Below are 1116812 nucleotides of genomic sequence, written 5' to 3' on the forward strand. Positions count from 1 at the left end.
CAGGAGAACAGTGGAACTAGAAACAAAATGGAGAAGACATGGTCGTTCACCCAACACCATGCCGTGCACAGCTGTGCATGGCAAGGGGTTCACCGTCATTGGGGGGTTGGCCACAGGGCCCTAAGCTGTGTATGTCAGTGGAGTTGCCCTCTGAAGGGTGTTTTGTGTAGGCATCACTGCCAACCAATGCTGCGAATAGCCAAAATCATAACCAGTGGGAGGTTGGCCTCTGCAGGGATGGAGTTGGATGCAAGACAGGCCCTTCAACCAACATCATGCCATAGATGGCCAAAGGCCGTGCATGATATGGGTTCACTGCCTGCAAGGTTAGATATGTTAATAAGACCATACATTACATTTTAGAAAAGTAGAAATTCACTGAAGCTGTGCGTGGTACGTGCTTGGCCATCTAATGGGGCTTGAGTGTCTTGATGGAGTGCCATCTCTGAGAAGATCCAAACAGGTTTGTAAAGTAAGTTAAACAACAGTAGGCTGGGTGATGTCATCAGTGTTGTCATCAGTGATGCCATTTGAGATGTCATGAGTGTTGTAATCAATGATGTTATTGAACATGTCATGAGTGATGTAGTATGTGATGTCATAAGCAGTGTATGGCGGGGCGCAAGTTATAGTTAGCTTGGTAAACTATACCTGGCGAATTGCAGGGTTTTGTTTTGTTTTAAAACACTATTATTACAAAGCCTAACTATAATGTCGCTTTAACCTTTGTTTTCTTCATATTATTTGTTCTTTATATATATACTTTTTAACCCCTTCAGCGCGGCGCGGATTTCCGCGCCACGCTGAAGGTTCTGAGCGCGGGCGGGGCCATGACGGAACGGTTCCGTCATAAGCACAGCCCAACCGACGTGCATGACGGAACCGTTCCGTCATGCGCGTCGAAGGGGTTTAATTTTTTTCACAGAAAAAAACAAAGGTTAAAGTGACATTATAGCTAAGTGAAAATTTCAGTTTAAATGTAGCAACTTAAACTAAAAAAAACACTGAAAAATCATCAGTTACAGCTATTTGAAGTAACTATAACTTGTGCCCTCCCCCTGCACAGTGTTGTCATCAATTATGCAATTTCATGTTATCAGTTATGTTATCAATGATGTTATAGAACATGTAATGAGTTATGTAATATGTGAGGTTATGAGCAGTGTATGACAAGGGGGTGAGTTTCAGTTACTTCAGTTAACTATAACTGGTGAATTTCAGTTTTTTTTGTTTAAAATGTTACATTCAAAGTAAGATTTTCATTGAAATATAACGTAACTTTAACATTTGATTTCTTCATTGCATTTTTAAGGTTATTTTGTGATGTAAAGTAAGTTATTATTACCGCACCTAACAATAACATCACTTTAACCTTTGTTTTCTCACAGTGACTTTTTAGAGTTTTTTAATGTAAAGTAAGATTCATTACTATTCATAACTATGCCAATGCCCCTCCGCAATTGGCCTGTTGCCAAGCCCGGCGCCCAATCTCCATGGATGTACATTTCCTGCCATGCATGGCCTTTGGCCCTGTGAAGCATGGATTGGTGGCAGGACCTGGCCGAACCAAGCTCTGTACCCAAACCTCCTGTAGGTTGCCACTCCCTCACCACTCATGTTCTATGTCTGTGTGTAGCATGGGGTTCGCTGCAACCCAGGCCTTGAGCCCAACTCCACATGGGCAGAAACCACGCATGGCCTTCAGGCATATGTGGAGTGGGCCCTGCGGCCACGACCCTGCACCCAACTACCCATACACAGCCTTTCAACCACAGAAACCAGCACACCCTTTTTTCTTTTAAAAGATCCTGCTGAACTCTCGCAGGAACCAGCATGGCCTCTGTGTGCCAGCTAGACTTTCTGGAGCACAAGCATCCACGCTTGCTCCCATGAGAGTTCCACAGGATTGTGGCACTGTAAAAAAATACATTTGGTCCTGGGTGGCTATGGGACGCCCCCTCAAGGTCTAGGGGGTAAAGGTACCCCTACCCAGCCCCCTAAAACTTACTTTTTTTCATTTTCAAGTCAGGGGGACCAAGTCCCCTTGTTTGGTAATGGTGGCAGCAACATTTCTCGTCATGTTGTAGCTAGCCAATCAGAGAGCGAGCTCTTTTGGGATGCATGGAAGCTTCTAACTTCTGTTAGTGAGAAAAAAATCCCCCTCAGACAATCAGATCACTCTATTATTCAAAGTTAAGTGACGCGGGAATCCTGCAAGCATCCCGCGAACCCATCCATCCACATATCTATACATTTTTAACCTTACTTTTCAAAAATCTGCTAAACTGACGTACACCAAATCACAAAAAAAACGCTTTTCTGGGTAAAGATCTAGATTTCTGACAAATTTAATTCAATTCTATTCAGCCATTCCGGTGTCTAAACGTCTTTAGGGAAATTGTGTTTTGGGCACCCCTCTTCTTTCTCGGCCCCCGAAATTGTGTTTTGGGCACCCCTCTTCTTTCTCGGCCCCCGGTTGACAGATCACACCAAAACTTTCAAGGAAGGTGCTAGTGGACGAACTGTTTTTGGAATGTTTTGTGAGGATTCATCACACTGTGCCAAAGTTATTAGCAAACCAAAAAATCAATTTCGTATGGTAACTAGGTCCTAACTATAACTACACAGTGGCGAACGCCGCTGTGTAAAATATATATTTTATAAACATGCCCGCATTCTTCATGATTACCCTTTGTAGGTGGCTTCACCACTTTTATGTGTTGCCCTTTGTGTGCCCCTCCTAAAACTCACTTCCAGAGATGCCACTGACTGTGAACAATTCCATCTCACACTGTGTGCAATCCGAAATCTGTCTCTCTAAAAGTTACTGCTACCATAAACGTTAATTCAACCACCGAACCTTCTTCCCAAAAATATAACTGATCAAATCATCCAACGGCTTTTTCCACATCCAGTTGCAGCATTTGAGTTTTGATTTGCCAGCCGAAGAAATCAACTGAACTAGAGGTAGCACAGAACACCAATTAAAAAACTTACAATTGATGTTGGAAAAGTAATTTCTTTAAGATGTAAAAGCAAGCAACGAGTATTCCCACTAGGGTTTGATTTAAACGTTGAAACACATTTACAGTATCGTTTTGAAAACTGCATTAACATAATAAAATATAGACTATAAAGTTAATTGCACATAAAACGTGGGTGAGCATAAATGAGGTAATTTAGCGCTTTTAGAGAATGTTTTTTTTTTTTTTGCTGTGAGGAGACGTAAACGGAGCCTACAGCAAAAAATATGTGATTTTTCCAAGATGTGCGAATGTGAAACTGTTGACAAGGTGAACATGCTCGGCCACGCGCTGATGGGCACCCGGCAGCGCGGGCACGCTCCATCACTCCTTATGGACAGAAAGGGGTCCCCCTTCTCTTCCCCATCTGGTCCTTGGGCATCGCTCGACGCCTGGAGCTACCAAGGGCAGCGTGCGCGCACTTGTTCCCTCTGCTCTCCCTCAGCGCGGGAGCGCGCCCGTACCACCGCTGCTGCAGCCGGGGGTGCGCACAGGCAGCCGGGGAGGCGCGGCCAGGGAGGAGCCTTCTTCAGACCGAAAAGAAATGAAGGTGCCAGGCAGAGCCCGACGAAGAGTTAGCCAGGGAAGTGGAGAGCGGCGTCAGGGTGCCGGAGTCCCAGGGAACCCTGCCCCCGCCCCCGTGCAGGCCAAGGAAGGCTGCGCCGAGTTCAGCACCAGCGAGGACGGACAGCAGCTCCGGGCACGTCCCAGCGGCAGTGCACAGCAGGGCACCTGGCAGCCGGCAGCAGAGCCCCTCAGGCGCCTCCACCCTGCTCAGGCAGTCGATCTCTTCCACTTGAGGCACAGTTCACACTCAGCCAAGTGACCAGAGGAGCAGCTCTGCCCTCTGGGGAGAGTGGGAAGTGAGGCGCCCCAGCAGCACCAGCAGCCCGCCCACCCTGCAGGGCAGGATGTACCAGGGACACATCCAGGTAAGGCAATGCCTCCCAGGCTGCCCTGTGTTGAAAACAGCGTGACGTGTGTGCTTCACTGCTCCAGTGGAAACACTGTCCAGCGGAAGTTTAGCATCTCGACTAATGTGCTTTTTTAAACTTTCGGATGTTTTAATGTGTTTGTTCTGTGCTCAGGGAATTTTGTGATTGTTTGAGGACATGGCCCGCTGAAGGGAGAACCCGGCGCAGCTCTGTTTGTGGGTATAGACTACAGATGAATTGTGAGGTGCAAAGTCAAGGGGGCCCCGAGGTGGCTGCTGTAATTTTAACTCCCCCAGCACCCCGGCAAAGTGAGGTTGTTCCCGCCTTCCAGCCCCATTGGGTTTGGTGGGAGATTCGTAGGCGTCATCCAGGTCTGACGCTGCGTGCAGGCGCTGTGCACATAGGTGGTCACCCCTAACTCTTCCTGTATGTCAACTGAAGGGCAAATGTATTGCGCGGCTCTAGGGGCGACTAGGCGCATTCGTTCTCTGTTGATTTTTTTCGCACTCAGAACTGTCTGCGTGTTTGTTCGAGGACCGTGATTTGCTGAAGTTTTTTTTCTGCCTAATAATAATCTGCGCCCTGCACTACCATCCGGGTGCCCACCGCTGCAGACTGGGCAGGTGTTCAAAAGCTATTAAAAGCGCACACGTGAATTACGGAAATAAAATATGACTCCTGTCTCAGGAGGTTATCGATTCCTCGGCAGCGCAGGCTCGGCAGCTGGCTCTTCCCGGACCGAGTCACCTTGTTCTCCCAACCTCCCTGGCATCGGGTGCCCATGGAAACTCAAGCCGCTCCTGCGCTGTGGGTGGCAGGGCATGGTGTGCGCGGGAGCGGCGGTGCAGAAGCACGGTGGGTTTGTGAATGGTGTTGCGTTGAACCAATCAACACGGCTGCCTTGCTTTGCCCCCTTGCCGTAGTACCGCGTAGCGGACGCGCAGCGCACTGCAAAGTTTGCCCAAAGTCGTGCTGCATGACTGGGGCATCACAATGTGTTACAATCTTCGAACGTGCAAAGATAGTTAGGGATTTACATTTCCTGATAGGCTGACCGTACATTGAAACACCAAAAATGAAGTACACTGTCTACTGGGTCCTTTAAATTATCGTCGTTTACCATGGAAGTGATGCTTACACTGGGGAATACCTAAACACAGTGGGCATGATTTACAGGGGTAATTTACACTTTTTTTGTCCAGAAAAGTTTGTATTCTGTTTTATGCATACAGGACAGATGATACATATAGAGCAACCTACCCAAGGTTTGATACTGATAATAGTCATTTACACTTCTGAGTAATTTACACCTTTGAATACGTTTACTACTTTATAGCAATCCGCAAAATTCGAGTGTAGATTTACTCCAAAGGTGTAACTCATGTGTCTCCACCACATTGAAGGGCTTGTGAACTATACCATTTTGAGTCATCTTCAGTTTTGAGTAATTTGCAATTTTGAGTAAATTTACTACTTTTTGGCTATTTACAAAATCAGAGTGTAAATTACCCTTTTGTGGTAATTTACCCTCGGATTTTGTGAATTGCCAGAAAGTAGTAAACTTAATGGAAAGAGCAAATTACTCAACATCGTAAATAACCTTTGTGAATTAGAGCCAGTCTTTGTGCTTTTGTGATCGAAGTTGTTTTTGTTGCCTCTGCACAGCGGCATGAGGGAGGTAATACATTATACATGTCATCACTTGTGCACTCGACGCGTTATCTAGCACCGACACTTCTATCTGTGCTGGGAGTGACGTGGTGTGGTGATAGGTAGAACAATGCACACTCCCACCTTTACTGAACATTTACTAAAATTAAGTACTGGATGCAAAAGTACCAGAGTGCAGCATCTGCGACTCTCTGAAAGCAGAGCACACGTTGCATAGTTGACTCCCCTTTCAAACTCAGCAATACATCCCAAAATTTCAAATAGCGAAAGGTTTTATTAAATGAAATCACAGAAAATGTAAGGTTACTTTATTAGGGCAAGCGTTAAAGTATAATACAGCATTAAATAGCTAAACAGGTGTTCTGATTATGTGACTGATCACTCACAAAGGTGGCTTTATTTACATTCAAATTGTACTCCATTTTCTCCTAGCTAAATGACTATTTTGGCTTTCATGCTATCAATAGCATGTGTGGCTGAACTTACTGTCTTTCTATCAGTCCTTAAAATACAGGGATCTATGTGTTATCCATCCATCCATCCATCCATCCATCCATCCATCCATCCATCCATCCATCCATCCATCCATCCATCTATCTATCTATCTATCTATCTATCTATCTATCTATCTATCTATCTATCTATCTATCTATCTATCTATCTATCTATCTATCTATCTATCTATCTATCCATCTATCCATCCATCCATCCATCCATCCATCCATCCATCCATCCATCCATCCATCCATCCATCCATCCATCCATCCATCCATCCATCCATCCATCCATCCATCCATCCATCCATCCATCCATCCATCTATCCGTCTGTCTGTCTGTCTGTCTGTCTGCCTGCCTGCCTGCCTGCCTGCCTGCCTGCCTGTCTGTCTAATATGTGTGCCTGTATGTCTAGCTTCTTGTGCAATCATCTGGCTGGCTGTCTATCCATTCCATCCACTACCCACTATTCACCCACCCATCCATCCATGAAACCATGTCTATCGATCTATCTGTCCCTGTCTATCTTATCTATATGTGTCTACCCATATAGTCTATGTTGAGTACACAACCTTCACCCATTCTGACACGCACAAATATACACCCACACACACGGGTGCTTATTCACACACACACACACACAACCACCGCATAAGTGCTCATGAACACCCACACAGACACACACAGCACTTTTGTATAGCCTCTGCACCACTGTTTTCAGCAGTCTCCTTTACCACCACTATTCATCGCATAAGTACCGACGTTTGTTGAACCCACTGTTGTAAGTTTCCACTTTTCGAAAAGTTATCCTGTGGGATCACAGCCTGTTCCGGGCCCCAGTGCAGACCACCAACAAAGGCAAAAACAATCCAAGCACAAGACTTTGATTCTCGTTTTTTACATCAATATGCTGTGAAGTATATTCCGGAACACACGTATATGCTATCCATTCAAGATCCAAGACAAACATGTTAGGACACAATGCAATTATTTCGTCAACCGTTATTAGGAAACGTGTGTGATTCAACTGTTCATGTGAATACATCACGTTTGGGCTTCATTGATGGGCAGTCTTGACCACACAGCATGGTGAGCAGTTAGCATAGTCCGTTAACGGTTTTAGGGGCATATTTACAAGCTGGCGATAAAAAATTATTGCCAATTTTGCGACCGTTTTTGGCCGAAAAGCGGCGATAGTTTTACCGCCTAATTAGCAAGGCCACGCTAACGCGTGAAACCTTGCTTTAGCGTGGGGATTCCTAACGCCCAGCTTTGCATCTCTAATGAGATGCAAAGTGGGCGTTCCTGACCTAACATGACAGGAGAAATGTCGCTAAGCGACATTTCTCCTATCATCAAGCCCCACACTATGAAGCATAGCGGCAAGAAAAGTAGCGCTATCCCCTGTTATCGCTACTTTCCTTACACCTGCTTCAGGACTGACTTAGCCATGATATCCTATGGAAGGTGGATATCATGGCTAAGTTTGTGAGGCCCTATCAGCAAGCTAACGCCACACTACGTGAGATTATCGCTGGGTTTCCAGCGATAATCTCACGTTAGGCAGTTAGCGCTAGGATTTTTATCGCTGAGGAGATAAGCGTTGCTAATAGCACGCTATCCCAGCGATAAAAATCCACGTCACCCGGCGATAATTATCCTCACGCTAAGAGCGCTGAGCAATAATTATCGCTGGTTGTTGCTGATATGCCCCTTAGTATTAAAATTGATACTTCACTAATCTAAGTATTTCAAAGTAAAGCCCAGCATCTAACATTAAAATGTCTGTCCTTGGTAAACCTTTAGCAATACAGGGGATAGTTTAGTAAATCAGAAGTGTCTAAAGGAAGGTTTTGGACCCAAATCTCACCGAAAAGTTAACGTTTGCATTCACCCCATGTATCTAGGGTTGCCACCTTTCCAAGAGAAAAATACCGGCCATTTGTTGTTGTTTTAAGAGTCTGCAAACACACGAACAAGACACTAAATAGAAAAAAATCCAATGTATTACTTTGTAACACGGCTTCCTGTCTTTGATTACTTTAATTATCAGTCAAGGGTCATTAATGCAGCTCTAGAAAACATTTAGAAGTGTTTTCTGTTTATATTTACTGTTTGAGGTATGTACAGATAAAGACTAAAAATACTGGCTATAGGTGATTTTGCTCATTTTTGTACTGGCCGAGGCATCAAAATACCGGTAGTGACGGTAGAAAACCTGTCAGGTGGCAACTCCACGTGTAGCAAACACCTTTCACATACATTTCCATCGATCAGATAATACACACATCGCAGCCCAAGATTCGCTGGTCACATCCCCTCATCTATGATGGCTGTCTCATGAGTCCTTCCTAATAAGTGCTGTAACATATAGAATTATAGATGGGTAACAGTGAATTAGGAGGAGGTATTTCACTGGGTGGTTCTGAGTGATGTCAAATAAACAACCAGGGAAAAGTTCAAGTTGTCTATGATGTCACTCAGAACCTCGAGGTAAAAAACATCTCCGTAATCTACTTTTTACACATATCTGTAATTATATGTTATGTGTCATCCCTCAAAATCATCTGCTGCCCCTGCTTTTAACTGAGCAGAGGATAATGGCAGACCCATACATTACATGGCCTCTCGTCCATGACCCAAATGTGAAAATTAAATACTTTCTCCAAAAGGGTGGAGGAACCAAGAGCTTTTTTTATGAGGTCCTGTACAACGCTCCAAGGTACATACACAAAACCAGGAGTACAGTTCCTCTGGGAAGGGAAAAGGAAGGGGAGGGGAGAGAACTTTATCTCTATATAATGCCCTCACACACCTAGCAAGGTGTCATGCTTCATCATAGGGCTATGCTCCTCGTCGGGCCGGCACAGCAATGCCCGACGGGCTCCCGCGAAGGGGCTCTTTATCGGAGTTCTTTTTAGAGATAGCCGTATGGGTGCGTGGGGGTAGGTGCAACAACTGTAGTGAGTGTGAGTGAAGTGAGTATAAAATAGGTCTGGTATTGTCAGGCAGAGAACAATTTTATTCTGGTGATATACCAGCCTAGTTAAAAAGATAGGCTCCCGTAGGGATTATAATGCTCCCTCGGGAAGTAAGAAGGTCAACATGTTTCTTGCCGTGTGCCCAGAACGGGTCAGTGGCAATTCTTCAGGACCAGTGACAGGCAGTGCTCAAGTGAGTGAATATATAGTTTCTACTACATATTAGGTGAAGGTAAATTTATACTTTACCATGTGTGTCCATAAGATCCCACAAGGGGGAGTCAGGGAATGGACCCACTGTTGTCACACCTAAATAAGGGAAGAAAAACAAAAACAACACAACAACCAGGGAACAAAACGGACAACATTCAGTAAGGACATAATAGTCATGAGTAAACAATTGGTAGTGATGTGCGATGCTAGGATGGCGGTGTACATCGAAGGCATGCTGAAACACCATGCTAGGTGGTGCCCAATACACAAATAGTAGCTCTAAAGTGCCAAAGGGGGGGTGGACTGATGTGGGGTATGTGCCGGTGTGCCACGGTGTGTGAAAGCCGGGCGGATTATCGGTGATGTAAACTGAAGGTTACAGACCCCAAGTGCCGGAGTGCCACAAGGTGTGGAAACCGGATGGATTTTCAGTGCATACCGTAAAATGCCCCACATTTTACGGTATTTCTTTGGGCACCCCTGGCTTCGTACAAGGGCTTTTCTTGCACTGCACACCAGTCCACCCCCCTGAGAAATTTTTTAGCACAATTTTTAAAACTCAGTATTCTGGTAGTATCCCAACATTAAATCTCCAGGCTCAATCTACAGGGTACCAAAAAGGTAATCTCTTTAATCCACTACCAAGCACTCCCTGCCTCTTTATCTCACACATTTGAGGTGCCCGCTTTCATCCTTGTGACGGGTTGTCGGTCTTTCTCTTCTTCTGTCTTTTCGCTTTGTGTTTTTCTCTCCCTTGCTCTCGATGCATAAAAATAAGTTGCGGTCCCTAAAACTGATTGCAAGTGGGTCCAACCGGCAACCACCGGCTCAAATTAAGCACTACCCCCTCTCCATTCCAAACACATCTTTCCTGGAGTATGTGTATATTAACAGGGTATTTTAATATCATATCACTAGAGAGAATGTTTCTTGTACAGCCTGGGATGTTTTGGTCTATGACCAATTATTTGAACAAAAAAATCCCGAATTACGGAACTTGCAACTTATAAATATTGATCAAAAAGCAAGACAAATGGCATTCAATCAGATAACATCAAAGTTCATGATTCCAGAAATCCCTTTTCTAGATAGATTAGTGAGCCCTCAATTATTCCCAATACCGCACGCGACACTTGAGCTCAGCTGTAAAGTGATGGGCTGGTGGGGATTCCTGCTACTATTGGTGGACGTGATGCTTATGGGGAAGGTTGCATCTGTGTGTATTTTATCACAGCTCTCAGACAGGAGCACCGCCTGACAAGGCAACAGATCACACCTTGGCAGGCACGCCAGCTCATTCATCAGCCTCCCAGGGGACTGCCAAGAGGCTGCTCATGTCTGTATCCGCAGCCCATCGACCTCTACTCGACTTCCCCGAGATATCTGAGCTCTGCCTCCTTCCACGGTCTGACTTCTGGTTTCCCCATCTCTACTCAGTTACCTCTTTTCTTTAAGACTTCCTCTCTTCTCTGAGCTTGTCTCTCTTTTATTGTGCTTTCTGAGCTTTTGGATTACTCTAGTTAATAGTCCTTCCTCTCCTCATCCATCATTCTTCTTCACTAATGCAACCACACTCGCTGTTCTCCCCTGAAGTGTCTACACTCCATCACTGCACTGCTTCATATTGTTGAAAACGACTGTTTCTCATCCACACTTTTATTCTCTTATTTAGTCAATGTCTTAGATTCATGTGTGGCTGTTTTGTTGGAATAGAGAGACATTCATGAGTAATTCCTTATGGTGAATGTGTGCACTATGGTGAGTGTATGCACTATAGTGAGTGTATGCACAGGTCTATGGTGAGTGTGTGCACGTTTACAATTTGACATGTTGTTTACATTTCATCTAAGGTATTCAAACCCATCCTCGATGTGTTTATTAGGTCTGGTCAGAGAGTCTTGCATGCCTCATGTTTACCAAACTAATAATAATACATACATATATACACAGCATATGCCAATCAGCCTACTTCATCCATTATTCTGGTAAAGTGTCATTCACATTTTGGTTCTGCCCACTGCAGTATACAGCATGAGGCAATGGTCAGCCCACTTCAAACATTGCCTGTTTTCAGAGTGAGAGATGGAAGTTTGCTTGTGCGCATGTGCACAGCGAATTAAAAAGTAGTTCACTTCAGCACCAGGGATGGACGTCCAATCTCTGCTTTCACTTCTCTTTTCACTTTATGTGCTTTTCTTATTTATGTTTCTGAATGGGCCTTTTTTTACCTATTGTCTTTTTGCAAACATATGCATGCCACTTTTTACTGAAGTTTTTACATTTTATTACACTTATATAATGTCTATTGTATATGATTGCAAAAATAATGAAAACATAATTTAAAGAAAAGTGCGTCAAGATAAAACGTATTGGAGCTGCCAATGTTTGTTTTGTTGTTTTGATGTGGTCCCTTCCTAAACCATTTGTGATGTTGCCAAGTGGTGGCAACATCCACCAGCATAATCATGGGCTTCTTCCACACTCCTCCGTATATAGTAGTATCATTGCCTCCTACCCCGACCAGATACATTTGAGTTGTGATGAATAATCGCTGTCGTTTCCTTCTCTCCCCCCGAGAAGTTGTTCAGTCGACACTTTTCGTGGGAGAGCTGCTTCCTAATACTTTTAATTTGGATATCGCTTGTGGATCACAACATCACATCATGTTGGGGAGTATCTTGATTGAGATAGATTTGCATGGTGGGTTAGACGTGAGATTGCTAGGACACCAAAAAACAAATCCAATGTGATATTCGGAAAAGCCTCACATGTATAATTTTATCTCAATATATGACTTGATTTCAAGATCATTTTCAACAAGACACAGATCTTCTATTGACCTGGGATCTAGGTCAGTTTCTTAATTCCAAAAATAAAGATTTCTTACAACCACATTGCAGGTATTCCCATTTTGTATTTCAAATCATACATACAAAAGACTGATCATCTTGTAGTGTATAAACAAATCCAAAAAGGTGCTCCAAGTGACAGCGCAGTGACAAAGTGATTATCAGTGAGCCATGACAACAAAAGTGACATAGAAAGATCTATATTTACAAAATGTACAAAATATCCATGAATCGCCCGAACCCCTGGGATAGTCTAGTTGAGCAATTGAAACCCAAGGTTACAAGTCATTGGAGTTTAAAAATCCAACAGTGAATGTCAGGGGTGGGCATGAATCAAGTTGACGTTTCGACCTCTTACCTGGATGAATCCACTGGGGTCTTCTTTAGGACAAAAACAAAGGTAGGCACAGGACCCAAAAGAATCAGGCAAAGTTTCATGGGCTGAGTCTGGGCTGAGGGTCAATGCATTGAGACACGCTGCTGCCACGGAGGTGTACGCAGTGCTCTATTGTATTTTGGAACATTTATATTGGAACAGAAATAAATATGAGTGGATTTTCTTTCATGAAAATTTGCCCCTGATTCTTTCGGGTCTGGTGACTACACTCTGATCCCAACAATGTCAAAAACATACTTTCTAAAAAGAAATGCAGTTGGTTTTTTTTCAAATAGAGCTTTCTGGTCAAAGGCACTCCCTGAGGGTATTCTATAAAGGAAAACTTTAAAAAATTGGATTATTAGTTGAGAGGAGTGGAAGTCCCACTCAAATAATAAACATAATTAGCTTGGCAAAAGCAATCAGGTTTAACTTGGAGCCAATCTGTAAAGTATTTATGCAACACACAAACAGTAATAAAGTAAAAACAGAACACAAGAAAACCCCAAAACAATGTAGAAAAATATACTTACCTTTAATTGATAAAACAACTTCGAAATTACAAAAATCCTATCAGTAGAACCAGAGATGTAAAATGTTAAACATTTAGGTGAAAATAGCGCAAAGAAGCACAAAGTGCCATTCGCCGTTATCTGATCAGCGCTAGACCAGGGAAAAATCACTTGTTCAGGCCAACTGTAATGGAGCATGGGTCGGATACAGGTACCCGGTTAGTTTGACTGAAGAGTTACCTTCTCAGGTCTGGTGTAAAAGTTGTGGTTCACAGTGGTAGAGGCCGTGAAGAGAAGGAGGTCTTGGCACAAGGAGCAGGTAGAGTGGCGCGAAGTGCAAGTCTTACTTTGACAGTCATCGCAGACAATCACTGTTAAGAGAAGAGCAGGTCCTGTTGGAGTTTCGTATTGGCAGTCATCACAGGCAGTTGATTCTCGGTGCAACGAGGTTGCTTCATGTTCACAAGAAGCTGAAAACCTCTGTACACCTTTTCTTCAGCAGGTGTTCTTACTGAGACAAGACAGAAATTGCAGTCCATTGTCACTTAGTATAGATTTAGGGATTCCATCCCTTAAAAATGATTTTTCCAGGAAGGAAACCACAGCATTATCATCTACTGACTCACACACTTCAATCTCTGACCACTTTGAATAATGACCAATGAGAACAATCACATTTTTGGGGTACACTAATATCTTCCCTTAGATTCTCTGGACATTTCCGATCCCCAAGGGATGGTCAAAATCCGATAGCGCCTTGTCTTAGTTTGTACAAAACTGACAAGCCTCTCACAAATCTCTCTGTGTCAACATCAATGCCATGCCACCAATATGATGTCTTTACGCCTTCTCTTCAGTTTAACTATTTCTAGATGTCCTTCAGGATTTATTTCCAATTGTTTTTGCCTTAAAACTTTATGAGATACCATTCTGTCCCCTCTGAGAATTTAACCTGCATCACTAAGAGATAACTCCTCCGTCATTTCCAATATTTGCTTACATTCCCCATGTAATTCATTTTTAACTGTCTAACCTTTTTTGATAAATTGCTTCACCATTCCCAAAACTTCATCCTCTTCATAATTTGCTACCCAATCCTCATCTAAAATTGCCAGATTACCATCATTGATCATTGCCACACTGTATTCACCCCAACCATTACTGACATGGTCACACAAGGCTAAGGATGAACACCTCAAATGATCTGCCACATTGTTCTTATTCCCAGGTAAGTATTCCGTGTCATATATGAAATCCAACAACCTAAGCCTCATTCTTGCAAAGCATGGTGTGGCCATAATCACCCCACTTGATCTATTCCTGCATGCGCATCACATTCATCTCGCACATGTGCTGCCTTACTGTTTTGTGACCGGATCTCAGTGTGTGAGTCTGAGTGTGAGCGAGCCCTGCCATTAGAGGTGCTCACTCTGTCTTGCCGCTTTTCCCTCAAAACTTGAAGAAGTTTTCCTCCTCCTCGTCCTGTCATGCAAATGGGGCTGGTGCCGGACCTTTCCTGGGACTCCAACTTCTCCACTTGATTGAGCCCACACCTTTTCACTTGCTCTCCACGATTCCACTTTGTGTAAGAGTCAGGAGCCTCCATAGCAGTTCAAGTCAAACTCATCGACAAACGTGTAGAGAAGAGACGTGCTACTTTTCATCTGGTAAGTAGTTTATTGGAGAGCAAGCATATGGCATTCCATCGCCACCAGTAATCACTCTAACTGTTTTCCTACCCGTACATTCCAGAACAGGTAACCTAGATACCACAATGCCAGCCAAGGATCCAGGTCCTGGAAGGCACGTCAGGACTCACTCCAGCAGAGGCCAGCTGCAAGGCTCCGGCAGGTCTAGGCAGGTCCAGTAGGTGCCGGTCAGCTGTGCAGTTGCAGGGAGGCCTCTGGAAGCTTGTTGTTTTCCGGTAGCTCACACAGGAGGTAATCCGCTTGAGCCTTGGAGTCACTCTGGGTTCAAGGCAAGCAAATCTAATCCTTCTTCAGTCAACTGGGCAATCCCTCCTCTTCATACAACAGGGTACTCCCTCTTCTGAATCTTCTACTGGTTCAGGAGTATTCCAATGAGAGTTTCTGAAGGTCCCACTTTTTTAACTGATGACAGCCTTCATTTGGGTAATTGCCTGACCTACTCCCAAAACTGGTTCTGGTCAGTTCTTCCCCTGTACTGGTCCTAGCTCCAACCTTTCTAGGGTGACAACGGCAAAGGCAGGCTGGGCGTCAGGTTCCTTTGTGTGTGCTCGAGGCAGAGTCCATAGAAAGTTAATCAGGGCAGGGTATAGGTCCGCCCCAGCCATCCTGCCAGGAAGACCCTCTTCCCTCACACCTAGCCTTTCTTTGTTTCACTGTCTGTAAACAATACACAACCCATAACCGCGGAGCCAAATCACAACCCACAACAGCAGAGCCATTCACAGTCATGTGACCCAGGACACTGGCAGAAAGGCATATTTGGTTTAAGCAGTAAAATGGTAACTTTATAAAAGTGGCATCCAACTTCACCATTAAAGAGAATTTTTAATTACAATCCATTTGAATGTAAACATAATTTCTCTATCTGCTCCCAATCTGAATTTAGCACTCTTTAATGTATTAAGATAATCCATTGTTCGTTTATGGGAGAGATAGCTTTACAACAGTGAAAATTGACTTTAAGAGTTTTTCACTGTCAGGGCATGTACAACTTAAACACACATGTCCTCGTTTTTAACTACCATTCAACCTGCCCAATAAGCATTTAGGGCCAAACATAGAGGTAACTTATAAGTATTAAAAAGGAAGGTTTAGGTCTGGCATACGGCTTAATTTTCTCGGTCGAAATGGCTGTTTAAAACCCCCACACTGCAGGCTGTAGTAGCAGGCCTGAGACATGTTTTACAGTGCTACTTTAGTGGGTTCTGCCAACTATTAGCATTTCATTTATAGGCCCTGGGTACAGGTAGTACCATTGAGTAGAGACTTACAACTAAATTGATTGTAGGAACATTTTACAATGTTTTCAGGAGAGAGCACAAGCACTTTAACACTGGTTAACAGACCAATCAGCTGGAAACAAATTGCACTTGCTGCTCGGTCAGAAACCAGTTTGAGTGTGTGTTCTTTTGTAGGGAGGAAGAGGGCTTTGGGGAATGCCTTGAGTCTGCTATCTGCGCATGCCATGGCTGATCGATGTCTTCCTCGTGCTGGAGGCATAAGCCTAGTCAGTGCCGACAAGTTGTGGGCGTGGCGGATTTTACCTTCGAGGCATAGGCTTTCATTTAGGCGTTATTTACAATGGCCGAAGGTGGGATCGTAATACTTCCATTAAACTAAATGGGCATGGACGGGGCTGGCTCATGGGAACAAGGAAGGAGTGGGGGTGTCACTGACCTCTGCCTCCTTCATTGCAGCCCAGCAACTGCTGTTCTTCCTTCCCACCTTTGATTGCGATAGGTGGTCTGAGGAGTGGGGAGGTGCACCATCGTAGCTTGCACCGAGGCTCTAGGTCAGTGCAGTGTATGGTGCTCAGCCCTTTCAGCAACTGACTACTGTTTTCTTTCTACCGTTCTAAATCCTAAAATTCTAAAATACATTCATAATGGCTGAGCATCATATTACAACATCTCCCTCCTTTACAATGAAGAGGGAGAAAGTTACAAGAGGCATGAGGAAAATTACAAGGAAAGAATCTAGTGAAAACATCGCAAAAATGTAACATGAAAAATTACCTTTGAAACCTGAAAAGGAAGAATGAAAATGGAAGAATGAGAAGACGCCAAGAGACAAAGAGAAAGTAGTGAAAATGAATGACAGGGAAGACAGAAGGCACAAAAGACAACACACTCCTGCACCATCCATCTATCTCACACAAGAGCAAACACACACTCCCTCACACAAACAACAAAACAACGCAAATACACAGATCATGAGAGCTGGCCAGGCTGACATGAGGAGAGTAAAGGGTGCTGGAAGGAAGTGATAAGTGAAACAAACAATGAAGTATAGAGAAAGGGGGAAAGACAGCCGCAGACAGAGAAGGCGAGATGGTGGCTGTCAATAAACAAAGCAGAAGAATGGGGGTACATCCCCAAAAACACAGCGAAAAAAGACGTATTGAGCTCACAGGGTTGGGAAAGAAAGAGGTGAGCTAGAGCAGTAGGACGTACTGAACTCACATGAATGGGAGAGGAGGAGGTGAGCTAGAACAGAGTTTCCCCCCAAAGCAGGTTGAGGTGAAAGGTGGGCGGAAGCGGCACACGGCACAGTGTATAAAATGAAACTGTGAACCGGATGTGGAGGAGGACCACATGAAGCAGTAAAATTTCCCTCAATGCAGGTTGAGGTGAAAGGTGTGCGAACAAGGCACACGGCACAATGTACCACATGAAACTGTGAAACAGATGTGGAGAAAGACCACATGAAGGAATGAAACATGTGCAACAGGCAAAGTGGATGTGGGGACGCACCACATGAAAGAGTAAAATCTCCCTCAAAGCATGATGGGAAGAAAGGTGTGGGCAGGGACCACACGTAATAAAGTAGGATGCATGAAAAGTGACCATCCCATCCTCGTCACCAATTACTCTAATGAAATGAAGTTTCTTCAGTCGAGGTATTTTCAGGAAGGTTTATTTAGGAGATAAGTTATATAAGGAATGAGCATTTTACTGTTTCTAAAAATATGTTCTGACTCGCTTGGGGGAGCAATGGCAAGGTGGGTGCAGTCCACCACACCGATGACATTGGGAAAGCCTGCCAAATTGTAAAAGTCAGCCTTTAAGTTGCTCATCTCCATCTTTGTTTTGGGGAAATAAATGATATTCTCTGCTCTTTTTACCAGTGCACAAAGAACCTGCTTCAGAACACGGCAAATTGTTGGCTGTGAAATGCCTCCTGCTGCTGCTACGGTGCTCTGGTATGACCCAGAGGCTAAAAAAGGCAAGGAGCACAGCAATTTCACATGGGCTGGCACGGCATGTGTTCTTGAGGTCGCAGGTTCCAGATCAGGCTTCAGCTCCTGCAATAGATCTACGATTATTTTACGACTCAGTTGATAGCGCTTGACAATGTCCTCCTCAGACATGTTAAAAATTATTATACGGTTTCGGAAGACCCGTTCACCTCGTCTACGTCTACGTTCAGTTGCCAAATTATACTCCAATTCAGCTAGTCTGCGTCTCCTGATGGCCAGGATAAAAAATGCTGCCATGGTCTGGAAGAAAAGCTGGCTGCGGACAATAACTATGTCCCCTAAACAGGAAAACACAGTTCTTCAAGTGTAGGGGAAAATGAGAAGGAAACAATATAAGTGACAACTACACGTATTCCTTTAGACATCCTAAATGAGTTATAATTGTTTGGTCCATTTTTGTTTGTACCTTCGAGCTTTACTTTTTGAAAATAATTCTTTAAACGGATCTGCTTTTGCTCAAGTTTATTTCTATGATGTCCTGCACAGAATAATATTCATGCGTCTTGTTGTAAAGGAAGATACAGAGTCCATCTGTACATGTAGGATACTTCTTTATTAGTAGCTTGGTTCCAGGATAGGAGATCAGGATAGTAGGAGAAGATAGATGGTACAAAGACAGCCTCTCCTCAGCAACCTATTTTGGACATGTTATTCACTTCATCACGTGGGTTTCCCCCCCCCAAGAAACTGCTGCCAGTTGAAACACTTGACTGGTACATCTCAGACTTTTTTGCAATCTTGCATCAACTTTTACGTACAGCAATCTGCCACTTTTGCAACACAGAAGTAATTAACTTGACTCTCTTTGTCACTGTGATGGTCCTGTGGCTTTCTTCTATGACAGTTGTGACTTCATGACACAGCTTCTTGACACCATTGATCCCAATTACACATTTTTAGCCCTTCTCTGACACAGCAACATGCTATTGGCTTTCTCTTATGAACTGTCGGGAGACCCTTGACACCTTGAAAAAAGCTGGCTGGCCCCTGTGTTTGTCTTCCATGTCCTTGCCTTGACACTCATTTATCATAAAATTTCGCCTTCTTAGCTTCGTTTTACAAATAAGAAACAGTCATCTCTTTTATATTCACCAGTGACTTAATGCTATTTTCTTGACCCCTTCTTTTAACACAATGATATTAACCTGCAACACACTTTGCCCCTCTTGCAAGTGCTCTTAGACACAAAACTGCTGTGCGTGCTGCTTTCTCAAAATAAGCTGAAGTCCCTTGATATTCTCTTGTAATATGTTAACGTCCACTTCTGTCAGTCTTACAGGCACCGGTTATCCTTCTTCTTTGTACGTAAGCTGGAGACAATTGGGGGCATATTAACAACATATTAACATTAACGAGATAAAAATATCGCCCTATCAACAACAGGGTGCTAACATGCAAAATCGCATGTTAGCACTCTTTTTCACTACGCTTCCCTTTGCATCTCTAAGAAGATGCAAAGTGGGCGTTCCAGAGCAAAATAATAGAAGAAATGTCGCTAAGCGACATTTCTCCTATTATCAAGCTTCACGCTAGCCCTGTTAGAGACAAAAAAGCAGCGCTAACCACGGTTAACGCTGCTTTTTTACGTCTGCTAATTTTCAGACTTAGCCATGTAATCCAATGGGAGGTGGATTACATGGCTAAGTCCACCATGGGCTATCAACAAGGATATCCCTATCCTTGTAGTTTTATCGCTGCATTACCAGCGATAACCTCCCAAAATGCTGCTATCGCTGGATTTTTTATCGCCTAGGCGGTTAGCGTTGTTAATAACACGATACCAGGCGATAATATCCAACGATAGCGGGCGTTAAAAAAATTAACGTTAAGCGCCCTTAGCGTTAATTTTCCCCGTTCCTTGTTAATATGCCCCTTGGTGCTTTAGTGTGATACAATAACATCCTTCTATAGTAGGTAAAATACTTGAGCGCGTTCTTACAATAAATTTGCATCTTTTAACCCACTCCTGAAACATTAGCATCCCTTTGTTTCTTTATAACACATTACCATTGACTAGCAAAGGTTTTTCCCAAATGTGCACACTATATTGACGTTTTTTTTCATGCATTTTGGTTGTCTTGTAACGTTTGAACAATCCTCAGTGCTCTGATTAGATGTCATATTTTCGTAAGCCAAGTCCATCTCTTTTAATTATGGTACTTAGAGTGTCAGTTAGTCAACTCAGGCTGAGCTGCTAGGGGCCTGCTCCTGGTGGGGTTGTCTTTAAACTATCTATCTTCTCCTACTATCCTGATCTCCTATTCTGGAACCAAGCTACAAATAAAGAAGTATCCTACATGTACAGCTGGACTCTGTATCTTCCTTTACAACAGTGTTCCAAAGCGCACTCTGAATTGCTGGTGTCCTTAGGGTCTCTGTTACGACTGTTCGTGTTCCTTCCCTTGTTTGAACAGGTTGTTATTTCTTAGCATTCACTCTATCAGCATTTTTACAATATCAGCGGTTTCCGGTACCCTGCAGTTCCTCTTGTATCTACCACATTAGATGTCATGTGATATGTACTTAAACCGTGCCTGAATTTCTGTCACAGGACACGTTACAAGTTGGTGCACATCCATTGGCAATCTTCGGCGTTTTCTTTAGAACAAGTCTATAGCCCTCAGCATAATCTTGGCAGGAAAAGTGCAACGTGCTTGTTTAGGAAGACCCTCCTTCTAAACTAATGGATGTTCAGGCCTGGCAGAGTTGGCCATGAAAGGTGACCCGCTGTCTCTTCCGGTCACTGGTGGGGCTCTCGGTGCCAGTACACTTGATCTGCTTTTCAGAGGGCTTCCTTTATCTTGAAGGTTCTTTATCTTGAAGTTGTTGAATTAGATGGCAGTAGCATACGCAAGTTCTTCCAATCGTCGCCAATTGTAATGAAATGAAGTTTCTTCAGTCGAGGTATTTTCAGGAAGGTTTATTTAGGAGATAAGTTATATAAGGAATGAGCCCCACCAGCCTGTATGGTGCTCAGCCCTTTCAGTAACTGACAACAGCTTTCTTTCTAACTTTCTAAATCCCAAAATTCTAAAATACATTCATAATGGCTGAGCATCATATTACAGCCGTCAATTGGCTGATGTTGTTGCGTTGGCAGGGGTGGGGGGGTGAGACCAGGTTACTGTCCCTTTTGTGGATTATTATTCCCATGCGGCTGAGCACGGTCTTGTGATGTTCATACAGCAGAGAGTGCAGTTTTTATATACTATGAACTGAACCGGAAGGTATTGGAGTGTTTTACACGAGTGCCAGTTACATTACACAAGGTCACATTCATTCTTTAGGTATGGTGAGATAGCAATTTGGCCAGAATCACAGGATGGTCAGCCGGCGCCGAGACTCAAACCCAGTTTCCCAGTTCCAAAGCTGGCAGCTCTGCCCTTAACGCCACAGACACCAGAGTGGGTTTGGGTACGTGGCACTAGATGGAACACGGTGCTAGAAAGACCCCTTAAAACGCATGCGCATAGCCGGGACCCTCTGTGTGGGGTGGGTGGTGCACGTTTCAGAAGGTATCCACCTACTGGAAGGCAGCTTCTTCTTTAACTAGCTGCACAAGTCATGGGGGAAGGTCTCCCAGCTACCTCCTTTACATAACAGGGGCAGGCAAGCTGCATGACTCAGTGCCCTAGAACACAATGAAATGCAGCGACCACTGGGGCACCACCAGCTCTCCTCATCTCCCTGGTCTAAAGCCGGATTGGTCAGTGGGCACCCTACTGCAACCTGAGGAGTCTTGAAAAGTGATGAGATTTTATTTCTATGAATGTTTGGGAAGGCGCCTGGCGCTTGCATTCGTCAGAACCCCCTTGTTTGTATTAATCGAAAATCCTGTAAATTACTGTTTTTTTTGTTGGGAAGACGTACATTTTGAGCTGGAATGTTTTCTCCCAGGTGACTGCTGCCTGCTGGAGTGTACAGAGCAAAAGTAAACATAAATAATGCCACACAGTCTTGAAGAAGGGAAAGACAGTCAGAATTTCAAAAGGTCACATTCACATTTGAAGCAATCGAATTTGCTTTCTGTGTTTCTTTTTTACTTGTTAATTGACAATTAGTTATGTCCAGCGTTGATGGTGACATTCACATTTGAAGCAATTGAATGTTCCTTTCCATGGGTTTTCTGCTTGTTTATGTGCGACATTTCCATAGTTTCAGTGTACAATTTGCACATTACAGTAAGATATGGTGCCATATTTAATGTTTTTAAATATAAATGTTTCAAGACTACATCTTCACAGTTGCTTTATAAATCTCCTTCCTTTCTCAAATTTGCTTCAAAATGCACCATTTGTCATTGTTTTCTTCAAACTGTTCTCTGGGGAGAACTTCCAAACACCCTTTCTTTCAGTCGGGTTTGCGGGCTGCGCACGCTCATTACGTAAAACTCATACCCAACTTTTACGCTCACCACTTTCAAATGTCACCAGCCGCCACTGGAGTGAAGGCAAACATTGTGGGGGAATACCACACCACAGATGTCAATTCTAACAAAAAACAGTGGTGTAGAAAGAGAAGGACAAGGGAAATGAGCAGCCTTTGAGTGGGGACATCTGTATGTGAGAGCTCTGGGGTGAAAGAATTTTGAAGCCAACATACAGCATTTAAGTTGGTAGACTTTGAGTATACTTGGAAGAGAAAAGGTTGTATTTAACCCTAAAACTCACCTTCTTAAAATAAATGTGCTTAATTGACCAGGTCAATGACCAGAATGAAATCACGTGACCATTCAGCCACTGGGCTGAATGGTCACGTGATTCCATTCTCTTGGTTCAATAGTGTAACATTTACTTCTCTTGTAGTATATATTATGGGCCCGAGAAGTATCCAGACATGATTTATAAACTTGCTGGCAAACGTGCCTGCAGACTGATTGTTTCTAATTTTAACTAAATTAAATATTGTAATAGTCTGCCCTGTCTTGTTTCTCCTGTTCATCATGCTTATGAATCATGAGATAGTTTTGCAGATTTTCCCTGAAGCAGCACCTCAAATTTCAGTCTTTGCTTTTCCTAATCCAGTACTAATTTTAGAAACAGCTATTAAAATTTAAAGAGCTGTATTACTTTTCAAGATGCTTATTTGCTAGAGATCTTAGCTCTGCATAATGAAAAATATGGATAATAATATTAAGTTACATTACATCCTGTAGCATATTCATTCTTGTATACCAAGTGCACGTATTGCATTACCATACTTCCACGATGAATAAACATGAGCCCTTAGGCATTCATGCTGTGGTTTTAGTTCTACTGTCTCCCTTTCTCATTTAGGATAGACATTGTTCATGATAAGGGGGTATCTGCTTAAAGTTGTTTCTGAAGATCCCTCAGCAGTACAAATCCAACTGGGTCTCTGCCCAGCCATTAAAATGAAAGTTCCCAGACCGCAAATGGACATCTCAAATTTGTGCCAGATGTTTGACATACTGCCCTACATTGGATCCAGTCATCCTTAAATGAAATTACTTATCAACACCCAGACCACAAGAACATCCTTGCAGGTGATTTTAACACACTAGATTTAGGACAATCAGAAGGTGACCAGAAGGAAGTAAATCCTCACCTCCTAGAGGTTTGTATTGAGGAACTCGACCTCCATACAAGTGATCAACGGGACATCTCTAAGAGCAAACAACATTCCATGTATAGAAACACCTTAACACTGGGTTGCATCTTTCTGAATCGCTTTCCTGCGAATGAGAGGTGTCACATACAAGGTCCCGGCAAGAACAAAAAATGATCACCACCCAGTGACAATAAAGAATAATATGTGTGTCACTACTTACCTCCTTCCCATATCTGCCGGCTCCCTGCTTGTTCCAGATCAGGATTTTACAATAAACCTGCTGAGTTTTTCCAAAGGAAAGTAAACAGAATTTATGAGGAATTCTCTGCAAATCATAATGTAAATCACATGGTTGATTTCGGTTACTCTTCTTTTGCTGGGCCGCACGGTGATCCAAATGCTGTATTGAATGGTCTTGACATCTGTCCCCCTTTAACTGAAGAAATAATAATAAGACTGTTAGAAACCACTAAATCTGGTTCCCCTATGGATTCATGTCCGCCATTTGTATCGCAAATGGTTCCCAGTAGGATTGCGGTCCATCTTGTCAAACTGTTAAATAAACTCCTGATCTCAGGGCACTTTTTAGCAGCATGGAAAATGCATTGGTGCGTCCTATTTAAAAAAAACTTATCACGATCCTGCAGAAGTTAAAAACTACTGGCCTAGTTCCAGTCTACTGCTCCCTGAAAACATCTTAGAAGAGCTTTAAATGAAGGTCTGGCCTTTCTGGAGGCTAAAGGCATTCTGAATCCATCGCTGCATGGTTTCAGGCCACAGCACTGTGCAAAATCAGCCTTTATTAGTGCTTCTGGGGAGATTTGAATGTAGGTGGATAGGGGAGAGATGCACTGATCCTGCTGGACCTCTCAGCCGCGTGTGACACTGCATCAAGTGCTTATCAACTGGCTAGAGAGGGTGGGGATCAAGGGCGCAGCTCTTCCCTTACTCAGCTCCTTCCTATCAAACAGAGAACAGCCTGTTGAGCTTGGAGGGCACACCTCCAATTCCTTTTCTCTTCCTTGTGGGGTTCCTCAGGGATCATCGCTATCCCCATTTAACATTTATGTCACCCCCCATAGCAAAACTTATTCGAACGCATGTTTTTTCTGCAATATCCTATGACCACGATGCGCAGATAGTTGTATCAATTACATCTGATGTCCACGGTGTGGCCAAAGACTTTAACAACTGTCTGGCACATATCCCAATCTTGATGCAGGAAAACTGTCTTAAGCTTAACACCAAGAAAACAGAGATGATGCCCTTTGGGAACAGCATCTCTTTTTGGAATGATTTTTGGTGGCCTGTTAATTCAGGTTCTCCTCCATCTCCAGTTCGGAAAGTGATAAATCTTGGGGTCATTTTTGATGGGCAACTTTTTCCCTGAACAGATTACATCTTCATGTTTCTATCTATTGAAGGTATTCAAAAAGGTCTTTTCATTTATTCCATTAAACATGCAAAAAACGGTAATGGTTGCCCTGGTTCTATCTAAGATAGACTATTGCAACGCTCTCTAATTTGGAATTCACAAACATCTCCAATCAAAGCTACAATCTCTGGAGAATGCAGCAGCCTGTTTGCTTGTAAAATTTCCCAAATTTAGTTCCATTTCAAAGAGTGTTTGGGACCTCCACTGGCTGCCTGTTGGTGAAAGGGTAAAATGTAAGGCCTTGTGTATAGTACACAAAGCACCTCATACATTTGGCCCTCTATACTTTCAGAAGACCTTTGCATGACATGTCCCTCAACGTGACCTAAGATCACATGCTGCTAAATTAGTCATCATTCCTAAGGTAAAGAAGGCTAATTGGGGTGGCAGAAACTTCTCCTACCTAGCTTGCAAGCTTTGGAATCCTATGCCCTTCTCGTTGAGGTTTCAAACAAACGGGGGGGGGGGCAGATTTACAAGCCCCTTGTAACACTTTTGTGCCACCGTTGCGTCACTTTTTGTGGCGCAGTGGCACGTAAACAATGCTCCAAGTTGTGGCCCATTTACAATGTGACACATCTAGGGAGTTGCATCTCCTTGTAAAGCCCTGCACCACAGTATACCTGCGTATAATGTACGCAGAGTGGGCGTTCCCATGCGGGAAAGCCTAGTAGAAGTGACGCAGTGAAATCCACAAGATTTCATTGCGCCACTTCTATGACGCCACTGCATCAAAACCCTACGCCTGCTTAGCAGGCGTAAGGAGTGATGCTGCGTAATGGGAATAGGTCTCCCCATGCATTGCTGGAGTTGTGTCATGTTTGTGACACGACTCCAGCAATGTGTGAATTTTGCGCCAGCAGATGCGTCAGAATTTCTGACGCATCTGTCAATCCTTGTACCACGGTACCCCGTATTGTAAATACAGCGCTTCCATGGTGGTGCAAGGGTTTCGTATGGAGGCACATGGAAACTGACACATCTGTACAGATGCGTCAGTTTCTTGTAAATCTGCCCAAGGGTTCTTTTTAGGAACTCTTTGACAACATGGCTCTTTGTCTCTAGCATTAAGCAGGCCTCTTTTCTTTGTCAGCTCAGTTTCAGCACACTAGCGCTATGACTCCTCGGCATTCGTGTGCTCTAGAAAAATGAACTTAATTAGTTAACACCAGAACCTAATTCTCCACAGAAAAGGGTTAAATGAGGACCTGGGAATAGTCTCTTGTACAAGACATGTAAGGCACAACATAATCCCTTTACACTTACTCAGAACATCAAACGCAACTTTAACCACTAACAGAATCAAGATTAAAAAAATGGCAATTATGAGATTTACCCACAAGCCACTGCTTCCGGGCAATGAACTCAAACATAGTAAAAGGCTATGATGGCTTGCAAGTGTAAAAAGCAGAAAGACGCAGAGGCACTAAGACTACTAAAAGAGGCAAGGAGCATACATAAAAAATACTTTGGGCCCTAAAAAAAGTATTTGGAGGAAGAATGGCTGCATTTATTCAACCTTCTCACACCAGGTAAATCACGACAATTTTGGACCAACGTAAATAGCCTGCTAAATAAAAACATGATAACACCTTTTCCCCCAAGAACTGAATAGCCCATGCACTCCGTCTATATGTCGACTCCAAGATCCCAGCAGGCACTCTGCGGGAATCCCTTCTCAATCTGAGTGAGGCCCTCACAGACGATCAAATAGAAATAAAAGAGGTGGAATTTGCACAAATCCTTTAAAGCCACTTGTAGGGATGGGGCTCCTGGGCCAAACAGACTGCTTGGCAATGTGTTTAGGGAAGGCGTAGAATATTGGCCACCTCACCTGTATATTCTTCTCGAGAATGGTCTGATGACATCCAACATTTCAGATACACGGATGGTGTCCATCCTATATTCCTTCCATAAAAATGGCAACAACACGGCCCCAATAAAGTACAGGTTAATTGCCTTGTTGGGCTTAGAAAGGAAAGCATTTTCTAAGTTGCTTTTGTGTGAATTAGAAGCCTGGGTCACTGCCAACAATATAATAACATATTATAAAATGGGCTTCTACCCAAAGGCCTCTAAAACCGACAATGTTATTCCCCTCTCATACTTCATTGATAGAGCAATAAAAATAAAGCACCATACGCGTGCTTTATAGATCACAGCATGGCTTTTGACGCCATTGATCGAAGAACAATATGGGTCAAACTTGCAGCATGAGGGCATGGGGGATCTCTAAACAGATATTGGGTGCAATAGTTGCCCTATATCCAGACACCTGGATCCAGGTCAAATTAACACAATCCCACGCTACACCAAATATTTACACTAAAAAGGGGCTGATGCAGGGATCTGTCATTGCACCCATATTATTCAACCTGTACACAGCAGACTTGGGTCAGGCACTAATGATGGGTAATCACTGTCCGCCTAGGCCTGGATCACTTAAGCTTCCCATCATACAGTACACTGATGACGAGGAAGAGGTGTGGCGCCGCAGCTAAGGCGACTAACTCTGGAATCTGGGGATCACAGTTCGATGCCCGGTGCCGGCGGCAGATTAGCCCAGCACCTTGTGACTCTGGGCATTAACTTGCTTAATCTTCCCGATGGCCCCCAGAGCCTAGAGACCCTTACGGGTGATTGTTCATGCTTTACAAATGTGGATTATTATTATTTTTATGACCTGGTAATTCTAGACCACACTCGTGTCGGAATGAGGAGGTTGCTGAACAGCGTGCACAATTATAACATCGCAAACTCATTAACGGTCAATGCTACAAAAACTAAAGTGCTTATCTTTGCCCAATGAGTCAAAAATCCGCCGCTGTCATGGAACATTGTTTTTTTTAATATTGCCACAACGAACAAATATCATTATTTCGGGTCTGGTTGTCGGCCTCAGACAAAGCCACTCTTCAAGCAAGGGAAAGTGAGGTCTAGTCACCCAGAGCCACATTCTCCATAGCTAAATTACACCATAAGTTTCAGTGCCCAACAGTGGATGGGATACTCACAGTAATTCAAGCCAAATTCTTGCCTACAATAAGCTATGGCCATCTCTCCCATCCTCTTAAACTCACAGACATCCTGGAACACTGTCATATAGCAGCCTACAGGGAAATCTTTGGACTTCCAAAAACCACCAGGCCCACACTGGTACTGCTAGGAGCCGGCCTGACAAACATGGATATAGAATGTAAAAAAGGACATCAGAAAGTACTACCACCAAGTAATCAGGGCTGATGTTGGATCAATGAAACACGCACTTAACATTCTTTTTAATGACGCGCATAGTCCCTGGGCACATTACTTTCACACTGCTGTAACAATGTTAAATATTATTACAGAAAACATAACTCAGCAAGCCTTTAACATGACAATTTTATAAAGCATCATAAAGAAGCAAGCAAGGATTCTTTTGAAAGAGCAAGAACTTTCCGTGGCTACGCAGATCCAAGGTGCCTTGGGGATCTATCATTCGTACGCGGAGAGGGCCTGCCAGCCAGACTTGAAAGCCGCGCTCGGGAGGCGGGCCCTTAGGAATATCTTGAACACCTTGCCAATTTGTGAATTTAGAACACATTGGAAATTTCAACTGCTAGTGCCACAGCAGTGCAGACTGTGTACCAAGGCCATGGAGACAGTGATCTCTCTACTGTGTTGTTGCCCCGAATTGTTGCTACAGAGGCTCCTCCTATTAAGGCCAATATTTTTGCATACAAGGAGGTCGTCTACTACGTCTATACCTGCACGACTCCTGTGGGCTTAGCTAGAATCTCCAAGTTCTATGCCATAGAAAGAGAGAAACTGAGGGCTCACTCATTTTAATCTCCAGTAAATCCATCCGATAGACCGTGCAAAAGGTGATGCAGGTAAGATCGCCGGTGGCATGATTTGGGAAAATAAGATGACGCGCTAAAATCTTTCACTAACATGATCGGACTCATTGTTTTTATTCCTTTGAATTCACTTTAGCTGGTATGGTCTCAATGGGTTAAATAATTTAATTTGGTCCTGTGATGTCAGGCCTAAGATGATGCGGCTAAAACCGTCTTTCTTATGATTGCATGTACAGCCTTCATCCCTTTGAATGCACCTTAATCTGTAGGGTTTTGATGAGACAAACAATGTTAAACCATACCTGTGAAACCAGGCTTAAGACAATGCTGCTAAGATTGTCATAATTGTGACTGCACATACGGGTCTTCACCCTTCCAAATGCACTTTAGCTGGTATGGTTTTGAGGAGTTGTAACCACATCAAATTTTCACCCATGGCGTGATTGCAAATATAGCTAAAATTCCCACAAATGCATTTCAACCTGACTGCTTCTTTTATGAAGCCTTACTGTATTAGTATTGCTAAAAAACACTAGATCGGTTCTGCACCACAGACTGTCAACATCCAAATCCGTGATTGTACATAAATATTAATAATCAAGCTAAATCACTGCTAATGCAAAAAGTCGTCTTGTATCATTCTTCTTTTATTCCATTTAATCAAAAAAAGGTTTTCATCAGCCGACGCGTTTCGTCCTTTAAACTTAGGACTTCTTCAGGGCTGAATCGCCTTCAGTGGGGAGGTGCTCCTGGACAGGGGGCCCTTTTTGGTTTTGTTAGCTCACATTTCTGTCTATTATTTATACTGTATGGGTGATTGACGGTACAGGTGCTGCATTTTGCTTATGGTCCACTGTCCATTGCTGTAGGTTTGTATTAGTATTACTTGAGAAGTCAGTCCATGGATGATGAAGCCAAGATCCTCTATGGTATATGGTTAGACTAAGGCAAAGGGCCAGATGTATCAAAGGGTTTTACCCATTCTGTGTCTATGGGAAAATGTGTTTGTACACATGGTCCGAAGTTAAAAGTTGCCATAATCATGTTTATACACACACCTTTTAGTCTTTTGAATGCATTTTAGCCTGTATGGTTTTAAGGCGCAAAACAATGTTTACTTGTATTTATGATGCCAGGATTAATTTTAAAAAAACTGTAGTTTAGTCTGCATTGTTTTAATGAGTAGAATTGTTGTTTATGAAATTCCGTTTTTTTATCTTTATCTATATCTGCTGTAAATACATTGTGAAGATTTTAATTAATCTGTCATTCCTAAATGGTTGTGGCTAACAAGTTCCAGTGCTATATTTTTTGTTAAGGCTGCCAATATAAGGATGCAGAAGGGTTGACTCACAAAATAACTGCCACATGTAAATATGTCCTAACAAAAACTGTGATTTGCACCAAAACTCAATCTCAAATCCTTTACCCCAATTATGCCAGACCTGGAGGTAAAATAGTAGATTGGCCCAGTCCCTCAACATACTGGAAGTGGATTTGTTTGGATTTAGGAATTTAAAAGGTCAAACCATTTTTGTAGGGAGATGTTTAAGTAGGGTCAATATTTTGGTAGTTCTTAGATTTGTGCCTGTGTTTTTTGCAGTCTGTTTTAGTAGATATTTTTTCACATAGAGTTTAATTGACACCTCTGCTTAGTTTCATCTGATATGCAGAGTCATCTTAAGTGAAGTGGAGAATCTCTGTGTGTCACTGATCTCCAGAACAATGAGGTTGCAGTTCTCCTGATCTCTGTCTTCTGTGCAAATAAATAAATCAGTACAGTGTATTTAGCCAAACATTTTTGTTAGAAAGTACACTTTTTAATATCGCCCTTAATTGATTTTGTAGATATTCCAATAAGCATTTTCCATGACATGGGGCTCAACGTTTTTCATCGTACGCGCAGAGTGAGCAGGGTGGCCCGAGAGGAGTTACATTACATATAAATCAACACAAAAATAATTCAACCGGTAATTAAATAATTCCAGTTAATTCTCTTTTCACTATTAATCCATAAATTAATGAGGCAGTAATGCAGAATGGTGATTATTGACTCCTGTGTATGCGCACATCCTATGTTGTTCTGAGCAATCACTAAACGTATCAACTCTAAACAGTTGTTGGATCCTGTGTGTGTTTGGAGTGGTGCCTACATGTGCATCCCCCTACTCAGCAGTTGTATCTGTAGTAGGACCCATCACCCGGTAGACCACACCCAACTGTTTTGCTGGAAGTAACAAGGAGCCTTTTCTTCTTGAAGAGGGTTAGTCATCTATTGTTGTTTCCAGTGCTAGCAAGACATTGTTCCATGCAGCATCTATTGGTATCGCACCGCACTTTATTGTTGTGATTGGATTAGATGCCAATAAATCAATCAACAGTCTTTGTAACACTGTCACCCTTAGGGGTATCTGGGTGCTGTGTCTCCAACAAAGAGCCAGGTCGTGAGTCTCTTTCTGAAGTCTGCCAGCAAAGGGACTGTACGTAGCTGGAGGGGAAGGTCGTTCCAGGTCTTGGCTGCGATGTAGGAGAAGGAGCGGCCACTGCTGTGATGAATGCGTGGGTGTGCGAGGGTGGGTGAATGTGGGTATGTTTGGGGAGGTCCAGGATGAGTCTGGCTGCAGCATTCTGTATTGCCTGGAGTCTTCTGAGGAGCCAGTTGGAGATGCCGGCATAGAGGGTGTTGCTGTAGTTGAGGCGGCAGGTGACAAGGGCCTGTGTGATGGTCTTTCTGGTGTTGGTTGGGATCCATCTGAAGATTATGCGGAGTGTGTGGAAGCAAGAGGAGGCAAATGCGTTGACTTGTCATTTCATGGTCACCAGCTGTGGTCCAGGTGGAGGTGTTTTTCCCGTAGATCAGAACTTCAGTGTTGTCGGAGTTGAGTTGGATGCAGTTGTCTGTCATCCATTTGGCTACGTTGGTCATGGCGTTGTAGAAGTTGGTTTTGGCATTGGGCGGGTCCTCAGTGAGCGAGAGGATCAATTAGGTGTCATCTACGTAGGAGATTATGTTGAGTCTGTGGGATCTGACGACATCTGCAAGGGGGGTCATGTAGATGTTGAACATGGTGGGGTTGAGGGGTGATCTTTGTGGTTCACCCCATACAATGTCTTTGGATGTGGACGTGAAGGGCGGCAGTCGGATGCTGTGTGTGTATCCTGTAAGAAAGGAGGAGATCCACTTGAGGGCATCTTGGTGTATGCCTATGTTGTTGAGTCTGTTGATGAGGGTATTGTGGGAGACGGTATTGAAACCTGCGGAGGAGATGAGGGGGATCAGGACTACAGTTACTCCACGGAATGTTCGGATGTCGTCTTTGGCAGCAATTAGCGTGTTCCCAGTGCTGTGGTTGGTACGGAATCCTGATTGTGACTCGTTCAGTAGGTAGGTTGGTTCCAGGAAGTCAGTGAGCTGCTGGTTGATGGCTTTCTTGAGTCCTTTGGCCGGGCAGGTGAGCAGGGAGATCGACCAGTAATTTTTTAGATCACTGGGATCAGCAGAAGCTTTGCTTAGGAGGAGTCTGACATCTGCGAGTTTCTATCTCTCCAGGAAGGTTGCTGTGGAGACGGAGGTGGCCATCACTGCTTCCTCCCATCTTATGAGCTCAACCATCCATACCCTTAATCGTTGTGCATACCTTGCTTTCCAAGCATAGCTATTCTATGATTTACCAGCACAAAAGCTAAGCATATGAATCTGATCTTGCTTTCATTTTATTGGATCTTTGCATAAGGCACAACACTAGGTGTCGTCCAATTTCTTACTTGTTACATCTCATTGGAGGTTCACTTTGGTTCCCCAAAATTGTGTCACCACCAGGCATTCCCACACCAAATTAAAATAGTCAGCCATAGTCCTGTCACACCTCGGTCAGCAGTCATTCACAGTCGGTGTAACTTACCCAGTAGTAAAATAAATGGAATGTATTTAAATTATGCATTTTATGGACATGTTTTGGTATATTCACAAATTTTAACCCCTTCTGTATCTCACAATTCTTCATTTAGTTTTTCTTTCAACTTCTCCTTCAATTTGTTATCTTCATGGTAAAATGCTGGTAATATTGTGTTGTGAAGCGTTGTTACTTATAAAGGAAGAACAATGGTTCCAGTGGAATAATATGACCTATCTTAGTAATAGTATGCACAATCGCAAAAAAGAGAGTTCAAATAATGGCAGAGGGGGAAAAAAGAAACCACTAGATACTGATATTTCAATATAAACAATTTATACATTTGTCAATTTTCAAGACAGAAAAATTGATATTTACATTGTACCAAAGTCATTAAAAACATTTGTGCATAGTGTCCCAAGTGAAAAATGGAACCTAAACCATAAGTGAGAATGTGATAATTATATACAAGGTCTCCACAATATTCTGCAAGTCGACCATTATCTATTATATTCAATATAAACAGCAGCTATATCAAGTGAAAAGCACTTAGTAATGGTTTGCTTCTTTTGTGTGTCGACGGCGTTTCGACCCTTTAGTCAATGTAGGGTCTCTTCAGGACTGAACAATGTAGGGACATCTATAAGGGAAATTATAAAAAGCATGAGGCCCATATACCGGCACAAATGCGAAAAAATGTGAGAAGGAAGTATGTAAAATGAAGAGTACCTGTTCATTCAAATGCGCAGCCTAGTGAGATTGGTGTGCCACACGTGAAAAGAGTGAGGAGGAAAAGAAGTAGGTACTCACATAAGGACCCGTCCGGGTACTGGTATTGTGAGGAGAGAGGTAAAAAGAAGGACGTTAATCATGGCTCGTAATAACAAGGAGGGCGCTGGACTGAGGGAGTCCTATACACAAAAGTTGTTACAGCATGTCCACAATGTCCTTGTGTTAACATTACCTGCAAAACATAAAATCTGAGAGTTCACCACTTTCAGTTTCCCAGGTCAAGATGGCCTCCCTTTCTAACACTTCATGTCTCATGAACTACCAGACTCAATATCATCCGTCTCTAAGTTGATCAAATGTGCATAATGTACTACCATCAATAGGTCCCCCACGATACACCTACCCGCCGTTGTCCAAGGGCGTCTATCCTACGTTAGCATTACTTCTTGGAATAAGTTAGACAGTACATTTACTGCTGTGCCACAGACAGTGGTTAATTTGTAAAAACATAAGTGCTGGATGTCTCGTCAGGAGGCAGCTTGCACCAGCCCATTTCTCCTGTTAGTGACGCCTAAATCAGAACCATCTACTAACTATGAACGTGGGGAGAGGATATTATGTAATGGCCAGAGCTGCCAACTTCGGCGCTGGGGAACCAGGTTCGAGTCTCGCCATCGGCTCAATATCCTGTGATTTGGGGCAAATCACTAAATCTCCCCATGCCTACCATGAATGAATGTTTCCTTAACTGATGCTCATTAAAAGCACTGGAGTTGATGATTATGTGCCAGTGGTGAGCACCAGAAACCACTGGCTCAAATTAAGCACTGGTCACAGAGGAAGTAAAAATGCTTCCTTGGCTCCTCGGACCTAACTTCCTATTCAGATATGGTCATTTAAATAAAGCACAGGAAGTGGCATTTTAAAGCATGATCTGTGGCCTTGCTATGAACTGACTGGCGTCATGTACAGTTGTAGAGCAGAGGGAGCTGTATTTTACCATCCTTGATGGTGGCAATTGTTTGATTAGAACTTGAACTATAATTGAATGAACCGCTTTGGGTGTAAATGTTGCAATATATGTTGAAGTGTGAAAAAGAAACTAAATTGCACAACAAAAGAAAACACTAACACAGCGATAACACCAAACAAACAATAAAACAACAATAAAACAACAATACAGCCACAAAGCACAACAAAGCAGTTCAACAGAATAGTAACACAAGAGCATAATATCAACATACCAAAGCAAAAGAAAACACAATTCACGTAAAGAAACAAAGCAGAACTCCCAACAGGCACACAGTACACTACAAGAACTGAACATCAACAGCATATCACAGCACAACAACACATCCCATCAGTGTACTCTGGAAACACAACTGTATAAAACAAAAAAAACATCAAAGCTATAAACCGACATAGAACAATTAAAGACAACAAAAGAAAACACAACCACTTCACATTTACACCCCCTCAACAATGGGGGCAGAGCACAAAACAACACAACAAACTACCCCAACAGCATAACCTAGGAATGCAATTAAATCCAAACATATAACTCCAATGTATTGCTGGGGAGTTTTGTTGTCTTTTTTGTGTTGGTGTATTTTGTGGTGTTTTTGCATGGTGTTCTCTTCGTGCTGTTTTGTGTCTGTGCCATTTTGTATTTGCTTTGATTTTGGAGTGTTGTGTTGGCATGTTGTTCTGTTGGTATGTTGCAATTTATTGTCGTTTGTAATGTACTCTGATGCCTTTTTTGGGTCTAATTTGTTCTATATAAAAACACCAATAAACAAATATAAATACAGCAATTTTATTGTTGGTTCATTGATGCATTGTTTTATTGCTGTTTTGCTGCTGTCGTTGCTGTGGTGTTTCACTGTATCATTAAAACATAACGTGTTCATCCAAGTGTATCTTGGTGTCAGGGCCGGCTTTAGTACTGGTGGCGCCCTGTGTGACAATGTTTGTTGGCGCCCCCCGATGACCACCACACCACAGATTTCGTCACTACCACCATTTGACAATGCCCCCCAAGTCACCATAACCACTGTCTCTTAGATTCATTTAGTTTTCTGCCACCCCTCATACCAGTTTAGGGTCTCAGAACACTTTACATCACACATACATACGGAGACAATCATGCGTGTGTAAATCAGTGTATAGGAAATTTTACTTAAGACAGAGGACGACAATGTGTAGGAGTCACATGTCATTCATACTGGTAGGCAGTATCATTTAAAAGTCCTTGGTCTGGAAAAGCACAAATTAAGAATTTTAAATGTAACATCATTGTTGGGGGTTTTCTTTAATAATAAGAGTTGATTTCTAACCAAATGAAACATTTTTGCAATACTAGGATAAGGAAAGACTGGGCAAAAACATGTAGCTGTAATATATTTCTTGCAGTTTGCATGAGCTCTTTGATGGCAGTTAATAGCTCACTGCTCTATATTAGGATTTTAACTTTTAAACTGCAAGCAACAAAAGGATCTTGCTGACAAAAGCGATAACCCCTTGACCTATTTATAGTGTATGCAGAATGGGGCAAGTTCTTTGCAGCAGGCGTATTAACCTTCTTGGCTATGGTCTCTCACCAGGAACAACATTAATCACTGGAGTTATCTATCGTGACATTTTTTAATGATGCTTGAAAATTGCTAGGACAAGGAACGTGGCATCTCGAGCTTTTAAAATAATAAACATGGCACCCCCAACCCGAGTCAGCGCCCGGTGCGGTGGCACCGCATCGCCCTAGAGCTGGCAATAACAATGGAGCCGAATAAAAATGTTTTGAGATCCACTCTTAAATTACAGCACTCTCTGCACAACTGTACTAGGGATTGATTACATAATATCTTAAAGGTGTCTTCGGCAGCCCCACTGGGGCAACGTCTTGGACCTTTGGAAAGGGCAAGCTATTAGTGGAAGTAACGCTGGCTCCCTGCACTGCAGAGTATCTCATATGTCTGTCCCAACAGGAAGAGTTGAGGCAATGCAACTGGGTGGGTCTCTCCTTTTCATTAAGCATTGTCTCAAGCATGTTATCTGCATGGTATTAGTTCACTGTTTTTTTCCTTGGGTCCTTAATATATGGGATATATTGCCCCTCCAGTGCCTTATAGGGATATTACAATTTAGAGAGGAGCTCTGTGGCCAAAGACCAAGGGGCATATTTACAAGCTGGCGATAAAAAATTATCGCCGCTTTTGCGGCCGGTTTCGGCCGAAAAGCGGCGATAATTTTATCGCCTAATTAGCAAGGCCACGCTAACGCGTGAAACCTTGCTTTAGCGTGGGGATTCCTAACGCCCAGCTTTGCATCTCTAATGAGATGCAAAGTGGGCGTTCCTGACCTGACATGACAGGGGAAATGTCACTAAGCGACCTTTCTCCTATCATCAATCCCCACGCTATGAAACATAGCGGCAAGAAAAGTAGCGATAACCCCTGTTATCGCTACTTTCCTTACGCCTGCTTCTGGACTGACTTAGCCATGATATCCTATGGAAGGTGGATATCATGGCTATGTTTGTGAGTTCCTATCAGCAAGCTAACGCCACACTACGTGAGATTATCGCTGGGTTTCCAGCGATAATCTCACATTAGGCAGTTAGCGTGAGGATTTTTATCGCTGAGGAGATAAGCGTTGCTAATAGCACGCTATCTCAGCGATAAAAATCCACGTTACCCGGCGATAATTATCCTCACGCTAAGAGCACTGAGTGATAATTATCGCCAGGTGTTGCTGATATGCCCCCACGTTCCAGTGTAACCTCTCAGAACTCTGAGGTGCCTTTCAATAATATTTTAACGTAGACTATGGGGCAAATGTATTCCCAACTCATGGTTGCAATAACACTCATCCTCAGCTGATTAGTCAATGCTTGGGTTCCTTTTTTGCCTGGTGAAAAAGTTGCACTGGTTACATGTAGTGCTTAATTTGTGAAATAGTAAGTGCCGGTACCCAAAGACTGGCCCTGAAGCCTGAGGCTGGTGCAATCGAAGGTCTGCATGCCGAATACCAAGGCTGCGTAGTCAGGGTTCGACATATGCCGCTCTTATCCACCCCCTGACACTCCCTGCCCCTTTATCTCACTCTTCCAGGTCCCTGCTTTCTCCCTTTCTGACACTTTTTCTGTCTTTCTTTTCCTCCTTGTCTCCCTCTTTTTGTGTTTTTCTCCATCTTGCTTAGGGTCGAACAGGTAAAATAAGTGACGTTCAACAATAGGTGTGGGCGAGCCTCACCTACAACCACCGGCCCAAACAAAGCACTGGTGTTTATGAATTCAATATACATTAAAATGCCTTCTACCTACCACCCACGCCTTTCTAATACATCTCGAGGTCTGGAATAGTCTGAATTTTCACATTTGTAGGAGTGTGATGGTTAGTAGTTGTGTTGGTACTGTTGGTGGCAGAACGGACAGGGGCAACTGGTGGCGCAAGCTGCTGTCACCTACTGACAAGGGCCCTGGTACTCCTTTTTTTCACAAATTAGGCACTGTGTTTTTCACGGCTCAGATGTCTCCACATTTTATGTGCCGACAAGAGTGCTGAAAAACTGTTAGGTCTATGCAGCCATTACCCGCAAACTCGGTATGTAGGGCTGTATACCAATCTCTCATGTGAGACACAAACCTGTGCTAGAGAATATTTCAGGAGCAGATATTCTGTTCAAGGTAGGAGAATAAAATTCTACTTAAAATGGCCTTATTTAATATGTACAAAATATAGGAATTGCAATTTTCTAATTGCGATTCTTACTGAATCAAAATTAGGAAATCACAATTCCTATTGAAGGAAAACATGCAAACCTTCCATTGCGATTTAAAGTGAGTCACATATCGACCTATATCATGAATATTAGTGAGGTAGGTCGCAGTTTACAGCCCATTGAGAACCACTGCAGCCACTACAGCAATGGTGGTCTACTGGGGTCAGAAGACCACCAAATGCAGCCCGTTTTTCTTAAAAGACAGCGGGATGCATTTTAGAAAAGGAAATTAAACATTTGCGTTTCATTTTATTTAGGGGTAGGCAGTGGTCCCCTGCTCTAAAAAAAAATTGTTTCATCATTCACAAAGGGGAAGGTACCACCTCCTTTGAGGTGTCGGTAACAATTAATGTTTTGTGACCGTGACTCTTTATTTGGAAGGGACAGCCTAAACATGCCTCTTCTAAATACCGAATGACTTACGGCAAATCGCCATTCTGTTACCTGTTACCAAATCGCAATTCGTGCTTGGTACACATGGAAGAGGTGTGGCGCCACGGCAAGGGTGACTGACTCCGGAGATCACGGTTCGATCCCCAGCGCCGGCGGCAGATTAGCCCAGCTCCATGTGACTCTGGGCAATAGCTTGCTTAATCTTCCTGACGGCCCCCAGCGCCTAGAGACCCTTACGGGTGATTGTTTGCGCTTTACAAATGTGGATTATTATTATTATGATAAAGCATTTTTGCTTTTTCGGAAACGCCCAACATGGCCCTCGATTTCTATTTGTTTTGAGAATAATGATGTGCATATTCCTCAGGTATGCTTTTATATTACCTTATATTTAAATTTGAAATTTGATATTACCTCGTATTAAAGTAGAATATTCATCTTATATCATATTCAGTGAACCATTTCAAAATTCGGTTGCACGTTTCCCATTCCCACCACCAGTTGTAAATGAAGAGAGGTGACATGTCCCTTGGATTGGAGCAGCCGCCTCGCCATGCTCCCTCACTGCATGGCCACGGGTTGCAATTGATTGGTGTTAAATGGCCTTTTTAAAAGCCCAATAAATGGAGACGTGTCACTGCCGGGGCATGCCTAAGGCACTCAGTGGAGGCTCGCACGGACGGGTGGTCTGTCATGAATTCCCAATTTATTTCTCATTGAAAAAAAATTGATAGAAACGTTAATGTTAACCATTAAGCTGTTTTATGGGGAAAAAATAAAGGCTGTTAACTGATGTGAATAAACCACGTGCATTCCAAGCAGGAAGAAGAGGCTGTGTTTTCCCCCAAAACATGTTAACCCCTGCTGGACAACAAAATACTTTAATATGTTTATTAAAAAGGAAATGGCCGAATAAAAAGTTAGGTACCGAACTGTAACTTTCACACTATTTGAATCATAATAGGTGAGTAAGTTGGGAACATTTCCTCCATCCTCAACATGAAGTCATACTTAACTTAAGCCTGAAATGTTTTAAAAGGCACATATTGTACTAGAAATCTTTGCAATGCTGGTTAGCTAGAATGACACTTGTCCTACTCAAATATGCCTCCGCTTTTTCTGAGCAGCCTAGTCCTGGTGGGTGGAAGAGGGCAAAGTTGCAGGTACAGGGCTCATAGTCACAGATTCAAGCCCTACCTCTGCCATGTGCAGAATAGAGCAGCAAGGAGAGTGGCGGAGGCCTGCTGATGTCATCAGGTTCACGCCCCTCAAGCAGCGTCACTCATGGGCGTGCCACTATCATGCCTGGCCCTTGTAGGGCTTTGGCATATCAATACACTGAATTACAATTCGCCCTAAATTAATAGTAGAAATTGAATATTTTATCCCACGGTTCATTGCATGGTTCAGTACAAGGATTTGCAAAGCAGTTTACATTTCTGTTGGCTAGTGCTCAATTTGAGCCTGGGGTTCCCGGTGCTCGGCACGTTCACTAAATTGTCAGCACTGGCGCTTGGGACAGCCTGCCACAAGATGGCGATGTCTACCTAATTTAGGAATGAGCACAACAACAGTTAATTATTAATTCTATATTCATTAAAATGACTATTACCTGCCTCCCAAGTCAATCTTGTAGCTTTGGGGGCCTGAAATAGTCCGAATTGTCACACTTGTCGGAGTGTGATGGTTAGTAGTTGTGTTGTTAAGTGCAACGTGTGGTGGAGGCTGAAGTGGCCTCCTGACCCTGGCACTTATTATTATTTTTTTTTACAAATTAAGCAATGCTGTTGCCTGACTGTTTCTGGCTTTCTTGGTGCATATCTAGCTTCAAGGTATGGGCCTGCCACTCCCCTGGCCCACCCACCAAAGGTATATTTTGTAAGGGGGGGGGGGGTATTTTCACGCAAAAATACCCCCACAGTGCATTTCTTCGCGTGAGCGGGAGTGGTCTGTGGTCCAGTGTGTGCTCATGGTGTGCTTTTCCCTGTATCTGTGCGAGGCCCTGAAGCGAGATGTACTGGCAGTAGTAAATTATTGTTCTACCTCATGGCCAGGCACCAATCTCAAGGCCCTTACCTTACCTTACACGGCGGTGTGTTATTACCACTGTTGTTAAATAAGTAGTGGCAACTACTATTACCTGTAATATGCCACCACTGGAAAACATAATGTCATGCATCTCATATACTGCACAAATATTGATGTGGGTATAATTTAATAAAAGATAGCAATGGTGTGTAAATTACAAAGGCAGTTGCAGGTGTACCGTGGCAAAAAACATTTCTCAGTTTTATTTCTTCACCATATCTAACCTGCAACTCAGGTAACATCATCTGCTCTTTGTTGTCACTCTTTTGAAGCCCAGGCCAGAGCTGATCTTTTTGTGAGTGTTAATTACCATCATTTTTGGTAAAATCTTGCTTCATAATAGGGAGAATAGGAATGAAATTACTGCCAGTGTAAAGTAGTTTTACTTGGAGGTAATTGTACTACCTGCAGTGCCCTGAGAAGTGGTTTTTACCACCAGTGTCAGACTGGGAAAAAAAGTAGGCCCAAAATAAAAGTGGGACACAGTAAGCGAACCAGATAGTTAAAAAAGTGGCCCACATTTGCAAATCAGGGCAGTGTTTCACTTGTGAAGCTACACTGTAGGAGTATTGTGCTAGGCAGGCTGCATGCAATTGAGTTTGCTGCAGGCAATGATTGTGGTAACATCAGGAAATCAAAAGTAAAAACCACTCTACCTGGCCATAAAACAGGCACGCAAAACTGTTTAAAAAATGGCCCATCCCAGACCAGCCCATCGGGCACTGCTTGACTGCCCCATAGGCCAGTCCGACCCTGTTTACCACTGCTCTGTATTTTCCTCTTCTATATTGCACGGTGTTTGAATGGGATTGGTATTTATACCACCTCCTGAAGCGTCAGGGATCCAAATACATTGGAGTTCTCTGTATATTTGATTTGTTGAATGCATCTGTCCGATTAGTTCCATTGATAGATTAGCACTACATAATCTGTGTATATATATTAGTGACCCAAAGCATACCTTTGATCTGATACCCTTAATCTCAAGGATCCTGGGACAGGTGTGAGGATTTTGTGTCGCTCTATGACTTTTTTTTATCCTTAGACCCTGTTTAGAAGTTTGGCTGTGCGGAAGTGAGACCGCCACGCCTCTGCCCCGCACCGCCAAACCAGCGTGCACACCGCCCACCAGATTATGACGTTTTTAGTCACTGGCTAGCGGTTCTTTGACATTCCCTCGCCGGTGCCAATATTCCCAATGGAAACGTCAAAGGCAGTAACTGCATGGCATAAACTGGTGTAGTCCATGCCATGCAGGTACTGAGGTGCATGCACACAGGGGGGCATAACATGTGCCTCTCTGTATGCATCCCCATGGCCCAGAGGCAACCTGGGGCACTGTAGGGCCCCCTTTGTTTCGCCTCCGCCACAGTTTTTATGGAGGAGGAACTGCCATGAAAACTGTGGTGGAGAGAAAACTCGTACTATGTTTGGCGGGACTGCGGTGGTCCCACCCAGCATATTGCAGCCTCAAGACCGCCGCGCCACTGCCAGGGATCTTTGACCCTTGGCGGATGCGGCGGTGGAATGGCGGTCCGACCGCCCAATTTGTGGGCGTTCAGACCGCCGGCGTGGCAGTGGCTGGACTGCCTCTGCAGCGCCACCGTGAGTCTGGCAGTCTGTGGACCGCCAGACTCATAACCAGGCCCTTAGAGGCGGCAGATTTGATTCTCCTTGGAAAATCCATGTTGTGGTCACCAATCTGGCTGCCTAGTATTGCTTTAATATTGCACTGGAACTCATCCAATGAAATATTGGTGTAGATTTTAAGCATATCACATCTTCAATCTGGAAAGAAGGATTTCTCACCTTTCATGCAGAACATTGGACATGTTTTTGAGGTATGTTTTGCTAACATGCTTAATGCTTCATTTCTAGACAAAACTATCCATGCAAGCACAGTTCTCTGGTGTTCTTAACCCACTTGTGAAAAACTGTGCACATTTTTACTAACTTGAACAGAACAAATTTTATAACATTAGCATTCACAGTATCTATAAAATAATCTAAAAATTACTGAAGTATTTTTAGTGTGCGTGAGTAGTAGAAGATAGTAGACTCACTCGACCTAACATGTAATATGCAATGTTATCTGTATAGACGTGTGGTCGTCTGCTACTTGCTACCTACCTACATTTCACCTCCAAAGTACTTGTTACTTTCTTCAAAATTCCCTCTCTCCTTTGTGTTTGCTAATGTGTGTCAAAGTCTCGAGATCAACAACCTTGATCTACAGATATATTAATGACTCAAAATCGACTTCCACTGATTATCAAGGTGGTCCTATAGGGAAATTTATATTTACTATTCTAAGTGCACATCTACTTACCTTGATGATATAACGCAAGTCGATATTTTGGAGTCGACATACAAGCAGCTCAATATTAAAAACTTTAATAATGTTAATCCCCCCCTTTGATGCTCACCTCTAATCCCAATGTCTCTCAGTAGTCTAAACATGTACAGATGATCTGCTTTGCAGTGATTGTGACATTCAATTGCATTCGTACTGTCTTTGTCAACTGAGTGCTCCTTTCGGTCATGAGTTTGAAAATGCTTTGTGTGCAAGCGCTGAATGAAAAGGATGCTGCCAAGTCGTTCTTTCATGCTCACTTCCATATCTCTCTTTCTGTCTCTATCCCTCTCTTTCATCCTTCCCTTCTCGCTTTGTTGCTCTCCCTCTCTTTGACTTTCTCTTATCACTCCTCGCCTTCAATTTCTATTCCACTCCAGCTCACTATATTCCATTCTCTCTCGTCTCTCCCTCTTCTCTCTCCCTCCTCTCCTTCTCTCCCTTTCAGTTTCTATTCATCCACCCAATTTCATTCTCTCATTATCTCTCAACCCTCCCTTCTTCTTCTTTCTCTCTCTATACTCCCTCTCTCCCTTTTGCCCCTCTTTTCTCCCACCTTCTCTGACTGTCTCTCTTCTATATATGGCCCTGCCTTCCTTTTTTTCACACCCTCTCATATTCTCAACCTCTTTCCATATCTCTATCTCAGGGCCGGCTCTAGGGCAGTGTGACCGGTGCCACCGCACCAGGTGTTGACTTTGGTGGGGGTGCCATGTTTGCAAGTATATTATGGTTTTAAAGCCACCTGCTGCTGTTGTGTTCCTTTATTATAGCAACAATATAAAAGTCAAGATTACTCTGGTGATTAATGTTCTTCCTTAAGATAGATTGAGTAAGATAGCGCAAAGGGTTAATATGCCTGCAGCGAAGAACTTGCATCATGCAGATTACAAAGTGCATATCATTTATTAGGTCAGTCGGTTATTGCTTCTGTCAGAGAGATCAGTTTGTTACTTGCAGTTTATAAGTTAAAATCCTAATATAGAGCAGTGAGCTATTAACTGTCATCAAAGAGCTCATGCAAACTGCAAGGCATTGATTAGAGGGCTATGATTTTTTTCCCGTCTTTCATTATCCTAATGTTGTAAAAAGGGTTCATTTGGGTAGACATAACTTTTTATGAAAGAGAACCCCCGACCATGGCGTTATGTTGTAAATTCTGAGTTTCTGCTTCTCCTGACCGAGCACTCTTAAACTATACTGCCTACGACTATGGATGACATGTGACTCCTACACATTGTAGTCCACTGTCTTATGTAACATCTTCTTTACGCTGATTTACAAACCTATGATCGATTGTCTCTGTGCAATGTGCGTGTGAGGTAAAGTGCTTTGACACCATACACCAGTATGAGTGGCGCTATAAAGCAAATTAAATGCATCTGAGACAGAGTGGTTATGGAGACTTGAGGGGCACCCTTAAAGGGTGGTAGTGAGGCAATCCATGGTGGAATTGATCAATGGGGGGGGGTGCCACCCGCGCTCCAGACGGTCCTGCTCTTTCTTGCCCTCCCTCCTCCCTTCATCTCATTTTCTCTTGGCCCTCCCTCTTCTGCCCTTGCTTTCAATCTCTACCACACCCCTCTCTCCATTCTAGTGTGCCTGTATCATTCTCTCCCCCTCTGTGTCACTCTTTCCCTCTCTCTCTGACATGCGCACCGCTGAACGCGTCAGCGAGGCCTCATAATTCTAATTGATTCATGGTCTGCCTTGCCTGCGAGTATGGATGACATGTGACTCCTACACCATGTAGTCCTCTGTTTTGTGTAACATTGTCTGTACGCTGATTTACACACCTTAGAATAGATTTTCTCTGTGCAATGTGTGTGTGTTGTAAAGTGCTTTGACACCATACACTAGTATGAGTAGCGCTATAAAGCAAATTAAATGCATCTGAGACAGAGTGGTTATGGAGACTTAAGGGGCACTTTTAAAGGGTGGTACTGAGGCAGTCTGTGGTGGAGGTGGTCACTGGGGGGCACCAACAAACATCATTGCACCGGGTGCCACCAGCGCTCCAGCCGGTCCTGCTCTGTCTTGCCCTCCCTCCTCCCTCCATGTGTTTTTCTCATTCTCTCTTGGCCCTTCCTCTTCTGTCCTTGCTTTCAATCGCTACCTCACCCCCTCTCCATCCTACTGTGTATCTATCATTGTCTCCCCCTCCGTTTCTCTCTTTCCCTCTCTCTCTGACATGCGCACCGCTGAACGCGTCAGCATGACCTCATAATTCTAATTAATTCATGGTCTGCCTTGCCTGCAAGTATGGATGACATGTGACTCCTACACCATGTGGTCCTCTGTCATATGTAACATTTTCTTTACTCTGATTTACACACCTTATGATCGATTGTCACTGTGCAATGTGTGTGTGTTGTAAAGTGCTTTGACACCATACACTAGTATGAGTAGTGCTATAAAGCCAATTAAATGCATCTGAGACAGAGTGGGTGTGGAGACTTGAAGCGCACTGTTAAAGGGTGGTAGTGAAGCAATCTGTGGTGGAATTGACCAATGGGGGGGTGCCAATAAACATTGTCGCACCGGGTGCCACCAGCGCTCCAGCCGGTCCTGCTCAGTCTCTCCCCTCCTCCCTCCTCCATCCATGTGTTTTTCTCATTCTCTCTTGGCCCTCCCTCTTCTGCCACTGCTAAGTCCCCCTCACTGTCTCGCTCTTGCTTTCAACCTCACCCCCCTCTCCTTCCTACTGTGTCTGGACCAATCTCTCCCCCTCCGTTTCTCTCTTTCCCTCTCCCTCTGACACGTGCGCCTCTGGAAGCATCCGCATTGCCTCATAATTCTAATTGATTCATGATCTGCCTTGCCTGTGACACTGAATATCAGATGTCAGTTCTCTGTTCCTGAGTGCATGGATACCACTTCATTATTAATCTTGACAATAAGTGATATGTGCTCGAAAAATGACCACCATCTATTACAAATGTGATCTGGATTTAGAAGGTGCCCTTGTGTACACAGAGAAATAATTCTATGGTGCAAAGCATTATGTTCTGTCTACCCTTTGATGCCAATGTAACATCCCATGTTTTGCTGATAAGACCCAGACAATAACTCATGTCTCTGTTTTGGGGCCGAAGGAAGTTCAGCAAAGGCAAAACCTTTTTATTGTTAATAGTTCTTTGTAGGGCATGTACCTGGCAGAATCTCCATCCAGCAGACAAGCTGCCCTCTGAAGAGGATGCCCATTTAATCTGATTCTACTATCCCTGGCATTTTTGCAATTATGTCAACTAATTAATTTAAAATAATAATCTAATTAAAAATGAATACTTTTGAATAGTAATATAAATATATATATATATATATATACAGGCACAGTTATTACGGCTGCCAATCAACATTTTTAGCGATGGGGGCGCCCCAGACATTGCATTAGGCAGTAATTAATGAACATGGTGACGTCCCATTGCCGACCCTTCATTGGCCAAGGATCCACCAACCATATGGCAGAACCGTTTAAATGACTGTGTTGTTTTATTGACGGGTTTTCCGCACTGATGACGGCAAGAGCCAGAAACGCATCTGCGGATGTTTCATAGCCGACACATACCCCTTGAGTGCACCGAACCTTGGGAGTATCATGAACTCCTTGTTTTTGCTGTTTCATAGGCGGTTTCCACCAATGCTTTCCGGTTGCATCCGCCGTGAGTTCGGCTGGCCCCAGGTGGAATACTGTGTTTTGGATATGGATATATATATATATATATTATCACCAACCGATCACTCTCTCCAAAGCAATCCAAGGACACAACGGGGTACTTTACCGGAAGCCTTTTATTCACATGTTGCAGCACAGCATAATGCATTTCGACAGTTACGTCTTCTTCAGATGCGGCTTACAATCGGATTACACCTCCTCCCTCCTTTGAACATACTTGGGAGTTCCCATTGGTGGGAGATCAGCTGACCCTGCTGCAATTCGGACAGCTGTAGTTTGATGCACAACTACAGCTCCTAGCATGCACTTGAAGGATAAGTTCGGCAGCAGGATCAAATGTTTGCTCATATGAGCGCTGAAATTGCCTCGCAAAGGGGAGGCCGTGTAGAAGCTGTTGACCCCGTTGATATTGTGTCAAAAGGCTCCCTCTGGTCCCCAATGTCCAAGCCTCAAAAATTGGAAGCAAACCGGGCCGTGAAGTGAGTTGTAATCAGCTCGCTTCCCCATGAAGTCACAGGCTGCCAATGACAGTGGCCACTAGCCTGGCTCGTTCCTGAGGCGATCCTAGAATCGATCAATGCCTTGATCCAAACAGTCACCCTGCCAGTCAAAGTTCCAGGACTCTTGGCGGACGGGTCCGTGTATCGCGTTCCTGGCAGACGCGAAAATATCACCAACCGATCACTCTCTCCAAAGCAATCCAAGGACACAACGGGGTACTTTACGGGAAGCCTTTTATTCACATGTTGCAGCACAGCATAATGCATTTCGACAGTTACGTCTTCTTCAGATGCGGCTGACAACCGGATTTCACCTCCTCCCTCCTTTGAACATACATTGGTGGGAGATCAGCTGACCCTGCTGCAATCCAGACAGCTGTAGTTTGATGCACAACTACAGCTCCCAGCATGTACTTGATGGATAAGTTCGGCAGCAGGATCAAATGTTTGCTCATATGAGCGCTGAAATTGCCTCTCAGAGGGGGGGCCGTGTTACAGCTGGTGACCCCGTTGAGATATGTATATATATATATATATATATATATATTTTTTGCACAAAGTTTGTTGCGAACCTCCGCTCTCCTTCCTATCGACGCCGGTGCCTGCCTCAGTCGCAACTCCGTTTTAAATATTTCAAAATGGATATATCCAAGCAATCTCAATGAATAATCCAGCGGCACACCCAGGACAAAACAATAAGTTTTATTATTGTTTCAAACGAACAGAACTACGCGTTTCGGCGAAGCCTTTGTCAAGTTGGTGACCCCTGCCCAAATTCCCTTAGAAATACAGGTCAAGGTTAATGAATAGTGAGAAAATACTATCGAGATCAAACACTTCAATTGTGTACATACTCGTAATGTTGCTCAAAATAACGCATTATAATATTTACATTCATATAATTATTCACAAGTCCATCAAATAAAGGAAAATAGTCAATTAACATTTTGATATAATGTCTCACTAGTAATTCGAACTTATATACCCCGAGTACAATAAGTGATAGATAGTAAAGAAATACTTCCGAACTCCACAATTTCACCATTCCAATTGTGTGTGTTTGCCAGATTCACAACAAATCCTGGTAATTTCTAAAACATGCTGCTGATTATAAAGCTAGGCATTCAATTCTATTTTAAATTTATCCAACAGTGTGAGATTCTAATATTATCGATTAACCATATGATGCCATGTCTCACTGATAGCCCAATTTCATACATACACCTGATAAACGAAACCCAATATACACCATTAACGTATATCTAATACACTGTATGAACATTGGAATGGTGAAATTGTGGAGTTCGGAAGTATTTCTTTACTATCTATCACTTATTGTACTCGGGGTATATTAGTTCGAATTACTAGTGAGACATTATATCAAAATGTTAATTGACTATTTTCCTTTATTTGATGGACTTGTGAATAATTATATGAATGTAAATATTATAATGCGTTATTTTGAGCAACATTACGAGTATGTACACAATTGAAGTGTTTGATCTCGATAGTATTTTCTCACTATTCATTAACCTTGACCTGTATTTCTAAGGGAATTTGGGCAGGGGTCACCAACTTGACAAAGGCTTCGCCGAAACGCGTAGTTCTGTTCGTTTGAAACAATAATAAAACTTATTGTTTTGTCCTGGGTGTGCCGCTGGATTATTCATTGAGATTGCTTGGATATATCCATTTTGAAATATATATATATATATATATATTCACTGAAAAAACCATAGGTTTCACACACGTTATAGTTAGGAATTAGCATTTAAAAAACCTTGCAAATTCAGTGAAAAAACCATAGGTTTCACTCATGTTATAGTTAGCTGGACATTTTACTGATAAAAAACCAATGAAATTCCCCCGTTATAGTTAGTGCAGGCAACTACAACTCACGCGACCGCAATCCTCTGCTGATGCTAATACTGTATTTAGACACTTATTTGCCCATGTCTTCTTCCATTAAATTTTAGCTATACATATATTGCAAATATTTTTTTTTCATAAAGACACATATGTCATCAGCAGAGGATTGCGGTCGCGTGAGTTATAGTTGCCTGCACTAACTATAACGGGGGAATTTCATTGGTTTTTTTATCAGTAAAATGTCCAGCTAACTATAACATGTGTGAAACCTATGGTTTTTTCACTGAATTTGCAAGGTTTTTTAAATGCTAATTCCTAACTATAACGTGTGTGAAACCTATGGTTTTTTCAGTGAATTTGTACGTTTTTTTTAATGCTAAGTTACTTTACGCCATTCGTGGCGTGCGCGCCCACTTAACGCAGTTCGTTCCGTGCGCGCATGGTGCGCTTCGCGCACCGCGCGCCCACTTTACGTAGTTAGTGCCGTGCACGCACGGTGGGCACGCGGTGCGCTATGCGCACCGCGTGCCCACGTTACGCTGGATGGGCCACCGTGCGCACATGGAGGACGGATTATGCGCTTCGTTGTGAAAGGTAAGCTTTTAATTTTTTTTTTTCATTTATATGCCATGCACAAATGGTGCGTATCGGGTACCATTTGCACACGGGGTGGGGAGAGTGTGGATAATTTTTTTTTTTTAATTTTTTTTTACCGTACGCGTAATCGGCGATTTTTCGAAAAAAATTAAAAATGAATTTTTGGCCTTGGGGGTTCTTTGGGGACACATTCACCAAGGCTAGGTTGTTTGGAGCTGTCTAAACAGTCTCTTTACATGTTTTTTGCCTTTGTTTTTCCTCCTGCTCTCAGAGTGCGAGAGAGAAAATGGCGGCCGCCGCTTCCTGGTTTCGAACGATTCGAATGTTTACTAAGATCTAACAGCCAATCAGAATCGCGCTCGCGCACGTCACCGTACGCGTACGGTAAGCTTACCGTAAGCGCACGGTAAGCGCACCGTAAGCTGGCTAAGATATATATATTGATTTAAATGCTATTTTCTCAGGAACTACTGAACAGATTTACACCAGACCTACAAAAGGCACTTCCTTGACCTGAGGACTACCTCTCTGCCAAATTTCAAGTAACTCTGTTCAGCCGTTCGTGCTGTAGCTGTGTCTAAAGGTCCTATGGAAAAATGCATGGGAAAAACGCGTTTTGGGACCCCCCTTTTTTCTCAGCCCCCGCTTGACGAATTCCCCCGAGACTTTCAGGGTAGGAGCGGAGCGTAGCGCCCCACCTATTTTGAAAATTTCGCGAGGATTCGTCGACCGGCGCCAAAGTTATTCCAAATAGAATGTTGCGGATTTCCTATGGAAACAGGGTCCTAACTATAACTATCTACTGGCGACCGCCAGTAGATAATATATATATATATATATATATATATATATATATATATATATATATATATATATATATATATATACGAAAAGGAAGCAAAGAACTCTGGGTAGTTCCCAAGTTTAGGTGGAGAGCATGTATAGAGCACCCTACAATACCAGCAACACTCTGAATCTGCTCACCTCAAATGTCTGTTTTTCTAGCAAACTTTTTAAGCATGCAATTTACACAGTGCCATCTACGGCAAGCTAGAAAAGGACAAAGTCTTCTGCCATTTCTACAGCAAAGTCTTTAAGCATAGGATTAGCTCAGCGCCATCCGTGACAAAGCTGTAAACTGACAAAAGCCTTTTACCACGCCAGGCCCAGAATTACAGCTTTGGATTAGTTAAATACCATCTAAGTCAACCTGGAATCAATAAAAGCAACCCCTGACACGTGTTTCGCCTTCATTATAGCTCTTCAGAGGGGTTCATCTTTGTCCAGACACAAGGGATCATACAGAATAAGTCATATATATTTATATGTGTGTGATCAAGGGCTCCTGGGCTCGAAAAACGTCACTGCTGTAACTTGGGCTGAATAAATACCATCTCGCCAAATCTTCGTGGTCCGTCTCCTTCTTCGCCAGTTCCTGTTAGCTGGAGGTCGTTTGGAGTGATATTTTGTTGAATATATATATATATATATATATATATTACCTACTGGCGGTCGCCAGTAGGTAGTTATAGTTAGGACCCTGTTTCCATAGGAAATCCGCAACATTCTATTTTGAATAACTTTGGCGCCGGTCGACGAATCCTCGCGAATTTCTCAAAATAGGTGGGGCGCTACGCTCCGCTCCTACCCTGAAAGTCTCGGGGGGATTCGTCAAGCGGGGGCTGAGATAAAAGGGGGGTCCCAAAACGCATTTTTCCCATGCATTTTTCCATAGGACCTTTAGACAGGGCTACAGCCCGAACGGCTGAACAGAATTACTAGAAATTTGGCAGAGAGGTAGTCCTCAGGTCAAGGAAGTGCCTTTTGTAGGTTTGGTGTAAATCTGTTCAGTAGATTCTGAGAAAATAGCCTTTAAATCAATATATATATCTGAGCCAGCTTACGGTACGCTTACCGTAAGCTTACCGTACGCGTACGGTGGCGTGCGCGAGTGCGATTCTGATTGGCTGTTACATCTAAGTAAACATTCGAATCGGTCGAAACCAGGAAGCGGCGGCCGCCATTTTCTCTCTCGCACTCTGAGGGGGGGGCTGTAAACAAAGGCAAAAAACATATAAAGGGGCTGTTTAGACAGCGTCCATGCACATAGCCATGTTAGTTGAGTCCTCAAAGATCCCCCAAGGCCAAAAACGGTAAATTTTTATTTTTTGAAAATTTCGCCGATTACGCTTACCGTACGCGTACGGTGCGCTTACGCTAAAAATTTTAATAAAAAAAAAAAACACTCTCTGTGCATGGCATATTATTGTCATCACTTACAAATTAAATTTAACAGATTACCTATCACAAGGAAGCGCATAATATGTCCTCCATGTGCGCACGGTGCGTAACGTGGGCACGCGGTGCGCGTAGCGCACTGCGTGCCCACCTTGCGTGTACGGCACTAACTGCGTAAAGTGGGCGCGCGGTGCGCGAAGCGCACCGTGCGCGCACGGAACGAACTGCGTTAAGTGGGCGTGCACGCCACGAATGGCGTAAAGTAACTTAGCATTTAAAAAAACGTACAAATTCACTGAAAAAACCATAGGTTTCACACACGTTATAGTTAGGAATTAGCATTTAAAAAACCTTGCTAATTCAATGAAAAAACCATAGGTTTCACACATGTTATAGTTAGCTGGAAATTTTACTGATAAAAAACCAATGAAATTCCCCCGTTATAGTTACTGTAGGCAACTATAACTCACGCGACCGCAATCCTCTGCTGATGACATATGTGTCTTTATGAAAAAAAAATATTTGTAATGTATGTATAGCTAAAATTTAATGGAAGAAGACATGGGCAAATAAGTGTCTAAATACAGTATTAGCATCAGCAGAGGATTGCGGTCGCGTGAGTTATAGTTGCCTACAGTAACTATAACGGGGGAATTTCATTGGTTTTTTATCAGTAAAATTTCCAGCTAACTATAACATGTGTGAAACCTATGGTTTTTTCAGTGAATATATATATATATATATATATATATATATATATATATATATATATATATATATATATATATATATATTACCTACTGGCAGTAGCCAGTAGGTAGTTATAGTTAGGACCTATTTTCCATAGGAAATCCACATATATATACATGCTTATATATACACATATATATTTCTAAAAAAATATAACAATAATTCAATAATTATTATAATATCAATACCTAAAATTAATATAACTAGTAAATATACTAGATTTACAAAATTTTATTTAATACATCTATATAAAAGTGAGCAATATTATATACCACAATATTTAAAGAAAACATTTAAATATACATTACAATATTCTTACCTTTTAGATTCTGTTGCTCGATATTTTTGACTTTACGTTATTTTGATATTATATTATGCCAGTTTCAAGATCTTTGAAATTATATTTGTGTCATTCACCGAGCCTACAGCCAGGAACATAATTTAGGACTATCAGTCGATGCTGCAAGTTGCTACTTGCAGTTTATGTAGGCAGCTTAGCAACCTCTATGACAATACTAATCTGGTTAAGGTTTTATGATCACTTCCTGTGATTTCATGAGGGTAAATATACACTGCTATTATTTTAGTGACGTTACTACAGCCACCAGTTGAAACCCATTCCATTTCAGATCTGCTTTGCTTCTTTACTCACTTCTTTACTATCAGCATCATTGTGAGTCCTTCTAGGTAATATTAATATTTAACAGCTACATCCTGCTCCAAGTTGAGACTTGTGTCATTCTAACACAACTGAAAAATTGTTATTATGAGACTTGGTGAGTCTCTCCTGATTTTTTGGAAAAAAATGAAAACTAGTTCAGTCTTTCCCTTACTCTCATTCCACTGCAGCACCTGAATTCTAGTTTCACTTCCCCCACTTCACCCCCACTTCAGCTTTTCTCACTCAGCCTCTTAATTTCTCCTCCTTTTCACTTGTATCATTTGCACTTGTTTTGAAAGTTTTGATATTTCATGGGATTATTTCTGATTTAAACCTCTTTCAGTGAAAGTGGTGCTGTCATTTTCTTGGTTGTTGTTTGTACAGCATGCTAATATATTCCCAAGGAGCGAGCAATATAAACACGCAGAAATAAATAAATGAATAAATGCATAAATAAATAAATCTTTTATTTTTATTGATTCATGTGTTTCGGTTCAGTCTAAAAAAATATTTCCATCAATCTTATATTTTATGTGTGGCATTCAATTAAGTTTATTGGTATGTATCTTGTTATTACTAAAATGATCTATTTCGGAAAAAACTAAAGAAAATAAATGTTAAGTTGAAAAGTCATTATTTCCATGTTATTTATTGATGTTCTTGCAGGTTTTAGTATGACTTGGTGGTGAACACTTTCCTTCTTGTGCTAATCACACGAAGCTCCAAGCTAAACTATATAGATTAGAGTTAATAAATAAAAGAGTAGAACCTGACCGGGTTGATTAGGTCAGAATAATAGGTCTAGAAGTCTTCAAAAGGCTGGAACATGAGAACGTAGTGATTAGGTCAGAATCTTGAGTAGTGTATGTGAGTAACCTGGCACCAGGGACTTGCAGCTTTCCCCTGTTGATAGCAACGCCTTACATCCTGAAGGGTGAAGTGTCTGGAATTGAATATCGTCCAATAATAGAACTGGAAACACTCTTTTATAATTCATATGTTGATAGCTCCATCAGAGTAGTTCCAGGCTTATAATGGTTGGCATAAGCCGGGAGCTCCAACATTCCAATGTTTGTTTTCACGTTTCTCCCTTTTTAATTTACAACATTCTACCCTTAGTACGTGGAATGTTCTAATCGCCTTACAGACCTTCTGTCTCGGACTATACCGGTTGTTAAATGCCCTCTCCCTCGTTATAGGCCCTCACCTGCGGCTCAGGGCTATAACTCGGGTTCAGGGCCTTTAACAACCAATATAGTCCTCGGCAGCAAGCTATCAGGTTACAATATGCATGGTCTATATAACTTAATGAAGTGCTTCAGCTGTAATTACTTGGGGCAAGAATGTTGTTAAAACAGTTAAAAAATGTCCCCATAAAGAAATATCCCATAGAAGGTTCTGTTTCCCTAGACTTTTGTTAAAGGTGTCTTGATTTGGTGATGTCATAGGTGCGGCCTAAGAAAATGAGGAGATTGAAAAATGACGCTTTGAACAGAGGTGGGTGATATTATAATCCACATTTGTAAAGCTTGAACAATCACCCGTAAGGGTCTCTAGGGGCTGGGGGGCGTCGGGAAGATTAAGCAAGCTATTGCCCAGAGTCACATGGTGCTGGGCTAATCTGCCGCCGGTGCCAGGGATCGAACCATGATCCCCAGATTCCAGCGTCAGTCGCCCTGGCCGCGGCGCCACACCTCTTCCGATTATGCCATGTTCTGTTTTTGTGCATTTATGCATGGGAACGTGCGTAGTGCAAACCTAACTAAGAGCAGCGGTTTGCTGTAAAGAGGATCCGGGAGGGTAATTAAAAAATGGGAATGATATAATCTATAAAGAAATTATTTTTTCAGAATTTTTCTGAAATGGGGGAGAGAAGGAGCCTTTCCGATCCAGGGCATGCTGTTATTACAGATACTGGATGCATAGCTTAAAAGCCCCGTTTTCCAGATGTAAAACCGCTTTTAGTGGCCACAAACCGAGAAAAATGCCTTTTAGCATGTACAAACCTATTGCTGACTCGCAAAATAGTGTTTGCGAGTTCGTATTAGGAAGGGGCTTGCCAAGGACGTCCCTTCCTAATAGCGAGACGCAGGGGCATGTATGAAGGTAAATGCTGTAGCAAACCATCCATATTTCACCGACTCCGTGATGGAGGTGCAAACCCATTCGCAAATGGGAAGGGGTCCCCAAGGGACCTATGTCCCTTTGTGAATGTGGGCGCCACCATTTTTTAAGAGCAGGCAGTGATCCCAAGGATAGTGCCTACTTTGAAGCTTTTCATTTTTATTTTTTAAGTGCATCCCATTTTCCTTTAAGGAAAACGGGCTGCATTTCAATAAAAAAAAATGCTGTATTTAAACAGCAATCACAGACATGGTGGTCTGCCAGCCACCATCCTTGTGATTACAGGCCATTCCCAATGGGTCGCAAATTGTGACCTGTCTCATGAATATTGATGAGGCAGGTCAATTGCGATCCCATTCTGAATCACAAACAGTGGCTGAGACACTGTTGTACATCGCATTTTGAAACTTCCTAATTGCAAGTTGCAAAAAGCCACAATTAGGAAGCGGCAAAATGCTTAGGTCGTACACCAGGCCCTAAGCTTCAAGTCTATTGGTGTTTGGTGAGTTTTGTTTTATTGCTTAATGAGATAGTAATGTTTTTCCACCATATAGGGCAGCATGTTTGCACAACAAGTCTTGAAAATGTTATGATAGTCTTCAAATGCCAACATATGCCTAAAAGGACTTCTTGGCACAGTTAAAGGAATTATGTGTTTCTTGAAGAAAGCCATAGAGCAGGCAGTGCTTAATTTGTATAAACGTTAGTGCCAGGGCCCTTCTCAAGAGGCCACCGCAACTTGCACCATCCATTGCCCCTGCAAGCGCTGCCAATGACAGTACAAACACAACTACTAACCATCACACGCCTACAAGTGGTGCACTTCGGACTTTTCCAGGCCCCCAAAGGTATAAGAATGGCACGGGCATCAGTTATTATCATTTTTAATATATATGAAATCATGAAACACTTGTTGTGTTCAAGTTAATAGGGTGACAAGTATCAAAATGGATTTTTGTAAAACATCTGAAAATGGACATTTTTGTCATATATTTGTAGTTAAGCCCTGATGAAGTTCGGTTTAGCTGAACGAAACGTGTTGGTTGACTGTTTTTTATGAAAACAACATAATATTTTCAATAAAGGAAATAACCAACACACAAAAGGAATTCTGGACTTTTTCTTGGTTGCACCATCCTGTGGTTTTCTTTTATGTATTTCTGCTTAGCAGTGGTGTCGCGCAAAGACTGATACCTTAGATGCAGAGCACCACTATTTAATTGCAAGGAACTGTGTGGGAGTTGCGGTTCCGGGAGTCTGTCTTTGCAGTTGTTGATTATATAGTACTGTGTAGGCTTGTCTGTTTCACAGATAGGAATGCAGGAGCCAAACATCAGTAATGGAGTTTATCTTGCTCATCAAGATACTGTCCCATCTGAAGGTTTCACTGGAGCACACCTGGATTAAGACCTTGTTTCACAGACACCGTTAAACTGTGATAGCTTTTGTTCATGATTCAAGCACTACAGAGAAAGAATCCCTTTTGTCACACTACAGACATTTACTGCATTAAACCAACCTTTCGCAATGCCATGTAGACAGGCACAGAGCAATGAAAACATTTGATAGCTCAGCAGATTGGAAGAAGAAAAAGTCAAATAGTCACTATCAATATTATCTTTCCTCCGTCAGCATGCACGGCAGCCAAGTGATCTATACCGTATGTCATTAGACTTAGCATTCGGCAATATTATCAATGTAAATATCAGTTGCGGACAGTGCAGGTAAGAGCAGTGGGGCGGGGTGGGGGAGAGTCGGCGTTGAGGGAAACAAAAATGTAAATGTAAATGTATTTGTACTTATATAGCGCACTTCTACCCAGGGGTCTCGTAGCGCTGTGTTCATACCGCTGTGGAACCCTTCCTGGTTTTCCTGTGAGATGTCCACTCCTGGGCACCCCCCAAGGTGAAGCCAGGCATCCTACCGCTGTGGGGGCCGTTGTGGAGATTAAGCAAGCTATTGCCCAGAGTTGCACAGTGGGACCCATGATTCGAATAGGCACCGAGGCGAGAAAGAAAACCACTTCCCTTGCACTCGCCGCATCGCCGACTCGGCGATGCGGCAATCGCAAAGTAAGTGGTTTTCTTTTCCCTCGTTGTTGTCTGTCGACAAACCCCCCCCCACCCTGCCCCACTGCTCTTACCTGCACCGGCCGCAACTGGTAGATATAGACTTAATACCCCAGCATTCCATGCGATTTTTGTAAAAAATCCCTGGACTGGCAAAAAGACTCACAAAAGCTGTGTTCGACATGCCGGCTTTGCAGGTGTATATGTGCTTGTTTGTGCCTGTATGTGTGTCTGTGTAAATGGATGCTTCCATCTGTTTTATCTCTTTATCCTGGGTTCCTTTGTGAACTAACTGTCTGTGCATGGGTGTCTGCATATGTGCAGCATGTGTGTGTAGGCAGATGCATGCGTGTGCTGCGTGCGTGCCTGCATATGCATCCGGGCTTGTGTTGCTGTGTTTGTGCATGAAGCCTGCAACTCTTTGTCCCTTTCTGCATGTGTGCAGCGGTCCCTGTGTACTGTGGGCTTTCAAGTGAATGTACCCCAAAAAATATACTACAGCTGTTGCCTTTGGCAATGCTTAGTGAACAATGAGGCCCTTTGACAAGGTACTTTTGATGGTCCGTTGCTTTTTAATAATATGGACGACAGAAAGGTTCAGGGGCAGCATGTCAGAGAACATGATTCCTGATTACAATTGGATTGTTCTAATCACATTTGCCATAAAAAACCCTTGCAGGAAAGGTCTTGATTAGTTTGTCAGACAGGTCCACTCTCCTGCAGAGGGAAATGAAAATAAATTACATTTATACAGGGCATTGCTAAGTAACAGATGTTCTGAAATCAGGACTGAGAAAAGTGTTAATAGGTTTTTCAGGGGAGGGAAGAGAGTGCATGATTGCACTTCAGGTGCCATTTAAAATCTATTACTGTAACTTGTTTATATTATTTGATACAACTTGCAGAGAGAATTCAAGTAAATTATTGTTCTGTATAACACTTAAAGATGGACAGAATATTCACTGCAAGGGTGTTTAGGGTCCAAAAATTATTTAAGAGCGCGTTAAACACAAGGCATGTTTGGGGCAGAATTACACAGACTGCGATGGTGCATTTCAACAATATTTGCACAACCAAAAGGACTCCAAAATATTTTTGCACTGATCAGTCAGTGCAAGAGTGGTTATTTCACTTGTCAGCTAGGGGATGTGTGAGTTAACCAATGGGATTTCACTGGTGCAGTTTGTGTGTGTAATCTGGACATGTGAGTGTAAAATTGCACTCAACATGAGTAACCTGGGTCAGAATATGGCTGGAGAGGTTGGGGTGGATTCAGTGTTTCTCTGAAGGTGAGAAGATCCTTTCTGTCCCACCTGCGACCAATGACCTTCAAAGTAAACGTAAGCTCTAAATATCCTCAAAGAGCTTCCTTGATGTGCCTCAAGAGATGTGTGAAGAAGACGTAAGCAATGTCTTACCTATGAGCTTCCAAAGTGGAACCGCACATCCACAAAACACTTGTGTGGACACAGTCATATGTATATTTTGTCTAGCACTTGCGTCAGGCTGAACTGTGGTGTTCTGGTCTCAGGACCACGTGCACCATGAACCCTTCATTGAAGAAATTAAAGAAACTGGGCAGACCCTTGCATCGTTTGTATGTAGCTGGCTGAGTAACTGATGTAGGTAACTAGGTTATGGAATACTCCCCCTTTACATATCGCTAGTGTTACTTCTTACTCTGTATTTCGCAAGAATGTGAAGACTTGGCTTTTCTCACAACTATAATTGCCTTTGTTGGTCACCGCCGTATTCTCCAACCGGTTATAGCACTTTGATGCCTATGGTTCAATGCGCTTTACAAATTTAAATTGCAAATTACCTTCAAATTGCACCATCACCTTGATTAGTACCCTGGATATATCAGGGGATCATAACGTGTGAAGTTTGCTTCATTGATGGGAAACAGACACATAACCACATGTGACCATTAAAAGGGTTTTAAATAAACACTTAAAGGAAGGATCTCTGTCCGAAGACAAATTAGCTTTGTCAAAAAGATCACGCGCATGGCTGCTGGTCAATAGTTACAAGCAGCTTAAACCGGCACCATATTTCAGTTCTACATACTCAGTATTCATGAAAAACTTTTTTTGATCCTTCGTAATGGCTCACTCCTTTCTCTGGCTGAGAAACCCCCTAGGCTAGTGAAAGAAGACATTGCATGTCACCTCTGCAAAGCACCTGAAGAAGACCTACTCCATCTGGTCTGTATTTTCCCAATTGTAAAGAAAGCTAGACAGGACTTACTTAAAAACGCCTTCAACTCAGTAGTTATTTTGTAAACAAAATAAATGCTGGGGCTCTAGTCAGAAGCCAGCTTGCACCAGCCCATTTCTAAAACAGGAGGATGTGGCGTACTGGCCAGAGCTGTTGACTTCGGAGCTGGGGAACCAGGTTCGAGTCTCGGCGTTGGCTCGAAATCCTGTGATTCTCGGCAAATTACTTAATCTTCTAGTAAATGAATATGCCCTTAACTGGTGCTCATGAAAAGCGCCACTGTTGATGATTAAGTGCCTGTGGTGAGCACCGGAAACCACCAGCTAAAATTAAGCACTGCTTCAACTCTAGAGGCATTCAAACTTGCAGGCAGGCTATAATTGTCTGCTTAAATCCTGACGACCCCAAACTGAACTGTTGTTTTATTAAATTTCTTATCAAATGTCAACACACTAGGCGTGGTGAGGAGTGTACACGCTCTCAAGTTCATACTGAAATGAAGATTGCTACATGTATTGAGAGCCTTGTACAATATTTTAACAAGTTATTAATTCTAATTTATTATTTGCTCTGGTTTTAATTAACAGATGCAAATCAAAATAAACTGAAGTCTTAAATTGAAGAGACAAATCAATTTGGCATTATTTTTGCAATGTCTGGAATGAAGAAAACAACAACCCGCATGGTTCCTGTTTACTCTGTTGAACAAAATCAGGCCTTTCGTCCTTCCTGGTCCATATCTTGTCCCAGGACAATGAAGACAATGTACTACTCGTTGGTCTTCCAGAGCCAGGCTTACTAACATTTGACGCAGCGCAACGCAGCAAGACAACTTGATGCGCTGCATTAAATGGATAGGACAGGAATGAGCCATATCTACTAGGATATGGCACATTCCTGCTATCTCACTGCACTGGCGCACTGATTGCAGCCTAGCACCGATGCAGGCACCCTTGAGCCATCGTGCAAAGGTGCCTGCGTTTCAGGCCAAATTAAGTTTTGTACAGGAAAGAACACCTTCCTACACAAAAACAATCCTTAGATGTTTTTTCCTCTTCCTATCAATTAATCAGGGGCTTATAAAGCGTGCTACTCACCTGTGAGGGTCCCAAGGCGCTGGGGGGCCGGGGTGGGGGTGCAACTCCAATTCACTTGAAGAGCCAGGTCTTGAGGTTCTTCCTGAAGGTGTCCAGGTCTTTCTGTGTGTGTTGCAGGTTGCACCTCATGTGAAAATAGCAAATAACTAACAGAAACAAAGACATTTCTCCTTGTTGCGTCTCTAATGCAAAGGCTTACAGTTTTGACACATTCTCAGGTTTACTACTCTTAGGAAATATTGAAATGTGGCAAAAGCATGGGTGGATATACCAGGCTGACCGCATCGACCAACTTGGGAGTCTTCTGGTCATGTAGGCCCTTCCATGGGCAACTAGAGAGGACGGCATAAGTTGTTGGGATATTGATATGAGTGGGAGCAAAGCTTTGGAGGAGTTTCATCGGCCCTTCGGGCATTCCCAACACAAAAATGAACAGGGAATAGCCGTTCCTTTTCCCCTACAATCAAGAATATTTCTGTTTGGCTAGCTATACTTTCGAAAATCATCCTTTACCCTCGAGTGCCTACACGACTACCCTATTTGGTTTACCTATTCTTGAGTCAGAGGGCTCTCTGATCATCAACATTATAGTTATCATCATCTAAGATTCAGGATCGGGATTCATCTAAGTCAATTCACTTAGCTAATTATGACACTTCGCTTCACCTAGTATGTGCTACACTTTATTGATTATACTGTGACGGAGTCCTGAGGAAGGCTTTGCCGAAACGCGCGTAGTTTGTCAACAAACCACTAGTTTCTCCACATCGTTTCGACAGTTGTATTGCACATTATGAATAATTAGTAACTATGTATTGTTTATTAATGTGACAAACAAGCAGTCCTTCTTGCTTGAATGTATAATCTATGAATGAATTTTTCATGTATTCACTGATAATGATGACAACAATCAAACTTTTGGGCAAAAAAAATATATATAAAACATTTTTATTCAAAAAGAAATATAGTTTTGATACAACGAGAAAGAAATGATAAATACATAAACCAGTGGCATCAGCTATGGTTAAAATTGTCTGCCTTTTTATAAAAATTGTAAATGTTTAGATTATGTTCTAGATTTGTTTGCAAGTATGTATAGATAAAATACCCTACCCAAGTGTGTTTCCCACAGTCTGTGTATTTCTTGTTATGAGCTACTTATCCTATAAACAGGGGGCCCAGTATTTTTCAAACTAAACATCCATTCTCCACCCATGTAAAGCATTCCCAGCGCAGAGTAACACAAGACAGCTAGTTCGCTGTCTTGTGTCACTCCAGATTTACCAAACCACGCAAGGTGGCTTGGTAAATCTGACCTAAAGATTGCGTTATACTTGCACCACCTTGCATGACGCAAAGACAGCACATCCTTTAGTAAATCTGGCACCCAGAGGCTTCATTGACATGAGTCGAATCTGCTCTTCACGCAGTGCTCGACTAATTAACAGCCATAGGAAGTTTAAGCCAATCACTCCTATGCTGAAAAAACAGTATTGACCCCTTTTCCCTACCTGAGTCCACTTCAAACTGTGTTATGTGGACTATAAAGCAATCCACCTGAGTGGACCTGACTACTTTGTTTCTACATGTATGTGTGTGGTGGCACTCACACTATCACCTGAAGCCCTTCCCGGACTAGGTCTAAAAATCCTAGGAATTTCCAAAGAATCATGTCAATAGGGTTTGTCTACATGTGGACCGAAACTACCGAACATCCTCTACCGCTGCCTCAGACAATTCCTTCATTGGTGCTATTCAAGAACCGTCCCAAATCCCAGTGCTACATAAACCTGCTGTCGCAGTCTGTATCACTTGTCGCCCACCTCCCCCTTTGCAATGTCCTGTTTCTGGTTCCTCCAGGATTTGCATGCACTTATGGTCCTCAGTTCATACCAGTTTTGACTGGCATCTACGAGGACAGGGGGTCGCACATGCGCATATATTAATAATAAAATCAAAACTTACCTGAACCAACGTCAACGTCCTCTGCTCCGGACCTCTTCAAAGGAACTGGATGCTGCAGTGCGGGCACCAATCCTTGCGCTGCTCTCATGCTGTGAGAGCAGTGCCCTGGTTGGAGGGAGTGGCTTCACTCGGCACTCCCCAGTGCCCTGGAGGCCTGCACCTACTCAAATTTCAAATTGCACATGTCCGACTGGCCATCGCAAGACGGCCAGTAAAGGGACATGCGCACTATGAAAAGTGTGCAAACAACCCACCCTCCTCTCTGGTGCTGTCATTCAGCAGCAGCCCCACCCCCACCCTGACACTCGGTTCAGGACGGGAGGGTGAAAAATAAAATGGTAACGAATTCCCATTTTATTTTTCATCTTTGGGGGTAATTTAAGTAGAGTGACTCTTCTCCCCTCCAACGGAGGAGCCACTCCTTTTCAAACAGTAAATATCGCCTTGCATGTTAGTTACTTCTACTGTTGTTTTGCTCAAAGTAAATGGCCTGTTATTGACTACATTTCCCAGGATGCTTTGGGGAAGATAGGAACAGGCTTGCCTGAGTGTGCTTAAACCACTCAAATGTATCCTTTTGCTCTGTTCAGCACTCTGCTGCACTTTGGGTCTATGTCTGAGTAGAATAAATATTGTGACATTAAACTAAGAACTGTAGAAGATTTGACCCAGCCAACTCAATATGCCTCCTTATTACGCATGCCTTCACTCCGCATGCAATTACTACGTGGTTGTTGCAACAACCACATTGTAACAGCGCATACCATTACTCCGCAAGTCGTAACAACGACTTGCAGAGGGGGGCGCCGGATGTTGGAATAGTATAATTTACTATTTTACTCCAGTCTGTGCAGACAGTAGGGAAGGTGTGGGATTTTAAGTCCAACATCTTCTCCCCCCTCTGCAAGTCGTTGTGACGACTTGTGGGGTAATGGTATGCATTGTTTCAACGCGGTCGTTGTAACGACCGCGTTGTAATTGCATGCGGGGTGACGGATTCGTTTACCCAGCTAACCTTTTGTCAAGATTCCTATGTGGTAGGGGTGCGTTGAGGAAGAGTGCTAATGGTAGGGGCTAGCATATCTACATTGTCAAGGTACTTGTCACTGCTGCTGTCTTTGTTTCTAATAAAAATTGTTTAAAAAAAAAAAAAAAGATTTTAACTCCTAAGCACTGTGGATTGTGACACCAAGAAGAAAAAAATATTTGACACTTAAATTATTTATATTCGTGTATTTGAGATTTTAACAAAGAAAGCGTGATTCACTAATAATCTGTTAAAAATGAATTGTCAATGCTGAACTTTTTTTGTTGCTCAGTTAATAAGAACTGGAGCGAATTGATTTATTTCTATCTTTCACATTATTTTGGTCTGTTCCGTTTTATGCAAGATAAAATAGTGCCCATCATTGATTTATTCTGGTGGAAAGCGTTATGTATCGTGGTTTAGGCTCTGGGCGGTGAAAAATCTGAATCCACTATTTCTTATTCCAAAAGCAGCAATAACTGTGCTAAATGTATTTGGGCAGTGTTTTACCAAACTAAGGGCTTTCTACACTGTTGCCCTGGACCTTTGAATTATTGTGTGGCTGTGTGGAAATCTTGACAACATGAGTTAATTAGACTATTGGTAAACAGCCATGGTTACTTAAAAAAAACTGAGAATTGTGTAAATACACAGGTTATTGTAAATGACAGGCATCTAATATTAAATAGAATTTCTGCACAGCCAAAAGTACATTTAATTGCTTACTTAAAAATGTAGTGAATGGAAATATAATGTTCCTGTTTATTTATTTAAAAAAAATATATATATTCATCATTTATTAATGTCTTACTTGGCTTTCAAATAAAACCACCTATCTAATGAGATCCCTAGAAGACTTTTTTGCCTGGTGCCTTATAGGCACATACATAATGAAGTATGAGCTATGCCTGGTGTGATTTCTTTATTTATTGTACTTATAGAGCGCAACATTCATCCCAGGGGATATCCCGGCGCTAAGATTGCTCAAACCTATTTTGAAGATAGTGGATTACAAAAGGCATCAGCAATTAAGTCCCAAACAGCCAAGTTTTCAGCTTCTTCCTAACCTCATATAGTCGTCAGTGAGGCGAAGTTCTAACGGAAGTTTATTCCAATGTACGGCCGCAAGATATGAAAAGGAGCAGCCCCCCACTCTGACCTTCTTTACGCATTTGTGATGTGTTGTGGTGATTTGAAGTGGCCAATGCGATTCATATTTCTGTAGAAATGTGGTGATTGGGGGTTGCCATTGCAAAGCTGGTCTCCATATATTGCTAATTTAGCTCCAACAAAACACATTCGTATGACTGCCTTGCATTGTTATAATTATTTTTATATTTAATTGTGATTAGTGTTAAAGTTAAAGATAAAGAATTTGCTATCACAAGCTGTACACAAAGGTGATTAGCCACTCTGCACAATTCTGCAGATCCCTGTACTGCAGAAAGCAGTGGCGGCTCTTCCGTTATGGCAGAGGAGCGTTGCCCCACTGTTGAGAAATGATAAAAAAACAATGTTATTATCATCTTATTTTAACCTGACTGAGCCGATTCTGGGTCGAATCTAGGGCAGGGCGGGGTCATACTCTATAGACAGCAGCATGGAGGAGGAATGGTGGGCACTGCATGTGCGTATGTCGGTTTGGTTGGCTGTCTTGGGAATGCCAAACCGACATGCGCACTTAGATTTCTTCATCTCGAGCTGTTTGTCCTTGTGCATGAACTTTAATAATCACAACTAACTCCTGTTAACTAAATCCACCACTAGAAACTAGAGAAAATACTTCAAAGAGTTTCATCAGAGCTTAAGATTGCCCAATAACCAACAAATGTACAGCAACATATTTAATAACCACTAAATGTTGGGGTTACTGAGTAGAATGCTATCTGATAAAGAGCACTTCAAGGCCTTGTCAGGGGTAGTAAGCACTAACCAAATGCAATTACAATACATGCAATGTGTGAACAGTGAGCTATCAAGAAGAAGAACAACTCACTGAAGTACGCAAGGCGGATAAGGAGTAGATATGGAAACCCTTGGCTTTCGTAGATTTTCTTGCCTATTTATATTGAGTTTTGTGAATCACCAAAAATGCAGAAATATAGGCAAATATCTGAAGTTTGTACAATTACACATTTTTATGAAAGTATGTTGGTAGTGGCCAACCTAAATTTATGCAATCACAAACTGTTTCCAGGTTGGGTTGGAAGCCTCTGGCCATGGCTTATACTTTGAGCCCCCATCATTAAGACAGTCTGCGGCGATGCAGAAATGTCACTGGTGCTCCATTGGACACCAATGCTGTGGCTTTGGTGTCCCACTTTATCAGTATCAGCTACTTAGTTGCTTGTGTTTCAAAAGCAGCACTAAAGTGGAACACATTTATTTATTTAAGATTTTTATATAGCGCTAGCAAGACCCGAGGGTTTCTGAGCGCTTTACAGCTCACACACTCAGTTCACACAAAACACAAGTAGAATCAGGACAGCTGATTTTAGTCCAATCAAGTCATTGATTGAGCACGAAGGGAAAAATGTAGCTCGGAGTAAGCCTGTCCCCATACATGGCCTCCCTCACCATGTCAGTTTGATCACGCTCTAGTGTAAAACTGTCCTCCCTGATGTACTGAAGTAAACATGTGTAGAGACATTTATTTCCAGCTTCTTGGCCCTCCATTTGGTCATGGCTTGTTAAAGGGTGCTTGACCTGCTCATCATCCTTGACAGCATGCTAGGAGGGTGAGACCTTCAACTGGCCCTATTTCTGCTTGCTTTGACACTCAGCAGGCCTGTTCTTGGTTTTAGAGGGGTGGAGGTGTACTTTAATTCTGCCTGGTAGTAATACCGTTATCTACAGTCACAACTCCTCTCAGGGGGTGGTGGGTGCCCTGAGCCTCGATGATCTGCTTCCGCCATTGCCTGGCACAGTCAGTGCCTAATTTGAGCTGGCAGGTTCCGGTGCTCGGCACTGGCACCTAATTGCCAACACCGATGCCTGTGACAGTCTGGCCAATTTAAAGAAGACCATAAAAACAGTTAATTATTAAATCGATATACATTAACAATGACTATTCCCTGCCGCCCAAGCCTTTTTAATCATTTTGGGGCCTGGAATAGTCTGACATGTCACACGTGTTGGAATGTGATGGTTAGTAGTTGTGTTGTTACTATCATTGGCAGCATGGCAGGGGGCATGTGTGGTACAAGCTGCAGTGGCCTTCTGAAGACAGCCATGGCACTTCTTTTTTCTTTACAAATTAAGCACTGGTCATTGCTTCATTTGAGCCGGTGGTTGCTGGTGAAAGCCACCAGCACTTATTTTTTGGGACCGGCACTTATGTTTCCCCATCATATATTTCCTGAGCTCAAGAGAGTGAAAAACACACAAATGGAAAGATGGAGGAAGAGAAAGACGGCAAAACTGTCACAAAGGAGAAAGCAGGAACCTGCAGAGTGAGATAAAGAGGCAGGGAGTTTCTTGTAGCGGATTAAAGAGGCCTGAGGTGGATTCAAGATTAGGCAGCCGTGGTATTCCACACACCGACATTTAATTTCCCCTGCTCCAGGCTTTCGAGCAGAGCTTCAGGCACCAGCACTCCTTCTTTCACAAATTAAGCCCTAGCCAGGCCGTTGCTGGCAAGGTACTCTTGAGAAGAGATGGATGGGGTCAGGGCAGGTGGTGTGCCTTTTACAGGGACCTTTTTATTTTTTATCCCATTTTCTTGAAAGAACTGTGAGTGGAATGATTCATAGGTCATGTTGTGGGATTCATAACCTCGACCTTTTTTTAGTGGTTTAGCCCAGTTAACTGGTGTGGCACTGGAAAGAATAATAGCATCAACAGTATGCTCCTTCCTTCCTTTCTTGGAACCTGTTTCCAGTGGTGCAACAAAACTTGAGAAAGCTCCAGTGCAAAGTGCATGGAGGGGCCCCCTCCAGCCACACTCAGGAGCTTTCAGGCCAGGGTACTGTGCTGAGGGGACCCCCTGAAGCTCAGGTCCCCCGGGCCCTGGAGGCTGTGGGGGCTTCTGTTACTCCACTGCCTATTTCCATTGTTGAGTCCAGATGTATAGGGAGAGCAGTGGGGTCATGGAGTGGGGTGCACAGAGGAATCATGGGAACGCTTCCACCTGGGACACTTTGTAATGACTGACAAAGTACAGAGGGAGGTCAGACAGGGGATAGTGTGGTAGTGCTGCTGATTGTGGCACTGTGGCCACCACTGCTGGGAGTGACAATAGCTGACGTCACCAGTGTTCAGAAGTCACTCTGGAACCACTGAGTTCATCTCAGCACATCTCCTTCAAGACATGCTTATGCCTCCCTGTTATTTTTGTCATGTGCATTGCAAAAGTAGGGTTTCGAGCCATACTATATTCCAATACATTGTAAAAAAAATTGAATTTCGTAAAATTATTCTTTCCTGAAATATTAATAGCAAGCACGTGCAGGCAACAACATTGATAAGTCATTGCGTAAGTTATTTTTCATGTAAATTCCACCCCCGAAAACGCATCCCCAAAGAGTAGAAATCGCTCTTCTTAGTAGCGCTTAATTTGAGCAGGTGGTTTCCGGTGCTCTGCACTGGCACTGGCACTTAATTGCCAGAACCTGTACTTATGAGAGCTGCAACATGGTGGTGCTGTTTCTGTAATTTGAAGATGAGCAGAGAAACAGTTGTTTGTTAATTCAATATACATTCAAAACAACCAATACCTGTCACCCAAGCCTTTCTTAAGGCTTTGGAGGCCTCAAACAGTCTGAATTGTCTCACTTGTAGCAGTGTTAGTAGTTGAGTAAGTACTGTGGGAATGTGCGGTGCAAACAGCTGTGGCCTCCTGACGAGGGCCCCGGCACTTATTTTTTTTAGAAATCAAGTACTGCTTCTTAGAGAGAGAAAGCTTGCAGATTGATAGGGGTTAAGGGACGGGTTTTCTCCTCTCCTGGTATACCATGCCAAGCAATATCTGTGCCTCCATCAACCCCTTTCAGTGTCATTTCTGCTCAGACCTCATTCACTACATGTGTCTCTTCCTGCCTCCTCAACCCATAACAAAGTCTCAGTTGCTTTACAGGTCACATTAATTCACTTATTTCCAGCTTATTTTTAGATCTTGTCTTTGAGAATGTTTGGCAATTAGGAGTCCTCATCAAAGCACAGCTGACAGCGCATCCTTTGTGCATGTTATGCTCAAACCTCAAAGCTTCAGCTTGCTTGTCACACAGCCTGTTCTCCTAAGCAAACCTGGATCCTGACATGTCAGACCCACTTTATTCTAGTTCAGGGCTTCTCGTTAAAGAGACTGACTACTGAATTGCACAGAGCTGATCAGAATGGTGGCCCTCGGGAGGGGGCATGCCCTCTGGGTAGTGGGGTGCTGTCAGGAGCACTTCCGGTATCCCTTTGATTCCTTAACAATCTTCCGACAGCATTGTCTGTTTTTTAACATGTTGTGACATCTTCAGACTCGGCCATGAACTGCTCAGCGAAGACCATGCTGCTTATTTTTGTTACTATGGCACTTGCAGGCTTTCGAAGGTATTCAACTTTCTAGCATAAAAAGTGCTAATTCTGAATTTGGATCTCTGGAAAGATTTGGTATAGTTGGGATCTGCACAAATGAAAATTTAAAAAATATTGAGAAAGATTGTAGGAGAATTTCCACCGTAAGAAATTGACCACATTGTGATTAAAAGTTCCCACACAGAAAAAAATAAATCCTTCTCAAAGCAGTCCAGGAAGGTGCTGGTAGCCCCAGCCTTTTTGATTCGCTGCAGGGCAGTTAGTCAGAGTTACGTTAACACAGAAATCAATTCTGATTTGCTGCCTCTCGCTAACCACACCACGTGGATAAGTTTAAACAACTCTAATTGGCTTCTGAGCATGAATCTGGGGTTCCCTGTGGCATTCTGGTTTGACACCGTGGGGCCTGTGGTGTTACATTTGCTCCCCTGGTGCAGGGCGCCCCCATGCTCTGTGCACTGTGCACAGGCGGCAGGCCCCTAGCCCGTGAGCTCCTGCTGGGTCCTGTTGGGCGGGCCCTCCATGTACTTTGCAGGGGTGGGGTTCAAGGTTTGTTACACCGTTGCGTGGTGCAAAACGTTGTGTAGAAGCAAAAGCATGAAAGATTGACCCATAAATTGTGAGTGTAGACTTGAACTCTGTACCACAGGCAACATTCTGTAAATGGAGAATTTCACTCTTTCCAAAAGATTCCACCCATCTCTAATCCTATCAAAAGTGAAAAGTCAGACCCATGAGGGTGGTGACAGGGTGAGAGGGAGCTGAATTATCCATCGCGATTCCAGTAGTAGATGGTTCATTAATGACTGTGGAACCCCAGCTCATCAACTATGAGCACAGCCAGTCACAGTCACTGTGGAATATGTCACTGACTCAGGGAAATACATGGGCTTTGCCTAAGTGAGTAAGATGTGAATGTTTTTTTCTGCAAATATGTGAGGAGCATGCTTCTGCTCTGCCTGAATTATTAAAGTGCAAATTGAGCATTACAACAGGGACATAGAGTGAATCACCTGAGATTTCAATGGGATCTGTGGACCCTGAGTTCATTGCCCCTGGTGCTTAGGGAGGACCTGCTCCTTCACAGGTCACGCTTCCTGTAATTTTAGGTAAACTGACATACAAAAGGGGCAGAGCGGTCTGTCTCTGGCTACCTGATGTTGCTGGATGGGTCGTAAGTTGGGCATTTGCTGTGGGTCGTCTTAGGATCTCCAAGCTGGGGCTTGAGGCAATCGTAGGATGTTACTGTGGCCACTGGAGGCTCCTCTCCTGTGAGTTGTTAGGACTGAGGATACATGTGGGTAGTCTCTGTGGGCAATGCCTTTGTTGTTTCTGTGCTTTCCTTGTAGTTAGTAAGTCCGCAGTCATCAAGAAGTTATTTCCCAGCTTCAGAACCAGGGTTGCAGAATTGATTCATTTCGCAAGACAAAAAAATATTTCCAATAATTTTAAGTCTTATTCTCGTGGTGGCTGGAGATGAAGAAGCTAACACAGTAAGAATAGATGTGCGGTTTTTAAAGTAGACTAGGGGGGTATTCACAATTTCCTGAATTGCCCTGACTCGCTTTTGTGCTGGAGATACCAACACATTGCAGACGATGGATCTACAAATCATTGTGTGATCAGACCTTTGATAATTTGGAGCACTTTGGATCTTTACAACTTGTTAGGACTTAATATGTCTAAGTATAAAACCTTTAAAATTGTCATAACACTTTCATTATCCATTTCTGAAGGTGTCATTTGTCAGAGGTTTAAATGGGATACATATTGAAGTCACTCGCGACCTCGTGGATGGGCGCTAGCTGTGAATTCTTGTCAGTGTATTACCTGAGCTTTGTGGGAAACATCTGTGCTGATCACCAGGAAAGCATTTCAAGCTTTCAACAACTCCACGTGGCTGTGGCTGAGGTTCTATGGGCCACCAAGAGTAGTCTACTGGTGACAAGTGTGTAGCTATGTACAATTCATACGACCGAGAGCTGTATCTAGCTTTGATTTAGTAGAGAAGAAGAAAGAGGTCATTCTCAGTAATAAGCCCAGAGCTCAATTTGCAAAAAACTCACAACACAAGAAATGTTTGAGGGAGTTGTCCAAGGTAGCAATCAGTCGTGTTCTTCTGTTGACTTGCAGATAACTTTGATAGCAGTATGAACTTTTTTTAATCTTCCAGACTTTTCACCATTACCTATCCGATTTGACAACACCCCTGCCGGAAATAAAATCACCTGTATGTGTGTTAATAATTAAAACATTGGAATGCTGAGCGCTCCATTCAAGACAATGGAGTCCTCCAGGCTTCTAATGGCCAGTAAAAGCCCATAGCATCAATATTCTAATATTGCTCAGACTCTGTGAGGCCTTTGTTTTACAATTTAGAACATTCTGCCTCTAGAGGGCAGAATGTTCTAATAGCCTTATAACCCTCCATAGCTGGGCTATACTGGAATTAAAACCCCGCTCCCTTGATAAAGGCACTCACCTTTGGCGTGGGCCTTTAACACTGAAGTGGGCCTTTAATGACATGTAGAGCTTGAAACGCCAGGCTCTAAGGCTATATTAGAACATTGGAAGGTTGAGAGCTCAGGTGAAGACAATCAACTGGCTCAGGGATAATAGGATAATAACTGTGGGTTCAGACCTTCTGCTCCAACATTCTAGTGTGTGTCTTTACATGGATATAGTGTTTCAATAGACTCATAGCCCATCTGCCATGGGCTATAACTGTTAATAAAGGCACCCCTTGTTATAAGCCAGAAATGCCTGCTTGGATTATAACTCAGGTTTGGGCCCTTGAACAATTGTTACTGCTCTCAGCATCAGGCTATGGTGCATAGTTATATTCCTATTAACACATTGCATTCAGAAGAGAGGACAGAGGACATTAGAAGTCATATAAATACAGTGCTTAAATTGAGCCAGTGGTTTCTGGTGCTCAGAACCAGCACTTAATCATCAACTTTTCATGAGGGTCTGTTACAGACACATTCCTTCACGGGGAGATGAAGTGATTTTCCCAAAATCACAGGATGTTGAGCCAATGCAGAAACTCAAACCTAGTTCCCCAGCTCCGCAGTCAGCACCTCTGGCCATTACGCCACACCCTCGCCCCACTTTCATGGTTAGCAGTTGGTTGTATTTTAGGCGACACTAAAAGGAGAAATGGACTGGTGCAAGATGCCTCTTGAATTTTTTTTTACAAATTAACCACTATATATCTGTTAATATTTCAGAATCATGGTTAAATTTATATCTGATTGCTGTAGTGACAGAGGTTAAAAGACAGATTTTAACAATTGTTGAGCAATTTACCAGCGAGACGTCTGGAATTCTATAAAGAGCATTGCATAAATTAATTTGTAGCACACGCCTGTTGCAAAATGAATTGCCTGATTTATGTATTATAAAAACAGCTCTTTTGCTGCTTCCAGTCATAATACTGTTTAGAGTGTGTGCCGTGCTCTGTTTGATGTCAGGAGGACACTGTTCTGGCAAGGATCAGCATCGTTCCACAGATGCGAGAACATGTGCTCGGCCATGTATGCTCTGTTTACCCTAGAAGGAAGTGGGAGATAGGCCTTGGCAACATTTCTGCTACTCAGGCACAATTGTATTTAATTTTGGTAACTCTGCAGTACTCTCCTTAAGTTAAATTCCCGATATTACATTACTTTGCCATGTCGCATAATTATGTGCTGTTTGCGTAAAAAAAAAAACATAGCGCGAGTGCGCGGGACCAAACTGAATGACCACAACACGAGCGCTGCTGTTTGTGGCGTTTGGGGGTTTTGCGTTAGTTTTATAGCATGAAATGCATCCTCACATCCAAAAAAGATGCGAGGATGTATTCCGCACTAAAATATAGCGCCAAATGCTGGTTTTGCATTCAATGTAATTTCGTGTTATTCCACATAGTTTTCTGAAACTTTACATAATTAAACAAAAGCAAATTACGCAAATTTCACATACCTCTAGTGCATGAGTTAACTGAAAAATATTGCAAATTGGTGTTCTTTTTATGAATTATTATGGGACGTGTTTAATTCTACTGTGCTTTGTGAACATTTGTGATCCCGTCCATTGCTTTAGGCAAACACATTGGCTTAAGCCTTAGACACAGCAGGCTAAGAGTGGCGGACAACAACTAAGATGAAAAAAGCAATTATTAAACAAGTGCATTGAGGCAACACATCCCTCAGTCGTTCATTCAGTGGAAATTATAGACAGAATTGTCGCTTGTGCTTGGTTGGTAGTCGTGAAATCATGACCCGCAATTCTTGCTCGTTCTTTAAGTGCACACAAGCTCACAATGGCTAGTTTTTGCACATTGCAGACCTAAGTTATAAGGAAGGCGCTAATAAAGAGAGCACTCTTTGTAATACAGATACACCTGTTGAATAGGTAGGTTCACTGGCCCTACCTACATGGAGGGCATTCCTTGATTATCATTAGGTCTCTCCCCATTACAAAACATGTACTGTTTGCAGTGGTCCCTCCTTGAGTACCAGGGGCGGTTCCTCTGTAATGGCGCAGGAGCACTGCCCCCCTGCTAAACGATGAAAAATAAAATGATGATAAGGGCATTTTATTATAAGTTTATTTTTGCCTTGCGTCGTCGGTTGTCAGCGCGAGTTTTCAGCGAGGTGGGAAAGGCTTAGAAGGGGGAGGAGTGGTGGGCTCTTTTAAGTGCGTATGTCAGTTTGGCCGACCGTCTTAGGCCAGCCAAACCGTCATGCGCACTTAGGTTTCTCCCAGGTTGGAGAAATGCCATAGGCTCCCAGGCACTGTCTGAGCAGCAAACCAGGCCACTCAGACCAATCCCAGGGCTTCTCTTATGCTGGGAATCATATTCCCAGCATGAGAGAAGCGCCTGGATTGGTATCTGGGAGCCTGCGCAGTGTGCAGCTGGAGTTGAGGATCGGGAGAGGAGCAAGGCAGCGGCTGTCAGAACAACAGGTAAGTGCACTTTTAATTCTTTTTTTTTTTTTTTTTTTTTTTTGTTTTTAAAAGTTTTTATTGAACAATAATTCGATTACAAGCACGGGCCTACAACCACCAGGGCCGGCCGCTAAGTACAGAATGAAATATACATTTATCAAAGCTGCAGTCGGTTCCCGGGGGTCGGCCCCGTAGTGAGTCCGGATAGTTCTAGAGGCACAGGAGACTTAGATCAAACAAACACAGAAAACTAAAAGAAAAACAAAAGGCGAGGCATAAAGACAAACGGCGCAGGTCAGGCTTCCTCCGGGGAACTCCAGGTCAGACCATTAAGCACTTTTAATTCTTTTTATTCAATTTTTTTAGTGATCCCTCCACACTCTCCAAACCAAGCAATGCGAGCAGCAGTCATTGTTTTGGACATTGCTTTGAGGATCCCCTTGCAGCCCTGCACTAACGTTTTACAGGAGGTGCACGGCTATACACAAACATCTGTATTCTCTTTGAAGCATTGGAGAAGCTGTTCCTCGCCTTGACGGGGCTGACCACTAAGGGTGGGCGGAATTTACAAAATGGACTTTCTCAAATTATTGTGAAATTGCGCGAAATCTCCGCGAGCATGCAAAACTTTCGCGAAGATGCGGAGATTGCTTTTCCCGCCTGTTCGTGATGTGTTCTTGGGTGCTCGCGGGGAACTATATCTCCAACTTGCCGATGCGGTGGCTAATGGGTGCGGCCACCTTGCTCGCGATGCTTATTTCCTGTTCGCGATCGCAATGACGTGTTCGCGATCACAAACTTTTGCGGGATAGCGTGACCGGCTACCAACAATCCAACATCTTGTGGCGCGCACGAACAGATAGGAAAACTCGTCGGCGAATGCAGGGACCCGGTAAGTCGCGACCGCGCGCGCGTGAGAATGGATTTTTAAAGCGCGAACAAGAAAAATACTTCCGTTTCGGGGCAGGTTGCGAAAGTTTTGACATTTTCGCGCTCTCCGCGGAACGCGAAAATGTCAAAATATCGCAGATTCCGCGAGCAGAACAAAATTTACCGCCCAGGCCTACTGACCACACCCTAGATCACGTGTAATCTTAATGGAAGCTCCGCCCTCTTCACGAGCCTCAGGGACTGCTGCTACGCTCAGACAAGCGTGCGGCCAAGACTGCATCACTGTCAGTGTGCGCATTTCTCAGCATACAGCTTTTTTTGGGGAACAATCTTCACAACGCAAGTATTACAACGCATGTCATTACATCACATGTCGTTGCAACGCAAAAGTTGTGCAGCAGTGGGTACAATGTGTTGGATTTAACGCCAACACCTTCCCTACTGTCGCACACACTGGAGTTGGAATAGAAAATTATTCTATTCCAACTTCTAGCGCCCTCCTGACAGAAAGTCGGAGTAAAGGTTTGCGATGTAATGGCATGCGTTATAATGTCACATATTCAGCTTTTTTTTGCCACTGGCAAACTAACTATGCAATACACTGAATTATTTAATGTATGTGGAGTAATCAAATGAGAAAACAAATCAGTGAACTACTACTAAACTGAGAAAAATCCTAATTTTAAGGCTTTCGGTATTCACAGAAGGCATTTAGGAGTCCTAAAGTTAGGAGTCCTAACTTTACTACTACTAAATTGAGAAAAATCCTAATTTTAAGACTTTCGGTATTCACAGAAGGCATTTAGAAGTCCTAAAGTTAGGAGTCCTAACTTTACTACTACTAAACTGAGAAAAATCCTAATTTTAAGACTTTCGGTATTCACAGAAGGCATTTAGGAGTCCCTTCTGTGAATACCGAAATAAGTAAGTGCCTTCTGTGAATACCAAAATGAGTAAGTGCCTTCTGTGAATACCAAAATGGTAGTAAGTTTAGGATTTTGTCTTAAGTTAGTTCTGTGAATCGGGTCCTAGGTGTTTAAAATATTCTCCTCCAACCGGAGAGACCTTCTCACTTCTGGGTAGTGATGTAAAATGCATGCTGACATACAATTGGCCTGCTCCCAGAGATCTTTCCACTGTTTTAGCATGTTTCCATAGCTTTTGTGGTTCAAAGCCAGAGGAAGCTAGTCGCCCTTATTAAGTCTCAGCAGACTTTTTTAGATTGATGATTTGTTACTTTGCAAATCACACGGCCTGTGCCAGTTAGATGCAGCCCCAGCCAGGCACTGAAAACGCCATCCAGGAATTTCACTGAAATTCACCGAAATTCACATATGCACCTGCTGGCAGTTAAAACTGTACAACACGGCTCACAACTGACTCACATAGGTGCCTAACACCACCCACCATCACAACATATACATCCCGGTGTCCACCCTCCAACAGACACTACTGTCAGGTGACTGAAATTTCAGACCAACATCTTTAAGTGGCTTGTCCATCAAACACAACAACATAGGCATCTTTTCAACAGATTCAGAGTTCTGCGACAGAGTTTTGTGTGCGTTTGTAGGATTGCTTCATTGCTATTAGAGTGATGGTATAAATAAAGCTAATGCGAGAGAGGCCCAAGAGACGTCATCAAACGTGCCTTTGACGCATTACAGCCCCTGGTGCCCTTGGCTACGCGTGTGCTACATAAATACCACTTACATACTTGGTGACGGAGTTTTAAATTATGGAGCTTTATCTTGTAGGCAATAGTAGTCGATGTTTGCCCAAACCACAGATAAGAATTCTTGGCAACATAAACTCCTAAATCATACAGCCAAAGCTAAAGTCTGAAATACAGCCTGGGTTATGGCATGATCTTTAAATTAAAACTAAATATGTCGTTCCAGACTTTAAACATTGTATTAGTCCGAGGAAATATTTTGCTTTTAAAACACGGTACAAATATCTTCGATGTAGAACGTGCAAGGATAATGGACCAGATGTACCAACACTGGTTTCCAAAAACGTTCCTACAAATTGTGCACCGACTTTTTGTGAATCCAACAAAATGTGAAGTGACACAAGTATTATTAGGGGGTTTGCAAAACCACCAATCGGAATGCGTCGAGCTCTGAAATATCTTGTTAATAATAATGAGGTAGGTCACAAGTTGTGACCTACTCCAATTGGACGCCATCACTGGGATGGTGGCCTGTTGGGGTCAGCAGACCACATTTTCTGGCTTCCGATTTAAATAAATAAATTTAAAAAATGCAGCACATTTATAAAGTATTGCATTTAAAGAAAATAAATCCTTTTATTTGAAAAGTTTGTTTGAGTGTTGGCGGTGGTCTCCTAGACCAGGGGGGCTCCTCCCCTTTGAGAATGGGTAACACCTCCTTCAAGGAGTGTGTAACTATTCAGTGGTTGCAACCCAAATTGCAGTCACAAACGATCAAAACACGGCATTGTGGAACTCTATTTGGAAGGGATGCCGTAAGCACATACCTTCCAAATTGCGATTTGGTATGCATTTCTAAACCCATTTTGCAATTTGCTAACCCTTTTACTAAATCGCTAAATAAGTTCAGTACTAAAGGGCCCATTAGGATGGCGGGCGGATCGCCCCCGCCGGGCCGGTGGTAGACACCGCCAGCCCGGCGGGGGCGATCCGCCCACCATCCTCACTAGAATGACCACCCGCCACATTAGGATGGCTGGGGGGTCCGCGGCGGATGGGAAGACCGTCTGATGCTTAAAAGTGCCTGCATATGGTGGCGGTGTCTGTGAGACACCGCCATCCATATTAGGATGCTGGCGGTCAATGGCCTTTAGACGGCGGCGTTGCCGCCATGGAAAGGCATATGGTCCTTGCATTGGGGGCCCGTTGCAGGCCCCCAGGGTGAAGAGGGGATGTGGTGCACATGGGGAGTACCTATGGTACCCCCCTTCATTGCCATGCACTACGTGGCAGGCACCACGTGGTGCCTGCCATGTAGTGCATTGCAGTGCCGTGCACCGTCCTTTTCCATTACAGGCGGGTCTGCAGCCAGAAGATCCACCCGCAATGGAAAGGGCACAAGATGCGCCCGCCAGTGTGGCGGGCACATCCTAATGTGCATGGCGGGACAGCCGCAGCATCGGTGGGCAGTCCCGCATCCTGTTATGGTGGCGGGCAGACTATGTACGCCTGCCATCGTAATAGGCCCCATAGTAAAAAGCCACTTATCAGTCGCAAACCCTGTGAACACTTATTAGAGTTTTTCTCAACCAGGACATGTCAAACTTAAAGCTGCATGTCCAACTTTTGAAATGCACTGCACTCTTCCCTCTGGGCTGTTTAGGGCCCACCCTAGTGGTGACCTTTATGTATTAAAAAAGGAAGGTTTAGCCCTGGCAAAAGTTTATCCTTTCATGTTGAAATGACAGTCTAAACTGCACACACAGGCTGCAGTGGCGGCCCGAGACACGTTTAAAGGGCTACTTAGCTGGGTGGCACAATTAGTGCAGCAGGCTCACTAATGGCATTTAATATACAGGCCCTGGGTTAATGTAGTACAACTTTACTTGGGACTTACAAGCAAATTGGATGTAAGTCAATGTTAACATGTTTAAAGGAGCTAGCACATTAGCACTGGTTAACAGTGGTAAAGTGCGCAGAGTCCTAAAGCCAGCGAAAATTAAAATAAACAACAGCAAGAACAAGGGGATGGAAGACATGAAAGTTGGGGAAGACCTTGTCAAGGATGTCCGGTCCAACAATGAAAAATATGTCCCTGTCCCCTGAAGAAAGTTTTAGTTTCCACCAGTTGCACAAATTATGCAAGTCTTCATGTCAAAACAGTGTTGGATATTTCACCTAAATGTCCACATCAACATTTTAATCCTGAATACTGCCAGATCCAAAAGATAAAAATCTGCAGCCCATAGGTTCACCGGGTCCACATATCCGTCATGCTTACTGACCCATTGGTAGCTCTTTAGGGACATAAACACAGGTAGCATGTCAGAATCCCACTGCAATTAAAATTGAGGGGCGCCTTTGAGGTCAGCGGGTGACTCCCCTTAGGGCTGGTCAAGTGCACCAGAGGTGGCGATCTTAGGGTCCACTGATGCTATATTTCAAGAGGTCGCAGTAAGTCTGCATGAAACCACTATACACAACAGGCCAGATTTATTAACAACTTTATGCCAGTGCAAAGTCACCAAAAGGGACTAACTTGATATTTGCTTTCCAGCGCAAAACTTATTGTGCCCTGGAAAGCTGTCTAAAAGTACGCCATGCACTACTTCCTCTTACTTTGTGTCAAGGGGGAGTACAATAGCTGGTGCTTAGGCATTACCACCCTACCACCCGCGTTTTTTGGTGCAAAGACCTATCTCCTGATATTTCTATAAATGACTTTACACCAAAATATGCCACCTTGATGCAGGCACAAAGAAAAGATTTTTTCTCCATGCTTTTCAAACTTTGCATGTGTGCTGCACTGTATAACATACATATGAAGTGGAAAACATTTTAAACCCTGTCTAGGCATAGTATGTTGTACTGGAAATGTAGCTAGAAATACAAAGCCTACTAGATGTCACTTACACACCTTTGGACTCGGCAGCCTAATTGTGTGTCGGCACTTGTAAAGAGAGTAGATATTGTGCAACTTTGTTTGCTGCGCCGCACTTCATTAAATGTTTACCCAAACATAGATTGTTATAGGTTCATGTTTTTTTCTCCTGGATTTGTTGGTGGAAACCATGACATTAATTTTGGGTAGCCAGGGGTGAAAGCCCTGACTTGAACTTTGGTACCACTAGTCTTGCCCTTGCTACCCCTGCTTTCCGGGATCATGAATGTGGTGCCATCTACAGGAAACAAACCACTCCAAGAGCCATTTCACTTTCTGTAGCTTCCACTCTTTACCTTTCCTGTAGCCAGACAACCATACCAGGGGCTGTTGAAGGCTCTTGTGGGTCAAAGTCTAATGATGAGTGTTTCGAAATTGTATTACAAATTGAGAGGGTTAAAACCCTACTCAAGCATCAATCTCTGTCAGGGTGAAACACAAGCAAACTCCAAATTTACCTGTGCTCAACTCTATGGTAGGGTGGCACAAAAGCAGTCACGCTTAAATTAGAGGCAATGTGTAAGCACTTAGACAGTAATAAAGTGAAAACACAAAACCAAAAACAAAACAAATGGATGTCCATCAATGATATTCGAGTCAAAGGCTGCTTGATGTCACTTCCTCTACCACTTTTTTTTTTAGAAGAAAAAGGGCAATCCAATATTCCCTTGAGAGCTGCAGTAAAATGTATTATAATAGATAAGAATGGGTAAAATGTAATATAATAGGTAAAAATTCCTCTACCACATCAATTCCCATGAATCGATATTCATAGCAGCAACATTCTCAACAACACGTCCCACTGAAGTCACAAAATAAAATTGCATTTCGTTTCAACTAGGTCATCAATCCACATACTGCAGTTATCCTTCATGCGGTATCCATCATGTATCCTTCCTTATGTAGAATTATTGCCATCATCATCAACGACACGATGACAGTGGGGAACGAGACGCGTCTATGCGTATCGCTGTATACTTTGACCAGTTGTTTCTGCCTGGTCCACCACTGAAAAACCTCTCTGTAATTCCTCATCTGCTATTCCAGTGGGGAGGTTCTGAAGATGCGAGGTCACAGCTTAATTACTGTTCAAGGTCTCTGCGCAAGTCTACTAATGCGAGGCGGGAAGGAACTCTCTAATGGCGTCCCACGCAGATGTACAGAACACTATTAGATTGGGTTCAGTGAATCAGTCTGCTCCAGCTCCCTATCTCCCCATCCTTCTATAAATCAAGAGCTTGCATCAGCGCTGACACTGCTCTTCTCTTACAGAAGAGTGTTTCTATGTCTGGCTAGAGACAGCTTTAGCTACACATGTATTGAAAAACAACATTTTACAGAGCGGCAGCTTTTCGGGCGGTCCCCATCAAACATGGTTTGCTTTGGACCTGTCCCCTTTAGCGATTGCTTGCTAAGAAGGTGATTTAATCTGCCTAGACTATGAATAAGCAGCATCACCTGCTGTGATAAGGACGCTTATCAGCAAGTTGCCAGTTCTTTGGAAAAGTGTAAATATATAGATAGATACATATACAAACATACATATATGTACACACACATATATATATGTGTGTGTGTGTATTATATATCTGTGTATATAATATATACACACACAGATGTGTATATATATAAGATTCCGCAAACGCCCCCAAAGGTATTAGCAAAAACATTCCAAAAAAGTGCTACCTTTTGCCTAGTTGGTGCATTGAAAGTTGCGGGTGATCTATCAAGCAGGAGGGCCGGGAAAATAGCACAAGAGTTGACGTCACCAGTGTTCAGAAGTGTAAGAAATTGGGTCACTAGTTGAGGACATGAACAAGCAGCAACCACAATCCTTGACAGGGTCAAGTCACAAGCAAACCCCAAATTAACCTATACTCAAACTTCTGGTAACTTAACACAGAGCAGTCAGGCTTAACTTAGAGGCAATGTGTAAGGTATTTATGCTGCATGCCAAAGATTAATAATATGAAAATACAGTACAAGAAAAATCCCACACCAATTTTGAAAAATAGAGTACGTTTTAATGAATAAACCAATACCAACACCACAAAAATCCAATTAGTAGAATTGGAGATATGCAATATTAAAGATTTAAGTGAAACTAGCATCTGCATCGGCTAATACACAATTGCTATATTTAATTTACTTTTAAGTCCTTAGTAAAGTAGTACAATGTGCCCAGGGCCTGTGAATTAGATGCTACTAGTGGACCTGCAGCACTGATTGTGCCACCCACTTAAGTAGTCCTTTAAACATGTTTCAGGCCTGCCATCGCAGTGTGTGTGGGCAGTTTTAAACTGCTACTTCAACACAGCAAAATAAACTGTTTGCGAGGCCCAAACATTCCTTTTTAAAACATATAAGTCACCCCCAGGGTAGGCCCTAAACAAGCCCACAGACAGTGTGCAATGTATTCAAAAAGTAGGGCATGTACTTTTAAGCTCTCGTATCCTCTTAGTGAAAAATTCTCACATTTTTCACTTTTGCAAGGCCCACCTCTCCCATAGCATAACCATGGGGTTTTCCTTATTACTTTTAATAACCTGTAACTTCTAAATGAGAACAGTTAAACAGTCTTAGGCACCACATTCCACAAAGCATAAATGCAATTTCCATTGGCTTTGTAAAAAACAGTTGCCCATTTTAGTTGCACCTAGTTAACCGATCTCCCTGCTCCCCTTCCTGGCCAAAGGATTAGAAAAAGCCATTAACCAACAACTCTCCTCCCATCCGGAATGGAATCTCCTACTTGCCTCCTCCCAGTCTGGATTCCACAGCAACCACAGCACCAAGACAGCTCTCATTGTGGCTGTCGAAGATATCGGAGCCCTACTTGCCAGAGGAGAGACTGCGTCTCTGTTCCTCCTAGACCCATCGGCAGCCTTTGATACGGTCTCCCACCACACACTCATCACTAGACTGCATAACATAGGCATCCAAGGAGCTGCTTTCATATGGATAACCTCTTTCCTCACCGGAAGAATGCAAAAGATCTGCCTTCACCTCTGAACCCAAGGAAATCGTCTGTAGAGTACCCCAAAGATCTTCGTTAAGCCTCACCCTCTTCAACACTTATATGACACCTCTGGCCAGCATAGCCAAAACCACGGACTCAACATCATATCCTACACTGACAACACACAAATCATCCTTTCTCTCCCCGAAGACACCACCAACACCAACTTCCACAACTGTATGACAGATGCTGCCAACTGGATGAAGGACAAGTGCCTGAAGCTCAACATTGACAATAGAGAGGTACTCATTTTCAGAAATAAAGCTCCAAATGGGATCCATCCTGGTGACCCTCAGAACTCGAACCTACTCCTACCCCCACTGACCACACTAGAAGCCTAGGCATCATTCTGGACAACAAGCTGACCTTGACAACTCAGGTCAGCTTTGTCTCTTCCTCCTGCTTCTTCATCCTCTGCATACTTTGTAAGATATGTAAATGGCTACCCCAAAGTTCAAGATGTACCATCAACCAGGGCCTCAACTCCATTTGACTGGACTATGGCAATGCTCACTACGCAGGGATCTCAGCTCACCTCCGATGAGTACAGACCATACAGAATGCCACAGCCAGACTCTACCTAGACAAAACCATATCACCCCCTACCTCCTGGAACTCTCCTGGCTCCCTGTATGGAAAATATGCCAGATCAACTCCTGACCCATGCATACAAGACTCTACATAACTGTGGACCTACCTACTTGAACCACTGCCTGAACTTCCATTAGCCCACCAGACACCTCCACTCCTCGTCCCTTTCTCTAACCCTCACCCCTGCATCTGACGTACCAGATGTGGAGGTTGCCCCCTACATCGCCCCATTTCAGGACACCGAGCTACCCCAGCAGCAGTTATGTTCCTTGCCACCCCATCATTCCCCATCCCAACACAATCCCCTGCCCCCTCTTTCCACAACTTTGCATCTACTAGTCCAGGAGGTGTGCAGTCAAACAGTCTGCCGCAGAAAGTCATTAGCACAGGTCCAGCTGGTAATCATCGCTAGTGACCGGGTCATGTCCCAAAACTACATGTTGGCAAAGTGAGATGAATTCAGAAAATTTCACCTGACCTCACTAAGGGTCATGTTCACAACTTAGACTGACTTCACCGTAGCCAATCAAATTTCAGTCAACCCTAATTGTCTGTTTGTGACTACAAAGTGAAGATGAATCAGTTACTTTTCATAAGTGTGAGGTGATTGTAAAATTCAATTTCTATCCATTTTATGTGGGTTTAATTACTGCTTGACTTCAGTGTCAGCTAAATGAGAGAAAGTTGGTTATTATTTGGGGTAGTCAAGTGTCCACCTAAAAATATGAGGTGACCTCCTGCTAGATGTCACACAAATTAAATAAAACAAACCTTTACTCAACCCCTGGTAATTTGATACAAAGTAGTCAGGCTTATATGAACGGAATGTGTAAAGTATTTAAGCAGTGCATACACAGCGGAAAAAGGCACACAACCCCAATAAAAATTCCCAAACCAATTTTTAAATAAAGAGACAAATTTTATGAGTGAAATAAGACCAAAATGACAAAAAGCCAATCAGGGTGATCTGAAAACATGATTTGTTTAAAAGATATAAGTGAAAATCGCACCAGAAGGCTCATATCACCAAAGATAGTCTATGGAATTAGTAGACCAGGATGTAGGCGTGGTTTGAGGCCGACTGTGATGAAGCCCTAGTTGGATACACAAACTGGATTGGTCCCTGTGAAAGTCTAGAAGTCTTAAACAGAAAGGGACTTTGTCATGTTTCTGAGATGCTGGAGCCTTTCAGGTGGATGAATCTGAAATTCAGTCTGTCTCCATGGAACTGCCAATCGGGTACTTTCCGCGGTATGTCCCCTTGGTTCTGGAACTCCGGAGCATAACTTTTCAAAAGTATCCAAACTTTTTACTCATGCCCAAGCAATCTCAGAAGTACACTTCTAAGCCACCTTAGGACCTCTGGGAAGACATGTATAGTCTCTTAGGGTGTCAGGTAGAGCAACCAGCAAAATCCAGTCCAAACTCCAGTTGCCACTGGTCAGCTGGAAATTTGAGAGAAAAGGTCTAGTGCAGCTTTTTGTGTTGCTGTAACCTCTCAGGAGGTCAGACAACTGATTCTTGGAGTCCACTTTTTTGCCCTGGGTACAAGGGGAGCATGTCCAGTCCTTCAGAGCTCCTCACATGTCACAAGCTGCAGGTCCAGTACTCTTCTATACTTCTACAGGTCCAAGAAGTGTTCTGAGGAGGGTTCTTGTGATTACCACTTTTATGTCTGACACCTGCTACTGGGTGAGGGTGACTCCTAGGCACTCCCTAACCAACGGAATAAATGTTCCTCTGGACAACTCTGCTCACTTTTTCAACAGTTACTGTTTGCACAACTGCAAACATGGCCAAAATGCCTGTGCCAGGTGTCACAATTCTGCGGCTACTCTAAACTTGGGCTCTGATGGTTATGGTATGTAGGGTAGTGCACTATAGTAAATCCCAGTGTCTTCCCTCATCTAACTCTGAAATCCAATTTGAAGCAGGCCCGGTACTCATCACATATTAGGAGACAGAGGTCTGATAGAACAAAGGCATGTTCCTACAGCTGCCAGACAGGGGATACACAAGAATTGTCCTCGTACCCTGTTCTCTCCTTTGCAAGTGCAGCAAAGTGTTACATGTGGCTGAAACTGCCCTGTCAGGCAGGATTTGACACTATGGTGTCAAAATGATTCCCACTGTCCTCACTCTGCATATTCCTCTGAGCTCAGAGAACTTATCTCTACCCATTCAGGGCAACCTTTTGTGTAGTTTCTGGAAGGAATGTATCACCTCTTTCACACCTCCTTCAGACCAAGTATTGGGGTGGGCCAATGCTGGAGAGTTAATGCAAATTAGCCATCATCAGCCTTAGTCAGGGCAAAGGTGATTTTCTAAATGTTACTTTCCCAGATAAGTAATAGACATACAACTTTAGCATTAGATTTGATTTTCATTATTTTTAAAAAAAATCTTTGAATGAAGTCTGTAGCTGGTAAAGATCGAACCTTACAGATTAAGGTGCATAAGCTATACTATGACTTTTCCTGTCCTCTAGCTACAAGCCTGACCAGAGACAACTTCGTTCTGGGCCTAGTCAATGGAGGAACATAACATTACGAATGTCACACATGTTCTACTCTTAAATATTATTCACAAACGTTGTGGGCCGCAAGGTGTACTTAGGAGTGACTGTGTAATATTGTAAATCAGGTTATCCTACCTGCAGGGGTAATTTTGACAGGTCTGTGCAAGATGGTTCAAGCTGCTACGGCCATGCTACGTAGGCTAGTCCTGAAGCCACGTTTTCACTTCCACTGTAGAGGATGGCACACAAGGGGCTGCAGTCCACAAGTGCCATTTAACTTTCCATCCCAATGGTGTATTTCTGCATCATATACTCTGGCCTTATAAGAAAGTTAAATGTGCCAATCAGGTTTCGAGCCGCTTTCGACATGTTTTGGGGATCAGAGCACATACACTTGGCCCTTGATAGCAGTATCCCAGTGAAAGAGCTCAAGATTAGCAGCGGGCGAGTCCCAAAGAAATATAAAGCCCCGGGAGACCTCGCAAAAAAGGGCCACTTTGCAACACTTAATACTACAGTTTCTGACAAAGGAAGTCAAATCACTATAAGATCATAGGGAGGGAGGATACATTATTATTCGCTTGCAGCGATTACCCATTGTTCGCTTCAGAAATACGAACACCGCCGGCGGGCAACATGTGAATTTAACTTTGAGGTCTGGTTTCTACCCAGCGCTTCGTTCTCTTGAAGTTCTGAGGCAAGAGATTACCGAAGTCTGTCTGATCTCTTTGTGTTCTAGTCTGTTATCGTATTAAAAGAGCCTAAGGGCTTTGATTTATGTGATGTCAATCAGGCAGGGATGGTTTCCTTGATAAAATAAATGAATGTGTGCATGCCAGTTTCTTGCACCTGATCTGAAGTGAATGCTGAATTCTGTGGGTTGTGTCCTGCATTGATTTTGTTTTTGATAATTTGGAATTCATTTGTGCCAAACAATTATTTCTAGTGGGATGTATGATGATACAACGCGATCATTTAGATCGCGGTATATTACATCGCTGCTTTTACAACATAAGTCGTTCCAATGACTTGCGCTGGAGGGCGCTGAACTTAGGAATAGTATGATTTACTATTCCAACTCCAGCCTACGTAACAGTAGGGAAGGTGTTGGAATAGTAAATCACACTATTCCGTAATCTAGAGCGCCATCCAGTGCAAGTCGTTGTAACGACTTGCGTTGTAAAAACAGCGATGTAAGTGTCTCGAGGTGTTTTGACCGCGTTGTAAAGGTCGTTTTCCTTTCTAGTACATGATATGACCCGGATAAAGAATTTCTGTAATTCTATGCATTTGTAAAGCTGAATTTTGAATCCACTACTTTACAGTGTGGTATGTAATGTACTTTTAAGGTAACTTACTTTCTGAATTGTTTCAGCGTATTTAGACAGTGTCTTTAATCTTGTATGTTTGGAACTGTTAAATCTGGTTCACAGTGTGAGTTTTCCCTATTCATGTGGCAGGGGTTTAGTGCACGCCCTCATGCATTCAAGGTGTATCATTGTAGACTAATCCTTCTCCAGATGAGAGGGCCATCCTTGTCTTTATGTCTACTCTTTTCTTGGGCAGAGCATGGACGTCATTTAGGGATCGTCAGGGGCCGCTGCTGCGACCCCTGGCCTGCCCCTTGTGACCCCTGGCACTGCCTTTGCGAACCCTAGCATCAGCAGTGGCAAAATCAGTGCCAGGAACAGAAGCAGGTCGTCCTCATGGACGTCAGTGGGGGCTTCTTCACTCAACTCGTTTTTTGTCCATTTCTTATTATACTAATAGTAAATAATATCACATTGTTTTCTATTAGTTTAATAACAAAATGGAGCACCAATAGCTGGAATATGACTTTCCCTGGCAGCTGAGGTAAGTAAAAAAAATGCTTTTAAATGTATGTATGTATGTTGTGTGCTTGCTTGCAGTTTTGAGTGTGTTTATTGAAGAGGTCGTGTGTGTATGTGTGTGCATGTGTAGGCAGAGTGTTTGTATGTGTGAGTGTGTGTATGTGTGAATGCGTGTGTATGTATAAGCATATGTGTGTATGTGTGAGTGAAAGTGAAGGTCAAGGGGCATGTGAAGTCACTTCCGCTACCCCTGGAGTTTGGTGAATTGACGTCCATGGGGCGAAGTAACGTGAATCCTGCAATAGCGAAACAATACAAAGTGAAGAGTTTTCAGTTTTCCCCAAGGAATACTATTTCATAGTTTTATTCCTGTCGTGCTGTTACGTGACTTTGAGAAATATTGTATTTAGGAAATCCTGTAAAACCGGAATCTACCCCTTTGCAATCACCAGCCTACACTGTTCATTTTTATGAACAAGCTTTGCCATTGGCCAGAGCCTAGTCTAATGCCTCCGGTTGTTTCCCCAGAGATTTTTTGTGTGTCAAAATGGCTTGTTTATGCAAACAAAGTAAACTTACCTGTGGGTTGCAGGTGAGTGTCAATTTCTTGCATTTCCCTAGAACGCACCAGCAATCGTTAGCCTCATTGGGTCATTTAATGACCTGTGAAGGATGCTGCCTCTTAAACACCTACCTCGGTCTGATAAAAGAAATGCCCTCGCGTCATTTATCTGGGTTTACTTTTTCTCTATGTAACAACATGATTTCCTATTTCCTGAATGTTGTCCCTGCTTGGATACTGATTTTACACCCGTTAGCAAGTCTATGGGACATATGTATGACCCAGTTTACGTCGCTCTTGCACCACGTAACGTGGTTCAAGGACGACACAAACCTTAAGTCCGATTTTTGAAGTCACACAAAGCCACTTTGCGTGGCTCCAAAAATCTGGAGTAAAGCAACGCAGTGCAAATCTCTGCGTTACTCTGCCCTGGGTAGGCGTTCCATGGGCGTTGCGTGGGTGTACCCACACAACTCCCATGTTTTTTTGACAGATTCACAGATTTACAAGACCTTGTAAACCTGGAAATGCGCCCAAAAAAAACACCTCCTCAGGTGAGTCGTAACAAGAGAAATATCTTTATTTCTCCGTGTTCCTTCTTCTTTCTATGGGTGCTGCATCCTGCAGCACCCATAGAAAGAGAAAAACACCTCTCAGTATTGTGTTTGTGCAGGAAGGTGCCCATCGACATATATCCTCCCCATACCTGCTAGCCCACATGGTGCAGCTGAGTGACACACGATGTCGGCTCCCATCACACGGTCTCCCAGTGAGAAGCCAATGTCATATGGTGGCAGGGCAAACTAGCAGAAAAGCACTGTAAATAGTGGTTTTCCAGCTCGTTTTCCGAGGCTTTGAACAGCCGATGTCTATTAATGGGTGTAAAAACACCCCAGGATGTCGGCACCAGCCTTAGCAAGCTTTTTTTTTGGGGGGGGGGGGGTCAAAAGAGCCTCGTAGGTACTTCTCGGCACAGGCCCCACTCCCTTCTCACATGGTGAGACAAGTTGGCAGGTATGCCTCCCCTCCTGCAAATTAAATAATACATATCTGGCCTCCTGCCACCCACCCCAACATCCTATGCAAAAGCCTCCCCATGCCCAGGCTGTAAAAATAACCATGTCTCCTGCTACCCACCCCACCACCCTCTGTGCAGTCTCAGCGGCCACTAGTCTAAAGCAGCAGTCCTGCAGTCACACTGGGAATGGAGAGCTGGCAAAATGCTGGCCGCGGCTCTGTGAGAGGCACTGCCCCTCTCAACACAGGTCTGCAGAGAACCACGCTGACAGGAAAGAGGCATTTGGTCTAGGCACAGTGCTTCCCATGTTGTGCCATTCCCCGCGGCTCTGTGGAGACCCAGGAGAGGTGGGAGAAGGCGGGTGAGACCACCAGACTCCCTTCTGTCACCATACCCTGGTCTCTGGAGACCCAGACGCGACGGTGGAACAAATAGAAAGTGAGCGCTTCCCTTGGGTGGCATCACAACAGTGGGTAAACAGTGCCCTCTTGATCTCTCACAACAAAATGGAGAAGTGGCTCTCGAAGAGTGTCAAAGCGGTGACAGAGGAAGATTCTAATTGGAGCACACACACACCCCAGCAGTGTATATTGACCCGCGTCTGATCGCTGCACTGTATGATGCCATGTGCATGGTGTTGCGACTACAACTACGGCTGTGCCTCACACAAAATGACTCATGCTTGTTTTACAAACGTTTGCCCACATCTTAAGCATCTTTACTTTATTTATGTAGTCCATACTAAATTATAAATTTATTTTTTTCTTTTTGTTTTCATCTTTCTGTATCACAGGCTCATGTACCAACAGCATGCTGCACATGAGTAAAATAAAAATCTAATGTTTTTATTGCAGCACAGATCTTAGGGACTGAAAAACCATCATGTGTCTACTGTGCTCTGTTGAAAAATCCAATAAACTTGCAATTCAGACATTGAAACTGAAGCCAGCAATCTTGGGCTGGCCAAATCCCCCATGCGCACTTAGCATTTCTCCACCTGGTTGTGTTGTACAGCCGTGTCCAAAACTGACAAAGGCTCCCAGTCCCTGTCTAAGTGCCAAACCAGGGCACTCAGATCAATCCCAGCGCTTTTCTCATGCTGGGAATAGTATTCCCAGTATGAAAGGAGTGCTGGGATTGGCATCTGGGAGCCTGCGCAGTGTGCACTAACTGCGGGAGTCGAGGATCAGGAGAGAGGTGCAAGGGGCGGCAGCCGCCGCAGGGGCGTAACACAGGCCCCCTCATCCCCCGCGGTGCGGGGGCCCCCAGCTGCAGGGGGCCCCCTCAGCACAATGCTCCGGCCCGGGAGCTCCTGATTGAGCCCGAGGGGGCCCCTCCACATACCTTGCAGGGGGGCCCCCTCAACTTTCGTTACGCCACTGGGCCGCCGGACCGGCAGATAAGTACAATTTTATTTATCTTTCATTATATCTTCTTGTTTGCATTCTCCCCTAACTTCCCCGCCCACCCCTTTGCATTGCTTGCAGCCGCTACTGACTAGAAGCAGCCAGACACAAGAGAGACAAGAGAGGGCGAAGATGTGAGAAATCAGCTCTGGGATAAAACAAGAGCAGTAGAGTAAACAAAACACACCCCCAAGCCATTCACTGTAGAACTATTGTTAAAACATTCCCCAGGAACGACTTCTAGAAGTAAAAAACAACATTCCTATGAAATATTCTTATGACGCGGGAGCACAAACAGTATTCAAAATGGAATGGAATAAATAAATGTCAAGACACTGTCTGGAATAAACAACTAGAACCACTGAGCTTTGAGTGCAGCCTGCAGTCAGGTAAGGCACTTCAAAGGTGGTGAACACACTAAGCAGAGAATAAATTAGTGTCCACATTAAGGGGAAGGCGGCCGCCCACAAAAACATCAATTCAAAGAATCTTCATTCATTCATTCATGGCCATAAAAGATCAAAGAGAAGCCATTAAAATTACAGTAAAATCATGCACAAATTAAAACAATCTTGATAAAAAGTAGGATAAAATCATACATAGCATGGTACTTCATTTCAACAACCATGGAAAGGACTTTAGGAATGGAGTAACACAGATCTGTACTTTTATTAGAGGTTACCCTTAGACTGTGTAAATACCTGAGACCCTACTTGGGTGGGTGGGCATTCAAAGAATGTGGATTTTATACCCTCAGTGTTGGTGTGGAAAGGAACAATTGAAAAGAGCTGCTCCTGGCATCTATTATCTCAAAGGAAGGCATGACATTGTTTTGATGAGTCAAGTCAGCGTCAAGTCAAACCAAGGCATAAGGCTTCGCTCAGAAAGTAAAAGCATAAGGCGAGCCAGAAAGGTTATGTCCCTGGTGTGCTCACACCATGGTGAATATGCTCACTGGATTAAGGAAACAGCTGTAATGTTCAGGAAACTGCAGAGGTTGTAGTTTCACTACTGGAGAGTTTGACTCAGCCTTTCTTCCTCCTGAGCACCACGTCTGTTCATTAATTATAGACCTTTGTAAAATTTTGTTAATTGCTGAGTTACTGCTTCATGTGTAGTTTAGGTTCCTGAGCTTTCTTCTTGGTTGGCTGTTACTACACATATTTAAACTTCATAATTTCATATGTTTTCACTGACCATTCATTGATAGCTCTTTAGATTTAAAAAGTTATGCCCATATCCTGTGCCCTAAATCCCATTTTCTTTGTCTCGTCCTTGAGTTTTCGTCATCTTTCCATCCCCCATGATTTCCATGCTCTGTCCTTCTTTCTATTTTCTTATATAAGCCTTCACCGTTTACCTAATATGTAATTTTGAAGTCTATTGACCTATTTTTTCCCTATCTTTACCTCTATACAGCTTTGCCTCAGCCTTTATGCCTCCTTGTGCGTCTTCTTTTTTTTAAATTTGATTTACTGCTGGGTCCTTTATTCTTCTCCTTGTTGCCACTCTTCCTAGCTCTTAGCCACTTGCTTTCCTTCAAGCAGTTAATAATGTCTTGCTTGTAGCTTTTTTCTCTCTTTCTAACACACAATGACCTCCCTTTTTATTGACCATCTACCTCAATGCAAATCACCTTGCAGGAGGCCATTTAAATGAGTAAGTACTTGAGCGACCGCATTGGAGCAGGACTGCAGACACCATAGTCCACTGCGGCAGGGAGCCACCACGCCTACAGTGAATGGAAGCAGTTAAGAACATGGCCTGTGTTCTTAAGCATGGGAAATTACCAGATTGGAGCCCCGAACTACAGGCACCATAGTCCACTGCGGCAGGGAGCCACCACGCCTACAGTGAATGGAAGCAGTTAAGAACATGGCCTGTGTTCTTAAGCATGGGGAATTACCAGATTGGAGCCCAGGACTACAGGCACCATAGTCCACAGTGGCAGGGAGCCACCACACCTGCAGTGAAAGTGCCCCAGTCACTTAAGAACAGGGACTGTGTCCCACAGCATGGGGGAGCGACCACATTGGAGCCCAGGACTATGGACACCATAGTCCACAACGGCAGAGAGCTGCCTCACCAGGAGAAAAAGCATAGCAAGCACTTAAGTGCAGCGCCAGTGTGCTGCAGCACGGGACTCGCCCTGGTGCATGTCCGGGCAAAGATCAGCACAAAAGCTTGCCCATCTGCGCCCATCAGAACCCGGAGGAGGCTGGGGTGGGCCACCCCCTTTTCTTCTGCCCATCTACAGGTACAGTCTCTCGAACAATTTTCATCTTTATCTTTTTTGGTGAATATAATGTGATATTGGAAAGCTCAGTGGCACCTCCTGGTGCTCCAGGTACTTCTCTGGATGGGTTTAAAAAACGGGCAGAGCACCACCTGTCACTTTCTTCACCCCCATGTGTATGAAGATTATTCTGGCCTGAAAAATAAAACAATCCATTGGCTCAAAATTAAGGCGGCTGGCACTCAGACTTGACATCCAAGGTCATAATGGGTAAATAAATTCCCTGGATAGGCCCTGGCAAAAGGGAGGCAAAGGGAGACTGTGTGATCATCAATTTTAGATGCCGAATGTTGACTAAATCACTTAAAAAAAAATTTGGTAGCCAAATTCAATCCCCTGGATCTGCACAGATGTTACTTTAGAGCTACTTTATAGACAGACCGTGCTTTCAAAGGCAAATGCCTCAGTGATCACTGGCTTTCTTATTCCTACTAGGCACAGGTATAATGTGCAAACCAGCAATGCCTTTTAATTACTGTCCTCTGTGGAAGATCTAGACTGATGCTGTATTAAAATGGATTCTGTTGCCGGGGTAGCTGACCTCAAGTCCTTGAAACAAGAAGTATCCAAACACTTGGGCAAAGGGGACTCACCTACAATTCAGGACTTCTATCCCAACTCTGTATCTCTTAGAATCCAGCAGCCACAGTCTAAAACAGTATCGCCCATAATCCAATCATTAAGCCCATCTGGGAATGCCCACAATATCGTTTAATGGAATATTGCAGGAACCCGCTCAAAAATCTCAAACCCAGATTGGGTCAGTTTTATTAACACCTTTGAGATTATATATTGCCAAGAAACATGGATGATGGAAGGTGTGAAAACCTTGATGGGTTGTCATGAGTTCCCCGTAGGGCCCACTGTAGTTCTCCCCTAAATTAGACTAACTGTTGGTTGTAGGCCGCTTTTGCTATGTTACAAAGTTACATATTTATTTTTGTGCCACATTATTACGTTTGAAATAGGCTGCACATGTTTTTGTTTATAAGTGCTTCTGCTGGGATTCAGTCTGAACATTTCGTACAAGGTTGAACAACACTGTGCCTCTGTGTTCAGTCAATAACACATCTAACAAGTAGACATAACAAAGAGACCCAGCTGCTCTTTTCTAGACCGGTAGTTCTTATCATAAAAGCAGAGGTTTGGCGTTTTGAAAATGGACAGGTGAATTTATCGCAAAGGAAGAACCCTGGAACAAGCTTGCAAGCTTTGAGCAATCTGAGATGCAGACCAGATAATGGTAAATGCCAGGTATGGGACCCGGCTCTAATCCCAGAGATCTGTGATATATCATTTGTGCTCACATAGTGAGGTTAGGCTTAGGTAAATATATCATTCGCCATGGTATGGCTTTTAATTGTGTACATTCTATTGAGAATGCTGATCATGTTACTAAGGTGCATATGTTTCCTAATTGCAGAACAGTTGCTTCATGATAGAGCACAATAGTTTCAATAAATATTTTAAACTTTCCTCGTTTCTATAAGTTTATTATTATGGACACGTATGAGTGAGAGAACGAAAGGTGATGACCTGTTACCATAGTTCCCTTGGGGGCTTGAGTGTTGTGTTCTGGGATGGCGGCTTACTTATTACCAGTGCTTAATTTGAGCCGGTGCTTTCCGATGCTGAGCACTGGCACTTAATTGGTTTACGTGCTCGGCACCGGCACCTAATAGTCAACACCACACTTTGGGCCATAAGGTGGCGCTGCTCATGTAATTTAGAGATTAGCAGTATAACAGTTGTTTAGGAAAGCAATATACATGAACAAATTGCTAATACCTGCCTCCTCAACCATTCCTTTAGCTTTGGGGACCTGGAATAATCGGAACTGTCGCATTTACATGCGAGAGAGATGGTTAGTAGTTGTTTTGGCAGCGATGACAGGGGCGATGGGTGGTGAAAGCTGCAGTGGCCTCCTGGTCAGAGCCCTGGCACCTAATATTTTACAAATTAAGCACTGCTTATTACTCTGGGAAGGTACAGAGGGCAAGTAAGGCACTATGAGCTAGTCAGGCTTTGGACCCATAGGTACTGATGTGGTATGGTGACTCAGTCCCTACATACTGATGTTCTGTGATACCAGGGATAGTTTGGTTTCTAAACAGAATCCTTGCAACAGGGTATTATACCTTTTTCCAGGCAGCCACGCCGTCTAATGCAGGAAGAGCCAAAGTCGGACTTGTCAACTTCTTTTCCACCAAAATTACTGACTTTCAAACTTCGAAATGCTGGTCCTCTCCTTGTTTTCTGGCTACTCTATTCACATTCCCTGTTGAAACCGACATCCTGCTGAAATTTTTTTATTCTATTATTTTCAATCAGTAGGCAAGGGATGTAATTGATCAACTGGATGTATTTTTAGAGGACGTTTATCAAAAATCAAAGAGCATTGTGTATATATAATTTGGGCCAGAGATTTTAATATTGTCTTATGTCAATACTCCGATATACTGCTGTGTTTTTTTTGTAACTCAAACAATGATGATGTTATCCATTTTAAGCATTCATGTATGGCGCGGCACTAAATGAATTGAAGTTGAAGTACAATTTAAGTTTTTCAAGTGATATTTGTGGCATGGAGAACGTTTGTATCCCGACCTTTCTAGGTGTCTTGTAATTGTGCTAGTGATCACAATCCACTCATTATTACATTGAACTCTTTTTTTAAACTCACCAACCCAAAAAGGAATGATAGATTGGAGCTCTCCAAGAATAAAGGTCTAAAGATAAAATGGGATAAGGTAGGCCCATAGTTTGTTTTTTTACCAAGAAATTGTAAAGGAGACAATGGGGTCCATTCTAACTTGTTTAACTGAAGAATCGGAGCCAAAAAATGTATTTCTGGAAAGGTCTCAGGCCCAAACAGCATTTTATACAATATCTTTAAAACTAATATAAACTTGTGGGTGCCTTTATTAACAAATGTTTTTAGATCTGCTGTGTCAGGATCTATCCCCGATTCTAGGAGGACAGCTACTGTCATCCCTATTTTTAAAAAGGAGGATAGAACCCAGCCAACTTTTTACAGGCCGATCTCTCTATTGGACTCCAGCGTCAAGGTCCTGGGCTGAGTATTATTGTCTCACCTTGAAAAATGGGCCTCAGTAAATAACGTTAAGACGGTCGTCCAATTTGGATTTAGACCTGGTATCGGCACTGAACAATGTTTACATCTTTTCTTTATTGCCGGAAAGTATGCCAAGGCTAAAATGGGTTAGTTAGAGCCGGCTTTTATCAACTTATCAAGTGCCTTTGACCTTGGGAATCTCTCCAAGCTGTGGGGTTTGATGGGTAAAATGAGCATCTATAAAGAACATCTCACTCTTATTAGGTGCCTACATCAGGACCTTACAGTAAGGGTGTGTTACGGCCCCTCAGGTGAATGATTCCCAATATTAGCTCCACCAGGAGTGTTTTTGGCAAGGGCGTATCTTGTTCCTTTCCGTTTGCTGCTGGACTACCCTTTTAACATCAAGAGTGCAGCACTTTAATAGCAACATCGAGTTCGTAATTAGATTTGCAATAGGTTAATAAACCAATCACAGAAATGCTGAGTCTATATAAAAGCAAATGTACCTCGGTCTGGAGTATATTGCACTGGGTTATGGGACTACTGTAAAGCGGGGATCCTCCAACGGACTAAGAACCGCTTTATGCACAGATTATTGACAGTTTCCGGGTGCACTGCTAGACTCTTATGCCATGAGGAACTTGGGATGCCATATCTAGAGGATCAAATTGGGATTGCCTCTCTGTTATTGTGGATTAAAGTTTGGGGAACTCCTGAGACCGGCCTTGTCAGAACCTGTTTTTCTGACTGTCACTTGACAGGCCAGACCAGATACCTTGGATTTCCTACTTGAGGGAATCTTTAAAGACTATAGACCTTCAAGAGTTATATAATAATCCCCTTATAATCAGGCCAGAACACAAAGAACGGGTTAAGCAATGCTACTTGGACCATTACATGAACTTATGGTTAGGCATGGCCCAGGCCAAGGAATTGATAGTCAAATATTCATTAGTGTCAACAACAAGGAACATATAGCCCTATTTAGGATGGATTATGAATCCTACTCAGTGCCATTATCTCACACTCTTTAGGGTCTGCACGTTGCACCTTAAATTTGCTTTTCCCCTGTCAGGGGCCTGGCAAAAGGATCTATCCCTATGCTTCTGTGATAATGTTTCTAGGCAAAGCACTAGTCACTTTACACTGTTTTGCACTTTGTATCCAGCTCCAAGGCTCTCCTTTGTGATCCCCAATCTGTGAAAGACGAATTTGAGACATTATAAGGATGGGCTTGTATTCGTGAAGTATTAAGGACCAGCAGAAATTTGCTATGCGATTTTACATTTCATATGAGTGACTTTTAGTATTAGGAAGCGGTATAAATCTTAATAATCTGTAAAATATACGGTCTTTACATTGTACTGGAGCATTTTTATTCCCCATTGAATGAACTTATGCATTTACCAAAATGGTAATGTTTGTTTTTCAATCGCTATGGAATTCATATGTGAATCTTTTATTATCCTGTGATATACATGTTCCATAAACCTCACATGAGCACTTCATTTCCCATTGATTATAGTCTATGGGCCTTATTACGACTTTGGCGGTACAGGAGCGAGCCACCACAACAGTGCACCGCTCCCACACTGCCAAAGCCATAATTGGACCGCCCGCCAGGATTCGTTCTGGAATGAAGGACGGGCGGTCCTGCGGGGGCTAGCCTATGGTTGTACCTGTTTAAATCCTCATAGGAGAGCCATAACAGGCTCGCAATGAGAACGCCATTGCAGGTCCCTGCAGAGCATGGACTGTCAATGGACTTTCAAGTCCATGCCCTGTAGGAACTGGGGGTGCATGCAGACGAGGGGCACATCATGTGCCCCCCTGCATGCATCCCATGGTGCAGAGGAAACAGGGAGCCCTGTAGGGCCCCCTTTGATTCCTCTCTGCCACACTTTTCATAGCGGGCTCATGGCAATGAAAACTGTGGCAGAGAGGAAACTCGTAATATGCAGCCTCAAGACTGCCACAACACTGCCACGGTTGCAGTGGTGCCAGTGCAGTCTGATCACCCAAGTCATAATGGGGCCATTGGACCCCTGGTGTGGCAGTGCTCGCCCCTCTACTGTGGCTGTTGTCATAATAAGGCCCTATGTCTTTGCTGAAATATCATTGTTTTGTATTTTTTATGTTGATGCCTTGCTGTTATGGCTTCAGCTGAATAAAAAATGTATTGAATAAGTGCCCTAATGACAAGTTAAGGGCACATTCCAGATTATGAGTGTGTGATAACAGATGCTCGCAGTTTTCTCTTGATAAATTCTGCCACAGTTTATCAGGGAGAAAGGCCCGGGAAGAAAGGGAAAGCATGCAGAATTTGTTGTATTAAAAACCAATTCCATACGTGATGCCACATTTTCCTTTTGAGAACTTGGAATACAAGATATTTACCATACATGGTAAATACCGCCCGCTGGGGTAATGGCATTTACCCTGAGTGTGGTAAATACTCCACCCTATTCTGACAAACTCATAATGCGGGCCTTAGTATCGAGCCCTATTTTATTTACTTTCCACTTCAGGTCATCACTTCTTAACATTAATATTTGTTATCTCAGGTAGTTTTTTTCTCCAAAACGAAATTCAATAAGATATTTTAGTTTGTATGTATTTATGCGGGTATTTTTATAATATGGAGCTTCTCACTTGAGAAGCAGAATGCTTTTTATAGGATAAAGTCAGAGCAGAAACAATAGAACAAAGAATAACCATTGTGCAAAGGGTAACAAAAAGAGGGGGGTGATGATTGGAACGGCGTAAAGGTTGAGAAATTATTTAAGATTTCCGTGATTTCACCAAAGAAGAATTAAAAATGTTCCAATCTGCTGGACAATCAACTGGTACATTTCCTTCATCATACTCTACCTGTGGCTGAAGAAATGCTTTATTTCTGGTATAAAATAAAAAAGTAAATCCAATAGTGGAATTTCGTCAACCATATGTATAATATGGTGGAGGAAATTTCAGCAGTGAATTCTTCACGAGAATGAGCAAATTGTTAAATTTACCATTGAGTCATGATCCTAAATTAGGTCCATAGTAAGTAAAAGGAACCTGTAAAAGCAACTTTAATTACAGTGTTGTCTATGTGAATTTCTTTAGATGTATAAGAGATGAATGTATGATGGAACCATGCATGCCTTTACAAGTGGGCTTAATAACGCATAGGTCTTTACAATGAATGTCTTTACCACGCAAAATTCTACCACACATTTACCTTAACCACGTATGCCTTTACAACGCAAATGTAAGTATTTCGCAGGTAAGTATAAAGCCTCATATATATACATATTTACATATATTTATATACACACGCATGCATATATATGTTTGTGTGTATATATCTATATATACATATATATATAATTACCTTACCGACCCCAACCCCCAAACCCTAAAAATATCCTTGCCACCAAAATACCCATACCCGCCCTAAATCTAAAAAATACCCTTGCCACCCAAAAACCCTTACCCATCCTAAACCGTAAATATACACTTCCCACCCATATACCCTACCCCTCCCTAAACCCTAAAAATACCCTTGCCACCCACATACCCCTACCCACTCTAAACCCTAAAAAAAACCTTGCCACACAAATACCCTCACCCATACCAAACCCTAAAAATACCTTTGCCACCCAAATACCCCTACCCACCTTAAACCCTAAAAATACACTTGCCATCCAAATACTCTTACCTACCCTATACCCTAAAAATACCCTTGCCACCAAAATTCCCCATGCTCACCCTAAACCCTAAAAATCCCCTTGCCACGCAAATACTCTTATCAATCTTAAACCTTAAAATACCCTTGCCACCCAAATGCCCTTACCCACCCTAAAGTGTAAAAGTACACTTGCCGCCCAAATACCCTACCCTCCCTAACCCCCTATAAATTCCTTTGCCCCAAAAATACCCTTACTCATCCTTAACCCTAAAAATACCCTTGCCACCTGAATGCCCTCATCCACCCTAAACTCTAAAAATACCCTTGCCACCCAAATACCACTACCTACCGTAAACCCTACAAATACCCTTGCCACCCAAATCTCCTTACCCACCCTAAACACTAAAAATACCCTTTGCCCAATACCCGTGCTCCTTTTACACACTAAAACCTAAAAACAAAAAATACCCCTATATAAAGGTATATGCGTGGTAAAGACTTTCGTTGTAAAGACTAATGAGTTGTTATGGATACGTGGTAATGGTATTACATGGTAATGGCTACGTTGTAAAGGCTGTTTCCCACAATAAATGGGGTGGGTTTCAAAAGAATACCTATTAAATGAAATTATAGGACTTGTTGAAGTAGCAAGGGTGTCAGAATAAGAAGCCAATAGTGAGGCTAACAGAAGAAGGTGTTTGTGTGCAGTTTAAAAGTGAGGATACGTGAAAAGATCACTGAAACAATAAGCACATTTCATTCCTGAGTATTTAGGTAATAGAGATAAGAGCACAAACAGAGGTGAGTCAAATGGTGATTTATGCACATCAACTAGCTATATAAGAGATTGTTACAATAAATTACCATTGCATTAGATTCTCATTAAGCAAGACAAAGCAGCTGGATATGCATACATATTACATTTTAAAATAGCATCAACGGATTACATCGCAGTCAATCACATTTATTTTTTAGCATCTTGTCAAGGCAGTGACAACCGTATAAAACCTGTCTACCTCCCTCGTATTCTGAGTGGTAAAATGCCAACCCTTGCTACATGTCAATGCCAAATCCTCATCAGCTAGACAGATGCCAATTAATTCATTTGAAAAGCAGTGCTCGAAGGATATGAAAATTAGAATTCACTGTGATTGTGTTACTGAACGGTATCTAATTATACTTAAAATGAATAGTTATTTTTTCTGAAAAAATTATATTCACTTAATGCCTTGAGAAGATAATACTGTTTGGCAGCCAGAACTGGCAACTGAATTTATTAATTATCTTAAGGTGGTGAAGTTAAATAACCTTTGTGTTCTACAATACCTAGATTAGAACAATCTACTAAAATCTAGTAGCACACTTTGTTTATTTATATAAATGCACATCAACTAATGCAGAGTCTCTTGGGGCTTATATACTGTACATTTTTGCCTTATTGCTATTTGAGGTCTGCCCTGTTCATCTTGTTGTTCCTTATTCACCTTGATCACACTGAAGAACTTCACATCAGCATAATCTTTTAAAAAGAGGGCAGGGATTGCCTAAATCATCCACCATCATAGGTCTCCTAAAGAAAGTGGAGATTTCCAGACATTTATTTGAACACATTGGGTCAATTTACACATTTTTAAGAATAACTTGCTTAAGTGTTTCATATTACCATTGTAGGTTTTAGAGTGACTCGTGGAGGTAGGGTGTGAATTCATTCAATATTATATATATATTTCATTAGTACTTCAAAAAATATGTATCCTGCATAAGTCCAAATCAAACATGCTTTTTCTCTTCAAACTGCAGAAATAAAAGAATGGCTTGTCTGAAATGTAGTTCCACAGCACAAATTATGCACATTATATATAGTCTGTCATGAGAAATAAAGTCCATTGTTACCTACCAAGAGAAATGTCTAGCCTCCCAGCTGCTATACTTTAATAGCTCCATCAGGTTTATTCATTCAGAATATATACTGCTTCAAGTTACTGTGCTTGAGAATGTATGTTTATCGGAGCAATATTGATTAGATAGTGCACCTCTGTTGGTGTGTTATAGGTGTTATCTATCCTCAAGTTGTTGTCACTTAGAATTACCTTTCAGACATTATAAGCCCTCCTTAGTTATTGTGCCAAGAGACATACCTCTTCCACTGGGAATCGCTTGTTTCCAAGTCATTATTGTGGAAAGTCGCTGGCATAATGTATGCCTTAGAATAGTTGTACGTCATAATATCATTAGCAAAAGTATAATCTTACATTGATATTGCGTCCTAAATTTTATGTTAAAAAATATCCCCCTATTGGGTGTAGATTTTCATTGGACAGATGATATTTTCGTTACAATATTCAGGCACTATACCCTTGTAAGATCAACAGGCTTCATTTTTGTAAGCTCAAGGGGCCCCATATGACTCGCATTTTAACCTCATTGTATACATGTGTCATGGGCTGTATACAAAGTAAGCCTGTCAAGAGCCCACAAAGATTGCCTGACGTTTTGGGGACTCCTTCAAGTTGCCACAGTGGCACCCTGCACAATATATTATACGTAACAAATCACAGGGGTCTTTTTTAGATTACCACAGTGCGGAGGAAAAACACATAAAGGAGAAATAGCTTCTTTAGCAATCAATGTATTTCTAATTTGAAGATGCAGATGAGTTGGTGAAATCAACAAGGCGCCAAACTCCCCTTGCAATCAGGAAGGAGGAAATAGCTGAGCCAGATACAGGTCCACAGTCAGAAAATCCGCAAGGAAGGTGATCCAAACTACAGAAAGGACACCAATTGCAAAATATGCTAAGAAAAATTACAGATGAAAGAAGATAATTCCAAAGGAAGATCCCCAACTGGCTGTAAAAAATCAATGTACAATGAAAAATCAGAAAATGCATTGCGAAGCATTGTTTTTTTTAAGTGCCACTTGTTATAAGCATCAATAGGAACTTACCTAATAGGAGGAGAATGTTAAATATTTAGTTGGGAAGTTACAATAACTCCCAATGGATCAGGCAGTTTATGTAACCAAATCCATACTTGACTAAGAATGCATGGAATCTGTGATTTAATGAAGAAGCCCATATTTGCATAGTACGTGGTTTTCTAGAGCCCTGCTTCTGCAGTCTGCAATGCCCAACACCTGCTGTCTGTATGAGACTCCACAGGGGTACAGTACATAGATTTCCAAAGACAACAACATGTTAGGGTCCAGGAAAGTAGAAAAATCTAAGGTGGCCATGCAGAAAAGGCAGATTTCCCACACACCCTTATCACTGATCTCTAACTCGTAGCTGAGACTCACTCTTCCCAATGACAATCAGTATACTACTCATCAGATTAGAGATTCTATGTTGGATGTTTCTCGGTAAAGGTTCTAGTTAAGGGCATCTTCTCTTACTTCATTTAGTTCCACATTGTTCTTGTTTCTACACCCAATTATTCTGATTTCCCTCACCTCATCACTACACAACTATCACCTCCCCACTCATTCTTCCTCTCCAGCATCTCAGTTGCTCATCTATGCAAGCTATTGCCCTGTCCTGTCTGTGTTAATGCTCATTTTAGAATCTCACGCAACAATTTTTAACATTAAACCTGTTGCCCCTCTCAAATCAATTCTCCTCCATGAAAGAGGTGTATGTTGGGCAGAAAATACGTTTTTCCTTCATGATTTAACACCATTCCTTGAGTGGTGCTTTTCAGTTTATCAAATTTACCAGCAGGCAATTAACAGAGATTCATCTGTAAATGGTATTCTCAAATATATGTTACTATTGCCTTTTGATTATGTCAGTTTCATAGTGATTCCTACAGAAATTTCAGCTGATAACTCTATGGCTGGATCCCTCCACTGACTGTGAAAGACTTATCCTACCAAACACCTGAATGCCAGTTCCTGGGCAAACTTATGCAAACCTAAATGCAGGCCTGGGCATAGTTTGTGGAGTTTCGCTACGCAGAACTCCGCAAAGTGACAATAAAACACAACAAAGTTCAGCAAGTGGCGGAGTGCAGTGCAAACTGCCATTTGCGCTGGTCTTCCTGCCGCTCGGGAAGAAATTTGACCGGAGTGGAGTTTTCTGCACTTTGCGAGTTCCGCGGAACGGAGTGGAGTTCACCACCCAGACCTAAATGCTGCAAAATGATGATCATGCAATCTGTAAAATGACAATCCCTGCACAAAAATGGACCCAGATCATCATGCAGTACTGAGAAAATAGTACTGCTCCATCAACACCATTGCCAATTTTTCTGATATTGATTACCGGATGATGGGATCATAATATTTTGGTCAGTCAGACAGATGTAGATAAGCAACTTCATTTTGATAAGTTGTTTTAAAAGAGTTCTTTAACAAGTGTGTCAATGCTGTTAGATGTTTTGAGTAGATGTCCCAATTACCATCTTGCCATTTGCCAATCCCTAATTTATTCCAAAGTAATAGTCCAAACATCCATATTTTTTAGTACCTTTTAGTGAGAAGAATTTGTTTGTGTTCTTTAACGAATATTATTAATGTATCCTGGTTCCATTGCCTGATCAGTAGTCCTTCTCTAATGCAGGAAAATGTAGAATTATCTAAAGGTAGCAATATCATCACATGCTGTTCAATGTGAAGCAACGAAGTTTATCTTCTACAAAGTCACGTCTTTTTAACCAGTACTATTGCTGGAGCGGGAATCAGTTTATATAAGCACAGTTCACCAACACACAATCAGGGCTGATCCCGGCTCATGTTTTCCAGTCCAATAGGTCAATGGACCTTGGATTCTGTGGCTGAAAAAGATCAGGAGCTATACATTTCACAAATAATATTCACAGTTGTACTCTAGGTTCGGTCAAGGCCTCAAAGATTTTATTTTCAAAGTTTTAGTAAGTTTCTTTATTTATCATTAGTTTATTCATGTTAGTCATTAATCAATCTTTCACATAACTGATAAAAGAAAATAGTTAATTCAATATAAAATAAATGCATTAAGCGTGTTTGATTAAGGGAGAATTCTCTATTCTAAAGAACGGGGTGAAAATAAGGTGTCAGTTCAACCCGTAAAGAGTGCTAATTCGAAAGAGCGTGAGATCAAGCATAAACCCTCAAAAAGATATTCAAAAGTCAAAATTCGATCAAAGCAGGTCCTCCCATAAAGAGAGTTCCCGGAAACTCTGTAGAGTCTTTAAATATCAAGGGGCAAGTCAAATCGGGAATGCAGCAGCAGTATCCAGCTGCAAAGCCAAAATGGGTAACAGGACAGGTATGGATAGGTGAAATAGATGGCATGGAAGAGAAGGTGTATTGGGTAATGCAACTTTGTTATATTATTCTAGACTAAACATAAGCTTTTACAATGATGATGGCCTTTCTCACAGATCAGACTACAACCTTCTATAGTACAAATTGTATGTTAGCTAACAATGACTATGTAGAAATCAAAGCATTTGCAACAAAGTGAGAACATTATTCGCTTGCTGTATCATCCTTTAGAAATAAAAAAGGATGTTACAAAGGGTTAACTGCAGTTTGTACATTGCTTTCCTATGTGATTATTCTTTACTATTCTATTAAACAATAAATGTCTACAATATCTTCATCTTTTTCCTCTATGAGTAGAAACATTTTGCTGAGCTATGTGAAACATTCATTTAATAACGTGATCATGGAAAAGGTCAGCAATTAAGCATTTATGGGTGTTTCAGCATTTCTATTCTGGCTACTTGCAAAACAGTGCTGCATTAACATTTTAAGGCCTGATACCTCGAAGTATGACTACCTAGTGCTGTGGTGCACAGTTTTCAAAGGTATTTATACATTTACATTTACACTGTAATATGACACAATCGTATATTGACTAAGTGAATTTAGCATTTTACTGAACAACTCCCTCTCACTGTATATCACCCACAAACTCAGCTAGCAGACTTGTTCTTTAGCTGTACAAATAATTGACCTAGTATCCCCGTGACTGACAAAAATTATTAATAATATGAGCTTCAGCTAGGTTTGTAATTAAAAGAATGTTTAACTATAATTACCACAATACATTTAAGAGCTAAATGTAACTAGTGAAGTTGTGAGCAGTAGGAAAATCACTGTTAGTTTTTTTTGGTAAAGGTTTATTGTTGACTTTAATTTCAGTTCCAAGTTAATCCCAGATCTGCTGGACCCTGGAGTATTGTTGTGGCTTGATTCATTGGCAACACATACATTTTGGGTCACTTTTGTGATGCAGCGACAGCGTAAACAATGTTGCCAATTTTTAAATGGAACGCATCTATGGAGACGCGTCATGTTGTAAAGCCCTGTGTCACATTATACCTGCGTCAGGTCTAATGTATGCAGGGTGGGCGTACCGACGCAGGAAAGCCTCGTAAAAGTGACACAGTGAAATCTACAAGATTTTACTGCGCCACTTCTAGGACACCACTGCGTCAAAACCTTACACCTGCTTTAAGCAGGCATAAGGAGTGATTCAGTACAATACGTATAGGCCTCAACGTGCATTGCGGGAGTTGCGTCGTGCTTGCGACACGAATCCAGCAATGCGTGACTTTTGGGCCAACTGATGCGTCAGAAATTAATTTCTGATACATCTGTCAATCCTTGTGCCATGGTGCGCCTTATTATAAATACGGCGCATCCATTGTGGCGCAAGGGTATCACAGGCTGGCGCAGGGAAACTGACACATCTCTACGGATGCGTCAGTTTCTTGTACATCTGCCCCTTTGTATCTAAAATTTGCTACTCACTTCATACTGTCATCTCAAAGAAAATCAAGGTTAGTTAATTCACATGGAGGGTCTTTTTCTTCATACAATCAATTTGTCTTGCAGTCTGTAAAAGTCTAAACATTGAAACCAAATGTTGTTGTTTAGTTAATGAATCAATTTAAAATGACATACTCATGCAGTAAAGCCACTGATTAGACCCTTATTGCAAGCTGGCTGGAAAAGCAATGAGATCATGTTATACCCAGTATTAGTAATAATGTGGATTTATTTCCTGCAGGGTTGTGCCCTATTGTGGTACTAACTTGCTCACTTGTGATTTGGTGCTTAGAAGAGAATAAGCTTGGACATCGGTCCATGGGAAGCAATTCTCATTTACTTTCTCCTCATTCTGAACGTTTTGTTCCCAAGCACAGTCGAACCATGGGCCAGATGTACGACCATTGTGATTTGCGACTCGCAAATTGTGACCAATTGTGAGTCGCAAATCACAATGTATAACAGTGTCTCAGACACTGTTAGCGATTCCCAATGTGGCTGCAAAATGCAAGGCTCATGAATAATAATGAGCTACTCGCAATTAGCGATCTCATTGGGAATGGCTGGCTCTCCCAGGTATGGTGGCCTGCTGAGCTCAGCAGACGACCATGTGTGGGACAGCTTTTCAATAAAGGAGATTTTTTTTTAAAAATGCAGCCCGTTTTCCTTAAACAAAAACAGGATGTATTAAAAAAATGAATCGTTTTAGTTTCATTTTTGAAGGGCAGGGAGTGGTCCCTGGGACCACTGCCTGCCCCAAAAACATATTTTCCCCTGCATTTGCAAAGGGGAAGGGGTCCCTGTGGGGACCCCTTTCCTTTTGCGAGTGCATTGCCAACCTCTTGAAGAGGGTGGTAACTTCCGAGTGTTTTGCGACCACAATTGCTGTCGCAAAACATTCATACATGGCTTTGGGGTCACAATTAGGAAGGGAACGCCCCTTCGTAATAGCGACTCACAATTCCTAAATAGCGAGTCGCAAATAAATTTCGACTCGCTATTTAGGAATTGTACATGGCCCTGTGAACCTTTGCATGTGCAAACGGGTCGCAAACCTGTTTGCGCATGCAATTTAGGATCGTACATCTGGCCCCATATGCTTTATTCACGTGAGCATTATAACAAAACTTGCCACATCTCCAGCCCTTCCAATAGCTTCAATAGTTAAAAATTGCTTCCAATTATCCACGGTCTCCTAAAGTATTTTCCAGCAAAATTATTGTTCACAACAAATGAAACAATATATTTTTCCATAGAAAAAGTTTATATTGTATGAAATTAATGACATTTTAACAAAAGCTCATGCAGGGCTTGCATTTGTATATTGTTTACCTGCCTTTTGCATAACCATTATGTTGTCAGCTACTCACAGTAGCAATAGACATATATAGACATATATGTATTATGAAATAAATATAAGCTTCAAAAAAGCATTCAAAACGTGCACACGCACAATCAATGGTAGACGTGCTGTAGAACCCTGCTTCCTACAACAAACAACATGCTCAAATATATTTAAAAAAAGAAGAAAAGAAACCTGACTATGTAAGAACAAGAGCGTGGTGAAGCAAGGAAAGACTCCATTAAAGATTAGTCACAAGCACTAATCTTGGCCATGGTATGAACAACTCAAGGTCAGATAAAAGATAACACAGCATCTTCACTGATGGATTTGGGCTTAGAGAGGCTATGTAATAAAGCTCATAACTGTGAACTCAGTAAAGGATGAACATTTTTGAATCTCATTACATTTGATATTCCTTTATGAAGTTGCTGACCTCAACTTATTTTCCAAATGAGAGGTACTCACATGAGTAAACATCGATCACATTTGATGAGGTAGTGCCAGGGTCCCTGGATTCATTTAAATGTCATTTGACATTTGAAACACATTCTTCAAAGGCAATTCTATACATTCAATCAAAAAATGGTACACCTTTGTGCCATAATATTTTATGATGCTTTTGATAAACAGATGACTTTCAGTAAACTATATACATTATTTTCTTCAGATAAATGGTATGTATGTTCTCTTTGGTGAACATGTACAATTTACTATTGGTAAAATGAAGTTATGGGTACGGTTTGTTTTAAATGTTAACATATGAGGGAAAAAACTCAAAAATTCACTTAAAAAACTCACTTAAAGTTAACTTATGGTACAAATCAAAACCTAAAAACCACAGAAATTCACAAGTTACTTTTAGTTCTGGAATCCATCACTTGAAACTACAGCCATTCAAACCATAACTCGCCCACCAAATGCAGTACTCTACCACTATGAAAGAGATAGTTATGAATATAGTATTATTAATTGGTCTGTGTATGTGTTGTGATGTAATGATGTGCCTTCAGGTGTTGCTATTTAGTGCTATAAATGTAATTGCATTTGTTGTGTGAATGATTGTTTTTTTTTAATTGAAGTTCCATAGCAGCACAAATGGACAGACACATAAAACTCCCAATAAAAACTGATATAGAACAGGCATATAACATCTGGAGAAAAAAAAGAAAAATGAAAGGAAATGTTCGGCCCAAGTCCAGACCTATATCCTTGATTTACAATTAAACATAAACATACACATAATCTCCCCAATATTATACATAATAAACTAACTAAATTACCCAGCCATATGTGAATGATTGTTTGAATGTAGATCATCTTTTTGCTGCTCTAAATGTGGCTGGTCTCTGGAACAGGGACAGGAACAGATCTCGCCGGCATCCCATCTCCTTTCATAATAGAATGTTGTGCTTTACCATGTAGTTTTACCATGTTGAGGAAATTCATACGGCCCACCGTTGCGTAGACAACATGTTCCTATAACTCTGGTACTTCATTTTCAATTTAGGAAAATTGGTCAAAGGAGGTGCACAGTTTTCCTGGAGCAATCCAAATGAAGAATGTTCTATTTGAATTTGTGTGCTTTTCTAAATGAGGAATTACAATTCAGAAGAATTTCATGAAACCTGGTGTGACAGCAGATATTAGGTCCAATTCCAAGTCTGGCTTTGGGGCAGCTCTAGCTGGTGCACACATGTTTTAAGAATAATATAAATAATATATATAGCCAGCCCACTTCCGCCATTGCTTGAATGAAATGTCTCCTGAATGGGGATTCGTTCCCAAGAAAGCCTAGATTCAACAGGCAATAGATCAGTGTCCTTCAATTTGGAGTTTTATTCACTTTTTTGGACCGCCCACAGGACAGCCATTCATTGTTCAGGGTGTTAGGCAAGCTTCATGAGTGCATTTTCCCTATTTATATACGAAGCGAGTGCCAACTGCTAATAGAGTCCATCTGCAGGAAATGCTAGACACAGAGATCTTTCAAGGAACTGTTGTATGTGGTGCTTGGAAGAGAACCTTCAAGGAGCCTTTATGGCACTCAGCACCAGAATGACATCTGAGGAGGTCTCTGGAACTCAGCATCCAGGCTTTACATGCATCACAGACTCTCTCCGGGTAGTGTTGTGTTGGCATCATTGGGTCATGCCCTCTCTTCTGCATCGGTTGTACTGCAGCCTCTGGTTAAGGACCAGAGACCAATGCCTTAGCTACTCCCAGGAGCAGTGCCACACTGCACATTCAGGAAACAGAGTAGAGTGCAGGCCTGTTTTTCCAGAGCCTCACCACTACTAGCTCTCGAGGGCTTGCAGCAAGGCTCGGTGGCTTTGGCATGTGTGTGGAGTGTGTACCCATAGCCACAGTAAGCATGTGCATAGCGCTGAATCGCAGCACTGGTGTATAGGACTGTGCACTTAGAGAAGCCACATTGCTCTGACAGACAGTGTCTGCTCTTGCACTTTCAAGTAGCAGTGCGCATGTGCAATATGCTACTGTGCACCACAATCTGCTTGTGGTGCCGCTATTCCTCAGCGTGAGTGGTGCGAGGGTCAGGTAACAGGTGAGCGAGGCATGAGATATTTGACCACCCACAATCCTAGCAGGGCCAAAAAATATCACACTTTATTCTGCATAAAATACAACGGATTATAATCTTTCAATTAATAAATAGTTTATCAAAATATGATTTCCTTTTCAGTATTGCATTTTGGTTGCCATTTGAAGTGACCTTTTATTACTTGGAATTAGATTTCCACAAGTATGTATCACTGATTTAACACCGGTTGGGTTAACTTGCATGTGGAGGGGTCAGAAGCAGCCGGTGGGCGGGGTCTCCCAGGGTGCAACTGCTGCGTAACTTTCCTATCTTCCTAGTCCTGGTTCTGCTCTGTCCGGGCCCCCTTTAAAGCCAGCATTGGAGGCTGCCTTTACCTGACACTTTTGGGGGTTCTGCTTCTGGTAACCACTTTCTCCTGCTCTTCCTTGAAGCTAGGTGGAGCAGCTCTACACTCCTACAGTGCAGTGTAGAGCAGTGCAACACCATGTCATGCAGAAATACTATGCCATAGAGCAATGCTATGCAGTACAATATGATATTAGAGAGCAATGCACAATACTATGCACTGCAACAATACTACACAACACAGTGTTATGCAACGTAGCAACACAATAAATGCAATAGTATAAATTCAAAATTCTGTACCATTCCGGCTTAAATTCAGAACAAAAAAGTGCTTATGATTGAGACTCCCAGTTTTCTGTTTTTATTGATTTTTACAGATAAAAACAAACAGAAAACAATCTATTTTCCTGTCTGTAATTATTTTTAAATATGATAAAATACAGAAAATGTGTTTTCTTCTCGACGATTCTCACTACTGTCAATCATGCGTGCTAAGTCAATAGCATTGCAGACTGACCGGTAGGGGAGTTTAAAAAAAAAAGGAAAAGGATTCCCTACTGAAGTGTAAATAATTGCAGCAGTACATTGCAGCAGTACAGCTGTTTAAGCTGTTCTACAGTGTAAATGATTTCAGATGACTGTACCATACCGTAAATGGCTGAAACGTGTTGGACATTCAAACATGAGTAAACATTTGTTGTTTAAATAAACAAATATGGAAAAATACAGATAAGATGACCAAGAAATAAATATGGATAAATACAAGACGGAAATGTCCAAAAAATAAGTACCATAAAACCGGGAGCCCTAATCATGATAAAGACTCAAACCATTACTTGTCCCTTCCAGATGTAACCTGTTATAACTTCTGGTGCAATACATATTTTTTAAGAAAAAGAAGAAACAGATAGTACTGTAGCATCAACCAAGGCCATTTTGAAGCCATGGCACTATGTTTGTGTACCTTGAATTCATACACTGGCTAGTGTTAATGGGGATGCTTGCTTATCACATTTGCTTTCAGTGTTTACATTAGATAGCAGTGCAGAGGGGTCTTAGGGCGCCTGCCATAGGAAACATTAATCAAGGAGACGTAATCTTTTTGTGCAGCTAGAAGCTGATTTGCATAAAACTTCTCACTTTGAAGCTGCAGCACATGCTTGAAGTTTATTGTGGTCTGATCAATTGAACGAGATCAGAGCCCATATTTCATACTTTACTTTGATCAGAAATCACATTCTGGAAATATGAAATTATGTCTAAACGAACCATAGATATGTCTGCTGACAAAACTTTGTTAAAGGGAAGTTATAATTTCTTCTGCTCATTGCACATTACCATATATTCAAACATCATTTGAAATTCCATTAAACAGTTCTGTTAAAGTGCAGTTATGGTTATGAAATAGAACCTAAAAATCCCTGAAATAGACCAATTATGGTTAGGGACAGAACCCCTAACTCATGTTCCCTCTATGAAAGCAAAACCGGCACAGTTGAAGGGACAGATAATATCACAAATTAGATTGGTGGCATCACAGGTGAAATTATATAACACTTTAGCAATTACTTTATGGATAATGTCACTATGGATACCATATAATTTTTTCGTTGGAGAGGGGACAGGGCCGAATGGGTGGAGCTTGTAGGTGATTCGGCGCCTTTGCATACTCAGCAGCAGTTCAAAGGGAGAACCGTTGACTCTGCCCTCAGACCACATGACAAGAGGCCACATGGCATGCCCAATCATAGTGTATGTGGGCTTTAGCATCTGGTGCGACAATCTTTTTTGGCGCCCCCGACACCATATGTTCGCCTCCTCGGATTCTCTCACTACCACCGGGCAACAGTGCCCCTCATCTCTCCAATCAGAAATTATTGCTAAACACAGCATTCCCTCCTGAGGTCAGCGCCCCCTCCACAGGTCAGCTCCTGCTGCGGCCGCACCGGTCGCACTGCCCTAAAGCCGGCCCTGTATGTAGGCACTTTCCAGGCGTACTGCTCGAACTGTTTGGAAATTCCCAAAAGCCTTATAGTAACACTAGTGTAGGAGTACATCTACTGGTGTATGCGTCTGACTTTTTTGTGGCTTGATCCCTGTGTATTTATTCCTCAAGCCTCACTCATTCATCCACTCACCGTCATCGCTACGTCTAGCAAGTTTGCTTACTCAAAGCCCTCATGCTTCCTTTGCTGTGTCTAGTGACAGTGCTCAATGGCTGAGGCCATGATGCAAACAATATGCAGGAAGATTGAAATCTCTAGGATTTGTGCACGTTTCCAAAGAGTTGGGAGTTCAGGAGTATCCCAGGAGTATGCCTTCACCCTATGAAAAATGCAGAGATGTACTATAAACCGGGCACAAAGGCAGTTTCTGCTGATATTATTTATTTTTTATATTTTCCCACCTTGTACTATATAGTTTCAGGTAGGGAAAACTCTTCTGCTTCTCCCCCATACAATATGAGGGCATGTATGTGTTCTTCGCACCCTATTTGAAAACTTACTCCAGCTTCTTTTGGTACTAATGCTAGATACGCCAGTTAGCTGACAAATATCACATACTATTACTTTTTGGCTGGTCATTTAATTTTTGATCTTTTGTTTGTAGAGTTTTATATAGCGTGAACTAGATATCGGGTATCAGAGCGCTTTACATGAGCACTAGTTGCGTTACTCAACCCATATCCTATTTCTACCTCTGTAGTAAATGCACTTTACGTTAACATTTTTCCAAGGCGTAAATTGAATGTACAGTAAAAAAACATCAGCAAATCCTGATTCTGTAAACCAGTTGTTGGCATGACAGACGGCAAATTTGCTTTTTTGCAAAGCAAAATTACACTTACTTGTGCAACATATTGAGTAATTCGGATGCAAAGAGAGTATTTCACAATATAAATCACTCGCTAAGGAAGCTAAACACAATTTTAAATGCCTTTTAAAGAAATATAATAAGTTAAAAAAACGGTAGATTGTGTTAAAATGATGCTGTAATTATTTTGGCTTTCTTTAGCAGGGTACTTATGAATAATTATTACTATTTTAAGTGCCTATTGTTTAGTACAGAGGAGTTATTAGTGGAAATGCATTGTTAGCTCTGAAGCAGTGACAATGTTTTAGGTTTCATATGTACACATTTTGAAATATATTTCAATGTAGTGCGGAACAGCAATTAGCCGTGAACACAATAATGTAATTGCTAAATAGCATAGTGATACAGAATTCTTTCTATTTATTAGTTAATTGATCTTACAAATGTTCAGTATCTCTGGCACCATCCTTGCATCAATTGATTGTTGATTGTATATTGCTTCATGCTACTCCCTGGTTGAACCTTTTCAGCACGTACTCGTTCCCGCCTCGACATAGGACAACCCTTGGTACTTGTCTTCGCGGTGTGCATATTTTCGTTTAAACTCACACTCAGTGCCGGCATTAGGGCAGTGCGACCTGTGCGGCTGCACCGGGTGCTGACCTGTGGAGGGGTTACTGTGTTTAGCAATAACTTATGATTGGAGAGATGGGAGGCACTTTTGCCCAGTGGTAGTGAGAGAATCCGGGGAGGCACTCCTGGGACGTGGGGGCACCAAAAGTGATTGGTGCACCGGGCGCCACCAGGGCTAAAGCCGGCCCTGCTCGCTCTCTTTTCAGTGAAGTATTAAAACATGAGCGTGAGAATGGAGACCGCAAGACATTTCCTGGGCATCTCATGTTCAGTGCCTAATTTGTAAAAATATAAGTGCAGGTGCCTTTTTCGGGAGACCTCTGCAGATTGCAAGACCCATTGCCCCTGCCAGTACTGCCAACAACAGTTCGTACACAACTACTCACCATCACATTCCTACATGTGTGACAATTCAGACTATTCCAGGCCCCCTAAGCTATAAGAATGGCTTGGGAGGCAGGTATAAGTCATTTTTAATGTATATTGAATTATTAAACAACTGTTCTGCTCGTATCCAAATTACTCAACCAGCACCACCATGTTAAAGATTGTCATAAGTGCTGGTGTTAACAATTAAGTGCTGGTGCTGAGCACCGGAAACCACTGGCAGAAATAAAGCGCTGCATGTATTATTGACTAGTAGGCCATCTCAGTGCATCTCCTAGGAGCTGGCAGCCCAAGCACTGTGCAGAGATTCCTCCCCTAAAGCCCTCCTCCACATGCTTCCCTGTAACTGTGAGTCAGGCAGGTCATTTGTTTCCTGTTAAAGCAGCGTGCACTTTGGACTCAGCAAAAACCCTCTGTAATTTCATTATGGGTGGCATAAGGCGCACCCTAGTGGATGTTACCATAAACAACAATCTATGTATAGATGCAGCCTAGCACCCCTATTATGATTTCACTATCAGCAGACCCAGTACTTAATTTGAGCCAGTGGTCCAGTGCTCAGCACAGCACTTAATAGTCAACACCGGCACTTCTGACAGTCTGCCACCTGGTCGCACTGTTTGTCTAATCTAGAGATGAGCACAATCACAGTTGTTTAATGATTGACTATACATTGAAAGTGACTAATACCTGTTGCCCAAGTCATTCTTATAGCTTTGGGGGCCTGTAGTAGTCTTAATTGTCATCTTTTTAGGAGTGTGATGGTTACAGTTGTGTTGTTACTGACATTTGCAGTGCTGGTAGGGGCAATGAGCGGTGCAAGCTGCAGTAGCCCCATAACGAGGGCCCCACCAATTATTCTTTTTACAAATTAAGCACTGAGCAGACCACAATTACCCACTCCTCCCACCATACCTAATCAGGGCCGGACTGGCCGTAGTGGGCACCGGGCATTTCCCCGGAGGGGTGGAGGCCTGTTTTGTGGCTGTGTGTGGGGGAAGGGGGGGTGCGGTTTTGCAGCAGTGTTGCAATATCGGCCCCCTTTAACAAAAGCAGGAGGGGTGCTGCTTATTACCCCCACCCCGCTCCCAGGGCCGGCCGAGAAGCAATCTGCCAGGGCTGGTTGCTGTTCCCCAGTCCGGCCATGTACCTAATAAGTGACAGTTTAAAGCTGTGTGTGTTATACGGTTACCCCATGTGTAGCTTCCTGCTTACTACCCACAACCAATACTTTAGCAGGAACAATACAGCTTGTGAAAATGTACACACGATGGGGAATGAAGCATTAAATATTTACTCTTGTTTTAATCACTTTTTGGAAACAGAAAAAAGGAACATTAACAATCAAGTAATGCCACTTATTCTCTGTTTATTGAGCCCCATTTATCATTCCACATATGAAAACTTTGATAGGTTGGGCTAGTCCAATGATATTCAATCATTCTTCCTCAGAAGGATGGAGTGCAGAGTCGCCTTAAATGGTATTGAATGAACTCTGTGAGCCTCAGTAATCGCACAAAAAACACTCCAAAAGATGCTAGTTATCAATCATTCTGGCCGGATAACTGATCATGGAATCAAATGGATACACATTCTGCATATAGATTTATCAGGCTACCTGATCACTTTGGTTAAAAACTGGAGCATGCTGCACAGCAAGCTGTAAACCATGTAAAAAACATTGCAACCTATTTAAATATTGCTTGTTTTTTCTTTTTTAAATGAGTGACCTAATTTGGGCAGGGAGGGCATCTGTATCTGTTATATGTGGGGTTTATGTTTGGTTTACATAAAGTAGAGATTTATAATAGAGAATGTTCAATTAAAAGGAAATAAATGTGTTCACAGACAAACACAACGCATATCCCTCCATAACATTCACTTTCCACTTCAATGTAATGTTAAGGGGTTTAAGGGAATATCTGAGCTCTGTCTTAATGATTTAGACCTGCAAGCAAACGTTGGTTCACTCTGAACCACTAGGAAGCCTGAAGTGTGTCCACATTGGCAGACAACTGAGAAATGATTAATGGACATGTCAGACTTTACTGTGGGTGCTGAATGTTCCTCTTCTCATGTCATTGACTTCTAACTGAAAAGCGACATCCGATAAGGTCCCAACATTAGAAAAAGTATGCACTGCACGGTGGCTGCATTATTTTCAGTAGAACTTGCTATGTTGGAAGATTCTTCTGAATGACTCTTACAAACAAATTTTCCCAAAAAAACATGTTTATATATTAGTGTGTGGCTATATCTGAATACCACTCGTCTTTTTGTATCTCTAGAGATTACAGTTTGCTTCATTGAATATGGTATTGTCATCAAATTGAGGATGCAATAACAACCATTTTCTATTGTAAAAATGGTACAGACATATCTTAAGAGTCCTGAAGAAGACTCTAGTTCTAAGAAGGAGCTGAAACATTGAACTTTGGGGTATATTTGCATGGGCATTTCAATAGCATTTTGCTTCAGTGCATTTTTATGGAACATTTTGTCCTTTGTTGGTTTTATTGGATGACTGCAAATACATCTACCATTGAGTTATTGTTTACAGGCATTCGAAAAATTGTTTTGACTTCCGGGCAACAGTATTAGTATTAGTGTAATGTAGTTGATGTACAGTCCTGGATTTTCACATGAAATCAAATTTAGTTATAGACATGATGAACTTAATATCTAATATAAAACATTGATTTCTTTCCAATCAAAACTTCTATAATTGAAATAATCCAGCTGACACTGATATCAAAGGTGAGATACTGCAATATCATTCATATGTTTATTTGGGGTCAGAATGAGACAAAACCTCAGTAGGATACAAAGACTTAGGGAAACAATTTTTCTGCGCTAAACAAAAAGACTAATTTTAAAATATAATTTCACATCTGGATTTAAAGTATGGTCTTGTTTGTCAAAGATTTTAAGAAAACTGCATTAAGGTATTTTAGAACCTTCTGCAGATGATCACAGCCATTCTCAAAACTAGCACCAAGTGCTGACAAGTGATACTGAGTGCGCAGCTGGCAAGCTAGGCCAGATGTGCAGTATGCACATTACCACAACAAGCCGCATCAATAATGTCAATTTCTTGCAATAGGATCCAAGAACTCAATGGTACATCCTCAATCTGCCAAACCAGCTATTACAGGGAGCAGATGTCACCATGTTATGCTTCACTTTCCAAATATTTAATTATAATTTCGCAAAATGAAAATGTGTCTCATTCCCATTAAGCGTACAATGGGTCCTGGACTGGCCTTTGTGTGCAGTTGACATTTGCTAGGATGGGACATCTGGGGCTTGGGGAGCAGAAGACTATTTCTATAAATAGCAATGGATGATTTATGGTTCACTGCAGCTGTATAATGCAGATTAAAATGAATCATTGTACAGTTCAAGGAGGCCCATAAATCATCAATCTGCAGTCAAAGGCAGGACCTGCACCTTAACCAAAAAAAGTCACTTCGACATCCCAGCTGAGGCCCTCACAAACCAAAGTATGTGAATATGTCCCCTCTTTTGAGTGGCAATGGGCGCGGTTAGATGGTGTTGCACATTAGAAACAAAACTCTTTGCGGCAACAAAACAAGGTTTTTCAAAGTGTTATGTTCACTTCACACATATGTGCCTTTAATCCTAGGCTTTTACCTCTTTTTACCATTTTGCTTTACTGTAAGCGACCCCAAATCCTAGCGCCTCCTTCACAGTGTGTCTGTTTGTGTGTGCACCTCTGCATGTGTGTGTTTGCAGTATGGATATATGCGTGTGTATGTGTGTGTATGTACATATGTGTGTGTTTGTCTGGGTGTGTGCATGTACGTGTGTGTATTTGTGTGTGTATGTGTGCGTGTTTATGTACATATATGTGTGGTTGTGTGAGTGTGTGCATGTAGTTAATGGGTGTGTGTATAAAGGTAAACTGGGTATAACATGAACTATCACATGGAAGTGGGCACAGACCGCCCAGGGGCTAATAAGCAGTGGCAGGAAGATGGAGCACAGACAAGCCATGTTTGGTTCAGGCCAACATACTCATTCAGTTCTGGTCAGGGATGTGTATGAACGTGTTACACTCAAATCTATACTGTCAAGTACCATCTGTGCAGATAATGAATTACAAAAGACCTCAAGACTCATGCCTCAGTTCCTGTCACTAACTTCCGCATGTTTACTTTGGCTGTGTTGTGTGTGGAGGGCATGCTTTGCCCGGATGCATGAGGAGGTCCTAGAATTTGCTGATGGATGGATGGCATGTGCTTATGTGTGAAGAGTGGCACAGTTAAGGGAGATGGACTTTTAAGAGATGTGTCTGGCTTGTATCCTGTAATTAAAGAGATATCTAATAAAAGAGATTTCATCAGCCTGAGTCATGGATGTTATGATTGGAGACCACCATGGGCTTGCAGGCAGCCTCTGGCAGAGATGATGAAGATGCCAGAGGCGCCATGTATGAGTGGGAATCATGCCCTGAGATTAGACGGGCCTAGGGGCAAATGTTCCAGCAAGGTGGATGATCATTCTGGTGCCAGGCATGAGGAGCTCAGTGAATAGATCAGAAGACTGTATCTGGACAGGCGAGACCCAGGGTGAAGTCTGGACTATGAAAAGTGATGTGTGTGATACATAATGCCATTTCAGGTTGTAGGTACATTTGCAAAAAGTAGAGTGGGTGATATCGAGTCTACACAGGTACAGAAAAATGCTCATTGTTGGCAGGAGGAGCTATGGGCAAGCAGCGATGCAGTGTGGCACTGGAGACTAGGCCAGCAGTGTGTGTCCAGTGAGGAGTTTGGGCATACAAGGTGACTTGCCATGCAGATTAGTCGAGGAGTTTTTACTAGAGGCACTGATGCACAGTGGAATCGTTCAACAGAGAAGAAACCTTCTTTGCGTAGTAGTACGGTTTTACAGATCAAATGGAAAAATCCGAGCTTGGGGCTATGTGTGCTTGTTCGGAACATGCCATAAACACAACTTGTTTACTGAGATCTGTATGATGCAAGACAAGTCATCTGTGAGTCAAGCGATTTCCATCCTGTGCTGGTGGGGCCTCATTTTGAGGCAGGGGCTGTGAACAGTGAAGAAAGACTTCTGAAGATCTCTCCACAGAGGATAACATTTGTTGACTGGGAAACAAGTAGCCACATTACTACATTCCCTGTTTTAAAAGTAAGAAAAATTCAGTTTCAGGAATAATACAACACTTTCAAAAGCCATTATTCAAAGAAACAATTCCTCTTTCAAATTCAGTAGAATGTTTGTGTAATTATGTGGATGTCAAGGAAGTATACAACTTCATTTCTCAATGATGATTTCAGCTCATTGGCTACATTTAAAATCCCAAATTGAGGGTATGTTGTATGGCTGCCAGTGGGGGAAAAATTGAAATGGTTCTTATGTATTCTTAATGACTATGTAGTACTCTGCCTGTAGTGTGAAAGTGGTAATGACTCCTGCCAAATTGGGACATTTTTGAGCCCATCTAATAATGGTATAATAAAGGATGCCCTTATCATTTTTGTTAATTGTCGATAATTGCAGGAGTACCAGTGCAGTATTCCTGCCCCGGCCCACGAGGGCTGAAATAGCCTATGTTAGTCGTGCAGCACCTTCAAAAACATCTACAGTTATAATTACAACTCTCCTTTGCTCTGGATCAAGCATAGGGTCCTAAGATAATAAAGTTTCACCCTCATGGAAAGTAGACATTTGCCACGTGCCATGGGGTACAGTTTGGCCCCAGTGTATGCTTACTTGAAGGTAGCATGCACAAGGGTATCTGCCTCATTACCGGAGGGGGCCGGCACATAAATGCGGACCCTCCTTTGAGACCAATCCGCATCTCCTGCAGTGCAAACGGCACAAAGGTATGGAAGTTCAGGCACCATAGACAGGATGAAACAGACCCTGCTTGATGGGGGCTCACATGATAATCATTTGAAGAATGGTGCAAACACATCTGAATTCGTTTTTATTCAATTAAGTAACACAACTAATATGGTTAAAATACCCTGATGAATTCCCTACTGTGTCCTGAAACAGTTCAGATATCAGAAAATCTGTATTCCCCTGTAAAGTACAAACATTATCTCTTCCCTGTTCTAAATAGTATTGATTTTTATGTTAAGCAGGTCACATTTTTGTTACATAGGAATAAATAAAAGGATTATATTGTATTTACAACAAGGAGTGTTCAGACCATTTTTCTCACAATCCTGCAGTCATCTTCTGCGGGTTGGGTGTAGTGTCTGCAGGGGGGACATGGAGTCACACTGAAGGGAATGCCAAGGATGCGGGTATTCATAGCCTGAAAGTGTCTGATAACTCAAATGACAGAGGCGCCCCAGGGATACAAGGAGCAGTGAACAAAGGTAAATATAATGAACTCAAATCACCAACATGTCTACAACAGTAGACATAGACATGAATGGCAGATGTAGGCAAGATGTGTCAGTCAAGGAAATTGGAAAAATACACTGAGATGAAAGGCATCTAGCTTATATCTTGCAGTGGCAACCATGGCTATGCAGCCGTACCTCACCTAAGTTCGCATTGCAGTATGGAATAGATCACATCTACAAGCTGCACAAACTCTATCTTTCGTCAAATAGTGCAGGGGAACAGGGTAAGGCAAGATTGTGGCATGTGGCATTGCAACACCCGCAGCTCATGCATGTAAGAGCGGTGGGACAGTGGGCCCGGGTTGGGGGGTAGATGCATCGTCTGTCGAAATCCACCCCCACCCTGCCCCACCACTCTTACCTGCACAGGCCGTGCCTGCATTGCAATATGACCCACTGATAGGCCTGGATGAAATTTAAATGACACCTGTGTAATTTGCGTAGTTTCATGTTACAGTTGTTACGTGAAATTTCAGAAATGATGCCACTATGCCACTTTGCTTAATTACATGCTATTCTCGGTAAAAAAAATGTTACTGTGATCACATGGGAACAAGAGAAAGCGAGCAGCTGTAGTTTGCTATGCTTATGTTTAAATGTATCCATGCACCAACAATTTTCACAAGAACGCATTTCGCTGTAAAATATGTTGCGAAATTACAGATTTTCATTTTGCGTGATTATGTGCAATTTTACTGAAAGTGCACAGAATTATTCTAAATCAAAGTACGTAAATTTAGCACATGCCTAAGCACTGCAAATGATAGAGACAGGGGCAAAGAGCCATTGCAGAGGTTTCATGGCCTGGAACACCATTCCCGGCTCTTTGTCGACTTATTAGCGATGAACCCACACAGGGAAGGAAGACGCATTTGGAGCATGACTCGAAGGGTAAGCACAGCTGCTCGTCATTCAAAGCGAGTGAGAAGCGTGAACTTTGACAACTTACACCGACTGACTGACGCACTGATGCGTTACCTCACTTTTTCAATCACTCAACATCTTTGTGTTTTGGTTTGCCTTTCTGAGCTTGAATAAGGTTAGCCTGAACCCCTCTCACTTTTTTAAACCATAAAACTCAGCACTGAGAACACGCTCTCCTCCACACCCACTCCTGCCTCGCGCACTCTGACTGGCACGTCGCCTGGAGGATCTTGAACTCACAGAGGAAACTGTGAAGAAAAATGCCCTGTGTTACCCTAGCTTAGCTTTCAATGTGTGTGATTAGTTCTGACACTGGAAAAGGTATAGCATTTTCCCTTCAGGATGCCTTTCTTCTGCACAAGATGACTTGAAAAGATCTGAAAAGAGTCCTTTCAAATGCTACACAGAACTTCAAACCTGGGATATCAAAGGCGTATGATTACCTCAGACTGTGTCTTAGAGGCAAAGCCTATACTGGCAATTTTCTACTTTACTTTAAATTGTGTTTCCTCCCTTTCAAAGACACCAGCAGACACTCATCATGAAAAGTGTAAGCAAAATTGAATAGCAGACAGAAAAAGGCAGATCACTTTTACTTGTGTATTCTTTATTCCTAAGGCGTTGTTAAAAAGTGTTTGTTTGTAATGTACCATGGCAAAACTAGCCCTAATGCGAATATGTATGCAATGCACCAAGGCCCTCATTACGAGGGGGCCGGCAATTGGAGCGATATTTTCGCACCTGGAAAAAAATCGGACTCCACTGAGTCAGAATTTCTCAGGTGCGACAAATATCACTCGAATACGAGTTTTTTTCCGATAATGGGAAATAATATGCAGATTTTGGTTCTTTCGTTCGCCTGGTTCCTCCTGCCAAAATGTATCCGGGGAGATAATTTTTACAGCAATACTCGTAATTCTGATATGCACGTTTCAGAATTCAATGGGCGAATGGTAATGAGGCCCTAAGTATACCGATCAATCAGGGCTTTTGTAGAGCGCATTACTCACCCGTGAAGGTTTCAAGGTGCTGGGGTTGGGTGTGAGCAGCTCTGTAAGGGTCATTCGAAGAGCCAGGACTTGAGGTCCTCCCTGAATTGGTGCAGTGTCGGGCTCTGTTGGAGGTGGAGGGGGAGTTCGTTCCAGGTCTTGGATGCGAAGTAGCAGAAGGATCTTCCACCTGCTCTGATCCTGTAGAAACGTGGGACAGTGGTTATGGAGAGGTCGGCTGAGTGGAGGTTTCTCTTGGGGGCGTGGAAGAAGATACCAGAGGAGTATGGTCGACATTCTGCATTCAACAGGTATTCCCTAAAGTGCCATCTTAAATCTAAATCTCGTCTTCACCTTGATGTCCCCATATTTAGAACTAGGAATTGGGGACAGAGAGACTTTAGTAGTCATGCTGCAGTTCTCTGGAATAGCTTACCACCAACCACGCCGGCCATTGCTGTTATTTTATTAAATTATTTATTTATTTGAGAGTTTTATATAGTGTGAGCTAGACCCGAAGGTCTCAGAGGTCTTTACAACAGTAAATGTTCACATCAAAGATAACAAGTCTATACAGAACATCTGAGTTGGAGCGCTCCGCAGCAGCAAATGTTCACAGCATAGATAACAAGCATAGTAGACATATATGCTGCACAATGTGTAATCAGATGCCTCCAGATGCACGGCATCGCTTGCCTGAACTGTGTATTCGTGGTAGAAGAGTAGTTTATGTTTTCTCTAAGACTTTTATACGTGAAGGTTGGCCTAGCAATGAAACTGCATGCAAGGGCTCAAGTGTAGAAGGCTCGAGACATGATGCAAGGGCTACTTCCCTGAGTATTATTTGGGAAGACCAGACAAACATGTCTGTTTGTATGTTAGCATCTTTACAAAGGTATCTGCAGCTCTCCATACTGCTTAGGGATTGTTCAAGAGTAAGCATTGCTCTATATAAATAGCCCTAAAAATTAAGCAATATTTATACAAGAGCCTCCCATTATCATTCAGGAGATGCCATGCCTCGTTTGTATAGAACTCAATATTTTATCTAATTTTCATCTAAAACCAACTTATAAGAAAAAATTTAGAAACAATGTATATATCTAATTTTCATCTAAAACCAACTTATAAGAAAAAATGTAAAAACAATGCATATACAAACAGTTCATTTGAAGCGCGGTCATAGAAATGGAGAAGCATTGGTTGAATAGCGAGCTGCAGAAGCGTATGAGTGGTGGTGACTGAAGGTGTGGGAATATTTTATTACGCAAGCGTAGCTTTGCAAAGGGAGGAGAGGGTTGAATTATGGTAAATTTGCATGAGAAAAACTCTGTAACTTCGTACACCTGCATAATGATAACTCAGAAGGGACCCGCATTCAGGGGCATGTTGATCCAAAGGCAGGATGAATCACCCTGCACTGCTGCTCCTCCTGCTAGCAGCTGGACAGACTTTGGAAATTACCACTAATTGACTGAGGTCTTGAATGTAGCCATGCACAGCGTTTGGCACTTCAGAGATTATGGTGTCCCACAGGGAGTGTCGGCACTAACGGATGCTCCCATGTGACCTGATGATCAACACAACCACATTCATCTACATGCAGGCACCTGCTGGAGATTAGATAATGGTATCCCCTCAGATCTCAAATTCAGCATAATGCTTTGCTCCTAGGGTATAGAAATGATCGCAAAGATGAATAAGCTAGGGTTGAAGAAGAAGCCTCCATATCAGAACAGTTTGTCTTGGGTGGACTGTCCAATTCATTCATGCTCTTGTCTTGGCACAATATGCAGGTCCTCACGGCAGGTCTAGGCGTTGCTGGGCCTACGCCCGCTCACCCAGAACAATAGTTGGTGCCTTTCTTTGACCTAAAGCTTATTTAAATTTAAAATTAGGCCTTCAACACAAATCCTGCCCTTGGTCCAAATTGTCTTCTTTGATCTTTGACAAAGATTCACCCAAGTAAAAGGTGAATTGATATTCTGATCTAAAAGGCCAGCATATATTTCAAAATTGTAGCAACTGGTCACACAAAAAAGATAAAATGCTGAACAGAATAGTCAGAAGCTGAAAAACATATTTATAGCCAATATTTAGCAGACTTTTGCGTTCTATCCACTTTTTGCTTATCCTATGTTAGTACATCTGGTCCATGGATCTCTAGTGTCAGATAAAAAAGATAATAATGAAATTTGATTGTAAGGATGTGTAGATCTATCAAAATGTACAATAACTAAAGCAAGTCACAACAGTTAGAGTTGTAAGAGGAAGGACCCCTGAAAAAATTGTAAGTATAAAAAACTTAGAGGAAGTCAATACACTTACAGACCTTGGAGGAACTATTCCTTTAAAAAATGATGTGATCAACTAATTTTGTAGTATGAGAGATGAGGAAAGAAAAGATTAGTAGATCAATGAGGGAATAAGGTGAGAGCAGAGAATCGACCCACTCGGGAAGACTTTTCTAGCCCTGGGCTTTCCAGGGCTGCATACTGGTATTTGTATTCTGTGTTCAGTTCAGTTACATTGGCACCACTGAGACACAGACCAAAGGTTCAGACAATATCTGAAGGGTCTTGGAGGATAAAATGTAAGTCGGTGGTGTAGACTTCACAGGTTGGAGATGTCTTTCCAAGAGAAGCTGTTAAAGGCCCCTTTGAGTATCCCGTGCAAAGTCATGGTACAGAGGGATGAAAGCTAAGAATTTGAGGTTTTGGTGGCACACCCCGAGAATGATTAAGCTGTAGTTTGCTCCTTTTGTAATGTGAGTGGCTCCAGAAGCAGAGATTCAGCACTTTGGAAAGGTCATTGTCCAGAGCTCCAGGGTACCCGCTCAGCACAGTAACCTGGCCTGAGAGCTCCTGAGTGTGGTCGGAGAGGTCCCCTCCATGAACTTTGCAGGGGGGCCCCCTCAAGTTTCGGTACGCCACTGCTGCCATTTTAGTGATCTCGGCCAGGCAGGTGGAGATCTTAGAGCCTTCACTGGAGGTACCTCTGTGACAGCCCTGCAGCAGGTACGGGAGCAGGAGCAGGCGTTTGCTTTTGAAAAACAAAAAAAGAAATGTTCTTGACATACTGGGAGTGTTCTCCTATTGAGTGGGGGCTCATTAATTTATTTTCCTGGTCTGGACTGTCTTAAACAGGAAAAATATATAGGGCTTTAGGTCTGAGGTACTTTAACCGATGACCAATATTTGTCAGGCTGCTGGTCAAAGGCTTCCACGGAGCGAGTCAGCGGAGGCTTTCCTGCAGAAACATGGCCGTTCCACTGACTCTAAAAAAAAGGGGAAACCGCTAGTTTGGTGGACAGTTTTCTCCCCCACATTTCCGGCAGAATATTGTGTCAGTCAAACTCTAACAAAGGCCCTTAATCTCCTCTGTCTCTAAGGTCTGTTGTTTTCATATATAGACTATGTTCAAAAGTAAGTAATTTCTTCCTTTTGCCTCCAAAACTGTTGTTTCAAACTCTTGTACTTCCCCACCTCCAGTTCAGGCACCTCCAGTTCTCTTTTTTTCTATTTTCACTTCAGTACCACTCATACATTTCTAAACCGAACTTCATTGGCATCCTTTCCTATTCAGGTTCTATTTTCTGTGTTTTGTTTTCAAATGTGTTAATTCCTTGGTCCCTCCCTTTGGATGTTTTTTTTATTTTGTTATACTTCACCTCAAGCTTTATCCTCATGCTTTATTTTTGCATCAGTTTCTCCTAGGGTCTACTCTTGCTTTTACTCTTTCTCTCTTTTCACACCTAAAATACCTGAAGAGCTTCCTGACCATAACGATGTGTGTCTAGCTTTTTTCATTGCAAGTATAGTTAATGGCCAAATTTCATAAACTTTCTAACTTCCCCTGATTTTCTTCCATTTTGTTATTTAGGGGCCAATTACGATGCAGCCCGTAAAGGCTCCTGGCCGCATCATAATGGGCCACTCGGTTTACTTTCCGTCTGGCGCATTATGAGGGTGGCGGCCGGAAAGGAAACCGGCCCGTCATTCCGGCTGGCTTATGACGGGCTCATGGGGCCATTTGTCCAGTTTTAGCCGACCGTAATCCCAAAGAACGGCCATTCCGCACTTCGGATTACGACGCACGCTTTCTGACATGGTTTCCATGCCGGCCTGTCCAACATGGAAACCATGTCATAAAGCGTATTTGGGGGCCACAGCAGAGCCCCCTTGGGTGCGCGGCCTCCGGTTGGACAGGCGGGGTGCAGGGATGAGCAGCACCTCCCCATTCTCTATGGGACCAGGTATTACGGACGGTTTAAGGCTGTAACGCATGCTCCCAAAGGGAAATGCAGGAATGCAACCTTCCTAATGAGGCGGTCAGGACCGGCAATTAGAGGTTGGTCGGTCCCAGGACCATGTCAGTGTCGGGCGGAAGCAATTCCACCCCGACATCAAAATCGGCCCCTAAGTGTTTTTTTCTAAGACCTGATCTTTGACTGCACTGACAGCATTGTGAACAGGAGAGATATAATAAATGTAATACATTAAATATATATAAAGAATGATTCTAATTTAAGTCACACGCACTGATTTTATGTAATACATTATAAATTAAGAAATAAAACCTGTATGTCTACTAATTGCAAGGACTGTGCCTAAAAACTAAAAGAAACCACAGCATAAAGCTTTCCTCGGATGTGCAGTGTAGCACTGTCTCTTTAAATGGCAGGCAACCCATATCCTCTGACAAAACCAGCCCACTCCATGCATTAATGATCGTGTGATGGGAGCACACAGGTCTCAATGTGTTTTTATTAAAGCCTACCGGGACCCATTGTATCCTCAAACATGGGTGGCCCTGCTCCTCCTGACACCCGGGGTAATCATATGTGTCTTAGGAGCTTCAGTGCCTGAAACTCACCGAGGCCGAAATTGGGTTCATATTTCATGGTTAGAGGAGAAGCAGACCTTATGTTCACAATTTCCAGAGAACGGCGGCATTGTTGAAAGCAAGCGAGGGACTGCCTGGGCGGCAGAGAAGGCCTGTGATGAAAGTGCCTCTCCAGCATTCTGGCAGAAGCGGGGGAGACAGCCACTGTTCCTACTGTCTTGAGTTGTAGTGTGCTGACCTGGCCAGAAAAGGTTTCCTTCTGCACAGACCCCTGTTTGCACAGGTGTCGGAATTACGAGTGGTGTGATAAGGCTGCGCCCTCACAACTTTTACCCAGTACATATTGGAAGGTCAAAAGGGAGGAAATGTCTGTTAAATACTGGGGCATGTGGATTTTGCAGCGGAAGATTTGCATTTTAGGTTCCATTTTGAATGGCAATACTTATAAAAGATGCTTTTTTTCCCATCTGTTTCATTTCAGACCTCGGGGTATTATATTTTAAGGAGTGTGGCAGTGCTTAATTTGTAAAAAAACATAAGTGCCAGGGCTCTCGTCATGAGGCCATTGCAGCTTGCAACACACATTGTCCTTGCAATGCTGCCAATGAACGTAACAACACAACGACGCACCAATGTACAATTTCAGGGCCCCTAAGCTATAAGAATGGCTTGGGCGGCAGGAAATAGTCATTTTTAATGTACATTGAATTGACAATTGACTATTGCTCTGATAATCTCTAAATTAGCCTGGCAACGACACTTTGTGGCAGACTGCCGCAGGTGCCGGTGTTGACAATTAAGTGCTGGTGCTGAGCACTGGAAACCACCAGCTCAAATTAAGCACTGGTGATAAATTGTACACTACTTTCTGGGACACTCCTAATCAGGGCCTATAATGGACCATATTGAAGAAACCTTTCTATGGTCCAAAAACTGGACAAACCCATTTTTGCACCCTTTTTCTGCTTGTGTGTAATGGTCAAAATGTCTAAACTGGTCCGTTGCACAGGAACATTTTCGCAACGGTGCATAAACGAGAAACTTGGGCTGTGGAACCATTACCAAACAGATGTAAAGTAGCTTGTTCGTTAATGACTCCATTTATCTGTCTCATCAAATGAAGGGCTAGTCAATAAACACCCTTATAAAAGGGCAAAATGTTGTTTGCACTGTTTTACTGCCTGATAACCTGATTATTATACAAGCACAGCCAAAGCCATTGCTTCTGGAGTTGGCTATTAGCCTTTTGACTTTGTCAATGTTTGTTTTGTCATGGTTTTTATTACACATTATTTTTGGGAGGAGTGCGGTCCAAATCAAACATTTTTAAAACCAGTGGCTACCGGTAAAAGAAAAAAGGTTATCTGAAAAAAACACACATTGCTATGGACATCAACAGTAGACATCAACTAATTTGTGTGAAAATGTGCTCCTTGTGAAAAGACAGAATTCCATCAACCACAGTAAAGTTCACCGACTGCTGTGATGAGCTGACACAGTGCGCCATGCTGTACGCCGCAATGGGTGTAAAAAAAATTGATTGAGGCAACAACAGACAAATGGATGAAGAGGGCTGGCTGAAGCCTCTTATAAGTAAGTATTTTGTATATATAATTTTAGTAGAATGAGAAGCTATTGGCTAATGCCAGATCTAAAATTAGAAGAATCCTATAGACCTATTTCAAACATTTAAAAAGGACAAAAATCTGTTTACCACTTGCTGTGGCCCACAGCACTCATTTCTGGGGACCAGAGCTTATTTTTCTGCATCAAATATTGATCAGGAGCAAGAAAGGTAAAACAAACAAACAGGAAAGAAGCAGGAAGAGAAAGACAGAAAATCCGTCACCAAAGGAGAAAGCAAGAAGCTGCAAAAATGTGTTAAAAGGGCTGGAAGTGCCTGGTTGTGGATTAAAGAGGCATGAGGTGGATTCAAGACTACGCATTCGATGCCTGCCCCAGGCTTCTGAGCAGAGCTTTGGGCACCTACACTCTTTCTTTTACAAATTAAGAACTGTCTAATCCGCTTTCTCATGAACAGGAGATGCGCTGCTCTTTCAGTGAGACGGTGTCACTGGAGTGAGATTCCTAGTGACAATGCCTTCCAGCTCATTCTGGCATGAAAACTGCTAGATAAAAAACACAAATTACTTTTCCCAATGGTTACAAATCTAGGTAAAGGAAGAAAAGCAAATGTCTAAACTCATCTTTTTACGGCCAGACAAACAAATGAAAAGCAATCAAAGATTACTACTGAGAAATTCTATGAGACTTTTTGTAGCACAAATTAAGCCCTTAAAAGGCATGGTTAAACCCTAGACCATTAGTTTTTAACATGTGTTCCGGGACACCTAGGATTCTGCAAAACCTACTCAGGGGGTCAACGATGGCTTAGAAAATTAAATAATATTAACAGATTAATAAAGCATAAATAAATAAAGAAGCAAAATGTACCACTGAAGATTTTAAAACGCTCCCTTGACGGGAAGGAATTTGAAATTGGAGTCTAAAAATTAAGTTAGTATCCTCAAACTGATTAGTGGGAGCAGACCAAAAAAAATATAGTATGGACGACGAGTGGCCTCAATTAAATTTAGAAAAGCTCCAACCTTCCTATTAAATGCAAATTTAGATTTTTTTAAATTTGTTTCTGAATAAATAAAATATTTTATCATTTGTGTATTTGTTTGATGAATACATGTTACTGTATTTTTTTGTATTGTTGTGTGGTTCAAATTATCAAAAACGCCTAGGCCGGCGTCCTTGGTTTCCAGTAATGACTAAATGGGGATCCCCAAATTTCAATAATGACTCAGGGAGGGTCTCTCCGTTCCAGTAGTGATATCGGGGATGGTTCCGCAGAAGTCATTGCCTTAGAATGAAATGAAGACTTTATTTCCTCACTGATTGGAGTACAAAATCAAGGTGCTTTTCAATAATATGTGTGTCTCTGAGGCCACGTGAATTACTTAGAATAGCAAGGTTTTAACAGAAGCTGATCATATTTTGATTTTAAATGCTAATTCCTGAAATGCTATTCTTGTTTTTATTTTACTTCCTAAAATATTTACATGACATATTTGCATTTCATGAGGCCATACTGGTCCAGGTAAATCTGAACTCATGGATGTGTCTCTGGGCATCACTTGAGCCCATCTGCATCATCGCCATCATCTAGGACATAACGGTCAGTGGTCCAGCAGTACCATGTTCAGGTGTACCAACCACATGGCAACATGGATGGAATGACAGTGTAATATGATAATAAAGGGATCAGCAGGAACGCGCACCATAACTGCAGTCACATAGTGTTATACAGGCCCGGTTAGTAGTGTAGGCAGGAATCTGATCAGCAAACACAGACTCCTCTCTATCACAAGCTTTCATTCATTAACATTGCACCTCAGCTCTCCCTACTTGAAGTCAAGGTGTACTTGAGGGGAAGATATGTTCCTCCATAAATGGGTTCTGGCCTGCCAGAATTCCTGAATAGCATAAAACTAGTAAATCTGGTCATGAACCTGTATTTAGATCCGAATTTGCCTTTGTGAATATGGCCTGATGTGATTAGTGGCATTCCTTTACTACATTAATGGCACTACATCAAAGGGTATCTACAATCCTATCAATATAATTCCACAGCCGCTATGGCACTACCTCTATCCGCAGCTGCCTTGATACTTCTACATTACCACACCGGAGCACACTATCAGATGGATTACAATAAGTATCACAACATTATATTTGTGGTAATTCATTTAATTAAGTTAAAGGGTTAAATCAGTATAATATTTATTTAAATGAAAAATGGTAAGAGTTGCTTATGTAATTTCATTTATTTCCATTCACATTAATTAGGGGTTAGACTAGGTATTAAACTTAGGTTACGTGTAATTATTTAACTTATTTGAAATCATTAAGGGTTAGTATTAGGTTTACGGGGAGTGTAAGGATTAATTTATTTAACAATTATTTAATTAATATAGATGCAGCTTAAAACATTTCATGTTTAGGGTTAGAATTAGGGATATGGTAAGGCTAGTCACAGGTATTTACTTTAATGTTAATAACATTTACCTCACTTTATTAAGGTTTGGGTTTAGTATATTAATTTAAATTAAAATAAATTATTAAATGCTTCAAGAAGCGTCATATTTGAATCTGGATAGTGAAAAGTATTGAACCTAAGTAAAATGAATCCAAGTTTAGGGTTGGGGTAGTTTTAGTGACAGGTTAAGGATAAGTATTTAATTTAAATTTTAGTGGATTATTTAAGGTCAGGGGTAGCATTTGATCGAGGTTAAAGATACGTATTAAATTACATGCAGTTCAAGTAATTTAAGGTAAACTTCAGTACAGGTGTTATACTAAATAGTGTAATTTATTTTCATTTAGATTTATTAAGCACGATTGCTCATGTTAGGTGATGGATAATTATTTAATTTGATTTTAATTTCCTTACATATAATTTAAATACATTAAGGTTTAAGTTTATTATCAGGGTTACATTTTGAAAACATGTAATTTAATTCAGTTTATTTGAATTTAAATTGATTTAGGGTTGTGATTGGACATGTATGGTCATTTAAGTATTTCATTAAATTAATTAATAATTTAAAGTATTACTTTTCAAATAAGTATGTAATATGAAATTTAATGTTCGAATTACTACTACTATTAGGGTAGGGGAATAATTGTATTTAATATTAAGTTATTTACTTTAAATTAAACTAATTTAGGGCCAAATTACGAGAATGTGGTGGGGCGTTGGAGCGGCAGTGCAAACCGCCTCGCCACCACTCTGCCAAAGCTGGCTCTGCCAGCCCGCCATATTACGACTTATTTGTACTTGGGGGGGCGGGTGGCGTGGTGGTTCCCATTGTGGCGCCCATTCAAAGGCGGCGGTGCCTTTTAAAAAGGCACCGCAATGGAAGTCCATGCCGTGCCGGAACCTTTGTGCATGCACACAGGGGGGGCACATTTTATGCCCCCCTGTGTGCATCCACATATGTCTGAAGCACTGGGGTATCCTGTAGGGCCTCCTTTGTTTTCTCCCTGCCAGGCTTTTCAAGGTAGTGGAACTGCCATGAAAAGCCTGGCAGAGAGGAAACCCGTAATATGCTTAGCGGGACCGTAGCTGTCCCACCATGCATATTGCGGCCTCTGAACGTCGCTCCTACTCCAGGGAATGGTGGTTCCCTGGCAGAGGCGGCGGTCCTAGTGTGGACTGACTACCTGAGTCGTAATCGGGCGTTCAGACCGTGGGTGCGGCGGTGATTGGATCCGCCACCGCCGCGCCACCATGGGTCTAGCGGTCCGAGGACCACTATAAGCCACACATAGTGGCTTTGCAAGGCTTCATAAATCTGACTTGGAGGTTTGCGTCGCGCATGTACCACATTGCGTAGTGCAAACATGATGCAGGCCTCCCATAAACAGGCCCCTCAGCACCTACAAATATAAAAGAGAAACATGAAACTGAAACAAAAATTCTAACTGAAATAAAAAAGCAATAAACTGGGTAAAATTTTCATTTAGAGCTATGCCTACTTTGTAGAGCTGTATTCTTCAGGTCCTGTGAGGTAAAGGATTCACTTGTAATAACATGTACTGGAGCTTGAGAGCCTGACTTCCTGACCCTTTAGAGGGTAACCTGTTGATTGATCGTTGATTGCACGGTACTGATGGCTGAGAATGGTTGCTTAGCAATTTGAGTTCAGGGTGAGAAATAGAAAATATAAGCACCTGTCTTGATTATGTGCTGTTTTACCTACACACTTTGAATGAGGACTCTAGGTTACAAGGTGATTGTCCATTTCACAAAAACAGAAATATAGGAGGCACTAATTTACACATTTTGCTCTTACTTAACCCCTTCGATGCTGCGCAGATTCCGCCGCTGTGCTGGCGGAATCTTGCGCGGGCGTGGTCATGACGGAATGGTTCCGTCATGAGCACAGCTCAACCGTGGGTCATGACGGAACCATTCCGTCATGAGCACCGAAGGGGTTAATACCAGGTACTGAGCTCATCACCCAGTAAAAATAGTAAAACAGATTTAGATGCAATGTATGTCTGATAATCTGCTAAAAGTATAACAAGGAGCTATGACAGGTACTGTAACCATCAATCCAATTTTCCCATGATCCCCTTTTAACTTGTACAACTGGTAGCATGTCATCAGCTGTGATTGATAGAGAAGATACAATAATTCATTGCGGATAGCCATTTATCAAACTATCCAACATATAATGCATGGAAACCTACAATCCCTGTATAAAAATATGTCTCTAATTTCCATAGTGCATTCAAGCTTTGATGTCTGTAGTCACCTGTAATAAAAACATAAATGTAGGTGCTCAACTGTAATAAATTATTACAGTTAAGTTCTGATATCACAATGCTTGCTGCCAGAGACAGCAGCCACGGTGAAGGCAAGTTACAGAGCATCTTTATTGTTGAAATTTAAGCAAGGAACACAGAAACTGGCTTTTCCCTTTTAAACAATATGTTTTTCTAAAAAGTAAAATGATGCATAGAAATAAGACATTAATGGCAACATGTTTACTTTCCCCATGCAGTAGCTCACTAGAAAGATACACTCTCTGAATATTTCTATCCAATCAAACATTCAGCATTTCTAATCTGATTTGCATTAAACTGATTTGAATATCTTTTTGCAAAAATTAGTAACTGCTTTTTGGTTTGTTTATTTTCACAGTACATATTCTACTTTTATTGTTTAGATCTGCAATGCAGGTGAAAGAGCAAGACTCCAAGCGTTTTAATTGTTTGTGGGAAGAGTGTGACCCTCTGCCATACATGAAAAAGATATTGCAAGTCACCTGAGAGTTCCATTACCTTATAAAGGAACTTAGCCTTTTAGGCAGGGAGCAAGGTCAAGACTGATTTTCATTTGGCTGGGTCCCCACTGGGGGGGAGGGAGGGGTCGTGATGAGCAAAAGAAGAATGGATTTAACCCAGACCTCTTGACTGGGGGTGAGTGTTCGAAAAGTTTTAGCACTCCATCCATCATCTTGTCGTGTTTGCTATGTTCGCACTAAGTGGCCAAGGGTATGCCCAGATGTGAGTCCCTTGCTCGCTGTGCCACTGGATTCAAGCTAGCCTGGCTAATGAGGGGTGATCCCCTGATACCAGTCCCAGGATGCTTGTTGTTGGTCCAGTGAGGACCAGGCTTGGCAGTTCGGGCTGGATTGTTACCATGGGGAGCAGGGAGAAGACTGATTTGCATATGGCTGGGTCAAAACTGGAATGGCATGATGAGCAAAATAACTAGGGGGCTGATTCACAGAGCTAATCGAAGTCAAAATCCTAAACGTACTACTTTTGGAATTCACAGAAGGCATTTAGTTGTAGTAAAGTTAGAATTTTGTCTTAAGTTTGACTTAAGACTGACTTAAGACAAAATCCTAACTTTACTACTACTAAATGCCTTCTGTGAATACCACAAGTAGTAAGTTTAGGATTTTATCTCAGATTACTTCTGTGAATTGGGCCCTATGGATTTAACACAGAGCTCTTGACTGGGGGTGAAAGTTTGAAACATTTCAGCACTCCATTATTTTGTGGCCAACGGTATGCCCAGACGTGCATCCCTTGCTTGCGGTGCCACTGGATTCAAGCTAGCCTGGCTGATGAGGGGTATGCCCCAAAATCGGTCTCAGGATGCTTGTTTCTTGTCCAGGGAGGACCTGGCCTGGCAGTTCAGGCTGGACTGTTCCCATGGGGAGCAGGGTCAAGACTGATTTGCATATGGCTGGATCTAAACAAGAGTGGTATGGTGGGCAAAAGAATAATGGATTTAACCCAAATCTGTTGACTGGGGATGAATGTTTGAAACATTTCAGCACTCTGTCTATCATTTTGTTGTGTTTGTTATGTTCACCCTAAGTATCCAAGGGTATGCCCAGGCGTGGGTCCCCTGCTCACTGTGCCACTGGATTCAAGTTATTCTGGCTGATGGAGGGTGATTTCCCGAAACTGGTACTAAAATGCTTGTTTGTTGTCAAGGGAGGACCTGGCCTGGCGGTTCAGGCTGGACTGTTCCCATGGGGAGCATGGTCAAGACTGATTTGCATATGGCTGGGTCTAAACAAGAGTGGTATGGTGGGCAAAAGAATAATGGATTCAACCCAGATCTGTTGACTGAGGATGAATGTTTGAAAAGTTTAAGCACTCCGTCCATCATGTTGTTGTGTTTGGACTGTTATGTAATATCAAATGGGTGCCGCAGGCAGAGTAAATGTGCATTAAAAAGAGAGGGTTCACTTGTTTGCACTTGGTATCCCAATGCAAAATCTATTACCCTTATTGGAACTTGATTACCGCCATGGGTCCCTCTTTTTTTGGCTAATATGCTTTTTCACTAAAAATTCATATGAAGGCAGTGCCCTTGTGCTTTCCGTAGCTTATCTGCCTGATCCCGTACAGTACAGTTCTTTGGCATTTTTTCTATGCTTTAGGGCACAGTGCCCTGAGCTGCATTCTGGGCCTAAAATAATGACATCTTTTAAGGGTGAGACTTTCCCCAAGGTACCTTAATCATACTGCAAAATGATTTTGGTCTAAGATGCAATAAAAGAGCAATTGTGCAAGGGTCCAGTGACAGTCCTCTCTATGTCTTCCAGATATTGACCCAAACAAAACATAATCTAATTTGGGCCAGACATTGTGTTTAGGAAAATGACTAGATGATTGACAGTCCAAATATGTCATGTTGACTGTCTCTGCCCCTGCTAGGTTTTACTCAGGGCAAGGCTTGCAGGCTACATTCATGGCATGCTCTCTCTCAGACCAGGAGTTGGGCTGCCATGCCCTGTTGGTGCTAGCAGAAATAGCACAGTGACAGACCAAAGCACACATTTCTTAAATTAATAGAAAAGAAAGATGCATAACTGGTCTAAAGTGCTTTATAATACATGGGATTCTGTAATCCTTGTATAAATGCATATCTATAATTTTTTTATAATCGGTGACTAGTGACGCACTCAGTCACCAATTATAAAGAAACGATGTCAGAACTCGAGTATTATGTTGTTACAATCAAGTACTGACATCACATTGCCTTTCTGCCAGAGCCAGCAACCGAGGTGAAAGGCAGGTCAGGTCACAGAAGCAGCTGTTTAAAGCATAAAAAACAGAACCTTGTTTTTCTTTCTTCAGCTCTATTTTAATAGCTAACAATAACTAGAAGAGATAGCATGTTTATTGTTTGCACTCCTTAGATAGAGAAAAGCTAAAGCCTTTCTGCAGGGTTCAACACATTACGAGCTTCTGCAGCTTTTTAAAAAAAAATCCATGTATTGAACTGTTCCTAATATCTGTCTGTAACGAATATGTAACAGGTTTTTGATGTGTTTAATTTTGCAACAGAGGTTTTATTTTTATTCTTCATGTTTGCAAACATGCTCGCTCTTTCATTGGAAAGAGCTATGTACCAAGGTTTTAAGTGGTTTGTGGGAAAGTTGATGGTGTGACCATGTATTATATGGGATAAAGTACCCCCTGGTATACATGATAAAGATATTTCAAGTCACCTTGCAGTTCCATAACCTTATAACGGAGCTCGACCTTTGGCCTCATTCCTCTAGGTGGCTAAGCAACTCCTCGTCACTAGTACTGCAGGGGGTATTTTATTCCTTATATAGTCATGCAGAATCGAGATGTATACCTAATATGGCATGGATATTTTGAGTGTGATTGAACAAATATATGTATATATGAAATAAATAAAAGGTGTGTCCGAATTACATACCTAAAGTTCCTGTCTGTGTCACTTAAAGGGAGAGCTACTACTTTATAGAAAGGTTGCTTTCAAGAAAAACTCTTGGAGAACATGCAGGGGATCAGTGGAACTCTGCTTACTCCACAGCCAAGCATGATTCCCAAAGTGGAAAATGGTCCACAGAGCAGCAATTAGTTAGTAAGGGATACCCGTTTTTTATTCCGTCTTAATTGCCGTTTGCAATGTGCTGCAGTACCTCTTTTGCTAGTCAGAAATTGGAAACAAACCTTTTGGTGATTCAAGCCCTATGATTTTGCCAATCGCAGGGTTTGAAACTGTAAAGGTTTTTTCTATATGAGATTCAATGGTTTTGAATTATTGGCTTGTAATTCACAAGAACCTTACATTTCTTTTTTGTTTGCTTGGATTTAGTTTGATTTAGAATTGGCTGAAAGTATGTTCTTTAAACAGGAAAAAAGTAATTGAAAATACTAAGTTGAATATTGCGCAACACAGTAATATGCATAAAGCAATAATTGAATAATATATAACAGCATTTTACCGAATGGAGTGAGTAGTGTATGTTAGTGAAAGAATTTTTTTTTTATAATTGCTGTTTGACAGCATGTTTTGTCTGCAGATGGATAGAAGAGCTAAGAAAGTGTTCAAAGCTTCATAAAATTGTACAATCAGAGCATGTAGTGCCAAGGAAGCTGATAGATAGTTATATTTATTCAATACATAAAGTAATCATTAGGAATGCTTCTAATTTGCTGATGGATCAGGGCCTATGTTTGAAGGAACTAATTGTCATGAGACTAAGGGCCTGATTACAATGGACCGCCGAACCCATTGTGGAGGTGCAGTGGTGAGTGGGGACCGCCGCACCAGTGGTCCGACAGCCAAGTTAAAAGTACGACGGTCGGACCGTTTTGGGACTGCCACAACCGCAAGGGAGGCTGGTTCCCAGGCGGTGGCGCGGCAGTCTGGGGCAGCAATATGCTTTGTGGTGCTACAGTGGCACACCAAGCATATTCTGAGTTTCCCCCCACCAGCCTTTTCATGGTGGTGAGCCCACCATGAAAAGGCTGGCAGTGGGGAAGCAAAGGGGGCCCTACAGGGCCCACTGTTGCCCCTGTACACTGGGATGCATGCATGGGGGCACATGGTGTGCCCACTAGTGTGCATGCACACCCAGTTCCTGAAAGGCATGGGCTAAATAGCCCATGCCCTGCAGGAACATGCTTTGGCATTCCCATTGCGGTTACTTTTTTAATGGCACGGCCATGGGAATGCCACCTCCTAATTTGGCAGGCAGCCGGCGGTCAACTTTGGCAGTGTGGGAGCAGGGCAGTGGTGTGCCACCCTGCACCGCCAAGTCGATATCAGCCCCTAAGTGTTTATTGGAAGAGCATAGTTTAATTTTGTGCTCTGTCTATAAATTATGGGAAAATTTGCCACTGTTGTTTGTGTACCTAAAAGTACAGAGCACTGACAGAATATCAGGAACAGAAATATTGTGTCAAAAATATCGAGGACCAAAATATTGAGAATGTAAGTGCAAATAAATAAGTATAGATTTACTATTCTTAACTTCTCATCTACATACCTTGCAGATGTATATAGCGCCAAGGTACATATATGTGGAGTTAAATATATTAAAACTTTGCTTCCACATAGAAACTTACCTTCACGATATTTGTGTCCTTGATATTCCTGACACAATATTTCGTCCCACGATATTTCTGTTTCCAATATTCTGTCTAATGCCTAAAACTACAGACTAACGTAACTTAAAAGAATACATAGTGGACAGCAATACATCCACATGTAGCCTGCCTATGTTTATGTATTGTCTTCGAGTTCTGATACCTGAAATACCTATAAATACACATAATGCGTGGTTTCTGATGTTACAATGTCTCAGACGTAAAAGGAAACATTGAACATTATCTAAATGTTTATTAAGGAGAGTTCTCCTATGGTATTCCATAAATGTGAACTTTCCGTCAATCAATCGACACATTTGTAAAGTGCACTGCTACTCCAGAGTGTCCCAGCCGTGCAAGAGCAGACCTGCGTAATACCCAAAACAAAGACTAGCCCAAAAGCCAGGATTTAAAAGACTTTTTGAACTGATGCTTGGTTTTGATCTTTTGGAGCTGCAGAGGGAGGTGATTCCAGGTCTATGCTGGCAAAAATGAAAAGGAGGAGCCCGCCCCACTTCTTGTGTGTAATTTTTGGGATCAGAAGTAGCCCTGTATCCATTAAGTGAAGGGCTCTGGCAGGACAATAGTGGTTAGGTCTGTTCAACAGATATAAAGGGCCAGTGCCATCACAGCTCTGTGTGCCAGGACAAGGACCTTAAGACATTCACAGACACTGAGGGCCGTATTTATAGTTTGGTGTGCAGGCTACCCCATCAAATCTTGGTGGATATCCTGTCTGCAGCATGATAAGCTCCATAGGCTATAATGCACTAGTAAGACAGCTTATGGAACATCTGTCACGTTTGTGATGGAGTATCCTGTCTGCGAAACTCTAAATAAGGCCCTGAGAATCCCATTTCCATTTGCATTCAGAAATGTAACAGATTTATACTCAAATTGAGATTAAGAGCCAAACTAGAAAATCCAGTGAAGCGATATTTTTCACCTTCACTTTACAACAGAAAAACGTGGAAAAACCTGAGTAAGGAACACCGCCCAGAATGAAGAACAAATGTAGGAATTGGAGTGGAACCACCAATTTCCAGGGTTATCCATCATCCCGAGAGTGAAAACTTGTAATGGTGCAGTAATGCAAGACCCAGTAATTGCTGCAGTACTCAGCGTTGGTAATTTTAGGTGCGGTAATCAGCCCCTTAATCGAAAGGTTTAAGGTCTTCTTTGTATTTAGTGCACTGCTGCTTCTCAGCAGGGGGGAAGAAATTTATCTTGTGCGATTGCAAGTAAATCTGCCAACATTGCTTGACTTTCCCTTTTTTGTTGGAACTGATGTGCTGTGTAAATTTGGAACACCTTTACGTCTTCTTTACTACTCCCACGGCTTACCCTAACGCTTACCCTGACGCTGTCGATGCGTGAGGCTGCCAGCGAGGTCTATCAATCTTTTAATAATTCACTCCTTGTAGTTCCGCAGAATTCGCACGGGTCAGTCTATCCTGCTGCGAAGGAGCCATTTATAAAAAGCTGTGATGCGGGAGAGGTCCTCCCCACAGCCTGTCTCTCAGTCACCTGCATGCTGGACCAATGCCATGACAGTGTTTGCAGCAGACCCCATGACTGTCTTTCATTATTTTTTAGATCTTAGGTTTGATAGAAGCATACAACACATTAGCATCATAAATGTAATTTCGTCTGAAATATTCTAATTTGTAATCAGATGATATGCTTTAAAACAGTCAGACAGCCTAAAATTGGACCTAAACTAGCCAGTTAACTATTTGTTTGCCAGCCATTGCAGGTTGCATCTTATTTTTTTGTCACTGTAAAGAGTCCATATTTATTTGTTATGAATGCTTTAATGTCTGTAACATGGCATATTTGCAAAACAGTTATGAATTAAAAAATATACACTATCCCCTACATTGTTTAAAAGAAGTCATACAATTCACCCCATTGTCTTGAGAGCTCTGAAGAAACTTTGCTTTCAGTCTTTTTTCTCAGTATGGGCAGAGAACAACATTGACATTAGGAAAGACCTAAGAAAGGGATACAGCAGCTTTTTTCACCAACTAGAATTACGGTGGATGTTCTCTTGCTCTGCTGTCCTCTGTATCATTATTAAACGAAATAATATTCAGAGAACAACTTTAGAGACACCTTATATTTCTTTACATAAAACTAGGAACTGCTGCATAGGAACTAGTTTATTAAACTCTTTTAGATAAAACCTTTCAAAGAAATATGGTTAAAGTACATTTAAGATTAAAGATTGACATGTATATTAGTGAGAAGCAAAGATATAAAAAGTAAAACATAGTAGCCAACATGCTGTTTAGCTCTTCCGTGCACTGGATATATGTGTACTGCAATAAAATAATTCAGAAAAATAGCTCAGACCAGCCAGCTCCCGCCGCTGCTCGCACCGCGTTGTGATAGCAAAGTAGATGCCATAAATGCGTGAATTTGCCGTACTGGCCGTAGCGGGCACCGGGCATTTCCCCGGTGGGCCGGAGGGGTGAGGGCCCGTTTTGTGCCCGCTGGTGTCGGTTTTGTCACTGGGAGCCGGTTTTGCAGCAATGCTGCAATATCGGCCCCCCTGTAACAAAAGCAGGAGGGGTGCTTCGTGCTAGCCACCCCGCCCCCCACCCACTCCTAGTCCCGGCCAAGCAGCAATCTGCCAGGGCTGGTTGCTGTTCACCGTCCGGCCCTGCTGAAATGCGTTGGTCTAACGCCTGATTCGTGGTACTTGGCTGGCCTGCGTATTTGCGCTCACGTTTTGCAACCACAGGGCCCTATGGCTATTATGCGGGGTCGTGCCTGCTCTAGAAACATTTGCTGTGACACAGGGCACAGCCCCAGTCTGCACCCGCGGCGCCCATTCAAGGATGCTTGCTCTTCGGTCCTAATGTCTGAATCATAGGAATTTGCAGTTAAGAATTCCCAGATTTGTAATGTTTGCTGCTGGTGTTTGTTGATAATATCTCATGGACACACGTGAATCTTTCAGTGAAGAACCGGGGTTAATTGGAGAGGAAAAGAAAAAGTGTGCTGGGGGAGGGGGTGGAAAGCAGAGCCTATTTTTGGAAGAAGGGAATGGAGGGGAGATGGAGCCAGTTAGGAGAGGCCAGAAGGAAAAGGTGAGTCTTTCAGATGGATTTAAACGAACGCGTTATTGCTGGCGCTTGAGGTATTCAGTGGGGAGGCCATTACATTTTCCGAAGGCGTTCGCTGCCTCTGTGCCGGCGGCGCGCGGCGCCTTCCCTTGAAGCTGGGGACTCCTGTGCTATTCTGGGACGCAGGTGGACTGTTTGTGCAACCCCTCAGTAGAGAGATCCCGGATGAAACAGAAACTCGAGAAAGGAGGCCACCGAAGCCAGCTCATGAAGTGGTGTGGCTGCACCGTCACCGCCCTCTCTCCAAACTGCTCTTAATTCAGTTTCTGCAAATTTACATAAGTTTCAAACCTGCTCTTCCGACAAAAATACAGAATCATCTCCTCAGCAGTGTCTGATGTTGGCCTCGCTTTTTAATTGTTTCACACAGAATGGTGATGGAGCAGAGGTTTGTGTTTCAACAAACTAAAAAAAAACATACATTGTGTTTGTTTATAATTGCTGCACGTTTATGAGGAATTTAGGTTCTTGTTTGAAAAAAATATAAATAAAAAAAATGAGACACGTAAAAGGAAACGTATTATGACATTGTTGCTGGTGGCAATAAAAGATAATTACTCAGAAATGTGATATGATAGCTTTTTTAAAACAATTTTTATCCTTCTAATGTCAGCATATTTTGAATACATCTTAATGTGAACGTTGACGTACTTTCTGATAAAATATTGCAAGTGCCAGACTCTTTTCATGTGCCATCTGTGAAGTCTTGTGTGTCTTTGAACACGCAGGAGCCCGTGAACTAGCTAAAGAGGAACCATCCGTGCCAGAGAAATTGAAATAAGAAATGCAGACATGTGTTATCCGGGTTAAGTTTCCACTGTGGTGATCACTGCTGAGGGGGCCACTAATCGAATCTTGTCTGATAGGGTCACTTTCACAACACTAATAGTATTAGTAGCTCAGGATGATTTCCACTGACTATAGGTACCTCTTCATACATATAAGTTTGGAGTCCAAATTAATTGTGAATTAGAGTTGAAATTGACTTGAGTAGAGGGGGCAATCCAAACATTAAAAAATATTTGTGAATTATGATGAGCCGGGCACTCATAAACACCTCAAAGTACAGATCATTACCTCACACATGAGGTCACTAATGGCACTACTGATCACATCACTATCAATACAAATAATGCCAGGATTGTAAAATACCTGCCTCACTTCTACTTCATGCCTCTCTCTTCCTTCCACCAGTCTGAAGTTCCTCTTCATCTCACTCTTGCTTTTCTTCCTATCTTTTGCTTCCTCCCTTTCCTCCCTTTCTCTCTCTTGGTCCCCCTAAAGTTATGTTCACCAACCCTGAGGGGCACTACCCACAACATGGAACCATCTTCACAAACTAAGCACTGAGCCATAGTTGTATTAGAACATTGGAATGTTGGGAGCTCCATTGAAGACAATAGAGTGCTCCATGCTTTTACGGGCCGGTAAAGGCCCGCAAAGCAACATTCCAATGTTGTTTTCAAAGGCCCCTTGGAGCCTGAGGGAATTTAAACCCCTTGAACTCTGAGAGGCCTTTGTTTTATTTGTTGCAACATTCTGCCATCTAATGGCAGACTGTTCTAATAGCCTTATAGCCCTTCGAAGCTGGGCTATACCAGCTATTAAAGTCCCACTCCTATGTTAAAGTCCCTCGCCTTCGGCTCGGGCCTTTAACGCTGGAGCGGGCCTTTAGTAGCCAGTATAGCCCGCTACGGCAGGCTATACTATCTGGAGTTTGTGCCATGTCGGGAGCAATACTTTAAGAAACAGTAAGAAGAAGGGCACTTTGTGAGTGACCATGCCCAATACATATGTGTATTTACCGAGGCTACAGCCATGTGCTCTCTGTACCTTTCAGATACACTAAACCATCCCCTAAAGCCTTCTGCTGCAGATTGTGTTGAGTACACATATGTAGCAGCAGCGACTCCTCCACTATGGCGGAGGAGCATCTCACCCCCTGCTGAGAGCCAGGTGAGGGAAATGGGAAAAATAAAATGATAATAAAATAATTTTATTATCATTTTCTCCTTCTTTCTGTCTAGAGCCAGCCAAGTCTGGGTGGGGCCAGGCCATGATGACAGTAGGGAGGAGTAGTGCACACAGTAAGTGCGCATGATGGCTTGACCGGCTGTCTAAGGACAGCCAAACCATCATGCATACTTATATCTCTCTCCACTCAAGCCGGGCTGCACAGTAGGGTGTAGAAGAAGCAGAAGGCTTGTAGGACCTGAGTGACTGTCAAACCAGCCCGCTCAGGCCAATCACGGTGCTGCTCTCATGCTGTATTACCAGTATGAGAGCAGCGTCTTGATTGGTGTGTAGGAGCCTGAGCACTGTGCTCCAGCTCGTGGGGAATCGGAATCAGGACCGGAGCAGAAGAACCCCAAGACGGAGGCTGGCAACGGCAGGTAAGTGCTCTTTTTGTGTTATTTACCCCCACACCTCCACACCCCCTGCCCCACTACTTGTCATGAAGAGCAGCTGCTACTGATATGTAGTAAATAACGTCTACAGTTGTGCAAGGTGTGTACAACAGATATATGGTGAACACAATCATACTGCTATAAACTATGTTCAGCAGATGTTGCGACTAGATACGTGGAAGTCCAGGGCTTTGACTTTGGGCTGTATATAATTCATGCGCAGTGTGAAAACAGTGCATGGCATGTGATCATGAATTATACGTATCACCCAGATAACTTGGAGGATTGTCCGCAGCTTTTGCCTACGAACATGTTTACCCCTTGAGGTGCAGTACGGATTCTATGAGTGGCCACTGTTTATTCTACTCCCGTGTACTAATCGTGATCTCCAGTCTTTGGGAGTGAACTGTAAACTGTGCAGATTGAAGATCTCAAAAGTTAGAGGGAAGTAAAAAGTGTGTTCAATAGAGCTACTAGCCATCTTCCCCAGAATATATATATATATATATATGATCCACCAAAGCAGTCCAAACATAGTGTGCACTTTGTGCAGCTGGTGCAGGTGTCGGGTGGACTTCCCCCAAAATTAATCAGCCAACAAATGAGAATAATGCCGCACTCTAAAAGGACTATTCCAATACAGTTTAGTGAGTCATCACAACTCATGTCATTGCATTTTCAGCAATGCGTTTTAACCAAACTGGTCTTGCTCACGGTGAATAGACTGTATCTCTTTTTGTTGGACGATGTATATACAGATAGATAGATAGATAGATAGATAGATAGATAGATAGATAGATAGATAGATAGATAGATAGATAGATAGATAGATAGATAGATAGATAGATAGATAGATAGATGTGTTCTTTCATACTGACAAACACACCGATGCACACAACACAAACAGACTTGCCGTGGGACTCTCCCATAATCCCCTTTCCCTTCTTAATCTTATGTGCATATCTTTCAAATGTCCCTGTGCCAACCACCAACACTATCATTCATGGGAGCCCCTCAATTTCATGAGCCTGTAACACAGTCTAAGTCATTTGCATGTCTGTTTGATGTTGCAACACTTTGCAGGCGAGCACCGTCATATTGCATTACCCCACTGAGTCATCATAACACCTCTAGCCCACCCAGAATTTGTAGACAACAACATATTATAAGTGTGTGTCTTCACATCTTACCAATTACTGTGCAGTTAATTAAAAGGGTCCGACACATTGAACATGTCACGTGTCATAGGACTAAACAATGCTCCCTCAGGATAAATTCTTAAGTAATGTTAATAATTCAGAGTGATATAGAGAGATAGAACAATTTTTTAAAAAGGGCAAATCTACAAGAAATAATATTGTTTTCAATGTAAGACTTGCAATTAGGTGGTGGTAATATACAAAGAAGGTAAAACGATACAGTGAACAAGTGAATAGGTGGTGAAACCGTGTGTGAAAAATTTGCGCAATTAAAATCACTGATTTATAGTCATAAAGATGTATTACATTGTACGTAAATATTGTAGTTGCTTTGGACTTCCGACAATCTGTGAGCAATTAAACCCCATTTTGACTCAAAAGCTAAATCGGTGAGGTTCTTCACCAGGACCAATATTAAAATTGATAGTCGCCAACACAGTTCTATCATAAAGAGAAGCCAATAAGGGGAAAACGTCTACCGAGATTTACATTGTTTTGCCTATTTATGTTATTCTGAATTATTCACTTCTTTCCTGAAGAATTTCTCCTAAGGGAACAATGTTTTTTTATCAATCTACTATGGTATTGCCTGTTGACCACATCAATTAAATAGCCTTCTTCTTTAGTTTTTGGGGTGATAAGATTTTATTTTTGGATTACCTAGTAAGGGTCGGACTGGAGTTGTTAGTAGTGTTCAGCATTATTGAGATGTCTATAAATGTTGTCTTTGTATTCATGTCTGCTCTATATGACAATTCCCCCGCCTTTGTCTGCAAGTATAATAATAATAATAGAGTCATTGTTATGTAAAGCCATTAATACCTGTTTTTCTTCCTGAATTCAATTCTGTGGGCTATTTAAGTAATCGGGAATATATTTTTATGAATGTGAAATCATCCTGTTCCATATTATAGTATAAACTTACCAAAAAACATAAACATTTGCAAACTCCACCCAGCCCCCCTATTGTTTCTGGCTCTGGATCAGTGTTGGAACCTTTGTACAAATGTATTCATACCATCACTAAACCCCCTGTGTCGACATCTACCAGTTATATACTGAATAGTGGTGACTTCAAAAAACAAACTAGATGAAATTCTTTGATCCTTGACCTTGACCTTTAGGTATGTTTGGATATAGAATCTTTATATACCAACATTCCCCAGGATCCAGGTATCAAATTAATCACTGACTTATTCAACACCTTGTAAAACTCCACAATGGTCCCCACTGTCGTTATTACATATTTTTTGGATCTAACATAAAAAAATTACTTTTGGGGAATTTGATGGTAAACGAAAGGGACCTTGATTTGCCCCTAACTTTGCTATTTTTTTTATTGATTTTTTTTAATCTAAATTCATTTTTGCAATACAACAATATTCTATACTATGAGCATATCTCTATGTTGGAAAGAATAATTGATAATGCCCTTATGATTTGGGTTGCTAGTGAAAGTAAATTGACTAATTATTTTCTCTGGTTAAACTCTCTGGCTGCTGATCACAAATTAACTTCCACATATTTTTAAAATGTCAATTGACTTTTTGGATACGACTATCATTCCTGCAGATGGTCTTTTTAGGAACTGTTTATATAGAAAACCAGTGGCATGCAATGCATGTCTCTAATATTTTACTTTCTTTCCGAAAACCCATAAAGATGGCCTCCCTTTTGGACAATTCTTGTCATCTGTCGGAATTGCAAGTGGCATCAGGATAACTTCAGAGAACTAGGAATCTAAAGTAAAAACATTTTGACAAAAATGGCCAAACATGCGACATTCCTCTTTGGAATGTCTACTGTACCCAAAAGAATAAAATACCACAGAAAAGATTGTATGTGTCACCATCTTTTATCCACATAGTAATAAACTTTGGCCGCTTATTCAATTGATAGGCTTAATCAAAAAACTTCATATGTTCTCGTGCAAGAAAGGGGGAAATATTGTGTGATTATCTGGTCCTTGCCAGCATCCACAAAGGGATTCATCAGTAAAACAAAAACATAACAGATCTGTGGGGCCTTGATAATTTGGTGGACCGCTACCATTGGTACGCCACTGTGATATATGTCCATTCACTGCTAACCCAAAAGACAACGTATGCTGTGAGAAATGTATCTAATTGAAATATGTGCAATGTTATATGTGCTGTATGGTGTCCATGCAAATTATTGTAAATAAGACATGCAATTAACACAAGACAACGCTAACATCCCAGCTGCATTGAATGTAAATTTATGTTGGCTCCCTTGGTTACACATGTTGAAAAAAAAAACATTCAGAAAAAAGGATCTGGAGTCATCCAATACCAACTCAGGATGGAGACATGCAACTATTTTATTAAACATAGCTCAATGCCACTGGATCCTCAGATGCAACACAGTTGAGAAAGAATTAAAAATGATGGAAAATGAAACAGCATAATATTTTCATAGACTTTCTTTGGATTTCTGCTATTTACTTGCTGGCTTAGTTCCTGAGTTGTTATTCATGACTGTGTCACAGACTCAATTTTCACCAATGCACGTGTCATCCATCGCAAATATAATGTGAGGTTGCTTGGTTAATGACATTGTTATTTGCTGTTACCATTTTCTGTGCTGATTTGATTGATTACCACCAATTATGAATTGGAGAATTGACATTTCTCTACAGTGATTAGTCTTTCTTCTAATCCCCTGGTCAGTCCATTTTCTAAAATTGATACTGATTTGATCAACATTAGCTTTCATGACTTGTGCAATATGTGTAACAATTTTTTATATGGCACTCTACTTCAAATGTATAATTCCCCTTTTAAAAATTAGATTTCTCCCCCAAGATTGTTCCAGCCATCAGATTGGAGGGCAGACATTTGTTAATTCCGCTGTACCATCCTGGCGTTCATCCATCCCTTGCTTCAGTAAACAGCTGTTAATTGGGTTGTTGGTTGATTGGGGAAGAGCCCGGATCAAGCAGTAACCACAATCCTAGTTAGGGTAAGAGGACTGAAAACCATAATTTAACCTGTGCTTACCCTCTGGTAGTTTGGCACAGAGCAGTCAGGCTTGTGTAAAGTATTTGTGAAATACTTCAAGCAGAAAAACAGTGAAAACTCCAAGCTAAAAGATCTCACACCAGGTGTAGAAATATAGAGTAGACTTAGAGGTAATGTATAAAGTATTTGTGCAACACTTCAAACAGTAAAACAGAGAAAACACCACACTAAATATCCCACTCCAGGATTAAGGAAATAGAGTAGACATTAATAAATAAAAGAAAAACAAAATGATAAAAATCCAATCGGGAGAACTTGAGATATTGAATTTAAAAGTTTTAGGTAAAAATAGAGCCTTGAAGCAGATATTGGGGATATCTGGTCGCCCCAGACCGTGACAAAGTCAAAAGTTCAGGCCGGCCTTGATGGAGCGCGGTTCATATAAATGAACCCAGTTAGGCCCTCTGAACCAAAGTACCTAAATTCTTGTTGCGGGGCACTTGCGTGGGTCTGCATCAAAGATGCGTTGTGCAGCTGAGGCTGTTCTTGGTTTCTGAGATGCAGTGAGGCTGTGGTGTGAGGTCCTGATGGGTCGTCTTTGAGAATCCTGTTGGTGGGGCTTGCGATTCAAAGTCCAGTGTTGAGGATGCTAGGTGCAGCGGAGGCAATGCACCAGTTCCGATGAGCATTAAAGCTGAGATCAGGCATCATCATTGAGGCTGCCGTCGACGAGGGATGCGAGGAGCTTGTGCCCGTTAGAGTGTCATGCAGCAGCAGTTCTGAAGGTGATGCGTCGGTCCCAGATGCAGGAGGCTGTGGTGATGCTAGTCTTTTGCGATGGGTCAAATCAACACTTCAGCAGCAATGCATTGGTACTGCTCGAAGATGCACTGCTCAGTCGAGAAGATGCGTTGGTTCTGCTTAGGGATGCGTCGCTCAGCATAGGATGCGTTGGTTCCGCTGGAGATACACCTTAGGCCCGCTCCAAGGGTCTGGGACTTGGGTGGCACCACTTGGCAGGCCAGACTCACAGATTGCATTGTATAGCTGTAGACGCAGGTTGATTGGAAGCCGTTTATGATCCTGAAACTACAGATCAGGAGGCCAGCCACCTAGCCTTGGAGTCCAGCAGTTTGGCAGTCCTTTAATGTTATAGCAATCCTTCTTCCTGGCAGAGTATCATCAGGTCCAGAAGTGTACAGAAGTGATGGTGTCTGAGGGCAAGTACTTATACCCAATTGTGCCTTTGAAGTGGAGGAGACTTCCAAGAGATGCCTTTGAAGAGCACAGAGGTCCTTACTTTCTGAGTTTTGGCTCCAGGCGCACTACAGGGGGGCTATGCAGCTATGTGTGAGGGTGCAGGACACAGCCTATTCAGGTGTAAGTGAGGCTGGGTTTAGCTTCTTTCTCCCATCTGGCCAGGATGGCCCATCAAGTCACACCTAAGCCATTGTGTGTGGCTCTCTAGGGTGAATACACAAAGCCCAACTGTCACCCACCCCAGACATGTGATCAGAGACAGGGGCGTGTGAGCAGGCACCAAGTGGCTAAAGTAAGAAAATGCCAAACAGTGATATTCTATGGGAAAGAGAGGCCTTGCAGTAGTGAAATACGAATTTTAGGGTTTTTTTTACTATCAAGACATGTAAAACTCAATATTACATGTCCTGCCTTTTAAATACATTGCAAACTGTCCTCGGTGTTATCCAGGGCCAACCTTAGAGGTGACTTATATGTATAAAAGGGGAAGGTTTGGCCTGGCAAGAGATTTATCTTGCTGGGTCGAAATGGCAGTGTAAACTGCACACACAGGTTCTGCAATGGCAGGCCTGAGCCATGGTTAGAGGGATACGTAAGTGGGTGGCTCAAAAAGTGCTGCATGCCTACTAGTAGCATTCAATTTAGAGGTCCTGTGCACTTGCGGTGCACTTTTCTAGGGGCTTATAAGTAAATTTAATTTACCAATTGGGGATTAGCCATGATCAGCCGTGGTAAAGTGCGCCGAGTCCTAATACCAGCAAAAAACGTAATCACAAAAGTGGAGGAGGAAGTCAAAAATGTTGGGGGGGAGACCACCCTAAGGCTGTCAGGTCTAACAAGGGCCATACCCTATTGCGCATGAAGGTGCCTCTACTTTAGACCCCAAGCTATAAGAAGGATAGACCTTGCGTTCTTGATGGGTCTCTTCTAACTGTTGTTGGCTGGCACCAGCATTACCTTACTTTCAGAGTCTTTTTGTTGCAGTGCCCATCCATGCATAAGCTTTACCAGGAGAGAGACATCACAGAGCATTGACTGGTGCCCTGACTGGCCCCTTGATTGCAGCAGCTAATGATAAACACCCCCTGCTTTTCAAACTAACTTTGTGTTGTCCAGCAACCTGTTCTGTTTTTGACTTGGTGTTAATTTCTCTAGGTGCTTCAACATTTTCATCCTTACTAATTTGTTTTCCCAGATGAAATTGATAACCTCAATAGGTATCTCTATGTATTGCCGGTGAGGGGCCTCTAAATTACTCCTTTGTAGGAATATCTAATCACATAGTTCTCTGCTTATATAGTTTTTCAGATAAATCTGGATCCCTTTGGATTGATCTTGTTAGTACAATAATGTTCTCTTTAACATGGCCATACAAAATATTACCTCTGTGAAATGGAATATTCTATATTCAAAGATGGTGTGTTCTCCATATTATTTTAGCCCTGATGCTGGCCTGATAATCTTTTCAGGTTGAAACACCTTCAACGACCTTGGCACTTGTTTCTTCACTTTTTATCCTTCCATTTAAGTTGGAATACTTATTGGATAGTCATATTATTCTATAGACTTTATATGGTTCCATGCCAATTTTATACATACTTTCCGCTAATTATTTTTATATTTCAGTATGTGATCACATGAGCACTAATTCTGATGAATGATATATTAACCATATGATTTTGCATTTTCTTGGTGATTTTCATTGTTGCCATTGTATCTTTGGTTGCTATATAACTTTCATGATATCATTAAATGATTCTAATTGTTTCCACGAGGAAATTCTGTTATTATTACATGTACAGCTCCTGGTTCTGGGTGGTCAATGGGTAGCCCCTGCTAATTAAACACTAAGCCTGGGAAAAAAAATGTTAATCATCTGGCTTAATTAGAGATTCTAGCGTTACACATGTTATGCTATATTAAAAGAATTATGCCAAGACGCCACTTTGCATAATCACGAGCCATTCGTGGTAAACATTTACTCATGAAAACAGAACACGAACTGTTGTTGTTACAGAGTGCTTGTGTTTAAATGCATCCTCACGACAAGAACTGACACAAGGACACATTTCACACTAAATTATAATGCAAAATGACAGATTTGCATTTCGATTAATCAGGTGCAATTTTGAAAGAATTTTGAAAAATTACGTGAAAGCAAATTACACAAATTTTGCACACCCTTGGACACATGGCATTTGAAGTGACAATCTAATTCATTCTTGGATACCTAGCCTTCATTCTCATCAATGAAACTAATTTGGTTGAATTATTGTTTACTCAATGGCTTCCAAAGCACACATATCAATAGTTGAAGCTCATGGGAAACAGAGATAGATGTATAACTTTCTTGAGTATCAATTGAAAGTAGATTCCAGACAACTATATTGAATCCTGCAATGAGCACAAACACTCTCCTGCTGTGGATATCTCTATTAACTACTGTGACCATCATCCCCAATCCAGTGGTTCTTATCATGGGATATAGTTGTTATATAGACCATACTTCTAGGATATGGAGCAGTGTAGAATGGTATTTTATTTAAATCCTCGATTATCTTATTGGCAGGAAAATGAGAGAGTAAGGCATACACTGTAAGTATTGCTCACAATCTCATATAGGAAGTGGGAAAGGTGTGGTGCAGCTGCCAGAGTGGCTGACTCCGTCGCGTGGGGCTCGCGGTTTAATCGCTGGTGGCAGCTCAGCTCAGTGTCATGTGACTAGTCCGGGCAATAGCTCACTTAATCTACCTGATGGCACCCCAGCACCTGGATACCCTTAGGAGTGATACATTTGTGCTTTAAATATGTGGAATTAATATAATTATCTGGTGAGGACCCAGGCACTTCTTAATATCTCTCACATAGCACTTACTAGTGAGTACACGCTACATCTTAATATCTCTATTTGGCCAGCTACCTAAAAAGGACTCCCAATCTGCCAATAAATGAAAATATTTTATTGAACCTATTCTAGAGCATGATTAAAAATAAAATATCACTTTTAGGCAGCATTATTCTCTGTATGGAGCAAAGAGAATTAGTTTTAGCTCTTAATTTATTACTCAACAAGGTTTAGTACTTTATAAAACTAGGAACCTTTGTTCATAAAAAGTGTAAGATACACTGCCCATCTATAAAAAAGAAAGAACGTGCCATGAGTTCAGAGAGTTTATAAAACTTGATTACATATTTAGACATATTGATTGTTTCAGTTTCCCATTGGAGGCATTGGTTATTGCATCTGTCACTGGAACAACCATTCTTTTCAGTGTTATCAATCCTATTTGTCAAAAGCTTAAATTGAGTTCCCCACCTCTTTTAGACCATGATGAGCTATTGTGAGCCGCAGTAGCAAACCCCACAGATAGTCATAAATCAATGTCGTACACATTTAAACACCCAGGTGTTCTTCACATCATTATCATTAAACTTACCTCTCTGAGTCTTAACAGGATTTGTCATTGAAAAATGGAATGAAGTGAAAATATATTTTATAAAGTGCGGCTAATGCCCAAGGGTGTCTAGGCGCTGGTCTCAGAGAGGAGAGCTGCACAAAGAAAGGGATTGAACTTATTGATTAAATAGCCACGTTATAAGTGCTTTCCTGAAAGCTGGCAAATTGGTTATCTTTTTAAGGTTTGAGGACAACAAAACCTTTCCTGAAATTCAGCACTATAAGATTGCATTCTGATGCAGAGCGGAGCAGTCTAGAATAGACGTACCATTAGAAGCATTTCCAAAGATAAAGATATTCAGGGCCATTGCCATGAAGACATCTCGAAGCAATACATAAGGTTTTAAAATCTATACGCTTCTTGACTGGAAGTCAATGTAAATGTCTAATTGCAGAAGAGGCGGATTTGTGTTTTGGAATACCTAAAAGAAGGTGTGCAGTAGTATTCTGAACAATTAGAAATTTGGTCAAGGATTTCTTCCTAATGTTGCCAAACAGGGCATTGCAATAGTCAATGTTTGAAAGTACTAAGGCTAATGTCACTGTTTTTTGAAGATCAGGAGGCATAAAAGGAAAAACCTTCCTAAGAAGTTGTAAAGTGAAAAAGGATGCAGAGGTGACAGAGTTAACCTGTCCCTCAAAAGATAGATCACTGTCAAGGTGAGGGAAGGTCACCTGTTAGTTTGTAAATCAAACTTAGATGTTTGTTTTCAACACCTCAGTGTCTGATATTCATTAAAGCATGTTTTAATTCAACAGGGATAACTTATCATCCAAGTATGAGGCTGTTGTAAATATAGGATAGTCATAGTCCCTACTGTTGGCGTTTGGTGTTTAAACATGAGTTTAAGGATACAGAGATACAAGATGGCCGTTACATGCCACCACATACATGATGACGTGTCTATGTCTGTTGTGGTGATGTAATGCACATGGAGAACATGGAACATTCCTGGTTTTGTACACTTGTATGGTTATTGTGCACCATGATAAATACTGCATCCGACGGTATTGTTTTTGTCCAGGTGTGCAATTACCACCCAGGGTTGCATGGTAAGGGGGAATGAGAGTCATTGTGCTGTAACACTCTACAGGGGCTGAGAACTCATATTTGTGTAGTAAGTTCATTCTTTTGTGCACATGTAAATACAGTGGCGGCTCGCATAGGGCGTGCTGCGGGGCGGGGCGGCGGGGCGGGGGAGGGGCACGGTGGAGGGGTAGTAAAGTCTGACATACGACAGAACGGAGAAACGTAATAATTACTTTCCTCCATTCCATCGTATGTCCGAGTTTACTACCCCCTTACCCTGCCCCTCCCCGACCCGCCCTACTGCCTCGCAGCACACCCTATGTGAGCCGCCATTGTGTAAATATAATTTATGAGAATGTCACATCGTTCAATTGACCACAACAGGCAATGGTTGTGAGTATACGGGTCAGTGTACGGTGTTTGGCTTTACAATATGCTCTTGGACGATTTAACAAGCAGTTTATTACTTTCCACTTAGTGTGTCCTTGTGTCTTGAAACAGTAATTCCTTGCAGAGCACGCATCACTGAGAAGAATTTAGAACTTCTTTCTTCACGCTCTTTCCGACCTCGCTTTGATTTATCGCTGTGGTCATTTTTTCAGTTATTTCAGCAGCTGAAGGGGAAGAGAGGAGGCACGGCTTGTTCTGAGGTTCAGAACGCAGGGTCATGCGCTGAGTTTGTATTTAAAAATACTGAAAATCAGGAGGTTTTAGAGAGGTACAAGCAGGAAAATTGAGGAAATATTTGTACATCACTTCATGATATGTCTACCTCTAATTTTCTTGGAAAAGACCCAGGGCCAGATATCCATTGTTCTGGTCGCAAAAAGTTTTTTGCGATGAGTAATCTGTTTTGTGAGCTGACTTATGCATGAGTAGGTTGGCTTTAGTGCTAAATTTGTAAATAAATAAATGCTCTAGTCAGGAGGCAAATTGCACCACCCATTGCCAATGCTTTCATTGCCAATGACAGTACCTACACAACTACTGTTAACCAACACACTACAAGTGTGACAATTCAGCCTATTCCAGGCCCCCAAAGCTATAAACATAGCTTGGTCGGCAGGTATTAGTTGTTTTTAATGCATACTGAATTGATAAATAATTGCTGTTCTGTTAATTTCTAATTTATACAAACAGCGCCACCATGTGCCAGCTGTCATAAGTGCCGGTGTCGACAATTAAGTGCTGGTGCTGACAATTAAGTGCCAGTGCCGGTGCAGAGCACCAGGAAACACCGGCCCAAATTAAGCACTGGTAGGCTTGCAATATAAGGAATATGAGGGGGTCTCAGAATGACCTACCCAATTTCTATTTATTTCAAAATGGATATTTTTTAAAGTAGCTCCAGTTTTGTTTTTTAAAGGAATTGTGGCTGCTTAAAAAAAAAAATTCAAAACCAAAGTGAGAGCAGGCAGTGGTCACTCGGACCACCACCTGTTTCCCCCGAACTTGCCACCATGATTCCCAAAGGAGATGGGGTCTAAAAGGGACCCTTCTCTTTGCAAGTCAGTTACCACTCCAACTTGTGTGTCGGCAACTGGTCCTTGGCTTGCGACTGGAATTCTGGTTGCAAACCATTGATACACAGGTTACCGATTCACAATTCGGAAGAGTTGTCCCAAACACACACCTTCCAATTTTGCATTGATAATCATTTTCTAACTTATTTAGTGATTTGTAAAAACGTGTCTGAATCACTACATGGGTATAGTGTATTAGAAAAAGGTCAAAATGAATGTGAGTTACAGTAAAGGTTTCAGTAAAAGTTCAGTGGGTCCAAAAGTAGGTTTATACAGAGTTAAAAATTAAAAATATCTATAACTTCATTAAGATAAAATTTAAAAACCTGCAAAATTATATTACATTCCTACGTCTGTGCTTAACTTGTTGGCGTGATCGGCACTTTTAACATATCGAATTGTTCAGATAGCTGGTTTGAACTACGGGGTGATGGATTCGATTTTTTGAAATCACCACATAATACGCATGGATTTATAGGAGCTGATCACAGATTGTTTCCCAACTTAAATATAACTTTAGGTGTGCAAATAATCACTTTGCAAACTAAATTACTATTTCTGGTCCACAGAATCCTATGTGTTGAAATGTGCACGTATCAGAAATACTACAATCATAGGTTTAGGGTTAGGACAGTATTGTTGTTATTTCTGGGTGAGATGCCCTGCAAAGTAAATAGGCACCTCTTTACAAGATAGTTCCCCACTCTAGACACAAGCAAGTTTTCTTCTGTCTCAAATAGGAGTAAATGCAGTTCGATGGTGGGAACTGTGGAAGACTCTGAGTGTGCAGGGGAAGGAATTTCTCCATGGAGAAAAATATTTCCCCTCCGCTTAAAAAGAAGTTATATGTCCAAAAACCTACTAGTTTTCTGCTGTTTTGTATAGTGTGAACATGGCACAAGGGCATTGGAGCACCTTACATGAGTACCAGATTACATTACATATATTTGTTAGGCACAGGGAGATTAAGTGATTTGTCTAGAATCACAGGGTGTTGAGCCAAGGCCGGGACTCAAACCTCGTTCCCCTGTCAGCCAATCCGGCTGTTGGCCCACATCTCTCCCATCTCCTCTGCTTTCTCAATGTTTCACCACATTAACACATGCAGAATGTCCTTCCTTTGTAGAAAGTATGCATGAGCACATTGTATGCATTAAGCTACTCTTTGAAATCTGCAAATGTCAAATGTTTGCCGGAGTGCTCTTTGAATCTTCTGGAAATCCCTAAAAACTCAGAAAGAGGTTTCAATCTTTGTTTCTAAGGCCTTTGTCAATCCTCCCTTTTGTTCTTCAAAATTCTGTTGCATGGCTAGTAGCCCATTCCTTTTCTTGATTTTATTCCAGCTTGATGTATGAGGCAGGTAAGTTTCAGCATTTTAATAAGTCATAATTGCAGAAATTAATAAAGAAGTGCTTAAATAATAAAGCATTTTAAAATCCTGTAAGAATAAGCTAAAGGTCATCATCTGGAAAATAGGCATAATTTATAAAATTATATGTATTTCTCGTTTTCCAAGGTAAGGAAATTGTGGCACCCCAGGGTACAGTTCTCGGTTTAATTAAGATGGTTAGTTAAATTCAAAGGGCAAATCTTTAAAGTGGCACCGAAAAAGCAGCAGAGTAATTGGCTTGTTATGTGAACTACAGGCATTCATTTCAAAAGGGATATGGTCTGGTCAACAACGCCCACCTATGAGCAGGCAAACCCCAGCCATATATAATTAAAATCAGTAAGCCATAGGGTTTGGATTTAAAGAGCCCGGTGCAAATTTACCGTCGCTTTAAGTGGACTAAATAATCGGTTTAAGTGCAAAGAAAACATGGATGAAACAAAACAATCACTTTTTCCGATGATTTTATCACAAACATGTTTGCCAGTTCTATGGGTTGTTTAATACAATAGAATTCTGTACCAAGATCAATTATAACCTCATCAATAAATTCACTTATGGGTTCAATCAGATCTAGATGTAAATAGAGGGTATAAAACACCCTTGTGCAAATACCAGCTGTCCAGGGCATGTCCTGCAGTCAACCATGTTTGCATAGTGGATACAGTGCAGTCGTGGCCATATGTGTTCCAGGTCCTGCGGCTAACTATGCACACTGCAGAGGACCTGCACTGTGGGTTGGGCTCAGGGCAGCGGAGGCTCCTCCAAAATGGCGGAGGAGCGTCGCCCCATTGGCTCAGAGCCAGCAATTGAAAAATAAAACAATATCTTGCCATTGTTTTATTTTTTAGCTGCTGGCTCGGAGCCAGCGTGTGCAGGGAGGGGCGGGATCGGGGCATGGGAGGGAGGAGTGGTATGTGCACTTGTAAGTGTGCATGTCAGTTTGGCCGGCCATCTCAGGCCGGCCACACTGACATGTGCGCTTAGGTTTTTCCAACCCTGCTGTATTGTATAGCTTCACAACTGAACCCATTCTGTTCATTTTCCTAAACAACATTTTCACCTTTCCTGGAATAGCATCTCAGAAATCAAAAATACAATATGTTCTCTTCACCAGTTGTTAAGAAATGGATCTCACTTTATCATCTAAATGTGTTGTCCCAAAAAGCCCTTATAGGGTGTTAGCAATTTGTTCAATTTGCCAAAAATATGCAAACACAATTCATCCAACAATGGCAAGGACGTTCTACCACACTACACCAAGATCACAACTTATTTTTGCTCTACGGGTTCAACCAGCTTTATTAGTCGTCTTGATCGACAAATTAATATGAATGGTTCAGTGCTGGAATGAAGGGGGATCCAACAGGATCCCTGATTTTGCAGCTAGCACGGAACTTGATTGTGTGTACATCTGGCCCCAGTGAAATATGGTTAATTTGTCCTGTTGTCATTTGCCAATACTGGGACGGCAGTGCTTAATTTAAGCCAGTGGTTTCCTGTGCTCGGCACTGGCACTTAACTGTCAACAACGGAGTTTCCCATAAGAAATAAACTTTCTTAATTTACTTGCGATTCATTTATTGTGGTAATGCGCCTTCTAATTTCTGAAATTAATACATGGGTATTCGTTAGAGCAGCTCAAAGCGACTCTGATGCCTCATGCACTTTCTAGTCCTTAGACCGCGCATGAGCGTACATTAAATGCAGCTCTCCTTTGAAAATCGACATGCGAAGCTCAATTCATCTCCGCAAAATGGCCACACACTCCCGAGACATCTCGAGCCTTCATTCTGATCCCGCGCACACAACGGCAAGTGGCTACATTCTTATTTATTTTGTAAAATATCAACTACTCAATCTATTACTCTTAAGCTCAAACAATTTACAAATAGTATTTTTAATCTTTAAAACAGCCTACTTTTATTACACTACCAAAAGCGCTATCAAAAATATATTCCAAGCCTAAGATTCTTTTAAAAAAACTTCATCTAACAATATTACATATCAAATAAACAGTAACACAAACTGCACTCAAGGATTCTGCCCATAGATTGGACTTAATCCTATTTTAAATTATCAATCATACCATAGAATACCATAAATACCAATAAAACAAAGAGTACTTATCTGCTCCAGAAGCAGCAAACAAAAGAGGAAGAAGATGGCGGATGTCAGGATCTTAAGGGACATTTGTGTTCTATTTTGGTGTTTGGTGTTAAAGTTCTATTCTGAAGTTCTTTAAAGTGCTACAGAGGTGGTGAATGAAAGGTTTGATGCATAATGCTAGCCTCCTGTCTTGCCAAAAAATTCAGCAATGCTTGCATGTTGTCTGCTTTCTGATCACATCAGCAATCTGCAGGTGACATGAGAGCTTTCTTAGTTTAGATTTCAACAAAGCCTAAAACAAAGGCCAAATTTAAAGGGCTATCAATCCTCCTTTTGTTCCAATATAATCCTGGCTGGGAGTTAGCTAAAGCCTAAAATCTAGACCGCAATGGTGTGGGACACAAAGGCACACACCTTATCACTTCACTTCTACCTAAAAGATACTATCACTTGAAGGCAAGCTTTTAACTATGTTTGTTCCCTGAATATAACAGATATGAGTGCACTGGAAGAATGTCATACGTAATGGCCTGCATGAATATTTACATGAATAACAATTTAAATTGCGCTTACTAATTTTGTTTATTTATCTCTTTTATAGTGCTACTTATTCCAAAATGAGGTATCAGAGCAATTTACATAACACTGAAACATTATATATTGGCAATAAATCATACAAGCGTGAAAATCATTGTACAGGATGTTACATAAGAACAATTAGTTTTACCAGGTGTAGGAGTCACTCATTGTTGGTATATTATGTTAAGAGTGCATGGCCGTGAGAAACACGAAGTCAGAATTTAAAACTATAACACAGTGCTTGGGGTTATCTGTACTAATAAGACTTTATTAATGCCCAAAGAAACCCATTTTAGCAGCCTCAGAATAGCAAAGAAAGGACAAAGAGAAAGCAAAAAGGTCCTAAACCCATGTCTTACAATTTGTATGCAGGAACTTGATGCAATTTCATAGCTCATTGTGCTTTATTAGGAGGATTGCAATTAATGAACTGCAAATAATAAAAAAGATATCTGTGTCAAAAACAGTAACCCATTTACATATCCACATAAAATAGAAATATGTCATCTGCATGTTACACAATGTGCCTCGCAGGAGATACCTTAACGATTCTTGCTACTTCATGAGTGAAAACTGTGACTAGACCAGTGTTTCCTAAACTGTGGACATGGCTCACTGGTGGGCCATGAGCTGATTTGTGGTGGGTGGTGAAAGTCAGAGCAATAAATAAAGATGCCTTTAAATTCTGTTTTTCACTTCTGGCATTTGGCAGTGATTCAAAGACAGAGGTCAAATGTTGGACTGCTTTATTCTTTTAACATGGGGATTGGTGTTTACTTTGGTTTCTCTGACTGCAGAGTGAGAGGAGTTTTTAAAGTGAATTATGTGACAATGTAGGATGTTAATTTTTACAATACATAACAAAATGTAAATACCTGTAAATTAATTATATTCATCCTGCAGTTAAGAAAGCAAAAATGAAGCACTTTGTTGTAATTCTGAAATGTGCTAGAAAGAGATATTTAAATAGGACCAAAATAATCAAGACACTCACTTGGTGACGCACAAATTATAAATATTTGCAGAAACCCAATTTCCATACATTGTCATGTGTGTGCTATATCGTTTTACCAGTAAAACTGTATGTCTGTGCAAATTTAGTGGCCTTTTCAATGGGAAATGTGCTGTCTGTAAATGACAATGCTCTACCACTCAATGCTTTCATGACATTCAAAATTTGCCTGACTCATGTTCATTAAAGGTAGGTGGGTTGCAAAAATGTGTTGTTCTAAAAAGTCGGTCATAGTTCTAAAAGGTTTGCACTAGACAAAACACAGATCTCTCCAGTAAGTGCATTAACCACCAGAGTTGCCTTACGATTATTGTTATTCACTGAGATTTCTTGGTCACACAAAATTGTCTGCAGCAGGTGTCTTAACCATATAAGATATTATAAAATGCAATCTTTGTAACCAATCAAGTCAGAACCAATTTACTGTCACATTTCTGCTTGTTGCCAACTTCTTTGTGGGAGAGTTTTAAAAAAATTATAATTTGACTGTCAAACTGCATTTCATGCCTCGTGACATCACCCCCTTTTTGTTGTCATTCTTTGACCCCAAATGTATGTTTTTTCAATTCCAATTGATTGGTTAGCAGGTGAAAGTAGCATGTGCTGCTGCATGCCTTAATAGTCAGTTAATGTCATTTTTGGACTGTTATATACATATATATACACACACATGCACGCACGCGCACGCACCCACACCCACACACACACACACACACACACACACACACACACACACACACACACACACACCACACACACACACACAAAGTATTGATTGAATATATTTATATCAATAGGTACAATGTGGTTTAGAGAGCACTTCAGTTTCCCCTCATTTACCCACAGTTAAGCTGTTTTAGGAATGTTTTGAGGGTACTAGTTATGTATTCATTATTATTTCATGTTTATAACTCCTTAATCCAAAACACTTTCATGTACAATGCTGAAGAAAAAACACAAAATACATAAGTGAAATAAAAATATGTCAATGCAACTAGAAAATCGTGGACAAGGAAAATAGTCAAGCGAGCAGAATTTATCAAGAGGAAAGAAATAGGTGTTATTTTAGATGTGAACAGAAAACACAAAGAGATGGGGAAGGACAGCTGTCCAAAAAGGAGGGAGTTGAACTGAGGATAGGTTGCGACATGGAAGGAATGGATTTATTTATGGAAGTATATATATAATGGTACTCCTAGAGCTTAAACCTGGCTGGATAGCAACAGAAGGCTGAAGAATTGAGAGAGGGCATGAAGTAAAGAAGATCTCACTGCAAAGAGAAAAGCAGATTGATAGAAAGGGGTTCAATGTTGTAGTGAGACAGAAACAGAGAGGAACAATAGTGGGCTAGCCATTAAATCTTTAAAAGCACTTCGAAATCATGAGTGACGCTCTAAAAACCGAGATCCAGCCGGAAGCGCCCAGATGCCTCCTTAACATTTGGGAACCAACAGACCTCAATAATTAGGCCATACAGTGGGTCACACTTGGCTGCATGATAGCCAAAAGGATTATCGCACTGCACTGGGGGGCCTCGCATGCACCCAAAATTGCGGACTGGAAAAAGGACCTTGATTGGTGCATGCAGCGGGAAAAATCTGTGTACACTGCTCGGGGCTGCCCCCACAAGTGGTCCAAGATATGGGCCCCTTGGAACGTATATCGTGGTAATATATGTACCCCCCCCCCGAATTTTTGAAGAAGATGTCTCCCTCACCATGTAATTCCAACTGTATAACCTTGTTGCATTCTGAAAAGCCTTTATTTTGCTGCCGCCTTTGCTGTGATTCTGTGATTCTATGCCATGTTGTCGAATCAGTTTTAATAAAAAGATTTCCCCCAAAAAAATAAAAGCACTTCGAAGGGTCATTGCGTCTATGTTGCTTTCTGAGGGGCACGTGCATTTAGGGACGTAGAGTGTAGTGCAGTGGTAGCAACAGTACGAGCTGCTAATCATTGTAAACATGAAAAAAATCTAACTTTTATTTTCGAAAATAAACACTCTCTCCCTAAGTGTTAATTTCACTTCTCAGGAGACTTGGCTGTCAACTGAAGAGCCATTTGGCATCACTTATAATTACGTTGCATTGGTTTTGACAACTGTACAACCCGCTGTGTGTGTACTGTGACCACTCTTGAAGGGAAAGCCCCAGGGAAATTGTTGAAGTGCAGGAGGCAGAAAAAAACTGTCTGATTGGATGAGAATAAAAACAACAAGGCCAGGATGGAAAGGAAGTATCATGAAGTACAGGGTTCTGAAGAGCATGTTTGGAGTACTGAATATGATCGCACGATGGGAATGTTCTTCACATATGATACACATATGTCACATATGTCAATTAAACTCCAAGGCCCCGATTTGAATCTAGGCAAGAATAGCCCCCATCTTGAAAGGTCCTTTAATTACACGGTGTCAGCAGAGGTAGTGGTCATCCCAATCGTATTGCGGAATCCCCACCTTTGCTCCCGCGAACATCCAGTGGTGCTGGAACAATTTTTGGATTGGGGTGCTGCTGGCAGTGTTACAACACTGAAGTCATAGGGATTGGGAAATATCCAAGCGTCACACAAAGATGTAGGACCTTAATATGAGTTTGGAGTTGGGCCACAAAGCCCGCGCCCCGCTCCAAGACTGTCAAACCCACTGTGTGGTGTGGAATATACATCACACTGTAAGAATGTGTAATATCAGTCCTTAATTTGTAGTGAAATGAGTGCTGGTGTTCAAAACTCTGTTCTGAAACCCGAGGCCGGACCAAATAAATGTCTGTGCACAGACTACCAATGCTGCATAATCTTGAATTCACCTCACACCTCTTTAATACACTAACACACACTCGCTGACAACTTGCTCTCACTCTTGCAGACTCCTACTTTCTGCCTTTATGATGGTTTTTCTCCTCCGCTGTCTTTCCACTTTGTTTGTTTTTCAATCTCTTTCTCTCTTTTGCAGAAAAATAAGTGTCGGCAGGGACTGCTCCTCCACTAAGGCGGAGGAGCATCGCTCCACTGCTCTAAGAGCAGAGCAAAGTAAAAATAAAATGACAATTACAGAACGTTATTATCATTTTATTTCTGGTCTGCCTTTAAGGTCAATGTTTGGGCGGGGCTGGGCTGCGTGATGCCCGCAGAGTGAGGATGATGGTTTAGCAGGCTGTCTCGGGCCGGCCAAACCGTCATGCGCACTGTGCATGTTCTCCACAGGCTGTATTGTACAGTTCTGGGTGGAGAACATTCCCAGCCCCTCTCTGAGTGCCTAACCATGGCGCTCAGACCAATCACAATGCTGCTGTAAGGCAGTGTTGTGATTGGTTGGGAGAGACTTGGAGCCTGGGTGCTTCCGTTCCAGGGAAGAGGACGGAGGAGAGGCAGCAACGGCATTGGCGTTCATAGATAACTATTTATTTTTTTTCGACCCCCTGCCTCATTCACCCTCCCCTACCAGCCGCCACTGAGGGCCAGTCCCCTAAAATAAGTGCTGGTGCCCCCCACTGGCAACCACTGGTTTAAATTAACCACTGTTTAATGTTAAAATCACCAGAACAGCGCACTGCCACACTTAGACGTTAAAATCACTCCGCCCCAGCTTAATCAGATCTGGATTCTGCAACGACTGGACCCATTATTCTTCACTCATGTTTGAGACGTTCATCATCCAATAAAAAACACATACAGTGAATTAAATAAGACACTGACCACTTAAATGTATTCCATATTTCAAGGAAATGAAGTTGCCTTGCTGGTTTGTGTCACAGGATAGATTTTGTCCCCTTGGCCTTTCAAAACCTGTACAGAATGTACTAAGACATTAGGGACTTTGGTGTGGAAAAGGATTTTAGACTCTGACATGTTCTCAGACAGTATAAATATTAAAATCTTGCTCACCAGAGAAGCCTTCGTGTCTCTGGAGAAGGGACCTCTCTGACCTGCAGGCAGATTAAAGTGTCTAAAAACTTAATGCTCTTTATTAGTCATTTGATACAGTGACTGACAATATTGTAGGAAGAATTCACAAGGTGATTGTGACAAACTGAAAAGGATCAACTCCCTTTCCCTTCTGCTATATTGTCTTGTGGGAGCCAATCTTCTCTTTTGGACTGGGGGGGTGGTGTTTAAAGAATGACCACTGGGTGCTTAGCAGCCGCGGCCCGTGCAGGTAAGAGCGGTGGGGCCAGCTGGGATGCGATTTTGACAGATGACGAAGAGGGAAAATTAAATAAATCATTAATTTTCCCTCAGCATCATCTGTTTAAATTCCCCCCACCCGGTCCCACTGCTTTTACAGCACAGGCCGCGGCTGGTGCTTAGAGAGGTGAGGGGTATTTAAAAACCTGGTCATACTTAGCTATATTGATCTTAATTTATTTATAAATTTGATCATTTATCGGCCCATAAAAAAGCATTTCATCAAGAAATTCTGAACATGCAGTGGTATCTCTCAATATAATAAGACAGTAGTACTTTTGAGTGGGATACATAGAGAAGTTAATGGGATGAGGTGGATGAAATCCTTTTGGCTAGGTTTGTGCTATAGAATACCACATGCATACAGACGGATGATGGATGTTGGACAATAGCAGGACAGTAAATACATTTATAATACAGATATATATACATACATATAATCGTCGAGGCTCCAGCCATGAGAACCACTGGGCTGATGTTATCTTGTTTCCTTATGGCAGGAGCTTGTGTTAAACAATCATAGCCTTGTACAAAGAATGTTCTCGCTGAATACCGCCAGGCTCTGGAACGACCTTCCCCTCCCACTCCGGTCCAACTCAAATCTTCTATCATTCCGCAAAAACTTAAAAACATGGCTGTTTGACAAACCCACTGTACCATAGCACCTCCTCCGTCACTTCTGGTCAGCTTAGCGCTTGGACGCCCATGGGCAGCAATCGCGCTCTACAAATACCATTACAATTACAATTACAATTACAAAGTAAAAATGATCCTTTTACTTACTTTACATATAAGAGTAAGAATAAGAGGTCAAAAGCAATTTATTTGCTGAAAATGGTGAGAGGTCACAGGGCTCACTTGAGCCCAAGCGACAGCAGCATATCAAACTGGAATGCTATATTCTTAACACTGGGAACCAGAAGGGGGAATCTTACCACTTCCATATGTCAGAAATCAGGGATTCACAGCCCATCCTGGCCCAGGGTCAGCACCTCGGTCTCAGCCTCAGCGCATTGTTACCCATCCATGCCTGGACCGTGAAAAGGATGGGGGGTTAGGGGTTATGGCAAAATCTATCGAAGCTCAGATGGGAGGCGATCAAAACACAGAATGTGCTGGGACTGTCAGCAAAGGAAACTGACCCCACACCAAATGATCGTATTAACTACAATCCAAATATTGCATTGAATGGGAAAGAATGAGGATACCAGAGGAACAACACAATGTCCTGATTTCATCCAGATAAAATAGAAAAGCAAGACAAGATAGGTCCCAAAGTCTCACCAACAACCAATGGACCAATAGCACCGTCTACTGTAGCAGAAGAAAAAGAAAGACCCATTAAATATGGTAATTGAATGGCCAAGGTCCATACTTTGGTGGAGTCAAGAAAGCTGCCGAAAACTGTCAATGATCCGTCCACCCAATTTATAGTGTGTTTCCATGTATACGCACATAGGGTGGATGGAACGTCTGCCATTTTTAAATGGCTCCTTTAATCTCAAGTCATCAATCACGGTTATTGACTGGTATAGCCTAGATCCTCTTTCCTGGGCGGGAATCTAGGTGGAAAGAATCCAAAAGGACGCAACTCCAAAGGACTGGAAATCCAGCGGGCCATAACTTTTCTTCAATCTCAGCAACGGCACGCAGGAGCAGGGCTGGGAAGTTATTTGAATCCTGGATTCTAATGGTGAAGCTAGGGCTGTCTATCTTGTCATTGGCAGTTAAAGGGTTCCTGGTTGACATTTTTCACCAGTTTCACTTCTGAGTTCAGTTACTTCAGGTGAACCATCATCAGTGCTTGTGGTAAACTGCAGTGGTGTGGTAGAGCCCGGTTTTGTTGAGCTTTAAATCTCCACCTAAAGCTGATACTACATCATCCTGCATTTCTCTGTCTTACTAAAAAGACATCTGTTTTATATATTCTCTCACTGTAATATTTCTAGCATTTCTCTTATATCTGCAAGTGTCCTGCTCAGTGGTTAATTTGTAAAAATTAAGTGCCGGGGCTCTAGTCAGGAGACAACTTGCACCATCCAATTCTCCTGTTAGCGCCTGCTAAAACAGAACCAACTACTAACCATAAAAGTGGGGGGGGATGTGGCACAATGGCCAGAGCTGCCAAGTTCAGAGCTGAGGAACCTGGTTCAAGTCTCGGCATCAGCTCAACATGCTGTGATTCTGGGCAAATCACCTAATCTCCGCGTAAATAAATGTGTCCTTAACTGGTGCTCTTGAAAAGTGCCAGTGTAGATGATTAAGTGCCGGTGCTGAGCACCGGAAACCACCAGCTCAAATTAAGCACCGGTTCTGCTTCTGTGTAATATATTTATTATAATTATCTTCATGGGTTGATAGCCCCAAAGGTCAATTCAATGTGTTATATCTGCTGTTAATTACAGTTTTTTGTTTTAAACAAATCAAAATCAAGTGTGGAATGAATTGGTGGTATCAGTCATGGTTTTAATGGGCACATGTTGTACGCAGCAAATATCCCATTAGCATTTACCTCATGTTTAGTAAGATGACAGGCATATGTATGGATGGCATTTAAAGCCCCAAAGATATTTCTAAGTGATGAGCCCAAAAGGGGTCTCTTGGTGATTCTGGCAAATACAAAATATTTATTATTATCCAACATAAAATGCTCGTTGTATCGACTTCTGGAGGATGAAAGGCTAAAAGGACTTGCCATCATTTAAACCTTTGACCATGGGATCAAACACAGCTCCATGCAGCAGTTGCATTAGTTCATGAAACAGTAACCCCTGGCAACTAGGACCCAGAATACAGTCTGTTTCCTAAACATGGGCATGCTGTCACAGTACAGAAGCATTTTCCTGCACAAATAAAGGGCTGGTCAGTGGATATCGTGCGTGAGCTGCCACTGCCTGGGTATTTTCCTATTAGTGAACACATATTAGACTTGGATTTCCACGCTTCAGTTGATATCTTTTCCACGGCACAATGGGCCTCATTTAGAGTGTATCGGGCCTTCGGCCATCAGTCAGAAGGCCCAAAGCGCCATTCACCACCCTGGCCGGAATACCACCCACCATATTTAGAGGTCTCCCCTGGCCCTGCTGAGATCTCTGTGCCCTCCGAGGAGCCTCCACCAGGTCGGCACCTCTGAAAGTCTGCTGAGGGCCCACCGTGCTTCAGGCGGCCGCTCAGCAAACTTTTTTGTTTTTCAAAAACAAACTCCCAAAGCAGAGTTTCAGGACCATCGGGGTTTCCCTTGCAGTCCCAAAGTAAATTAAGAGTACATGAGCGGTCCTCTGTATATAGGGCGGATAGTCTGATGGTCCTACACGAACAGCCCAACCTCCGTCAGGCCTTCGGAGTAGGGTTTCCGCCAGTGAGACAACGTGGGCACCGGCGTAAGAATCATGATACTCTGCCTGACTCTAAAGAAAGTGGGTGGACTGTTGGTTTGGCAGGCAGAGTCTAAATCAGCCTTAATATTACTAAAATTGTCAGTGGTGGCTATTAAAATTGCCCCTCAGACCCCTGTTTTCCAGCCACCACTGACCACACCTCACACATTATTCTGACCTATCTTATATTTAGTTGCTCCTTCTACCATCCAAATGTTCTCTATAAAATGGTCTGCTGCTTCTTGGTGCTAGATCTGGAGCTTATCAAATATATAAAATAAATGTATTTAAGTAAAGGTAAGAATCTCAGGAATTTAACCCCAGACTGAGAACATTGCACAGCATTTTAGAAAATGACTGGTCCCTGGGCCCACCTGATTCTAAATAAATCATCTTGATATGTTCAAGGCACAACACCACTTTGCTATCATTCATCAGAATGTACCCAATCTTGTAGTCCTGCCTCTTCGGTTTATGGTGTATTGTGTGACACAGCAGCATGAAGTAAAAAACCTTGAGACTGACAGACCATTGCTGGCAGGAACAAGATCATGTTCTAGGTGACAATCATCAGTCACATCCTGCTCGAATTTCTTCTTTATTTTTAGAGGCTGGAAACATAAGGAGACAAGTGTTTTGTTAACCATTGATTTATTGCAGAATCATTCCAGGAGTAATGTTGCTGTTTAATAACATTTACTGCAGCGCAGAGCATGGGCCAGGTGAATAACACGGTTTATTCCTAAATTAATTTGACATTGTTGTGGGCGTTGTAAGTCCTCTACAGATTTACAGCTGTTGCTAAGATGCAAAAAAGACCTATGTAGTGCATAATTTACATTGTTTATGCATGATAGTTATTCACGAACATTTTCATAGTTGTTATGTAGTGAAAGTCTTACCGATTTATTTGCTGTTTAGTGTAATGTAAAGGTGTTTACTGTTCTTTAGTGTCACTGTAGGCTTACTTTTACCATAATTCTAAGAAATGCATTAAACCGCTGGTTTCTGTAAACTAGTCTATCGAGAGCTCCAGTACTAAAAAATGTGTAAGGCCTGTTGAAGTGAGAAAGTATGTGCCAGAAACCATCAGGCAGTGGCGGCTCGCAGAGGTAACCCTGTGGGGCGGTGGGGCGTTGCGGGGGGTGGGATGGGTGGCGGGGGAGTGGAGTCCGACATATGACGGCAAAGGTGAACGTAAATAAATAAATAAATACCTGCCGTTGTATGTCGGACTCCACTACCCAACCCAACCAGCCCCGCCTCACCGCCCCGCCGCGGTACCTCTGCGAGCCGCCACTGCCATCAGGAATTTGACATGATGAGTTTTTAAACTGGAACCGTGAATCCAAAATCAAAAACAAATCAGCAACAGTTTGTAAAAGGTATTATTAGTGATATACACAGGGAGATCTCGAAAACACAACAAAGTCTAAGCAAGTATGAATTCATGAAACATCCCTCTGAACATATCACCAAACAACACACCCATTATGACCTTAGCATAAAAAGTCAACTATCTACACATATTACCATACTCTCTCCATGAGGTACTACTAAAAGAAAGAACTACAAGGGGCACTGAGCACCAACAGAAGCAACACCAGCAGAATGCTCCCCTAGCGTTGCCACACTGGCACAAAGTAAACCACCCAGACCCAAATCAACACTCCCTGTGGGAGCTATAATCTGCAAAACTCTGCACCAGCTCTAAGTTGTAACCCACACAAGGCAGAGCAGTCAAGAAAATGCATAATACACAATGTCACCCAATCAGCACTAACCAGAAAACATAATGTATGTTCTCAGAGCAACCATTGCTCACCTGTTAATTGCCACATTCTGGATTGCATGGGGCACCAGTGAAAACAACAAATCTCAGCTTTAACCCCTGGATGCAGGGCCGGCTGCTCCTCTGTTATGGCGGAGAAGTGTCAGATTTACACACATGAAAAATAAAATTTTAATAAACCAATGGTATTATCATTTTTATTTTTCTTCTTACCTGCAGGCTGCCAGTGAGCCTCGTCATAGGGCGGGTGGGGCCATGCAATCTATGACAACAGTGAGCAGGAGGGACGATGGGCACTACTAAGTGCGCATGTCGGTTTGGCCAGCCGTCTTAGGCCGGCCAAACCATCATACACACTTAGCATTTCTCCACCCGGCTGTGTTGTACAGCTGGGTGGAGAAAAGCCACAGGCTCCCAGTCACTGTCTGAGTGGCAAACCAGGCCGCTTGCCCCAATCCCAGCGCTTCTCTCATGCTGGGATTAGTATTCCCAGCATGAGAGCAGCGTCAGGATTGGCATCTGGGAGCCTTCGCCGTGTGCTACAGCCATGGAGTCAAGGATTGGGAAAGGAGCGATGCGGCGACCGCAGCGGCAGGTAAGTAAAGTTTTTTATTTTTTATTTATTTTTTTGTCTGTATTTATTTTTGTATTCACTGCCTACCACTTCAGATTCCAAGCAGCCGCCACTTACTGGATGTCCAAATTCTCTTTCTGTAACTGAAGCATGAGTGCACTTAATAGTTGAAGCGCAAGTGCTCTTCAACCACTGGATACCTTTAGGAAGTGCTATGCCTCGGGAAGGCCCTCAGCAGCACAGTCTGAAAGCTACAATAGTCTACGCTCTCAATCGCAGCCATCCCAGACACCCTGGACCGTGGCCCAAGGTTTACTGAGGATGCCACATCCACCAACTTTCATCATGCTAGTCTAGTAATGCCCAGACTGAAAGCTGCAAATTATTCATAAGGGCAGGCCGCACAAGTTGGGAATACACCATGAGTGAATCCACAGTCACCCAATGCAAGGGAACTGTAGCACACACTAACCAGTCTGAGCAAAAACAGCCCATATTGCAATCCAACTTCTTGAGGTAATGCCAGGTAAATGGAGCAAAGCACCCATGTCCACAAACAGTGACCTGAAAGGCCAGCAGCAGCCTCAGGCACCCCAAGACCTTACTCCCTGAACACTGCTCTCCAGTGGATTCACAGACAATGCAAGTGCGGCACTATGTTCTACACTAGCCTTGGAGATCTAAGGGGGTAGCCATGACAGCCAAAAAGAACACCATCATTCAATAAGTAGTGACCACCAGATGACTGCATCAAAAAGTCTGCAAGAGGTGGCAACATACCTTACTTCACGAAAGACAAAATGGCCTCCACGCACAGAGGATTGGACATCATGTGGTCATGCAATGCCCTTCTGGCCAATGGCAGAGAACTCTCCCAAAAAGCCACATGCAGCATTATCTGCAATGAAATTGTGCTCTTGCAGAACACGATCAGAAATTGGCACAGCTCAAGATGAATTACCAAGAATTCACACTCCTTGTCAAGAAGCGAAATGTACAGAGAGAAACGCCGACAATGGCCTATGGAACGCCAATCAAGACATCCAACAACATGTCGGAGTGAAAACATGTCCCTGTTTCCCCCCCCCCCCCCCATTACGAATCCCAATGCTAAATTCACTATGGCTTGGCATAGGCCAACTAGGTAAGCAGTGGGTAACTTGCTGTAAAAGACTGCACAGTGGAGGCTGTGAGTGAATGAAATGGAGCTTGGTGGCGTCAGTTCCATCACGCCCTTGTGAAGGCAGTGCATCTCCTCATCGAGCATGGTAACGCAGTAGGAAATATTGTGGGGAAAAAGCATAACTTCCCCTAACAAAGCGTACCACCTAGAAGCATGCACTTCATTGGCTGTAGGCATCTCTTACATTTGTGAAGTGTAATTAAAATGTTGCCTGGGGCCTGTGAGAACAGAGAGTCATAGAGGGACAGCCCTTCAGTAGTGCACTGTGGGCACATCCAACAGAGGTTGACTGGGACACAAAGTTTGATGCAAAAGGCTGATGACTTTTCTGCTTTTCCTATTTAATGCTGCACTCCTGATTAATGAGAAAACGTCCTTGTGCATATTTATTTGCTAAGGGACTGGGTAGCCCTTTGATCCCATAGAGGAACTATGTAAAGGAACAACTGGAGCAAATAAAGTATTCCATTTACATGGTTTAAATTATACTTTCAAATGAGTTAGAGCAGGCAGTTCATGTGTCGCCAAAAGGGCAACTGCCCCATAGCTTTTCCAAGGCTTTGATGCAAAAAAATCAGATTTAAGTCAACAATTAGAATAATATTAGTTCAAGAAACAGATTTGAACGTGTTTTGCAAATGTCGACTCTGCAGCGCATCTGAGTGATGTACTCAGGTCTGCGTTGAAATCATGACTGCTCTAAGTCAGTCATTCATTCATTAGAATTGATTTTGCTTTCCCTGACTTTTGTTGTTTCGTAATATCTAACATTAACTGTGTGTTTGTGTCTCATTACCCCCACCACACCTTATCTATAGGTGACCCTAACATCTCACACGGTTTTATGTCCTACCTTGTTGCTATGTACAGCATCTAAAACAAATATAAACACCAGCCTGCTCCATACACAGGAAGTGTCAGACAAATCTCAGGATTCAATCCACTTAAATGTATATCTATGCCATATCGATCTATATATATATATATATATATATATTGCATGTTCCTCCGAGGTGCTGGGGATACCACTATAAATTGTCAAGTTTTTAACTTGTGCCTTTCCAAGTTTTCAATCCTCAAATTAAAAGAAATATGGAGTTTAGTCTTCCTTTTAAGTAAAAGCAGAAGCATTTTAATGAGAATAAAACGGAAACACACTAAACCCTTTTGACAAAAAGAGAAGTTTCCAAATCACCTTTTGAGAAAATATATACTCCATTTGACCTCCATCTTTCTTCAGATCTACTTCAGAGGTGTTGACACATTGATGTATTCCCCAAGTGAATTAGAAAATGATTTAGACCAGAGAACTTAACTCGTAGGTTCTGCTGAGCATTGTGGGCCTTCATTTACAACCGAATGCTGCAGGGCCAGAATTAAGCTAATTGAAAAATGAGATAGATTAAAAATCAATAGTAGAAAATGCAGAGGGGAGTGATCCGTACACAAAAAGTCATTATAGTGTATGGAGTAGTAGAAAAAAATCCTTCCATTGCAAACCATCTATCAGAGACAAACCACAGTCAGCATGGCCTTTAAACAGCAAATGGCTGAGACTGGTGCAATAACTCTCCACTCTTCCCCTTTGTCACTATGTCTGGTAGATTTAAAAAGGGAATTTGATTGTCCTCTTGTAAGCTGGCAAAGAGGGTATTGACGAGCCTGTTGCAGTGCATTCTACAGGCCTCAGGTTTATAGTGCAGAGAGAGGGCCAACTCTACCTTTCATCCATTCAAGGTTGATATAGAGAGTACGAGTGAGCAGAAGTTTCCTTCTCTGGTCCACTGAATAAAGCAGAGTGTCAGATTGGGATGCCCGTCTTCCCATCATCTCTCTATACATCTGGTTGTATTTCCCATATTGGTCATGGGGAATGTTACATCAACCCCTGGACACTGTGTGGTTGTGGTATGGTAGATGGCAACAAAATATTTCAATAAACTAGACTGTCCAAAATACTTATTAGCCTAGGATGAGAGGACAATGCTACATCTTGGGGGAGGCCCAAGATTCTTCTAATATGGAATGTGGAATACCTGTTGTTATGTCTTGCTGGGGGGAGTGTATGGAATCCCCCTGAAATGCATGAAGTCTGTGATAACTATATAATAACCTGTTTCTATTTCTTGTATTACAACTTACTATCCATTTGTGACATCACTACTTGTGCTTCGTAATAAAATTGCACTATTACTCTAGTCCAATAATTTAATACAGCCCACAAAGCGCCCTCTGCCTCGTGTGGGCCAGGACAAACTATGTACAGGAAGCATTTGATTCACATAGTCCCGACCTAAGAATACTTCCTGTTGCATCACAACACAAACCTCAAGGGCACTGGAACAATCTACAACCTTTAGAAAAGTTAGTGTATATGCCTGAAATATTGCAAAGGTTCTTTTCACCACACAGCTCAACCTTCAGAATGCTTCTCTGTATTTATATGGTTCTACTAATAGCTCCAAAAGAAGCAACAGTTTTTAGAAAAAGAAATCCTGTTAACCAGGTTCTGGCTGCAGCAGCATTGTAACATGATTGCCTAGCAAAGATTTGGTAACCCATGAGGAATGTAAAATGCAGATTTCCAAGATAGAAGTAGTGTCTATACTGTCCTTCACCTCTCTCCTTAACCGTTTTATCTATAATAGGTACTTACTTCCTTGACAATTTAGATTGATTCATTTACAGTATTTTTCTAATATGCCTTTCTCTGCTTTATTCTTTTATTCCTTTATATCATAGTGTCATATTCTCTTTCCTCCCTTTTTGATCCCTCTGCTGCTTCCTTTCCCTTTTCTCCCTCCCCTGCTTATATAAAATTTCACAAATTGCTTTTACTCTTTTCTTCCAGATATCAGTCAAGTTCGTTGTTACATTGTTGTATTTTGAATCTTTTTGTATTTCACTGATATCTTTGTGTATCAACGTACTGATCAATAAAGCTTTTCAAACATTGGGGGACGTGGCTTGGCGCGAGGCAAGATGGCCGCACTGTAGTGCTGCTCCGCCGGCCGCCTTAAACATCCTGCATTATCCTGCTCTCTGGGTGCCCATCACCGAGCGCCAAGGTGGAGGCTTGAGGCTCCGGGTCGGGCGCTTACGGAGGCTGGTGTTCGTGTGCGGCTCCACGGTCCGAGATCGCGACTGAGGCGCTGCGCTTGGAGAGGCCGCCATCTTGGGAGACAGCTGCAGAGAGCGGAGGAGTCGGGGCGGCGAGGATCAACATCGCGCTGGGTTTCCCCCCGCGCTGCCTGTCTGGTGCCTGTGCGGACATTGTCGGAGGAGGGTAGCGGTGGCGAGCGGCGTCGACTTTGGGGCTCCCCGGACACCGCACGCAACGGCAGAGGAGGCGAGTGGTGGCTCGGCGGGCGCGGAGGTAGGGCGAGCGGTGCGGGATACACGTGAGCTGCCGGCTTCAGACGGGTGAGTAGGCCCTGTGGCCGGCGGCGAGCTCCCCCCTCCGTGTCCTGCCTGGGCTGCCCAGTGCTGGTGTACAAGTGCCCGGGCGCCTATGCTGACTGCGGACCTTTGCGGGCTGTGAGGCCGGGAGAGGGAGAGGTGGACTGGCGGACGTGGAGGCTGTCTGTGCTGCGACGAGGGGTAAACGAGCTGTCGGCTCAGCGGCAAGTCCCCCCCCCCCCCCACTGGGTCCTGAGTGAACTGCCTAGTGCTGAGCTGCGGAGGCCTGGGTGACTGTCCTGGAGGCTGGAAACACACGCTACGAGGTGCGGGCCACTGCCTGGGGGACTGAACTGGGCATTGCGTGGCAGATGACGCCGGATCCTCGTGGGACCTTTGGGGGACCTCTGGAGGCGAGCTCCCTGCTGGTGGCGGTGAGGTCTAGCGACGCTGCTCGAGTGAGTTGGTGGAGCGAGGGCCTGCTGGCGCTGTGTGGTGTGTGCCACGTGGGTCCCCCCTTGAGGTGATCGCGGACGGCGGACGCTGCTCCCCTCCCCCCCTGGTTGAGTCCTGCCATCGCCTGGTGCTCTGCTCCTTGCTGCCTGGGGGCGCGCTTCCATCCCCCGTTTGCCCTACTACCACTTTCGTGTCCGGGTCGGTGGAGGCTGGGAAGCGGCCATGGGCAAACCGGATAAAGCTCAATCGCGGCTCACGTTTGAGACGCGCAAAGGGGGCAAGTCGTCACATACCGTGACTTCAGACTCGGAGTTGGAGTCTACCGCGCCGGCCCCCACAGCCTTGGAGAAAACGTTGTCGGTAATTCAAACCAGCCTGAAATCTATTGATGGCAAGATAGAGGCCCTCAGTGGTCGCATGGACTCCATTTCCGCCAAGCTGGACAGGCAGGGGGTGCGCTTGGGCGAGGCGGAGCAGCGCATTTCGGACAACGAGGATGGTCTAAGGCAGGTCTCCGACAAGACTGCGGACATTGCACAGCTGCTGGCAGTGATACAGGCCAAGAACGAGGATATTGAAGCGCGCTCTCGGCGCAATAACGTACGGATTTTGGGTCTGCCGGAATCCTCAATGTAGGCAGGCTTGAGGATTACATCGGGACTATGATACGGGACATCTGTGAGCCTACGAATCTCTCAGCCATGTTTGCCGTTGAGCACGCCCATAGATCCCTGAATGCGCGTCCGCCACCGGGTGCTCCACCGCGCCCCATTATAGCTAGACTGTTGAACTTCAGGGACAGGGACGCACTGCTTCGTATCACTCGTCAGAAAGGCACTATTAACTACCAAGGCAATGTCCTCTCCTTTTTCCCTGACTTTACTGCCACGGTTCAAGCAGCACGTAAAGAATTTCTAGGTGTCAAAAAGCTACTCATGAAAGAACGAATCCCTTATGCGATGTTATATCCGGCGCGTCTCCGTATTGGCAATGATGACGCAGCTAAAAAATTCACTAGCCCGAAATCTGCTATGGACCATGCTAGATCACTGAGGAAGAGGCAACATCCCTCCGCTCCTACCTCCGAGATTGATGACTGACTGCGGTTTCACCTCTCCACTGGATCGATGCTGGGTCCGCATTGAGGCCTGCTCTACTGGCATCCTGCGTGGTTGCCTTGGGTAGCATGATTGCTGGCTTCTCTCTGCTGCTTGCTGCGATAATGTGTTGCACTTGTGCTGTCTCTCCTGCGGCTCACTGTCAGCTACTGCTGTGTATTGTTGTTCAGACATGCGGCCACTGCTGGTCCAGGGTCCAACTAGATATCAAATGCATGTAATTTCAGCCCTTTGCTATCATGGCGCGAGAGGGATTACTGGGTCTCGTTGGCTGTTTCCTTCGTGGCGATGCTGTTGTGCTGCGACTGGGGAGTCTGAGCTGCACGCTGAGCGAACACATGGCGCCTCGGGTGGTGGGCTAACCGTTGGGAGCACTGGACACAGTATGGCGGCCCCCTCCCCAAAAGACTGGGAGGTGTTTGCGGCCGCTACGTTCCCCCCAATGGGTGCTCCCCACCTTTCTTTCTCATTGCTGTGCTGTGGGTTTGATTTTGGTTATGTTTTTGTATTATGTTGCTTATTGTCGGGGTCTGTCTTCGGCAAAGTTGGGTTGCTGAAGTGGGTGGAGGGCGGGTGTTCAATACAGTTCCGGATGCATGAGGGGTACGTGCTTGGAGTGTGCGCCTGGGAGATGAAGCGAGGTGCGCGTTGTGATGCGGGGTGGGGGGTGACAGCCGGTTTTGAAGTGGTGCCACTACTTAAAGAAAATGGGTGACGAATACAGATGCTTAACTTGGAATGTCCGCGGGCTTAACACCCCAAAGAAAATAAGACATGTCCTGCACTACTTGGATAGGCACAATATACAGGTGGCGTTGCTGCAGGAGACGCACCTCACTAAACACACTGAGACCGCGATGGCACACAGGTGGGCGGGGTTTCGGCTCGCTTCTTCCTACTCAGCTTATGCGCGAGGGGTGGTTATACTGGTCAAAAAAGGTGTCCCTTTCCTACCTGTGCGAACATCTACTGACTCAGAGGGGCGCTGGGCGGCAGTACAGGGTAGACTAGGCATGACCTATGTTACGATTCTGAATATGTATGGTCCGGTAGTGGATGACCCATCCACCTTTACGCAGATGCTCGCTGCGGTGCGCTCCTGGCCGGATGCTGCGGTACTCTGAGGGGGTGACCTCAACACACATCTCAATCCACAGGTTGACAAATCGAATCCGGCGGGTGCTCGTACGCTTAAAGTGGCTCAGTGTGTTCGGGAGGCAATGGGGGAGTTGGGACTGGTGGATGTCTGGCGGTTGAGGAATGAACGGGCTTGCATGGGCACGCACATCACACCTCCCCACAATAGCTGGTCCCGGCTGGACTATTGGTTGTTGGGGGAGGAGACAAACAGATGGGTGCTCGATGTCCGTAACCTGCCACGCACGCTATCGGATCACAGCCCCGTATTTCTGCACTTGTGAATCCCTGCGAGCCCCCACCGCCCCTTCACATGGCGCTTTCGAGCGGAGGCACTGCGGGACCCGCTATACACGGACACTGTTAGGGAGGCCATAGTGAACTATTTCACTGAAAACACGGGCTCCGTGGCTAGCCAGGCGTCTCTCTGGGAGGCGTTCAAGGTGACGATTCGAGGGGTCTGCATTAGCACCACCGCAGGTATTCTGAAAGACATACGGGGGCAGCTTGCTAAAACTGAGACTGCTCTTGATGGATTGGAGAAGGAATACTACGCAGCGCCGTCTACTGCCGCGCTGGCACGCATACAAGAGTTGCTCGTGGAATATGATAAATAGGCGGACACAGAAGTAAACTACAGGGGGAAAAGGCATGTGGCTAGGGCGTATGGTGAGGGGGGCGACCTGGCGGGAATCTGGCCGCTAAATTACAATTTCGAGCAAATCATCAGCAGATTGACAAGATTGTGGGTGCTGCTGGGACTGAGCATTTCACGCCGCAGGCTATTGTGGATCAATTTAAAGATTGCTATCAGACACTTTATACAACACAGGGGGAGGTGGACGGGTCGGCCCTGATGGACTATTTATCGGACATAGCGTGTGCGTGGCTCTCCGACTCCAATAGGGAATACCTATCAATGCCTATAGATGTGCACGATGTCCGCGACGCTATTATCTCTCTTCCCAACAAAAAGGCCCCCGGGCCTGATGGCCTGTCGGCCGAATTCTGCAAGGCTTACGTCGACCTACTTGCCCCACATCTACTGGAACTCTATGCTGAGGCGCATGAGGCTGGCGTCTTGCCTCCGTCTCTGCGACAGGCCATGATCATAACCGTCCTCAAAAAGGATAAGCCACCCTCCAGTTGCGAATCCTATCGTCCCCTCTCACTGATTAATCTGGACGCAAAAATACTGGCTAAGATTCTGGCCACAAAACTGCAACCGCTAATGACCCGGCTAGTGCTCCCCGATCAGTCCGGGTTTATACCGGAACGGTCCACCTCTCACAATCTACGGACTATTTTCTCCATCTTCCATATCCTTAATCCTGAGTTGCAGGCGGCTGCTGTCATGCTGGACGCGGCTAAAGCCTTCGACTCCGTAGAATGGCACTATATGTTTTACATACTACGTAAGATGGGTTTCCCAGAGGTCATGATGCAGTGGATTCGGCTCTTATATACGGACATATCGGCTGTGGTGCGCGTGGGTAACCATACGTCTGGGCCATTTCGAATTGCGAGAGGTACGAGGCAGGGGTGCCCGCTGTCCCCTTTGCTGTTCGCCCTTGTTCTCGAACCACTGGCTTGTAAGATTCGGCAATGTCATAGGGCATCCGCCCTCAATTTTAATCACCGGCCAGTTGGAATATCAATGTACGCTGACGACATGGTTTTGTTCATCAGACATCCCCAAACGCATTTAGCTCCGGTCCTTCGGGAATACATTAAATTTGGTCTGTACTCTGGGCTCACGATCAACTGGGACAAGTCAGTTGTCATTCCGCTTACGACGATAACGTCCCAGCCCCAAATGGAATACCCCTTGATTTGGACGACAGACCCAGTGAAATATCTCGGGGTGTGGGTCCACCGTGATCCCGAGGTAGTGATCAGGGAAAATTATGGTAGGGCTTACGACACACTGGTGCGGCAGGTGGACGGCTGGTTGCGCCTCCCCTTGTCCCTGGCAGACCGCATCGCTGTGATAAAATGGTTGTCCTCCCACGCTTTCTATACTTATATTGCAATACACCGGTTAAACTGACTCAACAATTTTTTACAATGCTGCGCACCCAACTACTGTGCTTAATTTGGGGGGGACGACATCCTAGAATTAGCTGGAAAACACTGACCTTGTCGTACGAAAGAGGAGGATTCGCGGCGCCAGACTTTTACGTGTATTATCTCTGCGCACAAGCGCAATATGTGTACTTTTGGTATGGACCACATAACTTCATTCCTCACGTGGCGGTGGAGGATGGGGACGCCCATCCCACCCCACTTCGAGGTATGCTCACGCACACTACCCGACATACGCCACGCACTGAAATTAACACACTGGACATGACTATTGCGGCCTGGCAGGCGATTGGCCGTAGGACGCAGAGACTGCCGCTATATGCGCCGGCACTACCCTTGGCGCACCACGCTGCCTTGTCGGTCACGCGGGAGGTGGGTCCTCTAACATCGCTTAAAGAAGCTGGTATCACTCATATGCAAGACCTGTACACACAGGGACACTATCTAGAACAGAATGATCTAGCATACATACAAAACCCCACGCCTTTGTTTGTGTACACTTGCCACCGTCTCAAACGGGCCATGAAAGCTCACTACCCCTGTTTCCCTGCTGAACCCCCCACACTCAAGGCCCTGCAATTGCTGTTGGTGACTCCATCTAGGAAGAAACTAATCACTAAACTATACAGGGCTGTGCAGGAGGAGACGGCTAATGGCCCTGATGCCAGTCTAGCAAAGTGGAATGATATACTAGATCCCCAGCTCACGGGTGCGGAATGGGAGCGGATTTGTCAACTGACGGGCCGCCTAACCCCCAATGGCAACCTGCGAATTATCCACTTTAAATTCTTGCATCAAATATACTATACCCCGTCCAGGCTGCACAGAATGGGGTTGAGGGAATCGGCTCAGTGTAGGCGATGTGGGCAAGAGGATGCGGATTTTCTGCACCTTGCTTGGAGCTGTGTGCCAGTGTTTGGATACTGGGGAGAGGTGCTGACTCACATTCACAAAATGACGGGGGCTCTGCTTCCATGTGTGCCTGCGGTGTGTCTGCTGACTTATGTGCCTCAGCTGAAGGGCGTGGTGGGCAGGTTTGCGAGGGTTGCTCTTCTGCTGGCTAAACGGCGCACTCTGTTTACGTGGGACAGTGTAGCTAAACCAAAATTAAGTAGGTGGCTGTCGGACATGGTATACTGCAGGACAAACTTAGAACTGTATGCAGAGGAGTTGCCCGCCTCTTCCCAACCGAAGGATATTTGGGGGCCGCTCAGACGTTTCCTTGCTGAGGCAACGCCGACTGATGCTGAGTGATTTCTGTCCCGCCACATATATTGCTAAGGTTGCCGCTGCACTGCTGTCATTACGGCGGGCCCGCTGCGGGGCGCGCGCCGTGTTTCCGATGTGCACTTTGTGATTTGTGAATCTGTCCGGAACTGTAATGTTGTTATAACGTTTTGTTCTTCTGTACGCTGCTCACAGATGACAGCGAAATGTACTTTATTTCAAATAATAAACAGATTTAAAAAAAAAAAAAAAAAAAAAAGCTTTTCAAACATGAAAAAAAGTAGTGTCTCTAAACTATGTGAGAGTTCATGGCCGACTAGGAAATGTAGTTCGACGTCGGGCGCTGTTCTCTAGTATGTTCTCCACACGATGCCTCAGTCCAGACACCGCCGACGCTCTTCTAGGGCTGACAGACGTTCTTTACCCGAAATGCACTCAGAACTAGCAGATTTGGAGTATTTCTCCACTGTATTTGCTGTTTACAATGTTTGAGACAAACTAGAACACATCCAAAAATCTGTCAATACGTCCTCAATAGCATACTCGGCAGGAGCATTACAGAAACCGAAAGGTATGACCTAATAGTCAAACAACCCAAATTTAGGTCAGAATATCACTTCCCAATTATTACCATCTCAGACTCTGACCGCGTGGTCAGCTGCCTGGACATCCTACTTTGTGAATATCTTTGTATTTAAAATCTGATTACTGAAATAGATATTGAGGGTAAAGAGCAATCATTCTTCACTGTGATTCTCTTGAGGACTCTGCAGGGCATAAATATTCTCCAATCATCTTTTTTTTATGTTTAAATAGCTTTATTGAAGCAAATAGGTATATGGTACAACAATATAACAATAGTCATATAAAATATAGCAGGAAAAAGTTGAGAACCGAATAAACATTATAGAGGGATAAGAAACATTAAGATAACTGTCACTGATAAATGAATAAATCCAAAAGTTAAGGGCAATAATAAAAAGTTATACCTTAAAACAAAATAGCATTTTATAGTTTTCAAAGGAGAAGGGAAAGAAAAAAGGAAAAAGAAAAGAAAGAAAGAAAGTGAAAAGAGAAAATGGAAGACAATCCACGTTTTTAAAGTAACAATTAATAATGGAGAATAACCCAGGTCTCTCTACAGCAACATTGTATCATGATTGCCTAGAAGGCTGGTGTGGCCCATTAGGAAAGTTAACCCAGATATCTAAGATGGCTACTGTGTCTCAAACTATGCACGATTTTATGACCCCCTTGGAAATATTATCAAGAAACGGCGTTAACATTATCGCCGCTTTAGCGGCAGAAAACTGCTGCTAATGCAGCGATAATGGACTTGACAATATGCCCTTGAGAATTCCCATAGAAGCCCATGTTCTGGTGTCAACATGGGCTTCTATTGGAATTCTCTGCGGTATATTATCAAGCCCATTATCGCCGCTTTAGCAGCAGTTTTCTGCCGCTAAAGCGGCGATAATGTTAACGCCGTGCTTGATAATATGCCTCCTAGTTCGTTGTTACGGTACTGTCGTATGGTGTGATCTCCACACTCATGAAGCCTCATTCCAGACAGCAAGACTTTGCAATGACCTCCAGCTTTTCCTTTGCTGAGATGAACTCAGTGCGAGCAGTTTTAGAGTATTGCTATTCCGTGCTCAAGTGGTAAGCCGCACTTTCAGCCCTGAGTGATGACACCTTCAAATTGACATTTTGTTCCACAGTGCCATTCCACATTTTGTCTTCATCTTTGTAACCATAGAATCTCTTTCATACAAAGGCACAGCACAACATGTATTTCAACTAGGGATAGGGGAAGAGTGCTAAACCAACCATGCCGGGACTGGGAACCCTACCCGGGCCTGGCAAACAGCTCGGTAGGCCCCCGGGGGGGAGGTGCTAGTAGGAAGTACCACTCCCATCTCACAGGGGCGCTTTTGTTACAGGGGGCAGATATGCTAGAAACCAGCCCCTGGCAACATTAACGGCCTCCCTGGGGTCCAAAACCGTCCCCCACCCTGCCAGCCCACCGGGGAAAATCCCCGGTGCCCGCTACTGCCAGTCCGGCCCTGCGAGTAACAGTATATTCTAAGGACATAATATAACTTCTGCTTTATTTTATAAATGAGGTTGCCTTGGACTTTTGTGACTTTGAAAAAGAAATCAACTTTAGTCCTCCATGTGTCCATAATGCTCCCTGCTGACTAGCAATCTCCTTACAGTGCACAATGGGGGAACTTTACCCAGTATAATGTTATGTTTAAATTACTGGCTGTATGTTATGAAGCAAATGACTTTCCCCCGTTCCTTTTGTTGCAAGAGCCATTTCTGGACAATGCCTACTAATTGCAGGCTTATCATCATCAGTATGCATGCTAATTCAATGTCAGATTGTTTTATATGATGTTTGGGAAATCTTTATGAAATGTTATTTGTACTTACTGTTTGTGTGAAATCAGCAGGGAACAGAATTTAATGCATGTGACAAATTCACAATTTTGTTTAGTCGTCTGCCCCGCTTTTGAGATGCCGCCTTCATCCTCCAGATGCTTGTCACAGAGAAAGATGCTGTTCTCCTTTGTGTCGCAGCCCCATGCCCTCCACTCACAGCAGTCCTTCCCTGCTGCACAGTGCAGGCTTATCATGTTCCTCAATAGAAACACATTGCAGGCAGACATGAGAGATAACAGTCAAACAGCTTTCACAGGTCATTGACAACTGTCCTACCTTCAAAGGAATTTTGTCTTTTTATTTTTTTGACTGGATGTTAAATATGTGTCCGAACCTTGTATTTTTCATCCTTCACAGATGAGATTCCCTTTATGGCCTGTAGGCAGTTTATCTATTTCTAGATCAGCTTTATTTTCAGAATTCTAAGGCTGTCTATAGGTGCTAATTAAGAGGTGTACTTGAAAGAAGTCAGCTTTTACCACACAACACCTTTTTGAAGCACAATTATGTGCATACTGACAGAATCTAGAATACAATGCTTGCTGCTGTTACCAACCATGAAAATTCACTATTCATCATTTCTTTAGTGGTCTACCGCAATAACACAATGATTGAAATCTTACAACAGGTGCTGTCATTCCATGGTTGAACCTTTTATTTTTTTACAAAGATTATATATACTACCTCGAATGATAGTCATACTAAAGAAGCTAGAATTGACTAAGAAATTTAAACTCACACATTTTTAGCTTGTTTATAGTGTATGATGTTTTCAATAGGAACCACAATGGAATGCCAGGCATTCAAAATGATAAAAAATAGAATAAGAGGTGGAGATTGGACTAATTACTTTGAAAGAAAATAAGTGTTTGACTTTGATTCTAAAGACTTCTAAAGGAATTAAGATATGATAATGTATTGAAAAGGTAATTACAATTATGTTAAACAACTGAATGGAAGCAGAGAAGACAGAATTTACATTAAAAGGGTGACTGTATATTAAAAATGCTATTTTTACGGGCAGCAGAACATTACTGTTGGTGTGTGATTATACTTCCCGCTTTGAAGAATCACAACATGTGTGCGAAACACGTGTCGGTTGATTTGTTTCATGCAACATTAGCTTCACAAAGCACATGATGTTTCTTTTTTCACTGTGTGTGATCTTATTAGGATTAAAGCTATATCAGCTGTGCAGAAACAACATTCAAAGCATTCAACAGAAGCACCTGATTATTAGATCTGCCTGACTACCAAGTTTTTGCTGTCCTAGTTTAGATGCTGGTTTGCAAGGTTGTTATATTGATATGTGTCCTATTGAAAAAACATTATTCTTGTTTGGTAGAATAATACATAGGCTTTCCTTTTATTGCAATAGGCATCTTGTGTGTAATTCACATCATATTGGTTCTGCTAAAGCGTGTTTCACTCCCCAATGGCTGGCTTGCCTGGCCCTTTTTCAAGGCTTTGTGTGAAAGATAAAAGAAATCACAAATAAAGGAAAAAGAAACCTGTATTCAGTATATACACGTGCAGCATTTCTATGGCATTATAAGTGAGGCAAGCAAGCTTTTTTCACACCGCAAACTCTACGGTCTCATTGTGGCTATGAAAAAGTGGCGCACATGATGTTAAAAGAAACTCAAAAAACATCTTCTGAAAATCACATGAAAGAGTAACATAGTAAAAAGCAAAAGCTAGCATACATGCCATGTTGCAGTAACTGGATACTAGTAATAGCATATATAAGATCACATATATAAAAAAAAGGTCAGAGGTGTAGATATTATTTAACAAGTTTGGAATAATAATTCTCAGACCTAATTATGATCTAATGGTGTCCTCTTGGTTAAAACAAGTAAGGGCAGATTGTGAAAAAAAACTCTGGGACACTGGAATATAACAGTCAGTATTTGACACACGCCAGAAATAGCTTAGGGGGCATGCCTCATGTGGGGCCCGATTCACAAAGGTAATCTGAGACAAAATCCTAACTTTAGTACTCCTAAATGCCTTCTGTGAATACCGAAGGTCGTAAAGTTAGGATTTTGTCTCAGGTTACTTTTGTGAATCAGACCCGTGGTCTTTTGCATAACGACCCTAATGAAGTTTCTCTTGGAATCATCTGAAAGGAATAACATTAGACTTACATTATATATACCAGATGGCTTGCCTACATGTATGTTATCAGGCGGTAATGCATCAGGTTTGGTTACTTCACATCATGTTGGGTCACATAGCTCATGACTAACTATAAGGCACGCCCTTGTGATGTAAACAGATCAGTGGTGGCCATCTTAGTGTTAGCAAAAAGTATTTTTTTATAGTATGAGACATATGACTAGCTCATGTTACAATTAGTTCGGAAACATGAACAATTATGGAACTATACAAAAGATGTGTCTGCCAAAAGTGTATATTATTTTCGGAGTGGGTAAATGTATTAATATCCTGCACAAAAGAGCATAGTTTGTAAAGTGTCCACACTAATATGTGAACAATATATATCTTTACAGGATTTCAAATCTAAACGTCGTTGTATATCAATGGGATATGAGTATGCCAGGTGAAAAGATAGGGTGTCAAAGTTAGGAAAGCCGAGAGATTAAAAGGTTCAATTGTCTTGGGATATGGGACTAAAAAGACACCAAATGCAAGGATCTATGTCTACGGCATTCATTGTGACCCTGGCAGGCAGTCCACCAGGCTAGCTGAGGGTAAAGCCTCCACTCCCCTGGCAGAAAACAGCTTGCCATAGTTAGAGCTCTCCGCATTCTGGTGGGGTGTCTAAAGTATACAGCGCAACAGCTGTTACATCGGTTCAAGTGAAGGCTGTGATCTGAGAAGATGTCATATGTTGTTGCACCGGCTCAGCAAAGTATTTTGTTTTCCAGCAACAAATTCACAAATCCAAGAAAACCCTGAATTTGTGATTTGCTGATTGAAACCAAAACTCTAAGTGCCCTTACCCACAGAGATTTTTCCATTCGTTCATCACAGATTCCGTTACACAATGCGTTGCATTTAAGACTGGATGCCTCAGTTTTAAAACCCTTCACGGCACATGCCCGGAATTTGTTTCCACTCTTATCCAGAGGTCATCCCATCAGAACCTTTTGGTTATCCCCACTTTGAAACGGAAGAGACTAGGCGGGTCTTGATTTGTGGCCTTGGCCCCTCATTTCTGAAACTCACTTCCCTTTAACATCAGATCCTCTACAAGTTACCCTCATTTCAGGAGACTATTAAAAACTTGGTTGTTCTCCCAGGCATATGAATGATCTAACGAGCAGCAGACTACCCCTTACACTTAGCGCCAAGACCCCGTATGGTGTATGTGTGCTCTATAAATATTTTTAACATAACAGTCATTAATTAATTTTCTTGTAGGGATAAAAACTATGCATTGTAATGGTATGTGTTGTAATGGTATGCATTGTAGTGACATGCGTTGTAATGGTATGCGTTGTAGTGACATGCAATGTAATGGCTGCGTTATAATGGCATGCGATGTAAAGGATGTTGAGTTGTAATGACTGCGTTGTAAAGGTAGTGTGATGTAAGGACTGCGTTGTAAAGGATGTTTCCCTACAGCAATGGTGTCCTGCAGGGGACAGCAGAAATCCATGTTTGAATTTGTATTTCAAAACTTAAAATGTATTTAAAAAACAAAAAAAAATAAGTATCCTGATTTCCTTAAAGGAAATGATGAGAAAAACAAAATCAGTTTGAAAAACCTGAGAGTGGGCAGGTGTTCCCTGAACTTCATAGTCTGTAACTTATCACTGACGCATTGACGCCTTTGGGCAAAGTTTGCGCTTTATAAGACTAATATTCATTCATTCATTCAAGTGTGACCAGATTCACGGTTGCAAATCATTGATATATAGTGAAGCGATCTGGATTTTTGATGAACATCTAAAAACCCAAATCAGTAACCATGTCTAAACACATTTTGCAATACAGACTCCTAAGATGCATTTAGTACATTTATAAAAGCTTTTTACTGATAGTAAACCCTTTCGATTTACCGAATTTTAGGGTTTGCAACCGGCTAAACGGTTAGTGCATTAGATATATGGGATAACTGAGCATAATTTATCTTTGATTGCTTGACACGATGTCGAATAGAGATGGAGTTTGTATTGAACACCCACTGTACCCCCAGGAATAGAAAATTACACATTGGGTTTTGAAATAAAAATAGAGATACTAATATAGAAACGAAATAGAAAAAATAAACACTTTAGCTAAAGAAGTGAAAGCCAGAAAAAATTGTGTATAGGACCTTTTAAAAAAATGTATGAGAAAAATGTGAGAGCTACTCAGATTCAATATGACTCATAATTAGCTGCTGAACACCAGTTGTGCTGTGTGTATTTTTGCTCATTGGCATTTTCTCAGACTCAAAAGTAACCCCACTTAAAGGTTGCCCTTGATAGATTGCATTCTGTATGCGCTGGTGGTTGGTCCTTGTGAATGGAAGGAAATAAATCCAAGTTGTTAGAGGCCATTACGGTGTCATTGTTTTCTATGTTCGGCTTTTAAAGATAATTTTTTTAATACAGAAATACATTTTTACATAAAAAGGAAAATTGTGACTATTATGCATTGCTGAGCCAGCCGACAGTAGGATTAATGACTGCTTACCAAGGGCTCCGAAATGGGAAATGTTCTCAGCTCCTTTGCAGTCAAGTGAAGCACGCCTCTTCAAGGGCGTTGTGGCTACAATAGAATTTAATAAGACAAAGGACAATACACATTTATAAAGTTACTTGTAAGAGTCTACTTATGAAACTCTGACGGTGTTTTTAATGAGGTCGTTCTGAGAAACACAAAAGATTTGAGATTCAGTGGCTACGGGGTTTGCGCCTTCGACGTAGGGTGTCGACATAGGGTGTGCACGTCCAGTGGTGGCTCTGCCACAATGGCGGAGGAACAGTGCCCTACTGGCTTCACTCCGTTCCCCCTCCACCCACCCCACCACTTTTTGTTTGTGTCGGCCGCCGCTGTGTGCACCTAGTTTCATGTTCTCAGTTGAGCACAAATTTCATCTGACCTGGAGGGTTTCCCTTTACACGTTTCTCCAGGTCCAGTCTGAAGGAATTGAAGGGAAAAAGTAGGTTAGTCTGCAGTATACACTCCCAGTGGGACTCAGAATTTAGGGCATGGAAGACTCCATTTGTTCTACCCCCTCTTGATTCCTGGGCCTTACAATTTGCACCTGAAACTGGCCATTGGTCCTGCCTCCCAGGCTGCAGAATGCCCTGCCTCTTGCAATCCATTCTACATAAAAAAAACAATTTGTAATGTATTATTGACATAGAACAAATAAAATCACACTGGCAAATTCTTCCACAGCCTCCCGAAAGCACTCCATTGGCTCCTATTGAAGCCCAGGGGCCCTCATTTAGAGGAGGAAAAACTACAAGATGCCCCGGCCAAAGTCCTTGTGGCTTCCCATCTCATTTAGACATAGGGTATCAATGTTAGTTAGACAATTGAGTTGATGCTGGCTCCACCACCATGAACACAGTAAACACTGCCAAATGATATTGTCTCAGTGGGGTAACAATAGCCCTCAGCCCCCACCGTGTGGGGAGCGAACTCCAAAAGACCCCCTCTGGCACTGTGGATGGGCGGTGGGGCCCCTGGCCTTAAAGCTCCTGACTGAGTCCGGAGCGTGGGGGGGCTTCTTGAACTGTGCAAGGGGGGGCCCCCTCAAGTTTCGCAACACCACTGTATCGTCTAAGACCTCTGATATATTGTCTGCCATGTTTGCCTTGTCTGGGTATTCCTACTATTCCCAAAAGGTGGTCCCTTCCTTTTCTCAGCTGTGAGCACACTTACTCCTACCTTTATGAAAAATGTTTGCAGGGTTTGTACCCACAGAGCTCGCTCTAACTTTGCGACTGTGTTCACAATATTTTTCATGGCCACCACCCCTGACACTACCCCATTCCCTACACAGTAGCCTGACTGCCTCTGCTTGAAAAGTCTCCATAGACAAAAATAAGTGTTTTCCCACTATCTACTAATCCAATTTTCAGCTGTTAGCAAAAAAGCCTTTGTACATCAGGCCCTGTACTTATCATAGAAAGATTATATTCCCAGCTGTCCTTCATTCTCTTCATAGAGCCTATCACAAACATCTGAAGTTACTGAAAATAGATCCAAAAAGAAATGAACAACTTGCCAACAAACAGTACCTTATTATTAGGCCTGGGCTAAAAATCCGTTCCGCTTGCGGAAATTGCGATAATTGGACATTTTCGCGCTCTGCGGACAGCGCGAAAATGTCAAAATTTCCGCAATCCGCATTTTACCGGAAATTTTTTGCTTGCTCGTGCTGTAAAATAATACATTCTCGCGTGCGCGCGATCGCCTTACCTTAATCCCCGCGTTTGCCGACAAGTTTTCCCAATCCGGTCGCGTTCTCCACGAGATGTTGGATTGTTGGTAGCCATTTGCCCTGTCTCACGACAGTTCGCGCCCGCAGTAACGTCATTCGGCGCGCGATCACGTCTTTCTTCTCGCGATCATGCACCACGAGACAAGTGAAAACAAGATGGCCGCGCCCGCGAGCAATAGCATGGGTAAGTTGGCGAGCCGCGACCACGCAGAAAATACCGCGAATGGGCGGGAAAAAACTTCCGCATCTTCGCGATATTTCCGCGTGCTTGCGGAGATTTTTTACATTTTCGCGATAATTTGCGAAAGTGAATTTCGCAAATTCCGCCCACCCCTACTTATTATCAGGTCTAACAGCAAGCAAGTAATGCCGTGAATTTAATAGCCTACAGTGGTGCCAGTCGAGGAAGCCAGGGTGTGTTTTTCAGGTGGTTTGTCATCAGCAATGTGTTAAAGCAGTGAGTTAACAATGTTTAAGTACAACATTTGTAGATCTGCAGAGACAATATCACACTTACGGACGTCCCGTTTCAATCGTGATTTTTGTTTCAATAGATGTGTAAAGGATAGTTGAAGATACATAGGGGCAGTGATATTCATTAGTTTCCTCCAGGTGTGTTCTTTGGTAGCAATAATTGGGAGTAAAGGGAATGCATTTAGTTTTTTTAACCCCATTGGTCCCTCTTCTATTTATCCTAATGCAGTGGGCTCTGGTGTGGCCTCTAAAAGCAAACTGGAGCCTTTTCAATAAAAAGCGTCGAAGTTCCAGCAGCACCACAGGCCCTATTAACAAAGCTACCCCTTGTAAGTAAGCTGACATGTGCAAATAGCCTTTTTTAAGAGCTTTTTATGAGTGTAAAGCCACTTTTGGGATTCACAAAACTTGGTTTTATGCTTGTGAAAGAATTTATTCACTCAAAGATGTACACATGAGTATATTGACAACATTGGGTGAGAAAGGGCCGTTGCAGAGCATGAATGCCCTAAATGTTTTGCTCTCCCAGAAACATATATTGAGAAACTAGTCTCTGACGTGTTCTCACCCTTGGAACTGTGGGGGGATTGCTCCATCCCTTCCAGGGGTGGCTAGGGAAAGGATTACCCTCAAAATGTGTGGGTATAGGGGAAGAGGTTGCACCAATGCAATGTGCACTGTGTACAATTAATTGCACAAATGCAAATTCACCAAGGTTTTCCAAGGCAATACCTGGTAATCTGCGACTGTCGCAGGATTCCCTGCTCACACTTGGAAACCTTTGGAAACTTCGCCTCCAAAATAAGTACATCTAATGGGAAGGTAGATCCACCAAAATGCTGTATTTTCAGCCTATATTTTGAAAGGCTTCAAAGCGTTTGTGCAGGTACCAATGTGCAGATGTTTCAACTTGTGGTTGCCTCTTTTAAATCTCTCCAAGAATAGCAGAAGCAAAGCAAGTGAGCGGTGCAAAAACAAAAAATAAAATGATAATACCACGATTTTATTATCACTTTATTTTTTCCCCACTGGCTCAGTTCAGTTGCATTTTAGGTGCTGGGTGGGGCTGGACTGTCATCACAGCCTGCAGGGGAAGGAGTGGTGGTAACTTTCTAAGTGCTCATGACGGTTTGGCCGGCCATCTTGGGCCAGTCAAACAGTCATGCGTATTTAGCATTTCTCCTGCCAGCTGTACTGCACAGCCTGGATGGAGAACATGCACAGGCTCCCACTCTCTGTCTGAGTGCTGAACCAGGCCACTCAGACCAATCACGATGCTGCTGTCATGCTGGTGAGAGCAGCACTGTGATTAGCTAGGGGAGTCTGGGAGCCTGTGTGCTTCCTGCTTTGTCGACAGAAGAAGGACAGAGGAGAGGCGGGGGATGCGAAGTCAATTTTTTGTTTTTTCTAATTCACCCCCCGGTCCCCACCCACCCCCCCACCCCCCAGTACTATTCATTAGCAACCACCACTGAAAGCAAACATTCTGACTTAAAGTATATGAAATTGCGTTAACAGGTTTTTCTATAAAAATTAAATATTTTATCAAACATATTTCGAGTCATATCGATCAGTTTTATTGGTTTATGCTACATTTGATTAGATTTTTAAACAGATCCTTGACCAAGGTAAAAATGGTGCAGATTTTCATGCAAGGTTCGGAAAAATGGATAAAATGCAGTTGTCTGCTGTGCTGTGTTTGCCTATAAACTGTTTAATGTTAAACCATACTGGTGTTTTGTCTGTTTTCAGTGTGCAGGTTGAATTCTGTATTTGTGTCTTCATTGGTTCTTTTAATTTGGGAGTCAATAGGTCTAGCTTGATTTAGTTTCATATGTTCTTTGTTGTAATGGATGTATGTTGTTGTGCATGGGCGCACTAAGAAAACACACATATGTATACCTGTAGTCATTCATACAGATCCACATAGGCACACATACTGGCCAACATACACATTTACATGGCGAAAGGAGCGGCCCGTGCAGGTAAGAACGGTAGGGCGTGGTGGGGTCGAGTCGACAGACGATGACAAGGGGAAAAAAAGAAGAAAAAAACCACTTACCTTGTGCTCGATGCATCGCTCAGTGCAAAGTAAGTGTTTTTCTTTTTTCTTTTCCCTCTTTGCCGTCTGTCGACTCCACCCCAACCCTCCCCACCGCTCTGACCTGCACGGGAAGCTCCTGCATGGAGATACGGATACATATAAAAGTACAGACAAACATAGAGGCAGTCTCAACATCTGGAGGCGCACCTGCACAGACCCAGATACATAATAACAGCCACTGCCTCCCTTATAGCTTTCTCACTCATATTTAAGTATATGCAGATGGCAGGTCAAGATGGTAGACTTATTTTCTTTTCATTACAGCTGAAGCTCCTCCCTCTGCTTGGTTGTGTATTGGTGATGGTCTAGATGGGTTGGTGGTGAGAGTCTGCCATGGCCATGGGACTCACAGCATCTGTGCATCTGAACCATGCCAGCACCTGCGTATATCACTGGGAGAAATACAGTAAAAGGACTGGTAGGGATACGGCCAGACTGGGAACAGCAACCAGCCCTGGCGGATTGCTGCTTGACCGGTCCTCGGGAGGGGGTGGGGGAATTGCTAGTGAGAAGCACCGCTCCTGCTTTTGTTATGGGGGCTGATATTGCCACACTGCTGCAAAACCGGCCCTGTAACCAAACCGGCCCCCACCCCTCCGGCCCACCAGGGAAATGCCCGGTGCCGGCTACAGCCAGTCTGACCCTGAGTAGAGAAATGCCTACGGGGCTTATGTGTCTCAGGAATCAAGTGGTCAAAAGACTTGGGGCCTCATGTAGGTAGCTAAATACCGGTCGGTAACGGCTGAAATTCGGTAAATATCCCGTTACCGACCGGTATTTAGCTATTTGGGATGTAGGAGGCATAATTCAGGATTCGGTAAATTACCGAATCGGTAAAACACCGAATCGGTAAATACCGAATCGGTAAATACCGAATCCTGAATGTAGGGAGCACTCTAAAGAGTGCAAATTAGTATTAAGAATTCGTTATTTACCACCAAATACAGGTTGGTGATAAATAACGAATACCTTGCAAAACGCAATATTTTGCAGATGTAAGAGTGCCATGTGGCAGACATACATGCCCTTAGGGCATGTATGTGCGCCACATGTGCACACATGCAAGAATCAGGGGTGCAACAGGTTGTCAATGTGACACCCTGCCACCCTTGTATATGCTCCCCCCATTACCGAATCGGTATTTACCGAATCGGTAATGGTGACTGGCTTCCCATTGATTCCTATGGGCCTCCAGGCCCATAGGAATCAATGGGAAGGTATGCCCCATTACCGAATCGGTAAATACTGATTCATATTTACCGAATTTTTCCGATTCGGTAATATTTACAGAATCATTACCTACATCACATTTACCGATTCATAAATACCGAATCGGTAAAATTCGGTATTTATGAATCGGTAAATGTGATGCTACCTACATATGGCCCTAACTGCGCACAAGACCTGAATCTAAATTCTCTCAGTCACCAGGCACTGATTAAATGTCATTATCTGAGCTATGTTTGCCTGGGCTTGGGAGCAAAAAAAATACAAGAATCAAGCTTTGGCAAAATTCTTTCCCCGCTCAATGGTGTCCAGCTGAATACATGCCTGCTCTGTGACCACCCCACAAACAGCAGTGCACTCCCACTCACATACATCAGAAAAAGACTGAGGGATGTGTGTAAAGCAATCACACAGGCGCAGCTGGTGTAATTGGGGTGCACAGCCAGACCTGCCCCAAGGCAGCAACCACTATCACATGCCAACAAAGAAGGGCATTCAATCAAAATTACAGTTGTGTTCATTTCACATTGTTATGGCTTGAAAACCACACAGAGTATTTACTTCTGCCAGCCTTTTTATGGTGGATATTTTTTTTTAAAATATCATGTTTAACAAATCACTCTGTGCATGAGAAGAAAAGCTTGGTTCTAGTGAGCATGAAAAATTGCTCCTGGAATGTTTGCACATGTTCTAATGGTGTATGCAAGATGATCACAGCACATTTCCCGTCTTGCGAAGCGAGTCTATTGTGAAGCATATTTACTAGAAATTACTGAATTGTTCTTTGATTGTGAAAATGAAGCGAAACATTGTTTACTTAAATTATTCCGGTATTCCTTTTTGAGCACCTAAAACTCAATATCATTTTTTTAATAGACATCTCAATACATTGCTAAATTATTATCTTACCTTTGGAAAAACAAATTTGTTAGCTTTTTATTAAGCCTGGGCGAAGTTCACGGAGTCGCAGAACTCTGCAAGGTGACAAAAAAACTCCGCCAAGCTACGCGGAGAGCCGCGAACAGCAGAGTGGGTTACCTCGCGCCGTTTGCATTTATTTTTAGTGCCGGTGTTTTTCCCCTACTGTAAAATCAGCGCAAACAGCATTTCCTCGCACAGTGCAAGAGGGCACTGCTTCTTTATGCAGCTCAAGTAGAATTTCCACTTGAGCGGCAACTTCCTCAACACGAATGTAAGGTTTCTGAATGCAAGCGGTAGCGACCATCCGTGAACCCTAGATTTTCCTCGCTCGCACTCGCCAACATATTGGGGAGCGCGAGCTAAGAAAAAACTCTTCTCCATGCAGTTTTTCAGAACTCCACGAGCTCCGCGTAGTGCGAAAAACTCCACAAACTCCGCGAACGTAGCGGAGTTCACCACCCAGGCTTACTTTTTATGTGTGAAGTTACTTAAGCAAACGTAGAATTAGTACCTTCACCTCTTTTCATACTTTGTTGAAGAAGAACATCTGGACATAGCACATATGGTGGGTTGAAAGACACATACTTTGGGCTCTTACTCTCGTTTGAAAAATTGAACAAGTGTCACATTTTGGTCCAATGCATCTAATAGCATGATGTGAAAACATTGCAACAAAGTACAAGTATTGTAATGGCACAATAAATGTGCTTTTGAAGTCTTTGGGCTCATTTATGAATTTCTTGTATTTTTGCATCTTTTGCACAAGTATCTGTTTCCACAGAGGTTACAATTATCAACAAGGGCATAAATCGACAGTCATGTGATTGGGATTGAGGCATTAATAAATACTAAATACCTGAATGTCAAGGTACAAGTTGCCAGTGCTTAATTTGAGCCGTGGTTTCTCAGGGCCGGCTTTAGTGCTTGTGGCGCCCTGTGCGACAATGTTTGTTAGCGCCCCCCTAATGACCACCTCTGCCACGGATTCCCTCACTACCATCTTATCACAGTAACCCTGAAGTCTCCATAACCACTCTCTCTCAGATGCCTTTAATGAATTATTTAGCGCCACTCATACTTTTGTAGGGTGTCAGAGCACTTTACATCGCACACACACTAACTACACAGAGACAATCAATCATAGGTGTGTATATTAGTGCACATGAAATGTTACATAAGACAGAGGAATACAAGGTGTAGGATTCACATGTCATCCATACTGGTAGACATGATAGTTTGAGAGTGCTTGGTCTGGAGAAACACAAACATAGGGGCTTATTTATGAGCACTTGCGTCACTTTTATGCCGCCCATGCGTCACTTTTTGTGGGCCCATTTACAATGTGACGCATCTAGGCAGATGCGTCCCTTTGTAAAACCCTGCGACACATTATACCCGTGCCAGGTATAATGTATGCAGGCTGGGCATTCCCCTGCAAAAAGCCTCGTAGAAGTGGCACATTGAAATCTATGTGACTTCAGTGGGCCACTTCTAGGACGCCATTGCGTCAATATCTTACGCCAGCTTCACAGCAGGTATAAGACGAAGCAGGCCCTTTCACATGGGGCTTGCCCATGTGAAAGGACACATTGCTGGAATTGCATCTGTTTTCAGACGCACCCCAGCAATGCGTCAGTTTGGCGCCGACAGATACATCAGAAATACTGACGTATCTGTCATTCCTTGCGACATGATGCGTCATACAGTAAATATGACACATCAATGGTGTCGCAAGGAGGGCGCTACTTTCGCTACTTTCAGGCAACGATGCAATATTTCTCATAAATGAGGCCCTTAGAATTTAAAAAAAAAACATTAGGAAAATGAAAGACTGGGGACAAGTCCTAACGCTCCAGCCTATATCTTGAAGTTTTCTTGCAGTTCTTTGATGGCAGTTAATAGCTCACATTACTATATTAGGATTCTAACTTATAAACTGCAAGTAACAAACTGATCTCTGTGACAAAGGCATGAACCAACTGACCTATTTACATTAAATGCACGTTGTGATCTGCATGGTACAAGTTCTTTGCATCAGGCATGGCATATTAATCCTCTGTGTTACCTTAGGATGAGTAAAAACGTCCACGAGACAAAACTCCGACCTTTCTCTCCCTCCAGAAAGAACATTAATCACAGGAATAACTTTGACATTTTTATTGTTGGCTGAAAATTGCTGGAGGAAAAGAGCAAAGAAACGGATACTTTTAAAACAATAGTTTACGGCGCCCCCACCGGCAGTCAGCACCCTGTGCGATGGCACCGTTCGCACCGCCCTAGAGCCAGCCTTGTGGTTTCTGGTGCTCAGCACTACCACGGAATTGTCAGCACTGGTACCTATGACAGTCTGCCACATAGTGGCGCTGTTTTTTTTCTGTATTCAAAGATGAGCACAGCAGCTGTTGTTTATTAATTCAGTGTACATGAAGAATCACTAATACCTGCTGCCAAATCCATTCTTTTAAATTTGGGGTCCTGAAATTGTCAGAATTGTCACACTTGTAGGAGTGTGACTTATTAGTAATGCTGTTGCTGTCATTGACAGCGGCAATGGGCAGTGCGAGCGGAAGTGGCCTGCTGACTAGAGCTCTGGCACTTATTTTACAAATGAAGCACTGCTAGTTGCTTTGCTTTTGTCCATATACTCATGGTAAAAAACACTGTCATGCAGGGACCAACCTATAGAATGTATTATGATATCAACATTTGCAAAACACTTGGGGGCAGATTTATGAGAAAGTAACGTAGCACGGGGCTGCAAGTCATTTTGCTGCGCCATGCTGCGTTAGTTTCCAAGCACAGGTATGCGACGTATTTACAATGTGTTGCATCTCTGTGCTTCCCCCTGCACTGGCACACAAACTGCTGCCATGTGCCGGCGTAGACACCAAGATGCCTGCGTCGTGGGGAGATTGTTTTTGTGCAGGAAGCAGGGCCGGACTGGAAACCGAAACCGGCCCTGCCAAAGTGCTCAGCCAACCCCCCTGGAGCTGTTTTTTAGTGCCAGTTTCTGCCGATTTTGTTACAGGGGGTCGATATTGGCGACCCCTGGTAACAAAAATGGCCCCCCGGGGATCGAAAGCTGTCCCCCAACCTGGCGGCCCGTGGGAAAACGCCCGGTGCCCGCTACGGCCACAAAAACAATAAATGTTGGTGATTTCCTCTTCCAATGCATGCTGTAGAAGGCAGCACGCATTGAAAGAGGAAAAAAAGAGGAGAAATGAAAACATTTCTCCTTGTTGCACCTCGCTACACTACCTCTAGGGTGGCATAGCATTCTGACGCATTTCCAGATTCACGATTGCTCGTAAATCTGGAAATGCATCAGTAGACATGGGTGTTATGTGGGAACACCCACAGCAATACCAATGTCACGCCCCTAAAACGCAAAGTGTTGCATGAAAAGGGGCGATATTTACAAGCACAGGTAAAGTCATGCAGGGTCGCTTTACCTGTGCTTATAAATATCACTTAGCAGGTTTCGCCGCCAGCGCGTCACGCAACGTGACGCACCAGCGGCGCAAGGGGCTTGTAAATCTGCCCTAGGCTAAAATGGTGTTTAAGAGGAGAAAGTGAGAGAGAGAGAGAGAGGGACAGAGAGAGAGAAATGTGTGTGTGTGTGCTCAAGTGTGTGTGTATGTACATTTCATGTAAGTTACATATATCAGTTACAATATTCTCCAAAGTGCAAATCTTATTTCAGCATAAATAAATGTAATGTTTTACTTATTAATCAGAGCCAAATTGAAAATGATTGGCTATTCCATCGCAGGTATATTCCCTCTAGAAAGTAACAGCCCCAGAGATCGTAAAAAAGAAAGTCCAGTTTAATAAAGAAGGTAATTGTAGTGAAATATCTGTGGAGTACTGTGATTATGAAGACATGTTCTAAGAGGTTTCTATAGTGAAAGAAAAGTCTCCAGAGCTGCATCGATTGTATGCATTTATAGAATCTCGAAGAATTGAGGGGATGAAATTTCATATAGGTCCCACAGGCGTGCATTGCATAGAGCCATTGAGCAGACTCACACACTTGGCTTTTAAAAGGTAAGCTCCAAGGCCCAGGAGAGTCCACAGAACACCTGAGTCCCTCAGATTCCTGCTTCCTGGAAAGGAACCTGACCAGAGTCAAAAAGCACGTAGTACCAAGAGACCCAATTAGCTTAGATGGTGCATTCTCCGATGTGGCACAGTGAAGTAGGTCGAGCCAAGCACTTCTTTGTTATAAATAAGATGGCATTTAGGGTGGTGCTAAATAGCACAGATATGAAATGCTCGAAGCGCTGTCCATTGTACCTGAGCCAGAAAAGATGCAAGGCTATTCAGCACTCCATGCAAAATGTAACTTTACCAGCTGGGGCACTCACTGAATATTGAAAGAAAAGGCAAGTTTTGGGGCCTTTTATCAGTAGTTTGACATCACCACTGTGCAGCGCTATAACTATATGGGAGTGTCAGCAGGGCCAGCTTTAGCGATGGTGGCGGCCAGTGCAACAGTCTTTGTTGACGCCGCTCTTAAAACCTTCCTCCCCGCAAATTCCCTCACTGCCACGCTCCACCAGTGTCCCTCGTCTCACCATAGCCTCTCTCTCACATGCATTTAATTTGCTTTATAGCGCTACTCATGCCAGTGTACGGTGTCAGAGCACTTTACCAGGGGCGTAACACAGGCCCCCGCATCCCCCGCGGTGCGTGGAAGCCCTCAACCTCCAGGGGGCCCCCTAGCACCGCACTTCAGCTGGAGAGCTCCAGATTAAGTTTGGAGGGGGCCCCTGCACGTACCTTGTGGGGGGCCCCCTCAAGTTTCGTTACGCCACTGCACTTTACATCACACAGACATTATACAGAGCCAGTGAATCATACATGTGTAAATCAGTCTAATAGGAAATGTTATTTAGGACAACAAGGAGTCACATCTCACCCTTACTAGTAGGCAGTATATTTTAAGATTATTTGGTCTGGAGAAGCACAAATTCAGGATTTAAAACGTACGCCAGTTTTTGGGTTTGGCTTCACTAATAAAAATGTACTTCTACCCAAAGGAACCATTTGCGGGAGGGGGGGTTCAACGACTTAACATTCTAACCTATTACATGCAGTTTGCATGCAGCTCTTTGATGACAGTTCATAGGTCACAGCGCTATGCTAAGACTTTAACTCATGAACTGCAAGTAAAAAAAGGATCTCTGTGACAAAAGCAGTAACCTATATCCACATAAAATACAGTTTGGTGGTTTGGGTTGTACTTGTTCCTGGAGCAGACATATTAGCCCTCTGTGCTACTTTATTATGAGTCAAAACTGACACTAGACAAAAATCTGATCTCCCTGCAGCTGGAACATTAATCACCAGAGTTATCTTGACTTTTTTATTGTTGCCTGAAAACTGTCCACACACTCTACAGCGGGTGCCTTTTAAACCTATGTTATTTCTAAAGACGGCGCACCCCAGGTCTGCGCCAGGTGCGGCTACACGGGTCGCACCGTCCTAGAGCTAGGCCTGGGCTTCGGCTCCACCCATGTCCATTGAGAGAGAGCCATTTCAACATGGGGTTGAGGACTTGCAATTAGCTAAATAAAAAGGGAACCTAGGGTAAATAGCATTTTCCTATGGTTCAGGATGGCTGTTCCAGTTTTGTGTTTAAGCTGTCTCTTGCTTGTTTCTCATTTTGTGTGTGGGTATGCACTGATTGGCTTAATCATAATCCTGTCCCTCCCAACATCTGCTGCGTGTATGGATCTGGATCTTTAAACATAAAGCTGCTGCTTCAACATTTTATTTTAAATATGTAGCCTTCTGTGGCCTGATTACACCGTGTACCATGCCCATGCGTAGACCGTGAAGTGGTGAAGTATAAACTGGGTCGAATGTGGTTCACCAATCACTCCATTAGTTGGCATGGAAACATGTGAACCAGTTCAGTTAAAATGCTCTCCTAAGTGGTATTTTTTTCCAAATTGGTTCAGAGATGCATGCCCTGGAACCCTATTCATATTTTATTGTGATTAAAAGTGCCACATCATATGGGTTTATGCATCTCAACAACAACCTCTCCACACTATTTTAAGGCTTAGAAAAGATATTGAGAAACGTGACCTTCGTTCACCAAAATGCTAGGGGAAGCGGAAGTGACATCACACACACTTCACCACTCCATAACATTCACAGGGTTGACACCATGGGCTATGCTTAGCAACTTACAAGGCCGTTTTTTGCATCTAGTTGGGTAGGATAAAGCCACGGCGTGGCAACTCCGGAAAGTAAACAGGGCTTTAAGAGCCCTTTTTTACTTTCGGTTGCTGTATTCATTATTGCTGAAATCAAGGGTATTATTAGTCAGGGTTAGCAAGCTACAACTTCTACCCCTAATTGCCATTCTTGATTAAGACTTGTATGTACACATATCCAATAAAAATGCATCTCAAATCAACCATTTAACTGCAAATCTTGCTGAGGAGCATAAAACTTTAGCAAAGATATTACAAACAATTTTTAAAGACACATACACATTGTTATTAAAATAGAGCCAAATGCTGAGAGGCCATTTCTTTGTTAAAGACATGTTTTTGACTTACGGGTTATTTAAACTGTGGTGCAGTGGGATATCTGACAAGAAGGGGAGGAAGCCCCATCCGTTATATTGAATGTCCCAGTGTCATCAATGCAATTATAATACAGAGGATGAGAGATGCCACTTTTTGATAGACGTCCCACCCCTTCCAAAATTAATCCTCGAAGACCTTCGCTACATATCGCCTCTTGATTCCAAATTGGATGTTGTTGACTTGGCCCTTTCTGCAGAGGGATCCCCAAAGTTTTTGCCTTCCCCCTCCTGTTTTCCTTACCCGTTTTGTTTTTTGCATTAGGACTCTGTGCACGTTACTACTGCTAACCAGTGCTAAGGGCTTGTGCTCTCTCATTAAAACATGGTAGAATTGTCTAACACCCAATTGGCCTATTTAATTTACTTGTACTTCCCTAGTGAAGTGGTACTACTTGTACCCAAGGCCTGTAAATTAAATGCTACTACTAGTGAGCCTGCAGCACTGATTGTGCCACCCACTTAAGTAGCCCTTTAAGCACGACTGTGGAGAAGTGTGGCTCAATGATTAGAGCGGCAGACCCTGATGCAGAGGTCTAGCCCGGGACCAAGGTTCAATACCCTGCCTTGGCGGGTCTTGGGCTCAATAATTCCACGGACCTGATAATTCTCACCTCGGTGCCTAGACCTGATAATTCTCACCTCGGTGCCTATTCCAATCATGGAGTCTCACTCTGCAACTCTGGGCAATAGCTTGCTTAATCTCCACAACAGCCCCCACAACGCTAAGGATGCCTGGCCTCCACCTTGGGGGTGCCCAGGAGTGGACGCCTCACAGGGAAAGCCAGGATGGGTTCCACGGCGGTATTCATACAAGCACCTTGAGACCCTTGCGGGTGAGTAGTGCGCTATACAAGTATCAAATTTACATTTTTACTCAGGTCTGCCATTGCAGCTTGTGTGTACTTTTAAACTGACAATTTGACCTGGCAAAATAAACCTTTGATCAGGCCCATACCTTCCTTTTTAATACATATAAGACACCCATAGGGTAGGCCCTAACAACCCACAGAGAAAGGTGCAATGTATATAAAAAGTAGGACATGTAGTTTTGAGTTTTGCATATCCTGGTAGTGCAAACATCTTAAATTCTTTTTTCACTACTGCAAGGCCTGCCTCTCCTATAGGATAACATTGGAGTTACTTTATTACATTCAATAAGCTGTAAATTCCAAATGGGACCAGGTAACCAATTCATGTTTGGTGTCTTTGGCATTGTAATGAAAAATCCTCTTTTACAGTAAAGTCGAATTTTAAATTACAGTTTTGAAAATGCCACTGTTAGAAAGTTGGCATTTTCTTCCTTTAGTCATTTAGTGCCTGAGGCCTGTCTCTGGGTCACATTATTGGGTGTAGCTGACAGTTGGGCTTTGTGTATTCCTCCTACACAGCCACACACAATAGAAAGTTTAGGTATGCCTGGATGGGCCATCACTGGCAGGATGGGAGGGTGGCCCTACTTACACTTGAATAGGCTGTGACTGGCCTCCACACAAAGGGCTGCAAACTCCCTACAGTTAGTATGGAGCCAGGACAGAGAAGTCAGACAGCCTGTGGACTTGCAAGGGAAACCTATAGAAGCATATCCACTTCAAAGAAAGAACCAGGCATAAATATTGGACCTCAGACACCAACTCTTCAGTACACTTCTGGACTTGTGGAAACTCTGCAAGAAAGAAGGACTGCTGTACTCCTGAAAGGACTGCCACTCTACTGGACTGCTGCCCTTCTAGACTACTGCCTTGTTGGACTGCTGCATTGCTGGATTGCTGCCCTGCTACTTTCCTGCCTGAGTTTGAGGGATTTGGACCTGCACCTGAACACAAGGACTCCTGTTGTGACTCCAAGGGCTAGTCTGCTGTCCTACTGTTCAGAGCCACAGGCTCATAACTACCTCACAACCACCTCAACCAGCACCAGGATCCAGCAAGTCTCTGCCCCCCAAATAGTGCCCCTTAGGTCCAGGACCCTTGCTGTGGGCTCAGAGAGGCTCAAATAAAGGTTCTGAGCCCTTCACAATTGCAAACGGGCCCCTTGGCCCCGAAACCTTGCCACTCACACAACCCACCAATGCGCAGTTCTTTCGGTCCAAACCTTCACATTACAGCATCGACCACTCACAGAGAGCGCTGGACTGATCATTCATGATGACAACAGGATGTTCGTACTGCAACTCCCGTCCATGACACCAGGCATGCTTTTTGCGAGGCATTGACTACTGTCAGCGATGCTTCCCTGCTCCTCGCGGTCCCCCTCCACTGGGAACTGGCCTCTTTACCCTGGACTGAGATGGTAACCTTTCAGCGGAACTAACATGGTCCCTGTATCTGACCCCTGCTCCATTGAGGTCAGCCTGAACTTGTGACTTTCTCCTGGTCATCATGAATGATCAGTCTAGCACGACACGAGATAGCCGCGAGTGGCACATTGGACTTTTTGGCAGTATTTTCACTTACATTTTGTAAAATTGCATATCTCTGGATCTACTGATTGGACTTTTGTTGTTTTGGTCTTGTTTTATTTATTACAATATGCTCTATGTTTCTAGTTTGGGATCCTTTTGTGGTGTGCTTTCACTGTGTTACTGTTTGAAGTGTTGCACAAATACTTTACACATTGCCTCTAAGCTATGCCTGACTGCTCTGTGCCAAGCTACCAGAGGGTGTGCACATGTTAATTTGGGGTTTGCTTGTGCCTCACCCTGACAAGGATTGTGGTTGATGCTTGAGTAGGGTTTCACCCCCCTCAACCAGTTGCCCAATGTCTTACACTGTACCAGAACCAAGATAAATTGTGCTCTCCTGCAGTGAGTTGACCAACGAAATGACAGTCATGCGTGTTGACTCATACAAGATAGCAATCTTGAACACAATGCACAATACTGTAATAAATTGCAGTTTTTTCAAGTACTACTTTTCCTAAAACACTTCAAAGTCTTAGTGCAGAGATGTGAAGTGCAGACTCATCATGGCTGGAACTCTGATAGATTTTCCAGATATGCTGTGACTATGTATATGAGTTCCAGCTAGATTAATTGTGTGCAAAGCACCGGTGCTACTAAACACTTCATTCTCCTTGTGCATGGATTTGTCCCAATGTTTCACCTGTAAGTCTGAAAGAATATGTGGTGATAACAAAGAAGATCTAATTCCTACCCCTTGTTGGCCTGCATTTTTGGCGCCAGACTGATAAAACATTCATTTTCTAAATTTCAGATTTTTGCAGATTTTCACACACTTTTTCCTACTAGTGGCTGTCCTGGGATCTACTGCCTTCCTGTTCAGCAGAATATGTAAGGAACATTATTAATGTGCACCACATAATGAATTATTAACCTAGCCTCATTCTAATTTCTCGGAATTTGAAACTAACACTTGGAACATCCTTTGCTAAAAAGCTATCCACTTAGACCATTGATCTGTCCACCTATTCCCATCACTTACAAATTATTGGAATTGGAAGACATGGCACACATGCAAGCTGTGCCTGACCCTGCAGTGTTTAAGACCCTATTCAGGTTGGCTCTAGACAAGCAGTGAGGAATGAGAAGGTGACAGTGTCCGTCCTGCTTGATCTTGTTGGAACATCAAGCAGTCTTCAGTACTATGTACCAGACACTGCTCTTACAACAGCCCGAAACATCTGGAACTTTGAGGATTTTTTTTATCCATATGAGAACTTTTTTTAATTAGACAAAAATCTTTCTGTTTACCTACACAAGCAAAGTATTCTTGTTGTTTTGATTTACATCTCTCAGTCCTGCCAAGTACCATGCATCGGGCGTTAGACTAACGCATGTTGGCGTGATGTTCTGCATTGCCGCACCAAATAGCAAAGTCACGCATCTATAGCACATCCTGAAGTTGTTGACAAATGGATATAGAGCGCTGCTATGCTCATTTAACAATGCACAACCACGCCTTGCTTTGGCAGCCCACAATGTGTTACAGACTGCACTACACTGTGCAGTGCAACAATTGCACTGCTCAGGTGTTTAATTATAATTGACATCTTCATCTGCCAGGGGGTGGTTCCGATCGCGCCGCACAGGCTGGCTCAGCTGTGCTCTCACTGGAGCTGTAGCACCACGGCGTGTGTTCATTTGCTGCCCGAGATAGAAAATGAAGTCATTAACTGGGCGGTGCGAGGGGGCGGAAGTTATGTCTGTACGTTTTTGAAGCCGCCGCTTCGCTCACCGTTGCCTGTGCCTCTCATCGTGATGCCATGCTGTGACTGACCTGACTAGGTTGCTTGGAGGCTCCTCGTCGCAGCTGTGGTCTCTTAGTCATTCTGGAGACTGAGAACTGCCTGCCAGTGGACCCTCTGCAGCTGGTACTATAATGCTGCAAAAGCAAATAAAACTGACGGTTTTGAGGACACACGCGCACAGCGCTGGTGAAAATAGGAAGGGCCAGTAACCACACTGCCAGACAGTCAGCCACCCTTCAAAGGGGTGTGCTCAGAGCAGCTTACCAGCCACATTCGTGTCGAGTAGCTGGCACAGAAACAAAGTCTGTCCTCGGAAGACTCTGGTCCATCGAGGTCAGGTGAGTCTCAATAATCTTAGGGCCCGATTCACAGAACTAACTTAAGACAAAATCCTAAACTTACTACCATTTTGGTATTCACAGAAGGCACTAGTATTCACAGAAGTTAGGAGTCCTAACTTTAGGACTCCTAAATGCCTTCTGTGAATACCGAAAGTCTTAAAGTTAGGATTTTTCTCAGTTTAGGAGTAGTAAAGTTAGGACTCCTAACTTTAAAAATATTGAACACCCCATGCTGCAGCTAAAGCCTCGCTCTTGATCACTGCATAATTTTGTTACTACTTGTTAAGCGGACGCAGAGCAAATACTACAGGTTTTTCCTTACTCTCTTTTTTTTTTTATAAAATCAAACAGAGTTAAAATACCCGCATTTACTATTTCATCTTTAATTATTCTAAGCACTTCTTCTTCTATCTTGGTTAGTACCCCATTCAAATTGTTTACCCTTCCTCGGTAAATCACTTACAAACTTGGCATAGTATTCTACCAATCCCATACATGATTTTAACTGAACCTTAACAGTGGGGATAACAGCCAACTTAAAAGATTTCAGCAAGCCCTCTTTAGGTTCTACTCCTCTTTCAGAAATGGCATAACCCAGATAATCTATTTCTTTTTACAAAAACTTACATTTGTCTTTATCAATGTAAGACCAGCATCATTCCATACTTTGAGTACTCTCGTCAACAAACAATTGTGTTCAGCCTCACTCTTTCCTGTAATCAAAATATCATCCTGAAAGTAGTGTACATTTTCAACATCACAGAATAAGGTATGCATCATGTGTAGAAAAACACTGGCAGCAGAATCCAGACCAAAGGGATTTTAAATTGGAAAACACCTTCCATGGTTACAAATGCAGCAAATTTCTTTGAATCTGGATATAAAGCAATTTGATGATATGCCAATTTAAATCTAATCTAGTGAAAAATGTGGCTTTATTCATTAACAGCACCATCTCTGAGATATTCGGAAGAGGGAAGCAGTCCACTACTATATTCTGGTTCAGTGACCTGAGGTCGGCACAAAATCTCAACTTTCCATCCCTTTTTTTTGTAATCACGACCGGAGACAGCCATTCAGACATCTCCATGGGTTCAATGGCCCCTTCTTGTGCATATCTCTTACATCTCCTTCACCTCCTCCCGAATGGCAATGGGAATCTTCCTCACTCCATGTCTAATGGGTTTGGCTCGTTCTTTCACTATAATTTATGGACGTACCCCTTAAGTTTACCCAACTTATTACTAAAAACATTCTCATATTTGGCTAGGATAGACTCACTATAATTATCATTTTGTACTATAATTTTTTTTGGGTGATCTGGGGTCTAGAACCACATGCAATTTATGTTGTTGAACCCATCCCAAGATGGCTGGGCCATCCCATGAGACATACATTTTGCCCAATGCTTTCCTGCCTTTGAATTCAAAGTTGGTCTCTACAAACCCCTCTATACATATGGTTTCATCACCATAACCATTGGGCATGATATCACTGCAACATAATGTAGTGTTACTCCATTTTTCTTGAAAAATGCTATAGGGTACAATAGTGTACATTGAGGCCTGATCAACCAATAGCTCTAACGGTACTCCATAAAGGCAGCCCTTGGTCTTTGTATTTTTGCTTCCCCTTCACTTCTCACACAAAGTACAATGTCAGATGTACTCATGTCTTCATCTACAAATGCAATCCTGTTTTTAGACAAATCTCTGCAAGTTCTTGCTAGGTATCCTTGTTTCCCACATTTCCTACAATCTTTATCTTTTGCAAAACATCTCCTGAAGTCTGCTGCATGTTCCATGCTCCAACAGCTATAGCAGTCACTGCATTTACTCTTGTGTCATGAAAATAACTTTAGTTTTAGGTTTCCTAATCAGAATTGTGCAATCTGCTTTTTGTTTGGCTCTGTTCTCAGCATTTGGAAATTCTTCTTTTTTTCTTACAACATTTACAGTATCTTTGTGTTTTATTTCTAGCTTTTGCATTTTTTTCATGCATGTGTCAGACTTCTCTACGATTTTTGCTATGATGATTGTTTCATGTAGAGTCAGATTTCTGGCTGTAAAGAGTAAAATTTATGTTGTTGCATAACAATATTTATTTGTTTGCCATAGTACTTTCCCAGTCTACCTTTTGCTTCTAAGTATGGATTTTCAATCAGTTGACCATCAGCGTCCATTACTTCTGGTAAAACATGTAAAACATGCTGACCTTCTTTACCTAGGGAATTTAATAATGGATCTTTTATCCCAGAGGCTGGAAATCATAAGCCATCAATTTCTTCAATGTAGTTCTCAGAAATAGCAATCCACACCTCCCATTCTATTGAAGGAGACTCTGATAAAAATGATGAAGGAGGTGTAACCATCTGACTGGCTGCCATAATTGTATATTTAATGTAGCAAAAGATCAGTTTCTATTCAATTGTAAGTCTATGTTTTCTTAATAAAAACGAAGGTTGCAAGAAACAAGGTGTGAAAGTGAGAAAACAGTGGTATGCTTCACAGACAATAGCAAGAAAGTATGACTTGAATGCACTGTGATACAAATCTGATGTACAAAGGTGTGCACATAACCATGGTGTGACGTGCATCGGTGTTATTAAGGTGTACACATCACTGTATTGTGACAGTATAAGGTGTGCAGATCACCGTGAATTAATTGCTAGTAATGGTGCACACTTGAGATTCCAATACGTAACAAAAGGTGTGCAAATCACTGTAGAGTGATCGGCATCTGTTTGAGGTGTGCAGATTACAGTGCATCAATATACCATAGCATTACACGCTAATGTATTGCAGTGCACACTAAATGCACTGGCAGCGTAGCCGTAGATGTCAAGATGTAAAATGCTGATCCAATATGGTGTCATGTTCAGCACGCTGCGGGTAGCGTCACACCGAATACTCAGAGGGTGCTGTACGTGCTCGAGCAATAGGTTCCATGCCCGCGAGCTGAACAGTGCGCGAGATCCCAACTGCTGCCAGTAAGTTAACGTAAATTAACTCAGTACCTTTTTATATGGACTGCAGTATGCCGTAGAACAATCGTCCAGAAAACAACGAATATATGTCGTTACTACGCATTCCGTTGCAACGCATGCCTTTACCACACATGCGTTACAACGGAATGTTTTTTCTACGCTTTGCCTTTACCTCGATTTTACCTTTACCCCGCTTTTTCTTTTTTGGGGGGGGGAGACCCCCCCAAGCCCCCTTTTTTCTTTTTTTGCCTTTTTCGCAGGTCTCCGCCGACACAGAAAACGGACTGACGCATTTTTTCGGAATATGAAGACGTTGTTCCGTGATGACGTTGCTTGCGTGGTAAAGATGGTCGTTGAAGCATTTCGCGTTGTGAAGACGTTTACGAGGTAAGTGTACCGTTGTTAACGTAATGCGTAGAAAATGTTTCGTGGTAAAGGCTGTTTCCCAAAACAACACCAACCATCATGGGATGTTAAAATATTTGCATTGGGCCGTAGCTCTTCAAACGTAGGTTTGTACCGCGCCATGTTGGGGGAGCAGGCAAGCGTCACCAAATTGTAATGATTAAAATGCGTACTCCGAGGATGAAGTTGAATAGTAGTTTATTTTCCCCAACATAGCACAGAGGTTCCCTCACCTGCTCGGTCCATCAACCGTCTCCAGCCGTGGTCTTCCTGAGCTCACACCAAATGCCGATCTTCACATTCGATGTGTCCCACGACAAGAGCACCACTAGACAGTCACGAGGAGCGGCGTGGCGGCAATAACATCTGCATAAGTCACAACAAACTGTTATTCATAATGCTTAAAGTGACAACTGTGTTATTATAAAGCGCTATATTAAATGGAAAAAACTGATAGATATGAGAAACCACCAAAGAAATATGACAATTTGCCATAGGTGATGTGCATTTTCAGTACATTAGGTAGCAGCTAAGCTGTCTCCTTTACAATGACATTTCCCAGGTCTAAAATATCTCATATGAATCTTTGTGCAGTCAGTCCATTACTTTACTGATAATTTTAAGCAATTATAATAAAAATTATAATATACTCCGATATATAAAAATGTTGGAATTGCAATCTCAACAACAAAAAAATAGAATAAAAGAAAACCAGCTTGATGCAGTTAGGCTATTTAACCATTCAGACTTTGGGTTGATGATTAAACCATTTTCTGTATGCATAATAACTTCAGAATGTGTTATATATTTCCATTGAAAACGGCATGGATGTTGGATTCAGTTTAATGGAGCCTGTGCGTGTCTAAAACGGATCTGCAGCTGAAGCACATTCCCGGGCCCGTTGTGTTATCCCTGTACAGTCAGCTGTTCTGCTGGCTCACTGCGAGGAACTGTGCAGCCTAAGCCAGATAATTCATTTTTAGCACTTTAATTCTCCGGATAATGATTGCTAAGCCCCCGCAAACAGGCGGTGTGCACACGCAGCAGCTGACTCTTGATGCCTCCTAATGGGAACCTCCTAATTGCTCAATCACATTCAGTGCTATCCTCAGACCAGTCTACATTGGATGCATGTTGTGTCCCTGTCTCATCCTGAAGTTTCCTCCCTTGTTTATTCTGGGGATGGATGATAATTGTTTCTCTTTTGCATACAAGATGATGTTAAGTACTAATGAGTTTGGCATATTTCTTATGTGTTCAGTATGATCTATGTGGCAGTGAAATGTGGGTGGTCCCCTGCATCTACTGAGTGCTGCCTATATGCACCGATGCTTCCAGAGGAAGGTGTGCTGGAGGAAGATGTGCTGGTCCTCTCTCCATGGATGTTGATTCGCCAAAATGACAAGGGAGCGGAAGTGACATTGCATACCCTTTGACCTTATTGACATCAAAGGAATTGACATCATATGACCTTTGACCCTGAATCTTCCCAGGAAGAGATCTGACTTGACCTTTACCCTGATGACATCACAATAAATAACATCACCGAAGTTACATTATATCTATGTCAATATTATAAGAATACAACACAGATGTCTCTTTCGGATCCACGTATTTATTCTGGACAAAGGTTTGTGCACCTTAAGCGGATAACGCTAGAGTTTAGAGATACGTCGCTTAAGAGCAACTGAGTGTGTATTTACCAGCGCGCTTTTAAAACTTATCATCTCATACTGATTTTAATCTTGTTTATTTTCCATTTTTGTACCTTGCTTTTAATTTCGATATTATTAGAGTAGCACTTACTTGCACATTAATTGTGACCCTCACCGCGGTTTTCGCGGGTCCTCAGGCAGCTTTACCGGATCGCCGCCATCTTGGGGGTAGTTAGGGACGTTGTGCTGGCGCCATATTGGTGAGCGCTTTAGTGATTTGCACGGTAGGCGCGGCCCCTATTTAAAGTTAGTATGGAGACGCGCAGCGGCAGCGCCGTCACCGCGCCGGAGTCACGCCAGAGTCCAGCCCGTCTGGGCCCGTCCGGGCCCAGACAGGCCTAGGGCCAGAAACTCTGCCCAAAAATCCTGCTATAAGGATGATATACTCTCGGGATGACCTTATGGCATTTTGCCCTTTGCAATCCGCTGCCCGTAAACCTGCCTACAAAGGATTTAGCCCGCTATCTGCCTGCAGGCCGGGTCAGCTCATTCATCCGGACAAAGGTAAGAACGCCCTGTCGTTAGGTCTGCTGAATTGCAGATCTCTTCCAAGACACTCGTTAGAAGTTAAGTTCCTTATACAAGATTTGGACTTAGATATCCTGTTCCTGACGGAAACTTGGATAACGTCTAGTTCTGATGCTGATATCGTGCAAGCCCTCCCCCCAGGCTTTCTCATATATCATCTAGATAGACCGGTGGGGCGAGGGGGTGGCATTGCGATTCTATACAGGGACACATATGGGTGCAGGGCTCAGAATGGTTTAGTGTCGGACTGTGAGAGCTGCCATTTCTCCTTGCGGACATCCCCTACGTTATCGGTGTCAGGTATACTGATTTACCGTCCTCCGGGCTGCGTGGGTAATTTTGTTAGCTCCCTTATGGAAACACCCTGGCCTCTTCTACGACCAATTTCATAGTGATGGGAGATTTTAATCTCCATTTTAATGACCCAGCGGATTTAGTAGCTCGAGACCTACAGGGCGATCTGAAAGCATGTGAGCTGTTCTTAATTAACGCGGGGGCTACGCACGATAAGGGACACTTACTTGATCCAATCTTTTCTAACATCCCCCGTTTTATGGCTAGGCCTGAGTATCCCCTCCCGTGGTCAGACCATTTTCTGGTTTCGGCAACGTGGCAAATAGATCCTTCGCCTACATCTGGCCATCAGGCCTATTTGGTGGATAGAGCATGGTCCAGGTTATCGATTAATGACTGGATTTCCAAACTGGATGGCACGTGCCCTCCCCCTGATTCTGACCCGGTAAAGGGGGACGCAAATTTCGATCAGTGGTTGACCACTTCCCTTGACGCCATATTTCCGAAAAAGAGAGTGCCAAAGAGGGAGAAAAGAATTGGCTCTGCCCCGTGGTATACTCACGAGCTATGTACCCTCAGGAAGGGATGTAAGAAGCTAGAGAGGATGTGGAGAAAGGAATGGGAGGTAGCCAGGCGAGAGGAATACCGCTCTGCAATGAGGGGTTATAAATCCGCTCTTCACCATGCTAAAGCCCAATTCTTTGAGGAGCGCATAAGATCTGCCTCCAACTCCTCCAGGGAGACTTTTAAAGTGGTAAAGGAACTTCTTAAAGTTCCTGAGCCCGCGGTAACACATGACAACCAGAAGTGTAAGGAGCTGGCAGACTACTTCCACATGAAAATTGAGAAGATTTTAAGCACCTTACCTCAGTCTCCGTCGCCTCAGCCTGGTCATAAAATGGACACAGCTAAACAGCCAAGAGGAGCATCTACCCATTTAGATACTTTTGGCCCAGTATCAGTGGCTGAAGTCCTTAAGGCTTTGGGTTCTATGAAAAGTGGCTCCCCTAGGGATCCGGTCCCTATGAAGTTCCTGAAACAGGTAGCAACTTCTATTGCGGTTCCTGTTACCGACTTAATGAATGCATCATTTGCCCATGGATTGGTGCCTTCGAGCTGGAAAACAGCAGTGGTAAAGGCGCTTTTAAAAAAGCCAAGTCTGGATCCTTCGGACCTGGCAAACTTTAGGCCCATCTCCCTGCTGCCGGGACTCGGTAAAATTGCGGAAAGGTTAGTGAATCAACAACTGTCAGGTTTTCCCGAGACTAATGGCCTGCTCCGGGATTCACAAACCGGATTCCGGCCAGGCCAGGGCACCGACACCGCCCTTCTGGCAGTCGTGGATGAAGCCAGAAGCATTTTGGATTCAGGAGGGTCAGTGGCAGTGATCCTCCTGGACCTCAGTGCGGCTTTCGACACTGTGAACCATCTGGTGTTGATTCAGCGACTGTCCGAGGTTGGTGTGTCAGGGGTCGCTCTGAAATGGCTTAGGTCATTTCTCAGCGGTCGGACATACCAGGTCTGGGAAGGGAGTGATCGGTCGACATCTATTCCCCTCCAGTGTGGGGTGCCACAGGGCTCCTCCCTCAGCCCTACATTGTTCAATGTATATATGGCCCCCCTGGAGGATGTGGTGGCCCCATTTGACATTAAAATTGTCAGTTATGCGGATGATACGCAGTTGGTGGTCGCCCTATCCCAACTGGTGGAGAACCCCGATCTACTGCACTCCTGCCTGTCGGAAGTCTACTCCTGGATGTGTGAGTCATCTCTTAAGCTGAATGGCTCGAAGACAGAGATAATGCTGTTAGGGAGTAAGACCCCTTCGCTCCCTGTGACCAGCTGGCCCAGCTGTATGGGAGAGCTCCCCAGTTCGAAAGAGGAGATCAAGAGTTTGGGGGTCTGGCTAGAGCAAGACCTGTCGTTTAGGACCCAGGCGAAAAAAACGGCAGGAGTCTGTTTTGCCGTCCTCCGGTCAGCCCGCAAAATTCTCCCTCTCCTTCCTCTAACATCAAGGAAGTTGCTTATTCAGGGGCTGATTACATCGAGACTAGATTATAGTAATGCTATTTTTCTGGGCGCCCCTGAAGTAACATTTAATAAACTCCAGCAGGTTCAAAATGCGGCTGCAAGGCTGCTCATGGGCGTCCCTAGGATGCAGTCAGCTAAACCGGCCCTAAAGGCCCTGCATTGGCTTCCGGTGCGAGAAAGGGTCAAATTTAAGGCTCTCTGCACTGCGCACAAAATCCTTCAGGGGAAGGGCCCTCCCATTCTGAGGAACTTAGCGGTGCCTTATAAAGCCAATAGAACGTTGCGCTCCGATCAGAAATTTCTTCTCCAAATCCCCAGAGTAAAAAGGGCCCGTACTGGTGGGAGAAGATTCTCGGTCAACACAGCTATGCTGTGGAACGCGCTCCCTTTTAAGCTGCACTCCGAGACCTGCACTTTGCGGTTTCGGAAATGCCTCAAAACTTATCTGTTTCCTGCTTGATTGCACTGAACTGGCCTTTGGTTAACTATTGGCGTCTGGACAAGCGCTGGGATGCCCGAGGGTAACTGTGCGCTATATAAAATTTTAAATAAATAAAATTAAATAAATAAATATTCACACAGTTCAGTTCAGTTCAAGTTTATTGTTTAGAGACAATGGGGGTGATTATGATTGCGGTGAACCCGCCACCGGCAATTTGCCGGTGGCGGGTTTACCGCCATTGTGCGGCCAATTACCGCCTCCCAGATAAGGATGGCGAGCGGTGTGTGCCTGGCGGATGGAATAACCCGTCCGCCACAGGTCCGACAGAGGCAATCGTTACGATTGCCTGTCGGACCTGCCCCACATCCTCAATATGGTGGCGGTGCCTAGCAGGCACCGTCCACCAGATTAAGATGCTGCATCCCCGCTAGCCTTTCTACGGTGGTTCAGCCGCCATTGAAAAGCTGGCGGGGATGTACTTTGGAGACCCCCCTTGACCATGGGCACTTTTGCTTTGCACTTGAAGGGCACCTATGGTACCACCTTACATTTCCCTGCACCATATGGCAGGCACCACAAGGTGCCTGCCACATAGTGCAGGGAAATGCAAAACCGGCTTTTTTTCCATTGTGGTGGGTGCTGCAGTCAGCAGCACCCACCGCAATGCAAAAATGTAGAATACGACCGCCACAGTGGCGGACGCATTGTAATTGGGCATGTAGGACCCCCATTGTTGGGCAGTCCCCATCTCCGTTAGTTTGGCAGGCAGATGTGAGTCCACCCGCCATCCTAATCAGGCCTAATGTCTTTAAAACATAAATACATCATATTTTAAAATTAGGAGCATATGATAGAAAAAAATTAAGACACCAACATAGTCAAAACATAAAATACCGCCCAATCCCACCCCCTCAATCCTTCTAGGGCTCAATCTATTTGTCCTGCCCCTGCACACATTACCCTTGCTTGCCCGACATCAGTCCTAATCCGTTCTTCCTTTTGGCCCCTGGACTGTAAAATATCTGGCTTAATAATCTCGAGCGAGGCTCCTTATATCACTAGTCCAAGCATACTTTTATAAATGTTGCCAATGCACACGCAACATCTAAAAATTCCATATTTAACAAAAGTGCAAGTGCATTATTGCGATGTCTGAGGTCATATTTTATAAAAAGTGGTTTTAAAATCTGGCAACAAATCCTATCTAAATAACGACAATCAATTAAAAAATGAACATTACAATTCTGGAACCTCAACCCACATGTGCAGTTATTCTCTATATCCAGAAAAGTATCTCATTTCTCAGCCCTTAAGTACCGGACATTCAAAGCTACCCGAAATTTTAACAATAATGAGCGTAAGAGGACAACAGGGAAATCTTAAATGTACGGGAACACCCCCTTATTTCACCATGATTCCAGCATATAATTTGCAGATGTTTTGGTCCCTACAGATTAGGGTGCTGACACAACCTTTGAAATTGGATAGGGTGTACGTAATACAATAACTGCCCTAAATTGTACTGAGCAAAGCGAATGAACCAGAGCTCTTCTGAGTGGGCTTAGGGGTAGGCAAGATTACAAGAATATTTTGCAAATAATATTTTGAAAAACTGAGTCAAACAGTGCATTTTAAAGCATATAGATTTGTTACATAAAACTGCTTAGAAGCCATGGGCTATGGAAGGGCATCTGTTAATTATATATCTTTTTATGGTGTACCAAGCCAATAAAACTAAAGAACCACAGGAGTTGACCCCCTTTTTTTCAAAATTTGCCGTGATGCCCTCATATGCCAAAAATACCATCCATTGTACCGTGGCCGGCATTTTGCTATGGGTGCAATATATAAGCCATGGGTGCCCCATATAAGCCCTGGGGGCCTCTTTTTGCCAACTTTTACATATAATATGCCAGTTCTGAAAATTTTCTATTAATGTCATCCATGTATGATGGATGTCAAAATGTACCTCTAGGATGATAGGGCCAGCAGTCATGTTTGCTCCCCCCCCTATATGCCACAACTGTCATTCTTTATGCCAAGAATCACCTCTAGCATGCTAGCATGAGCATTTTGCCAGGAGTGTCCGATATCAGGAATTACTTCCAGTATTCCTGTTCCAGACGTTTGCCATGGGCGTCCCATATATCGAGCTCTAGTATGCCAGGTCCAAGTCTGTTAATAATCTCCCTCACTATGCCAACACCATCATTTTGCAAGGGCCGAAAGCAGATATACCAAGTACCACATTCTTACTCGTGCTAATTTACATTCACTAATTCACACTCATTCTCACCTACTCACTCTTACTCAACCATTGTCACCCACTTGCACTCTTTCATTCTCACTCTCTTGCACTCAGTCTTACACTCACTCACACATCGTCACTCATTCTTACACTGACCAACTCACAGCTAACTCACACTGACTTGCACTCACCCTTACCATCACTCCATCATTCTTACTCATCCGGACTCACTCATGCTCACTTACTGACATTTAATCTCATTTATTGCCACTCCTGTCTCTGACTGCCACTTTCACTCACACACATGCTCACGTACACACGCTTGTGCATAAACACTCCCTCTCTCAAACAAACATACTGTTCTCTACAAGCACGCACACAACATACATTTAATAAATGTTTTTACTTAGCTGATGATTCAGTTTTTATTAAACTAATAGAGAACACTATACAATTGTTCACTGTTAGCATCATTAAAAATGAGCTTTAAACAAGGAGGGCAAAGCCACCCCTGCCTTCTTGGCACTGATTTAACCACCTCTTAGGCCAGGGGTCACAAAGACAGGGACAGGGGCCGCAGTGAACGAGCCAGGGGTTGCAGCTATGACCCCTGGTGACCCCTAAATGACATCCATACTCTCTCATCTTTCATAGCTAACTAAATATTGTGATAGGCATAGTGAAATACTAGGCCCACAAAGCCGTACTTTCACCTTACCTGACCTGTTTCCTGCAGCCAAATCTCCTGCTGAAATGGACAGGACATTGGACTCCAGAAAATTGTATTTGTCTGCTACCACCTGGGATTGTACTAACCCTGAGTGCAGGGGGGGAACGAAATAGACACCTCTTCTCAACAAAGCTGTCATAAGGTACGATGGCAGAGGGGGATTCTACCCCAGACCACTTGATTTACAGGGCGTTGCTTTCCTTCAGCAACATTCCTTTATCGATTTATGAACTTGCCTTCTTCAATGTTAATAAATCAGCTTTAGTGGCCAGACCACTAGATGATGCCAGACACCATGATGTCACGTTTCTTGGGGCACATTATCTTATGCCACCTCACAAAAATAAAAAGAAGCATTCAGAAGGCCCGCATTAGGTTTGGACTCCAGGACTCACAAAAACTTCTGTCAAGCTCGCTTGTAAACTGTGTTGTCTTTTCCCTCTGCTAGAAGTCCAGACCTTGGGACTTGAGAGCTATGCTCTAGAGCACCAGCTATAGTAGGCAGCCGCTGAGTGGCTGGCTGAGCCCGTCCCTCCCTCCCTGGTTTCGGTTTATAGTGATTTTATTTCTCATGAGTTTCTTTGGCATTCTCAGGATGTCCTGATGACGTGCTTCCCCCTTTATGCATGCTGGGTAGGCGGCGCCATATTGGGGGAAGTATTTTGACCGCATCTAGGTAATAGTTTCTGTGGAGCAGGCGAAATGCTCATGTGTAAGGAATGGGACGGGAAGACGGACGAGGAAATTTGCTTTAAGGAACACTTGCCAACAGAGTTTTGCAATTTTCTAACCACTCAAGTATTAGGATTTCCAGCTGCAGGAGCATAGGCATGATCTCACCAGTAGGCCTTCTTACATGTACATTCATTAAGGGCCGGCAGTGCCGTGTGTGTGGGTGTACCCGTGCTACGTACTATGAACTGCCTTCTTTAGTGAATCAAGACACCAGTCTGCAAATCTAGCAACTCATGCAGAAATTCACAGCACACATTTATGCAGTATAAATGACACTACACTATTCTAACTGAATTTGCCAACGAAGTTTTATGTAAAAAAAATATACGCTCCAAATAGTTTGCTGAAAAATACATTCTTGAGTACTCTTGGAGTAAACTATGCAAGCAGGAATGTATATTTTGAAAAATGATTGCGCTAAAAAAGGAAACCCCTTTTTACCTGGAAATGTATCCTGCATTGCAAACATGGCAACATATTTTACTTTTAAAAAAATTCACAAAATACTAACTGAGCTTGATATTTGTGCAAAAAATGTACTCTAGGATTTGCTTAAAAAATCTAATAATTTCTTGGTAATTTCTTAGAGGGGCCGCTTGGGACAAGAAATTGTAGAACGGTTCCTGGCTCTCTTTTAACAAGGAAAAAGTTACTCAATTGCAACAAAAAGAACAACATGAAGGACCCTGGTTCAAAAGTCAGTCACATAACCATAAATCAACAAAATGCTTAGGGGCTCGGGCCCCTACAATCACTGCACTGTTATAACCCTCAGTAATGTTATTTTCCTTAATATATTATAGTTAGTTGTTTTCATTTTCATACATAGGATCTCATTTACAGATGGTTAGCCATGGGGCTTCCTCCAAAAAACATCAGATGTCCCTCTTCCAACATCGGCATTGCTGTGCCCAAATGGCGGGGAAATACGGCTTTTTTAATGGCAGGGCCACCATGATGCCATTATCAGGAAAAACAGTAAGATATTAAGACTCAGTGGTGAAAAATTGAATAAAGGGATTTGAATGACTCCAATTCCAAGAAGTATAGTCTGGTATATAATGGTGCTCCACAAGCCACAGTGTCTGGTCAGCCATCTAATTTAGGCATGTCAGCTCACAATCACTTTTCAGGCCTTACCTTCTCACACAAATGTTAAGTAAACCATGACTGTGTTGCATGGAAAGTCTTGCCCTGTTGGAGGTACATCAGCAGAATTTGCTATGTGGGTAGTGGGGATGTACTTCAATATTGGGAGAACATTTCAAAGGAATTTGCGATAGGAATAGGACTAGAAACCAAAAGCAATGCTAGCAAGCAAAAATATTCAAACCAGCCGCTCTGCCTACCACATTTCTCTCTGTCCCTTGCTCTTTCCATCCTTCCATTCTCTATCTACTTCTGTCTCCTCTCCTCTCTAATCTCTCTTTCATACCCTTCACGTCCCTGTTGTGTCCGTGGCAATTAACTTTGGGGTGCTTGAGAAAGTGACAGAGGTGTCAGTAGTGTCCATGTGCCTTCAAAACCGACGTCCAGTGGCTCCAGCCCCGCAAGGAAATACCCAATGAAGAAAATTGCCAATCTGGCCCTGATGATAGCAGTTCTATCCTGCCACTCAGGATACACCCCTCATCCCGAGTCATTTCCTTGTATGCTAGCAAAACCACCTAAAAATTGGAGCCATTTTCTTGCATAAGGCTCGCAGCTTTCACATTTTACTGATTTGTACTGATAAATACAAAAAGGAAACAATTGGTTTACATGTCTGTATTTCAGTGGCAGCTGGTACGAAACGGGAGTGGTGAGGTGAAAAAAAAAAGAACATTTCACTGATCTCTGAATAGCCACCATCTCTCCTTCGTCATCTCTTCTCTTCCCGGAAGCAAGAAGCACACAGGCTCCCCTAAGCCAATCATGACACTGCTGTCACCAGCATGACAGAAGTGTCACGATTGGTCTGAGCAGCCTGGTTCGGCGCTCAGACTGGGAGTGGGAGCCTGTGCATGTTCTTCTCCCAGGCTGTGCAATACAACCGGGTGGAGAACATGCTAAGTGTGCATGACCGTTTTTGTCGGCCCAAGACGGCCGGAAAAACTGTCATGCGCAGTTAAGTGCACCAATCACTCCTCCCCCTGCTGGCAGTGACAACTGCCAAGTCCCGGCCCATAAGTGGCTTCCGCTCGTAAAAATAAAATGATAATAACATTGCTTTATTATAATTTTATTTTTCCATTTTTGCACTTCTGAACAACAGTGGGTCGATGCTCCTCTGCCTTAGCGTAGGAGCCGCCACTGCTGCATTTATTGTTAAATACAGAAAACATTGGAAATTTGCCTTCTGTTCTTTACGGTATCCTCAGTACTGTCTATCATGACTACCAGACCAATAGAAGTACAGAGAGGCAAATTAGGAATGTAGAAAATGTATGATACTAATGCAGTTTAAAACTGCTGATATGCCCTTATATTTGTACTACAATGCTAATGTTTCATACGGATTTATTGATGTGTCAGCTCTGACTACTTATTGGGCTAAAACCTTTTAGGTATCCATCTGCAAATATACTTTTATTGGTTACAAAAAATTTGAAACTGTACTAGTTGTGCTTTATTTTTTCATAAACATTACAATAAACATGGACAAACATGGATAACATATGCAAAAAAATAAAATACAAAATATACAGCTGGAAAAATAAACTATAAAACTAAGACCACTACTCATTTATATTTACTCATTACTCATATATATTTGATTCATATTTATTTTAATTTTATATTTTGGTTGGGGTGCCCCTCAAACCCCCTATGATTTTAATTTACTCCTAACCTCTTTTTCCTACTACCCACCCTTAAATGCTAAATTACCCCTACCACTACCCATCCCTAAACCCTAAAATTACCCATAACATCCTTTACCAGTACCCACCTCTGAACCCTAAAATGACCTTTACCTTATTTTTTCACTGCCCACCCCATAACCCTAAAATGATACTTACTTCTCTTTACCACTACCCACCCCTAAACCACTAAATTGCCTGTATCTCCCTTTACCACTGCCCACCCCTAAACCCTAAAATTACCTGCACCTCCCTTCACCACTGCCCACTACTAAACCCTAAAATTACCTGCACCTCCCTTTACCTCTACCCAAACCTAACATCTTTTTTTTTTAAATAACATAATAGTTATATTATTTTTTTATAAAATACTTACCTGCATGTTAAAGAATGCTTGGTAAAGGGACAAATACTTATCTGCATGGTAAGGCTTGGTTGTGAAGGCATTGCTTGGTAAAGAGTTTATTTAAAAGCCCCTTGCGCAGCCGGTGCGTCACTTTTTGTGATACACGGGCGGCGTAACCTGCTGTCCTATATTTACGAGGACACGTAAAGCCACTCTGTGTGGCTTTTCCTATCCTTGTAAAAATGGCCCCTTTACACTCAACACTTTGTGTGAAAGGGGCAAGCAATGGGTGTTGCTGTGGGTATTTCCATGCAACACTCATGGCTTCTGCTGCATTTCCAGATTTATGAGAAATTGTAAACCTGGAAATGCGTCAGAATGCTACACCTTCCCAGAGGAGACGTAGGGAGGCACAACGAGGAGAAATGTTTTCATTTCTCCTCTTTTTTTCCTTTTTCTCTGCGTGCTGCATTCTGCAGCACACATAGGAAGAGGAAATTACTTCTTGTGATTGTTTTTGTGCAGGAAGGTGTCCCTTCCTGCACAAAAACAATCATCCTCGTGACCAAGGCACCCATGCACCATGGTGCAAGGGTGCCTGGGTCAGCGCATGGCAGCTAATTGTGCGCTAGCACAGGGGGACAGAAAGGGGATGAATGCATCGTGGCACAGCCAAATGGCTTGCGGCACCGCGTTGCGTTATTTCTTTGTAAATAATGCCCTATGATGTAAAGGCTATTTCCCCCAAAAGATAGCTTCAATTTACTTGGTCTATGTGTCGCAGTGCTAAAAAGTGTTGCGTAAATTCCTGCACAAATTGTGGTGAATGAGGGCCTTTGTATATAAGAAATCCAGCATTCAGAAGCAAGCCTTGCATCCTGTAATCGTGCTCATTCAAATATCTTTATTCAATAGAAGTCTCAATCCTGAGTCTTAGAATCTCAGACTTTGAGAGTTTTCACAGTGAAATAGTGCTGCAGGGTTCAACAGGCTCAATTTTAACATCCCTTAATTTTGATAAATATTTCAGTAGATGCTTTAATATTTACTACATTCAGGTAAATATTATTTTCATATCCAAGTAGTAGGGCAGAGGTGTGTTAAAAATTATTGTCCATTAGGGAAATGACTGAGATACAAAGAGACCTTGGAAAGCAGTTATAATCCTTTGAAGCATTCCACCACCAATCACTGGCAAACAAGATAAATGAAAACACAAAGGTTACAACACACTTGCGTGTGTTTCCTACAGACAAGATTAGGAAAAAAACAACTAAATAAAGTGTGTGTTCAAAACGCACAAAGCTGGTAAACAGTTTTCAGGGGCTGTGTTTTAATTGCGAGCATCTGTGCATCTGTGGAAGGATAAAATGTCCCAACAGATACCTAACTAGGACACAAAGCCCTGCTTGTGCTGCCTGTACATGATCTACAAACAACAGCTGTGCATAAATGACTCCCCCAGGTGAAAAGAGAAGCATATCTGTATTTGGCCAATGTTTTATGTTAACACCCACCATGAATGCAAATATAAAGTTTAAGATTATCTACATATGGCCAGGGAATGAATGGGAGAATGTTTTCAAGCTGGGCAGGAAACAGTGTAGTTAAATAACTTATCGTTTCAACCGTGAACATATTATTATAGACATATAACGTTAGTCCATGGGCAGAAAATAAGCAGAAGAAAGTAGTAATGACATTTATGGGGACGATAACACTTTTTGCTGTGTTGTGGGGTGCACGAATCACAGAACAGATAGTGATAAATGATTGTGAAAATTTGTATTTACGGGTTGTTGGTACATTGTGCAAACCGTGAGAAAGGCTTCTAGCCGAAACGCGTCATGCGGGGACCGAATAAAGTCATGGTGGAAATGCAGTGGAGTGCTATTTTCTATATTTTGTTGACTGCGTTTAAGACTGGACTCGCAGCCCACCTACCAGCACCAGCGTTGATAGTGCAGATGAGATCGCTGTAGAGTGGGACATTGGTTTTTCAAAAATAGATATTAAGATTAAGTTATTTAAAAAATAAAAATTATATGTACTTACCATAAATAGTAAAGGCATGCATGATCAATACATGTGCTTGGAAATAGCTTGCCCCAAGCCAGTGTTTATAGAGAGCACACAAAGTACAGGGGGCTATGTGCTAAGAAATAGAAATACATTCCTATGTTTGGGACCTGACCAATTTTTTTCAAAACATCTTTGTATTATACTTACAACAAACATGAAATAAACAAATATGCCAAAGTAGCTCAATGTTGCTTTTCCCTGTGCAGTAAGACCACCATGTAAAGGCAGAGGGAAAAGCAACATTGTACTCCCTACAGCGGTGCCTCTGCAGGCACTGCCCCAATTGTAGGGATTATGGTCCCATTGATGCTCCAAAGGGCTCCTTGAGCCTGTGGAGCTGTCGTCGGTCTCTCTGACTGGTGCGCTCTGACCGACTGACTGCATCAATATGCAGCAGTCGGACCACAGCCTCAGATGTTGGACGGACTGTCACCAATGGCCTGTCGATGGTGATCCACCCACCCTCATAATTAGGCCATTAGTGTTCCTGGCAGTTGGTCTATGTGTATTGCTCCCAGATAGTGAGCCAAAGGAGCCTAGGTGTTTGCAGGTCGGGCAATCTCTGACTGGATGAGCGAGAGGAGCTGTCACCTACCACATCACAAGGGCTCTGCCTGAGCAAATGCACACATGGCCTGACACTTGTTTATTGTGTCCCCAAACAAGCAGAAGCCAGGGCAGGAAGGCAGAAAATTCCAAACACCTCTGGTGATGAAAACATCCAGAACCTTTGACTTTAAAGTGGGCACCAGGTATAAATATTGGACTCGCAGACGAGGGCGGGACTCTGAACGCAAACCGGCCCTGGCAATTAAGTCTGACCTGCAGCAGGGGGCGACGGGGGTGCTGGTGGGAAACACTACTGCTGCTTTTGGTACAGGGGGCCGATATTGCAGCACTGCTGCAAAACTGGCCCCCTGAACCAAAACCGGTCCCCACCAGTCCAGTACCAGCCCCCCACCTTCCAGCCCACTGGAATACACCCAGTGCCCACTATTGCCAGTCCAGCCCTGCCTCAGACCCAACTCTTCAGTACTCTTCTAGATTTGTGGAAGACTCAGAAGGACTGCTATACTACTCTGCAAGAAGGACCGTGACTCTGTTGCTCTGCTCTCTGTATTAAAAGACTGGACCTTCATCTTGAACCTAGTACCACCAGAGTGACTCTAAGGGCTAGCTGGCTGGCCTTCTGAATCAAACCTCATTGACAGAAAAGGCTCCATCTACTTTGAACCCAACACCTGGACTCAGCCTGCTGTAAGTCTTGTCCCCCAAGTGGTGCCATACCCAATCCTGGACCCTTGGAATTGAGCCTGAAGATGCTCTACCAGCCCGGCTGTGGTCCTGTGGGCAGAGCTGACAGAGCGTGATGCATCTCCTCGCAGCACCTCTGCAGGACCGATGCTGCATGATGCAGCCCCGATGCCGGACTTTTCATCATAGCCCGCAGTCTCTGCTGACCCGCCACTATGCAACGCATGCTTGGGGCAGACCTTTGCATCACATACTACTTTAGACGGCATCCTCGGGTGATGACGCAGGACACCGCACTGCAGACTCACAGCTTCTTCAGAACCACCCGTGAGTGACACATCTTCGACGCAGGACTTCCTATCGCAAGCCCTTCATCGATAGCAACCTTCACAAGGATATAGGGCCTTACGTCAAAACCCCACAGCTCCCTGGAACCACCACTGCGTGACACATCCTTGACGTGGGATCTCACAATGCTCCACAATCAAAATGTAAGGTGTTCTGCTGGCCTAATTTGGTCCCTGAATTCGGCACAAGCTCCATCGTCACTTGTCACTTTGTCCTGGTTCGGCACAACCAGATAACCACAACTGGCAGTTTGTGCTTTTAGATGCTATTTTTACTTACATCTTTAAAAGTGCATATCACTGGTTCCAGTGACTGGATTTTTGTTGTTTTGGTGTCAAATATTGTATTATATTTTTCTCTATTTTTCTACCTTGGTTGGGATTTTTCTTTTGTTGCGTTGTCGCTTAATTACTGTTTGTGTGTTGTATAAATCCTCTACACATTGCCTCTAAGTTAAGCCTGACTGCTTTTGTGCCAAGCTACCTGAAGGTTAAGAACAGGTTCATTTGGGGCTTGTCGTGTGTTTCACCCTGACAGAGACTGTGGTTGCTGCTTGAGTAGGGCTTCACCCCCTCAACCAGTAAACTAATTTACAACTGCTTTCATATAGCATAACAAAGAAATGAGAAGGGAAAACCAACTATTGGGGGAAAAGGGTGTGCAAGAACATTATTAATTGGGGGGTAGGGGTGGGTGCCTGAGTGTCCTCTCAGCTTCGCCCACCTATATTTAAAATTACGTCTTCAAAATACTGATATTTATAACTTCTTGAAACTGAAAGTCATCATATCTACACTAGGTAAAATACATACTCCAGATGTCACACTGACCATTGGAAGACTCGCCATCTCTGGCCATCTCATGTTCCACCATATCTTAGGAACACAAAAAAATTAAGTGATTATTGCCTTGCCATGGGCCTACCACATCCATTATCAGAAAAGCAATGGAACCATTGTTGGAAATACTTTTGCTTAGTTATGAACACTTCCCTACTACTACAGTGCTACTGGACATCCTACAGGGGGTTTATTCTGTTTGGACTATTGCCATCACCGTGAATCTACTTGAGACATATATAGTATCATGTCTTCTTGGAAAATACGTGTGTTTATCCTATATGGACTTGGATCCAAACATACCTTGAAAAAATTGGGTACCTAGATAGACCTGGACCTTTTAATGACAGTGCTGGGAATATTTGTGATGAATTTGCTACCATGTCTGAGCGTACCAAACCTACTAATATTCGATTTACTACTAATAAATGGACAAAAACAAGATTCTGCATGACCGAAAAAGAGCAAATCATCATTTTCTCCATACTTTGTGGGTATAGGTTTGCTTTACGAAAGCCCTCGACAAAATACCCCTTAATGAATGAAAACCTAAAGGTCACCAGAGACCCATATGGGATCATTTAGACTGCTTCCTAAAAAAAATCAAAATCTTCATGTACTGAGATCCCTGATACTGTGAAAAGAATGACCAATCAATCCTAGTTCAACACTTCTCCAGAAAGGCTGTAACAGCCAACCCCTTGCCGGGAGCACCTATCATGGTATGTTACGACCATAATCTCAAACATGTCAAACTCTACACTCTCTCCAACTTTCCCCTTTATTTTTTCCTCTTTTCTTTGCTTTATTTCCTCTACATTGTCTTCTCTCCTTAGAACTGTTGGCTTGAATGAATTCAGATAACTATTTACACGTGTATTGATAACTCAATTCATCACTTAGACTCTGTCATCTTTCTGTCTAGAATTCAAAACAAAATTCGAAATTAAAAAAAACGTTCTTCTGGAATAATCCTGATAAAGACATATCCAAGAACGCACCATTGCACCAGTCCTAGGGCTCCCCCTTTCCTCCAACAAATTAACCTAGCTTCTAAACTCTTTTTATTTCTGGTTTCTAAGTCCATTGACTGTTAGAAACATATAAAAACACTGCAAAGTGTAATATTCAGTCTTTTGCAAGCATATCAAGCAAGTGAGTACAATTTTTTGACAGGATGAACCTCATTCCTAGCCCATTTGACTTTCTAGGAATCCAAAACTGGCAGAATGTATCTGCAGGGGGTTAGACACCTATCGTGGAATGTGAAAGAGTCACCAAATCAGGTCTGTTTTTTTTTTTCAAAAGTGAAGAGAAACTTTTATTACCTTATTCAGCACTTGCTACATGTTTCCATGGAAATCAAACCCATTATATAAATGGTGAAAAATAATGTGAGCTGATCCATATATGGAAAGTATCTGCTCTAGCATAAAAATTAATTTTCTTTTTTCATCCGGAGTTTTATATAGCGCATTCTTGACCCGGAGGTATCAGAACGCTTTACATGAGCACTGATTGCGTTACACAAGGACACATTAATTTTTGTTAGACACAGGGAGATTAAGTGATTTGCCCAGAATCACAGGATGTTGAGTGTCATTGCCGACACTCGAACCCAGTTCCCCAGATTTGAGGTCGACTGCCCCAGCCGATAGACCACATCCTCTCCCTCGTTTTCTCTGAGGTTGACTCGGTCGCCCTCTGTTTGCACAGGGTCCTGAGGAGGAGCGAGCAGGGATAGTTCAAAGTCGAAGCAAATTGACTTCTGGTGGCTGTTTAAAAGCAGTACATCGATATTGAAGCACTTGTGTGTGCTTTTCATGTTTAGGCCTCTGCAATGGGTGCTTTGCTGCATGTCTTAAAAGGCAAGGAGGATGATGGGTATTTCTGTTTATTGTCAGCAGGTGATAGGAAGAAACAGGTAGAATATCTGGTGAGACAGAACACTGTGTTGCGTCATCAGTGCAGATAGTCATGTACAAACTTTAGGTCACACAGTTCAATCCTAGCTCGACTGACTCCATCTTTCATCATTGTGAGGTTGATGCCCACCCCTACAGCTGAGAGGCGCTTTGGTTTGTGGCGTGCACAAAGTAAATGTTCATTATTAGTACAGGTGCTCGGAACTAAGAAGCCCTTGATCTAATTCAGGGTAGTGAGTTTCCTTTTCCTTGTAGAGAATTCTTTCTTTCACGTCACAAACATGCATCACTGGGGAAACGCCCCGTAACTCAGAAATTTGCCCTCCTAAGTGACAAACTGAAAATCTCTGGAGCAAATAGGGGTTCTAGAAATACCCAATTCCTGCTCTTGGAACTCCCCACCTTCAGTCGAGAACGGTACATGAGCTAGTCATTCTCTGGTAGTGCCACAAGAATCTGGAACTCCTTACCTCCCCCTCTGCGCATAACAACCTGCATAGTCACCTTCAAAAAGGAACTGAAGCTTCTCCTATTTGACAGACACCTGGGTTAATCAACTTCTACCATACCCAAGTACTCAATCCAGGAGAGGAACTAGCTCCATTGTGTGTCTCCACCATCTTAATCAATGCTTGATCCGTGTCCGTCCCTGTCCAACGGCTGCTTATTTCCTGGTCGCAGCTACCGATGCAATATCTCTGAACGTAATTATTGTGACTGTAACTTGCGGTACCCTTGTATCATGCTACTGTTGTAAAGCGCTCGGATGCCTTCTGGCCATGCTTGTGCTATATAAAATTGCAAAAATACAGAAATAAACAAACATAACACTAACACAGCCAGGTGCAGAGAGACCGAGCTGAAATAAAAACAAACACAGCAGGTACAAAACGCGCCTGTCCCTTCCTTCCCGTGAACAGTGGGGGCACTTGAGATAAATGAAATGCAGGGACAATGGATGAGTCCAGCGGAGGTCCCCCGGGATGCTCTCTGTAGCACAGTGAAATGGGAACACACTGCCCCATATGTAAACCTGTTGCTTTTCTCTTCCCACATTGACCTGGATTCAAGCACCTGCGCGCGCGCGCTGCTGCTTCACGTAGAAGGCGGTTGCAGAACAATGGCGCCTTCTTCACACAGGAAATACACCACAGAGAGAGTTGTTTGTACCAAGCAAACCCATAAAGAGCATTTTTCCTGAAAAGAACAAACTAATTAACTTTCACAATAGAATTGTTGTTGTACATTCTTTTGTACCGCTGCAAGTCACCCATTGGCTATTTTAATGGTATATCGATTCTAAAACACTTTTTTCTAACGACTGAGCTGTAGGGGTAGGATTTAGTGTTCCAGTTGTTAAAAGGATTAGCAGTTCATAATCTTAAAATGTGTTTAATTCCAACACTGGGGTTTAATTTCAACAGTGTTAACGCAGAGTCAAACAATAGGGTTAGTATGGTATTAAAGCGCACATAATGGTATATTCAGCGGTTGGTGTTGAGAAATCAGCACTGATTTGACTGACATTACTTAGCGCCAAGGGGCGTACCATGGGTGGTGCATGGGCGTTCCCAGGAAACCACCCAAGTTTTCTGATGCTAAACCCAATTTAGAAAATAAAGTAGACATGGTTTAGCGTGAGAAAATAGCTCACCCTTCAACCAGGCACTATGAAGGATAAATGCTTTTTTTCTCCTTTACTTTGCGTGTGTGCTGCACAGTGGAAAAATGTTTAAAATTAGTCTAAGCATAGTATTTTGTACCGGAAGGTTATCCTTCCAGTACAAAACCTATGCTTGACTCACAGAGACACCCTTGCACTATGACGCAAAGGTGTCTCCTTGATGCACGGCTGCAAATTTCTGTGCTGATGCTAGGGAGAGGGGAGGAGAGTGCCATATTTCAGTAAATTGGGCGCTGTCCTGCTCTCGCCTTCTCTCTCAGCACAGCATTTGCAGCTGCTGCACTGTGCTGTACTGCATGAGAAGTTGGTAACTTTGGCCCCTATTGTCTTGCTGCCACAACTGATGGTCTTCACAACATTTTCATAATTAGTAATCTATAGATAGATAGACAGACAGACCGAAGGACTGGCGGATCACATAGTAGCATTATGTAGTTAAAAACAAGATGAATAGAAAAGGTAAATTGTTGTATGAAGGGTGATAGCTTTCCGATTTCCATCTTTTTTTTATACTTGAGGACGAAATAGGTTCTATTAAGGTCTTCACTATGGGTTCCCCAATCATACTAATGGGCATGGTAAATCTTCCTCCCAACCGATCAGACTTACAGAGTCTGTGGATTAACCACCAACCCTGAGGTTGATAACCCATGATTTCGCTTGTTCCGAGCAGGCGGAATCACTGGGAGTAAAACGATGGAAAATTGAGAAATTACTTGGGCAATCGGATGTGGAATTGCCAGTTCTCCAGGTAATTCCTCATTTATCACAGGAACTTTAGGGCCCCACTGGTAATCCCCTCCTAAAGCATCACTGGAGTTTCTGTATCTCCGTTATCAGTAACTGAGGGCCGAGTTAATGTGGGTGTGACAAGAGCACTTCTTTGAGGATAGTAGAGTCCTGTGTTAATTATAGTGGTAATTACTTTATAGTTTTACCTTATTATTTCCGGTATTGTGCAAATAAAGATTTATTAACCTCCAGTACAACAAGTACCACATCATAAATGCATTTTTTGCGCTCCTTCTCTCTTGCCCTCGTGCCCCCTCCCCATCTGTCTCAACCGCAGCAGGACCGCTCCTTCTCCTACATCGCCACCAAGACCTGGCAGGACCTGCCACACCACCTCCAAACAGCACCCTCCCTGGCAGACTCCAGAAAGAAAATCAAGACCTGACTTTTCGACGGAGACGTGGCACCTTCAGCGCCCAGATACCCCTAGGGTTGACAGTGCTGCGCTATACAAATGCTGCTTAATAATTGATTGGGTATTGATGTATCAAGTCTTTTGGCCAACGGATAGTGTTCCCAGAATCTATGGGGTGGCAGGAGACTGTTTATTTGTTGGTTATTCTGCTACCATTCCCACCACCCCTTATTATTTGTACATCCACAATGCTTGGTATTGAACTTATAGTACCACTATTAACACTTTGAGAGGTGCTGTGGAGGAAGCAGGCTCTATTCTTAATAGTTTCTTATAGTTATTGTCTTTGAGGACTGGCAAGGGCAGGAGGGATTCGTGGGAAGAGAGTGGTGGGTGGATAACTCTTTACTGAGAATAGAATATTGTTAATTGTCGCAATATATTCCGACCTTGACTGCCACCTGGCTTTGTATTCCAGCGTGGATGTTTCATACTGAGCCATGTGCCAGGCATTAAATACGGGAAACAGCTATTATATCGCATGCGTTACAACGCATGCGATTACAACACGGTTGTTACAACAACCACTTTGTTACATAGCAGTACATTACAACGCAAGTGTCATCGTTGCTGTAGGGGGTGCGCTAACCTAAGGAATAGTATAATTTACTATTTCAACAATTTCCCTACTGTTACGCACACTGGAGTTGGAGTAGTAAATTATACTATTCCTAAATCCAGCGCTCCCCCTACAGCAAGTCGATGTAACGACTTGTGTTGTAATGTACTGCAATGTACCAACGCAGTCGTTGTAACGACCGCATTGTAATCGCACGCGTTGTAAACACATGCGATGTTAGATGCTATATTTTTAAATACGCGCTCTAAATATGTTTCTCTGTTTTCAGTTTGTTTTGTGTTTTATGGCTAGCGGCGGTCCCCATGCTCATTTAAAATTGCTGACCATTTATTTCTCAAAGTTCAGGTGATTCATGGTCTGGCACTCAATAAAAAAAAATTATCAAAAATAACGACAGTTAATTCAGCCCTACCTGCCTAATAAAGTACTACTAGCGCCTGAGCTTCAAGTCACCTGGCACACATTGGTTTTATAAAATTGGATTAATCGAACTGAAATTAGCCATGCTATCATATTCTAGCTCTGACTGGTGGGTTTACCCGTAGACTGGGCACATGCCCCCTTAATCTGGCTCTTCAAAGGACAGCTTCGCCTTTTCAAGGCGGTTGATTAGTTGGAAAATCAAGTCTAAACAAACGTCGCTCTCTGATTGGCTCGGGCCGGGATGTTCAGCACGCGCCTGGTAAACACTGGCGGCAAGGCCCCCGGGCGCCGCGTGAGCTGTTGAAGTCTAATAACTGTGACAGAAGCTGTCGTGCAGTTTAACCTCCGCAGCTGCAGGGTGGCCGTGATTTGAAATGCGGCGACGCGTTCTTGACTCAACCGCAGAGAGCGCGCGGGATCCGACTCCAACTGAAGAGAGGGATGGATATGCTAATGAGGGCTTCGCCACCATGCCAGGGGCTCTGCAAAACAACCACAGTGCCTTGGAAGAAAGGCCACGATATGTAACTTGAAGAGAGGGTGTCTATTGCGCATTTTCTAACGTGTTATCAGTTCAAATAGAAGCAATCCTTTACAAAGGCAACTGGCCCGACTTTAGTGTGCCTATACACATAAACATAGAAATTCACTTTCAGCCTTTGGCTGCACGAATGCTGTTTAGAACTTTAAAACACCCCCTGTTGGCTTTCACAACATTTGAAATAACGAAAAAAGGATTGTTTCCTGTAGAGAAGTAAAAAAAAATTAAGTGGCAAACAACATGCAGATTGATTGGAATTTTCAGATGTAAAGTAGTCCCTTAAGCATTTCAATAGAAGCATTTCCTGTAATGCGGAATGATACACCTAATAGCTAGTGTAGAGGTGAGAGGTTTATCCTCTTCTGGATGGTGCCAAAGCTTACTAAATGTATATTTTAAAGAATCGGTAACAATATGTTTTGCAAATTGCTGCGATGTCAAGCCAGCTCAGAAAAAAGAGTGCTACTCCAAAATGTTGATTAAAATATCTAATAACAGTGGCGTTGGTTAACAAAAGCATTTATAAGTACATGAAGTATTACCTCAGTAGTGGAACTTCTCGAACTCAAATCCGTCATCATGTGTTCTTGACCAACCATCTAAACTAATTCCAGACAATTTAGTCTTGAAGAAGTTCCTAAACATATTTTTAACATATGTATTTATTTATATGTTTGGATATATTCTTGAATCGAAATTAGCCAGCACTTAGAGAATATAATATTTATAATCCTAACATACGTATGTTTATTTAGAAAATGTAATCGTCAAATGTTTAGGTTCAAATCCCAAAATCTACTTTTTAACTGTGGACACCAATGCCCGCCTTCTTTCTCTTACATTACTTCCCGTTTTCTTCATAACATGGAAAAATTGTAAAAGATAGATTGCAATTATTGTTCGCATATTGCTATTAATCGTGGAACGTAACATAATTATTTGATAATATATTTTTGTAAAATTACCATGCACATTTATGTTGTGCAGTTAAACTTACTCATTGTATCGGCATTTGGTCAAGAATCATGTTATTATAAATTTGGTAAAGGTTTTTGAAACCAGGTAATGTATTACAGAGCAGAATGTGTTTTAGTACTTTGTAGTGATATATCGACGTGAGGTGACGCAACATATAGATGTACGCAAGTTATGGAAAAATGGCATGCTTTACAGTGTACCTGTATATATACATGTATACTTACCTTTGTGAATCGGAGTATTAAACTTTAGAGCCTGGTTACTAAAAACCTTTTTCAACTTTTATGTGGGAAATGCACAGTTTGCACATGGACGTTTTCACAGAGGGCATTGGTGGAAAACTTGTGCTGCATGTGTGCAACTGATGCTGTGCACTTCCTTAGTGGCAATGCGCATATTCTGTGCAAAGGGCATGGGCAAAGTGGGGGGGGGGGGGGGAGTCTGGCAGTGGAGGCTAATCCAAGATGCATAAAGTGACAACTCTTGTAGTGGGCCTACACAAGGACTATTGGAACCCACTCCTGATGCAGTCTAATGTGTTGGTGGTACTACACCAACTGAGGGGCACGGGTATATACCCCACTGACCACCTGCAGTCTATCATCACATAATATGGGCAAGGCAGTGGGCAAAATGATGGGTAGAGTTCTTTGGGTGCTGGGTAGAAGGGATACACATCAACGCCTTAATGGTAGACATAATGACAGCAATCTTGGGGAGGAAATTGTGCTTCGTCTCAGTGATTCTGAATTTACGATGACAGCAGCTGTGGTAGAAGGCAGGATGCTCAAAGCATAAGGCAGCATGGAAAGTTATGCTGGGTCAAGAGGGAAACAGGTGCCTGGATTCATGACAGCCAGTGTGAAGTTGACAGTTCACTAGTTTGGGGTTCAGAACCCACTACAACATGGAACCAGCCTTAAGCGCACCTAAAAACAAGCATTGGCATAGCCAATAGGTCTCGCCTTTGGGACCTTATAAGTGTTTAGCCATGCAACAGTTGCATAACTAAATACTCATAAGGTCCCAAAAGCGAGACCTATTGGCTATGCAAAGCGGCCCTTCGGCCGCGAAAGTGAAAGGGATCGCGATCACGATCACACATCAAAGCGGCCGCGCGGCCACGAAAGTGAAAGTAATCGCGGTAAAGCGCGGCGCGCGCGCACATGCACTGTAGCTCTAGGCTGGCCTGGTAGCACTTTTTGGAGCTCTGTCAATAAGTCTCGCCAGACCAGCGCATGCGCCGGGTCAGGCGAGACCTAAAAAGAGCCAGACTACCTTCAATTTCAACTTCATCGCTGATGCCCACAAAGTGTCCAACAAAAAAGAAAGATGCAAGGAGCTGAGGGGTAAAGTTTCTGACCCTCCCTACATTCTGCCCCAGTAACGAGATGTTCTCACTCGTTCCTTTTAGCTCCTGGGTTTGCCTCTGCCCAGATTGGGGAGGGGAAGTATAAAGGGTGGATGACTTGCCATGGTGAGCCCACTCTAAGGCTTCCCCTTCCAAATTGTCACCCATGCAGCTACAAATTCACAAGGAACATTTGGTTTTTTTGTAGCCCCCAATCAGTTCGAATTGGCTAAATTCTGTTAGGACCAGTTCCAAATTTGGACTCTCTGGACTGAGATATAAAATGATATCGTCCGTAAACAGCTTTAGTTTGGACATACCCGAAATTGGTGCTTTAATTGCTACATTGTCGCGGATTTGGATATCTAGCGGTTCAATAAAAAACGTGAATAATAACGGGGAAAGCGGACACCCTTCTCTCGTCCTCTGGTTTATGTTTATTGTCCCTACTTGGTTTGCATTTATCACCATCTGTGCCTGAGCCCCCTGATAGATATTCCAGAGCATTTTGGTAACATAGGTGGATAGGAGGCCATAGAAAAGGGTGTTCCAGATTAAATTGGAACACAAGGAGCATTTGTGCATGGCCATGCACAGAATCTGTGCAAAGGGAATTGGCAAAGGGGGATGGCATGTCCCAAGCAAATGCAGACTCATTCAAGATTCAAACATGGATGATTCAAGTAGTGTTTTCCCGAACACTTGAATTCTCCTGAACCAGATCTGACCACTCGACAAGGAAGGTGCATTACAGAAAGGGGGCAAATATGTCCCTTATGTGGCTAATGATTGCCTAATTATGGATTTGGCTGGCATAGTTTGCTGACTTGCTTGCGATGTTTTATTTCATCTGAATTTAATTCATAACTACCAAGAGCCATGCAATTTCCCGACGGTTCATCTGGTATTTACCCACAAAGTTTGCATGCTGTCTTCAGAAGGTTAAGATTCAAGGAGGTTGTTAATCAGTGAATAACTAGCATTTACAGAACTAAGGACAAGTCTGAACAATAAAAGACAAAGCAAATACTGGCTGGCTTTGTGTGGAAGTCAAGGACCCACCCAAGGGAGGCAGTTTCTGACTCCACCACTAATGTTGGTGCTACTGGATTATTACTTTCCAGCTATTCTGACTGTCATTGAAAAATGTATATCAGTGGCATGCATTTAAATCCTCCACATCTTTGGTGTTAGGACACTGTGGCACTGAATATGTCAGTAGATGACCCTTTCTGGATGTGGCTCTGTCTTGCACAAATATGAAACACACTAGCCCTGTTGTACCGACACACAAAGTGCCACACTCCTTCAGTATTGCAGGATCTTGCATCTCTTTCTCTAATATTGTCATGTGGGGGCTTTCCAGTAGACCATTTTTGCATCATATTTGTACTATTTGCATGCAATATGGGACCGACCACGATTTCAATGAAAGCTGGTTTTGGATAGTAATACATAGTTCACACCTTTGTCTTTATCAGTGGTGGGATGCATCACAGTAATGTATGTCTGACACAGTCAGAGAACCAACAGTAAAGTACTTAGAAATACCATAGAAACAAGTTCTTCACTTTTTAAAATCTTCTAAAAGACATTCACCTGCCAATCTAGAATACAATTTTCCCTAAACCTGTCTCATTAAAAATCATTTTATTTTGTTTTATGTGGTTTCTGGGTTACTTCAATATATTTTACTTTAGTGGAAATGTTATCTAACAACTGATGACTCATTGCACAAGCCATATTCATGATTGACAGCTATGCTTTGGTAGTTGAAATATGGTTTTGCAGTCTTTTAGCAAACAGGTACCCTTCAGTTAATGTAAAAACATTGTTAGACTTTTGGCTAAATAAATTCATGTTGAATTTATGAATAAGACATGGCAGACTTGTGGCTAGTGTATCAGTGAGTTATGAGAATGAGTATATTTTGTTTTGGTTGGATGTCTATACAGACTGTCAAAGAAATGGTTAAGGAAACAATGTGGGGTTTCAGTGGAGGTATATTGTCCCTCCTTGCTCTCTAAATGGCTGCATGTATGAGATGATTCCACATGTGATTGGATATTGTGTCTACCAATATCCAGTTTCTGTATTTTTCATATTTGGTGCTGGAATGGTGCAAGGATTTTAAGTGCTCCATTTTGCTTCTTGCTTTGCTCCCCTTAGACTGAAAATAGTCAATTTTGGGCCTTTATAATAATTTGACCACTTGCAGGCCCACTTAGTCTTACAAGGTCCCATGGAAATGTTGGCCCAGATTTCATTAGCAATCCATTAATTGACGATTTATAAAGTGTGGCAAATCACCTTTGAGTGTGTCAAGGCACTGAGGTTGCTCCCTGCTTTGTAGTGATCTGTCCATTCAGTCGCAATGAGGGAAAAACAAGGAGAAAGCAGTGAAAACGAGGGAAAAGCAAGGAGAAGTCACTCAAAAAACAAGAGGGAAAAAGCAAGGAGAAAGCAGTGAAAATGAGGGGAAGCAAGGAGAAGGCTCTCAAAAAATGGGGGTAAAAGCAAGCGAAAGCAGTGAACAACGAGGGAAAAGAAAGGACCTGGCACTGAAAAAATGGGGGAAAGCAAGGAGAAAGCAGTGAATACAAGGGAAAACTAAGGACAGGGCTCTAAAAAAGACAGGGGAAAAAGTAAGGCGGAAGCAGTGAAAGTGAGGGTAAAGCAAGAAGTCATAAAAAATGGGAGGAAATCAGTGAAAACGAGGGAAAAGCAAGGAAATGGCACTCAGAAAACATGGGAAATAAATCAGTGAGGATACAGGTGCAAGAAAGATGCAGCAGCAGGGGAGAGATGGGCCTGGGGCCTGCTCAATGGTGTCGCGCTCCGGCCACCATTAAATAGGTCCTGGTAGGGGCGTTGGGAGGTGGTGGGCAGGGCTAGGCGGGGGGCGGTAAAGATCAGGCGGGTGCAGCAATACGGTTAAAACAAGGAGAAAGCGATGAAAAAGAGGGAAAAGGAAAAGGCCCTCAAAAATGGGAAAAGCAAGGAAAAGGCAGAGAAAACAAGGGAAAAGCAAGGAGAAGGTTTTCAGAAAATGGGGGAATAAGCAGGAGAAAGCAGTGAAAAAGGAGGGAAAATCAAGGAGAAAGCAGTGAAAATGAGGGAAGAGCAAGGAGAAGGCACTCAAAAAAACAGAGGAAGAAGCGAGGAGAAAGCAGTGAAAGTGAGGGGAATGAAAGAGAAGGCACTCAAAGCAGGGAAGAAGCAAAGAGAAAGCAGTAAAAATGAGGGAAAAGCATGCAGGAGTCACTCAAAAAAGGGGCAAAAAAGTAAGGAGAAGACGGGAGCAAGAGAAATGCAGCAGCACGGGGATAGCTTTAACAGTAAAGAGGGAGAGTTTCTTCTTTAAATTCAGAAAGGGACAGGTTGCACTTCCCTTGCTCTGTGAGCGTGTGATTGTGGTGAGCCATTTGGGAAGAAGATACTTCTGATGACAATGGTGTGTAAATGCCTTTGATGTTAAGCTGCTTTGCTGCAGATGGTTCAAAGTGGCTCGTTTCAATTATTTGTTTCAAAGTACATATAGTGTTAACAAAAGGTTTGAAACAAAAGAAAGTGTGAAATTGAAGTAATTACAAAAAAAACATGTAGAGTTAGGGTTAAAATTAGGGTTGGGATTGCATTTAGGGTCAGTGTAAAGGGTTACGTTAGATTTGGGCATAGGGTTATGGTGCAAGTTAGGGTGCAGGATAGGAGTATGGTTAGGTGTATTGTTAGGTTGACAGTGTGGGTTAGGTTTATAGGCTTAGGGTTAGACAGTTTCAAGGTAAGGGTGAAATTTAGGTTAGGTTAAAGATAATATTAGGGTGACAGTGAGGACATGGGTTATACTTAGGGTCAAGGTGACAGACAAAAGGTAAGAGTGAAAGGTGCAGTATGGGTAAGGGACAGGATTAGGGTTAGGGATAATGTTAGCATTACAATGTGAACTAGGTGTATACTTAGGTTTATGGTGAAGGAGACCGATTAAAGGTAAGGGTGAAAGTTATGGTAGGGCTAAAGTAGAGGTTCAGGGTTATGGATAATGTTAGGGTTACAGAATGGTCTATAGTTAATGATAAATTAGGATGGGGTTAGAGTCAAGATTAGATTAAGGATTAGGATTAGGGTAAAGGTATTAGGGTTTAGTTTAAGGATAAGAGAAATTAAAGAAATAAAACCTCAAACTAAGACTAAATTCCAACCAGATGATTGAAACTAATGTCTGTTTCATGCAGCTGATTAATTCATAAGGTCTGGCATTGCCTGTAATGAAAAGCTATTTTTCACACTATGTAATGTATCCCTTCTTGACAAGTAATCAATCTTATGTTTGGGACTAAATAGTAGCATTTGTGTAACAATCACTGTATAAATGACAAGAGGTCTGGATAAATCGGCCTATTTTAATAGAGTTACACTTCTGATCATCCGTTGTCTAATCTGTCTTTGCATTAGCCACACCATTTTACTACAACTTTGTGTATATTTGCTTTCATCTGCTCAATGTTCAGTTTCTTACTCACCTTCTCAGTTATTTCAGGCTCCTACCTTGACCCAGAGTAACAAGATAGCCTTCTATTGACCCATTTATACTGATTATTTCCAGCAATATCAGTATTGTCCTTCTCAGATGATTCAGATTTTTTGATCTTGAAAGTGAGAAGCGAAGAGACATCTTGAGAGTCACCTCATGAATGAAAGAAGGAGGTTAATCGGAGGTGTCTTATTCAGTGGAAGAATCAAGAGTCTTTAAGTTCCAGAAAATACACCGCTAATAACATGTTCAGAAGTAAATGTATTCCCTGTTTTTGTAGCAAAATCCAGCAACATTGTCTTTAAAACTTCCCAAAAATTCTACATATATGTAAGATAACTTTTGGGTAGGATCTCCCTATCTCTTGATTTCAGTTGGTCCATGGCATCAAATGCATTTCCTGGGTTGATGTCAGCAGGATGGAGGGTCTCATGTAGCAGAGCAGTTGATTATTGTAGCAATCATTTTCAAACCCCAAAAAATCTGACACCGAGGAATTCTGAATTTATCAAGTTCAATGAATATCGCCTTTTCAACGTTATACCCTATAACTGGGACATAGCATTTGGATTTTGGTGCATACAATTGTAAAATCACATGTCTTGATATTTATCATTTATTTTTCTCCTGATACGTTTCAGCAGGTTTAACCGGCTGAAATGTATCCGGGGAAAATTGTGAAGGTGCCTTGTTTGGAGTAAAATTAATAATTCCACTATGCGCGCTACTAGGAGTTACCGCACCTATTGGAATTTTGTGTGGCACTTGCAAAGAGGGTTTTAATGAGCTTGTATGGTCTTCCTTAGGCTAATCCAAGGAGTGTGAACTATGCTTATTCTCCCCTGACAGCTCATCTGCATATATTAAAATGTATTACAGCATCTCAAGAAAGGACAGGACAGCTGAGCAGCAGATTAAGTATATTCAAAGACCAGTTTAATTTGTAATTAGCATTATATAACCTTTTGAAATTGAAATTTAGAAATACCATATCAAAAGATTCATCTTAACGGTGTGAGTTTTAATGCAATTTACATTTACCTTGTGATTTACTATTGACAATAACATTGCAGTCCCCATTCTACCGGAATGAATGTAACCATTTAATTCAAAGGGATTGCATTTATTGAAATGGTCTAACCAATGTGTAACCGTGTTTTTTCTTTGTTTACAACTAACACAAGTGTAGCTACAAGGCAGCAGGAAATGCCATTTCTTTTGAGGGAATGTTTTGATTGTCTCCCTCCTCTCGTTTCCCTTCCCAGTTCTCCTACTAACTGAAGCATCAATACCGGTGCAAGACACATGCTTTCTACAATCAGCTAAGCATTAGAGGTTTAACTACAGAAGACCTGAGGAGATTTTTGGGAAAAGGAGTAAAAATATTGTTAGCTTATGTCCAGGATGCATGTACTCCAGCTTCAAACGAATGCTCTGATGTGACTCCTGTAGGGTCAGCCTGTAGGCCCTGTAGGAATTGGTTGTATGACAGAGGGTTTAACCACACGTGCTTTCACAACTCTGCCCGAACAACGAGTGCATCTTAACAATGCAATCCTTTACATTGCATGCCTTTACCACGCAATTTTGTGGTAAAAGCATGACTGGTAAAGGGATATGTGTGGTAAAGAACACACCCCAGCCCCCCTGACCTGAGCCCTAACAACAACCACGACCCCCCCCTCCAAGCTTTAAAAACAATCCTGACCCCCTCTGAGCCCTAAAAACCAAACCTGACCCCCATGAACCCTAAAAACAACCTGACCATCCCTGAGCTGTCAAAACAACCCGACCCCCCAGCCCTAAAAACAACACCGACCCCCTGAGACATAAAAAAACAAGCCTGACCCCCCCTGCAACCTAGAATACCCGAGCCCTAAAAACAACCCTGAGCCCTGAAACAAACATCAAGCCCCCTTGAGCCTTAAAAACTACCACCACTCCTAAAAACTACCCCCACAACCTGGCGTCAGCCCCACTTACTAGACCACGACCCTCTCCCGATCCTTCCACTGCCTGTGCCCGCCCATCCGTGCATCTAGACCGCGCACTGCCTTAACCACGCCAAAGCATGGTTAAGGCAAGCATGGTTCCGCTTGCGGCGAATCGGCACGCGAGGCTCAGCCCTCATTTTAAACGCCATTTCCCGTAAGAATCTACTCCTTGACAAGCTCTGTGTCAATGTAGAGGAGCACTCGCTGTTGCACATCTTACAGCGGGCTACATAACAATACGTTTTCTTGGGTGCACAGTTTGTGCGAGCAGAAGCAGTCGACCACTCCCAAAATCAAGAATTCAATAAGAGTAATCCTAATATCCAGCAGTTTCCTAACCTGCATAAGGACAACACGACTCTCAGAGGTTTGCACATCCAAAGCCTGAGCAACTCTAGACCAGTGTCATGTACTCTCTTCTGCTAAGAGCCCAACTCCCCACACAAATTAGCAAAAAAACATGTTCATTTGTGTGAACAGGCAGCAGTCAGGTAGAGAACCTGCAAAAGGCTTCACTAGATCCTCTGCTGCAAATAGATCTGAAATGCATATTTGACTGTGTCATAAAAACTTTAAGCATTGCACATGCCGGATCTGGCATATTTACTCAAAATACAGCATGATGTAGATGCTACTTAATCACTGTAATGTAGACAAAGTTTTATCATAAATAAACAAGACAGCATTGGAGTGAGTCAGGTGAGATTGGCCTTGGCTGCCATCTGTCTAGCCTATTTGCTATGATTTTGTCCGGTGTAAAATCCAAGAAATACTAAGCTTTGGCCCCAGCTGTCCATATTCGTTTCAAGGACAGATTTTATTTTTTCTGTCGCGCAATGGATATTCATTTCTTAGCAGAGTTAAAGAATTTTGATCAAAATTATTGCGTTCCCAATTTTTTGGCTGTTAAACAATGTCGATGTTTAAAGGATCCTGAACATACCAACTTCCATCTTCCATCTAAATCACAAAGTAAATACAAACTGTAGACAAAAAATAGTGGTTAACTTTGTGAATACTTTCAATTCCGTTAATTAAAACATGCCCCAGATTTACTAAGCGCTTGGGTTGCCATTGCATCACGCAAGGTGACGCCCACCCGTAAGTCAGATTTACTGAACCACTCAAAGCCAGCTTGTGTGGCTCTTCGTGGCTTAGTAAATCTAGAGTCGGGCAAAGCAGCACAAATTAATGCCTTGCTTTACTCTGCGTTGGAGAGGCGTTCCATAGGTGCAGTTTAGGCGTTCTCATGCATCCGCCCATGGATTTTGGCACATTCCTAGATTTGCTAAGAATAATCTTGGGAATGTATCTAAATGGTACGCCTTTCCAACAGAGGCTTAACTATGAGAAATATGTTTATTTTTCCTCTATATTTCCTCTTTCTAAGTGTCCTGAATTCCGCAGCACACATGGAAAGTGGGAAATGCCTTGTAGGATTGTTTTTGTGCAGGAAGGTGTTCCTTCCTGCACAAAACAATCCTGCATACAACGCAGGCCCCCTTGCACAATGATGCAAGAGTGTCTGTATTGGCGCTAGGCAAAACTCAGTGCGCCAGGGCAGTGAGAGGGTAGCATCGCTTTATATCTTAGTAGATATGGTGCATTCCTGCTTTCTCCCCGTCACGCAGTTTTACTGATAGACATGTTTACGATTTGGTTCCCTTTACGTAAGGATGTTACTTGCCTAGTAGTACTCCGGTGAGAAGTCGCTCACCGGTATGGGTCACAGTTTATATGTTCTACTATTGGAAATGTTTTTGCTTCATTTATGGATAATTTCCGTGTTTCGTGATGCCACAGTTTACGCTTCCCTACAGATGGGTGGCCCATGTGTTTTAGTGGGTGACAGTCATAGTTTTATCTCTTACCTGAGGGATGGGTTTGGGTAATAGTCCCATCACAGTTTTATCCCTTACATGAGGGATGGGTTTGGGTAATAGTCCCATTTTTACATTTTACTGTCAGTGACCTCTATATGGGGGTAGGTTTATGGGTTAGTTCCCATATTCACGTGTTTATGATGTTAACCTTTACACAGGGTTGGGTTATGGGTTTTGGCCCCAGTTACATGTTGTGCTGTACAAAGGTGCATCCCTACATAGGGTGTGTGTTTATGGGGTCAGCCCCATTTTCACTTTGTGTGTATGTCGTCTTGCGCTGCACTTTTGGTCTGCTTTTTGGGTCTGATGTGTTTGTAAGTCACGTTACGTTGCACGTTGTGTCATGTTGTGTGTATGTCGCCTTGCGCCTCACGTGTTGTTCTGTGTAAGTCGCCCTGTGCTTCAGGTGTTGTTGTGCGTAAGTCACTTTGCGCCTCACTGTGTGGTACACGTGTATTTTTCGTGTTGCTTTCACCCTTGTTGTCTGTTTTTGGCCTCGGGTGTTTGTCTTGGGGTGTGATCCACCCTTCACTACATTTTTTTCGAATTGTTTTTTTGGGAAGGATGGGGATATTGCTTGCTATTTAATTATTATTGCTTGTCAGTATTTTTCCTTCCTTCAGGTACGCTGTGTTTCTACTCTAGCGAAGTTGTTTGTAGTTTTGCTTCCCTGAGTTTTAACCTTTTCTGTGACTGTAAATTTTATTGCTGTGTCTATAGTTATTCTCATCTTTCTTCACGCTTTCTGTTTTCTTGTATAAGGAAGGGGATAATGTTATATCCTCACTGTAATATTGAATGCTACCCAGCCTAGCTGTCTCCTAGCTGCTCAGCCAGAGTGAGAGATGGTAACGGAATGTTGGTGTGACTGTGATGAATGGAATGCCTGGGTGCCTGGGTGGATGAGTGGTGACAGTTGGAGATGTGCTGAGCAGTAGGGAGGCTGCTCCTGGTGGGGATGGTGTAAGAGCTGGAATAAGGGCTGGAGAGTTGGCTGGCATGATGAATAAGGACTGTTGTACTTATTTACCTGGAACCAATAAAGAAGTCTACAAACTTTACATGGCTACCTGTGTCAACCCTTGTGCAAGTATACAACAAAGACCTATTGAGGCAGAGAAAGATGGGGAGAGAGAGAGAAACACACACACACACATGCTGCGAGAAACAGAGCAGATTATAGAGACAGAAAGACACAGAGACATTGAAAGAGACAGACAGAAATAAAGATAAAAAGAGCCAGAAAAGAAGTACATGGAATAATGAGGAGATAGAGATAGGGTCAGGCAGAGGGAGAGATTAAGGAAGAGGTAAAGCTAGGGTTGGAAAGAAAGATAGAGACAGAGAAAGATAGCGAGAGAGAGGGCAAGACAGATAGAGACACCCAAAAGAGACACCCAAAAGACAGAGAGAGAGTAAGAAAGGGACATTGAAGAGGATTTTTCTACATTGCTTCTAATGACCTTCTATCCATCTGTCTTTATATCTACATCTCAAGTCAAGTCAGAACCTTTATTCGGTTAAAATCCATAAAAGAATAAAACATGTTCATTATAAACAAAATTAAGAATCGCAGAATAAACTCATCACAACATAAAAATCAGCATATGTAAAAAACATGACAGCACACCGTCATAAGCTACAACATTCGTGTAAACAGCAGATAACTATTGTGCCATGTTTCCACCAGTCAGATTAGATGGAACTTATTAATAAAACGAGTTCAAATCCCAAAGAGAGTGACTGACGCTAGTAATAGCGTTCTTCTCGTTTCATGATCAGGCATGTAATATGTAGGTAATGTAAAGAATGAAAACCAGACTTAATTATTATAAACTACTTACATGCAGGGCAGCTGGGCGAGATGTTGGTACCCCTCCAGCTACTACAAAAGCTGTTCACGGGTAGAAAACTATACCTGAATTTCAGGTAAAGAGATTTAGTTAACTGGGGTTCTATGCGATTTAGAAATTCATCTTGATGCATGTTGTCTTTGAAACTCAAAAGCCATGTGTCATTGACATAGAGACCAGAGTTCAAAAATACCCAGTCTATTCAACCAGCCCTTAATGAAATTAAGTCACTGTATGCTCCCTCTTGTATCGAGTGATAATAGTTCGAGTAAAGATTCTTTCATGGGTAGGGGTGTGTTATTTGACCAGATGCAGATCCAGTAATCAAGGGGCCTAAAAGCTATCATATGAGCGACGTTCTTTAGACCCAGATCCAGACACATCGGTGTTAAAGAAGCATTCCAAGGGAGCTCTAAAACTGATCTCATAAATGTGTTTTCAGTTTTTTCTATCACTCCTACATTATTGTGGCACCAAAGCTCTGCCCCATAAAGTGTGGCTCCAATGCCCTGAGCTTGGTTCACTTTGATTATGGGTGCCAAAGGTCTGAAAATTGACTTCCTTAGATTTTTGACAAGGGCAGTGCCTACATGCTGAAGTAAGAGTTGGCTTTTTACTAGTTGGGGGGCCCAAGATTGTGTACTAGTCAGCCTTACCCCCAAGTAGTCAAATTGGTTTACCTCCTCTAGTAAGATAGATCCCACCCTTATACTCCCCCTAAAGGGCCTATGTCGATTGAATGCCATAAATTTAGTTTTTGAAGTATTGATTTCTAGTCCGAGTTCCTCACAGCCTACACTAAACTGATCCACTATATTTTTAAGCCCCACCAGTGTTCTAGAAATGAGCAGGGTGTCGTCTGCGAATAGTAATGAGGGCACTACTTGTCCAGCAACCTTGGGAGGATCACCTCTGCAGGCAGGTAGTGATTTAATCAGGCCATTGATGTAGAGGGTGAACAGGGTCAGCGCAAGGACACAACCATGAGGCACTCCTCTGTTCACCCTAACCCGGTCGGTCAAACTCCCCCCTCGCTCGCCCACCTGAATTGGGCGTAGTTGTTATTGTGGAGTCTCATAACAATCTGCAACGGGTTGCTCTGAATCGCCATTTTCTTAAGGGCCGCCCAGAGTTTTACGTGGGGGATTAGATCAAATGCAGCGCGCACGTCCACGAACACCACATATCAGTGAACCTTTTTAATTTTTACATATTTCCAAAGGATCAGTAAAAAATGAAACAGTTGGTCTATGGTGCTTGTGTTGCCTCTAAATCCTGCCTGGAGAGGTGACAGAATATTCCCATCCCTCATCCAATCTAGGAGCCTCTCCAGCAACTGCTGGCAGAATAGTTTCTGTGAGATATCGATGAGGCTGATGGGCCTGTAGGTCACAGGATTACTTTTGTCACCTTTTTTATATATGGGAACTATCTCTGCACCTAACCAGGAGTCCGGAATTTCTGCTCCCTTTAGAATGGCGTTGTAGGAGTGATTTAAAATCACATCCCAAATTTGGGGTTCAGAAAGATAGAGGTCACCCGGGATTTTGTCAAGACCTGGTGCTTTACCCTGTGGCAGAGTAACAGTTGCTCCCAGGGTTTCTTCTATAGTAAAGGTAAGCATGAGTCTGTCAGTGCACCTCTCCATGCCTCTGTCCCTGCCCCTCTTTGTCTTGAATATGCAAGAGTCATCGTCAGTCTCCCGTCAGCGTACCTCTCCGTACCTCTGTCCCTGCCCCTCTTTGGGTCTCTCTATGCAGGAGTCATCATCAGTCTGTCAGTGTACCTCTCTGTCCCTGCCCGTCTTTGTCTTGAATATGCAAGAGTCATCATCAGTCTCCATCAGCGTACCTCTCCGTGTCACTGTCTCTGCCCCTCTTTGTGTGTCCCTATTAAGGAGTCAATCAATCAATCAATAGTTCTTTATTCGATTGTTAAAAACACCATGAAAGGAAATGCACAGTACATAATTTTAAAAAGACAATTAAATCAATACCGTAAGAACTCAGATAAAAACAAGGGATATATATTCACATCGGAAGTACATAGACTCTTAACAATCACAATTAAACCTGTCCTCTAGTTGATCTTAATCTCAGTGCGACTTTAATAAAATTCAATATGCAACACAAGGTCAATGGATCAGCCGCCCTTTGTAAAAAAAGTAGCGCTGGTTTAATTTGAGTCAAGTTGGCCCTTTTCAAAATATCAATTAAAAAACTTCGCCTCGGAATGGAATAAAAAGTACAAAAAAATACAAAATGAAGGGTGTCCTGCGGAGACACATTGTCGCAGCCGCAGGCACCCTTCTGCTCAATCGAAACAGTATAGCCTAATGGGTCAGCTAATAGATGTGGTAAAAGATTGAGCCTAAAACGAGATATTAAAAATCTGTCCTGTGCATTATACATAAGGTAAAGATAAGGTTCCATTCCCTCGGTGGTCTTGATGGAACTATGTGCCTTCACTGTCCCCTTGGTCCCTTCTTCTATCGTTCTGCTTGTGTTTCTTTGGGCCAGGAACAATCTTTTTAACTTCGGTTTATCCTGAGCTCTAATTACTGAAGGGTTAATGAAAAAATCTATAGGCTCTCCAGATTAGTCTTGACATACTTGAGCCAAGGTATGTTCATACATCTTTCTCTCCCTAGGCAGTCACTCAATATTTGCCTACTTATTGCGGTTTCTGGGTTTGTCCAAATATTGAGCCATGCTAAAATAGGTCTATACTTAATTGTGTCTTCAATGTATGGCCGGCCTAGCTCTCTGTGGGCAATAACAGCTGGAGTACTCTGGGGAATTTTTAATACAGACCGAAAATTTTTATTTTCCTCCCGCTGCAGTTGTTCTATATCTACATAGCCCCAAACTTCGGCACCATACAAAGCTTTAGAGCAACAAATAGAGCTATACAGATTCATTACTTGTTCTGGCGACCATCGCCCTAACCTCCGCCCGTAACTTATTACTGCACCATTTGATGAAGTTAATTTCCCGCATCTCTCTTCAACAAGGGGGGTGAATTTTAACCTCTCATCAAACAGTATTCCCAGATAGGAGAAGGTCTGCACCTTTTCCAGTATGTGAGTCCCAATTCTGTGTATGAACTTAGACCGAGATTTATTACCTGCCATCATTACAAATGATTTGCCTAGATTGACAGAAAGGTCTAAAGTTCCCATGAACTGCACAAAACCGTTAATTAGGTTCTGTAAGCTTTTCGGGGTGCGGGCTAACAAAACTGCGTCATCTGCATAAAGCAGGACTGGGATATGACGCGTACCAACTTTTGGACAATCAGTATTTAAAGCAATCAGGGTCTGCTCTAGATTATTGATGTATAAGGAAAATAAAAAGGGAGCAAGAATGCACCCCTGTCTCACCCCACTAGAGCACACAAAGGGTTCAGTGAGACCCCCCCTCGGTGTTATAACATACCCTAGCTGTGGTATCACTGTGTAATTCCCTGAGAATGGTGATCAAGCCCTGGTCAATACCGAGATGACTCATCATTTGCCACAATTTATCCCTATTTACGTGTTCAAAGGCGGCTGCCAAGTCCATGAACCCTAGATAAATGGATTCATTACTTGTCTTAGTGTACTTAGCGACCAGCATATATAAATTCAAGCATTGATCACTGGTTGACCTCCCTGATCTGAATCCATATTGAATGTCTGATATAATATTTTTTTTCCTCAGTCCATTCAATTAATCTGTTAAGAATTACCCTTCCTAGAATCTTAACAGAAACATCAATCAGTGAGATGGGCCGATAACACTGGGGGTTGTCCCTATTACCCTTCTTAAAGATGGTAACAATAATGGCAGTTGACCAAGATCGAGGCAAGCCAAACCTGATTGCTGCATTTATCACCCTGGTCATAATTGGTGCCCATAACTCCACATTACTGATGTACAAATCGGGTGGCACCCCATCAGGGCCAGGTGCCTTGTTTTTAGATAAGCCCTCAATGCCCATAGTTATTTCAGCTAGGGTGAACACGACCAACTGTTCCTGTAAGATGGCACCTTCCTCCGGGACAGCAATCACCTTTCCATGATTGTACAAGCTCTTAAAGTGGGAAACCAACTGCTCCGCAAGGATATTTGCACCAACCTCAGGAGTGCGGCTATCATGAAAACAAGGTTGGTTGATTATACTCCAGAATTTTGCGAGATCCCTTCTTTCTGCTGCCTCCCTTAGATCAGCCCACACTTCCCCCTGTATTGCTAATTTCCTTCTTTTGACCTCTGCCTTGTATTTAGCTCTACACTGGGTAACCCTATTCGTATTCTTCTGTTTGAGGCAACTTTTAAGCTCTCTGAGGGCCCGTGCACAATCCCTTTCAAACCATCTTGGTTGGTTAAGGGTTTTTTTTGAGGTACGTGTTGTTAAAAGCCCATCAACCAAGTTGGTTATCCTCCCAAATACATTTAATAATTGTGGCCCGTCGGTTATGGGGTCAAGACATTCTTCAATAGACTGTTTCCCTTGCTCCATCAGGGCTCTATAGAATGCGGCACTCTCAATTTTAGCCCACTTGAGTCGCCTACCTTGATCTGTCGCCCTCTCAATGATGCCCCCCGCTGTACATATCCTAGGTGAAACCTGATACTGTAATGACATTATTAGAGGATTGTGGTCGCTAAAAGGGCTCCACTCAATCCCAACTGCTATAATCCTATGCTTAAGAGGCCTGGATACTAAAAAATAATCAATAATTGACGAACACCCTCTCCCTTTAAAAGTCGGGGGGAGGGTGCCGTCGCTTTCCATAGCCATCATATCTATTGTGTGTTCCATATTATGGCTAATCAGGAGCTTACTCCAATCTCTTCCTTCTAGTGTATGGGCAAAATGAGGGCCTTTTTTAGTGGGGCAGCGTGACCAGACTGAGCTAATTGGAAGCAAGAATGGGCATAAATGGGTATTTAAATCACCCATAATTATATTAAATGGGTGCATTGCCCCATGTGTGTGTGGGTAGTCCTTACTCAATCTAGAGTCTAATACTCCCAGCGTATGGTTTTCCTCTCTACCATCTCCCAAATTGTAGATATTATATAAAATCAGTCCAAGTCCCTTCCCCTCGATCCTTACGACCTGTACATTGCGGGATGGGCTTGCTATATTTGACCATTTGCCTTGCACTCTTAAATCCACATAGAGGGACAAACCTCCCATAACTCTACCCGAGCTAGATTTTAGGGCTGGAATAAAAAAGCATTTATAGCCCTGTATGTGAAAAGAACTATTATCGGTCACCCACGTTTCCTGGAGGCCGATTACCTCAAATTTTACAATCTTTTCCCTCCACTCCTGGTTGTGAAACTTATTTGCCAAGCCAGCCGTATTCCAGGAGATAATGTTTAAACCTCCGTCTAGCTTCCTTGCCTGGCCAGAACTTTGAGTGATGTCTTCTTCCCCGTTTGACCTACCTGACGCCTTTAACTCCCTACTCGTTCCCTCATGACCCTGGGGTGTTTCACCTTTCTCTATCTCACTTTCCACCCTACAGGGATATAATGTCTCTCCAATAGGTGCACGTGACTGATCAGCGGACTCGACCTTTCTTCCTTCCCGCAATGCTCCTAATAGATCTGTATTATTCGCGTGCCGATTAACTAAGGGGGAGGGATCTTGTGACGAGCTCATCTGTCCTTCCTTCACAGCCACCACATTTTTAAACTTTACCTCATTTCTTTGATTCAACAATAAGGCGGAGGAATGAGTTAGTCAGTCGTTATCCTCTAGGGACATGAGGGGAGCAAACCTATTTCTCCACCTAGCCAAACCTCCTTCCCACATCCCTAACCTTTCTCCGTGGGGTCCCGGGTTTGTATGAGCATTTATGTAAGTTAACTCCCTTAGTCCTTCCTGGTAACATGTTTCCTCACTTTGGTCAAGTTGGCGGGGATAAAAATAATCCAGGGGCAGAGGTTTTATATTCCCAATATATTTTGCTGAGTCTTCTCTAAGAATATGTTTTACTACCCTACTGTCCCTGAAATTAATAATAATGCAGTTTCCTGTGATATCTTTATGCCTATTTCCAAGCCAGTTCACCCTTCTAACCAAGAGGATCTCCCCGTCTTTCCCCTGTGGCAAAGGTTTATTATGACTCAGCCAATATATGATCTTATTTTTTAGTTCCTGATGGGATTCCTTCTGTTCGCCCTTTAATTCTGGGACCCCCGCAAGAATCACCACTAATGGGAACGCCTCTGGGGGTAGGTTAATCGTTGGTAGGGGAACTGTGGGCCCTGACCTAGCTACGCTCACCGATTGACAGGTCGCTTGATTTGATTGAACTATATTCAGCGATCTTGATTGATCCTTTGGGATTACACATAGACCCTGGCCTTTCCCTCCTTTATGCTGAATCTTCTCCTTTGGGTTAATAATCTCGGTCTGCTGCATTGTGTGGGCCTCTCGTACTGGTGTCTGTATTGCTTGAGCTTGTCCCTCGTCAGAGCTACTAGTTTGTCCTTCTGCCACAGGGACTCGATTGGGGCCCGTGACGTTAGTAATAGTGGTAGTATCTAACACTGCCCTATATGCCCTATCCCTATCCCTGGTTTTCACTTCATTAATTATTTTGTCCAGTCTGCTTACAAGTGGTTTAATCTGACTGACAATGAAAGTTTCCAATTGTGTTTGTAAGTCAGCCACTATTTGCGACATCCAGATAGGTGGAATTGCATATTGTTTAGGCTCAGCCTCCCTCCCTGCCCCTGCTTTAGTTTTTATAATAGATGGGGCATTGCCGGTTTTAGATCTCTTTAGTCTGGTTTTCATTAATCCGGCTTTGCGTTTCTTGCATGCCTATTAAGGAGTCATCATCAGTCTCTGTCAGTGTACCACACCATGTATCTCTCCCTCTTTGTCTCTCTCTATACATGAGTTATCATCAGTCTCCGTCAGTGTACCTCTCTGTGTCGCTGTCCCCGTCCCTCTTTGTGTCTCGCTATGCATGATTACATAGTGCACCAGGAGGATAGTAGCTTCGGCCACATAAAATCATATCATAAATATAATTTGATTTGATATTTGTGAATATTAATTGTTGCAATCGAAAAATGGTATTTAGAGGGAACCACTAACTGTGCAGTGATCTTGTACATAAGGAAAACAATTGTGAACAATGTTTAGACGAGCAAAATGAATATATGTGTACTCTGGAGGGAAGAGAATAACAGTTTTGCAGACTTGAGGAGCATTTATTTAGTTATTTAGTTAGTTGATTTGAGGTATTTCTATGGTGCCGACATTACAGACTCTATACTATGCAGATCAGTTCTGATTATGGGATCTTTAGTTTATTGTTGTGCTAGGAAGCTGCGGCACAATAGATCATGCGCTCAGTGAGAGGCGATAGGACGTGTTGTGATTTAATGGAGTGTAATATTGGGCTCATTGTACTTGGTCCGATGTAAGGGTACAGCATTAAAGAGCGGACTCCGGATCATAACCCCGCAAAGCACAGACTGGGTTGTAGAAATGTCTTGAGCTGCACACGCATGTGCACACGTCTTTCGGCGGTGCATACTCCTATTAAGATGCACCTATACCTTGGTGCAGCGCTTTAGAAGTAAAAAAATAGCAATTACATCCGGGGCTTGATCAGTGGCGTAGCAAGGTCAGGTGGTACCCGGTGGTGAAATTTCTTCTCACCCCGACGTAACGTACAAATACAAACAAATCGCATGCATCATAATGTTTATGTTACTTACCAAACTCAATATCATAGAGAACAGGATGATCACAATGAATCAATGAACTAAAAAATGTAACAAAAATAAATTCAGCACGGCTTTTATAAGCTTCAGTAATAATGCACAACTAACTAGAATGACGTGGGGTGACTGACCGGCACAGCAGCAGATAGGATTGGTTGCGGGTTTAGTCGAGTGATGAGTCACCGGTTGTTTACATCTCGCTCGAGTACAAACTGCAGACAGACTTCGGCGGAAAAAGAAACACCCCCTCCCCTTCCTTATCCATATGCTCTCCACTACACAGCGTCGAGTTCAGCCGCGTTTTGTTGCATTTGTTGACTGAACTAAAAAGTTTCTATGTATTTTGTTGACTTGTTGAGGTTAATTAATTGTCAGCCGAAGTTATTAAACTTGTTTTAAAAAATATTTTTTCAAAAATAGTGTCATGAGCCCCAATTTTTTTTTTATTTTAAAAACAAAGGGGCTTATTTACAAGCCCCTTGCGCCACCCGTACGTCACTTTTCCCATGTTAAAAATGACACAAAGTGCCGCAGGAGGTTGTAAATAAGTCCCAAATATTTTGGCCATTTTGTCACCCCCATCAGTGATGACACCGGGGACTGGCCCACACCTACCGCACTCCCCTTCCTACGCCACTGGGCTTGATTCATTTTCTCATGTTGGCCCAGGTTTTGTTAAACAGTGGGAGCTGAGGCCTGATTGCACTGCCTACATTTCATGCCACTGTAAAAGCAGCACAGTGCAGCATAGCGACAAAGGAAACTGGTATTTAGCATTTTGTTTCCATGTAGCACCCCCACAGGAACATGGCCTAGGTTGCTGATCACTTTTGGCGCCTTACAATTGGGCACAGGAGGTACTGTGTAGAACTGCCTATCACTGAGCTTTTTATCTGTGATGGACATGTCTGTAATCAGCCTAGGACAAGGTACTATGGCGAGTAGTTCCACACCAGATGATGCCATTTATTGTGCATAAGTGGGCATAACTAAGGGGTCTACCAAGCTGAAACCCCCATCATTTGTTATTATATTTATGTATTGATCGTTTATGTATGTTATTATTATGTATTCAATTATTTTTGTTTTTTGTAAAGCCCTCAAAACTTTGCATTTATATCAAAGCTGTTTCAGGCCTATGCAGGAGTATCTCCACCCCATGCATGCCTCCCCCTTATCAAGTCATTCTGCACATCTGCTTGTGTTAACTCCTTGCAGCTTAAGGGCAGCTCGCCACATGTCCACCTGCAGATGTGCGATGTCAGCAAAGCAATAATCTCCCAGGATTGAACAACCTCTCCTCCTGTCAGTCAGTTCCACTGCCTGAACCACATGTTGCGATTGTCCCGCACATCCTATTTATGGAGGTCCGAGTCACAAAGGCCCGCCTGTTGCGTGGTCTTGTTAATGTATTGCCAGATTGACTCTGGCTGTTGTTCAGTCAGTGGTTTATTTGAGCAGGTGGGGCCCATTGGCCAGTGGTGGCTCCTCCGCTATCGCAGACGAGCTTCGCCCCACTGCTTTTCAGCAGTGAAAAATGACAAATAAAATGATAATAACAACAGTTATTATCATTGTATTTTTCCACGCTTACTTCCTGCAGATGTGCCGAGGGCAGGCTGTCCATTCCAACACAGCGGCACGGCCTCAGGGAGGAGGAGGAGTGGTGGCACAGCTTCAAGTGCGCATGGCGGTTTGGCCGACCATCTTAGGACGGGCAAACCGTCATGCACACTTAGATCTGTCCACCCTAGCTGTGCTTTACAACTGAGTGGAGAACAAGCAGAGGGTCGTAGTCCCTTATTGAGTGCCTAACTAGGATGCTCACACCAATCATGGTCCTGCTCTCATACCGGGTAATACCAGCATGAAAGAAGCGTCTGGATTTGCATAGGGGACTCTGTGGCATGCTGGGAGTCGAGGAGCAGAGGCCAGTTGAGCACCGACGCTGCTGAATGCACGTAAGCATTATTTATTTTATTTTTTTATCCCGCGCTGCCCTCCCCCGCATTGCCCGACCACTTAAATGCCACAGCAGCCCCACTGCCATTGGCACTCATTTTTGGTGATTGCATGTATTTTTCCTCATCAGAATGTGTCCTAGAGAAAGAGAGAGAGACAAAAACACACAAGGGGGAAGAAAAGAGGAAGAGAACGACAGAAACACCATGACAAAGGGAGAAAGCAGAGATGAAAAAGAGCCTGCAAGTGTGAGATACCGGGGAGGGACTGCCTGGTGGTGGAATAGAGACATACGGTGGATTTATGACATCACAAAGTTGGTATTCGACATGCCAGCATTCAGTAGCATGAGTTGTGGGCTTCTGAGCAAAACTTTGGGTCCAGCACGTATTTGTTTTACAAATTAAGCACCATGCTCAACCCACATAAGCAGTGGTATTAGACCACTCAATTTCTGCAAATAGTCTCCAATTGGTTGTTTTTACTCACTTTAGGGATGCTAACTCTGCACCCATTATTACCAAGACTAAGGACAGCAGCAATTCCATATTGAGATATTACTACATGGTTCCTACCAAACTTTGTAGGCCCCATGAAACGGGGAATAACACAGGGTAAATTGTATAAAGGCACGGATTGCCAATTATTTTGTAATTCTGGACTTTTTTCCTGGAAATCTTCCTCCAGGTTTGACCTGGGGCAATTGTCCCTGGACAAAATTGCCGGAGATAGGCAAGCGCCATTTTGTGCATGAAGGAGCTAGCTTTGCTCTTTTGTTTCAGCGTAGGGGGTGGTACAGATGCAAATAAAATCCGATCTCAGATCACTCTGTATAAGTGCCCAGTAAAAGGCTACTTAATCTTCAGCAGCATTAGTTGTGCTCATTCACAGCAACAGTGAACATTGGCACTAAAACTCGCTGGTTTTGCTGCTATCGATATTAAGCCTGGGCATCAATTCAATATTTAATCCTGCTATGGCATGACATCTTAAACTGCTTTACAACGAATGCGAGATTCCAAATCCCTTCAGATTGCATTTAATCCAGATTGGTTTTAGCAGTCCTAAATGGTTTAGTGGTCGCTCTGGATTAGTGTGTGTATGTGAACATGCACATGTCTGTCTGGTCTGGGGGGGGGGGTTTAAAAATAACTTTGACCTGTGACTGAGTTAATAAACGCTGGGTGAGTCAGGATAAATGTAATGCTTCCAGGAAATGAGTGGCGTTCTCCGTATCCCAGTAAACCAGACAAAACTAGCCGACAGAATTATCTAGGCTATGTGTGGACACTGTCAATTGCATAATATGGACCACATCATCTCCTCCACATAGGGATGAAAGCATAAAGTATCATTGTACACAAAACTGTTCATCGGTGGGTTGCAACAAAACTATGGGGTTGTTCAGTGATATTAGGAAGAGGTTTAGGCAAATCGGGGCATGCGAGCGGGCTACATGAAGCGGCTCAGGGCCATTAATAGCGTAGCAGCAAGCTCTAATGCTTGATTAATATCAAAAAGGTAAAGCATGATTTGTATGTATAGAGGGGGCCCACATGGCGGTGCGACGCTCCCCCCTCCCCCGGCATCTCGGTGGTGGGGGTGCGTTGCGGGTCTATGACACGCGCGGCGCGCCCCCACCACCGATAGGCTGATGCCTCCCCCGTGACCCGGAAGCAGCTGTACAGCTTCCGGGGCAGGGGGGCGGGTCGGCCAGGGGGCGGGCCGGCTGGGCCGGCGACCCCCTGGTGGCACAGCACCTTAAGAGGCCCGGGGTGCAAGCTGGGCGCCCTCTTGCTCCTGGCTCACTCCCCGCATACCTCGTGTGCCCCACGCTCGGGGCGTGTAATTTTCCCCACCCACCAGCCCAAACAACAAGTTACTAGACAATGCTAGTCGGCGGTACCATGTAAGTTTGACCTAGGCCTTTTTCCCGTTACATGTGTAGGAGGTTGACGTGATTGTATGGTTGTACATAGGCCCCCCTTTTTTCTCCTTGGTCATATCTGAACTTAGGCCTTTTTTCCCGTTTTTTAGCTGTGATTGGTTGTGATCAAATATGGATGTTGTGTGTACTTAGGCCTTTTTCCCGTTAGAGCTGTGATTATGTTGGCATTAAAAGTGTAATATTGTGTGTACTTAGGCCTTTTTCCCCATTAGTACAGCATGCTTTGTATTACTATGGTCTGGTTTTAGTTTAGTGTAGTTGTCCTTTAGCGAGTTCTTTTCCCCTTTTTTCCCTAGGTTCATTGTCGTATTTATTAGGGTTGGTCCGGCGGTAAGGTCATGATCGGTGAGCAGCAATTTAAGGTCCATGGGGGGGCGTCACCATCCACGGAGGGGGCGGCCAAGGGGGAGGGGCCACTGGTCCCTCCTAGAACTTCAGGGGCAGGAATATCCGCTAGCTGCTAAAGATGCGGGGGAGGGAGTCACGCTTTCCTTAGGCTGGTAGCCACCCCGCACATACATCATGACATCAGCAAATGACGCAGAGTGTAAGGGCCCTCCTTGTTGGTTAAATGGCGTTCACGATGCCGACGGGGTGGGCGGTGCCCTGTCGCACATGCGCACCTGTAGGTAAGGGCGTGGCTAGTAGGACTTGACACCGCTTAGCGACCTTGCCGTCGGGCCAGAAATGTTAGAATGCAAAATTCAGGCAGGATGTTTGATTCGGATAGGAAACACGCTGTATTAGACTTTTGTTAACCCCTTCAGTGCCACGCCCTTTCCCCCTCCTGTGCCGGGCGTTGCACTAGTGGGTGGGGTTCATGACGAGATAGTCTCGTCATGGGCACAGCGCAACCGTGCTCCATGACGAGACTATCTCGAGTCGTCATGGGCACTGAAGAGGTTAAGGTTAGCCTTTGATATTTGTCTTCAATACTGTGGATCTAATGTTATGAATTTTGCGTCTCTTAACATATTGATGTAATGTTGATATTCATCCTTTATTGTTTTGTATAATAAATACGGCCGGGGGGTCCCTGACCCCCCGCCTTCCAAAGACAACTTGCCTATGTCAATCCTTCAAGGTGTGGTGTGGGAAGCTGGGAGGGGAGGGTAGCCAGTCACGGACCATGTGCGTTGCCACTCGGAACCTGAAAGTGAAAAACACCCTATTTGTGGATATCTTGTACAATTGTATTCTGTGGATGCTCTAATCGAGCGGAAATGTGTGCCCTACATCGGGTTCCTGTTAGGAGTGCAATGTAACCACTTGTAGTATTCACTCACATATTATTACATATTATTGGTGAAACTAGGTATTAGAGTAAATGTGAACCAATTAACATGTTCTTGTGGAATTAGCACAATCCGAAGTGAAGTTTAACAAATGATTCATAGAATTGTATTAAACTCACTACATGTGAATGATGCAACCCACTTATATAGTGCTTATTAGTGGCGCGGCGCACTGACACATTAAGTGTATTTGAATGTTATTATGTCAGTGATGTAGTGGATTTGGACGTACTAATATAGTTTAGGGAATGTTTCTATTGATAATGTTAATGGCTTCATGGAAACACTAAACGCGAGTAACATGGCTCAATTATTATTTTAGCCTAAGTCGTAGGCCTGAATCTACAGCATGTTTGAATGTTCTCGTTTCTGAAACTAATGCTTAGGTGAGTCTTGTAGAATGTTCTTTTTTCAATATTTGCATTGCAGGTGTGTCGTGTCCACTCAGCCACAATAACGACAGACACAGAGGGTTCTTGTTAGGACACTTTATTACCGTCCTTACACCAGCATGCTTCTGCCCTCCACTGCCGACCTGTCCCTCTTCTCCGCCTCTTCCTGTCTCCCCAGTCCTCCCCTTTCTCCACCCACACTGCTCCGCCCACGCAACCACTAGACCCCTCATCTCTACATCTCCCCCTTTGTTAGCAAAGAAATGAGTCACCAAGAGTTACATCTCTTCAATCAGCCGCTTGGGCTGACGGATCGTTTGCCGTGGTCGGAGTGTACGGCCTTCAGGCACTGTGGTGGTTTCGGTTCCGGGTATCTGTCCCGGGTGGCTGTCACTACCGCTCTGTGCTGCAAGTTGCCGAGTTCTTGAAGGTGTAGTTCGCGACTCGAGTGTCTCTTGTAGACCTGGGCTGCACTTCTGAAAGTGGGACACATTTCGGGTTACGCGCCTGTTATCTGACTCCGCTGTCAGCATGGTGCCTTTCTGACGAGTGACCGTCAGAGGTTCCGCTCTGAACCTGCTGTCTGTCTTCTTGGATTGCTCCTGCTTAACGACCACGCAGTCACCCTCGTGGAACGAGAGGGAACGAGCCCGTCTTCTGCCATCCGCGTACACCTTCATGCTTTCTTTGCGAGCTTTGTCGGTGGCTTCCACTTCCCGATGAACACGGCTGGGAGAAATGGGTCGCAGCGCTCCCTCCCAGGTGGGTATCCGGGTCCTGACCGGGCGTCCCAGCATGAGTGTGGCCGGGCATTTGCCTGTGGTGGCATGCGGTGTCGTCCGATATGCTCGGAGTACATCATTGAGAGCTGCCTGTGGGTCTCTCTTGTCCAGAGCAGCCTGTTGGAATGTCTTTTTGAGAGTGGCCATGAATCTTTCCGCTGTGTCGTTGGCCTGCGGCCATAGTGGTGTTATCCGACGGTGTCGCACATTCATGAGTGTCAGGAAGTCACTGAATTCCCGGCCATTGAAAGGAGGCCCATTGTCTGTTTTCACCTCCGTGGGTATGCCCCAAGCTGCAAAGACTTCATCCAGGATGGTGAGCGTGGCAGCTGCGTTGGTGGATGGGACGAACCGGGCGATGGGAAACCGCGAGTATTCATCTATTATGACTAACACGTACTTGCCCGACGGCATGGGGCCGTAGAAATCCATGGCCAGTTCTTGCCATACTCCTGGTGGCAGGGGCGTCATCTGAAGTGGAGCTGGCGGATCTCCTTGCCTTACCACTTGACACTGCAGACAGTCTTTCAGAGTGTGCTCTACCATTTTGTCTAGGAAGGGGAACCAGACACGTTCACGAAGTGCTCTTTTCGTCGTGACTACTCCTCGATGGCTTTCGTGTGCCAGGTTGATGACTCCCTGTCTCAGTTGCTGGGGTATTACAATTCGGTTGTCTCGCAACAGTAGGCCATCGGGTGTAACAGATAGTTCTTCGCACACATTCCGGAATGCTTGCCACTCCTGACGCTTTGTGGTGTCACCCCTCTCGTCCTCCGACTCTTCGTGCCGCCACCTGTTCGTTTGGACCCTTCGGATCACCTGTTGCAGCATGGTGTCTTGCTGGGTGGCGTCCAGAATAGCCTCTAGGGGGACCGCTGGTGGCCGCGCTTGGTCCACCACAAAATGGATATACTCGTCTGCCATGGACGGTGTGTGACGCTGCGAGTCTTCCGGGTGGCGCGACATGTAGTCGGCCGGGTTGGCAGCCTTCCCTGGCTTGTGCACGATTGTGAACGTGTATTCCTGCAGACGGAGTCCCCACCTCTCGATGCGGGGTGGCATTTTGGACCGGGGGTTGCCATAGATGGTGACGAGCGCCTGGTGGTCTGTTACCATGGTGAAATGCTTCCCGTAAATGAACACGTGGAAGTGCTCACACGCCCACACCACCGCGAGGCTCTCCTTTTCCGGTTGGGAGTAGGCTTTCTCCGTGTCGGAAAGGCTCCGGCTGGCGTGCGCCACAATGTGTCGGTGGTCCGTGTCCTTGTCATATTGAGCCAGGATGGCTCCCAGCCCAACGGGGCTTGCGTCCACTGTTATTTCGGTCTTGCGATCCGGGCTGAAATATGCCAGGCTTTCCACCGTGCCCACGGCTCTCTTTATGTCCTGGAATGCTTGCTCGCATTCGGGGGTCCACTCAAAAGCCTGTCCCTGTTTGGTGAGAGTGCGCAGAGGGTGACTGATTGTGGCATAGTCCTTAATATATCTTGAACAGTAGCTCGCCATGCCGAGGAAGGACCGCACATCACTGACGTCAAGTGGACTCTTGGTGCTGTTCAGAGTACTCACTTTGTCAGGGTCTGGTTGCATTCCGGCTCCTGAAAAGATGTGGCCAAAGAATTTCAGTTGCGACTGATGAAACTCGCATTTCTCCCTGTTGAGCGTGAGGTTGGCTTCTAGGAGAGCATGGCAAACCCTGTCTAGGGCCGTGTCGTGGGCTTGGAGTGTTGCCTCGTAGACTAGAATGTCGTCGCTGTAGTTCAGCGTATTTGGGATGTGATGTATTGTTTGTCGGATGGCTTCTTGAAATATTTCTGCGGCTGATGAAATGCCGAAGTTTAGTCTCTTGTACCTGAACAACCCTAGGTGTGTTGCGAATGTCGTGATGTAGCGGGAGCTCTCGTGTAGTTCCAACTGATGGTAGCCTTTGTTTAGGTCCAATTTAGAAAACACCCTCGCCCCATTGAGGGCGGCGATCATGTCACTTAAGTGAGGTCCTGGATGACGCTCTCTCTCAATGGCGGTGTTGGGCATTCTCATGTCCACACAGAGTCGCACTTTCCCTGGTGTTCCTTTCTTCGGTACCATCACGACTGGAGATACCCACGGTGTGGCGCCCTCTGTCCGTTCGATGATGTCGGCGTCCAGCAGGTCTTGCAGCTCATCCTCCACCGCTTGCTGGAGGTGGAACGGTACCTTCCGCGGGTGTTGGGCAACCGGGCGGATCTGGTCATTTATGTGGAGGCGGATCTGGCCTCTGTTCATTTTGCCGAGTCCGGAAAACAGCTTTGGGAACTTGTGAACGATGTCATTGTCACTGTTGACGCGATACAGGATCTCCACCAACTTCAACCGTTCAGCAGTTGGTAGACTGAGGAGACAGTCTGCCTCCGGTCCCTCGATGACGTGAATCACGGCCGGAATAGATGTTGTTTGATGCCTCAGTGTCGTGGAAAACTTCCCAAGGCAAGGGAGCGGCTTCCTGGACATCCAGGTGTAGACACGCACGTGTGCGGGATTGAGCCGAGGCCGAGGGTTCATCTTCTTATATTCTGTCACTGGGATGTAGTTGAGGGATGCCCCACTGTCCATCACAAACTTTGTGGGATGCGTGCCAACGCTGATGTCCAGCCGAGGGTATTTTTTAAGCTGGTCTGGATCGGCGATCATGTTGGCATATTCAACGGAATACTCATGTTCACTTGAAGGTGAATCGGAGTCTCTTGATGGTGATCTTCTGGACCACCTTGAGGACCGTGACTCCCTGCTGGACTGGGAGGACTTGGAGGAAGACTTCCGGCGGTCCCGTACCGCTCGCGCGTGATGGCGGCGCGTCTCGCCTCTTGGTGACCTCGCGGAGGCTTTTTCTTTCTCCCGGCGGTAGTCCCCGCACATGGTCTCAAAATGATTGTTGCGACCACACTTGTGGCATTTCTGTCCCAGGGCCGGGAACGCCCCGATGTGTGGGAAGTCGTACCCACAACGGTAACATCTTCTCAATGGCGCCTTCTTCCCATAATCCTGACGCCTGCTTCTCTTCCCCGAGTCAGGCCGTCGATGGCCAGGGTGACGGTGATGTCTCGATGGCGGCCGAGCTTGTCGTTCCCGTTCTCTCGACCCCCGGCGAGGGCGGTCGGTGCGCACTTGACAGACTACCTCCTTGCGATCCACGCGTCCTGCCTCCATGGTCTTGGCTTGCTCTTCAGTCTGATCATGGAGCCTTGTGATCTCTTCTATTTCATCCAGCGTGTGACTTTTTTTTAGCAGTTTTCTGCGTAGTGTCTCCGACTGGCAGCCGTCGATTACCCGCAGGCGTATGGCGTCGTCCGTCGAGAACTTGTCGAACTCACAGTGGCGCGCCAGTCGCCGCAGCCTTGTGATGTATGAGCCCATGACCTCATCCTTTTCTTGTCGCGCTCTTTGGAACACGTATCGTTCATAATCTACGTTCTTCTTGTGCACGAACTTTCGATCCAGGGCTGCACGCACACTCGCATACGTTCCCGCGTCTGCGGCGGGGAGTTCCTTTATCATCTTGCTGACGTCCTTGCCCACGAGGTTCCGAAGTGCGATCAGTTGATCCTCGTCCCCCATCACCTTTGAGCCCTTAATGTAGTCCTCAAAGTCTTCAATCCACTCTTCCCAGCGAGGGCCCATGCTGCTCCCAACCACGAGCGCTAAGGGTTCTGGGGGGCGCAGGTGCGATAGCCCCATGATGATCGGCTTCGCATCCTGGCGCGCTGGAGAACGGGCTGGGGATCCATGGTTCGACATCGTGGTGCACGTGTGATGCGTGCAGCTTCAGCGCAGTGCAGGCCCAGGGAATCCTACGTGGAATCTTGTGCGCTTTCTTCAATTAGTTTCCCTCTTCTTTTTTTTTTTTTTTTTGTATTTGCCTGTGCTTGTTGAAGTTTCAGCGTTGCCTGACTTCAAAATGGCCGCCCGGGCCTATTTGCATGGGGCGTCTGAGAGTCCGCCTGACTTCAAAATGGCCGCCGGCTGGAGAACGCGTGTAGACATCCCACGTGGTGCCGGGCTCTCGATTCATTCATTCCAGGACAGCGCGCTGCTTAGACGGCCCCTCTCATCGTCCGCTTTTACTCACGGCTTCACAGCAGGTAGGCGGGTGGGTGGAGTCCTCGAACTCGCTGCTCCGACCTGGCCTGGGAGACGCGCGTGTCAGCGTCGTCACTTCTCTTCCTGCTTGTCACGGTGTCAGTCTGTTCTCACCGCAGGGCGCTCACTCCTTCAGCTGCGGAGCTCTCAGGTCGCGGGTGACGGCGCTTTCGCTGGTTCCTTGCTACCAGACCCTCGCCAGCTTTATCAGCGTGCTGGTGTTCCGGGAGAGCATCCAGCTCTATCCCACCCTCGTCGCCAGCTGTCGTGTCCACTCAGCCACAATAACGACAGACACAGAGGGTTCTTGTTAGGACACTTTATTACCGTCCTTACACCAGCATGCTTCTGCCCTCCACTGCCGACCTGTCCCTCTTCTCCGCCTCTTCCTGTCTCCCCGTCCTCCCCTTTCTCCACCCACACTGCTCCGCCCACGCAACCACTAGACCCCTCATCTCTACAAGGTGGACAAACGCTCTGTTAGTGAAGAGTAGGGGTATTGTTTCAGTAGATAGTTGAGGAATAAATGAGGAATAACTGAATTACTGTTAGATCGGCCTGGTGAAAATAAGGTGAAAGGAGGTGCGTTCACGCGGGCGAAAAAGAGACCAAGCCTGCACTGCTGCACATGGGCGTACATGGAGGAGGCCGTGAAAGGAATCGACGTCATGGAAAATGTTCTGGCTGAAGCCTACTGTAGAGTGTGTGTGAGAAAATGATTTGCTGAAAACAATTTTAAATATATGATGCATTGAAAAGAGGGACAGATGCCCGTTTACATCTTGCCTTCCTGACAGAAATCACGTGAGTGCTAGCTTGTTACTTTCCTGTTTGTAGCTTTATGCTGCTTGACCCATCCGACGTTGGAGTGACATCTTAGGATGGCTCCACGTACTGCACCTTTTTTCCTCTTAAGAACCCTTTCTTTAAATGCTAAATTAGGGATGTTACCTTTAAAATTAGAGCTCGAGTACGGATAGATAGAAATAAATGCTTTTCTCGAACAAAGAGCCAATGCAAGGGAGTCTTATTTTTTGCTTTTTAATTACTTGCGTACTGATCATAGAACTTGTCTTATTCTTATTGCACCAATTGACTCTCTTCTGAAGATTTAGATTTTTTTATTTTCCTTCTATTTTTAAACTCTTATGCTGAGATTCGTATATGTCCAACTAATTTTGAATTTGTAATAAATTTGTCTAATCTTCATTTGGTTGTCGACCTGAGTTATTGAGTAGCCATAATTGAGTTACACCGTTTGTTGAATTGCCTTACAAAACTTTGCTCCCCTTTGCACTTTTTGCACTTTCATGGTGCTAAAAAGAGCCATTGAAGGATCAACATCGGGAGATTACTGAACAAATGGGCCCAGGCCCTTTCAGCTTCAATACTGACCCACCCTCAAGATAACCCTACAAACTAGCTGTAGTGGGGTGACGAGTGGTGAGGATCCATTCAATACAGCACTAAGGTTTTCCTTACCCCTACTCAATAATATAAGAAAACATATGTACAGCGCCCAGATACCCCTAGGAATGACAGTGCTGCTCTTTCCAAATATTGATTGATTGATTGATTGATACGTGCCACCAGCCGCCCATGTGGACCTCTCTGATGGCTTTTTACATCCTTCCCTTCAAACCCATTCATAAACAACCTGGTGTCGTACCCCACTCCCCACTTACCTCAGAAACATTTGCTATATATTTATGTATTACTGACCTTCTTCACCTTTCTGGCCTTTATTCCACGTCACTCCAGGGGTGCGCTGCTCTGCTCTTTCTGTAGAGGAGACAGCAGGAATGTTTCCCTGGCAGCCGCTTTCAGCCAGAGCTATCACCAATCATAGCAGATATTGCCTTACTGCTGAGAGTCTGTACAAACCAGCAGAATGCGAGCTTGTGGGTAGCGATGCAACACCAGGATCCTCCATTCCACTGCTTCGCTGGTATATGCATTCGATCTTTCACTGTCCTCATGTCTTATCAGTGAATACTGGAGAACAGAAATCAGTTCACAATAGTATATTTCATTGGAAGCCTTTTACAACACATAGAACTACAGATGGATAGCTGTCAGTAACAGAGATATGTTTCAGCTAGTGATTCTGGGTGAGGTTCATAGTGTCACCTTTAGAGTTGGTCCCTGTAACCCCCAGCTTCATTTAGTGATAGCAAGAGGCCAAGAGAAGCTCATAAGATGACCTATGTCCACTCTACAGTCGATGGAAACTATTAATCCAAATTGTAAGCTAGCCAAATTTCAGAATCAAATATCTTCATACTGGGTCTAGTTCTATGTCAGTATAATGGGTAACATGCATATGATCCTGGTATGTCATTCAGCATTATGGATGAGTAGCTGTCAATAGCAGGGTTGTTTCGTACTGGTGGTTCCAAAGTGACATCTGATAGACAATGATGGCATGCTGAGTTGGAAAATAACATTTTATTGAAAGCTATGCATGGTACTTCTTTATGTTTTGTGTGTAGCTCCAGTGGCGGCTTGCAATACATAAATATGAGGGGAGGGGCAGTGTGATGTGCCCAACTCACCACAAATGAGTTTTTCCGGTGATGGTGGTGTCCACAAGCAGGAAAGGGAAGGACTTCCCTTCCTACCCAGTGGAACGCACATTCTGACCAATCCTGGAACTGCTCTCAGTATGAGAGCAGCTCAGTTCTCAGCATGAGAGCAGCTCCAGGATTGGTGGGAACAGGCTAACCCAGTGCTCATTTTGAGGCTGGGGGCTTGTGCCAGCAACCCCCCAGCTGTTTCACAGCCCGGTGATTGCTGGGTCGACAGTGCGCATGTTGAGCTGGCTGTAGGTAGCTAGCCAGCCAACTCAACATGCGCACTGAAAGGGGCAGCAGTAATCCTGCAAAAGCAGGATTCAGCCCTGCCTCAGGCTCGCACTGTATACAGCACAAACTGGTGGCAAAATAAAATGGCATTATTATGCAATTTTATTTGTTAGTGTTTGTGTGCTGCGTTCACAGCAGGTGAGGGAGCGTTCCTCCACCATTTAGGAGAAGCCGCCCCTGTGTAGCTCTCAAATTCTCTCCCCTTCCTCAGATAACCCAATAGATCAGCTGCAAAGGGGTAGAGAAGTTATGGGAGGGTCACACATAACATGACCTCATCTCTCCCATGTCCCTTCCCCTAGCAGTAGAACAAAACTAGCAAATACTTAAGGGGTTGCCTCCCACTCCTGCTTAAATATTTACTAAAAAAAAAACTATCATCATGCCACCCTCAGTAGACACCCTTATTGGTACCCTCTCCTCCTTCACTCATGTACAAAAGTAACTGGCATTCTGTCAACATCTCCCATCATGGTACTACAGTGATATCACTACTGTTTCAAAAAGCAAATACTTGGTGATCCAACCACTCCTCCCATATCACCCTCTGAAAGTCTCCCACAAAGAAATCTATTCATGGTGTCCTGCCAACCTCCCGCTATCAACCTCATTATCACCCCCCTGTACTCCATTCCTGTATTTAAAATAGAAAACAAAAAAACTGACCTTTTGCTGCCCTCCCACGGCAACTTTGGTACCTCCCACCGCCATCCAATATATGAAGACATTGTGGGATTCTGCTAACCCCCCACCTCTACTCCTCCTCACTCTGCAGTATACCTCCCGCTTACCACCTGAAACCAGCTGTGCTCTCTCACCAGAGAGCCAGCACCTTCCTGGCAGCATTGGCGATAGAGCAGCTGTCACTGATGTCTGAAATCCCTAGCCAATGGTGGGTTGATCCAGGTCTTTGTCTGACAGGGTGGCAGGGGTTGACATTCCCACGTGTATGCGAAGACTAGGGAAAGAATAAGGAGGTGATGGTTCGCAAACAGCCATTCCACCACTACCCTCAGGTCTCTGAAGGCCTGTGGAAGTTGACAGACCATCATGTTCTGAAGAGCAGAAATCAGAACTTAGAAAAACAAAAAACAATTTTTCACTGCTGACATCAGAGGGAAGAAAGCTTGATTTTGAAAACCATGTTCATGAAAATGACTGCCTGTGGAAGATATACATAATATGCCTTCCACATATCAGGAACAGAAGTCCTAGATGACTTCCAAGGGTCCATGAGTTTGTGTTTTCCTACAAGAACATATTAAACCCGTAGGAGCTGGAGACCAATTTAAGCCTGGGGACTTTGCTAATGATTATGCAGGATAGGGAGTCTGTTTCTGACTATCTATCATGGAACAACCCATGTTTGTCACAGTCCCAGCCGATATCCTGGCCAGTGCATGGTTTTCCCTCCAGAGGTTCAGCCATGTTTCCTGGTGGCTGAAATCTATCCTTTAGGCTTTTCTACTTGAAGTCACAGGGAAGGCAAGGCAGGCTGTGGGAGCCGAGGTGATGGTAAACCCATGCCTAAAGGGCACCTTCACAGCTCATATCAGATTGATTGTATCTGTTGGTAATCACTTATTAATTTATTGTTGCTGCCAACTGGTCACACGAAAGAACTACATGTTTTTGTTTTTGCATAATTATCTAAAACAAAGCACTTCCATTTACCCTACATGTCTCCCAACGCACTCTTCATTCACAATCACTAACTTTCTAGATCATGGGGCACATGCATCAAGCAAAATACCGGTCCCAAACGGGCCGATTCACAGAATCGGCCCCTTTGCGACCGGAATTTTGCCATTTGGGATGCATCAAGCCCAAAGCAATCGCAAAATAGGGAATCGCAATTTTTGTGATTACCTATTTTGCAAATGCATTTAGGGAATCACAATTTGCGATTCCCTAAATGCAATGCAGAAAGAATGAAAAAATTGCAACCCTGCATTAATGAATCACAATTTACCACACCAGCTTCAAGTTCGTGGTAAATTGCAAATCCTTAGAAAAATGCACTTTTTTGAATTTTTCTAAGTGCCATGTGGCGCACACACATGCTCTGTTTTGGGGGTGCATCATGGTGGCCTTTTGGCCCCCTATCACCCTTGAAATTGCATTCGCAGTTTGCGAGTACCTATTTGGTACTCGCAAATTGCGAATGCCTTCCCATTAATTCCTATGGGCCTCTTAATAGCGAATCGCAAATTGGAATATGTAGGAATCGCAATTTCTTTTGCGAAACCTACATGCATAAGTAATTGAGAGTCCCTAATAGCGATTCCTTAATAATCGCTATTAAGGATTCGCAATTCCCTACTTTGATGCATGTGCCCCCATATTCCTTTACGTCCACACTGATAGAAACCCAATTAGTGTGCAATTTTTTTATCTGAATTAGAGAGACCACTTCAACTAAAAATTTGATGCGCCTTTAAATGAGGTATTAATTGAAGATGAATAGTACCTATACATTTTAAGTTACTGCAAAAAAAGTTTTAAAACACTTTGATTTTTTTTAAATTGGTCTGCTTGAGTTGGCTAAATGCAAGCTAAACTATTAAGTCAAGCATTCTTATGTTATTTTTTCACCTGCATTTATACTGTCTGATTTTCAAATGCAGAAAGATCTCAAACATTTTGACCTCTTTATAGGAATAATTGACTATACTCTACTTTCGGATATCGTTGAAATGCTTCAAAATGTGGGATTGTGATGAAGTTAATATGATGACTGAGTGGCCATTGTAACAGCATATAGAGCAGTCCTTGACTTTAATAGAAATGCTGAGCAAAGAGTGTATCAAAAGGACTTTCTGCTTTGAATGTAGATTCCCAGTTTAAGCACATTGCTTGTGTGGCTTAATTACAATTGCAATAATTGAGTTTGCCCCAGAGCTTTAAGCAATGGCTATTTCTAGATTTGTGATTGGAGTCTTGTCACACATTGCTTTTCTTAAGTCAGAGTAAAACTTAAAGATTCATGTTGAAGATTATTCTCAATAGCTGAAAATTGTGCTATGAATAGTTTCAAAGATTATTCATTCTGGCATGCTGTGTATGCTTCATTATCACAATAAAAGGATTTATTTGTAACGTTTAAGGCCTGGTTTGGCGTTTGGTGAATGCAGAACATCTTCCAAAAAGCAATGGACATACTGTTCACCCCATTAAAGTCCTGCATATGAGTTAGGCATAGATTCAGAGTGGCCATAATTATTGTTACTGGCCGGTGTTTCCATATGGGATTACCACCTATTACGAGTTAGGACCCTCTGAACGGGGACAATGTATGTGGACACAGAATTACCATGCAGTATTTCAGATGTAACACAAATATTTTATTAATCAATACACTCATATCTGACCTTGTTGTAAGCCTTCAGGTATACCTTCCTTCACTCATAGCACACTAACTAGTACCATAGCGGAAATCAGTTGCGGCTCCTCCACTAAGGCGGAGGAACATTGCTCTACTGCTCAGTGAGCAGTAGTTAAAGGAAAACTAAAATGATAATAACCAGCGTTATTATAAATTTAGTTTTCCGTTTCCTGGTACGGGGTGGGGCTGGACTGCCAGAGCAGGGGCCAGGAGGAGTGGTTGCTCCACTCTAAAGTGCACACTTTGCATGTTCTGCACCAAGACTGCATTACAGCCTGGGTGCAGAATATTCCCAGGCCCCCATTCCTCGTCTGAGCGCCGAACCACGGCGCTCAGAGCAATCACAACGTTGCATTGCAGCGTTGTGATTGGGTAGGGGAGTCAGGAGCCTGGGTGCTTCCTGCTTCCGAGGTTCGAGAGGCGAACGCGAGCAGAGCGAGTGGCAGCGGCCGGGACGGGTGGCTGGCCTTAAGGTGAGTGTTTCTTTCTAAATTATTTATTTTCATTTACACCCCCATGGCCCCACAACGCCACCTCCGGTCAATAGCCGCCACCACTGGCGGAAACACACATATATCTGTACTTTGGTAAATCAACTTCTCTGTGATTGCAAACTCAATCCTGTGGAAGCATCCTCTAATATCATCATCCAATCCTCTTTATAATTGTCCATATCAATCACTCGCCAACACTTTAATGATTCATCTTCTGTCTAAAAAACAACACAGCTTTTCTGACTAGACCACAAACTGAGGGTGCAGCGAGAATTTGAAGAGCAGGGATTGGCAGGTATCCCACCCTTATTTTTATACGACATCTGCAATGGTACCTCAGAACAGAACTTACTGTGTGACAAACGCAATGAGTGTTGTTGCTAGTTATGGGAATATAATCCGTGAACAGCTTTTTCATAGTACATTGCTTCCGCCGTTAGACTAGCACATCAATTTTCTAGATTCACTCCCTAGGAGTAGGTTGGACACTAAGTCATGCGACACCCGAGAGGAATTTGTTTATGTCATTCTGGGTCAAATGACTAAATGTAGAAGTTAAGAGTAAAAAAGTGGTATATATAAAAGTCTGAAACCCCTTCTGTAATACAAAAGTGCCCCAGGGTGCAAAGCATTTACAACCGGCCATTGTGCACTCAGGACATCATGTAATATGGTCCCTGGTCCATAAAAGTGAGCTAAAATATACCCCAGAATATGTGAATGACCTAATCACCCAAAATATCTTCCAGTGGTGGTTCATTTCCAGCCAAAGAAAACATAGGAGAGGATGTGGCCTAACGGCTGGAGTGGTTGACCTCAAGCTAAGGAACTGGGTTCGAGTCTCTGCAGGGGTGCTCAATGTCCTGTGATTCTGAGCAAATCACTTAATCTCCCCGTGCCGAACCAAATGTAATGTTTCTGTCTGTAACACAACTGGTGCTCATGTAAAGTGATTTGACACCTTTGGGTCAAGTTTGCGCTATATAAAACTCCCCCCCCCCGCCCCCAAAGAAAATTGTTCATATTTGCACCACTGCCTCTTGATTTTGACTATTTTGTATCCATGTGTAAAAGTTCATTACATAACTAACACAACCAGGCCTGTCTTAACTCTACCTCTTGTCCGGATGTTCACGGTTATGTTTGTACTAGGAATAATGGAGCCATGCGCATTAGTACCCATTGCGTTATGGCTTTCCAAATCAGCCCCACAATTTTCTCCATGTAAACTATGCCATTACGAAACCCTAGTTAGATAGGTGCTGTGCTCTAAAGTTAAGCATTCACGTTACGTAAAAGCTTACCCTTTTCAGGATCATCCCTGTTCTTTATGAAAAATATCTAATATTCAAAACCTAATTGTGTGGCAAGCAGTAAACAACAGAATTTTTGCTACATTTAAGGTCTGACATAAGTAAAACCTTTCGTTTAAAAACAAAAATGTCATATACACATAGTGTGAGCTTTGGGTCAGCTACAGGATTCTTTGTTCCATTTAAAAGGTACATTCTGTCATCAGCAGTGTATTTTTTATGCTATAAATGCATTGAATTTTCTACAGAAACAGCTTCCATTGGAGTGTAGATTTTATATTGTTTATTCAGCTCTCAAGGGGGCGCTGACCGTATCGTATCTGCCCAGATTTCCTGTCTGCATGGTTTCCATGTCTCTCACACCCCCTCTCTCCCACTGGTCTAAGGGTTCTCTTTCCATCCCAGGTCTCTCCCAAATCGCAGGGTTGGCCTCCCCAGCCCTCTCTGTTTCAGTTCAGCTTCCTTTCTGTCACTCCCCCACTAATAGGCCCACCCCCATATCCTCTATCTTTTCCACTGCTCCTGTCATCCTCCAAGAAGCTTCACTGGCCTCTCCCTGAGTGTAAGACAAAACACAGGGCTACCATCACAAACCAAAGAGGAGCCTGGTGTATGCACAATATCTTGGATAATGGCTCCTGGTGTATGATTTATGAATACAAGTCTACTTAATTCAATATATGGGCCCCAGTGGTGGGTCCTAAGAAGTACTTGAAATGAGTTCAATATATGATTAAGAGACAATGAAAATTATACCACTGGTATCAAAGTTGTATATTCATTTTCCATATGCTAAATCCATTTAGAAATATAGTGCAGACAGTGCAGTGCACAGTGAAAATTGGGTGGAAAACAAAGTGTAAATGCAGAAGTGCCGTATGCCTACAAGATAGTAGCAAAATGTTTTTTAAGGGTGGTCTCAGAAAATGGTTGACGTTTCGACCCTTGGCAGAAGAACTCCACAGACTTCTTCAGATCAAAAGCTGTCTGCCTGGAGCAACGAAAGGTGGAGTTATCTCCTTGACACGATGCCTCAAAACAACTCCAGTTGGTCACATTAAGGGCTTAAATAAAATCATTGTGATGAATATATATCCACAATGGGGTACACTTGAGGTGGTCTCTGGAGTTTAAATGCAGTTAAAATAAATTCCAAAAGACAGTCCAGCAATTCAGGATGGTAAAGTTCACAGAGATAAGGAGTAGTGCAAATGGATCAGTGGATCCGCTGTGCGCAGGTAATGGCAGGAGCTGTTAGGTAAAAGTTGCGTGGAATGAATCAGTGTGTGCACTACAACAAACACCTTCTAAACAAACTATAGGTGATATGAAGTACCTGTAACAGGTAATACTCATGAATAATTACAGCGCCTTCACCGTTTTGTTCCGGGAATATATCAGAGCTGAACTGAGAGCGTAATAATGAGTATCACCATTGATACCCAACATTCACATATATGTTGAGCCCATGTAGAGCAAAAAAAATAATATTTTCCTAGTAAACGTGAATATATAGATTTATATGTTCAAGCCACACCATCTCTTTGATCTGCTCTCCCCAAAACAAAGCAGTTTTTTACACTCTACCGCTCTACATCAAAAAAACTAAAGACACGGGGTTTGCTCTCTTCATGAAATTCTCTAGCATCCTGAGTTTTAGTGGATGCCTCTGGTACATGTATTCATTTCCTAAGATACTGCAGCTTGCCACAGCAGGGATTTGTGTTGAGCTCAATGGACCTCTAGCAATGGCCTAAGATAATGCATCCCACAACAGACTTGGGGTACGTCGACTAACGACTGAATGTACTGCATCCTGGTATAACAAGCACTTGTGTTCGATTCAAGAGGGACCTCTAATAATGTCTTGCATTACTGCACCTTTGTGAAACATTCCTCAAGCACTTGTGCCTGACCTAAAAGGGCATTTAGAAATTAGAAATGCAGGGGCGGCTGCTCCAATTTTGGGGTTGTAGGGCAACACGGTGGGAGGGGAGATGAGGGAGGGGAAAATATATATTTTTTTAAACTTACCTGCTCCTTCGGCCGCCGCCTCGGTTCGCCTCTTCTGATGCTGGTCACGCTGCACAGATTCCCAGGGGGCAATCACAGCGCTGCTCTCATGCTGGTAACACCAGCATGAGAGTAGGACTGTGATTGGCCTGAGCAGGCCAACCTGACACTTGCTCAGGCCAAGGGAAATCTGGGGCTTTTCTCCAACCTGGCTGTACAACACAGCTGGGTTGGAAAAATATGAGTGTGCATGTCTGGCCGGTCTAAGACAGACATCCAAACAGACATACGCACTTACAAGTGCCCAAACACTCCTTCCTGACTGTGACGCTTGGCAGGATGGCCCCGCCCACGCCCTAACTTCAGCTGGGAGTAAAGAAAAATAAAATGATAATAAAGTGGTTTTATTATAATTTTATTTTTTCAGTGGGGAGATGTTCCTCCACCATTACGGAGGAGCCGCCCCTGTAGTAACGGCAGACAGTACTGCACCACTGTAAAGACTTGTACCTCACTTTAGGGAGCCATCTCATAACGGCTTGCTTTTTACTGCACGTTTACGAAAAATGTTTCAAGCACTTGCGTTTAGCTCAAAAGGGACATTGAATACTAGTAGGGCTACTACACCTTTGTGTAAGAATCTTTAAGAACGGGTGTTGACTAAATCGTCTCATCTAGTAAGGACTTGCTTAAACAACGACCCAATAGTTCTGACGTAAACCTGAAAATGCAAGCCAGAACTTTTAGAGTTGCTAGTGCCTGTTTTTAAGTATGAGGTGCAATGAGGCTTTTATGTCAAGTGCAGCCGCGGCCGCTGCAGGTAAGAGTGGTGGGGTCAGGTGAGAAGGGATTTCGAGAGACGACCATGAGGGGAAATTAAATAAATAATTAATTTTCCCTCGTGGGCGTCTTTCGAAATCTCCCCTCACCTGGCCCCACTGCCCCACCGCTCTTACCTGCAGTGGCCGCGGCTGGCCAAGTGTTCTCTAATCCATAAAACAGGCAATTAATTCCTTAGGACTGCTACCTGTCGAAAAGGCATGATGAACTATCCCACCTAAACAGAAACGTATTAAAATGCCTGCTTTATTAGAAAAACAATCAGCCATAAATATAACTTCAGTTTCTATATCCTAGTGAAATGACAAAATTGTTGCAGAATTGTTTTATTATGCCTGCATTAGTTCTTGCTACTTAAATAGTGCTATAGAAACATAATTTGTCTTTTTTAACATTAGTGTGACCTCAGAGGCGTAGATCTTCACGATGGGTGACTCCTGGGAATTGAACAGTCCAGTTATTGCAGCAGGTTTATCTGGATCAGGCCCGCGTGATAGGAAAGGCATGTACATATGAAACCAGGGGCAATTATCAAACTGGCATCTGATTTGTAAGAGGAGTGGGAACTCTACAGACCTTTCCTTCCACATGTTATGACATTGCTGGTTGATAATAGTACCTCTGAGTCCCAGGCATCCATACCAAGCCCTGGAAAGATCTCTCTTTGCAGAATTAAAAAAAAAAAAAACAATAAGAAATTACTGTTATCTGGGATACAAATATTGGAAAAGGCATCGCATGTTGCATTGTCATATTTTTGACCTCTCCTTTTATTTTTAACATCTAATAATATTTTACCAGCATGTTATTTTTGTTTTACAAGTACATTAGGAACTGTCTAGAAAACTTAAAATGAGATCTAATGTAAACATAGAAATACAACATTCGGTTTTGTTCAAGGATTTTGAGTTATAAAAAATCACTTTCTACAAACATGTGAATTGCACCTTCATGCATAGGTGGCTTGTGGAAACGAGAGCTATTTATAGCCGGCTGAGAGTGTAAACTATTAAATTTAGAAATGCAGTAAATCTGCTCTAAATTCCTGGAATGCTGTGTTACATGCGTCAGGCTTTTTAACAAGCATCAAAGTGTTTAGTTGCTCAATTGGAATTTCAGTCTTATCTGAAAATTACCTTTAAAGACACTGCCTGTGTTTCATCCTTTAAAATTTCAATTTCGTGTTATCTGTCTTTCTGAAGTAATGCTGTATCCAGCAAGATTACTTATTATAAAATGAATTATGTAGTCTCTGAGTTGGTTCGGTTCGAAAAACTTTATTCTGCAATAAAACAGCCATAAAAGTACATAAAAACATCCACATAAAACATTATAAAATTCGATTCAGTTAATCTGCATAATACATACATTATAAAATACCATAGATCCATAAATATATAAAACCGATTACAGCTAATACATCACGCTTTTCCTCAAATTCGTAGATTTCAAAATAAATCGAGCCACTTTAAAACATACTTGGTGATCGCTCAGTGCGAGTTAAAACTCAAAGGTATCTTTATGAGTTCTGAAATTCTGCGCATTAAGCATTGGTTTAAGATAATATCGCCTACACTGGGAATATGGGTTGCAGAACGACATAAAGTTTACTAACACCATCACAAAGACATTGCTTTTGTTTCATATTTTAAAATTTTAATTTTGTGTTATCTGTCTTTCTGAAGTCATGCTGTACTCAGCAAGATTACGTACTATGCAATGAATCCTGTAGGCTTTCAGTCAAACCTCTATTGAGATGTTTCTGCTCATTCTGCTCTTCATCATGTGTGAAAGATGACACCCATTTGAATAGTTCTGCAGTATTTCAGATCTCTTACACTCATAAACCATTGAATGGTATCAGGGTGATTGTATGAATGTTTTTAGTAGGGGTAGTCTAATTAAAAAGGTCATGGTGTTTTTGAGTACGGATGAGCTGGGGCAAAAATAAGGGCATATGGCGCATTTCTAAGACACATAGACCAATGACTTTTATCAAAACATTGTTGGATTTCAAGGAAAAATTTAAAGTGAGCTTTAAGGGGTTTACTTTAAGGATTGGTTTTAGTAATATTGCTGCAAATTGTGCATTTATAAGGACTGTAGGACAGTTAGTTAGATCAAAGCTTTATAGGATTTAAAGACTTTTAGTGATGGGACAGAGAGGGAATTAGTAATCAAGAGAGGGACAAGGCGCTGTTTGAGAGGTCCAGCACCCATGCTCCTAGGAACAATCTAACAAAAAAGAGGGGTACAGTTCCCTTGGGGAGGGGGGGGGGGAAGACTGGGGGAGGAAAAGGGCACTCATGGATGGATCTGAAGAAATGTTCAGGAGGACCCGGGGGTGCAAAGGGGGGTCCCGGTGATCAGATCTGAATCCCCTCACACACCCAAGAGGGTGTCATGCTTGATCATAAGGCACTCCTCGTCGAGCCGATGCTGCAATGCTTGATGGGCCCCTCAACAGGGGCTCTTTAGCAGCAATCTTTTGATCTAGCCATATGGTGCATGCAAGTGAGAGGGTATTGGTGTAGGGTGGTGCTCAAATGATTAGAAGAGTTTAAGGGAGAGAAAGGAAGACTTTAATACGATGGCCCCCTTGACAAGGTCAAAACAGGGGGGCTATCTGTTGCAATAATGTACTGAGATAGCTTAAAGTTCAACAGGTTTCATGCCTAGATGTCAGGAGGGTCAGTGGCATTTCTTCAGGACCTTGTAACTACACCTACCCTACTACGCATTGGAACCGAAAGATACTTACAGGTAACCAATCCAGTTCACCTGCACCTGCTGCGGTGCAGGAAGGAGGATCCAACCCTTCAGTAGAGATAGAGAGATACCCCCTAGGTAAGGCAGAGGGATGCGCCTTGCTGCGGGAATTCAAATGAACCATGCTGTGTGTTCGCCGAGACCTAGCCTCCTTTGCTGACCAGTAGTGCACCTACCTTGCCTAGGGGATATCTCTCTCTCTCTCTACTGAAGGTGAGCTGGTCCTGGCGCCGGGCATGAAACATGTTGACCTTTTAGCCATCTCACTAAATTATTGCATTCACCATACAGCTAGATCAGAAGATCTCGGCTAAAGAGCCCCCACTGAGGGGTCCGTCGAACATTACAGTGCTGGTTTGACAAGGAGCGTCCTATCATTAAGCATCACACCCTCCTGGGTGTGTGAGGGCAATCAGATCTGATCACTGGGATTCACCCCCCCCCCCCCCCCCCGGGTCCTCCTGATAATTTCTTCCGATCTATCTATGAGCGGTCTTTTCCTGCCCTGGTTTTCTTCCCCCTGCCACCCAAGGGAACCACTCCCCTCTTTTTTGTTACCAAAAAGGAATTGCCATTGAATGTTGCTGTTGAGTATCTCAGAACCTTTGAGCTGGGCTCTGAAGACCTAGCAGTATTTTTAATATGTTCTAGCAGAAGAGGCAGTGTGTGCAGTTGTAGCATGTAGCATTGCAAATTAAATATAAAAATGCAGGACTGCATTTTTCATGATCTTTTCTTAGTGGGGAGACGGGATGCTCCCCATGCACTCCCCCGAACCATTTTTGCTACTCAACTGAATCATGCTCTTGTTCATAAGTGTATCTCAGGCACTGTTCCATGTCACATGAATGAATGTATATTTTGAACATATTTAAACATAATAGATACAGCAGTTTGAGCTGCATACAAAACATCAAAATAGACTCAATATTTAAGGAAAGAGTTTTCAGAAAAATAGAGCAATAAATAAGTAAAATACATTTAAAGATGTAAGGAAAAATTTTGACAAACAGGCAGTTTAGTGGTCTGCAAAGTAGTGGTCAACTACGTAGTACGGGATTGCTGACAGAATATCGGAAACAAAAATATCGCATTGATAGAAAGCAAAATATCGAGGACCAAAATATCAAGAAGGTGTAAATAGGTAAGTATAGATTTACTATTCTTAACTCCACATCTACGTATCTTGAACATATGTATATCACAAAGACCAAACTAAACGAACCTCGAAAGGTCACGTGCACTCCCAGAATGTAAAGGCCTCAAATAGGGTTTTTTAAACAGCAAAACTCAATGCTTTTCAACACCAAAGTGTCTTGATCATATCGTCAAGGTACAGGGCTGGACTGGGAACCAAAACCGGCCCTGGCAAAGTGCTCGGCTGGCCCCCAAAGGGGTTGGGGTGTGGCCGAGCTGTTTACCAGGGTCGGTTTCGGACGATTTTGTTACAGGGACCAATTTTGCAGCTATGCTGCAAAAACGTCCCTGTGACATAAACGGCCCCCAGGGGCCCAAAACAGGTCCCCACCCTGCGGCCCACCGGGGAAATGCCTGGTGCCCACTACGACCAGTCCGACCCAGTCAAGGTACATATATGTTGAGTTAAATATAGTAAAACCTATAGAAACTTACCTTCACTATATTATTGTTTTAGATATTCTTGACACAATATTTTTGTTTCTGATATTCTGTCTGAACACCGTAGTAGGTATATAGAAATCATGTAGTGACCGGCTACTTTATGCAGGTCATCTGGAGGTTGGCAATGGAATTGGTTGCAGTACAGTGATACACATTGTTTGAAGTAGTTTGTGGTTCTCTGTGTTCATAATGTGCTCCTGTAAGTGGGCATCAATGACACATACTTCTATTGATTTGTCTCTTCCACCTGCAGCTGCTTGTTATTACTGAGGAGATTCCTGTTCAGTGAGCCCCTTTAGCAAACAATAGCCAAACACTCCCATTTTCTACCCATTGCCCACTTCCTTTCTCCCAGTCTATGGTGCTAATGTTGGGCACTCCAATTCTGCACCCTCAATGGAACTCTGTATGTCTCTTACCTGTCCTTGGCGCAGTGAATCCCTGATTGTGCTTTTTAGACAGTTGGATATACATACCTTGAGTGTCTTAATCAAGTCTTGCTGGCACGTCCCTTTTTTCTCCTAGTTCAAAGCTAATTTGTGCGTCCCGAGGACATGTGGTACGGAGTAAAATTGAACCCAGAGAAGACAGCTCCTTGTGACCCCCTGCTCTCGGAAACCACCCACCCCGACGGACAACGCCCGGAACCTCGGCATCATTCTAGACTCCTCCCTCACCATGACCCGCCAGATCAACGCCATGGTCTCGACCTGCTTCAACTCCCTCCGCATCCTCCGCAAGACCTTCAAGTGGATCCCCCATGAATGCAGAAAGACCGAAACCCACACACTTGTAACTAGCAGACTGGACTACGGTAACGTCCTCTATGCCGGAATCAACAAAACCCTGCTACACAAGCTCCAAACCATCCAGAACACCGCAGCCTGACTCATCCTCGGAACCCCACGACACAAGCACATGACCCCGCACCTACGAGACCTCCACTGGCTCCCCATTGAGAAGGGAGTAACCTTCAAGCTACTCGCCCACACCTACAAATCCATCCACAACATCGGACCCAAATACCTCAACGAAAGAATCTCCTTCCACGTACCCAATAGGGACCTCCACTTCCCTGACCTCGCCCTGGCAGAGACGCCACGCATCTGCAGAATCAGAGCAGGTGGAAGAGCCTTCTCCTACCTCGCAGCAAAGACCTGGAATGAGCTCCCAGTCAACATCAGATGCTCCCCTCTCTTCACACCTTCAGGAAGTACCTCTAGACCTGGCTATTCGACTGATCCGGAGCTGCACTCCCCTCCCCCCAGCGCCATGAGACCCTCTCGGGTGAGTAGCGCGCTTTATAAACCCCTGATTGATTGATTGATTGAGTAGTACATGAAGGGCATTGCCCCTCCCCAGTAATTCTAATGATATTTCAAGATCAAAAAAAAATAGAGTCACCTGCCTTAAGGAAAACCATCCTTAGAAATAAGTCAGGGCTTCTTTCTGAACACGACAAGCTGGTTTGAGCACTGCCACGCAGGGTCTGTGTGAGACATTCCCAGGCGCGTAACACTAATCCCTCAGGAAACCCATCTCCATCAGCAGCTTACTCAAAAAACACTCAGGGGGTTGAGGCACTCACTTTTTGTCTGGCCTTCTCGGTGGACCTCAAAAATAGTCATTGCAGACTCCCTCAAGTTCTCCTCAGTTGTCTAAAACAAATGGATTCATTCTATAATGTTTATCATATTCTTTTATTTACTTTGAACTTGAGCATATTCAGAGCAGATTGTTATATAACAGGATCTACGGGGACATGGTTTACTATATAGTTGATAAGGCTAAGTATCAAACACTGGAAGGGGAAGAGTACACATGAATAAAATCCAAATTATACAACATTGGTAAGTGCAATTAAGCCATGCAAAGAGGATGCCCCAATTTTGACACTACTAAAAAACTGATGCCTTTATTCTTGTTGATACAAACTAGTATTATAGTTTTTGTCTAATCAGAGTTTGCTTCAAATTCATTTAATTATTATATATTTTGTAGTTTATTCAGGTGTAGGAACAGAATAATCCATAGAAATCAATACACATATTACAAAATAAAACAGGTAACCTCTGACGACAGAATATGATTGAATCTCATCCATCATAGCCTGCAATATATACGAATATAATATAAAACCCATCACAAGAATGCCTAATGCAAAATGCTGAATGTTGAGCTAACTTTCACATAGTGTAGTGCTGAAGATGTTTCCTTGAATTCAAAGGCAAATAATAGAGATTGATTAATTATTCAATTGTGTAACTCAATTTTTAACACAAATATTATATTCAGTTTCCCTAAGATACTTAAAATTAATACGCCAATCACTATTAGTACCCACATTTCTGATTCATACCAATTGTTCAAAGTTAACTTATTTTGTCTATGAAGACATATATACGAACAATTGTTGTTTGCTGCCACGAAACAACATTGATGGTTAAATTATATGACATTAATATGGTTTTTGCTTCGCACTGTATAGCCATTAGTATGGCGTTATAGGACTTTAATTTGAGTATATGTAGTGTGAATCCAAAACAAATGATATGGTCAAAAATAGCATTCACAATGTATTAGCAACACCTGGACGTTTTATATAATCCATTCCAAAGGACACCAGCTAACTCTGCAAAAAGAACCTAACCTTTCTAAGTTATAACGAGTTTCCATAAAAAAAATGATGTGCCACGCTTGAACTCCCCTCGAAAAAGGCCTTAAGCATCCAGATACAGAGGGAGTCAGTTTATTCAAGATGCTGATGTGAGAAAACATATTTTGGAGTTCAGCAAACTCAGGCAAAACCCTGCAGCAGATGCATCTCAGGGGAGCTGAAAAAGTACCTCATCCTTTCACACCTGTCAGACATCCGTGAGCATTGCTTGGATCACTGTGTGGTGAGCTTAGATTTCAGTTGCCTCTGAAACTCACACTGGTGCTTGCTGGCTGACACCTTTGCATGTTCTTTTTCAATTTCTATATGACAGGCAAGCTGTACTCACAGCACCGTTTTGCTCTCGATGGCGCCCTTGTTTCAGGAACAGGTTTTAGAAGAATAAGAAAGGCAGATATTTGTGTTCTGGATAAATATATAGGATGTGTCAAATGTAAGACTGTTAAGTCATTGAAAAATCAAATTGTCATGAATATATACACATTACAGTATCATTCAGTACGATGATTGTGCATTTACACCACAAAGTAAAAAAAAATTCATCAATTGAGGTACAGTGCTGAACAATATTCGCAGTACAAAAACACAATAAGTGAGTCTTGTAAAAAAAAATAGAAAAGAATGAACACTGGGGACCGTCGAGAAATCTAGGATTAGGGCATTGTTAGACTGACTTTGTTGCATGGGTTTCAAGACTATACGCAAATCCGACTTCAGGGGTAACAAAGCGTTCTGACTGCTGCTTGCATTGCACAGTCATCTATGGTCAACAAAAACTATGTCAAACTGGCTGTTCAATCTCTCTGGGCATATTCTGGGAGCTGTACTGGTACAAGCAGTGCTTAATTTGAGCCGGTGGTTTCCGGTGCTCGGCACCGACACTTAATCATCTACACTGGCACTTTTCAAGAGCACCAGTTAAGGACACATTTATTTACGCGGAGATTAGGTGATTTGTCCAGAATCACAGCATGTTGAGCTGATGCCGAGACTTGAACCTGGTTCCTCAGCTCTGAACTTGGCAGCTCTGGCCATTGTGCCACATCCCCCCCACACTTTTATGGTTAGTAGTTGGTTCTGTTTTAGCAGGCGCTAACAGGAGAATTGGATGGTGCAAGTTGTCTTCTGACGAGAGCCCCGGCACTTAATTTTTACAAATTAACCACTGGGTTCAAGGCTGGATTTATTAAATGCTCATCAACCAGCACATCGGGCATATGTTCCATTCATGCCAGCGGTTGAATGTCAAAATATCAGGGTCACAGATATCAATCGACAAGAATATTAATTCTGCAGTATTACCTAACACTATATACGCAAGTACAGATTTACTAATCCCAACTCCACATTAATGTACCATCGAGGTGTATAGATGTGGTTTTTGGAATAGTCAATCTATTTTTGATATGTGTTCTTACTTTGACGATAGAGTGGTAGTCAATATTCTAGAGTCGATATTTTTGTAGATCGAAAATGAAAAACTCGATATTCTGTTAGTATGCCGTGCCTGCAATTAGAATATGAACTCAAGGAAGGATCTGTAGATTGGAATGATCTATTCCTGTTAGCCAATGTCCTAATAGAAAGTTGAGGTAATATAAAACTGTTCAGAACCAAAAGCATAGTTACAGTTTCTGAAGCAACAGTTCCAAGGTTACCAACAGAATTTTTCGATCAAAAAATATTAAACTATTTTCATATCAATTGTATATTACAGTTAATATGTTCAGCAGTGGAAGCTTTTAGGAAAACCTAATTTAGAGGCAGGTGGTCCGACATTACTTACCTTTACTGCAATCATGGAGAGGTCCTTCACAGGTCCCTTTTTCGAGTGATAAGGATGGCAATTTGAAGTTAAAATGCCAATCCTTTCAAATGTCGCGTGTGTCCCTAATTCTGTTTCTCAGGCCTCAGAGGCTGCAGATGTCAAACTGCAGCTGTTGAGATCAGAAAAAAAGCCTAACATGGCAAAAAAAATGGATTTTCTTAGACTGCTGCCATCAGTGTGTGGCCTGCAGGTAACTGGTGGCAACCTCAGCACCACAAATCTGCCTTTCATCCTTCTGAAGTCAATAAGTTAAATACCATTAGATTGGGAAGCATTAAGTCCATTACTGCCCATTCTATACATAAATACACACATTGACAACCCTGCAAATATTCATCTGCAAGGTGCTCTCCTGCACTGCTGAGAGAGTGTCAGCGGATGTCAAGTTCTGTGATAGCTTCCGGTTTTCACCCAGACGCCATGAGTGTGCTCACTGGCACTGACAAATGATGATCCCTCTTACTTTATTCTATCTGCAAAGCTCATTACTCTGTAAGGGGATGTTTCTATTGTATCTTCTCCTTTTCAGGGTTTATGTTATAACCTTTGTTTCATCTTAACCTTACAGTGGCTTCTAGTTGCTTCCATGGGCTTCCCTGGAGGCAGACAGATAATACTTACCTGGCAGCTTCATCTGAACTATTGTTCACCTTTCCACATGAGAGCTCAGTTCCATTTTTAGCTTACTGGCTGTATTTATTTTTACCATCAGTACTGTAAAGTGTAAAGCTTCTTTCAAGACCTGTTTTCTGTACATTCATCTATGATTAACAGTTTCTTTCTTCCTACGGATGATTCCTTTCTATCGGCTACTTGCCATATACACTTTTTCTACATTTTACGTTCACATTTTATTTCTTAATCTCCGAAAGCAAATCAATAATTTTATCAGATAACGTGTGAGGTGAAATATCATTTGAAACTGGAACGTTAGCAGATTCCTTCGAGTATTTGCTTAATGATATAACTCCTCCAACTATTATAGCCTTATAGGCACTGCCGAGGGCTATACTCGTTGTTAAAGGCCCTGAACCCAACTTACAGGCCCGAGGCCCAGGCAAGGGCCTATAACGAGTGTGAGGGCGTTTAACAACAGGTATATGACGAGGTATAAGGGCTATAAGGCTTTTAGTCCACCCACTAAGAGTAGAATGTTATTAATTAAAAGGGAGAAACAGATAGACAAATATTGGCTGTTTGGGGAGAGGAGTTGGCCTAACAGCTAGGGCGCTCGACCTCGGACCTGGGGAACTGGGTTCGAGTCTCGGCAATGACGCTGAACATCCTGTGATTCTGGGCAAATCACTTAATCTCCCCGTGCCTAACAAAAAATGAATGTGTGTCCTCATGTAACGTAACTGGTGCTATGTAAAGCGCTCTGATACCCGATTCCTATTCGGGTCAAGTTCGCGCTATATAAAACTCTGCAAAAAAATAAAATAATAATAATTGGCGTGTTTAAGAAAAAGGCTTGTACTAGTCATTAAAAGCCCGGAGCCACTCTATGGTCTACAAAGGGGCGCTCAACATTCCACTGTTATACTTAATGTTAATGCATTGTCTGATTGCAGTGGGAGCCTTCACGTGAATTAATATTACATTAGACAAATGTATATAATAAAAATAAAAGAATGTGGCAAATAAAAGGTATAGCCTTATTTGCATAGATATGACGTTTTAATCTAGCCTGACAGGATTCGTCAACCTGACAATTAAATTACATTTGAAGTTTATTGTAACTGGATGTGGAGTTAAGAATAGTAAATACACAATTACTTTGGAATGTAACAGTAGTCAATGCAGTCAGACTCCTGGGTCCTGGTGCCACTGCACCCGCTGCACTATCGATAGCTACATCCATGTAGGAGCCATGTTTATAAAACAAATGAGCCCAAATAGCACAGGTATTTTTGTCTGTAGACTTGAGTGCATGGCTGGAAATACCTCATTTCAAAAATAGATTCTTAGCAGGCGGTAAATGGATTTGCCACTGCAGTTTTTCCCGCCACATGTTCGGAGAAATTCGCAATAGTAAATCCTATTAAAGAGCTTTCTCCGGTGCTGCAGCTTCCAGGTGGAAGTTGTTACCCGTTCATCTCCATCAACATCTAATCTGCGGGACTTTAGGAAATTATTGAAGACAAGGCTGTTTCCCTCTTGCCTTTAGCTATTGATAAAGTCTTACCAGCCTTTTCTTACCACTTTATAATGTAACTGAACGTTGGTTGGAGCTTGGTTCCTTAAAGCGCCTTGATGCCCTTTCCTGGGTGATAGCCGTGCTATACATAAACAGTAGTCTAACCTAAGAGGTGGGTAGAAGACGTATAAGGCAATATGTTTGCGAACGCACATCAACATTTATTTGTGCCCATTCTCAAGCTAAAATCACATTTTTTTCCGACCCCGAAATGAGTGTCATCACCATCTATCCAGGATGAGAAGGCGAATAACTGACCCCTAGATTTGCTGGGGGTGATCCGCCTGGCACAGCCTTCAAGACTGATTGCATATTGCGGGGCCCAAACCGAGGTGGCATGGTGTGCAAAATAACGATGGAATGTGATGCGTCCCAAGTGATTACCAGTGGCCGAGATTAATTCAAGCATTCCACCCATCGCTGATTTGTATACTTATTGTGTTGCCCTATGTGGGATGGGTATGCCCACCTGTGGGTCCCATGCTCAGTGTGTCACTGGAACCAAGCTGTACCCGGCTGATGAGCCCATAACTAGGACAAAACCAGTTCAGGCTGGACTGTTCCCATGAGGAACAGGGTCAAGACTGATGGCTGGGTCCACACTGAGGTGGCGTGTTGAGCAAAAGAACAATGGGTTGGAATGCTACCCCGAACTATTGCCAGTTTTTAGAGCTACTGCAAGCAGCCTCCCATCCCCTTTTGTGTGTTTCATATCAAATTAACATGGCTGTTCTGCACTGGTATACCCATGCCATGTACCCGGAAGCCCATTTACTTACACATAACATCACGAAACATGGCTTTATATTATGTAGGATTAAAACTGTTTACAAGCTTAAATTCACATTTTGGTGAATATAAAATTTGCTCTTGCACTTTTGATTAGTGGAACTTGCCCACAAAAATTGAGCTTAGGTGAACAAATGGCTTTTAAAAGCAAGCCAAGTTCTTTGTTCGGAACAGAGTACACAGATTGTTAAACAGATATATCCAATAAGCTCCTGTTAGGGAATCATCTAATTTAGGAACAGAGTTTGTTTACTACAATATTTCCCAAAAAACACGTCACAATAGCAGACAAAAAGAAGCTTTGTAAAAGCCAATAGGCCTGGCTTGCATTATTTAGCCGGACTAAAACATTTAAAAATACTACACTGCTGCAGTGGAAAACAAAACCAGCATTGGCATAGCCAATAGGTCTCGCCTTTGGGACCTTATAAGTGTTTAGCCATGCAACAGTTGCATAACTAAATACTACGATCGCGATCAAACATCAAAGCGAAAGTAATCGCGGAAATGCACGGTGCGCGCATGCGTACATGCACTGTAGCTCTAGGCTGGCCTGGTGCACTTTTTGGAGCCCTCTCAAAAAGTCTCGCCAGACCAGCGCATGCGCTGGGTCAGGCGAGACCTAACAAAAAGTGTATTGCTGTGTGTGACAATTCAGATGTAAAAATGTTCCATGCGCATTGCAATGCCAACACTCCATAGGAGATGGAACCTGGTCGTCATGGAAACAGTCCATCCCAAACCTTGGTCATCTCACCCCTCCACCCTGCAGTCCGCCGCATTTTTAGTTTGGAAATTTGAGATTCACACCCCATGAATGTTACTGATTAAGCCACGCCCCTGCGCATAAGGGGGTTTCTCCCTCTTCAGGAATTTTGCCAGGAAAATTCAAGTGAAAAGTGAACAGGCAAAACTGCTAGGAAATAGGCAAACACGCGCAAATGAGTGTGCAAAACACACCTTCCGCTTGGCACCCTTCAACCCAAGCAGAAAAAATGGAGAATGGTAAATACTACAACCTGTGGCATCGGTATTTACTGAGTGCATTATAATGCCAAAAAACAGCCAATTAAATACTGTACAGTAAATCAAAGCGATGTAATACAAAGTAACATTGTATGTAGAGTAAGCGCATCACTTCAAATATATTTTTTAATATTAACAAATATTGTATTTTCCTTGGCAATTGTGCATTTTTTAGTTGCCCCATTCATTACGTTTGTGAACATCACAACAGTTTCAGTAAAACAACATGCTTTCCCGCTCTACGAGCAAAAGCCTTCTTGGTAAATTGAGTGGCAATAAAAGTTGCAAAGAGGCTTTTGTGAAGTGGAATTCAGGAAAAGTGCTAAAACTGAGAAGCAGGTGTCAGCCTGTGATAACACATACGATCTATGAGTGTTGAGCCTCTCCAAGTCTTATGCCCTAGAAATGCAAGCCTTTCTCACTAACAAGTCATACCATAGTGCAAGCTTCAGTCACGTTTCTTTACATTCATTACACACTGGTATCAGTTAACCATATAATGCAATGCCACATAATATTCACCAAATATAAGCATTGCCTCTGACAGTCTCCACAAAGTGTTCACGCTGCTAACTATACAATCCATGAGTGATAAGGACACGGCCTTTGCAAAAGTCAAAATATGAATAAAACATGTACAATAATAATTTCAGAAACAAAGGACCCCTAATATTCCAAATGCTAAACGTGACCTCCATGAGTATAACTATATTTGTAGGAATTATATGATCTTGTTATGTGCTACCATACAAACGTTGTGTCATGCTTCACACAGGGTAGAATTTCACAACTCAAAAGACACGAGAGTGCTGGTTGGTTTACAATAAAACAATCAATACATGTAAGTGCCAGTGGGTGCAGATGGTGATAGACATCACCCACTACGCCTGTATTTATCAAAGTCTACTTTGCCCATTAAAAACCTGCGCAAATAGCCTACACACCCCATATGCTGCAAAGAATAGCTCACCTGCCGCAGATCACAGGGTGTATCAGCTCATACTGTAGCTGACCTAGGAGATAGGATGTATCATTGTCAGATACTTGCCCATTCTCCAATATGATATTTTAATGTGTGAGGTGTTATTCTAGCCAAATTGAACACTACAAAAATCAATGAAGCTCTCCCTTAAATTATTATAGAGAGGCAAAGCGTAAAATTGGCATCTAGAACATGTGTGTGGAAATGGGGGAGGTTTAAAGGAAAGTTGCTCAAAGTTCACAGTGATTATATGAACATTAAAGTCAATCAGTGAAAATAAAAATGTGTTTTGTTGTAGATTTTCAACTGTTAGGAAGCAGTGTAAGTTTGTCTTACGTTAGGGGATACTGCTTGGGTTCATATAAGTTCTAAAGCCAGAAATAACATCCTAATTTATGTCTTAGGTATCCTGAAATTTGAAATGCCACCGCAAAAAACAAAGGCTAAGTTATGAACTAAAAGATACTGCGCCAGAACAGAAGTGCGTTTCTGGTTTGAGGACATATGCAAAGGCCTGATTCACAAAGGGTGGCTTTTAAAAGTCCTGCAACCCCTCCCCAAGGTTTACCCCTACCTTTGATATAGATCTCTGATATTCATGGGAGTCAAATGAAGCAAAAATACTAAACTCAACTTCACTGCACACAATCTTCACTTTGCACGCATTTGTGATTCACCAGCTCTGGGTCAGTAGAGTATACCTAAATGCAGATCTTTCACCAGTATAGTGCAATTTCAAATTTTTAAATAAAAATAGTGCCTAGAAGCACAACGCACCAACTGTAGGTATCTGTTTGTGCCGGGCTGGGACAAAGTCACAAGTTTAGGCCCACATGGATAGAGTGCAGGCTGGATAAAGGGACCAAGTTAGGCCCACTGAACAAAGTACCTTACGTCCTGGTTTTGGAGCACTGCGAGACCCCGCGTTAAGAATGCTTCTCACAGTGGCAGTTCAAAGGAAGTTGTGCGCGTCGGGACCATTGTGGAATCCTGTGTCGTTGTCAAGTATGCCATCAACGATGGGCTTACGATGCGAAGTCCGGCATCGCGGATGCGCTGCCCAGCGGTGGTTCCAGAATGCTGAGGGCTGCAAAGCAAGATCTGGCGTTGTCCTCGAGGATGACATCAATGAGGGGCTTGGAATGCGAAGGCTTGTATTGAGGATGCTTCACACAGCGGTGGCTCCAAGGAAGTTGTGGACTGCGATGGGAGGCTTTGCATCGGGGATGCGCCGTGCAATGGTGGTTCCAAAGCGGAGCTGCAGGGAGATAGTCAAGCTGTGTTGGATCTGACCACAGATGGACTGGCAGAGCACCTTCAGGCTTACTTCCAAGGGTCCAGGACTGGGGTGGCACCGCTTGTGGGTAAGACTCACAACAGATTGATTCCAGGTGCTATGCTCAAGGTGGTTGGATCTTTTTCTGTCTCAGAAGATCTGATCACGAGGCCAGCCAACTACCCCTTGGACTAATTCTAGTTGTCTGGGTTCCAGATGCACGTCCAGTTCTTCTCAATCAGGCAGCATGGCAGCTGGACAACAGAGTAGCTGTTCTTCTGGCTGAGCAGCTAAACTGTCCTTCTGAGCCTTCCACACATCCAGAGGTGTACTGAAGAGTTGGGCCTGATGGCCTATTGTCGATGCCGGATCTCCACTTTGAAGTTGGAGAAGGTTCTTGAGGTTTCCAACCCCAGCAGTGCATGGAAATTCCTGCCTCCCTGCCCCAGCTTGTCTGGGGTCACACAAGACTAGTATCAAACCCTTTGTGAGTGTGCTCAGGCAGAGCCTTTGTGATGTGCAGATGTGGTTGGTGACAGGTCCTCCCCATCATCATGTCAGAGAGGGCCCATCCTATCAACACCATTTTTTTGTTGTCTCGCTGTCTAGTAGCAATACACAAAGAACACCTACCAGCTACAACTAGTCAAGTGACGCAGGATACTAGCTGTAAGCACCAAATGATTAGGACAAGAAAATGGCAACTTTCTAAAAGTGACATTTTCAGAATTATGACTTAAAAGCAAACTTCACCATCAAAGAGGAATTTAAATTACAATTCTTTAGACATCAGAGTCGGCATTCCTACTTCCACCCAATGTAATTTGGCACTTATTAATATAACCCAATGTTACCATATGTGAGAGGTAGGCTGTGCTGTAGTGGAAAACAAATGTAAGAGTTTTGTCACTACTAAGACAAGTAAAACCTAAAAATACAGATCCGACTTTTTACATACACTGCACCCTGCCCCATGGGCTGGTTAGGGCCTCTCCTTGGCTTGCGATCACTTATATGTATTAAAAAGGAAGTTTGAAGCCTTTTCAAGAAGGTTTATTTTGCCAGGTCGAAATGGCAGGTTAAACTGGAGGCTCTCTTTCCATGTGGGTGGTCAAGAGAGGAGAGTAGGGACAGTGTGTCACCCTTTTGAGAAAAAGAAACAACACAGCACAAAGGAGAAAGTATGTTTGCCCAACAGTTGGTACATAGAGGTAGGTGTCCTAAACTTCACAAGAGTCAAAATATAGACAAGATGGTGTACAATGATAGCTAGGCTCTGGCTATTTGACATCACGAGTAGCATGTTGAACAAACAAATGATGGACTAGAATGCGACCCAGAGTAATTATCAGTGGCTCAGATGAATTCAGCATTTATTCAGCAGATTTGTTATTAAAGTGTAGTATTGCCCATCTTTTACAGTTCTTTCTAGGGTTTTAGGTATCTTTCATCACCGTTCCACGCAATACACCAACATTTTAGGGAGATGTTTGGTGTAAATGGAGGTACAAAACAGTGGGTCATAATGCAATCTACCTGATAGTTTTTGTTTGCACAGTACCTGTGTGTATCCCTAAATATCCCTTGTACCTTCTCTTGGTAGCAGTGGAGGAGAAATGATGAATGACTTTTCAAGGAGGCATAGTTCTTGAGAACCATCAGAGGACCAGATGGCAATGCAGATGTTGGTAATTTACCCCCCCACCAGCTTTATAAATTTATGCTTAATGTAAGATATAATTACTGCACGCTGGTAAGATACGTGTATTTTTTCAATTAAACTCCCACTCTCATACGCGTTTATCCCTTAATTATATATTTTCTTGCATCTGGCTAATTTTCTTTAATTGCTTCCAGCCTAGCTGGAGGAAGATGGGCTGTCTTTGCTGACACTCATAAGTACTGTAAGCGCTGAATTAATTTGTCTCAGTGGTAGTTCTTACAAAAAATTAAGGTGAGATTTAGGCAGATGACTGAAGGAAAAGGAAGGTGAGTAGTGTTTCCAGCCAGCATGCAAATGCTTAATTCTGTAATAAAAGGCACCAAGTACAGGGAAGGTCTAACAAATTATCAAACACAAGTTGATTTTATATTCCAAGGAGCAGTTACTGTAATTGTTTATATTACGCATTTCATGTGATGTGATTTGAAATTTAGTTGAGGCACAAGACGGAATGGTTGTAATGTCAAAATATGCAATGATGAAATATTGATAGTGTCCTGCCAGAATATTGATTGAATAACTTTGGCGCCGGTTGACGAATCCTCGCAAAATTTCTAAACTAATGGGGCGCTCCGCTCAGCTCCTACCCTGAAAGTTTCGGGGTGATTCGTCAAGCGGGGGCTGAGAAAAAGGGGGGGTCCCAAAACGCGTTTTCCCCATGCATTTTTCCATAGGACCTTTAGTCGCAGCTACAGCCCGAACGGCTGAACAGAATTACGTGAAATTTGGCAGAGAGGTAGCCATAAGGTCAAGGAAGTGCCTTTTGCAGGTCTGGTGTAAATCTGTTCAGTATTTCCTGAGAAAATAGCATTTAAAAGCATATCAATATCTATACACGCGCACTGTGCGTGCAACCTGCCGTGCGCGAGCGCAATTCTGGTTGGTTGTTAGATGTCGGTAAACATTCGATTCGGTCAAAACCAGGAAGTGTCAGCCGCCATTTTGTCTCTCGCAGTCTGAGGGTGGTGAAAAAAAAAGGTGGAGAACATGAAAAGGGGGCAGATATTACATCACTGATGACATATGTGTCTTTATGAAAAATAAATATTTGTAACATATGTATAGCTAAAGATTAATGGAAGAAGACATGGGTAAATAAGTGTCTAAATACAGTGATGTAATATCTGACGTCATCAGCAGAGGATTGCGGTCGCGTGAGTTATAGTTGCCTGCACTAACTATAACGGGGGAATTTCATTGGTTTTTTACGAGTGAAATGTCCAGCTAACTATAACATGTGTGAAACCTATGGTTTTTTAAGTGAATATATATATACACACATACATATATAAATATATGTTGTGTGTGTAACACAGATACAATTATATATATATATTTACTATCAATGTGCATATATTTTGAGTTGTAGTAAATCTACACTTACCTTTTATATACTTACCTTCACAATATTGTGGAGATATACATTTTGGTCACACTCTTCTGGCCGGAAAATATTGAAATCTGAATATTTTGTGTGGATACACACAAAATGAATCCCTTCTTGGCGCTTCAGAAACTTCATGAAAATACTAATATAGTCGTCAGTACAGCCAAGGCTGGGAGTAACAGCATCCTAAAAGTCGTCCTAAATTATAGCTGAATTGGTAGATTTCTGTGATGAATGTTTCAGAGCTACAGTGCCTGAACTGAAAATCTTCTGTCTCCTCTCCCCTTAAATCTGGATTCAGCTTTCCCTGACCATCTCGTATCACAAGCGCCATCTGAAGACATTGGGGTACTGCATTTAAAACTGAGACAATGCTCAGCTAGACTCTCTTCTTTACTGATAACCGGAGCTAGTGTCAAGTTCACCACTGCATAATGTTTCCATCTGGCATATTAGCAGTACCATAGTCCACCTTTACGGACCAATTGCAACCTCAAGTTGCTTTTCAGTGTGTAGAGTTTGCTAGAAAGACCTTCGGTCTCTTGGTCTGATCTAGGTATTCAAATTCAGTTTACAATGTCAAATTTATAGAATTATAGAGCTGTTCTGAGTGACATCAAATAGATAGCATCCCCGTAATTCACTTTCTACCATCTATAATTGTATGTTATGTAAGGCCCCAGATGCATCTATCTGCCCTTTCCATCAACTGCTATGCAGTGGCCAAGGAGTAATAGGGGAGTCATATCTGTGTCCCAAAAGCAAAAAAAAAATACTTACCTGCCTCCATTGATCAAACTCCACCACCTTTCCTGCCTTCCTTCCCCCTCCTACAGCTGTGCTTCCTGCTTTAACAAGCAGAGCTGCACTGATAGGCTCCCAGAGAGCCCTGTCAGCCTTGCCTGGAAGGCTTTTATGACATCACAACAGGGGGTAACCAGTTCAGTTATTAACTGTTGCTACGCCATAGAAGTGGGTTATGGGATTCAGAAACTGAAATAGACGATAGAGGCTCTCTATGAAAGCCATACATAACAATGCATTGTTTTTTGCATGTCACTGAGCATGTCATGAGTGATGTAATATGTGACGTCATCAGCAGTGCATTGCGGGAACACGAGTTATAGTTAGCTCTACTAACTATAACAGCCAAATTTCTCTGGTTTGGTGCGAGTAAAATGTCCAACTAACTATAACGTCCCTGAAACCTATGTTTTTTTCAGTGAATTTCAAAGGTTTTTCAAATGCTAATTTCTAACTATAACGTCCCTGAAACCTATGGTTTTTTCAGTGAATTTCTAAGGTTTTTTAAATGCTAATTTCTAACTTTAACATAGCAGTCGCATTTGTAGAGTGGTGGAGAAAGCTGAGCGTGGCCTCCGAACACCTCTTAGCAATCCCACAGTGTGGGGTTTACTGGAGGTAACAGGAGGGGTAGTTAGCCCCCAAAATCACCCTTGGGGGCCAACTACCCCTCCTAATACCTCCAGTAAGTCCCACACAGCAGGATGGCTAACATCTTATACCAGGCCAGGCCATGCCCCCTTTCTCCACTACTCTGCCGATGCAACTCCTGGCGCGTTCTGGGTTGGGAGATTAAGTCCCCTTGAATCCTGAGGGTCCCTGGGGGCCAACTAGCCCACCAGGTACTTCCAGTAAGCGCCACAGAGCTGGATTGCAGAGAGGTGGTCCAAGGCCATGCCCCTTTTTACACCACTCTGCAAACGCAGCTCCTGGCGCACTGCTTCTCGGAGGATGAAGTCGACTTGTGTCCTGAGGTCCTCAGGACACAAGAGGACCTCATCGCTCCACCAGCAGTGCGCCAAGAGGCACGTTTGCAGAGTGGTGGGAAAAGGGGCATGGCCTCGGATCACCACTCTGCAATCCAGCTCTGTGGCGCTTACTGGAGGTACCTGGTTGGCTAGTTGGCCCCCAGGCACCCTCAGTATTCAAGGGGAATTAATTCCCCAACTTACAATGCAATCCAGCTCTGTGGTGCTTACTGGAGGTGTCTGGTGGGCTAGTTGGCCCCCAGGCACCCTCAGTATTCAAGGGGAATTAATTCCCCAACTTACAACGCGCCAGGGGGTGCGTTTGCAGAGTGGTGCAAGGAGGTGGCGGGGCCTCCAGGGAGATGTCGGCTTTTTTTTTCTTTTTTGAAGGGTGGCTGTGTGGCCCCCCCTTCTTCTAGTTTTTGGGGGTCCCTGGGGACCCCATCCCCCAGGGCCTGACCCCTTTAAAAAAAATAACTTTTAAAAAACAGTAAAGGCACCGCGTGGCCCCCCTCCCATGGCCAATTTTGGCCCCGGGGACCCAATCCCCTGGGACATGGCCCACTTTTTTTTATTTTATATATAGGGAAGGAGGCCGCGTGGCCCCCCTTCCATGGGCCAATTTCGGCCCCGGGGACCCCCTCCCCCGGGGCATGGCCTCCTTTTTTTATTATTTGTATGGGAGGGGGGTGACGTGCTGGTAGTGAAGTGGCACATCAAGGCAATGAGCTTCAAAGCTTTCACCACCTCTGATTTGCCTCCAGGCTGCCTCCCAAATGAAGAAACAGCCGCCCCCTTGCCCCTAGGGACATTTGCACCCAGACAAGCAGGATAAATATGTAGTCAGGAGGTGTACACCCCCAGAAGGCTAGCCACACCTCTAAGATGGGCTTCCCAGCCTGTACAGCTAAGGAAGTTTTCTGCCAGCTTTTAAAAGTGGCAGAATAGAGGGTTCTGGGTAGAAAAGGTGACACACACACCCATATGTGGTCACCTCATCGACCGATTAGCCGCTGGGGTTAGTAGCCCAAAGGCCACTTGCACCGAAATGTATGATTTAAATAGCACCCCTGACACCATAACCTCAGTTCTAATCTGACTTACAATAAAGGACTAAGAAGAGACTCATGTCTGCGACTACAGGGCCTGCACAACGCTAAGGCATGATACTCTGCACCTGTTGCAAACTTCCTAGAACTGCACAACTGCGACTCGTCCTGGACCAAAGATGGGTTCCCCCAAAAAGAAGGATCCCTCTGAGAGCCAAAGGCAACTCCAGACTCCCCTGGACTAGTGGCGCTAGTCCCCTGTTCACCGCAGGTAAAAACAACGTACCGGATCCAAAGAATCGCTAGCCATCGGGTCCTCCGAGGGATTGCCCAAAAGTATATGGTCCCATGCGTTGTTGGAAAAAGTGTCCTGACCTTCAGGGGCTTACCATTCTCCCCCGGACCTCCGGACATCTAAATAACTTTCTGTTGAGCCTACCACTGCCATGGCTTGTTGGTTGCTAGTCTGGCAACCACCACCTTTACTCAACTCTGCCCCTTGAGGGAACTTTGCAAAACCTTCATCCGAAGTCAGCAGCGTCTTCATTGTTGACTTCTTGCACCCGTTTCCTCACCATTACCATGTAAGTGGTAAAACCAGCTCTCCCATGGCTCCTGCTTCAGCATCCTGGACAGCCAGAACAACTCTGCGCCCATGCTTCTTGAGCCAGGTAAAATCTAACTGACTGTCTTGGCTTCACTTTAACCCTCCATGCGTTCCACGCAACTCAATCTGCAAGCAGCCAATTGTCACTAGTGCTTTTTACCATTAACCACAATGATGAAGTTTTGCAGTATTGATTTGCACTGATTTAGTTTTGCTTCTCAAATCCATACCTCCAGTTATATTGATCTGATTGACTTAATTTTGGTGTCTAAATTTATATAATTATCTGCTTTATTTTTATAAAATGATGTTGGATTTGTTTCGCATCATATCAGTGACTTATCTTCCATGTTGCTACTCTGAAATGCTTAACACATGTTCCTCTAGTATAGCTTGACTCGTCTTTGCCACTCTAGTTGGACTGAGCTAAGGATTTAGTATTACGAATTCAAGGACCATCTTTTGGGTATTGTGAGGGAACTGCATGGTAAATCCTAACCAGCATCACTTCATAATACTCCGCCATCCTACGGTGTTGACAAAAACTATAGAATGACTCATGAATATGAGGTCATACCAGCATTCACATTTCCAATGCCACATATTTCACAGCTGTATATATTTTTAAAGGTCATTCTCTAAATCAGTAAATTCGAATCTAGTTATCAAAGTTCTAGTCCAGGTTTAGTTCTTTTCAGGTAAATTCTCCTACTAGCCGCACTACCACCCAACACACTGAACTGAGATTACAGGAAGAATCAACTTCGTCATCTATTAGCAAGATTACACAGTACTTCATGGATAGACCACCATCTTGGAAAGGACATTTCAAAAGGCTTATTCACACCCCTTTCTTCCACAAGCAAACAAAGAAGCCCTAGTTTGAAATCTCTTGTTCAGTGCAGAACTCCACAGTCCTACCCTCGTTATTTTCATGAGACACTCGTCACATGTCTTGAGGGCACCTCTCCGGGTGACCACAGAAGCACTGACATGGTCTAAGTGATGAGAACACCCAGCCATTTACTGAGTGTTGATTCCTGTGATGCATTGTCTGGCTGTGTGATAAGCTTGCCATCTTTGACTACATGCTCGCTGCGTCACATAAATTTGAGGAATATATTTAACAGCTTCTCAGCTCCAATACCTGGCTCATTGCTAGACTCTGCAATACAGGAACTACATAATGGGCATAGAGGGTTTAAAATTCCCTATATTGTAAAATTTGTGCAGAATACTAACTTGCGTGCTTTGGCTTAGATTTATTACCCAATATTGCATGCATGCTACAACAAAACTCTGGCCAATTGTAAAATCAGATGCAGCTTTCAATTGTTGAGCCTCAGTGTAAATGGACACAGGGCAAAGCTAATGGCCGATGAAGAAAGTGGTATAGCTATTTGGCTTAACTTCAGTCTTGTCAATTATATTAGATGAGTCCAATAAGTTCTAAAATTTTAAGCTCAGTCCTTTTATTTTAGCCATAGCATCATTTCCTCATCAACTGAATGCAGACACTTAGGGCCAGATTAAGAGTCTGGTGGTCCTCGGACCGCCAGACTTGTGGTGGAGCGGTGGATCCAGCCACCACTGCACCCGATTACGACTCAGCAGTCGGACCGCACTAGGACTGCCGGCTCCGCTAGGGAACCGCTGTTCCCTGAAGTAGGAATGCCGGTCAGAGGCCGCAATATGCTTGGCGGGACCACCACGGTCCCGCCAAGCATATTACGAGTTTCCTCTCGGCCAGTTTGAATCGCCATGAAAAGCCAGTCGAAGAAGAAACAAAGGGGGTCCGACAGAGCCCCCCTGTGCCTCAGACATGTGTGGATGCACACAGGGGGGCATAGCATGTGCCCTCCTGTGTTCATGCACATAGTTTCCTGCACGGCATTGACTTACAAGTTCATGCCGTGCAGGAACCTTTTGAGGTGTTCCTTTGCGGTGCCCTTTTTAAATGGGCACCACAAGGGTACCCATCACGCCACCCGCCCGTCAGACTACGAACAAGTTGTAATCTGGCGGGCGGGCAGTGCGAGCTTTTGCGGAGCAGTGGTGCGGCGATTTGCACCACCTCGCCAGCGCTCCACCAAAATCTCGTAATAGTGCCCTAAAAGTCATGAATAATAGTGTTTATGTTTATGAAACAAAGTGGCATGGTCTCAAAATAGTGCCTTATTATTGTTTTTAGTACTTTCTTTACTCTAATCTAAAAAGCGATGGGTGTCCGTCTGGCGTCCATTTTAGCTGCCAGATCTCCTATGGAGTCCTCAGCATGGAGAGTATTCAAAACAAGCTCTAAAATATTTCCATGAAAGTAAATAACAAGCTGGTACTTTGTTATCATTCCAGGTTATTCATGAGTCTCTCTCCTACAGTAATGAATGTCTACCCTATAGGAGATAACATTTAATTGAAAAGCAGATAAAAAGATTGAAATTATAGATGTGCTTATCATGTGACTTACCTTTTTAAGCTGAGAAAACATCCAATACTCCTGGGTGTGCATTTGTACCAAGATTACCGCTTCAGAGAAAACATCTTGCAGAATAGAAGTTTAATCGTCTCATTGGGATACTAGTCTATTTTGGAGTCTAATTTATCATTATATGCGCCTATTATTTATGTATTTATTTATGTCTTTTGTAGAGTGCTTGAATCACCCCAGATGGGGTATCTCCGCGCTGAGGACGTATAGAGGTGATGACTTAAGTGCTAGAAAAGTGAAGTTTTGAGTTTTTTCCTAAAGATCGTTTCTTGGGTGTGTTTATGTGACTTATTTTTCATATACATTGGAGAGTAGCATAGTGGCAATGGCAGATGACCACAACCACAGCCCTAGTCTTTCAAACTGATCAACTTTCATTAATTCGAACATCAGTGTAATAGACTGACATATACAATGAACATGAGATCCAGATTTGCTGAAATTGTCCCAGTTTTTCAAGGTCTCCTAAATCTTTCCAATAAAATATATACCTGCCCAAGGTTTGAAGGCAGGGACCTTTACATTTTTTCGAACCTTTTTCACAGACCCTCCCTTAAATCACAACGGACCAGGATCAGCCTTAATAATTTCCGTGCTGAGCTGTTTTATCTCATTCCGTGGCTCAAAAGTTTAGCCAGGGTGACTTAGAATTTAAGACAGTATTTGAGGAGAACCTCCATCAAGGAAAACGACACCAGCCTTTCTTTGGGCTTGACCAATGCATGGGAAGTGATATTGCTTTCAGCTGCTTTTGCCTGAGAGTAGATGTTTGCACAATGCAAATAGCTTCATTAAACTGGAAAAAGGTCCTGAATGTTGTGTTTTTCTACTTTCATATTTAGGTAAAGCAAATGATTCCTATTACGGATCATGTGTATCTCTCCATCGTCATCCCTGCTGCACAATAAAGTTTATCCAGTACCGATTTTAGTCTTCACTTTCTAGTACTTAATATTTTTCTTTCATTATAAATGCTTGATTCCAAGTCCCAGAAAGAAAAACAAACTCGACTAAAATAGCAACTTTCATGCAATATATCACAGCTAGATATATGAGTGTCAAACATTTGTTAAAAGTGCTAGACTTTTGTTTTATCTTTCTTAAACCTAATTGGTCACGTAGTCAATGGAATTTCCCCTTCCTCAAAGCCCTCCTTAGTCAGTGGGTAATGTGAATGGTGTCTGTCAATATATAGCCCTTCTTCTATGTCTATGCAGTTTTTGGTTTGAACGACTGGTCACCCTACTGGCTCACAACCACAAGAAAGTGAGAGTTAACTGCATTATACAACATGGCAACTATTTCCCTAGTCTCTCCGTTTATTCATAACCTATTAGTTTTTTATAAATATGCCAACTTCTTGTGATTTTGTTTTCTGATGCCTGTCCCTCTGAACAAAGCTGAAACCAGCAAAATTGTTTTTCACATTTAATTTAAATTAAAATATCAATCAATCAGGTGTTGGTTAAGCGCGACTACTCACCCGTAAGGGTCTCAGGGCGCTGGGGGGAGGGGAACAAGTCCATCAAGGAGGGGGTCTGTTGAAGAGCCAGGTTTTGAGGTTTCTTGCGAAGATGGGGAACGATGTTGTCTGTCTGAGATGGAGTGGAAGGGCGTTCCAGGCTCTGGCTGTGAGGAAGGAGGAGCAGCCTCCCGATCTGGTCTTTCTGGTGCGGGGGACCACGGCATAGGAGACCTTGGCTGATCGTAGGGTCCTTTGGAGTGCGTGGAATTTGAGTCAGCTGTTCAGATATGCTGGTCCGGTGTCATGGAGGGCCTTGTGTGGTAGGGTGTGAATCTTGAAGGTGATTCTACCCTCAATGGTGAGCCAGTGGAGTGTGTGCAGGTGCTTGGAGATGTGGCAGTGTCTTGGCAGATTGAGGACCAGTCTTGCGGCGGCGTTCTGGATGTTTTGTAGCTTGCGGGTGAGGTGTTTGTTTATTCCGGTGTAGAGTGCATTTCCCTAGTCGAGTCTGCTGGTGACGAGGGCGTGAGTGGCTCGAGGGGGATCCATTTAAAGGTCTTATGTAGGAGGCGGAGGATGTGGAAGCAGGAGGATGCGACGGAGTTGATCTGGAGTTCCATTTTGAGCTCAGAGTCCACGATGATTCCAAGGTTGCGTGCGTGGTCCGTAGGGGTGGGTGGGCTTCCGAGGGCGGGGGCCACCAGGTGTCGTTCCAGGCATCGGAGTTTGGGCCCATGATGAGTACTTCTGTTTTGGCGGTGTTGCGTTGTAGGCAGCTGCTTTTCATCCATTTGGCAATGGCTTCCATGCCTTCTTGAAAGCTGTGTCTGGGGTTGTTGGGTTCGTGAATAGGGAGAGGATGAGTTGGGTGTCATCTGCGTATGACACAATGTTGAGTCCGTAGGTTCTGATGATGGGGGCGAGGGGAGCCATGTAGACGTTGAAGAGCATGGGGCTGATTGAGGACCCCTGGAGGACTCCGCAGGTGGTTGGTGTAGGGTCTGAGAGGAAAGGAGGGAGTCTGACACACTGCATTCTGCCTTTGAGGAAGGAGTGGATCCAGTCGAGGGCCTTGTCCCGGATACCTGCGTCGTGGAGTCTGCGTATTAGGGTGCAGTGAGAGACTGTGTCGAACGCCGCTGAGAGGTTGAGGAGGATGAGGGCTACTGTTTCTCCTTTGTCCTGCAGGGAGTGGATATCATCTGTTGCGGCGAGGAGGGCGGTTTCTGTGCTGTGGTTTATTCTGAAGCCGGATTGGGAGGAGTCGAGGAAGTTGTGGTCTTCAATGAAGGGGGCGGTTGGCTGTTGATGGCTTTCTTGATGACTTTCGCTGGGAACGGGAGCAGGGAGATGGGTCTGTAGTTTTTGAGGTCGGTGATGTCCGCCGAGGGCTTCTTCAGGAGGGGGTAGATCTCGGCGTGCTTCCAGTCGTCGGGGAATGAAGCGTTCATCAGGGAGCAGTTGATGGTGTGGCGGAGCATGGGCGATCGCGCAGCGCAGGTGAGTGTGACCTGCTCTCAGGACACCCCGCGCCGCACGGCCACCAGCTGTGTGTGTGCCCCTCGCTGCTGCTCGCAGCCTCGTTGTGCCGTCTGCCTTGCCGCCCTAGCTGCCTGCCTCGCTGTCCCTTGCCCCTGCAGTTCCGCCGTATTTTTGTTATAATTTGCTGTATTGTTGTATTCTGACTGCCTTATTGTATCAACGTGGTTGTTTTCCCCCTGTGCCTTGCCCGCCCTGCTCCCCGCTTCCCGCCGCCGTTCACGCGGCCACGCCCTCTTTTGTTCTGTGTCCTCCCCGCTCCCGCCTCCCAGCTGCTCCTCCCTCCCACTTATCCTTAAATGGCGACCGCGCGGCACAGGTGAGTGTGATCTGCTCTCAGAACACCCCTGCGCCGCACGGCCACCAGCTGTGTGTGTGCCCCTCGCTGCTGCTCGCAGCCTCGTTGTGCCGTCTGCCTTGCCGCCCTAGCTGCCTGCCTCGCTGTCCCTTGCCCCTGCAGTTCTGCCGTATTTTTGTTATAATTTGCAGTATTGTTGTATTCTGACTGCCTTATTGTATCAACGTGGTTGTTTTCCCCCTGTGCCTTGCCCGCCCCGCTCCCCGCTTCCCGCCGCCGTTCACGTGGCCACGCCCCCTTTTGTTCTTTTGTTCTATGTCCTCCCCGCTCCCGCCTCCAAGCTGCTCCTCCCTCCCACTTGTCCTTAAATGGCGACCGCGCAGCGCAGGTGAGTGTGACCTGCTCTCAGGACACCCCCGCGCCGCACGGCCACCAGCTGTGTGTGTGCCCCTCGCTGCTGCTCGCAGCCTCGTTGTGCCGTCTGCCTTGCCGCCCTAGCTGCCTGCCTCGCTGTCCCTTGACCCTGCAGTTCCGCTGTATTTTTGTTATAATTTGCTGTATTGTTGTATTCTGACTGCCTTATTGTATCAACGTGGTTGTTTTCCCCCTGTGCCTTGCCCGCCCCGCTCCCCGCTTCCCGCCGCTGTTCACGCGGCCACGCCCCCTTTTGTTCTGTGTCCTCCCCGCTCCCACCTCCCTGCTGCTCCTCCCTCCCACTTAGCCTTAAATAGCGACCGCGCGGACGCGCAGCGGTCACGCGCAGCGGGCGCGCCGATTGTGCGCCGAAGGCGCGCCAAAGGCAAGCCCGTCTGCACCCATCCGTGCCTGGACCGCGCCCAGTGCCAGGACCCCTGGCCCCCACTGATGCAAGACGACCCGACAGACCTACGACGCCGCTGCCCTCAACGCACTCAATGCCGGCTGGAACCCCACCTGCTGCCGGGCCGCCCCGAAACGCATTCACGGACCCTTCACCTGCAGAACCTGCAAGTTCACCTGCCTCCGAACCTGCACCGCGCCCGCCAAGCCAAGCTCCAGCAGCGACCTCAAGTGCATCCTGCTCAACACCCGCTCCGTCCACAGACACGCCGTGGAACTCTGGAACCTCCTCGACACAACATCACCAGACATCGCATTCCTCACAGAAACATGGATGAACGCCTCCTCAGCCCCCGACATCGCCATCGCCATCCCGGACGGGTACAAGATCATCAGGAGGGACCGCGTCAACCAGACCGGAGGAGGCATCGCCATCGTCCACAAGAACACCATCTGCATCACGACCGACTCCAACGACACCTTTGCCGCCGCAGAGCACCTCAACTTCCAGATTCACACCGACCCAAAGACGACCCTCAGAGGCACCCTCATCTACAGACCCCCGGGACCACGCACACAATTCAGCGAAGACGTCACGGACTTCATCAGCCCACACGCCCTCCCCTCCGCCGACTACATCCTCCTAGTGGACCTCAACTTCCACCTGGAGAACAACAAGGACCGCAACACCGTCACCCTGCTGGACAACCTCGCCAACCTCGGACTCAAGCAACTGGTCAACACCCCCACCCACTACGCCGGCCACACGCTTGATCCCATCTTCTCATCCAGCAAGCACATCACCTTCAGCCACTTCACCGGACTCCACTGGACCGACCACTGCTGCGTTCACTTCAGCTTCAGAAAAACCACAACCCACCACCACCCGCAACAGGTTCCTCACAGGAGCTGGAGCAAGATCACCGCCGACCAGCTCACCACCTCCCTCAGCCAGAACCCACCGGCCAGCACAACGGACCCCAACGAAGCAGCCCGCAACTTCACGCAGTGGCTGACTGCCTGTGCCGACAACCTCGCACCACTGAAGAACCCTCCCAGCAGACCCAGAAGCAAGAAGGCCCCCTGGTTCACCGACGAACTCAAGGACTCCAAGAAGACCTGCCGCACCCACGAGAAAGCCTGGCTCCTCGACCAGACCACTGACAACATGACCGCCCTCAAACACGCCACCCGCAAGCACCACCAGCTCATCCGCACTACCAAGAAAAAATCACTAAAGGAGCGACTGGACAGCAACGCCCACGACAGCAAGGAACTCTTCAGCATCGTCAAGGAGTTCTCCAACCCCAGCACCGGCAACAACGACATCACCCCTTCACAAGATCTCTGCGACTCCCTCGCCTCGTTCTTCCACCGCAAGATTGCCGACATCCACAACATTTTCGGCACACCATCCACGCACCCAACCGTCGAACCAACGCACCCCACCGCCACCCTCCGCACCTGGACCACGGTGACCACCGAAGACACAGCCCGCACGATGAACACCATCCATTCCGGATCTCCAACCGACCCCTGCCCCCACCACGTCTTCAACAAGGCTGACTCCACCATCGCACCCCAACTCTGGGACGTCATCAACACCTGCTTCAACACTGCCACCTTCCCGGAGAGCTGGAAGCATGCTGAGCTCAGCGCCCTACTGAAGAAACCAACAGCGGACCCCACCGACCTCAAGAACTTCCGACCCATCTCGCTCCTGCCAAAGTCATCGAGAAGATCGCCAACAGACAGCTTGCCGCCTTCCTCGAGACTAACGGATCCCTCGACCCCTCGCAGTCCGGTTTCAGAGCCAACCACAGCAACGAGACCGCCCTCATCGCAGCCACCGACGACATCCGAGCCCTGCTCGACAACGGGGAAACAGCGGCACTCATCCTCCTGGACCTCTCCGCAGCGTTCGACACTGTCTGCCACCGCACCCTAGTCCAACGCCTCAGCAACACCGGCATCCAAGAGAAGGCACTGGAGTGGATCATCTCGTTCCTCGCCGTTTCGATCCGAGGCCACCGAAGTCATCTGCGGCGTCCCGCAAGGATCATCACTCAGCCCCACCCTCTTCAACGTCTACATGAGACCTCTTGCTGCCATCGCATGCCAACACAACCTCAACATCATCTCCTACGCCGAAGACACCCAGCTGATCCTCTCCCTCACCAGAGACCCCGACACCGCCAGAACCAGCCTACACGAAGGGATGAAAGACGTCGCCGAGTGGATGAAGAACAGCCGCCTGAAACTGAACTCAGACAAGATGGAAGTCCTCATCCTGGGACCATCACCCTCCGCCTGGGACGACTCCTGGTGGCCCCCAGCCCTGGGCACCGCCCCCAAGCCAACAGACCACGCACGCAACCTGGGCTTCATCCTGGACTCCTCCCTTTCGATGACCAGACAAGTCAACGCCGTCTCCTCATCATGCTTTCACACCCTTCGCATGCTTCGCAAGATCTTCCGATGGATCCCGACCGAAACCAGGAAGACGGTCACCCAGGCCCTCGTCACCAGCCGACTGGACTACGGAAACACCCTCTACGCCGGAACCACAGCCAAGCTACAGAAAAGACTCCAACGCATCCAGAACGCCTCCGCCTGACTCATCCTGGACATCCCCCGATGCAGCCACATCTCCGGCCACCTGAGGGACCTGCACTGGCTCCCCATCAACAAGAGGATCACGTTCAGACTCCTCACCCACGCACACAAGTCTCTCCACGACCTGGGCCCCAAGTACCTCAACGACCGCCTGACCTTTTACACGCCCACCCGCCAGCTACGGTCTACTAGCCTCGCCCTCGCCGCCGTACCACGCATCCGAAGAGCCACCGCCGGAGGCAGATCCTTCTCCTACCTGGCGGCCAAGACATGGAACTCCCTCCCCATCCACCTTCGGCTGACCCAGGACCACCTCCCCTTCAGGAGACAACTCAAGACCTGGCTGTTCGAGCAGTAGCGGACCCCTTCCCCCAAGCGCCTTGAGACCCCTCCGGGTGAGTAGCGCGCTATACAAGTGATATGATTGATTGATTGATTGAGTGCAATGGTGTTGGTGGCTCTGTTGAAGATGTGGTGGGGGCATGGGTCTGTGTGGGCCCGGGAGTTGATTGACTTCAATGTCTTTGGTGATGAAAGCTGTCCAGTTCTCAATCGTTGGCTTCAGGGTGTCAGGGTGGCTGGTGAGGGTTCAGTGTGTTGGTTGTCTTCGTCGAAGTTGTCCTAAATTTTCTTGATTTTGTGGTGTGTTTTTTGCAGAGGTCTTGTGAGGGAGGGATGTCAGTAGACTCACATTTATGAGAGGCTATTTCTCAATAATTTTTGCAAAAGTTGGAAATCTACTTTTTTTTAAGACACATAGATTTCTGATTTTCTGATAGTTCAGGAAAAAAATCACACAAGTAGCTATAGAAAGTTTCACAAGTTGTTAATTACAAAAGTACTTCATTATAAAATGTCGTCAACAGAAATTCTCATTAGCACATTTAACTTTTTATCTTTTTTAGTCCAAGAGAAAAACATATTTCCGAGTGAAGACCCCTTTGCCATACACATGAAATATGGGTGTCATCCATTTTCTTCACACACAATCATTTTTTACACCCTTGAAATATTACTCTTCATGCCCTAACTTTAAATCTCTAAATGAAGAAAGTCAGAAGCTCTGTTTGTGAATGTAGATCCCTGCACAACCTGGTTATCATAATCCATTCTGGGCAATGATACATTCAGATTTAAATTGAACATTTAAACAGAAGTTAGATGTTTTGTGGATCTGACATTGTGAATATGGAGTGGTAGGTCTATGTAGCAAAGGAACTGGTCACCAAGGTATATGCACGCCTCTGTTTAAATGTGTACAAATAAGACCATTACACTTGCAAAAGGGATTTGTGACTTTCGAAATTCTAGAATCCCAGCATTAAGAAATTTTGGGTTAGGAAAGGTTTGAATGCATTTATGAGTGCCCTCCTGCAAAAGCAGGTGAACACTCATAACCTACACGTTTTGGTTATCCAGATGCACTTATCAGGTAGTTTGGTATTTTGGAGACCTACACAAATTAACTTTTGATAAAATGTAGAGTAGGAAATGTGGGGGTGCAAAGATGGAGAAATGAATGATTTTTGCCTTGCATATTCTATCATAAAATCAATTTAGATGGCCATCTAATTGTCTCCCTTCTCACAGACCCTATTTATTGAGATTTTATCAGACTGCAATGATTTACCCTTTGTGTTCTGGTTCATGCTAACTGCATTTGTTTTTAACAAATATAAGCAGCATGCAATAATCCCTATAATGTGCTATTTATACCATTGTTGAATGTGATGTGTGGCATTCTTATTTGCTGGCTTTGTGTGCCCTTCCTGAGCTTGTCTCTCTCATGCAATAGAGACTCTTTACCATCCTTTTGATTGGATGACTTATATCCTTCCATTGTTCACATTCATGGATCTATTTTTTTCTTCTTTATCTGCACTCCATGGGAGTGCATGTGTTTTCTTGCACTTTTCATTGTGTGCTGTTTTCTCCCTCAAATCCTGGACCCGCAATGTTTTGTGTATTGTTCTACCCATTCCCCGAAACGTATCCATAGTTTCCGCCAACCCTAGCTGTCTGGCACTGTTGAACTTCATTTGTGTATTGTTGTTTTTTAACCCCTGCCCCAGTTCCTCCATTGCTTCTCTCCCACTCCCTGTTTGTCAGTCACTCAGCAGGCTTGACATGCTATTCCCCCACTTGTTTCTCACTGGCTACCCCAGCACTTCCCATTGCATTTTTTTTAATTGATTTTCTTGAAAGCTCGGCTTGTGCAATTTACTACTGGGCCACTCCTTTCTCTTTGAGTGCATTTTCATGCACTTTTTTATTGCTCCAAAAATGGCTTCTGCCATCTTGGAACACTAAATTAAAAGTTAAGAAAAAAGCTGCCATGTCATGACACCTTTATGTGGTGATGCATTCGTGTGTATACATCATCAGACTGCAGCAGTTTTTTTAATTTTTGTTTTTGGTTATGCTGTTCCTCATTGCAAAAAAGCATTGACGAAGCTGAAAGGCTGGGGAACACATCAGAAGACAAGACCTATTGGCCTGATAATGCTTGCTTTAATATTATTAAATGTAGTAAAATTCACTTGTGGTGTAGTGACTCCCAACATACTGCCTGAGAAGTGATGACTTCCACAATTAAGGTCTCGATGTAAGTGTATCTTTAGACATCAGCATTACTTAGCTTAAAGTTACTGAGGGGGTTTTATTGAGTGAATGACAAAACCTGTGAAGTGGTGAGCTGCATTCAACGCCTTTTTCATGTGTCATGTTGTACCCAGCTGATCTATTTATTGTGTTTCCACTACAAGTGTGTAAATATATAATTTCACCGGTGAAGTTGGGCAAAGTGCACAAATTAAGGACTTTATAAAGTTATGACATTTAAGCTCTTGTTCCAACGTAGCCTGACTGCAAATCATTTTGATGAAAAGATTTGTAAGACAAAGTTCCCATACAGTTTTTGTGAAAATTTCCCCACAGAAGTACCTGCAAAAATGTGTTTGCTGCCACTGAACCAGTTAAAAGGAGGGTGAGCAACAGACTAGCAGGCAGCAGAGGTGTTTTCTTCCTCTGTCAACTTCCTGTAAATGCACAGAGCTCCCCTACACAATTAGACTGTGGACCGGCTCACACATCGCAGTGTGGCACCTGTCAGCGGCGTCACTAGGGTTGGTGTCACCCAGTGCGGTAACTCATGGTGGCGTGCAGTCCGCACCCCCGCATCCCCCTAGTGACGCCACTGCAGAAACCGTCTCCAGTGCGGGGCATGAGCACATACGGATCCTGGGCACGGGACGGCCCAGGGCTTTGTTTTACTTTGAACACCACTGCATTCAAATATGCTTTTGTAAAGCGACCCACTGTAGGACCCTGTGAAAAGGGGCTCGGCCTAAAGAGACCACATTCACGTTTTAATCGTTAAGCGCCGACCGCGTGCATAGACCACAGCCCGTAGACGCAGTTGTCGCTTATATTATCGCCCCAGCCATTTGACTACATTGAGAAGATGAAAGCCTGAGTCAGTCCTGTTGAAAATCAGCCCTAGGGTCTGTAGGTTAAACACAGATGGACCGTGTATTGATGGACCTGCTGTGCTATCTTGCTTATGGCAACAGTGCTGTGTGTTCTGTATGTGGCAGTGCTTGGAGTTGCCGGCACCGTTTTGAGGCCAGGCTCTTGCGTTCACGTGCAGGCTTCATTCAGCCCTTGCCCTGTCTCGAGTGCAGCCAAGGCAGGGGCGCGGACTGTACCAGCGTCACGTGTGAATGCTGTCCCGGAGGGGGCATGCGGTCCACAGCCCACATTCCTGGCGCAGGTCCCGGATGGCGATGATGCGCCTCTGATATGAACCAGTGTTGACTGAGTGTACCTGCGGAGCTGCACAGCACAATGCGTCAGCAGCACTCCTCCGTGCCCCGTACCTCCACATTTTTCCTGTGCCACATACCTCTGCACTCACCCGTACCTATGCACCCTCTGTGTCTCATACCTCCGCACCCCTCTGTGCCCGTACCTCAACACTCCCCCTACCTCCGCACTCCTCCGTGCCCCATACCTCAGTACTCCCATCTGCCCCGTACCTCCACACTTCGCTCTGCCCCTACCCCCACAGTCCCCTGTACCCCTACCTTCATCTCCCCTGTGCCCCTACCTTCGCATTCCCTTGTGCCCTGACCTCCGCACCCCCTGTACCCTGCCTGAGCACTCCCTACCTCCACATTTTCCTTGTGTCCCACGGTGTCACCCCATGTGATAGTGTCACCCGGTGCGGTCAGCACCCCCCTAGTGACGCCACTGGCACCTGTGAACACTCAGGCCCTTGGACCTCACTCCTGCCTCCACCCGCCATTGCACTTTGCCACTCCTCTCCCTCCCTTGGCCCTCCTTCCTTCATTGCCCTCTCCTCTATCTCCTGTCACCCAGCACCTCACCCCCATGTCTCCTGTCCCCCACAGCCCTGATGCCCAGGGATTCCTATCTCCCTCCCCCCCCCCGGTCTATTGTGCCCGACTCCTTGTATGGCTCATCTGTCCCTCTCACCAGTGGAGTAGTGTGGCTCACTGGTTAGAGGCAGCAGACCCGGAAGCAGAGGACGGCCCGGGACCAGGGTTCAATTCCCGACGCGGCAGGGTCGTGGACCATGGCCAGCGGACTCGATAATTCTCGCCTCGGTGCCTACTCTAACCAGGGATCACACTTGGCAACTCTGGGCATTAGCTTGCCTCATCTCCACAACGGCCCCCCACATTCGCTGGGGATGCCTGGTTTCACCTTGGAGATACCCAGGAGGGACCATCTCACAGGTATAGCCAGGACGGGTTCCCCAGCGGTCTACAGCGCCACGACGCCTCAGGGCAGCAGTGCATACAAAAAACACATTACACACCACCACTTAGACCTTTCTGCCCCGCCCACCCTCGCTTCTGTGCCCTGTGCTACTAGAGAGAGCAGAGGTTTCATTTTGCAACCTGCACTCTGTGGCACCAGACATCCTCCAATTTCAGGCAGTGTTCTGCTGAAGACTCTGCAAGGTTACAGACTGTGACAAACTACAGCTTCCAGCTGTGACAGAGCATAGGCCTTGCCGTTTTTTTGTGACAGCCACATTTGTGAGTACTGCAAAAATACAGCAAATGTTGACGTTTTGGCTGCATACTTTGCTTCTTTGGGCCTTAAATTTGCCAATCGAAGCCGCAAAATCCTGGGGTATCTGATCATGTGCTGTAGGTTCTCATGCTGTTTCTCAGTGAGTGGAGCGGGTAGTGAGTCACCCTTTTGCTCCAGTTGGAGCCTGTATAATATCTGATGTACATACTGGAGAGAAACAGAATGAAGTGCAAATGAATCTACCAGCTTTGGCCTAGATATCATTTTACATCATGCTTTATTTAGATATGACATGTAGCTACATGTTATCTCTTCAGTTTCAAATACAGTATCTATGTACAACTCAACAAAATGAACTTATGAGTGAGTGGCAAAAGGAGCCTGAGTGATGCACAAAAGGTCAATCATTTGTACATTCCAAAGTGTACTGACCTCAGCAGTGGGAGACCCTGTTTCGGTTATAGGAACCGCAAATGGAAAAAGCTGCCTGATGGCATTTATTCTATCAGGGCCGGCTTTAGTGTGGTGCAACCAGTGCCACTGCACCAGGTGCTAACTTCGGGTGGGGGGGTGCGCCCTATTTGCAAGTACATTATGGTTTTAAAAGCACCTGCTGCCACGTTCCTTGCTTCCAGCAATCTTTAGGCAACAATAAAAATGTCATGATAACTCTAGTGATCAATGTTCTTGCAGGAGGGATATCAGAGTTTTTCCTAGTGGAAATGTTGACTCATCATAAAGTAGCACAGAGGGTTAATATGCCTGCTGCAAAGAATGTGTACCATGCAGTCATGCTGTTGGTTACTGCTTTTGTCAGAGAGCTACCATTGTTAATTGCAGTTTACAAGTTCAAATCCTAACATAGAACAGTGAGCTATTTACTGTCATCAAAGAGCTATATGCAAACTGCAAGGTATAGATTAGAGTGTTATGATTTTTTCCCGTCTTTCATTATCCTAATGTGGCAAAAAGGGTAGAACCTCCAACCATGGTGTTACATTTTAAAATTCTGAGTTTGTGCCTCTCCGGACCAAGCCCTCTTAAACTATACTGCCTACTAGTATGGATGACATGTGACTCTTACACCTTGTAGTCCTCTGTCTTATGTAACATTTCCTATACAGTGATTGTCACATGTATGATTGATTACCTCTTTGTAATGTGTGTGTGATGTAAAGTGCTCTGACACCCTTCACTTATATGAGTGGCGCTATATATAATTAATTAAATGCATCTGGGAGAGATTGGTTCTATAGACTTGAGGGGCACTGTTAAAGGGTGGTAGTGAGGGAATCCATGGTGGAGATGGTCATTAGGTGCCACCAATGCTAAACCTGGCCCTGGATTCTATTATACATTGGAAGGCCTTTATAGCAAATGCCATGAAAACCTTTATATCGACATAGCATTATTGTTTTTGTATATTATTTGTCACCATAATTCACCCATAGCTATATCATGTAAAAATATGCAGTATACACAATTTAAATAATATATATAAGGGTGAACTTGCTGATTATCATACTGCCATTATATAATTTCACTGAGTGGCTTTGACAGAGCAACACAGTAACTGTTTTCTTTTGGTTTCGCTTCAGGCATATGAAGATGAAGGCAGCACTTTATGGAAACACTATCTTAATACTTATGCATGATAGCTCAATGTGTTTGGTGTTTGATACTGATGTTGCTCTGTAATCCTGGTCACATGCTTCATGGTTCTGTAGGGCTTACTCAGACCTTATGCTAAGATTGGCAGGCACACCTTAAGTTGGCCACTGGTATATGTTGTTATATTTAGCACTATTAAACAGAAAGATGTGCAACATCAAGTATTATGTAACATCCAAGATTATTAAAATAAAAATGACATAATGATTTGCTTTCAAGCTCACACCTGCTAATTTGGTAACTTCATTTATCCATAGTACCTAATATCTTATGCAGATCCTGCACATGTAAAATTGAATCAAAACAGTTGTGTTTGTAATTCATGATTTAAAGAAAGCCCATATTTTTACAGCAGGTAATAATGTGGATGCTACTGTGTTACAGATGATGATGCTGAAAACTGTGTTACTATGAGGTTTCATAAAGTAGAGCACATTGCTCATCTTTGGTTGTACTTTATAAAAATTGAAAAAGTAAGACGGTCATGAGGCATGGACAGCTCCTTCTGTAAAGTGATTCAGATTACTTACCGAGTCAGGACTATTCTATATTATTCCTAACAGAATTGGACTCTAGGCAATGAATCCCGCACCAAGATAGCTTTGAGTAGTATGGTACAAATTTAGTCATACTACCAAAACGTTAGTAGCAATTCCAAAGTTGGAAAAGTCCTATATTACTAATAATAGCACTCTGCTGTCCCATACTATCAGAAGTATTGGATTTTTTTGTACTGCCACTGGTGGAACCATATTATGTCTCTGAAGTAAGTTGTTAAATAGACATGCTTCAACAGGATGTGGTGTTTTATGTTTAATGACATAGAGAGTTCACAAACAGACTAACTTTCATTAAAGTATCAAAAACTAGGGACCCACTGCTTGAATAGGGCTACTGAGACAGGGACAACTGTCAATAAAAACAGAAAACCCTTTCAAACTTCAAATTTAAATTTAGCTTGTACATTTTCAACCAGAATACAAATATATGTGCGGCTCAGCTCAGAGAATGAATCTTCATCTGTATTCTTTATTTTTCCTACAAAAATATTTTCTCATCTTTGACATCATTCATACATATTACATTAATACAATAGTCCATCATAGTCTGACAGTGTGTTCTGAGTATCTTAAGTGCAGGTCTCAGTAAAAGCAGACATTATATTTAAGTAATTACCTCATCTTCAAACATGCACAACTGATCCACATTCATACATACATACATACTTATACATAAATACCTATTCTGATATTCATATAAATATAGTCAGATACTTTTTTATACAACTTGTTTCCTGCTTTTTGTATTACTGTGGCTTTTGCAAAAATGTGTTTAACACACTTTTCACCATTAAATGCCTTCCTCAGGAACACCACATATTCAAGACCTTTTTTTCAGCAACCAAGAAGGAAATGGTTAAATCCCAGGCCAGAAGGAAACAACTTTATTCTCAGAATCCTACGGGAAAACCAGTTGGGTTCACAGAGATGATACTCACTGTTGAACTCCTGTGAGACACGGAAAGGGCGGGTTGAACATAGCATCCCAAACAGAAAGGATTTATTTACAGAGATATATTGACAAGATTCAAAAGAGAAGTCAACACTTTCACTTTTTATGAACAGGTGGCACACTCTCCTCCTTAACCCTCAGAGGAGATCAACAGTGTGCACCATCTCTGCGACACTGGCATTCCTGATGAAGGTGTTTAATGCTGAAACACACATTGAAAAATGTTTTTCAGAAGCCACAGTAATACAAAAAAACAAGAAGTTGCATATATAGTATCTGACTTTGTTCAGAAATGAAAAGACTAGCTTTAGGCTAATGCAACCAATGAATTGATATATTAAGACATTGTAATTTAAGCAAGATGAGTGTTGTCTTGAATACAAATATACTAAAAGAAAAGTTTTTTCTGTATAAATATTTATGTATGGAAGTATGAATGTGGATGGGTTGTGCATATTTGAAGATGAGGTAATATGTTGCTTTATACAAAATAAAATCTATGCTTTCACTGAAACCTGTGCTTAAGACAGTCATGCCATACTGCCTGACTCTGATGGGCTATTGTATTAATATTGTATCTATGGAAGATATCGAAGATGAGAAAATATTTTTGGAGGAAAAATAAAGAATATAAATAAAGAATACAAGTGAAGATTCATTCTCTCTGAGCTACACTTATATTTCTATTCTGATGGAAAATGTACTAGCTGAATTAAAAATTGAGGGTTAACGGGTTTTTTGTTTCTATGTACTTACATTAAAACATGACAACCATTGTTCATTAAAAGAAAAAAACTAAGATAGCATTAACAGTGTTTAAATATATACCACCAATGAGTTTCAACAATTTAAATGCAACAATGTTTACAATTTAACACTTTGGGCCCGATTCCAATTCGGTTTGGAAAGCATTCCCACCTAGGGCCCAATTACGATGCGATTAGGAAGGCCTCCTAACGGCATTTGCTCCTTCCAAATCCGATTGGGAACTTGTCTTTCCGACCAAGGGCCAGATTACGATGCAGTTAGGAACATAGGCTCCCATAGAAGTCAATGGGAGTCTAACCTAATCGTATCTGGAAGCATCCCGATGCATCATACTCAGTCGGTCGGACTCTCCCGATCCGAGTCGGTCGGGAACTATTTCCAAACCGATGAGATCAGGAAGGTTTCCTAACTGCATCAGAATCAGGCCCTCAGTAGTAATATTGAAGTTTTCAAAAATTTGATAATATGTTGTATTGTTATAGTAATTCACATCTTAAAATACTATAAATTAAATATACATACTTTTCATGCACTAGAATTTCCATTTAGATTAAAGTACTGGGAAGTACCTAAATAGTACAAGATGAGAACACAAAAAAGATGTGTTTAAAAGAAAAAAGGAATTGAGTCTCACCTTAGGACAATTCCTCCATACCTTTGCAAAGTTTCTTCCTTCACTCAAGCTTATTGCATGCCACCTCTCCACCATCTCCCCTGCACAGCTTTGAACAACATGAATTACATGGGTGGCCGAGCCATGGTGGAAGAATGGCATAGCAGTGCTGGACAAGATTGTGGCTGTGCAATCCATGCTATACTGCCACCCGACTCCTACATGACAGGGTTCTGGCACGCGTTGCAGTAGGTAACTGGAGTTCAAGTGGCAGTCCACCTACTTCTGCCAAAGTCTAAATAGGGGCCACAGTGAATAATATTTGTCCTCTATATCATAATAGCAAACTGGAGAAACCATGTATACACTCAAGCCAGTTTAAACATCTCTGCACACTTTAGCTTCAAACTTTACAATCGGATTCTGCAAGAAAATGTTCTACATACTATGTCTTATTATTCACAATTAACCAAGACTGTGCATAAAACATTCTAAATTCCATCTTATATTTTTAGATTCTCTTCGAAAGCTTATAATGTCAATGCATGGTCATAGTCAGTGAAAAGTGCAGACAGATTTGAATATCTTGAACTGAATCCACCCCTAAGTTTCCAGTTACTTTGGTGCTCTACAACAAAGAAGAAAAGTGTCCCTAGTCCTGATTATGGGCGCTTTAGACCATATGCAACACATGCTTTTGTATAATTTGTGGCCATATAATAATATTGCACTATATATAATGTCATAGATCGGCAAGTGCATATCTTTTTGAACATAAAACACCAAAAAGCTGAAAATAACTGTTGCTTTTTAGGAAACCACCATATTTGTTGTCACTAAGATTCTTGGATACTAACCAATAAACTTGTGTTTCAGATAGTGACCCGGCCCCACTTTCTCTTTCTTTTAAGTCCCTCTTTGATCCGTTTCAGAATTTTCAGAAACTGTGATAGCTACTTACCTTTGTAAATAGTATGCCCGTCTTTGACTAATGTAATAACCTGACATTGTCATTACTCTGCCTAATGTTATGAATTGCTTTATCCATATTCCTTTCCCTAGTTTTAGAACTATTGGTGGTTAAATACATTATTTCAGATTTATGTATTGTAGAGTTGTCTTATACTTTTGAATCAAAAGAATATGCTAAAAAGCAAGCCTTAGACATTTGGGCTGAACTCATATCACCTGTCTGCAATGAATTTATTGATATACTTTTATTTAATATTATGTGTCTTAGCACATTAATGTTTTTATTCCAATTTTTAAGATAGATGTTTTATCTAATGGGTACCCTGGGATGATCCTGGAGGGCCAATCCTGATGTGTATTAAGAATTTTTGCAATTAAGGTCTAACAGATGTGTTGACATGCTAGTCACCAGAAAGGGAAACCATATTTCTTTATTATAATGTAAAATGGATGAGATGTGTCCTTAAAGAAAATCAGTAATTTGTGGGGCATCATTGTGATGATTAGCAATAAACTCTGCTATTCCTTATCTAGTCCTAGTTATCTTCTTTCTGAGTGTGCTTCAGAGTTTTTCAGCACTGCTATACCAATGAGAAAAATGTGTAATGCGCAGTTGGTAAATGTTGTACCCACCCCATTGAAATTGGTGATCCAAATGATAATCCATTGCATTATTTTCTTCATTGACTGTTATCAGTACAAAAACATACACTTTTTTTATGCCTACTGTTTCACACCAGCAGTATGTTTTCTGCAACATTGGTGAATAGTGTCAATACTTCAATTTTACACAATTAATGAAAAATATGTAGTTCAAAATTGTTACCTGTATAAGTGTTATACATTTGTTTGAGAACATTGAATTTTTAAAAGTTTGAAAAAAGAGTTATAAGACTCTTCTTTTTAGAACCTTGACCTGACTTTAACTTTCATGTTGATCATTACATTACTTTACCATTGCCAGAGATTAGCATATTTGCTCATCTACATTTCAGTCATACGTAACAAGCATGCTAGAGACAATTGGCCATAATGTCAAATTGCGGTCATAATTAGAGATCAAATTTAAAACTTGTTTTTTGAAACTAGCTATTATCACACTAAATGTATTTGTACCAAATAGTTTCAAGCTAAATGCTTTTTTGGCTAAATGTTTCAAATTATTGTTGAATTCCAGTTTTGCAACTCTATAAATTTTATGATGGTTAATAAAAGAGAATCAGTAATTTGCTTCAGAGCTTGCAATAGTCTCAGTGTGTTTCAAATATTGCATTGGCACATTTTAATCTGTACCATTTCAATAACGTTTTACTATAAAATAGGGATCTTTGAAAGTGATAGACACATGTATAGTCAACTACTACATGATCACCTTGTTTGACTAATGCGATATGAATATAAATTAAAATCTACAAAGATGTTTAGGTTTTGCACAACAAATTAATGCATTTTTTGGCAACAAATTGCATTTTGAAAAGCATTTATAAAATTTAAAACTGTTGATGTAGACCATTTAGTAACTATTTAGTGTGTTTACTTTCATTTCAAAATTCTATTTTTACAATACTCATATAAAGTTGTTATGCTTTTTTAGGTTTGTTTTTTACAAAATAGCATTATGTAGCTGATGCATGATTTGTATTACAATTCACCAGTAATAATGAACATGATGTCCAACTAGGAAGAGGGCAAATTCAATTTTCAAATGAAAAATGGCAGGTGAAATGTAATTGTAAATCACACATCAAGCATGTTATCATTCTGATTTTAAAAAATCAGCAAATATACAGGGATTGTTCACTAAACAGGAAAACGTCATGAGTCCAATTTGAAGAAATTCGCATTAACACATATTTTCTTTCACCCTTTTTACTTCACGTTGTAAGCATCTCTTCTAGACTCCAAAACAAGTGGGATATTTGGAGTACTTTTAATTTCTAATTGCAAGAATCAAAAGAACTTTGCTTTAGGTGAAAATTTTAAAGGAACAGGAAATGAGGTGAAAGCATTTTTGAAGAGCCAGATAAAAGGGTGTCTATGTAATATTAAAACAATCATACTGAGTAATTAAGCATTTGGTTAGTAAATAAAAAGTAAAATAATTTTTCCTTTCGCATCAGAATCCTTGAGTCAAGTTTCCCATTAAACTTACAAGTTGTTTTGCGTGCTAGGCTGGTGTTCTATAAATATCCTGTGTTAGGTTGAAACAGAAGCTATTGAGCTTAAGATGTTTGATACCATTATCTAATAAACACAGAGTAGATTCACAAAGTTTCTGGAAAATGTGAGTAGCTTAGTCCGTATGTAAATTACATGTAGCACTCATTTAGAAAAAGCTAATTTAAAAACATCAATGAAACACTAACCATGAGCCTCCATTTTTCAAATAAAAAAACATGCTGTGACACTTGAATCTATGTTGAACTAGACCATCATTTGCATTCACTATACTTTGTCATTGCTTGACATTCCTTTGTGTTCACTCACTTTTAGTGTGCAATACATATGTATTTTTAGAAAATAATAACCATATGCAGCTCACACAGTAGACACATAATTTGTTTTTGTGTTTTTTCTCTTATTTTGTGATTGAGATTAATTTTATACAGGTATGCAGTGTGCATCCGTGGGGGGCAAAATTGCAGTTTAAAGCAACCTATCTTATTGAGACTTATCCGCCACATAATTCTTTAATGTATAGAGTTAACAGAGTTAAAAATTTCACCTACCCCAACTTCATAATCGTTTTTTCAAACCTTGCAACCATTGTCAAGTGCATGAAGTTCCAAAAGTTTCTAGAAAAGGAGTGGGGAAAATATCTTCTATTGGAAGGCTTTATTGTCAGAAAAAATAGCAACATCTACTTTTGATTTTAATTATTTTTCAAAAATGTTTTTGTGGAAACATTCCCTGCTAAAAGATTTAACTCTCCATTCAAAAATGTTTCCTACAAGAGATTTCCATTGCAGGAAAATGTGGGCAAAATACAGAACTTTCGACTTTGCAAAATACATTGTCTCTGGCATAGTATAGTTTGCCGCAGTTAGCCCATCTGATTATTAGTTTGTCTGAAATTCCATTTTATGTCAATTGAAAAAGCAGATAAGATCTATTACAGATAAACCAGCACACGTAGGAAAAGAGAAATCTTTAAAAAGTTTGTTGTTTATGTCTGTTAGAAGGGAAACAACATTTTTTCTCCATTTTCATGAACACTGAACACCAGCTGTTTTACATCACTCCCTCATTGAGAGCCCTCTGCAACTGCTGATTAGAATTCCTTCAAATGGTTTTAGGGTCAGTCAGCACAATATTGTAATGTTAGCCACTTGGGCCAGCTCCTCTAAACTGAATACAACTTCACTCACAAGATTTTATCATGTGTTATGTGTAGTTTACTGCTCCCAACAAAGGAGACATAGTTGTGCAATAGGAATACCAGATATAACAGCCCAAAGTAGTATATCAGAATCATATGCAGGGAGCCATGACAAATATATTTGCAATGCTATGTAGAAAAAAATGAAAATTGCACAACATATTAAACCATTAAACATTCAATTCAGTTATAAGGGCCAAGGAATCCCCATTTCCGGTGTTACATCAGAATTGTTACTAACAGTAACTATTAACAATTTTTTTCATATTTCATAATTTCAAAACATCTAAAGTGATCGAAGAATCACTCAATGAGGGAATGATAACATGATGTAGCGCTTCTAAAAACAAAGACTGCATATTAAAAACAGGTGACAAAGGCAAATTTCCTGACGCAAACCATTGTTGATTTCACTGTTGTAGGGGAAAGGCTCTAGGGCGGCAGATAAGGCTGTTGCCATGGTGATGAAGGAGATACCAAGAAAGGAGTCCGCTGAAGGGAAGCCCCTCCTTACTATGACATCACAGGTGGGCTGAATGTTAGGAGGACTCTAGGAAGCTGGCATATGTCAATCTGTTGGAGAACCACACGCAATGTTGTGTGATCTAAGTCAAATGCATGTCATTTCCACAGCATCATTACAGAACTGACAAAATGAACAAATTCAGCCTACTGTGAGAAGTGGTTATTGTTTTAGCATTTCAGTTTCAAAACTTTGTTAACATATCCAGAACTGCAGGGTTTGCTAACTTCATGAAGTTACAAACATTTTAATTACATAAATGTTCAAGTTAATGAACTAATAGTTTTACAGAAAACACAGAATACATATGTCAGTTTCCAAGTGCAGTCTTTATAGTGATACGTGTCAAGCATCTCTATTACTGTACATCTGTGTGTTTGTGTGAATCTATATTTTTACCTTAGTTATACACATTTCACTTTCATTAAACTGAGAACATTGTGACACATTATTTCAGATACATAATTTCTAGTATTTCATCTTGTTTACTCCCATAAGTAAACTGATTCAATGTAATCAGATGCAATTTACAAATGTGGAAATGAAAGAAATGTGTAAGGAACGTAGTTCTCAAAACAATTGGTTCTCTTGGGCATGTAAGTTTATTATGTTTTTACATTAGATCTCACCGGCTGCCAAACTATTTGAATCTTGTTAACTGGCTTTATTTGCTGTAGACTCACTATTTATTTACTGAAGACTCATCACTGTTAATTAATACACAAGACAGAGTGTGTGCCCTCAAAGGACCAATATGTGAACATTGTTGAATTGGCTTGAATCCTCTGTTTTATGAATCTTTCGCTAGATTTCAATATTCAAAATGGTTTATCGAAGTATATTGTTTAAAGCATTTTGCCCCTTCCATTTTCATGTAGCTCGAGCAATTGCTCTTCTGCTGATGCTCCTGTTTTTTTTCTCAGTGTTTACAAGGGAGGAGACTGTAATGGGGTTATGGAAGAAGAAGTTATCTGTGATGACAATAAACCCATAGCAGGACATAAAGTCAAAATGAGCAGAACACTGATAGTTTCTAAAAATTCAATGTGTGACCATAGATAAAATCCACAGAGATAGGAGGCAGAGAGGAAATCCACAGTATATGGCATTAGCTATTATCCTAATTGAGACAGAATAATGTACATCTCCATTCACATCCATCAAGACACCAACTTCATTGAACTCTAATTTCACAGTCTATGGGCCCGATTCACTAAAGTAATCTGAGACAAAATCCTAACTTTACAACTTTCGGTATTCACAGAAGGCATTTAGAAGTACTAAAGTTAGGATTTTGTCTCAGTTAATCTTAAGTTTTGGTCTTAAGCTAAACTTAAGACAAACTTAAGTTTAACTCCCGCCTGGGCACTATAGACTCTGACCCTAACACCAAGACCTATACTATTCTCAGCCTAAACTGCCGCTCTTTGATTAAACATCACGCTGAGGTGTTTGATCTCCTTCAGGATCAATCGCCTGAGGTCTTATTTTTAACAGAGACCTTGCTCTCTGAGGATTCTGTGACTATACCAGCCCTGGCCCTTCCAGTGGGATATGTAATGAGCTGCCTAAATAGAGAGACGGGTAGAGGGGGAGGCATCGTAATTATACACAAAGGTATCTATACCTGTAACCTCGTCCCCAAAGACATCGCCAACAGTGAAAGTGCGTTGACAGCTAACTTTCTGCTCTCTGGGCTACTGATCTACCGCCTACCGGGCCCATCAAACACCTTTAGAGAAGCCCTAGCCAATGCCATCACCTCATTGGCTCTTCAGATAGCTAACTTCAATATTATGGATGATCTGAATCCCCACCTAGAGCTGCAGGAGCCGCCGGATATTCACAGCTTTCTCTGGGACATGGCAGCTTGCCAGTTGGTCCAACTGGTCACAGGATCCACACACATTGCTGGCCATCTCCTTGACCCGATTTTTTCAAATCTTCAGTCCCTGGAGGTGCTGGCACCCTTACCTATGCCTTGGACAGATCACTTTCTCATTCACATGCGGCTATCGCCAGCTGGCCCCAAACTACAGCTACACTGCAATCCCTCACTCAAATGCCCCTGGCATAAACTGGATCATGCTGCCTTCCTGGCCGCCTTAAGCACTCAGCTCCCAGAAAGGTCCGCCAATATGGAAGAGGCCCATGTGCACTTTGGGGGTCAGTTACCCAAGCTTTGGACACATGTATCCCGTTCAAACTCACGCACCCTAAAAGCACATGGGCCAACGTCTGGTTTAATGAATCTCTGACCCCAGCCAAGACAAGGGCAGCACACTACACGAACCTGATAACCACAAGCAATAACCCTACTAAAACCATCTTTTCTCTTTTGAAGGACCCTCTAAAGCCCCCCTCGGCCTCAGACAGTACCATATCTTCCACTCTCCAATGCGAAGTACTGGCTAAATTCTTTCTGGAGAAGGTAGAACACATTTACAGCAGCTTCCACCCAGGTGATACCTCCCCGGGGCACAGAATGGAACATGTCGGCGAGCTCTGAGACCTATTCGCTCGCATTGCTCCCCCCTATCTCCCATCAAGCTATGGAAGCACTGTTTGTCAAAGTGAAATTAGGGTCCCAAGACGACCCCATGAAACCCGATGCCTTCAGGAAATATCAACAATGTCTCTTGCCTAAATGCTTGGAGCTAATTAATCTATCTCTATCCTCGGCAGTGGTCCCTAAGCCCTGGAAGCACGCCAAGGTAGCTCCCCTATTGAAAAAACCAACACTAAATGTCTCCCAGCCAGAAAACTTCCGACCTATCTCGCTGCTCCCATTCCCGTCCAAAATCACAGAATCATATGTCAATTCAATCTTAACTCATTACCTGGAAGCAAACTCAATACTAGACATATCTCAAAACGGGTTCCGGCCTCGGCATAGCATGAGTCCGCTTTGCTGGCAGTCACAGAACAGCTACGGACCTCCTTGGGTGCAGGCAGAACTACTGCATTAATTCTGCTGGATTTGAGTGTGGCCTTTGACATGGTCTTCCATGAGATCCTGCTCCTATGTCTGGAGGAGATAGGTGTCAAAGGCAAAACCCTCTCCTGGTTTTCATCCTTCCTAGATGCTCCTCCTTTCCACTTCTGCACTGACCCATTGCGCTGTGGGGTGCCCCAGGGGTCAGCATTAAGCCCTACCTTATTCAATGTCTATGTGAGACCATTGGCTCTGCTGGCCAAAGCCCAGAGCATCTCCCTGGTGTCGTACGCAGATGACACCCAGCTGGTGATTGCCTTCTCTAACAACCCTAGCCAGGACGCGGAAAGATTTTGACAGGATCTAACAGTCATCGGAGTGGATGGCCGTTAATTATATTGCAGCTAAATGTGGCCAAATCTGAGAGAGAGAGAGAGAGAGTGAGATAGATAGATAGATAGATAGATAGATAGATAGATAGATAGACAGACAGACAGACAGACAGACAGACAGACAGACAGACAGACAGACAGACAGACAGACAGACAGACAGATAGATAGATAGATAGATAGATAGATAGATAGATAGATAGATAGATAGATAGATAGATAGATAGATAGATAGATAGATAGATAGATATTACCTACTGCCCGTCGCCATTAGGTAGTTATAGTTAGGATCTAGTTTCCACAGGAAAAGCATTTTTTAATTGCCTATAACTTTAGTGTCCATTGACCAATCTTCATGAAATTTCCCCGAAAAGTGTCAAAGTAGGTTCTATGTGTATTGGAAAGTTTGGGCGTGATCTGTACAGTAGGGACAGAGAAATAGAAGTGTGAATTAAAGGTGCGTTTGTACTGTTAATTCCCATAGGAACGCGTTGTCAAATCTACAGCCAGAACTGCTGGACGGAATTACACCAAATTTAGCAAAAAGGTAGATGTTGTCACGCAGATTTTGCTTTTTATTATTTGGTGCAAATCCGTTCAGTAGTTTTTGTGAAATTAAAACCAAACAATATAGTGGCTGTGGATATTTTGTGGCTATTTTGCGATGGTCAAGGATATTTTGCGGCAACATCATGATAGGTCGCAAGGGGCACGCCAATATGAATGCTCTGGTTGGCTAGGCTCAACCTGAACAGTTGCGGCCACCAGTTATTCAATTGAGAACAGTTTCCAGGGCTTAAGATTTCTGTGAAAGCTAACATAAGGAGTCAGGATGCAGGTACTCTGAACCCATGCTTGAGAAATGGGGCTGTTAATGACACAAATTATGTGTCCAAAATGGATTTTTACAATAACACGCCATATTCGCGATGGCGCCATGACCGCCAGCATGGCTCCACATGTACATTGTGGGGACGTCGCGTTTATCATGACGTAATCGCGAATATTGGTGGAAATATAAAAAACAACTTATCTATATATACACCCTCACTGGTCATAGTCTCAGACTCATGTATGCACTCACAAACTCACTCAGATACTCATGCACCCACTCATGTACCCATTCAGGTACTCATAGACCCACTTACAGACTCACTCGGAAAGTGATGCACCCATGTTCAGACCTACTCAGAGACTCATGCACCTACTTAAAGACCCACCCCTAGACTTATGCGCACAGTCTCATACCTCCTTAGAGTCTCTTACACCCACTCACAGACCCACCTGGGCACTCCTGCACCCACTCACAGACCCACTCATATATGCACCTACTTACAGACCCACTCAGAGACTCACGCACCCACTTGCAGACCCATTCACATATGTACTCACAGACCCAGTGAGACAGTCACACACCCACTGACAGACCCACTGAGACACTCATACACCCACTCATAGATCCACTCAGACACATATACACCCACTCACATACCCATACAGTCACTCACATACTCAGTCACAGACCCTCTTAGATACTTATCCACTCAGTCACTCAGTCACTCACTCATACACTCAGAGACTCACACACCCACTCACAGACTTACTATACATGCACCCACTCACTCACCCACTCAAAAAGTCATGCATAAACTCACAAACACTCGCTCTCCCAGTCACAGACCCAATAAGACACACATGAATGCACCTATTCACTCACCCACTCAGAGACTTATGCTCTCACTCACAGATCCATTGAGACACTCATACTCCCACTCACAGACCCACTCAGACACTCACACATCCATAGAGTCACTCACACACACACCCACAGACCCACTCAGAGACTTGCTCAACATATAATTATAGAAAACAATACAAGGACGTTATAGTTATGAAAAAGAATTTAAAAAACGTAGAAATTCACTGAAAAAAACAAAGGTTACAAGGATGTTATAGTTAGGAAACAGATTTTGAAAAACCATAGAAATTCACTTAAAAAAACAAAGGTTACAGGGACGTTATGGTTAGGCTGACATTTCACACATACAAAGCCAGAGAAATTCAGCAGTTATAGTAAGCTGAGCTAACTATAACTTGCTCCCCCACAATGCACTGCTTATGACCTCACATATTACATCAGTGACATCACTGGTGACATCTCAAATGACATCATTGATGAGCACGGAAATGTTTTCACACCTTTACTGTTGACATACCAAAGTGTGACACATGGAAAATTACTTCTCATGTCCTTTACACAACTGTCTTCAGCCAGTGGCACCAAACATGGGTGTATGAGCACATATTATCAGTTTTTATAGATGCGAGTGAAGAAAATACCTCCTTTAAACTTATGTCCCAAAGTTGTATTTCGCAGAAGTGCTAAAAATGGTAAATTCCACACAAAAAAATTAATGGTTAAGGCAGAGCACGTGCAGCAGAAGGTTGCCCTGGCTGTTCTATAATCCAAATGCCAGATATAAATCCAAGATCTAAAAGAATTGGAGATTAGCCTCCAAAAAAGCTGGATTTTATATAATGGTATCAGCAAACTGGAGCCATACCAGGCTATTCAACTCAATCAGATCAAAGAGGATTTTTTAATAGAACGTCTATATGTTTGATAAGCGATTAGTTTACATATGTTATATAATTATGGACAATGTCAGATGAAGATGACCTTCTAAACAATTATCTGGGTGTCATTAGCATGGAACTAGCCATATACTGGAATATTGTGCAGAATTTTGCATAGGAAGGCCAGATAAATATTAAATAGTGCTAATGACAATGTGGGACTCTGGGGGACCCTCAGAGAGAATGTCCGCTCATGAAGAGGGACAGACCTAATGCACATGTTTTGAGATGGTCCTTCATAGCCCTAAGGTGCTTACAGACTTTGCTAATGCTGATGTTTGATATTTATACCTGGTTCAATGAGATAAGTAGACTGGTTGTTATTCATACTGTTAATCTACCCCTACATATATTTAAAACACAATAGGACAATTCATTCGTTTTCACAACCAGTTGTGGTGCTATTCTAGGATCACCCAAGTCAGTTATTCCGTTGGTATGTAATTTTTGTATTCCTTAGGGCAATAGTGATTTCATAAGTCCTTGATTAGATTGTATGGTTTAAGGCCAGAAAATATCCACCCACAGATTTCAAAATGAGAATCCGTAACAATGGAATGATCTACATCATGCTACTGTAGTGATTCTGATAAGATTGTGGCCCCGAAGAGGCAACATGGTAGTCGTGAAACATGTCTCAGCCTTTTCTGTGATACATTAATTTCATTAAAGGAAATTATCTTCTTCAGAACTGGACAGGGTATTATGAACCATCATTTCTCTTGTTCACATATTTAAAACAATATGCATAACAAGGGGCAGTCTAATGCTTTGCCTTCTCACCACAGGCCTTTTTGCATCAGAAAGGAATCTCAAGTGCTGCAGTAAGAACTTGAGTCGCAATTAGATTAATTCATTCTGGCAAACCTTATTTAGTTTGTACAAAAGACACCTTAACCTCTTCTGTGCCCATGACGAGATAGTCTCGTCATGGAGCACGGTTGCGCTGTGCCCATGACGAGACTATCTCGTCATGAACCCCGCCCGCTAATGTAACGCCCGGCACAGGAGGGGGAAAGGGCGGGGCACTGAAGGGGTTAATGGTGTGTAAGGAGTCACACATTTCAATATCGTCCTCGACATCATTTTGTTAGAGGAGACAGGGTAAGCAGGACTGAGAATGAGATATTAGAATATGCACAAGCCTAAGGATTGGTATTTTAGTTTTTAATCCAGATTAACCCAAAATACATTTCTTAGATGTGTTTCTTTACATGACACCACAGTGAGCCACTTATAATCAACCGGGATATTATACCACCGTCCCCAGGGACACCGCTCTAGCTGACTTGTGATGTGAGCCCATAAGACTGAGTAAGCACCAAAATATATGAATAGTAGGGAAATTAAAAGATTGTGCCATGCTTTCTTTCTACACCTTGAGTACTGGGAAGGCAAAGCATTCTACAAGTATATATATAAGTAATGGTTAGATAACTGAGTAAGAAATGCATATTGCCTACATAGCAATTAGAAATAAAGAGTACACATAAAGTAATACTTAATACAAAAGAAATGTATTTTAGAATTCATTAATATATAAATGTCAAGTAAAATAAAATTGCAGGGAAATGGGCACACATACCCCCTCCCACCACCGATTATGACTTGGATTGAACAAGATAGAAAGGGAAGGTCTGTATGGATGAAAAGTAAATAACATTAACAGAAGACATATGTTATCTCAACATTATTGAATTATCTATTCTCATAATTACATGAATGTCTGAAATAATGGGGTCATTATGATTTGCTCTTTGCAATTCAATATTTTGTGAAACAAATATTTAAATGCTTATCATTCCAAATGCAAATTGCATTGCAAATGCATAACCTGGTAATAATGTTCAGTCAAAGGTGCACTATGATCACTGTCTTGTACAACATGCCAGGAACGACCAACCAGCAGAGTAACATAGCAGGGATGTTAATACTCTTTAATCTGGTGCTAGTTTTGTTTGATTTGCAGCAGATTCAAAGAAAGGCAACTGTTTCTAAGACAGTGGGTTAATGTTGAAGTAAATCTTAATTATTCCTACTCTTTGGAGAAATCCACTTAATTAGAGACTTGGTGACAGCAGTTGTTGCTATGTTTATCTAAGGAAGAATAGATGAAGGCTTAATCCTTTTATGCCTGCTCAAAAATATTAAAGAATCATGGAAATGTTTCAGCTGATGAACAAACCCTTATTAATGCACAGGCTGTTAAATGTGATCAAACTCCCTGTGCTCTATGTATTATGTGTCCTAGTTGTGACTGATCTGTTTGGATGCTGCAGCCAATTAATTTTGAATTTGCATTCCACAGCATATTATTACAAAATGACTCTACCGCTCAAAGTAGTCCAGTGTCTGCTAATCAAAAGTTCAAAACGTGACTAGTTTCCAGAGTAGGGGCAGATTGGAAATACATCTGAACTTCAATGAAAATAGATGCATTTTGATTTGAGAACACTCATAGAAAGTGTTTTGTTGCGTTTGTGAACCCTCAGTTTTATACAATACACTGCCATACACTGATCTTTTTCATGAAAACTAGTTTATTCCTTTTCACAACGGAATTGGATATAGGAGAGTGAAAAGTAACAAGGCTTTTTCTCTCTCAAACTTGGGGGTAAAAATCACTCTATTCGCAGAAATGAAAGGATTCATTTCTGCGAATAGAGTGATTTTCTGTATGTGGGTTTTCTTGTTAAAATCAGGAATGTTGCACCTCTTTTTAGTTTTTTCAAGAAAAAACAAATTGACAACATCCATCCAGTTTCAAAGTTGCAAGGACAAAGGTTTTTAAGTTAAACTATAGTTAAGTGAATAATCTGGATACAAGTTAGATTTAGCATACATAATAAACATTTGTACACCACTCAATTGGAATTGCAGCAAAACAGTGGCTTTATCACTGTGGACCTACCGTCCACCCCTGCCCTCCCACCTCTCGCTACTGTCATTTCAACCAAGCCAGAGGGACTGTACTGAAAGAAAAGACATGGCTCTTAAGAGAAGCTATATGACGCTTCACCGAATGTACAGTCATCATGGACTCCTAAATAGAGTGCTCTAAAACATCCAAAATGACTAGTAATTAGGGAGGTGTTTGTGGTGTGACACCCCATCCCCATAATTAAATTCATTCTTGGCTTGGTAGTTGGGTCTGGGGGCCCTGAGTCGAGTCTGCTATGACTGCATAGGCTTTTTCTGTCGTGGTCCAAGAATAAAAACCATAACAATGATCTTTGATGTAAAACAGGGGGAAGAGAGGCACAGAGAACTACATCTGGTGGCTGAATTTCAAAATCTGAAACCAGATAACCGGGAATATATGCAAGGTTTCCTGCTTGTCCAAATAGTGTGATCCTAGCAAACATTTTATTTCACAAATCACTTATGAGAGAAATTTTGGATACTTTAGTTCAGAATGTGAGCTGCACAATAACTTATTTTGTTTGATTTAATACCCTGTAATGTTGCTCCGTAAATAATATTGAGAATGTAGACCACGTTTAGCGTATACATTACTTCAGATTTGCCTCTTAGTTCACTAATCGCATAGTTGTTGGGGGCAAGTCATAAATGTTTCTGAGTTCATGTTTAAAAACTATAACTTTTAATAAATGTCTGTCTATGCAGTGATATAATCTGATGTACTAAGGTGAAACTTCCACATGTTAAAAGAAGTACATCTTTTTGAATTTCGAAGTGATTGTATCATATTTTTACATCGAGTTTGTTGCATGATATACATGCTAACCGTTTTCATGGCTTGGCTTGTGCATGGACCCTTACAGCCAAGCCAGGCCCTTGGCTCAGCTTTGGATCAGCCAATTGCCCTATTAATTTGTTAGCATGCCCACCTCTATTTGTGACTTGAGTTTAGTACATAGGCCATCAGTCAGTTGATAAAATGATTTGTAAAAAGTAAGGACTGGAAACAGGCAGCACTGCCTGCATGCACCAATATGACAACTCTATTGTCAAAGCGCATAGTAGCAGAGACGCATAGGAGAGCATGTGAGGAAAATACATTTAGAATAGGTGATTCCCGGGGTAGGAAGTCAAAGCTATTGTGTTGTACATGACATGAGTTCCCAGGGAGAACTGCAAGGCCCGGGTATGATGGCTAGGGGCACAGCTTCATATGTATGGCATGTGATACCCCCTCAAATGCATTTGTGTCTTGGTAGTTGGGTCTGTGGGCCCTGACTCGGGTCTGCTATGTCAGTTTTTCTCACTGTTCTTATTTCATTATGAACTTTTAACTTGTCTTGTTTATTTTCTGTAGCACAAACTTAAATATATATGGTGACTGGGTTACCAAAAATAGTAGTAAATCTATACCCATAGAAGTAGTTCTTGATTGGGTGCAAATTTGCAACTTTTTGGAATTTACAAACATTGCAGTAGTAGGCTAGGAAAGCTGTGCCAGTCTCTGAATTCCAGACATACCACTGGCAATCAAACACCCAAAAGGTGATGAGATGAATGCTTGCAAATAGCCTAACCAGTGGCAGTTGCTCTGGGTAGCATTCCAACACATTGTTCTTGCACACCATTCCACTGTAGACGGAGGCCCACCTAGTTCAAAATAGTACTGACGCTCCGATTCATGAGAGCAACCCATCCAGAGCCTTGGGCATCTCACCCCTCCACCCTGCAGTCCACCTCTTTTTTTAGTTGGGGAGTTTGAGGCTCACAGTCCCCAAATTTCACTAACTAAGCATCTCCCCTGCATGCAATAGTTTATACAATGATAGTATATATATTTTTATTAATTTTAATTATATGACTTGGTGCAAGTGGTGAACTGCTTTGAAGGGTACATAGTTATGACTACAGGAAGGTCTGAAACAAGGGGCACTATCCACACTACGTATTCTACTACTAGAGGCTTTCCTGTTAAAAAAACAAGTATGGAAATATTGGCATTCATTAACTCCTTGATATCAAGGTGAGAATATATATATATCGCAGTGTCAGACTCTACTGGGAATAATTCATGGCATATATATCTCATTCTGACAAAGTTAATTTTAATTATAATAATTTTTCTAAATGGTTTTCGGCAGTCTCCCTAGTTCAAATGCAATATAGCCCTGAATGGGCAAATATAAGGTGTGGCACCGAAAAGCGAGAAGAGGCATAAATATATCTAATTACATATAAATGCATATAGTCTCTAAAGTGTGCACTGTGAGTTCATGTACCCCTAATAATTATGCCCTGTATGGGCCATTTGGTACTGGGATAGATGAAAATCGAATATATATGTCACGATTAGTATATTAAATACCCCCATGGGAAGCATACAAATTACAGTGGGAGGGCGGCATAGTGTCATACCCAACAGAGGATAGAATCAAGGAATAATATGATCAGATTAGTGACAATGTATGTTACTCAAGATGAACCCATAATTCCTCATCATTATTGAGACCCATTGGGGCCTTTGTTCGTAGGTCAATAATATACTTAGATTCTAATGCTCATAAATTTCTGGCCCTGTCCCCCCCTCTTTCATTTTTGGGGATCTGATCAATGCAGAAGAATCTTAAAAGGTCACGATTGCTGTTGTGGGTACTTTCAAAATTACGGGCTACTGGATAAGTGGCATTATTTTTAGCGATAGCACGCATATGTTCAAGAATTCGTTTTTTGGCAGGATGAATGGTACTTCCCACATAGCGCTTAGGACATGGGCATTCAAGACAATAAACAGAAAACTCTGAATTACAATTTAATAGCCAATTGATACTTCTAACCGATTTAGGTCCCTTCTCTGTAGTGCTATATAGTTAATCACTTTCTAACTATATTTAAAAGCTTTGCATTTCCTGCAAGGAAAAAAGCCGTAACACTTTCTCTTTTCAAAGGGTTTGAACGATAATGGCTGTGTACAAAATGGTCATTGATCGATTTACAGCATTTGTATGTGATCAATGGCTGAGTAGGAATGATCTTTCCTAATACATGATCCGTTTGAAGGATATGCCAGTTCTTTCTAAACACCTGGACTACCTGGGAAGACTTTGCATTAATACGAGTTATCATTCTTGCCGGTCCCCCTTTGTTTTTCTTTTTACAGTTATCAGTTGTTTTGGGTACTAAGAGTTCTAATCTGGTTATTTTTCTGCCCTTTTCTCAGCTTCATAGAGTGTGGCCAGCACACCCAGAGCCAGCAGCATTGCTTACTAGTAACGTGGAAGGGGCGGGGGCAAACAGGTGGAGCTTGTAGCTGATTTGGTGCCTTTGCATGCTCAGCAACAATTAAAAGAGAGAACCTTGGTCCCTGCCCTCAGGCCAGAATATGAGATGAAAGAACCCACTCGTCGTGGACAGTCACTACAGAAGAGTATGTGCTCTAGTAAATCAACAATGCATTCACCTCCATCAAGGATTTCAGATCGTTTTTCAATGTGCAATTGTAGAAAAAACACTGTTCATCAGCCTAGAAAATAGCGGGAACACCATTGCATGCTACTAATGTGGAAGGGGTAGGGCCAAAAGGGCGTAACTTGTAGGTGATTTGGTGACTTTTTTTAAAGGGAAGGGGGGACTGCGTGGCCTCCCTCCCTGAGCTGTTAAAAGGCCCAGGGGAACCCATCCCCCAGGGCCATAATTTGTTTCCGTGCCCGCATCAGATCAAACAGATGAAAAGTCTGTTCCCAGCTGGTGGGGGCCTTTTTTAAGCTCCCACCTGCTGGGAGCAGACTTTGTGTTTGTTCCCGTTTGACAGGAGTTTTAAAAATGCTCTTGCCAGGTGGGAGCAAACACAAGTTTCCCTGCCCCTGTCGTTGGAGACAGGGAAACTGCTGTGTCCGGGGGTGAGCTCCCCATGACACAGCAAGTGAGCAGGCCCCAGTGGATGGGGTCCCTGGGGCCATTAATGACTCGAGTGGAGGCCGCGTGGCCCCCTCCCTTTTTTCTGTAGCAGCAGCCCTGCGGAATGGGGTCCACAGGGCCTTTTAAAGGTTCACGTGGCCCCTCCCCTTTTTGGTACTTGTGGCCCGGTGGTGTGCTCCTCAGGGTGCATAATGGCTTGTGAAGGGGGTGTTGCACGTACCCCTCCCCTTATGAAATGCGGCCCTGAGGGTGGGGCCCCTGGGGCCTATAATGCTCTGAGGAGAGTGGCTGCCTGCTCCTCGCCCATTAGTTTACCAATGTCACCGGGGCTGCCATTTTATTTTTGTTTTTATATAATCCCCCGGAGGGGCAAACATTGCTGTTATTTTCTTTTACAATGTTGGCATCAGAGTCCCTCTGGGCTTTCCCCATGGGGCCTAGCAGGCAGGATATGCCTACACTGCCTCCTTACACCTTTATATTTATCAAACTTCATGACAGGGGACTAAGTCCCTGAGTCCTGTAATGGCTACCAGCAACATTTTTCAAATGTTGCTAGCAGCCAATCAGGCTTAAAGAAGTCTATAGAAAATGCATGGGGATTTTGTGTTTTGGGAGAGCCCTTTTCCCTCTGTCCCTGCTTGATGGATAACCCCCAAACTTTCCATGCCAAACTAGTAAAAAAGTAGGACCTTTTTGGAGAGTTCGCAAAGATTTGTCACATGGGGCCAAAGTTGTTAGCAACACATAAAACGCTTTCCTATGCAACAGCTGCCCTAACTATAACTTCCCAGTAGAGTCTGACACTGCTATGTATATATATATATATATATATATTCACTTAAAAAACCATAGGTTTCACATATGTTATAGTTAGCTGGACATTTCACTCGTAAAAAACCAATGAAATTCCCCCGTTATAGTTACTGCAGGCAACTATAACTCACGCGACCGCAATCCTCTGCTGATGACGTCAGATATTACGTCACTGTATTTAGACACTTATTTACCCATGTCTTCTTCCATTAATCTTTAGCTATACATATATTACAAATATTTATTTTTCATAAAGACACATATGTCATCAGTGATGTAATATCTGATGTCATCAGCAGAGGATTGCGGTCAAGTGAGTTATAGTTGCCTGCAGTAACTATAACGGGGGAATTTCATTGGTTTTTTACGAGTGAAATGTCCAGCTAACTATAACATGTGTGAAAGCTATGGTTTTTTAAGTGAATTTGCAAGGTTTTTTTAAATGCTAATTCGTAACTATAACGTGTGTGAAACCTATGGTTTTTTCAGTGAATTTGTACGGTTTTTTAAATGCTAAGTTATTTATTTATTATTATTTTTTTTCAGGATTTTCACCGTGCGCGCACCGTGAAATTATTATTATTATTTTTTAAATCGCGAGGTGCGCGCACCGTGCGCGCACCGTGCGCGCTCCGTGGGCGCGCGGTGCACCCACAGGTCGTAGTCCGTGCCGTGCACGCTCAGTGCGCGCACCTCGTGATTTTTAAAGAAAAAATAATAGTTTTTTTCTCCCTTGGGGGTCCTTCTGTGACCCCTGACCAAGGCTAGGGGGTCAGGAACTGTCCACTCTGCCCCCTTTTCAAGTTCTCCACCTTTTTTTTCCACCCTCTCAGACTGCGAGAGACAAAATGGCGGCCAACATTTCCTGGTTTCGACCGATTTGAATGTTTACCGACATCTAACAACCAATCAGAATTGCGCTCGCGCCCGGCAGGGTGCGCGCACTGTGCGCGCACGGTGCGCGCGTATAGATATTGATATGCTTTTAAATGCTATTTTCTCAGGAAATACTGAACATATTTACACCAGACCTGCAAAAGGCACTTCCTTGACCTTATGGCTACCTCTCTGCCAAATTTCAAGTAACTCTGTTCAGCCGTTCGGGCTGTAGCTGTGTCTAAAGGTCCTATGGAAAAATGCATGGGGAAAACGCGTTTTGGGACCACCCCTTTTTCTCGGCCCCCGCTTGACGAATCACCCCGAGACTTTCAGGGTAGGAGCTGAGCGGAGCGCCCCATTAGTTTTGAAAATTTCGCGAGGATTCGTCAACCGGCGCCAAAGTTATTCAAAATAGAATTTTTAGATTTCCTATGGAAACTAGGTTGTAACTATAACTATCTACTGGCGACCGCCAGTAGATAATATATATATATATACTCAGCCATGTACACCCACTAACAGACACAGACATTTATGCACCTACTTACTGAATCACTCATACTCGTTCTCACCCATTCACAGATCTACTCAGAGAGACTCACACTGACTAACTGACCCTCTCAGACCCACTCACAGACCCACTTAGAACTCATATACTCACTTACAGCTCCTATCACACCACTCACAAACCTATCAGACACACATACACCCACTGGGACACTCATGCACTCAGTGTCAAAGGTTAGTGGTTAAAGTTAGGAAATAAAATTTTAAAAAGCTTACAAATCCACTGAAAAAAACACAGGTTATAGGGACATTATAGTTAGGAAATAGAATTTAAAATAACCTTGGAAATTCACTGAAAAAAATGAAGGTTACAGGTTATGTTAAAAAATTCAGCAGTTATAGGTACCTGCGCTAACTATAACTTACATCTCCTGCAATGCATTGGTTATGGCCTCACATCTTATATCACTCATGACATAGTCAGTGACATCCCTGATGACATCCTCTACAGAACCACTCACACACTCAATTACACCCCATACAACCTCTCATACGCCCACTCACACACCCACATAATCACTCACATACCCATTCACAAACCCATACAAGTACTTACACAACCACTCACTTATCCATAGAGCCACTCACACACCTACTCACTAGCTCATAGAGCCTGATCATGTAACCAGTTACTCACCCATACAGCCCAGCTACTCACCCAGCCACACACTCACCCATACAGATACTGTCACGCCCAGTTATTCACCTATACAGCCACTCACATACCCACTCACTTACCCACACAGCCTCTCAACAGAGCCACTCACTCACCCATACAAGCATTCACTCACACACCCACATAACCATTTACATACCCGTTCACACATCCATACAACCACTCACACAGCCACTCACTCACCCATACAGCCAATCCCACAGACACTCCCTCTTCACCAACTCACTTAACTAAACTGTCACTCAAACAGCCACTTACACACCCAGTCACTCACTCATACAATCATTCAGACTCCTACTCACTCACCCATACTGTTACTGACATAACCACCCACCCATACAGCCACTCGCACATCCACCCGTTCACCCACCCATACAGCCACAGACACACCCACTCACTCACTAATGCAGCCATTCATACAGCCACTAAGTCACCCACACAGCTACTCGCACATCCATTTATATTCCCATACAGCCACTCAGACACCCACTCACACACCCAAGTATCCACTCAGACACCCACTTACACACGGATACACACAGTCAGACAACCACTCACATAAGCTATGTTAGTAAAATGATTCACACAAAGTATACTAATTAAATGTTTGTGGTACCTTAGTATATGCATTTAACATAAAAACGTTTTGAAAACACTCACAATCACTGGATGATGTCATCAGTAATCTCATGAGCGATGTTATCAGTGATGTCACTGACCATGTCATGAGTGATGTAATATGTGAGGCCATAAGCAGTGCATTGTGGGGAGGAAGTTATAATTAGCTCAGGTAACTATAACTGCTGAGTTTCGCTGATTTTGAACTAGTGAAATATGGGCTTAGCTATAACGTCCATGTAACGTTTGTTTTTTCAGTGTATGTGTCTGTGTGTGTGTGTATATGTGTCTTATAGCTAATTAATATTTACCTTTTGATTGTATTCTGCCATACAGTCCCCTCTAATTTTGTCCTACACTTCAAAGTTTTTCTCTGTTTTACTACATTCTGCACTCTCCAGCAGTAGCAGGAAATTTCCATATGACCAAGCAGGATTACTGTCCAGTTCTATATGGTTCACTGCAGTTTTTCGAGGCAAGTAACAGCTTCTGCTGTTTTCAGGCAGATCTGCATGCCGCAGCCAGAGGAGTGAAACCTCTACTCTCCCTTTCCTGCAGGTCTATCATGCATATCTCACACCTCTGCCAGATATCCGATATCTGTAATACAAGTGCCATAGGCTAATATATACTTGAACTTTGGAGGACGGGCATTCCGCTACATGTATGATCTGCCAAAATCTAAATAAGGTCCTCAGTCTGACTCTTTTGCCTACAACGCACACCACACACTTTCTCTTTCCCTCAGCCCTTTGTATCTTAATGAAATAAATAGCTGGACACCCACCATTTACCCCACTTATTCTCCACATAGGGGAAGCAAAGTACCCCCTAATGGGCATTAGTACAATCAAATACATCAAATGATTTGCCATCAACCACACCAGATAAAATTACCATGATCCATATCAGATTCTAGCTTCCCACCGGAATAGTTTATGGCAGGACATAAAAATAAAACTCCAACAACTCTGTCTATAGATGGTCTAAAGTAAATGTAATAATTACCTCTGGCGCATATTTAGTTACAGACCAATTATCTGGTATAATTTGTTCTTTCTGACAATGGTTTAATTGCCTAATGTTTTTTATTTTTAGTACAGTACACATAATTTCTGGAAGTGTATTCTCCTAAGGCCAGTAAATAGGTTTCCTTGACGACAAGATGTCAAATGCATGACTTGGCTGCCTGCCAGAACAAAATAGAATGTTCTGTCACAGAACAATGTGGAGTCTTAATTTGCCAAGGGAGACAGCGAATAATCAAGCACCCTGTGGCTTGTCTCGATAGGTGTCTGCCTTTCTGAAATCACAAATCTGAGCCAGGACTTGGCCCGATCAGAGCATTACGTTAAATGCACCTCATGGATCAGATTTACAAATACAGCACACAATGCAGTGCAGCAAGTAAAGTTGCCGTACTGCATTGCATGAATGGGAGAGAGCAGAACAGTGCCACATCAACAAATATGTGTCAGTGTTCTTCTCTCTCCTTGTGCTGGCACACTTTATGCTGCCTTGTGCCAACGCTGACACCCTTATACTATAGTGCAAGTGTGTTTGCGTTGTGGTCAATAATTGTTGTGCAGTAAGGTATCCCTTCATGCACAAACAATATCCTACAATGTACTCCCTGGATGTGTGCTGCAGGGCTTCTTGGCACTGCAAAGATTTATTAACTTGAAATGTAATTTACTCAGACCTAAAATTGGATTTACCAAAGATTTATTAACTTGAAATGTAATTTACTAAGACCTAAAATTGGATTTACCACTATTTCCTGATTTTGTGTTCACTGCTTCATACCAGAGTGTGGTCTTTTAAAGCATGGGATTTCACTGGGCTCATTTTGAATAAGCCTTCATTGAATCATTAATAAGGTATATTGAATTTGCTAAGTTATTGGTAATCAGTAGAAAGATAAGATAGGTCGAAATATTGGACTCCTCTGCCCCAACTTTACTCTCGTCTGTACTGAGCATCCCGTGCTTCTGCTGCTCCTCTCACCGGCCACCCATCCCTATTCCCCCCTCTTCCCTTCCTTCCTTGATGCACACATCCGCAGTTCAACTCTCCTGCAAAAGACTATTTCTGTGCCATTTATCACTCCCACAATGGTAAAGCACTCTGCTATTTTGTAGCTATGTTCTCACCATATACATCCACATAGATACAAAATACAAATGGCCCTACTAGTTAAAGCACACAATAACAGAATAAAAAGTACGTCCAGGTAGTGGTCATGCTGAATATATAATAAAAACTAACCAAACACTATTTTTTTTTATGTCATAAACATTAGTGACTAAAGAAGAATTACGATTCCATCTACAAACTACAAACCTACCAAGAAACTAAGGGCCCCATTACAATGCCGGTCGTCCGACCGACATCATGTCGGAAATGGTAAAATAGGAAATATGCACTTTTTAAACATCAGTGCACTTGTGGCAGGCACCATGCATTGCCTGCCACATGATGCCAGGATGTTTGGGGGGACAACCACAGGTGCCCCTAGGCCTCATAGCGGAGGATTACGATCCGCCCTCCGCCCGACAGGCTCTGTGAGCCTATCTGACCGCCAGTATTGTAATACGGCGGTCGGACAGAAAACTCTGATGTCGGGCGGAAAGACTCCGACGAGCTGTCGGAAGGCTTTCCGTTTGACATCATAATAAGGCCCTAAGTAAACAAATACCTGTAAAAAAGCACATAAAGAGTGCATAAAATAGCAGTTTACTAAAAATCAAGTCACCTTTTAAATGCAAAATATAAAACTAAAATTCCACAGCCCCTACTACCTACAAACAAATACATCTTTGCAAATAAAAAAAAAAAAAAAATTCCCCACCACATCACAGAAAGACAAAACATTACTCTTGCACATTGACTACACTAACAGCCAAGAAATTACAAGCACTGAAAATATTTATTGGAAATGTACAAAATATTACTACAAAAAATGATGTTGTTATTAATGTGAGAGAATGCAGCCACCCATTAATTGTCACTGAAATCGAAGTAAGGCATGTACAAGATTTAAGAGAGGCAAGCACTAGTTTTCAAGAGCCGACTAGTAACATAATAAAAGATATACTCCCTAAAGTAACTGAGTACATCACGGGCCAGCTAGACCTACCTTGAAACGCTCAAATGCATGAACTAAAAAAGTTGCCAGTGGTACTCCTCCTCGCCCTAGAAGGTACCAAGATATCCTAATTCCCGAACTCTTAACCACCACACATAATGAATAACCCTTCCTGCTAAATGACAACCTTAACAATAAGAAAAACAATATTATATTTCCTACAGCAGAGAACTTATTAAAACTAAGCCAATGTTGAACATGGATGATAGATGAGACATTCAACATGTGCCCAAAACTATATACTCAGATATGCACCATACATGGTGAATATCAAAACACTAATATACCACACCTTGCCATCTAATACACAAAGTAGCACTTACTACAAACTTCTAAACCAAATTAAAACTAAAACAAACAACTGCTCCCCACGTAAAATAATAATCAACTTTGAACAAGGGTTGTTACAAACAATACTATACCCGCACACAGCCATACAAGGTTATTACGACCATTTTAACCAAAGCATTTGGAGATACCTTCAACAATCTGCACTAATTGTAGCATACCTATGTTGCCTTTAAAATAAAACAAATTATTGCACTAGCCCCTGTCCCCATAACAAAGGTAGCGAAGCCAAATTCAAAAAATATTTGCAACATGTCTACAACAGCACTCAGGCTCAAGAAGCTAAAACCAACAACGCAGTAGAAGGATGTCACAGTGTCTTCCAATCTACACTAGGGAGAACCCAACCTACAAATTCCTAGAAGCCGTACAAAAAGAACAAAGCTACCACCAACTAAAAATGGAGCAATCAGTAAGCCAAATTAAACCTAAAATTAGACACCAAACCAATAGAATGTAAAACAGGCTACAATGTAACATAAAACTCTTTATTAACAACAAAGGAGTACACTACTTAGAATCAATAGCAAAACCCCATTACAAATAAAACTGTCAAAACACTAACCAATAAACCTCAACAAAGGTGAAGACCTGAATAAGTTAAATATGTTTACTAAATATTAAACAAATATATATTTATACATTAGCCAAAACAACATACAAGTAAACCAACAAAAAAGACTGAAACATAAAAATATGTTTATTTAGTTAAAAACAAACAAATCACCAACCATAAAGTTCAAATACAAAACAACACCAAACAATGCCATCAAATACACATACATTATAAAATTGTAACATTCCTCATGGAAAAATAATTACATAAATAAAACATACTATTCTGTAGCTGTCGATATCCATGTTGTAAAAATATAATCCAACAAAAATGGTAAAAATAAATGCAGAAAGCCCCAAAAGAATACAAAAATGAAACAGGTCTATTTTACATCCAATGTCATAGGGAACCGTAACAAACAAATGATAAAAAAGTAACGCTAACAGGAATTAAAATTTAAAATAGTAGTTTACTAGAAACTAAAATAATATCCTAAAAAAAACTGCAAACTTAAACATCCATACAGTAACTTCAGATCTGTAATCCTGTAAATAAACATAGAATACCCACCTCCAGAAAACACTATCTTCAAACAAAATATACATTTTACATTAAAACTATGCAAAACACATCACATACCATTATATCAAATACTGCTAAGGTACTACCAAACTCCACCTAGGCCAAACACAGAACATTATTAAACAAAATAACACAAAGAGACTCATTCAGAATTTGGCAGTCCTCCAGTGGCCAAATTTGTGCTGCGCCCGCCTGCCGGATTACGACTGTAATCCAGGTCGGGTGGGTGGTGCTGCAGCAGTCTCACAGCGGTGGTCGGTTAGGCTCATAAGAGAGCCACACATGCAGACTGCCACCTTGAGAGCGCCGACTGCACATTCCGGCATGGCATGCATCATGTTGTGCATTCCAGTCCGTGCAGGAAAGGGCATGCAATTCCACGGGGGCAGAGAATGTACCCCCCTGCATGCACCCCCAGTTCCAAGACTGGCAGGGGGTCCTGTTAGGGCACCCTTAGTTGCCTCTCTGCTACCCTTTTCAGGGCAGGCTCACCACCATGAAAAGGCCGATGAAAATGCAACTTGCAATATGCTTGATGGTGCGGCTGTGTCACCACCAGCATATTCCTGCCTCCTACCACCACGCCAGGATGCAGTGGTCCTGTGGTGGTCCGACCGCCACACTCGTATTACTGCAGGTGGGCCCAAAGTGTGGCGGTGGTCAGACTGCCACCACGAGCACGGGGTCCTATGGCCTGCCGTACTCGTAATGAGGCCCTTATTACAAATAATAATTTAAAAAGTATAAACTAACACTTAGGGGTCGATTACAATGGCGTTCAGAAAGGCTCTGACAGACTGAGTCGTTTGGAGCCAAATTGTACAGCTCCATGGACACTGTTTCCGACTGAACGATTACGATGTCCGAATCTGACAGCCGTTCCGAATCGGCTTGTCTGACACGAAACGGCTGTCAGAATCTGGGGGCCTGTAGCAGGCCTCCCATTCACCCATAGGCCTCCGGTTGGGGCCCGTGGGGGTACCCATGGGACCCCTCTTTACAACCATGCACAGTGTGGCATGCACCATGGGGTGTCCGTAACAGGGTGCAAGGATTTCCCCAACAACCCCTTTTTTCAATGGCAGCCTGTGTTCTCGTTCGGAACACAGGCTCCCATTGAAGTCAATGTGAGTTTGACCAAACGATGTTCGGAAGCATCGAAATCGGTCGGTCGGGCTCGCAGAACCTGATTTGGTTGGAGACGATTCCAAAACCGATTCGGTCTGAAGAGTTTCCTAACAACATAATAATCAACCCCTTCGATTACCACTAGCTAGTTTTACCTATGCCTCCCTACCCCAAAACCCTATAGAAAACCTTAGCAAAAGGTCTTACCTTATTGGACAAGCATACAAATAGACTACAAAATAAAGTTAAAGGTAAAAAAAATAGCTGCTGAATGAAAACCAAAAAAAAGATGATATCCATATGGAAAAAAAGAAACATTTAAAAAATGGTAACATGTTTAAAAAAATGCATTACAATTTAAAACAAGTCAATAAATGTTCAATAATAATATGAAACAGTTATGTTGTCTGAAAGAATATATAACTTGTGTTTTATGTTTTTTTGTTTTATTAAAATGTTGTTAAAAATAACAGTAAAAGTTGTTTTTTATGTATAAAAATATATATGTGTTAAAAGATTAATGCATATACATTCAATAATGTTGAAAAAATAAAAATAATATTACATACTCTGTCATGTACCTTTATTAATAAAAAAATGCAAATATAAATATAAACCATTTAGTGGAAGGCGTTGGACACTGAAGGGGTGACATTTACTACTCCTACACCAATCAAACCAATTTAGGTGAAGGCGTTGCAAACTAAAGGGGTAATATTTACTATTCCAACTCTAAACCATTTAGGGAAAGATCTTTGACACTAAAGGGGTTATGTATACTATTTCCACTCCAATCTAGGGCCCTCATTACGAGTTTGGTTGTCCTACGGACCCCCAAACTCGTGGTGGAGGTCTGACCGCCGTATTACGATTATGGTGAACGGACCGCCATAGGTCAGCCGCAACTACCGGGAATCAGAGATCCCTCGGCGGTGGTGTGGTGGTCTGGCAAAGCAATATGCATTTTCTGAGTTCCGAGACCTCCACATGGGAGCGGGGCGCTGGCATGGTGACCTACTCTCACACTGCCAAACTCGTAATCAGGCCCTAAGCCATTTAGAGTGAAGGTGTTGGATACTAACCAGTAAGATTGACTGTTTCCACCCCAATCTAAGCCATTTAGGGGAAGGTGTTGGACATTCAAGAGGTAAGATTTAGTATTCCCACTCCAGTCTAAACCACTTAGGGGAAAGTGGTACTCACTAAAGAAGTAAGGTTTACTATTCCCACTCAAGTTAAAGCCATTTAGGGGAAGATGTTAGGCACTAAAGAGGTATGATGTACTATTCCTACTCCATAGTAAACAAATTAGGGGAAAGGCTGGACACTAAAGCGGGAGAATTTACTACTCCCACTGCAATCCAAATCATTTAGGTGAAGGTGTTTGATACTAAGGAGGTAAGAATAGCTATTCCCACTCCAACTCAACGACTTAGGAGATGGTGTTGAAGACTGAAGAGGTCAAATTTACTATTGTCATATCAATCTAAGGCATTTTAGAGATGCCGTTTAAGTGTAAAGGGGTGAAATTAATTTTACCCACTCCCACCTAATATTTTTTTTAAATATAATTAACAGTCAAATATATTAAAGCTTAAGGAAATAATTGTTATGTTAAAACATTTAAATATTGTTAATATTTATAACAAATTAATACCAAAATATGTACTGCACAAAAGAACACATTAAAATAAACTCATAAAATGACTAAACAACATACTTTAATAATAAATTATATATTTAAAATAAAATGCAGTAATTATAATACATATATAATATATGACCATTCTGAATTACACAAATAAATACATTTATACATTACAAAATTATGTAAATAAGCATAATACAAAGAAATTCATTTATACATATTTAAAATATATTTTTTTTTTAATTAAATACTATACATTATTTAATAAAAGCATAATCGTCATTTTATACATCATAATTACATACAAAATCTATTGAGTAGTCATATAAAAATATGCATTTAAAATTAATGATATATTTACCAATCAAAAAGTATGTAATAAAATATTAAATTATTATTTATCAGTACATCCAAAGCATAATTGACTATTGATGGTCTTTAATGAAACCCACTCAAAAAGGGCCGCTTCCCCCAAAGAGATTTATAATTTTAAGGCCCTGGGAGCAGTCTTAAGCGGCTCCAAGATCTGGGGTACACAAAATGTAATATATTAATTATGGCAAAAAACAGGTCCCTTTTCACACACTTCCACAGAGCACCCCCTTGATCCCACTGTATCTTGACATGGCCTTTAACCAGATCTCTAGAAAAGCACAGCTCAGGCCATTGCAATATTGGCACAGGCTTTGGACTTCTTCCGCCCTAGGTGTCTACTGTGAACCTGTTAGGGAGCTTAAGTCCTCACAAGCTGTTCATAAAGTCCCTTGGAAATTGGGGCTTGAAAGGTTCTGGGCCGGCCCCGCAGGAACTTGGCTGTTTGTCAAAAGTGACAAACAATGTATTGGGAGTTGAGACAAACAATGTATTGGGAGTTGGGAGTCTGTCACAATTGATATTATTTAGGGAGACAGAGGCATTATAACTACATACTTTATAAATTTGAAACCATTACCTGCATATGAGAAGACAATTGATTAAATCTGGCCGCCCTTAGCTCGCAAACTGTATCTGCAGCTTAGGTATCAGACTGTGCTAAATGGGCACTAGCTCATCTCACAGAGGAAAATTGTCCAGCGTGCAAAAGCCCCCGAGAATACATTCCTCACCTCTTTTTCTTCTGCCCAGCTTATGGCCTCCAGCTGTGCAGACAATTGGGTGTTCGGAGGTACTTGGACGTAGCCAGGAAGCTAAGAACAGACGTTTCCAGGATGGTGGCTTTTTCAGTGGCTTAATATCTTATGTCTGCCTTGTTATGTTGACAAAGTGTATCCTTGCAGAAGAGCAGGAGCCACAATAATCCAATAATACAACGCGTAAACAATGGGTGGGCCATGAAATGGTTGTTTTAATGTACTTTTATGATCTTTATGATCTAATAACGTTATATGATGATGATATTATTTTATTTTGCAATTAAAATGTTATATAAAATAAAAAGAATATATAAATTACCAAACTAATTAAACACAAAAAAGTTTTGTAAAACAGTAAGACATACAATTAAAATTAAATGATTTAGAAAATATTATTTTGTATAACAGTACATAAAATACCAAATTTAAAAATGTACCAAAATAATTTTAAATGTATTGTACATAAATAGACCTATTATGTAGAACTTATAACAAAAACAATATTATTTGGCTTAACAATAAAAAAAATACAAAATTAAATAAACTACCAAAATAACTTTACATTAATCATACATATATGGAGATAATTTATATAAATTATAACAAAAAAATCATACAAATTTAAATAACAAATACACTTTTATAATATATAAATTAGCAATGTGTACAATTAATTTTTCATTTTTGAAAAATAAAAATAAATATTTAAATAATTTAGTAAAAAACATAAAGGTAAAAATACATTATTATTCACAAATTTGAATAATATCCCCATCCTTTTCCCCTATAAACTCAGCATCTGACTCGTATATTAAATATTTATAATTATTTAAAATAACAAAAACAATTAACTCTAAATAGTAACATTAAAATTAACATACAACACTAATAAAATACTACAAATTAACTTAATAAATAACCCATAAAAATGATATTATAAACAGCAATATTTTACAAAACAATATTTTTGACAACGATAATAAAAGCAACACTTAAAACAATATTCTTACCTACAATATTCCTATCCTTTATATTTTTTACATCACAATATTTTTGGCACAATATTTATGTAGCAAAATATTGCTCACCACTGCAAGATAATTTTTTGGCAGAATTACCTGTAACAAATCAGTCAAACACATTGTCTCAGACATACCACCTATCCCAACAAGCATTTGCAATGCAATTGGTACCGCATTCATGCGAGATTGAGCTATTGGCATTGTAAATGACAATGGCTTTTATTTATGTTTTGGGTTTTAAAACATAAATAAAAGGCATTGTCATTTTCAATACTAATCGCTTAAACTCTCGCAAATGTAAGACCTATTACATTGCAATAAAGGGCCTTCTCGACCGCTTGTTAGATTGTAAATATCAGAGGAAGAGACCGGCCGGCGACGCCTTCAAAGAAGTGATAAATAGTGCAGTGAAGAAGATGTGTAAGTGTTGTTAATTACACCGACATAAAGGGGTCTATTAGGATGGCGGGCGGATGGCCGCCGCCGGGCCGACGGTGGTAACCGACGGACCGGTGGCGGACATCCGCCTGCGATCGCAACCCTGAAAACCGCTGGTCCCATTAGCATGGCGGTGACGACCGGGGCGGTGAGAATCTCCGCCTGCCACTTTTCCGCTGGTACCAGTCCACATGCATGCATGAACTGAACCGCTACAATGATGCCGGTGCAGGGCTAGGCTCTGGCAGCATGATTATGATGCCAGCGGTAGCCAGCCTTTCCACGGCATTGGAACCGCCATGGAAAGGCATGCGGAGAATGTCTCCGGGGCCCATTGCGGGCCCACAATGTGTTGGGGGGGTGTGGGTGCAGTGGGGGGGACATGTCCCTGTACCAGGTGGCAGGCACTGTACAGTGCCTGCCACGCAGTGCAGTGTAATGCATGACATGCTCCTTTTCACCCCGCGTCGGTGCTGCTGGCAGCAGCAACCGCCGCAATGTTAATCGCCAGAATCCGACCGCCGCGGTTGGATTCTGCGGTTGATTTCGACTGCAGAGCATCGGCATTGGACTGGCGGTAATGCAGCGGTCCTTGCGGTCGGTGTTTTCCCGCTACCATGGCGGTCGGGGAGATTTTCCGACTGGCATCCTAATAGGCCCCAAAGTGTGAAGTGAGAGTTACATATGATCTGAGCTATAAACACTAACTCAGCGCTCCAACACCTTTTGCTCTGTAATTACACTGTCAGGGCTCAGGAGGAAGAGCGGGAGGGGGGCTATTTCATACCCTCTCTGTGATTTGAGTGTGCATTGTGGCATTGCGTAATGTCATTGCTATCTTTGTCCTAATAAAAAAGCACTCCAGATGTAGTAGGGCCCTGGCTTCACCTCCTGGTGCAGGACAGGCTGTGCTTTATGGCAGGCATGGAGGGATGGATGATCTCGGCTGCATCTCCGGCCTTGTACAGTGCCCCTGCTATTACTAGTGGCGAGAGGAGCTGAGGTGGTGGTATTGGTGGTGGTGGTATTGGTATTAGTGGTGGTGGTATTGGTGGTGGTGGTGTTGGTATAGGTGGTATTGGTGGTGGTGACATTGGTGGTGCTGGTATTGGTGGTGGTGGTCGTGGTGGTATTGGTGGTATTGGTGGCGGTATTTGTATTGGTGGTGGTGGTAATGGTATTGGTGGTGGTGGTAATGGTATTAGTGGTGGTATTGGTGGTGGTGGTACTGGTAATGGTGGTGGTATTGGTATTGGTGGTGGTGGTGGTATTGGTGATGGTATTGATGGTATTGGTAGTATTGGTGGTATTGGTGGTGGTGGTGGTATATTAGTGGTGGTGGTATTGGTATTGGTGGTGGTGGCATTGGTGGTGGTGGTAGTGATATTGGTGGTGGTATTGGTATTGGTGGTGGTGGCATTGGAGGTGGTGGTATTGGTGGTGGTGGTATTGGTGGTGGAGGGATTGGTGGTTGTGGTGGTATTGGTGGTGGTATTGGTGGCGGTGGTATTGGTGTTGGTGGTATTGGTGGTGGTGGTATTGGTGGTGGTATTGGTGGTGGTGGTGGTATTGGTGATGGTGGTGGTATTGGTGGTGGTGGTATTGGTGGTGATATTGGTGGTGATGGTATTGGTGGTGGTGGTGGTGTTAATAAAGTAGGCTTTGGAAAACAACCCGTCAGGTGGCTTTAGTACAGACCACATGTAACACAGATGTGCTGTTGTCAGCTTCAGCCCATTAGCACATGAATATGTGCTACCTGGAATTCACATGACTTAATTTGCTAATCATTTCTAAATCCATTTTACTTGGAGGGTTGAAACAGACACAAGATAATGCCGGAGTAAAGTGATTGAAAGTGGGTGCCCGTGTAACGGGGGCGGCCGTGCTGCTGAAAAAAACACAAGCGGTTTCAGCTGAAGCAGCGCATGTCCGGCCTGCAGTAAGAGAAACTCAATAAAGTAAATAGGGCTTACAGTCTAAATAACAGGTCCTGTGTAACAACTGAAGTAAAGGGGCCAGTAGCCATGGGAGGTTGCAAATGAAGACAAGGCCGTACTAAGGAGGGACTAACAAGCATATTAACGAATCCGAAGGCAGCATTTACGTAAGACAATGACACAAGCCAATAAAAAATATCGGCGGAGAGTGGGTGCGGCTTCTCTCCCATACTCTAGTACAGCAGTCTCGCGGAGCGAGCAGCACATGCGCGCTGCCACTAGGCTCGACCTAAAAAAGGTATTCTAATTATATGCAGAAATATCTCCAACCTGACAGAGTCTGACAAGTGAAAATAGAAAGGAGGTGCCAGATGGGAGCCTTAACAAGGCCATGATCTGGAAGTAAATTTGATCTTGCAATCTAGGTCTCCAGTCTGTTTAAACTATGTTTGAGTAGGGGAGGAAAGGAATAACTGACCAGAAACAAATATTCTGGACCTACAGAAATCCCCCCCTCCTGCCCCCGCACTGACCAGTTCATAATGAGGCACCTAGTCCTACAAAATATTGCAAAAAAAATAATTGCACTGCACATTGACTATCAATATGCATTTGAACAAGTATGTTTCAAGCAGTTCTAGATATTCTCAATTTAAAAACTTTATGAATATTGCTGGCCTAAGTCAAGGAGGCTCTTCTCCTCTGCTACTTTTCTCCAGAACAAATTATATTCGCATTTTTTTCAACATTGCGTACATCACCTTACTTACATAAGGTGTATATTACGTACTTCTGCATAGCTTTGCATGGCACATCCATTGTATCTCAGCAATATGGCACCCTTTCTTTTTCGGGCCAACTATAATCGGGATCTGAGTCACCAATCACTGACCTGAGCAGTAGCCCAGTTCTATAGGAGTAGGTATGAAGCACGTATTCTGCCCTCACAGCTCATCTGCCATGACCACAGGTACAAGACGGGAGGCACCTCTTAGAGCACCTCTTAGAACTCTTAACACATAAGTGGCATCACATCGACTTGCGACACAAACCCAGACTGTATTTCAAGTGTAAGCCTATCATTCATGTCATCTTTTTCAGGACTCCAGCAATTGAAAGCATTTCCTTTTACGTGAAAACTTAAAGCACCTCTGTGAACCTCAGGCACCTCACATACTATTCCCATGTAAGACACACTCGATCCATGCACCCCCACAAGCTAGTTCTCCAACCCATGCCTGCAGCAACCAGTTAAGGCTAGTGGGTGCTGAAGAGCCACACCAGTGGCAACAGTGTGTTATCCAAAAACAAGTGCATAACATTACATGGGTGTTTTATGGTTTTGAGTTGTTAGCCTATGACAATGATCTATAGAGTTAAGTGTTTATAGAACTTGTTCACATGTTTGTGCTGGGAATTGTGCAGTTTCACAGAGTAAAGGAAGAATAAATATGATACAGGAGTTACTGTGTGTGTCAGACAAGAGCATACAGTTCAATTCACATCTCTAATGTGAAATGGTACCAGCATATGCAGTCATTGAGTACAAGGATTGCATGTGTAGCCACTACTTTGCCTAAAGTTGCTTCATACAAGAGTGGGATGGAGGAAACACCTGCACATAGAAACAGTTTTACCATGTCAAGGCTTCTTTTCCACCACACCTCCCATAAAATATGTGGGTGTTGGTCTGCATTTCCAAATACTTCTTGAAGGAAAAATGGATGACAATAGCAGCTCTATTGAGAGAGCAAGGCCGCAATAAAAATGGCTGATAATGGGGTTGGTGTGCTTTATAGTCCTGCATCCATTTAGGGCCTCATAATGATTAGCCATTAAAGTGGTCAATATTTCCACACCCTCAGAATTACCTGTTCCGGGGGTATCAATTACTCTGGGGGTTGGAAAAATTCAACCCATTATGAGTTGGACCCTGGAGGTTCACTAAGAAATGAGCAATTACTTTCTGTAATTCTGAGTTCAGGTCCCCAGGTAGTTACCTCAATTTCCCTTGGACTTTCACTCAGAGATTTCACCTGTTTCAGCATCTCTAGGTATAATTAAGCGTTGCCACAGATCTCATAGTTCCGATGGGGCTAGTAGCTGCTGTTACTAGCCGCACCAGAATTAAGAGGCGATTTGTAATAAGGGCCTAAGAGCTGAAAGTTAATTCTGCTCACTTCAGTTTTGGACCTAGTGTTAATAACAGTGATAAGCTGATGTTAACACCCAGAATAGCATGATGAAATGACATGGCATTTAAGAACGCGGCGGTTGATAAAACACTTTTTGTGAGTCATTCCCAATGTTTCCTGCATTTTTTTGCTGTAAACAAATAGTATTTAAACTGGGATGTTTTTTCCCTTCTGAAATCATTATGGTTTCAGGATACTGAAGAAGTGTAAAACCTTTATTTACTTTGTTACATTTTAATGAACAGAGTTTTCCCTGAATTATTTTCCTTCCACTGCAAAAAGAGAATTTAGGTGCACTCTTCATAAACTTGTTGCACCATAATTCCTGATTCATCCGAGTGTAAGACAGATTCTAGCACTGTATATTTGTTTTCCTCAGTGCATTCTAAGTGCAACAGATATGCCCAAACATGGTCCCATGCTCACTATGCCATATTTCTGAAGCATCGCCTTACTGATAAGGCCCAAATAGGCTGGAACCAGACTGGAGTAGCTTGGGTTCCTGTTCAGAGGAAACACGACCTGGAAGTTTGGGCTTGACTGTTCCTATTGAAGCAAGACCAAAACGTGTTTTCATCTGGCTGGTTCCTCTCTGAGGTGGCAGAGCAGGCAAAAAAAACAGATGGACTGAAGGGTGGCCCAAAGTAAATACCAGTGGCTGAAATTAACTCAAACAATCCATCTATTCCTTTTTTCCCCTAGAACTGTTGAAAAGCATAACAAATGAGTAACAGTAGCTACAAACGGGCTGATTTAGAGTTTGACAGAGAGGGTACTTGGTTACAGCACCAACAGAGAATCCTGTTCACCAGACTTACAGTCTGTCCACTCGATTCAGAAGCAGGAGGTCCAAAAGTGTGTCAAGGATGGAGCTTACTCTAGCTCTGTCACCGACATACTCCTCTGATGACTTGACCAAGCACAGGTCGTCGAAAGCTAGCCATCTGACCACCTGCTCAATTTAGAGTGGGCGATCAGATGGATTTTTATTTTTTATCTCTCTGTCATCGCGAGATAAAATCTGGCTCTAAGGGATAGTAAAAACAAACAAATGACCCTGACACCTTGGGAGAAAACTCCAATGTTGTTAGAGTCAATAGTTTTTTGTTTTTCAGAAACTCCAGCTTTGGAAGCTTGTTTTTGGAAAACGAAAAACAGTGTAAAAGTTTGACAGACAGCCATCCTGTGTGTTGAATTCATTTCTAAAATGCTTTGGAAGCTAATTTCCATTTTTTTAATTAACTTCATTAAATACATACAATGTTGTAAATTGTCTGGACTTTTTTCCTGAAGATAAATTGTTTTATAGATGTAATTAAACTTCTCCATTCCCCCTGGAGAGATTTGTGTGGGTTTAACAAAGAACGGGTAACAATGCATTGCAAAAAGCATGCTATAGAAGTGTGTGAGGGGAGGGTATTGCACACTATAGGAAGTCGACTGGTCCTCATAGTGATACTTTGTTTGGACCAGACAAACACCATCTTTGAGAGGACTAGGTGCACTATAGGGACTGGCTTCATAATGTTTTTTTCTCATTTTTAAGTATTTTAAAGATGTTGGTTTTCAAATGTTTTAAAGTAGAAACGTTTGCTTCGCTCCTCTCCACAACATACCTCAGTCTCCAGGTGACCTCACACCTAAGTCATGCATCTTTTACATTGCATGCTATGGACCCTTGTGTGAGATATATATAGAAATGGAATGTTTGTTGAAATTGCAAAAATTGAAGCAGTTTTTACCCAGTTTTATCAATAAAATGTGGTAAACAGGTTGAAATACTCACAAACAACCACAGAGCATGGAAAACATAAGCTCTTTGGTTCTGCTTGGGCATTATTAGGATGCTCTAAACCCTGATATGGCATGCACTAATTACTGAACCTGGTATGCCATACTAATGGGACTTATGGTACTTGTAGTATTGTAAATGATGAGATGCTCAAATCCCAAATACATGTTTTTTTTTTTTTTTAAATGCACCTCATAAAAAAAAGAATTTCCTAGATGGTCCCACACCGCCGACTCTCCCTATGAAAATTAAATTATAATCTAAATACAACTATTACATGTTATAGAGCAATCCTTGAGGTACTACAAATATGGAAATGAATTAGTATATTGTTTTTAAAAGTATTCAATTTGTTTCCATCTACTGTAATGACTAGAATTATAGGTTCCACAATCAAATCAATCAATCGGTCAATCGAAAAAAAAGGTTTGTACAGCGATATAAAAATGCAATAAAAGTACAACCAACAATCACATCAATAAGCATAACAATATAAGATACATATCTAAGAATTCTGAAATCTGAAGCATCAAATACAATTATAAAACAAGAGGTCATGGTCCCAAACCACACATTTCAAAAATGAGAATTCTCTCCTCAGGATGAACAGCAGTTGATAATTATAACTCCAGGCTGAATGAGTTCTTCAACAAAATGTACGTATGAACTGAGGTTTAAGAAGCTCAGAAGTCTTGTGTCAGCTGATACAATTTTTTTAGAAATGCTACCTAACTTAATAATTTACCTTGATGATGATCTTAGTGTTAGAGAACAGAGACAATCTTTTAAGGTAGCTGGATGTAGATTTAATAAATTTCAACCAAAGAATTCTAAGTGCTTAAGGAGAGCGAGGAAAATCTATGATAATGGCCCTATTAAGAGAGGCTTTATGGTAAGACCAAAGATACAGCTGAAGGTAAGGCCTCGTTTTGAATAATCACCCCCATTATTTTGAACTGATGCTACCATTTTTTCACTCCGTACCCTGGGCCTCTGCTAACCAGGCCTCAGTGCGTGTGCTCTGTCCCAGAACACATGCGGAAATTGACTATACTCCTAAGTGGCATAGTTATCCTACCTCTAAGTGCCTAGTATTTGGTACAAACTGTACCAGGGCCTGTAAGTTAAATGTCACTAGTTCAGAACATGACGGTAGGCCTACTACTGTAGCCGGTGTGAACAGTGTTAAAACTACTATTTTGACCTGTCAAAATAAACCCTTGTGACAAGCCGACCTGTCAAAATGAACCCTTGTGACCAGCCGAAATCCTTCTTTTAAATATTAATAAGTCATCCTTAAGTAGGCTGTAATGCCCAATAAAGTAGGGCATACAATATTTAAGAATAGGGTATGTAAACGTTTATTGTAAAATATGTCCTTTTAGTGACAAGCCCCAAAAAGCTGTTTTTACTATATTTGGGTTAGCTGATCCACAGGAAAGCATTAGGATATAATAATAAAATTAAATGATAGTATCTCCTTTTAGGAATCAACTGAAAAATACATTCTTGGATGTTTGTTTTAAAATATCTATTACGAGCCTAATTCGCTGATAAAGTTGGATTGGGATAATTAATTTGGAAAAGGTACTTTAAAAAGTCATCTCACCTTGTACCTACCTAAAGCTTCTAGAAGCCATTTGCATGAGCTTTCACCTGTCACCCAGGAGCTGAATAGTTCCTTGATGAGGTATGAACTCCCAGAGCTAAGACAGAGGCCTTGGTTGTGGAAATCTGTTCTGTTCCTCTGATAGATGACCATCTAGGCAGTGTCCCGGAATTTAATTAGCTTCATAGTGGCTTTCCCTGTCATAGGCAGATGCAGCTAACATTACACCTGCCCCTTCCTTTGCTCTCCTAACCAGCCAGGCTTCAAACCAAGAGCAAGAGAAACTACCCTCAGAACTGGATTTGCGTAACCACATAGGAGGGGGTTACTCATTTCCCTGGCCACACCTCTGGGGTTCTGCCATGTTAGATTTTGGTAGCGAGGGGAACAGTGGGGTTGTTTGCTGTAGGGCTTACAGGAACTGCTGACACAATGGTCAGGGATGCCCCTGGGATCATTCTCCCTATTAATTAGGGTCAGGCTCTGAATCACCACTCCCCACAGGCTAGTGCCAGGCATAAATGTGGCAACCTTGGGCACCCTCTTCAGAACATTACTGGACCTGTGGAAGACAGACGAAGGATTTCACCTGCTGGTGAATCATTTAAGGAGAACCCTAATGGGCTGACATGAACTCCCGGTGTCAGTTGGCTGATGTCCTGCTATTCTGCAAGGACACGAAAGCTGCCCGCTTTCCTGGAAAAGCCAAGCTAACCAGTTTCAAATGGGCCTGCCTTGACTCTGCTGAGGGCTTCCGTTGAAGTGAGTCCTGGTCCCTAAATTCTGTTCCTGAGGTCTTAGAACCCTTGGCTGGTGTCAGAGTGTAGTCCTCCTAACACCCTGAAAAAACCTGGGACTTACAATCTTTTTACAAACTTTGTACCTGGAGATCCATTGAGAGGCGGGACCAACCTGCCTAGCCGATCCGCCATGGGTGCACCACCGCCAGGCCTGACATTGTCATAGCTTCCTTAATAATCATCTCTCAGTGGTGGAATCCGTCGACGCCGAGCCCTCTTTGGTTCCAGACTGCGGCATCATTGACATTGCCATCAATGGACAACCAATCAACACCACAGACCTCCAGGTTGAAAACACTGAAACTTTTTCCATTGAAGCATGTTCTGATGTCTAAAATGCCTATGATTGGAAATAAATATCACTACTCACTACTCCCTTATTACTCGGCCTGGGCAAAATTTGTGGTATTTCTTTTGGGAAAGTATGCGTAATACTCAAAAGAATTATGCAAAATCATGTGTCGTTACACAAAATGCCCATCCAGCATTTTTTGCTATTTTTTTGTAGAAAATGCATCCTTGTGTCCATTATGGATGCGATGATGCATTTTGCGCCAAAAAGTAGTGTAAAATTGTGTATAACGCGAATACCTGTTGCTAGTGTTCTGTTCATACTCCATACTTCTGTGTTCCAACAATAGGATTTGTACCTGAATTAAATCTCAATTATTCAGTGTAGTATAATGGCATAATCTCAGGCATTTTGCATAAAAAGTGTAACGTGATTTGGCAGAAATTATGTGAGATTACACCAGCATAAATAGAATTTCTCCTGAGCCTAATTATTACTAGTGAGGTGTGATGCCAGCATGGACCGTCCAGCACGCTGACTAGATCACTCAGCTATAACAGCATAAGCAGTGCACCACCACCCCTCCCCCCACCATACTTTCTGGGTTCCGGAAATAGGGAGGAAAAAGTGCAAACTCCTGCCTCTTGAGACACACAGACACTGTGCCCTGGTATTTGCACACCACTTTCCACACATTTTCTGAGGGGAAGGGCTATATCTGCTTCCGCTGTGCCATGGCTGTAATATCACCTGCCAGCTTGGACACCGCTACTACCACTATTGATCTAACTCCCAAGCCTGCCCCTTACTAGCTACAATTAAATGATTAATATGGCAGCTGTCTGGAAATTCAGGGTCCTTTCCTATAGATATATTTTGTTTTTCTCGTTCAAATGGGCCTTGTTTCATTTGTTTCAACCAGAAACGTGGTTAATATTCTGACCAAGTAAGAGTTTTTTATTGTCTGAAATCCTTCTGTTCTATAGCTGCCAAGAGAACTATATCAAAGGTTACACCGTTAGATAGTTATGAATTGGCAGTTTACCGAGCGTTGCATTCTGGGGCTTGTTGTTTAATGAACTACAGTGTAACATGTCCTACCAGGCACAGTGTTATAGGCTAAAAAGACATGCCTTCCTGAAGACATTCGATGTAGTGGGGGTAAATACAGGCAGGTGAGGAATCAGGCACATGTATTATAAGGAACAAAGTACCCCCAACCATGCATGAAAATAATTTTGCACGTCACCTTAGAGGTTCATAACTTTAAAACAGTATCCCTGTACATGCAACCCCGGGCCACTATATGGCTATAATCCTTGTGATTTACAATATCCTCTAATGTATTCTGGAGGGTGCTGTATTCTATGCAGAGTGGCATAAAACACTTTCAAGAACGAGACAGCCATTAACTTTCAACAAGCTAAAATTAGGTTGATTTGAAAAAACTATTGCGAGATTATATTTGTGGATTTTAGGGAATTTTTTGAAATGGGAGTCCTGTTAGAAGTCATCAAAAAAATGTCTCAAATGCATTTTGCATTTGACCAATCTGTCTCTCATTACAATTAATTACACGGATAAAAGATGGGAATATTTTTTATATTTAACAACTACAGCACAGTTCTTCTGTCCTACTTATTATCTGATAAAACATCTCACTCCATGCTGCGGGCTATTTACAACGTGACGCATCTAGGGAGATGCGTCACGTTGTAAAGCCTTGCGCCACATGTGGGCGTTCCTGCACAGGGGGGGGGCGTTCTGGCGCAGGAACGCCTCCGAAAAGTGGCTGAGTGAAATCTACAAGATTTCACTCAGCCACTTTTACCGCCATGCTGCGTCAAAACCTTGCGCCTGCTTGAAGCAGGCGTAAGGATTGACGCAGCATGTTAGGGATAGGGGCACCCCGAGGGGGGCTGCGACACGCATCTGCCCATTCGTGAGCCACGGTGCGCCGCATCAGTGGTGGCGCACAGGTGGGCAGATGCGTCGCAACTCTTCTGACGCATCCCTGCTGATTAGCAGAGATGCGCCAGAAGTAGTTAATCTGCCCCCTTTGACTATAAGGAGAAAAGTGTGGAAATAAGCAGCACGGCCGGTGCAGGTAAGCACGGTAGGGCGGGGTGCTGGGGGGAGGATGTCGGTAGATGACGGAATATGATTTATTTATTTGTTTAATTTGTCCTATTCACGCTTACCTGCACCGGCCACTGCTGGAAATAGGCACTGGTGTGTTTAATAGTTTATGCTTGTTTTAGTTAAGCATTAACACCAGAAAATGTAGAATTTGGTGACTCTTTTGGTCTTTATCCTGCTCCACATCTATGCACAACAATACCTTGTCGGGTTCTGCACCAGAAAACATGCATTGCCCGTAGCAAACCTTCCGATTGTGGGACTTAAAACAGTGCTGTTTTCTAGGGCACCTCACAAGCTTTGAATGATATTGATCGTCAGGCAGACACTGTGTTCTGGTTTACAGAACAAAAATAGAAAGCATGCATCTTCCTTTTGTTTCTTTAACGCCATTGATTTGTGGTTTGGAAAAAATGCTACTGTAAGCAAATATCTCATCACAAGAAATATACAAATAGGAAATAAATCTGGGTTGGTGAATTGCTAAGACTTGGCACCTCCAATCTCTCAACAGTTTTTACAATTATTTCCACAATTAAAATTTAAAAAAACAAGGGGAAAAGGAGTTTTATAGCAGATTCTTTCCTTTTTAAGCCCTTTACTATTTTTGCCACAGTAACACAGCTCACATCATCTTCTATCAGTTGATAGGCTGTCTCTAGAGAGAAGTTGCAACGGCGATGCTTCTGTACTCGCTTTCTCTGTATTCCCTTGCTGGCCTTCTTTAAAGAAAGGTAAAAGTGTGGCAACTTGGTATCACAATATGAATCTCCTTTTCACTGTTCAGTTTAGGAAAAACGATTTGATCTCAATCTAGCAGCATCGTGATACTGGGTTTGGTTTCTAAGGCAGATCTTACTGAATCAATAGGACCTTTCATATACATATGTATGTGAGTGATTTTTCTTCGCAAGTAAAGTTTGCAGATCCTGCTTCAATAAAATTGAGATTTCAAAAGAGAAATACTTGCCGCAAAAGTGCAACGTTGCCGATGAGCTGCAACATCACACACGAGTTAGACCTAGAGGTGTGCATGATTCAATGGTTATGCTGCCATCTTTCACACCTGGGGACCTGTGCACCAGTATCAGCTTCTGCCCCTCACTGAAAATCATGTGACTCTGGGCAAACCCCTAAATCTCCCTGCTTCTTGTATCATTTCCCAATCTTGTATCATTTCCCAATCCACACACACCCACTTAATGTACTTTTTAATATATCTAACAAACAACAAATAAACAAACAGCATTTATAAAGTACAACACTATCACCCCTACGGGTATTTGGGTGCTGTGCCTCCGTCAAAGATCCAGGTCTTGAGTCTCTTTCTGAAGTCTGCCAGCGAGGGGGTTGTACAGAGCTGGAGGGGAAAGTTGTTCCAGGTCTTGGCAACGATGTAGGAGAAGGAGCAGCCACCACGGTGGTGTGCGCGCAGTGTGTATGTGTGTGCGAGAGTAAGTGAAGAGGAGTGCAGATGTCTAGCGGGTTAGTGGAAGTTCAGTCGATGGTTGAGGTAGGCAGGTCCTAGGTCGTGGAGGGCTTTGCAGGCGTGCATGAAGATCTTGAACTGGCATCCTTCTGGATGGGGAGCCAGTGGAGGTCTCTCAGGTGGGGGGCGATGTGGGTTCTTTTGGGAAAGTGTAGGATGAGTCTGGCTGCAGCATTCTGTATGGTCTAGAGTCTTCTGAGGAGCTGGGTGCAGATGGCAGCATAGAGGGCATTGCCGTAGGCGAGGCGGCTGGTGGTGAGTGTCTGAGTGGTGGTCTTTCTGGTGTTGGTTGGGATCCATCTGAAGATTCTGTGGAGCATGCGAAGTGTGTGGAAGCAGGAGAAGGCGACTGCGTTAACTTGTCATTTATTGGTTAGTTCACTGTCAAAGATGATGCTGAGGTTGCGTGCATGGTCATTCGATAAGGGTGTGGGTCAGAGATCTGCAGGCAACCAGCTGTGGTCTCATGCGGAGGTGTTCTTCCTGAAGATCAGTACTTCCGTTTTGTTAAAGTTAAGTTAGAGGCAGTTGTCTCTCATCTATTTGGCTACGTTGGTCATGGCATTGCAGAAGTTGGTTTTGGCATTGGAGGGTTCCTTGGTGAGTGAGAAGATCAGTTCAGTGTCGTCTACGTAGGTGATTATGTTGAGTCCGTGGGATCTGACGATGTCTACGAAGGAGGTCATGTAGATGTTGAACTGAGTGGGGCTGAGGGATGATCCTGAATACAATCCTCCCCTTAACACACTCAATGTGATTTTAGAATCCTCTCAAATGCAACAGCTAAAAGACTCAAAACCAGCTATTTCTCTAATATTTGGGTTATGGAAGTGAAGTTATGTTTCGGATCTTAAGGGGCCTTGAAACAGTCAAAGCCAGAGTATGGTGTAAAACCCTGTTTTTTAAATGTTTGCTTTTTAGGGGCATATTTATCTTGCCAGACACTTCAGTTTTTCAATCTGTTCCTCTTTTTTTAAAAACAATTTTTATTGATTTTCAACAATTCATACAAATCTGTTATATTAATGATAATATGCACATTATTACACATGCGGTTACAGAAGCAGCTATGGTGGGATTCCAAGCCGTAGTATTGATAGTGATCGTGAATCAGTGTTAGTGTTCTTTACCGCAAGTCCTCAATCTGCTCCTCTTAACTGCTTCCTGTACTAAATTCAAGTCTTAGAGGTGGCAGTGGAGGAAGAAGATTTTAAGTGCTTCACCAAAGATTATGCACTAAGAATCCACTTCAAACCAAAAACAAACAGAAGCTGCTGGCTTATCAGAAAGCACTGAAAAGGTTGATATTTTAATGATTCTTTGATCTTTACTGTATTAAATCTTCCTTTCTCCTCTTAACATCTGAAAGGAAGGACTTTACCCCCACTACAAATCCTCTAATTGGCCACCCTCAGCTAGAGTGTTTGGATCATAAGTGGGGTGAATGGCATTTCTTGCCTTTTTTTGTGCACACGAGCACAGAGAAGTGAATCAATTTTCGAGGTATGCAATACATGGATGGACAACGTGGTCAAACTCGAACCTTTTCGTAAAGTTCTTTTAAAAGACAATTAAAAGCCAGCGAGGAAAAATCCCTGCGAAAGCGGATTAAGCTTGAAAATTTTTACCCATAAATAGATTTTGTAAGAAAACGCTTGTTTTGAATTAAACATGGCCTACTGCTTAAATTGTGCATAGTACACCAAGTCAGCAACTTCACAGAGTGCATCTGTTGTAAATTTTGCTGACGAATGTTATCTTCACACACTTGTATTGTGGAGTTCATAATTTGACTTTTGGTGTGGGTACAGAAAAATAGACTAGTCGGCTCTAGAGGATAATAATACATATTCAATGAAGCAAACATCTATTTCTGCCTGGCCAGTTTAAGCTTTGAATTTAGTTTAAGAGGAAACATCTACAAATTCACAAGAAAAGCGTGAGCAGAATTCCCAAATCAGTTGAATGTGAGCAACAAGAAGGAGCATTTAGCTGAACTGGGAAAAGGCCCAGCACATTGCATAGTGAAATGCAGTGGCGGCTGTCTTGCAAAAATAAAATAAAATAAACCTACTTGAGAACGCCGCCGCCTCTCTTCCGTCCTCTTCTCTCGGCAGTGCACTGGCAGAACATAAGCACCCAGGCTTCCAGGCTCTCCCAGCCAATCACAAGTCTGCTTTACAGCCACTTTGTGATTGGTCTGACCGCCGTGGTTTGGCGCTCAGAGATGAACTGGAAGCCTGTGCATGTTCTCACACAGGCTGTGCATTACAGCCTGGTGGAGAACATGCAAAGTGCGCATGACTGTTTGTCGGGCCTAAGAGGGCCGGCCAAATTGTCATGCACACTTAGGGAGGGCAAACCACTCCTCCCTCTGCTCTGAGTCAGCAGTGAAAAATAAAATTATCATAACATGACCTTATTATCATTTTAATTTTATTTTTTTGCACTGCTCAAAGAGCAGTGAGGAGTTGCCACTGGTGAGATGCATTACAATAACGATAAAACACAGTGCTTCCCATAATGAATGACTACTATAGGAATCAGGCAGATTGTGGATTACATGAAAAGAGGTTGGAGTCCTGAATATTGACACCAACAATATTGTGGTACAAGAATAAAAAGGGACAAAATATCAAAAGGTAAATGCATATATGAAATTAGAACATTGGAATGTTGAGAGCTCCCTTGAAGCTGGCAGTAGCCCGGAGCTCCAACATTCCAATGTTAGTTTTTTTGTTTCTCCATTTTTAATTGAGAACATTCTACCATCAGTAGGTGGAATGTTGTAATAACCATATAGCCCTTCTGCCTAGGGCAATACCGGTTTTTAAAGGCCCTCTCTGTCCTTACACACCCTGGCCTGCAGCTCGGGCCTATAAATTTGGTTCATGACCTTTAACAACCAATATAGCACTCTCCAGTAAGCTATAAAGTTATAGTATAGATTTACTATTCCTAACTCCATGTTTACATACCTTGTACCGGGAAACGCAGTCATTACATCGCACTACCCTTACAACACAGTCATTAAAACACAACATCCTGTACATCGCATGCCATTACAACGCAGCCCTTACATCGCATGTCACTACAACGCATGTCATTACAACGCATGTTACTATAACGAAAGCCATTACAACTCAATATTAAGTAAGTAATGGGAAATAGTAATTTTTACTCCTACACTATCCAACACTTACCCTACTGTTGCCATTAAAGTAATATGCGTTGTAATGGTATGTGTTGTAAATGTAGTTTCGAAAAATGTGTTGTGATGGCATGCGATGTAAAATCATGCATTGTAATGGATGTTGCAATGTAAAAAAAGTTGTAAAGGCATGCGTTGTAAATGTTTGCGTTGTATCGTCATACATTATTATGGGCAGTTAGGTACCGCAAATCTAGACTCAATTACCTGTCAATATTTTCTTCAATATTTTAGTCCTCGATAATCTGTCCTACCGATATTCAGGGGGCACACCATGAAAGGAGGAATTGTGAAGTATGTCAAACTGAATAACTAAATGCTCTTGCAGGTTGAGAATTTCAAGACCAAAAACACTTCCAATTTGCAGAGGAAAATAAAATGCAATATGAGGCCAAATATAAAACTGCTGAAAAAAATAAAACGATGAGAAATAAATGAGAATGTGATAAATCTATGTACTTTAGAATAACTGTCAGTGAGAGAAAGGGGAGTGTTCTTTTAACTTACATTAAAATCTGAATTGAAAACTGCATTTGAATTAATTATTCATTTAAACTTCAGTATATTTGTTTATACATTTCTTTGAAGGCAAACAAGTAAAATAGGATCTCCAAAAGTACAAATGAAAGAAAATACATATATAGAATATTCAAAACTATAGGGTCAAAAAGAATTCCAACAAGAAAAGCCAAAGAATAGGGTACATCAATTTAATACACTGTGCATTACTATGGAGGTCGGCTTTCCGACTCCCATCGTCGGTTTCAATTCTGACCGGCTGATTATGTATCAGCCAGTCGGAATTGAAACCCACCGGTCATTCCGGCTGGATTCCGACGGGCTGAAGGAGCCCCGTCGGCCCGTTGGAACCAGCTCGTAATCTCCGAATCCAGGCCTTTCCGCCCTTGGGATTATGATGCATGGTTTTGAGCATGGTTTCCATACCGGCCTCTCTGACATGGTAACCATGTCAGAAAGAGCGTTTGCGGGCCCAAGCAGGGTCCCCTTGTGTGTGAGGCTGGGGGTGCACCTATGGTGCCCTCATGTTGATCCCTGCTCCTTGAGGTGCCTGCCACGGGGTACAGGGATGAACAGCACCTCCCATTTCCCTATGGGAGACAGTTTACGGCCATAATGCATATTCCCATAGGGAAATGTAGGAATGCGACTGAATAGTGTTCGGTCGCATCCTAATTAGGTGGTCGGGACTGCCGACCAGAGGTCAGTCATCCGAGGACCGAGACAGTGTCCGCCCGACATCATAATTAGGCCCTGTGTGTGTACATATTATTAGGTAATGCTTTGACAATTTCCAAGTAGAAACAACAAACTGTTTGAGTTTAAAATACATTTAAATGAGTTCAGTTAATAACAGCAGAGATTTAGATTGTGGTTAATAGGAGAAAACGATTTCTCAACTATGAAAAAAAACAGAAAAAGAAACAGTGAATAAACGATGAAAGGTAATATGAACATAGAAGAAAAAAGATTAAATGAAGAATATCATATTGTGAAGACTATACAAATGGATAGAGATTAAAAAAATGGGTGTCCAACATAGACCTATGAGGGTCAGATCTTTGCCAGAGATTCATGTTGACCAATGAATATGCAAATTAGTTCTATTTAAATTAGCTGGATGTGTGCATATTATCCTTTGGGGATACAATACCAGTCTGGCTTGGATCAGAGCCTCCTGGACCTAGATTGGACACCCTACATTGAGGAAAATATCCACAGTGAGGAACTGGGAGTTTCCACAATGTTGCAATGGAGATATATTAGGTTTTGAAAGGTAGTTTGAGACAGAGGAGGGTTCAAAACACCATACAATTATCCATCAAGTTAGAGCTAAGCAAGGATACAATACCTAACTGTACAGGAGCACTCTGTGCAGAATGCTTCTGTGTCTAATTTCACCACTATCCTTGGACCAGGTAAGTCTTTGAGCAGAGAGAAGGCCTTGAATTGACCTCCTAAGTATCCACAAAGCTTTGTAGGCTGCCAACAACAGCATAGCAGGGGCAAGCATCCACATCTGTGGAAAAAGGGAATAAGGCGTAAAAGGAAAGAAAGGTACATTAATAATCTGTGGAAGAAGGATTGGGGAAGAGGAAAGCAAGTAGAAGTAGTAGAAGGAATACAGTTATGGAAAAGAGAATAATGGACAGGTAAGTGTCACAGATAGATTAAGGCAGAAAAAAGAGATGGCAGAAAAAGAGGTAAAGGTCAAGGAAGGAAGAGTTGTAGTACATGTGGCTTCACTGATGAAGTGACTCATGACGTGAGTAGTGGTGGTTGTCAATATGTGGCATACATTACTTGGTCATTCCCTGTTCATCCCTACAGCCCTTAATTCGCCAGACTTGCACTGGAATAGTTTCTGTGGTGTTTTACAACACAGCCAAAGCAATGTGAGAAAAGGCAGCAATTACCTATTTAGAAAATACAAAGAGAATACAAAGCATGAGAAGCAGATAAAACCAGGAATGGTCCAAATCAAACTCTGAACCAGTTATTTCCCTTTCAATGGCTAAAGTCCAGTTTGCCATACAAAGTAAAGGTTGAGTTTGTAGACCAGCATCAGAAATTAAGATGCATTGGAGTGAAACAATACTCTGCTCAGAGGTTCTATCCTGATGGCAGATCATCTGAAGGACGGCCGCCTGTACAAAGGGCCTGGATGTTGCTGGAAATGAAATGTAACTGTTTTTGACCTATCTTCGAATAAGAACACCTTGACATATCACATAAAAATGGATGGACAGCACTGAATGTCTAGAGTTTAATTTATTCTCTTTAGCTGTGTAAAAATATGTACTGACATGTAGGTGAAAAATGCCCTGTTCGAGATGAAATCTAATATGAAATCAGATGTTGATCTTGGGAAAAATGGGTCTTGGGAAAAATGGGTCAACACTTATATAGAGCGATGTCTAAAGCTCTTCAAAGAAAAAGGCTAACATGAAAACTACTATGAAGAGAGATTTACTATCAGGGATGTGCGAAATTCACGTAATTAGCTTTCGAGGAATTGCAAGAAATTTTGGGAATATTATGCACAATTTTGCATAATTACACAAAATGCATAGCCATCATTTAGCACTATGTTTTAGCACAAAATGTTTGACTTAAGGATGCATTTTGCACTAAAAAACTGAAAAACTAATTTGCTGCCTACAATAGTCACTACTTTGCATTGTACCTAAGCTCCTTTGTTATTATTTGCCACTAACAACAAATTACATGACGTGGCATAATGACATAAATTTCGAAATTTAGTATAAGAAGAAATTCCCAAAATTTCACGCAAATTACGCCAATGTTATTTAAATTTCATCTGGACCTACTAACTATAAACATCTAATGTGCACATAGTTTGAGAATATGCAATGGTTTTAGAGCCCCTAGAAAAGACAGCAATGTACTAACAGGGCTGTCCTTGGAGGGAATTAATTCCACTTTGTTACCTAGAAATAAACAGCCAGTTTAGAACACAAATGCCTGTGCCCCTGAGCATTCCCCTAAGAGTATCACCAGTATCACTTGAGATTTGAAATTCAGGGACATTTTCCTAAAAAAAGTCCAAACCAGGAAATTATAAAAGCGGAAAAATCACTCTCTTCCAAAACTTTTTGTCTATTATCAAACCAGACCTTTGCGCTCAAGGCTTCCTCATTACTGTCTTTGCCTCCACTCCAAATTCACAAACTTTTGGAGACTAATTCTTCGTCAAGTCTGCCAAACTTTGGAACTGAATACCTGCTCAAATGAGAGGAACTAAAAACTATCTTCAGTTCCAGACAGTTTTAAAAAGATATGGCTGCATCTTTCCTCAGTCTCCGCAACCCTACATCCTTAAACGCTGAGATGCGCTGCAGCATGTCGGGAGCACATCTCATACCCTCACGCGCCTCAGCCAACATTTACCAGCTAGGACATACCCGGTCAAACACCTTCCAACCTTATACTCTGAAAGGATGCCTAAGTACTGATACAAATCAAAGTGGCTCACAATCTCAGCAGAGATAGGAATCACTAATCAAATGTAACAATACAATGAAGTGCAAGATAGTATTCAGGCATTCAGAGGAGTCATCATGGCATCGGAAATTGAATTTCAAGTACAACAAATTACAAGCTCTGGAATTCCAATGTGATGGACACCCATCTTCACAAGGCACATCATTCAGCTAGATTTTTATAACAAAAATGAGGAGACACTAGCATTAGATCAAGGAAAGAATTTAGATGCACAGCAGATGTCCTGAAGTCCATTGAAAAGGCTAAATCCTGTATTGATCATTGATCAACATTCCCTAAATCCATTTTGATTTATAGAGTGCAAACCTAGCTACAAAGCAACAGAGTGCTGTAAAAGAGGGGATTTTATAATTAAGAGTTCAGGAAAAGCATGTGCTGTAGAGGGGAGAAGGGCAAATTCTGATAATCTGGTGGAGGCATGGGAGTGAGAATTGTAACACTGAATTGGGCACCACCACTAATAGTAGCCCAAAAGCGTGGGCTCACATCTGGATGAGCTGAGTAGACTAACTGTCAGAGTGTGAAGGGTGTTCTTTGAATAGACAGGTCTCCAGCTTCTTTCAGACTTGAAAAAGGAATTGAGTCTGCTGAGTTGCAGCAACTTTAAAGTCTGATGGAAGAATCTCAAGGTCTCATCACACGGTTATTACAATTAAAGTCTTCTAGTCATTGTATGCTATGATGTACAGAAACAAGTTATTTGCTTCACAAAGATTCATACAGTTCTGCTTCGTAAGATGGTCATAGATGTCATGACACTAAGGGGCTTATTACAGTGTCGGTCGGAGTTGCCTCCGACCGTCACCGTCTCAAACTCGGGACCGACTGACCTCAGGTCGGTGGTTCTGACTGCCTGATTGCGATGTGACCGAACACTGTTCTTTTGGATTCCCACTGTTCTGTATGGGAGCTTGTGTTATGACTGTAAACCGGTCATAATACAGGCTCCTATAGAGAAATGTGTGTGTGTGTGTGTAAGACCCTGCACTCTGTGGCAGGAACCCCATGGTGCCTGCCACGCAGTGCAGGGTTTTACAGGGGGGTACCCCAGGTACCCCGTCGGCCACAAACCATAGGTTGCGCAGGCAAGGGGGCCATGCTAGGGCCCCCAAAGTCACTTTTCGACAGCCTTTCCATGTCGGAAAGGCCAGCACGGAAAGGCTGTCAGAAACCAACATCGTAATCCCAATGGCGGAAATGCTACCCATAGGGGATTGCGATGTGGTTCCGACCAACAGGAATCCTCTGGGAGCCAGTCGGAACCGAGTCGGAATGACCGGCCGGTTTACATTCCGACCGCCGACATCGTAACTGGGGGGTCGGACCGCAAACCGACCAAGTCGGTCAGAAAGTCTCCAACCACGGTCGGAAAGCTTCTGACTTGCGGTCGGTGGCTTTCCGACCGACATCGTAATAGGCCTCAAAATGAACTAAACATTGAATGAGAAAGGAAAACAACAGAAGAAGTTAAACTGGAAATGACACGCTTGTGATCATCAGTGCATCTCTTCTTGCAAACCCAAAAGGAAATGACCTTAAACTGGTGAGATAAACTCAAGCCACTATTTTACACATCTAGCTATGATAATATAATATAATAAACATCAAATAATAAGCTGAATAAAAGGGAATGAGTTAAAGCTGAATATAATTCTGAAGGAGACTTGAGACCTTTTACATCTCAATGACAGACGTTCATTTGTCAGTCCCACAGTACAAAATATAGTGCAGCATTGACCATCAATGGCAAACAGTGTTCTGCCCATCTAAGAGCTGAGATGGAGAATTTAATGAAGGAGATTGTTTATATGTTTATTTACTTTATATAGCGCACCTGGACTGTTATTATCTTACACCGCTAATATGTTTATTTACTTTATATAGCGCACCTGGACTGTTATTATCTTACACCGCGACACTCTAACTTTTTGGATTACATCACAACAAACAGGATTGCATTGAGCATTAAATATGAAGTAATGGGGAGGACCAGTTTGGGGAGAATGATAAAAAGTTAACAAGGGGCAAATACTTTGCAGGATCTTCATGGACTGTGAAAGCCACGATTAATTCCTCCACCTGTTTCCATACATTCAAGATGCTCAAGAACATTTTACGTAGCTTCCCTTTAACTCCTGCAGAAATGTCACCCAAGCCCTCATCACCAGCAAGTTGGACTATGTGAATACACACTACTAGGAATCAACACGCAACTGACCAGAAGGCTCTAGACCATACAGAATGTGGCTGTCAGACTCCACACTTCAGAGGTCTCCAGGTGCACTCCATCCACAAATGGGCACTCTTTAAACTCCTCAAGCACACATACACAGCCTTGGACAGCATTGGCCCCCACCTACCTCAACAGTCCCATTAACTTTCACATACCTACCGACACCTCTGTTCAGCCGAACTCATACTCACACACATCCTCCGCATACGCAGAATCAGGCCTGGTTCTTTTTCTAACTCGCTCCCATACCCTGGAACAACCTACCCCAGCATATCAGAGCCACCTCCTCAGTTCTTGAATTTCCCAAGAAACTGAAGACATGGTTCTTCAACTAGTCTCGGCCCTTGCTCGGTACACACCACTCCTGCTCTTTAGTGCCAGAATAATCTCCCGGGTAAATTGTGTGCTCTACAAATATTTATAACCTAACACAACACAACATAGCATGAGAATATGGAAGAGATGTGTTTTATGTATTTCCTAATTGCGGTAGAGGGTGGGTTTAGCTCTCATTTGAAGGATTGAAGAGTTCCAAGTGGACGGCTCAGTATCAAAGAAAGGTGTTTCTGTGCATGAGAGGTCTTGTTGCCAGAAACCTCGAAATAGAGGGAGTTTAAGCCCCTGGTTCTCTTCTTTGCCTCCTGACATGGCAAAAAGCTTGGTTAAGTAAGCAGGTTTGTTGAAATTGACCAATTTATAGCTGAGGCAACATAACTTGAAATGGTTACATTAGATTATGTTTAACCTTACAGGTTCAAATACCAAACGTGCTGGTCACCTGGTGTATGTTGGCGAGATAGGAGAGCATGACTCCATGTCTAATAAATCCTTCGTTGGTGAGCATCATTTGTGTGGACCGTGCATCATACTCGTGCATGACGTAGGCGGTGGCCATGTTGGGTGTGGCAGTGTGGGGCAGGATTTCCGCGTTTTTGACAAATGTACTACATCCAAGGCATGAAACCCAGTGCATACAAGATTCTCTTCCCCTCTTTTACTAGATTTCTAGAAATGGTGATACAGTATACATTAATAAAATTAAGGTTACTTTTAAAAACGGTTGCGCTGCCAGAAATATTTGAATACATTACCATTGAATTCATGCTCATCATCCTGGAAAACTGAAGCTTGAAACCCTGAAGTGAAAATGAAAAATGTCGAATTGAAATTAATGTAATGAAATTAAAAATCAGTGTAATTCTATCGGAAGTAATTAAAAACGCATCGAGGGTTAATGAATGCAAAACATATCCATTTATTCATAGCGCACTGGTGATAAAATAGAAAAGCTAACGCATTATTTTATTAGGCCGAGGAGTGGAGATAAACATCCCCTTGGAAGTCTGAGACGGAGTCTTAACGATTTAATCCATTAATATTTCACAACCGTCTCGAGACTGAACATGTTGCAGGTCCTCTGAAAGCTATTAACGCTGAAGTGGGATCCGAGGGTGCCTGAGAAATAAACCAGATGAAGAAAGTGCTCCGTCTCAACCTGAGGTAACCCCGTAGTATTTGCAAAAGGAAGTAGACACATGAAGAAGGTTCAGACGTGGCCGCTTAATGCATTTCCATTAAAGCAGTAAGAAGTAGCAAATCCATATACAGCTTCGGAATCCTGATGCATAAACCACTTTGCAATTGTAAAGCAAGGGCAACCGACTTAAAGGCGCTGTTTGCAATGGATCAAAGTGCATTTCTATTTATAATGGGCATTACGAATCATTGCAAAGCAAGCATTGCACATCATTGAACATCACAAGCAGCATTCCTACCTCCTGTGATACAAAATTGAATGCACAAATAATTTGCAATCATGTTTCAGTCAAAAAGCATGAAATGGTTAGTTCCTGCTTCAGGGCAGGCAGTACTCATTCCCAAAATTTGACCTGTCAAAATTAGACAACTCACATTCTGCTTCTAGAGGCTGCAGACCCCAGACAGTGGCCCCGTTGACCACTGCATGTCCTTCCCAAGGTAACATTCACAATGTGCCACTGCTTGCATCATTGTGAACCTTGTCCCTTTACAAGAAAGCGTTCATAATGCAGATGCACTGAAAATGCTGGGATGAGGGTCTGCTGTCACTGCATTCCAGCGTCAGCACTGTTCAGAATCATGCCTCATTAATATTTATGAGATGGATAATTGTGACTTTTTGCAAAAATATCCTTGGTGGTGCAAGGGCTTTGAGCATTGCTCGCACTGCAATGGAGGAGGTTAGTTTCAATGTAATGCAAGCAATGAGGGGGGCTGTGTGTGGCTCCCTCTCCCTGAGCCAGGTATTGGTCCCGGGGAGCCTATCCCAAGGACACAAAATGCTGGATTGCTCCCACCGGGGGGAGGCATTACGCAGGAGCACAAACACATTCACTGTGACCGGCTCCAACTGACACCAGAGGATGAGTGCTGGCTGGGGGACCCAGTGGGGCCACATGGGCACTGGCTCATCCCCCTCACAACCCCCACCAAGAGGTTCAGTTGTGGGTGTCCCGGTGGGACTGGGGCACTCACCAAAAACAAAATGTTAAAAAAGAGTGTTACTGGGTCCCACATCCCAGGATGGGTGCTGGCTGCATAGCCAGCATGCTTGGTGGGCCTACCCAAGTGCCCGTCACACTTCTTTCTAGATAAATGTTTAAATATCTCTGAAAAAGTGTTTGATATATTTTGAAGTGGAGTAACCATTGAATGTAGAACCTTCTCCCCTTTTTGCTACATAACTGTCTCATTTTTACGTACCCTTATTACTATTTGCTGATATAAATGAATTTTGTTCTTCACACACCTTTTGTCTGTTCTTTTTCCTATTTTGATTGTTTAACAGTTTTAAAATCAACATAAAAAGAGATCCATATATATATATATGACTAATGCATAATATATAACTGTTTGGAATCTATGATACAAGATTGATCTCATTTATAGGTATATGTTTATCCTATAAGCAAGTTGTACAACTTAGTTTTCAACAAATCCCTTGAAGGCACAACTTACCCATACATATTATCTGCCCAAGCCCTCAAGGGTATATTGGGTCATCCATTGCACAGATTGTGGCTGCATAGCCAGCATGCTTGGTGGGCCTACCCAAGTGTCCGCCAACAATGTCTTGAGGTGTGGGTGCCCTGGGTGGAATCGGGGGACCCATGAAAAATATAAACAAAAGAAAATGTGGTGCGGCACGTGCAGAGCGACAACATAAAATATTCACTGCTCCAGCAAGGAGCACCCCATAATGCCCTACAAGGGCTTTGTTTTTGCATTTTCTGTTTGTCATAGTTCCCTTAGAAGCATGGAGTGCAGTAGCCCTCCTCAGGAATATTACAAGTAAACTTGCAGTAAGTCTTCTAGGTCATTGAACACATGAACTCCAGGATAGCTTTCCATCCTTTTGAAAGTGCTCTGAGCTGGATGCTCTTCAACTGGAGGGTATGGCCCCTTGTGGTTGGTCCTATTGCTGGTTTATCTGTTTTGAGGAGTTTTCAAGAAAGACTCAAACATATCTTTCTAGCTGTTTTGAATAAAAGTGCTTGATTTAAAATGTTTTGTGACACTTTCTATTTTTCAGCTTTGTAATAAGCGGATCAATAATTAGTACATTGGATTATGGTTAATGATTCTATAATTCTATTGTAAATTTATTACATATGGTTGATTTATTACTGTGGTGACCTTTTGACAAACCCGATAGGTTTGTCTTTTATATGTCGATGTGGTGATGTAACCCGTTGCCAAAGCCAATAGGGTTGTCTTACTTAAAATGACACCCCCTTACGTAGAAATTCACTGAATTGATGACATCACTGGACATGGCTAAGTAGTCCCCTTCCGGGACAGATATATGTTACCCATTTCCCTAACTTCTGCTCATTATATAGAGCTGAAGTTTGAACCTTGGCTCTGATATCTTAATTGACTGCGACATAGACCCAGATGTAGTAGCTCTGTAGATTTTGAGAACAGTAGCTGTTCTTTGGGGCATTATGGCGCTACTCTTCTGGATGTGGGATTCCATGTGATGGAATTGTCGACCTTGATGCCCACGAGTCAATTTTTTTTTATATAGGTTTATTGAGACCAAAGAAATCAACATACATTGCACAATTTAAAAAAAAGAAACAAATTAGGATACAAAGACTCTAATCAATACAAATATCAAGCAGAAAATAAAGCACAAGTCAAATTTATTGACTTTGTCCAAATACATTCCCACCATCCCAAGACACTCCCAAAGCACTTATGTGGGCTAAGGGTCATGGATTTGGTTTTTGAAATTATTGAATTTGCTCAATAAGTTTTATAGACCCACCGGGGTTCCAAGGTGAGAAACGTGTTGTTTGCAAACAGAAGTGCTGGGATTATCTTGCTCTGTAGTTTAAGAAAGTCATGAATCCACTCATTGAGAGAATTAATGATGCTGTTTATAGATAGAGAAAATAAAGTTGGTGCTAAGATATGCCTTTGGCGAACTCCTCTGTCCTATGGGGATGTGACCTGTAAGCTCTCCATGCTAGCCCAAATTCACTTGGGCATAGTTCTGTTCATGAAGCCTTATTAAGATGTGCAATCTGTAAAATGGTACATTCCTTGACTTGAGGGCATCCCACAGCATATGACTGGGGACCAGATTGAATGCAGCCCTCAAGTCAACTTGTGTATAAGTGCTTCTTTCTTACCTTTAAATATTTCCATGATATTAGAACAAATTGTAATTCTTGATCGGTTGCACTCTAATTTTTGCAATAAAACCTGCTTGTAGGGGAGATATGTTGGAAAGTGGTTTATTAGTAGTGATAAGTAGGGACTTACCACTAATAATAACGTCACAAACATGATAAAAGGTTTAGTCAAGGTCTCAATAAATGATTCTCTTGCTCAACCCTTGGTGGCTGGGAACGAGCAGGCAGGCTTAACTTGGGAGACAGGTGTGTAAAGAATTTAAAAACATCAATACATTACATATGTAAGAAACAATACACATTAGGAATCCAACACCAATTTGTAAACCTAGGTTATATTTCTATGATCAAATAGACACAAAAACTACAAAAAGTCAATGTAGAGAACCAGAGATATGATTTTTTAAAGATTAAAAGTAAAATTAGTGCTTAGAAGCAAATAGCGCTCAATGGATTAAAAAAGGTCGCTCTAGATTGGGACAAAGTCCAGAGTTCAGGCAACCCACGATGTAACACTTATACACTTACTCCCAGAACTGTTTCTTTTTTCAGGAAAGTGTTCCACTCCACAGCACCAGCCAAGGGTTCAAATGCTCTGGTTTGCCTCTTGGGGTCTGAGACTACAAATCCCACATTGCACCTGGTAAGCTTATGGAGCTTTTTACAAAAGTTCCTCCAAGCTTCTCCAAACTTCTGGAACCTCTTCTTGAAGTTCCTCTTGTGGGTTCAAAGTGTCCAAAACACCAATCCAATGGTCTAGAAGCTCTGAGATGGTCCTTAGGATGTTGGGACTACAATTTACACAATGCACCTGGCCAAATCCTTAAAAGTCCACTGGATGCACTCCAGGATGGAGTGGGTTATGTTAACCTGTAGCTTTCAGTTAGTCCATTCCTTAATCCTTGTGAAGCAGGCAGAGTCCTTAGGGCCATAGTATCATATTATGCAGCCGGTGCAGTCCTTCAGAGTGCAGACCTTTGGGTGCAGCTCCAGCAGGGCAGTCCTCCTTCGCCTTGTTGTTTCAGGCAGTAGATCTGACTTGCCTGACAACTCTCACATATTTATTCAGTGGCCCTGTGCATCAAGCGGGGGGGGCACGCCTAACCAATGGGATGCAGGGTGCCACTCAGGTGTACGACCACTTCCTCCAAAGTGTGGCTTATTCTTGTCAGAGAAAGCACTATTCTTCTGAAATCCAAAATGAAGAAAGTCTCTCCTGAAGAGTTAGATATGGCTAAGCCAACCCACTAGTGTGGACAAGATTCCCTAACACTCCTCTTCCAGCCATCTAACTAATCTAATTACTGGGGCTTCTGTCTGGCTGCGGGTGCAGGATGTTGAGGGGGTGAGGCTGTGTCCTGTCCAAACTGTCATTCTCTCTTTGAAGACCAGTTTGGCGCCTCTATCCACCCCTCCCCCCTCCCTTCCTGCCTTCTGCAGTTTCAGTTACCCTCCCACAGGAAATTCCTTTTCTCTTTAGCAGCAGGCCACTTCACACCTCATTAAGGCAGCTTTGCTCAGCCCACCAGAGGCTGGCCAAAAAGGGAAGGGCTGCGGGAAGGCTAAATTTTGGCTCACAGAAGAGAACGTTTTATAACTTATTTTCTGTAACAGTTATAACAAATCTAACAATGGCAAGTTGTTGGATTTATCATAACAATTTTTTAAGTCCTTGAATTATATTGTTAGCTCCTTTCTATCAATAATGATACTTTATTAAAGTAGTTCCATGGTAGACTTTGAAGCCAATGCATTACAATGGGGAAAAGCGAAATTGGCAGTTGTTCCCTCACTAGGGCATATAAAACATATTTTATAATGTCCATGCTTATAGTTTCAAGGCACCCTAACCCTGGGGCACCTAGGGGAGACTTTAGTGGTGACATATATGTACAAATAAGGTAATTTACTATTTAATTACAAAGTTGAATTTGCATACAATTGTACTTTAAAAACAGCCTGCAGGACAGGGCTGGCTTTTAATATGGCAGCAGGCACTACAGTAGTGCACACCTAAGTACATTAAGTCTACTGGGCCTCTAGCCCTACATGCCCTACAATATACTAGGGATTTACAGGTAGGATTGTCAGTACCAATTGTACTTATACCTAATTACCATGTTCTTGTAATCGGAGCACACGCCCTGGGTCTGGGTAGCAGAGCCCTGGGTAAAATCAGAGTCAGAAAACCAGCATCTAGTAGTCAAAATGGGGGCACAAAGTGGGGGGACACTGCAAACAGGTCCTGGTTTCTCACAAATTAAAACCTGCATCTCCCCCAGCCACCCCTGCAATTGTTCTAATAGCTGCCTGCAGAATACTTTTGTAAGTAATCTATCATGTTGATTGGTCTGCAGTTTCCTGGGGTGCTCATAACTTTATTGGCTAACAGATTTATGTAAGAAGCCCAGTCAGTGATCGCATAAAGATATTGGTCCTCAGCAACCTGAGCGGGTCCGGTGATTTCCCTTTTTGCAGAGACTCTATCATGTTTCTAGTATCTGGCAATTGAAAAAACATTAGCGTAAGAAGCTTGGAGTCAGAGTGACTACTCGTAATGGGGAATCGGTGAGGACTGAGATAGTATGAGAATTATGATTAGAGTAGAGATCTGCAAAATGCTTTATCAAAGTATGTGGTTATATGAAAGGCTCAGTGGCGGTACTACCAGCAAGTCTACAGTGTGCAATGATATGCTAAAAGATGTGGTATCTCTTTTTTCAGTCAATTATTAGGCGAGTGGACTGACAGTCTTTTGACAGCCGTGCCCCACTGGCTCTGCCATCAGAAAACATACCGTGACAGCCCAGCAAAGCAGAGAGTGTAAAGCCCTCAGATCACCCACCCTATTAAGAGCAGATTTTCTTATAGCTTTGTTTTCTGTCCGTCACTACCAGGGAAAACCTATCAGTCGCAGACAAAAAGATTTACTAATGACCCCTACACGATGGGAAGATTATTCCTGGGTGTGGGGGTCATTAATTATCTGTTGTTCTAAACAAAGTCTCATTTTAGGAGGTTGTTTTTGAAACCCAAAAAGTGTGGTGGCTGACCATCACCGACACCAGCTGTGCACAAAATACTTTGTCCTTAAAAATTAATCACTGTGATGGTGGTTCTTCTAAAGGTACAGACTTCACCACTAGGCTGCAGGTGATCCCTAAATTGAACAGGCAATAGTTTGTCTGGGTGGCATGTGTAATGTCCCCCACCAACCCAGCTAAGTCCACCAATCTCTTAATCAGGATTTTTGTGATTTGCCCAGAACCACAGGAAGGTCAAATCTCTCCCCATCCAATCTCCTTTGGAACAAGGGATCTTAGCTCCAGGGCTCAGGTGATGACTGCTGGTTCACAATGACTCAAAAAGTCTGGCAACACAGGTGCGAGACTTCAATTCTTCAGGGTGCCCTGGTATCCGGTATCACCAAAAGACAGTCCCACACAGAAAAATATACCACTGATTGTGGGAATGCCACCCAGTCCATGAAGTTATCCTAAGTACACTAATCTAAATAGGGTGAGTGGACCGTCAGTTTAGCAAACCCTTCACTCTGTCGTATTTGAGAAAGGAGCCCGTAGATATATTTCAATGGGCTGGACAAATAGAATGGCCTTTAACATGGTGAAGTTTTAAAGTATTTTTATAATCGACTAATTTATTAATATTTAACTTACATTGTATTTTGTTAGTTGCTCCTATGAAATGTTAACATTTTATTATGCGTATACAGTTGTAGGTATCAAAGCCTTTTTTTCAATATCAATACTTATAGTAAAAAAGTTATTGTCATTTTTGCCAGTCATATTTGAAGAATTCTGCACATGCAGAGTACAGTAGTCAGTTTTGTTCTACGATCTTCTTCAGTTACATGGTGGCCCTCATTCCGAGATGCCTGGTTAATTGCAATATGTGTGGTAACTGCTTTTACTGCACATATCGCAAATATAAGTATTGTGATTAATATCGGCAAGTTAAATCTGCCGATATCTATTGGGAAAAAGCCCACCATTTAATGGACCACGCAAATATTTGTTTAGCAAGTACCGAAATCTACGTTATTCCTCAAAAACTCATGATTGGATAGCATTTGATGCACTGATAAATTCCGACTTTATGGAATCAGATTTTATCAGGTGCAATAAATATCACACCTCTTATAAAGCCCCGCACAGCTCATATGTTGGGTTTAGCAAAGTAAAACACAGTCTCGCTACTGGGAAACCATTGATTAGGTTTGGAGTCTGTAACGTTATTCCCGCTCTCAGCATGCAAGGATCCATTTAGACGCTGCAAAAAGACATAAAAGTAAAATAAATCTTTATTAACCGGCTGTTTACAAACTCACTAAGTATTATGAATAGTTGCTGTGGAAACCGTTTCAACTTTCCAACCTCTAGTTTAAAGTGTCTAAGCGAGAAAAGTTTATGAACGTTTTAAGATTAAGGGCCTGATAGGATGCTCCGTCACGAATGTGACAGGGGGAACAACCTTTACACCGCAGTCATTACATCGCACTACCTTTACAACGCAGTCATTACAACGCAACATCCTTTACATCACATGCCATTACAATGCAGCCATTACATTGCATGTCACTACAACACTTGTCACTACAACCCATGCCATTACAACGCAATATAAGGTAAGTAATGGGGAATAGTAATTTTTACCCCTACACTATCTAACACTTACCCTACTGTTGCACCCACTGGAGTGGGAATAGTAATTTTTACCCCTACACTATCCAACACTACCCTACTGTTGCACTCACTAGAGTGGGAATAGTAATTTTTACACCTACACTATCCAACACCTACCCTACTGTTGCACTCACTGGAATGGGAATAGTAATTTTTACCCCTACACTACCCAACACTACCCTACTGTTGCACTCACTGGAGTGGGAATAGTATTTTTTACACCTACACTATCCAACACTTTCCCTACTGTTGCACTCACTGGAGTGGGGATAGTAATGTTTACCCCTACACTATCCAACACTACCCTACTGTTGCACTCACTGGAGTGGGAATAGGTATGTTTACCCCTACACTATCCAACACTTACCCTACTGTTGCACTCACTGGAGTGGGAATAGTAATTTTTACCCCTACACTATCCAATGCTACCCTACTGTTGCACTCACTGGAGTGGGAATAGTAATTTTTACCCCTACATTATCCAACACTTACCCTACTGTTGCACTCACTGGAGTGGGAATAGTAATTTTTACCCCTACACTATCCAATGCTACCCTACTGTTGCACTCACTGGAGTGGGAATAGTAATTTTTACCCCTACATTATCCAACACTTACCCTACTGTTGCACTCACTGGAGTGGGAATAGTAATTTTTACCCCTACATTATCCAACACTTACCCTACTGTTGCAGTCACTGGAGTGGGAATAGTAATGTTTACCCCTACACTATCCAATGCTACCCTACTGTTGCACTCACTGGAGTGGGAATAGTAATTTTTACCCCTACATTATCCAACACTTACCCTACTGTTGCACTCACTGGAGTGGGAATAGTAATTTTTACCCCTACATTATCCAACACTTACCCTACTGTTGCAGTCACTGGAGTGGGAATAGTAATTTTTACCCCTACACTATCCAACACTTACCCTACTGTTGCACTCACTGGAGTGGGAATAGTAATTTTTACCCCTACACTATCCAACTTTACCATACTGTTGCCCTAAAAGTAATATGCGTTGTAATGGTATGCTTTGTAATGGTATGCGTTGTAATGGAATACGTTGTAAATGTAGTTTCTAAAACTGCGTTGTGATGGCATGCCATGTAAAATCATGCGTTGAAATGGATGTTGCGATGTAAAAACTGCGTTGTAAAGGCTTGCGTTGTAAATGTTTGCGTTGTATCGTCATACATCCACGTGACGGACATCCTGTCTGCCAAGTTACAAAGCCATTATATCCTACGTAACTTGTAGTTTGACGGACAGGATATCGATCACGTTGGTGATGGAGTATCCCATCGCCAAGATCGTAATCAGGCCCTAAGTTTCCCTTTCAATGGAAATCTCAAATAAGCGCCTTTTCATATCTTGCTGTTACCTGCCTCCTCTAATTAAGGGCAGGCCTTTTGATTTTCTATGCATGCAATGCTGAGGTAGAGTGTTTAAGAAAATTGAATGAACTGGAACATTTTAATTACCTTCCTTTGCGTGTTTAAAGCATTAGCCCACCAGTGAGCGCACACAATTATAATCCATGACAGGCATTTTGCTAGAGAGCTGGTAATATTGTGATATATTCCGGCAAGGAGATAAGAAGGCTTAGCAGCCAGTCAGGCGTTTAATCTTTCATTGTATTAATTTGCTTTAGCAATCTCTCTGAAAAGCTCTCCACAATGCAGTTATCGGCCTGAAGTATGAATACATATGGATTTTCAAACTATCTATTTTTGGATTATGCAGGATTAGATGGGACAATTGGTCCTCATCTGCAGTAAAATTATGTATCTTAAATGTACCTTGCTGTGACCCTCCTGCCGACCTACACAGAATTATTTTAGCTGACTTTGGTATTTATTGCTAGGATAACTCACTACCAGTACTTGAAATAAAAACATAAAAGTGCTGGAATTTACTATCCCGATGCCCATGTTTGCTGCTGAGGGGGGCCGCTACTCTCTCAGTATTAGTATTACAACACCGCTAAGAAATGGTGGTACTCTCTCTTTCAAAGTAAAGAAGTTCATGCATAGAGTACCTAAGAGCACCTGCTCATTTAAAGCTCGGTTTTTATTGGTAATGAACTACCTTAATCACTGTCCTTACAATTCTGATGTGGGTCTACCTTCCAAGACCAGCAGATCATAATACATAAGGACAATAAAGGGAAGATTTTGAAACATGTCAATGGAGCTGCTGAGCTCCCCAGGGGGAGGAATGTTTTTTGTAGAGGTTTTAAGTCAAGTAAACGAAAGGCGAATCATAGTAATTGGATTACCAGGAGGTAAAGGCATGGGGAAAAGAGGATCAGAATAAAGGACTCATTACCTCTTCAACTTGCTCTTTTCCTAGTGTTTACAAACTCACAAAGTGCACTCAAGCAACAAGTTACAGAGTTCACCTTACACACAAAGGTCACATCTCACTTCTGTAAAGCAACGCACTGGTGAGTTTTAAAGCCAGCCAGACTTTCACACCTAAGGAATGGAAGCAGAACTTATTTGCCCAAATTCTACCTCCCTCAAATCCCCAACCTCAGTCTATACAAGGAAATTAAAGCAGAAGCAGGGACCACATTGAAACCCCCCAGATATTGGCAAAGTGAGGGTTTTGAGCTTCAAGCACAAACCATAGTCTAGGAGAGTGGTTCCCAAACTTTTTAGAAACATGACCCATTCCTTAGAACAAACTTTTTAAATGTAAATAAAGCATTGTGTGGTAGCCCATTGTCATTTACAGCCAGCACATTTCCATTGAAATGGCCACTAAATTTGGACATACAGCTTTACTGATACACAAATGAAAATGTGTGGAAATTGGTCTCTGAATAGTTATCATTTGTGCATCACCAAGTAAGTGTCTTCATTTGTTTTGATCCTATTAAAATTTCTCTTTCCAGCAAACTTCAGAATTACAAAAAAATAACTTCATGTTTGCTTTCCTAACTGCTCAATGCATACAGTACATTTACAAGTATTTATATTTTGCTGTATATTGAAAAAAACACATCTTATATTGTCACATAATTCACAAAAAAAACTTATCTCACTTTTGAGTCAGAGAACGAAAAGTAAACACCAATACCCATGTTAAAAAAATAAAGCAGCCTGACAATGAACCTCGCTCTTTGAATCACAACAAATTTGACAAGTTAGACGTTGAATTTAAGGGCATATTTATTTATTGTTCTGTCTTTCGTGGCCCACCACATATTAGCTCGCGACTTACCAGTACATCGTGAAACACAGTTTAGGAAACACTGGTCCAGGCGGATACTGAATGTCACCTGGAAGTTCTTTGTTTGTTTACAGCCCATAATTCAAAGTCACCATCAACCTAACCCATGATCCCACCATTTACTTGGACCGCTTGAGACTTGAATTTCTTAAGGCTGCCTAACAGTAGGAAGATAATACGTTGGTGTCATGTAAGATCGGGTCTTTTCCAGGTAAACATATTCTGCCATACGCACATTCAAGAATGAAGAGTTGCTGCTGATGATGGCACAATGCCAGAAAAAAAGCCAGAAGTACAATTCCTGCCCCTTGTGTACCATAGAGGCATTGTTAGTAAGTGACCAGAGATCCCAGTTTCCTAAAATGTTTGAGGAGATGATAAGCAGTAGAAAGAAGTTTCTTCAATGTCATATTTCATAAGAAGAACTCCAGTGATGGCTCAATTGGAGCACACTATAGGACAGTCAACAACAAGCTCCAAGCTGATATCACACTTCATCAGTGCACATTCTAATACATATTCTAAGTTCAGAGACAAAGACTCCTCTGCTTCCAGAATACTCAAGAGCTGCTTTAATACGTAACGGGTGACCACTATACCATTAGCTAAGTAGTGGTTAAGTCCAGCCAAACTCTTTTCTAATAAAACTGAAGAAGCAAGATGTTTACAGTGCCTAAAATAGAGGGACTGCAAGATAACTAATTGACCTCCTGCTTGATGGGTGCTGTATTCCTGTGCTACACATCTGTATTTTAAGTTTCATTCATTGCAGACCAATCCTTTCAGTTTTATTGGCTACAGGTGACATTTCTTAAAAGCCATTATCAGGATTTGGGGTTTAAGAGATTAAGATAAAATCAGAAAGACACCAGAGGCTTTACAATGCCACAGGGGCAACAGCTGTGGATAGCAACACTGCTTAGCCACCAACACCCGAACCTTGCAGCAGTCAGGGGAGCAAACAGTACACCCGCAGGCCACACATACCTGCCACCCTAATGCAGCCTCCCATTCGGCTCATGGCCTCTCATTGATATCGTCCATCTGCTCAGGGCAGAGGGAATATGGCAGCAGTTTCATTCCATGAATTGGCAAAAACACATGGTAAAGGACCTGGTATCTCCAGGCTCATGTGATTTTTCCCCAATCAGTGCAGTAAAGTCATAATCACCAGAATTTGGTGTGGGGATACTGTCCGGAACAGGAGATTATGGCACCCCAATCCCAGTATTCCTCCATTTGTAATGAGGGCCTTAATATCAAATCAAATCAACTTTATTCGATTTCTTAGGAAATCATAAAAGCATACATTTCATTAAAAAAATAACATATGCCGTATCTCGCCATCATAAGATCAAAACAACATAAAACAGTTCTCACCATCATATAATCAATCTATAAAATCAATTCTTTCCAGCACAGTAAAACTTTGCACAAATAACATGCCACAGTGAAACAAATTGGCTGGGATGGTAGCGTTTGTAAATATAAAAAAGCAGGGCGGTATTGTTTTAAATTCAATTTACGTAAAATCGGTGCGATATAGCGATTCCTCAGATCCATCAATAAAGATACAGAAAAACAATGTATGTAAAGTGCTTTGAGTAGATATTTGGTCACAAAGGAATGTGGGTGGGTAGAATTTAGACCAATTATTCAACAGCGGAAATGTCCCTGGACGATAAAAAATGTCCAGTCTAAAACAGGTCAGAACAAACTTGTGCTGGGTATTGTGGACAAACTTTAAATAAGGTTGCAGGGAAAAGTAACCAGAGTCATTTGGTTCATGAGTACACTAGGTTTGATTAGTTCGACAGTCAACCTAGCTTCCTCGAACAACATAAGGCACATCTTATTTAATTCTTCCCTTGACACATACTTCTGGGGATTCAAATTTTTTGGGGTGTCCCAATTCCGAGCAGATCTGTTTGGCGTTTTTCAACCAACGTGTATGTAGGAATGCTGTCAAATTTAGACAGTCCTTGATTACCGTATGATTTAAGAGAGTGTCAGCGTTGGTCCACACTTTGTGCCACAACAGGATCGGACGTGTTTGTGCTATGTCAGCTAAGAATTACATCCCCAATTCTGAGTGACAAACTTGGGACGAACAACTCTGGTGCACTGACAATAAGATCTATAAAAAGAATTCTCCACAGTTTGAAGGGGGTTAGTATTACAAAGTCCTCATAGCTCCGTCCCATACAAGGCTGCTAATACACACTTGGGGGCTTATTTACAAGCCCCTTGCGCCGTCGGTGCACCACTTTTAATATGGGAAAAAGTGACGTTCTGGTGGTGCAAGGGCATTGTAAATATGCCCCTTGGTCTTTAATATAGTCAGCATTTCGTTAACCGGTTATTACTGAGTTTGTGTGCAAAATTAGACAGGGCAACAGGTGATTTTACTAAATGTAGTTTCCTTGCATTGACAGTGACCTTCCATGACCCACTCTGTGAAAACATAACCCTCAAGTACAAAGGTCTTCCCCCAGATTACTAGTTTAGCCCAAATCCTGTATACATTTATAAAAGAGATCAATACAAGTTGTAGACTCAGATGGGTGTGAGCCATAAGCACAGCTATTTCTGCATAGAGGACGGTTGGAACTGGAAACTGTCCAATCTGGGGGAGGTCCAACACGTTTCTCAATATATAGGGTAAACAAAAGGGGGCAAGAACGCACCCTTGCCTAACCCCCTCTCTAAGGCAAAAGTTGAAGTGCATTCGCCCCTCAGGCCTTACCGTACTCTGACTCTGCTTCCCAAGCACAGTTCCCATAGAAACATAATTATATGAAGATCTACTCATAAATCTTTTAAAATAGACCACAGTTTAGCATGAACAACGCAGTCAAAAGCATGTGATAGGTCCTCAAAGACCAAGAACAAGTGTCCTTTCCTACCCAGTGTATATTTGCACTGCCCTATTGTCCCTAGGCCTTTGTGAAAACCATAATAAATATCCAATAATATATCTTCACTTTCTGCCCAGTCCTCCAATCTTTCCAATATATTCCTGCCTACAACCAGGGAATCAAGTAAGGAGATCGGGCAGTAGCAAGATGGGTTTGAGCAATCTTCTTTTTAATAAATCGGGACAATTGAGAAATCCAACCAGGTACTCAGAGGGCCTACGCTGCCACATGCTCCGAGCACCACGGTTAAAATGGGACCCCATAATAAAATATTGTCTTTACAAAGATCAACCGGAATTGCATCCGGGCCAGGAGCCTTGCTGCACTTACTGAGCGTAAGGGCCCTACTTACTTCATCATGGGTGATCCTAAGGTTAATTGCAGGGTCCACCTGAGGAATTGGTGGGGTGGGCCCCTGCCTAGTCAATTGCTCACTGGGGTTGGAATACACTTTTGCAAAGTATCCCACCTAGTCTGTTTCAGCGATAGTAATCTCCAAACATGGTGCACCATCATCTATCAGGAAGGTGGAATTTATAACGCACCAGAAGGCTGTGCTGTCTCTAGCTGACCTGGCTTCAATTAGGGCCTCCCAAGCTTCAGCCTTTAACATGTTTTTCCTTTCCTTTAATGCCAATCTGTATGCTTGCCTTTAATGAACATCTGCACCTCTCTGGTCCACCTGGGAATTTTATAAAGAGCAGCTTCAAGATCCGTATGCGCCTTGGAACAATGAGAGTTAAACCATCTTTGCTTATGGTGATTTACCTGGAGGTCCCCAACAAAAGTTCTTTGATCCCCCTAGAGATATTGGCAAAGGCTCTAAAAATTGCCTTATGGTTAGTTTCCTCATCCAGGCAATTCTCAGAGTCCACCCTGTGTATTGTGAACAGCTTACTCCAAAGGTCAGTCGGACTGATCTTCAGCCAGCCTATAGAGAGACCGTTACTTAAGGCTACTTCAATATTCTCTACACATATGTTGTCCGCGTGGTTTAACCATGGGCTGATGTTTAGGCTAACACTCTGTGCAAATGGATCACTGAGAGCCATCTAGTGTGTCATAAATTTGGAAAGAAGACCCTGGGATCTAAAAGATGATAAAATATAATCAATTACTACATTGGTACCCTTACCGTTCAACGTGCAATTAAGAGGAACCTCGGGGTACATGATTCATTGGAAAAGGCGAGGTCATGCTTATATACCATTTTGTTAACTTTATCGCCATATTCTGTATGAGTGACGTGAGTTTGATCACGGCCTCATGTATCCATCATACCACATGCCTTTTTAGATGGCAGGGGACACAGATGAATGTTGCAGTCACCACCCCAAACCACTATATGCTCCAGCTCCCCATTGCGGCACAGAGAAATAAGATCATTATGCAGCTGTCCTAGTACTATCCGATTTCCCTGGTAGATGCTTTGTTATAAAAATTAACTATGACCTAATGAATCTTATGAGATAAATCCATCACAATTATGATAGAAGCTAGAAGTAGACCAAATGGTAATATTGGAGAGTGGCAAATAATTAGATATGTAAATACACAAGCCACCTTTTGCTCAACCAGCACTAGATGCCACCGCAGGTTGATGCAAAGTTCTGTTGCTGTTAACATGAAAGGGGTCAACAGGTATCCTGTACACACAAAATATGAAAGTTGTTTATAAAAGCGAGCCATTCTGGGTTAGCAATTCTACCACGTAGGCCTGCCAGATTCCAGAAGAGTACACTATAATTTGCATGACCTGAATAGACCACACCTTCTTTGGTGTTAGAGGAGCAATTTAGTATGTTACTAGGAGGGTAGATACAGATAGACCGGGCATGTGGACCGTGAATAGAACCTTCTGCCACGGATACATGTGCTGGGTTTAAAGTGAGTCAGTCTACCCCCTCAAAGTTCTCTAGAGGGGAAATACTGTTACAAACAGCTACATGATATAATGTGTCCTGAAGAAGTGTAGGGATGGGTCTTGGTGGGACAATTGGGCCACTAGGGCAGGAGATAAAGGGTGGGGGACAATAAAAGTACCCAAGCTTTAATAGAGATGAGGTGAGGAGAAGTGAGACCAGTAGAGCCCCATAGTCATTGTAGAATTGTATCCACTAGGCTAGGTGATCTAAAACTCAAGACCACACGATCTCCTGGAAACTTTCTTAGGCTCCTGCCAACCCAGGTCACTCTTTCCATCATCTTTATATCATCAAAAAGCAGCCCATTGCAGCCCTGTTTTTTTACCCACCGAGTTCAAAGCTTATTTCTTAGGGACTCCCAAAACTCTGTGGTTGAGGCAGTTAAGGGAGGTACATTAGCTAATATCACTACACAAAGTGTAGTTTTGGGGGATAGCTCAAGAAAACCAAGGTACCATAGGGTCTGGGGTTGGCACCTTCTTGTCATTGCATAACATAGATAATGAAGGTAGAGACAGGATGTTAGGGGATGACAAATTCCCAGGCCCGTTGGCAGACATTTTGCTCAAGACTACACTGAGTAGACATAGGAGGCTGAGAAGACGTGGCACTTCCCAATTGCTGGTGGTAATTAGTATTTAAGTTAACAATGTATTTCAGCAAATCTAAACATTTACTAGATACATTCTCCACATGCGTCAACCTTTCCACTTATGAGTCAAGAATGGTCTTAACAGAGACCTCTAAACTCTGCACCGCTGCAAGTAGCGACTTGAAGTCATCCTGTGTCACCCCAGCAGTCTATTGTCTCATCTTACTGCCTATAGAACTGGGTTTCAATTTAGCAGATGATACTGCTGCAGTTTTGAAGACCCCCAATTCAATACCAGTTGATTTCAAACGTGGTCCTGGAGCCTTTATGTGCTTCAGAGAAGGGTTTATGGTGCCAAGTCAGAAGGAGGAGTCGTGCATGTAATGACTGGGCTGCTTGAAACGCAGACAGAGGAAACCTGGCAGTTCACAACATGGCAAGAGGTGCACACAAGGGAAGCAGGGGCATGATTAGAGGAAAGTTCCTGGGATTCCTGCAGGAGACCACTGTGAACAGCGGTCAAATCCTGCTGACAAGAACTAATGTTCTCTTCTGCTATGGAGATCTCTGGGTTTAATGCTCTCATAGCACTGGTTATTTAGTTCAAAATAGAGGAATGAGTCTTTAGGGGTGACTTCCATTTTGGCAAAGCTGCCGAATGCTTCCTCTTCCCCATAATAAATCGCAAATGTTGAAATATCCCAGACTGGAGAGTTGAAAGCGTGGGCCCAGCCCGGCCTCCTTAGGGCTTGGACGGGCATGTCCCCAGTTTTGCGCATACCTCGCATATCCCAAACTGTGTAGTGCCCGCCAGTGACAAGCCCTCCTTCCCTACGTGTAGTGCTTCTGGGACCTGTAGTCCTGGAGTCCCCCAAGAGGTGTGTTATCATATGTTCTGATTGCTAATAAACACTCTATTGTGGACCTTTCTATTTCTTTAATGTTCTTGCTTTTTAATCGGATCTTTGCCAAGTTTACGGGACATGAAGCAACCATGGCTGGATATTAGATAGGTAGAATGTACTATATTGAGCCATTTAAAAGTCACATACAAATCATTGTACACATCAATACATGGAGATATTGGATTGCAGAAACCATCAATAAATTACCCTCTTTAATAAATTGACTGTAAACGGTCTCCTTGATTTAGCCCACGTATTGTATCTAATATCACATACATAAAACACATTTTTACATACTCCATACATATTTAGTATTTATCCATTTATCTCCTATATTACTTCTTTGCCCATCTTCGCTTCATTATCTACCCACTTATATCATTAGACCAAGTGATCATGCCTTTGCTACTCTTACTAATACCCCTCTTCCCATCCCTCAAGTCTTCTCATCACTCTTCCCCAGTCCCCTGCTTAAATAAATGTACTTTATCTCTTGCTAATTTCTATCACTGCTCTTTACTGTGCTGCTCTTTACTGCCCCCAAATGGTTTACTGTTGCAGTAAAACATCCAACAGATATTCTGCCTCTAGAAACATTTTTTTGTTTTTGCTGCGTTTTTTTTCACTCTACCAAAACACATGGGTTCTGATATATTGTATTTCCTACCGCAATAAGAAATAAATTACCGCAACAGTTTTCCAGGTTGAATTAGCGACAGGCATTGCCTTTATCTTGTTTCTCTAACCAATATGAGGGCGGATTAAGAAAATTGATTGAGAATCACAGAATCTGAAACATACAAACTGGGATTAAAATGTATACATAAGTATTACATATTGAATCTGCTGATATTGGATGTGATCCAGGCCTGAGGGGGTGGCCTGGGCAACTCAGGGATGCCAGGAAGTGCACTGGTGCGTTAGAGGTCGTAGTGCAGTTGTTTCAGAATGCCAAAAAGAAGAGATATTCGGAGTTCAAATCTATTGTATTTGAATATGAGAATCTCAAAGGTAGCTACATGCAAAATGATACCACCATCTTGGTTTTCTAAAAGATGGTATACAAAACAGAAAAGAGGTTTTAATAAAACAACTTCTAAATTGTTACTGAACTTTCCTTTCACCCAAACTTGTAGGGCCCTATTAACAAAAGTAAATATAAAGAATTGCTCATGTGTATATTTACTACTACACCGAGTTGTAACTTTCAACTTTTTTGCTTTTCACACCATATTGGAAAGTAAGGTACGCTTACTTGTGAACTTACATGTCTTCAGCCCCCACCCTCTGTGGAGCCTTCCACACTAACATTCTAAGTGTACAGTAACTACTTGTCACTTTTAACACATAGGAGAGACCACCACCATGGGGGCAGAGGTCTCCCTACAGGAAAGTATAGGTGAAATTACAAAAGTGTATTCAACTTGTAATAAATGCCTATAAATATTTGAATGAGAAATATTCATGTACAATATTTTCAAATATTTATTTTAAACCTACAACTAATAAAATACAATGTTACAGCACATTAACTTAAATTCATATTAAATATCTAATTATTTTAATATTTAATTTAGTCCCAAATCGTATTTAAAAAAAAATACTTTTTAATAAATCCTACCAACACTACAATTTGTTTTTATTGAATAAAATGTTCTACAAATTATGAATAGAATCAATTTAAAATATTTTAATTATAAGTTTGAAAGTTTAATTAAATAAGAAATGTTAAATACGATTATTATTAAATGTTATACAAATATAAAAATGATTTATAGTTAACATAATGTTTGGGCTGAACTTACCTAAGGCAAAACACATATTGTGGTATTTCCAAGAACATACAGGGGCTTGCAGATCACCCATTCCATCAGTCTTATTTGCTTGCCTTCTACTGGATGGCTTTTCTTTTTTCAGCCTGTCCATCTTCTATTTGTCCCTCCCATGGAGCATAGCCTTTTTGCCATCTCTGCAATTGGCTGGCTTCTATGCTTCCTCTGCTTGCTTTAGGGAACTACTTTTTTCTGTTTTGTTTAAGCACTCCATGAGAGTGTATGTGTTTTCTAGATGTCACCATGCTGTGCTTTTCTCCCTCGTTCATATTGCTTTCTATCACCCACTTGCTTCTCTTTGCACACTCCACGTTGCTCTTTTTGGCCCATGTTCATGTTATTCCTTCCCCACTTTGGCACCCACCCACCGTGCTAATTAACAGCCTGACCACCATGTTGCTTAGGACCCACCCTTCCCCAACCACTCCCCACTATTCAATTTAATTTTTTTTGCTTTTGTGCTACATTTTAAAAGAGCGCTATTTCAGTATTTGTATTCTTTACATTTACCAGTCCATCTCGGACCAGTAAATAAAAAAATGCGTGTGTTATTTTGTAAGTTTGTGCATCATTGCAGCTTATTTATAACCATGCTAAGGAACAGTTGCGATGCTGTACAGCATTGCTAAAAAAATATTGGCACAGGCAATAGGTCTTATAGGTATGACCTATTGGCTCTGCCTGTGTTTATTGAACATGATACTATATATAAATATATTGCTGCAATGGGGTCAAAAGAAGCAGCACACTCAGCAGCTGGTGCCAGCGTGTGGATCCGAGCGAGGCCGCAATCTCAATATGATACAAAAGTATGCTGCATTGCGGGAACTTCAGTTATCAAAGTCTTTCTTGCCCAAGACAATTGCACGAACACGTTTCGACCCAACTGGTCTTTGTCACGGTCGTGGAGTGCAGCGTGTTTTTGATTCATATATATATATATATATATCGTAAAAACAATCTAAGTGCATGCACGCACAGACGTAGACACGGACTCTTCGTTTAGCTGGTGCCAAAATTTCAAATGTATTGATGCAAATGGTGCTGTCTGTTACATATACATATATTTTTTATCACCAAGAAGGTCCGTAGTAGTGCGCACTTTTCGCAGTGGGTGCCAGTGTTGAGGGTGGACTGACCTTGTTTCTATTCAAATAGCGTTTTTTCTTTTGCCAATATCTTTGGTGCCGTTTGACGAATCTTCGTGAAAGTTTCAAAACTAGTGGCGCGCTCCAGTCAGCTCCGGTCTTGAAAGTTTTGGGGAGATTCGTCAAGCGAGGGCCGAGAAAATAGGGGGGGGCCCAAAACGCATTTTCCCCATGTTAATTTCCATAGGAAACTTTAGACAAAGCTACAGCCCAAACTGCTGAACGGAATTACACCAAATTTAGCAAAAAGGTAGCCCTTGGTTCAGAAAGAGCCTTTTTTTTAAAATGGTGTAAATCCGTTCAGTAGTTTCGGAGAAATTAGAAAAAGAAAAGTTTCGATATCGGAGCACCGAGGAGGGTTCGCAAACCCTCCCTGGCACAAGCTTCACTCTGACTGGCTGCCAACACTCCAAACCAGGAAGTGTTGGCAGCCATCTTGTGACTCGGTAGAACCGAGTCACAAGAAAACAGTGAAATACAGGTTAAAAAACAAGAAACAGGAGGCAGGGTACAAACACTTTGACCCCCTAGGCCTGCTCAGGGGGTCCCAAAAACAGCCGAATCCGCGCTGGGGTCGTGAATCCGGCCCAGAAAAAAAAAAAAACAAGCGCGGACTCCCGCGCTTCGTTTTTGAAAGCCCCCGGGTGAGCCAGGACACTCACCAATTAGGAGAGGTGGTCCAAGGCCATGCCCCTTTTTACACCACTCTGCAAATGCGGCTTCTGGTGGACTGCTGGTGGGGCGATGAGGTCCTCTTGTGTCCTGAGGACCTCAGGACACAAGTGGACTTCATCCTCCGAGCAGCAGTGCGCCAGAAGTAGTGTTTGCAGCGTTGTTTAAAAAGAGGCGTGGTCTTTGGAGCACCTGTCTGCAACGCAACTCTGTGGAGCTTACTGGAGGTAACTGGTGGGCTAGTTGGCCCCCAGGGACCCAAAGGATTCAAGGGGACTTAAGCCTCCAGCTTACAACGTGCCACGGGGCGCGTTTGCACAGTGTTGCAGGGAGGGGGTGGGGCCTGATATACCGTTAGCAATCCTGCTGTGTTGGACTTATTGGAGGTAATAAAAGGGGTAGTTGGCCCCAAAGGTTGACGTTGGGGGCTAACTACCCCTCCTGTTACCTCCAGTAAATCCCACACAGTGGGATTGCTAAAAGTTGTTTGAAGGCCACACTCACCTTTCTCCACCACTCTGAAAATGCAACTGCTATGTTATAGTTAGAAATTAGCATTTAAAAAACCTTTGAAATTCACTGAAAAAAACATAGGTTTTAGAGACGTTATAGTTCGAAATTGGCATTTAAAAAACCTTTGAAATTCACTGAAAAAACCATAGGTTTCAGGCATGTTATAGTTAGAAATTAGCATCTAAAAAAACTTAGAAATTCACTGAAAAAAACATAGGTTTCAGGGACGTTATAGTTAGTTGGACATTTCACTCATACAAAACCAGAGAAATGGATGAGGGACGTACTTCGGCACTGATCTTATGGGATCTTAGTGCCGCGTTTGATACGGTCTCTCACCAGATTCTGCTGCTGAGGTTGGCGGAGGGTGGTATTGTGGGCCCTGCACTGGATTGGTTTGCTTCCTTTCTTTCAGAAAGGACCTTCCAGGTGTCGGCCCCCCTTTCACCTCCAAGGTCCATACTATCAAGCAGGGAGTGCTACAAGGCTCAACTCTGAGTCCAACGGATTTCAATCTGTATGTTCAGCCGTTAGCTGCAGTGGCCAAGAGCAGAGGGCTGACAATAGTATCATATGCAGATGATACGCAGTTGGTAGTTGCTCTCTCTGATGACTGTCTGCATGACGCTGTGAAGTTTCGGAGCGGTCTTGCTGAGGTCGCGGATGGATGACTGCCAACTGCCTCCAGCTCAATGCCAGCAAGTCTGAGGTCCTGCTGGTAGGGAAAGATCTTGAGCTGTGGAGTGAACGTTGGCTGCCTGCTACCTTGGGTCCTGCACCCGCCCCCAAACAGGTGGTGAAAAACCTAGGTGTTTGTGTCGACTCGGCTCTTAATTCTCAGACAAAAACCAAGAAGGTGGTGGTGACATGTTTTGGTATTCTACGCGGGTTCAAACGGCTGTTGTTTTTTTTTTTACCCATTCATTAGGCAGGTGATTGTCCAGGCGTCCGTTCTGTCGAGACTGGACTACGCCAGCTCACTCTACTTGGGGGTGAACAAGACGGAGGTTATGAGACTGCAGAGAGTTCAAAATGCAGCCACCAGAACTCTTCTTGGCTTGCCTAGATTCTGCTCCACCTCCAGTGCTATTAGCCGGCTACATTGGCTGCCGGTGGCTAGATGAGTAGAGTTTAAGTCCCTCTGTATTGCCTTCAGGATCTTGAATTCTTCCTCCCCTGGCATCCTTGCCAGCCTGCTCTCCCTTTACACTCCCCCGCCATCTCCGCTCAATGGGCCATCACCTGGCAGTCGTCCCCCGGGTAAGGAGGGTACGCTCCGGTGGGCGTTCCTTCCGCTTACTGGCAGCTAAACTCTCGAACTCACTCCCTGTACACATTCGGAGCATAGATAATTATCTGGCTTTCCGTAAGTCTATCAAGATTCACCTCTTCCCTTCATTATAGGCCCCTTTTGCAGTTTTTTTCCTTCTTGTCTGCCCCTCTGCTTTTTAATAGGTTTCTAGACTCCCCTCTATTGGTGATCACAGGCTTTCTTCTGCCGTCTGTTGCCTTTTTGTTGCTATTAGCACTGAGACGCCCCTTTGCTGGGGCAGCTGTGCGCTCTACAAGACTACCTAACCTAACCTAACGCTCACAATCACTGACTCTCACGTATAGTCATTTATATACTCCAACTCTCACATACACTGCCTTTTACATATGTAGTAACTTGGACATGTACCACTAAGACATCCGTTCACCACCAACACAGCCAAACACACACTCACCCACCCATACAGCTGTTTCCACATGCACTCTTGAACCCATACACTCAGTAAATCAACCACTCACACATCTATGCACAGAGTCACACACCTCCCACCCACACACACACACACACACACACACACTAAGGGACCCATACAAATACTCAGGCAACCAATCAATAACCCATATAGACACTTATGTAGCTACTCACCAACCAATGCAGCAGCTTACACAACAACAGACAGACTGATACAGACATTCACACAGTTTAGTCACTAACCCATGCATTCAGTAAGACATATTTAATCACTCACTTATACAGTCAGTCACGCACCTACTAAATCCTCCATCCAGACACTTATACACCCACTCATTCTTCAATACACCTTGTCATATATATATATATAAAACATGTTTAAACTTTATAGAAACACACAGTCACTGGATGATGTCATCAGTGATGTTATCAGTGATGCCATTTGAGATGTCATCAGTGAAGTCATCAGTGATGTCACTGACCATGTCATGAATGGTGTAATATGTGATGTCATACGTCATCAGCAGTGCATTGTGGGGGCGCAAGTTATAGTTAGCTTAACTAACTATAACGGTGGAATTTCTCTAGATAGATAGATAGATAGATTACTTTATGAATAGCAAACACCTTACCTCATTTGTGGGTGTGTGTTTATATTTGCATATCCCTCCATAAACATCTTCCTTACCCCTCCCTAAACCAAACCTATTTAGGTGTAAATAGGCCCACATTTGTAAGGCTTTCGCCATGACCTTTAGTACTAAAACCTAGACCTACATGTACATAGTCCTCTGCACTTATATTCAGAGATCTCCGCACATAGGTTAGTGTATAGCATTTTGTTGTATGTGAGTAGAGCTACTGTAGTAATATTTCAATTAATACAAAATGCAGTTTGTAAAAAAGCCCCATAGTATGCCATTGAGAAGCTCATTGGAGATTGAGATTCTGGTAAACACCTACTGCTGTACTTTGGTCTATGATAAAGAGAGTGCTAATTTAGAGGACCCCCCTCTAGTTCCACTGCTGTTGTGTTAATTTGTCTGCTTAAGAAGAAAAGCAATTGACATTATCACAACATAGAATGATCACAAAGGCAGAGTGATCTATTCATGATGTTATGTCCAGGGATAGGTGTTCCACAATTAAGATCCTAAATCATTTATTTTGCCTCCCTGTAGAACTGTTTAAGTGTCTGGGCCCTACATTTCAAATTGAGTGATACAGAGCATCTCAAACTGATCAGCAGGAATTGCCCCAATTGGTCGTGTCTTTACATGTAATCTACAGTTTCTCTGCAAACAAGCTGCAAAACATCAGGAAAGAGGCAAAAGAAAAATCGGATATTCTTTTTGATCTGCTGTAAACAGCATTCTTTGATCCCAGTAAATATGAATTATATATTGCACACTGTGCATCACCACTAATTGTCTGAATCTGACGCGATATGCTGATAAAGGCATGCTGCTCAATATAAAACCAATTAAAATATCAGACTATATTTGCATTTGTTAGGTCCCTGTAGGACATTGAAGCTGTTCAGCAGTTTTATTGCCTTTTATCTTTGGCATACCATGGAGTTTTCCTGGAAAGAAGAAACAATTTGTTGATTTCAGGAAATCTGGACCATAACTGACTCAAAATGAACCAATGCATAGGTGAAATGCAATTTTGCATTGAGTAACCAATGCAGAATTAACATTTGCACCAGCAGGTTACCTCCAAAGCTAATTTGTACGCCAGTTGACCACTAATTATGTCATTTGTGCACTGATCTGTGGTACAAATAGAGGTTCATTATTGAATTGCAATGCTAAAACCCTTAGGAAAGACTACACAATTCTGAGAACAGCAATAAGAGAAATCAGTAAAGGTTACACCCATTGATGTTGTGTGGTAGGCAACATTGAAAACCCCTTCATATTCCAGAGTTTGAAATGACATAAATGAAGCATCTATGTATAAAATGGTATGTAAGAATAAGGTTGCTACTCTACATAGGTTTTACTGAACATTATTGATGTGCTGAAAAAATACATTTTATACAATAAAAGACCTTGCAGATTTGTGAGTATTAAAACTGTTTATAAGTTTTTGGACTAAGTTAATAGTATGATATATTTTGCGTGTACACTACATCTGAATGACAGGATTCATTCTGTTTCTTTATACAAATTTTAAAGTGTTTGAACACCAAACATCAAATGGATTGCTGCATGCTGCTATAGACCCTTAGCTAATAAAAAGTAATTCCAAATCCCCCTTTCTTCCACTGTCCTTTGGACATGACAATTTCATAATTGTATTCTACTCCCACCTCCCCAGCCAGCTTGAAATACTTTTTCACCTTAAATCGCATTTTCTTGTGTTCCTAACTGAGTTAGACTCTGAATTGACTGGCCTGGTCCCTTTCCTCCTTGACTTTAGGTGCAAAGGTTTGCCTTCTACAATGACAACAGAGGTATATTTCTGAAATACTTTCTCATATGATTTGTAAAAATATCTGTCTTTACAGTGATCCACCTAAAATTCCCATGACCAGATATGTAAATCTATGTAGATTGCACATTGTCATGTGCACTTCTCCTCTGCTTTACTGGTGCCTTTGGAGCCTGCATGAATGCATTTGGTGAAAAATGGATTAGCGCTATAAACTTTACTTTTCTTCTTTTCACCATAGAAAACTATTTATCCTTTATAGAAACCCTTTCCTCTACATGCCAAAATAGAAGGATAATATTTCGACCATACAGCTCCTTTAATAAGGCCTTTATCTCAGATTCCCTGAAGAGGGAATCATTATTTCCTTCTTTAAAAAAGGAACAGCCATTACTCTGTCATACTCTCCCACTTCCACTTCCGGCCAATGGCATACTGTAGCTAAGATTTTGTGTAGAGGATTGTGACTACACACCTACACCCGCATCTTGACAATAACAACTGACTGGTACTCCTCCAATGAGGTTTACAACCTAAACAAGACACTAGATTTCCTCTTCTTTTAGGATAGTACTCTCAAATACACAGACAAATAAGCAGGCTGTCTGCATGGCGTTGCTTTGTGAGGCTTTGTGTCGTCCCACGTCAGCTCTGATGAATCTATGCGGCAAGGCTTTGCGTCGCTCTGCGTCAGTTCCGATGAGCTGTGCTGCAAGGCTTTGCAGTGGTTTGCATTGCTCGGTGCTGGTTCAGATAAAGCTGGCAGCTCTGCAGCGAGGCATAGACGGATTTGGCTGTCCTTGGCATCGATTCCGAAGAGGCACACATTTATTCAGTGCGGCCTTTTGGGGCTTCGCATCAATCTGTATCAGTTCCAATTGGGTTTGCAGCTGTGCAACGAGGCATTGCTGGGCTTTGTGGTGCTTCGCAACGGATTAACTGGAACCTTCTCTTAGGCCAAGAAGGCAGGGAGGAGCTCTCTCTGATGCCAGCCAAGAACCCAGGCCTGGCAAGACACCACTTGAGGATCAGGAACTCGACCCAGCATAGGCCAGCAGTGGCTCAGGCAGATCCAGTTGCAGGTCCAGTGCAGCAAGTGCACTGGGCAGTTGAAGGGAGGCCTCTGGAGCTTGTTGTGTCCCTGTAGCTTAGAATAGGAGGTCAGTCAGCTAACCTTTGTAGTCACTTAGGCCTGGAATGAAGGAAGCAGGTCCAGACTTCCTTCTCAGACAGCAGTGCAGGTCCAGTACCTGGTCCAGCTAGGTCTAGTGCAGCTTGGCAGCCCTTCTACTGTAGTATCCACAGGTGCAGGAGTGTACTCAAGAGTGGGTCTGAGGGTCCTAGTTTTATAGCTGATGCCAGCTTAATGGTGCAAGAAATGTGTAGAGTTTTCCCCACAGAAGTGTCTGGAATTCCCTGCCTCCCTCCCTGTTCCTAGTCTATCTGCAGGCACAATGTGTGTGAGCTGAAGCAGGGTCTTTGAAGTGCAGGTAGGGCTGTGCACAGCTCCCCCCATCCTTCTTGGATGACCCATACTGTCAACACCCAGTCCACCTATTGTGTGACTGTCTGGAAGGAACTCACAAAGGCCAAGTACACCTAGTCATTTGACCCAAGAAACAGGCCGTAGGCTTCAGATGATAATGACAAGTAAAATGCAAACATTCTTAAAGTGGTATGTTTCAGAATTGTGACTTAAAATCCAACTTTACCATTAAAGAGGATTTTAAATTGCAATCCCTAAGACACAATATGTGCTTCAGGCCCACTAGTAGCATTTCATTTACAGGACCTGGGTACATGCAGTATCCCCTTACTAGGGACTAATAAGTAAATTGAATGTGCCAATTGAGTGTAAGTCAGTTTTACCATGCTTAAAAGAGAGAGTGCAATCACTTTAGCATTAGTTAACAGTGGTAGAGTGCACAGAGTCCCAAGGCAAGCACAAACTAGTTCAGCAGAGCAGAAGGGGTGAGGGCAAAAGGTTTGGGGGTGAACCTGAAAGAGGGTTGTGTCCAACAACCAGGGACATTGGAATTATGTGATTTTGCAGCCGCGGAAGTTTCTGCCTAATAAAGGATTTGCCACATAATCCATCATCTGCTGCATAGTTAGCAGATTTTAACAAAATAAATGAGCGTCTAGTTCAAGCAGATCAAAAGTTACAAATAATGTGGGTACCAGTGTTGCCGCAAAACGGAGGATCCTTCACAGAAGGTCATTGGTCACCGTTCTGTTGCTTAGTGCAGTATTTGGATGTTTAAATTAGTGCTAATGAGATGAAACATTGCCCAGACAGCATGAGCAAAAACAACAAAATCTTATAATAGTAACGATATTACAAAGTATGCTGCATTACGCCGCATAATTTGCCTGTTTTATCTGCATAATTTAGCCAACCCTGCTTCATAATTGCAGTGGCCCTGATTAATAATGGGACTTCTGCATGTTACCTATCCCTCATTGCTCAGCATGCATGTGTCTTATTTACCATCCTGATTTGCACTAGGTCTGACTAAGGTGAAAATCGCCATGGCAGATGTTCACATATTTCAACCAGTGGTTAGGTGCAAATAGAACTTTATGCCCAACATGCCTTATTATCCAGGGATCGGGCCTTAGAAGTGAACTACTCCTGAATATCCTGTGGGCAGTTTTATGTTACTCATTAATTTCCAGAAGTAATACATGCTTACTCATGAATTATTCAAAAAGCTGTTTTCCTTGAGTAAGTATGCCTCTGCTATGGATTTACTGATCTGCTTACTTCAGCTAGGGATGATAATGATGTGAATGCAGGCGCTAATCTCAGCACCAAATCGTAAACTGCCCATTTCACTGGTGGTCTTTGCAGCCCTTGTGCTTCTCCCTCCATCACATTTTGCCAAGAAGTGTGACTGTGGAATTCTTTTGGGTATGTTACACAGTTTTGCTCCGCAAAAAAGATTGACAAAAAGACAGATTTCAACTCCCAGCATCGGCTCGACATCCTGTGATCCTGGGTGAATCACTTAATCTCCCTGTGATTAAAAATGAATCTGATATTCTGTAATATTAACTGATGCTCATGTAAAGCGCTCTAATGCCCTTGAGCCACGTTCCTGCTACATAAAACTTTAATACAATAAAACAGGTATCCAAGAACAAGGCCAAATTCCTCTGTACCTGTGGCAGCCTTCCACATTAGACTGAAATGATGAAACTTGAAGCACTGGGACCACATGATGCGCAAAGTGATAGCCATAGTGATGAGCCAGATGTTTAATTTAGAAAGGATCTGCAACAGGTCAGACCCTGTTAAGTAGGGCACACACAGACACAGAGAAGAACAAAGTAATAAACTGGGTATAACTTCCAGTGACTTGCTACATTAAATCTCTCTGCCATCTGCCTCTCAAAGCTCCTAACATTGCTGCAGTTTAGTGGCCCTTATATGTGTAATTAAAGGTGACCTGGGTGACCTAAGAAAATCCCTAGATGATTGCTAAGCACCCATGCCATTCACAGAGGATCATCGAAATTAAAAACAATAGTGTCATTCCCTTGGCTGCAGGTTACCATCGGATCCTTCCTGCTGGAGGTATAGCTGGTTGAAACCCACGCTGAGCAGCTACACTCGTAATATTGATAAATAACTGCAACCATTGCATGTGCCTTTAGAAAAGTATTGATCAACCAGATAAATTGGGGCAATGTGTCTTCAGTGGTGCAACTCAAAATGATGCGCTCACCTCCTGCAGAATGGGGTAAGGGGCCCCTGGGACTCATATCTCACAGACATTCATTGCCCCTGGGCTGAATGAGGCGCCATGGAGGGTTGAGGGCCTCCTGCATTGCAGGGGCTGGAGGGTTACGCCCCTGGCACCTTGATGGAGTAGAGCAGTCGGTTTCCAATGAATTGTAAAGGTGCATGGGACCGAATTAAGCAAATAATGATATTTAATATTTTTTTATTCTATCTGCATACTAGAAGTCATTGAGTGTATATGCACTCTAAATAAAGGCATTATTTATTTTTTTAACAGTTTTCCTTTTTTTACTTAATCACAATTAAAAAAGAGGAATAGTGTTATGCTTCGGATCACACAAGTAAGAGAGCCGCAGTCTATGATGAATTCAAAGATTGTTTTATGAAATTATACCTAATTATTGGTGATAGGAACCTCAACTAAAATGTTCACCTCCATCTCACAAGAAATCAAGCTAGAGAGTCAATTATAAAGAGCTGCTACAGTGTAGATCAAAGTTATTGCTATGTGTGGTGTGCTTCCACCAGTACCGCAAAGTGTTGATTTCTTCTTTCTGCCTGCCACTTCCTGTTGCTGCAATGAAAGCCATGCCGTCTGCCTGACCCAAGGAGTTTGTCCCAACTGAGGCCCTCCCAGTGGTGCCCAAACCTGGACTCACCACAACACCTCGCCCTCTGTCTCCCCTTTGCCCTCCCTTGTGCCAGGCTTCTATATGTTGTCAGGAGAAGGTGCACTGTAGTACACTCTCTAACTTAGCAGAGTTTCTAAGTTTCCTCTCCTGCTATTCCACAGCAGAGAGCTTTTACCCAGTAATATTCAACTCTCTTCAGCATTCAACTCCATGTAGTTTTCCACTCCGCTGATCATTCCTCTCTGTGTAACATTCCTTTCAATGCATTATTCACTCATTGCTCATTCCTCTATGTGTACCATTACTCTCAATGCAGTATTCACTCATTGAGCATTCCTCTTGGTGTAACATTCCTCTCAATGCAGTATTCACTCATTGATCATTCCTCTCTGTGTAACATTACCCTCAATGCAGTATTCACTCTTTGAGCATTACATCTCTGTGTAACATTCCTCTCAATGCAGTATTCACTCATTGATCATTCCTCTTTGTGTAACATTCCTCTCAATGCAATATCCCAATCATTGATCATTCCTCTCTGTGTAGCATTCCTTTCAATGCAGTATTTACTCATTGATCATTCCTCTCTGTGTAACATTCCTCTCAAGGCTTTATTCCACTCCACGGATCATTCCTCTCAGCGTAACATTCCTCTCAATACAGTAATCACTCATTGATCATTTCTCTCTCTCTCTATAACATTCCTCTCAATGCAGTGTTCCACTCATTGGTCATTACCCAATACAGTATTCACTCATCGATCACTTATCACTGTGTAACATTCCTCTGAATGCAGTACTCCACTCTTTTGAACATATACCTGTGTGTAACATTTTTAGCATTTCCTGTAACATTTTGAACATTCCCCTCCAAGTAACATTTTGAACTTTCCCCTGAATGTAGCATTTTGAACATTCCTCTCCATGTAACATTTTGAACATTCCCTTCCATGTTACATTCCGAACATTCCCATGTATGTTACATTTTCAACATTCCCCTCCATGTAACATTTTGAACTTTCCCCTGTATGTAAAATTTTGAAAATTCCCCTCTTTGTAACATTTTGAACTGTCCCCTGAATTTAACATTTTGAACATTTCCCTCCATGTAACATTTTGAATTTTCACCTGAATGTAACATTGTGAACATTCCTCTCCATGTAACATTTTGAGGATTCCCATCTATGTAACATTTTGAACATTCCCCTTTATGTAACATTTTGAACGTTCCCCTGTATGTAACATTTTGAAAATTCCCCTCTTTGTAACATTTTGAACTTTCCCCTGAATGTAACATTTTGAACATTCCTCTCCATGTAACATTTTGAGGACTCCCATGTATGTAACATTTTGAACATTTCCCTCCATGTAACATTTTGAACTTTCACCTGAATGTAACATTGAGAACATTCCTCTCCATGTAACATTTTGAGGATTCTCATGTATGTAACATTTTGAACATTCCCCTTTATATAACATTTTGAGCGTTCCCCTGTATGTACAATTTTGAAAATTCCCCTCTTTGTAACATTTTGAACTTTCACCTGAATGTAACATTGTGAACATTCCTCTCCATGTAACATTTTGAGGACTCCCATGTATGTAACATTTTGAACATTCCCCTTTATGTAACATTTTGAACATTCCCCTGTATGTAACATTTTGAACATTCCTTTCCATGTAACCTTTTGAACGTTCCCCTGTATGTAACATTTTGAACATTCGCCTGTATGTAACATTCTGAACATTCAACTCTATGTAACATTCTTCTCCGTACAATTTTGCACATTGTGCAACTTTCCCATCTGGTACACTCCTTGTAACATCCCTTCAAAGACAACCCAACACTTCATTCTTCTAACAATGATAAAAGGAGTGCCGTCTTACGCGGAGGTAATGACGCCTATTATTTACAGTGCTGCTGAACTGCAAGGCTGCTCTACACCTAACGTATTGATGCTGTAGCCTACAAAACGCCCAATGCATTGCTTGTTTTAAGAGGTTATGAAGTCCTTCCTACTTTTATGGAAATACTGGGGATGTTCAGTAAGAACCCACAATGGTGTCTGTCAGAGCTAGACTGGAGAATTAAAAGTTTGGAAACTGAGGTTGACGTTAAAACATAATTCTGAATACAAAAAGGCAATATTTGTATTTCCCACTGTAGCAACATCACATACCTAAACTTGTAAAAAAGACCAGTGTGATAAATAGTCAAGAGCATGTATGCTTTACACCTGTGGTTTTCAACCTTTTGGCTTCTGTAGAACCCCACTTAATCATTACTGGAATCCGAGGACCCCAGCCTGAGCATTTTTGCAAATGCAAAATAATACACACAAAAATTCAGGAACAAGCATTGATCAAACAAACACACAATCTATGAAATATTTTAAATAATTCACAAATATAAATAAAATCTGCATTTTAATAGGAAGGTTGGAACTTTTGGCCACCCACCACCCATGCTATATTCTGTTTGAGACACTTGCATTGCTCCCACAAATCAACCTAGTTTTTAGCCTCCAATTTCAAATTCCTTCACATTTGCGTTTGTTTTAAAATTTCAATTGCACAGTTTGCTTCTTCATTTACCATACACTTTAATTTGTTATTATATATTATCCTAAGCAGTTGTAGACCCCCAGAGCAGGCTTCATGGACCCCCAGAGGACCACTGCTTTACACTCTAGTATCTGGTCTGTACACTCCAAGGACCAGTGGGCAGCCCTGTAGGCTATATATAGATAAATAGCAGCATGGCATTATTTCTATCTGTCTGATGCATTTTTGTGTCTCCCTTTGGCTAACTTTTCTGTCTTCCTGTTTCCAGCTGGTTAATGAGCAACAAGAGAGCAGACCCCTCCTAAGCCCCTCCATTGATGACTTTCTTTGTGAAACGAAATCTGAAGCAGCAGCCAGGCCAGTGACGTCAAATACAGCAGGTAATGGCCTTTTTATATTTCCCTATGAAAAAATAACTAGTGATGGATTGGTGCTTTTAGAAGTACAATACTGCTTTAGGAGAGGCTTTCATTTGTAAGAAATAGCTTTACCCATTACATATATGAAATGCTTTTGACACAATTAATCATTCACGAGAAATCAAACAACAAATAGATAATGGCTCCTCTTATTGTCAAACACAAACTCTACCCCCTCTCTCTATAAGGTGTCCCACAATGCATTGGTGTAAGATTGTTTCTAGGGCAAGATTAGCTAATTCACTCACCACCACACCTGACTACCACACATGATGTTGAGGAGGTGTGGGAAGGGAACATTTCCATTAATATAGCTTGAGAAACAAATTATTGAAAAGTTACATACTCATAAGCTGGGGTGGTAACTTATTATATCGAAGTCAGTCTCAATTTGTGACCTATCTTTTGAATAGTGAGGAGGTAGATTGGATTACAACCCACTCTGATTTAAAATTTTGTGAACTGACCTATTAGTACACATGTCGTCTCGCAAAATTATTTCCCATTCACAAAAAGTTGATGCATAATTTGCGACTACTTTTTGCAAATGGAAGTTTGGTACATGTGATCCTACATTTAAAGAAATCAATGTTTGTAATAAATTTTAATGACTGGGAATATCAACGCCTCAAGGATCTTCTTCTGTAGAGGGTGGACAGTAACTGGCAATAAATGGTGGCAACCTTGAACATAACCAGTAGACATCCTTTGGTCCCCAATAGTATGGGCGCATCAGCTTACCATCTGGAGTGGGAAAAATAGACAAGTGGTGTTTCTTTCCTCCTCATCCTTTTCCAGAAGTAAGCACACATGGGAATTTCGACTAGTATATTATGCAAAGTTGTATTAGCAAATATTGCAAAAATTAGGGCAAGTAAAAATGTGTTAAAAGAAAATAATATAAAAAAATTACATTCTATAAAATTCCTCTTCCTACTCAGTCTTTGTTTATAGGAATTATCAAGCACAAGTCTGGCATTGACCGGGTGCCCAGGACTCTTTCTATAGGAACTTGCTTGTTATCTGTCTGTGTTTTGCAGAAAAAAGAGCTCTTGACTGCTGTGATATGTCCCTCCGTCATGGAGAGCTGAAGAAACTGTATTTGCACTGTTTCACAGGCTATCGTGAGAAAATTAACCTGTGATTATTAAAGAATAGTGGGATGGGGCATACTTTGGTGAACACACGCAACAATTGTCCCACAACAAACCTCACAGTTCCACTCATTATAACTGCTGGGGACAAATGTGGCGCAAAGCCCACCCTGGTCAATACTATCACTGCACTGTTTTGGGTCATTGTGGTGCCCTGCTTGCTATTTCGCATGTGGAATGGGCAATAAGCTACAGAAAAAGTCTTTGCAACCAGTATAACCACACCATTGGCCAGATGCATCAAAGGGTTTCACCCATTCTGTGTAAATCGGACAATGTGATCGCACATATGGCCCTATATTCCTCTTTTCAAACTATCTTACTTGCAATCATTCCTCCAGGTAGTAACCAGGCAGAATTTAGACAGGCAAAATATTGGTTCAAATCGCAATGTTTGATTTACCTGTAATTGACACAAAGTGTAAAACTGGGCGTAAAATGTCTTTGTGCCTGATTTTTCATATTTGCGCCAGCTATCTAATGGAGCCATGTTTATTTTGCAGACCAATAAATAGATAACTGGCCAGTGGTGGCTCCTCCTGTAGGGCGTAGGAGCGTTGCCCCATTGCTGAAAGCCAGCAGATTCAACAATGAAAAATGAAATGATAATTAAACTATTTTATTATCATTTTATTTTTCATCCTCACATCCAGCAGGCTGTCAGCTGAGCTTACTGAGCTAAGTCTTAGGGCGGGGCCATGCTGACGGACAGCAGCTGCAGCAGCAAGAAGTGGTGGGCACTGCGAATGCACATGTTGGTTTGGCTGGCTGTCTTAGGATGGCCAACCCAACATGCGCACTGCGGTCTCTCCAAGCCGAGCTGTGTTGCACAGCCGGGCGGAGAACAGGCTCCCTATCCCTGAGTGAGCACCAAACCAGCCCGCTCTGACCAATCCTAGTGCTTCTCTCATGCTGGGTAATAGTATTACCAGCATGAGAGGAATATACCTCTTTGTTACGCATTATTTTTCTCCGCAGAATTGTAACGACTGCGTTGTAACCACGCATACCATTACACCGCAAGTGGTAACAACAACTTGCAGAGGAGGGGGATGCTGGATGTTGAATCAGTATAATTTACTATTCCAACTCCAGTCTGTGCGGACAGTAGGAAAGGTGTTGGATTTTAAATTCAACACCTTCTGCCCCCTCCGCAAGTCGTTGTTCCGACTTGCGGAGTAATGGTATGCATGGTTACAACACGGCCGTTGTAAACCTTTTCATGGTAGACGTTGTTTACTGCATGAGAGCAGTGTCTGGATTGGTCTAGGGGAGTTTAGGAGCCTGTGCACCAGCCCATGGATTGCTGGGGCAGGAGCAGAAGAGCACTGAGGTGGCGCCCGGCAGGTAAGTGCTCTTGGTTTTTTGCGTTATTCTCCTCCGCACTGCCCAACCACTGTTCTTTTACAGCAACCGCCACTGTAACTGAAAAGAGAGAAAGCGTGGATCTTGCAAAGCTGGTGCACATGGCTGCATCCAGGCTTGTGGAATATTTATCTAGTCATTTGGTTTTTTAATTTGCTGCTGAGCGATCAGTATGCTGTATACACCAGATATGGAAAGAAAACGCCCTTCTCTTTTTGTGGCCCCCAATAAGTCGAGTAACTGTCAATGGACAAGCAATTTCTATTCTGACAGCATCATTAATCATTTTACTCACAATTTTCTGTCAGAAAAAACTGTATATTCATTTCAGGGTGACAAAGGCATGTCAATATTGCAAGTAATGGACCCTCTATGGCAAATCAAATCGCAAGCAGTGAAATACAGTGGGATGAAGAAATGTTACAATTGTGGCCAATGCGGCAATGTCATAGTAGGCAAAGTTTTCACCCACCCACACACAGGCAAAAACATAACATTACAACACACATCGGATTGCAACACTGAATGGGTCATTTATGCCATCAAATGCCCTTGTGGCTTGGTATATGTTGGGAGAACTAGTCGCAAAATCAAGACTAGAATCATCGAACACAAAAGTAGAATTCGAAATAGGAACATGACCTCCTCCCTTGTAACACACTGGATCAATACACCACACACCATTCCTCAACTCCGGTTTACCATTCTGGAACATCTCCCCACAATGTCAGACAGAGACATGAATACATTTTTAGCACGCAGAGAAACACACTGGATCAAATTCTTAGGAACAGTGACCCCAGGTGGCCTCAATGACCACTACGAAATGTTATGCTTTATTTGAAACTGCCAGATCATATATTTCATTGTAAAGGATTTTGCACTCGCACCTCACTCTTATTCTTATACACTTTTTTCTTTCTTTGCGGTATATACACATACGGTGATCTTTCTTTATTCCTCACTCGCGGGTCACCATGGTTAACTAAGTCCACTTTGAGACAGTCCTCTTTCCATTTTTGACCACTCGTAATGGACGTGGTCCTTCGTTTATGTCTTTCACCCTCCCGTTATAACCGACACGGTTTTCACACACACGCATGCGCTAGCAGTAGACTTGCTGGAAGTGAAGATTTCGCGGAAAGACAGGAATACTTTTCTAGCACGGTAAGCCTCGTTCACGTTCTTTGATTTCATCGAGCGTATTACAACCCCCGGGTTGTTTTGTTAATCTTAGCCCTCGCTCATTACAGATTTCATCGACCGGCAGACACTCCGATTCTGTTTCGCATATCCCTGGCGTCTCAGCTAGGTGAGTCGAGGCTAGACAGTCTTTTCCGTCAGAGTATCGGTGGTGGTTCAGCTCTAATATGCATGTCCTTCACGTCTCTTGTAAACGCATGACTTCACTCGGCTGGTTACACATCTTATGATTATAGCACAGTTTCTCTCACACACACCAAAATGAGACTTCACGTTTCTTTACTTATTTCGTTCCCTTCAAATACAGTCACTCCCTGATCTCTCGGTCACGGTTTTTCACCCTTTTGGACCTAATGTCGAGTGCAAATCCTATTGTACCAATGTACATGTAATTTCCTTAATTGGATTTATGTGGCTTTTGTTGCAGCTCCGGTGTGAGACTGAAAAGAAGTTTAAAAGAACCACAACATTTGCTAAAATGGTCTTGTGAACAAATGTATCCCCTGACGAAGGGTTAGAGTTTAACCCGAAATGCATTGGGATCTATTCTTTGTAATTGTTGAATGTTATTTTTTATTGTGAATTGAAACACAGAATCTTTATTGAACGTATTGTGGTGTTAACAATACCCATTAAGCTTGTTTTTCAATACAAAAAACGGCTAAACAGAACTTGTTTGTTGTCTTTCATATTTTATCATTAGCATCTAGCTTCACTGTAAATTTTTCGCACAACTTGTATATGTTTTGGTTTACTCCTGTTGAGACCTGAGGGTCCGAGCTGTGATTCACGTAGGCTCTGGTCACTCCAGAACCTCTCCCACTCATCGTTACTGATAGGGACGTTGACTCACATCCCTTTACGTGAAAGCACGCTTACAATACACTAAAGATTTTTGCTATATAAGAAACATAGGTACACAAAAATAGGTGTGCAGGCCCACTCAACCACATATTAACCCTCTATGGCAGCAGCATCTGACAAGAGGCCCTGACATGGTACTGCTGTCCATTCACTGCAGTGAGTGGTTATGGACAAAGAAAAAAAATCACAACACCATCTTTTTTAAATGAAAATGTATGCAAATTGTACATGTTTTGAGCTAATTCAAATTAGCAATTTTGACAACTAATGAGTGAGCCCAATAGAGCGTCATATTAAAACGTCCACTTTTGAAAAACAAGTGGTTTAATTTCTTTATTGGTTTTGAACACCAGAGTTCTCATGCTATGTCCATGAGAGAGCTGGCTTTACAAAGTTGTTCACCATGATATGAGCTCCTTTTCTTGTCTATGGTTATTGCCTGCAAGGTCCTAAACAAGATTTGCCAACCTCAATAAGTACTACAGGTGTACTATATCTATGTATTGGCATTTGTAAGGCGCATATATCACCCGAAGGTCTCATAGCGCCAGCAGATACTCAGATGATAGGCATAGGTCACGCAGAATTAGAATAGCCATGTTTTCAAGAGTTTGCGAAATTTCTGGTGGCTGGGTTCAAGTCTAATGTGTAATGGGAGGGCATTCCAGCTTTCGGGGGCAATTTTGGAGAAGGATCTGTACTACATTACAGACTCCAAAATACATTTGTGAATAGGCCCTGAAGTCACAAAATCCACTGTGTTTATACACAGAAACGTAACTTCACATTAAGTAATCATGGCCTATTTTGCCTATTACACAGTTTTCACCCACTCAAAAAGAAGACCCTGATGGTGTGGTGGCATTATTTCATAAGTCCCTTTCCCTCACTGTGGAGGGGGAGGAGAGGGATGTGAAGGGACGATGGCTTCTTCTTCATCTACTCATAAATGGTTCCCCTATCTCTCTACTTAACATTTATGGCCCTACTGGTATAGATTCTAAGTTTTGGCAGTCCATGTCACATACTCTCCACTCATGTTCTCCTTCTAACCTTTTAGTGGGTGGGGACTGCAATTTGGTCATGGACCCCTTCATCAATAGGAAATCTACCTCTAGATTTATTCCCAATTAAATGCAAAAAGCCTTTACGAAAGCTTTTTGTTCGAGAGGTTTGGTAGATGCCTAGAGGTTATATAATCCGGATTGTTTGGAATTTACTTTTTACTCTCCTGCACATAACTCTACTTCTAGAATCGACTATATTTTTCTGAGCCCGCACCTTCTCCCTAAATTACATCATGCGGAAATTGGATCCATACTGATTTCCGATCATGCTCCTGTTCTTAATAATTTAGATCGCCCTTCTGTTCCTTCCAAACTCTGTAGATGGCGCTTTAATAACTATCTAGTCAAGGATCCTATCTTCATTGAGCGCTTCAAGGATTTTTTGTCAGAATTCTTTCTCTTCAATGCTAGTCCTGATATACTTTTCACACTATTTGGGACACCTTTAATGTGACGGCCAGAGGATTTATTATTGATTATGTGTCTGTGAAGAAGAAACAACACCTTAAAGAGTCTGCTTCTTTATTATCCTCCATTAAACAGCTGGAACATACATGCTTCTCTTCCAATGATGGTCCAAGCAAAAATGAATTTTAATAGGAAATCAACAGATGAAGCTTCTTGAACATTACTAAAAATTAACTCCAAATTCTATGGTGGTCTCAATAGAGCCGGTAAATTGCTGGCAAATTATTTGAAAGTGAAATCTCAAGGATCTAAAATAGTCAATATAATCGATGATAATGGTGTTAATCATTTCAAGGATGAGGAAATATTGGATTGTTTGAATGATTTCTATATGACCTTATCCCCCCCTTCTGACGCTGCTTTGGACGCATTCTTTGATTCGTTGCCTCTGCGCTCCTCCCCTTCCCCCGACTGTTCAATTTTAGATAAAGACTTGTCCCTCTCCGAGATTAAGTTAGCCCGAGCCAAGTTACCTAGGGATAAGGCCCACGGCCTGGATGGCTTTACTGCTGAATTCTGTTCCTGTTTCTCACAGACTCTTCTTCTCTATCTTCTTTCTCTTTTTCAGCACTTTGTATCTCACAATGAAGCTTGTGGCTCTTTTTTAGAAGCCATGATTTGTCTAATCCCCAAAAAAGATAAAGATCCCTCATGCTGTGCCAACTATTGCCCTATTTCTTTAATTAATTTGGATTGTAAGATTTTTGCCAAGGTGCTGGCCCTACGTATCAATAAGGTAATTTCGGATTTGATTGGCTCTGAGCAGATGGGGTTTGTTAAGGGAAGGATGTTGGCAGACAATTCCAGAACTTTTCTAAATATCATACATCTTGCATCTAAGAGTTCCTCCCCGTTGCAGCCATAACACTCGATGCGGAGAAAGCTTTTGATCGCATTCATTGGCCTTTTATGATGCACGCACTTAAATGGCATGGTTTTAGACCCACTATCCTGTCCTTTCCAAGTTTGTTATATTCCTCCCCAACCATCTCAGTTTTTGTTAAGGGTTCTCAATCTTCTTATTTTACCCTCCAACGGGGTACCCGTCAAGATTGCCCTCTTTCGCCCTTGCTCTTTATTCTATCGCTTTAACCTTTTCTCCATTGTTTGAGACATTCCCCCACCATTCGGGGTTTTACACATAAGACTACTGAAATTAAGTTTACTGCTTATGCGGATGACATTATTCTGTATATCTCTGATCCCCTTACTTCTTTGCCTGCTTTTACGAATCTTTTATCTTCCTACGCCGCCTTGTCAGGATATAAGTTAAACTTCTCCAAGTCCGAAGTGCTTCCATTAAACAAATACTGTTTAAAAAGTATGTTTGATGGCACGGAATTCAAATGGAGCATTAATAGCATTTCTTGCATGGGGATGAAATATTCTTCTTCAATTGTTAGAACTGTTCAGCTTAATTTGGAAGATGTCTTATTAAAAGCGACCCGCATGACAGAAAAATGGTCTCCCTTATTTTTGTCCTGGTGGGGTAGACTGGACTCAGTCAAAATGATGATGCTTCCTGTTTTAAATATTTATTAGTCCATGTTACCTGTGAAACTTCAATTAAAATTTTCAAGAATCTTAACGGTGTTTTGAGTAAATTCCTCTGGAATAACCGGAGAGCTCGCATCTCTTTGTCCTTCTTGTCTGCTCCTAGGGACCTGGGGGGGTGTTAATTTCCCCAATTTTCGCCAATATCATTCCTCGTTTTTAATTCGTCAAATGCTGCCCTATCTATCTTCCTCGGAAGAACCCCGTGTATCGGTCTGGCACAGATTGGCGGAATCCTTGGTTCAGCCATTTTCTTTTGTTAGCCAATTTCACTCATCCCCCATGCTCATTTAAATCCCCAACCATTTCTAAATGTATTTCTACCTTCAATGCGGTCCTTGGCAGATCCCTAACACCTCTACAAATGTTCTTAGATTCACACCTCTGGCATAACAGATCCATTAAACTTTCCACCCGCACTATTTTTTGGAAAGATTGGGCAGCTCAAGGGATCATTCAGGTTAAACATTTAATACTGGGTACTCATTTTCTATCGTCTCAGGAAGTTCAGTCCGAATTTTGCCTGCCTGCCTCTTCACTTCTTAGGTATGACTCTTTGAGATTGCTTTTAACTCATCAGTTTTCTCTTCTCTCTGGGTCTCCATCCTCCTCATGTGACCCCCTATTAGAGCCTCTTTCTACTTCTCTTTCAGTTCAGGCCTCTCATATCGCCAAATATCTTCATTTCTCTGTACCCAATTGCTCTAAGTGTAAAATTGAACTATTATGGGAGTCAGATTTGCAGTGTACCCTCTCTCTACACATATGGAACTCTCTTTGGACACGAATACACCACACCTACCGCACTGCTAGCACCACCCAAACACTTTATTATTTTTATCATAGGTTGTTTTTAACCCCTTTATCCCTCTCCAAGTACAGTTCCAACTTGTCCCCCAACTGCTGGTCATGTAAAAACACCCCTGGCTCCTTCTTTCACTCCTTTTTTCTTTGCCCTAGCATTTCCTCTTTTTGAATCAAGGTTTCCAAATCAATGTCCTCCATTTGTTCTATCAATTTTCCCTTCGATAGCTATATTTTTGGTCAGCAATTCTGTAAATTTGTTTGGTGCTCACAGGACGGGAAAGTTTGTGGATTTGTTAATTGCTATTGCCTTTCAGGTTATTACCTCTAACTGGAAGAATGCCACTAAGGTTTCTTTTTCAGTTTGGTAGAATCTTCTTTGTTATCACCGTTGGCTGGATAGAATTTCTTCCACTACATCCCAACAGCTCCTTCGGAAGGAAGCCTTTTGGTCTCCACTCACCAACTATTTATCCTCTTCTGCACGCAACAATGACAGCTCCTTTGTCTTTCAGCTGCCATGAGTATTACGTTACATTTCATTTATACTGTTTTCATTAGATAATGTTTTTTTCCTACATGGTTATCAGAATTGTATAATGTTTGTTATCAGATATTTATTTATTATATCTGGTAAGGATGCTGATTTATTTATATTCTTTTTTTATCTGTTTTATTTTTTCCCCTTTTTCTTTTTCTTTCTTTTCTTTCTATTTTTCTTGTCTCTTTTTCTTTCCTTCCTTCTTTCTTTCTCCTAAACAAAAAATTGTAAAATGCAAATTTTGGAAGGTTCACAGCTTGTTAGTATTGTCTTTAGCCTTTGGTTTCAGTTCTCTACAAGGTAGTTATCCTACCTTTCATTTTACCATACTTATATATACTATGTGATATTCTCTGCAACTCCTCCATAACTGTTGATGTTATGCTGTACCTTTTTTCGTACTTGCTTTAATAAAGCTCTTTAAACAAAAAAAAAAAAAAGAAGAGCCTGAAGATAAACACATTTCTCTGACTGCACACAGCTAGGAAGATGGAAACAGCAATCAAGCAGTCGAGATGCCTTGAAAAAAGACCTGCTATTGCTCAAAAACCCAAAGGACACTCAAAGGCTCAAACGCACTGATATATTAAACACCCCCAAAGTGACTGTAGATGAAAAATTGATAAACCTGCAAAAAAATAATTTATTATGGCTCATCAAACACACAATGCAATGTATGAAAGTAAAAAAAGTTATAATTTAAAACCCCTAAAACACCAGAGCCAGCAAATCAAGGTAGTTGTACTTACTAAGTTAACAGACATTCATCATCACAACCATCAGCATTCAATGTTTGACTCACATGAACCTACTTGCACTTAAATGCACCGAAAAAATCCCATCCAAATACTTTCACAAAGAGGATGATGGATAATGGCAAAGATAAAAAAAGTTGCATGAACATGCAACTCCAAATCCCAGACATACTCATGCAAGACATCAGAATCATGGTGTGAATCTATATAAAAGCTTGTACTCTAAGACTGCGTCAGCCAGGAATGTCTACAGAGATTCAAACTCACCAAGAGCATACTCAGTTTTCTCTTACATTTTGTCAAATCTCACATCACCATCCTAAAGGCACTCAACATGCCAAGTCAGCAGAGAATAAACTATAGACCAGATTTACAAGCCCCTTGCTCTGCCAGTGCGTCACTTTTAACATGGGAAAAAATTACGTACAGGTGGTAAAAGAGGGCTTGTAAATAAGCCCCTATGTGCCCTACAAATGTATGCCACAAGTTTCAAACTCAGGAACTCCATAGACAAAACTACCCTATTTCAAGGCAGAATGGTAGTTCGCTGATATATTTCATATGGTACGAGTTGCCACCTTCCTTCCACCCTCCACTCATGACTGCAGAAGCAACGAGCAGAGATGGACTACCAAATCAGTGACTGCCCTCTTGGCTTTGCAGCTGTGAATTATATGCATCTCACCATCAAACATCACACATTCAGACATGTGTCTACTACAAGCACAAAAGATCGACCGATCTCAACATCTAGCTCCTATGTGATGCACACAACTACATGTTACCAAAGCCTAAAAATGGGCTCCTCGTTCATAATCTTCTGAAGCATTCCTAGATGCCACCATAGTTTTCATAATGAATGCAAATAAACTGGGCCCTACTACACCTTTGCATAGACAGTGCAGCACCTCAACACAATTCCAACCACTCATGACCACTCTTTCCCTTCACAGGTGCCAGCAGCTACACCTTGAAGACACAGTGACATCTCTCTGCCATATCCCAAGCATTAGGAACTAGAAAAAACACAATAGTGCATTTGAATTCCAATCCTCAACAGTCAAGTACAACCCATGTCAGGATATATCCTACAACTGGTCTGCATAGGGTTATCAGGCATCCCACACTATGGAAGCATTAGGAGGCTGTGTTGTGCAGGAGGGTGTCACAAGCCCAGGTCTAGAGTACAACACATGCACAGGTAACACATGAACACTAGGCGGACTTTGAGAATGGCAGAAAGACTCCTGGGGACAGATTTACGTTTCCTGGCGCATCCCTGCAAATCAGCAGGGATGCGCCAGGAAAGATGCGTGACGCAAGTTTACCCTTGCGCCACCACAGATGCGGCGCATTTATAGTGCGGCGCATCATGGCGCAGGGATAAACAGATGCGTGTCGCATCTGCCGGCGTAAGGGTGGCGCAGTGCTGGAGTTGTGTCGCGGGCGCGATGCAACTCCAGCACTGTTCCAACCTGGCATATCCTCAACATGGTGCGTCACGCCTTACGCCTGCTTCAAGCAGGCGCAAGGTTTTGATGCAGCGGCGTCGGAAAAGTGACTGAGTGAAATCTAGTAGATTTCACTCAGTCACTTTTCCGAGGCATTCCTGCGACGGAACGCCCACCCTGCGCCGGTACGCCCACATGAAACCTGATGCAGGTTTCATGTGGCGCAGGGCTTTACAACGTGACGCATCTCCCTAGAAGCATCATGTTGTAAATCCCCCGCAGAATGGCGCTAGCTTTACGCCGCCGCTGCGTCACAGAAGTGACGCAATGGTGGCGCAAAAGTGGCGCACGGGGCTTGTAAATCTGCCCCCTGGTTCCTACCATTAAAAGTGCAACAGAGGCTGAACCATCTCCATGGATCCTAGACTCCATTTCTACATTACTAGATCCACCAACACTCACTGCAGCTTAAAAAAGAAAGATGCAAGAGACAGAGATAGTTGCAGTAGATCACACTACTGAAACCAAGAGAAACAGAAAATGAGGCGTACTTTAAGGGGCAGAGGTGGTACCCATAGCAAGCAGGACCTGAACATTGTGCATATTCACAATACTAAAGAAGTCATCCTTTCAGTCTAAGATTAGGGTAAGAAAGACAAACAAACATACTAACCAGAACTTGTGAATTCATTTTCACAGTAACATGTGTTTGGCACATCTGTGCTATGCTCTAAGGTATCCATTGATGGGTTATTGGCATTATTGAAAGAACCACCAAGATCATCACTACAAATATTCCTACGGCATCAATACTATGACTTTGCTAAAGGCTTAATTTAAAAAAAAAAAGAAATAGATCCCTGAGGGACGCCAACATTCATGGCTAAAATAGATGCCGCGCAAGGAGGGGACCAGACTGTTTGCTGGCGATTTTCCTAATAAGATCTGAACCACTGAAGGACCATGCCCCGATACCGCATCCTTGGAGTTGACCCAAAAGTAGTTCATGAGGAATGGTATCGAAGGCTGCGGACAGGTCAAGTAGTATCAAGACTGCCTTCCCGCCTTTGTCCAATGTGGACTTAATTGATTCTGATATTTCCAGGAGAGCTGTTTCTGTGCTGGAATTAGCATGGAAACCAGATTGGCTAGAGCGTAGAACACCATTGGTTTCAACAAACTCCCCCACGACCTGATTTCGCGCAGCGTCTCGTTTTAACTGCTCCAATAACATAACCACTAGCTCGCGCCTTACCAAAAATGGCGGGTCGTTTGAAATTTCCCCACTTCCTAGTGTCAGGGTTCGATTCCCACCGCCCACCTCACGATCAGTTCCCAGAAACAAATGCCAAGTGCAAAATAAGTTTGTTTAAAATTCGGTCAAAACACACATCAGATTAAAAATATGGCAGTATACAATTCAATAATGTGCAAAGTGCTAAGGAATAAGGATCAGAATTCGCAGGTTGAGCCCAAAATTAGATTCCAGTCCTCTTAGACTCTACTAGGCCAAGTTAGTTACTCTGTTGGGCAGCCAGAGGGCTAAGGGCCACCCCACTCAAAAGAGTAATTTGATGGTGGTTGCGATTGTTCCTGGGAAAGGAAGTGGTGGGGACAGAATATGCATGTCCTAATTAGCTTTAAAACCACACCTGGCCTGAGAAGGCTCACTCCCACAGAAGTACAGCCAGACCTCTAGAACCAATCACAGAAGGGGTTCCTCTTTGAAGTTTGGGAGGGAAAGGATCAGGCAGTTGTGGCAGTTGGAGGCAGGGTTAAGACTCTCAGGGAAGATGTTTCAGCACCCCACTTCAAGTTGCCATGTTGTAATGTCCCCAAATGGTTTGTTTGAGGGTTGTGGTGAATGTGATAATGTGTCACCCTAAGATTGGAAAGAGGTGCCACCTTCTAGAATGGTCCCCCCCCTGAAAAACTCTCTGCAAGGGAGAGACAGTTGAGATGTTTCTGTCCTCGGATCGATGAATCTAGAGGAGTGCCCAGTTGGAAGAAGAATTAACCTGACTCTACTACAAGGATGGACTTAAGGACTTTTGGACTCCATCCAGTACCCAGGGACAAGAAGTGTTTCTCCAAGGCCAATGCCACTGGTGTCCTTGCTCTCTCTGAGGGAGAGTAGAGGGATATACCTGTTTTGGGGACACCAGAAGGTTCCCTTTGATCTTCTATGGACTGATCATGCAAGTGGTTGGCCTCCATCAGGAGGGAGTCACTGGCTCTGCTGCTGACAGACATATGACCTGCAAGTCAGCAAAAGCCATGGGGCCTGTGGAGCAAAGCAGGGAAGTTATTCTGCTGAGGGGTTACTGAGGATGTCACTGGATGAAAGCATGAGAAGAGGCCAGTTAGGACAGGCCCATCATTAGAAGCTAAAAATCATGAGGGCAGCCTCATCAGAGGGAGAGCTGTGAAACCAAGTTTGCAGAAAAAAATAAAGTTTAGAGGCCTGAAGAAAATACTACTAGTTTTTTCTACTTGCCACCAGGTGTATAACACCACCAACATTGTTAAATTCACCCAACGTGTGAGAAAAAGGAGACTGTGAAGTTTGCCACCCACCTGGAGGGGCCAGGCAGGAAACAGAGCACATCATGCCTGTGCGATTTCTAATTTACCTAAGGGGAGAGCTAAGGCCCTGAGCTTCACACACAGTGATATTGCCACCCACCCCCCAACCATACAAGATGCTATAGGGGCCACCGTCTCCCCAGGAGGAGTCAACGCAAAGAAATCCTATGAAAATCTGGGTGCCACGGCGCTCTTGCTAGTATTGCCCCAAGAACTCCCATTCCCCTGGGGGCAGAAGACAGAAGAAATAGAAAACTACTGAATTCCAACAGCATTTTGCCCTCAGGTAGGCCAGATCCTGGGAACACTGTGGTGTGCCTTCTGCTCACCGTGTCTGTGCGAAGCAAGGTGGACACCAACGTAACTGTCCGCCCGCACGGATGTGGCAGAAGAATTCAGATGCCGACTCTCGTGTTGGCAGAGAGTAGTGTCAGCCAGGAGGGGAGTTTGCAGGACCGCATTGGAGTGGGCTTCCTGTCCAGCCCAGGTTCTTCCAGGACCCGCTTGCTCCACAGAGGGGCAGTGGCACTCAGGTCCCCTATAATAAAAAAGTCAATGGGACAGCATGAGGCTGCTTGATGAAAATAAAAGAATGCCATTTAAAGTCTTGGTCTTGGGTCAGAATGATCACCACATAAAGCCTAGAAGCTGCATAGCTAAGCAAGGGCTTGCCCATAAGGTCCTGAGGAGGGCCCACAAATCTCTATTTTGTTTCTTGTGGTGCTCCAGAGAGGGCAAGGGCACCACCATCAGTTTTATGAAGATTTGTGGGGGCTGCCAGACATGTGGCAGTCCCCACCAAAGCTTTCCCAATGTTGACCCAAGTCTCCCAGGGGTTATGATCATGAAGCTAGGAGAAGGTTCTTTTATTTTCAAGCTCTTCTGGAGCTTGGCTTTTGTCCATGCACTCTGGAATGTGAGGACTCCTTCTGGTTGGCCTAAAGGTAGAATGACAATGACAGTATGTTAAAGGAAGATAAAAAGAATGTTGTACACATTAAATTGATTAGACAATGTTTTTGACACAGACAATGAAATATTATATGGTTTAATCAAGTTCATGGAATGACATTTATTGACAATTACAAAGTTAACAGTAAATCAATACATATTTAATGTAAGCCATTGCAATGCTTTGTTGAAAATTACATGTTAAGCAGTGAGTCATGACAGTCCTTAATGAATAGCGTTATAAGATGGTATCATCTATATTTATTTTAATGATGTTGGATTAGTTTTCCAGGACATATAGCTGCTTTTATTGGTGATGTGACACCCTGACAAAGCCAATAGGTCTGCTGTTTAGATAACAACAGCCCATTATATTGTTTCTACTATATGTAGAGTTATTGTGCTTTTTGGATTACAGGTTTGTTAAGTATGTAAACTGTTAGAAGGGTGTCTCCATAGCTATTTCTATTTATCTACTTGTACGATTTTGTAAATTAATGCCTAGTAGTCAGTAGTGTGTGTGTAATAAAGTGCTTTTCCTTTTTTTTTACAACAAAAAACACAGACTGAACAATGATTTATTTGGTATTTTCTTCATTTCTTCATGTAGTCTTTATTTTTTATTAAATTCATCATAAAAGACAATACAATATAAAAAAGAATTCCATGCAAATAAAAAAAATAAAACATTTCTAAGATAAAAACAAGATAAAAACTGTATAAAACACATCACTGGGTGCCTTTATGTCCTGTTTCTAATGATCCAAACCCAACCTAAGAATTTTGCCACAGCGATTACAATAGGTTCACTGGTGTCGAATCTTAGAATTCTTAATGCCACAAACCCCACCCTAGTGCCCATATTTCGACAAATGGGTTTGAGCCATTTCGCCCGAGGGGCTGCGTAGGCTGGGCATACGAAAAATATGTGACCAACAGATTCAACACAATCAGTACACCAGCGACAGGATTCACTCAACTCACCCTTCCAGCTTTTAGTAAACAATCTGGTAGGTAGGGAGCCAACCCTTAGTTGGTGATAAAGTTTCCTGTCACGGGACCTACTGATAATATCCCAATAATCTTCTAAAAGTGGGACATTTTTTCGCTCAAAGAATCTGCCGGTCAATGACTCTGCCGGGATTTGGGTTGAGTGTATCTGGCATAACTGGGACCAGTAGAGACCTTTAAATAGTTTTTTAGGGGGGAAAAAGGTTATTAACAGGGTCGGACCATAAATTACCCAAGCCCATAGATTCCAAAAGCAATCTAACTTGCCTAAACCAAGCTGTGTTTCCCGAACCCAAAATTGAACGAACATCCAGTAGTACCTTGGCATAGGGGGCTAATTCCGGGGTGGTCCACAGTCTTCGCCATAGGGCCAGAGGTTTGAACCGGGCAGTGTCTTCAATTGAACGACAACCAAGATCCAGTAATAATGGTTTCACTGGACTTGACATGGGAAGGCCCGTAAGGTTCTTCAAAAATGTATTTTGCACCTTGACCAAAGGGGATAGGTCGGCAAAACCCCAGAGTTCTGCGCCATAAAGAATCGCAGAACTAATCCTGGAGTTATAAATCTTAATAGCTGGGCCTATCCTTTTGGTCTGAGACAGTCTCTGTTCTTTTACCAAACACCCTGAGAGCTGGGAAAACTTCAGGGATAAGATATCAATTTGAGGCTTCCAGCTCAGTTTGTTTTCCAGAACTATCCCCAAATAAGTCATAACGTTCGTACGTTCGAGCATTTCGTTATTCATCGTAACATGACCTGCCACGCTTCTTCCTTTATTGAAAACCATATACTTGGTTTTAGAAACGTTTACTTGCAGATCATGATCGAGAGAAAAGGTGTCAAATTTGTTCAAAGCCGCCTGTAACCCCGTCTGAGTCAGTAATAGGGTGTCATCAGCAAACATGAGCAGTGGGATCTTAGTACCACCCAAGGAGGGGGCGTCAGTTGAGATAGATGAAAAATACTGCACAACTCTATTTATGAATAACAAAAAAAGAGTTGGCGCTAAGACGCACCCTTGCCTGACACCCCGATTTACTTTAAATTTATCTGTGACCTGCCCTTGGTTCCCCCAGCGAACTTGGGCAAAGTTTTCATCATGCAACCTGATAACAATATTCAAAAGGTCGGCGGACATCCCTAGCCCAGCTAAAACCCCCCATAGTTTTGTCCTAGGAACCGAAGGTCAACGAAGGCGGCATATAAAGTGCCGCCGCCTAAATAGACCGTTTTCCAGACGATCAATTGGAACCTAAAGACCTGATCAATGGTGCTGATGCAAGATCTAAACCCAGCCTGCAACGGTGATATAATGACCCCCTGCTCAATCCATAACTGGATTCTTGCCAAAATCATCCTAGCGATGATTTTTTGGATCGAGTCGATTAAACTAATCGGGCGATAGTTCCCTGGGCACGAGCGATCACCCTTCTTAAAAATGGGCAATATCTCGGCACCTTTCCACGATTCGGGGATAGCCGCCCCCTTTACTAAAGCAGTGGCCAAGAAGGCGATATAAGGTACCCAGTTACTATGATCAAATTTGAAAAGGTCCGCCGGGACACAATCGATTCCCGGGGCCTTTTCACTAGGTATCTTACTTAAAGCCATCTCGACTTCTTTACAGTCAAACGAAAAATTTTGAAGGGTGGGCATATCCCGAGAAATTTGGGGAATTGTCACGTCAGCCAAATTAGTACCAGAGAACTGGGACTCAAAATGCTCCACCCAGATCTCAGGAAGAACATGATTTGAGGGAACCTGCGAACTCGGGGAATTCTCCCACTTCACAATGTGCCAAAACTTAGTCAAATTTGTTTGTTCACTGGCAACTAAAAGATCATGCCAATGATCATTATCCCATTCTTGTTTGGCCAAAACGTTGGCCTTACGATAGTTACCCCTAGCTATTCTAATATTGACCATGTTTTTAGATTTAATAGCAATCTTTAATTTGCCATAGAGCTCTCGGCACAATTTATTGTACCATTGATTTTGCTTAGGTTGAATAAGTTTCTTTACTTTGTTGGGTTTGGAAAAGAGAGCTTTTAGACCCGTAAACAAGGTTTCATGATTATGCGTAGACTCCCCAATAACAGCTTCTTGGTTTGGGAGAGAGTGAAAGGCTTCCAGGGCACCTGTGACTTGTGAGCTAATTTCGGCTAGTGCAACACTGTCAGTAACTACCCTATCCCAACGCACTCTCCGTTGATTATTAGTAAGGAAAGCATCTGCAGTAACTATCTCGGTTTGTTCGTTGCTGCGGCGGTCTCTACTAGACAGGATACTCAGTACTAGGGGGTTGTGGTCACTCTCAGAGCGATCTAAAATCACCATGTCTTTTAGAGTAGACCAGAACTCCACTTTGAGAAGGGCATAATCAATTCTGCTACGGCGAAGGCCATCAGCAAAGGTGTCACTGCCATTTTTGTCTGAGTTAGTCCGTCCGTTAGCCGCCCTAAAGCCGCGCCCCATACATAAACTCATCCACTGAATAGCAGATTCGGTCCACTTCTTGATGGGTGGGAGGTCAAGGGGGGGAATATTCCATAAAGCATCCACTTCCATAGTGAGTGAATCCCCGACAGTGTTTAAAGGCTCGAAACAGCAATTCAAATCCCCCACTATTATAACATTGGTACCGGGGTTGACTGTTTCCAAAAACCCATCTAATTGTAAAAAAGTATTAGAGCTGCGACCTCCAGGTTGGCCTCTGTTGTAACCATTGATAATCATAATATCTGGATCATCATTGAGGTGCAACAAAATTATTAGGAGATCAGGACTGTCTACGGCCAATTCAATGATTCTACACTTAAGGGTTTGCTTAACCCAGATACCAAGGCCGCCCGAAGGTCGGCCCCTTACCCCACTAATAACCCCTTTGTGAAAATTAATAAAACCAGGAGAGTATACCAGGTCCACAGCCCACGTTTCCTGAAAAACCAGGATGTCAAATTTATCCACCCAAATAGACCACTCGTCTATTGTGGTTTTACTCCTTAGGCCAGCAATATTCCACGAGACCAGGGGAAGGGGAAGGGGTTGGACGCTGTCCGCTAGCAATTGGACCTGATGCGGGACCTGGGGGGCAGTATGATTTATGATCTTGCCAGGTGCTAAGCACTTGTGCTCATCAGGGCAAGGATCTAAAAGCATGGGATTTGGCCTGTCATAACGAATCATGATAGCATGGGAAGCTATCACTAAATCAATGGGTAAAAGGCTTAAGTAGTTTATACCCTGTGAGCCCTCAGAAAAATCCGGAGCTGACAAAGGGGGGTCTAAATTACTAAGAGACACGTTGGATGGAGTGCATACAATGTTAGGACGCTTACCGCCAATACCCATATGACCCTCCATAAAACAACTACAAGTTAAGTTCCCCAAACAAGCTGAACTTCCAAAACCATTTTCAATTGCACTAACAGGGCCTATATGGATGTTATTATTATTAGCCAGTCAATCTATCCCTTCCAAACTGCTCAAAGGACCAAAGTAATTAGACAAAGGGAGATGGAAGTCCGATCTCGGTGGACCTCGATGGCCTCTATAGACCCTTTCCCATCCAACTGGCTGAGCGCAGTATGTATCACAGGGGGCAATAGGGTAAAAATGCCTCAAATCAAAAGTAGATATTCCTCTGGGGCTCATATTGCTGGGGTGGCGGCATATGTGCCTCACTACTCTGGGGTCCCTAAAATTGATGATTATACAGCCACCCTCCACATCCTTTGGTTTAGTGCCTAGCCAACTCACTCTTCGTACAAACAAAATTTCTGCACGAAGGTTAGGAGGCAAAGGCCTATTACCATTAAGCCAGTGAATAACCTTGTTCTTGAGCTCGCTATGAGACTCTGTCTTGACTTGGGAAATATTCGGGACACCTGCCAGAATTACCGTATAAGGTAATGACTCGGGGGGGGGGGGAGATTGATGCATGGGAGTTTGGAGGTCGAGCCATCACTCAGAGGGTCAATTGACCCAACGGCATTAGTCTCGTTATTGGGATCGTTTATAACCAACTTCTTCTTCCTACCAACTCCGATTAATGTATGGGCGTCTACCTCAGCAGGGTCCGAGACAGGGATATTAACAGGTTCTTTATATGCAGAGCGGTTAGGGGAATTGCTAGCCGGGGTAGGGAGGATAGTACCGTTTGAGACAATTTTAGCTTTTACAGCAATACCAGGAGGTGGTATAGCCCCGAGGCCTTTTTCCAAAATGGCCGTATTGGCAAGCACGATACTTTCCAATTTCCCTATGTTTGTAATGAGTTGCTTGACTCTCTCGTGTATCGGTAGCAAGAATGATTTAAGCAGTTGTTCAAGGGTTTCCAAAAAGCCATTAGTAGGCGAGTTAGCACATAGTTGACAAGGTATGGTCTTATTGTGCAATGGACTGACATGAGCTGGAGAGACACTGCAAAGGATAGGAGGTTGGGTTGATTTGGGTGGAATAACGGGTTTGGACACTTTGGACACTTTAGCACGTCTACCCTTGATTACCCCTCCCACACGTTTTCGTTTTCCAGTAGTAGACTGAGTCATACTTCCCTTATCCAAAATTACATCAGATGATTTTTCTGAGAGGGGCAGTGGGAAATTAATATTTGGTTTCGCAATAGGAGGTCTAGGCTCTAGGATGGATATGCTATCAGGGGTGGTATCCAGGGTGCTATAATTTGTCGTGTCCAAGCCCACAACCTCAGTATTAGCTGCCGGGCCAGAATCGAGTTGAAGCAACCGACACTCAGGGGAAACGGCAGACATTATTTTACCCAGGGAAGATCTTTTTGCCATTAAATCCATGGACAATCTTTTTTCAGTAAGAATAATTTCGTGCTCTATGACACGAACTGCTCTGGAGATAAAATTATCAAGGGTCCCTGATACTGTGCCCCCTGTACTGTCCTGGGCGATCTTTCTCCCAGACCTTAGTGAGGTCATTTTCTAGCGTGATGTGTATATTATATCAACAACAGCAACAATGTCGACAGCATATAAGTCCTAGGACACGCAATATATGGCTGGAATTGTCACACACTTAATGATAATGATAACAAAAATAACAATACAGAGCGCCACAGACTAAACAACAATTTCAGGATGAGGGCGATGGAAAATATAATAAAGTCTCATTTTAAAATATGCTTCCAAGGTCGGCAATAAAAGGGGGGTGGCCCGTCCCGGCCTCTACTGGCCTCGAACGGCCTCAAACGGTCCCGCCCTTGTCCCGGGCTTCTCCCGGCGCGCGACCGCGCTGCGAATCAGAGAGTTGATGAAGTAACAGGCGACGTGGGCGAGAAGAGGAGTCAGCTGAAGCGGATTACGGGGCTGCTGGTCCTCGCAGTCCCGTCCGCAGCGTCCACCCGGCAGCAGCAATCAGTAAAAGCCGGTGACAGTTCCAGGGCACGAAGTGGAGTAAAAGCACACAGCAAAGTTCTGTAACACAGGGCTCCCACAACGAACGGCGCCCGCGAAGCGGGAGCCGTGAGAGTTTAAATGGCCTCAGGCGACGTGGGCGGGAAGAGGAGTCAGCTGAAGCGGATTACGGGACTGCTGGTCCTCGCAGTCCCGTCTGCAGCGTCCACCCGGCAGCAGCAATCAGTAAAAGCCAGTGACAGTTCCAGGGCACGAAGTGGAGTAAAAGCACACAGCAAAGTTCTGTAACACAGGGCTCCCACAACCAACGGTATTTTTTGTTGTATGCCTAAAGGCTTGGACACTAGCCCACACCACCTCCACTGAGTAGGCCTTGGACTCCTCTGCTTTGCTACCCTGACAGAGTGAAGTGCTACAACAGAGCGAACTTATCACTTGTAAAGTACTCATATCCTTCACAACTAAATAACCATCTTTCGTACAACCAGGCTCCCATGGCAGGGTTGAAGAAACAGGGTTTAATCATTGCTCTTTGTCAGTCCTGTTTAAAAGTAGCATTCTTTAGGATTGCAACCCAACTCTTGGGGAAACCCAACTCTTGGAGAAAACAAATAGAATGCTTTGAAACTCACAGAGAAATTACAGAAGAACTACCATTTTAAAAAGTAATTTTTTCTGAACATTCTATTCTCCAAATATAATAAAAGATTATGTATGATTTTGTCATCCCCTTGCTTTTAATTTGCATACACAAATATACAAGGCCAATTGGATTAGAGATAACCAGCAAGGATGATTCTGACACCTCAGAAACATGAATGACATTAAAGAACACAAATGTAGCCTAACTAATCTTAAGACTGTATTGTACAACATATACCCCCAGTCTGGATAATGTGTGCAGGGCTGAGCTTAGTGACATATAATATGTTGTCAGCATCTATTGATATGATATGTTTTTTACTGTGCCCACATATATAGTGGTCTATGGAAACATAATTGTAACATGAGAAAAGAGTGATTCTATTGTCAGAATAAATGTGACGGCTAAGCATTGGCATGATTCTTCCCATTTTCACCGAGTGCAACGTCACTGGGACTCTATATCGAATCACGCCCCTCCGTGACGAAACTCATGAAAAAGGTCCCAGGCACTGTGGCACCAAATCTACCTCATCTGCAGGATCAAATCCTTTATCTCAATGCACAACTTCAGATCCACTTGACAAGCTCATGTTCCCATCACACATTGATGGGAAAAGCACTATACTCATTGGTCTCCTTGTTCCACTCTTATGCACAATTTGACATTTCCACTGGCTTCTCCTTCTGGTTCGCATTAAGTTTAAGTTTCTGTGCAACATGTATAAGTCTATTCACAACAACAAAAGCAACAGTAGCAGTCAGTAATTCAAGCAGAGTGGGGGTGGTGGGTGAGCCAAAGATGCATACATGCACACTCACACACATGCATTCATACATATAGACACATTCACCCACCAATCATAAGCACATGCACACGCGCCCCCATGCACAGCATGCACTCACAAATACACATACATTCATACATACACACATGCACAAACCAAACATAAAACAAAATAACACTCAGTGGACTGCAGTGGTGATCTCGGGTGGTGGAAGGAAAGCCTCCCTGGTTCCTGAGGATTGGCTCATCTTTTTATGGGTCAACCCGTGAGAGGAGGCAGAAGTCTCTTATTTGTCACAGAGTGGAATGGGGTCAGTGAGACAGTTGACCCCCACCCCACTCTGTGATGATCGTCCCTAATTGACACGGCCCTGGGCACTTCAGTGTTTAAAACTGAAGTGCCCAGTTCCAAGGCTATCAGTGTTGCTTCCCCTCGTCATGAGGTGGAAGACCCCAAAGCATTTTTCAGAGCTTAGGAGGTCATGTCTACAGAACTGAAACATTTTCAGTCTGGCAAAGTTCAGCTCAGTCAGCCAGGTGCCTGCACATTTAGTGTGAGCACTGCACCTGGCTGCCTGACCTGAAGAAGAAGAGTGTCTGTCAGGCTGACCTTTTTTCAGATTGACAGACACTCTTTACGTCAGGAAAAGGTAAAGGCACAGAAAAACAACATCTTGGATAACAATCACACCTTCTGTGGCAGCACTCACACTACACCACACACATCAACCACTACTCAAACTTGTTATACTGGAGATCTAAAAGGAGAAGAAAGGGAAAACTTTTCTGTACCAGCATTCTGAAAACATACTATTGTGCAACAGTTTTATTTCACAATTGACAGTCTCTTTTTGGGCAGTTCCAATACACCAGGACTCTTTTAGGTGGAGGGTATTCCTAGTTTTATCCTGATGACATTCTACAGTGCCTTACAGCTATCTATCCAGGCAAACCATGTTTTTTCTTTGCTCATGTGTATGATGTATGTGCTTCCAATGCCACTCCTTTTGTGGCATTGTCATCTGGCAGCTCTAGAGAGAAAAATATCAGTATACCCTCTTTGTACATCTGTCTTCCCTTAAGTTCTCCCTTTGACTGCAGGAGTACATTCAGTCATGTCATTCAATCTGCCTTCTTCTCCTTTTTTGATTGTCTTCATTTTTTCCACTGTGCCAAATACCTCCATACAAATTTTCAAATATGACTTAACACATGCTGCTTAAAGTGACACAAATGCTGTAAGAAATGTTGTTTAAAAATACATTATTACCATTATTTCATAACACCCACTACACGTAGATGCTAGCTTCAATTAATTCATAGCTACATTTGATTTGCCCATCTACTTGTACACTTCTAGGAAAAAGTATTGTGCTGCATACATAATTAGCAACAGTTAATAGAATATGCTACATCATTTTCCATCTTTGTTCATTCAGCTTTGTAATTGCATCCTTTTTCCATTAAACTTTGTTAAAATGGATCATACACTGTCAAATGTGTATGCATTAACTGATAGGAGTCCACAACCCTGGAAAGATATTGCTTTGACATTAAATGTTTTGCAAATGCATTAGAAACGCCATCAAGGGAAAAGATAGACTTTATATGACTTTACAATTAGGAATTCAAGTTTCATTTAACCCTTGGTCAATATCTATTATTCATGTATATGATTTTCTGCTGATTATTGCATTATCATAAATCATTGATGCATATGTGCTTATGCTTGCTAAAAAAAACACAAATATCCAATCAAGATTTCCAGTGGGTCATTGTGATTGCAGCAATGCTCTGGTTTGTAGAGAGAATGTTCACTTACATATATTGCTTGATTGCGTTCATGTGTATAGCCTTTTATATACTATTCAATTTCTAACACACACATAATTGGGGTGGATACTGATGAAGTGTGCACATATTATGCTGCTCCACCTAAATAAATTCAAATTCTATCTGTCTAACTCAAATTTGTATTTGCTGTAGATGCAATTGCTCTTGCATACCTTACTAACATTAGACTACCTCATCATACAAATATCTTACAGGCTGTAATGAGCACATTCAATTCAGCATGCCTAGTGGTTGATAGTATGTTTTTTTGCTAGTGTGATACCCCTACTCAAAAGTCTTTGTTTTCTTTAAACTGCACTTCCTCTAAAGCAAGACACTTCTCACTAAGGAATCCACTCCCTTGCAGATGAACTAGTCATTTTTCCCAAATCCCACTGAGTTACCCACAAAAGTTATTCTTGAAATCACCTGCCAAACACTTGCAAAAGAGAGACAAGTCATATGGATTGCCGTTCTAAAACGAAAAAACATTTTGCCAACTTTAAATAATGAGATCAGTCTACTAAAAGGTTCAAATTGCTTCTTAACCTTAAATCTTATTTGAGTTAAATAAAGTTATCAATAAAACCTTACATCTTATTTGACCTCAATAAGGTTCTACCAATTTCTTTATTAGTTAAATATTAGAACAGCTTCCATGAAAAATTCCCTCTGCATAGAAGTTCATCCAGTTTCCCATGTATTTTAAGACATCTTTTTTACTGCTACTGACATTTGAAGACTTCTGACCATCCACATATGCTTTTATCAAAATAGTTTTCCTTTCAGCTCCCAGTCCATCCCTTGTTGCAGTGGAACTAGTCTGATGTTGTGTCAGGTTACCAGGCTCGCACCAGGAAGTGGCAATTAATAATATCAGGCATAATATTCACTAGTCATATGAATACAAGATACCCTTTCTCCAGCTATCTGTTAGACAGACATATCTTTTACCCTGCAATGTCTATTGGATTTCAGCTGTGAAATAATACCTCTTACAGGATTATCCTTAATGGCCTAATAGCTGGAGTGGTTGCCCTCGAACTTGGGGAACCAGGTTCCTGTCTCAGCAGACACGCTCAACATTCTGTGATTCTGGGCAATTCACTTAATCTCCCCGTGCCTAACAAAAATCAACGTGTCCATCTGTAACGCAACTGGTGCTCAAGTAAAGCACTCTGATACCTTCGGGTCGAGTTTGCGCTATATAAACCCCCCCCCCCCCCCACCCCCCCCAAAAAAATACAACTAACAACAAGGGTGTGGGATACCTTAGGGAACATTTTAAGGCTATCAGTCATTGACAAGCAAGCTTGTACTTTTAAAAAGGCTATGTTGGGTCACCGCAATCAAATGGAAATTAGAAATAGAGTCAGGCTTAAGTGAATTTCTCAAAAGAAAAGTCTTTCTTTCCGATCAAGAAAGTGTATTCTGATTTTCCATTTTAAAAGATTTGCTTGGAGACTGAGAAATTCAGTATCCAGAATGAGCCTGCTTGCCAGTTGAAAAACTGAACAAAAGCTGGGAGGAAGTTGGAAATCCAGTACCGGCTGTGGTGTATTCTCTATAAGTTTATCCAAAAGAAGCTTAAATTAGTCTAACCAGCCCTGAAGCAAGATGATGAAAATTTCTGCTTGGAAACTGGATTAAACCCAACTTCCTGCAAGTTTCAAATTCAAGTAAAAACTTTGTTTGGGTCACGCCCACATCTCGATTCGATTCGATTCATAAACCTTATTCGATTCAAAAAGATAGAATCATAAAAGTATACAGACCTTAATTTAAAAACATATTGTTACTAAAACAAAGTTTATACAAGTTTAACATATCATTTATCAGGAAGAATGGAAACCTACAATGCGAAACCATATTAGTCGCCCTATAACAGAGATTATTAGCATACTATATAACCAGTTGGACCAACATATGACATTGGTTTTTTAGTGCTTATTGCACTGGCAGCAAGAAGGTCTTTAACCAAACTAACAATACCGTTTCCTAATCTGGAGTGATAGTCGTATAAAACTTAACATGGCACAACATATTCCAGAAGATGATAGCGATAACAAATAGTCATAACCCTCTTTATAATTACATGGTTGTCGCCCTTTTAGAATAGGCTTAATAAACCTAATTCTTGGTTCCTTATAAAGAGAACAAAAAAGGACAACGTGAATGGTACTTTGACTAGTTTTGTTGTCGCAAAAACAAGGGGGCAGCCTCTCACACCAACCCCCTTGTTTTGGAAAGGCAAGAAGAAAATGAAGAGTGTTTAATCTAAACCTTGTCAGGTAAAAGCGCCATTGCACATTAGTAGTAAATGTTAAGTAAAATTGATGCTGCAATTTACCCAAACAATTTGTTGACTGGTCTGAGTGTAACATACTTAAACTTTTATGATAACTTGTTTTCATCAGAGTTTTTATGTCCCCCTGCATTTTTTCGGGGTTATCATAAAAGTGACCCAAACCAATTCTATGCAAAGTATTACTAACGTATGAAAGCCATGGGATCTGCATTGCATGTTCAAGGTTTTTGCAGTCCTGCAGGATATCTTTGGAGAGCTGAAGGTCTTCCGATAACCATATTTTACCCCATAATAATAAAGGAGAAACGCGGATGATGTCAGTCACATATTCCATTCCCATCTCAGTGTGGCAAAAACTGTTAGATGAACCTGATGGAATTGACAATTTTTTTTCCATGACCTGGATCATGGCTGGGCTTTCTATCCCCCAGACCCCTGCCCCGTAGGTGGCCACAGATAGGCATTTTGCTCTATACAAGGTTTTTAAATGTGGGACTGATTTTTGTCCCAATTTACTACAAAAACGAAATAAACCCTCTATAGATCTACTGGTACATTGTACACGCGCCTTCATCAAAGGGACCCAGCTCAGTCTGTTGTTAAATAAATTTCCCAAGTAATTGAAATGATCAACTTTGTCAATGGTAAAATTAGTTACCATGAACTTACGGGTTTTTGTCCCTTTAGGGCCACAGACCATTGCAAAAGATTTTGAAAAGTTTACCTTTAGGTCCAGATCCAGCATAAAGTTATTAAATGCTTCCAGACAGGTCTGCATACTATTCGCTGTAAGGGTCATTAATACCGTATCATCGGCATAAGATAACATAGGTATCTTCTTGCCGTTCACCTTCGGGAAATCCGAACAATGTTCCAACAAGAACTTTTCCAGGCCATTAGTATAGACTAAAAACAGAAAAGGCGCTAATATACAGCCTTGTCGTACACCCTCAGTTGAGGAGATAGATTTTGTTTTTCCCCCCCTGGCCCGAATCTTATTGTCACAGTTGTAGCCGCATGTATTCTGCGGAGCAGGGTAACCAAAGGTTCTTCAAAACCCATGTCCTCCATCATCCGCCATAGTTTATTCCTACAAACAGTGTCGAAGGCACTGGATAAATCCATGAAGGCCAGGTGGATAGAAAAACCCCTGGCCTTCATGTACTTACCCATAATTAGTGCCAGATTTAGACACTGTTCGGTTGTTCCCTTTCCTCTCCTGAACTAATATTGAGAGTTCACAATTAGGCCCACGGAGTCTGCCCACGTCTCCAATCTGGCCAAAATTATCCTTCCCAATAGTTTGCATGATGCATCAATTAATGATATTGGGCGATAGCATCGTGGGTCGCACTTGTCACCCTTTTTGAAAATAGGCACCACCACTGCCTCCTTCCAGGATAGGGGAATGCGACCGACAATAGCTGCTTTGAATACGTTCAATAACAAAGGGGCCCATACAACAGTATTATGTTTGAAAAGATCCAACGGCACCGCATCAGGGCCAGGGGCTTTTAGTGGTACGCCTTTCCTCAGGGCATCTTCAACTTCCCGAAGAGTAAGCGACGAGCTAAGCAAGGAAGCTGTAAGCGGGAAGTCCACATCCTTTGTATCATCCTGCAAGCCTAAAAGGGATACTGATTTAGGATTAAAAATATTCCCAAAGTGGGCTTCCCATATCTCACCCATTATCTGCATCACCATATTTTCCTTGCCATCACTAGAAAATAAGGGACGATTTACCACTTCCCAAAAAAGCCTACTGTCTTTTAACTCTGAGGCTTTTTCTAGGTCGTCCCAGGCTAAGGTTTTTAAATCCAGCTTCCGTTTTCTAATTGCCTCTCTATATGCGCTTCTCGCAGTTCTTACCAGCTCCTTATTCCTTGGTTTTTGTTGCAAAGCCCTTTTTAGTGATTTTTGGGTTGCAGAACACACAGCATCAAACCATTGAAAGCTATTGGACTGTCTATTGACCATTGGTTTTTTAAGATGCTCTGCCACATTCCCACACAGAATTTCGAAATTCATAATTACATTTTCAGGATCGGTGGTTGGTGACAGACAAGACTTGATTACAGAACTATTGGCACTTAAAATCTCCGTCTCCAGCCCAATCGCATCTACTTTCTCCCACTTCATGGTAACACCTTGATTCCTATTATATCTTACAGGTTGGTCCCAGATTGGATGCCTTGTTGCAACGGGGGGGCACAAAGTTAAGATCAAAGGATTATGATCGCTTGCCGGATTTGCATGCATCTCAAATTTATCAATAAAATGTAAATAGCTACTGGACACAATAATAAAATCAATAACACTCATAGAACCACTAGCACCCTGAAAGGTTGGTATGGGAAGTAAATTTGGGGCAACACATGATTCCATTATACATAAGTCATTAATTACAATAATATTATTTAACGCATCACCCTGAGGTGTATGCTTACAATGCTGGATAGGGTGCTCATTTAGGTCCACCAAACCACACACATTTGACCCACCAAATTTACACAGGGTACAATTGAAATCGCCAACCCATATAGTGAATAACAAAGGTAGATCACTACGCACCTTGGATATAGCCTCCTGCAAACTCAGAATTACAGCTGTATCATGGTTGTCAAAAACATTGTAATACCAGTTAATAAGCAGCAGGGGCACGGAAAACAGAGATGCTAGCAAAAGTAATTGATACCAGGGAGTATCTACTATCTTAGATGTTATTAAATTATTCCATTTGAGAGTAATAGCGGTCATTATCCCACCTTTAGCTCTGCCTGCCTGCGATGGCACAGCTAATACGTTAAATGATTGGAATCCGTCAAAATCCTGGTCAGTTCTACTCCATGTCTCTTGGAGACACATGATATCATGGCTTACAACATAATCCAGCCAAGCCTCATCCTGTAACCTCCTAGAGAAACCTGCGATGTTCCACGAAATCAACCGAAACCCTGTTTTCCCTGGTGAATCACCTGGTTGATCTATATAAGTGGCCACATCCAACATAGGGGCATGCAAATCTGACACACTGTTTACAATATCACAAACCTCTGCCTCAACAAAATTTTCACTCGATGCAATGCAAATTAATGCCACCTTATTGGCATTACCCCTCAATCTTTCACTGTTATGTTCCACTAGAGAACTACCCATTTCACCACATGGCTTAACGGACTTTTGGCTAGTTGGTAGTCAGTCTATCCCCTCCATCCCCATCAATGGGTCAAAACGGTTTTTCAGAGGAATATTATTTGGTATCCACCCAAGATATTCCTCACCCTGGAGTCGCATTCTAGGATACTTCTGGGGTGGATGGAAAGCAACATGCTTTAGATTGGGGTAAAAATATTCTAAGCCTATACATTGTATATCCCCCAATCTACCAAACCTAGGTTCACGACAAATAAAGTCCTTAACCAAATTATCCCTAAAATGTATAAGAATGCAATCCCCCTCCAGGTCTTTATCACTTGGACCCACCCAAGGGACCCTTCTAACATTTAATATTTCTGTTTTAGAGGCAGGGGGAAGTGGTCTATTTTTATTGAGGCAAAAAATTACTTTATTTCTAAGATCCCTATTTGATTCCATTTGATTAGGTCTGACCCCTGGCACTCCCGTCAAGATTGCTGTAAAAGGGGCGGAGTCAGGAGGTAGATTTACACAGACTGTCCGCTTTAGTGGAGCTTTTTCCCCCTGATTTGTAAGACACTGTTGTGATGTTACCTCAGGCCTGGTAGTAACCACCTGCTTAGGTACCAATGGCTTTGGTGCAGGTGCAGCAACCGCTGCAGGTTTTTGCTGACCTCCTACACCATTTATCAAAGTGGTATTCTTTGAAGCTGTTTGTGAAACTGCTTTAGCAGGATCAGCAATTGTAGCCATTTGTAACACCCCTATTGGCTTTTTTGGACCCACTTTCTTTATAGCAGTAAATTTTTCCCCCGAAATCTCAATGGACTTACTATTCTTAGCCAATGTGTCAAGGGAATGCGTGTTAACTGATATAAGGTGTTCTAATTGGTCCAATTTCAACTTTATTATTTGGGTTTTTTCCAATAAAGGCATCAAAAGAGTTTTAACCAGCTTTTCAATGTTAAGAAGCAGTTCATCATTTGAACAAGAATGGTTTATGGGTATAACATCCCCGGATGAAGTTCCCCTTTGTTTCGCAGGTTTGGCCACAACTCGAAGAGCATTAATTTTAGCTATTTTAGCTCTACTACCCCTATTATGACCCCCTCCTCTTTTCCGTTTACTAGTTTTTATAGTTTCAATTACTACAGAATCGGATTCTAAAACCTGAGGTTGTGCTGATGTGGGCACTATAAGACTCAAATTACAGTTTTGAGTACTATCCCTACTAGCAGTACTTGATGATATACAGTCTGCATTTAAATCATCAGCCAGGTCGTTAGAACATGTTAGTTGAGAAACAGAGACAGAATTAATAGGAGGATTTAGGGTGACTACAGGGTCAATTACAATGCTTTGTTCAGGCGTAGTTATAGAACCAATACGTCCTATTGAGGATCGTTTCCCAGATACCAGGTCTAATGATAATCGCTTTTCAGTAAGTGCGATTTCTTTTTCCAAAATCCCAGTTGCCCGAATTATAAAATCATCCAGGGTTCCGGTTACTTTAACATTACTCGTTTTCATAGTAACCTGCCTACCTTTTCCAGAGCATAAGGCCATCATGAAACTACTTTATAAAAGGATGAAACAAAGCAGGTAAAAATAAATACTTCAAGGCTCAAGAAGAAAGAGAGTGAGCCCGGCCCGTCCTCGATCGTCCTAGGACGGCCTCAGACGGCCCGCCCTTTGCCCGGGCTTCGCTCCGGGCGCTCCCGCGCGCTCCCGCGCAGAGGTTCAGTGGGCCAACTAAATACTGAGGAAAGAAGGTTTAGGGGGCGTGTCAAGCAGGGAGAGCGGCCCAGGTGTTGTGGGTCAGTCAAGCAGGGGCTCCTGGGTGATGGAGTCCCTGCGACACAGCTCGCAGCCCTGCTCAACCCCAAAGGCCCCCCCTCACGATCCTGGCCCCAACAGGTCCCGAGGCGCTGATGACACCCGCTGGTAACACCCGCTGACTTCACCCGCGAAGCGGGACCCGCGCAGCGGGTCCGGCAAGCTGCTGCGGTAAGTTGCAGAAGGTGTGGGTTGAGAGGAAGCAGGAATGAGGGCGTCCGTCCTGATTTCAGCAGAGTTCTATTTAAGGAAGGTTTCCCAAAGCTATGCCTTCGGTGGTGCTTTTTGAAGTTTGCTGCCGGGGGGCGTGTCAAGCAGGGAGAGCGGCCCAGGTGTTGTGGGTCAGTCAAGCAGGGGCTCCTGGGTGATGGAGTCCCTGCGACACAGCTCGCAGCCCTGCTCAACTCCAAAGGCCCCCCCTCACGATCCTGGCCCCAACAGGTCCCGTGGCGCTGATGACACCCACTGGTAACACCCGCTGACTTCACCCGCGAAGCGGGACCCGCACAGCGGGTCCGGCAAGCTGCTGCGGTAAGTTGCAGAAGGTGTGGGTTGAGAGGAAGCAGGAATGAGGGCGTCCGTCCTGATTTCAGCAGAGTTCTATTTAAGAAAGGTTTCCCAAAGCTATGCCTTCGGTGGTGCTTTTTGAAGTTTGCTGCCGGGGGGCGTGTCAAGCAGGGAGAGCGGCCCAGGTGTTGTGGGTCAGTCAAGCAGGGGCTCCTGGGTGATGGAGTCCCTGCGACACAGCTCACAGCCCTGCTCAACTCCAAAGGCCCCCCCTCACGATCCTGGCCCCAACAGGTCCCGAGGCGCTGATGACACCCGCTGGTAACACCCGCTGACTTCACCCGCGAAGTGGGACCCGCGCAGCGGGTCCGGCAAGCTGCTGCGGTAAGTTGCAGAAGGTGTGGGTTGAGAGGAAGCAGGAATGAGGGCGTCCGTCCTGATTTCAGCAGAGTTCTATTTAAGAAAGGTTTCCCAAAGCTATGCCTTCGGTGGTGCTTTTTGAAGTTTGCTGCCGGGGGGCGTGTCAAGCAGGGAGAGCGGCCCAGGTGTTGTGGGTCAGTCAAGCAGGGGCTCCTGGGTGATGGAGTCCCTGCGACACAGCTCGCAGCCCTGCTCAACTCCAAAGGCCCCCCCTCACGATCCTGGCCCCAACAGGTCCCGAGGCGCTGATGACACCCGCTGGTAACACCCGCTGACTTCACCCGCGAAGTGGGACCCGCGCAGCGGGTCCGGCAAGCTGCTGCGGTAAGTTGCAGAAGGTGTGGGTTGAGAGGAAGCAGGAATGAGGGCGTCCGTCCTGATTTCAGCAGAGTTCTATTTAAGAAAGGTTTACGCCCGCATCTCATAATATGGTCACTTGGTCTCTATGTCTCAGTCAGACTTTTATAAAAGGACTGTATCATTTTTTTTTTTTTATATCTTGGGTTCCCACTAACCTACATTGAAATACAAATTCCTGTTTGAATCTTTTTTCCATTGCTACAGTAGAATACTACTTATTTCTTTAATAGGTCTTGAGCCTGTCTATTTTCTTTACGTCCTTGGCATTTTTCTTAAAACTTTTTTCTTGTGTAAAATAATCCTGGTTTGGACCTTTTATCTTTATTTCCTTTAGGTATACTGTGGTTTCTGTTAGTTACACATTTATTCTTATGCACTTTTGTGTTGACTTGAGTTGTGTTGCTTGAACAATGTTAAAGATCACTCACAGTACCTATCCCAAGTGGAATCTCTCTCCACTGTAGGCCCGCAGTTGATTTTCCTACTGCTTGCCCTTCTGACTTATTGTTTCGCTTCAGAATTCCATTTTTCTCATTTGTTGCTTTACTGTTTCTTTTCTTTTTGAACTTTTTTGTCTTGCCACCTTGTTTGTAGCAAGCTGCAGCAGGCTCTCCAGACTAGGTTGCATGTATAGAACTGCAACTCTACTCGCATAAACATCTGCGAAGACTCGATATAAATTGCACATGAATTCTTTCCAGAATATCATTAATAATGAAGACAACAACATCACCCTTAGTCAGCAGGGCATCATGCTGTGGTCTTCCAATGTGCCCATATCAGCCTTGACTGGTGGCCCTATAGTGAAGTTTGTAGCTGGGAAAACTGACATACAGTGTAATAGTAGGCTGGGCTTTTCACAAGCACAGTGAAGTTGCTGCCTGTTTAAAGCCAAATATTTCTATTGTGCCTTTTGATTTGTGAATATGACCTCGTTCATATGAAATATGGATTTTATGTTAAAGTTAACCTAGTTTAATTTCCTTCCTTCTTGCAAATTAATCTCAAAGCAAGACCAAACATTTAGGTTTGACTGACAAAATCACTCTGTAGAACTTCACCATTGTTATATTTTTAACCATTTTCATGGCACTTTAGAGAAAGTGGACTATTAGTTGAAGTGGATTGTGGTCCTCTTCACATAATACTGTCACTATTCCTTACTAGGTCCAGTTAGGGCCCAATAATTTAAACCTGAGCTCAACCCTTGATGGCTGTAGCACAAAGCAGGCAGGCTTAACTTAGAGAAATATATAAGCATTTATCAGTAACAAAACAGTTAAAAAGTAGAAAAGAACACATAATAAAATTTCCACTTCAATTTATAAAACTAGAGGACATTTTAATGAACAAATAGACACCAAACTGACACAGCATGCATGTAGAGAACCAGTGGTATGATTTTTCAAAGTTTCTGCACCATAAAACACAAAGCACCAACCGCTGGTATCTGGTCACGTTAGACTGGGTCAAAGTCAAAAGTTAAGCCGACCGCGATGGAGCTTGGGATAAATACAGAGACCTGGTTCGGCCCGGTGGGAAGTTTATCTTCTAACTTCTTTTTCTTGGAAAAAGTCTTAGTCAACAAAGTCATGGTGGGCTAGGAATTCCTGCTGGGTTAGAACCGGGACTCGTCAACGGCAGCTGTCTGCAGTGCAGGATCTCGGTGGGAGCCTCGGCATTGACGGAAAGTTTGAGGGGCTCAATGTCAAAGGAGGGAAAACTCAAAGCGAGCAAAGTCCATAGATCAGGCCTAGGAAGGCGTCAGCAAGGTGCTGCTTGGTGTTGGTCTTGGTGAAGTCCTCTACTTTTGGACTTATAAACTTTTTCGGAAGTCAGAATCATTTCAGTGTGGCAAACCAGCAAGTTGAGTCTGACTGGTAGTTTGATAAAGGCAGCTGCAGCTCAGCGGCGATCGGTTGGTAGCCTCTGGTTCTTTTGTGAAAACTCCTTGAAAAACTATTAAAGTCCCAGCTTTCATGTGCAGGCAGGAGGTGTACACTCTAACACTTATCCAATGGCCGCAGGACCTTAGGGGCATCACTGGGGAGTGAGGACTAACCCCAGGGGAAGCGACCAGCAGGGTCCAAGGCAGGTCCAGTTGGAACTGGTTAGCAGGGATCTTCAGAAAGGTGGACTTCTTGCCGCGTTTGTGTCACTTTAGCTTAACTGGAGGCTAGCCCACTAGAACTTGGAGTCCACTCCTCTGTCAGAGCAAGTCTTACCCTTTGGGTTTGAGGTTACAGTAGGTGCAATCTTCTTTCTGAAGTACAAAGGGTTCAACAGGTGCAATCATTCTTCTATCTTCCTCATGTCCAGCAGTGTTCTGAAGAAGGAACCCAGGAGTGCCACTTTAATGTCTGACATTGTCGTGTGGGTGAGGTAGACTCTTTGTCCAAAATGGTAATAGTTCCCAGGGGCAGCACTTCCCACATTGACATAATTTCCTGGTGGTTAGATCCTAAACAATCCCAGAGTGCCCTTCTCTGCCAGAATCCAACATGGCAGAATCGGTCTACCCTTTGCCAGAGCTCTGTGCACACCCCTCGGTGTGCCTAGGGATATGAGAAACTCCCCTGCAAACTAGTTCTGGAACAAGTTTTCCCACCAGTGGGATTGGTGTCACTCTGACTACTTGGAAAATGGCAGGGCCAAGCCTAGGTGTCACTTACATTTGCCTGTGAGAGGGGATGCTCCTTCGAAACATTTTGCAGTTGGTGGACACATACTACAGGCCATCCTGTCATGAGGAGGTCCTCCTCCCAGCTGAGGCCCTTTTGTTCCCTCTCCTCTGAGAAATGGATACCTCCCAACAGGCTCCTCCTCCTTGAGCCCCACCCGTTTTAATGCAGTTTGGCTGAGGTCATTGAACACAATGGGTTTACCATCATCTCATATGTCGATGACACTTGGCTCATCATCACTATGTCAAAGACCACCTGCCATATGGCCTCCTCTCTTTGCCTTGCAGATTTCGCTAGGTGGATGGACTTGAATTGTCTCAAGCTAAATGCTGGGAAGACCTAGGTTCTATCCTTAGGCAATGATCCTAACATCTGATCCACTGCCTGGTGGACCAATAATCCTTGCTCATTACTCATGCCTAAGGTCAGGCATCTTGGCATTTGGTTTGATTAAAAGCTTTCTTTTGACAACCAAATAACCACACTTGCAGGGAACTGTTTTGGACTGCTCAAAAGACTCTTAAGAAAATCTTTTGTTTCCTCCCAAAGTCGACAAAAAAACAGTAGTTCAAGCTTGACTACTGTAATGTTCTGTATCTCGGTGTGACACGGTTTCAGATATAGAGACTCCAACAAGTGCAGAACACTGCTGTACGTCTCCTATTGAACCTGCCAAAGCGTGCATCTATTGGGGCTGTGCTTGAGAAGCAGAGATTTTATGTTTTGTTATAGTATTTTTTGTAGCGTGCACAGAGTGTCTCGGCAGGAGCCCAGTGTGAGGAGAAGAAAAAGGAAAGACAGCTTAATTAAAAAGGAAAGTCTTTGGATTCTGAAGGCGGCATAAGTCTAGAGGGAGTTGGTTCCTGGCCACCACCGCCATGTGTGAAAGGGAGTTGCCACCTACCCTTTTTAGGGGGAACCTGGGAGTACAGGTCATCAGCAGTGTGGCAGAGCGAAGCTGCCTAATGGGAGCATAGAGCTGAAATCGCTTCCTCAGGTACACCAGGTTGAGCCCATGGAGGGCAGCATGTTCCATTACCAGGGCCTTAAATTTCACCCTAGCTTTTACCGGTAGCCAGTGCAGGTTACAAAGGTTACGCTGGCTAATGCTGATCCTCTTAGGGAGGTTGAGAAGAGTTCTTGCCCGCAGCATTTTGAACTACCTGGAGCTTGTTCAATAGATAGCCGGGCAGATCAATATACGGTGCATTGGCATAGTCAATGCGTGAGGTAATGAGTGCTCAAGTAACCCTTTCCCTAGCGGCGAGAGGGAGTAGTGGCGGAAATATTTTTATAGTTTTCAAAATGCCAAAGCACATTTCATTCAACTTGTTTATCTGAGGGCCAAAGCTTAGCTTTTCGTCGAACCAGATCCCTAGGTTCTTAGCAAGGTGACCCTGTGGAGTAGGCTGAGGGGACTCAACTGGCCAAAAAGAGTGCCAGAGCTGAGGAGGGAAATTGCCAAAGGAATGAATCTCTTGTTTTGTCCTCATTACATTTTAGCTGGGCTGCAGTAAGCCAGTGGAACACTGCTGCAAACAAGTTTTGATATGGGAAGAGGACGACTCATTTTTATTCCAAGTGAAGAGCCGCTGAGTTTTGTCAGCGTAGGCGATGACTTTGGCGCCCAAGTCTTCTTCCATCTGAATAAGGGGATACATATAGATGTTGAACAGCATAGGGCTCAAGACCGACCTTTGTGGCACCCCCGGTCATCAGGTGCTGGGGGTTGGCCGTAAAAGGAAGGATCCAGACTTGCTGGGTTTTACCCTCAAGGAAGGATTTCAGCCACTTCCATGCAGAACCTGTTATACCAATGTCCTGAAGATGGGCACGGTATCAAACGCTGCCGACAGGCCCAGGAGGACCAGGGCAGCCCTTCCCCCTGCCTCTATCGTTTCACAGATGGCCTCAGAGATTTCCACTGAGGCAGATTCCGTGCTGTAAGTGGCTCTGAAACCTGATTGAGCCGGGTGTAGAAGATCATGCTGTTCCCCAAAGTCAGAAAGATGTTTATTGACCAATTTCTCACAAACCTTCGCCACAGCAGGGAGAAGTGAAATAGGATGATAGCTGGAGGGAAGATTGGATTCCAGTGATGGCTTTTTGAGTAAAGGAACAATCATCATCTGTTTCCAAGAGGGGAGGACTGTGGCTGATGCTAAGGATGTGTTAATCAGCGAGTTCATCACCGGATTGATCACTTCAGAAGCCCCGGCCAGCAGTTTGGCTGGGCAACGATCAGAAGGCAAACCGAATTTGAGGGTGCTAAGAAATACAAGAGATTCTCCCACCAGTATAGGTTCGAAGGCTGTGAGTTTAACTAGAGTGGAGGAGGACAACAGTTGGGCGGGAGCCATAGCTACTGAAGAGCTATCCCTGGGCCTGATTTTTGGGAGGCCCGAGTGCTCCGCGACAGCCGAGACAAGCGAGAAGTGACGCTCCAACTCCGAGTCTCCAAAATGGCAGCGATCGCTGCATCAGAGCGCTCGGGCCAGTGGAGGCAGCCCTCCGAATCTTTGTGGCTCCCTGCCTTGCCTTGGAGATTGTGTGGGAGCTCTGCTGACCTGGATTTTAATTCCGGGGGCCGCAGAGGTGAGTGCTAACTGATGCGGTGTTCTCCTGGCAGGGAGACTCAAGTGCCGCGCTGGAGCCCCCACGCACCTGACTGCAGTCCCAGCGGCTGTTTTGGGGCCGAGCTGAGCTCTTCTATTGGTGCGGCACTCTAATTATATGGACTACAAGAGGGGCCCCCCATTGGACACCCCGTAGGTAAGTTGCCGCTGGCAGGGATAGTGCTCTTGGAGGCCGGCGCCATTTTGCTGCTGGTGCGGCGGGCAGTGATGCCCACTGCGGCGCCACTGAAGCACACTGCACCCTCCTTGGAATGCTGCAACGGTGGGTTCCTGGTAGTGGACGGTGATTGGAGGCGGGGTCCCCCAGCACGGGCCACCGTGCCACGACCATGCCAGCGTGAGTGCCTCTGCTTATATCGGGGACCCGGAGATCGCGACTGAGGTTGCCCCCCAGAGTGCTGTGCACCCCTTTTTGCAGCCTGTGACTGAGCGGTGCGGAGCCCGGGCATATACCCTTGGGGTTTCTGACTCTGTGACCCCACGGACTGGAGGAGAGGGCGGTCGTTGTCCAGCCCTCACTGCGGGGTCCCTGTTCCTCTTGGGGTTTTGATCCTGCCGGGGGAGCGGTCGGCTCCGTTCCTATCAGAGCTGCCGCATGCTGAACTTCTTGCCCGGAGGGAAGTGGGGTGCATGTTCTCAGGGTGCTCCCCATCACTGACTTTGGGACTGCTCGTGGTGGTTGGACACCGGTGCCTAGAGCTTCGTGATCAACATAGACAACCAACAGGGGCAATACCTGGTCTACGCCGTCGCCCTAATACGTGGGACTGCCATTTGCACCTAATTCGGCGGACGAGCTGGTGAGCACCATTGTTTATCTATACTTGGTAGGTGACATTACTCTTCTGGGGACATGGGGTGGTATCGGAATTATTGCAGGACCATAAAATGCCGTCCGGAGCAGAAACTGGGTTGGAAAAGGCATCTGACGGCTCGGCCTCGGATGTGTCCCAAGATGACAGTGTTAAGTTACCACATGTTACTCCAGGCACAGCTGATGATATTATTTGATTGATCTGCTGCTTTTACTAGCTCTCCCTAGCACTTTCTCTTCCCTCTTGTTTGCCTCTTATTCTTTTCCCGGGCGTCCCGGCACTGACCTGTCTTTTCTTTCAATGTTATGATGATGGGATGGTGGGGGTGGGCTCTCAGTTCATTGTTATGCGCCCCCAGATATGGGGCAATGTGTGTTGCTAGAGGCATAGGCGCTGATTTGGTCATTGCCTACGTTGCAAGGCAGCACCGGCTCACAGCCGCTTTACCCCTTGATCCTCTGTAGTTACTAGAGGATACCGAGAGTATAGTTAGTTTGGATGGGGACTAGCATTTTAGTGCCTGTTCTGGGGAGGGGGAGTTTTTTTTCTGTTTTGTACTGGAATGTTTTTGGGGCCTCTGCGTGTAACCTTGAGAGGATTACTAGGGTACTGTGCACAGCTCTCTCATGGGGCCGTTACTTGAATTAAAATGCATATCATGGAATGTCTGGGGCATGCATACAATGGTGCACTGTCACAAAATACATGCGTACTTAGTGCGTAGAGGGGTTCAAATTGCTTTTCTTCAGGAAACGCACATCACACGTCAAGAGGGTCTCGCCCTGCAACGTAACTGGCGGGGTCAGATTTTCCATACAACTTATTCTGCCTTTGCGCAGGGAGTATTAATATGGATCAGGGCGGGGGTTGCTTTCCAGCCCACGCACCGACTAGCAGACCCAGAGGGGAGATATGTGATGGTTGCGGGACGGCTAAATGGCAGGAAAGTAGTGCTGAGCAACAGCTATGCGCCCAACACAGAGCAGCCGGCCTTTTTTACCCAGCTGGCGCAACATCTGACATGATCAGTGATTATGGGCGGGGACTTTAACTCTATTCCTGATGTACCCCTGGATAGGTCTCATCCACCCCTCCCTGACGCACCTATTCATAAGATTTCTAAGGCTAGAAGGGATTGGCAGCATAGATGGGGGTTAGTTGATACATGGAGGGCACATCTCCCGGGAGTCTGTGATTATTCCTTCTTCTCTGCACTGCATGAGCTCCTTGTTTGTTTAGATGCAATACTCTGTTCCCCAGATATTCACACGGCAGTCAAGCATAGTGAATACCTCACCAGAACATCTCTCAGATCATAACCCGCTACTCCTGGGGATACATTGGGCCCATGCGCGTCCTTAATTCCAGCATGGCGATTAAATCCAGAACTGTTAGAAGATCAGGCCTTTCGCACGATGGTGGGTACTAGCATTACTCAATATTTTCTCGATAATACTGGCACGGCGTCCTCATCTGCTGTAGAATGAGATGCTTTTAAAGCTGTTCTATGAGGCCACTGCATTACCAATATGATGAGGGTGCATAAGACTCAATTACAAGAGATAGAGACTGCGGACTGGCACCTGCGCGAAGCGGAACAAGAATGACCTGGGCTACATGATAGACAGCAGGGCTTACTGGAGGCAAGGTAGGCAGTCGCCACACGGGTCGAGAGATTGCGCTGTTTTGATTATAAAAAATACTTAGTGCACGCTCATGCAGAGCGCGACAAATCCAGAGCGTTGTTGGCTTGGTTAGCCAACCCCGCTAGACGAGGGACGGTCATATTAGAATTGTGTAGCCCAACTGGGAAAATTAATGATCAGTTCCTTGCTTATTATACGGATCTTTATCAGAGCAAGGTGACGCTGTATGATGGGGTCCTTGAAGAGTTTCTAGCTGCAGCTGATCTTCCAAAACTAGACAGGGCACAGGCGGAGCTGCTGGGTCAAGATATAACCATTGGAGAAGTTCGAGGAGTGACCAAACACATGGCGTGGAAAAAAACTCCTGGGGCAGATGGCCTGTCGATTGAGTTTTGTCTGACCTACATTGATCTTCTGGCTCCTAAGTTGGTGATACTTTATAATGAGGCGTAACAAGCGGGACAACTGCCTGTCACCACTCGCGAAGCAATTATTAGTCCACTGCTGAAACTTGGGGAAACCGCCTTCTGATAGGACTGCCTATCGCTCACTGTCCATGCTCACTACTGGTTATAAGATTTTAAGTCGGATCTTGGCAACCGGGCTGCTCCCACATATCGTCCACTTAATACACAGAGATCAAGCTGGATTTATCCCAACCAGGAACACAGCTATACACGTGAGAGACGCCTGCTTCATATATTAGAAGCTGGCACTTACCCGAAAGAACCTGCTGCCATTTTAGCTGTAGATATAGAGAAAGCATTCAGCAGTCTAGAATGGCCCTATTTATTTCAAGTCATGAGCAGTTTTGGCTTGGGGGATACTTTTGCAGCTTGGACGGCTTTATTATACAAGCACTCCACTGCTAGGGTTAAAACGGGTGGACTGATCTCGGACGCCTGTGTTGTGAGCCATGGGACGAGACAGGGCTGCCCGCTCTCCCCTCTGTTATTTGCCCTGGCCATGGAGCCGCTAGCGGCCCAGGCCAGGACGGGGCAGAGGTATCCGGGGCTTTGTGTGCATTGTCAAACTCATTACATCGCACTTTACACCGATGACCTACTCATGTTTTTAGAGAATACTGCTGACGCCCTCGTCGGAGCAAAGCGTCTCCAACGAGTAGCTCGGGAGCTACTGGTAGCTCGCGAGTACCTTCAAAGTAGCTCTCTAAGGTGAGGTCAAGCCCAGTATCAAATTCAGAGGGTAGGTGCCTATTAAAGAAGGCAACACTGATCATTTCAATACCTTCAGAGTGACAGCCAGCAAAACATTTGACAGTAACTCATACTAACACTCAAACACACACTGTGTCGGCTAATAGGACCTGCTACATGACAGTCCATATCCAATCTCAATAAAATTAAGCCACAAGCAGATTGACCATGTTGTGTCCCTCCTTTATCAGTCACAACATGTGTGTGAACAATGCACCATCAAAAAAGTATGGCAGCAGTAGCCTGAGGTGTAATCAGTGCTTACCCACCAAAGTGCGGGACTTCAGGAGTCCGAGTAAAAATGTGTCAGTTAGATGCATGATCAGCTCAAGACCTGAGGAGAACAGGGTATAATCCAGACCAGGGAAAATTAGGAGATTCATCAACATTTATGTGTGTGTCCATAATGAACACTATTGCTTCCTGAAACTATGCCTGGTGCCAAGAACCGCCAAATATATATGCTAGATCCCATCATAAGAGTATTATCTTTGGCTTAATTGTGTCCATTCCTGGCATAATAGTGCCAATGGCATAATAATGGTCATCCTTGACTATTTTAGTATTTTTGGTCTCATTGTGGTATACTGGCACCCATCATAGACCTACCAAGAGCATGACTGGCATATTAATGGTCATGACTGATATATGGTCTTATCCCTGATCCTTATGGTTTCCAGCCTTGGCACAACTGTGGCCCTCGTTTAATGGTGGGCATTACTGGCATAATCCAGGCATCTGTGGTGCTATGGTGAGCATCCATGGCATATGACTGTAATACCTGGGAATTCAAAGTAGTCAGTCCATATGAGGCATTTGTACATTGGAGTACATGATGAAAATGACAAGCTGATGTTTTGAGACTGTGCTTTTCTCAAAAACTGAAAACTGATATTTTAAAGGCCGTTTTAGTTTTCAAAAATGGGGTTTCTTCTGGAAAATTGAGTTTGCTTGCCCACAGTGGAAAGTGGTATTAGATAGAAAAATGTGCATTTTCTGAAACAAGTGAATGATAATTCAAGCTGAGCTGGGGAGACGTACTGCGTGCTTATGTCCTTTGTGCCAGTAGGCATGTCAAAATTTGAATGTTACTTCATAAGTCAAGGGGTGGCATTTAATATTGATGAACTTTTTCCCAGAATTTCTGCTGGTAACCGCACTTGGTATACTTGGCTGGTAACTACTGAAAATCTTGCTTTGGTTGGTCATAGTGTAGTCACTATTTTACAGTTATAAAATTTGGTAGTAGCTCAGGAACACTTTCCTTAAACAGAAGTAGCTCTCACAACAGAAAAGGTTGGAGACCCCTGGTCTACTTCATGACCTTGGCACTGTTGCTGGACTCAAAGTGAATTGGGCGAAGTCTTGCCTATTCCCCGCTGCCCCATTGGCTGGTGGCCCTCTAATTACAGACGGGGTGCAATGGCAATACCGCTGCCTGGCGTATCTGGAGACCCGAATCTATCATATGCAGACTGACTTACCGTAGGGTAATGTGGGTAGAGCCATCTGGGGTCTTAAAAGCTATCTTGAGTTTTGGGGAACTCTGCCTCTCTCGGTGGCTGGCCAAGTGGCCCTCCTTAAAGATGGTGACCCTCCCCAGGCTGCTGTACTATTTTAGAACCCTGCCAGTCTGGATACCTGCGTCAATTTTTAAACAGCTTCAGTCAATGATTACGGGGTTTCTCTGGGCTGCTGGCAGACGGAGGGTGGCGCTAAAAATACTAATGAGACCGAAGTCCGAAGGTGGGCTGGCAGTTCCTGACCTTGAGACTTTCTACTTTGACGGCCCAATTACAGTGGCTTACCCAAGCAGTAGCATTGGAATTTCGAGGGCTGGGGGACGGGTCAGAGGGCAGGTCCCCGGGCAGGTAGTCTCCCAAATTATTTTACAACTGCCACTGAGGCTTAAGGCACTCACTAACGAATCACGGATGTTTCGGCTTTGCTGGAATAGGAGACAGAGGAGGGCGCAGGTCGCCCGTCTTTATGCCCCTGAGATCCCTTTGGCCATGTGCATTGTTCAACCGCATGGGGGCAACTGGACCGCGCTGACCGACTGGAAGGAGAAGGGTTTGTCTACACTGGGGGACTTATATGAGGACAACACCTTGCTTCCCTTCGGTACATTGCAGGAAAGGTACGACCTACCTCGCGGGGACTTTCTGCTCCTCTCGGCCCTCGTTGCAGCCATTCATAAGCATTGGAGAGAAGGGCTGATTGAACCACAAACCTCATTGGCCTGCCAGTACGTAGTATTAGCGGGGGGAACCTTTAAGGCAGTTACCCGCCTATATAGGCATATGACGCATGAGGCACTGACTCCGTTACTGACACTACGACAGAAGTGGGAGGAGGACTTAGGTGAAGAGGTTCCCGAGAAAGTATGGGCTGACCTAGTCGAGCGGGCGTGGAAAAGCTCTAGAAATGCCCGCTTCCAACTGGTGCACTTTTTTATACTGCACAGGGCGTACCTTACCCCGGCAAAAATTAATAAATATTTTTGCACGGATACGGCAAGGTGCCTGCACTGCAACACAGAGGGTGTGGATTTCCATCACATGATGTGGGACTGCCCCCAGCTTGGGACTTATTGGGAAGAGGTGGTTATGCTACTGCACGACATCACTGAGAGAGATGCAGAGCACACTATAGGCCTTTGTCTGCTGCACTGGTTCCCCCACACATCTAAGAACAAGATTACTAGTAAGTTTTTGGACTTGGGCCTTCTCTTGGCTAAATGAGACATTACAGCACATTGGAAATCCAAGAGGGGCCCAAGTGTTCAGCGAGAGAAGGCTGACCTCCTTAAATGGGCAGAATGTGAGGGCACCGTTAGATTAAGCTGGCTAACCGAGCAAATAGCGAGAAAGCTTTAGAAGCAGCAAGGGCTTTGGAAACGTTAGTGGTCTTGCTGAAAGTCCCAGACTCTGATCTGGACAAAGACCCTATGGCTGGCGACCCGGCTGTTTTGCCCTGACCACTGCATATTCAATAATTTGATGTATGTACCTATTTTGACCCTGACTACACCTGCCTCTGGCACTGAAGAACTCCCTGATACTTGCTGTATCAAACCTTTAGTGTGTTCTTTTCTGATACACCTCGATGTTCCCATCATTTTATTATATATGACACGCCAGGGAGGGAGGAGGGATAAGAGGGAAGGGGGGAAGTTTTGTTTAGTAGTCTTAAATGTGCGGCAAGGGTGTCTTTGCCATTATTCTCATTGACAACTGGTTGTCACTAATACATTTGCTTATCAAGGGTCTCGCTGACATTTGGTACAATTGCATTGAAGAACGGTACACAATATATGTTGATTATGGCTATGTCACTTGTCCCTGGGTGCGACCAGGTTGTATTGTCGTTATATGAGTACCTGCTTGCCTACGTATTCTGATAATGATGGAATTGTTATGTTTTGGAAATAATAAAAACATATTTAAAAAATAAAAAAATATGCCTGATTGAACTATACGCTTTGTATAGTTGAGGCTTTTAGCTTGAGTAATGGCGGCATAATACTTTTATTGAGCCTTTTTAGGTCTTGCCTGCGATGCAGCGCATGCGCTGCTTCACCTTGGCGAGATCTATTGTCGCTGCTTTTGTGTCCAGCTTCTGTGGAAGCGGGGTTGGTGTCCGCCCTGTCGGCATTAGGCCCCGCCCACCCAGACTGGAGATTTCGCTCACGCACGCTTGTGCACGGCGTCTCTTCCAGACACGCGTACCGGAGGCTGCTTCTCCATGTTCACTTCTGGACGGCGTCTCACGTCTCTTCCGCCTTGTTCAATGCATTCCTCTGCCTGCCTGTCTACCCCATAGATTAACCCTTTCTGCCTCTCAACGCACATTGTCTCTTTAGAGGTTGTCTCTCTTCTTCTATCAAAGCTTACATCCCGGTTTCTCCTCATTCCCCGTCTGTCTCCAGTGCCTGTCTCGTCTTCAGCCATTATTTCGCCAGTCCTTGCCTCTCTCTGATGCCTGCCTCCTCTCCTTGTATTCTGTGTCCAACGGGTGCCCACACCTCGCGCCCACCCTGTCCTGCTTGCCTCCACTCCTCACATTCTGTGTCCACCGGGTGCCCGCACCTCGTGCCCGCCCTGTCCGGGCCCCTGGCATCAGCTCTGCATGTTCTGTTTATGCGTGCGAGCCCGCAAAGCGCCTGGAAGCGGCTCTATGTGGACACATGGACAACCTTCCCATGTTCTCTTCTGTCAGTCACCAACCTCTCCACCCAGCGCCTCTGTACCTCTCCACCCAGTGCTCTATACCTCTCCACCCAGCGCTCTGTACCTCTCCACCCAGCGCCTCTGTACCTTTTCACCCAGCGTCTCTGTACCTCTCCACCCAGCGCCTCTGTACCACTCCACCCAGCGCCCTGTAACTGCCTGTAACTCTCTACCCAGCGGCTCTATGTGGACACATGGACACCCTTCCCATGTTCTTTTCTGTCAGTCACCAACCTCTCCACCCAGTGCCTCTGTACTTCCCCACCCAGCGCTCTATACCTCCCCACCCAGCGCTCTGTACCACTCCTCCTAGCGCCACAGTACCTCTCCTCCCAGCACCACAGTACCTCGCCACCCAGTGCCTCTGTACCTCTCCTGCACTTTTTCCTCTACCTTTCTCTAACATTTGTATCCCTCCCACCCCCACCGCTACCTCCTTTCCTCCAATGCCCCGCTACTCAGTCATCTGCGCTGACCCCCTCTCAAGCACCTGTCCCCGGACCCATAAATGACTCTCCCATTCAGGACGGGAAGTGATGTCAGCATCAGAATACTTTGTTGTGCCAGCGCCTTGAAGAGAGCCCATACAATATTACACATTTGATAACCTACCACAATAAGTTGCATGCCTCTCAGCTGCCCAAACGTCCAATCATAACTATAAACAACCAGTGTTAAAGGGCAGCGTTTTGTCTTCGCCGACAAATCGGCAACTGGCCGGAGAGTTAGTTACAATAACATCGCAGAGGCGCCATACAAGATCATCTAGGAAGTAATGCTTTAGGAATTCAGTGCTACTAAGGTCCTCTGGCGATGCTTCTGGACAGAAGGGCTGCACCATCAGCAACAAGCATTTGCAAAGCAATAGGTCTCGCATTTACGCGCGTTTAAGCTATTGGCATTGTAAATGACGATGCCTTTTATATAAGTTTTAAAAACCAAAACATAAATAAAAGGCATTGTCATTTACAATGCCAATAGTTCAAACTTGTGTGAACGTGAGACCTATTGCTTGTTTAGGATAGTTCTAGCCATGGTCAATAATTCTGTCTTCATTTTGGTTCAAGCTTTTTACATTGCAGTTTCTGTGTTTTCAAGGAGCTAGAGAACCAAGGCTTTGAGGGGGGGTTCATAAGGCACCTAGGGCGAGACTCAGGGGTGAGGCGCTCCACCACCTTGTCTATCCAGTTGGTAAAGTTCCCCATAGCTTCATTCAGATCATCAGCTCTCACAGGACATGTTTCGGCTAAAGTAAGACTGAAAGCCACTGGGTCAATTCTAAGGGCAGCTTTGCCCTGGTGACCTATAAGTGGCCGCACCTGCCAAGATTTATTTTGGATTTGCCTGGAAAAGTGAATCAGGAAGTGGTCAGACCACGATACTGGCAGGGGATCCTCAACAATGAGCGGGGTGCTTAAACAAATCATGTTCAAGATGTGGCCCTCACGATGCGTGGGAGAGGTAACACATTGTTGTAGTTGGGCCAGCTGCATGGAATGAAGAAACTCCTGTGTGTCCCTCAATTCATTATTATCAACCTGGAATTTAAAATCTCCAAGGAGCACAAAATGAGAGTAGCGAAGTGCCTGAGGGATGATCACCTTGTCAAGGGTTTTGAGGAATGGGCTAGGAGGCCTGTTCATCAGTATACCTCCTAATGTATATTGAGGGGAGATTGTGATGCAGAAGTCAAGGGCTTTGACCTCCAATTGTTCCCTAAGCTCACGTCAATGACACTCCCATTTTTCCCTCACTACCTCCGCAACACCACCCCCACGCCTGAATTTCTGATCCATTCTGGTGATTTTGAAGCCACCAGGGATGGCCATCTCAATCACCAGGCTGGGGTGCTCCGTTAGCCAGGTTTTGGTGAGGAAGAGCAAGTCCAAAGACTCGTTGGAGAGACGGTCAAAGTTATTCTGCACATGTTTGGCGAACGAGCGTGCATTAATCAGAGTCGCTTTTATCGTGAGCTCCCTATGTCTATCTCTGGGCAGATTAGTATGGGGGGAGCCCAAAGGCCGCGGGGATATGCAAAACTTGCATTTACTGCTTACAAAATATCCCACCTGCAAATTCCCACACATTTCAGGGGATTTAAGGAGAGCAACTCTTCCCTGCTATAAGAAATTGGCGGAGACTCACTGGTAGAGGTATCACAGGCAGCATTGCTGACGTGGGCAGCTTCCGGGACGCTGATGGGCGCAGACAGGCTTGCCATAGGCACTCCTTTGGCGCGCGATAGCGCAGTGAGCATTTTTGTGTTGAGCCTCCCTTGGACGACTACAGCATGCATGCACCAGATTCTCTCTTAAAACCCTATCTTTCTGCTATAAGAAATTTTTCCAACAAATGTACATGGTACCTCCAATCCTTTATCAAATCCTATGTACCATCTAGGAATTTAAGATCCACAGGTGCCATGTTGACTAGTGTTCCCAAAGTAAAGAAAGCTGGCATTGGTGGCAACTCTGTCAGCTATTTAGCACCTGAACTTTGGAACACTCTTCTCCTTGCAGTCCGTCAGGACCCATCAGAAGCTCTTTCTGAAAAAACTTATAACTACGTTTTTCAGTTTTGGCTGAGAAAACTACTGCATTTTTGGCTCACGTGTGCTTGTACCTAACACTGGGAGACTTAATTTGAAGTAGCTACAAGCTTTATAAATTGCATTATTTTTTACTATTAAATGACAGTTGCGGATCAACTCTGAAAGGACTACTGGAGGCCTAGAGTCAGCAAAATGCCAACCTTCTAAAAGTGTTACGCAAACAAATGATGGACGGAATGCTGAATGAATCATACATTCACCCCCACTCAAGAGATCTGGGTTAAATTACTCACCATGCCACCCCAGTTTAAACACAGCCGTATGGAAATCAGTCTTGACCCTGTTCCTCATGGGAACAGTGCAGCCAGAGCTGCCAAGCCAGGTCCTCCCTGGACCAGAAACAAGCATCCTGGGACTGATTTCGGGGTCTTACCCCTCATCAGCCAGGCTAGCTTGAATCCAGGGGCACAATGAGCAAGGGACCCACGTCTGGGCATACCCATCCCACTTAGGGCAAAAAGTATTATGCAAACAAATGATGGACGGAATGCTGAATGAATCATACATTCACCCCCAGTCAAGAGATCTGGGTTAAATCCATTGTTCTTTTGCGCACCATGCTACCCCAGTGATATGGGGTAATAATATTTAGAAACTTACTGTGGAATGAAATGTTGAGTCAAGTATTTTTTGATTCCATGATGTTGCTACTGCACCACCGGATGCAGTAAAGGCATAGTGATCACAAGCAGGACGGTGGAGAACTCATTGTTGCAGGGAGGCGGTCTAACCAGCTACGTTTAATTGAGCCCACCAGACAAAAGGTGGGTGGAGAAGTTTGGAGACACTTTAATGAAGTTTCAGAATCTATGGTCTGCAAACAAGTCAGCGCTAAATGCTTAAGGCCCACAGATTAAGAAAAGGGAAAAGTAATAAACAACCTAAGCCTTGACAGAGCCTATAAATAACGGTGGCACTGCTGACCCTGAGATCTTGCAAATTTCAGACTGAGGACCTGATTGCAAGCTAAGGTGCTATTTATTGCACCTGATAAATAATGATACCACAGGGTATGTATTTATCCTGTGCTATAAATAACACCTATTACGAGTGGTGGGGAATAACATGTGGATTGTGGTATTTAATGCACCAAAATCTGCCTTTTTTTAAAAATACCATACGTGTTTCCTACGATACATTTCAGTGTTGACCTGCTGAAATTGAATGAAGGTTGAGGTATTTAAGGCATCCTACCAACTCGTAATTCCAGCCTGTGTGTAAACAGAAAGTTGTGCAAGGGTCTGAATATAACAACCAACTCGTAATCAGGGCCTAACGCACTCATTCCCAGGCACCAAGAATACCACATCAGTAGGTCTGTAGCCGGAAATACCATTACTACAGGAATCTAAACTTATAAAGTGGTATTCCATATTGCAATCCGAGTAATGGAGAATTACCACCCTAATCAGATTACATCCCGACTAAGGGCTCGAGTACGATGCGGTTTGGAAATAATTCTGACCGAATCGGTTTGGGAATGGTTTCCAACCGACTCAGATCGGGAGAGTTTGACCGACCGATTACAATGCATCCGGATGCTTCCAGATACAATTCGGTCAGACTCCCATTGACTTCAATGGGAGCCTATGTTCCGACCGAATGCATAGGCTCCCATTGAAGAAAGGGGTGGTTTGGGAAAATCGGATAACCTGCGGCGGGCACCCCCTGGTGCCTGCCACACTGTGCATGGCTGGTAAAGGGGTACCCATGGGTACCCCCACGGACCTGATTGGGAAGGCTCTGGGTGCAGAGGAGCCCGCTACAGGCCCCCAAAGTCTGATTCCGACTTCCGATTCGAGTCGGACGGCACGATTTGGAAAGGCTGTCCAAATCCAGAATCGTAATCGGTCGTTCGGAAACGCAGCCCATAGAGACATACAAGTCTGCTCCATATGGGTTCGGATTAGGATATTCCTAACGCCTAACTCGCATCAGAATTGGTCGGTCGTAAACCTTTCCGATTCAGTCGGAACGACACGTTCCCGATCCGATTCGGTCGGAACAAATGCCGTTAGGAGGCCCTTCAAACTGCATCGTATTCGGGCCCAAAGAATGAGAAAGCAACTGTGGAGGCACGTTTTAAGCAAGTCTATTTGTTGAAAACAGTGCATAGGCATCTCACCTTCAATAGCTAGATTCTGAGAGCTGCAAAGCATCCATTGCACAAGCAGTTGTTTCTCATTGCAAATGCGGGTTTGCACTGTGCTACACCACCTTGGAGGCACCAAGTATACATTGTATAGGTAGGGGGGATATTAACAAATTCTTCGCACAGGGGCTTGCGTCATGCAAAGCAACACAAAACATTGCGTTGAATACTTAACATTAAAAAGGGCCATAAGTTGGGCACAAAATTGCACTGTGCTGCAGGTCCACTCGCCCATTCCTTAGAAAGTTTGGACCATAGTGTTTTAGCATATGATTCCCTGATCATTTTCAGATTTATTGTAGAGGGGATGTGATTTGAATATTTTCCTTCAATAAAACTGAGATCAAAGATGTCAACTAGGTATTGCAGACATTCCAAGCATTTTTTACTCTTAGCACCAACTGTTTACTGTTGACAATTAATTAAAAATGATTTGAGGTAGTTGGCCCTTACCATCAAATGCGTCTACATTTCTGGGTCCTGATTAATGTAAAAAAAATCTGGATTTACTAGTGCATGGTTGTAAAAAATTGTGATTCTTAATGGATGCTTATAAGGGCCCCAATATGTTCAAAAGGATGCATAGTTGTTCACATCTCTTTATAAAAAAAAAATGTAGCCAGATGTATTGCGGAAGTAAAAGCTACCCCGCTGTGGATCGAAGTTGTCGCGTTCTCTCTGTAGTGTGTTCACATTTAAGTAACACTTTCATCCTTTGTTGAGCACCAGCTTTGAATCTTTAGATGTACTCACCGAAGCAGACCTTAGGAAACATTACTTTTCGGAATCCTGGGCAGAGGTTGCTTATTCATATTAAATATGTATTTCACAGTGTTCAAGCAAAAAGCCCTGGTTTGATACAGTCAGCAGGTTTGTCTATGGTAGAAGGCGCCGGGCTGCAGCATCTCTTTGAAAACGGTGGCACCACAGGCATAAAGGATTCCTAGAAAGCAGCGGCTGTGATTCAGAATGTCTTTTCATCTAAAAGTGTGCCACCTCTTCTAGATTATCATGGAGTTACAAGCAAGCAGTGTTCAGGGTGCAAGTCCTAATTAATTATGCGAAGGGATGTTATGTTATGTTAACCAAATTTATATAGCGCACAGCTGCCCCAGCAAAGGGGCGTCCCGGCGCTTCTAAACAAGGGAACGACACATAAGCAGCCAGTGGACGGGTGTTGATAGTGCTAGGCATCCAAAGAAAACAGGAAGGTCTTGACGGCCTTCCTGAAAGTCAGAAGTTCATCAATGGCGCGAATATGGAGAGGAAGTGAGTTCCAAAGCTTGGCAGCGAGCACACTAAAAGAGCGGCCCCCGGCCCTAACCCGTTTAAAACGTGGAACTGTAACCAGATGTGTCCCTGAGGATCTTAAGGACCGCGATGGTACATACGGCGAAATAAGATGTTCTAAAATCTGGGGGGAAGAATGCTTCAGAATTTTAAACGAGAGACAGACAGGGAGCCAATGACATTAGCATCTTAGACTGTGGCATCAACGGAAGTGATGTAAACATAAGCGCTATCTCGGAAAGTGACATCACCAGAACTGGAGTCTGCAGTTGCTTGCAAATTAAATTCCAAAGTTGTAGCTAAATTTATGGTTGAACTAAAATAAGCACACTTATTAAAAACCTGGGGCGGCTGGTACCCTCTGAAAGTGGTGAGTTGAGTGAAGTGCCCCACCACTTTGCAAAAAAACCCTCCCTCCAAAACCCCAAAGTAACCCACCCCTTCCCTCCAAAAGCTCAAAATAAAATAACACCTCCCTCCAAAAGCCAAAATAAAACACCCCTCTCTCCAAAAGTAAGAAAAACACTAGAATAGTATTTTGAATAAATACAATAAATAGTACTTACCCACGGCGGCACGTCCTCTGTCCACCTCGGTCTTCCACTTCTGAATCTGCAGCCGAGTTCCCCTAACCAACCCAGACGCTGCTCTGAGCGAAGTGCCTGGATTGGATGGAGATGGATGGCTGGATGCTCCTTCAGGCCCTGTAGGCTTGTGCTTGGTCTCCACCCAGCTAAGACAGCTGAGTAGAAGGCTAAAGTGACATGCGCACTTTGAAGCATCCAGTCAGCCACAGCTCCTGACACGCCCCGTATGTCTCTGGGCTCGGCTGGTTGCTGCAGTGCACACATCGGAAAAATAAAATAACAATGAAATTGTTTCATTGCCATTTTATTTTTCCTCCACAGCTGGCAGCAGACCAGGGAGGGCGCCAGCCCACCACCCTCGTGCAGAAACCGCTGCTGTCCAAAACCTCACTGTAGTGAACACACAGCACCTTAAATCTCACTTAGGATCCGATTACGATGCCAGACAGAAAAGCCGTCCGTCCGCCATGGTGTCGGAAAAAATCCTCGCACGTAACCCACGGGATGTCCGTCGGTCAAATTACGATGCAATGTATGCAAAATCAGACTGCTGCGGCTGGATGCCACAAAATACCATCCACCATGGATGGATACGTTTAAAATCTGACCATGGTGGTCGGGGAAAGCTGTTCAACGGCCTGGAAAGGCCGCTCCTGCCGCAGTAAGACCGCATGGCCAATTACGATGAGAATGCGGGCATTGCGGATCGAACATTGCGTCCGACCGCCGCGCACGCACATAGGCCAAATTATTGACGGACGCAACCAACTCCACAATAGCGCCCGAAGTGTGCCTGTACTCCCTGCTGCCCTCAATCACAACACACATGCCACAATGATACACCCCAACTTGCTCCTGGTAAGGAAAGACATGCGCAGCATGGAAGAGACATCTGGAGGTCACCAAACATGTGGACACACCCACATACCACATGGCAAAACAAACCCGTACCGGAACCAACATCCTTTGCACACCAGAAGCTGCGACGGCCAGACAGGACACCATTGACTCACACATCACACTCACCTATCTCGACACAACAACACTTCCACCCACACACCTCACATATCTCCACCACCACCTTGTACCCTGCACCCCTCACCCATTTGCACCATGCCCCCAGGAAAATGCCCAAATCCACCGACTTTGATTGGAAAGTGATGGTAGGCGAGACAATCAGAGGAGAACCACATTTGTCTGGGAACCTGGTCAAACACACCCCACTTGGGCCGGTTCAGAAAACTGGTGACAGCCCTCCCATTCCACCACTAACCTTCACTGAATGGGAGGAGAAGGTGCCTGCCATAACGCATCCAGAGAGACTCACATAAATAGAGGGGGGACTGGAGGCTGGTAGTACTAACAAAATGAGCACATCACACTGCAATGTACTGTTGTGCACAACAAGTGAGCTCAATCGGCCGCCCACATCAAACTCATGTGGAATGCATGCTTGCAATATGAATGGATCACAAGGACAGCATTTCCTTACTCAGCTTCACCCCACAGGTAAGTGGTCAGCTCATGCACCACAGCCTCCCTCCCAAACAGCATGGCTCACCCTCCCCACCCCACAGCCATGTGGCAGCTAACACCATTGAGAGTGCCTCCTAACAGGTAGCAAGCCATCTTACTGGGGAGGGACTGTTGAGACCTGACAGCAAGACCACAACTCCCAAATGGCCAACACAACACATGCATGGAAACTCTGTCAACCCTCACAAACCACATGAGGTAAACCCAAAAAGCACTACACAAATCAGGAAGTTGTGGCATAGTAGTCAGATACACATAGAAAAATCTCAAATATCCAAGCATAAACTGAATTTGAATCTCAAATATCCAAGCATAAACTGAATTTGAATATCCACATGTTAGCACCAGAGAAGACGTCCTCGGAAAACAATATTTGTACATATGAAATTGGCCCTACAGCCATGTCACATCACTAACTAGCAATTTAGGTACCCAGGGCTTTAAGTGGGATGAAACATCTTGGGGGTCTCTCAAAGGGACGTTGGCAATGTAATTAAGGGCGTGGCCTAAAAAACCTTAGCCATAAATCTGTGCCCAGCACATTGATATACCGGACTAGCATTTTTCTGTTACTGCCATTGCACACAGTTATATGATACAACAAGTCACATGATACCTACTACAATTCCGGACGACTGGCACTGTCAATGTCAGTCAGTTGCATACAATAAAGAAGCAGCAACTATGGCTTGCATCTAACATTGGAACAACCTCCACTGAAAGCCCTGGTGACACCACAACGATGTTGCTGCTCCCGAGTCCCCAAAGGAGTGAATTCCATAGACAAAATGATTCCTCATAGGATTTCAATTCCCCACAACGCTCACCTGGCATGACGTCATGCCGTAACTTCTCCACTAGTGAGAAGTGAGGAGTGTGACCATGCGCACATTGATGTGCCTGTTGTCAATGCATTCCAGCAAAAAGTACGGGCCGCCTGTGCCAGGGCACAAAACAGAGCCCGATAGAGACCCGTACCAAGGCCCCCTTAAATAAATGACGGTGCCCAGCACCGGTGAGATCCAGCCCACTTAAAGCCCTGTATGTACCTCTACATAATGTGCTACTGATGACAAACTGACATGAATGCCTAGTAATGCCAAGGTAAAAGTCAGGTCATCTCAAAATAAATGTCACAAACAGGAACATCAAAGTTGAGCTGTGTGCAAGACATGCTGACAATATAACCTCACTCCACCAGGTGACTCGCTAGCAACAGTAGGCGACCGTGCCATGGACGAGCCCAGCCAGCCCCCCCTCACCCTCCCCGGAAGGTGACCCCATGGATGCAGAGTCCCTGGTCTTATCAGGAGGAGGACCGACCTGGCCCCTTCGGCGTGCCCCATGCTCAGGCCCTCACTGACCCCACCACCACCACGACTTCCACAACAGCTGCCCCGCCAACGCAAACCCCTGCATCAACGACCTGTGTAGCAGCCACCTCCACCATCACCACCGCTGCCTCCAACACTGTCCCTGTGCCAGCAGTTGAGAATACCACCAGGCACACCGGGGATGCTGGGGACGGGGTGCGGCAGCTGCGCCAGGCAACGCCACCGGTCCGTGGCTTCAGGGTAGGTGGGAGGCCAACTGGGGGACAGTAACAGGAGGACAATGAGACAGAGGCCCTGGACACCGTACTAACCATCCTTGGTGCATACCAGCAGGACCAGGGACAGATGGGCCAGGTCCTTGAAGTACAGCGGGAACAGGGCCTGCTGCAGAGGTCCATGGACACTCGCTTGGGACAAATGGCTGAGTACATGGGCCAGCTCATGGGTGTTCTGAGGGACATGCATGCAGCTCTAATAGCTGCCCGCCACCCCCCCTGGCCAGCCGGATGACAGTCACACCACCTCAGCAGCGGCCACAGGGAGGGGTGAGTCACACCACATCAAATCCTCAGACACCTCTAAGCATGCAGCAGGTTCCCCCTGGCAAACGGCCGAGGTGGCATCCGAAAAAGACCCCCGGACAATCACGTGGCACAGCACCCACCGTGCCGTATCAGTTTTTGGAGCAACCTCTGATTTCACCACTGTAACACAGAACATTGACTTTGTTGTAAATCAGAACACACATTGCCATAAGGATGCGAGTGTTTGTTTGGACTTTGGGACACAACCATTGGGGGCCTACCCTAACCATCCATGTACCATCACTTTCAACTTCAACCCTCACCTGTCACTCATTGTGAAGTGAACACAACTCGCAACAGTGTGCCTTGGTGTCAAGAGCATTTTCATCACAGTAAGTAGCCTGTTGACTCACATCGGAATTTGTCAGAGGATGTAAAAGCGAAGATCCATTGAGAGAGTGGAGGAACCAGGATAGACTCAATGAAATAATAGTGCGATGACATAAGATGGAATAACCCCAAAAGTACACCACCAGGCAACACTGTACATTATGCCTTCCAGAGAACACTGGCCAACACCATCAACATGGACAGTAGGGGGACTGGAGCACACGACCACACCTCCCATCACAGTTCATCCCTTAGCATCCTAGTAAAAGCAGTTGAGCTGAAATGCTTACTTGAGTAACTGTTGTTGTGTGTCACCAAGGTTGGCGCATGTCAGTGCTGTGATTCTCTAGACATGTGTGTTGCGTTATCTCCCTACATCAATAGAGGTAAGATACATTGTCATCGTTGTCTGCTGAGGAAGCTGCCACAATCCACTCAAGTCTCTGTACCTCTCCCTTCCCAAATCATGTGAGACACTTCAGTCCCATGACAAGTAAGCATCATGACTGAAATGCATTTCCCAGAATGCTAAGAGATGGACTGTGCTGGGAGGTGAAGCAGTTTGCTCCCAAACCCATAATACCATCAACATGGACATGACGGAAGTTTTCACAGATCACATAGCGCAGAACAATGAAATCCTTAGTAGTGTGCCCACAAGAGCCAGCATCACACCACATCCTGTCATGTAGATGATGGTGACATTGTCGCATTCACACACTCAAGTACTGTTGCACTGGGCTTTTCATGGGACATGTGCGATCTATGAATGTTTACCCACATGAACAACAGTCCCCGACTACATACCCACGCAAAATCTATTTTCCAAGCGTACTTAGTTTCGCCTGCATGAGCACAACTGCTGCGGGCACAGACCAGCTATCACGTATATAGGAACTGTTGCACAACGTGTTCCTTTTGTTGCAATGTTATCCTAACTCCCCCATATGTGATTGTGGATAGTCATTTGTGGCCTCAGATTCCCACAGTGAAAGCATACATCAATGAGTGTGCAGGCATAAAGGGCTTCTGTTTAGACAAGTAGTCACTCCCACACCAGCTCAGAGACCTTCGAATTCCAGACCTCTTGACCGTCCTGCGCGATTTAGTCACTGCTGAACACGGCTTTCCCACTATTTTTGCGGTGAACTGACTCACAAATTATTGATAGTGTCTGATACTGAAGGCTGTTGCACACTTTTTATCAGACTTGTTCGCTCTGGCCTTGTCCCGTCCTTCATTCTTTTCCGGGAGTACCACCGGGTGTCATTCCTCCAATTTGCACTCTGCATTTCACGGTTTCAGATCATTACTTTGGCTGTACAGCTGAACGCTGGTTCTGAGATTGCTCTCACACCATGTCTGACCATTCAGCGGTCCAGGCCTAGCCCGGTCAGTTGCAACTGTACCTTGACCGCATGCAGCTTCTCTTTGGATGTGTCCCATTGGCTGTGCTGGGCATCAGTCATAGGCTAACCTTCCGCCATGCATATTTCACCTGCTTGCAACCTTTCTTTACCTGCAGAAGATGTCTGTTTGAGTGGGCCATGGATGTCTGCCTTTCAAACACATACCTTGCTGACCTGGATCATGAGCATTGGGTGACTCCTTTGTTGGTCCACGAGCAGGACTGCTTCGGTGAGACACGTTAATGGGATGCCTTTCAATGTGTCAGATAGGCTGACAGCTGTGCCTGTGCGTTTGCGCAATGGCTCCTGTGCAATGCGTACATCGAACCTCTCCCAGGTTGCGATGGGATGCTCCGTGCAACCTCGTGGTGCGAGGAGCACATCTGTTTCTTCATACTGGTGGATTGGATGGTGGTCCTCTTTGCTGAAGATCAATTGGATCGTCTGTTGGAACTGATAGCCTTCTAAGCTGCCTGTGCCTTCTTGGGTTTGTAACTACTTAACAGCAACAGGAACTGTTGGTGACTGATTCAATTATCGTTTCCCTTTCTACAAGCCTCATGACAAGAAGTGTCATCCATCTCTCTGACTTTTGCCCTGTCTGCATTGGCTTGGACTATGCTGAGCTCTGCAGTCTGTTTCGCTTTGTACCACAGACCTGAGCAAGTGGAGGCTGTCATCTGACCGTCAGGGACATTGTCGTCTGATATGAGCCCGGCTTCCATTTTGCAGCTGTAGCGCACGAAGATTACATGGCGTGGTTCTTTTGCAAGTACCCTGAGCTCTAGTTGCATTTTGGATTACTTGGTCTGTCCCCCCATTTTTTTTGGTACTTGTGCCCTGCAGGTTCCTTAGTACATGTCTGTCACATGAGAGGTGTACGCAGAGCTTGTTCTCTGTGCGGTCCTTGAGTACTGTCTGAACATTCTGTCCATGGTCGGGGAACATTGGCCCTCGTCATTCTGTTCTGTTCAGGCTCTAGCACCCCGACTCAACAAAGTCTCACAGCTACAAAAGGACAATGATCCCCTTTAGATAACATGGGAATGTGGGCTAGATGCCCCACATTTGGAGGGTGATCCATCCAGTGATGAGAGCGACACAGCAAATGTGGTGTAAATTTCACCATATAAAGCCGGAGTGATGGGTTCTGCTGACAAAGACCATAGACCAGGGACATCCCATACAACTCCTTCCTGCAAGGGGCGGGGGGACATGCTCGTGGTTCTACGTCCTGAGAGATTATTGATGAGACATCTTGCTTCATGTTAAATGGATATATCAACCTGTTGTGGCACGTATGATGCATGCTTCGACACTGTAGTAAAAACGTCACATTTGGAAACGTTTCTCGTCTTCAACTTGTCTGCTTGTGTACAGGCGTCTGCATGCCTTAGAGTGAGTAGGAGAGCAAGTGAGGCAGTATGGCAATGGTGCACGGTGTATAGGGGTGCATCGGGGTGCTCAGTCCCTGCAAGCACAAGTTCTCAAATCCTGCGCATAGTCCAGTATTTTGTATGGAATCTCTGGAATATTTGTCAAAGTCTGTGAGACAACAGCAAGGCACACAGACACTTTCATAGTCATTCATTGTTGAATCACACTCAATGGAAGTTGTTGACGATGATCTGTTAACGTTGGTCAAGGCCTTCTTCCTCCCCACTGTCATCGTCACTGGGCATGAGTGGGTTGTGAGCGGGGTGATGTTCCTGGTCCGCCAGATGTAGCAGTCATGTGCCGACCCCGGATACTCTGCACACACGTGTGAGATGATCTGCTCTGCCTGTCATGCCACTTGCACGTTGATGGAGGGGTAGTGTTTGCAGTTCCTATAGGTGAGTTCACTTGCCTGTGTTGGTACGAGCCAATGTGTGTACCATCAATGGCTCCCATCAACATTTGGAATGCCTCCCAGGCAGGGCCGGCTCCAGGAATATTTATTTGTGTGGTCCATTGAGGCATTCAGGTGGGCCATTGCGAGCCTCATTTGTCACTTATGTCTTTCGCCAGGCCTGCTTCAGGGCCCTTCTTTATCTCTCCTCAGTTTTACAATGCCAGGAAGATGCATTCTTTCCCTCCAAATTCTCTTTCTGGATGTTGTCACTCTCAAGAAGTGTGTTTTTCCATTAAAGGTCCTCCTGATGGGATGAGGAGGTTTCCTGAGGTGGGAGTATCAGGCAAGTGACACTTATCATGCTCTCACTCATGCCCTCCTCCTTGGATTCCCTCTCTGCTGCCCTTGTCCAGTGCCCCTCATCTCTCCATAGCCACTTGCTCATGTGCATTTCATTTGTTGTATGGCACTACTGATATCAGTGTAGGGTGAGACAATCACTCATGCAAGTATGTAAGTACATCAGTCTACAGGGAATGTCACAAAGGCCAATGGGGATTACAAGGTGTGGTAATCACATGTCATCCATACTGGTGGGCAGGATTTTTTAGGGCGTTTGGTCTGGAGAAGCACTGACTCAGGACGTGTGTAGGAACATTTACAGGCAATGGCAGCTAGGCACACTGCACGCCACACCAATACATGTGTTGGGAGTGCCAGGGATTACATGTATGTCTGATTTGCAGATAATGGATACCTCTGATTGTCTGCCTACGTCACTGATCCTTCACAGGACGACCCCTGGCCAAGAGACGCCAGTCAGATGTCAAGGGAGATCCAGGCGGGGTTCACAGGTTGGATGTTTCAGTACACAACATTGGTACAGTGCGAGAGACCTTTGTCCTTTTTGACTCCTTCAATCATTTAAGTCTATCTGGCCATGAGGCATGACTGTGTATGTAATTTCACTCTCCTTTCCTTGGACATTCCATGTGTGTGAACACGTGGCTCACGGGTCACACTCTCTCATCCCTTCACAGTGTATGGAGCAGCCGTTCATTGTCCTGGTTGGTCTGATGTGCCAGCCACTCCCAGAGGGCTAGCATACCCCCCACCCCACAGCCACCCAGCACAGGCATTACTGGACATGTGACCCTGCCAACATACGGAGCCGGACGCACGTGCCCTGGGCCAGTTCTCCTACACATGTACGGTGTCTGTGTGGTTACTTGATATGCATGGGGGCCCCTTGTGCCCCACAACATTACACCAATCACTTTGGGCAAATGAGTTGTGATGTGTGATGTAAATTGCAGGGTGCCAATGTAAATGCAGTATGTGTTCACATGCGCGTTAGCTAACATCCACAGCGATGACACACATTAGCCCCAATTGAATGTTGCAGGATTGCAGTTGCAGCTTCCAGGCCACCGCGGTGTAGCACACACTATGCGAATGAGCCATCAGCCAATGGGAGCCTTTGGCGGCATGAAGAGAGATGGCCCGCACTTTGCAGGTCATCGAACGAGTTGCACAGCCGCATGAACATAAGTGTTTCAATACTACACATTAAACCAGATTACTCCAAATGTTTTTCCATTTTATTCCATATGTTATCCAAGTTTCTTTGTCACGCCAAAGCAGCGAAATTCCTTTGTACTTGTGCATTTAATTGCTACATGATTGCCAATCCAGGCCTAAACATGAGCGTTGTACGAATCTCGGGTCCTCCAAATTATGCATACAGCATCACACCCAATGCATTTCAGTAACAACCTTCGTCAGGGGTATCTAAGATATAAAAATATTCATGTGTAAGTCACTTAACAAATGAATGAATGAAAATGAACAACCCACTTTAAATCTAAAAGAACTCCCAAGTAACAAAGAACCTGTTATCCCCCCAAGAAGCACCTATACTCATTGTGTTCTAATATATTAACCCAAAAAAATCTATTGCTGATATTGAAGCCACATTCCATCGCACAAATAGATCCACCACATCACACCACACCACATCTCCATTGTGACAAATAAACTTTATAAGCAGCTTTCACAGCTTTGTGAAAATGAAGGAAAAAGGATTATTTTCTAAATGTTTTTAACATTTATGAAAAATGTTAACTCAAGCATCAGCACTTTCTTTTACAATATCTGTTTCTTTGTCCGACTGACTCCAGAATATAGTGCATTGCCTTAAGCGCTTTTTCATATTCATATCTGCTTGGAAATGTTAATATTATTATAGTTGGCAATATTGTAGTGCAGTGAGAAAGGAGAGTGATGTGGAGGAGATAAGGGCAAGGGGGATAGGCGGGTCGAGAAATGGGATATGAGTGAAAGGAGACAGCCATTCCATTTTAAAGGTGTTTTTACACACTGAGAAATCTTTCCGTCTTTAAATGTGGCATGGCAAATTCTTAAACCACTTAATTTAAGATAGGAGTTGTCGCTCTAGTTTTATTTTAATCAGGTGGGAGCCACTTCATTAAAGTACACTTGTGGACTACCTAACCTGTTTTAAATTGCACCTTCACTACAGAACATCTACACTGACCTAGGCCCCTCATCCACACCTAACCAAACGGCAAGGAACAAAAGATCTCCGCCAAAGAGCCCCATCATTGGGTGCCCGTCGGGTATTGCAGTGCCAACCTAACGAGGAGCAGTCCCGATGATGAAGCATGACACCTAGCTGGCTGGGTGTGTGAGGGCCTATGTTCCGAAATGAGGAATTCCCCGCCTCCTGACTCCCCTTCCTTGGAGGACACTGTGCCCCCAAGGCATACTGCTAACCCCTTATCTCTCTGTACTCGCCCTCTGAGTGACCCTCCTAGGAACTGCATACCCTTTCGGCTTCTGATGGCAAATTCTTAAACATACTCTACAAGTGTTATCGGCCATCTTTTCCAGTGTTTTTGGTGCAAGTGCCTGATTTTCACATAGTAAAACAAGAACGGCAGTTAACATCAGCTCACCCTTGTCCCCGGAATGCCCTGCATTTGAAGATACTAATCTGGAAAAGTAGGAACAAAATGGAAACATAATTAGTGAAGTACTCGCCGAAAATGTGATTTCCGTTCATTGCAAATGAAAGGGGCTGGGTCCATTTGTTCAGTACTCCTCCTTCATCGATCCTTCGATGGTTCTATTTAGCAGCATGAAAGTGTGAAGGGAATCAAAATGCTGTAAATAAATTGAATATACAGTGTAACTCAATATGGTTACACAATTACTCGAATCGACAACCAAATGAAAGTCAGTCAAATTTTAATACAAATTCAAAAATAATTGGACATATATGAATCTTTGCATGAGAATACAAAAGTACAGAGGAAACAGAAAATATCTAAATCTTCAGAAAACATTTACTCGATGCAGCAAGAAAAGAAGGACAAGTTTTACAATTAGTATGCAAGTAATTAGAAAGTTAGAATTTAGATTTCCCTGCATCAGCATTTGTTGGAGAAAATCATTTGATTCTATCTATCCCTTATCTAACTCTACAAATGTCATCCCTAAATTGGTATTGAAATAAAAGGTATGAAAGAGGAAAGGTGTCAGTGGTTAGAGCCTTCCTAAGAAGTCACTCCACCATTGATGGGTCGAACAGCATAAAGCCACAAGCAGGAAAGTAGCAAGCTAGCACTCAGGTGATTTCAATGGAAATGGGCATCTGTCCCTCTCCTCAATGCATCATATATTCAAAATTGTATGCAGCAAATGTCCCATAATGCTTTTCTCACACGTACTCTACAGTAGGCTCAACTACGGAATTTCCCATGATGTTGATTCCTTTCCCAGTCATCTCCATGTACGACCATCTGCAACAGTTCATCCTTGGTGTCTTCTCATTCTCATGTGAACGCACCTCCTTCCACCTTATCTTCGGCAGGCCACACTAACTGTAACTTCTTCATTCCTCAACCATCTAATGAAACAGTACTCTTACTCTTCACTAACAATGAGTTTGTTGGCCTGAAATGTAAAGCGTGGAACAAGTAACAGTCTACATAATTTGCATGGGAATTTAAGTATTAGTTTCAGAAACGAGAACAGTCAAACATGCTCTTGATTTAGGCCTACAAATTAGGCTAAAATAATAAATGCACTGTGTTATTCGCTCTTAGTATTTCCATAAATAGTTATCATTTTCAGTACACACGTTCACTAATTTATATTAAAATACCTACTTCAACTACCTAATTTGTCCTAATAAACATTCAAAATACATTTAATGTGTCAATGTATCATGTCACTAATGCCCTATATAAATGTGTTACATTGTTTATATGTATTCACTACAATTCTACAAATCATTTATTATCTTGACATTGAATCGTGTTAATCCCACAAGAACATGTTCATTGGCGCACCTTTCATCTAACATCTAATTACTCTAACAATGCCAAATAATATGCAAGTGCGTACTACAAATGATTACATTGCACTCCTAACAGGTACCCCATGTAGAATACGAATTTCGGCTTTATCACTAACAAGATGGGCGTATTTATGGGTGTCAAGTAGGTGCGAGCCTGCCGGACAGACTCAAATCATGGCTCATGACCCCTGCTCATTATGTGTTTTTTTTTTGGTAGTGGGGCAAATGTCAAAATATATGGGGGGTTTTGCAGATTTAATAGGGCAACTCGGGTTAAGGAGTGCTTTACATAAGTTCCAATCTCATGAGCCGACGTCGCGAATGGAACCTGGTTCCGCTGTTTTGAAGCCGGCTTTTTTGGCTGTTAGATCACGTCTCCTCCTCATTTGTTAGTGGCTGCAGGAGCACCACCTGTCGGCAGTGCTTAATTTGAGGCAGTGGTTGCAGGTGGTGGCCACAGGCACTTGTTTTGGGGGTCCAGCACCTATTTTATCTCTTTGGACATTTTCCGAGAGAAAGAAAGGGAAAACACACAGGGCCCGATTCACAAAGGGCCTCTGCACTCGTGGCGGAGGCCAGGCAATCTTGTTAGGGGGCCCGCACTCGTGGAAGGACCTCCATCTTGACCCTTTGTGAACGTCCCACTACAAGTACCGGGCCCTTCACCAAGGCTTCGGGGCCTCCACCACGAGTGCGGAGGCCCTTTGTGAATCGGCCCAACAAAGCAGAAAGAAGGAGAAAGAGAAAGACGAAAGAACCATCACAAATGGAGAAAGCAGGCACCTGCCAGAGTGAGGTAAAGGGGCAGTGAGCGTCTAGTAGTCAATTGAAGAGACATGAGGTGGATTCCAGCCTACGCAGCCTTAGTGTTTGGTGCTGCAGCCCACAGCGTAGTTCAGAGCAGAGCTTTGGGCACCGGCACTTGTCCTTATACAAGTTATACACTGTCTGACAGAGTTGAAGACACTGGACTCCGAGGAGTACTAGTCAGTGGGTAGTTGGGTGTCACCAGTTTATGCTGCTAGGTGCTAGGGAATATAGCACGTTACAGCGCATACTTTTACCACGCGGTAGGTAACAACACGGTTGTTACAACGACTGCGTTGTTACCACGCGTGGCATTACATCGCAATTCGTTTCAACGACTTTCGCTAGATGGCGCGCTGGACTTAGAAATAGTATAAATTACTATTCCTACTCAAGTTAGCGCAACAGCAGGGAAGGTATTGGATTTAAAATCTAACACATTCCCTGGTGTTGCACGCCACCTAGCGCAAGTCGTTGAAACGTCTTGCGATGTAAAGGCACGCGTGGTAACAACGCGGTTGTTATGTACCTGCGTGGTATTGCAAGCATTGTAAACGCTGTCTCCTGCTGCTATGGATGTGTCAGTGACCATGTGCTGCTTACAGGACCACAGCAGCTTATTTAGAAAGTAGAAGTGGCAGTTTAAAACTGCACACACAGGCTGCAGCGGTAGGCTTGAGACATGTTTGCAGGGCTACTTAAGCGGGGGGCACAATCAATGCTGCAGGTCCACTAGTAGCATTTCATTTATAGGCCCCGGGCACAGGTAGTTCCACTTTACTAGGGACTTACAGGTAAACTGAATATGGCAATTTGGGTATAAACCATTCTTACCATTCTTTAAGGAGTGAGCACAAGCAATTTAGCACTGGTAAGCAGTGATAAAGAGTCCTAAAAAAACAACAAAAACATGTTCAGAAAACAGGCGGGTGAAGGCAACAAGTGAGGAGATGACCCTGCAGAAAGGGCCAAGTCCAACAGATACAAATAAGTCAGCCTTTGGATGGGCCATTTATAGCCCATAGGGCAGGGTGTAGTGTATTAAAAAAGTAGGACATTGACTTTTAACTTTTACATGTCCTGGTAGCAAAAAACCCTTAAATTTGTTTTTCACTGCCGCAAGGCCTACCTCTCCCATAGGATAACATTGGAATTACCATATTACATTTAATAAGCTTTAACTTCTAAATGGAAATTGGAAACTAGTTCATGTTTGGTGTCTTTGGAATTGAATTAAAATTCTCTCTTAAGGTAAAGCCAGATTTTAAATTACATTTTAGAAAGTTGGCATTCCCTGCAATTTAGCCATTTAGTGCCTGCAGCCTGTCTCTGGGTCACATGACTGGGTGTAGCTTACACCTGGGTTTTATTTATTTTGCCTAGACAGCCACACATAATAGAGAACTTAGTTGTGCCTGGATGGGCCATCACTGGCAGGATAAGAGGGCGGAGCTGGGTACAACCCTACTTACACTGGAATAGGCTTAGCCCTGCCTCCGCAGAAAGGTCTGATATCCCCTGTATTTAGTCTTGAGCCAGGGCAGGGCAGGGTTGTCAGGAAACCTGTGCACTTCAAAGGGAAACCTCTAGAAGCTTCTCTCACTTTACAGGAGACAGCAGGTCTCAATATTGGACCTCAGACACAGTGGTGGTCACTACTCAATGAGTGTGGTGGGCGAGGGGTGGGGATTTGAAATGAAGGAAAAAAAGAAAAAAAACACCGCTCATCTGCTAGCCAGCCAGCCAATGCTTCTCGGTCCTCTTCCTCACTCCAGGAGCAGGAAGTAAGAAAGCAGGAACCAGGAAACACCCAGGCTCCCAGACTCCCCTGACTTTACAGCAGCATTGTGAGTGGTCTGAGTGCCGTGGTTCGACGTTCAGAGATGGACTTGGGGCCTAGGCATGTTCTCCACCCAGGCTGTAATACAACCTGGGTGGAGAACATGCAAAGGGTGCATGATTGTTTGGCCGGCCCTAGGTGGCCAGTCAAACATTTATGCACACTTGAGAGAGTGCCACCACTGTTACTGTGATGTCCAGCCCCGCCTCTTCCCAAACCAGCTGAGATACAGAAGGAAAAATAAAATGCTAATAACTTTCGTTATTAATATTTTATTTTTCCTTTTCAACTGCTCACAGAGCAGTGGGGCGACACCCCTCCACCTTAGTGGAGGAGCCGCCCCTGCTCAGACACCATCTCTTCTGTACACTTCTGTTCTGATGAACTTTTGCCTTTTTAGACTGCTGCCTTGCTTGATTGCTGCCCTACTGCCTGAGTCAGAGGGATTGGATCGGCACCTGAACCCAGGGCTCCCAGTGCGACTCAAAAGGCTAGTCCTCCTGTTCAGAGCCACAGGGATATAACAGGCTCCCAGCCACCTGAATGAGCACCAAGATATAGCTACAGCCAGCCGATGACATCGAAGTGGTTTCCTTCAGGTCTCATTGGTGTTAAAACCATGTCGCTCGCGCTGCCTGCCAACACGAAGTTCCATCTGACCATTTGCCCTCCAGCATTGACCGTTCCCGTGGAACACCATCTAAAGCTCCTGCTCAACCCCCTGTGACGACAACAACAGGAATGTCTGACTACAGCGATGAATTTCCTTAACGTTAGGTATGCCCTTTGCGCTACAACGACCATTGTTCATATTGCTTTCCTGCTCCTCATGGCCCCCCTCCACAACAAGCGGGACTCTTTGCATTTGACTGAGAATGTAACTTTTCAGCTAGACTAACCTGGTCCCTGTATCCAACCCATGCTCCATCGCGGTCGGCCTGAACTTGTGACTTTCTCCCGATCTAGCAAGACCACATAGTCACGAGTGGTTCTTTGGGCTTTTGACGCTATTTTGACAAAAATCTTTAAAATTGCATATCTTCGGTTCTACCGATGGGATTTGTGTTATTCCGGTCTTGTTTTATTATTAAAAATGACTCTATTTTTCTAATCTGATGTGGAATACTTTTTATGGTGTGTTTTCACTTGGTTACTGTTTGTTGCACAAATACTTTACACATTGCCTCGGAGTTAAACCTGACTGCTCTGTGCCAAGCTACCCGAGTGGTGAGCACAGGTTAATTTACGGGTTGCTTGTGTTTTACCCTGGCAAGAATTGTGGCTACTGCTTGAGGAGAGTTTCACTCCCTCCAACCAGTAACCCTATTTCTTACACTCACTATCTCTTATAACACCTTCCTTCATCCTTGCTTACCAAGTCTCCCTAATTTCAAAACTATTTAAGTCGTAATTACATTTTTCAAGCAGGGCATGTGTTTTTATACTATATTTTCCTTGGCAGTGATGTACTTTGTCCACCTTAAATCACATATTTTGTGTTTAAAATAACTTTCTGTGCTTTCTACTAGTGGATAGTAAAACAGTAATCCATACACTCTAAAGCTCAAAATAACACAGGCATAAAAAATAAAGGCTGACTTACATGTGAGTAAAGAGGACCCTTCCCATGAACATTAGTTTTTAGGCTTCTGTTTGTGTTCATAGTTTTATTACTTTCAATTTCCTTTACCATCACCACTCACTGTGCTCTGGTTGGTGAAAAAGGGTTCCCCCGATTCATCGTCCACCATCTTTTCAGATCATTGAGGTAGAATTGTATGGCCGTTAGGACTGCACCTGTTGGCCATATCATGTTGATGCACTTGGACGTCTGCCAAGTACGACTCCATCCTGCTGCTCAAGCACCACCTCATGACAAGCCTACCTCTTGACAATAAGCCAATCACAAGCACCCCAGTTGTTGCTGGCCTAGTACCAGAAATTTCAACCTATACCACTGGTTTAATGCACCGCCTCTCCAAGGAACAAAGCCCCATCCATCTCCTGCCGGACCATCTCCAGTTGAAGCAGTAACTGGAAACAAAACTCTCATACCGCTCTGGACCCATCTATGGATACTTTGTGGAGAAAATCTGTCCACGTACTACATCAGCACATCATTTCTTTTAAGACTGCTGTGCAGCTTGACAATTGACCACTCAATAAAATGTTCCACTAGTTTTTAGTTGCCTAGAGGGAACTCCAAACCCATGTCTGGATAAATTCAACTTAACTTGCAGTAGAAATCCCAGTTAAATGAAAAACCTTCAAGCAAGTTTGTTTGTATGTTTACAGACAATACAGTTTCTTTTGAATGTTTTAATGCTCAGGAAAAGACTAACAAGCATCAGCAATGCCAATCAATCTGGCTTGTGACTGAAAGTGCCTCGTGTCCTTGAAGGGTTTAGGCACTTAACAGGTCATCATACATACACTCTGTTGCTCGTCTTTTTACTTATACATCCAATCATCCATCCACTGATTCATTCTTTCATTCACCCTCTGACCCAATCACAAAAAAGCACACAAATTAAACAACATATGGAATGATATACATTACTCCTGGCTGCTCTTCACCCATGTGTGCTGCTGCCAGTGAAACACAAATACCATAAATTATCTAGTTATCTAAGACACTTTTCCAGCATTGCTGTGTTATGTGTGTGCCCCTGAAAGTTGAAGCCCAGGCCGCTGTATCAGTAAGCAAAATGATCACAGCTGCGTGGAGGGCAAGCATTTTTTGTGGAAGCATTCAAATTCTGCCCAATCAAAACATGTACTCCTGGCTCCCAATCTGTGGGCGGAGTCAAAGCCCCTCTTTAATGGTACCCACATAATTGCCAGGCGACAGCTGCGCTGTCAAGTCCAACCATAAAAACTACTTTAAGATTTCAAGCCTGAGATTTGTTCTCAAAGTGGCAGGCATAAAATGTATTTATCTCCCATGTCTCTATGACCCCATCCATTCACCTTTGTTGAACAATTTGAACACTCCGAAATCCCATTGGCCACTTTGCCTTCTGCTTTTCACCCAGAAGCAGTACTTTAATTGGACAGGTACTGTCCGGTACTGAGTACCTGTAATTCTTTAATTTGAAAGGGAGAGTACCTGCACTTTTAAGCACTGGTACAATGCATTTAATGGGAGAGTACTGTAACTTATCAGAAGCAAACAGGTACGCTGGATAGTGAGTGCATAGAAAGAGTCCAAAGTTAAATGGGCTCCAACTCTGTACCAAATTCTTCTTCTAGGGGACAGATCTTTGCCACCATTATTGAATGGAAGGTAAACCAGATCAATCAACATTTAAATTCATCAGTCTTTATGTTTAGTCAATATTGAGTTTTGGAATGCATCATAACAGAGAAAGAGATATGGAAATGCTGTGAGTGTGACTATTCCCTCCTAGGTAACTGTAATGTGATAAGCGAAATAATTTGGAGGATTGTATGGAACATGTATGTAAGTTTGTTATTGAAATTAATAAAAAGATTAATAAAAAAAAAGAGTTTTGGATTGGTTTAGAAAACCTTAATTCTCATAAAGATATTAGAAAATTATTTTTGTATATATTCAGTTAGTAAGTCAGATAAATCAGTTTGCATAAATATTTCAAGAAAATTATGGTTAGAAACAAATAATAACACAAAATGACAAGCGTGTTCCATAAAGGAATTCATCCATATTCTAAATAAAGGTTTAGAATCAAAAGTTATTAGAACCCATAAAGAGTTCGAGAAAATGAAGTGAGATCAAAGTAGCATTAGGTTTGAAAACCTATAAAGTAGTCAAACTCCCAAAAAAGAGCAATTCATGAAATGAAATTCAGCCGAGTCTCAATATCCAAAGAGCTTCAGTATACAGTTGCAGTAGCAATCTGTACAATCAACAGGGAAATTTGGGGTAGCCGATGCAGCAATAAGCTACAGCCATCCAGTATAGGAATAGGTAGTTTGAGAGTCTGGGAAAATCACCTCCCAAACCGCAAGTTAACAGTAGCTGCCTTCAGTAGTAGCCGTAAGCAGTTGTAGCCGCAGATTCTCAGTGGCAGAGCAGTGTGGAGCCGCTTTTCTAAATAGAAACACGCACTAATATGTATATAACATTGTTGAAGGTGAGATCACTTCCTTCCAATGAAGAAACATCTTTCAATGGTGAGCAGGCTTCGTTCTTCTTTTACCATGGAAAACATATGACGTCGAAAGCATACTATCAAATATGTGACAAATGTAACAAACATCACAAAACAGTTGTGTTTCTGGAAGCGTTAACCTTGGTTCCAAGGGACGCTTAATGCAGAGTATATTCTATCATTTATTCAATGTTTCACTGCTCGACAGGGAACTATACTAGAAACATTTACTTGCAGATTTCTAGTTAGGTAATGCTTTTCGTAGTTGATGTAAGTGAGAGTTATTGTTAAATTATGCAACTTTATATTCCGCAGTATATGAACACGAGGTAGATAGGAAGTTCAAGCCTAGTGTAAATGAGAAAATGTTGCTTTTAAATCAGAACATTCTGCAGTTATGACAAATATTGTAAGCAAGTCACATTAAGGTCAAGCTATCAAATACATTTGTGCAAGGTTCAGCAATTTCTAAAGCTTCTTTTTTTTAAAGGGAAGTCTAACAGCAGCCTACCAGTGAATATGGCCGCCTGATGCATCTTGCACATTTTCAATACATGTCATATTATAGTATGATTTCGCATTAATATCTTAGTCAATCTCCATTTTTGTTAACAAATTTCTAATTCTAATTTCACCTTTTACAACTACTATATTTCCCTGTAAAGCCCTGTTCAGAAGTGATTCCGTCTGGTAGCTCGCCTAAGTACTGACTTGCATTAGGTGTCATTAAACTAATTTTCTCCCATTATCTTAAACATGGAAAATATGGAGACTCCCAAAAAAGTGGAATTACTTCTAAAATTTTAGGCAAGGTATTTCATGACTTTAAAAGTAAGTGCACTGAAGCTCTGTTAACCTGCACTTTTTGGAGAATATGTGTTTTCTGCATGTGCACATACAACATGAGTAGGTCTGTTTTCTTAATCCCATCAATTGACAATCGGCTAATTATAAAACTTTCATCAAAACTGTTTATGAAGGAAAAATGGCAGGAAATTGATCTCCCGGCCAAGTCACTATGTATACCTGGGTGCTTTGAACAGAGAATCAGTATGCACCATTTTTTGGCCTAATGCAAAATATTTCTCAAGATACAGCAGGAAGATGGTACAAAATTAAATTGCCTAGTTTTTCTGCACCACTGCAAATCGTCACGAAATTTGCCATGTCTCATGGGTAAAATGTAAAAATTTAAATACAGTATTTGTAAAGCGCACAGCTACCCGTAGGCATCCCGGCGCTGGGGCCGTCGGGAAGATTAAGCGAGCTATCGCCCAGAGTCACATGGTGCTGGGCTGACCCGCCGCCGGTGCCGGGGATCGAACCGTGATCCCCAGCGTCCGGCGTCAGTCGCCCTGGCCGCTGTGAAATTTGTTCTTAAACTTTCTGACTTAATCCAGTATTTTCCTAAAATAATGTATTTACCTTTGGATCTCTGAAGTTCTTTCACTTAAGCACTTTATACACATTTAACAAGGTGGTCAAATACTTTTATAACACCTGGCAAAGAATGCTATAAAATAACAGGGAATAAAAGAAAATACGAACAGGGAGTAATAGAAAATGATAGAAAATAGGGCTCAAAAGATCAAACAACCACGCCGAAATACGGATAGGTACATAATATGCACCTCATAATCAGAAACCAAGCATAAAGCACAACAGTAAATAAACATAACATCTTTTAATCAGTGATACCTTGTGAACTACAATCAGGGCAAACATGCTGGTCATTAGATATTGTTAGGCAGGCAGCATCTCAACAGGAATAGGCTGCAACTCAGTCAAGATCTCTGAGGAATTCCAGAAGAGAGGACGGCAGCAACACCAGAAAACATCACGGCCCCTGCAAGAGTGGTCGATGTGTAGAGAAAATTAACTCTCCCTCAAATCTCCAAAGATCACTACTTGAAGCGGGGTTGAGATCAGCTGTCAGCAAAAGGTGGGCAAGTTTCCAATCCACCTCTTATCTTTGTTATACTGAGAGATTCTGGATCTCTTTTTGTTCAATAACACCTGTATTATTGCTTGTCAATAATACATTCAATAAACAGATAGAATTTACCTGCAATGAAAGAATTATATTGTCAATCCTATAAAGCAGTTTGCCCATAAAACAAGTAATACAACCTTTAATCATTATGGTTTGAAACAAGAGTAAACAGAACATTCACCCAATCAGGAAAATAAAATTTGATTTGAGGAAAAAAATAATTGAGAATTTTAGAGTTTTTATATCCAGTGATACCACTAGTCCTAGCTACAAAAAGAAAGCACGTTCAATAGATGCATCGACTTCACACCAGATGGGACGTGTTTCCACTGCATTAATGCTAGTTTTTGAAGAAAACATGATTTCAAAAACTACAGAAGTCAACCAAAAAAGGGAATAAAATTAGGACATGATTATTTTGTCAAGGTTCATGAAACAAAACAAAAAAAGGATTAAGTCACGTGCCTTGGTATGCGTGGCTTCCATGTCTGCATTGATGGGCCACCTTGTTTAATGACGCGTGGGTTGGTTGCTAAATTGTGCAAGTAGCTGAGAAAATCACTGTGCCGAATGAGCCTGAAGACAGATACTGGAAACAGTATTATGTTCACAAAGATAAATCTAAGGAAGAGCTACCCACATTTCGCTATGATATATTTACAACGAATCGTGGCCAGAGTTACGAAGCATTTTTGCTTTCGCAAACAGCCCGATTTACAGGGCGATTTTCTGCAAATCGCAATTAGGTAATCACTATTACAAATGTATGAAACTCCAAGATTTTCATATAGTGATTCATAGGGGTTCGCAAATCGACCTACCTCATTAATATTAAAGAGGTTAGTCGCAATTTGCGACCCCCTAGGAATCGCTAAAATCACTGGGATGGTGGCCTGCTGGGTTCAGCAGACTACCATGTCCGTGATTGCTTTTAAATAGAGCAATCTTTTTTTTTAAATGCAGCTCATTTTCCTTAAAAGAAAACTGGTTGCGTTTGAAAAAGAAAAATGAAAAGTTTTCTTTTCATGTTTTTAGAGGAGGCAGTTGTCCGTAGCACCACTGCCTCCTCTTAAAAAAAGTTTTCCCCACCATTCCCAAAGAGGAATGGGTCCCCTGGGGACCACTTCCCATTTGAGCATGGGTTACCACCAACTTGAAGTTGTTTGTAAAATGCGAATGTTTTGCGACCGCATTCACAGTTGCAAAACATTCATACATACCGCAGCGATTCACTATTTTGAAGGGATACCCTAAACATGCCCCTTCCATATACCAAATCGCACACCTAATTGCGATTCGGTAACAGGTTACCGAATCGCAAAATAAGGTTTGATACATGCGAAAAGCATTTTTTTGCATTAGCAAACGGGCCGATTCTGAGAATTGGCCCATTTGCGAATGCAAAAATGCTTGATACATGTGGCCTACAGATTCGGGCCCTCTGTGATCGCAAAAATGCCTTTTGTAATGTAAAAACCACAAATTGCAATGCAATACTGATTTGGTATTTGGAAGGGGTGTGTTTAGGGCATCCTTTCCATATACTAAATCGAAGTGGTATGTATAAATGTTTTGCAACCGAATTCCAGTCGCAAAACATAAATATTTTACCACCACCTCAAAGGAGGTGGTAAGCCATTCCCAAATGGGAAGGGGTCCCCAAGGGATCAATTCCCCATCATGAATGTTAACAAAACATTTTTAAGAGTAGGCACTTTTCGTTTTTTTTAGGAGCATTCAGTTTTTGTTTTACTTAAAAGCAATCACAGACATGGTGGTCTGCTGACCACAACAAACCACCATCCATGTGATGGCCGTGATTCCTTGTCACAATTTGCCACCTTCCTCATTAATATTAATAAGCCAGATCGAATTGCGAACCAACCTATTAGTACATAGGTCGGTTCTCTGATTGCCACACTGGATGCAAATACACTGATCGCAAATTTGCAACCAGTTCGGAGTACAGGTGGCCAGGTGTAACATCGTTTTACTGCTGAAAGTCCTCTTGTCTACTAAAGAGGTTCTAAAATAAATTATTCAAATGCAATACAAATCTACACAAATTTGTGTCATACCACTTTTCTTCCTTTCATTCTGTTTACTTCGGCCATTTTCATGTCCAGCCTTGTTCTCAGCAAAATTTAAATTAGACCAGCGTAATTCGTGTAATTTTATGAGTTTTATGTTGCGCTTGTTATGCAAAATACCCGATATCACGCCATTATGCCAGTTGTGTAATTCCTTTGCTACAGGAGAGCGAGAACAAGACAAACAACCATGCTCTCCATGCCACTGGAATCAAGCTATCCTGGCTGAAGAGGGGTGAAACCCCGAAACCGGTCCTAGGATGCTTGTTTCCAGTCCAGGGAGGACCTGGCTTGGCAGTTCGGGCTGGACTGTTCCCATGAGGCACAGGGTCAAGACTGATTTGCATATGGCTGGGTTCAAACTGGAACGGCATGTTGAGCAAACAAACGATGGATTTAGGCCCAGATCTCTGCACTGGGGTGGATGTAAGACATTGTTCTACATTCTGTCCATCAATTGTTGTTTTTGCATTTGTCACCCCGAGTGGGACGGGTATGCCCAGACGTGGGTCCCGTGCTCTCCATGCCACTGGAATCAAGCTATCCTGGCTGAAGAGGGGTGACACCCCGAAACCGGTCCTAGGATGCTTGTTTCCTGTCCAGGGAGGACCTGGCTTGGCAGTTCAGGCTGGACTGTTCCCATGAGACACAGGGTCAAGACTGATCTGCATATGGCTGGGTTCAAACTGGAACAGCATGGTGAGCAATAAAACGATGGATTTAGGCCCAGATCTCTGCACTGGGGTGAATGTAAGACATTGTTCTACATTCTGTCCATCAACTGTTGTTTTTGCAGAACACAAACAGCAGTTGTTCGCTGCAATTGTGTTTTATGCTGTATTTGTTTAGGGTGAAATGTGTCCCCGCTGTATCTTCATTCTAAAATATAGCATTTCCGATAATTATGCTGAATTTTGTGGAATTTTTTCAAAAAATTGTGCATAATAGCGCAAAAGCAAATTCAGTTAATTTTGCACACTCCTTGCCCAAACGACCTTAATCTTAAATTTTACGTTGATTCTTGCACTCTGTATGCTACTCCCATGGTAGTCACTTGTCGCTCCCTGGCATTCCCCCAAGTCCTCCTGATTGTATGTCAGAATATCTTATACAGAAATTTCGCCTGAAATAAATACTGTATCGATATTTAAGACAAAATATTTGTGTCTGACCGTATTCTGATCAGGGTCAGACTGCCCTATAGGGCTTTAAAGCAGTACCTGATGGGCTGATCTGACTGTGTGGCCTAATTGTTTGGCTGTTAGCTGTTTTTACTCTTGAATTCTCTGATATTAAAACAGCCAATGCCTGCAGCAAGCTCAACCCCATACAGTCTTCCATACCTTGCAAAGCACTTATACAGAGTGTCAGTTCACAACTGCCCCAATTTTCAAACATCGGTCACGTTTTTAGCTGTCTAAATCACTAATGGGGCCACTTTTATTTTGGTGCCCGGGACTATTTTTTAACTCAGTCTGACCGTGATTCTGAAAATGATATTCTGGTACCAAACCAAAATTTTGTTGCAGTGATTTGTATTTCTTATCGTTACACTTGTGGCTTCACATGCCCCAGCAAGGTACATTTAGTAGACCATAAAGCCAGTAATGTCTGAAGGTGTCACACATAATATGGGGCCATAGTTTCATCATATTAACAAATGCTTATTAAGGCTGACAAGTACCCAAAGCATTGGTAGCTGTTGACAATTTTGGTTCTATAAATACTACCCTTTATGAATTTTCCTTCAAAAGTAATCTTGTCTGCTAATGTTTAAGTGAATTTGCATACTTTTGTACAAGTATTCCCATTCACATTTACAGTCTGTCTCTTTTCATCTTAATTAATTGTCCATCACAGGACCAGCCTAGAATGTGTCTAACATTGGGAAATAGCTCATGCCCATTGCACTGTGGTTGAATTTCCCTTTCAAAGTGCAGGTTCAGTACTGAGTAATAAAGCAGTCAATGAACCATGAAAGGTTGAGTCAAAATATTTTTTGTTGTACCAGAAATCTTGGCCTGTTGCCCACTGAAAAGTGATTGGTCCATGGTGAATTTCTAACTTTTTTTGAATCACTTATTGCTTATCATAGACATTGATAATTTAGTCTTGTGTGAAATTGCAAGTTACTGTGGTTTATTCTCTTTATTGATTTCTATGTTCTGACTTTTTCTGCCCCTGACAGTGATATCCCCAGGACTGGATCTTCTGGACTTAAGCGAACCTGTCATACTTACCCAAAACAAATCAAAGAAGTTAGAAACAGCATCTAGAGGAGAAAGCTCCAAAGGAATATCTCTTAGGAAAAAATCTGACAGCGTAGACCTCATCAAAGTAGAAGTGGAGAAAACCGGGAAGACTTCCAGAGTTCAAGAAAAGTCATCCTTAGATTTAGGTAAGGGCTTGAATTAAGTAATTGTTTAATGGCTTCCCAATACATTGAATCTGTGGTGGCAGTCCAAAGAGCACATTTGTCAGATATAGTTTAATGTATCTATCTGCATTGTAAGGTAGTTGAACAATATACATAATGTGACACACCAATGGACGTCAAGTGTCAAGACAATGATAGTGTATGTCTTCCTCAATTAAATTATCTCATGAACTACAGTGCATATGTGATGTACAAGGTCAAGTGACCCAGGCATAATGTAAAAGGGGTCATTTAGCGCCATTGTTCCTCTTGTACTTTCTTCATGCTGCATCTCTTCCCCCCCTACAAAAAAAAAATTCCTAATGCTAAATGCTGTCAATATCAAGCCCACAAAATATTGTTTTTGGTGGCCTAAGGCTGTCCCTGTCCACCTTGTGATCATCTTTTTCACTTTGTCAGGTCTCCTGCTGGAATACTCCTAGGCTTTATTTGTTTGGGTATGATATTTATGGATGGCTAGCGGTGGTCCAATGCTTCTTTTTTGTTCAACATATGCCGACATGTGTTTCACAACAAGACATGTAGCAGACCAGCACTCAGCTTTCAGTGAGCCACCATTCCCATATCGCATATGAGTCCGAAACAACGCCACAAGAAATGGAAATTAATTAAACATCTCGAGAATGGGAACAATGTGAAGAAGTAATGTTTTTAGATACTCCTGATTGGGAGGAAAAGCAAGCCACATTAAAATCGAGAATATTTTTTTTCCCTGTGGGCATTAAATTTATACCCTCTTAGATGTGAAACACATGTTTATTTATCTTGTACAGAAAGAAACCCTGTTCTTTGTAAATCAGTTTTGATATAGCTATTCAGCTTGTTGTAATAACGTGAATTTGAATGAAATAAAAAAAGAACAATAAACTTAACAATTTGAGTCTAGTAAACAATCATAGGGCTAATTGAGTGTGTTTTGTATCTTTGTGGGTGTGCTTTTATATGTGCATGTTCATTCCATTGTCCTTCCTTAATCTTCCCTTTTCTCCTCCACTTTGGTGTAGTCCATTTTCTAGATATTTCCATTTGATGCTTGGGTTTGCACCTGAAATCTAGATTTGCTTAGTTGATGATTGAGAACCTTGGCCAGGATACATCAAAGGGGTTGCCCCTATCTGTGTGTATGTGAAAATTCATTAGGGACCCTAGACTTTTTGCTGAAGTGTCAGCGATTATCCCTAGACAGTGATGGTTGTGTTGCCAGAAGACCAGTCCAATGTCCATGTTTATTGATTGTTCTCCCTTCATTTGGATGACATTTTAGCCCTCGCTTGACTAACAGGCATTGTGTACAGAGCATTCACCTACTTGCCCATGAGTCACAGCTGGGTGGTGGCACAAGTAGTCAGGCATCCACCCACTATTTTATAGTCCTAAAGAAGATCCTAATATGATCTTGAAGGTGACAAATAGTTAAACATTTGTGGACACTGAGCACCACAGTTCTCATCTGCTTTATAAAAAAAAATTGTTGAATAAAATCTTGTTTAGCAGCTATCTCTTCTTAACCGGATTTCATGCATTCAATATGGGAATTTTAATCACGCTATTCACCCGTGAGAGTTTCAAGGTGCTGGGGAGGGAGGGGGGGAGCAGTTCCTGTCAGTTGAAGAGCCAGTTCTTGAGGGTCTTCCTGAAGATGTGCAGGGTGGGGGCGCATCTGATGTCGATCAGGAGCTCGTTCCAGGTCTTGGCCGCGATGTAGGCAAAGGTTCTTCCACCCGTTCTTGCTCTGCAGATGCGTGTGGGTTCGGTGAGGTCAGTAGATCTGAGATTTCTCTTGGGTATGTGGAAGGAGATTCTCTCGTTGAGATATTGGGGTCCGGTGTAGTGGAGGCATTTGTAGGCATTGGTGAGTATCTTGAAAGTTACTCTCTTCTCGACGGGGAGCCAGTGGAGGTTTCGTAGGTGTTGGATGATGTGTTTGTTGTTGAGGGATGCCAAGGACGCGTCTAGCTGCCGTGTTCTGTATGTTCTGGAGTTTGCAGAGCGGAGTTTGATTGATTCCAGCTTAGAGGGCGTTTTCGTAGTCCAATTTGCTGGTTATGAGTGCATGGATGACGGTTTTCCTTGATTCGGGGGGGATCCATTTGAAGGTCTTCCGGAGGATGCAGAGGGTGTTGAAGCAGGTGGAGGTGACGGCGTAGACCGATTCCTCCCCTTCCCACCTTGAAGTGGATATAGGTAGCCTTGTGTTGGAGTAGAACTACTACCCTTTCAAAGGTGGAAAAGGGGTGGATTTTAGTGTGGGAATGCCCACAAATGTACCGATTTGTGACATTCACAAACTTTTAAAGCAAAAATGGCCTTGAAACACCCACTTCCTAACCCTTCATCGAGATTTAGGGCAGAGGCGATATTATTGCACTTTAGTGGCAATTTCTGCCCTGTAAATAGGTTTACGTCTGCTAGCAATCTTTTTGCAAATTTATGGCAGAAATAAAAAGGAAAATACGTCCGTTAAAGTACATTTACTACTGATTTTGCCTTTGTAAATAGGCCACAGGGAGTCTACAGGCAGTTTAGAAAAGGAACCTATAAAACATTTAGTGGCCTGCAAAAGCTGTACATGCTTGAGAATGGGAAAGATGAACATCTGACTTCTCTGGTAAACATGGAGAATCTCTAGTCACCCAGTAAAACTATGTTTAAATCTTAACACCTTTCAACTATTGTTGCTGGCAGTATTCTTTAAACTGCACAATTTCACAATCAAAGTCTGTAAATGCACAGGCATAGACAAATTCTGTGTAATGCGCCTAATAAATACAATTAGAACATTGGAATGTCAGGATCTCCATTGAAGACAATGGAGTGCTCCTTGCTTTTACGGGCTGGTAAAGGCCCGTAAAGCAACATTCCAATGTTGTTTTCAAAGGCCTCTCGGAGCCCGAGGGAATTTAAACCCCTCGAACTCTGAGAGGCCTTTGTTTTATTTGTTGGAACATTCTGCCTTCTAGTGGCAGAATGTTCTAATAGCCTTATAGCCCTTCATAGTTGGGACATACTGGCTATTAAAGTCCTGCTCCTTTGTTAAAGTCCCTCGCCTTTGGCCCGAGCCTTTAACGCTGGAGCGGGTCTTTAGTAGCCGGTATAGCCCACTACGGCGGGCTATAAGGCTATTTTAAAAGAACTTTAAAATGCACTAGTTGGCACCGTTTTTACCCGATGATCTTTGGGAAAGACCTCTAAGCTCCTTAATAAATGTATGTTTTTATGTTCTTATCGTTTAACAATGGTAATGGCTAATGTGCTTTGAAATACCCCATTTGGCACAATCTTCCCAAACATTCCTTGGGTAAGCCACAATACATGGTCTTTAATTCCATCAATGGTTTAATGAACACAGGTCAGCAAGTGGTATGTTGTGAATCCCACTGTCATTAAAACAGAAGAGGACTCATTGAAACAGAAGAGGGCTCATTGAAACAGAAGAGGGCTCATTGAAACAGAAGAGGGCTTATTGAACATTGAAACATTAGAGGGCTCATTGAACATTGACACAGAAGGGGACTCATTGAAACAGAAGAAGAATCATTGAAACAGAAGAGGACTCATTGAAACAGAAGAGGGCTCATTGAACATTGAAACAGAAGGGGACTCATTGAAACAGAAGAGGGCTCATTGAACATTGAAACAGAAGAGGGCTCATTGAACATTGAAACCGAAGAAGAATCATTGAAACAGAAGAGGACTCATTGAACATTGAAACAGAAGGGGGCTCATTGAAACAGAAGAGGGCTCATTGAAACAGAAGAGACTCATTGAAACAGAAGAGGACTCATTGAAACAGAAGAGGGCTCATTGAACATTGAAACAGAAGGGGACTCATTGAAACAGTAGAGGGCTCATTGAAACAGAAGAGACTCATTGAACATTGAAACAGAAGGGGACTCATTGAAACATAAGAGGGCTCATTGAACATTGAAACAGAAGGGGACTCATTGAAACAGAAGAGGGCTCATTGAAACAGAAGAGACTCATTGAAACAGAAGAGGGCTCATTGAAAATTTATGGCAGAAATAAAAAGGAAAATACTACTGTTAAAGTGCATTTACTACTGATTTTGCCTTTATAAATAGGCCACAGGAAGTCTACAGGCAGTTTAGAAAAGGAACCTATTAAACATTTAGTGGCCTGCAAAAGCTGTACATGCTTGAGAGTGGGAAAGATGAACATCTGACTTCTCTGGTAAACATGGAAAATCTCTAGTCACCCAGTAAAACTATGTTTAAATCTTAACACCTTTCAACTATTGTTGCTGGCAGTATTCTTTAAACTGCACAATTTCGCAATCAAAGTCTGTAAATGCACAGGCATAGACAAATTCTGTGTAATGTGCCTAATAAATACAATAAGAACATTGGAATGTCAGGATCTCCATTGAAGACAATGGAGTGCTCCATGCTTTTACAGGCTGGTAAAGGCCCGTAAAGCAACATTTCAATGTTGTTTTCAAAGGCCTCTCGGAGCCCGAGGGAATTTAAACCCCTCGAACTCTGAGAGGCCTTTGTTTTATTTGTTGGAACATTCTGCCTTCTAGTGGCAGAATGTTCTAATAGCCTTATAGCCCTTCATAGCTGGGACATACTGGCTATTAAAGTCCCGCTCCTTTGTTAAAGTCCCTCGCCTTTGGCCCGGGCCTTTAACGCTGGAGCGGGCCTTTAGTAGCCGGTATAGCCCACTACGGCGGGCTATAAGGCTATTTTAAAAGAACTTTAAAATGCACTAGTTGGCACCGTTTTTACCCGATGATCTTTGGGAAAGACCTCTGAGCTCCTTAATAAATGTATGTTTTTATGTTCTTATCGTTTAACAATGGTAATGGCTAATGTGCTTTGAAATACCCCATTTGGAACAATCTTCCCAAACATTTCTTGGGTAAGCCACAATACATGGTCTTTAATTCCATCAATGGTTTAATGAACACAGGTCAGCAAGTGGTATGTTGAGAATCCCACTGTCATTAAAACAGAAGAGGACTCATTGAAACAGAAGAGTGCTCATTGAAACAGAAGAGGGCTCATTGAACATTGAAACAGAAGAGGGCTCATTGAACATTGAAACAGAAGGGGACTCATTGAAACAGAAGAAGAATCATTGAAACAGAAGAGGACTCATTGAAACAGAAGAGGGCTCATTGAACATTGAAACAGAAGGGGACTCATTGAAACAGAAGAGGGCTCATTGAAACAGAAGAGACTCATTGAACATTGAAACAGAAGGGGACTCATTGAAACAGAAGAGGGCTCATTAAAACAGAAGAGACTCATTGAACATTGAAACAGAAGGGGACTCATTGAAACAGAAGAGGGCTCATTGAAACAGAAGAGACTCATTGAACATTGAAACAGAAGGGGGCTCATTGAAACAGAAGAGGGCTCATTGAAACAGAAGAGACTCATTGAAACAGAAGAGGACTCATTGAAACAGAAGAGGGCTCATTGAACATTGAAACAGAAGGGGACTAATTGAAACAGAAGAGGGATCATTGAAACAGAAGAGACTCATTGAACATTGAAACAGAAGGAGACTCATTGAAACACAAGAGGGCTCATTGAACATTGAAACAGAAGGGGACTCATTGAAACAGAAGAGGGCTCATTGAAACAGAAGAGACTCATTGAAACAGAAGAGGGCTCATTGAAACAGAAGAGGACTGCTATTAGGAGAATTGGAAGGGCAGAAAGGACTGGTGAAAAGTCTGTATGGTCAAACACCAAATCTTGCTTCCCCATCATAGGCGCTGGAAGTAGGGGTGTGGTGGTATTGCAGAAGCCCCAGAAATAACCTTGTTCAGGAAGTGAATGAGCAATAAAGATGCCTTTAGATGTTGTTTTTATCTTGACACACAAAGGTCCTCTGTCGGGCTACATCTTCTGAAAAATTGCTGCTTATTTGGAAACTAGTATTTACTTTTATTCCTCGAACTGCAAAGTGAGAGGATTTTGTAAAAGTGACCTAGGTCACAAACTTGCTGGAGTACAGGAAGTGAAAAGAATGGCTGTAGGATGTCAGTTTTTCTCTAACACACAACCACATTTAAGTTCCTGTAAATTAACTATACACATATTTAAAAATACACACATTTAAAAATATAGCAGTGATTAGGAAAGCACAAATGAAGCACATTTTATGCAATTCTGAAGTCTGATGGAAATAAAGATTTTGACAGGATCAAAGCAAGTCAAGGCAATTTACTGAGTGATGCTCAAATGTTAAATATTCGCTGAAGCCCAATTTCCACACATGCTATATAGCTTTACCGATAAAACTGAATGTCTATGCAAATTTAGTGGCCATTTAAAGGAAACTGTGCTGTCTACAAATGATAGTGTGCCACCTCACCAGTGATCCAATCTGCACCACCCAATACATACCACACCGTTGCCATTCTCCTGCTGAGATTTTTCTGCAAAATATCAAGCTGTAAATATCGGGAGACAGAAATGTTGGAAATAAAATATTGTGATACAGAAATACCATGATGAAAAAATATCTTTATCAAGAATATACATTTTTTAGATAAGTAATATGCTTTGTAAGAATACCATTTTTAATTATTTGAATGACGTTTTCAGGGATATGGTGGTAAATGTTATCATTTTTAATTATATTCATGTCTTTTAGTTCATATATTAATTGTAGTTGTTCCCGTTTGTATAATTGTTATTTTTAAAATATATTTTGTAATTTTAAGTCATTTCTAATTCTTTTATGTAATTGTTAATAATAATTTATAGTGTTGCAGCAGGTTGATAGGGATAGGGTGGTACGTTAAGTCATAATTAATGAGTAATTCATTAGAAATTTTAAATTAATTATGTGATTAATATTCATTATGTAAATTATGCAATACTGATTTAGATGTGGGCTGCTGGGTTTGTAGGGGTATAGGGTGGGAAGTTAATTAAGTAACAAATAATTAATTATTAATGATTAACTGTTAATTAATTAATTGATGATCAATTATTTAAATTAAGCTATATTTCTTTATTTTGATTTTATTTTAGGTGTGGGCTGCTAGGTTTGTAGAGGTATAGGGTGAGCAGTTAATCAAGTAATTAAATAATGATACTAAAATAGTAAATAATTGTTATATTTTTTTAAATAGTAAATAATAATTATTCAAATAGTAAATAATAATTTTCAATTGATAATTATTTAATTCATTATTATGTACATTGTTTTTATTTTTTAATAAGCGCGATACAGGGACCCGTCCAATAAGCTGTCCTGGTTTTTGCTGGCAACTCGGACTTTTAATCAAGGGATTGATACGACTAGGACCGCCTTAAGAACGGACCAGACCAGTGGCCGCTGCTATCAGGCAGCCTGTCATTGTACGGGGAGGCGAGCATGATTACAGCTTGCCTCAGGCCCGGTGTGTTCTTATTACTGAGGCTGGACGTTGGGGACCTGATGGAGCCTTCAACACGTACAGTTCGTTTTACCCGCCACCACATGGCCCCCCCCTTTTTGCGAGGCAGTAATCAGCAATCACAGCATTTTCAATTTTCATCTGAACCCGACTGCAGTACTTATCAGAACTATGCATTATGGGACGTGAAGTTGTTCATTAAATCTCAGTCCCATTATGGCAGCAGGGTCAGCTGTTCTCCCACCAATGGGAGTGCCTGAGGATATTTAAAGGAGGGAGAAGGTAACAACGAGTAATCAGCAGCATCTGAGGAAGACGCGAGTCGAAATGCATTATGCAAATGCTGAATACCAGTGAATAAAAGCTTCTGCAGAATCCCCGCTGTGTCCCTGGATTTCTCTGCACTAAGGAGGGCGTTTTTGTGATATATATATATATATATATATATTCACAGAAAAAACATAGGTTTCAGGGGTGTTATAGTTAGCTGGACTTTTCACTTGTACAAAACCATTGAAATTCCCCCGTTATAGTTAGTTCAGCTAACTATAACTCGCGCGCCTGCAATGCACTGCTAATGACGTCACATATTACATCACTCATGACATGGTCAGTGACATCACTCATGACATCACTGATGACATCTCAATTGACATCACTGATGACATCATCCAGTGAATGTGTGTTTTTCTGAAAATTAAATATGTTTTATATATGTATATCTCAAGGTCGATGGAAGAATAAATGGGTATATAAGTGTCTAAATGGATGATTTGTTTTTGAAAAATTGATTGTGTAACTGACTGATTAAGTGTATCATAGTGAAAACATGGCTTAGTGAGTAATGTTTAAATATGTAAATATCTGTATCAGTCTCTCACTTTGTGTATAAGTGGCTGCATGGGTTGGTGAGTAGCTACATGGGTGTCTATATAGGTTATTAGTTGGTTTTTTGAGTATCAGTCTGAGTGTCTGCATGGTTCGGTGGGGGGTATTACGTAGTGCATAGGTGCATGAATGAGTGACTCACTGTTTGTATGTGTTGAAGACAGCATGTGTGCAGGGCTGTATGGGTGGATGAGTGTGTGTATGGGTGTGTTAGTGAGTGAATGACTGTCTCAATAGTGTCTTTATGAGTAACTACATATGTTTTAAACTAGTATATGTGACTATTGGTGTATATAAGTGAGTATATGTGAGAGTGAGAGATTGAAAGAGTTCCTGTATGAATAAGTATGTGTTTCTATAAGCGATTGTTTAAAAGACTAAGTATGTGTAAGTTTCCGTAGAAGTAAGTGTGGTGGTGTGTGTACAACTGTATATGCAAGTAAATGTATGTTTGATTCTTTATTAGCATGAGTGACTATGTGTGTGAGTAACTCTATGGATGAGTGGCATAGTGTAACATGAAGTATAGGTGTATGAGTACATATGATGAGTGAGTACATGTATGAGTGACTGTATAGGACTGTTGGTGAATGAGTGGATGTGTATGTGGATCTTAGAATTACTGAAGAGGTTGTTGTAACTGGTATTGGTATGTCCATTGTTTTGAAAATTTTAGTCTCTATTTTTGAATGTGTGTATCAAAGGTTATATTAGGGTGAGAGGAGGTCTGCCACTCTATCACAAGGATGATGTCATCAGTGATGTCATCAGTGATGTCATTTGAGATGTCATCAATGATGTCACTGACCATGTCATGAGTGATGTAATATGTGACGTCATCAGCAGTGCATTGCGGGCGCGTGAGTTATAGTTAGCTGAACTAACTATAACGGAGGAATTTCAATGGTTTTGTACAAGTGAAAAGTCCAGCTAACTATAACACCCCTGAAACCTATGTTTTTTTCAGTGAATTTCTGAGGTTTTTTAAATGCTAATTCCTAACTATAACGTGCCTGAAACCTATGGTTTTTTCTGTGAATTTCAAAGGTTTTTTAAATGGTAATTTCTAACTATGCCTACAGAGATAGGACATGTGAAGAAAGAAGAAAAAATGCACAGAAAGAAAAAAAAGAAGTGCAGAAAGAAGCAACAGAAGTCCTCAAAGACGAAGAAAAGTGCAGGAAGAAGGATAACGTGCAGAAAGAACAAAAAGAAGAGCAGAAAGAAGCCTTGTTGCAAAATCATCCTGTACCCTCAACTTTTTCAGACGGATACTGGTGGTAACTGAGTCTGACTAACCAGTCCTAGAGCCAGTGCTATGTTAAAAGACACTTAGAATACAGTGAAAACACCTACATACACTAGGGAACATTATGCGTTGGGGTCCCCCTGTGATTAGCATGACCTCCTCTGTAAGCCCCTAGTATATAATAGGGCAGGGGGATTAAAACTACCTCTTAAAACAGGTCACAGGGCGTTTTTGCACACGTTAACTCAGGCCCTGTCCCCTCCCTTCACCACTGTGTAAACACGCCCTGTGTCCGTTTTTAGTTGGGAGATTAAGTTCATTTGAATCCTGAGGGTCCCTAGGGTCCAACTAGCCCACTAGGTACCTCCAGTAAGTGCCACAGAGCTGCGTTGCAGAGAGGTGTAAAAAGTGGCACGGCCTGGACCACCTCTCTGCAATGCAGCTCAGTGGCGCTTACTGGAAGCACTTGGTGGGCTAGTTAGCCCCCAGGGGCCCTCAGTATTGAAGGGAAATTATATCCCCAATTTAAAACGTGCCATAGTGCGTGTTTGCACACGTCACCTCAGGCCCCGTCCCCTCCCTTCACCACTGTGTAAACACGCCCTGTGGCTGTTCTAAGTTGAGAGATTAAGTCCCCTTGAATCCTAAGGGTCCCTAGGGTCAAACTAGACCACTAGGTACCTCCAGTAAGCGCCACAGAGCTGCGTTGCAGAGAGGTGTAAAAAGGGGCTTGGCCTCAGAACACCTGTCTGCAGCGCAGCTCCCTGGCGCATACTGGAGATGCCTGTTGGGCTAGTTGGCCCTCAGGGACCCTCAGTATTGAAGAGGAATTAATTCCCCAACTTACAATTCGCCAGGGGGCGCGTTTGCAGAGTGCTGCAAGGAGGGGGCGTGGCCTCCGGCACAATGCCAGTCTTTTATTTATTTAAATTTTTTAAGAAGGGGGGCTGTGTGGTTCCCCTTCTTATTCTAATTTATTGGCCCTGATGACCCCATCCCCCAGGGCCTGTCTCCTAATTATATATTTTGACCCCAATGCCCAGGGCCGGCCACTGTTTTTTATTATTTTTAAAAAATATATATTTATAGACACACCTAGGACATGCTGGACAAACCGTACGTACCTATCACCATGACGATTTGCGTGATATTCATTAAAAGGCGACTATGCATACAATGAATCCACGTGGAATGTATTTACCCCACTAGTGAAGCTCTGACATGTCTGATGCCCTACCGTGCCTAATCCCGGTAGACACCCTTGTCGTTTATTTATACAAACATGGGTAGCTATTGACGGGCACATTTAATACACATGCACACCAAGCCATTCAAAGGGGATTCGACAAAAATTCGACCAAAACTATGCAAGAAACCCCCCTCACGGTTAATAAAACACACATCCACTGCCGGATGAGTAATGCTTTTTATTTTACTCTCTGGAAAGGGGACGAACATCACTTGAGAGTCACAGCGCGCTCCTGGCAGAGCCCAATGCTGTGTTACACCCACCATTGCCTGCTGAGTGCCACACTCCTCTGTGTTGTATTCCACTAGCTAGTGCATATGCTATGACACTCTCTAGCCCATGTGCACTGTAACACCACCCCGTGAATATGTCATGCCACACTTGTCTTCGCACGGGTTATATTGCCCCATCTAACTTGCCTTCCTCGATGCCTATGTTATAACGCACAGTGCTATGCCATACATATTACAATCTGGGATCCATATCTTTGTCACAGTGCATATGCAACGTTACACTCCCCAGCACATATTTTATATTACAACTTTAGAGACTAGTTAGGTTACACAACACTGCCCTGTGCATATTACACTCCAAGGCGCATATCGCATAGCACGCGCTAGTGCCTGTGCTATCTCGCGCTCTCCAATGAATCTGTAATTGCGCACAATGTATTGCATATTATATTTCACGCCGGTTTATCTTATATCACACTTTTTGGTGCATAGTTTATACCATACACTATATCTAGTTTTCATTTTCAATCGTGCTCTCAGGACTCTGTTCTATATAACACTGTGTTCACCTACCCTTTTCACGGGCATTACATTTTGCGATAGGGGGTGGAGGGTCAGGGGGTGTTTCTGCCAAGTGAGCCGGAGTCACAGTCACAAACATCCTCTTCTTCCTGAATAAAAGTGAGATTATGCTGCATACTTGTTCATATTTTAAGTAGTTCGCACGGACACACGTTTTAAAAACAATAAAGTTCCTAATACCCGCCTTCTCTGAACAGTTAGCTTGCTGCCCCATCCCCCTCCTCCCTATCCTCTGTTGTGTGAATCCATAGACTAGCCTCTTCCCTCCTGCCATGCATGGTCTGATGTGCTGCCACTGCCCTCAATTTAGTATGATGTACCAGTCCACTCCTCCTGACCTCCATTGCCCAATTCTATGCCCCATCATTGACCTCCTGCTTAAACTTTGTGCTTAGCTTGCTGCCCCTATTCTCCTTCCCCCTGCCCTCCGATGTCTTTGTGCATGCCCCTGCTCCATCCTTTTTGCCCACCATGTTCCATGGACCTGCCACTCCTATCTACTCTGAGTGTTCTGTTGAGCTGCCACTCCCCTCCCACCTGCCTAGCATTGTCAGATGACTTTAACCTGTCCCTGCCACCTCCACCCTGCCTGTCCACATGCCATGCCCCTATCCTCTTCCTCCTGTCCTACATGGTCCATTGTACTGCCACACCCTTCTGCCCTCCCTGGTCTGTTGTGCTGCAACTGCTCCTCCTGCCTGCCCCGTGCGGTCTGTTGTGAGGCCCCTTCCCCTGAACTTTCTTGTCTGTGCACAGGACCCTCCCTTCTATCCTCCATCGTCCTTTGTGCATGCCCCTGCACCCTCCTTCTTGCCCATCATAGCCATTGTGCTGCCACTAACCCTCCCACTTGCCATGCATGGTCTTCTGTGCTGCCAACGCCCCTCCCACCTTCCCTGTGTAGTCAGTTAGCTGCCCCTGACCCCCTCCCACCTTCCCTCCATGGTCTGTGTGTATGCCATCACAGTCTCAGTGTTGCTCTTCATGGTGTGTCTTGCTTCTAGTGCCCATCCTGCCTGACCTCCATGGCTATCTTGCTGCTCCTGCCCTGCCCCCTTGCCCCCAGCCCTCTGTTTACATGTGCAGACCCCTACTCCCTCACTCCTGGCTTGTCTGTTCCATTGTAATGCCCCTGATCCGTCCCTCCTGCCCTTTATGGTCTGTTATGCTGCAGCTTTCTCTCCTGTCTGTCCATTATGGTCAGCTAGCTACCATTGCCTCTTGCTCCTCTGTTCTCTGTTGTCCATGTGCATGGTCCTGTTCCCTCCCTCTTGCTTTCTCTGGATTGTTGTGCTGCACTCCCGTCCCGCATGCCCTGTGTGGTGTATTGTGCTGCTGCAAACCCTGATGCCTGCCCTGCAGGGTCAGTTTGGGGCAGCACTCCATGTCCCTCCTGTCCTCTGTTATCCAAGTCCATGTCTCTACCCCATTTCCTTCCATGATCCAATGTACCATACTTGCGAACATTTTGAACTTGGTAAGAGGGAGATTTTGAAAAAAAACTGGGGTATTGATTTTCCCCTTTGAGTTACATTGAAAAAGAGGAGATTGTAGACAGGAGACAGATCAAATAAAGCCCATTTGAGCTTAAAAACATTGGACGTTTCCTGGCTGAATTGGGTCTGTTGGCATGTATGGTTGTACTACCATTGCCTCTTCCTTCTGCCCACAATGGTTTATTACATTGCCACAGCCTCTCTTGCAAGTCCTGTATTGTTGGTTTGTTGCCCCTGCCCCCCTTTCCACTGCCCTCCATAGTCTGTTGTGCTGCCACGGCCCTTCCTGCCTGCTCAGTGTGGTTAAATTGTTGCCTTTGCACCCTCCTACCTGCCTTCAATTTTCAGAGTCCGTGCCCCTGGCCTCTGCCTCTCAACAGTATCCTAATGAACAACTAGATTGCTAACATTCTATATTTATTACAAAAGTGTGGAACGCCTGATGTCATCTTGATGTAATCAAAACTGTAATACCTAGAGCATTTCCTTTAGAAATTACATATATGAGAGGGTCTTATTGGCATCAAAATTATGGTTAGTGCTCTAAAAGACTAAAATAAGGACATATTTTCTGAGTTTTCAAGTAGCGACAAAGCACTTTTAAATTATTTGTTATCTTTATGTTTTTTTATCCAGTTGACCACTTGATTAAATGTTGCACTTAGGGGAGAGGATGTGTTGTTACTTCCAGAACTGCAGACTTTGCAACTGGGGAACCAGGTTGGAGTTTCTGCTTCAGCTCGACATTCTGTGATTCTGGTCAAATCACTTAGTCTCCCCATGTCTACAACCAAAATGAATTTGTTCTTGTGTGATGTAACCAATGCGCATGTAAAGCACTCCAATACCTGACAAGTCTGCACTATATAACACTGCAAAAACACAAATTAATAAGTGTTTTGCACACTTCTGTCATTGGGCTATATTTGGGCTACACCTGGGTGATTTTGGGCTACATTTGGGCTCTTTTGTCTCCGGTGGCCATCTTGGGAGATTTATTTGTTTTGAAGTTTCCTAATTTCCTCATGTACTGCAGTCTCCTCAGTAGGAAATGCTTTCAGTTTTTTACTTTGATTCCATCATGAAGGTATTCAGATATGTCACACATTTGCCATAAATTCTGAATGTTAGCACTCTAGTTGCTCATTAGATCACTGTAGTAAAACTACTGTTCACCATGGAAGTCTGCTCCTGGTATTAAAAGTGCATGTTTCAGTCTGCATGTCAGAATTTTTTAATGAAATAGAAGAAGATTTGAGAAGTCACTCAAAATGTGCCCTAATTATCTTTCTTCAGCATTAATCATAATTTCTATGGCAAAATGAACCCCCTCATTGTGTTCCTTTTTAAATTAAATGTTTTAAGTGTTACCAGTTTATTCCAATCAAGATGGCTTCAGGTGTGCCATACTTTTGTCATAATGAAGACAGTAAGCGCTCTAGTTGTTTTTAAGAACACTCTGGGACATTCTGTCATTGGGCTATACTTGGGCTACATCTGGGTGATATTTGGGCTACATTTGGGCTCTTTTGTCTCTGGTGGCCATCTTGGGAGACTTATTTGTTATGAAGTTTCCTAATTTCCTCATTTACTGCAGTCTCCTCAGTAGGAAATACTTTCAGTTTTTTACTTTGATTCCATCAAGAAGGCATTCAGATGTGTCACACATTTGCCATAAATTCAGAATGTTAGCACTATTTTTGCTCATTAGATCACTGTAGTAAAGCTACTGCTCACCAGGGAAAACTGCTGCTGGTATTGAAAATGCATGTTTCAGTCTGCATGTCAGAATGTTTTAATGAAATAGAAGAGGATTTGAGAAGTCACTCAAAATGTGCCCTAATTTTTCTTTCTGCAGCACTAATCATACTTTTTATGGAAAAATGAACCCCCTCATTTTGTTCCTTTTTAAATTAAATGTTTTAAGAGTTACCACTTTAATCCAAGCAAGATGGCTTCAGGTGTGCCATATGTTTATCAGAAGTAGGACTGTTAGCGCTCTAGTTGTTCTTTGGAACACTCTGGGAAGCTGCAGTAGAACACAAAGGAATCAACTGACAGTCTCTGCCCTTGTTGGATGTACATGTTTTACTGAGAATGTCAGACTTCATTCTCACATGACTGAGAAAGATAATGTGAATTTACAGAAAATAAGCTCTCAGTTTAGCTTATAGATCACCTTCCAAACCTCTGTGGGAAAAGCATGAGAAAATATTTTTCTCTCAATCATGATATCCCAGCAGAAGGCTTTTTCACATGGTGAAATCACCTTAGAACATACCACAATTCCTAAAATGAGTATGGTACCATCAACAAATGATTTATAATTTAACTAAAGTCTTAAAACCTTCTATTAACTGCAATGCTTTTTAATGAGGTGCCATCATGTATATTGGTCCCAAGATGGCTGCCAACACTTCTTGGATGAAGTGCTGACAGCCAATCAGATCTCAGGATGAGATGTGTGGTTAGGCTCCGCCCACATATATATATGATTTTACTTTTGATTTTCTCAGGAACTACTGAACAGATTGACACCAGACCTGCAAAAGGCACTTCCCTGACCTGAGGGCTACGTCTCTGCCAAATTTCAAGTAATTCTGTTCAGCCGTTCGGGCTGTACCTTGGACTAAAGGTCCCTATGGAAAATTGCATGGGGAAAATGTGCTTTGGGACCCCCCTTTTTTCTCAGCCCCCGCTTGACGAATCCCCCCGAGACTTTCAGGGTAGGAGCGGAGCGGAGCGCCCCACCTATTTTGAAAATTTCGCGAGGATCGCTCAACCGGCGCCAAAGTTATTCCAAATAGAATGTTGCGGATTTCCTATGGAAACACGGTCCTAACTATAACTATCTACTGGCGACCGCCAGTAGATAATATATATATATATATATATTCTGCTCCAAAGGTTGTCCACCAGGTGAGGAGCACTCGATCAGCAGCTTAATTTATGATAGGTAGGGACAAGGATCCGCTTGTAGAAGCCGCTCCGTAATGGAATTGCCTGACGCGTTTCGTAGCTACATATGCTTCTCTTCAGAGGCTTTAACGGAGACGGTGTGTGTGTAAATGCTAAACCCACTTCACCATTTTCATATTGCACTCCCACCAATGGGAAGCTCGAATGAGACTGTGTATTGTGGGAAATATGGTCCGGATAGCACACAAATCTTGTCCTGTATGGGCCCTGCAAGTGGACTCATCCTCAATCCTGTTTGCCGCTGCTGGGCCACATTGCCGACATGATAGTTACCATGTTAGGTGGCCTCCATAACATTACGGGTTGGTGCACACTCCGCGGCAGGACGGCCGAGTATTACATTCCGCTCCAAAGGTTGTCCACCAGGTGAGTAGCACTCGATCAGCAGCTTAATTTATGATAGGCAGGGACGAGGATCTTCTTGTAGAAGCCACTCTGTAATGGAATTGCCTGACGCGTTTTGAAGCTCCATATGCTTCTCTTCAGAGGCTTTAACGGAGACGGTGTGTGCAAACGCTGAACCCACTTCGCTATTTTCATATTGCACACCCACCAATGGGAAGCTCGAATGAGACTGTGCATTGTGGGAAATATGGTCTGGAGAGCACACAAATCTTGTCCTGTATGGACCATACAAGTGGACTTGTCCTCAATCCTGTTTGCCGCTGCTGGCCCACATTGCCGAATTGATAGTTACCATGTCGGGTGGCCCCCATAACATTACGGGGTGGTGCACACTCCGCGGCAGCCAACCATGGCGCATGATATCGCTTAACAGCCAGGTGAAGCCACTACGCACTTTTTCACTGCAGTATCCCCAGAAGAAGAGGACAACTTGAAACATGTTGGGCTGTGGTGAATTGCCTCATGTGCTGGGAAATGTATCGTCTTACCTGTGATATAAAGCTTTTGGGGAAAGCAGAACTGTTTCTGAGTGCGACTCGTTTGTTGGACACACCCCACGAGCTTTGATATATATATATATATATATATATATATATATATATATATATATATATATATATATATATATATATATATATATATATATATGTATACATACATATTTTTTAAGTCAATTAATAATGTTTATATTAAGAGTTTAATATTTGTCGCAATTAAAAGGGGTATTGAAATATGTAATGTTTTGGAGTTAAGTACTTTGCCTACTGTTGTTTAGACTGCAATGGGAATAGTCAATATTACCCCTCAGAAGTCCACCACTTTCCGTATTGTTCCATTGACTGGAGTGGGAATAGTAAAATGTACTCCCCTGCAGTCCAACACCTTTCCTACTATTGTGCCGTTTGGAGCGAGTCTAGTTAATGTAACCCCTACGAAGTCCCACTTATTCCCTACTGATGTGTTGCTTAGATTGAGACTTGTAACTTTAACCCCTCTGAAATCCAACATTTTGCCTACTGTTACTGTGACTGGAGTGGGAATAGTAAATGTAACCCCACCAAAATCTAATGCTTTCCCTACTATTGCTTAGACTGAAGTAGAAATAGTAAATTTAACCCTTCCGAAGTCCAACACTTTCCCTACTGTTGCACAGACTGGAGTGTGAATAGTAAATTGTACCCACCCCCCACTCAGATGTTCAATGCTTTTCTTTATTGTTGCATAGATTGGAGTGGGAATAGTAAATTTTACCCCTCCAAAGTCCAACAATTTCCCTACTGTTGAGTTGTTTGGAGTGGGAATAGTAGATTTAACCCCTATGAAGTGTCCAACAGTTTTCCTACTGTTACGCTCACTGTAGTGGGAATAGTAAATGTAATCCCTCTAAAATCTACTGCTTTCCATACTGTTTCTTAGACTGGAGTGGGAATAGTAAATTTGACCCGTCTGAAGTCCAACACTTTCCCTACTGTTGCACTTTTTGGTGTGGGAATAGGAAATCTATCCCCTCCTATGTCCATCACTTTCCCTACTGTTGCACTGTTTGGAGTGGGAATAATAAATGTAGCCCCTCTGAAGACCAAAGCTTTCCCTACTGTTGCATAAACTGAAGTGGGAATTGCATATCTAATATTCCCAGACCTTTTACTATTATTGGTTACATATACATATATATATTTTAAAATAATATGTGTTTACATTTTTAATGTGCTTTTTAAAAATAATACTTTTTGTAATTGTGTTTTTTTGGATTCGAATTTTTTAATATTTTTTTATTTGGTGATTTATTTAAAATGTTGTAATTGAATTATTACCATTTTGTAAGTTTTATTTAAATATATTCATGTGTGTGTGTGTGTGTATATATATCCAACACTGCTCCTTCTCATAAAAAAAGAGACCCGGCACTCTTGAGTGGGTCTATCAATTTCTGTAATACATTCCGCAAAATTAACCCCACCACAGGAGCCTTCCTCCACACGGCATCTGGCCACCGCTCCCGCCTTGCCCCGCTCTCTTACTCGTTGGTACATTGCTGTGGAATACGGGGGCAAACCGACCTTAACTTTCACATCCTCCTTTGTGGTATTTTGGCTTGCTTCTTTACCACAGGTGGTGCTCGGGAGGACGCCCCCGCAGAGCTTTTAAACATTCAACACTGCTCCTTCTCATAAAAAAAGAGATCTGGTACTCTGGAGTGGGTCCATCAATTTCTTTAATACATGCCGCAAAAATTCAAAAAAGAGGCACGCTTCGGCATTCTCCATACCTTACTCAATCTAAAATACTCCCCATTGCGAATGAGCTGTTTAAATATAATAATTATCCATAAACATACTCAGCGTCATGTTTTCATCAACCATTTTATCTTGATAAACGTAATGTCTTTAGAATATCAACAGTAGTATGGTGAGTATGAAAAAATAAAAAACACTGTTCCAAAGGCAAGTGCAAGGTTTTCCTCAAGTGGGGACGACATGTCAATTTCTTTTAGAACCTCAATCCTCACCTTCGGCCGATGCCGTGCTGTGCCCTGCTTCGTATTTCTTCTGATTATATCAGCTAGTGTGGGCTTCCTCTTGGAGCCTTGTGGCCCCCACCACAGAAGCCTTCCTCCACACTGCATCAGGCCACCGCTCCTGACTTACCCCGCTCTCTTACTCTTTTGCACGTTGCCATGGAATACAGGGGCACCCAACCTTAACTTTCACATCCTCCATTGCGGCATGTCAGCTTGCTTCCTTACGGCAGGTGGTGCTCGGGAGGACCCTCCGCAGAGCATTTAAACATCCAACGCTGCTCCTTCTCATAAAAAAGAGACTCAGCACTCTGAAGTGGGTCCATCAATTTCTTTAATACATTCCGCAAAAATTCATTAAGAGACGTGTTTCGGCAATCTCCATGCCTTTCTCAATCTTAAATAGTCCCCATTGCGATTGCTCTGTTTAAATACAAAAATTATCCATAAACATGGAAAACATACTCAGCGTAAAGTTTTCATCAACCATTTCGTCTTGATGAACCAAATGTCTTTAAAATGGCAACAGTTGCATGGTGAGTATGAAAAAGTAAAAAACAATGTTCCTAGCGCAATTGCAAGGTTTTCCCCAAGTGAGGTCAACATGTCAAGTTCTTTTAGAACCTCACCTTCGGCCTCAGTCCCACATGCATCCTTCCCGAAACAAGCACACCGGACCAGGGGGATGGAGATAAAACAGTGGCTTTTGGGGATGTGGTGGTCAAGGACTAACAAGGCTTGGGGAGTGGGGCCACGTGGGCCACCTCCCCTTTATTTAAATAGGTGGCCCTTGGGTATGGGGTCCCTAGAAGCTGATAAACGCTCGGGGAGGGGGGCCACGCGGTCCCCCTTCCCTTTAATTAAAAAATAAATGCTTTGAGGGATAGGGTCCCCAGTGCCCCCCAAACTGCCAATACCACACTGCTCACGACTAAAGGCTGTGTGGAGTGTGGGGTTGGCTATTTGAGGGGTTTTGGCGGCAGGCCCTGCAGCCAACCCACATCTGTGCACGGCTGTGTTGCATTTGTGAATGGTAATTAAGTATTACTTAACTTTAAAAAAACTAGAAATTCAATGAAAAAAACAAATGTAAAAGTAATGTTAGAGTTAGGTGTGATAAAATAAACTGAGAAATTAGCTAAAAAAATCAAAGGTTCAATTAATGTTATCGTTTGGTGAATTTGTCAGTGACAACATTAATGTTTTGAACTGAAAAAAACACAGAAATTTGCCAGCTATTGTTAGCTGTTCTAACTATAATTTGCGCCCCCTCCATGCACTGCTTATGACATCACTCATGACATGTTCCATGACATCATTTATGACATCACTGATGGCATATCGAATGACATCATTGATCGTTTGTGACTGTCCCTGTTTTCCTATACCCAAAGTTAGCAGTCTGCTTGAAGAATTGTTCTTTCCGAACCACAGACTATTGCATATTAAAGGCAGTCACTGTTTTTATTCTCCATCACCACTAACTTTAGATATCTAAGATTAGTCAGACTGGCTTTGGGCGTCTACCAATGATATTTTAGAGAATAATAACCGTGTTTCGGTATCCTAATCAATCATGTGTTCTCTTTTCAGCTCATATCCAGAAGCAGCTAGAGAAATGGGAAGCCGTCAAATTTCGTGGCGAGAAAGCCAGCAGTGAGGGGCACAGAGCACTGGAAAGAAAATCATCATCAAATGCAACCTCAAAGGAACTTTTATGGTAAGCCAGCTTTAACTCTATGACCTGAAGTAGAATGCAGAGTGTGTAGATTCAGTGTGCTCACTTATAAAGCAAGCACTACTCCGCTCTCAAGATGCATACATCTTCAAAGGGTGTATTCATTATAATGTATTCAACATTCAAATTAATTTTTTTTTAAACTGCACAGTACAATATAGGCTGTCTAGCTAAGTAAAGAAATAAAAACATCTGAACTCACCCCTAATCCATACATACCTTCAGCCTTTGTTGACTTTACTTTCCCGGGAGCATTTACCACCTCATCTGTCTTCCTTGTCACAGATTCTTATTCTATGGAGGTAAGGCCTCACCCCCAAGAGGGATGACATTATGGGGCTTATTTACAAGCCACTGATGCAACCGGAGCGTCCCTTTGTCTGATGCTCCGGTGGCATTGTGCCATTCACCATATTTACAAGGTGGTGCTACGCTTAACGCCAACTTGTAAATATGCCCCTTTCCTTCACAGTCTGCTGCGGCAAAGAGGCGGGCACTGGGTGTTTCTGTGGGCGTTCCACCGCAACACCCATTTTTTTTTACGCTGCCCCAGATTACTAAGGCCAGGTAATAGCTGGTCTTAGAATGGCGATACGAGGAGAAATTATTAATCTATCAGTTTGTGCTGGCTCTATAGCTTAAGAAATTCCATGTTCAGAGGCTCTCACTTTGAAGGGTGGACTCTTTTTGATCCTCATTTAAGTATTTATCTCAAACTGGAACCAGTCTGGGTAAGAAAAACAATTGTAATCAGAGATTTCCCAATTTTGAATGTTTTACTTACTTCTCACAGTAACTTAAAAGGTGAAGCTATAAATGGGACGTGCAACGTAATTTAAAACGTTTGTAATACTGTTGTTTATATCTTACTCCTGCCTGGATTGTCATTCTCTGCTGTGCCTCTTCTCCTTCAACAACAACCTATGCTATTCTGAGATCTGAACCGTGTCCCCAAGGACCTACCTCTTTCCTTCGTCCTCTTAAAAATTGTGGGCCTTAGTTACAAGGAATTAACGCAGCGCAGTGCTGCAGGCCATTTGGCTGCACCGCGCTGTGTTAATTCTGAAGCAAAGGCATGCGTCATATCTACAATGATATGACGGATCCATTTGCTCTCCCCCGTGCTGACGCACAATTAGCTACCATGCGCCGACGCAGGCGCCCTTGCACCCTGTGTCACTGGAATTATTGTTTTTGTGCAGGAAGGGACACCTTCCTCCACAAAAGGTGAATTCCTCTCCCTACATGTGTTGCAGCACACATAGAAAGGGGAAAAAAACGAAGAGAAATTAAAACATTTTGCCTTGTTGCGCATCCCTACGCCTTCCCTGGGGAGGCATAGCATTCTGACGCATTTCCAGGTTTACGATTTCTCGTAAACATGGAAATGCAGCCGAAGCCATGGGTGTTACGGGGAAACACACACAGTGACACCCATGCCATGCCCCTTTCACGCAAAGTGTTGCGTGTAAAGAGACCATATTTACAAGGACAAGAAAAGCCATGCAGGATGGCTTTACGTGTCCTTGTAAACATGGGGCAGCAGGTTGTGTGGCCGGTGCATCACAAAAAGTGACGGACCAGTGGCGCATGGGGCTTGTAAATATGCCCCAAAATACATTTTCAAACATCCAATGTATTAATTAATTATAAGATGAAATATATAAACAATGATAGCCACATAAAATGTAATCTGTGCCCAACTTAACACAAATTAAACCTGAAATTGAAATTGAGGTCGCTGCAAAGCTAATTTTTAGAATAATTATTTGTCAAATTAAATGTAAAAAAAAAAAAATCTATGGTGATGAAGGCATTAGCAGTTCACAAACTATATGCACCCTATAGATGTAAATTAGTATTTTACTTATAAAGTGCAGTGTAGAGCCTAATATTTGTTTGTAATGAATGGCAAAGTTAACAGTTTGAAAAAAAACTTTATAGTCAAGGAACATGTAAGTGCAGTTGAGAATAGAAAACCTATACTTACCTACATATACCTACCTTCCTGATATTATGCTCCTCAATATTTAGGCTACAATATTTTGGCACAGTGATATTTCCCACATGATATGCCTCTTAGTAAAATATCAAGGGAGCAGACTTGCAGTGACAGCTTTTCGAGGTTGGAGCCTAATGTACGAGAGCAGTGAAAATGTAAATGAATTTTAAATATTTATTATAAATACAAAACATAATAAAGAAAATTGCTGCGGCATTATTAACTTACTTTTGAATTAAATATTTAATTGTAATAAATATTTTAAATTAAATACATTTATTTTCTTAAGATTAAATAAAAAAATCCCACAAAAACAATAAAATGTATATTTATTATGTAGTAAAAATTAGTAAAATGTATTAACAGTTATGAATAGAATTATTTAAAACATATTTTTAATAAATTAATAGTTATGTATTATATATCTATATCTATATCTATATCTATATTCACTTAAAAAAACATAGGTTTCACACATGTTATAGTTAGCTGTATATTTCACTCGTAAAAAACCAATGAAATTCCACGTTATAGTTAGATCAGGTAACTATAACTTGCGCGCCCACAATAAACTGCTGATGACGTCACATATTACATCACTCATGACATGGTCAGTGACATCACTCATGACATCAATGATGACATCTGAAATTACACATTGTGGACTGCGGTCGCGCAAGTTATAGTTACCTGATATGTATAACATAACATAACATAACATAACATAGAACTTTTATTTTAAGTCCCAGACTCTTTATTTTCTATGTGAGGGTGTTGCAGCACCGGTTTGACATGTGTAGAGGTAGGCATACTGCTCTGGAGTACATTTACTGTTGCTGTGGTTCTTTTATGGCTGTGGTAACTATGGAAACTACTCTATTAGGCTTTTTCTATTATGGGTGGGTGCATGTCCCTTCCTAAACCCCTCCTTAAGCCTCCTTAGACCTTTCGCTGCTAGGCCTCTCCCCCCACCCACCAGTGCTAAGCCTATTTTGACTATTTGAGATAGTTCACGCTTAGGACTCTATAACTTTGCTTCCACATAAGGTATCCATGCCAATTGTGCGTCCTTTTTTCCTACCATCCTGGGGATTTGAATGGTACCCAGGGTTTGTGGATTGCCCTCGACAGGACTGAGACATTAGCCAAATTATAGCTACATTTTGTGTTTATGGGGAAAAAAATGCTGCAGAAGAAAGTGTCTGTTTGTTTTTCTGCACATGGCATCAACAAAAGGTGTGCGATGCTAAAATTACCATCTTCCCAGCTTTCAGGAACAGGCAGACTTGAGTCAGAAAACCACTTTTTTCCCATAGTTAAGGCATTATACTGGTAGATAGCCCATTTTTCGCATTTTTGTGCTTTCAATCTCCTTCCAGTTTGTGGTGGAAACTGGTGTGAAACCCATGGTGGATCCCAGCAAGCTATACATTTCTGAAAACTCGACAGAATTTTGAATTCAGCAAGAGGTCTCATTTGTGTAGCTTGTGAGTTGAAAAATCAGCGTTTGTGTCTATGTTTTTATGTGTAACTTCTTATTTATTATGGCAGATTTTCGAAAGCAATATACCAATACGTCTGCTGGACTTTTCTGGTTGTGGGGTTTGTAGGTTTTTCAAGAACCCGAGGTACCCAGAGCCAACAACCGAGCTGAACCTTACAATCGTTTTTCATTGTGTACGAACTATGCAATTCATATGGTCAATTATAACAAATAGAGAAAGGGTATGAAGGAAAACTTTTTAATTCTGAAATGTACACCAGACACTGAGATTAGGAGCAGTGGTTGTTTGTACATCGCCGAAATTATGGGTACCCATTCTGGTATGTGTTTCAGAGGGCATTTTTTTAAATCTCTTCTTTGTTACACACTTGCTTACATTTGAAAGGTCCAAACACAGAGATATTCAATTGGTAATAACAAATATTCTACTATTCTGTATTCCCACATGTCTCCCGATAAAAATGGTACCCCACTTGTGTGACTGGGCCTTTCACCTGCAACACAAAATACTCCAAAACATGACCTAGGAGACCTCATATTCCACCCAGCAAAATCCATTTTTTTTCCCACAAGGTGGCTAGCTTTGGATTTTGGGCCCCAGCTCAGCCGGCACCTAGGGAAACCTATGAACGCGGCACATCTTTGAAAACTAGATACCTGTGGAAGTCCAGGGTGGGGTGACTTGCGTGACTCTCACCAGGCTTTTTTTACCAGAAAAACCTGTGTAGAGCTGAAACCTTGGCTAAAAAACACATTTTCATTGCATTTCTGTGTGGAAAAGCCCTGGTATTGGCAGTCACAAATTTCCTACCACCCAGCTTTTCTCCAAGTCCCCCGAGAAAAACTGTGCCTCACTTTTGTGGGTGGACCAAGTGCATGAGACAGGGAAGGGCCCAAAACATATTGTGGAGGCATCAAAATTATTTATTACAAAACAACCTGGTTTTGCAAGGGAAGGTACCAGCGTTTTTGGGCTTGATGGTCATCTAGGGAAACCTACCAAACCCAGACATTTCTGAAAACCAGATACCTGGAGGAGTCCAGGGAGGTGTGGCTTGTGTGGGAAATCACAGTCTATGTCAATGAGCTCCATTTATGTTAAATGTCTTTAAATGTATAATATGCATACCTCAAACCTTTGAGTTCTCTCCAGCCCTCCTGGACCTATTCTGGACTCCCTAGATCTAAACGGTATTGTCCTATGCTGTGTTCAGATCTCTTCTTAAGTATTTGTGTTTTAGACTAGTTCATAATATAATATCCCTTCTTACTGAATTATGTATTCAGGCCCCAACCTCAAACGAGGAAGTCTTTCCAATCAATCACATATTCAGATTTGGAGAGTGCATGGCTGTCAACCTGTCGTCCCTGCGCTCTAAGCAATAAATGGAACCGACCAGAGAAAATGATCATTGGCTAAATAGCCAAGTCTTCAATTGTTTCCTAAACTGGTTTTCATTAGTAGTTTAATGAAGGGAGAGCAGAATTTCATTCCAAGCCTTGGCAGCCACGTAGGTAAAAGAGCAGCCTCCCCGTGTCTTAATTCGAAACCTCGGGTCTTCCAGTGTAAAGCTTTCTCTGATTTAAGAGGATGGCAAAGCATATATTGACAAAGGCTCCTACAGAGATACTTAGGAGTAATCTTATAAAAAAAAAGGGGAAGGTAATAACCAGGGCTCTGAAAATAATATGTTTCTTGATAGGGAGTCAGTGATGTACTTTGAGACAAGATTTTACCGATTGATTCCATCTAGTGATATACATTTAAGTGGAGGTGGTAGCACTCATAGTAAAATGAGTGCACATCTTATGTGACTCATGTTAAACTGATTTTTGGGAAAAAATTATTTCTCTTGTTGGATTTCAGGTATAAATAGCTTAGATTAACACCTAAGTAGCAATTGTGGGAAATTTAGGTATTGGTTGGGCGGGTGTGAATAACCTTCTCAAGCAACAACCACAATCCTCATCAGGGTGAACCACAAAAATCACCAAATTAATCTTCTTAACCCTCTGGTATCTTGGCACAAAGCATTCAGACTTAACTTAGAGGCAATGTGTAAAGTATATATTTATATTGACAGTACACAAGAAAAATCCCAAACCAATTTGGAAAAATAGATTATGATTTATTAAACAATTTGGGACCAAAACAACAAACATCGAATGAGTAGAACTGAAGATACTGAATTTTAAAGATGTAAATAAAAGTAGTGCCAAAAGGTGCAAAGCAGAGGATTGTACCTTATCTCCTTGGTGCGCAGTCTGCGCAGCGTTGCTTTGCATGGCTTGATATCATCTAGCATTGGTTCCATGAAGCTGTGCAGTGAGGCTTTGGTTCTGATAAAGCTGTGCAGCTCTGTGTAAAGGCTTTGCTGGGCTTTGAGTCACTTCACCAGATTTGATGAAACCTTCAGTTAGGCCAAGAGGAGTGCTCTCAGATGCCAGCCAAGGGCCCAGATCCATGGGAGGCACCTCTTGAGGATCAGGAACTCGCTCAAGGAGAGGCCAGCATGGCTCAGGCAGGTACAGTTGCAGGTCCAGTGCAGCAGGTCAGCTGGTCAGTTGCAGAGAGACCTCTGGAGCTTCTTATGTCCCTGTTGCTCAGAACAGCAGGTCAGCCAAATGGCCTTTGGAGTCACTGTGCCTGGGATGAAGTGAGGAGGTCCAGCCTCATTCGCATAGTGCATAACAGCCCTCAAGCAGCAGGACAGTCCTCTGGCAACAGGACAGTCCTTCATCTATAGTATCCACTGGTCCAGGAGTGTACTGAAGAGTGGTTCCCAGGCTCCTATTTTTATATCTGGTGCCAGTTTTGAAGTAGAAGAAGCTTCCAGAGTTTTCCCCACACAAATGATATTTCCTCCTTATACCTGATTCCAGGATGCCTGGGTAGACAAAAGGCTAATGTGAAGTCCTTTGTGACTACAGGAGGCAGCCCCTATTGAAGTCGCAGTGTGATAGGTGACAGGTACACCCCTACCCATCTTGCCAGAATGGCCCATCCTGCCAACATTCAGTCCCCCTTTGTGACACTGTCTGTGAGGAATACACATAGGCCAACCACACCTAGTCATGTGAACCAGGACACAGACTGCAAGCATCAAATGGTTAGGACTAGAAATTGACAACTTTTTAAAGTGGCATTTTCTGATTTGTGACTTAAAATCCAGTTTTATCAATAAAGAGTGTGTTAAATTACATTTTTTTTAGTGTAAACATTACATTCCTATCTGCTCCCAATCACACGTTATCTCTTATTAAATGTAATAAGATAACTGAATGGGAGAGATAGGCCTTACAGTAGTGAAAAACACATTTTAGAGTTATTCACCACCAGGACATGTAAAAGTATATGTCAAATGTTTTAAATGCACAGCACCCTGCCCTGCGGGCTGTTTAGAGACCACCCTAGGGGCGACATATGTATTAAAAGGAAAGGTTTAGGCCCAGATAAAGTTTTATATTGCCAGGTCAAAATGGCAGTTTAAACTGCACACAGAGGCTGCAATTGCAGGACTGAGACATGTTTCAAAGGGCTAATTAAGAGAATGGCACAGTAAGTGCTGCAGGCCCACTAGTAGCATTTAATTTACAGGGCCTGGGTACATGTCGTACAACTTTACTAGGTACTTATAAGTAAATTAAAAGTGTCAATTGGGCATACGCCAATTCTTCCTCATTTAAAGGAGAGAGCACAAGCACTTTAGTACTGGTGAACAGTGCTAAAGTGCTCAGAGTCCTAAAAGTCAATAAAACAGGTTCAGAAATCAGGAGGGTTGAAGGCAAAATGCTTGGGTGGTTACCCTGCAGAGAGGGCCAAGTCCAACAGCGATGAAGTCAGTTTCCGATTTATATTAAAAAGAACTATGATCCACTAAATTTGAGATGAGGATGTTCTTTCCCAAACACTATTCGTACTGTGTATTATGATTGCAAAGATGCCGCATATGTTTTTTGTTTCATATTCAGAGACCCTACCATTGAAGCAGATAGGTTTGAATTGTGTTTTGCAAACCAACAAAATAGGATTGTTAGATGATGCGGCTCACAATAAAATATGGTTGAGCACTTTCACTCTGTATTCCTCATGAGAGACCAGAGATTTTAGCATTTTTCAAAGTATGTACTTTCTGCACTTTTCCTGATTTATCCCTGCAGGTGTTCACATAGATTTATGCAGCTGCTTCTGTTTTTACAGATGAGAAAATTAAATTGATGAAAAATAATGCCTGTTTTGAAGTTACTGACCCAACTTACTGGCATAGATATCAATAATGCAGCAGGTGCAGTAGTACCTGTGAGGAGTCTTCTGCACTTTGAACTTTGAATCATTATTGATTTAGTCCTCATCAGAGGAGAACAATAAAATCACATCTCAAAAATAAAATCTAAGAATACAAATTCTCCCTCATATCATAATAATTACCTATGTTCCCTGTAGGGTGTGCGCGTGCATGCGGGCGCACCCTACTGCTTCCAGGCATGCAGGGCCTCAGCTGGAGCGCGCATCATTCGAAAGACTTACTGAGCTTTTTAAATCATAAGTGCTAAAGGAAACTTTCTTTTGGTGCGCACTGTTATAGCAGCAGTTCACCTGCTCATCCATAACTGTTCTGATGGGGCCTCTGGAAGGGTAAAGTATGACTTCAGGGACAGGCAGCTGCTCACCTGCTCCCCTGCTGGTGTGAAGTGCATTCTTATGTAAATGCACTTAAGACCTTAACAAACACTTTCAAACCTGATTCCTTGTCAGCAAGCTTTCATGCGGCTTCTGCGTTGTTATAGCCAGAGCTGCTGACTTTGGAGAAGATGAACCAAATTTGAGTCTCAGCATTGGCTCAACAAACCCTGTGATTCTAGGCAAATCACTTAATCTCCCCATGTTCACAAAAACAATGTAAGTGCTGCTCATGTTAAATGTTTCAATGCCTTGCCCTAAAAAAAGCAGCCGAAAAATGCACAGAGCAGTAAAATAAGAGCATTAGCATAAAAAGTAAAGACAAATAGATACACATTTAGTGGCTGATTTGTGGCAAAGTAAAACCTGGTGAAATCACAGCTTCCCTGCTTAACATGTACGATCTTAGGCAAATACTTTATTTTACCAAAACTCCTTTTTCTTCATTATTGGATATGAAAGCACTTTCAAATATGTGAGTTCAGAATATCAGTTGTACAAAAACCTATTGTGTGTGATTTAATAAACTATAATGTTGCTCTTTAAAAATCTGGGCCACCTACAGGTTTTACATCACAACTGTCTTGTTGTCTATTAGTTCACTAGTGGTTCATGTTTAAAAACTATCATTTTCAATAAGTACTTCTCAGTGCATTGCTTTATTGTGACATAATAATGTTAAAGATGTGTTGCATGATTTACATAGCAAACAATTTCCAGGGCTTGGCTCATGCATGGGTTGTAAGAGCTCTGCTTTGGTTTGACTCCCCTCTTAATATGTTGGCTTGCCCACCTTTACCTTAAATAGTGCGAAAGTGAGGCGTCCCTGTAGCCTGAAGTTAGAGTTTCTGGCATTAAAATTTACAAATACGAGTTATCTTCTCATTATTTTAAAATAATGTTAAATTATTCCCTCCTAAGAAAATAAAGACACACCATGTTTGTGTTATCAGAGGGAACTTTATTTCCGCTAGTCTGCAAATAGATCTGTGTCTGTGCTTTACTGATATGAAGGCTGCTTTGACTTTGGCGTAGAAAACTGAGGGGTGATTAATTTCTTGGGACCTAATGACTTTGCACATCTGCTCCTCCTGTTATAATATTAATAATTTTAAAATAAGCAGATGCTGGTTGGATTTTTTAAAACATTTACTGGCTGATTTGTAGGCATTCGTACCATGTTGGAAAAATACATCTGGTTGGTGTCATTCTTAAAATGTTGTAATAGGTAAAGCTGTTGAAGTTTGTTCTCCACATGCAAGTGGTGCAGTGCAGCCCTGACGATACACACCTCGTGCACAAGTCAAAACAGTGTGTTCCAAAGAGCTCAATTGTGTGTTTCAGTTGTGTGTAACTTTCCCAGTATTGTTTTGCAGACTGCTGATCAGCAGTAACTCAAGAAAGTTCTTCGCAGGAGGGTTGGTAACGCAGAAAGTGTTTCCTTCTCCACTCACAGTGCACCGGTACCAGACCTGTACAGGCCCATGTAAATGATTTCACTTCTAGAAGTTGAAATGAAATCTGCACATCAAATCACATGACTTGTCCTCTAAAAGCATTGCTTGTTTCGCTACATGAGCCTTGTGCTAAATTGGGACTTCTAATATCTTACTCAGTCTGCCCTTGAGAAACATCCTTTGTCCAAAGCAACGCTTCTCACAGTAGGAAGCACTGGGGCTGGAGCACCCACAAAACGGACACAAGGAAGTATGAGATCTTAGCACCTGGCTGTCATCATCCTTCCTGAAGCAGTAGTCAGGGGCAGACACAGGACATACCTGGCCTAGAAACTTCCTCACCTTGAAAAACAAACTACAGCCAAATCTCTTCTCCTTGCCATTCACTGAATGCCAGTGCTCCAGCAGACTAATCTGCATCTCCTTGCTGAATGAAAAGTGCTGTTAAATTTTTTAAGGTAACCCGGCTTCTCCTCCTTACTTACAGTGTCTCGGTTTCATCCCTCCAGCTACAGGAATGCAGGCAATGCGCTTCCACTGTCTGGGAAGCAGTTCTCACCTACATCCTGTGCCATGCTGAACCAAGGGCATCCAAATGCTTTCCTTTTGTACTTAGTCAAAGCATTTGTGAGGCAAATTTTACAGGAAAACATCAGAAGACATGGCCCCCACTTTGTAGAATCTCCTTGCTATGTTTGCATTATTTTTTCACAACATAATTTTATTGTTGATAGCCAACACTTCTCTGGTGCCTCTAGACACACCAGTAATACATAAGCATTTTCACAGATAGTGATATAGATATTTTCAGTTTCTGTAGCATCTTTTATAGATTAACCATTTTGCTAAATACCTTTTAATAAATATCAACAATAGTGCCACATTATATCTGCAAAAGAAGCAAACAAATCTTATATACGTGGGTCTAAGCCATTCATAACTATCGCAAATATCTGTAATGTTTGAGTCCCGGCTCAATACAGTCATGTCAATTGTAGAATCAGGGGGAACGGGTTCTAAATATAACCTTCTGTAGTCTGCTCACCTTTTCCAGAATTTAAAATGTTTCTGGGGTCACCCTCTCGCCCTCAAGACAGGGATTTCCAGACCCATGGTGAAGTCTAAGCCCTTTTTCCACACCGCCACTGACGGCGGGGATTCATCCTTCCATGCCCTGGCAATGTCTCTCCTTGCCAGGGTGAGGCCAAGGAATAACATGTGACATATGTATCTGTTGCCGCCCAGGCCTTCAGTGATATGCAACATAACCAGTTGTGGAGAAAGCAGAATATTCTACCCCAAAACCTCTGACAAACATGTGATCACCCCTCTCCAAAAACTCAACAGTGATGTACACTGCGTATGCAGAAAGGTGCCTTCCGGTGTCCCACATCGCAAGGCGCCCCATAATGTGTCTGGTGTAATAGGCCCGAGGTAAATATTTGAATTGGATGAGTTGCATGCAGGCCACAATCGCCGCACCGCGCAGGGTTTCCAATGCCTCCACCCAATTATCTTCATCTAGGGGACCCTGGTCTTGCTGCCACTTATCTCTAGTTTTGTGTAGTGTTGTAGGTGTATTGTTAAGGAGTGTGTGGTAAATTTTGGTTATTTTATGGTCTCCCAGCTTACCCAAGACCTTAGCCTCTACGGGGTTAAAATCGGGTATATCTGCCTGTTGTGCTAATTACGGGGAGAGGGCTTGTCTAAATTGGAGATATCCATAAAATTTGCGAACGGGGCATAGCGTATTCTGTCTGAAGTTCCTGGAAGGACCTCAGATTTTGACCATGCATAACTGCACCCACTGTGTCTATGCCGATGGCCTTCCAACCTCGAAAACCAGTCAACTGGGACAGCTGTGGTGGATGTCCGTTTTGCCACAGAGGTGCTTCTCTCGTAAGCCTCCCCACCAACCCATAGAACGGAGTGCATGTTTCCAGATCATGAAGACCGTTTTGGTCGCGGGCGGCAGCGCCCCTAAGTGTTAATGCACAATAAAGGACAATGTGTATCATCACCCAACAGCCAACGCTCAACCGCATATGCCGGGTCGTCACGATCACCATACCACCAATCATTAAGGACGCACGGCCGCGTGGTATGCCTGCACATCCGGGGTGGTGATGCCACCACAGTAGGTGGATTGAAAGCAGGTCTTTAGTGCTACTCGCGCCGTGCCCCCCCCAAAGGAACCATGCCAGAACAGCATTTAGTTGACGAAAACATGTTGATCGTATGAAGTATGGATGGTTCTGGAGCTGATATAGGAGACAGGGCAAGGAGACCATTTTAAAAATTGCCGATCTGCCAAACAAGGACAATGGCAGATGAGACCACACTCGGGTCTGATCACCCATCTGTGTCCACAACGGGGCCAGATTTCTATCCCATGCAATAGTCCGCGATTCTGAGAGAAACACCCCCAAATATTTGAAGCCATCCGGGACCACCTCCACCTCCGACGACCATTCACCCAGTTGATCTCCACCTCGCGGCGGCCTCAAACAGGACTTGCCCCGATTCATGTACAGGCCAGACATTTCTCCCAAAATTTGCATGATTCTGAGAAGGTGTGGGCCGGTCCGCATACAGTGCTATGTGGTCTGAGACCCCCGTCACCCAGTCAAAGCCACAGACCTGCGCATTCCTTTTAACCCAGGCCGCCAACGGCTCCATGGCCAGCGCTAAGAGATATGGGGGAGGGGGCATCCCTGACGTGTACCTTGTCCAATAATAAAGCGTTGTGAAGCATAGTCAGCCACTCGGACTGAGGCCGTTATGTCTGTATATAACAGACTTATGAGATTCAATAAACGGGGGCCGATATTTAAGCGGCCGAGCATGGTAAACAGGTAGGTCCAGCTAAGGGAGTCGAAAGCCTTGTCGGTGTCCGCAAGGAGGAGCGCGGCCGGTCCCTCAAGTCGGTCAACGGCAGCTATGGCATTGTGTGCACTCCGGATATTATGCTGTGTAGAACGGCCAGGCATGAAGCCGGGCTGGTCCGGATTGACCAAGTCCGTGATATGAGAAACCTAGCGATTGGCGATTACCTTGGCCAGTAGCTTAGCCTCCTTATTAAGAAGAGATATCGGGTGATATGACAAGTAGTATTCCGGGGGTTGACCTGGCTTTAGGAAAACAACTATTTTGGCATGTCGCCAGTCCGACAGTAGACTGCTGTCCTCTACAGCCACCTCGAAAGCCACAAGGTACGGATCCATCAACTGAGAGTGATATTTCTGAAGAAACTCACATGGGAAGCCATTGGGACCGCGTGCCTTCCTTGCACGCATATCTAGCAACGCGGTTTGCAATTCCTCCACCGACAGTGGGGCATCCAGTGTCGCACGCACATCGTCGGAGAGAGTCCGCGGGGGGAGATCGTCAATGATTTTTTGAACAAGTTCTGCAGGTAAGATCTCATAGTGAGCATATACGTCCCCAAAATACATGGCAAAACAGTCAGCAATGTGCGACAGGTCTGTAGATATTTCCCTGTCCGGGCCACGTACGCTCATGAGGGTGTGCAGATGCAGCGTCTGCTGACATAGACATTGTAACAGGGCACTGGATTTATCTCCCCATTGGTAAATCCGGCTGCGAGTAGCGAACCAGTAAAGTCGAGCATCATCCAGGAGCTCACTAGCGTATAGTTGCTGTGTACTCAACAGCTGCCTGCATGCAGCGCTCCCATTCTCCTCCCTGCTAGTAGTTCCAAGTTGAGCAGTTAGGCTTCAATCTGCAGTAACTTCTCACAATGCTGACGGCATCGCGCAGCGCAAAAAGCAATGTCCGCCACCCTAAGTTTGGGCTTCATTGCTTCCTATAAGGTTACATGGGAGTCTACTGTGCCCGTGTTATGTGAAAAATAGTCAGTGAGGGACGTATGAATATGCAATCTGTATTGTGCATCCTGCAGCAGCCATGGCGACAGTCGCCACTGGAGCTGGGCACATCTAGGATCGGTGAATGGTGAATGGTCCAATAAGCCCCGGGGTGGGATTTCTGTGGACACTAACCTGTGGGCATGGTCTGTGGAAAGGAAAATGTAATCAATGTGAGAGAAGGACTCGTGCACTCCTGAAAAGTACATGTATTGTTGGTCTGCAGGGTGTAGTGCCCTCCATGAGTCAACCCACCCCATCCCCTGAACCAAGGGCAGTAGTCTAGAGTCTCGGATTGCTGTTGCCCACTCAGTGGCACGCCATCTGTCCCCAGCCGGGCATAATACATCATTCCAGTCTCCCCCCACGATCGTCATTCCGGTTGGGATCTCAGTCCAGAGCGTTGTCAAGCGCTCCACCATTTTCCACGCATGGGGGGAGCATAGATACTTCCTAGTACAAGGGGTTCCCAATACAATATTGCATAGACCACGGTGAATCTACCCTGGGGGTCTGACCATGTCTTACAATGGATGAATGGGATGTTACGGTGTATGAGCATTGCTACCCTGCGGGATCCTCTAGCAAACCCAGCATGAAAGGTTTGAGCATAACCAAATCTAGCCAAGCATGGTGTCTTGGTGCCCATTAGGAGGGTCTCTTGGAAGAATAGAATGTCAGCTTTGTACCACTTGGCCTGTCGTAATACGGCTCCCCGCTTGATCTTGTCAATAAGGCCATTAGTGTTCCAGCTAATGAGCCGAAGTTCCCGACCTCTAACCCCCATCGAGAGCAGCATTATGGCTGACATTGAGACATATGGACAATATATTGATACTTGAAAGGCTAAGGCAACCCGATGAGTATGTGTGCAGAAGCGAACAGTGGCACTAATAAAACACAAACAAACCCCAAATATTTCCCATATAACCCCCCCACCCCAATACCTCATAAACGCTGAAGTATCTGTCACAGAATGATGTGACCGCAGCCCCCAACGGGGTGCAACTGTAACATGCAGCCAATGGATCCCCAATGTGAGACCCCGCACATAGTAAAGGCCAGTGTTCGGGGAACCTATATACAATTAGAGCCTGAATGTTCATGGTATTCAGATTGCAAATGGTTCATATAGTTACAGGTCTCGGTGGCGCATCTGTTAGGAGGCCACAGGTTCCAACCGATCAGCCGCCACTCACCTCTGGGATTTGCTGTGAGTTTTGGATCGCTTCTTGGAGCACAATCGGCGCAGCTGTTTGCCATCTGCTTCGGGTGATCCACGTCTATTGCCCCCGGATGAGGAGTCCGAGTCAAGTCAGGGCGGAGTATGAGGTTTGATCTTCACAGTTTCGTCCATCCAGCGAAATACCTCCTCCGGGGTCTCGAAGAAATGTGTACGTGACTGGTAAGCCACTTACAGATACAACAAGGAGGATTGGAGCTTAAGACCACGGTGACAAGCCTTGGCCTCGACAAATGACTGCTGGCGCTATTGTACCAGCCTAGTATAGTCTGGAAATATCATAATGCGCAGGGAGTCATAGGTAAGGGTATCTTTCGCTCTTGCTTGCTGCAAAATAACGTCGCTGTCTTTGTAGTTGAGAAGCCACGCTATTATTGGGCGAGGACGAGCATCAGGCGGCGGCTTCTGTAGTAGCACCCGACGGGCGCGCTCGATTATGAAACACGAAGAAAGAACATCAGATGGGAGACAATCCCTGAGTCAATTGATAAGAAAGTCCTCCAAAATGTTTCCATCCCTCAGGAAAGCCAACGAATCGGAGATTATTTCTGCAGGCGCGTCCCTCCGCATCCTCCACTCGCGCTGCCTGGCCCCTCATAAGTGTCTCTTGTGTAGGTACTTTTTTCTGGAGTGTGCCCACCATGTCTTCCACAGTTGAGATCCGGGATTCTGTTTCCGTTATGCGCTGCACTGCATTTCTAAGGTTTTGCCGGAGCAACATTATGTCTGAGCCTACAACGCCTATCTTGGCCTCCAGCGTTTCCCAAGACTGTGTAATCGCTGCCAACAGTGACGCATTGTCCGGCATTGTCGCCTCCATGGCACTCTTCACAGGTTTCGAGGCCGCCGCTCCAGCGTATTTGTCTATCATGCTCTGCATGGAGGAAGTGCCAGGCAACTTATCCTTCGCCATTATGGATCATGATGAGATAGGGGCGGTCCAGATGAGGGGGCGCAATTCTCCAGTTGTGTCACATACAGGTAGGTTGTAATCTTAGGGTATCTGGTGCATGGGTTTCAAAGGAGGACTCGGCCGGGGGAGGGGTTGCCGCACCCACAGGCCATGCCAAACCTCGTTTGACTGCTTCCATGAGCCGGGCACCCCCACGTCCCCTAGTGGGGGCCAAGCCACAACCCCTGGCTCTGATGTATCAAACGGGCTGGCTGCCCAGAACTAGCCCCAATCACGGGGATCCTCCTCTGCCACTATCAGGTGCTCCACTTTAGGCCCAGTCAATCTCTCACTGAGCCCCACAGTTATGACCAGAGGGAGGTGGGCACATACACGCCATGCTGCACCGCAGCCTGATTTGACCGCTGAGGTCCCAATAAGTTCTTGATCTTTTGCCCCCTCTTTATTCCCCCTTGGTATGTAGGATATCACATTTTGGCAAGCACCTGTGTCTCAGCACGGCTGCAAATGATGAGTCCATCCTGCACTGTCTTCACCTAGGCTGCAGTCCAGCACGACCTCATCCCCCCTGTGACCGGATGAACTGCCAAAGATTATTGGATGGAGGGCTCGGTGCAGGCCTCTCACCACTGCGCCCCCACTGCACAGCAGCCACCTTGCCCGATCGGTCGCTGCATATTACAACAGCTCCAATGCCACCTCCCCGCCTCTCGTGCCCCGCAGTGCACCAGGCTAATACAGGGTAATCTCGGTGACGATGATTCGACGCAGTCAGCCCCAGGGGCCTTTGGGAGATTAAGGGGGGAGAGGGGGGCAAGCCGACACCAGACCACTTTCTTGTGTGTGAAAAAGGCCGCTTTATTGAAACAGGTGCATATCACAATTTAAATTCCTTGGCCACTGCCTTACAAAACTAAACCTCACTATACACGAATTTCCTGACCCCTTGTCTCTTCCCCCACCCCTACGATCCCCACATCAGTTCCCCCATCCCCCAAAATACAACATAACATTCCATAACCAACATAAAACCCAATCCTACACCATGTATCCTTTCTAACTCCTAAACTCCCCTGACCGTAACCCCTACCTGCCTTTGTGCAACTGTAACTAGCCAACCTCTAATCTAAACTTATCCAACCTGGTTACCCTTTCCCTGTTCCTGCTCCCAAACTACCAAACCTATAACAACTCTATCCAATCCCGGCCAACTGTCAACCACCCCGCCTGCACCTGTTCCAAGCGACAATACAGAAAACTGCCCCTATGTGCCTGTTCCAACAAATGCTGCCCGAAAAATATTACCAACTTGAAAAACTCCCCCAGCAAAAATGCCCCTCCAAGACCCCCTAGCCATTAGGGAGGGTGGGCGGGCCACAAATTCACTACTTCTACTTGCGCTCCCAGCCACCAGGTCACCAAACCTAAAATGGTGGCTGGGAAGGCGCGAAAAAGGAATTTATACCCCTTGGGCTACTTTTACAAAAATTGGGCTACATTTGGGCTATCACCAAATGTAGCCCAAAAGCTCCAAAATGGCCACTCCGGCCACTCATCCCCCTCCCCCCCTCCCCCCTCCCAATCTGCCCGGGGGGCAGACCTCGCTGCGCTCGGCTGCCCCCCAAGCTCCCAACGGCGTCAGAACAATCTCCTGTGCCGCGGTCCGACCCGACTGCCAAATCTCCAACTACTCTGCCTCAAGTGCCCTCGGGCACACACAGTCAGCCAAGGTCAGGCTCCACTCAGCTGTATTACGGATGCCAAGTCTCCCGTCAGCACGACCTCTTCACCACTGCTGCCCGATTGACCGCTGAAAATATGCATGTGGGGCTGACTGCGGGTCCTGCACTTCTACGCTCCCACTCCTCAGCAGCACGGCGCCCCATTGGGCGCAAAGCAGATCAGCGGCCTCAACTCTGCTTGTAGGCCAGGCCAGCCTCTACATCTTATCGGGCCGATCTGCGGGGAGCTCTAATAGAGCTGATCTGGCGTGGGCAGGCCCCAGGGCTTATGGCACCCACACCAGTCTCATTCACCGCAGTCCGAGCTGACCGCCGAGCCTGGCACTCGCGGCCCCACACAGCCCACCAAGGCCGGGCACCACTAAGTTGCACTTGGGCCCAGAACGATGTATGGCATGCCTCCGGGCCTCACACTGTGACCAGGTCTGGCCGCCAAAGTCCCGACGGCCCGCGTCCAGCACCCCTAGCTACTCACCGCTGGACCCAGATCTCAATGGTCTCGCCTTGTAGAGCACTGCCGCTTCCGCTGCACACTGTCGGAGAGGCCTCCAGGAAGTCCGACAGCGCGTCTCATCTCCGGCCACCCACTACGCAACCGGGCCTCCACCGCCAAATCTCTGCTATACAGCCATAGGAGTCCGCCGATAGCCACACAAGTGTATCACCGGGCACCACCAAGTCCCTGGACGATAAAAAGGATCAGTAGGATACAGGATAAATGACGGATTATTGTCAGGCTACAGGAGCCCTGCTAAGGTGCATCCGCCATGTTGACCCGCCAAGCCACGCCCCCTATGTTTGCATTATTTAACCTGTATATTCTCTCATGTTGCTTTGATCATGAGGCTATTGCATCATTCTAGTGTAACCTAAAATGCTCCATAGTTCCCTATATAGGCGTCCAGCCATTACTTTATGCTTTCAACCCCTCAGCTGATCAGCTGTCTATGCTGAAACAGTGGTCTAACAATAACCTAGAAGTGGACTTACTTTTTACCCGATTCTAGGGCCTATCAAAGGTGCCTAATATAGAACCATATCACATGCAAATAATTATATTTCTTTTTAGAGTTTTTGCATCCTCAGAGTGCATGTTATGTCAAATGCAGTGGCGTAACAAAGGCCTCCGTAGCCCCTGCAGTGCAGGGTGCCCTGAGCTCCAGGAGGGGCCCCCTCGGCACAGTACCCTGGTCTTAGCGCTCCTGAGTAGGTCTTGCGGGGGCCGCTCCATGTACTGTGCATTGGGGCCCTCTCACGTCTCATTACACCACTGGTTAAACATCTACTCTATGTGCCTAAAACCCTCCCTGGAAATGTGGACATTGACTTACAACTCACGTCTCATTACGCCACTGGTCAAACATCTACTCTATGTGCCTAAAACCCTCCCTGGAAATGTGGACATTGACTTACAACTCACGTCTCATTACGCCACTGGTCAAACATCTACTCTATGTGCCTAAAACCCTCCCTGGAAATGTGGACATTGACTTACAACTTAAAACTTTCAATTGTCACCTCTCCTTTTTTTCTTTAAATGGCCCTGTCCTTGCTGTCCATCCTCTGCATGCCTTTCCTCTGAGTCATGTGCACGTGCAAATTTGTATTTGTGCAAATTGCCCACACCTCATCTCAAAGCTTGAAACCTGTACTTCTTGGTAAATCAGACTGTGCAACCTAGCAATACCTAATCTGCTCTAGCTCATCTACTAATCCCACCGACCAGCTGCATGAACTCATATACCCGCCCCCACTAATGATCATCCGTAACTTATACTAATTTTATTACACCTCAAAGACACTGGAGTGGACATGGAGACATTGAATGGTCTCCTTGAGAGAACAAGACTAAATCAAACCTTTACAAAAATAACCACTGGATTAACCACTTACCTTGGTTCCCGAGCAAAAGGCTGATTGGCATAAAGCAGTTCAACACCTTGTTAGGGCTAATAAACACTATATGAATGTATTGCAATATAATACTCAATAAACGATCTGCTAACTTTCTGTAATGTCCACTCCTGGTTCTTTCATCCCCTATCGACCCAATAGACAGCAGCAGAAGGTCTAAGAGACAGACAAGGGGACAGCCCTGAGGTGTCATCTTGGGTTAATGGGTAAGTGATCTCACTTCAGGCAAATACCACTGATTCTGGTACCTCCCTCGCTTGCTTAGTGAGTTATCACATGTCTTTGATGCACATGGCCTTTGTTGCAGTGCACAGAGACCATTCACTGCTGCACACAGGGAAAAAAATTAGAGGGAACATTATTCATTGCACACTTTCAATTTAATTACACAAGCATTTAAAAATGGTGCACGATATTGCACAAGCCTTGAGCACTTAAAAAAAATGTGACCCAAGTCCTGCATACTGTTATTACATAAGTAACATCTACGCTGCTCCTCAGTGGTACCAATCCTTGTAACTATACACTGCTTCAATGGTCAATCTATCAGTCTTCACCATAAATATACTTCAGTGGCCCTCTGCACATAAATTGTGGCTGCAATTTACTACTTAGCTGTTGACCTGGGGCCCTTATTCCTGCTTGCACTGGGGCCCATGGCGCCCTTGCTAAGCCGGTGGACTCAACACGGTCCTTTAATTTAGAGTATAACTTTGGCAAACTTAACAGCAAGTGGATTTAAACATGTGCTGATATACATGAGACAGAGAACAAGCACAGGTTGGTTTGCTTTATAGTTTTTTTTGCCCCCTTCTAATCGTTTCCTTCTTCCCTCTTTCCATCTTCAGTTTTTCAAGGAAGTTACTCAGTGACAAAATCGCTTATGTTTCCCCTACATTATTTCCCTTTTCCAATGATTCTTCCTAGTTTGTTGATCTATTAAGTCCCCCTTTCCCCATTATGTACCCTCTATGCCACTTCAAATGCGGGGGTGTTATTTACGCCCCCTTCTTCCCAGTGTTTACAAATCTTGGGAATCCTGTTATCTATAGAGATGCTTCATTTGCAGAATCTCCAGGTTAAAAACTGATGGCCTCACTTACAAAGGATTCACCTAGTGCAGCGGCGTAATTCATTTTTCTAATGCCCTACGTTGAATTTGAAAGGGGCAGGAATGCACCGTATGTACACGTTGCGGTGCATTCTGTCCTTTCAGACAGCACTGGTGCACAATTTGCTGCAGAGCGCCAACCCAGGCACCCTTGCCTCATGGTGCAAGGGTGTCTGGGTTGTTGGCATGATGGTTTTTCTGCAGAAAGGGGCACCTTCCAGGGGCGTAACACAGGCCCCCGCATCCCCCGCGGTGCGGGGGGCCCCGAGCTGCATGGGGGCCCCCTCAGCAGAGTACTCAGACCTGAGCGCTCCGGATTAAATCCTGAGCAGGGGCTCCTCCGTGTACATTGCAGGCGGGCTCTTAAACTTTTGTCACGCCACTGGCACCTTCCTGCACAGAAACAATCATGAGAGAAATGTTTCCATGTTCTGTGTGCTGCAGAATGCAACACATGTAGAAGTAGGAAACAATGGGAAGAAATGTAAAAACTTCTGCTCGTTACGCCTGCTCTGGGGAGCTGTAGGTTTTTGCCACTGTCCCAGGTTTACATGATGTTGTACATCTGGGACAGTGTCAACATCCATGGGTGTTGAGTGGTAACACCCACAGCAACACACATGGAATGTTTCCTTGACGTAGAGTAAGGCAAGGGAGTGCAAAGCGCTGCCTTACTTCATATCTATGAGGCCATGCAAAGCCTCGCAAAGTGGCTTTGTGTCACCTCAAAGATATGATTGAGAGGCTTGTGCCACCGGATCGTCATAAAAAGTGGCGCTCTGTCGACGCAGGACTCTTGTAAATGAGAGCCCGAGCATCCTGGATTACTGTGAAATCAGTCATTCTTAGACCAATCCTGGGTCTGATTACCCTGTAATTCCTCATTTGACGCATCGTTTTGGTAGATGACATTAAAGGCACAATATTAAAATCCGGTAGATATTCTGACAACAATATTCTGGTACCACTTCTTGCAAATCCCTTAGTTTTATTTTTAAACAAATTGCTTGTTTTTCCAAAAATGAATTTCTTTTTTGAAGAATCAATTCTTGGTTTCAAAATCTAAGTTTGTTTGTGTCAAGAATTAATTTATTAATCTATTCATTTCTGCAATGACTTGTTTTTATGTTTCCCAAGCCGAAATTTTCAGATGAAACGAAGGGGGGCCATTTGCAACTCGCGGTGATGTAAACATAGGACCAAGATACAACAATACACTTTAGAGCAAATTAAACTCACTTGTGAGTTGGTGTCATTTAGGAATCTATAAATGTTGCAGCTACTACCCTTCCGCCCTGCCGAAAGACCTCTCCACCTGCCTATGTGACACCTACTATCCACAGATATTAGGTGAGCTTTTTCCGTAATCAATAGCCCCTGGATGATTTAACAATCACTGTGAAATTACTGAACCCACCCTGGAATGTACAGTCATCTATAAATGGACATACATAATATTAGCAGCACCAAGCATTAAGATGCCAGCTTTTTGGCACATGATTGCTGCCCTTTCGATGGTATTTTAATTTCCACACAATTCTGTTCATTAGCAAATTAATTTATTTTTTGTAACAGTGAAGCATAGACAGCAAGATGGCTGAGCAAGTTCTTCTAAATTACATCTAAATTCTACATGAATAATGCACTTTGAAGAGAAACCTTTCGGAGTATTTGAGTTTCACACTTTGATGGAGACCCACTGGAGGGGAGATAATGCTCCCTTCTTCCTGTGAGCCCATGGATGGTGGGTGCTCCTGGTTATGTCTGGGCAACTTAAGATGGTGGTTGCCTGTGCAAATAACAGCCATAGTCCGAAGGGGAGCTCTGTGAGCAGTGGAGGTGAGAAGTCTCTCAGCCTCAACTTAGGATCCTGGGCTGGTGGCTTCGGCCATGAGATGTTGACTCTCCCGATGTGCAGAGGAGATATCTTGAGATGTTTTGGTGGGCTGAGTCTGGGTGAGCCCATCGGCGAAGGTTGAGGCTGCGGCTGTTCTGTACTGTGTTTTCTGAAGATCCTATGCGGAGCTCCTCCACCTGGAGCAAGAAGCAAGACTGCACGGGAAAGTATGAGAGGGGGCAGGCTCTGGGGATGCTGAGGCAAAAGGACCGAGATCCAGAGAAACGTACTCATGGCAAACCAGATCACATGAAGACATTAAGTCCTGGGCTCAAGGGATTCTGGGAATTCTTAGGGAAGTATAGCTATGGAATGAAGTTTGAAGAAGAAGATTTGCCTGAACACTCAGACAAAAAAAAGCTGCTGAAAGACAGGGAAACACTTTTGTAAGATCTCTCCCTGACAGGAGACTAGATGTAAGTGATATTTTCTGGATGATACTGTGGGGCTGAGAAGTAGACCGTCAGCTTCGGGTTAAATGATACTGTGGGACCTGGAGATTGAAGAAAACCATTTGATTGGCCGCAGGCAGTATACTGAAGTGAAGGAGAACAGAAGAGTGACTCTCTGATCTGCCCCTGATGGTCCTAACTTTCAGATATGGGGGCTACATAGTATGCATGGGTATTAGTGAGGAAGAGCTTTGCCTGCTTGCGAAAAGATGAGTTGCTTTGAATGTTCACTCACACCATACAGAAGGCACAAAAAGCAATACAGTAATGCATATATGGAAGGATTTTGTACCTGAGATAGGGGGACAGCAGAACTGTCTGAAGAAGGGGTGACCCACGAGATGTCACCGCTAGATTTTCTTAACTCCATATATAACTTACGCAATGCCTTGGAGACTAAAATAGACAGGATCTTGGTTGATAAATTTGTTGTTGGCTGATTTGCAGAAAGTTGGACAGTGGATGAAGGTCACTGAGACGGTAGTAGAAACGTTCATAGCAAACATATTCATTGTGGAGAGGTGTGGTTCACTGGTTAGAGGCAGCAGACCCGTAAGCAGAGAATTGGCCAGGGACCAGGGTTCAATTCCCGACACGGCAGGGTCGTGGACCAGGGTCAAAACGGACTCGATAATTCTCGCCTCGGTACCTACTCTAACCAGGAACACACTCGGCAACTCTGGGCATTAAGCTTGCCTCATCTCTACAACGGCCCCCCACAGACGCTGGGGATGCCTGGTTTCACCTTGGAGATACCCAGAAAGGGACCATCTCACTGGGAAAACCAGGACGGGTTCCCCAGCGGTCTTCAGCGCCAGGATACTCTATGGAGTCACAGTGCGCTTTACAAGTACACCTACATTTACATTTACATCTGATATGTGCACTACTGTTATAAAGCTCCAAATGAATCCCAGATGCTAGAGCTGAAGATGCAGAACGGTTGGCACAATGAAATAACATCAGATTTACGGGGTCCCCATGAAGAATGTGGTGGGCCCTTGTTGGAGCTGTTCCTTGAGAATGTAATCCTTATTGTGCTGAAGCTTGCATAATTTTCATTAGAGCGGTCCCGTAGTATCCTGAGTCTGTTACCAAGGCCTGAAGTACCCTCAAGGAGATGTCTGAAGAATGCTGAATTATCAACTCCACAACACTGTACTACAGCAAACACATAAAGTCAAATACCTGACAGCCTTTGGTGTGGTCTTCCCCCAAACATTTTGCCGTCACCCCTCCTGTCTGCTGAAATTTGTTTTGGTTGGCTTTAGGACTCTGTGCATTTTACCACTGCTAACCAGTTCTAAAGTGCTTGTGCGCACTCCTTTAAACATGGTAAAATTGGCCTACGCCTGATTGCCACGTTTAATTTACTTATAACCCCCAAGTAACATGGTACTACGTGTACCCAGGCCTGCAGCACTTGTTGTATCACCCACTTAAGTAGCCCTTGAAATCATGTCTCAGGCCTGACGGTGCAGCCTGTGTGCAGTTTTAATATGCCTATTTGACCTGGACAAATAAACCTTTTGTAAGGCCTAAACCTCCCTTTTTAATTTATATAAGTCACTACTGAGGTAGGCCCCTACAGTCCATAAGGCAGGGTGCATAGTATATAAAAGGTAGGACATGTGCTTTTAAGTTTTATATGGCGAAAAATTCCCAAATTATTTTTTCACTACTTTGAGGCCTACCTCTCACATAGGATAACATTGGGTTACCTTATTACATATAATAAGTGCTAACTTCTGATTGGGAACAGGAATAGACTATCAGGGGGTTGAGATCATGTTAATTTACTGACTGAAGGTTCACCCTGATGAGGTCTGTGATTACTCAATGCGGTGGACAGTTGCCTATCCCACATAAAAATCCAATTTCTTACACCTCCGAAATAATTATTGAGCAAATGGAGGATGAGTTGCTGTATAATAAAGATGATCAGCAACAGGATGCAGTAATGCCAGAACACCTCTGTAGCAAAGTTGGACATGCCCTGCCTTACACAGGGCATTTCCCCTGTGAGCTGGAGCTCTTGGAGGCTGGTTTTGAAAGCCTGAGGCAGGTGCCTCTATCACTCCCCAGTTCCCTGAGGTTAATTGTAGCAGGCATGGGGAGTTTTCAAGAGAGAGAAAAAGAGAGAACCAGAGGGATAAGGAAGACAGAAAGTAATCAGAAAGGGAGAAGAGAGAGAGAAAGGAGAGAAATAGAGACAGAGACTAGATGGAAGGAAAGAGAGATGTTGTGCAAGGAGACAAAGGAAGCAGGCTGTTTTGACATTTTCGCCAGGGCAGCTTTTGGTTTCCCAGTCTGGCCCTGCTCAGCACTCCTGGCATGGCTGGCATTTGCGGTCTTTTGCACAGGACTTTAAGCTTGACAGGGTGAGATACATGACATTAGCAGAGATAGTGAAGGGCTCAAAGAAAGGGGGGAAAGAGGCAGAATTTATGGTGAAAAATAGGGCTGGGAAAAAAGGAGAAAAACGCTTGACAACTGTTGACACTTACAATGACCGTAAAGTCATAGTCACAAGACGTGTCAGTGCATTTTTAGAATTCACTGCTTTACTTTTCGGCATTTATTTGCTTAGTTGCCACCTTGAGAAAATAATGAGGTTTGGCCTACTTTCCATAAATAGACAGATTTAAGGTATATATCACTTGAGAAGATAGCTCAGTGGGTTATAAGCCTGTTTTTTCACAGGTAAAATTTAGATTTCAGTGTGTTAACGCTGTGTGTTGTTTTTACAAAGTCCATAATACTGAGTTGTTACCACTGTTTACAAAATAATGTAATGTATTTTCATTAAATGCTTTTCTATTATTTTTAGAATTGCGTTTTCACAACACGTCTCAAGCCAGCTAAATGATGACCACAGGCATACCCACACACACGCGTGCGTGCACACATTCACACACACGCACTCGCACACACACACAGACACATACACACACACACACACGCATACACGCACAAACACATTCACACACACGCACACAATACACACACACGCATGCACACACACAACACACAAACACATGCACACACATACACACACACATGCACACACACACACAACACACACATACACGCATACACACAACACGCACACACACGCACACAACACGCACACACATGCACACACATGCACACAACACACACACACGCATACACACGCACACAACACACACACACACACACACACACACAACACACACATCTTATCCCAACCCGTGCCTTGATGGATCGGGAGCAGTGTAGTAGTTCCTGTTGGACCCGTCTCCATTTAAGATGATAAAGGTGGCAATTTCAAATAACAGGGATGTAGAACACATTTGGTCTACAAGAATGAAACACAATGAAGTCTTAAAGGTTTTATTTTTAAAACTTTTGTCATAGAGTAGTTAATTCAACATAATCAAAATCGATTTGAAGTATTGAATCTGTCAGGAACTCAGTGAAGTTTGGCTCATCAAAATACAGAGTAAAACATGGAGAAGAATTCCAATAGATTCGTCTCCGAAATAAGTGGAAAGGCTCTCCCCACAAGAAATCAGACTCTTATAAAGGAATCTTAACATAGGATTTCATACATTCTGTACAGTAGTAAATGGATCACAAGCTCTAAACTAATCAGCAATGAGCAAACAAGAGACATTTACAACTGAATACATTCAACGGGATTCTCACAATTCTATTACGAAGAGCTTCTCATGGGCAAGATCTGCACATGGAACAGTAAAGGTACTTAGTATTAGGCGATGAATTCGGCTCCACTCCTGAAGTTTGCAAAGTTTTTTCAACTCCGCGTAGAGCGCAGAGTTCCGAAAAACTCTGCGTGGTGGTGCGGAGCAGAGTTTTTTCTCTTCCAGGTTCCCCAACGTTAAGATGACAAGCAAGGAAAATTTTACTCCAGACCTCCTCCCGGCGACATTTCTCAATGCGGGCGGTTGGAGCAGGTCGCTATTGCTCACGTTGTGAAACCTTCCACTCGCATTGAGGAAGCTGCCACTCGAGTAGAACATCTACTCAACCGGCAGAAAGAAGCAGCTCTAAAAATCTGTGTGACATATCACACTCCGCCGCGTGCGGAACTCCGCATAGCACAGCAGAGTTTTTTGGTCACTTTGCGGAGTTCTCCTTGAACTCCGCCCTGGCCTACATAGCATGTGGTTCTCTCTGGTACACTTAGATTTAACCTTGAATGTGTATACTTTATTCAAAACAGTCTGTTAAGGTCTTCGTCCTTCTCTGCGGTACACGTTTAATTTTCAGTCTATGGATGCATGAAAATAAAAATCCATTCATGTGGCACACTGAAACGGCACAGTCAAGATGGAGTCTGAAGCCAATGGAGTCTGAGGCCTAGTGTGCCTTAAGTTAGCTAGAGTATGAATTTTCATTACTGCAAAGCAATGCATTCAGCAAAACAGCTATATCACACACGCACCATCTCCCAAGTGTGTATACTGTTAGTGAGCTGAGAAGAAACATATGATCAGAGTTATGAACATATGATTTCTGTGGCTCTAAATTACTGCACATTTAGGGGCCGGTGTTCTTAAAGGTCTTCTTTGAAAATACAAATGTATCCTCTTTAAGCCGACAGGGAAAATCTGTACACAAATTTGCTTGTTGTGAATGTCAAAAGTTAAAATAGTCTCACTATCTACTCTCCATTGCATCCTTCCAAGATCTACATTTTGAGTACTATTGTCGCTGTTAATCATGACACGGTTCATCAGTATCTCGAGGGGCATAATGGCACGGGCTAAACATTGCCTATTACTATTTTAACACTGCCATGAGAATCTGTAATATAGCAAATATAGTATAGCAATTTAAAAAATACCCCAAGAGGCACCAGAAGCTCTCGGTATTACATGTCTACTGGCCCCACTCCTCAGACACTTCACTCCCAGCACCCCTCTTTGCCCAAAATCTACTGGTGTCACAGGCCACACAGTGTCACCGTAAGTGTCACTGCCCATCAGTGGATTGGCCTAGAGCTGCCTCGTTGAATTTTTGGAATATAGGCATTTTTAAAACATCACTGCCCCACTGTATAAATGAACAGGGTCCAAAGTGATTGTTGCAGGGTGCACAGTGTCACTGGGGGTGCATTTAAAGCTTATGGGGACAAGAACCCAATATGGGGAGGAAAAAGGGACTGGGATAAAGTCTATGTGGCAGGAGCGGCCAGTGCAGGTAAGAGCGGTGGGCCGTGTTGGGGGGGATTCGACAGACGACCAGGAGGGAAAATTAAATAAATAATACATTTTCATTCACGTCATCTGTTGAAGCCCCCCCCTCCAACCCGGCCCCACTGCCCCACCACTCTTACCTGCACGGGCCTGTTGCATGTTTGTAGGCTTCAGAAAGCCTGTTGTAAGCCTCTCTTGTACAGTGACAGCATCTCTTGGTTTCTACCTATGCTAAGCCAGAGTTCTCTACTGTGGCAGACCTAACCTCACACGCTAGACCTTGTTAAGCAATAGATGTGCATGTTGGTCTGTGTCTTGGGACAAATGCTCAGATCCTGCAGCTCCCTCAACTGTTGCTTGGTAGATTGTCTACACTGCTCATTCTATCGTCTGCATTACACTGGTTGCATTAGGCAGGCAGTGAGGTGGCTATATGGCAGAGCCTCCTCAATACTGCAAGGGTAAAAGAGTTCATGATATTCCAGTTGTGTTTTCTCCATCGGCATGCTGGGTAAGAGGATGTTTTGGCTATATGTTGCTTAGTATTTTGGTCACCTAGGGCCTCATTTATGAGGTGTTCGCGCAGGGCACTGCAGTATGGGATGTGCTGCCCTGCGTCAAAAGAAAAGGGTAGGAATGCACTGTATCTATGAGATACGGCTCATTCCTGTCTTTTTCTCCAGTGCTGGTGCACAATGGGCTGCCATGCACCAATGGAGGCACCCTTGCGCCACAGTGCAAGGGTGCTGCGTTGTGGTGGTGATTGATTTTGTGCAGGAAGGGATACCAAAAACCATCACAAGAGGTGTTTGCACACAAAGAAAGAGGAAAACAACGAGGAGAAATAAGGATATTTTTCCTTGTTGCGCCTCCCTGAAACCACCCCTGGGGTGGCATTAGAATCTGACGCATATCCAGGTTTACGATTCCTCATAAATCTGGGAATGCTTCAGATTCCATGGGTGTTGCATAGGAACACCCACAGCAACACCCCTGGAACTCCCCTTTCAAGCGTGAATGGGGCACATATTTACAAGGCCATGAAAAGCCACGTAAAAAGGCCCTGTAAATATGCTGCGGCACCTTGCGCCACCGGAGCATAAAAAAAGTGACGCTCCGGTGGCGCAAAGGTGCCGCCAGGGGCCTCATAAATGAGACCTTTAGCTTCTATGATTTCCAGAGGCTCTGTGATATCACTTCCTGTGGTGACATGGTTCAGGGTCAAAGGTCATGCTATGTCACTTCCGCCATTTTGGTGAGTTAACTTTGAACACTCTGCACTAGAATGCCACCGGTTTCTCGAATTGGATATCAGAAATCACTTCCTATGCATTTAGTTACGAACACCAAATAGTGCACAATAAAGCAGTTGTATTCAACATGCATTAGTTAATAAGCCACGTGTTTTAGAAATGAATCTAGATGAAAGCCCGAGAAATATTCAGTTCAAGTTATGCTGCAAAAGTAACAATCAGTGTTTTTCCTCTGTAACAACAAATATGTGTGTATCCGTCAGAATATGTTGTTCACAATAGAAATTCTAAATCCGCACAGAAAAATACTTGTACTGTAGAAGAAATAGGGACCAATGTGACATATTTTTCTACAGTGAAAAATGTGATCATTAATCATATGTCATCAGAAATCAAAACCATGAACGTTTTTTAATGTATTTTTTATTTCAGCCATAACCAACATAAATCATCTATAAATAACGCAGACAGTCACAAAGGCGTTCTCAGGGTATTCTCCCTACAGCAGTAATCCAAACGTCAACATACACAGATAAAAAAGCATTAACAAGTAGTTCTCCAATAGCTCCGCGGTATAAGGGGGGAACACGATGCCCATTTGCTTTAATGATGGCCAAGCTTCACTGAGCCGTAAGCCCTTCCAAGGCAGATAATAATGACAGCCAATTCCTCGGCATAGACAGACTGTGCCTACCTATAACGCTTGAAGCGAAAAGACCAAATGATGGTCAGAAAGCTGGGTTTAATCAATCGTTTCTTTGCTCACCACGCCACCCCAGTTTGGACCCATCCAGCTCCTCATGAGAACAGTCCAGTCCAAACTGCCAAGCCTAAACCGGTCCCAGGATGCTTGTTGCCGGTCCAGGGAGGAACTGGCTTTGCAGTCGGGGCTGATGCGGCACAGGGTCAAGACTGATTTGCATAGGGCTGGGTCCAAAGTGGGGTGACTTGGTGAGCAAAAGAACGATTGATTAAACCCAGATCTTGGTTACTGGGGGTGAATGTTTGCATTGTTCAGCATTCCGTCCATCATTTGTTCTTTTTGCTTTTTTCGCCCTAAGTAGAAAGGGTATGCCCTTCCCGCTCTCATTGCGCCACTGATTTCAAGCTAGCCTAGCTGATGAGGGGTGATACCCCGAAACTGGTCCAGAATGCTTGTTTCCGGTCCAGGGTATACATGACTTGGCAGTTCAGGCTGGGCTGTTCTCATGAGGAGCAGGATCAAGAATGATTTGCTATGGCTGTGTCCAAACTGGGGTGGTGAGGTGAGCAAAAGAACAGTGGATTAAACCCAGATCTCTGTGACTGGGGGTGAATGTTTGCATTGTTCAGCATTCTTTTTGCTTATTTTTTTACCTAAAGTGCTTAGACACCCACACTACAACTTATATAAACAAAAGGCAATGAAGCAATATGGTTATGCCTTTCTATTGTGCAACGTGCCCATTCCAAGGTAGTACTCATAGGATTGTTGGGGGGGAGGGTGAGACAATCTGTGGAAACCTGGCTCTGTATATGATATTATCACAAGGTGCTAATACCATGCACAGAACCCAGGCGTTCCCCAAAAGTGTACAGAGTTTAATGTAAAACCCAAAGTGCTCTATTAGTGGTAGTGTGGGTGAGCAGCCGAAGGCCTAACTCAGAGGAGTGTAAGACATTTATTGCATAACAGTGAATGAAGAGGCATTTCTAAAGCGCATGGCTACCCGGGGGCATCCCAGCGCTAATAACGGTGCAGCTTCAACTACGGGCAGTGATTAGGGAAACAGATACATTTTTATCTGCTTTCAAAAGGTCAGGTAGTTTGGCTCCAGGCGGATACCAAGAGGCAAAAGATTCCACAATTTGGCAGCATTGTACGAGAAGCGACGTCCTCCGCTTTGTGTTTTTCTTATTTTTGGAACTACCGCCAATTGTTTATTATCATACCTTAAAGTCCTATTGGAACAATAAGGTTGAATAATGGATCTGATAGAGGGAGGGCCTCAGCCTGAGAGTGCTTTGTGTGTAATACACAAAGCCTTAAACTGGACTCTCTCTTGAATGGGCAGCCAGTGGAGTGATGCAAGCTCCGGCTTGGCTGAGAGGGGCTTAGTTGTATTCATAAGCAGACGTGCAGCACAATTTTGCAGTATCTGCAGTTTTTTGATGGTGGTGCCCCTTCAGTGATCAATATTGGACACACGACTCAAGAAGGAGATCCAGATCAATGTTATAAAATTATACTTTGTTTGCACTTTATTTTAAGACCCAAGTCTTCGTAATTAGGTAAGTACATTTGAATAAAAATCACTTTTTACTTTTTAAAATCGAAACTTAGAAACTTTTTCACACTGTCTAATTTTATCCTATGGGGAAAACAATATTGCGGTTAAACAGGTAAGTATTTAACTTACAGCAAAGGCCAGGGGTCAGGTAAGTACCAAGACAACTCCACCAGTGGCACAGGGGCGGCCAGATGCAGCAGTCAAAATCGGACTTCGACCCAATGCTTTCCAATCGAGACTGGGGGTTCCTTTAGCCACACTGCTTGCAGGTAAGTAAATCGGCTGCAGGGGCCAAGCTTTCAGGGTTAGGTTAAGCACAGGGGGGCCACAAAGTAGCACCAAAAACACACCACCAGTGGCACAGGGGCAGCCGGGTGCAATTTCGACTTCGGGCGCCCAATGCTTTTCAGTGAGATTTTTCTGACGACAAAGAGGCTGCAGGAGTGGCATCGGCAGTTGCAAGAGGAAGACCAATGACAGCAGAGCTAAGTTGGGATGTAGGGGGTCATAGGGGCACCATCGGGTCAGCTCAGCAAGGCCCAGGGGCTTCGGGACCAGAGGTTCCATTCGATGTTGGAGTCTTCTTACCGGAGCCGGTCCCAGGCAGGGGGAGCCTCTGGATTCACACTGAATGCAGCGGCGTCTCCTCCGCTAGGGTGGAGGATAGTCGACCCACTGTTCTCGGAGCAGTGTAAAAGCAAAAATAACATCATAATAACAGAAGTTATTTCTGTTATCATTTTATTTTTAACATCAACTAGGTTGGGTGGGGTGGGGCTGGGCTGGGCTCCCATGAGGTCCGGGAGAAGGAGTGGTTGCTGCACTCCAGAGTGGTCATGACTGCTTGGCCGGCCCTCTCGGGCCGACCAAGCAGTCATGCGCACTTTGCATTTTCCCCACCAGGCTGCATTACACAATTTGGTGGGGATCATGTCCTGCCTCCCATCCCCCGTCTGAGCACTCAGACCAATCACAACGCTGCATTGCAGCGTTGCAAATGGCTTAGGGGAGGGAGCCTGTGTGCTTCCTGATTCCGGCTGCAGAGAGACGACGAGGGACGATGGAGGAGAGACACTGAGGACTCGAGACGCAGCGAGGAGGTAAGTGTTTTTTTTCATCTTGTACCCCCCACACGACCCCACCACCCCTCCACTCTTGTTCCATGCCAGCCGCTACTGAATAAAGGCACCATCGTCGAAGCAGGAGAGGTCAGCCAATGTTGGACAGGAGGTCAGGATCGTCGGGTTGACTTCACTTCACAGGTGAGCCGCTCAGATTCGGTCCAAGGGTGTCAGAAGCAGAGTGGGTAAAAGATGCGGGTCCGCCTGGATCCAGAGTCTTAGGTGTAGGTTTCTTCTGGACAGGTCCGCTCTCTAATATCTACTATATTAAGGAGGCGCTTTAGGGTAGTAACAGGTAGGGCCAATGGGCACCTTACCTGGGGTGAATACACCCTCTATTATGCCACCCTCCTCTGGGAGGGGGCATAAAGCTAGCCCTGATTGGAGGGGTCCTCTCATCTTGAAGATGGCGGGGACTGAAGGTTGTGCTTGACTTCGCTTCCCCCACCTTAGGTGGGTTTAGCAGAGGTGGGCACACCTCGTATGTTTTTGTTTTTTTTCCTGCCGGTTTTCCCGGCCAAGGTGGGTGTGTAAGGGCTGTCATCTGCTGCTAGCAGCAGAGACTGCGGGTCACATTTCAAAAGTGGCAGGCCTTTGAAGATTCCCTCTTCAAGAACTGGCCCATCCTGGAGGAGGAGGCCAAACACCTCTGCCCAGGATGTGCATTGTATCCAGTCCCAGAGAGCCAGGGGTTCAGAAACATGTCTGTTAGTGGCTGGCTGCCTACAGCCAGTCAGAGACCACACCAGGGTTGACAGGGATTCAGGAGTCACATCTGAGGTGCCCTCTGGGTACATGGTACAATAAGTCCCACACTGTCATCAGTGTGGATTTATTGAAAGGAGTAGTTTTGTACCAAACAATCCTGTATTCACTGAACCCATGATGGTGCTGTGGAACTCGAGTTGTTGAGTTCCCAGCCCATGTACTCTCTATGGCTTCACTGGCGTTTACAATATTAGGAAATGGGGCTATCTGCTCAGGCAGCTATGCTCTCACCTGTTTGATAGTGCATCCTGTCTTAAGGCTGTGAAGCCTGCTAGAGGGGTGACATACCTATGCTGTCAGGCAGTGCTAGCTGGCACGGCACCCAGACAGGGTAGTTTTCTCCCTCACAGGGGCATGCAGGCTGTAAGGGTAGTGGCATTGTCCCAGTGAGGGGGTCCCAAGGGACACTCTTCAGCTCCCAGGCCCTAGGTATCCAGGGTACCATTTACTAGGGACTTACAAGGGGGCAGAAGTACCAATTGGAGTTTGTTTTAGGGAAGAAGCACTGGCACAGGGGATCTGGTTGGCAGGGACCCTGTGCACAACATTTGAAACCACATCAAAGCCAGGCAAAAAGCGGGAAGCTAACCATGCAAATGAGGCACTTTCTTACACCATCAAGATCCGGATCTATACTGATAGTATAGTCTCTCCAAGGGTAATGTCCTCATTTGTTTTGGGACAAATGTTACTATGTTGCTCTTCAGCATCTGCCCATTCAAAAAAGTCCTTGATTTATGTCTATACGTGACTTCACTCTCAATATACAGTGTATAGCAACTCTATGTTTAGTACGTAAAAAACATAGTGAATTTGCGTATCACTTTTGTTTTCTTTGTGTTTTGTCTACATAATCCGAGCTTGCAAAGATCAACACAGAGCCACATGAACAAGCCAACCACCCCTTCATCTACGTACATCACTTGTTCTCGATAATTCTGAATTACTGGGCGCATCCATAGTGTGTGTATGGAATCAGTTTCCTCTCTGCTGTATCTGGGACATGCTGAGTCCCATACAATTCCTGGTGAACACCCTGTGTACCATCCCCGCAGAGATGAGCGGCAGTTCAAATAATGAGACAAGTTTACAACAGTTATTTTATTTGTTTCTACGAAATTGTGAACTACTTTGTGTTGCAGGGAAGGGAAGTGGCTGGGCATGTGAAGTTACTGCATGGAGCAGCCATGCAAGGCACACCCAATCAGGGAAAAACTACAAATAAACTAGGTAAGATAGTTTTATTTAATGACAAACAACATTCCAAGATAGCTATTCATGTGTGAGGATGCAGGTGCATGCTTGCTCCCTCATGGACGTCATCTTGGATTTAGCATTTTTTTTGTTCTCATAATTTTGTTAAATCACAGTTTCTAGATGGTCTATGATAAAGTTTATGTGTGATGTCATGCAGAGGTCAGTGGCCTGGTAGATGTGTGCAGCTATGGGGCCTTGGCAAAACATACAAAAGTATGTATAAAGCTGTAAACAAAGGGTGAGAAAAAGAGATACATGATGAAATGGGACAAGCCAGGGGTTGGTGTTGGGAGCAGGAACAGAGGTGGCAAAAAGAGTTTTAAAAAAGTATGTAGCTGGCAGGGGTTAATCAAATGACCTAGGCGCGGGGCTTCTGAGATGGGATTAGAGTGCCAGCGAAGAGATGCACACCCATGGTTCTCTAAAAGGTAGAAAAAAATTGTTCCCTCACATCAGCAGTAGAAACAGTGGACTTTACAACTCATCTAGGCAAAAAAAGGCGGGAACTGTAATAAACGTGAAAGCTATCCATTCATGAGCAGGGCTACCCAAAGCTCACTCTATAGCCTCAATTATGAGAGGCTTGAGTATCTGGCACTAAGGAATTCAGAATTTAACAGGTGTTCTAGATAGCAATGATTACACATTTTTCTATTGCAATGGGGAATTATACGTGCAGTTTGGTTCTTCCCAACCTAAAACTAGGGGTGGGCGATATATTCCGCTCCGTTGGCGGAGTTAGCGAAGTTTTGCCCACTCCGCTTTACACTTGTAATGCAGAGTTCCGGCCAAATTCTGGCAACCGCTATGTGGCGGAGTTTTTGTCTTGCACCTGACTTGCTAATGGTAAGTTGGCGAGCGCGAGCGAGATTTAGGTCCCCTAACACATTTTTCCGTTGCTAGGAGGGTACTCAGCAAGATTTCTCCAACACGGCGGCCGCAGGAGGTCATGACCATTCACGTTCACAAAGCTGCTGCTTGGGTAGAAAATCTACTCAAGCTTCAGCAAATTCAATTTGAGAAGCTGCGCCTTTTGGCTTGCCATGTGGTGCCGTTCACACTGATATTTCAGCACGGAAAGAGCTCCCGGTGGTAAATCACAGCATGGGGAGCATGACGTGCCTATTTCCGCCCATTTGCACAATCTCACTGGGTTTTTTGAAAACCTGCAAAATTCCCCAGAGTTAAACTCTGTGTGTTCCGCCCAGGCCTAACTAAAACCTGCCTAGCCTGGTATTTACTGGTCCTTTTCACCCAATAAATAGAGGCAGATTTAACCTGTTTATATCCATGAGGGGAATCCAAAGGGTCGGAAAAATCTGACCCACTCGTATTTGTGGCACCTATGCCAAGCTCCTTTTGCAGAGGTGTCGCAATTTATACGGGCACTTGAAATTTAGCCTGGCACTTGTAATCACGTCCTACCTAATATTAAGGTATGGGATAGAGTGCCCCCTGCAGTAAGACTGCAAAAAATACGACTTGGTTCAATTGCAGTATTGTTCACCTGAAAGCTCTTTAATAACTTTACCACAACCAAACATTTTAAAAGCAAGTTGAGAGTGCAAATCACACAGCGAACAAGACCAGTTAATTGTGTGCAGATTCGCCATGTGTTTTTTGCTGTCCGTCTGAAAGTAGCACACCAGGAGGCAGCCATTTTATTTTATACATGTTTTACTATAATACGTTTTCTGAATTTGCTGAGTTTACCAAAAAATACATCAGATATAAGAAATGTAAACTCAGTTGTAAATATCATAGAAAACAAACAACTCTATCTGACAACACAGGTTTTTATCTCTCTTAAATCATAAAATAAATAAATTGGGCCAAATTCACAAAAGTAATCTGAGACAAACTCATAACTTTATGACTTTCAGTATTCACAAAGGGCATTTCGGAGTAGTAAAGTTAGGATTTTGTTCCAGTTACACTTAAGTTTTACTTAATTTAAACTTAAGACCAAAACTTAAGGTTAACTGAGACAAAATCCTAACTTTACTACTCCTAAATGCCCTTTGTGAATATCAAAAGTCGTAACGTTAGGATTTTGTCTCAGATTACTTTTATGAATGGGGCCCAAAGTGGCTGGATGACATTATCTTTGCAAGTGGCACCAAATGCTGAAGTTTGTTCTGCATGATGAACAGTGCTTACTTTTCCACCAAGTCATACACATTGTAATATTTTAAACAATATTTTCCAAAAATGTTTTTTTATTGCCACAGTATAACTTTTTCACATGCAGCTCATAAAAAGATTCCAGTTCGGCCATTTGTTACTTATTATTCAAAGCCTTGTCACTTATAATTCCTACTTGTATGTCACATTGTAAATGGAATGAATTTAGAAAAGCAATATTACATTGTTGCTTGAAACCAAGTCTTGGAATCTCAATCAAATTATATTATTTTTAACACATATTAAAGAATTATTGGCTACTTCATTTCATTTACATTTATTCCAACCTGCAAAGGGCCTAATTTACAAAGAAATGTGTGCTTGCATGTTCAACTTAAATATGCAAATGGCTGGATTCACAATAGCAAATTCACTTTTATATGATGAAATATTATGCTTAGGTAAATCCTTCTTCAAATTAGGAGTTGGAGTTCCATTACAGGTTTATCTTTGAAAGCTGAAAACTTCTCGCAATACTTTACCACCTTGGAAACAATCAGAGATTGCCTCCTGACCAAGAAAAGAGCAAATCTGGTCCGGATTGTGATGTAGGAAGGGTATTGTTGGCCTTAGTGCAAGCAAGAACAAGCATTGGCAAAGCCAATAGGTCTTGGCAAGGCTTTTCAGCAATTGTTCTCCATTAAGATGCAGCAACCAAGTGGCCACAGCTAATGCGCCATTACTCATTTGTGTAGCCATGGGCATAAAGACCAGCATTGGCACCACCCCATGAGGCTATCGCAGCTCGCATGCCCAGGCTTTGGATACCCAGAATTCAACCAGGACTTGTTGTATGTTGACGGTTGAGCCCTGTTCCTATGCCAAGCCGAACTTCCTTTAGAAAAAAGCTGAAACAAAAAAAAAAAAGATGTTGGGTGGCTACATAAACTAAAGATTGAAAATAGGCCAAGAATTTATATTCAACCCCTCACTAGATAGTACAAATATAGACTTTTTATGTTAAGACGTCCATCTCTGCACCCCTCACTTTGCTTCACCAAACCTTTCCTCCCCCCTCCTCTCTGTTCTCCAGGCACCTCCCATCTCCTGGCAAGCTGACTAACTTTTTAAAAAGAAACTCCAGCTGCAGACAGATTTTTGAGTAGGTGCGTGAGCTGCCTTTTCTTTCAAAGTGCCCTTCTGCAGGCAGCTTAGCATCAGAGTAGCTGAGTGGGACAGCAATGTATGTAGGTGAGTCATAGCTGGCAATGACGTGGGTGGTGAGGTGAGGGTGAGGGTGGGTAAGACAGGATTTCTGTGCTGGAAAATAAATACAGCAACCTGGGTGCCCTTTTTAAAATCCTTTTCTTCTGCCACACCGCAAACAAGTGATGTAACAGAGGCAGATGAGGCCGGGGGGCGCAGGTAAGCAGGCATGACACTGATTGCCACGCATGCCCCTTTGATGCTTTTCCTGGCAGGAATCACAACAGGCAGAAATGGCACTCAATCTGTGACTGCTGTTGTTTTCCAGTGTGGCTGCATGGAAAGGGCAGGCAGGCTGCAAGTGGCCCGTGGGCCGTACTTTGAGTGCCAGCATTTTAGAACAAGCCACAAAGCAGGAGGGGGTTGGGGCATGGAACAGGCACACTGTGAAAATAGCATCTGACATTTGATCTCAGTCTTTGAATTCTCAGCCAATGTGACAAGATAAGAATATGATTTACAGCCCTGTTTACAACTGCGCTCAGAGCAAGTGAAAATACGGGCGTTCCTGATGAGGGCTCTTAAATAAAGGAAAAAAAAAATCCTAAAATGGTCATTAAATGGGAGCAGTGGATGGATAGTAGTAATTGGTCCATGTTCTCAGGGAGTGCTAAACACAGGAAGAGGCATGACTCATGCATGCCATACACAAATGTGGAGAAAGAATAGAAGAGCAACGATGGAACCAGCAAATGGGAAGCCTATGGGCGGGCTGAAGTCCACAAAGTATATACAACATGTCTCTTTTGAGACAGAGCATGCACTGTCTAGAACTGTGACCTAAAACTGGACTCTGTAATTGCTATATGAGCAGTAATGTGCAGTAATAATAAAGGGTCTCAGGTTTCCAGGCCCTGTTGTCACTGCACAATTGATAGGTACACCCCTGAATTGCACTGATACAAGTGTATTCTTTCTCAAACACTGTAGTACACTGTTTACACTTATGTTTACAAAGCTACCTGCATATACATATACTTAGGAATTCACAAAAACGTTCTAGGAATCCACCTGGAAACCTGTAACTGTCGCAGAAAAACACCTGCAAAAGCAGAATGTTCATAAATCAGTACACTATGGCCCTCATTACGAGAAGTCCAGTGATGGATGCGAGAATTATCGCACCTCATAAAATCCGTCACTTCTGTGTCAGAATTTGTTGGTGTGATAAATGCGACACAATTATGAACTTTTGGGGAATAACATGGATTTTGGTGCTTACCACACTAAAATTGGCATTTTTGGTATATACAGGGCATTTTTCTTCTAATAAAAATTGATGATCTGATGATATTTTATCACACAAATTATAATTGCTATATGTGTTGTATCATCAGTTACCATGCATATCCTAATTAGCTGGGCAACTTATCATGAAAATCTATGTGTTCAGATGTATGGTAATGTTTTTGAATCAGGCTCAAGTGTACTGGTTGCCATTGACAGGCTGGTGCTAAAATGATAGATTCTGGGCATCGGTATAGGTAGGAGTGTTCACATGTACATTAAGAGTGCAGCATGCACCTTACTGCATGCATGATGCATAATGCTTATTCAACTTTGCATTTCTAATGAATACATAGTTATGAAGAACAGTAATCTATACTTGCCAAACTTGTTTTCATTTCTTAATGTTTACCGATTTGCATGTTAGTTTATGTGTACAAAACACTTTAGGCTCTGATGTACAAAGACATTATGCAGTTACAAAGGCTGTGATTCACAAAATCGCAGTGGTTGCGACTGCAAAATGGCTTTACGTTATGTGCTAAACCTATTTTGTGATTCAGTAAAAGAAACCCATTACAAATCACTATTTGACAGGAGCACATTTTGGGCAGTGTACCCAATATGCAATGTATTAAGCAATGTGTCAATGCTTAGCAACTGAAATCTGGTTACAAACATTGAAATTTGAAACACTGAAATCCTGCAAATCATTTTATCGAAATTTTATTTTATTGAAATTTTATCGACACCTTAAAGGAGGTGGTAACACATTCACAAATGGCAAGAGCTCCCCCTAGGACCCCTTTCCATTTGTGCATCCAAACAAAAGTTTGTTGGGGACTGAGCAGTGGACCATGGGACCACTGCTAACTCTCAAACAAACAAACAAAAAAGTTTCTTTTTAAATGCAACTCTGTTTCCACATTCCATTTGAATAAAAGCTACTTAATTTAGAATTTAGTGGTCTGCTAACTTCAGTAGGCCACCATCACTGTGTTTGGCATCCAGTCCTAGTGAGTCACAATTTGCGACCTACCTCTTGAATATTGATAAGATATATTAGACTGTGTCAAACCATGATTCTGAAATTTGTAAACCAACCTTTTAATACATAGGTCGATATGCAAAATTCCTTTCCATTCGCAAAACGTCAGTGCTCACTTTGAAAACACTTTTTGCTAATAGAAATTTCATACATCAGGCCCTAAATTAGATCACAAAAGGAATGCAAACAGACTTAAGTTGAGATGTACAAATACCTTAATTCAAAATACTGTTCACAAATTGCGACCTGTAGTTTTGCGACCAAAAATATTTTTAATAACTGACCTATGTACTAATAGGTCAGTTCTTAAAATCTGATTATTAGTGGGTCACATTCCAACCTTCCTCATGAACAATTATCAGCTAGGTCGCAAATTTCAACTCACAGTGAGTGGAGGCTGTCACATGGATGGTAGCCTGCTGGACCCATTACATCACAATGTCTGTGTTTGCTTTTAAATAAAGAAAAAAAATATTGAAAATTTGTTTAAGAGTTGGGAGTATTTCCCTGGACCACTGCCTACTCTTCAACAAACTTTTATTTACATTAACAAAGGGGAAGAGGGCCCAAGGGGAAGGCGCAACACTGCCTTTGAGGTCTTGGTAGCAGTAAAAGTTTTGGAACTAGATTTCAGTCACAATATATATTGCAACATAGAATACTTATTCCATATTTGGAAGGGAAGCCAACAACACATCCCTTTGAGGTATCAGATCGGTATCTGTTTGCAATCCTATTTAGGAGCCAGACAAACTTTTCTTACTCTTAAATGGGACTAGTAAATCTGAAAAACATTTTTACGGTAGCAAATGCTTATCCGAAGTGTTTGCAACCATAATAATACCTAGTACATGTGGCCCTAACTTATATCATCAAGAAACCTAGACATGTTTTATGCATCTGATATAGAACACGTATAATAGGGTACAGTCACTGCTCATACGAGAATTGCCAATGATTAAAAGCAAATCAGATGTAAAGAAGTCACTCTGACTAATGCATATCTGAGCACATTATTATCTCAGCCATTCTGCGTCAAATAATGAATGCCTCATTACCTTTTTTTACAGGTCTTCAGGGAATAAGTTGCAGTCTGAACTAACTAGTTGCAAGAGTGCCTTTGAAACTGAACCAGCCCCAGAGTTAGAATTAGTGCCTGCATCTAAGGTAAATAAAAGCACTGTTTTGGAATGTAATATTCAAGTGAGAAGATAATTGTACTCCAAATAAACCAAAAATATTTCAAAATGATCCTGAGTCATCTATTCGCTACTGTATGTTCTTTGGTTTTCTTATATTTGACATGACAAGGGTGTTTTTACAATATTAGAGTGTAATTTAGGAACCTTAGCAACGTTGATGTTTTGCCCCAATTAATGGTTGATAACTACAACAGTTAGTTAATTTTGGATTTTTGTTAAGACTAATCAATTGAAAAGATCCACCAGTTACTCAATAAAGTTCTTTCAAACAATGTATCATTCAGATTGGAACATGATGCTTATTGCACCTGTCTAAAATTGAAGAAGCCTCCATAGTCGGTCTTTTTGTAGATTGAGAAGAATTCAATAAGACACTGTTTTCAACCTGCTTTCAGGTTGCTTCCCATTCCCAATCCTGATGAAGCCTCTGATGAACACCATACACAATTAGGGTTGAAACGTTGATGGCATAATTATACAGCCTGTACCCAGCTAACCAATCCCACGCATCAGGACAAATAAAGAATATCCCATTACCTCTTATTAATAGTTATCTGAGGCACATTGGACAGTCCCAACGTAGCTTGTACTAAGACTGATTCTATGACATCTATATATTGCATATATTTCTTCTCTTGCACCATTACACTCAAATCACTGCACAAGCACTGTTGCACTTTCTTCACGTATGAAGCAACCCCATTTTTAAGGTTCATCATGTTCCAATCTGGATCATAAATAATGCAAATATACTTTATGATGAAAACGGACCCATGTGTACGTCTGTTATTTCCTTTTGTATGTTTCACATAGCTATGTACCATGTAGCATTTAATGCAGCATCCAGATAGTTTTTGAGCTCTTCAATTACTTGTTTTTAACAAAATTCCGACAGAACCAATTATTGCAGTTATTAACACATACTCAGGTTCTGAGGAACACTGGGGCACCCCATTGTATTTTGATGTCCTATTAATGGTTGAGGACAATTGTGTTGGCACTGTGATTTAAAGTTGCACAACAGGCTCATACAAGTTGAAGGCTGGATATATAACTGACCAGGCAGAACAATAAGTAGATCAAAAACAGGCATAATAAGAGCATAACAATCAACTGCACCTGTGACAGGCTTGTAGAAATTAGTACGAGGCCTGGTGCCAAAACTTAATAAGGGAACTGGCTGGATGCTTCTTCCATTTTAACCAGGTGCAATACGCAGCACCTGAGTGTTACTAAGAATTAAAAACATGTAGCTCAGAGAGAGAGTCACCATAGCATCCAACTGGCACCATCTAGTGTCCTGGCCACATAATCTGCTTCATTATTCATGAACCAGATTAGAATTGAAAATCTATACATTAAATGTTGCTGAAGGAGGGCAGGGTCTGGGAAAATGCAGGTTTGGGGAATAATGGTCTGTGGCTTAATGCCCCAACCTCTTATGGACCCCCAAATCCTGTCCCACCCTCACCCCATGATAGGCCCTGACATGTGATTCCTTAATACTAGTGAAAAGTAGCATATCCACAATCCACATGGTAAATTCCCTGTGAGGATTGTATACACCTGATATAGCACTCAGGGCTATAAGTGGCCCTATAACGCTGACAAGAACTCTTCCAACATTTGTGATGCATCTTCTAGTCCAATGACTAGGAAGGAACATAGCATGTTAAATAATAAAATACACATTTTGCATTAGACAGCACATTTAAATTGATTAGAGACAAAATGCAATTTTCACTGTCAGTATCCCATTCTGGGACCTGCATGAGCAAGTCTGGTAAATGCAAATAAAAAAATGTGAGCTGGCACATTCTGCCTCCTGTGAATAAACTCTGGGGAGTTCTTAGCAATAGCATTTGTATGATTTTAGCTCCTAAAAGAAATTTGAATTAGCCATGAACTGCAGCACAGATACATTTGGCTAAAGTGGATCATATTTGAAGGGGAACTCTCAAAGCAAGCCTTTTGTTCATAAAACTGGTGATTTGATGATCGCATAGAGGAGAGAGCTGTCAATGAATGAGCAGCATGACCACTACAGGCAGAAAGGAGGAAGGCCAAATTGTTTAAATAGGCTGTAAAAATTAAGGTGCAGAACAGATTATACATCTCTCCTTTCCCTACCATTTTTTCTTTGTACCTGAAGCTCTCATATTTTCTTTTTGACTTATTTTGAAGGGTTCTAATCCCAAAGGGCCACTGAATAACTAACCTGGTACATCAATGGGATACACTTAGTGTACCCTAAGCAATGGGAGACCATACATTGGCCTCCTCTTCTGGTAGATTTGCAGGAGTTCCATGCGCGAGCATCATGCCCCGGTCCTTGATGGTCGCATCATTACTTTTCGAGGTGTGGTAAGCTTCACCTATGGCTGAGGCTACTGTTGTTCTTGCACATAATCAATCCAGTAACCCCAAGCCTTTCAAAATCCTCATTCAGCAGCGGCAGAGTAAGCCCTGAAAAGAGGGGTACCTGGGGCAAGCAGCAATAATGACTGAGAACATCTAAGAAGTGTGGATGTAAGATTGACTATAATCACCTTGTATGTACAGGTCTTCAGGGTGACCCTGAGCACCATTTTTCATATAAAAGTTGACAGTAAGGTCTCTGCTGCCCATTGAGAAATGGCAAGGACAGACCTATCTCTCACTTCTTCCTCATCTCTCCTCTCTGCTTCCTATGTGTCCAGGATCTTTCTGAAGGCACAAGGTTTCATGCCCCAGCAGAGAGCTGGAGAGATGGAGAGGTAGGATCTTTTATTCCACTTTTTGAATATTTGTTCCTCTAGACAGTGGCTATTTTGACTTTGAGTGGGGGAGGATGCCTACTTTTCAGTCTCCAGCCACACATGCTGCCTTCAAGCTGAAATGTGTTTTATGTTTAAATTTTTACATTTAGGGCTTTATTATGTACAATAACGTTTGGCACAGCTGAGAAAAGGTCAAATCTAAGGTCGGAATTTTGAGGAAATAGTAAATTGTTTTTGTAGTTAACTTGTTGGATTTTACATTATGGGAAGGTGGAAGCGCACAAGTCTAAACAGCTGCATATAGTTCAAATCTGAATTGCAAGCTTGCAGCAGATATACTCCCTTTAAAAATAAAAAATGTGTCCTCATATCTCCAAAGCTACTGCAAATTCAGGCTATACTATATTTGGGGACCGGCCGTCATCCTCCTGCACTTTGCGTTGGCCCCAGCATCCTTGTATTGGCCAAAACCCATACCCATTTTAGTGCTTGGGTGTAATCTTAGGAGCACTCAGCATCCTGTAACCGATATGGCTCTCCACTTTATATAGTCGGCCCATACTGTATTCACCCTATCTAAAGTGAGTCCTTGTCCAGCCTGCATGTCCGGCATAATGCTTTTAACCAACTGTCCGGTGAGGGAGGAGATGGATCCAGCTAATGTATACAAATCTCCCTTCCAGTTAACAGTACTAAATAGCTGCTGAAGTCTACTGAGAAGACTTTATGTTGTAATATTAACCCCTAACAGAACCAACATAGAGGTTATCATGATTTTTTCCCCCAACATTTCTGAAATGGTGTTGCTCACAATCTCCCAAAATCTTCAGATCCTTGGGCAAGTCACAAATGCATGTTCATGGTTTGCTTCAAGGCAGCCACGTCTTCTACACTTGGAGGTCGGGTCCTTTACGGATCTAGCGACCCTTTGATGTGTCCAACATAGTCTGTTGAGGATGGAAAAGTGATTCATTTTTAAGTTGGCAGGTTTGACCATAGAGTGTAGACATTTTAACGATGTATGCCACAAATACAGCAGTCCAGATCTTGGAAAAATTTCTCCCATTTCATCTGTGGTGCCCCCAAGCTCCTATCTTCGGCATCTAAAACGTTCAGTACCATCTAGCCACTTCTTTGCTTTTAGGCCTCACATCCTGCATATTGATTCATCTTCCCAAGAATTATTCAACTCTATATTAACGCTTGCATACCAGGAAGACTGCTGAATATATTTGAATCTTGATTGGGCACCCCCTGTTCTAACCTTAAGTATATCCCAAGGTATTAGCCATTGTGCTGTAAGTATCTCATCCCCAACTATCTAACCCTGCCCTCCTCAAGAGGAGACTTAATCCATCCAACAGCATTCTGGGGTACCAGGGGAGTCCCAAATTGGTAAAAAGTCTGAATAATAGCCTATACCCAAAATCAACTCTAACCCAGAGAGTGAGTGCAGCCCTTAAAACTTTTAATAAAACTTTGTTTTTTTTTTTGGTGCTAAAACTTATAAAGAAACCCAGTAGCTCCCCATTCTACAGTCATTTCTGCCAACATCTTCCCTCAAGCAGAGCTATCAGGAGTCCCCAAAAGCATTCTGCAATTTTTACATTGAAAGGCCATACAGTTCAAATTCAGATCTGAAAGTGCCAGGCCACCTTTCTATAATCTTTGCCTCAATGTCTTCCATTATAGCCTAGCCCCACCGAGCTCCAAATAAAACTTGTGATCCTCCACTGTAATTTAACTAGATCCGGTCTGGGGAACGTGAGCAAATTACAATTACAGATATATGTCAGCATAGGGAGTATTGATATCTTGATCAGGTTCACTTGCCCATATACTGTTAATGGCAAGTTCCGACATCTAGAAAGCAGCGACTCAACCTCCTTTGCTACCCTCCCTAGATTAATTGCCGGAAGAGCCTCCAGGTAATGGAAACATAGATATATTTAATCTCCGACTTAACCTCCCCATCCCAATTCATAATATTCCAACACATAATCTCTGACTTTGATGTATTCACAGAGTATCCTGATAAAGCCCCAACCTCCTTCGCCAACTTCTCTACTCTTGGATAGTCTGAGCGAGATCCGAAGTATACAATATACGGTCATCAGCATACAGCGCTATCTTTTTGGGATTAATTAACAACTCTTTGATGTTGTTCTTGGTCCTTTCTGTCCTTGCCTTCCATGCCAAAAGTGATCTTGATCGTTCCCCATATTCAAAGACGTTCTGACACCTGACCAGCCATCTTACCCTGCACTTCGTCTCAAACTTATATTTAAATTTCAGCTGCACCTCTTCAAGAAGTTTAAGTACTTGTTCTTTATCCTGAACTACTGTTGTCTGCAAATTAGTCTCCAAAACTGCAATTTCCTGCTCCAGGGAATAAACCCCATTCTTTCCATTTTATTCCTAAAATTAGCTTGACTTCTCAAGACACCCCTAATAAAAGCCTTAAATTCTTTTCAGGGCAGCTGCAATATCTGCGTCCAAAAGGAGGACGCTGTTGACCTTCCATCTTGAGTTCTGGGCCCTTCCGGGGCATTGAACAAGCATAGTTACGGTGAATGATCAGATATGTGCCAGGGGAGGTGGTTAACCTCTTTAATCTTTTCAGCTAAAACACCATCTGTAAAGATATAATCCAGACCTTGATGCATGCCCATATTATTTATATGGAATGTTTACCCCCTTGCCAAGCCCATTTGATGTCTCCATGCAGCCACCCATCCAAAGGCCTGTATCGTTCTTCTTAAACCTTGTCTTGTCTTGGGTGTGTGTGCATACACTCCCTTTTGGTAGATCTATCCAGATTAACATCCAATAGGGTATTAAAATCCCCCCAAGAGCCACTGGGAGTTTGGCCTCTATCAGATTCCACACCAAAGATGATAAAAAGAATGGATCATCCAAGTTGGGGCCATAAAAACCTACACATGTAAATTCAAATCCCTCACACCTTAAATCCGCCATTACCCATCTACCAGAGTTGTCAATTTTTTAGGTCAAAACCTCCAACTTTCCTCAGAAGGATAGCGACCTCTTTACAACAAACATCCTGATCTGAGACTACAGAGCTCTCAATTCACCTGCACTTAAAAAAAAAAATCTATTCTCAGTTGCTATCAGATGGGTTTCTTGTAAAATCGTACCATGAGCGTTACTCCCCTCAAGATACCTAAGCACCAGTCTCTGCCTCCCCCTTGTCCTGAGGCCATTGACATTCCAAGTCATAAGCAGTATCTCTTTGCAGATCTCCATGTATTCTCTAACCATCTCCGTCTCGACTTCCCTTTGCCATAGTTAATGCCGACAGATATAAATATTGGTGAGTTTGAGGACTTTCTTTCTCTTCTTATCCCGCTGGTCCCCACCCAGTGCCCCTTCCCAACCCCTGCCCTGAGAAACCCTACCATTACTGATTGGCATTGTACATGCCCTAGAGCCACCCTAGGAGGGAGAAAAGAAACTAAAAAACTAAAATGAAGAAGAAACCTTCTCTTACCACTGTTACCCCCTCCTTTGCCTCTTCCGTAACTTATACAAAACATTATTTTAAAGATTGATGGCCTGTTTGATAGAATCAATCAGTATACCCACATATTCCACAAATCAGTAATCATACATCTTCTTATTCTACATAATATGAGTTAATGGACCCAAATTGAAAACTCAATATGGGCCGGGCCACAGAAAACATGTCCCCTTGTCGTTGCTGACCTAGGTGTGTTGGATCTTCAGTGAGGAGGTGGCTACATGGCTACCATAGAACTTAACCTCCCAAATGACAGTAAACTGTAGTTGGAGCTAGTGATGAGTACGTCTGCATCGCCCTTCATGACGGGCTCAGTCGCTCCAGACATATACGATGCATGGGATAGTGCATGGCAGAGCACTGTCTCAGCCAATACAATATTGGCATCAGATGTAATTGAAAACATGGGGAAAGACAAATCAGGTAAACCCACATATGGTGAGCATAATTACACAATGCATGATTTCCCAGCATGCGACTCAACGGAAAACCCACCTCCTATTATGGAAAGGGAATAGAGCATACTGTGGAACCCCCAATAACAGATTGTGACAGCGATTGAGAGCTCCATTCGAACATAAAATAGATACAGCGTGGCTAGAAGTTAATGTACTGCAAGTGGGCCTGTGGAAATGACAGAAAGAAGTCAAACAATGGAAGTGAACGTCATCACATTGAAACTTGAAGTCCACACCCTCAAAGACAAGATGGAAAAGATATCCAGCTTAGCTATAATCCTGAACAAAAGGGTGAAAGAAGAAGAGAGATTACATCAGTACAATAGCACAATTCCTTGAGAACTAGATATTGCAGGTTCCAAGGTGGCATGGCGGGCAGCAAATGAGGGATTGGGATGCGGCCCAAGTTATTTCCAGTGGCTAAGGTTAATTTAAGCATTCCATCCATCAATTTGTTGTTTTTGCATTTGATTCCCTATTTGCGCCAGATATGTCCAGACGTAGGTCCCGGGCTCACTGTGCCACTGGAACCAAGCTATACCCGTATAAAGAACCCATAAGAGAGGCGAAACCAGTCCTGAGTTGCTTGTTTTCCGGTTCACGGAGGACCTAACCTGGCAGTTCAGGCTGGACTGTTCCCATGAGGAATAAGGTCAAGACTGATTGGCATAAGGCTTAGTCTAACTTGATGTGGCATAGTTACTGAAAAATGATGGATTGGGGTGCGACCCGAGCGATTGCCAGTGTCTGAGATTAACTCAAGCATTCCATCCATCACCTTGTTGTTTATGATGCCCTAAATGCACCAGGGATGCCCAGACGTGGATCTTGGACTCACTGTACCACTGAAACCAAACTATACCCAACTGAAGAGCCTATAACTAAGGTAAAACTGGTCCTGGGTTGCTTGTGTTACGGTTCAGGGAGGAACAGGGTCAAGACTGATTTGTGCATGACTGGATCCAAACTGAGGGTGCATGGTGGCTGAAAAATGACGAATTGGAATGCTGCCTGAGCTATTGCCAGTGGCTGAGATTAATTCAAGCTTCCATCCATCACCTTGTTGCTTTTGAGGGCCTGAGTGCTCCGGGTATACCTAGAGTTGGGTCCCAGGTTCACTGTGCCACTGGAACCAAGCTATATCTGGCTGATGAGCCTATAACAAGGGTGAAACCATTCCTGGGTTGCTTGTGTTCTGGTTCAGGGAGGACCGAGCTAGGCTGTTCACATGAGGAGCAAGGTCAAGACTTATTTCCATATCGCTGGGTACAAATTGAGGTGGCAAGGTGTGTGAACAACCATTGATTGGGATGTGGCACGAGCGATTGCCAGTTCCAGAGATTAATACAAGAATTCCACCCATCACCTTGTTGTCCTTGCAGTCTACATCCTCATAGACAAGATAGAAAAGATGTTCAGATTAGTTACAACCCTGGATAAAGTACTGGAAGAAGCGTAGAGATTATCCTAGAGAAATAATTTGAGATTGCTGGGATCCTTCTGCTCTGAAGGGGCACATTTCCTTGAGTACTGCATATTGCAGGTTTTCAACCTGCAGGGCTTTCATCCATTTTTGATATTGAAAGTAAACAGAGGGCCTTGGCTCTTTGATCACAGTCTGGGCCTCACCACAACCACTATGAGCCAACTACAAAAACAGGACACAATATTTCAAACTGTGAGTAATGCAAATCCACCAATATATGAGAATCCCAAAATTGATCTATTTCCAGCCTGCACTAAGAGAGTGCAAACAAAGAAGAGCATATTTGTTGAAGTGAAGTAAAGTAAAGTACTGCATTACCCCCAATTTTAAGGCTGTTTGCAGACAAAAGCAGTCACTTCTTCAGTAGCCTTGTGGGAATGTGGTCCTGGCTAGAAATGTGGGACAAACTTCCACTAATGATAGACTGTCTAGGCCTAACCAATTTGGGAACGACGGGCGGCAACATCATGAGGGATCTAGATCTTCCAACAAGAATACCATATAATCATTTGAGCGGAGTACACCAAGAGTGCTGGTACAAGCAGGTGGCCTCCCCCAGCTGGAACATGTGGCATTAGAAATTAAGTAGCAGTGGGCGCTGAACTTTGACTCAGGCCTCAAGGCTAGATACCCTGGCAATTGGTACTGTCTCCCAAACAGATGATATTATAGAAGTTCATCATTAACCTAATGTAAAAGTCAGGGATAATGATACTCATCCACAGGACAGGGGGTTAAGTTTGTAATACAATAAGGGCCTAATTACAATGTTGATCGGAAAGCCTTCGACCACTGGTCGGAGGTTTTCCGACCGGCATTGTAGGATTAAACTCCGAACTTCGTATTTAAATGGCAGCTGTCAGAGTTTAAACTGGCCGGAGAATCTGACTCAGTTCCGACTGGCTCAGGGAGCCCGTTGGCCAGTCGGAAAAGGCCTCATAATCAACAGTGATTAACTTTGAGTTTTCCATTTAACTCATATGTTCTCATATATTTTATCCACTATGACAGACAAGGGAATTTTACACAGATGGAGATTAAGTACTTGGGAGCTTATTTACAAGAGGCCTGCACAGCCAGAGCGTCCCTTTTTTGGCACTCCGGTGGCGCAAGCCTCTCAATCATATCTATGAGATGCCGCAAAGCCACCCTGCGTGACTTTGGATGGCCTCATAGAGATAGAGTAAGGCAAGGTAGCGCAAAGTACTACGTTGCCTTACTCTATGTCAAGGAAGCATTCCATGTGCATTGCTGTGGACGTTCCCAGGCAACACCCATGGATTTTGACCCTGCCCTTGATTTACAAAATCGCATAAACCTAGGACAGTGCCAAAACCTACGCCTCCGTAGAGCCGGCGTTACAAGGAGCAATATTTTCATTTCTCCTTGTTTTTTCCTCTTTCTATTTGTGCTGCATTTTGCAGCACACATAGAGCGAGGAAAACACCCCCATGGGCTGCTTTTGTGCAAGAAGGTGCCCCTTCCTGCACCATAAAAATCCTGCCAATAATGCAGACACTCTTGCATGGAGGTGCACGGGTGCTTGCGTTGGCGGTAGCTACCAAATTGCGCCCTGGCACTTGCTAAAAGGACAGGAATGCACTGATCTTGTAAATGCGGTGTATTCCTGCCTTTTGAAATTGGCGTATCGCAGCAAAGTTAAATGACTTGCGGCGCTGCCCTATGCCAATTTTTTGTAAATTTGCCCCTTGGTTTGCAACTACTCAATCAGAAGTGTGCCTGATTGTGTTGATCCTCTGTGGGGATGTGCATGTGAGTCTGGGAAATATGGTTTTATGGCTACAAGTGTGTAATTGCCACTGTCCCAGTCCCATTCTTCTGCTTTCTACTGTGTTTTGTGACTTGAAAGAGAACATCTTGCAGGAAGAAAACATCACTCCACTGGTGGACTGCTGGCGTTGTAACTTTACTTCGGGAAAGTTGAGCAAAGTCAGAAAATGTCACCCAACTCTCCCGATGTAGAATTATCCAATGTGTGTAAGAATGTTTACATTCATTTACTTCTAATGGTAAAAGTGCCAAAATATAATTAGTCAAACATGCTTTGAAAGGGTTATCCCACATCTTTTTTTCAGATTTATGCTGAGGCCTAACACATTGACAAATTATGCATATGATTGTTATTGTAGTTGTGAAATAAAAAAACTTTTTTTTCAGTGTCTATGGGGAAATGCATTGATACATCAAGTGAAAGAAATGGGGGGGGACATAGAGAAAGAGAGAGAGAGTGTCTGTGTGTTTTTGTGCGTTTGTGGGCATGTATAACCCACCACACTGTGAGGACCAGATTGGTCCTCGTGGCGTGGGTAAACCCTGACAGGGGCAGATAAACACTATCTTTGTGAGGACTGATGCATTAGGAGTACCGGTACCGGTAGTGTGTTGAGGTACTTTCGAGTGAGTGTATCAAAAAACTAAAAGTGCAGTTATATTTGGCTCGGTCCGCTTAATAACCTTCCCTATTATCAAAGAGCGCGTGGAGTTAGAATAGTAAATGCACACTTCATTACAATCAATGGCCGTTCCTCATAATAATAGGTATGGGGAAGGTGTTGTGTGTGTGTGTTTTTGCATCACTAAGTTTTTTTATTTATTTTTTATTGAAATTTTAGTTAAGCATGTATAATCCACAATATCATAAGCAACGGTCCCATACAAAACAGTAGAACAGTCTCATAACATGTGGCGACATTTACAAATCATGATGCACTGACGTGATTGTAAATATAATTAATCTGATATTATCATGCTGGTGTTCTATACATCATGAGGTACACTTACAACATTCTGTGGGGGCTCGTCCGTTGACACTGAACGAAATATTGCAAAAAGGGCTCCCAGATATCAGCAGGTCTAGATGAGAAGGGGAGCTCCTCCGCATAGAGGATGAGACGGTCTCGACAGCTCGCCAAGTCCTGGAGCCAGCGCTTAGTCGTTGGAGCTGACGTACTCTCCCAAGTCATTACCACCCTCCTTTTAGCCATCAGGAGAGCCACCCTCACCAACCTACCCAGAGCACCCTTCACAGTAGGCACCAATCCCAGCTAACAGATATGTGGAGAGCATGGTAATTGTGAACAGTATGTGTAGCACCCTCGCCAGGAATTGAGCCACCCTGGGCATACCCACAATAAATGCCAGAAATCAGCGTCTGGCGCACCACACCGCTTGCAGAGGTCGTTGTCTCGAAGACCATATTTATATAGTCTACTTGGAATATAATACACTTGGTGTAGGTACTTATAATGAATGATTCTGAGGTTACAGTTCAAAGTCAGGGTTCCCGTAAGTTGACAGCATCGCTCCCAGTCAAGCAGTGACAGTGGTGGGTCCAAATAAGTATTCCATATGTCCAGGCTACAGTTAGGGGGTTGCGGTCGTTCCTCCCTGGCAGTGCGATATAGTTTGGTAAGTAGATGGTGTCGTGTTGGGCTAAGAAAGAGGAACTGGAGGGCATTTAGGGTAGCAGGTTCTGTGGGGAAGGTATGATACAGCGTTTGCAGCGCTTTCTTCAGTCTAAAGACAAGGAAATTAAATAACAGTGTTTTATGCTGTATGAAGTCTAGATCGTCAGCCGAAAAGAAGGAGCCCCTCGGAAAGAGATCCTGCATTTTAACCATACCCACTTGATGGGAGACGCGCAATGCCACCTTCTCATGTGTTACCGATATGTCTGCGTGAAAAGCGATAGGTGAAGGAGTGGAGTAACGCGGTAGATTAACGGCTAGTCGGCCGATTGCATGCCAGGCTTTGATAGTGGTGTCAATCGTGTTAATTTCTGTCCGGGGGTCTCTCTCGCAGTGTGCGTCACTAAAGAGCCTAGCGAGAAAGGATGGGCGTCACGGTCCTCTATCGCTACATGTGGGATGAATTCATGCTCGCCGATCCAATAGTGGGCAAATTGGGCTTGTGCACAAAGGTAGTACAGATAGGGGTCAGGCACACTGAAGCTCCCATGTCTGTAATCCATGATGAGCTTTTGCCATGACACCCGGGCCGGTTTGCCTCCCCATAACAGTCGTAGGAGCTGTGCGCACAAAGAAGTGTTGAGTGAGCGGAATTGGTATGTTGCTAAAAAGATACAAGAACTGTGGCAGTATTACCATTTTTATGAGCGTGATACGATCAGCCAGGGACAATGGGAGACGCACCCATCTATCGACCTGTTGTTCCAATTTGGTATACGCGGGCCGTAGTTTGCACGTATCACCATGTCGAGATCTCTATGTACCCAGACCCCCAGATATTTCACGGGGTCCGATGACCACTCAAGTAGATATTCCAGGTCATAGGGCGTGGTGCACTCTGTAAGTGGGACCACTACCGATTTGGACCAGTTTATGTGTAGCCCTGAAAACAGGCCGAAACAAATGAATTCCCTTAGCACTGGTGCCATGAAAATACGTGGTTCACGTAAAAATACTAGCATGTCGTCTGCATATATGGAAATGCTGACTGGTCGGTGGGCGAAACGCAGAGCCGCGGCACAATGTCGCTGGTGGATAACACGGGCCAGAGGTTCGAGAGACAAAGCGAACAAGAGAGGCGAAAGGGGACACCCCTGCCTCGTGCCCCTGGTTATAAGGAATGGGTCGGATGTGCAGCCCTCTACCCGGACATGTGCCGTGGGGTTGGTGTACAATGAAGTTATCCACTGCACGAATATCGGGGGGAAACCCATACGACGGAGAATACCGAACAAATAGCTCCACTCAATAGAGTCAAATGCTTTAGTAGCATCGGGCATAACAGCCGCCGCCGGCAGTCTCGGTTCTAGTATGTGAAAGGTAGCGAAGAGTACGCGCAAATTGTGAGAGGTGGACCGAGTGGGGATAAAACCAGATTGATCTGGGAGGACCAGTTTTTGCATCAACGGTTGTAACCTGGTGGCCAATATTTTAGCCTAGATCTTGGCATCTATGTTTATAAGGGAGAGCGGCCGATATGAGTCGCAACTATGTGCAGGCTTATCTTTTTTAAGAAGGGTGATAATCAGAGCCTCCCGCATGGTGCGCGTCAGTGTACAGGAGTCAAAGGCTTCGGCATGCATTTCTAATAAGTGGGGCATTATCACCTCTGCGCATTCCTTATAAAATTTGTCAGGGAAGCCATCGAATCCCGGAGCTTTATTGTTCGGGAGGGACTTAATATCCGCACAGATTTCTTCTTCTGTGATCGGCTGGCCGAGGTACTCTCGCTGCCTGTCCGACAACCAGGCTATTGCTATGTCAGATAGATAGTCATGTAGGTCATCAGCATCTGTTTCCCCTTGTGAGGTGTATAGTGCTTCATATGTGAGCCTAAATTGTTCCCGTATCTCTGAGGTGGTGTAATGGTCTTATCCGGAGGTGGCAGTAATTTTGGTTATAACCTGTTGCGTCATGTGCTCTTTGATTTTCCTGGCTAAGTGTTGACTGGGTCATCCACCCTCCCCAAAAGCACAGGCTACATGTTGTCGGGAAATGTATTTTGCCACCCTTTCCGCCATGTCAATGTATTCTATTGTTGATTCCTTAATGACTGCTAGCGTTTGGGCGCAGGGCAGGGTCTCATAGTTCCGCTCCAGAGCATGCAACTTGTCCTCTAGTTTGCTAAGTTGTCCCCGCAAGTCCCGTAAAATGCCGGCAGACGTGCTGATGCACTTGCCCCGGATAGTGACCTTGAAGGCCTCCCAAAAGGTCGATGTGCTGTCCACTGAGCCCCTGTTGTCCTCAAAATACTGTGTAATGGCATCCCAAATGGTCGTGGCATAGAGGGTGTCGAAAAGGGCCTCTGTGCAGAGCTGCCAAGTAAAAGCGCGCCGAAAGGTGCAGGGAAAGCGCAGAGACATCAGTACCGGACTGTGATCGGACAGAGTGCGTGACAACCCAGCTGTGTTGAATACCCACCCGCTTGCCGACTCACTCAGGAGCCAATAATCTAGCCGGGACCAACTATTACATGTGGTGGAGACATGCGTGCCCTCCCGTACCTCTGGGTGTCGCTGTCTCCAAACATCTAGCAAACCCAATTCAGCCATACCATCATTGATAGTCTGTGCCGCCTCAGGTGAGTGTCCCCCCTGCCGCTTGCTTTATCTTTCCCTGGGTCAAGGTGTGTGTTGAAATCCCCACCCCACAAAATCACCGCATCTGGCCAGGTATGTAGTTTGGAGATGACTCGTTCAAAGAAGCCCGGGTCATCTGTGTTCGGGCCATAAGTGTTGACTATGGTGATAATAGTGCCAGCTAAATTCCCATGTACCATAGTAAATCATCCAGCATCATCCGTACAGGCATGAATTTCCGTGAAGGGCAGTTGTTACTTAATTAATGTGAGGATACCACAGGAGTAAGAAGAGTAGGAGGATGTTATGCGATACTCCACCCACTGGGACCCCGCTCCACCATCAGAATGGGGCGTGAGGTGTGCCTCTTGCAAGAGGGCGATAGCGACCTCATGTCTGTCCAGAAACGCTAAAACCTGTCTGATCTTTTTCGGTATATTAAGCCCCCGTACGTTCCAAGTTAGGCAATTAATTAAAGTGTAGTCGGGATGTGGTGCAGAACTAGAACATAGCATGAGTATGACAATGCAGTGCAGTACACAATCACAGAAATAGCAATCATAAGGTTAATTACCACTTGGCCACAAAACCCCCCAACACCCCTACGCCCCACCTTACCCCCCACCCACTTCAGCATCCCTAATACGCCAAAGCCATCCCGAACCACCCGAAATGTACCTTGAGAAACAGCCCAAGGGTAAAAACAGTAGCGGGGAACACCCATAGGAGGGCGCAGGAACGCAAAAAAAACCCCGATGTGTGGGGGGGGGGCCGAGCTTTATCAAGAAAATTGCCTGGCGAGTAATACTTAATTATGTCATAAAAAAACAAAAAACAAGTGAAGAGAACCCTCATGGTGAGGCACAAATATACAGTATGTGGATTAAGAACAATACAGTAGGACTAGGTGTCATGGGCACCACCCAACACAACATGACAGCTGGTCATCGCAGTGAAAGGTAGAGACGGAACATTATGACAGAACAGACTTTGTCTAGTCAATGTAATGTAGATCCCAACTCTCGAATCCTGACACCGGCTTCAAGTGTTCACCACTGCATACGTGGAGTTGCCATCGTCTCCACTCGCCGCAGTAGGGGAGCGGCTGCGCCTGGTCAAAGTTCTCATAAAGTCCATGGCCGCCTTGGGAGTGTCTACCATTATCGTCAATGCGCAGGTGTGCGGGATACAGCATTGCGTATGACACCTTAGCAGATATGAGGAGTTTTTTTAACCGGGTGGTATTCCCGACGAGCCTCTTGTACTGCTGCCGTGAAGTCCAGGTAAAAGGCAAGTTTATTCCCCTCATGAGTGATGTCACCTTTCTCCCGAGCCAGTCGAAGGATAGCCTCGCGATCTCTATAATTTAAGAGACGGGCTATGATGGGAAGAGGCGGTGCACCGGGTGCAGGACAGGCAGCCAAGGATATGTGCGCACGCTCAACAATTAGCACATTGGAGAAACGTTCAGTGCCAAATATGTTGCAAAACAATTTCTCAAGATATGTCTCCAATCGGCCTGTATTCGTGGATTCTGGCAAACCAGTAAGGTGCACATTGTTGCGGCGTGACCTATCTTCCAAATCTTCATTCCGTGCTTGAATTACAGCAAGCACCTTTTCCAGGGAAGCTGTCTTCGCGGTCACCTGCTGTAGGCCATCCTCCGCATCTGAAATGCGCGTTTCTGCCTCCCCAAGGTGCATCGCATGTTTGTCCATTTCTGCGATATGTGGTCCATACGGAGGTTTAGGTTATTGATCTTACCATCGATGGACTGGAGACTTGCTTGAACAGCGAGAAGGGTTTTGTCTATGTTGGACAACCAGTCGCTAGGGCCATTGAGTTCAGAATCTGAAGCCGCATGTTGGGAGGTCTTGGTGGACCAGCGAGGTTCAAAGGTGAGACACGGTTGGCCGCGCTCTGATTTCCCCACGGTAGCGTAGTGAGAACTGCCTATTAAGCTGCACCCAATGCTCGCAAATGTGTGGTATGTGATGACCAGTAGCTGCCACACCTGCGAGCCGTGGGGGATCGACACCAGCAGTGGGAAGTAGGAAGTGCCACCAGCGCTCGTAGTGTTCCTTGCCGTACCCAAAGGCGGTCCACAGGTAGTAGCCAGGTAACAATCCCTTCCTCAGCTCTCACAGTCGGACGGAGATTAAGGTTGGGCCCCAGAGCCAAAGAAGAGCCAGCAGTCAAGCACCAAAGGCAGGAAACAGAGTCCAGCAGAGCTCACAGGTGGCACCCCTGCCACCGCCACACCAGATGAGTGGTGGACAGCGCGCCAAGGCCACACAGACAGGCCGGGCGGGTCGTGGGTCGCACAGCTCCTGTGGTCCATGGGACCAGGGACCTAGTGATAGATCGGGCCTCAGTGCGCGTGGCAACACAGTAGATTGTCGTAAGGGGTGGTAGACATCTCAGCTTCCAGGCCGGGGTACGTCCGCTGGGTGAGCACACAGGGCAGGCCAGTCAGGATCCAATGCAGCCGGGGGTCTCAGCACCAGTCTGCATGCGGTTAGTTCATGGGCGCACCAGTGGACGTGAGCCAGCGGCAATGAGGCGCGTGGGCTGCAGCAGCTAACATCAAAGGCCGACAGGTGAGGAGTGGGCAGCCCCTATAGCCTGTATCCGGAAGGCCACGCGGGGTTCGGCAGGGACGGCCATGATCTCGGCGGCAACGCAATCACAACTGCGGCGCGCCCCAGCATGAGTCAGGCGCGCAGTCCCCACAACAACCGGCCACAAGCGATACCGCCAACCCCCCCCGGTCAGGCCACAGCGTGGTCCCTGCCCCACTCACCGCACTAACGCCGGCAAGTCTCACCCCAGGACGCCATGATGGTGCAGCAAGTCTCAGCTTTAGCGGCCCCGCTCTTAGCAATCCGCATTCATCCAGGGCAGCTCAGGGCGCTGACACGTAGCTCTTACATTCCGCCACCGGGTCGTTGTATTGGAGGGGCCGAGGTCACCAGGAAATCAGGATATTTGACGGATAATCGGCTTGGCCTGCGAAGCTGCTCTACGGAGTGGCCATTTTGCGTTACACTCTCTAGCGCCCCCCTGTGTTTTTGCATCTCTGAGTTATTAAGTTATGATAAAAGTGCAGTAAATCTGTATCCACAGTAAAGTAGGCACCACACAGAAATATGGGCTGAATCTACCCTTTTCATGCTGTCCTAAATATGAGAGCTTTCAACAAAGTGATAGAAACACCACTTTATGTCTAAGTGTGAACAATAATTATGCTTCGTTGATATTGAAATGGCCTTTGGTTGAAAAGCAATTATTTTACCTTGGAGGACTATTAACATAAGATTACTTTATTAGAATTCTTCATGAGGCAGTTTTCTCATCAACACTGTCTGGCAATGCACTCTCATCTAAAGTAGCGATTAAGCCTCTGAATAACCAACAGCATTATCTCCTGAAAATGTAAAGCAATATTTTACTTAAGGAATATTTGAATTAAATAGTCAGGCTTTGTTTGAAACCCTTGTTATTAACCTTTTGAGGAAGCAAATTACTGAATGCTTTACCAATACTGGATACTTCGACTCAAAAGACAAAAGTACAAAAGCAGCGCCTTGTAAGCAGGAGCAGCCCGTGCAGGTAAGAGTGGTGAGGCGGGGGATTTTGACAGACGATGAGGGAAGATTTTTTATTTAATTTTCCCTCATGGTCGTTTGTCAAATCCTCCCCACAACCTGGCCCCACAGCCGCTCCACTCTTACCTGCATGGGCCGCTCCTGCTTCCAAGCTAAAGCTGAATTCATCAGATCAAAATCAGACCTAGCGAAAAAACAAATACCAGAAAACTATCTGACATCATTTAAAAGGAAAATGGGCCCAACAACTATAATGGGACTTAAGATCTCTATGGAAAGATGTGATTATCTATTACATTTCTTTACATAGAGTCTTTGGACAATCATTCCATTGTCTCTTACCTCAAAGTGAACAGCTAACTTCAATGCTAAAGCTAATTTATCAGAAAGATAGTCTATACTAAATTACCTTTGCTTATTGCTGACTTGATTCCCTCCAGGCTATGTAAAGAGATCTTCATTCATATCACCCACTACTGGACTCACTTTATCAGTTCTTCACTGGCCCAGGGGAAAGTCCCATGTGGTACGAAGGCAGATCAGGTTACCCGCGAAAAACCCTTTTATAGAGCTGGATGACCTGAATAAGTTCCGCTATGACAGCAATCTCCGGTTTTTGGCTAAACGTCTATAAAGATGTGTCATATCTCAGCCAAAATAATTTACACCACGACCTACTAGGCATTTATCAGCCTGGTTTTCGATTGGTTGTAGTACGGAAACTGAAATGCTACAGATGATGGACCATGTTCTTTATCTTCTGGTCTCTTGTCTAGTTATGCTCCCTGACTTATTGACAAAACCAAAGGGGATGATGGACGGATTGTTGAACATTGCAAGCACTCACCCCCAGTCAACTGATCTGGGTTTAATCCATCATCATTCTTTAGCTCACTCCGCCACCCCAGTTCAGACATGGCCATATGCAAATCAGTCTGACCCTGTGCCTCATGGGAACAGTCCAGCCCGAACTGCCAAGCCATGCCTTCCCTGGACCAGAAACAAGCATCCTGGGACCGGTTTCGGGTTCATAACCCTCATCAGCCAGGCTATTTTGAATCCAGTGGCAAAGTGAGCAAGGGACCCACGTCTGGGCATACCGTGCCAACTTAGGGTGAACAAAGCAAAACCAAAGGGGATGATGGACGGAGTGTTGAACATTGCAAGCACTCACCCCCAGTCTACTGATCTGGGTTTAATCCATCATCATTCTTTAGCTCACTCCGCCACCCCAGTTCAGACATGGCCAAATGCAAATCAGTCTGACCCTGTGCCTCATGGGAACAGTCCAGCCGAACTGCCAAGCCATGTCTTATGAGCCTTACTTATTGGCGGTATTTCATGAGTAAGTCATAATGTTCTGCCCTACACTTTCAAAGAAAGAATGGAGATGAATGAAACATTTCTTTACTGACTCTGTTCTTACTTGGACAACCACTCTCAACAAATTAAACTAAATAGATCACTATCTCATTTAGCCCCAGTCTTCCAAAAGGTTATACCAGACTCAGCAGTATCTCCCTGTCTTTTCAGTTTGTATGTGGAACATCTGACATCTGTTTTGAATCTAGCCAACCTTCACTACCACCTATGTGCAGACAATACTCAGCTATAACTGAGAGTTTCATCCAAAGACATAGTGCTCCTTGACACACCCTAAAAGATATACAAGCAGAGCCATCATTCAACCACTTAAAGCTGAATCCATTAAAGATGGAATTCCAATTTAACTCTCCACTTCAAAGTTTATTTTCGGTGCAAGAATAGCCAGAATCTCTCAATGTTCTTAGCAGTAAACCAAAATCATTGACTGCTCCAAATCACTTTGGATAATGCTTGACAGGTATCTGAACCCACAATCCCATATAAATGTATCTGTAAAAAACGCTCAATACAAACTCAAATGTCTCAGAATTTTTTTAATCTTTAATTCAAGATCCAGACTTTAAACCTGTAGTACAATCACTAGTTATCTCTTGAATTGACTATGAGAAAGCACAACTCACAGCAATCCTTAAAACACACCTGGCTCCATTGAAACCTACTCTCTAGTTGATAAGTCCATAAAATAGATCATTCAAAAAAGGATTCAGAGACAGAAGCAATTCACAAGACTCTTTTGACATGTGTGTTTAGGCAGATTACTCTTTTGAACAACTGATGTATTGCTAATGGAAACAACTACTCGTTTAGGTAACATGGAATAATGCCACTTCTAAATGATAAAGTTATGATCATGAGTGTCGTTTGAAGCCTATCATGTGTGTTTATGTGAATCCACTTTTTTATGTATTTGATATAATGCACTATATGACCAATATGTCCAGGAGTGAGTCCCGTGCATGCTGTGCCATAGGATGCAAACTATACCTCGGTGATGAGGACTTACAAGGCTGATCCGGTCTAGGGATTCTTGAGGTCTCTTTGGGAGGGGGCCTTCCCTGGCAATTCAGGATGGATTGTTCCCATGAGAAGCAGGGCTGTACTGATTTGCATAAAGCGGGTTTCTTTCTAGAGTGGTACAGTGGGTGAAAAATGATGGGTGGAATGCTACCCAAAGCAATTTGTGGTTTAGATCATTTGCATGCAGTCCTCCCAGCATCTTTTGCGTGTTTGATAAAACACCCTAAGTGACCAAGGGTATACCCAGATGTGGGTCCCTCACTCAGTGGGCCATAGGATAAAAGCTATATCTCACTGATAAAACTGGTCGGGCTGCTTCTGTTCCCTTCTGGAGGAGACCTTGATGTCAGTACAAGATGAACTACACCCATGAGAAGCAGGGTCAATACTAATTTGCATAAGGTCGGACTTTGCCTAGAGTGGCACAGTATAAGAAAAATGGTGGTCTGGTGGGTTGGATGCAGAGCCACTGCCAGTGGTTTAGACTATATGCAAGTATTTCCTCCTTCACCGTTTCTGTGTTTGACATAATACTGAAAGTCACCAAGTGTATGCCCAGGAGAGGGTCCCTTGCTTTCTGTGCCACAGGATGTCCAAGGTATACCTCACAGGTGAGGCCTAAGAAGGCCGAACCTAGTCTAGGGATACTTGTGTTCCCTTCAAAAGAAATCCTCGCCTGTTCTCATGAGGACCAGGGTCAGTACTAACTTACATAACACAGGTCTCTGTCTAGATTTGCACAGTGAGTGAAAAAATGCTCAGCTAGAATGCTATCCAGAGTGATTTCTAGTGGTTTAAACTATTTGTAAGAATTCTTCCCATCATCTTTCGGGTGTTTTATGTAATGCCATAAATGATGAAGGGAACACCCAGATAAGGGTCCCTTTCTTGCTGTGCCACAGGATCCAAACTATACCACTGATGAGGAATAACGGTGTTCAAACCGCAGTTGGGTAGCTTGTATTCCCTTCTAGGAGGGGCCCCACCTGACAGTTCAGGATGAAGTGTTCTAAGAGAAACAGGGCCAGTACTGATCTGCATAAGGCGAACTTCTCTCTAGAGTGTCAAAGTGGGTGAAAAACAACAGGGTGAAATGATACACAGAGTTGTTGCTAGTGGTTTAGACTATTTGCAAGCAATCTTTCCATCACCTTTTGTGTGTTTGATGTAATGCTCCAAGGGCCATGTTTATGAAAAGTGGGGCATCACAGCACGTCACCTTGCTGCGCGGTGTCGTGTCACTGGAAAAGGGCAGAAATCTGTTGTTTATAGGGCAATACAGAGGATTTCTGTCCTTTTCCCTGCACTGGTGCACAATGAGTTGCCACCGCCAACGCAGGCACCTTCGTGCAAGGGTGCCTGCGGTGCATGCAGGTTTGTTTTTGTGCAGGAAGGCAATCCTGAGAGGCTTTTTCTTCTTTCTGTGTATGCTGCAGAATACAGCACAAATAAAAAGAAGAAAAAATGAGGAGAAATAAACATATTTCTCCTTGTTACGCCTCCCTTGGGGAGATGTACCCTTTTCCTGCATTCCCAGGTTTACCTGTTCTTGTAATTATGGGAATGCATCAAAATCTATGAATGTTGCATGTGAAAACACCCATGCAACTCCCATGGAAAAGCCTCCTTGGTGCAGAGTAATGCAATGCAGCAATGTGCTTCCAAACAGGCAAAAATGATAGATTTGAATGTCACCCAGAGATGTCCAATTGTCAGTGGCTTAGATAATTTGCAAGCATTCCTCCCGTAGGTTTGAAAATCCCATGGCATACGTCTTATTTTCACATGAACCCTAATGCAAAAAGGAAAAATGTGTCTTCTACTCTCCGATTGGCTAGAAAATGACATCCATAATTAAGGTTCAGTGGTTCCTCATTCTACAGTGCCGGGTGACACTGTATATATTGCACCATTGATAGTTAAGTCCCTGTTGTGTCCAGAATTATAATTTCTATAGCTGTTCCATAATTCAAGTATTTACTTTGGTGTGCCCCCTGAATATCGAGTCAACAATATCAATCGGACACTATATCGAGGACAGAATACTGTAAATAAAATATTGACAGGTAAGTAATTCTAGATTTTCTATGCCTAACTTCACATATATGTACCTACTCTCTATATAGATCTTCAAGGTGCATAGATGTCAAGTTGGGAATAGTAAATCTATACTTCCCTATATGCACTTTCTTTTCGATATGTTGTCCCTCGCTAGTCTGTCCTTGATGTTAGTGTCACAATATTGTTGGGGTCAATATTCAGTAGTACAATCATTTACTTTGACTTCACTTGCCTAACTTTAAAAGCCTATTGCATAATTTGTACTGTAGTCCCTGCAGGACTGCCTCCCTGTAAACTGCACCTGGAAGTTTGAGAGGGGTGGGTAACAGCTATTCACGTTGTTGCTAAATTGCCCATCTTATCAGGGTGCGGCTCCTCCGCAATGGGGGCTCTTAGCCAGCCTTGTAGGGAGGAGCGGGCCTAGGCATTGGAGGGAGGAGGAGGAGTGCTACGTGCACTCCACTCCCCAAGTGCTCATGTGTGTTTGACCGGCTGTCTCAGGCCGTCCAAAACACACATGCGCACTAGGTTTCCTCCAGCCCAGCTGAATTGGGCAGTGCTGGCTAAACAACAGGATTGGTTGAAGATGTTACACATAACATGGAGCAACTTGAAAGCACTTTAGCCACCTTCAAAGATCACCTTTGAAAGGTATGCAAGGTTGGGGGAGAGGCAATCACACAGCAGGATCAGGTTTGAAAGGATGATCAGGCTGGGCAAGTCTATCACATATCAAGTCTGACAATGAAAGGTTGTCACAACAGAGGCATAGCCCTTCAAATGGTTGGATCACTTCCAAAAGGCATGTAGAGCTGGGTTAATGTCAATCACCTCACATAGTCCATGCCGTCCAGGTCCCGGGTCAGCTCAGGCTTGATTTATCACTCATACGTTTTGCAACAATTCCACTTAATTTTCTTAAACATAGCACACAACAGAAGTTCTTGAGCGTTAGCAATATCTTTCTTAACACGGTGAAAGCATTTAAACTCTTGGTCATGAGAGTTCGGTGAATTCGCAGCTGATGTTGGTTTATGTTGTTCAGCCCTTCAGGTCTCACTGCGGTCTTCTAATTTCTTGCTTAAATGTTTCAGCTCCTTTCTCTGTATCTCCACTCTCCGCTGAGCTCATAACTATCTGGCCTGCCTCTGATTGGCTGCCTAGCTTCTGGTTTCTGGTCTAACTTCTGACTCCCAAGCATTTGCTTGCTCGTCTTACTGTTGATGGGCCCCAATCCAGCCTGGCCAGCAGCAGCACTACAGACTGGTGGTCCACCCCACGGCTCCTGAGCCCTCAAGAGCCAAGGGAAGAGTCTGTTTCATGGTGAGTGACCCGGCAGTGGACGCCAGACTCAGAGGCAGATGGGCAGGTAGTATCAGCAGAGAAGAGCAGTGGCAAAAAAAGGTAGAAGACATGCTGGGCACTCATTGCACATGCATTGCCGAATCCAAGACCGTTTTGTACAAGCACATGGCCAGAGGCATAATCTGCAAGGGTAACTAATGGGAGGAGTCAACCAAGATGCAATCGAGCCACTTTATTGTAATGAATACCTGAACCTGGGCAGGAGGGCATGGGGGACAGGCAGCAAGCACAGGTCAGTGGTTCAGGTGGAACTATAGTCTTGCCCCCTGAAATCAGTGCCAGGATTGACTACGGCGGTCACTGGTACAAATTAAGCAGACGCTTGAACAGTTTCCTATAAAAATTACCAGAATCATATGGTGATTTCATTGAGGAAAATAGTACTGGTAGAATGGTTCATTAGGGCAAGAATGTGATGAATCCCTAAAAAATAGGTTCATTACTTACTCTCCATCAGGAAAGGTGATGGTTGTGTGATGATCAGAACCCAACCACTTCCTAGAGTTGGAAGAAATACTGGTACAGCATAATATTCCAAATGCATGGCAAATACATAAAAATATGAGGTGTAATTATCCTAAACTAAAACAGGATGCCTTCTCGGATGGTGTATTGTCTATGGGCCCTTGCGTGTATAGGAAGAAGGAAGAGTGCACAATTTTCAAAGGCAGCCGCAAGTGTTCAGCCATCTTTAGTCGCGCCAAGGGACCTCGCGAGTAGTATCTGCTTTAAATGTTATCATTCAATCATCATTCATTCAACTGTGCAAACTGGATCTACATAATCCCAAATACTTCCTCTAAATGTATGTGAGCCTGAAGAAGAATTTAAGGTAAAATAAGGACATTTATTTTATATTTTGTTTCAAAGGTTTATCTATTCTAGTTCAAAAGACAACATCAAAGTGAATGATGTGCCTTGGGTCCAAACGCTGACCTTTACTTAAAAGCGTGAGAACATCTCTGCAAATAAATCGAATAGCATCACTACCTGTGAGAAGAAATTGAGCTCTTTGCTGACCTTTCAGAATCTCAGATGATCCCTCTGGAACATCCGGATAGGATAGCAGACAGAAGAACATGAACAGATGTGCACCTCGCTGGTTAGGAACTTTTTCCTTTTAGTTTATTTAACACTTTTCAAAAGAAAATTGCTTCATAATTTAGACTGATGTTTGAGATTCTTTCACAAAAGAAAGGGCCCAGAAGATTTGTTTTCTTTCTATGTTTTTTCTTCCCTCTTCCTATACATTTTGTCCTTATTTAATTACTCGTTTTTGTATAGTATGTAATTAATTAAAGTACAAGTTGCGAGGCAGGACACTGTGCACCAGTGCATGGAAAGGACAAGAATGAGCCACATAATGTTAAATACAGCACATTCCTGCCCTTTCCCTATCATGCAGCGCAGCATGCTGGATTTTCTGCACTGCGGGAAAGTTTCATAAATATGCCCCCGAATGTCTCTGTAGTCAACAATGGCTGCATAGAGCTGAATCTATTCTCAAAATGCCATCCACATTAAAAAATGAGCATTACCTGAAGCAATATTTTTTGGGCAGCACTACGAACAGTGCTTAATTTGAGCTGGTGGTTGCCCGTAGGGGCCACCAGCACTAATTTTTGGGGAACAGCACTTATTTTTCCTCATCCGACATTTGCCGAGAGCAAGAGTTGGGAAAGCACACAAAGGGGAAAGAAGGAGTAATAAAAAGAAGGATAAAAATGTCTCAGAAGGAGAAAATAGGTACCTCCACAAGTGAGATAAAGGGGCAGGGGGTGTCTGGCAGTGGATGAAAGAGGCATGAGTTGGATTTAAGACTTGATCTTCGGCGTGCTAACATTAAATTGCATTGGCAATGGGCTCTCGCCCAAAGCTTTGGGCACCAGCACTCATTCTTTTACAAACTAAGCATTGGCTACCAGAAACTAGAATTCTCTCCCATTAGCACTTCATACAATGTTCTGTATGATAACCATCTAAAAGGGAGCTCAAACGCCTAAAGTTCCAAAGACACTTTGGTTGTTTGAGGTCATTCACCACTCCTCCTTTGTTTATGTGTATCTTGTTCTGCAGTACAACCTCTACTATTTCCTTTCTTACTGCCCTGCCACACTATCTTTAAGAGTTACATCCAATGATGATAATACTTCCCACCACTGCTGGCGATTCCAACTCCTCTCAATGGTCAGCCTCACCTCCACTGATTGGGTCTTCTTTCATCCCATTTTTGGTGGGTATACCTCAGTTTTCTTGTGTCATGTTGCAGAGATGTATTTTACTGTTGCCTGATGTAACAACTGTGCATATAACACAGAATATATGTTAATGAGTATGCCTTGTTAAGTGCTCTGTTGCCCTTGGGCCAAGTTCACACTATATAAGCCTGTACAAAACATAAATAAATAAATTAGTAAATAAATGTAGTTGAACTTCTATATTTCACAGTCAGTTGACCAATGTGGGTATATATTAATTAGTAATATATTATCTAAAAACTTTGTGCTATCCTGGAATATTCACTCATCAGAGATATTTTAAGTAATCTTTTGATGGGAATGGGTCTAAGCATATCAGGATGATGAAATAAAAAATATAAACTTATGTTGTTCTGCAGTCTCTTTCAATTGGTGCGTGTGTAGCTTTAGTGTCGCTGAATCCATGGTATCCATGGACAAAATACGGTTCTCAGTGATTTATGCGTTGTCAAATATGGATGACCATGATCTAACTATGAAATTGACTGTATATTTAACTGGGTTCTCAGCTGTTAAGCTCATTGCCAACAACATCAAAATTAACAGAGCTATAGCCAAAGACAACATTAACAGAAAGGTTGCAGTTTTTCCATACATTCCTTTGGAGTGCATATATACATCCTTAGATCCCTTCTGTTCAACATTGGAACAATCAGAGACAAAATAGCTGTCTTCACATTTGTTTAGGAGGTCAGGATCCTTAATAGTTTTCCTTGCTTTCTATGTAAGATAGAGCATCAAGAAATGAATTTACATGGAACTCACGTTTATAGTGGGTGGTTATCTGGCCTAGATGTTGCTCTTGTGTTTCTGGGGCCAGTTCACAAAAGCATTTATGAGTACAGAAAGGATGAGTACTCTTTTATGGACTGTTACATGCATCTGTCAGTTGGCCTCAACACGTCCAACTCACTATTACTAAAAAAAAAAAGAGCAAAGTCTTTTACTAATTGTGTGCAAATATTACCTGAATCTTTCCATTTAAATCCAGCGTTAGATGGTTTAGGGCTAATTCACAAAGGTATGTAAGAGTACATAAAGAATTACTATAGGAATACTACTTTGCCTTTGTAAATAATCTCCCATAGGTTGACATAATCTGGCTAATTTTCCATCAGAGTATAATAGCCTTGTCTTCCACTTGATGTAAAGTAAAAATCCATATACCATCCACTTATAATAGAGATTGTAAGGTAAATTATAGATTGTGTGTAATATATTGTGTGAGATTTTTTTTTTATGACCAACTTTATTTTGTTTTGAAACAACAGTACAGCGAGCGTCATCCATACATTGAGGGGGATATTCTCAAGAACGTGCGATAATCATTGCCAAAATAGGTTAACGTAATTTTTCATATCGCCGTCTATCGCAGGAAAATAACTCTATATTAACGTTGTATTCACAACACGACGGTAGCATGCGATAGTTTCCAGATAACGCGCCAAATGTCTGCGATAAATTTACCGGGATGGCGATAAAAATCTAAACCTGAATGAGAAAAAAGTGGCAATAGGCCCAACTGTGATAAAAAAATTCAGCGATAAGCAGTACCAGGCCTGCAAGTTCCACAAGTCCACTGTCCACAACACTACAAACACCAGCAGTATATGTCCACATGGACATGTCTGTGCTCTGCATACTGTTGTCTGTCCAGCACATCACCGCCACACTTGGCATTGTGTACATTCTTATTCATGGGTGACTTGCCTCGTTCACACATACTTGGTTCCCACCTCTCCCCACATTCTGCAATTTTGTGGCTGAGGGGCCATGCTGTTTTCAGAAGGTCAGCTGTCTTGTTCTGTGCTGCCTCGGTGGTGGTCCAGGGGGGGGGCCTGGGGGTGGTGGCGGTGGGTGTTGTGGCCCTCTTGGGTCTCCGAGCTGCATGATCAGTAGCTCCATGACATGTGTTGGCCTTCAGATGTGGCTCTGGGCTGGGCTCCCTTTCATACTGCAGGTTGTCGTCCTGCTTAACACCAGTAAAAGGCAGGTGTTAAATCCCTGCTGCTAACGCGCCTTATAGCCTGTTTTTGGATCGCATCGCAGATCTGGCTGTCGTTGAGAATATCGCAAAGTGGTGTTTTCATGTGTTTTTGCACAGGAACGCCTACTCTGCATATCATTAGCGTTAGTTGTCGCTCTCATCCTTGGCAATGTTTTTTGCGGCAGCTATCGCTGGAAAACTGGTGATATCGGCAGTTTGCACCAGCTTGAGAATAGGGCGATAAATCTGTCGCCACTTTTGCGGCGCCAAAGTGCCGATAAATTGGTGATAAGTCCTTGAGAATATGCCCCTGAGATCATTACAGCGAAAAGAAGGAAAAGTATGGCCACTTAGACCCACAGTTACAGATATAGCAATCCACAAGCAATTCCACTCACTTATAATGAAAGACTATGATACGCTCACCTCATCCCCCACATCTTCTCATGCTTGTGAGGACAGCTGAGGCACACGTATATGGGCTTTTCTTGCTGTGCATACCAATCGACCCCAGCGTGCCATGTGGACAGTGAGGAGGGTCTCAGCTGCTTCCAGAGATGGGCTGTCTCGCTTAACCACTAAACAAGCCATTCTCTCAGCGTGAGGGCCACCAAGTGTGTGACTATTAATGCACTTTTATTCCTTCCTTTGTCAGATTCCTTTATGGAGCTTTTGGTGCTTATCGGGCCACCAGTGTGACGATCAATCACATTAGACCTTTAGATAAGTTACAGCAACTTTCATGTTTTAATTAGTTTTGGACTAAATCCTGTCTTTTCAAAAATTGATTACCTAAGACAATGACTGATGCTATCACTTCTTGTCATGCTAAAGACAGCCACTGCAATGAATGATCAACGAAAGATAGCCAGAGCAATACATTTAATTATTCACTGCAGGGTTGATTAATGAATCTACAACGCTTTATCATAATAGTGGATGTTAGCATACATTTTAAACAGGTCAAAATTAACTATACTCTCATAATTAACACAGTATTTGACAGTCCTACATCCAAACCACATTAACAGTTGCTATTTAGGACCTTAAAATACATCAGTAAATGTATGTAGATTAACCCCTGTGGAGGTAATATGATTTTGCTTTCTTTACATTTAAATAACCCCAGTAATGCACTGAAAAAAACAAAGATTAAAGTGATGTTGTAGTTGAGTATTCTTATAATATAAAAATGAATGTTACAAAACCAATATAAAACACTGAAATTGACAAGTTGTAGTTTACTGAACTAAATGTAACTTGCGCCCCTGCCAAGCATTGCTTATGATGAAACACATATTACACATCATTCATGATGTTACATAAAATCATTGATGGCATCACTGATTACATCTCAGATGACATAATTGATGACATTACTGATCACCTCATCCAACAGATATGTCAACGCATATGACACTTTGCTATAAGCTTTTCATACAGGAAAATTATTCAGCAAGGTACACGTAGACATAACATTTGTAGTACTAACAAGCAGAATAAAAAGTATATCTGTAAAATCACTCACAATAAGTAGCTATTCAGCTTTTTCTTTACTGGTATTGAGCTGCATAAAAAATATAATGGCTCTATAGACATTAATGGGATCATCAACTTATTAAACCTTAAATACCGTTCAAAAACAGTGTTTGCTTATTATTTACCTTAATGATATATGCCTTTTAAATACCTCATCTGCCGTCAACTGCTTCACTTCTATACATTAGTCAATTAAAAAGCATTAATTACCAGGCCAAACGCCTGGGGGTCCCCGGGGCCATATAGGGCTCAGGGAGGCGGGCTGCATGTCCCCCTCCCTTTTTATTGAGTAACAGCAATGGAGGATGGGGATCCCAGGGCCTGAGTCCCGGATCCTAAGATGGCTGCCAGCACTTCCTGATAGAGGCGGTGGCAGCCAATCAGATCTCACTTTAAGATTTGTTGGCTCCGCGGATCCTCTGTGACATAAAATATACAATTATTTTGAATATTTATTTCTCCAAAACTACTAAACAGGTTTACGCCAAAACACAAATAGTACTCTTTCCAGATCAATATCTAGCTTTCTGTCGAATTTGGTGTAAATCTGTTCAGTGGTTTGGGCTCTAGCGGTGTCTAAAGTTCCTATGGAAAAATGAATGGGGAAAACTCGGTTTGGGACCCCTCCTTTTTCTCAGCGCCTGCTTGACAGATCACCCCAAAACATTCCATGAGCAAACTAGTCAAAAGGTAGCACTTTTTGGGAAAAATTCATAGAGATTCGTCAAACTCGGCCAAAGTTATTAGTGACACAAAAAAATGCATTTCGTTTTTAAACACAATCCTAACTATAACTACTCAGTGGCGACCACTGGGTAATATATTGGTCCAGAAGGGGTGCTTTTTGTAACTTGGTGTAAATCTGTTCAATAGTTTTGGAGTTATTAAAGAAAAAGAGTAAACTCTCTCCATACAGTCAATACTTTTTACAGTATCCACTTCTCTACTTGTAGCAACTTAATTTCTCAATGTAGGTTCGGTGGCTGTCGGGGATTTGATGCAGAAAAAAGCTGTCCATAGTAGGGCATTTCTTTTGGAACACGCTGTCAATATTTTTAGGAATTTGGCTTTCTCTAAATAGTTGTATACGGATTGAACACCGTATGCAATGAAGGTTTCCCATATATCTGTGGTTGATTGTTAATGTGAACTATGCTACATGTGAGGTGTATGGTACAGGGTCAATGTGGCACATAAACCATGCTTTCCATACCTAAGGGAGTTGTTTCTGTGATGGCATTAATGATGCCTCATATTTTTCTGAGCTATTTATACTTACATTCAGAGCTCTAATGCTGTACCCATTTATAGAGCGATGTATACAAAAGAAGCTTGGATGATGCCATCAGTGAATTTCTACGTTTTCTTTTTTTAAACAGATCTTTTTATCACACCTAACTATAACATTGCCTTAACATTTGGTTGTTTCATTGAATTTTAAGGTTTTTGTTTTAACATTAAGTAACATTCAACCCCCCCGCCTGGCCCTACTGTCAAGCCCTCACATTCAGCCAACCCCACCTTGTGGCAGGCCCTGAGGCCAACCCTGGAAAAGGCAGTCGAACCCACACTGCACAGGGCTTTGGGTCCTGCACGGCGGGAGGTTGGCCACGGGGCCTGCGGCCAGCCCCCAATATGCAGCCAACCACATGCTGCGCACAGGCTTTTGTGCTGCATGCTGGAGGGATACCCTCTGGCCACCCCCCACCCAAAGGCAGCCAACCCCACTCTGAACATCCAACATGCGCGGCGGGGGGTTGGCCATAGGTCCTGGACCCCAAGGCCTGTTTTAACAAAGGGGAGAGAGGCCCCTCAAATTTGGTGTAATTCCGTTCAGCAGTTTTTGCTGTAGCCTTGTCCAAAGAAGTCTATGGAAAATGCATTCCCAAAAAGTAGCACCTTTTTGGGAAAGTTTCATGGAGATTTATCATGCTGTTACAAAGTTTTTAGCAACACAAAATAGATAGATAGATAGATATATAGATAGATAGATAGATAGATAGATTACACTTCAATATACTACACACTACTATGCGCTATTCCACTCTGCACCACTACACTCTATGAATATGTACTGTATGCCACTACACAGTACCTCACAACACTGTACTCCGGCCCACTCTAAGCCACTACACTCTACGCCACTCTACTGTATGCTATTACACTCTACCACATTACAGTCTACACCACTCCACTGTTCACCACTCCACTGTACGCTATTCTACTGTATGCCACTCAAGTCTACACAACTCCACTCTACAACACTCCACTCTCATTTCCACTCTACACCACTCCACTGTACCGCACTCCACTGTGCAACACTCCACTCAACGCCACTCCACACTATGCCACTCCACTCTACGCCATTCCTCTCTACGCTATTCCACTGTGCTCCACTCCACTGTGCCACATTGCATCCTGCTCTACTCTATTCTAATACACTATACTCTACAACATTACACTTTAGGACACTATCCTCCACTCTACTGTGCCACACTCCACTTAATGTCACTCCATTCGATGACAGTAAACTCTACAATTTCCCCCAAAAAATTTTATTTAAAAAAGTTGAAATTCAATCAAAAAAACAAAGAATAAACCTGTGTTATAGCTTGGAAAACGTTATTTATTCTTTCTTTACAAACCAAACCTAAAATACACAAACATCAGAAATTCATCAATAGTTGTACCTTAAATTTATAATTTACGCAGCACTTTTAAATTAATATAACTTTATTTATTCTTTGGCTGCAAACATTAAAGTTCAGAATTGTTTTTAATTTCTAAACCGATACTTATATCTTTTATTTATTATTCACGCAACACCTTTAAATTATTTTAATTCGCACATCTCCATACACAGTGTATCCAACTTGTTCGCCACCGTACATTAACAGTATTTCACTCCTTCTCCATGCACTACTTATACCGTTTTATATTATCTTACTTATACTATCTAAAATAATAGTATTTACAAGAACAGTTATGACTTCGCAAATCAAATAATTTGTGAGAGAGTGCATGGTAGAGTGTCATTTACATGTCATGAGTTATATGTGAGGTCATAATCAGTGCATGACAGGGGTGCTTAGTTATGCTTAGTTTACTGTGCCATAACTGGCGACTTTCAATGATTTTTAGATTTTGTTTTACAATAATAGCATCACTGTTACTGTGCTCTTTTCAGTGAATTTCAGAAGTTTCTAAATACACATTATAGTGTTATGAGCATATCTAATCATAACTTCACTTTAACCTTTGTTCTGTAGCAAATGTCTTTGGTTGTATGATCATAGTCAACATAGAAGTGTGATTTTACACCTCAACCTATGTTACATTCTAACCAATTCAATACACACATTTTTGTAGTAGGGAATGTCTGCAGTCTCTGAAAAAGCTTTTGTGGACAACCTAAGCATTACAGGACATTGCTTGTAGATAAAAAGTAAGAAGCATGGTTTGACTGCACATAATATTTTTATAGTAATCCACCCTACCCTAACTAAAGCAGTGATTGCATACGCAGAAGGTGTTCTCAAACCCACAGCTAATCTGCTCTGGGGACTTCCTTTGACTGGGATCACTGACATAATATCGACTACAAAAATATAGACTTACAAAAATATCGATGCCAAAATATAGAATGCCAAAATATCGAAGTCCTATCTCCAAACAGGAAATTACAAAAATATCGAATCCAAAATATCGTTGTAAATAATATAGTTAGTCAAAATATCGAATTTTTTAAATGTTTTAAAAGTAATGTTAAATTAATTAAATAATACATATAATTAACTGACACATACTTAAAAATACTTAAATAACAGTAAACTTAATGAATAATTAAAGTAAGTAAAAAAAAAAATGTAATACATATATCTTAACGTGATATTAATTAAAAATATTCAATATTTTCTGTGTAGGATAGCGGGCGCGTAAAATTTACTATTACCACTCCAGTAAGTGCAATAGTAGGGAAAGCGTTGCATAGCGGGAGGGTAAAAATTACTATTCCCACTCCAGAGAATGCAACAATAGGGAAAGCGTTGGATAGCGGGAGGGTAAAAATTACTATGCCAATCCAGAGAGTGCAACAGTAGGGAAAGCATTGGATAGCGGGAGGGTAACATTTACTATTCCCACTCCAGTGAGTGCAACAGTAGGGAAAGCGTTGGATAGCGTAGGGGTAAAAATTACTATTCCCACTCCAGAGAGTGCAACAGTAGGGAAAGCGTTGGATAGCGGGAGGGTAAAAATTACTATTCCCACTCCAGAGAGTGCAATAATAGGGAAAACATTGGATAGCGTAGGGGTAAAAATTACTATTCCCACTCCAGAGAGTGCAACAGTAGGGAAAGCGTTGGATAGCGGGAGGGTAACATTTACTATTCCCACTCCAGTGAGTGCAACAGTAGGGAAAGCGTTGGATAGCGTAGGGGTAAAAATTACTATTCCCACTCCAGAGAGTGCAACCGTAGGAAAAGCGTTGGATAGCGGGAGGGTAACATTTACTATTCCCACTGCAGTGAGTGCAACAGTAGGAAAAGCGTTGGATAGCGTAGGGGTAAAAATTACTATTCCCACTCCAGAGAGTGCAACAGTAGGGAAAGCGTTGGATAGCGGGAGGGTAAAAATTACTATTCCCACTCCAGAGAGTGCAACAGTAGGGAAAGCGTTGGATAGCGGGAGGGTAACATTTACTATTCCCACTCCAGTGAGTGCAACAGTAGGGAAAGCGTTGGATAGCGTAGGGGTAAAAATTACTATTCCCACTCCAGAGAGTGCAACAGTAGGGTAAGCGTTGGATAGCGGGAGGGTAACATTTACTATTCCCACTCCAGTGAGTGCAACAGTAGGGAAAGCGTTGGATAGCGTAGGGGTAAAAATTACTATTCCCACTCCAGAGAGTGCAACAGTAGGGAAAGCGTTGGATAGCGGGAGTGTCAAATTTACTATTCCCACTCCAGTGACTGCAACAGTAGGGAAAGCGTTGGATAGCGTAGGGGAAAAAAATTACTATTCCCACTCAAGTAAGTGCAATAGTAGAGAAAATAATAAATGTATTTTTATTTTTAAATTAATTAATTATTAATACAAAAACAAGTATTACAATTAATTACCAATCACACAAGAATTGATTATTTATTAATACCAATACATTTTTGTTTAATTAATTAACAATTAATAATTAATTAACAAACAATTGTTTTTCAATAACAAACATTAATAAATGCAAATAATACCAATTAATAATTAATTTATAATATATTAATTAAGGATATACACAAATTATTTAAATAATTATTTTTTTCCAATTATATTACTTCCCACCATATTCACGTATAAACACAATACCCGCTACAAATATTAATTGAATACAATTAACATAATTATCAATTTACCTATTAATACTAATTAATTAACAATTAATACTAATTATTTACCAATTAATAATTAATCAACAACCAATTAATTTGCAATACCAATTAATAATTAACTAATAACAATTAAATTACTTCCCACCCTATTCCCCTATAAACCCACAACCCGCTACAGAAGTAAAATGCAAAATTAAATTAAAGATATATTAATTAACAATATACACAAATAAATTAAATAATTATTTGTTTACAATTATATTACTTGCCACCATATTCCCCTATAAACACACTGCCCGCTACAAATATTAAATGAATACAATTAACATAATTATCAATTAAACAATTAATACAAATTAATTACCAATTAATACTAATTATTTACCAATTAATAATTAAACAACAACCAATTAATTTGCAATACCAATTAATAATTAACTAATAACAATTAAATTACTTCCCACCCTATTCCCCTATAAACCCACTACCCGCTACAGAAGTAAAACGCAAAATTAAATTAAAAATAATTAATAATTCCTATAAATTATTATTTAATAATCTATAATTAAATTACTTCCCACCCTATTCCCTTATAAACCCACAACCCGCTACAGAAGTAAAACGCAAAATTAAATTAAAAATTATTAATAATTCCTATAAATTATTATTTAATGTACTGTAATTAAATTACTTCCCACCCTACTCCCCTATAAACCCACAACCCGCCACGGAATTAAATTACAAAAAATAAAAAAACATAAAATTCAATAATTTAAAAATATTCTAACATACATTCCAATAATAATACATACTTTTAACACATATACTAACACTTAAAACACTATAAAAAAATCGATATTTTTAACAACTATATTATGACTGTCGATATTACTTACTTCTATATTATTGCAATCGATATTTCTTACCTGTTTTTCGATATTCTTCACCACTATATTTTTGCAAGTCGATATTCTGTCCATTCGATATTTAAAACTCGATATTCTGGCTACTCGATATTTTTTTTTCGATATTATGTCTAGTTACCCTTTGACTGTACACACTAGGGGTAGGTCATCAACATCAATGTGTGCAGCAGTGGTTGGGTGCAGCATGTGACTTCTGGTCAGATCCTGCAACTCCTTCGTTGCTGGCATCTAAAGTCGCCTTTGAATGGCTACATTGGGGGATAAACCAAGGTTCTCAAAGTTGTACACTGCGTGTCAGGCCTTGCGCTCCACAACTCACAGTGTCTGACTTCTGCTGTTGCCGACCTTCAACCGTACACAGTGGGAATCAGCTGCATGGCCTGTCTCCTTCAGTCTATGAAACTTGCCTCATTGTTGTAATGCTAGGTGGGAGGTAGCTTGGTGGTGCTACCTCATATCATGCCTAGAGGCCATGTGATGCATTGAAGCTTGCATCCTGTGGTTGTGTACCAGCCCGGCGACCATAGCCCCCTCTCAGCTGTGCCCCTTTAGAATCTGTTAAGCTTGCACCCGGCAGTGGTTGTACTGACACTTTTAAGTCAGGGAAGTGTGCGACCAGTGGTGGTGTACCACCCAGATGGCACTAGCCACTCTGCAGCTGGGTCCCTTTTAAGTCTGTGATGCTTGCATGCATAATGCTGTACTCTCCGAGCAGCTCTAACCCTTCTGGAGCTTGGCCCATTTAGAGTCCTTTAATTGTGCACCTCGTTGTGGTGTACAGGCAGGATGGTACTAGCCCCTCTGCAGGTGGAGCCCTGAAGACCATGAAGCTTGCCCCCAGTGGTGGTGTACTGGCCAGGCGGCACTAGCCCCTCTAAAGTCGGGCCTCAGTAGTCCATGAGACTTGTAACCAGTAGTTTTTTACAAGGTAGGTGTCATTAGCCCCTCCTTAGCAGGGCCCTTGAATTCATGAGGCTTGCATACGGTGGTGGTGTACCAGGCAGACAGCACTAGACCGTCTGCAGCTGGGTCCTTGAAGTCCGTGGAGCTGCACCTGGTGGTGGAGTACTGACCGGGTAGTACTAGCACCTCCACTACCGGCGCAATGGTGGTTGGCCACAGGTCCTTCTATTGTTTTTTAAACTAGTTTTTTTCTATCTGTGGATCCAAAACAGGATCCTTAAATTCACAATGGAGAGCCACATTTGGTTCCAAGAATGGAGGTAACAAAATTGTAATTCTATTTTTCATTTTAAGCATAGGACAGGGGGTCAGAGTGTGCTCATCCTGCCCCCTTGTGTGCCCTTTCATTTTTTTTTTAGGGCACCAAGTCCCAGAAGACTCTAATGGCTGCCACACCATTTTCTATTAATGACATTGCAGCCAATTGAATCCTTTCAGATCTGTGGACTGTTCGCTTCTCCCTGAGTCCCTAATCAGCAATGCAGAGAGAAACCTCCATCGGCCAAAAGGAACTGAGTATCCTTTGAATTTTTGGATCCAGGGTTATCCACGGATCCTCAACTATCAAAGTGTACTCTATCTTTTTCTGAAATGCAACACTGTCTTGCCCAACCCAAGCCACTTTTTCAATCCTTATATCTCTAAAACCACAGAATGGATTTCACATCAAACCAAAAAAGGAACTTTCTTGAGTAAAGTCCTAACTTCTTCTGCAAATATAGAATTTGGTGTAATCCGTTCAACTGTTCTTTCGGCATCAAAAAGCAAAACTTCATATGGGAATTAAAAGGCGAAATGGCATTTTTTGGACCCCTTCTCTTATTTGGCCCCTGCTTGATGGACCTACATGAAACTTGCCATTAAGGACCCAAAGTAGATGAGCTTGTTTTTTAAATGTTTTATGCAGATGCGTCGAATGGCTATTAAGAAAATAACAAATATTCTTTCTTATGGGAACTCCGACCTAACTATTATTATGCTGGTGCTACCACCATCATTGTAATATATTTTTCTGACCAATATTTTAGTAGTTGATATTGTGTCTACACAATTTTTGTGGCACAATATTTTCGTGCTAAATATTCTGACATCCAGCTGCAGAAAAATTGTCTGACAACCACTGTAGTGGTCTTAGAGTTGAAGGTATCTTCTGGGTAATTGTGGGTTGGAACTTAAAGATATTCATATATGCTGAATGATCCATAGCTATGTAGTTGTCGGCTTCATGAGATCGTTGGGTGCAATAGTCACTATTGCAGCGCTTGAGACCTATACCCAGTTTTCTGTCTGTTTCTCATAAACAGCATCTTTAAGTTTTTTTAGCCCCCATGTTCTTCAGTATAAAGTTTGCATAACCTGATGCATGGATAAACAGATGTTTCTGGCTTTGGGCCTTACTTTTTGTATGTAGTTATGTTTGGCCCCCGTACTTCAGTGTTTTTAATTTAATTTTATATTTTTTTACAAATTAAGTACTGGTAAAAAACCAAGAGGCATATTTACAAGGGACTATCGCCACCAGAACTTTACTTTTAATGACGTACTGGTTGCAGCGTTAAGCCACTTAACTTGCAAATATGGCCCCTTTTCACTCTTCACTTAGCGTGAAATGGGTGTTGCCGTGGACGTTTCACCACAACTTTCATTTCTTTTTGACACTGCCCCATATTTACAAGGCTGGGGCAGCGCCAAACACTAAGGCAGTTAAACCTTTTCTTAGGATGGCCATACGAGGACAAATTAATATTTTCTCCTCGTATTTTGCTCTTTCATTGAGTGCTGCATTCAGCAGCACACATAGATACAGCAAATCACCTTAAAGATTGTTTATGTGCAGGAACGTGTCCCTTCCGGCACATAAACAATCACCCCTGCAGCACAGGCACTCTTGCAACATGGCGCAAGGATGCCTGCGCTGGGCTAGGCAGCTTTCTTAGTGCCCCGCTAGGGGAAACACAGGGGTGCACCATATTTTTGTAAATACTGCGCATCCCTGCATTAAGAAAATGTCAGAGCGCTACGTTACCAATTTTGGAGTAACACCGCCCTCCGACATTTTATTGTAAATATCCCCCTATTCTTTATAGCATTGTTCTGCTCTTCGCCTACTTTGTCGCGGAGGGCAGTGGCTCCTACGCGTGCAGGCTTTGTCCATCTCTGTTTATGCTTGTTGCATGCAAAGAGATGCTAAATTTAGCTTACCTCCCACTAATTGTAGGAGAAAATGAGTCTTTCTGCTTTTGTGCAGATGCAGAAATTAGACGCGTTTCTCACTGTCCATTATTCAGGGCCCAGGTAATTAGTTATTTAGCAGAATTGTTCAGTGCAATTCCTGGAAACATTAGAAAGGTTAGTACCGCCGCCAACCGGCCCAGGGCCAGCTTTTACATTAGTGATGTCTGTGCACCGGAAGGCGGTCAGCATCCTCGGCCACATCCGGAAATATGCTTTTCCCAACTCAGTGACTGTCTGACAGTCATACTTTTTATGTTCCTTTCCTGCATCATCAACTTCAACATTTTTGTGAAAAAAGAAGAAAATGTAAACGTATTTACAAACTGCTTCTCTCCTATTCTCACTAAATCTTGTATTTTTTTATTTGTAAAAATATTGAGTTAATTTCGGATTAATGCACATAGAATTCACATGCATATTGAGACAGGTTTCTTGATTAATGACCATTGGTGACTGTATTCTCTTGGTATGGCATATGATGAAACATTACCTGGTTCGATCATGCATTAAATGACCACCAGTGGCATCTTGTAGCAGCAAACAAGGTAGGTCTGATCGAAGGACAATGGAGAGGGATGGAGTGAGTCAGAGAAACTGGAGTGCAATATAGACAGAGAGATAGAGAGAAACGGAATGAGCCTGGACAGAATGGAGTTGCTTCGAGTGAGTAAGAGATGGGGTAATAGAGATAGAGAAAGGCAAAACGAAAGGGAGCGATAGCGTGATAAAGATAGGGAGTACCACATATATCATTATTGGAAATAGCAATTACCTAATTGCAACTTTTTTGCGAATCGCAATTAGGTAATCGCTATTCCTAATTTATGAAACTCTAGCAATTCCTAGTGGGTCGCAAATCGACCTACCATTCATATTAATGCGTTAGGTGGCAATCTGCAAACCATTAGGAATCATTGAGATCACAGGGATTGTGGCCTGCAGGGGTCAGCAGATTACCATGTCCTTGATTGCTTTTAACAGAAAGGAAAACGGGTTGCGTTTAAAAAATAAAAATTAAAAGTTTTCTTTTCATTTTTAAGAGATGGACCACAGCCTGCTCTGAAAAAACATTTTCGCTACCATTCCCAAAAGGGAAAGGATCCCCTGGGTACCCGTTCCCATTTGCGAATGGGTTACCACCTACTTGAAGTAAGTGGTAAAATGTGAATGTTTTGCAACCGCATTTCGGTCACAAAACATTCTTACATACCTCTGAATTTCGGTATTGGGACGGCACGCCCTAAACACGCCCCATCGTAATACCGAATCTGTATATTTTCACAATTCCAAATTGCAATTCGGTAACATGTTACTGAATTGCAAATTGGAATTCAACTTACCAAGATGCATTTTAATGGTAGCAAATGGCCGGATTCTGCGAATCACGCCTTTTGCGACCAGTAAAATGCATGATACATGTGGCCCGGATTGAGAGAAAGTCTGGAACTTGCCACCTCTTTCCTGATTTGTCCTGGGCCCAGCTGGTGTCCACCTACAGGCATCTTCCAGAGAGTATCTTTATGAATAACCCCCCTTATACCACACAGAATAGCTCGAGACCATAACTATATAACTTTATAAATAATCCGAAAAGACTTAGATCAAAATTCATAAACACTGAGTCAACCTTACCTAGCCCTAACTTTTCAAGCCTTTGTAACATGGGGATGCCAAAAACCACACCTCAAAGACCTACAGCTTCCTCCAAGAATTTAAGACTGCCTCTAAATGGGTCTCCTGCAACATTGTGAATGGCACAGAATGACTTCTGGTGCCGAGCAGCAATCCCTGAAGGTTTTGATGCTTCAGCACAAGAGAGGTAGTAAGGGCACATTGCAGCGGACACTCCCGAGGCATGGAACCGATGAGTGCAAACTAGAAACAGTCAAGCACAAATATCAGGCAGAGGATAGACTACTGCCAAGAATGTGTAGACATTATCCTAATTAATTAACATCCCCTTTTGTAGACACATTTCATTTCCAATGTTAGACAAGAAAACAACATGCCAGTCACCGAGAAAACAGAAAACAGTTGAAGGAAGCCAATGAGCCCCATTCCTACAAAAGACATATCTCTAGCTATGCAAAGAAGAGTGTGGCCACAGACCCTGACTTAACCCCGAATTAATTATGAACAGACGGAGCAGTCACCATTGGCCTCGGAGGAAGTTATGTCCGCCAAGCCGAGAGTACTCTACCCGCCAAATTTATAAATGGCCACCTAGCAGACAGTCATTTATAAAGGCATTGCCTTAATGGCTTTTCCTGTCAAAGCATTTTACTGTTAGTTGCAGGAAGAAGAACGCAGCCCTGTAACAAACAGTAATAGAAACGGGATTTTCTTTTTGTAGAGTTAAAGAGTAATGCTCCCCTCACAATGGGATGCTTCTCACACAGTGGGGAGCATTAAAATGTTTTTAGTCTTCCCTACTACCAGGTTTTACCTGGCAGTAGGAAGTAGTAAAATGTGACTACATGTCCACCGATCCAAATTGGGTGGGCGGACATGTAGTCATTTCTCCGACGGCCCTTACTCGCCAGAGCCATAAGAGGGGGTTAATCACGACGGAGCCAGAGTAGTCTGCCGTGATTAACCCGCAGGTCCACTCTCATCTAAATGCAGTGGGCGGACAGCGATCTTGGCAGTAAGAATACTCCATCACCATTGCGACAGAGTATCCTTACCACCAAGAATTAAACCGGGCCCTTAATCCACAATAAATGTACTATTAGGGATATAAAGCCTTAGGAATTCAAATTCAAAAGCTCAACTAACCAAAGTGAAACCTACCATGAATAATACCTTGAACACGTAGTATGTAGATCAGATGTATATGTGGGTTTGTAAAAACAAACAAAAAAAGACTTACAAGGCTGGAAACAAGCCACAGGTATTAATATGGCAGAAGGAATTTCCAAACTGCAAGCTTAACATATGTTAGCAGCTATTTGTATACTTGCAGCATTGACAATACCATCACCTTTCCAAGCAGAGATTTAAAAGTCAGATTAGGGGAACCAGAATGGGAAAAAGTCACACAAATTTGGGGGTTGTAAGAGAGATGGAGAAATAATATTCAACAGTTCATGCCTCCTTCATTTGACTAGAGTAAATGATCTTACTGAGAATATGTGTATAATCTTCTGCAAAAGACGCACAAAGTGTGGGAGCGAGAGAAAGAATCAAACCCTTGGCACACCCAGCTTAAAATGAAACTCTAGAGACATATCTATGAGGTAAACAGATTGAACAAGGTTGCCCTAAGATGAGAAATTCTACTTGCAATAAGTGAAAAAACAAACAGAAGGACCACCTGTCACTGTGCTGAATTCTGGGGCTAGGGCTGTATAGATCCTTGGCTGACCTGTGGAGACTGTGCCATTATACCTCTGTGCAAGTCTGCAGACCTGGTCAAAAATGCCATGTCATTGTCTGATACTCTTTCAAAAGGGATATAGAGTTAAGTCAGAAGTTCTGGTCGCCATGCTTCTAATTCGAAAAATTAACACATTTTTCACATGCCTTTTGAAAGGTAAAAACAAAAAGAAAATGTTGCATTTGCATAGGTGTTGTAATTGTAGTATTGGAAAAAAGTGTTCTTGGATCCCGCAAATAATAGGGGATTTATCAACATTAGTGGTGACGACTAGATGTAGAAAGCATGTCTTGTTAGATTATGCCTACCCATGAACTTTATTCAGCATACTCTGTAGTGACTGTTACAACAAGTCCTTAATTTGTAAAAGAATAAGTTCTGGGCCCAAATCTTTGCTTAGAAACCCTCGGCTTATGCTATAGAGTGTCAGGGCGACAAAAAGCAAAGTTGCGTCATCTTGATTCTGCCTCAAGCTTCATTCATCCACCACTAGACTCTCGGAGCCCCTTTCTCTCACTCTTACACATTGTTTTTCTGTCTTTATCTTCCTTCTTATTTCCCCCTTTTGTTTTATTCTCTCTGTCTTGCTCAAGGTCAAAGTTGGATGAGGAAAAATAACTGCTGGTCCCCAAAAATGAGTGCCAGTTGACCCCACTTACAACCACCGGCTCAAATCAAGCACTTGGTACAACATTTATTGAGCTTTACAAAACATTGTGAATCAATCAATAAATGCATTCCTTCACTCAACTCTACACAATCCTAAAAACTCAAATCTCTCCGACAAACATCTGATTTAGTTGTTACCTCCCCGCCCTGTGCCATCCAACCTTCATTTTCTCCTCTCATGATCTGCCTGCTCTCCCTAGGTCTCTGCACAAAAGACTACAAATGTTCACCGCTGAGAAGATTGCCACATAACAACACACATGGAAAAAGCTGAAATAAAGTTGAGATAATGTACAAGTAGTCATTAACTTCAACAGCAAGAGGATGCTGAGCAGCCATTGGAAAAATTTGATTGACAGCTTGAATTCCAATATATGCCACAGGTTATTTATAAAAGCAATTCTTGATCATTAGCTGATGCTCCATTTTCTAATTTAGTCATATTTGGTGCAATCAAGATTTAATGGGATAAAAGCCAGAATGCGCCTATTATTAACTTGCAAAGCTCTGGGATTTAAAAAGCTAACTTCATTAGGCATTTAAAATAGAGTGTGTCCTTAAATTGCCTGTCTGCAATGGAAGACACCACACACCAAAAAACATATTGTGATGAGAAAAACATGTAAACCTCATAAATATTGTAAACCAAATTATCAAGAAAACATAACATATGAATATATGCATTAATCAACAAAAAGCTAATATTTCTGTAAGCAATCTACAAATGCCAATTTAAAACATTATTTAAACCGTAATATCTACCCATAAAATGAAGGCAAAAAATCAAACGAAATTACTAACCCAATCACATTGAAAACTGCGACAATTAACAAATTGAAAACTTCAGTTCATTATTGAGGGGTATTCATAAAAGAAGCCACAATCAAAGCTGGCTCCAAACCTGACAAACAGGAGAGGATAATGCTACTGCATGACAGAAGCCGCTACAAATCAAACTGAAGTAAGTGCACATTCTTTGTTTTTAATGTTAAAACATAGAATGTTCTAGAAAGGTCAACAAGCATATACATTTGTTTGATATATTTATATATTAAAATACCTTTATTATGTTCTGACTAGAGGCACATCAGTTAAAAATATATGAGACTGATATACAACAATAGAAGACATCTTCAAACCTTTGCCGAAAACAGAAGTTTTATAATCCAGTAAGAAATACAACTAGCAAATTCTAAATATATTTTCTGTTCTAAGTATTAAACAACATTAATGGTAACAGCTCCAAAAATATAAACCTCTACCATTAAGTCTATTTTATTTAAATGTATGTAATTTACTGATCTCACAATTCCACCTTCACCAACAAATATCATATCACAAACACATCAAAGTATAATAACTATTACTCCAGGATTTGCTGTGGGTGTGCTACACAATTGATGAAGCACAGACAATATCTGTGAGTACAACTATCTACCTTCGAAATCCGAAATATAAATAAGCCTAAAACCTGTAATAGCAATGTCAACAGGATGTGCTAGCACAATAATAAAACCTATGTCACCAAACTCCCAGGTTGACTAATTACTCAAATATCACCAAATCAAACCCTCAAAAGAACTGTTGACTGAAAATAAACAGTTGGGATCATCCCACACCAGCACTAAAGATATTCCACCCTTACTACAACCCATGGTAATGAAGTGTTCATGTTCTGTGATAACAACAAGAAAATAATAATAATTGCCAGCACTCCAAATAAAATATGAACATTAACTCAATCACCGACTTGGGTAATTCATAGGAATTTTAAGTGTTAAACCTTAGCCATATCTACAGTATATCCAGGCAGTATCACAACAACAATATTCTCTTAGCCTTTATCCTTCTGCCCAACAAACAAGACTCACCCTACCATGAATTGGCCACACTACTCTCGCAAACATACAATAAATGTGTATGTTTAAAAATAATAATAGATTTTGGATATGCTATGATAAAACCATAATAAAAACTTGCATTTAAACACACATTCAAGGCTGCTACTTTCATTTCAATCAAGCTATTTGGAGAATCTTACAAAACCCACACAAAGTGAGGATACACTACAAACAGCAAATTCTAAACTTGAGGTAAAAAAGTTTCTCTCTTCAGCTTTTTACCTCCCACAGTGGTATTTAACCATTACAACATACGAATAGAGTCTGACTGCTAAAACAAAATTAAGACACATTTGCCCATTTACCAAACTATTTGGAAAGGCATTTTGGTTGGTCCCGTGCACTAATCAGGTCACAGACATCAACCCAGGTTCCATATCCCAATGTGGAACAACCTAGACTAAATAAAAAATTCAAAACAAGTAACATAACAGAATGGAGGCACAACTCTTTGAGTGAACCCCGGGAGGACACCGGCCTACCCTTTATCAAATTATTGAATTTGTTTCTTTAAAAAGAGCATTGCTTGGGCACAATGACTCTGCCCTTAAGTATCCAAACAAAGTACAAAATGCGTGGCATGCTAAATTTAAAAAACAGCTATTTGAAAAAGATCCCAGGCCTAGGTTACTTAGACTCAATAGCATGCACCCTCACATAACCTGACCCACAAAAAACAACAATAAACTGCACCATTCTAAATTCTACAACCAGAACAGTGATATCTGTGCTTCAGCAAAACTACCTACTACATGAACTACTAAGAAATCAACAAGCATAAATGTTGACATATAAGGCATTGTCTAGGACATTATATAGATCATAAAGTCCTGCATAACTAATATACATAATACAAAATCCCATATTACATAAGCATACAAATTACGTTTTTTTACAATTATCTAAAAAATAAAATATATTCCTATATAGTATGAAAGACATCTGCAAAACCCATATTTTATTAAAAAGTATATAATAAACCCTTAAACAAATATAACACATTATTTAAGAAACCTACCAACCTTATTCCACGTGAAAAGCAAAACAATATACATATTCACAGTAAAAAAAATCCAAACAGGTTATTCTTCTTGAACACCAGATATTCCAAATGTTATTTCCCCCAAAAATGCTTAAATATATATCTCCAAAAAAGGTTAAAAAATACATTCAATTCCATATCAAATCCATCAATACCTTCAAAACTCCAAAAATTAATTATAAAGCATGGATAAACTGAAAATAGAGAAATAATAGGAAAGAATTGTTGGAAAACATGAAAAAGTGTTTAGAGCAACTTTAAATGGGATGTTCTTCAAGAGCCCTGTTTCATTCTTATAATGCAAAATATTACTTATTTCGTGCCCCACACAAACACACTCTCACTACCACAAACACAGTATCTGTACACCCTGACATTGGTACCCATTAATTACTATGCCCTAAATCCATCTAACTGCAAAACAACTAGCATGAACTATCCTAGTACAAATAAACGTTAACGAATACATTTTCCAACAAAGCATTAAACTTAAATTAACTTAAAGTACACCTTATCAGACTGCAGGGGTGCAGCAAACAACATGACTGATGAAAGCACTCTACATGAGCACTGCCACCCTGGCCCAAAAAATCTACTGCAATTCTGAATGAGCTCATTATTTCAACAAAAACATCACTGCATCCACTGAGGCATCACTGTTGCTGGAGACCTGAATCTCTTGAAACTCTAAACTGGGGATAACTAGTGTTTGAGACCTATTTACCACAATACGTCCTCTATAGGTAAGATGGTGCATGCTTAACGCAAGGACATGAGTTGTCACTCAAGGGTTTGACACCACTCCACAAGAGGCAAGGATGGAGTCTTGGTGCCCACTGCTCCACTACAGAGAGTGTGCAGGTGCTGCTGAGCTCTGCCCTTGGTGCCCACTCCTCGCTCTGTTCTCATTCTTTGCATGAGACAGGCACACCCTGATGGATAGGTATAGAGGCTAGCGGGATGGCCTCTACAGGCCCCTCAAATGGTGCATTTGAACTGATAGAGGGGGATATCCTTTGCCCCCTCCTCCCTCTCGGTTGCGGGTGGGTGACACGTGAATGGGCATTAAAGGGAACGGCTGGTCTAGACCCCGCTTGGAACAATCGAGGCAGCTTACCACACTACAGAGAGAATGCTGGCACTTCTATTGGGATGGATGCAATTTAGCTGACTGGTTTCTTGACCAAACATTTTAATGTATTCAACATTTGTTCCACCGGAGTGTTATTTTAATTCCCTGCCTCAATTATTTTCTATGGGAATGTGTTGATGTACCAGTAATTGCCCATGTGTGATGCTGGACATACTCCATAGATGGGCTGGAGAAACTGTGAGCCTGTTTTGACACTTTTAGGCCTGCAGTAACTTTAGAAGTTTAGTTTCTGGATAGCAAAGGTCTTACTCTGTTGTATGTGTGGGTTGTATTAGTATGACCCACCCTAAACCCCTCCTTAAATTTCCTTAATTCCCTTCCATTTTGAAGGAGGTATTCCCCATTTTCCCACCACTTTCTTGTCCCTCCAACATTTTCTACTAAAGCGTACGCCTACATGTGCGGAGTTCTCCGCCACTTTTGCAGAGATATCTTCACAAAAAAGATAGGAGAAACGGAGGTCTCCAGCCATAGGTTTGTGAATTACATTTGTAGTATGTGAGTAGTACTACTGTACTCATACTTTACATACCACAAAATGCAGTTTACAAAGGTGGCCCCAAGTGTCATTTGAAATATCTATACAAGTCTTACTTTGCCTACATATATTAGGCCAATATCACAAAGTTTTGAATTTAAACAGTGCTTTTTAGAGTTTGCTATGCTCTTGAGAACTTCATCTCACTGGCTTTCAGATCCAGGTGTTAAAAAACAATGATCCACATTGTTCATCCCTGCACCCTCTTACTGATAAATAATCAATTTTAACTTAACTAGTATGTAAACACTCTCATTGTCTAAATATCTTTTAAATAAAGAAAACACCAGAAGACCAGTTGAAGATAGGGAATAAGGAGAGGTTGCAGGCATACATGGAGGAAAGCGGTATTTAGAATACACCAGCTTTTTGAGTTCTAAACACTCCATAAATCTTCATTGTGAAGAAGGGATGGGTAGGACGACCAAACCTACTCCACTTACATTGTAGATTCCAATTAAGTTCTAGACCGGAAATAGCAACTATAAAATGTAATCATACTGTATTATTTTACAAAAACCAACAGTGAAATCCATAAAACATCATTTATCAGCAACTGTATGATGAAAGGACTGCTGCACGTCCTCTTAACATCCTATCACTTTGTGGCTGAGACAGGAAATTATACTTTGTACCAAGCAAACAATTTTCACACATAGACATTGGTTTTATTTCACACTGAACCCTCGTATCTGAAAACACACATAGACTAGGTCCATGATCAAACCTTAAGATTCAAGGTTCTAAGGAGTTCTGTATTCTGAACCCATTGTAAACTTTGTGGAAGTGTAGTGTCTAGCAACCAAAAATGTCCCCCAAACAGAAGTAAATGACCACAGTCATTCTTTAATACTTGAGGATTTGCCATATTGACAACTAACAAAACCAGATCTCCCAAACTGCTGAACTTCTTACCGCAAGAACCCAGGACTTCTTCTTCCTTGAAAGGGTAGGAATTATGAGAAAAGAGGCAAGGACACAGCCCCTAATGCATGTATTGTCTACCAAATGTCTAATTCCTACATCCATCCGCAGGAAACCATGGGTTTATGACCCACTAAGAGTATCCGGATGCTGTATAAGTGTTGCATCTTATACAACATAATCCTCTAAAGGTAGAAAGTTAGTAAATCAAAGTATGAGGTTTGAATTACTTTGGCATAAAAGTAGGAAATCTTACTCTCTTTTCAATGTTTCAATATAAATGGTTCTGCATATCTTTTTTATTTTGAAGGCTGCATAATATGACTCCATAAGTATTCTCCATTTTTCCTCGACACAGTTCTATCATTGAGTGGGATTTGGTTCCACTGCACTTCAATGAGTCTAAAAAGCATTTGTCATAACCCAAAGCTGAGAGAGAATATCTGTGCTTCATTGACAGACATGCTCTGCAGTAGAGCCCATTATGATCTATTTCTGATGCTTCTCTTCCATCTCCTGGAAGGGTCTCAAATACGTAGGGTCCCACTGTGAGTGACCTTTTTTATTGGTCTGGTAATTCTGATGCCCAGGGATACCGTTTCCATCTCAAGCGTTAACACTGGGGGTTAGTAAAACTATGGTATTAGGTACTGAACCATGGCTAGTTCTCATTCCTTTTCACAAGGAGATTTCAGCTGCTGTAAGCAGTCAGAGCTGCTGCTGGAACCTGTGCAGGCCTCAGTGGTTCACATCACTAGTAATCCCAATGGGTCCTGTAACTACTGTTACCGGCCCCCTCGGAGACTACGAGTAACTCAAACTGATGGCTATAGTGGTCTGTATCTGATATAAAACTACCTAGTTCATTTTTTAAATGTATTATTTTCTTAGGATTTTTAAATTCAATCTTACCACAGTACTTCTTTTGCAGTTGATTTTCATTCTTACAGCCCCTTTTGTAAATGTCTTTGCTCCTAAAGCATGAAACTGATTTGGGAGTCACAAATCATACTATTATAAAAATGAAAGCACAAAACAGCTTGTTGCAATGTACTCAAGACACTTTACACGTTGAAAAAGTCTTTCTGACTTGCAATGTGCTTTCACAACCCATTATGGCTCATACTGCCCCTCTCATTTGTAAGTGGGCATGCAAGGTATCCATGTTTGACCTGTGGCGTAGCGTGGGCAGGGCCACAGAGGCAGTAGCCCCGGTCACAAAATTCTTAGGTGTGTAAAATTTAAAAAAGAAAAAAAATTCATACTAGACTAGTACGACTATTTCTTTTTTATTGCGCCCCTAAGAATTTACTTGCTTTGCTCTGGGCGCTGGCAACCAACGCTACGCCACTGTGTTTGACAACTCCAGTTGCAGTCGCGAACCTCTGCTCAGTTAATGGGACCGGAAAGCAAATGGCTTGCAACCAATGCTACGCCACTGTGTTTGACAACTCTAGTTGCAGTCGCGAACCTCTGGTCAGTTAATGGGACCGGAAAGCAAATGGCAACAGATCTGCAAAGCTGAAGCTGTAACTGTAGGACAGCTTCCTCCTTGTGTAGGGTGGCTACCGGCATTGGGAGGGCACATAACAATTGAAGTGATTGCTGAACTGCATGCTCCACCCAGTGCTGTTCCCTAAGATCCAACTCCTATTTCATAAGCAGGACTTGCCCCTTACATGAACGGGGACTGCTTTAAAAAATTTCGCCATTCAGGACATACACATGCAGGTATGGAGGCCTTCTGTCTTTCACATGCCTCCATCGCTGCATTCGCAAGCATTTGCAGGGTTCACAAAAAGTCTCCTGCCTCATACACTTTAATGAGGCAGGAGTTTTGGGGATCTCCTGTAAATTGTAATTTTTTGCTGTGGGTGATTAGTACATCAGTCGCTTTGCAAAGTGAACATCAAGTTGCAAACATGTTGGTGTGCAAAAAAAAAATACAAACTGTGATCAGATTTTCGTATACCAAGCCACTATGCAGGAGCAACATCAGCACCCGTGCAATACAAAGTGGGTGCTTCCTCATTTACATGGGAATGTGGCACCTTGAAAATTAGGGAGCACATTGGTGTGCATGCCTGTGCTATATAACAGAAGCAAAAAGAACAATTGATGGAAAGAATGCAGGACAATGTCATACATTCACCAAAGTACAGAGATCTGGGCCTAAATCCATTTTTTTTTTTGCTCACCATGCCATTCCAGTTTGGACCCAGCCATATGCAAATCAGTCTTGACCCTGCGCCCAATGGGAAAAGTCCAGCCCGAACTGCCAGGCCAGATCCTCCCTGGACTGGAAACAAGCATCCGAGGACCGCTTTCAGCCCTCATCAGCCAGGATAGCTTGACTCCAGTGGCATGGAAAGCATGGGACCCACGTCTGGGCATGCCCGTCCCACTCAGGGTGACAAATGCAAAAAGAACAGAACCCACCCATTTAAAGAGGCCTTGTGTGATTTTCTACACGTTCACCACCAAGGTGGTATTACTGTAGATTCGCCCATCAGAGAGGAAACTTTAGGCATAGGCACATATCTACCCAGGTATCCTCAAGGCTCCATGACAGGGTGATGGAGTCACACATTTTAGGCCTTCTGAGGGTTTCTCTTCTCCCCCCCCATGGCAGACAATAGGGTTCACAGCATCACTGTTTCTGAATGCCCATTGTTCTGCCCACCTCTCTGAAGATGACCTTGAAGGTCACCCTCAAGGACAGACTTCACTTGTAGAGAAACATGGAGAGGCAGATGGAAATTGCAGTCCATGCCTCCCAACTGCGCTGTCTTCAGAGAATGCTCTTACTCCAGCTGTGCTGGAAACAGTGCAATTCCCTTGGTAACTGTCCTGTCCCCATTCTGTGTTGAGGGGCCGCGCTGGCACATCCCGGCCTATAGACCACAGTTGCTCAAGTAGTACTAGGCCTGCTACATTGCAGAAAGCATCTTACATTGAGTACAGGTCAGCCTGGCTTGATCCAGATGGCTGGAACTGGAGCATCTAAGCCTAAGTTCATCATTAGGATGAACTAAAAAAGGAGCAGAAAGATATCAAATGCATTTAAACAAGTGGTTTAAACATATGAACTCATGATGAGGACAGTATCTTAATGGTAGGAGGCAGGAGCTTCGATGAAGTTTGTATTGGCTGATGACAGAGTGAATGTAACAGCAGCTTTTGGAATAACTCATTGTAGACCAAGAGCTGAATTCTGAAAGGTATTTCTAAGTGTATGACACATTACACAAAGTGCCCCTGGTGCAGCTGCAAATCATATGTGCCACCATAACTCCAATAGAAAATCTTGTCTTTGCCGGTAGTGATGAACTGACACCGAAAACCACATAAATATTGGTTTGTAAAACAAATTGATTGAATCTAAAAACCAACAAAACTGTCTAAAAGGTGTGGTACAGTGAAGATCTGATGGTGAGTAAATTCACAATTAAAATGATTTGTTCGGGTATCTTCAAAGTCCATGTTGGCTGTGAGAGAGAGCAATCAGTGGAAGAAGGTCATTATACTTACCTTGGTCCCCATATAATGTGATACATGGATTACTTACTCTTATTCTCCCTTCCTCATGCCATTCCTTGTTTTCAATAAACCTTCCCCCCCAGTCCTCTTACCTTCCAATGGAGAAGCCATAAAGGGATATCTGTTGTCACTTCGTTGAGGTTATAACAAAATGGTATGTATTCATTACAATACCTCTCACTCCCAAATCACGCTCCCACACCTATAGTAATGTACACAAAACTGAACAAAGGACATCTTTCTTGCATGCTGCATGAAAGAGTACACATAGATACTAGCTACTAAAACCATAACTCTCACTCAAGCTGACGGACAGCCATAGGTGTTTCATGAGCATCCTATTTAGTTGCCTTACAGATGTCCTAGAGACAGTTTTTTCCATCTGTTCACAATAGTGATTTAACTAAGAGCTTAAAATTGGTCCTTAATTGGATTGTATCTGGCTCAAAAGCCAGAAAAATAATTAATCTACCTCTCAGTGAAGGTAGATAACCACAGTCAGTACCAGCTGTTCAGATCACATCAGTAAGTTGAGAGGTGCAACTGAGTGGCCTAGCTATTCAGCAGGTGAAACCTAGATTCTTCCTATAAGACTGGCCTCAGAAGGAGAGAAGAGTGAGATCCTGACACCAGATGTAAGTCATACCCCATCCTCAGGAAGAAACATAAGCCTAGGTATAGAACCCTTAGGCAAAATCCTAAAAGGATGACTTCCCTCCCTTTCCTTCTGTAACATATGTTTCTTATCTCTCACTCCTCATTCCTCTGATCGTGCTAACTTCTTTGGTGGCTAAATAGCAAAGCTATACTCAACATCATTGTGCTTGTGGTGTTGGGTATAGCTTCTATAATCTTGTCTTTCTGATCTTATCCTAATGCTACTAACATTTTAAAGGTAAGCAAAATTATTCAGACCTAAAGGAAAGTCTAATTTGCAGAATATTGTCAGATAGGCTATAATCAAAACAGTGGACTACAAGATTCTTAAGGAGGGCCACACCCTATGTAGGTGTTCTACAACCCTCCAAGAACTGCCGTGGAAAGCAATCAAGAGCAAAATCAACCTATCTCATCACCTCTGACTGGACTGCTGTAATGTCCATTGATACCTGAGGATTACAAAATAATGGTGTGCTCATTAAAGTGGCCACCAGTGTACTTCAGACAGCTCACTAGAATTGCATAAATGGAAACTATCAATCCTGGGAAGGTCTGCACCCTTATGCAGCCCTTCACTGTAGTCCTGCTACTCAATTTAATGAAAGGTGCAAGGTATCCGAGGAGGGCACCCTCAGCAACACATAAGAATCACCATAATATAGCATAATGAATTCTTTATTTCTCTTACCTTGGTGGCATACTTTGAGCAGTGAGACCTCAGGCCACCTATGCTTTGAGGAGGGGATTCATGCTGCGATCTATCGCAACAGCTTTTTAGTTAACTTAAGAAGGAAACCTACCAGCCCTGGATGCTTGCCTGAGAGAAGGCTCTGGTTCTTAGGACAGATTTCAGACAAGTACTGGATTTGAAAGATTGCATTATTTCATGCCAGGGTATCTTGAACAGAAGGCAGTGGCCTATGCAATCTATGAAAGCGCAAATATGTTTTTTCAGCATCTGTACGTCCAACCTTTTTTAACTAAATACTGCCCTAAGAAGATTGGGCTTATGGGGCTTAAGGACCCTTAAAGTCCAGCAGGTTATTATGGTCGGAGACCTCTGCTGATGATCTTATAATGAGGTGAATGCACAGATGAGATGGGACTGCAGCTAACCCAGAACTAGGGGTGGCCAAAGCAGGTAAAACCCACTGGTTTGTTAAAATTCTCCGGAAGAGCTAAATTGGCCTACAAAAATGAACAAATTCTGCAAACAAAATGGGAGATTTTGCAGTTCAGTTCTTGTGGGTCTCCCTGGCAAAACAAGGTTGCAGGAGAAACCTGAGATGGCCCAAACAAGACACACGGGCCCGATTCACAAAAGTAATCTGAGACAAAATCCTAACTTTACGACTTTCGGTATTCACAAAAGGCATTTAGTAGTAGTAAAGTTAGGATTCCTAACTTCACTGCTTCTGAACTGAGACAAAGTCCGAACTTTACGACTTTCGGTATTCACAAAAGGCATTTAGCAGTAGTAAAGTTAGAAATCCTAACTTTACTCCTCCTAAATGCCTTTTGTGAATACCGAAAGTCGTAAAGTTAGGATTTTGTCTCAGATTACTTTTGTGAATTAGGTCCTACTTTGCATTGTCTTTGTGGTTCTTACTGGACCTTGTTCCTCAGGCAAGAACCACACAAAGTAGCCACAAAAAAAACAAAAGCAGTCTGTTGCCAGTTTGTGAACCTTTTTTCTTTAGTTGTTGTTGGAAGCACTTTTTATAGAATTTTGTTGAAATTCACATCCACATACAGAAAAATAAAAAAGAAATCGCCTTCCATCATCTGCTTTCCAAGACCATACTGCTGGGTTTTCTCAAGACTTTCATGCATTTCCTGCACCTTATTGCCAGATCTTCGACTGTGTTTGTATGTCAATCCTATGTTGTCCTCATGGATCCTCCTATGCTGTTGAGGCATCCACAAAGGTGCAGGACAGGCCCTGGGTCTTGTTTTATGGTTTGATCAATTCTCTCTCTAAATCAATAATTTCCCCTGCCAGGCTTTCCTTTGAATAGTTCAGAATCCAGAACTACTCTGACCCTAAGTCTCTCATGCCATGGTGGTGTACTTGGAAGGATGTGGGCTGGCGAGGGCCCTGTCTCACAGCCCCTCCCCCAAATGACCATTCACCATTGATTTATGTCTACTTACTGCTCTCCATGGGAAATGAGATTATGTGACATCCAATGCTGATATTCTCCACCAGAAGCAAGAGGTATTCTCTACTGTCCCTAAACAAGGGACCTGGCACTGTTAGTATCTAGGGAGCTCCATGACACCGATGAAAGATAACCACGTCTAGCAGGGCTGGTCAACTTATTTCAGCTCAGGGTGAATTCAGGGGCGTAGCTATCAATAGTGCAGCAGCTGTGGTAGCATCAGTCCCAGGGATCTGGGGGTCCACTGCACCACAACGCTAGCTGTTTTGTTAATACCAAACCAGGTGATAGCGGGCCCAATTTCCTTGCTTGCATTAGGGTCCATGGCACTCCTACTTCACCACTAGTTTCATGTTTAGCCATAAACCTCCCTGGTTCACTCAAGGCTGGGAACCTATCTCATTGATACAGACAGTCAAGAAAGGGCCTTTTGGGATTATTGTTTGCCATTATGACGTCTACGTAGAAAGGGGAGGGGCCTCAGCAAGCGGAGAGTTTTACTGGAGAGCATGAGGATTTTTGGGAATGGGATACCTCTCTGGTGAGTTGAACACATCTCTGAGACACAGGGACTAGGAAGGGGATGAGGGAGTAAAGTCCATTCTTGGTAGGAATAAGCCACTCTCAACACCCTTAGCGGGGCAGTCAAAAGTAAATAAACTGCCTACACCTCTGCAATGCACTGCTTCATTTCATAAACACGTTTTGACATGTTGGTAATTTAAAGTTTTAATATAGTAAGAAAATTATTTGATTGTAGAAACAACCTTTTGCCACATATTTCTAAATTCGGAACATATTTATGCAAATCCTGGCAAATTTCCATTGAAAGAGAGGACATGCTTTTCATTTCTGCTCTGCTGGTGTCAGGAGCCCCCTGCTGAATGCCCTCTGCCTTTTTGTTCCCATGAGAGACCCCTCTGACAGGTAGGCTGCCTCTGTCACTTGCCTAAATGTGCACTGAAGATGCTGATCAGAAAATCTATAAATAAACACTTCTTCTGGTTTACAGACTTGGCTGTTTGAAAGAGGTGTCAAGGATGACCTTGGAGGGATCTCTTAAGCTGTCTAAGGAATTGAAAATAAGAAATGCTTGTCACACAAATCTCAGTTATAAAGTGACAAGTACTAATTCTACAATGCTGGTACCATATTTTTCAAAATACACTTAAAGCTAAATACAGTTACCATCCTTTTTCATTTTGTATGTTATGTTATGTCAGTTTTCTTCCTTAGAATTGGTTGTGGGCAGGGTGTTCACCATTTTCAGGCACACACATATATATCATAGTCAACAACACAATCAAGTCCTCTGACTTTATGTGATCTACAGAAAAAGAGCTTACAGAAGTACTACTGACCAATGGGCTTAGGCTAAAACAGTTTTTTCTGTGTTTTCTTCAATTTATTCCAGAAGGGGCATATTCACAACAGAATGGAGAATCGTGGCGTTAAGCAAACATTGCTAATGCCACGCATCTCCATCCTGAAAATACAGGGATGTGCCATATTTACAAGAATGCAGTGCACCCCTGCATTTCCCCTAGCGCTGGCGCAGAGGTCAGCTGCCTAGCGCCAGCGCAGGCTTCCTTGAACCATAGTGCAAGGATGTCTGGATTGGGGGAAATTATTGTTTATGTGCAGGAAAGTCTCACTTCCTGCACATAAACAATCATTCATGGCGTTTTGAAACTTCTATGTGTGCTGCCTCATGCAACACATATAGGAGTTGCAAAACTTCATTTATTTTTTGATTGTTTATGTGCAAGAAGGGAGACCTTCCTGCACATAAACAATCATAGGCAATTTTCTGTTTCTATGTGTACTGCACAAGGCAGCAAACATGGAAACAGCAAAAATGAGGAGAAATAAAGCATTTCTCCTCGTTTTGCCTGTTTAAGACAAGATTTTTCCTGGTCTTAATTTTGGTGCTGCCTCCTATTTACACCTCCCTTGTAAATAGGAGGAAGCATCAAAATCAATCGAAATCAATGGGTGTAGCTGAGTGTAGCGTGAAAGGGTGTCTTATTTACAAGGCAGCGTTAAGCCGCGTGAAGTGGCTTAACGCTGCCTTGTAAATAAGGCGAAGCCCCTATCGCCATCACGTCAATGAAAGTGACGTTGTGGTGGCATTAGGGGCTTGTAAATATGCCAGCCGCAGGACGTGCAGGTAACAGCGGTGGGGCGGTGGGGCCACGTGGGGAATGATTTCGAGGGACGATGCAGAAGGGAAAAGTAATTATTTATTTAATTTTTCCTCTGCATCGTCCCTCGCAATCCCCCCACTCCGCCCCACCCCTGTTACCTGCACGAACCACGGATGAAATATGCTCCTACGTTTGGTGGAACTCAGTTCTTGATTTGTAATGAATAAGTACAGGGGTCCAAAGTTTTTCTTTGAAGACCCCCGCCTTCGCTTGACTGCTCCACACCAGGGCGCCATGCTCGTTAATAAATCTCAAGCCTCTTTCTTACACCACGCTACACTTCAACTCTCTTTATCTCAATCTTGCAGGTTTTTTCATCCCTCTTTTCTCTCGTTGCCACTGAGTTTTTATTGTTCTCTTCCTCCTCTTTAATCTTTTTTGTCTTTGCCGCTCTGGCTTTGTGTCAATGTCTTATAAGGGAAAATGAGTGCAGATCGCGCCACCTGCAACCATGTAACCACCTGCACAAATTAATGGTGATCCTGAGGGGCCACAGTGCTTGTTTTCTATTTGCTAAGAAGAAATTATTTACAATTTATTGCTTATTCTGTTCATTTCCTTCTCCGTTTCAGATAAAGGATGGGAGGGGTGTAGGGGGGATGTCTAGAAATAGAAACACCAGGAAGCACTGAAGCGGAACGTGCATAAAATAATAATCATTAAACACACAGAGTAACTCCAGGAGCCATCATCTTTTCAGGCTGCTAGACAAGTGTAAAGCTAATTCTCAACAATATGGAGCTTAGGGGGTCAATAGGCAGGTCGCCCTCCACTCATAAACTGTACACAAAACAAGACCTGCCCGGTAAAAACTTTTTATTTTTATTAGCACAGTGAACACGTTATAGTCAGCGACCCTAGCTCTTTCAAAGCTGTTGTATTTAATACTGCATGTGCGGCAAATTTTTGCCATTCACCAACCGGGTCTGATGTCACTTGCTATTTGAAAGAAGATTCCTACGTGTCTAAATATTTGTGAAAGTGTTTCCCTAATAATCTGTCTCCCAAATAATATATACAAGGAAGAGAGCTAGACAGAACCAAATAGTTGTGGTACCTGTTCAAAAACCACAGAGATAGAAAAAAGGTGAGAAGGGACTGGCAGTGCCTCACGGAAGTAACCCCAACGAGGATACGCAGACAGGTACTCGCCTGCTACCTCACGTTCTCATCATAGGCAACTGCCGCCCAAAAAGGAAAAAAAGGGAATAAATCAAGCAACCTCAAATCAATCCCAAAAACTGGTGTCTAGTGAAACTTATATTCTAATTTGTATCTGTTTTCAAAAAATAATAATAAAAGTGTCGACCCAAGGAAGGAAGACTGAGTCTGATCAGAACCCACGTCAATCCGAGTTAAAACCGAGCAAGACTACACTGGCTGCATGATTCTTTATTCTGTGCTGTGTGTCTGCTCATTAAAACCAACATGTTTCGTTGCCTGTTTAAATTAGCGGCAACTTCTTCAGGGCTAGGGTCGACTGGCCTCTCTGCGTTGCTAGTTCAGACCAGTAATCTATCTGTCTGCACCTGAGGGAAACACAATTAAAAAACACATTCAGCTTTTCACCCATATTGCTCATATGGGTCCTTCATACATACATGAAAGCGATTTGTATCTTCGCTAACTTGCTTAAACAAGACGGTGCCTGCAACACCTTTGACATTCATATTTACCGTGAAGATTGCTCTCGTTCAGCATACCTCAACCATTCGTATAGGTAGGTGTGTGCTACATCCAATAATCCTGGACTGCTTGCCCAGTGGCCGCGGATTCGCGTTTCTAAAAGGCACAGAAACACATCCAGTTGTTACACACATAGACCGGGAAGTTACAGCCCCCACTGCTTGTGTGACTGCTGTCACCTATGCTGACGCTCGTTGCATCGTTACTACAGGCTGCTACTGGTGTTTACCACCTATTGTTGCGTCCCCGATATGTGTTACTTTCGTGCATAGTCTGATGTACTCTGAGCCCCCGCTCTGCTCCCGCACATCCAGCCTCCTCCCTGCAATTAACACTGATGTCTCACATTCAAAGCTAGTGAATCAGCAGGATCCCAGTATTGCCGATTCTTTGGTAACTTCCGCCCACCATGAGGGGAACCCCTATGTCTATAGGTAACCCGCTAGTAGGTGTTGGGTCAAATAATAGAGTCCGCAAGTTTCTATCCTCAATATACAGCCTGAGTTCCATCTCACCTCGTCAGCCCTCCAGTCCGGATGCTACTCGACCTTCATCACGGGCTGGACAACTACTTCCCATTTAAATACGTACCTCGCGCTGCCTGCGCGCATGCGTGGATGTATATTGAAGTCATCGGCGGCCATGTTGTGTAAACCGCCGTGGCTGCCTGAGCTGCGCCTTGTGTATACTGCTTCACTATCACGCTAAGCTTACTTTGGGTATTGCTTAATTACTGTGTGTTCGCCCGGCAGAATTATAATAACTAGTAACTGCACAGTTGGTATGTATTGTGTTTATTTAGTTACTATCAGTTTGTATAGACTTATTCATTTATTAAAACAACACACGCTGGTGGTCAATGTATGATTTAAATCACCCATAAGCTGTATCAGATGAACTGCTATGAGGGTGTTGAAGTGCTGAGGGAGCTGCTCAAATCAATAAGAGATCTAAATCCAACTTGCGGAAATGAATACCCAATTGCTCGCATATGGACACCTGACAAAGATGGTTTAGCAGGGAAGGTGTGTTAGTGAATGGGCTATTGGTTCAGTACCTTGTGCCACTCAATGTAATCATTTAGACCCTGTTGGTCCGCTTTCTCTTGGAAAATCCAGCGTGCCTCCTTGGTTATTAATCTGGCTTCCATATTATGGAGGTCCCCCATTACCCGCTCCAATACAACCCAGCATAGATCTTTCGGGCTATGTCGGGCCGTCAAGAAATGTTGGACCAATTTCGTGGTTAATTTACCCACCCGGATGGAACTGAGGTGTTCTTGTACTCTGACCTTCACTTTGCGTGTAGTAAGGCCGATATAGTGAAGGCCACAGGGACACGTCAGTCTATAAATGACGTTGCTCGTATTGCAGTTGCTAAACATGTTCAGATACCATGTTTTGCCTCCTGCTAGAGTGACACTTTTTGTTGATGTAGTAAGTTCACATACTGTGCATCCGCCACATTGATAGTGTCCTGGCCGAATCCCTGTTTCCTTAATCTCACACTTGGGTCGTGAATGCACTAGACGGTTTCGTAGATTGGTAGATCGCTTAAAAGCAAAACGGGGTTGAGGCATAATCATGGTGGTGGTGTTCAACAAGGGCCAATGTTTCCTAATCACCTGTCTGATTTGGGTGGACAAGGGGCCAAAGGTAGTAACCACAGAGATACAGTCCCCTTTAGTCTTGGGTGTCCTCTCCAAGAGGGCAGCTCGGGGAGTATTCAAGGCTCTTTTTTTGGCCTGTTTGATGACCTTAGTCGGGTACGCTCGTTCCTCCAATTTGCAGGACAAGACACCTGCTTGTTCGACAAAATCCTCAGTGGATGAGCAGTTCCTGCGGTATCGCAAGAATTGCCCTACAGGCAGGTTGTCCCTCAGGGCCCTGGGGTGGTAAGATCTGTAATGCAAGAGGGAATTCTTGTCAGTTGGTTTCTGATGGACATTGGTGGCAAGTTTGTGATTCGCCACTCTAATGTCTAGATCCAAGTAGGTAGCTGTTGTACTGCTTATTGTCCAGGTGAATTTAAGACAATCATCAAGGCTATAAAGCCAATGGAGAAACCTATCTAGGTCAAACTCGGAACCCGTCCAAATACATAACACATCGTCAATATATCCCTTCCAGAGAGCTATGTTCCTCTGGAAGGGATTGGTGTTATGTAAGATGTGGTTAGTCTCAAATTGGCCCACGTAGATACATGCCAGGCTGGGGGCGAATATAGCCCCCATTGAAGTCCCGGACACTTGCAGGTATAGCTGGACCTTATAGGCAAAGAAGTTTTTTGTCAAGGCTAGTTTAACACATTGAAGTACAAAGGTTTGGGGGACATCATAGAACCATTCGCATTCCCCCAGGGCGCGGGCTGCTGCCACCAGCGTTGCTTCCTGGGGGATGCTAGTATATAACGATTCTATGTCGATCGTGACTAGGAATTGATGTTCAGGATCAAACACGATGTCATCCAAGATTTTTAAAACATCTGTAGTGTCCTGTACAAAAGAGGGTTGAGTAATAACACATTCCCTCAGAAAAAAGTCTGCATATTGAGATAGTGGTTCCAAAACAGATTGGATCCCCGAGACTATGGGGCGTCCCGGAGGGGGCCTCTGTGCTTTATGGGATTTTTGGAACAATATAGAAGGCAGGTATCCTAGGTTTCTCATTGATCAAAAAGTCTGCTTCCTTTGCTGTTAGCCACTTCTTCTCTTTTGCCTCAGCGACCATTTTGTGAATGTCGTCTGTAGATTTTTGGTTGGGTCTCTCATCAAGGGTTGGTAATTATGGCGCACATCTAGCAATCTAGCCACCTCAGCTTCATAATCTGAAGTGTTTAGCACTACCACCGCTCCACCCTTATCAGCAGGCTTAATAGTGATGTTACAGTTCTGCTGAAGGGAGTGTACTGCTAGCCAGTCAGCCTGTGTCATGTTGCTACAGCTATAACCCTGTCGTTGTTCTTCCAGAGTGGTTATATCCTGCATTATTTTCTGTTCAAAAACAAGGACCTCAGGGCCGATGGAATGGTTGGGTGGGCAGAATTGTGATGGTCGTCGCAAATTAGTTGAGAATAAGGAAGGGGCCTCTGCTTCCTTCCCGGTCTATGTGTGTAACAACTGGATGTGTTTCTGTGCCTTTTAGAAACGCGAATCCGCGGCCACTGGGCAAGCAGTCCAGGATTATTGGATGTAGCACACACCTACCTATACGAATGGTTGAGGTATGCTGAACGAGAGCAATCTTCACGGTAAATATGAATGTCAAAGGTGTTGCAGGCACCGTCTTGTTTAAGCAAGTTAGCGAAGATACAAATCGCTTTCATGTATGTATGAAGGACCCATATGAGCAATATGGGTGAAAAGCTGAATGTGTTTTTTAATTGTGTTTCCCTCAGGTGCAGACAGATAGATTACTGGTCTGAACTAGCAACGCAGAGAGGCCAGTCGACCCTAGCCCTGAAGAAGTTGCCGCTAATTTAAACAGGCAACGAAACATGTTGGTTTTAATGAGCAGACACACAGCACAGAATAAAGAATCATGCAGCCAGTGTAGTCTTGCTCGGTTTTAACTCGGATTGACGTGGGTCCTGATCAGACTCAGTCTTCCTTCCTTGGGTCGACACTTTTATTATTATTTTTTGAACACAGATACAAATTAGAATATAAGTTTCACTAGACACCAGTTTTTGGGATTGATTTGAGGTTGCTTGATTTATTCCCTTTTTTTCCTTTTTGGGCGGCAGTTGCCTATGATGAGAACGTGAGGTAGCAGGCGAGTACCTGTCTGCGTATCCTCGTTGGGGTTACTTCCGTGAGGCACTGCCAGTCCCTTCTCACCTTTTTTCTATCTCTGTGGTTTTTGAACAGGTACCACAACTATTTGGTTCTGTCTAGCTCTCTTCCTTGTATATATTATTTGGGAGACAGATTATTAGGGAAACACTTTCACAAATATTTAGACACGTAGGAATCTTCTTTCAAATAGCAAGTGACATCAGACCCGGTTGGTGAATGGCAAAAATTTGCCGCGCATGCAGTATTAAATACAACAGCTTTGAAAGAGCTAGGGTCACTGACTATAACGTGTTCACTGTGCTAATAAAAATAAAAAGTTTTCCTTCGAAACGCGTCGACGCTTCTATATAGCCACACATTTTGGTGTATAAACATTTCCCTAGATACATAAATACTAGATGAGATCAGTGTTTATGTGATTAAATAGATTCACTGTTGGAGGGAGGGCCACCGGGTAGTCGGGGAGACTATTCCGGGCACCTTCCTACCGCAAAGGTATAGCCGAGTGCCGCTGAGAAGCCCCCTCGGGGAGGTCCTTCTCCTATGATCGTACTAGGCCCAGTAACACCACCACACAGGACTCAATAGCGGTTGCAAGATTAGATTCATTATCGGCAGTAATACGGGCAATATTTACAGAGGGATCGAGGGATCCTATCAGAGTCTCAATGTTCGTTAAGAGGATAGGGTAGCGGGACAGTCTTAGTACCAACCAGGTACGGGAGGGCTCTGTGCCAGACCTTGGATGCTGGTCTCAGAGCGGCTCGGACGTGAAGAGCCGCGACGGCGTCTGCAGGGCTCGGATGGTAGTTCCGCTTAGGTCGAGCCGCGACACGGTCAGCAGGGCTCTGGTGGTAGGTCCGCTTCGGTCGAGCCGCGACGAGGTCAGCTGGGCTCAGGTGGTAAGGTTCAACAAGGTCGGGCCGCGACAGCGTCAGCAGGGCCCCAAAGGTTCGTGAAGGTCTTTAAGCACGGGGGAGCCGCGACGTCGTCAGCAGGGCTCAAGTGGTGGTTCAGGGTGAGTCTTCTTCCGTAGGGTCAGCCGCGATCCGATCAGCAGGGCTCTTGACTCCAGGATACAACTCCTGCCCTGTTGTCCGGTCGCCCCAGATATAGGACGGGAGCCCTTTGATGTCCGGACACTTGCGCCCGGAGGGGGCGGAGAGGCCGGGTAGGGAGCGGCCAGACGCCCAGCAGGAGAGGCGCCAGGCCCCAGAGAGCTGTGGGGCGGTCACACCCAGGTGTGGAGAGACGGTTGGGGGTCCCATCGATACTGCCCTCCGCCGCGAGTGGGAAGGGCTCACGTGGTATCCCCCGGGCCAGGGGTTGGCGTCTCGATGTCGGGCCTCGCTGGGACCGAGGCCGGGTAGAGCAGGGTCATACAGATGGTCACGTGGAGTGACGTGCAATCCAAGATGGAGGAGTCCCGATGTGCATGGGACCTCGTGCGGCTTAGCGCGGGGAAACAGGACCACGCCACGAGGCCGGCTCCCACATTCACCAACTGTGGCAAAGGATGACAAAGGGGAATGTCTAGGTAGTATACTCTCATGTATAATATGCTGTTGCTTTAGGAGGTGGTTTTAAACATTGAGTGCATTGTAATTGTTTTACTGTTTTTATAAAATTGTATGTTACTGTGGGCATTCTCAGAAATAAATTGCCGTGGTGAAATTTTTAAACATTGTTACACTAATTTGTAATATTTGTGCCAATACGCAACAAACCCAGTGTGAGACTTGTGTGACCTTTTGGACCTGGATGAAAGAGAAGCAGAATGTGAGTGAGGACGAAAGTGTGGTTGATTAATTTCCCCAGAGGACATTCTTGTGTGTTCATGTTGTAACCAAGTTCTGGGCGCTCTGATGCACGTAATGGATTTTTCCACCTGGGTGGAATGTCGCCACATTGCCATTAATTAGTTAAGAAAATAATTCCCAGCATTAAAGCCGAAGCAATAAGAGATTACTCAAGGAAATCCCGTTCCACCCATTGAGGGCAGATACAGAAGATGTTTGTGTGTTATGTCCCACCTTCCGTCATTCTTAGACAACATTACAGTGTGGTACAATTTTTTTACCTGCCCAGTCACATCTTGCTGGTGGTACCCTAGTCGGTTAGAGGATATGTATCGGCTAGTTGGTGGATGGGATGGGTGATGGCCCCTGTGATGGTGTTTGCTGTCGGCTTCCCTTGACATGCTCAATGGTGGGCCTCAACAAAGGTCGGTCTACTTGGGTTGTTTTCCCTTACAGGAGGGTTCTCAAAAGTCGGTCCTGGAGGGCCGGACCTTTGCAAGATATGTAGCATATCCACATTTAGATAAATGTAGTTATCTTAAAAATCTGGCAATGATCCGGTCCTCCAGGACCGCCTTTGGAGAACGCTGCCTGCAAGTGCAACATAATCTGTATTTAATTGTTGGCAGTGTAATGGGGTTGACCACGTTTGCACGTCATTATGATAAACAATGGCCACTCTATACCGCCAGGATGTATAGGCAGTGACATAACGCAAACTGATGCCCCCCTCTTTCACAGCATATGATGGGGGCCCCTGGGTATCCCTTATCTCACAGATATTCTTTGTATTGGGGCCCCCTGAAGGGTTTGGGACTCATAGTGTAGTTGGGGATATCACCGAGTAGGACACATTATGCATCCATCATTGAAAGGTGAATACTAATCATAACTAAACTTTATAAGGCTTGGTACCACAACTAACAATGGCCAGGGTGGATTTACTTTAAGGTAAATTGCCTATAATGACCCCCGAACCGATCCAGAAGAAGAGTAGAGTACATTATTTAGAGGGCCACCACGACTCTCCTCACTTCCCCGTGAAGAGCCATGCTTCCAGCAGCCAACAAATATTGTTAAATTAGGAAGCATTACCAAACAGAGTTTTAACTATAATGCATTTCTGTACACTTCTAGTAACCCGCTTTATATACATGCACACTATTTTACTATTTTTACCACCACGATTTTTTCTAGCATAAAGTGCATTGCAATAGATATGAGAAAATGCATAATTTATCTCAACAAATATTTATTAGGCTAAATTGAATACAAATGGTGGATCCTGTAAAATGGAACCAGTGAATTTGCATCGCCAGGAGTAGTGCTTCTGGACATGCAAGAGATTGTCTGTAGCTGATTGCCAAACCATTAATTTTGTTAATTTGATTCTAATTTATTCTAGTGAGGTCTGAACTATTTGTTCAGCTCAGACCTATGATAATAATTTGATTTAATGAACTTTAAAAATGAAGAGATTTGACATATGGTCAGCTTCCAGCAGCATCTTTTCTTTCCCTCTAGCTACAGAATTATGATGTTGGTGGTACCCAGGGGAGGCTGATCTCAGTAAGAATCTGGCCCACAGGTAGAACACACTGCGCATGCCTAAGACAGCGGAACAGGATTCAAAATGCCATCCATCTGCATTAGCGTGCCTTCGTGTTCCTGCCAATACCTAGAGCGGAAATGTCCCTTTGTGCAAGGCCAGCTTGTACCGCAGACACCACACACCATGAATTAGCAATGAAGACAGATGCTCCACTAATGGATGCTTGTATGCCAATGCCGCCTGCTTCAAACAGCTAATAAGCCAATGTTTCCAACATTAGCCACACTCCTAAACACAAGCCATTGTTCTGTTGGAGTTCACCGCATAAGAACAGCTGAAAATAAAGTACAGCTAACCAACTGAGCTTTGGCATGAAAGTGAAATATGATTAGTTTGACCATGTGAGGTATGGCGCTCAAATTATGTGGATAATATAAGTACTTCAAGGGGATTTCAGCCATGTCTCTTCATCCATTGGTCTGTCGTTGTTTCGTTCATGTTTGCTTTTAATCCAATGCAGCATAGAGCATGGGGCAATGGGTCAGAATACTACTAGCTAATTTCACTTTGAGCAACGACATATTACTCTTTCACTAAGAGCACATTCGGCTGCAATGTGGTTTCCTCCAGTGCCACTGTTTTTGTTTTTACTTTATTATTGCTTTAGTTTTGCCTTTGCGTTCAGACCCTGATGTGATAGCATGCCGCTTTCTACCAGCTCTCCATGTTTTTGAAGTGAGCAGAGGGCATATTCCAGGTTCATCTGTTCCTGCCTCCTAATGGTGTTGTAATTTCCTTTTGGAGTGGCTTTTGTTTATTTCACAGCTACCATTTCACAGCATAAAAGATTGTATACATTAATCAATCAATCAGGAATGTAGAGCATGGCTACGTCACCCGTGAGGGTCTCGAGGCACTGTCAGATAGTGCTGCCTATTCTCCTATTGGTTGAACATCCATGTCTTGAGTTCGTTCATGAATTGCTGGAGCGATGGTGAGAGTCTGAGCTGCGGGGGAGGGGGTGTTACAGGTCGTGGCCACCAGATAAGAGAAGGAGTGGCCTCTGCTGTTTCTCTGGTGAATGCGACAGGTGGCACCTAGGACAAGGTTTCCGGATCCGAGATTCCTGGTTGGCTGGTGTAAGTGTCACACAATGGTTGAGGTACACGGGTCCATCGTTGGGTAGCACCTTGTATGCAGGTTGAGTATCTTGTACTGGCATCTCTTCACGACTGAAAGCCACTGGAATATCCTGAGGTGAGGGGTTGGTGCGTCTTTCTGAGAAGGTCGAGGCTGAGCCTGGCCACTGTGTTCTGGATCGTCTGGAGTATCTTCATGAGTTGGGCTGTTATTCCTTCATTGAGGGAGTTGCCATAGTCGAGTCTGCTGGTGACAAGAGCCTGCGTGACAGTGCACCTGGTGTTGGTCGGAAGCCATCTGAAAACCTTCCTGGGCTTGTGGAGCATGAGGAATCAGACAGTGGAGAGGGCGCATACTTGCTTCTCTTAATGGATAGCTGTCTGTCAAAGATAATGCTGAGGTTGTGGGCATGTTCAGTGAGTATCTGGGTTAATCCCGGCTCTGGGGACCACCATTCAATGTTCCAGTGTGTCCTTGCCTTTCCCAAAGATGAGTACTTCTGTCTTGTTGGTGTTGCGTTTGAGACAATTGTTGTTCATCCAGTCAGCAACATCTTTCATGCATCTTTGGAACTTGTCTTTGATGGTTCTTGAATTGTTAGTCAGAGAGAGGATGAGTTGGGTGTCGTTAGCATAGGAGATGATGTTGAGTCCATAGTTTTTGACGATGGTGGCCAGGGAGGTAATGTATGTGTTGGAGAGGGTTGGTCTGAGGGTTGAGCCTTGATGTACCCCACAGGTGGTGTTCTTGTGGATAGAGGAGTAGGGAGGGAGGATGATTTTCTGCGTTCTTCCTGTGAGGTATGATGCGATTCACTTGAGGGTTGCTCCTTGGATTCTGCTCTGGTGGTGCCTCTTGATCAGAGTGTGGTGGGATACAGTGTCTAAAGCTGCTGAGAGGTCGAGAAGGATGAGGGTCACTGTTTTTTCCTGGTCTAGCAGCATTCAGATGTCATTTGTGGCTGCTACTAGAGCTGTCTTGGTGCTATGGTTTGTTCTGAAGCCGGATTGGGAGGGGACCAGGAGGTCGTGGGCCTCCAGATGTCTGTTGAGCTGGATATTGATTGCCTACTCAATGACTTTGGTTGGGAAGGGGAGCAAAGAGATGGGACTGTAGTTCTTCAGTACTTCTGGGTCCGTGGATGGCTTCTTCAGCATGGGCTTCACGTTGGCGTGTTTCCACTTCTTGGAGAAGTGGGCTGTGGTGATCAAGGAGTTAAGGACCTTGGTAAGTTCTTTGCTGATGGGTTGAGTGCCGAGGTTGAAAGCGTGGTGGGGACAGGGGTCTGCAGGGGCGCCAGAGTGAATGGATCTCGTGATGGTCGCCGTTTCCTTCTTGGTGAGGGTGCCACAAAATGAGCTTGTGTGGGTGGGCGTCAGTCGTTGTGAGGAAGTTGATGCTGTCTGTGGCTGGGGGTTGGTGTGCAAAGTCTTGGTAGGTGATGTTAACTTTGTTGTGGAAAAAGTCCGCCAGGGTGTCGTAGAGATCTGCTGCGGGGGGGGGGGGGGTGAATTCCTTGACTATGTTGAAAAGTTCCTTGCAGTTGTCATTGAGGCCGGTGGATAGGTTGGTCTTCTTGGAGTTTCTGGCATGCTTTACAAGCAAGCGTGCAATGATCAGTATGTACTTGATCTCTCCAGTTGTGTTGGTGCAGGTCTTGCTTACATCTGCATCTGTTCTTTATAAAATTACTATTTTTTTTAATGCACACAATTAAGTGCATTTAGAACCGCACTCCTGTATGTCAAGCTGGTAATTTTTTTAATAGGGGAGTACAGTTATACTTGTAAACCAATTTAGTCAGTATGTCCTTCTTGCATGGCATTCTATCCTGATTTCAGTGCTCCTGAATATCATGCTCATATAGACATTCAACAATGGCCTCTACCCTGCAGGGTTTTGTGTCCTTGTTCCAGACATTAATACCATCACTTGCTAGCCTGTCCATCAGAACAGACACTCTTAAATTTAGTGTTTTGCTTCTCGTGCCACGTTGGCAAATGCAATTCACATTGTCACATTTTTTTAATGCATAATTTCCTTTAAAGGCACGTATCATAACATATTCTCCTATAGCCACCGAATGCTTCAAAATCCATTGACATACCATTCGGCAAAAAGCAGCAGCAAGCAAATTCAGTTCAAATAAGACCACACCAATACTCTGTACACCAGCCTGATGAATGAACAACCAAGCCACCAGCCAAATGTCAAGAATCTAATGTCGCGTCTTATCATAGGGCCAGAGGAGTGAAGTTACTTAGCGAAATACTCAGGGTGGTGCTTTAACTTTCTGCAACAGAGAATGAACAACTAACTAACGAAAAGTTTGGGATTTTATTGTGTGATTTACCCCCTTATTCAGACACTAAGGTGTCCATTGCAAGTGGCTCATGATTCTCTAACCAACTGGTGGAGGGATTTGCAATTTTTATTTATGGATTTCAGGTTCAGCAGAAACATTGCCAGTCTGAAGGTTTTTACCTGAGCATTTCGAAATGCCCAGGTAAAATAAATCACCGACATTTGAGAAAAACATGCAGGAATGAGCGAGCAAGTACTGAGTTCACCATGTTATTCCCCATTATTCTGTGTCTGACAGTAATCCCACTCTCCAGGATTACAAATGCCCATGGGATTGGAAATTCTGGGGAGAGGCATGAAGAGGACACTAGTATGGAATCCTACAATGATCCTTTATGTCTAGTATAGCACTTTTACAAATGCTCTTATGAGAATCAAAATGAATTAGACCTTCTTGTCCTAAATTTCATAACCCTCTCTATTGTTCCCATTTCTGTCAGGCTCGATTGACCAGAGAACACCGAATGGGCAGTGCGCATCTCTCCAGGAATCATTCGTTGGAGGAGGAATTTGAAAGAGCAAAGGCAGCGGTTGAGGTATTGTCTCCTAATAATGCTGCACACATCCAGTCATTTCATTTACCAAATACTACATGTGCCAAAAACTGCTAATCCAGGTGGAAATTATATCAGATTTTAGTGATTTCAAGCAATTGAGTTTTAATGCATTGCAATGGCGAATGGGTCCCATACAATCTTTGTGAGGCTACTCCAGGTTTAAGAGCACTTGTTACAATAAGATTCATCCTAATTCAGAGCTACAATCATTTCTCATCCCCCGGTGATGGTAACCTATTTGTGGAACGACCAATGGACGACGCGCCTCATTGTCTATCGAATTGTCTGTTGGTGATAATGATTTAGATCAGTAGCGCTTTAAATCTGTGCACCAAAGAGTCTCCATTCTTGATCTCATCATCTCCTGATATAGCAAATTTCTGGTAGAGGATTCTCTTGAAATCACCTTTGCCATCAAATTGACAAAATAAGAACAGGTCATGATGATTTGTCATTTCAAGGTATCAAAAGAAAGACATCTCTGAGCTAACCTCAAAATATCCTTATCCCTAGCTTCCCAAGGATAACACTGTAATTGACAAATTCTGTCATAAACTATTACATGATATGATACTATGTCTGATATTTCTGACGACATTGCCAACATGGCCCTCGAAAGACAAAAATATAAGAAATCTGGTTAGTGGTTCTCAGCCAAACTATCAGCAGAAATTAAGCCTGTGATGTTAAAAATAGACATTCATATTCCTCTCCACCCCAAAGGAGACCAGAAAATATAACACAAAAACAACTAGTAGGATTATGCGAAGTTGTTTAAATCACAGGATATAAAAGCAAAACATCATCCCCAAAAACTGGAAAATGTCAATGATGCGTCAGGCAAAAATATATCCTAAGACAGTAAAACAATGTAATGCAGCTGAAGAATGCACATGCCACTATCTACATTCTCGTAAGACAAATATCCAACAGATTGAAATGGAAAATGCAGGCACCTCCTAAACCCACCCCATATTTCCTATTCAGCACAACCACCAGGGGTGTAGCTTAAGGGGGGTGTTTGTGGTGTTACACCCCCCCAGTAAATATATTTTATGGCAAATAGTTGGGTCCATGTGTTTCTTTCCACTGCCCCTTAGGCCTCTCTCATGCACCCTGCTTGTCATACACTGTATTTAAACATTATATGCCAGCCTGATTTTCGGAAGATCTGAAGCTCAAACCCCCCCCCCCCCCTCCAATGCCTTCAAATCTTACTAACCAAGCTACGCCCCTGAAAACCATTCATAGCTTGGTCTTGTCCTTACTTCTGTTCATACTGAATGAAAACTAAAACCACTGTTTATATCAAACTCTGAAACTATCTCTCTGAACCCTCCCTATCCCCATCCCAAGGCCCTTGTCTAGGCTGGTTCTCACCACCTTTGCCCATATCAGGTCAAACTTTTTAGCTCCTTCCTCTCACAGGGCAAACTCTCATTCCCTCTTAGAAACCTAGCAGGTCAACCCTCGCCTCAAAAAGTCTGATCCTAGTGACCAAATCTTTTCCAATCTATTACAACCCCCTCTCTCCTGGCAAAAAATATTGACAGCTGTTTATCCAAACAAGTGAAAAATACTCAGTCTCCTTTGTGGTCACTACTCTGGGTTCAGAGAAGGTTGCAACTCTGAGATAGTTCCCTTTATCATTGCTGATCATGCTCTTCACATACTAGGCATACCACGTAAACAACTAAACCATCTCATCAATGAATCTGATTTCAAGTCAGTGGTACTATCAATGATTGATTATGGAAATTTTTTACGGTTTGGGCTCCCTCACTCAGTCTAGCCCCCCCTAAAATCTGTAATACATACAGAAGAAAGATTGGAACCTGCCATTATGACTGTGTTACTCTTATATTGCATTTGATAAATTGGCTCCTGGTTGAGAATAGATGTATTCTTAAGACAGTCTTCTTCCTTTCCAAATCCAACCACCTTAGCTCTCCAAAAGACGTACCCCTAAACTGATCATTTCAGGTAGGGAATGTTCAGTATGTAGGAAAGGTTGCCCCAAACCTCCTTGCTTTAAATAACAAAGATTGTGCCCCCTCTACCTGGAACTCAATTCTTCTTATGTACAAAAAGTTCCTCCTTCCTCTTTTTCAAGAAAGAGCTAAAGGTCTTTCTGTTTAACATGTAAGTCACATATAGTGCATAACCTTGGAGTCTGCATTATTCTCGCCATACAGCTTGACTCCAAGATTCCTTCGGAAATCTGTTTCCTGTCATTGTATCCATGTTTCAAATTACTTTTAATTGTTAACACTTTTTTAATGTATATAGAGTTATTATTTTAGGTTTGCGCTATAAAAAGCTGCAAATAAAATAATTTAATCAGATGTTTGAAGTATTCATGTCCCATGTTTTAGACATTGATAAAGATACAGCATTCATCAGACTAGGCCACCTCACTGTTAGCAACTGATCAAAACTGACTATCATGAATGCCCTTCCATCACTTCAAGCACACTCAGACAGCTCAATACAATCAAGGCTTCCAGCTCTGCACAAAAGGGGATTTACAAAAGATGCAAATTCAGTTGTTATTTTTAAAATTGAGGAAAACATCCACAAAATTGTGATAAAAGGTCTGTGGAATTGTTACAAATAAAAACAGAATATCCCTGCTTCACATCAAGTAGTCAGAGAGGTGATTAATAGTCAAAAGGCTGATTTCTGAAGAATGCTTTGCATAAGAAGCCAATCAGAGAAATGTTTCTCTTTGAAAGGTATTTGAAATCCTCTCTCTTTATCAGGTATTTCATATACTCAAGTTGATGTGCAATATTATGCGAGATTGCCTCGGTGTTATTTTTTCTTGATTTGTCTAGTGTTTGCATATAATTATGAAACACTTGAGAGGTTTCTTTCATAGTTGACTGGCGGTTTGATGCAAGATCTATTGTCAAAGACCACTAAATAATGTTTTACAAGTGCATCAAATAAAAATATTAGCATACACCCTTTATTTCCAGAATGTACTTCTGCTTAGAATGAAAATAATACTTTTGAACCTTTATAGTCATTTATTGTACTGTAAAATAATCCATCTACGTTCATTATTTTCCCAGCTGTCTGCTGTTTACAACTATGTATTGTTCACTTCTGCTGATGACTGAGACCTGTTCAATATACCAGAGTCAAATGTGCTCTACAAAATTACCCAGCTTTTATCAACCAAAATCCAGCTCCTTCTATTGTGTGCCTGAATTGACTTGGTCAGAGTTCCAGGATGCCACTCACGTCAGCAATATGAATACAAGGCATCTATTATAACGTCAGAGACTGCTGTAGTGGGCTGTACCAGCCATTTAAGGCCTCTTGGGCTCAGGTCTTTAACAAGGGAGCGGGCCTTTAATGGTCGGTAGAGCCTGCTACGGACGTCTCTAAGGCCATTAAAACATTACACCCCTAGAGGGAAGAATGTTGTAATTTATAAAAGAAAGTCCGCCCAAGGGGGTTGAAGTCCCCTCAGGCTCCGTGAGGCCTTTGTTAAACATTGGAATGCTAATACTCTGGGCTTCTACCGGCCATTAGAAGCCCGGGGCACTCCATCGTTTTTAATGGAGCGCTCAACATTCCGATGTTCTAATTCTGCTTCTCAGCTGTTGGTTATGACTACTTTGCTTCATGATAAGTCACACTCAGAGTTTCTCCCATTCATTCAGCCTAGAGGCTGCTCTATAAATCTGACAGTTTTTGCCACAGATTGAATGACTTATTTTAAACTGGGAACCTTAAAGAAGATGTGCTGCTGAACTGGTGAACTGGCAACCAGTGATGTTCACACCATGGTTGAGAAACAGGATCGCATTTCTTAAGGCCATGTTTCAGACAGACAAGAAAGTTCTGAATTAATGGTAGTTTGTTGATCAACACTGCTGATACACCTAAATGGAGGGATAACTTCAGATGACACAAATGGAAGGCTATTTTGAGAAGCATCGCCTGAAAAAAATTGACAGAAACTGCCACAATAATCTGGACAACCAGAAAAATATCATTTACTGATCTAAATCTCAGCTTTTTTGAAAGATGATTTTAACTGAGGCAGGGCCCATAACAAGCAGTCAGGCTGAAGGGTACCAGAGGCTTTCAGTGCTGCTCATCTTTAGTGTCGCATTCTTTTTGTATTACATTTAGGAAAATGTCACTCATTAATTCGTTCATGGCCTGGAGACAGTTTCTGAATTGTGAAAAAGAGGACACCTCAGATTGATCCAAGAGGAACAAAATTTAAGTGTGGCTCAGTTTCTTTGGAAACAAATGACATTTCTTTGCTTAGAAAGTCCTTATAGCTTATATACAGATGTTATGTCTGTGCTTAGATATTACATTGCTATGCTGAGTGTCAGTTGGTGACAAATAGCAGTACAAAGCGGGCTGTTTGCATTTTATTTTTAACTTAGGCCATGTCTTCATCCATCAAACCAACGCTGAGATTCATGACATCCTCAAAAAAGTTGATGGCTGACTCACACCTGTGGGTTGACCCAGATTGTGTAGCCACGTAGTTTAGCCGGTGATGATTCTGATTATCATACGTGATAATAGCCTAGGGAAATTTTGTTTGCCCACTCTCTGATATTCCAGCTATTCTTGGTTGGTCAAGTTCATCCAACCTATTGGTAGTTGGGGAAATTGTCTACTTTTCCCTTGCAGATGAGCTCTAAAATATGCAGTGATGTTCCCCTTATACATCCAGGACATGTACCTGATAATGCAGCTAATCTCTGACCAATTTCTTATGATTCTTAAGGTAATGGTCAGTCTACAGTGATCAAGCCATCCAGCTTCAGAAGACCTGATGACAGTCTAGATTTTGTCTGGTCCTTAGATTGAAAACTAGCTTGGAGGACATTAGAGAAATAGAACCCTTAGACAGTGATCAGGGGTAGTTAGCAGTCCTGGTATTATTGGTTCTCTGATCAACCTCCACACTATGGGATTTGAGACTGTCCTGGAGAGAAGCTTACAATGTCTAGGACTCAGGGGGCTGTTAACAAGTCAGACTTCACATATGGGGTTTTTCCAGGATCATCTTTGTCCTTGTTCTTCCTTAATTGAAGTGAGCTCGCTTAGGTGCTGTGGTCAAGGCGTATGGACCAGGGTCCCAAATATATGATATATCTCGACATATGTTGTATACCCCATTTGATTGAAGATTTGGGGTAAGAACAGAGTGGGGCAGATCCATTATTCATCCATGATTGGCTAGCAGAAATCTTTTATTGAATAAGGGAGGTTTAAGGTTCTTATGGTATGAGATTCTGAAATTCTCTTGTTGGCTGTTGTAGTTTTGTACCTGGTTCCTTTTTTGTGACCTAATGTTCTTGATGACTCCCTTTTAACAACTTTCGTAGATCTTTCGGTTCTGTTTTGTACAGACCTTATTAGGTACATATTTGGAGCTCAGGGGTCTTACCGGTAAAATAAATCTTCATTATAGACTCACATAGCATGACTCTATGAGAGCCATGGTCATGTCTAGGCTGGACTACATGAATTTAGTGGCACTCCTGAATTCCAACACACAGAGACATAGAACAGACTAAATAGGGCCATTACCAGAATTTCTGTTGATTTCTTCTACACTGCAGAGAGTGCACTGTATGGAGATTCCGCCTGGAGTAGAGGGTTTCCCCACTGAGTGCAGAGATTCCACCTGGAGTGCAGATACTCCACACTCGTAACTTTACTACACTGAAGTACCTTTGTGAATCAGGCCCCACCTTTTCTGTGAGGCATAATGCCATGCACTTCAGTATTTTGTGTAATACACTTTTTGATTGCATATTACCAATAACATCCTCCATTTAGCTTGCACCTGATTCCATCACAATGTTTGGCAGCCTGATATTGTTTGGAGGCTGTAAGTGTAGGCAGGTTGTTTAGTGTTTGATGTACCACTTCCTGCTTTGGAATTATATCCATGCGCTTCCCACTCTGCTAAAAGATCTGCGCTCTCCATTTTGTTAATTCCTAAATTTCTCTGAGCCTTATGGGAAACATGGCATTGTTTGGTGGTTGAAGCAGGTTGATTGGTTGACAGCTTTGAGATTTTGCACCAGGTTTTTTAATCATCAGAGGCTACAGAAATCTCGCTACATTATGCAGGCTCAGGAATTCACCATGGCGTTTGGGATCATGTATTTGTTGGTGGGTGTAATCAGGATGTCTGGTGATTGTGGCCTAATACCACATTCTACAGCATTTTGACCTGGGCCAGATGTACGCCAGTGTATAGCGGTCACAAACAGAAAATAGGGCCATTTGTGACCGCTAAAAAGGGTTGAAGCATGTACAAAAACTCTTTAGTGAGTCGGTAACTTATTACTGACTCGCAAAATAGGGTTTGCGAGACGCCATTAGGAAGAGTCGTTCCAAGGGCATCCCTTCCTAATAGCGAGTCGCAGAGGGATGTACGATTGTTTTGCGATCGTAAATGCGATTGCAAAACAATCGCAGTTTACCACCTATTTCAAGTAGGTGGTAAGCCAGTCATAAATGAGAAGGGGTCCCTAGGAACCCTTTCCCTTTTGTGAATGCATGCGAAAATATTTTTTAAGAGTAGGCTGTGGTCCCACGGACCACCGCCTGCCCTTAAAAAATGAAAAGAAAACTTTTCATTTTATTCTTTTCCTCTAAGGAAAATGGGCTGCATTTTGAAAAAAAAGTTGCTTTATTTAAAAAGCCAACACACATTCTAGTCTACTGTCCCTGTGATTGTAGCCCATTTCCAATAGGTCGTGAATTACGACCTGCCTCATGAATATTGATGAGGCAGCTTATTTGTGACCCCGTTGGGAATCACTAAATCTGTCTGAGAGACATTAGTACATTCCGTTTTGCGAGCCTTAAAACGGAATGGTCGTTGATCTGGCCCGGTGCTTTACAGAGCATACATTACAGAGTCGTCATTACATTTCACTCACCCTTGATTTCACTTTGGCTTACAGGACCTGTGATAGATATTGTTTGGAGGTGATGTTTGTAAAGAATCTGCTTGGAGTGTGATGTTACACTGCCTGCTTCAGAATTTTTGGTCCAAGTATTTAATTGACTCCACACTGCAGAGAGCTTACATATTTTTAGCTATTTGGTGTATAAAATAACCCTGCCTGCTTCAGGATTTTTCATCAGGAAAATTATTTATTACACTTTTGAGAGAACGCACTAACTTTTATCTTGAACCTCTCTCACCTCGACTTTTAAGGAGCATTACAGTGTTTCGAGGAAGTGAGTGAGTGTAAACAGATTGTTGTGTGACATTACCCTGATGGTTTCACGGTTTTATGGCATGCCTTTTATTACTTACATATTGCAGGGAGCACTCTATGTTACCCTTGCGTCTATTTTTTAAAGGCATTTAGGGAGAGTGTAGGTGAGTGAGTCTGTTTTCAGGATCTTCTGAGATCTGCCTTGTTGTTTATACATTACAGAGCTTGCACACTAAATTTCCTTGCTGTTTATTTCGTTATAAATCAACATTCAGGGATCACTATACTGTTGTTGGGAGATAGAAGCCAGGCTTGTGTAGTGTGATGCTGTCTGATATGCCTGGAGCTAAATCCTCAAATCCTTGTCACATTTATTAAACCACCTCTTCCAGGACTCTAAGGGGAATATTTACAATAAAATGTCGGAGCGCTGTGTTACTCCAAAATTGATAACGCCACGCACCGACCTTATATTAAACGCAGGGATGCATCGAATTTACAAAAATACAGTGCACCCCTGCGTTTCCCCGAGTGCTGGCGCTAAAAAAGCAGCCTGCGCAAGCACAGGCACCCTTGCACCATGTTGCAAGGGTGCCTGCGCTTCAGGAGCGATTGTGTATGTGCAGGAAAGAACACCTTCTTGCACATAAACAATCTTTGAAGGCCATTTGCTGTTTCTATGTGTGCTGCAGAATGAAGCACACATAGAAAGAGCAAAATACGAGGAGAAAGTAATAATTTCTAATCGTATCGCCATCCTAAGACCAGGTTTATCCTGGCCTTAGTTTTTGGCGCTGAACCATCCTTGAAAATCTGGGGGAGCGTAAAAAACCAATGGGTGTTGGGGTGAGATGCCTGCAGCAACACCCATTGCCCACCCCTTTGCCGCAGCGGACTGCTGCGGTAAGGAGCATATTTAGAGGGTGGCGTTAAGCCACGGTAAGTGGCTTAACACCACCCTGTAAATATAGGGTAGAAAGTAACACCACCGGAGCTTCAGAAAAGTGATGCTCCAGTGGCATTAGGGCCTTGTAAATATGCCCTAAGCATCTTGCCCTCTATTACAAGTTTCCGGTGGGGTTACCGTAATTACTCGACCCTTCAGCAGCCAAAGTCTCCTGGTTTAACTCCAGGAGAGAAAGAGGCTTGGTATCCCTCACTCCCCTGGTAATTCCTCATTTGTCAGTGAAAGCTCAGGAGCCTACTTGCAGTGCTCAGCCACTCTGCACTCCCAATGCAACCCAATTATGAGTTTTTGGTGAATAACCTTTGATATTTGGTGCTTACTGCACCAAAATCCACATGATCTGGTAAATACAGACATTTCCCTTGATAAATATAAGTAGGTTATCATAAAACTCATAATTGCGATATGTGTGCTAACTGGAGTTACCGGCCATATCGTAATTAACCAGCCGCTGCTAAAGAGCCAAGAGGCGCGCTAATAATATATTGTTTGTGGCTAAAAATAGAAGGGTTCAGGAAGGCGTGCAGGTGTGAGTGTTTTACTGTAGATATGGCTGGTCCTCAGCCTGCTAGTGATTCACAAACTGTGTCTGTAGAAGAGGTGTGGCGCAGCGGCCAGGGTGCCTGACTCCAGACCACTGGGTTCACGGTTCGATCGCCGGCGGCAGGTTAGCCCAGCACCATGTGACTCTGGGCAATCGCTCGCTTAATCTTCCCGATGGCCCCCAGCGCCGGGACACCTCTCCGGAGGTAGCTGTGTGCTTTACAAATGCTGGTATTTCATTTTCATTTCATTTCTGGTACATTCAGCTACCACAAGTAGTATATTGAACAAGGCTGTTTGCGTCATAAGTAGCTAATACATCAGTTGCGGCCACCACTACACTTAGTGTTGTCACTGATTGGAATTCATCAGCATTGCAGTGAAGTCAGTTTAAACCCCTACTGTCCCATGATCAGGGTGTGGCACAAGTGGACAAAAAGGCATACTAATTAACATGTCCTTTATGTCCAAATATAGGGCAGCAGAAGAAGTCTTGAACAAAAAACCAGCAATTACTGGCATTAAAAGTGTTGGTGATTCACAAATAGTGCTTGGTACAGTGTGTCAGCTCCTACAAGCAGGACATTGAACACGCCTATTAAAACTCTCAGCAGCTACTACAGCAGTGGGGGCAGCTGCTACACTGAATGTCTGAACTTTTATTAGAGCTGCTGCTGGAGATATATAGGCCCAATGTTTTTTTGGCCTCTCAGTATCTCGTGTGGCTCGCGCCTCTGTGCAAGAGCACTTCTCAGGTGGCCCACCTCTCTGTGCACTCAACCACAATATCTGCCTGTTGGTGTTGGTGCCTCTGTGCATAGCACTGCTCATGTGGCCCACCCCTCTGTGCACACAACAACAATACCTACCTTTTGGTGTTCAGTTTTAACTCCTCTTGTGGTGGCCGGAGCTTTGTCACTTGCACGGCCATGAATTGGAACCGTTTGCCCCTGGACATTAAAACTGCTACTTCACTCTTAGGCTTTAGAAAATCCTTAAAAACCTGGGGGCTTATTTACAAGCCCCTTGCGCCACTTTTGCGTCATTTTTAACATGGTAAAAGTGACATACGGGTGGCGCAAGGGGCTGGTAAATAAGCCCCCTGACTTTTTACACAATAGACATTTCTGGGCCTCACTGATCTTGTTCACTTTAGAGCCAAGATGCCCTTGGATACACGTTGCACTTAATAAGTTATTTCATTCATTCATTCATTCATTGTCAACAAGTTTCTGCCCACCCAGTCAAGGACCACCACCACAAAGCATTTACATTTTGTTCTCATAATGTTCAGATCTCTTCCGCTACTTCACCTGAAGATTTAGAAGGATATTGGTGGCACCAGCATACATCTAGAATCAGAAAACACAGAGCTGCATACAGAAAACCAATGAGTCAAGAGAGTTGATGAGTGATGAAAGAGAGGGCAGACCACAGATGTAACCCATACCTACCTCTCTGGAAGTCAGACATAAAAAGGAAGCAGAGAAAATGCCTGGCTCCTGTCAATCAGAAAGGAATGAGATCAGTCAAGGACTGTTGAACCAGCCTGATCTTCTAAAATCAGCTGATGGAGATCTCTCAAGTGACTGTGTCAAAAGCATAGATGGTTTAAGCACACATGAATAATCAAACCTTTATGAGGAATTATTGAGAATTATATAACTGTAGCAATACTTGCATATACTCATCATACTATTTAACTATGTGTTTATAGCACGAGCAATCATAACAAACTACACATTAATCATTTGGATTCCATGTAATTTATATTCAGAACTACAAAAGACTAAAAACAATTAAAAGAGTTTTCTTTCATACAAAAATTAAACACAGCCTTCTGATATCCATACATTGATATAAAAAAGATTTTGTTCTGCAAAGAAGCATCACCATATACCCAAATAGTGGACATAGGTCAGTGACCAATTAAATCATTTTATCTTTCAAAATATTTTGCCTTCAATCGAACAATTATATCAGTCCACCGTTGTTGCAATGTACGGTGGTAATGTTTCGGAGCGTTATTGTTTGCTGCCTCCTTCATCAGGGCTACAAGTTTTTCATTATTCTGAAGTTCAACTACTGGTGTTTACTCGCTATGCTATGCTCAGATATAAGATAGCAGAGCAGAAAAAATGTGCCCTGTACCCAAGTAGACAGAGGAAGTGCTCATTCATTTCAGGGGCTAATTCAGTCTGTCAGGCTCAAAAGTAGCTTCCTGATCCTCTTTGTGATAGATATTATTTTTAAAAAATGAATGCTCCTTCAAAAAGTACTTTAAAAAACGACACTCAAGAATTGCTGTGTATTTTGCTGATTCATTTATGAGAACATCAAAATGCACTTTGTCTCATCTGCAACATTTGATAGCGAGCCATAAGCCATGCTGGTAACCACTGACTGACAAATTACAGAAGTCGCCGGAGACAAAACCCTGACACGCAAAACACAAGTGGCCAGATCATAATCCTGTTTCCTGCACTGTGCCGGCACAGGAGGGATCTGTGTGTTGCATTAGCTTGAAATATATACAGGTTAGTGTATGTTTTTTTGCTGACAACAAAACTCAGAAACACTGGTCAGTAATTGCCTTTTTGTGTTTCCAAATTCTATTGTCAGTAAAAAATACACTAATACAGATTTATGCTAAGAGCTGACACCACTTGGCCACAACAAAAGCACTAAAAGAGATTGAATTTCTTTTTTAAAATAGCCTACATATACCTTGGTTCATTACACAAACTCAAGTTATAAACCATCTATACACAATGTTCAACGCATCTTCTGGGTTCCATAGCCAAACCATCCTTGTTCGAGATTCCCCTGTTAGAAAAAGCCTGGGGACCAAAATATAAATGTTTTGTTGTTGCAAATCTTGTTTTACATAGACATTACTGCCATGCAAACACTTAAATTGATCACTTAACATAAATATTTAGGGATCTATTTCTCAAAAAAGCAAGGAGGTATCTGAAAAATCGTGTCAATCAGGATTGCTGAATTCTTTTTTACTCTGACCATCTTGTAGTGTAGAAAATACAGAAAAATTAATTTTCTTTATGTTCAAATATCATTAATAGTTTTGTAGAGACTCTAATAAAAGCATTTCTAGCACAATGTTTCCTTTGGTTCTGTAAGAAATGGGGGTCTCTAGTTGTCCAAATAGGGGCCCTTGCTTCTAGTCAGGATAAGGGGGATACACACTTTAGATAACCCTGCTCACCCCCTTGGTAGCTTGGCACGAGCAGACAGGTTTATCCCAAATGCAATGTGTAAAGTATTTGTACTGAAAACACACAGTGATACAGTGATAACACCACAAATGGACACCATACCGGTTTAGAAAAATAAAGTATCTTTATCTAAACTCAACAAGACCAAAACAACAGAAATCCAACATACATGTAGTAAAATAGCACTTCAAAATAGTAATTTCAAGAATAAAGCCTGTAGAAAGCAAATAGCCTTGGGCTATTGCAATGTCGTGACAGCAATAAATCCAAAGTACGGTGCCGACCGCGAGGTGCGCATCGTCTGGCACTGAGTCACACAGTCCCTAAACAAACAGTACCTTTGGATAACAAAGTCTATGACAATGCATTGCATTGTGGAGGTGAGGTGTCGGTGCTGAGGTTGAGGCCGGCGCCCTGGCTACCACGGGGAGGCAAGGTGTTGTGTCTGTGAAGAGGCGATGTGTCGAACCAGGAAAGGGGATGTCAGTTGCGACAACGGTGAGCAGTTGGTTCCGGTGAGGCGATACGAAGTCGGCAAGATTTGCAAGTCACCCTCAGCGGTTATCCGTGCCATGATAACAGGTTGCAGGTGCTGGCGGTGACTAAGTAGGTGCGAGCGCTGGCGTTGGGCATGGCTGATAACGGCAGGTGTCTAGAGGTGTCGTAGCTGCGGTGCAGGCCGGGTGGTGCGTCCTGCACTTCACGAGCGGTGCCCCTGGCCTCAGTGCAGGTCGCGGCATCACAGCGGCATCGCTGACGGCATCGAAGACAGGCTTTCTTGCTTCTCTCAGGTTTCTTCCAGCTCCCAACAGCAGGAACAACCTCCAGATGCCCCAAACTGAAACAGTTACTGCCTGGCAGGTCAGAACTCTCAGCAGTAGAGTTCAGGGGAACTGGGGTGAAGTCTTTGTGTCCTTGAAACTTCAGAACAGAAGACCAGCACACACAGGCCCTTGGAGACTCTTCTTCAAGCAGGTTCACAGCAAAGTTCAAGTCTTTGTGTGTTCCTTGGCAGAAGCAGCAACTGCAGGCCAACTCCACACAGCACATAGCAAAGGGGCAGTACTCCTCCTCACAGCTCTCCAGCTCGTCTCCTTGGCTAAGGTTCCTCTTGAGTCCAGAAGTGATCTAAAGTTCTGGGGTTTAAGGTCCACTACTTATACCCCATTTTGTCTTTGTTCTTACTTTGTACCAGGGTCTCTGAGCCCAGTCCAAACCAGTTCTGTCCTCACTGGTGCAGTATTACCTCAGGGGGTGGAGACAGCATTGTGCAAGGGAGACAGGCCCTATTCAGGTGCAAGGAAAACTCCTTCCACCACTCTAAACGCAGCCAAGCCCCATTCCGCTCAGCTCAGAGTCATCCAAAAAGGGACAGGCACACCTCAACCCCCCCCCCCCACCCCCCCACCCCGCCACAGTGGCTGTCTACAGTGAATACACATCCCCAGTCCCTGTCACTCCAAAACCAGACAGTCACTCCACAAACAGGCAGAGGCACACAGAATAGTTAAACGAGAAAATACCTACTTTCTAAAAGTGCCTTTTTCAAACACAGAATTTGAAAACCATCTTTACTAAAAGTTGTGTTATTAAATTGCTTAGGTCAGAGAGCCTAAACTTTATTTCTCTATCTTTTCCAAATGGGAATTTATACTTGTAAGATGTTAAAAAGCATCTCCCATGTTATCCTATGGGGCAGATAGCTTTTCAATAGTGAAAACGAAATACACTGTATTTCACTATCAGGACATGTCACACACACCAGTACATGTTTTACATACACTGCACCCTGACGATGGGGGTATCTTGGGACTACCATAGGGGTGCCTTACATGTAAGAAAAGGGAAGATTAGGGTTTGGCAAGTGGGTGCACTTGCCAGGTCGACATGACAGTTTCAAACTGCGCACAGACAGTGCAGTGGCCGGTCTGAGATACCTTTTCAGGGCTACTCATGTGGGTGGCACAATCAGTGCTGCAGGCCCACTAGTAGCATTTGAGTTACAGGCACTCTCAGTGCACTTTACTAGGGGCTTACCAGTAAATCAAATATGCCAATCCGGGAGAACCAATTGTAATAATAATTTACACATTGAGCACTGGCACTTTGACACTGATCAGCAGTGGCAAAGTGCCCAAAGCATCTAAGCCAGCCAAAATGAAACCCGGCACAGCATCAAAAATACATGAGGTAGAGGCAAAAAGTCAGGGGAAACCACACCAAAGATGCCATGTCTAACAGGTTCCTTCTGGGAGAACATTTGTACAGTACATTTCTTGTGATTCCAAAGAAAATCAATGCTGAGCCTGCATTCATGTGCATCCTGGCTTATGATGGTGCCAGTAGTGTGCTCACTGGAAGCCACATGCCTCTGGTCACAGGATAAGAGGGACACCAACATGATTGACAGGTGGCATAGGGTGAGCAGTGTGCATAGAGATGGGAGGAGCACATGAATGACAGTGGCCATGCTCTCCCTGTGACCACTGCCTCCCTGTGGCCCATGGTTTCTTCGGATGGGTTAGGATGGTGCACAGGTTGAGGAATAGCTGATGCCTGGTGGCAACGGTACCCATGCCAGACTCCATATCCCCTGTGTTGAGGTCCATCCCTGTCATCTCTTTCCCTATGCAGTCCTGAGGGTACAGGGCCCCTGAAAGCCAGAGAAATGTGACTCAACTCTGAGCCTGCCTCCTTCTGAGGAGGGCCTCCCTATACTGGGAACGAGGTTGTAACATCTTTCACTTGACATCTTTTACGTGACCTACTTTCACTCGCTATACGCTACGCCCGCGCTATAGAGTGTGGTATTGGCATGCATTGCTTCTAAGTGGCCCAGCCCCCTCTGCTGCAGCCCTCTCAGGGTACTTAAAATTGAGTTGAAAGAGCAGTGAGTCCCACACAAACACTACGAGGTAACATTGCATGACCAGAGCTGGTTGTGACTGTGTTAAGCGCCTTCCATTTTCTCAGACCAAATAATCACTTTCAGATTAATCACAATTGGATAATCTCTGGAGCAAAAATATGTGTTCCTATCAATTACACTGAACTTAATTATCAGGATTTCTTAATAAATTATAGATTTAAAAATGTTTTAAGGAGGGCCAATACACTGCCCACACAATTAACTTGTCCCCTATATATTTCCTACAGTATTCCCACATTTTTTCTAATACGCATAGCCTAGTCTCAGTCTTAAAAATAGCATGAAGACTTCACCGCTATAGTTTACCGTAACATTACTCCTGAAATTAATATTTAGGTATGTAACGCTATGAGCTTTTTTGTCTCCAAAGATTTTGTTTGAGATCTTTGCCCTACCTAATTTATTTTGATTAGAAACAAATAGAGGTCTCCGTTCAGCCGCAGTTGTGAATTTAAATCACCACTATTTTTTTTTTAAAGTTTGAAATGCTTTATTGAAAAATAAACAAGGAAAACTACAGTAACAAAAATGAATAACCGTAATATAAAACAAGTCATGAAGAAAAGAGGAATATACGTATTTGGGGAAAATAGATGAAAGAAAGAAGAAAAAGAAAGAAAAAGTGCATAAAATGCAATTGTAGCTGTCATACAGAATAAATCAAATGTCATAAAAGATCAAAGAGGTAATGTTGCACTGAAACATAAATAGCATTTTATGAATTTTCATACTTTTTTGTGGAGGGTAGGAAAGGAAAAGAAAAAAGAAAACGGGAAACTAGATAATTTATAGCTTTGAAGAAAATAGAGGATGGAGAAGAAATAAAGGTGATGGGAGAAGAATAGATGTGTGAATGACTGTATAATGAATAGAATGGAGACTAATAGGTAAACTAGGAATAAATGGATTTAATGAGGTTTGGTTACTTCCACACTTTTACCTAAAATCACCACTATTTAACGGCCCCTTGTTGTAATGGTTGATACTCGACGCTACTATATGATGTCGGGAGGAACCAATCAAATCTTTGGCCCCACTCTCAAGCAAGTCGAAATGTAGGGGGCAAAGCACCTTGTTATCAGATGAATACTGCATGAATTATGTAAAATCTTAGTGAAACAACAATGAGATGGGTCAATGCCAAAAGTTGTAAATGAGGCCCACAGTGTGAACAACGTCCGCTGCACAACCAGGCCGAGGTTGTATTCTCTCTCGTAATGTGACAATGTGGAAAGCTGGGATCGCGGTAGGGCGCTAACTCCACCCCCCAGGCTCTCCACATCTGAGCGTGTGCTGTGTGCTACAGCAGCTGACTGAGCTCAGTCATTCACAAAACTTGACCTGCTTGCCAAGACTGTGGGCCATGGTGTGGTAACTCCTGACACTGATTCAACTGGTCCAGACCAACCAGCTTCTGCTCAGGTTTGAGAGTCCACAGTCTTGGTAAACCCGATAGACGTCAGCAGCAGCAAGGGGAAGCGCTGTCTTCTATTTATACACAGCCTACTGCATAAATCTAAAATGATATTATATATTATTCATGTTTAAGCCATTGTTCTATTAAGAAGACTGGATCGAATTCAATATATATAAATTTAGTGCAGTGGAGTTAAAGGAAGTACTGTGCATAAATTCCTGAAAAGTCTGGAGACACCAATGAGCAGTCTACAACGGTCGTCAGATATCAAAATTAAACTTCTCGAATAAGCGAAGAGATAAAACTACATCTGAATGGTGAATCAAAAGTGTACTTGTTCTTCTTATAGAATATTAATATATTTTTCTTTTGCATTGTAAACTAAAAATGTGCCATTCACATGCGGAATGTTATCATATATCCTATGTATGGGTCCGCTGGAATATCATGTGAGTGCCTGAAATTTATAACCAAATGTTAATTAATTACCTAGTGTTGGTGATAAACTCTAAAGAAAAAAAATAAATACAGTGATTTCAGCAAACCCTACCGTGCATTCCTGTCCTTTCCTTGCACGGGCCCACAAACTGCTGCCTAGCGCCAACACAGGCCCCCTTGCACTGTGGTGCAAGGGTGTCTGTGTTGCAGACAGGAGCACCTTCCTGCACAAAACCATCCTAAGAGGCGTTTTCCTCTTTCTATGTGTGAGGAAAAAATGAGGAGAAATAAACATATTTATCCTCGTTAACCTCTCCTCGGGAGGCGTATCTTTTTGGTGCATTCTCAGGTTTCAAAGTTCTTGTAAATCTGGGAATGTGTCAAAATCCCTATTTGTCGCATGGGAACACCCACGCAACACCCATGGAATGCCTCAGTGGGACAGAGTAACGCCACACAATGATTTGCCTGGCGTTACATTACTCGAGATTTATGGACTTGCGTGTCTTCATAAATCTCATTTTTCATTTGAGTCACTCTTTACCACATCGAGTGACGCAAACAGGCTCATAAATACGCCTCTTTGCCTCTGCACCTGTGTCTCATTATGGATGTGAGCACAGATGCAAAGAAGCCATCAGAGATGCACTGACTTCGCACCCAGTCGTGGCCGGCATTACTCGCTTGGTCGCGCGGGGAGTTCAATAAAAAAAAAAAAAGAAAAAAGTTAACTTACCTTTGCCGGTCCCGCATTGTCTCCACTTCTCTGCCCCTCTCCTGAACAGGAAACAGGCAGCCTCCCTTCCCTCCCCTCCCTTAAGCCAATCACAACACTGCAATGCCAGCGTTGTGATTGGTCGGGACGCCGACCAGTCAGGCGTCTATGGGAAGGCCCTTTTCTCCATGTAGGTTCCACCTGCACTGTGAAAGACATAGTGTCTGTTTTTAACAGAAGCTCCTCTTTTCACAAATGAGCTGCACCATGGGACGGCATGAGTGTAGGGGTGCCCTGGAGTCAATGGATTATCTGTAATAGGGCGCTCAGTCCTGTTTGCACCTGGAGCACCTAGTTAAAGGTGTGCTACAGCACAGACAGGGACATGCACCCCTTTACATAATGCAGCCCTTGTTATGCTAAAAACAAACATAATCTTTGAACCTGTTATATAAAAGTGCAGCTGTTAAACAATGGAATATATCACCAGTTTTAAAGTGCAATTGCCTTTTTCCTGGAATATTAAGGGCTGTGTCTTCTGCACACCAAGGAGTGTGAGAGACAGTAAGTAAGAGGAACACCATCAGTGTTGCTAGATGGAGGTGCATGGTTCTGACATCAAGTATAGACCTGAGGTTTAGAGGAAATAAGTACTGAATACTTAATGCAGGGGTAGAAAGATTGGTACAGTTGTTTCCTCTCATGCAGATTTGTCCTCAGTTAAGCAATAGCAATTATGTTGAGGTCTTGGCATCCTCTTATAAGAGATACTAGTTTCAGGTTTAATTAGGTGAGTGTAACTTGAAAATAACTCCACATTTCAGGCTGTTTGTTAAACAGTCTGTAATGTATTGACCCTTTCTTGAAAGAAAATTCAAATATCAGATCTTATGATTGATGAATCCCATAGTAAATTTAATGCTGACATTTTTGTCATTCACGTTGGCATATTTTTGTAAGTCATCAATTCTGCCGATACAGGCCATCAAAATATCATCAGTAAAACTGAACCAAATTGTTTTTTAATATAATATGGAGCCTTCCTGCTCCAGCATGATCCAACCGTAAAGAGGATATCATAAAAAGAGATAAACTTAGAACCCATTATTGTTACCTGCAATTTGTCAGTGAACTTGCAAAAGGTTGTTTTGCTACATGCACTGGGTCACTTTTAGTCTGTTTTATGGAGGATGTTTTGATGGACTGGCAGCATTGTTGACTTGCAAAAATATAAGATATGGCTGAATGTCAACAATTTTAATAATAGACTGACGGTGAAATTTAGCAAATTTAAGATATCACTTTTCATCAATTTCAGCTTTGTGTGTGAGCTGTCATCCAAGTAAAATATATACTGCAAACCACATGGGATGTGCTGAGACTTTGACGTAATTGTAGCTTTGATCATGCCTTTGAGAAACAATTGGCTGAACCTGAAATCAGGTTTATTGTGAGGAACTACTTTGTTAAATACTTTAAAGAACAAACAGGCTGATCTAATAGGAGTAGCTATTTTCTCTCTGATAAAATAGATTAAAAATCAACATAAATAAATGTTGACATTGTGAGATTGGTTACTCTAAGCTCCACACAAAGCAGTCACTGATGTAGCATACTGAAAAGAAATTGGCATTTTTGGTGAATACCCCCACTACATTTCTTTCATTACATTGCCTGAACACTACATCCACTTGCAAGACATTATCAAAGATAAGTTATATAAAATAGGTTATCGGTGGAGGTTATTTAATTAAAAAGAGTAAGATAATGACGTACATTAAAAGAATCATTGGCAAAGCCAGTAGGCCAGGCTTTAATACGTTATGCTCACAGACTGTATTACTTTATCGAAGCAAAGCCTGTTGGTTTTTCCCACACTTGTATTGGTTCAAGTAACTGGATCGGGTGCCTTTATGTATGTGTGGGTGCACAAGCACATAAATGTACATCTGTATGTGGCTCACACACAATTAAAAAAGCCTGGGACAATAAAACAAAAACAACATTTATTGCTTTCTGTGTACAATGCAAGCTGGATATAAAGAATATCACATGGGTTATACCGTGCAGTTTTGAAATGTAAAATAGTTTAATGAATCAAGCAGGTAGCTGGTGACCTCAGATGTGTTCTATACCTCCACTTTGGTATTACCCAGGAGCACAGAGTAAGCTTTCCTTGAGCTATGCCCTATGGGGAAAAGAGGGTGTAGGGAGAAGTCAAGAGAAACAAATGTGTGATGGAATCCCACATGCATTTAGCACGCATGCCTTCAGCACGTCCGCAGAAGAACAAACTCGTCATTACGACGCGTTATTTTAGCAGGCACGTCATTACAATGACTTGCCTTAGGGGGGGGGCTGGACTTTGGAATAGTATCATTTACTATTTCAACTCCAGTCTGCGTAACAGTAGGGAAGGTGTTTGACTTAAATCCGGTGGCTGGGTAAGGCTTCATATGCACATAAGGTCCTATATAAAAACGGCTTAACACAATGAGGCGGGTTTCAGCAGGAGCAAGTTGAGTAGAGGAACCAGCAGGTCAGTGACTGTGTTAAAACAGACAATATGAATCCCAGAGGTAAAGGTAAAAATAATGTTGTATTTCTCTGTACTCCTCTGACGTCTCTGAATGGCTGGTCCCCCCTACTAGTTCACTCCAGCAGACATTCTATCAATCTCTGCATCTCTCCATTTAGATCTATGGCAAGGAAATCTACACCGAACCCCAGTCTGGGTTCGACTTTCCTTGCACATGGTATGTGCTCCTGGAGAGTTTCTTGAGAAACAGCCCCTCATGCAATCCAATGCAAGCAATCCATACATCAAACAGCCAATAACAAGAGGTAACAGGGAACTACTCCTAGGGGCGAAGCCAATGCCCACTCTGTGTACATTTTAGAGGATTGGTTACAGTATATCTTGCAGAAAGCCGCATGTGCCAAGGAAGACCTTAAAGGGGCTGGGTTGGGGGTCTCCACCTCCAGGCTGATGCAATGTGAGGTGATGTAGTGGAGGGACGTATTGGCAAGTGATGTAGTAGCAAGGGGTGTTTGACCAGTGATGTCACCGTCATTACTACATTACATTCAGCAAAGATTATTGTCTTCATCCCGAGGTATTTCACAAAGCAGGGGTTTGGTCACATAGGAGGAGTGCGGGAAACTGGATTTTCCAGCTAAAGGGCACAGTGTCAATATGAGCTGTCCCAGTGCAGGATGACTCTTAAAAAGGTGAGCTGATTTCTTTGAGCTTTTCCTGACTCATCCTTGGTAGCTTGGGTCAAGCACCATCGCCGTCCTCAAAGAATTACATGCGGAATATATAAATACATTCATTTAGGAAAATAAAAGGTCCACAAACCTTTAGTTGGAAAGATAATAATTTAACAAACGAAAATCATCTGTGTAGCAAAAAAACTTTATGGCGAAAAACAAACTATTTAATATTTTGGATAAAGTCTGGTCACCTCCAGGAAACAACAGTGAATGTGTTTTTGTCACTTACAGAAGCAATGACCATCACTGCTTGATCAGACAGAACAAAAGGTTTTTTTGGAACGGCCATTTTAAAATGTAAAAGTAAATGATGTGCTCAAATGTACCTTGAACTGACCCTGTTCCTTGGTAAAGTTCTTGAGGATTTGCGAAAAGAAAATGCCGGAAACATAGTTAATGGAAAATTAAATCGCATGCATACTCAACTCAGCCACATGGAATAAATGCAGGATTAGGAGGAGTTCCCTGTCAGGCACAAATGAACCCTATTTTGAGCTGTAAGCACCTTATTTGGACGTATTAATTTTTGATATATAAAGGAATGTACGGACTTGAATCAGATACCTTGGCTAATAAATGAGATGTGCAAAGTCTGACATAACGTGGCTAAGAAATTGACACTGGATTTGTAAATTTGTATAATTACAGTACAGTTTTTAGAAGAATTTGAAATATAATGCTTTTAGAAGTATAGAGTTTTAAACGTATGTATTGTTTTGCAATGAAATATTTTTGTATTGCAATGGTATTAACGAACTATGCAAATAAAAAATAAACTTGAAAACTTGAAACTTTTAAGGCTGTTTCCCAGTGGCATAACATTAGCCCCCCACCCTGTGCGAGGGAGCCCCCAAGCGCATGGGCGGCTGGCCTCTAGCATATGAGCTCCTCCTGGGTCTGGGGTCGGGAAGGGGCCTCCATGTATTTTGCATGGAGGCCCCCTCAAGTTCCCCTACACCACTGCTGTTTACTCAGTGCGTGGTTTCTAGCTGCGGGGGGGCTTCTCGCGGCTACAGTTCAGGTCCACAGCAAAATGTCCAGTTCCAGCTGGTTCCTGGAATACTCTTCAGCAGCACCAGTTTTTTGTCCACAGGACATAGAGTCGCACTGTGCTGTTGATGAATTACATTAGAGCATTTCTATGAGATAACGTATCGGTTGAAAGTATTGTAGACTGGTGACTGGACAAAGGTTGTGGACGGCAGGAGAGCAAAGCAAACGAAATATAGACAGAGACGTTTTAAGGCATGAGCAAAGTGGGCTCTGGCCTAGGGCCCCAGCCTTTCAGGGGGCCCCTGATAGAACCAGCTCTGTTATGCAGAGAGTCTTGCCCTGATGACCTTGAATAATTGTTAAACAGACCATTGTAAAGAGCGTTTTTAGATCATTTACTTTTACTGTGTGAGAGTCTATGACAGACACTTTGCAGACAAAATGTGTTTATGTTTCATGCAACATCCATATAAAAAGTTTCTTTTAGATCAATGCAGGACCTCACATATGAGAAATGGGAGGGTGTCACTGACATTTTTTACAGTAATATTAGTGGGCTGCTGCTGTGTTACAATACTGAAAACACACATCACTATTCCTGAATATCAGATGTACACAAATTTAGAATTTGACCAAAAAGGGCACGAAAGAGCTGAAATTGGACCATAAAATCAACAGGGGCCCCGAAAATGCATTTGGCCCATGGCCCCCAAAATCCTTAAAACGTCCCTGAATATAGATCTGTAGTGGCCTAAACAAGGGTTGTGTCATGTCCCATGATGGTTAGCCTCATTCCTATCTGATTTGCCCTGAACTTTGAAATGTGCAATTGTCTTTCCTCCTAATTCATAATGTGATCTGTGTACACTGCTATATGCAGGCAACCCCGTGGTGCTAGATGAGACCCTGTTTGGCTTACAAAGGAAAGTTCATGAGTTCGCCATATAGTGTGAAAACAATTATCTACCTATAAATACATCAAAAGCTCAGGTAATGATGTTTGGACAGCAAAGAGGATTTTTAAAAAATATTTTTTTGGGGTGGAGTAATTTGGAGGTGGTTAAGCACTTAAAATAACACCAGGCCGAGAAAAAGGCCCGGATGTCCCCTACCCTTGGAGGTACCGATAGTGGGGGGGGGGGGGGGGGGGGGGTTGAGCTGTTACAAATCGAACCCTGAAGGCCCCTTAAAAATGAGGAATTATTAGTATTTATCTGGTCTTTTTCTCCAGGTAATGACTCATTTCCCCACGGATTTTCCTACGGAGATCTCCATGTTGAAAATAAAAAGATTTGCAAAAAAAAATTGGATCTATTAATTACGATACGGGCGGTGACAACTGCTTCTAGCCCCCTCAGAATGAGGGGGGGCTCTTGTGATGAGGTCCTTGGTGTTGTTTTTAATAATAACCTGAGTTACAAGCCATAGTTTCTGCAACTTCCCAAAAAATCTGGTTCAAATACTTCAGGTAGACCACAGAATGGAGAAGATAAACAGAAGTTTACACCTGGTAACATCTAAGGTAGTGCAGCTCTTATTTTAATTCCGTTCTTCACAGATCTATGCAAAATACAGGTTTTTGTTCTACTGCAATTTGTATGGTAAAAGCCCCCAAACGTAATATAATACATATATGCCATTGCGTTGAAAATAAATTGGCAAATAACTCCTGTTATTTGGAGCAAGTGTACTAATAAACGCATATTCGCAGTTTACACATGCATTACTACAGTGCAAATATCTGTTTGCATGTTCTTACAGTGTGAATGATGTGAGAAAGCATTGCCTGCTACAGTAGCTTGAGCGAGATAAATTACTTTGGTACTAGTCAAGTCCGACTTTATGTAAATGTATGGAATTAACCCATTGTAGCCTGGTTTTCGTTAACTATCTGTGTTTATCCCCACCTAACAAGACCAAACAGCAAGGTATAAACCATATATGCATACCCTCATCTAATAATATGCTATTTATTACCATTTGTGGGTGACCCATTCAAATCTTGGCCTCTCATGGGAGATGGTCCCTCACCTCACTCAGAACTGGTAATAAACAGCACATAACACTTTGCGCATCTACATAAGCCCTAATCCCCTTTTAGGACCGTGAGTACCTGAACACAGATGTGTTCAATAACACCCTGCCCTAGTGATCATTGCTTAAGATGGCCGTGCATAAAGCATCATATATAAATGAATAAATAAATAAATAAATAAATAAATAAATAAATAAATAAATAAATAAATAAATAAATAAAACTGAGCTTGTCTTGTGTTCCTTCACTTTCTTTTCAATCTTTGGCCAATTTACCTTTGGTGTTTCGAAGGCAAGAGAAAAACATATCATTTGTTTAGAAAAACAGATTTCTGAGAAACTGCATTTTAAAACCTTGTTTCCTTTTGCTAGTCAGACACAGAGTTTTGGGACAAGATGGAAGCCGAGTGGGAAGAGATGGCGAGAAGAAACTGGATCTCAGACAATCCAGAAGCGGCAAATCAAATCACCGGCGCACCCGGGGAGACGGTAATGGAAAAATATGGATGCCATTAGCAATAATACGTTTCTCGGCCACTGACACTTGACAGCCTCCATTTTCTATTTTTGGGGTCTTTGTAGTAATTTTAAATTTGTGAGCTTCAGCACTTTTTAAAAACATTTTGCAACAGTGCTGTTTTGTGTAACTTGTGCTGTGGCAACAGCGATACACTTGAGGAGATGCGCCTTTGCTCAAGGTGAACCTGAGAGAGCTGCAGGACAATGGAGTGATTTTAGGCCTGGCTGTGACAGCGGGCAGCCAAAGAGGGACCTTATGTGATCAGCAAAAAAAGCGTTTTCAGAAGCAGTACTGAGAGAGTGGTTTTGGCAGCCGCGGCCCGTGCAGGTAAGAGCGGTGGGGCCGGGTGGGGGGATTTTGACAGACAACGACGAGGGAAAATTATTGATTTATTTAATTTTCCCTCATGGCCGTCTATCGAATCCCCCCCAAACACCGCCCCGCCGCTCTTACCTGAACGGGCCGCTGCTGGATTTTGGTTCTGCCCACATGTTGATTTCCTTGAGTACAGTTTTTGATTGGACAGACATTGTATTTTTCCACTCAAAAAGAATGCTTGTTTTGCTCTCTGCTGCTTTGTGGGAAAGCATATGGTCAGTACAGCGGGGCTGAGTTGGTTATGGTGACAAGCCTTTGATCAAGGTACAGACCTGATTTGTGTATTATGAAAAATTATGCTTACGTATTTATTATGAAAAGCATGTGTTAAAATCCATAGACTCTTAAGTGTTTATTGTCATTACACTGTGTTAAAGTCTGTAGACAGGTATTTTGTTATGTGAAATGTCAAACATGCCATTGGAGGCAAGGATTCTGGTGTTGGTTGCCCCCAGGAACAAATGCTTTGGTTGAAATTTTGCAATGTGATAATCCTTCTTTGGCCTTCTAAGAAGGGCTGTTCATTTTTTTGTTCACTGTTATTATACACACAGTCGTAATTTACGGCTGCATGCCTGATGGGAAACATCCATTACAACGCAGTCATTACAACGCACAACCTTTGCAACGCAACTGTTACAACGCAACTGCCTTTACATCGCATGCCATTACAACGCATGCCATTACAACGCATGTCACTACAACGCCTGCCATTACAACGTATTATAAAGTAAGTAATGGAGATTTTTTAGTTTTAATGTGGGTATGAGTTTTGGGGTACATGGGAATAGTAACTTTTACCCCACACTATCCAACACTTACCCTACTGTTGCACTCACTGAAGTGGGAATAGTAATTTTTACCCCTATACTATCCAACACTTACCTTACTGTTGCACTCACTGGAGTGGGATTAGTAATTTTTACCCCTACACTATCCAACACTTACCTTACTGTTGCCCGAAAAGTATTATGCGTTGTAATGGTATGCGTTATAATGATATGTGTTGTAAGGGTAGTTTTAAAAAATGCGTTGTAATGGCTTGCGTTGTAAAATCATGCGATGTAATGGTAGTTGTGATGTAAAAACTGTGTTGTAAAAGCATGTGTTGTAATTGTTTACGTTGTAACATCATATATTCCATGCCTGATAGGTGCCAACTTGTGCACAATAAATTAAGTGTTTGTCAGTTATAAAGACTTTATTAATTCAATGTGAAAAGCTACACCAAATGTCTTAGCTCTGATCTCTTCATTATTGAGAGGTACATCAAGGGGAGAAGCCTGGCTTATTTATTTGTAAAAACATCCATTAAAGCCAACACACCTTAAAGGATTGTTACTACACCATGCTAAAGGCTGGTGACAGGTAGTATGTTACAGGCAATCACACAGATTACCATAGTTCATTAGGGTTTTTGTGTTGGTCACAACCAAACACTTGGGATAGAACATTTTTATTGCAATAATGCTTGTTAACTCATCTTAGAGAAGCTGTATATAATTTACAGACTATAATTTTGAACATATGTTTAATTTTAAGATTGTTTGCTCATGGAAGTCGATTCAGCAAAATGTCTGGGATAGCAAAGGGAACATCACACACCCTATGATCTTAATGACATCATATGAAGTGACATCATATGACCCCAATTCTTCCCAGGAAATGTCATGTGACCTTCACCTTTATGAAGTGCTATAATTGCATGATTAATATAACAGTACAAAACAGGCAAACATCTGTTTTAGATGTCAACCATATTAAGGTCCTGAAATGACCTTTGAAAGTGGTGGAAGGTCATACTTGTTCTGAATTGTAGCATATGAGCAAAGCAAGTGAGTCAGACCTCTTCTAGGGGGGTTTGGGGTGACAGGGGCACTCCCGCAAGAATATTGTCAAAAAAATGGGGCAATAGTGCATTGTGAAGCACAATTTTCAAATTCAATTGATAAAATACCATAGACTCTGAAAGGATATTGATTAAATATTCAATATTCCGTGGTGAGCCAAGCCCAGGAGTTGACTCTAGTTTTTCAAAATGTGCTTTGGGTTTCACATACATCCAAAATTGCCTTTGTTGTGCTAGGGTCAGCTTTTTGTCATGACTATTTAAAGTATTCCATTTAGATTCATCGTTAGTAATTGTAGATTAAAAGGATGTCTTGAAAACCCGCTCCTACATTGGACACGCCCGGTTTAAATAAATGGTTTTGAGAAATGTGCCTTCTGACTTGCCTTAGGAAAAAAACTTGTATGTGATGTCAGCAGTGGCATTGGAAGTGGGGTGCAATGGGTGCGGGCCGCCCCAAGTGTCATCACTGAGGGAGGTGACAAAATGGCAAAATATGTGTTTTAAACACATATTCTTGCCATTTTGTCAAGCCGGGGATGACAAGAAATTTTCCGCACCTGACCTTGCTACACCACTGGATGTCAGCCCAAATCTGCCCAGCAACAGAGATTAGGGTAAGTCATGTTGACTTTTATTGAATGACTAATTTCTCTTTGTGATGCAGGGCTACACGTTTCACATGGAGAACCCCTTCAGAGACTGCCCCGGGGCATTTGCTGAGGGGATGAAGAGGCTGAAGGAAGGGGATTTGCCCGTCACGGTGCTGTACTTGGAAGCCGCCATTCTCCAAGACCCTTGTGACGCGGAGGTATGTTTTGTTCTCATTCAAGGCAAAAATAAATAGGATTTAGAAACCCAGCTGGTGCTAAAGTCAATGTGTAGGCTGCGCAATCAAGCAATCAGTGTTTGTGAAAATAAAGCAATGAAACACAAGATTTCTATAAATGCTAGGAAAATGCAAAACTCATGCCAGCTTCAGAATTATCAAGCAGAACGTGACTAATACTAAAAGCATACAAATAAAACTAACGCATAATGAGCAAGAAATGCCCCACAGCTTTTGGATGCATAATATGTTGATTTATAATTTGGGAGAAAACCAAAAATAATACTTTTAGATCGCAAGTATACACACTTTCTCTGATACACATTTGGCGTCTGCAGATTAAGACACCTCCTACAGCTAATATGTGTAGTGGCTATCTGTGGTGAGTGAATTTAATTTGCCTAAAGTGAATTGGGAATTAAAAGTGAATTGGGAATTCAAGTTCAAAGGTCACTTCACCATAAACTGTGATGCGCCTTTATTTCATCTCCAAAATCTTCCTCAACAAAACAACAATACAAAATTAATTTTTTAGATAAAAATATATAAAAAGGCAATTCTTAAAAAAAAGTTTTAAAGGGTTTACGGAGAAAACAATTTTTAAAATAAAACAAGAGTTGCTATTCTGAGGTTCACTAACAGAAAGGCACACTCCAGTTGTATCAGGACCCTCGCCTCCTTGTGGGTCAGTAAGAGGTCAGATTCACTGGCCCTTAGGTCAGCTTTTCAAAGTTCAGATATTCCTGGCAAAGCATTTCAAAGTTCAGACATTCCTGGTAAAGCATTTCAATGTTCAGACATTCCTGGCAAGTCATTTCAAAGTTCAGACATTCCTGGTAAAGCATTTCAAAGTTCAGACATTCCTGGTAAAGCATTTCAAAGTTCAAGCGTTCCTGGCAAGGCATTTCAAAGTTAAGACATTCCTGGCAAGCCATTTCAAAGTTCAGACATTCCTGGTAAAGCATTTCAAAGTTCAGACATTCCTGGTAAAGCATTTCAAAGTTCAGGCATTCCTGGCAAGGCATTTCAAAGTTAAGACATTCCTGGCAAGCCATTTCAAAGTTCAGACATTCCTGGCAAATTCAAAGTTCAGACATTCCTGGTAAAGCAGTTCAAAGTTCAGACATTCCTGGTAAAGCATTTCAAAGTTCAGGCATTCCTGGTAAAGCATTTCAAAGTTCAGACATTCCTGTCAAGGCATTTCAAAGTTCAGACATTCCTGGTAATGCATTTCAAAGTTCAGACATTCCTGTCAAGGCATTTCAACGTTCAGGCATTCCTGGCAAAGCATTTCAAAGATCAGACATTCCTGGTAAAGCATTTCAAAATTCAGGCCTTCATGGCAAAGCATTTCAAAGTTCAGACATTCCTGGTAAAGCATTTCAAAGTTCATACATTCCTGGCAAGGCATTTCAAAGTTCATACATTCCTGGCAAGGCAGTTCAAAGTTCAGACATTCCTGGTAAATCATTTCAAAGTTTAGACATTCCTGTCAAGGCATTTCAACGTTCAGGCATTCCTGGCAAAGCATTTCAAAGATCAGACATTCCTGGTAAAGCATTTCAAAATTCCGGCCTTCATGGCAAGCATTTCAAAGTTCAGACATTCCTGGTAAAGCATTTCAAAGTTCATACATTCCTGGCAAGGCATTTCAAAGTTCAGGCATTCCTGGCAAGGCATTTCAAAGTTCAGACATTCCTGGCAAGGCATTTCAAAGTTCAGACATTCCTGGCAAAGCATTTCAAAGTTCATACATTCCAGGCAAGGCATTTCAAAGTTCCGACATTCCTGGCAAGGCATTTCAAAGTTCAGACATTCCTGGCAAGGCATGTCAAAGTTCAGACATTCCTGGCAAGGCATTTCAAAGTTCAGACATTCCTGGGAAAGCATTTCAAAATTTAGACATTCCTGGCAAAGCATTTAAAAGTTTAGACATTTCTGGCACAGCATTTCAAAGTTCGAACATTCTTGGCAAAGCAGTTCAAAGTTCAGACATTCCTGGCAAAGCATTTCAAAGTTCAGTCATTCCTTGCAAAGCAGTTCAAAGTTCAGATATTCCTGGCAAAGCAGTTCAAAGTTCAGACATTCCTGGCAAAGCAGTTCAAAGTTCAGACATTGCTGGCAAAACAGTTCAAAGTGCAGACATTCCTGGCAAAGCATTTCAAAGTGCAGACATTCTTGGCAAAGCATTTCAAAGTTCGACATTCCTGGCAAAGCAGGTGTTGCCAGTCCTCTTTGCCATTTGAACTCATGGCACTTCCTTTCTTTGAGGCGAAGTGGCATTGCAGATCTGATGAAGCCTTTCTCTGTACACAGGGAAAGCAGGTGTGCCAAGAAGAGGTAAGACTTTTCTTCAATCCAGTCAGGAGCCAAGATGAGGGGTTTAAATTCAGAAGAATCTCAGGAGGACTTCTGTTTTGAGGGGTTTGAATTGAGAAGGAAACAGATCTCAGTGAGGCTCAGATATGCCATTTTTTATTTTGTAGCACACCGGAATCTGAAACATATTTTACCATAGTGTGTCATTCTGGGTCAGGCATTGGATAATAGTGTCGTGAAAGACAAAGGGAAAATGTATGGGAAATCTAGCCGTAATACCCCAGAAAATTCCACAAGTTACGGGAGAGTTCATACTAGAATAACTGCAGCAGCTACTCTCAAAACAGAGAGCTACACTGAACTAAGAAGAGAGTAGACAAACTCTGTGGAAGAGTAGAATTCCCATCGTCCTGTTGGGGTGCCACTTGCTGTTCCTCTATTCCCCTATGCCGAAACCTTGTGTTTTATCTTCTTCCTGTGTATTCTTTTTGAAGCATCGTACCACCTCTTTGTCTGTCAACGTTCAGCTATTTCCTTTAAAACTTTGAAAACAAATGTAAAGGTATATGTTTTAGATCACCTGGTCTTCAGTACTCTGCTGTAATCCACTATCTTGTAAAAATGTGTATTTAAAGTAAAATTTTGCATACATGTTTTGACAGTTCTCTTAGAAACAGGTTCACTTCTGTTTGTAATAAGGGTGCAATGTGATGCCTATTTCCAGACTAATATTGGCACTACCACCTTGTTGGTACTGGTGGCAAAGCTGATAAACCGGTCAGGATTATGGAATGACACTTTCAGCAGTATGATATAACTAAAATCAGCAACAATATCAATCAATATCACCATCATGTGTCAGCATATTCTGAAAAGTATTTCTAGTTCAGCATAGCAGAAAGGGTTGAGTGAAGATGCTATAATTAAGGATTATTATAATCCCAAACCGCACTAAGTATGATCAGCAATTAGCCCATAATCAATTATTGATGCTTGTATTGGATATTGTCAGAGAATGTTTTGCTCTATATTAAAATCAAGTGGATCTCCATATAAATCCATAGTTCTGTACATCTTTGTGTTTCATTTTTGTCTCATAATAATTTCTTTTGAATGTAACAATTCTTAATTCCCAATGCATTTCGGACAATTAGTCCTACATCAGGGGAAATTTCTAGGGGTGGGCAGTAAACTCCTGCCCTCTCCGAGCTCTGCTTGGAGCACGGAGTTTCGGAAAAACTCTGCCACCTACCCTGTGGTGGAGTTTTTTCTCGAGCGTGGCTCGCCAACTGAGTTTGCGAGTATGAGCGAGAAAATCGAGCACTAGGCCACCTCCTGCAAGATTTCTTCAATGTGGGCTGTCACAGCAAGCCGCTACCGCTTGCGTTGAAAAAGCTGCCGCTCGAGCAGAAAAGCTAGTCGAGGCGAAGAAAGAAGCAACGCCCTCTGGCACACCGCGTTGTGCCGAGTTTTTAGGTAACTCCGTGGAATTCCACGGAATCAACCTCTACAAGTTGTAATTTCATATTAAGTCTGTAATGTAAATCTGATTGCTCTTAAATTACATTATAGACTTCATAAGAAATTTCCCCAGATGAAGGACAGATGGTTAAAACTGTGAATTTTGTTACATTCCGAAGAAATTGTTATGATGCAAAATGAAACACAAAGATGCCTAATTTAATAAAGGACAGTAAATTCTCTGAAAACATCCAATACAAGCGGCTTAAATGGATTAAGGGTTTATTGCCCATGATACACAGTGTGGATTGGGACTATAATTATCCTTAATTATAGAAACTTCAATTGTAAGGTGACCTGAGGACGGAGGGACAACCAAGCTAGCACTTTTGTACATCTTAAGCGTTTAAAAATTACATTGACATACGAGTGCTTCTGGAACCTTCAATATTCTTCATAGTAGAAAGGGTTCAGGCTTCACTCAGGCATAAAGGGTATGGGGGTGGGGCAAACCCAATGAGGCCAACCACCATCAGCTACAATCAACACAAGGAGCTGCTGGATCTGGAAATGCAGTCTGGTCGTGAGCTGAAATGGCAACAAGACTGTTTTTATCATCAGTAGTGATACTGCTGGAGGTGTCCTACTCAAATAATGGCTACTTGGTTCCTTAGAGGCATATCTAGTACCCTCAAGGTGATAGCATAGATCTGCATCAATTCCAAACACCAGTAAGCCTAGCGTGCATTCTCACTATCAGAAGGCCCAAGAAGAAGAATTAGTTTGTGTGTTAATGTAGCACAAAGTACCCTTTGAGATGTAGATGGTAATGTACACCATACAAGTAACTTTAATTTAAGTATACCAACACACTCAACAATCAGGCCCTAAAGTACTCTTTGGGCATGCTGGAAGAACCTTATTTAATGTAATCCCAAAATAAATCTTTTTTCCCCAACAAGTCCAGAGGTGTGGATTTTTGGAATCCTTCCTGTGGACCAGTCTCTTGGAAATAATCTGTCTAGCCTCTCGGAAATAATCTGGCTTATATTTCTCAGTATAGAGAGTCCTTTGTTGGCATTGCCCAGCTAGATAACTCTGAATTATTCCTTCAACATTCTTGGAAGGAAGAGCCTAGAATAGAATTTCATAATGTTGTTTTTAAAAAGTATTACACTGTCCAAATAAATACACCTTGAAAACAAAACCAGTATAATACATTTGCATGTCTTTTGTTATTATTGTCATCATTATTCAGGCCTGGCTGTATCTTGGTACAACACAAGCAGAGAATGAAAACGAGCAGGCAGCCATTGTCTCCCTCCAGAGGTAATTGATGCCCATGTACTAAGTCTGTTATTGTTTGTCATTGAGGTGCTTGATGGGTTCCCACTGGGTAGCACTGGCTTTCATCTTGTTATATTTGCAATTACACTTTCCATGTTGAAATTCAAGGGAAACAGGAGGATATTATTGCTGGGAACAACAACAAACCACTTGTAAGACAACCCAAATCAATTAAAACTGAAGGGAGCCTTCAGTGATACTCTTATAGAGAACTCATCCAATTCTAAAAACCAAACATGCATTTTCAGAGAGAAACTATTCGGTCCCAAGCCAGTGTACTCTTCATATCCCCTGCTTTTAGAAAAATCTGTCTGACCACTGTAAATTCAATGAGATTTAGGGAGCACTAAAGAACTCTTTTTCATCTGTGAATCCCTGGAAATGTCTTTGAGAATTATGCACAAATGTGGGGCTAATCAAATCTACCAAACCTTTAATGTTGAGCTTTGATGTATCAAAATATGAGCTTCTTCCTTAAACCATAGCCGGGGGACAGTACATTTTGCTTTGAATGAGGGGTAGGAAGTGAAGGAGGCAGGGTGCAGAGCTGACGTCAATAAGATCTCTGGAGCTCGGTATCATTACTGCTGACACTAGTAGTCAATGTATCAATGCCTAGGTAAGATGATTATGTTACATCTTATTCAGCATGAGAATAGTTCTCTGTTTCTGTAGAGATGGTGTTAGGAATGCAAGGTACAGAGTGCATGGTGCATGTTAGTCCATCAGTCAGCATCACCGTAATACCACGCAAAGTATCTCTTACACATCTTTATCTCGTCTGGAATGTATTCTAGTAGGATGTTGTGAACCGTTGTTTCAGGCTTTAAAAATGCAGAAACAAGTGACACTGATGACAAAGAACCTAGATCTAGTTTTCCTCCCACAATCACCACCACCACACTTAATTGAGCCAGTATTGTCACTATTCTATAGAGAGGAATGGGATACAAGCAGGAAATCCCCTGTTGATCATGTGTTGCAGAGCAAAGAACAGGTCTATAATTGGTTTGTTAATTTCTCTTCAAATTCTTGGGAAATATTTTCATGATAAAGGTGCACTAAGACTTGAGCGCTCACTTGTAATCCGAAAATTGCACAACTACTCACCTTGTAGTACATCAAGCATCACTATTGCCATTACTGTGCTTGCAAATCTGCTTCTGCTGGGTAAAGGGCTCTCCTGTGCCATTTCTATAACCCCAGTTTTGGGGGACGGGAACCATGTGCGATATTCTCTCTCACTCCAGCGTGGGCAAAGTCCACCTTCTGCAGCTTTGCTCAGTGTCAGGAGTGGTCGCAAATGCTGCCTCTCCCAGTTACAGCATCTGGACACCATATGTGGGTCTGCATCTCCCAACTCCCACAGTAACCTCTAGTAACAGGAGTTGGCCACACACTCCAGTGCTGGCCCAGCCTTTCCCACAGCCTCTCCAAATGAGATGAGCCAGTCACACACTCCAGCACCTGCCCATATCACCTCTTGCACCCTCTCCCACGAATAGCAACCAATCATGCATACCGGCAATTGTCCAGGCCTCCTCCTACAGCTCATCTCAGTTACAGAAGTGGGCTGTGCCTACTGGTGCTTGCCCATTTAACCACCTTCTGCTGCTGTCAGTGACAGATGAGTCTGCTAGCAAGCCAATCAATTCAGAAAGAGCACCCTCCTCGCCACACTCTTCAAACATACCCCCACAGATCCTGTGATCTTCCTGTGGGCCATACCAGGCCCAAAGGTAGAACTTAGCTCAAATGGAGCCAGGCCTCACTTATTATATAACCAAGTCAGGCCCTCTGAATAAAAGTACCTTGAATCAATGTTGCAGAGCATAGCGATATCCAGCACAGTGGGATTGAACAGTGGCGGGTCCGATGGGCTGTGATGTGAGGTCCTGCATCGAGATGCGTCACACAGTGGCGGTTGTAATGGGCTGCTAAGCTGTGATTGTAGGTCCTGCGTTGAGATGCGTCACACAGCAGAGTTCGGAGGAGCTGCGGGGCTGCGATGCGACATTCTGTGTCAAGATGGTTCATGTTGCGGTCGTCCCAAAGAGATGATTGTGCTGCGACTCGTCTGCTAGGGCCACAGCTGGGCAGGCAGCGCACCTTCAGACCCAATTCCAGGGGTCCTGTACTGGGGTGGCCCCACTTGGGGGCAAGACTCACAGCAGGCAGAGTCCAGTTGCTGGGTGGTTGAAGCCTTTTCTTTCCCTGAGACTCTGATCTTGAGGCCAGCCAAAAAGCCCTTGAAGTCATTCTGGTGGTTCTGCTTTCACGATGCAGGTCAAGTCCTTCTCAATCAGGCAGCAGGGCAGAAGTAATCAAGCAGTCTTTCTGAGTCTTCTACAGGTCGAGGGGAAGAGTTGGGTCTCAGTGTCCAATATTTATCCCTGGTGCCCACTTTGAAGTAGTAGAAATGTCTAAAGGCCTCCACCCCCAGAAGTGCTTGGAATTTCCTGCCTCCCTGCCCTGGCCCCAGCTTGTCTGGGGTCACAAATGACTAGTCCAAACCCTTTGTGAGTGTACTGGGGCAGAGGCTTTGTGATGTACAAGTATGGTACGGGACAGCTCTGTACCCTATCAAGTCAGAAATGGCTCATCCTGTCACACCTATTCCCCCTTTGTCTCACTGTCTAGGAGCAATACACAAAGACCAACTGCCAGCTTCACCTAGGTTTGTGACCCAGGATACAGGTTGCAGGCACCAAATGACAAGAAAATGGCAACTTTCTTAAAGTGGCATTTTTAGAATTGTCACCTAAAATGTGACTGTACCATTAAAGGGGGTTTTAAATTACAATTCTGGAGACACCAAACTCGACATCACTATCTGCTGCCAACTGAAAGTTACCACTTATTAAATGTAATAAGGGAGCCCAATGTTATCTTATGGGAGAGGTAGGCCTCACACTAGTGAAAACCAAATTTGGGAATTTTTCACTACCAGCATATGTAAAACTTAAAAGTACATGTCTCCCATTTTGAATACACTGCACCCCATTCTCCGGGTTATGTAAGGCCTACCCTTGGGGTGACTTTATGTATTAAAAAAGAAGGTTTGGGCCTGGCAAGAGTTTATCTTGCCAGGACGAAATGATAGTTTGAAACTGCACACACAGGCCACATTAATAGGCCTGAGACGTGTTTAAAAGGCTACTTAAGTGGGTGGCACGAGTAGTGCTCCAGTTTCACCAGTTGCATCCACAGGCCCTAGGTACACGTTTTCTAGGGATTTACAAGTAAATTAAGAGTGCCATCCGGGTGTAAGCCAGCTTCATCATGTTTAAACGAGAGAGCACTTTAGTACTGATTAGCTAAGACCAACAAAAATGAATTCAGCCAAAACAGGAGGAGTAAGGCAAAAGGTTTGGGGGAAGACCACCATAAGGCTGACAGGTCTAACATCACGCATGAACGGAACCAGTTCAGGAGCAGGTGTGTTTCTCTTACATCGCTCTAAAGCGTGGATCAATGTCCCACTCTACATCAGAGTCTCCTCCCCTCCTTGAATTCCGCAAGAAGCTGAGAACCTGGCTTTTCAATTAACCAACCTACCATAGGCAGTTCTAGGCACACACACCTGCTCAGCACCAAAATACCCTTGTGGGTTATAGTGGCCATTTGTAAAAACAAAATGTGCCGGGGCTCTCGTCAGGAGGCAGCTTGCACCAGCCCATATCTCCTCTAAGCGCCTTCTAAGACGCCTTCTAAGACGGAACCAACTACTAACCATGAAACTCGAGAAAGGATGTGGTATAATGGCCAGAGCGGTCGACTTTGATGCTGGGGAACCAGGTTCGAGTCTCAGCGTCTGCCCAATATCCTGTTAATGTGTCCTTATTTGGTGCTCATGAAAAGCTCTGGTGTTGATGATTAAGTGCCGGTGCTGAGCACTGGAAACCACAGGCTCAAATAAAGCACTGATAAGCGGCCTTTGCAAATACACATACTATATTTTTTCATATGAATATGCAATGAAAAGATAATGTTGTACACATTACTTGTCCTAGCATGCACACTGTTGGCGCAGACTTCGAGTTTTCATTGTGTTCTGGGCACGTTACTTTACAGTAGTACTGTGGGCATCAAGAAGCCTTTCTGCAGGTTTGGGCAGCTCACTTCTTTCTTCCCTCGACTAGAAGAGATTGACACCCAAGTTACTATCCACAGTCGCTCATGGCTTCAGGTCAGCCATGGACTTGAGTTAGAGCCATTCCACAACTTTAGCGATGAGACAGGAGTTTCTCATTGTTCCTGGGAGTACATAATGATGCCCTGAGACCAGCCTTCAGTTCTGAAAAGCTTCAGGCAAAGAAGAATCTTGACCAGCGGGCAAGTAGCATCAATGTATACCAAAGAATGGTCCGTGAGGCAGTCCACAGATTAGCATTAAATAGTTGGGTCTAACCTCGTTTGTGGGTATGAGGCTTTCAAAAGAGGAGTGAGTAAAGGGGTATCATGCCCAGACCCCACCCTTTCCAGCACTGCTAAGTTGTACAAAGTTAAGTGCCAGGGCTCTCACAAGGAGGCCACTGCAGTTGCACCACACATTGCCCCTGCCATGCTGCCAGTGATAGTAACAACACAACTCCTAACCATCACTCTCCTACAAGTGTGACAATTTGGACTATTTCAGCCCCCAAACCTATAAGAATGGCTTGGGTGGCAGGTAATAGTCATTTTTTATGTATATTGAATTAATAATTACCTGTTGTTGTGGTCATCTCTGAATTAGCCAGACAGTGCCACCTTGTGGCAGACTGTCCCAAGCACAGGTGTTGACAATTAAGTGCTGGTGCCGAGCTCCAGAAACTACTAGCTCAAATTAAGCACTGCTTTACAGAGCCCGCACTCCTTCAGAGAAATGTAGTTGAAAGCAAGCCTGCAGTTTAATGAAGCAGCTTGCCATACCATTAGATGTCACGGGATGCCATGTTTCCCTTTCCTTGGAGTACCTTTTCTTGATCACTACTTAGAATCAGGTGCTTATGGTACCTGGCAAAATGGAAGAAGCATTGGTCTTTGATGCCGGTCTCACGTAAACACACCATAATACGTTTGCAGTAAAAAATACAGATTTTTCTGAAAGGCCTTAACATTTAGGGCCCCATGCACTAACGAAAAAACCGGTCGCAAACGGGCAGATTCTCAGAATCTGCCCCTTTGCGACTGGTATTTTTGCATTTGGGATGCATCATGACAAATGCAAAAATTGCAATTTAAGGAATTGCAAAATTTGCGATTACTTAAATTGCGATTGCATTTAAGGAATCGCAAATTGCAATCCCTTAAATGCAATGCATGATGCAAATTGAAATAGCGATTTCGCTATTAGGGGTCGCAAATTACCGTCAAATGAAGCTGAACGGTAATTTGCGAAAACATTGAAAAATGCACTAAAGTGCATTTTTCAAACTTACATCTTCCATACACACATGCCCTTGTGGCATGTGTGTGTGCAACATGTGTTCACATGGTAATTTCAGGGGTGCAACACAGTGTCCTTTTGGCACCCTTGAAATTGCATGCGCAATTTGCGAGTACCTATTTGGCACTTGCAAATTACGCATGCAATTTCCATTGAGTCCTATGGGCCTCTAGGCCCATAGGAATGAATGGTTAGCAATTCCTTAATTGCGACTCGCAATTTGCGAGTCACAATTAAGGAATGTTTAGGAATCGCAAACATTTTTGCGATTCCTACATGCATAAACAATTGCGATTCTTTAATTGCGATTCTTTAAAAATCGCAATTAAAGAATCGCAACTGCCTATTTTGATGCATGTGCACCATAGCATTTTGTTGTTATGAAGTTACTTTATAAAAATGTAAGGTGCATATAAGTTTTTGTTAGCAAATCTAGCTATGCAGAATATGGCACATATATGATGCTCCCATTTTTTCAAATACATTATTTTAAGTTTTACAAGTGGTGAAGGCATGGTCAGCAGGCCCAGTGTCACCAGATCTGCAAGTTGCAGGTGATCCAAAAGACTTAAGACAGACTTAAGACAGACTTAAGACAAAATCCTAACTTTACTACTACTAAATGTCTTCTGTGAATACCACATGTAGTAAGTTTAGGATTTTGTCTTAGTTCTGTGAATCAGGCCCATGGCTTTTTATGCAAGATTATTGTTGCTTCTCCCATCCACATCTCACTGGAGATGTAGAGCGCCAGGACACTCCTCGGAGTAACAGTGCACTTTACAAATGCCTTTTACATTACATTAACTCTGTGCTTGGGTGGACAAGCGTATAGCTGTGTATTATTCTTAAAAGATAATTTACCATTATTTTTCAAGTGACACCTTGTCACCGTGGAGGGGCTGATGCTGCGCGCGCTGCCTCCGAGTGTGTTTTCACCCCACCAGATCAAATGCACATGAGAGTTGTCAAATAATATGAAATTCGTGAGGGACTGACTAAAAAACCAAGAACAAAAGTCTTAGCTTCAGTGAGGTAATGACGGAGATGGATGAGGCAGAAGGAGCTTCTATTATAGGATATACGGTAAACTGTTAGCTATGGCAAGGCGTTGACTTCCTGGTTGTCCTCGAAATTTTAAGTATTAATGCATGTTCGTCTGCTCGCTCTACTTTTTTTTACTTGAGAAAATGAAAGCCAACAATTCTTTATCTGGCCACTTTGCAGCAGAACATGTTTGCCCTGGACAACTGCAAATGGAAATAAAATGTAAAGGAGCCAAACTCATGCTATTTGCACATCAGGCAGCACAACACATAAAGAGGTGCATCTGAAGCAAATGTTTAAATCCCCCTGAATCTAAATTACATCAAAGTGTGTCCCTGGCATTTTTCCACAGATAAAATCCTCGACAAAAATCTTTCCTGACTGCAGCAGAGCAAATGTTTAGAGACAGAGCATGTCAATATTTAAACCATTTCATGGCATCAAAATGGAAGTGCATTGCACTTAATGCAATATTTATAGCAGAGCGAGCATTCTCAGGGTGTCAGCTTGCATCCAGCTGCTACTTTGCGTTTATGGGTCCAGCCAGCCAAATGTTTAACAAGAGGCTGCAAAGGCAGGAAGAGTGGAAGGGCTATGCTTATTATGCCTTTGTTTTTAAAATTCTGAAAAAATATATTGAATGTATGATTAAATACAACAAATTCTTAACAACCTTCTTTGCATGAGCTAAGCAAATGGTCATTTTTTAGAGACGGCATTTAAAGGAACTTAATATTTCGAAATGATAAGCTGGGCATTTTTCAGGCCCACAGAAAATGGCCAGGCCCTTGAGAATAATTGCAATATTTCATATTCCAAATGGCAGGCCCTGGAGCTAAAATGCTAACGTGGTTCCAGTGAAGCTGAGGCAGACCTGCGAGAACATAGCGAGGGTTAGCAAAACAATAGGCCTGGGCACCAGAATAAATTGAGTGAATCATTTAGCTAAAAAGTGGCCCACATTCTGCGAATTGGGACAGTTTTGAACTTTTAAAAACATGCAGTGTTGGTGTTTTGCAAGCTGCATGCATTTGTGGTTGCAGTGGGCAATCTCTGTGGTATTATCAGGAAAATCAACTGTAAAACAAGCCCTGCAGACCATAATACAGGCCCCAAACAGCCAAAACCCATTCCATACACTTTCCTGTCAAACCATCCCTAGATAGGAGTATAGGCCATTCCTACCCTACTCGGGGCAAAATGGAAATGTGCATGCTGTAGCGCTCCAAATCACATAATTTTGGGCCTCTTGCCGTAGTATGGTGGCACTGTAAAGTGCCAATGTAAGGGCGCTGCCTTACCTCGCCTTACGGTAAGGTCAGGCATTGCTAAAATCTGATTGGTCAAATGAAGCGCTGTATGTAGTAGAGGCACTACCATGCAGTAGGGCTGGAAGGGGAACTCTGGAAGATGAGATACAGCAGAGGGAGTGGGGGAATGACGAGTGCACCGAGTACTGCAGGGCAGAAGAACAGAGCTTCATAGGTGGTGGGAATTATGGGGAGGTTTGAGGGTGAGTGGCCTGGGGGTAATAGGGAATGGGACGAACCGCAGGATGAGTAGTTGGAGCAGAGAGAGGGATTGGCACTGGGAAAATATGATTGGGAATCAGCCCACCATTTATCAACGCCATCATGTTCATGGTTTCCCATATGTGATGGCACTGTCCCATCATTTTATATATTTTTTATACGTGGAGTTCTCTGCCCCGACTGCCGAGTCTCCGCAGTCGTAAACTTACTATTAAATTGCAGGTTTGTAAATACCGACAAAGAATAAACCTACACAAACGCGTACGTTTACCTATGTGAATCAAGTCCCTAATGTTTTCACCTATTTCATGAAGCCTTGACTAACGCTCCTACTCAATCAATAAAAATAAATATATCCCCAAATATTAGCTTGCAAGCCATCACTTCCAGTCTAAACCCCAAATCTGATTAATTCTGCAGCGCTCCTGGAACACCCGTGAAGCATTTACCTAATCAGAAGCAACTAATGCCATCTGTTTCATTTTTAAATTCATAATTTAATTAATTTGGATTAATCGCCATGTCTTTTCGTGCTCTAAGGGAAGAAAGAAACTCCAAAATGTAGTTGCAGCTCCTCGAAGAAGACTGTCAGAACACCTTGATTTCATGTACGCGCTCCGTCGAGCAGAGGTGGGCACTGTGAAAAGGCTGTTCCAGCCTGTTAAATGCCTTTTACATGGATTCACTTAAACATCTGCTGATAAACTTACTATGGTACAACCAATGAGCATACAAACACTAATAAATCAGTGGCGGCTCCTCCGCTAAGGCGGAGGAGCATCGCCCCACTGCTATTTAAGCAGTGCACAAAAGAAAAAGAAAATTATAATAACAAGACGTTATTATAATTTTATTTTTCTGGGCTCCGTGACGCCAAGCAGAGTGAGGAGTGGTTTGCATTCCTCTAAGTGCACATGATAGTGTGGCCTGCCCTCTTGGGCCAGCCAAACCATCATGCGCACTTGGCATGTTCTCCATTGGGCTGTGTTGCACAGCCCCGCAGAGAACATTCCCAGCATCCCCAGGCACTGCCTGAGCGTCCAAACAGGATGCTCAGACCAATCAGGAAGCTGCCTCTGCAGCATCATGATTGGCTGGGAGAGCCCGGAAGACTGAGTGCTTCCGATGCTGTAGCAGACCTGAAGAGGACAGAGGAGAGGTAGCGGCGGCGAAGGAAAAGGTACGTTTATTTTTTAAATTATCATTTTTTTTTTAACCCATTTCCAAAAGAACGTAAATCTATACCTATCTTTATGCTCTCAATATTCACAATATTTTGGTTGTTGATATTCTGGTCATGTTATTTTTGTAGGATAACATTTCTGTCCGAGATATTAACCGGTGGAAATGCCTTGCAAAATATTTGTCAATAGTCATATAGTTAAGGTGAGGGTTTCACCTAATTAACCTAGTGTTTCCCAGCCCACTCCCGAGATGCTACCCTGCAGAAGTCCACCAACCTAAACCAAGTCTCAATCTACATGGATGTGGTTAAGCATGAGTGTGTTTATACATGTTCCATGCTTTGTGGACCAAGTGTCAACTAGCAGTGCATAAAATATAACTTTTTCCCAGATATTGGTCTGACATGCATCTGGGAACTGAAATCTGAATCAGAGTCTGGATGTTGTGTCCAATGGTGTTAGATTCCCAATCCACAAGTGTTTAACTTACACAAGTTACCAACAGTACCTGAACTATGGGACCTAGTAGATGATATTTTCTTCAATATCATAGTAAGATATTAATCGTTTGATGCTGACGTTTCCAGGTTACATGATCTGCACGGGTGTTGGTGCAATCTTGCAATTGTATTTCCACATTACAGGGATTGCTCTGAGGCAGGTGACATTTTTGTACTGACATTTGCATCCCAGGGCAGATTCAAGTATAGTGACAAATTTAACACTCAGGGCATGATTCACGAAGAGCCTCCACACTTGTGGAGGAGACCCCACTGTTGTGGGGAAGTCTCCGCACTCGGGCGATATCTCCGCAGTGACAATTCTCATTGCGGATATTCTGCCCCGAGTGTGGAGACTCCCCCGCCACTTCGGTGTCTCCACCACGAGTGCGGAGGCCCTTTGTGAATCAGGCCCAATTTTGTACCGGTCGATTAGTCCAAATGTTGGTACACTGTTGGTGTAAACTTTCCCCAGCACCAGTGCAATCTGCATAAACTTGCCCCCACTGACAAAGTTGAAGACACCACACTCAAAATGTGCCTATATTGCTCAGGACTGACGTCCAAGATGAAGATCATTGATCATGCAGATGAAGGACATGGCTAATAAATAAATCAATTTGCATGTTCTTTTTGTGTTCTTTCTTTTAACGGTGGTTTATTGTTCTAATTTGCAGCGGAATTGGTTCTTGCTGAGTAACTGTAACTAGTGCCTTCTGTTTTGTGTTCAGATGCCTGGAGCTGCAGCCGCACAACCTAAAAGCCTTGATGTCATTGGCTGTAAGCTACACAAACACGGGCCAGCAACAGGAAGCCTGCGACGCGCTGAAGAACTGGATAAAACAAAACTCACGATACAAACATCTAACGAAGACCAAAAGCAGATCCCCAGCACTGACCAGGAAAATGTCCAGAAGTTTGGTTGCCAGGTACATTAGGAGCCACGGTATCTCAACTGGTTGATATCGGTCGCCCTTGCTTCAGGCAGTGGTGTGCAGGGGAACCTTGAATGGCGCTGCAAGGCTTGATAAAACTTGAGCAACGCAAGGCAGCGCAAATCACTGGCTTGCAATACTCTGTCCCAGGGAGGCATTCCATGGGTGGAGCATGGATGTTCTCACACATGCATAGCCAGACTGCAGAACTCATGTTGTGATTTAGAGGGGCTCCACGGGTATGTTCAACACTCCGTCCATCATCCCCTTTGGTTTTGCTTTGTTCGCCCTAAGTTGGCTGGGTATGCTCAGATGTTGGTTCCTTGCTCACTTTGCCACTGGATTCATGCTAGCCTGGCTGATGATGGCTGATTAGCCAGAAACCGGTCCCAGGATGCTTGTTTCCATTCCAGGGAAGACGTAGCTTGGCAGTTCGGGCTGGACTGTTCACATGAGGCACAGGGTCAAACTGATTTGCATATGGCCATGTCTGAACTGGGGTGGCGGAGTGAGCTAAAGAATGATGATGGATTAAACCCAGATCAGTTGACTGGGGGTGAGTGCTTGCAATGTTCAACACTCCATCCATCATCCCCTTTGGTTTTCCTTTGTTCGCTCTAAGTTGGCAGGGTATGCCCAGACGTTGGTCCCTTGCTCACTTTGCCACTGGATTCAAGCTAGCCTGGCTGATGACGGCTGATTAGCCAGAAACCGGTCCCAGGATATTTGTTTCCAGTCCAGGGAAGACATGACTTGGCAGTTTGGGCTGTACTGTTCCCATGAGGCACAGGGTCAGACTGATTTGCATATGGCCATGTCTGAACTGGGGTGGCGGAGTGAGCTAAAGAATGATGATGGATTAAACCCAGATCAGTTGACTGGGGGTGAGTTCTTGCAATGTTCAACACTCCATCCATCATCCCCTTTGGTTTCGCTTTGTTCGCCCCAAGTTGGTAGGGTATGCCCAGACGTGGGTCCCTTGCTCACTTTGCCACTGGATTCAAGCAAGCCTTGCTGATGACGGCTGATTCGCCAGAAACCAGTCCCAGGATGCTTGTTTCCGGTCCAGGGAAGACATGGCTTGGCAGTTCGGGCTGGACTGTTCCCATGAGGCACAGGGTCAGACTGATTTGCATATGGCCATGTCTGAACTGGGGGTGGCGGAGTGAGCTAAAGAATGATGATGGATTAAACCCAGATCAGTTGACTGGGGGTGAGTTCTTGCAATGTTCAACACTCCATCCATCATCCCCTTTGGTTTAGCTTTGTTCGCCCCAAGTTGGTAGGGTATGCCCAGACGTTGGTCCCTTGCTCACTTTGCCACTGGATTCAAGCTAGCCTGGCTGATGACGGCTGATTAGCCAGAAACCGGTCCCAGGATATTTGTTTCCGGTCCAGGGAAGACATGACTTGGCAGTTTGGGCTGTACTGTTCCCATGAGGCACAGGGTCAGACTGATTTGCATATGGCCATGTCTGAACTGGGGTGGCGGAGTGAGTTAAAGAATGATGATGGATTAAACCGAGATCAGTTGACTGGGGGTGAGTTCTTGCAATGTTCAACACTCCATCCATCATCCCCTTTGGTTTTGCTTTGTTCGCCCCAAATTGGTAGGGTATGCCCAGACGTGGGTCCCTTGCTCACTTTGCCACTGGATTGAAGCAAGCCTGGCTGATGACGGCTGATTCGCCAGAAACTAGTCCCAGGATGCTTGTTTCCAGTCCAGGGAAGACATGGTTTGGCAGTTCGGGCTGGACTGTTCCCATGAGGCACAGGGTCAGACTGATTTGCATATGGCCATGTCTGAACTGAGGTAGCGAAGTGAGCTAAAGAATGATGATGGATTAAACCCAGATTAGTTGACTGGGGGTGAGTGCTTGCAATGTTCAACACTCCGTCCGTCATCCCCTTTGGTTTTGCTTTGTTCGCCCTAAGTTGGCAGGGTATGCCCAGACGTGGGTCTCTTGCTCACTTTGCCACTGGATTCAAGCTAGCCTGGCTGATGACGGCTGATTAGCCAGAAACCGGTCCCAGGATGCTTGTTTCCGGTCCAGGGAAGACATGGCTAAGCCGTTCGGGCTGGACTGTTCCCATGAGGCACAGGGTCAGACTGATTTTCATATGGCCATATCTGAACTGGGGTGGCGGAGTGAGCTAAAGAATGATGATGGATTAAACCCAGATCAGTTGACTGGGGGAGAGTGCTTGCAATGTTCAACACTCCGTCCATCATCCCCTTGGGTTTTGCTTTGTTCACCCTAAGTTGGCAGGGTATGCCCAGACGTGGGTCCCTTGCTCACTTTGCCACTGGATTCAAGCTAGCCTGGCTGATGACGGCTGATTAGCCAGAAACCGGTCCCAGGATGCTTGTTTCCGGTCCAGGGAAGACTTGGCTTGGCAGTTCTGGCTGGACTGTTCCCATGAGGCACAGGGTGAGACTGATTTGCATATGGCCATGTCTGAACTGGGGGTGGCGGAGTGAGCTAAAGAATGATTATGGATTAAACCCAGATCAGTTGACTGGGGGTGAGTGCTTGCAATGTTCAACACTCCGTCCATCATCCCCTTTGGTTTTGCTTTGTTCGCCCTAAGTTGGCAGGGTATGCCCAGACGTGGGTCCCTTGCTCACTTTGCTACTGAATTCAAGCTAGCATGGCTGATGACGGCTGATTAGCCAGAAACCGGTCCCTGGATGCTTATTTCCGGTCCAGGGAAGACATGGCTTGGCAGTTCAGGCTGAACTGTTCCCATGAGGCACAGGGTCAGACTGATTTGCATATGGCCATGTCTGAACTGTGGTGGCGGAGTGAGCTAAAGAATGATGATGGATTAAACCCAGATCAGTTGACTGGGGGTGAGCGCTTGCAATGTTCAACACTCCGTCCATCATCCCCTTTGGTTTTGCTTTGTTCGCCCTAAGTTGGCAGGGTATGCCCAGATGTGGGTCCCTTGCTCACTTTGCCACTGGATTCAAGCTAGCCTGGCGGATGACGGCTGATTAGCCAGAAACCGGTCCCAGGATGTTTGTTTCCGGTCCAGGGAAGATATGGCTTGGCAGTTCGGGCTGGACTGTTCCCATGAGGCACAGGGTCAGACTGATTTGCATATGGCAATGTCTGAACTGGGGTGGTGGAGCAAGCTAAAGAATGATGATGGATTAAGCCCAGATCAGTTGACTGGGGGTGAGTGTGCTTGCAATGTTCAACACTCTGTCCATCATCCCCTTTGGTTTTGCTTTGTTCGCCCTAAGTTGGCAGGGTATGCCCAGACGTGGGTCCTTGCTCACTTTGCCACTGGATTCAAGCTAGCCTGGCTGATGACGGCTGATTAGCCAGAAACTGGTCCCAGGATGCTTGTTTCCGGTCCAGGGAGGACCTGGCTTGGCCGTTAGGGCTGGAGTGTTCCCATGAGGCACAGGGTCAGACTGATTTGCATATGGCCATGTCTGAACTGGGGTGGCGGAGTGAGCTAAAGAATGATGATGGATTAAACCCAGATCAGTTGACTGGGGGAGAGTGCTTGTAATGTTCAACACTCCGTCCATCATCCCCTTTGTTTTTGCTGTATTCCCAGATTTACCATTACTGGTAGATCTGGTAATGAGTCAAAATGCCACGCCTCCCAAGGTGAGACGTAACGAGGGGAAATAGTTGTATTTCTCCGAGTTTTTTCCTCTCACTCCTCTTTCTAAGTGCGCTACATTCTGCAGCACACAGCAAACAGGAAAATGCCTCAGAGGATTGTTTTTGTGCAGGAAGGTGCCCCTTGCACAAAAACAATCCTGTCTGCAAAACTCGCACCCTGGTGCCTGTGCACAAGAAAAGGACAGTAATGTGCTGTATAAAGTTAAATATGGCTCATTCCTGCCCTTTTCCTTTCATGTAGCACAGGAAGTTGGCTTGCTGCACTGCGTGAAAGCTTGATAAATATGCCCCACAATTTATAATACATATTTCACGAGGAGCAACCTTCCAGAACTGTCAGGGGGTGAAGTGGTAAGAAAATATATGAAATGTGTGGTAATCGTACCATGAAACACTGATATCGCGTAGTATTTGTTATAAGGGGAGCCAGACCAAGTTCTAGGGAGTGACCACAGCGCCTTCGGCCTGGTCACCCCCACGCTCCTGTGCCTGCTGCCGCTCCCGCTGCACCAGCCTCCCGAGGGCCGCCGAGCCCACACCTGCTTTTCCCGCTGCACCAGCCTCCCGAGGGCCGCCGAGCCCACACCTGCTTGTCCCGCCGCCCCAGCCTCCCGAGGGCCGCCGAGCCCACACCTGCTTTTCCCGCCGCCCCAGCCTCCCGAGGGCCGCTGAGCCCACACCTGCTTTTCCCGCCGCCCCAGCCTCCCGAGGGCCGCCGAGCCCACACCTGCTTTTCCCGCCGCCCCAGCCTCCCGAGGGCCGCCGAGCCCACACCTGCTTTTCCCGCCGCCCCAGCCACCCGAGGGCCGCCAAGCCGGCTCCAGCGTTTCCCGCCGCCACAGCCCGTGGCCCCGCCCCCCGACAGCCGATTGGATCGCGCTCCCGCCTCCCCGCAGACCCTCCCGACCGGCTCCCTTCTTAAGGGGAGCCAGACCAAGTTCTAGGGAGTGACCACAGCGCCTTCGGCCTGGTCACCCCCTCGCTCCTGTGCCTGCTGCCGCTCCCGCTGCACCAGCCTCCCGAGGGCCGCCGAGCCCACACCTGCTTTTCCCGCTGCACCAGCCTCCCGAGGGCCGCCGAGCCCACACCTGCTTTTCCCGCCGCCCCAGCCTCCCGAGGGCCGCCGAGCCCACACCTGCTTTTCCCGCCGCACCAGCCTCCCGAGGGCCGCCGAGCCCACACCTGCTTTTCCCGCCGCCCCAGCCTCCCGAGGGCCGCCGAGCCCACACCTGCTTTTCCCGCCGCCCCAGCCTCCCGAGGGCCGCCGAGCCCACACCTGCTTTTCCCGCCACCCCAGCCACCCGAGGGCCGCCAAGCCGGCTCCAGCGTTTCCCGCCGCCACAGCCCGTGGCCCCGCCCCCGACAGCCGATTGGATCGCGCTCCCGCCTCCCCGCAGACCCTCCCGACCGGCTCCCTTCTTATGACGTCCCCAGAGCGAGCAGCGGGAGCACCGATTGAGCGCCGAAGGTGCGCCAAAGGTAAGCCCGTCTACGCCCGTCCGCGACCGGATCGCGCCCAGCGCCAGGACCCCTGGCCCACGAGGACCCCGACCGACCCGCCTGACGTACACCGTCGCCACCCTCATCGCACTCAACACCGGCCGATTCCCAGGATGCTACCGAGCCACACCACGACGCACCCACGGACCCTTCAGCTGCCACGCCTGCAAGTTCACCTGCATCCGGACCTGCCTCGCACCAGCACCCGCCAAGGCGAACACCAACAGCACCCACCTCAAGTGCATCCTGCTCAACACCCACTCCGTCCACAGACACGCCATCGAACTCTGGAACCTCCTAGACGCCACAGCCCCGGACGTTGCCTTCCTCACGGAGACATGGATGAACGCCTCTTCAGCTCCTGACATCGCCATCGCCATCCCAGAGGGCTACAAGATCACCCGGAGGGATCGCACCGCCAACCAGATGGGAGGAGGCATCGCCATCATCCACAGGAACACCATCCGTCTCACGACCAGCACCGACAACACCCTGACCACTGCCGAACACCTGCATTTCCAGATCCACACCGACCCGAAGACCACCCTCAGAGGCACCCTGATCTACCGACCTCCGGGACCACGCACCCTATTCAGCGAGGACATCGCCGACTTCGTCAGCCCGCATGCCCTCCCCTCCGCTGACTACATCCTCCTGGGGGACCTCAACTTCCACCTGGAGAACAACAACGACCGCAACACCAGCACCCTGCTCGACAACCTCGCCAATCTTGGACTCAAGCAGCTGGTGTCCACCCCCACCCACCTCGCCGGACACACACTCAACGCAGTCTTCTCTTCCTGCACAGACATCGACTTCAGCCACGCCACAGAGCTTCAATGGACGGACCACAGCTGCGTCCACTTCACCTTCAAAAGAACGACGACCCACCACCACCAGCAACAGGCTGCCCGCAGAAGCTGGAACAAGATCACAGCCGACCAGCTCGCCACCTCCCTGAGCCAGCACCCTCCTGCCAGCTCAGCGAACCCCAGCCAGGCCGCCGACAACCTCACGAAGTGGATCAGCAACTGCGCGGACGAGCTCGCCCCGCTGAGGACCCCGCCCAGCAGACCCGGCAGCAAGAAAGCCCCATGGTTCACCGACGAACTCAAGAGCTCCAAGAAGAACTGCCGAGCCCTCGAGAAAGTCTGGAGAAGGGAACCTACACCGGACAACAGGACCTCCTTCAAGCTTGCCACCCGGAAGCACCACCAGCTGATCCGCGCCGCCAAGAAAACTGCATTCAAGGACCGGCTGGACAACAACTCACACAACTGCAAGGAACTCTTCAACATCGTGAAAGAGCTATCCAACCCCAGCGCAGGAAACAACGACATCACCCCATCGCAAGACCTCTGCAACTCCCTCGCCTCATACTTCCACAACAAGATCACGAACATACACAACAGCTTCAACAACCAACCAACGCACACCACGACCGAACAACCACCCCCCACCACCACCCTCCACGCCTGGACCCCGATCAGCACCGAAGACACCATCCGCACGATGAACTCCATCCACTCCGGATCACCGACCGACCCCTGCCCTCACCACGTCTTCAACAAGGCCGACGCTGTCATCGCACCCCACCTGCGAGACATCATCAACACATCCTTCGACACCGCCACCTTCCCCGAGAGCTGGAAGCACGCCGAACTCAGCGCTCTACTCAAGAAACCCACAGCGGACCCCACCGAACTCAAGAACTACCGCCCCATCTCGCTCCTCCCGTTTCCAGCCAAAGTCATCGAGAAGACCGTCAACAAGCAGCTGGCCGCCTTCCTCGAGACGAATGGATCCCTCGACCCCTCACAGTCTGGCTTCCGAGCCAACCACAGCACCGAGACCGCCCTCATCGCCGCCACCGATGACATCCGAGCCCTGATGGACAACGGAGAAACAGCGGCCCTCATCCTCCTAGACCTCTCCGCGGCATTCGACACTGTCTGCCACCGCACCCTAGTACAGCGCCTCAGCAACGTCGGAATCCAGGAGAAGGCACTGGAATGGATCATCTCCTTCCTCGACGGAAGAACACAGAGAGTCCGCCTACCACCGTACAAGTCAGAGGCCACCGAAGTCATCTGCGGCGTCCCCCAAGGATCCTCGCTGAGCCCCACCCTCTTCAACGTCTACATGAGCCCCCTCGCGGCCATCGCACGCCAACACAACCTCAGCATAATCTCCTACGCCGACGACACCCAGCTGATCCTCTCCCTGACCAACGACCCCGCCGCCGCAAGAGCCAACCTGCACGAAGGGATGAAAGAGGTAGCCAAGTGGATGACGACCAGCCGCCTGAAACTGAACTCAGACAAGACGGAGGTCCTCATCCTGGGCTCTTCACCCTTCGCCTGGGACGACTCCTGGTGGCCTCCCGCCCTGGGCACCGCACCCAAACCAACAGACCATGCACGCAACCTGGGCTTCATCCTGGACTCCTCCCTCTCCATGACCAGACAAGTCAACAACGTCTCCTCGGCGTGCTTCAACATCCTACGCATGCTACGGAAGATCTTCTGGTGGATCCCCACCGAGACCAGGAAGACCGTCACCCAGGCCCTTGTCACTAGCCGACTGGACTACGGCAACGCCCTCTACGCCGGTACCACCGCCAAGCTCCAGAAGAGACTCCAGCGGATCCAGAACGCCTCAGCCAGACTCATCCTCGACATCCCACGAACCAGCCACATCTCCGGACATCTGAGAGACCTACACTGGCTCCCCGTCAACAAAAGAATCACCTTCCGCCTCCTCACCCACGCACACAAAGCCCTACACGACCAAGGCCCGAGCTACCTCAACAGCCGAATCAACTTCTACGCTCCCAAACGCCACCTCCGTTCAGCCAACCACGCCCTCGCCGCGGTCCCCCGCATCCGAAGAGCGACTACAGGAGGAAGGTCCTTCTCCTACCTGGCCGCCAAGACCTGGAAGTCCCTCCCGACCGACCTGCGCCTAACCCAAGACCACCTCTCCTTCAGGAAGAAGCTGAAGACCTGGCTGTTCGAGCAGTAGCGGCACCCCCCCTACCCCCAGCGCCTTGAGACCCTACGGGTATGTAGTGCGCTCTAGAAATGTCTTTGATTGATTGATTCTGACCTGCAGTATTCAGGAAAGGTGGTAATTACCGCACCAGTACTTTCCCGGTGAAGCAATTTCCACTCATTTACCACAAACGTGGAATAAGTCTCTGACTTGAGAAAAGGATAACGGTGCTTCAACCACACACCTTTTCTAAAATGTATTACTAGAAATTGTTACACTAAAGATTTAATATCGCGAGATTGTAGCTACAAATTAGCAGGTAGATATAACACCTGCTTTGGCATTGGTTACAAGACCGTCTCAGCCATCAGAATGGGGCATCCAATCCGGAACAGAGGTGTTACGCACTGTCTACTGAAGATGCGGTATCCACTGTAGGTCCAGGAGGGCTACATCCATCTCACAGTTTCAGTATATCCATATAAGTCACATTTACATAAGGTGCTTAATTTATAAAAGAATAAGTGCCGGTGCACAACATTGTTCTCAAACGCCGTGCTGACAAACATCAGGGTGGCGAATAAGAAGGCTGAGTAGTCCTAATTCCAACTCATGCCTCTTTTTTCCACTACCATAGACTTCCTGTCTCTATATTTCATGCTTGTAAGTTTTCTCGTCCCTGCGTTCTCCTTTTGTCACAGTTTTTCTGTCTTTCCCTTTCTCCTCCTTTTGTGCTTCTCTCTCACTTACTGTATGTCAAAGTCTGATGAGGAAAAATCAGTGCAGATCCCCAAAGATTAAACCTGGTGGATCCCTTCTGCAACCACAGGCTCAAATTAAGCACCATGTAGATACAGAGGGGCTTATTTACAAGCCCCTTGCAACACTTTTGCGTCATTTTTAACATGGGAAAAGTGATGCAAAATTGGCGCAAGGGGCTTGTAAATATGCCCCAGAGAATCTAATATAGTGGTTCTACATTTACCTAGCCAGTCGTCATCTTAAAAATCTTGCATCAATTTGGCTCTACTGAACCTACATTGATCAGTCTACAAGTCTGGCACTTTAATGGTTTGCATCTACAAGTGCTGTCAAAGTAGAGAAAGGTGTTGAGCCACAGTTTTCACACTTGTTGACTCAAAAGTGGAATACAAATCTTCAAAAAACATATACATATGTATGTGGTATTTCTATTGCACAAACCCAGCCAAAAGGTTGAAATGCTATTTTCACTGCAAAACATAAGATTACCAGGTCTAACACAGGGCTTTAGAATTGCAAAGCATGCCTAATGCCACTATCTGTATGAATCTCAGTCCTGGGTAGCAAGAACATATCATCCAAGGCAGCAAATTCCTGCACAGGTTCCAGATACTAAACCAAATTCACTATATCATTACTTGCCTGGTCTTTAGATGTCTCACAATCTTGTCCCATCATAATAACCTAGTAGGATTGTTCCCTATTTCCCCACCCACAAAATATGTAGAAAAGTCAAAAACACCATAGCTTTACACCAACCTCTAACTCCTTGTCCATGGAACTCTAGTACGATCCTTAATGTGTGGACCTCAAAAAAAGTCTGAAGACCTATCAATTCTGAGCCATAACTTGTTAGACCTGCACCAAGACACCTCTTCTGGTTGTGTGCAACTTATAGTCCATCTCAATTGTTTTATTGGCTAATAGTCCTTGTGTATTGAGGCACAATTAGTTTACCCACTGGGATAATATCCAGGCTAAAGATCAGTTCCATCTGACTAAGTCTTGTCCTTTTCACTTGGATAGGATGGTAAGTAAACTGAGACTCAAAACTTATTGCCTAGAATGATACGCATATTATGTTAGCGAATGCAAAACAAGTATATTAGTAGATCATTAATTGTTTTAGGTTTTTCAAAATGTTTTGTGGCAATCTAGCTCCTTAAAGCCACTGAGAAATCTAAAGAATTTGAATTATTGTAATAGGACATCTCTACCATCAGATGTTGATATGATTCAATATGGCCTGCATAGCCAGACTTCAGAACTCATGATGTGATTTAGAGGGGCTCCAAGGGTATGATCATGTATCAAGCACGGGTAAATTTTCAGTTATTTTTTCATGTTTACATTAAACATTGAAAGGGATATAGCCTCATAGGCTATACAAGAGAAGCTACAGTTTTTATGTGAGCAGTGGCTGACCCCCGACAGCTTCTAAACAAAGGGACCCAAAAGGTCAGCCAGTTTCCCAAAAGTATCCTTTATTCACCTTCTGGTAGCTTGGTCGGAGCAGCGAGACAATCCTTTTAGAAAAATGTGCATTGTGCTGTATGATGTAACAACACAATAAACAAATTCAGTAACTAAATCCTGTGGGTCAGAAAACTTTCAGTTACAAGGGAAAATTGAAGGTGGAGAATACAGTCAAATTCTCCTTTATCCAGCTCTAGAGAAAGTTACATCATTGTATTTACCAGGAGCCACCGTTCAGAAGGACATGACTTCCTACCTTCAACCTCCTCCAGCAACTCCTGTTAGTGATCCACCATGATGGCCGCCCCAACAAGGGGTGAGCAGCAAGAAGTACATGGCATGTTAGGGAAAGGGCCCTTGGGCCAGAATCCTCCTTCTGCTGCAATCTACAAGATAAGATATAATCATATGCCTCACCCAGTGCCCTAAGCTGCCCATCGCCACAATCACACCCAGACCTAAACCACACAAACACTCACATAGCATCTTCACAACAAATAGATCCAACTTCATATACCTCCCACCAACCACCACACACCTTCAAACTACCAAACATACATTTCAAATCATACTCAATTTGCATATTCAGCACTCCTTCATGCTCCATACATCGCAGACCTCATCACCTATCACTGTTAACAAACATGGTTGACCCCCACACTCTTGCACATTTTTAGATGTCCTTGTTCCTGCAGTCTAGACAATCTATCCTGCAGGAAGCACACATTAGAATAGACGAGTTTCACTGTCACCCATAAGTCCTCCTGGTCCTGCTCCTTTAGCATGAAAGGGAGACTCAAATCCATGGAGCTTTTCACAAGTCTCTTCCCATTCTCTGAAACGAAGTCCTCCTCCTTCCATCTCCTCGACAAGCCTCCCGGCAAGAACAAGGACTTCATTGACAACTGCTTGGATTGCCTAACCACCTCATCATCAACACGTCAACCACCAATACACTCCAAAGGCTATTTCTTTGACCTCAAATTCTCAACATCATCAAGAATCCAATGCAAACCACCTATACCCCCTGGAATGGACTGAGCACCTTGCCATCGCTATTTCACTATTCAGCGTCCAACCAACAACTGAACAAATCAAGGTTGACCCAAAAGGCAACACCAAACTTTCAGATCCTTCAAAGAATTGCCCTCCATCGAAAATTTAAAGCTTGTACTCATCCTTCACCATGTCAGATCAACGTTCAACATCAACACCTTTTTATAGGACTACAACACTTTTCTTGTCAACCATGTAAACATCCACACTCAATCTAAAACACACAAGTGCAAACAGAAACATTCAGCACCCAGGTACTTAAAATAACTTGTGACAGGAAACATGCCATCCGCAAACAGGAAGGAAAATGGTAGAAAGAACCCCTTACTACTTCACGCATTGAGGGTCCCAGCTCTTAATTGTCAACACTCAGATATGACAGTCTTCCACATGGTGGCACTGCTCATCCTATTTAGAGATGAACAAAAGATTGGTCGTTTGCGAATACAATATACATTTAAAATAACTAATACCTTCCTCCCGAGCCATTCCTTTAGCTCTGGGGACCTGGAATATTTTGAACTGTCGCACTTGCATGCGAGGGAGATGGTTAGTTGTTGTTTTGGTACCGTCATTGGCAGCAATGACGGGGGCAATGAAAGGTGCGAGCTGCAGTGGCCTCCTGACTAGAGCCCAGGCACTTATTATTTTACAAATCAGGCACTGCTAACCTCATTTATGTAGCAGAATGCTCTTCAAGACAATCAAACACTTCATCATCCCTCTGCTTGACCCTCCTATCCAACACTCCTCAAACTAGTGCAATGTCATCAACCTCTTCTTTAGTGAAAAAATACAGAAGATCGCACCGCACATTGACAACGCCAAACCTGCTTCTCCTCTTAGCTCTCCAAACAGGCCACTTCATCACATTAAAACTTGAGATTGACATTAAAACATTCACAATGTGTACCAATCACTTGTTTCACAATCATCATTAGAACACCACCACAAATAACTTCACTATTTACACTCGCCCAATCAGCCCAATCTTTACAGGCACATATTCATTTATACGTAGATATTGACACACTCATATTCACACCATTTATGCAGTGAACACACACCATACAAACTGCCAATGCTCACACACACAGCACACTCACGTCCACAAACAAACACATTTCATAAGTGGCCAGCTGTGCTTTAAAGTGTTGCATGCTTTAAAAGATTATTTGGAAGTGGCCCTCAATTCCAAATGTTCTCTACTCCTCATTTTCTTCTGTGTGTCATAAGTAGGAGGGCAAATTGTACTCTTGACACAGAAGTATTTTCTTAACTTATTGCCTACCTTTTCTGAAATAAATGACTTTAGAAGTACCAGATAATCAGATGTCCCTTGAAAAGAGGAAATACCTCACCTGTTAGCAATTTTCTCTTGACTATAAACAATTTTGACGAAAAATAGTGATCCACAATGCTATTAATAACCATTTTATTCCTTCTTGTGTATAGTCTTTGGTAATAATGTAAATCTCCTCCCATTAAGGTGTTTATCTGAATCAGTAATTATTGACAGAAACCTATGACCATTCCTAAACTCCCCTTCACTGGAACTTCCTCTGATTGTATGGCAGCCACTATACCTGGTCCAAGTACACAACAGCACATAACAGTACCAGCAACAGTACATAACACCATATTACTTTTCTGCCACCAAAAATCTGCCCTTGGAAAACTAGAGCAAATCGAAGGAATAATTACACAGCTCTGTATGCTCTACCTGTATATATGTGTGTGTGTGCATGCTTGTGTTTGTGAGTGTCTGTGTGCATGCGTGTTTGCATCCAGATGAACACCTCAGTATAACTATTAGGACTGGGCGGAGCAGAGTTTTTTCTTCAATCGCGCTCGCCAACATTAAGCTGGCAAACAAGGAAAATCAATGCTAGACAACCTCTCAGCGAGATTTCTCAACACCTGCGGTCGCGGATGGATGCATCCTCTCGCGTTGAGAAACCATCCGTTTGCATTGAGGGAGCTGCCGCTCGAGTAGAAAATCTACTCAAGTGACAAAAAGAAGCAGCACCCTCTCGCGCATGGTGCCATTCGTGCTGATTTTCCAGCGTGGGACAAACGTTAAAAATCAGAGTGAACGGCGTGGCCTAATGCACTCACCGCTTGCAGAACTCCATGTAGCGCGCTGAAGTTTTTTGGTCCGCCCAGGCCTAATAACTATCTGGCTCTAACATGCTACTGTGGCTCCACAAATTAATGTCATGGGTAGACTGAATATAAGAATGGCCGCTTGGAATTCCCAATGTTGTTGTCTTCACCACCTCTACCCAACCTGCCTCTCTGGTTCTACTTCAACAACTCTTCACCTCTTACAAGCTCATCATTCCTTCACTCTTGAAAGATTTCCCAGTATTCATATTCCACCCACTTTTCATACCCTCCACATCACAAGACCCAAACCACACATAAAAGTCCTATCTGGAGTTTGCAGTGTTGCAGATGCTTTGTAATTTTCATTGATCGTCATAAATAGAAGTAGAGCTCTGAGAAAATATATCAGCAAAGACCTTCAGGGTGCGACCCTATGGAAATAAGCACCAACAAGATGGAACCCTAAAGACACAGCAATCATGGAAGCAGGAACTTTAGGACCTGGGATACTCTGCAAAGAGTTTATGGGATGTAAAGGACTTGGGAATGGAAAACACTGGGACAGGGAGACACTGGGTCCTGAAAAACAATGTTAGGTAGCACAGTGACAACTAAATCTACCCGTTCAACCAGGGAGATCATTAGAAAAATCTTGAACCTCCAACAAATTAGGCAAATGGACCAATCACACATTTACAGAAATACAACTGTCTCCCAGAATCAACATTGGCCCTACTGGTGTTACGTTACCTCAGACACAGGATACTCAAGTCTAGGACAGCTCAGCCAACCATGCTGGATGAAAATGTAACAAACATCCACTACCAGCTTATGTGAGAGCAACAGTCATGCCATTCTTTAGAGATCCTCTAAGGCACTATAGAAAACAACACCACCTTAGATTTCACTGGTCAATTGGAGGGTCTTAAGACCCAGACCACTGTGATCCACCATATAAAGACAAGGCATAACCCATATGGTACTCACACAGGGGTTTGCAGGTAAGTTGCAAGTTCAATCCACCCCCATAAAACCTCTAGAGCTGTAGGTAAACCTTGCACCTACCAAATCACAGTACACACTCGTAGTTCGGCTACGGCTGGCTGTTAGATGCTGCCATGGAAGGCTTTCCATGGGTAAATCTACAACCACCGACCCACATCCTGCAGCAAGATGCCCTAAAAAGACAGGAAATTGGTGAATGCGTACTGTATAAAACCGCATAGAAGAAGAATAGGCCCACATGTGAGGAAATCATGGCTATGCTGCTATAGCCCAATTTATCACTGCTCTAGCCCAATGTAACTACTTATTAGCCCAATTAACACCGGTATTTCTGTTGGTTTCAGTACATCGATCGAGGAGGTTAGGGACCTGTACTTGGAGGGAGCCCACCAGAATGGTGAGCTGATAGACCCGGACTTGCAGACAGGACTTGGGGTGCTTTTTCATCTCAGCGGGGAATTCGATCGAGCAGTGGACGCCTTCAATGCTGCCTTAACGGTCCGGCCTGAGGTAAGCAGCCACCAGACTGGCTCTAAAGCTCTTCTTGATAATTATTGTCCAGTTGTCGTGCCAGTCATCAAGACTGCACTACCACTTTTAAAACAATATGCACATTAATATGACTGTGTAACCTAAAAGTAGAACATGTTCTGATGCATGTTTTTATGGTTGTTTTTAAGGTTGCGTAAAATAACTATCGTCCTTTGTGTTTGCTGTGGCTCTCATCCTATAAGCCAATTAGAAACTTTCTTTTAGGTAGTTTAATTTACCTGCCATTTTATTAGGAATCTGCTGCTCAGTCACCACACTCCCAGAGCAAATAGAGAACAATGGGCCACATGTACGAACATTTTTAGCAGTCGCAAACGGAGATTTGGGCCATTTGCCACTGCTAAACAGGGTTGTAGCATGTATCAACCCTATTTTGCGAGTTGGTAACTTGTTACCAACTCTCAAAATAGGGTTTGCGAGTCCCTATTAGGAAGGGATGTGCCAAGGGCGACTCTTCCTAATAGCGAGTCACATGGGGATGTTTGATTGTTTTGCGACCAGAATATGGTTGCAAAACAATCGCAGTTTACTACCTCCTCCAAGTAGGTGGTAAGCCACTTGCAAACGGGACCCCTTTCCCTTAGTGATTAGCAGTGATTTTTTTTTTTAAGAGCAGGCAGTGGTCCCTCGGACCACTGTCTACTCTTGAAAAATTAAACTGAAACATTTTGTTTTTGTTTCGGTTTTTCTTTAAGGAAAACAGGCGGCACAAAAAAAAGGTTGCATTGTTTAAAAAGGAAACACAGACATGGAGGGGGGGTCTGCTGTGCTATTGCTCATTCCCAATGGGGCCCAAATTGCGACCAGCCTCATGAACATTGATGAGGCAGGTCATTTGCGACCACATTGGGAATCGCAAAATGTGTCTGAGACGCATTAGTACATTTCCGTTTGCGACTCGCAAATTGCAAGTCTCTAAAGTTCGCAAATTGCGAGTCGCAAAAGGAAATGGTAGTACATGTGGCCCAATATGAGTGATTGTAGTGCAGATTGTATTTTGCACTTCATCTTGTATGTGCATGATACTATTTTCTGTGTTCTTTTTTTTGTGTGAAATTGACGTTGATCAGCAAACAATATTACCAGCATACCCACCATGATCCCAAATATGCTAGAAGTTGGTAGCATCATGCCACGGCCATCATTATGACAGGGACACCATCATGTTAAGGATGCTCACAATCACCCAACAATTGCCACAGTTATGCTGTATCCATCATGAATCAGAGGTGCGTGCCATAATGCCATGGATGCTCATGATAAGACCAAGAGTATCATTATGCTAGAGCAAACATAATGCCAGGGTTGGACACAAACATGTCATGGCTACCTTATACTAAGCATTTCCATTATTATGCCACAAACAGTATTAATTCAGAAGTGGGTCCCATCTGTCAGGTTTGGACTAAACATGTGCGCAAGATCCAATGGAAGCAATGTTCTTTTCCGTATCTCACTGCCCCCCATGACCACGTAGGCTAAGTTATGAAGGCCAGTGCTAGGAACAAGGAAAGACGGATGGAATAAGAGAGAAAACCGACACAGGACCACACTGTGAACTTTGTCGCTTCTGGGATCAAGAATGGATGTCTTAAGTAACTTGTCATAAGAATGCTAAATATAAACTGTCATTGTGAATAGATATACCTTATCAGCTTCAATAGGTAATTGGGAAGTCCTGAAAGCTAAAATGAAAGAAAACATAAACATCTTACAAAACACATGTAAACTCACGCCTCTGCCTATTTTTTAATAACTGCTTTAAACTATGTCACTATATGCTCTTTTGGGCAAGATGAGTATAATTCCTATGACCTCTATAGAACTACAATTAACATGGATTGATTGATTTCCTACTCTTGACAATTTATACACAGGCTGGAAATCTTCAACACTATGGGGGTCATTAGCATGGTGGGCGGATCGCCACCACCCGGTCGGGCGGTGGCGATCAGCCCGCCAAAACACCCTGCCGGACGGCCTGTAACCCCCCACCACATTAGCATGGCGGGGTACAGCGGCAGACGGAAAGACCGTCCGCCGCTTTTCCGCCAGTAGGCAATCGTCACGATTGCCTACCGGGCGGAAGAGGCCCATAATATGGTGGCAGTGCCTTCCAGGCACCGCAATCCATATTAGTATGAGGCATTTTCAATGCCTTTCCATGGCAGAGACTCCACCATGGAAAGGCATGCAGAGTTCTCTTTGGGCGCTGTTGCGGGCCCCCAGGGTGGTGGGGGGTTGGGGGACTGCACACGGGGGGGTACTCATGGTACCCCCCTAAATTGGCATGCACAAGGTGGCAGGCACCACGTGGTGCCTGTCACGATATGCATGCCAATGCACAACATCCATATATTGCACTTTGGCGGGTGCAGCTTACAGCACCGCCCGCCACAATGTAATATATGCAGGATGCCACCGTGGCGGTGTCATCCTAATTGTCATGGCGGGACCACCGCACCACTGGCGGCCGGTCCCAGCACCGCTAGGGTGGTGGGCAGACTGAAGTCTTTTTTCTTTCAAATACACAAATGTACAATGTCATTTTAAGAAGTTGTTATGTTCCTTCACAGGTACTATGTGCACAAGAAAGAGTTCAAAGTTCATTTTCAATCACACATGACATCAGAACACTTGAAATCCAATATTCATGCAGAGAGTACCTGTCTGCAGCAATATTGCAGCACAATTGCATAGCAAGGGGGTCATTCACCACAAGGGAAGTAATACCTGAAGATACACGATTGCCACGTCCCTGTAAACATGAACGTCTGCGGCTTGCTGGGCAACTGTTGACTGCCGGTGCTATGCCATGCAGTGTGTTTTCCACGTGCACTTAGCCCCAATCCAGTCAGTGTCAGGTATAATGACATAATAGTTTATTTTGTTAATTGTGTTAATTAATTTGTTAATAATTAGTTATTAATTATTAATTGATAAATATGTTAATTGTCTTATTTTTTTAGGAGCGGGTTGTGGGTTTATAGGGGAGTAGTGTGGGAAGTAATGTACTTATTATAAATAATTAATAATTTGTATTAATTAATATTTGTGTATTTATTATTTTATATTGTTAATTGTGCTAAGGAATTTATTATCAATTAATTATTAATTGGTTATTAATTATTAATAACTAATTAATAATTAATTAGTAAATATGTCAATTGTGTCATTTTTCAGGAGCGGGTTGTGGATTTATAGGGGTGTAGTGTGGGAAGTAATTAAAAAGCTAATATATTTTTATATAATATTCAGTTATTGCTATTTTATAATCTTAATAGTGTGAATTATTTTATTACTCATTTCATTGTTATTAGTTAATTGTTAAGCAATTATGTTAATTATGTCATGTTTTACAATATTGGTGGTGTCATTTATAAGGGATTTGGTAGGAGGTAAATTATTTTGTAATATTTAAGTATTGGATAATTAATATTTATTATTTTGCTGGAGTGGGAATAGTAAATTATTCCCCTCCGCTATCCAACACTTTCCCTACTGTTGCAATTGTTGGAGTGGGAATAGTAATGTTATCCCCTCCGCTATCCAACACTTTCCCTACTGTTGCACTCGGAGTGGGAATAGTAATTTTATCCCCTACGCTATCCAACACTTTCCCTACTGTTGCACTTGCTGGGGTGGGAATAGTAAATTATTCCACTGTGCTATCCAACACTTTCCCTACTGTTGCACTCCCTGGACTGGGAATAGTCATTTTATCCCCTCTGGTATCCAACACTTTCCCTACTGTTTCACTTCCTGAAGTGGGAATAGTAATTTTATCCCCTCCGCTATCCAACACTTTCTCTACTGTTGCACTTGCTGGAGTGGGAATAGTAATTTTATCCCCTCCACTATCCAACACTTTCCCTACTGTTGCACTTGCTGGAGTGGGAATAGTAAATTATTCCCATCCGCCATCCAACACTTTTCCTACTGTTGCACTCTTTTGAGGGGGAATAGTAATTTTATCCCCTCCGCTGTCCAACACTTTCCCTACTGTTGCACTCCCTGGAGTGGGAAGAGTAATTTTATCCCCTCCGCTATCCAACCTTTTCCCTATTGTTGCACTTGCTGGAGTGGGAATATTAAATTATTCCCCTCTGATATCCAACACTTTTCGATTGTTGTACTTGCTGGAGTGGGAATTTAAATGTTATCCCCTCCGCTATCCAACACTTTCCCTACTTTTGCATTCCTTGGAGTGGGAATAGTAATTTTATCCTCTACGCTATTCAACATTTTTACTACTATTTTAGTAAAATGTAGTGTAAAATGATGTTTTAAAATTAAATTAATATTTTAATATTTTAATTTATATATATATATATATATATATATATATATATATATATATATATATATATATATATATATATATATATATATATTTTTTATTTTTACATTTATGTTACAGGTGTATGTATATATATGTATGTATAATTTTTATTATGTTTTTAACATTTTATAATGTAATACAATAATTATTTATCAATATTATTAAGTAAATATATATATAGATAATAATTCTTATATATTTATATTTGATTGTTTTTATATTACATTTATTATTTATAATTTTTTTAGTTTTTGCTACTTATCACTATGTTTTTATTTATTCTATTTATTATTCAATTTATTTTATATTATTTTAAAAACATTTAAAAAAAACGATATTTTGGACAACGATATTTTAAACAACGATATTTTGGTTTCAATATTTTTGTACTTACCTTTGTAGAGATAGGATGTCGATATTCTTGACATCGCTATTCTGTACACGATATTTGTGTACCTCGATATTCCTGTCGTCGATATTCTGTCAGTGATCCAAATTGAACACGAGAAGAAACAGTGTATGCATCCATTTGTTGACTCATACACTTACAAGACCAATGAAATGTCTGGTGCCTAGGCAATGGTCCTTTTGTCATGAATTGCAGCTATAAATTATAAATGGCAGATCAAAGTGGCCAAATCAATATGTAACACTTACATAAACCAATTACCCCCTTTGTTTGTGTATGAGTCTCAAACGCTGCAAAAGCCCTAAACAGCAATGTAAAATGACATCAGTAACATGCGCACTTGGGGAAAAATCCTATTTTACCCCAGCACCCTTGTGCGGTGCGATACATTGTTAGAACTGGGCCCACCCTGGCAAATGACAGAATTTAAATCCAAACATTTCTAGGGTGCCTCCCAGATTACAAAAATATCAGGAATGTGTATTCACAGGAATTTATAACACTTTTTAGCAGCACCATGGGCCAAGGCCGCACGGGTAAAACCAATGTTGAAATGGAGTATTTGTCAAGTAATGAAACAACCAAGTAAACAACTCCACTGCGCAGTGCAACTATTAGCAGGCTGTTCTCATGCAGCACTCTACCCTACACTTATACAGCACCGTAACGCGGTGTAAAGGATATCAGCAAGTCTGTATGAAACCCACTCGCACATATACGCACTGGGCACCGTAACTCGGTGCAAATGATATCCAGCAGGTCAGTTGATCAATATGAATGCGGACCAGGTGGCACAATCCCTCCCACACCTCTCAGTTACCTCCCCATCACTCTGCCCACAGGTTATAGTCAAAAAGCCCCACCCCTTACTATACCGGTTTAAGGCCGGAGTCACACTTAGTCAGGGGCCCAGGGAGAAGGCTGGAGTAGCTATCAGGGTAACAAGGCAACAGTAGATAAATGTGGGGCATGGCCATCACTCAGGAAGTTCACCTACTTTATGCAGAGCAGAAGCAGGCTAGAGGCTGTCCCAGTCCAATCAAGAGGTCCCTCAATTTGCCCTCCCGCACGAGGCTAGTTTTGCGAAGCACAGGGGGATCACGCATTCTCTTGACTTGCTTCGATGATTCTCAAAAGTGTTCCTCAACCCAGTCACTTACTCTCACCACCCAGGCCTGATCTGGGCAATGCTACCTGGCAACACGAAGTTGTCTGGCCGGGTGAGGATAGGGCAGTTGATTCGCTGAACTGAGGGCAAGACGGAACACTTAGTGAATGGGGGGTGCAGCTGTCCTCATACCCTATGGGAAGTGATAAACAATGTCTGATGCAGGTTGAACCAAATCACACCAGACAATCTGGTCACAAGAAACCACGAGTCGGGTTCTCCATACCTCCCTGGAAATGTAGCACAATATCTGGGGTGGGATGATACGAGTCGCACCAGACAATCCAGTCACAATGAACCAAAAGTTGGGTTTGACTTGCCTCCCTGGAAATGAGGCACAAGGTCTGTTGCACGCTGATCCAAGTCACACCAGACAATCCAGTCCCAATCAACCTTAAGTTAAATTCACATTACGTCACCTGGAAATGAGGCTCAATGTCTGGTGTGCAATGATATGAGTCGCACCAGACAATCTGGTCACAATCAACTCACAGCCGGGCTCACCGTACCTCCCTGGAATGAGGCACAACGTCTGGTGCACAATGATACGAGTTGCAGCACACAATCTGATCCCACACACACAGTTACAAGTTCAGTAGTACTACTCGAGACAGAATGAGGTATCACTGATCAACACATCAACACATGCTGATCAACACATCTTCCCAAAGACTAGTTACACTGCTATATACTATCATGCAAGATAAGGCACTGATTTGTTTGCCAGCGGCTCCTGCAGCATGGGCCCTGGACACTGATCAACCCATTAGAGACGAGCAATGGAACTATTGCTGTGCACAAACTGCGGCCCTCTCACCTAATTATAGATTAGGAATTATACATTTTAAATACTTACACCGATTATACTGTCCACCAGTACAATTGCGGCTAATGGGCTTAAGAATGGAGGGGTTATGTGTGAGTTGCTCGGCTCCCTACGTGTCTTTTTTACACCTAGCCTGGGAGTGCCCTAAAGTGGCAGAATACTGGAGAACAGTACACTATAGACTGCAACTCATTGTTGGTATCTCAGAACCACGCACGCATCTGGTTAGCCTCCTGGGATATGTCAGAGATATTCCCCCTGAAAACTGGAACCTCACAGCTATGCTCCTCTTTATAGCAAAGCGCCAGGTGGCTATGCATTGGGGAGGGAACCCCGCACCTACCATCACAGTCTGGCTTCAAGATTCAGCCTGCTGCCAGGAACGATTGGCCTCTTACTGGGAACTACTGCCCCTAACATCCCACCCTACAAACATTTGGGAACCATTATTAACATATCTACTCACACAGGATTCCTCCGCTCCTCGTTCTGTGTCAGAAGGAGATCTGTCCCCTCCTCTTGCTTACCCAATGTTAGCAATTTAGGCTGGAGTTAACTGGATAACAGAAGGCCATTTGATATCAGAATGTTGAGAAATGTATTTGGTTTTTAGCATTGCCATTATGGTGTGTAGCCTATAGTATTGTGGCAACTTTTGCATTATTTGCAATTTTGGAAATGAAATGATAACTATTATGGAATGTCCTGCTTTTTTCCCCTTGCTTTTATTCCTTTTATTTCTTTCCTTTCTCTTCAAATATGCTTGCACATTATTCAAGAACGTTGCCTTTGTGCCGTTTCACTTATGACTGCTAATAAAGATAATTAAAAAAAAAAAAACAACAACATGAGGCTGTTCCTCTGTAACCACCGCTGCAGCTTAAAGTAATCTCAGGCATTGCCCCATGTTAATTACTTATGGGCAGAGCAAACCTCATATGTAGTGAAAACACACATGGGGGTTTTTCACTGCCTGAGCAGGGAACACACTTGTGAAACTGCCTTGCCATTAACCTCTCACTTTCTCCACCCCCAGGGCTCACCCTAGGGATACTCTGGTGTTAGTGAAAAGCACCCTCAGCATTGTCCAATGAATAAGAAAGTCCAGCAGGAGCATTAGTGCAATGCGCACACACCGGCCTGCAATGGCAAGCTTAAGACATGTTTGAAAATATCATGAGGCTCCTCTCTACTGTAAGCTAAAACTGTAGTTTAGAAGTAATTCTGCCATTCCCCTTGTTGACCCATGGGAAGACCAGACCTCCTAGGAAGGGAAAACCCACATGGGGATAATTCACTACATAGGGAGGGAACACAGATGTTTACCTGCCTACCTTTTCCCCTACCACTTGCCTTACCCCTCAGGGCTTTCTCTAGGGGTGTCTTAGTGGTAGTGGACGGGCCACTAAGCATTTACTAATAGTTTAGAAATGGCAACCTGAGCATAAGTGCAAATGCGCAGACCTAGGCCTGCAATGGTGGGCTTTGAAATGCTTTTCTTGTGGGTGGGACAATCAGTGCTACCACCCACTAGTAGCCAGTGCAGTACCTGCCCTGGGTATGTGGTATACCTCTTTACAGGGTACTCACAGGTACAGCACCTAAACCAATCAGGTAAGCATTACTTCCTAGCATATGTAGGAAGGGTGTGTGCACGTTCACACTGCATTACAGTGGGAAAGTGCCCAGAGTCTAAAGGCCACGAAAAGAGAATCAACAAAAACCAGAAGGAAAAAAAGCAAAAGGTTTTAGGGAAATCCCCTAAAAAGGTCCATGCCCAACAAAAACGCAAAGCAATTCTAGCACCAACTACCTGGCTTGACATTCCCTAAAAGAATTACTTCTGCATTCTGAAACACACTGTCATATGAAGGGAGAACTCATATGTGGCAGAAGGTGTTCATACCATCATATTTCTTCTAACAGTAGCCTAGAAAATCCTAATAGTTCTCAATGCACTAAGTACCTTAACTCATAGGTTTCTGGTCTCTCCTTACCTTATGATGTGTCAATGGCACATTCCCCTGTCTAATACCATTTTTCTCTGTTGAGTGGCTATTTCAGGACAGAAGGGTTGCAGTGGATGCTTGTGCATAGCCAAATTAGGGGAGGGGGTAATTTTTTTACTGTTCATAACAGATCCCCGATTAGTAAACCAGACCAGTATGTCTGAAATTCCTTAAGTAACTTACTTACAGATCCTGAGGATCTTGTTTTCAAGCTACACAGACGCTCACCCACCTAGATGGCATGATTCATCATCGTGCCCTGCTCCACGTTGAGTGGGGTGTGCAATATCAAACGGGGTCCATGAAGGAGCTGTCGACAAATGGCCCTCTCTGAAGGGTCACACCAAACATTTTGCTTTCCTCCTCCCCTTTTTCTAACCTTGTCCATAATAGGCATATTTTATTTACCTATACGTCCCAAGTAAAAAGCACTACATGTGCCCAGTGCTTGAAAAATAAATACTACTAGTGGGCCTACATCACTGATTGTTCCACCCACACAAGTAGCCCTTTAAACATGTCTCAGGTCTGCCACTGCAGAGCCTATGTGTGCAGTTTTTCTACCACTTTGACTTGACATTTAAAAACTTTTTCCAAGCCCTAGAAACTCCTGTTTTATTACACATAGGTCATCCCTAATGAGGCCCTAGGTAGCCCATAGGGCAGAGTGCTTTGTAAGTAAAAGGTACGACTTTAACATTTACGTTTTGCATTCCCTTGTAGTGAAAAACACCTAAATTTGTTTTTCACTACTGGGAGGCCTTCTCCTCTCATAGGTTAACATTGGGAATTCCTTAATACACTTTGAAGCTGTAATTCCCGATGAGAAAGGACTAGCGGTTTCATGTTTCATATATTTGGGATGATAATTATAAGTCCTCTTTACTGGTAAAGTTGGATTTAACATTACTATTTCAGAAATACCACTTTTAGAAAGTGGACATTTCTCTGCTCTTACAGCTCTGTGTGCCTGCAGCCTGTCTTCAGTACAGGTTTGGGATAGGTGACAGCTACACCTTGTGCATTGCCTCTAGACAGCCACAAGCACAGGAAGGTTAGGTGTGTCTGAGTACTCATCTGCATTCTGATGGCTCTTCCTGAGCACAAAGGGAGGGAGGCAGGGAGGGACTGATACTGACATCAGAGTAGGTAGTGGCCTGATCCCACACAAAGGGCTGATTACCTCCCACAGATGATCTGTAGCAAGGGCTGAGGAAGAAAGGATACTTGTGCAATTCAAAGACCCTTCTTCAAAGGCAACTTTGGGTACAAGTAATGGGTCCCTGGTCCCGACAAATCAGACACTTCTGGACCTACACCTGTACTCTGTCAGACGAACTGCTGTGCTGCATCAAGGACTGATACTCTGCTGGACTGCGGACCTGGAAGGCCTGCTTTTCTGCTGTGCTGCCTTGCTGCCTACTGCTTTCTAACCCTGCTGAGGAGAGCTGGACTCTGCCTTGCAAATAAAGTGATTTCCAAGGGCTTGTGGCCTTGCCTCCTGTTGCTTGAGACTCAGGAATATCAAAGTCTCTACCCCTGCTCCTTTGCCTCGTTCCCTGGAATGTCGACCCAGATACTTGCACCAGAGAAATCAATGCATCTCCAGTCTGCATGTAGCAGAACTGGTGCATCAATCCTGTTACTGGAGTAGAAACCGGCACATTGCACTCGGGAACTGCCGTATTGCGTCTAGAACCACCACTTCAGAACCAACGCATTGCAACTGCATGGAGACGATCGACGCAGCGTCCCTCCAGCATCAATTAACCGGGCGCCTTGCCTTTGGAACCACCGCTACACTCAATGGCCCCTACAAATTGCTGCCACTGCGCAAAGAATATCGACGCATCACCTCGACTGCGGGTCTGACGTCGACGCATTGCTCGTCTGCATCACTCATCTCGCTGCTTTTTAAAAAATATGTTTTTATTGATTTTACAACTATATATCAACATGGATAGGTTACTGTTCTATCCACGACACAGCATTATCCTCGTACAGTTGAAAAGAGCCATGATATCCACAAAACAGTATAAGCATTGTATATTGCTGCAGTTCCATTGTCTTACTACTAAATTGCACTTATTTGGACAATCACCCCAGTTTGTACATTCTGAGCCTCCCTCAATCTGTTCCCTTGCTTCAATGTCTACCCCATAGTCCCACATCTTATACATTTTCATTCCTGTGCCATATGATAGTCTCTAATGGTCTCCTCTTCTGTGTCTCCCTCAGTAGATCGCTCAAGCAAGTTTGGTCGTAGAGGTTCCCAAATGTCTCGTGGCCTGGACATAGGTGGCATCAGTTCTGCATATGTTGCCAGCTGCTCCTGACAAAATTTAAGATCATTTAACTATCTTTAAATGTGGGTGTGCGTTCTCTGCCCCACCTGCAGGCCACACAGCGTTTGGCACGGAGTAGGCCCAACGAGACATATTTCCTGATTGAGGCCTCTAGTTCTTTAGTGTTTCCTAGAATTATGGTGAGTGGGGTATTGGGTATGTGGGAACCAGTCATCTGGGTCAATGTTTCAGTCACTGTGTCCCAGTATTTCTGAATTGGGTCACACTCCCATGCTGTAAAAAATCTGCTCCCGCCCCACCGCATCTATCACAGTTATTGTTGTTCCTAAGCTAAAAACTAAGTAGCTTCGCTGGAGTGTAGTAGAGCCGGTGTAAGTATTTAAAGTGTATTATGTGCGGCCTACATGCTGGCTGTGACTCGGCCCATTTGCTGACAACAAAATATCCATTGGTCATCGCTAAGGAGATTACCTAGGTCTTTCTCCCATTGTGCTTGTGCTTTTGGGCTGTTTGGGGGCTATCCGCCTGATTGGTCCGATACAGCATGGAAACCACATGTGCAGGAGCTGAGCATTGTAGTAAAGCATGTAGTTGGGCCAAGGCAGGAGGTTTAGCAGGGAATGTGGGGGTAGCGGCCTTCACATCCTGCCGAAGTCTAACATACATGAAAAGTTCCATTGGGGAGGGCTGACACTCTCCGAAGAAGACCTCTCGGCTACAGAATATACCATCCTCATACATGTCCCCCCATTTGCCGACAGCTCATTTCCTGTGTGACCAAAATAGCTACCCGACCTTGCAACGACAACAGGAGGAGTAGAGTATATCTGTTTGTAGCCATTTTGCTATGGCCCTCTAGGCTCCATTGGTGCATTCTACAGTCGTCGGGCCTCTACCTCGGGGCTTGACCAACACACTAAGGTAGGCTGCATAGGGTACTGGCATCATATAACCATGTTCTACTGCCAGGTGCGGCATATGCAGTAGTGTGCCTGTGCGCACCAGAAATAAAGTTCCATATCTGGTACTTGGAACCCTCCCTTGGTAAATTGTTCGGTCAGGTGTTCCCACTTAAGTCTAGGTTGTCTGCCGCCCCAAGTCAGGCGAATGAGTTGTGATTTGAGAGCTTTAAAAAAGGTTTACTAGGTTTATAGGGGATGTTAGTGAAAAGATACAGTAGTTTAGGGAGTATCACCATTTTGATTAGTGACACCCGTCCTGCTAGTGAGACTGGCATAGCAATCCATCTAGTGATGGAGTCTGTCAGCGTTTCGAGTGTCCGTCCGTAGTTAACTTTCATAAGTTCTGCCGTTTCTCTGGTTATTACTTTCCCCACATATTTTATTTCGTCATCACACCAGGTCAGGGGATATTCGGGATCATATCTGCCAACCGACTCAGTAAGAGGGAATATCTGAGATTTCCCCCAATTAATATTAACTCCGGAATACATCCCGAACTGTATAATTTCATGCAATATTGGGTTAAGGCTGATTTCGGGTTCCCGCAGATATAACCTGATATTGTCTGCGTATAATGATATTAAAATTTGTCTTTCAGGGTATTGGCGAGCGTATTCTCGGTGATGTTGCCAGAGCTTGGCTGCCAGTGGCTCCATAGTCAGTGCAAAAAGGAGGGGGGATAGCGAACAACCCTGCCTCGTTCCCCTTGAGATCTGAAAGCTGGGGGAACACACCCCTTTAATCAAATACTCTGGCCTGTGGTTCTGTATAGAGTAATCAGATCCAAGACAAAAAAGGAAGGGGGAATCCCATTTGCCTCAGGACGCTAGCTAGGTAATCCCACTCTAAAGAATCAAACGTCTTGGTGGCGTCTAAGAAGACTGCCACCGCAGCAAGGTCGGATCGACATCCTGCATTAGGGCAAATAGAGTGCGTAAATCATCTGAGGCCGCTCTTCCTGGCACAAATCCCGAACACTCATCTCGCAGCTTGCGACCAGAATCAAAGTATTCTGTTCACCGGGCCTGCGTGGCTCCTGTCTCCTGCCTGCACTCCATCGTGGTCAGCTTGAACTGTTGACTTTGTCCTGGTCCAGCGCAACCAGATAACCCCCATTGGTGCATAATGCTCCTGAGCACTAGAACTCTTTTTATTCTTTAGAAATTCATAACTCAACTTCTACCTATTGGATTTGGTTGTTTTGGTATTGAATTATTTATAAAATCATAATCTATGTTTCTAAACATGTGTGGATTCTTTTTAGTGGTGTTTTCATTATGTTACTGTGTGTTTGTGGTGTGTGTGTGTGTGTGTGTGTTGTGCAAATACTTTACACATTGCCTCTCTAAATAAGCCTGACTGCTCTGTGCCTAGCTACCAGAGGGTGAGAAAAGGTTATCTTTCAGTGTGTACCTAGCTTACCCTGACTAGAATGATGGTTCCTGCTTGGACATGGTGTATACCCCTGCCAACCAGAGACTCCATTTCTAGCAGAAGCTCTTTTGGAGATCTTTTTTTTTTTAGATCAAAGGGCCTCCGCTTCGGCAGTGTTTTCGGATCTATTTGTGAAAGGGCTTGTTTCGTGGTTACAATTACTTGTGGATTTGTTAAGTGGATTTTTAATAATTTCAGTTATACTATCACTGTAAGGAAAAAACGAAGAAGGGGATTGTGGGAAGCAATAATCCCTAAAGCACTTTTTTTATTGCTTGACTGCAGTGCTAGTTTTCTTCTTGGGAGTGTTCATGGAAACGTTACAGTAAACAAAGGATTTAGTCTCCCAATTGTTTTGGTGAAGATGATGTAATGTGTCAGATTCTGTGCTGTTTGCTCATTGTGTACTTCACTTTCTGTTGGCAAAGACTGTGACTTTTAGTGCTATATCCAGCGTCCCCGAATCCATCCAAAGTTCTTGGGCCCGATTCACAGAACTAACTTAAGACAAAATCCTAAACTTACTACTTTTGGTATTCACAGAAGTTAGGATTTTGTCTTAAGACAGACTAAAGACAGACTTAAGACAGACTTAAGACAGACTTAAGACAAACTTAAGACAGACTTAAGACAGACTTAAGTTAGGATATTGTCTTAAGTCTGTCTTAAGTCTGTCTTAAGTTTGTCTTAAGTCTATCTTAAGTCTGTCTTAAGCTTGTCTTAAGTTTGTCTTAAGACAAACTTAAGACAAAATCCTAACTTTTGTGAATACCAAAAGTAGTATGTTTAGGATTTTGTCTTAAATTAGTTCTGTGAATCGGCCCCCTTGGGATTGACATTGCACATTTAGAACTGATTGCAAAGTTTGGACACGATGATATCTGATTAGTATGGAAAGTAAAACAATGGAATGACTGATTGCACTTTGAATTATGGCCTAGTGAAGGTGTGGTAACAGATTTGTTATGTTTGTGTCCCCAAATATTACAAAACCTTTTCAATAGACCGAAGATTACAATTCAAGATAACTCATCTTTGGTTATCGCTCAATAGATGACTGCCTATCAAATTAAAATATCTTTTTATTTTAACCTCAGGACTACTCATTATGGAATCGCCTTGGTGCTACCTTAGCCAATGGAGATCGGAGTGAAGAAGCTGTGGAGGCCTACACGAGAGCCCTGGAGATACAGCCCGGCTTCATCCGCTCCAGATACAATTTAGGAATCAGCTGTGTCAACCTTGGAGCTTACAGGTGGGAACTGTGAAGAGGCAACAAATCATTCAAGTTAGGAATAGAATTAAGTCTAGAAGTGCACCTTGAGATTGGGTGTATCTGTGCCATTATCGGTTATCTAAACCAGGGTTACAAAGTCGGTCCTGGAGGGCCGGATCCATGCCAGATTTTTAGCACTTCCCCATATAGATAAATGTAGTGATGTTAAAAATTAGTCAGAGATCTGGCCGTCCAAGACAGACTTTGGAGAATAATAGTCTAAACCATCACCTTTTTGACTTTAGTACCTGTCAAGGATGCAGATGGACAACGTAGTGAGTTAAACGGTGTTGCTGCACTCATTCTTAAGATTCAATCTTTTTTTTTTTTAAATCTGTAATTTAGGGTCCAATTAACAGTGATTCGAGGTGATCTACTTATCATGGGTGCATGCCTGCACATTGTGCACTTTCGTATTTTTGGTGAACCACACTAATCCTCAGAAGTAGGCCTGGAAATTAACAAATAGTGTAGATTTTCTTGTTTCCCTACATTGAGTGCTGCAAATTGTTCACATTGCATTTTTTTCTCCTTACTTCACAAGAAGCCTATTTTCCCCCCTACCTCCTAAGTTTAAGGGACTTTCCCAACACTTTTGCTTACTTATTCCAGACTACTGTAAAATAGGAAATTCTTCTTACTGGAAATTCCACAAAAGAACTAGTCCAGGCCAAGAATTAGCCATTCCTGCACCTAGCTCTGAAACTCTGGAACAATCTTCGCAATAATCTACGATGCAATACCAGCTTGTTATCCTTCCAAAAAACTAAAAGGCACACCTACTCAAAATGTACTTTAATACTTAACCTGTTTAACCATCTTTTGGATAATCCAGGGCACAGCATCAACCAGCTGTACCTCTAAAAAGACTCAGGCCTTGATTTAGAGCTGGAGGTCATCCACCAAAGATAGCTAGCTGTCCATCTCTTTAGTGTGAGTTCACAAACATAAGATAACCTGTCCAGCATGGAGAGGACATGATAGGTTTGAAATAAAGGTGTATGCTGCCATTACTATGGCAGCTGTACATCGGGAGTCATTATATCGAATAGAAAGTTTTCATCCCTTTAGTTTGGGAGTTTTTTACATTCCATGTATATCATATTATATTATATTATATTATATTATATTATATTATATTATATTATATTATATTATATTATTTGTGTTTAGATATATTTAGAGACAAATAAATTAAATATTATTGATAAAAAATAATTTACATTGACAGAAATTATTATGAACTAATTTAATAGCAAGACATTAATTAATATAAAAATATTTTGAAAATAATTAGGAAATTAATATGTTATTGAATTGGAAATGGAGAAATGTTTTAATTAAAGTAAAGTTAATGTTAATATAATACTAAAATAATTTAACTAAACGTATTTAAGGTGCATTTTAAAACTAATTATTTTAAAAATGCACGTCTTTAACATCTTTATATGATTAGAAATAGTCATACGAGTATATTTTGATAAATACGTACATTTGTTTAGGAAACAAGTATATACTCATTATGAATACATTGTGTGTGTGTGTGCTTGTGTGTGTGTGTGTGTGTGAGCGCAAGCGTACACGTGTAAAATATTAGGGGGGTCTATCCCCCAATAAAATGACAAATAAATAATTAATCCTCAAAACAAAAGAGGCCTACCCCTCATAACAAGACACATATACTTAACATATATATATATATATATATATATATTACCTACTGGCGGTCGCCAGTAGGTAGTTATAGTTAGGACCCCTTTTCCATAGGAAATCCGCAACATTCTATTTTGAATAACTTTGGCGCCGGTCGATGAATCCTCGCGAATTTCTCAAAATAGGTGGGGCGCTACGCTCCGCTCCTACCCTGAAAGTCTCGGGGGGATTCGTCAAGCGGGGGCTGAGATAAAAGGGGGGTCCCAAAACGCGTTTTTCCCATGCATTTTTCCATAGGACCTTTAGAACGAGCTACAGCCCGAACGGCTGAACAGAATTACTAGAAATTTGGCAGAGAGGTAGTCCCTATGTCAAGGAAGTGCCTTTTGTAGGTTTGGTGTAAATCTGTTCAGTAGATTCTGAGAAAATAGCCTTTAAATCAATATATATATCTGAGCCCGCTTACGGTACGCTTACCGTACGCTTACCGTACGCGTACGGTGGCGTGCGCGAGCGCGATTCTGATTGGCTCTTAGATCTTAGTAAACATTCGAATCGGCCGAAACCAGGAAGCGGCGTCCGCCATTTTGTCTCTCGCACTGAGTGTTATTTATCAAACATGATGCCCAAAAACATGTTACGGGGCTGTTTTGACAACTCCCTCCCACATAGTCATGTTGAGGGAGTCCCCAAACATCCCCCAAGAGCAAAAACGGTTTTATTTTTTTTTCGGCAATTTCGCCGAGTACGCTTACCGTACGCTTACCGTAAGCGTACGGTAAAAAATAGAAATAAAAAAAACACTATCCACACTTACCCCACCCCCTGTGCTTTTGGTGGCCGTAGGCCACCAAATGTACAGGGCTTATTACATCAGTAAAAAAACTATATTTTGGCAACATGAAATTATAAAATCGAAATAAAAAAAACACTATCCACATTGACCCCACCCCCTGTGCTTTTGGTGGCCGAAGGCCACCAAATGTACAGGGCTTATTAAAGTTGATAAAAACCGTGCACGGAACGCACTGCGTTAAGTGGGCGCGCACGCCTCGAATGGCGTAAAGTAACTTAGCATTTAAAAAACCGTACAAATTCACTGAAAAAACCAAAGGTTTCACACACGTTATAGTTAGGAATTAGCATTTAAAAAACCTTGCAAATTCACTGAAAAAACCATAGGTTTCACACATGTTATAGTTAGCGGAAATTTTACTGATAAAAAACCAATGAAATTGCCCCGTTATAGTTAGTGCTGGCAACTATAACTCACGCGACCGCAATCCTCTGCTGATGACATATGTGTCTTTATAAAAAAAAATATTTGTAATATATGTATAGCTAAAAATGTATGGAAGAAGACATGGGCAAATAAGTGTCTAAATACAGTATTAGCATCAGCAGAGGATTGCGGTCGCGTGAGTTATAGTTGCCAGCACTAACTATAACGGGGCAATTTCATTGGTTTTTTATCAGTAAAATTTCCGCTAACTATAACATGTGTGAAACCTATGGTTTTTTCAGTGAATATATATATATATATTACCTACTGGCGGTCGCCAGTAGGTAGTTATAGTTAGGACCACGTTTCCATAGGAAATCCGCAACATTCTATTTTGAATAACTTTGGCGCCGGTCAACGAATCCTCGCGAATTTTTCAAAATAGGTGGGGCGCTACGCTCTGCTCCTACCCTGAAAGTCTCGGGGGGATTCGTCAAGCGGGGGCTGAGATAAAAGGGGGGTCCCAAAACGCGTTTTTCCCATGCATTTTTCCATAGGACCTTTAGACAGGGCTACAGCCCGAACGGCTGAACAGAATTTAATGAAATTTGGCAGAGAGGTAGTCCCCAGGTCAAGGAAGTGCCTTTTGTAGGTTTGGTGTAAATCTGTTCAGTAGATTCTGAGAAAATAGCCTTTAAATCAATATATATATCTGTGGCAGCTTACGGTGCGCTTACCGTAAGCTTACCGTAAGCTTACCGTACGCGTACGGTGGCATGCGCGAGCGCGATTCTGATTGGCTCTTAGTTCTTAGTAAACATTCGAATCGGTCGAAACCAGGAAGCGGCGGCCGCCATTTTCTCTCTCGCTTCCTGAGTAGGGCAGCAAAACCAACCCCAAAAATGTGTAAAGAGGCAGTTTAATGAGATCCTAACCACCCAGCATTGATACAGGGGTCCCCAAACCACCCCCAAGCCCAAAAAAAAAAAACATTTTTTTTTCGGAAAATCGCCGATTACGCTTACCGTACGCGCACGGTAAAAAATAGTAAAAAAAAAAAAAATATCCACATTCTCCCCACCCCGTGTGCAAATGGTGCCCGAAGGGCACCATTTGTGCATGGCTTATCATACGTAGGAAGTTAACAAAGAATACATTTCACAAAGATGCGCAAAATATGTCCCCCATGTGCGCACGGTGCGCGAAGCGCATCGTGCGTACATGGCCCATCCCGCTAAACGTGGGCACGCGGTGCGCGCAGCGCACCGCGTGACCACTGTGCGTGCACGGCACTAACTGCGTAAAGTGGGCGCGCGGTGCGCGAAGCGCACCGCGTGCTCACTGTGCGCGCACGGTGCGCGAAGCGCACCGTGCGCGCACGGAACGAACTGCGTTAACTGGGCGCGCACGCCACGAATGGCGTAAAGTAACTTAGCATTTAAAAAACCTTGCAAATTCACTGAAAAAACCATAGGTTTCACACATTTTATAGTTAGCTGGACATTTTACTGATAAAAAACCAATGAAATTCCCCCGTTATAGTTACTGCAGGCAACTATAACTCACGCGACCGCAATCTTCTGCTGATGACATATGTGTCTTTATGAAAAAAAAATATTTGTAATATATGTAAAGCTAAAATTTAATGGAAGAAGACATGGGCAAATAAGTGTCTAAATACAGTATTAGCATCAGCAGAGGATTGCGGTCGCGTGAGTTATAGTTGCCTGCAGTAACTATAACGGGGGAATTTCATTGGTTTTTTATCAGTAAAATGTCCAGCTAACTATAACATGTGTGAAACCTATGGTTTTTTCAGTGAATATATATATATATATATATATATATATATATATATATATATATATATATATATATATATATATATATAGAGAGAGAGAGAGAGAGAGAGAGAGAGAGAGAGAGAGAGAGAGAGAGATAGATAGATAGATAGATAGATAGATAGATAGATAGATAGATAGATAGATAGATAGATAGATAGATAGATAGATAGATAGATAGATAGATAGATAGATAGATAGATAGATAGATAGATAGATATAGATATGGGTTAGATCCAGTTTAAAAGCCACTATGCTTCCATTATAGTGTGGGAAAATTCAATGGCTTCTGCAAGAAACAGATTACATCCAGCAGGTTTCATCCAAATTAAAAGTAACTAAACTGAAAGTAACTGGAACAAAGGATTACACCCAGCAAACAATTGTCGTCTTGAGTAAACACATTATACTCCCAACCACTGCCTCAGGTGGTAGGACATGAATCACAAACCTCATGCTGTGCAACCGGTGCACATCATCAATAAGAAAGGGGTGCAGGGGTGCCTTTATAAATGTTGACATTGGAGAGGGGTGTATTAGGGAACATCACAGAATGAATAGTAAAAAGTCATCTTCCACACCGGGCACCTACCTCAACTGATCCCAAATCACAGCAATGCAAGACCAGGGCTAAAGTGCATTCTTGCATCCCTACTGCGCCAGCTACCCCCTGCACCGTGCCCCGAAACTATCGCATCCGCAGTGGCGTAACAAAGGTACCCGCAGCCCCAGCAGCATGGGGGCCTCGAGCTTCAGGTGACCCCCCTCAGCACAGTACGCTGGCATGAGAGGTCCTGAGTGAGTACGGAGGGGGGGCCTACATGTACTTTGCAGGGGACCCCCTCAAGGTTTGTTACGCTAGTGGGAATCGGGTATGTAGGACTTTTAAAAGATTCAATAAATATTGTGCATTGCGAGTTAGAGTGTAAATAAACATACTTTTGACCATAACATTGAAGTAGATAAGATTATCTTCTGTTTGCTGATGCCAACTTACTAAAACGAGGTGCAGACGCTAACCAGGCTTCCGGTGAACACATTGAAAATCTCCAGACATTCTTATACCCTAAGATGTGTGTTTTTCAGTGTTCCACTGCTGCCATGCTTCTTGCATAAAAGATACTTAGTTTCTCCCTTGAAAAGATTTTGCCAACAGGGGTATCTAACGTAGTTTCAGACCACAAGATCTGTGTTATATTTTCAGGATAATCCTGTAAAATAAATGTATGTGCAATGAAATTAAATGGAACTCATTTTTATAGCAGCAGGTATGCTGTAAAAAAAAACTTGGATCTTGCATCTAAAATGGACACCTGGTCCTTAAAAAAGTAGTACTTTAAGTAGATTTCATGGTGGCACTCCCTTATATATTTAGCTATAATGATAATGAATATATCGTGAATTTGCTAGGTTTTTTGTAAAATTTAAGCGCTATCCCAAAACTCCTCCCCCTTGGTGTGGTCTGGGCTCTGTAGGGCAAAAACACCATGTTAAAATCATCCATTCTATGTTTATTTTATATTTTTTTAGGGAGGCTGCAAGCAATTTCCTCACTGCGCTCAGCTTACAGAGGAAGAGCAGAATTCAGCTCCAAGTCCCACATCCCGCCATTTCAGGCAACATATGGGCGGCTCTCAGGATCGCCCTCTCGATGATGGACCAGCCCGAACTTTTTCAAGCAGCCAATGTCGGGGATTTGGACCTGTTACTAAGAGCCTTCAAGCTGGAACCTTGAGGGGAAGAAATAAAACTGAATATAGAATTGCATTTGAAAATGCTGGACTATTTTGCTACATGCAGTAATTTTAATTAGATAGCAGAAAAATGGATATCTCTGCACTGGATGACACGTTATTTCTTTTTTAATTGATCGAAAAGCACAAAATACTGACGTTGAAGGTCAAGCTAAATATTCAGGCGAACTGGACATCAGCTAGACTTGACAAGACAAAGATGTTTGATCCAAAGGTTCATTCCATGGCATGTTTATTCATTGTGATATGTTGTCAGTGATCCTGTGAGAGACATAGAAGAAAGACTCAGTAGCACCTCAAGGAACACACTGCAAAGAAGTACTCTCTCCAAAAATGGAACAGACCTTCCTTTGATGTTTTGCTTCTTCCAGGTCCTTCTACAACAACCAACTCGTATGGAGCTACTCTTGAAACATCTGAACTCAGGCAATACATGCACGTAAATATGCTCCAGGGTCACTTTATTAACTATTTATCAACAAGGATTCCTATTATAAAAAAAGGACATGCCTCGAACTTTGCCAATGTCCAAAAATGTTTTCTTTATAAATGCTTGTTTTTGCATACGAAAGCCGGAAATTGCACTAGCCTTTCTGCTGTACATACCCATGGTTGATGGGACTGTAAATATGCACTTTAGAAATCCCTCATTTATGCAATGCTTTTTAGGTAGGAATATATTGGTGAAGAATTTAGCCTTGTTGGCATTATGGACCAAATATGTGCTCCTTGGCCTGAGATGGTAGCTTTTCATATTCTGTAGAGTAAAACGGGAATGCTATTTTTTTTAATGCAAGATAGTTATTTGAAAAAAATTCTAATTTTTTAGCACTTGTATAGCTCTATTAATGTTCCTCTTTACTTTTTAACATATTATTGCGAGAACAAAATGTACTGGGATGTCAGGAAAGTGAAAGCAAAATGTAAAGGAGCAACTGCATAAATGGGACCAAACTTTGAAGATTAACGGTGAAGGAGTGTCTTACTGCTCTGTCGGGCTCTTGCAGTATGGGCAATGCGTAATCTACCCTCACATGGGGCCTGCGGATGTACGAGGAAGGGAATACACTAAGGGCCTGATTCCGATGCGGTTAGGAAGGCCTCCTAACGGCATTTGCTCGGTCCAAACCCAATCGGGAACATGTCTTTCCGACCAACTCGCAAAGGTTTCCGATCGGCCGAGTACGATGCGAGTGAGGCGTTAGGAATATTCCAATCCCAACCCGATGGCATTTGGAATGACCGAGCCGTACAGAGCAGAATCGTACTATATAAGTACAAGCACATTTACATTTACATTTACGTCTCTATGGGCCACGTTTCCGAACGACCGAGTACGAAGCTGGATTTGGACAGCCTTTCTTAATCGTGCCGTCCGACTGGAATCAGCAATCGGAATCAGACTTTGGAGGCCTGCAGTGGGCACCCCAATACCCGGAGCCGTCCTAATCGGGCCCGTGGGGGTACCCATGGGTCCCACCTTACCAGCCATGCACAGTGTGGCAGGCACCAGGTGCCCACCACAGTGTGCACGAATTACCCCAGCCACCCCTTTCTTCTTAAAGTCAATGGGAGTCCAACCAAATCTTATCTGGAAGTATTCGGATGCATCGTACTCGGTCAGTTGGACTCTCCTGATCGGATTCGGTCGGAAACCATTCCCAAACCCATTTGGTCCGGAAGCTTTCCAAACCGCATCAGAATCGGGCCTTAAATGGAATGGACAGCCCAGTGACCCTGGGACCTGGGCAAGACAATCAATTAAGAAGAACAATGGTTCCTTTGAGGCGGGGGGTTTAAGCGTCAAATTCCGGGCCACTATAGAACACCATCATTTAGATTGGTTTAAACAGGAATCTAGAGCCAGATTTAGATCTTGGCAGATGGGTTACTCTGTCACAACAAAGACGGATATCCTCTCCGCCGAAATATAAATTCAGCTATAGTCTATGGGATTTATATGTCAGCAGACGGAATATCCGTCACTTTTGTGGTGGAGTAACCCGTCCACCAAGATCTAAATCAGGCCCCTAATCCAATGTATTGACAACATTAGAAAACATCAAGAAAAAAATCATTCTAAGCATACATTGTATCACAGTAAAGTGCTCCAAAAGGAAACCAGTGCAGTGAAAGTAAAACAAGTGAACTAAAGTGTGTGTGTGCTATATCCCCTGCCTGTTCCAGATGCAAACTTCATAAACATCACTCTATGTCAAAGTATAATGTCATAGATCATATTTAGGAACCAGTCCTCTGGTATCATTGTCGCCGTTTCGACCTCACTAAGTTACTTAAATGTGTGTCCTCATCAGGACTGGCAAGATATTTGGTAGAACCAATCTGTTGTGGTGACCCCTGAGGCATGATGTCTAAGCCCTTATAAGCTGCTCTAGTGACGTCGCCTTTGCTGGAGCTCCTCATACACTGATCGCTTGATGGTGGTTTTGCAAGTAATTGTTCTTCCTTGATTATACAAGAATATAGATCCTTACTGCTGGGAAATAAACCAATCTGTTGATGAGGTTTTTTCAAGTAATTGTGCTTCTTTGATTTTTTCCAGAATACTTGAAAATAAAGCCTACTGGCGTTAGATTTGCTGGGTGGTGGGGTCGAAACGTTGTTAATGATACTAGTGGACTGGGTCTTAAGTCATAGAGTGATGTTGATGAAGTTTGCCTCTGGAACAGCCATGAGACTTGTATATAGGCTTTGTTTATAGCACATGCACACTTTAGTTCACTTATTTCACTTTCACTGCACCAGTATTCTTTTGAAGCACTCTATTGTGATACAATCTATGCTTAGAAATAAATGTCTTGATGTTTTCTTGCCATTTTCTAATGTGTTAAATAAATCTGATTAGATTCCTGTTTAAACCAATCTAAATTATGGTGTTGTATATTGGCCATGGAAGTTGAGGCTTACACTCCTCCACCCCCCCAAGGTACCATTGTTTTTCTTTATTCTATGAGAAAGAAAAGCACAGCTTTTGCTCTTCATGTTGAGGGAGTGACATGGGTTTGCATTGTAGTGGAAGATATGCCGGCTCAGTGCTTTAAAATAAAGCAGTTGGGGCCAAGCCACAAACAAATTGACTATCTGAGCATGAGCATGCATTAACCTACTCAAGCGGAGATGTACAAATCAAAGAGAGGAATAGAACATTCCTAGGGGGCTTTTGTTTTCTCCTAACTAAAACATGACTCCACAGTTTAGGGCCCTGATTTGCAAAATGCCTCCGCACTTGTGGAGGTGGCTCCACACTAGGGGCAGCGGCTTTGCACTCAGTGCGGCGGCTCTGCACGCGGTGCAGCTCGGCACTCGAAGCGGCGGCTCTGCACGCGGGGCGGCGGCTGTGCACTCGTTGCAGCTACTCTGCACGTGGTGCAGCGACTCTGCACTCGGGCGGCTGCTTCGCACTCGGGGGCGGTGGGTCTGCACTCGATGCGGTGGCTTTGCAGCCGTCGCAGCGGCTCTGCACTCGAAGCAGCGGCTCTGCACTCAGGTCGGTGGCTCTGCACTCGGTGCGGCGGCTCTGCACTCGTGGTGGGATCTCTGAAATTAGAAACTGCAGCGTGGAGATCCCGCCACTAGTGTTGAGATCCCGCTACAACTGCGGAGCCTCTGCCCGAGTGTGGAGGTCCTTTGTGAATCAGGGCCTATGTCTTTTAATAGCTAGACATGTATAATTCGCCCTAATGTGGGTAAAGTGCATGGGCCAGACTCACAAAGATTTTACTATAAGCATTCAATGGCTTACTCTTGCAGTACTCATGGCCTGCACCTGAAATCCAGGCATCAGCTGCGAGTATTCCTGGCCTACGTCTGGATTACTCCTGTCATTCAGGAGTAAGCCAGGAGTACCGCAGGAGTAAGTCACAACATATCTTTTTGAATAAGGCCCCGGACGTTAAAGACTATTCTCATGCCACGGAACAACAAGTTAGCAAAAGATAAAGTCGAAAACAATATCTTTGAGGTTTAGAAATGTATAATTCGTATTTTTCTGAAGAAGCAAAAACGAAACCTTCTTCTGCAGTAGTGCATTACCTTTAAACAGTGTGCGCAGGGACGTATACAGCAGCGCTAGAATGCATGCAAGGTGTGTAGATGCGGCCTATTCTGAGCGAACACTTACAGGCGCGGTCCCTGCAGGTAAGAGCGGTTGGGCGCGGGTGCGGGAAGAGTCAACAGACCACGTCCAGGTAAACTTACATTTAAAAAAACGAAAACCACTTATCTTACTCGGTGTTGCAGCGAGCACCAGGTTTTTATTTTTTATTTGTTTTATTACCGAACCCCCCCCCCCCCCCCCCCCACACACACACACACACCCCGCTCTTACCTGCACGACCGCAAACATTTCTGAATATGTTGTATTCTACCACTTGTATTCTAAGCTACTTATTCGAGCTGGCTGCGAGGCTAGCGAGATCAGCTGGGCATCTTGTTGCCAGGGCTCATCGCCCGCCCACACCAGCTGACATTGGCTAGCTTTGTTAATTCGCTTTTTGGGCCCAGCTTGGAAAGGGCCTGGTGTTCTTTGGCAGGGTCTGAAGCCGGTTGAAACATGGGCAGCCTGTGTGTTGAAAGCAGCGAGGCAGCAGCATGCATGGAGCTAAGCGGGAACATTCGTGCTGTCCTACCACTGGGTTATTTCACCTTTGACCTGTACAAACAGGCATTGGTCACCCTCCCTTGGCCCTAGCAATAAACATAAGGCTCTCCAGGGCAGCCAGGTGCTAGCTTTAGATGGGCATCTATCAGCAGGCTTATGGCATAATAGCTTCTCAGTCTAATACAATGTGCAGCCCCCAGGGCAAATACCTGTGTCAACCTACTCAGCTGATCATGGTACTGCCAGGGGGCGGGGTTTGGGGGGGTCAGCCTGGCATCGAACCACTAGATCCTTGTTGGAGAACCATTTGACATAAATATAGACTCTTCACTTCATCAACAGCTCAACATCCTGCGACTCTAGGCAAATCACGTCATCTCCCTGTGCCTGAAAAGGGAAACATGGTCGGGTTCTGTTGTAAAGCACTTCAATGTTTTAGGGTCACTTTCGTTCTATAAAGTCATTGCAAAAAAAACAAAATTTGGGTGCTGCATTGAAAGTTTGGTTTCGATAAGCCATAAGTACATAATAATGCTTAATCAATAAACTTCTTTGGTTATATTTGAGCACTGATGACCATTTCAGGTACTTGCACTGTTGCAGTTGTAAGTCAGTTCTACAATATCTAAACTCCCGAGCTAGCCAACGAGTCTGAGAATCAAGCCTGCCCTCTTGTGGCCACTTAGAGTATCGACCCGGTATTTAACAATATTATACAAGTGGCCGAATATTGCAAAATCGCACAACAAGGTGTTTGGACTTTATCAGATGCAATAATTATTACCTTTTATATACTTTGAGGAATAACATGCAGAATTTGTTGCTTTAACACCTAACTCTGAACGTCCCACTAATTATTGGCCATCTTTTCTCAAGGTACATTATCTAAAGTTCCAGAAATTAGGTAAAAATACTCTTGCAACTATTAAATGTGACTAACAAGCTATATAACTACCGTAGACCACCAGAGAGATCGCTCAGTGAGTGCTGCCCTCTGCAGTGTATTGAATGTCATTTGTTTCAATTCGGGCAAGGAAAACTCAGGCTTCCATCCTTCAGAGGTAGATAAATTGACTACCATTAAATGTTCTAACAAAGACATCTGTTTTTACAGCGCTTAGAAACAGAGGTGTGCTATACAGTACTAATTAAAAACATGTTTTATTATTGTTAGACAAGGAAGACGTTACTATCGTGCGACTGTTAAGTAGTGAGCATGAAAAGAAATTAGTATAAATCCAATAAATTAAAACCAAAAGTGTAATCACCATACCCGTTGCTTGGATACCTAAAGACATAAAAACAAGTGGTTCCTTTAGAATCATTGGAGAAAAATGATATCACTTCAATACTTCAAAGGGCTCTACAACTATTTCACTAACTAGTACTTAACGCCAGATTTGTCAAGATTCAACGCAGCAAAACACGCACGACAACTTGCTGCGTTGCGTCAAATGGAGAGGGCGGGAAGGGTGCCATATTTACTTGTATATGGGCATTCCTGCTCTCTCACTCCGCAGGCCCACTATGTGCCACCTAGTGCCAACGCAGGTGGGATTGTTTGTGTGCATGGAGGGGCACCTTCCTGCACAAAAAAGAATCTTTAGAGGTATTTTCCTCTTTCGAAATGTGAAGCTGAATGCAGCATACTTAAAAAGAGGGGAAAAATACAGGGCAAAATAAGGATATTTTCCCTCGTTGCACCTCTGTCGGGAAGGCGTATAATTTTGACGCATTCCCAAATTTGCTTGTCTTGTTAATGCACGAAAATACAAGGGAGGTGGCGTGGGAATACCCACTCTCCACCCATGTGATGACTTCCCGGCACGGAGTAACGCACCATAGCTACTTGTGCTGCCTTGCATTACTCCAGATTTACCAGGCCGTGCACGGCCACGCAAGGGGCGTGGCTTGGTAAATTTGACCTAAGGTTTGCGTTGCCCTCGTGTCACCCTTGCAAGGGCGACGCAATCCTTTGATAAATGGAGGCCTAAATCCGCAAGCAGCTTACTAATGTACAGGCTACTCACAGTCAAGGGATACATATGAAGAAATAATTTATTCGCTATCCACAAGTACAAATATACATATGACGGTGCTATAAATGGTGCTTATTGGTGCACTGAAAGGGATACGTGAATATGTGGACAAAGGTGCACAAAAAACGAAACACTAGAAACAAGAGAGATGACAAATGATACTCAATTTTTGAGCTTTATATCTGTGTAAGTTTGTGTTTGTTTTTTGTGCACATATTTTTTCACATATTCACATATTACACGCTCTGCACCGATGTACACCTGTGAGGTCCAAAAATAATTATCAGTTTCCTAAATGGAAATTGTCAGGAAATACTCTCAAAATTGGTGCAGACTGTAAAGAAGAAAGGGTTTTCTAGTGGGTTAAGTATTTTCCCTATGGGGGAAAAAACTTGAAAGGGCAATGAGTCCAATGAAAAGACATTTTCACATGAGCAATTGTACACTACACACAATTATATACATGATACTGCCTTCGCACGAACATACATGGGAATTCACCAAGCCTGACAACATGCCACTGGAAGTTTGACAGATTTGTACATCTGCACTCATGGAAGGCAATTTGTACTCATTTTATTGACTCAGCCCTTATATATTAAAACCGGAGTCCTGGAAACTAAAGACAGCTCTCTGGGCAGGAACTCACCTCAAAAAATAAGTTATCTCTGACGTCCCTGGTGTTTGCATTTGTGTAGTGTTAGAACTGCCAATTTTGTGCAACTTCATTTACAAGCACATAATTTCACATTACCAATATTCTAGTGAGGTTTTGGTCATTTCTAGATGTACACTTCATGCCCATAACAAAGCCCTGAACAGACACATATTCCATTGATAGGGTGTATGAAAGAGAAGGAGAGGCAGCTGAAGATGGGCTTAAGCAGGCGTATTAGAGGTTTCACAAGTGCAAATTCCATTTGCACTTGCAAGAATTAAGAATATAATTGTGTGTGCGTGTTACATACATTGCTAAATATAATATGCACCATGGGTATTTCTTCTAATTACACATAATTCAGTTCTGTCTTTGGTCTTTTCATTTTTGAGCGTGCACATTGAAAATTTCTCTTAATGGCAGCAGCGGCCCATCCATAAGCGAGGAGGAGCCAGGCACTCACACTTTTTGGACATAACGAGTGTCTGTCAGGCTGAGTAAATGTCAGCCTGAAAGACACTCTTTATTTTCAGATCAGGCAGCCAAAGAGCTAGACATGCACTTAATGTGCCAGTACCTGGCTGCCTGAGCTGTACTTTGCTGGGCTGAGGATGTCACAGCTTGTGTGGGTGTGGCCTCCTGATGTCCGCAAAGGTCCTCGAAGCCCTCCCCCTCGTGACGAGGGGGAGAGTCAGTGATAACCTTGTACTGGGGCACTTTAGCTTTAAGCCCTGAGGTGCCCAAGGCCACAGGTCTATTGCTGACACCTCGTCACAGAGCGGGGTGGGGTCAGCAGTCCCACTGACCCCCATCCTTCTCTGTGATGAGGTAGGGACTGCTGCCTAAAGTCAGCCAATGAGGGGAGGCAGCAGTCCCAACCCTCCTGGCACCTCCGAGTCTTTTTTTTCCGCGAGCTGCAGCAGGTAAGTGTTGTGCTTCAATTGACTGTTTGCCGCGTGTGTGTATGAATGTATGTGTATTTGTGAGTGAGTGTTGTGAACAGGTGTGTGTGCGTGTGTCTGCATGTGAATGCATGGGTTTAAGGTAGTGTGCATGTGTGTGTCCCCTCCCCCGCTGCCCTCTAAGCTGTTCTTACCGGTAGCCACTGCTCCATGGGTTGGCCAAGACCAATGAATTGCTGAGAAAAAAGTGAGTCCACATTAGTAAAAATGTATGTGAAGCCTAGACGCAGGGTATTTCCATGTCCAAAAAAATCTCGATAGTGTTTTGGACCAAGAACTATATATTTTTAAAAGGCTTTTTTTAGCTAGGCAAATTAAATGGTTTGTAAAATGGTTGCTATTTCTATAAATATAACCTCAGGTATGCATTCAAGAAAATATTGCATGACTTAGTATTGTGCAGAAGCACAAAATGTAAATCCAAAGCATGAATTATACATTATTTGAATGTAAATATGCTGAATGCATGGTTTAAATGCTAAGACATGATTAAGAAAATAAATAGTTTTTTACATTAATACTTTTGATGTCTTATTAATGGATTTGTTTTCTTTGTCTCATAATTTTGCATGCACACTAAGTGGTAAGACCTTCTGCAGTGCCTTCCCAAAAGTCTTGTTTTACAGCCAATGTTGTTTTTGGGCAATTTCCTGAATTATAAGATGGTGCAACTCCTACTTACCTAAAGTCATGAATAGCCCGACCAACACCACCACTCACGCACAGCGGCGGTCGGCTAGGATCAGAGGTAAGGAGGTGGGAGGGGGAGGACGTGAGGGGAAGCGGGTATAAAAAAAAATAATCAAAACTTACCTTCTCACCACTTCCTCATGGTGTCTCTCCTCCGTAGTTCTCCCTCGCTCAGCAACAGGAAGTACACCCTGGCTTCAGTCAGCCAAGCAGCGTTGTGATTGGTCTGAGCAACGGGTTTCGGCACTCAGACACAGACTGGAGGCCTGGACATGTTCTCCACCTTGGCTGTGATGCAGCCTGCATGGAGAACATGCGAAGTGCGCAATACTGTTTTGGGCGGCCCGTGAGGGCCGGCCAAGCAGTCATTGTGCACTTAGGAGGGTGCTACCACTCCTCCCCTGCTCCTGTCCTGCCCCTGCCTCCTCATGCAAAGTTGTGTAAGGAGGAGAAAATATAATGATAACGCAAGTTATCATTTTATTTTTCCTTTGTTTCACTGCAAAAAAACAGTGGGGCAACGGTCCTCTGCCTTAGCGGGGACCCACCTGCTCACGCACAGTTGTACACAGACTTCCCCAAAACTGTTGCAGGGATTCTGCACATACACAGAACTATGCGCAGGAAAACAGGATCTCAGTGTATAGGGGTGTACCAACCTGCCACATCAGTACCCACAATCCCAAACCAACTAGCTACAGTGTCTTATTCGTTCTCCTCCAAATATCACGGAGCTACAAATGATTAGACAACCCAGAACACAACACTCCCGACTCTCTCAAGAAACGCGGGAACAAGACGTACTCTTTCGCTCACTCACTCGTACGTGTCCACAATGAGAATAGGCAGAGTCACTGAAATAGTTCAAAATGTTTATTTTAATTGTTGTGCTCCACAATACAGTATACAAGCCACTACCAGCAGCAGAATGCATAAACTTAGCACAGTTAGCATTGTCACAATTCCATAGAATACAAAGGGAGAGTCATTTTATAAAGACTGTGGAAATACGGCATTTAGGCCTAACCACCCTCCCCTTGACTTGAAGAAGTTTTTTATATAAAGGAAGAGCTCTAGGCTTTGACAGCAGACCCCATACCTTAAAGCCTGGATGTAAGGTTTACATCATAGGAACAGAGGAACTCTTCTCCATGGAATGGCATTCTGCAAGTGTGTTAAAACTACATGCAACAACGTAATATCAAAGCACGAGTCTTCAGTACTGCAGCTGTGTGTAGCATGTTATGTCTAAGTGCTAGGGACTGACCAGAACAGAATAACAAGGGTCATTGTTTATCGACCTTGCACATCGTGTTCAGACTAAACTCCAGGAAAGGCAGAGAACGCAAAAAGCAGCCCATTCTCATGTGAAAGGCACAAACAGATTCTTGCAAAAACAAAGTCATGTAGTAACGTGCGCAAAAGCAGCATCATGGCAGCCAGGCTCATGCTAACTTAGCAATGTCGACAATGTCGCCACGGGCCATGTAACAAAACAACAGCTACTCTTGATTCCAATTAGACCTCTAATGTCACTCACTGTCAGCCATTCGTAACACCCCTTACAAGCGGGCACTTATGACCTCACTTGTTCACAGCGACACGTAGAATCACTATTTGAACCCATTGATGACAGCCAAGACCTACAGTACTTACAACACAACTCACTCACAGTCACATAAATCACACTCTTGGCCAGCCACTAAAAACTCACTCGTCTAAAGCCACTTACAACACCACCAACCTTCAATCCACCAGCCCACAGCTCATATCGGAGTCACTTACTCTTCTACCCACCCATGGCCACTAGTGTGGGCCTCTTTTTTAACAATACTTACATGAACAGAAGGCTAAAAAATACATCCTGATTCAAATGGTAGTCTGAAAGAAACTTGTCTATGAATGTCGGCGAAAGGTGCAAGACCAGTGTTTTGGAAGAAGAAGAAACTAAATGAATGGTTCAATGTATGAGAAAATTCTGAGTTCCAATAACTGAAGATGAAGCAATCTGGATGCTGCTTCCAAATTACTGAGGGACTAGAGCAGGAAAATAAAATATAGCTGAAGAGGGAAAATGTATAGGAAAACCAAGAAGAAAAATAAAAGCCCCTTTCTCTCTTTTTGATGGAGGTGCTACTCAATTTATGAGTAGATCAATGAGCCGCAGATCAATAAGCTGATGTCTACGTGCGTTCTGCTCTTGAGACAACTTAGGAAGATCATTCAGCGTATTCCCAAAGATTCCACGCAACTGTTGGTACACACTCTGGTGCTAAGTAGAGTGTTCTACTGTAATGATATGTTGGGCTTCCTGAGTATCTGATTATAAGAATACAACTGATGCAAAATGCACCAGCGTGACTGATTTTTGGTAAAAGGAAATTTGACAGTGTATTTCCCTATCTTAGACAGGAAACAGCATTAACAACGCAGTTTTAACCACGCAACATTACACTGGTGTAACGAAAATTGAGGGGACCCCCCTGCAAAGTACATGGAGGAGGCCCCCCCTCCCTCCGGACTCAGTCAGGAGCTCTCAGGCCAGGGTCTCCTGCCCATGCACCGTGCCGGAGGGGGCCCCCGCACCACATGGACTTATGTTACATCACTGCCACGCCACTGCCTTTTCCATGCCTATTCCTTTACCACACATGCCTTTACAACGATTCCCATTGTAAACACGGTTGTTGGCCTATGCGTGGCAAAGGCAATCGGTGGGAGGTGTTGGAGACTTACTGCCCTGACGAGAATGGAAGGAACAGCCTAGTGAGTAGTTTTTTCTGTTGTTTTTAGGGCTGGGGTTGGGGTACTTTTCAGGCCTGGGGGCTGGGTTTTGTGGCTCAGGGCGGGAAAGGTCGGGTAGATTTTAGGGTTGGGGCGGTTTTAGGGCTCAGGGTGGGGGCTGGGGCGTAACCTTTACCACGAATATCCCTTTACCAAATATACCTTTACAACGAAATTCATTATAAAGACGCTGTCATGGTAAAGACTGCGTTGTTAAGACATGCAAAGTAATCACATGCATGGTTCTGTCATACAACCTTCTTAGACAGTACTACAAAACAAAGAGGCAACATCTTACAATCAATTACTTAAGAGTTACATAAATTATTTACATAGGTCAGAACTATAAGGTTGTAGACATCCCGGTGCTCTTAAAAATCAATTCTTTGTTGTTCCTTCAACTCTCTTAGAAAAATACTGTTTTGTACTGCTTATATACTGATTGTCAGACGTTGCCGCTCTGTTTTGCTGTATTATTTGTAGCAGTGGTGTGTCAGGCAGCTAACCCGGAAGAGGTGGGCAACTAATTGATAAGGCTTTTTAGGGAACATACTGGTGCTGCAGTGGTCTAGTCCTTAGCCGTCTATCTTACTCTTCATAGATAGCTGTTCTGCTCGATTTTCCCGGCCTTCTTGTGAGGCACAATGATGGAATGTGACTTCAGTCTCTTATCATTCAAGTCTAAGGGTTAGAGTAGTGAATGGAGCCTATTTACTAGGCACTTCGACATGATTCTGTGCTCTTCCCCATAGATCAGGGCTTGCACACATAGCCTAGGGGATAGATTCGTTAGTATTAGGGATAATCTGTCCTGTAGTGAGGGTATTTCATGGAGCTGTGCTGAATTCAGGCCTGGTAGGCCTCAAACGGGAGAGACTCCATCTTTCTTTCTGCTCCGGCAGCTTGGGATGCTTCTAGGTCAAATGTAATGTTTTAGTTATGAGGTGTTATTCGCTTGGAGAGAACCGGTTCAGGCCGGCCCTTATCGAAGGATTGTATTTTTCTTCATGCCGAAGACACTACATCAGGCCGGCCGGCTGGGAACGTGTCCTTGGTACGGGGAGGTACAAGAATTTGGTGGGCGGCAGGTTACGGGCCGGAATTTTCTATGAGGAAACGCACCTCTATATTAGTGAAAGTCTGAGGCAGTTACATGTTCAGTCCGTAGGCGGCATCTAGCCATTAGCAGTAAAGCTACTACTTATTCCAGGGAAGACAGACGCCATCTTGAAGGCGGAGAAGAACCGAGAGACAGATGCTTTCCTAGCAGAATAGCCAGAGAGGAGAGAGTAGCCGATAAGGAAGAGGTCCCAGTGACTCGGAGAAGGGTGATTCCAGGCGAGCCGAGGCACAGACGAGAAGGGAACCTAGATGACCACTGAGTGCAGGCTACATACTACTAAGGTGATGTCGACCCTTTCTTATTAGAGTGTACAACTTAATCTTTCACTTTTCTTTGCAGGTTATATGTGTTATATCGTAATGTTATGTGATTGTGTATGTAATGAGTAATAAAGTATCCAGTTTGTAGTGAACCAACATGTGCTGCGTGTTCTTGTATAAGAGGGTAGCCTATTCTTCTAGTCAGCTGCGGCTACATGAACAGATGTTAACCCTGATCAGGTAAGTGGTAACTGAATAAGGGAAAGAGGAGCCCCTCGAACCTGAGAACAGGCTATGCTCGAACTGGCAATCCTTGTGTGATCTGATGAATAGTGAGACTGATTCCCTTTTTGTATGTTATGGTGATCATAGGATGAACTGTCGTATGAGACTGCCGTCTAGGTAGAGAGGTCTGGATTCGTATAGGATCGCGAGTCCGCCACTTGTGATACTGTCGTATGGGCAGAGAGGTCTGGATTCGTAGGGGATCGCGAGGCCGCCGATTGTGCCGAGACTGCCGTCTGGGTAGAGAGGTCTGGATTCGGATGGGATCGCGAGGCCGCCACTTGTGATACTGTCGTATGGGCAGAGAGGTCTGGATCCGTATGGGATCGCGAGGCCGCCGATTGTGCTAAGACTGCCGTCTGGGTAGAGAGGTCTGGGTTCGTATGGGACCGCGAGGCCGCCACTTGTGATACTGTCGTATGGGCAGAGAGGTCTGGATCCGTATGGGATCGCGAGGCCGCCGATTGTGCTGAGACTGCCGTCTGGGTAGAGAGGTCTGGGTTCGTATGGGACCGCGAGGCCGCCACTTGTGATACTGTCGTATGGGCAGAGAGGTCTGGATCCGTATGGGATCGCGAGGCCGCCGATTGTGCTGAGACTGCCGTCTGGGTAGAGAGGTCTGGGTTCGTATGGGACCGCGAGGCCGCCACTTGTGATACTGTCGTATGGGCAGAGAGGTCTGGATCCGTATGGGATCGCGAGGCCGCCGATTGTAAGAGGTCTTGGTATGTATAGTAGGAATCCCCTGTCCTTAGATGGTAGATATATGTGGTTGCAGGATTGTAAATAGGTTCTAGGGAGGGGGTAACGTTCTGGCTGGGTTAGTGAGGCTCTGATGAGCGGGTTCTATCTGATCCGAAAACCCAAGCAGAACAATAGCTCCACTGGCTTCCTATCAAGAAGAGATGCCAGTTCAAAGGCCTTTGTATGGGTCATAAATCCCTGTACCCAGCAATTAGGGTTCCTACATTTCTGATATGTTCAAACATACTCTCCGGCCAGTACTCTTCGCTCATCACCTGTTGACCTGGTTCCAATTCTGAAGTTTGGTAGGGCACGTCTAGAGAGGTAAGGTTTTCTCTGTAGTTATTCCGCAAGCTATTGGCTTTTGCCCTTTGACTCAAGCTGGATTTGCTAAAACTTTGCAGTGCTTTGAAAACCTACCCATTTATTTAATTTGGGCCTTACTCTCCTTTCTCGGTTATGCAGAGAATGCTGTTTGGCTAAGCGCCAGGATACCCGTTGGGTAATTGCGCGCTCAACAACCAATTAACATTAGTGAATTTTACATCTAGGGGGTGATTATTTTTCTATGCACCCACACCAGCAGATTTCCAAATAAAGAATCATGTAAGGAAAACTGATGCATTTTATTTTAAAACCAAGGTAGTATTTAAATAAATATTTTGCCAAAAAAGGACTCTATATAAGGATTTTTTTTTGTAGATCAATTCAGAAAAACAGCATATTGTCCACTAGCTCCCATTCAAACCTATAGCATATATCCAGTGGGAAAGACATTCTATGAGATCATATACTTAAAACATATCAAGCACAGTAACCAAAGGCTGGTTGTAAAGCTCTCAGCATCGGTTTGTTTGCTGTGGCTATTTCATAATGTCTAGAAACAACAAGAGAGAGACGGAGAGGGTCACTCTTGTTCCCCCTGAATAGTATAATAGAAACAACGAAAGAGTGACTGTGAAATTACTAGGAATACCTAGACAAAAAACGGCACGGGAAAAACAAAATTTATTTTATAAAAGAACCCTCACTCACCAACCTGGTTGGGGACATGCTTCATCATAGGGTTCCCACCAGAGAGGCCGAGTGCTACAACGCCTGAGTTACAGCGGAGCAGGTTTTTTGGGGGGAAGTGATTGTGAAAAGTGGTGCAAGTATTAAAAGGTGGCTGGTTTTAACCAAAAAAAACAGTTTATTCCAGGCAAACCAACAACCGTTAGAAACTAGTAAAACGGATGTAGACTGGCTGGTTAGGATAACCAGAGTTGTCCGATTTAAAATAAGTGAAGAGGAATGGTCGACATGTTTCAGCTTATCATTGCGGATTCGCTAAGCATTCATCAGGACCGATAGAGTTTCCACGGTTTGTGCACGCTAAGGCGCACCCTAACCTGTGGAACTGTGTTAGTGGTAAAACTTACGGTTCTACCAATGTGGCCTCATGGGATTTCCTAGGCCACTGGACTTAGAAAACGGTATATGTTTTACTTCATGGGTTCGGGAGGGGGGATCAATTTGCTAATAGTATTTCTATGCTCGCACACTCCCGCGGGGAACCTCACGCTGTCCTCCTATGTAGGGGCCGAGGAGGACAGCGTGAGGTTCCCCGCGGGAGTGTGCGAGCATAGAAATACTATTAGCACATTGAGCTTTCACATCTGAACCCCCGCGCCATTTTACTTCGTTGAGGTCAGTGGCGTGCTCAAAAAGTTGTGATTATTTGTGGATTCATAATTTGAAATCATATGGAATAAAACTAAAAGGTTTATAATGCTTGAGCACAGTTCTGTTCTGTCTGAACCACATTAAAATTATTTTCAAACCAGTTTGCATATGTCTTGAGCCTTCAGGGATTGAAATTTAGGACCCCTCACCCCAAACCCGTTTTGGATGATTTCTTTTCAACGGCAACCTAATTTCCTTGTTCACATTGAACTTTCCGATTCGAATTGCATGTATCTGTAATCACTCTTTTATTTTCAATTGCTTTCCATATCTTGTGTTTCAATTAATTTCCAGACGTTGGTGTCTTTTTCCATAAAGTTCTTTTTTTTTTAAATATCCAATTCCATCACACTTAAAACAGACCCAGCCAACACGTTTCATCGCTTATAGGGACTTCATCAGGGCAATTTGATTTATCCTCCTTCTCAAAATTCTTTTCCATTCATTCACCGTTTAAATGTCTAAGCTCTGTTCGAGCAGCCTTTCGGCGTGTGTGTCCTAGTCCTATCCGTGCGAAATTTCACTCAACGTGTAGATAAAACACCTTTCCTGAACACAGTTATTAGCTTTTGACCACGAATTTTAGGAATCTCTGAACCCTTTCCTGCACTCAAACACGGAATTCAGCAATAATGTAATATTGTTCAGATTCTTTCTAGCATGTGTTGATGTTCAGGCTTTTTTTAGGGTGGTTATCTGTACAACCACAATATTCTACAGGGAAAAAAATCAACATATAAACTTGCCTGTTGGAGTCCTCTTACCTGTCAAATAGTAGCTGAAGAACAAAGTTTACCTGAGACAAATGTCATTATTACCTATTCAGTAGGCCCATAAATCCTGACTGGATTAATAGTTTTAACTATTTGTACGCTTGATATCGCGAGAGCAGGTTTGTCGTGGGTTGTGTCTCATCTGCGGGTGCACAGAGCCTTCCATGATTTTTGCCTTTATTTATAAAGGTATCTGCGGCTGTGTCACCTCAGCAGAGCAGGCCTACTTCCGCGAGACACACATTAGTGTCTCGTTAAAGAGTTTGTGTTACAAAACATGCAGCAGGTTTGGGGGATTTAATAGGCTTTTGGCACCAGATAACTCGATTCTGCCTGAAGGGGCTACAGTTAAACAGCTGGGGGCGCCCTTGATGGAAGTCTCCATCTGCCTACGAGTCCCACAAGGTACTGGTTTGTGTGCAGACAGGCCAGGCTGACTTTCCTCAGGATGTTCACCAGAGCTCGATTTATCCCTCACTTCCAAATCTGGAAACGCACAGAAAGCACAAAAAAAAACAAGCCCAACGAGAAACAAAAGACAAAGAAATTAAGTAAAATGCATTTTGAGGGGGCCCCCCGTCTAGAAAAAATAATCATTTATTGTTGCTCAATCAATGGCCATTCCAGAATGTTGCTTTGTCTGATGATGTCATCTTGGGCGTTTGGGATCCCTTTTGGCATCATTCATGGAATGACACCTTTAATGACGTAATCATTCAATCAGTCAATCAATAAAGTAATCAACATACATGCAAGTAGTTTTGAGACTCTACGACAGTAACAGCGACATGAGAATATTAGTGGAAATTTTTGTGAATTGTGTGCAGAGTGCTTGAAATTTTCCACTTGTAAATTGCATTATGTGAGCACATGCCTGAAGGCATACAAGCCATTATGTGAAATCGGCAGCATCCTGATCTCCGTACCTAATTAAAAAAAGATTTGTGTGGGCCCAATATGTGTCAGGCGCTGAGCTTGGGTGCCTACCCGATCTACAGCTGGGGCCGGGACTACGACACCCACAACACCCGGCTACAGGAAGGCGGGGCCTAAGGCTCAAATATCGGAGACGCGAGCCAGAAGGCGCGCGTTATTCTGCCATTTGGAATCTGAAAGCGACGGAGGACTATGCATTGCCGGAGACCGTTCGCTAATCCGCCAGGAGTTGGAGATTCCCGCATCATCGAGTTTCCGAGTGAAGCGCTGAGGTAAGCATCTCGACTCCAACGCCGGAACACTATCAAAGGTCCGCAAGGGAGTCGACTGGGTGTCGTTTGGCGTCCCGGACCCTGCGTTCATAATTCCTGACAGGAGGGAGATTACTGCCGGATACTGCGGTAGCGCCGCTGCGTCTTCCCGGAATTCAGAGTTTTCGTCCGTTCCGAAACGGAGGAGCGCCACCCGCCTGCCTCAGTAAGAGGCAAAACACTCGCTGCCTGTTCAGGATTGATAACACTTTCAGTTCGCCTGGTACTAAAAGAAGGGGAACTGTCCCTAGCGAGACTTGGTTTACATTGGCTGCTTTATTTCTGGAGGCCTGGGTCTACCTACGAGGTTTCTTACTGACTCATAGTCGGTTTTAGGGCTAGCATGGAACTAATGCTAGTAAGGCTAATCATTACGAGCAAGACAACTCATGGATTATAAAACCCCGAAAAGTGCTGTAAGACACAGCAGAGTTTGGTTATAATTTGGGAACAGGGACAGGGAGGAAATGTATGAATGTTCAATGGCTGCTTGAGGTTTCGGTGCTTTGGAGGTCCTTCTTGACGTTAAAAGCATCGTTACAAGAATTCGATGCTGTGTGAGGTGGAGTGCATTTAGAGACACACGTATTGAGGTGTAGTTAGTGAGACCTAAAGAGAATAGCCATGATGTTTGGTCTGTTATGCTTTGTGTAATCTTTTGTTACAGGTATCCTCTTCCCCGCTGTTCCCTTCCTAATTCCTTTCCCTCACCTGATAGCCCTAGCACTCTGTGTTGGTTTAAATCCAGAGTCGGGGACGTCTGGGGGTGGAACCCTTTGTGCTTCGGTCAAGACCAACGGAGTCGCAGTGGAACGTGACAATATGTACCTCAGCAGGCTACTCCCACATATGTGACCAATCAGAATATTCTGGTTCACCCGGGGCTGCAAAAGCGACCTAGGCACGCTGGTATTGATATTATTTTTAATATACATTGAAATATTAAATATGCTGCTTGGGTTCTCTATTTAAAAATAGATGGATAGCGCCACCATGTTGTAGAATGTCCAAAATGTTCCAGGGTTTAAAAAACAAGTGCAGGTGGCAAGCTCCGCCAAACACCGGCACAAATCCAGCACTTGCTGAACTCCTACATTAATGGATCTTCTTCGTATTAGAAAACAGAGTAGATATTAGTAAAGAAACGAGAGCAGTGGAAGTGCATTAATAGATTATAAGACACTAGGAGTGGGACTGGTGGGTGGGGGTGGTTTAGAGGCATGGTTAAAAGAGCAAAACGTTCATGTAACCTTCACCTGCGGGTAAGTGCACACAGAATACTTGATCCAACTAAAAACTAAACTGATAGTTTAACCTATTTGTGTTTGATTTACGAAGTGCACATTGTTGACATCCAAATTTCCACAAAAAGTGAGAAGCTTGTACATTTGCGTTGCTAGGAGTGTGCTATCTATATAGGATTCGAGTCGGGGCATAGAAGTTCGAGAAATATCCCTGCTATAGGTGCATTAATCCCTTAATTTATGTTATTATGATTACAACCCTTCACCGATATGTAACACCCAAACCTCTGGAGTAAATACAAAAATATTAATATATATATTGAAGAATTAACCCACAGAGCTTTCTGACTGGGATCAGAATGTAAAGCCTGCAGGACTCTGCAGCAGGTGCATTGCCCACTGAGTTTGCAACTGGCATTAGAAGCTATGACCAGAATATGATGTATGAGTCTTTGCAGCCAGTCTATGAACCCACCAGACTACCTCAGTACGATTGCTGCAATAAACCTTCAGACTACATATATAACAAAACAGACGATGTCCCCTGTTCTCCTGCAGTTGTCTTTCTATTTTCATTGTTTTCTCCTTTCTTTCCTCCCATCTCTACAAACAAACAAGTACAGTCTTGGCAGCAAAAGTGTAAACCTCTCTCACACACATAACAGGCACAGTGCAGACAGTAGCAGTGCAAGCTTGGCTTACTCAACCAGTGTGAGCAGCCAGCTTCAGTCAGAAGTCATCCATGTGCCTCATGTCATTGACAGAGAGACAGGCCAAATGTGCTAAAGTAGAATTTAGCAGGCAGAAGCTGGGTTCCATCTTCACTGGATAGGATGGCAGTATTGATTCCATGCCCATTCAGTGTAATGCCTCGCTGCTGACACTCTTTAATATGTGTCAATAATGAAAGTATTTTGTGTGTACTTTTTTTGCTTTTTTGGGGGAGTTGGTGTGACGTTTCTAAATTTCACATACACCATTAAGAAATAGCCCAACCCTTCTTTACTAACATAAGGAGTCACCAGAGTACTCTCTCCTCAACAAACCCACAGAGGACTCCCCCCGATGAATAAATCCATCCCTCAAATGGATACAAACAGCGACCAACATAACTAAACCACTTAAGTGTTTGTTGCTGTGATCTCGTGGGCAACCTGTAGCCCACAGGTTTTAAATAGGAGCCGAGTCAGCTCAACCCTTTATCCGTCTTAGGTCGATGAAATAGGTAACCTTCAGCTTGGGTAATGGTAAAACATGTTTCTGTTGTGAACTTCGGAACATTAATTAACATATGCTCCGAAACAATATGTACATGTAGTTAAATAATCTTCTACACTGTTATTACCATGTATCTCGTTGATATGCACACAATTCACAAACCAAATCATTTTCTTGTCACATTATAACCCCCTTCTTGTTTTGTAAGTATCTTTAAATATAAGTCGGATTACATACAAAAAACCTCACCTACACTTACATGTACTTCTAAGTCTACTTACAACATTGTGAGTAATATTAATTAAATATTATTATCTCTTTTATTTGTAATGCGATGTGTAAACATTTTCATTTTACCACCTCATTTTGGACCCAGTCGTATATAAACCAGTCTTGACCCTGCTCCAATGGGAACAGGCCAGACCAAACTGTCAGGCCAGGTCGCATGGCATGATGGGCAAAATAACAATAGACTGGGATGTGGCCCGAGTGATTACCGGTGGCTGACATGAATTTAAGTTTTCCAATCATCACTTTTGTGCAGACTTAAGTGAATCGCCCTAAGTGGGACAGGTGTGCCCCGATGTGCGTACCATGCACACGGTGTCACTGGAACCACGCTATACCTGGCTGATGAGCTCAAATCGGGTGAAACGGTCCTGGATTGTTTGTGTTCTGCTTCAGGGAGGACTTGGCTTGGCAGATCGGGCTGGACTGTTCCTGTTGGAGCAGGGTCAAGACGGATTTGCATCTGGATGGGTCCAAACGGATGTGGGATGGTGAGCAAAATAAAGATGGACTGGGATGCGGCCCAAGTTATTTCCAGTGGCTGAGATTCAATCAAGCGTTAGATCCATCACGTTTTTGTATACTTTAGTATGTCACCCTAAGTGGTACGCGCACGCCCAGATGTTGGTCTCATGCACACTGTGTCATTGAAACCAAGCTATACCTGGCAGATGAGCATAACCAGGGTGAAACTGGTCCTCAGTTGCTTGCGTTCCAGTTCAGTGACAACCTGGCCTGGCAGATCAGACTGCATTGTTCCCAATGGAACAGGATCAAGACTGATTTGCATATGGCTTAGTCTAAACTGAGGTGGCATGGTGTGCAAAATAAATATGGACCGGGATGTGACCCTAGTTATTACCAGTGGCTGAGAATAATTCAAGCCTTCCATCCATCACTTTTTTCGTATTCTTTAGTGTGTCACCCTAAGAGAGACAGGTATTACCAGACCAGGACTAGCGCATAATGTGTCACTGGAACCAACCTATACCTGGCTGATGAGCCCTAACAAAGGTGAAACTAGTCATGGGTTGCTTGTGTTCTGGTTTAGGGAGGACCCGCCCTGGCAGTTTGGACTGGACTGTTCCCATTGGAGCAGGGTCAAGACTGATTTACATATGGCTAGGTCCAATCTGAGGTGAGATGGTGTGCAAAATAACGATGCGCTGAGATGTGGCCCGAGTGGTTATCAGTGGCTGAGATTAATTCAAGCATTCCACCCATCACTTTTTTTATGCTATAGTGTGTCGCCCTAAGTGGGATAGGTGTGCCCTGATGTGGGTCTTATGCACACTGTGTCATTGGAACCAAGCTATTCCTGGATGATGAACCCTAACTATGGCAAACCCCATGGATTGCTTGTGCTCTGGTTCAGGGAGGTCCTGCCCGGGTGGCAGTTGCGGCTGGACTGATCTATCGGAGCAGGGTCAAGACAGGTTTGCATATGGCTGGCTCCAAATTGAGGTAGCATGGTGTGCAAAAAAACGATGGACTGGGATGCACCGAGTGATTACCAGTGTCTGAGATTAATTCAAGCATTCCACACATCACTTGTTTATATACTTTATTGTGTCATACCCTCTCCATCAGTCAAGAGGTCCCCACAGAAACAGGGCATCGAGCTGCAGTCCTTGCTACCCTTCCTCTTCCTGCAAGTGCCCACGCAGAAAATCCTTGACCTAGACACTAGAGAACCCTCACATATTGCTACCCTAAAATCCAGATTATGTTACCATGGCTTCTTTCCAGGAGGACACAGGGCATATGATTAATGTTCAGCTGGTTCTCTCTCCAGATGCCGAAGAAATGACTGCTGAGTAAAGGGCAATGCGTGAGGAGCAAAATGACCAGCTCCTGACCTGCTGGACTGCAGTCATACCGCTTTGCCTAATGGTCCACGCCTCCCCGCTCGTTCTTGCTGTGCCCCCAGTACTTCTGGCAATGAAATTACCAGACCTACCCAGTATGTCTAAGCACTCAGAGGGGGTTGAGTCTAGCCCTGGAAATTCAAATGTCTGCAGAAGAAACGTCACAGGCGGAATTGCTTGTGTTCATAAAATCTAAGCTGGTGGATGGCCAACACAGAGCAGCATCTGTGACACATCATCGGAGATGGGGGACTGTCGTGTAGTATGTTTTTCCATGTTCCCCATTAATTATGCAAATAGACTTGTTCCCACCCTCATGTTCCCAATGTGTATTTTTCCATTGTACACCATCATCTTAGTTGACTTTTCCTTCATGTCCTCTGGCACTATTCTGGCTTTGTCCCTTCCCAAAGACTATCCCTGTTCAAATATGCAAATTCATAAAAAATATTTTCTAGAAGAATTTTTATAAACCAAAGGATATTTTCAGATCTACTTTGGAACTCTTTCCTGAGTGTGTCGGCACACAAGCTGATGCATGTAAGTATGTTGCAGTAAGGAAAAATGCCAACCCAATATTGTTCTCATTTGCCCTTGTTATATGATTAGGCACACACGAAACAACATGCTACATGATGGTAGGTTCAACTCATCTTTGCTTACAAAGGCGTGTGATATGGCCGGTATCATCTGGCTTGCATTCAGCCCCATCAGCACACGTAGATGCACCAGGTGCAACCGGGGCTTGTAAATGGGTGTCTCCAAGCGCTAAACATCCATGGTTCCCCTCCTCATTGCACAGAGGGGAATAAAGTATGAGCCACTCCAATCGGTTCCTCATAAACGCTTTATCAGCAAAGGAAGCCAACACATTTCGACCCTACTTAGGTCTTGCTCACATACCTGAGTGATGACTGTATAGTGAGAGGTCTCAATCAATGTTTTGTAACTTCTGGGGTTATATCTTTTCTCCAATTTTAGTTGTGTTAGTAACTTGTTGACACCCAAGGCAAGAGATGCTGAGGGCCTCAAAGTGAAGCCTGTTGCTCCTGTGACGCTTCCCCCCTGTGGATGGATGATACAGAGGGTTCTGTAGAATAGGAAGCTATCGCCTTCCTAGACGAAGATGGCCAATGGGCTACTTACAATAAAATCATGTCGTCGACTTGCCACAGTCAATGTCCCTCCCATTGCTGGAGGGAGCAGATACCCTGGGGGGTATTCTAGTGAACAAGGGTGAGCTGGATTTATTTTAATGAGCAACTTTAAACTGAATATTTATCATGCTCGACCCTGTGTACATTCGTTCTGTAGCTGTCCTGTGGAAAGAGGACCTTTCGACAGAGGAAACTAGACCTACAACTCGAAACGGTGCACTGAAATGTGAAGATTTTGACCTGAAAAATGTTATGGTTATTTATAAAGGTGCTTTTTTTAATCAATGACATTCCCTGAAAAGTTGGGCAATACTACTGCAAGAGAGCAGAAACACAAGGATTGCTTTCCTTATTTTAAGCACATTTTATCTAAAATAATTTACAATGGAAAAGCCTTCTGGGGCTTACACCTTTCTTTCAGTAGATAACAAAAAAAGAAAGTTGACTGTACTACTACTTTCCTCATGTTCATGTTTGCAAATGAACTCCTCATTTCTGCTGCATGAAGTTACTTTACAAATGCACAATTAAAATGTATGTTTGCTATAACCTTTAATAAATGAAACAGATGTACTTCTTTTGTGTAATTTCAGTTATTCACCCTTTTAAAAACCTTGTCTTGGATATTTTAAGTTCTTCATTTCTAAAGTGTATTATGGTTCGCTTTTGGCTTTTGAGCCTCCATGTCTCTGAGGAAAGCCTTACTGCTTGAGCCATACTACCAAGGGGTTGCCAGGGATACTTCTCGGAAAGGAACTCTTTGCTTCTGCTCCATGAAGTTGTCTTTACCAATACAAAATTGATGTTTATGTTTGCTTTTGATCAATACATCAGTTATACTTCATTTTTGTGGCATTTTACATATTTTTTATTTATTTTATTTATTTATACATTTCATGATTAGTATTTCGGTTGTAAGACTTTTAACCTCATTAGGTACTTTCAGCATTATCATTGGGAAACATTTATCACAGCTGATATTCTCAAGGGACAACAAGTAAGCAGTATAAGGTACTCAACAAAGCGGTCAAAACAGTGAGTCTTCATGTATCCTGATAAGTTTTCCATTTCGCACGCTCATCAAATAATGAAAGAAGAGACAATAAGCTAACATGCATCTAGAACAACAACTTAACAGTCGTAGGAGAAAGGCAAAAAGAACTTGCTTAGTGATGGACGCCACGCCTATCAACAGCCCTATCGTACACTATAGCGCCATATGTGGCATTTTACCAGTGGCGGCTCAGCAGGTAAAGAGGAGGAGCGTCACCCCAGCGCAATCACCAAAGGAAGTACCTTCTCGTGGCTCGTCGGAGCATTGTCTATTTGAAGGTGCCCTACACCGCTCGCGTGAGCTCATGGAGCGATAACGATAAAATTCTAATGTTCTTAAGATATACAAGTGGTATATTTTTCTACAAAGGACAGTGTTTGTGACTGTCAGGCGTATGTACATTTATTCTATCACCCATTGAGGTGTAACAGGGATCGTTTTTTTGGTCCTGAGGAAGAAAGCCAAGGGGATGGTTTCTGAAACATGTCGACCTTGTAGGAGGTGACTCATTATAGTACCCAATCTACACCTCCCCGCTTTTACTATTTTCAGCCAGGGAAGAAAATAAAGTATTTTCGTTCCACTGGCCAGAGAATTTTTAACCATCTCACATTTTCTTTTCACGCTCCCACGCACTACACATACTCACCAATCACTGAATAAAGTGCTCCTGCGTCTACGTAAGTCGTAGCACGCCCCGTCCCGTAAAGGGGCGGGAAGACCACAATGATGAAGCATGACACTGAATCAGGTTTCAGTGTGTGAGGGGTATTTTAAACATTTTTGACACATTGCCCTTCCCACAAATTGAGAGAAGGAGCTCTGATCCTTTTGCACCATTTTTCACGTATGACTAAACACTTCAAATTAAAATAAAAATAGCAGCACACAGATGGGTGCATATATATTCACATAAAATACATGGTAGAATCCCTATCTTGGATAACTTACTGGTTACTACAGAGAAAGAAGAGAGAAGAACGCAGGACAGAAAAAGAGAGAGTGTGTGTTTGTGTGTGTGCGCGCATTTGCACATGTATGCACGCACATTATTCACAAAGGTAACTTACGCGTGTTTGCAATTTACATGTGTAATTTACTATTAAATTTTTGAGTAACTTTACTACTTTTGACTATTCACAAAACCCGAATGTAAAGTTACCCAAAAAGGGTAGACTTACACATCTCGTACCCCTTTAAAAGGAGGTTGATCCAAATGTGTGAGTTACTACTGCCAAACAAAAAAAAACAGTAGTAAGTCCAGCACCACACAAGGCCAACCACTTGGACTGCAACACTGTCTTATAGTAAATAATAAAGGTAGGGACTTAAAATAAAATCTCACCGCAAATAACGGTATATTAAATTATCGCTGGTTCGCAGATTCCTTAGGCACACACAAGGCTCCATCGCTCCTCCCCTTGCGCTGCTACTGGAAAACAGGCTTAGGCTGCCGTACACGAACAAGGAGTGGGACATAGTGTTGGAGAGCCCCAGTCGCATTCCACACAATGCTCACTTCCTCCTCATTCAAGACTATGCCCTCCATAGAGCTAATCTCACACTACACAAGGTTAATCAGTATTTTCAATACACCGACGCTGCCTGTTCTAGATGCAGCCTCGTTGACGCTGGCATCATCCATATGCTATGGGTTTGCCCATCCTTCCACTCCTATTTGCATGAGGTTACAACGCGCTTGGCACAGTGTATGGAGTACCCAATACTGCATACTTGGGAAGTCTGTGTATTGAGTTTGCGTCGAAATGACAAAAACACAGAGCCACAGGCTAGTTCCTCGACCTAGGTCATTTATGAGCCAAGAGTCTAATCACATGGAAGTGCAAATCCCCCACTCCCCCCACACACATGGCATGGGAGCGCTCAATGATAACCTGGGCCCAGGCGAAAAGCATCGCATTGCACAGGGAAGACACACTAGGGTTACATAAATACCCCTAAGATAACAGCTGGGATGCTATACTTGCAGACTTCCAAGCAGCCGCTCCAGCACCAGATGATTCACAGCGACCTCCCTGCCTGGGATCCCCATATCTCGGTGAACAGGCTGTTTTCCACACAGGTTTACACAACCGCCCTTGTCTACATCATGGCATTCGCATGCACATTTACTTCGACCATCATATCACGCTTTGGGTGTCAGTCAAACACTTCACATGCACACAGATTGGGTGCAGTTTAGTTTAATGTTCATTAGTTTACCAAAGCTGACATTTAGATTGTATTTTCACATGCCGGCCTCTGTATTGTGAAAACAACCAGACGATGCCTGCAGTAAGACTGATCCATGCAGAGATGGCGTGTGCGCCACCGTTGTTCAGCAACTGCTGAGGCCTCAAATGGCGCATTCTTCATGGATAATCAATTAATAACTCATGTTTTACACCTTTCGGTTGTTATACATATTAAATAACTGTTTAATGACACTAACATGCTTTTCAAATTCTGTAATGCAAGCAATATGTACCACAGAGAATGCAAAATGGTAATAAACAGATTTAACCCCCAAAAAATGTAATTATTTAAAATAGTTAAAAATATAAATAAATATAATGTAGTGTTTAAAATATATACATTTTTTATTTTAAAAACAAATGTAACTTTACATTTTAATACAATACTCTCAAATTTCTTTTAATTAATTTTATACCTTACTTTTAATAATTGTTAAACAATAAGATTCCTTTTAACTTTAGGCGTGAATATATATAATTTAAACTGCACTAAAATACTTTTAATTTCATTTAATATATTTAAATGGATTAGAGTCAAATTTTAAATAGTCCCAATACTTTATGATGTGGAGATCATCTTCCTATGGTAAAGTACTGGGAACTTTTCCTTATGGAGATCTTTGACATGGCAAAATGCAGTTTGTGAATAGAGCAGATTGTCTCTACCAGGAGAAATGGAGGCTGCTGAGGGCACACAAGCCACTCATCACCCACTATCCCCAGCAGGCAGACAATTCAAACGGGATTTCCATTCTGACAGTGCGCAACTTTCCCGAGAGGTATCTTGATTTGAACTTACGCTATAATTTTTGGCACCACTGAGCATTTGATAATAATGTTTTGAGAAAGTTCATGAACGCTGTTGAAAACTACCTCAAGTCCATGATGATTGGCACTAAAACGTCCAGCAGGATATCAAGATGGCATATGTTCACTTCCAAACAGCTCTCCTGGGATTTATACATGCTTTGGATCAGCAATCAGATCCTCTTTTGGATCAGCAATCAGATCCTCCTTTGAATCAGCAATCAGATCTTCCTTTGAATCAGCAATCAATTCCTCCTTTGAATCAGCAATCAGATCTTCCTTTGAATCAGCAATCAGTTCCTCCCTTGAATCAGCAATCAGATCTTCCTTTGAATCTGCAATCAGATCTTCCTTTATATCAGCCTTCAGATCCTCCTTTGGATCGGCAATCAGATCCTCCTTTGAATCAGCAATCAGATCTTCCTTTGATCAGCAATCAATCCCTCCTTTGAATCAGCAATCAGATCCTCCTTTGAATCAGCAATCAGATCTTCCTTTGAATCAGCAATCCGATCTTCCTTTGAATCCGCAATCAGTTCCTCCTTTGAATTATCAATCAGATCTTCCTTTGAATCAGCAATCAATTCCTCCTTTGAATCAGCAATCTGATCTTCCTTTGAATCAGCAATCAGTTCCTCCCTTGAATCAGCAATCAGATCTTCCTTTGAACCTCCAATCAGATCTTCCTTTGAATCAGCATTCAGATCCTCCTTTGGATCAGCAATCAGATCCTCCTTTGAATCAGCAATCAGATCTACCTTTGAATCAGCAATCAATTCCTCCTTTGAATCAGCAACCAGATCCTCCTTTGAATCAGCAATCAGATCTTCCTTTGAATCAGCAATCCTATCTTCCTTTGAATCACCAACCTGATCCCAAGAAAGACTTTAAAGAGACTGTCGAACAACATCTGATACCAGAGGATTCAGAAAAACTGTGTCAGTGGAACACAGTAGCAGGTTAGTTGTCTCTCCCTCTGTTATGCACTGGCACTGTGTGTGGCAGATGTCAATAACGTAAACTGAAAATTATTGAAATTTTACAACTATGTTGGTGATATCGAACTGTTCGCTTCATAGAGATCGAAAAAGACTTAAGAGGCTCCAAAAATTCCCCATAGCACATCATTGGGAAGAATTATTTGAGCAGTTGTTTGAACATATTAAAAACTATAACAAACGGCTCTGACCTTTCGCAACTCCTATTGCTAGCCCCAGTGTCTCATTTGGAAGCTTTAAACACTGCTATGATATGCTGTTGTTCTATACCACAGGTACTCACAAACATTTTCTCAGGGGCCAAAATGTGTGGTCTGGGGTGTTATCACTTTGGCACAAATCTTATCTATGCTCCTAATGTACATTATGCTGACAAATGTAACTTGAAATACCTCCTTCTAACATAGTTTTGATGAAAAATAGATTCCTGAAGTCACAAAGGTTGTATTTTCCTTTTTTTACACACAGTAAAACTATTTAAACTCCAGGATGGGTGATTGACTCAATTTCGCCAACCTAAAGGCTTCAGGGCAGTCCTTTGCTGCTTTAGGGCCTCTCTGAGTGTTCAGGGTGCCTTACCACAGATGTACACTGCAAGATATTGGGTTTTTAGTTGAAGAGCTTGGAAGCCACATTCAGGCAACAACCATAATCGTCGTCAGGGTGAACGAAAAAAGTAATTAAATAACCAGTGCTGAACCCTCTAGTAGCTTGGCGCAAAGCCGTAAGGATGAACTTAGAGGCAAAGTGTAAGGTATTTATGCAGCACGCAAACAATATGTAGTATCCTCAGGTCATGTTAAGATCCCTTTCATCCTGTACCTAGCTGCTCAGCCAGTGTGAGTATTCCGTGTAGAATGTTAGTGTGAGTGGAATGCTTGGGTGCCTGGTGTGTGTGGGTCTGTCGGAAGATGGACTGAGCAGCTAGGCGGCTGCTCCTGGTGGGGCTCTGTATCTACTCTATTTAAGGACTTAATAAACTACATAAAACCATCTCGCTTACGTCTACCTCATCACCTGAACACGCGGGCCAGCTCACTACACAATAATAAAAAGAAAACACAACACAAGAAAAGTAAAATCCCAAACCAATTTAGAAAAATAGAGTAAACTCTAATAATTAAAGTAATGATACCAGAAAAACTAAAAAATAAAATCAGTAGAACCAGAGATATTCAATGTAAAAGTTTTAAGTAAAAATATCACCTAAGAGCACAAAGCACCACTTGTGGTCATTTGGTAGACAGGGGGAACGTCACAAATTCAGAGTGCAATACCTGGACCAGGTAAGTCCCGCTGAAGAGTTACCTTCTAAGCCCAATGCAAAGTGTTCCGTTCTCAGTGAGGTGGCCACGATGAGCAGGTCAAGCGTCACGGATGATCGTTGTCGTAGTGCAAAGAGCAGGCCCGGTACCACAGACGGTCATCGCTTTAACACAAAGATCCTGTCAGTCATCATGGATGCTCGTTGCTAAAGCTTCGCACTGTTGGTCATAATGGGCTGTCATTGCTGTAGTGCGCTGTGCAGATCTTGCATTGCCGGTTGTCGCTGGTGGTCACTGTTGATGTAAAGAACTGGTTTTGCTGGAGCCTCGCATTGGCGGTCATTTCAGGCCTCGGAGTCTTGGTGCAAACGAGACTGTTCACGGTCATGAGGAGCCCAAACTTCAGGCTTTTCACCTTTGCTTGTAGGTGAAGGTCTCACTGTAGAATAGGACACTTTACTCCATACGCATTTACAACACGTGCCATTACCCTGCGTTTTTTACTCAGCAAAAACTTCTTCAACGTAGGGCTTTACATCGCAATCCATTACAACGCATTGTCCATTACAACGCAATTTACTATTCTAACTCTACCGGGGCGTTGTAATGGGTAGTGCGTTTTAATGGTTTGCTGTGTAAAGCCCTGAGCTGTAAAAGTTTTTACGGAGTAAAAAATGCTGGGTAATGACATGCTTTGTAATGTACGCGTTGTAAAGGATGTTTCCCCTCACCGACGCCAGTCAAGGGTCCATCCAGGACCTAGGGAGGCACCGCTTGAGGATCAGGACTGACTCCAGCAGATGCCAGCTACAGAGCTCAGGCAAGTCCAGTTGCAGCCGGTCTGAAGCTTGTTATGTCCCTTTAGCTCACATAAGAGGTCAGCCAACTGACCCTTGGGGTCAATCTGGGTAGCCTGGGATGAATGCAAGCAGTCAAGTCTTCCTTCTCAAACAGCAATACAGCCCCTCAAGCATCAGAGCAGTGACTCCCACAGGTCCAGGAGTGCTCTGTCAGTGGGTCTAGAGGCCTAATATTTATACCTGGTGCCAGCCTGAGTGTGGGGGGATCTCACTCTTCTACACACACATCTGGTTCTGTACAGGTCTTCCCTTTCCCCTGTCAAGGCTGCAGACTTTCTCAAGGTGACAAAAGGTAGGCAGGCCCGGTGTCAGATTCCTCTGTGTATGTGTGTGTGTAGAAGGCAAAGCTTTATGAAGTGCAAATGGGGCTAGGTTCACCCCCCCCCCCCAGTCAACCTGCTAGGATGGACTACCTGGTCCACACCTAAGCCCTCCTTTGTATTACTGTCTGGAAGCATACAGAAACCCCAACAGTGATATGATTCCCATGTGACCCAGGACTCTGGCAAAAGACAGAGATGATTAGGACAAGAAAATAACTGTCTAAAAGTGCCATTTTCAGGAACGTTGGTTTAAAATCCGGCTTAACCATTAAATATGATTTTAATTTGCGATTCATTCACATGTAAACAGTAATTTTCTATCTGCTCCCAGTCCAAAGTTAGCACTTATTAAATGTAATTGGGTAACCCAGTGTTAGTCAATGGCAGAGATAGGACTTGCAACAGTGAAAATGACTTTAGGAGTTTTTCATTGCCAGGACATGTACAACTTTAGTAAACATGATCCCCATTATACAAAGCACCCTGCCCTCTAAGCCTTTAGGGCCTACCAAAGGGGTGTTTATAAAAATGAAAAAGGAAAGTTAAAGCCTGGTAAAATGTTTATTTTGTCAAATTGAAATAGAGGTTTAAATCTGCACTACAGGATGTAATGGCACGTCTGAAAAATGTTTTAAAAGTGCTACTTTAGTGGCTAGCACAATGAGTGCCGAAGGCCCTGGAGGAGCAATTAATGTACAGGCCTTGGGTAAAAGTAGTACAATATACTAAGACGCGCAAGTAAATCAATTGTGCCAGTTAGGTGTAGACCGATTTTACCATGTTTGAAGGAGAGCACAATCACTTTAGCACTGGTTAGCAGTGGTAAAGTGCACAGTATTTTTTTTTAACACATGTTTATTTGCCTTTAAAGTTATTGCCTGGTACATTACATTTGTAACTTGTTGTCCATCAGTAGTACAGTTTCAACGTTCAGGCTATCATGAGCCACATAACATATTGCACACAATCTCCAAGCAGTGGGTGAGGAATATTACAGCATTTAGTAACATAAGTATACATCACTGAGTTACATGTTCATCATTCCCAGCAAGTCATGGAATATATAGTGTATATCTTGTAAATGACTACCCCATGCCCCGCGGCCAGATTGTTTTGATGTGTTAGCTAAGGGGTACTCAGTGTCTCCATTTAATATGTGTTTCAAACAGTGCAGGTGTAGCACGCTAGTGGAAGAGTTGAACTGGGAGGAAATCCTAACATAAGAATATGGAACTAAGTTCTAAGTTAGGAGGGCCTTGCTTTTTTATTTGATGCTCTTAGCTAGAAGAGAGATTTGTAAGCGTTGGATGGATCCCCTACCTGCCAAGGGGCTTGATTGGCTCTAGGAGGTAAGACGTATATGCAGAATGGATATCAGATCTGGTTCTGGGGGGCGTCCGTAGCAGGATATGGGACGATTTCCAAAGATGGTATGGAATGGCAATGTCTTAAGGAGGTGTCCTATGATTACACCTGCATGAAGCCAGTAACTAGGAAACTGATAGGACTGCAACGGCAGGGCCAGAGATATAATGCTACTGACCTGAGGTTGGGACAGGTTTTACCGAAAGGTCTGGTTTTGCAGATACTGGTGATATGAGGACCAAAAAAATATATGGCACTAAAAAAGGCGCCTCTGTTACTATGTTGGTGGGGGGCAGACCGCATCTATTGTGGATAAAAGTGTGGGTTCATGCGACTCCACAAGCCGGCAGCAGATAGGTAACTCAGGACATGTGTTAACAGTGTCCGTCCTGGCTAGGACCAGGGTGAGGGCCACAATCATTATGGTTTATACCATGCGTGAGATCAGCAAGGGAGTGAATGTGGAGTGGTGTGGCTGTGCAAGTGCAGTGTGAGCGGTGTCACCATGTGAATGCAGGTTGGACAGTGTGCCTGTATGAGTTTGAGATGAGAGTTGTGCTTGTGTGAATGCAGGATGAGTGGAATGCCTGAGTGAGTGGAAGGTTAATAGTGTACCCATGCGAGTCCAGGCAAACCATGGGCATGCATTAGTGTAGTGAAAGCTGTGGCCGTGTGGGAATGCACGGTGGGTGTTGGGAGTGTGTCAGTGTAGGTTGTGCTGTCTGCCTGTATGAGTTCCTAGGAGAGGTGTGCTTATTTAAGTGCAGGGTGAGTGGTGTGCACATTTGAGTCCAGGGTGAGAATGCATGTCTTTATGACTGCAGGGTGAGGTTTGTGCTTGTGAGAGGGCAGGGTGAGCAGTGTGCTTGTGTAAAAGCGGAGTGAGCGGCGTGCCACTGTGAATGGTAAAAAAGGGGTGTTTCTATATGAGTGCAAGGGGAAGGGTTATTTGGGTCGGAAGGGTGAGAGTTGCGCAGGTTGAGCGATCTGCTTTTATGAATGCAGGATGTGAGGGATGCCTGTGTCAGGGCAGTGTGAGAGGTGTGCCTGAGTGAATGCAGGGTAAGAGCTGTGCCCATATGAGTGCAGTGTGAGTGGTGTGCCTGTGTAAGTGAAAAAGGAGAGATTTTTCTTAAGCACATTAAAGCCAGACCTATTGCCATTGTCAGTGCGTGTTTAAGATGTGGGCCCTACACTCCACAATGCCACAGGTGTTCAAGACACCCACATGTGCTTCCTTAAAAAGCTAATATGCTGCTTATCCTGCAATAATGTCCTCCCCGCTAAACCAGTACTATCTGTTTACAGCTCAGCAACATGTAGTTAAGTACCCTAAGTATGACCTACAAATAAATGAATTGGTAGGGCCATATTCACAAATGTGCTCAGATGTAAATTTACTCTTACACCTCCTAGTAATTTGACTACTTTTGGCTATTTATCATTTCGGAGTATAAAGTTAGTCTATAAAGTGTAGACTTATAAGACCCACCCTCTGAACCCAAAGGTGGGGATACATTAACAAGTATAAAGTCACCACTAGTAGCTTTCTACATGTAGGCGAAGGTCTCCTTCACTGGAGCATAGAGCTCCCTCTGGCCAAGCACAGGGAACAGCAAAACAAAAGTTTATTAAACTATAAAAAAAAATTGTCAAAATGTTTTCATGTTTAATATTAATGTTAAATAATTATATATATATATTTTAAATTTAAAACAAATAAAGAAAACATATTAAAGCAATATTATCTTAAATGTGTATTAAAATTTTGATAAATATATTTATATAATGTATAATTATTATTATTATTTTTAAATGGCACACCCACAGTAAAATTATTAATTTTATTCAGTCTGTATTTAAAATGATTAAAATATATATAATGAATTTGAACTATTTTAGTGCAAAAGGTTAAAGTTAAATGTATTTTTAACATTTCAAAAGTGTATTAAAAACATATATTAAAATATTTAGATATACATGTTTTAACATGAAATAAAATGGATATATATTTTATAAAAGTCAAAATAAGTTAGTTTATTTAACATTATTTCCTACGGGCTTTTATTTCAAGTCTCCGTGATTTTCTTTTGAAGGGTGTTGCAGTTCCAGTGGTTGGCCATGTGTGGTGCTGGACTTACTCAAAGTCTGAGCTGGTGTACATTTACAATTCTTTTGGGAACTTTTTGGCTCTGCTAACCTGGGAGGAGATTTCCACGCACGAAATATAGATGAGGGGTAGGTCTCTTTATGTAAGTTCGTGAATAACCTTGTAGTAAACGAGAAGTACTATTGTAGTATCAGTAAACATCCAACAAAGTGCAGTTTGCGAACAGGCCCCATGGTAGGCCGCAGTGGAGGTTCATATTACTCTCCAAACCTGCCTTGCTGGCTTTGCCATTTTGCACAAGAAGTCAGTTTCAGTAAGTAAGTGCCTATGAGTATAACTTCCCCTGAGCAACCCCCCCCCCCCCCCCCCCCAAACAGGTGAAACCCACCAGCAGTGTTTAATTTGTGAAAGAATGAGTGCTTGTGCCTAGGGCTCTACTCAAAAGCCAATTACCGGTGCAATTAAATGTCGGCGCACTAAATACCAAGGCTGCGAGGTCTTTAATCCACCTCAGGCCACTTTAATGCACTACCAGACACTCCGCGCCCCTTTATCACACTCTTGGCGGTCCTTGTTTCCTCCCTTGGTGACGGTTTTTCTTCTTTCTCTTCCTCCATCTTTCCATTTATTGCATTTTCCCCTCTCTTGCTCATGTAAATGTCTGATGCACAAAAATAAGTGCCTGTCCCCAAAAATGAGTGCAGGTGGCTCCCACCGGCAACCACTGGCTCAAATTAAGCACTGCCACCAGCTGCTGTGTTCTCTCTCCCAGGATACAAGAACACAGAGAACCATGTGCTGCTTCTGAAATAAATACTTGACTGCCTTCCCTCCACTTCTAAGCACTTAACACATTGACGTAACAGAAGGGAATGAGAAACAGTATTGCTTAAACACAAGGCACAAACAAGCGCAGGCCTGCCCTTCCTTTGAATTGCTGTGATGTTAGCTAAATGCACCCAGAGGAAAACAATAGACGCAGCACTTACAAAGTAATTCCTATTTGAATGGCAGTTTAGATAAATCAAGAGACAAGAGTAAATACAATAAAAAAGCATTGTGATGTCTAATCATCCAGAAAACGCTACAAGAGTGTAATTATTGAACTCATCTTAGCAGCCATGAATCCTCAAAGACTAGGCAATAAAGACTCCACTTGTTTCTGAGAACCCTTGACTATAAAAGATGTGAGAGCATTGTGCTTTGTCCATATCTTGTAAACATATGCTTGAAGGAAGAAACTGTTTCTTTTACTTATCACAAAAAAAACAGGAAGGATTTTTGTAGGAGTCTGCATTTTGGTGTGTGCAAAATGCATGATTTGTTTTCTTTTTTATGGACTTGAGTCCAGGCACATCTGCACCTTTTGCAACTGGAGGGCTGCTCAAAAGCTGGTAGTGCATGTCCCCTTCCCAAAAACATGGCGTGTAAGTGGAAACGCAAATTGGCCTGTTAAATGTCAATGTAAACCCACAGCCACAGTGCTCAAAAGGTGCCTAAGTGGCTTAAATGATGAATGAGAAACGAGGGATCCTGAGTGGCTTTATACCACTTATGTATGGGATTTTAAAAGCGCCAATATATCACTGCAATGCTGGCAATCCGCTCTGTAGCCCTGCAGCGCTAACCTGTCAGACCAAAATCATGTTGAACATTAGATGAGTCTCCCATAAAATGCGCCTTGAAGCTGCAAGGCCCAAGCGCTTTATGATCAGAAAGGAAATCTGCCAGATCTCCTACAGTCTCCTAGCCGCATTCAAAGTGCCTTACTGACATGCTAATGCAAGCTTTCAACTGAGAAAGTTGGAAACACATTTTAAAAAGTATATTTCTACAATGTAGACGTAGGCCAAAGTCTTAAATATGCTTTCTAAAAATACTGTTAACTTCTGCTTGTGCTGAGTGCCTTTCAGCGAAAGCCTGCCGGTCATTTCGCAGTACTGGTGCTGCCTGGATAGGCCGCGTGTGCTAGACAGATGCGGAGCAGTTCGCTGACAATGAACCATGATTCCTAGCGGTCATGAACTCTCGCGTGTCTAGAGAGACAGCAGCCATCTTGAATATTCTTATACAATTTCTTCATAGTTTTGATCGTCCTATTGGGTAATTTAAAAAGTGCAAACCGCCAATAGCAGCTGCTCTTCTTAACGCGTGTTAAGGGGGTTGCGCTGAGTTGTGGGGGGGAGGGGTTAAATAACAAAAAAATCACTTACCAGCCGCTGCCGACCGCCATCTCGGGGTTCGTCTGTTCCGGTTATACTCAAATTCCCCAGAGGCTGGTGCACACTGCCTGGCTCCTAGATGCCAATCATAGCGCTGCGCTCATACAGGTAACACAGCATGAGAGAGCAGCTTCGTGATTGGCCTGAGTGGGCTTGTATAACGGTCGCTCAGGTCCTAGGAGCCTGTGCCTCTACACCTCCCTGCTGTACAACACAGCTCGGGTGGAGAGAGATCGATGGGCGCATGACCGTTTGGCTGACCTTAGACAGCTGGCCAAACTGTCATGCGCACTTACAACGTGCACTGCTCCTCCCCCTGCTCTCATCATAGCCCTGCCCGACCAGACTTGACTTGCTGGCTCAAGCACAGAAAGAAAAAGAAAATGATAATAAAATGGGTTTATTATCACTTTATTTTTCCTTCCCTCAGCTGGCTCGCAGCGGGGGGTGACGCTCCTCCACCATAGCATAGGAGTTGCCACTGCAAACCGCTTCTACAGGAACAAAATGTCCTGGCTCTAGATGGAAAATAGTGAAAGAGCTTCAAGGTACCAGCAGAAAAACTCCATATCCAAGCCGATCTCAAGAAAGGGGGAGACTGGCCTCAATAACTATAGCAGAGAGATCAGCAAATTAGGATGCTATTGGAAAATAGGAAGTTCTTGATGTTTTTCTAAAGGAGAAAGGGTTCTAGTTGGAGTGGAGAGCCAGAGAGAGAGCAGCCCCCTCATTCTAGCCTTACAGAATTTGGGGATGACCACCCAATCAGCATGTCGTGATCTTAAGTTGTGTGGTAATAAATAAGAAAATGAAGGGCCTAGTCTAGGTAAGAATGCTGGCCCTGTTTATCAAGAACTTTGTGACATAGTAAAGAGCTTTAAACTGACACCTCTTCAGAACAGGGAGCAAATGAAGCTTCCCCAGTTCCTCAGGTATGGGGAAAAACTCTTTTCAGACCCAGCACCAATTGCTCTGCCGCATTCTGGCGCAATTGAAGTTTGTGTAGGTGATTCTTTGAAAAGCCTACAAAGAGGGAGTTACAATAATCGATCCTCGACAAGTGCAAGGCTTGCCCTTCCTTGCGGAGGACAGGATGAAAGGGAGGATTTTCCTGACAATCCAAGGAGCATAAAACCTGTTTTGCACATGATGTAAATGTGCTCCTTGAAGGATGGGTCAGAGTCTATCCAAATCCCTAAGTTCTGATCCTGAAAAGATGATGTAGGTAAAAGGAGGAATGAATCTGGCCATCATGCTTGGGTTCAAGATATAAGGCAGGGCAGAAGAATACCATCTCAGTTTTGTCTTTGCTCAGGATTAACGAGTTGGCCCTCATCCAGTTAGAGGCAGTACCCAAAATTCTCAGCGCCCTTTGCTCGGTACTCATGCTACAATGTTTCTGCACCAGGAACCTCACTGCTTGGTCTCAGATTTCCATTAGCAGGAGACACAGCTTCCTAAAGGAATATTCTCATGGATATTTAGATTACACAGAAGTATGCAGAACGTTATGTGATGATGAAAACACTGCTTTTTTTCTAACTCATTCCATGCTATTATCTGAATTCTTGATATTAAGTTTTGCATTTTTAATCAAGATTTCCTATGAGGCTAAATGAAGGACTTTCAAGAGAGCAATATTACACATGTACATATGTATGATTCTAATGCATGTCATGTGCTATATTTCTAAGATATGTATACAATTGCTAACCAGTAAGAAACAAAATTATGTTAATGATAATTATTACTTTGAAGTTTAACAGATGTAAAGTAGGTCCTTGAGGTAGCTGTTCAAAGCATAGAAAGAAGTGTGTTAGTGTAGTTGTATTTATATTTAGTTTTCAGAAATCCCCTCATATCGAAATACAGAGATTGCATGATACAAAGATAGTTCTAAGGTATATCCAGTTACACTTAGTGTTCTTTATGACAAGTTAGTTACAATATCTGAGATATTGTCTATCTTTATCTTGTAGAGATCCACTACAACCTGCAGACCTCCTTAAAGAAGAGAGGTGCTGAGGAAGAGTATTGAGTCCTATGCCTCTGCTTTCTCTTTTATCCCATATCCTTTTCCCTGTTTCTACGACTGGCCTTACTATTCTGGTGTGCGTGTTCCCCGGTGGGGGCAGATTAGTATCTGTAGGCTCAGGTGAATTTAAGACACTAAGGAGGTCTGAGACTCTCAGGCACCATTTTTGATCAAGGTTTCTGGACTTGTTATGGCAATATGAGTTAGGAGCAGGGGCGGCTCCTCCACTAGGGCGGAGGAGCGTCGCCCCACTGCTTTCTTGCAGTGCGAGAAGCAGAAACATAAAATGGTAAAACTACCATTTTATGTTTCTGCTTATCGCACTGCGAGAAAGCAGAAGTGTTTGGTTGGGGGTGGGCAGGTGGGCTCGGCGGCTCTAGGGCAGTGGAGGAGTGGCTTGCCCACTGCTGAGGGCGCTCACTGTTTGGTCGACCCACTGGGGCCGACCAAACTAGTCATGCGCACTCTGCCTTTTCTCCATATAGGCTGCATGCAGCCTACATGGAGACAATGGCCTCCCCATAGACGCCTGGTTAGTCGGCGTCCCGACCAATCACAACTCTGCCATTGCAGCATTGTGATTGGCTTAGGGAAGGGGAGGGAGGCTGCCTGCTTCCTGTTCCTGCCAGAGGCAGGAGAGCAGGAGAGGAGCAGAGACGACGCGGGACCGGGCCGTCGAAGGAAAGTTAACTTTTTTTTATTTTAAATTAACCCACCCACGCAACCCCGTCCCTCTGCGTCCCCTCATCACCCCAACCCGCGTATCATGCCGGCCGCGACTGGTCAGGAGGAAACAGGATGTGAACAGCGACACCCGGGTCAGGTAAGCGCGGTGCTGGGGGCAGGGCGCGGCAGGGCGGAAGCCCCCAGTTGATGGAATATGTATTATTTATTTAATTATACCTTTTCCGTCGTCTGTCGACTCCCCCTCCCGCCCCACTGCGTTTACCTGTGCCGGCCACCGCTGGATGGGAACTTGAGCCAGCTCAGCAGAATTTATCTCAACCACTGTTGGGTACTACTAAGTAGACTGCCCTCTCCCAGAAAACGGGAACAGTTCTAGAGTTCAAACAGAAGACTGCTGCGGTCAGATTCTCACTGCCTATAAGAAAATGACCAACCACTTGAATCTTGCTTTCCCTTGACCCTAAATCTCTGTCTATTGTATCCTCTGGAAGCCCATATAGAGATAAAGGATAGGACTGTGCCTTGAAAGAGCATCAATTAAGAGTATATGGGACAGGATTACGGCCTAGGACGCTGAGGAAAAGTGGGGCAGAGAGATAAGTTACCCTCTTATACCTTAAAATAAACTTTTCAACTTTTAGTAAAGTTAACACTGCCCACCATTGTTGTGCTGACGGATTTGGAGCCCTGTTAAGGTAAATCTGATGAGTACGATGAACCACTGACCTTCTACCAGCCTAGCTCCATCACTGGATGATGATGAAGGGTACCCAAGTATAGGCTCTGCAGAGAGGTTTCCTGGGATGAAACTGCAGCCTCTAAGCTACCTCACTCCATAACCACTCAGTCACATTGAGTACTAAGTGGGGGAAAGGAGATAAAGGGAAGTAAAATCCAATGGGGGATACTACGGCAAAATAAACATTTGTCCTTAAAAATGCATATTGGCTTTAGGAAAATTAGACTGGGTAAACACCCTTGACCAATTTACATACATTTGATCCTCTATTTTGGATTTATGTATGCATATATTTGATATAATGCACAAGGGGAACATGTGAGTCTCAATATTGTGGACTGATTCAGTTAGTAATTGCACTACTATGTATACTCAGTCATCCTCAGACTGAGGTCTGGGAGTCCTTATGAACTCCAGGTCATCAGTGGAACTTGAGGCCCGGCTCGTATGTGGCAAAAACATGATTCTTAGAACTTAAATTGCCTAAGACCTCTTCTTCATTGCCTTCCTTTATCACACTGTGTTACTATATTACAATTGTCTCTTCTAGTTTACACATCACAGACAACATCTTTCTGTGTCTAGATTTCTGTCTGGCAGGGGTGCAGGAAGTAGACTCTTGCAGACTCCATCAGAGTAGATCAGGCGTATCTCCCCTGCTTACTCAGCGTAATCTACCGAGTGTAAAGGACCATATTTGACACCGAACCATCTCTTACTACTCGTAGACTTGTTGGCTTAGTTCAACTAAAAACAATCTGTTGCGCTTACCTTGTTTTAAGAAAAATAAGATGGGCAGTAGTTACATTGCCATCCATGCAGCTCAGCTGTGTAAATCACTTTCCTTCAGACATCCTATGAAATAGACTATCTGAAGTTCACAAAGTCATTAAAATGCGGTTTTCCATGTGCACAGCCTGGACCATCATATCTGATTCTAGTCAGTAGATTGTGCCGCACTAAGATGCTCACACAACTGCAAATATGAGACTTTGTTGCACAAACACAAGACCTGGCTCTTCGTATGACCCCAGCACTCAACCGACCTGTCCCTTCTCCCGCCCCCCCCGCGCCTTGAGACACTTACGGGTGAGTAGTTACACTTTATAAACCCTGATTGATTCATTGACTGATATATAATGAATTACATATAGGTAATTGTAAAAAAATAGTGTTGTTTTTCACCAAGGAGTTTTGAGTGACATCAAATAGCCAACGTGAAGCCTTATTGTCTATGATGTACTTAGATCCCCAGAGCAGAAAATGTTTAGTCGGTTACTCATGTATAATTGTATGTTATATGTAGCTTCCACAGCCGTGATGCTGTACGACATGGCTAATAAAATATTGACTACGAGAATTAATCTTGGTTAGGCGAGACCTACTAGCTTTGCCAGAGCTTTTTTTCCCACTGCTGCTCTACCATCAGAGAAGTTAACAACCTGATTTTGAAAGCCACGTGTATGAAACCATACATAGCAACATAAACAACCGAGGAAACAAGCATTCTTTAATCTGTAAAACTCTAGAAAAGACAGAAAACAATACTTTTGTGAGAATATCATTTAATTTAAAACAATTGCAACAATACATTCATACCTCTTTTTCGTGCCTTACAAACATGCCCTTACTTTGTTTGCAGCGCTTCAAAATCAAACAATCATTAAAAGATGTGCAATAAAAAGGTACAAACTCTCCAGTTATTGACAGCTACCACGTATAAGGCATGCTGATTATTTATAAATGTTTCATAACCAGTTATATTAATCTGTCCAGTTACATGGTTTCTTTAGTTTTCCAGCTCAACACAACGTTGTCATTATTACGCTACACACTAGTCGTGTCCACGTTACAGTGCAATAAATGGATTGATCTTGTACCCATGTAGAGGCATCTAGGCACATTCAAGACACATGCTTGCTTCTTTTCCCAAGGGTGCATTGTCCAAGGACTTCAGTGCATGGGGGCGATGACCAACATTATTAGCTTGTGATTGGCCGAAGAACCCACTCATAAACCAGAGGCACCAAATCTACTAACATCATTTGTAGAGTACATTCCAGAAGGGTGTAAATCAACTTTGTCTGCTACTTTTTGCAAACACCTGGGCACCGCGGGTAAAACAGCATGGCTGAAGAAGTAAATGGGTACAGGATACAGAAGAAAAAATGATATCAGGTAAAACAGTGGTCGAACCTGCGTGCCTCAATTTCCAGTTGCTCGTCCTGATTGGACAGCTGCATCTCACGGTCAATGCCCGGGCCAATAAGGAGGTCTCTGTAAAGTTTCTGAAAGCTTCCTCCTTGACACAGGTCATCAATAAGGGGGCATCAGTCCACACCAGAGCACTGTGGAGAAGTCTCCATCTCAGAACTTGGCCAGGGGCCCTCGTATACCACTGCAGATTCCTCATTCTACGGTGGAGCAGCTAGCACAGAAGAGTTGCTGTAGGCTAAGACAACCCCGCCGTGCAGGTGGTGGCCTCTAAATAGAACAGGCGGTCCTCCACAGAGAACACACCCTCATCTGACCTGGAGGACGCACAGGCTACCCGCTGCGCGTTCAATGAGGCCTAAAGTCATCTAACTCCGCCTCTCCACCTTATTTCTACAGGCTAGCCAGCAAAACCAGCAGGGCTACATACTAAGCTGAACTATTTCATGGTGGGAACTCTTACTTCTGAAAAGAAGAAGCTAGAAACAGGTCCAAAGAAAATTAGAGACTTTCCCAGCATAGAAAAGAAACAAGACACAGCTCCTAAGGTTTTACGGTATTTGTTATTAACCTTATAAAACGGTATCGGAAATTAATGTGTGGATATTAAAAACAATTAATGATAGCACAGGAGTATGGCGGTAAGGGACTAGGTGTCTTTATTCTAGGTTTATTCTAAGTGGTAAGCGAAGGCGAGGACCATAAGGAAATGAACACAACAAACTTGAGTTCGCATCGACGTGCCTAACATGATGTACCATCGTATTTTAGAAATAAAAACACTTCTATTGTTTACACTGCTGCTGTTACTCTGATATCAAAGATAAGCAAGAGTGAGACAGATCTTTCATAGGGTCCAATGCCGTAGTAAGCAGACACATTTCACTTTGGGTGTTGGGCGCCAACACCAGCACAGAAAGCAGACACAGCCAGGCACGCAACACCCATTGGACTCAAAGGCCTGACCCCTCGATCCCCCCCCCCCCCTTCCCCCCTCGTGTGTGGCAGCCCGGGATGAGACACCTTCCCGGGCAAAAAAGCAGCCGCACCCGAGCACTTTACAGGTCTTTAAAAGACCATTTGCATGTTAATGAGGCCTTGCTGTTGTTTCACCCCTTCTAAGAGCCCCTGCAGCTCCACTCTGCCTATTGCTTAAAGTTCAGCCCCCCCCCCCCCCCCCCCCGAAATTTTTGCTCAGCCCCCCCCGAAATTTGGCTCTAGTTGCGCCTCTGGACACAGCACAGTCACGTTTCGCTCTCTACAGTCAAAGCTGTGGAGCCCGCGTGACCCGGTAGTTACGCAGCACGTCAACGCAACCAATCAGATCCCTGGAGACGGTCTCAGAAATTGTCTCGCCAAGTGTGAATTTTTCTGTCCAGAAATAAACAGCGTTCGTAAGGCGCAGGGCAAAAATAGATGAATGAACTGTGAAGTGCGTGCTAGGCAAGTTCGGAATTAAAATAAGCTCTCTGGATTGAAATAAGGACGACCAATGGAGGACAAGAGCAGGGAATATGAGAGCGACGATGCACATTATTAAGTGTGGCATAGGAAATCCTTTTCCACCTTGCATTCTCTTTAATCGTTTGAAATATCTTGTTCTTTAAAGCATCTGAGCCCTGCACTGGACTATGGGGAGAGAGGGCGAGGAAAAGAGTACCCTACTGTACCATGTGCTGTATAAACGACATACCCTTTTAATAACAATATTCCTTTCTTTATTAAGAATATTAACCAAAATCCAGGAAGGCCCAGACCTAGCAAGTCCAATACTCAAGGGGAACATTGTTTAACCACAGCAACCCACGACAATGCTACGTCCTATCGTAAGGCACGATGGGTCATCTTTAGAGATGTACTGCCTCAGACATAGATGGCTCTGAAAGGGTACTTAAAGGGGGCATCCAGCCAATGACGTCACAATCAAAGCCCAAGCTGACGTCATCAAACAAAGCAGCGTTCTAGAGTGCCTGTTGTCGGGGATTGTTCGCGATATAAGACTGCGGAAAGAGAAATGTGTTCTCAAGCCCCGGAGGGTCTCCGAGTGTTGGTGACGCATGCCTGGGCCTGCTGCCCTTCATACTGGGCTCTAGAGTCTAACATGTTAAAATGATGAGGCAATGGCTTCCAGGGACTGTAAAGCATCCTTCCACCTAGCACATCCGTGATAAAGTGAGAAAAAACCACAACACAGCTTGAATAACACAAGTCTTCTTTAACTTGCAAAAGGATCTAACATCTGTGGCCCAAATAAGGGCTTTTAGGGTGCTTCACAAATATGCATACCTGCACAATTGTGCCTTAGACCCCAGCGTGTGTACGTACTCCTGAAAACCTGAGGTGAACATTTTCCATAGGGTTCAATGCATTCTAGAAGATGGTGCCAGGACTCTTTCCTTGCACTCTTTCCTTCCTACATATTCACAGGAAGGCCTGATCCATGTCCTCATGGGTTATTTGGCACCTGCGTAATTCGTGCAACCCTGTGTTATGCAAATGATGCATAATGTCAGAACTTATGCCAAGGCAAAGTACTGGTTACAGTAGAAAATGTCTTGCGGCAGACATATCTGAGCAGGAAATGTGTCGGAAGGAGACATTTCCTCTGCGAATCAGTTCCCCAGAAGGTATCTCGAACACAAGTTAAGCCCTATGTTCAGCTTTCACTGGCGATGGACTAAAGTGCATTTTATGTAATTTATAAGCAAGTTTACGTAACTTTTCAGACATTTCGTGTAATTTCCGGGGGTGGATGGGGTTATTGGGGGATTACGCAACTTTGCACACCCTTAGTGCAATAAATTTCAACCGAGCTCTTATCACAGTACCTAAGTGACATTTCCTGATGAAGAGGTTGGTTATAGTATCTTTTCTACATTTGCATCCGAGAGATCTGGGTTCGAACCCGACTTCGGCAATTCACTTCAATTGTGTTCAAAATCGTTTGATTATGAGCAAATTACTTTATCTCCATTGTGGAAAAAAAGGAAAAGAATGGCATTTGACTTTCTGGCCCAGTACCTTACCACTACAGCCAGTGCACAAACAACACCTACGACACCAGTGTGTGTACTCCAGGAGATCCATTCAACACAACTCTGCTCCCACTCAAAACATTTCATGACAGGGCCATGGGCCCTTTCCAAATGCCTCCTGCTCACTCTATCACTTCCAACCAGCGGCGGCTCCTCCGCTATGGCGGAGGAGCGTCGCCCCCCCCCGCCAGCATCTAAAAAACATGAAAAATAAAACCATATTCAAACGGGGTTTAAACCCTATTTTATTATCATTTCAATTTTTTTGTACCATGGCTTGGAGGCGGGGCCATGGTAATAGCCTGGAGGAGGAGTGCTGGGCACTACTATTCACTGCGCATGTGGGTGTGGCCGACCGTCTCAGGCAGGCCAAACCCACATGCGCAGTGAAGCTCTCTCGCATTGCTGGGTTTGGAGAGAGCAAGCACAGGCTCCCGGTCTGTCCCGGAGCAGAAACCATCAGTGCTCAGGCCAATCCTGAAGCTGCTCTCATGCATGACAGAATCTTCGGGATTGGCCGCGGGGGAGGCTGGGATGCATGAGAGCAGCTTCAGGATTGGCCCCATGGCAGGCTGGGAGCCTGTGCCATCCTGCAGTGAAGAGGAGAGGAGCAGACGAGCGCAACACACATTTTTTAAAAATTATTTTTTATTTTTCTCCATCGACTCCCACCACCCCTAAAATCTTCCCTCCCCCACCCCGTCTCTCTTCCCTGACACGATATGCTCCTGCTTCCAACAGAATAATGGCAACAGATCAATGGCAATTAAGGTGTGAATATCAGTACCTGCTAAACATTGGTAACCTACAAATCAATCAATATTTTTTACTCATAATTTTTTTCCAATTCTTTCCACTTGTCACCACAGGACGTATCACCTGGCAACCATGGGATGGCAGAGAAACCTTTCAGGCTTAAATGTACACATTTTGCCTTTTAAAATGAATCGACCATCTGTATCCACACAGCACGAGGAGAACAAAACGATAGTAAAGTGATTGTCAACCCTTATTACATCTTCTTACAATTCTCTCCTTATACATTTTCTTTGAGGAATGGTAAACTTACTAATAATGTCCCATGTAGCGCATCCCCCACCGCTCCCTAAAACACATGTATGTTTCCTGGACTAGTAAAGGCACCAGGGTGGTGGACCAGAGATTAAACTAGCATATTGCTCGTGCAAAGTGCAATGCATGCAGTCTATAGCAAGGATCCCTTGATATACACTTTTAATCAATTTTACATTCAAACGTCTATGAAATGTGGGCAGCTGTATGGCCAGCACAAGGGCTACTTCATGCGGCTTTACATCACTGGATCAGGTATATAGTATTTAAATTACAGACTCCTCAAATCCAGCCAGAATCACCAATCGTGGCAGGTACTTTCTTTTCCAAAATCGAGGTAGCACATCTTTAGTCCAGGCCAGAGCTGCTGAAATTCACTTTCTTCTTTAGCTCTGCTGTCTGGAGAAAGTTTAATTGAATTTTTGATGTATTATATTGCATTGAAATGCTAAAAAAGGAGCCGGTGTGCCTGAGGGCTTCCGACACGGCCTCGAACCACATTTTCAAATTGGCTTAACTCAACAAACCTGAGGGTGATTGGCAGTTCTTTTAGAAACTGCATTTCCGTAGAAGGTTTGAACTCACACGCTGGGCTTGGTGAAAAATTTTGTAAAAAATAAAAGAAGAAACAGCAATAGAGAGCAAAAGAAGACTTTATACACTCCAGGAAAAGGGTATTTTGAAGCTAAAAGTTGGTTTCAGAGCTTGACTTTCACATTCACTAGTTCCCCTGATGCCCCCGGCTCTTCCTGTCCAGTGTCCACCGGGTCCATCTCAAGTACTTTTCTCCAGAAGGCAGCAAACCGCTCACAAAATAAAGACACATCCAGTCCGAAAAAGTGAACAACACTAACTCATAAAATAAAATGTGGATACACAAAAGTCTTACAGGAAGTGGCTTTGGCAAGGGTAAAGTGAGCATTGCTATTAGCCGATCACCAAAAACGGGGATGGCAAAATTAGCATTGCTCAGTAAACCCAAGGTACAATTTATTATATAAAAAAAACATAATGGAGAAAATTAAATTTTAGAACATCCCTCCTCACATGAAAGAAGGCTTCGAGTGTGTTGTTTTTGTCTTTCCAAAATGAACTATAAATACCCTATACATTAATCTGCAATTCGGCAGTCCAACTTTTTTTTGTGTTGCTGTTGTAGCGGATTAAAAGGCATATGGTTTGTAAAGGCCGGTGTGGTATCCTCGAAGTCCTATCAAGGCATTCTGCGGTAGAAGTAAATGTAGCCGAGGTCTTTTGGCGGTCGCTCTGAAGCACACACTTTATGGTCATTATATATCACCCATCTGAAACAGAAAAAAAATGATACATTTATATATTCGCGAATTAGGCTTCTCATGGTACAACGTTTATTAGAAATTTAATAAAACTGAATAATATTTTAGTTCTGTTTTTATCACACCGCTTTAAATGACGACAGATTTAAAATGTATCATAAGGTCCTTAATTTTTGCTGATTTTGCTTAATATTTTCTTTTACTCACATTTGATATTGAGGTGTGAGATAAGGATTTGGTGGAACTCTCCAGATATACACTGACATTAAAAAAAACAAGCATTGTCAAAGCCAATAGGTTTCACCTTAAATATGCTTATGTTTATTTTAAGTTTAATTTATTGGTTTGATTAAATGCTATTGAGGCCATGTGGGGGGCTTTATTTTGTAAATATATAATAGTTATAATTGTTAGACTGGATGTCAACGGAATCTGTGACAATGGAGAAGAAGCATGTCATTAGAATTGAAGTAAGGAAGAAGCAGGGATTGAAACTCAAATATAAAGAATATATGTGTGAATGTTGAAAATATAGAGGAAAGATCACAGCCTTTTGCAAACAAATGAAATCTCTATGGTAGTTCTGGGACGAATTAAATCTATTGAAAAGCAGTAACATTGCGAATGTTTTTTGTCAAAAAAGGTTGCATTTCCTGAATTTCAACGTTGTGACTTTGTAAATGTGAAAGTCTTAATGCCATCTTTCTGTTTGGGAAGAAATGTCAGACCTCGCAGAAATTTTGCAAATCGCTACAGCATTAAGGTGAAGCCTCAAAGGCACCAAGAACTTTTGTAAACAAGGGTGAACCACTGTTCAACTTCACACCTTTGTGGAGCTACTTAGGTGAAGGCTCCACATCAAAGGGTAGGTACATAATAGAAAGAGAAACAAATGCAAGACTTACACTAATGAATATAAAGTTTGTGAGCAAAACGTCATGGTAAAGAATCAGCGGTGGGCAGAACCATAGAAAACTGTGGTGAACGTCAGAACAATGTCACATTTCACACACAATGTGTATATTCCAAAATGATATCTTTATGATGAAAACTAACTTGTGGACACAAATGAAGAAGAAATAATGTAGACGGATCGAATAAAAAATGCGAAGAAAAACCCGTGAAAATCTATAGGATTGTATATATGAGGAAGCATGATTAACAGTTGTAGAGAAGTGAAAACTACAAAAATGGCTTTTTGGCAACAACAGAGTAAGACTTAGAAAAGATTTAAAACTTTATGGAGGAGGAAATTTGCGATACTAGGGGAAGGCTCCGCTTTGCAATGTGAAATATTTATGAAGCAGGCGGGCAGAAGCAAAAATAAAACAGCATGGGGAAAATGAGTTAAAGAGTGTAACACACAGCCAGCTGTATCCATAGGCCTCTATGTTTACTCTTGATACTGAAATGTATGATATGAATTGAAATGAATTGAAATTATATTGCTTATTTTCTTTTAACGGTCAAAGAAGAATCTTGGAAGTACATATTACGCATGGTATTTTGTAACAATTTGTATTAATTGAAACAATAAAATCATTTTTTACAGCCAACTGTATGGTGTGGAAGAGAAAATGTGAAACCGGGCGGCGAGGGCTGTGATTTACAATGTGTAATGTTTAGGTGTAAACAGACATACGGCACAGGGGGATGTCCATCTGTAATGAATATGTAAGGGCACGTATGACGTGATAAACAGTAGGAGGTGCAAGCAGGTGGTTACGCCTCAGAGGGCAGTGAAAACAATGACAAAAGATGCAGCAAAGGCTTTGAAATGAAAAAGGAAAAGATGCGGGCATAACTTTGGTATTGTGTGGAGGTTGGCATGTAAGACCTCACTGGAAAGCAAATATTTACAATGTAAAAGTTTAAATTAACAGGAAACGTGAGAAACTACATGTGGAAGGTGGATAGTTAATGTACACAGAAGTGAAGTGGAAATTAAGAGAAACACACAAGCAAAGGTTTTATGGAGGAGGGCACACATTAAACAGGAAGAGGAAAGCAAGTATTTATAATGTGAACATGTATATTAACAGAAAACATGAGAAACCACATGGGAAAGGTGGATACTTAAATAAACAAAGAGCTAGGTGAAAATGCGAAAGAAAAAGGCAGGCGAATGTTTCAGACTGTATAGCGGTTAAAACGCATAGGGAAAGGTATGATTTGTAATTTAAAAGGTTAATGTAGCAGGAGTTTAGAAGTGTAAATAGTTTAAAAGTTTAAATAAATAGGAGCACGCAAGAAGTGAAACAAGAAAACATGAAGCATTTGGAAAACGAGAGCGAAACAAATAACATGATACCACTGCGTTGCGGGACCGGACGGGACGAATTTTCGATCGGCGGGCACGCCAAAGACTAGGGGCATATCACAGCCCTTGTGCACCTTATCTTTACATATTAAAAGGGCATATCGTAGCCCTCGAATATTCTTTGTTTATATAGCAAAAGTTTTAAGATACCGTCCTTAAAATTATTTTTCTGAACGAGGACACCGCGTTTCCACAATAAGCTTGACAACTTCTTTACAACAGTGGCTTGTTACAGAACTGGAACCTGGGATCTGGATATACTTTTCTAGGACCCTTTCAGAGAACTACTGAATGCTCACGTGGGTCGGATATATGACTTCTTGAAATCTTGATGCCTTTCATATAAGAAACTGGAACCTGGGATCTGGCCATTCTCTTCTAGGACCCTACCAGAGGAATTCTCATGTGGATTGGATATATGACTTCTTGAAATCTTGATGCCTTTCATATAAGCCTTGAAGAAGTTACAGTGAGTAACGAAACACGTGTTGGCTGCCATCATCTCTTTGACACCAAGGAAAACATCAGGAACATTAATTCAATCTGTTCAAATATTGTTTGTGTTTCTACACTGGACTGGTATGTCATTAGTGCGAAGTGGAGTATTGTTATCAGACAATTAAAACTCTTCAGCAAAGATCCAAGAAATTTCTTACATGATTCATTAAGATTGATTTACGGTCATGAGCAGATTTGAGAAATTGTTTTGTGTATTGCTTTTTCTTTTCCCTATTTGCCGAGACTAAAATAAGTACATCTAGAGTGCCGAGGCACAGTGTCTTCTTAAAATAACATGCAGTAATGGTTTTACAATAGTACAGTGGAGGAAACATGTCAATCCGCAAGTGAAAGGCTGCGATTAATATTGTAAATTCGCCATAGTGTGATTGTTCATTTAAAAAAGATGTGTTAGGGCAATTTGTTAGGTGTGAACACAAATGACAAAAAAGTCGATGGAACGCTGCATTCGTTAGTTTGTATGGATGACGAAAACTGCACATGGGGAAGTCAGATATTTACAGCTGCACAGAAGGGAAGACTAAAGAAATCGTACTATCACAGCAGCATAGTAGCACAGAACAAAATAATTAAAATTGTATAGAGTAGGAAACCTCTGTAATGGAAAGGGGAAGGCTCTGGGTAGTAATGTAAAAGGATAATTTGAAATAAAGGGAAAAAACACACTCACTTAAAGTGTTGTGAAAATGAGCTTGTAACAAGTAGCTACATTTTTTGAATGGTATGGAGAAGGAAACATTTGAAACTGGACGGGAGAGGCTGTGACTTCTACATAAAACGTAAATGTTTTGTAGCAGTACACAACGGGCATATGGCTTTCGGATTTTATGGAGGAGGAGCTAGAATGTAATGAGCGCAGACCGAGGTTAAAAATTAAACAAAAAAAACATGAAAGCAAATGTTTTGGCTGGTATAGAAAAGGACACCTACGAAACTACACAGGGAAAGAAAGCTATTATTCATAGATTTAGTGATTAAATTAACAGGAGGAGAAAAACAATAGAAAATATAGATTGACCGCAAGGAGTTGACAAACAAAACAAGGACGAGAAAGAAAGAAATGGAACACTGTTTAAAACAAGAATAATATCTCTCAAACACGCAAAGTCCTTAACGCAACAGAAGATGTGGGGAGGAGAACACGGAGTAAACACATACCACCAGTACTTATATTTCCCTTGGGAACGGCCATAAAGATTAGATGGCTTGAACCAGGCCTCATTAATACACCAGTAGAAGGCATGAATGTAGACAAGGTAATCAGGTCAACAAAGGGTTTCAAATGAGTCGTAGACGTGCGCTAGAGAAGCAGTCTTTAAAAATCGTAAACACAATCACTAGTTACAGGCCTAAAATAAATAATGGCAATTCAAAAAAACAATAGAAGGCACTTTACAGAGATCGTGATTGATAGGAAACAACGCTTTTTTAAAAAACTAAGCTGCCATAAAGAACTAAAAAAAAGGAAGCTTCAACAAAGACGAGCAGGACACAAAATAGTACCCAGACACGAATAGATAAGCACCAAAGTGGAAAGATACCAGTAGTTAGGCGCTGCTCCGTGGGAGGAAACAAATGACAACAAGGAGGGACAAGGAGGAAAGATTAACACTAGCAAGCAATCCTTTTTGAAGGACAGTTAAACTCACGAATAAAAAGCGATGGGCGGGCCATAAGCCCACAAAGTGTATACAAAATGTCTCAAACAGACAGTGCAAGCGCTGCCTAGGCTCGACCTAAAAACTATTTTCACCTGCTGAAAGGATATGAGATTTATCACAAAATTTCTGCTTAATTTAGGTAAACATCTGAAGGGGAGAAGAGAAGCACTGGGTCTGCTTTACTCGGAAGAAATCATAAGGATGCTAGAGGCCCATGTACCCTAAATATGTACCTTTTTGTCTTGAGGAGTGGAAACCACTGCTGAACCTAAAACACCTTAATATGTAAAACAGTTCAAAAGAGCATGAGGGCCTAGTCACAAAGGTAAATTCAATCGTAAATGTACATTTACAACCAAATGTACCTTTCTGTGTCTCTCAGGAATTCATAAAGGAATTCCTGCCAATCATAAACCGGTTTACAGAATGGAGAGCTCTGCCTTGAATGCAGAGGTCTCCGAGTGCTCTCTGCAGCCATGAATCCACCCAAGGGAGGGAAAGTGTTAAGTTTTTTGCCCGTTCCTAAACTCCCCCTCCTTCCCTTTCCACTCTGGGAATAGTCATAAAGTTACTCCTGCACGGGTGGTCCTATTCTCTCAGTGCAGACGTCTGCGCTATGTAGAACTCTACAAAGCAGGAATAGGATCCACAGGAATAGGTCTGTAAACCCGTGCCTGGCGAGCTTTCCAGGCATATTCCTGGGAATGTTCTTGAACAGGGAAAAAAAGAAAAACTAAGTTCAGGCATTTTTTGTTTGCCCATATTTTGCCTAGTTTTTTTGTTCATCGGGCCCTATGCGACTCACAAATGTAAATCCTTCTTTCTCAGGCTTATCCATGCTTGTCAGTGCAGATGGGACACTACTGTATTACTGCAATATCCTAGTCTTTCCAATGAGATGAGAGAGAAAGAGAAAGCTTGATCGCACCCACAAGGCAAGCTGGTATTGGACCTGGATTTGAAAGACACAAGCCAATCCACATTGAAAAGGTGTCATAGCTCTAAAATGCAGGACGGAAACATGCCAACACATTTGGGGCCATATGTACAAAAGCATATTTGTGGTCGGAAATGAACCGATTTGCAGATCCGGGCCGCTTCGGACTGCAAAAATGCTTTTTTTATATGTACAAAACACAAATTGCGCTTCGGTAGCATGTTACTGAATCACAATTTGTATTTAGTGATTAAGTATTTGGAAGGGGCATATTTCGGGCGTCCCTTCCAAGTACCGAATTGCAATGCTATGCTTGAATGTTTTGCGCCTGAACCACGGTCACAAAACATTCATTTTTTACCTACACATCAAGGGTGGTGGTAACCGTTCGCCAATGGGAAGGCACCATATGGGACCACTTCCATTTTTGTGACTGCTGAAACAATGTTTTATATGAGCAGGCAGTGGTCCAAAGGACCACTGCCTACTCTTAAAAAATGAAATTTTAAAGTTTCATTTTATTTTTTGTAATGCATCGAGTTTTCCTTCACGGAAAATAACCTGAATTAAAAAAAAAATAGTGCTTTATTAAAAAACAATCACAGACATGGTGGTCAGCTGACCAATTCCTAATGGGTCGCAAATTGCGACCTACCTCATTAATAATCATGAGGCAGGTCTATTTGTGACCCCATTAGGAATCTCTATCTGAAGTCTGTAAGTTTTCTTACATTAGGAATTGGTATTTACAAATTGCAATTCAGTAAAAATCGCAATTTGGAAGTCTCAGTTCCTATTTTTTGTACATATGGTCTTTAATCACAAAAATGCAGCATTCTAGACTTGGAACTCTCAGATGCTTCTATCGCCACACCGTTCAATAATCTCCCAATGCATGGGTACGATAATGAGCTAAAACGTCCTTTCTTTGAAATAGCCTAATTTAAAAAGAAATTTACAATGAATTTTTTTAAAAGTCGCTACAAATAGCGGAATGGATATTTGAATACCTAAAATTGTTTGCAATTTGAATAAATGACACGATGTACTTAAGAGAAAGAATTTAAAAACAGACAGGGTGTCGACAACGGGTGAAGTAAATAGAAACAGAATGCCAAACAGCATGAGAGGAATGCAAGCGTGGCAATATGGAGTGTTGTGTGCAGAGGCGGCACTGTGGGCGGGGGTTATTTATTTGGGAGACACTTAAAATGAGGTACTGGAAGTCCCTCCATTTTGGATGTTGCCAGAAGGACCAATCTATAACCGATGTCGACGATGATCGATGGAGGCAAACAGGAGATTTGGGGACACCTATTCCCCAGAGGCATAACATTAGCCTCCGCAGTCCCAGAGCTCGATGGGGCCCCCTCCACAGTTGTACACCAGCAGCGGGTCCCTGGCCTGAGAGCTCTTGACTGCGCCTGTGGGAAGGGGAGGCCCTCCATTTACTTTGCAGGAGGGCCCCCTCAAGTTTAGTTATGTCCTGCTTGTCCCTCCTTAGGGATACAGGCAAAGAGGCATCATTTTCAGTCAGTTACCATTTTAGACTCTGGGCGGTTGAAATTACATTTCAGATAGAGTATTTTAAATTGTCTCATTTAAATTTGGAGCAAGTTAGTTCAGTGAAATATAGTGAAGCACAATTATTTTTTCTCTAAAGAGTTTGACGACATCATTTACATCCAATATAAAATGAACATATGGTTTGTGGGAGAAGATCAATGGAAGTGAAGTAAGAACAGGAGCGGCCTGTGCAGGTCAGAGCGGTGAGGCGGGGTGGGAGGGATTCAACAGACGACAATAAGGAAAAAATAACTATTTATTTAATTTTCCCTCATCATCGGCTCTTACCTGCAGGAGTAAGAGAGTGGATTTAAGGCTACAATGTATTATTTCGGTAAAACACAGTGAAGAGAGATCTAGAGACATTGTGTGAAGCTTGATAATGAGAAAGAAGATTAAAAGACAATAACAAATACCAATTGTGTTTGCTAAAGATTTTTGATACACCCAATAAGTGATTATTGCCTTTACTCTAAGTACACACCTTGGGGAGTTTAGTAATATATCTCATAAAAATGTGATGAAAATGCATTTTTTTAAAAGTGATCTTAATTAGAGCATGCTGTGAACATTTTCTTTAAGGAAAAGAAATGTGCATTAAGGTTGAAATTACCGGTTGCAGAAGGTGCAGAAATCTTGCATCTTGATCCAAAAACCACATGCCAAAAATCAATAATTCTGCAGAGACATCCTATAGTGCAATAGATGATATTAGCCATTTGTGGTCACTATGAACAATGTCGCAATGGCAACCCTCATTTTCCTGGAGGAGTGAGCAAGATGGTGCATGCTCAGCAAATTACGCTTTCATGGCTCTTGTGTGACCAGTGGAGAGGGATGCGCAAACAGCCTCTTGAAACTGGCAAGCACCACTTGGGGATGAAACGCAGTGAGAAAGGATCTCAGACTAGCTGTCGAGTAAAAGCCCGTCACATTCCACTAATCCTGTCAAGGTTATCATGGTGGCCAACAGGAGGGTAATGGTGAATGTCTCCTTGGGCTGTGCAGCATAATTTTAGGCATTATGCTGGATCAGGCTGCAAAGAGACATTGCTAATGTGATTAGTGGTGACATACAGTGATCAATCAATAGCCCTAATGGAAGAGGTAGGACTTCTTCCAGTCACAGACAAGAAGACAAAAGGGAGTCTGGGATGAAGGGGACTTGGATTTAGCTAGTGAAGACTTGATGAAAATAAAGAGAGGCATATTTAGATATGACCATGGAGAAAGAAGACACACAAGAGAGCAAAGGAATATTAGAATGGAATCAAAGAGTGGTAGACAAGGAGCTGAAGCTCCAGAAGGTAGACGGAATGATCAGATGTCATAGATGAGATACAGAACTTATAATTTCAGAAAGTAGTAGTTGGTGCTGCGCTAGTGTTGGAGAGTAGAACTAAGGTGCTAGAAAATGTGAGAAGAACGCCTTTCCACCTGTTGTGACTGAGAAGGATAAGACCGTGGTGATGAACAACGTCTTTGCAGAGCTCTTGACTCCCCTGGACCACTTACGTTCTGTCCGGGCGAAGAAAGGCCATAGATTGCCCTCAAGGACTAACAGTGTCATCTCTGTTCAGGATGGTGGTAATCAATTGGTCAAGCTTGGTGGCCCTGTCTGCCATGAGAACATTCGGAGAAAGTTGGCTACCTGAATCAAGACATGCAGTTTGAAAATAAGCATAATCTGCTATTCTGTGACTTCAATGAGGAAAAACCGTCTAGGAGGAAGTTGCTTGTGAAATTGTGTAAAGAATTTGCATCATGGGGCATACCGGCTTCATATGGATCCTGGGAAAACTGAAAATAATGCACACCAAAAAGAGATGTCTTCTAGACAGCCTGATGAACACCAACCACCCCAGCTGAGAGTTGGTCCTTTCCCTCCCATTTGATGGCACTGACTAGCTTGGTCCCTATTATAACACCCGGCTTGATACCCAAGTAGTCAAGAGTTGGCGTGATGTGGTGTTCTGAGGGATGCGTTTCTGAAAACAAGGGAGTGTGTTCTGCTAGGGTTCCCTCTAAGCTTCGCCGCTCCCTTTTGAATCTTTCTTGGAGAAGTGTTAATTTGTTTTGACTATTGATTGAGCTAAGGATTTGTTAAAATGTCCGAGCTTGATGCTGTGGGTTATTTTGATGAGTGGGAGAAACAGGACTGCCCATATGCAATTTACGCTCTGTTTCCTTTCATTAAACGTTACCGGCATTTGGTTCACTCTGCTTTTTTCTATCCTATGTTATCAATAAAAAGATGTAAAACAAATATATAATCTTCATAGGAATTGATCAGTTGGTCTCGAATGTACACTGCAGGCTGCAAGGGGTTTCCAACCAACAAATCACCCCTCAATTTCATAAGAACTTGCAAGGGCCGCTTGGGAAACAAAGAAAATACTCAGCTTCTCACATCACCTTTTTACCCCCAGAGTTGTATATAGCGTGAACTTGACCAGAAGGTATCCGAGTGCTTTACATGAGAACCAGTTGCGTTACACAAGGACACCTTCATTTTTTTTTATAAGGCACGGGGAGTTTAAATGATTTGCTCAGAATCGCAGGATGTTTAGCGTCCCTGCGAAGACTAGAACCCGGTTCCCCAGCGTCGAGGTCGACTGCCATAAGCCACATCCTCTCCCTTACTCACCTTGATACTGCTTCAAGTATACAACAAACATTAGTATAATGAAAATTCAGAAAATAACACACATAGAATGGATGACATATTGAAACTAGGGCTCCTGGCTTTATAGCACGTATTTGGAATTTCCGTCTGTATTTTCATAATGATTTTTGCATTGTATTGTTATTTATCCAGATTTATTTTTTCCTTTGTGAAAAAACGAAGATGCAGCTAGTATAATTCCATTTTTACTTTACTGATAATTGTGCTCTTACTCTTGGATGGCTGTAGTGAACACATTAGTCAAATACAATGAAATAAAACACACAGCTGCAAACATTAATATTGCAGTACTAGAAATTGTGCACACATTAAGCTGTTAAAACTTTATTAGAAAATATTTTTTTAAACACCCTGTGCTGTCAATATACATAGCCTGCCAGTTACATTCGAAAAAATGGCTAAACACTCAAAAAAATCTAATTTCTGTATCTGTCCATGTTTAGCAGTAAATACAGACAAGAAAACGGATATTTGTTGCATGTATTTATGAGTAAGAATCACTAAGGGCCTCATGCAGGTAAATAAATTTTACCGGTTCTAAAATACCGAGCCGTACCGAATCGGTAAATAAGAATCGGTAAGTTACATGTAGGTAAAAATTCGGTAACAGTTACCGAATCGGTAACATTCGGTAATTAAGAATCGGAAATGACCGAATCGGTAAATACCGAGGCGGTATATACCGAATCGGAAAATACCGAGGTGGTATATACCGACTCGGAAAATACCGAGGTGGTATATACCGACTCGGAAAATACCGAGGTGGTATATACCGAATCGGAAAATACCGAATCGGCATGTACGGATTCGGTAAAGAAAATCACATGACTTGACGAAACAGCTAATCAAGTGCAACGACAGCCCACCCAACAAGGAACAGGCCACACCCAGGCAGGTGTACAAAATTAGCCGAAGTGGCCACACCCAGGCAGGTGTACATAATCAGCCGACCCTGGAGAGGCTTGGAGTGCAGAGGAGAGGCAAGGAGCCGTTGCATGTGCGAGCGGGTAAACGAACAGCATGTCCAGCCAGAGAACACAGAAAGACGGAGGGGAAAGGAGGAGGAAGCTGAAATTTAGCCCCAAGGAACTCCAGGTGCTGGTGGAGGAGGTGGTGAAGCAGCACCACAAGCTGTTCGGAAGGCAATCCCTGCAAGTGCCTGAGGTGGAAAAGCGCAACATATAGCTGGCCATCCAGGCGCAGGTCAATGCTGTGGGAGTGACCCACAGGGACATTGAGGTACTCCAAAAGCGCTGGTATGACCTCCGGATTGTAACCAAGAGGAAGATGGGCGACATCCAGAAGGAGGCCAGCCAGACCGGAGGTGGAACCAACAGGGCACCTGCCCTCACCGAACTGGAGGAGCTGGTGGCGGCCACAATCGAGCAAGAGAGCGTCGTGGGACTTGGGGATGCCGACAGCTCTGCCAGAGCCGCAACACACCAAGGTAAGACGAAAGCACAGCAATGTAGCCCCCCCAACCCCTATCCCACATCCCCCAATTGTGAATCGAGAATCACACTGCAGTCCACACGTGTCAGTGCAGACAGGCAATGCATTCCGGGAGATGTAGTCAGGGCAACACTAACCATGACGTAAATGTTACAGGGCAACAAGGCATGTCACGCACTCGAGGCACAAGGAGACAGGGGACATATTGGAATGTGAAATGATTTATTGTGACGCATGCAATGCAGCCCTTCGGGGACACTGAGCCAATGTTGTATTTCTGTCCACAGATGTGACACCATGCAGGACAGGGCATGCTGCAGGAGAGACGGCACACCGGCCACATATATCGCCGCAAGCCAGCACATGTTCAGACCAGGGAGCAGGCCCACTGGCAGCCGCACCACCTACACAGCCAGCCTCGCCGCACACAGAGCCAGCATCACCTCACCCAGAGCCAGCATCACCACCACCAGAGCCAGCATCGCCACTCATGTTCGAATCACCAGCCACATCCCCGCTTGCAGGCGTGAGAATGAGGAGGCGTCCAGCAGCCAGGCTACGAGCCTTAGACACCTCGTCAGACGACAGCATGGGACCAGAAGACCGCACCGGGCCCCAGGAAGGGAGCCATGCCACTGTGCCCCACACCTCACAGGCAGCACAGACGGAAGCAAGAGGGCGCCGCAGGTCGCGTGTCCAGAGTCCACCAGCACCCACTGACGGCCATGGTGTCTTCTTGGGGCTCGAGGGCCAAATGTTAAAGCAACAGCGCCTGCAATCAAAGGCAGTCATGTCAGTCCAGAGGCACATGCGGGTGATGACGACAACATTAGTCAACATGGACAATAACATTAGCGGCATGGCTGCGGGCATTCGGGACATGTCCCAGTCTATCCAGCAGTTGTGCAGCAAACTAGATGCTGACATCGAAGCACGGCGCCGGGAACGCCAGAGAAGGGACACCACCAGCAGGGCACTCAACCGTCTGGCAACTGCGACTTCTCTACTGTGCCGGCGCTCTGTGACGATGCAGGAGGGCCTCACACAGTGCTGCAGCGACCTGTCTCGGGGGATGGTGCAGGTGACAAGTGCACTAGGGGTGCTATTGCCTAGTCAGGCGTCGACAACTGCTGCAGGGGATGCTGCGGAGAGCATCGACACCAGCAGCAGCATCACACCCCCCGTCCCAGAAGCACGCAGGAGCAGCAGGCGGCTTGGTGTTGGCTCTAGTGAGGATGCACAGGCCGTGCAACCCACCACTGCAGCGCGTATGCGCAAACATTGATGTTGCCCTGCTTTGCCACTTCCCATTGGGTGACGTAACCCTGGACATACTACTTGTATAGATGGTATATTGCCAGATTGGCCTGTTCATGTGTTCATGGCGTGGTGCCACATTAAAACTACGTCATGACTTCTCACAACTCGCTGTGTCCCCTTACTTACTCAGAAATAGTTGGCTGTGATCTCTGCCCGTCTCTCTCTCCCATCGATTGCAGTTGGCACTCTAGCTGCGTTGCCCTCTGGCTGGCCTGACTCATCCTCGTTGTCCTCATGATATGTTAGTTCCACATCTGTCCCTTTTTTCGTGGCAAGGTTGTGCAGCATTGCACAAGTGGCAATAATCTTGCAGCAGGTGATGGGTTTGTACTGGCGTGCGCCTCCGCTCTTGTGCAGGCAGCGGAACCTGCTCTTCAGTAGTCCAAACGTGCGCTCCACCACATTGCGTGTTGTTTTGTGTGCCACGTTGTATCGTCTCTCACTCTGGGTTGCTGGGTGTAGGTAGGGAGTGAGGATGAATGACCGGCATGCATATGCACTGTCGCCTGGATGAGTGAAAGGGAACCATCAGTAACATGCCTCATGACACTATGATTTGCAGGTTTCAAGGGGCGTCACTGTTACTTACCTAGCAGGTATCCCTCTCCAAATTCTCCGGCACTCAGTCGTGTGTATATCCCACTATTCTGGAAGATGTAAGAGTCGTGGGTGCTCCCAGGAAACTTTGCAACAATATCTGTGATGATGTTCCCTGCATCACAGATCACCTGCACATTGATGGAGTGGGTGGACTTCCTGTTCCTGTAGATGTGCTCTGTATCAGCTGGTGGACAGATTGGGATGTGTGTACCATCAATACAGCCGATGACATGGGGGAACTGTGCCATGTGATAAAAGTCTGTTTTTGTTTTCTGCAGTGCAGCCTGTGTGTTGGGGAAGCTGATGTAGTGGTGCATTCTCTGCATCATGGCATCCAGAAACTTCCTGAAGAAACGTGACAGGCAACTCTGGGATACCCCACCCACCGCAGCTATCACCACCTGATAACTGCCGGATGCCAGCAGATGTAGGCTGCAGAGCACCTGCACATGTGGGGGTATGGCGTGCGCCCTTCTTATTGGCTGGTCCAGGCGTGGGTGTAGGTCCCTGATTAAGTCCATGATGGTTTCGGGGTCTAGCCTGTACCTCTCATGTATCTCTGCATCAGTCAGCTGGAATAGTGTGATGCGCTGTCTGTAGATTTGTTCCTCCCGTCGCCACACCCTCAGTCCTGCTGCCTGTAGACGTAGGCGCCTTGCAATGACGTACATAGCGGCCATGTTGTCCACGCTGTAGCATTTTGGGTTTGCATTTATCCATTGTTGATGGTTACCACCTGCTTTTCATCCGTGTTAATTACCGACTCTTATTTAACGAATTTACAGGATTTCTTAATTACCGAGTGCTCCTACATGTCATTTTAAAATTTTACCACTTCATATTTACCACTTCATGTTTACCGATTCGTTAATTTTGTATTCGGTAAATTTGAATCGGTATTTTAGAATTCGGAATATATGAATCGGTATTTACCGCCTCATATTTACCGAAAAGTGGTTTTTGGACTCCTACATCTCACTTGTCTGAATACCGGTCGGTAACGGCATATTTACCGAAATTCGGCCGTTACCGACCGGTATTTGGCTACCTACATGAGGCCCCAAAAGCGGAAAACTGTTACCTCATTATGGCATAACACATTTATATTAATGTGATCTCTAATGTGAACCAATCGGGAAGCACCATTTCTTTATAACGATGGCGGTGTCTGAAGCAAGGTGTGTGTCCAAGCAGAATTCACAAGTATTAACTTCGCACTACTTTGCTCAGACTGCATAACCGCCCTGGGAAGCAAGAGGGAGCGAAAAAAAAACTTTCATCAAGGTGAATCTTTGATCGATTCATGGAGACGGCAGATGTCCCTTTCAATTCAAGATAAAACAGATTTGCATGAGAAAGGAAATAAAATGAATCGGTGGGCGGGTGTCACGAGAATCAGAAATCTATTTATTTCATGCAAATTCAGGACTGAAAATCAGCAGCTAACAGCGCCACACAAACATTTGGTGCGCGCAATGCTTGTTCTGGCCAAGGTAATGTTTATGTTCAGTATTTATAGCTGGGGTACATACAATATGTATCTTAAATAACAAACATTTCCAGTTAGTTGCCTTTTTCCCTATTGCTTTAATCTTTTGATAAGAGATGGCCTGTACAGCTAAATTAAGTATGGATTCAAACAGGTCCTTTGCGATGGGATATAATATATTTAATAACCAAACCGAGCAGTAGTCACACACAACTTTAGAAAGCACAAAAATAGTGTTTGTAAGAATTACGTATATCGTAAATTCGTGCCTCTAACTAGGTCTTGAATGACTTCACATAAACTTAAAGTCTAAAAACGTCCAGTCAACACCTTTAGTTATATGGGCAAGCAAACCTTACGTCGTCAACAGTTCATATTTAAGAGTTCTACACATTCTTAAGAATGTTAAATATAAGTACAGGGAACATTAGTGGAGTAAATGTACATGGATGTAAATGTACATGTAAGGAAGCAAAGCGTATCAAAGCAAATCCGGCGTCGACAGGCAGCCTACTACACACCTGAAATGTAGTTTGTGGTGTCGGCATTCCATCTGTTTATTAATCCTCAAAATACCACCAGAGAGAGTTCTGGGACCTGTCCATACCACAACATTGTATGTTACATAATGCAAACTTTAGCCGCACCACAAACTTTCCTAGAACTTAGAACTCTGGTGCGATGTATGCCTTCTTAAATGCAACACCATTAAGATATTGGAAGCTGGTGAGAACTACCAGCGTGATCTACTCGGCCTCTTGGGGTTCCAACGCTCTTCAGGTAAATGAGAAGTCAAAACACATCTGTAACACATATGCCCCAGCTGGGGGGACACCTGCTGAGGGCGTTGCAGGAGGCCTCCGACACGCAGATCCTTCCGACCGATCGGCAGCATGTGGAAATAGTGGTCTTCCACACACCGGGTCACCCCGCCCACCCCAAGGAACCTTCTTCATACTGACCGATATCACTATGAAATATAGAAGCCAAATTACTGGCCGATCGTCTTCTCCTGCATATCTCCGACCTTGTCCATCTCAACCAGGCTGGTTTTATGCCACAACGATCCACTCGCCACAACATCAGAAGGGTTCATAATGCACTGACAAAGGCGCCAGGATTGGGGTGGCCGCGACCATATTACTAGCTGATATAGACAAAGCGTTTGATTTGATCAGCTGGGAGTACCTGTTTATTCTCTTGCAGACTGTTAATCTCGGCCCATGGTTCCTGACTTATATCTGCCTGCTCTACATGGATATATCTGCATACGTATTCATGGTTGGGGCGTTGTCTGACCCGTTCCCCATACACAGAGGCACTAGACAGGGGTGCCAGCTATCTCCTCTGCTATTTGGACTGGTAGTAGAGCCAATGGCTGCATGGGTGAGGCGTGACCCCTGGTGCGCAGTTTTGAGTGGTCCACTGAGATATCTGACAGAGTCGCACTATAGGCGAATGATGTACTGTTTTTTCTTAATGACCCGGCATTATCTGGTCCGAGGATATTGCAGATCCTTCGGGTGTTCGGGGAGACCTCAGGGTTGTATATAAACCCGATGAAATCAGTACTGTTCCCCGTTTGTGACGACCAAGGAAGAGGGACATGGGCTGCTCAGTTGACTTGAGCTGTCGACAGTTTTCAGTATTTAGGGATTTATATTTTCCCGGACCCGACTATCTCTTGGTCGCATAATATTATTCCTCTACTGCTGCGGGTCGGGGAAGAGTTGAGGGCATGGTCTCTCTTGTCATTATTAGGCCGGTCCGCCATCTTCAAGATGATGTCTCTGCTGTAAGTGTCGTACTGGCTTCAGAATTGTCCATATGGCATCCCACACTCGTGGTTCCGGCAAATAAGCGCAGTACTCAACCACTTTTTGTGGGGAGGCGGTGCCGTCCGGGTAGCTCCCCACACCTGTGTTCAGTCTGCTTTCTGTGGGGGGATAGCCGCTGCGGACGTATATATTCCTACTATGCCGCCTCTCACTTACTTAACATCAATGAATGGTGGTACAGTGACCAGGCTGACCCGGCGTATGCTGTGGAGAGCTTGGCGATGGGCAGCCAGTTGGTACTAGGCTTCCTTTACAGTCTTGCAGGCACGAAACACTTACCCCCGGCGGCCAGCTTGGGTATCCTACTATGGCAACAGACTGTTCGGCGGTCAGGCTGGCAGGGGAGGCTCGGGAGACCACACTATGGCATGGAATCTTTGTACACCAAGTGGTGCACTGCCTGGATTTAGAGAATGGGACCATATAGGCTTGTCCACGCTGGGTGACGTTATGAAGGGGACAGTGCTTAAATCCTTCCAACAATTCCAAGAAGAGTACCAGCTCCACCGAAGCCAATTCTACAAGTATCTACAGTTCCGAAATGCTTTATCCCTTTATGTTTGGGGCATGGTAGGCTTGCTGGAATTCAGCCCATTAGAGGATAGGCTGCTGATGGGGGAACTGGGTGCTCACAAAATCTGACAAATATATCAAACCTTGGTTACACATAACCCCAACACCCTAGGGCGCTGCAGACTGCCTGAAAGGGAGACATTGAAGACTTAAATGACGATGATTGGACTGAGGCCCTGGCAGAACCCCGTAATGCCGCTATCTCGTCACACAACCGCCTGATCCAATTTAAATTTTGCATCGGGCCTACTACACTAGGTACCGCCTCTAGCGGATGGGAGTGATATTCTCTCCTGTGTGCCTCCGCTGAGGTGTGGAGGAGGGGGCCCTCCTCCACACTGTGTGGAGTTGTACCACGCTGAAGCCTTTTTGGCGTGGCGTAACTTCTTGCCTGGCCCAGGTGTTGTTGTGGCAGATCCCCCTAGAGCCCAAGTTGGTCCTTCTTCACATGACAGAAGAGATAGGAGGGAATCAATATAAACAACACCTCCTGTTGCTGGGGCTAACACTAGCCAAGCGTGACATCTCCCAACACTGGAAGGTGGACTCCTCCGCCCTCGGTAGGTGGCTGGAAGGAGACTGTGGACAGATGCATGGGGATGGAAATAGTAGTCTTCCAGGAATGAGGCTATCCCCAGAAGCATGGTAGAATCTGGAAGCGGTGGGCAGATTATAGGGAATTGAGCTGCCCCCTGTGTGGTGTACCAAAACCCTTATAGAGATGGAGGTACAGTCCTATAGGTCTGAGACATAGTAGTAGCCCTCATTTCCAATCACACAAGTGCCATGGACATTTGCATTGTAGGGGGCTCGGGGAGTAGAATTTAGTCTGTGCCTGTTCCATGAAGTTGTGTAATATTGACATCATTCAGACCTGTTGTAATGCTGATTACATTTGTAAGTGCAGGCCTTTCAGTCCTTGATGTGCAAAAAATAAAATCGCAATAAAATGTGTTATTAAAAAAACACACATCTGTAAGAAATTGGACTATTATTTGGGGTCAAAATTCAAAATAATAAAAATACCAATCCGAATTTTAAAAAAGAGAGTAGAAGTTGATAAACTAAATGATGACAAAAGTGAATTTTTAAAGCTTTAAGTAGGAATAGCACCAAAAAGCAGAAGGTACCAATGACAGTCAATGGTCGTGGTTGACTGGGACCGAGACACAATTTAATGTGGACTGCGATGGAGCGTGGGTCAGATACAACAACCAGGTTCATCCTGGTCACAGATGTTATTTTCTGACTTAGTCCTGTAAATTCCAATCCGCCACAGTAGTACACTTTTAAAGTCCCCCAGGACCGCAGGGATGTACTCAGACACCAAACTGTAATTTTGCCACTTTTTCTCGATTTACATTTAAAGAATGTAGAGAAATTATTAAAATTAACAACAACAAAATTAAAGTTGCTTCTAGAGCTGTGTTATGACCAAAAAGGCTTGGCAGTGCATACATAAGGCACTAGCCTACTATTAACATGGGGTCCTATAAACAGTTTTGTTCTACAAGGCAAGGATCCTGAGTTCTCCACTATTTACTAAAAGCTCCAATGATCAGGTCTAATAGTATGGCGTTGTTGAGAGTTCTCACTCAATTATAACATAATGGCGTCACACAGAATACTGCAATGATGCCAGATGGGCTTTGATACCTATGCCCTGTGCCTTAGCTTCTCAGCAGGCCTTGCTTCATGGAGGAGCAACTTTCATGTTTTAAGTTCAAGCAGCTAAGAATGTGTCAATCCATGTCACAAAGTCCAAAATATTTTAAACGCTAACAAATCCAGCACCCACAAAAAAGGATGCATTCAGAGTGTCAATGTACTGGGTTTCAAATGCACAGATCACATTTAGTGTGAACAGGACAGATGGCAGATACAGCTCTAACTAGCGTCCAAAATCCAATGTCCGAACAAGGGAATCACTGGCGCTGAGAATAGGTTATCATCTAAAGGAGGTCACTGCCAAAGACACTTGCACCAACCTAGGACTGTCAAAAGTAGCCTAAGTAGATGCCCTATAGACAGTGAAGCTAAATTAAAAGAATTAATTAAATGATATATACATTGATGTATATGCATGTAAAAAGCCCTTGCACTGATGCACAAATTTAACCATGATTTGGTAAATCCTCACTAACAGAGCAGTATGCCTGCTCCGCTTCAACCTGACCACAACCGTATGGTGTTTCAACTTTAAATTAAATAACACTGAAAACCCATTCTACCCAAACTAGATAAATTTCAATGCAGCCCATGTGAAAAAAAAATAAACGGGGTTTTGAGCTAGCACACCCAAAAGTGCGAACAAAAGGTGGAAAATGGAAAACTCAAGCTGCACCAATGATGCATGTAAAGTGCAAAAAACAGAGAAGCCATCTTTCAACTTCTTTTGAATATGGCACCAAGACACCGTTACAAAAAAATGTGGAAAGTGTAATAGACTAAAATGAGACGCAAGGGACTGATCAGATTTGAGGATATCTGAGATCCTTGACCCATCCAAACTTTACAATGTATTAGTCAAGGCCAATCAGCCTTGAAAGTACCCCAGGCACTGTGGGTTGTGATAAAGTTAAGAAAAGGCCTCCTGAGGTTGTATTATATATAGTGCCCCTAGGTTGTAACGGACGTGTACCAACATTTTTGTGTCCCTAGGGCACTCTGGAATTACAGGAAGGGGCCGCCGCTAAAACTTCAACTGCCCCTTCTGTAACATGGATCATGCCAGTGCTAAATGTGCTCTAGCGCAATGTCAAGTGGGTGTTTCCTCCTCGGAATGATGACATGGGCCCATGCAAATGAGGGAATACCTTACCCTTGTGCCCAGGGCATATTACAGATGTTGGGGCAGAAACAAACAGGCACATGCATCAAGCACAAAACCGGTCGCAAACGGGCAGATTCTCAGAATCTGCTCCTTTGCGACCGGTATTTTTGCATTTGGGATGCATCATCCCAAATGCACAAATCGCTATTTAAGGAATCTCAAAATAGCTATTCCTTAAATAGCGATAGCATTTAAGGAATCCCTAATTGAGATTCCTTAAATGCAATGCATTACAGTTTTAAAAATAGCGATTTCACTATTAGCGTGAGCAAATTACCATGAAGCTGGACTTCATGGTAATTTGCAAAAACTTAGAAAAATGCACTTATTTGCATTTTTCTAAGTTTCATGTTGCGCACACACATGCCCTTAGAGCATGTGTGTATGCAACATATGTGCAGAGTTAACATACATGGGTGCAATAGGGTGTCATTTCGACACCCTTGCACCATCGAAATTGCGGGAGCAATTTGCGAGTACCTACTGGTACTCGCAAATTGCTCCCGCAATCTCTAATTCATTCCTATGGGCCTGGAGGCCCATAGGAATGAATGGGAAGACATTCCTTAATTGCGACTCGCAATTTGCTAGTCGCAATTAAGGAATTTGTGGGAATCGCTATTTCTTTAGCGATTCCTACATGCATAGGGTTTTGCTATTCCTTAATTGCGATTCCTTAATAATCGCAATTAAGGAATCGAAAAACCCTATGATGATGCATGTGCCTGAAAGAGACTGTCAGAATGCACACTGACTAAAACTCCGGCTGGGGGTTGGCACCTTCAATCAATTTATGCCACCTTGGGAGAGAAAGGGAGGAGTCCAGCCTTGTCGTTTATGCGGCAGCGGTGTTGAAGACGCAATTCACGTCATATGCACCTGTAATAAGCTAAAAGATATAAGGATAACCCTGCTAAAGCCAGCGTTCAAACAGTATGGAGCCAGATCGTGCAGACAAGCGGTAATGTTGTGCTTCAACCCTGAGCTGGTCCAGCTAAACTGCCGGCTAATTAAATATCTTGACATAACTGCAAAAAGACTGAAACACCGGACCGAGCAGCCCAACGATTACTTACTACAAGAACTGACATAATCATTACAAGATCGGACACAGTCGAAACAATACTTACAGTCAATATGACTAACGTGCAGAATGTTTTAATAATTTATGCACTTTTTTTCTAACGTGTTGTAAAATTTTACAAAACACTCTAATTATCGTTGCTGACAAAAAGTTGGGAATATTTATAATGATTTTATCAAACATTGTAAGATATTTTATTTTTTTGTGTATGCAATGGTTTTAATTAATCAAGCATAATAAATAAACAAATACTGACTGTGTGCCACATAGAGGTGTGAAATAGGGTGCCTCTTAAAATGGGGTTTTGGTGAGTGAGAGGAGAAAAGAAAATAATGAAAAAGTAAAGAATGGAAATTGAGGTTTGACAAGAGGCATACAGTGAAAGCCACTAGAGTGAGAGTTAGAGATCTTGTGAGAATTAAAAATCCAAAAAGCATGAAGAAGATGCAAAGTTTATCAGACCACTAAAAGTTGTCAAATTGCTCACCTATGCTGTAAAGACAGACGATTCCAGGATATGGACTCTAAGCAGAGCACTAATTATGAGAGGTAGTTTAAATGGAGTTGGAACAATGGGGAGAGATAAAGATGAGAGAACCAGAGAAGATGTAGGTAGCCAACATAAAAGGGAAAGTGATGCAGTCAGGAAAGAGAAACATGATCAGAGTAAGAGAGCAGTAGAATACTGAGAACTCCCAGATAGTCAAAAGATTCATTTGCGTCTGCAAATAAAGCTCTACATTGTGTATGGATTTCTCTAGGTCCTGGTGTGCATAAAATATACATTTTGTAGATATTGTTCAATTATATAATTTCAAGTTCACTTTGTCGTGAAAATAGTGTATTTAAAAAAACATTCTGTGGGTGCATTCTTATAGTTTTGCCGAAATAAAGGTTACTACAGGGGCTCAGGGCACCGAGGCATCCCCAAGCTGGCAGTCACTCAGTTCACCAACTTGCAGGGGTATCACTGCCCACCTTTGAAAGAGAGGCTAGGATGAATCCTGAAGAGAAAGGCTAATTGGCAGCTTGAATCAGCAATAAATATGGACTTAACAGAAATGAAGTCTTGGCATCGATGGATGGATGAAATAGAAAAGTAAAAAGATACTTGGGCATTTAAAGAAATTATCAAATAGAATGTAAGATACAACATAAAACCACTATCTTTTACTTTTCATTTAACAGCCAACATAAACACGTTCTGGAAAGTAATTCCAGAAGTGTTTGTGTTACAAAAGGAGATAAGCAATTTATTGCAAGGTTTTCCAGGCAACATTATTTGAAAGAGCCCTTTCAGACAGTTGGCTACCTCTGAGAATATTTCGCAATGAATTACCAGAAGAAAAGTCCCAAACCTATCCTAATAAAAGTTAGGAGTTTGTTCCGAACAAAATGGTACAAAACAGAATTGGAATTAAGAAACCGCTTGAAACTAGAATTGGATCAATCATAAAACGACCTGAAAATTGAAAAAAGCAGCAAAGCAAAGTTGCAACATGAGAAGTTTTTTTCACAAATTTACAGAACAAAGATTAGTCTATCTTCAAGATCTAGGCAATGTAAAGGCTGTGAGGGACAACAATGTTTTCTTCATTTGGGAAGAAACAGAGAAGCTAACTTAAAAGTAAAACCAACTAAAATAAGTCAGGGAGGTTGAGACTATGCAAGAAGAACAAACTATAGGATTAGGTTTAATCCAAGCCATTAGAAAGCAATAGGGCAAACCTACAAAAAGAATAATAAGTACTTAAGAAAAATGAAATGACACGAGAGGTCTTGAATAAATAAACACAGAGAACTATATTTTTGGGAACAGGTGACGGCAAAGAGAGAATATGGGTAATAGCAAAAGTGATTAAAGAAAGCAAATATTTAACCGTAGTCATCTCATCTGTTTCCACTGAAGAACAAGAGAGATTTATAACAGCATTATTATTATATTTAGCAAAGTTTTCTGAGCCCATGTATTAGAAATGGGATTCCTGGTATGCAGAGGTAACCCAGGACAGGGAGGAATCACCACTCTTGTCAGGGTAAGCCATATATGCACTAAAAGATACCCTGTGCTCACCCTTTTGTAGCTTCGCACGGAGCAGTCAGATTTATCTAAAGAGGCAATGTGTATTTGTGCAATACACTCACACGGTAACACAATGAATACACCACAAAAAGACTCCACACAGGTTTAGAACAATATATTATTATATTCCTAACAAAACAAGACAAAAATCCAATGTATAGAAGTTAAGTCCTTTAAGCAGCCCAACAGGGTTTCTGGCAGAGCCTCAGTTGCAAGTCCAGCAGTGTCATATTTTAGGGGGTCAGAGACCCAGTACATATACCCCTTTGATTTGGGGGTGACGAAAAAGCAGCTCTATAAAGTGCACAAGGATGCATATCAAACCCAGTCCTGTCTGTCTGGCGATCAGTGGGGGTAAATCAGTGGTTTGTGTGTGGGGAAGACACTACCTATTGAAGTGTAAGTGTCAGCTCCTCCCATTCCTCCATTCCCAGGAAGACTCATCAGAATTCAGATAAGTGCTCAGAATGCAGAGAAGCCTCATCTTCCTGTGTTTGTGGCTGTCTATTGAGAATGCATAAAGTGCAGCTGTCACCCGACACAGATGTGTATTGGAGACACGCTGTAAGGCACAAAAAAGCTACGAGCAGAGAAATGTTCACTTTCCAAAAGTGACATCTCTAAAATAGTAATGTTAAATTCAATTTCACCAGTACAGAGGATTTATTATTACCGTTCCAAACATATGAAACGAGTAAAAGCTACCCATCTCTGATCAGGAATTACTACTTAAAAGTGTAATAAGGAATTCCCAATGCTGGCCTATGAGAGAGGTAGACCTCACAGTTGTGAAAAAACGAAATAGGCTGTTTGTCACTACCAGGGCATGCAAAATATACAAGTACATGCCCTACCATGTGCTTACATGGCACCCTGCACTTAGGGTTACTTTAGGCCTACTTTAGGAGTGACTTATATGTAATAAAACAGGAGTTAAGTATTAGAAAGTAGTTTTGAAGGCCAAGTCGATGTGGCAGTAAACTGTACACCCAGGAACTGCAGTGGAAGGCCTGAGACAGGTTTGAAAGGCTACTTCTGTGGGTGGCACAGTCAGTGCTGTAGGCCAACTAGTAGCATTTGAGATACAGGCCCTGGGTATATGGTACATTTTACAAGGAACCTAGCAGTACAATAAATATGTCAATCTGAGATACACCAATGTCATCATGTTTAGGGGAGAATCAAATGCACTTTAGCACTGGTTAGCAGTGGTAAAGTGCTCAGAGTCCTATGCCAAACAAAGAAATTGGCAAAACGTGGAGACAAAAGGGAAAAAGTCCAGGGGAAATCCACTCCAAGGATGCCAGTCTAACATCATCTATCCAGAAGAAGATTTCAGTGTACTGCTAAACTCAGACACAGATAGAGATTAAGAGGAAATGCCAGAAAACCAAAAAGGAGACGTACACTAAATTTATAACGCCAGACTTGAACATATAATTTGACAGAAAAATCTAGAAAGAGAACACTTATATTTTTTTCACAGAACCATCAGATATACACAAGAATGTATCCACTACTGATTTCCTACTTTTAACCTGAGTTTTAGATATAAATTGATATTTTTCAAAAAAATTAATCACACTATGTGAATAATCCAAGGGGATCAGAAGCAGCATAGAAAAATGTTAAGAAAGTAGACAGTGTATAGAAGCTGGTATACACATTTTACTATAATTATTATTAAGAATACATGAAAAAGGGAACATGGATAATTATTACAGAATGTGATTTAACTCCTAAGGAAATAATGAGATAGAAATTTAAATGTTGCACCATACATCCAGCAAGATGAAACATGATGAAATATCACTAATGTTTTAAGAAAGCAGAGACGTGGAATACAGTGATGTACAATAAATATAGCAAAAGGTAAAATTAACCTGGCGCATGTACAAATAGAAGAATTTACAACAAAAACATGCACAAATATGCAAATTTATACAAAAGACAACATGAGAACATGCAAACATCTTTTCAGAATAAAATTCAACCTTTTGAACAACTGTAGAAACGTTGATATTGTAGGTACAGAAGAAAACTAAATCAAACCATCCTGAAAATTCATAAAATAAGCCTGAACATTTTAGAAACAGATTTACTCAATTTTAACCCAAACTGTGCACTCACAATTTATCCTATTTACAGGAAGAATAGGGTATTTGTGGACAATAAACTGAGCAGATTACCAGCTACTAAAAAACAAAAGTTAGATAAAGATATAATAGGGGGAAAAAAGTTAAAATGGACAGTCAACCCAAGAATAACAAAGCAGTCAGCTAGACAGATTACAAAACATATATTACAAAGCTTACATTTACGACCCTGAAATGGCTGTTTAGGTACTGCTTTCTAATTTTTGGAGTACCAGATTTCTGGTGAGAAGCAACAATATCCGCATTTGGCAAGGAGGCAAAAGATCAAATATTTTCCAGTTCTTTGATAATTTTCACTGCTGAATTTTGACTCAACTATCTAATTCAAGGTTTTACCGACTGGATTAAGTAAGCTAATAACCTCTTTAGTTAGGCGAGCTTAAGCACCTAAAAGGCAAAAGAATTAGAACAAAGTGCCAGTAAGAAAACCGCTAAGAAAGAATGGGTTTAAGTGACTGAGCACAGCACAAGCAATTAGGATGCTATCTTACAGTGAGGAATACATTAGAGAGATCAGCAAATGTTGTTTGCTGGCTGTGCCTTTTAGGTTTCACCTATTAATGAAATAACAAACAAGTGAGTGTGCCCTTCAAATTGGCTGACCCAATATACTTTGTTGGTTTCTCAAAAATACCTCTGTGCTGGATCCCTAAAGTAAAATTATAGTTTGACAGATGCTACTTAAAACTAAAACTGTTTAAGAAATAACAATGTTGTATTACAGTAAAGAATTATAAAGGAAATGAAAAGGGTACATAAAACTCACAACACATATTAAACAGCAAAAATAACCTAATTTACAACAAAAGTTAAAGATGTTCTCCAAGAAACAAATACCACAATAATATTGTGTACACTGTTACCAGAACTCACCTTCCATCCTTTTTGATATGGCAAACATAATGACCAGACATTGTTGACGTCCCCATGTGACTGATGAAGCCAAATAGCTCATATCCTGTAGGGTACAAAAAGGCATTTGTTAAGCACAATAAAAGTAATGTTGTACTTTCCTTATTTTAACATAAAATAGTCAGGCATCTCAAAACAGAACTTATGGAAATTAAACTCATGTATACCAGTATTGACTCATTCTTAAGGTTTAGAAGGAAATGTGGGCTAGAGATCCACTGGGTACCATCAACCAGGAGATTTATGTTTTGGGCCCAGCTTCCACCCACAAATGTTATAAGCATGGTGGAATCACATAATTCCACAGTGTCCAAGTTCCCTTTGCTGAAGACAACTAGAAGCTATCAGAATCATGGCTGTCCTGCATTTCAATCCATCATGCAGCATGGTTGTTTTTGCAATGCACTGATAAACAATGTCAATCGTATCAGTCATAATAAATCCAAAGACGATACACAATTATGACACTTGATCAAGAATTTAACCCCATATCCTGTAGGAGAACCGTAATCTAGAGTTTTCATGGGACAAACAAATTGAAGACACCTGAATTCATAATGGTTGATGGCAATGACATCAATTTTTAGTGTGCTCTTACACAACCAATCTGGCATTGGCTGAAATCTGGGACAAAGAAAAGTGTCCCCATTTATAATCCTGATTTAACTTGTGATTCATATCTCTTCTCTCACACTTTCACACTAATGTTACTCAGCATACTACATTCATACACAACCTCTGATATAAACAAACATTGATGTCCATGTCTTTTGCAATATTTCATAGTAAAGATATTTGATATTTACCCCCCCCCCTTAAATATTCAAATTAACATTAAACTAACCACTTCATATTGGCTACATTTTAACTTTTAACATATCCACCTCAATGTCCACCAGAAAAGGAAAACACCACTAGGAATATATTCCAGGTGATACAGAAGAATGCAATAATCCATTATTTCAAAGGCTGAAGGGAGGTCCAAGAGGCACAGACTTCCTTCCTTCACAGGCACACATAATATGAGTGGTTCTCTGAAGGTAGGCAGAATTAACAGGGTTGGAATCACCAATTCGTGCTGGTAATTCCACCTGTGCACTGTGTTATAATGAATTTTTACAGTGGTAAATAATATGCAGTACTTTAATTTACATATTAGACCTGACGCCCTTGGGTGGTAGTTCTCCTAACATTATGCCTTCATCCTTCCTGTTTTGCTGAATTAATTTTTGTTGGCTATAGAACTTTGTGCACTTGATCACTGCTAATCAGTGCTAAATCGCTTGTGCTCTGTCCCTAAAACATGGTACAATTGGCTAACACCTAATTGGTACATTTAATTTCCTTGCAAGTCCCTAGCAAATGGTACTACCTGTACCCCAGGCCTTTAAATTAATTGTTACTAGTGGGTCTGCAGCACTCATTGTGCTGCCCACTAAAGTAGCACTTTAAAACATGTCTTAGGGCAGCCTAGGTGCGGGCAAGATGACCAATCTTGACAGGATGACTGGGGAGGGTTGCACCCAGCCCACTTACACAGCCTCCAGCACACACAAATGAACCTGACACCCTGCCTGCCCATGCTTTTGTTGCCTTATACAGTTTGGAGCTTGGACCAGGGTACATGGAAGAACTGATCCGAACCAGTTTTGGGGGTAGGTCGGGTGATTCAACCACATAAAGACTGGCACTGTGGATAAAACAGCACCCTTACACTCCACTTCAGATCAATCCTGGACTTGTAGAAGATTTAGAATAAGGAATGCTCTGCTTCTCTGCTGTTAGAATAACTGTCTGCTGCCCAGCTCTCTAAGGAAGGAAGACTGGATCTGCTTACATGAACCCAGGACCACTACAGTGACTCCAAAGGCTAGCTAGCCTCCTTTGTGAGCTACAAGGAAACAACAACTTCCACAGACCTCCTTGCAACTGCTCAGCTGACCAGCACCAACTGGACCTGCGTGAGCCCTGCTGTTGATCTCTGCTGGAGTGAGTCCTAAGCTTCAAGAGGTCCCACCTGGGTCCTGGACCCTTGGCTGGCCTCTGTGTGACCACAAATGGGCTGATTCACACTAAGTCACTACTCATGATGACCACCAACGTGAGGTTTTATCAAAAACAGCTCTTTGTGTTGACAGTGACCATCCACAACGACCGGCAATACAAATCTCCAGAGACGACCTGCTCTTCACATCGACAATGACTGCCAAAGGCATCAGCAACATGAACTCACTCGAAGACTTGATCTCCATCTCTACAACGACCACCCAGGAAAACTGCCAACGTGAAGCTTCAGCAAAGACCGGCTCTTTGCACTACAAATTCTGCGACACTCAACCTGCTCTTCGCGGCTCCTGTCAACACGAACCTCCTCCCGCGGCTCCTCTCGTGAAACCTTGCGAAGGTAACTTTTCTGCGGGACTAACCTGGTCCCAGCATCCGCCCTGCGCTCTATCGCAGTTGGTCTGAACTTGTGACTTTCCTCTAGTCTAGTGCAACCAAATACCTGCAAGGGCACTTTTTGGTGCTGTTTTCACTGATGGTTTAATATTTTCACAAAAAATTAAAAAGTTCTTTCTATTGGATGTTTTTCTTTTTGGTGTCATTTTATATATTATCATTAACTCTATTGTTTTAAATTGGTTTGGTATTTTTCGTGTTGTGTTTTCACTTTATTTCTGTATGTGTGCCACATAAATACTTTATACATTGTTAAGCCAGACTGCTTTTGTGCCATTCTACCACAGGGTTAAGCACAGGCTAATTTAGTGTCCTTTGTGGTTCTGCCTGACACAGATTGTTTATTATCTGAGTAGGGCTTCCACCCCTCTCTATTAATAACCCAAATTCTTACAACAACCGTAACATTTCAAATGTCTGAAAAGGTGGAATAATGTAAAGCAGGTACTGCAAGGAATGCAGAGAGGTTTAAGGCTCAGTTATACTTCACTACAACCCTATTTCCCTAAAAATGCTACAGATATGTATACTTAAGACACTGCCCAATATGTTTAACTGGTAGAAAAACATGAATGAAGAAATGAATAAAAAATTATATTTCTGAAAAGAATAGGCCATTGTGGTCATTGTTCGTGACCTAAATAGTATTTCACACTGGTCCAACTGCACCTATGTTTAAAATGTTCGATCCATTTCTTTTATGTTAAGTGTGTCTGTGAACAGTATGTCCACAACATGGCCATCTTATGCTTTGTCAGTAATTAGTTGAATTCTCCAAATATCCTATACGTTTTGATGATCTTACATGAGTTCATCCTTAAGTTAAAATCTGCTATTTAGATTTCTTGGGGCTATAATTTACAGGTGCAACCGTCCAACATTTTCATACGAAGAGATGTGATCCTCTGCAGTTTGGTAGATCACTTCTGTGCACAAGGCCATTATTTGAGTTCACTGAATAGGGATCAACCAAGGATGTCTCACCTCTTCAACATTTACTGCCTTCTTTCCTTCGCTCCCTGTTTTTGATTATAACTTTGTAGTTAAAGAAAGCATCTCATCAAATATAGTGAGGGAGTTATCTATAAATTAGGTCTCTTGCAAGGTAATTATTGATATATGTTTGGAGACGTGACAGAAGTAGATGTTAGTTACCTTGGGAAGAGTGACCCCTTGGAGAACCTTCTCCATAGGAGGGCTCAGGTCCTGGAGCAGTACAATCTCCACATCAATGCCCCAGAAATCATAGAGAGCCTGTTTGCCATCTGCAGTCTTGTGAAGGACATAATACAAAGTGAGGTTAAGGATTGAAAAAGCATCTGCAGTCACACAGGTTACCTAAGAGACCCAATGTCATCAAGGTTGACTCTGTTGCGGCCAAACAGATGTGGTAATATTGTGTGTACCAAAAGATTTAAGGTATTAGATAAATCATAGAATAGGTTTGTCAATGATCTGCTGAGGGATTCTCAAGGAACCACAAGGACAGCACAAAGCAACTGGTGTCCCTGTAGAGTAGCATTCCTCAGCTCTGTCTTCAATTGAATCTCTGCACATTGGAACTTCTTCATGGATTCTTTCGGGAATCGGGCCTAACTGGAAAGGTTTTCCAATTAGAAAATGCATCAGGAGCAGTTAAAAAGACACCTTTCGTAAGGATTGGGGTTCAGGTCTGCTTTACAATTTACCCCCTTCACTGTTGTTTCACAGATTGCCCACAGCTAGTTCATTAGACAGCAGATGCGGTTTCTATAGTACCAAATGAGACAACATAATCCTGGCACCAGGTCATTCTACATTGCCTCTTACAAGTACCCCGACTCATTTCACATTTTCCACTCCTCACGGGAGGCTGAGAAGGTCATGGCCAATGGCCAGTGAAAGAGAAAGGCCTGTTTCATGGCAAATCTCAGACGTTCTGTGGAGCTCATAGAGTCTTTAAAGGAAGTTGTCCCTCCTGTCAGATACGTATAGGCCACAGACCACCATAAAATGTCTACTTATGCTTGGTTTCAGTGGTTGACAGGTGCTGTGGATGAGGTGTTTCTTACTTATGTTTATCTTCAAAAAAAGTCATATATAATCCTTCTGGGGAGTTTCAGGAGGACATGTCCTCTGGACCATATGAAATGTCCACAACTTCTGACAGAGTACACTTTTCACCTCAATCTTTTCCTGGTACATAAATTAGTCAGTGTAACTTACATATGTGTCAACAAAGGTAGTATTACAAATTAATTTGAGTGTTTTCAGAGATCATTAGATTTGGCAGCTTCACTGTTATCAAGAACGTTAACAATATAATGTGTTTTTTAACAGTATTACAGCACTTGGCTGAGATCGCATTGTGTGGGCAAGTGAGTTAAGCATTAGCAGTCAAACACAACCCAATTATGAAAGGGGTTTGCATTCTGCATTGTTGATCAGATTTGGGAGGCTGGATGAACAGGTGCATCCAACTACGTCACCTTGATGGATTTTGTAGGCAACGAAAAAAATCAAGAATGAATGTTTGCGATTATGCAGCATATTCAGGCAGGGAAGCCGTCGAGGATTGATACCAGAGGAGTTGGTAAAGAGGATCAAACAACTTGCATTCCAATTCATAGTTTTCATGAAGTTTCATCAACTTAAGAATTTCCTAGAGACCTGAAAAGGTAATTATCTTATTGACTAAACAAAGATTTAGAATAATCCCCCTGTATCTGTTTTATGATATTTTCTTCTACTTCTACTTGGTGTCTAAAAAACCTTCATGGTCATCTCTGGATTTTCTGGTGCTGAATGACTTTTACTCACCTTTGGAGCTTGGTTGGTTGCACTTTCATAAGCCTAGCTATAGTTCCATGGACAGGAAGTGAGGTGACAGGCAGAGAAAACTTCATCGAACTACAATTATTGTTCTTATATAACTATTTATGGTAACTGTAATGCCAGAACATCTTTATAATGACTTGTCCTTTATTTTCATATTCCAAGCACGTTTTGACATGGAAACTCATTTATAGTAATAAAACATGTCACCAGCAGCATGTAATAAGCTATTACAGATGCACAGATGCGTCAAAATGCCTTGCTTGCAGCGCCAGCACACAACGCGGCCCTGTCATCTTGCACCAGTCCTGAGATGGCGGCCAAAGGGCGTCTGCCAAGCGCTCTGGTAGCTTTTAGCACTCTACAGAAACCAGAAGATTGCAAGTTGTAACACTCAAGCTTTGCTGTCATCAGCTGTTCTTCTAAACCAGCCAAGCTACATGAAACTGGTCACACGCGCAGAGTGCTTTTAAGGAAAATGTTATGATCTTATTTTTACTCTTCATAGGCAGTTCTGCAAAAATCATAGTGGCAACACACCGAAGGAGATGCAATTCTAATCAAACATTCTGTTAACAAATGTTAAATTTAAACTGGTTTTCTAAGCACATCAAGGTAATACTTTGAAAAGATGCTCTCCTTCCACTATATTATATTTTATTATACTCCATATATATTATGTTTTATATAATTATCTTTCATTCTTTTCTGTGTCTAATATCGTACACAAACTGAAAATATTTTTTGTAGGTTTGAATAGAGAAATTGCATATCTAATTTCTGATATTTCTCACTATTATTGTCTGCAGTGTTCCAAGATTTGCAAGAAAGGGAACGAAAAAACCCCAGTTGTATGTAAACAGGATACTTCAAATTACCTTGGACTTGCATGACCTAAGAGACGCAAGTAAACATATAGCATCCTTATTATCTATAGTTGTTGGTATTTTAGCCAATATTTGTTTGCTTCTGAGTCAACGAGAAGTATTTTTCACTCTTCTTCAACAACTAATGGTGCCTCCCAGATCATTTTCAATGTCCTTCCTCCAATCTTGCCGCCACACACGCCATACTATCAGCCAATTGGATCCAAGAACCTTTTCACAAACAATAGAGAAAGAGCCATGCATGCAGTCACATGAGCAAAACTAAGGGAGTAACCACACGTGTGACCATCAATTCTCTGTACAGGAATGAGCAGCTTCATATCTAGGTTTGGACCTTAGAAGAACACCTGCATACTAACATGTACGAGTCTCAATCCCTTGTAGAAAGAAATTTCACTGCAGGTCTTCCATAGAAATAAACCATAACTACAGCCACACTGTGTAATGCAGCATGCCTATGATATGAATCCAAGGCATGTTTACTCGTTGGAGGAGTTGGCAAGATGATTAAAGGTTCATGGAACCACACATCAACCTTCAAAATGTGGTAGGTATCACTTACTTCCATGTCCATCTCTGACGCGCGGGCCTTCCGGTGCAGTCTCTGAAACAATGTTGGCGTTGGAATTGTTCTCCATTTCGTTGACATCGGAAACACTTTCGCTCTCTTCCTCGAAGTCAGGATGCGAGAAGATCCAATCCAGAGCCCGCTCTAAGTTGTTATTCTGGCAAGAAATGGATACTTCATTAGGATGGACTTCATTTTTGGGACTCTTCTAGCATTATGATACCAGCATAAAGAAGACAGCTAGGAAAGATTTAGGACATAGAGACTGTAAAAAACCATTCACCAGAGGAAGTTAATTTCTTCTGATCTATAAGAAGGCTGAAATATTTCCATTGGAGCCATTAGCCACAAATTAAATGTTACTTACCTTAAGTAATAATGTTTGTAGGGTCTACATAATTCTTCCACAGATTCCTCACCCCAAAAATTATACTTTCAGGATTCAGAGTGGTCCAGAAAGGCTTTTGCCTAGCAAAATCTCTCTTGGGCCACCACATGGCACCATGTGGCTTCAGCTGTGATTTCACCCTCCGCCTACCGACATAACAACATCAGCATACACTAGAAGCAAACCAGGGTGCTGGCATCAGTTAATGGCACTTTTTATGTGCCAAATGAGGCATGCAGAGAGGAACCGAGTAGCAAAAACAGCGACAAATACAGCACATAACACATTTACATAGTTTGGTCTCTGTGAGCATCTAGGTGTATTTTATGATATGGCTGTGGGGCCTTATCATGAAATACACTGGCAAAACCTTTATTGGGTCCAGTCAGGTTTGTTTGAACAACCTTAAGCTCAACCCTGTGTAGCTATGGCTTTTGAGCAACACAGCATTTAACAGAACCAAACAACAGAATAAGAAAGCCACACAACACGAAAGAAACAAGACATCAATTTATAAAAATAGAGGGTAATTTTATGAATTTTTAGAGTGCAATGTGGGCAAAATCAATCCGAAGGTCCCAGAGATATGATTTTTCAAAGGTTTTATCACTTTTAATTCCAACTACAAACAAGCATTGGTCAACAAACAGTTTGTAAACTTTTCTAAAGTTTGAAAAAGTTAGTACAACTTCTCCGGCCTGACTTGTGTGACCAAATCCAACAGGATGTAGTTCTAAGGGGCTAGTGGGGTAGTTTTGGACAGTTAGCTGCCACTAGAGCATTTTTCAGTCCAGTTCCAGCGTTTATAGAATGACTACCATAGACTATAATGGAGTGGTCCTGATGCTGGGGAATCAGGATGAAAAGATATTTAAGGATGTTCCGGTTGTGATGCAGTCGACAGGGGAGCCTTTGTGGTGGTCCGTTGGTTAACAGGTGATGTGGAACGACATAGTCCTCTTTCTGGGGGTCAAAGGTCAGCGGCAGCTGGGCTCCTGGTCTCCTGATACCCGTGGTTGAAGTGAAATTCTTTAATGGGGGCTGGTGTCCCTCTGGAGTGACTAATTCAGACTTTTATGACACTCCCAGGTACAGCGAAATTGGGTGCAACTTTTGGAGCTTGAAGATCGGTCTCGGTCTCTCAAGATTCCCAGCGGAAGCTAGCAGCATTTCTTCACCGGTAAATAGCAACTTGTTAGTCTTGGCTACTTCACCTCTTGTGTCATGGAGCTGGTTCCAGGAGATCAGCAGGCTGATCCTTTGAGTCTCTGCTATGGTCTGGGAATCCGCTTTACCCTGAGCTAGAAGCCAAAGGCACAGTCCAAAGTTTGCTAGCCCAAAGTGCAGCAGGTGCAGTCCGGCAGATGGTGTAGCCTATATTTGTGCAATTGCAAGGGCAGCAGGGCAGTCCTTTGTCGGTCCTCTTCCAAGATCTAGAGTGAACTAATGTCCAGGGTTCTAGGGGTGCCCATTTTATCCCGGGAGAGTGCCTTGAGGGAACAATGCAGCCAGGAGCCAATGGGCTAGTAGGCCCCCTTCTTTTTGGTGACAAAGTTCTGGTGATGTGTGGATTTGGCAATCCCAGAGTGCAATATTCTTGCCACTCTCAAGATGTCAGGACGTTCTCTCAACTGTGAGGAGCTTGGTAGCCCATCCCAGAGGTGTGGCTACCTAAGGGCTACAAGCCCACTGGAAAACTGGTTTGGGGACTGGCTTCCCCTCTCTGGTCCTGTCTCCAGCTTGTTTACATAAACAAAAGGCGGCATGCTTAGTAGTGTTATCACCATTTGCACTTCAAAAGTGGCATCCCGTTTGAAGCTCACCTTTTGGGCTAACCCCCTGCATGGCTTCCTGAGAGGGCAGGTAACACCTCGCCCTTTAGCAGCTGCCTTTGTTCTTAAGCCTTGGAGTCGTTCCCATATCTCCCCAGGTGGACAGACAGCTGTCTGTTGGCCAGGGCCAGTGCGGGGTCACTGGATCAGCTAGATCACAGAATGACAACTTTTTAAAAGTGCTTAACTTTAATAGTGCCAACAGAAGGAGAGGTTTGGCCCTACTGGGATAGAATAAGAATTGAACATTTCTTTACTGTTGGGAGCAAGTTATACAAAAGGCCTTGCCCCAGCAGGCCACAAATGTGTACCCAGTAGGCAACAGCCCTTACAGTTGAGATGAATAGTTGTTAGGAATAATCACCCACATGGCTATTGATTTGAATATTGACTGGATTTAACCTGAATACAATTTTGTTTACGTTGTTTTTTGTAAATATTGTTTGTGTAAACTGTATGTTTTGTACATTTTGTATATATGTGTGAAGAATCGGTGAAGGTGGTGTGTCTTATGGAATGACATGCTCCAGTAATGAAATGAACTTGCAAAAAAAGTCTTAAAAAGATAAGTAAATAAATAATTATGACTATTCAAATCAGCGAAAGTCCTTAGTCTGTTGAAACCAATACAGCACCCTAAATGTGACGGCTAGGTACTGTTTTGTTACATAATTATTTTCGACCAGGGCATCAAGTTGGATTTTATTCCATGATTCATTTGGTACCTTAAGGTACCCAGTTAGGTAGTCCTATTCAGAAGTTAGCCAGACTTGAATGCCAGCCGGTAATCCTGTTTTAGCCAATGTGGCTACTAACGTTTCCCCAGCAAAACAACAATCTGGAGGTTTTGCTGCTCAGACATATATTACTATATATGTCCCACTTAATAATATACAGCTCCCTGCCATAGGGTTCGCTAAGCCTCCGTTAGGGGAGAGTTAAATATATTATTAAGGGAAATGGCGGCTTTGTCATTGGTTTGAATGACAAACTCGAACTAGCAGTGTGACACTGTCCTTTCAGCCTGCAGTGGCAGACTGGGAGCCATTTTGTACTCTGCCAGACTCAGGGTGGCACAATCAGTACTGCACCCCTGGGTGGACACTGTCTTACATGCCCTTGAAACCCTGGGCACCATAGACTAGAGACGTATAAGTTAAGTCAGTACTTGCCAATTAGGAATAGCCAATTGGACATACACTTTGTAATGGGTAAGAACACTGGCACTGAGGTCTGGTGAGCAGGCCACCGTTCACTCTCAGAGTCGAAACAACAGCTGTTAGTAGTCCAAACGGGGCAAAAAGTGTGGGGGCCCGCAAAAAGCCCGTTTCCTTACAGTCTCTTATTAGTCACAGCGCTAACTCCATAGGGAAAGACAGGGAGTAACGAGGAATCTGCAGAAAGATTACTGATCAAACTTCCAACAGATTTTGGATCCAACTTCCAACAGATTTTTCAACTTACGGATGAGTTCCAAAGCAGTACCACCCTTGGATGTGAGATTGAGCTACGCTTGAGACATGAGGCAATAGTGCTAGACAAAAGTATGAAAGGATGACCGTTTAGTAGCATGACAGATGTCAGCAAATTGGACACCTCTGGAAAGAGTGAGGTGAGCCTTTTGGCCACTGAAAGGTAAAGCCCAGAACATGGAGGAGTCATCGTCTGCTAGAGATGTTCTTGGACCAGCACCACTAACTCCACTTACATCAGCCAGTCATCGGAGTATCGAAATACAGTGAAGCTGCCACAACCACCAGTACCTCCGTAAAGAAGCATCAGTCCGACAAGGAGGAGTGCAAACTGATCGCGTTGCAATCTCACTGTGAACCTTAAGTAGCACATGACAATGTGATAAAATGGAAGATGAAAATAGCCATCCTGGATGTCCAGCAATGACAACCAATCTCCCCAAATTCAAGGCCAACAGGGCCTGGTTCAGGGATAGCATCTTGAATTTGTCCTGACGGATAAACGAGTTCAGATGTCCTTCTTTGTGGGCCAAGAACTAAAGGGAGTACAACAATATATCTCTCTCTCTTCCAGAAGCACCACCGCTATGGCCCCCTTGGTCTGGAGGAGAGGATAGGAAGGGAAGGGAAGGACAGTGTCCCAGGAGTCAGTTTGATGACCTTGCAGTCTAGAGCAACTGTCTCCCAAAGGGTGACAAAAAGGGGACCCTTCCTCCCACCTGAGGGCGATGTTGTGAGGGGGAGGTCTCAGAGACTGTAGAGTAAGGTTGGGCCTGGTTTCACCGCAGCATGTAGGGGCCCTGGAGCAGCCCCTGAGCTGAAAGGGGAATTATAATTGTTCTGGTGATTGCATTGGCTGAGATGTCTGCCTTTGGCGAGACTGCTCAGTCCAATACAGTTGGTGGGATTGCCATGTGGGGAGGCCAGGCTCACGGTGTGAGCCATATTCCTGCTGTTCTTGAAGCATCCCAAAGAGAAGGCTGCCTTCACGCTAAATAAATGCTAGCAGTCAAAGAGCATGCCCATGAGCATGATATGGACAACTCCTGAAAATCCAGTGCCATATCAAGCAACGGTGCCCGCAGAGTCACAGCCGTACTTTAGGAGTTGATTTGGTGTATCCAAGCCATCAATCACCAGGTCACAGAATAGTTTTCTCATATGGTCCGGCAGGCTGATAACTGCGATGTTTTAGTCCTCATAAGGCATAGACATATCTGCCCAGAAGGCAGGTGGCTTTAGCCATGCGGAAAGTCAAACTATTAGCAAAAACTCTGCAATCCAAGATATCAAGTTTCTTGGAGTCCCTTAATGGGAGAAAGGCATTGGTATTCTGTACTGATGTGTATGTTTAAAAAGTTTGACTTTCGGGTAATATGTGGAGTACAAAAAATATGGGTAACTTGGAGCGGGTTCACGGCATCTGGCTATCTGCCAGAAAATAGTTTCTTTCATGCAGCCATGCTAACATCTAGGAGGGCCCCATTAAAGGGAAGCAAGGGATCTGCTGCCGCCACAGAGAATTAAAAAATGTCCGTCATAATATTAGATTTTGCTTCCGCAGAAGGTAAAGTCACTTAAGGCTTCTGCAGCCTTCAAAATGACGGTTGTAAAAAAAATGTACTTTCCTCTGAAGCCGGACCAGTTGCCTAGAAAATGTTGCCTTCCGATGAAGAAGCCAAGCTGCTGGCTTTTGGTAAGTCCAAAGAGATGCCAGCATCAGTATTGTAGGGTGATGGGAGGTGATCCGCTTCGGAGCCGTCATCCTCCAGGCACCCATATTCTTTGCTCTTCATAGATAATGCATTTTATTTGAACTGAACATCTCCTCCAAATAAACAAACCTATTACCTTGGAGGTGTTCACAATAGCGCGTATTGGCACACTTTTGTGCCTTGCAGGTGTAGACAATAGGAAATATTGTTAAAATTGGCCTTGACCCTCTCTATTGCCATGCAGAGGATACCTTCTCCTATAGATTCCTCCACCGCCGCTGCAGTTAACACCATGGCCAAAGTTGCGATTGGTGCCAAAAAGGGGTCCAAGTGAATCAGGGACGCTGCCTGTAGTGTTTTCGACTTTGCCTTAGAAACTAGGCCCGAAGCCTATAGATGTGTAGCATTGGAAGGTATCAGGGTAGGATAGGAGCTGGCAGAGTTGCTAAGCCCACAGGAATTATCTCCCATTGGGCAAAGGCTCAGATGTTGCACCTCCTACCTCAAAAGATCAAGCATCATTAGCCTGAAGGCCTCGACCTAACTGAAGTCAGTCAATGGACGAGGAGACTCCATTCCCATCTTTCTAGGCACCAGGGGATCACTTGATGTCAAGGAAGAGTTTAGCTTTAGGGAAGAGCATGAAGATGCAGGGCTGTGTCCTCGAGGAAGAAGACTTCTCCTTTCTTCAGCGCTTTCTGTGAGGAGATCCTTTGGGAGAAAGTTCCCTGGAAGGTGAGCTACCTTTGTGAGAGGGATTTAGTTAGGGGAGCCTCTCTACTGGCACTAGGCCCACTATTACATGATGGCCTAAGGATATATAGAACTGCAAGAGTCGCAGGCCATGGTGTCATGTTCCAATTCCAGACTCCAAGTGCAGTCATCGAGGCAGTGGCGCAGCTAGACCTTTAGCCACCCATGGCGGTCCCTACGTTTGCTGCCCCGCGGCAGCCACATATAAAAGCAAGGGGGATGCTGGCGATTCCAGCCGTAGGTAAAAGCAGGGTGAGGCCGCTGCCCCCAAAATTCATGCCCCCCGGTGAGTACCCCCCCTTCCGCTACTGCTACGTCACTGCATCGAGGGGCCTAAAAGAGACATCTGGTGGGGCACTGTCTGCACTACTTGAATCCCGAGGCCTTTAGAAAGAACAAATGACCTAGTTGCTGTTGAAAGCAGATTCATTTTTCAGTGACACTGAGGGTCATTTAGAACCAGCAAGAGGGTCACAAATTCATTAAAGGCTATGTCTTCTGCTCCCCTAGTGGACGGCTGGCAGCCATATTTAGAGAATCCCACTGTAGTGTTGTGCTGGACACGTTCTAGTGTCTCAGCAGACACTTGGTTAGTCAGCCACTCTATCCTGGGAGTGGACACACATGCATACCACAGCCATCCATCACAGGCGTCACAAGTGATGTGACCCTGCTAATAAAAGGGCCCGGGTACACGTGCTCGTGGCCAGTTGACTAAGCATACATACAGTGTCTGTGTCGATCATTAATAGCATGTGGGCCTAGGGCCCACAACACCACAATGGCAACGAGGGGGTCTAACCCCATGTGTTTGCTGACTACCACTCATCTGTGACTCGTGGGGAAGGAGTGCATCTCACGTCTAAGGTACCCCAGCACAGTACTTCTTGGTATCGCTTCGCTGCCAACTGACGTAGGTGAGACTACCGCTCGACGGAGCACTGCTACCACCGCCTGCCCACGAAAGACGTCGCCAGTGCAGGCGCAATGAATGAACCTTTCTTCACTGGAGGAGAAGCAGGGACAGACCGTCTGCTTCCCACACCTCCCTGTAACTCCCCCATCTGTCTGCCGTGAAGGAGAAGTGCAAGAAAGTGACACCTCATGGCCCAGCAAGGCGGGAGAAAGCCACAAGCATAGCCCGGGGCCAGTGATGAAGTGGCCGCCTGGCGTGTAGTGGAAACCAAGGAGCTGCGCAAAAAAACTGGTGCCTAAGAGGAAGGGGAGAGCTGAGCAGCAAGTTGTGCGGCATGACACGACACAACCAGAGGGCCCTACGAAAGGACATAAGCCGCCCGCCACCCCTCAACCAGGCCGTGGACTCTGCAGACAAGCCCTCCCTCTGCCTGCAAGCAAGCCGACCGGCATTACAAGTGGAGTGCGCGAGGCTGCCCGGCATCGCATCTCCCTGTCTGAGGGGGAGAAGGGCCTCCATGTGTTGTTACTGCCGCCCTCACCAACCACTAGTCTGCCCACCTGCAAGTCCAAAAATAGTCACCCCACACAGCGCTGGAACGGCCAACAAGCAAGAGCAGACACCCAGAGCGCCACCTAGTGGGGCTTACTGCAATGTACACAGCCCAAGGAGCAGCTCCGAGTGACATGAATCCTGCGGTCCAGACTGGGCGAAACTCAGGATAAACAAGCAACGCATGCCATAACCCAGAGGACCGAAAACCAGCCCACCCATGGAACGGCTGCTAGCCCCACCAACAGGCCTCACAACTCCTAGGTCGTTGACCTCACTTGCCTGCTGTGAACCGCGTTGTGCAAGGAGAAGATACGGCAGCCTGGCAAGTGGCCGTCGATACAGTCTGCTGGCTGTTGATGGAACTCCCCATGGAAAGAAGCCTTGCCCCCAGAAGATTGGCCCCATGCGGTGAAAGCACCCTGCACCACAAAGCCAGGGCAAGCTGCCTGCCACACTGCATTGAGGGAAGCCCTTCACTGACCTTTCCAGCCCGGTGCAGCCCCTCTTCAGAGAGTCTTCCCTGGCCCACCTAGTGCCCACTCTGAAACACTGCACCCGGCCCAGGCAGCTGCTGCCTCAATACGATGCCCTGCCATATCTGCAGTACACAGAAAGCCTGCCGCAGCCTGGGAAAAGAAAACTGCCAAGAGCCCAGTGAACAGCAGTTCCATCCAGTGGCCACTAGTAATTACTGCACCAGTGGAAAGGGAGCAGTCCACATAGAAACTGCCTGCATATAAAACAGACTACAGTGGTTCATTAAGGTAACGTGGCAGCACCACTTACCATACAAAGTCTTCTGAGGCGGCCGTGCTGGGAATAGCTACGGCTAGACACTGGGGCTTCGCCAGCATTGTACATGCCCCATGCCTGCATCTCAAGCACCTTCCTGCCCGAGCCACTGCAATAGCCTGACTGAAGTGGTGACTGCAGCACCACCTGGTGGTTGCCTGCTGCACTGCACCGTGACTGGATAATTAGGCAGCCCGACCAGGTGAACATAATGTGATTGACAAGCTGCAATTTACATGGACTCAAGCCATGCAGCATAGCACAGAACAGTTAGGCGCACTGACTGCCCGCTGCGGCCAACATCATCAGGTGATAGCGGCAGAACATTGAGAAGTGACGCTTCGGGCCACCTATAGACCAGCGGTACCAGACCACAGCATAAGTCTGCAAAGAAATAGCCACATTTTGAACACTGCTATGTACAACGTTGCCCTGTTCACCAAAGAGTATGCTCGGTCCTGTGACCTCACTGCAAGCAGGCAACACAGTGGCTCCTGGAGCACTGCAGGGACTAGTTGATCAGCCAGCAACACACTGACCGCTGCATGCCCCTAGTGGTTTTGAGCAGAGACAACAAACTGGTTGACTTTCTCCCAAAAAAGGGAGGGAAGTACTGCATTCCCCATGGTGGTCTGTTGCCACTGCATGCCGCCAGAAAGTTTCCCCAATCAAAGAGGAGACTGTTACATATGCAAGGCCCTGCTAATCAGCCAGCAACAACAGTCACCAGGTCCAAGAGTGCACACGGACACTAGAAGAAAGACTGCCCGCTCAAGACCAGACTGCACAAGGCTTAGCGAGGCGTGCCCTCAGAGATGAATGACCAAGAGAGTGGCCCTCTGCCACCACTGCAAATGAGAAGAGCAGGGACACACTCACAGAGCAAGTTATTTGAAGAACCTGGTTGCCCACCAGGTGCCAGCAAAAGAGATGCTGCACATGACCAGTGCTCACCGGAGAAAAGAGGGAAGTAAAAGGCCTAGCGTGGCCTTAATGCAGGAGGGAGAGACTCCACATCTCCACTGCACCAGCGGCGCCCCGCAGTGGGCCACAGACAGCACAGTGTGTCCTCCCTCACACTGCCTCAAGACGGAGTTGTCAGTGGCCCAAGACAGGCAACAGGCGAGTTGCACACTCCACATGGCCAGCTGCCACTGCAACATGTGCTCCAAAGATGCCACATCGCACAGCAAGCAAGGAGCACGTCACACAAAGTGACCGACCCCCTCAAGCATGCCGGAACGAAGGCAGGAGCAGGCACCACGACGGCACAGGCTCGAGGTGCAAGCACAACACCCTTGAGTGAAGGTGACCCCTCATCCTGGTAGAGGAGCACCGCGAAGATCCTTGAGGAAGGGTTTGGATCGGCAAGAGGTCAGCGCAAAGAAGAGTGACAATCCCGTCACCAGGAAGAACCGGACGAGCAGAGGTGCGCTGAAAAGACCAACAAGAGGAGAAGAACGAGGACTCAGACCACTACAAGACAAGAGCATGCCCAGAGACACCAGACAGCCACCAAGGCAGACCGACGTCCCTGGAGACAGCCCAATGGGTGAACCAAAAGTAAGCCGCAGCCAGCGTGAACCGTGTCTCTCTCCAACGCTTCCCAGTGTGACTGTCCAGTCCCGAGCATTGGCAGTCTAATTCGGACGGCATCCCTGCTCCTGACCGCAGATGCCACGGTCCACACTATCGTGGCAGCCCCACACAAGGGCCTCCAGAACATTCCTGCACCCAGGGATCCTCGCACGAGAGATGGTCGAGAAGCGGCTCCACTGACAAGGTACCCATAGGCACCGTGGCCTCGGACGATAACGTCCTGAACATTATCGCCATTCCAGCCACGGCCGATTTGGTCATCGTAGTGCCCAGAAACCTCAAGGGAAGACTCTGCAGCAGGACTCCACCAAAGCTTCGATGCACCATCGTTTAGTTGACTGACACCAACAGCATCACCGCCAAAGCACACAATTTCATCCAGCAGTGTGCGAGAGGACATTGATCTGACGGACAGGCTGCCAAGGAATCCGGACTCCATTGACTCATCGTCTGTGCCCAGTAGACTCTGGTTAAATTATGGACGTGTGCCGAGATGCTTGGCTGCTCCCCGCTGCACCCGTCCACTGTTGTCCTGCAGACTGCCTCTCAGGACCAAGAGACTGTGTGGAGTCCTATGTGAAAAGTTTGTTTCCAGAAGTTGGACGTTGCTTTATTGTTGTTTCATGTGGTCGTTTAACAGCAGAATTTCTACTGGTAAAAGATGTATACAGCAAGGGCATTTTGGGGGATTTTATTCAACCCCCATTGGCCAGGAAATTGTATGGGCAATTTAGATTGGGGACCCTTCCATTATTAGCGCATACTAGCAAATGGGTGAGAGACCAAACGGGTGAATGTCCTGCATGCAACAATAAGGAGGAGTATGAACTACATGTCCTTAATCCAGCTATGTAAGAATTTAGGCTTCGTGCGCTGCATAGAGGCTTACAGAGTTTTAAAGTACGACACTCACCCACCAATTGTCTTTGCTGTATCACGATTTTTAAACTGTATGTGGCACACTCGGCGGGCCTCCTTAAAGTAGATCACATGGGGAAGAATAAATGTATGAACCCGCGTAGGTTGAGCAAGTCTGTATCCACGCTCTGGGTTCTGCATCGTAGTCCTATATTTTTATCCTTGTAAAAATTTTAGACTGCATTTCATCGTAGGATGGCTGCTTTTACTCTGTTTTTAACAGGTATATGATAGTATTATGTATCATTTCACATCCCCGCTGTACTCTCATGTATTGTGTGTTTTTTCCTCTCATTCGTGGGATGATTATTGTACAAGATGTTTGGTAGTTGCCCCTCTTTTTAATTACAAGTGGATATTATCTGTTTTATTGTCTGCACTTTTATGGCCCTAGAGGCCGAAATAAAGTTAATAAATGGGAATGGAATGTTTTATTTTGAACAAAGTTTGGTAGGAATGTAGTGTTGTGCTGGACACGTTGTAGTGTCTCAGCAGACACTTGGTTAGTCATCCACTCCCTCCTAGGAGTGGACACACATGCATCCCACACACACCCATCGCAGGCGACACAAGTGACGTGACCGCATACATACAGTGTCTGTGTCGATCATTAATAGCATGTGGGCCTAGGGCCCACCACCAGTCCAGGGCATATCTTTAAGCCTTCAGAACAACTAAAGCCCAGTGGTTTCTCTGACAGTGCAGCACTTAGCTGAGAGGGCACCACGTTGTTTTGGGCCTGCTCAGCAAAGTTCCTTGTTAGTCGAAAGCAAACTTGCAAAGCGGGAGCTTGTTTTTAAAAATAGAAAACGCCAGGGCCAGTGTTTTATTTCTCAGTCTTACAAAGCCAACCCTCTCTGCTTGGCAGGCCCGTGCAGGGAAATGTAGTGATGGTTGCTCCACCACAAGGGTGACCGTGATTGTGTCATTGTGAACCTGCGGCCCTGGCAAGGATGGCATCTGAGGCCCCGCAGAGGAAAGCTCGCAACCCCCCCATATCTAAATAGAGCAGAAGAACTACGTTTGTGGCAGGTTCAGTGTGCTGCCTATTATTGCAAGTTAGTTGTTCCATCAAAATCTACATAACCCCATTGTGCTTGTCCTCTTAGAGTTGCTTTTATGGCCAAGCCACACTCACGAGCACTACAAGTTTCAATAAATAATTGACCGCATTTGTAATGTTGCAGGGTGCCTGGTATGTGTTACTCACCCCCACAGACTCGCAGGAGACGTTCTAGGTGCTGGTGGAACCTTTATTGCAACTTCTAGACACCTATAGAGCGAGCGCCGGGCAACACGCTCCGATCGCGTCTCTCGTTCGCGCGCTATGCCTCGCGCATGCGCAGTAGCGTCCGAACGGCCGCTACGCTCCTCTACGTCACTCCGTAGTGCGCGCGTCCACTAGACCGCGACACTACATATCTCCCCCTTTTCATACCACTCACACAAAGTCCCCGACCCGGAGGTCAGTCCATTTCAAAGTCTCTGAACTTGGATGGTCTCACCACTGCTCTTCCCCCCCGGGTGTGTCTTACCGGAGTGGAATGTCCTTCTCGGCTTCCCTCTGTGACCAGGCCTCCGTCGGTACCTTTCGGAGTGCCCGGACTCTCTCTCTCTTTTACCTCGCCATCTTCTCTCGTGGTCTCCCCCAAGGTTCTTCTCCCTGAGTTGTCTCTCTCTCTCTCTTGCTCACCGCCCATGTCTTCTCCGGGGCCTCCTTCGCATGCGTCTGTGTCCTTTATCCCCCCTTCTGCCGGGGTTTCCCCTTCCGTGCACTCTCGGGGCCACTGTAGGATCTTATTGCATTTGGCCATGCGCTCGTGTGACCACACGTTACCGTCACTGAGCAGAGCCGCCCGGTCATACACTTCTTCTACTTTGAGGGGTGGGGAGTACTTGCTTTCTCCTTTCCGCTTAAGGACAGCCAGCTTCACTCTGACCCACTCCCCTTTTTCCAACGCCGTTTCTTTTGTCCTCTTGTGGCGGTTGTAGTGTTCCGTATAGATGCGTTGTGCCTTCTGCAGGTTGTGCTGTACCACTGCTGGAGACCATTTGCTGGTGATGGTCTTCTCCTGCCACGCCACATTGTCTTTGGTAAAGGGTTGCCGTCCCCGCAAGATCTGGAAGGGACTGTACCCCGTTCCGGTGGGGGTGATGCGGTACGCCCATACCGTGCTGAGCACCTCTTTCTCCCAGTCTTTGCCTCTTGTGATGGCCGCCTGTATGGAGCCCATCAGCACCCTGTTAAACCTCTCTACTTGTCCATTGCTGGATGGGTGGTATATCGAGGTGCGTTTGAGTATTATGCCGTTCCTGTTCGCAAACGTGACCCACTTGTCGGAGATGAACTGGGGGCCATTGTCGCTGATAATGCTCCTGGGTATGCCTTCCCGAAGGAACACCTCCTTGAGGAAGCTTAGTATCACGTCCGTGTCCATGACCTCGTTGATGTGCACTTCTGGCCATTTCGAGTATTTATCCACTATTACGCATAGATATTTGGGGATACCTTGGTCGTCCAGTATAGGTCCCAGGATGTCTACTGCTACCTCTTCCCACGGGTTGCTGGGGTTAGTGAATTTCCCTAAGGGTGGTCTCATCGGTTTGAGTGTCTTGTCCGCCCCTAGGCACTGCGCGCAGTCCTTCACGTGCCTCTCAACATGCGTGTCCATCCCTGGCCACCAGTAAGTTTGTTTTGTCCTGGCCTTTGTCTTCACAATTCCCAGATGGCCTTCGTGAAGTATGGCTAGCAGGGTGGGTACGATGTTCTCCGGCGGCACCACCCTGTCACCCCTGTAGACGAATACTCCATCGTTGCCCACCGACAGCTCTTCTCTGACTTCGTAAAACTGCCTGATTTTTGATCCTTGTTTCCTCCTGTCCGGCCATCCCCGCACAATGCACGCCTTGATTTCCTCCATGTCAGCATCCGCCTCATACGCGTTCTTCCAGTCCTGCCTGCTGATGGCTTTTTCCGGATCGTCCGTCAGAGCCACCATCTCGTCGTCGTCTTCCCTGTCGTTGGAGGCGCTGTCCATCGCAGATGCCCTGCTGAGGTAGTCCGCTATTTTGTTTCTGGAGCCCGGGATGTACTCCACGTCGTACCTGTACTCCAGGAGTTTCAGTGTCATCTTCGCAATCCGGGGCGTGGCGCTGGCATGGCCATCTGATGTCAATACTTTCACGAGAGGCTTGTGATCCGTCTTCACCTGGAATCTGGTTCCCCACAGGAACTGACGGTACTTCGCCATGGCCCACACTACCGCTAGCATCTCTTTCTCTATCACACTGAACTTTTGTTCCGATGCTGTCAGCGTCCGGGACGCGAAGCTGATCGTCTCCGTTCCGCCTTCTGGTCTTTCCTGCATGAGCACGGATCCCAGCCCTTTTTCACTCGCGTCCGTCATCAATATCGACCGCCCCTGGGGATCGAATCCTTGCAGCGGGATCGCTCCGCCAATCTCCCGTTTCACTGTGTCGAACTCCTCTTGCGTCTCCTCAGTCCATCTGAACGCCGTCTTGTCCCTCGTGAGCTGCCTCATGTGGTGGGTTTTCGTGGCAAAGTGGTGGACGAATTTACTATAGTATTCTGCCATCCCTAGAAACGACCGTACTTCCTCCTTGGATGTGGGTGGCGGTGCTTCGCAGATGGCCTTTACGTTCCCTCTCTTCGGCGTTATTCCTTGTGCCCCTATCTCGTGTCCCAGGTAGGTGACTGATGTCATCCCAAAATGGCACTTCTCCCACTCTGCTGTTAGGCCCTTCTCTTCCAGGATCTTCAATACTGCCGACAGTTTCCTGTCGTGGTCCTCCAGCTCCGTCCCCATCACTAAGATGTCGTCCTGAAAGTATTGCACTCCCTCTATATCCTTGAATAGGCGGGCCATTAGCTTCTGGAACACCGCCGCTGCCGAGGCGAGACCAAAGGGCATGCGGCAGAATTGGTAGCATCCGAACGGCGTGATGAACGATGTCAACTTTTTGCTTGTCGGATGTAGTGCTACTTGATGGTACGCCGATTGCAAGTCTATGGTGGAGAACCATTTCACTCCTTTCGTGCGGGCCAACATTTCCTCAATGCGTGGCAAGGGGAACCTCTCCACCACTATGCACTTGTTCAACTCCCTGAGGTCCACACAGAGGCGCACTTTGCCTGACGGTTTCATGGCCACCACCAAGGGAGCCAACCACTCCGCGCTGTCAATGGGCTCAATGATTCCCCCTTCTTCCAGTCGGAGGAGCTCCTGTTGTACCGCTTCCCTAACGGCAATCGGGATGTTCCGTACCTTGTGCGCAACTGGCCGGGCGTTGTCCTTGAGGACGATTTTGTGGGAGAACTTCTCCAGCCTCCCTATCTTCCCGCCGAAGACCTTCGGGTGCCCGCTCCGCCATTTTCCTGCCGTCGACTCCTCTCCGTCCAGCGTCACTAGCACCTGGGTGTCCCCTCCTGAGTTCAGCTGTATTCCCAACACTCCTTGGTCCATCCAGCCCAGGACTGACGGTCCTTTCTCCGCGACGTACAGCTTGCAGAGTGCACTCCGCTCCTTGAACTGGAACTTCATTGTCTTGAACCCTACCATCGGGATTGGGTCCCCTGTGTAGGTGACAGGTCGAATGTCGGGGGGTTCTAGGTGTGCGCCCCACGTGGGTCTGAACTTCTCGCTCCATACTGAACGTTGAATGATAGTGTGAGGAGATCCTGAGTCCGCCACGATGGTGATGGGTATGCCTCCTATGATCATGTCGCATTGGGGTTTGCGCGATCTTCTCTCCTCTATGCCCAGTACCTTGTCTTCAATACACAGGACTTCCTCGTCTTCTTCACGGCCTTCTGCTTCTTCCCCCTCGTCCTGTGCCACGAACTTCACTGCCTGCTGTCTTCCTTTCCTGCGGCATACCTTTTCGTAATGGCCAACTAGGCCGCAGAACGCGCACTTGGCTCTGAATGCGGGACACCGTTTGTCGTGCGCTGCATGGTTCGAGCTGCCGCACCTGTAGCATTTCATGGCCTCGCCTTTGCCTTGTTTCCATGTCGGTCCGGGTCTTGGTTTCCCTGTGGCCGCTCCTCTGTACTCCCCCGTCGTTTGTTTCCCCCGCATCTGGTGGTCCGCGTCGTCTACTTTGCTGACTGTGAGTCTGGGGGCCTGTTCTCTTTTGGCTGCTTCCGCACAGCGTTTTGTTAGCTCAGCTCTCTTCACTATGGCGATCACTTCGTTCAGTGTCGCATCTCCATTCGCCCATAGTTTGTCCTGTACTGACTTGCTTGTCGTGTGCATGACGATCTGGTCCTTGATGAATTCGTCCTGCAGTCCGCCATACCTGCACGTCATCGCCAGCTTCCGCAGTGCCGCCACGTAGTCATCCACGGTTTCTCCTGCTTCTTGCTTCCTCTGCTGGAAGTTGTAGCGGTCGATGGAGGTGCACACTGCTGGCCGGTAGTGGTTGTCCAAATCTTCTATGGCGTGGGTGAACACGTCTGTGTCCCCTACTGGTCTGGTGATCGGTGTAAGATTTTGAAACACCCGTATCCCTTCTGGTCCTAGGTTGTGTAGAAGTATCCTCTTCCTCCTGGCGCTAGAGAACGCCTCCTCGTTCTCATCTTCTAGCGCTTCCAGGTAGTTTCTGAAGTACTCCCTCCAGTCTTCCCACTTCATTATGGGTTCTCCCGGGCGTGGTAGGAAAGGTATCGGCGTCGTCAGAGTCGCTGACTGTGCACTCATTTTGGCGTCCACTTGCTTCCTCGGGCTACCTGGTGCGTCCGTCCCCGCTCCCCTGCTTCGGGTACCTGGGACTGCGTTCGAGCCGGCTGCTCCGTCGTCCCCTGACTCCGCCAGGATCTCTTCTGCGGCTCCGCCGTCCGCCTGCGATATCCTCTACCACGTGGCTGGCTCCTTCGTTGCCCACGTGCCACTCTCCGGCTTCTATCTGCCTCTGCCGCGCTCTCCCGGTGTGTAGGTGTCTGCTCTTAGTCCCTCCGGTCTTCTCACCGCGTATGGTGGTGTCTCTCCTGGTGGGCTTCTTCTCTGGAGCAGGTTAGGGGGGGCACCTTCTGCCTGTTGCACCTGGGGTTCTTCTTATCCCATCCTCGTCGCCACTGTAATGTTGCAGGGTGCCTGGTATGTGTTACTCACCCCCACAGACTCACAGGAGACGTTCTAGGTGCTGGTGGAACCTTTATTGCAACTTCTAGACACCTATAGAGAGAGCGCCGGGCAACACGCTCCGATCGCGTCTCTCGTTCGCGCGCTATGCCTCGCGCATGCGCAGTAGCGTCCGAACGGCCGCTACGCTCCTCTACGTCACTCCGTAGTGCGCGCGTCCACTAGACCGCGACACTACAGCATTCACCGCATTCTCCATTTCCTACGTTTCAAGGGCTGTAACGTCGTTCGCCACTTGACAAGAAAGCAAATGGCGCCATCTAGTGGTATTTACTGGAAAGATCTGTGAAATCCATCCATCTCTAAGCTCCATCTCCAAACCATCCGCAGTAGCTCTGTTTCCACAATTTGCCGATAAAAAGTAGTTACTTAGATCCGGCAATCCCTTTTCTGAAAACTTGATCTTTCTGCAGAGTCCACATCTTGTAAATTGCAGCGTATTGCTCTTCCGCGAAGGCGCAATGCACACAGAGACTTTTACCGTAGCCCTTTTACAGATTCACCGCTAAACTTTGCTGAAATTCTCAGGATGGCTGAACCATGTGCCTGACTGTAGTTCCCTCATGGATGTCAGAGCGATGGAAGCTTTTACATTTTAAAAGAGCCAGAACTTGGCACTTCCGTAATTCGACATTTACATCAATATTTGTGTATTACTCCTACCGACAGATGAATATTGCATTCCTACAGTGCAAGCACTCCAATAACACCTCTTATGTATGTGTGAAGTGATAACAAGCTGTGCGTCTTCTTCCCCGTCAGTGCATTGCAGGAGATTGCGGCATGGATTGGCATATTTTGCGAGAGCAAAAGTAGAAATTTTGCAACATACAAATGTGTTTTTTGAGGCATTTCTGCAACACTTTTGACCTATACCTGGTTGTCCTGTCCCCCAAAACACACTGAGGATTCAGTTAATCCACTTAACACCTTTAACCAGGCACTTCCAATTTAGAAGTGTAGAACGAAGCACAAATCCCGGACTCCAACACTTCTGTTTTTTAAATTAATCATTGGTCAGAGTTGAGTGTTTCAGAGCAGTGTCATTAAGGTTAACGTTTGCACAAGTGTTGTTTCTCACCCCCCACAATCAGTGTCTCCCTGCTCTGGATTCCACTTTAAACTAAAGTATATGAAAAAATGATGGATGGTATACTCAAATTAATTTCTGCCACTGGTAATCCCTCAGACCGCATCCCAGTCCATTGTTATTTTGCGCACCATGTCACCTAAGCCCGAACAGCATGGTCAGGCCCTCCCTGAACCAGAATACAAGCAACCCAGGACCAGTTTTGCACTAGAAAAAAGCTAGACCTGGCTGACGAGCCCTAAGTCAAAACCGACCCTAGATTGCTTGTGTACGGTTTCAGGGAGGACTCGGCCCGGCAGTTTGGGCTGGACTGTTCCTATTGGAGCAGGGCCAAGACTGGTTTGCATATGGGTAGATCCAAACTGAAGGTGGTATGGTGAGTAAAATAACAATGAATAGGGATGCGGCTCATAAGAGAGTCCGGACGCGATCTTCCATACCCAACCCCTAGCTCTTCCCGTGTTTTACCCCAGTTCACGTGGCATATTCACTACCAGGACCCATAGGGTTTACAACTTGTGTAGCCAGCAACTATTGTACTCATGATTAATTGTGGGGGATATTGGATACTGTAATAAGCAATCTCATGGATTGAATGGTTTATTTGATATATATTACAATAAACCTGAAAATGCCAATAAAAATATGTTACAAAAAAAGAATAGGGATGCGGCTCGAGTGATTACCAGTGGCTGGGATGAATTCAAGCATTCCATTCATCACTTTTTTGTGTACTTTAGTGTGTCACCGTAAGTGGGACGGGTATACCCAGACATGGGTCTCATCCACACTGTCACTTGAACCAAGCTATACCTGGCTAATGAGCACTAAATAGGGTGAAAACGTTCCTGGGTTGCTCGTGTCCCGGGTTAAGAGAGGACCTGCTCTGGCAGTGGGAGCCGGACTGTTCCCACTGGAGCAGAGTCAAGACTGATTTAAATATAACTGGGTCCAAGCCGAGTTGGTATGGTGGGCAAAATAGCGATTGATTAGGATGCTGCGATTAGCAGTAGCTGGGATTAATACAGCATTCTTGCATACTTTACTGGACTCTACTTCACCATGTGGGGCATGATGAGTCTCGGATAAAAACACAAACATCTGTTCATCATTTTCATTATCTGCACCTTTTGGCCAGTGCTCGCAGTGTGCCTGTCATGTGCAGGTTCCGAGAGGTGCATGGACATTTTTAAATCCGCCATAGGGTAGGAATTGTGTTTTTTTAGTAGTGTTAAATGCAAGCACAAACTAAAAACAAATCATAAAGCTTCCTGTCCACCTATTGCGGGGGGCTGGCGTCCTCTGATGTTCTCTCGTACTATCAAGCCTCACACTTGCTGGTTCCTAACGAGTGGTGGTACGGTGACCGGGGGGACCCGGCGTATGCAGTTGAGCGACAGCTCATGGGACACCATTCCCTACATACAATATTATATTCAGCGCCGCTGCGAGGGTCGCTGCCATCGGTTACGCAGGTGGTGTTTTTGATCTGGAGGCAGGCTTTGCGCCGAATAGTGTGGTAGAACACTTTGACTCGGGAAACCCCCCTCTGGGGCGACGGGCGCTTGCCTCAGCTGGCGGCCCTACAGGGTTTCCGGGGTTCGGACGCAATAGGTATCTCGGTCCTTGGGGATGTTTTGAGGCGCTGGACGCTCAAATCTTCTCAACACCTGCAGACAGAATTCCTTATGCCACAAGCCCAGTTTTATTGCTACCTTCAATTTCGGCATGCCCTGTCCGCTAGTTTAGAGGTTTTTGCTGTTAACAAAAACTGAGCTACTCTACTAAACAAAAATACACACTCCTTTATTCAGAAATGTGAAGACGATTTGAGTAGGAGTTATGCTTTTAAAATGATTTAATTGTGAGTGATTGTCAGATTTACGCACAAAATGTTTTTGTTTTATAAGCCGTGCATATCCCTGTCTACAATAGCTCAAAAGTGAACTGATAATCAGCAAGTCAGGACAGGAATCCAGGGCACGAGTCAGGGATATACGCGGGTGGACGGTGTCCACCCACAATTTTCACAGGATGAACGCCGTCATTCCCTGCCAATACTGTGCTGAACTCCTCCCTGTGTAATTTCCAAACACTGGGACACTTTCAGCAGCGCCTGCACGTTGTCTGCTTTCCATCTGCAACAAGCAAGAACGTGCAGGCGGGGACAGGGCTTTCTTATTTAAGACTCCTGCTGGGCCCATAACAAAGGCCGTAATTGAGGGGTCATCAGGTCTCCTTTTGTTGGAGTCTCTTGGCTGAGAGCAGTCAGGAGCCTCACACCTAGATGCAAACGAAGCGGAGGGGAAACAAAGGCTCACGCCTTGTTAGCACTTCACACATAATTAAGAGAGGCAGCGTTTCACTTTGTTCTATCCCTGTTTAGGAGATATGCATGCACTGTAAGGATGTCAGATGTGTTGTTCTTTCCCACTATTTACACACAGCAAATTGCATTTATATAGAGCTTACTATACCTGAGGAGGCGTTAAAATAATTTAAGTACCACTATTTTTTCTTGTATAGCCCCACTCATCCCAATGCAGGGTTTCAGAGCGCTTTACATCAACACGTGCATGTTACATGTACAATAAATTATATAAGTTTGTAAATGAATGTATAGGATGTGTTACATAAAACTGGGGCATTGCAAGTTGTGGAAGTCACATATCATCTTCCATAGCTCACTGTGCTATTATGCTCGCAATGCGCTCAAACGTACACATGATAGACCTGCTAAACATATATGTGAGGGCTTTAGATCTGATGTCACTTCTTGTGATGCCACTTCCTGTAAAGTCGTGGCTTGTGATGCCACTTTCTATGATGTCAATTCCTGTGATGCCATGTGTGATGACATGCGCCGTGATGTCGTGCACCGCGATGCTGTGCACTGTGATGTCGTGCGCCGTGATGTCGTGCGCCGTGATGTCGTCCGCCGTGATGTCGTCCGCCGTGATGTCGTCCGCCGTGATGTCGTGCGCTGTGAGGTCACTTGCATACTGCCTAACTAGGTTAGTCCCCCCCACTTTGTTTAGGAGTTGTGCCCTGCAGGAGTCCATAAGGTCTCTTTAAAGCAGTTCCTATAGTGTGGAAGGAGGTGGAGGGAAGGCCACGTCGCTGTCTGACTGCAGCATACTTCTGGCATTTTTTACTGCTTGTCCTCCGACTCTCCTGCCAGACAATGGTCAAATGCTGCAGCTAAAGAAAATGGCCACTCTCACGCCAGCATAACAAGGCCCCACTGAAGAAACACAAAGGTACGCAATGACGTGCAGTTTATTAAAGCCAGTGACCAGACATAATTTATTTATAATACGAAAGATGAGAACTATAAAACGAACACAACAGGAGTAAATATACTTTCCGTGTTTCGCAAGTTAATTAAATTACGTGGCCAACGCAAGATTTCATAAATATTGCCTGAATTTCGTGAGTCACGAAATCACAATATCCTGGAAGGTCTGGCATTGGCTTCTTGGTGTTAGGCTCACGATGACTCCTTCCCCACCCATACTTGAACAAAAGGAGGGCTGATGGCCCCTTAAATCAGGCCTTTGTTTTCGGCCCAGGTGGATATAAGAAAGCCCCCTCGCTGCCTGCAGGTTTCTGCACCAAAAGGAATCCAGAGATTGTGCGGGCGCTCTTGAATTATGCCCCGGTTTCCAAAAATGACACCAAGACCAATTCAGCATGTTTCCCAAGGCCCAGAAATAGCAGCGGGAACTGTGATTCAGCAGGATCCCCCTACTTATAACACTGAGAGCATGTGTAGTGGAAGAAAGTAACCCCTGCTTGTAAAGATGTCTTCCCCTGACATGTAACTGCGTTTTTACTGACTTGCGCAACGCTGTAGTTAATTTATTACCAAACTGCAACACACCTGATGCTAGGTCAGAGGACAGTGCAGAGCTATCTGGGGAAGTGCACCCCTAACCAGAATAACTTTGAGGTGCTTGGCACTCCGGGACCTGCTGCTATGCTTTTCCCAGCAAGGTCTTTTCTTAAAATGGAGGTGACACTGTTCAACTGACTATCTTGTGCTTGTCTAGGGGCAACTGATCACATGTATGTACCGGCACCTAATGATGGGCAGTGTGTGCAGTATCGGGCTCGGCTCCACATACTTGAAATTAGAAGTCAACGTTCAAGGGGTTACAATGCGTAACATACTGTTTGGTACCTCCATGGAGAGCTTGCGTCTCTTGTCCAGAACAGCTACCCTTACCGGGCTCACAATGACCACATCATTGGGTTTGGTTCAATGGGAACCCATTGGTTGCTTCAAACGCATCTGTGCTTATGAGACGATATACAGTTTGCACTGAATCCAGACCGCGCTGATGAGACCGCATTCTTTTGTGAATCCAGTGCATTCAGTCGATTCTGGCGAAACCCCAAATCAATCCTGCGGTTAACTAAAGTAACCAGTCACACAGATCACATCATGTTTAATGTGTAACACAAGGGCCTGATTGCTGATACTAAACTTACCAACCACACTAAAAGTGAAAGCAGGATCTAAGGAGCTCACTGTAGCTGAAATAAAGTTGATATGAAGGGATCTTTCTCCGCATCAACTTTCCAGAAACTTGATCGTTATCGAGTATCTATTTTGAAGACCCTCGGTGGGATCCCATGCAGGTTGTTCTAGTTTCTGACTTAAATACGTGGCAAACTTAACATGAAATGACAAGAAACTGGATAAGACGAATATTGTGTGGCTATGAAAGTCAGTACAGCAATAATAGACTAGGTCAGTGGCGAGAACAGAGGTACTACAATCCGCGCCAAAAATTCTGTTTAAAGCCTTTATCCCACATAATAAAATATTCCATTGTGTGATGAAATAGCAGGCACTGCAATCTGCTGCAGCATTCCAGAGCACTGTGGCTTTTCTGAAACAATTCTCCTATCTATTGAAGGCAATTAATTCACTCTAGAGAATAATATGAATAAAACAAGCTATCTTATCTTGGGCTCTTTAAACTGTGGCAATCAAAGATTTTTTTAAATATTATAATCAAAGTTTTATGCCTTTATGATCACAATAAAATCTGAAATGAGTCTGTTATTGAACCGGTCGGCCTAAATGAAATAACTAATGCCATCAATTCCCAAGAAGCGTCTTGTCGAACGGATCCATCAAACGGATCGTGGTTAATTTAGTCCTAATTAACACTGTTGTGCGCGTCTATGTGGTTAACAAGGGCAGTTCACACTGTCGACCAGTGAGTCCTGATTGCTGATATCTTATGAGCGGTACTTATATCCTTTGTTAGGGGCTGAATGTTAGAACTACCCAAAACAAGGGAAGATCCGGTCCAGACAAAATTTGTCAATTTGTTTAAAAATATAACCCTGTCCTCACAGTTTCTGAGGTCCGGAAAATAGATAATGCTGTTTTGGGGGTGCTTCACTTAAAAACTTGTAAAAGTGCCAGACCTACACCAAGCGGCAGACTGTGAGAAAGTTTTCGGTCCTCTATCCATACCCCAAACTCTCTTCTCGCTAAGATCGCTCAAATGTATGGGAAACTGCTATTGGGTAGAAATAATTATAGTTTAACGACAAGAAAGTTCTCTATCATGTGCAAACTGAGATTTACATTTTCTGTCTGAACTAACAGAATATATGGAGAAAAGAAAAACAAATATTTCAGGCTTAAATTGACATGCAGACTCTGGCTCCTCATTGTGGTCCCCTTATCGAGACCCCACACCAACACTTATGGCCAAGTCTCACGGGGTTCGACCTCTTTTTAAAAAATGTTTGTGAGTGATCTTCAGCCCTTCCTCATACATGCCAAGGCTGGCTTATTGTTAGCCGGATTAAACCACCTATCCGGGTTCTGAAGCCCTCATGAACAGCACCACAGCCTATCTGGTGACAAGCTCAGCACCTCGGGTGACTCTCCGCTCACTTTCTGCCAGAAAACCAAAGCCAAAAATAAATAAAAACAATAAGCTTTCTCAATTTATGCACGAAGGGTCTGACACAACTTTGCTGCATTCATCAGGACTGCTCCAACCCTGCTCTAATTTATTAATAAAAAACTGAAGGCACACCTCTGTAAAGAACACTACATCACAGCAAAGTTACAACCCACTTCCACCCTCAGAAGCCAGCTTCCATTCGAGTAATGGATTGAGTCTTAGTTTGCCTTTGACCCTGTACACTGCTCCGGTTCCTTTTGGTTAGTTTCTGGCTATACAAATGCAAAGTACTAAAAGATGCCAGTTCAAGCTGCTGACCCACGCACACAAAGCTCTACACAACCAAAGACCACCAGCCTACATATGCCACCACCTCAACTTCCACAAACGGTCAAAAAGATTACACTCTGCTTCTCTATCACTCGCTGACACGCCCCGCATCCACCAAAGCAGAAGTGGTAGACGCTCCTTTGCCTACATCACAGAAAAGACCTGGAACAACGTCCCCGTGAAGCTCCGGACCATCACCTCACTTCCGGAATTCCGAAGGGCCCTCAAAACCTGGCTGTTAGAATAAGCGCTCTGGGACCTGTAAGCACCCGGATACCCTACCAGGTGATTGGCAGCGCTACATAAATCCTGATTGATTGATACACATATTACACATATACAGACATACTTTTGAGGATGGACACATCATGATTGTGGGATCTACAGTCAGTCTCAGTAAATAGCCATCTTTGGCGAATAATGCACATTGAAAGGCCTGTTGGTGTCCTAAAGGAGGCATCAGGTAGCAGAAATGAATGATTGTGAAGATGCACATATTGCTTGATTTGATAGTTGGAACATGCAGTTTTATCATACTGCTTCCTCTGGAAAACTAAAGGAGGCAATGATAATTATGATGACTGCAAAAAGAATTACAATAATAATCCTCTATTACAGAGAGTAATAATCTGCTAAACATATATTTGTAAACCATGGATTCCAAGTTTGGGGTCAAGCAAACTGTGTTGACTTTTTTACAATTAATTTAGGAAACTTCGAAAATCAAATCAGAGCTGCAGAAAGAGAGGATTGAAGCAGTATTTAAAGAACATATTGTTAGGAGTGTACCTGTAAATGCAACAATTTAAGAAGAGCTGTAAGAAGAGTAACATATAACTATGAATGAATGCCTTACTGTTGCCTTGAGTGCCTGCATAGCCTGGTTTCTCTGGAAACCCATGGAGATGATGAGAGCCACAATCTCTTCTGGAGGTTGGTCATCAATCATAACAGGCCCAGCCGCTGCTCCTTCATAGCCCGGTATTACTAATGGCTCTGCAAAATCTGCAACAGACACATATACTTAGACTCTTAAATGTACAATACGCGGTAGAACAATTATTAGCCCTGAGACCGGGGCATACTGCTAAGGCACCCGATACCCACTGGTGCAACCAGTTACATTTACATCCGCAAAGAATATTTCTTAGGAACAGACTTATCTCACTATATTTTCAGAGTATCGGTAAGTCAAATACCCTCTTTTCTAGTTTGTAGTTGACTTCCAACATTAAACATATAGTTCTTCTGTGACCACAGACATATGTATCCTATTGCCACATGGATGTTCACCAAAATAAAATCTGCTTCCTATACAATATAAAAAAATATAACGTGTTTCGCAGGTTATACCCACTTTCTCAAGGATATGTGCAATAACAAGTTTTAGTAAACTTCTAGAAGAGCTATTTTTCTAATGTTGGAAATGAACTACATAAATGTGAAAGATTACTTGGCTAACTGATACTTGAAAATATACAGAGATTACATCTGTTCAAAAGGATACCGTACAATACATTCATTACTGATGTAAACTCCTACACAGATGTTGCTATCGCCCAGCTGGTATCTTAAAAAACACAAGTTGTACTCTTGGAAAAACACTTAAAAAAAGAAACACTTGCCTGCCCACTGAAGGTATACTCTAAACACAAGATGTCTTTATTTCAAAACGAATAGATGGAAGATTAATCAGGTTGTTGAAGAACTTTTAGAGCTAAGTCTCAGGTAGCGCTTCTACTTTAGGGCAGTTTTCAAACCTGTGGGCCATGAAGTCTACCACCGATGTCAACATGTAAAACATTACACAGAGACACGAAGAAAAGTGTACCTCAATGTAACGATTATGACTTTGAGCTCCACTGAGAATATGATTGTGGCATATGAAAAAGACAACACGTATGCTAATCACAAAGGACTATTAATATGATCTGTATCTGCCTTTAGGTCTCAAGTCCCATGCCCCTCAAATTACTAACCGGGTTCCTCCATATGAGCTATTATCCAGTTGAAGGCCACCTCTGCCCCCATGCTTCCCGTGTAGTACACAGCTTTCCGACAGGCCTCCAATGGAAACCCCATCTCAGCGAGCTGCATCACAGAGGACTCATCTATGTCAGGAGCTACAAGACAGGACAAGTGGTCGTGGGGAAAACAATCTAAGCAATACCAAACTGCACAGATGTGTTAATTTCACTCATTCATGACCACGAGTAATTGTGTACCACTATACACGAGTTAATAAACCCACAGCATCAGTCTGTATTAGTGGCTTAAGCTCTTGGAATTCCAACAGTAGTTGCAAAGGGAAGGAGGAGATTTAGAGGGGGCAAGGGCTTGGATGTGGATGAGTTCAGGTTTTGTATTACCTTCACACGAAACCTATAAAGTCTACCCACAATGAGGCATAACTGGAAATAATGAGTCTTTATTGTCGACAGTCAGTAGTCAGGTGCTTGAACAGTCTCCCTTTTGTTCGCTGAGCCATGCTAACTACCATCTGTTGCGCAATTGATGATGTTGTTGAATAAATGGTAACCTCATTGAAGTGTGAGACTCTACACAAAGGTCGCAATTTATGCCCTGTTACAGGATCTTACATGAAGGTATAGTACTGATGCAGCATAAGTAGTGAGCAAACATTTCCATACTGCTGGACTTTGAAGCACTGTCTTCCAAAGCTCAATTAAATGAAACATGGGCAGACACAAGACACAAGACATGCCTCCCGTTATGATGGGGAATTATATATTCACATGTGCAACAATATTATTACATTAGTTCACTATCTACTTATACATCCAAAAAGACACAGAATACTTACGGTCCAGATACTGGTTCCGCGTGTGACCTGAAAAAAAAAGGACATATCAATGATAAAAAGGTGAGCACTGTTACACTGTTTGTTTTAGTTGGCCAATGTAGTCCAGAGTAAATCAGCATATCTGCAGAAAGTGACTCTGCAGAACTCTATAGAGTAGACTCTTTCATCAGCATCAGTAGGCTCTAATAGTGCTGCAACTCATGCCACTGAACGCACAAAAAGCGGTCATCACTGTGCTTCACCCAAGGCATGATGCTTCCTTGGAAATCAAAGTTTTGGTAGGAGTCATTCTCCTGGGTGGGCAAATACTGAAAAAAACTCTTTAAATATTGGGAAATGTACCAATTTGTGTGTGATTATAGACTTTATGCTACAACACAGCTCAGAAAAATTAAATGTCTACCTTTGTTTAGTGATTTGTTCACTAGGATCAAACAAACAATTTATGGGTTTTTCATGGAGTAAATCTTGTAAAGAGAACATATTGTGCTCTCTGGCACAACTGGGAGCTGCCACTGTCTAGATAGGGAACCGTAAGCCTTAAACATTTTGAAGTATTTTACCACGGACAATATGCATCATATTAAATCTGTGCTTCTTGAACACAGCACAGGAACATGTAAGATTAAAGAGTGTTCATGTAAACCTAGTCACTCGTAAAGGTTAGACTGTGGCCTATCATACCCGGCCGACAACCTTCGCAACCTATATATTAGCAGGTCCCAATATAGTACTAAATTAATTAGGTTTTTATCAATGTGATCTAGTGCTTTTTAGGTCAAACCTTGACGGCGCTCGCAGCGTCCCTTCGAGGCATGTTGTATATACTTTATGGGATTACAGCCCGCCCATTGTTTTTCATTTGTTTCTTTCAGTGTCCTTTAAAAATCCTTGCTTTCAATTGGTCATTCTTTCCTATTTGTCCCTACTTTTTATAAGTTGTTCACTTCCAGGGCGCAGCTCCCCATTACATGTAACCTTCCATTTGTCCCATTTTAGCAACTGTAAAAAGGACAACGTTTTCCTTTGTCTAAGAGCACTCCACATGAGCGCTGAATGTTTTCAATCGCTCAGAGCTCCGACTTCCTGTAAACAGGGCTGTAAGTTTTGTTATCTCCTCTCATTTGCTGTGCATTCAAAGACCAGATCAAATGTGATGCTATTTTCGAGAGTGCCTCTTTAATTGTCATACTTTGATTTCAAAGTGAGAGGATTTCTCCCAAACCCCTTCCACTTGCTGCTTGTTTTCTTATTCACATAGATGAGCTTTCCAGCCCCTTCCACAACTGGGAACGCTGTGTGAACTGCAATGTTTGTGGAATCAAGCCAGAATACAGAGCTGTACACCCAGTCTGCATTGTAGCATCTACTCCCACCTCACTCAAGGGGTTTGTTTCCAGCTCAGTCACATTTTTGAGAGGTGATTGCTTAAACGTTTCTGCAAATGCAGTCAAAATCCAAGGCCATCATGCCTGACAAAGACTGCAAACTCTATGACACTCCCCGGTTCCAGGAGAGCTGTATGTTCGCCCGTCTGAGGTAACACGTCTTCTCTGACTTTTCTAAGTAGCAACATTTTTAGGCACTAAACAAACACAACGGATTACGAAATAAGAGCAACGGGCTGCAGGAAGAAGCCACCGGTTTGGGAGCCCTGGTGTTGCCTTTTGTACTGTACACACACTCTGTTGACCGCCAGCGCATGGAGCCAGCTCCAGCATGTGTTCGGCGCACGAGCGACAAACATAGAAACACAGGGCACAGCAGCAGGGCTTTTTTCCCCAATACTGCTTAGTGGATTTGGAATTAACAAATAAATCAAAAAGCAAGCACAGGCACGCAGGATGCTCAAGAGGGCATACCATCTCCTCTTTCTCAGGGTCCATATGCTTTTTTTTGTGTTTTTCTTTATTAGTCCATGCGTGTGTTTTACTAGCACAACAGTAATGTCTACCATCCCACTAATGGAAATTGGCTGTCCTCAAATTTTCGGATAGTGCTTGTATAGATGACAATTCTGCTTCGGTTTACTTTAAATACCAACTAGAAATAATTGAGACAGCTCTAGAATGCATTTTAAGTGATTTCTTATGTCTTGTTCTTAAAGTTTGAACTAAAACCAGTTTTAACTAATTTGCTTGCTGGCGTTAACATGAAAGTACTGGTCTTGCCAGTAAAACACCTGCAAGGTTGAAACCCTAGCTCAAGCTTGGAAGTTTGCAAACTCCCCTACACACTGTAATGTCATCTCCTTCAATCTATCTTCTGTGTCCCACCTCTGTGCCTAGAATATCTCTTCCTCTGCCCCCATCTCCCTCCGGACCATTTACTTACAGGGAAAATCTCAAACAAATGTAAATATTTGAAACCATCAGTAATAACTGACAGCTTTAAAATTGTGAATCACCATTTCATGTTTTAGTGTTTAAAAGGGGTCAAAGCATTGGATGTGTATGTTCATGGCAAAATTCTATTAACATACTTTTAACCTGTCTAAATGTTATTATAAACATTTTAGTGTTCGGTGGGACCCACGCACGGGTGGTGCCCTAGTATTTACGGCGAGTGTATTTCTTAGAGGCACACAGTGACGGGACAGGATTGGATTGCAAGCAGTATTGTATTGGCATTCATACTGCGCTTACGTACCTCTTCTATGCATCTAAGCGCTTTCGGAATCCACAAGTAAATAGCTACTCTGTCATGCAAGATTGGAAGAATGTTGGGTGAGATGTGGCCTATAACTGGCCACATTTGGAAGTATGACATTTGGATGAGTGCGCCGTTCATGTTGCCACAGGCATGTCGCAGTGCATTGTTGCACTAGGTGATGCTCAAAAGAGTGTGGGAGACGGGGTCGCTCTCTGTATAAACAGACAATTATTTTAAGTTTAAGTTATGTTTGTTTTATATAACAGGCAGATCTTTATTTAATTTTTTGAATTCTTGGTGATTGCTTATTATTTATTTTTCCATAGGTTGATCCAGAGCTTCCAATTCTTTGTAGCTAACTGGAGGTTTAGTGTGACACACAACACAACACAATTCGACACCACACAATTCCCCGCAACACAATTCAACAACCCCAACATAATTACACTCCACATAATACCACTCATTGCAACATAATTCAACTCCACATAATTACACTCTTATTAATACCACATAAATACACCCCACATAAACCGCTCTATGTCACATAAAAACAATCCACATAAATACACTTCACACCATGCCAAATAATACACATCAGCATAATTTCACTCAATACCACAAAGTTTCATGCCACACAATTCAACTCCACACATTCCATTCCATTCCATACCACATAATTCTACCCCAAACAATATACTTCAACTCAACAATACAATTACCCAACACACCATATACATCCAATCCACACCACAGAATGCCACATCATGCAACAAAATTCAACAGCACGCCAAATAATTAAACTCTACTACATACCACTCGACAACACAAAATACCATTCCACATAATTACATTCCATGACACACAATCCAACTGTACATAATTTCAGTACCCTCAATACCACATAATTACTACCCACATCATTTCACTGCACACCATCCCACATCATTTCACTACACAAATTCACACCGCACAATTCCATGCTACACAATTCTACAACTTACAAATCCAATCCAACCCCCATAAATCCACATCACATACATTCACTCCACTCCAAAACACATGGGGAAAAGACATTGTCATTTACAACACCAATATCTCTAACTCTCGCGAAAGCTAGACCTGTTGGCTTAGCCAATGCTTGTTTGTTAAGGCAATGCATGGTTTAAATGCTTGTGATTGTGAGGACATCCTTATGTTTGCTGTGTTTCCCCCATTTATTTTTTTATCTATGGATACTTGGATTTCACCTCCAGAGCAGCTAAGGCTGCTAATCTGGAAATAGATGCGTGTGCTCTGGCCTGAAAATGAAGAACAGTTGTGTACTGAAGTTGCCATAATTAACAATTTCATAGGACAACTACAACTGCATGTAGATGGTTTGCAGAGTATGGGATGCAACAGTAAACTAAATATCTTCCTGGTTAGGTTTAAGCAAGCAAATGTACTTAGTGCAGTTTTACACAGCGGTTACAGAGGCTTGCTTTTACAATGTCATCTGGATATCAACACTAATCGGCTAACTTCGGTTAGGGTTGTATAGTAAACGTCAGATTCTCACCATTAAGGCAAATCGGTGACACAAATTCAGTGTAATAATTAGATTTTGATTCCCTATTATTTAGCCATGTTTTGGAACTTGCAATGTTACCTGATTAAATCTTAGCTGTACTCTCTACCAAAAAGGTCACTGACAATCTTGGCTGGCCTCCTGGTGGCCACACCTCACTTGCATTTTTCACACCTTGCTTTCCCTGGGTCTCAGGTAGCGAGCTGTCTGGCTTCAAATGGCATCTACACAATGGATTCAGGAAAAAATTCCTCCACACTCGCAGACACGCATACACACAAACAGGTCTCCTTTCACTGTGCAAGCAAACCTATAACCTTAAAGAAAGAGCCATTCACATTATGTGAGGAAGAGCAGATGGGACAGAAGAGACTGGGCTTTTCTTTGAACCTAGCTGGAATTTACTGAGCCCGCCTTGAAAGGTTTTAGAGAGAGGGAGAGATGAGGACAAGAAAACCAAGTCGCTTCCATATTACTTTTCTAAAATAACAGGAACTTTGAAATAGAGTTTAACAGCATGTCAAAACTGGAACGGCTACTTTGCCAAAAATATTGGTTGGAGAATGAATTAGAATTTTAGACTGATTTATTTACTGTTTTTCATAAATCTTACACTACTTTCACCCACCTGGTTCTGAGAGTGAGTCTATAGGGTGGGAATATCCAGAACCAGAACATTCCTCCAGGGTTAGTGGAACTAGATTCTTGTGGGCTCTCAGGGACAAAAGGGTCCAGTTCCTGACAGGAAGCCTGTTCTCCTCAGAAGAGTCAAAAAGGTCTTTCAGATAAAGAAAACATTGTCCTTCTTAAAGAGAACCAAAAGACATAACTGGACATTTCTTCAGCCTGCCCTGTGTCTAAGAGACTGAAGAAGTCTTTGTGGGCCTAAAGAGTTTGAATTGTGTCAGAGGAATCACATGAAACAGCTGTAACTGGACATTATTCTGTGGACCTGAAGTAGTGTTTCCGGGAGCAATCCTGCAATGTGACCCGGTACACAGATATTCAAGAAGCATTTCCTGAAAGCTTGAAGATTTTTGCAGCATCTGAAAAGAAGTTACATAACTGGATTCAACACAGATCTGTGACTGGGGGTGAGTGTCTTGAAAGATTCATCGCTCCGTCCATCATCTCCTTGTGTTAGCTTTGTACGCCCTAAGTTGGCAGGGTATGCCCAGATGTGGGTCCCCTGCTTACTTTGCCACTGGATTCAAGCTAGCCTGGCTGATGAGGGGTGTTACCCCGAAACCGGTCCCAGGATGCTTGTTTCTGGTCCAGTGAAGACATGGCTTGTCAGTTCGGGCTGGACTGTTCCCAAAAGGCACAGGGTTAAGACTAATTTGCATTTGGCTGGGTCTGAACTGGGGTGGCAAAGTGAACTAAAGAACAATGATGGATTCAACCCAGATCTGTAACTGGGGGTGAGTGCCTGAAAAGTTTCAGCACTCTGTCCATCATACCCTTGTGTTTGCTTTGTACGCCCTAAGTTGGCAGGGTATGCCCAGATGTGGGTCCCTTGCTCACTTTGCCACTGGATTCAAGCTAGCCTGGCTGATGAGGGCTATTACCCCGAAACCGGTCCCAGGATGCTTGTTTACGGTCCAGTGAAGACCTGGCTTAGCAGTTCGAGTTTGACTGTTCCCATAAGGAACAGGGTCAAGACTGATTTGCATATGGCTGTGTCTGAACTGGGGTGGCGAAGTCAGCTAAAGAACGATGATGGATTCAACCTAGATGTGTGATTGGGGGTGAGTGTCTGAAAAGTTTCCGCGCTCCGTCCATCATCTCCTTGTGGTTACATAACTTTCTGCATAAGTTATCTTTTGGACTTTTTTCACCTCTGGAGGAACCAGACAGGCTGGCAAAGCTCTGTGTAAAAGATGTGCTCTGCCCAGCTACATTTTTTAGTTTTCTTGCGCTTACACTTTCCCGTCTAGTTTGAGGCTACACTGGACCCATCTAAAAGGAGTACACAGCCTCCTGGAAGTCTGTCAGACTTCCGATTCCAGTCATTCCCTACTGTACTTTTCAGCCACCAGAAATTTTCAAATTGGAAAGGTAAACTAATTAACCGTGATGGGCAAGCAATAATAGGCAACCAGGTTGGATCAAGGACTGCCCACAGAGGCTGCCTGAGTCCTGATAAAAATATTTATTTTCTTTTAAAGTTTGCTGTTTTTCTGTTGCATGATTATGTCTCACTGCATTTTCATCTCAGATAAGCCTTGTTGCTTGTGTCAAGCTTGCAATGACGAGCCAGGCATGCCTCCTAGAAACGATTTTACCCAACAGGGGTCAAATTGTATTGACACTGTCTATGTGCAACCACAGATCAAAAAAATATATATGTGTTTTTTTTAAAGCTTATGCTTTTTGGTATTAACTCTCCAACACTGGACTTTTGTGACCATTCGATATCAGAATTGTAAGAGGCTTGTTATGTATGGCTAGAAACAGTGCATTCTTTTTATCTCTGCCTGGTAGTATTTTTGATCTATTGCTGTTTTTATTTGTTTAAGTTGTATTATTTGTAAGTATGATATAAACACATTTTAATTGGCTGGAACAAAGGGATTGCTTGTCACCCACATTTCTTTTTATAAGAGATGTGGATTCCACCAGGTGGGACTCAACCACATCCAGAAATCATGGATCACTCAGGAAATTACACAAAGAAGAACCGAGCAATCAAGAGTTTATGAATATTATATATGTTTGTAGGAAGGCCTCTGTGTCACTATAGAAGCAGTGGTGTGTTTCAGTGGTTCTATTAAGCAAAAATGTATATGATAATGAAATTAATTAATTATGTATCAAAAGGCGACATTTCATCTGGATATTAAGTGGGCGAGGCTACGCTAAGGATTCAGAACTTCGACAGGCAGCTGAGGGTGGGAGGTGGAGAACCCGCCTCCTTATATAGGAAGCACCTAAACTGTACAGGGGTCATCTCGGTGGACTAACAAACAAGGAGCCGCATTGGTCTGCATCTTGCAAGATAAAAAGGCGGAGTCACTGTGACAAGCTACTTCCGGGGCAGAGGAGAGGAATGAAGCGCTATACAGACACAGGAGCATATTTCAGCAAAATGTTTTTATTTTCTAAGTGAATCTTGCAATCTAAATAATTGAAATGAATGAATTTGAATGTTGCACGTGGCTTCAATGTGTGATGAGGAGAAGCCCTACTAAACTATTGTCAATAGATGTATGGCCTAACCGGTCAAGACCTAGCTTCACATCAGTAAATAAAATAAACCATATAGAAATACTAATAGTTTCTAAATTAACTATGGATTCCCAGAACAAACCCAATTTTTGCCGTTTACAAAATGTAAAAGGTTTTACCATGCATGGTTCGGGCGATAATGTCTCTGGCTCAATCTCAAACGTTTCCAGGACTCCCGCAATATTATATTCTGAATCGACATCTCCAAAATGCTGAGCACGTGGCCTCCTTCTGCCTTTGCGTCATGCCTGTCAGATCAGCTGTGCGAGCACTGCGCTGGCTGACAGGTGATGGGAGAGTCAAATTCAAGGGCTTCTGTATGGCCAAACAAAGGCTTACATTTTAGCCACAAAACTATCATACCATGAGCGGATCTCTCAGCCTATCTGGACTAAATATTATAAATTAAACGAATAACAGAGCCCTTCGGGGAGCTTTCTATGCCTAGAAATTCAACGTTGAAACCCCTCTTCCTGAGTCTCAGAGGAATCACCAAATGTCTGAGCAAAGTCAAAGCAAGTCATACAGTGATCCTTTGGGAACTCACAGCGCCAAGCGGCCACCTCGGTGACAACAACTCCTTCCATAACATTCATTGTACAACAGCGATGGTGTGCTGTGCTGCACCAGCAATATGAATTCACAATCGTGTCCAGTGGGGTGGGAGCAGGGAAGGCCTCTTACACAGGTAATCTGCTGAGAGCACCAGAGAATCCCAGGGGACAGTGGGGACCTTACTGCTAGTAAGAACTCACTGGTGACCTATGTCCACATGCACGCCCCATCACAGGACACCGCTCCACCTGGGGACCGGTGTAGTGTCGCGGTCTAGTGGACGCGCGCACTACGTGGTGACGGGGATGTGCGTAGCGGCCGTTTGGACGCTACTGCGCATGCGCGAGCCATAGCGCGCGAGCGAGAGACGCGATCGGAGCGTGTTGCCCGGCGCTCTCTCGGAAAGTGATCCAAAGGTGTAATAAAGGTTCTTCCTACCTGCAGAACGTTTCCTGCGAGTCTTTGGGGGAAAGCTACATATAGCCAGGCACCCAGCAACATTACAGTGGCGACGAGACTGGGATAAGGAGAACCCTATGTGCAACAGGTGGAAGGTGCCCCCAACCTGCATCAGAGAAGAAGCCCACCAGGAGAGATACCACCCTACGCGGTAAGAAGACCAGAGGGGCCGAGGGCAGACACCTACACACCGGGAGAGCGCGGCAGAGGCAGATAGAAGCCGGGGAGTGGCACGTGGGCAGCAGAGGAGCCAGCCACGAGGTAGAGGATATCGCAGGCGGACAGCGGAACCGCAGAGGAGATCCTGGCGGAGTCAGGGGACGACGGAGCAGCCAGCTCGAACGCAGTCCCAGGTACCCGAAGCAGGGGAGCGGGGACAGACGCACCAGGTAGCCCAAGGAAGCAAGTGGACGCCAAAATGAGTGCACAGTCATCGACTCTGACGACGCCGATTCCATTCCTACCACGCCCGGGAGAACCCATAATGAAGTGGGAAGACTGGAGGGAGTACTTCAAAAACTACCTGGAACCGCTAGAAGATGAGAACGAGGAGGCGTTCTCTAGTGCCAGGAGGAAGAGGATACTTCTACACAACCTAGGACCAGAAGGGATACGGGTGTTTCAAAATCTCACACCGACCACCAGACCAGTAGGGGACACAGACGTGTTCACCCACGCCATAGAAGATTTGGACAACCACTATCGGCCAGCAGTGTGCACCTCCATCGACCGCTATAACTTCCAGCAGAGGAAGCAAGAAGCGGGGGAATCCGTAGATGACTACGTGGCGGCGCTGCGGAAACTGGCGATGACGTGCAGATATGGCGGACTGCAGGACGAATTCATCAAGGACCAGATCGTCATGCACACGACAAGCAAGTCAGTACAGGACAAACTATGGGCGAATGGAGATGCGACGCTGAACGAGGTGATCGCCATAGTGAAGAGAGCGGAGCTAACAAAACGCTGTGCGGAAGCGGCCAAGAGAGAACCGGCCCCCAGACTCACAGTCAACAAGGTGGACGACGCGGACCACCAGACGCGGGGAAAACAAACGACGGGGGAGTACAGAGGAGCGGCCAAAGGGAAGCCAAGACCCGGACAGACATGGAAACAAGAAAAAGGCGAGGCCATGAGATGCTACAGGTGCGGAAGCTCGAACCATGCAGCGCACGACAAACGGTGCCCCGCATTCAGAGCCAAGTGTGCGTTCTGCGGCCTAGTTGGTCATTACGAAAAAGTATGCCGCAGAAAAGGAAGACAGCAGGCGGTGAAGTTCGTGGCACAGGACGAGGGGGAAGAAATAGAAGGCCGTGAAGAAGACGAAGAAGTCCTGTGTATTGAAGACCAGGTACTGGGCATAGAGGGGAGAAGAACGCGCAAACCCCAGTGCGACATGATCATAGGAGGAATACCCATCACCATCGTGGCGGACTCAGGATCTCCTTACACGATCATTCAACGTTCAGTATGGAACGAGAGGTTCAGACCCACGTGGGGCGCACAACTAGAACCTCCCGACATTCGACCCGTCACCTACACAGGGGACCCAATCCCGATGGTAGGGTTCAAGACAATGAAGTTCCAGTTCAAGGAGCGGAGTGCGCTCTGCAAGCTGTACGTCGCGGAGAAGGGACCGTCAGTCCTGGGCTGGATGGACCAAGGAGTGTTGGGAATACAGCTGAACCCAGGAGGGGACACCCAGGTGATGGTGACTCTGGACGGAGAGGAGTCGACGGCAGAAAAATGGCGGAGCGGGCACCCGAAGGTCTTCGGCGGGAAGATTGGGAGACTGGAGAAGTTCTCCCACAAAATCGTCCTCAAAGAAAACGCCCGGCCGGTAGCGCACAAGGTACGGAACATCCCGATTGCGGTGAGGGAGGCGGTGCAACAGGAACTCCTCCGACTGGAAGAAGGGGGAATCATTGAGCCCATCAACAGTGCGGAGTGGTTGGCGCCTTTGGTGGTGGCCATGAAACCGTCAGGCAAAGTGCGCCTCTGTGTGGACCTCAGGGAGTTGAACAAGTGCATAGTGGTGGAAAGGTTCCCCTTGCCACGCATAGAGGAAATGTTGGCCCGCACGAAAGGAGTGAAATGGTTCTCCACCATTGACTTGCAATCGGCATACCACCAGGTAGCGCTACATCCGACAAGCAAAAAATTGACGTTGTTCATCAGGGCCTAACAGCAGAGTGGGAGAAGTGTCATTTTGGAATGACGTCAGTCACCTACCTGGGGCACGAGATAGGGGCGCAAGGAATAACGCCGAAGAGAGGGAACGTGAAGGCCATTTGCGAAGCACCGCCGCCCACCTCCAAGGAAGAAGTACGGTCATTTCTAGGGAAGGCAGAGTACTATAGTAAATTCGTCCACCACTTTGCCACAAAAACCCACCACATGAGGCAACTCACGAGGGACAAGACGGCGTTCATATGGACAGAGGAGACGCAAGAGGAGTTCGACACAGTGAAACGGGAAATTGGCGGAGCGATCCCGTTGCAAGGATTCGATCCCCAGGGGCGGTCGATATTGATGACGGACGCGAGTGAAAAGGGGCTGGGAGCGGTGCTCATGCAGGAAAGACCAGAAGGCGGAACGGAGACGATCAGCTTCGCGTCCCGGACGCTGACAGCGTCGGAACAAAAGTTCAGTGTGATTGAGAAAGAGATGCTAGCGGTAGTGTGGGCCATGGCGAAGTACCGTCAGTTCCTGTGGGGAACCAGATTCCAGGTGAAGACAGATCACAAGCCTCTCGTGAAGGTACTGACATCGGACGGCCATGCCAGCGCCACGCCCCGGATTGCGAAAATGACACTGAAACTCCTGGAGTACAGGTACGACGTGGAGTACATCCCGGGCTCCAGAAACAAAATAGCGGACTACCTCAGCAGGGCATCTGCGATGGACAGCGCCTCCAATGACAGGGAAGACGACGATGAGATGGTGGCCCTGACGGACTATCCGGAAAAAGCCATCAGCAGGCAGGAATGGAAAAACGCGTATGAGGCGGATGGTGACATGGAGGACATCAAGGCGTACATCATGCGGGGATGGCCAGAAAGAAGGAGACAAAGATCAAAAATCAGGCAGTTTTACGAAGTCAGAGAAGAGCTGTCGGTGGGCAACGACGGAGTGTTTGTCTACAGAGGTGACAGGGTGGTGCCACCGGAGAACATCGTACCTACCCTGCTAGCCATACTGCACGAAGGCCACCTGGGAATTGTGAAGACAAAGGCCAGGACAAAACAAACCTACTGGTGGCCAGGGATGGACACGCATGTAGAGAGGCACGTGAGAGACTGTGCGCAGTGCCTAGGGGCGGACAAGACACTCAAAACCATGAGACCACCCTTAGGGAAATTCACAAACCCCAGCAACCCGTGGGAAGAGGTAGCAGTGGACATCCTGGGGCCAATACTGGACGACCAGGGGATCCCCAAATACCTATGTGTACTAGTGGATAAATACTCGAAATGGCCAGAAGTACACATCAACGAGATCATGGACACGGACGAGATACTACGCCTACTCAAGGCGGTGTTCCTCCGGGAAGGCGTACCCAGGAGCATTATCATCGACAATGGCCCCCAGTTCATCTCCGACAAGTGGGTCACGCTTGCGAACAGGAACGGCATAATACTCAGACACACCTCGATATACCACCCATCCAGCAATGGACAAGTAGAGAGGTTTAACAGGGTGCTGATGGGCTCCATACAGGCGGCCATCACAAGAGGCAAAGACTGGGAGAAAGAAGTGCTCAGCACGATATGGGCGTACCGCATCACCCCCACCGGTACGGGGTACAGTCCCTTCCAGATCTTACGGGGAAGGCAACCCTTCACCAGAGACAATGTGGCGTGGCAGGAGAAGACCATCACCAGCAAATGGTCTCCAGCAGTGGTGCAGCACAACCTGCAGAAGGCACAACGCATCTATACAGAACACTACAACCGCCACAAGAGGACAAAAGAGACGGCGTTGGAAAAAGGGGAGTGGGTCAGAGTGAAGCTGGCAGTCCTTAAGCGGAAAGGAGAAAGCAAGTACTCCCCACCCCTCAGAGTAGAAGAAGTGTATGACCGGGCGGCACTGCTCAGCGACGGAAACGTGTGGTCACACGAGCGCATGGCCAAATGCAATAAGATCTTACAGTGGCCCCGAGAGTACACGGAAGGGGAAACCCCGGCAGAAGGGCCGATAAAGGACACAGACTCATCCGAGGGAGGCCATGGAGAGAACAAGAGCGGTGAACAAGAGAGAGAGAGAGACAACTCTGGGGGAAGACCCTTGGGGGAGACCACTAGAGAAGATGGCGAGGTAAAAGAGAGAGAGGGCCAGGGCACTCCGAAAGGTACCGACGGAGGCCCGGTCGCAGAGGGAAGCCGAGAAGGACATTCCACTCCGGTAAGACACACCCGGGGGGGAAGAGCAGTGGTGAGACCATCCAAGTTCAGAGACTTTGAAATGGACTGACCTCCGGGTCGGGGACTGTGAGTGTGTGATATGAAAAGGGGGAGATATGTAGTGTCGCGGTCTAGTGGACGCGCGCACTACATGGTGACGGGGATGTGCGTAGCGGCCGTTTGGACGCTACTGCGCATGCGCGAGCCATAGCGCGCGAGCGAGAGATGCGATCGGAGCGTGTTGCCCGGCGCTCTCTCGGAAAGTGATCCAAAGGTGTAATAAAGGTTCTTCCTACCTGCAGAACGTTTCCTGCGAGTCTTTGGGGGAAAGCTACATATAGCCAGGCACCCAGCAACATTACAACCGGAATCCATGACACCGGGGTCAGGCGTTGCACAACCCCTGGCTCAAACCATCTAAAGCCTCTTTGGTCCTAATCTATATAAATCAAAGGATTAGGGCAGCACCAGCGATGGGACATGAACACGTACAGTACAGATGTCAGTGGACAATGACCTGCATATTTTGAATCAAGCTAGGACTCTCCTGTTTCCCTCTCCCTCCCATCCTTTAGAATGTCTGATCCTGGCCTGCAGTCCAGAAGGGCTTACAATGAGAGGCTTCCCTGATAACTGCATTTCTGTGATAACTGCAGATAGAAACCCGAGTGACTTCCCAGTCTGGGCTCGGGCGCTTTGCTTCTGCTGAGGTCCAAGAGCTCACTTACACAATGTAAGAGAAGCACTGAGCACAGAAGTAAAAATAGAAAAGCAGATAAGAAACCATCAAAGTAAGGGTTACAGTTCAGACAGAATGTTCTGCCTGGTGAGGGGGGAGGGGTGCATTCCGCAGCATGGCGGAACCTTTGTTAGATAAGCAATCTTTAGAATTGTGACCGGAGACTAGAAGTTGAAAAACAGAAACTTAGCATTAAACTAAAAGCGTTGCTCAACAAGAGCTACTACTATAGACAAGGTAGAAGCCAGGACATTATGACAGAACAAAACTCTGATGGCACCTCCAGACACAAAAGATGGACACAACCTCCATTTTCCTACCTAGAAGAGTGTTAATCTTTGCACCTTCATACTAGGACTTCCGGGTTTTTCCTCTATTTATTTCAAATACCATTCTAGTTACATTTGCTGATCACACTCACAACGCCTGTAGTGTGTTTCTACAGCGTGGGAATTTTGCAGCCTGGTTTTAACATGCTTCTTCATGGCAAATTTACCATTATAAAACAAGGGATCAAGCCATTCATTTTATTTTAGGAGGATAAAAAAACAAGAAAATAGATTTGAAAACAGAGTTCCAATTTGGATTAGTAAGGATGGGATCATTTCTTATTCCACCTGTCTAGTTTCTAGGTCTGGGTTTCAAAGCACAGCTGTCAAACAGACCTATTGCTTACAATATACACTGAGCGGGCTTTGGGTCCACCTCTTTCCGCTATTTGCTTTCTTCAACCAGCCTCTTGCAGCCATTGGCTTGAGACCATGTCAATCATATCTGGGCTTCTCCCTACGACTACTAGCTGTTTGGATGTATCCTTCCGCCTCAACTTGAGTGCTGGCTTTGAACTGGATGTGGATGTGGGAGTACTTTACAACTACAGCCCTCTCCGCTCCTGCAGGCTCCCTCCCATGAGCCCCCCTGCATTAGCACATTAAACCCTGACCTCATAGCTTTGCCAATGCTGGTCATGCAATGAGTGGGCATCTGAGTTCTAGAGAAATGAAGGTGAGTTGAACATGAAGAACGCGGGAAGATGATCCAATGCAAGGCGGGGAAATGATTTGCTAAATACTCGAAGTTAGTACTAGTCAATGTTTTTGGTGTTCTTCTTCATCCATTCGGCTTACGCACAAAGCATTGTCGGCAAGAAACCCTGACTTTATGCTTCGGTATACATAGGCTATCTATGCTGAAAGACAAAACCAAGTCAGGACTATTTTGCCTAACCCCGTACTTGTACATCTCGTCTTCAGAGGCGGCTCAAGTGATGGTAGCCTATTCCCACATAGCTACGCCATGTCTGCAGAGCCAGTTCAGACGCAAGGGAATTAGCCCTGGATACTGTGTAACATTGGCAGAGCCAGGTCAGGAGAAAGGCGCCTCACACCATGTAGTATGACATCCACATCTGCAGCGCAGGATCATACATTCTCCGCTTAGCTCTGCATAATGTTACACTACTAATACAGGATGAGGACAGACACAGGCAGCCCAGCTCTGGAGGAAGAGAATAAAATGGACTCCCACTTCCAACGAAGACATGGGGCAAACAGATATCTTCCAAATACAGAGCTACTGTTCATGTCTGAAGGAGGGAGAAAAGTGTGTTTCCCCAAACCTTAAATCTGGCAGTGCACAGAAATTCTGTAGACTCAGTTTACTCCACATTCTTTGGTGCAAAAGCATAATATGCTGATCCCAGGGTCGGACTTGCACAAAACATAGGCCTGTGCGCCAAAATAAAAGTGGATCTACAGCCAAAGAAGTAGTCCACATTTGTCAGTTTTAAGCGTGTAAAGACACACTGTATGAGTATTTTGCAAGGAATTGGAGACTGCATGCATTAGTGTTTGCTGCAAACAATATTTATAGTAATATAATTGAAATCAACCATCCGATCATAAAACAGGCCTCAAACTATTCAAAAACTGATCTGTCAGACCAGCCCATCGGGCATAGCCCGATCGCCGTATAGGTCTGTCCGACCCTGGCTGATCGCAGTTTTGAAAGTTCAGCTTTCGCCACTAACTACACAAATCAGACTTTCTGGGGTCCAAAATAAGTGATTTCTACAATATCCTACACGATTTTCACCAGCTTGCGTTCCAAACAATGTTAATATGACTAGAACGCCTACTCGCGAAAGTCGACCACTCACACCTTGCTTAATATTTTAGAGTGTCAGCTTTCCTAAAGCATGCCTGTCAATGGTTCCCATGAACAGTGTCTCATGCAGACAGCCCTGGGAACCAAAGGGAATGTGAGTATAGAGTTGGTAATGTGATTGCAACTTTGGCAATGCAACAGCAGCTTTGGAAATGAGACTGCAGCTTTGGCAATGTGATTGCAGCTTTGGCAATGCGACTGCAGCTTTGACAATGCGACTGCAGCTTTGGCAACGCGACTGCAGCTTTGGCAACGCGACTGCAGCTTTGGCAATGTGATTGCAGCTTTGGCAATGCGACTGCAGCTTTGGCAATGCGACTGCAGCTTTGACAACGCGACTGCAGCTTTGGCAACGTGACTGCAGCTTTGGCAACGCAACTGCAGCTTTGGCAACGTGACTGCAGCTTTGGTAATGCGACTACAGCTTTGCCAATGCGACTGCAGCTTTGGCAATGGAATTGTAACTTTGGCAATGCAACTGCAGTTTTGGCAATGCGACTGCAGCTTTGGCAACGCGACAGCAGCTTTGGCAACGTGACTGCAGCTTTGGCAACGCGACTGCAGCTTTGGCAATGTGATTGCAGCTTTGGCAATGCGACTGCAGCTTTGGCAATGCGACTGCAGCTTTGCCAATGCGACTGCAGCTTTGCCAATGCGACTGCAGCTTTGGCAATGGGATTGTAACTTTGGCAATGCAACTGCAGTTTTGGCAATGCGACTGCAGCTTTGGCAATGTGATTGCAGCTATAGAAATGCGATTGCAGCTTTGGCATTGTGATTGCAGCTTTGGCAATGCAATTGCAGCTTTGACATTGCAACTGCGGTTTTAACAATGTTATTGTGGCTTTGGCAAGCTGATTGGTGGCTTTGGCAAGGTGATTAGTGTCTCTGGCAATATGACTGCAGCTCGGGCAATCAAGCCAGGACTTTGGCAGTGTGGCTTTCTCTTGCAGTCTAATTGTATCTCTGGCAATGTGACTGTGGTTTTGGTAAGCTAAACACACCCTGGCGTCTTTTTTGGCTGAGACTAAACACTCTTTTCACAAAGACCATTTGATTGATTATCAAATTTTTCTAAAAGAATATATTTCTTGGAAATAAAGTATATCTGAATCTGATTATCATATAGGTGCACCTTTCCCTCGTGTACAATCAGAAATCTGACTAAGCTGCGACCCAGAAGAAGGAAAGCTCTCTGATTGAGTAATAAATCATTTACAGTGTGACTAAATATTGAAATATAGAACTAAAGCATGCAAATGTGATAGGTTAAGGCGTGTGAAGGCAAGGAGATACAAGGAATCCGTTCAGAGTGCGTCACCTCTGGAGTCATCAGGAATGACAATGGGTGGAGCGATGTCTGGAAGCTCCTCCTCCTGGGGCTGTAATCCCGCGGCTCTCAGGTGATTAATGTCGAGCAGGTCCGGCATGTCTATGGACACATCTACAAAAAGGACAAGATACATTTTCTAAGAAATCAGAAGCAAGGTCAGTTTACACCCAGGAGAGTAGACAATTCTTCTCAATTGGACATCTACTAGAATAGATAAGGCCGCACAGAGTGACCCTGTTACCATCCAAACGCAGTGACATCATTGCAGCATGGCACGCTACGCCCATTAACATCTATGGCTCCCATACTGCCACTACCTTTACAGGCTCTTGAATAAACACATAGAATCCCTCATTTCTAAATGCATTGAGAGGATAGGAAGCCTCCATATGCCATGCTACCTACTGAAGTACCTTCCACCCAGTCACCAAAGGATACTTGAGCTGTGTGCAAGAATATATTAAGGGTCGGGCCTCAAACATGTGCTTGTCAGATGGAGCAGCACCAACTTGCATGGTCCTAAAAGTTCAAGTTCTGCTCATACAAGGCGTGTGACAGACAGGCTGCTGAACGTAGAGCTGCCTCCATGGTACGATTAGTGATCAATGTTTGGAATTGCCCTCCAGTTAAATTCTTTGCCAGTATTCACCTCTTAATTCCCCACACATGCTATATGAAGCCCTTTCCCCATAGCTTGGATAAGGTGTCTCCAGGAAGGCTGATTTTGCAGCCCACGTTTCATGTTTATTGATGCTTTTGGGCTACTTAAAGGTGCAAGTGAGAGTAAAGGAAAAACCTATTCTCTCCTACCAGCGCTGCATCGCTAACAATCACGAACAATAGGCATTCCAGAGACGTCTTTGTTTGATGGCGTCACCTGTGGCGTGAATTATAGCATCATTCACAGGAAGGCCTCTTGTTAGGGCAGGGCTAAAAACAGACAATGGACCTATTCACAAAGGTAAACATACACAGGAGTAAATCTACACATGTATGTTTCTTTCTTACACTTTTGAGTAACTTTTACCACTGTTTTGGGTTCTTTTTGGCTGTTTTAACTTTATAAATGCAGTTTGTGACTAGGAAAGGGCTTACTCGTAGGTGGATGGATCCATCCCTAAACCCTTGTTATGCCTTCCTAAACCCCAACTTTTTTCTGACAAGTACACCCCATTTTTTAACCATTCCCTCTGGTCTCTCCAACATTTACTACTAAATAGTAAACTCACATGTGTGAGTATCTTCCCAAAGAAATGACAGTAGAGGTGGAGTTGGAGATTTACACTTGTAGGATTGTGAATAGCATTTTGTAGTACTTTAGTGTTATTATTGTAATACAATTGTGGATAAGCCCCAAACCGTTTTCTCCAAAGTAAGCTAAACAATATTAAGGCTAGTGTTGTCATGTTAGGGCTATAATTGACAGGTCCATGTATCTCTCCTTGAAGACGACAACTACAGTGCTGATACTCGAGAAGGAAAGTAATTGGAATTTTTAATGGTTAAAATTTTAGCACTACTTGTGCTCTTAGCAATAAGGCACAAATACGCTCAACAGCACTGTGGTAAATAAAAACAACAACAGCCTAAACAAGAGACAAGGAATACAGCAGAAAGTCATCGAATGAACACAAACAGTACAAGAGGGAAACATTTTTCAACAAGAGGTACTTCTCAAAAATGTGCATGATGACAGGTTGGAAAATGGAAATAGACGGAGAAGTTCCACTACGCAAATACTTTTTCACAGAATGGGTAGTGGGTGGATGTATGTTGCTATATCATGGTAAAAAATAATGGCATATACAAATATTCCTCCCAGTGACAAGGTAAGTATATATTGACAATTCTTAAACTCTACATTTTCTTATTGTGATGGTAGTTGATTTGGTGAATGCAACATTTTTGTTATATGATATATCACATGCATTATAGTGATGTCCTACTGCAGAGGGTTCATGGGATGAGCTCGGCCAATATCAGTGTAACAAAAATGGCAGCAGAGTTCAGAGACATAGGAGAGGAAGAAGAGCATATGTGATGGAGGGCAAAAAAAAAGCTGGAGAACAAGTACCACCCCACATCATGAGTAGACACTGAAATGGGCATGCACTCTTCTTGAACATTCTCTTACAAGTCTTTCCGGAAACGTTCTTGTGCCATGAATGACCATGAACATCCATCTGCAACACTTACCAAGTTTTTTGGGCACCCAGTCAAGACCAAAAGTGAACTTCTTAATCTGCACTATCAGGTACTCAGGAAATGAGGCGAAGCGGGATGTTCTGAGGAACACAAGTGAGCAGTAAATTGAATGCTTCCAGGAAGCAGTGCAACATAATATAGCAGATGAAAAGCATGATGTGTGAATGAGTCTATGAACCAAATAGTCTATGAAGCACTTGTGGCGGCAGACAACGAAAGTGCACATACATTAGCCATGAAAATGTAAGTGTGCATACAATGAAACCCCTCCAAGTCAAGTAAGCAGGGAACAGCAACATATCTTATGATGCGTACAACCCCCCAACGCTAAGCATACTTCGAAGCACTGAGTAACATGACCATACAAGCATGCATTTCAGGAGGGAAAAAAGACAATTAGAGAGCAACAACATAATCCTTAGTGAACTGTCACCTGTAGTGCGACCACATCTCACTGGCAAAGCGAGCTTTTTGACTGCAGTGCCACCAGAGGCAGACCTGCCACATAGGAGTTTGGCTGAGTACTCAATGGCCTGATGACTCTGAAAGCCAGTCAGCCCCGGATAGAGTAATCAAACTCTCTAAAGTTACTCATAGGCCTATTCTCAAAGTTACTTCTGCAGTCACTGAAATCGAACAGTCTCATTCCTGTACATACGCATACCATGAACATAGATGGTGTCTTGTATATTTTGGTAACCATCCATGTTTCCACAGAAGCCAACTCTAATTCTGTGAGTGCCGAGGCGAGTTCAGGACCTGGATCAACGGGTTTCTCAGTGGCCACAGAGTGACGCACCACCATCCCATGGGTGACGGTAGATGACTTCAGTGGGAATGGGGCAGTAGCGGCTGGCATCGTTGAAGAGTGGTGTGGCGGGAGGGAAGGGGTCGGGGGGACAGTGGACAGCAAATAAAATAAAAAAATTAAAAAATGTACCTGCAGCCAGCCGTATCGCGCTCCTCTGCTCCAGTCCACTGCAGGCACAGACGGCTCCTAGACACCCCTGTGGCCAATCCTGACGCTACTCTCATGCATAACGGCAGTGTCAGGATTGCCCTGAGCACCCTCAATTTGCACTTTCAGTGAGATTGGGAGCCGGTGCCTGCTGTCTCCAACCCGGTAATGCAGCTCAGTTGGAGACAGCTTCAGTGTGCATGTCAGTTTGGCCGTCCTGAGACGGACGGCCAAACCCACATGCGCACGGATATCAGTGCATACCACTCCCCCTTCAGTGACCGTCATCCCCCTGGCCCTGCCCCTTGGAACACTTGGAAAGAAAAAACAAAACAATAGTAAAACGTGCTTACTATCGTTTTATTTTTCCTTTCCAGCCATTTTGAGGTAGCTAGCAGGGGGTGGGACGCTCCTCCGACATAGCGGAGTAGCCACCGCTGGCATGGGGGTCAAAACTACAATCACACAGGCTCTATCTCTGAACGCCATGGTGCCAATGCCTATCCTCTTTGCTGGATTTTTGGGAAAGGTATAAGTGGGAGCAGGAATGGGGTCTTGGACCGCCTAACCCAATTTAGTACTCAGTCATGCAAACCCAATTCTTTTGCATAAATATTTTTTTGTCTTTACTGCACAGAGGAAGCTACAATACATAGAATGCTGCATTCCCTGTAGAAAAAACGGCTTTTAATGTCTGTTATATCCTGGTTTCTTTTTAATCTGTACTTGGTTCCCCTGATAGAATTGATTGCTTCTTTTCAGATCAGTACCATCTCGTATGCTGACGATACCCAGCTTATTCTAGTATTAGACAGGGATCGAGCTGGTGCCGAAGAAAATCTCAAAGAGTGCCTAGCCGCAACATTTAAATGGATGACAGATAATCATCTTAAATGTAATGCCGATAAGACGGAAATTCTTCCGGTCGGAAAAGAAAATCTGTTTTCCCCGAAAGGTTGTTGGCCTGATGGTGAGGCAACTCCTCCCAATACCATCACATCAGTCCGGAACTTAGGCATTAAATTTGACAATCAGCTGTCCTTTAAACAACAAGCTGTTGCTGTAGCTGGCACATGTTTTCACATAACCAAAACCTTGAGAAAGTTCTTTGATTTCTTGCCGTTGTCAGCCAGAAAAACTGTTGCAGTAGCCTTGATCATTTCTAGGCTGGACTACTGTAATAGTTTATACGCAGGAGCCAGCAGATCGGTACTCCACAGATTACAAATGGTCCAACATGCAGCGGCCCGCCTAGTATTAGGCTGACCTCGCAGATAATCAGCTTCTGCTGCAATGGATGCATTACACTGGCTACCAATTGCAAAGAGGATTCTTTTTAAGGTCCTCTTGATTACCTTTAGGGCTTTTCACCATCGAGGCCCTAAATATCTAAGCCAGGGTTTTAGACGATACAATCCGGTACGTTGTCTAAGATCTGTGGGCCAGAACCTGTTGGTTATCCCTAAATTCAGGTTGACAACCAAAGGTGGCAAATCTCTATTCGTGTTGGGTGCTAAAGCCTGGAACAAGCTCCCCTTTTCCTTACGTTCCATGTCGGATGAAACCCAATACAGGAATGCATTAAAAACTTGGGTATACTCTATGTCCGATTCAGCATGTATAGCAATGGTTTGAGATGTAGTGTCCTGCGCGAATCTGTGTCTACTCCCCCCCCTTCTCGTACATCTGAGCTGGGTGAGCGCCAAGATACTCCTTGGAGTGATAGTAGCGCTATAGAAGTTTACATTACATTACATTACATTACATATGTGTACATGCTCTGCCAGTGAGATCCTCCTAGAATGATGTCATATGGAATGTTGGGGGTCAGAGACTACAGTTGGAGAAGGGCTGAGCAGCATGCTGGTTGCTCCTGGTGGGGCTAGTCCTGGACTGAACTACTGGAATTGTAACTACTAAAATAAATACTCCTGAAACACTACAAACAGCCTGGAGTCAGTTACTACAATGTCTTTATACTACAAGGCATTCTACAATCCCTGTATAAAAACACATCTCTAATTTCTCTATAATCTGCGACTTGTGAGGCACAGAGTCACCGATTATAAAGAAATAAAGTCAGAATGCAATTGTAATACTGTTGTATCCCACAGATGGTCATCAGTGTCCAACCAATCAGATTACACCAAGCTAACCTGTAATCTGATTGGCTACACACGCTCACGTCATGATGGAATGTGGGGGAGGTATTTAGTACACGTCACCGTGGATCGTCACCTTTCCCCTGCGGCAAGCGTGCGTGCTTGTATCTTTCTGTTCCTGTCACCGTTTCCTCAGCTGTTAATTAATAAATAATTAATATTCGCACAAGCTGTTTCAGTGTATGGAGTCGTACTTTGGCGTCACACTTCAATTGGCGACGAGTTCGGGATCCTGATTTATTCAAGGAAGAATCGGGTGAATTCTTTTCGAAAATGAGGTCTTCGAAAGTTTAATTTCAGGCAAGTTATGATATTATGTTCGGAATGTGCATGAAAAGTTGTAGTAAAGTGTCCTGTATTCTACTTATTCGTAGCTCGGCTACCGTCAGCTTTGTGAAGAAATAGAAGTGTCGGCATCTGATCAGCCCGCAGAGTTATTTGATAAGGCAAGTTACTGCATGACATTCGTTTCGTGGGAATCTACAAAAATTTGAAGTCGGCATTCTTATTTGTTTTGTCAGGCATCGTCTTCGTGAAGCGCGTTAATGAAATCTACATAAAGCGTGTGGTTGGATTTGTAACGGAATTCAACCGTCAGTTTCAACTGCCGTATTGTTCGTTGGCTTTTGACAGTTCAACGTCAGCTGGTTCACAAGTAAGGTGACGCAATTAAGCGCGTCGTGTACGCGTTACGTGACGCCATTTTTTTTTTTTGTTGCAGTTTGCACGGGCAAAGCCTGTATAATACTCAGGTCTAGTTTGAGGTGACAAAAGCGTTCTGATTCGATTGCAAATGTTAAAAGAAAGAGAAATAGGATTTAAATGTGCTATATTTCTCTGGTTTGAGCAAGAATAATAATTTACAATATTATTACAATTCAGATGGAAATATTTTATGAAAATTAAATTACAAGACTGTTTTATATTTCCAAAAATTTAAGCTTGTACGTGAATAACATGGCGAGCGATTCAAATATCAGTGCGCCAGCTGCATTTTTGAGCGAGCCAGGAAAACCAGTTATGAGATGGAAAAATTGGTACCAGGCTTTTGAGAACTACTTGGTGGCCATTGACGGTAAAAAATATGATCCAGAAAGGAAAAAAGCAATTATGTTCGGATTGTTAGGCGCAGCAGGTCAAGAAATTTTTGACAGTTTGCCAGAGTATGAGGCTCAACCTGGTCAGTTTATTCCGCTTGATGAGTTCCAGGAAGCTACAAAAAGACTGGAAAAACAATTTGGTGAAGAACCAAATATAATGATTGGCAGACATCGGTTTGCTATGCGCAAACAATCTGAAAATGAAACAGTTGAAGAATACATTGCGTGTTTGAGAGTTTTGGCTACAAAGTGTGACTTTAATGGTATGGTTGATATATATATTCGCGACCAGTTTGTGTTCCATTGTTTTGAAAAGAAAATTCAAGAAAGGTTATTGGCATGTAAAAACCCAACATTAGAAGAAACAATTGATATTGCAAAGGGCATTGAACGATCTCTTGAAAGTTCGAAAGTTCTTTCCGCAGAAAGTAGTACCAAGTCTAGTGTGTATTATCTGCATGATAATAAGAAAGTTATAAATGTGGCAGACAGAAGGAGTAAGTTGGCGTCCACTTCAGAAAGTAACACATTTGTTTGTTTTAGGTGTGGTTCGAGAAATCACAAGGCAGATTACACGGGATGCCCAGCACAGGGAAAGAAGTGCACGAAGTGTTTTAAGGTAGGGCATTTTGCGGGTGTATGTAAAAATTTCAGGGCGCAAAAGTTTTCAAAAGTACAAGTCAATGCTGTAGAAGATTTTGATGAGGATATGTGTTCAAACATAATTCTAACATTGGGTGATGATTACCAATCTATAAAAGGTCCTCTGGGTATTGCACACATTGGAAGTGTTGAATTAAATATAATGGCAGATTCTGGGTCACCAATAACGATTGTTTCCGATCAAATGTATGAGCAATATTGGCCACAGGTGGATCTTTTAGCTTCTGACGTAAATCCCAGGGCATTTGGAGAATTTGACATCAACATGTTGGGATATTTCCATGATGATTTAGAAGTCAAAGGAAGATCTGTTACTACAAAGGTTTATGTTGCAGAGCGAGGTAGGAATATAGTCGGTTGGAGGGACTTAGCTCGTTTGGGAATTATTTTGAAACCAGGTGCAAGTGATCCTATTATTTTAGATGATAATTGGGTGTGCTCAATTTCTAATTCCAGTTCAGTATCCTATCCAGAAAATGTAGATATGGTGCTGAACAAGTATGCATCGTTATTTGAAGACAGAATAGGTTGTGTAAAAGGATTTGAACACAACATCAAAATTAAGAATGGAGCCATTCCCATAAAACATAAGGTAAGAGCAATTCCTTTGTCGGTAAAAACTGATTTGAGAAAAGTTCTAGATAAGTTAGTCAAGGAAGAGGTTATTGAACAAACTGATTCAGCAGAATGGGTTTCTGCAATAGTTTTAATTAAAAAAAAAATGGTGAGGTGCGTTTGTGTGCTGACTTGAGGTCTTTGAATAAAAATATTGTGGTGGATTGTTACCCTTTGCCTAGGATCCAAGAAATTTTAGCAGCAACTAATGGGTCCAGATATTTTTCACTCATTGACCTCAAGTCGGCATATCACCAGGTCAAGTTGTCTGATAGTTCAAAAGATTACACAACGTTCATCACACCATTAGGAGCGTATAGGTTTAAAAGATTACCATTTGGTTTGGCGTCATCGTCAAGTGTATTTCAGAAACTGATGGAATGCATTTTAGAGGGTGTTGTTGGAGTGCAGAAATTCCAAGATGATATACTGATTCATGCAAGCACCGTTGAGGAGCATAACAAAATTCTTGATTTAGTATTAAGTAGGCTAAATGAAAGAGGAATGACGGTTTCAAAAGAGAAATGTAAGTTTTTACAGACAGAAATCGAATATTTAGGCCACATTATTGGGGGTGAAGGAATTAAACCGAAATTGGATTTAGTGAAAGCCATAAAAGATGCACCAGTACCACATGATAAGGATTCCTTAAAATCATTTTTGGGTTTAAGTGAATACTATTCACGATTTATTGAGAATTATTCAGAAGTTGTTGAACCATTGCGCATACTTCTGCGCAAAGGAGAAAAATGTTCATGGTCTGCAAATCAGAATGGTGCTTTTGAAAAAGTCAAACAAGCAATTGTAAATGCACCTTCGTTAAAGCCTTATGATCCAGAAGGAATCAACATTATTACAGTCGATGCGAGTTCTGTTGGCATGGTTGCAGTTTTCACACAAAAGGTATAAGGTAATTCACACACTATAGCTTTCATTTCAAGACGATTACAGGAAGCAGAAGTTCACTATAGCACTATAGAAAGGGAAGCACTAGCATGTGTGTGGGCAGTAGAAAAGTTGAAAATGTATTTGTGGGGAAAGCAATTTGAGCTTGTTACGGATCATAAGCCATTAACATTTTTAATGGATGGCTACGGTAGAGGAAATGGAAATTTGTCTGCCAGATTGGTAAGACTATTGGCTAAGCTTCAGGAATACACATTTACAATAAGTCATATTGCAGGTAAGAGCAATGTGAGAGCAGACTGATATTTCTGAACCAAGAGTGGATGAAAACACAGAATGGGTTGTGTCTTGCATAAAAAATGTTGACGATGATTTAAAGGTGGGAAATAAGGCAGAGTGGTTGGAAAACATTGACAACGATCCAGTGTTGTTAAAGGTAAAAAACTATATTGTAAACAATTGGCCACCAATCAGAAATCTGTCTTCAGATCTCAAGACATATTTTCAGGTTGCAAATGAACTATGTATTGACAGCGGTTTTGTCTTAAGGGGAGATGCATTAGTTCCGCCAACAAAAATAAGAAGGAAGTTGATTGAACAAGCACACAAAAGCCATTTGGGATCTACCATGACAAAAAAGTTGTTAAAGGAGCATTATTGGTGGCCGGGGTTAGATGCTGATGTCAACATGTTTGTTGATAATTGTGTAATTTGCCTTAGATCAGACAAGCACTGGAAGACGCGGGTGCAAGAAATGCAATTAGTACAAATTCCAAATGCACCATGGGTTAAAGTGGCTATTGATTTTGCTGGTCCATTACATGTTTTAGAAAATGATGCCAAATTTTTGATTGTTTTGAGCGATTATTATAGCAAATGGATCTATTTCAAATTTGTATCAAAAATTGACTCTGAAGGGGTAATTCAATTTTTGGAAGCTTGTTTTGCTATAGAAGGTTTACCGAAAATATTGGTATTGGATAATGGTAAACAATTAGTGTCAGAAAAAATGGTGAAGTTTTTGAAACAAAATGAGATTGCGCAAGAAAAAACACCTAATTATTCACCAAAATCTAATGGTCAGGTGGAAAGGGTGAATAGATTCTTGAAGGAAAGTATACAGATGGCGTTGGCAGCAGGTTATCCAGTACAGGAGTTCATTAGAGAAAGAGTCAAGGCATACAACGCCACAACTAATGGTGTGACGGGGTATTCACCGTTTTTCCTTATGAGAGGCAGACAATGCATGTCATCTATCTCACCAAAGTTCAGTTTGCAAAAGGATGGAGAAATGAAGGGTATTGAGGTGAAAGATTCTGAGCTTAAGGTAAAGGACAGGATTGTAGACCAACAACTTAAGTCCAAGGTGTACCATGATAAAGTTCACAGAGCAATCATAAAGGACATCGTCATTGGAGACTGGGTTTTGCTCAAGAAACCATTTGTAAAATATAAAGGAGAGACAAAATTTTATGAGCCACAAGAAGTTATAGATGTGTCAAACAGTTCAGTGCTATTGCAAGATTTTGGATGGAGACACAAGTCAGATATAATTAAGATTAAAGACATGCAGAAAGATCTAATTATCAAAGAAAGAAGAGTGGGTGCAGATAATGATCAAAGTAGTGTATGGTATAATTTTGGAGAAAAGCAGAAAGAGTTAAGATCAAAGCAATGGAAGAAGATGGAGCATGATGATTCAGTCAGAGAGAGTGATGTCACCCGCACTTTGATGTATCCTAGGTCAGATGTTGCATCTGAGGATGGTAGATGTGATGCATCGCAAGGTGAAACACAGTCAACGAGTGATGCGAATGTTGAAGTCCAGAGCACAGGCAAGATGCCAGGAAGTGAGGCATTGGGAAATAGTCAAGATGAGAGCACTAGCACATCTTCTGGAAGAATTTCGCGTTTTCCAAGGATATGCAAAGACTTTATTGTGTATTAAGGCACTTTGGGTCCAGTCTGTAAAAAAAAGGTTCTACTACTTAACTAAGTTTGAAGTGTTAAAATGTTATGAAAGGGAGATGTTGTATCCCACAGATGGTCATCAGTGTCCAACCAATCAGATTACACCAAGCTAACCTGTAATCTGATTGGCTACACACGCTCACGTCATGATGGAATGTGGGGGAGGTATTTAGTACACGTCACCGTGGATCGTCACCTTTCCCCTGCGGCAAGCGTGCGTGCTTGTATCTTTCTGTTCCTGTCACCGTTTCCTCAGCTGTTAATTAATAAATAATTAATATTCGCACAAGCTGTTTCGGTGTATGGAGTCGTACTTTGGCGTCACACTTCAAATACCTTATTACAGTTGTGTTGTGAAATCATAATGCCTGCTGCCAGCAGCCAAGGGGAAAGGCAGGTCAGGTCATGAAGCATAATAAAGCAGCTGTTTTTCTAGCTAGACAGTGACAAACAGAAAGGAGATTTTTATGGCAACATGTTTATTTTTGTGCACTCCTTAGGTAATTATAGAAAAGTTTGAATCCTTCTGCGTGTTTGAACACATTACCAGCTGCTGCGCCTTTTTAAAAAAAAACTGATTCTAATATCGTTTTGTAGCAAATACCTAACAGCTTTTTTTGATGTGTTTCATTTTGCACTAGAGGCTCTATTTTTAGTCTTCGTGTAGTGCTACTCCATTTCATATGAAATAGCTATGCACCAAGGATTTAAGTGGTTTATGGGAAAGGTGATGCTGTGGCCATGTATCATAGGAATAAAGTACTCCCTGCCGTACATGAAAAGGATAGTGCAGGTCACAGAGGACTTCCACAATCCTACATAGGAGCTCAGCCCTCGGCCTCGTTCTTATATTTGGTCATGGAACACCTCGGTGACTTGCAATATCCTTATAATGTAAGGCAGGGGGTACTTTATCCCACATTTATTCTTGCTTTTATTTAGAGTCACTGAAAAATATGTGAGTCGAGGAAGCTTTTTTTTATGATGGTGCATTATTGACGATGATATCAATCAATACTGTCCAGACAATAATGTACTTCCAACTGTGCACTGCAAGATGGTCATAATTCTTAAAGCTTTTCAGGACCATAAAAAAGCACAAGGCAAAGAGCCAAAGCTTTATACAGGCATGGTGTTTGCAAGGTGACATAATGCCATGAGAATGAAATAGGTGGGGGGGGGGTGAATTGTTCAATATAGTGCCATTAGGAGAATAGGAACTCTCCCTTAGAAGCAGTGGGAGGTGCATTTAAGTGGCAATTGAAGTTTTATATATTCCATTTTGGAATACTGCTCTAGTAAACAATAAAGACTGTTCGGATGAGGGTATTTCAGTGAACTATGCTGTGTATAGGATGGTTCATCTTGTTAATCTGCTTAAAAGAATTGACCCCAGCTTTCACCCAAATCTATTACTTGACCGTTCTTATTAAAAATCCCCTGGGCAAACATATAGAGCTGGTTAAATTTGGGCAGAACGCATCCAGTTTTCTCAAAAGCCGTAAATCACTTTCCTTAAACCTGAATCCTCACAACGGCGTGCCTAGGAATATTCCTTCTACTAAGTTACTAATTTACACCCATGCTTATTTACAAAGGAAATCACAAGTATCTGAACAAAGGGAACCGTATCAATGTCTTTCTTTCTTTGCTGTTGCTAAAAGAATTCACCTCTTCATCAATATGTCAAGATGGATGTATTGAAGCAAAGGAGGGATCCCAAGATACAAGTGCCAGAATTTACACCACCTGTATAGCATGTACAAACTAGTTTAAGTATACCATAGTACACCTAAGAATTTCAACACCTTGGCCCTCATTACGATGGTGGTCGGCCAGACCACCAACCATCGTATCGGGCAGGCGACCGTCCGACAATAAGTCGGCGGACCCACCTGCCATATTAGGATGAGACCACTGTGCAGGCGGTCATAAAGTGCCTTTTTCCACTGTGGCTTGTGCTGCGGCTCAGGAAAATGGCCGCAGCGCATGACGCAATAGAAAAATACACTTTGTGCACATCCATGCACTGTGTGCCAGGCACCATGTGGTGCCTGGCACACAGTGCATGGATGTGTGGAGAGGCACTGAATGTGCCCCCAGGGTCACTGAACAGTGGCCCATGGGGGACAGAGGATCTGCTTGGGGCCCCCAAGGTCCGTTTTTGTCTGCCTTTTCATGGCGGTGGGACCGCTATGAAATGGCTGTTCGAAAGGGACATCCTAATTCCTACAGTGGTGGTGGTCCACCCGCCATCATAATGAGGCCCTAAGTGCTTATTGAATGTAACATTTGGGAGTGTTCAGCAGGGAACTGCTGCTGATGCCAGCAAGGCTAGTGGTAACTTTGACCAACCTATTTAGGTCAATAAAATTGGCAAAATACTCTAGTCAAGAACTCAAGAAGGACTCAGGAGAGCTATGGGTTAATCAGTTGAAAGCTCTGAATGCATTAGTTGTTATTTAAGGGGAAACAACCTTAACAACGCAACCATTACAATGCATGCCATTACATCGCATGCTATTGAAACGCAAAAGGTGTGCAGCAGTGTGTAGAAGGTGTTGGATTTAATTCAAACACCTTCCCTACTGTTGCACACACTGGAGTTGGAATAGAAAATTAATCTATTCCAACTTCCAGCGCCCCCCCCCCAACAGAAAGTTGGAGTAAAAGTTTGCATTGTAACAGCATGCGTTGTAATGGTATGTGTTGTAAAGTTACATATTCTTAATTAAGTAGAGGAGAGCTATACCTCAAACAACCCTGTCGGGAGGATGAATGCAGGCTTATGAACACACTATCAATCAGAATTTACTCACTTTGCCCCCTTGGACCTAAAAAGCAGTTGAATGAACATTCAGTAGCAACTTTTCTTCCTTGCTTCGATCTACATTTTTTTTTACAGAAACCTGGTATAAAGTTGAATATTCATTAAATGTGTGTGCAGTCTTTGAAGTAAAGACCAAGTGGGGTTGAGTAACTATTGGTCATATAGCCAGTGGCCTTAAAGTAAAAGTCCTGGTGTATTGCACACAAAATGCATTTATAGTTTGTTTCACTCTGCTAACTAATAAAGGTATCTTAGTTAAATTTACAATCTGTGGTACCTAATTTGAACTCGTAAAGGGTTCTCGTGACCACGCAATGTGGTTCTTGGTCGAGATTCTCTATACAGTTATGGATGACGTCCATAACAAATTGATTTTGGTGACTAGGGATCTTACATGCCATCTTCTTGAACTGCACGGTGATGATTGTCTCTCAATTTTTGATCAATTGTGTGGGTGTATTTTCATTAAATTTCTTCCCACTAAATATATTAACGGGGTATATGGCTCTTACACCAGCTACAATCCTTGAAGCTCAAGACCTTATATCGTAGCTTAAGTGGGGATCAACATGCTAGATGACTATCTGCCTTCAGGATAAACATTCGATTACAAATGAATCAATCTCCCTTTATCCGGGTGGGTTGAGGAGTAGAAAATAAAGAATTGTTTTTCTTTCCTACCATCTCTCTCAATCAGTAAAGTACTATACTTCTAAACGGACTCCTCCTCCTCTCGTTAATGTATGTACCATGAGAGAAGTGCAGAGAAACAACGTAATCGATTGGTCAATTGATAGTCTTGAAAGTTCACACAACTGGTCCTTCACTTTTGACTTGAGATCATCTATATTTCACTTTGTGCAATTTGTTCTGAACTGATCTGCAGAGGAATTTCAGAGTGTTAAATGTGTGACGAAATCTATAAGCCACAAAAAAGTTTAGTTTACTGACAGGGCATTAAAATGTAATTTATTTCATAGTTTAGGGGAAGTCTTTAAGGATCTTTGTGGCTTACCAAACGAATTGGAAGGAATACCACAGGAAACTTAACAAACGTCAATCAACCTGGCCATGGAGGAATTTTAGCAACAGAAATTGTGCTGACTCTTTGAAGTCTGAAAAACCAAAACCAGAAAACAGCTCTGGCCCCAACTGGCAGAGAAGTATGGCACTGCACATTCAAATCAACATCTTGCTAGGAGTGAAATTGACTGGAAGATGCATCTTTCAATTCTTGTAATGGGCAGGTTCCAGTTGAGACCTAGGCCAAGAGAGTCCGTGCAAGTCAGTAAATTTGAAATTTCCGCCAGAGGAACTAATTCCTAGGGTAAAATGGTCCAATGGACTGGGACCAAATGGAGAACCGGCAACTGTATTGAAAATACATTGCCAATTCTGGACAAAGGGGAGCCATCAAGTACTTGAATCTGTGTGGTACAATGGCACGATTCCTGATTCTTGGCAAAGCAGAATCCTGGTACAAATTTAAAAACAAAAGTTGATAAAAAAAGAAAATAAGGATACAATTAGGTATTGCTGTAAGGCTTACTTTGAAGGCATCCTAACCATTTATAATCTGGAAAGATCGTGAGACACCTCTAGTTTACGGAAAAAATGCTTGTTGTGACTTAAGAGTCGATCAATTCCATTACTTGGGTAGGTTCATCCAGCCCAACAATATTACTTGATCATGCAGCCTGCTGTTCATAAGAAATGTCTTCAATTCAGAATACAATACACAATTTTTCTTGGTGTCTTTCTGTTCCCTTCTCTTTCATTTAGAACATTCTACCCACAATTGGTTAAATGTTCTAATAGCATTATACCCCTTCTTCCATGGTCTATACCCATTGTTAAAAACCCTTCTGACTCATGTTTAACCTCTTCAGTGCCCATGACGAGATAGTCTCGTCATGGAGCACGGTCGCGCTGTGCCCATGACGAGACTATCTCGTCATGAACCCCACCCACTAATAAAACGCCCGGCACAGGAGGGGGAAAGGGCGTGGCACAGAAGGGGTTAAGAATCTTTAACAACTGTTATGCCCACACCAGCAAGTTAGAATTCTATATTAAAGATGAGTAGTTACGTCGTATTCCTATTAAAAGTGACTAGTGATATCATAACTGTACTGTAATAAGAAAAGTAGATACAGGGTTTTAAAAAGGGATTTCAGGCTCTCGAGTAATATAAAGAGATTAACTCCACGGTATCACATTGGTTGTATGTTGCATTGGGAATTTTACAGAGAAGGGCATTCTTCCGTTTCTCAACTAATCTCAGTTGCTTACTTTCATTGGCTACAAGAACCTTCCCTGAAATGCCCTACCATCTGCGCCGGCATTAGTACGGTGGTTCTAGTGACGCTGCACTGGGAGTGGAGCTCAATGGGTGCATCATCTTAAAATGTCCTACAGGATAAACAGCACTTTCTGGGGAGTTCCTTGAGTGTGCAGCAATTTTCAGGCAGTAATAAAAATGTCAAGATAATTCTAGTGATTAATGTACCTGCTGAAGAAATCTGAGATTTGTCTAGTGGCAGTTTTGACTCATCATAAAGTAGGGCAGATGGTTAAACTACCTGCTGCAAAGTACATGTAACATGAAGATCACATAACTTTGTTTTATGTAGACAGCTCAGTGGGTTACAGCTTTTGGCACAGAGATCCTTTTAGAATTTGCAGTTTATAAGTTACAATGTTTCTAATATAGGGCAGTGGGCTATGAACTGGTGTCAAAGAACTGCAGACAAACTGCAATGCATAGGTTTATAGCCTTATGTCTTGCGCCCCAGTATTTCATTGTTACAAATGATTTGTTTAGGTAGAAATACATTCTTATAAGTACAGCCAACTTCAACAATTGTTTTATGTTTTAAATCTATCCTGAGTTTGTGCTTCTCCAGATCAAGTACTCTAGAAATATACTGACTACCATTATGGATGACATGTAATACCTACACATTGCGGTCCTCATTGTCTTGTGCAATATTTCCGATCCAACAATTTACACAATTGTATGATACATTGTCTCTGTATAATGTGTGTAGTATAAAGTGCACTGACACATATAAAATAAATTACATACATGTGAGAGAAGGGCTATGAGGAGCACTCTTGGAGAGGGGGTAGTGAGGGAATCCATGAAAAAGGAGGTTACAGAGGGGCGCCAACAAGGAATGTCACACCGGGAGCCACCAGTGCTCAAGCCGGCCCTGCCTACCGTATTCCCCTGCATACTTTTAATTTGTGATTGCAAAGCCTCTTGGAAATATGTGCATGATTTACATGCTAAATCTCTTCATTTTTATTGTACAAAACCAATACCAACTAATTTCCCTACTGGCGCATGTTTAAGTCTGCTGGGGCAGGACGCTAAAGAGTGTGCCATGACTGGCAGAACTGCCTAAAATTAGACCAGACGAACCCAGTGCAGCTGCAATGATCAAGGAAATAGTTAACTGGACATCAAAATAGTTTTCAATCACACAACGGCAAAAAACCTTATTCTGTAGTTTTCTTTACTGTTGTTCTGTCTTCTTCATTGATAAAATAAAAACAAGCTAAGCTATATGCATAGTTGTTCACATCCAGTAATTACAGGGTGTAGTTACTTCACACGACTTGGAAATCTAACTCCTGAGCAAACAGGGTTTTGTGCAAGGGCCAAAAAATTATAAAAAATCGTAAATACGGTATTTGTAAAGCGCAAACTACTCACCCCTACGGGTCTCAAGGCGCTAGCGGCCATCGTGGAAATTAAGTGAGCTATTGCCCAGAGTCACATGGTGCTGAGCTGACCTGCCGCTGGAGCCGGGAATCGAACCGTGAGCCCTGTGCTCCGAAGTCAGCTGCCCTGGCCACTGCGCCACACCGCTCCCCTCTAATATCACCAGGTTGATCCCTTGTTTTACCCTAATCCTCTCAATAGGCACCTATCAGCTCCTGAGGACCATGGGGAAATGTATGGAATGAAAAATGCAGAAAGCATTCATGATCCTTTTGCTTCTTGCTCCACAAGGCTGCCTTCATGGCCTCTGATAGGGACAACATAAGGACAGTGACTGAGTACTAAAGGCCAAACGAAGGGTAGCACTTACAACCACTGGCGAACCCTAACCTGATCGCCACCTGGCCTGTGGCTAGCTCCCAACAGTTCTCTTCATTGGAATAAAACACATTTGTACCTGCACTCTACTGAGAGGAGCTCTTTACACTGTCTACCTGACCCCAAATGAAAATGTGGCCACTAAGAACAACAGCTGAATATAAGAGCAGCCCCGGAATGCACCTACAACTTTCTGACAAGATCCAACAAGAGAAATGTGGATCAAAAGTTCCTTTGAATCCCATTTGTGTGGCATTGTCTCTTATGATGTTCTTCTCTTAACCATATGGATAGAGATTTGCTCTATATGCAAATGCCATTCCCTTAAAACAAAAATTATGGGTTGAAAAGGCATGTGAAACACAGCCGGTACAACCCCATTCACATGATTACATGGTCTATGACCTTGATTACAAGTTGTGCAGAATAGGGTGGGGTATTTAAGTGTGTGGTATTTACCGAGTGTGGTGAATACCGCCATTCGGAGTCCACATGCTTGAACAGGACACCTCAGCCGCGGGCTGAAGCCGCTACGTATCGCTGCAGGGGAGGCAGCTCCTTTCTTGAAGAGCTCCTCTGCCGATGGCCAGATCCTTCACACGGTCACATATCTATAAATCAAAAGAAGGCAAAGCAGCCTCCTCTACAGAAACCACAGCAGTCCCTTATATCTAACCTTCAACCTTCCAGTGGTGTGAATCGCCTTCGGTGTCTGAGTTAGCGCAGACGAGAGCTGCGGAGAAGTGCTACAGCCACCTCATGCAGCACACCATCTTCCTCCAAGCTCCTTCCTCCTCATCCCAGGGACCCACCTGCACCCATTATTAAGTCAAGCTAAACCTGGAATTTTCAGCTCTCCTTTCAATCTCAGATTTCTTACATCTAAGACACTTGCCTCAATCATTCTTTCTGCTTCCACAGAATAAATTAATTTCTTGGATTTCTGCCACTAACCTGTCTACTCAAACTCTACTCTGTCTCCCTGTAGAACACGGTTCAATGATGTTTATTGGACTTCTCTATCAAGCTTGTTCAACCTAATAATCTACCCTCAACTCCACGTCTCATTCATGAATCAATATTTTATCTTCTAGTTCTCACACTTGTAGCTTCTTAAATTTTGTGATCAGTGACTCATTATCTCAGTTGCCACTTTCTTGACATATTTTCCCAAATGTAGTCTTTGATCACCTTGTCAAGTTCTTATGCTCCTTGCCAATACAGGATTATCCATGGTTTTACCCTAATCAGTTGTGCATGACTATGGTGTGATAAGTTTATACTCAACACTTTTGAAAAGGGAGGAACTCCCATCTCAAGTACTCTATTGTCTTTCTCTTCTTTTCCTTTATTCTCATTTCCTTCACTAAGCACCCCTTCTCCTTTACTCTATTTTTCCTTGATATTTCTAAACTTTGTAATTCTCTTCTACAGAACATACAGGCCTTCATAACAGTCACGCCTAGTGGTAATCTTATTACCCTAGAGTTTTCCCATTACATCTATTTCATCAGTGATCATTATCTATTTTTAATTTATTTCAATCAAATCGTTACTCTGTCCTTGTACTTTCAGTTTGGCAACAGGCAATGTATGAATAAATTATACTTTTTGAGCATTTAGTAACAAAGTTCCAACTTAATATGTTATGCATCTTCCCTGGATTTATGTAAATAATCAATTCACTAAAGCATCATTAAACGCGATTTCCCAAACTAGCTTCAACTGTAAACTAGATCATTTTAGCTCAACAAATCAACGTTTTGAAGAAAAGTTAGACAAAGAGTAACTCACTTGATACCTGCAGACTTGGCCTGCAGGGCACTGCTCCAGAAGTCATCCACATTGTCTGGCTCTGAGAAGGCCTGCAGACAGGCGCTGAATGGGACCCTTGCCCGGACCAGCTCCGGCGGAGGCCTTTTCGCCGACTCCGCTTCTTTTCTTTTCACTTCATGAGCGATGAGTTCGTCTGTTCAAAAGTGAGAGACACCAGTGGCTGAGTATGTTATTTACTCCATCAAATGGTAAATTGTATGCTGCGTTCTTGCATGTTTCCACTGATATACCATGATATCATGACTCACTAGAACCTTTCAATAGTGTTTCCAGAAATTATGAATTGTTTGGGGGGTGTTTTATATAGAGCGAACTAGACCCGGGGGTATCAGAGCGCTTTACATGAGCACCAGATACGCAAGGCCGGACTGGCCGTAGCAGGCACTGGGCTTTTTCCCGGTGGGCCGCCAGGGTAGGGGCCGATTTTAGGACCCTGAGGGCCGTTTCTGTTACAGGGCCGTTTAAATCGGCCCCTGTAACAAATTAGGCCGAAACCAGCCCTGGAAAACAGCTCGGCCGCTCCCAGGGGGGCAGGCCAAGGTCTTTGCCAGGGCCAGTTTTGGTTCCCAGTCCAGCCCTGCAGATACGTTACAGACGGACACATTCATTTTTGTTAGGCATGGGGAGATTAAGTGATTTGCGCAGAATCACAGAATGCCAAGACTCGAACCCGGTTCCCCAGCTTCGAGGTCAACTGCCCTAGCCGTTAGGCCACATCCTCTCTCCATAAATAATTAGAATCACTAGGTGAGCACAGGGCCAACATACAAATACCAGGGCACTGTTGGAATTCCAAAGCGAAGGCCCAGTGCTAAGCATCTTAATGATCGCAAATGCACCAATTCGGGCTCTGTGACGGTTAAAATGCCTCTTCCTATGTACGAATCACATATTAGGAGTCAGAAATGTTTTTTCAACTCCAAAACTGGGATTCCGAATGGATAGCGATTCGCTATATGGGAGAGAAGTGAGTGAGCGTCCCTTTCAAATACTGAATCGGTATCAAATGCATCAATGTTTTGGGCCCGAAATCCTGTCACCAAACATTGAAAATGTACTGACTCCTCCAAGCCCCCTTCAGGCTCCTTCCCAGTGTGAATGCAAATGGAAAGTTTATTGAAGTGTAGGCAGTCATCTGCAGGACCATTGCCAATGCTTAAACAAACTTTTAAAAAAATGCTAACTTTTTCAAACGTAGACCTGCTTCCTTCAAGGATTACGGGCTTGATAAAAAAAAAGCTTGCTTTATTGAAAATCTATCACAGGCTTGGTTGTTGTTGTTTTTTTTAAGCGTGCTTTATCGAAAATCTATCAGAGACACGGTGATAGATTTTCGCAGGCCATCATACGTGTGATTGTGGCCAAAATTTGCAACCTACCTAAAGACTACCTAAAGAACAAGGGCCAGATGTACAGCCACCCAATTGGCAACTCGCAAATTGCGTCACAATTGCAACTCGCAATTTGCGAGTCGCAAATTGGGATGTGCAACAGTGTCAGAGACACTGTTTGCGATTCCCAATGGGGTCGCAAATTGCATGCCTCATGATTCGCAATTTGAGACCCCATTGGGAATGGCTGGCCTTCCCAGGTATGGTGGCCTGCTGGGCTCATCAGACCTCCTTGTCTGGGACTGCTTTTAAATAAAGCAGTTTTGAAAAAAAATTCAGCCCATTTTCCTTAAAGAAAAACGGGATGCATTTAAAAAAAAGAAAAATGAAACGTTTTCGTTTCATTTTTTAAGGGCGGCTAGTGGTCCCTGGGACCACTGGCTGCCCCTAAAAAAGATTTTCTCTGGCATTTGCAAAGGGGAAGGGGTCGCCCGAGGACCCCTTCCCATTTGCGAATGCATTACCACCCTCTTGAAGAGAGCGGTAAATTGCCAGTGTTTTGCGACCGCATTTGCGTGTGCAGGACAGGGGGAGCCTGGGGCACGGAAGGGGGGTGGAGGATTGATTTGTGCACTTCTAAGTGCGCACGTGTGTTTGGCCGGCCGTCTTAGGCCAACTAAACACACACACGTGCACTTAGGTTTCTCCAACTCGGCTGTATAGAACAGCTGGGTAGGAGAAACAGCACAGACTGTGTGTCCTGAGTGGAGCATCAAACCAGCCAAACTCAGGCCAATCCCCACACTGCCCTCGCGGGGATTGAATGGGAGTCGTGATGCTGCCCAGGGACTTGGGGGACAGGAACTGCAGCAGAGGAGAGTGAGGCAGCCGGCAGCATCAGGTAAGTGGTAGATTTCTTTATTTTTATCATTAACCACCCCTCGCTCCCCCCACGTTCTTCCCGCTGACCTCCTCGTCCCCCACCCCCACGACTCGCCAGTATTTTTCTGTGTCAGCCGCTACTGCCTATATCTAGAGTTTTAATCCTGCTCTGCAGAGGACCTGCCCTGTGATTAAATAACAAACTTCTGCTGCAGCTATGTAGGGAGAAAAGAAAATGGCTGTATAAATCAGGTCATTTTGAAGCCTCCCAATACGTACACATACCATCTTTTTCTTCATTTCATGTTTTCAGTTTTTACAAACTTGGCACAAGAAAGCCATTTAAGAGAAAACAGGGGTTAAAGAAACCGCAAAGATAAGAATGTACATTTTCCACAAGACTTGGACAAAAAAGAAGTTCATTTTGACTCCAGCTTAATCAAAAAGACCCAACTCTGCAAATGTAATGATCTTATGGCACAAAGGTATCTTGAGTCGAAGCGCTAATGATCTGGTGTTGATTTTTTTTTATTACCCAATTAGTATCGAAGAGCTTGTATTTAAAAATAAGTCATAAGTGCCATTAATGCCATCACACCTACAAACCTACCAGTGCGGAGAACCGAGGAAGCCAAGACCCCTATAGGAGAATGCCACAGACATTTATATCTCTACCTCTGTTTGTGGCTGCCTCCAAAGCCACGGGTAACTGCATCATGTAGTCCACCCTCTGTGTGTATCGGACCTTCCTGGACTGACAGCACTGTGTACGTTCCTCCACCAGGAACCGGAAGACATCGCTAGGGTTTTCGGTGCCGATGCCGATACTGTTCCGCTGCAGGGATGAGAAATGAATCAGGACCAGATACTCTACCAAGTAGAACATATCATCTGTCAATGTGATTGCTTTTCATGCACAGAAAACATTGACATGTACAACTTCAACGAGAAGTTGACTCCTATAAAAACCATCAATTCTACTGCATCTCCATATTCCACTACTGGTCCCTTCTGATTTACAGCTAATCACAGTTTTCATGTGGAGAAATAAATCAATAAATAAAGAGAAGGGGCCAAATTTTTTTCAGGATCCTGCCAACAGCGCTGCTGGATGCAGGGATTGGACAATACCAAGATTCTTGGTCCTGCTGAGTAGGCAGCATCATCTTGAGGTAAGACATTATGTGAGCATGCAATACACTACTCTATGTGATGACTTAAATAAAATGGTATTACATTATACATTTTAGAGCATATTTTCAAACTATCTGGCACATGCATCAACGTAGGCTTTTGCTATTCCTTAATTGCGATTATTAAGGAATCGCAATTAAGGAATTGCAAAAGCCTATGCATGTAGGAATCGCTATAAAGATAGAGATTCCTACACATTCCTTAATTGCGACTCCCAAATTGTGAGTCGCAATTAAGGAATGCCGTCCCATTCATTCCTATGGGCCTCCAGGCCCATAGGAATGAATTGGAGATTGCATGAGCAATTTGCGAGTACCACTAGGTACTCGCAAATTGCTCATGCAGTTTCAAGGGTGCAAGGGTGTCAAAATGACACCCTATTGCACCCCTGAAATTGATCTGTGCACATATGTTGCACACACACATGCCCTAAGGGCATGTGTGTGCGCAACATGAAACTTTGAAAAATGCACAAAAGTGCATTTTTCAAAGTTTTTGCAAATTACCATGAAGTTCAACTTCATGGTAATTTGCTCCCCCTATTAGCAAAATCGCTAATTTTTTTACTTTCATGCATTGCATTTAAGGAAGCTCACTTTGGGATTCCTTAAATGCAATCGCAATTAAGTAATCGGAATTTAGAGATTCCTTAAATTGCGATTTTTGCATTTGGGATGATACATCCCAAATGCAAAAATACCGGTCGCAAAGGGGCAGATTCTGAGAATCTGGCCGTTTGCGACCGGTTTTTCCTTTGATGCATGTGCCTGTATCTCAGCTAAAAAGCAAACTACTTTCAAGACTTATCAATAGGCGTTCATAAACTCATTCACATTTTTCAATACTCTCAAAAACTGTTACTCATCAGATGCTCTGTAGAACATGTAGATGGTAAATTAGAAATTATGGCTATCTAAAAAACAGGAATGCAGCATCAATTTTGACCGTGGGAACTCATGCAGAAGAAATATTACCCAGTACATTTTGTGGAAGGAGAATTAATATTTATGACAATAACAACGGAGAAACAGTAGAGAAACGTCCATCAGAATACATACAGGAAGAAAGTAGGGCTATTGCTTATGTGGTGTGACTATCTGTGGGTCTGCTATGCTGATGTTTCTAGGGAGATGCCCACAGTTATTTTGTTTGCCTTTTTTCATGTGCCGCTGAATGCCTGTCAAACAGATAATGTACCACAGAATTTCTGGCCTTAATTTACTGCACTTACATGTAAAATATGCTATAAATTTTAGTTGTCGCTTATACGTGTGTGTCTCATGAGGTACTAGTCAACAGAATACCTATCACTTACTCTGCCATACAATTCTTGTTCTCTTTCTCTTTCTCCCTTCTCTCTTTCCATTCCACCATGGTCCACTGTTGGATCTCCCTTCCAAAACTCGTTTTCATTCAGACTCCTCCAATCTTACACTCAATTTTTCATGCTGAGCCAATATTTGCTCACATTCAGTCACTCCCTCGCTCTCTCTGCCCTATTGCTTTTTATCTCAGACATTCTCTTCACTATTTATTTGTTGTTCACTAACTTTCCATCTGCAGCCACTCTCTCACTTAATTACGTTTGATTCCAGTCTCGTATACTTATTCATACTCACACTCACCACGCCACTTAATCACTCACACACTTGTCACTCTCTCTATCTTACTATCACCATGCAGATATCAGAAATGTTCATTCATGCATAGAAAGAAATGGTACTGTAAAAATGCAGTTAATGTGATATTACAGTAATTATAACGTTACATGACATAGAAGGAGTATCTTTTACTGTTTCCTTTGATGCCACCTTTCAGAACCTGTTCCCCAAACACAACTACTAACGAAATGTGCAATATCGTGTTCACATAGCAGTGTAAACTGGTATTATTAAAAGGCAGTTTGGAGATGTTTGCACATCCAATTTAATCACCAGTGCAAACGGGAAAGTGCTAAAAACCGCTGGCAGAACTGGATGATTCTCATACATGCTGAATCCCTGGGTCTCCCACCATCCACCGCAACTTCAGAGCCGATCTCACCGCCTTAAACTCCAGACCCCGTAACAAGAAATGCTGCTGCACATCACCACGCTCGACAGCTGGACCCTTCACCTGTAGCCACTGCCCCTTCTCCTGCTACACTGGCACAGCAGCGCACCCTAGTGCCACCAACCCACCAGCAACGACTCCGTCCTGTCAACTCCACTGCCTCCTGCTCAACACCCGATGCCTCCGCAAGCACACGGCCGCGATATGAGACACCATCACAGCCTTCACCCCAGACATCTTTGTCCATTCCAAGACTGGCTCAACTCTGTCTCCGCACCCAATACAGCCATAGACACATTCCTCAGTACAAGATTGTTCACTGCAACCGCATCAACAAACACGGAGGCGGAATTGCCATCATCCACTGGGAATCCATCCACTGCACCACTGCCACAGACGACAACACCTCGATCATGGAACACCTCAACTTCTAGCTTAGAATAGACGGCAAAACTACCATCAAGGGCACCCTTGCTTACAGCCCTCCAGGACCCCGCCCTGACTTCCGCAACACCATCCCAGATTTTTATCGCCCCACAAGCCATCAACATCAAACACTACATATTTCTCGGAGACCTCAATTTCCAACTCAAAGGCTCTGACAACAGCAACACCGTCAACCTTCTGGACAGCATGAACAACACCGGCCTTGGGGTGTGGCTATGGAGCAGATGGAGGTGCACGCATGAGCCCGGAGCTCCGCGCCGACCCCGCCGCTTATCCTGCATTGAGAGCCGTCGGACGGAGATCGAGGGCTTGACCCTGTCAACACTGGCCCGGGGACCTGCGGGCCGCGATCCTGAGTGCGATCGACCTCCCGTTGGGTTGTGAGACCCGAGCGAAGTGGAGAGCTCGGACAGCGCTCTACAAAATGGCGCCAGCCGTGGCTGTTCTGCGATAACACTATCAACGATTGAGAAACTGATGGGACTGCTGCTCCGACCCTGGTGAAATTCCTCAGAGCGAGAATCGCTCTCCTTACCTGTGGGCTTGGAGGCACCCATTGAGCGCCGGTTGCGGTGAGCTCTGCTGAACGCTGCCCTCTGAGGGGATTGTATTGCCTATGGAGGAGATCTGCATTCTCTGCGCTTGGCCGAGCTGATGAGGGTGACCGGAGCGGTGGCCTGGGCTCTCTGCCGCAGGTCTGATTCCTGGAGGCGTTTGGAGCGACCTCCTCATCGAGGTACTGGATTGCTGCCCCCGATTGACACATTGTGAACGGACCTTGCCGCCATTTAGGGACTGCCGGATCGGGACGGTAACTGAATCTGGTGGCGGCTGGAGGCGATTTTCCACGCTGCGGCAGGCCCTGATGCATTAGAGGGCCCGCGGAGTCGGGGCAGATGTGGGAGTTACCCTGCACCTCTTGTGACAGCGCAGCGGGGCAGCGGCGACTACCGCGGAGACTGTGAAGGCTTCGGGGCTGTGAGCTAGGACGGCAGCGGACACCCGGACGTACTTTTTGCTGCCCCAGAGGTGAGAGCAACTACTGAGCTGGGACCTGGCTGGGGAGGCGGACTAGCTGCTGCGGAGGTCACCGCTTCAGCTAATAGACTATTAGCACATACTAACTGGAGTGGCGGAATGGACCCCTAGTGGAGCGGTGCTGACTGAGGGCACCAACATAGCTCACTGGAGGGATTGGGGGCATACTCTTATAGATGGGACTATGGGGAATGATGCAAGCCGTGGGCCATTGACCAGCAGAGGAGCGGGCCTTTGCCTTCTGCCCTTGGGTGGACTCTCAGTATTGGACTCAGTCTGGTGAGGGGCCCGCACCTCACAGGCATAATCAGGAACTCACAAGCCTGTCTGAGTGGGAGCAGGGACTAGCTGGACGGTCGGCTAGAAGCTCTGAGGCCCGCAGATCATGGGGAAACCGCGAGAAAAGCTAGGGGGTGTTCCCCCGCACTCTGAGGATGCAGCGGCAGACCACGGGAAGCAGGATTCTCCTAAACCACAACCAGAGTCCTTGATGCAACAACAAGTGGCACAAATTCTGAAGGCCATCACAGACACTAGGGATGCCCTTCAGCAGGATATCGGAAATGTGGCAGTGGGGCTGGGCCTAATTCGGACGGAACACACCAAACTGGCTGACCGCGTGAAGCAGACGGAGGTGACCCTGGAGGCTCTAGAACCGACCCAAAAGACACTGGTGGCCCAGATGGGGGATGTCACACACAGACTTCAGGCATTGGAACGGAGAGCTGAGGACGCTGAAGGCCGCAACCGCCGGAACAACATAAGGGTGGTGGGTCTGCCGGAAGGAGTAGAAGGGGCCAATATGATTGACTACTTGGAGGGCTGGCTACGATCTGAGGTGGCCCCTGAGGGCCTAACCCAGTGTTATACCCTGGAAAGAGCACATAGGGTTCCAGCTCGCCCACTGGCACCCGGAAGGCCTCCTAGACCAGTGGTGGCCCGCTTGCTACACTATAAAGACTGGGACTTCCTACTGCAGAAAGCTCGCTCCTCGGCCCCTAAAAGGTGGAAAATAGAGTGTCATTATTCCCTGACTACACCCTTGAGGTACAATGCCGTCGAGCCTCTTTCTTGGCGGTTAAGAAGGCACTGTGGGATGAAGGCCTACAATATTCGCTGATGTTTCCCGTGCATCTGCGGATAATTCTGGACGAAAACACGTACTTCTGTGAGAACCCAGAGGAAGCATGGTCCTGGCTGGAGTCCTACCGAGCTGGCAATGGAGAGGCGGGGCGCCGCGTGAGACCACCAGTGGAAGGACAGCAACCTCGAAGATCAAAACGTGTAAGGCGTCGCCGAACTATGCTACAGGGGCCCACGTCATCCCAAACGGAGAAGGAGAGATCGGCTGCACTCCAGGCAGTGTCGGACATGTTTCAGGCAAATCTCTCCCCATCGGTAGCGGACACAGAGTCGGAGAAAAGATCGATGGAATCTGACTCTGATAGGACTGAAGTGGACAGTGTCGCTCTGCCGCATGTCACACCGGGAACAGCTGATGAGATTATCTGATTATAATTTCTGTAGGTTTCAATACTTGAGACCTTCTGTAGTAGGCTGATTCCTTTTTCTCTTCTTCCTCTATCCTTCCTTGCTTGCACCATAATAGCTGGACTGGAGGTATGATGGTAGCAACAAGCGGTATTGAGATGTTTGAGAATTGGAACGAGACGGCTCTCTCAGTGATGTGAGCCCCGAGGGTCGGGCTCGGTTATTATTTGGGGTATGGCGTTATTTAGTGACCGCGTTGTTGCTCCATTCTTCTTGGTTCGCGGCTGCCTCCCCTCTTTTTGTTTTGATCCTCTGTATCTATTAGAGGATATAGTCTGTTTTTTAGTTTGGATGGGAACTAGTGTTTTAGTACCTGTTCTGGGGTGGGGATGTTGGGGGGATTCATGTGTTTGTTATGGGGGTAGTTGGGACCACCGGTGTGTCCTGCTGGAAAGCGCTCTTGGTTATAGGATTACGATTGTAGCATGGGGACGTTACTTGACTTGAAGTGCATGTCCTGGAATGTCAGAGGGATCCATACCATGTTGTGCTGAAATAAAGTACATGCTTACCTGCTGCGGAGGGGGGTTCACATTGCTTTTCTCCAAGAAACACGCATCACTCACACCGAGGATGTGGCCCTGCAGCACCATTGGAGAGGGCAGATCTTCGGTACAATATATTCCGCTTTCGCCCGGGGAACACTGATTTGGGTTAGAGCGGGAGTCCCCTTTCAGCCTACTCGACACCTAGTGGACCGAGAGGGGTGATTTGTGGTAGTGGCAGGCCGCCTTAATGGCCGTGATGTTGTACTAGGCAGTATCTATGCCCCCAACACGGATCAGCCGGCTTTTTTTTAACCACTTGTCTTGGAAAGTAGCCCCCTATCTCACTGAATCGGTCATGGGGGGAGATTTTAATTCTATAACTGATACGCTTATGGACCGGTCTCACCCTCCACTGCCTGAAACGCCCATACACAGGGTCTCTAGAGCCAGACGAGATTGGCAGACTAGGTGGGGTCTGGTAGACACTTGGCGAGCACAGCATCCTGGTGAGCGTGTTTACTCCTTTTTCTCGGCGCTGCATATGCGTTTAGATGCGATTTTATGCACACCGGACTTGCATACTAAGGTGGGACACAGCGAATATCTTGCGAGGACACTATCAGACCATAATCCATTATTGTTGAGATTTCATTGGGTTCACGAGCACCCTGTGATTCCGACTTGGAGACTGCGCCCAGAAGCCTTGGAGGACCTCGTCTTTCGCGGAGAGACTGAGACAGGAATCACCCAATATTTTACTGAAAACGAGGTTACAGCGTCATCAGCAGCAGTGGATTGGGACGCTTTTAAGGTTGTGGTGAGGGGACTATGTATAGCTAATATGGTGGGAGTACAGAAGACATTATTACGGGACGTAGATTCTGCAGAACAGCCATTGCGTACAGCGGAAAAAGCCCTCCCTGAGTGTCCTGACGAGCAAAGGGAGGTATCCGATGCTAGAGAGGCAGTGGCAGTACAGGTCGAGAGGTTGCGCCGTTTCGATCATAGGAAATATTTAGCACGCGCGCATGCAGAGCAAGATAAGGCGAGCACACTGTTGGCCTAGCTGGCTAACCCGGCCCGCCGAGGGATGCCCATACTAGAACTAGATAGCCCGACGGGGGATCCAGTCTACACCCAACAGGGGATTAATGATTTGCTTTTGGAGTATTACGCAGAGTTATATAGGAGTAAACTAGAGATTGCTGGGGACGCTATAGAAGAATTCCTGACTGACACAGAACTGCCTCAGCTGGAAAAGTCACAGGCTGACTTACTCGGGCAAGAGATAACGCTGGGGGAAATTCTGAGTGCTATTAAGCATATGGCGCACAAAAACAAAAACACCAGGAACGGATGGGTTACCGATAGAGTTTTACCCGACATATGTTGATTTATTGGCCCCTAAGTTGCTGGTTGTATTCAACGAGGCAAAAAAGGCTGGCGTATTGCCGGCTTCCACCCGTGGGGCTGTCATTATCCCATTATTGAAGCCCGGGAAGCGTCCCTCCGATAAGAAAGCCTATCGTCCCTTGTCCATGCTCACCACAGATTATAACATTCTGAGTAGAATTCTTGCATCGCGACTACTCCCACATGTGGTCCACCTGGTCCATAGAGATCAAGCAGGGTTTATTCCAACACTGCTACTAATATGTGGCACCTTCTTCGAATATTGGGGGAGGACTCTTGTGCTTCTGCCTCCGCTGCCATTCTATCGGTGGATATTGAAAAGGCGTTTGATAGCTTGGAATGGCCATACTTGTTTCAAGTTATGCGAATGTTCGGCCTTGGAGATGCCTTTGTGGCTTGGACAGAGATCTTATACAAATCAGCTAAAGCCCTAATTCGGACGGGAACTTTGGTCTCCTCCACTTGCGCAGTAGGCCGCGGGACACGACAGGGGTGCCCGCTTTCCCCTTAGTTTTTTGCACTGGCCATAGAGCCATTAGCGGCCCAAGCCAGACTGGGGCGGCAATATGTTGGTCTTGACGTGCGCGGTGATGTGCAGTACATATCACTCTATGCGGATGATATACTTATGTTTCTAGTTGACACGACGGACGCCCTAGACGGAGCGACGAGCCTACTTCGGGACTTCGGAAGGATTTCAGGACTCGGGGTGAACTGGACGAAGACCTGTTTGTTCCCGACGAGTGAGGGCCCATCCCATACTAACAGGATACGATGGGAATATCGATGTCTGACTTATCTTGGTACTAATATCTACCATACGCCTGCTGACCTCTTGGATGGCAATGAGTAGCACTGTTGAAGATGGTGGCGCTTCCCCGGCTGCTGTATTATTTTAGGACATTGCCAATTTGGGTCCCGGGGTCGTTCTTTACCCAGATCCGGTCTATGGTTGGGGGTTTTATATGGGCGGCTGGTAGGAGGTGGGTCGCACTTCAAACCTTGATGCGTCCCAGGGCCGACGGGGGACTGGCGGTTCCTGATTTTGAAACGTACTACCTAGCGGCCCAGATGCAATGGCTTACCCAGGCAGTGGCGCTAGAGTTTCGGGGCCCAGACGACCGAGATGGTAAGGGACTTCCCAGGCACGTATTGTCCTCCACTCCAGCAGCCGTTGCGACTTGGGACGCTTTCTGGTGAGGCGCGGACGATGAGGTTATGTTGGAATCGGAGCCAGCGCAGAGCCAAGATTAATCGCCCTATGCCCGTGGAGATACCTTTGGCTATGTGCATTGTGTTTCGGCATGGGGGGATTGGGCTGCTCTATCTGAGTGGGAGACTTTGGGAATACAAGTTGTGGGAGACTTATATGAAGATGGCGCCCTCCTCCCCTTCCTGGCATTACAGGACAGATATAGCCTCCCTCGCTGGGATTTCTTGCTTCATTCGGCTCTGGTTTCAGCAATACAACGACACTGGCAGGAGGGGTTATCAGAACCGCAGACGTCCATGGCGTGTCAGTATGTAGTGATGGTGGCAGGGACCTTTAAGGCAGTTACATGCTTATGTAGGCGGGTGATTGGCGAGGGGATGACACCATTGAGGGAACTGCTGCAGAAGTGGGAATTGGATCTGGGTAAGGAGATCCCTGAGAAAACATGGGCTCAGATAGTTAGAAGGGCGTGGAAAAGCACTAGAAATGCCCGCTTCCAACTGATCCACTTCTTTATACTACATAGGGCATACCTCACTCCCGCCAGGACCAACAAACCTTTTAATACCGACACTGCCAAATGCCCACGTTGTAACCTGGAAGGGGCGGAGTTTAGACATATGCTGTGGGACTGCCCACAACTAGGCACATATTGGGAGGACGTAGTTACGTTGCTTTGTTAGGTTACAGAACGTCAGATAACGCCTGATATCGGCACCTGTTTGCTTCACTGGTTCCCTCACACGCCCAAGACGAAGGTAACAAGCAAGTTTTTGGATTTGGGGTTATTGTTGGCCAAGAGGGATACCATGGCGCACTGGAAGGCCGCACGAGGCCCCAGAGTCCAGAGATGGAAAACGGAAATTATTAAATGGGCAACGAGCGAAAGCACAGTCAGGTTTCAACTTGCAAGGCGAGCCCAAGGAGATAAAGTAATGGAGGCTTCCAGGGCCTGGGAGGCACTAGTAGGGCTGCTGCAAGCACCAGGGGCGGACTGAGCTGAAAGCTTGTCACTGGGTATACAAACGGTTTCACCTTGAGTTCAATGTATGCTATTGACTTGGCGGTGGTTCACGTAGGATTGGTAATGTAGACATCTGAGGGAGCGATGGACAACACTGGTCCTTACATGCTAATGTTGCACAATGTTGGTACAACTGTTGTACAGACTTTGACTGAATAGCTACAGAATAGGACACACCGGGGGATACGGGTGGGATAGGAGGAAGGTGGGGGGGTGGTTGTGTTTGTTTTCTGTCATTATACATGGATCTAGTGTCACAATCGAGTCTTTAGGGTAAAAACCAGTGATGAACCCTTATTTAGTCTGGTATCACTATTATTGTATGTATATAATGCAATCTGAACTGGAGGGCTTTTATACCTGCTCCCTTTCCTGGGGTGCGGAAGCATTGATGGGTTACTATTTCACGCTAACTGATAAGTAGACTGATGTGCACCTTTGACTCCTGTATCAGACTGTATATTGTTGGAATGAAAATTCAATAAAATACATTAAAAAAAAGAAAATTAACAACATCGGCCTTACCCAGATAGTCACCGGCCCCACGTACATCGCTGGACATACACTAGATCCCATCTTCACCAGCAGCAACAGGGTCAAATACAGCCACACGACCAAGGTCACCTGGACAGACCATGCAATCGTCCACTTCACCTACACAACAGCCCCCAGCCACGCCACCCGATTAGCACCTCCCACCGCACCGGAGTATCCGAGAGATAATGGACCAATGCCCTCAACTCCTCTCCCCAAAAACCTCTGCAAAAGTCGACCAAGCAGTCAAAAACTTCACAGTCTGGATCTCCAACAGCACCGATCGAGTCCCCCCCAGCCAGCCCTCCAAACCAAACAGACCCTCCAGACAAGCCAGTTTGTACACCCCAGAACTGAGAGCCTCCAAACGCAACTGCAAACAACTGGAAAGGAGATGGTGCACCACCAAGGAGCCCGCCGACTGGACCAAATTGAAGATTTCACTCAGCCAGTACCACAAACTCCTGAAAGACACCAAAAGGAACACCTACGCCAACCGCATCAAAGTCTGTGACAATCACATCAAAGAACTTTTCAGCATCATCAAGGGGTTCTCTAACCCTTTAGCTACTGAAAACATCAACACCCCTCCCAGGATCTCTGTGACACTGTAGCCAATTTCTTCCATGACAAAATCTCCACCATCTACAGAAACTTTGAACCCCAACCCACTGCTGCCGGCACCCTCAGCCTCCTAGACCCCACAGATGCCTCGCTGACAGCAGGATCACCAGCTGGAACCAGCCTGGACTATGGCAACATTCTCTATGCCGGAATCACATCACACCTCTTAAAGAGACTTTTTGTAAATTTCTTTATTGGCATTTAGAACAAAAACATTCAAACAACATTAACAAAGTAGCCAGCTTCTTCAGTCTCTGCATAGATTAGCTTTGTGTAAATAATGTCCAAATGCTATACAGTAACAGTTCTCTGCATTTCCAGATCTAGAATACTCAACGCATATTGCACATTGTACAGACGGTTAATGGTTGGGATAAACTTTACACAGTAAACTCCAAGTGTTACACCTCTTGAAGAGACTTCAGGTCATCCAACACACAAAGGCCAGACTCATCCTTGACATCTCCAGATGGACCCACATCATACCACACGTGAAGAAACTCTTCTGGCTCCCTGTACACAAGAGATGCCAATTCAACATTATGACGCACGCCTACAAAGCCCTGCGCAACCAAGGACCAGTGTATATCAACCACCGCCTGAACTTCCACCGACCCTCCAGACCCCCTCTCTCCCTCGCACACAACCCCAGCATCTGCCATAGCAAAAGTAGAGGTCATTCATTCTCCTACCTCACCACGAAATCCTGGAACAGCCTCACCATCCACCTGAGGACATCTCCCTCCAGGAATTCAGAAGGGGACTCAAAACCTGGCTTTTCGACTGAGGCCACACAGCAGCCTGGACCCAGCATTTGAAAACCCTCTGGGTAATTAGTGAGCTATACAAATCCACATGATCGATTGAGAGTAAAACAAGGCTGGTGTATTTTTTCTCAACAATAATCACATTTGTGTCCACCTTTAAGTGTCCTACATTGTTCCAGGCTGTGAAGGAATCAACATACATTTAAAAGAACGAGGGGTAGAACGGCTGGTAGATGAGACCAAAGGAGCTTGAGTCTGCAGAGGGATTCAAGAGAGATCCAAAAAGTATTGTGAAATGCTGGCAGCCAGAACAAGACTAAAAGCTTGAGCAGGGAGAAAAGCAGCACATAGAATGCTTTATTTTCTTACCTCTGAGAAATGAGACTGCCTTTCCAGTTTCTAGGCATGATTTCGAGTACAGCAGTCTGAAGAACGCCGTACTCGTGGTGGCAGTCCGACCACTGCCTCATCGGCAGTCCCACCACCTGATAATGACCATGGCAGTCGGACCACCACAAGACCTCCGCCACTGCCAGGATCCTAGATCATGCAACAGTGGGGAAAGCAGTGGGGATGGGAGGCGGTGCCGATGCCAGCACCGCCATCTCAATAACGACCTGCCTTTCCACCAATCTTTTCATGGTGGGTCAGCCATAAAAAGCTTGGTGTAAAGGCTGGGAAGGGGCCCCAAACAGGGCCACAGGACACTTAGGCCCATTAGGCAAAGTACATGGTAGCACATGTTGTGCCCCCCTCTTATTGCACAACATGGTGCATGGTACACAGTGCACTGGACATTCAAGTGGCGCTGCCTCGGTGGCGGTGGCATATGCTTCAGGCTCTCTATGTGCTGAAGCATGCGGCTGCCATGGCACCACCGACAGAACACCACCAGCCCAGCGGTGTAATAATAATACGGAAGTTGGGATGCTGCCAGCTTGGCGGCATTCTCCCAACCTCCACAACGGCGGTCCGCCGGTTGGACCGCCGAAATCAAAATCATGCCCTCTGTTCTATTCTCCTTTACACACACCCTGCAAAGATTTCTTCACTTGTTCAATGATTTATGGCCCAGATAACTCTTGTGCAGTACGCGCCTTCATGACCTTCTGCTCGCTGATAAATCTCCCTCTGTGCATGCGCGCACAGCTGGGAGGGAACATAGCTCCCTACACGTCCTGTCTATTTAATTCACTGTTGCAGGTTCTTTTTCAGCCTTGCTTTCTCACTTTGTCACTCTTTGCCTGTATAGTATTTCCTCCCCCGATCTCCCTTGTCTGCCATCCTTTCTCTTGCTTGGGGGGTCAAAGTCTGATGATGAAAAATAAGACCCAGTCCCCACAAATGAGGGCTGGCACTCATCACTTGCAAACAGCAGGCATTAAGCACGGGGTAATCATGTTTTAGAATGGGTGTACTACAGAGTCCTCTGTCTAAACTGGTGGAATGGCATCCCAGAGAAGAAAAGGTATTGGAGCTTGATTCTGCTCCATGTCCCCAGCTGACCCTCACTAACGCAACAGAATCCCATTTAGAGTCAACAATGACAATTACCTACATTTTGGCTATTTTACTCTGTCTAGATTTCTTTATTCCTAAACCACGCCGGACCTACTTTTCCAAGCTTACAATACTCACTCACAATACCATGCTCGTGCTTGCAGATAAGCCTGCACAGCCGAATTCAACCAGATATTTGAAAGCAATTTTCCCTGGGGGGAGGGTAAGCCACAAAATACTTCATACAATACTCACTAATTCCTATTCTAACAATGTACTGAACTTGTATTTTGAACTACCTACCACGGGGTTCTGCATACACCATGCGTCTATCACTGGCACGGTTTCAGCAGCAGGGGTGGGTGGGTCAGGTGGGGAGCGCTGACAGTAAACATGGCGGCCACTCGAGGTTGGAGAATTAATTTAGTTGTAATACAAGTCCCTCATTCCAACAAAAGAGTGGCACTCCATTACGAACTAGGTGTATTGCACACACTAACAGGAATTCTAGACTGTCACTTTTGTACATCTTTTGTAAATCCGAATTTCCAATGAATACAGATATTTACCAGACCTATGGGACTCGTCTTATATTGATCGACTCCTCTCCAGGGGTGTAACGCAGCCACCTGTGGAGGACAGAGGTGTGTAGTGACTGACTGGTCACAGTCTAGTGTTTATAAGTAAGGCGTTTCCACCAGCCACTCTTAGAGGGCTGGTTTCAACACTAACCCCACACTCATCCATCACAGGTGTCACAGGTCATTTTATGTTATATGAATTTGTAACTTTGCGGCTACTCATGAGTGTCCCGGCGCGGAGCCTAACGGGGTATGGGCAGAAAACTTCAGGGAAGTAGATGTGTTTTCAACTTCAAGAGGAAGAGCATTCCAAGCAGCCGCCGCTTTCACTGCAAATGAACAATCCCCCATTCCTCTGAAGCTTGAAACGAGCATAACATAGAGACGAGGATCGCAGGGAGCGCGCGGGAACATAGAAGGAGAGACGCCTCTGCAAGTAGAGAGGACCACAACTGTGGAGAGCACGGTGGGCTAAAGCTAGTAGTTTAAATTTGACTCTATCCACCATGGGGAGCCAGTGGCCATGTGACCGTACTAATAAAATGGGCTGGGCGCATATGCCCTGGGCCAGTTCCAGAGTATACCACGGTATCTGCGTGGTCATTTATATTGTATGGGCAGGGCCAGACTGGGAACCAAATCCGGCCCTGGCAAAGTGCTCGGCTGGCCCCCCAGGGGGTTGGGAGTGCGGCCGAGCTGTTTGCAAGGGCCGGTTTCAGCCGATTTTGTTACAGATGCCGATGTTGCAGCTATGCTGCAAAAGCGGCCCTAAAACAAAACCCCCCCCCCAGGGGCCCAAAACCGGCCCCCACCCTGGCGGCCCATCGGGGGAATGACCGGTGCCCGCTACGGCCAGTCCGGCCCTGTGTATGGGGGTCTAGGGCCCGACCCTTACACGGGGGCAAAGGGAGCAGGGACTCTTCAGGGAAGTCTCCAGCCCTTTATGTAGCCCCCATTCAGCCAAAGTCTAATAAATATCAAAAAAATAAGGTAGACTCAGGGGGCATCGATCGATCTTACGTGCCGGCTCCTGTCAACCCCTTGCAAAGACCACCTGTATGTTCTTGGTACATTCCACCGCTCCCATTCCAGGAACTGAATCTCCTCCGGACGCTCCGCATTCAGTGCCTCTTCCTCAGCTACTCAATAATAAATGTGCGAGCTTTACTTTGTGCAAACCCGGGTAGGTAAAAATAAGTAACCGCCTTTAAAACGCACCCACATACATTCACTGTGTATCTGCTGCCTCAGACTTCCTTATGTGTAAGAAGGATGCAGCAAATCAAGGACTTAGTGACACTTACTATGAAAAACGCCAAAATTGACAAAAATACAACACATTGGTTTGTCAACATTTTTTGCCTACAGTGAGCTTGCTATACGCTACATTTTGTGTGTATGTGAGCAGATGTGATCTGGTGAAGCATGTATCTCTCCCTTTTTCTTGAAATGTATACTTTTAAATGAATTAAATAATAATTGTCTTGTGCAAACATTTTTGAAATGCACCCACAGGGCCTCTGATTGTGGCTTTGCACAGTCTCCAATACCACACACTTCATTGTCCAGGTAGTGAGGCAATATGTTTGTCCACAGACCCTCACCCGTGCTTTGAGTACTTACCTCCACCAGATTTACCAGGTGCAGGAGGAATTCATGAGCATCTTGTTGCCTTTTGGAGCTAAACTCGGGGTGTTCTGAGCTCACCAGGCCCTTGAACATTCGAAGAGTAATCCCCCGTGGCAGAGGCTATAGAATAAAACAAGAAATGTAAGTTAAACTGAATAAAACACATATGCACTTATACAGACAGCCAACTGTTCTAGTTTTAACGTGACAATGTATGTAAACACAGGCATTCACAAATTCTATTTACTTGGGTTGCATGCACCAATGCTGTGTATCACATTCCAGCCTGTCCTAGAAGATTTGCCAATGCTGGGACAAAGTAGCAAAATAAGATTATTTAATGTATAGAAATCAAAAAGGAGATAAAGAATAGAAAGTGACAAACAGGATGGGAAGTGAGTGTAATGTTCCCATTTACAATGCTTTCTCGTGTAGGGCGTAGGTGTAAGGCAGAATGACACACAAAATTACCAATTGAGTGTCGTATGTAAGTAATAGCCGTCGGTGAGTAAAAGCCCACTCTGATTATATTTCAAAGGATGTCAAACCAGCCCTAAAACGAATTGCTGACTGGTGTCACATTGTTTCTCCATAGCAATAAAGCTTTCCGATGAAAACCCTAGCGGCTATTGGCTTCAGGTTTGGATGACCTAGGCGGTGATAGCCATCCAAGATTAATTGTAGATCTTATCGTGGTAATCCTGGTACCTGTACTGCTGTAGACTTGGGACAGGGTTGTACAGCTCTCACGAACTTGAAGATCACTTTCTACTTGACTTTTACACATTGTCACACTTTCCTCAATCAGAGTGCACAGAGGCGTTCAGGCCCAGCAGACAAATCCTCATCAAGTGCAACTCCAACTTCAAACAATGTTTTTGTCTCTGCATTAATTCCCATGGTCACCACTGCCCATTAGCACACCTCTACATAAGTTCTTAACAAAACACCTCGCAACCGCTGGCTTAACCTTTTCACGCAAGAGCTGGTCATTCAAAATATGCCAAGCATTACAAGTGGTTTGCACTCCGGTGTAAAGGTAGACAGTGTAGACGCATAAGGCAGTATCTCATGAACTATTACTGTTCCAAGATTTTGTGCTTCCACCATTGCATGGAGATATGGAGTGCTGGTTGCTGCTCAACATAATCTCTGATAAAAAAAAACCTCTATATATCTCAGTACATTTGCAAGTGTAAGTTACCTTACTCAGTTGTTTTTTATTCTAAACATCCTGAAGGTCAGTGAGGAAAGAGGTCCCCTTAACAGAGAAATGGTCAAAGTAAAGTTAGATCCGAGACACGAGTTTCAAATGTCCTAATTTTTAATATCATGCAATGATTGTTAAGAGAAAGTGATGGTTGACACGTGTTTCGCATTATAGCACGTCATGATTCACGAAGACCTAAAGAAACATAATGTTCTGTTAAACACAACTCAGCTATGGTTTCTCTCAACACTCACTGGAAGTTAATACAAGAATTTACCATGCAATAGGTCTCGCAACTGCGAGTTTTGGAGCTATTGGCATTGTAAATGGCAATGCCTTTTATAAAAACTTAAAAGGCATTGTCATTTACAATACCAAAAGCAACACATGTTGCATTGCAGAGCATGGTGTCTGTGAAGTGGGCATTGCGCTCATTAAAGTTTAAAAAAGAAAGAGTGCGGTGTTCCTGAAGCGAGCGCCACGCTCATGACTAAAGATAATTTAAAAAAATAAATGAACCCAAGCGCGATGTCCCTGAAGCAGGCCCTGCGCTCGCTATTAAATTAAAATAAATAAAATGAGCGTTGTGTCCCTGAAGAGGGCACCGCGCTCAGTATTAAAGTTTGAAATAAAAAAATTAAAAAATAGAGTGCGGTGTCTCTGAAGCGGGCGCCGCACTCAACATGCAAATACGACAAAATAAGCAGCCACCATTGTCCCTATCAGTGTCAATAACAATATAGATAAAGCGGTCCGTGTAACATGCCAAGTAAAAGGTCCAGTCCTTATGGGCAGTAACAAATGGCGACAAGGCGGTAACAAGGAGGGACTAACAAGTCTCATAATGAATCGGAAGCTAGCATTTACCATGGACATCAGCCAATGAAAATTATGGGAGGAGTGTGGGCGAGGCTTCCACAGAATACTCGACTACAGCATGCCTCGCAGAGCGAGTAGCGCATGCGCGGTGCCGCTAGGCTCGATCTAAAAAACTGAGAACATTCGAAACTGGCGCATAGGGCTCTAACCTTACTATTTTCAAGACAGCTACTTTGGGCGTACACATACAGTGCACTTTTCTCCTGGGTGTAACACACCAGAATTCCTATTTGGTGCATTTCAAGAAATTCTCATGCATGAGTAGAATTTTTCCATGTTTACATTGCAGCCGCCACATTTCCACATAAGAGAAAAGCTATTACACTACCCACACAAAGACAAAAAATGAAAAATAAAGCATTTTGCGACTTCGTATTGTATTTAGTGTTTGAAATCCCCTGCGGTAAACTGTACACTGGCAAGACAAAAGAGAAGGAGAAAATACATTTGCACCAGCACCAATGAAGCATCAGAAATGAGAAATCTTAATAAATGGTTGCTACGCACTGGAACAAGCCCTAACATAGGTCGACTAAATTTTCACATTTTGGGAACAGAGAAGAATGCTTCAGAGGACATAACAATATATCTCTAAAGGTATACAATGAACAGATATGACGTCAACAAACAAGATAATGGTGAGATAAAGTATCAGGAACCCACATTGGAGTAGGAACTTTGGTACTGACCCAAAGCACTGCCATTTAATCATAGACTTGGGTAACAGCAGGTATTACAAGAGGAGTAGCATTTGGTTTGTAATTCCCTCTGTATAATGCTTTAAAAACGACTATAACTCATACATTGTTTTCATTTGTAAACTGCTGAAATTAAATCAGAAAGGTACACTTTCTGTTGATGAAGGGCAGAGCTGTCGCTCGAAATACATTGTGTGATTATTCGAGTTGATAAACATAGTGCTTTCCTATGAAGATGTGGATCAGATGCCTTCGAAATGTGTTGCTCTGAGCTGCCCTTAGCAAAATGAAGTGAGCAACCCCTCTTCAAGGCTTGACCGCAAGGACAGCGGGGGTGGGGAGTGCAATGGGCAGAGCACTGGATGTGGGGCTTATGAGATCATTTCAGGGGCACTTGTTCTGTAATTCATAATCCTCAATAAATATGAGGCTTCTAGAAGAGCAAAATGCTTCAAACTAAAATAGACCAAAAACATTGCTTTCCATAATTGGGGCGCTGTGGACCCCTTGCGCTCCTAAGCCCCAATGCAACGGCTGCACTAATGATAGCTGCACATTAGGTAGCAGGCTATTCCTCTGCCTCTGCCACTGATTCCCCACCATGACTGGCCATCGCTGCCATCTTGAAACAGGCTCTCTGCTTCTTCTACTCGGTCCCACCATGACTGGCCATGGCTGCCATCTTGAAACAGGCTCTCAGCCTCTTCCACTCGGTCCCACCATGACTGGCCATGGCTACCATCTTGAAACAGGCTCTCTGCCTCTTCCACTCGGTCCCACCATGACTGGCCATGGCTGCCATCTTGAAACAGGCTCTCAGCCTCTTCCACTCGGTCCCACCATGACTGGCCATCGCTGCCATCTTGAAACAGGCTCTCAGCCTCTTCCACTCGGTCCCACCATGATTGGCCATTGCTGCCATCCTGAAACAGGCTCTCAGCCTCTTCCACTTGGTCCTACCATGACTGGCCATGGCTGACATCTTGAAACAGGCTCTCTGCCTCTTTCAGCACAAATTTTGTACCCACAAGTAGCTCACCTCCTTGCAGTAAGGGTGCACTCGTCCCTAAAGATAGCAAGGAAAATGAGCACCATCACCCTTTTTTGAAGTACAACAGTCACAACTGGGATTAGTGGATCACTCAAACACCGGGGACTCTGTGCTACTGTACCTACTTCACTAATAATAGCTACTGACTTGCAAAGCAGGCTGTCTCGTCTGTCCTTTGTTACCAACATGGGCTCCCATCTTGCACTTCCCCATCCCAGCCATCTCTCGGAGGCCCAAACTAAAGGGACCCATCTGCTTCAGTTTTCCCTCCCCTGGGCCAATTCAACCAAGGCCAAAAACAAATATGGCAGAGCACATTTCACTGGACCCTAATGGAAGCAATGAAGAATAGTAATTGGAGTTTAGTGTCCCTCACACCGGTGGGTCCACGCCGCCACTGCATCTGCAGCTCCAATCAGACCTACAGGTCTGAGAAACAAGCCGTTTGTTCTGCCTTCTCCACTGGGCCATCACATCTAAGGTGAAGCTCAAAGCAGAGTTTATGACCACAGCGCGGCCCCTGTTGCTTCGGCCTTGTCTCCTGCACACTAAAGGTCACTTGGGCCCTAATGCTAGAAAGGAAAATGGTCCCCACCTCCCTTTTCGTAGTAAGACCCCCATAATTTGGGAGCAGTGGCCACTCACACTCTGGTTCCTGTGCCACAGCACCTGCTACACTAATGGTAGTGGTGTCCCTTTTTGTGTTGAAAAAGGGCTCCCATATGTGTCCCCTTCCCTGGGGTATCGCTGCGAGGAAACTGTCTATGCACCCTCTTCTGGGTCACCTCTTAGACACTATTCCTGGGTCTCTCTCCTTTCCTCTTTTTCCTGGGGACCAAGGCATCTGGACAATCATGGCTCTGAATCTGAATACAACCCAGCTGGTCCCCTCCATGCCATCCCCTCAACCTGCCTGAAAGGACTTCTGCATGTAAACAGAGGTCGAAGTGAGAAAGAGTTATGGGGAACAAAATGCCCATGCTTTATTAATTTTGCAAAAACAATGACTACCTGAAAGTAAAAGGGGTCCTGTCCTGTGAAGCCAAGGGAGGGACAGACAGCTATAGAAGAAAGAAAAATACTTCTCGACAGGGTGCCTGCTACCTCAAAGACATGTAAATGTGTGCAACTGGTTAATCACCAAATACAAAGGCTGCCTGGGGCCAGCATAGGCTTTCATTGATGGAGCCACTTAAAGCTTCAGGGTGACAAAGATTTATTCTTTTTTGAGAGGTTATGCAAGAGTGTTTTCAGCCGAGTCTGGGGTGTGTCCTTTAAATGGACACTTATTTATTTATAAAGTTTTATATAGCGCGAACATGATCCCGGGGGATATCAGAGCGCTTTACAATTGTGGGGAAAGGAAGGTAACAGCTTCAGAACAAGTGTCAAATAGGAATACAGACAGAAACACATATCAAAATACAACTGACAGGAAAAAAACGATTACAAGTACACAGGGTCAGCAAAATAATAAGAAAATAACTGGTACATAGCGAGATTGATTAGCATCCAGCGCAGGGTTCAAAGGTGTAAGTCCAATGCATTAGAGCAGACGATCCAACAACCTATGAAGGTAAGAACTTGTTCATAAGGAATCGTTTTACTTCCAATTTGAAGGTAACCTTGGAGGAGATTCTACGTATATCCGGTGGGAGAGAGTTCCAGATCTTCGGAGCTGAGCCGGAGAAAGCTCGGTGGCATGTTCTCTTTTTTTTATGAAAAAGTTGTAGGTACAGGCTGATTACAAAATATATATTTTGCAAGGACTTGTTTGATCTTAAACACTACATCATTTTGCAGTAGCCTATCCTATACTGTATTAAATACAATTTTAAAATGATCACTTACCTATTTACAGTGTCTGTCACAGGGTGGGACCTCGTGGCACTATAAAAGCACAAATCACTGTGTCAACCAGGATTCAGTTCTGTGACTCTCTGGTTACACACAGACACCTTCAGCGCATGTATTTGCCAACTGAGGTTTCATAACTTTTAAGAGTAAATTTGCCACTGATGAGTTTGATTCTGCATTTATGTTTCATGTAAGGTGCGCGCAGATACCTTATGGCGAAGAAGAAAAAAAACCACTGGTATGCAATAAATATCTGAACCTTTCTTATGCTCTCTGTCTTAATTGTAGGAAAGTAAATGGGAGCACTTTCCAAAAGAGTGTGGCTGCTCGATTTGCGTTCACCAGGTGAAAATGCAGGGGGCGTGGTACTTGGAACAACTATTCTTGCCAATTAAATATTGCCAAGAGATTGTGACACAATCAGTAATGCAATGGTGCTGAACTTTCAGTTGTGATTTCACCACAGATCAAAAATGTGTACTTTCAGTAATTTTGGAACACAACAACACTTTGCATCATTTGTGTATGTGAAATTGTGTTCTTTTTGGAATATTTCATTAAATGAAGAGAAGTGTATGTTACTGATCCTTTATTGAATAATGTAAATAAGTCTGGGATAGATCCATAAAATGAGACTAGATCACAAAGGGAGGAGAACCATAACACAGCAATCTGATACCCATATATATTTATAAACCTGCACTTATTGTGCCTACTTCATGTCGCTATTTATATTGCAAATTGTGTTACTATCAAAAATAGACTGACTTGTTGAAAGCATGTGTATTAGAGTCACACATGATGCGTCATGCAAAGACAGAAGTGCATCTGTCAGATTAAATGTCCTTGAAACATGTTTTCAAGGACAACCACGAAACAACTCGGGGCTTTTCGGAAACCTGCTTGCGGCCTTAATGTGTATGTGAAATCAGGGTGAGTCGATGGGAAAAACAGGAATGCACACCCTGTATATGATATTGTTATTTTATTGATAGTGTAGACCACGTCTGGCATCAGTATTGCATTTGAGGGCCCCATTACGATGCCAGTCGGAGGAGCGTCCGACCGGAATCATGTCGGAAACTGGACAGCCCGACAAGGAGTCGGCAGTCCCGCTTCCCTAATTAGGATGCGACTGCCTTCACGGTAGGCGGAAAGTGTATCTTTCCTATTCCGGCTTGTTCTGCGGGCTGCAGCACAAGCCGCAAAAGGAAATACGCACTTTTTAAATAGTGGCCCCGGGGGGACAGAGTCCCTGCTAGGGGCCCCTAAAGTCCATTCTGGGGATTACGATCTGCCCTCCGCCCGATGGGCTCCTTGAGCCTTTCGGAGGCAGAGCAGATTCCCCCCGAAGGAATCGGTCAGACTGCCCTTATCATAATAGGGCAGTCGGGCCGATGCCTCAGATGTCAGGCGGAACGCCACCAATGAGCTGTCAGGTGGCCTTCCGCCCTACATGGTAATGGGTTACTTAGTGTGCTTTAGGCTGCTCGGACTGTGTGCAATGTGGTTATTTTCCACTCACTTTCTTTTAAACTGATCACCAATGTGCCCTTCCTTATCACACCCATACTGGGTTTTTTTTCAAACGTATGTTTATTAGCATTTTGGTATATACTGCAATACAATATGACAGAGAATACTTCCAGGTAGTCTTACAAAGTATAGCAGTAGGAAAAGTCCAGGGTTGATTTGTTATATATGACCCATGTCCAGACCCTCCCTTGTAGAGACCTATAACAACAAGTACAGTATCTGGTATTGTAAAGGCACGACATGAGGCTACCTTACCAAGTATACGCTCAGCCCGTCTTTCTTTTGTGACAGGTTTTAATTCTAAACCTTCCAACTGGGAAGGTGCCCCCTAATAGAAGAAAACAACCGAAACAAAAACTCCAGAAAAAAATAATTATAATTTCCCATCCCTCTCCTCTACCAACCTAGTGATGGTGACGGCACTCAACGATACCGGCACGTCTCTTACCTTTTAGGTTATAAAATACTTTCTTAAAATAAATCCCCAGAGTGGATATTCTACAAATGGCCCATCTTTCACGCCTCGCTTGTTTTTTAGGTCTAGCATTTGAGGCAGCTTCAGTTGTAACACCATACATTTGTTTTCCAAATAAATCATATATAATATACATACACAGAGGGGATTTCGGTCAGCGGGTGACCACCACTAGTTTACCAAATTGCCATTCCCTTTTTGCTTCCACCCACCACAGCAATCAGCACGGATGATGTCCCAGAGATGTTCCTGGAAGGAATATGGTATCAGTCCAGCCTGCTACTGCTACCATTCAATCCCTTTCAGTGTGGGTATCAGAAAAGCAAAGGAAAATTAGCTCAATAGGATCTTCTCTTCATCGCAGGAATTGACCTGATATAGTGTCAGCCTTTAACTCAACGTCTTTGCCTCGTAGACGATGCCTTTATGTACTTCAATTTCCAGTCTCTCGATGAGGTAGCATGTAGGGTAGATGAGGCAATAGGACTGCCCTGTCCGTCCTACGACCTAAATTACGTTGCATGCATTCCTACTGATGCTGCTCATGCCTCCCACCTTGGTGAATGAGTGGGGATCACAAGTTCTTTTACAAGTCCTTTTTTTGCCCCTGAATACAGACATGTCATTAGATATGCAATATATTGTTGACCCTTGACTCTTCATATCTCAAACAGGTTAGGTTTTCAATTGGATTTTTCCTGGATGCTTGTGAATGCGCCTCAACAATCCTGACGTCTAGTGGACCTCCAATTGTATGTCCATACTTGAGCCTACCACAGAGCTTCATTACAGCTGCAGTTTAGTTTCAATCATTCTCATTACCCACCTAAAATAGCATCAACGTAGTCCACCATACTTAATGCACCATTTGTAGCTAGTATCGTCCCATCCCAATGCCCACCCACATCGTTCCAGACTCGGACACGCTGTTGCTATGACTCACTTAGATATTTGCTCATTTAAAACCATCTTCCCATTGCCTGTGATGTCCTTCAATGTGACAAACCAGCAAGCTGAGGCCGACCTTTGATTCAACTCAACGGCTGCAGCTTCAACAGTGTTATGTTATGTTATGTTATGTTATGTTATGTTAAACTTTTATTTCTATAGCGCACGGCTACTCCGTGGAGTGTCCCGGCGCTTTATCGAGGCAGCTCAGTAAAACCGAAAACATAAAAACAGACTAAAGAAAAAAAGACAAAAAAAGACAAAGACACCCTACAGGTTAAAAAGCCACGTCTTGAGGCTCTTCCTAAACAGAAGGAGAGAAGAAGAGGACCGTAGGTCCAAAGGCAGAGAGTTCCACAACTGAGGGGCCCTCAAACTAAAAGAGCGACCCCCAGTGCGGGCCTTCCTCACCCGAGGAACCACCGCGAGAAACAAAGATTCCGACCGCAGAGATCTAACTGGGCGATAGAAAGACAATCTCTGCTGTAGATACCTCGCTCCGGTGCCAAATAGCGCTTTATGCGCCAGGGTCAGTGCTTTCAACATAATCCGCTTCCGGATAGGTAACCAATGAAGCGATCGCACCAGACCCGAAGCTCTCGCTCGCCTATGAAGGCCAAAGATGGCCCGGGCCGCGGAGTTCTGCACAACCTGCAGCCGCTGAACCAGATATTCCGGAAGACCTACATAAAGGACGTTCGCATAGTCCAATCTCGAGCCTATCAAGGCTTGCACAGTGATCTTTCTGTGCTCTTCTGAGAGTAAAGGCAGGAACTTCCGGAGCATCTTAAGCATACCAAAGCAGTGCTCCAGTTCTCCAGGCAAAGAGTTGGCAAAAAAGTATCTAAGTCCCCCTTCTTGCAGGTTGGGGACATGAGGAGTACACTCTAACACCAGCAATGCGCCCAGGACCTGGGGGGTCACCACTTCGGGATTGGGACTCACTCCAACAAAGGCCAGCAGTAAGGTCCAGGGCAGGTCCAGCTGGAACAGGTCAACTGGGCAGTTGCATGGAGAGAGGCCTCTGGAAGCTTGTAGTGTTCCTGTAGCTCAAACAGGAGGTCAGCAAACTGACCATTGGAGTCACTTCTAGGGTCCTGAGTTTTAGGTAAGCAGGTCCAGTCTTTCTTCAGGTTTCAGACAGGAAGGCAGTCCTTCTTCTGATCTTCACAGGTCCAGGAGTGATCTAATGAGAGGTTATGGGGATTCCACTTTTATACCCAATAGCAGCCTGTGATGGAGGGCAATCCTTTATCCACTCCTAAACCAGTTATGGTCAGTTCCTCCATTCCCTCTAGGTTTGGTGCCAGTATGACTAGAGAGACAAAGGGGAGGCAGGCCTAGGTGTGAGCTTCATCTACCACAGACAAAGTAGGCATCCTTTGAAGCTCAGGAAGGGTCTGGGCATAGCCCACCATGCCACCCTATCAAGGGAGGTGTCAACCACCTCACACTTATAGCCCTTTATCCACCGTCTGGAGGCAATACGCATCTCACCACAGAGAGCCATGAAGGATCAGGAGACAACTGGACACTGGCAGGAAAGCGTTTTGGTTTTAGGCAGTAAAAAAACAACTTTCTAAAAGTGTCTTTTCTAAAATAGTAAAATAAAATACAACTTGTCCATTAAGTTGTATTTTAAATTACGATTAAAATGAGTTGTCGTACCATTTTCCTAGTGTAAGTCAATGTTAGCCTATGAGAAAGCCAGCCTTGCCATACTAAAAAATGACTTTGGAGGCTCTTCACTACCAGGATATGTAAAATATTAAATATACATGACCAACTTTTTAAATACCATGCGCCATGGCCGCTGAGCATTTAGGTCCTATCTTAGGGGTGACTTACAAGTTTTTAAAAGGAAGGTTTGGGACTGGCAAAAGGTTTTGTTTTTCCAGGTCAAAAAGACAAATTTAAAAGTGCTGACTTGGGTTGAGATGGCTGGCCTAGAGACATGTCTTACAGTGACACTTTAGTGGGTGGTACAATAAGGGCTGCAGCCGACTTGTAGCATCTAATTTAAAAGCCATTTATAAAGGGTGTAAGATATATTAAGGAGTTATAAGTAAATTAAAGATGCCAATCAGATGAGTACCAATTTGAACATGTTTGAAAGAGAGGGCACAAGCACTTTACCACTGGTTAGCGAGGCCAAAGCTCACAGTCCTATGGCCATTAAAAAACGTGTTCAGCAGCACACAGCAAACATCCGGGGTGACCCTACAGAAAGGGAACATTTCTAATAAAGGGGTTATCCCTGTTATTTTGAAGGAGGGGCGTCCGTTGCATGAACCCCGCAAATGTCAATGCGCCCAAGTGCAATAAATTAATTCTGATCCTAACCCAAGTAGAACAGTAATTGGATGCTCACCTCCACAAAAAGTGGGGTCCAAACTCCACATTGAGGAAGATTAGGAAAGTGCCTATATCAGTTAGATGTAAGACCTTTATAACACTGTCGCTAGCATTACATCTCTGGACCGGGGTGGCGAAGTGGGCTAAAAAATGTTGATGGATTCAATCCAGATCTGTGACTGGGGGTGACTGTCTGAAAAGTTTCAACGCTCCGTCCATCATCTCTTTGTGTTTAAATTGCTTCCATCATTTCAGGCCCCTCTTTCCCATCCATCTCATGTGGTTGTCATCAACAGATGCTCTTTCCTATCATCCACAGTTTCAGACCCAGCTTGGATTGGTCTGTTTCAAAGAGGCGAAGGAGCACTGCAGCACCTCCCATTACGATATAACTTAAAACTGGAGGCCTCAGTGGTATTGAACAAGTCTGCGGTGGTTCTGAAGGCTTTGTGCTTCATTAGAGTTATAAAAGAAAAGTCTTTATGTATCCGTAATTTCATTTGAAACTTTAGAACAGTGGACACTAATATGGATTGTCTGAATGATTGATGACCAACAAATGGAGGCTCCGTTCCAAGTATTTTTCTATCTTTCACATGCGGTCCATCATGACATATGAATATCATAGAGGATAAAATGTCCTGCCAAGTTCCATGCTCAAAATGCCAGGTTCAGAATACTGGCAGGTCAGAAAGGGAGCTTGAATGGAATATGGTAATCTAAAATAGGTAAAATGATGCTTTTAAACTATTCTGCATACAGTTGGGGAGGACATTCACAACAAACTATGAGGGGCATTTAAATCTAATCATTGATAAATATTCTGAAATATCATGTTTATTTTAAAGGCACCAGTAAGCGGAAGTGGAAGGGTGCTGGAGGGGCGGGGGTTTATGCGTTTATATGTATGCATGTATATTTGTGTCACATAGTCAAACGTCTGGAAATTGGTACGGAGCCATGATTTTATCATCTCACCAAAAGATTGGAGCCATGATTTTATTTCTGTGTGAGTTGATTGAGCTTGGGCCTTTATTTATAGGAGGGGAAGGGTATATAAAGTGTAGCATTGCTACTTAAGGAAAGTTAAGTAAGCTCAGAAAGAAAATGAAAGGAAATACATTTGTGTCCAGACCCTGATTTTCTAGTCTGGGGCGAAAAGGCTGGCAAATGTACTTACTACCAGTACATAGCCTCATAGTCGTTAATTGCTGTTTGAAAGCTGCACTCCCATATTGCAGTGAACTGGAAGTCCCATGGAGGACCAATGATCTGTATGTGGATGCAAGCTTTATGAAAATGGACAATGGCTGAGGGAGACCTCAAATAACTAAATGTGGCTCAAGATGGGCAGAGGGAGAGTTTAAGGCCTACACGTGTGGCTTAAGCAAACTGGTGTGGAAAAGACTGATTATCAGTGATCTCATTGAGGATGTCACAGTTGATCTGATGTCACCAGTAATGTCATTCGTGTTATCATTTGTGACTTTATGTGTGAGGTCATGAGCAGTGCATGAGAGGGTATGGCTGGAACTATCAGTTGTGTTAAGGTTCTGAACTGTGTTTCCTAGACTGAGGTTTTATATGAAGGTTTTGAGTGATTTTTTTATAACAATTGGGCATTGGATTCCACGCCCTCTTCCAGGTTCGCTGACCAAAAACTATGTTGGGTTCTGTTCCTAGGGGATTCCTCATGTTACCTTATCACAGATAAACTTATTCTTTTTATACAAGGCTATTGAATGTTGACTTATTTGTTTACATAACTAAATATGAAAAACTGAAATATGTCAAAGTGAGGCTGGATTTATTTTCTGGTGGGACTTGGAGAAGACTAGATGCAGGTCACTTCTACACCAATAATGTAAAACCATTGGATCCTACGAGGGTTTTCTTACTTTTTCTTATTACAGTGTTTTCCAGAAATGAATCCTACAATTCCAAGACACGGTTCAACCCACCGCATGCCCTTTTAAACATGTTCCAACCCCCTCACTTGCCTACACTTCATGCTGGATTTCACTTTATGTCAGGGATGTACATAGCTTCCCACCCAGGATTTAATCTAAAATATGTTTTATTCAAACAGGTATTATGTACCAAATAAAAAACAAAACATGAATAATAAGTATCAACTTAAGTTGTTTGGGGGTCTGGCAAAGCAGCCACATTTACATAGTTATTAGAGGCTAGCCTAAACAAACTTTTTCAAAAGTGATATTTATGCCTCTCAAGTCAAACTGTCAAAACCAACAAATTAAGATGGTGATCATGTAGCATAAATACAGCCATTAATAACTAAGTCACAGCTGTAAACATTGTGAAGCATCCTTAGTGGCAGCATCTGTGTTCCTAATCCTAATACCATCCTCCCTATGCATAATGTGAAGACATAAGAACATTTGTATAATATGAAGTTAACAGTGAATGATATGCCTACACGGATTTGTTAATGAAAAACACCCTAGTGCAAACGGAGCAATGTCTAAAGAAGGCCCAAGCCTTACATCTAAATACGGGTTCCCAGTTCCTTATTGCACCTGAAAAAGAAATTAAAGATTGCTAAACCACCAGCATCCCAAACAATGAACAAATAATCACAAGCCTTTCGGTTTATAGAAAGCCTTAATCAATTGGAGCTGGTGATCTCTGAAGGGGGAGAGGGGAATGCAGTATTACAAGCCTCTAATTACAGTGAGCAAAGGGTAAGGAGCCCCACTTCCTTAAAATAACGGGGCCACACAGTGTATTTTACAGCAGAATTTTCATATAAGCCTTGGACTGGGAAAGGGCACTCATGAAATTGTAACGTATTTACATTGTGGGTCCGATTCACAATGAGCCTCCGCAGCCTTGGGAGAATCTCTGCAATGCAGTTTCTCATTGCGAAGATTACACCTCAAGTGCGAAGACTCTTTGTAAATCTTGACCCTGCCCCGGATTATTGCCAGTTTACCGGCCCCCAAAAAATCTTTTAGAAAAGGGTGCTTTTTTCAGCACTATTTTCCTACAAATGTCTAAAAGGCCCTAGATGATTATGGCAGCTCAGAAAATGCAATTACACAAGTACTATCATTTTTCATAACATCTATCCACACTCATAGATTTCACTTCCTTTCTTTTATTCATCCAGCCCCTTCTCTTATATTCTTAAGCATGTCATGAGACCCAGAGGACAAATAATAATATGCACAAATCTTCCTTTTTTACAAGTATGTAGAGGGCTTTCACTTCTGTCCCTCAAGTTATGAAGCCTTACAGATTTACACAACACACAAGTTACACCATTTATTTGTCTCAAAGAACAATAGTGAACATCACTCAAGTATTCGCTTTAACTATACATTTGGAAATGCAATACTTATGTTCTCAAACATCAGCTTGGCAGTTTATGAAACTATACACATTTCGTTATCAAATGCAAACTTCTCATTTTGTAAAAATAAACTTAATTACACAAAACTATCATTTGCACTATAAAACATGATTTCTGCTTTAACATACAAGCTTTTATTTTTACTGAACAGACCCTCCAGCTTTTCGCAATTTCGCGATTCACAAAAAAATTGCGAAATCGGCTGACTAGCGCGATGGCTGCAATAGTTAAACAATTATCGCCGCGATATTTGCCAAAAAGTGTCTGCAAAACAAACAATGCCCGTTAATTGGCTGTGCGCACACACGTCACTACGTGCCGACGTCCAGCCGTCCAATACCTGCTTCCTCCTGTCCAAGATCCTTGATTGGCGGTTATTCTGACACTGGCCATTACGTTATGACACTTGCTGACACATTCAGCATGAAAAAATACCACAGTATGCAAAAGCAGAACTTTACGAGCACAGAATTCTGATGAAAACTTTCAATACTCACTCCTGGCTTCAATTGTGTTAAAGTGCGGCACTGAATGCCAGCTGCCAAAGAACAACAAAAGCGCAGAAGTGCCAACAAAGTTGCCAAAGTAAACATATTTTCTTTTGTCGGTAAAATCTTATTGAAGAGGAAATATTGCACATATTCCATGCAAATTCAAAGCTGATGGGTACATTTTGTAGTTTACATGTATTCGGCCACTGTCAGTAGCATTCTGTTATTGTTGCCCTTACATATAGGTAACAAATTGTGCATTCTAAGCTCCGAGGGTGCACTTTTGTTCTAGGATGAATTGTATTGTTGTAATTAGAAAATAAATCTAGGACACCATGCACGTAGTTCTTCACCAATAATCCCACCACAGTGTAACACATTTTAAAGTGAGTCAGGAACAATACGTCGGAGCTGAAAGTTGGGGAAGGTAATTGCAATGTCAGACGCACTTCGGAACCTTAAAGAAATTAGTATGGATAGTGTTTTACACAAGATTTTCATCTCAAAATGCTAAACACCTCTATCCCCCTTTATCGTTTCTTCCAGCAGTAATTAACAAAATGGATATATCAAGTCAAAAGGCATGGGTTTGGCAAATACACGGATACAGGAGATAGCAAGTCTAAGAACCATAGGGGACTTATTTGCAGGGCTTTCTTACCTCTGCTACTTCAGCTACATACCTCTTTCTGGTCAGAGGTCACCAAAATGCTTTTTTGAAGGAAGCATTAGTAGACATGTAAGTGTAGCTTTTATATGTAACAAAACGTATTCCATTTAATAAAATTGTCATTCAAACAACTAACGTAATGTTATGTAAATACTAAATATGTTTTAAATGTTTTTACAAGCAAAACAAATCTTTTAAAAACGTCCACCCAAATACACCGACTTACTGTGGTATTAACTGTGCACCAGACCTACCTTTCTTCAAGTGACACAGGCTCATGCAGAACTAACAATCCAGCCACCTATAGGCAGCATTGTGTCAGGGGATGTATTGTACTTATAGCTACCAGCTTTTAACACTGGGCAGAATGTGTCTGAGTCTGCATCTGTTTAACTGGTATTTCACGGACCTCTGTGTGCATGCCACTCACTCATGCCCTTGATATGTGGGACCTAGAGGCAAGCCATCCAGGAGGAAAGCAGCAGGGCCCAGGTGTGTATCTCTTGCTACCCCACCCCTCCATCTCATGACCCATTGTATGAGTGATCCATTGGATGGCTTAAGTATACATGAAAGGTGCTGTGAAAGATACATGGGATTCTGAGTGATGTTACTTGTTGAAGATCACACACTCTTAGTGGGTAGCCGAGACTCGATTTTTTTTTGGAGCAGTTTCCTCACAAGGATAGTTACTCAGACACAAGTGCAAATCTTTGGGGTAAAAAATTGAGGATCGGAAGGTAATGAAATAAGGGGACAGGGTGAGGATGGATTGCGGAGCCTGAGGGGGAATTTAAAAATGTAGGTGCACCATCAAGAAAGGAAAACTCTGGAGCTGGCCTCTGTGGGTCTTTTATGGTCTGTAGTAATTGTGATCACATGTAGCACCCATATTCGTATAATCATATTTTATGAGGATAACTGAGTTTTTCTCACAGAGATCCTTTGGTTTGCTTGTGGAACTTATGCAGCACGGTGCTGAATTCCTTTTGTGTCCAGGAGTTTTCATGAAGCAAAAAAAATGTCAAGTTAACTGCAGAATAATGCTCCTGCTGTCGCGAGATCAGCGTTTTGTCATGATAAAATAGGGCAGAGGATTATTATGCCTGCTGCAAAGTACGTGAATCAGGTTACAAAGGCACTAGGCTAGTGTTCTTCCATTTCTGGTACTTTGCTGCAGTTTCAAGATATTAGAGTTTCTAATTGCTCAAATTGGGGTAGCAAGACTTCCTCTATGGGTCATATTTGTATAATCAATATATTTTCAATGTTAAAAAGGGTGACAGAAATTACAGTTTTTTTAAAATCGACGGGTCCAGGAGGCAGCGGTGCCCCGGCAGGGGTGCATACATGGGTACTAGAACACCCCAGGGAGAAATAGGGCCCCCTCTCACGCGGTGCAGATTGGAGGTGTGCTTCCGTAGAGACGCAGACACTTTAAACATGCCAGTTTCACAGTGGAATACCCTGTTGAATCAGTTTACATTGATTTAAGGCTGAAAAGGAATGATTACGAATAAAATAAGGTGCCGCAATAATGCCGCTAAGTTTCCACTTTTGTGCCGCTAAATTTCCATTTTTGTGCTGCTAAATTTACAAATCTATGCCGCAATATCCTGGGGGGTCTGACTGAACACATGTTTCGGCCCAAACATCAACTAGTTATTCACATCAAGAACTCATGCGTTCTACTGCTGCACATGGATAGATTCTGTCTTGCTTTTACAAGTATGACTATCTCATGTCATAGATATCTACATTATACCCATACATTTCCAAGGAATACCACTACTCTGCTAGGGCCTGCATTATACCAAGAATCATCATGCTATTGATGTTCCTAATAGGCTAGGAATCACCATCTTGTACCTGGGCCAGAATTATCTCCGGGCTGGGCCTCATAATTCCATGGATGCCCACAGTATGTCAATAATTACCCCCATTTTCTCATGGGCAACATTAAACCTGGGGAAAGTGTCATCATGCCATGAATGGCCACAATATCCTAGAAATTGCCACCATTTTTCCAGAGCCAGAAATAAAACTTGAGTGGGTATCATAATGCCATGAATAACCACAATATGAGGCGAACTATCAATTATATGGCAATTCTAGCATTTTTCCTGGGTGGGCATCATGCCATAAATGCCCTTAGTTTGGAAAGCTTTTTTTTTACCAATATGCTGGGATAATGCTTTCATATATATTCACACACATGTCCACACATGCAAGCAGACATTCACACACATACACACACTTGCACATACACACATATGGATACACAGAGACACATAGACATGTCCCACATGCATACAAAGCACTGAAGAAATGATTTTTAATGTTTACCTCCCACTGCCACAGGGGTCCTGCTATCAACCTGAATCCCACGCTTTCTGTCTCACTTATCACCTGAACCTATACATAAATTATATTTCAAAAACAAATATTGTTACTGGATAGTCTACTGATTTCAGTGGTCTGGGCTGGGTGGTGTAGCAGGGTAGCCCTGTCGGTCCTCAAATGAGTCATGGAGGATGGAGTTCTAGCTCTCCCAGATATGCAATTTTGTTATCACGCGGCGCATTTACAGCATGCTGCACGTGGTTGGTGAACCTGACAGTTGGGAAAAGAGGTTGATCGCGGATGATACCTTGGCGCGCTTGCTAATGAGGGGTGTAGATAGGTGCGCCCGGTCCCACCCTTGGTGTGGTATACGGCTGCGATCTGGGAAGCAGTGGTTGGGAAGGTACTAAGCAGGGCCCCCTGTAATAGGAAGTTACGGCTCTGGGATCTTGCTCCGTTCTGGGCAAACGATGTGGCTATATCCATGGAACAATGGAGGGTGGGAGGCTGCCAGATGTCGAGTGACTTGTACCCCAGCGAGGTTATTCTCACCTTTCAGGATTCACAGGAGGCTTTTGGTGTAGGACCACGTCACTTCCTTCATTATGCCTATTATTGCTCCTGCGGAGAAGGTATATTGCGGACAAAGGTCGCTGACTCTGAATCGACCTCTCGATTGGAAGCCTCTCCATTTCCAAAGGGCTGCTATTTAGGGCTACGAGTCCATCCCTAAGGTTTCGTGGTTCAATGTGTACATTTATTGTCCTTCATCATGTTTTGATTCCTCATGACAGGTTGACTATATTTATATACTGGCCACTATATTTATATACTGACCACTGATATATAGATATATATACAGACAAATTACCATGTTAAACAACAAGACAGACACAGACCAGCATCCAGTTGCATGCCAAGTCCAAGTACTGAAGACATTGACACAAGTTTAGAAATCCCCAGGAATCTGGAAAGCTATTAGTCAAGACGTAGAAGGCCATACGTTTGTTTATTTAGTTATGCATGCAAAATTTGCCTAAACCCTGAGGTTTCACAGCACTAGAAGTGAGAATGCTGAACAGAGAATAGTAATACTTCTCCAGTATAAAGTTGGAGTCATGTAGATTCATGTGAAGGGATGAATCAGAAGAGATCTCTGCAGTATTGAAGTTAGGTATAAACATAAAACACACTGTATCAAATAGTAAAGTTACTCATAAACATCCTAGGTATTAAAGTTGCAACAAAATTGTAAAACAATGCAAATTCACCAAACGACCCATCAGTGTAAACTGAGTTGATGGTATCGATTAATACTAAGTGTAAAAGATACAAAATCACAACCCGTGCAAGGCGGTTATCATTCACTGTTGACACCAGCACCTGTTCTTTGCCTATCTTCATGCTGTTTCCCTTTCTACTAAGACTGACATACTTAGTTAATTACCTTGTGCTCTTCTTCTCGCATCACCTGTTCAATAAGCTCTGATTTTATGTGAGGCTTGGAAAACTGCCCCGACAGTAGACCGTGTCCCACCTTAGACCTGACAAGACAAAGACATCATCAACTTTACAACTTTTGTTGCACATGGACCATTCTACCAAAGTGAGATGAATTCAGCCTTCGTTGTTGGCTTGTGTAACTTCAATAGCATGAAGGCGGTGTATGAGACAGACAAAGCACACAATAGGGCTTGAGCAATGTTGCTACTTCAGCACTGCCAATCCCCCACCTGTCCAGGGTGCTTGACACTTACATCTGTGTGTTGAAATCTTGTGTTGGGTCCAAAGGCGAGTAGTCAAATATTCTGGGAAGGTTCCCCACATACCTAATGATTGAAGAAAGACATTTGAACATGCTAAAATGACACAGTGTGTTTACGATTTTACTATGGTACCCCAAAACAACGAGGAACATTATAAACAAATGCTGTCATGATTAACACACCCAAATTAATTTCTGAAAGTAATTTTCAAGTACATTGGACCAAGTTATGACAATAAAACATTTTTAAGGAATACTTCAATGATTTTTATCCGTCACTTGTAGGCCATTCATGCTGGAAACGCTCATGTGCGCTGCATTAGACCAAATGTACTAACCTAAGAAAGCGCGGCTCCCAAACACTTTGCATAGAAAGTACACCAAAAATGGGGCTATATCTACGTACAACTGGCCGCAAAATACTGGTCGCAATTTGCGTCCAGTATTTCTGTGACGAGTGTGGTAATTTGCAAAGCAAGCTATGTACTAATAGGTCATTTTGCAAATTAGCGAGTCGTAGTGGGCCGCAATCTGACCTACCTCATGCATATTAATAAAGAAGCTCACAAACTGTGACCTACTAGGAATCGCAGCCCTCACAGGGAAGGTGGCGTGCAGAGGTCAACAGACAACCATGTCTGTGACTGCTTTTAAATAAAGCAATTTTTTTCTTTAAATGCAACCCCTTTTCCTTAATGGAAAACGTGATCTGTTTAAAAAAAAAAAATGAAAAGTGTAATTTTTATTTCTGGAGAGTAAGCAATGTTCCATTGGACCACTACCTACTCTTAAAAAAAATATTTTTTCTTAACATTCACAAAGGGGTAGGGGTCCTACTCCATTCTAAAATCGTTTAATTGGAATTTTCTTCTTAGTGCACAACAGCAAACCTACCATCAACAATGGCCTTGCCGGTGGGAGGTGGGTGGGGGTAAAAGAAGACTAGTACTTCTATTGGGTGGTGAGAAAAGCCCACCTAAACACAGAAAATGGAGTAAGCTGGATACTGGCACACCAGACCAATCCAAACCCCACCCATCAAAGCCATCCAGGGATGCTTACGGGTGGTGACCCTACTTTTATATTTCGAAGTCATAACTGGGGCAGCATGGATGTAAATTTAGTTCCACGCCACCAATTATTGGTAAACTGCAGGATACAAGACTGATACAACTGAAAGCCAGTTTTTCACTATACAGTGCGCTGCTGAGGCTCATTAAAGCTTTGCAGTGGTTCTGGATTCAGTTCTGGAAGAAGGCTACTTGACACCTGAATAAAGGAGATGACTGCATCCTGTCTCCAGAGGTCCAGCTGGATAAACCCTTGAGAACCGCACCGAACCATCTACTTTCCCACTTTACCCCTGAGATGATTGCTTGTTATTGTGTCCATTTCTGGGGAGATTTTTCTGCCATGACATCCTGAAAGTGGCCTCCAGGTAGCCAAAAGATTCGAATGGTTCCAAGATGACACATGACATTGGAGCTGTACCTCCATTTATTTTGAGAGGCCATGTTGTGCATTTCTCCCTGTGCCTAAGGGTTATCTGTTGTGCATGTCTGTTTCCTGAAGATTACTGCCTGGTTGTGGGTGTTAACAGTACACACCCAGAACAGTTACACAAGAACCCATAAACTTACAAACTTCACAAACTTGATGAGAAGGCAAAGACAAATTATCAGCCTGTTTTTCATTTACACAATTCACTACCAAGATTGAATAATGGTCACTGAAAGACATCCTCGAGGGGTAGAGTTTAAATAATTAAAATGAAGATAACTACCAATGCAAATTAATGAATCATCATGATTCCTATCAGATTATCGAATAACTTGTTTAAAAACATTGGTGTTAGACCTGGCATCTTTTGGCGTGTTTCCCTTGACATTTTGCCTTTTGACCTTCTGGTTTTCACTCTGTCTTTGCTGGTTTAGTGTCTCTGCACACTTTTTCACTGCTGTTCAGTGTTAAAGTGCAAGTGCTCCTGTTGTAAATTGTATTATGGATCAGTGTTTCCATGATTGGCATATTTGATGTATTAGTAAGTCCCTAGTAAAGTACAGAGAGGGTGCCAGGGCCTGTAAATCAATTGCTGCTAGTGGGCCTGCAGCACTGGTTGTGCCACCCACACAAGCAGCCCTGAAAAGGGTTCTCATACCTGTCACTGGAGTGTCTGCACACAGTTTTTAACTGCCATGTCGACCTGGCAAGTGCTCCCACTTGCCAGGCCCTAATCTTCCCTTTTCTTGCATTAAGTCACCCCTACAAGATAGAGAAACAGGGGTTAGTATGCCTGGACTCAGAATGTAAAAATGCATCTTTTAGTAAAGATAGATTTTATGTTCTGTGTTTGAAAATACCACTTTTAGAAAGTAGGTATTTTCTTGCTTAGCCATCCTGTGTGCCTCTGCTGAGTTTGTGGATTGACTGTCTGGCTTTGAAGTGACAGGGGCTGGGGATGTGCATTCTCTTCAGACAGCCACTGGTGGGGGGGGGGGGGGTCGTGGTATGTCCTGCCTTTCCTGGATGAATCAGGGAAGGACTGAATAGATCTGAGCTGCATTTAGAGTAGTGGGAGGAGATTTCCTTGCACCTGAATAGGCCTGGTCTGCCTTGGACAATGTTGTCTCCACCTCCTGCCAGGAAACCGGGCCAGAGGGGACAGAACTGGTTTGAGCTGGGCACCGACACTCTCTGCCCCACAGAACTAGGAGAAAGGTAGTATAAATATTGGGGCCCAAACCCCAGAACTTTAAAACTTGCTGGAATCAAGGAACCTGCCAAGAAGAAGAGCTGGAAGAACTGCTAGGAGGAGTACTGCCCCTTTGCTGTGTTGTTGCTTTGTTGGGTTGGCCTGCAGTTACCGCTTCTGCCTTGGGCAGTGAAAGGACTGGACTGAACTTTCTTTACTTGTTCTGAGTATCTCCAAGGGCTTGAAGTAGAGCTTGCCTCCAGTTCTGAAGTCTCAGGGACCACAAAGACTTTATTTATCTCTGGGTAGCGCCTCTGGAACCGCGGTTTCAGTTGTCACAGAGGGGGGAAACCGCAACCCACTCCGTCACCGACTCCGCCACTGGCTCTGTGTCCTGAAGGCACCGTAGAGGACACCGCCGCACCTCAACCCTGGTCTCACCCACGACGACCACCGATGCCGCCGCCACCACCACTGAGCCACTGCTTGCACCGTTACCTGTGGGCACTGCAGTCCGCACCACCTCACTGCACTTTGCCGCACTTGTCTCACCGACGCCGTCGCTGCCTGCTGACCTCGACACCCGTGATTGCACCGTGGCTGGGGACACCGCTCGTACGTCTCACGATGCACCACCTTGTCCCACATCGCAGTCCGGACTGATCGGCACCAGCTCCCCGTAACCAGCTCTGTTGCCTGCACCGTGACCTGTCAGCACCGCAACGAGCATTGCCTTCACTCCGCATCGCAGCCCTGGTCTCACCGATGCAGCTGATGACCATCACCGAGCCGCTGCCTGCACCGCGACTTGAGGGCACAGCACACCGCACCCCTATGCTTCACAACGAAAACCACGACGGTTGCCACGGCTGGCCCACACTAATGTGATCGGCTGCAACGAAAAGGTACTGTTTACGAGTCTGCCGACGCTCTGACAGACGCAGTCAGAAGGAACTGTTGGATACACCGGACGGAGCTACCGACTTCAAGAAACTACATTTTAAGGTCCTTTTTGCAAAATGCATATATTTAAGTACTGTATGTTGGATTCAACTATATGAAAATATAAGTGGTGTGGTGTCCTTTTGTAGTGTTTTCACTGTATTACTGTTGGTTATGTGCAAATGCTTTACACACTGCCTCTAAGATAAGCCTGACTGCTCGTGCCAAGCTACCAAGGGGGTGAGCAGGGGTTATTTTAGTATCTATCCCCCTTCCTGGCTAGAACAAAGGGTCCCTATTTGGACAAAGGTGCAAACCCTTGCCAACTAGAGACCCCCATTTCTAACGATTAGCCACCTCATCACAGAAACTTTAGATTACAGAAACCTACAAAAGTCAAAATCTTGATCCAAAAACTACATGTTAAGCAATATCCAAGAGGTATTAATATCGCAGATTTCTATTAATATCAATTTGATCCCATCATTCATCAGAGTAGAATGTGGTTCCTTTCTGAGAAGCTTTCCCCGAGAGACTCCCCACCCGGTTCTGTTAACACTAACTGGAGCTAAATTTAACATTCCATACATGTTTCAATTTATTATCAGAAACAGCCTCTGTATGCAAGTTATTAGACTCTAAACTCAAAATCAAAATGTATAATTCCACTAGGATGTCTGGGAAAAATTGGGTTATTGGTTGGGAGGGGTGAAACCGTACTTAAGCAACAGCCACAACTTCTAGTCTGGGTGAACCACAAAACATCACAATTTAAACCTGTGCTTAACCCAATGGTAGTTTGGCACAAAAGCAGTCAGGCTTAACTTAGAAGCAATGTGTAAAGTATTTATGCAACACACAAACAGTAATAAAGTAAAAACAAAACACAAGAAAAATCCAACACCAATTGAAAAAATAGAGAAAAATGTAATAAATTATTTGACATCAAAATGACGAAAATCCATTTATGGTAGGTATAGTGTCTAAAGGCACAAAGTACCACTTGCGACTATCTGGTCATGGGAGACCGTGTGAAAGTTCAGTCCAATTACAATGAAGAGCGGCTGGATACAGGGACCAGGTTAGTCCTGCTGAAAGAGTTCTCTTCTAAAGTCCAGCTCGAAGAGTTCAGTTCACATTAGAGGAGTTCGCGAGGACAGGAACTCACTCCCGCAGAGACCAGCAGAGCTCAGGCAGGTCGAGTTGCAGCAAGTTGCCTGTCCAGGCAACAGGTCAGCTGGACAGATGCAGGGAAACCTCTAGAGATTGTTATGTCCCTGTAGCTCTAATAGGAGGCCAGTCAGCTGACCCTTGGAGTCACTTCAGCCTGGGGAGAAGGGTGCAGGTCGAGTATTCCTTCTTAGCAAGCAAGATAGGCCTCAAGCAGCAGGGCATCCTTCTTTTATAGTATCCATAGTTCCAGGAGTGTACTGAAGAGATGGGTCTGACAGTCCAATATTTATACCTGGTGCCAGTTTGAAGTGGGAGAAGCTTCTGGAGTTTCCTCCTACAGAGGTGTCTGGAATTTCATGCCTCCCTTTCCTGGCTATAGTTTGGCTACAGCCACAAACGCTAGTGTGAAGTTCTCTGTGTGTGAGCAGGGCCCAGCCTATTGATGTGTAAGTGAGACTGTGCACAGCTCTACCCCCATGCTGCCAGTGTTGGCCCATTCAGGCACATCTAGTCCCTCTATTGTGTGGCTGTCTGGAAGGAGTATACAAAGGCCAACTGCCAGTCACTCACATCTAGGCATGTGACCCTGGAAAAGGTTGCAGGCACCAAATGGTAAGGGGAAGAAAATGCCATCTTTCTAAAAGTGGCATTTTCAGAATTGTGACCTAAAATTGGACTACCATTAAAGAGGGTTTTAAATTACAATTGCATAAACACAAACATGACTTTCCTACCTGCTTCCAATTAAAACTTATCACTTATTAAAGGTAATAAGATAACCCAATGTTATCCAGTGGGAGAGGTAGGCCTCACATTAGTGAAAAATAATAATTAGTTTTTCACGTGACATGTAAAACTCAAATGTACATGTCTAACATATTAAATACACTGCACCCTCCACTATTGGCTGTTTAGGACCTACTCTAGGATGTGACTTGTATGTATTCAAAAGAAAGATTTAGACCTGGCAAAAGGTTTGTTTTGGCAGGTTGAAGTGGCAGTTTAAAACTGCACACACAGGCTGCAATGGCAGGCCTAGGACCAGTTGGAAAGGCTACTTAAGTGGATGGCATAAACAGTGTTGCAGGCCCACCAGTAGCATTTCATTTACAGGCCCCTCGTACCTGTAGTACAACTTTAATAGGGACTTACAAGTAAATTAAATGAGCCAATTTAGGTGTAAGCTAATTTCACCATGTAACAAAGACAGCACAAGCTCTTTAGCACTTGTTTATCAGTAGTAAAGTGTACAGAATCATAAGTGGAGAAAATCGGGATGTTATGCTTTGGGGGATTTATTGAGCATATTACACAGGAGTTTCATAGCACGATAAAAAGTAACACCATAATCTTGGCCAAAGTGATTAAAGCAGAGCATATACTAAAACAAAACTAAAACAAAACCCAAATGTTATAAATGAAAAAGCTAACTTTCAATTCATTTGTGAAGACTTTGAGCGAGTTCAAGGACAGAGGTCAGGGAGAAATTTACTTCAATCCCCAGTGGCTGTGACATAAAAGGTTTTGTCTTCAAAGGAGGCATGTTTAGTCCATGTAGCAACTACTTACCCAGGAAAAGTGAGAAGTGTTGTGGGACATGGCACTAAGACTAGGAAGGGAGGACAGCCAGGTGAATAACCTTGTGTAAGATTACCAAAGATGTAAAAAGCACGTTTCTTGACATAGAGTCATTGAAGGCATTTAAGGATGGACTTATATGATCCCTTGGTTTGGTTCTGGTCATGGTGGATGGAACAATTTAGACCAACTGAAAAAAACCTAAGGAACTTTTCAGGTAAGGCTAGTTAAGTGGATGGCATAAACAGTGTTGCAGGTCCACGAGTACCATTTCATTTACAGGTCCCCGGTACCTGTAGTACAACTTTACTTGAGCCGATTTAGGTGTAAGCTAATTTCACCATGTGACAAAGACAGCACAAGCTCTTTGGCGCTGGTTTATCAGTGGTGAAGTGCACAGAATCCTAAGGCCAACAAACACAAATTCAGCAAAACAGAAGGAGTGAAGGCAAAACGTTTGGGGGAAGACCGCTCTAAGGCTGACAGGTCTAATGATGTCCATATTGAAAAACAATATGGTTACAGTTCAGGAGTCCATACTCTGTTGGGAAAACTGGGTTAGTAAAGGAATATTGCAGGTACAAGATCTGGGATTCTAGAATCCCACTTCACTTTTCACCAAAGCAGTACTTGAATGGATTCGAAATCCTTGAATTTACAACTTTGTAAAACTTAAAGTTGTAATTGTTAAACTGTTTTGCCTATCACCAGCAGAATTGCCGAATTTACTTAAAAAAAAATCGCCTAGAGGTATTACATTCTTGACCGAAAATCCACTAGTCTGAATGTAAAAACCCAAGTGAAATGGGAAAACTCTACAAAATTGAAGACCAACACTTGTAATAACTAAGATAAATAGCGGCAAATTTAGCTATCAACAGTCATCGAAAAAATACTACCCCTTCCATAACTCAAACAGGCTTATTTAAGATTCTTCTGGCCTACTGCACTTCTGCCAGAATCCACAAATTAGTCATCCTCCCTAAAGACACCTGTTGGAACGGTCAGCAAACCAATGTAAATTATTTACACCAGATGTCTGAACACCATCTTCCGCACTCTTTATTTCTTGAAACCACCAAATATATCACAGAAATTGCATCTTCGCCTGTTGCTGTATGTCTATGGCTGGGCAACTGTACTATAGTCACAATTCTTTCTAATTGACCACATTCCTTAGTACCCCAAAATACAATTTATGACCTGTGTATATATCAGTCTAAACCCATTCTGTCACTCATAGGTGGAGAAAATGGGGATGTTATGCTATGGGGGATTTATTGAGCATAAGTACACAGGAGTTTCATAGCGTCATAAAAAGTAACACTAAAATCTTGGCATAAGTGATTAAAGCAGAGACTAAACTAAAACAAAACCCAAATGTTATAAATGAAAAAGCTAAGTTTCAATTTATTTGTGAAGACTTTGAGCGAGTTCAAGGACAGAGGTCAGGGAGAAATGTACTTCAATCCCCAGTGACTATGACATAAAAGGTTTTATCTTCAAAGGAGGCTTGTTTGGTCCATGTAGCAACTACTGACCCAGGAAACGTGAGAATTGTTGTGGGACATGGCACTAAGACTAGGAAGGGAGGACAGCCAGGTGAATAACCTTGTGTAAGAGTACCAAAGATGTGAAAAGCACATTTCTTGACGTAGAGTCATTGACGGCATTTAAGGATGGACTGATATGATCCCTTTGTTTGGTTCCGGTCATGGTGGATGGATCAATTTAGACCTGCTGAACTTGTCAGGTAATCTTAAATAGATGCTATTCCCGTATTGAAGGCATGACAGAATCAGTGACACAAGTATGTTAGTATTAAGTTCTGGGACAATAGACTGGAGAATTTTCTCTGATGCTCAATATGCAAAATCAGGTGCTGGCAAGTTTAATGGTCTAGAGGAAGATTGAAATATATGAATATGGCTAGATTTTGAACTCCATAGGCAGGTTTTGGAAGAGGGACCATAGTTTCCGCCCATTAGATGGAACTGAAGTTGCTAGAGGAATATCTGCTGATGAGGCACTTGATTTTGGCACGATTAAGTTTCAGGAAATTGGAGGTCACTCAGTGGTACACAGTGGTTAAAATGCTGGATAGATCATCGTGACCGTGAATGAATTGCTGACAAAAACATGAGAATTTACTATGTTAAACAACATAAGTGAATCATCGATGTACATGTAGAATGGTGTGCCCTTAGAACTAAGCAACTGAAAAAAAAAGGAAGCATAAATATATTCAAGTGTGAAGGACAAATGTTCATCTCCTTTACAGCCATATCTTCACCACCAATGTTTGTGTCTTAATAATTGAACAGTAATGCATGATCAATGACGTTGAAGGCTGCCGAAACGTCCCACAGGACAAGGGCATCAGCGTTACCCTGGTCGACCAGTCCCAGCATATCATCACAGACAGATGTAATGGACAATTCTGTGCTGTATCCCAGTGTGAAACTGTCCTGTACAGGATGTAAAAGATTGTCGGTGTCTATGAAAGCATGTAGTTATGAAGAGACCAGTGTTTCAATACCTTCCCTATTTAGGGAAGGAGTGATATAGATGGTATTAATTTGGGGTCATGAGCTGGAAGCGAAGACTGTTTCTGTTGCTGCTTGTGAGGAATAGTTCCCTGCTGTAATCAAAGATTTAAAAAGGCAATAATGTCATGAATTATCATCGCGCTTAGTTGTTTCATCATACCTGCAAGGCAGATGTCTGAACGCGAGCCATTGGAATTTAGAGGTGGATAAGCCTGTATTGGATTCAAATTAGTTATTTCTGAGAGCGGCTCAATGTGTTCTGCATTTCACTGGGAAATTTAAGAAACTTAGAAAAGTTGTTTATAATATGGCTTTTTGGGTGCAGACTGGTCTGATTCTGGAGATTAAAATACTTAGATGGTTTGTCACAAAGATCATGTGAATGCTGGACTTGGTAACGTTGTGTTACAGGAGTGGTAAGCTTTTCTAGACCTTTAAAAAGTTGTCTTACTGAGTTTGTTGCTTGAGAGATGGGTCGGTATAGTAATTAACATTAGGTGTCCTCATTTAAAATGTATAAGTAGTCAAAGCTGCGATTTTTTTTCTCATTTCTTCATTACACTTATTTCGCAACTGTCTTTCTGAACTCCGAGGATTTTGAGCCTAGCCCTAGTACAATAAAATACAAGTAAATAAGATTAAATAAACAGATATAAAAAGCTGTTATTCTCTTGACAGTGGTTTTATATAGTGTGAAGTGTTACTCTGCATTAATATTGAAGTTATTTCTTGCTATGCTAGGTATGAGGGTCAAATGTAATCTACCTAACACATTCTCTTTCCTGATCCGTACTATTTGGACTGTCCTACCCCTGCAGAATAGTCTGTCACACAGGTGAGGAACACTCACCCACTCAGTCCCATTCATTGGTGTGAACCCTACATTTAAACTCCCGTTAATACACTAAAAGTGTATACTCTCTTTCTCAGCTTACTATCCCAGATCCTCTCTCCCTTCTCAGAGTCTTTCACCCTGTAAAAGAAGGGTGGAACCAACTTCTGCTGTTGGCAGGTGACTGAATAACACCAACCAGCTGCTATTATAGTAAAGGGTGAACTAGAGTTGAGAAGAACTAAGCACCAACCACTCAGTCAGTCCTTGGTGGAAGTTATTTTAGTACGTCTTACAAAATTACAGACATCTCAATGGAAAATGAAGAGGGGCTACTTACGCTCGTTGAAATTCTGGGATACTGAAAATGATCTGCATCACAGTGCTGATGTAGCAGTTATTTCCCAAGTTCTTTATGCCAGTGTATCCTGGACCAAACATAGGTTTTAACTTCATTCCAGACTCTTGTATAACTTCCCATTCAGTTATTCTTGGTGTGACCACATTATCCACCACTCCATTCTCTGTCTGAAGGGGAAGACAGTAAGATGGACAAATGTACATATTTCAATAGTCTTGTAAAAGGTACTAATAAGTTAATATGCATCGTGCCAAATGTCAATATGTAAAACATTTGATTTAGTCTTTGGTTCGCTAAACACTTTTCCCACGCTATTGAAAGTTATGCCCTTTTTGCATGAATTTCTTTTTTTTGATAATCAATTTTATTGGTTTTGTGAACAAGAAAAACCAGCATTAAACAATACAGCATAGTATAGCAGCTATATGGCGCCTTCGTGCTACTAATACAAGGGAGGATGGATATGTAATACATGATCCCACAGAATCCCGCACAGCGCACACAGCCCCCAATGTAAAATGCTCTTATTCCATCTGCCCCAACCATTTCCCCCAAACCTTGCGGTGTTTAACCAGGCACCCTCTGGCCTCAAACATCTGTCTCTCAAGCTCCGCGCATCAGTCCACCCCTCTGCGCCATTTCGTTATGCTTGATGGGACAGGACTTATCCAGTTAGCAGCAATGTCCCTCTTGGCCACCATCATGGCTGTGTTGAGGAATTGTTTGTCGGATCTGGATCCATCTAGGCCATTCGTGATTCCCAGGAGCTCATTTAATGGAGCGTGTGGAACCTCCCAGCCCAGGACCTCTGTAAGCTCTTTTTCTATAGAGTCCCAGTATCGCACAATGACGGGGAAAGAAATCTGCTTGGTGGTGTGCGCAGCATCTACATGATGCGGTTGGTTTCAGACCTGCGCCGTAAAGGCGCTTCGGTGTTAGGTAGGCAGCGTGTAGATAGTACAGTTGGACCAGACGGAGTCTTGCTGATGTGGTGACTGTTTTGGGGGCCATCAGTGCGTCCCTCCAGTCTTCCTCTTCAAGAGCTCCAATCCATCCCTGGTCCAGCCTGTTCGGAGTGTTGTTGGTTAGTGAGCGGTATATACGAGAGATTCCTCCCTTGCCCAGGTTGCCTGTCATAGTTTGTGCCTACAGGAGTGTAGGGAATATCCGGTCTGGAGATCATGAAAAGTGCGTATGTGGTCTCCTGTCCAAACATCGCCAAGCTGTGAAATACCATTAAGGTCCCAGGCTCGGAAGCCCTTCAGATTGCTGACCTCTCGGAGCCAGGTACCCTGCCAAAGTGGTGTATGTTGGGTCAGTTTGCTTGTCCATTGGGTATGGCACAAGAGGCGCGCCATGCCAGAAGGACTACCTGCATCACCGTTGGTAGAGTTTTTGGGATAGGACCCCCATGCATAATTTCTTGAATCTTGGGTAGGCCCAGGCCGTTCAACTCTACTCTGTACGCCAGATCAGACCAGCCTCCGTTAAACCAGTCGTGCAATGTGAGTAGGCGAGTTGCCAGGTAGTACAAGTACAGATTGGTCATGCCTCTGCCCCCATCGAAGGATGGAATCCGGCATTGGGACAGGGCCATGTGAGGCCTCCGCCCACCCCAAAGAAATTTAGTGGTCAAACTATCGAGTTCTCTAAACCATGCCTGTGGGAAATGAAATGGGGTATTTTGGATCACATTAAGGAACCTGGGGAGTATCATCATTTTGAAGAGGGCGACTCGTCCCAGGGGGTTAAGAGGTAGTGTCTGCCACTTGTGAAGATCGTCTTGGTCTCTTTTCACCAGCGGGGTAACGTTAAGTGACCAAGCGAGATCAGGGAGCAGGGTCAGCCATATTCCCAGATATTTGAAAGATTGTCTTCTGATAGGTATCATGGATTGCCAATCAAAGCAATCTCTTGACATATGTTCAGGGACTAGGACGGACTTACTGGGGTTTAGCTGTAGACCAGAGACTTGTCCGAAGATAAGCAGTGCTCGGTTTATATGAATTTCTTACTGTAGAAACAGACACTGTACAGTCTTTTTTGCACAAAGGCACTATCAACTGTGACACCTCACATTTCAAAGTAGGCTCTACATGAAGTTAGAAAACAATAATCCACAGTTTAAGTGATTCCTCCAGAAGAAACATACATTTATAAATTCCCAAATTGCTTGCATTGTTTTATTTGGCGATGGATGCAGTCTTAAAACACCACCCTCTTTAATGTACTGAACTGATCTCCACCCAACACCATTGAGGGCAATGAGTCTGCCAAGAATGTATTCAAGAAGTGTGGCTGACCCTATTAGTTCGGTAGCCCAGCATTCTCCTGCACCAACAACCCGTTAATTCTGTGTCCACCACTGACCATCTTCCAACACTGGTACCCACTTGCCTCTGTTCTGTTTGGCAAAGCCTTGAGCCCATCCCCAGTCTTTGGGCCTCAGTGTTGGAAGAAGTGTTCCCAAGCTCACAAACTGGCCCCCTGGCCAGCTATGAAGAAGTCCAGCATACAGCTGTGCTAAGTGCTCACCGGAGTCTGATCTCAAGCAAGGACCTGCCAGGGCCTTTGTCTGCTCCCTCCCTTGTCCTTGTGGATTCACTCTCATTTGGAGCCAAAGGTCAGGAATCAATCTGTAAGAGCCGTCTCTCTTGGACTTGGAACCATGTGCCCGCTATTGCTACCACTTTTGGGCGAAGAGTAATCTAACCCTAAACTGGGAGACGGATCAGACACTTTTCCTCGAAATACAGTTGTAAAACCAGAAAAGTAATATCAATATCCAAACTATATACGTGTTAATGTTTTATTAAGGTTTTCATTAAGTTACATCAAATACGAAATAAGTGACTTTGACCTAATGAAAAGCTTGCTAAAAATCTGAAAACGTGTATATCTTGGTTCCACCTATTGTAATTTTATTAATATAGCGCTTACTACCCCTGATGAGGCTATTTAAGTTTTTACGGGAGTACGGTGAGTCTGAGCTTTTTTTTAGATGGTCAGTTGAGCTTTTTTTCTGAGCTGAGCCGCCCTGCTCATAGAACACGCTGAAGTGACTACAGAAACAAAGCCCATAATCTGAATTCAAAGAAAACGATGTAACAAGGGTACATTATTTGTGATCTTCAGGCTATGGGCTTTGTTTCTACATCTAGCTCAGCTTGTACTATCAGCAAGGCAACCCAGCTCATCGGTGATAGCTAAGCTGAGCAGACTTTAAGTGCGTTGGAAATGTATGGGAACTACAAAGAGAAGTACTACAGGACAGGGGTAGTGAGGAGGTGGCTAGACGGTACCTAAAAAACTAACTGCTTTGTAAAGATTTTCTTGTTATTTAACCTGCAGGTAACTACACATCATTTATAATGCACACACCTTAAATTAAACATTACTGCAAGTTAAACTAATATCTGCAACTACATTGTTTTTGTAGGGAAGGGCAGTTTGATCACTATAGAGTTCAGTGTAAATTGAGGTCATTGACTTGAATCCTGGTTGGTGAACTGGGGAAATGCAATGGTGTATTTTTAGTGCTATTGGGTCCCATCCTATGATAGTAAGCACTGTGAATATATAAGTAATTTGTTTAAAAATGTATTACTCACATCATAACAGACTACAAAACTAACAAAATGTATAGAATACACAGTATTATATGTTGCTGCAAAATGTGCAAAAATACTTCAAAGAAAACATCTTCAAATAATCTTTTGAAAAGGTTCATGTTTCATTTTTGTCCCACCTCACGCGGTCTCCCTGAGCTTTCACCAGCACGTGTGTGGCCCTCGGGCTCACCCCTTACTGTACTCTTTGGCCCCTGAGAAAATGTTTGTGAGCACCCATGCTCTATATGGTCATGGAACTCCTCGATGACTTGCAATATCCTTATAATGCACGGCAGGGTGTTCTTTATCCCATATATTAAATTAATTAGAATTGCTTACCTTGTTCATCTGCAGCATATCAATTCCAAAATGTGCCAAATGCTTAGCTATGTGTGGGTCGATGATCGCCTCCTCTTCCTCAAAAGAGTACACATCTGTAAATGCACCAGAAGAAGGCACTGTATTATTGGCCCAATACCCAAAATAACCCGATTGCCCCATTTTAAAATCTAAGTGGTGCACAATATATTTCTTTCTTGCCACATCATATAACTCCCAATCACCAGACTCTGCAACACCCATTGTCCTTTGCAAAGACATCTGTATGCCAGAGACCTTGGTACTTAAAAGACTCTACTGCATTTCATTCAAAAATCAATATTGTAAAGTACACTGCACATCATTATACTGTTTATATTAATAACTAATATTACAACACATTCAGCATCCACAGTCAGCTTTACTGACAAAGCACAACACTTACAATTCACATTATTTTCACCAAACTATTACAACCAGATTTATAGGTCATGGTATGTGTTTGGTTACATAATTCAGAGTGCAAACCAAACAAAATCGCAAAATTACAAACCCCTTTAGCAAAATTGCCCATATTACAAAAAATGCACTTCGTAGGGCTCTCAAGTAACTTTACTCTGCAAGGGTATGCCCTTGAAGAAGAAAATGATTCTCGGCAACGTATTCAAACCAGTAAAAAAACACAGAAAATGTCACGTTTTATGAAACGCTGCAAATCTTGGACATTTAATTTAACGTGAAATTCTGGAATTACGTAAAATTATGCTGGCGTAACAAAAACATTGCACAGACCTTGCTATTAGGTACACTACATATCATCATATACTTAGAGAGCACATCTCCATTCACATCGTACACTGTAACGTCAAAACATGCAATGTATATCAATGCATAGCGATATGACTCATATATGACACTTACACTGCTGAAACCCTCTCTGCTTTATCTAAATGTCATGGCCCTTTTTTGGGGGGGGGGGGGGGGGGGGGGAATATGTAAAGGGCAGTGACACCCTACATGGGGATTTGAGAAGTGCTACAAAAGAAAAAGAAAATATTTTGATATGCCATTTTCACAAGCAGTGGCAAAACCAATAGGTCTAAGTTGTATATGGCTGAGCTAATGGCTTTGCCGATGCTTGTTTACACTAGAAAGCGAATGTATAGATCAAAAGGCCTGTGCACGCAAATTTTGTTTACAGAGTGATTGTATTTATACTTTAAAAGATCGGATTGCACTGTGCCTTCTAAAATGAATATTTCTATTTGGGGGCCGAGTCCGATTTCGGCCGGAAGGGCTCCAAATGATGGTCGGAGCCCTTCCGACCGAATCGGAACGTGTCGGGCCGGATTCCTTTCCGACCGAGCCATTCCCATGGGCTTGGTCGGAAAGGAATCCGGCACGGATTTCCAGATAGTTGACGACAGGCTCGGAGAGCCCGACCACAGTCCGGAAATCCCTCAGTACTCCCCCGGCTGCCTCTTTACGACTGAGGGAGTACGATAGCAGTTTTTCACTGCCTATTCGTGCCGGTCTTTCCGGCACGAAAAGGCAGTCAGAAACTGTCTTTGGGGGCCCCCAGGAGGGCCCCCCATGGGTTGCGAGGCTGACGCATGGCGGCCTGGGGGCACCTATGGTGCCCCTCTGTGGATCCCTGCGCCCGGTGGCAGGCACCTTGGGGTGCCGGCCACAGGGTGCAGGGATGAACAGCACCCCTGCTTTTCACAATGCAAGCATTATTTCCGCTCGGAATGCATGCTTGCATTGTGAAGTATACGAGTGCGACCGAACCCTGTCCTGTCGCATCGTACTTGCAGGTCCGTAACCGACGACAGCAGGTCGGTCGGTTACGGCTCCTGACTCAGGTCCGTCCGACATCGAAATCGGCCCCTTCGTTTTTGATTAGCCACCATAAAAATCACAATCCATTGGAAGTGGGTCTAAATATCCAGAGGCGAGGGAAGCGATCACTGCTTAGTTTGAAGGGGTACCACAGACCATATGAATTGTGCTGCTACACTATTTGACGTAAACCTTTGCAATGGCCCTGCTCGATGCTAAGAAAGCCGTTGATAGGTTATCTTGGTATTACCTAAGAGTGGTCATGAAGAAGATGGGGTATGGTTCAAGATTTCTACATTCAATCCAGGCTTTATATTAGAAACCAGAAGCCAAAATCTTACTGATTGGTAATGTATCTAATCTTACTCAGATTAGTAGAGAAACGTGCCTGGGTTGTCCTTGCTAAGCCTGGGCAAAGCACTACGCTACGCTCGCGTAGTTTGCGAAGTTTGAGCTACTTCGCACTACGCGAATTGCACGTAGCACAGTGCAAACATGCGTAGCGTAGTGTTGAGAAGTGCAGCGGTCATTTTTTGCTTGCTCGCGGTCCTCAACGTCAAGTTGCTGACCGCGAGCAAACAAAATGACATCCCGGCGAGACTTTTTCCTCGTTCGCGATCAGCAACATCAAGTTGGCGATCGCGAGCGTGGAAAATAAACCTCCCGGCGAGATTCTCAACGCGAGGAGGTCAGGTTTCTCATTGCGAGTGGTCGCGTATGCTCGCGACCGCTCGCGATGAGAAACTACTTGTCCGCGTTGAGAAAGCTGCCACTCGAGTAAAAATCTACTCGTGCGGCAGAAAACTACAGCTCGCACTGTGCAAGATGCCGTTTTCAATGATTGAACAGTGCCGGTTGCTTGTTCGCACTGTGCAATCATTGAAAACAACATCTTGCACAGTGCGAACAGGGTACTACGCAGTTCGCGAAGTGCTAAATGCACTTTGCGTAGCTTCGCGTAGTGCTACTTCGCGAACTACGCCCAGGGTTAGTCCTTGCTCTCCACTTTTACTTGCAAAACTTGCCCGGGTTGTCCTTATTCTCCACTGCTACTTGCTCTCTACCTGGAGCTTTTTTTACATAAGCCCCTAATGTCAGAAGATATAACACTTGTTACATTATAAGGGCTAGCTAACAAAATGTTAGCTTATGAAGGTGACATTGCGATTTGACAATATATATATTGTCAATATGACAATGACATTTAAAAAAATTAAACTGTACTCTTTGGTGAAATCACGTGGTCCGTGTTTACTAAAAATAACACGCAGATTATTACTAACTCTCTTTGTTGAACTCAAAATCAGCAGGAAGTCGAATCTGCCACCTATTCAGGGTTAATCTCTTGGCCAGGGTTAATAATGTGGTGCTACTAAATTATGAGTCTTTCTAATAGAAGGCTAGAAAGAATCTAAAGAATTGGAACTCAATACGGGTCACAGGGGGTTGGTCCCCTGCGGCCAATTCCACGCCGTGCAGGGTCGGAGTTAGCTGCCGACGGGGGAATTAACACAGTGCGTGGCCGCCAACTAGGTCCCGTGGCCTATCCCACACCGCACACAGCCGAAGGACATGCATGGCATGGGGTTGCTTGCCTGCCAGGGCCAAGCCCTGCGGCCATACCCCCATCGCACACGGCCTTGGTAGGGTTTTAACTTAATATATGATAATAACATATTATTTCACATTAAAAAAACAAAAGGAAATTCACTGAAAAAAATAAAGGTTAAAGTAACATTAAGTTTTGGTGCCAACATAACGTTTTAAACTCAGAAAACCACTGGGATTAACCAGCTTTAGTTATCTCTAGTAACTATAAATCATACCCTAAGGTAATAATACCTCGCACCCTCGCCAGGCACTGCTAATTTCCCCACATATTACATTCCTTATGACATGTCAATTCAATTCAATAATACTTTATTTCGACCTGTTTCGGCCATAAAAGTAACAATAAAAACACAATACAATAAAATACAGAATAAAAACATCATCAGTTAATAAAAGACAAAAGTTTTTCAGCTAACACCCCAGATTAGTCTAGGCACTGTTTCGAATTAAAAAACTCCTTTTTATCCAGAATGCATGGAGATACTTGGAAAGTGCAAACACAATGTGAGCTGCTGTATTAGATTTAAAGACTCTAAGTGCATCTGCATATTTACGAAAGCCCAGGTTCCTACAAACAGGTATAATCCAGTGCTTCCGAGCTCTGCTATACATGGGACAGAAGAAAAGAATGTGGCATTCATTCTCTAGATCCGAGCCACAGCCAGGGCATTTGGAAACCCCGGAGCTAGACCACTTGTTTGTGAAACATGCAAGGGGGAGGCAGCCGAACCTCCATTGGATGTATAACTTTCTGGCCAGCACAGGGTAGATTACATTTAAATAGTCCTCAAAGGAGTATACAGATTTGTACTCTAAAAATGAATTTACCATAGGACCAATGTGTGAGTTATGCAGCCAAACACTAGTGCATCTAGCTCTATATGACTGGGTAAGGTGTTTTCCTGAGATCACACTACAGGCAATCGCTGGCTGGTACCACAAATCCGCAAGACCCATTAACATTAATTCCTGTTTGACATAGGAGAGCCAGGGGATGTGCGCAGCTTTGCTCAGGTTTAATACTTCCTGCAGTTCGGTTCTATATTGTGTGAGTTCAGGAGTTAGCCATAATTTCCTCCAGAATCTAAGGGGTTTAAGAGACAATTCCTCCTGGATTGGGAGTAGGCCCAGGTCAAGCCGATGAGGAATAAGGGGGGTACTCTGCGGGAGCATGAGCAGCTGCCTCAAGAATCTGTTCTCCGCTTTAGTTAATTCGGGACTCACAACATACCCCCATAGTTCACCCCCATACAGGGCCGCTGATCTAGCCCTGGTTTTATAAATTTCTAAACCTGGGCTTATGGGCCTATATGTTGAGGCATTGTTCATGACATCATTGATAGCATCATTGCAACATTTGATATGACAATTGTTGACAATACTCTGCATGGCAGGGGCGTAAGTTATAGTTATGTTAGGGCACGAGTTATAGCTACTAGATGTAACTATTACTGGTGAATTTGAGTGCTTTTTTTTTGTTTAAATCGGTACGTTGGCACTGAAATTTAGACCTAACTATAACGTCGATTTAACCTTTGTTTTTTCACTGAAAATATGTTTAATGTAATTGAACCACAGCAATTCCCAATACCCCCCTGGCACTAGCGGCAGCGCAACATGGTCGGGCTGGGAGTGCCCGTACTTGTTGAAACCACTCAGTTGCACATTTCACAGTGACAAATATCACACGCACTATACATATATATTTTTTTTCTAAGTAAATTTTTGTTTTAAAGTATATGTGCATATATAAAATGTAAATATATATACACGCACACACATATACTTTAAAATATAATAAATACAAACATTTAAATACATTTAATTTAAAATTTTAAATATTAACAGTAAAATTACCTGAAAATTAGCAAACATAAATGACGAACAAAAATATTAACATATTTTAAATATTTAAAAAACACAAAGAACATTTTATTTAATAGTATACACTAAGTTTAGAAATAATATGTACAGATATTTAAAAAATATAATATTTTAACAATTTAACAAATTTACAAAAATATTAACAGAAACCAAAAATAAAGAAAAAATTTTATATAAAAAATTATTACACATATAAAAAGAGATAAAACTACATTAAAACATTTTTGTAAAAATTATATAAACATTATAAAAAATAAAAAATATTGAAAAACAAATAAAATTGAACAACAATAATAAAAATCATATAAATCAACTGTAATCACCATTAGGGAAACTGCTGGATTTTGGTGTGGTTCGATATACTATTTCCATTCCAATTTACACAACAGCAAGGAAGGCACAGGACTTCGAAGGTGTACGATTTACTACCCCTGCACCAGTCTAAGGAGCAGTAGGGAAAGTGGTGTACTTCAGAAGGGTTAGATATACTATTCCCACTCCAGTCTAAGCAACAGTAGGAAAGGTATTGGTCTTCCGGAGGGGTCATTACTATTCTCACTTCGCGTAAACAACAGTAGGGTAAGTGCTTGACTTCGGAACGGTTGGATTTACTATTCCCAATCAAGTATAACCAACAGTAGGGAAAGAGATAGACTTTGGAAGGGTTAGATTTACTATTTTGACTCCAGACTAAGAAATAGATGGGAAACTATTGGATTTTGGATGGGTTATATTTACTTGACCCACTGTACTGTACGGAAAAGTAGGGAAAGTGTTGATTCTGTAAGAATTACATATACCATTCAAACGCAGAATCATTGTATAGAAAACACTGAAATACCCAACAACATTTTTTTAAATCATATTTTACCAAACAAATTCATACAATATAATGTTTGAAAAAGGTAAAAATATAACAAATAATAAACTTCTCTCTCTACAACTCAAAAACACCACAAACACTCCCATAAAATTAAGAAAAAAATATTAAAATTAAAATATTACTTAAATTAAACAAAGATCATTTCAAAAAGTACATTTTACAAACATTAATATGAAAAAATGTAACAATAAATTAATACATTAAAAAAAACATTTAGAGAACAAATAATTACAAATATACATAATTAATTATGAATAGGAAAGTTAATTGAGATTAACAATTAAAAAAGATATCTTTTCAATTACATCACACACTATTCCACTACAAATCCAACAACCTGCTACTATAATTTAAATTACTAACAAAAGTATAAAACTTGAAATACACAGTATCAACTAACAATTCTACTTAAATAACAATTAAATAAGTAAACAATGTACAATATATTACTCAATTAAATATATAATTACCAAAAAATAAACATGCAAATTAAATTAATTATAATTTAATTTACTTCCAACTCTGTTCCTCTACACAACCAACAACCCGCTATTATAATATAGATTACTAATATAAATGTAAAAATGAACAAAGAACAATTAAAGAATAAAACATTTACATAATTAATAAGCAATGAACTATTCAAATAAGAATAAAAAGATTTACCTTAAAGCTAACGTAAGTGTAATTTAATCAACTTTTCACCCTATTTACCTACAAAACCAACTCGCTACTACTTTATAAATTACTAATAAGCGACTATACTTTAATAAAAAATTAATAACAGTTATACTAAAAATACTAGCAGTTAAAATAAATGTACTATTATTAATAAATAAATTAATAAAAAACTATTATCAATAAAGTAATCGATATTGCATACAATATTCTCAAAAATGACATATAAATGTATGTGTGTATATATGTATGTGTGTAGATATAAAAAAAATGTTACCTACTGGCAATCACCAGTAGGTAGTTATAATTAGGACCATGTTTCTACAGGTAAAGTTTTTTTTTTACTTGCCTATTTTTTTGGCCGCAGTTGAAGAATCTTCACAAACTTTTCACCAAAAACTGTGCCGGTGATTCTAGTAGTGCATGGAATGTTTCAGGATGATCCGTCAAGAGGGGGCAGAGAAAAGGGGGGGTCAAATAAAGTGTGTTTCCCATATTAATTCCCATAGGAATTTTGAACACGACTACAGCCGAGCTGCGGAACAGAATGACATCAAATTTGGCAGAAAGCTAGCTCTAGGTCCAGACAGAGTGCTTTTTGTTATTTGGTGTAAATCTGTTCAGTTGTTTTAGAGTTAGTAAAAGAAATCCACATTTGCATATCAAGGGACAAGGATCCTCTGAGGATCCGACAGTCCCTGTGCTGATATCTGATTGGCTGCCAACAGTTCAACCAGAAAGTGTTGGCAGCCAACTTGGGATTCTGCTTCAGCTGAGTCCCCCCAAAAAATAACTTAAAAAAGAAGAAAATTGGGCATGGTAGGAGTACCATGACCCCTTAGCCCTGCTCCTATGGTCCTCCTGGGACCCCTCCAGAGCAAAAAAAAGATTATTTTTTTCGATTTTTTTGGCAGAAATCATGACTGATTCAGAACTCCGGCGAAATTTTGGTTTTTTTTTAACTCGGGTTTCACTGACCATGTGTTGAGTGATATAACATGTTCGGTCATAAATAGTGCATTGCAGGGGCGTAAGTTATAGTTAGCTTAGGTATTTGTATGAGTGAAATCTGAGACTGTCCCTGCAACCTTTGTTTTTTTCCAGTGGATTTCTAAGGTTTTTTAATTCTATTTCCTAACTATAACGTCCCTGTAACCTTTGTTTTTTTTTATTAATCTAAAATCTTGTTCATTCACTGACGGTATTGCAGTGGACTGGCTTACTCCTGATACCCCTTCAACTAGGCAATGGTGGTCAAGGTATGATTCTTGTTATATCTAGAGACGCCTTTATAAAAAGCAGAAGATAAATGAAGTCAAAACAACGGTAAAAGCATTTAGGGGTCACCTGATGATTGGATTAATTCTAAAAATTAGAAAATTAAGACATAATAAATTCCTGATCTGCCACATATTTTTCCTGACCACCAGGATATTAATGCTCAAAATCTCTATTTCCAATTTATGGGTGGGTGTGGCAACTCTTTTTCTACATGAGTTTGCCGTATTGTTCTAAAGATTATACATTGTGTATCAAAGCTATTTCTTTGATTTTTTTCCACTTTCATAATAGAAACGTACAGTGGAAGAAGCAATACAGAAATGTTACCTGTAAACAAAATTTGCCCTCACAGTCATACAGCACAGATAAATACTTTTAGAATTCATTGTTTCCAGTGAACAAAGAAGGCATTTACAAATGACAGAATGGGAACTGGGTTTATAGAGAAACAATGAGGCACACTTTTGTGCTCCTGGCTGTTTTCCTAATGCATCGTTTTCTTAAGTTTACAGCAGTAGACAAATTTAAAATGTAGCTTTCCCAAATGCAATTGATGAGTGTCACTGAATTAGTATAATGCAAATGTTTAGCACCCTTACTCTCGTACAGCTGAAACTAAAATATTGCAGCAACAGACCTGCACCATCCGGCGTGATTGTTCCGAGTTTCACCGCCAGGGGGTACCCCATCTGCTTATGATGCTCCAGTGCATGTCCGTTTCCCCCTCGACCATCGAAGAACCACCTTCCACATAATATCGAACCGTCTGTCAGGTTCAGCCAAAGATTGTCCCGCATTTCACACTTCGCACATTTCCAGCCACTAAATCCCATGCAAGGACAAACAAAAAAAGAAAAAAGTCAAAAGACTGTTGATCAGCTTACAAATCATCAAAGTATATATTAAAAAATAGGGCTCACAGTTTTATGTTTTTTTTTTTTTAAATTTCCATCTGCATTAATCCATATTTATATTTTGGCCATCTTATTGATAATTATCCATATTTCTTTAGTATTTTAAGAAGTACTAGAGTCTTAAAATGGTATATTTCCATGTTTATTTAACTGATAAACATGCACTCAAAATATGAAGCCTGACACATTTTAGAAAATTAGGCAACAAATATAATAAAACATTACACCTACAGATAAATATTAACATTATATATACAAATTTATGTTAACAAATGCCTAGATTGAAGGAAATGTCATCCTGCATTTTAACTCCCCATGCTATCTATGTGCACAGCAGTCGGCCTGGACTTCATAAAGGACAGCATGGAGAGACTCCAACAAAAGGACAACTTTCTGTATTTTTTCGTCTTTTAAAAATAAATACAGAGAGTAAGCAGATTGTGTTCTGTCTGTATTTATCTGTAAAAATCAGTAAAAACGGAAAACTACGAGGCTTAATAAATAATTCATCTCATATCAGCGTTATTGGATCAGTCCCTTCTTATAAACTCACTAACCCGCCCTATTTACCAAAAACACTAATTTAAGAAATCTACTTTGTAGTGTGAGGGTAAAGAATGGGCAGAGACTTTGACATATGCTATGGAAAAGGTTCCAGAAGACCATTACAGGGTGGAGCTCACAGACACACACAGTAAACAACTTCTAAGGGTATCCTTTTTCACCCTTTAGCAGTCTGAGCAGTGGAGATCCTTGTGGTGGTGGGGCGTGGAAGGTGGGAGAGTTTGGAGGCCGGTAATGGATACAACTCTAAAGAAACAAGCATTGGCATAGCCAATAGGTCTCGCCTTTGGGACCTTATAAGTGTTTAGCCATGCAACAGTTAATGTTGTTGCAGTAAGGATATTGTGCTGCATAACTAAATACTTATAAAGTCCCAAAGGCGAGACCTATTGGCTATGCCAATGCTTGTTGGTTTTGAATGTCCGAACACCTGTTGGCAAAGAGGGGGTTGTGGGGGAGAGGAGTGAGGCCACGCACTGGTATGAGGATGTTGCGCGGGAGGCGGAATGCGTGTATGAGGTGGGGTGGGCAGGCCTAGGCGCGGTTTGATATAAAACAACACAATTCGAGAAGCAGTATTGCGTGTTTACAGCCTGCAGAAGGTTTTAAAGTGCATGTTTGGAGCCCATCTGCCTCCATGGCGCGTGAAGCAGCGAGCAGACCAGTTCTGTGCCGAAAATGTGCCTGTAAGAAAAGGTACTCCGGATATTCAGGTGACGTGAGAGGAAGGTGGTAAGCTGCAGGAGGAGAACGCGAGGGGTTAAGTGGCTGTAGGTGAAGAGGGCAGACATAGGCAAGGGAGAGGTGAAAGGGAGAATGGAATTTGTGGGAGTAGACCAAGCGGTCGGGGAAATGTGGGAGTGGAAACTGTGTGTTGGGGCGTGGGGGGGATAAGTTTGCAGGTGAAGAGGTGAGCAGTGGTGCCAGAACAATTTTCAAAGTGGAGGTGCTAGCCATCCGTATCACCTCAGTAGTAATGATCTTTATTTGGTTTATGACAAAACCATGAAAGTACGATTAAATATAAAACAGAATACATTTACCATTTTAGACAGTATAAAAATCATATTTTTTATAAATGGAAAATCCTGCTCGCATAAATAGCTTCCCATAATAAGAACGATCTGTACGAGGGGTCATGTTGGATAGTGCACATTGTGTACATGATCAAACCAAGCACAGTATACAAAAACTCACAAGCTATGTGGAAGTCACCAGGGAATGTAACTTTAAAAAAAAAAAAAGGCACTCGTCTCGGCTCGGAGCGTGACCCGCTGAGAGTCAGGGAGGGTGCGGCACGTGAGTCACCGGCGGGTCAGCTCGTGCTCGCGGGAGGCGGCTGGAAGGCTCACGAGGATGCTGTGAGGACTACATTTCACCGCGGTGTTTTCAACTCTCAACTCCTGGGAGAGAAAGTAAAGTCAGTGAACGAGGGTGGCAATAGAAGTCCAGAAGGCGGAGAAAGGACTGCTAAATAACCATGAGGGGAGCATTTAGTCTGACGTGGTGAAGACAGGAGGGGTTTCGGCGAGACGGAATGGGATTAAAGATAACGGCTGAATTGGGTGAAGATAAGGGACCGGGCGAGCGATGCGCTTAATGAGCCAGGACGAGAGAGGAAAGCCAGATGGCGCCTGTGCGCGTAACCGCATGCTTTAGGCCTCACAAAAAGCGTGTGGTCAGATTTTTGAAGCCCACTTACTAAAAGTCTCGCCAGAGTAGCGCATGCGCTGGCTCAGGTGAGACCTAAAAACTGTTAAAAGGAAATCAATGTAAGGTTCCACCCAAGTTCAACATTTACCAAGATGGGCCCAACTCGACTTTTGGAGATAACCATTAGCACTGTCTTGCATGAACAGCAAAATATAGTGCATTACCGTATTTATTAGATGCACCAAATGTCATCTGCCATGCTTGCGCTAAAATTGTACTTAGGCTTGCGCTGTGGTGCAAAGGCAAGCAAGCAGAGGCTTACAAGAGATTCGTAAACAAGAAATACCCTCCCTATACGCTGACATTCAACCACGTGTAAATTGCATAGAATATGGAATCTCGCTGCAACTGCAAGTGTTACGCTTAGGAAAATCACTGGACTGTCCTGATTCCTGTCCTGAGCGCTGGTTGCGCTTGATTTTGTTTCTCACTAACATTCCATTCGAAGCCAGCTCAAACTATTGTATAGGATTTTAGTTGATCAGGCTTCATGTGGAATTCTATGGGTGCCTTCCATGCTATACCTACATATGATAAAGTATTGTGAGGTTGGTGCTCTACTACATCATACTTGCAATGATTTTCTGTGAATAATTTCTTTTGAATGTGAATGCTGTATGTCCCCTATTCGCCTCTTTGCATCGTGCAAGCACCTACGTGAATAGTACAAGTGCACGCTTATAGCAAGCAGTGGCAAAGGCAAAGCTCCTTTTAACACTAGCCTTTAATCAGATGCTTACCCCACAACCTAATCCATACTTAAGTGTAGCTGCTTTTGTGCTGAACACTCCTCACTCGTCGGTCAAATGCTGCACTGATTATATTGATAAATTCAGACTAGAAAGGACTATGATCTGAATTTCTTCCTTTTTATCTGATTTAATACATGATAAACATAATGTTTTTTGGGCTGACAGGAAGTATCGCCATGAAGGAGGTGAAGCAATACAGATAACTTGTCGAGGGAAGGCCTAATTTGCTGTCTACATGAGTATCAGAAGTCCATCCAGATAATTCTACTACAGCACCCACCTGGCTATTCAATTGATAAGTTGAATGGATCGATCGACTCCTAATGAAATTTCTTATTAACTCATGGACATATCAAAGGACGAGGTGATCTGAATGTACAGCTAGGACTGCCCACAGGAACAGAAGGCTTTTATCTGACCACGCCAACCATGGTCGACTCAGAAAGGCTGACATTCAGAGGTGTAACAATACACTGAAATGGCAGAAAGCTACTTACTACATCACTACTTACTATATCAAATTCTGGCACCTGAGAGCTTCATCAGGGTTTCGGAACCATGCCCTGTAACCTGTCCAGACAATTTCTTAATTCCTTTCAAAGTAAGAGGTACGGCGGTACCTCTTAAACATGTCTTAATCAGAAGAGAATGTGGCATTACGACCAGAGCTGACGACTTTGTAACTGGGGAACCAAGTTCAAGTCTCAGGTCAGAACAACAAAGTGTGATTCTGGGCAAATACCTTAATCTTACAATACCCCCAATCCCCCCCCAAAAAATGTATGTGACCTTGTGTAATGCAACCGGTGCAATATAAAACTGCAAAAGAAAACCAAATTTCCAGAAAAGAAATAAAGTGTCCAGAAAAATTATAAGAATTAAATGAATCCCAAAATCATTCACAACTTCTTAAAGTTAGAAATTTCTAAACGCTCCTAGCTCCATTTGGACCAGACAACGAGCTTTACAGAGCTCAAGTGGGCATTTAATCAAGCTTTATAGACCATCTAATTTCCAAACAATTGAGCACCTACGGTCTGGACCAGCTTAGGGCAGGGCGACTGGTGCGGCCACACTGACCTGGGGGGCGGGGGGGGCACTGACCTCAGAGGGGCGCTGTGTTTAGCAGGAACCTGTGATTTAAAAACACCTGCGACAGAGTTCCTTGGGCATCTAGTTTCTAGGCAGCATTAAAAATGTCAAGACAACTCTTGTGATTAATGTGTACCTGCAAGAGAGAGGGATCAGAGTTTTGCTTAGGGGTAGTTTTGACCCATCATAAAGTGGGTCAGAGGGTTAATATGCCTGCTGCAAAGAACGTGTACCATGCGGATCACAGATCTGTATTTTATGTGGATAGCTGAGTGGGTTACTGCTTTTGTCACAGAGATCCTTTTGTCACCGCAGTTCATAAGATACAACCCTAATATAGAACAGTGACTGTTACGAACTATAATCAAAGACCTGCATGCAAACTGCATAAAATAGGTTAGAACTTTATGCAGGGCTTTAAGTGGAATGAAAAAAGCCTGCATGTAAACTGCATAAAATAGGTTAGGACTTTATGCAGGGCTTTAAGTGGAATGAAACAAGCATTGGCATAGCCAATAGGTCTCGCCTTTGGGACCTTATAAGTGTTTAGCCATGCAACAGTTGCATAACTAAATACTTATAAGGTCCCAAAAGCGAGACCTATTGGCCACGAAAGTGGTCGCGAACGCGCTCAAACATCAAAGCGGCCGCGAAAGTGAAAGTAATCGCGGTCAAGCGCGGCACGCGCATCCGCGCACATCCACTGTAGCTCTAGGCTGGCCTGGTAGCACTTTTTGGAGCCCTCTCAAAAAGTCTCGCCAGACCAGAGCATGCGCTGGGTCAGGCGAGACCTAAAAACTGAAGGGTCTCCCAAAAGGGGCGTGGCCGATGCAGTTAAGGACGTGACTTAAAAACGCCTAAGCGAAAAATCTGTGCTTAGCATAGTGTGCTACCCGACTGGTATTTGGCTGCTTATGTGATTATATCCAGGTATATAATACAATACGTAACATTACACCTACAGCAAACCAGGACTATTGGCTTTGCCAATGGGTCAATCAATCAGGTATTTGTGAAGCGCGCTACTCACCTGAAAGGGTCTCAAGGAGCTGGGCGGGGAGTAATCGTGCAGTTCTTTCTCACCCAATGGTTGTTAGTTGCATAAGATAAAATAAGCAACTATGGCTTTGTTGTATATAATATTGTAAATGTTTCAGTTCTGAACTGATGAGACTGTGAAAGAACTCTTTGAATTTACCTTGAAGGCAGTGAAGGGTGGCACTGCTGCACAGTGCTTTAAATGTGCCGGTACTGTCCGGTATGGAGTACCCGCACTTTTTTATTTTGAGAGGGAGAGTACCGGCCCTTCTGAAGAGTGACGTAATACCTATAATTGGAGAGTACCGCCACTTCTCAGAAACAAGCAGGTACTCTGGTACAGAGTACCTGCACTTCTATGTTTCCATTTCAAGCACTGCTGCTTTAGAGTTAATATTTTTCCAGTCTGAGGGTGAGGGCAAAAATGGAAAGCCCGATAGGGACCCGTCTCAGGGACTACTTGTTAGAACTGCCGGTGCTGAGAATCAGTGGAGTGGGAAAGCTAAGACCTCTAAGTCATCTCTGCCTTTCTGTGCTCTCTAGCCCTCTTAAAAACGCTAGAGCTAACAGATTTTGGGGCCTTCGCTGCACCAGAGCACCACAGAACTAGTTGTCAACCATACTCTAAAGAAGAAAATAGGGGCTAGATGCCATCCCCGGCCGAGTGCCGCTAAACCTCCAGTAAGCAGCTACTAGGAGCTCCTCACCCTTGGCCAACAGCATTGAACGGGAGAGAGAGACAAGAAAGAAAGATGACGTAGTTGTGAACTAACTGCTTGCGGATCCTCCCCCTGAAGCACACAGACTTAGTGTGGCATCGTCTAGCCTCAGCATCAAACAAGCACTGGCATAGCCAATAGGTCTCGCCGACTGCTTTACCAATATGTTTTAGCCATGTTGTACTCTAGTATGGCTGCTATTCAGTATTTCTAAAAGCTATTGGTGCATAGAGTGAAGTGTTCTAAAGTGTGGCACCTGAAATTTGGGGTATCCAATCAAATGCTAGTGCATCTTCCTTCATGCACCGTTCAGTCCCACTGTATATAACATTGGAGTGTCTCCAATTCCAAAGTGACGACATGCACCCAATAACACCAAAAGGGAATGTGCATATCTCTCAGACAGTCCAAGGTACTTTAGGTACTGATGCTTGGCTCAAGCTCTGACTGCAAGACTGACCTCAGAGAGTGGAGAATGTGCAGGAAGCAAATCCGCTTGACAGGCATGCCTCTGTCTACAATCTGTAAGGTGTTTGCTTTTTGCAAGACTCTAGCTAACAAATCCAAAGTGGCATTTAAAGGTGTCAAGGAACACAGTTACCTAAAGGTCTACACTCTCTAACATGGCACCACACCTTCAAGGGAAGCAGATAAAAATAAAGGCAAGACGTCAGAGATAACAGAAACCCTCATGTATGACAGCAGAGGCCACACAGCTCTCTTTTCCTCCAAGATATGAGGGCTCCCGGTATTAATACAAGAATTTTCCAGAAAGGTCTGGTAAGCATCCTTTTCAAACTAAAGTGCGAGGCAAACATGTGTACCCCTTGACTACCAAACCAAGTTCCCATCAATGATCAAAGGTAATTTTCTTTTTGGTGAATCCATTCATACCAGAGTCCAATACTCCATTGAGAAAGCAACTTGGACCAGAAATCGTACAGAGCATATATGCATCCAGCGAATCAAAATCTATCCGATCAGTCGGACATGTTGAAACGCAGAGCAGGAAGACTAAAAGTGATTAAGCATGAGACTTTTGCCCTTACACATGGCCCATAAAAACACCCGTTCAGCATAAATAAATCTGTTACACCCACCAATAAAGGCCATTACCCCCAACAGAGATGTAAATACCTAGTAGGTTATATAGAGTGTTGTGGAGTGTAGAGATCTGTTGGCATTGTCAATGTTTTTAGAAAGGAAACAAGACTGATGAGAAAGGCTGCTAATGTTAAGTGTTGGAAGTAATAGGTGGAGATGATCTAAGGCACCAATATTATGGGGGAGAAACTGGGCTGTATGCTGATAATCCAGCGCCATGGGTGTTACATGGACCATATGTGGAGTAGAGGTGCTGTCTGATCTTAAACTCCTTCTCGGTAGGCAAAAGTGTGGCTTTTGTATGTTTTCTAAAACATTAATACTAAAAATACATAATATAATGTTCTATACATTGGGTTTTGGTCATCCCACTTCATCCTTGGTCCATTCAACATCTTGCTTTCGTCCACTAAAGCATACTGTAATGTGTCAACTCACTTCATCCGTTGGATGTCTTGGATTGTAACAGACAGCATCATTAGTGGCTGCTGTTTGCTCCAAGTGGTGTGAGGGGGGGCATAGGGGCCGTGAAGGGAGGGGGGGAAATAAAACATATTGATTATATGATTAAAAACAAAACGTACCTTCAGCCGGCCGCATCCCGCGTCGCGCTCCTTTCCCTTCTTCAGGCACCGGCTCTTAGCCCGCCCTGCGCTCTCGACTAGTGCTCCAGGACAGATTGAGAGTCTGTGCCTACTCTCTCCAACCCCAGCAATGCAGCTGGGGTTGGAGAGAGGTTCACTGCGCATGATGGTTGGGCCGGCCTGAGAAGGGCTGCCAAACCGTCATGTGCAGTGAAGGGAGCGCACACAACACTCCCCCTCAGTGTTGTCACCCCCCAGTCCCCGCCCCCAAGACAACAGGAAAGGAGAAATAAAAGGAGTGTTGTTTTATTTTTATTTTCCTGAGGTTTTTGGGGGGCGCCGCTCCTCCACCATAGCGGAGGAGCCGCTGCTCGACAGCATCACACCTGATTAAACATGCGAAGCTCCATGAAAAGGAGAACACTTCCATGCCTCAGCTGACTGACATACTGCATGTGAGTGTAAATATATAAAAATTCTGTTTCGGATTACCTTGTTATTTGGGAACTGCCCTTGAATGCCGATAACACAAAGGAATCCAACACAGGAAAAAAACGTTTGTAAAACACAAGTAAATTTTCGCACGTTAGCAGGTGGTTTCCGTGTGTTTTGCCAGAACGTTTTGCCCACAAGTAAACACAATAACTTCACAATGTTTCCATTTTTAGAGAAGTGTAACCCTGCAACATCATTCTGATGCATCTTCATGAAGCAAGTCTAAAGAGCGAGAGTTTGGGGTGTCATTTTGTGCTGACCCTGCACAAATTCACTTAATTAATTAAATATTAATGAAAACATGAAGGCAAAGAGAAGTTTAGATACAGGACGTCGTAGGCAGCCGCACTTGGGAACAACCCCACACAACTCTTCACAGCAACAAAACCTTCCCCACAAAGGCGCTCAATTTGAGATCTTTAAACAGTCCCTATGCTAAAGTGCATGATATCCCACTTAGTACTAGTCCTAGGTCTCAACACGCTCACGTCGTCACAGGCAGCACTATCAGATGCTATGCAGTATTTTAAATTACAGGTGTGGTATACCAGCACTGTTGGGCTACTGAAAAGTAAAGCACTTTCAAAACCCAAACACACCACCCCGAGGGATATCATGAGCAGTCCAGTGCATTGTCTTGCGGAGCAGTAGGCGTACACATTCTGGCACGCAACACACACGTCCAACAAAGCTCATATCGACTGCTCATGCAATTCAATAGTGAAGAAAGGCATGGAATGTCATTGACCGTTCACGCACATGCCTATGGAGTCATCCAAATGCTTCAATTACAATAGGGACTACGGCTGCACTAGTGGGAACCTATGCCTGGAACCAGAAGGTGGATGTGCAGTTGATGACGTTGTCATAAATCGGGTGGCTCTCGGCTGCGCATCACACCACAGAAGTGAGGGCAGAGTCCAGCATCTGTGTTAATGTCAAAAAGAAAAGAAACATGTAACAGGGGCCGCAAGCAATGGAGTGGGAAGTGTGGGAAGGATGCCAGCAACAGCAAGAGGAGGGGGTGTGAGCGAAGATGCAATAAAATACGGGCGCCGAAGATGAAGACACACCCACAGTGTAACACGACCAAGAAAGAAAGAAAAAAATAGTGCCCCACAGAACAGATAAACAACCAAAGTGTAAAGATACAGTACTTGGTCCTTGCTCCATGGGAGGAAACGAAATACAAAAAGGAGGGACAAAGAGGAAGGACTGACCACTAGCAAGCAAAGGTTTTTAAAGGACATGGAAACAAACAAATGAAAAGCAGTGGGTAGGCTGCAATCCCACAAAGATGTATAAACAAAGTATATACAACAGGTCTCAAAAGCTTGATCATTCGGGAAACAAGCAAATTAATAATAGTAAGTTATAAGCAAAACCTTCAAAATATACATTTCATGATATCATGTTATGAGCAACTATGTTTTAAAATATACTGAACGTTTTATGGTTAAATCACTATTATGAAATCACTTTTAATGGCCATTTTGGGGTGACTGATGCCTTCTTTGAGTTGCAGGACAGTATTTCCAGTGCACATCCATGAAGAGCACCTGCAATTCAGGAGACAGATTACTTTGTTTACCAATCACCACCGAAAAATGTAAGCATTCACTTAAAAAAAGCAGTGGCTGGAGGGGATAGGAAGAGCGGCCAAATAAGTAAATGGCTAAAGGGAGTGACCCAATTACTTTGTGTGAATTGATTACGATAAAAAAACTTTCACTGCATCAGACCCAAAAGATTTACTTGCAAACTACCACAAAAAGTTCAAACGCGAAAGTGGAGAAAAAAATAGATTTGACCATTTAAGATTAGTATAATGACTAATTATTACCATTCAAGTCTATGGATGTAAAATGTCTTCCTTCGAAAGCAGAGACAAAAGTCAGAAAAACCTCTATTCATTGATGTGAATTTTTGGCAGAGCTGGAGGAGAAAAATTAAAATCAGGTCACAAGTCGAAGTGGGCAAGGCCAGGATAATATTAGGTGAGCGAGAGTGGTTAAAAAGGATTTGGAGACCAATTAACTCTACTGATGTTCATGCAAACACTGAGTTCAGGGAGGTCTCCATGAAGTTAGAGAGTCTAAGTTTGTTAAGGTGGAAAAGTTTGACCCACAAGATAAAAAAAAAACAGGGCTGGAATTCATCAAGGAAGGGTTTTCAGTATTTAAAATTTTCAAGGGAGATGAATGTCCCGAAGCTGGCTGCAGAAGGACAAACCAAAAAATCAAAGGAGGGAGTGAAGAGGAAAAAGGTAGAATCGTCCTCCTCTTGATACTATTATCCAACATAGGGATTCTACCATGTATTATGTGAATATATATGCACCCATGTGTGTGCTGCTATTTTTATTTGAAGTGTTTAGTCCTACGTGAAAAATGGTGCAAAAGGCTCAGAGCTCCTTCTCTCAATTTGTGGGAAGGGCAATGGTTCAAAAAATTGTAAAATACCCCTCACACACTGAAACCTGATTCAGTGTCATGCTTCATCATTGGGGTCTTCCCGCCCCTCTACGGGACAGGGCGTGCTACGACTTACGTAGACGCAGGAGCACTTTATTCAGTGATTGGTGAGTATGTATAGTGCGTGGGATCGTGAAAAGAAAATGTGAGATGGTTAAAAATTCTCTGGCTAGTGGAACGAAAATACTTTATTTTGGCTGAGAATAGTAAAAGTGGGGAGGTGTAGATGGTGTACTATAATGAGTCACCTCCTACAAGGTCGACATGTTTCAGAAGCCATCCCCTTGGCTTTCTTCCTCAGGACCAAAAAACTGATCCCCGTTACACCTCAATGGGTGATAGAATAAATGTACATATGCCTGATAGTCACAAACAATGTCCTTTGTTCCCTGTTATGGGAGTAGAAAAATATACCACTTGTATATCTTAAGAACTTTAGAATGTAATCGTTATCGCTCCATGAGCTCACACGAGCGGTGTAGGGCGCCTTCAAATAGACAATGCTGGAAGGAGCGTGATCACCAAAGGAAGTACCTTCTTGTGGCTCGTTGGAACCTGCAGAAGGACAAAGCCCAGTAAAATGCTTTACTGGCTATTAAAGGAGTCTTATATCCTTCTGTGATAGTCATGCACAAGACTCACAGAAACGAGGCCGCCAGTGATATGGAGTGTCCCCTTGAGGTCAAAGGATTATTTTTTCCTCCTGGACTCCAAAACTACAATATCATACAACCTTTTAGGCACTCTAGGCTCCTACATCAGGTGGAGCACAAGCAGCAGTAAGAGTTCTGGCAGGCAAGTTTTTTCCCCAAAGACGACTCTGGGTTCAAGGGATGACAAGATGTCTAAGATTCTTGGTTCAGGCAGTAAAGTTATACCTTCTTCAACCAAAACTGCTAACTAAGATTTTAGGCGCCGTCTTCTATTTTGCAAGGGAAATTGATAACCCACCGGTGCAAATCTAAGGTCACGAAAGACACTGTCAAACATTTTCTCTAGGGCAGTGTTTCCCAAACCGTGGGTCATCGCGAGCCGATTTTTGGTGAGTCGTGAAAGTCCAAGCACTAAATGAATATGTCTTTAAACTGTGTATTTAACTTGTCACATTTGCTACCCTTCAAAGACACAGGTCAAATGACAGGCTATGTCTTCTTAAGAAAAGGGCTGCTTATTTATTTTTTTGACACTGGGATTGGTATTTTCAAACTCCTCTCACTTTGCAGTCAGAGAAAGTAAAGTGAATTATGTGACACTTTTGCTGGGGTACTGACAGTGTTCAAGGAAAGGCTGTAGGTTGTCATTTTTTGTAACAAACAGCAAAATGTAAATACCTGTAGGGACCTGTACATATACAGAAGTTAGGAAAGCAAAAATGAAGCACATTTTTCTGTAATTTTGAAGTGTGATGGGAGCAAAGATTTTAATGTGATCAAAACAAAGCAAGATGCTTTACTTGGTGAGGCACAAATGGATTTTCACTTGGAACCCAATTTCCACACATCCTTTGTGTGCGGTATAATTTTATATGTAAAACTGTCGTCTGTGCAAATTTAGTGGGCATTTAAGTCGAAAATGCGCTACCTGGATATAGCAGGCGTTATGTTTCTAGATCTAATCTAGTCCTGTATACTAAAGAGACTTATAGATATTTTTGTGATTTTCTGAAACTGAAGGGGTCTGCCAGCGGTGTAGTAACTGTGCCATGGGGCCTGATGCGAAAAAACGAAAACGGATCCCTACAGCCCTCTGCTGGGTAGTGGAAACCTCAAATATTGGGATGCAGTAGGACCCTCGCAACTTTGGTTTCCGGTGCCGCTGCACCTGCTGCACTGTTGATAGGCAGGTCCCCGGGCATCACTGCGACAAGCCTAGCGCCAGTAACCATGAGGGTGCGTGTGACTGAGAGGTACGGAGGACTGTGCCAAGGAGAGGAGTGAGTAGGTGAAAAACGATGTTCTGCTTTCGCCATCCTTGGCGCTGTGACAGCGGGTATATCTGTAGGTGTACTTAAATTAAGAGTGTTGAACAGCTGACGCGTCACTGGTTCTTTCCGTCCGCTATTTATACACCCCGTGTGGAAACAACATGATTCACCCGATTCGGGGCCTGGCCTTGGGTCTTTTTCGTTGTGCCCTATTCCCCCCAAAAATGTTGTTCATGAGAGACACCTTGTTTTAGCTCTCAGTTTTATTCCCTCTGCTTATAATTGCCTTCTGTCACTTCCGCCAAGGGCGCGTGCCTGCGCCGTGTAACACGGGAGCACGTGCCCGCTCTGTTTATTGCTTACATTATTAATTAGCCATGTGTTTCCTGACAGAAATAGCCCCGTGGGGCATTCCGGAGTCCATCACGCCCCGTGCCGTGTTTGTGTTTGTCCGAGGGCAGAGGCCGCGCAGGGATAAGCCGGGCAACAACTGCTGGTGTCACTCACTCACTCACTCCCTGCAGCAGGAGACATGCGGAGATGGCAAACTTTGCACTTCGTGAATTTGTCAACTTCCCAACGTGGGTGTAAATGCTCACCATTAATAAGCTTTGCCTTCAGAATGTTCCCGAAAAAAAAACGTCGCTTAAAAATTCGACAACTATGTGGGGTTGACCATTTTTCCCCTCGTAAAGCTACAAAACCTACGTCTGCCTTTTTTCCTTTCTTAGTAAAAACGTTCACGTCATATCCTGTGTGGTCTTATTCAGAAACAAAATAGAGTCAGTATACTCTATGTAGGCTGTTTTTCTTTTTTTCTTTCAAAGTATTTTATTAAGAAATTTTACACATCCATTTACCATCGCTTTCCCATCTCGGGGTAACCACAACCTGGATGTGCCTGACAAAGGTACTGGTTAGGGGTTTACATGTTCGGATGTCCCCCTGTCCACTGTCCTACTATAGGAGTGAAGGTAAGTGAGAGAAGAGAAAAAAAGGAGCAAGAAAAGAGAAGGAAGAGGGGGTTGCGTTGTAGGCTGTTTTTCTAACAACTTAAAGATAGGTAACTTATGCAAACCCCCTTATCTGCAAATAAAGCAGAAGAAAAAGAAAGGCACTTTAAGCACTTTGTAACTAAAGCAATGTAGTCATCATCCATTTTATTGTGGGGATAAGGTTCAGAAGATACACTCATGCTAAATACCTCCTCTCCAACATCACATTCTGTACAAGTGAGCGGGCTGACCCTCAGGATATGTGACCAATCGCTTGAGAACCCCACTCGAAGATAGCAGACCCACCAGTGAATCAACGACACGCAGCTCTGCGTCATCATCCATTAATGACTCAAGGCCAACCAGCTCTCAAGAAGGAATGGATGTTAAATGCTTTTGTATCAGCAGCTGTCAGGCCAAGTCCAGGAAGGGCTGTCTTTCAAAAAACTAGAGGGAAGGATACAAACTTCAGCTCTCCGTTCCATTGACACCACTCCATTCCTCCCAAAATAGGTTTTCACTCTCATAACACCAATGTGTACTTACACACAAATGAAGGTGGTGGACTGGGAGCATCAATGGGTTTGACATGGCAAAATATAACAACATACCTACAGGTAACATCTAGGTCACTTCTCAGTCACCTCCAGTTAAGCCAAACTCTAGTGGACAGGATCAAACCCCTCTCATGCCTTGCTACTGCACAACACTCATACAGTCTTCACCGCAATGCGGCACAGCACCAAACACTTATTGGCGGTCTCAATGTAGACTATCTTTTTGTGATCTCAATCATCTTCTTACTAATGTATGTCCCACACTCCTCCAGAAAGCATAAAGTCCATTAGAAGAGTAGTGCAGTGCCATGAATGTAGTGCACCCTTCCATCCTCTCCCACAAGCACCAGATTCATAGCAGTAAACACACAATATTAGCACAAAAATTAGGTCTGTCATTAAAACATCTGAATGGTGGGAGAACACTTCTCGCGGCCTACTTCACTTTGAAAATGCGACTGAAAAGTGCTCTCTCTAAAATAAGGGACACATCAAACAAATAATTTTTGGAAACGTGCATATAAAGAAAAAAATTATAATACACCGTATGGTACATGTGCATATCAGATCATGTAAATATTGTTGCTTCAATGTATATGTGAGTGTGTGTATATTTTGGGGTGTGGGGTATTCCTGTCACAAAAACATTACTAAGGGCTTAATTACAATGTCGGTCGGAAAGCCTCCGACCACTGGTCAGAGTCTTTCCAACTGACATTGTAGGTTTAAAATCCGACCGCCGTATTATAATGATGGCAGTTGGAGTTTAAACTGGCCAAGGAATCCAACGCAGTTCAGATGGGCTCAAGGAACCCGTCGGCCAGTTGGAAAGGCCTCATAATCCCTTAAAGATGTCGTTTCCGCCGCCAGGATTATGATGGCACTTTCTGACAGCAGTTCCATGTCGGCCTTTCTGAGATTAAACTGCTGTTGGAAAGTATCTTTGGGGGCTCCTAGCAGGGCACCCATCCCTCCGCAGCCTCCACATACTGCTCTTCCCCCTCAAAATCCCTGCACCGTGGGGCAGGCACCGGTGCAGAGATGTTTTGAAACATACATTTTTCTACGGGAGCTTATGCTGTGGACAGTTTCTGCCCGCCTCACAATCTTCCATAGAAAAATGGATGTTTCCGACCGCACTATGTGCAGTTGCACCCTAATGATGGGATCAGAACCTCCGACCTGAGGTCAGTCGGTTCCCATTGTGCAATGGTGTAGGGCAGGCGCAAGTCCACCCAACATCGTACTCAAGGCCTAAGTGTCATGTGTATATATACGTTGATTTCAGTTTTATTACAAAAAATCTACTCCCTTCAACCTTTGTCAAATCCCTCTTTTCTGACTCATCCCAAACCCTTCTACCTACTATGAACTTCCAAACACCCTCTTCAAACTTTACCGTCCTTTTTAGCCAATTTAACATCTTTTTTTAAATCAATTTTTATTGGCTTCATTCCAGTCAATCCTTGTTTTGTCCAATATGCCACTACAGACAGAGACCGGCGATATGCAGATCAGACTCAATCCTGCACCATTAGTAACAGTCCAGCCTGAACTACCAGCCCAGGTTCCATCTCAATGAGAATACAAGTATCCTCAAACTGGTTTGGCCTAGATGGGCTCCATATGTTGACTGCAGCCTCAGTTCTAGGGCACATTGTGCATGAGACTCACATCTGTGGAATAACCATTGCATTTAGGACATCTTTGTAAGAAAAAAAGAGATGGGCAAAATGCTTTGCTTAATCTCAGTCCTTGTAAATCTCTTGCAGTATTCTTGTCTATTTTGTCTAACTACAATGCCACCCGGAGACCAGCCATATGCTATTCACTTCTGGCCATGCTCCAATAGGAAAAGTCCAGCCTGAAATAGTAGGACTGCCCCCCTCTACCCACCCCCCCCCAAGACAGAATTAAGGCTGCACTGTTCAGCATCAAAATTGCTACGTAAATGATTTTTAATGCCAGTTTATGATTTTTGACTGCTACCATGATGCCATGCACCTGTATCTAGACAAAGAAAAGCACACTACAAAGTATCATCATGTCTGTAAATGTGGTGCCAAAGTGACAACAAACCACCACTTGCACATTCACATGAAATCGGGGGAATTCTGATAAAAGTGGTGCAAAGTCCTTCAGAACCACAACCTAATAGTGCAGCAACCATGGCTGTTTTTGAGTCAATGTTTTTTCAGAGCAGACTGACCTGAGTATCCTAAACATATTGATTCTCACGTCAGTTTTTCGTCATCATTAATTTGCTTTTAATCTTAAAGCAGTTTTAATAGCAGTACTCTTGCTCAATATACTAATTCAAAAACAACAGTTGATGGACAGAATGCAGAACAATGTCATACATTCACCCCAGTACAGAGATTTGGGCCTAAATCCATCGTTTTTTTGCTCACCATGCCATTCCAGTTTGAACCCAGCCATATGCAAATCAGTCTTGACCCTGTGCCTCATGGGAACAGTCCAGCCCGAACTGCCAAGCCAGGTCCTCCCTGGACTGGAACCAAGCATCCTAGGACCGGTTTCGGGGTTTCACCCCTCTTCAGCCAGGATAGCTTGATTCCAGTGGCATGCAGAGCACGGGACTCACGTCCCTGCATACCCGTCCCACTCGGGGTGACCAATGCAAAAACAACAGTTGATGGACAGAATGCAGAACAATGTCATACATTCACCCCAGTACAGAGATCTTGGCCTAAATCCATCGTTTTTTTGCTCACCATGCCATTCCAGTTTGAACCCAGCCATATGCAAATCAGTCTTGACCCTGTGCCTCATGGGAACAGTCCAGCCCGAACTGCCAAGCCAGGTCCTCCCTGGACTGGAACCAAGCATCCTAGGACCGGTTTCGGGGTTTCACCCCTCTTGAGCCAGGATAGCTTGATTCCAGTGGCATGCAGAGCACGGGACTCACGTCTGAGCATACCCGTCCCACTCGGGGTGACCAATGCAAAAACAACAGTTGATGGACAGAATGCAGAACAATTTCATACATTCACCCCAGTACAGAGATCTGGGCCTAAATCCATCGTTTTTTTGCTCACCATGCCATTCCAGTTTGAACCCAGCCATATGCAAATCAGTCTTGACCCTGTGCCTCATGGGAACAGTCCAGCCCGAACTGCCAAGCCAGGTCCTCCCTGGACTGGAACCAAGCATCCTAGGACCGGTTTCGGGGTTCCACCCCTCTTCAGCCAGGATAGCTTGATTCCAGTGGCAAGGAGAGCACGGGACTCACGTCTGAGCATACGCGTCCCACTCGGGGTGACAAATGCAAAAACAACAGTTGATGGACAGAATGCAGAACAATGTCATACATTCACCCTAGTACAGAGATCTGAGCCTAAATCCATTGTTTTTTTGCTCACCATGCCATTCCAGTTTGAACCCAGCCATTTGCATATGGCCATGTCTGAACTGGGGTGGCGTGAGCAAAATAACGATGGATTAAACCCAGATCTGTGACTGGGGGTGAATGTTTTCCCAATGTGCAACATTCCGTCCATCATCTTGTGTGTTTTGCTGTTCGACTAATATACTAATTCACCACATAGCTTGCATCCAATCAGCTTACAGATCCCATATGTCAAAACTCAACCAATCAGAGTCAGACATGAAATCACCCAAGACTTGCAGCCAATCCTTGCCTACTTTCTGGTTCTGTGGAAGAGTTCCATGGAGCTGGGTTTACTCCCCTTTTCATCCTACAATTCCAGGAGACTGGTTCCTACCTATAGGCTGAATGTGTACAGCTGTTCCCAATGCTGTAGGTGGTGCCCACTTGCCCCATATGTGGGCATTTGCCCAGGCCTGGTATAGAGAACTGAATCCACTAACCAACTAAGGGAAGCTTGTGGCATAAGTCACAGTTCACCCTCGCAATTCTGATTCACTCATTAATAAAATAATAGCTATTCATACACAACAAGTCCTTACACTGACCAACGTATCTAAGAAGTAATTAAAAAACAATTATTGAAAAAGGAAAACAGTAACCGTCAGGCATAGCCCAGAAGAACAATGCAAGACCGTTTTATCTGACTCAACCTCAAACCCGGCGAGGATTCCAGCTCCAGGATGAGTGGCGGTGTGCGGCTCGCTTGCAATTGCCAAGCAATGTGCCTTTCAAAATGTCAACGTTCTATTTGTATCTATATCCTACAGAGCCTGCCAGCTGCAAACTGTGAAATGATTAGAAGATCAGCATTTCAATGAAAGCTGATACGCCTGTCATTAGGTGAAGAGAGCATTCACCTCCCATACAATAACTATACAATATCTACCAACACAATATCCTATATACAACTTCATACATACAATATCCATCCTCCTATACAATAACGCTAATAATAGTTTGCAAAATGAGGTGACAGATTTCACATTATATGAAATGTAATAGACTTTTGGCCTGGGAGCCGACGCTGATCTAAGACCACATCTCGGCTGGAAAATTGCTAGGAACAGCAGGATCGGGATCTTCCTCTGGGAGCTGAGAATTGATCATCTGAAATCAAATAGCATACACAAAGTTGGGGAAATTGATCACAAACCACTGTCTGAAAATACAGGAATACCGCTCTACTGAGCAAAAGTTTAATATAGGCTGCTAAAAAGGTAGTTGTTTACACCCAGCCTATCTGATCCCTATGGTCTAGCTTCTAAAATGTATGCAAAGACTCATCTCTCCTCACCATTCAGAGAAGTGCCCTTTTGATAGACAGTGTGGCAAAAAAAAGAAAGAGCTGCAAAAGAATTTAAAAGTACTGAAAGTGGCTTTCACTGATTTATGAACACGGGCCCATTTAGTAGATGGTGATGAATGTTAATCTTCTTGAAAGTAGTTTGACTTGTATAAGTGTGATTTCCACCACATTATTTCTTGCTGGCTGCACACCACAGGCTGCAGGAATTACAGGACGTGGTAAAATATTTGACAGATAGCACTCCATTGGTAATTGCACTTAAGAAGGAAATTATTTAACTACTGCTTCTAGGAGCATTATACACTTTGTCTAAACATCTAATACCAACACTGTACACAGTCTCTGGAGCTATCGGAGAAATCTAATTCATTTAATCCTAAAACTCAGAAGAAGACTGACATGGCAGGCCCAACAGAAGCTCAGTCTTCTCACCTGATGTTTCTCCTGAGGATCTACCGGTGTCTTCTTACAGCTTATCAGAAAATAATCCTTTTGAAATGAGTGTGCCAGATCAAGAATCCATAACAAAAAGCACCGAAAGAAAATATCTTGAGGGCTTCTGGCATACAATGTTCCTTTAAAACATTCTCTCCAGCTGTCCCTTGAAACATTTTGTCATCCTATTAAATGAGTGGGACTGAAGTATTACCAATGCTTGAGTGACTGACTTAAAATCTCTTAGTCAAGCACTATATTTAAACTGTACACTTCAAAAAGTGAGCCTGATGAAGATTTGACTCCCAGCAAGATTAAGAGTGAGCAACGTCTTTATAATAATCTATATGTATTTTATTTGTGTGTTGAAATTTTTTATTGAGTTTTATAATGTAATACAAGTTAAGAACAATTCAATAATACATTTGTTAATAAATATTATAAGAATAAAAGACATTAATGGAGGTATAACATTTTGCTGTTGAATAAAAACAAATAAATATAGTATATAAATATATGATATATAAGTAATTAAATAAGTAAAATAATAAGTAATAAAAGTCAATGTAGATAATAAATTAGTGAAACATACAACATCAATTGATGAATATAAATGGATTGAATGTAAATATGAAACAATGACTATACATAAGAGCATCGTAGAAATGGCATAGAAATATAGCATCATATAAAAATACTAATCTATTACAATTTTAAGGTATAAAAGGAAGGGGAGGATAAAAAAGTAAAAGGAACAAATAAACTAGAAGAATGTGGAGAAGTGGAGCCAGAGTACAGAGAGAGAGGAAGAAGAAATACGAATAATATGATGTGAATATAACAAAATGAGAGAGAGAGAACAAAAGGTAATGGTAAGAGCTTGGTGGACAAGTAATAAAAGCGATAAATTAGTCTACTTGACTGAGAGTTTTAAGAGGGACAAGAGAGGTGTCAGTTTCTACAACTTTGGCTTAAGGAAGGGTGACCAGGTCTGTAAAAATATATCAACTTGATCCTGTAGGTAATAAATCAATCGTTCATGTGAAGCTGTCTGAATCATTGCCACTAACCATTCTTCTTGAGAGAGTGGGGATGGTGATTTCCATTTGCGTAAAATACAAATTTTAGCAGTAGCCAATGCAGTGTGGAAGAGACGGTGTTGTGGTTTAGAAAGCCTAGGAGAATGACGCAGGTCATGCAAAAGAATGTTGGCAGATGTAAATGGTAAATGTAAGGGCACTTACCAACATAATTCCAAAGAGTTCTAATTCTCGGACATTCATAAATAATGTGAATTATGTCACAGCCAGGAGCGGAACATCTCCAAAAATCAGCATTTGAAGTAAACCAGCTTTATGTAGTTTGACCGGTGACCAATGTCAATCATGGAGAATTTTAAACTGACAAAATTTAAGTTGTGCTTCACGAACACCTTTATGTAGACCTTCTAATATGTGATCCCATTCTATAGTTGAAAAAGAAGTTGATAAACGAGTTTGTCACTTAAGTCGGAGATTATGAGAGAGGGTTTGTGAAAAAAGATGGAGCGTAAAAGTTTTATAAAGACCAGAAGTCACTCCTCTATGCTTTCCCCACACTTATAAATAAGATAATATTGGAGATGTTTGATGCAACCAAGGGGGAGGCCCCAAATGTTTCTTCAAACATTGTTGAAGTTGAAGGTATGCAACAGAATGTTGGATAGGAAGGTTAAATTCCTCTTTCAAATGTGAGAAGGATTTAAATTTGCCATCATGAAGAAGCTGATCTGGGGAATGGATGCCTGCTGCTTGCCACCGTCCATCATCCCCTTTCAATCAATCAATCAGTCATTTGTAAAGCGCACTACATACCCGCGAGGGTCTCAAGGCGCTGGGGGGGGGGTTCTACTCATCGAACCATCCGTCATCCCCTTTGGTATCACAGTGGCCAAGAAAGCATACGACCATTAATACGTATACTAGAATTATTCCGCAAAGGGGCCTTAATGTGAATATGTGTGTTTGATCCCAAGAGGCGATGTCCTCTTTGCAATGATTTATGCATAGCAGATTAAACCGGGTTTTTAGGGTCAGAGCGGCTAGTGCCATACAAAAGAGAGAGACATGAATCCATAGCTAAAAGATGACGCTCTATATGGACCCACTGTGGGGTGTCTTGTAAACCTGGTAGGAAGTAAGAAAACTGAGAGATGTGCAGAGCAAGGGAATAGTGTTCAATGGATGGGAGACCCTTTCCTCCGTACATTTGATGGGCTTTTCATTTTGACATTGCAAGGAGAGGTCTAGCAGAGCCCCATACAAAGGACTTAATTTTAGAATCAATCGATCGAAGCGTAGACAGAGGGATTTGGAGGTGGAGCATGCCTAAAATATAAATGAAACGTGGGATAGTGACCATTTTAATGGCTTGGACTCTACCCCAGAGAGATAGTCCTAAAATTTTCCATTTCAAAATCTCGTTGCATTTGAGAAATCAAAAGTTCTAGATTATCAGTGACTATGTTTTCCAAGCCTTTATTAACCAAGACTCCTAGGTATTTAAAGCGTGATGCCTGCCAATGAAAGGGATAGGCGTATATAGATGCCTTTGTAGTTCCATCAGAAATGGGTAAAGCCTCACTCTTATCCCAGTTGATTTTATAGAGAAAGAAGAGAAGTCATCAATGATTTTAAGAAGGGAGGGGAGAGAACAGAAGAGATTTGTAAGGGTGAGTAGTATATCATCTGCGTATAGGTAAATTTTAGAGTATCCAATTGGGATGGGAACGCCAGTGATTTCAACAGATTGGCGAATTGTTGCAGCTAATGGCTCCATTGCCAAAAGGAAAAGAAGAGGCGACAGTGAGCATCCCTGGCGCGAACCCCTTCGAATCTGAAATGTATCAGACAAAAAACCCCCGCAGTTCACCTGAGCATAAGGATTGTCATACAGCAAACGGACTTTGGTTATAAATTGATCACCTAAACCAAATTGTTGCATTGTTGCAAAAAGATATTCCCATTCGATGAGATCGAACGCTTTTTCAGCGTCAAGTGAAAGAGCTAATGCATCCTCTGTGAGATGTTTAGTAGACCACAATGGATGGGCTAATGTGCGTAAATGGTTCCGAGAGGAATGCCCCGGAACAAAGCCCACCTGGGTATGATGTATTAGGGAGGGTAAGACTTCACGGAGGCGGGACGCTAGAATGCTGGCTAGGATTTTGATATCACAATTTAATAACGAGATGGGACGGTAACTACTACATAATAGGGGATCTTTACCGGGTTTGAGTAATACTGCAATAACTGCCTTGTTAGAAATAGGTCCTAATGAAGACTCCCTATCTGCCTCCTGAAATGCGGAATGTAATGTATCAATAACATTGTGCCCTGTCCAACGGTAAAATTCAGCCGGGAATCCATCTTCCCCAGGGGCTTTATGGTAAGGTAGAGCAGTAATGGCTTTAGAAATTTCCTCCCTAGTGATTTCTCCCTCAAGTAGGACTCTACCATCATCAGAGAGACAAGGAAGATCCACTCCTGTAAAAAAGGAAGACATTTTATCTAAATCTAAGTAATCGCTTGGAGTATAAAGGGATTGGTAAAAGGAAGCAAATTCATTGACAATCTCTTTAGGTCTCGTAAGTATATCGCCTTGCATTGATCAAATAGCTGGAATGGCCATGGCTGCCTCTCTTTGACGCAACTGTGCAGCTAGCAATATCCTTGCCTCCTCCCCCTGCTCATAATGTCTTCCCTTCATTCTCTGCAGAGCATACTCAGCTTTGGAGGTAAAAAGATTGTTTAAAGCCATACGTGCGTGCTCAAGTGATTTACAATTCTGTAAAGATGGGCTAGATGCATATATACGAGAGAAAGATTGGATGCTATGTTCCAACTCTATTTGCCGCGCAGCATTCAGCTTATTAGCGAGCGCTGAGTCACGCATTAACTGACCCCTAAGAGTGGCCTTAGCGGTAGCCCTGATAGTCCTACTGGAAATTACAGAGTTCTTGAAGATGGAATTGCAATTGAAGTTTACCCTTGGGGGTCCTATGCCATTGAATGCTCATGCGCCATGGTTTACGCCCTGGTCGAGATAGTCCAAGATCAAAAGAACAGAAGAACAGGAAAATGATCGAATAAAGCTGCTTCTAAAATGAGAGACTCCAGTACCAATTGGACCGCTCTATGCAACATTAAAAAATAATCGAAACGGGAGAATGTGCCATGAGTGGAGGAAAACAATGTGTATTCTGTGTCTGTTTGATGACTAAGACGCCAGTGATCCACCAATCCGTTGTCTGGAATTATATCATTCAAAATGGCTCTATCTGCTGCATTCCCTTTATCTAACGAACCCGTTTTGTCTAGAATTGGGTCACATAGAAGATTCCAATCTCCACCAATTAAGATATTGTGAGTCATCAATCTCTGTTAGCAGACGGTTCAATTGGAGGAAGAATGATTTCTTATTTCCTGTCGGAGCGTAAACTGATCCCAAGCAAATAAAAGAATTCCCAAAGCGTAGTTTAGCAAACACATAGCGGCCATCAGGGTCTGACCAAGTTTTGGAGACGGTGACAGGGAGTGATTTGTGAATCAGAATCGCCACACCACATTTATGAATAGGAGCAGTATCTGTAGGTTTGCTTTTTCGAACGCTGCTGTGGATAACCTTTCCCACCCAATCCCTGCAAAGTTTATCAGATTCTAGTGCATCTAGATGGGTTTCTTGCAATAAAGCCACATCACCGTGCTTAAATTGTAGATAAGAAAGTATTTTTTTCTTTTTTATGTAGTGGGCGAGTCCATGAACATTCCAGGTAATGGTACATAGGGGAAGAGTACTCGTCATATTAGGGGAATATGAAAATGAGTTAATAGGTCAAGAGTGAGTATGGTTGTCAGAATAAAGATGTAATAGATTAAAGAGGATATAATAGAAAAGGAGAGAAAACAGTATAGGAAAAGAGTACTCTGACCTACCACAGAAACACCAGGGGATAAGAATAAGGCTGAAATAAAAGAAAAGAGTAAAGAAAATCAGTAGGAAAAATAGGGGGAGAAGGGAAGGTGGGAGAATACTAGTAAGAGAATTGTTGAGTGAGAAAATACAATGAAAAAGAATTACCAAAGAAAGAAAGAATCTAAAATAAAGTAAGAAATCTTAAAGCTTTAGCCGCAGGTCTGGGCTCACTAGGGCATCACAACAGGTAGGAACCCCGTCAAGAGGGTTGAGACTGAAGACTCAATGAGGACTATGAAAGAAAATAAAGATAAAGACTGAAAAGCAAAATGTGTGTGGAAAAAATATAGAGAGCAAACAGACAGAGAATGATTGTTGAAGGAGAGCAAAATTCATAAGAATAGATATGAGTTCATTATTACCTAGATACAACTAAAAACATGGAACAAAATATTACATATTGCAACTGTGAATGAAATATATTTAACATTAAATGTGATTATACATAGAATCAAATAGATGAAGGGAAACATCTGTAAAAAAGAATGGAACTAATTCTAGAAGACTAGATAAGTATGTATGTAAAAATACGTATAAATACCTTTAATATATAGTTATAGACATAAAATGCATAACATCTAGCTGATAATTTACAACTATAAATAAGACATATTTAACAATTAATGCACGTAAAGTTAACGTAATAATATAAATTGAAAAAGAAATAGAAATAAAGAAAAGGGAAGGGAAAAGAATAGCTGGAAGGAGAAGGAAAGTTAAATAGCAAGATATTAGATATGTGAAGATACAATAACATGTAAGTAAAGAAATAGAATTGAGAAAGGTGATTATTAAAGTACTAGTATGAATAAGATACAATAATAGATGTAGGTAGAAGGAAAGATAAAGACATGAGTAAATAACTAGTAAGATGAATATAAATACGTTAATAAATATATTAATAAACCACGATTTACGTAAAGGGTAAAAAGTGAAAATTGATAAGACTAAAAGGGGGGTACAGTAAAATCTCTATATAACTATGCATTAAATATGGTAGACATTAAATATATAATATGTTAAGATAGAAGGTATAAACTAAGTTACATGAAATATTATTAAATAAGTAATGAAAAGGATAAAATGTGTTAATAAATAGAGATATCATCTAACATATATGTAATAATAACATATTCAATATGAACTTATTAAAAGAGAGGAGAGCAAAGCTAATAAAGCGTGAGAGGCTACAGTAAAATCATCATAATTCCAAAATGTAAGTGGAAGTAAGTACAATTCATGCTGACATTAAACAATAAATCAAGATAACTTATTACGAAATGGATCAATACATAATCCTAGAACCATTCTAAATTGAAAATAATGACATGTATAAAACAGAGGGTCACCACTGCAGAAGGTAAACTCTAATATGAAGATCTAGAAAAAAAGATATCCAGAGGATATGAACCATCAAACATGTCTGTATCAAGATATAAATATTGTGAAAGTTATTCTTAATCCAATGCAGATTTCAAGGAAATTATGTAGGATCAATAGCATATTACAATAAATGACATATAGTGAGAACTCCTATAACCAATCAGGAGGCAATCTCTGTTGCGAAGAGCTTGAGGAGAAGCCTAAAGGGGGTATTAATTATTAATCATGTCAGCCGTAGAATACAAACCTTATGAAAGTCACTCTTCATCTGAAGCAGATTTTAAGGGAGAACGGGATTTTTCTCTATGCAAATCCTGTGTAAAGGCAGATACTAAATGAAGGGCAGATATTTTGTCCTCATGACTACGAATTGGTCGTTCAATATCTCTGCCTCTACGACGAGGATAGGCACTAGGATTAAGTCTCCGAGTGTCTGAGAGCTGTGGAGGATGTTGAGGTTTGCGAGAAGTCTGTTCATATATTGATCTTCCAGATCGTGAATACGTTGTGCATCTATGAATTGTTTTAGGTCATCAAGATTGTAGAAGTCTTTGGAGTCGTCATTTTTAGTTATGCGAAACCGAGCAGTATCAAACAAGCCATATTTAATATCCATTTTTTGTAGTTGTGGCCTCATAGAGAGGAAAGCCTTCCTCCTTTCATTAGTTACTCGTGAGAAGTCAGCTGCAATGCGGATTTCTTGACCATCGTAGATGTATGAACCTTGTGTGCGTGCAGCTATTAATAATTGTCGCACTTGCTCATGCCTCAAGAAGTAAGCAATGAGGGGTCTTGGGTGAGGATCTGAAGCAGAACGTAGAACGTCCAAGCGATGAGCACGTTGGATTTCCAGCGGTGGGCTGAAGGAAATGCTCGGAAGCCTAGGAAGGACATTACAGAGAAAAAGTCTAGCATTATGATTCTCAATTTTTTCAGGAAATCCAAAAAACCAGATATTGTCTTGTCAGCTACGATCTTCTAAGTCAGTTAGCTTATTGCGAAGAAGCAAGAGATTCTGGTCCTTCTTTTTTGTGGAGATAAGTGTGGATTCCACCGCTGATAGGCGCTGATCTAATTCATCCGTTTTAGCATTAAATTGTATAATCTCTGCTTGTATAGATTTAGACTCTGTTGCGAGAGAGGAGATATTAATATCCATGTCTGTTAAACGATGACTGATAGTTGATACTTCCTGTAAAATACGTTCCATAGTGGCTTCTGACATTGCAGAAGAGGTGGCAAAAGATGGTTTAGACGTTAGTGAGGTTAAACCGTTCGGTGTAATACTTTGTGGTTTTTTAAGAGCGTCTACAAATAAAGGCTGCTTGGGAGCTTTGCTCTCACTCTTATGATTAGGCATCTGGAGAATTTCTGTAAGATACCAATAAAATATTAACAGTATTGTCACAAAACCTCTTGTCCGGATTATAACAGCGGATAAACCTGACAGACAAAATACGTACAAGTTGAGATATGTCAGGAAAATATGCTCTTGATACAGGTTAATGTACTCATAAAGCCCCTTATTCTTCCGAAAATATTGACCATAGTGCTCCAATATAGGTTTAACAAGATGACAGTATTAAATCTCTGCAGTTCAGCACATTTACAGGAGAATTCTTCACATGAAGGAGAAATATATTGCCGACAATGCATTCAAAAAAAGAAAAAGCTCAAGGTTGAAATTGTTCCACATAAAGCTCTCCATATATGGCATTGTGCCCGTTGCAAAAGTAAACTCACCTCCAATTATGAGGCAAAATGAACATCAAGAAGGATAGCCTCATGAGGGAACATGGGTGACGTCGGAAACCCACAGTGCAAAAGGGTGCAGACTACAGGGAGCAAGCATATACTACCCTTTGTAACACTGAACCCAACATCAGATAGGGTTACTTAAGAAGTCAGTGTAAGGTTGATAGCATGCTCAAACTACTTGGTGCTTGGCACGAAATGCGTCATTAAAATTTCTCCTCACATTCAAGACGCATAACGAGCGTAGAAGGTGCCTAGAAAAGAGAGAGCACTATGAGTGGACAATACTTAGGGGCTCCAACCACTGAATCTGTAACACTGAGGTGACTTGGATAATCTTCCAGTAACAGTGACAATATAAAGAACGCCAGATTAAATCACCACAGTTCACTAGAGCAGGGATCCAGTATCCTTCAATATGTTGCACATTAAATGCAAAGAAATCCCATGAGAAGATAATATGAAAAGTGCACCACAAATAACTGTTCTTATACATACACTGGAGAAGTTTTACAAAAATAGTGAGTGAAAATGACCGAAATAATTCACCTCAGAACAAAAGTCAGTAGCATTTGAAATTAATAGAGTATTGTAGGAGGCACCATAAGCAGTACAGTTGATAAATAATGCAGGTGTAACGTTAGTTCAATATATTATATTGAAGCTCCAGGAAGACATGCACGCTGAGAGAAATGCTCCATGCACAATAATTATTGACAGAAAGCAATCCGTCAAAACTCCAGAGAGGCATGTAGGAGTTGATCGCAAGTGGCACAGTCACGTGCAAATGAAGCCATGAAGAAGCCTTACCGGAATGCAGTGAGGAGCGGCCGTCAAAAGCGTTCCCCTTCCTTTCCTGTTAGTCACTCCCGCGATGATAATGGCCAAACACATGGAGAAAATGACGCATGCCATCTGCGTGAGGGTCGGGGATTCAGCTGACAGGAAGGCCAAGCGCGTATCTCGTGAGAAGGAGAGCACGGAAGTATATATGGGCACTCAACAAGCAGATAAACTCGTAAAAATCAGTCCATATGCTGACGCCACATTCCGCTGTTGAAATTCGTCGGCGCCAAGGTCCTAGGTGCACTGAGGAGAGCGTCGCCTCTGTCTGGAGTTCCACCTGTCGCAGAGCTCTGCGTTCAGGCGGCCATCTTCCTACATGGCCAGATCACGCTGTATAAATCAGCCCATACGCTGCTGCCACATTTCGCTGTTGAAATTAGTCGGCGCCGAGGTCCTAGGCGAGCTGAGGAGAGGGTCGTCTCCGTCTGGAGTTCCACCCATCGCAGAGCTCTGCGTTCAGGCGACCATCATCCTACGTGGCCAGACCACGCCCATCTATATGTATTTTACATATACATTTAAGTCACACAAGTGAAAATATATGTGGCCCAATAATATAGGTTGTTTGGAGCAAGTGTACTAACAAACCTACATGGGTGCCTAATTAGGGTGCCGATCAGAGTTTCCTCCGACCGACATCCATGCGGTTTTGTGACTGACGACCGCACCAGACTACCATTTCCCTACGGGAACTTGTGGGGCGATCGGTAACCGGCCGCAGCACAAGCTCCCATAGAGATATGGGGGTCACTGTAAATCCCTGCACCATGTGGCAGGCACCTCACAGTACCTACCACACGGTGCAGGGATTTCCCTTGGCCCCCAACCGGAGGCCGCGGAGAGAAGGGGACCCTGCTAAGGGGCACCCAAAGTCGCTTTCCGACAGGCTTTGCATGTCGAAAAGCATGAACTGGAAAGCCTGTCGGAAACCGACATGATGATCTGTGGTGTTTTCCAAATTAGATTTACGAGCTGCGTATCATCAGGTGGAACTGGATGTGTCCTCTAGGCACCTCACGGCTTTCGTTACACCTGATGGTACCTTCCAGTTTCGTAGGGTGCCATTTGGTTTGGCGTCAGCTGCTTCTGTGTTTCAGAAAGTCATGAGTAACCTATTAAAAGATATTTCTAATGTAGTTGTGTTTCAAGATGACATTTTGGTGCACACTGTTTCAAAAGAAAAACACAACATTGTACTTGAAAAAGTACTGACCGCATTGCAAAACAACCATGTTACTGTCAGAGAAGATAAATGCATCTTTCTAGTAAATGAGATTGAATACTTAGGACACGTTCTTTCCAAGGATGGGGTTAAACCTAAACCCAGTATTGTGGATGGCATTGTCAATGCACCTCACCCTATTGACAAAGATCAACTTCGATCATTCATTGGACTTTGCAAATTTTATTCCAAGTTCATAAAGAACTTTGCAAGCCTCACTGAATGTTTCAGAAGTCTTTTAAAGAAAAACTCTGATTTCATATGGACTGCCACTTGTCAAGACCATTTTCAGCGCACCAAAGAGATCATTCTTTCTGCACCTGCTCTTCAAGCATACGTGGAAGGGCGAGATACATTTGTTACTGTGGATGCCAGTTCTTATGGCATGGGTGCTGTTTTATCGCAAATGTCTGGCAACAATGAGCTTACAATTGGCTTTGCATCCAGACGCATGAAAGATGTTGAACTGAGGTATTTCAGTTATTGAAAAAGAACTGCTTGCTTGTGTATGGGGAATTGAGAAGTTTAAACCATACTTGTGGGGGAGAAAAGTTTGTTTGAGAACCGGTCACAAACCTTTAGTGGATATTCTTTCTGGCAACGAAATCAAAAAAGCAACTGCTAGGTTAGCCAGGTTATCCACCAAGCTTTTAGAATTCAATTTCATTGTACAATACATAGCTGGAGGAAAAAATATTAAAGCTGACTTTTTATCCAGACATCCTTTGCAGGTGGATAGGTCTAATGCTTCAGAAGATGACGTTGAAGAGTGTATCATTGCTAACATTGACGACACCGTAATCTGTTCTGACATGATAGAATGGCATAAAGCATTAGAAAGTGATACATTACTTAAACAGGTTATGGAATTTGTAGTGAAAGGTTGGCCTAAGGAAAGATCTGTTGAACCTGAGTTACAACCATTTTGTAAGGTTGCAAATGAGTTATCTCTTGAAGGCAATCTTTTAGTCAGAGAAGGTAAATTGATCCCTCCATTTTGTTTTCGACAAAAAATCCTAGAAACAGCGCATTCAGGTCATTTGGGTATGACTGCTACCAAGCGCAGAGTTCGTAATGATTTTTGGTGGCCGTCTGTTGATCGAGATGTGGAAGCACTTGTTGTTAATTGCACACAGTGTTTATACAGTGATAAACATTTGGTCACAAATTCCCCATCTACCAAACCTTCAATTTCCCCCAACAGAGTGTGGCAAAAGGTCGCAGCAGACTTTCTTGGACCGTTTCATGTACTACCCAATTGTATGAAATATTTCATAGTTTTAATCGATCACTTATCCAGGTGGGTAGAGGTCAGAGGTGTTTCGGAACCAAATACCAAATCTGTTATTCGTATTCTTCAAGATGTATTCAGTAGAGAGGGCACACCTGAGGAATTACTTACAGACAATGGGGTTCAGTTTACTTCCCAACTCATGCAAGATTTTTTGATAAAGATGGGTGTCAAGCATTTACGTACTCCTTTATACTTTCCTCAGGCGAATGGCAAAGTTGAAAGATTCAATAGGGTCTTAGTGGAATGCATTCAGAGTGCCATCAAAGCAAAAGTAGATTGTGAGTCTGCCATTAGAGATGTAGTATGGGCATATAGAACTACTCCTCACTCAGTATCTGGTTGTGTTCCTTTTGAGTTGATGAGAGGGAGGAAAGTGGTATCTACGCTCAATCCATTTTGGAAGCTGAATTGTTTGAATAACAAATGTGATGTTGCAGAGAATTCGCTCATTGCCAAAAATCGTAGTGATGAAGCCAGTGTTAGGAGATGTGATAAACTCTCCGGGCCTGTCTCCAAGAAAGAAGTCAAATTTGTTGTTGGTGACCTGGTTCGTGTCAAGGACCCTCTTTTGTTACAAAAAGGTAAATCAAAATTCAGGGATCCTGCACGTGTAATCTTAATTAAAGGTAACAGTGCAAAATTAGTTACTAGGCAGATGTGGTGGCGTGTCTGAATCAGGTGACTGAGCGTGAGTTGGAGGCGGAAATGGGGACTTGCCTTTTGTTGTGGTTTCCGCACACCCCCGTACCAAAATCACGAGCAAGTTTTGCGATTTGGGTCTGATATTAGCGAAACGGGAGCTCACCCTGCATTGGAAGGCCAAGCCCGGTCCGAGTTTTCGGAGATGGAGGGGGAGTTTCCTGGCCTGGGCGGGAAGCGAAGGGACGCTTCGGCTTCAGATGGCCAGGCGGACCGCTAATGATAAGGCGCTGGACGTGGCGAGGTCGTGGGGGGTGTTGGTGGAAGAGCTGCGCTTCTGGGAGACGAGGACTGTGGAGGATGGGGATTCTGTAGACGTGGACGGGAGAGTAGAACCTGGGACGGGATCGGCGGGGGCTTCGGGGGAGTTCATGCAGGACGGGGTTACTTAGTCACACTCATGGAGGACTCGATATCTGCACTCTACCTTGACAGCTGATGATGAGCACGGGTGGGTACAGGGCTGCGGAGGGAGGTCACTGCGGGGCCCCTTCTCCCGTGCAGAACACTGACAGGGGTTTGCCCGTTTATCCGGAGCTGGGACATCTCAGGCCATAGGGCCCGATGGACGGCGGTTGATGAGGGGTTGCTGCGGGCACACTGACTGGGGGGGGTGGGGGTAGAGGGGGCGGTGGGTGGGGGATATGGGGTAGGAACGTAACAGAATGGATTTCTCCTGATGTGTATTTTGATGGGGGATTCCTAGTATGATGCTAACGTGTGTAATGTTGGTCCACAGGACTTTGGGTGTGAAAAAATCAATAAAAATCTTTTAACAAAAAAAAAAACAGTGCAAAATTAGAGAATGGTCAATGGTGGAATTTTGGTCGCTTGGCATTAATCAATCCTGTTTATAAGCCAGTGGTAGATTTTGATGAGAGTTCTCCTGAGATCAGAAAGAGTTCAAGAATTAGGAGGATTCCTAGTAGGTATGTCCATTAAGGAATTTTGTTTACAGCTTTAGCAAATGTGTTATTTTCTTTTCACAACTTTGGTTAAATGTGTAATTGTCCTTTTTCGTTAAAAGGAGGGAGATATGTGGTGTCTGTCCATCATGTTTCAGTGCTCTTATTTTACATATAAGTGTTGGAATGTTCCTTTGTACTTGTCAAAGTATTCTATGTAATACATGTTTGGAATGTTTGGGTTAGAGGCTGGATCTGCTTCTGAATCAGTTGGAGCAGCCACCTTGAGCCCTTTACACTGAATACTTGTGTATCCTGTTATCTACATTAAATCCATTTACACTGGGAAGACTCCTTGCTCATTTGGATTACTGCAGTACAAAAGAGGGTGGTGATGGACGGAGCATCAGAACCAATCAAACACTCACACCCAGTCAACAGATCTGGGTTTGATCCATCACCGTTCTTTAGCCCACTCTGCCACCCCAGTTCAGACATGGCCATATGCAAATCAGTCTGACCCTGTGCCTCATGGGAACAGTCCAGCCCGAACTGCCAAGCCATGCCTTCCCTGGACCGGAAACAAGCTTCCTAGGACCGGTTTCTGGCATTTCAGCCGTCTTCAGCCAGGCTTGCTTGAATCCAGTGGCAAAGTGAGCAAGGGACTCATGTCTGAGCATACCCTGCCAACTTATGGCGAACAAAGCAGTAAAAAAGAGGGTGGTGATGGACGGAGCATCAGAACCAATCAAACACTCACACCCAGTCAACAGATCTGGGTTTGATCCATCACCGTTCTTTAGCCCACTCTGCCACCCCAGTTCAGACATGGCCATATGCAAATCAGTCTGACCCTGTGCCTCATGGGAACAGTCCAGCCCGAACTGCCAAGCCATGCCTTCCCTGGACCGGAAACAAGCTTCCTAGGACCGGTTTCTGGCATTTCAGCCGTCTTCAGCCAGGCTTGCTTGAATCCAGTGGCAAAGTGAGCAAGGGACTCACGTCTGAGCATACCCTGCCAACTTATGGCGAACAAAGCAGTACAAAAGAGGGTGGTGATGGACGGAGCATCAGAACCAATCAAACACTCACACCCAGTCAACAGATCTGGGTTTGATCCATCACCGTTCTTTAGCCCACTCTGCCACCCCAGTTCAGACATGGCCATATGCAAATCAGTCTGACCCTGTGCCTCATGGGAACAGTCCAGCCCGAACTGCCAAGCCATGCCTTCCCTGGACCGGAAACAAGCTTCCTAGGACCGGTTTCTGGCATTTCAGCCGTCTTCAGCCAGGCTTGCTTGAATCCAGTGGCAAAGTGAGCAAGGGACTCACGTCTGAGCATACCCTGCCAACTTATGGCGAACAAAGTAGTACAAAAGGGGGTGGTGATGGACGGAGCATCAGAACCAATCAAACACTCACACCCAGTCAACAGATCTGGGTTTGATCCATCACCGTTCTTTAGCCCACTCTGCCACCCCAGTTCAGACATGGCCAGAACTGGGGTGGCAGAGTGGGCTAAAGAACGGTGATGGATCAAACCCAGATCTGTTGACTGGGTGTGAGTGTTTGATTGGTTCTGATGCTCCGTCCATCACCACCCCCTTTTGTACCGCTTTGTTCGCCATAAGTTGGCAGGGTATGCTCAGACGTGAGTCCCTTGCTCACTTAGCCACCGAATACAAGCAAGCCTGGCTGAAGACGGCTGAAATGCCAGAAACCGGTCCTAGGAAGCTTGTTTCCGGTCCAGGGAAGGCATGGCTTGGCAGTTCGGGCTGGACTGTTCCCATGAGGCACAGGGTCAGATTGATTTGCATATGGCCATGTCTGAACTGGGGTGGCAGAGTGGGCTAAAGAACGGTGATGGATCAAACCCAGATCTGTTGACTGGGTGTGAGTGTTTGATTGGTTCTGATGCTCTGTCCATCACCACCCCCTTTTGTACCATTTGGATTACTGTGCAGCTTCATTGAAGAGAACACACTTCATAAACCCGACAGCAGAAACGTCATCCGTATGGGATTATGTTGCAGTTTCCGACTGGTCGACGGGCTCCTTGAGCCCGTTGGAAGTCAGCCGGAATTACGGGCGGTTTGACACAGTCCCCTGCGTCATTTCAATTAAATACCTGGCCTCCGATGTGCCTTTTTACCATTAGTTTCAATAAGGTGCACGCTGGGACTTGCAGTTTATTTCCATTTAATTTTTACCTTTCAGTAGGTTGTGTGTATTAAAACCATTTCAAGGACTAATGTCAGCCCTCCAGTGGGAATCCAGAAACAGTGTGGGCATTGAAACTGCCTCTGAAAAACGAGCACAAAAGCTCTGAAACGCGTCAGGCAGGAGGACAGAAATCATCGGAATGGCAATGCCTCCTCCTGTTTAAATAAAAGATTTTGTTGAAATCACTGGCTGGAGGAGTGCGTCTCTTAATGTTATATTTCATTAATTTGATCCATTTTTTAAAATGTTTTGCAGTTACTTTCTTAATATGTTTTATATATGTGTGTGTGTTTGTGTGTCTGTGTGTGTGTTTGTATGTGTATATATATATATATATATATATATATATATGCTTTCTATAGTAGTAAATGAAAAAAAGAACTCCCAAAATGTAACATAATGTATACATATATATTTTTAGTAGTGTTACATTATATATTTGTATTTATAAACATACACACATTTTTTGCACAATATTTTGTTATGTTATGTCAAATGAATTTCTAAAGTGTTCAGCTGCTCCAGAAGAGAGGCTTCCCGGCACTGAACAAAATGGCAATGCACCATAGAGGAGAATATTTTCAGCCTAGGCTGAGAACAGCCAGGTCTTTAACTGTTTCCGAAAGCTCAAGTGGTTTGGATCTTTCTTAACGGAAGAGGTAGAGATTTCCATAAGGCCAGAGCCAGGACTCGAAAGGAGCATCCTCCCATTCCGGCTCTTTGGATGAGGGGTATAAAAGCCAATTTCAACTGTGCCAAGCTTAAGGCTCTAGTAGGCAGATACGGTTGCATGAAGGACCCAAACTGGGGGCCCCTTGCCTCTAAATGATATTGTGAGTGATACATAGAGCTTTGAACTGCATACGCTTCTTGATGGGCAGCCAATAAAGTTTGCCAAGGAGTTGAGAAATGGAGCAAAATGTGGAGATGGAAAAGAGTAATCTAGCAGCTGCATTCGAGACAACCTGTAGCCAACTAAAGACAGATCTTTTAGTGCTCAGATATAGAATGTTACAATAATCCGGGCATGAAATTATAAGAGATTGTAGAATCAGTTGGTGGACTTGTCGGAAAAAAAAACCTTAATGGATTTGAGAATTCTCAAGGTGCCAAAGCATAAGCCAGCTAGGATTCTAACTTGGGTTTTGAAAGATACCGAGTCGTCCAGCCATCTGCCAAGAGTCTTTACCACAGATTTGTATTTGGGCGGCTAGAGGGCCTAGTGCTTTTGGCCACCAATTATCTCTCCAAAGGTGAGTGTGGCTGCCCAACAATACATTCTCAGCATTATAAACACTTAGCTTCAAGCAGTTGCCATGCATCCAGCTGGCGACAGCCATTAGGCAATTTTGAAAATTAGATCTACAACCCGCTGACTCCACAGATAGAGAGATAATTGAGTGTCATCAGCATAGGACACCAATGAGATCCCAAATGACTTCACCACATCATCTAATGGTCTGACACAGATATTAAAGAGAGAAGGACTTAGCGCAGAACCCTGGGGAACGCTGTGTACCATCGCTCTTTGAGATGAAAAAAAGGGGAGATATCACTTGAAAAGACTGGTCCCATAAAAAAGGAGATAAACCAAGTCACAGCTTTGCCACGTACCCCCAATTCATGGAGTCGCCGTAGCAACACCGCATGGGAGACCGTGTCAAAGGCGGCACTCAGGGCCAAGACAATCAGTGCCTGAGAGCTGCCAGCGTCTGCAGCACAGCACAATAAGGGCTCAGTTACTGTCAAAACAGTGGATTCAGTACTAAAAGGTCTGCAACCATTCTGTAAAGGATCTAACATTTGGTTGTGCTCTAGAATATTAGTCAAAAGGTTATTTACATGTTTCTTCACTACCTTAGATAAAAGCAGCAGCAGAAAGATGGGGTGATAGTTTTCTGGTTGGGCAGTATCAAGCGAAGGCTTTTTCAAAATAGGAATGACCTTGGCATGCTTCTGTGTCGTTGGCACCATGGCTGCGCTTTGAGAAAGATTGGCCAGTTCCAGAAAGGTAGGTTTAGTAGTCCCCTGAAATTTTTAAATATCATCTGAATTTAACAGATCGTCTGGAGATCCTGATTTAACCTGGTGTATCAAGATAGAGATAGAATCATCATCAAGCAGGGCCGTCTCTTCCAATTGTGCCCTTTGTGAATAATTGACAATATTATCGTAAGGGACCGGCTCTTCTGTTTCATCACTTTGTCTCTGTTTCATCATTTTTGTATCACAATATTGGTTTTTCCAATATTGTGTCAGTGATCCCCTTTGATTTAATCACCAGTGTCATTACTGAAGCCATGGAAAAGAATAACTAATTTCAAATATATGGTTAACCCCTCAGTCTCCCATCACATGACAAAAATATATTTCAATTCTTCTAAGCGTGCTGCCCGTCTTAATTTGCACCGCCTAGCTAACTAGATGGATACAGTACGGGGTCGTGACACTCCCCATTTGCATTTCTCGCTTGATGCGGAGAAAGCGTTTGACACGATCCACTGGCCCTTCATGTGGCGTACTCTGGAAGCAATGGGCTTCGGCCCGGTTTTTCTAGGGTGGCTGGCATTATTATATAACGCACCTGAGGCGCGAGTTCGGGTCAATGGCACTCTCTCCGCCAGTTGGCCGATACAATGCAGCACCAGACAAGGCTGCCCCCTCTCTCCTCTACTGTTTGCCCTCATACTGGAACCCCTAGCATGCGTGATTCGCTCCCGACTTGACCTAGGGGGCTTCCTCAGTGCTCCCGGATTGCTGGAGGAAGAACGTATATCGTTATATGCAGACGATATTCTGCTCTATGTCACGCGGCCCGCTGACACTCTCCCCCGTCTTCTCCACATCTTTGAAGAATATGGCAGCTACGCTGGCTACAAGATTAACTGGACTAAGTCCACCCTCTATCCAGTAAGTGGAGATCCCGCATCTTACACTTATCCCAGCTGCTTGCGGCTGGCCGAGGAGGGCTTTCTTTATTTGGGCCTTTATATTACCACTGACCCCGTCCTTCGCGTGGAACGACAGGTGTTGCTGAATTTTCAGGCAGATAGCAAACGATGGAGGAAACTATCTCTCACTGTCATGGGCAGAGCCGCCATGTACAAAATGGTGACCCTCCCTCAACTTCTCTATGTTCTTCAGAACACTTATCACAAATTACCTGATACAATTTTTGTTTCTATTGATAGTGAGTTGCGCCTCCTCCTCTGGGATGGTGCTCATCCACAGATAGCACTGCGGACCCTGCAACGTTATCCTTACAACGGGGGGTTGGCCGTACCAGATATCAGAGCCTACGATAGGGCGGCCCACCTTATCGTTATTAATGAGTGGATTCATGCACCAGGGGATCATCCGGCATATAGGCTGGAACGGCTTCAAGTCCATGAACGCTCCCACCTACACTATCTATACGGGGGTGCTGGCACGGCACGACTCCTTCCCGCTACCCAACGGGTAATAGAGGCCTGGAAAACTGCTGGGAAGTTGATGAGATGGGAGGGGAAACCTACATGGGAGACCCCATTATGGGAGGGAGCTAATCTGTGTGAGATCAGAAAGCTGAGGGGTTTCAAACAATGGGAACTCATTGGCATTTCCAAAATAGGAGACCTCCTAGAGCAAGGCTCCCTGGTCACCTTCTCGTTCCTTCAATCCAAATATCAAATGCATAGTTCCCAAGCCTATGCGTACCTTAGGCTTCATCATGCTTGGCGAGCGGAGGGGTTGGACAACGGGGTGCTGCCGGAATATGCTCCCCTTGAGGGCAGACTCCTTCAGGAGAAGATCCAGACTCAGGCAATTTCGCTGACATACAAAACACAGCTCAACAATATGCCAGATAATCTCGGCCCACTTCGCGCGAAGTGGGAACTTACCACAGGACCCCTTGAGGATATAGACTGAGAAGCGGCCCTCATGCATCTATGTGAGGTGGCAATCAAATTAAGACTGCGGCTTATCCAATACAAGATCCTTCAAAGGGTCTACTATGATAGGGAACGATTGCACAAGATGGGGAGGGTGGAGGACCCTGCATGCCTCAGATGCTGCATGGAACATGGCACATACATTCACACCCTTTGGGAATTCGCTCACACCCAGCCCTACTGGCACAAAACAGTGGGCGAATTAAATAAAATACTTGGGGCAACAATTGAGATGGATGTGAAATTCCTACTATTAGGCATTCCCACTGATGTCGATCTTCCACGATATGGGCTCTTACTTGTTAATCTGGGGTTGGTAGTGGCAAAATGGGACATAGCCAAGTACTGGGGTGCACAACACCTTCCTATATTCACAGAATGGAAATCTAATATGGATTTATACATGGCTGCAGAAAAAGTGGTTTATAAAGCGAGGGGCTTCCCACGTAAATTCAGGAAAATTTGGTCCCCGTGGTTGAAGCTCGATTTGGATATAGAACAGGGAGCCCTTACGTTATCTCATGCGAGGGCTGGTTCTGGCTTATAAGAATCGCTTTCCCACCCTTTGTTCGCGAATAGACCTTTTAGTAGAATGATCCTAAGTATTAGTCGGATTGTCACTGCTGATATATATGAACGATTTCTCTTGAGTAACCCTGCTGCGAAATTCACCAACCATCCCTGTACCTCCATACCTAATGTTGACCATACACCTTGTACTGATGACTTCTTATCCCATCTGTCAGTAGTATTGTTATTGAATTGTATAAAAATAAAAAATAAAGTTTAAAAATATATATATATATATATTCTAATTCTTCAAACTCCCAGATGACATCACCATGATCTTTGTTTGAAACTGTCCTCCAATTCTTCATAATATATACAGATTTGGAGTTCACTTCACCCAGAGCAGTATAACTCTATTACCTCATACTATTGGCTATGCAGTGCTTCAGTCAGCCTCTCATGGAGTGCTTGCATTGGAATGCATGAGCGATTGTTTCAAATATGAAAAATATATATATCATTGTATATTCAGTTCTTCATTTTATAAATGCATTGTATAGGAAAGAATCATTCCCAGCACCACCATCATCAATATTATCACCACCATTACATCGCAGCAACTAATACCACTATCACTATCTTCTCCATTACCCCACCACTATTACCAGAATACAATTACTACCACCACCACAACAGCACTTGTGCATGCCTGTGTTTTGCATACTTTCACATGAAGGCAAGGCCTGTTGTCTTTGTCAATACATATTGTATCAGTTCATGTGGTGTACAGCCATTTTTGCCCTTGAGGCAAACACTGCCACTCAAGCTCATGCAGATTTGAAACACAGCAGCAGAATAATAGAATCTTTTTTATTTTTTATTTTTTCCTCATTCGCCGCCAATTTTGCTTCAAGTGCACGCTCAAGTTGTCCGTACCCACACTCAGCAAGCTGAGAGGCGAAAGCGTCTAGAAATGGAGAGACCCGCCTACCAGTACATAGACTTGCTTGTGTGCTAGTGACGACACCAACTGAGATAATTCTATTAACAAGCTGCAGGAGCTAGATGACCTTCGTCTTAAGTCTTCCAGTCCCGACTGAAAGTATCTGACATGGCCCATAGAATATGAAGGCAGCATAATCATAGGACCCAAAAAAAAAAAAAAAAGGGACAACCCTTTATAGAGACAACTCCAGGTCCCATCTTAATTTCAATATATTCCAAAATGTTCTCTTCTTTTTGCTGCCAGATCTCATTAAATCTAACCTGGAAACCGCAAAGACAGAAGACTGCCAGTCAAAGAAGGAGGGCGGGGTAGGGTCTGTCCATTTTATACAAATTTGTCTTCTAGCTAGGAGGATGGCATAAAAAAGTAGCGATCTTGCAGGACCACTGACATTATCCTTCAAGCCAAAGAAAATCAAAGGTAAGTCAATAGTAACAAGGGTTCCCAATATGTCAGACAAGAATTTTCCAATACTATCCCAGAAGAGAGGCAAAGCTGGACACTCTTTCAGCATATGGATATCGGAGGCCGAAACCATTCCACATTTCTTGCAACATGCAGGTTGTTCTTTGTTGATTTTTGAAAGTTTCAATGGAGTAAAGTAAGCCCTGTGAATGGTGAACAAGTGATTTCTTTTTAACCATGCCGGCTTTACTATTTTGTACAAGATTGTAAACGAACGCTGCCACAATGTATCACAGTCTTGGGCAGGTAAAGAACTTCCCCACAGTTCCTTGGGAAGTTTAAAGTCACCGTCCACTTCCTCCAATATAGCCTGATACCAGAAGGAGACTTCCTTCTTTCCTTGGGGTCTAGTCACAAGCTGATGTTCCAAATAGTTGCCTCCGCCTAATAAGCTTCCATGAGTTGTACGAAAGTGTGACTGGGCCCAACTAACCAGCTGGAGGTATTTAAATTTGGAGAGACCCACCCCGACCCTTTCCCTAAGTTGCTCCCATGTAACTATAGTGCCATCAGGGATCAGGTCCCCCCAAACTACCAGACCGACTTCTCTCAGAGGAGTTGCCAATCTGTCCCTCAAACATTCTGGGCCGCCGGGGGAATCCCATAGGGGAGCCAGGCTCGAAAAGTATCCAAGAGAGACTGACCTCCTCAATTCTGCCCATGTCTTACCTAGGCCCTGCAAAACCTTAAGCCTATTTTTTTTTAAAACTTTGGATCACCAAATTTGAACAAAAAACCCTCCACCGATAGATGTGCCCCCCGAAGCATAGCTAAAAACATCCCTCCTGCTCCCGTATTAGTCGGCATTTTCAGAAGCATACGTGCATGAGAGAGTTTGAAGGCCCAAGCATAAAGCTGGATATCTGGCAAGGCAAGACCTCCCTTCTCTCTCCTGCGTCTTAACTTTTTCCAAGCTATCCTGGAGAGTCTGTATCCCCAAATAAACGAGTTGTTATCCCTCTGGATTTGATCAATTTGTGATTTCTCAAAATGAAGGGGAATGCTATTGAAAAAGAAGATGATTTTCGGGAGTATTGACATTTTGACGAAGTAGACTTTGCCAATGATGGAAAGAGGGAGCGAAGCCCAAGATTTCATTAACTTCACACATTCTTTTGCCACCATGGTCATATTAGTTTCAGCTATCTTAGTTATACCTTGGAGGATATTTACCCTCAGATATCTCATTCTGGGGCGTATCCGGTGCGGATATTGATTTACCTCCTGATTCCAGACCATGACCTCCGTCTTTGAGGCATTAATTTCGTAACCTGAAACTAATCCAAACTCCTGAGCTTGACTAATAACTGCTGGAAATGCTGTGTCTAGATTGGCTGTAAAAATTAAAATACCGTCAGCATAAAGGGCTACCTTCCTCTTCCACTCCCCATACTTGAAAGACTGGATTTTTGAATCCTCTCTGAGGCGTTGAGCAAATAGCTCAATATATAAATCAAAAAGGAGAGGGGAGAGTGGGCAGCCCTGTCTAGTCCCCCTGGATATGTTAAAAGAGCCAGTGATATTGCCATTTACAAGAAGTCGAGCCGTTGGTCTCCGATAGATAGACTGTATTTTACGGCAAAATTTCTCGCCAAGATTAAATTTTTCCAAGACCTCCGACAGGTATATCCAATTCACCCTGTCGAAGGCCTTGGTGGCATCCAAGGTCATAGCGGCCAATGGGATAGAATATGTAGAGGCCAAATCAATCGCTCCAATTAAATCATAAGTAAGGTGCGAAAGCTGGCGGCCCTTAACGGAACCCTTCTGATCTGAATGCAAAATATCTCCTGCCACTATACCCAATATTGCTGCCAATAATGAGGTGAAAATGTTATAGTCAGTGTTCAGGAGAGAATAATAGAATCTTATATCAACATAGTAGGTGAGAACATAGCGAACGTTCTGGCTAGTGGATTACTTAAGGTGACACCAAAAAGGCTAAGTGCTGGGGCACAGTAGATGCTACTTTCTCAGAATGGATCAGATTGCCCTGGCCCGTTTACTAGTTATCCAGCCTAAGCACCCATAACCTAGTAGATTTTGGAAAAGCATTTGGCACCCTGAGATGGAGGTTCCTATATGAGGTTATGGGGTCCAGAAGAGGATAAACGACTGACCTACAGGCTTCTGTCCTATAACCAAGCCCTTTATAACAACGCCTGGTCGGGTTCTCATGAACAGTGCCCTGTCCGACTCATTACCAATTGAGCAAAGCACCAAGGCAGAGTTTTCCCCTCTTTCCCTTACAATTCCATCTGGAAATTGAACCCTCAGCTGCCTGGACACATAAGGATGGCCTTGGAGCAGCGTTCTAATTGGAGCACGGCATTGAAGATCAGATCTTGCTGTATGAAACAATGCTCCTATTTCTTCAGTGCCCATGATGGGTGCTGATGTGCTATTTGACTGGGATTGGTTAGAAAGAGACCATCCAGTCAATTTAATCAGAGTGGAAATGTTGCAGGGTACTTCCACATGGTAAACTATTAGCAAAAAGTCAAAAGGATGGTTGGTGGGATGAGGTTGAAAAAGCTATGGCTAGGGGTGTAAATAAATAGTCCAAAACTATGTCCGTCTTGCTCACAAAATAGTAACAGAGTGGCTACAGAGGTAAAAATATATATTTCGTTAGTAGGTAGAATCAGGTATGGACGCCGGTAATATGTTTCCTACTGGCCAACATAAGTCTTGAAATACATTCCATCCCCGCCATTCTCTTAGTCTCTCTGTTTATAGAGAGCAGAGAATTATGTTACTCACGTTTGGAGAGATATGGCTCTATGCTGAATCAGGACATTCATAATCATAAAATAAAAACATCCTTGCAAGCTCCACCTCTTCAGATACAGATATATGTTGTTTCTGATCCTCATGTAGTGATCCCCAACAATTAAAGTTATACCTTGGTATCAAAAAGCCTCCCACAGGACAGCATGTACTTAGGCTGGTATCTGGCTGGCCTGGTTCTTCAAAATATAGTCACCGTCATGCACTCAGTGTGTGGTATTTTAATACATAATTTGGTATCTCAACATGTCTGTTTTCATCTTGTTTACCAGTAGAATTATTTATTTGTTCAGTAGTCACGGAAGTGAATAAAATATTTACACAGTCTTACCTTGGTGGGATCCGCACTCCATTGTCTAGCTGGGCCAGGTTATTGGCATACTTGGACACCAGAAGTTCTTCCTCCCAGGAATCTGGGTCTTGTTTTACATATGGGGATTTTGAATTTAGTACTGCATCACAGGCTATGGTTACCTGAAATGAATTACAGACTTTTAGAACAGAAGGCTCAATTTAATCAAATGTCTTAACTTATAAATTGATTTCCTGCTTCAAGATAGTATTTGGGTAACCAAGATAAAATATTTTAGAAATCAATTTTCTATGTAGGGGTAGTGGGACGCCTCTAATATTTATATTTTCTCAGTGCCCAGTGCCTTAATGTACCCTGTTCATCCTTAGTTAAGGGTGCATGGCAATTAAATTAATAGAAATATGCAACACCATACACCAAAGCAAGACCATATTAAATTCAATGTTTTCTATCATTAGCAGATCTCCTAGACTTATAATAATAAACTCCATGCAGAACAGAAAGCTAATAAAACATTTTCAGAGTAACACAGAGGACATTTCTAGCACAATATCCAATAAGACCATAACTTTGTGTGCTATAAATCATATAACCAATAATTTGTCAAGGATCAAAAGTGTTAACTGTTATTTCTTCCCAATCCAACTAAATAAATCTAGCAAAAAGGCCTCAAATCTATAATTCCATTTAACCCAAAAGGCAGGTTCATGTCTCAACTCGAATTTCACACTAAGCCCAGTCCCTGCTTGCACAAGGAACTGCCCAATGTAAAGTTATCCCAAACAATTTTTGTTTCTCTTGACCCTAGTTCTTTAGATACCCTTGAACTGATCTGTAATTACTGAATCAAGCATGATCTACATCCTTCGTTTTAATATACAGTACATATCATCGCTTTCACAGCTTTTGATCTTCAAGCATTGTCTAAGAATCACCCTGCAACTACTTATAATTTTTTCATCAATAAATCTAGCTCCTTGAACGCAATCAGCACTTATTTGTAAACAGTAAAAACTTGCTTAGGTACAGCTGCTCAACTCTATTTTTACAGGATTCCTTAAAGGAATATGTGTAATTTTCAGAGGAAGTTCCACAATCTCATTAATGATACAAAAGCCTTGTATTCTCTAGTATTCGAATGCAGCTCCAAGTTTGGACAGCCTTCGTTCATGAACAAGTGGGTAAAGGTGGAACATTTTTCCAAAAGGTACCAAATTCTATCATAGTACTTTGTACACAGCACCATAAAGCGTCAATGTTTGTATTTTAAAGTCACAAGTTATCTTTAAAAATCCTAAATCTCTCCCACCCATCCCCAAAATTAGTTTAGCAGCCCTACTTCGACTGCCACAGACTTAGTATTTGATTTTCTTAGATAGATCACCATCTTCAATTGATTAGGGAACCACAGACCAAGATAACAATATGTACCAATGCTCTTAGGTGCTGGTTGCTATATATTCCATTGCATTTTCTTCTCAACAACAACTTTTCTATGTAGTATCTTTCCACTTTATTCAGGATTTTTGGTAGCAAGATGCACAAAATATAAAATGTAAATTGTATTGACGTATGTAAGGCTTGGACAAACAGAAAAATTTAAAACTTAGAGCTTTCTAATATGTGTCAGAAGGAAATGCATCCTTCTCAGCCTTATACTTCAATATGCAAATGTTATGAACTGATTGGTATTGTGTTTAACAGCAATTTGCCCCAACTGCATTTCAGAGAGGATAGAAATTGGGCCTTGCCTTGCATACAAAGAGGAACCTTGTGGCCAAGATAAACATAGTTATTGCCTTCTTTCAAAGTAAGATCTACAAAGTGTTTCTAGGCAAGTACAATATTAATTTTATGCCCAGAGTAATTCGGTCATCTACATTTATTCATAGGAGGTAAAAATTCACCTCTATAATAAGATATTTTTACATTTATTATGCCAATGATGCTGGATCTGAACAGACCTTCTACAGAGCAATATGGGTTGGAAAACAAGGTCTATGAGTATCCCTTACATCTCACTTTATATCTAGCTGTACAAAGGTACGATTTCATCAAGTCAGCTGGACTAGAGGTAGCCTCATCTGGAGCCCTGCAGGGGCCAAACTGTTTTTCATTAAACTAATGCAACTAGGCAATAAATCCTGAAGTTCAAGGGAAGTGAGTGGAGGAAACAGCACCAATCTACACTCCGTTTCATCATCTCTCCACTCCAATGGCTAGAACCTTCATGCCAACTCACAAAAAACTCTCCTCCAACAATTAAAACAATGGGAACGCAGAGGGCTTAAGACAGAAATCCGGTAACTTTGGTTGCCAATTTCAGAAACGAGTCAGATGGAGCAGCCGGCCTCATGGTCCCAATAAAGGTTTTTTATCTGCAAATGCTGGTTCATAACTTATGGATATCATAGGTTTAGGGATGAACTAGCACCATTATTAAGTGGTAGCTTCTCCGCGACTTAACAAACAGCCAATTTCCTTTTAGTAAGGACTTCCACCCCACCGGCATTTCATTGGGGCTACATTTCAATCTACCTTTCTCTGCCCATTGTGTATTATGCAATAATAGGAAGTTATTTTAGGTCTCAGGTTCCCATTTTAAGGTATATTCTGTGATACTTAGAAGTCACCTTACTATGTAGGCGAGGTGTGCTGAGGAGAACAAAAGGCAGGGCAGTCTAATCTGACATCTCAGGTTCAGCACTACACAGATATCTACTTCAAAGTAAAAGTCCCACATCAGCGAGACTCCCCAAATGGTCTTGTAGTTTGTCATGGAGTGGCCACTCTAACATAATAGAGTGGTGTGATCTTTTAGAAATAATAATTGGTTACACAGATCAAAGATCCAGAGTTCTACTGAATGGTGCCAAGAGATGAACTATCTACCATCTGCTTGATCAGAATATTCTCTGTTCCCTCCTTTAAAAACAATCTTAGATAGTATTTTATAAACAAAATACTACACTACTTTTTTCAAATTACACTATTGCTAATGTCAGCTTTAGGTTCCACAACAAGAGCATTAACGAACCACTCCACTCAATGCACCCTCTGACAGCTTTTCTTACAATGTTGGGCGTGTCAAGCCACAAGCTGTCTAGTTCATTTGCTGCATAAGTTCTTCAAGTTTGTCCAATCAAAACTACTGAAAAGGCCCTAAGCTGCTCTCGGTGTAACTATATTACTGACTTTTTTACTAGAGGTAATGACATTTCAGAGTGTTGTTTAGTGTCCATTGTATCTCTATAAGTGTCATCTGCGATTTCAAATATCCAAACATATACTATATATTCAAAGTAAAGAAGGCGGGATCATATAAGCATAAAAGACAATGCCTACAGTAAACATGACTCACCTTTTAATTTTGGGAAAATATATGGGAAACATGCTCAGATCCTAATGGATAATAAGTACAAGCAGGAAGAAATACAGGTATACACATTGGCTGATTAATACACATTGGCTGATTCCAACTAGTCACACTGGAAAGTTTGAATAGCATTTGTTCACACCATTATGTCCTCCTTCAAAGCCCCCATGAAAAATAGACCATTTGTCTAACTCCATACAAAAGGAAGTAACCATGTGATATGAAACTTACAGAGAAGAGATGAGGCTAGGCACTAGACCTATTGGGGTATACCAGCTGCAAAAGCTGATAAGAATAATGTAGGTAATTGAACAAGCGATGCAGCAATATTTTGTTATTTAGCATTTAAATAGCACACCCTGACCATTATCGGCCCTTAATACGGAATTAATGTATCCCTATAAACAAGCCTGCTTGAGTAACATCCATTTCATGGTGGAAAGCCCTTCTGCCTAGCAAAAACTACAGCATTATACAGAACAGAACCTAGTGCTGAATGTTATTATTACAAGAGTATACCTATTAAACAGGTTCAAAATCATGCACACTGGCACAGAATCTGGGTAAAAACGTATTGAAGCCTACAGCAATGTAATGGAGACTCAAAAGAACCCAATGATGTTACCGCCCTTTGAGGCTAGACTCCCACCAACGGTACGGATCAGAATTGGGAGATCCTGCAGATGCATTTAATATAAGGAACACCTAACAACCATCGACCAAAAATAAGCTTCCAGTTCACAGAAAAACACACTCACTGACCAGCGCTGGTAATTCTTCTATATTTGGTAAGGGGATTTCAAAGTGATCTGGAAAGATAACGAGTTTAACTTCATCTTCATATTCATAGTCGCTGCTGGAATCAAAATTAATTTCTAGATCTGCAAAAAAATTGGGAAATTTATTGTGAGTGACAAAGTACCAGAATATACAAATGAGATACTCCAAATATTTCCTGTTCGAACAGGCACAGTATGAGGCATCAAAACAAAATTCAAGAAATTGAAACAGGACAATATCCAAACAAAACAGTGCCCTGAAAATGAATTGCTTTTACAGTAGAAATATAGGAAGGAGCGCATTCACGGTCATGATGGGGCCACTAACAAATTCTATAAGATTGGTGCGTGGAGGCAGGTTACTGACAATAAACAAATAACAAGCATTTGCAATGCAATAGGTCTCGCATTTGGGAGAGTTAGAGCTATTGGCGTGGTAAATGACAATGTCTTTCACATATGTGTTTTGGTTTGGATTGTCGTGGGTGTATGTGGTGCGGAGTGGAATTATGTGGGTTTGTTTTGAAATTGTGTGATGTGGAGTGGATTTGTGTAATGGGATTTTGTGGCATGCTGAATAGATAGGGGTGGGAGTTACACAGAATAGATAGAAAAGAAGAGAGAGGGAATTTTGTGCAGGAAGTGGTGAAGGAACTCCAGACAGATGAGCAGAAAGAGTGTGAGAGAAAGAAGGGGTGAGCAGATGCACAAAGAGGAAGGACCTGTGGATGCAGAAAACACCCCAAGAAGAGGAGGAGAGTGTGGGATTGAGGAACGAAAACTTTGAAAAGGCACAGGAAAGAAACTGTGTTTAGCATGTGAGAGCAGGAGGTATAGAGCGGAGATAGGAAGTGTGAGGGATGTCAGGGGTCAGTAGGATTGCGAGATGAGAGGTGGTGAGGCAGTAGACAGTTTTGTTTTCAAATATATCTGCTTAAGTTAACATTCCTGACTGTGAAAAAGTTTTATTTTTATAAGCCGACTGAGAGCACCGGTTGGAGAACCTTTAAAACTTTGCCAGGTTATGGGTCAATAGGATACACTCAAATTGCTGGAGGTTGGTGGAGGTTGAAAAGGGAGACTGCCTTTTAAGGAAGGTTTGAGAGGTAATGAGAAAAGCACCATTTGGTAACAAATATCTGTGACCCGTGCAGAAAATATTTATTTGTTCAAAAATACCATGCAAAGCACTGAATTGTTTTAAAGTATTACACTGTAAAGTTTTTTTTCTGTTTATACAATGGTGTCCTACAACATAGTTTGGCAAGTTAACAGTCTTCTCAGAATTCTGAAGATAGTACAAAATGATGCACAACAGTCAAGATGTTTGACAAATTCTTTTGATGCAAAGTAAAGAAATGCACATATGGCTTTACAATAAGTCAACGACTCTGCATGTTTTTAATAAAATGTACGCTGGGTTTGGTATATAGAGAAAATTATTCCACTAACATTTTTCTTTTCACTAGTGTACGCATGCCAATAGTTTACGCAATTAACGCTTTGTCTCCGGGCTTGTTAATACAGCGATGCACAGATACCGATCTTCACATATACTCTTTCCAAGTGTGAAAAATGGAGAATATTTTGACTGTAACTATTTACCTGCACACACTCTCACCGGGACCACTTACTTGACATGGCAGCAGTAACATGTATACTGAGATGTGTGCCCCACTAGTAATGCTGAAGTTAAGAAACAAGTGAAAAAGTGTCCACCTCGCCTGCAACGCATGCAGGGATTTGAAGTTCTACAATGATGTTGGTTAATAATCATACATTAACAAGTTTATGTTAATCCTACTTATATAACTTGCCACGAAAAGGGTTCGCGGTAGAAGTTCCGCTCTGTTTTGTAATACTGCGGCAATTTTATTTGATTCCGCACCTAACACTAATGCAGCTCTTGATATCACGCAAAGAAACGTGAATCCTCCACCTTTAAAAAAATCAAACAAGGCAAACCAAGGCTGCAGGTGCAACGGCAGATTGAACAAGCATCACTTGCAGAGTAACATAGCTCTGAAAAAGAAGTCTTTCTGGAGTGAACTAAGAAGCCATTTTGGTGAGGTCTCTAACCCTTGGAGCATGCCCAGTGGGACAAAGAGCTAACCATAACAGCCATCTTGATAGTGCCTCTCTGAAATCGTTCCCTGTATACCTATGCAGACCTTGTTCAGGCGTGAGCCTGCAGTTTCATAATACCAGACCTGCCAAACTTAACAACAAGTTTAACTTAATGCTGATTGAAAAAGTGCAGCGCCGATTCATGTGAGGGCTGCCCAGTGCAGGCAAAGCTGCCGTCTGGATCAGGTTGTCACTAGGCATCGCGTGATCCCTGGGAGCGTGTGGGGCTGGGCAGTGAACTCAGTGGGGGGAAAAAACAGAACATGTCCGCACTTACTCCTCCTCCCCGCCGCCCGGCTCAATGTAACAGGTGATGAGAAAGAACTTCCTCGTCACATACACACATACACTACATGAGGTTTCGAGCTCCAGTATAGCAAGGATGCAAACACCTCCCTCAAGGATACAGCTAACTGTTGAAATGCAGAGAAAACACACTTGCCTAGCCATGACCACAGGCACGAAGTTAGGCTGATTAATACGTTACAAAAGTGGAGCTTCCACTCGGGCAGGGGCGTCACACAGGCCCACGCAGCCCCTGCTGTCCGGGGGGCCCCCCGAGCGGCAGGGGGCTCCCTCTGCCCAGTACTCAGGCCTCAGAGCTCCGGATTTAATCCGGAGCGGGGGCCCCCTCCGTGTACTTTGCAGGAAGGCCCCCTCAGCTTTTGTTACGCCACTGAACTCAGGCACCTGCTTGCAGTGATCTTAGTGTAAAAAACAAAAAAAAAAACAACAGAACATGTCCGTGCTCACTCCTCCTTCCAGCCGCCCAGCTCAATGTAACAGATGACTAGAAAGAGCCTCCTCATTAGATACGCTAAATGAGGTTTGGCACTAGAGAAAAGCAGGGATGAATACAACTCCATCAAGGATTACAGCTAACTTTTCACTGTGGAAATGCAGAGAAAACACACTTGCTTGCTTAGCCTTGACCAAACGCATGAAGTTAGGCTTATTAATATGTTGTAGAAGTGGAGCTTCAACTCGGGCACCTTGATTCTTTATTTCTGTAAGTGCTTTCTGTTGAGGTTTAATTTTTGTAACACTGACTCACCCGGCACCAACAGCGATCAGCTTGTGCACCAGGAACGTCCAGAAGACAACGCCGATGTTGAGTTATGTGTAGTAACATCAGCCTATGTTGCAGGGATTCTGCACATATACAGAACTACGCACAAGAAACCAGGACCTCATTGTATAATGGTGTACCAACAGCCCAATTTAGTGCCTGGAACCCCAATCCGACTAGCTATAGTGTCTCATTTGTTCTCCGTACTACAGCGAAGCTACCAATGATTAGACATCCTAGAACATGTAACTCAGACTCTCAGTAATCGCGGGAACAAGAACACTCTTTCGCCAACTCACTCATACTTGTCCACAACGTAAGTAATCAGAGACACAGTATAGTTTAAAATGTTTATTTTAACTAACATGCTCTATAAAGCAGTACACGAGCCAATACTAGCAGCAAAATGCATAAACTCAACATAGTGAGCATTGTTACAATTCCATAAAATATGAACGGGGATATCATTTTATAAGGCTAGTGGAAAAAAGGCCTAATGTGCCTTGCCACCCTCCCCGTGCTAGGAACTAGTTTATAATAATTGTAGAAGACCTCTGGGCTTTGTCAAGGGTCCCCCATACCTCCAGGTTTAGATGCAAAGATTTACATCTCCGCACAAACACAGCTCTTCTCTTCGGAAAGGTTTTCTCCAAGTGCCTAACATGCCTGCAATGCCATATTAAAAGCACTCGATTTTCAATAGTACAGCTGTGGTAGTATTATGTCTGACATGCGCATGACTGACCAAAGCAGATTAACAGAGAACATTGTTTTTCAACCTTGAACATGCTGTGCAGACAAAGACCAAAGAGTACAGCAAGAAACGTGAAAGGTAGACAGTTCCCATGTGAGCGAGCACAAGCAGAGGATTCGCGAAAACAAAGTCATGTAGAAACGTGTGTAAAAGCGGCATTATGGCAGGCAAGCTTATACTAACTTATGCTAACTTAGCAATGTATGCGGTGAATCCCCTATCCTCACTACACCTATAGCTCTGCCCACTGCAAATCGTGCTTGTTGACCACAGAGAAGCGTTAATTTTAATTAAACCCCAAAAAAGAAGCGATCTCGGAGGGGTGGTGAGGGTGGTCAAGGAGTGTTGTGGGAGGGGAGAGAGGGTCGGCACCTTAAAGAGAAAGCAACGAATAAATACAAAATAAAAATCTGATGAGGCATGAAGCGAGGCGGCCTGACATGGAGTGGGAGGGAGTGTCTTACTGCAGATTTGGCTGGTTTACGTGACGAGGCGTATCTGTTGTTTCCCAAACAGTGTGATTGGGGAGGCACCCATGGCTACTTTTTACGGCACACTGGAGTGCCGCGACACACATACTGTGAACCACTGAGAAACTGTTAATTTTAATAATAAAAAAAAGAAGCGATCTCAAAAGGTTCCTGGGGGTGGGCAAGCAGTGTTGTGGGAGGGGAAAGGGAGTCGGCATGCTTAAAGCTAAAGAAAAGTGAGGCCTCCTTTAACAAGCCATCACCCAAAGAAAAAAGGAGTGCGCACAAAAACACAATTATAGAAAGCGGAAAACCACATGTATCGGGGGCAATCCGCAGGGAGGATCTAAAACAACAAACGGCAGGAGTAATTAGACATGCTGACCAAACAGAAACATGCATTTATGAAAGGCACAAATGAGGACAAATGAAAAAAAGCGGAGGGGCTTCAAGCCACGGTGTACATTACAGAATGCCTCGCAGAGCAGCCCATGCGCTGTCCAGGCTCGACGTAAATAGAAAGAAGAATGACACTCCCCTCATGTGCGCATTTCCTCCTTCTTGAGGGTTCCACTTTCCCACAACGATTTGTGGAATGAAAACTTCACAGTCAATATATCTAAAAAGCACAGTCAACTTCTTTATAACTGTCAATTTTCCCAAAATATACTAAACTGATTTACACCAAACAGTAATAAGAGTGAAATTCTGTCTTAATGCCTAGTGCCATGGAAATAGATTGGCCGTTTTTCGGACAGTAGAGAGCAAAAATTAATATGGAAGTCAGCAGGCTGGTGGGACTAATGTATAAGAATTTATGAAAAAAAGAAAACTGTGAAACCACATTGGAGGGAAACGAATCATGGAAACCCAATTTTAATGAAAGACAATTTTAAGGCAATACAAATAAATCGTAATTTAAAGGAAAGGCAATTTTAAGGAAAAATCCAAAATTGTATTTAACTTGGATGGAGTTTAAGACTAGTGAGGGGTTTATAGGTTCAGGGATGGGTATTGTTTAGTGACGGTCAGTGCTTTTTCAGGTTCAGGGATTTGTGGAGTTTGGGGATGGGGAGTCTTTTTTTAGGTATCAGCAATGGGTGGGGTTTAGGGCTGGTGATGGGGATTCATGGTTCACGGATGAGTGGAGTTTAAGGGTGTGAATTGTTTTTATGATTCCTGAATACGTGGAGAGTTGGGGGTGATGAGGGTTTGTAAGGTTCAGTGATGGGTAGAGGTTAGGGCAACAAAGAGTTTTAAGGGTTCAGGATTGGATGGCGTTTAGGATGGCGAGTGGTTTTAAGGACTGGCTCTAATTTAGATGTAGAATGGGTTTTTAGGGTTTAGAGTTGGGTAGAGTTTAGAGGTAGTGGGGGGTTTTAGGGGGAATATGTCTCGAAATCACGCAGTCTTTTTGTCCGCAGGGTATCACAACGCGGTCGTTATAACGACCGCGTTGTGATTCCGCATACCATTACTCCGGAAGTCGGAACAACGACTTGCGGAGGGGGGGCACTGGATGTTGGAATAGTATAATTTACTATTCCAACTTCAGTCTGTGCGGACACTAGGGAAGGTGTTGGATTTTGAATCCAACACCTTCACCCCACCCCTCCGCAAGTCGTTGTTTCGACTTGCGGAGTAATGGTATGTGGAATCACAACGCGGTCGTTGGAACGACAGCGTTGTGATTCCCTGCGGGCAAAACGTATTGTGGTAATCGTTGTTTACCTTTTAGGGGTCATGGATGAGTGGTGTTTAAGGGTGGTAAGACCTTTTTGGGGTTCAGGAATGGGCAGAGTTTGAGTGTGGTGAGGGGTTTTAAGTGGTATGGAATGAGTGGGTATTCGCATAGAAATATGTTTTTACGGTATAGGAATGGGTGGAGTTTGGGGATAGTGAGGGGTTTTATGGTTCACAGATGGGTGCATTGTAGGGGCTAAGAGGGCTAAGAGGATTCAGGGATGGTGTAGTTTGGGGGTAGGGATTGTTTTAGTTTAGGTGTAGTGAGGGGTTTTCAGGTTTCTGGGATGGGTGTAGTTTAGTGGTAGAAGAGCCTTTTGGGCATGTGTGTAGTTAGGTGTGGTGAGGGTTTTTTAGGGGGCAGAAATTGAGGGTCTTTAGCGGTTCTGAGATGTCATGGATGGATGGTGTTTAGAGGTGGTGAGGGATCCAAAGTAATTGTTCGCTAATGTAAAAAATATATAAAGGTGAAAAAATGTCCCCTGAAGTAAAACACTGAAGTAACTACTTCTGAGGAAACTGTTTCTGAAAGTAACACCTCCAACCACTTTATTTACACATTAACAAATAAGCATGCAACAGCCAATTTCACACAAAAATAGATCCTATGAATTGGTTTCTATTAAATGGTAAATGTCATTCATTCTGAAAATTTCCATTAAAATGTTTAAGTGAAATGGTTTCTCAATAATGGTATTCCACAAAATAGTTTTTCTATTAAGTCAGATACAAACCAGGAGGATAGAAAAGCTGCATTAGGTATGGCTAAGGGAAGCCTATTTCCTTCACCTGAGAGCAGAGATTGACGTCGGCCACAGTACACATACTTGTTGTTGTTGTTGAGGTGGTCACAATGATGGATGCGCCTCAATCCTTTACAATAAACGCCAACAAAATTGAGCTCTTTATAGTGGACAAGGACCAATTTTCCTATTCCTCCAACTCATGGCCTGCAGATGCTCATAACTATATCTTTGCATCTGCAGATGCCTTGAGAAGGTATGGAGGAGCAACAAAACCCTGGAAACTCACGGAACCTTCAAACCCACCATCAACGCACACCACCTCCTCCTGAATATCACCAAGAAAACACCCCTTCAAGACAGAATCAACAGCAACGCACACAACAGCAACGAACTCTTCGCCATCGTCAATCAGTTTGCCAGGCCCAACAGCGAGACCACAGATGTTCCCCCTCCCAAGAAATTTGTAACAAACTCAGCACCTTCTTCCACCACAAGATCAGGAAGATCTACGACAACTTCAACACCCTAGACCCGGCCGCCACGCCCGCCACCATTGCACACAACCAAGCCACCCGTCAACAGACTGTGCTCTGCTGGACACAGCTCATGACTATGAACAACATCCACTGAAGAGCCCCAACGGACCCATGCCCCCATCACATCTTCCACAGTGCAGCTGCCGCCATCGCCCCCCAGCTCTGCTGCACCATCAACTCCATCGAAACTGCCACCTTCCCTGATGACTAGACACATGCCAAGATCATCACCCTGCTGAACAAGCCATCCTTAGACCCGATTGACCTCAAGAGCTTCAGACTGATCTCACTCCTCCCCAAGGCCATCAACGCCCAGCTCTCAGAGTTCATCGAAGCAAACCACGTCCTGGGCAACTCCCAATCCAGCTTCTGAAGCAACCACAGCACAGAGACTGTACTCCTCATCGCCACAGACAACATCCGCTCCCTCCTCGACCGAGGCGAAACCACAGCCCTCATCCTACTAGACCTCTAGGCTGCCTTCGACACCGTCTCCCAACGCGCCCTAATCAACACATTCCATGACTACGGTATCCGAGACAAGGCCCTGGACCAGATCCACTCCTTCCTCACTGGCCGGACCCAGCAAGTCAGACTAACACTGTTCCTCTCAGAACCCACGGAGATCAGCAATGGAGTCCCCCAGGGCTCCTCCTTGAGCCCCACCCTCTTCAACGTCTACATGGCCCCCCTCGCAGTTATCGTCAGAGGCCACCGACTCAACATCACCTCCTACACTGACGATACCCAGCTGATCCTCTCCCTCACCAACGAACCCTCAACTGCAATAACCAACTTCCACAGTGGAATGAAGGCCGTTGCTACATGGATGAAAGACAGCTGCCTCAAACACAAGTCCTCATCCTAAGACCCACCCCGTCAGCCTGGGACGACTCCTGGTGGCCAGCCGCTCTGGGGGCTCCACCCACCCCGACGGACCACGCATGCAACCTTGGAATTATACTGGACTCTTCATTCACAATGAACAGCCAAACCAGCGCAGACTCCTCAGCCTGCTTCCAAATGCTCCGCCTGCTCCAAAATACTTTCAGATGGATCCCCACAGATTTCAGAAGGACGGTCACACAAGCACTCATCACCAGCAGACTTTACTACAGCAACGTGCTCTACACTGGCTTCACCCAGAAACAGCTCAAGAAACTACAGAATGTTCAAAACTCCATCCAAAAAACACCAACAGAATGGTCCTTGACATTCCCCGCCGCAGCCACATCATGCAACATATCCGTCAACTCCACTGGCTCCAAGACAGCAAGAGAGTCACCTTCAAGCTCCTCACTCACGCCTACAAAGCCCTACATGACGAAGGACCAGCGTACCTGAACCATCGCCTCACATTTCACGTACCCACCAGACAACTCTGATCCTTCCAACTCGTCCTCGCCTCCATCACCAGGATCCACAAGACCAGAACCAGAGGAAGATCGCTCGCCTACCTCGCCGCCAAGACCTGGAATACTCCACCCCTGCACCTCAGGCAATCAGCGTCACTGACCCAATTCAGGGAGGACCGCAAGACCTGGCTCTTCGAATGATCCTCCACCCAGTCTGACCAGCAGCCCTTCTCCCCCCAATGCATTCAGACCCTCATTGGTGAGTAGCCACGCTTTACAGGCCCCTGATTGATTGATCGTTACCTCGCCTTTCCACTTTAGAGTCCTCTTCCCCAGTGCTTTTCGATTTCAGGTCTTAGATGTTTTCTTCAACAGAGGTTGGTCCATTACACCAACCCCTCCCACTCGGATCATTCTTCAATCATCTCCTGGCAATGCCGAGCCACTGATCACTTTCCTCTTTTTTTGGTTGCAAAGGGCCAGAATTATCTCCCTCTCTACCTTCACTAGATAGACAATCATCTTGCCTTCCCCAAGGCTTTAAAGACTCTTTTTTTACTCTATTATTGTTACTCCTTTTAGCACGAGGACTCCCTTAAAGGTGACAGTGTGCTTTACAAATGTCTTAGAATAGCATAAAATAAATCACAATTCCTCCAAATCCACCAAACGGATAATCATTAGGGTCAAAAACTCTGCAGATAGTTTCCTCCATTCAACAACAGGTCCGGTGTCATACTTACAGATGGTGCATAACATGTAACTCAATCACCATGCAACTTGACACCAATGATTACTGGGTGTTTTACAAGCCCAGGACAGTCAGTGCTCTGTTACTGTTGTGTCGGATCGGCCATGACTCAGGTGGAAAAATCGTGCGCGAGTCAAGCAAAGGTGAGTTATCCGGGTGAGATAAAGGATGTAGAACAAGAGTGAGAGTGATCTTTTCTACTATCGGTCTCAGGGTTTCCCTGGTTCTGGGGTAGGACAACTGCTGATCTAACTAAACCTGTATTTACCAGAGCAAATTGCTGAATAAACAGTTTGTTTTTTTAAAGAATGCGACTTGTTGATGCTGGATAAGTAGACAAAAAACTTTACTGCAGATGTTATGTCTGCACATGACCATGCGGGGAAGGTGTGTGTGTGTTGCCCCTATATCTTATACAATGTTGGCACTGGCATAATGGTAGAAATTGTTGTGATATTGTGGGAGTCCACTGTATGATGGTGCACACCCAGGCATAATGTTAGCCTGCCATATTGGTGGCAATTCTTCACACATTAAGGCCATCCATGGGCCAAAGTTTCCGATCTCTCTTATAATGTTAGCTTTGCCATATTTTCAGTATCAAAGACCTGATGGTCTCCCTGTATAATGCTGGTCCAGGCATAACAGAGGTAATCCTAGGCACTTTGTGGACATCCATAGCATTAAGATACCACAACTGATAGTGTTTCCTCTGGAAAAGACTCAGTGATGCTTGTTATATTATGAGCATCCAAGGCAATATGGTGCCCACCCATGGAATAATACTGCCCACTGGCATAAGGTGGTAAATCTAGCAATTACTGGCCTGCATAAGGATGGCAGTTTGTGGCATGGCCATACCTTTCTTTTTATAAAGTCCTTTTTTTGATGTTAACCATATGCTAGAGAAAGATGCTTGCAACCTCACACTTTTACAGCTCCAGCTCTCAACCTAGTACCCCAGGTAATACTCAACATCAAATTTCATGAAAATGTGAAATTAATCCCAGCATGGCTTCTGTATCATTTTCTGTTTATAGGGACAAACTCTGGCTTGATAAATAGGCTCTTCACATTGAAACCATCGGTCCATACCCCTCAGACATTCATCTCTCTGTGGGGCAGTGTCTGCCCTCAAGTGTTTGGGAAAGTGTCTCTTGTCATGAAGGGCTTCCAATCCCACCAATGTGTGTTCCCCTCTTTGATGCTCGAGTTCCTACATTATCTGTAAAAGTCTGTAGAAATAAAAGCCTTGATATAGGATGTGAGGGGTTTCCCCAGTGCCAGTGTCTCGATGACATCATGCCAATATTCCAGGATTAAAGGACACTGTAATACAATGTGAAAAAATTGCCTATCACTGAACGGCATCTACTGCAGTTTAAGGATTTACTTTTTTCTATCTTCCAAAGTAGTTAAGGGGTATAGTTGTATTAAGTGTAGTCTCATTGATATTGGTTACTCTCGTGGTGCCATTGAAGCATCTGTCAAATTAGTTTCCTCCACAGGGGCCAGGTCCCCCTCCCACTTCATTCTCTACACCTACATCTACAGATTTAAATCAGCCTGTACCTTAACAATTGTGGATAGTGAAAAGGGGGCACATAAGGTATTTTATGTCAGTTTACCACTTGAACTCCCAAACATGTGCATCACAGCTCTAATAGTAGAGATTGTGCATGAGCTAAAGGAAGGTGGATACAATGAACCATAAATAAACCAATGCTTTTTATGTTACAGGGCATAGTCTGTGAGATTTAAGGTCAGGGCAGACTGATACATCTTAAAACCAGTAAACAGCACACTGGCAATGTGAGCTCCAACGGTGCACTGGTATGTAATTAATACAAATTCTGTTTCCTCCAATGCTCTGCTTTTGTGACTCCATTGCCATGATGCCACCCCAACACAAGCGCAAGAAATGTCAAATGAAATGGAGCGTTCAATTCTATACAGGATTATCTGTTCCAAAATCAACAGATGGTTAAACTGTTCTCCAGCAATAGATCAAGTAGTCATGATGTGACGAATAAAGGTTATTCAGGAGTCTTGCGAGTTGCTTTGAATCCAATTTTATCTAAAAAAATGGCTATTTGACATAAGCAATCCATTCGGCCCAGCCAACGCGTTTCGTCCCAGTGGGACTTCATCAGGGCCTAAAATTTCAAACATAGATATCACCAATGATGTTTTATACATACACATTGTACTACACTACCCATTCAAGCGTTAACCATTCCCACAAAAAAACATTAAAACACACCCCAGTAAGACTCCCTAGTCACGTTGGCTGGGCCGAATGGATTGCTTCTGTCAAATTGCCATGTTTTGAATACAATTGGATTCAAAGCAACTCGCAAGACTCCTGAATAACTTTTATTTGTCACATAATGACTATTTAATCTATTGCTAAAGAACAGTTAACCATCTATTGTTAGGAATAGATAATCCTGTATAGAGTTGAACGCTCTTTTTCATTTGTTATTTTTTGACATATTTAAACCATTTTGGGAGTCATCATAGGACTGCACTGCATGTTCTGTCAAGGGTATGTAGATGACCACTTCGCCGATTAATTTATCACAAAACTGGAGTACAAGGTTCAAGCTTGATCCTCTTTTATGTGTGTTTGCTTCAAAGATAGGTGTTGTTCAATGTGCCACCTAAAGAAAGCCACATGTGTGCATGCCTGTGCGTGCATGTGTTAGCACATTAAAGCCACACCTCCTGGCTTTGCTAATGCTTGCTTTATGTTCAGCTGTCCTGTCCACTCAAGGCAAATTTTACTCCAAAATTCACCTGATCAAGCACACGATTGTCAGACATCCTGGAAATTCACTGCTGGTGACTGATGGAAGGAGCAGCTGGGCTGGGCATCACTGGCAAAATCTGCTGTAAACCAACACTCTGGGATGGGAAAGGGAGCCTGACTGGACAGGCCGCATTTCGATTTAGCTCCGTTACCAACTGAAAACACTGCTCAGAGTAGTATAATTAGACCTCAGGCGGGGCCTGCTAAGAATGTTTAAATTAGATGTTGATGACATTTGTATTCTTGCTCTCCTTCCATCCTTCCTCCCTTCACTTTCAGAAAGTACCACTGCCAATGCTTGTTTCACTGAAAGTATATGTTTTGTAAATAGCAATGTTGTTTTGCCCTGGAAATACTAACTAAAGTACAGTACTTTGTTAGCAAATAAAACCCGATCGAACAAAAAAAACAGTGCAAAGCATACACCAAAACACCGACAACCAAAAAATCCCCCTAAATATCTTTTCACATAATTATCTCCCTACAGAAACAGAGGATGTACATAAGCCCAACAACTAAACACAGAGGGGCAGATTTATGACGTCTGGCGCATCTCTGCTAATCAGCAGACATGCGCCAGAAGAGTTGCAACGCATCTGCCCACCCGTGCGCCACCACTGATGCGCCGCATTTACAATGCGGCGCACCGTGGCACTCGGATGGGCAGATGCGTGACGCATCTCCTGTCGGAAAGGCGGCGCATTGCTGGAGTTGCGTCGCAAGCGCGACGCAGCTCCAGCAAGGCTCGGGGGTGCCCTATCCCTTACATGCTGCGTCAATCCTTACGCCGGCTTCAAGCAGGCGCAGGGTTTTGACGCATCATGGCCTTAAAAGTGACTAAGTGAAATCTTGTAGATTTCACTCAGCCACTTTTAGGAGGCGTTCCTGCGCCGGAATGCCCCCCCCTGCTCCAGAACGCCTACATGTGGCGCAGGGCTTTACAACGTGACGCATCTGCCAGATGCGTCACGTTGTAAATACCCCGCAGCATGGCGCAGGATTTGCGCCACCGCTGCATCACAAAAGTGGCGCAACGGCGGCGTAAATGAGGCGCAAGGGGCTCATAAATCTGCCCCAGAGAGTCAACAGTGACGTGAGGCAAAATTATAACCGCCCCCCCCCAACGCCCATATATTCTTTGGCACTTGCTTTAATGGGACCCTCTGAAGGATTGTGGCCCCTAAAAAGATGCCCCACCCTCACGCAAGGGCTACATTAGCTTGCGTTACAGCAATGATAGTAAAATAACCCACCCTTCAATTGGTGGGAAGTGCATTTGGCTGGATTTATGAATTTTAAACAGAGTGAAGTTGATTTAGGTTTCAATTTGGGAAGTGTATAGACGAAAGGACCCAAATCGCATTGAAAATTGGAACTTAAGGAGAGATCTCCTCCCCGCTATATACAATTTTGAAGTTCGACAGTGTTTCCACATTTTTACTGTGTTGTCTGGCTTGCTTTTGCGCCTAGTAATGCTGAATGTTTGTAAAACATACTACTACCTACCTACCTTAAACCGCTTTCCCAATAGGCCTAAATTGTTTATAATTATGGCTCCCTGTTTCCCGTTTTTACTGATTTTTACAGATAAATATAGACATTAAACCATTTATTTTCTTGTCTGTATTTATTTGTAAATGTGGATAAAAACGCAAATTGGGTTGCTTTTTGAGTGATTCTAAATGTCTCCCATGACTGCCAGGCCAATAGCTGTGAGGACTGATAGGTAAGGGTGTAAAAAAACAAAGCAATTTTAGTAAAGAGGCTTAAACAACAGTAGATATGAACAGGGTTGATAATGAAATTTGCATATTTTCATATAAGTGCACTGATTTATCTTCTGCAAGAGTTCATATCGTTGAAACCGGTCAAGCATTCAAATATGAGTGTGATTAAATAAATGTATAAGTATACTAGTTTTAGATTCATTTTCACAAAACTCAAAATGAATATGGATAAATACAGATATATTTAGCAAAAAATAGATAAGGATAAAATATAGACGGAAATGGCAACAGAACAAATACCATAACACCGGAAGCCCTATTTATAATGTCTCTAGTATACATCGTTTTGTATGTATTTTTTGCTTGATAGGATTATTCAACTGAAATGTCGATGGCAATATGCAATATTCAGCTGTTGTGTGGCAAAAATCTCAAATTAACTTCATGAAAAAGGGTGATCAGAATGTTCAAGAAGGGCAATATTTACATAAGAGAAATTAAAGGGCACATAGGCACGCAAACATTCCAAGATTTCGTGATGGAGACTTCTCTCAGCCAAATACCTAGGAAGCATAAGAACGGGGCTTTAAGTGGGCCGGGTCCTGCCAGTGCTCAGTTCTAAAAAGCAGGTGCTGAGACGGGTCTCTATCAGGCTCTCCATTTTTGCCCTCACCTTCAGGGTGAAAAAAAAATCTAAGCTCTGCAGCAGTACCATTCATTGCCTTAAATGTAGCTTCAAGGAGACTGTTATAGCTCTTTTGCAGTCTCATAATTTCAGAACTGAAGCATTTTCAATATTAAATACAACAACGCCATAGTTGTTACTTATTATGCAACTAATACCCATTGACAAAGCCAATAGTCCTGGCTTGTTGTAAGTATAATGTTACTTGCTGTATTATATATCTGGATGCAATGAAGAAACAGCAAAATACCTGTCAGAGGGCACACTATGCTAAGCACAGGTTTTTTAGCTTTGGTGTTTTTGAGCCACACCCTTAATTACAAAGGCCACGCCCCTTTGAAAGCACCCCCCCCCCAGTGTTTTTACCCCACTTAAAGCCCTGCATAAAATGCTATAATTCTGTGAGTACATTTTTGTACCTCTGAGCAATGGGGGATTAACAGGGTTTGAAGGTGCACAGAACTTGTACCTGTTTGAATGTCCTGCTGAGCACTGGAAGAGAGGGAGTGAGTATGGTCACTAAGGTGGAAAGCATGACCTTATTGGGAAGAGATGGTGAAAGCCCAGTCACACTGATATAAAAAAGTGTGCTGGGCTAGAACTCTGACTACATCATAAATATTTGGATTTTGCGCACTCATCGTACAAAGATGTATCCTGATGCTGCTGTCAATCATTGGTAGCTGCAAACTCTCTTCTAAATGTTTAACTGTGATCCACAGGTTAAGCTCCGATTCTGAGCTATTGAAACTGCGGGTAGGTGTTGTCCACTTACCCCAGACAATCCTCTTTAAAGAGGATTGGGCGAGGAGTTGCGTGGGGAGGATACTCTTGAGGGAGGAACACAGAGGCATGGGGAATATAGAGGGAGCCAGAGCCTGGGGTGCATTAATGGATAGCCTGACCAACCCAGAGCTGGCTTCGGAGGTGGCCTCCCCAACAGAGTCTCCTAGTTGAGCTATATGCACTGCAACTGTGGGCCCGCTACGTGCTGATTACCTTACATCACAGAACGTAGACTTAAGTCGCCCACGGGGCCGGATGTCCCCCTCTTCGAAACTTTTCATTATGACTTCTCGCCCTTCCTTTCCCATATGCAACTCTGGATTTAGCAAGAGGATGTAATGTACTGACCTATCGGGATGGGGGGGAGGGAATAGTCTGATGGCTGTTTGCTCCTTCCTTGCTTAACATTGACAGATTGGGTTGCTCATTATGACGAGTTGTGCTCTGATACCGCACTGCTGAGCGGTTATAATGCATGCTTTGGTTGATTATGAAAACTCAATAAAATCTGTTTTGAAAAAACACTCAAGACCCCAGCAACTACAGGCCTTAAGCATAAAGACCATTCCTGGGCGAACTTACAATAAGAGCAGCCTTCACCCACGTCACAATTCATTGAAGACAACTCCCTACTTTCCGATTTCCAAACTGGATTCCATTCAGGATGAGACAATAAATCAGCCCTAATCTCAATCTAAAACACAGTAGACAAAAATGGGGTAGTTGTCCTACTTCTCAAAGACCTTCCAGCGGCCTTTCATACAGTTAATCATTGTTGGAAAGTGGGTTATTGGTAGCAGCAAATGTAGGTCTGCCACTGGCAATAAGGCCACTAACACATGATAGGACTCAGCATAGGTCTTAGAAAATTATTCCTAGGCTCAACCCTTGGTAATGTGGGAGCGAGCAGACAGGCTTAACTTCAAATACAGGTATGTAAAGCATTTAAAAACACCATTTCAGTAAATAATTAAGACACAACACATAATGAAAATCCAACACCAATTTATAAAAATAGGCAATATTTTTATCTTTACAATGACACCAAAACAATAAACATCCAATGTAGGGAACCGGAGATATGAATTTTCAAAGATTTAATAAAATATAACACTTAGAAGATTTATAGCACCATATTGTGATACCTGCTCGCGATAGACCGGACCAAAGTCAAAGTTTCAGGCCGGGCGTGATGGAGCCCTGAGCGGCTACAGCTCCCGGCAGGTCCCGTCCTCAGTTTCTACCTTCACACTTAGAAACGTTTCTGGAGCTTTTCTTCCTGAGGGTCCTCACAGCTCCCAGCCAGTCCGGATTCGGTGAGGGTTCGCCGGCTTGACTTGTGACGAGGTCCCGGTCAACTTCCCTGGAGGGGACTTAGAAAATATTTCAAGATTGCTTCAGCGGGACAACCTAGGAATCCAGGCCGACACACGATGGAAGGCAGGCGGCTTGGCTCTCGCGGTTGCTCCCGGTCACCTTTTCTACAAGCGAACTTAGAAACTTTTCTGGAGCTTTTTCTCGCGGGGTCTCTCGATGCTCCTCATGTAGCCAGATCCGGTGAGGGTTCGCCGGCTTTAGTTTTCTTCTAGTCCCAGTCAAACTCTGGAAGTTGGACCTATGGACCTTTTAGCGGGACGAACCTGGATGGCTTGGCTGGCTCGCAGTTGAAGGCAGGTGGCCTGGCTAGCCAGGTTGAGTCAGTCACTCTATGGAGGGTTTTTTCAAAGTTGCTACAAAGTTCTCCAAACTTCTTGAATTCTTCCTGAAGTTCCTCAAGGGGTCCCAAAGTGTCTCAAACTCACTCCAAGGGTCTGGAAGCTCCAAGATGGTCCTTGAAAGTTCAGGACTTCAGTTCCCACAATCCACTGGTACAAAACCCTTACAAATCCACTGGTAGTTCTCCAAGGTGTAGATTTAGTTGGTGATGTTCCAGTTGAGCTCTTTTAACCTGTAGCTTTCATGGAGTCCACTCTTTAGTTCTTTTTCAGCAAAATAATCTACAAGGCTGTAGTTTCAGATGGTGCAGTTTTGAGAGGTCAGGCCTTAGAAATCTTTGCACAGCAAAACGTCTCAGCAGAGCACTTCTGGCTTCAGTAAGTTTCAAGCACCAGATCTGAGAGGCTCTGCCCCTCTCGGATATTTATTCCAAGTTCTCTGGGTCATGCAGGAGGTCACTTCTGACCAATGGGAGCAGGGTAACTCCTCAATGTTATGACCACATCCTGTAGAGTGTGGCCAAAGTGCAGCAAATCTTCCAAATCCATAATGGCTCATTTTACAGCAAGGAGGTAAGAGCTGGCTAAACACACCCATAGGATGGCTAATTTACTTAGACTCTCCCCCCTGCATCTGCTCATACCTTCGATAAACCTACCATCTGCCTGAGGTGGTAAGTTCAGAGCCATAAATGACCCTGGCCTCCCCTCTCCTCTTTGAAGACCATGGTTTACAACTCCTCCCCTGGCCTGGCATTCCTATAGAACAGCACACTGCCCTCCCAGCAGAGCTGGTCAACCCCAGGGGCTCTTTATCACCTCTACAAGGCAGCCTGGCTAATCCACTTAACTCTGACCAATCAGGGCAGACCACGGAAATACTGAATTTGAACTGACAAACAAGAAAGTCTTATAACTTCTTGTATGTAAACTTTAGGAGAAATTCAACAATATGATATTGTTGGATTTAATAATACCATTCTGGGAAGTCTTTCAATGGTATGTCTAGCCCTCTCCTATCCATCGTTATTATTCAATAACTTCCTACCATGTTAACCTATGTAACAGGGGATTTGCAATGGGAAAAATGTCTTGGGACATTTTTCCAGGACTTACAAAAACATATTTTATAAGTACGTGTCTTAAATGTACAGGAACCCTACCCTATGTGCAACTAGGGGAGACTTTAGGGGTTCTGAATCTGTGGAAATACTGCAGATCCTCCCTCCACAGTGCTCCTAGCATCAAAGTCGAATTTGAGTAGCATTGTACCACAATGTGGGGAGTGAAAAGGGAAATGTCACTTTACCCAGGCATATAAAAACTCATTTTATAAGGGGTGTACCTTATAAATACCTGACCCCCACCCCTGGGATACCTAGGGGAGACCCTGGGGGTCCCTAAGATGCCAAAACATTGTAGGTTATCCATTTTTAAGTGCCCCAAACACCAAAGTCGATTTTGGGCACAATTTACTTTTTAAAAGCAGTCCTGGCACCCAGTGCTGCTTTTAAACTGACCTCAGGCCTCAGCAGTGCACACATGCAAGTGCAAAAAGAGCTGCTAACCTCTAAACTGCCATGCCCCAGGGTACTAGGGACTTCTAGGTAGTTTTAATCCCCCTGTCCTATTATATACTAGGGGCTTAGAGGGTAGGTCATGCCAATCAAAGGGGTACCCCACCATCCCATTGTGCACCCTAGTGTATGTAGGTGTTTTAACTGTATTCTAATGTGTCTTTCAGCATAGCACTGGCCCTGGGCCTGGTTAGGCAGCGCCCAGAGTTAGTCACAGTCAGTTACCACCAGCATCAGTCAGCAAAAGGTTGGGGGGTGCCCAGGGCACGGGATGACTTTGCAACATAAACCCCCCCCCCCCCCCAAACGAGAGCAGATGGGTTATGGTTAGTTACAACCTGGTAGTCCTCATCAGCTAAGTGGAAAAACCTGGAAAGTCCATCTGCGATTGCATGGGCAACCCCAGGTCTGTGATCCACTGTAAAGTCCATTCCCTGTAGGAAAATGGACCACCTTAACAGCTAGGGATTCTCCCCTCTCATCTGAATGAGCCATCTGAGAGGTCTGTGGTCAGTCTGAACATGAAAGTGAGTCCCAAACAAATATAGTCTCAACTTTTTCAGGGACCACACCACAGCAAAAGCCTCTCTCTCAATGGCACTTCACCTCTGCTCTCTGGGAAGAAGCCTCCTGCTAATAATGGCAATTGGCTGATCAAGGCCCCCTTCATTTAGCTGTGACAACACTGCCCCAATCCCTTGCTCTGAAGCATCTGTCTGAACCACAAATTCCTTTGTGTAGTCAGGGGCTAGTGACACTGGTACTGAACACATAGCAGCTTTCAGAGTGTCAAAAGCCTTCTGACACTATGGGGTCCAAATCACCTTCTTGGGCCTCTTTTTAGAAATTATTTCTGTTAGGGGCCCCACAATGGTCCCATCATTTTGAACAAACCTTCTATAGAACCCTGTCAGTCCAAGGAATACCCTGACCTGAGTCTGGGTAACAGGAGCTGTCCAATCCAAAATAGTTTGGATTTTCGCGTGGAGAGGCTGTACATGGCCCCCACCTAACCAGGTGGCCCAGGTACACTACAGAACTCTGCCCTATTTGGCACTTGCTTGCCTTAATAATCAGGCCTGCCTGCTGCATGGCCTGAAACACTTTCCTTAGATGGCTTAAGTGATCCCCAAGGTAGAACTATATACAGCTATATCATCCAGGTAAGCTGCACTGAACTGTTCCAACCCAGACAAGACCCTGTTCACCAACCTTTGGAAGGTGGCAGGTGCATTCTTTAAGCCAAAAGGCATTACCTTGAACTGATAATGTCCCTCTGGTGTGGAGAATGCTGACCTCTCCTTTGCTCCATCAGTGAGGGCAATCTGCCAGTAACCTAAAGTCTAATCGAAATTACTACTTAGCAGCCCCTAACCTATCAATGAGCTCATCAGCTCTAGGTATAGGGTGAGCGTCAGTCTTTGTGACTGCATTCAATCCTCTGTAGTCCACACATAACCTTAACTCCTTGGGTCACCCCTGAGGATTAGGTTTGGGTACCAGCACCACTGGACTGGCCCATGGACTCTCAGACGGTTCAATTACCCCCAGTTCCAGCATCTTAGCAACCTCAGCTTTAATGCTGGCTCTGACATAGTCAGACAACTTGTACAGTTTACTCAGTGATGCCTGGGGTCAAAGAGAACAGGCCAGCAAACTGCTCCAGCACGTGCTTACATTCTCTGTGCTGCTGGTCTGTCAATTTGGGAGAGAGTACAACTCCCTCCACTGACCCATCTTGCACATTAGTGGAGAGGAGGTCGGGCACAGGCTCAGTTTCTTCCTCCACACCCTCATCAGTGACCAGTAACATGGTCATATCTGCCCTGTCATGGTGGAGTTTCAATCTATTCACATGCAGGACCCTATGAGGGTTCCTGGGGGTGCCAAGGTCAACCAAATAGGTAACCTCACCCTTCTTTTCTAAGATTGGATAGGGCCCACTCCACTTGTCATGGAGGGCCCTGGGAGCCACAGGCTCCAACACCCACACCAATTGTCCTGTAGTATACTCAGGCATAGTAGCCTTTTGATCATACCAGTGCTTCATGAGCTCCTGGCTCACCTCCAGTTTCCTGTTTGCCTTGTACATGTACTCTGCCATTCTAGATCTCAGGCCTAGCACATAGTCAATCACATTGTCCTTAATTTCTTTAAGAGGCTTCTCTAAAGACTCTCTTAGCAGTCTCAATGGCCCCCTCACAGGGTGTCCAAACACCAACTCAAAGGGACTGAAACCAAACCCTTTCTGTGGCACCTCCCTGTAGGCAGACAGTAAGCATGGGAGAAGAACATCCCATCTCCTCCTGAGTTTCTCTGACAACCCATGTATCATGCCCTTCAGGGTTTTGTTGAATCTCTCAACAAGATCATTTGATTGTGGGTGATAGGGGGTGGTGAACTTGTAGTTAACACCACACTCATGCCACATAGCAGTCAGATAGCTGGACAGGAAGATCGTGCCCCTATCTGACACCACCTCTTTAGGAAAACCCACTCTGGTGAACACACCAAGTTGTGCTCTAGCCACCGCAAGAGCATCACTGGTTCTAAGAGGTATGGCTTCAGGGTATCTAGTGGCATGGTCAACTACCACTAAGATATACCTATTCCCTGATGCAGTAGGTGGGTCCAGGGGACCAACAATGTCTATCCCACCCTTTCAAAAGGGACCCAAACCACTGGCAGTGGTATTAGGGGAGCCTTTGTCTTGCCCCTGGCTTGCCACTGGCCTGATAGGTGACCCAGGAGCTGCAAAACTCCTTTACCTTTTCAGACATATGGGGCCAGTAGAAATGGTTCACCAACCGGTTCCATGTCTTTGTCTCTTTCAAATGTCCTGCCAAGGGGATATCATGACCCAAAGTCAGGATGAACTCTCTATACTTCTGGTGCAGCACCAACTTCCGGGTGGCCCCCTCCTTGAGGTTTCTGGTTCAATAGAAAGCAGTCCATCTTCCCAGTAGAGTTTATGAAACCCACTGTCACCCCCCTCCTCTTGCTTGGAAGCAACCCGCCTCAAGCCCTCAAGGGCGGGACAGTCACGCTGTCCCTGACTGAACTCCTCTCTGGAGGGTCCACAAGCTCCTGTCAGTTCTGCCAAATCTGACAGCTCTGGCAGGGATGGAGTCCCTCCATCAGAGGCCAGATCCTCCCAATCCGGGTTAGATTCTTCCTGCACCTCTGGAGTTCCCTGGGCTGGCTCACCAGGCCCAGTACCCCTTGTCCTTGGATGCTTGGCCCTTTGTTCCAGGGTCCAAGTGTCCAGCCCCTCCCTTCTGGCTAGTCTGTGACCTAGTCACAGCACATAGCCACTCAGGGAGCTCCAATATTTTCATATGGAGTCCTCTCTCCACCTCTGATCACTGAGAGGCTTCAAGAACACTGGACTGTGAGCACCTTTGACACAGCTACCTTCATAGGGCCTGTCACACCTCCCCATTCCGAATCCACCACAGCCATAGGATGGAGGTCGGTAGTGCTGTCTGCATAAGTCACCTGGTGAAACTCACCAGGCAACAACCTCTCTGGAGGCACCAGTTCATCCAGGACCATAGTTACACTAGCCCCATTGTCTCTGATAGCCTCAACCTCAGTCCCATTCACTTTAGGCCTCTACCTGTACTTGTCCATGTTTGGAGGTAAGGCAGCAAGGGTGTCAACATTCACCCCACACAGGGACAGTAAGGTCTAAACTTCACCCTGTACTGTTCTGGAGTCGGATCAAATCTCTTGACTAAGCATGCTTTCATCTGCTGGTATGATTCTGCATCCTCTCCCTTTAGGCTCAGGAGCCTATCCCTCCCAGCTACTGGAATCAACTCCCACAGGAGTGCACCCCAATACCTAGAGTTGACCCTACTCATTTTAAGGGCCCTCTCAAAAGCTGCTAGCCACCTGTCAATGTCATCCGCCTCAGTGTACTTGGGCACTATGCCCTTGGGAAGTTTAGGTTCAAATCTACCACCCCTGGACTTCGCAACATCTTCTTCACTTTCGCTGCCACCATTCCTCTTCTCCTCCTCCCTCTCCCATTTTCTCCTTGCTAATTCCAATTTCTCCTTCTGCAAGGCAATCAACTCTAATTGAGCCTGGAGCTGTCTATCTGCAAGAGACGGTAGTGGTGCCTGCGTAAGGGACCCTTCCCCACTCTAGTCACAATGGAAGAGGTCTCATCCTCACCCCCCTCTTGGGTGAGGTTGAGGGTAACATCCTCCCACCCCCTAGGTTCTCCTCAGCTGCCCCGACCCAGGCCTGTAGGGACTCAAGCAACCCTGCCTTCCTCATCTTCTTGGCAGCCGACAGCCCCCTAAGCCTACACTGTTCCCTAAGCTCAGAAAGCTTGAACTGGGACAGTTTAGCCAGGTCCAGCTCCATGGTTCCCTAGTTTTGGGGCACAAAAACTAGGCACAACAGACTTAGAACAATTTGGAAAAATCAAAACAATGGATTAAAAACTATTTAGTCCAAATTCCGAAAATCAAACTCTAAAGTTTGGTTCTAAGGCAATTTAGAGGATTTTTATAATCTTAAATCATTCACTGAAAGGTTTACTTTTTAAACACAAGTCCTCTTCCCACCGCAGCCACCAAATGTTGAAAAGTGGGTTATTGGTAGGGGCAAATGCAGGTCTGCCACTGGCAATAAAGCCACTAACACATGATAGGACTCAGCATAGGTCTTAGAAAATTATTCTTATGCTCAACCCTTGGTAACGTGCAGCGAGCAGACAGGCTTAACTTCAAAGACAGGTATGTAAAGCTTTTAAAAACACCATTTCAGTAAATAATTAAGACACGACACATAATAAAAATCCAGCACCAATTTATAAAAATAGGAAATATTTCAATCTTTAAAATGACACCAAAACGACAAAAATCCAATGTAAACCCAGAGATATGAATTCTCTAAGATTTAATAAAATATAGCACTTAGAAGATTATAGCACCATATTGTGATACCTGCTCGCGATAGACCGGACCAAAGTCAAAGTTTCAGGCCAGGCGCGATGGAGCCCTGAGCGGCTACAGCTCCCTACAGGTCCCAGTCTCAGTTTCTAACTTCACACTTAGAAACTTTTCTGGAGCTTTTCTTCCCGATGTCCTCAAAGCTCCCAGCCAGTCCGGATTCAGTGAGGTTTGCCGGCTTGACTTGTGACTAGGTCCCGCTCAACTTCCCTGGAGCGGACTTGGAAAATATTTCAAGATTGCTTCAAGCGGGACAACCCAGGAATCCAGGCCGACACGCGATGGAAGGCAGGCGGCTTAGCTCTCGTGGTTGCTCCCGGTCACGTTTTCTACAAGCGGACTTAGAAACTTTTCTGGAGCTTTTTCTCCCGGGGTCTCTCATGTAGTCGGAACCGGTGTGGGTTCGCCGGCTTCAGTTTTCTTCTAGACCCGGTCAAACTCTGGAAGTTGGACCTATGGAGCTTTTAGATGGACGAACATGGATGGCTTGGCTGGCTCGTGGTTGAAGGCAGGCGGACTGGCTGTCCAGGTTGAGTCGGTCCCTCTATGGAGCTTTTTTTCAAAGTTGCTCCAAAGTTCTCCAAACTTCTTGAACTTCCTCCTAAAGTTCCTCAAGGGGTCCCAAAGTGTCTCAAACTCACTCCAAGGTTCTGGAAGCTCCAAGATGGTCCTTAAAAGTTTAGGAGTTCAGTTCCCACAATCCACTGGTACAAAACCCTTACAAATCCACTGGTAGTTCTCCAAGGTGTAGATTTAGTTGGTGATGTTCCAGTTGAGCTCTTTTAGCCTGTAGCTTTCAGGGAGTCCACTCTTTAGTTCTTTTTCAGCAAAATAATACACAGGGCTGTAGTTTCAGATGATCGTAGTTTTCAGAGGTCAGGCCTTAGAAATCTTTGCACAGCAAAACTTCTCAGCAGGGCACTTCTGGCTTCAGTAAGTTTCAAGCAGCAGATCTGAGAGGCTCTACCCCTCTCCGATACTTATTCCAAGTTCTCCGGGTCATGCAGGAGGTCACTTCTGACCAATGGGAGCAGGGTAACTCCTCAAAGTTATGACCACATCCTGTAGAGTGTGGCCTTATTTTGTCCAAGAGTGCATCAAATCTTCCAAATCCATAATGGCTGATTTTCCAGCAAGGGGGTAAGAGCTGGCTAAACACACCCTTAGGATGGCTAATTTACTTAGACTCTCCCCCCTGCATCTGCCCATACCTTCCTTAATCCTACCATCCAGCACCAGGACTTACAAAACCATATTCTATAAGTACTTGTCTTAAATCTACAGGAACCCCACCCCATGTGCAACTAGGGGAGACTTTAGGGCTTCTGAATCTGTAGAAATATTGCAGATCCTCCCTCCACAGTGCTCCTAGCATCAAAGTCGAATTTGAGTAGCACTGTACCACAATGTGGGGAGTGAAATGTGAAATTTCACTTTACCCAGGCATATAAAAACTCATTTTTATAAGGGTGTACCCTATAAATACCTGACCCCCACCCCTGGGATACCTAGGGAAGACCCTAGGGGTCCCTAAGATGCCAAAACATTGTTGGTTATCCATTTGTTACTGCCCCAAAAACCGAAGTCGAGTTTGGGCACAATTGACTTTTTAAAAGCAGTCCTGGCACCCAGTGCTGCTTTTAAACTGACCTTAGGCCTCAGCAGTGCACACGTGCAAGTGCAAAAAGAGCTGCTGGCCTCTAATCTGCCATGCCCCAGTGTACTAGGGACTTCTAGGTAGTTTCAATCCCCCTGCCCTATTATATACCAGGGGGATATAGGGCAGGTCATGCCAATCACAGGGGTACCCCACCATACCATTGTGTACCCTAGTGTATGTAGGTGTTTTAACTGTATTCTAATGTGTCTTTCAGCATAGCACTGGCCCTGGGCCTGGTTAGGCAGAGCCCAGAGTCAGTCACAGTCAGTTACCACCTTCATCAGTCAGCAAAAAGTTGGGGGGTGCCCAGGGCACAGGATGACTTTGCAACAATCATGACATACTAATCAAAGACACAAGGAAGTTGGATTGAGGGCACTGCTTTTTCTTGGATCACATCATACCTACACAATAGAACAAGTTTCATTCATACTCCTCCATCTCCACAAAATCATACGGCCTAAAAGCCGGAGTCCCTCAGAGCTCAATAATCTCACCCATGCTTTTCAATATCTACATGAAATTGTTATCAGAACTGATCAACGGCTTTTACTTTACTTGCTATAACTACACAGATAGGATCGGAGGAGACAGGACGTTTGCCGGCGCCCTCCTATTTTAAGTAACTTGAGACTCTGGGTCCATTTCTAAGAACCTTAATATTATCGGATGAGACAGGACGTTTGCCTGAGCCCTCACCCCGCTTTAACTATACTGAGACCCTCTGGAACCAGTATTGGAAGAGGTTAATCGAATCTCATGACTGGGAATCCCCATTGGGGAAGAACCATCGCTGCGCAGTAGACTCTGCTCCTGTGCGAGTATTTACTACACCAAACGAGAAGATATTTAACACGCCCCTTGAGCTACATTGGGATCTTTTTAGGCTGTCACCCCACTGCCCCTGTCCTGATGAAGACCCGCATTGACTAGATAGTAGTGCCCCCCCCCCCTGGGTTGAAACGTCGACATATATCCCCTGGACCAGTTGAAAGACTCTGCATAAAGACCCACTTATTCAGTCTGCAGACCGATTTAAATATTTGTTTTTCTGGCCTTCTGAAATTGTCAACACCGCCAAAAGTCACTTTGTATATATTACACACCATCACTACAGCACTGAGCACCACATGTCACTTTGTCACAAATTATAATTCACTCTTATGACTTGACAGCCATGCCATTTAATGTGGGTATTTATAAATGACACAATTTATAAAAAAATTGAATACCTTTTATGGTCTCTATGTGTGTTAATTATGATAAATTGTCTTTCCTGTGAATAAACCAATCACTGGTTTAATGGTTTAAGAAATAATCTATACCCGACAGAACCAATTGTTATTTTTATATAACTACACAGATGACATGCAGACACTTCTGAAATTGACCCAAGGACATTGGAAAATCCAAAATCTTCAGTTGCCTCTGTGCTGTTGACCAATGAATGACATGGAAGGACATGCAAAACTGAAATACTGAGCTGTGGTGACTGGACAACTTATGAAACACTCTGCACCTGGTCTGAAAATCTATGACCACTGCCAAAAATGTCATCGTAGGTGAGAAACCTCGTAATTCTATGGGCACCAAGCATTCAATGAGTGCCCAAACTGATAAGGAATCCAAATCAAGCTTTCTTACAATGAAAACGCTGTGACACATCTTCCCACACCTAGTATTCCCTATAAGGTCTCATTGACAATCTCTCTAAACCCATCAAAACTTGATTACGCTAAAGATCTATGTCACCACTCACCTTTACCAACTATGAGAAGATTATAGAGAATTCAAAACTCTGCTGCTAGACTCCATCCTCATGTACCACAAGCACTCTGCTGCTAGACTACATGTGCCAGAAGCACACATCTCCCCTGAGTTCCGGGCCCTACACTCGCTGCCAGAAGATTCTCCCTCAAGCTTTTTTGTAACATCAAACAGAATTACAGGACCAATGACCACTTTTCTTTAGGAAGAAAATGCCAGAAAATACATACAATAAAACCTCCAATTTAGAATAGCAACCCGTCTCAAACTCCCAGCAAACAAGAAAAAAACATGGTGGGTGGAACATCTTTCTTTGTTCACACAGACAGACTATGGAATTGTTGACCCTCAAACATAAGTTCAACCCACAACCATTTAAGCTTCTAAAGATTAGCCAAGAGCTGGTTCTTCCCTACATGACCACTATACTCACAACACAACAGTACAATACAACAGTATGTACAAGGCATTTAAACCTCTTCTGTACGTGTGTGTGTGTATATGTATATCTATGTATGTGTCTGTGTGTGTATATATATTATATATATATATACACGTGTGTATAAGTGATCAATATGTATACATGTTTACACCCTTACCCGCATTGCATATATCGATGTTTATCTATAGAAAGATCGGTCTGGGTAAGTACATGTATGGAGATATATGGGCCTTTACTTTGCACAGGGACGGCACTGTTATCTGTATGTATATGTCAACACACACACACATAAGCATGTATATTTTCTATGTCTACGTATTTTTATTTTGAAAAATACAAACTAGATATTTTATAAAAATCAATCTCCCATAGCTAACAAGTCTGTTATGTTTATACATCACATCCATCAGTAGCTCATTGTGTTTAGAACAACTATATAATTAGATGAGTGTCTGCATATAGATTTCTTCTCCTTTTGGCATAAAACATATTCATCAGAGAATGTAAATATGTTTAAAAGGAAAAGTAACTATAAGTGTAGAACATTATATTTTGATTTTTAAAAGGTGATGTATATATACAGTCTATGTATACGCACAACATACAGGGGTATGTCTGAGCATTAAACTATTATTACATGCATGTACATATAGATGATGATATAGAGGGATTAATTCCTTGTACATCCATAATAATAAGCATAAGGCTTATATGTGTGTATGTTACATATATTTGCATACATATAGGTAGATCGAGATGTGTGGGTATGTTTGTATACATTTATACATGTATTGTATTTCAGTTATAGCAAAACAGAAAAAACACATTTTTGAAATATAATCTAAATATAACAATAAATGCATACATTTTTCATTACATGTATATATTTGTCATAGGCCACAATAAATACATCTTATCTACATAACATATAAGTGGATGAGAGTGCGGATTTTGAATATACTTCTTTCTATAAAAACACACCATATGCACATCTGATTATAGGGAAGGTACCTGTAAGAGCATTACAATAAAGTTTAGACTTTAGAAAATTATTACAAATAGGTGAACTTTACTTTTTAAGGATCCGAAGTTGATTTGATTTAATTTGTGATTTGCAGAGCACATGGATAGTCCATGGTGTGTCCCGGCGCTATCTTCAAAGGCTACCTGCAATATACGACTGCATAATTAATCCTACCAACCAAGTTTTTAGCTTTTTCTTGAATGCAGACATCTGAGCCATTGCACATAGCTCAAAAGGGAGCTTGTTCCAGGCTAGCAGTCCGAGATAGGACAAAGTCTGACCGACAATTCTCGCCTGGCAGTTCCATGATAAGGTAAAGAAAAATGCCCAAGATGGTGTTTGATAAAAATGGAGTGCATTAGGGTCAGCTCAGATTTTTGTACTTAGAAAAAAAAACATTGGTCAAATTGACTAGGTACAAGTGAAGATGAAGCAGGAAAGGATTTGTTTCTTTAACAAGGTGTGGCAAGATCAAAGGTAATTTGGATTTAACTAGTTTGGGATATTATATTATACACAAATTACAACAACTGAAACCTATTGGAGCACTTTTGAAATTCTCTATAATGCCAAAAATGTCATCTTCTGTAGTCTAACAAATGTTTAACTTAAACGTCTTATCTAAAAATGCAAGCTGGGTACTCTTAGGTAAGAATAGTTTAGCTGGAGACCAGAACATCTGTTCATACTGGAACAAAACAAGATGCTTATGTGGGTTTATCCTGCTTGGGGAGCATTGAGTGTGTCAAGGAGGTTTCAACAGATTTCGAAGTAAACAAGTAGGGATGTTAAAAGCATTTGTGAAAGAATTTTAGGTGTGCACATATGAATCTGGGTTGGTTGAGATTTACAAATGTATGTCACTCCTCCCCGACAGACCTGCCTATTTTTCATTGAATGAAGATTTGTGTAGAGCAATTAATAGTGGCCATTTGAAGAGAAATCTCAGAAAGAATCATTTAAATTACGTAGAATGGAGGAGTCATCAGTAAAGTAATGACTTTAGACAGACTTATAGAAATACCAATCCAGGATAAGATACTACTTCAGTAAAAAAGCAGCACAGGAATAAAATGAAGAAATATCTTTGCTTCATTTACTGTTGCAAACAGAACCAGAATAGACCAAGCTCTGCACTGAAACCATAGTATAGTAAGACATACCTATGGTGGCATGGTTACTTTCCCTCACTAACCATGTCCACCACCTACTAGGACCATGATAACATATTGGTAGTCATGTTCGTCAGGAATTTCTAAGCGTTGATTCTCTTCTCGGCGATCACAGACAATGGAAAAAGAGATCTTTGGGAAGTCGGGCGAGTGAGTGAAGTGAATCCTTAAACTAACCCTGGGTGGCCCAGATGTGGAGGCCTTGAAGATAAGATATAATTATTGCATGGTTTCTCAATCATTACTTACTTGCCCAAGATGTATTTGAGAGATTTATCATAATGTGGCTACATGATTATTATCAGGAAAAAGTGCAGGTATTTCAAAGGGCCCAGTGAAGCCCCTGCACTTCCAACACCAACCCAAGGAGATATTTTTCTAATTTACAATGGACCTTGGGTGTATTTTATGCCCCATCTGTACATCTCCTGTTTTATTTGAGATTTTTGGTGTCAAATTGCAAACAATATCCATATTTTAATGAAGATTCGGGTAGGCATTTTATTTCACATGTCTTTGCCAAGGTTTGCTTACAACAAATAGCAGAGCGGCATGTGCCTGAGCCTACCATGCCTCCAAACAAGCGACTACTCCAGTCCCAGTCCTGTTTATACTTTAAAGGGGTGGTACTGTGAGGTGCTGTTCTGTTTTGCTTGTCTGTAAAGACTGAACACCTTTGAGGGGTTTCTGTCTCGCACAGATACTAGAATGGCATTGATTTTATGACGGCTTCTAGCTAGCAACGTCTGGAATCTCAGTAACTGACCTCACAAGTAGCTTCTGCATCGATTCTGGGGAGCAAGGCAGAGGGGTGACTGTGGTGGCATACATTTTCAAAGGAAGCGTTATGTACAAAACAATAAGTATTTAAAATCCAAAGAACATTTACACTTCATCGTTTCTACAAACAAGGTGCATGTTGTACCAATTTCAGAAAATATTCACTTTACCTAAAAAAATCTTGCCATTCTTTCGTTTTGGTAAAGTTCCGCCAGATGCCCCAGCTGCTTTCTAAAGTCAAAGGCGAAAAACAACATTAAAATCAACAGCAGAATGCAAAGGTGGCACTATGGCGCTATTTGTCAACAGAGTTAAAGATAAGTATTAAAGTCAAGTCAGATATATGTATATAACCCTCATAGACTGGAGTAATGCAGGCTGATTTCGGGGCTAAAAGTGTAGAAAGATGACCCGAAGCCACCCAGCAGGGAAGAAGGCCTGGGGAAGCAACACTAACGTTTCTTCAAAGCAAAGGAGAATGTCCTGCTTCGGCGGGTCTTTTTTATGTTCACCGAGAAATCAACTACACTTTACAGAAAAGCATCCAAGGGTGCCACGGTGTAACCAGTAAAATTAATGATGTTTTTAACATGATCTTTTTTGTCCTTAATTATTGGACTGTTTCACGAGTTTCAAATGGAATTGCAGGTAAAAGCCTGTGGCATTGTGCTTTATTTCAAAATAATGCTATAAATGAACCATTTGCCTCGAAATGTTTAACATTTTTGTGTGTGGGGGGGGGGGGGGATAATCTCGAGCCTTCCTGGGGAAGGTCTGACTGGGCAGATGAGATTGTTCTCTCAATCTGTGTAAGGTGTCCAGGACTGAAACATGTTCCAGGGATGCCAGCAGCTCTCAGGTCATGTCTGCAGCCTGCACGCACTCCAGTCTTTTGACCCCCCCCCCCCATGCCCACCCCTTTAAGATTTAAGTTTGCCCACTGCCTTAAGGTTCCCCAGTGTATAGATTTCAGGTTATACGTCAGCAAAGATACCAGCTTCTTTAGATTGGATGTGATATCTGCTGCATAGCCTGACAGTAATAACAATCAAAATGTGGATAAAGTCTAACTTTCTCTGGCTCAGTTAAAATACAAGTGTGATTAAAAAACACCCATGGGACGGAGGCTCTAACCAGATCCCCTGCCTCCATCCCCTCTGGCCCAGGACCTGAGATTTCTAATCAATGTGAACTTTGTATTTGTATCTTGCATATAAACACAGCATCTAAGAGTCGCTTATGTCATCTGAAGGTTCCCAAAATAGTAATTATCCATGCACATTTATTAATGAAGGACACCAATTACTTATTACCTCTTATAAACCCTTTTGTATTGATTGTTACGCTTTACAGTTGCTGTTATGACATTTTGGCTAGAACAGTCATACAAAAAAATGCAAAGGACCAACATGAGCAATTTGGAAAGTAGAAAAGATTTCTCACCGGTCGTGCGTGTCTCTTAAGATGCATATATACACATTGGCCTGTCTTTCTGTAGTGCCTTTCCACGTGTTCCCTTCCAAAACCCAAGAAAGTGCTCATGCACACATATAGGCCTCCATCAGACTCCTACAGAAAAAAACAAATTGTTACAAAGACCATAACAAAGGACAACCCAAGCAAGCACACAAACAAGACCAACAAGCCAGACCCCCAAAAAAATAAGGTACTTTGATAACAAATATTTCGCAAAAAAGTAACGCCTAAGTGTTTGCACAAATCAGCACTGAATTATCATTAGAATAAACTATTTAAAAAAAACACAGTAAAAGCCAATTGGTCTGGCTCTTTCTTAGGGGAAGTGTATGGCAATGCGTACCATCAATGGAGAGAAATTTGTTGTTTATGAAACACTTTATGGTGAACGTTGGACGTTTAAAATAGTAAATGATATCAAACGAAGGACCTATATGTTTGCAATGCAGCCCCCCTTCTCGCGGCACTCTTTAAGGACGTATATCTTTTGTGGAAGTTGGAAATCTCATGGCTGGGTAGACGTAACAGCTTGAAAATGAATTTTATGCCCAGATTGTTATATGTTCTTCAAACTCTCCCACTTGCTTTCCACCTTCAGTACAAAAGCATAGCCGGATGAAAATTCTGGCTTTTGGGGGATGGGGGGGGGGGGGGTCAATGTGACTTTAGAAAGGCCAGTCTAGGACGGAGGTTTGGGGTTCCTGGACGTTTCTGCTTAAATTCTGGCATCACAACTGCACCCTTCCTTGGACTGAAACCACAACCCTGACAGGAAACCCTGGATCCAGGTACAGTAGGCTTTTTCTCCTTCCCCATTGGCAGGGTTGCTGTGGCTCCCCGCGTCTTCATCGTTACAATCCCCAACCCTATTACCTTTGACATCGCTACTCTTGTCCTATTGGGGAGAGGTGCGTCGACGACGGGCATTCCCGACTTTCCCATTTCGACGGACACCCTCGCTTATAAGCCTGATTTTGCTCCTGGGGTAATTAATCTCAGCTCCTTTGACTGGAATCAGAGACGCCCCCTTCTCCTGGGGGATTTTTTGGAGGATGCAGAATTACGGTCGAAGGAGGACTTGGCAACTGGGTTCGCCCTTACCCGCCGACATGACTTCCACCTGACATCATACCCATAGAGTTCCTTTACTTGAATAATATGCGCCGCAAAGGCATTTCGTGGCTTTATCGCTCTCTGATGCAGCTGACTTCCCCTAAAAATCACGCATATGTATTGAAGTGGGAGAGGGATTTGGCCACAGCGCTGTCATCTGACACCTAGGGAGGTGATCGGGCAGAGGGTAATGCGGTCATCAATTTTCGTTCGTTACAAGGAAAACGCCTATAAGATACCCGCTGGTACTTTACGCCTGTTCGTCTAGCAAGGATGTTTGGGGGCTCTGATTTATGTTGGAAGGGATGTGGTGAGAGAGGTACCTTTCTACACACCTGGTGGGCATGTCCTAAGATCCAACCTTTATGGGTAGAGGTTCAGAGTATCATACGAGGCATTACCAACGTCCTCCCCCCATTTGACCCATAGCATTTTTTATTGGGTGATCCTGGGTCGGATCGCATTTTTCCCTCATCAACCCCTCAGGTCCGTCTTATATCTCAGCTACTTTTTGCAGCACGACTCTGTGTGGCGCAAGTCTGGAAACAAGCACTCTCACCTTCTATAGCAATGTGGTGGGGGAAGGTTTGGGCTCTGTATGCCATGGAGAACTTGACTGCTCTTCTTCAGGACAGGAAGACTAAATTTGACATTACCTGGCATCCCTTCACCACTTATGTTAAGCGAATACGACGAGCTGGAGGTCTGCACATGACAATGTCGCGAATACTACGAGCGTCTGACATTCATGTTACGTCGCCTTCTGCTTCAGATCCCAACTCTGTAGAAATGTGAACATCAAGTGTGAATTTGGGTTGGTATCTGTGTCGGCGTCTGCTTTCTACTGTATATTACTATGTGTGACTTGCTCTTTTCATTGGATGTGGGCCTGGTGTATTGCGTATGATGATCATATGCGATGCGTTTTGTTTACTTGAAAATGCAAAATAAAGTTGTAAAAATAGTAAATGACATAATGTGGTAATAAAAAGCTATGAGCAGGATGTTGGCGGCTGGTCAGGGCTGGCTTCCCAGTGTCTCCCTGCATCTGGTACCAATAACAGTGGAGGAATGTAGACTTTACGTGCAAGGCTGTGTCCCAAATATTTGTTCGGTTTCAGCAAGTGTGGATAGAAAGTGAACTTGCAGAACGCTATGTAGCAGATAAACAGGGAATGTTGCTGGGTGTAGGTGGCAAGTGGGATACAAACATATAAAAGGGGGAGCAAGCAAAATAGTGGTAGAAAAAAAAAAAAAGAAGAGTGCATCACAAATAAACATATTATTCTGCAAAGTTGAAGAAGGGTGCTAAGTGGCATTGTGAATTATATGTGGATGAAGAGACGGCCTTAGATTTTGTAGGCAACAACTACGGATGCAGGGACAGCTGTGTGGTGTCTGCTGAATTACTAAAACATCAAGCTAACATAAGAAGCCAATAGGTCTGGATATTAACTTATTTTGATTATAGCAATTGTTAACATACTATAGAATTGTTGTAAAGAGTGCATGTTCTGTTTTTTAGGACTTAACATCCTTATATAATTTGGTATATAAATGTATGACATTGCTTCATGTGTAGAAGAAAAGAGCCAACTACTTCTGTGACAGGTGGAGCAAAAGTGGCATAACTCATATCTGTAATCACGTGCCATCCTCATAGACAGCAAATCTCACCGTTAGGGTACTCGCATTTTATTGAGCCCAAACACCTCCTGTGACCTGTTCAGACACTGAAGTCCTTCTTAAAGCCCACTGGCATCAACCCCGCTACTTCCACCTTCATGAATTCTGTGAAGAGCGAGTTCTTTTATAGCAAAAATTGAAAAAAATCTATCAAGATATCAAAAAGGAACCGCTTGCACCAGATCTATCCACACCATCTCACTCGAGCCTACCTTTGTCGGCCACCTGGGCAGACATCAGCCGTACTAAATCTGACAAGACTGTGAACTCTAGGTAAACCGAAATCAAGATCTCCAGGCCTATGGCCTAGAGTTTTTCTGCACTCATGTGCCCCAATATTAGCTCTGTCCCTAAACAACACAGTCAATCTCTATTACTTCCGACACAGTCCCACCACACTAGAGAGGAGGCATGATTACCCTGCTCCTGAAAAGAGAAAGGCTTGATAGGTCCTTAGCAGAAAATTACAGGCCTATAACTGCTGGCCCTTCGCCAGTTAATGGAATGGGCAGTAGCCAAATAACTAGCACAGTGTTTGGAGTACACAGACTGCCTTGATTCACAGAAAGTAGGATTTTTTTCTCAGTCGCAGATATGAATCATCCTTCGCACTTGCTCTGGACAAGCTATGATCCATCCTAAAAAACAGTGATCTACCACCCTGATCCCGCTGGATCTTTTGGCAGCATTTGATACCACGCTACTCAATTGGAATCTCTTTGTCAGTTGTGCATGATTTGATTTTTTTTTTTAAAGAAGATTGGACAGTAGCCTTGCCACTCCATCACTCCACAACTATGCCCATTAAGTGCGGCATCATACAAGGCTCTTTATTGTCGCCTGAGCTATTCAACTATTGTGCAACACAGGCCCAATTAAAATAAATCTTATGGAAGTTTTTCAATTTCTTATGCAGATGACACTCAGTCAATCAGGCACCGGAATCACCAAGCCCCCACGCCGATGATTAATCTAGCCGACTGTCTACTTACCTCAAGCTGAAAACGAAAAATACAGAAATATTGATGATAGAAGATGACAGCAACTGAATAGATCAAATCTCTTGGAGTTCACTTTCAAAGATCAGGTCAATGCAGTCTCATGCAGGTCAATGCAGTCTCATGCAGGTCAATGCAGTCTCATCTGCCTGTTTGCTTAGCTTACAGATCCTTGGAAAAGACTTGCCGAAAGATTGCCATGCCCAGGTAGTATCAGCATATGTGATGACAAATCTTGACAACTGCAAAATCCTCTGTCTTGGAATTCCGGAAGCCACAATGGCTAGGATGCAAAGAATTCAGAACGCGGGAGTCCAGAAAGAACCTGTTTGCGTAAATTTGATCATGTCTCACAAACCATAATTCGTCTCCCCTGGATGAATATTAAGAAGAGAATCACTTTCAAAGTTCTCAGTCTAATGCATGGAGTTTAGTATTCACCTGAGAAATGCGGACTGCAAGAACATCTCCATCGCTACAATCCTTGCATCTGTTCATGCGCCACTCACTAGTCCCTAATACTTGCATCCTAACCCTCCCCCCCCTAGTCAACCCTAGTTAGGGAGAAGGATGCTTGCTCCGCCTCTTTGGTAGCAACTATGGATCAATCTTACCCTACTCAGGAAATCCACTTTTAGGAAACATCTTAAAATCTATTCATTTTTGTCTTGTCTTTTAGTGTGACTTCATCTGTGGAGAGAATACTTATTTTATTTGTCACCATGTCCTTAGTGCCCACTAGTGCCAAGATATCTCCCTAGTGAAAGCGCGCACTAATAGATTAAAGAAAATAGACTCCTTGAATTTTTTTAAAAAGCAGAATTTCCTGAAATGTAATGGAAAAGTATTATCAAAGAAAGGGTAACTGGGTATATTAGCATAATACAATAAAGCAGATATTTATGTGAGCATATATAGTTGTTAATTACACTTTTAACATGGTATATACAGAGCGTGTATAAATTAGTGCGGCAAAGGGGATAGTTTTGCAATAGTATGGTAATAATTAGTTATATTTGTGCTTGTTCAAATAAACCGTGCTAGAGAACGATTGCCTAGAATGTTTAGAAAAAAATCTGAGTTACTGAAACTACTGTATGGCATTTGTGCAAAGAAAATTGTTTAAAGCAGGGAGGTTGTTAGTAATTAGTATTTAGTGGTTTTTGTTAGCAAGAGCGTGTTATGGGTTGCCGAATAACAACGCGCAAGAGCAGCGGAATGCAGACATAAAAATATTTTTGCTGCATTTTTAATACGACCTACGTGAATGCGCCTTTTTACTTTGTGAACAAAAAATGCTTCCATCTATGGTTCCCCTGGTGCACACACTTCCAGTGTGACTGACAGCTTCGTCAGGGCCTTAATAATATTGCTGTAAAACATGCATCTTGCTTCATTTTGATTAAAGCTGTCAATCACACTGTGTGATGCATGCTCTCATTGTTTTTAGAACACTGCTGGAGAACTCTAGGCATCGATTTTAGGCCCACCTCTTTAGCATAAGCACTGCCAATATGTCTCGCTTTTATAACGCTGTTAGCTTTGCCAATGTTTACCTATAATGCATTTTTTTTAAACGAAAAAACAAACAAAATGTCAAAATGCTGGAGTAAAAGCAAACACATATCTTATGGTATCTCAAAACTAAGTATTTTAAATTTTTATGAAGGGTTTGGTTTATTTTTCAAATACTTTTCACACCAGAAACTGAACAGAATAAAAAAAAAAAAAAGGAAGTGTCAGAAAGTAAAGGGAAAGGCTTGCCGCGGCCTAATTTACTTTCTACAGTATTCAGACATTTGGTCTTCTGCAGTTTCCCAGGGAGCAGATTTATGGGCCTCCAGGAGATATGTGATGTTTGATACAACTTCTGCATTAGGCCAGCTGAGTGAGAGCATCCGATGGCCCTTAGCCCAGCGCCATGAAAGCCTTCGAATCCAAAGCTTGTACTTTCATGTAATAGTGGGAATGCAGAAGATACAACTAAAACAAGCCTTGAAGTCTTCCTTTCAGCCATACATATCCCTGCTGTGCTTTTACAGACCAGCTGGGAGGGGTGGGGCTCAATGCAGCGTGGTGGAAGGTATTTGGGGAGCGTGGTGGAAGGTATTTGGGGAGCGGGTGAAGTAGCACAAGAGGGAGACAGCTAGCAAAGACATGCACTCTCATGGAGCACTGGATAAAAATGAAAGCTTTAAGTCAGCCAATCAAACGGATAGTAAAGAAAGTAGGCTCCAGGGGCGGGAAAAATTAAAAATGAGGAAGGCAAGCCATCAAAGAAGAAGCAAGCAAATGAGAGTGACAATAAAGCCAACCAAAGGGCGGGCTGTAAGCCCACTGCAAGTTCACAATAGGTCTTTTGCAACTAGACAGCGCAACAGCACTCTAAACTAAACAAACTGGCCATGTTTGATTGGCCATGCAAGGACTGCTGTCCATCTTACCTGTTGTTTTGTTATTTTCTCTACCAATGCAAGGGCAGGGAGATGTGCGACAAATATGTGACACTGCCCAAGAGGATCTGGATGAGGTTGGGGGTCCCCTTGAGGCGGAGGAGTGTGGTCATTGACTGAGAGGGCAGATATGTCCTGATCGAAGGGAGGCTGGATGGTAAACAATTGGTTTTTGGGCTCTGTATACGCACCAAATCAGGATCAATTGGCTTTTTTCAACAGCCTGTCTCCACGACTGAGCACATTGTCAGTGGAGGTTGTCCTTCTGAGGGGCCAGGGGGACTTTAACTGTGGGGCAGACATAGACCTCGATCACTCCACTCTGCCCCTGCAGACAGGCTAGTCAAGGCCCTTGCCGACTGATGGGGAGTTGGGGATTGCAAGATGTGTGGAGGGCGCAAAATGACCTATTTAGGAATTATGTCTTTTACTCACCCCTCTATACCCTACATGTCTGGATAGACAGATTCCTTTGTACCATTAGACTGTGGCCACTTGTCGAACATTTGGAATACCTCCGACACTCCATATCAGACCACAGCCCCTTATTGATGCGTCTGCAGCTGGAGCAGGGGAGACCAGCAGTTCCTCTGTGGTGCTTACATCCCAATGCATTAGAATGAGGCTCTATTGGCCTATTTTGAGTGCAACCAGGGAATGGCGTCGAACTGTTGTAGAGCAGAAGGCCTTTAAGGTAGTGGTGCAGGGGTACGGTCTGGGTGCCTTGGTTGGTATTAGGAGAGACCTTGAATGGGACTTGACCAACCTGGAAGACTCTATTCAACAACTGGACAACCGAGTGGGCACTATTCAGGACGTGGAACCGCGACTGGCAGAAGCCAGAGAACAATATAATGCCCTCACAGAGAAACTCCGATGCCGTGGGTTATACTAGAAGTGATAACTGGAAAAAGGGGTAGGAGGAAGTCTCATAGATGTGCCAGCGATGGGCCTCATGTCATGTCAAAAGAACGATGGGAGTATGTTGGTGGTCAGGGTGGTCAAAAAGACTAGGCAATTGGGTCACTGATGGGGTAGGGAAGTGGGAGGTATTGATTGACGGAGAATATTTAGAAACCTAGAAAATCTCAGGGTTGGGGCTGGTGATAGTAGTTGTACAGTTGGCATTAGTTCCCACCCTACTGTGGTCTAGAGGAGCGGGCAAATCCAATAAGTAGAACGTGGGGGAAAGACAAGAATCCTCACTTAGAATAGCTGATCTGTGAACAACGGCGATGGTTCCAGTGTTAGAGTAGGAAGAAAGGTCGCAAGGAGTCATGGGTGATTGTGTGGGGGAGGGACTGGATGGTGCCTATGTTTCAGTCTTGGAGCAGGAGAAGAAACCTTGACTTGTAGAGTCAGTAGGGGTAGAATTTGATACAGTATTTTTAATCTTCATGAAAATACCATCAAACCTCTCTACATTCCGGTCAGATTCTTGTACGAGAACATTCCCATTGTTGTAAAGGAAGATGGTTGCTTCAGCCTCGAGGGCCGGTGAAGGTGTTATGGAGATTCGTACACCATGTGGTGTTTTCTTAGATGAGTTGATTCAAAGCCAAGAGGCAATAGCTCTCCCTCACTGGGCTCTTCTTCTGGTGAAGAAGATTGCATCATTAACCAGGACTCCTTTTGTTGTACAAAAGTAGGCATCGGATACGAGTGTTTCCTGGTATCGTCTGATAAAATATGTTTATAATTCTTGGATGCGTTTTTAGATAGGTTAGGGAGGTATTTGATCTTGAATGCAATACGGCCCCACTGTGACAGTAAGCTATTGTTAGTACTTTAGTTAATTACCTCCATGTTGGACTGCTCTACTGTGTGTAAATTTGGCTGAAAATAAATGACTAATAAACAGGAAGATGAGACAAGTGAAAGAGTGTCACCGAACAGCCTCTGCAGAAGTGTTAGCTTCTGTCATGGGAGGCATTTTGTAGGGGCAGTAGAATGAGTCTCAGACCCATCAAAACTACCCTGAGTGGACCTGCTGGACCTGAATGTGATAACGACCCATTGATTATTGCGACCCAATGATCTTCTTGTTTTTAGTTGTTTGGTTTCGATTTAAGATATTTTCTGAGGGATGCAAAGCAACATACGTTGTACCAAGCTTAACCAGAGTTGCTGGAATATGTTACAACCCGTGCCGTCAAGGCCTTCATAGACATACCGGATTAAGGATACTTGTGTATGATTGTACTCCATGTGCAAGGCTGTGAATTAGAAACCCACATGGACATGGTGTATAAATCTATAAATCTCTCTCAAATGCTGATGTTACTTGTGTACAGTTGAATATGCAAAACATTAATAAACATAATTGCCACAAAAAAGTGACAATGCCCAATTTCAGAACCCTGAAGGTATATAGAAAAGTTAAGGTAGGACACTGCTAAAACACTCATAGGTAAGGGCGCCTGTTGGGTAGATTTCAGATTTGTGAAGCGCAGACATCTGGCTTGAGAGGCATGGCGTTGTGCTGCACCGAGATCGGATTTGGTGGGTATAGGCATGAGCCAGGCATATATTTCCCAACAGGAAATATGTCATGGGTTTGAGTTAGAGCAACCAACAGAACCAGTTATGGTGTGATCTTTGACCATATATGTGGAACAGCAAAACTACAAGACCCAGGCTGCTTACTGTTGTTGTCTTAAAAAGGCTCAGCCATCGGCAGGCGATCCCTTTCATGGCTTGTTCGGGAGGCACAGATTATAGGAACAGAAATTTTAACTCTTATATCATGAAAACAAACAACAAGGGAGCAAGACATTTGGGCATAGGCAAACAGAGGAATGGAACAGTAAGAGAAGAGGGAGAAAATACGAGTGAGGCAGATGTACTTACTAGTCAACAGGCATAGACAAAGGTCAGATAACAGACATGTGAGTGAACACGAATGTGGAGGAGTGATGTATGTGTGAGGACAGAGATAAGCTGGATCATACAGAGTGATAGCTGGTTTAAAGAACGCATGAAGGGGCTACGACATGGGACACACATGATAAAGTGTCCTACTTTTAGGAAGAACATTGATAGTTGTCACAGTTCGGTGCATTTCGTTCTCCTAACATAGTTCTGTTTGAATGCACTCAAAAGGCAAATATTTTCTTTCTGTTGCTCAAAGGATTCTGTTTTTTCTCAAACATTTCCATGCACAGCGAGGGCACAATGTGGAGGCACAACGTCCTGTGTAGGAAGCAAACTCTGTGAATAGTACCGTGTCTCTCATTGGACAGTGTGGCAGCTCTGACTCTGGTGTACACCTTAGTTTTGAATTAACTGACTTAGTTATATGACATACTGTACAAAGTAAATGCTCTCTGGGTGCCAAGAATGAAAAAGGTTAAAAAACAAACTAAATAAATGTGTGGTTATCGAGCCACACGAATTTAGACACACAGACACAGAGCAGAGCGGGCGCTAGACTGGTACAGGAGCCAGGTGCCGAGAACTAACTGTACGCTGCATGTCGGACTCGGGAAGGGTTGGGGCTGGTCCAAAGTAGTGGCTATCCTAGGATCACGTGCTTCTGTTATCCCTTGCATGAATAATAGTAACAAAGGCCTTCCAGAGCACTGCACAGACACAATATTAGTGATGTATATTTTGTCATTAGCCTCCTTCTTTGCACTCATGCAGTGAGGTTAATTTATATTTTTGAATAACTATAGCTGTAGATAGAGGGAAGTTTATAGTCTGTTCCATATTCTCTTGACAATACTAGCTCTCTGTGCTTTGGGGCCCTCTTTCCCAAACCTTGTGCAATAGAAAGAAGCATTACATAGGCAAACTCATTCCCATAATGCATCAGTGAAATGGTTAAATGTCTACAAGACAGTGAAAAAGGAAATACACCTGTGGAATGAGCCTAAACGTGAATGCCTTTGTAAACAACCAGTGGTTCATGGGTGCTGACACAATATCCTTTTCTATTTCTTTTTTTCTTCACGGCAAAGGTCTGTCAGACTTTTGGACCCGTCTGTAGCAGTACCTACTAAAATGGGTTTCCTATTGGAAGTCTTCAGCTCAACAACACCCGTAACTCAGATTTCCCTCACTGGAAGATGCCCTGCTGCAAAGTAATTGAAAGAAATGCCAACACTGCAATAGATTTAACAAGTACATTCCAACCTGCAGAACCATCCCTGGCCCTAAACACCCTAAAGCTATCCATTGGTCTCACTTGTATGGTAAATGGGCTTCACGTGTCTGCTTGGGGAGATGGAAAGGAATGCACGATAAACTGGTTCCCCACTTGACTTTGATTACAAGTTGTGAGAAGCAGAATTCCTCGATACGTGTTTTGCAATTTTATTAGTAAATATTGGTAGTTTCTAGTGTGTCTCACTCAGGGTTACGCAAAAATCAGCCCCATGTTGGGCACCAAATTATGCAATTATTGCAGGTTTATGCAAAATGCACAATTAGACTCCCTAGACTGTCTGGCAAAGTGCAGAGTCAATGCCAACTTACCAACTAGAGACAGGAAACCAGTCAGACTGTAAACCATGAACAACCTTCGCATTACATGAGGATGGGCCACCATCAGTCCTGTGAGGTTGTTTGTTAGTGAGCTCAGAACTCCCTTCACCAAGAATGAACACACATATGAATCCACATAATGGATGTATCTTAAAACTTTATTGAAATCCCAATAGCCCGGTGGATTTCGCTGCCGCTATCGTTAGCAGGTTGAATTTCCATAATGAAGATGATAATCCTACCTAAACTACTATATCTATTTCTGAACATACCATATCATCCAGGTCGCCCCTTCTTCTGCTCACTCCGACCACTACTGATCAAATTGGCGTGGGGTGGTAGGCAGCCAAGGTGTGGATTGGCGAACTCTGACGCAGCCATTCTCCCTGGGTGGCTTTGAAGCGCCAGACCTGGAATTATACTTCCTATGCACCCAGGCCCATTATGCAATATACTGGCTCCATCCACCACCATTCATGCCGCACCTGGCCAATGAAGAGGGATGGCCCCCACACCCACAACCTCCTTTCTAGGCACTAAAGTACCCGGAGAAGGCACCGTCTACCACACAGTGGCATGCACCAATCGAGCATGGGAGCAGCTAGTCAAATAAGCACGTAAACCCTTATTATACTCTCAACTAATGCCTCTCCCATATCATCCCCTTGTACCAGTTACTAGTGAAACTGTGTGCCGAGTCATGCTCCGCAAAAGATGCTTACACACATGGGGCGACCTTTACCCGGAGGGAGTTTTTAAACAGCAGCAGGCACTCCTGAGTGGTGACAATATCACACCACTGGAGATCTTCTTATATATTAGGCTTAGGCACAAGGTGAGAGCCAATACCCCCGAGATACCTCAGGAACCTCCTACACTTGACACTTTACATGCCTTAATGCAAATGTCAGGTCGGCACACGTTGTATCCAGACTTTATCACACTGCACTGCTAGAACACCCAGAGATTACACTCGATGTCAGGAAAGCATGGGACCATGATCTAGATGAGCCACTGACAGATCAACAGTGAAGGTACTGCTGCACGCAGATAGGAGCCATCACGGCAAGTAGCCGCTTGCAGATCATACATTTAAAATTTCTACATAGAGTTTATTACACTCCAGTGAGCTTATGCAAATAAAAATTGAGAAATGATGATTGCTGTGACAGATACCGGTGGGTGGGAGCAGGGTTTCTACACCTTGCATGGCAGTGCAAAGAGGTGCATGGATTCTGGCAGGAGGTGGTAGCAGCCCTGTCCAAGATGGTTGGATCCCATGTTCCGTTCTCGCCAGCGCAAGCGCTTCTAGGATACACAGTAGACTTACTGACATCACATAAGAAGCTGGTTGCGCTAGGATTTATGATAGCAAAACGAAAAGTGGCGTGGAGATGGGGCAGAGGCTGCACCCCCAAGTTTAAGGGCTGGCTCACAGACTTCATATATTGAAAAGACCAGATGACAGCTTATGTGGAGCTCTTACCAATCTCGTCCCGCCCCAGAGATATTTGGGAGCCCATGTTAGCGTATTTGCGCGACACATCTGACTAAAAGACCACTTGCACTATATCAGGCGGATGCGCTTAGAGTGATGCAACTGACACTCTCCTCATCGAGAGCAGTTAAGGGGGGAGTGCACAATCCGGCATATACACCACACACTATGCAATACAGGAAGGTCTAGTGGATCCATAATGATGGGTTGGTATATATTTGTTAAGCATCGATGTCCCGCTGATGTTGCATGATAACCTTAATACCTGTTGTAGACATGAATTCTGTTACGGAATTAATAGAATTGTACTCCTATCATTTGTACATGGACTGTTGGCTACTGCTGTATGTTACAGAAAATATCAATAAAAAAAATGAAAAAACTTTATTGAAAACAACACCCTTCTCTAGTGCAGATGTGAATAGGAGTAGCTGTGAAAATAAACGAAATAGTGTAAATAAATGGAATTAGTAAGCAAAACATTAAAAAGAATTGCAACATTATGACAGTATTTCATATGTTCACCAGTCTTTGCTTCACCAACTCCTCACCAACCCCTCCCTTCTAGCCCCTAACTAAACTGTATTAGAAAACAAGGTGCCTGCACCACAGGCCGCTTGTTCTGGACTTTGGGAAGGTCCCCGTACCTCTGTTATGGTACTCTCAGGCAAGATAAAGCCAGACTGGCTCTGAGAAGCCTATGGCCTTCACAGAGGATGTTTACAGCTGCAGCTTTCACGAACCAGGTCTCCCAAAAACAGTCAAAAATTCCTCTCTGCCTAATGCACGACCGTGACAAGCCTAAATACACTTTTCTGTTTATTTTCAAAAGGGCAGACTTTTTGCAGGATAATGTAAACTAAAATAATTAACATGTTAATCTTTCCCATTCACTGAATTCGGTCACGTATTGTAAATCATATTAATACCCATCTGCCAATAATTAATGCACTATCAAACAATTATAAAGCAAATGTTAAATGTTATACATGTGCATTATTATTAAGTAAAACAGGTGCATGTTTATAAATGGAAATATGCAATCAAATACATGAATATATGAAATGCAATTGAGGGGTACACAAGCAAAAGAAATTTAGGTTACGTCATCCTGAGTGGAACACTCCGCACAATTATAAGTGGCTCAGTGTCCCTGCACCTTGATTATTCCAGATGCAGAAACACTGGACCCTGGTATATTGGCAGGGAAACTGTCTGATACTTTAGCCCGCACCGACTCTTAGTCAAGGTACAGGGGAGCTTTCTATGCTCCCATCTGTCCGACAACATGGTTTCCTTCCCTCACCCTCCTTTTAATCCACTTACCCTCTTGACCCCCCCGCCCCCTCCCCCCTTAAAAAGATTTACCACCTGCTAAGAGGACGTGGCAAATGTCTGTGTTAAACCATACAGAATTGGGAATTCCATACGAAGATTCTGGCCGATATCGGTAATTCGGGAATTCCACAATATTGGTAATCAAGACATTTTAGTTCTCACAAGGAGGGTTTATAGCTATTTCTTCAAAAATGTTGCCTTCTTTAACATCCTCTTCGCATATTCAAAGTTGATGTCACCAATAAAAAAAAAAACTAGGTAAGACATGAGGGAACTTCAGGTATGACCTCCTCCTTTTTCAATGAAAAACTAAACTGAAAGAAAAGCAACTCTGAAAATGGAATGCATATAGACTTCTGGTATTCAATTATTATTGAGTATTATTTTAGCACTAACTACATGAAGCACTGGGCACCAAGGTGCTGGATTTAAAAGTGTCAGGTTATGCACTTGCACCTAGTTGGACAAACACGGCACACTAAGACGTGCTCATGGTAACTACATGCGTGTGTGTAGGACTGTGATGTTAAATTGAAGTAACAGTGGGTGACTTTTTAAACAGGATGATTTAAGGTATCACTCAGAGAAATATTAATTACAAGTTTGATTGCCACAGTGGTATGTTATATTTTCCTCCAGCTGAAGGAAAACATTGCTAAAGTTTGTGTAGGTTCACCCAAAAAAGAAAACAAACTTAAAACAATGAAGTGATCAGTAGTAGTTGGTTAACGTTCAAACTAGAGCTGCACATCCTTCACCGAATTTACACAACGCTAGTGAACTAAGTGAGGACAACCCATTGTCCCCATGCCACCAGACAAGTTTGATCATGTTGACTTGCCCTCCCCAATACCACTAGAGGAACTTGCAGATGTTAAACACAATGTGGGCAAATCTTGCTTTTTTACAGCACTGTTGTCAGTGAAATCGACAAAAAGCTGGCTTGACAGACAATTCTGCAGAGGTAGTCATCAGACAGTTCAACTCTTCATGCAGACTGGGAACAACCTTCCTAATGGGTGTTTAAAGGAATTCTCCCACATGGAATATTTGTTACAAACGTGCCCATGAGATGGAATTTACAGTCACTGGCTTTACAGGCAGTTTAAATACTCTTGGTATGCCATTTCCGCTTCTCTAATTTTTAAAAGATCTTTAAATCATCTTCACTTTAACCTTCTCTGGCCACATTTGCCCACTCCAAGTAAATGTCCATCCAAGGATGTAAAAACAATATGAAAACAGATCTCACCATCTGAGAACTTGGACAGACGAGCTAGCCCTCAGGTTACAGATATTTTAAATTCTGACAAAATACAAATTCTTCAGTCTAAAGTGATCTTAAAAGCTCAACCATTAGTCAACAATGGTATAGTAATTAACAAGTCATAAAAGCAATAATAAAGATACAGAAAAGGCTCCACAAGCGATGAAATAAATGCCACAGCAGCAAGTAAATTCCATCTAGAAACAAGTTTTTTCCAGCTTGGGATCAGCTAACAAGTGTTTTATAGCACTGACAGACGCCGAGACCTACCACTTAATGGAATATTACTACAAGACCTGTAATAAACACTATCTTTCTTTTCCATTTAAAAGCTTTCTCTGCTATAGACAGACTGGCAAGATTGCATTTTGCATCTCTGTAGAGTTAAATGCCAGTAAGAGAAGTGGGGGATAGTCAGTGCCTATGTAGCTGATGCAGGAGACTAAGAGGAACCTCTTAACCTTTGAATCTGCAGGACCTTAAGGGCTGCATGACAAGACCTGTCTTTTCTGCCTGCCAGCATACTAAAGGAGGTGAGACTGCACTCCGCATGTCAATGGACTAAGTGCACTATTTGCAAGAGGCTGATAGGCCAAAGAACAAGGAATGCAGGCCAGGGACTACGTTTGACTTAGGATCCAGGGACTACCTGGTAAGTGACTGTGGCTCATACAGTTCATGTTTGGAAATAGTTTTGCGTACAATAGTTCTTGCCTAATACCAAAAAGGTAACAACTGCTTCTAGGTCCTCTTTGATAAGCAATCTGGCTCAACATACTATCTATTTCAAAAATATTTTATGACCATAAGAAATTATTAATGGCTGATAATATGAAAGTGGTGAATGTCAAGAAAAAAAACCTGTTATTGACTACTTTCAGAAGAGTGTAGAAAAGCTATCATGTATTAACTCAGCACCCACTGGTTTGCTAGGACTCGGAGGATAGCCCACAAACCGTATGCGAGGGAAGGAACTCTAGAGGCGTCAGCATAAATACTAGCAAAGAAAGGTAGGAACAGTGCTGATGTATTTCGATAAACAATAAACTCAAAAGCAAAACCGGCTCAAAAGGCTCTCGTTAACCTGATTTTACACTTATTCATGTACTATGGTCAACATCTACGGTCAATGAGGTAATGAAAGGCCCAAACACGTGTTTCCCAAAAGAATCAATAGGTGTTGTGGTCTATACTGATTTCACAACTGTCTTCCGGAGTAAATAGGAATGAGATACGAATGAGCACTGGATACATTTGCATAAAGAGGGAATCCAGAGTCATCTTCTTTTGCTATTTGTGGAACATCATCACAAATACTATTGGGTTTGAATACAAATTGAGAGTCACAGTGATTACTGAGCAAGCAAATGACTTAAACAGGGTGTCTGTTTAAATATTATTTTATCTTCATATTTCTAATCTGATATTTAATGTAGAAAATTCCAGATCCTCTTCTCAAAAACTCAGGGGGTAATTCTCAGGTACTGCCATTTGTGTATTTTGGCAACCTTACACTGATTGAGCTAACCCTGAAAGGTCTACAGAAGATAAGATTCTTTGCACTTGTTTGCTACAGATATTAATTTAACAGTCAATACAACCTCAAAAGAATCATGTTTTAATGAAGGGTCGAACAACAGTAAAGTACAGGTAGCTGATGAATGGTCGTCAGTCAGGGCAGTCAAACACTGTAACTCCTTGGGGTTATCTTTTGGAGGTAACTTTTTTCTAGATTTTGATAGATCAATAACAAGAAAGGAATGGCTAGTTCACTTTGCAAAATGTTTTAGCAATCCATCTACTGATCAGCAAAATAAATATCATCCCTCTGTCGAGGACTTATAATTAAAAGTCCTTCCTTCTTTGGTATGAATTTGAATGCCCTTCACTTCAAATTTTAAGATGGCTGAATAGAATTGAGGGTAAGCTCTGGGGCACGTTATTAATGTTTTTAATATTGCTCTTTAAATTTCAAGGCCTTAATATGCATTCTTCCGATTTGGATAACGTTTGTCCAAGAAAAGAGCAAAAATAAAGTTAAAAAATCATAGTTATAAACTTATTATCAATATGCCCTACTGATTTAGATAAGAGAAAAACGTGTTTAAAATAATTATTTTTAGGGGCACATAAAAGAACAGGTATGCTCAGACGAGGGGACCTGGCTTGGCATTTCGGGCTGGACTGACTATTCCTATTGGAGTACGGTCAACACTGATTACCACATGGCTGGGTCCAATCTGAGCTGACATAGTGAGTGAAAGAACAATGGGTTGCAATGCTACCTACCTTTCCCTCCTGAGGCGGAAGCCGGGAGGTCTCTCTACTATTCTTTGCCATTTTTAACCTAGCGTGTTTGACTTTCATGCTTGTCATTTTAATTTTTGTCTTGTGCAGCTTGTGCTCGCGCTTGTGTTATAAGCGTGCCTGAGCCTAGCGCTGCCTGCCTTAGACTTCCCAGCGCTTGTAAGCGCTTTGCCCTGCTTCCTCTCCCTTGCCTGGGACTGTGAGACCGCCCTCGGCTGAGTGTTGACGCCGAGGGCTGGGATCTCATTTTGGCCGCCATCTTGGGGGTAGGACTCTCCGCCCTCGCGCTCTAGTAGCGCTATAAAAAGCTCACCCCTCCCTCTGCGCAGCGGACGCGGACTGCGGACGCGCCGGACCTGCGCCGGAGTCGTGCCAGAGTCCTGCCCGTCTGCGCCCGTCGGCGTTCGGCGTGGCAGGTACTTCTGGCCATTATGCTTTCCTACTCCGCTCAGGAACTCTACTCTTTGCGTGACGGGGATGCGTCCTGTCACTCAGTCTTTCCTGGCCGATATAGGGGTAAACATAAGTGCCCTGTCTGTAAATGGCATCCTACTTGCAATCTCCCTTCCCCCCGCTCTATTAAGGATTGTAGCATTAAACATCTTTGTCTACTCCTTAATACAAGGTCGTTGCACCGACACACTCAAGAGATTTATGATCTCCTTTCGACGACCAGTCCTACCTGTCTGATGCTCACTGAGACATGGCTCAATGAATCCTCCCACCCGGACATCGCGGAAGCCATTCCCTCTGACTATATCATCCATCGACAAGATAGAGACAAGGGTAGGGGGGGAGGAGTTGCCCTGGCTGTGAAAAAATCTTTTCCGTGCACGGTCACGCTCACAAATACCATCGTAGGGGCTGACTCTCTTGCCTTTACCATCTCCCTATCGCCTCAGCAAGCGCTGAAGGGTCTTGTTGTTTACAGACCTCCGGGCCCGGTGGGATCCTTTCTTGATGATCTCCAGCAGGTTATGTCGGTCCTTGTTCTAAGATCGGAGCGGTGTATATTGGCTGGAGATTTTAACTTCCATATGGATGATCACCAAGACCAGGATGCTATCAAGCTGCTTGATATTACATCTACTCTGGGCCTTTCCCCCTATATCTTTGGCCCGACCCATGATAAAGGCCACACACTTGACCAGGTTTTTTCCACCTCACCTATTATGGCTGTAACACTTCTGCCAGTCTTATGGTCTGATCATTGTCTTGTTCATTTTGAAATATCATCTACTACGAATTCTATGGCCAGTGCCACGAGACAGCAGGGTAGCAGCTATAGGGCACTCCATCGGGTGACTCCGGATCTGCTAGCGCAGGCTCTGGTGGATCACCCCATGTCTTATACGGGTGACCTGGAGAAAGACCTGGAGAGCCTGCAATCCTGGCTCCTTGCTAGATTAAATGAGCTCGCCCCATTACAGCCACCCAGGTCTGCCGCCCAACGGGTCTCGGCCCCTTGGTTTACGGAGGAATTGGCCCATCACCGTAGGCAATGCAAAGTCGCTGAGCGGGCTTGGAGAGCCCAGTACGAACCTGAGGCCAAACAACTTTATAAAACCATGATGAAATCATATCATGATTTAATACTTCAGGGCAAGAAATGCTATTTTGCCAAAAGGATTGAAGACGCGGCAAACTCCTGTAAGGAGATTTTCTCAATTGTGCGAGAATTCACCAGCCCGCGGTCAATCTCAGCTCAGGACGCTCCGGTGGAGACCTGGGCCAACACCATTGCTAATTTTTTTACCATCAAAATTAGGCAAATTCAGGATTCCTTTCCTTTGAGACCTATAGATGATCCGTCAACTCTGCCGATTGAGACAACTCTCCTGTCGTCTCCAGGCCCAGTTCTGCTAGACTTCCCGCCCCTTTCGGCTGCCGCATCCTTAGCCTTGATGAGGAACCTTAAATCGGGCTCACCGCTAGATCCCTGTCCAGCAAAATTCTTAGCGAGAATGGCAGATGCCGTTAACCCCATAGCTAATCCCATTCTTAACCTTTCCCTGAGTCAGGGATTTCTGCCCCAGTCCTGGAAACAGGCCATGGTCATCCCTCTTATCAAAAAGCCTAATCTTGACCCAGAAGTGCCCTCCAACTATAGGCCAATCTCGCTCCTTCCAGCACTTACCAAGATCCTGGAGAAACACGTTCATAGCGTGCTTTCTAACTTCCTGGAGTCAAACGAGTTACTCCATGAATCCCAATCGGGCTTTCGCTCCAACTTAAGCACCGAGACGGCGCTCCTGGAAGTTTCTGAGATCGTGAAGGAGGTGCTGGATACCGGAGGCAGGGTGATGTTAGTTATGCTAGACCTGTCGGCGGCGTTTGACACCGTCCCCCATGAGGATCTCCTCACTAGACTACACGACATCGGTCTGGGGGGGACGGTGCTCAACTGGTTTCGTTCCTTTCTAGCCAACCGCCGGCAGACGGTATGGGTCCCACCTGGATCTGCCGAAATGCCGCCATTGGGAGTCGGAGTGCCTCAGGGCTCTGTATTGAGCCCCACTCTATTTAACATCCTTATGACCCCTCTGGCGACATTGGCAGAGTCCTATGGGGCCCGGATCGTCTCTTATGCTGACGACACCCAGCTTCTGTTCACCTGCCGTAAGAGCGAAGAGTTCGATGGAGAAAGGATCCGTGAGTGCCTTGGGGCTGTTTTTAATTGGTTCCAACTCAACAGCCTCAAGTGCAACTCGGATAAATCCGAAATACTATTCTTCGGATGCCCATCGGAACCAGATTGGCATGGATGGTGGCCTGCTGACATGTTCCCTCCAACTCAGTCATCTAAGTGGGCTAAGAACCTGGGAGTAAAAATTGACAATGAGCTTTCGCTCAAATCCCAGGTTTCTACTCTTACGGGAACATGTTTCGGGATCCTCAGAATGTTGCGTAAGTTTTTTCCCCTTCTATCTGAGGAACATGGAGGATAACTGTCCAGGCACTTATAGGATCCAGATTGGACTATGCAAATGTTCTATATCTGGGTCTGCCAGAATATCTCCTTCAGCGTTTGCAGGTGACCCAGAACGCTGCTGCTCGAGCGATCTTTGGCCTGCATCGTCGCACTAGTGCCTCTAACCTTCTTCTATCCCTCCATTGGCTTCCTGTACGGAAGAGGATACTGTTCAAGGTCATGACCCTAGCCCATAAGGCCCTGCATGGTAATGGTGCAAAATATCTCCAGAAGAGGCTGGACTTCTACCGACCTACACGATCCCTCAGGTCGGAAACATTGGCTCTGGCTCGGGTACCACGTATCAAAAGGGCTCGTCTAGGCGGCCGGTCCTTTAGATTCCTTGCCCCCCAGCTATGGAACTCTCTACCGGTGTCCTTGCGGACTACCTCGAACTTGCTTGCCTTCAGGAAGGACTTAAAAACTTGGCTGTTCTCTGGTTAGTCCGCTTCCTCTTTTAGGCTCCTGTCTTTTTACTGTTATGTTTTCCAGTTCTTTCTTTAGGTCTGGAGCACAAAGCGCCGGGACACTCCTTTGGAGTAGCCGTTGCGCTATAAAAGTCCCATTTTAACATAACATAACATAACAATGCTACCCAGAGCGGCTGCTTCATTCAACTCTCCTGACAATCCTGCGAATTGTAGTTTAATCAGTTTCGACCATCGGAAGCGCAAGCCACTGAGTGAGCGTGGAGGTTTTCTTTGGGATTAGTCATTATCCAAGCTCCTTGGTAAAGCTGGGTAAAATACCTTAATTTGTATGAACATTGAAAACAAGGCAGTAGTAGGAGGGCTGCTAGATATGCTACAGGCATTGGTACTAAATGAAGTACGAATATTATGGAGAAAGAGTACTATATGCACCAATAATGGAAACTGCGGTCCGTGCATCCCAGGACATCCATTGAACCCAAGGATAAATGATGGATTTATTTGGTATCTCTGACCACATTCGGAGTATCCGTCAGAGCAGGGAGGCCGTTATCTAACAAACAGCCCGCGTGTCTGGTGACGTTATTCACGCACACAGAAGGCTGGACCTAACAAACCTAATAACAGGGAAGAGATGATAAATCCTTACGTTCTTTGGTCCCAATACAATTTAGATTTTCCTATACAAAGAAATCTATAAAAAATTCCATTTTATGTAATACGGTGGCTCCAACGGATACAAGATAAGGACACATACTTGTATAGTGGCCCCTTTGTCGTGATCCGGGCTGACATGAGAGATATCTCCACTCCTTCTGATTATGTAAATGATTAAACATAATCTCTCGCTACCTCCAGATTGAAAGTTTTATTGTCCTGAAGAAGGTGAAAATATTGAATAAACACCGAAACGCTGCGTCAACGTTTCCACTGTTTTTAAGAACTTTTTCATATACTTTTAGATACGCTCAGATTGTAACCCATATAGGGAGGAAGACTACCATTGATTCATAACTGATTATGCAATATTTTGTCTGTTGGAATAAAATTGTTTTTTAATATACTTATGATCAAATTGAATGAGTTCTCTTTGTGCAAACATATGCTGGACTGTGTTACTGTGATAAATATGTTCTGCTAGCTCTAATATAGTTCTACGCATCAGTGCATTGAAGAAGCAAAATCAATAAGCATAGACCTGTAAGCGGCCTCAAATTATTGGATTTGCTTGGTATTTATACACTAAATATATGTATCACAATTACAAAGTATATTTTGCTGGACTAAAACCCATTCAAAAACAGGGCTGTTGATTGTCGAGAATACGGTGCATATATAGAGAACAGAGGAAACCTCTCATGCTCTTTTTCCGAATCTTGCGCTTCTAATGCCACTCTACTACATGTGGAGTTTGAGAGTCTCTTGATTATTTTTAACATGGGGGTGAAGGCATTCCTACTAGGAAGTGGTCTCCCCCATGCTTAGAAATCATCGTCTAGACTCTGAAGGGATCTTCTATGCCCTGATGACATTGTAGCTGCCATCTGGGCAAGTTACAAATTCTTAAATATATATCAAAAGGACATTTACCATATACCATATACCACATACCATATACCACTCTGTCCATTTTAGTTCATACCTGTCCTGTGCCCAGCATGAACTGTTTGTAATTTCTTAAAGGTAACCTATGTCAGAAAGAAAGACACAATGTGAAATAGCTTTTGTTTGTCTCTAAGAGAATACATTTTTCTAGTAGGGAAAGTGCCACACAAGAAGAACACTATACCCCAGCAGTATAGATTTTAGTTGCATGGCTCATCCTGAAGTACAAGTTTGGAAATTACAAATTTAGCTGCACTTGACTCCTTTTTTGGATTATAAAACCATTCAGCGCACATCCATTGAGTCATCTTTTTAATTTTATAGAGGTTTCTATGGGAGCATGATGGTAAACAGAACTCTGCGGACCCTTGCTGATTGATGAAATATCGTATTTAAATTGGTCACTAGTGACTTTCAAAGATGGCATGGCTGACATTTTGAAGGAATGTTGGCCTTGTCATGGTCAAATGAGGAAAGATGTGCTGTGCGTCATTGTTGGATTAGAGGATTGGAGTCATGGCATTGTAGTTAAGGGACACTAGGAAACAAATAACAGGCACACTTTTGATGCACACGCAGACACAGTGCTGAGGTGGTTATAAATATTAAGCTTTTTATTGGATATGGACATTATACTTTAACATCAAATTGTTCATGTTGTCAATTAGTTGCTCTTGCCCCAGTATCAAAATAATTCTCTATTGACAATCTTTTTTTAGCATTGGGTTTTGCCCTTGTCATTTTAGTAGTGTTGGATCTAGAGCGATGCTAAAGGATCATGTTTCCTAAATAAAATTTTAAACTCTTCTGACACATTCTGATGATATTTTAACATTCATTTGCATAAGATAACATTAAATAGTCAAAGGGAAAAGTAAAATGTAAACTATGGGCTCCTGCTTGGACAATTTAGAACTTTACCACGAAATGTCTAGATATTACTTCCCTGGTGTCTGTACTGGTCACCCTGGCAGCCCATATTTTCCTGGTGAACAGAAAAATTAATTACTACCAACAAGATGCACAAAAGTGTTGTGTTAGGACTAACTTTGGAGTGTATATACACACAAAAATACTCTTGGTAATGACAATACAACGTATTACACACGTACTGGAATGTGCAATAACATTAGTAATGATGAGTAATATAAAAGGTTATTTAACGGAGACAAAAATGTTTGCTGTTCTAGCATAAATTTGTTTGTTTGAACGGGTCTATGAGTGCAAATAACTTTCACAGGCAACATCTTTAACTATGGTCAATGTAATAACTTTATATAAAGAACACTTATGACTTTATACTTAATCCAGAGGAAGTGGTGTAAATTATAGGTAATTTTACTCAAAATGAGTCAGCAAAGCTTGCAAAAAAACAAACATATAGTGAAAGAGATGAGCACTGATTTCATCAGGGGTTTCATGAGAATTTCAAACAAGCTTGTATCTTCAACACATTGAGGTGTTGCAACAGCAATAGTCAAGTGCCTTCCTTTCACATTAAAAAAGCATGTTAGTACTGTGAGAAAGTGGGTTATTCATTGAAGTGGGTGGTAGTCATCCTCAAGTAATAATGGCACTATTCCTTACAAGGTCCAGTTAGAGCTCAATATTTCAAAACTGAGCTCAACCGTTGGTATTGTAGCACTGAGCAGACAGGCTCAATTTAGGAAGAAATGAGTAACGCACTTATCACTACTAAAACAGGTAAAAAGTAGAAAACAGAACACAATAAAAATACAAATCAACTTTATAAAAATAGAGAAAATTGAAATGAGCAAATAGACCCCAATTCGACAAGATTAAGTGCAGGGAATGGGAGATCTGATATTTAATTTGTAGACGTTTCTAATGGCAGAAAGCACAAAGAGTCAACTTTGGGTATTTGGTCCAGCTTGACTGTGCCAAGGTCAAACGTTCCTGCTGACCGTGATGGAGCACTGTTCGTATATAGGGACATGATTCGTTCCGGTGGAAAGTTTGCTTTCTGACTTAGTTTTTTTTTGTAGAGAAAAGTCCTGTTGACGAGGTCGTCAGCGGGACCGGGTGCCAGCTGAATCTGAAGAGGGGCTCATTGACAGCAGCCGGATGAAGTGCAGGACCTGGGTGGGAGCCTTGGCTCTGGCAACAAGTTTGAGGCTCTCCTTGTCGACATCGGGAAAACTCAGAGAGGTCAAAGTTTGAAGTGGGAGTCAAGGTAGATGTCATCATAGTCATGCTCTAGTTCAAATCCTCTACGTTCCGACTTGAAAACGTTTCTGGAAGTCAGGATCCTTTCAGAGGGGCAAACCAGCAAGTTCAGTCTGACCGGCAGTTTAACATCAGCAGCTGCAGTTTGTTGGTGGTCCGGTGGTAGTCTCTTGATTCTTTTTGCAGAAAGCTTAGAAAATGTTTATAAGTCTCTAGTCTAGCAATTTTGAAGTGGGGAGGAGTACACTTTACACCAGCCAATGGTCCAGGACGTTTTGGGTACAACTTTGGGTTTAGTACTTAATCTACCAGAAGCCACCAGCTGGGACCAGCATAAATGCAGTTGGAACTGGTCAGCTGCACTATGCTGAGATTTGACTTTCTTTCAGTTTTTTGCGTTCCTGGAGCTGAACAGGAGGTTAGCCAACTAGGCCTTGGAGTCCACTTTTCTGTCCTGGGTACAAATGGGAGCTGGTCCAGCCCTTGGGGTTTCTTTCAACAGGTTGAAAAGCAGGTGCAGTCATTCTGTCTTCCACAGGCCCAGAGGTTTTCTGAAGAGGGTACTGATGGTGCTACTTTAATGCCCAAGATCAGACTTTAAGTTATTTTAAGGTGTCATAATGTAATCCAGTGCTTTTCTATGTGATAGCAAGCTGTGCCACTGTGAAAAACATCTTTAGAGATTTTTCGCTGCCAGGACATACAAACTTTAAGTACAAATGTCCTACATTTTAAATACCATGCACCCTGCTCTATGGGCATTTAGGGCTACCCTAGGGGTGAATTATAAGTAGTAAAAAGTAGGTTTAGGCTTGGCAAAAATATTTACTTTGCCAGGTCGAATTTGCAGTTTTAAAACTGCACATTGAGTCTGCAGGGTCAGGCCCGAAGACATGCTTTGTCTTGTCACTTTTTGCTTTGGCACTATAGGTGCTGCAGTCCACTAGAGATATTTAAATTACAGGCCCTAGGTACACTGGGTACAAAACACTAGGTACTTAAAGGTAAGTTAAAAGTGCCAATCAGATTTTTAACCTATTCTACAGGTGTTTAGGCGTTAGAGCACATGCACTGGAACCTGCTAGCAGGGTCCCTGTGTACAGGATCCAAGAGTCAACAGCATCAGTTAAGGAAATGGGGATGGGGATCATCATGCAAACAAATTGTGTTTTCTTACAAGTGCTAAAGCTATTTGCAAGGAAGGTGACAACCGGTGAGAAAAGCACAGAGGGCTAAAAGTTTAAAAACCTTCTTCTGAAACTTTCTGGTACGCTGGACCGGATCTGACGGACTGCACTCCTTCGAAACCATGACCCTATCCTGGTCCATTTCAGGCATGTATGGACACTCAGTACCCAGTGGCACTATAGGGATATATAGGTTCCGCTGATTAGAAGAAAAACAACTTGTGATTATGCTTGGATGATATGCTCTAGCGTGATCCTCCATCTAAACAGTTACCTCATGCAAACAATTCTCTTCCAAACACTTCTACAAAATAAGATGCTGAAATAAATAGAGAGGGACACACAGGCATCAGACTTGCCTGGTTGAAGAGGCATGAGTTCACTAATCTAAGGGATTTAGGGTTACGATGGACGTACCTTACAAACTAATGTATGACAGAGTCACGCTTGTCGTTTGCATGCATATCTTCAGAACGCCGTTATTAAAATGATTAGCACACAAGTCGTTATAACTTTGGATTAGTTTCATTTAGTAATCCAACTCCAGTCTGTGCAACAGTAGGGAAGGTGTTGGATTTAAAATCCAACACCATTCCACCAGTGCGCCCCCTTAAAGCAAGCCGCTGTAATGACTTGCGTGCTGAACGAAAGTGTTCTATTGCCGGCGCTGTAAAGGCACAGCGTGATTCCGACCTCGTTCCAAAGGACGTTTCCCCTTACAAACATCACTCCATATTACTTGGACCTCGCCACCGCATTAGTTTACCTCATATGTTACCTGGACCCAAGATTAGATCAACAATGCCTAGGTGCAATAAACTACTTCCTGCTGTACATTGTATGGATACTGCAAACAACCAAGGCGATTTCAATAGAGGAATGAGTCATAACCAACCCAACGTTGATACATACTATCATAAAAGACTCCTTAACACGCAATGAATGTGTATTTTCAGGGGAAACAGATCAGAAGAGAGGTGAGACTTTCATTATCCATTCACTTTTAGGTCTCTCTGTATGTTGTTAAAGACCTGTTGTAAAATCGGCTTTGGGTCAACCCATCACTTATGTCTTAATGGTTCTTGCACCTTATTAGATGGCTTTCCTCCCTATTCATGCTTTTTTCCCAAGCATGCAGCATTTCCTTTTTACCTTGTTTATGACTGGTTTAGTTGTATATGATTTGAAAAGACATTTGTTGTATATGTTTTATAACACTTCAACGTAGTGTGTCACTTCCCTCGTTCTCCCAAGGATTCCACCTCCCAGTTGTTCTTACAGTGTGCATGCATCAGTGGTGATCTTAGAATTATTGTTTGTAAACAATAATAAAAGCATTCCAAAATGGCCGCATGCACACATCCATGCGCACCTACATGATGCTAACAGGCCAGGGAAGAGCCAATTCAAGGGACAAGAGGAAGTTTGCTCAGGGAACCTCTTTTCAGACTGGCTGCAGGCACTGGTATATCACAACTGAACTGTAATGAATTATCACAGTAGAGTATTAATGTAATTTTGTCAATAGAAGTGACTAGGGATGTCACAACTGTGACTGAACAGTGCTCGATCAATAGACAGCTCTGAATAATATTATGCAGCTCCTATATTCTTTTACAGATGATAGGCATGTATGTGTTCTGCTGGTCACACAAACAATTGGGACGATTTACCGATAAGGTATGTAGTTGTTTGATTCGTATTTGCCCTCCCCGTCCCCTGTCTCTGTTCCTTCTCTCTCAGCCATGGCTTTTTTGACTCATTTTCTCCTCCTTCCCATCTTTGTCCCATGTACTTTCTTTGCTTGTTTCACTCAGTGAAGACAAGTAATCTACTACATGGTAGATCTGTCCTCATTTTAAAGTAGACTTTTCCTCACTGTTCCACCTCTTCTCTTTTTCTGTCTATTTGCCATTTGGATAATGATAAAATATTGTTTCCATTGGGGCAAATCCGGTACAATATAAAAAGTGTTTGGCCTTCTATCTTAGGGAGTGGAGAATGGAATAGAGCCTTCAATTAATTACTGATTATGGGACTTGCATTCTGGTAGGCGAATGTAGTTTTGATGTGTATCTGACTATCCAGTCAGATACACTGACAGGCTCGAGGTGCACAGTCTGCCTTCAACCATGGCCTGTGCTCAATTTCCGAACCCTTAGATGTAGAATGCCATCAGCTATGCTCAGTGAGGTCTGGGTGCGTCACCGGTACTCTGCCTTTTACCCCCCCAACACCCACTGAGTATGGTTTTCAACTACATCCAGTGATCTAAGAGTGCAGGGCCCGAATGTAGTCCAATTAAAATTCCTCTTTCAAGAGGTCATTCCCAGTGCATGAATGCACTCCTATTAAAGGCTCAACTCCTGTTACCCCACAGCTTACTGCTCTAGTCCTCCAGCTATGCCTAGAACATTCTAGCCACCACAGTAGTTTCACTGATGTCATCTGTGGCATCACATATGAGGTAATGATCAGTGTATAAGAGGGCGGTTATAGTGGTATTGCTCTAAAACATTGTGAAGTTCTGTGGTTTTAGGGTTTTTCACAACAGTAATGTCCGGTCACCGAAAGATGTTTTTGAAGAATTTCTTTTTCATATAGCATTATTTTTTCTTCAAAATACATGACTAAACCCTCCCTTAAATCAAAATGTTTTCAGTGATTTTGTTTATTGGCTTACTTTAGCCCAACACTAAAGAAAGAACCCACTAATCAACACTTTGTTACTTCCTCCAGTAACCCCACAAAATACACAGCTATATTAGGCCTACCTGGCCTTGATTTGGGCTAAGGCGACCACGCTGTCTTTTGCCGGTTGAGCCCAACCTGCCATGGTGAGCGACCCTAAACTGGGATACATGGAGTGTTCTTTGAAGACCTTGGGGCAAAGGGCCATGCTGCAGGTTGCCAGCAGTGTCATTGGCCAATCGTCAGACTCCCCGGGATCCCAAACCAGGTGGTACTGACCTCCTCAGCCTGCCAAAGCCAGAGACTATGTCAGAAGCAGGCGGTCGCAGTCAACGGCTGCCCTCTCTGCCTGCACACAACCCAACTTGAGGCTGAAAAGCCGGATGTTCCTGGCTTCATCCAAAGACATGATGGGAGACTGCATGCAGGTACAATCCATCACTGTGCAGAGGCTGTCTGTTTGCATCCAGGCACATCATTAGTAGGGCAGGACCAGGGCCTGCTCTGAAGAAGAGGAGGTTGAGCAAGGGCCTGCAGGGGCGCTTGTTACTCTCTTTAGCAGGTCAGCCCTGCTTATAAATCTGCAAGGTAGGCTACCCTAAACAAAATTGCAAGGGATATCTTAATCATCTCTTTCATTGCAGTCAAGTGTACTTATTATACTCAACCATCAGTGCCTTTTCATGATTCTGAGGACCGAAATAAATTTGGACTCTCCCGGCACACTTTTATCATTAGAGGTGCTTATAAAAAATAAATTTTGAAATAGCAAAGCCAGCCACAATCACTCTAGTGCCACATATGCAGAAGGATTGGGAGGACATGACAAGAAGGCATCAAGCATTTATCAGGCCATCACAATGCGATGCTTCCTTGGACACAGCCTCAGAATCAAAGGCAGGCTAGGGCTCTCGGTTATCCCAGCGGAAATAAAAATAATTCTATGAGCTAGAAGAAAAGGATCACTAAACGATATAGATAAACAAACTGCGCCGTATTAACAAAAGCAGTCCAAATTATTGTCCACGGTGTGCACCAGAACAGGGGTCCACATGGTATGCGAGTGTTCACAGCGAGCACAGCACATGCCCTGAATCGAGCTGATATAATGTTAAGCGTATATTATCCCTGTTGAGGTTAGAGACGTCTCCACCAAGTGCTATTGGCTCAGGGCATTTTTGCACAGTCCACGCGTTTTAAAAAAATTCTCGAAGGGCTCCTACCTCAGACCGATGAGAATAGAATATAATGTATGAGGAGGATGTCTGGCCTTTGTTGTAACTAGAAACAAACATTTGCAATGCAATAGGTCCCACATTTTGTGAGAGCTACTGGCATTGTAAATGACAATGCCTTTTATTTATCTGTTTTGATAATTAACACATAAATAAAAGACATTGTCATTTACAATGCCAATAGCTCAAATTCTCGAAAATGCGAGACCTCGACCGCCACAGGCTGCTTGGAATGGGATCGGCTGCTTGGAAAGTGAAAGCGCGTATGGTGCGCTGAAAGTTGCAGGAAAGTATGTTGTGCCTGCAGTAGCAGAAAATATTTAAAGAAAATAGTGCTTAAATTAGACATACCGTGAAAGCACCTGAAGTAAAAGGGCCAGTCCTCATGGGAGGTTACAAATGAAGAAAAGGCGGTACTAAGGAGGGCTAATAGGTCTATTAACGAATCAGAAGCCAGGATTTACAAGGGACAATGAAACAAGCCTATGAAAAATATGGGTGAAGAGTGGGCGGAGTTTCAAGTCCATACTCGAATACACCATGCCTCGCAGATCAGCATATGCGTTGCTCGGGCTTGACCTACGCTTACACTTTATACGTACACATTTATTGCTGATTGCTTGTTGGAAGCTATAATTGTACAGACCATTCCTATCTGGCATACTAACATGTATTCAGAGACTTTGACACTCAAATGGCATCTTCAAGAACAAGCAAATTGACATTCTTGGACTCGGGTCAGAATCAAGCGAAGACAGACAGTGATGGCTGTAGCTAGAAACTTCAAAATGTGAAGCGAGCCAGAAGTAATATGTTCATAGAATCTACTCAATGAACTTCTGATGTCAGAAGCTACGAACAAAAAAAAAAAGTGTATTGCCATAGATCCTGGCAACATTACAGGTTTGGGAAGCTTTTTTATATGAAATGTACAATTGATTAAGGGCGGTAACTCTCTATAGAAAATACTGGTTGTGTCCACATCATAGGAACATAACCAAAGAAGGCTTATTTCAGTATTGTATTCTTTTTGAAAGAGAGGGTTTTCATGATTGCAGGCTGGAGCCATAGGCGAGAGAAAGCCTATTTTCGTACTAGGCAGATTGCTGAAATTGATGCTATGAGACCTTGTGAATGGTGGCTCTCGGAAGCTAGATTTTGTCCTATATTCAGAAGTATTTGAATGTGTGAGCGGAAGGGTTTTATGTTGGTTTGTGATGCTTGCATCAGTACTGTACTGAGGAAGAGAGAGGCCAAGGAGGTGAGCTTCCTGCCATAAGCAATTTTTGCAGTGTTAGAAACCTGAGGGGAGCTCAATAAACATTGGCCAGAGAGTTCTTATCCTAGGCATACACATAATACGAGCATCTTAATCCGAGAGGACCTCGCCTGAGTAGAATTAATGGAAACCTTATTTTTTTCCGAAAAGCAAAAATTAAAGAGTAACTTTCCCTTACCACAATACCAACATTAAAATAGGCTGCTTCTTTTCAGCAGTCTGGCAGCAGTTTGACTGTAAGAGCAACATCATCTTCCTGGTCGCACAAAGTGCAAAATAATGTTTTATCTAAACTATCGAACACTGGCAACTGTTTAATATATTGTTAACAAATCCAGTTGCTCGCATATTGTGCAAAGCTACTAATCAAAATTATATTACTGAGTGCATTCAAATATACACTATGGAGTTCGTTTATTGACCAGCTGTGAAAGTACAGAGCCGAGGTGAAGGAATGCTTACTTTTGGAATTATAATGATAAAAAGAACATAAAACAACTGTATTCCTAAAATCTATCTGTAACAACACATGCATTAATGAAAAGGCAAGCACTACGTCGTGGGACAGGTTTGATTGAAACTAAAAGCCTACTATTTTATTAAAAGTGAGACAACCGCAATAAGTACGTTCCTCAAACTAAAACTAAACGGAAACAAGTCATTAAAAATTATGAACAAGGAGCAGTAGAGCTTGGTGGATAGTAAGAAGGTCACTTTCTGTCAAGCTCCCTAGGTGTGCTTGTCCCGCTGGCGACTTTTAAAAACAGGCTCGATGGCGAAGATGCACAGAAAACGGATTAAAAGAGATTGATCGGCAAAAGTAAAAGGCAGAAGCACGATTATTTCTCAGAAAGCGGTTCGGAAAAGGAGGAGCCCAGGGACGTCGATTCACCGAAATGCCTGGGGTAGCGGAAGTGACATCATATACCCTTCGGCCTTAATGATGTCACAGGAAGTGACACCATATGACCTTTGACCCTGCATCGTCCCAAGAAGTGATGTCACATAACCTTAATCCTGAGGACATCACAATACTTAACTTTACTGAAGTTACATAATGGCATAATTAATATTATATATTCTTCAAGGAGAACACAGGGGAGGGGGGTTTGGAAAAAAATGGGTTTTACTAGTACATTTTAATGCACCATTTTCACATAAATTTGCTTAAAAGCCATAGGCTCTAAAAAAACAATCAATAAATATTAAAGTCCTTTCATGGTGTGCCAAGCTTTAAAATGTCCCATGGGGGCCACCTTATGTCAAAAATTACCTCCATTGCTAGGACCAGCATTTTGCTATGCTGGTCCTTTTTGCCTAAACATTACATACAATATGCCAGTTCCAGAAGTTTCCTAATACTGCTTCTCTTGCACTATGAAGGTCTCTTATGTCAAAGGTTACGTCCATTTTGTAAAAGACCACATTTTGTCATGGATGGCCCCATGACCTTGCCACAGTTGTCTTCCCATATGCCAATAATTTCTTCCAATATGCCATCACAAGCAATTTGCCACTGGTGCCAACAATGTCAAGAATTTCCTCCAGGAGGCCAGCGCTGGCATTTTTTCATGGGTGCTCCATGCCAAAATCTACCTACAGAGCGCCAGCAGTAGCATTTCCCGAGGGTCTCCCATATGCAAGTATTGCCTCCAGTATTCCAGTCCTAACATTTTGTCAAAGGTGCTTCTACAAGCCAAGAAGCCTGCCAGGTCCAACAGCGGATCTGCAAGCATAACAGCACATGCTCACTTACATTCACTTATTCACACTCATTCTACCATTAGCACTGACTTGCACTCATTCATTTTCACCTGCTTTCATGCACTCACTCTCACCCTGAATCACTCATCCGCACTCTCTCACTCACTTTTATCTGACTCACTTATACATACTCACTCATTTTGACACACACATACATCCACCATCCCATATACAAACATTCATGTTCACACATATTCAAACAAACTCACTCTCACCCACATTTGTGCTCACAACAAACATTAAAACCATTTAATTTTTCTTATCTTAGATGATGATGAAGGTCCAGATCTTGCTGCTACACTTTTTATTACACTAATAGTGAATAATAAACTATTAGTCACTATTAATGTACTAAAAATGAGCAGAAAACGCTGCTAGAGCCTGACTCCTATAAGGAGAGACACCCTGTGTTCTTGGCAATGATGCTTTCAAAAGCAGTGCCAGAGGTAGCAAGGGGCAACATAGGGGTTGCAACAGCGACCCCTGGTGAACCCTAAATGATGTCCATGGCGGTAACTTCAAGAGATGATAGAGGGGAGCAGAGGAGGGATTTTAGAGAACCAGAGGGAGATGATCATGATGTTGGATGTGATAGTGCAGATATAGAAAAAAGTATAAAAGTCGTCAACAGACGTGGAGGTAAGCCTTGAGATAAGGTGAATGGGGGTACAGACTAAATATGATGGAGATGATTGAAAGGAGCAATGCATCGGGCCAGATGGAACACGTGGAGGTGGCAGACAGTGTCGACTTTCAGAACAAGGCAACAGCGGCAAGTGCTGATGCTCGAAAAGAGGACTGAAATACTGGAAAATGGCTTAAGGACTGCAAACATTTAGGAAAATGCGCGACACGGGTAAACACCTATCCCCAATTGGCTGCAATATAACCAGCAACACTTGGGAAGCCCACTTTTCCAATATATACGCTGCCCCTTTTGAAGAAACAAATACTCCAGACTTGGGACAGTTGCGAGACTTGCGGATCAATCACTCCGAGGTGATGACAGCCGTCAGAGAGAGCCTTGGCAACAAGGCCCCTGGACCAGACGGTCTTCCTATAGATATTATAAAGCACAGTCCAGATCTATGGGCACCAATTTTACATAATGTTTTTAACAGTCTGACAAGAGCGCCTATCCCTATGACGTGGTCTTCTAGTATTATTGTCCCAATTTATAAAAAGGGCGATAGGTCAGACCCAGCTAACTATCGCCCAATCTCGCTCTTGGACAATACTCTAAAAATACTTGGGCGAGTCATTTATAATAGGGTGGTAGAGTGGGCGGAAGATTCTAACTTACTGGATCCATGTCAGATGGGATTTAGGAGCGGGGTGGGCACGGTCGAGCAATGTTTGAATTTAAAATTAATAATTGATAAGTATACCGTCGCTCGATCGTCACCTATATACCTCGCCTTTATGGATCTTTCATCTGGTAAACAGATCAAAACTGTGGCCCATGCTTCTCAATTACGGATTGGATGAGCCCCTAGTGCATTTTTTGGCGCATCTCCATACTGACCTTAGGGCTCAAGTTAGAATCGGGTCGGGGGGCGAAGTTTCCGGAGCCATAAAAATTGGTAGGGGGGTTAGACAGGGGTGCGTTTTAGCACCCCTGCTGTTTATCATCTACATCAATGACATAGCAAAGGTTTTAAAACAAGTAACCAGAGATGTCCCAACTGTCCAGGGGCATCCCTTGCCAGTTCTGTTATACGCAGATGATGCGGTCCTTATGGCCCGCACCCCTAATGCCCTCCGTTTGCTTGTGGGAAATTTTGTCCATCATATGGAGGGATTAGACCTGCGTGTGAACTTTAAAAAATCTTTTGTCATGTCATGCGGACCTGGAAAACGGAAACTTAATGCTATCCATATCGGGTCTGACAAACTTGACTATGTAAATTCTTTTATATATCTCGGGGTGGCCTTCGCTGCGAACAACTCATGGAGTGGGCACTTCGCCCACGCCACGAGCAAGTTCTCGAAGGCCATCAACTCAATATTGAGTCTCCCACGCCCTAAAAAATTAGGAGCAACCAGTGCTATTTTAAAAATTTTTAGATTGCAGTGTATCCCTGTTGCCACCTATGGGGCGGAAGTCTGGGGCCCTGCTAAAAATCCCGGTATCCAACGAGAAGAGACACGTTTCTGTAGGAAAGTATTGGGTGCCCCAATCTCGTCCTCTGAATTTATTTGTCACAAAGAGTTGAACCTGCCTTATATTAGCGACTTTATCAGATGTCGACCAGCCCTATTTTGGCTGAGGATCTGGAGGAATAATGCTGCCTCCTTAACACAAGACATAATTAAAGATTGTCTTAAATGTGATCACGGCCTCTTAATTCCATGGCTTGCTGGGGTCCTAAAATTATTAAGCGCCGCGAACAAAGGAGATCTCTTTTCAGATCCCTCCAGAATCGGATGTCAAGATAAGGCTGTGGTTAAACAAGCATTATACGCACTCTTTGAAACTGAAAGGATGGAAAGGGAAATATCCAAATCAACTGTTGTCAGATACATGGAGGATGACCTGTCCAGGCAACCCCTCCCACTCTATCTTACTTTGCCAATGTCTAGTTGGGAGAGGTCTCTGTTATTTCGATTAAGGGCAGGTTCTATAAAAATTTCGCTGGGCTTTCCTTTGGGTTATAATCACACTACAGAATGTAACCCCTGCCCCTGTGATGGTACCAGTAAACAGAATGATCTGCACTTTTTATTCTTTTGCAAGTTTTATTTAAAATATATTAATTGGTTCTTAACACCCTATTTTAGGAAACACAGACCCCTCTCCCTGGAGGAGTCCCGCTTGAAGTTACTCTCTCTGGACACAGAGGAACTGACCTTTCGTACCAGCGCCTTTTTAAGATTAATAATTCGTGTACGCAATATGATGGAAAACCCTTGAAAGATTGCTGTCTTAGTTCCTTTTTAAAAATTTTTTAAAAATATTGTATCTTGTATATTGTATTAATGAATTGTTTTTATGTTTGTACTTTTATGAATTCAAGTAATTCGAATAAAGGTCTTTTGATTGATTGATTGATTGATTGACTGCAAACATCAGAATTTTATGTTCTCCTCCATTATCCCCTGAATCCATGGTCCTTGATGTCATGTGATCCTTGATTAAGGAAGAACTGACACTAGAAGGATGGAACTCTTCTGAGTTGGGGAGTAAAGCCCACCATTTCTCCTATAGATCTTGAAATGTGGTTAACACAGAAAGTGGTGGCATAATTGTCACCATATCCCATTCCAATGTAAGGGATTTGATTCTGAACACGGCAGAGGTTTAGAAAAAGGAAAATGGTTTACAGGTGTAAGGACGGCTGATCTTGTTTCCATACCTCAGAATGAAGACGCAAAAAGGAAGGAAAGAACTTCTGGAGGTGCAGAAGGCGTTGCTTGAATAAGGAATTTCATGCTCCATCCGGGTTACAGCGCTCTTATGGCTGAAAAGACAGGGGAGACTTGTGTCTTCTCACAAGCTTTAGCGGCACATTCATTTTGAAGAGAGTTAACTCTGAACAGATGCAGGCACACACTGGTTGAAATAGGTGAAGGTGGAGCGGGTCTTTTGGTCTGCAGCAACCTCCGGCACCTTCCCACCCCCAATCAACCTCAATAGTCACGCACAGCTGATTGGGACACCACCAAGCTGGGCATACTGCTAGGGCCACTGAAGTGATTGGTATCTGTGACTACAGACCTCATTTTCCGTCGTTCTTTACCTTTTTTCCCTACTCTTTCTTGCTTCCGTCTATTTTTCTATCTCAATTTCCCATTATTCTTGCCCATCTGGTGAAGATTGTTATTGAGTGGATTTAGGATACGGAGAAAAATCACATTATTGAAAGTCGAATTGTTCTCATGTTGGGCTATGGAAATCTGGGGGATGCCGTTATTACATTCTTTTTTGTGTGAACTGGAATAGTAAATACCTATATTGCGGTCACCTTTGCCAGAATAAAAAAAAAGATTTAAACATAAAAAGTATGAGTGACTACAGAAACTAGACAAGTATTTTGGGATGCATCACAAGACAAGCATTGGCAAAGCGAATAGCGCTGGGCCTAATGTACCAATGCAGTGTTCACACATTAGAGCAAGACACACGATGGGGAGCCAGCAAGAGTGGACAGAGAGGGCTATAGTTGGACTATACTACTAAATATCTACATCCAAGAATATTGACGGAATATCAAAAGGTAAGCGCACATTGGGAAGTATAGATTTACTATCCCTAACTCCACATCTATGTACCTTGAAGATATATGTACCACCTAGGTACATATATGTGGTGTTAGGTATTGAAAATCTTGACTTAAATATTCAGTATGCACACCCTATTGTTGTAAAGTAGTCCCTCATGAACTTCAATAAAAATAGTCAAGTGGATGCAAAAGGATACAGCCAAACAGCCAACAGCATTAGATGAGAGATGAATGTATCACTGAGCTGAGCCAAGACATGATTAACAAAGGGTCATTGAAAGAGGCTGATCAAAGAAAGGCAATTGTTGAAAGGGGCTGACCCAAAGCCTTCTCTTTGTATATTGTTACCAAGAAGTCTTTCTGACGTCTGAAAATCAAGGGCCTCTATGACAACTTCAATGACCGGACACCTGACTCCGAAACCACTCTCTACTCCAGCAATGCCAGCCAGTCCACCATCTCCTCCTGGACTCCAGTCACCACCGGAGAAACCACATCAACCATGAAAGGTATCCACTTAGGCACCCCCACGGATCCCTGCCCCCCCGCACATCTTACACAGAGCCGCCGTCATCGCTCCAGAACTACGACGTACCATCAACGCCACCTTCGAAACCGGCATCTTTCCCAACAACTGGAAAAGCGCAGAAGTCAGACCCTTACTCAAGAAGCCCTCAGCAGATCCCACGGACCTCAATAACTACCGACCAATCCCCCTCCTCCCCTTTGCGACCAAAGTCACTGAGAAGACCGTCAACACCCAACTAACAGAATTCATCGAAGAAAATTCTGCAGCAACCACAGCACCGAGACCGCTCTACTCACCGCCACAGACGACACACCGTGGCCCTGATCCTACTCAACCTCTCTGCATTGTTCAACACCATCTCCCACCACACACTCACTGCCAGACTCCACGACGCCAGCATACAGGGAACCGCCCTCGACTGGCTCCCCTCCTTCCTCACCAGCAGAACCCAAAGAATCAGACTGCCACCCTTCCTCTCCAAACACGCGGAAATCAACTGGAAAGTACGTCAAGGATCGTAGCTCAGCCCCACTCTCTTTAACATCTACATGGTCCCCCTCGCCGCCATCGTCAGACAGCACAGACTCAGCATAGTATCCAACGCCAACAACACCCAGCTCATCCTCTCCCTCACCAAGGACCTGCATCACCACCAGACTCAACTTCCAGGAAGGAATGAAGGACGTCGCATCCTGGATGAGCAGCAGCTGCCTGAGCTCAACTCAGAGAAATCTGAGGTCCTCGTAGTGGGACACTCCCCCTCTGCATGGGACAACACCTGGTGGCCCACCACCCTCAGCAGCCCTCCCACGGACCACACCCGAAACCTCGCCATCATATTCGACTCCTCCCTCTACATGACCCAATAGGTCAACGCCATCACCTACACCTGCTTGAACACCCTCCACATCCTCCGAAAGACCTTCAAATGGATGCCCCGAATCAAGGAAGACCATCACCTACGCACTCATAACCAGCAGACTGGACTTTGAAACGCCCTCTATGCCGGGATCAACAAGTATCTGCTCCACAAACTCCAGACCATACAAAACACCGCAGCCAGACTCGTCCTCAGCACTCCTTGACACAAACACATCACCCAACACCTGTGGAACCTCCATTGGCTCCCCGCTGAGAAGAGAGCAACTTTCAATATACTCAACCACGCCTACAAATACCTCCACAGCACCGGACCCCAATATCTCAACAAGAGAATCTCCATCCACGTACCCAAGAGGAACCTCCGATCCGCCAACCTCGCCCTCGCCAGACCCCCACATCTGCAGAGCACCAACAGTGGAAGAACCTTCTCCTATGTCGCGGCCAAGACCTGGAAAGAGCTCCTGATCTACATCAAGCGCGCCCCCACCCTGCACATCTTCAGGAAGACTCTCAAGACCTGGATCTTCGACAGACTGGAGCTGCTCCCCCCCCCCCCCAGCGCCTTGAGACCCTCATGGGTGAGTAGCGTGCTTAAAACTCCCTGATTTATTGATTGATTGACAGCAGTGGTGTTACCACACAAACCTAAAATGTCTAAATGTCAAGGGACATTTCGCTGAGTAAGAAGAAAATCTCAACATTCTGCACAGTTTTTACCAAACTAGACTGTTAGCAGACGAAATAAATGCACTGGATAAATGCTAACGAGAAAATATTTAAGGCGCTGAGGAGACCTTACCTGGGATCTCCATCGCAGATGCAAGCAGAAACAAGCATTTGCAATGCTATAGGTCTCGCATTTGTAAGAGTTTAAGCTATTGGCATTGTAAACGGCAATGCCTTTTATTTATCTTTTATTTATCTGTTTTGATAATTAACATACATAAAAGGCATCGTCATTTACAATGCCAATAGCTCAAGCTCTTGTAAATGCGAGACCTATCTCATTTCAAATATGCCACCGCCATTGTCCTGGGCTGCTTGGAAAGTGAAAACGTGCATGGCGCTCTGAATGTTGCACGAAAGCATGTCATGTCTGCAGTAGGAGAAACTCATTAAAGAAAATAGTGCTTACAGACTAAATAAGACATATCATGTAACAACAGAAGTAAAAGGGCCAGTCCTAATAGGAGGTTACAAATGAAGATAAGGCGGTACCAAGGAGGGACTAACAAGCCTAGTGACAAATCAGAAGCCAGCATTTACAAAGGACAATGATACAAGCCAATATAAAATGTGGGCAGAGAGTGGGCAGAGCTTCAAGTCCATATTCGAATACAGCATGCCTCGCAAGCAACGCATGCGCTGCCCAGGCTCGACCTAAAAAGCATAACAAAGACAATAGTTCTTTCTGCCTGCATTTTGCCCTTGCTAAAACATTAAAAATAAAAAGCCTGTAGCGGTGAAAAAATAAAATAAATAATATTTGCTTTTGGGATGCAAGGCATCTATGAGGTAACTCGTGTAATTAGCAATGCTTCATGTACCTCTGAGATGTAAACTGCCTCGAGTGAATAACAATACACTCCTCACTGGGAGCATCCAGTCCTCTCTATATACGCATGTCTCAAAGAAATTAGAACAATTGGTCTTGCAAGCAACAGCTCGGTCAAGCCAGGCCAAAAACAATGACGGGCAAAGGTTGTAAGTGGCCATGTTTGTGTTTTTCGTCTTTTTCCTTGCTACTACTGCTTTTCTTCTGTCTAGTCATTGACTGGTTAGTCTGCACATGAAAGGTCCAAAGTGTCACTGAAAGGATTGCTTTGTAGTTCTATTTCAAGAAAGGTAATAATATATATATATATAGAGAGAGAGAGAGAGAGATAGATATATATATATATTTTTTTTTTCTTTTTTTTTTTTAAATAGATTACACTATTTGTACCGAGACCTTTTCTTGAAGATGGTTCACAACCATTTGGAATATTTCGATGTAGCTTTCCTAAATGTGATACTCAACTACAGAACTAACATTGGCTCAGGATTTTAAGAAGGACAGATACTTGGGAAAGTCAGCAAAATGCTTTTGTTTTTTAGGAGCTTGTAAATTCAGACTTCCAAAATAATCACCTGTAAAGCATCTGAACTATTCTTGCACATGCTGATTGACAGTGTGTTCTTTTTTCGTGTCCTGCAATGCCCTTCCTTTAATCTCTGGGCTTTATTTAGTGCTCTAACACATAACATTGGATCCTATTCTTACTGTTGTATTCTATAAACTGAAAACGAGAAGGGCATTTTGTCATGAATGCTTGCCAACCTGAACCTTGATTTGTGTCCAAAGTATAAGCCCCCTTAAAACTTGTCAATTTAAGCTCATGTCAACTAGGCTTTTGCAGTAAAACAAAACAAAGATTCCTCAGCTTAGAACTTGTGGTACACAACTCAAAACGAAAGGATTCCTCTTTCAGGACAAGAGTCCTCGATCAGACACACTGGATGGTAAAGCTGGAAATGACAACAGAATTCTAAGTGCCTACAAACTTCCACTACAATTTGCAGGGCAAATCAAAGCAAATGAATAGCGAATCCCGACCAATTATTTGCAAGTCAATAGGTTTCAAGGGTTAGACTAGTCATCTTTGAGAATTCGAAGCCTGGAGACACCAATATAGGTGCTTGAAGGTGAGCTCCCTTGACGAATGTGTGACTACAGGGTCCGCCCATCTCTAAGGCTCCATGCGGCCTTATTAAGCAACCACACAAAGCCCTTTATATGGGGAAGGGCCTCATATGGGTTTGAATGAATTGTACACATTTTTAGGTGATTAGTGCATTTGAGATACTTGCCTAACATAAATTGTGGGGTAATATTTTTCATAGATCATTTTCGTGCTAGTCGGGTTTAGGGTCACTTGTTCTGATGAAAGCCATTTGATCCTTTTTGGTCACTAGAATATGCCTAAAACATGTAGACGTTTTGAGATGCTCGGGTTCTATTCATTATTCTACTAGCGACTTTTGTTGTGTTTTTAATTTTGCCACGAGATACCATAATAAATACTTCTTAGGGGGATTCTTGAAGGTAATTTTATTCTACTGACCTAACTACCCTCTTGATCACAAAAGAGCTCCCTTGTGGTTCAAGGTTGAGCCCACACATATACAGCCAACATCTGGGTGAGTACTCTATGAAAAAGTATGCCACTGAAATTTCCAGTGGGTAAGAGTCCTTTTTATAAAAAGAAAAAAACTTAGGGTATTGCATGAATGAGAGAAAATCGCACTGACCTTAGTGAGTTTCCTCTTATGTGGTATATTTTTATCTTCACTGCAAATCAATTTGCTTTTAGGATGTGGGTGGTAACTTGGCAGTTTTGAAATGATAAAAATGTAATGCCTAAAACCATTTAGCAACCATGGCAAGTATCACTGGATAGTACTTAATCGTACACAGGAAGATACATGGATCAGGTCAATGCTAACAAAGCACTTTAAGTGGAAAAGTCTCGTACATATAATAGGTTTATGAGTATTTAAGCTCAGGAGGTATTCCTTTCTTCATTTCAATACATGGTAACTTTACGAAAGTACCCTTTTTTTTACATGGTCACCCCCACTTCTTGCCTGGTAATTGATGCAACTTTGACTGATGTGCACTGGATTCCTGCTAACCAGGTCTCCAGGTCCAGTGTTCTTTCCCAAAAACAAGGTACCTGTGCAATTGTTCCACAATTGGTAAGACCTTTAGCAACCCTGTAAGTCCCTAGTAAATGGTACCCCTGGTACCTAAGGCACAGGTACTAAAGAGGGTCCTTAAGGGCTGCAGCATGTGTTGTGCCACCCTAAGGAACCCAGCACCAAACTCATACAGACTGCCAATGCAGGCTGTGTGAAATGGTGCTGACAAAAATGAAAACACAACATGTCACACAACCTGTGTGCCGTGTCCCCAGACACTGCATGAAATATATGTAAGTCATTCCTACAGCAGGCCTTACAACCCTAAGGCAGGGTGCATTATATTACATATGAGGACATATCTGCCTGAGATGACATACACCTATGATGTCTAGTTCAATTGCTAGATAGTACAAGTGAACAGGAAGCTATCTTAAGTACACGTACTGGGCACTAGCCTGCACGAGTTCCCCAGCTACATGACAGCTTCACTGAAACCTATGGTATTTGGTACCAAACACCTTGTCTTAATAAATCCTTACTGATTCCGGTAACGGAATTATTCAAACAAGCACCCACAGAGCACTTTAGAAGTGCCCCATGAAAACCTACCAACCTCTAGTGTGCTGGCTGACTGGTGTGGACCAGCCTGCCACCACAGACAGGTTTGTGACCCCTTGCAGGTGAGAGCCCTCACTCTCTGGGGGCAGAAACAATGCCTGCTCCAACTGGAGGTATTGTCACCTCCTCTAAGCAGGATGACTAGTAACCAGCATATCAAGGCAGGGGGCATCTAAGGCCTCTGCCCTCTCTGATATGCAAACTTGGCTTCCCCCAGATCTGAGAGATGTCACCCCCTGCCCTGAGGCCCATTTGACACCAGACTAGGCAGGAAAATTAGCTAGCCAGGAGACGTGTTCACTGTCAGGCCAGTTCTACCCCTAAGTTGGGCTACTTGATGTAAACACGAAAAGTAGAATTTGATCATCTTGGTTTCTGGTGGAATTAGGTTCACTGGGTCAGGGTTATGCTCACGTCCCACAGAAAGTGGTCATATGGGGGGTGTAGTCACCCTAAAGGCAAGTATTGGATTCTACCTATCACTCCGTGTAACACCCCTAAATTGAGTATTTAGGTGGAACCCCTGATGGCAGGAACTCAGATTCGATGGACCCAGAAGAAGGGGACAAAGAAGAGCAGTGAAAACGAGAACTGAAGTCTTGCTGTAGATTTTTTGCAAAAAGAACAATTGATGGACAGACTGTTTAGCAATGTCAAACATTCAGCCCAGTACAGGGATCTGGGCCTAAATCCATCGATTTTTTGCTCCCCATGCCATTCCAGTTTAAACCCAGCCATATGCAAATCAGACCCCATGGAAACAGTCTAGTCCGAACTGCCAGGCCAGGTCCTCCCTGGACTGGAAACAAGCATCCTGGTATCGGTGTCGGGGTTTCACCCCTCATCAGCCAGGCTAGCTTGACTCCAGTGGACCTTTTGGCGCCAAACGCTGTCTACCTGCACCAGTCTCAACAATCGTGAGAAATCAACTCATCCTGCAGCTGAGCATCTGCCAAGAACCCTGGTAGCCTACCAGGCCTTCACAAATTGCCAGCAATCTCCCTTGGAGTAAATAAGCTACTCCCCTGCAGTCCGCAGGCACCAAAACCGCAGAGTCCGGTTTACGGTTTACTGTGCTACCGCTCCAATCCAGACTCCAACGAGATCGAGCAGCAATTGAGGAACGTCAGCACTGCAGAGACCCACTTTTATAGTGGTCGAGCTGTCCTGATTTTTGCACTCTCAACCGACGAGGCCGACAACCGCAAGGACCTGTGACGCACCAGCCCAGCCAACCTAACCTCTCTGCACCCGAGCGCCACGGCCCATGTTCCAGTCAACCAACTGTGCTTTCTTGCTTCCAGGTCCCTTGTTAACTGAGCCTCCCGTTGGAGCTCCAGGACTTGTCCCCAAGTCCCCCTCTCCAGCCTGTTTTGAGGTCCTCCCCCCTCTCCTTTGGTGTGGAGCGCAAAGCTACCAACCCCACCAACACCTCTGCACCCGGTCGGTCCCATGGAAGGCAAAGACTAGCTGCTGGTGGTGCTTTGGACCTTGCCCCTTGCCACCTTAAGTCCTGAAGGGAAAACCTATTGCAAGTACCTGTATACTGTATATGTCTTTTTCTCCAATAGGAAAGCATTACGTGTCAAGACGCATTTAAGTGAGCATTTTACTTACCTGTGAAAGTCGATATTTTAAAAAGTACTTACTTGTTTCAGAAGTTCTTGGTATCAAAATTTATAGAATAATGTGTTATTTTTCTCAAGTGGTCTCGGATTTATTCTTGGATGTGTGTTTGATTTATTGCCTCTGTGAGTACAACAAATGCTTAGCACTACCCTCTGATAAGCCTGAACTGCTCACCCACACTACCACAAAAGAGACCATTGAGTGTTATCATTTTGTCTCTGTAAATCAATAAGAGTTGACGGGACTCTCTGCACAGTGTACCTCGTTTTGGAGCATTATATAGAGAGATAGCTTCCAAAATTTGTGGTTCTGCGGTGGGATACAAGACCTTGCATTTGCTGATACCACTTGGTCAATAGGTGACGCCACAAAGTAAATCCACAATTGATATTAGTTAAAAAAAGTTTTTTTTCTTTTTCTAAATTGTTCATTTGAACTGTCAGGGCCTTGGTTAAGTCCCCCAGTCCAATTACAGTAGAAGTTTAAAAATATGGGTTGCCTGGACTCTACGGTGTACCTCGTTTTGGTACAGTAACTAATGCTCTCTATAGAAGTGTGAGGCACATGAGGAATGATGACTATCGGAAGAGTCATAATAGGATTTATAACTAGTAAGATCTGAACTAATAAAAGCTCCAACAAGTATCGGAGCCTCGTTCAGAATCCTGCGTGCTAACCAATAATTTGCAAGTTTTGCCCTTTTTCCCCTGCAAAACATTTGCCAGGTGATTCCTGGGGGATTTTGTGCACAGAAAAATCAAAATATTCTGTGGTTTGTAGTTCGTAAGAGGGTAGGAGTGCAGTACTACAGCATTATCCCACAATCCAAGATGTAGAAATCTGATTGGGGAAGTTAAAGAGGGTCTGCTACTTACAGCAAGCACCCCACGCTATTGGCATTTACCAGTGTAGCATTATCTCCAGAAATACTGGATCACCTGTAAAGAGATCTTTTGAAATTTTTTGATTTTCAATTAATGATTTGAGCAGCAATAACAACCTTTGTGTTAAAGGTACAAATATGATTTAAATTTCAAGGCTACAACGCCTTTAAAAAATACTGTTTTAGCAAAGTCTTGTTTATTGTCCAAAATTATTCTGCTGTGCTTCCAAAGCCTGTGTTCCAGGGTAGTAATCTAAAGGCAGGGCTGCTGTTACAGCAAATGCCCCATATACATGGAAGAGCTTCAGTCAAAGAAAGAGGCGGGTAATCTGGCTTGTCAACTTCTAAACAGCACATACTGCATTACCACATGTTCTCCCTCTCCCGAAAAAGTCTACGACTGTCATGATTACTGCAGAATTAAATTCTTGTTTATAGGGCATCTTTTCCTCAATTGCAAACCAGCAATAAGAAATTGATGTTGCAACAGAAGAAATAATAATGTAGTTATACTGGAAACACATCAAGCAAGTAAGCAACATAAAAATGGGCAGCACTTCATGCTTTCATCCAGACTCTAGCAAAGGGAGGGCATATGTGGCCCTTAGACAAGTACGGTCTTATTTCTTTATTATACTTTATATTATCATTCAAGCAAGTATTTCCAGAAGATGATATATAAAAACGCTTACATCAATCCTAACCATGTTCCACTGAAGATGTAGTTGGGCAACAAGCTCCACATTAGAGGATCCAGTTCTCCGCTGCAATGAAGGTAGCCCACCACCATGAGATGAACGAAGATACTTTGTGCCCTACAGCTGCTGCTTTTTTTTAGTAAAACAGATAAGTTTCTGGAGCACCGGCTTTAGAGATGAAGATTACGAGCCCCAAAACACCTGCAACTAAATGACAGCTTTATTTTTTCAGGGATCCCTCACAGAGACAATTCAAATCATTCCACTTATATCTGCTCAATATACGAAGGTAAACTTGGCTGAAATGTCTTCTATAGCAAAGGATGCCTCCAACTCAAAATTTGGCTTAATACATCTGCAGGCGTTAACGTGTTGATGATGCATTCTATCATATTGACATAAAGATAGAAACTACTGCTTCTCCACAGATGGAATGATATAACTTATTCATAACGTGACACGTACAACTGATTTACTCTTGAACGTCAAAATTCTTTTCCAACCAACACTGATACTGGAGATATATATATATACATATATTATCTACTGGCGGTCGCCAGTAGATAGTTATAGTTAGGATCGTGTTTCCATAGGAAATCCGCAACATTCTATTTGGAATAACTTTGGCGCCGATTGACGAATCCTCGCGAAATTTTCAAAATGGGTGGGGCGCTCCGCTCCGCTCCTTCCCTGAAAGTCTCGGGGGGATTCGTCAAGCGGGGGCTGAGAAAAAAAGGGGGGTCCCAAAACGCGTTTTCCCCATGCATTTTTCCATAGGACCTTTAGTCCAAGCTACAGCCCGAACGGCTGAACAGAATTACTTGAAATTTGGCAGAGAGGTAGTCCTCAGGTCAGGGATGTGCCTTCTGGTGTAAATCTGTTCAGTAGTTCCTGAGAAAATAGCATTTAAATCAATATATATATCTGTAAGCGCGCACCGTGCGCGTACGGTAAAACTTACCGTACGCGCACGCTGCCGTGCGCGAGCGCGATTCTGATTGGTTGTTAGATCTTAGTAAACATTCGAATCGGTCGACACCAGGAAGTGTCGGCCGCCATTTTGTCTCTCGCAGTCTGAGGGGGTGAAAAACAAAGGTGGAGAACGTGAAAAGGGGGCAGGGTGGACAGTTCTTGACCCCCTAGCCTTTGTCAGGGGGTCCCAGAAGGACCCCCAAGGGCCAAAATTTCGTGCGCGTACGGTAGAAACTGAAAAATTCCGCAAACTGCACCGTGCGCGTACGGTACGCGCACGGTGAAAAACCTTAAAAAAAAAACCATAACTTAGCATTTACAAAACCGTACAAATTCACTGAAAAAACCATAGGTTTCACACACGTTATAGTTAGGAATTAGCATTTAAAATACCTTGCAAATTCACTTAAAAAACCATAGGTTTCACACATGTTATAGTTAGCTGGAAATTTCACTCGTGAAAAACCATTGAAATTCCCCCGTTATGGTTAGTTTGCGCGACCGCCACTCTATCACAAGGATGATGTCATCAGTGATGTCATGAGTGATGCCACTGACCATATCATGAGTGATGTAATATGTGACGTCATCAGCAGTGGATTGCGGGCGCGCGAGTTATAGTTATCTGAACTAACTATAACGGGGGAATTTCAATGGTTTTTCACAAGTGAAATGTCCAGCTAACTATAACATGTGTGAAACCTATGGTTTTTTAAGTGAATTTGCAAGGTTTTTTAAATGCTAATTCCTAACTATAACGTGTGTGAAACCTATGGTTTTTTCAGTGAATATATATATATATATATATATATATATATATATATATATATATATATATATATATTTTTTTTTTTTTTTTTTTTTTTATACAATATACAAGCCAAAAGCGATTCAACGCAGAAGTCGCCAGAAAGTAATTTGGCCATACTGTACCAGACCTTGGAAAAAGTACAAGAAAGAGAACTACGAAAATGGTGGGAAGGGACCTCACTCCAAAGATACATAGACTGTGACAGAATCCCGAGAGGTCTCCGTATCTTTACCGTCCCCTCTTATGAACATCCAGATCCGGCTCTCTTGAAGGAATGGGCAGAACATACCACTGATTCTGCCAAGGGAATGGTCAGGATCCTCATCAAGTACGCTTGGAGCGACCGAGAAAAACTCCTGGTTGAAATAAAAAGGTTGGAAGATCTAATAGCCAAAGAAAAGGATGTCAAACTAGCAGAAGAGTTAAGGAGTGCCATGATCAAACGCCTCAAGGACTATGAGTCTATCATCCGTAAGCGCAAACAAACCAAGTTCTTGAGAGATGAACAAGACTACGCAACCGGACGAGTCTTGACTTTTGCAAAAAAGTTTGACGGACCCAGGAGAAAAATGAACCAACAAGGTACGAACAGAAGTGGCTATATAGACACTTCAGAATCGGAAGTTGAAACATCAGAAGGTGAGCAAAGTACAGCACCGCCAGAGCCAAGCAGAAACATGGAATCCTCTCCACCCCCTCCTTTTTTTCAGGAGTACCAACTCATGAGGGAAAGCCGACAACGACCAACACCAAGAACCCACCCTCCGCAACAAACCCTGCCACGAGGGAAAAGAAACGAAAAACAAGGAGAGGAAAGAAAGGCAGGGGGAGACAACACAACCCCGAGAGTTACACGGAGCAGAGGGAGGAGGGGGAAATGGTAAATGAAAGAAAAAATGAAATGACAGTCATTAATTTATCAAACAAGATTCTAACACAGGAAGAAATTAAGGTCCTGCAGCTAGGACCTACTTTTTGTCCCACCGCAGGCTTTGACTATGCACGGACCAGAATTGACCTGTTCAAATACATCAGAAAGTTGAAATTTCAGAAAATATATCTTTTGCATCCAAAAACTGGAGGTCTGACAACAACAGAAGATTTAGGAGCAAGCGGACCAGATGCCCTAACAGGTCATGATCTGGAAACTTTGATAACAATGAGGGAATTAAGCTCCTCACTTCCAGACACGCCGTCAGGCGAATCACTGACTGAAGAATACCTGGCAGGATCTGGTGTCAACCAAGTAGGCGGACACAGTAACCTCAAGCTGAAGTCTCGTGCAATTCCGAAAACACCTTTTGACGCTATCGATGTCTTCAGTGAGGCAGTTATTCTAGATTTGAAAATGTTGGCCAACCGTAAAGATTCTGATGAACGACGCTACAATATCCCTAGGAAATATTGGGAGGCCCTAAAATCTTTGGAAAAAGACGAAACCATTGAAATTAAACTTTCAGATAAAGGGGGAAACATGGTGGTTTTTAACAAAGAGCAGTACCAGGATGAAGCGATGCGGCAACTTAACGACAAAGACTGTTATTTGCCAATATCCAGAGCAATTTATCTTGAAAGCATCGAGAAATACCATAATCTCCTACAAACCTGGAAAGCAGATGGTCTGCTAAATCAAGATGAATTCCTATTCCTGAAATGTGAGGCACCCACGATTCCAACCTTTTACCATCTTCCTAAGGTGCATAAGAGTACAATCAATCCCCCCGGTAGACCCATTGTGGCGTCCATCAACAGTCTATTGGAAAATACATCTATTTACATAGACCTATTTTTGGCTCCACTAGTAAAAGACTTGGCCTCCTACATCAAGGACACACAAGACTTCTTAAGATTGATTGAAGGAACTGCCTGGGATACTGATATGCTACTCATAACTCTGGACATCACCAGTCTATATACCTGTATTGATCACAACAATGGTATCTTGGCTATAGATTGGTTTTTGAATAGAAGACCTATGAAATATTACCAACATAACAAAATGTTGATACAAATGATTACTTTCTGTCTTACCAACAACATTTTCACTTTTGCAGGAAAGTTATATCGACAACTGCGAGGGACCGCGATGGGAACGTGCTTCGCCCCCAGCTACGCGAATCTTTTCGTGGGCTGGTGGGAGAAGCACGTGGCCTGGGGCGAGGCGAATGAATGCTGGGTGGAAAAGATCGCTCTATGGGCACGATACATAGACGATCTTTTTATAATTTGGCGTGGCAGTCGCACCTCGGCTGAGGAATTTGTGGCTTCCCTTAATATAAATGATCTCAACTTAAGATTCACGGGGGAAATCAGTGACAAATCTGTCACATACCTGGATCTAGAAGTCTACGTAGACAATGATACACTGTCTACTAAGGTCTATAGAAAGCCCACAGCAGGCAATACCGTCCTGCATGCTAACAGCCACCACCCACGCAGTACCATTAAGAACATACCATTTGGGGAATTCATACGCCTCAAAAGAAACTGCTCCAAAGCACAAGACTATGCCCAGGTAAAGACAGAATCTACCAAAAGATTCAGGGAAAGAGGCTATAACAATGCAGACCTCGCCATAGCTGATACTAAAGTCAAGGAGATTGACAGGAAAGATCTATTAATAGCAAAGAAAGCTACTGAATCAACAGAAGGACAGGTTAGGATGATAACCAATTTTAATGAAAAATCTAGTCAGATCATGCAGATCTTTAAGAAAAATTGGCACATCCTACAAACAGACAACATTCTCAAAAGGAAATTACCAGCACGTCCTGTTATTACCTACAAGCGTAGCCTATCTATTGGCGACTACCTTGTTCATAGTCACTTTGATCCGGTCCCTAGAGTCAAAAACAGAATAGGCCTCACAGGATTTTATCCCTGCAACCGTTGCAAAGCCTGCAAATTCAGTGAGAAAACTACTACATATTCAGGCAGACCCAATGACCCCAGACCTGTACGCAAGATGAAACTTTTCCTCAATTGTAATTCAGACTTTACTGTCTATTGCCTCACTTGCCCATGTGCCAAAAGATACATAGGAAGTACAATACATCCTACTAAAAAACGCATTCTGGAGCACATGCGGGCAATTTCCAACAAAGATCCAGCATATCCGGTTGCTCGACATTTTGAGCAATATCATCAGAGCAACCGTGATCTCTTAAAATTCTATTGTCTGGATCAAGTAGGCAAGTCGGAGAGGGGTGGCGATAGAATACGAAAACTTCGTATTCTGGAGTCGACATACATAATAGACCTCCAAACTAAGGCCCCACTAGGGCTTAACAATGATGAGGAATTATGGGTCCACCTATGAGAGGGTGAAAATATCTAAACCTTGGGTCAGGATATCCATTGTACCTGAGACACCGCTGCATTGGGTCTCTAATGTTATAAAATTCTATTGAGATAGAAAATATAAATGCCACATGTTGTTGTTTTATTCCTATACGTTTCTCCTTCTTCTTTTTCCACCCTGGTAACAGCACACATTTAAGTACTCTCTCTCAACAGTTGGCTTTCTGCCCATTCAGGGCTTCATTAATATACAAGGACAGGTGACTAGGTAATCTGGAGGGAATGCCTGACTTTAGGGGGGCAGCGTGACAAATTATAAATTATACGAACTAAGTTCGAGTATTCAGTATTTTTCTATTCTGCTTACCCCCCATAGACTTGTAGATCAACTAACAACTTTGAGGATTGCATACATCCCGTAGATCATTGTCAGTCCAAAAACTTTTTTAGAACATTATGTATCTAATATCGTGCATCTTTCCCATTTCAAATAATGCAATATATAAACATCCTATTATCACCTGTCACCTATGCTGTTTGCCAATCTGAAATTGTAATTTTAATCTGCACATATGTTATTTTTTGTATGAATGTTAGGCACTTTATTTGTTTACATTTGCTACTAGAAGATGGCCGCCATGAATTTAGATACAATGTTGCTGCTAATCCATCTTCTATGTTTACGCATTCATTGTCATGTGACACTCTGTTGAACTTCAAATGTGCCGTTTTAACATTATGGAAACTGACATTGAAAAAGCCAGTCGGCGAAACGCGTCTGTCAGCGTTTCGGGGGTAGCACGGGGGGAACTTGCCAAATAAAGCATTCATGCTTTGGAAAAACCTTGTCCCTGGATTCTTGCTGGAGTGCGCTTCATTTTACACGTCTATACGTGTGGGTTGTTTCATATATATATATATATATATATATAAACACACACACACACATTTTCCTCCACTTTACCGGGGGCTTCCAACTCTGCAGGGCGGGCTCCCAGACAGGAATTGAGAATCCTGTTATTTGAAAACACACGAAAAATCGGAGCCCACAGTTTCGGCCTCATTTCATGCTGCGACTTTTATTTCTCTTGGTAGCGTGGCAGCAAACAACTCTCAACACCTTACGCGTTTCGACGCACAGCGTCTTGCTCACAGGTGAGTTGGATTCTTACTTTATGTCTCCAAGTGATCATGTGATCCATAGTTCCGACCGCAATTCCCATAATGCATTCTTATTCAAATTTAAAAGCTGGGCTTGACACCGTATCATATTTTGCATTTAGTAGCGTTGTAATATAGTCAAAGTCCAATTATATGCACTCTTTTCACACTGCATTTCAGGAAAATTATTAAAACAGCATAGTGCACTTCGCTGCCACGTAAAAGGGTACTTGCTTGAATTGAAAGCACGAAGTCCGTCAGAAAGAGGAACAACTCCTCCTTCGTTATCCCTTTCACTCGTATCCACACCAAATAGCTTGGAAGTCCATTTTGGCTGGTGTGACAAAGCGCGAGTCATGCCCCCTCAATTAAATATACACATCTTCCTCCACTTTACCGGGGGCCTCCAACTCTGCAGGGCGAGCATCCAGGCAGGAATGGAGAATCCTGGTATTTGAAGACACACGAAAAAACTGAGTGTATATATATATGTCGCTAAAATCCAGCTCCCAAATTCCACAGTACAGCTCTGTTTTGTACAGTTGTAACTTCAAAAGAAGGAGACCTCTAGAAATCATATTGCCAGTGAGAAAGCATAGCAACCCCTTAGTAAAATGATTAACTTTCCCTTTTCAGTAATGGATCTCCAACTTCACCTGCAAGTGGATTGATCCTCATGTTTTAACGCAGAAAGGTTTTCCAAGTGCTTCATCACATGTTGTATAAGACGGAAGTAACATCTAACTATCATCCCATGGCCCTTTCACTACAGAAGGATGCATACCAATACTCGCCATGTCGTCCCCACGATTCATAACAACCACAACAGACTGTAGGTGCTATCCATCCTGTGTATACCGGTGCAGGTACCACAACTATTGTGTCAGCCTTGAAGGAGCTGTCTAATTCATTGTTTTGTGTAGCTTTAATTTTCAGGCACCTTTTTGGATCAACTGCAGGGCTGATAATGAGATGAACTGCAGGGGCTAGCTGAAGCTATACCAAGTGCTTGGTAATCCCTGTAATACTTATGAACATACCATTGGTCTGAGGGATTAAGGGAAGGGCATGGAGTGAAAATTATAGAGATTAAACATGGCTCTTAGAGTCCTGATTACCATCTGTCCCTTTTCCATCTGATATGTGCATTGCTTTTATACATATTGCTTAATGTTACACGTAGTACATGCATGGTTGTATGCTCACATAGTCACTGTTTGTGCAGTAAAATATACTAGAGTGTGGTCCAAGCGCAATGCCTAGAGCGTAGGCTTGCTCATGTAAGTGAGGCAGTTAGGCCCTCAACTGCCATGTTTTTCTGAGACTCACTCTAACAAGCCGGAGAAGAAAAATGTAAATTCTCTGCTTTTTCCCAACCACATCAACTGAAATGTTGCTACGAGGAGGAGTTACCGTTGTGGGTTCCACTGTGTACGATGAAGGAAGTAAAGTAACAGTAAGCTTATGTATAGTACTATCTTTTGAATATGAAACACTATTCACCAGTGACGACCAGCGGGAAATAAAACAGGTGGGGCAAATATTTAACCCACTAACAGGCACTAATAAAAAACAGAGGTGCCCTTCAGATTACAGCCAAAGCTCTCAGTCGTGGTCCATTTTAAACAGTGTTTATAATTTATAAAGGGCTATGATTGAGAGCTCTGAATTTGAGACTGAAGGCACTGTGAGTTTCTCACAGAGCCTGTGAGTCAGTTAAACCAACATAAAACTTAAAAAAATATTAAGATATACTTCCCTACTGCCTCAAGCTCAGTGCTCCACTTCATCTTGGCAGCACAGGCTCCCAGAGTGGCAGCCAACTAAGCAACTCCCCTCCACCAATACAGACACTAAGCACCAGGATTGACTGGAGCGCACTGGTTCAATGCTCTTTGAGACTCTGGGGGCCTGTGCTTGCTCTCCACCCATCAGTTTTAGACAGCTTGGGTTGGAACGTTTAAAGTGTGCATGACAGGCTGGCCGTCGCAAGACAGCCGGCCAAAGTGACATGCACACTTTAAAGTGAAGCGCAGACTGTTCCACCCTGCGGCTGCCCCACCCTCAGACTTGGTTGCTGCCAGCATTAAAAGTAAAACGGTAATATATGTGTTTTATTATCATTTTATTTCTCATGTTTCTTTCTCTCGTAGCAGAGGGGCGACGCTCCCCAGACTTTGAGGCACCGCCGCTGCTGTTCACCATCTTGTTTAACAAAATAGGAGCCCAGCGTGAGCTAACTCTCCTTGTTACAAAGAGAAGGGGGGGGCTTCTCCAATAGGGCAGAGGAGCGTCGCCCCACTGCTTTCTCGCAGTGCGAGAAGCAGAAGCATAAAATGGTAAGAACTTTCCGTTATTAGCATTTTATGTTTGGTTGCAGGGGTGGGCGGGGCTGCTCTGCAATCAGGCTGGGCAGGGAGGAGTGGTGTGCCCACTCCTGAGTGCACAAAGACTGTTTGGTCGGCCCTCTGGGGCCGCCCAAACCAGTCATGCGCACTCTGCCCTTCTCCATGCAATGCGGCCTGCACGGAGAACATGGCCTCCCCGTAAACCCCTGGCTGGGCAGCGTCCTGACCAATCACAACGCTGCTCGCAGCATTGTGATTGGTTTATGGGAGGAGGCCTGGCTGCCTGCTTCCTCTTCCTGCCAGAGGCAGGAGAGCAGGAGCAGAGAAGACGCAGAACCTAGTCAGCGGAAAGGTAAGTTTAATTAATTTTATTAATTATTTTCATTAAATTAAATTAAATCCCCCCACCCCATGCGATCCCCCCGCCCTGCGCGACCCCCCCCCCCTCCCCACCCGCGAGCCATGCCGGCCGATCTTCTGATGGCACGATAAAGTACATGACGCATTACAGGACTTGGCATTACATGATAAACTCACACAACTATGCTGTTAGACAACTGGTTATAACTTAAGTAGGGTTCTTGATTAACTGATTAGGAATGTGTGATGACATACGATTGCTACTTATCTAACTTTTACCCCACTATCTATAATATTTGCTGATCGGTTTCAAATCTTCATAATCATTCTAATGCATATGGTTTGCAAGCAAATAGTATATTATAAAAAAACATATAGTTTAAAATACCAACTACCCTGTGTGCGTACACATTTTGTAGTGCGGACTGTGCTCTACACACCAGCTGCAGATGAGAGATACTCCTACAGTTTTTGTCTCACTCCTAACACTCTCACCTACCAGAGTTTAACTCAGAAAATGAGTGAGAGGACCCTGCCACTTTTACTTGTTTTCCAAAAAGATCTCAGTTGGGAACGACCACAATAATTTGTGAAGGGGGATAACATGACACAAAAAATACTTTCTTGACCCCTGAGACCAGGGTTAGCAAGAACAGTGTCAGCAGTACTCAGGGAAACCAAGGCAATCAGATATTAACCATGGTAACTCCAAAGTGATGTACATAATTAATATTAGACTACCTGAGATATTTGAAATGCTTAGGTTCAATATCATGATCTTGTTATTTAACAATGCCAGGTCATTAAGTGATAGACTCAGAAGTACACAGAGTAGCAAGGTTTCAGTAAAATGAAAATAAAAATATACTTGGGTATCCAAAACTACTTATCACAATGGCCTCAACTCCTCATCTAATGTACTTTCTTAAGGCTACCACCTTTCATTTAACAACATGAATAATATTAAACCAAAATCTTTAAATCAGGGATGCTCTACTGAATACCAATGTGAACTTTTATCCAATCATAGCCCTCCCACCCCAGAGATCATGAGCTGCCTGGCATCAATGTGGTCCAGCAACCTATTACAGAAGAGGCAGATTACTAAACTCACATGGCAGTCTGCTTCAATCCATTTCTCATGCTCACTCAATCCATCCAGTGCCCTAATACTGATTCAAATATGAGGCAAACGATCTGCATGTAGGTGAAGACACATGCACAGCAGAGTGTGATATTAGAGGCATTGAGACTTGGCCGAGATACCTGTTGGCAGGGCTTCTAACTCGACTGATAAACAAGAACATAACACTCTCAGCTCCCAAAATAGTGTCCCCGGTAACCTCAGTCTTTTTTAAGGATCACACAAAACGCTGCATCAAATGTCTCGCAACATTGGTATTTCACCAACTATTGCTCAACCAAGGGAATCTTCACATCAATTTGCAAAATATACATAACGATAATTTCAAAATCTAACTGACAGGGAAATGGCATTTTTGCCTTATAATAAAATACCAGTAATGAATCTGTTCTTGTACAGGTATTACAAGTATGCATTAACACCAAGTCACTCTAAAAGAGGAGACGAAACTAAGATTGAATACACTTTCCTCTATTCTCAGCCACACCACACTAGTCTCTCTCTACCCAGGTTCTATTGAACTAAAGCGTTGCATAGAAAAAAACAAAGGGATAAAAAATAAATACAATAAATGGGGTTCATCAAATGCAAAGGGAGTTAATTCCATTGGACCCATACCAAAAATGTTTTTCGAGAGACCACCTCAAATCAGTGTTGTCTGTATTGACAGGCCGAATGTCTCTTTTTTCAATCGGTCAGACGACAGCCCACCAACCTAGAGCTTCTTGAGCCTGATCCTGCTTTAAGCAGATTGATCTAGCAGTAATTAATAATTTAGTGTTCTCAAGCATGATGGAGCAGAAAAGCGGATTCTGCTTTTTACGACACTTAAAACCTATCCTGAAAATGAGAATATAAATGTGCACTTTGTACATGTCTAGAAGAACTACACAGAAACTGAGAAAAATTGATGTACCAGCACCATAAAAGCGTGCATGACTAGGTAGAAACAGTAGGATTAATCAAATAGTGAATTTAAGACATATAAGTAACCGATTACCCTATATTCCTAACAAAGAGGTCATTAAAACTAATGATAATTTAGAATTACTATTGACTTGATTGCAGAGGGTCCTAACAAACTCGATATTAAACATGATAAAGAATATTTGCGTTCAAAAACGATTTTATTTTAATGATTTTAGAATTAATTTACATGTTGCTGCTTTTTGAAATTATGGCAGTAGGCCATACTTGAAGTTGAACATTTCTGTGTAATCATTACTGACGATATTACGGAATGCTTAGATATGATATATGTGATTTATTGTGTTATGCTTAACTTAATTTGGAGTTTATTTGACTAAATATGAAATGTTGAACATATTGGTGTACCTTTTCACCTTAGGCTGCATTATTTCATTGCCTTGTGCAATTGGCTTTGATACGTTTTCTCAAATGTAGCTTTAATTTGTTCTTGGTTCATGCGACTATCCTTGGACAACAAATACCTTTCTTTTGACCCCTGGGTGTGTGTGTGAGAATGGTGGGAATATTACTTTTCCCCTATATTCATAGGAAGTAAAAAAATAAACAAGCTCTTTCTCAACTAACCTGTGTGGATGGAAGGACAGTAGTTTCTTATGATGTGCATGAGAAAATATGCTGATTAAGTTTCTACCTGGAAAGATGGAAGGATGATTCCATGATGATCAGACCATTGTGGACCGACCATTGATATCATGATGACAGATAAGAACTATATAACTACTTCATTCAGGAGTAGGAGGAGGAGGATGAATAATGCTTTTATTTCGTCTTTATGAGGAGAGCTTTGCCTAAGCTCAGATGAACCTGTTTCACTTTGCTTGTCTCCAACCTGCCTGCCAAACTTACTTTTATGCCTTTGTTTTTTGCCCTTGCTGATGAACTTGCCTGTCAGATGATTTGGAGCAGTTTGGTGAGAAACCAGACTTGAACTTTCCTGAGTTATGCTCCATTCCCCATGCCCAGTCCCATGGACTTTTTCTCCTAGTGGACTTGATCCCCTTGCCCATGCTAAGAGAACCTTTTTAAGAACCAACTTATTGTTTTGTTGGAGATAGAAATTGTTTTGTTTTCCTAAAAACCATCCTCTTTATAGATTCTTTTATTTAGGTATAATGTGTGGTTTTATATTTAAAAGTGTTAGATTCCTGACTGAGCTTCTTACTTGTTACTTGTATGCATTGATTTTGGATCTTTAATTCAATAACCAAATTATCTAAAATTGTCTGACTCTTATTGTGTTTAATATTCTTTCCGTAGAAACTGTGCTGATTTTAAATGTATAATAGAGATAGTCACAGATTATTTTCAGAACATCAGGTTCTATTGCTCTTGTTCTGTGTAGCCACAGCAGAGCTTTTGGTTTGCATGATTCTTCTTAGACTAAACTTCTTTAGGACATTTGGTCTACCAATTGCAATACTTTATTTCTATAGCATGATTTTGGGAGTAATATACCTGATCCTGATCACCAATTTGTGAGGTGGCTACTAATTAGTGGTCCTCACTGGGTAGCTGATAGTTGGACATCCTGTTTTCTCACCCCTCACTTTAACAGAGAAAGGTCCATAGGAGGACCATTCGCCTATGAGGTGAAGTATTGAGCCCGAGTAAAAATCCTTCCTGTATGGGCCAAGTAGGAGTGTTAACGTTATATTCGTAAGTGTATTGGGCTTCCGCTGCAACAAGCGCATACCTTCACTTACAAATAATTATTTTTGCATACTCACTTCAGAAGAAAAATGCTTAATAATTAACTACTGCCCAGGTATGCCTAGTAACGTAGGCCGAAAGAAGTCCTTTGCATTTCATGGAGTAAACCACAGGTAAACAAATCTTGTAACTAAACTGAAATAGCCAGGCCTGCTGATAAGGAATATCTATTGATTGTAAACACTTGCTTCAAAGATGCCTGCTCTGAGCATGGCTCCCCCATGTATACGCTTCTCAGTATATTACAAGTATGAAGCAAATAAATTAGACATTAAAAGTGACTGTTTTCGTGCTTGTGTCTGATACTGTTGTGTCTTAGTTTATAATGTTTAAAAGCTTTAGCAACAAAGCTCATTGGTTTGCTAATTAGCACTGGCAAAGACGAATACTTTTAATTACCACAATTTTCAATGTATTATTTTATAAAGCCCTCACACGGTCTTTCTTTTTTTGTTTAAATTTTTTATTAGGGTTTTGCGTACAAATTAACACAATGTATGTCAACCATATTACATATGAATCAGTTTTGTGCATCAGTGTGACTTAACATTGCTTTTTTCAAGAGTGGCTACACTGGTTGCTTTGTCTCTGGGACTTTCTGTTATTACTAAATCCACATGTCTCCTACCAGTACGTTCCAGTAGATCGTCACTTATGTCATCCTGGTGGTGCTAATGTGTCACGTCAACTCGGTCTCCCTCTTAATGTCTGTGTAGCTCCTCCCTGGTGACGAATGTAGTCAACCGTTTCAGTAACCAGGGCATCGGTGTTTGAACTGCCGATGGGTACAACTGCTAACTGTGGGGAGGAGGGGAAAAAACCGTGAGAAAGGAAGAGGAAATGTATAGGGGGGGGGGGGGGTAGAGGGGAAACTAAGGAAAGGATCATAAGAGGGGGGAGGGTATAGGACGGGTTGGGAAGGGCTGCCGCGGTGGTCTGTGCGCTGATTAAGAGTAGATGTGTCGGACTCGTTCTAGGGTAAGCCAGGGGAGAAAACGGGTCGGTGCGCGGGTGCGCGAGAGGGGATGGGGCCTCCGCTCGCCTCTCCTAACGAAGCTCTCTACTTGTCTATTGTACCTCTGCTATTATCCCTGGGTCTCGAGTGGTAGGGGGAGCGGGAGGAGTGCAGGGATTAGGCTGTGTCGTGTTCTGTGCTTCTCCTTCTGTACATTGTTGTTTGAACTGTATGAGGAGTTGGGCCCACTCCATGGATATTGGGTGTTTGCGGTTGCCCCTCGCCTCTTCCTCTCTGATTGTCTCCTCCTCCGCCGCGCGCCATTTTAGTAACGCTCCCGTCCAGGCTGCTAGCCCTCACACTGTCTTTCAATGGCAACAAAGCGCTCACACTACCAAGGTACAATGCAAATAGTTTTATTTATTTGATGCGCATTTCTGCAGTCTGGATACTGACAGCTCCAGCTGTCTGTCGCAGACAGCACTGTGTACAATAATACACAAAGTCAGTCCTTGCTCATGATTAGATGGATTTCTTGTCAATCTCAGTTCCCTGCTTTTTGTTGGTAGTTTCCTCCTTTTTCTTATTATGTGTCCGTTCGTTGGAGCATAGCTTGTTTATCCTTGCTTTTGACTAGCTTGAGTGCATCCTTCCATTACTTCCGTTAAGGAACTACTTTTTTCCATTACTTGTCTACCAATCCCTGGGAGTGCATGTCTTGCTGTTCAGAGCTCACTTACGCTCTTTTCCTTGCTTCCCTGACTCACTCCTACTCTTCCTCCCATCATGTGCTCCCCACTGCTGCGCCAGGCACGTGATGGAGGCCTTGGTGATGTCTTGGATGTTGATCTTACACTCTTTTGTACAGCTTACCAAGTGCCAAATTGGAGCATTGGTGTGACTCAGGACAAATAATGGCTGGCATGGTTATTCTTCACCAACATTTTAATTTTATTTTCTGATCAGTTCAGGCAATTCAGGACTGCCACATGGTTATGTTAGTTAGAATGTGCTTGTTGCTTTGGACGGGAAACCACCATACACCCGACTACTGTAATAATTAATGGACAAGTAGTGAGTCCCTCAGGCCCTACAGGCCCAGTTCCAGTTGTACCCACTCTAGCAGAATGGAAGTATTCAGCAGTGCAGCGAGTGCCCTCTCCGTTCATTCTAGCGATTGGAGCTGCTCCCACTCAGCTAACACCAGGTAAATCACGCTTTCGCGGAGGGAAGGGAAGGGCGTTAAGCTGATCCTCTGGCTCCTGACTGGAACACAGGTAGAGTGTAACATCTTCGGCATCATCCTTTCAGTCCTCTGGGAATCAGTCTGGGGCAGGTCATGCTGTGAGGCGTGACCTACCGGTCACAGCTGCAATCTCTCTGCCCAGGCAACAACTGCATGCAGTACCGGCTGCCCTTCCTGGCATACAGGGTTGATGATGCAATAATCTCCTTCTCAGCGCAGACCATTACTGTGCGATCACCATCACCACGGCAGACCCTCCTGGCATACAGGGTCGACGATAAAGGTGGATGCAAATCTCAATGCTCCAAGATAAATGAGATTGGAATGCAGAAGTCCAACGTGCCCATTGTTTCCGACTAATGGCAAGAAAGCTTCCGCAGAGCGAAGCTGAAAGACCTAGGGCAATGCTTGTTTATTTTGGTAATTTTTTTATTGAGACAACACATCTACAATAAGGCACGCCCAAACTCTAAAAAACTCTTCAAAGGGGTATTAATTTTTGCTAAATTAGACTTTGCACACGCTACGGTGGAGAGGAGCTGGTGCCTCCAGCAGCTAATTAACCCCTTCCAAAAAGCAGGGGCAGAAGTCTTTCTCTTAAATCCAGCCAGGTTGAAGGTTATTTTTTTTTTAACAATTCTTTTTATTAAACAATAACCGGTGAATGGTACATTACAGTGGACCAGGTGGTTGACAATTCACACAATGCATGAATGAAAGGATATACAGATCGTACATATGAGCGGAACATCACAGAGAAATAGGGTCATCATGCTCAACATTTCGAGGTGGCGTACAGATCTCTCCTCTAAAAGTATTCCATGGGTTCCAGATATGTGACCACTTCCTAGGGCACCCCCTTGCTAAATACACTGTCTTTTTTCTAAACATGCACCAATCGAGGTTTTCCTCCCACGCTTCCACTGTAGGTGGGTGTGTTGCCCCCCCCAAAGTTGAGCGATGTTTCTTTTTGCCAACATGAACCCCAGAGTGGGCAACTGAGTCTGTGAAGTGTTTAAATATGTGGGCTCCCAGATATTCAAGTGGCACTGTCTCGCCTCGGGATGGAGGGAGACATGTAATACCTCATTAATTATGTTGTGCACTTGGCGCCAAAAAGAGTTGATATGTGTGCATTCCCAAATGATGTGCATAAACGTTCCGGTAAAGCCACATCGTCGTCTGCATTCCCCTGTATCAGACCACCCCATGTGCACTAATCTAGGTCCTGTTATGTAGATCCTGTGAAGGATCTTAAGCTGAACCAGTCGCAGGCATGCCGGTATGGCCACTACTTTGGGGGAGGACACTGCTGCCTGCCAATCCTCATCATCCAGCTCTACCCCATCTTGCACCCACTTTTCTAGCGGTGTCAGGAGGGGGTCTGCCATGTGGTTAATTACATTTTTGTATATTAATGATATCGTTTTGTCAGGGAGGTGACCATCTAATATTCTGTCCTCCAGAGGGGAAGCCTCCGGGGGATCGGCTCCTCTAGGCAAAGAAGACTGGAGTGAATGCGAGACCTGCGTATAGTGAAAACTTTCTGTGTCTGCCAAATCATATTCTTTTTGAAGCGTACTGAAGGACTTGATCTCCCCCTTTCCCAAACATCTTTAATCGCTGAGATCCCGATAAGGTCCCACTTGTCGAACCCCTTCGTCCTCCACAGGTCGCCTAATTTCTCTGAATCCCAAAGAGGGGTAGCTAATGTTAGTCTGTGTCTCCAGCGAAGAAAATTAGTTGCGTTGTGCTAAATTTTAACTGAGTGCTTCATGGGGCCTGTTAGTTTGAACCGCTTGGGTCGGGAGTACAACGCCCTACCATAAGTGCAGCCCGGAAGGAGCCATCTGTCCATGGCGTAACCCGGGTCATCCGCCCGACCATATGTGCCATGATTAATAGCTGCCATTTGGGAAGCCCAATAGTATTTCTTAATATCTTGGAGGCTAATGCCTCCATCATACCAGTGTAGCGTTACCTTGTTCAAGGTGATTCGAGGTTTGCCGTCCCATAATAGGTCCCTCTGTAGGCCCTCAACCTCCTTAAAATAACTCGCTGGAACTAGATCTAGGGCATTTTGCAGGGCATATAAGAACCATGGTAATGCTATCATTTTAAATAAAGTAGCTCTGCCCAGGAGTGAAATAGGGAGAGTCTTCCAGCTGGCAATGTCGCCTTTAAGTCTACGAAGAGGGGGGAAGGAGATTCTGGGCATAGCGGACCGAAGGGTCCAGTGAGACAAAAATCCCCAAATATTTAAATCCATCCAGGTTTATTTGTATTGGGCAGTTCCGGGGAGTGGGACGGGAGAGTCCCCCCTCAGAACAAATAATAATAATTTACCCCAATTGATGGAAAGTCCCGAGAATCTACCGAAGACTGTAAGAATGTCCAGCACCACTATAAGCGATTTCTTAGGGGAGGCCAAATAAAGTAAGTTGTCATCTGCATATAAGGACATGCGGTCCTCCCATCCGGGGGACCACCGCTTTATTTTTGGTGGTCGTTCCTGCAGCTTCACTTCAGAGATACAAGCCCAGGAATATTTGGTCGAACTGGGCCCGGGGAGTTGCAGTAGCAAAGTTAAATGATACCCAAGGACTAACTCCTAATTGTATTATCTGTAAGAGGTTGTGGTGAAGGACGGATGGGGAAAGCAAAGTTGTCTTTTCTGTGCAGAGAGAGGGGTGGCGGGGGCAAGGGACTGGGGACACATCATTCAGTCTATGCCTGATTGATCATTTTTTTGGGGGGGGGTTGGGGGTGGGAGAGGGGAATGGGTGGGTGGATGAAGGGATCATTCATTGTGATTGAACTTGGTGTTTATTTTGGGAGACCGGGTATTTTCGCAGCTCAAAGAGGAAGAGTGATAGATTTGGTCTACAGCACAAGCATAACACAATATAATATGAAGGCACATTTGACAGGTGTTGGGAAGCTTTGCATAGCTACAGTTAATATATGTGGACTATACAATGCTAAGAAAAGGCAGAGGGTGCATTTAGGATTGCAAACACTGCAGGCAGACGTTGTCTGCCTGCAAGAAACCCACATAGAAGAATCAAGGGTGGGAATGTTGAATAAACTGGGTTACAGACTGATAGAGGGGACTACTCATGGTTCACGCACATGCGGTGTAGCTATTCTAGCTCAACACAATAAAATGCAGTTTTCCCAAACACTATCTGATCCTATGGTGAGATGGGTGATCACTAAGTGCAGCTTATCGGGGATCAACACTTTCACACTTTGTTCAGTATATGGGTCCATAGTGGACAATTCTGGGGTTTCAACTAGTTAACAAATGAGCTAGCGCACTGGCCATTACCTATTATCCTCTGTTGAGACTTTGTCAGCTTACCCAATAACTTGGAGTTCACCCCAAGGTACGTAGGGAGGAAACCTAGAGTGTTTCAAGCACTTTCACACTTATGTAGTACACATGGTTTAAAAGATGTCTGGGCCGTGAAAAGGTCCTCAGAAGATGGTTTTACCATTTTTTCCGCCGCCCCCCCATGGTAAACACGCAAGGCTGGATTACTTCTTTGTTTCATCTTCAATTTTGCCAAATAGATAGATACCTTAGACTCCTATCTGATCACAATCCGCTCGTGTTGAAATTGGTGGGGATGGGAGTAAGGCCGAGATGTTTGACCTGGACCTTTGAAAGAGCGCTACTACTGGATGAAACTTATAGAAAACTATAGAAAACATTTGAGGGAGTGGATACCGTGGTTCCTGCAGGTTAACAAAGGAACAACTTCACTAATTAATGTTTGAGATTCCCTAAAAGCGGTTATTCAAGGGGGAAACCATTCAGTTTTCTCTGAATTAGGGGAAAGATGACAAACAGAGGATGCAAGACCTCCACTTAAGACTTGCCCAAGCAGAAATGCAACTGGTAGTGGCCGTACAGCTAGGTAACGGGGTAGGCAAGGCCCAGATCAAAGTTGCGATAGACAAGGCGGCAGTTAATGAAATCCTTTTGAAGAAAATCAGCAGACAGAGCCATTATCCATAGGAAAAAGTATACAAGAATAGCGATAAAATAGGTCACTAATTGGCAGTAGGAACCCGGCAGAATATTTACAAAGGGAAGTTACTAATATCAGGGACCCTGATTCAGGTATAGTCACCGACTCTAAATGGATTCAAAAGGCTTTTCAGAAATTCTATCAAAAACTGTACACCGAGGATAGCGCCATACCTGAAGGCAATGTTTAACGATAGTAAACAACAGGGGATCCTGCCTCGGGATCAGCGCATAGCCACTCTTGTGGCAATTCCCAAACCAGGGAAGCCGAAAGCGGAGTGCTCCTCGTACAGACCCATTTCGCTCCTCAACGCGGAGCCCAAAATACTGGCTAAAGCCTTGTCTAACAGGCTACGTACAGTTATCACCAAGCTAGTGCACCCGGACCAGTCGGGTTTCATACCTCATCGCAACACCGCACTCAACCTCAGGCGACTTCATGGAGTCCTGGGGCGCTGCCCTGGAATCCAGGAGGATGCTATGGTGGTGTCTTTGGATGCAACCATGGCGTTCGACACACTCGAGTGGGCATACCTTTTTGCGGTGCTCAAGAAACTAGGGTTCGGACCCAAGTTTCTGGGATGGGTGCATCTATTGTACTCCGAACCACTTGCTACCGTTTCGGTAAACAACAAGACCTCTGAGGTCTTTCCGCTCAGCAGAGGCACGAGGCAGGGCTGCCCTTTGTCCCCGTTGCTATTCGCCCTATCGCTGGAGCCGCTCGCGGCCTGGATACGTCAAACTGTGACCATCCGCGGCCTCAAGTGGACTGAGGGGTGGGAAGACAGGATATCGTTATATGCAGACAATATACTGCTTTATCTGGCCTCACCTGCCCGTTCCCTCAGAGTGATTCTAGACATTTTCGCCAGTTTCGGAAGAAACTCAGGGTTCCGTATAAACTGGAGCAAATCAGTGATCTACATGCTCCACGGAGCGGCCCCCTCCCTCCCGAGAGACTGCACAATTCAGATTGCGGAAGATGGTTTCCGCTTCTTGGGGATATACATAACCACTGACGTTAGGAAGCGATACGACCAAAACCTGATTCCCCCTCTGCAAAGGCTCAGGAGAGACGTGGAGGTCTGGAAGAAATTGCCCATATCCTTACTCGGGAGAGCGGCACTCTTCAAAATGATGGCTCTGCCTAGATTCTTGTATGCTCTTCAGAACTACCCAGATGCGGTGCCGCCAACGTTCTTTAGGGAGGTTGAGTCCTTACAGAGAGACTTGTTGTGGGACGGTAGACCCAGAATTGCGCTAGGCAAGCTCACACTCGGCTGGTACGACGGAGGTATAGCCCTCCCTGACATTAGGAAGTATTATTGGGCAGCACACCTGGCAGCAATAAATCAATGCCAGTATAGCAATGGAGACGACCCGGCATACGGAATGGATAGGTGGTTGCTTCCGGGGGGCGACTTCACGAGATCCTTGTATTCTAGACCAAACAAGTTCCCACTCACAGGGCCCACTAAACACGCGGTACAGGTCTGGCATGTGGCAACTAAAGCCCTGGGATGGGCCAATAAACTTACACTAGCAACTCCGCTGTGGGATACGGAGCGGCTAGGAACACTGGGACGTACGAAAGGGTTTGCAAAATGGGACCTGATCGGCATCTCACACATCAGGGACCTGTGGGGGAGGGAGGGTGTGGTGCCATTTGACACACTGCAACAGACGTATGAAATGGCGGCGTCAGAACGCTTTCGTTATATGCAAATCAGACATGCCCTACAGACCTCCATATGCGCCGGTACGACGCTCCCTGAGGCATCCCCACTCGAAGATAGGTTGCTGGACGGGCACCTGCCCGAAAAATGTATATCTCTCACATACAAAAAGATAATCCACCACACCCCGGATCCCCTCGCGGCACTCAGGGAGAAGTGGGTAAGAGACGGTTTGGAGGTGGATGACCAGGAATGGCAGGAGGCACTCGCTTCCCCCGGAGAGGTGGCTATTTCTGCAAAGTTGAAATTAATACAGCTGAAGATTTTGCACAGAGTCTACATATCAGGGACACAACTGGTTCACATGGGGAGTAGTACAGATGGGCTTTGCAGAAGGGGCTGTGGAATGCAGGGCGCATTCCTACATGTGCTCTGGGAGTGCCCGGTCATTCATAGGTTCTGGAAGGGTGTGTTGACAGTAATGAGTACGGTGTGGGGGGTGCCCTTGTTACCTAAAGCAAAGAGATGCCTTTTGAATGTGTGGGAGCCCACAGATTTGCCTATACATGGGAGGTTGTGGGTCGCACTGGGGCAGACAGTGGCCAAGCGCAACATAGCGCAGCTGTGGGGGGCCGCTACACCTCCCACCTTAAAGAAATGGAAAGATGATATGGACTGGTGCATGGTTCGGGAAAAAACTGTATATGTTGCACGGGGCAGACCCAAAAAATGGTTATTGATTTGGACAAAGTGGAATGTTTACCGGGGGGGAATTTGCGAACCTCCAGTTGTTTCTTCCCCAGAAGACCACTGTTCACTGTGAACCAGATTGTATGTTAAGTACCACCGCCTGCTATTTTGAACATTATGTACCGACGTATGTTTACACTGATGCCAGTATACCTTGTGAGGTAGCCAATCGGACCTGTATAACATGACCAGTTTCCTTATATGTTGAATAAACAGATTGATAAAAAAAAAAAAAAAAACTGTACACCGAAGATAGGCCCTCTGAAACTTATCTCCATCAGTAACTATCTAAACGCAGTGCCCACGGCTCTACTGAAGATAAGGAGTACTTAGGAGCACTTTTGAGTGTCGATGAGATGCTCTTGGCGCTCTCGAGCTTATCCGATGGGAAAGCTCAGGGTCCCGATTTAATATCCTTCGAATTTTATAAGGTATTTTCAGAACAGTTAACAGATGTAATGATGGATCTCTTCACGCAAACCTTTAACGGGGATACCCCACCAAAGTCATGGGCGGACATAAAAATTGTTTTTCCCAAAAAGAATAAACTAGTTCAAGAGCTTGGCTCTTATTGTCCATTTACCCTGGTTAACTGTGACGCTATGGTTTACTCAAAGGTGTATGCTCCCCGACTGACCCGTGTGATTGGTCAAATGGTGGTTGTTAGAACCGGGATTCTCTAGTTGGCTGAGGTAGGTACCTTAGGCCAAATAGGGACCCTTGCTTTTAAGTCAGAGAAAGGAAGGACAACTTCTCAGATAGCCCCTGCTCACCCCCTCAGTAGCTTGGCACGAGCAGCCAGGCTTATCTCCAAGGCAAATGTGTAAAGTGTTTGCAACCCCGCTCCCAGGAACCCAATGATGACACCATAAATGGACTCCACACGAGTTTCATAAAAAAACCAAGTATATGTTTATATAAAAAGATATACGATGAGACCACACAATAAAAATACAACATATGCGTATTTGTAATATTCCAAATGCAAAAACAACAGTTGATGGACAGAATGCAGAACAATGTCATACATTCACCCCAGTACAGAGATCTGTGCCTAAATCCATCGTTTTTTTGCTCACCATGCCATTCCAGTTTGAACGCAGCCATATGCAAATCAGTCTTGACCCTGTGCCTCATGGGAACAGTGCAGCCCGATTTGCCAAGCCAGGTCCTCCCTGGACTGGAAGCAAGCATCCTAGGACCGGTTTCGGGGTTTCACCCCTCTTCAGCCAGGATAGCTTGATTCCAGTGGCATGGAGAGCACGGGACCCACGTCTGGGCATACCCGTCCCACTCAGGGTGACAAATGCAAAAAGAACAGTTGATGGACAGAATGCAGAACAATGTCATACATTCACCCCAGTACAGATATCTGATGGATTAAACCCAGATCAGTTGACTGGGGGTGAGTGCTTGCAATGTTCAACACTCCGTCCATCATCCCCTTTTGTTTTGCTTTGAGCGCCCTAAGTTGGCAGGGTATGCCCAGACGTGGGTCCCTTGCTCACTTTGCCACTGGATTCAAGATAGCCTGGCTGATGAGGGTTATGAACCCGAAACCGGTCCCAGGATGCTTGTTTCCGGTCCAGGGAAGACATGGCTTGGCAGTTTGGGCTGGACTGTTCCCATGAGGCACAGGATCAGACTGATTTGCATATGGCCATGTCTGAACTGGGGTGGCGGAGTGAGCTAAAGAATGATGATGGATTAAACCCAGATCAGTTGACTGGGGGTGAGTGCTTGCAATGTTCAACACTCCGTCCATCATCCCCTTTGGTTCTGTATTTGTAATATTCCTCCTGGCCAGTTATTAGGCCAGCCAGCCCTTGTAGGTTCTGGGGGTAATAATGAGCAATTCTAGATGATCCAATGCAGTCCTAATGCAATGCTATGCAGTTCATAATGCAAGAATCAGGCACTTCGCAATGTAAAAGAAATGCAGTTCGTTATGCAACAATCAAGCAGTTCATAGCGCCAGAATAATGCTAATGCGTAATGCAACAATCAGGCAGTTCGATATGCAAACTAAGGCACTGTGTAATGCAACAAGCAGGTAGTTCGTTATGCAAACTAATGCAATGCATAATGCAACAATCAGGTAGTTCGTTATGCAGAAATAATGCAATGCGTAATGCAACAATCAGGCAGTTCGTAATACCAAAATAATGTACTCCGGCACCGATTACGGTGCTCTGAACGGTCTCTATGCCACTCCGTCTGACTCGCGGTCAGCTACTGCCAAATTATGCCCCCAACACAGGTATGATGTAAAACAAAGTGTAGCTCCACACTCCGTCCCCGGTACTGCCACTCCTCGGCAAGTACGGGCCGCAATACGGACTTCCACGGAGGCTTGCGCTGCAAAGGGAGGAAAGGCCGAGAGCGTTTCTCTCGAAGCCCGCACCCCGCCCCAGGCACGACACACGCACGCTCGCTGAGCGTTACCTGGGAGGGTGCGATCTCACTCTCCTCTCCTCGCGACTTGGGCCTCCGATGCGACTTTGTTGATCTTGGGCAGAGGACCACGGGCCACCCCCGACAGGGTTGGCTCGAGCTCCTTCCTTGGCAAAGGTTGGCTCGGGCCAGCGGTACAGCTCCTCTGGTGATGCCGGTCCCGGCCGATGGCAATGACGACGGTCTCAGGCTGCAACAGGGCACACGCACATAGCGTCGCGGAGGCTCACTTAAGCTCTGGGTGCCCACGATCACAGGGCAATTTGTCACGACGGTCTCAGGCTGCACGAAGCACACGCACACAGCGTCGCTGAGACTCACTTGAGCTTCGGGTGTACACGCTCACGGGGCAATCCTCACAAAGGTCTCAGGCTGCACAAAGCACAAGCACACAGCGTCGCTGAGACTCACTAGGACTCCGGGTGCACACAATCACAGGGCAATCCGCACGAAGGTCTAAGGCTGCACAAAGCACATGCACACAGCGTCGCTGAGACTCACTTGGAGTCCGGGTGCACACGATCACAGGACAATCCTCAACTTGCACTCCAGGTGTGCACGGTCACAGGGCAATCCTCACGAAGGTCTCAGGCTGCAAAAAGCACAAGCACACAGAGTCGCTGAGACTCACTTGGACTCCGGGTGCACACGATCAAAGGACAATCCTCATGAAGATCTCAGGCTGCACAAAGCACACGCACACAGCGTCGCTGAGACGCACTTGGACTCCAGGTGCCCACGATCACAGGGCAATTCTTACGAGGGTCTCAGGCTGCAAAAAGCACACGCACACAGCGTCGCTGAGACACAGCTGCAACCTTTTGTGTTCCTGAGTTTCCACAACAGGGAGCCAGCTCTCCTCGGGCCCTTAGAGATAACTTACTTCAGGACACAGCACACAGCAAAGTCCTTTCAAGCAGAGGGACACAGCACACAGCAAAGTCCCTTTAGCCTCTCCTTGGTTAAAGCAGCAAACTGCAGGCCAGACCCAGAACACACAGCAAGGGTCAGTCCTTTCCTTCAGTCTCTTCAGCTGTTACTTCTTTGGCAGAGGTTCCTCTTGACCACAAAGTAGTTTCAATCCTTTTCAGTCTTGATCAGTTTCATTCCAACGTTCAGGGGTTTCAGCTCTCATGGTTATACCCCTCAATGTCTTTGAATTCCTTATGTGCAGGGGGCACTGACCCCTGTCCAAACCAGTTCTGGGTGTCTCCCTGCCAGTGACACCTTCTTCCTTTGATAGTGGGGGTCTGGATCCTTAATCACTCAGCAGGAGATGGAGCCATTGTTTTATGGCAGCAACCCAGGCGTCTTCACCTCCAGGGGCTACTCCTCCCCCCTACACTCCAGATGAAGGTCAGCCTATTGCCGTCTCACCTCCTCCCCTGTGTCAAGACATTCCCCAGGGGGTACCTTGGACCTACCATAGGGGTGTCTGATGTGCATAGAAAGGGAAGGGTAATGCCTGGCAAGTGGGTGTACTTGTCAGGACAACATGGCAGTTTAACAAACTGCACGCAGGCACTGCAGTGGCAGGCCTGAGTTCTCTCTTTAGGGCTACTTATGTGGGTGGCACAATTAGTGCTGCAGGCCCGCTAGTAGCATTTGCATTACTAGCCCTGGCACACATAGTGCACTTTACTAGGGACTTTACTAGTAAGGCAAACATACCAATCATGGACAACCAATTACCATTACACTTTACACAGGGAGCACTTGCACTTTGACACTGATCAGCAGTGGCAAAGTGCCCAAAGCATCTAAGTTGGCAACCTCATGTCAGAAAAAAGGTCGAGGGGGAAGGCAAAAAGTTTAGGGAACGTTAGCCAAAAAGGGCCAAGTCCAACAGTGGTCAACTGCCAGCATGGATTTATCCTTGGGAGGGGGACCATTGATCGTATTAGAAGAATAATTTCCCTTTTTGATGCATGACAAGTGTCAGGAGACCCTATGGCGGTAATCCTGCTTGAAGCAGAGAAAGCATTTGACCGGGTCTCCTGGCACTTTCTGTGGACTGTAATGCAGAGGAGGGGGATCGGTCCTAATTTTATTAAGGCAATCAGAGCCCTATATATAAATCCAGTAGCTAGAGTGTGTATAAATGGTTAACTATCTAGACCCGAGTATAACAAGAGGGACCTGACAAGGCTGCCCTTGTTCACCACTTCTTTTTGCAATAGATCCTTTTTTTACAAAAACTGGAAGCTAATCCAAGCATACCTCCCGTGGTTTCGCACGGCTTTCGCACCTCAGTTTGGGCTTATGCCGAAGATGTGTCAGTTGCCACTCCAAATCCCGAGCTTGCTATAAAAACCATAGAATAAGAAGCAATGGCTTTGGGGAACTATCAGGGTATTGCCTGAATCAAGAAAAAATCGCAGATAGTTATTAATGAGTATGTTATAATGACGGATAACAGAGTAGTTGAGAGTGCTAGCTATTTGGGGGTTGTAATTAGGCCGGATTTGGATTCTATTGTTGATGAAAATTTAACACCGGTAGCGGAAAAAAACCAACGTGCGTTGAGGAAGTGGACAATTTGCATTTAACTCTGGTGGGTAGGTGCAATCTAATAAAAACGGTGTACTTTCCCAAACTATTAGATCTAATGAGAGCTATCCCCATTCTTTTTTCTAATCACTGGTTTAAAAAAAAAAATCACAATTTATTTGGGCTTATTCGAGACCTAGAAGGTCGCTTAAACTGCTGACACTTCCTAAAGAGCGCGGGGGTTGGCTTTACCTAGCTTTACCTAGCTTAAATCTATATTATTTGGCCACAGCTCTAGCGCATTTTACAATCCTTACAATCCTTTTTTTTCTAATTTTTTTTTTATTTTAGCGTTTCACAAAATATATGACAATAGTGCAAGCCCAGAACGCCCCCCCCAGTGTTACAACATGTGCACAGTATATAAGTTAGTGCAGCGTACATTCAGTTTACTTAGCAATCCACCATTGTGTACAGTACATTTCAACATCACTTGTGTGAGTCCAGAACGTCTGTCGGAGTTTGAGGACTGGTCAGCAATAGGCGGTCAGTGGTGCCCAGATATCTTTTAGCCGGGAGGTGGCAGGAAGCTCCTCCACGTACTACGTAAGCTGATCCCTGCAAAACACAAGATCCTTAAGCCAGTGTTTGAACTGCGGTGCCCGTTTGCCATCCCACATTTGAGCCACTTTTCTTTTTGCCATCAAGAGGGCTATCAGTACCAGCCGTCTGCTTTTTGGTTGTAAGCTCTTCACCAGTCTCAGCAAACAGATCCGGGGCGAACAGTCCACAATCTCCAGCACCATATTTGTTAAGGCCTACATAACCAACAACCAGAGTTATGCACCTTAGCTCAATCCCAAGACAAATGGCGAAAATCAGCCTCACGCGTCCCACAGCGCCTGTGGAGCTGAGCTGGCATGTAGTATATTTGTTGGAGGTACTTAAAGTGCATGATGCGCAAGTTACAGTTGGCCGTGAGGCGCCTGGTCATGTCACAGCAAAAGCTCCAGTCAGTCTTGTCCAGAGGGTCACCAAGCGTCTGCTCCCAACGCACACGCACCAGACTGGACACTGGCGCTGTATCAGCTTGCAGGATATTATACAGTCGTGTAACCAATCTACCACGTGATGGCCCTGATAATAAGGTCTGTAGGGGAGCTAATGTGTCAGGTGCAGCAGGATGTTTGTCATTGAAAGCTTTTAGGGCTTCCCGCAACCTGTAATATGCAAAGACGGACATTGGGACAGACCCGTGATTATCCTTTATTTCTGCCATCAGAATGGAGTTGCCCTCTGGGTAAACGTCTCCCATTGTAATCAGTCCAATGTTTGTGAGCGAATCCTTACAATCCTTTTGAGGGAATTTCCCAGCGATGGCCCACTGATGTACCCCTCTCCCTTCGAATTGATAATTGGGGCTGAGGCTTGGGGATGCCTATGGCGCCAGCTTGAGTTGGGGTACTACAAAAGGGTCAGATTTAAGACTATCATGACTGCCTATAAAATATCGGTTCCTATTCATCGCCTTTTGGGATTAGGCAGGATACATTTTTATACTCCACTTCAGGGTAACGATAACCTTCCTGGGATATTCTCGGACTCCTTATTGCTAAAATGGCTGAGGTCTGGGATTAACAAAATAGGGTGTTTTTATTTGGATTCAGACTTTGTTTCATATGGCCAACTTAAGATCAAGTTTAATCTTACACATAACGAGTTTTTTAATTCCTCCATATAAGGGACTTTTTACAGAAGAAAGGGTGTGGGCAAGGGAGAATAGTTAAAATACATTGGTGGAGAAATTAGAAAACGGAGTCCAACCCCCCCCCCCCCCCCCCGTATTGGGACTATTTATTGTATTTTGAAGGGGTGGATGAAGGATGATATGGAGAAGGTTTCAGAAAGGTGGCAAGTTAAACTGCATATTACAGATACCCTGTTTTCTCAAGCTTTTTTAACTGCTCAGACTGCATTGATGTCAGCTAAACTGCAGGTCCTGTTTTATAAAATGGGTTTCTTTTTATACTATACACCATATAGGATCTCAAAGTGGGGCAAAGGTAAAAGAACTCGCTGTCCACGGTGTGCCCTGTATAAGGCAGATATAGTCCACAGTTCGCAACCTGCGGGTCACTTTCAATTGTTATTAACCAAATAGGGGAATTTTTTAGGGATAAATTATGCCTGAAAGTAGTTCTCCAGCCCTAATCTTATTGGCCATTCAAGAGGGTGGTAGTACTAACGAGGGAAGAGAGTTCTTAAATATATTCATGGCCATATTTAGGCTATGTGTTTCCTCTGCTTGGTTGGACAAAGACCCTCCTGCTTTTCACCAGTGGCTGGCGTGATTGCTGTCCACGTGTAATCTAGAAAAATCTATTTATGCTCAGAAAGGTTTTAGGGCACGGAGAAAAGGTTATAAAATATGGGAGCACTTGTCCAGCTGGGAAGATCAAAATAATGGTTGAATCAAATATGCACTTTATAGGATTGGTCGAATAGAATAATTGTTTTATTCAGCTATCGGAAAATTCTTGTTTTAAGCTTTGTACTTAGCTCGGCTAGATAAATTAAAAGAAGGAATGAATTACACATGAATTGCACACGCACTTTAAATGATCAACTAAATAGAAGAGCAGCCCATCTCATTTAACCAAACAACTATTTTATGAAAAGCCTGTGTATTTATTTCTCTTTGAGCTCTGTATTTAATTAGTCATAGATTGTGATCTTTAATGGAATTTGGTCCCTCCCGTTTTTGTATGAATTTTCACTGTATGGGGATGGGTGGGTGGTGCGGATCGGTGGGGTGGGTAAAAGAAATCCTGTATTTAAAAATTCTTGCAATAAAAATAGTTATTTAAAAAAAATGTAACTTAGAAAACAGTTACTGTCCACCTTCGAAATATTCAATATTGATTCTCAGCTGTGCGATTACGAATCAGTTGCAGCCCTGGCTGCCCAACAGAGAGAGCAAATATCCATGTAATGAATATCACAAATCTCATGATAGACGGTGGCTAACACTGCCTTCTGCTCTTTTTTTTAATTTACAGCTGCCTTCAACGCCATGAACCACCAAGCCCTGGTCATCACATCATCATTCGTGGGTTATGACAACATCGTACCACTCTGGTTCTAATCCTTACTCGCAGACCAATGTTAATTAGGTGGACACCTCCAGATCTCAGCGACTAGATGGGCCTCGTAGAATGTCCAAGCGATCCAGCTACGCACTCAGGCTCTACATGGAGCCTCTTGCAGTCCTCCAGGTCAACCACAGAATCAAGGTCCACCAGTAAATTGAAAAGAAGCAAGCCTATCAGAAACGTTCAAACTTGGAAGAATAGTGTAAAGGGAAAAACACGAGCGAGGCCATTTTAAGCTACAATCCAGGTCTACAGCAGCATCTCACCACTTTTTATGGTCACCCCTTCATTCATCTCTTCAAGAAGCATTTCATCAGGCATGAATATGGAAACAAAGACAAGGCCCAGCTCTATCTGTCCATGGGGGGTCTGTGTTTTGAAGAGAACACCCCTTTCTCTCCCTCTGTTTCTTGAACAGGTGATGTGCTATTTGCAGTCCCAATTATGAATATTCCTGCTGATCCGTGAATAATCCAGATTTTGGACAGTATCTTTCTTTCAAAGGCCCAGACCCTAGGTCTTACTAAGTGAAGGCCTTTGAAAAAATATGTTTTATTTTGTATGAGTGGATTTGATCTTTGTTTTATTGGGGCAACTTTGATAAATGTGCTTGCTCTAGCAGGTCTTATTTTGACCCAGGATGTCTGCAAGGACATCAGGACGACTGAAGCATTACTCCAGGGACAGGATGACGAAATTTTTCTTCCTGGCTAGAGAAATTTAACATTTTAATAGGTTTGTGGGAATTTACTAGGATTGTTGAGTGGGATAAAGGGAGAGTAAAGGTTTAATAAGCTCCACCTCAGCACTTGCCACACCTGGCACGCTGGCTCATAGACAGAGATAAACAAAGTCTCCTGACATACAACTAGCTCATTGTTTGGTGCTTGGATGTGCTGCAGGCTCCAACCTGCAGAAAGTGATGAAGGTATCTGCAAGGCACAATATGTTCGATTTCAAAATAGCTAGAGAACTAAAGAGTATAATGTAGTGGTAGGTAAATTTTGGACATAATTTACCACTAGATACTACTCAAGGGATTAACTATGCACTAGAAGGCAACTGAAATGTAGGTAGAACATTAGACTTCAGTAACCGTTAAAGTCAATGATTGGTGAAAAGTGATTGAAAAGACATTGTTACAAGACTTACGAAGGGCAAAGGTCAAACACTCAGCTGTGTGATAAAAGGACTTGCTCTGCTCCAACCAGAGGTGAGGCCTTCTGAACAAAGTAAACTTACGTTCATAATGATGTCCTACAGTAAGATTATTCTAAGCAGGAGCAGATGGCTTACTGTACCTGATTCAGATGTGATGAAGCTGAGCAGGCACACCGATGGGCTGGCTACTCTTGCTCACATCAGTGAAAAGTCTCAAAGTTCCTAGAAAGTGCTGGTACGGAGGGAATGCTATAATGCTTAAAAGGCATAAATAGGCTTGGATCGGAAAAGGAACACGGTAGGCTTCCATGTTTGGACTGTGACAAGGAAAACAACTCCCATTTCATGGAATGTAAATGAAAGCTTGCCCTGTTTCGAATGTGTGACATATTTTCTGGATTTCTTCTAATTGTGAGGAAGTTATTTGACGCAATCCACAGTTTATCTATTTTTGTAATTGTAAGAAAATTATTTTGGGAAAACCCTCCATAAAACTGTATGAGTGAAATACTGTGCCACATGCTAGACGTAAGCAAGTAAGGAAGCTTAAAAATCCACTTTAAAATCTGAAAGTCTATACAAATGTAAATAATAAAGTTATCATATTAGCTTAAAATAGCAGGAAAAGGTAGAAACGTTTAAAACAAGGGCATGCATGGTCTCAGCTCATTCGTTTCTGAAACAACATAAGACCTACGTCGCCAAGGGTCAAAAATTGTGTTAACACTAACACTACCGACTATGAGTTCTCCAGTTTAATCAGAGCTTAAGCTGACGCTGCTTTCTGCATTGCCAGGTTCTTTAGTCGAGGTTTAAGCCAATATGACCTAGGGCTGGAGGAGGAGGGCAGAAGAAGGGTAAGCGCAGCTTATCCGCTTTCACAGTGGTGTAGATGGGGAAATGTTGAGTAATTGCTAGACCCCATTGGTAGCTCAAATAATTCAGTGAGACAATTCTGTTTCTGAAATAAAGAGTGCTGAAACAATTCCGTCTAGACATTGTTCATATGTCGGAACAGAGTTCCTTAAAATGGAGCTCCTGGATAAAGAACCATTTGTATGTTTTGCAACCATGGAGTCCCAGAAATGGTTCTCAAAACGATGGTTCATTGTGTTTGCAGACTCATTTTCTTGAAGTTCTTGTGCCTTGATCTCTGCAAGTCACTCCAACAAAATTCTTTCTTGAACCCACCTCAAGACACTAAATGCACAGGTTTCAGAACAGACTCACCCAGTCACCAGATGTCACACATTGTCACCAAAAGAACAAAATAGGAAGTTGAATGTTTGGATTGTCTGATCACAAACCTCCCTCATTTCCACAAAACTGTCTTTCGACAGGGGAAGTAGGGTGGCCACTTGGCTGTTTTTTACAGGCATTACCAGTATTATACGGTTCAGAACGGTAACAAAAATAGGGAAATGACCTAAAGCTGGTATTTTTCCCCTAATAAGAACATAGTTTAAACAGCAAATTCAAGAGTAAAACACTTTAAAATGTGTTCCAGGCTCCCAGAATTGTGTATGTTCCATAATTAAAGAAAGCACAGACAGAAAAGCCAGAATTAAAATAAGTACTGAGTATTTTACATGAATTCCTATACAAGTATCAGATCCCCACTCATAGAGAATCTTAAAACATGAGTAAAACAGCCTGCAGCCGAGATGGCCGCCTAGCTCTTCGGCTCCGCCGACCCTTGCGCCCTTCGTCGATATCCTGGCAAGAATCCTGCGCCTCCGAGCCCTACGCTTACCTGCGCCACGTTCCTGACCACGTTACTGTGACTCCGGTCGAGAACGGAGCTGCCCCGGCGGAGTTGAGCCCCGGTTTCCATTCCGGCCTTCCAAGCGGTCGCAGCCGGGCCATTGTTTAGTGGGGACGGCCGGCGGCGACAACGATAGCAGCGGCCGCTGTGGAGAGGGAGGAGCCGGTGCACCGGACCTGGAGCGCGGCGCTGGGATTCTCACAGCAGCCTTTTCCAGGCTCGGCTGCCCAGCGCGCCCCGCTCGCAACATTGTATCCGGCTCCCGTATACTGTATCCCGGCCCAGCTGGGAGAGGGACGGGATCGCTTCTTTGTTACAGCCTACAGCAGCGGACGCCATCTTCCGCATCGGAAACCCTGGTCTTGCCGGTGGGTTTCCCCTGCACCACAGATTCCCCTGTCCTTGAAGCCTCTCCACGACCGGCTGCCTCCACGTTTCCTGCACCACCAGGGCCCCGCAGAGAGCTCATCACTTTCCAGATACCGATGGCGGGTGAAGGGGGCTTGCTTCCCGGGGCGCTCGATGGTTGCTTGCCTAAGATGGCGGACGCAACAGCACCCTCCATCCTTGATCCACCGCTGGGGCTTCGCGACATCCTGTCAGCACTGGAGGACCTGCGGTTGGCCTTCCACGACTCTGCCACTGGTTTGGAGGACCGGTTTGATTGGACTTTTTCAGCTGGCCATGAGGATTCTCCAGTGCGGCATGCTAAGCCACATCTTCAGTCGACTGTCGGTGGATCACCCGAGTTGAGGTATGTGGCAGTGACGGGGGGACGTGTCCCAGTGCCCGCTGCGGTACTCTTCGGCTCTGCCCTGGCGGAGTCTGACAATACTGCTCCCTTGGTATGGCCGGAGCTTGTGTCTCAGACGCCGTTTTGCCCATCTCTTTTGTCCTTTGGTGCCACGTCTCTGAGCGTCCTCCTGGACTTGCTTCCTGTACATCGGCCGGCCGCTACTCTGGAACTTATGCATCGTCCTGCTCCCTGTCGTACTAGCCACGGCATGGCAGTGGCGCATTCTGTGGTCCTTTACTATCGAGCTTCACTCCAGTTTGACTTGTCTGTTACACCTCGACTTCTGCGACGGACTCCATGGTGGCCCATCCCGTCCAGGTTGGCTGTACTGCAATTGGATTCTGTTGGACTGCAGATTCGAAGGGGCCAAGGCTGAGGAAGGGGGTTTTTCTTGTTGCACATTGATACGTATATGGCTGGGACTGGGACTTGTGACTGTTGGAGGTACATGTAGCATGGGTGTCAGGTCGGGGCCCGGGGTTGGGTGACCGCGGATAATCGATTTTGCTTGTATTGAATAGATCCTTGGCCCTCCTCCGATCAACCGTGACATTCTTTTTCTTTTTCTTCTCTTTCTCTTCTCCTACATTTCGGGTACTCTTTCGGGGCGACAGACACACTGCTAGGGGGGGAAGGCCGTAGCCTCTGCATGCGTGTAGGGTGGGGGGTATAGTTCCTTGTTGGGTTTTTTTTTTTTTCTATGGGCCTCCTTTCTCTTTCTTTCTTTTCTCTTTTTCTCTTCTCCCTTTCTACTCTTTACCTTTCTCGCTTGCTCTTTCCTTTCTTCTTTCTTGGGTCGATGGGAGGATTGGGAACGCGTGGGTAGTGCTTGGGGATCGTCATGTGATATGCTTCTTTTCTATCCTGGTTTCATTGAGTGCGATTGATTATCTTACGGATAATGCTTGCTGACTCTTCTGATGATCGTTGCCCACTATAGTCCTAACTGCATTGCTTTGATTCGGATCCTTCCAGACCAGTTGCTATGGACTTATTTCAAAACTTTATAAAATTAAACCTCATCATCCTGGCGCTCGGCGGCACAATTGTGTGTAACGTGACCGGGTCTATTCGTGCTTGTACTGATATGCTGCTAAGTTGTATAATTGCTTGCTAATGTGCCCTTTATTGTCGAGGCCGGCCTGAGGGTTGTAGGCCCGTATTTGTCTGCACATACTGTTAAATAAAGGTTTTCCAAAAAAAAAAAAAAAAAAAAAAAAACCATGAGTAAAAGGCCTGTATTATTTTTGGGGAAAGCTGGCAATCACAAGAGGAAACTGAAATAATATTGCCAAAAATGTGCTTCGCGACACTCCCTGATTTTTCTAATGTACTTCCTACGTCTTTTGGGTGCTAATACAAACGGGTAGGGTACTGCTTGCTCTAGTTTGAAGACAAAAAAATGCTGAGAAGTTAACTAATGGACCATTCATTCATATGAACTTAGATCCAGAAAAAAATATCATTTAAAGCAGCTAACAGTTATTCCTAAAAGTGGTAATATCAAAAAATGGTCTGCTTTTTTCAGGAGTCAGTGGGTGTGGCATTCCTATTCAGACGAGAGTCTAAAATACACCTGTCTTTCCCAAAGGTATTTCCTTTGAACTCTTTCTGCCTCCCTTCCCATTTAGGTGACTCAGGTCTTAAGTGGAAATCCACACGTTTTAAATATTTGGAGATCTGGTTCTGTAAAAATCTCACTGACAAATTACTTTTTCACGAATCACACACTATTGCCAAGGTTCTGGACCTCCTAAACGCCTGGTCACCCAAATGTATTTCCTGGTGGGGTAGGCTCCAAACACTCAAAATGATGATCACTCTGATAGTAAATTTGTTGTCATCCATACTTCCCCTTAAACTCTCTCCCTCCTTTTTCCAGAAATTGGATAAACTCACCTCCAGGTTTCTTTGAAGTGATAAGAGCGAGGATCGTCTACAAATACCTCAGAAAGACAGTGATACGAGGGGGATGTAGTTTTCCGAACTGGAACTTGTACCAGTCAGCTTTTCTAGCTACCCAAGGCGTTGTCTGGTTTCATCCAGACTCCCAAAACACACCTCCGTGGATACATATTGAATGGGAGATATGTTCCCCTTTTGGCACATCCTTCTTTATTACAAAATTCACCCCACCACACTCTCACTGCATTCTTACCGATATGGCAAGTGCGCTGAAACTGATACACAAAGGCCTCCCGGAGCCCATCCATAACTAAAGATGGGCGTCTTTATTGTCTAATCCAAAAGTTAACGCAAAAGTTGCTCCTACCATTTTTTTTTTTTTGCATATTTATATAGCGCGAACTCGACCCGAAGGTATTGGAGCGCTTTACATGAGCACCGTATTTACATTACACATTCAGGCACGGAGAGATTAAGTGATTTGCCCAGAATCATAGGATGTGGACGCGACCTCGAGGCTCGAACCCTGGTTTCCTGCACCAAAGTCGGCAGTTTAAGTCGACGGACCACATCCTTTGCAACTGTGTGGGCCTCTAAAGGTGTCAGGTTAATCAGAGACCTTTACGATAATAACAATGGCCCGCTCTGCTTTTCAGCCCTAGCTAAGAAACTCAACCTCTCCAATTTGGACTTCTATAGTCTTCTAAAAATCAAGGTTAGACTCTCCAAACTTAATCTCTCTAAAAAAACAAAAAATCAACTCTACTCATGTATCTTGCCCTTTGGCAACGCTCTGGACATGTTACCTCCAACATCTATAAGTTCCTCTCTGACCCTCAACATTCACAAGATTCAATTACTTGCACCAAATGGGCTAAACATTTTGAGAGGGTGATTTTTGAACACATATCGCCGGATTCCTGGCATAAGAGTGCCAAATTCTCCTTGAGCAATAAAATTGCCCCATCTCCTATTCATTCTAAATTCTTTACATTGGACCCAAGCCCGTTTGTATGAAATAAAACCACCAGAAAACTATAAATGCTGGAACTGGAACCAGGAATCAGGCTCACATCAACACATGTTCTTTGATTGCCAGACTCATAATGTTTACCGATCCAAAAACATCTGTACATGATCTTTAATGCACCCATAACCCTATCCTTCTCTACGGTACCACTGGGTCCCTGGGCTTCACTGACTCCACTGCCCCTAGGTGCCAATGATATGGCGCTCTCAACCTACTCCTAACCATTGCCGTTAAAGTTATCCTCTCAGAATGGAAATCCTTCTATCATCTGTCATATCACACATGGTGGGCATGGGTTTCATATCTCCGAGGTGCACACATGTTGCTCCTTAAGAATATATCCGCACCACCAATCTCTAGCACAGTATGGCAATCCCTGGATAAATACATTGAATTAAGTACCCAAGGTGTTGTAGTTCAACCTATAGCTGAATCTTTTCTCTAAGTCTTCTTAACGATGGCTATGAAGCAGATATCCCCCCCCCCTCCGCCCTCCTCTCCCTATCTCTGTTCGTTTTTGGCATTTCTCGGTATACAGGCAATACAAATGTTGTTGTATTTCTTTGAACGGAATGTTTCTATCAATTCTAGTTCAGACAAATTATAGTATCCTTGTGCCAACAGCGTGCACCCTCTTCTAGATATACTAATGGCACTGTTTAGATTGTAACCTTTCTGAACCTGGATTGTTCTCATATAGTCAATGATCATCCACATTGTTAACCACTGTATATAAACCAACAACATTTCATGTTTAATCTGCAAATCCTACCTTTTGATTGTATCACCATATTGTCTGATTGTATGCCTTTTCTCTTAAATTAATAAAATAATTTGAAATGCTACAAATCAATAGGCATAGGTGGCTGGTTAATGTTACTCAAAGTAAATTACATTAGTCTTTAATATTTCATTGATTCAGGTTATAACCAGAAGTGAAGTTTATCACTGCACTTTTTGTTTTAAAAAAGCAATTCAAACTACCCCCAAGGCATACGGCAACAATGAATAGTGTCATTTGACATTTGGAATGGCTCAGAAAAATATATTCAACCCTTGATTTCTACTACTGCAAGCAAAAACAGCATACAAAGACAGGCTTTGTGGCAGGCTGTGTGGCCTAATACAAGTATACATGAATGGCTTCCTACAATAATACCATCAAGGACAGAAAAGGTGGATTACAACTAAGTTCCAGAGTATTAGCCAACATAAAACCAACTGTGTGGGACTCTGAGAAAAGAGACAAGATTCAGGCAGGAAGCACAAATGTGAAGGGAAGTGTCTATCCAATATTTGGATATTTGTGACATTGTCTAACTGGGTGTATACAGGCACCCGGTAGTCAAGGGTTTAAGCAGTGTTTGTATGGACATATAAGTGTCTCTTCCTCCATCCACCCTTCTGCTCTGTAGGTTTCAACCGTTTTTTTGGCCTGTCTGGACAGCGCAGCCGTCGCCAGACAATTATGTGAGCATCACTGAAGGGGCTCTGGGTCCGTCCACACGTTGGGAGCCAGGAGTACATATTTTGATTGGGCTGAATTTAGGTACTCCCACAAAAAAAGAGTACTTGTCCTCCAAGATGCATTGGATTTATTTGATTAGCTGGCTAAGATTGAACTTTCAGGGTCACGCACATGGCATGGTAATGCTGTAAAAGTGTCTTAGATCACTAGATAATTTATAGTGTTTGTCTTTCTCTGGCAGCAACACAGATGGGAGGAGGGCAGTCATTAGCCTACATGGAGTTTTAGGTCTGGTTTGAGAGTGCAACTGGCGCCTAATCTTTTAACCTACTCTAATATTATTCTACAGTTCTTTGCTTCCACCCAAATACATATTAATTCCTATGCTCATTAATTGTAATGCTTCACATTACCATACAAAGCGATACCAAAGGGGATGATGGACGGAGCGTTTGAGCAAATCAAACACTCACCCCCAGTCAACTGATCTGGGCTCAATCCATCATCATTCCTTAGCTCACTCCACCACCCCAGTTCAGACATGGCCATATGCAAATCAGTCTGACCCTGTGCCTCATGGGAACAGTCCAGCCCGAACCGCCAAGCCATGTCTTCACTGGACCAAAAACAAGCATCCTGGGACCGGTTCGGGTTCATAACCCTCATCAGCCAGGCTATCTTGAATCCAGTGGCAAGGTGAGCAAGGGGCCCACGTCTGGGCATACCCTGCCAACCTACGGCGAACAAAGCGTTTTCACATTACCATACAGCATTTTTTTAAGTCCAGACCAATTGGCATTGCCAAGGCAAGTTAAAAGGTTGTATCTTTTCCAGACAACAACAAAATGTAAGCGAAGCAGGAAATGCAGCAGGAGAGCACGTGGAAAAAAATCGTCTGTGGAAATACTCTGACACACGTTTTCAGAAAATGACGAATAATTAAAAACAAAAACTGAAGGCTTCTCTCTAGGCTGGTTTACATTACTCCCTTGCAAAACACGATCAATGTAGTTGTAATGTCAATATTTAATATGCTGCACATATCAACTGCTGAATAACGAAATGCATTTATGTACATGAGTTCATATTTTCCAGCGAACTATTGGTCATTGGGCTTTGGGTAAGTAAGAAGATCAGATACCATCAGAAAATCATAGTACGTATGAGTTACAACAAATTATTACTGCATAAATAACTTATTTCACACATTAAAAGGCCAACATACCGCTAGACTAAACCATTGCAGTGTGGGGAAAACAAACACATAGAAGAAAACAAATGTTCACCGGGTACACCCAAATACTACGTACTTCAAGTGTATCTTATGTGCATAAAATAAAAATGCCCAAAAACGCTCATTTCTGCCCCTTTCACACATTCAAACTTCACCCGTTTTCCAAAAGCTGTATCTATCGGCTTTATCAGAGCTTCATTGTATCTGATGCTAGCCTGCACACTGGTATGGGGAACAGAAGCGTTCTTAGACCACAGTAAGTTAAAGGAAGGCTAGCTGAAGGGGTGGTGGCATTATACATCACTGAAGAGTCATCATTTTGCAAAAACAAACCTAAGATGAAAGAATATAAGATCTTTGTAAGCACATACTTTTTTTTGTGTACAGTGTTTTTTGACAGGTGAGAAACAGGCAGGAGACAGCCACAAATCATTCCTTGAAAGCCAAAGTGTCTGAATGAAACCCATTTTGTACAGTGAATCCTGCAGGTGTTAGCACCATCACTCAAACTTCAGCTGTCACTTCCTGGTCTTCGACAGAGCCCATCTATAAAAACAAACTCCTACGTCCCAGCCACAATTAGGCCCCTGATAATCAGAGCACTTCCCAAGACATGGGGCATTGCCGGGTGACACATGAGAGCTGAAGTGGGTGGATATAAATAACCTGTCTTCCCACATGCCTGGAAAACGCCAGGCCGCTGAGTCACAGTTAAAAAAATATTTATCTTTTTCTAGCTCCTAAACACTGTACTGTCTCAAAAAATCCTTCTAGAAATATATATATGCACATGAAGCAGGTTCTGATTATTTACTAAGGGTTCATTTCTGTGCTAGCCTCTAAACCCTTTGCTTTAAATTAAAATCCCAGTTTCCCTTCCCCCATAAAAAAAATTGGTCACTTAAGTACAACACCTACAATGAAGTAAACGTACTGTGCATCGAAAAACAGACTCGCCCACGTAGTCAATCAATTAATCTGGTTTCTGACACAATATTGGAATATAGCAGGCTGTTCAGTTCTTTGAATTAAAGCGTGCCCATTCGGGACAGCTTTCAAGCCAACTAGGCCAAAGAAACTGAAGCACATGGCAAGCAAAACACATGCCAAGAGAGTGCAGCTCGCCAGAAAGGCGTCGGTGGCAGGGGAGCACAAAAGCAATCTACAGGCATACCTTGTAATGGTAGGCTTTAACAAGCAAAAACCTCATGAGAGCAGAAAGGGATACGACAGAACACTTTTTAAGATGTTGGGAGGAAGAGAAGAAATTAGTTTAAATTCAGCGTTTTTGAGTCAAACGTGCCTCAACAAAAGAAGTGTATGAATGACTAGTTTTTGTAGGAATGTGGGATATGGTGTAAACAACGGTTTTAAGGAAAGAAAGACAAGCAGGCTATGAGAGCAATGCTGTGCCTTTAAGGGACTGCAGTCAAAAACATCAGCTTGACATCGTGCCCGACCTCAAATTCCAAAACATATTCAGGACGAAAACAGCTCATTCTGACACCTCTCCAGAGCTCCACCGGACAAACTCATCAGAGCCTGCCTGTCTTCCTTGGGGCGCCGTATCTTTTGAACCCATTCTAGTGTTGAGAGTAGAAGTTTCACCCTGCATCCTTTCGTGCTCAATTAATTTAAAGGGCCATGTTTTTTAAGCTAGGCTGTAGTCTAGCAAAGGGCACACGTGGTCTGTAACCAATTAGTGAGGGTGGGGTTCAGAAGATCAGACCTGGCCTCGTTCATTGATGCAAACAAGGAGCTGCGACTACAGGGAATGTATAGATGTGACTAGTGACTGCTGTATAGTGGGAGGGGATGTACCCTGTATGTATACACAAGACTATATGCTCTAAGGGGGCGCTGCTGTGTGCACAGGTAACAGTGCACAAAAGGAGTGACTGTCCCCTGCCGTGAGAAGGGGACCCCAAACTCGTGAGTAGGAGCTGAAGGTGGAAGCATGCAGCGCGTGGAGTGCACAGTGGGCTGTGCCGAGGAGGAAGTCCGCCGCGCGCGCTGCCTGCGCAGGACCCCCCGCCCCCAGCTGCTCGCGCGCTCACCGGAGAGTCGTAGGAGTAGGCGCACTCGGAGCGGTAGACGCGGTCTCCGGTCTTGGGCACGCGGATGGTGGGCATGTAGGGCACCAGCAGCTCCCCCAGGTCCGCGGCCATTTTCGCGTGCCCGTGTGTCCTCGCTGGCAGGCGCGGAGTGCGCCGGCGGCTGTCCCAAGGCACCGGTCCTGTCCGGCTATTTTTACCACAGAGCAGCAAATCACACCCCAGCTGCTCCCGGCCTGTCCGGCGGGCGCGGTGACGCGGGCCCCGAGGGCGACAGGCGTGCGGGGCTGGGGGGCGTGCAGTGCTGAAGGGTCTCGGCGGGCTGGAAGCGGGAGGGGGAATGAATTTTCGAGGAGCTGTGCTAGTCATTTCTGTCAGTGGGTGCTCACGGCAGCAGGTGTGGGGTTGGGGATATAACCAAACCGTGAATGCGTCAGAGGCCTGTGTTCCTTTAAACAGAACAACTCTGTTTTGTCATTGTAAAATGCATGGTAAATTCATTGGGGTTACTAACGGCACCAGTGTATGTGTGACGGATCAGTTTTAATCACTACAGGATACGGGGTAGGGGAATTAAGTTTATTCCATGAGCAGAGTTAAGCGTGCACCGCCATGACAGTACAGCCTCTATTCCGCAACCGTAACTTCGCTCCCTCCTCGAACGTTCCAAACCTGAACATTCTATAGCTAGACCATTTCAGGAAGGACAAGGGGTGGAAGGGAAACGGTAAGCAGGAAGACAACATGGAAGGTATGTATCAAGAATTTCAATATGCAACCCAACTTCCCCTTCAATCAAATAAGGAACAAGTAGGATTTATGATCACTCCTGAATGATCCTCCAAGGAGTTCTAATCTTGGCAGATGACTACTCATTAGGCAATGGAAGAATCAGACATATTACTACCACTCCCAAATTTACCCAAGCTTTCCATGCTCAGACATTTCCTTTTTTGGGGGGGATCACGCCTCGTTTGTCAATTTTGAGGTTATATCGAATTTTTAACTTGAACTGATAGTCTTTGACAAAGTAAAATCCTATCTGGGAGTAGACAAAGCAGTATCTTCTCTTGCTAACCACCATTTTATTACTGAGCCACTGTTAGCATAAATCCGACACAGGTTGCTTAACTTTCAATAAAAGGAAAAGACTTACCCCGGTGCTGAATTCGGTGAAATACTATAAAACCATAAATCTCTCCCATGCTATCAGAATTACCGATTTATGGGTGGACTAGGGCCAAGTGGATGCTATCTTTAATATAATGGCTAAATCGTTCCACTCGACTATTACATAGTGGGTCTTCTAAGGCAGTGCCAACATGAGATATACAGTGCACCCATAAAAACGTGTTAATTTCAAGTGATATCAAATTCTCACCATTATCGATAACTAGTGTTTCTGTACAACCAACCTTGCTAAAAACTTACATTAAAAAGTCAGTGACAATAGAAGTGGTGGTGTTTCTAAACAATTTTACTTTAGGCCCTTTGAACAGTAATCAATAAGTACCAAGAAAAATCTTCTAAAGCCTCCCACTATATTGAGGCCCATTTTCTGTCAGTAATTCTGAGGCCAATCAACAGGATGCATAGGCTAGGCTTTAGCCTCTGAACATTAGTCGCAACTCAAAAACGCTTCACAGTCTCTCACAAAATGCTGTGCCTCAGAATCTATGCACAACAACCAAAAATGCGACCTAATGAGGTTTTCCAATGCAGACATTCACATGTGGCACCAATGGGGAGCCTTGAGAATATATGCATGAATCCTTTCTGGAGGAATACAATTATTCTTACGGAAAACCAAACCGTTTCTGATACTCAGTTCTTCGGAAACTTGGTGGTGGGGCTGTAAAGGAGCCTGAAAAGTTTTGATGGAAGGCCAATTCTCATTGACACATTTTTTACCAACTCAAAGTTGTCCTTGGAGTCTACTGCTTTACACATTTTCTCAGTCAACTGATGGTCTGTAACAATCCACAATCTAAGGACACTCGCAACCACATCCACCTCCCTTTACTCGCCCTTGCCTTCCTGTTCCTTTTCATCCACACATGGTAGTGAGATAAACAATATGCAGTGCAATTCATCTTACCAGGTACCGACCCAACTTCAAAACAGTATTGTAATTTGGAACATGGAACTTAACCTTGAAATCAGTGCAGTAGCAGATACATGATGGGGGAAGTCCGTTCAGATGATTCGGCCTCATCAATTATATTCTCTTGTTGGAGGATATCAAGTAAATCTTGCATTTCCTTATGCATATATAAACATATATGTGCAGTTCTCCCAATTTCTATTTAACAGGTACAGGTTCTTCATTAAGTTGGATTTTATGAACAAAGTTATTCAATCTTCCCAATCCTCCGTTAAAAACATTGGGAAACATTTTGAAAATTTAATTCTTGTAGCTAAATTTATTAAGGGCCAAAACAGGATCAGGAGATGACGCATCTAAAACATTTTTCGCTAACCTCTGATCTTGCCAGCCCAAACATACTCCCTTGTTAGTTATGTAGATCTTGATTTTAGTATGCATACCTTTTGAATCTGACGAGTTGTGAAATATTCTGTAAATTCTATAATCTTGCCTTCAAAAGACACCACATTGACGTCAGGCTCATCAACTCATATTTTTTATCTAAAAATAAAGCCTCATTTCTTTCTGTGATGATAACAGTAAATGAGAAGCCAGAGTTAGACATGAAGTGTACATTTTCACCCCTGACTTCTAAGATGCACATCAGGGGCTTATCTATATTATTTTCCTTGTCCATAGTTTTATTCTGAAGCACAAGCACCATGTTGACCGCCTTAAACTCCCCCTAGTCTTCCAACTGACTAGCTACATGAATAGCTTGCAACATATCAGTCGTTTGCTTTCTTTACAGACTTTGGCAAAATGTCCAACTCTTCCACATAAGTTGTAACTTCTGCTTAACCCTGGACATCCTTTGTAGGAAGCTATGTGGAAGGAACTTCCACAACTGTAACAATTTGATCTAGGAACCATCCTTTTCGTTTTCCAATTGTCACTTTTAAATATTTTACCAGGAGCACACACTTCACCGTTTTCTTCTTGTTTCTGCCCACAGTAACTTGATATGTTATGTTAGCCTCCATTTATAACGTGCACGGCTACTCGAAAGTGTCCCGGCGCGAAAGCCAAATAGTAGAGGAGGGAAAAAGAAATGGCCTAGCAAAAGATTACTTAAATAGCAGGGTTTTTAACTGTTGTTTTAAACACCCTGAGGCTCTCAATGTTTCGTAATTCAAAGGGCAGGGCATTCCAAGCCCTGGCCACTTTAAGGAAAGAGAGCTACCGCCTAACCTAGTCTGGCGGAACCTAGGAACCACAGCAAGGCATTGGCCTGTAGAACAAAGATGTTGAGACGGCTCATAGAACGAAAACCGGCTCCTAAGGTATTGAGGCCACACCTTGTAGAGGGCACCATGGACTAATGTCAGAGCCTTGAACCGTACCCGCTGCTCAACCGGGAGCCAATGTAGATCTCAAAGGTTCTGACTAGCAGTGGATCTGCCTGGCATACCCAACAAGGTTCTAGCCGTCACGTTCTGGACAATCTGTAGCTTTTTTAGCTGATATGCCGGGAGACCAATGTACAGGGCGTTGGCATAATCTAACCTTGACAGAATGAGCGTGCGGGTCACCATTTCCTTAGCCCTTTTAGGTAAAAGAGGCAAAAACGTCTTTAGGCGTTTCAGTGTGCCGAAGAACACACCCGCCAGTTTGTTAATCTGAGGCAGAAATCTCAAATCCTCACCAAACCAGACAGACCCCCAGATTTCTTGCTGGACATCCGGAAGAACTAGGCATAGGATAACCCACAGGCCAAATATCTTCTCTGAAATGTGGGGGGAAGGAACCATAGAGGAGAACTTCCAATTTCTCCTCATTGCGCTTCAGTTGGGCCTTTGCTAGCCACTTAAAGACCTCAGCAAGACAATTCTTAGAAATGGTCGGAGAGGAGTCTGTTTTGTTCCACGTGAAGAAGAGCTGGGTATCGTCAGCATAGGCTATGATCTTAGCACCCAGCTCCTCTGCCAAGTAGACCAGGGGCGTCATATAAACATTGACCAAAAGAGGGCTCAATGTAGAGCCCTGGGGGACGCCCGTATTCAGACTTCTAAAAGTAGAAGAAAAAGGAGGCAACCATACTTGCTGCAATCTATTGGCAAGGAAGGATTCAGTCCACTTCCATACCTGCCCAGAGATGCCGATGTGGGACAACTGTGCCAGAAGTTGTTGGTGGGGCGCGGTGTCCAACGCGGCAGAGAGATCTAAAAGCACTAATGCTACTCTGCCGCCAGCATCAAGACACTCTCTAATAGCCTCCGCCATCTCAACCAAGGCCATCTCAGTTCTGTGGGACGCCCTGAAGCCCGACTGGGTGGGGTGGAGGGTGCCCGAGGTCTCGACAAACTCAGAGTTGCCTATGGACAGCTTTCTCACATACCTTTACCACAGCCGGAAGAAGTGAGATAGGACGGTAGCTAGCCGGGATTATGGGATTAAGTGAGGGTTTTTTCAGCAAGGGAAGAAGTTTCGCCAGATTCCACTCAAGTTGGATCATAGCGGTCTTAAGGGACATATTAACAATGTTGTTAACTTCCGGGTTGACTATATCCGCAGCTGCCGCCAGTAGCCTTGCTCGACAGGAGGAGAGCCTGATTTGAGCGATTTAAGAATTCTCAGGGTGTCGGACAGGGGAATAGTAGAAAATGTAGCCTCCCTCACCCATGACATTGACTATTCAATGGCCATGGCTGATATGTATAGTTCTTCTACACTGGGATTACCCATTACGAACAGTTTCTCTCATATGCACTTATTACTGGTATTGACCATAAGCTGGTCATGTAGCATTTCGGTGACAGCAGCACCAAAATCATATGTAACAGACAGCCCCTCTCAAGGCAGTTAAGAACTCATCCAAAGATTCCCCCTCCTTTTGTATACAAGTATTAAAGTGATATCTTTCAAGATTTCTACTTATTGTGGGCTTAAAATACCCTTCAAATAATCAGTGCCTCATCATATTCATCTTCTCCTTTCCGGTAATTCAGGTGAGTTCTGAAGATCTCCTGTGCTCCTAACCTGAAACAATGAAGATAGCTTCCCTTGTAGCGCTCAACTGACATCCCGCCTGCAATAACAGCTTTATGATTCAAGAATTCCTCTTCCATTTCTTCCCGGACACCCTCATTTTGCAATAATTCCTAGGGGTGGGGCGGTCAAATTAAATGGTAGACGGTAAAATCAGTAGGTTCGAGCATCAATGAAATAGTGGGGACTCTGGACTAGTGGTAGCAAAGTGTTTACGCAGTGTCAGGAAAGAGTTGAGCTGGGCTGAGGTGCAAAGAGTTCATTCAATAATGTGAAAGTCAAAGCAACTGAAAGGAAGAGGGTGTTGAAGAATACAGTCAGCCACAATATGCATGCTCTTGAGTGGAACGCATGAAACGGTAGGACTTAATTTCAAATCCAGATGTCGTTCGGAAACCAAAGCGAGGTTTGAAGCACCACTCTATCTGAGGAGATGACCGTGTGCCGTGAATGCAGTTGAGACTGCCCACCCTAGGACAGCCTTGATCTCTCCAACTTGCAAATCAGTGTGGGAGAGGGTAAGGGCTCAAGCACCCCACAACGAGTTTTGAGGCGAAGAGTAGTCATGTTGCCTCACTCGTAAGGCAAAGACAAAGGAAGCCTAGATGTCTGGTCAAATGTTCTGCATGAATATGACCATCTCGTTATCAGGGGTACAGTGCGGCAAAAGCCTCCAATTGCTGGATAGAATACACAAGGAAGCAGTGCGATGTGCTTCAGTCTCTCATACAGATTGCGCACCACTTGAAATCAGGATGCCCTCATTCTCAATAGCCGTATTAAACCAGCAAGGAGGGCAGCAGGAGTGCCAACGTATCCCTTCCTCATCACAAGATAAGTTGTTGTAATCACAACAGATTACAAGGTAAGTGAATGAAGTTTATTCCACGATCCGAGTTAAGTGTGCATGGTCTTGAGAGTTCACCCACATGTGTCCCAACTGTCACCCAACCTGTTCCCAACCAGATCTTTCTAAGGCTAGACCAGTGCAAGAAGGGCAATGGGAAAACAGACGTGGAATCAAAAGAAAGGGAAAGAGTAAGCAGGAAGGACAGCATGATAAATATTAATCAAGAAAGGAAATCTACAACACCAGTACAAAGCTCTGGATGTACATGCAGCAGGACCCTAGTACGTTGGTGTGTACAAGAGAACAAGAGGGTCTATTTAACCTTCTGTTTCTGTGTACATTCTAGAGGAGGAGCAATGCAGGAGTGTGTAGTGATAGAGATATTTCTAAATAAAAATAACGTTGACTTAACTTGAATAATTTGTACCAAAAAAAAGAAAGCTGCACTTCAAAACGGTATTTTCTGTGTGTGGCTGAACTAGGCCCAAATCAGCCTTGACTCCAACTGTAATCTCAGTGCATCCATGATGCGTGTTTTCATTTCACGTCGCACATAAAATGTGAAATGCTCAGTATTGGCCATCGGTTTTTAAAGAAGTCCGATGGAAGACTCCTTTTTTTGTAGAAATTCAAGGTTTTTCTAGCATGTGCCCCTGTAAACCTATTCATTAGTAAGCTAGTCATTGTTTTGTGTGCAACAAGATTTGTCCTGTCATATCCGCTGACATTAGGTCAAATAGGGATTAATATTATGTTATTTAGCTTGATATTTTTGCACTTAAGTGTATTGTGATTTGTTGAACCATGCAACATTTACTTCATTTTGTACTGACTTCGTGACTTTTGCTGTGTAGTTTGTTATAAAAAGCCCCGTAATCCTCATTTTTGGTCATTTGGTTGCCCTGACTCTTTGAGAGCAGCTTTCTGAAAGTCTGCCTTTGCCTTGGAAATTTTTCACACGGAGACTTGACTTTGTCAGGCTCTTTACTGCATTTGATTGAGCCTTATGACTAACCATTATTTTTGCCTTCTGTATCACACTTTGATTATTTAATAAACCTTCATAGTTTCTAATGTTTACTTCTCTTAAGGAAACATTTAATTGACTATGCAGACTTATTTGCCGCCTATCTATCTGTTGGGACACATTTCTTCATCTGTTCTTGAAGTTAATAACGTCCCTGATCCTGCGTTTGCTCTTAATCTAAGATCATGTGATAAGATAGCATTAGCAGTTTTGATGGAGAATGCAAGCATCCAGATAAGAGATCACATAACGTGAGATCAAGAGATGACATTTTTCCCTATTCTGGATTTCAGTCTACACTCTTGGTCCTATGATCTGTCCAATTGAATTAGTTGCAGTGTTCCAGCATTCCTGAACTGTTCCCGAACAAAGGAATGTGAGTATCAATAGGGGAAATGCATTGGGTTTTGACATTGCACTAGGTGCATTGTCATACATGTACTTTGAATGTGTGTCAATGTTCGCGGTGTCATGAATTATAGTACGTGCATACTTTTTGGCTATGCATTTTGATTTACTGGTCATGAACAGTTTTAGGTATTGTGATTTTGATGATTTTTGTCGTATTTGTGAGGCTAGATTGGTGATGCTAATTTTGGGGTGTTGTTGTCAGATGTATTGAAATTCTAGTAATTAGATGCATTGTATAATATAGAGCGGTTATTAAATTTGTTGAACTTTCTTCCGTTGGTTTGGTAAACTAATTAGTTGAAATCCAAGATCTCTAGATATATTTGTGTTGAACTTGTCTGCAAAGTGAGGTTGTTTATTGTGAGGTGTTACATACACACCAGGGACTTTTCTGGATTACCAAATGTTACATTGAATGTGTTCTAACTTAGATTGGTGTTTGTTTATTCTTTGGTGCACAGCAATACATTTGCAGATCAAAGGGGTGATTTTGCAGCTGGTTGGAAACTTGCTGTAGTACGATTGATAGTGCTGAAAGCTACGATTCTCTCCCTGAGCAAAAGTTGATTTCTCCCTTTCTTCCATTAGGTTAGGCAGGCAATAAATAGTTTTCTTGTTTAATTGGCTTCTGGTTCTGTAGTATCTTTAAAGTTTTGTCATAGCGTGCTGTACTGCTGTTGACTAGGTGGCACACTGAGTTTGGTTGGTTGACAATGTGGGTCAGGCTGTGATTGGTTGACCTTTAACCTGGCCATGCTGACATTTGCTGATTGTCGTTTACATGATATGGTCTGTGTAGGATTGGATTGAGTGAAAATGGGTGTTGCTTTGAAAAAGACTAAGATTTTCGTAATGGAAAGAGAAAAGATTCCTTTGGCAAATATTCCTGCATTTGAATGGGATGTTAAACTCTGAACGTCGTGTGTATGTAACTAAAAGAATGGAATAGGAGCACATTGGATGACAAGAACATGCAATTTTCTTTACAGAGTACTTTTAATGTGAGAAACTTTGATGACTTGGGCTGTAGGATGTATGAGAGAAATCGCTACCTAGATCCGTAGAGCTTGAAGCATTGTATAGCAATTGAAAAAGAATGAAAGAAAATGATGAGCCGAGTTAAAAATGCTGCGAGACGTATGGATTCTAAATGGGGAGTTCAGAAAAGAAAGCAGAAATTATACTTGGAGTAGGTGTGTTTCCTGCAATTGTCAACGAGACAGAAAATTGAGGAGGAAAGTAGTGATGAGTCAAAAACAATGAGAAAAAGAAAAGCAAACTCTACCGAATGAATCAGATGATGAGAATAACTTTTAAATAATTTACTCGTCTCTTAATCCCTTGCTATCGTGGAATTCTGTATCTGTGCTGTGCAATTTTTCCAATGAAGGTTTTTGAAAAATCAAAAAAATAAATAATAATAGTTTACTCTTCTGAAGAGCTCCTTAATATAATCCCTAACACCCAGACCACATCAGGATAAGGGAGCAGGACAACAGAGTGTTAGTACACATACACTGGGAGTGCCAACTGCACCGCCCAGATTTGAAGTGGATTCTACTTTGATCACTACTGCTCTTGTTAGTTCACCTGCTAATACAGTTACTTCTACTACAGTTACTACTGGGACTACCGTACAACCAAGTGATCTGGCTATGAGAGAAATTAATATTCTCCAGATAAAATCAGAATTTGCATACATTTTAGAGGGTACAATTGATATAGAAAAATTGACCAAACCACAAAACGAAAGGAAAATCTCTGGAGGCCGGGAACTAGACGCTTAGAGCACTTTTCACAAAAAAGCCAACTGAGAAAACTATGAACCATTCCGCAGAACCCTCGAACCAGGATGTTCACAATCTTATTTTATTAATTTATTCCTGTCTAGTCACTGTTTGACATACAGATAAAATTGATAGGATGTCCTCACACACCTGCCAGGTGTCAAGCGTCATCATTGAACAACCCCACGCTCTACACAACCATGGTTAAATGGAGAGTGGGCCTACACCCTAACATCATGGAGGCACTTTTCTAACTAAGGATCCGTAAAACAAATTAAAAGCCAATGTTATAACTCGCCGTGAATTGTACTTAGCAGGGTACCACTTTATTAAAAACTGGGCTTGGAGTATAGGAGAACTAGTACCCCAACCCCACTAAAGTGTCGACATCTCTGCCAAGGTGGCTCCAAGGAATCTGTGACATTCATCAGACCATGCACAGAATCCTATGGAAGTATACGCCACTTGCTTACACTATTGGAACAAAACAAATACTAGCTACTATTTTTCTCTCAGGTCACCCATTAAAAGTTAGTAAAACATGTACATCAAATAAGTATATATAGACAGATTGGGACTCAACGTCCAACATACACAAATAATAAAAAAACATATGCGGTGTGATTGTGACACTGCACTCGTGTATCTCACACACACATAATATGTGCAGTGTCACATAGTAAGAGCTTTCCACATTATTCTTACCCAAGCTAAGGAACAACTGAACCCCACAAAGGAAAGCCCTAGGAACTCCTGTAGTCACACTCTAGGATGGAATAAGGAATGGAAATCTGAGTTAACAGTAAAGTCTCCAATAAAACAATGAACCAGTCATTAGCCCTTCTGTAACCCCACTTACTACACCAAGGTGCGTTCCTCTCTGTTCACCTAATATTTACAGCTCTCCCTCCCGGCAATGGATTTAACATATTTCATTGCCTATATATATATATTTTTTATCAGCTGCACTTGATTGGGCCTACTTCAGATTGGACCCCTAATTACAATCGGGCAACCCTGTGTTCCTCAGAACCTGGGTTTATAATGTTATATAGCTACAATTGTTTCTGTAGGTGAGCCCTTAGAGAACCGATTGTAGCTATGTAACATACTTCAGATTGGACGCAGCTGTGTCCCTCTGCATGATTGGCCGTTACCATTCTGTGCAGAGTAGCTTCAGTTGATACTCCCCTGCGCATCATGCCTCGATTGCTACTTGCTTGGAAATCAGAGACTTGATGGGAGATGTAGTTTGTGCTGAGCACAATAACATTTTCGCTTGCGAGCATGCGCAAGCGATGTTTACTCGGACAGCGGAGACATGAACCCGTACTCATTGGAGATGTAGGTTTGCGTGTGCATGGTGTCGTTTCTTTCGCACACATGATGGCATCACTCTCTCCCTTCTGGTCCCTCAAAATCTGGGATCCCTAAATCCCTGTACACCTCTATAAATTAAGAGAAATGCAAGAAAGGGACTAACAGTTAATTTGCTCATCATGCACTTCATTCTCCTGCTCCTGAACTGGAAGCGGATGCAGTTACCCATGAAAAATGTAGTGCAAGGGCAGGGCTTGGGAAAAAAAACAACTAGGCGCTATTATTGATTAGGTTTGGCTATTGTTTGACTTAAATCTCAACACAGCTCATTGTGACCTATTCAAAGTGCTGCAAGAGCACACAATGCTGCATTTACAAAATTATAATGTACACTACAATCAACAAGCTGCTTTTGTCCGTGAGCTTGTTATGTACCGTGGTTTCTATGCATGTTTTGTGAATGTTAAGGTCCAAGTCCAAGAAAATTACTTCATTCTTATTTATCACTCCTGTGAAGCTGAGATACCTATCTCTAGTGTTTACCCACTGGACAAACTTGTTGGCCCGCTCTTCATTGCTGTGCCATACAATCAAGATGTCATCTATATACCAGCGCCAAAGTTGCAGGTTATCTTTGTATGGGTTGTTAGTGGCACAAATGTGGTCAGTTTCGAATTGATGAACATAGAGGCAGGCCACACTCGGGCCAAAGATACTGCCCATCGAGGTACCTTGTATCTGATGGTAAAGGACGTCCTCAAATTCAAAAAAGTTCTCAGTCGCAGTTAATTCAGCACACTCGATTATGAACCTTCTAGGAGTCATGAAATTCCATGCTAGGTGATCAAGAACCCCTTCACCTCAATAGTGCACCTCTGAGGAATGCGGTAAGATCCTTTTGCAGTATTTCATAGTTACCTCTGTCAGACAGCAAGTGATGGCATTCAGCATCATACATGGTTTGAACCTGACAACTATAGCTTCCCCCTCATCAGCGGTTTTATCACGAGATTGTTATTGCTCTAGGTTGCTAGTGCCTGGGACTCACAATGTGTAAGATCTGTCTTTCATCATTATTAATGTCCTTAATCTCCTTCATAACAGCCTGTTCAAAGGCAAGGATCTCGCACTAAAATGTTAGCGTAATTGGTTGGAAAGTGGATTTCTTTCTCAGATCAGAGTTTGAATCTTCCATTGGTCAAATCTCTTGCTCGCCAAAATATGCTTGTAGCTGGATGCGCCTGAAGAATTGAGTCAGTTCAGTATGCATGTGAACATGTCTGTGTTAGAAGTGGGGACAAAGCCTAATCCTTTGGATAGGACCTTATGTTCCTCAACCGTGAGGTTAGAAGAACTCAGATTCACCATGATGTCATGTCCCTGCTTGTTGATGGGTTGATTTCCCTCCTTTGCTCCTAGTCACAATTTGTGTTGGCTGTTTGTCTTCCCATTGTACCCTGGATGCATGCTTCTGTTGTGGCTTTTCCTTTCTTCTTCCCTGGCCTCTGTATAAGAAAGGGGGGCATTCCTGGCAAAACGAAAATCTGAGTACTGAGAGCTTTGTGGGTGACCTTGGGAACTTTTGTATGATCTGTCTCTTTTTTGTATTGTCCATTTTCTCCTTTGATGATGAACTCCAATCAATTGGGGGCATGCCCACAAGAAGCAGTCTCCCAAGATTGTTCTGTCTCATAACCTTTCTAGGTGAACAGTTATTGCAACTGTCAATGTCTAAACCTGGGATCCACAAAGGATTCTGCTTTAAATCTGGTGATTCATCAAAAATAGTGGATGGAGGAGGGCTATTTATAAAAGCTTCGGCAAGCCTAACCTTCGATACATGTACCACTGAATGAATTTCAGTTTCTCGGACAACTTTAACCTGATTGCCACAGCCACCAGCAACTCCAATATCCAGAAGATTCCCATAAATTTAGGGGAAGTTTTTGAGTGCATTCATAGAAAGAGAAAAATTTAGTCGACGGAGACCACATCCCCCCCCTTTTATAGTGCACATGAGCTTGCCTGTGCCTGCAGGTCTTCTGTACAGTGTTTTAGTTGCAAATACTTCATGTACATATTCTCGGTGTTGTTGCAACGTGTCTGAGAATATCAACATGTTGTCACAGTAGACCATATTTAAGTGATTGCTGAAAGTATTATCAAAATGGTGAAATGCCACAGAAGCATTACCTAAGCTAGAGGGCATAACCAGGTATTCATACTGTCCCTACCATTATCACGGCGTACCCTTCTGTATCCTTAGGATAGGTTCGTGGTTCAAGTGGGTCCACCCCTTGATAGCCTTAATTCTGAATGTTATAACAACACAGAAGATTAAGGTGATCAAGTGAGGGAACGAAAGGAATGGAACTGCTGGGAGGGAGACCTGGAAAGAAAAATGACGCCATAAGCAGAAGATAAACGGTTCCTATGGTTTCAAAGTATGTCATATCATTTCTATTTTACCTGTAAGGAAAATAAGAATGTTCTGTACCACTATGGGACACACAAGGTATGGTTTGTTCTTTTCCAAACTTTTGCTTTCTTTATATACATATGCTGTAATAAAACAACCGGTATCGATACAGGAATGCAATGGTTCCCTCCCCCGCAGACTCCTGGTTACATCGACATGTATAAAGGTTTTCAGCATATCCACCAAAATGACAGAGCTGCCAAGTGTCACGGGGAAGAATCCTGATAGACCTCTTAACCCCCTGTTAGAGAACAGCAAAAGAGTATTTGTGAGAACAGCAAAAGAGTATTTGTGAGTATAAAGTGAGAATGTAAGAAACAACCACTTGTTTTGAATCCTGAACAAGTAAAGGGTTTCTCCCTCCGTAGTTTCTAATTCAATCTCAAAGGAAAACCATATCATTGGGGAGTTTCATCACTCGAAGCAATAATGAACAAAGTCTCGATAACACTGCTACCTTCACACACTGAAACCCTCTAATTTCAAATCCAAGCTCACCAGAGGGGGAGAGTTGTTTGACAGTCTCCAGACTTTATGCAGGCAGAAAATTTGGCAATGAATTACATTCCTGGAGTACAAACGTAGATATCCTTTCCACAAGTCACTCCTTGAGGGGCAATTATAACAAGACAATCTTTTTCCCCCGAATATGCAGCTTCTAAACATAAAGGCAGTCCGGCTTGGGTATGAGAACCATACTAAATCAAGTTTTGCTCCAACCTGGAGGAACAACAAGCTTTACTGCACCAGAAGAAAAAAATGCAGAGTCCAACTCCGAGTGTCTCGCCGCAATCTGGAATTTTTCTTGAATAATCTGTTTCGTTGTGAACCCGTAAGCATCTTCTATACGCTTCTGGTTCACAACACGATGACGTGGCTTCTGGCTCATCTGACCAGACCGCTGCAGTACCGCACGTCCTTGTCCAAAACGTTACGAGACATCCACCACCTGCGTAGTGTCTCTCCTGCTTGCAGGTAAGTGTTGAGGGCTGCCTGAAGCTCTGGTGGTTCGTCTATGGTAGCTTTGCCAGAGGGTTCATTCCGTATGGCCTTAACAACCATCCATATAGATCTAGTTTGGAGAAGACCTAAGCTGTTTTAATCTGATTCAACAGAATGGATAGGAGTGGGTGAGAAAAACATTTCCGGATGGTGATTTTACTCTCAATAGTCAATACATGGGCAGTATTCACAAGATTCTTTTGGTATGAAAAAATGGGGGCTTCTATGAGCGATGAGAAATGTTCTATGAATCGTTTTTCCAAATTTAGCTGTGCATATTGCCTGAAAACTTCATCTTCCTTTGAGGTAAAGGGTAAATTATGCCATGGGGAATCTAATCTATTAAACAATCACACTGCCAATGGCGAGGCAACATATCAATCAATCAATCAATCAAAGACATTTCTAGAGCGCGCTACATACCCGTAGGGTCTCAAGGCGCTGGGGGGGGGGGTGCCGCTACTGCTCGAACAGCCAGGTCTTCAGCTTCTTCCTGAAGGAGAGGTGGTCTTGGGTCAGGCGCAGGTCGGTCGGGAGGGAGTTCCAGGTCTTGGCGGCCAGGTAGGAGAAGGACCTTCCTCCTGTAGTCGCTCTTCGGATGCGGGGGACGGCGGCGAGGGCGTGGCTGGCAGATCGGAGGTGGCGTTTGGGAGCGTAGAAGTTGACTCGGCTGTTGAGGTAGCTCGGGCCTTGGTCGTGTAGGGCTTTGTGTGCGTGGGTGAGGAGGCGGAAGGTGACTCTCTTGCTGACGGGGAGCCAGTGGAGGTCTCTCAGATGTCCGGAGATGTGGCTGGTTCGTGGGATGTCGAGGATGAGTCTGGCTGAGGCGTTTTGGATCCGCTGGAGTCTCTTCTGGAGCTTGGCGGTGGTGCCGGCGTAGAGGGCGTTGCCGTAGTCCAGTCGGCTGGTGACGAGGGCCTGGGTGACGGTCTTCCTGGTCTCTGTGGGGATCCACCAGAAGATCTTCCGTAGCATGCGTAGGATGTTGAAGCATGACGAGGAGACGGCGTTGACTTGCCTGGTCATGGAGAGGGAGGAGTCCAGGATGAAGCCCAGGTTGCGTGCATGGTCTGTCGGTTTGGGTGCGGTGCCCAGGGCGGGAGGCCACCAGGAGTCGTCCCAGGCGGAGGGTGAGGAGCCCAGGATGAGGACCTCCGTCTTGTCTGAGTTCAGCTTCAGGCGGCTGGTCGTCATCCACTCGGCTACCTCTTTCATCCCTTCTTGTAGGTTGGCTTTGGCGGCGGCGGGGTCGTTGGTCAGGGAGAGGATCAGCTGGGTGTCGTCGGCGTAGGAGATTATGCTGAGGTTGTGTTTGCGTACGATGGCCGCGAGGGGGCTCATGTAGACGTTGAAGAGGGTGGGGCTCAGAGAAGATCCTTGGGGGACGCCGCAGATGACTTCGGAGGCCTCTGACTTGTATGGTGGTAGGCGGACTCTCTGTGTTCTACCGCCGAGGAAGGAGATGATCCATTCTAGCGCCTTGTCCTGGATTCCGACGTTGCTGAGGCGCCGTACTAGGGTGCGGTGGCAGACCGTGTCGAAAGCCGCGGAGAGGTCTAGGAGGATGAGGGCCGCTGTTTCTCCATTGTCCATCAGGGCTCGGATGTCATCGGTGGCGGCGATGAGGGCGGTCTCGGTGCTGTGATTGGCTCGGAAGCCGGACTGAGAGGGGTCGAGGGATCCGTTTGTCTCGAGGAAGGCGGCCATCTGCTTGTTGACGGTCTTCTCGATGACTTTGGCTGGAAACGGGAGAAGCGAGATGGGGCGGTAATTCTTGAGGTCGGTGGGGTCCGCTGTTGGTTTCTTGAGTAGGGCGCTGAGTTCGGCGTGCTTCCAGCTCTCCGGGAAGGTGGCGGTGTTGAAGGATATGTTGATGATGTCTCGCAGGTGGGGTGCGATGACAGCGTCGGCCTTGTTGAAGACGTGGTGAGGGCAGGGGTCAGTCGGTGATCCGGAGTGGATGGAGTTCATCGTGCGGATGGTGTCTTCGGTACTGATCGGGGTCCAGGCGTGGAGGGTGGTGGTGGGGGGTGGTTGTTCGGTCATGCTGTGCGTTGGTTGGTTGTCGAAGCTGCTGTGTATGTCTGTGATCTTGTTGTGGAAGTATGAGGCGAGGGAGTTGCAGAGGTCTTGCGATGGGGTGATGTCGTTGTTTCCTGCGCTGGGGTTGGAAAGCTCTTTCACGATGTTGAAGAGTTCCTTGCAGTTGTGTGCGTTGTTGTCCAACCGGTCCTTGAATGCTGTTTTCTTGGCGGCGCGGATCAGCTGGTGGTGCTTCCGGGTAGCAAGCTTGAAGGAGGTCCTGTTGTCCGGTGTCGGTTCCCTTTTCCAGACTCTCTCGAGGGCTCGGCAGTTCTTCTTGGAGCTCTTGAGTTCGTCGGTGAACCATGGGGCCTTCTTGCTGCCGGGTCTGCTGGGCGCGGTCCTCAGTGGGGCGAGTTCGTCCGCGCAGTTGCTGATCCACTTCGTGAGGTTGTCGGCGGCCTGGCTGGGGTTCGCTGAGCTGGCAGGAGGGTGCTGGCTCAGGGAGGTGGCGAGCTGGTCTGCTGTGATCTTGTTCCAGCTTCTGCGGGCGGCCTGTTGTTGGTGATGGTGGGTCGGCGTTCTCTTGAAGGTGAAGTGGACGCAGCTGTGGTCCGTCCAGTGAAGCTCTGTGGCGTGGCTGAAGTCGATGTCTGTGCTGGATGAGAAGACGGCGTCGAGAGTGTGTCCGGCAAGGTGGGTGGGGGTGGACACCAGTTGCTTGAGTCCCAGGTTGGCGAGGTTGGCGAGCAGGGTGCTGGTGTTGTGGTCGTTGTTGTTCTCCAGGTGGAAGTTGAGGTCTCCCAGGAGGATGTAGTCAGCGGAGGGGAGGGCAAGCGGGCTGACGAAGTCGGCGATGTCCTCGCTGAATTGGGTGCGTGGACCAGGGGCTCGGTAGATCAGGGTGCCTCTGAGGGTGGTGGTCGGGTTGGTGTGGATCTGGAAGTGCAGGTGTTCGGCGCTGGTCAGGGTGTTGTCGGTGCTGGTCGTGAGACGGATGGTGTTCTTGTGGATGATGGCGATGCCTCCTCCCATCTGGTTGGCGTTTCGGTCCCTCCGGACGATCTTGTAGCCCTCTGGGATGGCGATGGCGATGTCGGGAGCTGAAGAGGCGTTCATCCAGGTCTCCGTGAGGAAGGCAACGTCAGGGGCTGTGGCGTCGAGGAGGTTCCAGAGTTCGATGGCGTGTCTGTGGACGGAGCGGGTGTTGAGCAGGATGCACTTGAGGTGGGTACTGCTGGTGTTCGGCTTGGTGGGTGCGGGGCAGGATCGGATGCATGAGAACTTGCAGGCGTGGCAGCTGAAAGGTCCGTTGGTACGTCCAGGAGTGGCTTGATGGCATTCTGGGTGTCGGCCGGTGTTGAGAGCGCTGAGGGTGGCGGCTGAGTACGTCAGGCGTGTAGGTCGGGGTCTTCGAGGTCCAGGGGTCCTGGCACTGGGCGCGGTCCAGGCGCGGACGGGCGTAGACGGGCTTGCCTTTGGCGCGCCTTCGGCGCACAATCGGCGCGCCCGCTGCGCGTGACCGCTGCGCGTTCGCACGGTCGCCATATAAGGCGAAGTGCGCGGGTGGGCGGGGCAGCTGGGAGGCGGGAGCGGGGAGGGAACAGAAAGAAAAAAGGGGCGTGGTCAGCGGTGGTGGCGGGAAGCGGGGAGCGGGGAGGGAGGACGGCGCGGTGGGCGGGCAGGCAGGCAGGAGGGCGCGAAGGGCTGAAAAAGACACGAACAAAATGCAGGCACAAATGTCAGGAGAAAAGAAAAACAGTTGACACGGGGAGAAGAGCAGTTTAAGCAAGCACAAATTTTGACAAAACAAGCGAGAACAGACGCTATGAAAAAAAAAAATAGTTAACACGGGGAGAAGAGCGGTTAAGCAAGCACAAATTTTCGACAAAGCAGGCGAAAACAGACGCCAGCGGCGACAGCCGGCAGCGCGGCAGAGGGCAGGCAAGGGGGCACACACAGCAGTTGGTGGCCGTGCGGCGCGGGGGTGTCCCACAAGTGGGACACCCCCGCGCCGCACGGCCACCAACTGCTGTGTGTGCCCCCTTGCCTGCCCTCTGCCCCTTTCTTACTAGAAACATTTGCAAAGTCACAGCAACAGAAACTTCATCTACCTCACTGGTCTTCTTGTTTTGTTTCATGGACTAGATAGCACACTCTTTTCTGCAATAACACGATGAGCTTGGATACGGAACTCTATTTTATAAGGGGATTATCCTTTCTTAGCCATATGATTTCTAAGAAAAATAAGTATAGCGCGGCAATAAGATCAAATTGGATTTTTTCCAAAAGTGCGGTATCTTCTGTCATAATTAGATATTCTGTCCCAAGCCTTGCGATCCTTGAAGATAATGGAGTCCCATCTATTCTTATCTGTTCAGATCTGTCCTGACTACAAACAGGAATCTGAAAATTCTCTTTGATGTATTGGCCCACGAAGGACCCAGACAGTCCTTGGATCTGTTAGTGCAATCAACTTCCTCGGGCCCTGTGACAGAAGCATTGTGACTTCTAGAAGTGAGCCTTGCATATGATAAATGTTAAAGTAATGGATGTGCCTATTTGTGGTATGTCATTCACAAACCGGTGCCTCAATTTCCCAACTTCTTGGCACATGGTTTTAGAAAATGGTTCTGCTGGCCCCAGTAAAGAGACAGGCCCTTCTTCGTTTCTTTTTTTCAGGTGTTTGTGGTCCTCTCACTCCCTCGCCAGCAATGGATAGGTTCTTTGAACTCTGACATATAAGAGGAATAAACAGCACATCTAACCCAGCCTTTTCTTCTAAACTCCTTGATTTTTGTTGGACATCAGTCTGAACAGTGAGATTTATTAGAGCTGTGACTGTAGACTGCATATTTACTCCTAAAGGGTAAGGCGTCCCTTAATTCACCAGGTGGGCATTGTTAAAGGTCTGTTGCTGCAGATTAATTCGTCTATACAGCAGCCTCTACCACTAACATTTTTAATTATTGGAGGTATGCTGTGAGTCCCTTTGTCCCTGTAAGCAAACCAGAATGGTCTGGGTTGTATATTTTGTCTTTACCCAAAGATGCCTTTAAATGGACTCATGAACTGGGAATAGTTAGGTAGGCTGAGACTCTGTTTGTTTATAATTAGAGATGAACCTCAAATCAATGCACCTTTCATTAGTAAAGAATACTCAAAAGACACTTTGGATGTGTCAGTCACAGAGTGTTGAAGACAAGCGAGAAAATGCAAATGACACTGAGCAAGAAGTGTCTGGAATAATAAAGGGTGTAGCACACTGGCTTTCTATATAGTGCACTAAAATGAAGTACACTGTGCAGACAGTCCAGAGAGACCCAGATTGGTATACAGAGGCAAAAGTAGATGATGCTAAAACTCTATATGTAGTATTGTGGGCGAGCAGTTAGGCTCATCAGACGGTAGGGCTAAGTATTTGTTGTACCATCTGCATCAATACATGAGACACACACAAAGAATAAACCTGAGATCAATTTATACTAATACCGATTTATGTAATTCTTCAGACCAAGAACTTTGTACTTTTTAAGATATGAATTTTTCAAGTTCGCAAAATAAATAACTTGTGCTCAATTACGCACCATTGAAGTCAATGGTATAAAATAGAAAAATGCATATAAAATCATATAGTTGGATTTCAAGGTTCAGCTATGGGATTTAAGTAAGTAGCAATACCAGGCCCAATGTTTTACCAGAGATTTCTCAGGAGCTTCCTGGATTCGGCCGGGAGCTGGGTGCTTAGGTCTTTGGTAGCTGGTTCTCTACGAAGAAGGGTGCCATCTGAAAACACACTGCAGAAGACAGACCCTCCAGGATATTGTGATATTCCTGCAATATGTATGAAATCCTGCTATGGACGCATAATTAAAAAAACTGAAACGGCAAGCATTTACACTTGTTGGTTTTGTTCTTCCCTATTACCAAGAAATTACGTATTGTCACTGGCTTCCTTAAACTGCATGTTCATTGTGTGCCTCCGCTTGTCTTCGGTAAGGCATTGTGATACTGGTGTGAGAGCATTTTTTTTCTTTAACTGCTGCATTTGGCCACTGCCTGCCCCAGGAATCGGAAGATAGGTAGAAACAAATGTTAGCAGAACTGGTCAAGACTTCAGCAAGAGGAGACATCCCAGCAAGCACGAGACAACTCCTCAAGCAGGAGAAGTAGCAAAAACCCAGCTACAGCACAGAGGATAGCAGTGACGTTATCAGAACCACACAGGCAAAAACAGTACTGATGTACTTCAGTGCACGAAATGCAATAGTTACTGCGCCAGAGCCTCAAGAGGCAACTCTAGTGTGCCAGGGCAGAAGGAGACAAAACGGCATCCTTTGTCAGGGTAGGGCAAGAAAAGACACCAACCTTCACCATGACAGACGGAGACAACACACAAACTTGTGCCAGAACAGGAAGAGACTCCGCACCTGCCTATGTCAAGGGAGTATGTGGCAACAAAACTCATTAGAAGACAATACAACTTGTTCCAGGGCAGGAAAGAGACAACTAATTTACCTGTGCCAGGACAGGGGAGACAGCACAACGTTTTCTAGTACAGGAAGCGCCACTAAGGCATCATGTGTCAAGGGAGAAATGGACACCACAGGCAGTAGCGCCAAGCATGGAGTTGGAACACAACACTTCTACCAAGGCAACTATGCCAAGACATGCACATAATAGAGGGTGAGGCAAGACACCACACATGCCTGTGCCGAAGCAAGAAGGAGTAAAGACACAACATTTCAAGGAAAAGGAAGGAGTTGAAAGCACTACCTTGTGTGCCAAGGAAGGCGAAGGTAACACTTGAGTTTGTTGCAGGGTAGGAGGAGACTTTTTAAACCGTGGCAAGGCATGGTGAAGACCTGTGCTCTCAGGTACCAGGCTAGGCGGAGCCCTGAGACAACCTGGCAACCTGGTTAGCAGGGACCCAGTACACCTCAGTAAATGTATCCAAAAGAGGGGGGTACTGCAACAAGAACCCAGTTTCTCACAAAGGGTCTCTGAAATTTATTTGGAGGGGCTATGCTTATGGAGCTGGATAAGGAGGAATTGTTTGCCACGATAACCTTAGAGTTGCTACTTGTTGAAACCCTTGAGCTTGAAATTAGTGTAGTGGCACAAGCAGAAGGGCTGGCATTGCAGCAGGTGTTGATTAACTTAGCTATGTTAGTAGATATGCCCTTTATTGCCTAGGTTTGTCAAGCTTTTCTTCTATCTTTGTTATGACTTTTGCATTAATCTGTAAAGAATTCTCATTGGATGTCATCATGATGTAAGATGCCTGGTAAGTTGTCAAGCTTGAACCAGGCCTATGAATCACATCAAAATCCTGGTTCTCGAACTCCCAAAGGGGCAAGGGAAAAGAGAAAGGCACAAATGCCAATCATCTGCTTCTTGGGTTCAGCAAGTGGGTAGCAGGCTAGGTATGAGTCAGAGTGGGACAATACATAAGATGGTGTGTTGCTTACCGAACTCCATGATGGAAGTCTCCGTAAAGAGCCCCATATCAACAATCATAGAGGAATGGAATACCAGGGTGTCATGGAAACCAAATAGTTGTAGAAGTAAATAAGACACACGTGGAAACTACCAGGCCTAATCTCACTCACAGGAGAAAACCAAGAAGGCAAAAAATAAAAAAAGATGCATGGAATGGTAACAAACTGCTCGGTTTTGGGACGTGGCAACCGAACACACACGAGGGGGTATGGTGTTTTAAGGTCTCGTGTATGTGCTGAAGCATTATGTTATGTTATGTTAAATTAAATTTATTAAGCGCACGTACGCCCGTAGGCTTCATGGCGCTGTGGAAGACTAGCAAAACATAACATGTGACAGAAAGAAAGAAAATTTAACTAAGGATAAGCTTGCTTAAAGAGCCAAGTCTTAAAAGCCTGTCTAAAGGCTAACAGATCTTCGTGGAGTCTTAGTGGCAGTGGCAAGGAGTTCCACAGGGAGGAAGCTAGGAAGTGGAAAGATCCTCCTCCCTGGCGTTGTTTCCTGATCCGGGGCACGACTAACAAATTCTTTTGGCCAGAACGGAGAGCACGGGAGGGAGTGTAACTGACCAGCAGGCAGCTAATGAATCCAGGGCCCTTACCTTGTAGAGCCCTGAAGATAATGCATCCCGCTTTAAATGCTGCTCTCTGCGCTACAGGCAGCCAGTGGAGACTGGCCAGTCCAGGTCTAATAGACTGCCACTTAGGAATTTTACAGATCAACCTGGCCGCTTGGTTCTGAACCAGTTGGAGTCTCTTGAGCTGCCCCGCCGGTAGGCCCAGATATAAACTATTGGAATAATCCAAACGGGACAGCACAAGAGCAATGATGACCTGAATCAGAGCAGGGTGGATTAAAAGGTGGGCGATCTTCTTAATCTTGCGAAGTTGGAAGAAACTTGCAGATACCACAGTCCCTACCTGGCTTTTGAGCGAAAGATCTTCATTAAAAGTGATACCTAAGCTCTTAACTGTTTGGGATTTAGCTGGAGGATCTCCCATTTCTGGAGGCCAGAAGTGTGGTCCCCAATGCAGTTCACTCTTCCCAGGCAAAATCAATTCAGTTTTGCCTGGGTTGAGTTTCAGATGATTTAGGCCCATCCATCTCTGAATGTGAACCATGACCTCCCGAAATTCGGTGGCAGCGCCAGGGGAGTCCAGACAGAAGATCAGTTGCAGATCATCTGCATAGTTAAAAATTAAGGCGCTAAACTTTTTTAATGAAAATAACAAGGGTCGTAAGTACAAATTAAACAAAAGTGGGGACAGGGACGAGCCCTGGGGGACTCCACATTCATTTTTGATTTTGGGCGCTGTAAAAGTTCCCAATCTCACTGCCTGGGTACGCTCCGAGATAAATGACTTCAGCCATCTAAGTGCCGAGCCTCTCAGGCCAGCCTGTTCGACACGGTCGACCAAGATGGTGTGGTCGACCGTGTCGAATGCGGCCGATAGGTCGAGAAGTACCAATGCTTGGTGAATGTCCCTATCTGCATTGCTTCTTAGTACATTCTGGACCGCCAGTGTCACCATCTCGGTTGAATGCCCTGGTCGAAACCCAGCTTGGTTATGCTCCAGATATCCAGTGGTTTCAACGAAGCTAGAAAGGCAGCTAGCAACGTGTGCCTCCAGGATTTTTGATAGGAATGGCAGCAGGGATATCGGGCGGTAATTAGATGGATCGTGAGAATCAAGACTGGGTTTTTTGATCAGGGGAATCAATAGAGCATGCTTAAATCCTGCCGGTACCTTTCCCTGGTTAAGTGAGTCGTTAAGCAGAGAGAGGATCCCGTGAGGGATAGAGTGCCCAATCTCTGTAAAAATGTGGGGTGGGCAGATGTCATCGGGTGATCCAGACTTAACCCGTGCCAGGAGAGTTGAAAAAGTTTTAGCATCTATAGCAGGAAGGGTGTCTAATGTAGTGGGGTTATTAAAAATATCATCTAAAGGAGACGATTTAGGAGAGCTAGCAATGTTGCGTTTTATATTTACAATTTTCTCTCTGAAAAAATCATTCAGAGAGTCACACAACTTCTGGGTAGGGGCTATTGATGGGGCTGTCCTATCATCGTCACAGAGCTCGTTGACTATGTTAAAAATATCTTTAGTTTTATTTGAGGAATTTAAAATTTTTTGAGAAAAATAGTCAGATTTATGTTGGAGCAAGATTTTTTGGAACTCCTTTCTTGCGGTACAGAACACTGTCCTGGCTTGAGGGGAGTAGCTATGTCTCCATTTCCGTTCCTTCTGTCGAACTCCCAGTTTAAGATCTTTCAGTTCTTGGGAGAACCATTTGTGTGCTTCATTTCCTCTAACATTAGGGACCCGTACTAAGGGGGCTGAGAGGTCAGCTGCGTTAAGTAACCAGTTAGACAGCGCTCTCTCGCTAGTGTCCAGATCATCGTACGGTGGTGGTACGGTTTTGTTTAAAATGTCAATAAATCCCGGAAGGTCCATAGATTTCCATTTGCGGAATTCTTTGCTCTTGCATGGCTTGGGTTTGACATTTCCGCCTACTTCTAGTGTGAAATAGATGATGAAATGATCCGACCAGATACATGGGCTGATGACTGGATTGGATAAAGATAGATTATGCGTCCATATCTGGTCCAAGCTGTGACCTTTCTGGTGAGTGGGTACATGGATGTGCTGATTTAGATTCAGGTCTGTTAGCAAATCTATCAATTCAGCAGCTTGAGTATCTGTGCCTATGCTATCAAACCAGTAATTTAGGTCCCCAATAAGGATGATTTTAGAGTAGCTGACTACATATGAAGCCAGCTGCTCTGCCAGAATGGATGGATATTTGGCCATGTATTGGGGGGGTCGGTAAATCAGGACCAGAATGAGGGACCCACTTTCAGTGTCGAGATTAATCACCAAGTTCTCAGTGTCCGGAAGGATCAAAGAAGGCAGTTGCCTGACCTGAAGGGATTTCAAGATTATAGCTGCTACTCCACCTCCGGCCTTCCCAGGTGTACGGTTGGCCGTCAGAATATAGTATTCTGCAGGAAGAGCCACGAGTACGTCGGGGAGGGAGTGAGGGGTTAGCCAAGTTTCAGCTAATAAGAAGATGTCAGGTTTTACCTCCTTCAGGAAAAGAAAAATGTCTATCTGGTTTTTGACCAGGGACCGAGTATTGAGGTAGTAGCAGCGCAAGCTGTGTTTTACAGAGGGTGCAGTTTGAGGCTCAGGAAAAGGTTGTTTTAAAGGCTGAGCATGAGGCACAGCATTGATGGAAGAGGAAAGCCCTAGGCTTTGAATGCAAGTCAATGTGCGTGGGGCTAGGGAGTGCTTACAGGGACCATCAGGATTGTGAGGGCGTAAAAGCAGGAGTTCCTGAGATGAGTATTTATAAAAATGGCCAGGAGGAGTGGGCTCGGGTCCCGGTCGGCCGCGGACGGGCGCAGACGGGCTTAACTCAGGCGCAACTCCGGCGCGCCTCCGTCGCGCCCGCTGCGCTCGTCCGCTGCGCTGACACATGATGGCCCGTTTAAGTAGGGGCGGTACTCGTGGGGGTGTGGCCAAGATGACCGTGGCCTCGCCTCACCCGAGCAGCCCAATCCAAGATGTCGGCCCCAGCTGCTGCGAGCCGCCGCTGTGTTCAGCGCTGTGCCGTGCCGATGCACTCAGAAGGAGTGGAAGGTGAGCGTCAGGATTTCCGTGGGGGAAGAGATGAGCAGAGAAGATTAAAAGCGCGCCTCTGCGCTTTATACAGGAGCGCTAGTTAAAACAGCGTCTCTTCCTGGGAAACAAGTCAGGTAGTGCAGCTTCCATGCATTAAGCCTCAATGCATTAGGAATGTTATTCTGATTTATGTTTGGGGTATAAAGTTCACCCTTGTGTTTCTTACTGCTGAGTTGTAGATTGTTATGGCAATTCTAATCACGCTAGCACATGATAAGCATAAATTATAATAAAAATAAACAAGTGTGTGCACTACATTGAATGGGTGCACACCCAGGCCACTCATTATACCCTGCAAGATCTCTGGAAAGTCTGTCATTTTCAGAACATATCTAATATTCCTATGAATGTAGCCCAAACAAAGGTTGTGGTACCTTTCTGTTGCCCTTTTCTCTGCAGTGATCTACACGACATAATGTCTCTGGAAGCGTAGGATATCTAACTGTGTGTAACCCACAAGAAATCCCTCGTGTGATTTCTGGAGGGAGCGGAGCAGGGCCGCCCGACGGACTTCCTGGACAAGTGGCTGCAGTTGTGGGTCCCTGAGGGCTCTCTTCCCCCCATGATTTGCGATTGAGCAACCCCGGGGGTCTCTTGTCCCTCTAGACCGCCACCGGCTGCTCCTCCGCGACCAGTCATAATGCGAATTCTCAACTTCAAAGATCGTGACACTATCCTGGCTGAAGCCCACAAGCAGCAGCGACTCCTCTACGAGAATCACGCAATCCCTGATTTTTCTGGACTATACCCGTGAGGTCCAAGGTCAACGTCGATCATTTGGTGACGTTAAGCAGAAGCTGAGGGCATATCGCCTCCCATATCGCCTCCTTTTCCCAGCACGCCTGAGAGTGGTGTTCGCCAACAAAACCTTGTTTTTTGAATCTCCTACTGAGGCTTGGACATGGGCATGGGGGGGCGGGCAGCGGATCTGTCCAACCCACACCTTTCGCCCCCCCAGCCGCAGCGCAGCCTCCACCGCAGGCGCCGTGGACAGAGGCGGGCCCAGTCGGACTCTGCCCCCTCCCCCCACCCGGGTCGCTCCCAGCAGCCAGCGATGCTATCTGGGAAATCTTCAGCCGGGAGGCGGTCTGGCTCCTCTGGCCACCTGGAGTGCGGGGGTGCCTCGCCCCGGCCCTCTCTTTTTGATCTTCCAGATACTGACCTTTCGCGTAGCCCGATGCTCCCGAGGGATCCCGCCTGATCTCGTCCCTGCCTGCCTGGCCTGGCTCCGCAGCCGAGGACTGTGTTAAGTGCTGACTTATGTTTCTTTCCTATGGTGATCTTGTTTATGTACATCCTGTCATGAGGAGGGGTCCTCCACGCTTCCCTACTTCCAAGCGTTTTGGTTTGGTTCTGTTCCACTTGTTCAACAGATTCTTCCGTTCCTGAAGTGTAGGGTGGGGGTCGGGAGGGGGAGGGGGGACCGTTGTCCCATGAGGTCGTAGTGTTTAGCTTTGTTTTTATTTTTGTTACATTTATACAGCACCCAAACTTGCACCCTGTTTTATGTTTCAGCAATCACGGAACGGCACAGGCTCTTATTAGATGGACAGGACATGCTCTTAAAGGAAGCGAATGCTCATGTCCTTGCGAGCTCCCAAGCGCAACTACATACCCCTATCATGCTACATGTCCTGAACCAGGCAGCACCTACCATGATCGCTAATACTGTGCCCAGGGCGTCTCTCCACGTATTGTCGTGGAACGTCAATGGCCTGCTGGACAGGCACAAGTGCACAGTGGTTCTCAGATATGCGCAGCGTCTCCACATAGATATTCTTCTGCTTAAAGAAACGCACCTCTTGGGTAACTGCTGCCCCTTCTTGGCTTGCTATGGCTACGACAGAGTGTGGCACTCCGGCTTCTCCAGGGGCTCGCGAGGGGTGGCTATCCTCCTGAGGTGCACCCTGCCTTTTGTTCTTTCCCAAGTGTTTCATGATCCTCAAGGGTCATCTGTGACAGTTTGTGGGTCGCTGGCTGGCTCGTCTCTCACTCTCATGTCGGTATATGCCCCCCCCAACCTCTATGCTCATGTCCACACTTGCGCACACAGCGGCCCTGCTAAACAATACGCCCATGTGCATCATGGTTGTGGCGGGTGATTTAATGCAGTTTTGGCACCGGCCCTTGACACGATGGGTCCTCCATCCACTACCCGAACAGCGCACGCGAAACAGCTGCAGAGCTGGTCAGAGTCCCTGGGACTTTGCGATGCATGGCACACATGGCACCCTCGCACCACCCAATTCACTCATACCTCCGCGGCCCACCACACACAAGCGCGCATAGATGCGATCTTCGTCCCCGTGCCTGATTTTTCTGCGATTCTAGATGTCCGCAATCTGCCCAGAGGTATTTACGACCACTCTCCAAAACTCCTCAGCACAGGGGCTCCCCCTCCTTCAGCTCGCCAAACATGGAGGATGAACGCCTGGTTCCTCTAAGATAAAGCCTTTAAAAAAGTGGTGGGGAGGGAGCTTAAACAATACTTCGCTACTAATGAGGGTTCTGTAGCCTCCCCGGGCCCCCAATGGGAGGCAGGGAAGGCGACCATATGGGGCGTCGCTAAAGAGCAGCTAAAGATCCAGAGGCAGGCGCAATTAGAGGAGATATCATCCAAGGAAGCGCAGGCGCTCCACTTAGAACAGCTACTATCCATATCAGAAGATGCCGCCCAAGCCCGGCAGCTTGCCCACCTTCGGGATGACATTAGACAGCTCTCCCTGGATGCAGCGAAGCTCCTTTGGAGGTCTTCAGTGGCGAGAATCTACGGGTGGGGGGACAAAAATGGCACGATCCTGCACAGGATGGCCACATACTCCAGGGCGAATCGTATTATCCCAGAGGTGGCTGACGAGGATGGAGCGGTCCATCGTGCCCCTTCAAGAAATCGATGAAGTAATCACCCTCACCTCCTCGGGTAGGACCCCGGGCCCCGATGGCCTTCCCCAGGAGTATTACGCGGCATACCGAGACACGCTGGCGCCCCACTTGACCAGCCTATTCCTTGAAGCAGTGGAGAAAGGTTCCTTTCCGCAGGAAACGGACATCGCCACCATTGTGGTTCTCCCGAAATCCCAGCCCCCCTCTCGTAGATGCGCGGACTATCACCCCATTTCCCTCCTCAACACCGAAATTAAGTTGTTTGCCACAATTCTGGCTCAACGATTGAAACCCTACTTAACCCTCCTGGTCCATCCAGACCAATGTGGGTTCATGCCTCAGCGGGGAACCCACCATTGCCTCCGGAGGCTGCAGCTTGCTTTGGCCCACCAGCATGTGCTTACCCCACACTTAGCACTATTGTCCGTGGACTTCGAAAAAGCCTTTGATACGGTGGACTGGACGTATTTGCAGGATGTATTGGCCGAGATGGGGTTCGGGCCTCAATTTAGAACACTGGTCCGTGTCCTGTACACCCACCCGAGAGCACGAGTGCTAGTCAATGGGGTACTATCGGAGGCCTTTCCCATTGCCAGGGGCACGAGGCCCCTGGCAATATCCCCATTGATATTTGCCCTAGCGATGGAGCCCTTGGCTTCCCTGGTGTGAGCTGAGGAACACATTCACGGCTGTGAGTGGCCTAATACCGAAACGGACAAGATCGCATTATATGTGGACGATGTCCTGATCTTCTTGGCTGATCCAGCTTCCTCCAGGCCATATTGTCTCCAGACCATGCATTCTTTTGAGCAGGCCTCTGGCCTGCGACTAAACCATGGAAAATCAGTTCTGATCCCCCTGCATCTCTCGAGGGAATGCTTTGAGTGGCAATCCACCATACCACTCCGGCGACAATCCTTTAAATACTTGGGGATATGGATTACCCCCTTCCCGAGTTGGGCTGGGCTCTTAATGTAACCTCGCTGGTTAAGAAGGCCAAGGAAGATCTCCTTAAATGGAAAGCGCTACCGCTGAACCCCCTGGGGAGAGTGGCCTTGTTTAAAATGATGATCCTCCCCAGATGTCTTTATGTCCTCCAAAATACCCCCTTATGCCTTCCCAGGACTTGGCTCCGGGAACTGGACAGTTTAACTACCCGGTTTCTCTAAAGCGGTGGGAGGGCGCGCCTGGCTCCGTCTACATGCTGGATTCCTTCCTTTGATGGGGGTATGGGGATGACGTACTTATACCTCTATTTCCTGGCCGTAAAACTCCTGGTGGTCCACGATTGGTTCAATGGGGGCTGGGCTGATCCGGCCTATAGGCTGGAGTTGAGTGAACTAGGTTTACCTAACATCCAGACCATGATGTACGGGGGGCCCATCTCATCCCGATTGCCCGAGGCGACGCGATCTGTGTTATTGGCCTGGCGGGTCTCATTGCGTCAAATCGGATGGACGCAGAAACTGACCCAATGTTCATCCCTTTGGCATGGGACCTGGCTCCGGGAGGTTAGCGGACTAAAAGGTTTTAAAACTTGGGATCTTATTGGCATCTCACAACTTGGGGATGTATGGGCTAAAGGCCATCTACTTACCTTCCAGGAGCTCCGAACTTGCTACTCCCTACAATCGTCCCAATTTTATAAATATTTGCAGTTGAGACACGCCCTCCATACACACATCCCGGATGACACGAGGCTCCCCGAATACAGCCCCACTGAGGCCCAGACAATGATGGGGGACTTGGGTAAGGGGGGGATCTCCCTTATTTACTGCACTTTAGTTAACAACACACCCGCCTCCTTAGATAAGTTGAGGGAACAATGGGTGGGCCCCCTCGAGGATGTGGATTGGCGCGATGCTCTCATGGCCCCCAGGACAATCACTGTCTCTGCCAAACTCAAATTGATCCAGCTCTACTACCTGCATGCTGCGTTCTCACTCCCCTGTGCCTTTTCCGAGCGGGCTTGCGCCCGGATGCGTCTTGCGCGAGATGTGCCCACACCCCGGCGTACTTTTTCCATATTGTTTGGTCGTGCCCCCAGCTGGAGCAGTTCTGGGGGTCTCTTGAGTCGGAACTTGCAGAGGTGTTGGGTTGGGAGGTTCCGCATGACCCACGTCACTCACTGCTGGGAATCACGGACGGGCTGGATGGGTCCAGGAATGAAAAGTTATTTTTTAATACAGCCTTGATCGTGGCCAAGCGGGACATAGCAGCGGCTTGGATAAGTCCCGATCCACCTGATCTGGGGAGGTGGCGTAGAGGGGTGGATTGGTGCGCGACCCAGGAGAAAGCCCTGTACATGGCCAAGGGGTGCGGCAAGAAGTACCGTAGAGTGTGGGGGAAGTGGTTGGGTAAGTGAGGGTTTCGAGTAACCTGCCTTTATATCTTGCCTGTGTATGACTTTTGGGGTTCGTGATTGGGGGTTGCATTGACCATGGGAATGTAATTCTCTTAACGATTTTTGTGTACTTGTTGATTTGTTTTATGTGTTCAAAACTAATAAAACTTGATTATCAAAAAGAAACACAAGAAATCGGAGGAGGGGGTAACAGTAACAACTATTTGTAAGAAGTAGTGGATGTCATTCTTTCACTGTTTGTCTCTCGAAATCGTCAATGGCAGTGGGCAAGGTCTTCCCCAGCCGCTCGTTAGGGTTTTCTTTCACCATTGGTGGTTTTGGTAAGCACCCACTCTTCCCTAACGGAGATTGTCCTTTGGGTGTACGTTCATATGACAGAAGGGGTGCATTGAGTGGTGCAATGTGGGGTGATTGAATACATATGCAAACATCTGCCGATTGACTGTTCAAGGTTCCAGGCCACTCTGTCTTTTTAGGGCGCCTCAAGAATCGCTATACCTCAGTATTAGCATGAGACAGAAGGATCTTGCTATGTTGACCTGTCAGGTAGTCCGCAAAGTTTGTTCCTTGGAATGGAGAGTTTGTCAGTTTTCACTTTATGAGGCAGCCTATGGATCACCCATACCTTCTCTAATTATTTTATGGAATGCTGTGGGACATTCAGGATGCACCATGAGATGCACTTACCTTTACACCTAGTCCGCTGCTCCTGAAAGTGCATGTCTTTAGAGGAAAAGGATGGAGAGGTGTGCAGCTTGTGAGTGTCGCCTAGACAGCAGCCTCACTTCTCAGATGGGCACATGATGTTAAACACCCAAGAGAAGGGAAGGAGCACTACATGTCTCATTAACCCAGAGGACGCTCACAAGACTTGTCGAGTATAAGTGCTACATGGTCCATAATATCCTTGCTAAGCAATCCTGATACACAGTTACTGCCGCCAGGACTTGCTGCTCGAAGTGATAGAATCTTTGTAACCTTTTATCCTGAGAAGTTGACAAAAGACATCATAGCTATCAGAAAATTATTTGTGCACCTCACTTGAAAATGTTGTACTTTGGTTTGAGCAGATGTCATCTATTAGGATTATAAACTCCTTCCACTACATTATTCTTATTCGGAGTGATTCAGTTAAAATCAAGTTATCATGTAAGTGTTATTGTGAGACAAGTATAGTATGAAGATATTAATAACAGCAGGTATATTATTGCCATAGTGAACTATAAGATATTAATTCATGCTTTTGGGAATATAGAAAGTTACTGCATAATGTTGAAAGTGGTCATCAGCAAACTACTATTAACAGAGTGTTCGCAGTTTCCATATCAAGTTAAATTACATAAATCAGCAGAAGAAATATTATGTTCAGTTTTATAATGGGACATTCAAGTGTCAACAGATTAATCATATACAATAACAGAAGTATTTTTTTTTTTAACACAATTATATTAAGTATTCAGAGTTACGGTGAGGTAAACTGCACTGAGCAAAAGACTATTTTCCGTGAACAGTAACCAATATTTTTTCCCCACAAACTGTATTGCATTTTATTATAGGAATCTACTTGCATTACAGAAATATGCTATTCACTGCATTGTGACATATATCAGAATACATTCAATTCAATCTACGTTTTGAGTACAGTCAACCTCATTTTGATCTATGGGGCTTACTCTTGTACAGTCATCCCTGGGTAACCATTCTATATTAGTGCACGTTCGTTACCTAGGATCCTGCCACCTCCTCAGAGCCTGGGGTCTGCGCCTTGAATCCCTTCAATAACATATCCCACTCCATTGAAATTGGATTTTTGCAGAGCACCAATCTCCTTTCGCCGGACAGCTACGCTTTCGGCAGGGCCCTATGAATATAGATCTTCCATCCAATCTTTTAAACTTGAGGCTCTCGGTGACTTCCATCATATTGTTAAAAGACGCTTTGCCAACAATAGTTCCAGGTTAGTAAATCGTGTTTCCACCTTAGGACCTGTGGGGACCCCAGTATACAACGCTCTAAGTGATCTACACGATCCTAGCCTGTAAACAGTAACCAATACTAATAGTAAATTAAAATACAAAAATAATGGAGGACGAATATATAATATCAGAATTTAGCCTCTGTTGGAAAATGGCCCTTTCTGCAGAGTCACCCCCAAGCTTTTTGCCTACCTACACCCCTTGTTGCTGGATTAGTTTTTGTTGGCCTTTGGACTCTATGAACTTTACCACGGCTGACCAGTGCTAAAGTGCTTGTGCTCACTCTCCTATACATGGTTCGCTTGGCATACCCATTATTGGCATATTCAATTTACCTATAAGTCCCTAGTAGAGTGCACTACATGCTCCCATGGCCTCTAAATTAAATGCTACTAGTGGGCCTGCAGCACTGATTTTGCTATCCACTAAAGTAACCCTTTAAAATATAGGCCTGCCATTGCAGAGCCTGTTTGTGAAGTTAGACTGCCAAGTTACCTGGGAAGTTAAACCTCTTGCTGGGCCCAAACCTTTCTTTTAGATAAATGTAAGTCACTCCTAAGGGAGCCCCTGGACTTCCCAGGGGACAGGGTGAAATGCATGTATAAGTCTGGACATGTACCTTTCAGTTTTACATGACCTGGTATTGAAAAACGATTACATTTGTTTTTCACTTTCTCCAAGGCCTATCCCTCATATAGGATAACATTGGAGTTACTTTATTACATTTTATAATGGTAATTCCAAATTAGAAAGCTATATACCCTTTAAGTCTGGTGTGTCATGAATCCCAGTTTAAAATCCAATCTTATGGTGAAGTTTGATTTTAAATTTTGAAAATGCTACTTTTAGAAAGTTGGCATTTTCTTAATTTAGCCATTAGGTGCCTGCTGCTTGCTTCTGATCATATGTCTGGAGTGGGTGACAGCTGGGCTTTGTGTCCACACACAATGGGGGCTCAGGTGTGACTTGACGGGCTATCCTGCCAGGATGAGAGGGAGGCAGTGCCCTGTCCCCACATAAAAGGGCTGCATATGCCCCTGTAGTGAGCCTGGAGCCAGAGCATGAAAGGAGGACCTCTGTGCACTTCAAAGGCCTGTCTTTGAAGTCCCCCCCCCCCCCACTTCAAAGGTACCACTGGGTATAAGTACTGGATCTCAAACACCACTACAGTACACTTGTGGATACCCTGCCAGGAGGAAGGACTTCTGTGTTGCCGAAGAACTGCTGCCCTGACCACCTGCCCTCCTTGCTTGAGTGGGAAGGACTGGACCTGCATCACTTGAACCCAGAATTGCTCCAAGGGCTAATTTTCTGGCCTGCTGATCTGAAGCCTCAGGGACATAACAGGCTTCCTACCACCTTCCATTTGCACCTGGACTCTGCCATCTGTAAGTCTACCCCACCAAGTGGTGCTACCCCAATCCTGGACCCTTGGAAGTGGGCATATGGTGCATCCCTGATGAGCGTTGCATCCTCCAACAGAACCAACGCATCTCACAAAAGTAAACAAAATTCTTAAAGCCAAGTGTAATTTGTTTGGACTTCCAAACCAACTCCAAGCCAACTGAAATTATCTGTCATATAAAGTGGTAGTCCGTGAGGACAAATAAAGAAGCGCTCCAAGTATTTCCGTGATATTGTTATTCACTAATTGTGTTCAAAAGTAACCAAATTGACTAGGTATGGTCACGTAATCTAATGGTTGTGCACAAAATTTAAGTTAGCAGTCTAGTAAGGCTAAATTTAGTACCACTTTGTATGACAGATGATTTCCATTGGCTTGGAATGGGATTGGAAGTCCAAACCAATTAAATTTAGCTTTAAAATTTTTGTTTACTTTGGTGATAATCATCAGAAAGAGAGAAAACTTCTGACTGTTTAGAATCAGGATTGGAAGACTAAACCTGTGAAAATGGGTTATTTCTGTTCACTTTTGTGACATCCATCACAAAGACAGCCTTGAAGAAGTCACTTGTGTGACAAAATACGTGTTGGGTGTTCTTCTTGATGTCATTTATCCTTTGTTTTGAAAGATTTAAAGTTTCATACAATAAACAAAATTGGATTGAACTTCTTGTGATCCTTACCCATGGGACTACCGGGACTCTTCAGGTGAACTTCACTTGATAATTGTTTATTGGACTATATTTTGAGTGCTGATATATTTTCTGTATATATTTAAGGTACTTTTAATCAACGGGCCTAACTTGGTCCCTATACCTGGCCCGCGCTCCATCGTGGTTGGCCTGAACTTGTGACTTTGTCTCGTTCTGCGCGACTAGATATCCCTTTTTGGTGCTATTGTAACTTAACCCCTTCGATGCTCATGACAGAACGGTTCCGTCATGAGCATCGGTTGCGCTGTGCGGATGACGGAACCGTTCCGTCATGGCCCCGCCCGCGCTCGAACCCTTCAGCACAGTGCGGGAATCCGCGCCGCGCTGAAGGGGTTAAAACTCAATATCTCCGGTTTCCCTGGTTAGATTTATATCGTTTTGGTCTTGCTTTATCTATTAAAATATAATTATTTTTCTAAACCTGGTGTAAGATCTTTTTGTGTAGTGTTTTTACTGTTTAAAGTGTTGCAAAAATACTTTACACATTTTTTTTGTTTGATCTGTTTATTAGAATGTTTGTACTTAAATGAAAAACAGTATATAATCATAGGAATTCTCATACGGAACCAGTAGGTATTTTGCCAGACACCATGTATAAAGCAATATCCCACGTGCAGACATCAATATTATCGGTTGCATCTGGTACCAACAAATGGTTTACCCCATCCGTCACTTAACCGCATCCCTCCTGCATCATAGCCGGTTAATCTTATTGTGGTACAGTATAATTCCACTATGCATATACATATCTATGGCATATATACAGCTGTTGTGACTTCACTCCGCCATGTCACATGAATCTGCTTATGCAATCAAACGTTCTTTTCAATAACATCTAATGTAAGAACACCATAAATGGGTGGGGGGTTAAGAAGGGGAAGCAGGAGCCGTATAGAGTTAGGTAGGAAAACATGAATCGTAATCATTATAAGCCATTACCTTGTCGACAGCCATAAAGTTGCACTTCGTGACTACTAGGAGAACATAAATAACGGTTCTGGGTATATGGGACGCTCCTTACCAACCAGCGTATAGCTTGGGCCATAATTCAACGCATGTATTACACAATATCAATCAGGAATAGGACTATCCGAGAGGTCATCCGGTTCCAGCAGCTCCTAAAGTGTACACAACATTACATTCCATGCAGCGAAGATGGGAAATTTATGAAGACCCAGTGTATCCTCTCGTACCAGGGTGGCAGCTACCTCCTTAACCCAATCCTCCATGGAGAGGAATCAAGCCTTCTTCGATGGGGGCTCCTCAGTCTTCCACCGGCGCGTAATACGTTGTATTGCCATAACTAGGCCTAAATCCAAGAACCTAGTGGATGCTTTGTGTTTTTTACTTCTTGGAAATATGCCTATAATGCATGCCTTCCATGTCCGTGGTACCTCCCTGTCAGTACTAGCAGCCAATGCCCCAATCACCCCGTCGCAATATAAATGTAAATCCGGGCAGGACCATAGTATATGCTAAAGATCCGCGTCTGCCCAGTTGCAGCACGGACAGCATGCGCCCTGTCTGTGAAAATACCAATTTATCTTGTCTGGGGACAGATATGACCTGCGGACAATATTGAATTGGATTAATCTATAATGGGCGTTTCTAGGCATCTGTTTAAGACTTTCCAAGGCTACGCCCCACTCCTTCTCTGAATAGGGCCCCCCGATCTGTCTCCCATTTTGCTCGCATCGGTGTTAACTTCACTGGAGTGTGTTCTCAGATCGACTCTGCAAACCACTTCACTAGGTGTCGCCCCTTACCCTTTACGTTCATATATTCCATGAGGAGATGTGTTGGAGTCTCCTGCTTAATGTCACCCCATCAGCGCCTCATTGTGGCCGTCCAGGAGGCATGATTCAGGAATGGACCCGGGGGGGGGCGTCCTCGTCTGTAATGGTGAGGAACATCCGTAATGTTCTCTCTCCATATAGGTCGCCTAGGGTAGTTAAACCCGCCCCCACCCAGTCTGTAAGAGCTATATTCTGTACTCGTCCTCTCGCTGTCGGCATACCCAATAAGGGCATAGCGGGTGCATATAGGGTGATGGATCAATAAAGGAAGCAGTTCATTCGTTCTATTGCAAGGGTGGAATAAGGAGAGGATCCTGTCTAGAGAGTACGGGGGTCACGCTCTGCCGAGTCTGACAAATGTCGTTCCTCCACCCATTTCGCCACCCATAGTATTTGAGAAGCCAGGAAGTTATGCTCTAGGGTGGGTAAAGCCAGCCCTGCCCTCGACCTCGGTGGGTACAACTTCATCAGAGCGTCTCTGCACCGCAAGTTATTCCAGACAAAATCCCTGACGATCCCCTCCAGAGAGCGAAAGAAGGACACAGGCGGGTAAAGCTGGATATTAGAAAAATAATTAAGAAGACGCAGCAGCATGATCATTTTGATTAACTCCACCCTACTGATAACCGAGAGGTTAAGCGCCTTCCAAAACTCAATCTGGGATTCGAGCGCACTAACCGCCCTACTGATGTTGCCGTCTATGAGATCCCGATCGTTATGGTAAATGTGTATGCCCAAATACCTGAACGCCACCGCTTGCCAATGCACTACTGTCCCATCTCCCTCCCAACACAGGTCTTCCATTCCAGGAGTAAAGGGGTACAAGCATACTTACAGTGCACACTTAACCCCGACAGACGCAAAGGACCTCAACGTATCAGGGATGACTCGTAGGACCGCTATATCCTTGAGATACAGCAGAAGGTCATATGCATAAAGCGAGATCACAGGTATGCCATCTCCAAGAGGTATCCCCCAATCCGGTGCCGAAGCTCTGCAGCGCTATCGCTAGTGGTTCCACCAATAGGGCAAAAATCAACGGGGAGAGAGGGCACCTCTGACGAGTCCCCCTTTCTATTAATATAGGATCAGAAAAGAGAGTCCCGAGCCGCACCCGGACCGTAGGGGCTCCATATAGTAATTTGATAAGGCTTAAGATGTACGGCCCAAATCCAAATCGATGGAGCACTGCGAATATGAAGGATCACTCAACCGTGTCGAAAGCTTTCTCCAAATCCAACACAACGCAGCCGCCAGAGGGCTAATCCACTGCAGCGCAACTCATCACCCAGAACAACCGCTGTATGTTTAGTGACGTATTGAGAGCCGGTTGCAGGATTATAGGTGCTAATCTATTTGCCAGGATGCCCGCTAGGATCCTATAATCTCCATTCAGGAGAGCCAAGGGGCGGTAGGCACCCGCAGTGGTGGGGCCCTTCCCGGTTTGGGAAGAGTGACCGGTGTGGCTTCCGTCATTGAGGCTGGGAGGGTGAGAGTCTCAAGTGCCTCTGTGTATACTTTGAGGAGGTGCGGGCTCAGGCGATCAGCATACAACTTGTAAAATTCATGGGGGAATCCATCGGGACCTGGAACCTTCCAAGATGGCAGAACCCTCATCGTGCCCTGACCTCATCCAACGTGAGCGGGCCCTCCAGTTCCGTTCTCTGCTCCAGCGACAGGGCCAGGAAAGGGAGTCCATCTAGGAACTCCTGTATTGCCTCCTCAGGGGCCATCTGAGGAGACTTATAAAGCTGTGTAAAGTGCGAGGACAGCTCGCTATGTATTTCCAACTGTGTGTGTTTGAATCTCCCATCCGGAGATCAAAGCGAAATAATCGGCCCGATCGACTGCTCCTGTTTAATCAGCCAGACAAGAAGACAGAGTGTGCCGCAAAATTTTACAGTGCTGCCGCTCGAGCAGTTCCACATGCGTTTTATGCGCTTCCTCCAGTGAAGCCATTGCCCCAGCATCAGCAGTCACCCTGGACTCCAACGGCATCAGCCACTTCTCTATGTCCAGCAAGTCCGCGACCACCTGTTGTCGTAGCCCGCAGGTCAGTCACACGCACTTCCCTCGCAAGGTGACCTTCATTGCCGCCCACTCCACCAAAGAGGAGGAGGCAGTCCCTGTGCTGAGCTCAAAATATTCTCCTATAGCCTCCCCAATTGCCTCCGGGAAGATCGAGTCCTCCAGCATCACCGGCTGCAGCCTCCATGTAGGAACCCCGGTAATCCCACCCTCCCAAGTCAACGCAACACAGTGAGGATTGTGGTCGGAGTGCGTGCATCCCCAGTACTCCGATCGTGAGACGTATGGAAGTAGAGAGGGAGATCCAAAGAATCTATCAAGACGAACATGCAAATTATGAGGTACAAAAAAGAAAGAGTACACCCTCTCCCCTGGTTTGTGATGCCTGCAGACATCAACTATACCCCATCCATTTGCCCAACCATTTAGCACCGCAGAATTATTCGTGGCTGCCGTGCTCCTAATTGGGGGAAAGAATCTATCAATCCCCACATCCAATATGCTGATAAAATCCCCACCCAGTAACCACAGGACCACGCACAATTACTCCAAAGCAAGGGACAACTGATTAAATAACTGGCCCTGATCTACATTCAGGGCATACGCATTTCTCAGCAATATATGCCGTCTGTCTAACCTTCCTTTTACTGATACATACCTTCCCTCCCTATCTGTGCGGACCTCATCCATGGCAAAGGGTGTCCCAGGAAGTATCCAAATAAGGGCCTCCTTAGCAAACAGGGAGTAATCCTTGGCATATATTTTACCCCTCCATCTGCGTTGCAACCTGGTAACCTCTACTGCATTTAAATGTGTCTCCTATAAGAGTGCTATGTGCACATTATGATGTGTAGGAGTACACAGCATACCTGCAGGAAGGCGTACGAAGTCCCCGTACATCCAGGTATCACGTGACCCACTTTAATGCTGAGACAAATAAACAAGAGTAACATCCAAACCCTCCCGGATCCCGTTAAGTATTAGTCGGACATGTGCAGTAACATCTCCGATACTTCCCCAGTAGATTCCTGCAGCAAAGGGGAAGCAGAGTGAATCAACCAGGGAAAGAGAAAACCTTATAGAAGCAACCCTTAGAACAGTGGGGTGTCGCCCAAACGCAAGACACAGCAGCACAGTCATGTGTCCTACTGGCCCCAAATAGAAGGGGAAACCAAGGGGCTGTGCAACCATGCAGGGTGTATCATCATGAATCTCCACAAAGTCGTCTATTAACACATCGCCATAAAGAATATCTTAGAACAGCACCCCCAGGCGCAGAGACACCCCTGACACACCAGCCGAGCCCAGTCCTAACTCCATGCAGCTAACAAACAGTAGCAGTATTACCCACCACAATTCAATTGACAATGCACATTAATGAATGTCTATTGCAGCTACTTATCATACAATACCATCCACCGTCTGGAGAGTAATGTCCGGCATTCTCAATGAAACCTTGTCTGATGAATCCGCTATTGAGGAGCCCCCGTCCCCCGATGAGTGAAAGGAAGTGTCCACCCTGTGTTCTTGTACTACTGTTTCCACCATCTGTTCCGCAATGCGGACCACCTCTTGCCGCTCTCTTCGGATCTGGTCCGGGTCAGGTGCCGCCGATGTCACAAGGAATCGTCTCCCACCTGCCTCCCCAGACCATGTTGCAGCTGTGCCCGTGGGCTGCAGGCCAGAGTACTGCCCCGACGTCTCCAGCAGTCCCAAGCATCCTGAGGTGTATCAAAGAACCTAGACTTCCCATCAGAGACTACACAGAATCTAGCCGGGAACGGCAGCGAGTAGGTGATATTGAGCTGCCGGAGCTGGCGCATGACAGGCAAGAAGGACCCCCGCTAGCGTTGGACTTTCATTGTATAGTCCGAAAAAATCAGCAACTTAGCGTTATTGAACTTTGTCCAGTTTCCTCGTCTCGCGAAGGATTACATCTCGATCCCTGAAGTTTGAAGATGAGCGTGCATGCCCTGTCCCCCAGGGCCAGCCTCCTGCCTGGGGCACGATGCGCCTGTTCTATGAAGAATGGGTAGAATTCTGTATGTGGCAAGATGGTCTTAAGCCATTGTTCCAGGAAGGTGACCGCATCCTGTCCTTCTGCACCCTCCGGCAGCCCGATCAGCCAGACAGTGTTTCTTCGGGAGCGGCCTTCCGCATCCTCAACACATTCCTTTAGATTCCAGATCTGAGCCTCAACGGCATTCTGCTTCTTTTCTTGGATGTCTGTGGCCGGCTTCAATTCAGCTACCTCCTGCTCCACTGCTGTGACCCGATCTTTCAGATTTCGGTGGTCAGCGAGTAGTAAGTTGAGATCTAGAGCCACTTTGTCTAGCTTGGCTTCCATTGACGCACGAGAGCGCTCGATTGCTTGCAGGATAGCGTCTAGGCAGTCATCCGGGGGTCTTCTGCCCCACCACCTGTTGCGGGGGATCTGTATCACTGTCGACCCAGCACTCCTGGTGCGCCCCATTCTTCATCGCCCGCCTGATCTCGCCCGAAGTACCACCGGGGCCTCTGGTCAAATGAAGCAGCTGGTCACTGCACTTCTTCACATACAGGAGTTGACTCCTGCATGTAACGTGTGGGGACACAGCTCAAGGCTATTTCCACCGTCGTCGTGCCACTCGCTCACAGAGGCGTGGCCCTCGCCGCACTCACGGCATCTGTTCATCATCGCTTTAGTCAGCCACGTGCTCTGGCCAACTACTTCAAGGATTTTACGCAGCGTCCCTACCCCACCTTTGCAGCTCCTAGGCCACCACACTCCACTGACCATGCACTGTATGTCTTCCGCTGCTCATGGGGCAGGCACCACCTGAAACTTGCCTCATGGGAGGGTCTCTGCTTCACCTCCCAGCCCACCGTCAGTGCTCTTTGCACCAATCTGCACCCTGAGGCTGTGCGCAGTCTCCCGCCGCTCATCTCCGTAATAACTGCCGGCGGCAGCCACACAATCACACTCAACTGTGTTCGCAGCAATGACCGCACCTCGCGCCAGCCCGCTCCGTGAATGTGCCTCTAGTCAATGTCACTGATCAGTTCATGCAGCAAGTGGTCTCCACACAGCTTTCCAGGCCTCCCAGCCTACTTCAGGTGCGCTCCACACTAGGCCTCACTCATTGGCCCTGCGTCACTCCTTGTCACGCACCACCTCAGTGACCACCAGCAACAACCTCTCTCTTCTCTCTTCCCTGAAGCCGTAAGTGTACTAGCTGACCGAAGACCTGCGCTCAGCCGTGATTCCATCAGTACCTGCGCATCACCCATGGCCACATCCAGTCGTCGCAGTGCTTCTTGCATCACACTGCCATCGACTTGGTGCACCAGATCTGTCTGCACCCATGCAGCAGGAAAGCACTCTCCAATCCGGCTCCCCTGTACCTGCAACAGTCAGTCGCAGCCAGTCGCAGCTCGGCCCGGTCTTCTCTCCCGCAGTCAGTCTGGAGCCTTTAGGGATTTTCCTATTCCATGTATGGCCTCCGCTCCTTTATCGGGCGTCGCCACACCGCTGCCACAACTCCTCACTCACTCGCCTCCAACGCCCGCCACGTTCACCAGGACCTCTCACTTATTTCTCCTCACCTCCCCAAATGTCTTGGTGGGGTTCTGCCGGTCTGTTGGCTGCTTCTCTGCCAAATTATCTTTTGTAGGGGTCCGAGCCCAGGAACTGGGGCCCGGTCACAGGCGCCTCGTCTGATCGGTTATGGCCATGGCCTCGGCCTTACGGGTGTTCTCAATCGCTCCGGTGCCGGGTCGTGTAGCTTGTTGTTGGGGCATGGTTCCGACCTCCGCCGACCCCCGGTGGTATCACGGTGGCATTAGCTACCACCCTGCCACCAGAATGAGACGATGGGGGATAAGTGTGCCGGCTAAAGGGGATGGATGGCAGCTCGATCTTAAGATGCCTCCGCCTTGCTGCCCCTGCAGGGTACACCCCCTGCAAAAATACTTTAGACATTGGCTCTAAGTTTAGCCTGTCTTCTCTGTGCCAAGCAACCAGAGGGAGAGCACAGGATAATTTAGGTTTTGCGTGTCTCTTACCCTGACTAGGATTGTGGTTGGTGCTCATACCCCAGTCAATTAGTAACCCAGTTTCTAACATTGGTGGCAGCAGTGGGGTAGGACTTGTGCTTGGGCAGTGCCATACAGTAATTTAGTGTGTGCTACCATCCCATATCCAAGACCATTATTACATTCTTCCATAGTTTTCAATTGGCTAATTTTCCTCTTTGTTAAATTTAAGTGCCTTAACCTCCTTTCTGTACAATGAAGATGGATACCTGTATCTTTGACACACTCAGCAGTGCTTAGCTGCTGAAACTCTGCAAACAAAAGGGACTGACAGCAGACAAGAAGGCTACCGAGCTGGATGTCCAGGTAGCCCTCAGAACCTTTGAGAAAGTGCAGAAATGGGAGGCCACCTCAAAGGAGGATGACAATGAGGAGGAAGGAGCACAGATAGATGAGGAAAGGGGTGGCCTAGACCAGGCTCCTAAGCTGCCAGGATGGCATAACTCGACCCCCACAGATGACTTGAATGAGGCAGGGAGCAGTGTGTCTGCCAGGGACCGGACCCCACAAGAGGTGAAGGACAGGAAATAGAAAACTCAAACTGGAACTAGCCAAGTTGAGATTAGAGAGGGATAATGATGAGGCTGAAAGAGCCTTAGTGGAGAAGAGACTGGTCATGGAGTAGAGGAGGATGGCCCATGAGCTCAGTCTCATAGAGCATGACCTGAGCACTAAACAGATGGAGTACAGCAGCAATGGTGGCAGCACACCTGCAGTGTCTAATGGAGAAGGAAGGGTCCTCATACCCAAATATCTGGTGTCCAGTTATGTGATGGAGTCTGACATTAGAGGTAGCGGGCCAGACACATTATAGCCCCATGAAGGCCATTCCCCGTAACAAATTAGGGCTGACACTTGAAAGATTTATGCAGAGGATCAGGGATAGCCCCAAACCAGACCTCGGTGGACTTCCTAGATTACATCAGCAAGGCACTGAAGTGGTGGAAGAGGAGCAGCAAGGTAGATGATTTCATTTGGCTGTACATGAGGGGGTACATGCTCAATATCATTTCTGCGCCAACAACCTGGTAGTTAGTAAGCTTGCTAATTCCAGGAAGCTTGCTGAGGAGGCGGGCCATTGGGTCAGCACCAGAGTGTCCAACAAGGTACCGGGAGGAGACCCTCAAGGAGGGTGGTTCAGGTCCCCACCAACAGAGTGAGGGGGAGGTCAAGGGAGACCCAGATAAGTCTCAGTTTAAGGGGGGAGGAAAGGGTTCCCATGTCCCTTCTGAGGAGAAGAGGAAGATTTTGATGGGCGTTGGCCCTAGGCACCCTATTTCCAACCCCACTGCTTTGACTGTTCCCAGTGAGGACACAAGCAGGGGGACTCTGTCCAAATAAACCACCCACTGGTGGGACCTCTACAGGGATGGCCAATATGACCTTAGGGTAGGTAGTCATCATGGGAAGAGGTAAATCATGCCCTAGTCTCCCTTAGTTGGGGAGTGAACTCAGAGGGTAGACTGGAGATCCCGGAGGGTGGGAGTCATCACTTCCACCAGGTATGAGTGAATGGGGTACCTGTCACTGTTTTTAGGGGCACCAGGGCCAGCCAAACCATGGTAGAAAGGCTGGTTTCAATTCAATTCAATTAAAACTTTTATTACAATCTCAGAGATTCAAAAAAGTACATCACAGAATCCATAGAGAGGGAATAAAACCATTAGATAAAATCAATTTAAAATGTTTTCCTATATACAAAATACGGCAATTCGTTTTCCTATTAATACAGAATCATACATAGAAAATAGTAGTTCAGAGCATTAACTTTCCCCGCCTAATCCACACTGCGTATAAGAAACGAGAAATACCAAAGACTATCAGTCTATGGGTATCCGTAGACAGTAGCCTCAGGATTTCAAGATAATGACCCGGACAAACAGCTCTACACAATGGTGTTATCCATTTCTTTCTCAATATTGCATAGTGGGGGCAAAAAAAGAGTAAATGAACAATAGATTCTGTCAAAGCTTTGCACGCAGGGCATTGGTCGACTACTAGGGGACACATGTGCCACCTTGAGCAGAAAAGATTAGTTGGTAGGGTCTTCTATCTAAACTGCAGAAAAAGCTTACGGGCCAACGGAGGAGTGATTTCATCTATTGTCATTTCAAAACATGGGACATTTTTATAGGTTAAAAAATCTTTTGTTAAGCCTAGGAAATGTTCTGTCAATTCCGTTTGGAATATTTTTTCCCAATACATCTTTTTCAGCTTGTCTCTCGAAATGCTACTCATAGTTTCTGGACTAGACCAGAAACTATCCATCCCCAATTTCCCTAGTAAATCACGCAGGCAGGAAAACCACCTTATTGATGCAGCCTGAGGGAATCTTAAAAGATCCCTTAAGGCATCATGATAGGAATCCAATTCCTCTGTCGTCCAGAGTCTAAACCAAAATGATAACATTTTGTAATTTACTTTGTGCTTTAGTTGTTTATGAGCAATATCAAAGTAAAAGGGAATCAGAGGGGTACTGGCAGGGAGGTCAACCAGTGATCTAAGAAATCGATTTTCAACTGTAGTCAGAGAAGCATGGGAACTTACGCCCCAAAGGCTGGTTTCTCCAGAGCAGTACACCGGTCAGGTGTGTAGGGTAACTACAGCCCAGGGGCAGGACTTTGTCTCTCCCATGGCACTGCTATCCCTAAAATGAGGTGGGGTGGGAAGGTGACCCAGAAGACAGTCATAGTTAGTCCCCAGATACCCATTGTCTGGATTCTGGGGAATGAGTTGCCACCGGGGATAAAAGGGCTAGGAGGGGCGGCCACCTGGAAATCTCAGCCATCTGGGCATACCACTCACAAACGGAGGGTACAGAAGCCCAGATGGAGGGTAGGGAGAAGAAGGACTCACCCCTAACTCCTGTCCAGCCTGAGAGTACAGACCCTGCAATCAGACCAGTTTCAAGATACTACCCCTGAACTGGTGGGAGGTGGAATAAAAAAAAAAGGGTGCAAGCACCTGGGGTTTCTGCTCCCTACTTTGAATTTGTTTTTGTTGGCCTTAGGACTCTAGCATTAGCCAGCAGTAATAAAGAGCACAAACTGCTTCTGCTCACTCCCCTAAACATGGTTTGATTGGCATTCCCATTATTGGCATATCTAATGTACCTATATCTCTCTGGCAGAGTGTTCTACATGTGCACAGGGCCTGTGAATTAAATGCTACTAGTGGGTGTGTGGCACTGATTGTGCCACCCACTGAAGTAGCCCTTTAAACATGTCTCAGGCCTGCCATTGCAGGCCTGTGTGTGCAGTTTAAACTGCCATGCCGACCTGGAAGTTAAACCTCTTGCCAGGCCCAAATCTTCATTTTTAATACAGATAAGTCACCCCTAAGAGAAGCTCGAACAGCTCAGAGGGCAGGGTGCAATGTCTTTAAAAAGCAGGACATGCACTTTTAGGTTTTACATTACCTGGTAGTGAAAAATTCTTACATTTGTTTTTCACTACTGCAAGGCCCATCTCTCCCATAGGATTACATTGAGGTTACTTTATTATATTTTATAAGTGTAATTTCCAGTTGGAAAGCGATAAACCCTACAAGTCTGGTGTCTCTGGAATCACAATGTAAAATCCAATCTAATGGTGAAGTCGAATTTGAAATTGCAATTTTGAAAATGCCACTTTTAGAAAGTTGAAGACACAAAAGGGGGGACCTGGCTCCGTTGTACCTTGTGCTCCTATTACTGTAGAGCAACAAACAGAACACTATCTTTTCTGTTTGAATGCAATTTTTATTGAACCATTCTTTTTATGTAAATTATTCTGGTTATGTTTACCACAAAAAATATTTTAGTTGCATGAGAAATAGAGACACACGTTTTTCAAAATAACATAAAAAACATCAGAAAATGCTTATGACAATTCCCAGTAGACAACATGTGCAGTACTTATATACAAGGACATTTATATACAACATTCAATATTTGCTTCAAAACATGAAAAGCGAAAGCAATCTTGTCGCGATCTTATCTCCTATTTTATAAGCTCAATACATCCAAAGTCTTTGTTCGATGTGGACCGCAACTTCACTGTCATACTGAAACACGAGTTTGAGCAGCAGCTCGGAAACCAGAAATTATTGATCATTAATATGAAGCCCTGATGAGAGTCCCAGCACCAGCGGGCTGGGTCTTGAAACGCGTCGGCATTTCTTATCACGGAGGATTTGTGTACTCGCCCTAGACCGCCTCACTCAATGGGTGCTTAGAGAGGACCTGGACGCAGCCTCACTTACACCTGAACAGGCTGTGTCCTGTCCCCACCCAAAGGTCTGCATGCCCCCCTGTAGTGAGTCTGGAGTCAGGAAGGAAGGACCTCTGTGCACTTCAAAGGCCTGTCTTTAAAGTCTCCTGCATTACAAAGGCACTGCTGGGTTTAATCAGAATAAGTTTATTGTTCAGTTAATTAAAACCATAACAATGTGCCAATGAGTCGCGGTTCATAGCACCATTAAAATGTCCCTTAAAATTATTATATTTTTTTATGCTTATAAAAAAAGAGGAAAACAATTTCTTATCACAAAAGTTTGCACTACATCCTGTTACAAATAAACGAGACATTTGACTAGTACATAGCAACATGGTATCTAAAGTGCCATCATGCTGCTCTTTTTACATTTTATGATATGTTCAGTAATAGTTAATTTATTAATTACATTCACACAGATCTAGCTTGGTGGACAGAAGAAACTGGCCATTTTGCAGGGCCACTAGCCTTGTTTCAATTCTTCCTCGTGATTGGTTAAAAATGTTACTAAAGTACAGTTGAGCTGTGGATCTTCCGGATCGAGACATTTTAATAATGCATTTCTACAGGAATGGTCCCTTTAGCAATTTCCGGTGATCCTGGCTTAGAGCTGGACAGATGCAAACTAAGTGAATAAAATCCTGTATTGGTGATCCACAAAGACTGCATGACTTTGGACCCTGATATTTCCAACTTGTCTGGTCTGCATTCAATGGCAATTTGCCAAAGCGTATTGCTATAAACTTAGACTTTAAATCGGAGGAAAAAGGCTGACCCAAATAAAACGCTAGTTGTAATTTCATATAGGATCGGAGGACCATCCATGCATGGGCCCTCTTGCTTAGGATGGCGTTATCCTCCAGTAATGAGTGTTGCTTTGCTTCTTTCTTCAGGATTTGCTGGAAGGTGGTAACTGGAAGATTCTTCTGCCAAAGATCTATCATATTAGTGGACTGTAAAGATGATTGAAGATACTCGGAGTAAGCAGACTGTGGGTCGCCTTGTAACGCATTGCAGAGCACATTGTTGATCTCATTTTCTCTGTTGCGCCAGGACTTTATATCAAGCTTTTATTGTGACATATCTTCTGTGGAGCTGTTGCAGCCCAAATTCTAAGCGAACCTGCGCCGGTGAGGCATTATGTGGGAGCGAAAATACTATTTTATATGCTCGCCTTTGAAGACTTTCCAGCGTCTTTCCCATGCTGTACTTGACTTCCGTATGCTAGAGTGGGTAGAAGCTTTGCTTTCATGATAGCTAGTAGTGGGGTGAAAGAGGGACGTTTTCGACTTTTTGATATTGAGCTACTAGGTAGAAGTACTAGACCTCAGACACCATCACTTCAGGACCTGTGGATAATTTGCCGGGAAGAAGCACTGCTGTGCTACTGGTCTGCCACGCTGTTGGAATGCTGTTCTGGATGAACTGCTGCCCTCCTTGCCTGGGTGAGGAGGACTGGACCTGCATCGCTTGAACCCAGGGTGACTCCAAGGGATAGTTGACTGGCCTGAGGAACACTACATGCTTCCAACTACCTTGCATCTGTACCTAGAACCTGCCACATGTGAGTCTACCCTGCCTAATGGTGCAACCGCAGTCCTGGACCCTTGGAAGTGGGCCTAAAGTGCTTCCCAGCAGAACCAATGCAACTTCCCTGCTGAGCATCACATCTTCTACACCGAATGAAGCATCCTTGAGCAAAACCGGCTGATCCCTCCTGTTGCGTGGACTGTGTCCATGCAGAAGTTCTGCAGCACCCTCACATCTTCGGAACTGACACATTGCTGACAGCGCATCACCTATCCTGGTGCTCGCATCTCTAGTCGATGGCAGCTCGACATCGAAACTCCACGTCATAGCTTGCTGCTCATTGGAGCCAACGAATTGGCCCAGCTGTGCGCCGCATGCTTGAGGCCTGGACTTCGTATCACGAGCCCGGTCGATGGTATCCTCGATGATGACGCAACAAAAAGTTGCACAGCAGTACTGCCGCATCTCAGAACAGACATCATTTCGACTGTGTGATGCTTCCTCTCCAATCCTCGCGACCAGGATTTAAGGTACTTTTCTTCAGCTGGCCTCACCTGGTCCCCTATAGCCGGTCCGCGCTCCATCGTGGTCGGCCTGAACTTGTGACTTTGTCCTGGTTCAGCGCAACCTGATATCCCTTGTTAGTGCTTTGTTCTTTTTGGCGCTATTTTCACTTAAAACTTTAAAACTCAATATATCCAGGTTCTCTGATTGGATTTTTGATCTTGTTTTATCTGTTAAGCTATAATCTATTGTTTTAAACCTGGTGTGGGATCTTTTTGTGTAGTGTATTTACTGTTTGAAGTGTTACGCATATACTTTACACATTGCCTCTTATTTTAGCATGACTGCTCTGTGCCAAGCTACCAGAAGGCGAGCACAGGTTAATTTAGGGTTTGCCGGCCTCTGACTAGGATTGTGCTTGTTGCTTGACCAGGGTTCATATCTCAGTCAGCCAGTAACACAATTTCAAACATCCCCCAGTGTCCAAACTATTGCTATATTAGATGCTTTCCCTTATGTTTAGATAGCTACACTTACTTAGTTGAGATCAAGCCCAGCTGTACAAGGTGATGTTTCACTATCTTGCTCTATTCCCTTTTCCCTGCATCTACTGCTGATCAACACGGCAATTGAGACTGGCTTTGGCTTCAGCAAAGTGCAGAAACTGCCATCAGTTCCGCTGGATTTGGATTTCAAAGCTAGTGCATCTTAGCAGGAACTCTACTACAGGGTAGGCTGTCAACCACTGTCTCCCATCTGGAGGGTTATAAAAATCCATACCGACTTTGCCCCAAGGTACTCGCCGTTCTTCCTTGGTGACGATGGGCACATTCCACTACTGCTTCTTCAGTCAATTTGTCCATGTCTGGAAACCAGACCCTTTCTTAAATGGGCATTTGTGTGAACTAGCAGTGACCCTGGAGGACTCCATTTTTGCTAGGTGGTTCTCTGGCCCAGAGAGAAAGAGGGTTAGCAGCAGGAAAATATGTATGATATTGTTAATGGCATTGCTGATAAGCCTGTAGAAGTCTCACTGTTGTTCAGCGCGGTTGATGAAAAAGTATCTGCAGAGGATACTACATCAAATGCCACCACAGACAACTCTGAAGTGAGTATAGTTGAGAATTTTACAAGCTGCGTTCTGCACAGCTGATGATGTGATGTGAAACCTTGCACTTGTAGCTGGGCTGTATTGGACGTCTTGAGAAGAACAAGTATGTTGAGCTTAACATGCTCGCTACCTGTTTTGAGTTAAATTCACTTTAAAGGCTCATAGGCCTAGTTCTTGCCTTAAAACACAGTTCAATTCAGAATAATCTCCAAATGAAGCGAGCAGCTTGTAGCTGAAACTACGAATGTGACGTTGTAATCATCCATGAATACATAAAACCAGTCCCAAGTATGAAATCAGTCATGCCTGAAAAAACAATGGATGGGAAATATACAAGTTTTCTAGAGAGTGATCCCAAATGTGGAATGAAAAGCACTTCATAGTTCTGGACCCACTTATTGAAGATGTGTAACTACACCTGTAGGGCTGGAGCCATGAACTATAGTGTTCATGTCTCCAACACTACAGGCATTTCTGAAGCTCCAATGAGGAGAGCTTGGGTAGGCCTGGCTGGTATGGGTGTCTAAACATTCCTGGAGGGCTGCTATGAATCGGTCCTGGGACTGTGCTGCTAGGCCTTGGGTGTTATACTCCATGTAGGGCCTCTTGATGCAGAGGTTTGCAAGATAGAAGGTTCCATAACCTCCCAAGACGTCAGACACCGTGGAGAAAGACCATAACGCTCACTTGAGGGCCATAATGAGCATTACATTCTTATGTTCCCCACTAGCTGCAACAACTACACCATTGCAATCCGTATCCATACACCGCTTGGAAGGGTGAGGGGAAGGATCCCCTTATAACGACTCTATTGTGTCATATGGTACGTGAGAATGTCCCGATGACTCAACTGTATACAACCTGTTAGGTCTCGAAGGTCTTTTCAAGTACTCTTGAATCTAGATGAGCAGGTCACAGCACATTAATTATTGAAGAGATATGTATTAGAATGAAAAGATTCCAGGAGTCAAAGTTGTTGAAGCATCATCATTTTCACCAAAATCTAAAGGTAAACATTAACTTATCTGCATGAGGTTGAGTGCCTATCTCCTTTCCAGAGTATTTACCTTTCAAATTTCAGGGATCTCAATCATCACACTCTACAAGTTCCTCTATCCCCCCCCCACCTTCCTCCACATCCATTAATACTTCACTCATTGTCCTCCATATTGTAGTCTTCCATCATTAACAACAGTAAACTCTGATTTGTAGAGCGTGGTTAATCAGCTGTAAGGATATCCAGGCGCCGAGTTCTTGCTGGGATCATTCGAACAGCCAGGTCTTGAGTCTTTTTCTGAATTCAGGCAGAGAGGATGCTGTTCAGAGATGCAGGGCGAGGTTGTTCGAGGACTTGGTGGCAAGGCAGGAGAGGAATAGTAGTCCACTACTGCTTCGTCGGATGCGGGGAGTGTGAGTGAGGGCAGCGGAGCAGTATTTCTCTTGTTCCCCCGACGATTCCAAACATTCATGCAAGCCTGTGAATCAAACATGAATCTTGATGGTTTCACCTCCTAGTGCACAACAAATGTGAACTCCTTTTAATTCTTCTTCAACACAGACCTCAACTTCAAAGAACACATCACTTAAAAAACCAAGACAGCATGGTATCAGTTTGGTCTCTTGAGAAATGTCAAACCCTTGCTAACCAAAATTACACTGGACGCATTGTGCAAACCTTGGTCTTCTTCCATCTAGATGGAGGTAATGCTCTGCTTGACAGGAAGGAAAAGAGTAGAAAGCAGGCCTTTTCTGCCCAAGCACCTAAGATCTGGAAATACATTTGCATCAAGATTGCTACCAACGTCTTCAGTTCAGGATGAAACTATTGTTTTGTCCCTTCATGTTGACAGCCTTAGCCCACAGTCCACATAGCTTTGCAACTACAGAAAGGCAATGTGAAGATGTGCACACTTCCAATGTTACCCTCCCTAAATGTCATGGTCGCACGTAACACTGGTAACAGGAAAAACAGGTCCACTAACTATTCACTTGGAGTACAAAGATCACGAGAAGGATTCCTTTTAGCTCACTACTAAGGGTCGGATTTTGAGTCGCAAATATGACCGAGTACCCTCTCCACTACACTCTTGATCTGCTTGCCTCATTGACAAACAGGTGGAACACGAGGCTTTTGTTGGCAGAGCCCCCCCATTAGCTCCATTTACAGAAAACTTACACAGATGGCCTGACGGATTGGAGGGCTGGAGTAAAGCTATTTTACCACCTGCTCTATTTAGAGTAGATGGGATGTGATTTATTTTTTTCTGTTCAGGCACCACCAACAAAAACCTGGTGGTGAGTAGGCCTGGGAGGAGCTTGCAGAGTTCTGCTCCGCAGACGTCTGCGAAGTGCCGAAAACACACTGCAGCGCCCCATGGAATAGAATTCTGCAGGCAGCGGAGTGTGGTAAGTCGGCTGCTCGCACTGATTTTTAGCGCCGGTAGTTTAGCATGCGCTGTATATAAGCACGAACGTCACTATGCGTCGCGCTGCTTGTTACTGCCGCTTATATAGATCTTCTGCTGGTGTGCCAGCTACCTGAAAGCAAGCAGCAGATTTCCCAACACGAGCGGTCGTGGCCACCCGCACTGAGAAATCTCGCCGGGAGGAGGTCTAGCGCACGATTTATCTCACGTTGGTGAGTTGCACAAGAGGAAAGAACTCCGCTTCAAATGTGTGGGCAAAAAACCGGCGGAGCGAGATTCTTCACCCACCCCTAGTGAGGGAATGAAAAGGAAAAAAAAACAATAACGACCCCCCCTCCTCCCATGGGGG

General features: G+C 43.5%; 3 protein-coding genes across 5 annotated transcripts; 2 read left to right on the forward strand and 1 right to left on the reverse strand.

Annotated features, from left to right (window-relative positions):
- The first annotated feature begins 3557 nt into the window (after nucleotides 1-3557).
- PEX5L (peroxisomal biogenesis factor 5 like) lies at nucleotides 3558-694190 on the forward strand. Of its 2 annotated transcripts, XM_085633878.1 has the most exons (14): nucleotides 3558-3955; nucleotides 319941-320045; nucleotides 402669-402780; nucleotides 480142-480351; nucleotides 500964-501090; nucleotides 542520-542616; nucleotides 612638-612733; nucleotides 636901-637017; nucleotides 639943-640086; nucleotides 645143-645213; nucleotides 655657-655854; nucleotides 670751-670916; nucleotides 685512-685669; nucleotides 691937-694190. In XM_085633878.1, exons 1-14 carry the CDS (start codon nucleotides 3935-3937, stop codon nucleotides 692139-692141), a joined length of 1827 nt encoding a protein of 608 aa, XP_085490004.1. In that variant the 5' UTR covers nucleotides 3558-3934; the 3' UTR covers nucleotides 692142-694190. The 2 variants fall into 2 exon arrangements, with proteins under 2 accessions (XP_085490004.1, XP_085490005.1); XM_085633879.1 differs by lacking the exon at nucleotides 319941-320045.
- A 15738-nt stretch (nucleotides 694191-709928) lies between these two features.
- On the forward strand, nucleotides 709929-752744 carry LOC146785986 (uncharacterized). Its single transcript, XM_085635388.1, has 3 exons — nucleotides 709929-710032; nucleotides 726870-727011; nucleotides 751610-752744. Exons 2-3 carry the CDS (start codon nucleotides 727005-727007, stop codon nucleotides 752605-752607), a joined length of 1005 nt encoding a protein of 334 aa, XP_085491514.1. The 5' UTR covers nucleotides 709929-710032; nucleotides 726870-727004; the 3' UTR covers nucleotides 752608-752744.
- USP13 (ubiquitin specific peptidase 13) lies at nucleotides 739522-1064389 on the reverse strand. 2 transcript variants are annotated; one of them, XM_085635386.1, is made up of 21 exons: nucleotides 1064184-1064388; nucleotides 977536-977661; nucleotides 976263-976323; nucleotides 945411-945529; nucleotides 941291-941433; nucleotides 897474-897658; nucleotides 888679-888773; nucleotides 884708-884895; nucleotides 874594-874665; nucleotides 874284-874380; nucleotides 854942-855067; nucleotides 839568-839727; nucleotides 836638-836812; nucleotides 819522-819610; nucleotides 817314-817436; nucleotides 800221-800247; nucleotides 799376-799519; nucleotides 798253-798401; nucleotides 772934-773096; nucleotides 766172-766256; nucleotides 739522-740190 (listed from the first exon to the last, which is right to left on the reverse strand). In XM_085635386.1, exons 1-21 carry the CDS (start codon nucleotides 1064292-1064294, stop codon nucleotides 740100-740102), a joined length of 2529 nt encoding a protein of 842 aa, XP_085491512.1. In that variant the 5' UTR covers nucleotides 1064295-1064388; the 3' UTR covers nucleotides 739522-740099. The 2 variants fall into 2 exon arrangements, with proteins under 2 accessions (XP_085491512.1, XP_085491513.1); XM_085635387.1 differs by lacking the exon at nucleotides 799376-799519 and having other exon boundaries at nucleotides 1064184-1064389.
- Between the last annotated feature and the right edge of the window lie 52423 nt (nucleotides 1064390-1116812).

This window comes from Triturus cristatus, chromosome 11 (genome assembly GCF_964204655.1).
Source record: "Triturus cristatus chromosome 11, aTriCri1.1, whole genome shotgun sequence".
Lineage (NCBI taxonomy): Eukaryota > Metazoa > Chordata > Amphibia > Caudata > Salamandridae > Triturus > Triturus cristatus.

Bases quoted from the DNA above. Each gene is read 5' to 3' on its own strand.
- PEX5L (XM_085633878.1), top strand. From the start codon at position 3,935: ATGTACCAGGGACACATCCAG. The intron at 480,352-500,963 runs GTAAGGGCTTGA...TTCTCTTTTCAG, and splicing joins AAAGTCATCCTTAGATTTAG to CTCATATCCAGAAGCAGCTA. The intron at 612,734-636,900 runs GTATTGTCTCCT...TCCTTTTGCTAG, and splicing joins GAGCAAAGGCAGCGGTTGAG to TCAGACACAGAGTTTTGGGA.
- USP13 (XM_085635386.1), bottom strand. From the start codon at position 1,064,294: ATGGCCGCGGACCTGGGGGAGCTGCTGGTGCCCTACATGCCCACCATC. The intron at 941,434-945,410 runs GTCAGTGAGTGT...AATTCATTTCAG, and splicing joins TAGAAGAATTACCAGCGCTG to GTAACCATAGCCTGTGATGC. The intron at 773,097-798,252 runs GTAAGGCATTCA...ATTTCTTGCCAG, and splicing joins TGCAGGCACTCAAGGCAACA to AATAACAACTTAGAGCGGGC.